Below are 1,153,433 nucleotides of genomic sequence, written 5' to 3' on the forward strand. Positions count from 1 at the left end.
TGTTTGTTTTGTTATATAAAATAAAACGCTTACTTAAAGTGGTATGAAACTCAGAATGTATTCTTTGCTAGCCTACTACCAAAAAAAAAAATCTTCAGTGGGAAGCTTCAGCTGAACACACAAGCAGAAAGTGAAACAGGAGTCAAATTCTCAATGGATACATTTTAATATATAATTACAGCTGCTATGCAATAAATTGCAATGGTAGCTTTCAGAGCAGATAAACTGTACTTTGGGAACTTGTAATTTTTAACCACTTGCCGACCGCCCACTGCCGATGGGCGATGGCAAAGTGGACGCCGAAAGGACCGCAATACGCCCAAGGGCGTTGCGTCCTTTCGGCATGCCAGGGGAGCGATCGCGTCACTGATGACGCGCGCTTCCCCCGGCAACTGGCTCTGCCCACCCGCAACGACAACCCGCCGGCCTTTCGGAAGCGCCGGCGGTTTGTTAACCCTACGATTGCCGCTACAAAGTGTATAATACACGTTATAATGTATATAAAGTGTATTATACAGGCTGCCTCCTGCCCTGGTGGTCCCAGTGTCCGAGGGACCACCAGGGCAGGCTGCAGCCACACTAGTCTGCACCCAAGCACACTGATCTCCCCCCTGCCCCCTGATTGCCCACAGCACCCCTCAGACCCCCCCTGCCCACCTCTCAGACCACTGTTTACACCCAATCACTCCCCTAATCACCCATCAATCACTCCCTGTCACTATCTGTTAACGCTATTTTTTTTATTAGGTCCCTAACTGCACCCTGGGGACTCCTGATCACCCCCCCTCACCACTCAGATTCTCCCCAGACCCCCCCCCATACCCCCCCTGTGTACTGTATGCATCTATCCCCCCTGATCACCTGTCAGTCACCTGTCAATCACCCATCAATCACCCCCTGTCACTGCCACCCATCAATCAGCCCCTAACCTGCCCCTTGCGGGCAATCTGATCACCCACCCACACCAATAGATCGCCTGCAGATCCGACGTCAGATCACCTCCCAAGTGCATTGTTTACATCTGTTCTCTACCCTAAACACCCACTAATTACCCATCAATCACTACCTATCACAACCTGTCACTGTTACCCATCAGATTAGACCCTAATCTGCCCCTTGCGGGCACCCAATCACCCGCCCACACGCTCAGATTGCCCTCAGACCGCCCCCCCTTATCAATTCGCCAGTGCATTATTTACATCTGTTCTTCCCTGTAATAACCCACTGATCACCTGTCAATCACCTGTCAATCACCTATCAATCACCCATCAATCACCCCCTGTCACTGCCACCCATCAATCACCCCCTGTCACTGCCACCCATCAATCAGCCCCTAACCTGCCCCTTGCGGGCAATCTGATCACCCACCCACACCATCAGATCGCCTGCAGACCCGCCGTCAGATCACCTCCCAAGTGTATTGTTTACATCTGTTCTCTCCTCTAAACACCCACTAATTACCCATCAATCACCCCCTGTCACCACCTGTCACTGCTACCTATCAGATTAGACCCTTATCTGCCCCTAGGGCACCCAATCACCCGCCCACACCCTCAGAACGCCCTCAGACCCCAGCCCTGATCACCTTGCCAGTGCATTGCTTGCATCTATTCCCCCCACTAATCACACCTTGAGACACCCATCAATCACCTCCTGTCACCACCTGTCACCCCCTAGCACACCTACCCATGAGATCAGGCCCTAATTTGCCCCGTGTGGGCTCCTGATCACTCGCCCAAACCCTCAGATCCCCCTCAGACCCCCTTCCGATCACCTCCCCAGTGCATTGATTGCATCTATTTTCCCCTATAACCACCCCCTGAGACACCCATCAATCACCTCCTGTCACCCCCCTAGCACTCCTATCCATCAGATCAGGCCCAATACAACCTGTCATCTAAGAGGCCACCCTGCTTATGACCGGTTCCACAATATTCGCCTCCTCATAGACCACCTGTCATTAAAATTTGCAGATGCTTATACCTCTGAACAGTCATTTTGAGAAATTTGGTTTCCAGACTACTCACGGTTTTGGGCCCGTAAAATGCCAGGGCAGTATAGGAACCCCACAAGTGACCCCTTTTTAGAAAAAATACACCCCAAGGTATTCTGTTAGGTGTATGATGAGTTCATAGAAGATTTTATTTTTTGTCAAAAGTTTGCAGAAATTGAGTTTTATTGTTTTTTCACAAAGTGTCATTTTTCACTAACTTGTGACAAAAAATAAAATCTTCTATGAACTCACCATACACCTAACGGAATACCTTGGGGTGTCTTCTTTCTAAAATGGGGACACTTGTGGGGTTCCTATACTGCCCTGGCATTTTAGGGGCCCTAAACCGTGAGGAGTAGTCTAGAAAACAAATGCCTCAAAATGATCTTTGAATAGGACGTTGGGCCCCTTAGCGCACCTAGGGTGCAAAAAAGTGTCACACATGTGGTATCGCCGTACTCAGGAGAAGTAGTATGATGTGTTTTGGGGTGTATTTTTACACATATCCATGCTGGGTGGGAGAAATCTCTCTGTAAATGGACAATTGTGTGTAAATAAAAATCAAAAAATTGTCATTTACAGAGATATTTCTCCCACCTAGCATGGGTATATGTAAAAATACACCACAAAACACATTATACTACTTCTTCTAAGCACGGCAGTACCACATGTGTGGCACTTTTTTGCACCCTAACTGCGCTAAGGGGCCCAAAGTCCAATGAGTATCTTTAGGATTTCACAGGTAATTTTGCGACATTTGGTTTCAAGACTACTCCTCACGGTTTAGGGCCCCTAAAATGCCAGGGCAGTATAGGAACCCCACAAATGACCCCATTTTAGAAAGAAGACACCCCAAGGTATTCCGTTAGGAGTATGGTGAGTTCATAGAAGATTTATTTTTTTGTCACAAGTTAGCGGAAAATGACACTTTGTGAAAAAAAAACAAATAAAATCAATGTCCGCTTACTTGTGGCAAAAATTAAAATCTTCTATGAACTCACCATACTCCTAACGGAATACCTTAGGGTGTCTTCTTTCTAAAATGGGGTCATTTGTGGGGTTCCTATACTGCCCTGAAATTTTAGGGGCCCTAAACCGTGAGGAGTAGTCTTGAAACCAAATGTTGCAAAATGACCTCTGAAATCCTAAAGGTACTCATTGGACTTCAGGCCCCTTAGCGCAGTTAGGGTGCAAAAAAGTGCCACACATGTGGTATCGCCGTACTCAGGAGAAGTATTATAATGTGTTTTGGGGTGTATTTTTACACATACCCATGCTGAGTGGCAGAAATATCTCTGTAAATGGACAATAGTGTGTAAAAAATCTAAAAATTGTCATTTACAGAGATATTTCTCCCACCCAGCATGGGTATGTGTAAAAATACACCCCAAAACACATTATACTACTTCTCCTGAGTAGGGCAATACCACATGCGTGGCACTTTTTTGCAGCCTAACTGCGCTAAGGGGCCCAAAGTCCAATGAGCACCTTTAGGCTTTACAGGGGTGCTTACAATTTAGCACCCCCCAAAATGCCAGGACAGTAAACACACCCCACAAATGACCCCATTTTGGAAAGTAGACACTTCAAGATATTCAGAGAGGAGCATAGTGAGTCCGTGGCAGATTTCATTTTTTTTGTCGCAAATTAGAAGAAATGGAAACTTTTTTTTTTTGGTTACAAAGTGTCATTTTCCGCTAACTTGTGACAAAAAATAAAATCTTCTATGAACTCACCATGCCTCTTAGTGAATACTTTGGGATGTCTTCTTTCCAAAATGGGGTCATTTGGGGGGTATTTATACTATCCTGGAATTTTAGCACCTCATGAAACATGACAGGTGGTCAGAAAAGTCAGAGATGCTTCAAAATGGGAACATTTACTTTTGGCACCATAGGTTGTAAACGCTATAACTTTTACCCAAACCAATAAATATACACTGAAGGGATTTTTTTTTATCAAAGACATGTAGCAGAATAACTTTCGCGCTCAAATGTATAGGAAATTTTATTTTATTTGAAAAATGTCAGCACAGAAAGTTAAAAAAGTCATTTTTTTGACAAAATGCATGTCTTTTTTGATGAATATAACAAAAACTAAAATTCTCAGCAGCAATCAAATAGCACCAAAAGAAAGCTGTATTAGTGACAAGAAAAGGAGGTAAAATTCATTTAGGTGGTAGGTTGTATGACCGAGCAATAAACCGTGAAAGCTGCAGTGGTCTGAATGGAGAAAAAGGCTCTGGTCCTTAACCACTTTACCCCCACGCGTACGAATTTCTCCATCCCTTTTTCCATCCTTTCACCCCCAGGAACGGAGAAATACGTACTTTCCGCGCTCCTGCCGCTGCCCGCGCTCCCGCTCGCTCTAGCGCGCACTCCCGCTCGTAAACACGCCGCCGGCCGGTCGCCCAGAGATCAATGAACGGGAAAATCCATTCCTGTTTGTTGATCTAAGCCCCGCAATGATCCGCTGCTTCTCCGCTAAGCAGTGCGATCATTCTGAAAATAAAAAACTTTCTCAGCCACCTAGTACTTCCTGCAAGCATCCGGAAGGACGCTTGCAGGTTGCATTAAACAAAAAGTTACTGTTACCATCTTGTGGCCAAATAGTAAAACTACACCCTAAAGCATTTTTTACATACAAATAAATTAGTTTTACACTAAAAATTAACTCCTTACCTCCCACACTCCCCAATTTTTTTTTTTTTTTTTGTAATTAAAAAAAAAAATTACAATTAAAAAAAATACATAAATAGTTACCTTAGGGACTGAACTTTTTAAATATTTATGTCAAGAGTGTATAACACTGTTACTTTATAAACTATGGGCTTGTAATTAGGGATGGACGCAAAACTGAAAAAATGCACCTTTATTTCCAATTAAAATATTGGTACCAAACATTGTAATAGGGACATAATTTAAACGGTTTTATAACCGGGACTAATAGGCAAATACATTTCATGGGTTTTAATTACAGTAGCATGCATTATTTGAAAACTATAAAGGCCGAAAACTGAAAAATAATACATTTTTTCGTACATTTTTTCCTATTTTCCCATTAAAACACATTTAGAATAAAATAATTCTTGGCATAATGTCCCACCTAAAGAAAGCCTAATTGGTGGCGAAAAAAACAAGATATAGTTCATTTCATTGTGATAAGTAATGATAAAGTTATAGACAAATGAATGGAAGGAGCGCTGAAAGGTGAAAATTGCTCTGGTGGTCAAGGGGTAAAACCCCTCAGTTGGGAAGTGTTTGAGGGGTAGAAAGACTGTGGTCCTCAAATGGTTAAATTGACAATAATACAAAAGCAAATATGATAATTGTATGGGTAATAAAAAAGTAAAAAAAAAAACACATTTTTATTGAATGTTATGTCAGAGTTAAATCCCCTTTAATGGATTTGTTTTTTCTTTTTGCATTGTTTAAATTAATGAAGGCTGTGGAGGCAAAGAACAATCACCCATCAAGCAACCTAGTCTAGTACCCTGGGCTTGAGGGGATCCAGGGACTTGGCTACCTCCCCCTTTTAGCTTCTTCCCTACCTCATCTGAGCAACAAGGCCAGGGCAACAGCCAAATCTGCTACCTTGCCTAGTGCCCTATTTTGTCTTAATCCATCTCTGCATGGTAGTTCCCCATTGGATCTACCAGTGGTAATAACACCGCCTCACACCAGCTATCTCAGTTTTAGGAACTTGTAACAGATTAGGACCCAAAAAGTTCTTCAAGTCCTGTTCCACTCTAATTACAAGTGTTACAAATTCTGCAACCCTTTACTTCACCTGCTGGTGGTAATCTTAAATACATTAGCTTTTGTGGGTGTTGTGGTCTCCAGTTTCTATATAACACTCTACTAAAATTAGAGTTTGCTTTTGGTCCAGAGTTCTGACCAGAGATGCAAATAGTTCTGGCTTGCATGAAAAATTCATACAAATTGTATGCAGCTTAAAACTTGGCCAATCAAAATGAAAGTGAGGTAAATTTGATTGGTCCAGTTTCAAGCTGAGTACAATTAGCATGACATTTACATACATGTCAGATTTATTTGCTTCTCAATGACCATCACTGATTCTTATACCATTATATGATATGGCATTTTGCATGTGGCACCTCTGTTGTGGAAATTTGTTCTCAACAATTACCTGGCTGACTAGACAGTATTATATTCTAGCTTGCTAGCAACAGAAATACTTAAGCTAACATGTATGCTATTTAATACCCTTAGGTAGGGCCATACACCAGTGTTTCAGGCATTCAATAAGATTTCTGCAACCATAAACATGATTTCTTGTGTCCTTGCTTATTCCCAGCTGCTGTTTGGGTGTTGTTGTGGCCCAGGGAACTGGGTATAGCCCACAACCTTGCTAGACTCTGGCACGAAAATCACTTTTATTTAGTTTGCAATCATTTTGGAAGTTAAGTAATAACTCACACGTCAATTATAACTGCTTCCAGACCAGGCTGTTTAAAATCTACACCCTGCCGTCACTATGACAGCATTCACATTGGCTCACAGTGATCACATAGTCAGGAGCTGATTTCAGCTCACAGAGCTCTGCTGTGAATGTCATAGTGATGGCAGAGCGAGTTGCCTTCCATAACAGGAGAGTGGCGTGAATGGCGAGAGCAATGGGTCCTGGTGGCGTGACATCGGTTTGCCCCATTTTTTTTTGTACCAGCAGTCTCTTGTACTCAAGGGAACCTGTGGGGACCCTTAAGTGGTTAAATAAGCACTAATTGAAGCAAAATTTAAACCATCAAGTTTTTATACTGTCAGTATTATTGTTTAGCAAGTTTCTCATCACTAGGTCATGCAAAAATGGATGTGTACAGCAGCACCATCTTCAGCTGATTGGGATGAAAGCACTTTTACTTCCTGACTGCTGTAATTGTTGTTTTTTTTGCCATTGACACTAGTTATAGTTGTAATTTGCATTAGGCCAAGAATCTAAACACTATTCAGAAGTTTGCTAATGAAAACATTTGAACTATATAAAAAAACACTTGTTTTGATGACAATGGCCTCAATTCACTAAGCTTAACTCCTGTCTTTAATAACTCTTCTGAGCAGTTTTACAGCTATCACCATGGTGATATCATTGTGATAACTGTAAAACAGCTCTGAAGAGTTATTAAAGACAGGAGTTAAGCTTAGTGAATTGAGGCCAATGACCGTTACAAGCCTTTGTCACCTAATGGAAGACATTTTTCATTTATTTACTTATTTTTATACCCCATTAAGTTTGCTAGATCACTTATGTTCTCCAATTTCCCCCAACATGATTAAATCAGAATTTCAGCTTATTTTTGGAGCAAAGTGTACAATCCCAAATTCCAAAACATAACTGCAAGGCCACTTAGCTATGATAATCATTATTTTCAGCAATATGCATTTTGGGTGAAACTGGATAGAAAGTGTAAGGGCTTTTTTCACACTTGGGGTGATTCTACAGCATTTGCACTGTGATATCCAATCACCGGCGATTGGCAAATCGCTAGTGCAGAAAACAATCATACAATCGCACTTGCGATCCCCCAGTATTTGCAATACTATTTGCAGTATTTCTGTGATTTTCAGTGTGCAATCACTTGCGATCCCCCAGTAATTGCAATACTAATTGCAGTATTTCTGTGATTTTCAGTGTGCAATCACTCGCGATCCCCCAGTAATTGCAATACTAATTGCAGTATTTCTGTGATTTTCAGTGTGCAATCACTTTAAGATGTTGAAACAAATGGGTGTCAGGTAAACAACCACACGTAAATAAGTGTGTAGATAGCAATTATTTTTTCTGAAGTCCATTCTATGAACTGGTTATACATAGCATGGTATTTGTTATCAGCAAACAGAGTATATACTTTGACAAATGTATCATCTATATTTCTTAAAACAATGAAGCCAAATCATTGATTGTAATTTTTTTTTAAACTTATTTATTAATCAGATAATCACGATGACACTATAAGCCATTCATTCTTCATTAGACATGTAGACTTTCTAACTATTGCAATGGAAGCGAAGTTTGAGCCAAGAATAAATTAACTTTCAGTCCCGGGCAGTGAAAATGCTATCTGAGGCCACAATCAGAAACAGCAATTACTTTTCCAAAGATGGGAAATGCAAGGCTATACATAGGAAAAGGAAATCCTAAAATCAATTTCAATTTATAGTGTACAAATTGCGAGATATTGCATGTTTCCATCAAGGCCATCTGTTCTGCAGGGATACTTTTTAAGTGATGTTAGATGCATCTGCTTATTGCTATTTAAAGACATTTACAAACAGGTTTTCCACTGATATCCTTTAGAATTAGAAAGGGTGACATCATTAAATATATTTGTATGAAGCTGTGTACTCAGTGAGGAGCATCAACACTCTTATTTTCCAGCTGCACATCACTTGGATCACTTGGAGATATTGTCTGAGGCTGATCTTTAATTAGAATTTTTATTTTACAGCTTACGTGTTTTCAGTACATTTGATGTCATAAAATACTTTATGGCATACTGTTTTTAGATAATCAGTGTTATCAAATTTTATATGAAAATATGAGTCAGTTTATACAATGTTAGTGTTAGGTTAGATATTTGACTTGCTGTGCATTGACAGTTTGCAGTTGACTGTTGATAAAGATGTTTACTATTGTTGTTGCCAATTGCAAGTATATGACAGGTACCCTTTACACTATAAAATATGTTTTAATAGATGAGACATTTGATGAAGTCCTCAAATCTAATTAAGAGCTATAAAAATACAGACCTTCTTGATGGCTGTTTGATTGTTTTATCAATCAAAATTAATTGGGAAATGTCATTCCTTGCTCAGATTGAATAAGCAGTAACTCAGGGAGCTGTGGGTAGGAGCGGATTGGCGGCTTTATATCTTTGTCCTACATAAGCAGCACAAAGCTAGTGGCAGTGTAATCAATATCAGATCTCGAATGTGATCTAATACTGAGTGGTACAAGGTGTTAAGTAGATAAACAATTGATATCAGGGAGTTATGAATGCTTGATATACAACGTTTTTGTCTTGCACACACTAAAGGATTCCACTATGGTTCATACAAGGAGTGCTGAAGCTGAAAAAAGGGGATTATGCCCCTTGTTGAACATGTGCATATGAAGAAGCAAGCACATCCAAGAATTATCTTTATTGTTATCGTGCAAATAAGTTAATGTTTCAGAGCCACGCAGGGCCCCTTTATCAAAGCACATGTTGCTCAAGGCAACAATCTGTCTACCACTTCAGGGTAAACCTAAAAGGTTAAGAGGGGAGTCTCTGCTCCTCTTTGCACTCAGACGTGATGTATATCCAGCAAGCGGCTACAATGGATGCACATGGCATCTGTGAATGTGAAGAGGAGGAGAGACTCCACACTTTTAGAGAGAGGCGGTTGCCCTTTGGGTGATGGTGGGCGTGTGGGAGGGAAGAAGGATCAATGTCCCCAGCCACAAGCACTCTGCGGTGAGGAGGAGAGCACTGGCTGCACTTTGGGGGGTTAATGGCCACAATACTTTACGCAGTGCTGCCATTAACCCCCCCCCCCCCCCCCCCGGTCTCTAAGTGCAGTCATTGACTTTGAGCCCCTAAAAAATTCCAGTTTAAGAGGCTCAAATAATGTGGTCGACTTATACATGAGGTTGACTTGTATCCGAGTATACACGGAATGTTATACAAGACAGTTTTAAATAAATACAGCACATGTTTGTGGCTGCACAGAGTAGAATGGAGTTAGCAATAGCATTGACAGATGCATGTTATATCTGGGAGGCAGCACCCTACATCTTATTGACATGCCTAATCCTCCATGCTAGTGCACGTTTTTAGTATATTTTTATCCATAGCAAAGAAGGTTTTACACAATTAGATTTTTCTACGATCTGAAGTTAGCTTTGGAATATTATATGGGGATTAATTTGGCACTAGCAGATTAAAAGCTGGAGGCTGAGGCCGTATACCCCAGAGACGTACCTCTGTAATCCTGTAGGTTGTTATCCTGCACAGCAGTAATTCACTAAAAATGTAATGTTTAAACATAATGACTATTTATTACACTGTGCAACATAAAGAGCACTACCGGTGGAAGAGTTTTCATTAACCTCCTTGCCGGTTATCCCGAGCTCAGCTCGGGGGAACCTGCGCAGGAGGATATCTCAGGCCCCGCTGGGCCGATTTGCATAATTTTTTTTTTGTTACAAGCAGCTAGCACTTTGCTAGATGCTTGTAACTTTCGATCGCCGCCGCTCACCGCCGATCCGCCGCAATCCGCCGCGCCGAGTCGCTCCCCCCCGCCCCAGAGCCCTGCGCTGCCTGGCCAATCAGTGCCAGGCAGCGTTGAGGGGCGGATCGGGATTCCCTATGATGTCCCGACGTCCATGACGTCGGTGACGTCATCCCGCCCCGTCGCCATGGCGACCGGGGAAGCCCTGCAGGAAATCCCGTTCTCAACGGGATTCCCTGCATACTCTGATCGCCGAAGGCGATCGGAGTGGGTGGGGGGATGCCGCCGCTTAGCGGCTATCATGTAGCGAGCCCTTGGCTCGCTACATGATTTAAAAAAAAAAAAAATTAAAAAAATGTGCGGCGCTGCCTCCTTGCCGGATTTTTTAGACCGGCAAGGAGGTTAACAGACTACTAGTGGAGGACGTCTTATTAATACATGCAAGAGGATTGATTAATGTTGAACTGTTTATTCATGTAGTGGGACTTTATCTTTGTTAATTGTTTAATGTTGCTAATTGTTTATATTGATTAATGCATGTGCTATCGCTGGATTTAATTTAATCACAGGTTTCTTCGTATGCTGAATGCAGTTCCTAGCACTGGGGAAGTGCAGTTGTTTTTTGTTCTTCAGAGAGAGCCTTAAGAGGAACTGATGCACAGAAAAAGAATTTAAACTTCTTCACAACTGCTGCATCGTGTACCTTCAGCCCTCTGGACTTCAATTTACTGCCAGGGGCATTGCTTACAATCAAAATGCCTTTTTCATTAAGATCAAAAGAGTAGGGCTGCAATGGTAGTTATAAGGGAGGTAGAAGAAAAACTAAGGGCTGCCCCAAACGAAATTAGTGACGTAATTCCATTCTCTGCATTTCATAGATGAAACCTCCACAGTGCTTATTGTTAGAGTTAGTCTGATCAGAATACTGTAAGTTAAATGAAGAAGTGACACACACTGTGACGTTGGGTAACCAGTGCTGGGCCGAAATTACGCATGCGCGTAATTACGCACCGTAATTTACCGTTATTTTACGCGTAAGTGCTACGCGTAATTTACGGCTTACGCGTAAGTATGTACGCGTAAGCCGTAAAGCGGGATTGTAATTACGCCGCCTACCGTAATAGCGTAGGGATGCGTAATTTTACGGTGAATTACGCGTAATTTTACGCGTAATTTCGTAGGCACAACTCCCCTTCTCCAAGAGTAGCCAATCAGTTATCAAGTTTGTTTGGGAGCTACATCCTAAGCAACCAATAGTATCTTCTCCCGCCCTTTAGTATATAAGCTGTCAGCCATGATCTGTGTTCTTTGTGGGTTGCTTTCACTTTCTGAGGAGAAGGAGTGAGACAGAGAGTGATACAGTTTTACACATCCATATTAAGTGCAATTCTATTGTATTTTCTTAGATCTTTGATCTGTGTGATTGTAAGCCTGTGTTAGGAAGTTGATTATTGTAGTTAGGGCTTTGTTTAGGCTTAGAATTCTGTTGTTTAGTGTTAGAGGCAGGGAAAACTGATTATAGGGCTTGTGATTTTACAGTGAAAGCGTAGATTGTAGAGACAAGAAAGGGCCTGTGATATGTAATAGAGTGAAATCAGTTAGATTCAGGGATCGTGTGCTGAGAGTGAATTGTTTTTTTTTTTTTTATCATTTTGATTATTTGATTTGATTGAATTTTATTTTCATTTTTTTTGTGGGGGGATTTATTTCAAGTGCGTTGTCCAAAAGCAATTGATATATAATTTGGACTAGCTCTCCAGTCCTCTCCTCCCTCATTACATTGAAATTTTAATTTGATTTATTTTTATTTTATTTTATACGTTTATCATTTGTCACTTTCCCCTACATTTCAATAAAACAATAACGTTTGGCACTTGCTGAACATATTCCCTACAATGTCTGGCAGAGGTGGAGCAGGCCGTGCCCGTGGCCGAGGAATTGAACCCACTGCAAAAAGATGTTTGTTTGACACCTTGACAGGCAGTGATCAAGAACCAGCAGCCCAAAAAGTACATCCCTATTTCACAGCAGGAAGGGGACGCTCTGCACCAAGCAGGGGATGCACTGTACCCGGCAGGGGTCAGTCCAAAACTGGCAGGGGACAGTCAGTTGGTAGTGGACAATCAGTGCGAGGTAGTGGCCAATCCTCAACAGGCACAGTGAGGAGTGAAGATGTAACTCCAAAAAAAGTCTACAACCTTATTCGCGATTCAAGGATGATGAAGGGCCCACGACGCCCCATTATGGAGAGCCAGGCTGCTGATATTGTGGAGTTTGTGACGAGAGATAGCGGTTCTCAGTCCCCCAATCTTCAGGCCCTGGAGAGTAGCAGCAGTACCAGCAGCACACCCATGCCTGCTCAAAAATCTGCCACCAACATCCAAAATGAGCCTTCACTTCCATATACTGCACATATTGCAGACCTTGTGGACAAAGCTCTTTCGCAGTCCGACCTAAACCTAGAGTCTGATGCCCAGAATTTTTTTAATGAACCTCAGAATGTTATCGATGAGGGATTGGCGGGTGATGATCATGATGACAACTTGTACCATGCCCGCGATCAGTCTCAGTCCTCAATGGGAGAACATAACATCCAGGATGAGTGCTCTCCCAACCTTCTTTCTCCCAATTATCCTGATGATGATGAGCTGGGTTCTTATAAGGGATGTAGTGACGATGATCTGGATAGGGACTATGACCCGCCTGAACATCATGATGATGCCAGCTCAGATGATTCAGAGCCGCAGAGGCTGCATCAGCATACCGTGAGACCTAGTGGAAGCAGTGGCTCCTCTGGTAGGCTTTTTCAAACGAGGCAGCAGCCACAGCCTGAGCCTGCATCTGAAAGCACGCTCTACCAAATTGTTGTGCCTGAGACTGAAAAAACAGTTAAAAAATCATCTAAGAAAGCCCCAGTTTGGAAGTACTTTACCGTTGATGAATCTGATCCCCACATTGTCATATGCAACATTTGTGGTCATAAAGTGCGTTTAGGGAAGGACTTGTCAAGAGCGGGCACAGGTGGACCACTCTCCCACATAAAAAAGCATAAGAGAGAAAATCAGCTTGTTCAGGAAGCAATGGGTAAAATACCCCGCACAGTGCCCCATCCTTCTTCCCATTCAGGTTCTGACATCGGCACCCCTTCCCCCTGCCTTCACTCCGCAACACAGTCTGGCAGTAGAGGCCACATGTCAGCTACCTCAATTGCACGTTTCTCGTCAGTGGCTCACAGCACCCAGCCCTTAATTACTGAGTCGATAAGGTCGACAAAGCCACTGCCTTCCCATCACAGCAGGATCCGGAGGCTGAATGGGCTGCTGTCACAGGCTATGGTCCAGCAGTTATTGCCCTACAGTCTTGTAGAGGAGGGTACAGCCATTCGCAAGCTGCTGAGGTTTGGCATACCAGAATGGCGGATCCCCAGCCGCCATTTTTTTGCTAGGACAGCAATACCTGACCTGTATCGCCACACTGTGGATAATGTGACCCTGTCCCTTGACTATTCTGTAGGCAACAGGGTACATCTCACGACGGATTGCTGGACCAGCAGTCATGGCCAGGGACGTTATATGTCCTTTACGGCACATTGGGTCACCCTCCAATGTCAACAGGAGGGTTCCAGTCCTGGGGCGGCCAATGAGCTGGTTGCGCCGCCCCGTGGTGTCAAGGGGAACAGTTCCACACTTGCCTCTAGTCATGTCGCAACCGCTACAGCTGAGGCCCCCAGTAAGCGTGCCCGTGGGACTGGCCACAGCAGAGTGGTACATCGACGCTGTCAGGCGGTTCTGGGCTTAGTCAGCGTTGAGCAGCAGAGACTTACTGCACCAAATGTCCTGGCCATTATCAACGGACAGGTGCAGAAGTGGCTGACCCCAAGAAGACTCCAGGCTGGTCATGTTGTATGTGACAACGCAGCAAATCTGATTGCCGCCCTGAATCAGGGCAACATCCCCCATGTGCCATGTTTTGCCCACATACTCAACCTGGTGGTGCAGCGCTTTATACGCACCTACCCAGGTTTGAGTGATGTGGTGCAGCATGCAAGAAGAGTTGTATCGAAGTTACGTTATTCTTCAAATGCCAAAGATTCGCTGTCTAAATTGCAGGAGAAACATGGCCTGCCCCCCCATAGGCTCATTGCAGACAGTGCAACACGTTGGAACTCCACACTTCGCATGCTGAATAGGTTGTGCGAGCAGAAAAAGGCGGTTGCAGAGTACCTCCGAGGAGGACATGGCACCCAGGGCGCACCTGCCCGATTCAACCAGGAAGAGTGGCGGCTGATGTATCAAGTCTGCCGTGTCTTGTCCCCATTCGATCAGGCTACAACATTCGTAAGTGGGGCACAAGTCTGTATCAGCGAAGTGATCCCTCTCGTGTACATGCTGGACGAGAGTCTGAGTAGCCTGATGGCAGCTGGGGAGGATGCGCTTGATGAGCTTGAACAACAAAGCTTGCTCCAAGCCACCCAAACTCAGGCACATGAGGAGGAGGAGCTTACTTTCACACGGGACTTACTTGAGGTGCCTGACCATTGTGAGGAGGGAGAGCAGGCCAGTGCGGCATCTGTGGTTCATGGGTGGGTAGACATTGGAAGGCAGGACGAGCAGCAGCAGCAGTCAGAGGATTTTGATGTGTTGAGCAGACCGGATGATTTGGAGGCGCAGGCTCATCTCTTCCCCATGGCTGTTCATATGTTGAAATGCTTACGCAGAGATCCCCGGATCCAAAACATTAAGGAGAGGGATGACTACTGGTTGGCCGCCCTTTTAGACCCTCGATGCAAGGGGAAACTGGGTCAGTTCATTCCAGCAAGCCGGCAGGAGGAGAGGATGAGGGAGCTGCAGCAGGCCCTAATACGTCATGTGCAGGAGGCCTTTCCACAGTCTGAGATCACAGCTATCCCCACTCATCGCACCCAGCAAGTAGCTGAGCCTAGCAGACCCATTCTTCCTGGAGACCTTTTTGGAGCAATGAGAAACTTTTACTTCTCTGAGCGTCCAACAATAACAACAAGAACAGTAGAAGGAAGTTTTCACCAGCGGGTGAGCCGCATGGTCAGTGATTACATGGGGTCACTTGGTGCATCTGACAGTATGCGCACAGAGGACCCTATGGAATTTTGGTCCGCCAGACTGGAAACCTGTCCCGAGATGGCGCAGTATGCGCTTCAACTTCTGTCATGCCCGGCTTCCAGCGTCATTTCTGAGCGTGCATTCAGTGCGGCAGGTGGGGTGGTTACTGAAAAGCGATCCTGTTTGTCTACAGATTCAGTGAACAGACTGACCTTCTTAAAAATGAATCAGTCCTGGATTGATGGTGAATACTCAGCCCCTGCCCTCAGAGACAGAAACTGAATGAGATCGCTTTCAACTCCCTCTGATATACCTATGTGTCTATAAGATAACATTAAATATTTAATGTTCAGTTGTGTTCCCAACATTATTGTGCACTGCACAATTTGATTCAAAGGTACAGCAGTCTTCCCACTTTTATGGAGCTCTATGGTTACATCCCCCCCTCCCCCCCCAAAAAAAACCTTTTATTGATATCGTTGCTCACACCGTTACAGTGCACTGCACAATTTCATTTTTTTCTGCTCCTGCTGCAAAAGTATTTCAGTGTTCCTACCCTCATGGAGCACTGCTATGTCCTGCTATGTTTACTGTTGTCCCTGATGTTGCTGCTGTTTTGTTTATTGGTCTTCCACCTTTCCGGTGACTTTGCCTACTACCTGCCACCAAAATGGCTTTGGCTTACTGAGGGTGATGGTCAACTTACTATATGACTGAGCCGCTGCTCCTCTCAGGGCCACAAGCTAGGACTTTGCCTACTACCTGCCACCAAAATGGCTTTGGCTTACTGAGGGTGATGGTCAACTTACTATATGACTGAGCCGCTGCTCCTCTCAGGGCCACAAGCTAGGACTTTGCCTACTACCTGCCACCAAAATGGCTTTGGCTTACTGAGGGTGATGGTCAACTTACTCTATATGACTGAGCCGCTGCTCCTCTCAGGGCCACAAGCTAGGACTTTGCCTACTACCTGCCACCAAAATGGCTTTGGCTTACTGAGGGTGATGGTCAACTTACTCTATATGACTGAGCCGCTGCTCCTCTCAGGGCCACAAGCTAGGACTTTGCCTACTACCTGCCACCAAAATGGCTTTGGCTTACTGAGGGTGATGGTCAACTTACTCTATATGACTGAGCCGCTGCTCCTCTCAGGGCCACAAGCTAGGACTTTGCCTACTACCTGCCACCAAAATGGCTTTGGCTTACTGAGGGTGATGGTCAACTTACTATATGACTGAGCCGCTGCTCCTCTCAGGGCCACAAGCTAGGACTTTGCCTACTACCTGCCACCAAAATGGCTTTGGCTTACTGAGGGTGATGGTCAACTTACTATATGACTGAGCCGCTGCTCCTCTCAGGGCCACAAGCTAGGACTTTGCCTACTACCTGCCACCAAAATGGCTTGGGCTTACTGAGGGTGATGGTCAACTTACTATATGACTGAGCCGCTGCTCCTCTCAGGGCCACAAGCTAGGACTTTGCCTACTACCTGCCACCAAAATGGCTTCTGCTGACTTAAAAAAAAAAACTCACCTTTTTCTTGTTCAGTTTCTTGGTGTCCCCACCGTTAGGGTGCACCGCACTTTTTTAAATAATTTACCACCTTCTCTTGATTATAGATAGCTGTGTTCCCACTGTCAGGGAGCACTCCACAAAAAAAAAAAAAAAAAAAAAACACTCACCTGTTCCTGTTCAATTTCTTGTGTGTCCCCACCGTTAGGGTACTCCACACTTTTTATTATAATGCACCACCTTCTTTTGATTATAGATAGCTGTGTTCCCACTGTCAGGGAGCACTCCACAAAAAAAAAAAAAAAAAAATCACCTGTTCCTGTTCAATTTCTTGGGTGTCCCCACCGTTAGGGTACTCCACACTTTTTATTATAATGTACCACCTTCTTTTGATTATAGATAGCAGTGTTCCCACTGTCAGGGAGCACTCCACAAAAAAAAAAAAAAATCACCTGTTCCTGTTCCATTTCTTGGGTGTCCCCACCGTTAGGGTACTCCACACTTTTTATTATAATGTACCACCTTCTTTTGATTATAGATAGCTGTGTTCCCACTGTCAGGGAGCACTCCACAAAAAAAAAAAAATCACCTGTTCCTGTTCAATTTCTTGGGTGTCCCCACCGTTAGGGTACTCCACACTTTTTATTATAATGTACCACATTCTTTTGATTATAGATAGCAGTGTTCCCACTGTCAGGGAGCACTCCACAAAAAAAAAAAAAAATCACCTGTTCCTGTTCAATCTCTTGGGTGTCCCCACCGTTAGGGTACTCCACACTTTTTATTATAATGCACCACCTTCTTTTGATTATAGATAGCTGTGTTCCCACTGTCAGGGAGCACTCCACAAAAAAAAAAAAAAAAAAATCACCTGTTCCTGTTCAATTTCTTGGGTGTCCCCACCGTTAGGGTACTCCACACTTTTTATTATAATGTACCACCTTCTTTTGATTATAGATAGCTGTGTTCCCACTGTCAGGGAGCACTCCACAAAAAAAAAAAAAATCACCTGTTCCTGTTCAATTTCTTGGGTGTCCCCACCGTTAGGGTACTCCACACTTTTTATTATAATGTACCACATTCTTTTGATTATAGATAGCAGTGTTCCCACTGTCAGGGAGCACTCCACAAAAAAAAAAAAAAATCACCTGTTCCTGTTCAATCTCTTGGGTGTCCCCACCGTTAGGGTACTCCACACTTTTTATTATAATGTACCACCTTCTTTTGATTATAGATAGCAGTGTTCCCACTGTCAGGGAGCACTCCACACAAAAAAAAATAAAAAAAAAAATAAAACTCACCTGTTCCTGTTCAATTTCTTGGGTGTCCCACCCGTTAGGGTACTCCACACTTTTTATTATAATGTACCACCTTCTTTTGATTATAGATAGCTGTGTTCCCACTGTCAGGGAGCACTCCACACAAAAAAAAAAAAATCACCTGTTCCTGTTCAATTTCTTGGGTGTCCCCACCGTTAGGGTACTCCACACTTTTTATTATAATGTACCACCTTCTTTTGATTATAGATAGCTGTGTTCCCACTGTCAGGGAGCACTCCACAAAAAAAAAAAAAATCACCTGTTCCTGTTCAATTTCTTGGGTGTCCCCACCGTTAGGGTACTCCACACTTTTTATTATAATGTACCACCTTCTTTTGATTATAGATAGCAGTGTTCCCACTGTCAGGGAGCACTCCACAAAAAAAAAAAAAATCACCTGTTCCTGTTCAATTTCTTGGGTGTCCCCACCGTTAGGGTACTCCACACTTTTTATTATAATGTACCACATTCTTTTGATTATAGATAGCAGTGTTCCCACTGTCAGGGAGCACTCCACAAAAAAAAAAAAAAATCACCTGTTCCTGTTCAATCTCTTGGGTGTCCCCACCGTTAGGGTACTCCACACTTTTTATTATAATGTACCACCTTCTTTTGATTATAGATAGCAGTGTTCCCACTGTCAGGGAGCACTCCACACAAAAAAAAATAAAAAAAAAAATAAAACTCACCTGTTCCTGTTCAATTTCTTGGGTGTCCCACCCGTTAGGGTACTCCACACTTTTTATTATAATGTACCACCTTCTTTTGATTATAGATAGCTGTGTTCCCACTGTCAGGGAGCACTCCACACAAAAAAAAAAAAATCACCTGTTCCTGTTCAATTTCTTGGGTGTCCCCACCGTTAGGGTACTCCACACTTTTTATTATAATGTACCACCTTCTTTTGATTATAGATAGCTGTGTTCCCACTGTCAGGGAGCACTCCACAAAAAAAAAAAAATCACCTGTTCCTGTTCAATTTCTTGGGTGTCCCCACCGTTAGGGTACTCCACACTTTTTATTATAATGTACCACCTTCTTTTGATTATAGATAGTAGTGTTCCCACTGTCATGGAGCACTCCCAAAAAAAATAAAATATACTGAAACTGAATTTCTGGGGGGAGGGTGGAAGGGGTTCAGGTCTGGTTACCTATGAATTTCTGGGGGTTCAGGTCTGGTTACCTATGGATTACTGGGGGGAAGGGGAGAGGTCTGGCTACCTATGAACTACTGGGGGGAGCGTGGAAGGGGTTCAGGTCTGGTTACCTATGATTTACTGGGGGGAGGGTGGAAGGGGTTCAGGTCTGGTTACCTATGAATTTCTGGGGGGAGGGTGGAAGGGGTTCAGGTCTGGTTACCTATGAATTTCTGGGGGGAGGGTGGAAGGGGTTCAGGTCTGGTTACCTATGGATTACTGGGGGGAAGGGGAGAGGTCTGGCTACCTATGAACTACTGGGGGGAGCGTGGAAGGGGTTCAGGTCTGGTTACCTATGAATTTCTGGGGGGAGGGTGGAAGGGGTTCAGGTCTGGTTACCTATGATTTACTGGGGGGAGGGTGGAAGGGGTTCAGGTCTGGTTACCTATGAATTTCTGGGGGGAGGGTGGAAGGGGTTCAGGTCTGGTTACCTATGAATTTCTGGGGGGAGGGTGGAAGGGGTTCAGGTCTGGTTACCTATGGATTACTGGGGGGAAGGGGAGAGGTCTGGCTACCTATGAACTACTGGGGGGAGCGTGGAAGGGGTTCAGGTCTGGTTACCTATGATTTACTGGGGGGAGGGTGGAAGGGGTTCAGGTCTGGTTACCTATGAATTTCTGGGGGGAGGGTGGAAGGGGTTCAGGTCTGGTTACCTATGAATTTCTGGGGGGAGGGTGGAAGGGGTTCAGGTCTGGTTACCTATGAATTTCTGGGGGGAGGGTGGAAGGGGTTCAGGTCTGGTTACCTATGGATTACTGAGGGGAAGGGGAGAGGTCTGGCTACCTATGAACTACTGGGGGGAGCGTGGAAGGGGTTCAGGTCTGGTTACCTATGATTTACTGGGGGGAGGGTGGAAGGGGTTCAGGTCTGGTTACCTATGAATTTCTGGGGGGAGGGTGGAAGGGGTTCAGGTCTGGTTACCTATGAATATCTGGGGGGAGGGTGGAAGGGGTTCAGGTCTGGTTACCTATGATTTACTGGGGGGAGGGTGGAAGGGGTTTAGGTCTGGTTACCTATGGATTACTGGGGGGAAGGGGAGAGGTCTGGCTACCTATGAATTACTGGGGGGAAAGGGGAGAGGTCTGGCTACCTATGAACTACTGGGGGGAGAGGGGAGAGGTCTGGGTACCTATGAATTACTGGGGGGGGGGGGGAGAGGGGAGAGGTCTGGCTACCTATGAATTACTGGGGGGAAAGGGGAGAGGTCTGGCTACCTATGAATTAGTGGGGGGAAAGGGGAGAGGTCTGGCTACCTATGAATTACTGGGGGGAAAGGGGAGAGGTCTGGCTACGTATGAATTGCTGGGGGAGAGGTCTGGGTACCTATGAATTACTGGGGGGAGAGGGTAGAGGTCTGGCTACCTATGAATCACTGGGGGGGGGGGGAGAGGGGAGAGGTCTGGCTACCTATGAATTACTGGGGGGAAAGGGGAGAGGTCTGGCTACCTATGAATTACTGGGGGGAGATGGGAGAGGTCTGGGTACCTATGAATTACTTGGGAGGGTGGGGGATTAGGTCTGGCTACCTATATTTAACTGGATGGAGAGGTCTGGCTACCTCTATTTATATGTGTATCAGATATACATGCATGGAGATTTATTATCAGATGCATATATATATATATCTATATCTATATATATATATATATATATATTTTATTTATACATATACTGTATATACATATGTCCCCAATATCCACCAGCTGAGATCACTTGAAGCCGTATTCATGTGCTTGTCGGTTGCTTACTTGAACCACCAGCAGAAAAAAACGCAAACCTGCTCCAAAATATTCACTGAAACCTCCAGCAACATCTTTCAGCCCTCCTGAAACTCCTAGCGGCTTTCTGCCATCCTCCTTGCATGGAAGCCGGTGTGTTACCTGACCTGCCTAGAGTCGAGTGATACGCCTGCTGCCGTGAACAGAGTACGTCGGAAAGCCAATAGGAGCATGCTAGGAGCTTCAGGAAGGCTACAAAACGCCGCTGGAGGCTCGGTAAGTATTTTGTAATGCCTGCAAACCAGGCCCAAATTCTTCTCCCCCACCCTAAAGAAAGAACCCCTGAAAGGGACACTGAGCAGGGGCACAGGGTATGTTTTTAAAGGGACTCCAAGATCAAATTAAACGCAAAATGTGAACTTACCCGGGCTTTGCTGTAGCCCAGTGTTGGTCTGTAGTTGGCCGGCGGATCCTGGCGACACTCGTGCCGAGTGTCGGGCTCCTTCTTCCGCATACATCACGCGTAACGTCATTACGCCGGCCGCCTCGCGTCATCACGGTGGCCGGCGTGACAGTACGGCGCATGCGCGATTAAACCACGCATGCGCCGTACTGTGACGCCGGACGCCGTAATGACGTTACGCGTGATGTATGCGGAAGAAGGAGCCCGACAATCGGCCCGAGTGTCGCCAGGATCCGCCGGCCAACCATTTCTGAAGAGGCATTGGGAGAAGACCCGGAGGTACGTCGTGGGAACTACAGACCAGCACTGGGCTACAGCAAAGCCCGGGTAAGTTCACATTTTGCGTTTAATTTGATCTTGGACTCCCTTTAAGTATACCCAAGTGTAGATGAAGTGTATACACTTCCTCTCTTAATCCCTCTCCATCCCGGTATGCCCACTCTCAATGCTATTGAAAACATGGCTCCTACAGAAAGTAGAGCTGAAACATGAAAAATGATGTCTGTGGGTCCTTACAGCGCATGCGCAGTCTCTGTCTCCTCGAATTATTTTCCGACTCTCTGCATCGCATCATAGTTCCGTGCACTATGACGCGTGCCACAGAGAGGAGGGGAGGAAGAAAGTAGAGTAGCCTGAACCTGCATGCGCTGTAAAAGAGAACTAAAAAGCAATGAATAATTGCTACATATACTCTTTACACTTTAAATGTCTATTTTGCACACTGGTGCTTTGTGTTGGACACAGAAGAAGATCTACAAAATTAAGGGATTGCATCACACAAGCAATGTGACACATACAACTAAGTATTCTGCATAAATATATGTTTTTGAAATGCATTGTATTAACAATGTCATTGCATTTCTTTTGCGATTATTTAGTCCAACACAATGTGTCAGTGTCAGAGATCGTACAACAAAAGAGAAGAAACTTATCCTTTTTTAAGAAAAAAATTTATTTTTTTGTGAAAAGTTTTTCTTTTCTTTTTTTTTTTTTTTTAAAGGGGAACTTCAGCCTAAACAAATATACTGTCATTAAGTTACATTAGTTATGTTAATTAGAATAAATAGGTAATATAATCTCTTACCCACCCTGTTTTAAAAGAACAGTCAAATGTTTGTGATTCATGGGGACAGCCATCTTTGTCATGGGGGCAGCCATCTTTTTGGTTGAAAGGAGGTGACAGGGAGCAGGAGACACAGTTTCAACTGTCCTGTGTCCTGATCACCCCTCCCAGCTGCACACCCTAGGCTTCAAATGTCAAATTCAAAATGTTAAAAAAAAAAAAAAAATTGCACCAAAACAGCAGAACGAGAACAACAACATCAGAAATCCCATCATGCTTTGCCCGGATTCAGGGGCAAAATGCCCGGGCAGTTTTCTTCTGTACAGCTAAAAATGAGGCTTGTATAAGAGAAACAAAGTTCTGATGCTGTGAAACACCAGGCCTGTGAACCTTGCTGCATTGTGGAAAATAGCTGTTTACAGCTGTTTCCAACTGCCAAAAAACCATGCAGCAGCTACATCACCTGCCAGCAGTAAAAATCTTCAACCAAAAAAAACAAAAAAAACAACAACAAAAAAACCCCTCAGTCCACCCTACCCCCTGTCCCCTTCAATTGGCGGACCTCCTCCTCCACATTCGCCATATGCTGGCGCATCTCCAGCATCTGCTGCTTTAGTATGCGGATTTCCCGCTCATGCCTCCTCTTCGTCTTCGTCAGCCTCCTCACCTGGCCCCTCAGCCTCGTATATGTTGATAGAGGAACTGTAGAAAAAAATGTGCAAAATAGGTAAACCCAGCAATCCATCAACTTGTACATATTTCAATCTCATTGATCATCCCTAAAATTAAGAACCTGTAATGTAATACACATAACATAGCATTTACTTGCTTTTCCATAGTATGCAATGTTAATCATACAGTAAGAGAATTTTACCATAAAGCGGTGTACTGGCTCGACTAACATAAGCCCTCTGGCTATGATGGCTGGGGCCAGGTGAGGAGGCCCTTGACGAAGAAGGAGGCCTGGGTGCAGAGGATCTCCGGGGCCGGGCAGTGCGGGCAACACTTGCAGCTGTAGTAAGGAGTAATGAATAATACAATTTAATCAAAATATATGATAAAATGGATACAAAGTAATAACTTTATTGTTTGAACTACAATTACTTTTATTTCTATTTTCAAGTGAACTTTGATAAGGACCTTACTCTAAACACAGAACAAAAAATCATATTCTTATTCCTTTAATGTATTTATTATACATGAAAGAATATGACTCTTCAATACAGTAAAATAAAACTAGGATAGGCTTTAAAGTGATCCTTTGCGGCTATTGCGGCCTCCGGGACGTAATAGTAGCATAGGGGGCGATATTTTTGCTGGGAACACGAAGAATCACTCGCGTTCCCAATGCCTGTCGGTTCCTGACAGCGAAACCGGAAGTGGTCGCCGTGGGGTCCAGGAGGATCTGAGCGAGGCGGCGAGGGCACCGATCGACTGCAGGGGGCTCAGGGAAGCCACAGTTGAGTCAAAATCTTTTTCTTTTTTTTTTACAGGCTTAAGGATCACTTTAAAGAGAGCACTTGGAACGCAGACTGGGGCAATGGTTCATCTTGTAGTAGGAATACGACCCTGGGCACACAGTCAAGATATCAATGGTGTGGCTCCGAGACAACTCTGTGTATGTCCTTGAGTGGCCCAGCAAGAGCTTAGGCTTCAATACGATTGAATAGCTCTGGAGAGATCTTTAAAAAAAATTGCTGTGCAACAAAGCCGGAACATCCACAAGGCAAACCTAGCCACTTGCCTAGGGCCTGGAGAGGATATAGAGTCCAGATGGACGACAGCACCTATCAAATTTTTCTAAAAAAAAAAAAAAGTTAATTGATCATCAGTGGTTATCAAAAACCAATGTTAAGCCTAGGGGCCCATTTTTTTTAATAACTTTATTTGCATGAATGCAGTATAATCAGTACATATTGCACAAATATCATCACTATGCCCACACAGGAGCACAAAATAATATGTTTTAACCCATTTTGGAATAAGCCCCTAACAAAACAAAATGTGGGAAAAGTGCTGCACTGTGAATACCTTACGGATATATACTTTAACTGTACATACTGCACAACTCTATAGTATTCAGCCCATGGAATTATTTTTTAGGATAAATACATACAGCATATAAAACCCAAAATAGACATACATAAACTAATAGTTTGCTGACTTACATCCAATTTGAGCAACCACCCGCCTGAGCAGGTCCTGGTCCCTCCTCTTTAGGTCGCTCCAGAGCATTTGGACCTGCTTGGTGGTGAGGTCCCGCCGGTACTCGGCCCTCAGGATCCCCTGCACCCTTCTCACCACGTCCCTTTTCTCCCTCGGGGTGGTGAGGTCATACCGGCCTCTTGTAAATTCCTGGAAAAGAAATATTACAGTATTAATGACCACTGTATTATACCTTCATTAATTAAGAATCTTCTTACTTACAGCATAATGTAAAAGATTATAATATTATTCATAATGACAGTTTTCAAAAATTGTGGGAAGCAACCAACTATGACTTCGGGCAGATACTAGGGATCAACGATGACTAGTGCCACCTATAACTGCTGACATTGCTAGCCATAATAACTACATCATTTCATTTCATGTGTGATTGGACTGACAGAGAAGATCCTGTGACAGCAAGCATCAAATATATAATTGAATGGATTCCATGAACTGGCCGCGGCGTCTATAGACTTTGTGCCGGTTCATAGCCATGGGCGTCCGCACAAAATTTTCCAGGGGGGGGGGGTGCAAAAAGGCAGGGAAGAAGTGGTGCGCCGCAAATTTTAGAGAAGATGTGTGCGCCGAAAAACCTGAGGGTTATGTTGTGCGGCGCACGTACGCGCCGCCCCCAAAAATGGGTGCGGCCATGGACCAGAATGTGGGTGTGGCCATGGGTGGCGACAAATTTTCGTTTACTTAGCAATGTGGGACATTAGATTAGGACAGTGGTGGCGAAACTTTTGGAGGCCGAGTGCCCAAACTGCAACCAAAAAGTCAACTTATCTATCGCAAAGTGGCAACAGCAATTTAAAACTTCATACAAACGTTTTAACTCATACATGAACATTATTGAAAATCCAAGTTGAAAATAAACTGTGAAGATAAACAATTTCTTTCATCCTACTCCTGAAAAATGTATTCGTTTTTTAGAACCTCACAGTTTTATTTTCCGTTTTAAAAAGCAAAAATGTAGGTTTAATGCTATTGTCTCATAGGATAATGATTCAGCTTTTCCCAGAGGCCCCCAACAAGACAAATTTAGCAATCATCATGAGGCCCCCAAGAAATCAACAGGCTCCCAACAAGACACATTCAGCAATCTTGAGGCCCCCAACAAGACAAATTCAGCAATCATGATGCCCCCAACAAGACAAATTCAGCAATCATGAGGCCCCCAACAAATCATGAGGCCCCCAACAAGACATTCAGCAATCTTGAGGCCCCCAAAAAAATCATGAGGCCTTCAACAAGACGAATTCAGCAATCATGAGGCCCCCAACAAGACAAATTCAGCAGTCATGAGGCACATAAATAGACAGGATTTCACATAAATAGGCAGAATGCCCCCTTAATATGGTAGACACCTCTCACCTGGATTCTCAATTCTCCTCTACTGGCTGTTGTGCCTGGCAATACTGTTTTTGCTTGGATTGGGGATGACGTGCGGGCTGAAAGGCCTTGCGTGATGCTGTGGCCAGGCTGGCTGGCGGTGATGCTGTGACCTGGCTGGCGGTGATGCTGGGCTGTGCTTGGCTGGTTGAAGTAAATGCTGTCCCCTAGTTTAGGTAGCGCCAGGAACCCCCAGGTTAGGAAGTGACAAGGACCCCCCCAGTAAAGTAGTGACAGGGACCCCCAGTAAGGTAGTGACAGGAGACCACCAGGTTATGAAGTGACAGGAGACCCCCAGGTTAGGAAGTGACAGGGGACCCCCAGGTTAGGCAGTGAGTGACAGGGACCCCTTTAGGCAGTGAGTGACAGGGAGCCCCTTTAGGCAGTGAGCGACAGGTGCCCCCTCCCTCTCTCTAGCCGCCGCTCTTCCCCCCTCACCTTGCAGCAACTTCAGACCTCGATCAGCGGCGACCCGACCAGTAAGTGCGGGCGCCGGACGCACCCGCTCTATATGCGGAAGTGATGTCACTTCCGCATATCAGTGCGGTGTGCTAGGTCCTAGCGCCCGCACGGCTGGTCGCCGCCTGATCGAAGGTCTGACGCGGCGGCCAGGAGGGGGTGAGCGGCGGCTACAGGGGGGTGAGCGGCCCAAATTGCGTTTACTTTCTGCTGAAATGTGGCCCAAATTGCGTTCATTTTCTGAAGAAATGTGGGCCAAATAGCGTTTATTTTCGACTGAAATGTGGCCCAAATTGCGTTTATTTTCTGCTGAAATGCAGCACAAAGTGCCTTCATTTTCTGCTGAAATGTGGCCCAAAGTGCGTTTGTTTTCTGCTAAAATGTGGCCTAAATTGCGTTTGTTTTCTGCTAAAATTTGGCCTAAATTGCGTTTGTTTTCTGCTAAAATGTCTATATTTGCTGCTTTGGGGTTACGGTTACGCTCCGCCCATACAATGTCATGACCACGCCCATTTTTTGGCGGGGCGCACTATGCGCGCCGCACACGCCCCCCCCAGGCCCGTTTTCCGGCGCGCTGCGACCCCCTCCCCAGCCGTCCACAGCCCACCCCCCACCTTCACTTGTCCCAGGTTGGACCCAGAAAAAACGGGTCACTGTAGTGAATATGTCTCACTCTACTATTAACAACAGTACTGCTACAAAATGCAAAGTTACAGAGATAAACTAAAAACAATTCTCTACTACAACACCTATGATATCCTTTTACATGGGACATATAAAGATTAGAGAAATGCAGTCAGAAACAGTAGCCAAAAACTATACATTCTGTTAATAGATTGCTTACCTCAATTAGCATAACTTTCATCCTGAGGGGAATCTTAGGAGGCATGTTGATGGCAGACAGTGCTGTGTGCGATGGCAGTGCTGATGCGTGTGATGCGTCCTCTCCACGCGTTTGCCGGTGCCTGCTCTGGCCAACTTCCTGTCTCTACGCATCAGCCAATCAAAACTTCCGCTTGTGACGTACGCGTGTACGTACGCGTACGGAGGCAAAGTACGCATGCGCGTGCGCAGTGCTTACAGAGGGGAATACGGAAGGCTGTACGCTTGCCGACTACACCATACGCATCGTTGGCAATCTAGTTCGCACATGCGCGGTACAATCACGGGTAACGCGTAAAGAAAATCCGCATGCGAGCATAATGTTACGCATACGGCTACGATAGCTACGCGGAGATGCGAAGTTAGATGGGACACTTACGGTATCCTTACGCGTAACTTCGTAAGTTTACGCGTAATTACAGTGATGTACCGTAAAAAATTTCCTACGTCGTAACCGTAATTGCGTAATGCGTAATAGCGTAAAATTACGCGGAATGATCCGTAAGCGTAGATTTTTCCATTACGACCAGCACTGTGGGTAACCAAATAATGGCATCAGGCATGAACCATGGAGGACAATGTGCCCCAAAATAACAGATCTCCTGCCATTTAGGTAGTCTTTAAAATATATTTCATGGTAATGCGTAATAGCTGTTTGCAGCACTTGAAATCAGACATGCACATTGACAACCTGAGCAAAACTTCATGACTAAACATTACACCGCAAAACAGAGTACCCATTTAGCTCAGGTGAGCTGTCTCACTCTGTTCCATAGCTACATTTACCTCATTTACCTCTCTGCCTGTACACAAATAGCCTCTATTCAAGGATATACAGTAGCCTCTTCCTCCTCCTTCCAACCCATCACCCTCCCATCCTAAAAATTGTAAGAGTTAAACTTAAAAGTTAATGTTTTACTTTTTTTAGGTTGACTTGCAACTACGGACTTCTGCCTCTGATTTGAGACCTAGCTAATTTTTTTTATAGGAAGAATTCTCTAAGGGCATTTTTACAGTGTATTACAGAACAACTTTTTTTGTCCACTGCCAATGTTAAAACTATGAGTTTTAGGGTAGAAGATTGAGACATGGCTGTTATTGTTTGCAAAACTGACACCAGTTGCTTTGTCTGCACAGAGCTGTCATCTGACCATGTCCACCTCCAACCTCTGTTTTCTTCTGTGGGGAGGGTCAGCTCTGTGCTCAGAGTAAAAGACTTGTTGGTTCCACTCCCTAGCTCCTCCCTGTCCTACCTCATGTTGAGTGATGATGGGATTAGGAGTGGATATGAAATAGAACCTTATAGACTGTTATTCAGTCTAACTTAGCTGTGTCTGCAAACCCAAACTAACAGAAAATAATACAAAATAATAATAATGCAAATATGGCTTAAATGCAATGCACACATTGTGCATTGCAAATTATAATATAGGTCAAGCAATATGCATAAAAATATAACCCTAAACTAGAGCTTGTAAAAAATGTTGTGGAAGCTACTAATGTGTAAAAACAAAGATATTTTAACATGAACCTGAAGTAAAAAAAACATTTATGAGATAGTTAAATCTATGTGTTCAAGCGGCAAATGAAACATAAGTAACATAGAAATGAGTTTCATTTTCTTTTCTTTTTTTCAGTTTAATGGCTTTATTTCAAAAGATTGCGTCAGACTGTCATCGTTGCTGTTTGGAATCACCCTCTGCCATATTAGGCTGAAAGAGAAAGACCTAATAACCCTTTGACTTTCCAGCACTGAAACTTTTTCAGAAGCCTTATCTCACTGTTACTCAGCTGCTTTAGCTATTAGCTTCCCAGTGCCTCCTGGGAAGTACAGTCCAGCAGATACAAAAGGACTGGCACCACTGAATGGATTATAGCTCTTTATTTCATAGAAGTGGCAGCAGTGACAGACCACTGTTTCGGGTAAAAACCCTTTCTCAAGCTGCTCAAAGCCAGCTTTGGACTGCAACTGCTAATCAGTCCTTTTGCCCTCTACTGCTTGCCTGACCGTCCAGTCCACAACCTTTCCCTGTCCCACCATTCAGTCCATCCTGTTACCCTGTTCTTTTTTTTTTCTTTTTTTTTTTTTAGTACAATCAGCAAGCTCATATAGTACAAAGCCCAGCACGCTCTTGTGCCTGGGTCTAGTTTTTGCATCATAGTCTTCATTTATTTATTCAATCTTATACATAATTTGCTAAGCAGTGCATCAAAGACTGCCTGACTGCCAGTCCAATCTGCAACAAGTTCCTGTTCTTGCTTTCTGACCGGACCTCCAGCCTTGCTCCAGTGCCTCAGCCTATTAGTTCTTTTTACCCTGTCTGGGTTGTTAATTTTGTCCACACCTGTTATCCTCAGTGGTGCTCATCTGAGCTAGGATATCCGAGATACTCGGATATCCTAGCTCTTTTTTCACTATTCGAGCTCGAATACCAAGCTCAAATAGTATTAGCTATCCGGGCTGTGCTATCCGAGCGCACTCGGATAGCAAGCAGCTATCCGGAGATATCCTAGCTATCCAAGCTCAGATAGCGTCACCAACTCGGATAGCGTCATGTCTGAGGTCACCTCGAGTCCTCACAAGCGAATCAGAGGGCTCCCAGCCCTCTGACTGCAGCCAATCACAGAGGGAGAGCCTGGCCAAGCCCCCCTCTATAAATAGCGGACGCCATCTTGCCTCACTCGTCCTGCTTGCGACTTACTGACTAACTGTACTGAGAGATTGCTCCAGTGCTTTTTGTCTGTGTGCAAGTGCATTTATATTGTTCTAAACCAAGCGTTTTTACACTCCAACACTTGATATTCAACTGTATTGCTTTGTATTGTAGATAAATTGTATTTTAGGCAGTTTAGTTTGTGTGATTAGGGACTAGGGAGGGAGACTGTCACTGCTGCAGCTGCCTGCTGCAGCTGCAGCCAGCAGCTAGGCCCTGTGCCTTCCCTGCTCTGTGCTCTAGTCTCTAGTTACCTGTGCTCTCACCTGTCCTACTCTACTGTACTACTACTTCTGTGTTAGATAGATTTGTACTATTTTGTAGTTAGCAAGGCCCAGCTTTACTGCTATACCTGTCCTGTATCTGCTCTCTGTAATCTAGTCACACCTGTTCTATTATTTAGCTAGACTCTTCTATTGTTTAGTTAGTAGTACTGTAGTGTACTCTAGTCTGTGTATAGGGACCGTCCGTCACTGCGTTACCTAGGGTCTTTGTGTGCGCAGTGCACGTCTGCGCTGTCCGCACCCTCTCGTTAGTGCTACACCCGTCCTATTGTTTATATTACTTCTATTGTGTATTCGCTGACTATACTGTACTGTAGTCTGTGTATAGGGACAGCGTCAGTCAGCGTCTTTGTGTGCGCAGTGCACGTCTGCGCTGTCAGCACCCTCTCATTAGTGCTACACCCGTCCTATTGTTTATATTACTTGTATTGTGTATTCGCTGAATTGTACTGTAGTCTGTGTATAGGGACACCGCCAGTCAGCGTCAGCTAGGGTCTTTGTGTGCGCAGTGCACGTCTGCGCTGTCCGCACCCTCTCGTTAGTGCTACACCTGTCCTATTTTTTTCTATTACTTCTATTGTGTATTTGCTGACTTGTAGTCTGTGTATAGGGACACCGCCAGTCAGCGTCAGCTAGGGTCTTTGTGTGCGCAGTGCACGTCTGCGCTGTCCGCACCCTCTCGTTAGTGCTACACCAGTCGTATTGTTTATATTACTTGTAATGTGTATTTGCTGAATTGTACTGTAGTCTGTGTATAGGGACACCATCAGTCAGCGTCAGCTAGGGTCTTTGTGTGCGCATTGCACACTCTCTCATTAGCGCTACACCGATCTCTGCTGTAGAGTACACCTGTCCGTCACCTCACACACCCACCACCACCAGTCCCACCCCATTAAAGTATCCCACTTGTCCCACCCGCCTTTACATACATAAGTTTTTTTTTTTTTTTCATTTGTATAATATTGAAAATATACGATGTCTGGCACTGGCAGCCGTGGTTTGGGCAGGGGCAGCAAGGGCAGCAAGGGCATCGCCAAGAGAGGAGGTCGTGGGCGTGGCAGCCGCTCCACCACCACCATGCACAGTTCTGCGTCTGCACCAGTGGCTATTCCGCCATTAGTCACTGGCCGTGGATGCCTTGGCCGCCCAACAGCTGGGAGTCACGCTGCAGAGACACAGCAGCAGCAGCGTGTGGCGCAGATGTTCCTCCCACCGCCAGGTCGTAGCCGTCCTATTGAGGAGAAGGACGCAGAATCTGTGGTGGAACTGATGGTGGATGAGCAGGCCACCATTAGCTCTGGAACCGAGTCCTCCACCCCCGCCACCACTCCTGTTCATAAGAGCAGCAGCAGCCGACTAGCACTGCCTGGGGAGGAGGAGGAGGAGTGCAGTTCTCCAGCCCCAGTGGGCGACACCAACACCCTGTCACTCAGCACCTTCTTATCCCCAAGCACAGCGGGGTTATGGAGTGCTGTTGTGGCAGAATTGGAGAAGTAAGGAATGTTCATGGGCACTTTGGGGGATGATGCTTTGGACAGTCAGACAGTGGTGACTGTCCATCTGCCCATGCATGTAGAAGGGGAGTTTGTGGGATCCCAGCAGGACATGTTTGCGGAGGGGGAGGATGATGATGACAGGGTGAAGGACAGAGACTGGGTGCCAGGTCCTGGGAGTGGGGATGTTATCAGCTCTGAGGAGGAGGAGGATGCGTCTGTGGGCCTCGCAGGCATGGGCAGGATCACAAGTGGGCGTGGTATGCAGGCCACACAGCGTGCTGATCCGGAGACGAGTTCTGCCAATGCCACCACCGGCCGCACCAAGAACCCCCCCCCCCCCCAACCACCACAGGGAGACCAGCGGCAGCAGCACCTTCCAGCCGAAGGGGCAACTTCACCTCCCCAATTTGGAATTTTTTCACCCTGCCATATGTGGACAGGGAAACACTTTCATGAGCATGAGGAGTTCATGAAGTTGAAGGAAGCTGGCAGTGGCAGTGGCAGACCCGCCACCACTGCGAAGCTGTCGGCAGCAGCCACCCGCCCTCCTCCACCTCCTTCAGCAGCACCAGCAGGAGTGCGCCAGAAACGGACTGCTCCTCCTCCCTCTGCAACTCCTGCCGCCGACACTGAGGCCTGTTCTGGCAGTCAGTCCTCAGTGGCCTCCTCTGCTCCCTCCACTGATTCCCGTGCCAGCAAAAGGCGTCGCCAGACCCTGCTCAGCGACACCTTCCAGGGGGTGGTCAGGGTTCTGCCTCCCAGCAGCCGTCGCGTGCGTCAGCTGAACGAATTGCTGGCACGGGCCATGTGCTCCCAACTCCTGCCTTATTCCCTTGTGCAGGAGGGGAGAGACATGCGTGCGCTCCTGGCTCCTGATGTGTGCAGCCCTCGATTGGCCAATCCCCAGCCGACATTATTTTGCACGCACGGCCATCCCTGCACTTCACCGCTCTGTGATGGCCAATGTCAGGAGAGGGCTGGAGCATGCGGTGGGTCAACGGGTCCACGTCACCATGGACTTGTGGAGCAGCCGGTTTGGGACAGGCCGCTATCTGTCCTTCACCGCGCATTGGGTCAGCTTGGTGGAAGGGGGTGAGGAGGGGGGAGCAGCATCGGGCACTGTCAGAGCAGCAGCAGCACCAACAATGCAGTGGGTGGTGCCACCATGCAGGGTCAGTGGAATTGCAGCAGGTTCCTCTGATCCGTTTCCATCCTCCGGCACACCAGCCCAAACCCCCCGCCTCAGCAGCAGCATGAAGCCCCGCCTCTGCCAAGTGCTGCTGGAATTGGTCAGCCTGGGGAAGACTAAACTGACGGTGAACCATGTCCTGGCCAAACTCCGAGAGCAGGAGAGGAATTGGCTGACCCCCAGAGGCCTCAGAGTCGGACAGGTGGTGTCCGACAATGGGGCAAACCTGGTTGCTGCAATCAGCAGGGGAGACCTGACCCACATCGCCTGCCTGGCGCACGTCCTGAACCTGGTAGTCCAAAAGTTTCTGCGGACCTACCAGGGGATGGACCGACTCCTTGAGGCGGCAAGGAAGGTTGTGCGTCATTTCCGGCATGTGCCTGCAGCCGTAGCGAGCCTGGAAGAGGTGCAGAAGGAGCTGCACCTGCCACAGCACCGGCTCATGATCGATGTTCCAACTCGCTGGAACTCCACCCTGGCGATGTTGGAGTGTCTGGTTGAACAGAGGCAGGCTGTCAGCCAGTACCTTGCACGAGCAACAGTTGCCTCCATCACTGCAACTGGGCATGCCGCCACCAACCTCCCATCCATCATCTCCACGGAGGACTGGGGGCACATGCAGCAGGTGTGCTCAGTCCTGGCACCCTTCCTGCAGGCCACCAACATGGTAAGCAGGGACCATGCAATGGTGTGCGAGTGGGTCCCCTTGGTGTGTGTGCTGGACAGGGCCCTGTATGCACTGCTGGAAGAGGGAGCGGCAGTCTTGGACCGGCAAGGGGTGCAGGCAGCTTCACAGGCCACCTCTGAGGAGGAGGGCTTGGAGTTGGTGGAGGTCCCTGACCTTGCTGCTGATGAGGGGGAGCAGCAGAGCGCAGCTGGACTGGTGCGGGTGTGGAGAGAGGATGAGGTGAAGGAGGCAGAGGAAGAGGAGGACTGCACTGTCAGCTCTGGGGCTGCCGATGATGTGCCAACAGACGTGGCCAGACTCTTCCCAATGGCAGCGCACATGCTGAGGTGCCTGCGCAAGGACCCAAGGGTGATCCAGATGAAGCAGAGGGAGGACATCTGGATCTGCATGATGCTGGATCCACGTCTGAAGGGGAAGCTCAGCCAGTTCCTGCCTGCAGGAGGAGACCGTGCGCAACAAATGAGGGATTTGCAGCTGTCCCTTGTTGAACGCTTGGAGGAAGCCTTCCCTCAGCCATCCAGCCAGCACAGAGGCAGCAGCAGGTGCCTGCATCCACCAGCAGCAAGCGCACACGCACCACAGACCTGCTGTCTCTGACCCAAGAGCTCTACATGAGTGTAGAGCTGCCAAGGACTAGAGAGGAGGTGCCTGCAGCAGCATCCCCTCCAGTCACAGGCAGCGCTTGACCCGCGTGGTGGCTGTCTACATGGGGTCCTTCAGCGGGCTTGACAGCGTGGCCCCTGTTGATCCCATGGAGTATTGGGTCAAGCACCTGCCGATCTGGAGCGAGCTTGCGTAGTGCGTCCTGGAAGTGCTCTCCTGCCCCCCTTCCAGCGTACTGTCAGAGCGTTGCTTCAGTGCAGCCGGTGGAGTCGTCACTGAGAAGCGGTCTCGTCTGTCTCACAAGTCTGTGGACAGACTAACGTTTCTCAAAATGAACCAGGCTTGGGTGGAAGGCGAATTCCTTTCCCCTGTTGTCGGCGAGAGGGGGACATGAAGTGGCGCACACACATTACACCTGCTGCTGCTGTATTTCTTCCTGCTGTCTGTGTCTCCACTGCCAGGAAACACATTACAAGGTGCTGCTGCCCATGCGACACCAGCTTTTACGCTCAAAAATAGCTGCCTGCCCTGCATTATTTATTTTGGAAAAAAAAATTTAAATTATTTTAGAGGTGTCCGGGTTGAAAACTGTGCTGTCCCAATTGTGTATTGGACACAATGTGGGCTTCACGACCGCTGTCTGGAACCTCATGCTGTTTATTTACAGCCCTGGTACCACCGCTAGGACCCAGGGCCTATTATGTCAGTCACATCACACTGCCTGACACACACTACTCCTCCTTCTGTAGCTGCATTGAGCTTCTGCTGTCTGTGTGCTGCTACCACTGCCAGGAAGAACAGAAGAAGAACTATTTTTTCTGCTGCCACCCACTCTCCTACCAGCTATTAAATTTACCACACTACAACTTGCAACTACTTCCTCCTCCTGCTGATGTCTGTGTTTTACCACCGCCAGGGTACACAGAAAAAGGCACTGTGGCTTGCAATGTGCCACTACCTATTATGCCATCAACCCAAAATACCTGTGGTGTTGTTATTAAAATAAAATATTTCCACAAATGAAGTAAAAAAAATATTACAAAAGAAAGGAAAACCAAGACACATAATATAATGATAGAGAAGAAGAAGACGAGGAAGAGGAAGAAGAGGAAGAGGAAGAAGAAGATTTCCAACAACCATTTTGGACACACCTACTCATGCAAACACTTTTCATGAAGTTAATTTACTATTTTTGATACCTTTTTTTTATAACTACTACATCACCACATAATCACTTGATGTTTTTCTTCATAAAAAAGGTGGTTTCATGCATCATTGACCTCCAATACAAGTTTTACAAGCTATTTAAGGCCAGCTCGAATATTTTACTCGAATATAGACTCGGATAGTGAAGTCGGATATCCGAGGTTGAATCGGATATTCGATTAACTCGAATATTGAACTTCGAGTGAATTCGGATAGTTTACTATCCGAATTCGACCAAACTCGAATAGGATAATGAGGTATCCGAGCAACACTGGTTATCCTTGTTCCTCCTGTTTTTATTATCATTGGTGGGGCTAAGCTTATATCACTGCCATTGGTAAATTAACTAATAAATATGTCAAATCAGTGTAGCAGTAAAGACATTTGACGTGTGTCATTGACATGCATAAAAGCTGTGGTAATGATTTATTGTAATCATTCAAAGAATACAAAAATACAATAACTATATATCAGCAGATAAATAATGGTTTTAAACACAATGTAAATAATGGGAATTTGCTTAGAGAGGCAGTTCAAAGCTTGGCCTTTTTAAGCAAAAAAATAAATATGCACAGTCTGTGAGTGCTTATTCACACCTGTGTACTTGATGTGCAATTTTAATCTGCGAAAATGGCAAGCATATTAAATATAGGGATTGTTGAAATGTAATAGCACAATTCATTAAGCACTTCAAATAGTACCATGAATTTGCATTAACCTTTCTATGTTTTAACCAGCTGAGCGGTCTGGACGAGCTCAGCTCGTCCAACACCGCCAGCGGCTGCCGCTCAGGCCCTGCTGGGCCGATTTGAATGAAATAAAAAGCAGCACACGCAGCCGGCACTTTGCCAGCCGCGTGTGCTGCCTGATCGCCGCCGCTCTGCGGCGATCCGCCGCGAGCAGCGGCGAAAGAGGGTCCCCCCAGCCGCCTGAGCCCAGCGTAGCCGGAACAAAAAGTTCCGGCCAGCGCTAAGGGCTGGATCGGAGGCGGCTGACGTCAGGACGTCGGCTGACGTCGATGACGTCACTCCGCTCGTCGCTATGGCGACGATATAAGCAAAACAAGGAAGGCCGCTCATTGCGGCCTTCCTTGTTTATTCTGGGCGCCGGAGGCGATCGGAAGATCGCCTCCGGAGCGCCCTCTAGTGGGCTTTCATGCAGCCAACTTTCAGTTGGCTGCATGAAATAGTTTTTTTTTTATTTAAAAAAAACCCTCCCGCAGCCACCCTGGCGATTTAATCAGAACGCCAGGGTGGTTAACTACTTCTGTCCCAAGCTCTTAGAACAGTACTTCTTTCAAACATAGATATCATCTATAATTTGAAATCTGTATTCTTACTTTCAAAATAACTTTAGAAATTTGTTTGCATTGTTGATGTTGGCTACATGTTAAAATACATCCATATTATCCCCAGTATATACAATAAATTCTGCTAGTAGTAGTACGTCTGTAGTCCTTATCATCCTAGCATAGATGATTTTTAGTAATTTAGCACACACACAGAGGGCAGGATAGACCAAACCAAAATGTGTTTTTTTATAAATATTAAGGACTCGGAGCAGAATTTTTTAAGAACTGTAAAAAAAATGTTTAAAATAGCAAAATAAAGATTACAAATAAAGAGGTCATATCTAAAAAAAAATTTCACAAATATAACTGTGTCACAGTATTTCAATAAACAGGTTGGTATGAATCTTGCTTCTAATTTTACAATTTTAGTATGTAAACCATTTAGAATGTGTGGAACACTGTAGGTAGTCAGCATTATCTGATAATCAGGTATATAGTATAGCGGCCAGACTTAGGTTTATTCACTTTTGTGAGATACTTTTTAATAATTTCTCACTAGCTTGATCAAGGATATCATAACGCAAAAATATCTATTTGCAACTCGTGTCACATCGTATTCAAGCTCTTTGCAACATTGTTGAAATTTTTCAAGTAGTTCTGATTACAAACATAATTGTTAGCTTTAGTCTTGCCTAGAGATGTCGCGAACATAGAACGGCAAACGCGAACGTCCGCAAAATGTTCACAAACCGGCAAATCTGGCAAATCTCAATAGACTTCAATGGGCAGGTGAATTTTAAAACCTACAAAGACTGGCCACAAAAGTGATGAAAACGTTGTTTCAAGGGGTCTAACACCTGGATGTGGCATGCCAGAGGGGGATCCATGCCAAAAGTCTCACCAAAAATTACAGAGTTGACGCAAAGTTGTTTTTTAAACCCTAATGAGCAGATATCACATTATACACAGCTCTGGGTGTCAGTGGGCTGTGGAGTGTCTCACAAAGAGACATACACTAGTACTATCAGAATAATGAGGCAACAGCAGTAGTGTGCACACAGCTCTGGGTGTCAGTGGGCTGTGGAGTGTCACACAAAAACAAAAAAACACAGGAGACCAATGTGCTAGCCCTCGAAAGGGCTGTTTGGGGAGCTTTCACAGCAAGTAAGGAACAAGAACACAGGCCTAGCTAATACTTTCCCTACCTATTTGCAGCAAGTCTGACCTTGCTCTAACTAACAGTCAGCAGCCAGCAGAGAATTGATCCAATATGGCCACTGCAACTGCTTTTTGATAGGAGGGTGGGGGGGGGGGGTACAGGTAGGGGTTCTGGCTAATTGGCTGCCATGAGTCTGCTGACTGTGAGTTAAGGGGTCAAAGTTTAGCTAAATGATGATGTATAGGGGGCAAATCAAACCCGCCAAATGTTCGTCACAAATGCGAACAACTGATGTTCGCAGAATACTGCTCGCTGGCGAACTGTTCAGGCCATCTCTAGTCTTGCCCCTTGTTCTGGCTACTGCATTTCAGAGTTGGGAAATAGGCTGGGACTATTGTACACAGTGGGCCCAATCCAATTCACCTTTTCTCCTAAGTTTTCTCCAAGGTGATATTTTAACATCTTATGAACAAAATGCCTTTTACGCCAACAGCAAGCAAGAAAATACTCTGAATAATTTTTACAGTACTTTTTCACCTACTTAGTGGAACTATTTCAATTGCATACAGATGAAAAGTTATCTCCTAGGAGAAAACTTAGGATAAAAAGTGAATTGGATTGGGCCCATAGTGTCTTTATTGCATATTTGAAATGTCTTTTGTTGTGAACCAACAGTGTTACTTCCAGTTCAGGAGTTTGTTGTTGACTTTTTGACATAAAAAATGCAGAGGATTTTTGCCTTTTCTGCAAAATCAAAGGCAATGGTTACACGTGGCCATGTCTGTTCTTGCCTTAGTGTTCTCAGAATGTTATTTGCAAACATTTCTTCATTATATTATAGAAATGGAAATTCCACAAATTGCAAATTGTCAATTCTTCCAGTCCTCAGTTTGGTCTGAGAAAATGATATATTTTTATTTTTTTAAAGCACAGGTAACCATCCTCCAGTGTGCTTCCCATTCCAGTTTTCCAGTCCTTCTGCCCTGTTCTTTAATGTTACCCTTTGCTTAGAATCAGAATCAGAATCAGAAATCTTTTAATCGCCACGCACAACTGGGTCGTGCACGGAATTGGGTTTGGCACATACAATTGCTCAGAGAGAGATTGAGAGTAGTATCAACATAAGAAATTTGCATAGTATCAACACAAGAAAAAAGCGTAGTCATACAATCATACAGTGTAAGGGCATAGTCATACAAAAACACACAGTATACTCAGTACTATGTAGCAGTACATATTAATAGTTAGATGTGCAGCGGTATAGCGGTAGTCTGCAGGGTGCAGTTTAAACAGTTTTAAACTAGACAGTCCTTCAGTCGGCAACTGTAGCATTTGGGGGGGGGGGGGGTGGCGTTAGAGATGAAGGGAGTTCAGAAGGTTGATGGCAGAGGGGAAAAAGGAGTCTCTATGCCTCGAAGTTCTGGTGTAAATGGCTCGAAACCTGCGGCCTGAATGGAGCCGGCTGAAAAAGTGGTGTCCCGGGTGTGAGGGATCGCTGGCAATTCTCAGTGCTCTAGATCGTAATCTGGAGTTGTGGAGGAGGTCGAGCGAGGGGAGAGGTCTACCGATGATTCTCTCCGCCGATCTAATGACCCTCTGCAGCTTGTATCTGTCGCTGTTGGAGGAGCCAGCGTACCAGACTAGGATGGATGAGCAGAGGACGGACTCAATGGTAGCTGTGTAGAAGTTCATCAGCAGCTCCTGGGCCATGCCAAACTTCTTCAGTTGGCGGAGGAAAAACAGCCTCTGTTGTGCTTTCCTCTGGGTCAAGGTGGTGTTTGCCTTCCAGCTCAGGTCCTTAGAGATGGTAGTGCCCAGAAGGCGGACGCTAGCCACTCTTTCGACCTCTGTGCCATCAATGTAGATTGGTGGTGGAGTGGGCGCCTTCCTTCTGAAGTCCACTATCAGCTCCACGGTCTTGGCTGTGTTGAGGACCAGCCTGTTCTCCTTACACCACTGACAAATTCTGTCGACCTCACGACGATAGTCCTGCTCGTCATTGTTTGTTATAAGGCCAACAATGGTGGTATAATCAGCGAATTTGATTACTTTTACCGAGTCCACAGTGGATCTGCAATTGTTCGTATAGAGGGAGAACAGGATCGGTGACAGGACACAGCCTTGTGGGGCCCCTGTGTTTGTTGTCCTGGGATGAGACGAGATATCCCCCAGTTTGACAGCTTGGGACCTGTTGGTCAGGAAGTGTGTAATCCATAAGTGAAGGGTGGGGTGGACATTCAGTGCCATGAGATTGTTTTGGAGTATGCGGGGGCAGATGGTGTTAAAAGCTGAGCTGAAGTCCAGCAGGAGGATTCTGACATATGAGTTCGGTTTATCCAGGTGGATGTTTGTAAGCTCCAGGCAGATGTTGATGGCATCATCAGTGGATCTGTTCGCTCTGTACGCAAACTGTAGCAGGTCTAGTAGCGCCGAGGTAGAAATCTTAAGGTGGGACAGGACCACCCTCTCAAATGTTTTCATGATGACCGATGTTAGTGCCACGGGCCTGTAGTTGTTCAGGTCGGGGATTCCCTGCTTCTTGGGGACAGGGATGATGGTGGACTTTTTGAAGCACACATGGACTCTGCTTTCCTGGAGGGACCTGGTGTAGATGGAGGAGAGAATGGGAGCGAGCTGCCGTGAACAGGTTTTTAGGCAGGCTGGTGACACGCCATCCGGGCCGGAGGCTTTCCTGGCGTTCAGAGTTGTTAGGTGACGTAAGACAACTTCCTCGCTCACAGCTGGGGGTGGTATGCACAGCCCTCGGTCATTATCATCCGCAGATGAGGACTGAGCGTCTGAAGGTGTTGCTAGCCCCCCCAGTACCTCCTGGTTCTCGAACCTGCAATAGAAATTGCTGAGGTTCTCGGCTAGCTCAGTGCTAGGCGTCACATGTTGTGGGGGAGGTTTGTAGTTTGTGGCAGCTTTTAGACCCTTCCAGACAGTGCGTAGGTCGTTTGAGCGAAGGTTGTGTCGCATCTTCTCCGCATACTCCCTCTTGGCGGCTCTCAGCTCACGCTTCAGGTTGTTTCTTGCCATCTTGAAGTCCTCCTGGTTGCCGGATTTGTGTGCGGCTTCCTTGCTTCTCCTCAGTTGCCGTAGTTTGTTGGAGAACCAGGGTTTGTTATTTGGAAAGACCTTGAAGGACTTGGATGGAATGCAGGAGTCTTCACAGAATCTGATGTATGAGGAGACATTGTCCGCCCACTCATCCAGGTCCGGTGCATCCAGGGCTTTCCAGTCTGTACAGTCAAAGCAGGCTTGGAGTTGGAGTTTGGCCTCCCCCGACCACACTTTGGTAGTCTTTAGCACTGGTTTTGCTGACTCCAGGCGCCTCCTGTAGGTGGGGATCAGGTGAATGAGGGAGTGGTCGGAGGAGCCAACAGCTGCTCGAGGGACCGCTTTATAAGCGTCTTTCAGCACAGTGTAGCAATGGTCAAGAGTGTTCAGGTTCCTCGTAGGGCAGGTAACATGCTGGTGAAACCGTGGCAGCTCCTGGTGAAGGTTGGCTCTATTGAAGTCTCCCATTACAATGAACAGCGAGTCAGGAAGGGATGACTCCCACTGTGTGATGGTGTCACTCAGGTCACGCAGGGCATGTTTGGCTACAGCATCAGGTGGAATGTATACTCCCACGAGGACGTAGGAAGAGAATTCCCTTGGAGAGTATATCGGCCTGCAGTTGACGATTAGGAGTTCGAGCTCAGGGGAGCACTTCCTGGCTAGTACAGATGTGTTTGGGCACCACGAGTGGCTGATGTAAAGGCAGATGCCCCCACCCTTCTTTTTGCCCGAGAGGGTGGTGTCCCGGTCTGCTCGAATGAGGCTGAATCCAGGAAGGTGAAGGGCATTGTCCGGAATGTCCTCATGCAGCCACGTCTCTGTGAAGCAGAGGATTGGGGTATTGCTGCAGAGCTCCCTTTTGTTGCTGAGGAGACAAAGTTCGTCTAGCTTGTTTGGGAGGGAGCGGACATTTGCCAGGAGAACTGAAGGGACAGCCGACCTCAGTCCTTTCCTCCTGAGTCTCACTTGAGCCCCAGCCCGACTGCCTCTCTTACGCCGTCCTGCGAGGGGTTCGTGAGCGGTGCCGGAGATTTGCTGGGCATAGTTCCAGACGGTGTTGAACAGCAGCGTGCCCTCAGGGTGGGTGGCATAAGTCTCCCATTGCAGAAGCTGTGACCTGGTGTAGGTGGTGCGCTGGATGTGGGGAGGCATAGGGGAGGCAGCTGCGCTATGTGCAGCACAAAGGTTCCGCATGGTACAAAGGGTACACGCAGTGTGGCAGCAAGCCCAGGAAGCCGGCAGGGAGATCAGTTAGCAGTAAGCATTTCGGGGAGGTCGTCAATACAGCAGGGAGTGCCGAGAGCGCTCCAAGAAAGCCAGCAAGTAAACATTCCAGGGAGAGCAGCAGCGCAGCAGAGAGTGCAGAAAGAGTTCCAAGCAAGCTGACAGTGTGCAGGTTAGAGGGAGTTTTTGCAGTGTGCAGGACAGACAGGATGGGAAGAGCAGAGCACGTGTGGCCAGTGGTTCTTACCAGCTGATCTGTTGCTCCAGGCAGCGGTGTGTCCTTGGTGCAGGCAGGCTGACTCCTGCAGTCTGGAGAGGATGCTTGTCAGCAGTGTGCGTCTAGGTGAGCAGGCCCGCACTTCCTGGGGCCGGTGTTGTACGGGTGGTGTGGTGGAGGCGCCTTTAATCTGGCTTCCTAGGCTCGGCGTTGTGCAGGAGCACGTGGGAAGCGGCCATCAATGGCTCGATTTGTCGTGCGGAGGGCCTAGTAGATGCATGGGCGCAGCCAAGGGGGCAGGCAAGCCGCAGGGAGGGTACAGCAGTGTTCCTCCGAGCGGCGGTGGCAGCAGTGGCACCCGGATGGAGGATCTCTTGTTGGAGCGCGTGGGCCCGCGGCTGTCCGTGGTCAGACCGAAGGGCAGATGGGGGTCCCGTGCCGCCGCCAGCAGAGTGGAACTTAGGTCGGACGGTGCTGCAGTGGACTTCCGAGCGGCGGTGGCAGCAGAAGAGGATCCTCTCTTGATGTGGCACGTGGGCCCGCGGCTTCCGTGGTCAGACCGGAGGGCAGATGGGGGATCCGTGCCGCTGCTAGCGGGGTGGTGTAGCTTGGGTCGGGAGCCCTTGGAGAGGCGGAGGACGCTGGTTCCGAGGCTCATCCGCAGGACCAGTGATGGAGATGGTGCCGTAGGCCGGGAAGCGGTGCAGGTAATTGGGTGGTTAGGCCTGCGTGTTCACCTCGGGTCCTCCACGTGTGTGGTCGGCTCTGTAGTCTGTGTATCCTCTGCTTGGCTTTCTGCAGGACCGGAGGGTGGGATGCCGGAGTTGACTAAGATCCAGGCCCCTAACAGCTAACAACTAAAAACTACAACTACAACTAAAAAAAAAAAAACACTACAAAAACACTACAAAAGCAAAAACTAATCTATATAAAAGGAAAAAGTAGCAGGAGCTCTGTGCCGGGGCAGCCGGTGGGCGCCATCTTTAGCGTCATTTCTATGTCATTCCAGCTGTTGCATCTAAAATGGGATTAACCAGTTGAGGCTGTAATTTGCTCAAAAAGGTCTCGTCTCCACTACGAGCACTTTTCTAAGTGCTTATGATTTGAAAAGCTTTTGCTAATGTAATGATTTGAGTGTGAATCCACTTAAAGAGACACTGAAGCGAAAAAAAAAATATGATATTATGATTTGTATGTGTAGTACAACTAAGAAATAAAACATTACGATCAGATACATCAGTCTAATTGTTTCCAGTACAGGAAGAGTTAAGAAACTCCAGTTGTTATCTCTAAAAAGCCATTAACCGGTTCAGCGCCGTAGTGCCGAAAATCTCATGCATCCGAGCAACGTTCACCTCCCATTCATTCGCCTATAACTTTATTGCTACTTATCACAATGAATTGATCTATAGCTTGTTTTTTCCGCCACCAATTAGGATTTCTGTGGGTGATACATTTTGCTAAGAGCCACTTTACTGTAAATGCATTTTAACAGGAAGAATAAGAAAAAAAACGGAAAAAATTCATTATTTCTCAGTTTTTGGCCATTATAGTTTGAAATTAATATACGCTACCGTAATTAAAACACATGTATTTTATTTGCCCATCTGTCCCGGTTATTACACCATTTAAACGATGTCCCTATCACAATTTATGGTGCCGATATTTCATTTAGAAATAAAGGTGCATTTTTTCAATTTGCGTCCATCACTATTTATAAGCTTATAATTTTAAATAATATAATAACATATTCTCTTGACATGCATATTTAAAAAGTTCAGACCCTTGGGTAACTATTTATGTTGTTTTTGTTTTTTTTTTTCATTGTTTTTTTTTTTTTTTTTTTTTAAATAAAAAAAGTGTATGTGGGTAATTTTTGGTGTGGGAGGGAAACTGCTAATTTTAAATGTAAAATAATGTTTTTTTTTTAATCAAAAATGTATGTGGGTGCAGTTTACTATTTGGCCACAAGATGGCCACAGTGAAAAAAGTCCTAGATGCGAACCAGCTTGCATCTAGGAACTAAAATGCTGAGGAGTTGTTTCCTGGGGGCAGAAATACAGCGCTCTCTGGAGAGAAAGCGTCGGTATTTCTGCGGGGAAGTTAGATCGGTGAATGGGAATTATATTCCCATTCACTGATCGGGGGGCTAGCGGCGGGCAGCGGGAGCGCGCGCGGCGGCGCGCCCGATCGCGCGCACGAGCCGGCGGCAGCACCAGTGCCTATCTGGACGAGGAAGCTCGTCCAGATAGGCCGAACTGGTTAAGCTCTACGACTTTCAAAAGTCGTGGAGAGGGCTGTCTTCGGACTTTTATTATCTCAACTGTTTTCTTTTTCTCTGCCAGAGGAGAGGTCATTAGTTCACAGATTGCTCTGAAAGAATAATTTTGAATGCTGAGTGTTGTGTAATCTGCACATATTAGAGAATGATGCAATGTTAGAAAAAACACTATATACCTGAAAATAAAAATATGAGAATATTTTTTTTGCTGCTAATCTTCTAGTAATTATTCATAGTACACAACCGATTTATTATATTTATCTTATTTTTTTTTTCGCTTCAGTGTCTCTTTAAGCAATGCTTGCGGTTATTGAAACCTTGTAACACAGATTCTCTCTCCAGCTCTTAAAGTGCCAAAAGTTATTTTTCTTTAGGCACCATCTTTGCTTACTGCTGTGTCCTTTCCTTGCTATGCGACTCCTTGTGTTTTTCCAGGAGAAAAACACTCTAACAAAAGAAAACTAATCTGTAGCAAAGTTTATCCTGCTCAGAGAAAGATTATTTAAATAATCCCACTCCAACCATTAAAATTGAGCTTCAAAGCATATCTAATGAATGCCAAAGAGTTTATAAGGAACTGTGTAAAAATAAAATAAAATATTCTTTGACAAGCTATCTAGACATGATCTTGGAAAAAAAATCACTGTGCTCTCCAGGCATACCTCTACTAATTTCTCTCAAACTACAGTGTCACTAAAATTCAAATTGGAAAATATACACTCCTGAGGAACTAAACCATGCCTTCTATAACTTTTCTCAAAATCTATATTTTTCATGGTCTCGAAGCACTTTCATGGATAATGAGATATATCTGAAATACATTTTCCCAGACTGACAGCAACATCTTAAAATGGAGGCACCTATAGCTCAAAAACTACTAGAGATATGTAACTATTCATTTTACTAAAATTCAAATTCAAAGAATTGTGGAGAATTTTAATCCTGAAAACTGGCAAACATAAATGTCAATGTGATGCATAGCACCCAGTCTCCTTAATTAACCATGATACTAAAATAATAACTAAACCCATAGCAAATAGAACAAAATAAAACCAAAACTAGTACATCCAGACTAAATGGGATTTAACCCTACTAGTAAATATAAGTCAAGTATATGAGAACCTGGATTGTCTACACAGAAGTGAAGTAGAATTAAATTAAGCCTAGAGTCAGCAAAAGTATTTAATTCTGTTGAATCAACCTACAGTATATTCTTGCATATAAGCCATATTTTTCAGTGCACAAAATGTGCTGAAAAGTTCACCCCCTCGGCTTATACATGGGTGCAAAGTTATGTCACTCCCCTACTCAGAGTGCTTCCGGTCGCCATATGCTAATGTAGCCATGCTACTGGGATCACTATAACCATGATATGGTATCGGGAGATTACCTGCTGCTGTCCTGCATCTAAAGTGTGTCCATGCCATCGTGTCTGCTAGCATATCCATGTGGCCAAGCCCTCGCCAGCATGTCTGCAAGCATGTCCTTGCCCTACAGTAGCAGTAAAGGCCGGGCAGAGCTTCACCAAGGATGAAATCCAGCATCTGGAGATGTCTATGCTTTCCAGACTTCAAGCTGTAATTGACTCCAAAGGATTTGCAACCAAGTATTACAAAGTGGAAGTTTGATTTATGATTATTATTCTGTCCCATTACTTTTGGTCCCTTAACAAGTGGGAGGCACATATGCAAACTGTTGTAATTCCCACACCGTTCCCGTGATTTGGATGTAAATACCCTCAAATTAAAGCTGACAGTCTGTTTTTAGAGCACACCGTGTTTGTTTCATTTCAAATCCATTGTAGTTGTGTATAGAGCCAAAAATGTTAGAATTGTGTCGATGTCCCAATATTTATGGACCTGACTGAGTATATATATAGTCCCTGCCCACTTACCACTATTTCTACCACTCCACACACAGCTTCCCTTTACCTACTGTCCTATACCTTAAATGTTTAGACTGTAAGGCCTTTTAGCCAGGGCTCTCTTCCCCTTTTGTCTCACAATGCTGTGTAATAAGTGTACATACCCCCCCCCCCTTTTTGTAAAAACATGTAGTTAATTTTGTCCATATGGCTAGTGCTAAGCTGGGTAACATTACCACATGGTTCTGATGATCACCTACAATGGCACATGCCTGAAGAAGAAGAATAGAATTAGGACACCCCTACTTTTTGTTTCTGGTGTCTTTTCCAGTTGTTCTAACTGGCATACGGTATCACAGCATACACACGCATCCTAACATGCATTCTGTTGCTTATTGTTCATAAAATTCTGATACTGGATACAAAAAAGCATGAACAACTAAAACAATTGCAACCTTATCCCTTTTAACCTGTTCATGATGCATTCACAACTTTCACTAAGGCATAAAATTATATAAAAAATGTATTGTGATTTGTGAATCTCTATTTAGAATTATAGTTTAAATTCTTTATGTAGATATTTTATTTACCGGACCATTAAGCAGGTGTGAAGTGTTTGGTCTGTGTGATGGAAAGGCTAACACATTATACATTCTCAATATGTTGCGGTTGGAAATCTAGATGTATGGAGCTAGCAGGAGAGCAGTGAATGCATTTATTTTAGAAATGGACTGTCTTTCGGACACATATTACCATCAGGCAGAGATAAGTTGGTCCATCTACTGCAGCCTATTTTACTTTCTAATAGAATAGACTCCGAATGGCTTGGTGTTTATCCAAATGCATTTATTGCTCTTTTTTTCTCTGCAAAATATAATGCACATACAAAACATACTAAAGAAAGCCTGAAATATACGGAATTAAATCTGTGAAATTTTGCATTCACACAATTGGAACTTGTTATGTTATTTAACCTGTTAAACAAGAATTGTCATACATTATACATTGCAACAAATACTCCATAAAGCAGGAGGGGAACTGTGAAGTACCAGACACTGAAACCATTATAGGTTGCATGTTGTTTTAGTTTCAAATGAATTTTAAATATTATGGTAGTTCACTACACTTGAGGATATAAAGCTGTTTTAAAGAGACACTGAAGCGAAAAAAAAATATGATATAATGAATTGGTTGTGTACGATGAATAATTACTAGAAGATTAGCAGGAAAGAAAATATTCTCATTCTTTTATTTTCAGGTATATAGTGTTTTTTCTAACATTGCATCATTCTATAATATGTGCAGATTACACAACACTCAGCATTCAAAATGAGTCTTTCAGAGCAGTCTGTGAAGTAATGAACTCTTCTCTGGCAGAGGAAAAGTAAACAGTTCAATTACAGTTGAGATAATAAAAGTCAGATAACAGCCCTCTCCCCGACTAACTAAGGGCTGGTTCAGACGGACGTTTGGAGGCGTCGCGTTCGTTGGCGGCGCGGCGGCAATGCGTTCGGGCTTTCAGCAGCGTACGCGTTGCGTTCGGATGCGGTCGCATTTTTTCTTCCCCTAGGGGGACATTACCCGTCACGGTTAATTGCCCCTGGAAGCTACATGTAGCTTCCAGGGGCTCCTTGAATGCCAGGGAAAATCGGGACCCGAACGCAGCGTTCGTGCAAACGCGCGTGAAAGCTTGGTACAAACGCTCCCATTCACTTGAATGGGAGCGTTTAACGCCAAGCCCCGAACGCTGGCTGTAAATGTTTTGCAAGCGTCCGTCTGAACCAGCCCTTAGTCGGAGAGCTTAATAGCTTTTTTGCATAGAGATAACAACTGGAGTTTCTCAACTCTTCCTGTACTGGAAACAATTAGACTGATGTATCTGATCTTAATGTTTTATTTCTTAGCTGTACTACACATACAAATCATAATATAATTTTTTTTTCGCTTCAGTGTCTCTTTAAGCTTGAAATATAGAATAGTCAATATACTTTGATTTGACTAAGTGAACTAGTGGCTGGATAGAGTAATGGTTAAGGGCCTGCCTCTGATACAGTAGAACAGAGTTCGATTCACCTATAGAGATGGCCCGAACGGTTCACGGCGAACTTCCATGGTTCGCAATCTCGGAGAACCACAAACTTTTCCGGAAGTTCGGTTCGCCCCCATAGTGCATCATGAGGGTCAACTTTGACCCTCTACATCACAGTCAGCAGGCCCATTGGGCTTGATTCACAAAAGAAGTGCTAACTGTTAGCACGGCCGTTTTCGCGCGAATTTTTGCATTGAGCGCGATCGCAATTTTTCATGCAAAACGATATTGTTTTCGTGTGCAAACACGAATTTTCCTGTGAAATCGATATCGTTTTTGCGTGAAAATTCACGTTTGCATGCGAAAACGTTTTTGTTTCGCGTGAAAATTCGCGAACGCGCGCAATGCAAAAATTCGCGTGAAAACGGCCGTGCTAACAGTTAGCACTCTTTTGTGAATCAAGCCCATTGTAGCCAATTAGGCTACACTCCCTCCTGGAGCCCCACCCCCCTTATAAAAGGCAGGCAACGTCAGGCTTTTCACTCACTCGTGTGCCTGCAGTAATTAGTGAAGGGATAGCTGCTGCAGACTCTCAGTCTCTCATAGGGAAAGCTTAGTTAGGCTCTTGTATGCTTGTTAGCTTGCTCCTTGCTGATTCTTATTGCTAAAATAGCACCCCACAACAGCTCTTTTGAGAGCTAATCTTGTTCTTGTGATCCCTTTTTTTTTGTGTGTCCCACTGATGCTTGTGTTGCATAGACAGCCTTGCTAATTCCTACTGTGTGTGCCACTGTCAGGCCCAGCACATTCAGTGACTTCTACCTGTGTGTGTGACAGGTGCACATTGTGATACCCACTGCATATACCTACCTGTTGTTCACTGTGCACCCACCCACCTACGTAAGTGCACGCAGTGTCACTGTGCCTGTCCGGTACCTGTCTGTGTGTGACAGGTGCACATTGTAATACCCATCACTACATATACTTACCTGACAGTCAGTGTTGTTCTATCATTGAGCTACCACAGCCCGGCGACCATATGGGCTTGAAAACCGCCATGGCCTGCACTCTGGCCATGGTGCGCACCAGTACAGCATGGCCGTCACAACACAAACAGCTGTTTGTGGACGGTGCGTTACACAATGTGTTTGGTGTGTCAGTGTGAAGCAGTACTCTAATTACACTCCCTGATTGATGTATATGTTATGGCAAAAACCAGAAATCGGCCAATTATTTCTAGAACTGTCCGATTTGATGTCGGCCAAAGTCCAAAATGCTGGGAATTTCTTACATTGGCCGGCCAGTTCTAGAAACGGCCAAAGTCAGTCAGCCAAAGTCCAAAACGCACAAATCCCAGAACATCCTGGGTCCTGTCTGGCAGCATGAATGGCATTCAGAACTTCCTCCCTGCTCTGAAATATACTCAAAAGCATAATAACCTTTACAGAAAAATCTCTCTTTGTTACAGCTGATACAAATCTGACAATCTGCAGTCTGTCTACTTCCTGCTTTCATGGAAGTAGACCTATTGTTAACAATCCCGTGTTTACCAATTTACTGATCTGCTGTCATGCCTGAGAGATCAAATTACAACTTGTGCTTAGTCACAGATTAGGGTGAATTAGACAGGATAAACTCTCTAAATACATACAGGGTGCATTTCAGGGTGACATGCACCTGGATTTAGAGGCACAGCCACATGGATCGGATTATATAATGATTGAGGAATAATTACAGCCATTGCTACCTGTTATAGATCCCCCTCACACACACATTGGAGGAATCGCAATCTGCCTTTCACAGTCAGCAGCTCCACCAGGCAATGATGTGCGGGCATCACGTGTGGCATCCGTGAAAGTTTTGGAGGAAATTGTGCTGTCGGTGCGCAGAAACAGAGACATCAGGGAGGATACAGACTAAAGAGGTGCGCGATAATTCAAGGCACCGGGTGGCGGCAGGAGGGGCGCTGCCGCTGCCAGGCGGCTAGTGATACGAATTATTGGCACTGCAGCTCCAGCCGCCGATAGCTTTGCACGGTCTCTGTGAGAATGAGCCAATGGGGAGCGGTGAAGTGCTGAAGACGGAATGCAGATGAGACGGAAGAAGAAGGTGGCAGAGATGCAGCCGAGAGCATTAAGGGCAGCCCTGGGTCCTATGACGAAGACGGTGCTTTGGGATGGGAATATCTGGGCGGTGGTGGCAGCTGTTTGCTCACTTTCGGCATGTAACAGAAGCTGCGAGCGGGGACTTCGGGACTTGGCCGGCCACATCTAGTCATAATGCGTTCTGGCCGGCCAAAGTCCGATGTGAACCCTCATTTTGCACACTGGCCGGATCAGCCGGCCACTTCTAGTTTTGACCGAACAGAACCCGAAGTGGCCAGACTTCGGGTTCTGGCCGTAACATATACACATGCAAGATGTTTTAAAGCACTGGGCTTGAAAACCGCCACGGCCGCCACTCTCGCCATGGTGCGCACCAGTCCAGCACGGCCGTCACAACACAAACAGCTGTTTGCGGTGCGTTACACAGTGAGTTTGGTGTGTCAGTGTGAAGCAGTACTCTAATTACACTCCCTGATTGATGTATACACATCCAAGATGTTTTAAAGCACTTTAGGCTTGAAAACCGCCACGGCCGGCACTCTCGCCATGGTGCACACCAGTCCAGCACGGCCGTCACAACACAAACAACTGTTTGCGGTGCGTTACACAGTGAGTTTGGTGTGTCAGTGTGAAGCAGTACTCTAATTACACTCCCTGATTGATGTATACACATGCAAGATGTTTTAAAGCACTGGGCTTGAAAACCGCCACGGCCGGCACTCTGGCCATGGCGCGCACCAGTCCAGCACGGCCGTCACAACACAAACAGCTGTTTGCGGTGCGTTACACAGTGAGTTTGGTGTGTCAGTGTGAAGCAGTACTCTAATTACATCCCTGATTGAGATATACACATGCAAGATGTTTTAAAGCACTTTAGGCGTGCAATTTAGCATGCAATGTGATTTCTGCCCTTAAAACGCTGCTTTGCATCAAATCCAGATTTTTCCCCGGGACTTTTGGTGTCTATCCTACTCCGCCATGCCCCCCTCCAGGTGTTAGACCCCTTGAAACATCTTTTCCATCACTTTTGTGGCCAGCATAAGTGTTTCTATTTTACAGAGTTCGCCTCCCCATTGAAGTCTATTGCAGTTTGTGGATGTTCGCGCAAACTGAACTTTTGCGGAAGTTCGCGAACCTGGTTCGCGAACCGAAAATCGGAGGTTCGGCCATCTCTATTCTCCTATTCAGTGAGAAGATCTTGAGCAAGACTCCCTAATACTTCTACTGCCTATAGAGCGTGGCCTGTGGGCTGCAGCTCTGGCGCTTTGAGTTTGCCGGGAGAAAAGCTATAAATGTTCTGTCTTGTCTAACTAAATTGTTGAAAAACATTCTGTTTGTGTAACTGTTTAGGAGCCTTTTTGTAAAGATTACCAGAAAAGTTAAGTTATTTTTGAAGGGATAATGGTACATTTCAGACCTCCTTATTTAAAAGTGGTGATCAGATTATTGATAACTAATATTTAACAGTATTAGTACTATTCTAGGATCTGCAGATTATCATTAATTTCACAGTGGTTTAGTTATCATACTTATTATGTGTTAGTCAGTCTGAATATAGGTGGTCTAACATGCTTAGATTGCCACCCAATGTGGCAAACAGATCAATCCCTCTATGATCTGCACAGTTGGCAATCAAGTACTCCATTCAAGTGGATCAAACTATGGATCTCCATTTTAGGAATTAGGGTACTTCTGATCAAGCACTAATCTCCAGTGACTGATATATGATTGCCTTTATATAAGTATGGATTAAGAAAAGTGATATTATTTTTAAAATTGGACCACATATGTGTAGTGGCGTACCGTCAATTCGGCACAATTGTGCAATAATGGTAGAAGCTGCTAATGCATAAGCTAGATTCTATGAATTTGTTCTGTGAATTTAAACAGGAGGCCCCTGTAGACAGCGAGAATGCTCAAACTCTATGCAGAAAGTGTCCTGTAGAGATGGTCAATGATATGCTTATGTTTTGTCTTGTATGCGTTTTAAAAGCTGACCTGACATCAGAACTTCCTCTCTGCTTAAAAGATACACAACTGCATAATAACCTTTAAAGAAAACATTTCTTTGTTATAGCTGATACAAATCCTGCAATATATATATATATATATATATATACATGGAAGAAGACATATTGTTAGCATCCTGTGCTTTCAAATTAGCCACTCTGCCATGGCACTAGCACTAACCCCCATTACCTACTCCTAACACTAACCTACCAACTAAATTCTCCTAACACTTACCACCATGTCCAATGTACTACTTACCCCTGCTGCTATTTCTTTCTCTGCACTATCTGCACCATTTCTTGCCACTATTTAGAGACTTCTGGGGTTCGGCTACATGCTGTGCCTCTGGCAGCCAAATTTTGCTTTAGCTGTCACCATAGCCACAACTTTAATAGGCTACTGATACTGAGGGCAACTATACTAAGCTACCGATACTGCAACCAACTATACTAGGCTACCTATACTGCAGGAATCTATACTAGACTACCTATGTTGTGGGCACCAATACTTGGCTAACCTATACTAGGGACAACTATTTCAGGCTACCTATACCTGGCATTACCCGCCATGGCACGATTAGCATGCCGCACTCGCTCCTTTCCTTTTTTTTCTGGGGGCGGAGAGGGGAGTGTCATTTAATACTTAGCACCGGGTATCAAATGCCCTAGGTACACCACTGAGTGATCTGAATTCCTCGTATATAGTTCTCATAAAGTTTAGGTGTTTGCTTCCCTTTTAATATGTGTCTCTCTTTGAATTTTGTGGGTGGTGGATCGCTCAACTTGTCTCTCTCTCATCTTTTTTTGTGTCTTGAAATTTGCTCTACATCCCACTGAATTACTATGTATCCCATGTTTTATTCTGTACAGTGTCATGTAATATGTTAGATCTATCACCTCTCTTTATAATATTGCAGAGCAGTGTACTCTTGAGGTAAATGTATATAAAAAGAGGCTGATGTCTTGGAGGTGGCACAGGTAGCAAAGTCAGTAGCTAGCCAGAAGGTAGGACAGGTGGCATTCGCACAAGGTTCAATGAGGTCAGATACAAGCTGGGCCAAAGCCAAGAGATCAATGGTTGTAGAAATTGGCAAGTAAAAGTCACACTCAAAGCTGCAGAGGATACAGTGGTATCCTGCTGTCAGAAGTGAGACTATTATTATTATTATTATTATTATTATTTAGTATTTATATAGCGCTGACATATTACACAGCACTGTACAGTGTATATATATATATCTTGTCACTAACTGTCCCTCAAAGGAGCTCACAATCTAATCCCTACCATTGCCATATGTCTATATTATGTAGTGTAAGTACTGTAGTCTAGGGCCAATTTTAGGGGGAGCCAATTAACTTATCCGTATGTTTTTGGAATGTGGGAGGAAACTGGAGTGCCCGGAGGAAACCCACGCAGACACGGAGAGAACATACAAACTCTTTGCAGATAGTGCCCTGGCTGGGATTCGAACCAGGGACCCAGCGCTGCAAGGCGAGAGAGCTAACCACTACGCCACCGTGCTGCCCATAAGCTGAAGAGACTACACAAGCTCATAGCTAAGATGTGTGTGCACCATTCACCCACTAGCAAGCAAGGCTTGTCCAACCCTCCAGCCCCAGTAGTGAGTGTTTCCAGGGCAGTATCTCTCTCATACGACCACAGCAAACATGAACAGTAAACCCCCACCTCCTATAACAAAGGGATTCTGGTATAACAATCATTCCTCCCTCTTGTACCAATTGAGTCCCCCCCCCCCCCCCCCCGCACCCTCTGTACAAACAGAGTAGTGCAGCAGAGCACACATGCCTGCTCCAGTTCCAGGTACTCCCATTTTCTCCCTTTTAGTGCAGCCATAACACTCCTAATGGATGTTGTGTGACATGCATCAGGAACTTTACTGAGAAGGCAGCTGTATACAAGAAGAGATTAGATGAGTCTACAGCAATGGAGCAGGTTTGTGTACTCCACTGTGCTACTCTGCACGTTCAGATAGCAGAAGAGATGTGGATCCCCATTAGCCACAAAACACAAGGGCTGTTGCCTCTGTGTGTGGGCAATGTGTGTATATGTATATGCATGGAGTGGGCTTGCAATGTGTGTGCCTGTATGGAGTTTGTGTGTGTAAATGCATGCAGTGTGAGTGTCTGTGCATGCAATGTGTTTATGTGCGGGTATATGTAGAAAGTATGTGTGTTTGATGTGTGGATTATTTTTGTGCGTGGATGTTTTGTAACTCTCCTCCCTTATTTGTATACAATTCAATGCATGCATTTTCAGCTGTAATACAGCACAATACCATGAGAGGCACGTGCATCATACTACTGCAAATTCCCTACCAGAAACAAGAAAAAAAAAACCTTAACTGCCACTCCATCCCCCCAAAATATTTACTTCCCAAAGACCCACACTGTAGCTTAGAGGAGTGCCATGCTAAGGTGATGAAAATTAACAATACACAGCTAAGTGTGTAATTTCAATGTAAACTGGTAATCTCAGCACTTCTTTCTCTTCAGTGTGGTGGCCAGAAGTCCATTCATTTGACTGGAGTTGTCTCTGGGCGGAGGTTCTGGGATGATTGTAATGGTGCCTTATTATGTTCATAGGGGAAAAGAGGAGTGACACCATAAGTTACTCCATTGAGTGACACCAACCATATTATAATTGATTTATATAGTGCCAGTATCTTCTGTGGTGCTGTACAACAGAATATAAGGTTATAACAATGTAAAATAATACAATAATTCACACTACCAGACAATGTTGGATTACAGCTGATGCAATGATGAACCATGAACTACAGCTTTTTAGATAGGGGGTGGAAAATATGTTCACATAGTACACTACTTTGAGAGACAGGCGGTAAAAAGAGCCCTGGCCAATCTATCTTACAGTCTAAAGAGTTAAGAGGTAGGTTAAGGGAAGCTGTGTATGAAATGGTAAAAATGGGTGTCAGTGGTCAAAGTGTCCTAGGTATGAGGGTATGCTTGCCTAGAGGGTAAATGTGGGTGAGTGGCATATGTATTGCAAGATGGGCTTCCAAAGGAGGGGAGAGGATCGAGAGCAGTCTTGTCAGTGGGAGTGAGAAGAGGTGACCAGAGTGGAAGACAAGAGAATATACCGTAGTTAGGAGAACGCTAGTGATACATCTGTTAGTAGGAAAGCCTTAGACTGACTGAACAGTAAAAAACACTTTAGTTACAATCTTGGTCCAAAGAGTTCAAAGCTTATGTCAGTTGCATTCAGCATTGCATTTAGCATACAAACAATGTGAATAAAATGTGTTCATAATAAGTTTATATTAGCGGTACGCTGCAAATTATGAGCAGAAATAATCAGGAAAAATAGAGAGAGAAAGAGAGATGGAGAGGGGGAAAGCGAAAGCAAGAGTCAAATAGGCAGAAAACTGAAAATACACATGACATTGGCTTAACAGTGTAAACATGCCACAGTAATTCTATTCTTTAACGATGCTGGTAGGGTTACCTCTAATAAAACTTGAAAACTAGGAATTTGTTGTTTCATTAATCTGAGCTAATTTTCCAGTGTGTGGAGAAGTTATGGAATGATTTCCATAAAAAGACAAACATAAATAAAAAATGCAATAATTCAAGCTATTTGCTAGCTGAGATTGATCCAAATGCATTCGCAGAATAGCATTGGGAAAAAAATAGAAATGTGTTCCCTCAGCATGGTTAATTTTTATGCTCAGTAACAATAATGTTTTTCAGACAGCGCTGTGCTTTAGAGTATATTATTTTGCTGGGCCTTTTGACACAACTGAGCTCTCAGACAGCAAGTGACCTAATTGCATTCTGCCATAAACAAGCTGATAAAACATGGCATTGTTTTTCTCTATATAACCGTATAAAAAGTTCAAAATAAAAGAGATGACTTTAGATGTAATCTCTCTTAGCTGAGTGTTACCTACTCCTTCTAGTTTTCTATCAAACACTCATTGTTTACAGAACAAAAGGTTACATTTTTCATAACTTTGTAGGTTGTTTCTGTTAATAAAATGCTGTAGTGTTGCAATTTTGAGGAATTTTGTTGCAATTTTACTAGAAAACCAATTCAGCTGACACGCTATTGTTTATGCTAGTTTTAATGACAAAAGCCAGTAGTATGCTTTTAAATGATATGGACAGCTGCAAAAAACTATAGCAATACAATGAACTATAGCAATGCAAAACAAAATGTACAATATATAATTTTTGTGTGATCCTTGGTCTCTAGTCTGCTCTGCTCCCACAGGCCATGCAAAGGCATTAGAATTTTAGGGTCATATTCACTAATAGTGTTGCTGCATTTGGCACAGTCAAATTTGGGACATTGGGCTTGATCCATTACTCAGAACAGCATGAGCTCAGGGCACGCTATGCTGCGGTAGTGCAGCGTAGCGTGTGCTGGTAACTTACACACTCTCCTTGTAACTAACGGCTGCTCCACTCATCCCACCCTGAGCCCCGTCGGGTCCAGTGGCTTTCTAGGACGTGATTCTGGTTCTTTGATTGGACCAATAGGCTGCCTGTCACTTGACAGGCAGCCAAATGGGCCAAACAACATGTGGGGATCGCATCCTAGAAAGCCATTGGATCCAAAAGGGTTCAGGGTGGAATGAGTGGATTGGCTATTAGTTACAAAAAGCGGGCATAAGTTACCAGTGCATGCTATGCTGCACTACCTCGGCATAGCGTGCCCTGAGCTTGTGATACTCTCATTAATTTGTGCTGCTTTAGCAGCGCAGCCTGTTGAATCAAGCCCAAGGTTTCAAAATCTGCTGATCTAAATCTGAATCCTCATGCATGCACATGCGCACTGCGGCATGGGGTGTTAACTCCTTGTTGCTGCCTCTGTGTGCTTCCCTCCACATCCTATGCCAGCTCTCATATGCTTTCTCGTGAAGTATGTGAGGGCTGGAACCTGATGTGCAGAGAAACACAGTGGCAGTGACAATGATGAGCTAACACTACCGGCCATGGTGCTCATGCACAAAGATTCAGAAATACATAGTTACATAGTTATTTGGGTTGAAAAAAGACATACGTTAATCGAGTTCAACCAGAGAACAAAGTACAACACCAGCCTGCTACCTCACATATCCCTGTTGATCCAGAGGAAGGCAAAAAACCCTTACAAGGCATGGTCCATTTAGCCCCAAAAGGGAAAAACATTACTTCCCGACTCCAGATGGCAATAAAATCCCTGGATCAACATCATTAGGCATTACCTAGTAATTGTAGCCATGGATGTCTTTCAACGCAAGGAAAGCATCTAAGCCCCCTTTAAATGCAGGTATAGAGTTTGCCATAACTACTTCCTGTGGCAATGCATTCCACATCTTAATCACTCTTACTGTAAAGAACCCTTTCCTAAATAACTTAATTCACATGAAGGTTGTAGAATTTGTGACAAGGTTCTTAATTAGATGTGCCGGGTGCACCAACACTATTCACTTACCGTCAGTAAAATTGTATGCAAGGAGTGCAAGGCAATTTTTCCCTTACTTACACTGAGTTTGTAGCAGGGGCAGACTTACCATTAGGGCTCTTGGGCATGAACTTAGGGCCGTGGTCAGTAGGGGGCCCACCCTGGCCCTGGTGCGACTGAGAGGCAGGGAGGGGGGAGCACAGTGATGGGGGGAGCGGGCATAGTAGTTACAACTCACCTTCCACCGACGATCCCCTGCAACCTCTATCTCCTTCTCCTTCCTCTTTCCCCGGTGTCCATTGCCACATGTCATCACAGGGAGCGCTGTTACCAATGCAACAGATACTGGGAGAGGAAGGAGATGGAGGCTGGGGGGATTGGCAGCAGAAGGGGAGTTGTAACTACTATGCCCGCTCCCCCCGCCGCTGCAGGGCACCTATCTATCTAACCTATACTGGAGGCACCTACCTATCTAACCTATACTGGGGGAGCCTACTTATCTAACTTATAGTGCAGGCATTAACCTATCTAACATACAGTATTCTGGAGGCACCTACCTATCTAACCTATACCGGGGAAACCTACCTATCTAATCTATACTGCGGGCACCTACCTATCTAGCATATATGGGGCACCTACCTATCTAACCTATATTCGGGGCACCTACCTATATAACCTATACTCAGGGCACCTACCTATCTAACCTATACTGCTGGCACCTACCTATCTAACCTATACTGGGGGAAACTGTACTGGCTACCTGTATGTGAGACACCTACGCCTCCGCTGCGCAAGCAGGTGTGGCATGCGGGTATACAGGACCCCATAATCTCCTATTGCCCAAGGACCCCATGCGTTTTCAGTCCGCTCCTGGTTTGCAGTGTGTATTGTACAATTACTGCAACCAGCTATATATAGGTAGCACAAGTGTCACTAGCGTAATGTGCATTTCAGTACTTGCATAGCACGTTACCCTAGTAATGCTTATTTTACCTACCTAATACAGATTGCGCTAATTGCACAATGTGCTCTATGTACTTAGCCTAAGTAATGGAAAAAGTGACAAGTTCTCTTTGCACAGGGCAGCTTTACCAACAGTTAGGGCTTGTTGAATTTTTGGATTTTGTTAAGCGCCTGCGATTTTTCAAAATCGTTCCTGAAAGCGCTTACACCATGCTATCCTATGCACTAGTTCAGATTAGGACAATCCATCTGCTTTCCACTCAGAGAAGCGCTGCATGGACCATTTTCGGGGTGATTTTTCTACAATGGAAGGTATAGGAAAAACGCAAAATGCTCACAAAATCGATTTGTGCAGCGATTGCGTTCACATTTTTAAGAATAAATGCATTGTATTTATTATTTTCTGGATCAGAGAGTTCACTTCCTGACATCAGGAATCGCTCTGCTAAAACGCCTACAAAAATGCTTACCATAAACGTCCAACGAACAGAAATCGATGGGAAGGGAAAAAAATTGCTTCAAAAAGGTCCAATGTGAATGCGATCGAAATGCAGTGTGAACGAGGCCTAAGTGAATTTGGTCCTTAGTGACTCTGTTTTAGAGCTTATGTATTCTCTTGTGCGCTATAAGAACTGGAATATAGAAATTACATTTAAGAGATCTGGTAGTTTATATGTATCTCTCTACAACAACAACATCAATAATAATAATAATAATAATAATAATAATACTTTATCCACATAACACAGTTACACAATCCACAATAGTATCAAAAAAGTACAAAAGTATCAATAGTATCAAAAGTACAAAAATATAGGGAGAAACCTATGTGCACCCTATATTTTTGTACGGGATACAAAAATGTAATGTCAATAGTTTTTTATTTCAACAAGTAATATAACAAGAATGATCAACAGAATAAGAGTCAGTGGAATACAATGTCTTGCAGAGAGATCAAGTACAATTGCAAACATTGCAATTTGCAAATTGCAAACAAATATTAGAGGACAAACAGGGTCAAAAGTTGAGAGATCAGGATACGAAGTGCAGAGCCAAGAACACAGAAACACACCTGAGCAGCAAGGCCAAGCTAAACTGAGGTTTTGGCAGGGTTCTAAGTTTGATGGGTTGTGTAATCCTGCTTACCGATCACTGGGCGTTTCTTGCCAAACACCAGTGCCACTTACACTGCCCTGCATGCAGAACACTCAAATATGCCAGCCCCACTTACTGATGACTAAGATTAAATTTCCCAACCAGCCACATCGCTTAGCAAATGTCGCAACAAAATCAAACAGACCAGCACCCCATAGCTGCAAATTTCTATTGGACAGCCAAAACTCAATGGTAGCAGGGATCAAAATGAACTGCTTTGTGCCCCACCTGCATAGAAAACCTCACCACATGACTGCATTGGAGCAGAAATGGGCTTATAGTCATGTAGATAAAAAGGGGGCATGGCAATAATCTGCAAAGTCCCCCCCCCCCCACACACACACACACATCCTGCAACTATTCACCTAACTCTATGAGGCTAGTTGATTCATGCAGTAAGATGAAGATACTTCACAAAGAGAATACAGACACCAGGCTTCTTGCAATTTCAACTTCAGTCATTTTTTTAGATTTGTAATTTTCTGCATTGCAAATTGACATGGCAATAAACATTTTAAATACATTAAAGAGAAATCCTAACCAAGAATTGAACTTCATCCCAATCAGTAGCTGATACCCCCTTTCCCATGAGAAATCTTTTCCTTTTCCCAAATGGAACATCAGGGGGCTCTGTATGGCTGACATTGTAGTGAAACACCTCCCACAGTGTGATGTCAGGACCATGGTTCTGACATCACACTGTGGGAGCCTTGTTGCATTGTAGGAAATAACAGCTGTTTCCAACTGCCAAAAAAGCAAGCAGCATCTCCTTCCACTGACATCACCTTCCAGCAGTAAAAATGTCACCATGTGATAAATGTCAGAATGTAAATTAGTGAGAGGAAATATTTTACAATGGGCAAACACTGACTAAATAATTTGTACATAATTATTGTAAAAATGAAGCACTTTTTAATTACATTTTGTTCACTGGAGTTCCTCTTTAAACTAATACAGTCTCATGAAGCTGCACCCCTCTTCAAATATAGCTATTTGGATCTGATTTTCTCATATTAATTAGCTGACTCTATAGGTCTTTGTGCCCAACTGCCAAAGAGTGTTGGTTTAATTCCTCCTGATACCATTTTGATAAAGCAATTTTCTGCACATATTCGTTTCACAGTGAAAAAAATGAAGGTTGTCTAACGTAATCTCCTGAATTCTTGGGTTCTGAATAGCATAGCGGCCATTGCTTCCATATAACTGAATCCTATGTCAACTCCTGTGCTATCTGTTTCTTTTGATTAGAGAAAATTGCTCTCACTAATGTGAAGGAATTTCTACAAACCCTGTAAATCTTGATGCTTCTCAGAATCAGAAAAATAAACACTAATTACACATGGGCCTCAGTTACTAAAGCATCTCTAGAGATTTCAAGGCATCTCCTGATGAGAGATCGTAAATTCAGCAAAAATGGACAAATCAAAAAGAGTCTGTTAAGTAGTTAGCATTTTTCACTTTTGTCTTGGTCATCAGATGATCGTTCTCATTGTTCTCATGCAGGCACCTAAGACTGTACAGGAGTATGTAATCACACAACTTCTGATGTACTATCCTTTCAGCATCACTTACCATGTGCCAGTATAACACAGATGATGGCTGTATTATTTATCACATAATTACAGACGATTTGATAAAGATCCAGCCCAGAGTGTAACTTAGGATATCCACTCTGGAGAGCTTCCAGGATACCTTAGTAAATTTAGGCCCAGAGCTTCACTGGATAAATGCTGACAGTCGTTGCTGTTTCCTGCATGTCAAGTTCACACACCAAAACCAGACGCACTTAGCAGCTTCATCTGTCCCGTGGGTACACGCCTTGTATCCAAAAGATATTGGGTTTCTTAAAGTTATATAGAGTAACCAAGCAGCTCTGGGTGACCCAAACAACTAGGAATGTATAGGGGATAAATGAGACTAAAAAGCCCTCCTACTAATAAGCAATGTTTATTGAAATGTGCCCTCTTAAAACAGAAGGAAATTGCAATAATTAAAGTAATATGAAACTCAAATTTCCTCTTTGGTCTAAAACATTAGGCACAGCATAAAATTAATTAAAAAAGAATGGTTTCCAAGTTAATGGAATAGGTAAAAACTGAAACTTCTGCTTCACTAAGGAGCTAACTTTCTCTACTTTATTTGTTTAATTACAAGACTATGTGATAATTTCTCTAGAAAAAATAGCAATGTTTTCAAGTAGCTTTAGTGAAACAAAACCTTTCCATGACTTTTTTGTTGTTGTTAAGTTTTTGCTGTGCTTATTGTTTTAAAGTATAGATGCAATTTTAAGTTTTAGTTCACTTATAAAGATAAAGAAAAATGCTATGACTGTACATTGCCTTTCGAATTGGTGTTTGTTTTTTTTTACAATTCACAGCATTCACAATATATTTGGTCTACTGTTAAAGATACTAATTAGGGAGAAGATATGGACTGCAGGAGGAGGCTGATCACATACATTAACAGGAGGGATGGTCTAGCGCAGGGATGTCAAACCAGTCCTACGAGGACCGAGGTCCTCACACATTTTTGACACAACACAAATTAATTGATGGGTCTGAATCAGGAAAGGTGTGGTCCACCAGGTAGAACACATTCCTCTCGTTCTCAGTCCAATCTAAACACTGGCATGGATCTGGCCCTCCAGGCCTGGAGTTCGACACTTGTGGTCTAGCGAGAGAGATAGATTACAAATCTGGATGATGGTGTTTGTTTAAATGTTTATACGTAGGACAAGAATGCTGGAAGGGCTGAAATGTGTAATGCTTTTCATCATGGTACCATTACATTTGTCATCAATAACATTATGTTGTATTCAGACATGTACAAACTGTACATCTTCTATATTGGTGATGGTGATTTTTGTGACTAAACCTATAATACACTAAACAGCATTCTAGGAATACAGAAATATTGAGAGAAAATGCCCCCCAAGGCAAAGTAGTAGCTTTGGCTCTCCATTGTAGTCTTTCTGGTAATTTGGGGTGGGGTGAGGGTCAAGAAAGGTGGCAGCTGGGCCCCATGACACCTACTAGGCCCACAGGCACCTGCATAGTGGATGGAATCCCACGTGGGGAGAAACATGTCTCACTCTCACATGGTGGTTCATGGACCCCAGCAATCATTTCCGTGGTGGTGGTGGTTTTCTATGAGGATATGATATATGGCCAAGCCCAGGCAGCCATAGTCAGATAAAACATATCACTGAGCAGGGCTTAATAATTCTATATAGACCATACTGAAACAGTCAAAGAGAAACTGCTGCAGAATAATAATTTTTTTAACATCTACTGTCAGTTTCACATTACCATTTGAGGTTTTTTCAACTGCTCATAGTTTCAGGTACAGGCAGGCTCACGCATATTGGGACAGCAATCAGGCCTTTATTAAAGGGATACTTAAGTCTGGCAAAAAAAATTAGTTTAACTCACCTGGGGCTTCCCTCAGCCCCCTGCAGCTGATCGGTGCCCTCGCAGCTCCGCTCCGATGCTCCTGGACCCGCCGGCGATGACTTCCGGTTTTGCCGTCACCAGCCAACAGGCATGGGAACGCGAGTGATTGTTCACTTTCACAGCCACAATAGCACCCCCTAGGCTACTATTGCGGCAAGAAGGCCGCAATAGTAGTATAGGGGGTGCTATTGTGGCTGGGAACGCGAAAAATCACTTGCGTTCCCATGCCTGTCGGCCAGTGACGTCGAAACCGGAAATCGTTGCCGGCGGGTCCAGGAGCATCGGAGCGGAGCTGCGAGGGCACCGATCAGCTGCAGGGGGCTGAGGGAAGCCCCAGGTGAGTTAAACTCATTTTTTTGGCCAGACTTAAGTATCCCTTTAAGGGCTGTGAATAATGGCTGATTGCTGGCACAATATGTCTGAGCCTGTTTTTTCCCTCTGATGTTATATTGCATCAGGCAGGGATAGGCCATGACTGCTGCAGAGCTTTAGAACAGTTTCAGCATCCACTGTCACTCTTTCACATCTGTGTGGGCTTTTTCAACTGCATTTAGTGCAAAGTGTATAACCAGCAGAAAAGAGCTGCTGCAGATTTTTATAGATTTTATAGATTCAACTCAAAATAGGTGACATCATTCAGGAGATAATTTTAGTGAATCAACACTGACTATACAGCAGATCGGAGTGCTGAAATTTCTTACTTTAAACCATCTCAGATTTGGCACTGCTGCCAGTTTTAACACATTTTAGACCACTGTGTCATATCACTGTAGAAAACATGGATATATTCTTATCAGCTTCCCAGTTGTTTAATCACATTGAGTTTGATTTACAAAACTTATCTCATGAATATCTCATTATCTCCAGTATTTCTCACCTTATCTATGAAAAACATTTTAGGCACTTTCCAAGAATAAAAATAACTGAGCATATGTTGATCCTAAAAGATGTAACTCTAATATTATTTTTCTTGTCTGATTTTAAGTATGTATTACAGTAATTTCAAATATACTTAAATTTAAATAGACTGGTATACAATTCATGCCACATGTATTATGAATTAACCCTGTTTTCTCCTGGCTATAAGAGTGGAGAGCACATACTGTCACATGTAGATGAAAATGGCCTTTTCATCCTACGAGTACAGATTCTCATCTAATTTCATTAGCTGATGTCTTGTTAGAGTGCATGAAGATAGAAATCAGATTAAGAGAGCTTAAAAAATGTTGGAGATTGGGAGTAATGCAATATGGCATAGGAGCAAGGGGAGGAAGGTAGCACGGCAGTGGAGCTACTACTACTTCCTGTCACTATGGCCCTTGAAGAGCCCTAGTCTACTTCAGTGAGATTTATCAACCATCTCAATCTCAGGCAGTGGAGCAGAAATGGAGGTTGCATGGGTAATGAGAAGACCTCTGGAACAATTATGCCACCTGTACTGTATTATCTTTTAAAGATTGGTTCAACAGAGAGAGCTGTGATCAAGATGTGCAAAGAGTTCCAGTAATTAATTAAAGGACACCTGAAGTGACAGGGATATGGAGGCTAACATAATTTTTTTCCTTTTAAACAATGCAAATTGTCTGGATTTTCTGCTGATCCTATACCTGTAATACTTTTAGCCATAGACCCTTAGCAAGCATGCAGATCGGATGTTTGAATGATGTCTGACTTATTTAGGTTTGTGATTCAGACAATAGTGCAGCCAAAGAGATTATCAGGACTGCCAGGCATCTGGTATTGTTTAAAAGGAAAAAAATATGGCAGCCTCTAAACACCTCTCACTTTAAGTGTTTGTTATTAGTGGAATATTCTATGCATTTTTTTCCATTTTATTGAAAAGAAATATTTGTATTCTTGCATCATGTATTATCATGCTGCTTTCTTTAATTGTTTAGTGAGATTATCTCGTTTTGTAGTACGCATACCGTTTCCACGCGAGCATGGTTCAATGATCTCTAATAGTGATCGCTGCTCTGCTCTATGGTCTACAAATGGTGCAAGGTGGTACAGAGAATATGAAAAATCAACTCTACAGCAAAGGTGATTGTCAATGCAGTGCATGTGCTTACCAGTTCTAGTAAAAAATGTTGTTGGTATTTACAACTGGTTTTAGGCAGTAAACTTAGTGGTGTGTTGGGAGGAAAGAGCAGTGATAAAACTGTAGTTGATGGAGCTTATTGAAAAGTGGTAGAAAATCAAAGCAAAACCGTTTTTATCCTCCTGATGTAGCAGCTGCAGCATAGAGAGCCATTATCATATTTTTACTGTTTTCAGTTTTCAATTCTGATTATGTTAGTAGTGGTGTTTTTGTGCTCAGTAGTAGACTTATTTTAGTACACTTTTAATCATTTACAATACATGAAGCATTAGATGGCATTGGTGCTTTTGCTCAAGAATGTGCAATTACAATAATGCAAATGCATTATTTTCTGTAAAATGTATATTAGGATATATCTTTTGACTTGTGAACAATATATACTAGTAAATAATAGATATATTTTTTTAAAACTTAGCATAGTCATAGTTTGTAAGCATATACTATAACATGGATGGATCAGGGGAAAAAATATATTTTAGACAAAATCAATGCCTTCCAGCTAATGTTCTGATCAATATTAAAAAGACACTGTAACAAAAATGTAACCCTTTTTTCTACTATCCTACAAGTTCCTAAACCTATTCTAATGTGCTCTGGCTTACTGCAGCACTTTCTACTATCACCGTCTTCGTAATAAATAAATTTCTTTCCCCTGTCGGATTTGTCTTCCTGTGTCTGGAAGGCTGCCAACTCTTCAGTGTTATTGATCTGTTATGCACGCCCCCCTCCATGCCCCCTCTATGCACACTTCCGTGTGTGTTATTTACATTAGGCAGCCTCTCTGCTCTTTTGTCAGTGAGAGAAGAGAGCTGCCTTTTGCAAGCTGGATAAATCGTCCTCTGTTAGGCTGTGAAAGGAGCTGGGCTGTCACATACTGAGGAATTACAGACACTTGCAGAGCTGTCTGCAGACACTGCAGGAAGAAACAATCAGCCTGTCACTCTTGAGTGGATGAGAACTGCAGGGGAAAAAAGGTAAACACACAAATGATCTCTTGAGATTCAAAAGGAAAGCTGTATACAGCCTGCTTGTGTATGGATATATTTTCTATGTGTGGATATACTGTGCATCAACCTACTTCCGGTTCTGGTGGCCATTTTGTTTGTTTATAAAAAAAACTTTTAAAAACTGTTTTAGACTACTTTTCATGTGGAGGGAGCAGCAAAATTGTGAGAGAGGGGAATGGGAGATGTCCCCTAATGCACTGGTATGTTTACTTTTGTCCGATTTTAAAAATACAGATTCTCTTTAACATCAAAAAGAACAAATCTAAGCATTGGTATATTGTTAGCTCAAGTAATATATATGATCCTACTCTACACTGACAACTTTGTAAAACATAACCATGTTGTAATGATACCTTCAATGCTTTTCAAAGGAAAGATGTGAAAATCAACAGAATTAAACAAATATGTGAAGTATAATATCTTTTTTGACATTTTGTTTATTGTATCTTCATTTTGAAATATTTCATCTTTGGTATGTAGTCAGAGCTGATTGCTTCTCACATACTGATTGTTATGCTTACCTATCCATATACTTTTCACACAGAGGAGCAGTTTCAAGCTGATTTTATTAAATAACTGCTATATTGTTCACGGTTGGTGCTATCCTGGGGGATATATTTATATCTAGTTAAATCACACACCTGAACCAACTTGGCTGTAGAGAAAATTACAACTAATCTCATTCATAGTGGGTCAGTTTATAAAGGTGATCGCACAATGGAATTTTCTGCCAGTGGAGGGTGATATGGTCAACATTAGATAAGAATTACAATGTTGATTTTTTTTTTCTAAATTACCACTATAACTGGGGGAAGGGGAAAGTAAAAATGTGAGTGACATTTGTGCTAAGGTATTTTGGGAGACCTAAAATGCCGTTAAAGGCTGATGCAATGAGGGCAGTATGAAATGATTTCAATTCTCAAAAGGTAGCGCTCACAGTTTGCATATACAGTACTATCCACTTAAATCCAGTCCATAAAACAACATCTAGTATATTATATCCTAAAAAATGCCAAATTGCACTCTCCATGTGACTCATCAGGAGCCTCCTGATGAGTCACATGGTGACGAAACCGATAGGGCAGAGCTTGATGTGGAAGCGAGTTTAGAGTGTCAGCGGACGGGACCCTGGCTGCTGCGACAACACTACACGGGAGCACATGCAACAACCGAGCGCGCACGGAGGTGACATGATTGAGCCTGGATACGGAAACCTGCCAGCCGGCCAACATACGGGGAGAACCCATTCTGTAAAACTCTACGCCTTATATATACGATTTGGGACATGTGAGTGCAAAACGATTTTATTGTAATAAAACTTTTTAGCAGTATCATGCTATGGGCTTGATTCACTAAACCGTGATAACTCATATCACGGCCGTTTTTGTGCGCACTTTCGCGTTTGTACACGATCTTTAATTTGCGTGTTCACGTAAAAAAAACGATAACTTTTTTGCACAAAAATTTGCGTTTTTATGCGAAAACTCTCGATTGCGCACGCAAACGCAAAGATGCACGAAAAAACAGCTGTGATATGAGTTATCATGGTTTAGTGAATCAAGCACCATGTGCGCTATTTTTATTCAGGTTGATCATCATAAGTAGACCAGTGACAAGTATTAGAATTAGAAGAGGTACCTAAAGACTGCCTGAGTAGTGAGGGACGGCCCGGGAATAGTCCCAAGGCGCTTCAGACCCCTAGATTGGGTCAGAAATTGCGGTGAGTAAACCACAAAAGGGTGTGGTGGTGGCCTGTGCATATAGGAGGAACGTGACCATTAAACTACCTAAGTAAAGGAAGGATTGATGTTTGTTGAAATAGTGGTGCAAGTGGAACTGAGAGGACTGGTTCACACTGGCTGTTGCTAAACTGTCTATGCGGAGAGTGCAATTTGGCATTTTTTAGGATATAATATAATAGATGTTGTTTTATGGACTGGATTTAAGCGGATAGTATATGCAAATTGTGAGCGCTACCTCTTGAGAATTGAATTTAATTGTATGTAAGAGGAGGCAAACTGGTCTATGCTGATATTATTACAGCTGTGAGCGCATTCCTCTTTTATAAAATTACAGTATGAAATGATGGTGGCCCTTGTTCAATTTACTTTTTCTCATAGGTTATCATTTTTCATCTTCTGTTTAGAATATCTTTTCAGCATCTTTTCAGCAAATACTCTACATAATTTTGACATTCCTTTTTACCTACTTTTTGATACTTTTTCAATTGCAAAGTGCTGAAAAATTATTTTAAATTCAAGATAAAATTATCTCCTAGGAGAAAACTCAGGAGAAAAAGTGAATTGCATATGGACCGATGTGTCTTTAGATGAGAAAACAAAAAAAAACAAAACAACGCACACCTTAGTGTGTGGATCAGCTGGTGCAGGATTCCAAGGCAGTGAAAATCCAGTATCAGAAAGGAGGAGGAATCCGCACAACAGTCTTCAGGAACAAAGCGGCAAGTTTATTGTCCCAAAAAACTTGCTGCTTTGTTCCTGAAAACTGTTGTGCGGATTCCTCCTTTCTGATACCAGTGTCTTTAGATAAAATAACATCTCATGTAGTGCAGAGGGCTTCCCATACCTGTAAACACCACTGCCATAAAGGGGTAGGCATAGACAGATATGCAGTTAAGGATTGAAGCATGGCAAAAAAGGGTTGGCAGTGGCACCATTCTGATGCGACTTTACTGTAATTGTCAGCGCTTGGGGCACAGGTGCTGGAGAGGTGGCCATTGTATTGAGTCACATCTGAAAATGTCCACCTTTGTACTCACATGCAACATGTCAGAAGTGCCCCCCCTAAACGCAGTATAGGTAGCCAGAGGTGCCTCTAGTATTAGGTACGTCTCCCCTTCCCACAGCATAGGTAGCCAGATGTGCTCACAGTATTAGGCAACACCCTCCCTCCCCAGTATAGATAGTTGGATATGCCTCCAGTAATATGCAGCCCTATTCCCCAGCATAGGTAGCCACTGCCAGATATGCCCTTCAGTATAAAGCAGGCCCCTTCCATAGTTCAGATAACCATATGGCCCCTCAGTACTACCAGGCTAGCAGCACCCATTGTGCTATCCTGTTTTGCATGGTAAGTATTTAGTTTAGTTTTGCATATGTTTTGCATCTGTCTGATTGCTGAGTGTGTATTTGAGCTATTTAAGCGGTGCATATGAGGTGATGAGTCATTCAGTTGCAGCCCATATTGGTGAGCGCTTGCTTTGTTTTCTGCTGTCTGTATTGAATGTATGTTACACATTTTAGCATAGCTGCTGCCAGAGTAAAGACATTTGCTTTTAACTTAGGTCAGTTTAGTGTTAGGACATCTGCTCTGGAGATTTACCTCAACGTTGGTGCAGATGTCCAGTATATTATATATTTGCATGCAAAACTATGATGGAAGCTAAAATTTCTCCATAAACCAGTATTGCATTGTTTGGATGCGGGCGTACATTTTAGTCCAGGGGGGGCGGTGTGCGCCACAGCGATTAACCATTCAATTGTACAGTATTGGGTCAGGGATGCGCAGCCTTCTACCTATATTTTGTTTCCACAGTTCTGTAACTACCAGGCTAGCAGCACCCATTGTGCTATCCTGTTTTGCATGGTAAGTATTTAGTTTAGTTTTGCATATGTTTTGCATCTGTCTGATTGCTGAGTGTGTATTTGAGCTATTTAAGCGGTGCATATGAGGTGATGAGTCATTCAGTTGCAGCCCATATTGGTGAGCGCTTGCTTTGTTTTCTGCTGTCTGTATTGAATGTAAGTTACACATTTTAGCATAGCTGCTGCCAGAGTAAAGACATTTGCTTTTAACTTAGGTCAGTTTAGTGTTAGGACATCTGCTCTGGAGATTTACCTCAACGTTGGTGCAGATGTCCAGTATATTATATATTTGCATGCAAAACTATGATGGAAGCTAAAATTTCTCCATAAACCAGTATTGCATTGTTTGGATGCGGGCGTACATTTTAGTCCAGGGGGGGCGGTGTGCGCCACAGCGATTAACCATTCAATTGTACAGTATTGGGTCAGGGATGCGCAGCCTTATACCTATATTTTGTTTCCACAGTTCTGTAACTACCAGGCTAGCAGCACCCATTGTGCTATCCTGTTTTGCATGGTAAGTATTTAGTTTAGTTTTGCATATGTTTTGCATCTGTCTGATTGCTGAGTGTGTATTTGAGCTATTTAAGCGGTGCATATGAGGTGATGAGTCATTCAGTTGCAGCCCATATTGGTGAGCGCTTGCTTTGTTTTCTGCTGTCTGTATTGAATGTAAGTTACACATTTTAGCATAGCTGCTGCCAGAGTAAAGACATTTGCTTTTAACTTAGGTCAGTTTAGTGTTAGGACATCTGCTCTGGAGATTTACCTCAACGTTGGTGCAGATGTCCAGTATATTATATATTTGCATGCAAAACTATGATGGAAGCTAAAATTTCTCCATAAACCAGTATTGCATTGTTTGGATGCGGGCGTACATTTTAGTCCAGGGGGGGCGGTGTGCGCCACAGCGATTAACCATTCAATTGTACAGTATTGGGTCAGGGATGCGCAGCCTTCTACCTATATTTTGTTTCCACAGTTCTGTAACTACCAGGCTAGCAGCATCCATTGTGCTATCCTGTTTTGCATGGTAAGTATTTAGTTTAGTTTTGCATATGTTTTGCATCTGTCTGATTGCTGAGTGTGTATTTGAGCTATTTAAGCGGTGCATATGAGGTGATGAGTCATTCAGTTGCAGCCCATATTGGTGAGCGCTTGCTTTGTTTTCTGCTGTCTGTATTGAATGTAAGTTACACATTTTAGCATAGCTGCTGCCAGAGTAAAGACATTTGCTTTTAACTTAGGTCAGTTTAGTGTTAGGACATCTGCTCTGGAGATTTACCTCAACGTTGGTGCAGATGTCCAGTATATTATATATTTGCATGCAAAACTATGATGGAAGCTAAAATTTCTCCATAAACCAGTATTGCATTGTTTGGATGCGGGCGTACATTTTAGTCCAGGGGGGGCGGTGTGCGCCACAGCGATTAACCATTCAATTGTACAGTATTGGGTCAGGGATGCGCAGCCTTATACCTATATTTTGTTCCCTCAGTATTAGGCAGCCCTCCTCCCTATTATAGATAGCTACATATATTTTCTGCAGAGCTGTACAGATTATATTGTTTTGTCACTTAACTGTCCTCAGAAGGGCCCACAATCTAGTCCCTACCATAGTCATATGTCTATGTATGTATCGTGTAGTGTATATATCGTAGTCTAGGACCAATTTTAGGGGGAAGCAATTAACTTAACTTATCTGCATGTTTTTGGGATGTGGGAAGACACTGGAGTGCCCAGAGGAAACCCACTCAGACATGGGGAAAACATACAAACTTTGTGCAGATTGTGCACTGGCTGGGATTTGAACCAGGGAACCAGTGCTGCAAGGTGGGAGTGCTAACCACTACACAACCATGCTGAACCTTCTCTCTGAACCTAGTGCAAACTTATCCATACACCTTGTGCTGGGTGAGGGTCCTGCACCACTTTGAAGCCCTTTAAGAAGCCTGTTTAAAGTGGCTGCCATGTGTACTTTTATGTGTGTACAATTACCACGTTATATTTAAAAAACATTCTATTAATTTGGGATCCAAATTAATGTCCAAAACTCCAAAAAGATGTTGTCAAATTTAACTTAAAGAAAGCAATCAGAAAGCAATCACTGAACTCTCCTTCACCCTGCACATTGCACCATTTATTAAAAGGTCTATTGCTGGCTATTAAACTGACAGCTTGCCTGCGAATAAACTTTCATTAGGCTTTGAGGGCAAGGTCAGGGAACAAGATGTACAAGCTGCCTGCACCCTTTATCTGAGGGTCATAGAAACTGCAAACACTTAACAGCTGTCACTATGCTATCATCATCCATTTTGCTCAATTATTATTTGGCAGGGCGTATATGTTAATACTCTTTGCAATAGAGAGATATTTTAAATGACCATCATCTGACTAGAAGTTTACACGCTTCACCTCACACAGTTTACGGGTTGGCACCATTTGCCTGTCACCATTTCCATTTTGCTGTACTTGAACTGAACTATAGACAACTACTGATTGGAATAGGCACCAATATTGAACAATGCTATGGTTATGTACTGATGTGTTAAAAAATAAAATAAGAGTTAGGTTGTCTAACAGTTGTAGGTTTTTTTAAACACTGTTCAAAAAAGAAAGTCCATATTAGCACTAGGTAGGTAGGTAGGTAGGTAGGTAGCGCAAGCACAAGCACAGGACCCATTCCCTCATTCTTTGGCCTCTGCATCATTTCAGACATTAAAGCATGGTCCATGGGACACCAATTGGGCATAAAAGGCCCTAACAGACTGTGCTTTTCTAAAATGTTTATTTAAGATGCTGGAACTTACTGGTGACTCTTTGGTACAACCTAAACAGCAAGCTAAGTGGGACTGTGTTGTATGGAGATTTCTGGAGGTTCTTTCAAGCTAGAAGAGGATTGGAAGGGAATCAGTTAAAAGGAAATAAAAGCAAACCTGAACTAAAAAATAAAAGTCAAAATAAACATGAACACATCATACTTACCTCCAACGTAGTCTTAGGGTTAGGCACCACCAGGGAGGGTTTAGGCACCACCAAGGGGGGGTTAGGGTAGGGCACCACCTGGGGAGATCTTAGGGTTATGCACTACCAGGGGAGTCTTGGGGTTAGACACCACCTGGGGGTCTTAAGGTTAGGCACCACCTGGGGGGTCTTAGGGTTAGGCACCACCAAGTGAGTCTTAGGGTTAGGAACCACCTGGGAGGTCTTAGTGTTAGGCACCACCTGGTGGGTTAGGGTTAGGGAAAGGCTCTGTAGAGAGTAGGGACAAGTTAGGTCATAGTAATCACTTTTCTCAGCTATATCTAGAGTCCTTTTATAGCCCAAAAAAATTTGCCTGTAACAGCATCCTTTTTATAAAATAAAACTAGCTTTTTCAGCTACACCAGGCGCCCTCTGTACCCGAATTTGGCATATATGGGCTACACCAGGCGCCCTTTGTAGCCAAATTTGGCATATATGGGCTACACCAGGAACCCTTTGTAGCCGAATTTGGCATATATGGGCTACACCGGGCACCATTTGTAGCAAAATTTGGCATATGGACTACACCAGGCGCCCTTTTTGTAGCCAAATTTGGCATATATGGGCTACACTAGGTGCCCTTTTCAAATGGACACAAAGAAAGCAGATACTTAACTAGATAGAGTATAGTCCAGAGGCTTCCCGGGTCTGCTTTGCCTCATGTTGCCACGCCCAGACCCTCTGAACATATCCAACAAGAGCTTGTCGAATTTTTCCCCGTAGTTGTGCTACCTGACATGTACAAGTGCAGCTGTACTATGTATGCATGAGTATGGCCATGCCAGCCCAGTCAGTCAAAACCACTCATCCACGAGCAGGTCCATGCTACTGTGCAGGCACGGTCAAACTGGCACAAGATCCAGAGGCTTCTCTCTTTATAGATAAGTATCTGATTATCTTGTTTTTTTGGGTTGCTTTAGAGTACCTGAAGTCACATGTAACATGATGAAATAAACATGTATGTACAGCCCTAATTCTACTTAGGACTAGACTGTGTTCCTTAAAGAGGAAAATCTTAAAAATTTAAAACGCATACAAATAAGAAGTACATTTCGCCCAGAATGAAATGAGCTAAAAATTACTTCTCTCCTATGTTGCTGTCACTCACAGTAGGTAGTAGAAATATGACATTACCGACAGGTTTTGGACTAGTCCATCTCTCTAAGTGCTTTTAAAAATAAAGAGAACCCCCCTATGAGAAGATGGACTAGTCAGTAATGACAGATTTCTACTTCCTATTGTGACAGGAACATAGGAGAAGAGTAATTTATGGCTCATTTTACTCTGGGAGAATTGCACTTCTTATTTGTATGTGTTTTAAATTTTAAGATTTTCGTGACAATTCCTCTTTAAGAACCCAAAACTATAAATCCAAGTTTCTCTGCAGCTGTCTTTAACTCTTGCTGAAAGCTTATTACATGTGCGGAAGAGGAAAAAAAACAAAACATCTGAGTGCTGGAAACAGAGTTCAAGAATTGCTTGTAGGCTTGCTGAATGAATTATAAAAATACCACCTCGTACCTGAGACGAGTAAGTTTTTTTTTTTTACTTTAAAAACAAAATATGACATTCAAGAAAAGTCACTCTGGTAGTACCCAGTTTACAAACATTCAGGATATGAGTGACCCACCATAATGGATGCAAGGACCTGTCTCAAAGACATCACTTTCTTGACATAGACGCCAGGACTGAATCTGTAGAGAACCTTCTGGAGCAGCATGGGACATAGTTGGAGGTGACTGAGAACAGGGCACAGGGGATGGAAAAAGAAACAGAGGGGGACAGGAGACACAAAAGAGTACAGAATGAGGTATAGATGATGGAACGAGGCACAGTGGGAGATAAACGAGGTATATAGGATGGAAGGGGTGACAGAAAGAGGCACAGAGCAGCACAGGGGGGTGGAAGGAGGCACAGAGGGAGCACAGGGGTCAAAAGGAGGAAGAAGGAGATGAAAGGAGGCATAGAGGTTGCATAGAAGGATTGGAAAGGGAATGGGGGACAGTAGGTGACACTGGAGTCCCAGAGGAGACAGAAAGAAGAGGTGGCACAGAGAAGATACAGGAGGCAGTGGTGGCACATGTGAGGAATCTGGAGGCATAGAGGAGTCCTGAAGGCACAGAGGAGGCACAGAGGGACAAAGGTGGCACAGAGGAGTCACAGGGGGCCGAGGTGGCTTAGAGAGGTACACTGGAGGCACAGGGGCTGCAAAGAATACACAGGAGACAGAGGTGCACAATGTTTACACTAACATACACAAGCCTACAGTCCCAATCTTATTTTTTAACCAGTGACTACCTGTATTCTGATGAGAATCATATATACAACATACCTCCCAACTTTTTGAGATCAGAAAGAGGGACACTTAAGCCCCTCCCCTGCCACACCCCTGATCTTGCCCCCATCACACCCCTAGCCACGCATACCATAAAGATTTCATAAGAAAAATGTGTTGTTTTATAATTCAAACCACACTGGTCCTTTCTATCCTGGTTCATTTTCCTTCACGGTAACATTTTAAAATTAGTAATATATCAATTTAAAGGATGGGAATAACGTTTAGAGTCAATCAAACACATTTTTAGTAGAGAAATACATATATTTACATAGAAAGAGGGACAAAGTCCTAAAAGAGGGACAAATGAGGAGGAAAGAGGACAGAAGGACAGGGCTCCCAAAGAGGGACTGTCCCTCCAAAAGAGGGACAGTTGGAAGCTATGTATTCAATGGTTTATCACATAAGTTAATTGTCAGATTTGCTGAAATATTTGATAATTAAACAAGGGCACAGGTCTATTCTACTTAGATCCAAGTGAAAAATGATAAAGCCTGAGACCATGACTTCCAATGTATGTCAAGGGTGTTCAATAGTATAATGTAATAATGATGCTGTAAAGGTTACTTTTAGCATCATATAAATCACAGCAGCAGGTACATTCATACGAATAGGTGACTGTGAAAATGACTAGGCTCTTTCTAAATGAAAGATGTGCCTGCACTTTGGCTGGTATTACTGTTATTGTCTATGAAGGATTAATATTACTACCATTGTCACCTAAAATCCACATCTGAAGGTTTTAATAAAGATAGCTGGAGAACTTTAACCAGTATTACATTTAAACAATGAAGTTATATAGAGCATCCTAGGACCTCCTCTCCTGGCATATTGACAACCACCCAATCTAAAACTGTTGATTTAACACCCCGTTAGTGCCACAGCATCATCATTACGCCGAAACGCGTAATGATGCGGCTGGCACACTGATTTCTGGGTCCTGCCCACCCCCATCGCTGTACTCTGATCCCCTCATACGGATGTCCACATTGCTGGCCACAGTGAGGAAGGAGGGAGCCTTTGGTGTGTCCATCTGAGGGGAATATCGTTCTGCATAATTTCTGCTATATGCTTTTATCCACTACAATCTTGAAAGTGTAATTGCAGATTTTAATAAATGTTTAATGCATCACAGAGCACTCCATATTTGTACTTTGTTTGAGATTCCACTTTTCTCATATGTTTTTGGAGCTGCACTTTGAGTAGTTAAAGCGGAATATAACCCTGCATTTCAACTTTGCTCTAAAACATTATTTACAGCATATTATATGCAAAAAGCATTTTTTTTACTAGACCAGCATTGGAAGGGTTAAACACAGAGGTTTAAAGTTCCATGGAGAGATATGCAGAAGTTCAGATTGTTACGTTCTGTTTAGTTATATGTATCTATTGAGAAATGTTACACACTCTTTGGCTGTCCTCCTACTCCTTCTCAGTCAGAGAGATGAGTCACATTCAACACTTAGATACATTTATGTAAACAAACTGTATCTTTGTCAGCTTCGGATGCGTCTGCAGAAATCTCCAGGAACTTTAAAGCACTGTGTAACCCTTCCAATGCTGGTCTAGTAAAAAAAAAAAATGCTGGTTGCATATAATATACTGTAAATAATGTTTAGAGCAAAGTTGAAATGCAGGGTTATATTCCGCTTTAAGGACACAAGTCTCTGGAGTAAACTCCCCTGGTTTGAGCACAGTTGACTACATTGACTACATTGGATTTTTATAATATTTTTCCTTATCTGTGTGGACCCTGAATTTACAATTTGTTCATGCAAGAAGAGACCTTTTCATGGTATGTAGGAATTCCATCAGGCTGTCATAAATGACTTAAAGGGATACTGTAGGGGGTCGGGGGAAAATGAGCTGAACTTACCCGGGGCTTCTAATGGTCCCCCGCAGACATCCTGTGCCCGCGCAGCCGCTCATTGATGCTCCGGCCCGCCTCTTCTGGAATTTCTGAATTTAAAGTCAGAAAACCACTGCGCCTGCGTTGCCGTGTCCTCGAACCTGCTGATGTCATCAAGAGCGCACAGCGCAGGCCCAGTATGGTCTGTGTCTGCGCAGTACACTCCTGGTGACATCAGCGGGAGCGAGGACACGGCAACGCAGGCGCAGTGGTTTTCTGACTTTAAAGTCAGAAATTCCAGAAGTGAACCGGAGGCGGGGCCGGAGCATTGGGGAGTGGCTGCGCCAACACAGGATGTCTGCGGGGGACCATTAGAAGCCCCGGGTAAGTTCAACTCATTTTCCCCCGACCCCCCTACAGTATCCCTTTAATCTTAATGACATTGATACATTGATTCGCAAATTATTCTTTGTGCTTTTTATGGTTTTAAGATTACATTTAGTACATGAGTGGGGATCTGAATCACAATTACAATTATACATTAATATTGGTGTGCAAAGTTGATACATTTTAAACCCACCACCATAGGCATTGGTATAGCACTCACCTTTTCTAGCTGCATTATCGGCATTTACCATTTTGTGATTTGGCTTGCAATTCTGACGGGAAATTATAATGACAGAATAGGCAGCATTTCCCTGCGTGAAACGCATGCGGGGAGATGCTGCAGATTCCACAGTAGTGGAACTGGGCCCTTACACTGTTATTTTTGTATATGACAGTATTTGCTTCCATTTGTATAAAACGTTTTAATCAGGATGATACCATTTATTTGGCTAACTTAGAGGTAAATAAAAAGTAAGCTTTCGGCTAATAAGCCTTCTTCAGACTTAGTTCCTGAATATTAACAAGATGTTAAAACACACAGCTTATATACACTGGACCTTCGGAGAAAAAACATTCTTTTGCAAACATAAACATAAGAGCATCATTGAGGGCAGAACCCCTTTGGGTTCAACTGAAGTCATTTCATAGCACACACATTTGTTTTCTTTTATTTTCTATACATTGAATGTTTGGATGAAATATTATGCAGTTGTAGTGTGTAGTAGCATATTATGCATATTATATAACAAAGATATATGTATGCAGTTTGTTGAACATATACATATTTATGTGTTAAATTGTGTTTTTAATATACATTTTGTACACCAAAGATGATTCATGATATGCGTTCGTATCCTTTGTTTCTTTTAACCTATATTAGTAAATGATCCAGGTAAGTGAATGTAACATCTGGAAGTTATTAATGCAGAACTAAGCTAATTGCTCTTCAACCATCATCAGACACCATTAATTTGGGTCATTATCAGTCCTAAATGTGAAGGGAGACTTTAATCATAGCAATCTTAATTCCACATTAAGATACAATTATTTTTGAGATAAAAGTGTTTTCCATTTTAAGAAGCATAAAATGGCATATCTATAAAAATAAATGCAGTAAAATATCAAATCTATTAAAATCTTGCCGAGAATGTTTGCTTTTTTAATTCTTTTTCCTCCAAATTAGAAAGTTTTAATTTACATGTTAATGAGAATATGCTAAATTAAGTACTGTATCTGCTACTTTTACCAGAACACCAAATATATGTGGTATAATTGGTGTTGCTGCGCTGAATAACAATTAATTTACAAGGAAACAAACTGTTTAGGGGGTTCTTTATTGTGAAAATGTTAACTGTAGATTTACTTAAAGTGAACCTCCGGACTAAAAATCGACTCAGCAGCACTGAAAAGGCTTTGTGTTTCTTTAACAGTTTCACAGCATCAGAACTTTGTTTCTCTTATACAAGCCTCATTTTTAGCTGCACAGAAGAAAACTGCCTGGGCAGTTTTCCCCTTATGCTGTGCGAAGCATGATGGGATTTCTGATGTTGTTGTTCTCGTTCTGCTGTTTTGGTGCAATTTTTTTTTTTACATTTTGAATTTGACATTTGAAGCCTAGCGTGTGCAGCTGAGAGGGGTAATCAGGACACAGGACAGTTGGAACTGTGTCTCCTGCTCCTTGTCACCTCCTTTCAACCAAAAAGATGGCTGCCCCATGACAAAGATGGCAGCCCCCATGAATCACAAACATTTGACTGTTCTTTTAAAACAGGGTGGGTAAAAGATTATATTACCTATCTATTCTAATTAACATAACTAATGTAACTTAATAACAGAATGTTTGTTTAGGCTGAAGTTCCCCTTCAAAGTGGAATTACAGACAGGAATAACATAAAATCAGGGATGAGCAGAAACTACGCCAGTGCGAATTTACGCATCGTAGTTCGCATTTACGCATCGTAGTTCATAGGCGAAGTTTCAAAACTACGCTTACGAATTTACGCGTAGCGAAGTACCGCTATGCGTAGCTTACGCCCACTATGCGTAGTTAACATGTGTATTGCGTGGTGAACTACGAATGCGTTAGTCGCGTCTAATTTTCCGCATGCGATTGTATGCATACAAATTTACGCATTGTAAAGGGGAATGTACGCATAGAAGGGTTCCCAGTACATGCATTTATAAAGAAATTAATGCGTACAATTTTTTGCATACGGGCATAAGTATCCTCATACACTACGCTTCTCACTACGCGTAATTGCGTATTTTAACGCGTATTCTACAAAATGCATACGAAGCGAATATTTGTCTTCGAAGCCGTAGTTTGCCAAAGCGTAATTGCGTAAAACTATGCGTATTTCCAGCGTAGCGAAGTTGGCTGACTACGACCATCCCTGCATAAAATAAGGAAAAAAAACTCCTTGTGTTTTTTGCCCATATATTTATCCTATCTGTGTTTACTTCCTATCAGATCACAGTGCAGCATTGCTGGGAGCTATCAATGCATGGGTTGTGTTTTATCCACGTCATTCAAAAAACAATTCATTGTGAAAAAAATGAACTCTTTACTGTTGACAAGCAATAAAGCTTACATAGAGAAGATGTCTGTTGTGTTTACTTTAGTCTTGTCTCCTGCAGTTAGTGTTGAAAGTGCAATCTGGGAGCTCACCGCTGCTTGAATAAATGAACTGATAAAGTTGCCCATACATAAGATGGTGTATGGGCAGATTGATCAAGAGACATATCTCTCTGACTGAATCTGATCGAAGAGAGATCTTTTGCCTGCCCATGTACCGCAGGCCAATTCCCAATTGATTTCAGCATGAAATCTCTCTTGCCGGCACCGGAGCTGTCTCCCCTAATGTAAAATGTGCTCCCATTGCCCCGTGCACTATACTTTACCTGTTGGTATCCACAGCTGTCCTCTGTGCACATATACGCATATACGCATATACGCGCCCTATGTGGTTGCTGTCGTAACATGGGCGTATGTATGACGTCACACACATGACCACATATATGTAGGCAACCACATAGGACGTGTGTATGTGAATGGAGGATGAAGAGCAGAGCCAGCAGAGGAAACCGACAGGTAAAGTATACTGAATGGGCCACCGGGGGACACATTTTACACTAGGGGACAGCGCTGGGTGTTCCGTCACCTTTATTGCTCGTCCCGATATCGCATTCCATTACCGCTGTGTGCCTGATCGAGCATGTCGGGACTCAATCTTGCAGCATTTCCGATTGATGCATGCAAGCAATTTCTTGGTGGCACCAATTTTCATACAATTATAATTGAATTGGATTGTCGATCGGCCGCCAAGTTGCCTGATGTATTAGCTACCTTTACTTTTCAGAGTGAAATAAGGGCACGTCAATGAATCCTCTTAGGAACTTTTATTTAAACAGAAGTTTGTTCCTAGACGTTCTTATGGTGGGGCTAATCTGCTGCTGGAGCAGAGGAGGAATTTTGATTATACTTCAACTCTAAAGCTGCAGTTCACAAAGAGCAAGTATGGCATAAATGAAATGTCTTACATGCCAAACTTCTGTCTAGCTAGTGGCTACTTGTGTGACTTGGATAGCTCTGACATGCAAAACAACCATCATAAACATCCCTGTTCCCCTCATTGTTATTTAGTATTTATATAGCACTGACATTTTCTGCAGCACATAGGAAAAACAAGTGACAAGATTATATACTCTATCACAGCTAAGCAATACTCATCTTTCTTCTATCACAGCTTAGCAATCAAAAAGGGCACTTTTGGGCTGATAGGAAGTAAATGGCAGCACCGGTGAACATGCACTACTGGCGTGCTCACAAGTAGCAGTAACGATGTGGCTGTTTGCATCCGCCCTATACTTTGCCAAAGTGCCACATTTACACCGTTCTCCCTGAAGTCTGGTGGGACAGGATGGCCATCCATACTGTAAGATCTCAGTAAAACTGAATAGTTTTATCCTGGTGTAAGTACTAGTGTTGGGCGAACAGTGTTCGCCACTGTTCGGGTTCTGCAGAACATCACCCTGTTCGGGTGATGTTCGAGTTCGGCCGAACACCTGACGGTGCTCGGCCAAACCGTTCGGCCATATGGCCGAACTAAGAGCGCATGGCCGAACGTTCCCCGAACGTTCGGCTAGCGCTGTGATTGGCCGAACGGGTCACGTGGTTCGGACCCGAACGCGCTCTGATTGGCCGAACTGTCACGTGGTTCGGGTAAATAAATACCCGAACCACGTCATATCTCCGCCATTTGTCTGTGGGTTTAGCTTTGGGTAGGCAGGCAGGGTAGTTCGCGCTCCAGCCACGCTAGCCAGGGTCCCCCCCAGTCATTGTGTGTCGCTGCTGGGAATAGTAGTACACCGCTCGCTCAGCATTCTGTTTACTGCCACTCTGTGTACCTCGCTCAGCCACACTATATAGCATTCTGTTTACTGCCACTCTGTGTCTGCTGGGAATAGTAGTACACCGCTTGCACAGCCACACTATATAGCATTCTGTTTACTGCCACTCTGTGTACCTCGCTCAGCCACACTATATAGCATTCTGTTTACTGCCACTCTGTGTCTGCTGGGAATAGTGGTACACCGCTCGCTCAGCCACACTATATAGCATTCTGTTCACTGTTCTGTGTCTGCTTGGAATAGTGGTACACCGCTCGTTCAGCCACACTATATAGCATTCTGTGTACTGTTCTGTGTCTGCTGGGAACAGTAGTACACCGCTCGTTCAGCCACACTATATAGCATTCTGTGTACTGTTCTGTGTCTGCTGGGAACAGTAGTACACCGCTCGCTCAGCCACACTATATAGCATTCTGTTCACTGTTCTGTGTCTGCTGGGAATAGTGGTACACCGCTCGCTCAGCCACACTATATAGCATTCTGTTCACTGTTCTGTGTCTGCTGGGAATAGTGGTACACCGCTCGCTCAGCCACACTATATAGCATTCTGTTTACTGTTCTGTGTCTGCTGGGAATAGTGGTACACCGCTCGCTCATCCACACTATATAGCATTCTGTTCACTGTTCTGTGTCTGCTGGGAATAGTGGTACACCGCTCGCTCAGCCACACTATATAGCATTCTGTTCACTGTTCTGTGTCTGCTGGGAATAGTGGTACACCGCTCGCTCAGCCACACTATATAGCATTCTGTTCACTGTTCTGTGTCTGCTGGGAATAGTGGTACACCGCTCGCTCAGCCACACTATATAGCATTCTGTTCACTGTTCTGTGTCTGCTGGGAATAGTGGTACACCGCTCGCTCAGCCACACTATATAGCATTCTGTTCACTGTTCTGTGTCTGCTGGGAATAGTGGTACACCGCTCGCTCAGCCACACTATATAGCATTCTGTTTACTGTTCTGTGTCTGCTGGGAATAGTGGTACACCGCTCGCTCATCCACACTATATAGCATTCTGTTCACTGTTCTGTGTCTGCTGGGAATAGTGGTACACCGCTCGCTCAGCCACACTATATAGCATTCTGTTCACTGTTCTGTGTCTGCTGGGAATAGTGGTACACCGCTCGCTCAGCCACACTATATAGCATTCTGTTCACTGTTCTGTGTCTGCTGGGAACAGTAGTACACCGCTCGTTCAGCCACACTATATAGCATTCTGTGTACTGTTCTGTGTCTGCTGGGAACAGTAGTACACCGCTCGTTCAGCCACACTATATAGCATTCTGTGTACTGTTCTGTGTCTGCTGGGAACAGTAGTACACCGCTCGTTCAGCCACACTATATAGCATTCTGTTCACTGTTCTGTGTCTGCTGGGAATAGTGGTACACCGCTCGCTCAGCCACACTATATAGCATTCTGTTCACTGTTCTGTGTCTGCTGGGAACAGTAGTACACCGCTCGTTCAGCCACACTATATAGCATTCTGTGTACTGTTCTGTGTCTGCTGGGAACAGTAGTACACCGCTCGTTCAGCCACACTATATAGCATTCTGTTCACTGTTCTGTGTCTGCTGGGAATAGTGGTACACCGCTCGCTCAGCCACACTATATAGCATTCTGTGTACTGTTCTGTGTCTGCTGGGAACAGTAGTACACCGCTCGTTCAGCCACACTATATAGCATTCTGTTCACTGTTCTGTGTCTGCTGGGAATAGTGGTACACCGCTCGCTCAGCCACACTATATAGCATTCTGTTCACTGTTCTGTGTCTGCTGGGAATAGTGGTACACCGCTCACCCGTCACTGTATAGCATTGTGCTCTGTGTCGCTGCTGGGAATAGTGGTACTGTATAGCATTTCTGTACTGCCACTGTACTGCTGCCAGTCAGCGTGTACTGTAAGGATAAGTGAAATGAGGAAGAAATCCGGTGAAAGAGGGAGGGGCAAGGGAAGAGGTGTTTCCCCTGACGGTTCACGTACAGGCCACAGGGGAGCACCCAAGAAAACCCACTCAATACCACCCATGTTGTCCAGGACAACAACCCTCACAAATCCAAAAGAACAGGACCAGATAATTACTTGGATGACCTCTCAAGCGTCCAGCAGTGGGTTAAGCAGCACCAGCACATCACGCACGAGGTCCGAGTCCTCAGCCAGTTACAAGGAGCCAGTGGGCACAAAGCTGACACAACCGGCAGCGACACCACGCACACAACTGCCAGATAACCAGTCCGATGAATTACCTCAGGACACAATGGGGTATTCGCAGGAGCTATTCCCAGCCCAACAAACTTCCACCTTTCAAAGGTCAATGGAGGAACAGCCAGAAATGTTGTGCCTGGATTCACAACCGTTAACTGTGGGAAATGTACCGCGCACTGAAATACGAGGCGAGTCCGAAGAGGACTCGGAAACCCAAATCCCAGAGCAATTTGGGCAGGAGGGGTTGCAATTGCAGGAGGTCGGCCGACAAGATCTGGAAGACGACGTTGGAGTGTGCTGCGCAGAGGTTGTTGTGGGGAGCTCTACTCCACGGCGGTGGCCCACAATGACATATGACGAGTTTGAGGAGATGGAAGAGGAGGGTATGGACAATGTGGACAGAGACCCAGATTTTGTTTGTGAACGAGAACATCGCCGTCGTAGCAGCAGCACAGATGAGTCTGTTGAAGAACACACTGCTGCACGAGTTCGCCTTGTGCCACAAGGTAGGCGGCGCGCAATTTCAGGCACCACAAGCGTGGAAGTTCAAGTGAGAGGCAAAAGAGGAGCAAACAGAAATCGCCAGCAAGGAGGCAGGTGCTCCAAAGTCTGGGCTTTCTTTGAAGACTGCACTGAGGATGTTACCATGGCGATTTGCAAGGTGTGCAAGACCCGCCTGAGCAGGGGGAAAAATATTAACAACCTCTCCACCACCAGCATGAGCCGTCACATGCTATCCAAACATCCCACTCTTTGGGCAAACGCGTCAGGACAGGGTACCAGAAACAACACTGCCTCCCTTGGGTTCACCAGACCCGCCTCAGCAGCAGCAGTAGCCCAGCCATTGCGTGGTTCACAACATTCACAAACATCAGACGACGCTGACACTGTCACTTTCCGGAGTAGTGCTCTTGAGGTCTCCCAGTGTTCATCAAACACAACAACCAACAGCCCTTCCGTGTGCAGCGCTACGGTTCAGTTGTCTGTGTCGGAGATGTTTGAGCGCAAGAGGAAATTGCCAGCAAATGACCCCCGGGCCGTGGCAGTAACAGCCAGCATAGCCAAGCTTCTGGCCTGCGAAATGCTGCCATATCGATTGGTGGAGACAAACAGCTTCAAGGGCATGATGTCAGTGGCCATCCCACGTTACGTGGTTCCCAGCCGCTACCACTTTGCACGCTCTGCAGTGCCTGAGTTGCATGAGCACGTGGTCAGCAAAATAACCCGAAGCTTGAAGAATGCCGTTGCCTGCAAGGTTCACCTCACCACTGACACCTGGACGAGTGCGTTCGGCCAGGGTCGATACATCTCCCTTACCGCGCACTGGGTGAACCTTGTGGAGCCTGGCAGCGATTCCTCACCTGCTACGGCACGGGTGTTGCCCACGCCACAAACAGCTGCACCGCCGTCCCTCCCACTGGATAACAGCAGCACCTACCTCTCTGACTCCTTCTCCTCCAACGCATCTCAAAGCTGTACCTCATCCGGAAACGCTAACCCAGCAGCAGTAGGATCGTGGAAGCAGTGCAGCACAGCTGTTGGCATGCGTCAGCAAGCGTTGCTGAAGCTAATCTGCCTTGGGGATAAGCAGCACACAGGGGAGGAAATTTGGAGGGGAATAAAGGAACAGACGGATTTGTGGCTGGCACCGCTGGACCTGAAACCGGGCATGGTTGTGTGTGATAATGGGAGTAATCTCATTCGCGCTTTAAGGTTGGCTAAGCTGACACACATCCCTTGCCTGGCGCACGTGATGAACCTAGTAGTTCAGCGGTTCCTGAGGACATACCCAGGCGTGCCCGATCTGCTGTTGAAGGTGCGTCGAGTGTCCAAACATTGTAGAAATTCCAGTACTGCTTCGGGGGCACTCGCCAAGATGCAGGAGCGCTTCAATCTCCCCCACCATCGCTTGCTGTGTGATGTCCCTACGCGCTGGAATTCTACGCTGCACATGCTAGCCCGCTTTTGCGAGCAGAAGAGTGCAGTGGTCCAGTACATGACGGCGCAGTACCGAGGCGCATCCGGCCAGCTGCCAAGCTTCTGTGGATCCGATTGGGCCAACATGTTGGACCTCTGCCAAGTCCTCCAAAATTTTGAGCAATCCACGTTGCTTGTGAGCAGTGACAACTCTTCAGTCAGCATTACCATACCACTGCTGTGTTTACTGAAGAGGTCGATGTTAAAAATCAAGGAAACAGCTGTCATGATGCAACTGGGGGAATCTGAAGGAGAAAACGATCAGCGTGATGGTACCAACATCAGGCCATCCGCCTCAGGGAACGCTGGCCCCAGCAGCTATGACGAAGAAGAGGAGGAGGAACAGCTGGAGTTGGAGCAGGAATTTCATGCCACCACTGACGAGGGCCAGAGCGGTGCACGTTGGACTTCCACAATTCAACGCGAATGGTCAGCAGAAGCAGACCAGGAGGAAGGTGACGACTATGATGCATCACAACAACTATCACAACGCTCACAAGAGGATGATGAGGATTCTGGTAGGACTCTGGCACACATGGCTCAATTCATGCTAGACTGCATTGAACGTGACCCACGCATTGTGCGCATTCTGGACAACACCAATTACTGGGTTTATACCCTTCTGGATCCACGGTACAAACACAATGTTCCAAAACTGCTTGAAGAAAGAGTCAGACAGGTCAAAATGGAAGAATACCAGCAGGCCCTTGTGGAGACTTTAGAGAGGAGATTGACATCCTCCCCCTCCTCTAGCCAGTTGTACGCAGACAGACTGACTTCCGCAAACCCAGGACGACCAGGAGGGCAGCAAACAACGCAAGCCGCAGCTAGTACCCAAAAGGGAATGGTATCGGCAGTGTCCTTGGAGTGGGAAAATTTTCTGACACCCATGCAGCCGCAGCCCACTGAACAGCAAGCGTGCAGATCCACCTCCAACACCGATCGCCTGGAGAAGATGGTCAAGGACTACATGTCAGATGGCGTAGCTGTGTCGAACCATCCATCTGCACCCTTCAACTATTGGGTATCGAAGCTAGACACCTGGCACGAACTGGCAATGTACGCAATAGAGGTGCTGGCTTGCCCGGCAGCCAGCGTTATGTCGGAACGCTGTTTCAGTGCTGCCGGAGGCATCGTCACAGATCGGCGTATCCGCCTCTCTACAGACAATGCAGACCGTCTGACTCAAATTAAAATGAATCAATCCTGGATTGGAAATGACTACGCAACACTCCAGGACCCCAACCAAGTAACATGACCAATGAACATCTGGGATGGTGTTGCGTTTCCGGGCCCTGTTTATTGAACCTCTCATCTGTATTACATTTATGACTGCATGGCGGCAAAAAGCATTGCTGCTATATCCGCACGCTTTTTGTCCACATGCAAGGCCTGGGTTGTTGTGTCTCACAAAGCGTGGCCTTCTCCTCCTGCGCCTGCTCCTGTTCCATCACGTCTGCTGCTGCTGGGTTAGCGTTGCCGCGTGGTCCCTGTTTATTGAACCACTTATCTTTATTACATTTATGACTGCATGGCGGTACAAAGCATGCTATCCGCACGCTTCTTGCCCTCATGCAAGGCCTGGGTTGTTGTGTCTCACAAAGCGTGGCCTTCTCCTCCTGCGCCTCCTCCTGTTCCATCACGTCTGCTGCTGCTGGGTTAGCGTTGCCGCGTGGTCCCTGTTTATTGAACCACTTATCTTTATTACATTTATGACTGCATGGCCGTACAAAGCCTGCTATCCGCACGCTTCTTGCCCTCATGCAAGGCCTGGGTTGTTGTGTCTCACAAAGCGTGGCCTTCTCCTCCTGCGCCTGCTCCTGTTCCATCACGTCTGCTGCTGCTGGGTTAGCGTTGCCGCGTGGTCCCTGTTTATTGAACCACTTATCTTTATTACATTTATGACTGCATGGCGGTACAAAGCCTGCTATCCGCACGCTTCTTGCCCTCATGCAAGGCCGGGGTTGTTGTGTCTCACAAAGCGTGGCCTTCTTCTCCTCCTGCGCCACCCTCCTCCTGTTCCATCACGTGTGCTGCTGCTGGGTTAGCGTTACCGGTCCCTTTTCCTGGAACCTCTTATATGTATTACATTTATGACTGCATGCCGACAAAAAACATGTTACCTGTGCAAAGAAAACAGACATTTCCCGCATTTAAAAGACAGTTTTCCCTTTGAAACTTTAAAATCGATTTTCTCAAAAACTATAAGCTCTTTTTGCTAATTTTTTTTTCCTCTTGTACCCACTCCCAAGGTGCACATACCCTGCAAATTTGGGGTATGTAGCATGTAAGGAGGCTTTACAAACCACAAAAGTTCGGGTCCCCATTGACTTCCATTATGTTCGGAGTTCGGGTCGAACACCCGAACATCGCGGCCATGTTCGGCCTGTTCGGCCCGAACCCGAACATCTAGATGTTCGCCCAACACTAGTAAGTACCACAGTTATGTAAACTGTAAATGCCTATTGGCATAGGCATTCCTCTTGGTATAGTAGATAAAGAGAGAAGGCGGGCACCGATGCTCATGTAACCATTAAAATGTTTATTGGCAGCAGATGGAAAAAGCCAGAGGAGGCCCCCGATGGAGAGCGCTCCCCCCTACCTGACAGCTGTTTCACAACATCAGTTGTTTCATCAGAGGTGTTGCGGGGATGCAGGGAATAAACATAAACATTTTAATGGTTACACAAGCATTGGTGCCCGCCTTCTCTCTTTATCTACTGTTATGGAAGTTGTGCTTTGGCGGAGGCACGTTATATGTGATACCATGAGAAGATAATCATTTGCCTGGGTCAATCTGGTAATGCTGAAGTGCTGGTCATTTCTTTCTATGTGGAATTCCTCTTGGTATTTGCACTGAAGAAGAAAGGAAGCGCATGTTAAGAAAATAATAACGGAAGACCAGCAGAAAATACATTTTTAAAGGACACCTAAGTGAGAGCGCTATAGATGATGCCATATTTATTTTGTTTTAAACAATACCATTTGCCTGGCAACCCTGCCCATCTTTCTGACATCAGTAGTGTCTGAACTACCTACCTTGAACAAGTATGTAGCTAATATAGTCAGACCTCAGCCTACTAAAGTAGATTAGAAGTCTAGTAGACTTCAGTCTATTAAAAATAATTCATAGTATCTGAGGAATTAAGAGGAAACATCCCATTTAAAGTGAAATTCCATTAATAAATATATTATGCAATTTTGTATTTTAACCACATTTCTGCCACAAGGGTACAAGTGACCAATGGAACATCCTTGGGCCTCACCTTCTGCAGGGGCCTCAGGCTTGGCTGCCCTGTGTTCCACGTCATCATCAGAGGTGCTAGCTGGAAGTAACCATGGTGACCAGATGCTAAGTGGCAGGAAAGCAGTGAGATTTGCTGCTGAATCAGGGACATGTAATGTACTACTCACAACTCAGGGGGCCATTGAGATCAGCACAGGGCACAGTGGCACAAGAGGTGAGTGACAGGGGGGGGGGGGGGGTCAAAAGAATCACAGAGGGACAAGAGTGGACACAGGGGGAATAGAGGTGACACAGAAGGGGACAAAAGAGGTACAGTAGTACAAGTGGTGGCACAGAGGGGGGGAGAGGGGGCAAAAAGGAACAGTGGGACAAGAGGTGGCATTGAGGGGGACAAAAGAGGCACAGGGGGGCATGAGGTGACACGGAGAAACAAATAAGGCACAAAGGGACATGAGGTGACACAGAGAGGGACAAACAAGACACAGGGGAAACACATGTAACACAGGGGACACAATTATGAGCAGCTTGAAGCCACAAAAACCTTAGCAGCACCCCTGTACCTGCATGTACAAGCAGACTATATTGCAACTCTGGAAGAGCATCGCCTGGACTAATCAGAAAACCGATATTCCTGATACTCACTTTGCTTGAGGAAAGGCTGAGCTGTGCATGTGGCTTTCTCTGCAGATACCGCAAAGATACCAAATATGAAATAATGTATAAAAATAATATTGTGAAGATCAGGCACTGCTAATAGAACAGTGCAGAATAATTATACTTCTGGCAGTTATACACATTTAGGAAGTGCATTATAGCTAGAATAAGCTTCAATGAATGGCTCTAAATGACTAATAGTACTACTGTACATCATAACTCGTCCTTGACTTTCAATGTATGAAATCTGAGTTCAATTAGTTTAGACATTAAGAGAGTATGTAACCAAAGAAACTTTAACTTTTTTGAGTCATTTGCACAAAAAATTGCACATTGTTCTTTTGTAGTTCAACATTAAAAGACAAGAATGGAAATTGGTCTTTTTATCTTAAGAGAAAGAAGCTGAATGATACACCTAATGAGTACAGGTAATTCAGTGGAGCCCTGATTAGTTCTTGTGAAAATGCTGTTCTGGGCAAGAATATTGTTTGAAATATTTGAAATAATTGGCTAGAATACATTACATTTTCCTATGTGATGGGCTTAACAAAGAGGCCAGTTACGTACATCAATCACACTGATTTTTCATGAATACATTTAATCACTCTGATTCAATAATGCAGTACAAACAGCAAAAATGGTGTTCGGCATACAGCAAAGCATTGTAACCTATATAGTATAAATTTAATCAGTCAGAGCAAAAAAGGATTTTTTTCTGACTGGTCGATGTAGGTTGCTGCTGTTTAGTTTTCTATGTAAGCCAGGTGATATAATGTAACGTTTTCCTATTCTATGCCAATTATTTTTAGATAATGTTAAAGGGAACTAAGTACCCTTTCTTTCCCTTGTAATAGCTATAGGAGCTGCCATGTTCCCCCCTCCCCTTCTCACCTCCTTATTTAAAGAAGTCCCAGGTGCTATCTTCACGCATTCCCTCTGGATAAGCTCTTTGAAAAGTTGTCCTAATTGCCCACCCTCCTCTGTTGATGAAAAGGTATTGTTTACTTCTTGGTAATGTGTGCAATAAAACAATGAATTAAGTCCTTAGCTGCCTGAAAACCTCTGTGGTTGGCTGTCCGGCTAAAGTAAGCTAATAAAACCTGTGCTAAACTTTAACTGTAAAATTAAAAGGTAAAATAGAATTTTTTTAAATGAGACGCATTGTTGGCATGCATTTTTGATGTGCTATGGAGATGCCCTGGCTGCTAAAAATGGTGCTCGTTCACTTTAATATAGACCGTTAATGATGCTAAACCGATAAACATAGCTTGATAATGCCTTTGTAAAAAAACAAACAGTATTTTTTGCTTTGCAACACACATTCTATATGTGCTTAGATCCATAGGCAGTACAATGTTTATTTACACAACAAAATGTGAAGGTGACAAATGAAAAAGATATGTAGTAGGTAAAGGCCGGCAGAAATTGGATTGATGATACCTCCAGTATAGATACAGAAGAAGAAGGAGATGCCATGGTAAATTGATAGCTGCAGGGAAAGATCAGTAGCAGTGATATGGATGACATTATTGAAAAGGTGAAACCTGCAAGCAAACCTGCTTTCTCTGCTAGAAAGCATCTAATGAACCTCTGCAAGGAAAATACATAAATTAATGTTCTATATATCTTTAAAATGTAGATCAAAACTACTCAGCTTAGGGCAGGATTTTGCAGTAGATCATCAGGCTATATACTTTTTTTGCATAGTGGTAACATGAAACTAGATGGTAAGAGGGTTTGCACTGAGCTACATCTTCTTTTCTCCATCATACATATTCAGAGAAGTTCCAAGAATGACGTCCAGATGACTGAATGTTGAAGGGGCACTATGGCGAAAAATTGTAAAACTTAAAATATGTGCAAATATAGACAAATAAGAAGTACGTTTGTTCCAGAGTAAAATGAGCCATAAATTACTTTTCTCCTATGTTGCTGTCACTTACAGTAGGTAGTAGAAATCTGACAGAAATGACAGGTTTTAGACTAGTCCATCTCTTCATAGGGGATTCTCAGCAAGGCTTTTGTTCTTTATAAAGATATTCCCTAAAATGGATTTACACAATGATGCTGGCCAGCTTCCCTGCTCCCTACACAGTTTTTCGGCAGTTGGACAGAGCTACTGCCATTCACTAAGTGCTTTTGAAAATAAATAAATCCCTGAGAATCCCCCAATGAAGAGATGGACTAGTCCAAAACCTGTCGCTTCTGTCAGATTTCTACTACCTACTGTAGGTGACAGCAACATAGGAGAAAAGTAATTTATGGCTCATTTTACTCTGGAAAAAACATACTTCTTATTTGTTTATGTTTGCACATATTTAACATTTTACAATTTTTCGCCATAGTGCCCCTTTAAATGTCCTCCAGTATTTCTAATTATTGGAGGTTTGTTTCTACAACAGAGTAATATAGAATATATGAAAAAGTTATGTAAAGATGAGTTTAAAAAAATATTATTAACTTATTAATTATTTAACCACTTACGTACAAGCAGTCTCTGCCCACTTAAGGACCAGAGACTGCTGGTACCAGAAACTGTGTAACACCGACAAATACCGATGAATCGCCGCACATACTCGCCGCAACCACCACCCACTCTGCCGTCTCTATGATGGCAGAGTTCCTGTGAGCCAGTCAGGAGGCGTGTCTATCAGTGTAAGCCAATGGGAGTTGCTTACATTGATAGACAGGGTCAGGAGCCAATGAAATCGGCTCCTGATCTGCTAACAGGGCTCTGCTGTTATAAAGACAGCAGAGCAAGTGAACTGTGGTGAGGAGACAGTGGTGAGATCGTCGGGAGCACCGAAAGAGGCAAGAACATGTGGCGTCTGTGAATTGAAATCTACGCCCTGGCAGCCAGAACAGCATCAAAACAAGGTGTATATTTCAATTGATGTCATCCTTAAATGGTTAAATATCAGTTATAATGTTTTTTTTAAAAATGGGTAGAGAGACACAACAACAACCATACAGCCCCCCCCCCCCCCCATCAAAATGATCAGGGGGCTTCCTGCGCTCTCCCCTCCACATGTGGAGGCCAATCATTTAGATCCCTTGCATGTTGTAAACAGTTATTCCATTCCCCTTGCATAGTAGCTCAGGGATTACTGTCACCTCTTTCACACTGCATGGGGTCTTCTCTTAATCCCAAAGCAGTAGGATCAGCCATACTATTCCAGGGAAAAAAAACCACATATATAAGTAGATAAATACTTGATCTACTTACATAACACATGTATTGTACTGTCCACGTTTTGATTTCAGTGAATGTTATATAGTAAATGACGAGAATTCTGTTCCTGGTGGGGGCCATGTCTTTTGCCCACAGTAAAGGCTAACTCATGATGTCATTTCTGCCCTTTACTTTTTTTCTTGTCTCCTCCAATCGCTGAGTCACCTCAGCCTTGATTGTAAACACAAGTGAGTAGGGGATCAGTTTTCAGATAAGCAGCAGGCAGGGAAATAAAGGGAAGAGGAGGAATATATTATAGATAAAAAGAACCCCCAGCATGCAATTCTTTGGCACACTGACTACTAAAGAGCCAGTGCTCCTAAGGTATATGATAACTTCAAATCATAACAGCAGAAAACGTTTTGAAAGTTTTGAATGCAGGATTAGCATCTTTATCACTTTCTACACTCAGACCAGTTGCTGTTGAAATTTGATTTTTATGGTGACAATACCGCTTTAATCCCAGCAACCACACACTTCATACTGCCATCCTCCAGCTCCCAAGGCATGCCATGGGATTGGCAGCTGGTGGATGGCAGCGTAGAGCGTGTGGCTGCTGGGATAAAGAGGAGACCTGACACAGCGTGGAACAGGTAAATATTACACAACTCCCTGTGCTTCACTGCAAGGTGCTGTTTCTGACTTACATAGAGTTGCTGTCTTTTAAAATGAATATGGTATAGTAGAGGGAATCCCCACATACAGAGCTTGATAACCTGATTTATCTAGTAACTGACTTGGAAGAACAATTGTAATTGCAACAGAATCCCATCACAAGTAACACAATGCCACATTTTCTGGACTTGAATACAGCAAACTATTTGAAAAACATGCAATTTATATAAAATCTGCATTTGACTAAGAACTGATTATGGTAAAATTATTATTGCCAGATATGATCAATGACTGTCGGCAGCATAACAGTTAAATGTCTGCATGTGTCCTGAATCTCTACCTGAACTCTCATCCCCAATGATACTTGAAAGGAAAGGCAAAGGAGGGGGGGGGGGGCAATGTTGATGTTTCACAACTAATATGCATTGCATGCAGACACACTTGGTGGGCTCCCACTCATCTTGTTTGTCAACAAGACAGTTGAATGGGGATTTGTGCTGTGTGTAGCCACTTTTAACTTTACAAGAACACAGTCTTTGAGGGATTTAAAAGTGAAACTCCAGAAAAATGGGAATATATATTGCAATTTATCTTTGAATATTGCTCTGCAACAAACTTATCTGGTGCGGTCTCTGGAGGCTGTTCTAATAGTGTGGAGCAGCTGGAGGAAGCTTCCTCTTCCTCTTTGGTCAATGGCATCCCCGGCTCCCCTGTGGACGGGAATCAGAATGTTCACATCCCTGGCTCCCCTGTAGATGTGGGTCGGCGTGTTGTTTCTGGCAGGACACGCGCAGCTCAGAGCTGCCTTTATAGGCTGAGGAGGCGTGTCTGATGGGGTGTCAGCTGTGATGTCATCAGCTGACACCTTATTGCAGGAGGTGCTGTCAATTCTGGGGGCTGGGCTTTTGCTCTGCCTCTTGGGTATTTAACCACTTGAGGGCCACAGTCTTTTCGCCCCTTAAGGACCAGAGCCTTTTTCTCCATTCAGACCACTGCAGCTTTCACGGTTTATTGCTAGCTCATACAACCTACCACCTAAATGAATTTTACCTCCTTTTCTTGTCACTAATACAGCTTTCTTTCGGTGCTATTTGATTGCCGCTGCGAGTTTTACTTTTTATTATATTCATCAAAAAAGACATGAATTTTGTCAAAAAAATGACTTTTTTAACTTTCTGTGCTGACATTTTTCAAATAAAGTAAAATTTTCTATACATTTGAGCACGAAAGTTATTCTGCTACATGTCTTTGATAAAAAAAAACATTCAGTGTATATTTATTGGTTTGGGTAAAAGTTATAGCGTTTACAAACTATGGTGCCAAAAGTGAATTTTCCCATTTTCAAGCATCTCTGACTTTTCTGCGCACCTGTCAGGTTTCATGAGGGGCTAAAATTCCAGGATAGTACAAATACCCCCCAAATGACCCCATTTTGGAAAGAAGACATCCCAAAGTATTCAGTGAGAGGCATGGTGAGTTCATAGAAGATTTTATTTTTTGTCACAAGTTAGCGGAAAATGACACTTTGTGACAAAAAAAAAAAAAAAGTTTCCATTTCTTCTAACTTGCGACAAAAAAAAAATGAAATCTGCCACGAACTCACTATGCTCCTCTTTGAATACCTTGAAGTGTCTACTTTCCAAAATGGGGTAATTTGTGGGGTGTGTTCACTGTCCTGGCATTTTGGGGGGTGCCTAATTGTAAGCACCCCTGTAAAGCCTAAAGATGCTCATTGGACTTTGGGCTCCTTAGCGCAGTTAGGCTGCAAAAAAGTGCCACACATGTGGTATTGCCGTACTAGTATAATGTGTTTTGGGGTGTATTTTTACACATACCCATGCTGGGTGGGAGAAATATCTCCGTAAATGACAATTTTTTAATTTTTTTTACACACAATTGTCTATTTATAGAGATATTTCTCCCTCTCAGCATGGGTATGTGGAAAAATACACCCCAAAACACATTATACTACTTCTCCTGAGTACGGCGATACCACATGTGTGGCACTTTTTTGCACCCTAACTGCGCTAAGGGGCCCAAAGTCCAATGAGTACCTTTAGGATTTCACAGGTCATTTTGAGAAATTTGGTTTCAAGACTACTCCTCACGGTTTAGGGCCCCTAAAATGCCAGGACAGTATAGGAACCCCACAAATTACCCCATTTTAGAAATAAGACACCCCAAGGTATTCCGTTAGGAGTATGGTGAGTTCATAGAAGATTTTTTTTTTTGTCACTAGTTAGCGGAAATTGATTTTAATTGTTTTTTTTCACAAAGTGTCATTTTCCGCTAACAGAATACCTTGGGGTGTCTTCTTTCTAAAATGGGGTCACTTGTGGGGTTCCTATACTGCCCTGGCATTTTAGGGGCCCTAAACCGTGAGGAGTAGTCTTGAACCCAAATGTCTCAAAATGACCTGTGAAATCCTAAAGGTACTCATTGGACTTTGGGCCCCTTAGCACAGTTAGGCTGCAAAAAAGTGTCACACATGTGGTATCACCGTACTCAGAAGAAGTAGTATAATGTGTTTTGTGGTGTATTTTTACATATAACCATGCTGGGTGGGAGAAATATCTCTGTAAATGACACATTTTTGATTTTTTTTTAAACACAATTGTCCATTTACAGAGAGATTTCTCCCACCCAGCATGGGTATGTGTAAAAATACACCACAAAACACATTATACTACTTCTCCTGAGTACGGCAATACCACATGTGTGACACTTTTTTGCAGTCTAGGTGCGCTAAGGGGCCCAATGTCCTATTCACAGGTCATTTTGAGGCATTTGTTTTCTAGACTACTCCTCACGGTTTAGGGCCCCTAAAATGCCAGGGCAGTATAGGAACCCCACAAGTGACCCCATTTTAGTAAAAAGACACCCCAAGGTATTCCGTTAGGGGTATGGTGAGTTCATAGAAGATTTTATTTTTTGTCACAAGTTAGTGAAAAATGACACTTTGTGAAAAAAACAATAAAAATCCAATTTCCGCTAACTTTTGACAAAAAATAAAATCTTCTATGAACTCATCATACACCTAACAGAATACTTTGGGGTGTCTTCTTTCTAAAATGGGGTCACTTGTGGGGTTCCTATACTGCCCTGGCATTTTACGGGCCCAAAACTGTGAGTAGTCTGGAAACCAAATTTCTCAAAATGATTGTTCAGGGGTATAAGCATCTGCAAATTTTGATGACAGGTGGTCTATGAGGGGGCAAATTTTGTGGAACCGGTCATAAGCAGGGTGGCCTCTTAGATGACAGGATGTATTGGGCCTGATCTGATGGATAGGAGTGCTAGGGGGGGTGACAGGAGGTGATTGATGGGTGTCTCAGGGGGCTGTTAAAGGGGAAAATAGATGCAATCAATGCACTGGGGAGGTGATCGGAAGGGGGTCTGAGGGGGATCTGAGGGTTTGGCCGAGTGATCAGGAGCCCACACGTGGCAAATTAGGGCCTGATCTGATGGGTAGGTGTACTAGGGGGTGACAGGAGGTGATTTATGGGTGTCTCAAGGTGTGATTAGAGGGGGGAAATAGATGCAAGCAATGCACTGGCGAGGTGATCAGGGCTGGGCTCTGAGGGCGTTCTGAGGTGTGGGCGGGTGATTGGGTGCCCTAGGGGCAGATTAGGGTCTAATCTGATGGGTAACAGTGACAGGTGGTGATAGGGGGTGATTGATGGGTAATCAGTAGGTGTTTAGAGGAGAGAAGAGATGTAAACACTGCACTTGGGAGGTGATCTGATGTCGGACCTGCGGACGATCTATTGGTGTGGGTGGGTGATCAGATTGCCCGCAAGGGGCAGGTTAGGGGCTGATTGATGGGTGGCAGTGACAGGGGGTGATTGATGGGTGGCAGTGACAGGGGGTGATTGATGGGTGATTGACAGGTGATCAGTGGGTTATTACAGGGAATAACAGATCTAAATATTGCACTGGCGAATTGATAAGGGGGGGGTCTGAGGGCAATCTGAGCGTGTGGGCGGGTGATTGGGTGCCCGCAAGGGGCAGATTAGGGTCTAATCTGATGGGTAACAGTGACAGGTGGTGATAGGGGGTGATTGATGGGTGATTGATGGGTAATTAGTGTGTGTTTAGAGGAGAGAAGAGATGTAAACACTGCACTTGGGAGGTGATCTGATGTCGGACCTGCGGGCGATCTATTGGTGTGGGTGGGTGATCAGATTGCCCGCATGGGGCAGGTTAGGGGCTGATTGATGGGTGGCAGTGACAGGGGGTGATTGACGGGTGATTGACAGGTGATTGACAGGTGATTGACAGGTGATCAGGGGGGATAGATGCATACAGTACACGGGGGGGGGGGTTCTGGGGGGGTCTGGGGAGAATCTGAGGGGTGGGGTGATCAGGAGGGGGCAGTGGGCAGGGGGGGGGGGATAAAAAAAATAGCGTTGACAGATAGTGACAGGGAGTAATTGATGGGTGATTAGGGGGGTGACTGGGTGCAAACAGTGGTCTGGGGGGTGGGCAGGGGGGGTCTGAGGGGTGCTGTGGGTGATCAGGGGGCAGGGGGGGGGGGAAATCAGTGTGCTTGGGTGCAGACTAGGGTGGCTGCAGCCTGCCCTGGTGGTCCCTCGGACACTGGGACCACCAGGGCAGGAGGCAGCCAGAATAATAGGCTTTGTATACATTACAAAGCCTATTATACAATGTTTCAGCGGCGATCCGGGTGCTAGTAACCCGCCGGCGCTTCCGAACGGCCGGTGGGTTACAGCGAACGGTGGGCGGAGCCAGTCCCCGGCGGCGATCGCGTCACGAATGGCGCGATAGCCACTGTCTCAGCCACCCCCTGCCGATGGGCGTATCGCGGTCGTTTGGGCCCGGACTTTGCCGCCGCCCATCGGCTGGGGGCGGTCGGGAAGTGGTTAAGGCCAAAGTATTCACTTGCTCGTTGGCCTTGATACTAATCAGTACGCTAGTTCTTGGTCTTTATCCTAGTGAGATAGTTGTTTGAGAGCTACATTTCATATATTGCGTATCAGCCCGATATATATGTACTCCAGTCAGTTTAGAACTGTGTAATATATTTATATTGTAATTATAGTATTTATTGTATTTCTGTGTATGATCTGCCAAGTCCACCACTCTGATTAAAGTCTCATCCCTTTGTACCTCAGTCATCTGATACCCGTTATAGACGTCGGCTAGCTTAACGACTTTGTCTCTGTCTCATCCTTGTCTGTGCCTTGTATATCTGATCCAATGTGTATGACGTCTGCTTGAATATTGACCTAGCACCTCTCTATCCCTTGTACTGTAGTCATCTGATTACCTGTGTAACGATCTTAACCCGTTTTTGACCTAGCTCTACATTAGTCCTTCTGTACCGCGCATTTCTGACTTTTTGTGTATGGCCCGAGCTTCGACCTGACCTTGATTTATTGTATTTTCTGTGTGTACATTAGACCCAGCATTACATGCTCTTTATTACGTATAATATGGTTTGAACAATTGCTGAAAAAACATATTTTTCATATTAAAAACACTGGTAACCTTGGGGTGAGATACATGGACTTTTGTTGTAAGCTCCTCACAGAACTTTTCATCACTGTTGGCATGAGGTCTCCCCTGCACCCCTTGGCTTAGGTGTTATCATTGCCCTTGCACAATTGCATGTGTGCTTGTGCTCCAATGGCCCAATGTGTTCCCTAAGCCAATCTTTTCCTGGGTTTTTGTGAATGATCACTGTTACATCCAGTAACAGTAATCATTCTTGAAGAAACCTGAGAACCTTATGGACACAATATATATAAATGAACCCCCCCAGGGTTCATTTTATATATTTTACCCCTAATGTGCTTAGTTGCCTTAAAAGCAAACCAATGTTGGAAGAAAAAGAAGAAAGTTAGCTACTTACCTAAGTAGAGGAAAGCCTCTTGATGACCCTCCTTTATCCCACACATGCTGCTATCCTCTTCTTCACGGCTGCACTCCCATCCATGTACGAGCTTGGTCACACTGCACAGATGCAGGTGTGGCTTTAAAGCAACTTCACCAAGAACATGGCACTCTCCACTTGTTTTATTTAATAGTTAAAACTCTTTGGACCTGATCCAAGTAGTTTTTTCTTTTAAGCAAGAAAACAATCCGAATAATATTAATAGTATATTTTCTCCTGTTTTTCTGTAGTTTTCGATTTGCAGAGAACTTAAAACTTAAAATATTACACAGAAGATAAAAAATTACATCCTAGGAAAAAAATTGAATTGGATAGGGCATATTGTCTCTTTCCAGGGGGGAATCAACCTACTAAATGATGCATGAAACTGAAAGTGAACTTGTTAACTCAGATTATGAATAATATATATATATATATAGATATATATATAATGTATGCATTGCTTAGATTGTTCAGAGTCAGGGCCGGATTTACCATAAGGCACTGTAGGTACACGCTATGCGCCGCTAGCTTGTATGCGGCTGTTACCCGGCGAGATGGATGGACACCATGTGGAAGCTGCTACAGGACAGGTAATGTATAAATGCACACACTACATACATTTTTACATTTTGGGAGCAGCAGCGGGGCAGACGCGGCGGGCTCAGCCAATTCCCTGATGATTTCAAGCTTAAATCAGACTGGAATCGGCCTGTAGTGTATGGGCAGATTCGACCAAGAGACACATTTATCTCTAATCAGATTCAATTAGAGATACATTTCTCTTGATGAAATCTGCCCATAATCTTCTAATGTATGGCCACTTTTATATTTACATTTTTTTTACTGTCACCTATAAATTCCATTGCTGCTTTTATATTGTTTCTGTATTAATCAGTATGGGAGTTGTGGAATAGAATTAGTATTAGTGCTAAAGTAGGAAGTTTTGAATCAGGATGATAGCTTGTATTATCTAATTTAAAAGAAAAAGTGTAAGATTTCGGCCAATAAGCATTCTTCATACATTTAACCACTTGAAGACCGCAGTGTTAAACTCTGCTCCACCCCTCAAGCAGGAGATGCACGCGCGATCTCCTGCAGTAGCCAGCCCAGGACTTGACGCCAATTGGCGTTGGGCAGTCCTGGGGCTGCCGCCACGGTCACGCCCATTGGCGTGACGCAGTCGTTAGGTAGTTAAACATCATAAGGAGGTCGATTTTTTTTTATTGGAATTATAAATACATGTTATGAGAAGGTATTGACTACAGCAGGACAACAAAATGGTTCTTGCACATCTACGCAACACATCTACAACAAATGCTTTACAAGTGGCATAACCTGGACATGTGTATAAATACATGCAGCTGCTAGGATTGTGTCATTTCTGTGTCCTCTAGATTGTAAGCTTGCAAGGGCAGGGCTCTTTTGTGTCTTGAAATTTGTGATAATTTTTTTTCATCATGTTACTTTAGTCCAGGATCGCTCCCAAACTTCTGCAAGCAGTGTTTTACAAACACAGATATTTGGACCACCCGCATAGGGATTGTGAATTTAATTACAATTTCATTTATTTTTACTTCATTGGTATGAATGGAAAAATCATAATATCCAAAATTGGCATATTGTGCAACGCAGCGTGACCAAGCGTCCGTGTTGACGCGAAATGGCCGTCGCTAGGCCCACCGTCATCCCCACTCCCACCTCCAGCACCAGCAACCGGCACTACAGCACTTGAGGTACCCCTCTCTATGTGATGATGCAATGTAACCTCTATTTATTTCTAATGCTGCACAACTTGGAACAATAAATGTACCTAAGTTACTGACGGAAGGTGCCCGCTCCTTGTCTCTTTGCACCAATACAGATATTTGGACCACCCACATAGGGATTGTGAACTTAATTACAATTTCATTTATTTTTACTTCATTGGTATGAATGGAAAAATCATAATATCCAAAATTGGCATAACAATGTGAACAAAAAAAATATTTGGATGCAAAAAATTGCAAAACACAGAACAAAAAATATGGAAAAAAAAACATGGAAAAGTGTCCGAAAATTGTGGGGATAAGTGTTAAAGCACCTTAATGGACCTAAGACCGAAAGTGCTAATGGGTAAAATGGGTTGGTTGATTTAACAGTAAGAGGGTTGTTCTATTGTAGATTATTTTTCTACTTTTTCTACACATAACAGAACTTATGTGCATTTTCTGTTTTTACGAATTTACATTCAATGCACATCTAATGCTGGTCAATGTCATTGCATTCAACTGGTGTTGTGTGAATTTTCGCATCCAACTTTTCTGCAGATGAAAAACTGGCCTGTTCCACTAATTACATACAATTTCATGTAAACTTTATTGGTATGCAAGAAAAAGTTGAAGTGCGAGAAGTTTATTAACCACAAAGGAAAGATTTGGGTGCGAAGAAATGCAAATTTGGGGGAAATCAAGAAATCAAGAAGAGTGAAGGCAGCCAATAATAATAAAAAGATTTCCTGAATACTGGAAAATTTAGTTGCCGGTGAGACGCCTGATTTGCGATAGACCGACTCGCTGGAATTCGACCCTCCTTATGTTCTCCCGCCTGCTAAAACAGGAGAAAGCCGTCACCCAGTACCTCTACAACTCCAGTAGATGGACACAGTCTGTTGAGATGGGGATGTTCTGGCCCAACAACTGGACACTCATGCGAAATGCATGCAGGCTCATGCGGCCGTTGGAGGAGGTGACCAACCTGGTGAGTCGCAGTGAAGACACCATCAGTGACTTAATCCTGTACGCTTACTTCCTGGAACGTTCCGGGCGTAGAGTGATGGATCAAGCTGTGGAGGAGCGTGAACAGGAACAGTTATGGGAGGAAGCGTTGTGGGATCAATTCTCATCAGAACCAGATCTTTCCTCAACACCTGCGGCAGCACAGAGGGGGAGGAGGAGGAGGAGGAAGAGATCTCATGGTGATGTAGGACATGCGGACATTCTTTAGTCAAACGCCTCGCCTTAACCCTTCCGGATCCATCCTCTACCAACTCCTGGACCAGCAGGTAGCCGACTACCTGGCCTTAAGTGTGGAAGTAGACACTGTGAGCAGCGATAAACCCTTGGACTACTGGGTGCGCAGGCTTGATCTGTGGCCAGAGCTGTCCCAAATTGCCATCCAACTTCTGTCTTACCCTGCCTCAAGCGTCCTGACAGAAAGGACCTTCAGCGCAGCTGGAGGCATTGTCACTGAGAAGAGAAGTCGCCTAAGTCACAAAAGTGTTCAGTACCTCACCTTTATCAAAATGAATGAGGCATGGATCCTGGAGGGCTACTGCCCGCCCCAAGACTAGGTCAGTCCCACACACAGCATCTTTGCCTGCACGCCGTGTGACTGCCTGCCCCAAGACCAAGTCGCTCCCCACAGAGCACCTCTGCCCGCAGGCCGCTTGACTGCCTTCTCCGCCACCACCAACAGGGTCCAGGACTCCAGGTGCATTCCTGAATTTTTAAGGCCGCTGCTAGCAGCGGCCACTATACTAATTTTTCTGGTGCATGTACATGCCTGCCTAATTTTTCTGGCTGCACTGCAGCTGCAACAACAAAACAAAAGGCATGTGTGCCAATTCCCCTTTGTGACCATTACCTTGCCGCAGTGAAGGGGCTTGCGTATCACAATGAAGCAATGACCAACGGCTATATGAGTGTCTCGGGGGTGGCACACCCAAGATAATAAGGTCATTGCTTCATTGTGGACAGACAAAATTTGATCAGCTGGACAGTCACTGTTGTTCTATCATTGAGCTACCACAGCCCGGCGACCATATGGGCTTGAAAACCGCCACTGCCTGCACTCTTGCTATGGTGCGCACCAGTCCAGCACAGCCGTCACTACACAAACAGCTGTTTTCGGTGCGTTACACAGTGAGTTTGGTGTGTCAGTGTGAAGCAGTACTCTAATTACACTCACTGATTCATGTATACACATGCAAGATGTTTTAAAGCACTTTAGGCCTGCAATTTAGCATTCAATGTGATTTCTGCCCTTAAAACGCTGCTTTGCATCAAATCCAGATTTTTCCCGGGACTTTTGGCATGTATCCCACTCCGCCATGCACCCCTCCAGGTGTTAGACCCCTTGAAACATCTTTTCCATCATTTTGTGGCCAGCATAAGTGTTTCTAGTTTTCAAAGTTTGCCTCCCCATTGAAGTCTATTGCGGTTTTCGATAGTTCGCACGAAACAATCTTTTGCGGAAGTTCGCGAGCCCGGTTCGCGAACCGAAAATCGGAGGTTCGGGCCATCTCTAATGTTTAGTAAAAATGCAGTGCACTGGGGTAATTGTTGCATGGGGTACTATAGTCCTCTCAGGGCCATAGTTTGCAGTAGTGTTTGATTAATCACCTATTGCTATAGCAGAGTGCAAAGTGAATACTGTTTGGAATCCTGCATTAAATTAGTCATGTGTCCACTTAGCTTACTGTACCTTTGTTTAAGTGTTCCTACACTACTGAGCTGCAGAGAATAAGAGAAATGAAATGTCAGGACGTATTCAGTAAATCTGGAAACCATGCTTTCAATATCTTCATTTTACAGGTAATACTCAAAATAATTTAACTTTAGTACATGGCACACTGCTTTCCTTGATTTTCAGTCTGCTTTAAAGGACACCCAATGCGAAAATAAACAATGAAATAAACAATTGTATCTATTTTTCTTCTCCTAAAAATAACTTTTTAAGATATTCCAGTTTTATTTTATGTTTAAATCTACTTTTTACGTTTTAACTGTTTTATTTTTTATTGTTTTTGCTCAATGACACGTTAATTGAAGTATGCCAAAACTAAAATCTATGAACTACTGAACCTTTTTATCTCTTTCCTGCTCTCAGAAGCCATTTTCTGCTAGGAAAGTGTTTTATAGTTGGAATTTCGTATCAGTTAGGGTCACACTGTAGTCACTTCCTGTCTGAGTCAGGCCTGAGTCAGCCACTTACATACTTGATATTTAACTCTTTCAGGCAAAGAAAGAAAAAAGGAACACAGCATAGTTATTTGTGTGCTAAGCACTGTGCATACCCATGTCAACATGTCACCATCTCATCATGTCACATGTCACCTCAGGTATCCTTTAAAGGATACCAGAGCTGAATAAACCTGCGCAGGCGCTGGCCGGGCTACACGCGTCCTACAGCACCCGCCAATTGCCGGGAGTGCTCTGCACACGTGTATGACGTTACAACCTCATGTGTATGATGTCATACACATGCGCAGTGCACTCCTGGAAACAGATGCGCCATAGGACGCGCGCAGCCCGGCCAGTGCCTGTGCAGTAAAGCCCAACTCTGGTGACCCAGAAGCTGATCCCAGGGGGCTTTTAGGTAAGATACGAGATATATAAAGGAGAAAGGGGGGAGCGGTAGGCATCAGGACAGGTGACACTATATGCCTGCTTCCCCCGTTTCTCCAGGTTTATTCGGCTCTGGTATCCTTTAAATCAGAGTTCCCCAAGGTCCACCAACAGTACTTGTTTTCCAGGAAACCACAAACATGCACAGGTGAGGTAATTAGTGTCTCAGCAGAACTGATTACCTACCTCTGTGGATTTCCTCAAAACATGCACTGTTGGTGGGCCTTGAGGACAGGGTTGGGGAACACTGCTTTAACCCCTTTCTGTGTGTGAAGGTGCACACACACACACATAGGTACAAAGACACAAATACATTAACTCACATACAAACATGCATAAACACACACACGCGCACGCACGCACGCACGCACGCACGCACGCACGCACACACACACTTCTCCTGTTTATATAGTTTAGTTATAAAAGAGAAACTGCATATCTAAGCAAGTATAAAAAGATTGCCTATTATTAATGGTACTTTCATGTTCTTTCATGTAGATTTATCAACATATTTTAAATGCCAGTCAGAATAGAGAATAACTAGCAGAAATAAAAGACAGAAAGAACGGATGAAACGCTCTATTCATGGGAATTGATGTTTACTAGGATGATATGCAAAATTCCTTTTTTGACAATGGCAACTAAATTTAAGCAGCAAACAGATATGTAAATGTAATCATTCATGTAGCAAATGTTTCCCTCAGGTCCAGTTCTTTTTCTCATAATATTATAACCCAGTGGAAACCTTTCCTTTTGTTTATAGGAAAAACTCTCACAGGGGCACTGTCCTCTTCCAAGCCAGCATTACTCAACAATAAACTCCTGCCATATTTCATGCTTGTTCAGAAATGCTCTAGCTTGGTTTCTAGCAAGCAAATTCTCTTGAGAAATATATAGCTATAAAGCAAAATTTATCAAGTCTGAAGGCAAAAATATTATTATTATTATAACTGTAATAAACAACTTCATCACTATTATCATAATCTTGAATCTTATCATTAGTATTAATAGTTTTTATATAAATGAAGATTGGCACTTTTTTTTAGATATCATTTTTAAGGAACAAGTGTGGGCAAAAAGCTTATTGCCCACAACTCGCACCCATTCCATGCTACTTTAATATAATTTAAAACCTGTAATGTAAGTTCCACCTTAACTTCTATTTTTGCTGCCCTAAGTTAATAACCAGACACACAAGATACACACTGTGGGCTCCCTCTCTGTATGCATGGTAGCTCATATGCACTCTGGTACTTCAGCAGGGTGGATTAGAAAATGTAGCACTGATTTCAAAGCCTAAGTGGCTGATACTTTAGGGCACTGGCATCTTCTGTTGGTGAGAGTTTAGATAATGCAATGAGGTTTATACATAGGATGCTTTTAGATATATAAACCCCTCCTACCCCAGGTAAAAATGCAGGCTCCTCCCATCCACCACTGACCATTTTATTGAAAAAAAAAAGAAATGTAATTATGTCTTTACTTTGTCAACAAGAAATAAAAGAAGTAAAAAAACAAAAAACTTCAAGATAAGCATTGACTAAACATAGTGGTTCAGCAATGGTCTTGGTGATAATCTGCAAATTAAACAGACTGTGGATGTTTTCAAGTGATATTGAACCAATGGGCTGCTTATAACACTTTGACGCACCAACTTTACAGCTTAAATTATGACAAATGTTCTGCTATTTGATCAATTAGAGCTATTAAAACATGCCCACCAATAAATATCATTCTCAGCTACTAGACTTGGCATTTTCCTGAATTATAAAAAAATATGATAATGCAAAGTCCATATACCAGTTAAAACAACCATAGATTTTAGTTATGACAGTCCAGTGGTTTGGCTTGAACTGTGTACTGGCAAAGAGAGAAGATGAATTTTGAGCTTTGACAATTTGGGCACTGATACTTCCCTACCCTGGTTGTTTTCACAGTTCAGCTCAGCTCTCATTACTTTGGCAATAACTATAGTAATTATCAGAACTAAATGATCTATATATTGTTTGTTTGTTTTTCAGGAAAATTTAGGCTTTTTGTGGCTGATATTTGTTTTTAGTGATTACCTTATTTTCTATGCATTTTGAAAGGGAAATAAGTGAAAAAATACATAATTTATCCACTTTCACACATTATAGCTTTAATTTAAAAAGAATTGTACTTTAAACCCACACATGTTATTTGTATATCTCTCCTGTTTATTTAAACAGTCATGTTTTACTAATGCTAGATACACATGATGCAATTTTCTGAGATTTATTGCCAGATCAATTATTCCCAACAGGTCTGATCTGATTTCCGTTCGATTTTTCATAGAAGTGAATGGGAAATTGCTGTTAACCTCTATGGAAAATTGATTGGAAAATTGTTTGGAAATCAGATAGGACCTGTTTGGAAATAATCAATCAGACAATAAAGCTGTCAGAAAATTGTATCGTGTGTACCTAGCATAGCACATTGTATACCCTACTCAATTGCAATGCCTGGTACACATGATGAGATTTTCTGGCAGACTTACTGCCAGATCGATTATTTCCAACATGATTTTCTGATTGATTTTCAGTTTATTTCTCGAATTATTGATTGAATTTGGCCTGTCCACAATGAAGCAACAACCTTATTATCTTTGGTGTGCCACCCCCCGAGACACTCATATAGCCGGCGGTCATTGGTTCATTGTGATATGCAAGCCCCTACACCGCGGCAAGGTAATGATCATGAAGGGGAATTGGCACATGTACATACCTTTTGTTTTGTTGTTGCAGCTGCAGTGCAGCCAGAAAAATTAGGCAGGCATGTACACGCACCAAAAAAATATTATAGTGGCCGCTGCTAGCAGTGGCCTTAAAAATTCAAGAATCCACCTGGAGTCCTGGTGGACCCTGTTGGTGGTGGCGGAGAAGGCAGTCAAGCGGTCTGCAGGCAGAGATGCTTTGTGGGGCCGACTTAGTCTTGGGGCAGGCAGTCACACGGCATGCAGGCAGAGATGCTGTGTGTGGGGACTGACTTAGTCTTCGGGCAGGCCTGAGCGTGCTTGACAGACCAGGCATCCGTGGTCAGATGGACCCTTGACCCAACGCTGTGTGCCAGAGATGTCACCACTTGTCTTTCAACATCACGGTACAGTTTAGGTATCGCCTTTTTTGAGAAAAAATTGAGGCCTAGTATCTTCAACTGCGGTGTGTGGCTTTGCTTTTGTGTGCTGCTGTTCCTCAGGTGGTCATCCCATTGCAGTTTGTGCTTTGTAATCATGTGCCTTCGTAAGGAAGTTGTCCCTACGCGGGTCTTGGTCTTTCCACGGCTCAATTTTTGGTGGCAGAGAGTACAGATGGCATTGCTCTCATCTGAGGCAGACACACAAAACAATTTCCACACTGCTGAGCGCTGGGGTAATGGCACTTTGGTGGCGGCGGCTGACTGAGTGTTAAGTGGGGTGCGGGTGCCAGAATCAGAGCAGGAGGATGAAGATATGTCACGCTTCTGTGCGGAAGCTGAGAAAGATGAGGTGTTCTGTGTTAAATAGTCAACTACGTTCTGATAATATTTGGAGTTGATAGCACGTGCCTTCTTCTGAACACTGTACTTTGGTCGAGGGCCACACAAAATCATGACAGCGCGACCTCGAACAGACCTGCCAGGTGGCCTGCCTCTGGCTCTGCCTTTTGTTTTGTCCATATTGGGGGGATGAAGTGAAAGGTATGCACTGACTTGACTAATACAATGTACGGTTACACAGGTGCAGTGAACAGGTATGCAGTGACTGCTGGTACAACAATGTGCGGTTACACAGGTGCAGTAAACAGGTTGCAGTGACTGGTATTACAAATGTGCCTCTGCCTGTCACACACACACACAGGTACCCTGAACAGGTGCAATGACTGGTGGTATTAACAACGCATGCGCTCATGTAGGTATAGGTAGGTAGGTGCACAGAACAGTGAACAGGTGCAGTGATTGGGATTACAAATATGCAGCTGCCTGTCACACACACAGGTACTCTGAACAGGTACAATGACTGGTGGTATTAACAATGCGTGCGCTCACGTAGGTATAGGTAGGTAGGTGCACTGAACAGTGAACAGGTGCAGTGATTGGAATTACAAATATGCAGCTGCCTGTCACACACACATGGACTGCAATGACAGATACGATGACTGGTGGTATAAACAGTGCGTTCATTCATGTAGGTATAGGTAGGTAGGTGCACTGAACAGTGAACAGATGCAGTGATTATTACAAATGCGAAGCTGCCTGTCACACACACACACAGACTGCAATAACAGGTGCAATGACTGGTGGTGGTAACAATGCGTGTGCTCACGTAGGTATAGGTAGGAAGGTGCACTGAACAGTGAACAGGTGCACTGATTGGGATTACAAATGTGCAGCTGCCTGTCACACACACAGGTAGTCACTGAATGTGCTGGGCCTGGCAGTGGCAAAGTAGGAATTAAGGTGCCAAAGGCCAGCTGTGACTGACGGACAGGGCTGTATATAATGCAAGTGGGCCACACAAAAAAAAAAATAGATCACAAGAACAACATTAGCTCTCAAAAGAGCTGTTGAGGGGTGCTTTTTTAGCAATAAGAATCAGCAACGAGCAAGCTAACAAGCCTACAAGAGCCTAACTAAGCTTCCCCTATGTGAGTCTGCAGCAGCTCTCCCTTCTCTAATTACTGCAGGCACACGAGTGAGTGAAATGCCTGATGCTGCCTGCCTTTTATAAGGGGGGGGGGGGGTTAGGCTCCAGGAGGGAGTGTAGCCTGATTGGCTACAATTTGCCTGCTGACTGTGATGTAGAGGGTCAAAGTTGACCCTAATGATGCACTATGGGGGCGAACCGTACTTCCGCAAAAATTTGCGGCTCTCTGCGATCGCGAACCATGGAAGTTTGTCGGGAACCGTTTGCCGGTGAACAGTTCAGGACATCTCTACTCCTGCAATGCATTGCAGGACTTTTAGTTCCTTAACAGCTGGAGAGCCACGTTTGCATATCATTGGGCTAGATAAATGTTTTGAACAGTGCAAAAAAAAAAAATGTTCCCACAGACAAGGTCCCTGAAAAACAAATAAACCTAATTTCGTAAGGTTTTATAGAGTTCAAGAACAATGGAGAACTTAAGGGATCTGACAAACCTGACATAGTTTTATTAATTTGGTTTTAAAAGTTTATAACCCTAATCTGGGTGTTCATATACCATGTCAAGTATTGCTAACAGATTAGGCAAATAATGGTTGTACAAATACAAAGACATGTTTGTAATAAATCAAGGTGGCTGCCGGCACAGTTTGTTATTCGAAATATCCAGTTTGGAGAATATTTTAATATTCAGGCTCAGTGGGTTGGGTAAAGGAGTCTAAAGACACTTACAAGTTTACTATATTGTCTCTGTGAATCGCCCCTAAATATAGGCCCTCCCACTACTAACTAATCCCTAGTCATCTGCATTCATAAATGCCTTTTATAATTACATGCTGGGGAATTTGTCATACGGTCATTACTTACAGAGAGTCATGCTGTAACTATGACATGAAAGGAAGTTGTTAGAATATGAAAATAAAACCTGAATTCTCTAAGCTGATAGATAGCATTTAACCATCACTTGCCTTATTGCTGCCATGGTTATTGGAGCACTAGACAAGCGACAATGTACAATTAGAAGTGCAAGCTATCACACTTATAGAACCTTGACCAGCTGCTGCAGCTACAGAAGACTCCTTTGAGATGAATAGGGAATAGTGAATGCATGTGCACAATTCCCTATACACTTACTTCATGTCACTTTGGGCATCATTGTTGTTATAACTTTGTTCATGGAAGCTCTGATGTTGTACATTTGGCCAAATGATAATTGCAGCAGAATGTATTTGAATGTAGTATAATTATATTGCCTATTATTTGACAAATCCATTTTCAAGCACAATACACTGAAGTGATGATAGGGGGATAGTATATAAAAAGTTTTGGGGGGAAATATTGAGGTAAAACTCACTTTACTTTTTGCCCTTTTAACCACTTGCCGACCGCACGCTTATACCGTGCGTCGGCAAAGTGGCAGCTGCAGGACCAGCGACGCAGTACTGCGTCGCCAGCTGCAGGCTGATTAATCAGGAAGCAGCCGCTCGTGCGAGCGGCTGCTTCCTGTCAAATCACTGTAGAAGAATGTGTCAGCACACCGCTTTTCTTATTAAATCAAGCTCTTTTTTAATGAGCCATGCATAATATAAAGTGCAAAACCGACAATTGTTTCGGGGGCCTCGCAGGGTCCCCCTTCTTCAAGTAACTACGCCTTGAAGAAGGGGGACCCTGCGAGGCCCCCGAAACAATTGTCGGTTTTGCACTTTATATTATGCATGGCTCATTAAAAAAGAGCTTGATTTAATAAGAAAAGCGGTGTGCTGACACATTCTTCTACAGTTCTACTTGTGACATTTGCCTATGTCTTTGTGTCAAGCACCCGACTACAACAGTGATGGTGTGCCCTTCGGAACCCCCCTTTTTTCTCCTGTCAAATCACGGCGGGGGGCTCCGTGAATAGCCTGCGGGCCGCCGATGGCGGCTCGCAAGCTAAATGTAAACACAAGCGGAAATAATCCGCTTTGTTTACATTTGTACGGCGCTGCTGCGCAGCAGCGCCGTAAAGCAGATCGGCGATCCCCGGCCAATCAGCGGCCGGGGATCGCCGCCATGTGACAGAAGACAGCCTGTCACTGGCTGCACAGGACGGATAGCGTCCTGTGCAGCCCAGATCTCCCGGGGGAGCAGGTAGGAGAGGGAGGGGGGAGAATGTCGCCGCGGGGGGGGGGCTTTGAGGTGCCCCCCCCGCAAAATGCCTGCAAGTAGGAGCGATCAGACCCCCCCTGCACATCATCCCCATAGGGGGGAAAAAAGGGGGGCGATCTGATCGCTCTGTGTGGCCACGGATCTGTGCTGGGGGCTGCAGAGCCCACCCAGCACAGATCCAAACAAACAGCGCTGGTCCTTAAGGGGGGGTAAAGGGTGGGTCCTCAAGTGGTTAATATCCTCACCAGATCCCCTTTACCCAACACAGACCTTAATCCCTTTTTCAGCATTACAACTCCACCGTAACCACCATTCCACAGTAGCACTTAATATAACTATGATCCCCATGTGCTGAGAATGGGTTAACGGTTTTTATACATTCTACATGAATTTATTAGGAACTTAAAGGTGGCCATACACTCGATGTTCTCATTTGATTCCCTGCAGGTTCGATTCATCTGATGGAAATCGGTTACCTAAAATGTCAGATCGATTATTTTTGTTCTATTATGTCTAAAAATTGATCACAAGTATCGATCAGACAGATTAGAGAATTTTAAACAATCGGGAGCGGGGCAAGAGAATTGGCAGATCGACGGCCTGTAGCATTGCACTGCATCAAAGTTGCAGTGCAACTCTACAGTTCGATCGATTTTTAATTTCAATTCTCTGCTGGCATCTATTGGAAATTGATGTGCAATGTAAGGTAGGACTCTGAGTCAATTCTTTTCAGAAAGGAATCAATCATTTTGAAACATTGGATGGAAATCTATGCGTATATGGACAGACAAAGAGTCATTTGGAGCATCTTATAAATCCTGTAAACGTTACTGGCAAAAGCAGACAAACAGTACAGTTTAATGAGTACACAACTATATTTTCAATGGTTTAAAAATAAAGACATTGCAAAATAATGAAAATAACAGATGAGTTTAGCTTTTCTGAATCTTTCTCAATAAACAAAGCTATATTTGGCGTGACATTGTGTTTGATCTACCACTGTTCATTATCTTCTTCAAAAAGAAAATAACAGATGGCAGTGACATGCTGGCAATGTATAAATATATTTATTACATTTAAATATATTTATAGAATTGCAAAATCTTTCCAATGCTTATTCTCTGAATAGAGTCCTTTAAAAAAATGTAAATGTACATTATGCTGTTTAATTGTTTCTGTTATCCAGTTGAACTGATTAATTAGGGTCAGGTGGTATTACACAGTAAAACTGTGTCTTAACTTGTTGATACCGTTGATGTACGAAACATATTAAATAGGTTCATAAATACAGCTGCTTATTAAGCAGGGTTATAAGGTTTTCATTTGTGTATTTAAAACCACATCTGAACATTGTAGTCATATTTACTAGGGAGCTATGTAGTGGAGATCTTTTTTTGTTGTTTTTCATAAAGCAGAACATATAAATTGTTATATTATAAATGTATAAGCTTAAATCTGGTATAAAAAAAATGAAAATGTATTAGGATGTCATGTAAAATAATGCAAGAACAACACTGTGATCTGAAATAAAATAAATAAATATTTTGGATTATTATTGAATGCCACCCCGAGGAGTGGCTTTCCCTCCAACAGCATCTGCACCATGACTGGAAGAACAAATCATGTGTCAGGGCGAGGCTGCAGTATGGGGATACTGATTGTTTCTGCACCAACACACTCAGGAATATGTGCAGGAGGAATGCCATTTACCACCTTTTCTCATCATTGTTTAATGAGAAAGTGGTAGTTTCTCAGTCATCTCTGAATGATTGATGGAGGAATTTGCTCCCAATTGTCAGAAAATCATATTGTTGTCATTTTATTATTCACTGAACAGGAATGGAATTTGGATAGTGTTTAAGCTTTACAGTGAACCTGAACCAGGTAAAAAACACATACTACCTGATCTAGGGGGCTGGCCAGATCAGGTAGTGTCCATTACCACTGCTCCTCGCCGCTTCTATCTCCAGTTTTCATTCAGTCTCATTTTGAAAAACAAATGGCCATGACCCCGGAGTCACAACACTGTAGCTCTTTGCTTCTCATCACAGAGCAGAGAGGCAGGTGAGAAGTGCAGAGAGGTGAGAAAAGGGCGGGATAAAGGTGGGGAGAGGTGCATAGAGATGACCGAGAGGCAAGGAAGGAGTGTTTTGCAGCAGTGCCTCTCCTGTAAGGGACAAGATGTTGTTGGCAATTTCTGAGAGGGGTGGAAGTGAAGGAATGGGGGGGGGGGGGGAGTGTGACACCAGAAGCATGTCATTAAGAAAAGAACATGCCTCTGTTACCAACCCTATGAAAAACTTTGTAGTGCAAAACCAGAAAAACAAAAATTGGAAGGTTTTCAGGCCAGTGAGAGTATTTCAAGTATAAATAAACCTTAACATTTAATACAAATATCAGAAAAGTCAGGTATACAAGCATCAATAAAACATCAATCCCATGACCAAACAGATTTTATGCTCGTTTTGTAGGAAAACAGCTACTTCTTTAGAGGCATAGAATTGCAAGTGTATGTTCATGACGATGGGCAGGGCTGCCTTTAGGGCATCACAGGGGGACTGCTGTATGGGACCCGAGTGAATCTGGGGCCTGGCGAACAGTGCCACAAATGGGCCCCAGTTGCAGTCTGTGTCTGTCCCTGTCTGTCCTTCTAGCGGCAAATTAATTTGATAAGAGGTGATGGGAGACTCATCCAGGACTTACCTTAGTAAGTTAGTGATTAAAGTAAACCTGAGACAAATAGGAAAAAGGGTTTTTACTTACCTGGGGCTCCTTCCAGCTCCCTGTAGTGCATCAGCTGCCTCGATATCCTTCCGGTCCTAACAATGACTGACGTTCATTATGCACCTCTTTCCAAGATGTCTAGGCAATTTAAACTTCACTGGTTAGAGTACGAACTATAAATCCTTAGCTTTATGATTTATTTATATATCTTCTTATGAGCCATTGTTTCAGTGTGAAGGTGGAATTCTAGTGCTTAAAAATCATTAGGGTGAGCATGACCTATGGTAATTAAATTAAAAATTCTGTCTTTACATTAAGTTAGTCACTAAACTGATCCCTTTTATATATCCAGTAACTATTTTTGGACAATTTCCTATGGCATCTTCAGAGATCTCTAAATATCTTAAGTGGGAATATTATAATAGTTATCACACAGAAACTGAATATGCATCTGTATATTGCAATCTATACACATGAATTGCCTTATGTAGGTATACTGCATTGATGACAATATTATATTTCCTTTGTACTATAGTTCTGATCAGTGGTGCTCAGCAGAGCTCGAATATTCGAGTAGCTCGAATATTCGAGCTCTTTTTCAGCTATTCGAGCTCGGTATTCGAGCTCCGAATAGCTGCAGGTATTCGAATGGGCTATTCGAGTAAACTCGAATAGCTTATTCACTATTCGCGCTATTCGAGCAAACAGCGCTATTCGAGCTAGAATACCGAGCTCGAATAGCGTCATAGCCCAGATTGATGCCCTTAGAGCCAATCAGAGGGCTCCCAGGCCCTCTGACGGCAGCCAATCACTGAGGGGGACCCTGGCCAGCCCCTACCCTATAAATAGCGGCCGCCATGTTCGGTTTTTCCGTCCTTGCCTGACTTTGTACAGAGAGAGATCTGCTCCTTTGTGCTTTGGCTTAGCAAGAGCTTTATTGTGGTCAATCACCTAGCGTTTTTGCTCACATACACCTCCTATATACACCTATATTGTTGTTAGTTAGATAGACATTGTATTTTAGTTAGTAGCTTTTGTGTTACATAGAGAGAGACAGCTGCTGCAGGCTTACAGCTTTAGGCCTCAGGGCCTGCCTGTGTGGGCAGCTGTTCTCTCCTGTCCTCTGTTTATTTCTCATCTATACCAGTATTTCTGCTGTCCTTTACTACTGATTGATTGTATTTTGTATTGTAGTTATATACTGTAACTGTACTAGGACACTCACTGTCACTGTTCATAGGCTAGCTCCTGCGTGTGCATGCACTCACTGTCTGTGTACACACACTCTATTTCCTTCTGATTACTACTTATTATTGTAACTGCTAGTTGTACTTCCTGACTGTTACTACTTACTTACTGTACTAGGGACACTCACTCAGTCACTGTTCATAGGCTAGCTCCTGCGCGTGTTTGCGCGTGCGTGCACTCACTGTCTGTAGTGTACACACACTCTATTTCCTTGTGATTACTACTGATTATTGTAACTGCTAGTTGTACTTCCTGACTGTTACTACTTACTTACTGTACTAGGGACACTCACTCAGTCACTGTTCATAGGCTAACTCCTGCGCGTGTTTGCGCGTGCGTGCACTCACTGTCTGTAGTGTACACACACTCTATTTCCTTGTGATTACTACTTATTATTGTAACTTCTAGTTGTACTTCCTGTTACTACTTACTTACTGTACTAGGGACACTCACTCAGTCTCTGTTCATAGGCTAGCTCCTGCGCGTGTTTGCGCGTGCGTGCACTCACTGTCTGTAGTGTACACACACTCTATTTCCTTGTGATTACTACTGATTATTGTAACTTCTAGTTGTACTTCCTGACTGTTACTACTTACTTACTGTACTAGGGACACTCACTCAGTCACTGTTCATAGGCTAGCTCCTGCGCGTGTTTGCGCGTGCGTGCACTCACTGTCTGTAGTGTACACACACTCTATTTCCTTGTGATTACTACTGATTATTGTAACTGCTAGTTGTACTTCCTGACTGTTACTACTTACTTACTGTACTAGACACTCACTCAGTCACCTCGCCCACCAACCCACTCCATTAAAGTACCCCACTTTTCACCCGCCCTTTTAAAAAACTTTTGTGTTTACGCCCAAAACATCGAAGATGTCTGGAAGTGGCAGCCAGCACGGTTTGGGCAAGGGGAAGGGCAGCAAGGGAATCAGGAGGAGAGGGAGCAGCATAGTGGCAAGCCGCGGGCGCGGCCGCGCCACCATGCACAGTTCCGCAGCGTCAGTGGCTAACATTCCTCCTATAGCCACTGGCCGTGGACGCATTGGGCGCCGCCCAGCAGGAGCATCTGCAACTCACGCTGCAGAGACACAGCAGCAGCAGCGTGTAGCACCTGCTCCGATTTTCCTCCAGCTGGGTCGGAAACGTCCCATTGAGGAAAAGGATGCAGACACTGTGGTGCAACTGATGACGGAGGATGAGCAGCCCGCCATCAGCTCTGCATCCGAGGCCTCCACCCTCACCACCACCACCCCTGTTCGCAGCAGCCGCCCAGCAGGGCCTGGGGAGGAGGCCAGTTCACCGTCAGTCGCCGACCTGTCACTCAGCAGTCTTTTTACCCCAGGCACCATCAGGGTATTGTCTGCTGTTGTTGGCGATTTTGAGGAGGAGATGCTGATGGGCACTTTGGGGGAGGAGGGATTGGACAGCAAGACTGTGGCGACAGTCAAGCAGCCCATCCATGCATCAGGAGAGGAGTTTGGGGGGTCATCATCCCAGCAGGACATGTTTCAGGAGGGGGAGGATGATAATGACACGGTGACAGACAGAGACTGGGTGCCACCAGCTCCAGGGGATGTCGTCATCAGCAGCTCTGAGGAGGAGGAGGAGGATGCCCTTGTGGGCCTTGCAAGGAGGTGCATCATTGCAAGCATTGGCAGCAGTAGGCAGGTCCCACAGCCTGCTGGTGTCTCAGGCTCAGCAGCAGCAGCAGCAGCAGCATCTGCCAGTACCACCACCAGCCGCACCCAAGCCCCCCCCCCCAACCACTACAGGGAGACAGGCAGCAGCGGTTCCATGCCGTAGGGGGTTGTTTTTGTCACCAATCTGGCGATTTTTCACCATGCCCACAGTGTACAGCAAGTACGCCACTTGCAACCACTGTCAGCGGAAGTTGAGCAGAGGTGCAGACCCCTTAAAGTTCAGCACCAGCTCGCTCATCAACCACCTTGCTGCGAAACATTTCCACCAGCATGAGGAGTTCCAGAGGCTGAAGGCATCTGGTGCTGGCAGTGGCACCACACCCATCACTGCACAGCCTTCAGCAGCAGCAGCAGCAGCAACAGCAGCCACCCGCCCTCCTGCTCCTCCAGCAGCACCAGCAGGAGTGCGGAAACGCACTGCTCCTCCCCCCTCTGCAACTCCTGCCGCCGACACTGAGGCCTGTTCTGGCAGCCAGTCCTCAGTGGCCTCCTCTGCTGTGTCCGCTGATTCCCGTGCCAGCAAAAGGCCACGCCAGAGCCTTTTGAGCGAGTCCTTCCAGGGGGTGGTTAGGGCTCTGCCTCCCAGCAGCCGTCGCGTGCGGCAGCTGAACGGCTTGCTGGCACGGGCCATGTGCTCCCAACTCCTGCCGTACACGCTCGTGCAGGAGGGGAGCGACATGCGTGCGCTGCTTGCTTGTGCAGCCCCAGACTGGCAGCTCCCCAGCAGACACTTCTTCGCCCGCAAGGCCATTCCTGCACTGCACCGCTTTGTGATGGCCAATGTGGAGCGAGGGCTGGAGCACGCGGTTGGTGAAAGGGTCCACGTCACCATGGACTCCTGGAGCAGCCGCTTCGGGACAGGCCGCTACCTGTCCTTCACTGTCCACTGGGTCAGCTTGGTGGAAGGGGGTCAGGATGGGAGAGCAGCAGCGGGCACAGCAGCAGCAGCAACACAGTGGGTGGTGCCACCCCGCAGGGTCAGGGGAACTGCAGCAGGTTCCTCCGATCCTCTGCCATCCTCCGGCACACCTGGCCAAACTCCCCGCCTCAGCAGCAGCGTGAAGGCCCGCCACTGCCAAGCGCTGCTGCACTTGGTCAGCCTTGGGAAGACCAAGCTGAAGGCAACCCATGTGTTGGCCAAACTCCAGGAGCAGGAGAGGATTTGGCTGACCCCCAGAGGCCTCAGAGTCGGAGAGGTGGTGGCCGACAATGGGGCCAATCTGGTTGCCGCAATAGACAGGGGAAACCTGACCCACATCCCCTGTCTTGCCCACGTGCTGAACCTGGTGGTGCAGAAGTTCTTGCGCACCTACCAGGGGATGGGCGAACTGCTGGAAACGGAGCTGGAGCTGCCACACCATCGGCTGATCCTTGACGTTCCGACTCGCTGGAACTCCACCCTGGCGATGTTGGAGCGTCTGGTTTAACAGAAGCACGCTGTCAACCAGTACCTTGCCCTGGCCACTGTTTCCGCCGCTCAGAGAAGGGACAAGACCAGCAACATCCCGTCTATCGTCCCCGATGATGACTGGAGGCACATGCAGCAGGTGTGCTTAGTGCTGGCTCCCTTTCTGCAGGCCACTAACATGGTGATCAGGGACCATGCTATGGTCTGCGAGTGGGTGCCCCTGGTTTGTCTGCTGAACAGGGCCCTCGATGCTTTGCTGGAACAGGGAGTGGCAGCCTTGGACCAGCAGGAGTGGCAAGCAGCTGCACAGTCCACCTCTGAGGGGGAGGAGGAGGAGGACTTGGTGGAGGTCCCTGACCTTGCTGCTGATGAGGGGGATCAGCACAGCGCAGCTGAGTTGGTGCGGGGGTGGAGAGAGGATGAGGCGGCAGAGGAGGAGGATGAGGACAGCAGCACTGCCATCGATGTGCCAGCACACGTGGCCCGCCTCTTCCCAATGGCAGTGCACATGCTGGCATGCCTGCGCAGGGACCCCAGAGTGATACAGATGAAGCAGAGGGAGGAGATCTGGATCAGCATGATGTTGGACCCACGCCTCAAGGGGAAGTTGAGCCAGTTCCTGCCACCTACAGGAGGAGACCCAGCGCAACAAATAAGGAGCTTGCAGCAGGCCCTTGTTGAGCGCTTGGAGGAAGCCTTCCCCCAGCCTTCCACCCCCACTGTCCAGCCAGCACAGAGGCAGCAGCAGGTGCCTGCATCCAGCAGCAAGCGCCCCACAGACCTGCTGTCTCTCAGCAACGAGCTCTACAGGACTGTAGAGGTTCCGGCAGCAGTGACTAGAGAGGAGGTGCATGCAGCAGCATCCTCCTCCGATCACAGCCAGCGCCTGACCCGAATGGTGGCTGACTACATGGGGTCCTACAGCGGGCTTGACAGCGATGCCCCTGTTGATCCCATGGAGTATTGGGTCAAGCGCCTGGAGATCTGGAGCGAGCTGGCGCAGTACGCCCTGGAAGTGCTGTCCTGTCCCCCTTCCAGCGTGCTGTCCGAGCGCTGCTTCAGTGCAGCTGGTGGCGTGGTCACCGAGAAACGCTCACGTCTGTCTCACAAGTCTGTGAACAGACTGACGTTTCTCAAGATGAACCAGGCGTGGGTGGAAGGCGAGTTCCTGGCCCCTGTTGTCGGCGAGAGGGGGACATGAACTGATGAACCATCGTTAATGTGCCTTACCACCCTTTACCACCTCCTGGCTCCTGCTCACTAAGCCAGCCTGGTTCACTTTGACTATTACGTCGCCTGCAGCCACACATTTTACACCTACAGTGGGCTGCTGTGTACTGCCCTTCTGCTGTCTGTCTGTGTTTCCCACTGTCAGGGTACACAGATTTACCTTCTGCTGCCACTCTGCCACCAGCTATTACGTCAAACAATAGCTATATATCTGTGTAATTTGTTTTACAAACAAAACCAAAAAACCATAAAAAAAAAAGGTTTAATTTTTCTGAGGTGCCCGGGTTGAAAACTGTGTTGTCCCAGTTGTGTATTGGACACAATGTGGGCTGCACGACCGCTGTCTGGGACCTCCTGTTGTGTTTATTTACGCCCTGGTATCACCGCTAGGTACCAGGGCTATTATGTCACGCTGCCTGCCTGCTGCCACACTCACAATACTCCTCCATTCCTCCTGCTGCTGCTGCTGTCTGTCTGTGTTTCCCACTGCCAGGGTACACAGAATTACCTTCTGCTGCCACTCTGCCACCAGCTATTACGTCAAACAATAGCTGCTCACATAATTACTCCTCCATTCCTCCTCCTGCTGCTGCTGTCTGTCTGTGTTTCCCAACGCCAGGGTACACAGATTTACCTTCTGCTGCCACTATGCCACCAGCTATTACGTCAAACAATAGCTATATATCTGTGTAATTTGTTTTACAAACAAAACCAAAAAAACATAAAAAAAAGGTTTAATTTTTCTGAGGTGCCAGGGCTATTATGTCACGCTGCCTGCCTCATTGACTGCCTGCTGCCACACACTCATCCTCCTCCTCCTGCTGCTGAATTTACCTACTGCTGTCTGTGTGTTTCCACTGCCAGGGAGCACATACAATGGCGCTTCCAACATGCGTGCGCCACCAGCTATTTGTTACTCTCAAAAATAGCTGCATTTCTTTAAAAAAACAAAAAAATTATATATACTTTTTATTAATACTGTGTGATATTATTTTTAGAGGTGTCCGGGTTGAAAACTGTGTTGTCCCAGTTGTGTATTGGACATGATGTGGGCTTCACGACCGCTGTCTGGAACCTCATGCTGTGTATTTACGGCCTGGTACCACCGCTAGGTACCACACAGCCTATTATGTCTCGCTGCCTGCCTCATTGACTGCCTGCTGCCACACAATCCTCCTGCTGCTGCTGCTGCTGAATTTACCTCCTGCTGTCTGTGTGTTTCCACTGCCAGGTAGCACATACAATGGCGCTTCCAACATGCGTGCGCCACCAGCTATTTATTACGCTCAAAAATAGCTGCATTTCTTTAAAAAAAAAAATATAAAAGAGAAATAAGTGAAGAAGAAGAAGACGATAAAGAAAAGAAAGGAGAAGAAGTAGAAGAAGAAGAAGAAGAAGAAGAAGAAGAAGAAGAAGAAGGAGAAGAAGATGAAGAAGAAGAAGATGAAGAAGATGAAGAAGAAGAAGATGAAGAAGATGAAGAAGATGAAGAAGAAGAAGAAGATGAAGAAGATGAAGAAGAAGATGAAGAAGAAAAAGAAGATGAAGATGATGAAGAAGAAGAAGATGAAGAAGATGAAGAAGATGAAGAAGAAGATGAAGAAGAAGATGAAGAAGAAGATGATGATGAAGAAGATGAAGAAGATGAAGAAGAAGAAGAAGAAGAAGACAATATAGAAGAAGAAGAAGAAGAAGATATAGAAGAAGATATAGAAGAAGAAGATATAGAAGATGAAGATATAGAAGAAGAAGAAGAAGATATAAAAGATAAAAAAGAAGAAGAAGAAGAAGTATATACAGTACTGAACAAAATTCTGGACACAACTTCTCTTTCTGCATTTTTTTTTTTTAAAGGAACATCCCCACATAATCACTTGCTGTTGTTACTTGGAAAAAAAGATGTTTCTTGCATCATTCACCCTCAAAACTGTTATAAACTGTTCTAATCACCTTGCTTCGACACCATCGTCTCACAGACTGTGAGATCACTTGACTCTCCACACCGCGAACAGGATATAGACTTTCTCAGGCTTCTTCAATGTTTACGTTATTTATTCAGGAAACAGGAATACAGATAGATACATTCATCTCCTGGCAAAGCAGACTTCCATGTTGCGTTACAGCTGCTTGAGTATCTTCCTACTGAAGATACCCAGGTCTTCTTGTATCTACTCTATGTTACATCTAGACTACCTATGTACAGCATACATTATATCAGATTACAGAAAGGAATAACATGCTTAGAAGTCGTCCCAGTCAGTATTGCGAGCTAGTGCGGAAGGAAGAAGCAGAAGTGAGTTCTCCATCGCTCGCTCCAGATTTAATACCGGCTAGGAAAGAGTTAAATATGACATCATCTTCGCCACCCCCTATATCAGTCTATTGGTGGACCCACTCGTGGTGTCATCATACCCGCCTACTCGATTAATAATCAATGAGACATTTGACATACATGCAGGAACGTGGATATTTACAAAACATGGCTCATGTTTATTGTTCCATGTCCAGGTCAGGGAGACCTGCGGCCTTGTTCAGAACAGCTTCTTGGTATGTTCTAGTTCTGCTGACAGAACTGCAGATTTTCTCTCTTCAGAGAAAATCCCCTTAAAGGACAGGTCTGCTCATCAAGCCTTTTGGACTAACTCAGTCCAAATAACTGAGGCCTACTTAAATTATAACAATCCCCCCTAAAAAGGCTTGATCCGCAGATCCCCACTTCTGAACCTAACCCGTACCTGGTTTCTTTTCTTTAGATTTCACTTTTCGATGTTCGTGCTCACACAACTTCTCTGCTCTAGGCTGTTACCCCTGGAAGAGAGAGAGAGCAAGACCTCTTGGAGTCTTGGTCTTCCTGTAACCAGGCTCTCTGGGGAGGCCCTACTTCTAAGTCCCTCAATACCACATGCTCAGCATTTGCGTCACTTGCGTATCACTCACAAACTTGCATGACCACAGAAAAGTGAAACTCGTTTGTTTGTTACTCGATGGAGCAGTGCCAGGTGCCTTCTAAAAGAGCGCCTTTATACAATCAGCTTCATCACAGGTACTACTAAACCTATACCCGTAACCCTGTAGATCCCTTAATTTAAACTATTGGTTCAGTAGATTGTTTATGAGGCACCAATCTCTGGACCAGGTTAATTTATTTTACGTAATTTTAACCCGCAACCTCACCTGGACCATGATGCCTAAAGTTGTCATCCCCATCCAGATGACCAGTGGGTGTAGAAAGAACTTTGGAACTGCAGATGCCCCGTCCGAGTGTCCCTGGAACATCACCGGAACCTTTGTCCACCAGAGCAGACTGGAACTCACCTGCTCATTTTTGTGTTCTACCTCGTGAAGATCACCTGTATCATGGTGAAATCTTACCTCTAACTTAGTGTACTGTTTGTTTAACCTTTGTAACAAAATGTGGTCGTCTTGGATCAACATCTGTTCCCCTTTGTCCCATGTCATGTTCTCTTTCAGGACGGGAACTACCCGTGAAACTTTGCACTTTAGAGTTCTCTTAACAATTTGAGAACCAACGTCATCCAACCTGGATGACTGGATCCATATGGGATCTCCGCTCCCACAATATGTTCCCCTTGGAAACTCCCCCTTATCAGAACAATTATGAGAATATACCTTGAATGTATCATTAGAACTTATGTTAAAAAACCAAACCTTTCCTTCAGCCACCGGAACTATCGGTTGGGCTTCAGGGTGGATCTTTTGAATGGTAGCCTCGCATTCTGCGTTATTGAGCCTGCAGGCTTCTTCACTAAATTTGACTTGCCCCGGCCAACGCAGGTACTTCTGCAAGAATTGCCCGCATGAGGACAACTCTACTTGCTTCACCTCCCCGTCTAGCACCAAAAAAGGTTGACCTCTCAGGTCCTGGTGTAAGACCCGGGTTGAGGTGGGAACTAAGGAAGTGGCGGTGCCTAAAGGAATGTTGCACCGTTTCCATTTGTTCACCCAAACATCTCGAAGCTGCCATGCAAAAGATCCTTCTCCAGAAAAATTAATATACCTCCCCTTGTCCAATCTCTCGCTGACAAAATATGTCCCCAGCTGTCCTGATTGGACCTCTTCCCCCCTTATCTCCTGAGGCACACTATGTACCTGAGGTCAGGAAGATTGTACTCTCTGCAATCGTTCGATTAAGAGTACCTCTTCACTTACCCAACTATCATGAGGATAAGCTGTTGCATATGGACTGTGTAATATCGTCCCCTGTTGTGACCCGTGTGGTGTGAATGGGGTTCCCTGTGTGGGCTTTCCCTCCCCCGGGACCGCTCTCCCCACCCTCTTTGTCACCTGGAAATGTGGCTTGATCTCGATTTTTACTTCTTGTTTCGAGAACCACCCACCCTTGGCTTTCCAGCCTTTACGTGTGTATAGTTGTTTCAGAGGCACTCTCTGTTGGTAGCTCCAGAGTGTGATGTTGTCCCCTGCGTCTCTCTGGTAAGAGAATTGACGCCTCCTGCTCGTTCCTCTCCAATCTGGAACCATCTCACTCTGCATAACCAAGACAAGGTACCCCCGAATCACACACTCCACCTTTTGCATGTACCCATTGTACTGCAATGTACCTTTTAACAAACCTTTGGATCGGTGCATTGATTCTGGGAGTGTGGCATTCAATAGCAGATTTACACTGCCATTAAATTCCCACTGCCCGCACACTTGACCCTTCAGACCTTTCACCCACCTTGTGCCATGAAATTTGCTTTCTCCTGGCACAAGTGCTCTTTTCCTCCGTCCCTGCATGGTCCATCTGTGCCAAGCGGAGGGAGGTGTGAAAGGATTAGTACCTTTGTCACCAAACATTAACATGCTTGGGCCTTGCATTCTCATTAACCCCTTATTATACATGAGAATGTCCTCTCTTCGTTCTCCTAGGACGGAATGGCAACCTAGGATCACCATCAGCATGGTACTCTTCCTTCTAAAAGCACCACCTTGGGAAAGAAAAACCTTAGCACTTTGCATTGTGCTTTGCTCAGACAGTTTTGTTAGTCTCTTTCCGATCTCCGAAATCTCGTGTTTTAGTCTCTTTCCAATTTCAGGAATCTCGTGTTTTAGTCTCTTTCCGATTTCAGGAATCTCGTGTTCCTCCAAGCTTAGATTGGCATCTGGAACCTTTCGCTTATCCGACTGATATCTCCATCCTTGCTGCCAGCACTGCAGCTGTCTCCATTCCATATTGCCAAACACCTGAAATCGAAATACAAACAAATCAATTCTTATTACTGATTTGGGATTCGCCCTGCGGCTTGTACTCTTTACCCTTTAAAATGATCAATATATACCGTAATTGATCTCGTTGTTTTATGGTTCTCATGAACTCTGTTTACTCTTTTTGGTAGATTGGAGTTAAACTTCACCCCCCTACCTCAGTACTATCCTCAGTACTTACCCGTTTAAAATATGCTCCCGCGGACTTCACCTTTGGAAGCTCGCTTCACCTTTGGAAGCTCTCACCCCATTGCAGCTCACTCCACATCCCCCCTCATCTGTCCATGCGCGGCCGTCGCATGCACAGATTACGGATGCCACACCTGATGCTGCTTTGCAGGTGAGCCTGCAATGCTCTTACTCATTATCGCATTTACTTATCTAGAACTGCATCGCGATACCTGCTCTGCTAGAAGTTCTGTGTGTTGTACCCTCTGACCAATGTTCGCCGTGCCACTACCCCCAGACTTCACAAAAAAACGGCTGCCTCCCTGTAGGAAGGAGCACTTTGCACTTAAACTACACAGGGTGCAGGGCTAAGCATACCAGCGTTGCATGCCTGTATGCAGATCCCTGAATACCCACATGGTAGGTAGTCACATGGCAAACAGCATACTGATACACTGTCACTCTGTACATGGCAATTCTATCATCTGTAGAATTGCCCCAAGAACTGCGGTCAGTTTTTGTTCTTTGTGTTACAATTGATAGGAGCTGGAAAAAACATATTTGACCAATCAGTGGACGAAAAAAACGCACAAAAAAACAGCCCCAGCCCAGCATAGACCACTCAGTCAAGCTCTGGCCCTGTCCACGACAAAAACCGGAAAAAAACGTTACCGCTCTGCAGAAGCGGCGACGGAAACCCGAATTGGTCAACTCCCTTTTTTCCAACTCCGGCACCCCCCTGATGCACTGTCCCCCCCTATACTCTATTGGGAACTCATGCTGCACCACCCATTAAGGTGCCCCACTTACAGGAATAATCCCATAAGCAACTCAGTACAGACCCTTTCCTGATCTGCACTGCTACGTGTGTCCCTGCACCTAGCTGGGAAACACTTCCTATTCTGGCATTCCTGTCCATGGACCCAGGGAAAAGCTCTAGGGAAATACTTTGAGAACCGAGACACACAGGAGAATGTCTCTGTATTTCTACCCCCCTTCCTTTCAGCTGCTCTGCCCGGAGCCGCGAGCACAGCCTGACGTGACGTGGATCCCCCAGCCCCTCCTCCCCCCCTGCCATGACGTGTGGGGGCCATGACTCTCGGGGGCGGGCTCTCTCCACTGCCGCCATTTTGAGTCCTGGACTGCCAGCTAAGATGGCTGCTCCCATAGCAGCCTCTCGTTTCCTATATCTTAGGAGAGAAAACAAAATGCACACAGAACAAACATTTTTATGCATAGTTACACAGCATCTATCCATTTTACCCAAAGATCAGCCTCAGCATTCCTTCACGTCTCAGCTGTAATTCGAACTGCAATCAGACATACGGATCCCCAGAGACGTAGGAATCTTTCTCACTCTATCACAGACATAACTAAGAACCGCCCGAGCGAGCTATACGACTCCAAACCACTTTAACTGCTTCAACTGTTAACATCCCAGCTAGAACTTCTTTTGAGACCGTTATCAGCCGGAGCTCGTCACACACCCAACAACACAATACATTTTATGCAGAATGACCCAGTGCAGAGAGAAAAAAAATAACAGCATCGATACCTTTTACCGAGAGTCAGCCTTCCGCTACCTATCCTCTCTGGGATGCTTGCCAAACTTGAGACCAACCGCGTCACAGCTGCAATGCTAAATATTTTACATCCTAGCATCACCCAGGAACGTGGAACCCTCTCTCTCCTCACAAAACATCTGCAGTTTATCTCTGCCATAACTCAAACTTACTCAAGTTTAACTCTAAACCATATTAACAGCTAATACTGCTGAAACGCACAACAGACAAACTGGCTAAACAACATAACAGATACAGATATTTACAAGCATGCTAGCAGCTCTGACTGGAAATACGAGAAACTTGCAGAACATCTCACAAACAGAAAGACATTCGATTTCCTCTTCTATCCCCTCTCCCTCCCATCCAGTACTAACAGAAGCACCGCTGGCTTATCTCCTGCTGCGGGGGACCCCCCCCCCCTGCTCTATCTGGACATTCTTCCCAGCCTCTGTAGAGACGGGGAGAGAAGAGAAGAGAAAAAAAAAACCCAATCGACTTCTTTCCAGCAAAAACATGCCTGAAACAAATGCAGAAAAAATAACCCCCACGTAAATATGCAACACAGGAAACTTGAATCCGAAGAAACCAAACAAAACACATAAACTCTGAAAACACATTCTGTATTTACATCGGAGCTGCACCTCTCCTCACCCCTCCCTTCACGCACAGGAGAGATGAGAAGCCCGCAGCCTCCACACTGCAATTAACACAGAATATACACATTAACACATTATCCTCTCCTTGTTATAACACCAATAACGCCATATAACAACGTCAAACAAACTTGCCTGAGCAGCAGATTCTTGGCAATAAACCAGCATTCCCACAACTTCACCTGCGAAACTTCCATGGACTCCGGAACGTTCTGAGCGTTTAATCACTGTCCTCTCCGTCCCCACACTGGACTGGCTCAGTGGATCGACATCTCCCAGAGCGAGTTGCGAGCTGGCCCCGGAGTGTCCCGTTCGACCCATATTTCGGCTGGTGACTACAGTGCACAGTGTAGTCACAGTGTAACGTCCAAGAGTTTCGCCGCTGATTTCTCGAATCGCTGCCGTGTGCTTGGCTCCCACACACTCACACCAGCTTATCAGTATCAGCTTGATAAGCTTTACAGTCTATTCCGCTTGTTTTGCTGTGGAATATCTTGAAACCAATTTCTTCGGCCCCGGCCCCGTCTGCCTGTATTGCTAGGCAGGGAAGGATTTCAGGCACCACTGTACAAGTGTTGGAAGCTATTTAAGGCCAATTCGAATAGTCAGCTCGAATAATGAGCTTGAATACCGACTCGAATAGTGAGCTCGAAGTCCGAGGTCGAATCGAATAGTAAAAAATATTCGGCTCGAATATTCGACTGAATTCGAATAATTTACTATTCGAATTCGACCAAACTCGAATAATAAAAAGGGGTATCCGAGCATCACTAGTTCTGATGCATTTGCAGTTTTCCAAACACTGCAGAATAGAACACAGAAATCCACAATGCATTGCAGTTCTACTGCAGCTCAAGCAGTAGCAAGCCTAGACTGATTTAAAGGACTATTTTCCTGAAATAAAAAAAGTAAAGTACACATGTACCACATTTCTTTCAGAGTAAAATCCTTCCAATATAAATTAGTTTTTTTCTTATGTACCTTTCACTTACAGAAGAGAAAAAAAACCTGATAAATCTAACAGGTTTTTGGACAAGTCTATCTTCTCATAAGGGAATCACAATATTTATTTATTTAAAAAAGACCCACTAAACTACAGAAGCTCAACTGCCAAAATAGTGTAGAAATGATTAGGGAAGCTGATTGACAACTTTGTATGGATCCTGTCCAGGGAGTATGATTGTAAAGAATAAAGGTAATAATGAGACTCTCCGATGAGAATATGGGCTAGACCAACATCTGTCAGCTTTTTACACCCTACTGTAAGTGACAGCAACATAGAAATGTAATGTGTGTGTGTGTGTGTGTGTGTGTGTGTGTGTGTGTGTGTGTGTGTGTGTGTGTGCGCGTGCGCGCATGCGTATTCTAAATTTAAGGGACAACCAAGGTCACATGTGACATAATGAGATAGACGTGTGTATGTACAGTGCATAGCACACAAATAACTATGCTGTGTTCGTTATTTTTTTCTCTGCCTGAAAGAGTAGTTGCACATCAGGTATGCAGTTTCTGTCTGGGTCAGGACTGGATCGGACTGGGTCAGGCAATACAAAACCCTCACTGATAAGTAATTACAGCCATAAACCACTTTCCTGCCATTAAATGCTTTCTGAGAGCAGAAAATAGACAAAACAGGGTCAATAATTCATAGATTTGAGCTCTGGCATACTACAAGAAAGGTGTCACTGAGCAGAGACAATGAAACAGTAAAAACTTAAAAACTAGATTTAAATATAAAATAAAACTGTGAGATATCTAGAAAAGTCGTTTTTAGGAGAAAGGGGATAGATACAATTGTTTTTCTCCTCAGTTTATTTTCCCCTCGGATGTCCTTTTACAATTTTCCCATTGATTTAAAACTGTCTATTTTTAGGTGGTTAGGAGTATTTGCCATACTTTCCTGGGTTAAATCAGATCAAAAAAAGGGCTGCTTACAGGTATGTGAATTAGTGGTTGTGTGATTGTAGTTGCATGCATCATCGTCATCCTTAGTTTTCTTTTAAATAAATAACTAGCCCAGAACTAGTTGAGTTTAGTAGGACTGTTCAGCCACCTCCACTATGTTCCAGCGTGACCCTGGTGAACACTGTGATTTCTAAAGTCATTTTAGTCAAGGCTTGCTTGATCAATGTTGTTGATATCCCCATGTGAGATGCTTGAAGACACTTTAGTAGGTCAGGTACAGTGTAATGCAATTCCTAGCGGTGTACATGTTGAGAAAATAAGCTATATATTTTTTACAGGTGCATAAAAATGTTTCAATTTAAAGGGACCCTGAGAAGCATTACAAAAATCAAATCTGGACTTACCTGGGGTTTCTTCTAACGCCCCCATAGCTCATGTGGTTCCTCGGTGTCCTCTGAGTCCCTCCCGTAGTCCCCCTAGCAGCTCCGTTAACCTAGCGACTTCAGCCAAAGTAACGCATGCGCAGCCTGTCCGCACACCTTGCATAAACACCTGCCCGTCGCTGTAAGCATCCTGCGCATGCATGGTTCAGTCTTCTGAGAACTGCGAATGCGCAGGATGCTTATGTTGACCGGTGCAATGATGCGCCAGGTGTGAGGATGGGCTGCGCATGCACAACTTTGTCCGAAGTAGCCGAACGGAGCAGCCAGCGGGAACAAGAAGGGGACCCAGAGGATGCCGAGGGACCTTGCTAGCTACAGGGGCCTGGAGGAAGCCCCAGGTAAGTGCAGATTTGAAATTTTTTGTGCTGCTCAGGATCCCTTTAAAAGATTTGGGGTCAATATGTGATTTGTGACAGCAGTCTTTTGAATGTTTACAAATGAATACCACTCTGGTCAATGGTCAGTTCTTTCACATTCTTGTATTTACAGAATATATTAAGATCGATGTATTAATATATTTGGAACCCATTGCTGCTGAGTTTATATTACAACTTTTGCAGGGAATAGGGATGAGGGGCTTAGAGCAAATACATAAACCTCATGCAAGGATCATTATAATATAACAAAAACTATTTATTTCTCAATGATGGGATTTTAAGCTGAAAAATGCTAAATAACATCAGCGCCCCTAGACAGCAATTCCCATTTTATTGCTTGAAGTAATTCATTTGCTCGAAACTCCAAAATGCATCTTTGTGTTTAATAGGCTGTCTGATTGTTGTTGTGCTATTACTCTAATACAAAGCAATCCATTGTCTACAAACGAGCATGTAATCCAATTACTATGACAAACATGATGTACAGAAAAAGTATGTGGAAACATTAGAAATAATCTTAACAAGAGAATGCTGACAAATTGTATGTCTAAATGTAAAATTGCATCACTTGCTTCTAATCCATCTATTTTCCAAAGATGATCAGACATTAATTTGGGCTCACTGTTTATAGATTTTATCTGTGTATCCAATCCTTACTGAGCGGCATCAGTTCTTTAGTGCAGTAAATTAAGATTTCTCTCTCTTTGTCATGTCAGCAATCAAAAGCTGTTTTTTATTCAAGCAAGAAATCTGATTGGATTTATCTTTTTTTTAGATATAAGTCGACTGGGAGTGGTGGAATTTTCTGATCGAATTTTATGAAAATTGAATGGTGTAGGGTAGATTGTCAGTTTACTCATGCATCGACTCGAGCAATTTTTTTCAGAGTTTTCAATCTTTTTTTTTATAATTGGGGAAAAATTTAACATACGTGTGTGGTATATTGGTCAGAATTTTTAAATATTACAATCAATCAGAAAAACGGATTGTAATCCTTGAAGTAAAAATACATTTTAAAAATAGTATAGTATGTGGTCATCTTTAGAACCAGGAAACTGTAGATCTGAAAGCTTAACATCAAGTAAGCGTAAACAGTTTCAAAATACCCTAATGGTGGCCATACATGGTACAATTTTTTCATCCAATCTCACCATTTCTATGTAATATAAGGGAACTGCCTAAATTATCAGTTCAATATATTCACTTAATTTACCTTTATACTACATAGAAATGGTTAGATTGGATGAAAAAATGGTACCATGTATGGCCACCATAATGAACATTGCACATCATTGTGTGGCATAAAATATTCTAATTTAAGATTATAAGCATTATTTCCCTAGAGGTAGATCTTGGGTGACAGAATTGGTCAGTTGAAGACAGCTAAGTAATGAAAATGAACAATATGTGTAAATATTGGGACTGTGTGTTTTGACCTGTTCTCCAAAACTGCAGGAAAATATGAGCTCATAGATACAAATTTGGCTAAAGGATGGATGGCATAAGGTAGTAGTAAATAGTTTATACTAAAGGGAACCCATTCAACTGAATTTTTTCTTTCATTCAGGTGATATTTACACACCTTATCAATAAAATGCCCTTTTTAAAGTGGACCTTAACTCTTGCACATGGCAGAAGGAAAACATAGAGAAATGCACCCTGTATGTCTTTCAAGAGTTTAGCCTTTCTAATTCCCCCCATCTGTGACTAATTAGTAGAGATGGCCCGAACCTCCGATTTTCGGTTCGCGAACGCGAACTTCCGCAAAAGTTCGGTTCGCGCGAACTTCCGTGAACCACAATAGACTTCAATGGGGAGGCGAACTTTGAAAACTAGAAACATTTATGCTGGCCACAAAAGTGATGGAAAAGATTTTTCAAGGGTTCTAACATCTGAGTTTTTGCATGGATGAGTGGGATAGATGACAAAAGTCCCGGGAAAAATTCTCGATTTGACGCAAAGCATCGTTTTCACATTGAATGCTAAATTGGAGGCCTAAAGTGCTCTAAAACATATTGCATGTGTATACATCAATCAGGGAGTGTAATTAGAGTACTGTGTCACACTGACACACCAAACTCCCTGTGTAATGCATCGCAAACAGCTGTTTGTGTAGTGACGGCCGTGCTGGACTGGTGCGCACCATGACAAGAGTGCAGGCCGTGGCGGTTTCTCAAGCCCATATGGTCGCCGGGCTGTGGTAGCTCAATGATAGAACAACAGTGACAGTCTAGCTGATCAAATTTGGTCTGTCCACAATGAAGCAACAACCTTATTATCTTGGATGTGCCTCCCCCCCACCCCCCGAGACATTCATATAGCCGTTGGTCATTGCTTCAATGTGATACGCAAGCCCCTTCACCGCGGCAAGGTAATGATCACAAAGGGGAATTGGCACATGTACATGCCTTTTGTTTTGTTGTTGCAGCTGCAGTGCAGCCAGAAAAATTAGGCAAGCATGTACACGCACCAGAAAAATCAGTATAGCGGCCGCTGCTAGCAGCGGCCTTAAAAATTCAGGAATGCACCTGGAGTCCTGGACTCTGTTGGTGGTGGTGGAGAAGGCAGTCAAGCGGCCTGTGGGCAGAGATGCTGTGTGGGGAGCGACTTAGTCTTGGGGCAGGCAGTCACACAGGTGCAGTTAACAGGTATGCACGGAGTGGTATATCACACTGCGTGCACTCACGTAGGTAGGTGGGTGCACTGTGAACAACAGGTAGGTATATGCAGTGATGGGTATTACAATGTGCACCTATCACACACAGACAGGTAACGGACAGGCACAGTGACACTGCGTGCGCTCACGTAGGTAGGTGGGTGCACTGTGAACAACAGGTAGGTATATGCAGTGATGGGTATTACAATGTGCACCTGTCACACACACAAGTAGTCACTGAATGTGCTGGGCCTGGCAGTGGCACACACAGTAGGAATTACCAAGGCTGTGGGATACACACACACACACAAAGAAAAAATAGATCACAAGAACAACATTAGCTCTCAAAAGAGCTGTTGAGGGGTGCTTTTTTGCAATAAGAATCAGCAATGAGCAAGCTAACAAGCCAACAAGAGCCTAACTAAGCTTTCCCTATGAGAGTCTGCAGCAGCTCTCCCTTCTCTAATTACTGCAGGCACACGAGTGAGTCCAATGCCTGACGCTGCCTGCCTTTTATAAGGGGGGAGTGGCTCCAGGAGGGAGTGTAGCCTGATTGGCTACAATGTGCCTGCTGACTGTGATGTAGAGGGTCAAAGTTGACCCTAATGATGCACTATGCGAGCGAATCGAACTTCCGCAAAAGTTCCCGGTTCTCCGGGAACAAGTTGTAACTTGATCTTTTCCCAGTGTCACCTGACTGCCATGGCAGAGATAGCAGATAAGCTCATTTAAAAGCACAGTTTGTTAACAATATGTTTGCTTCCATGAATCAGGAAGTACAAACAATGCAGATTTATTTTAGTATTCGCAACATCTTTAGCAAATAAATATTTTTTAAAGGTTATTATGCTGTTGCTTATCTTTTAGAGCCGAGAGGATGTTCTGAGTTCAGGCCTGCTTTAAGCCACCAGCAAGCAAGATCGTATTCACCTACTTTATGGTACTTTGTCCATTGCATAGTGTTGAAAAGTTCTTTTAAAAAGAAGCTAAAAAAAGTATCATCTAGAAGAAAACGTAAAAGAAATATTAATTGAATAAGTGCCAAAATGGGATAATATTAGCAGTGCTGTCATTCTATTATGTACCGTTCAATTGAATGTATCTATTAATAGCTTAAAGGATACCACAACTGACATGTGACATGTTGAGATAGACGTGTGTATGTACAGTGCCTAGCACACAAATACCTATGCCGTGTTCCCTTTTTTCTTTCTGTGCCTGAAAGAGTTAAATATCAGGTATGTAAGTGGCTGACTCAGTCCTGACTCAGACAGGAAGTGACTACAGTGTGACGCTCCCTGATAAGAAATTCCACCTATAAAATACTTTCCTAGCAGAAAATGGCTTCTGAGAGCAAGAACGAGATAAAAAGAGGAATTTCTTATCAGTGAGGGTCACACTGTAGTCACTTCCTGTCTGAGTCAGGACTGAGTCAGCCACTTACATACCTGATATTTAACTCTTTCAGAGAGAGAAAGAAAAAAAAGGAACACAGCATAGTTATTTGTGTGCTAGGCACTGTACATACACATGTCTATCTCATTATGTCACATTTCAGTTGTGGTATCCTTTAACAAGGTTAAATACAAAATAATATTGCCATGTGTGCAAATTATACAAATAATTTAGAATGATCAACACACAGCAAGACAGTCACATACTAGTGAAGGATCTTGACAAAAGGACTATTTGAGCAGGAAAATAGAAAATTACATTAGATATTTATAAATGTAAATTCAAACACCTTGGCTGTGGTATAAATATGGCACCATGTAAACTAAATGGAATAAAAAATACAACACATGAGCCACCTAAATAACATTTGCCTGGGATGCATATAGACCTAATACATCAACAAAGAAAAGCCATCCGTATGGCAAAAAGAGTAAATAAATCCAAAACTCAAAATAAATGTAAATGCTTTTAATAATGAAGAACAACCATAAAAACAATTAAAAACCAAAGTACAGCGCATAAAGACGTTGTGAATGAACTATAAAGGTTAGCAGCAATCTTACAGTAACCAATAACAATGATAGTAGTGTACCTGGGGTCAGTTGGTAAGACAGATATAACTATAATCATCTGTGCCACAAAAAGACCAAGTCTCACACAAAACAAATGTCCGTAAGGACCAGCTGAAATGTTGTCAAAAATTATGTTTGTAATAATGGAATCAGCAACATGTGAGAAAAAGGGATGGACACGGAGACCTCTATAAAAATAATGAAGTATAAACAAATGTCTTGCCAAGAGATGCCCAGATGCCAACCGTCAACTGCGCTGTCCCTCACATGTATCGCAGCCGAACTGCTGCTTCTTCAGAGGATACCGGGGTACTGACATATTCCCCATTAAATACAAGCACTATCGCCGAAAACGCCCTGGCTTGTTTGCGTGACGTGGCCACGTCATGCTGACGCGTAGGCACAGCGCGTCATCACGTGACCCGCTGAGCCAATCGCGTCCTATCTAATTCGCGTCATGTCGTACGAATGGACGCGTGACGCGTCCATAACGTACGTTGGAGAGCATAACATGGCGCATGAAACGCATGAAAGCGTGACATGCGGATATCCGGGATACCTATGGGCGTTGGGCAAAAATTGGGTATTAACAATAACAAAAATACAGAATACATGAATTACTAGAGACTTGACAAATATAACTGTAAGTCATTTCTCGAATATAAATACAATTTAACAAGAACTAAAGTATTTCGGAAAAGAAAGACCGATATATTCCATGACAATATCACCACCTAGAGGATACAATATATATTACAAAACACAGTAAAAATAGTAAACATAGTAAAAATGGGACCAGAAATATGACACTATAAGAAAATGCATGGTGCAAAATACTAATGTAAAAGTGCATGGTGCAAAGACAAATGCCATGCGACGGGCCCAATTTACACCCAGAACCTCTTTACTAAGGAATAACAAAAAAAGAGAAGGGCAGCCGAAAGTCAGACTAACAACTACTTATAATACAAGTTGGCAAGAGGTTCAACAAATTTTAAACCGACATTGGTCCATATTACACAATGACCAGTCTCTGAGTACCCATATCACTCCGAGACCCAGTCTGACAGCCAAAAGGGCCCCTACGTTACGTACATTACTCTGTCATAGCCATTTTCAAAGGGAAACCAGCTACAAAAAACCTTTGATAGGAAGCTATGCTTGCGGCAATTGTTCGGTGTGTCATAATATGCACCCAACCAAATCAATAATCAGTCATTCCAATGGGAAAAGATTTCTCATCCGAGATTACATTAACTGTAAAAGTATAGGAACAATTTATATGCTGCAATGCCCTTGTGGCAAACAATACGTAGGACAGACAAAGAATGCTCTGAAAATTAGACTTCAGAAACATATTTCAGTAGTTAAGCTGGCAGCCCGCGATTTGGAGAATGGCAAACAGATTAATCTGATTGCCAAACATGCGTTGGAGATGCATAATGGCTCACTTAAAGATTGGGCCTTTTGTGGCTTAGAGCAAATTAAATTAAACATACGAGGGGGTGATATTATCACCAGGCTGCTTCGAGCTGAAATGAAGTGGATACACAATTTACAAACAAGGGACCCCTTGGGCTTTAATGAAGAATACAGCTTTGGCTGTTTTTTGCCACAGTAGTTCTGACTATTTTTCCGGTTTCATGCTCGCTCTCTCTTTTTCGTCCTCCTTATTGGTTATGGCTTGGCTCTTTATCCACTGACTCTCACGTTTCTTGGATCTATCTGTTTCTATGTTTATTTGCGTGGTAATCATGCACCTAAAATGTATATCATGGTTTGTTATTTATAATTTTGATATGTAATTCTTTTTGTCATCTAGTATAGGACTTCCTAGCTCTTGGGGATACGGATCTCGTGTATTCTTTTTTTTATATATTTTTTCTGCACACAGTACAGATGTAAGTATGAGGAGGGATCTGACATACATATTTTTCATATGGCTACTATTATTCACTTTAGTCCTTGATTGGGAGTACTCGGTGTTTTGTTGCACACAGAGGTGGGCATAAGATTATCTTTTCCTTATGTTGTATCGTTGCTGCCAGAGTGAGTAATGGCATCAATGATTTTTTCACATTTCATTTTTTCAGCACTCACGGTTTGTTTTATTGGTCACAGCACTCCATCATGGTTTCACGTTTCTTTTGGTGTGTGCATGTTCTAACAGCATGCACACTTGCTGGTCTAGTCAGTCACTTATGCGGTTTGTCAGCAGTAAGTACTGACAATAGCCGCTCTTTAATTGCATGTTTTGCACAGCACCTTGGCACTTTTTCACAATTTTATGCACAAGTTTATTGCAATACTATATAATGTGTACATTCTTATATATTTTTCATAGGTTCTGTAGGATGCACCTTATCTTATTCTTCTATACAAGATGCACAAGATGCACCAATCAAGATTCACTATTTGAGCTTTATTCGTTGTTTATTGAATGTGGTTCAAGTGTTTGAAATCATATTTGTCTTTGCACCATGCACTTTTACATTAGTATTTTGCACCATGCATTTTCTTATAGTGTCATATTTCTGGTCCCATTTTTACTATGTTTACTATTTTTACTGTGTTTTGTAATATATATTGTATCCTCTAGGTGGTGATATTGTCATGGAATATATCGGTCTTTCTTTTCCGAAATACTTTAGTTCTTGTTAAATTGTATTTATATTCGAGAAATGACTTACAGTTATATTTGTCAAGTCTCTAGTAATTCATGTATTCTGTATTTTTGTTATTGTTAATACCCAATTTTTGCCCAACGCCCATAGGTATCCCGGATATCCGCATGTCACGCTTTCATGCGTTTCATGCGCCATGTTATGCTCTCCAACGTACGTTATGGACGCGTCACGCGTCCATTCGTACGACATGACGCGAATTAGATAGGACGCGATTGGCTCAGCGGGTCACGTAATGACGCGCTGTGCCTACGCGTCAGCATGACGTGGCCACGTCACGCAAACAAGCCAGGGCGTTTTCAGCGATAGTGCTTGTATTTAATGGGGAATATGTCAGTACCCCGGTATCCTCTGAAGAAGCAGCAGTTCGGCTGCGATACATGTGAGGGACAGCGCAGTTGACGGTTGGCATCTGGGCATCTCTTGGCAAGACATTTGTTTATACTTCATTATTTTTATAGAGGTCTCCGTGTCCATCCCTTTTTCTCACATGTTGCTGATTCCATTATTACAAACATAATTTTTGACAACATTTCAGCTGGTCCTTACGGACATTTGTTTTGTGTGAGACTTGGTCTTTTTGTGGCACAGATGATTATAGTTATATCTGTCTTACCAACTGACCCCAGGTACACTACTATCATTGTTATTGGTTACTGTAAGATTGCTGCTAACCTTTATAGTTCATTCACAACGTCTTTATGCGCTGTACTTTGGTTTTTAATTGTTTTTATGGTTGTTCTTCATTATTAAAAGCATTTACATTTATTTTGAGTTTTGGATTTATTTACTCTTTTTGCCATACGGATGGCTTTTCTTTGTTAACTAAATGGAATAAATCTGGGGACAACAAGGGACAACAGGCTTGAAGACAGACTTAAGAATATTGGTTGACAACAACTTAAAGGAAACCTGAGGCCGCTATAAAAGGTAGACTTTTACATACCTGGGGCTTCTTCTAGCCACCTGTAGTCTTTGAAGTCCCTTGGAGTGCTCCAGGTCCCTTTTGTAGTTCTGCTTTCAACCCAACTTAGGTTTTTGCCTCAGCACTGTGATATATGTGCTGCCCCAGCTTTGTTCTGCACATGCGTAGTTCATAAAGATTTGTAACTGTACATGCGCAGAACACTCCCAGTCACTGGAGTGTAACCAAGGAGGCGAACAGCTGGGGCAGTGCATGTACTGCAGTGACCCAGAACATACAATGGGCATACATGAACTTGGAGAAAACAATGAAAATATAGAAATGTTTTCAAACTTTCATACCAGGCACCATTTGATAACCGTAATTAATATTCCCATCAAAATATTGTCATAAAATCTTATGGTTATCCTCAGACCATATAACTGAGAATCATAATAATGTTGCCTTCGAAAATATAGAAGATATGTTGTGAGAAATAGTCATGGACGATAAGTAGGTTGGGATGCACATTTAAAGTTAGCTGAATTTCATTTGAAAATTGTGGTAACTAACACAAATATTTAATACAGGAACCAGGTATGACATTGGTAAGTAAGAAAAAAAAAATTGGTCCAAACTTGAAGCTGAATTTACAGCGTTTTTACCAGACAAGCACAGAACCAAGTATTAAATCAAAATCCACTTTTCTGCAGGCAAGTGAACAATGCTTAGGTAGTTATCAAACTCCCCTTCAAAAATAATTGTTGTTTGAACAAACATGGAAGCTGACAAACATCAGAAAGCCTGATAAGGTAAAGAAGAACAGTTGTAAAGTAAAACAACAAACGTTCAAAAAAGAATTTTCAAAGGTTGATCATGATGTCAAAGGGAATGCAAGAGACTGAAGGATATAGGTGAAAGCAATAACAGTTAACCAGTCTGATTCTGATAAAGATAAACCATGCTTATGTGCTGAAAGAGACACTGAAGCGAAAAAAAATATATGATATAATGAATTGGTTGTGTACTATGAATAATTACTAGAAGATTAGCAGCAAAGAAAATATTCTCATATTTTTATTTTCAGGTATATAGTGTTTTTTCTAACATTTCATCATTCTCCAATATGTGCAGATTACACAACAGTCAGCATTCAAAATGATTCTTTCAGAGCAGTCTGTGAACTAATGACCTCTCCTCTGGCAGAGGAAAAGTAAAAAATTAACTAACAGTTGAGATAATAAAAGTCAGAAAACAGCCCTCTCCACGACTTTGAAAGTCTAGAGATCTTAATGGCTTTTTTGTATAGAGATAACAACTGGAGTTTCTTAAATCTTCCTGTACTGGAAACAATTAGACTGATGTATCTGATCTTAATGTTTTATTTCTTAGCTGTACTACACATACAAATCATAATATCATCATTTTTTTTTCACTTCATTGTTTCTTAAAGGTGGACTGTGGACTGCATGAGCTCCGCAAACATTTTAAAACTAGGCTTTCAAAGGATTCTAAATGAAGAGAAACTGCCTACAGGAGAAAGGGGTGATTCATAAAATAATTAAAAAGGGAGGCATGTTGGATTGTGATAACTGGATAGTCTTTCTAAATCACAATAAGGGCTTTTTTCAAAAGAAAATTCAGAATGAAGCAAGATTTTGACAGCATCACAAATGTAGCCTGGATAATACTAGGACAAAGCAGTAAAATGATGGAATGCATTATAATTTTCCTCTATATAGAAAAACAGTTGCTTCTGTGAATAAAAGGGGTGTTTGATCATTATCGAAGTGTTACAGATTGCCCAGCAAGCTCATGGTGAACCAGAACTGCTAGGAGTGTGTGAGGGGCTAAAAAGGACAAAAAAGCCATCTTAATAAAATGCTATGCATAATAGAAGATTGCCTTCTTAAACAGGAGGTATTTGTGAATATTCAGGTTGGAGTGAGTATATGCGGTGTCCCACAATTCATCACTGCTGAATATGCAAGTCATCAACCTGAATAATCACAAATACCTTTTGCTTTAAGAAGGCAATTTTTGTTTTTCAATATCTAAGTGGTGTCCCAATAAAAATCATAAACATAAATCAAGAAAAGAACCAAGTTCTGAAATGACTCAGTAATCCATTTACTGTAAACTCAGACATTTAACAGGTATGCTATGTCTCATCAACATTATTTCTTCTGGTGTTAGATCATATTATTGAAAGAGTGTCAGTGAGACAAAACGAAAATAAGATTGCAATCGGAATTGGACTTTCCAGGTGATGTTCCTTTGCTTCAGGACATTCAAAATACATTTTTTAATTAAAATTATTAAATTAAAAGAATGAATTAAAGACAAATTAAATGAGAATAAACAGAAATATAGATACTTGCTCAAAGTGAAAAGTAAGCTGAAGGTAGACTTCTTCACCTACTTAGGTAGAGGAGAAGAAGAAGAATATAGTGCATTTTTCAGCTCTATCCACTATAGAAAAATTAAAATTTCCACAAAAACCCCAGAATTAAACTCTATAACTCAAACAGGAAATCTGTCCTACGTAGAAAAAGCAAAATGCAAGGTACACTTTGGCATGCATGGTGGCATTGCTTCAAAGCCTTGTCATACTGGATCTCTATCTGGCATGAATTAAGAAACATTTTAAATATTTCCATATTTGACACATGACCCTTATAATCTTTTTTTTTGGGGGGGGGGGGGGGAATAAGCTTCAAGGTAGTAAGCTTCTGACTCACAGACTCATACAGCATGCAGCTTATTTGGCTAAAAACCATCTGCCATTTGTCCACCTCTCTTCTCAATCCAGATGCAATTTTGAAGGCTTGCTGATATTATGCTGTATGAGAATATTCTGGCGAAAGCATCAGATAACATTATGGACTTCCACAAAACATGGAATTCCTCCACAAAAAACTTAAATGTAGTGATGAGCATGAATATTACATGGTTGTAATTTTGCATAGTATTTTGAAATTACAATGCAAAATTGTAATACGAAATTGAAAAACAAATAGTAATTAATTTATTCCTAACTATAACCAGGTTCCGTCATTTTGCAATTATGCATAAATGTATTAGTTAATGCCTAAGTGAAATCGCCGCATCCCTGCGGCAGATGACAGAATTATTGCTGAGCATTAGTCCTGCAAAGCTCCCGGGCTCTCAGGGCTTTACTTCCTCAATGAGGCAGAGCTTTAGGCTGTAGCTCTGCTTCCTCCGCAGTCAATCTCTGTAGATTGCCGCCTCTCCCTGCCCCTCTCAGTCTTCTTTCATTGAGAGGAGGTGGAGACCCACTGAGATTGATTGCGGAGAGGCAGAGCTACAGCTGAAAGCTCTGCCTCTCCAGGGCAGCATGATCTGCGACCTGCAAAGTTGTGGAACTTTGCAGGTCACTTTCTCTATATTAAATCACTTATCTGCCATGGGGATGTGGCGATTTCACTTAGGCATGAACTCTTAACAGGATGATATGAGCAAAACAGGGAAAAAAAGAGACTTCAGAGTCTCTTTAATGGGTAATAACATAAGTCCCCATACATACTTTCATTACCTTGGGTGAGGGGTAGTATCAAAATCCACAATTTTATTGCACACGTACAAGGATGATGCCTTTTGTGTGTCTTACTGCTTTTTCAGGTCAAGGTCACAGTGTCTTTGCCTAGAACACCAGACCAATCCATTATGTCACCAGCTGTCTCTCAGAGGAAGTAATGATCTAATGCCTTTCAAAATCAATATTTAGGGCTCCTGCCATAGTCCAAGTCCAGAATTCAAGAAAATTCAATACAATAAAAATGTTTGTTTTTTAAATTCTATACAGATATGTAATAGGAAAATTATATTAAAAAATGTTTCATGTGGAATCTAAAGCGAATTGATAATTACATTTACACATAGCAATAATTTTGTTTTTAAATTCATTTTTTACCTTATTTACTTATCTGCTGCTTTTTTCAAATCAGTTGCATAAAAGTTCCCTTTATAAAATAGTCATGTGTGGCCAGTATAAGAAATAGATTTATATCCAGCTTACCATACCTATTTGAACTAATGATAAATAAATGTGTCACTTTCTTGGCAACTGAATAGATAGCATTTTTTTCTGATATTATTATACTCATTTTAAAACCAGGTTATGAATGTGAAAAATAAAGCACAGCTCTGATTTAGCATAAGACTTTCATTGCTGTCAACTCCCATGAATTTAATCATCATTGAAAGCTAACATTGTGCCTTGCATTCTCATTTTCCATAAAGTTCTAATTTCACAGTAACAGTCAGAACTTTTCTGATTGATTGGATCATCACTATTCATAATTAGGGTCTGTCTAATCAGTTTTTTTGGCAAGAGCATGGCTTTGAAAAATAAGACCTATATATTTCTAATTCAGGGAAAAAAATACTAAATAACTCTCCTGGTGTGATGTCTTTATAATGCTAATGTTTTTCATCTGTGATTTTAATGACAGGGAGCTCAAAAGTACATTTTTGAATGTGTTCAGAAAGTAAAAGATTTTTAAAACTGGCACATTTTCCACAAATAGAAACATGCTGTACACATCATCAGTGCTATTGAAATTCCTTTGCTTTCTTTTGCGTAAAATTCGGCTTATCTACCTTAAACAGAATAAAACTAAAATAAGCTGGGCAGAAAGCTACAACCAGTGATTGATTTCTGGTGTACAGCATAGGGACCACGAGAGAAGCATGCTGGCCTATGGGGAGTGACACATGGAAATCTTTTAGTGGCCTGAAATAAACTTGGCGATGTAAACAGAACATATCATAATAAACAACATTATCAGAGGTTAACTACAGTGATAACTACATGTGCATTTTTTTGTTTCATCAATTCTACTTTCTGTAGCAGATGTAAATGAGACATAAGGTCACCATAAATTACCAAATGGGCTTTAGATAATGTAAATAATTGATATATGACTTCATCAGACATCAACTACACTACATCAGACATCAACATACTTTGAGGGCTTATTCACAGTGGGATGTTGCATTATAATGCGACGTTGAAGTCGCAATGCACCATTACAATGCAGCGCAAAAAAAAGGTGGTAATGCACATTAAAGTGGTATAAAACCCTGACATAATATTCAATAAAAACATGTTTTCCTACTTTTTATATGCCATACCATTATCATATTTGCTTTTGTGCATAAGTATTATTATTCATTTAGAAATTATACGTTCCCAAAGTACACTTTTTTCCTCTGAGAGCTGACTTTGCATTTTATTTATAACTTGTCAGAATCTGCTCTGCTGGCCTTGATTCTCTGGACAGTTTGTTGGTTTCCTATGCAAGTTGCATAGTTCAGTCCAGGGAAAAGAGGCCTTTTTGTCAGCTTGCAAGATTCGGGAGGCTTGCTGCTGTGGTGACTGATTTGCATTCACTTATCTTGCAATTTGTATTTCTGCTTCCCTTGAAGGTTTTTAGTATAAATGTCACTTCCTCCCAGAATTCCTTGCTCGTCATAGGTTCTGTTTTGTGAGTCTGACCTTAGAACCTCAGCCTCTTTGTATCTTGTTGCTAAAATATCCTAGTGTAGTTAATTCTTGGGGAGTGCATTTTGCACTCCTACTAGTGCAGTCTGGTTTGGTCTGGAACTAATGCTTGCTGTTGTCTGGTGTTAGGCAACCGATTAGCAAGTGTTCCAGTTATCTGTTTGTCTTTGTTTTCTGTGTTCATTTGTTAGTCAGAGTTGGTACATTTGTCACTGTTGCACATAACGTGCGGTGACCGCGTTTAGTTGGTTCATTTGTTATTTCCCTTGGCGTTCGGATTGTAGTTATTTGCTGTGTCTTCCTTTTCTCAATTCATGTTCTGTCTTTGCTCAGTCTTGTGTTTCTGATAGCAATCGCCTCTCTTGCAATTGGCTTTCTCACTCTAGTCTGTTTGGTTGTGATATGTCTACCATTGCCGGGTGAAGACTAGATTGGTAGACATTCATATAGCCTGTCTCTGTTCTTCTTCTCTTTTGTGTTGCTGCCTTGTTTATATTGCCCAGTGCTGCTTCACGTCGTGCAATTTCAATCTGGCATCTGTGTTTGTACAGAGGACTTGTTCCTCTGTACTCCACAGCTCCACCTGCTGGTTGGAATTTCCCTCTACAAATGTATTTACATATACTGGGTACACTGCTTCTGTGATTGTGGGGATTCCCATCTGCTTCAGCGCACTTGGAGTGCACTGACTGTGGAAATCGACCCCAGATCATTACACAACTGCTTTATTCATGTTCTAACATAAGCAGAAATGCTTTCTGATTGTCTGACTTTGTTCAGCAGAGCCTGCAGTGTCAGAAAAGTGTTTATTTACACTCCTCACTTGATACAATTAAATACAAGATAACATTATCTGCACTTCGGATGTGTCCAGCTTTGCTGGCAGGGAACTTCTAAATCCTGTGTGTAACCCTTTGAATGCTGTTCTAGTAAAAAAAAATGCTGGTTGTATATAATATGCTGTAAATAATCTATTAGAGCAAAGAACAAATGCTGGGTTTCATTACGCTTTAATGCTGGGTTATTTGTTGCATACAGTAGGTATAGTAAAGCATACAGGCAATGAAAAGTATGCTTTCCTGTACCTGGTAAAATGTGCGTTTAGAGGTAACGCGCTGCAATAGTGCATTACCATAACGCTACACGTTACAATATGACGCTAACGTTGCACTGTGAACATCCCATAGGCTTATTATTGCAGTGTGGTAAGCTGCGTTATAAGACTTTATAACACAGCTCTGCAATGTCCCTCTGTGATTGTAGCCTGAATTAAATTTCAATGTGACGGCAGCCTCTACTAGCCTTGTTGTAACGATTATGGAATTCTCTCCGTGATCAGCGCACAAGACGTGTGCGCTGACACTGCAGAAATCCTCCACAAACGTATAATTTGTGGAAACCCAGCAGAAGGTGCAATGCACCTGCAGAGGGAAATTCCTGTCGGCAGGTGGAGCTGTGGAGTGCAGAGGAACAGCCCCTCTGCCCTACCACACACGCCAGACAGGAATTTTACGAAGGGAAGAAACTCAATCGCAACAGAAGCGATTGAGAGTGAGCACAGAGACAGATTGTGTGTGTGTGCACCAAACCAGTCGCCAACCCGCGACGGTGCACACACCACAGCAGATATGAAGTAGGAACACGATCGCGAGAGGTGCGATCGCCAGACGTGACACAAAGTTACAGCCAGGCAGAGCACGAGAGTAGCAAAGGAACAGCAAATCATACAATGAGGAGATAAGGAAAATAACAAACGCTAACTGAACGTGAACACCGCACTCATTCGCAACAGTGCACGCGTTCATGCGCGGTCTCCACGTGATAAGCACAATAGAGACAAGCACGCCTAACTAACCACCGACAGACAAACATGAAACAGAGGACGCGAGCGCTTGCTTAACGGTTACCTCACCAAGCCTCCAGCAAGCGTTCGTAGCGGACAAGACAGACACACGAAAACTGGAGCAAGCGAGAGATAGGTTCCACAGCACTAGTGAAAGAGGCTAGTGCGATCCAGGGAGACAGAACAGAAGGATCCACAGCACTAGCGCGAAGCGAGTGCAATCCAGGCAGACAGAACAGAAGGATCCACAGCACTTGCGCAAAGCGAGTGCGATCCAGGAAGACAGAACAGAGTAGCAGACCAGAAGGATCCACAGCACTAGCGCAAGGCGAGTGCGATCCAGGAAGGCAGAACAGAAGGATCCACAGAACTAGTGAAAGGCGAGTGCGATCCAGGCAAGACAGATAGGGGAGATGGCTGGTAGCAACCGCTGCTCCAGCTATACTCCAAGAACAAAGATCAGAACGACCTCCTGTCGACCACCGCAGGGACAGGACAATCGCAACAGACAAACAAAACAGATAAGCAATCCTAACTGCACTAAGGAAACCTGCCTAAGTGCAGTCCCAGGAATTACTTTTAAACTAATCTTTCAAACAATGAGCAAGGCTGACACTCTCCAGAGTGTTTCACAGGAAGACTCCTTATGACCAGAAACTTACTGTGGGAAAAATAGCTCTTTATAAAGCAAGCCCACAGGGGATGTAGCTAATCAATCTGCATGACAAACATATGCAAATTCCTCAGCAACAGCAAGCTGAAAAACTGACAAAAGGTCTCTCTTCCAGAGACCTGCAGAATGCAGACCTGAACAATGGTCAAAAAGCTGCCTGCCTGCACAGGCAGCTGAGCAGATCATTACACTTGCATTGCTCAATGATAATGACATCTGGCACTCCCCCAACCCCGGTAGCCCTTTAGCGCCAAGAAACGAAAAAATCCAGAGAGGACTGGAAACTTTCTGGACACAAGTAGGAACTGTGGCAAATGAGGATCCTAATTTCAGAGTGTGACAAAGTCTAATTCATTAGTTTATTTGGTATAATTTTATACTGATCTAGTCATTACAACTTGGATACTCTTGTTTAAAACAACCCAAACAAATCCTTTCAACCAGAGCATCCTTTCTTATCCTCTTTACTCCTGTATCTTTTGGACATTATTGAGAGTTGTTTGTATATGAACATTTTGTTAAAGTGAAGGAAGCCAGAGGGTCACATGCTTTGTTAGTCTAGTGGTTGTATATCCTTGTACATCAGCTTTTGTGATGACTATTGTATATCAACAAAAACCTTCAAACTGTACCCAAATGAAAAAGTGTTGTTCTCCAATAAACTACAGCAACTGAGGAGGAACAAGGAAGCGGCATAAAAGTCCAGGAAACAGGAGAACTACAGATGAGAATAAAGCATCTTAAACAAGGAACTGAGAGCTGCCAAAAAGAGATATGTGGAAAAACTGGAATGGGATCTCTCCTCAAATGACTCTACAGCTGTTTGGAAGGGGCTTAAGAGTGCCACTAACTACAAGCCCCTACTTCAGCATGCAACTCCCAGCATTGAGCTCGCTGAGAGCCTCTGTGACTTTTACTGCAAATTTGAGAATCAGGGGGCACCTGCAGGTCCTCCAGTGCCACCTGCTCCCTTTCCTGCCTGGTGTGTCCCTCAACCATGCCTTTCCCCTCTGGCTATGAAAAGGGTGATGTTCTGTGCGGCACCTGTCAAGGAAAAATGCTAGGAATACCTCAGGCCCAGACCCTCAGGCCCAGAATACTTCAGGCCCAGACAGAGTGCCAACAGCCTGCCTGAAAACTTGTGCTCAGCAGCTCATTCCCATTCTCTCCTCCATCTTCACCAAAAGCAGGCAAAGTTCCAGGTAGGCAAAGTTCCTGCACCATCATCCTTGTCCTCAAAAAACAGGGTGTCTCTGGCCTCAACAACTTCAGGCTGGTGGCTTTCACTTCTGTCACCATTAAAACATTTAAAAGCACGGTTGTGCCTCTCCTAAAACTCTCCACCAGGTCCTGCTGGACCCATTCTAGTTTGCATACAGAGCAAACAGGTCTTGTTAATGACCATCTGGATAGACCGGACTCATACGCCAGGATCAGTGTTTAACACCATCAGCTCACAAATACTTCAGGAGAACCTGCCACACTTGAAGTCTACGCTACCCTACGCCTGGGGATCATGGACTTCCTTAGTAACAGATCCCAGGCCATCAAGCTAGGCCCTATCCTCTCACAACCAAGGACCACCAATACAGGGGCCCCTCAAGGATGTGTAATGTCACTATTACTATTCTCCCTATATACGAACAACTGTAGATCCACAACAAATTCTGTCAAAGTAATCAAGATTGCTGATGATACCACCATAGTTGGACTCATCACCAAAAATTATGAGCAGGAGTACCGCCACCAGCTTGATAGAATTTGCAACTGGTGTAGGAAGAATGGCCTGGTCCTCAACACCACAAAAACCGTTGAGTTGGTTGCTAACTTTACGAAGCATGCTTCCACCCCACCTACAATCTGCACCAATGGCATGGCACTTGAAAAAGTTCTCTGTGCATGACTCCTGGGCACTACCATATCCAGTGACCTGACTTGGAAAACCAACACCACCTCCACCCAGAGAAAATCCCAACAGAGGCTATTCTTTCTCTGCCAACTGAAGAAGTTTCTACTCTGCCACAATCAAATATATCCTCTGCTTCTCCATCCTGGTCTGGTTCGCTGGCTCCTCTGCCAGCGACAGACACAAACTACAGAGGGTTATCAGATTAGTGGAGAGGACCATCGAGAAACCACTCCGCCCTCTAGACCTCATCTACAATTCAAGACTGTGCTCCAGAGCTTTGAGGATCGCCATTAGTCCCTCAAATCCAGGCTTCCACTTCTTCAGCTGGCTCCCTTCAGGTTTCAGCCCATCACCACCAGAACCTCAAGGCACAGGAACAGCTTCTTCCCCTCAGCTGTGAACTCTCTGAATTCTCTTCACACCTTCCCCGCATTGATCATTCTTCCTATACAAGCTGAATTTGATAGAACTTCATTGCACTGATTTTTGCACCTAGTACAAGTTAGGCAACCTTGTGTTAATCTGTTTAACTGTCTACGTTGAAACTGCTGTATTTAGCCCCGTGCATGACAAGCCCAATTCAAGGCACAACCTGGCCGTGTTCGGCGAAATAAAACACTGTGATTTCGAATCTTATATTAAATATTGCTGAAAATTGATCTTTAAAGTAACATTTCCAACACTGATTACCAAAGGCCTTTTATTGCTGATTACTATGTACAAGAAAAAGAAAGACTAAAATCACCCCATAGAATGGAATTGTAACAATATGTCCTTTATTTAGCAGAAGGGGGACACTTTAAGAACAATTAAAACATGAGGGGAAAGGATGGAGAGGAAATCTGCACAGAAGATTAAGGATCGCCAGACAACTAATTAAGTGAACAATATTATAGTAAGGGCATCTCATCACAATTGAAAATCACAGTACATAAAACACATCAATTAAATGTATGTATCATGAATAATAATCATATATGTGAGAGGAACAGTAAGAATATTTTGTAGTGGATAGTGTAGATTGCTGCACAATCCAAATGCAGCATGCATACAGCATAAAAGAAAAGTGCAATATGCTTTTGTGCAAATGAATCAGAAACAAAGTGCCATGTGCTCTGTGCATGCCCTGTTAAGGTGCAAGTGGAAAAAAGGTGCAATGTGCAATGAGTCGTCACCAGCAGAATGTAGGAGCCTGTCTGCAAACCAAATGTAAAGAGAGAGATGCAGAGATAAGGAAGAGAATATACCTGATAAATATGGTGATGGCAACCACAGCGCACACCTCCCACCCCACCGCTAGACGTTGATGTGTGTCATGGGGCCACGCCCACTTCTTTTACGGCCACGTGTTTTGGTAGAAGGAAGTGCGCAACTAATATCTCATTTATATCATAATACACTGATGACTGCTGAATGGATAATGACTCAATGATTTTGTAATTCCTGTGCTAAACTCACACAACTGACAAGGGTTTTTGAAAATAAAGCTCTGGATGAATTGAGTTGTATGCTATTGTCTTCTAAAAATAGACAAGTATTAATAAATTAGGCCAGGCAAGAATTTGAAGTTCCCATAGTTCTACTATCACAAAAAATAAACTATAACAGATCTTTATGTACTGGTGGTATTCATACTAATTCTGAAATTCGTTATCTTTGATAAGTGTATACAACATTGTGTTAAATAAACTGTGAAAGGCAAGTAGTATTTAGCAATACTGCTTTATGAGTTTTGAAAACCTTCATTTAGAGGTATAATATATTCTCCACTCAGTTTTCACTGTGCAGTTCTCAAATAAAAAAATGAAAAAAAGCCAATTGCATTTTGGACAAGTGATGGATAGTGAGGGTAATGTGTTTCAGCTAATGTAGGTGCTTCAATATTATCAACAGACACATAAGTTCAAATTTTAAGGCCCCATTATTTTAAGCTGCAAAAAAATCTGTGAATGTGTCATTATTATTAAAATAGTATAGTCGTGCAGTTCGGAAGTAATTGGAAGAAGACCCTAAGGGCCACAAATCATGCAAAGAAGAAAATGGATGTGGCAATCAGGAGACGAATGAAAGGCACAGCCAAATAACATTCAGTTAAAGAATTCATGGTTTTATTTTATTTTTTTGCATTGAACATGCAACATCAATCCCCTGAAAGCAAATATTTACACCATCATAAGGAGAAGCTATAAAAAACATATTTAAATGTTCTCGGAGCAATTCGTAATGTTGGGAAATATAATAAACATTAAAAAAAGCATTTAATAAGTAGCATTCATCTTGTAAAAAACACAATTTTATAATGTGTAATTATAAATTATCTCAAGTTAAAAGAAGGCTAGTGAATTTTTTGCCACTATACATAACATTTAAAAATAATGTTGTCAAGAGCTTATTAAGTACGTTTCCATGGTATACAATATAGTATACAGTAAAGTGTTTTGTGGTCTACATGGACAACTTCATTCGGAGTTGCTAGATTTGGCCCTCAGTGTACATTAGGTTTGGTCAATGACATGCCCATTTCTAGGGGCCGTGCAGCCGTGCGGGCACCCTGAGTGCTAATGGGAGGGGGCGATGTAATGGAGGGGGGAGCTGCAGCCGCGGGGAGGGCAGCCCGACCTCTCCCTGCCTTCCTCTCCTGGGCCACCCTCCATGCTTCCCCTCGGAGTGCAGAGTAATGCGCAGGGAAGCGCTGTACACAACTACTCACCTCCCTGGTTTCAATCGTCGCTCACTTGCCGCTGATCGTCCCCTCTCTGCATAGATGCTGATACACACGCTGCTTCCTACTAAACAGGAAGCAGCGTGTGTATCAGCATCTATGCAGAGCAGGAGGAGACCGGCGGCGAGTGAGCGCCGATTGGAACCTGGGAGGTGAGTAGCTATTTACAGCGCTTCCCTGCGCGCTCACTCTGCACTCCGAGGGGGGAGCATGGAGGGCGGACCAGGGAGAGGGAGGGAGGGAGGGGGCACCTACCTAACCTATACTGGGGCAGCTACCTGACCTATACTGGGGGGCAGCTACCTAATCTAACCTATACTGGGGGGCAGCTACCTAACCTATACTGGGAGCAGCTACCTAACCTATACTGGGAGGCACCTACCTAATCTAACCTATACTGGGGGGCAGCTGCCTAACCTATACTGGGGGACAGCTACCTAATCTAACATATACTGGAGGGCACCTACCTATCTAACCTATACTGGGGGCAGCTACCTATCTAACCTATACTGGGGCACTTACTTATCTAACCTGTATTGGGGGCACCTACCTACCTAGCTAGCCTATACAGGTGGCAACTATACTGGCTACCTATATTGGAGGCACCTACCTAACTAACCTATACTGGGGGCACCTACCTATCCAACCTATGCTGGGGCAACTATTCTGGCTACCTATATTAGAGGCACCCACCTAGCTAACCTGTACTGGGGTACCTACCTATCTAACTTATACTGGGGGCACCTGCCTATCTAACCTATAATGGTGGCAACTACACTGGCTACCTATACTGGGGTACCTATTCATCTTGGCTACCTATACTGGGGGGACCTATACTGAGTGCAACTAGACCTGGCTAACCTATACTGCGGGCACCCATGCCTTGCTCTGGGGGGGGGGCGCAATTTTTACACCCTCGCCCTTGGTGCATTTTAGCCTAGAAACTGCACTGGTCAATGAGGTGCACATAATTTAGGGTTGATGCAGAATTATGCAAATGTTCTATGCAAAAAGATTCTATTATTCTACAGTGGTCAAGAGGGCACTTCTTTAACATCATCATTATAAATGGACATGCACCAACTTACAAAAACAGATGCTACAGAAAAATATTAATTTTTGACAACAGCTGGAAAAAGTCTCTAATAAAAAATTTGAACATAATGAGAAAATTGTCCAAATTAACACAAATGCCTAAGTTGGAAGGGAGTTCGTGATCGTGGAGAACCACAAACTTTTCCGAAACTTCGGTTCGCCCCCATACTGCACCATTAGGGTCAACTTTGACCCTCTACATCACAGTCAGCAGGCACATTGTAGCCAATCAGGCTACACTCCCTCCTGGAGCCACTACCCCCTTATAAAAGGCAGGCATTGCGGGCCATTTTACTCACTCATGTGCCTGCAGACAGTAAATAGAGAAGGGACAGCTGCTGCTGCTGCTGCAGACTCTCATAGGGAAAGATTAGTAAGGCTCTTGTAGGCTTCTTAGCTTGCTCCTGGCTGATTCTTATTGCTAAAATAGCACCCCACAACAGCTCTTTTGAGAGCTAATCTTGTTCTTGTGATCTATTTGTTTTCTGTGTGTCCTCTGTAAAAAAAAAAATAATCCGGGCCCCCCCTAGGGCCCGCCCAGGGACATTTGGGGGGCAGGAGTGGTCGCAGCATAAGATGAGAGTGTGGCAGATCGGTGGGGAGGGGGGAAATTCCCCCCCCTCCCTCACCTCGGGCTCTCCTCTCAGCGCTTCCCCTCCTGCATTCATTGGTGGCAGCGGGCAGCAGCAGCGGTGGCGGCAGGATGACTCATTACCTCCTTCTCGCTGGAGGTCTTCCATTCTCTAAGTGCTTCATGCAACTTCCTGTGTAAACAGGAAGTTGCACTTAGAGAACGGAAGACCTCCAGCGAGAAGGAGGTAATGAGTCATCCTGCCGCCACCGCTGCTGCTGCCCGCTGCCACCAATGAATGCAGGAGGGGGAGCACTGAGAGGAGAGCCCGAGGTGAGGGAGGGATTGGGGATGTCCCCCCTCCCCACCTATCTGCCGCACTCTCCTCTTATGCTGCGACCCCTCCTGCCCCCCAAAAGTCCCTAAGCGGGCCCTAGGGGGGCCCCGGGCCCCCCCGCGACGGCAGGGGTAGATCCCCTATTGTTACGCCAGTGGTGTGTCCCACTGACACTTGTGTTGCATAGACAGCCTTGATAATTCATACTGTGTGTGTGCCACTGCCAGGCCCAGCACATTCAGTGACCACCTGTGTGTGTGACAGGTGCACATTGTAATATCCAGTACTGCATATACCTACCTACCTGTTGTTCACAGTGCACCTATTATTATTATTATTATTATTATTTATTGTATTTATAAAGCGCCAACATATTACGCAGCGCTGAGTTGAGTGCACGCAGTGTCACTGTGCCTGTCCGCTACCTGTCTGTGTGTGACAGGTGCACAGTGTAATACCCATCACTGCATATACCTACCTACCTGTTGTTCACAGTGCACCCACCTACCTACGTGAGCACACACAGTGTCACTGTGCCTGTCCGCTACCTGTCTGTGTGTGACAGGTGCACATTGTAATACCCATTACTGCATATACCTACCTACCTGTTGTTCACAGTGCACCCACCTACCTACGTGAGCGCACATGGCATCCTGGACGTGAGTTTCACGTCCAGGAATGCCAAATAGTTAAAGTGCTCTAAAACATATGTGTGAACACTTTGCATGTCATAACAAACCTATGTTCAATGCTAGTGGAAATCTAGTGCTCTCTACAGAGATCCCAACACATCTGAAATCTACTGCACAGGTATCAAAGATTTATAATTATCTCCACAGAAAAAAATTATTACTGTAGTACAAAAAACTGGTCGGCTAATTCAGACTATGGGCTTGATTCACAAAGCGGTGCAAAGTGTTTGCACGCCAGTGAAAAGCCCCTTATCACGCCTAAACTCACTTTAGGCGTGATAAGAAGAAACTCGCGCGAAGTTACCGCGCGTACGCGCGTAAGTGCGCGCGCAGCACCCGACGCTTCGCGCGAAGCTCCCATTAAACCCTATTGGACTTTGCGCGCGCTCTCACGCGCGTATGCGCGTACGCGCGGTACCTTCGCGCGAAGAGCAGGAAAAAGCGGTGATAACTCAGTGGTGAAAAGGTCATCACGCCTAAAGTCTTTTAGGCGTGATAACTGGGTTATCACCGCTTTGTGAATCAGGCCCTATGTGTTTGTTAACTCAAAAAGGAACTTTGGAATGAAATACAAGGGAGTAAAATGCCACTACTTGTACCAAGTCTATTTTTATATTTATTTATAGCTTGTATATCTGATGTATAAGGTATGTTTATGCCACATTGGACCTGGTGTAGGAAAGGCCGGTAAATCTGGCATGTGCAGGTAGCACACATCAATTTTACCAGTACCAACACCAGGGGTGTACTGACTGTTACACCATTAGCGCCACATGCCTTATCCCAGTAAAGCCAGTGATGCTAACAGTGTAATGAGTAATGGGCAGCACTTCCCTGGCGTTAGTACCAGAAAAGTTGCTTTACGCTATCTGCGCACAACACAGTGCACCCACCTACCTACGTGAGCGCACGCAGTGTCACTGTGCCTGTCCGCTACCTGTCTGTGTGTGACAGGTGCACATTGTAATACCCATCACTGCAAATACCTACCTGTTGTTCACAGTGCACCCACCTACCTACGTACACTGATCGCACGCAGTGTCACTGTGTCTGTCCGGTACCTGTCTGTGTGTGATAGGTGCACATTGTAATACCCATCACTGCATATACCTACCTATTGTGTTCAGTGCACCCACCTACCTACACGAGTGCACGCAGTGTGATATACCACTCCGTGCATAACTGTTAACTGCACCTGAGTGACTGCACATTGTATTAGTCAAGTCATATTTATTATTTATTTATTTATTTATTGTATTTATAAAGCGCCAACATATTATGCAGCGCTGAACATTAATTTAGGTTACAGACAATATTTAGAGGTGACATACAGCAATATGACAATACAGGAATACAAGAAAACCAGATCACACAGCACAGTATGAGTACCAGGTAATGCTTAGTCAGTCACTGGATAGAGCATGGAGATTAGGCAAGTTAGGTTCACTCAGATGCATAGCATGGGTTCACAGTAATGGAGGTGCATGATCAGGTAGGACACAAAAGGAGGAGGACCCTGCCCAAAGGCTTACAATCTAGAGGGAGAGGTAAGGACACAAACGGTAGGGGACCAGAGTTCAGCTGCGGGTTTAGAGCACTTGTGAGGTTTTCTGTGTTAAATAGTCAACCACGTCCTGACAATCTTGGGAGTTGATGGTACGTGCCTCCTTCTAAGCACTGTACTTTGGGCCAGGGCTGCACGAAATCGATATGGACACAACCAACAAAACAGGTAGAGGCAGAGGTAGAGGCAGACCCAGAGGAAGGCCACCCGGTAGGTCTGTGCGAGGTCATGTTGATGTGATTTTGTGTAGCCCTGGCCCAAAGTACAGTGCTCAGAAGGAGGCATGTACCATCAACTCCCAAGATTGTCAGGACGTGGTTGACTATTTAACACAGAAAACCTCATCTTCCGCAGCCACCAGCGCTACGACAAGCACCACATCTGCTGCATTTGACACTTCACAGGAGTTAATTGGTGGGGAATTAACTGATTCACAGCCATTATTGTTACAACCAGATGAAGGCGCTAAGCAAGTTACACCACCTCATATGTCTGAGTTAGGCGGCGACCAGTGCTGCTCGGATACCCCTTTTCAAAATCCGAATCCGATTCGGATCCGGATACCCTGCTATCCGATCCGGGTCGGATATCCGAATTCAAAATTTTCCTATCCGAATCCGATTCGGATATCCGACCCCAGTATCCGACCGGATTCGGATATCCGGATTGATAACCGGAAGTGGCCTTTAAATTGCTTTAAAAAGGTTTGTAAGGGTCAATTAGGCATGTAGCATCATTCTTTTTCAAAGGGAAACACTAATTGATGATGTGGGGACTTAAAATCCCCCCCCCCACAAAAAAAGGCTGTCAAAGGGCCAAGTGCAAAGTGCCAAATGCAAAGGGCCAAGTTCAAAGGGCCAAGTGTCAAGTGCAAAGGGCCAAGTGCAAAGGGCCAAGTGTCAAGTGCAAAGGGCCAAGTTCAAAGGGCCAAGTGTCAAGTGCAAAGGGCCAAGTGCAAAGGGCCAAGTGTCAAGTGCAAAGGGCCAAGTGCAAAGTGCCAAATGCAAAGGGCCAAGTTCAAAGGGCCAAGTGTCAAGTGCAAAGGGCCAAGTGCAAAGGGCCAAGTGTCAAGTGCAAAGGGCCAAGTGCAAAGTGCCAAATGCAAAGGGCCAAGTTCAAAGGGCCAAGTGTCAAGTGCAAAGGGCCAAGTGCCTAATGCAAAGTGCCAAGTTTAAAGGGCCAAGTGTCAAGTGCAAAGGGCCAAGTGCCTAATGCAAAGTGCCAAGTTTAAAGGGCCAAGTGTCAAGTGCAAAGGGCCAAGTGCCTAATGCAAAGGGCCAAGTTCAAAGGGCCAAGTGTCAAGTGCAAAGGGCCAAGTGCCAAATGCAAAGTGCCAAGGGCAAAGTGCCATGTGCCATGTGCAAAGTGCCAAGTGCCAACATGTGCAAACACGTGCAAAAATGTGCAAAGTGCAAACACGTGCAAACACATGCAAAATTGTGCAAACACGCGCAAACACATGCAAAAATGTGCAAACACGTGCAAAAATGTGCAAAGTGCAAACACGTGCAAACACATGCAAAAATGTGCAAACACGTGCAAAAATGTGCAAAGTGCAAACACGTGCAAACACATGCAAAAATGTGCAAACACGTGCAAAAATGTGCAAACACGTGCAAAAATGTGCAAAGTGCAAACACGTGCAAACACATGCAAAATTGTGCAAACACGCGCAAACACATGCAAAAATGTGCAAACACGTTCAAAAATGTGCAAAGTGCAAACACGTGCAAACACATGCAAAAATGTGCAAACACGCGCAAACACATGCAAAAATGTGCAAACACATGCAAAAATGTGCAAACACATGCAAAAATGTGCAAAGTGCAAACACGTGCAAACACATGCAAAAATGTGCAAACACGCGCAAACACATGCAAAAATGTGCAAACACATGCAAAAATGTGCAAACACGCGCAAACATGCAAAAATGTGCAAAGTGCAAACACGCGCAAACACATGCAAAAATGTGCAAACACATGCAAAAATGTGCAAACACGCGCAAACATGCAAAAATGTGCAAACACATGCAAAAATGTGCAAAGTGCAAACACGTGCAAACACATGCAAAAATATGCAAACACGCGCAAACACATGCAAAAATGTGCAAACACATGCAAAAATGTGCAAACACGCGCAAACATGCAAAAATGTGCAAACACATGCAAAAATGTGCAAAGTGCAAACACGTGCAAACACATGCAAAAATGTGTGTGCAAACACATGCAAAAATGTGCAAACACATGCAAAAATGTGCAAACACGCGCAAACATGCAAAAATGTGCAAACACATGCAAAAATGTGCAAAGTGCAAACACGTGCAAACACATGCAAAAATGTGCAAACACGCGCAAACACATGCAAAAATGTGCAAACACATGCAAAAATGTGCAAACACGCGCAAACATGCAAAAATGTGCAAACACATGCAAAAATGTGCAAACCCGTGCAAACACATGCAAAAATGTGCAAACCCGTGCAAACACGTGCAAAGTGCAAAAATGTGGAAAGTGCAAACACGTGCAAACACGTTCAAAGTGCCATGTGCAAAGTGGCACTTTGCACGTGTTTGCACGTGTTTGCACATTTTTGCACGTGTTTTCACGTGTTTGCACATTTTTGCAGTTTGCACGTGTTTGCACTTTGCACGTGTTTGCACTGTGCATGTGTTTGCACGTGGCACTTTGCACGTGTTTGCTCGTGGCAGGCAGGCAGCACCTGGCCTGGTGTGTGTACAACACACACACAATCACATAGCAGGCAGCTGCAGCAGCACTGCAGCACACACTCTTAATGTCACATTTATGACATCAATCAAGCAAATGAATGATTTAACTATACTGTAGTGATAGTGAAGGGGTTAATCACTGAACAGCTTAGGTTTATAACTATGTACAGCCCTTTGTAGGGCACCAGCAATGGAGCAGGAGCATGTCTCTCAGGAAGCATTCAGCAAGCCAGGACGATCTGTCTCATCATGGCAGCCCTCCTTATTATACCAGGGGGGCTGGCCAGTGTTCCTTTCTGTGATTGGGAGCCAGGGTTTAGGCTGGGAGGCCTCTGATTGGCTTAATGAGGTCAGGTGGGGCTGGCCAGGGTTCCCCTCTGTGATTGGTTTCTGGTGCTTCTGCTGGGAGCCCTCTGATTGGCTCCCATGACATCTGGACCTCATGCAGTGTTTCACTGGTCCAGATATCCGCGGATATCCGTACTATCCGCGGATATCCGTATAGCCCAGCCAACTATCCGCAGATAGCTATCCGGATACTGGACCAGCTATCCGGAATCCGGATCCGATCGGATAGGCCTAAAAAAGTCGGATATCCGAGTCTATTCGGATATCCGGTATCCTGTTGAGCAGCTGGCGGCGACACTATGGACGTAACGTGTGAGGAGGAGGATGATGAAGTACCTGCTGTTGGTGCATTTTTGGAGGTGTCTGAGGCAAGCGAAGCTGGGCAGGATGATTATGATGATGACAATGATACGGATCCCACATATGTTCCCAATAGAGGAGATGAACAGGGGGACAGTTCAGAGGGGAAGTCAGAGAGGAGTAGGAGGAGACGAGTTCCTGAAAGAAACAGGGGCCAGGGGGAGCTCGTCATCAGAAACAGCTGGTGGCAGTGTCCGGCGCCATGTATCGCCACCTATGGACAGCCAGCCAACATACCCTTCAACATCAGCTGCTGATGCCACCACAGTGCCATCTCCCCATGGGGGCTCAGCGGTTTTGTACATTTTTTAATGTGTCTGTCTTAGATCAGTGCAATTCTATCTGTTCACTCTGCCTCAAAAAATTGAGCTGTGGAAAGGCCAACACTCACGTAGGGACAAGTGCCTTACAAAGGCACATGGAGAAAAGGCACAAACTGCAATGGGGAGAGCACCTGAGCAAAAGCAGCACACAAAAGAAAAGCCACCTTCTTTCTCCTCTTCCTCCTTCAGGTGCAGCATCTTCAGCCGCTTTCTCCCTTGCACCTTCACAGCCACCCTCCTCCACTCTGCCTCTGCCCTTGAGCAGTTCCTGCTCCTCTGCCCACAGCAGCCAGGTGTCTGTGAAGGAAATCTTTGAGCGGAAGAAGCCAATTTCTGCCAGGCAGTCACCCCCTTGCCCGGGGTCTGGCAGCGGGCATGGCAGAACTGTTAGCTCGCCAGCTGTTACCATACAGCTGGTGGACTCTGAGGCCTTCCGTAAATTTGTGGCCATTGGGACACCGCAGTGGAAGATGCCAGGCCACAATTAATTCTCTAAAAAGGTGATACCCAAACTCTACCATAAAGTTGAGAGGCAAGTGGTGTCATCTCTGGCACACCGCGTTAGGTCAAGGGTCCACCTGACAACGGATGCCTGGTCTGCCAAGCACTGTCAGGGCAGGTACATTAATTACACAGCCCATTGGGTCAACCTGGTGACCAATGGCAAGCAGGGAGTATGTGGCTGTGCAGCGGACCAACTTGTGACACCTCCACGGCTTGCAGGCAGGCCTCCTGCCACCTCCTCTTCTCCTGCTACATCCTCTTTGTTGTCGTCATCCTCCTCCTCGTTGGCTGAGTGGCAGTTCAACCCTACTGGTGCTGCAATCTCCTCTCCAGCTACACAGCCCCAGCTCCCCAGGGCCTATGCTGCATTCCAGGTACGACGGTGTCACACCAACTTAGACATGTCTTGCCTCAAAGTGGAGAGTCACACTGGACCAGCTCTCCTGCAGTGTTGCCAACCTGACAAACCATAAAAAATTTACTGACAGAACACTATTTTTACTGACATCTAATATTACTGAAATTAAATGAAAGATATCACACATGCGCCCCACGTGCAATACACCGGCAACCACGTGGGCTGCAAATGAGGAAGAAAAGTGCAGTGGCGGACACAGGACAGATAAAGTATTAATGCACTGAATCTAAGGAGCGGGGTGGGGGCGGGGTACATTTACATTTGGGGTATGCGACCGGGGGTGTCCATCATGTTTGTTCTCCATTATCGCAGCCCTTGCCGCTGCATGCACCCGATCGAGCATGCTAACCTGAGATTTTCCAGCATGTCCAATTGATACATGTGATCAATACATGCAACCAATTTTGGGCCAAAATTGTTTTGATTGTATAGGCATGCTCTTGGTGGCACCAATTATTATAATATCAATAATAATTGTCTTATCTGACAGTCCATTGGCCACCAAATCTACAGCTGTATGGCCACCTTTAGCTAGAGCAGTGTATATTCCAGAGTGATACGTGAACTGATAGGCAGTAAGTGCTGTGATCTTTTGTGAGAGAGAGGTTTTTTTTACTGACACCACAAAGTTTTTCATGGACTTTACTGACATCCTAGATTTGTTGACTTTTTTACTGTCTGTCAGTAAATTTACTGATGGTTGGCAACACTGCTTTCCTGGCTGCTCTTAACAAACAGGTGGATCAGTGGCTGACCCCGCACCAGGTGGAGATCGGCAACGTGGTGTGTGACAACGGCAGCAATCTCCTTTCCGCTTTTAATTTGGAAAAGCTGACACATGTACCCTGCATGGCACATGTGCAGAATCTAGTCATTCAAAGATTTGTGTCAAAGTACCCAGGCTTAGAGGACGTCCTGAAGCAGGACAGGAATTTATGTGGGCATTTCAGGCGGTCTTACACGGCCATGGCACGCTTTGCGGACATTCAGCAGAGAAACAACTTGCCAGTGAGACGATTGATATGTGATATGCGACTCGCTGGAATTCGACCCTGGTCATGTTCTCTCGCCTGCCAGAACAGGAGAAAGCCATCACCCAGTACCTCTACAATTACAGTAAAAGGACACCATCTGGGGAGATGGAGATGTTCTGGCCCTCGAACTGGACACTGATGCGAAATGCATGCAGGCTCATGTGGCCGTTTGAGGAGGTGACCAACCTGGTGAGTTGCAGTGAAGGCACCATCAGCGACTTGATCCTGTACGCTTACTTCCTGGAGCGTGCCGTGCGTAGAGTGGTGGATCAAGCTGTGGAGGAGCGTGAACAGGAACAGTTACGGCAGGAACAGTTGTGGGAGCAATTTTCAGCAGAATCAGATGTTTCCTCAACACCTGCAGCAGCACAGAGGGGGGAGGAGGAGGAAGAGTCTTGTGGGGAAGAGGAGTTAGACTCGGATGATGAGGAAGGTGTTTCTTTGGAGGAGGAGATGGCGGCAGAAGAACAACCACAGCAGGTGACGCAGGGGGCTTGTGCTGCTCAATGTTCCCGTGGTATTGTTCGTGGCTGGGGGGAGGAGGAGGACTTACCTGACATCACTGAGGAAGAGCAAGAGGAGATAGATCGTATGTCTGCATATGCAGATGGCGTCTTTAATGCTGTCCAGCATGTTGAGGGACCCCTGTATAAAAAAACTCAAGGGGAATGTGCTGTACTGGGTGGCCACGCTACTAGACCATTGGTATAGGCGCAAAGTGGCGGACATGTTACCAACTCACCAGAAGGCAGAAAGGATGCAGCACATGCAGAACAAGCTGGCAACTATGCTGTACAATGCGTTTAAGGGTGATGTCACAGCACAACGCAATAAAGGTACCACTGCCAGTAATCCTTCTTGCATGTCCACGCAGGCAAGGACAGGACGCTCCAGCAATCTCATGGTGATGTCGGACATGTGGGCATTCTTTAGTCAAATGCCTCACCTTAGCCTTTCCGGATCCACACTCCACCAACGCCTGGACCAGCAGGTAGCCGACTACTTGGCCTTAAGTGTGGATGTAGACACTGTGAGCAGCATTGTACCCTTGGACTACTGGGTGCACAGGCTTGACCTGTGGCCAGAGCTGTCCCTATTTTCCATCCAACTTCTGTCTTGCCCACCCTCAAGCGTCCTGTCAGAAAGGACCTTCAGCGCAGCTGGAGGTATTGTCAATGAGAAAGAGAAGTCGCCTAAGTCACAAAATTGTTCAGTACCTCACCTTTATCAAAATGAATGAGGCATGGATCCCGGAGGGCTACTGCCTGCCCAAAGACTAAGTCAGTCCCCACACACAGCATCTCTGGCTGCAGGCCATGTGACTGTCTACCTGCCCCAAGGCTAAGTCGCTCCCCACACAGCACCTCTGCCCACAGGAAGTGGTGCTCAGCAGAGCTCGAATATTCGAGTAGCTCGAATATTCGAGCTCTTTTTTCAGCTATTCGAGCTCGAATACCGAGCTCGAATAGCTGAGTGAACTCGAATAGCCCATTCACTATTCGAGCTATTCGATCAAACTCGAATACCGAGCTCGAATAGCGTCATAGCCCAGATTGATGTCCTTAGAGCCAATCAGAGGGCTCCCAGGCCCTCTGACGGCAGCCAATCACAGAGGGGGACCCTGGTCAGCCCCTACCCTATAAATAGCGGCCGCCATGTTCCGTTTTTCCGTCCTTGCCTGACTTTGTACAGAGAGAGATCTGCTCCTTTGTGCTTTGGCTTAGCAAGAGCTTTATTGTGGTCAACTACCTAGCGTTTTTGCTCACATACACCTCCTATACACACCTATATTGTTGTTAGTTAGATAGACATTGTATTTTAGTTAGTAGCTTGTGTGTTACATAGAGACAGACACAGCAGCTGCAGGCTGTCCTACCTTTACTACTGAGTGATTGTATTTTGTAGTAACTGTACTAGGACACTCACTGTCACTGTTTGTTCATAGCTCCTGCGTGTGTGCGTGCACAGTACACACACTCTATTTCCTTCTGATTACTATTAATTATTGTAATTTCTAGTTGTACTTACTAACTACTTACTACTAGGGACACTCAGTCACTGTTCATAGGCTAGCTCCTACGCTGCGTGTGTGTGTGCGTGCACTGTCAGTACACACACTCTATTTCCTTCTGATTACTACTGATTATTGTAATTTCTAGTTGTACACTTACTTACTACTTACTACTAGGGACACTCAGTCACTGTTCATAGGCTAGCTCCTGCGCTGCGTGTGTGTGTGCGTGCACTGACAGTACACACACTCTATTTCCTTCTGATTACTACTGATTATTGTAATTTCTAGTTGTACACTTACTTACTACTTACTACTAGGGACACTCAGTCACTGTTCATAGGCTAGCTCCTGCGTGTGCGTGCACTCAGTACACACACACACACACACTCTATTTCCTTCTACTTAATCTGATTACTACTGATTATTGTATTTTCTAGTTAGTGTACTAGGGGACACACTCACTGTTCACTGTTCACACTTATACTGATTACTGAATTATTGTATTTTGTATTAGTACTGTACTAGTAATCACTTAGCGATCTAATCACTTAGTGATTAGTGTCACCTCACCTACCAACCCACTCCATTAAAGTACCCCACTTTTTCACCCGCCCTTTTAAAAAACTTTTTTGTTTACGCCCAAAATATCAAAGATGTCTGGAAGTGGCAGCCAGCGCGGTTTGGGCAAGGGGAAGGGCAGCAAGGGAATCAAGAGGAGAGGGCGCAGCATTGTGGCAAGCTGCGGCCGCGCCACCATGCACAGTTCCGCAGCAGCTGCGTCAGTGGCTAACATTCCTCCTATAGCCACTGGCCGTGGACGCCTTTGGCGCCGCCCAGCAGGAGCAACTCACGCTGCAGAGACACAGCAGCAGCAGCAGCAGCGTGTAGTACCTGCTCCTATTTTCCTCCAGCCGGGTCGGAAACATCCCATTGAGGAAACGGATGCAGACACTGTGGTGCAACTGATGACGGAGGATGAGCGGCCCGCCATCAGCTCTGCATCCGAGGCCTCCACCCTCACCACCACCTCCACCACCCTTGTTCGCAGCAGCCACCCAGCAGGGCCTGGGGAGGAGGCCAGTTCACCGTCAGTCGCCGACCTGTCATTCAGCAGTCTTTTGACCCCAGGCATCATGAGTAAATTGTCTGCTGTTGTTGGCGATCTTGAGGAGGAGATGCTGATGGGCACTTTGGGGGAGGAGGGATTGGACAGCAAGACTGTGGCGACAGTCAAGCAGCCCATCCATGCATCAGGAGAGGAGTTTGGGGGGTCATCATCCCAGCAGGACATGTTTCAGGAGGGGGATGATGATGATGACACGGTGACAGACAAAGACTGGGTGCCACCAGCTCCAGGGGATGTCGTCATCAGCAGCTCTGAGGAGGAGGAGGAGGATGCGTTTGTGGGCCTTGCAAGGAGGCGCATCATTGCAATCATTGGCAGCAGTAGGCAGGTCCCACAGCCTGCTGGTGTCTCAGGCTCAGCAGCAGCAGCAGCAGCATCTGCCAGTACCACCACCAGCCGCACCCAAGCCCCCGCCCCAACCACCACAGGGAGACAGGCAGCAGCGGCTCCAGGCCGTAGGGGGTTGTTTTTGTCACCAATCTGGCGATTTTTCACCATGCCCACAGTGTACAGCAAGTACGCCACTTGCAACCACTGTCAGCAGAAGTTGAGCAGAGGTGCAGACCCCTTAAAGTTCAGCACCAGCTCGCTCATCAACCACCTTGCTGTGAAACATTTCCACCAGCATGAGGAGTTCCAGAGGCTGAAGGCATCTGGTGCTGGCAGTGGCACCACACCCATCACTGCACAGCCTTCAGCAGCAGCAGCAGCAACAGCAGCCACCCGCCCTCCTGCTCCTCCAGCAGCACCAGCAGGAGTGCGGAAACGCACTGCTCCTCCCCCCTCTGCAACTCCTGCCGCTGACACTGAGGCCTGTTCTGGCAGCCAGTCCTCAGTGGCCTCCTCTGCTGTGTCCGCTGATTCCCGTGCCAGCAAAAGGCCACGCCAGAGCCTTTTGAGCGAGTCCTTCCAGGGGGTGGTTAGGGCTCTGCCTCCCAGCAGCCATCCCGTGCGTCAGCTGAACGGCTTTCTGGCACGGGCCATGTGCTCCCAACTCCTGCCGTACACGCTCGTGCAGCATGGGAGCGACATGCGTGCGCTGCTTGCTTGTGCAGCCCCAGACTGGCAGCTCCCTAGCAGACACTTTTTTGCCCGCAAGGCCATTCCTGCACTGCACCACTTTGTGATGGCCAATGTGGAGCGAGGGCTGGAGCACGCGGTTGGTGAAAGGGTCCACGTCACCATGGACTCCTGGAGCAGCCGCTTCGGGACAGGCCACTACCTGTCCTTCACTGTCCACTGGGTCAGCTTGGTGGAAGGGGGTGAGGATGGGAGAGCAGCAGCGGGCACAGCAGCAGCAGCAACACAGTGGGTGGTGCCACCCCGCAGGGTCAGGGGAACTGCAGCAGGTTCCTCCGATCCTCTGCCATCCTCCGGCACACCTGGCCAAACCCCCCGCCTCAGCAGCAGCGTGAAGGCCCGCCACTGCCAAGCGCTGCTGCAGTTGGTCAGCCTTGGGAAGACCAAACTGACGGCAACCCATGTGTTGGCCAAACTCCAGGAGCAGGAGAGGATTTGGCTGACCCCAGAGGCCTCAGAGTCGGAGAGGTGGTGGCCGACAATGGGGCCAATCTGGTTGCCGCAATTGACAGGGGAAACCTGACCCACATCCCCTGTCTTGCCCACGTGCTGAACCTGGTGGTGCAGAAGTTCTTGCGCACCTACCACGGGATGGGCGAACTGCTGGAAACGGCAAGGAACGTTGTGTGTCACTTCCGGCGCTCGGCTGCAGCCTGTGCAAGCCTGGAAGACGTGCAAAAGGAGCTGGAGCTGCCACGCCATCGGCTGATCCTTGACGTTCCAACTCACTGGAACTCCACCCTGGCGATGTTGGAGCATCTGGTTGAACAGAAGCACGCTGTCAACCAGTACCTTGCCCAGGCCACTGTTTCCGCCGCTCAGAGAAGGGACAAGACCAGCAACATCCCGTCCATCGTCCCCGATGATGACTGGAGGCACATGCAGCAGGTGTGCTTAGTGCTGGCTCCCTTTCTGCAGGCCACTAACATGGTGAGCAGGGACCATGCTATGGTCTGCGAGTGGGTGCCCCTGGTTTGTCTGCTGAACAGGGCCCTCGATGCTTTGCTGGAACAGGGAGCGGCAGCCTTGGACCAGCAGGAGCGGCAAGCAGCTGCACAGTCCACCTCTGAGGGGGAGGAGGAGGAGGACTTGGTGGAGGTCCCTGACCTTGCTGCTGATGAGGGGGATCAGCACAGCGCAGCTGAGTTGGTGCGGGGGTGGAGAGAGGATGAGGCGGCAGAGGAGGAGGATGAGGACAGCACTGCCGTCGATGTGCCAGCACACGTGGCCCGCCTCTTCCCAATGGCAGCGCACATGCTGACGTGCCTGCGCAAGGACCCCAGGGTGATCCAGATGAAGCAGAGCCAGGACATCTGGATCAGCATGATGTTGGACCCACGCCTCAAGGGGAAGTTGAGCCAGTTCCTGCCACCTGCAGGAGGAGACCCAGCGCAACAAATAAGGAGCTTGCAGCAGGCCCTTGTTGAGCGCTTGGAGGAAGCCTTCCCCCAGCCTTCCACCCCCACTGTCCAGCCAGCACAGAGGCAGCAGCAGGTGCCTGCATCCAGCAGCAAGCGCCCCACAGACCTGCTGTCTCTCAGCAACGAGCTCTACAGGACTGTAGAGGCTCCGGCAGCAGTGACTAGAGAGGAGGTGCATGCAGCAGCATCCTCCTCCGGTCACAGCCAGCGCCTGACCCGAATGGTGGCTGACTACATGGGGTCCTACAGCGGGCTTGACAGCGATGCCCCTGTTGATCCCATGGAGTATTGGGTCAAGCGCCTGGAGATCTGGAGCGAGCTGGCGCAGTACGCCCTGGAAGTGCTGTCCTGCCCCCCTTCCAGCGTGCTGTCCGAGCGCTGCTTCAGTGCAGCTGGTGGCGTGGTCACCGAGAAACGCTCACGTCTGTCTCACAAGTCTGTGGACAGACTGACGTTTCTCAAGATGAACCAGGCGTGGGTGGAAGGCGAGTTCCTGGCCCCTGTTGTCGGCGAGAGGGGGACATGAACTGGCTGCCGGAAGAACCATCGTTAATGTGCCTTACCACCCTTTACCACCTCCTGGCTCCTGCTCACTAAGCCAGCCTGGTTCACTTTGACTATTACGTCGCCTGCAGCCACACATTTTACATCTACAGTGGGCTGCTGTGTACTGCCCTTCTGCTGTCTGTCTGTCTGTGTTTCCCACTGCCAGGGTACACAGATTTACCTTCTGCTGCCGCTCTGCCACCAGCTATTACGTCAAACAATAGCTGCCCCTGCTGCCTGTATTTACCTTTAAAAAAAAAAAAAAAAAAAAGGTTAAATTTTTCTGAGGTGCCCGGGTTGAAAACTGTGTTGTCCCAGTTGTGTATTGGACACGATGTGGGCTGCACGACCGCTGTCTGGGACCTCCTGTTGTGTTTATTTACAGCCCTGGTATCAATGCTATGTACCAGGGCTATTATGTCACGCTGCCTACCTACCTGCTGCCACACTCACACTACTCTCTTCCATTCCTCCTGCTGCTGCTGCTGCCTGTCTGTGTTTCCCACTGCCAAGGGTACACAGATTTTACCTTCTGCTGCCACTCTGCCACCAGCTATTACGTCAAACAATAGCTATATCTGTGTAATTTGCTGTAAAAAAAAAAAAAGTAAACCATTAAAAAAAAAAAAAGGTTTAATTTTTCTGAGGTGCCCGGGTTGAAAACTGTGTTGTCCCAGTTGTGTATTGGACACAATGTGGGCTGCACGACCGCTGTCTGGGACCTCCTGTTGTGTTTATTTACAGCCCTGGTATCAACGCTAGGTACCAGGGCTATTATGTCACGCTGCCTACCTACCTGCTGCCACACTCGCACTACTCCTCCATTCCTCCTGCTGCTGCTGCTGCCTGTCTGTGTTTCCCACTGCCAAGGGTACACAGATTTTACCTTCTGCTGCCACTCTGCCACCAGCTATTACGTCAAACAATAGCTATATCTGTGTAATTTGCTGTAAAAAAAAAAGTAAACCATTAAAAAAAAAAAAAAAAGGTTTAATTTTTCTGAGGTGCCCGGGTTGAAAACTGTGTTGTCCCAGTTGTGTATTGGACACGATGTGGGCTGCACGACCGCTGTCTGGGACCTCCTGTTGTGTTTATTTACAGCCCTGGTATCAACGCTAGGTACCAGGGCTATTATGTCACGCTGCCTACCTACCTGACTGCCTGCTGCCACACACTCATCCTCCTCCTCCTGCTGCTGAATTTACCTCCTGCTGTCTGTGTGTTTCCACTGCCAGGGAGCACATACAATGGCACTTCCATCATGCGTGCGCCACCAGCTATTTATTACGCTCAAAAATAGCTGCATTTCTTTAAAAAAACAAAAAAAAAATATATTCTTTTTATTAATACTTTGTGATATTATTTTTAGAGGTGTCCGGGTTGAAAACTGTGTTGTCCCAGTTGTGTATTGGACATGATGTGGGCTTCACGACCGCTGTCTGGAACCTCATGCTGTGTATTTACGGCCTGGTACCACCGCTAGGTACCACACAGCCTATTATGTCTCGCTGCCTGCCTCATTGACTGCCTGCTGCCACACAATCATCCTCCTCCTCCTGCTGCTGCTGCTGAATTTACCTCATGCTGTCTGTGTGTTTCCACTGCCAGGGAGCACTTACAATGGCGCTTCCAACATGCGTGCGCCACCAGCTATTTATTACGCTCAAAAATAGCTGCATTTCTTTAAAAAAATATATATAAAAGAGAAATAAGTGAAGAAGAAGAAGACGATATAGAAGAAGAAAAAGATATAGAAAAAGAAGAAGACGAAATAGAAAAATAATAATAAGAAGAGGATATAGAAAAAGAAGATATAGAAAAAGAAGATATAGAAGAAGAAGATGAAGAAGATGAAGAAGATGAAGAAGATGAAGAAGATGAAGAAGAAGATGAAGAAGATGAAGATGAAGAAGATGAAGAAGATGAAGAAGAAGAAGAAGACGATGAAGAAGATGAAGATGAAGAAGATGAAGAAGAAGTAGAAGAAGAAGAAGAAGAAGAAGAAGAAGAAGAAGAAGAAGAAGAAGAAGAAGAAGAAGAAGAAGAAGAAGAAGATGAAGAAGAAGAAGATGAAGAAGAAGAAGAAGAAGAAGAAGAAGAAGAAGAAGAAGAAGAAGAAGAAGAAGAAGAAGAAGAAGAAGAAGAAGAAGAAGAAGAAGAAGAAGAAGAAGAAGAAGAAGATGAAGAAGAAGAAGAAGAAGAAGAAGAAGAAGAAGAAGAAGAAGAAGAAGAAGAAGAAGAAGATATAGAAGAGGAAGAAGATATAGAAGAAGAAGATATAGAAGAAGAAGAAGAAAATGAAGAAGAAGAAGATATAGAAGATAAAGAAGAAGAAGAAGAAGTATATACACTACTGAACAGAATTTTGGACACAACTTCTCTTCTCTTTCCACCTTTTTTTTTAAAGGAACATCCCCACATAATCACTTGCTGTTGTTACTTGGAAAAAAAGATGTTTCTTGCATCATTCACCCTCAAAACAAGTGTTGGAAGCTATTTAAGGCCAATTCGAATAGTCAGCTCGAATAATGAGCTAGAATACCGACTCGAATAGTGAGCTCGAAGTCCGAGGTCGAATCGAATAGTAAAAAATATTCGACTCGAATATTCGACCGAATTCGAATAATTTACTATTCGAATTCGACCAAACTCGAATAATAAAAAGGAGTATCTGAGCATCACTGCCCACAAGCCACTTGACTGCCTTCTCCGCCACACCCCAATTTTTAAAGCCGCTGTTAGCAGCGGCCGCAATAATCATTTTTCTGGTGCGTGTACATGCCTGCCTAATTTTTCTGGCTGCAGCTGCATCGACAAAAAAAAAGGCATGTACGTGATCCCACTCCCCTTCGTGATCATTACCTTGCCACGGTAAAGGGGCTTGCGTATCACAATGAAGCAATAACCAGTGGCTATATGAGTGTCTCGGGGGGGGGGGGGGGCACACCCAAGATAATAAGGTAATAAGGTCATTGCTTCATTGTGGATAGACCAAATTTGATCAGCTGGACAGTCACTGTTGTTCTATCATTGAGCTACCACAGCCTGGCGACCATATGGGCTTGAAAACTTCCACAGCCTGCACTCTCTCCATGGCACGCACCAGTCCAGCATGGCCGCCACTACACAAACAGCTGTTTGCGGTACGTTACATATTAAGTGTGGTGTGTCAGTGTGAAGCAGTACTCTAATTACACTCCCTGATTAATGTATACACATGCAAAATGTTTTAAAGCACTTTAGACCTGCAATTTAGCATTCAATGTGATTTCTGCCCTTAAAACGCTGCTTTGCGTCCAATCCAGATTTTCCCCCGGGACTTTTGACATGTATCCCCATGTATCCGCCATGTCCCCCTCCAGGTGTTAGACCCCTTGAAACATCTTTTCCATCACTTTTGTGGCCAGCATAAGTATTTCTAGTTTTCAAAGTTCGCCTCCCCATTGAAGTCTATTGCAGTTCGTGAAAGTTTGCGCGAACTGAACTTTCGCGGAAGTTCGCGAACCGAAAATCGGAGGTTCGAGCCATCTCTAGTCAACTACTGGTGGGGGAAGCCTTCATGTAAAATGCAAGGAAAATGGTATGCATTTGGCAGACTGAAGCCTCATATACACGCTAGATATAACTCAGGCTGGGCACCCGATAATGATGCCCTCTGCTAAGAATCTAGCAGGTGCACAGTGTCCCCCAATTCCATAGGTAGCTATTAGCTTGGCAGATTCACTCGGCTAACTGATGACTGGTCTCGATCCCTGCCAGGTGACTTAAAGTTTAAACAGGGACTTTTTGACTGTATGAGTTAATTTAATAGATACTTTTTGTCCCCCTTACATTTTGTTGAATCTGTTCTGTTTAAAAAAGAAAAGTATCTGAGTGAATCCTGGATTTACAGTCCTTTCATGGCAGGTTAGAATTTCCACATTGTGTGAGAATTTCTCTAGAGACTTTATCTAGTTGTCATAAATAACTTTACAACATCCTAATGGCATCGATCTGCATTAATGAAACAATCTCTATGCTCCCTTCTGATGTTCAGTTTTACAAAAGCTGTGCTTTCAGGGTCAGACAGTAAACAGGATGTGACTCTGAAGAAGATCTTAAATCAAAGCTTACTCTTTGGCTCTTTTAAGTTAGCCAGTTAATAATATCCTGATTCAAAACATTTTACCTTTGCAAGTAGATGTAATTGTTCCATTGGAAGTTCACTCTGGCTCATGACCATCATGCTTTCAAAGGATTTCTGGACAGAAATACTAGTGGAAAACACATAAGCAATAATCAGAATCTCTTTATTTATCTGACTCCATATAAAAATGTTGTTTTTTTATTTTTTTTATGTACACTCTTATAGGTTAGGTTATACCTGTCACCTTATGTGAACATTCTTTTATTAAGCAAAGAATCTTACCTTCACAGTAAAATAGCAAGTGGCTCATGTAGAGCCTTAGGACCAGGTATTAGAAAAGTGCTGTAGTAAACAAATGCTAATTAAGGAGTCGTGAAAAACAAACCTTGCTACTAAGTGCCTGTAGGGGACAATGAAACCCTCTGGCCCCGCTCACCGCAAACCGCTAGCGGTTTTTAAAACCGCTTAGCAGTTGTTATCCTATGGCATTGTTCTCACTGCCGTCGTTTTGCAATTAGCAATAATCGCAAACGTGTTACATGCAGCGTTTTGGCAGCGATTATGGAGTGATCGCGATTACCATGTATAGAACCACTAAACACAATTGCTTGCAAAATGCTACTTTGTCCAGTGATTTTTCCGTGTTAATCGCTAGCATTTTGCGATTTTAGATATGAATGGGGCCTTCTAGTTAGGATTTAAATGCTACATTAGTAGCACACCTCAATTAGTACAAAAATGTTCCATATTGGGGACATTAATGACTTGTGGCCCTGGCTGCTACGGCAAGCAGAGGGTGCAGCGGCTCTCTCTGTGGTTGGGGTTTGCGTGGTGATGGTGGTAGTAGTGGTGCTACTGCTGGTGCCAGCTGAAGCAGCTGCCTTTCTTCTTCCATGCCCACTGCTGGACCTGCCCCTGCCTGACATATGGCGATGTCCTTGTCTAGGTGACTCATCATCCTGCTCCGAGCTTTCTTCCGCAGACACAGGCTGCACATACGGAAAGTCCACAACATCATCAGCATGATCTTCCTTAGGATAAAGCTCTTCTTTTGATTCCCCCACCTCCTCTTCCGCCCCTACATCCCCATACACAGACCCCTCTCTCATCAAAAAAGACTTCTGATCCTGGCCTGAGCACAATCTCCTCCGCATCAGTCCCCACTATGTCCGGAGCTTCAAACATTAACACGTTCCCAGATGCCGGACTGAGGGACAGAACGCTCTCGTCCGGGGAGGGCTGCTGACCCCTGGCTGCTGGGGTGGATGTCACAGCAAGCATGGGGCATTGGCTGCTGCTGCTGCTGGGAATGCTGCTCACAGCGGAGGTCTGGGATAAAGTCATGATGTCCATCAACACCTCAAGTTCAAGCTGCTCAACCACCACACGGGGACCCAAAGGTTTGAAAAATTGTGATACTGGCGTCGGCTGACTCGGCCCAGGCTCTGATGCACCCTCTCTCACAGCTGAGAGCCCTCTCTCTGGCCGTGGAGCAGTCCCAGAAGTGGCGGTGGCAATGGCACTCCCTCTCCTGCCACCCCCACGACCCCTGCCAGACATGTTGGATGACAAATATTTCAAGGTGGAGAAAATGTGCTGATTTTTACAGTCAATACGTGTGTGGGCCTGGGGACAGATGGAATATAACAGGGGGCTTTTATTGATTTTTCAGTAAAGGAAAAACAAAACAAAAAAAATGAATACAGTAATAGAACACGAAAAACAGTGGACAGCGCTGCGGTCTGCCTGCACTATGCTCAAAGCAAACGGTTGCATGCTAGGAGCACAGTACAATGTCACTGACTTAACTTAGTGACTGACCAGTGACAGTAACTGCAAATAACTGAAGTTGGTCACTGGCTGGCTGGCTGGCTGCCTCAGCTAGCTAACAAGTATACAGTACAGCAGTATAAGCAGTCTAAACCTGCCTACCTGCACTAAGTACAGTAATCACTAGTACACTCTCTCACTATGACTACACTCACTGACTACAGCTAAATGCAGTAATAAATCACTAACAGGCTAGCTACCTAAATACAACTGTCAAAAACACTACTAGAGCAATGTTAGGAGTAAAAATGCTATGTTTTTCCCACTATAACGCTCTTGCTGAAGCAACAATGGCCTGGAGATGATCCTCTCAGTGCCACAGTCTAGCAAGGATGGAGCTGGCTTCAGTGGCCACTGCTTTATATACAGGAGGGGAGGGCATAGCCTCCCCTCCTATGATTGGTTGCTAGGGCATGGCTGGGGCTTCTGATTAGCCCAGGGAAGTCATTTCCACCCATTTCCACTAATCACGACCTAACCACAGCTTTCCCACCGCATTCACGATCGTGAATGGATCCGGATATACAAAATCACCTGCTGTCGTGGCTGTGTTCCGTGGTTCCATTTCAATCCATGGGTCCTGATTTCAAAGCCAAATAGTCAAAGAAATGCTCATGATTCATGGCTAATCCATGATCACGAGTTTGTGGTGAGCACCACTACTAACTATAAGAGCTCAATTTTGCTTGGTAAGCTCAGTGACCCCTGACCTACATACACAGGCTAATTTTCAAAGTTTATTTGACAGAATCTTACTGGTGTTTGCAGAACAAATATAAAATAAGCCTTTGGAAAACATCCATAAACAGATAGCCCAGTATTCTTTGAAAATTAAATGTTATGGTTGCACCCTACATTAAGTGATTATTTCTACAATACAATTGTAATAAAAAAAAATACATAAAATGTCAGTAGACTAACAAACATTAAATAAATAAATACTGCCCACAAGTAGAGACGGCCTGAAACTCCGATTTTTGGTTCGCGAACTTCCACGAAAGTTCGGTTTGCGCGAACTTTCGCAAACCACCATAGATTTCAATGGGGAGGCGAACTTTGAAAACTAGAAACACTTATGCTGGCCACAAAAGTGATGGAAAAGATGTTTCAAGGGGTCTAACACCTGGAGGGGGGCATGGCAGAGTGAAATAAATGCCAAAAGTCCCAGGGAAAAATCTGGATTTGATGCAAAGTAGCGTTTTAAGGGCAGAAATCACATTGAATGCTAATTTGCAGGCCTAAAGTGCTTTAAAACATCTTGCATGCGTATACATAAATCAGGGAGTGTAATTTGAGTACTGCTTCAAACTGACACACCAAACTCACTGTGTAACGAACCGCAAACAGCTGTTTGTGTAGTATCGGCCGTGCTGAACTAGAGCGTACCATCGCAAAATTGCTCTTCCTCAGTGATGTCAGGTAATGTCTGACTGCCTGATCAACTTTCGATGGTTCTTTCTCTACCATTGTTAAAGTTTACATCTATTTTTTTTTATTACATTTTCTGCTGGCTGTTCAGTACCTGCAACGAGAATCTGTTATGGAGGGCAAGTCTGCCATTTTGAGTGACCACGGGTAATGGCTGGGGAATCAGGGTTCGATTCCGGTCCGGAGTGGGAGCCTGAAAACTGGCTACCACCATCACACATCCAAGTAAGGACCCATTTGCTGTATAAGTAATGTACCTGCCCTGACTGTGCTTTGCAGACCAGGCATCTATGGTCAGATGGACCCTTGACCCAGCGCTGTGTGCCAGGGATGACACCACTTGCCTTTAACGAGAATCTGTTATGGAGGGCAAGTCAGCCATTCATTCAACTGTGTGAAACTTTTGATGGTACTTTCTCAGTAGCATGGTAACCACGGGTAATGGCCGGGGAATCCTGGTTCGATTCCGGTCCGGAGTGGGAGCCTAAGAAACGGCTACCACCACCACACATCCAAGGAAGGCAGCAGGCACGCTGTGGGTGAAGGAGCAGGAACGGCTACCACACATCCAAGGAAGGCAGCAGGCATGGCATGCACGTCCCGAGGTAGTGACCAAAAATAACAATACAGGAGGACTTTCGAGGCCCTGCTGTATATGAGATGAATCAACTCTAAATCATGTAATGAGATTCTGTTATGGAGGGCAAGTCTGCCATCCATTCAAGTGAAAGGTATGCACTGACTGCCAGGTATAATACAATGTGCAGTCAAAGATGCAGTGAAAGGTATGCAGTGACTGCAAACAGATGTTTGTGTAGTGACGGCCATGCTGGACTGGTGCGCACCATGACGAGAGTGGAGGTGATGGCGGCTTTCCAGCCCATATGGTCGCCGTGCTGAGGTAGCTGAATGACAGAACAGTGACTGTACAGCTGATCAAATTTGGTCTGTCCACAATGAAGCAGCAACCTTATTATCTTGCATGTGCCCTCCTCCCCCGAGACACTCATATAGCCAGCGGTCATTGCTTCATTGTGATACGCAAGCCCCTTCACCGTGCAAAGGTAATGATCACGAAGGGGAATGGGCACATGTACATGCCTTTTGTTTTGTTGTTGCAGCTGCAGTGCAGCCAGAAAAATAAGGCAGGCATGTACACGCACCAGAAAAATTATTATAGCTTAAAAATTCAAGAATCCACCTGGAGTCCTGGACTCTGTTGGTGGTGGCGGAGAAGGCAGTCAAGTGGACTGCGGGCAGAGATGCTGTGTGGGGAGCGACTTAGTCTTGGGGCAGGCAGTCACACGGCGTGCAGGCAGAGATGCTGTGTGTGGGGTCTGACTGTGTGGGGCCTGAGCGTGCTTTGCAGACCAGGCATCCGTGGTCAGATAGACCCTTGACCCAACGCTGTGTGCCAGAGATGTCACCACTTGCCTTTCAACATCACGGTACAGTTTAGGTATAGCATTTTTTGAGAAAAAATTGCAGCCTGGTATCTTCCACTGCGGTATGTGGCTTTGCTTTTGTGTGCTGCTTTTCCTCAGGTGGTCATCCCATTGCAGTTTGTGCTTTGTAATCATGTGCCTTCGTAAGGTAGTTGTCCCTACGCAGGTCTTGGACTTTCCACGGCTCAATTTTCGGTGGCAGAGAGTACAGATGGCATTGCTCTCATCTGAGGCAGACGCACAAAAAAAATTCCCACCTCGCTGAGCCCTTGGGTGATGACACTTTGGTGGTGGTGGCCTTCCATGCGGAAGCTGAGAGAGATGAGGTGCTCTGTGTTAAGTAGTCAACAACGTCCTGACAATATTGGGGGTTGATGGCACGTGCCTTATTCTGAATACTGTACTTTGGTCGAGGGCCGCACGAATTACGACAGCGGGACCTCAAACAGACCTGCCAGGTGGCCTGCCTTTTGTTTTGTTCATATTGGGGGCGATGAAGTGAAAGGTATACACTGACTTGACTAATACAATGTGCAGTCACACAGGTGCAGTTAACAGGTATGAACGGAGTGGCATATCACACTGCGTGCACTCATGTGGGTAGGTGGGTGCACTGAACACAACAGGTAGGTATGTGCAGTGATGGGTATTACAATGTGCACCTGTCACACACAGACAGGTACCGGACAGGCACAGTGACACTGCGTGCGCTCATGTAGGTAGGTGGGTGCACTGGCTGAAGTGAACAACAGATAGGTATATGCAGTGATGGGTATTACAATGTGCACCTGTCACACACAGACAGGTACCGGACAGGCACAGTGACACTGCGTATGCTCACGTAGGTAGGTGGGTGCACTGAAGTGAACAACAGGTAGTAGGTATATGCAGTAATGGGTATTACAATGTGCACCTGTCACACACAGACAGGTACCGGACAGGCACAGTGACACTGTGTGTGCTCACGTAGGTAGGTGGGTGCACTGAAGTGAACAACAGGTAGTAGGTATATGCAGTAATGGGTATTACAATGTGCACCTGTCACACACACACAGGTACCGGACAGGCACAGTGACACTGCGTGCACTCACGTAGCTGGGTAGGTGCACAGTGAACAACAGGTAGGTATATGCAGTGATGGGTATTACAATGTGCACCTGTCACACAAACAGGTAGTCACTGAATGTGCTGGGCCTGGCAGTGGCACACGCAGTAGGAATTACCAAGACTGTCTATGCAACACAAGTGTCAGTGGGACACACACAAAAAAAAATAGATCACAAGAACCAGATTAGGTCTCAAAAGAGCTGTTGTGGGGTGCTTTTTTAGCAATAAGAATCAGCAAGGAGCAAGCTAAGAAGCCTACAAGAGCCTAACTAAGCTTTCCCTATTGGTCTCTGCACAGCAGCTCTCCCTTCTCTAATTACTGCAGGCACATGAGTGAGTGAAAAGCCTGACGCTGCCTGGCATTTATAAGGGGGGGGGGGCTTCAGGAGGGAGTGTACCCTGATTGGCTACAATGTGCCTGCTGACTGTGATGTAGAGGGTCAAAATTGACCCTCATGATGCACTATGGGGGTGAATCGAACTTCCGGAAAAGTTTCGGTTCTCCGTGAATGCGAACCACGGAAGTTCGCCGGGAATCGTTCGCCAGCTAACCGTTCAGGCCATCTCTAGTGCTCAATATGCTGTGCAACTGTAACAAATTTTCCAGTATTCAGGAAATCTTTTTATTATTATTGGCTGCCTTCACTCTTCTTGATTTCTTTTCCCCAAATTTGCGTTTCTGCATTTTGCGATTTTTCGCACCCAAATCTTTCCTTTATTGTTGTTCTTGTTTTTAATAAAATTCTCTTCCGGAAAAGTTTGCGTTTCTGCGCAATTGCGAACCCTGGAAGTTCGCCGGGAACCGTTCGCCGCATCTCTACCCACAAGTCAGTCATACTTTCTCTATGAAGAATTAACTGGCACGTTTATCTACAGTATTTTAAGATGGTCAAGAGCTGTCAGATAATATGAGGTAAGAATTACAAAACATTTATTACAGCCTGAGATTTCATTCACATGCATCACATCAAAATTAATTTTGCTCTTGCTAGTTACATTCTGACACTAATTATCGCTATACAAGCTTGGAAGTATAAGACATAATTTAAAGTTAATGAATTTGGGGAAAGATCTCAAAATTAAACAGATTTGTAAAAGAACTAATTTAGATTGCAGTTGCGTTCCCTCCAGTAAGAAATGAAATGGTCTGGAAGCCTTTAGGATTGCCAATTTATATTATTCTCCCCTAACATGTCATCTTTGAGCTAGGATCTCACGCATGTTACTGTTTTCATAAATTTGTATGCTATTACTCTCATCTATTGATTAACAAATTAGCATCAGTTAAGCTAATGAGAATACAATATGTACTAGTATCTCTCAAACAGAATATTAATTCTCTCTCATACAGTGTGATTACAGTTTGTACTTATTGTATTCATTTTTATTATCATGCATATTTTTATAGAAGCTCAGATGCTGTCAATAAGTTAATATTTTAACTGAATAAAAAGTGGTACATTGTAACCATTATACATTCAAATTGTAATTGCAATAATGGTTATTCTTTAAGAAAGAATAATGAATAATAATGAAGCTCTGATTAGTTAGGCACTATAACTGTTCTATGTTACTGGGGAGTCTTTTCTGTGCTGCAATGATACTGAAGGAAGAAAGGAAGTGATAGGAGAGGTGCTCCTACCCTAAATCATCACTATGTAAGTGAAGTAATTCTGGACAATTTGCTAGTAGAGCTGGGAATTACATCTATGGAGGGAAGTGCAGGAAACCCATAGTATGGGGGTAAACATTCTTGAGATGAACAGTTAGACTTTCCTACGTATATTGGCTGCCATTATGCTAGCAGCTACAAAAGGGGCAATTCAACAATATTGCATTTTTTAGCAAGGCTTCCATTTTCCTTAAAGTATAGTTGTAATTGCAGTTACAGTTATTGACATGGCTACAAGAGCACTTACCATTATTAGCAAAAAGAATATTGCAACATGTAACTACAAACCATTTCACATTGGTTAATCCTGTGTTACACTGGCTGTAAAATATATGTCAAATAACTTTAATGTAAGACTAAGGAAGCAGGAGGAAATAAATTATATATAAAAGTACAAATTTTATTAATGACCAAAATACAAACACATATATATGTAAATCTATTTAAAATTGACCAGAACACACAGGTGGGCCACCATGTCTAGGCCAGATGGAAAAATGTAGGGGATCCCCTAAAAAAATATTGATAGTGCGCAATCCATCAAATATCTTAATGCAAAAAAGGGGGAAGCGACTCCTAGCAAGTAACATTGAAACAAAAGACCTTGAAGAGAAATATATCATTGGTTTTAAAGGCCAAGTGTCCAGGACCTAAATGGAAAAAGACATCCTAGTAGAAAAGCACAGGTGTATCGGATACTGGCTGTGTTGCTGCAATGTTTCATTGGTTTTAAGGGCCAAGTGTCCAGGACCTAAATGGAAAAAGACATCCTGGTAGAAAAGCACAGGTGTATCAGATAATGGCTGTGTTGCTGCGATGTTTCATTGGTTTTAAGGGCCAAGTGTCCAGGACCTAAATGGAAAAAGACATCCTAGTAGAAAAAGCACAGATGTATCAGATTCCGGCTGTGTTGCTATAATATTTCCAGTGATTTGCAGGATCAAAAGGCTGAATAACGGCTGATAGAGAGATTCAATCCATCACAATAGGTGGTCTTACTGCATATGTTATCACAAAATAATTGATGTGCAGGTCCACAGGTCAGGCAAGCTGTCTCATTTATGAGCTATAACAATGGCCAAGTGCACAGAGGTAAATTGATAGGCACACACTGTATGTGGCAAGCACTTCGGGCTAATAAACAAAAAAAAACAAAAAAAAAAATTATATTCACAGCAAGCCTGACACATCCGCAAGCCCCAGGAGCAACAGGCAATTCACCAGAGTTAGTGCCCCAATCAGAAGCACATTCTGAGACAGATTCACAGGCAAGTGTTTAAACCACAGACATATGCAGGTACGGATGGTGTGATATTAAAGTTGATATAGTTCATTCATGGAACAGTCCGCCAGGGTCATCTCTTCAGCAGCATCAACTTGATATAGACAAACTCAAAGTTCCAGCAAACAACAGCATATAGCAGCATATAGGTGCATCCTAGGAAGCTGTTTCAATGATCATATGGTAAACAGTGGTTACTCCATAGGAGGCTGTTTTCAAGTCACCAGTAGAAATGCATATCATTGAGGTATACTCATCTGAGTAGCTGGTCACTGCAAAGTCCATCCACAGGAGCCCATGTGCTGCCACCACAAGTGTGTCTGGTCAAAAAGAGAGCCTTAGAGGCCAACCGGTTTCACTGGTGAGATTACCAGCATCATCAGGGCAGGCTCAGAAGTTTTGCTGCCTGTGGGAGAGAGGAGCCGGCCTAAAATGGCACTGGGCGGCCAGAGGATGCTACCACGCCCCCCCATGACCACTCCCACCCCACCACCACAGAATGCAGGTGGTGAGTAAGAGGTGGAGGCAGAGGCGTGATGCATCCAATTCTCCGCATGTACGCACGGCGTTCCCCCCGCGTGCGCATGCGGTGATGCGGATCAAAGGAGGGAACGCATATATGCGTACAAGTGCACGCACAGCGTTTCCTTCGCGTCCGCAACCGCCAAGCGGATCAGGTAGGAGGGAACGCGTATATGCGTATGACTGTACGCGACCCACAGAGACCCCCAACAGGGCCGCTATGGAAATGCGGCCGACGCAAAAGGGCTCCGGGATCGCTGAGGGGCACGGACTATCAAGACCCCACCCCCTGATCGATGGTAAGGAGAAAGGGTGGCCCGGCTGTCCCGCAGGCGGGGCCCCGGGTCCCCTGGGCCGCCCAGTCACCATCACCACCGGAGCGCCACCATAGCCGCGGCCAAGTGTGCCCAAGGGCAACAGGAAACGGGGCAGGGGGGGGGAGGGGAGGGCCACGGGGGAGGAGGACGGGGAAGGCCCACAGCCACGCACGCCCTACTTCAGAAACATTGGCATGTGCTCACGGGCGACCAGCGTGGTGCCCCCTTTGTTCCGAGGGAGCCCTCTGTTACCTACAGGCGGGCCACCACCATAGGTGATACCTTGACACGTAGCCACTACTCAGGTAGAGGCAAAACCAAATTATGTAATTGCACAGTTCTGGGTACTTACCCATGTCATTCCTGTAACCAATGCAGGTACATCTATGTCGGTAAACAGTGCCCCCTTGTGATGAGAGACGTTGTATTAACTACCAGACATTATGTTAACTGTGAGACGGAGGGGATAATTTATCTCCTCCTCTGCCCCTGTGGGCAAGACTGGCAGATCCCTTAACAGACGTATTTATGAACACACTTATGGTATCCAGGAGGGACACCAGACACCTGTAGCCCGACACTTCGCAATTTGCCAGGGGGGTAACCCCAGGAAAATTCGATTCTTTGGCTTGGATAGGGTACACCGGGACCCACGGGGAGGGGACTGGGATGGGAGACTACTCCAATGTGAGGCCTTCTGGATTTACAAACTTAAGGCCTTTCGGACACCGGGCCTTAATGAAGGTATTGATTTCGCCCCATTTCTGTGACAGCAGTGCTCTGGCTCATGGCCATATGTTCTCTATTTTTCATTATTTTTGTTCAATTTCTAAGGATGAATCTTCATATTTTCCTTTTGCTGTGCTTAAGCTGGCGGCCTTTTTGCGCCCGAACCGGGTCTTTTCCCGACCCTTATATATTCCTTTGATTTAAAACCTTTTATGCCATCTAATTTAGATATGATCTTTGACACTTCCTTGATGGTGGTTGGTGGGTTGGCGTGGCCCCCCCTTGCTCCATTTTGTCCTTGGTCTCCTCTCGTTTGGTCCCCTATCGGCAGGACAACAGTTTACTTATTATTATTTCATTTTACTTTCGTATTCTATTTTTTTGCTTATGATTACTTAATTATATATAGCTATTAGGGATTTATTATTAATGGAAATATTTTTGCATTATTATATTATGTTTTTTTCAATATGTAACTTTTTTCGATGTAGTTGCTGATCCTGTGGGAGGTGGTGGCTATGGCCCCCCCGGCGCGCCGCACTTGCTGGTGGTCCTGGATGTGGGGTGGGGTTGGTGGGGGATCGATGTGCCCTGGGGGGGTGCTCGGGGTCGGCCCAGTCTTTGGCTTGACATGGACCATATATTGGGCTAATGCCTGCTGGCCCGTGGCCTGCCTGTGGGCCTTCCCCGTCCTCCTCCCCCCGTGGCCCTCCCCTCCCCCCCTGCCCCGTTTCCTGTTGCCCTTGGGCACACTTGGCCGTGGCTATGGTGGCGCTCCGGTGGTGATGGTGACTGGGCGGCCCAGGGGACCCGGGGCCCCGCCTGCGGGACAGCCGGGCCACCCTTTCTCCTTACCATCGATCAGGGGGTGGGGTCTTGATAGTCCGTGCCCCTCAGCGATCCCGGAGCCCTTTTGCGTCGGCCGCATTTCCATAGCGGCCCTGTTGGGGGTCTCTGTGGGTCGTGTACAGTCGTACGCATATACGCGTTCCCTCCTACCTGATCCGCTTGGCGGTTGCGGACGCGAAGGAAACGCTGTGCGTGCATTTGTACGCATATATGCGTTCCCTCCTTTGATCCGCATCACCGCATGCGCACGCGGGGGGAACGCCGTGCGTACATGCGGAGAATTGGATGCATCACGCCTCTGCCTCCACCTTAACTCACCACCTGCATTCTGTGGTGGTGGGGTGGGAGTGGTCATGGGGGGCGTGGTAGCATCCTCTGGCCGCCCAGTGCCATTTTAGGCCAGCTCCTCTCTCCCACAGGCAGCAAAACTTCTGAGCCTGCCCTGATGATGCTGGTAATCTCACCAGTGAAACCGGTTGGCCTCTAAGGCTCTCTTTGTGACCAGACACACTTGTGGTGGCAGCACATGGGCTCCTGTGGATGGACTTTGCAGTGACCAGCTACTCAGATGAGTATACCTCAATGATATGCATTTCTACTGGTGACTTGAAAACAGCCTCCTATGGAGTAACCACTGTTTACCATATGATCATTGAAACAGCTTCCTAGGATGCACCTATATGCTGCTATATGCTGTTGTTTGCTGGAACTTTGAGTTTGTCTATATCAAGTTGATGCTGCTGAAGGGATGACCCTGGCGGACTGTTCCATGAATGAACTATATCAACTTTAATATCACACCATCCGTACCTGCATATGTCTGTGGTTTAAACACTTGCCTGTGAATCTGTCTCAGAATGTGCTTCTGATTGGGGCACTAACTCTGGTGAATTGCCTGTTGCTCCTGGGGCTTGCGGATGTGTCAGGCTTGCTGTGAATATAATTTTTTTTTTTTGTTTATTAGCCCGAAGTGCTTGCCACATACAGTGTGTGCCTATCAATTTACCTCTGTGCACTTGGCCATTGTTATAGCTCATAAATGAGACAGCTTGCCTGACCTGTGGACCTGCACATCAATTATTTTGTGATAACATATGCAGTAAGACCACCTATTGTGATGGATTGAATCTCTCTATCAGCCGTTATTCAGCCTTTTGATCCTGCAAATCACTGGAAATATTATAGCAACACAGCCGGAATCTGATACATCTGTGCTTTTTCTACTAGGATGTCTTTTTCCATTTAGGTCCTGGACACTTGGCCCTTAAAACCAATGAAACATCGCAGCAACACAGCCATTATCTGATACACCTGTGCTTTTCTACCAGGATGTCTTTTTCCATTTAGGTCCTGGACACTTGGCCCTTAAAACCAATGAAACATTGCAGCAACACAGCCAGTATCCGATACACCTGTGCTTTTCTACTAGGATGTCTTTTTCCATTTAGGTCCTGGACACTTGGCCTTTAAAACCAATGATATATTTCTCTCCAAGGTCTTTTGTTTCAATGTTACTTGCTAGGAGTCGCTTCCCCCTTTTTTGCATTAAGATATTTGATGGATTGCGCACTATCAATATTTTTTTAGGGGATCCCCTACATTTTTCCATCTGGCCTAGACATGGTGGCCCACCTGTGTGTTCTGGTCAATTTTAAATAGATTTACATATATATGTGTTTGTATTTTGGTCATTAATAAAATTTGTACTTTTATATATAATTTATTTCCTCCTGCTTCCTTAGTCTTACATTGATCATATTGAGAAGTCTCAGACTTGTGGAGGATTATCTGTGATAGGAATTTTTAGGACCCATTTGTCTAAATAACTTTAATGTGCCTATTTATTTTATGCATTTTATGCATTCAACAATAAAACATTTGTAAAGTGCTTTCCTACCATTGTGGAGGGCAGTCTCAGTGAAGTGGGCAGGCCAAAATCCTGATTGTAGGGGGATGAACAGGGAGCTGGAGCCAATTTAATAAGTCAAGCATTGGTGTAGATGCTCCAGGAGTTTAGAAGGAAAGGAAGGTGATAGGACAGCAGCTAGATGGGAGTGAGGGGTTGAGTGAGGGTTGAGTGTGGGAAAGTATGAAGGCCTGTTTGAAGTCAGAGGGGAAGGTGTCAATAGATAGGGAGAGGTTAAACAGAAAGGTGAGGACTGAGGCCAGGACAGGGAAGTGTGGGCACAGGAAGTTAGATGGTATGAGGTCCAGGGGGCTGGAGGTGGCAGGGGAAGTCTCTAGGAGCCGGTTGACTTCATCCTCTGTGACAGGAGTGAAGGCAGTGAGTGGTGGGTGGTGTGGAGGAGCATTATGCAGAGGGGAGGAGGTAGTGGCAGAGTGGAGACAAGAGATTTCAAGTTGGATTGTGGCTATTTTGTTGATAAAGTGAGTAGACCGATCAGTGACTGAGAGGGTGAAGGTGGGGTGAGTGGTGGGGTTAAAGGGGTAGTTGAATGTGGCAAAGAGCTGTGGGTTTGGAGGCTTGAGATCCAATCAGGGCAGCAAAGTATTTTTGTTTGACAGCAGATAATGCAGATTAAAATAGCTCCAGGTTGGCCTTGTACTCCAAGAAGTTGGAGTTGAGGTGGGATTTCCCCAATTTGTGTTTGGAGGCATGTGTTTGTTGTTTCAGGTTGTGAGTGTGGGTGTTGTGCTAGGGTTGAGGGTTGTTGGGGGGAGGGGGGGGAGCAATCTCTATGGCTGTAGAAAGATCCTCTTTGTATTGGGTGACAGCATGGTTTGGGTAGGTTAGGTTGGGGAAGCTGGATGCAAGGGAGTGAAGGGGGTTGGCTAGTGCACTTAGGTCAAGGTTATGCAGCTCTCTCTGCCATCAGCCAAAGGGGGGGGGGGGGGTAGCAGGATTAGAAGATAGTGAAAATGAAGAGGTTTTTGTTCAGAGGGGGGAGGGTGTGATGTCCAGGTTGAGGAGGGTGGCAGATTTTGAGAGAATGAGATCAAGACTGTAGAGTGAGTAGAGTGACTGTAGAATGAGATCAAGACCACAACAGTGGATGGGGGAGTTGGTTCTGCAAAGGTAATGCCATGTTCTGCATATCCCAGTCAAACAGTTTAACTAATTCACATATGTCTTCTTGTTAGACAGAGCTAAAGAATATGGTATCCCAAACTTTGAAAATGACATTACTTTGACACTCTTTTCCAGTAAACAGATGTTTAACATCCACCCACAAGTTTTCAACTATGTCCCTTAAGCCCCACTGCACCTAACTAAACCCCCCGATCACCGCCAGCAATATTTACCCTTCCGGGATCCTGCGAGAGCCGCAGCTTCACCATTCAGCTTCACTCGTCGCTATGGCGACGATCGGACATGACATCTGACATCATCGACGTCATGACATCATGCGCAGTCCCGAGGGTTAAGAATCCTACATTAGAAAGTGCCACCAAGGTTAAGGAATGTGTCTGAAGTGTCTACAAGCTTAGCTTTCCAACAGTTTAAACAGTCATTGTTTTCTCAAAACAGCTTGAGATGAGTAAATAAAAGGTATGTATGGAATTGTCTGTGTATGGGGGAGGCATCCATAGCTTTTGTTTGTAAATGTGTTTCTGAGTTTATGCACAAAGAAAACAAGGAACACCAAGAGCCCCTAATGATGTAGTATGTTATAGTAAGGAAATTCAGAGTATAGTGTTAATCGAGAAAGTATACTCACAAGCAAGGGCTACCAATGAGGCAACCACTGGTAAGGCAGGTGGGAAAATTACACCTAATTACACCTGACCCTTCACAGGTCCCTCTCTGAGGACAAGAAAAAGGGAGAACACCCCTTCACCAAGGGTGGACAATAGTAACATTAAAAGTTTAAAAAGATGCACCAAAAAGGATAACATTTTGCTAACATAAGTATAAAATGAGAGTTAGTAGTGGACTTTCCTTCCCAAGAGAAAACACAATTTTGTCAGTTTTAGTTTAACAATTAGCTTTTTTTTTTTACTACGCCCAATGCAACACATTTTGCAGGTGCAATCCTGCTTCATCAGGTAAATAATTGTACCCACTGTACCCACTTGCTGTATATCCAATCATTTTTTAAAGCAAACTATTCAGACCATAAATGGCAGACATTATGACTAGATCCTGGTTTCAGTAATTTGTACTGCATTGCCTGTTTAGAGTGTCAGCAACTGAGCTGCTAATGGTGGACTGTAAACTAGTTTTTATAGTTACTACTGCTATAGTAGGTAAGTGTAAAGTGGTTGCTGTATTAAAAAATGAGTAAACAAGTTCTTATTTATTTTGTTCGTATCTATTTTTTTAGGGTCGGTGCCCCTGGCTTATTTTTGTTTTGTAGATATTCGCAGAGAAAAAACTATATTTTAAAACGAAAGCAAAATCTCAACTCAAGTTGGTTGCATTATTGATCATAACACTATTTAATTTATTTTTAGTAAAGAAAAGTATAAGTACACTAACTCATTCAAAATACTCATGGACAGTTGCTTAGTTTTTTAGATGGTGCTAGCAGGATGATTAACTCTTATGTTATTGTATATTCTGTTGAAATGTGTATATAAAACTACCGTTACTATTACTTTTTTGCATACTTTTCTTGGTATATCTGTAGATTCTGCTGAGAAAAGTCCTCAAATTTCTTACAATTATAAAATCTGGGACAGCTCGCGTAACTTAAGGAGCAAGTTATCCAAATGACTGATGTGAAGCTAATGCACTCATTTGGATGTAAGCCAGGATCCATAGAGTAATATTAGATTCATTACTTTCCTGAAAGAAGCTCATTTATATAACATGCACAATAACTAGTATCTGACATGCAATTTAAAGGGCAGTTAGGATAGTCATAAAGATATTAACTGTATCGGCGCAATGATGTGGTTCTTATGTTGCTTATTTTTATATCTCTTTTTGATCACATTTTAAATAGCTTTAGATAGCGTAAAGCTCATACAGCTATTTCCATTTTGTAAAATGGTAAGCAGAGCAAATATGCGTATTCATAATGCATTATTTTTCACATCAGCTATGTCTGGCAAGCGTTATTAGGAAATTTGCATCTGCCGACTTTTTCTCATATTCATATGCTCATAGCTTGTTTTAATAGTTTTCGGTAGGTTAACCATATGTTACATTTTAAAAATAATAATTAATTTTAAAATATACATGAATCCAAAATGCATTTTACATTTAATTTCATAATATGGATAATTTATACCACGCTTTTATCATCTTAAAAATGATCATGATAGTTGCTTATAAAAATAATGTGCCTAAAAGCGAAATTGTAGTATTACATGAATTATATGCAGAAAATGAAACACAGGGTTACTTCAGCGATGAATATTGTGCGCACAAATGCACACACACACATTTTCACTGTGCAAGATTAAATAATTGAAGTTAGTAGGCACAGTCAGAAGAGGAAGGTCAGGGCCTGAAGAAATACAGACTTAATTTCATAAAAAGTCAACCACTAATTGAGTAGAAATTCCCAAAGAATGCTAGCCTTGGCAGAGACTGTGTATGCAGAGTCTTGAACATAACTTCAGCGTTTCAAACAGCAATTGAGTTGAAATATTGCTGATGAGGGAGACATTAACTGGTTGTGTTTAGGCTAACTAGTGGGCCTATCAGCCAAAGCAAGTAAAAGAAACGTCGGAGATTTCAGCACAGCTGACACCGCCATAGGATATAATAAGAATTATGGCTAAAGTGCTCTCAGACAGTAATTTGGGTGCCATCAAAACTACTATAAATACAACGTAATGCAGCTGCCAGCAATAGCTGGAAACTGAATTATGTCTTTCCCCTAAGTCTGTGGCAGCCTGGAGGGGGAATTGTACTTAATGCTGCTGGGACGCTTGCAGGAGCAGGGTGAGCCGTTTATCCACTTTACCATGTGCCCAAATTTTCTAGTGGGTTACAGTGATGGTCGGATACCCCATTATCACGAATTCGAGTAAATCCGGCCACGGCAGAATTGAAATCCGGATATGCCGTGTTCGTGATCCGGATTTTATTGGGAGCTCAGAATTCGACTCAGATTTTAACTGTGATTACATGCAGAATCCGTGATTATGTTAATGATTGTTAATGCTACAATCACCATAATTGCATGGATTATAAAAGTAATTAGTGGCTACAACGTAAACATTTTTTTTCAAAAAGACCTTATAGTTTTTGAGAAAATCGATTTTAAATTTTCAAATGAAAAATTATTCGTCATTAAAACCTGCCAAAAAGAAAACCTGCCAACTTTAGAGGTTAATAGAAAAGCCCCCTTACATGATATAAGCACCAAATTTGCCAGATATGTTAAGTAGAAAAGTGGGAATAAGGGGGAATTTTTTTCTAAAAGATCTTATAGTTTTTGAGAAAATCGATTTTAAAATTACAAAGGAAGTTTCAAAGGAAAAAATTATACATGTAAATGCGGTACATACATTAAAGGGGCACTACAGCGAAAAACTGTAAAATTTAAAATATGTGCAAACATATACAAATAAGAAGTACATTTTAAAATGAGCCATAAATTACTTTTCTTCCCATTGTTTATAAGGAACAGAGGCGCAAAAAGTATAAAATTAGATTAAATGAGCTGAAAAACCAACTTAATTGGCAAAAATGAAGGAGGAAGTGGTGGTCTTACCTCCCTCAAGCAGACACAACAACGACTGCGATTCAGACAGTCAAACACATTTATTAGAAACTCCCAAAAAAATGCAACGGCGCTTAACTTGAATCCTTGTGCAGATCGCTTGATACTCCTCTCTGTATTGCCTGATGAAGCGGGATTGAGCCTGTGAAACGCGTTGCAATTTTTTGGGAACTTCTAATAAATGTGTTTGACTGTCTGAATCGCAGTCGTTGTCATGTCTGCTTGAGGGAGGTAAGACCACCACTTCCTCCTTAATTTTTTGCCAATTAAGTTGGTTTTTAAGCTCATTTAATCTAATTTTATACTTTTGGCGCCTCTGTTCCTTATATACAATTTTGAGTCCACCCTTGGTGGAGGGTTGCTGCCATATTTTCCTGTCTACAGAGAGCGACTTCTTAATCCTGAGTGGGGTCAGGACAATCTCCCCACTTGCCTTTACAGTGGTTGCCTGCTGGTGACCCGGACTTGTAAGTATCTAGCAATACGAATTTATTACCACCTTATCCAGTACGTATTACACTATTGGGGCTCTTGATGTTCCCTGTTTTTATCTCTTTACTTTTCTCCTATGTTGCTGTCACTTACAGTAGGTAGTAGAAATCTGACAAAAGCTACAGGTTTTGGACTAGTCCATCTCTTCATGGGGGATTCTCAGGGATATATTCATTTTCAAAAGCACTTGGTGAATGGCAGTTGCTCTGTCCAACTGCCAAAAAACTGTGTAACGAGCAGGAAAGCTGGCCAGCATCATTCTTTAAATCCTTTTTTGGGAATATCTTTATAAAGAATAAAAGCCTTGCTGAGAATCCCCTATGAAGAGATGGACTAGTCCAAAACCTGTCACTTCTATCAGATTTCTACTGCCTACTATAAGTGACAGCAACATAGGAGAAAAGTAATTTATGGCTCATTTTACTCTGAAAAAAAATGTACTTCTTATTTGTATATGTTTGCACATATTTTGAATGTTACAGTTTTTCGCTGTAGTGCCCCTTTAACTGTCATTTGCCGCATTTAAATGCATACTATTTTCCTTTAAAACTTTAAAATCAATTTTCTCAAAAACTATAAGGTCTTTTTCCCCCTCGTTTCTACTGTTCTACTTAACATATCCTGCAAATTTGGTGTTTATATTATGTAAGGGGCCGTTGCTATTAACCTTTAAAGTCAGCGGGTTTTCAGGTTATAAATCACGGCTGTGATCACGGCTAAATCCGTTAAAGTCAGCCGGTTTTCAGGTTATTAATCACGGCTGTGATCACGGCTAAATCCGTGATCACAAACCAGATTTGGACCACGGCCACGAGCGCATTCGGAACTGAATTTGTGATCGAGAGGTGATCACAAATTCAAAATCCGACCTCATGATCAGGAAAAACAGCTCATGATCACGGGTTACCTGTGATCACAAGGCTGTGGAGAGCAGGATTAATTATAGGTATGCTTTTCAGCCAACTTTTATAAAACATGTTATTAAAATATCCTTACAATGAATCCCTTTTCAGAGTTTGTGCATGCAGAGTAGTTGGCACAGATTATACATTTTGAAAACATGTTGTTGAAAATGAAGGCGTCCAATGAAATTGTTGAAAACGTAGGAAGCATCTTGGCAGTTAAAAAATAAATACATTAAGAAATAAGGCCTTGGCAATGTAGTTGAAAACATGTTGCATAAAGCAGGATTTTGCTAATATAATGTGTTACCAATTAGCATGCATAACATCAACCCTTAATGCTAGGTACACCCCATACAATTTTGTCTTAGATAGATGGTTCTATAGATAATTTCCAATATGTCCGATCTTATTTTCAATCGTTTTTCTGATCGATTTCTCATAGTAATGAATGGAAATATATAAGAAAAGATAACAGAATTGAATTAGAAATTGATTGGAAAATCGAAACGGAAATTGATCAGACAGATAATCGACCGAAAAAAACGCATCTTGTGTACTCAGCATAAGACATTGATTTTACTAAGAAATAATGTTGAAATAGAATGGAACATTTCCCTGCCAACAGAGAAGGTATGGGACTCGCACACATCTATTTCACCAACAGGATGTCCATACTGGGAGTACAAAATATGAGGTGCCTTTCCTGCGAAGCTATCACTGTGATATACTGTATTTTTTCGGACTATAAGACGTACCTGACCATAAGACGCACCTAGTTTTAGAGGACAAAAACCAGGGGGAAAAAGTTGCATCCTTGGTGCAGGGGTGTTTTGTGTAGAGCCCATTTTAAATAATTCCATGATGAACAAAATTGAAGTCAACAATAAAGATATTTAAAAAAACAATAAAAACCACCCACATAACCAGAAAAGGTAGTTAATAAATCGAGGCAAGCAGCAGAGCACATTACCGGCCAACACATGACAACTTCACTCTCTACACACATACATCCTGCATCCAACCTAATACAAGATCCCCATAGGTCCTTCAATAGGATAAAGATTAATTGCACTCTGCAGTCAGAAATAGATTTTGTTATAATGGCAATAAGTGAAGCGATAGTCCAGTCAGCAAGCAATTAAGTTATGGTAGATAAAGCTCAGTCCAATTCCAACAAATTTCATTGAAACAAAGCCAAGGTATCTCCCTATAATAGCCTCATAGCAAATACATGCAACAGGTAAATTGGAGGTTGTGATGAATAAACTGCAGCAGCTTGAACACTATATTAACAACACCAGGTTGCAACTTCATACACCATCTCACTCACCACCTCCTGTGGTCTGAAAATCATGGTACCTAATCATGTGTACAAAATGCCCAGCAGGACTTAATGCAAGACAACAGTGATGACTGAAAATGCTGATATTCTTTTTGCATTCATTGTAATGAAAATAATGTAAAATTTGATTTTCGAGCAAAAATGCCATTGAAAATCATTTTGTAAAAAGTTTGTGATTTTTCAAGAATGTTTGTGTTAAAAAATAAATGATTTTTACTCTTTTTGCAAATGTTTGTGGTAAAAATAACGATTTTCTTTTGTTGCCGTTATCAGGAATTTTCGCATTGGAAAGAAAAAATTGTTTTCTATGACCACATTGCAAAAATACCATGTATTTTAATGAATATTTTCTCAAAGTAGAAAATAGTTTTTCGATGTGAAAATGGTGAAAATGTGTAAGCAACACTGCAGGAGAAACAGGGAAAACACTGACTCACTGGATGAACATGCACAGATTCTCTATTAACAACAATCAAACTGATCTTTTTGTATAGTACCTGCACATTTTTCTTTTACAAGACAAAGCTTTAGTGGCTTTCAGATTATTCTACTTATGGGTAACTACAGATTCCTGAGGGAGTGATGTGCAAATCTACATTATTATAGCTGTTCAAAACTATGGGTCCAGGATTGAATAATGGATAGCAATTTTTTTATGCTTGTGTGATTTTGAATAAGTTTAACCCTTTCCCTGCCAAGAACATACTAGGTATGTTAATTAGCAATTTGGCCCTCGGAAAGCAGCGGGGAGTGGGGCTGAAATCATTCCTCCCTCCATATGGGCCCCCCTCCTCTGGCTCCCTGTAGCCCTAGAGCAGTGGTCAGAGTGTAATTACTCACTCGATCACTGGCTCCATGCCTATGTCCCATGCCGGCACCTCTGCTCTCTCTCTCTCCTTTCTACTTCCTGTATGACACGTGATAACATAGGCATCATCATAAAGGATCGGGAGAGGAGAGAGGAGCCTACTGCTGGAGAGAACACCGCTTGGAGGCAGGGATTGGGTGAGTTAATTACACACCAACTGCTGCACTCCAGCTCTGCAGGGGACCACAGGAGGGGGGCCCTTGTGGAGAGAGGGAGGATGATGTTAACTCCCCTTCCTGCAGTGGCCCCCATACCTGCTACCTATACTGGGGGCTCCTATACCTACTACTTTTGCTGTGGAAACTATACCTGCTACCTATACTGGGGGTCACCTATACCTACTACCTATATTGGGACACCTATACCTGGTACCTATACTGGGGCACCTATTCCTGGCTACCTATACTGGCTGCACCTATATCTGGCTACCAGTACCGGGCTGGCGGCACCTATACCTGGCTACCTATACTGGCTTCACCTATACCTGGGTATCTGTACTGGAGGCATCTATTCCTGGATACCTATACTTAGTACCTATATCTGGCTACCTGCACTGGCGCACCTACTCCAGAACAGGAAAAGTGGGATACCAGTACATATCTAGTATTGTTGGAGTGAGCATAATCAGGGGTTTTACAAACATTAACATTTTGTGTGGTTTTTTTTTTTAAAGAAAAATATTTTATTTTTTATTTCACTTTTTTTTTTTTTACATATTTCACTCAAAAATGTTGTTATATCTCCAGAAAAAGTAAAACATTAAAACTTCTCTAACCAATTTATCTCTTACAGTCTATCAGTATTTCTTATATTCTTAAATGTGGAAAATCTATGTTAATTTTTCTCCTTTCAGAACATAAAAGTTTTGAGGAGAACATTTTCTTGAACTTCAGTGATGACCGATATTAGTTTTATTAAAGTGCTTTACTTCAACTTTACAATAATAAGACTAAGTCAGGACACAGATGAAGAATATAGGATACATAATTTGATTAATACTTTTGAACTTACTTCTGTGACTTGACATAAACTTGGAATTTTAAAAGAAATAGAATAATAAAATGTTCCAGTAGGATGCAATTCTTATTGTTTTTATACAAAACTAATAGTGTGGTTTTTCATGATAAATTTATAAATACGATCATCTCTGTTGCTGAAGTCTATAAAGTGTTCCATTTGCAAAGTCACCCCACCAATAAGTAATGAGTGATTCACATACTGTGTAGCATCTATTTTAAAACTAATGCATAAAATTGATGCATTCTAAATGTAATGTAATCTTTTCAAGGTTGCATGTAATTGTTTTATGCTTATGGGATTTGGGCTGGCAGTAAAACTGTATAAATGTTTCACAAAAAAGATAGCTGGTGCTTTATTATAAATCACTTTTCATATCATAAATACATTAGTAAAACAGATGCAACTTATCTTTAAGAAGATATATTACCAATCAGAATATATTTCCTCTGGTTAAAAGTGAGCCATGCTAGAAGCTTTGTGAGGTTTTATTTTTAAGTCATAAGCACAATACATTTTTATTGAAGTGAACTAAAAGTATAATTGTCCAATTCTGGATGCCTTCTCTTCGAAGATTTATCTGTACTCTCCTATTGCTGGAGACACAACACAAAGGCCCATATGCAATTCACGTTTTCACCTGAGTGTTCTGCTTGGTAATATTTTCACACCTTGTCATAAAATTATTTTTAAACCACTACCAAGCAAGGAAATGCTCAAAATAATTTTGATAATACTTTTTACCAACTTTTGGGTCCTTTTTTTAATCGTAAAATGCAAAAAAAAGTTAATTTAAAGAGAAGATGAAAATAGTGGATCGTGTAATGGTTAAGGGCTCTGCCCCTGACACTGGAGACCTGGGTTCAAATCTCGGCTCTGCCTGTTCAGTAAGCCAACACCTATTTAGTAAGGAGTTTCTTGGGCAAGTCTCCTTAACACTGCTACTGCCTACTGAGTGCGCTCTAGTGGCTGCCTCGCAAGCGCTTTGAGTCCGACAGGAGAAAGGCGCTATACAAATACTGCAATTATTAATTATTATCTCCTAGGAGATAACTCAGGTGAAAAAGTTAATTGCATATGGGCCAAAGTGAGAAGATGTCTTTCTGAAAGTGACATAAGCAACAACCTGAAAGAATGTCCAACCTCTCTCAACTTTGTTCAGAACTAAAAAGTACTGGCTGGAATTCCAATTACGGAGATCAAGAAAACAAGTTCAATCCAAGCCCGAAATTTTATGTTGTGAAATATAGCTGCACACTCAGATTATATGAATATGTACAGTATTTCACAAAATTGTGTCCACCTCTCACGTTTTTGTAAATATTTTATTATATCTTTTCATGGGACAACACTGAAAATATGACGTCTTGATACAATGTAAAGTAGTCAGTGTACACGTTGAATAACATTTTTTGTGTACATTTACAGTCCTATTACAATTAGTTTTACACAGCAATTTATGTCTAAAAATGTGAGGTGTAGATGTTGGGCCTTATTCAAATCCTATTCCTAGGGAGAAAATGTTTAATCTTATGTTTAAAATAACATCTATGCATTCTGCAATTGAAAAAATACCAAAAAGTAGGAGAAAAAGTACCGTCACAATTATTCTGAGTATTTTCTTGTTTGCTGGTGGCTTAAAAATAATTTTATTGATAAGGTGTAAACATATTACCTAGGAGTAAAACTTAGGAGAAAAAGTGAATTGAAAAAAGCCTATTGTATGATATACAGTATAGACAGGGCAGCTGCTATTATAGAAAAGCTCAGATTCCATCAAAGCTAATTTTCACATCAAAATTTGCATTTCCGCTTGATTCAAAATTTTCGCAAAAATGTTGTAAAATTTTTCACCAGATACACGTATTCACCAAATTTTAAGAAGTTTTTTTTTTTTTTATGTGTTCTCCTATGCCCACTGAATTCATGCATTTAGAAAAAAATGGGTTTTTACATGCCTGCACATACATTTTTGTGCATATATCCATTTCACAAGATGGCACCAGACGGGTAGCCATGGCCATACAGGGCTCTGGCCTTTCCTTTTAAATTTCTTTAAATTCTTACCTCTACCTGGGCAGGGGAATATTGATGTGCTCTCCCTGGTCCGGGGCCACTCTGCCGATCGCCCAGCAACCTCCTTCTGCAGCACATTGGCTGCACGTGGGCCATTCCTCTGCCTGCCACGATCCAGGAGCCACTGGCCCGATTAGACCCCAAAGCCAACACGTGCTGCACATGAGCCACTTCACCGCTGCGACCCAGCCAGGACTTGCAGGGACGCAGCTGGCCTGACCTAACAGGCACTCTGCTGGATCCCCCAGCATGTGAACCATGATGCTACCGCCGCTAACAGGGAAACCAGATGCAAATAGGAGAAGGCACATGAGCTGCTCCTCAGCCGCGGCCAGGGGAAGTCGGACTGACACTGCTCAAGTGCTGCCCACGGACCATGGATGGCCTGCTCTCCCGCGCTTTCACTGATCCCACCTGCAGTTCAGCCACACAACAGGCCACAACAGGCCCCCCAGTTCATGAATCAGGGCTGCTGAAGAGGTTCCATCGCAGCATCTCCCAGGGGGCCCTTTCTGGGCCAGAAAGATCACAGTGCCGAGGGCAGAAAAACAAAGCCAGGAGACTGCAGTGTCGCCCCCGCCCTCTGACCCACCTCGCCGGACTAGGCCGCAAGCCTAGGGCTGGATTTCCGTACGCAGCCACAGAGTTCCCCCCATCGATGCCAGCAGGTCACTGCTGCAGCATCAGGACTAACTTTCTCTCTCTGCGCTATTTCTTCCTGGGGCGTAATTCGGGCATCTGAAATGCTGCAGAGCAGAGAGTGCCCCAAGTAAATGTGGCAGCTCCACTCACATAGCACTCGGATGACCACGCTAGCCCTTCTCTACTATGCTCCATGTCTGCTCTGTGCAAGTTAAGTGTATGTTTTTATTACTCTATGCTGCATATTACTATGTGAACCACTCTTTGTATATTACTAAGTGTCCACTGTACTGTACCTCCACTGACCCTGTATGTGCCAAATATAATTCCGAATACAACCCCCGTTGTACTTGGTGAAATAAATATTCTGATTCTTTGCAAAATGTGTTTTCTCATGCTCATAGACTTCAGTGCATTTGGTGAAAATGTGTTTTTGCATGTCTGCCGATAAATTTTTACACATATACTCATCTGCCCCTAGACTTATTATCTTAACAAGAAATGGAGTAAGCAAAATACTTCATGTCCACTGGAGGGAGGGGCTTACTTCTTAGCTCCTTCTTTCAGATTAAGAGCCACGTTTGGGGAGTACATGAAAATGTGACACATGCTCATTTGGGCACCTGGTATTGCCGATAGTTTGAATATCGGTAGTGTACTGATATTCTACTATCTGATTCCATCATATGTAACATTAATTCCCCATATTTATACTTCACACACCCCTCCAATGCCTAACAATACACCTTCTTACGCGTAACATGAATCCCCAAATATGCATTAGCAACATTAGCCTCTCCCTACCTACGCCTAACATTAATGACTAACATTACCCCCAATGTTGCCAATATCCTCAGCTTGGATAATAATAGCCAAACTCTGGAGCTAATACCCACATGCTGTAGCCAACTAAATCTCAGTGTAGACCATAGCCGCAAACTTACATTGTGATCTATGGTGGCACCTGCTGTAGCCAACAGGCTGGGAGACCTGATCTGTCTTCTAGTGCTCCCCAACTAGCCACCATCTAAGTCCCCAATGCAAAGTAGTGCAATGGAGCTATTATCTCTACCAGCAACAAGTCTGCTCTTCTCCAGTGAAGTTTGCAGGTTCTCACTTATTTCTCTCAGTCATATGAGGCTTCCCCTGTGTCACAAGAAGCCTCAAGAGGTAAGTCAGAGCAGGCAGCTGCTGTGGGCAAGAGCATAGCAGGAACATTTATTTTTTCCACTGTAACACTCTGCATGGGGGAGGATCATCATAGCAGAGTTTGTATTTTTTCAGTTTTGCTGTAGGGACTTATAATTTGTAGTGGGAATCTGTGGATGTAATGTAGTAATTACCCTAATTTATCATAAATAATTGATACATACATACAAATACATCAAATACATGATCTGTAATCTTTTATCTTTGTGTATATGATAACTCATCTCAGCAGTGCTGGTTTCACTTTCAACATGTTCTAGGCCTCGTAATGATAATTTCTTGTGCCAACCTCTCTCCCCTCTTCGCAACTGCTGAAGTTGGCACCCAGTAAACTGGATAATAGTTCATTTAGGTGCTTGATGATGGTTATTTCAGCAATATTGCTAATGATATGAAAACATTGAGGATTTCACTGAATGGGAGGGTTGTGCTACCTACCACATACTAGATGTATTTTTGTGCATACTACATGCATGTACATACTTGATGGATGTTTGTCTGTGGTGCTTACTCTGTCCACGGAAGTACTGCATGAGCCAGTGGAGCACTTTCCCACAGTAAAAGCACAAAAAGTGGCAGGCAACATACTTATCCTCTCCCACAGTACAGACTTACAGTGTCCCTTCCCACAGAATTATTGAGGAAACAGATGGCACCCATTCATTTATACAAATACTGATAGCTTTCACAAAACAATAATGACAGAGTAAGCAAATAATTGCCCCCATGACAGATACTGACAGAGCCAGGTGGAAGATTTTCCTCCACCCCTTCAAGAATTCCTGCAAGAAATGCTTAGAGCCATGCTAATCTTGCTTCCTCAGCAACAGAACAAGGTGCTTTAGGATCCTAGGGACAGATGGCATATTATCCCCAATATACACACATAAATACACATGGAGCTGCTCAGTTTCAAACACCACTATTTCCTGATACATTTCTTGCCTGCATTCTGTGATTTTCCACATGCTACAGGAAATTAAGTGACACGGCCATGCTTAGAGAATGTAAGAAGAGTAATGCAATGAGACAGCTGACACATTAAAGATTTAAGGATGGTTAAGTGTAATAGACAAAAACACAGTCACCACAAATGTTACAGGCAGACACATTGGGGTAGATTCATGAGTCTTATGCTTATGCTTGATGAGTAGAGTGTAATGCATTGCATGTAATGTATTGCATTGTGTTCTATTTATAGTGTGGTAAGACTTTATGGACGTTATTGTGCTTACTGCAGTTTAGTTAATACACCCCATTGACTGGGGATGTTACAGGAAAACACAGATCCAAATGACATATTGTAGACAAATTCAGTTACTGAAAAAATGTAAAAAGACAAACTCAGTCACTGTTGCAATATTAGAGGCACATGCAGTGACTGTTGCAATATTAGAGGGAAGCACAGTGTCTGGTGAAGTCTTAGAGGCCGATACAGTGACTGGTGTAATGTGAGAGAATGACAATATGCCTAGTGATGCATTAGAGGCAGACACAGTACCTGGCAACATGCTAAAGAAAGACACAGTTATGGGTGACGTATTAGAGGCAGATGCAGTGACTACAAAGTAAACTGAAAGTAAAGGTGATGCAGTTGCCCAGCCCAGCCAACTAGGTGTCAACTGCCAAAATAAAGATTGTGACTGGTTATGACTGTGTGCAACTGCTACACATCGGCTTCATTTTTATGTAGAAATTTGTCTTGATGCATGCCGTAGGAGCATTGAGCACTGTAACACAGCTATAGTACAGTTAGGGGCATTCAATTACATATATTGATACTCACTCAAAACGAGGACAGATTATTGGATATTTCCATAATTTGTATATATTTAAAATATGTATGATGTACTAGCATTCTATATAAAAAAAAATGCACTTCGCATATATAGAATATCATAAAACTTGTCACATTTCTTATATTATAATCTTATTAAACGTAAATGGGTGCCTTAACTTTCCACCAAGATTTAGTACAATGGATCTGGTAATGATCAGTGTCATGTTTAAGAGGCATAAGATTATTTTTGGATAATTACAGTGTGGGCTAATACATGCTATTAATACAAGAATAAACTTCACAAGTACAGTATCCCAGAGCTTGCAGAACAGCAGTGTCAGTGTAGGCTCACATGATAAACAGATGTAACACAGCTTCTCTTTAATTAGTATATTTTCTCCCCTGGAAATTACTGGTAATTAAATTGACTGCAATTATTGTACTGATAACCACAGCTACATACAGTCTCCAAGACAGAAAATTGGCCATCAGATCAGTGATCACGCTTCAGTGGTAGCATAGTAGACATTATACTTTTATGTCTATACATTACCCTTGTATTTCATCTGTGTCCAGGCTTACATGGAGAATATAAGCAGGTAATCTCTGCAGAAACGTAAACATTTCTTCCTGTCACCCGGAAGGACGAAACCATGGGCAAAGTTCATATAGCAAAGTTCATATACAAATTTACCATGTTCCTCAAAGAAGAGTTGCATCCACTGCCAGGCAGAGTAAACAATTTTATAATAGCCAATTTTATAATGGTAACATACAATAATTTTTTAGGGAGATTATTGCATTTGTAAGTACTAGATAGAAGGCCTGCCCATTTAAAAATGGGCGCTAGGTCTCAGCTGCGACCCCCGCGAGTGCGCGTTTGCTTTCACAACTCACATGCCACTGCACACACATGAATGTGTATACACACGCCCGCCCATCACCCTGTGCCCATCCTCCTCTGGTCTCTGAAGTCTGTCTATGTGACGTGATGATCCAGACTCTTCCCTATACTTTTCTGCTGGATGGTTCCAGCACTGTCCCCTGTGCAAAACTGCTTCTTGACCCTTGTGTATGGTTTACACATGTGCAGTAACACGGAACCACTCAAGCTTCAACAGAAAGCCTGTTTGGCTCCATCCTGCAGTGCATGTGCGAGCCACCTATTCAATAGGATGGACCTGGATGGGCTCAGGTTTTTTGCCAAAGCCTGAGCAGGCCCTACTGCACAAGCACAGTGTGGCCGCACTTTGGATGCCCCTTATTTCTGAACAGCTTGGTGGAGGAAGATGCGGAAAGCCTTTGAAGAATCCAGACCCTGGGCCACTTTTGCCTATGCTGAATTTCTAATGTACTGTAAGTGTTCATTTTCCAATAAAATGTTCATATGCAGTGCCAGCTTCTGATTGCCTCTTCTAACTCCTACACATTCTGTTTCCTACATAGCAGGACTTCCCTGACCATGAGTTAGATGTACAATTTTAGCCTCAAAATATCCACAGTGCAGCACGGTGTTGTAGTGTTTAGAGCTCTCGGCTCGCACGCTGGGTCCCCGGTAAGAATCCCATTCAGGTCAACATCTGCAAGGAGTGTGTATGTTCTGCACGTGTCTGCATGGGTTTGTCTGCATGGGTTTCCTCCGGGCACTCCAGTTTCCTCCCATATCCCAAAAACATACAGGTAAGTTAATTGGCCTTCCCCTAAATTGGCCCTAGGCCACCATACATACACTACATGATACATACATAGACATAAGACTATGGTAGGGATTAGATTGAGAGCCCCTCTTAGGGACAGTTGAGTGACAAGACAATATATATACTGTACAGCACTGTGGAAGATGTCGGCGCTGTATAAATAATAATAATCCACCCCTTGGACTGTGAAGATAGTGCCAGTTCACATGTCCTACATTCTTGCAATTAAATTATTTTGGCTAATCAGATTCTTCGGCTACCTTTTCAGTGGGCTTAAATTATTGATAACTAATCTATCAAGCTGTTAGGGATGAGGTGGGAGGCAAGAAGCTGCACTTATTCTGAGTCCTTTGGCTTCTTCTCCTATCACTGCAGGGTCTCATATGGGTCTTTAGTGGTGCATATTTAATTCCAAACTTTTTGAAAAATGGCGCCAATTTCTGGTTAAAAGCCACTGGGGAGTGGGGAATGGAGAGTGGAGGGTGGGGAATGGGCAGCATTCCTAAAAAAAAACAGAAGGGATCATATAGATCTCCTTGAAATGTACATTTTATTTTCTCTATTGATATTGATGGATTTTTCTTTCAGAAGAAGGAACAAGGATGGATTGTCCCAAAATAAACACATTTTTGTGAAAGAAATGGCAAAGCACAATCTGTACTTATTATTATCATATATTATTTTTTTAGCAATTCAAAAGTAAAAGTACAGTAAGAGTGTATACAAGTCAAAATAAACTACAGAGCTATTCCTAAAATGTTCTCCGATTCTAGGAAAATGTGTTTTTCTGTTCTATCATTTTCAAACAATATTACATTTGATTGTCAGAGTCAGGCTTATTTTTTTTTTTTTAAGTTTCATAGTGTTTCTCTTCTGTTATTCGCTTTTATTTCTGCAATCAAATATAATACTATATTGTGTATACTCCGTCTCCAATATATTTTGTTTTAATTTTTGGAATAACCAGATGTGATCTATCAAATGTGACAAGGGCAGAGGAAATGGCATGTCCAAGTATTGTTACAGCAATTTTGTCTAAAATTATGTAAAGGGTCATCATACCCTGTACTTGTGCCATATTTTTGTGTATCAGGATTGAACTGCTTGTTTTGATATTTTGTCACTTGGCTGATGCTTTTCTGACACTGTGTGATCTTTAAGCTACCTGAGCAACTCTTAAAAAAAATGAAACAAAGCAGCCGGGAGATGTAATTACATTACAATATACATCTCCCAGCATGCACTAGTGGCCAGGAATGCTCACCTCTTGGCATGCATCAGCAGGCAGGAACGCCACATCTCTAAGCGTACACTAGTGGCCAGGGACGTGCTGAACTCACTTTGTGACATTGACAACTGCAAGATGGTTGCTTTTGAGGAGACAGGGGGCTATGGAGCAACCCCAATATGTGTTAATGTTATATCGCCTCTCCCCCCCCAAAGCAAACATAATTTACAAACCTCCCTTAGGGTAAGGTTGATTTTAAATAAAGAGGTACTTAGGTCGCTTTAAAATATGAATGTTTCAATAAATATACACAGTGGACATTACTAGGATCTAAGTCAATCCAGAATCCTCCCCCCCCCCCTTTAATTAGGCAGCCAGCCCACACTTCATAATACAAACAGACCCCAGTATTGGTGATGTCTCAAACCACACATGCACTATGTATGTATTTTTATTTGTAATGCTCAATGTCCTGATTGAACAGAGTTTTGGGCTTTACATGTATCTATGCTCCCCCCTATTTGTTTTGTATGGTGTACAGTGCTACAGAAGATGTTGACACTATATAAATAAAAAAATAATAATAGTAATACTAATAATGCCTATTCCCAAAATAGGAGAGATTAAAACCAAAGTTGGACTCCAGTAAGGAAACAGAAAATGTGTGTGCCCACTAATGAAGGAAGTTTGGGAGCCGCCATAGGCACCCATTGATATATCGATAATGAGGGAAATTTAGGCGCCCAATAAATATCAGCCATCTGCAATGTGACTACAAATAGCATGCACTTGTTCCCCTCAGGATAAATATTTTAATGGATGTCTGTTTATGTTTTTGCAGGATTTTTTGTGTATATGCAATGGCAATTAAGGTTAGCCGTGGAGGGGGTGATTAAGGTTACCCATGGAGTGGTTGGTTAATTTTAGCTATGGGGGAGGTGGGTAAGGTTGGCCATTTTGGGAGGGTGGGGGGTAGCCGTGGGGGTTAGTGGTTAAGGTTAGGCTTTGGTAGTGGAGAGTTCAGTGTGAGAATAGGGTTTTTTGGCGGTAATAAAGTATTGTGCTGTTGTTTTTTTCCACTTAAGCAGTAAAATATCATTAAATTTACTGATATTCTACTATCAGTTTTTCTGGGCTCCCAAATTTCAGGGTGCCCTTTTTCATGTACGCCTCCCATAAAACTCAAGGATTTCTCTTTAAGATCTATGTTCATGAATGTTTGCACAGGTTCACTCACCACTATTTTTCATACCACAGGGCAATGTTCCACTTTGACTCACCCATTTAAATAAGTATGTGCACGTAAAGGCAGCAGTGTTTCTGGATCAGGGCAATAGGTGGTTTATTCGCATCCATCCAGCGATAATACAGAATCATGTTTTAAATGCAGTGCCACCTGAGGGTTTGAAGATCATTGCCATCAAATATTGGACTTCAGTCTTGTGCCTCAGTTACAAAATATTTCTCCAGATCCTCTGAATCTTTCAATAAATGATGTACAGTAGATGAAGTTCCCAAGTTTGTTGTAATTTCATGTGGAGGAAAATAATTGTTTGGTTTTGAGAAGGTCCATCAAGTGTTCTTTTCACCATTGCAGAACATTTGTATTTTCTATTGTATCCTTTCACTCCTCCCAGCTTCCTTGAAATGTGTTGTTGGCATAGAGTTCAGAATCAGCAGCATGGTGGTGTAGGGATTAACACGCCCGTCTTGCTTGGGTCCCTGGTTTGTATCCCAGCCAAGGCACTACCTGCACAGAGATTGTATGCTCTTGCCGTCTCCAGGTACTCTGGTTTCCTCCCATATCCTAAAAACATATAGGTAAGGTACAAAATAATAATAATACAAAATAATAAATGAACATGTACTTTCCTTTAAACAATAAAAACATTTCTCAAGTTCAAGATTCAATATGTTTTCTATTTACATTAAACTAAGGGCTTATATGAGTTGCAAATCATCACATTCTGTTTTCTGAAAATGGTATCTTTATTAAATAATAAGGAACTCAATATTCTTTCTGCTTAGTGAAGGGCAGCATCTAATAACAGCTAATATTAGATTATGTAACTAAATGAGATTAAAAGTAATTCACTTTAGGCTTCATTAGACTGTTACACTATGCAGCCAATGTTTTACAGAAGAGCAGTCAAAGGTAAATGAAAATATTAAAATACATATTTGCACAACACAGGGCTAGGAGAAACAAGTAGTGGGCAAATGTTTAAATACAGGAATCAATGGGTGTATTGATAACTTTTCAGGCTACCACCTTAAAACCTATCCAACGCCAGGCAAAAATGTTTTACTTGTCCCGTGTAGACAATCCATGGCAAAACATGTATACCTGTGAATAATGTTCTTGATTAGCTGCTGTCAAATCAGTTTTAACTATTTAAGCCTGCAGGTATTTTTCACCTTATACACGAGAGGAATTTTCACCTGTCAGCGCTCCTCCTATTCATTCCCCAATAACTTTATTACTAGAACAGGAAAGGACCCACTGCAACCACACACTGACAAACCAAAGGGAGCCAGGAATCCACAGAGCTCAAACGAACAGCAAGAAGAAAAAAGTTCCGCTACACCAATGGCTGGGTGAAAAAAGTCTCCATTTATTGTAACATCAGTGAGTACACAAAGTTAAAAAAGCTCACGCGTATCGGAGCTCATGGCTCCTTAATCATAGCTATCACTATTTATCACAACAAAATGATCTATACCTTGTTTTTTCCACCACCAATTAGGCTTTCTTTGGGTGGTACATTATGCTAAGAATTATTTTATTCTAAATGCATTATGATGGTGGTAATAATAAGTAAAACATTGAAAAGATTCCATATTTTTAAGTTTTCAGCCATTATAGTTTTAAAATAATTCATGTTACCATAATTAAAATCCACACATTTTATTTGGCCATTTGTCCCGATTATTGCAACATTAAAATGTTATCCCTAGTACAATGTATGGTAAAATATTTTATTTGGAAATAAAGATGCATTTTTTCAGTTTTACAGCCATCACTAATTTTTAGACCAATATTTAATAATTATATGCCCTCTTGTCATAGATGTTATTATTTTTTTTCCCCTAAAGTCAGTAGGTGTATTTTACTATTTGGCCACAAGGTGTCCCCCTGAACAAAAATCCTATTAGCGTACTTTGTACGCTAATAGGATACAATGTACTGTATCATTACATTGTAACTAGCCTCCGATCACAGTGGTGGCGGGAAGATTATGAATGGAAATATTGTTTCCATTCATAAATTTAATGATCGGTGGTGGAAACTGACAGAAATCAGCGCGGCGGCTGTATGTAAAGAATAAACACTGTTTTTGAACAAAACCAGTGTTTATTCTCAGTGGACATGCTCGGATTGGCACAGGGGACTTTTGTCCCCTGCAGCCAATCCCCTCCTGCTAGCAACGGCAGCACGATCATGGGCATCTGCCCGCACGATCGCCTGCAGACCACCCAAACTGCAGGGACGTGACTAGCATGTCCCTGTGACTCTAGCTGCTGCCGCTGCGAACATGAAGCTCACATCCACGCAGCTGAAATGGTTAAAGTCCATTTCCAGGAGCCTATTATCCAGCCATTTTGTTTAGCACTGACTTCCCCCTCTGGGGGCTTCCTCTCTTCTCAATCTCGAAACATCTGAACTGTGCTGAAACCTGTAGCTTTTTACTTACCTAGGGCTTCTTCCATCCCTCCATAGTCCATGAGGTCTTTCAGCATTCTCTGCGTCCCCTCTGTTCTCTTGCTGACAGCTCTGTGAGACCCAAATGTGAGTTGCACTGACTATGCCCATCTGTGCACCCATTTAGTTTGTGCTTCCATCACAGGAACCGTTCTTTTCATGTGAGGTTCATTCTTTCAAGAACTGTACATGTTCAGAATGCTCCTGGTGCAGAAGTGTGATTGAGAAGGATGGGGTTGGATGGGGCCATGCATGAGAAGTCAACTTTTCCAGCCATTTTGTTTAGCATTGACTTCCCCCTCCGGGGGCTTCCTCTGCATACATATGCCTTCATAATAAATACAACTGGTATTTTAGCCTGTTCTTGTCCTCATGTGCTTCTTGATATTCAGTTGATGTTCTAATGTTGATAGTTTGCACAGCTATATCATATACCTGGCAGCAAAAACCGACACAGTTTGCAAGCGTTTTTGTGAACTGGTAATTTCTGCTCTGTTGAAGATTGACTTCCTTTTTTGCAGACTGTAAACTACTTGAAGACGTCAGTCTGTTTTCTGTCTCTTCTCAATCTGGAAACATCTGAACTGTGCTGAAACCTGTAGCTTTTTACTTACCAAGGGCTTCTTCCATCCCTCCATGGTCCATGAGGTCTTTCAGCATTCCCTGGGCCCCCTCTGTTCTCTTGCTGACAGCTCTGTGAGACCCGAATGTGAGTTGCACTGACTATGCCCATCTGTGCACCCATTTAGTTTGTGCTTCCATCACAGGAACCATTCTTTTTATGTCTGGTTCATTCTTTCAAGAACTGTATATGTTCAGAATGCTCCTGGTGTGATTGAGAAGGATGGGGTAGGATGGGGCCATGCATGAGCAGTCAACTCGACTCGCTTTTGGTTCACACATCAGAACTGCTAGCGAAAGAACAGAGGGGGCCCAGAAGATTATGTGGAATCTCCAAAATTACGGGGGCTGGAAGAAGCCAGGTAAGTAAAAGTCTACAGGTCTCAGCACAGTTCAGATATGCTTTACTGATGATGTAGAACAAATTGTATAATTTAAATATTCCCAGTAACCACTTCAGCTCGGCTGCTTCAGGTTATGTCAAAAAATGTGGTACTTGGCTGCAGAAGAATCATCTGACTAAAATGATAAAATTAACACAGACTGTGAAGTGAGTTATCAGATGGCAGATTTAGATCTGTGCCAAGATATGGGCTTCATTACCCCACTTCAGTCCACGTGACACATGGTTGATCACCTTCCAGGCATACCAGAATTGTTCCATAACCTAGAAAGGGAGCTATTTAGATTTGTGTTTTCCTGTCACTGGAGCATTTCTTGCCTTTGGCATTTAAACTACTAATAGAAGTTAGTGAAAAGTCTGTTAATCTACTTTTCCACATTGCTCTACTTCACCTATTCACAAGATCTGGGTCTACCAGGTGGGTTATTACATAACGACTGAGACATATTTCATCAGCATTTACTGACATTCCCCCACATTGCTGGACTTCTCATGAATTTAATATTCAGCAAAAGCTTTTTGTGTTTACTGTGATGTAATTAATGTGGAGGTGTGCTGTCATTCAGGAGCATTTTAAAAGCTCCAGAGGCAGTGCTTGACTCACATTTCATTAACAAAAAGCAGTCAGACTGAAAGGATGTGCTTCCTGGGAGAGCTGTGTTCTGTGGTGGCTGTGTGCCCAGCGCACTTGGGATGTCACAAAGGAACACAAGAGAGGCATGTGCTAAAATATATTTTCAGCATGCACACTAGCTTAAATTATATTTGCATTTTTATTTGTTTAATCTACAGCCATCAAAGCCTCAACTGAAGCCCCAAAGCAGTGTGTGTGTGCGTGTGTAGGTTTATGTTTGTGTGTCTATATGTGTGTGTGTGTGTGTATGTTTATGTATATGTATGTGTGCGTGTGTGTGCGTGTGTGTGCGTGTGTGTATGTTTATGTGTGTGTGTGTGTGTATGTGTGTGTGTGTGTGTGTGTGTGTGTGTGTGTGTGTGTGTGTGTGTGTGTGTGTGTGTGTGTGTGTGTACATATGTGTGTATACATGTGTGTATGTAAGTGTGTCTCTGTGTGTGTGTGTTTATGTAGGTAAAAGAGCAAGACGGTTCAGATGTTTCCAGATTGAGAAGAGACAGAAAACAGACTGACGTCTTCAAGTAGTTTACAGTCTGCAAAAAAGGAAGTCAATCTTCAACAGAGCAGAAATTACCAGTACACAAAAACGCTTGCAAACTGTGTCGGTTTTTGCTGCTAGGTATATGATATAGCTGTGCAAACTATCAACATTAGAACATCAACTGAATATCAAGAAGCACATGAGGGCAAGAACAGGCTAAAATACCAGTTGTAATCTAATGTCAGTACAAATACAGCTGCTCTGTGAGGGCCTCAGAGGTTGTCTAAGAGAATATTGGGAGCAACAACACCGTGAAGTCCAAAGAACACACAAGACAGGTCAGGGATCAAGTTATTGAGAAATTTAAAGCAAGCTTAAGCCACAAAAAGATTTCCAAAGCCTTGAGCATCCCACGGAGCACTGTTCAAGCGATCATTCAGAAATGGAAGGAGTATGGCACAACTGTTAACCTACCAAGACAAGGCCATCCACCTAAACTCACAGGCCGAACAAGGAGAGCGCTGATCAGAAATGCAGTCAAGAGGCTCATGGTGACTCTGGACGAGCTGCAGAGATCTACAGCTCAGGTGGGAGACTCTGTCCATAGGACAACTATTAGTCATGCACTGTACAAAGTTGGCCTTTATGGAAGAGTGGCAAGAAGAAAGGCATTGTTAACAGAAAGCATAAGAAGTCCCGTTTGCAGTTTGCCACAAGCCATGTGGGGGACACAGCAACCATGTGGAAGAATGTGCTCTGGTCAGATAAGACCAAAATGGAACTTTTTGGCCAAAATGCAAAACGCTATGTGTGGCGGAAAACTAACACTGCACATCACTCTGAACACACCACCCCCACTGTCAAATATGGTGGCGGCAGTATCATGCTCTGGGGGTGCTTCTCTTCAGCAGGGACAGGGAAGCTGGTCAGAGTTGATGGGAAGATGGATGGAGCCAAATACAGGGCAAACTTGGAAGAAAACCTCTTGGAGACTGCAAAAGACTTGAGACTGGGGCAGAGGTTCACCTTCCAGCAGGACAATTACCCTAAACATAAAGCCAGGGCAACAATGGAATGGTTTCAAACAAAACATATCTATGTGTTAGAATGGCCCAGTCAAAGTCCAGATCTAAATCCAATCGAGAATCTGTGGCAGGATCTGAAAACTGCTGTTCACAAACGCTGTCCATCTAATCTGATTGAGCTGGAGTTGTTTTGCAAAGAAGAATGGGCAAGGATTTCAGTCTCTAGATGTGCAAAGCTGGTAGAGACATACCCTAAAAGACTGGCAGCTGTAATTGCAGCAAAAGATAGTTCTACAAAGTATTGACTCAGGGGGCTGAATAATTACGCACACCCCACTTTGCAGTTATTTATTTGTAAAAAATGTTTGGAGTGATGTATGATTTTCGATCCACTTCTCACATGTACACCACTCTGTATTGGTCTTTCACGTGGAATTCCAATAAAATTAATGCATGTTTGTGGCAGTAATGTGACAAAATGTGAAAACTTCAAAGGGGCCGAATACTTTAGCAACCCACTGTACTAACCTCACCGTCAGTTCCTCTCAGAATCTCACCATTTTCTTCTTACAGTGATCCCTCAACCAATTAAAGCGGAATATAACCCTGCATTTCAACTTTGCTCTAAAACATTATTTACAGCATATTATATGTAAAAAGCATTTTTTTTTACTAGACCAGCATTGGAAGGGTTAAACACAGAGGTTTAAAGTTCCGTGGAGAGTTATGCAGAAGTTCAGATTGTTACATTCTATTTAGTTATATGTATCTATTGAGAAATGTTACACACTCTTTGGCTGTCCTCCAACTCCTTCTCAGTCAGAGAGATGAGTCACATTCAACACTTAGATACATTTATGTAAACAAAATGTATCTATGTCAGCTTCGGATGCGTCTGCAGAAATCTCCAGGAACTTTAAAGCACTGTGTAACCCTTCCAATGCTGGTCTACTAAAAAAAAAATGCTGGTTGCATATAATATACTGTAAATAATGTTTTAGAGCAAAGTTGAAATGCAGGGTTATATTCCGCTTTAAGCTCTCAGTCGTTTTCACTTTATACAGCCGAGCAATGTTCACCTCATATTCATTAGCCTATAACTTTATCACTAGTTATCACAATGAACTGATCTATCCCTTGTTTTTTCCGCCACCAATTAGGCTTTCTTTGGGGGGCATTTTGCTAAGAGCTACCTTACTGTACATGCATTTTAACAGTAAGAATAAGAAAAAAACTGAAAAAATTCATTATTTCTCAGTTTTCGGCCATTATAGTTTTAAAATAATACATGCCTCCATAATTAAAGCCCACGTATTGTATTTGCCCATTTGTCACGGTTATTTCACCATTTAAATTATGTCCCTATCACAAAGTATCGCGACAATATTTTATTTGGAAATAAAAGAGCATTTTTTCCGTTTTGCAGCCATCACTATTTACAAGCATATATAAAAAAAAAAAATAGAAATATTTCATCTTTACCCTATTGGGGACCGCCGCAGGTTGAATCAACGTCCGGCAGGTGGTGGTACCCTTCTGACCGGACGTTCATTCAACGTCCGCGCTAAACCACCGCTCTAAACCACCACTCCCGACGTGATCGTACGCACCCGGGGGGGGGGGGGGGGAGATTAAGCTGTCATATGACAGCTGGCATCTCCCCCTAGTGATCAGCAGCCATCGCGTATGGCTGCTGATCACATGATCACTACGATCGCCGTCGGATCGTAGTGATCACTCTGACAGCGGCGGCCGCGGCAGGGGGAAAAGAAGAGGATCCACTCACCTCCCTGCCGTTCCAGCGACGATCGGCGCCCCCCTCTGCTCTGGCCGGCATCTCTGCTCCGTCTGACGTCAGCAAGCCGTGACCCGACCTGAGCGTCATTTGGAGCGGAGATGCCGGCCGGAGAAGAGGTGGCTACTGCGGCTCATCACTGGAGCCTGGAAGGTAAGTGATGGCTGCCAGCTACAGGGGGGACACTTGCCACCATGGAGGGGGACACTGCCCAGCCAGCCCCAGAGGGGATCCGACTGCCCGACCCCCCCAAATGCGCGCACCCCCCTCCACTGCAAAATGCCCTGGTCCTTAAGGGGGGGGGGGGGGTTAGGCGGCCGGTCCTGAAGTGGTTACATAGACCCTTAGGTAAATATTTATGTGTTGTTGTTTTTTTCTAATTGTAATGTTTTTTTGTTTTTTTTTATTGAACATTTTATGTGGGCATTTTTGGGAGGGTGGGATGTAAATAGTGTTTTATTTGGGGAAATATTTGTGTATTGTAATTTTTTTTTACTTTTAGATGTAGTTTTACTTTTTGGCCACAAGATGGCAACTTTGAGTTTGTTTACATGACGTCACTCTAAGCGTACAATGTACGCTTAGAGGGACATAGAGTCAGAAAAAGCAAAGCTTCCGAGAGAAGCTGTCCCTTTTTCTGCGGGGGTGAGGAATCAGTGATCGGGCACCATAGCCCGATTCATTGATTTCTGGGCTACCGAATCCGCAACCAGCACGCGGGAGCACGAATGTCCTCCTTGACGTTTTTATACGTCAAGGAGGACAAAGTGGTTAAGTTCTGACAATATTTTGTGAGAACTGAAATATACCAGTTGCTGTCAGTTATATATCAGCAGCTGTCAGTTACAACTGAATGTGCAAGGTAATGTCCATGTTTCCCTATGGCTCAAGTGGGTGATATTACAGTTTAACATTGTGCTGACCAGGAAGCTGTTATGGGGTAATAGCCATTTTTAAAATGGAGGACGAAGAATTCCATTGATCACAGTGGACAAATGGGACACAAGAGAGGAGAAAGAGATTGAGTAGTAGACTACACAGGAGGTAAGTATGACCTGTGTTTGTTTATCTTACATTTTTATTTTCAGTTCAGGTTCTCTTTAAAGGTTATTATGTTGTCGTGTATCTTTTAGAGCAGAGAGGAGGTCTGAGTTCAGGTCCACTTTAAGCTATTGTCTGAGTAGGTTCCGACTAGCAAGAAACTGTCAATTGCATAATTAAATGTTAAAGAGCTGATTTCCTCTTAGAGCTGCAGCCATTTCCAATTTGGTGGCGGCTCCCGTTCTGCTACATTGCCACAGCCCGTGCCTAGTATGGCTGTAGGGATTCGGCTGCGTGCTGCATAAATCTGCAGCATGCTGTCCAGAATTGCTTTGCAGTGTAATTATGGATGGCAAGCCGCTAGATAGGCAGTGCTTCCCTGCCCCACGCTTATGTGGGAAATGCTGCAGATTCAGCCCAGATTCGGACATAAAGGAAATAGGATCTCAATCAAAAAAGGAAAACAACCTAGTTATTTGTATACTTGGCACTGCACATAAACATGTTTATCTCATCATGTTCCATGTCAGCTCAGGTGCAATTTAAAATGGTATGACATTTAAATTTCATCTTTGGTCAAAAACATTAAACACAGCACAAAACTAATAGAAAGAATAGATAAAAATGCTTTTCATGCTACTGCAACTTCAAGCTTGTTCTTCACTCACTGTCGCATTCTAAAATAATCAGATTATGCTCATTTGTGCAGGCTTAATAAATATGAAATGCTTCCACTGTATCCAGGGTGAAGTAGAAAGCTTTTTCTTTTTCTTTTGCAGAGCAATCTGATCAAGTGTCCAACCAGGGGCGTAACTAGGAATCGCTAATGGCTGCCACCTGTATAACCCTAGTTATGAAAAGAGAACGGTGAAAAGCATGCACTGAAATGCTCATAGGCTTGAAGGAGTGGTTATTTGTCTTTGTAAGTGTCAGAGTGGTGCAACTAAATATTTTGAATTAAAAAAATTGTTTGGTTTGGGTCCGCTTTAATAATTTTTTATTATTATTATTTTTAAATTGTCTTTTTAATTTTTGTATAAGTGTTTTATTTGGGTAACTATAGGGTAGGAATGTAATGAGTTAAAATGTAAAAAAGTGTATGTATAGCTACATATAAAATGTATTTGGGTGTATATGTGTCTATGTTTGAGTGCATTTTACTTTTTGGCCACGAGATGGCACTGCACTTAACTTCAGAGTATGGTAAACAGAGTCAGAAGTAGTTAGTGTATCTGCTTACTGAATGAAATGCTAGCGTCAGCGTGATGCCGGCTTTTCATTCATCGCGGGGACAGCGATCATGATGGGAACAAGCTGTTCCCAGTCCCTGATCAACTTATCGGCGGAACTGCGGTGGAAATGAGCGGCGGCAGTGCAGCGGGTACGTGTATTTACGCCCCTGGTTGTGAAGCAGTGTGCGGGGTAAATACACGATGCGGCGGTGGTGTAGGAGTTAAACTTAGCACATTTGCAGGAAGTTTGATTTAATTATGTTTAAAGTTTAATTTTAATATTTAAATATTTCTCAAGTTCCCATCTACTTTTGCACACCGATGCAAACAATAAAAAGATAAAAAATAGCATTTCCATGTGGCATTGTTCTTATAAAAAGACACAAAACACAAAAGAATAAGAAGTTACACAGTTCATATTTTTTTTTTTTATCAGTGGGATTCCAGCAAGCATATTTTGTATTGGAATGATGAGAAAGAACAAAAAGTGTAGGTAGGAACATTTCAAGCTGTTTATCTTAGTGCTCTGCTTTTAACACAAACAAGAAAATAGTCTTTACCCACTGCATTAATGGAATGGAAAAAAATCTGCACTACTGTGATAATACCTTTGCAACACAGCTACATTAGCAATAATAATCAAAATTTTCCATTTGTAATCTGCTAGCTAGCACATTACAACTATGCCATTTTTATTTTTACAGACAATGATGTAGAATTATTGCATTTTTTTTCTTTTTCCTTTTTCAGTTATGTAGCAGTACAAAAATAAAAGTGTTCTTTATTGTGACCATATTTGTTTAAAGTGGGATTAGACGCCCAAAACTTAAATTTCAGAAACTACTCGTAGTAGTTTCCGGCAGAGAGCAATGATTACATTTGCCGATAAACCGGAGGCAAGCAAGCTTCTACTTCTCTTTGCAGTGAACAAAAAAGGTTTTTAGACTCAGGAAAGGCTTGGGATTCCTTTCAAATGTCCTTTTATGTAACTAAGAGTAGTCTCTGAAGTTTTGGGAGTATAATCCCACTGTAAAGTGTACCTGAGACAAAAAAATAAAATCATGTATATTTATTTAGGGGTTTCTTCAGTCCCTTTTAGGCCATGGGCTCCCTCGCCATCCTCCCAGGATGCTCTGACCCTTCGCTGGCTGGCTCAGTCTCCTTCCCCAGTCAGTCCAGTTGGTGCGTTCTGTGCCTGCGCAGTAGTATGGGACTATCGGTGACTGGAGCAAAAGACCGGGCTGGCTAGCGGAGGATAGGGGCATCCCGGGAGGACAGCAAGTGAGCCCACAGCCTGAAGGGGTCTGGAGGAAGCCCGAGGTAAGTATAAATGCATTTATTTATTTTTTTTGTCTCAGGCTTCCTTGACCTTTATATTGTATTGATAAGTTACTTTTCTAGTCAGGCTAAAAACATATGAGCAGTAATTTCAAACTCCTGCATATTTTTGTTAATGCAAAGAACAAGACGTATCTACTTCATTTATGCGAAGTACTGTAGATACGTCTTGCTCAAGCCAGTGCCCAATTCTCCTGTTCCATCACTAACCTCCCTGACTTACCTGTTTCTCACAAATATTCCTTTATTTAGGCACTTTCTTGAGCTGAACAGCTGTTCTTCTTTTTCCCCATGTGTTAGAGATGTTTGGTGGTACCTCAGTTATTGTATGCTGCTAGGATCACGTCTAGAGATGGCCGAACAGTTTGCCGGTGAACGGTTCCCGGCGAACTTCTGGGGTTCGCGATCGCAGAGAACCGCAAACTTTTCCGGAAGTTCGGTTCGCCTCCATAGTGCACCATTAGGGTCAACTTTGACCCTCTACATCACAGTCAGCAGGCACATTGTAGCCAATATGGACACAATGGACAAAACAGGCAGAGGTAGAGGCAGACCCAGAGTAAGGCCACCTGGCAGGTCTGTACAAGGTCATGTTAATGTGATTTCATGCAGCCCTGGCCCAAAGTACAGTGCTCAGAAGAAGGCACGTCCCATCAACTCCCAAGATTGTCAGGACGTGGTTGACTATTTAACACAGAACACTTCATCTTCTGCAGCCACCATCGCTACTACAAGCACCACATCCGTTGCATTTGACACTTTGCAGGAGTTAATTGGTGGGGAATTAACTGATTCACAGCCATTATTGTTACAACCAGATGAAGGTGCTAAGCAAGTTACACCACCTCATATGTCTGAGTTAGGTGGTGACACTCTGGCCGTAACGTGTGAAGACGATGAAGTTCCTGCTGTTGGTGCAGTTTATGTGTCTGAGGCAAGCAAAGCGGGGCAGGATGATTATGATGATGACGATGATACAGATCCAACATATGTTCCCGAATAGAGGAGATGAACAAGGGGACAGTTCAGAGGGGGAGTCAGAGAGGAGTAGGAGGAGACGAGTTCCTGAAAGAAGCAGGGGGAGCTCATCATCAGAAACAGCTGGTGGCAGTGTCCGGCGCCATGTATCACCACCTATGGACAGCCAGCTAACATGCCCTTCAACATCAGCTGCTGATGCCACCATAATGCCATCACCCCAGGGGGGCTCAGCGGTTTGGACATTTTTTAATGTGTCTGTCTCAGATTGGAGCAATGCCATCTGTTCTCTCTGCCTCCAAAAATTGAGCCGTGGAAAGGCCAACACTCACGGAGGGACAAGTGCCTTACGAAGGCACATGGAGAAAAGGCACAAACTGCAATGGGAAGAGCACCTGAGCAAAAGCAGCACACAAAAGAAAAGCCACCCTCCTTCTCCTCTTCCTCCTTCAGGTGCAGCATCTTCAGACGCTTTCTCCCTTGCACCTTCACAGCCAACCTCCTCCACTCCGCCTCTGCCCTTGAGCGGTTCCTGCTCCTCTGCCCACAGCAGCCAGGTGTCCGTGAAGGAAATCTTTGAGCGGAAGAAGCCAATTTCTGCCAGTCACCCCCTTGCCCGGCATCTAACAGCTAGCGTGGCGGAACTGTTAGCTTGCCAGCTGTTACCATACCAGCTGGTGGACTCTGAGGCCTTCCGTAAATGTGTGGCCATTGGGACACCGCAGTGGAAGATACCAGGCTGCAATTATTTCTTTAAAAAGGCAATACCCAAGTTGTACCGTGAAGTTGAGAGGCAAGTGGTGTCATCTCTGGCACACAGCAGTAGGTCAAGGGTCCACCTGACCCCAGATGACTGGTCTGCCAAGCACGATCAGGGCAGGTACATTACTTACACAGCCCATTGGGTCAACCTGGTGACCAATGGCATACAGGAAGTACGTGGCTGTGCAGCGGACCAACTTGTGACACCTCAACAGCTTGCAGGCAGGCCTCCTGCCACCTCCTCTTCTCCTGCTACATCCTCTTCGCTGTCATCCTCCTCCTCCTTGGCTGAGTGGCAGTTCAACTCTACTGGCAGGGGCATAGCAATAGGGGTTGCAAAGGTAGCAACCGCATCGGGGCCCTTGGGCCAGAGGGGCCCCGAAGGGCCCTCCCTCAACTACAGTATTAGCTCTCTATTGGTCCTGTGCTCATAATAATCACTTCTATAGATACTTTGAATAGTGGTAATCATTAACAAACTGTTCCCCATCCCCTTTTTGCACTTCTGACACTGTAGTTGCCATTGGCAGGTTTTGGTGCTCCGTATCAATTGTTATGTATAGAGTGCTTGGGGGGCCCCAATGTAAAACTTGCATCGGGGCCCACAACTCCTTTGCTACGCCACTGTCTACTGGTGCTGTGATCTCCTCTCTAGCTACACAGCCCCATCTCCCCAGGGCCCATGCTACATGCCAGGTACAACGGTGTCACACCATCTTAGACATGTCTTGCCTCAAAGTGGAGAGTCACACTGGAGCAGCTCTCCTGTCTGCTCTTAACAAACAAGTGGATCAGTGGCTCACCCCGCACCAGCTGGAGATCGGCAATGTGGTGTGTGACAATGGCAGCAATCTCCTTTCCGCTTTAAATTTGGGAAAGCTGACACATGTACCCTGCATGGCACATGTGCAGAATCTACTCATTCAAAGATTTGTGTCAAAGTACACAGGCTTAGTGGACATCCTGAAGCAGGCCAGTAAGTTGTGTGGGCATTTCAGGTGGTCTTACATGGCCATTGCACGCTTTGCGGACATTCAGCGGAGAAACAACTTGCCGGTGAGACGCTTTATATGTGATAGCCCGACTTGCTGGAATTCGACCCTGGTCATGTCCTCTCGCCTGCTAGAACAGGAGAAAGCCGCCACCCAGTACCTGTACAATTACAGTAAAAGGACACAATCTGGGGAGATGGGGATGTTGTGGCCCAACAACTGGACACTGATGCGAAATGCATGCAGGCTTATGCGGCCGTTTGAGGAGGTGACCAACCTGGCAAGTTGCAGTGAAGGCACCATCAGTGACTTGATCCCGTACGCTTACTTCCTGGAGCGTGTCGTGCGTAGAGTAGTGGATCAAGCTGTGGAGGAGTGTGAAGAGGAACAGTTATGGCAGGAACAGTTGTGGGAGCAATTTTCATCAGAATCAGATGTTTCCTCAACACCTGCGGCAGCACAGAGGGGGGAGGAGGAGGAAGAGTCGTGTGGGGAAGAAGAGTCAGACTCAGATGATAAGGAAGGTGTTTCTTTGGAGGAAGAGGAGGCGGCGGCAGAAGAACAACTGCAGCAGGCATTGCAGGGGGCTTGTGCTGCTCGACGTTCCCGTGGTATTGTTCGTGGCTGGGGGGAGGAGGAGGACTTACCTGACGTCACTGAGGAAGAGCAAGAGGAGATGGATAGTACGTCTGCATCCAACTTTGTGCAGATGGCGTCTTTCATGCTGTCCAGCCTGTTGAGGGACTCAAGGGGAATGAGCTGTACTGGGTGGCCACGCTACTAGACCATCGGTATAGGCACAAAGTGTCGGACATGTTACCAACTCACCAGAAGGCAGAAAGGATGCAGCACATGCAGAACAAGCTGGCAACTATGCTTTACAATGCGTTTAAGGGTGATGTCGCAGCACAACACAATAAAGGTACCACTGCCAGTAATTCTTCTCCCATGTCCACGCAGGCAAGGACAGGACGCTCCAGCGATTTCATGGTGATGTCAGACATGCAGACATTCTTTAGTCAAATGCTTCGCCTTAGCCCTTCCGGATCCACCCTCCATTACGCCTGGACTGGCAGGTAGCCGACTACCTGGTCTTAAGTGTGGATGTAGACATTGTGAGCAGCGATGAACCCTTGGACAACTGGGTGCGCAGGCTTGACCTGTGGCCAGAGCTGTCCCAATTTGCCATTCAACTTCTGTCTTGCCCTGCCTGAAGCGTCCATTCAGAAAGGACCTTCAGCGCAGCTGGAGGCATTGTCACGGAGAAGAGAAGTCGCCTAAGTCACAAAAGTGTTCAGTATCTCACCTTTATCAAAATGAATGATGCATGGATCCAGGAGGGCTACTGCCCGCCCGAAGACTAAGTCAGTCCCCACACACAGCATCTCTGCCTGCATGCCGTGTGAATGCCTGACTGCCTTCCCCAAGACTAAGTTGCTCCCCACACAGCACCTCTGGCCGCTTGACTGCCTTCTCCGCCACCACCAACAGGGTCGAGGCCTCCAGGCGGATTCCTGAATTTTTTAAGCCGCTGCTAGCAGCGGCCACTATAATAATTTTTCTGGTGCGTGTACATGCCTGCCTAATTTTTCTGGCTGCACTGCGGCTGCAACAACAAAACAAAAGGCATGTACATTTGCCCAGTCCCCTTCGTGATCATTACCTTGCCGGGGTGAAGGGGCTTGCGTATCACAATGAAGCAATGATCACCGGCTATATGAGTGCTGGGGGTGGCGCACCAAAGATAATAAGGTCGTTGCTTCATTGTGGACAGACCAAATTTGATCAGCTGGACAGTCACTGTTCTGTCATTCAGCTACCTCAGCCCGGCGACCATATGTACTGGAAAGCCGCCATCACCTGCACTCTCGTCATGGTGGGCACCAGTCCAGCACGGCCTTCACTACACAAACAGCTGTTTGCAGTCACTGCATACCTTTCACTGCATCTTTGACTGCACATTGTATTATACCTGGCAGTCAGTGCATACCTTTCACTTGAATGGATGGCAGACTTGCCCTCCATAACAGATTCTCATTAAAGGATTTAAAGTTGATTAATCTCACATAAACAGCAGGGCCTCGAAAGTCCTCCTGTATTGTTATTTTTGGTCACTACCTCGGGACGTGAATGCCATGCCTGCTGCCTTCCTTGGATGCGTGTGGTAGCCGTTCCTGCTCCTTTGCCCACAGCGTGCCTGCTGCCTTCCTTGAATGTGTGGTGGTGGTAGCCATTTCTTAGGCTCCCATTCTGGACTGCAATTGAACCAGGATTCCCCGGCCATTACACGTGGTTACTCGCAATGGCAGACTTGCCCTCAATAACAGATTCTCATTAAAGGTAGTACAGTCTATCAGTGTCATATACAGCAGGGCCTTGAAAGTCCTCCTGTATTGTTATTTTTGGTCACTACCTTGGAACGTGCATGCCATGCCTGCTGCCTTCCTTGGATGTGTGGTAGCCGTTGCTGCTCCTTTGCCCACAGTGTGCCTGCTGGCTTCCTTGGATGTGTGGTGGTTTTAGCCATTTCTTAGGCTCCCACTCCAGATCAGAATCGAACCAGAATTCTCCAGCCATTACCTGTGATAACTCGCAATGGCAGACTTGTCCTCCATAACAGATTCTCGTTGCAGGTACTGAACAGCAAGCAGAACAAGTATTTAAAAAAATAGATGTAAGCTTTAACAATGGTAGAGAAAGAACCATCGAAAGTTGATAAGGCAGTCAGACATTACCTGACATCACTGAGTAGAGTTGGGCCGATCGGTTCGCCGGCGAACGTGGTTCGCGCGAACTTAGGTGGTTCGCGTGCGGGTACCGCACGCGAACGTTTTGCGGAAGAAGTTCGGTTCGCCCCATAATGCACCTGAGGGTCAACTTTGACCCTCTACATCACAGTCAGCAGGCCCAGTGTAGCCAATTAGGCTACACTAGCCCCTGGAGCCCCACCCCCCTTATATAAGGCAGGCAGCGGCGGCCATTACGGCCACTCGTGTGCCTGCATTAGTGAGAGTAGGGCGAGCTGCTGCAGTCTCTCATATAGGGAAAGATTAGTTAGGCTTAACTTCTTCCTGGCTGCATACCTGTTCTGTTCAGTGAGCCCTCAGCCCACTGCATACCTGTACTGTGATCCTGCCACTGCATACCTGTTCAGTGATCCTGCCACTGCATACCTGTTCTGTGAACCCACCACTGCATACCTGTTCTGTGAACCCACCCACCACTGCATACCTGTTCAGTGATCCTGCCACTGCATACTTGTTCTGTGAACCCACCCACCACCACTGCATACCTGTTCAGTGATCCTGCCACTGCATACCTGTTCTGTGAACCCACCACTGCATACCTGTTCTGTGAACCCACCCACCACTGCATACCTGTTCAGTGATCCTGCTGCCACTGCATACCTGTTCTGTTCAGTGGACCCGCCACTGTATACCTGTTTAGTGAACCCGCCACTGCATACCTGTTCTGTTCAGTGGAGTTTGGTGTGTCAGTGTGAAGCAGTACCTTAATTACACTACCTGATTGATGTATACACATGCAAGATGTTTTAAAGCACTTTAGGCCTGTCATTTAGCATTCAATGTGATTTCTGCCCTTAAAACGCTGCTTTTCGTCAAATCCAGATTTTTCCCGGGGACTTTTGGCATGTATCCCACTCCGCCATGCCCCCCTCCAGGTGTTAGACCCCTTGAAACATCTTTTCCATCACTTTTGTGGCCAGCATAATTATTTTTTTTTTCAAAGTTCGCATCCCCATTGAAGTCTATTGCGGTTCGCGAACTTTAACGCGAACCGAACCTTCCGTGGAAGTTCGCGAACCCGGTTCACGAACCTAAAATCGGAGGTTCGGCCCAACTCTATCACTGAGTGAGGAAGCGCAATCTTGCCATGGTGCGCACCAGTCCAGCACGGCCGTCACAATGCAAACAGCTGTTTGTGGTGTGTTACACAGTGAGTTTGGTGTGTCAGTGTGAAGCAGTACTCTAATTACACTCCCTGATTGATGTATACACATGCAAGATGTTTTAAAGCACTTTAGGCCTGCAATTTAGCATTCAATGTGATTTCTGCACTTAAAACGCTGCTTTGCGTCCAATCCAGATTTTCCCCCGAGACTTTTAGCATCTATCCCACTCCGCCATACCCCCCTCCAGGTGTTAGACCCCTTGAGGTTCGCGAACCAGGTTTGCGAACCTAATATCAGAGGTTTGGGCCATCTCTAATCATGTCTTAGGGATTTCCTGTCTTAACTTTCGCGCTGCACATCTATAACATTCCCTACCTCACATGCACCATATTTAATCTATTTTTATGCAAAACTCAACTGCTCTTCCCCTGCTTTCTATCTTGCCCATCATATTTTTATATATACTAGCAGCTCTGAGCATTTAGTGAAGGGTCACACTTGATGCCACGGAAAAACGGCAGCAAGTCCCAGTGTACTGCAGTTTTGCATTGTAAAGATGTATGTGCACTTTTGCATGAATTTTCCACAACTTGTTTATAGCAAGTGTGACCCCATCTTCAGTCAGGAAATCCAATATATCAGAAATTCATTTTTTTTAATTTTAATTTTGGAAAAAGTTTCTGCAATCAATTATAACACTTTAGCTTTAGTTTAAATTGAAGCTGAGCTCTAAAAGTCTATTCTAAAGTTAATGGACTTGCACACAGTTTAGCGGTGATAATTGTGCTGCATAAGTGTATATTTGCATAATGTACACAGACGACTTTAAAATAATGACATTATGAGACTTTGCGAACAGTTTACTGCAATATTTCAGCACAACAGAAGCCTTGATATGTTTGCTGGAGCACGAATTGTTGAAGGAAAAGCCTATTATTATATTTTTCTAAATAAGTGATGTATAACAGTACTTGCCAAAACACAATGCACGGAAAATAGGAAATGTTGCTGTTAATCAATTCTCACATTTTTCATTTATGGGCAAGCAGTTTATAGTATATGCTTTATATTTTCTGATCTTCTTCTGCTTGGTAAATCGTAGAATTATGTTGCTTTTTCCATTACTTTTCTTACTTTTGTGATCATTTTAAAGACTTAAAAGGCATCGTGTTTGTTTACTAACATAAAATTTACATTATATTATATCGTGAATGCAGTTTAGGTGGACACATTAGTGATAGTAACTGTAAACCACTTTTTTTCATTCTCTTTTTTGAAAAACTCAATAAAAGGTAATTTATATACTTTGTGAGAGAATGGAAGTGTTGGTACAATATGGCCACATTAGTAGACAAGACAAATAACATTTATATCACGCTTTTCTCCTGGTGGACTCAAAGCGCAAGAGCAGCAGCCACTAGGACGTGCTCTATAGGCAGTAGCAGTGTTAGGGAGACTTGCCAAAGGTCTCCTACTGAATAGGTGCTGGCTTACTGAACAGGCAGAGCTGAGATTTGAACCCTGGTCACCTGTGTCAGAGGCAGTGCCCTTAACCATTACACAATCCAGCCACCTAGGTTCTACTTACTGGTTGAAAGGGAAACTGATCATTATCAGCACAATGTTCTGGGTCTTAAACCAACAAAACGTCTACCTCTTTCCTTAAAGGGAATCTAAACTGAGAAGGATATGGATGTTTACTTTTAAGTAATACCCGTTGCTTGTCAGTCCTGCTGATCTCTTTGGATGCAGTAGTGGCTGAATTACACACCTTAAACAAGCAAGCAGCTAATCCAGTCTGATCTGCATGCTTGTTGAGGGGCTCTTGCTAAATGTATTAGAGACACAGGTTCAGCAGGAGAGTCAGGCAACTGGTATTATTTTAAAAGGAAAAATCAATATCCTTCTCAGTTAAAGGAATTCTATTAAAGATTACATTTTTGAGAAAACATCTTTAATCAATGTAAAATAAATGTAAATAAAGAAGTCAGCATATATTTTTGTGTGCTGTATTTTTTTTCAACGTGTGTGTAAGACAGTGTGCCCTGAGGACACACTGACGGCGACGGGGCACTGGAATAGTCCATGTTGATAGGGGTTGCTAATTGTAAAACAGAGCATTGCAGGCCGTTTTCCTAGCTCCCCCACCAGTGGCCGCCGGAGTAACCAGCCATCTGTTCTGCTCAGTTTATCCCCGGACAATAGTATATGAGGGCGCACTTGATCAGTGTCCCGGCGAGTCAGTGGATGTTTGCTATTGAGGCAAAGGAGGGTGGAAGTGTTCCGTTCTGACAGAGTGCTGTAATACAAATATATTATGTATTACAGCGCTCTGTCAGGTTGGGGATCGGGGCTGCCATACACACACCTGATTATTGATGGAGGAAGTCATTATTGGCTACCTCAGCTGACTTAAGTCAGGTGTATGTACTGGCCTTAAGGGGTCTACCTTGCATTTCATTATGTCCTGTAGTGGATCTACAGCTTTGTAGTGCCCTCTTTGTAGGACCTCTGTAGGGGCTCAACATATTGTGTTTTCCCCATTAGTGACCATAATCCATATTATGACTGCATTGTAATCACCCCTGTCCACCCCTTTGCCTGATATTACAATAAATGTTAACAACACGTCTATAACATCAGTTCCCAAAGCACGGTGCTTGGGGGTAATATTTGATTCTTCTCTCTCATTTACTCCTCACATTAACTCCCTAACCAGCTCCTGCCATTTCCAACTGAAAAACATAGCACGTATCCGACCTTTTCTCTCCCATGACACAACCAAAATGTTAGTACATGCTCTTATTATATCTCAATTGGACTATTGCAATATATTGCTTGGTGGACTTCCAACTAACCGACTAACACCGCTCAATTCTGTACTGAACTCTGCTGCTCGACTCATTCATCTCTCCTCTCGCTCTTCCTCTGCTGACCCTCTCTGTCAAACTCTTCACTGGCTACCAATTAATGAGAGGATTCAGTTCAAACTCTTAACCCTAACCTACAAAGCTCTCCACAATCTCTCTCCCCTGTACATCTCCTCACTAGTCTCCAGATACCAACCCAACCGCAATCTCAGATCTGCACACGAGCTTCTTCTATCCTCTTCTACAATTACCTCCTCACAGTCACGTGTACAAGACTTCTCACGTGCCTCACCCCTCCTCTGGAATGACCTTCCCGAACACATCCGCCACTCTTCCACCTTTGAAATCTTTAAACGCTCCCTCAAAACCCACCTTTTCCGACAAGCATATTCTCTAGCTTAGGCCATGCACCCACTAAATAACCTAATTGCGCACTGCCTGTTCATATACTGTATACATCCCTACCTCTTGTTTCCACCCCATTCCTTTAGTTTGTAAACTCGCAAGGGCAGGGCTCTCATCCTTTTGTGTCATGGACTGTTATTTATTTAATTGCTTGCACACTGTTAGACATTTTAGTCATCATGTTAAATCAAATTGTAATCAGCAGTGCTGTATCTTGTATCAGTGTTCATATTTGATGTATATCATTGTCTGTATCATTATGTATCCCTTGTTTGTTTTCTTACATTGTACAACGCCACGGAATATGTTGGCACTTTATAAATAAATAATAATAATAATAATAATCACTAACAGAGACTCCAACAACATATTTAACATTGAATCATCTTCATAACAATCATCCAAGAGATGCACTCTAACTGCACCATGGACACTGACATGACTTAGATCACAGTGTTACTGATTTGATCACGTACAGACCTGAAATTGCACTGTAGCCTCACTTTGGCTATGGACAGGAGTGTGACCGTACTGTGAGTGATTGCACTGTGACCAATGGCTAGACAAGGACCTCACTATAATCAATGACTAGATCAATGACAAGAAAACACTATAACCACTGACTGTGGCTGACTGCACCATAATCACTTACTGGGATTTTGCTTGATGGACTTATTGGCTGTTGGCAGATTGTCTTCTGCTTCCTGCACATTTCCAGCTCTGTGTGACTGCTTGCCACCTCCACCAAGCCAACATTCAGTTACTAAAAATATAATAGAGATTCATATTAGCATGGAAGGAAAGGGGTGAAAATGAATAACAGTGGTGATTTACTAGAATAAAGATGAGTGATGGTTCCCAGAATGACAGTGTGTGGGACAGAGCTTTTGGGAGGAGTTTGAAGTTAGTGATGGGAGTGTGCTGAAACTACATGACCTACAAAGTCTCTAATATTGGTAAAAAAAAACTACTTCCTCTGTTGTCCTAAGTTCCTTGCTGCCTCTGATTTACCAAGGGAAAGTAAAATTCATTTGCAACCTTTTTTTAGTCTGCCGAATTTACTTTTTCTGTGATGGGACTTGACTTAAGGTGCCCATACATCAGGCAACGTTGGTGACTCTCGATTATTATTATCAAATTGGTTGAAAATCGGTGCTGCCAAGTGCAGGCCCAATCAATGATGCGACCAATTTCAGGCCAAAATTGGTCACGTTAGTTGATCGTGCCTGGTGCAAGATGTCCGGTCAAAGTTGGTTGATCGGGTGTGAGGCGGTACAATGGTCGATTTCGGCAGGGCTGTGGAGTCGGAGTCGTGGAGTCGGGGCAATTTTGGGTGCCTGGAGTCGGAGTCGGGAAAAAATGCACCGACTCCGACTCCGACTCCTAATGAATTTAAACTGTAATTAATATAGAAAATATGATAAAATGTTCTATTTCTCAGATAATAGTCATTATAAATAATTTATACATACAGTAATAGCTGTGTGTAACGATCCGCTCAGCTGCCTGCGCAGGCAGGCAGCCTTTTGATCATTATTCAGGTCTGCATGCTGCAGGACTCTGGAAAGAAGTCCTTCTGTCAGTTTTGCAGCTTGTGCTTGCTGAGGAATTTGCATACGTTGTCATGCAAATTGCCTGGCCACATTCATTGGAGGCGTGTACTATAAGTACTATGTGTGTCCCACAATGCTTCGCTGCTCATAGAGGTTTGTTCCTGCTGGACTCACCTGGAGTGTCAGCCACTGCTATCTTAGTATAGTTAATTCCTGGGGGTTGCTTTAGGCTCCCCTTCTAGCTCAGTCAGGTTGTATTATCTGTACTGCCTGTTCTGTCTTGTCTTGCTTGTTTGCCATTGTCCTGTCCCTATGGTGGTGGACAGGAAATGGTTCTGATCTCCGTTCTTGGAGTATAGCTGGTGCAGCGGTTGCTATCAGCTATCTCTTCTGTTCTGTCTCCTGGGATCGCGCTAGCTACTTTTTGCTAGTGCCGGGGATCCTTCTGTTCTGTCTCCTGGGATCGCGCTAGCTACTTTTTGCTAGCGCCGGGGATCCTTCTGTTCTGTCTTGTCTGTCGCGATTGCGCTGTCACCAGCGGCGGTTGATAGCGAATCGTTCTGTCTTGTTTGGATCGCACTGGCCTCTAGCGGTAGCGGCTGTGGATCCTTCTGATCTGTGTTCCTGCTCGGATCACACTTGCTCTGGCGGAAGAGCGGTGGATCCTCTCTGCCTAGTTTCTGTTTTCGTGTGTCTGTCTTGTCTGTTGCGACCGCTTGCTGAAGGCTCGGTGAGGTAACCGTTAAGCAAGCGTCGCGTCTTCTGTTTCATGTTTGTCTGTCTATGGTTAGTTAGGCGTGCTTGTCTCTGTTGTGCTTATCACGTGGAGACCGCGCATAAACCGCGTGCACTGTTGCGAATGAGTGCGGTGTTCGCGGTTAGCTAGCGTTTATTATTTTCCGTATCTCCTCATTGTATTATTTGCTGTGCCTTTGCTAACCTCGTATTCTGTTCTGTTCTGCCTTGTGTCTCGTCTGGCGATCGCACCTCTCGCGATCGCGTTCCTATTTCGTATCTGCTGTTGTGTGTGCGCGGTCGCAGGGTGGCGACTAGATTGGCGCACACACATACAACCTATCCCTTTGCTCAATCTCATTCGCAATCGCCTCTCTTGCGATTGCGTTCTGCGCTTCGTACAAATTCCTGTCTGGCGTTTGTGGAGGTACAGAGGATTGGTTCCTCTGCACTCCCCAGCGCCATCTGCCGACAGGAATTTTCCCTCTACTGGTGCTTGCACCAAAAGCTGGGTTCTAGTATCTTGACACGCTTGTGGAGGACCTCCGCAGTGTCAGCGCACATCTTTGTGCGCTGAACACGGAGATATCCCACAATCGTTACATTATGAGCAGCCCAACCCAAAACCCCAGTGTAGAGGGAATTTCTGATTTGTACGATTTTGCTGAGTATGGTTCCTGTGTCTTTAAGAGTTTCAAAATATTAAATTCAGAGACGAAAGAGGATTTTCTCTCTGAATGCGTAAAATTTTGTCTGAATCCTACTTTTCAAATTACTGATCCGTCCACGTCTGCTCTCCAATTAGCTTATGTGCTTTTGAAAGATGATCTGTTTGTATGGGCTCATGAAATCTTGCAAGACAATTCTTGGAATGATAATCTATATCAGTTTCTTACATTTACATTTTCCTACTGGTTTGAGTTGCCTTGCTTGCCACCTGCCCTGTATGAGTGTGTAGTTGCTAATGAGTCAGCTGCTCTACCTACTTCATGCAAAACCATTCAGTTTGAAAATGAATGCAGTAACTATTCCCCTGTGTCTAAACAGCAGCCACCTAAAGCAGCAAGGACTAAAAGCAGGAAAAAAAGGAAGACTTCTCAGCTGAAAAAACCGTTGGCCATAGCAATTACAAATAAAAAAATTGTTTCTGTAAAGTCTGAAATTTCTCAGTCTCAGGTTTCATTACCCCAAGAAAGGGCATTTGTGGATCCTTTGATAGGCAGAATTATTTTCTATATTAAAGGAGTGAGAAAGTCTTTGCATGTTCCTGACCCCAACCCTTATGAGGGTTTCTTGGAAACCGAGTTGTTTGAACCCCCATTTGCTCCATGGGATATTGGAGCATTAATTGAGGAGTTCGAGATTGATTGGAAGGCGTTTTGCGATTTTTACATCGCAAAAAGCGCAGAGATTCTTTATGCTTGTCTTGATTCGGTGTACGCTTTGATTGACTCTGATGAGTGTGACGAATGTTTTGTGAATCCGGTGACTTATGTGTGGCAGACGATTTTGGATGAATTGCACACACACCAATCAATTGACTTCAATAAAGAGACATCGTTATCGGATGATTGTTCCTGCCTTTCTGGGGTAAAGCATGTGAGTCTAGATATTGTGCGACCTGACATGAATGGGTGCACTACTGTGGTTGATTCTTGTGCGAATCTTGAAAGATTCTCTCCTGATTGCGTGAAGTTTGAATCTATGCGATGTAATGCCTGTTTCTCAGATGTTCCTGCAGATTGTGATCAACATGAATGTGCCAGTTTTCTCAAAGATATGTGGGATCCCTTGTCATCTAAGAACAGATCTTTAAGATCTTCCATCTATGATCCTGCTATGGGAAAAATTCCTAAACTATGCAGCATCAAAAGTGAAATTAATATGCCTAATAAAGTTTATTCTGTTGATGTCGCTATTTCTTCTGCAGATGAGTCTCTGTCTCACCCTGTTCACACCTGTAAGGGCCCGTTGCCTGGGGACAATTGCTCCAGTGTTTCGACCCTAGATGCCTTGCAGTCTGCTCCGCAGATCGCGGAGATTTGCGCTATGGAAGCGTCAGTTTCACAACCTAAAGCGATCTTGGATTCGCAGGTTTTGCGTTCTGGCTCCTCGGATTTGACATTGTTAGCCGAATCTAAGAGTGAGACAGCGCTTCGGTTTTGCGAATCTGACTCTGAAACATCTTTGCTGGGTCCAGAGAAAGTTTCTCTGAGCCTGCCCTGTACCATGAATAACAATATGATGTCCAATCACACTGACATTTGTGAGTCCCTTTCTTGTTCTGAGGAAAGTGCTGATTCTGCACCCTGTACTCTGGATGAGTTAAGATGGCCTTGTTTAGAGTCTCCTGCAGTGTCCCTAGAGGCTCGTCTAGGTATTGCCACTATACTCACCTGTTTTTCTGCAGTTTTGGAGTTACAAGCTAGTTTGACTGCCACACAGAATTCTGGGTACAGTGAGAATGAAGTTAGGGAGTCAGTGTGTGTTCCAGTAAATATACTTGTACATTCCCCTCATGATGATGAGATCCAGTCTCAGGTTATGGTGGAACCATTCCTGGGACATCTGCCCTGTCCACAAAATAAACTTCCAGTTTTGCCCTGTAACATGGATAGTTCAGAATCCTTCCGAGAAAACTTGAAAAATGATGTTCCTGAGGTCTTGTTTGATGTTCTGGAGGTCTCAGAGTTCCTCCCAAAGGGTGCAGAACTTGTAGGAGATGTCTCCTGCCCCCCAAGTCCTTCTGAGGTGTTACCCTCTTCCGTAGGCATTGCTGCCTTGCTGGCTACCTTTTCAGCTCTGATGGAGCTTCACTCATATGTAGTCAATGATGATATTATTGTCACAGAAATTTCTGAATTTGTATCCGAGTCTTCTTGTGAAAGTACAGTGCCTGTGACCTCCACTCATGATGATTCGCTGTCCGGTACTGGTTTTGGTCTTGTCGTGCCGGACTCTGAGGTTGGCAGTTCCCCGACATGTACTGAGGTTTCTCCTGTGCTGGTGTACCCCAGTGTGCTCTGTGACCCAGAAAGCCCAAGTGTGCCTCGGTTACCAGCGTACTCAGATGCTTCCTCGGTGGAGACATGCTCTGATTTAGCCTGCCTGCTTGCATGCCCAGAAGTGGTCCCTGAAAGTCTTGATCTTGATGGGTGTCCTCGTAATTCTGAATCCGGAATTGTCATTGGTTCCATGGGGGTTCTTGGTAATTCTCCATGTGAGCCTGGTGATTGTTCTGCCCTCTTGGGATCTCTGTGGAGCTTCAAAAGGTTCTGGGAGATTCCGGGAGAGATTTTGCTTGGTCCCCTGGATAAGATCAACGGTGGCTTTTGTGTTGTAAGGGACACTTCGAACAGGTATTGTGGCAGGTTTGGTATTTTCGGACGCTCGTTGGAAGGTGGTGGGTATTGTCTGGAGGGTGTCGATGGCTTTTTCTCTGGTATTCACAGTCCTGATGGGTGTTACGCTAAGACTGGTAGTACTGATGGGCATGTTTCGGTGGCTTCTGTTTCCGATGAGGTCGGTTTCGGGTGGACTGACTCTGGAATTGGACCTTGTCGGGCTGCCCCGACCTTCATGAGTCTTCAGTTAGAGTTTTTTGGTAACGCCAGTTTTGAAAGACGTCTGGAATTCGTCCCTAGAGGGGGGGGTACTGTAACGATCCGCTCAGCTGCCTGCGCAGGCAGGCAGCCTTTTGATCATTATTCAGGTCTGCATGCTGCAGGACTCTGGAAAGAAGTCCTTCTGTCAGTTTTGCAGCTTGTGCTTGCTGAGGAATTTGCATACGTTGTCATGCAAATTGCCTGGCCACATTCATTGGAGGCGTGTACTATAAGTACTATGTGTGTCCCACAATGCTTCGCTGCTCATAGAGGTTTGTTCCTGCTGGACTCACCTGGAGTGTCAGCCACTGCTATCTTAGTATAGTTAATTCCTGGGGGTTGCTTTAGGCTCCCCTTCTAGCTCAGTCAGGTTGTATTATCTGTACTGCCTGTTCTGTCTTGTCTTGCTTGTTTGCCATTGTCCTGTCCCTATGGTGGTGGACAGGAAATGGTTCTGATCTCCGTTCTTGGAGTATAGCTGGTGCAGCGGTTGCTATCAGCTATCTCTTCTGTTCTGTCTCCTGGGATCGCGCTAGCTACTTTTTGCTAGTGCCGGGGATCCTTCTGTTCTGTCTCCTGGGATCGCGCTAGCTACTTTTTGCTAGCGCCGGGGATCCTTCTGTTCTGTCTTGTCTGTCGCGATTGCGCTGTCACCAGCGGCGGTTGATAGCGAATCGTTCTGTCTTGTTTGGATCGCACTGGCCTCTAGCGGTAGCGGCTGTGGATCCTTCTGATCTGTGTTCCTGCTCGGATCACACTTGCTCTGGCGGAAGAGCGGTGGATCCTCTCTGCCTAGTTTCTGTTTTCGTGTGTCTGTCTTGTCTGTTGCGACCGCTTGCTGAAGGCTCGGTGAGGTAACCGTTAAGCAAGCGTCGCGTCTTCTGTTTCATGTTTGTCTGTCTATGGTTAGTTAGGCGTGCTTGTCTCTGTTGTGCTTATCACGTGGAGACCGCGCATAAACCGCGTGCACTGTTGCGAATGAGTGCGGTGTTCGCGGTTAGCTAGCGTTTATTATTTTCCGTATCTCCTCATTGTATTATTTGCTGTGCCTTTGCTAACCTCGTATTCTGTTCTGTTCTGCCTTGTGTCTCGTCTGGCGATCGCACCTCTCGCGATCGCGTTCCTATTTCGTATCTGCTGTTGTGTGTGCGCGGTCGCAGGGTGGCGACTAGATTGGCGCACACACATACAACCTATCCCTTTGCTCAATCTCATTCGCAATCGCCTCTCTTGCGATTGCGTTCTGCGCTTCGTACAAATTCCTGTCTGGCGTTTGTGGAGGTACAGAGGATTGGTTCCTCTGCACTCCCCAGCGCCATCTGCCGACAGGAATTTTCCCTCTACTGGTGCTTGCACCAAAAGCTGGGTTCTAGTATCTTGACACGCTTGTGGAGGACCTCCGCAGTGTCAGCGCACATCTTTGTGCGCTGAACACGGAGATATCCCACAATCGTTACACTGTGCTTAGTCCACAAAAATGAAATAAACCAATCAAAATTAGTTACTTGTGCTGCTTCAATAAAGCAGTCCCCGTATTTTTAAAGTCAGATATACACATCTGATTGTGACTGTATACATGATGTGTACACAGGAATCTCTTATATATACTAAATAACATCTATGCTGTAAGTATAAAGTCTGATGTGTAGCTGTGTCACTAATAGAGATGGTCAATGAGATGGAAATAATTCTGCGTTGATTCTGATTTATGCAAATGTACATAAATCAACTGCAGCAGTACAGTTGATTTAATTGCTCATGAAATAAAATAATTTTGGTTTGGTGACTACGAATTAAATGGTACCTGAGAAGGATGAAAAGAAAAGTGTTATATATACCTGGGGCTTCTTCCAGCCCCCTTCAGGCTAATCAGTCCTTCGCTGTCCACCTCCCCCACCTGGATCTTCTGCTATGAGTCCCGGTAATTCAGCCAGTCAGCGCAGTCCGGCCGCATGCCGCTTCCACAGCCAGGAGCGTTCTGCACCTGCGCAATAGTGCTGCGCAGGTGTAGTAGGCTCCCGGCGGCGGAGTGTGTGCATGCGCACTACGCCAGAATGGCTCAAGTACCTGGACTCATAGCAGAAAATCCAGGTGGTGGAGGAGGACAGCATGGGACTGATTAGCCTGAAGGGGGCTGGAGGAAGTTCCAGGTATGTATAAAACTTTAATTTCATCTGTCTCAGGTTTACTTTGTTCCACAGTAGTACTATACTCTACATATGCACTCCCCACAGAGCTTGTTGTGCACATTGAACACAGAGGTGTTGTCTATCACCCACCATAAACCTGGTTCAGATTGTGCATGAAGAATGTGTAATAGAGGAAGAATCTCCTTATTCCCCTGCAGAGTACCTGCACATCACTCTTACATGTACACACAGTTACATTGCCTAGGCAGAGGCGTAGCTAGGGTTTTCAGCACCCGGGGACAAAGACCATTTTTGCGCCCCCCTGGGGATGCCTGGGCAATGCAATGTAGGTATTTTGGACAATATAGGTTTAGATTTAGAATAAGGATTAGGATAATGGCTATAGGGATACAATTAAGGGAAAACATTACGTCTGGAACACATGATGCTACTTCCCGTCAGATCGACAGGTCAAATCAATAATTTCTGGTATGTCCGACTTGTTCCCGATCAAGAACAGGATCTTATGAAGTAGTGATCCTAAAATCGATCCTGTTCTTGATCAGGTGTAGATTGGAAAATGTAGAAATTATTGTTCTGAGCTGTTGATCTGACAGGAAATAGCGTTCTGTGTACCAGCCTTTAGCTTAGTTAAGGTAGCCATACACCAAGGGATGATGGGCAGATTCAACCAAGAGATAAATCTCTCTCTATTCTAATCTGATAAGAGAGAGATCTGTTGGCTGCCCATACACCGCAGGCCAATTCACTATCAATTTCATGCTGAAGTGTGCCACATCTGCCATAGTGTATAAATGTACATGTCCATGTGTGCATTTATACATTACCTGTCCTGTGTTGCGGTGCCCATTAGTCTTCCAAATCCGCCACTCTTTCATTAGCACTATACACGCCACTGGTGTGGAGTGAGTGTGACTTCACACACGTGTCGCATGCTATGTGCCGTAGCATTTATGGGGCTAATAGAAGAGTGGTGCATTCGGAAGACGGGTGGGCACCGCGACACAGGACAGGTAATTTATAAATGCACACCTGTACATGCACATTTATACACTTGGGGAACAGCACCGGGGGTTATCAGAAGTAGGAGAGGGGGATGTTAGAGATACTAATAGATCAGGATATTGGGTATTGACAAGACCTTTTGGCCATTTAGGGTAAGGCTAGGAATTAGACAATAAGATTATGGGAAAAATATACAGTAAAGTATCAGTTTAGGGTTAATGATCACACGATTAGGGTGATTAAATTGACTATGAAAGGTCAGTGACATGACTATGGACTCTGTAAAGTGCTGCAGAAGAGGTCGGTGCTATATAAATACATAATGATAATATGGTAGGACATTAGACTATGACTATGGTAAGAATAGAGTGTGAGCTCCTCTGAGGATAGTCAGTGACATGACTATGTACTCTGTAATGTGCTGCAGAAGATGTCAGTGCTATATAAATACATAATAATAATAATATGGTAGAGCATTAGACTATGACTATGGTAGGATTAGATTGTGAGCTCATCTGAGGACAGTCAGTGACATGACTATGTACTCTGTAATGTGCTGCAGATGTCAGTGCTATTTAAATACATAATAATAATATGGTAGGACATTACACTATGACTATGGTAGGATTAGAGTGGGAGTTCCTCTGGGGACAGTCAGTGACATGACTATGTACTCTGTAATGTGCTGCAGGAAATGTCAATGCTATATAAATACATAATAATAATATGGTAGGACATTACACTATGAATATGGTAGGATTAGGTTGTGAGCTCCTCTGAGGACAGTCAGTGACATGACTATGTACTCTGTAACATGCTATGGAGGACATCAGCATAGTATAAATACTTTATAATAATTAGGGTGACACATTAATGGGCTGCTGCAGGAAGAGAAAAAGTGCTGGTGCTCCAAGATAGAAACATTATCCTGTAAACAGCTGGGTGAACCACTGTGCTCAGAAGACCAACCAACCGTCCTCCTCTGATCCGCCGTTCCCCGCCGGCGGCACCGGGCAATAAGACACCGGGCAGCTTACTGCGCAGGCACGGTACAAAGTTTTCTTGTACTGCGCCTGCGCAGTAAGCTTCCGATGACGCGTGTGGGAGCAAGCACGCGCACAGCCGCAGTGTGATGAGATGCCACGTTAGACTGGAACTGGCGGCGGGGAACGGCGGATCGTAGGAGGATGGCGTGGGACATTATAGCTACAGGGGGGCCGGTAGAAGCCCCAGGTAAGTGTCTGTTTTTATTTTCAACACCCCCCACCCCCCAGAGTATCCCTTTAAGGTGTCCATACATCAGAAGATGTATGGGCAGATCGACCAAGCGACAGATCTCTCTCTGATCGAATCTGCTGCCTGCCCATACACCACAGGCAAATTCCTGATAGATCTCAGCATAAATCTCTCGGGACTCAGCCTTGTTGTGACACCGCAGCCACCATCTCACTGCCTCCATGCTGTCCCCCTAATGTAAATTGCCCTCCCAGTGCCCGGTGCAGTATATTTTACTTGTCTGTCACTGGCTTTGGCTACATACATGCGCACCATGTGATTGCTGACGTATACTTGGGCACGTGTGTGGCATCGCCCACGTAATGCCTGGCAACAACCAGGTGGGGCGCATGTATGTAGACAGAGCCCAAAGCCAGTGACAGACAAGTAAAGTATACTGGACCAAGGGGAACATTTTACATTACAGAGGACAACGCGTTCCGTCGCGTTCGTCCCGATATTGTACGCCGTTACCGCCATGTACCCGATCAAGCAAGTTTACATGTAACCAATTTCCTGAAACCCGAAATAGGTTGCATCGTCAATCAAGCATGCTCTTGGCAGCACCAATTTTCATCAGATGAGATTATAATGATCTAATTGGATGGTCGATTTGCCACAAAGTCGCCTGATGTATGGTCACCTTTACATGAACCCACGTTAATAGTTTTTAGAGTCTGTGTGGGAATGAAAAGGGAGATGACTGGGGGAGGAGAAGAGCTGCCTGATAAGAGAGACAGGGCTGCATGAATGTAGGGGAACTGATAGAAGCCAGCCAGCTGCAGTGTAAACCTATATACAATTGTATGGGCAGCAAGTCATCTGCAGCACTGCATATAATATAACACAGGGATATAGCAGACCTTTGCACAATATTAAGTACAAGTAAGAAAGCATACTCCATTATCATTGAAAACATACACATTGCTCTGCAATCATTCAACAATGAGTGCCTCCCCGCTGGTCACTCGCTCTCCACAGTAGCTCAGGACCAGGCAGCTAAAGTAAACAAAATGCCTTTTCACACACTAGTTCTCTACCTCCTGGATTCTGACAGCAGCATCTCCTCCACGCTCATTAGCTAGATGCCAGCCATCTCCTCTCTTCTCGGCTTGAATTACCCGGTCTGTTTGGCTCAGCCCCGCCCCTCGCTCAGTGTCACAGTGGAGAGAAGAGGAGGGGCGCTCTTCTCTGTATACACACAGGCAGGAGAGACTGGAGAACAGCGCAGCAGCAAGCCGAATACTGAGAAACAGCTGGTCTGCTGCCCGTGTGTGCTCTCCTGCCGCTCACCAGTCACTCTACACTGCCAAAGCGCCCCCCAGATGCTGTGGGGGGGCAGATGTACCCCCCTGACCCCCCCTCCCTACGCCCCTGTGCCTAGGGCCTGATAGATGTTCTTTGTTCCGGTCTGTACCTTTTACAAGTACTCTTACCAAGGACTAGTTTTAGTCTATGACTAAAGGGAATAAATATGGCAGTCTCCACATCCTTCTGACTTCAGTTGTCTTTTAAAATTCCTAAGCGTTGGCAGTTAAGAGACAAATTTCATGTTACATACTTTCAATCAACAAGATTGTAATATGCAAATTAGAGGAGTCGGAGAGTTGGAGTCGGTGCAATCCTAAACTGAGGAGTCGGATTCGGTAGATTTTTGTACCTACTCCACAGCCCTGGATTTCGGAATGAGTGACAAATCAATGAAACCCACACCCCTGCCACAGTAATGTATAAATGTTCCCCCTGTGTGTGCATTGATATATTACCTGTCCAGTATCAGCCACCCCACAGTGTCCGTAATCTCCGGGCGGCCTCCGTACACGTCACTGTTGCATAGCATCTAACGTCGGCGCATAGCGTCTGACGTCAGTCGCTATGTGCCAATGACGTGTATGGAGAGCCGCCCGGAGGTTACAAACAACATGTGCAGGCTGACACAGGACAGGTAATGTATAAATGCACACACTGAGGGGCACATATATACATTAGGGGGGCAGCGGCGGGGCGGACACGGCTGGCTCAGCCAATTCCCTGAAGATTTCATGCTGAAATCGGACCTGGAATCTGCGTGCAATGCATGGGCAGCTCAGATTCGATTAGAGATAAATTTGTCTCTTTGTCAAATCTGCCCATAATCTTCTGATGTGTGGGCACCTGAACAGTGTGTGCAGAAATCTTACAGATAAGAAACCGTATGTGGGAAAGCTTCTGTGATTTTTTTTTTCCTAGTGAATTTGCAGCATTGTTATTATTAAGCATCACAGGTTGGCAAAATTATTTTCAATTGAAACAATACACCTGCAAAAAATGATCTAGAAGCTAGACTTTCAACATTTGGTAAGTTGCCCCAAATATATATGTCACTAAAGATAATATTAGCCACAATAGGAGATCCTCTCCTTCCATCATCTATCATGAAGGTTTGCATTCTATAATTTTAAAAAAAAAAAATGTTTCTAGAGTTTATTTTGTGTGCGTGTTGTAATAAAGGTTGTGCCCCTTGTCATCTGGCCATAAAAAGAAACTTAACCTCTACAAAAAAAAAGTTGGTCATCTTTTGTCATTTACCTATATAAGACCATGCATGTAAACACATGTGACAGTTGTTCTATAGGCTACAAGTGACTGACAATGACAATGAAAAAGCCATTATCATTGCATTCTGATTTAGCCTGTGTGGATTCTAAAATATCTGTAATTTGTGAGTCAAAGCTCTGTACCTTGGCGCAGACAATGGGCTTGATTCACAAAAGAGTGCTAACTGTTAGCACAGGCATTTTTGCGCAAATTTTTGCATTGCGCGCGATCGCGATTTTTTGCGTGAAACGTTAACAATTTTGCGCGCAAACGCAAATTTTCACTCAAACGATAGCGATTTCATGGGAAAATTCATGCTTGCGCGCAAAACCGTTAACGTTTCACGCGAAAATTCGCAATCGCGTGCAATGCGAAAATTTGCGCGAAAACGCCTGTGCTAACAGTTAGCACTCTTTTGTGAATCAAGCCCATTATATGCTCTTTAAGGCCTTGTTCACATCATAAATTGCAATCGCTGACGCCAGCATTTTGCAATTTTGTGGGTGATTTTTTTTTAGCGCCTCCCGGCGCTTACCTGCACGGTAGCTTTGTTTTTTTTACAGCGCTTTTCTAAGCACGTCTGCAGAGTGATTTGCTCAAAAGAACGCTCCCTCTACCATTGGCTAACCCTAAGACCACCCTAGTGGTGCATAACCTTAACCCGTTGGGGGTGCCTAACCTTAACCCTCTTGGTGCTGCCTAACCTTAAAGAGGCACTTAAGTGAGGAAAAAAAATTGAGTTTTACTCACCTGGGGCTTACCTCAGCCCCCTGCAGCTGTCCGATGCCCACGACGAGTCGCTCTGATGCTCCGGGTCCCGCTGGCGGCCACTTCCGGTTTCGCCGTCAGGACCCGTCAGGCTGGGGCACGCGGCTGATTCTACGTGTTCCCAGCCTAAATAGCACCCCTATGCGGCCATATGTCCGCATAGGGGTGCCTATGCGGACATATGGCCGCATAGGGGTGCTATTTAGGCTGGGAACACGTAGAATCAGCCGCGTGCCCCAGCCTGACGGGTCCTGACGGCGAAACCGGAAGTGGCCGCCAGCGGGACCCGGAGCATCAGAGCGACTCGTCGTGGGCATCGGACAGCTGCAGGGGGCTGAGGTAAGCCCCAGGTGAGTAAAACTCAATTTTTTTTTCTCACTTAAGGTTCACTTTAACTCCCCTGGTTGTGCCTTACCTTAACATCCCCCAGTGGTGCTTAACCTTAACCCCCTCATCCCAGTGGTGGCTAACCCTATCTGCCGACACCGGGGTACTGTTGATAAGGGTGCCCATTAAATAGCTCGCCACTAGTGATGAGTGAACATCACAATTTTGTGTTTGTGAAAGCATTTGCAAATTCTACCATGAAAGTTTTAGCAATTTACGAAACTATAATTTGCAACATGCTCCATTGACTTTAATGGCAGGCAAACTTCTAACACCTGCAGGTCATCTCTTCAGCCACAATTTCTTTAAGTAAGATGTACAAAGTGTCCCAAAACCGGAACAGTGGCATGGTGGGGGGGGGGGGGGATATCAATGGCAAAATAGTCACCAAAACTACATACTTTACGTAAATCCTTTTTAAAGGACAACTGAAATGGGAAGAATATGGAGGCTGCGGTATTTATTTCCTTTTAACCAATACCAGTTTCCTGGCAGCCCTTTAGTGCCCTCTGTTGGTCTTTTAACTAACCAATAAGGATTCCCATTGGTGTGTTCAACACCAATGGGGGAGGGGGCACTGGAGAGGATTTCAAAGGTGCTCTGGGTCTTGCTATACTTAATATAGCAACTCCCGCCACAGCAGCAGCTGTGTGCCTCTCTCCCTGCACTCTCCCCTAGGTTCTGTGGGTGCCCTGCCCTCTGTGACACACAGATACAGCAGGGGAGGGTCACAGAGAGAACAGCAGGGGCTTGTACTACTGCTAAGTATAGCAAGTCCCAAGGATCTTTGAAATCCCCCCTGTGTCCCCGATTGGTCTTTTAACAGTCCAAAAGGAATTCTCATTGTTTCAATAAAAGACCAATAGAGGGCACTGGAGGGGATTTTTTTTAGCTGCTCTTGCGTTTGCTTTACTTAGTATAGCAAGTTTAAGGATGAGGACGCTGGTCGACTGTCGTCGGGGCAAGGATCAACACATGCAGAGTTCTCCATGGTTCGTCAGGTATCAAGAGAATATGGTGTTGGATTGTTATGTTGTGCTTGAACTATGCTTGTATTCCCAAAGTTGGCTCCTTTCATTTTTTAAGAGAGCTGTCTCATCACTGTATTAATTCTGCAACTACACACTGAGGTGGTTCACTGTTTATTTGTAAGTATTTAAGGATTTTTAAATAGCATGAGGGCCTTAACACCCATTTACAGTATATGACCTTCACTTTTGGTAGGATTTTTTGCATCCCATGTACAGAAAAAATCAGTTACCCATTCCCAATAGCTTGCACTAGATTGCACCCTCTAAGCAGCTAGTTAACGATATAGTTCTCTTCATGAATTATAGACCAGTGTGATGTCCAAAAGTGCAAGTGCTGTAACCATACAATAAATGTTGTATGGGAAGCTGTGCATTGTATACTTTATTTTTATGAACAAGTAGCTTGCTGTTCCACCTCCACTTATTTTGTATTGACCTTCACATCATTATTGATTTACTCTGTTCACCTTGAGAGATGTCAACAAACAGGTAAAAACCATTGAAGTGAAGGTAGATGTCTATTCTATTGACTGATAGCTGCCTTTGTATTTATATATATTTATCCACATAATTTTAGACAACTGATGTATCAGAGGCAGACCTTTTCTAAAGTGGTTCAGAAAGTCCCTGAAGCATTAGTGATTACTTTGTATTGATGCTGTCTTCGTAGTAATGGCTTTAATGCTGCTTAAAATGTTGTTAATTCTGAATGCTTTATGGTGCTTCTGGCTGTCACTCACCTTAATCTGGACAAGGTTCTTCAGAGATTTATGTCATCATGAATAGAATAGAAAATACTTGCAAGCTCTGTTAGATTTATTTTTTTCTGTGAAAAGTTCTAGAATTGACATTTTTTTCTCACCTCGTGTCGCAGCTAGAGAGTCACCAAAAAACAGAAAGTAAAGTGACATATCTCCCTCTGCTGTCAGCTGTCTGTGGTCACATAAAACAGGATTTTCAAAAACAGGAAATGAGGAGTGATCTACCCTATGGGACCATGGGCCAAAGTAAAACATGGCAGAGATTCTAATTCTTCTTTGGTGTGTCAGAAACTAACATTAAATGAAATATTTTAGCTGGACGGTATGCATTCAAACTACAAACTCAGTTTAAAGGTACATAAAATCATTATCTTTTGGTTCAAAAGGTTTATTCCTAAATAAATAAATGTGTGTTTCATTTATTAACAATGTCAGGTTTGAAACAAATAAAAATGTATCGCTAACTATGGTATGTATTCATTTTGCTTATTCCATATTTAGTTTCATATTTCTTTGTTTTAATTGTTAGCAGGTTAAATCCTGAAGTTCTAGAAGTGAGTCTCTTGTCTTAGGGCTAGTTTCCATATGTGTGCAGGGACATCAGACAGTGCACAGCCCTTAGGTATGCTTGCGTCATTGCTCCTAATTGCATCAAAGAGAACTTCATTACTGTCTACAGAGCTGTAAAACTGTAAAATTGTGTAAAACAGGTGTACATATCAGGTATTGCATCCAGAATTTTTTTTTCTGGTTGTTTGAGAATTCTGGTTAACTGAGTGCTGAATAACTAGGGTTTCACTGTAATTAGATTAGTACGATGCCAAATGCAATTCAAAATAAGTCCTGTCAGACATTCATATGCTGCCCGTTTTTATCACACAGATACTGACCTTGCCAATGTTTAAGCATAGGACCTAGTGCAGGAAAGAAAGAGTGCTAGACATGATGCCACTCTACATTTATATAGTACTCATGTAACTGTAGAACTTTCTGCAGTGCTTTTACTGAGTACATTACATTCATGTCATTAACTCTCCCTCAGCGGGCTTCAATCTAATGTTCCAGCCATAGTCATGAGGCCTTACTCAATTACAATGATGAATAGTGTTTAAGTGTACGTATAGGGAAACAGATGCCCCAAATGAGCACATACCTCAGTAGAGGGAATCCTCTGTAGAATCCAGAGGCTTAACCCATCCCCTTTGCCTCAACTGATCCAGCACTAGAAACCCCACAAACCTCTTGGACACGGGCTTGTCAAAGAGTGCTTACAGCCATGCTCCTGCCCGTGAACAAGTGCAGCCACACCGCACAAGATGTTTTATGCCATAGAAATAGCATGGACCCATCAGCCTTATGTTTTTCTGCTAAACCCAGGTGGACTCCTTGCTACTGTGCAGGTGCGAGGCAAGCATGACTGCAAACTTCCACAAACAGAGGGTGGACACAGGGTGGATGGTGTGGACATAGCCTACCTTAATACAACCACTATGTGCAAACTTCCACAAACACGGGTGGAAACATGGTGGAGGTTGTGGACATGACCTACCTTAATAAAACCTCAAACCAATTGCAGATTTCCACAAATACGCAACCTTGTTAATCATCATGATTTTCCTGTATAAATCATTGGTTGTTACAATAAAAAATGTCAGTTAAATATATCATATAGGAAACACACAGTGATATCTGAGAAGTGAAATAAAGTTTATTGGATTTACAGAAGTGTGCAATATTACATACATTTGGGCACCACAAAAAATAAATGAAATCAATATTAAGTAGATCCTCCGTTTGCAGAAATTACAGCCTCTAAACGCTTCCTGTAGGTTCCAATGAGAGTCTGTATTCTGGTTGAAGGTATTTTGGACCATTCCTCTTTACAAAACATCTTTAGTTTATTCAGGGTTGATGGCTTCCAAGCATGGACAGCTCTCTTTAACTCACACCACAGATTTTCAATTATATTTAGGTCTGGGGACTGAGATGGCCATTCCAGAATGTTGTACTTGTTCCTCTGCATAAATGCCTTAGTGAATTTTGAGCACTGTTTAGGGTTGTTGACTTGTTGAAAGATCCAGCCCCGGCGCCGCTTCAGCTTTGTCACTGATTCCTGGACATTGGTCTCCAGAATCTGCTGATACTGAGTGGAATTCATGTGTCCCTCAACTTTGACAAGATTCCCAGTCCCTGCACTGGCCACACAGCCCACAGTATAATGGAACCACCATCATATTTTACTGTAGGTAGCAGGTGTTTTTCTTGGAATGCAGCGTTCTTTTTCCTCCATGCACAAGGCCCCTTTTTATGCCCAAATAACTCAATTTTCATTTCAGCAGTCCACAGCACCTTATTCCAAAATTAAGCTGGCTTGTCCAAATGTGAAATTATAATAAAAAGGAGCGCAGGTGATAAATAGTAGGATATTATAATTTTATTTTATTTTGTTCAAAAAGGAGATCATTCTCACACTTCCCCCCACACTTTTAACACACTTCACATGCACACATGAGAGTTGCGCGGTGTCCTAAAAAATGCTAATAGTAATGAGGGTTACAAAAAAGATGCAAGCTGGTAGCTCTATTATTTATAGTCACTGCAATAAAACAGCTCCACCTCTAACCTCCTCATAAAAACATAATATCAGAGGCATAAATATAAGGAGTCACACCGCTTGTAATAATGTTCCAGCAAGTAATGAAGTAAATATCACCTGTACCGTCGAAACTTCAATTCCTCCGGTATCACTTGGATATGTGGCTAAGCAGCCCAGGGTGAATCAGTGGTTTCCTCTAAGGGACCGGGGCGTATTCCAAAACAAACTCCGCTGTTCCTACGTGTTAAACCAAGGCAGCGTCTATATACCATAGCCGTCAGGAAAGCTCACGAGAGGACGGTCTGGTGCTATGATTAACCACGGTAGGCTCCAAGGGATTCCTGCCATGATGTCACCCCTAAGAGTTGCCGGGTGATTCTCGCGATGACTGTCTTACTGTGCGGTTCAACTCAAAGCAGGAATCCGGATTTCCTGGGTTCCACAGCGGCCCACAGCTCTTCCTGGTTTCCCAAGAGCTGTATAAGATAATTAGAGCAATAAAAACGTCCTTTAATGATATATATATATATATTTTAGTACAAAAAGCAGGACACCACCACTCCCTAAGTACACCGCAAGGACTCCCCATACATGCCATACATCAGTAGAGATTAATGCTCAACATTCTCATAAAAACCCGAAGACCTCCATTTCCTCATTAAGTCCTTTCGGGGCCAGAGTCGAAAATCCATCTACTTTCCTACCTCGAGATCTTGGCCACATAATTCCCCCCCCCCCCCCTCGGGTCCCATTCAATCATCTCTATTCCAAAAAAATATGGTATTATATACACTGCGTGCATGATATCTTTTGTAGTGTTTGGATAGGGGGTGTTCCTCCCAACCCTTCCGTATATTATTAAAATGTTCTCTAATTCTTCTATGGAGCTCCCTTTTGGTACGTCCAATGTATTTTTTCCCACATGGACAAATTAGACAATATATGACACCCTTGCTGTCACAAGTCATCAGCTGACCAATCTCATATTCCCCTTGTGGTCCTTCCACTGTTTTTATTTTTCTGTAACCCCTAGTACTACGGCAATTTTTGCACCTGCTGCACCTCACAAAACCCCCACTAGACAACACTTTGTCTTTTCTGTTCTGACTCACTGCTGCCATTGCCACTCTTAGGCCCACATTCCCAGGTTTCCTATAAATGAACTCTGGGTGCTCAGGCAGTAACTCATTAAATATCCTATATTCTCTCAGTATATGCCAATGCCTGGCGATCAGTTTTTTAACCAAATGGCTTTGTGCACAGTACTTAAGATTAATTTTCAATGTATGGTCATTGGTCACGTGTTGTATATTTATATCTTTTAATTAAAAGGTCTTCACGCTCCAACTGATCTACAGCATATTTCGCATCCTCAATTGTACTGTCCCCATAACCCTTTTCTTTAAATCTCTTACTAAGTTAGTCTCTCTCTATCTTATACTTTCTTTCATCAGTACAATTATGTTTAAGCCTGATAAACTGTCCCTTAGGGACGTTGTTAAGCCAGGCAGGCAGATGGCAGCTTGTGGCAAGAATGTAACTGTTTACATCCGTGGGTTTTCTATACGTGCATGTTTTCACTTGGGTTGTCCAAATGTGCTTTGGCATACCTCAAGTGGCTCTGTTTGTGCTGTAGGCGGAGAAAAGGTTTCCTCTGCATCACTCTTGCATACAGCATCTCCTTGTGTAAAGTGCGCCAAATGGTTGAACGAGGCACAATGACTCCATCTGCAGCAAGATGATGTTGTAGGTCTTTGGTGCTCGTCTGTGGGTTGACTCTGACTATTCTCACCATTCATTGCTTCTGTTTATCCGAGATTTCTCTTGGTCTGCCACTTCGAGCCTTAACTTGAACTGAGCCTGTGGTTTTTCATTTCCTCAATATGTACCTAACTGTGGAAAAAGACAACTGAAATCTCTGAGACAGCTTTCTGTATCCTTCCCCTAAACCATGATGGTGAACAATCTTTGTCTTCAGGTCATTTGAGAGTTATTTTGAGACCCCATTTTGCTACTCTTCAGAGAAAATTAGGAGGAGATGAACTTAAAATTGACCCCCTTAAATACTCTTTATCATAATTGGATTCACCTGTGTATGTAGGTCAGGGGTCACTGAGCTTACTAAGCCAATTTGAGTTCCAATAATTAGTTCTAAAGGTTTAGGAATCAATAAAATGACAACAGTGCCCAAATTTATGCACCTGCCTAATTTTATTTAAACAATTATTGTGCACGTTCTGTAAATCCAATAAACGTCAGTTCACTTCTAAGATATCACTGTGTGTGTCTCCTATATGATATATTTAACTGATATTTTTTATCATAACAACCAATGATTTACACAGGAAAATGATGACGATTAACAAGGTTGCCCAAACTTTCGCATCCCACTGTATTGTATTATAATCTCATCATGCCGTAAGACATTGCGCACAGTACGCTGCTTAATACAGATCAGTGACTCTACCCCATGTAACAATAACTGTGCCATGGCATGAAAAGCATTTCGATTTTTATTTTATTATATATATATATATATATATATATATATATATATATATATATATATATATATACATATATATATATATATATAGACTTTTTTTATATATCAACTGCATGTTTGTCGGTACTCTGGCCTCATTTCTACGTTTTTCTAAATGTATTTATTTTGAATTAATTTTTAATGCAGGATTTGATCCAAAATCAAAAGTAAAACTTAACAGTTGGTTGCTGGAATGCGCAGGTGTGTAAATGTTGTTAAATGTTACTAGGTAAACATTTTTTTATGTGCTAGAGAGCGGGGAAAAAAATGTATTGATGCATTTTAAGCAATGTTGAAACCAACATTTATGAAGCAGCTAATTAACACAGCATTTGTAGTGCATTTATTATAATTGCATCCTATATAATTGAACACAGTCAGAAGTGTTTTGGGGGACTTTGATGAACAACATTATAAAAAATCTGTGAAGTGTATAAGTAGCATAGTGTGATTGAAGAAGAAAATAAAACAAATATAATCAAGATTCCTAGCATAATGATCATTACTTGCAGTTATCAATATGCAGGTTCCCTATTGTTTTTATTTGCATCTTAACAGCGAAGAGGCAATTAATTTTTGCAGTCTGTTTTATTTAGGTTCACAGTATAAAATAAAAACACATTGCATATAGCCTCCACGGGGTGGTGGCGGGGAAGTTAATTAATCGTTTTTTATACAACATCTGAAGCGCTCCTGTCTGGGAAGGAAAGACAATCAACCAGGACTGGCATAAACATAATAACAATGAACCATGGCTATCATTGATCAATTAAAAAAACTATACCACAATGGGAACCATGGGAATAGATACAATTTCAAAAGACTAATGCAACCTCAGATCTGTAACATCACACGTTGTAAAGCAGAGGATTTGTTTTCCAAATGCATTACAAATCTTGCAGGATCCAATTAATCTAGCTTAAAGCGGACCTTTCACTAAAAATGCCACTTCCCATGAATCAACATAAAACATGTTAGAGTTGAAAAGAAATAATCACAGGATTCTTTTTTTTTTTTCTTTTCGCATAAAAGTACCACATTCTTGCTATGAAGAAAAATACTTGTTCAGACTTTTAAGCCGGAGATCAAGATAAAGTGACGTGATGAATCTAGGGAATTGCAGTGTACATACATAGTTTATGATGACATGCCCGCATGAGAGATAACAAAGGCAATAAATGAGACAAGAGGCACGGTTACAAGGCAAATTTCCTTTTGGACATTCTTGCATAATCTAATGCCTAGTACACACATGATGCAATTGATATTTCCGACTGATCCGTTCGTTTTTCTGATCAATTTTGTATAGACATCATCAGAAAATTGATCAGAAAAATAATCAGAAATCAAATTGGACATGTGAGAAATAATCGATTCCACTGTCAATCTGACAGAAAATTGCATTGTGTGTACCAGGCATAAGGCTCTGTGCACACTTGCAACTCAGGTCGTCAAGTGATCGCATAGCTCGTATTGCACTCTTTCTCTTTTTTGTACACATTTACACTGCAGCAGTCAACTCACTCCTATGTGTCCAGTTATCTCTCCTCTCCATAGTGCAGGACACACTGCTCAGCCAAGAGCCAAACTGCTTGTCTGTACAGTGATTGCTCTAAAACCACTACCCAAAATGATCTGTAAAGTTTGTTTTGGGTGCCAAAAGTTTAAAATATGTACAAGACTAGCTTCAGTTCAAACCCCCCCCCCCCCCCCCCCCATTTACACATAACTAAACTGCTACTCTACTCAAGTCAACTAGGTTAGCAGTGACCTCATGTCCTTCTCATCCCATCCAGAGCCCCTGAAAAGTCCATTGAGAAGAAACTGGTCAGATACACATGGCATTTATGAGCCAAAGGGAGTGGAGAGAGTGGTGAGGCACTAATAGATGGTTTGTTTGGAGCAGTAATCTATGTGGCAACTTTCCTTGCTACCGTAATCCAATTATATTATTTTAGTATGCTTGTAGTAGACATATATGGAAATTGTGAGAGTTGTTTACTGATCTTTTATTGAAAGATAAACCTTTTAAGAAAACGTATCACACTATTGGGAGCCTTTTTCAATTTACAAACACACCGGAAGGAGGTCTATTCATCAGCAATGCTTCCAAACCTGCCCATTCAAACCTGAAGGGCATAGGCTTTAACATAAGGTCACATGACCAGTTGGTATGGTATGCTAAGTAAAAAAAAAAGTTCATAAATTACAGTTAAACAGTTAGTTTAAATCTGCAGCACTGATACATGATAGCAAGTAGTGAGAGTGAAATTCCAATTTTAAGAGAAACTCCAACCAAGAATTGAACTTTATCCCAATCAGTAGCTGATACCCCCTTTTACATGAGAAATAGAATGATTTTCACAAACAGACCATCAGGGGGCGCTGTGTGACTGATTTTGTGCTGAAACCACTCCCACTAGAGGCTCTGAATACCGCGGTACTCCTGGCAAACTGCCACAATGTAACAATGTTCACAGACAGGAAATGGCTGTTTAGAGCTGTCTAACAGCCAGAACAGCTAGAAACAGCTACATAACATGCCCACAGTAACAATGTCACCATGTAATACATGTCAGAATGTGAATCTGGGAGAGGAAAGATTTTACAATGAGCAAACACTGACTAAATCATTTATACATAATTATGGTAAAAATGAAGCACTTTTTTTATTACATTATTTTCAGTGGAGTTCCTCTTTAAGTGGTCAAAACTTTTATGATTGATTGCCACTTTTCAGGAATCGCTATTCGCTACTACTGCCATTATGTATTGGTATTTTAGTGAGAATTGCCATGTCATATTTTATAAAGCAGCGATTAGGCTGATCATGACTTTACAGTTTGACGAATAGTATTCATCATTTTAAAGGTAGAGAATGCCATAACATCTAATGCAAACAGTGATGTTTGTTTCAAACACCCTGTTATACAGTTCCTAGCAGGTTGCCACTTAAAAATAATGTCACTGGCCTATGCACTACTTCTTTTAAGTAGAAAGTATTGGCCACAGTGGCCTTCTCCATCAAAATATATAAAGCTTTGATTTACAAGGTTCATAAATATGTTATGGCCGTCAAAGCTCTGATTACAAACATGCAAAATGTGACCACACCTTTTTTCCAAAGCAAAGAACAAAGAAGTGTTGTGAGAGCAACACTTCTTTATAAATAGACCATGGTGAGATAGCAGAAATTATTGTTGGATTTTTTTCGCCAATTTTGAACTAATGTCATGTAGAGGTGAAAACGCTGTGTAGTCCTGTATAGTTTATCAATCTGCATACTGTTGTCAGATCTAACCTTACAGAAGATTAATAAAATAATAATGTCCAAGCACTCCACTAGTATTGCAAGGAGAACGCCAGCGCATACCACTGGTATGCGCTGGCGTTCTCCTCGCTGTTCTACCAAATTTAAGTTACACATTTTTTTTGCATAGCTGCTCCCGAGGTTTTAAATTTAGGTTAGGTCACTTGCCCGGAGGTCTGCCTCACCGTGGCACAAGTGTCTAGTATAATATACTTTGCATGCAAACCACATTGGAAGCTAAAGTACCTCCTAGTTTAATAAATGTTAGCACTTGTCTTGGATGCAGGGCATGCATTTTTCAGTCTGGCAGAGGCGGTGTATGCCTGTGCGATTAACCATTCAATTGCAGCATGTGTTTAGGGATGCACAGCCTTTTCCCCCCACCTTTCCTTAACTACTCCACTAGTATTGCACATACATACCGTTAAGTCAATGCGTCACACTGCTCAAATTGTTTTGTGTATTATACCAGCTTTTAGTCTTCTATCCTCCAAGCTAAATCTGCTGTCTCTGTACAACTCTTTTTTATAGGCATTTAAGTCACCAGGAAATGTAACATAAAAGCGAAAATTACAAAAAGATCATCAAATGCTGTAATTGGAGTGTATGCAACTGTCAAAGAATAGCGAGCTTCAAAAGCAATAAATTGGCAATTCAAAAGATTCAGACCTATGAATTAATAGAGCGAGGATAGGCAAACAAAAGCTTGATGTAAATGTTAATTTTGTCATAAGGGAGTAAAACCTTTAAACTTAAAAGAAAATCTTATTTTGGCTTATGCACGTCATTGGAGTAAGGCTGATAGCATTTACTGACTAATTCAAAAGATTGATGGTAACTAATAAATGTTATCTTCTTTACTCCAACGTTTTTGCTTTGACTGAATGCCAATTATTGGTAATTATTTTTATTCCCAATTTTTTGCTTTAACTGATGGCTAACAAAGTACACCACTACACATGTCACTGTGCTGATTAAAGTGAAGGTCTTGACAAGTATCTAACATGAATAAAGTACTTGGCAAAAGTTTTAGACATTTGTGAAGAAAATGCTATAAAATGGAAATGTTTAAAAAAAACTATGCAATCAGTAGCTTTTATTATTCTGAAAACGTTATAGTGCAGTAAACAGAAAAAAAGTATATCCAGTAGCTCCAAGCAGCTGGTATTTGCATTGAAGTTCCACTGCAGGCTGTAGGTGTCTTGCTTTTGTCTCAGCAAATATCTCCCAACTTGTTTTTTTTTTAATGTGGAGATCAGGGGTCTGCAGGGGTCATGCCAATTTTTGCATTATATCTTGCTCTTCGTTCCACTGGAGATAGTTCATTATGGTCTTGGGATCTTTGCTATGTTAAAAATGGGCAGCTGACTTGTTTGAATTCCAGTAACAATGTATTTACCAAATGGAAGTGACTCATCAGGGTCTTAGGAGCATGAAAGGTCAGTATGGCACTAGACTTAACAGAAGTCACTGACGTTCTGCCTCTCTGTTCAAAACAAGGCTTCCTGTTCCATTGCTTATCTTAATGGCTCTCCAAAATTGCTTGCAGTGACAGAATAAATGCCTTACAGAAAGAGGATCACTCGGAATAGTGTGAAACCACAAGAGACCATTTAACAAAGGCTAAACAAGGGCTAAAACAATAAAAACATATCATATAAAGTAACGTCATCAGAAAATCTCAGTTGTCTTTAAATATACTGTTTAACCATAAACTAAACGTTCTCAGTTATTACAGCAAGGCTAATGATGACAGAATATGTACACATACAAATATATAACGTACCTATCATTCATAAATAGATTTTAAAGTTGACCTGAACTCTTGCACATGACAGAAGGGAAACATAGAGAAATGCACCCTGTGTGTATTTTGAGAGCTTAGCTTGTCTAATTCTCCCTCTTTTGTGACTAAGTACAATTTGTAATTTAATCCCTTAGCTGTAAACTGACTGCCACGGCAGAGACCTAACAGGTAAACACAGGATGTTAACAATATGTATGCTTCCGTGAAAGCAGGAAGTAGACAAACTGCAGATTTATTGCCGGATTTCTGTCAGCTGTAACAAAGAAATGTTTATCTTTAAAGGTTATTCAGCTGTTGCATATCTTAGTTCTGAGTTCAGGTCTGCTTTAAGCCTTTTGTGAAAATCTCCAGGCGTTCCTATGCAGTACTATTAAAAGTGATTATACTTTACCTTGCCTGCCACCAGCAAATGACAAATGCTTCACAATATAAAACAATGCAATGACATAGATCAACAGTCCAGCAGCTCAGATAAAACAATTTTCAAATACTCTACAGCACAAACAATAGTAATCTAGCACTAGTGCTGCACTGAACAAATATAATTTTAACCAGCTCACCTGGGACCCATATTATAAGGTCTGAAAATCATATTAATCAGCATTTCTAATCTAATCTTTACTGTGCAGGGAGGGCATGACAACTTTTTAAGTATGTCAACAAGGTATCATACATTATGCAGTTAGCTTGACCCACATTACCTAGGCAACATAAGTGTTGTTAGAGCAACATATGCTACACAAATAGTGTAGCACACCTTACCGTAGCAATACTTGTGTTATCTAAGTAATGTGAGTTGTGCTACATGCACAACACAAACTATACTTTCAGCATAATTCATGGTAAATTGCCATTGTGAATATGTCCCTTTTATCAGATGTCATAGTTAAATGCATAGTCGACACAGTGTTACCTAGAGTACAGTGTTTACATTTTCAGTTGCTAGTGTTAATCCAGCTTTACACATTCTATTACAAGGCCTGTGTTTGAATTCACTTTGTAATACTAGTAGTAGTTAAAAAGATTGGCAGACCCATGACTTCTCTTTAATAGCTCTGGTTATTAAGCACTCATTCATTGATATAATATGCACACCTGCTATTCACATATACAAAGAAAAATCACATACTACTTTTCAGATTTTTTTCTTAATGCAGGAGAAGACCAATCCATGACAGAAAATAAGTTATTCTGAGCATTAGAAGTGACATAAAGAGAAAAAGATACTAGGGGAGATAGACACATCTGACCATCTACTAGCAAAGTTAAGTACTAGCAGTAAAGTATTGTACAGTGTTAGCCATGAGAAAGAGCAAGAAGTTCTGAATCAGAATAATACAATTTATTGGTTACATTGAACATATTGTCAGCATACAGGAACTGAGTCGGAAGAAGGCTTATCATCTGAAACACTTTCTTACACTTTTTCTTCCCTGTTACCCAATAATTGATATAATCCGGATTCCAAGCTTCTTGCTAGAAGTGATAGTACTTCAATTGTGAACAGAATAATAAATGGAATGACAAACTGTATTGAGCATACAGTTTGGTCACTGAGGAGGGCCTTCAGTAAAAGCAATGTGAGTGGGCCCTATGATCATGCCAAACAAGGTCGCTGGATGGCTAAATATTATTTAGGTGCCGGGCAGTTTGGCGCAGGCCGAGCCAAATGACGGTTCTCCCAGCTGCAGCAAATGTCCCCAGAGGTGTTAAATACTATTCCCACTCCCAGTTGTAGCAACTCGGAAGGAGATGTAATTCGGGGTCTGGTGATCGCTGCATCCCCATATTATCCTTACGCGGGGCACCCAGCAGAGAATTGCTGCTATGATGGTGCCCAGCTTCGGCATTCGGTGCTGAAATAAACTGCTTCGCATTGGATGGCATGTGCTCCTACTTCAACATCCTATGCTTTTTGTGACTGCCATTACGGCATTTGTCTTTTGCAAAAATTTGATTTTGCAACCACTTTGAGCAAATAGAAATATGTGTTAAGAGGGAGACCGATAGTTGCCTTTCTCTGATGAATATTGCAAGCGTCATTTGTTTACGCATTTTGTGCCCCTGGCACGTTAACATATCAATTTCTAACTTTAAACTACCCATTGTGAAAAAACGCGGAAAAGCTGCAGCACGTTTTGACAGCAAGGCGGCTGATTCCGCGTCCAATGCGGCGGTTTGCACGCGGAGGCGTGCGTCTGGTAACATGGCAGAACGCGGAAAAGCCGCCGCATGTACTGACAGCGAGGCGGCTGGTTCCGCGTCCAGTGCGGCGGTTTGCACGCAGCAGCATGCGTCTGGTGTGGCTGAGTCTGTTAGTTCACACAGGTTTAGGAATATGCGCACGCGCGCTGAGAGGCAGAACTTTTATGACGGCCAAGAGGGGACCAGGCTGACCAGGCTGGTCAGCTGACGCCAGAGCAAGTTTCTATTGGTCCATCACTTAGAGATGGCGCCAGAGAGCGATACACTATATATAGTTGCTGCTGGCCAGTCACAAGTTGTCTGCCGTTGCGAACACTGCGTGGAAGCACTCAGACCTTAGTCAGATCCTGCAGTGTGTTTGAACCAGGTGGACCTGGGAATTCACACTGAGCCAGATTACTTGTATTGTATTCTGTTTATGCTTAGACCAGTTCCAGGGTGTAGAGACCACGGACCTCACACCCAGACTAGGGAACCTGTGTTATCAATCTGTTTATGGTTAGACCAGTTCCAGGGTGTAGAGACTAGTGTTGGGCGAACAGTGTTCGCCACTGTTCGGGTTCTGCAGAACATCACCCTGTTCGGGTGATGTTCGAGTTCGACCGAACACCTGATGGTGTTCGGCCAAACCGTTCGGCCACATGGCCGAACTAAGAGCGCATGGCCGAACGTTCCCCGAACGTTTGGCTAGCGCTGTGATTGGCCGAACGGGTCACGTGGTTCGGACCCGAACGCACTCTGATTGGCCGAACTGTCACGTGGTTCGGGTAAATAAATACCCGAACCACGTCATATCTCCGCCATTTGTCTGTGGGTTTAGCTTTGGGTAGGCAGGCAGGGTAGTTCGCGCTCCAGCCACGCTAGCCAGGGTCCCCCCAGTCATTGTGTGTCGCTGCTGGGAACAGTAGTACACCGCTCGCTCAGCCACACTATATAGCATTGTGTTTACTGCCACTCTGTGTACCTCGCTCAGCCACACTATATAGCATTGTGTTTACTGCCACTCTGTGTCTGCTGGGAACAGTAGTACACTGCTCGCTCAGCCACACTATATAGCATTGTGTTTACTGCCACTCTGTGTACCTCGCTCAGCCACACTATATAACATTGTGTTTACTGCCACTCTGTGTCTGCTGGGAACAGTAGTACACCGCTCGCTCAGCCACACTATATAGCATTGTGTTTACTGCCACTCTGTGTACCTCGCTCAGCCACACTATATAGCATTGTGTTTACTGCCACTCTGTGTCTGCTGGGAACAGTAGTACACTGCTCGCTCAGCCACACTATATAGCATTGTGTTTACTGCCACTCTGTGTATCTCATTCTGGACAACACCAATTACTGGGTTTATACTCTTCTGGATCCACGGTACAAACACAATGTTCCAAAACTGCTTGAAGAAAGAGTCAGACAGGTCAAAATGGAAGAATACCAGCAGGCCCTTGTGGAGACTTTAGAGAGGAGATTGACATCCTCCCCCTCCTCTAGCCAGTTGTATGCCGACAGACTGACTTCCGCAAACCCAGGACGACCAGGAGGGCAGCAAACAACGCAAGCCGCAGCTAGTGCCCAAAAGGGAATGGTATCGGCAGTGTCCTTGGAGTGGGAAAATTTTCTGACACCCATGCAGCAGCAGCCCACAGAACAGCAAGCGTGCAGATCCACCTCCAACACCGATCGCCTGCAGAAGATGGTCAAGGACTACATGTCAGATGGCGTAGCTGTGTTGAACAATCCATCTGCACCCTTCAACTATTGGGTATCGAAGCTAGACACCTGGCACGAACTGGCAATGTACGCAATAGAGGTGCTGGCTTGCCCGGCAGCCAGCGTTATGTCGGAACGCTGTTTCAGTGCTGCCGGAGGCATCGTCACAGATCGGCGTATCCGCCTCTCCACAGAAAATGCAGACCGTCTGACTCAAATTAAAATGAATCAATCCTGGATTGGAAACGACTATGCAACACTCCTGGACCCCAACCAAGTAACATGAACAATGACCATCTGTGATGGGTTAGCGTTGCCGGTCCCTGTTTATTGAACCTCTCATCTTTATTACATTTATGACTGCATGGCGGCAAAAAGCATTGCTATATCCGCACGCTATTTGTCCTCATGCAAGGCCTGGGATGTTGTGTCTCAAAAAGCGTGGCCTTCTCCTCCTGCGCCTCCTCCTGTTCCATCACGTGTGCTGCTGCTGCTGCTGGCCTGGGTTAGCGTTTCCGGTCCCTGTTTATTGAACCTCTCATCTTTATTACATTTATGACTGCATGGCGGCAAAAAGCATTGCTATATCCGCACGCTATTTGTCCTCATGCAAGGCCTGGGATGTTGTGTCTCAAAAAGCGTGGCCTTCTCCTCCTGCGCCTCCTCCTGTTCCATCACGTGTGCTGCTGCTTGTGCTGGGTTAGCGTTACCGGTCCCTTTTCCTGGAACCTCTTCTCTGTATTGCATTTATGACTGCATGGCGACAAAAAGCATGTTACCTGTGCAAAGAAACATGACATTTTCCACATTTAAAAGACAGTTTTTCCTTTGAAACTTTACAATCAATTTTCTCAAAAACTATAAGCTCTTTTTCAAATATTTTTTTTCCTCTTGTACCCACTCCCAAGGTGCACATACCATGCAAATTTGGGGTATGTAGCATGTAAGGAAGCTTTACAAAGCACGAAAGTTCGGGTCCCCATTGACTTCCATTATGTTCGGAGTTCGGCGTGAACACCCGAACATCGCGGCGATGTTCGGCGAACGTTCGCGAACCCGAACATCTAGGTGTTCGCCCAACACTAGTAGAGACCTCGGACCTCACACCCAGACTAGGGAACTTGTGTTATCAATCTGTTATACATCAAACTAGTTCCAGGGTGTAGAGACCACGGACCTCACACCCAGACTAGGGAACTTGTGTTACCATTCTATTATACATCAGACTAGTTCCAGGGTGTAGAGACCACGGACCTCACACCCAGACTATGGAACTTGTGTTACCATTCTGTTATACATCAGACTAGTTCCAGGGTGTAGAGACCAAGGACCTCACACCCAGACTAGGCATTGTTTGATATCTGTTATGACTTATTGCTTTCCTGACTACTCCTCTGATCTCTAATTCGGTACCTCGCACATCTGATACTCTGTTGCCAAACCTTGCTTGCCTTGGATACCGAATCAGCCTTCTGTCTATGTACCTTATCTGACCATGTGTTGCCGACCTTGCTTGCCCGACCTCGAGAGCTATCTCTACTATTAAGAGATAGTCTCCAGATCACTCGGTGACCTTTATCTTGATTGTCACTCACTCTCTGGACCTTCCTTCTTCCAGCCTGACTCCGCCCCTTGGGGAGTCTCAGGCTACTGGAAGGTTTCCTTATCTCTAGAGCAGTATTGCCCATACTGTCTCTAGTTTCCTGTGCTATACTCAAAGTACTACCGTTACACCAAAACACTCACATTATCCAGGTGTCCAGAGGTTAGCAATATATCTGTATTATCGGTGATTCTCCAGATCATCAATAATCAGGTATATATCTGTATTCTTGGTGATACTGCAGATCACCAATAATCAGATTCTCTCTGCGTGCTGACACCGATCGTTACACACATTCCCCCTGTACTTATTTCACCTGTACCTCCATCTCTGTTGTCCACCCACATACTCTTTATCGTAACTAGAGATGTCGCAAACCTCCGATTTTCGGTTCGCGAACCCAGTTCGCGAACCTCCGCAAAAGGTTCGGTTCGCGAAAAAGTTCGCGAACCGCAATAGACTTCAATGGGGAGGCGAACTTTGAAAATTTTAAAAAATTCTACTGGCTAGAAAAATGATAGAAAACATGTTTTAAGACCTCTAATACCTGGAGGCACACCTGATTGAGTGAAATACACATCACTGCTGGAGGACCCACCCTCCCTCCCTCCCTCCTTCCTCCAAGCAAGGTCCTTTATACCATTTGACTCAGTTGTCTGCCTACACTAATTAGTTATGGGACAGCTGCTACACACTCTGCTAGGGAGATTTTAATTAGCCTCTTGTGGGTCCCTCCCACCTCCCTTCTAGCTAATCCCTCCTCCCTCAGGGAGGAGGGTCTCTTCTGCCAGGGAATTATACTATTTTAAAAACCAGTATACATCATACCATGGCTGGGAATCGAACCCAGGTCTCACTGTGTGGTGGCCAAGCCACCCTAACCACTGTACCACTACAGTAGTAAATGAAGCTGGCCTAAAAATTTATGATTTATGCTCAATGCAATAGAAACATGTTGCTTACAGGGAACCTTAACTGATGGTGATATGGATGTTTCCTGTAAACAATACCAGTTGCCTGGCAGTCCAGCTGATCTTTGTGACTGCAATAGTGGCTGAATCACACCCTGAAACAAGCATGCAGCTAATCCAGTCTGACTTCAGTCAGAGCCCCTGATCTGCATGCTTGTTCAGGGGCTGTGGCTAAAAGTATTAGAGACACAGGATCAGCAGGCGATTCCGGCAACTGGTATTATTTTAAAAGGAAAAATCCATATCCTTCTCCGTTTAGGTTCCCTTTAAGGATTTGTAGCATAAAAGCCAACTCACATTGGCTGGGATTTGAACCTGGGTCTCACTGTGTGGTGGGCATGCACCCTAACCACTGTACCAACTGAAGCTGGCCTAAAAATTACCATTTATGCTCAATAAAAGAGAAAAAGTAGACAAGACAAATAACATTTATATCACACTTTTCTCCTGGCGGACTCAAAGCACCAGAGCTGCAGCCACTAGGGCATCCTCTATAGGCAGTAGCAGTGTTAGGAAGAGAGAGAGAGATATGAATCTACCTGGCTATCTGGGGTTCTCTTTGGACAACTGTTGAACACAAAAGAGAAGGCCATGTCTGGCTACATATCTGTAAGCAGTGGCTGCATGGTGTAATGGTTAAGGGCTCTGCCTCTGACACAGGAGACCAGAGTTCAAATCTCAGCTCTGTCTGTTCAGTAAGCCAGCACCTATTCAGTAGGAGACCTTAGGCAAGTCTTCCTAACACTGCTACTGCCTATAGAGCATGCCCTAGTGGCTGCAGCTCTGGTGCTTTGAGTCTGCCAGGAGAAAAGTGTGATATAAATGTTATTTGTCTTGTCTACTTTTTCTCTTGCATTGAGCATAAATGGTAATTTTTAGGCCAGCTTCAGTCGGTACAGTGGTTAGGGTGCATGTCCACCACACAGTGAGACCCAGGTTCAAATCCCAGCCAATGTGAGTTGGCTTTTATGCTACAAATCCTTAAAGGGAACCTAAACGGAGAAGGATATGGATTTTTCCTTTTAAAATAATACCAGTTGCCTGAATCGCCTGCTGATCCTGTGTCTCTAATACTTTTAGCCACAGCCCCTGAACAAGCATGCAGATCAGGTGCTCTGACTGAAGTCAGACTGGATTAGCTGCATGCTTGTTTCAGGGTGTGATTCAGCCACTATTGCAGTCACAAAGATCAGCTGGACTGCCAGGCAACTGGTATTGTTTACAGGAAACATCCATATCACTCTCAGTTAAGGTTCCCTGTAAGCAACCTGTTTCTATTGCATTGAGCATAAATGGTATTTTTTAGGCCAGCTTCAGTTGGTACAGTGGTTAGGGTGCATGCCCACCACACAGTGAGACCCAGGTTCAAATCCCAGCCAATGTGATTTGGCTTTTATGCTACAAATCCTTAAAGGGAACCTAAACGGAGAAGGATATGGATTTTTCCTTTTAAAATAATACCAGTTGCCTGAATCGCCTGCTGATCCTGTGTCTCTAATACTTTTAGCCTCAGCCCCTGAACAAGCATGCAGATCAGGTGCTCTGACTGAAGTCAGACTGGATTAGCTGCATGCTTGTTTCAGGGTGTGATTCAGCCACTATTGCAGTCACAAAGATCAGCTGGACTGCCAGGCAACTGGTATTGTTTACAGGAAACATCCATATCACTCTCAGTTAAGGTTCCCTGTAAGCAACATGTTTCTATTGCATTGAGCATAAATGGTAATTTTTAGGCCAGCTTCACTTACTACTGTAGTGGTACAGTGGTTAGGGTGGCTTGGCCACCACACAGTGAGAGCTGGGTTCGATTCCCAGCAAAGGTATGATGTATACTGGTTTTTAAAATAGTATAATTCCCTGGCAGAAGAGACCCTCCTCCCTCCGGTAGGAGGGAGGAGGGAATATGTAGAAGGGTGGAAGGAGGGAGGAGACCCACAAGAGGCTAATTAAAATCTCCCTAGCAGAGTGTGTAGCGGCTGTCCCATAACTAATTAGTGTAGGCAGACAACTGAGTCAAATGGTATAAAGGACCTTGCTTGGAGGAGGAGGAGGAGGAGGAGGAGGGAGGGAGGGTGGACGGGCCTCCAGCAGTGAGAGAAGTGTGTTTTACAATAACATGTCTGCTGACAGTGATATGGAGGGTCAAAGTTTTGCTCAATCGAGCATTATGGGGCGAATCGAACTTCCGCAAAAGTTCGCCTGATGCAGGCGAACGCGAACCCCCAAAGTTCGCCTGGAACTGTTCGCAGGCGAACCGTTCGCGACATCTCTAATTGTAACCACTGTGTTTAACATCTTTTCTCAGCCCTCATCATTCTCCAACCTCTGCTCCACTTCTTACCAGCTTACACCATCACCTTCCCTGGGCCCCACATCCCTGAATCCCCCTTATCCTTTTTTTCCATCTTTCCTAATCCTCCATGTGCCCCATAAGTCTCATCATTCCCCCATGTTTGCTGACACCATGTGCATCTTGTTTCTGCTAATCTTCCCTTATGAGCCCAGAATCAATCTTTTTCCACCACTCACATTTTCCACCAGAGGTAGTTCCCCTCTGCCCCTCAAAGTCAAAGGGTGTTATCCATGGCTTGCTTACCTCATTGCTGTGCAGTGTACATATTATTATCCATGCCACAGTATTTCTAATAAATGCCATTACATGTTTCCCTTCTGACATGTGGCTGCACACTCTGATCCCACTTGGACATGCATATCAACATAGCTGCATAGCTGCACTTAAAAGCCAAGTAACACAGGTTGCAAATTGTAGCTATGTTCGTATGTAGTTATGTTAGTATGTAGTTATAAGGCAGAATGGTATGTGATTATATATCACCACATGAGTGTCTATGAATTGTCAGTGGCTTCTGATATTAGTCTGTAGTTGAGATGGTTACTGATGCTTTGAATGTTGAAATAAGTTTCTCCAATTATATAGAGATCAGCACTTTTGCCAATGACAATGCTATTGCTTCTGGCATGCAATCTGCTGCTGTAGGCTGGTGCACTGGTGATGCTGCATGAGTTTTCTTTAACCACTTTACCCCCAGCGGTACGAATTTCTCCGCCCCTTTTTTCCCTCCTAAAAAACCAGGGACGGAGAAATCCGTACCTTTCGCGCTACCGCCGCTGTCCGCGCTCCCGCTGCTCGTGCGCGCGCACCCGCCGCTCGTGCACGCCGTTGCCCGCTCGCCCGGAGATCAATGAATGGGAAAATCCATTCCCGTTCGTTGATCTAGCCCCCGCAATGATCTGCTGCTTCTTTCAGAAACAGCGAGATCATTGTGCGTCTCCCAGCCTCCTACTGCTTCCTGTAAGCGTCCTTCCGGACGCTTACAGGTCGCATGTAAACAAACACTCTGTGGCCATCTTGTGGGCAAATAGTAAACTACACCCTAAAAGCATTTTACATATACAAACATTACATTTACACAATAAATTAACTCATTACCTCCCACACTCCCCAATTTTTATTTTTTTTTTGTAATTAAAAAAAAAAAAAAAACAATAAAAAAAAAACATAAATAGTTACCTTAGGGACTGAACTTTTTAAATATTTATGTCAAGAGGGTATAACACTGTTACTTTATAAACTGCGGGCTTGTAATTAGGGATGGATGCAAAACTGAAAAAAATGCACCTTTATTTCCAAATAAAATATTGCCGCCAAACATTGTGATAGGGACATAATTTAAATGGTTTTATAACCGGGACAAATGGGTTAATACATGTCATGGGTTTTAATTACAGTAGCATGCTTTATTTAAAAACTATAATGGCCGAAAACTGAAAAATAATAATTTTTTCCCACATGTTTTCCTATTTCCCCATTAAAACACATTTAGAATAAAATAATTCTTGGCATAATGTCCCACCTAAAGAAAGCCTAATTGGTGGCAAAAAAAACAAGATATAGTTCATTTCATTGGGATAAGTAATAATAAAGTTATAGACGAATGAATGGAAGGAGCGCTGAAAGGTGAAAATTGCTCTGGTGGTCAGGGGGTAAAACCCCTCAGTGGTGAAGTGGTTAATATGTTTGTGTACATAACAAGACAAAAACAGAAAAGCTCTGAGTAATTAGCATTGACTCAAACAAAACATCATCTATGTTCATAGATAATAGATAAGTGATAAGGTAAATGAATGACAGAAATGGCAATACTGTACACATATATTGTAGTATTGTTTTGTGGAAAAAAAAGACCCAAATCAAGCTTCAATTTAAAGAGGACCTGTCACAAAAAACTTAAAATTTAAAACACATACAAATATGAAGTACATTTCTCCCAGACTAAAATGAGCAATAAATTACTTTTCTCCTATGTTCATCAGAATCATCTTTATTCTTTCATCAAGCACGACTGGGTCGTGCCCAGAATTGGTCTTGGCACAAAAAACAGGGCTTAAGTACAGGGAAGGACACACAATAGAGATGAAAGAATTTTTTTTCTTGTTTCACAAAATAGAGATGACAGAGATAACAGGGTAGCATACATCAAGCAAAAGCAATAATAGTTACATAGACGAAAAACATCTCCACAAAAATCTGAGGTTCAGCAGTGTAGACATGCTGAACAAGTTGTCACTTACAGTAGGTATTAGAAATCTGACATTACCGACAGATTTTGGACTAGCCCATCTCCTCATGGGGGGGGGGGTTCTGGGTTCTCTTTATTTTTAAAAGCACTTACCGTATTTTTCGGACTATAAGACGCACTTTTCCTCCCCCAAAAGTGGGGAAAAAAAGTTGCTGCGTCTTATAGTCCGAATGTAACATGTTATAGTCCTACCTCCCCTGGTGCTGGTTTCCGTCAGTTCTACATGGAGTAGCAGGCGGCAGCAGCGCGATCCAGAGTGTTAAGTGGCTTAGCAGCAGCCACTGTAATTATGCAAATTGCTGGTCCTTTGATCTAAATCTTCTTAGCGGGCCCCGCAGCAGCGCGATCCATAATGTTTCTATGCGGCATAGAAGCCGCTGATATCCCCAATGCTGGTCCTTTAATCTTACATTCTTTATATGTCCCGCAGCAGCGCGATCCGTAATGTTTCTATGCGGCATAGGAGAAGCTGCCGATATCCCCAATGCCAGTCTGTCCCGCAGCAGCGCGATCTGTAATGGTTGTATGCGGCCGTTCGTCCCAATGCTGGTGCTTTGATCTCGCCCAGCATCAGTGCAATCCCGGTGTATTCAGCCGCTATAGCGCAGGGTCCTCAGAGGCTTCCGTACTGCCCTGTCTACTTGCGCCCTCTCATGACCTGAGGCGCACGTGCGCCGGGTCATGGGGTGACGCACATAAACAATGTAGTACGGAAGCCTCTGAGGACCCTGCGCTATAGCGGCTGAATACACCGGGATTGCACTGATGCTGGGCGAGATCAAAGCACCAGCATTGGGACGAACGGCCGCATACAACCATTACAGATCGCGCTGCTGTGGGACAGACTGGCATTGGGGATATCGGCGGCTTCTCCTATGCCGCATAGAAACATTACGGATCGCGCTGCTGCAGGACATATAAAGAATGTAAGATTAAAGGACCAGCATTGGGGATATCAGCGGCTTCAACTATGCCACATTGTGGAACATGCTCCTGCGGGGCAAGAAGGGGAGATTAAGATCAAAGGACCAGTAATCTGCATATTTACAGCGGCTGCTGCTAAGCCACTTTGAAACATTGTGGATCACATGGTGCTGCTGCTGCCACCCCACTGTGCATCTCATTAAGATCAATTGCACAGCATGGACACCCAGGCTGGTGAGATATCATTTAATGTAATGTTATTGGTTAGTTAGTGTAGCTGAGGAAAAGGGGGAGGAGGTTGTGTAGTGTAGTGTAGTGTAGTGCAGTGTAGCTGGGAGGGGAAGGAGGAGGGAGCAGGGGTTTGTGTAGAGCAGTGTAGCTGGGGTGGGGGGCAGCAGGGGCACTGAAGTGTAGTTTAGTTTGTGGGGGCAGCACTGGTTAATGTAGCTAGGCAGTATAACAGACAGAAACATCTAGGGGGGGGGGGGGGGGAAGGAAAGGTCCATAAGACACTCCTGGACCATGGATGCACCCAGGTTTAGTATGTATTTTTTTCCCCTGGTTTTTGTCCTCTAAACCTAGGTGCGTCTTATGGTCCGGAGCGTCTTATAGTCCGAAAAATACGGTAGTATGAATGGCAGTTGCTCCGTCTAACTGCTAAAATAGTGTACCGTGAGCAGGGAGGCTGGCCAGGATCTTCGTATTAATCAATTTCAGGGAATGTCTTTATAAAGAATAAAGGCCATGCATGCTGAGAATCCCCCATGAAGAGATGGACTAGACCAACTTGTCGGTTCTGTCAGATTTCTACTACCTACTGTAAGTGACAGCAACATAGGAGAAAAGTATTGTATGTATGGATCATTTTACTCTGGGAGAAATATACTTCTTCTTTGTATGTGTTTTAAATGTTAAGATTGTCATGACAGTTCCTCTGTAAGCATGAAAAGACTTAACTCGTCTGTGAATTGCTTGTTAACCACTTGAGGACCCACCCTTTACCCCCCCTTAAGGACCAGCGCTGTTTTAGCTGATCTGTGCTGGGTGGGCTGTACAGCCCCCAGCACAGATCAGGGTGCAGGCAGAGCGACCAGATCGCCCCCCTTTTTTCCCCACTAGGGGGATGATGTGCTGGGGGGGTCTGATCGCTCCTGCCTGCCTGTGTGTTGCGGGGGGGGGGCACCTCAAAGCCCCCCTCCGCAGCGAAATTCCACCCCTCCCTCTCCTCCCTCCCTTCCCCGGAGATCCGAGGCTGCACAGGAACGGATCTGTCCTGTGCAGCCTCTAACAGGCTCCTGCCTGTCATGTGACAGCGGTCTCCTGCCACTGATTGGCCGGGGATTGCTGATCTGGTACAACGCTGCTACTGTTAGCAGCGTTGTACGAATGTAAACAAAGCGGATTATTTCCGCTTGTGTTTACATTTAGCCTGCGAGCCGCGATCGGCGGCCCGCAGGCTATTCACGGAGCCCTCCGCCGTGAATTGACAGGAAGCAGCCGCTCGCGCGAGCGGCTGCTTCCTGATTAATTAGGCTGCAGCCGGCGACGCAGAACTGCGTCGCTGGTCCTGCAGCTGCCACTTTGCCGACGCGCGGTATGAGTGCGCGGTCGGCAAGTGGTTAACAAGACTATTTCTTGTCTCTCCCTCTTTGTAGACAGCAGAATAGCTTTCATTTCCTCCTGTCTCTGGCTGTGTAAAAAACACAAGTGCTGTTGTCCAGTCTTCCTGCGCCTTTTATGGAGGGAAGGATGGCTAATTTATGATTGGCTGATAAGGCTGTCTATATATTATTATTATTATTATTTATATAGCGCCAACATATTACGCAGCGCTGTACAGTATATATATATATATATATATATCTTGTCACTAACTGTCCCTCAAAGGAGCTCACAATCTAATCCCTACCATTGCCATATGTCTATATTATGTAAGTACTGTAGTCTAGGGCCAATTTTTAGGGGGAGCCAATTAACTTATCTGTAAGTTTTTGGAATGTGGGAGGAAACCAGAGTGCCCGGAGGAAACCCACACAGACACGGAGAGAACATACAAACTCTTTGCAGATAGTGCCCTGGCTGGGAATCGAACCAGGGACCCAGTGCTGCAAGGCGAGAGAGCTAACCACTACGCCACCGGGCTGCCCATATATATATGAACTTGAGCACCACAAGTAATACCTAACAACATTCAATTGGCTGTTCTAACTTACAGAACCTAAAACGACAGAACCACTCCATGCAAGACCACATAGAATGTAATGTTATCATCATTATTATTTATAAAGCACCAACATATTCTGTGGTGCTGTACAGAGTAAGAGATTGAATTGAACATATATTCCATTGAATTCCCACCATGGTGGAAACACAGATTCAGTTGCAGAACTCATTTTCTTGGAAATGTCGCCACTAGTGATGAGAAGGCAGCTATAATGTGGTGATCTATTGCCATTTTATAAATAGGCCTTTCAGTATTGCCATGCTTTTACACAGTCTTGAACATTAGCATGATATCATACCATGAGCTTTATGCACAAAAGTGTGGTAATGTTGCAGTGCACAGTCAGGGCATAGCAATATTGCATGACCCATGGTACACGAGTAGCGAGAGCGTTGCTACAGTAATAAGTAGAGTTGGGCCGAACGGTTCGCCCCATAATGCACCTGAGGGTCAACTTTGACCCTCTACATCACAGTCAGCAGGCCCAGTGTAGCCAATTAGGCTACACTAGCCCCTGGAGCCCCACCCCCCCTTATATAAGGCAGGCAGCGGCGGCCATTACGGCCACTCGTGTGCCTGCATTAGAGAGAGTAGGGCGAGCTGCTGTCTGTCTCTAGGGAAAGATTAGTTAGGCTTAGCTTTTCCTGGCTGCATACCTGTTCTGTTCAGTGAGCCCTCAGCCCACTGCATACTGTACTGTGATCCTGCCACTGCATACCTGTTCAGTGATCCTGCCACTGCATACCTGTTCAGTGATCCTGCCAGTGCATACCTGTTCAGTGATCCTGCCACTGCATACCTGTTCAGTGATCCTGCCAGTGCATACCTGTTCAGTGATCCTGCCACTGCATACCTGTTCAGTGATCCTGCCAGTGCATACCTGTTCAGTGATCCTGCCACTGTATACCTGTTCTGTGAACCCGCCACTGTATACCTGTTCTGTTCAGTGGACCCACCACTGTATACCTGTTTAGTGAACACGCCACTGCATACCTGTTGTGTTCAGTGAACCTGCCACTGCATACCTGTTCTGTGAACCCGCCACTGTATACCTGTTCTGTTCAGTGGACCCGCCACTGTATACCTGTTCTGTGAACCCGCCACTGTATACCTGTTCTGTTCAGTGGACCCGCCACTGTATACCTGTTTAGTGAACACGCCACTGCATACCTGTTGTGTTCAGTGAACCTGCCACTGCATACCTGTTGTGTTCAGTGAACCTGCCACTGCATACCTGTTCTGTGAACCCGCCACTGTATACCTGTTCTGTTCAGTGGACCCGCCACTGTATACCTGTTCAGTGAACCCGCCACTGTATACCTGTTCTGCTCAGTGGACCCGCCACTGTATACCTGTTTAGTGAACACGCCACTGCATACCTGTTGTGTTCAGTGAACCTGCCACTGCATACCTGTTGTGTTCAGTGAACCTGCCACTGCATACCTGTTCTGTGAACCCACCACTGTATACCTGTTCTGTTCAGTGGACCCGCCACTGTATACCTGTTTAGTGAACACGCCACTGCATACCTGTTGTGTTCAGTGAACCTGCCACTGCATACCTGTTCTGTGAACCCGCCACTGTATACCTGTTCTGTTCAGTGAACCCGCCACTTTATACCTGTTCTGTTCAGTGAACAGTTTGGTGTGTCAGTGTGAAGCAGTACCTTAATTACACTACCTGATTGATGTATACACATGCAAGATGTTTTAAAGCACTTTAGGCCTGTCATTTATTCAATGTGATTTCTGCCCTTAAAACGCTGCTTTGCGTCAAATCCAGATTTTTCCCGGGGACTTTTGGCATCTATCCCACTCCGCCATGCCCCCCTCCAGGTGTTAGACTCCTTGAAACATCTTTTCCATCACTTTTGTGGCCAGCATAATTTTTTTTTTTCAAAGTTCGCATCCCCATTGAAGTCTATTGCGGTTCGCGAACTTTAACGCGAACCGAACGTTCCGCGAAAGTTCGCGAACCTAAAATCGGAGGTTCGGCCCAACTCTAGTAATAAGCATTACTAACATTACCATTGAGCTACTTGAGTACCATGGGTCTTGCTAATAGTGTAACTTGCGGTACACGCTGCTGGTAGTAAAGGTCATATTGCTGTGTGCTGTCTGTGCAGGGCAATATTACCGCTCTTTTGTGTATCAAGCCCCATTTGAGCCATAGATTGCAGGAAAGAGTTCAGTTATAGGTAATGTCTTTTTTGCCAAGAATTGTATCTATTTATCTTAAACATTAAACAAAATGAAAAGTCCCATTGATTAAAAAAACAACAAAAATATTACATAGTTGACTTTTTGTACTTTTCCTAACAAAGATGGCTGTTTTTACCATTGTGTTAGGTCAGCGATCTGCAAACTTGGATCGTCAGCTGTTAAGGAACTACAAGTCCCACGATGCATTGTGGGAGTCTGACAGTCACAATCATGATTCATAAAAGGCAAATGCATTGTGGGACTTGTAGTTCCTTAACAGCTGGAGAGCCAAGTTTGCAGATCACTGTGCTAGGGGAATAAATTACCATAACATGAAATTATGTTGGAGCCTAATATCTTGGTTTGAGGTGCCACATTCCAAAGTGTATGCACATTTTTAAACAGTGGCAGGGATGGTGGCGTGAACATTTTCCTCATAGTCCCTTTTATTAGCATACACATCTGCCTATCCTTTATAATCTTGACACAGGCATCTGTGTGGTAGGAATCACTGTGGCATCCAAGTCTACTGGGTAGAAATAGTTTATATAAATGTGTCTAACCAGCAAAATTATGAGACAATACACAATGCAATGACTTGCAAATCATCCTTTCAGGCATCACACTGACATGTCCATATGCCTGAGAGGAACTAAAGTGACACACATATCTTCCTTACAAGCAGAGCTTCAAAACACACATATGTTTGACAGGCACCAGAATACCATCCTCATCTTCTTGGCAGTATCAAAACATCACCCATCTGCTCAATAAGTATCAGGTGGCTGAGGCATGCAAACACCACTATCTGCTTTCTGTATTTAACTTTGTTCCATCCCGTAGCAAAAAGACTACTACTTACAGCCCCATACACGTATGTCACCCAGGAGGATCTGGATCCGATCCCTTGGGCGACATTGCAGGACCAAAACTATACAGACATGTTGCTAGCATGCAGGCTATTGTGCTCCGCTACTACGCCGTGGGAAGGGGAAGGGAGTGGTGTTAGTGTGATATCACGTGGGAGCTGGGTAAATGGGGGGATATTGCAATGCTCTCAGCCATCGCTCAGCCAAAGCAATCAGCCAGGCATCTTTCTGGCCAAGTGGCTTAAGATGGTCAAGGGCTGCTCTACACACACATGGATTCTCAGCAGAGACAGTCATTACTGAATGCCTTTGCCCAGTTTCATTTTGCGTGTGCTTTAGTTTCAACATTTCTGTTCTTTAGTTTATGTTAGATATTTTAGATGCCAGTTGAAAGTTTATAGTGGGTGAAATCAAATCAAGGTTGAAGTGGGATAGCCCACCATTGTAGTGTTTTGTGGTCATGCTGTGTGGGACAGAACCATAGCATATAAGATGAAATGATCAGACAAGGAGACAACAGGCCTAGTTCATGAAGCCAGTGGATTCAAATTATAGTGTCTACTACTTGGGTATAGTGCTTTGACAGATGGCTTGCACTAATTTTATTAATTTGCAGTGTGTAAAAAGTGTGTAAAAAAGCCTCTCCCCCAATAGTAAGGCATTGACTATTTGGCCATGCAGGTAGGGTGGGTGACAAGAAGGGAAATGCCAGTGAACATGTGGCCCTGCTGAGAGCAATAGTGCCAGGTGTTCGGCAACATTGTAGGCCTTTTGTTTATAGCCCTGGCTTGACTGTTTAATTACTGGGTTTAGTGTTACGAGTAGGAAAGTGGAGGTTAGTGTCAGGAGAAGTTAGGGAGAGGTTAGTGATAGGCAGAGAGACATTGAATGGTTGGTGTGAGAATTAGGATACAGAGGGTAATTGTAAAATAGCAGCATAGTACAGATATTCTACTTCAGGAATAGTAGAATATTGGTAAAATGATATTCTACTATGATTATTATCTCATGTCCATTTTTCTTGCTCCCCTGTTCCATGTATGCTTTGGTAATGCCACTGGGCTGTTCTGATTTGGTCATCAGGGCTACTTTTGTATAGAGAAAAGATCAATTAGAGGCTAACAAAGCCTCTGACTTGTCAGTAGTTACCCTCAAAACCAATGGTTAATTGTAATTGTGCTTAATAAAACACATATTTTATGGTATTGTTGTATTTATCAGTAACAATAAAAAAATGAAAATGTAAAATGTGCTTACTTTTACAACAAAAACAGTTAAGACGGGGGATACAATAAAAACAGGTTACAGTGTAAAGTAAAGTTAGTGTTGATTACATCATGCGTTGTCTTTTGAGGGCCTGTTCAAAGACTAACTACAGAGTAGTTTTATCATTTTTAAGATATATTTAGGTCAAAGAAAAAATAAAATGTCACCTCAAGATTGTCTCAAATCAGCTTAAGACCAAACTATGATTAAGGAGAAACTTCAGATCTGTGAAAATCATATTCATAAAAACAAGGATAAAAGAGAATTATTAGATCAAAGAAAACAAGCGAATGATTTAGAGAATGATTGATTGAGCTTAGAATATCTAGTTTGTCTGTAACGATGGTAGACCTGCAAGATAGAACACTTAACAGCACGGCATGTACAATGGTATCATTTTTCAACCAATGGAAATGTAATTAAATCATCTTTTTTCTTGAATATGCTCATAAATATGGAGGGATAGTTAAAAGTCTTTGGTACAGTGAAAAGTATGAATTTTAAACTTTCAGCAGGTAATTTTTCCACTTAATTCAATTTCTTTTCTTAGTATGTGGAGAGAGCTCACAGTAGACAAATCTTAATTTTTTTAACCACTTCTTAACCACAGGTTTTTCCCCTTAAAAACCAGAGCAATTTGCACATCACACTTTTCTCATTCATTCACCAGTAGCTTTATCATTACTTACTGTATTACTTTAAAATGATCTATATCTTGTTTTATTTTCTACGAATTAGGCTCTAGTCTGGTGGTACTTTTTGCTAAGAATTATTTTTTTTATCTAAACATGTTAAAAGGAATAACAGAAAAAAATGGGAAAAAAATCATTATTTCTCAGTTTTCAGCTATTATAGTTTTAAAATAAAATGTGCCTCAATATATAAAACCCACACATTGTATTTGCCCATTTGTTTATTACAACATTTACATTTTGTCCCTAGTACAATGTGGTGATAATATTTTATCTGGAAATTAAGGTGTATTTTTTGCGTTTTATGATTTTTTTTAATTTTGCAAGCTTTTATTTGCAAAATTAACAGTAATATACCCTCATGGAATACATATTAAAAAGTCCACAGGGTAACTATTTTTTTTTTTTTTTTTTACAAGTGTTTTATTTTGGTAACTATAGGGTAGGGGTGTAAGGGGTTAACATTTTATAAAAATGGAATTTGGTGAATGAACAGCTGTGTCTTAAAGACGCGGCTTTTCATTCGCTACAAGCACTGTGATTGTGTCTGAGAACAAGTATTCTCATTTCCCGATCACCGGGCAGTGAGATGGGGGCAGATCGGTGGCTCTGTGATGCATGGATGGGAAATGGCAAGGTAAACAAATTTGTTATGTTTATATATGCCGCCGGTCATGAAGCATTGGTCAGGAGGCAGATAAATTGCCCTCATTTTATTTTTCTATGGTGCCAGAGAAATAGTATCAAGCTGTTTAATCTGCATTAAAAATTCGAAAACACTGCTACTGCATAAAAGAACGGTGACCAAACACTTATAATGATCTACTATGTAAACTATGATTTCAACATTAGCAAAATCTTCTTAAAGTGGTGATTTGTAGTGATGAGCATACATTTAGGATAGTTGTAATGTCACATCAAAATTCTCAATTATGCAAAATCATAATGAAAAAATTTGGAAAAAAATTAATTCAGTCTGTAAATGTAATAATAATATTTTTCAAAAAGACCTTGTAGTTTTTGAGAAAATTGATAATCATGAATAGGGACGTTTTTCTCTAATTAAATGGTTACTCCATCTTTTGTGACATAGCAGTTTTTGGCAACATCCTGGGTCTTCAGCCTTTTTCCTTCCTGCAGCTGGTAGTATGTAGTGCTTTGGCTTCTGTAATGTGACACCTGCTGATGTTGGTAACATAGCATTCATTTTTGGATTTCTGGATTTTTTACATGCCTATCATTTTGACTTTTTATACATTTTCTTTTCAAGTTTATGGTATGTAGTTTGTAAGTAATGTTACTAATATTTCCCTGCACATTTTGTATGGTGATTTTTTAGTTAGGCTATTAGTTACTGCATGTGATTACCAAGAAATATAATGAACAATTCCAATTACTACTTTACATGCACAGATTGCTAGCAAGCTGTTAACAATTATTAGCAGAAATGTGCAGTGTACATGATGGAAGTATTTAAAGCTGAACTTCAGGTTCACCAACCAACTTAAAAAACAAAACAAAAATAAAGTATGATGCAATGTGTCTCTGACTCTATCGTTAAGCAAGTTAGGCAATTACTACATTAAACAGATTGTTTTATCTTCTAAATACAAGTAAACCATTGTTTTTTTTCTAATAGTTTCTTGAACGCTATTTAGCTGTAATAAAATGATGGTTGGGTGCATTTCTATGCAAAGAAGCACTTAAAGTGGAATATAACCCTGCATTTCAACTTTGCTCTCAAACATTATATACAGCATATTATATGCAACCAGCATTTGTTTTTTACTAGACAAGCATTCGAAGGGTTACACACAGAGCATGAAAGTTCCATGCAGAGAGAGGCTGCCGCAGCTGAACTTTCAGATAATGATGCATTTAAGTTCAAAACACATTTGGTGTTTCAATGCAAGTCAATAAGAACTCAAAGATTTGCATGCAGTTCTGAAGTTAATTTGATGTACTTTCCTGTAAAGTTGTATAATATTCACGGGAAAAAATTGCAAAGAGAATTTTCACATACAAATGCATATAAACATTGCAAAAAGTGCACACAAATGTTTGTTTGAAAACACATACAAAAATTGCAACTGCAGAATCATGCATGCAGAAAATCACATGCTTTGCCCACAAGGACTAGTGTGAATGGCTCTCAAACTAGATTATATAGACTTCAGACCCAAATAAAGGCAGAATGTGATTCCACCACAACCTGATTTTAGCAGAATGAACCTTATTGTTACAGGGGTTTCTTGTATCTTTATATGTCTGGGAAGAACCTCAGCAGAAATGCTAATATTCAAATTTTAATAAATGTTAAATTTGTCAAAATATTGTATGCTTGTTTCAAAGCATGCATTGCTGTGAAAAAACCCGAGCGGTTCTTGCCTTTTTCATGAATGCTAACTCAGTAAAGGACCAGCCCTTAAAGCATTGCTATCATATAAATCCGGCATAGTGGGGTCTGAACCCTCTATAACAGTAATTATAGATTGACGGTATACCTTGAAATGAACCAGAGCACTCAGTATATGATTTTATATAAAAAATTGTATTTGCTTATCATACAGCATATATACAAAATATGAGAAATTCCAAGTAGTGTTTCCTTCTAACAGTATTCCATCTCTTCAAGGCATTATAGCCAAGCGATCATCAATCTTCTAAGCACATTCAAAAAAGAATATAACAGTTGTGTTATGTAGAATAAGATCAAAAGTAGTCTCATCTGTATCAATAGCTGTGTATCTAGTAGCTGTGTAAAACTTGTAGTAATCTTCTTAAAAAAATAGCATACAAAATAACTTCTAAAAAAACTTCTTGCTAACATCTTATCAGAACTTAATGCTGAAAAATGAATAAAGTAAATCACCAGAATATTAAGCATATTACCACTTCTCTGTCATCTCTTCAGCATCTAGAACCACGTGTGGGAAGGTAGCTTCTGCCTCGTGTGTCTTCTCAGGAGATTGTTGGGCTTCTACAAACTATGAGCTTTCAGCTCCTACTTTTATAGTGATTGGATGCAATATTGCTGCCTAATCTGGAAGTTCCCTGAATCCCAGGTTCTGATTGGCTAAAGCTTCCATGCGTCAATGCTTTATCGTGTTTTGAATACCTAAATCATAATATTATTGTTTATAAATTCTGATTAGGTCATTTCTGACGCAGTTGATTAAAAATGGACGTCACCAGCCATATTGGCTGCTGGTTGACTTTTTTGCCCCAGACATTAAGACTAAACAATGTCATTCATGATGCATTTCTGATAATGTATCCTTCTGCTAATTAGTTTGGAATGTGTCTGTTCTTTCCCAGACATAAGATTGGTCAGGTTGACACTGTAAGAGTCTTAAGCAATTTTAAGGCTTATTGAAACATACAGGGCTTCTAATATACTTATTTAAATATAAAGCTTATTATTCAATTAATTAATCATATAAGATATAACTGCACATTAAAATGTAATAATATAAAATCATGTTCTGTATATTTTCCTTTCTTAAGAAGATATAAATATAATATTTTCAACTGGCAGCTGTCAGTATTTCATTATGTAAATAAGCAGTATTAATAATATTAATTATAAGATTATGGAACCGCCAGGTGGCATAATTGTCCTAAATATGGGACAATAGAAAAAACCTATTGACATTCCAGAATTTTTGATAAGACCTCCTAACCCAAACAGTCATGTGGAATGCTTCTAATGTGTTTTGAAACTTTCACTGCAGAATCCACCATTTAACTGTATTTCAAAGTAATAAATTCTATTATTTGTAATTATAGGTTTAACAATAATTATCTCTTTCTTTGGAAGGACTGTATTGATTATTAATATTTAGATTAATAATTTTTATGTGTAATAACTGAGCAAATGTACATATATGATTGCTGCAGTAATGTGAATTTTAAACTTCTTCTTTTCAGTCCTCACACAGTACACAGTATCTATAACCTTGACATTTGAAACACTTGAAACAAAAAGAAAAACCGAGAGCCCTATATAGTGCAGTAAGTCTAACAATTGTTGGCGAAATAATTAACAGATGTGGATATACTCACAAACACGGGTTACCACATAGGCAACCACTTGAACTGCAGGTGGGGAGTATTAGAACCTGACCCCACTCAGGTTTAAGAAGTCGCTCTCTGTAGATAGAAAGAAGGGGACAGTCCCCTCCACCCAAGGTGGACTATATACTGTGCAAATTTGTACAGAGGCGCCAGGCAGGTTAAAATGATCTAAAAACAACTAAAAAGGAGGAGTACAGGTGGACTTACCTCCTGAAATGATGGACAATCGAGATTGTTCAAATCGCAAATAACAATTTATTTTGGCACTCCGCAACGCGTTTCGCAGGTATAACCCGCTTCATCAGGCAAGGAGTGCAAGCTCAAAAAGGTCCAATAGTGGCAATGCGCCTCTGTCAGAGGCAGAGGCGCATTGCCACTATTGGACCTTTTTGAGTTTGCACTCCTTGCCTGATGAAGCGGGTTATACCTGCGAAACGCGTTGCGGAGTGCCAAAATAAATTGTTATTTGCGATTTGAACAATCTCGATTGTCCATCATTTCAGGAGGTAAGTCCACCTGTACTCCTCCTTTTTAGTTGTTTTTAGATCATTTTAACCTGCCTGGCGCCTCTGTACAAATTTGACATTTGAAAGATGCTTGTAGCATAGCAAAGAATGTTTTGGCTTCTGTAACCAAAATAATATAATAATTATAAGTTTCACTGTCTGGAATATGCTGAGATGTCACAGAGCAATATTTTAAAAAAGTCCTCTAACTTTACAGTTTACAATGACATTTTGCATAGAACATTAAAACTTAAAACATACACATATGACAGCTTTTCCTGCATAAATAAAACCGCTAGAATTCTGACATTACTGTTGCATCAGTTAAGCTTGATGAATCTAGTGTCAACATCTACCTGCACATGCTAACTTTGTATGTTGTCTTAAAGGACATCCAAGCTAATAGAGAAAAGTCACTCTTTTACTTACCCTAGAACAGGGCTTTTCAACCCTGTCCTCAAGTACCACCAACAGTGCATGTTTTGTAGAAATCCACAGAGGTAGTTAATCACCTGTGCATGTTTGTGGTTTTCTGCAAAACATGGACTGTTGGTGGTACTTGAGGACAGGGTTGAAAAGCCCTGCCCTAGAAGACTATCTGGTTCATCTCTGCAGCTCCACTGCCCTCCAGTATGCTGCTAGCTTCTCTGAAAGATCCCTGATCACAGCTTCTCGGCATGTGTGGGCACAACTACACCCCTCTCTTTATTGCCCTTCCATAGTCGGCAGTGTTCTGCACTTGCACAATTCACAAAAGAGGAAACTGCACAAGAGCAGAATGCTCCTGGCCATGGAAGCGTGATCAAGAGAGGCCCGCTGTAGAAGCCCACAACCAGAGATGGAATAAATTGAAAGGAGAACCTAAACAAGGTAGCATATTTGGCTCCCTGTCTGAAACCTGGCGATTTTACTAAAGGGAGGAGGACAGAGCGAGAAGAGTTATCAGTAAGGTTCCTGGACAGCCAACAACCCTTGCGGGTGATCTGGCTCAGGAGACACATAGAAACGTGTCCTGTTCAACCCACATAACTACATCTTCAATTTTGGGGAATGACTTACTATAATTACTCTTACAATCCTCAGCCTTACTTTTTGAAGTTCATTTGATAAAAACCTTGCACCACATTTTTACATCAAAATGAACTTTTTATAGTAAAAAAATAGTTACAAGATTACAACCCAGATTAATATAAAGATTGCAGATAAGTTTTAAGCAAGCCCCATTAGATAGCATTTTATAAAGATCACAGAAAAATCATTGCAGCCCGCAGCCTGTGTCTGATGACTCTACAAGCAAGGGGAGGGGAAAGAGGCAGGAGGGAGATAAACACCAACTGTGTAATTCCTTATCTTACTAACTAGGCATTGCTGCTGACTAGAGCTTGTATTTTACAGACAGGAAGCTTTTAATTAGGATAATACCATTTATTGGATCGTTTAAAAGAATAAACAGTAAGCTTTAAGCTAGTAAACCTTCTTAATGCTGGGCATACACGGCTCGATTTTGCTGCTCGATTCTTCTGCTCGATCGATTCCCCGCTCGATTCCGCAGGCGATTCTCTTATCTTCCACTCGTTTTTCTTATCTTTTTCCATTGTGTTCAATGCAGAATCGAGCGTGGAAACGATCAGGCGGGAGATCGAACATGTTGGAAATTATCTATCGAGCCATCTAAATGGCTCAGAATCGAGCCATGTATTCCCAGCATTAGACTCTATTCCTGTTGACTGACAATGTTAGAACATACCATCAGAAGGCAGTAGAGACATTTTTTGTAAATTTAAGAATTTAAGTGACATCCAGATACATTAATTACAAGGGATCTTGCAAGGATTGTGAGGTATTTATAGCAAATAGATAAGACCCCTGGTCTAATTAATGCCTATATAGACTCAGGCTGGAATGTATAGGTATTTTACAGACCCTATCCTGTTTAGTGTACACTCCTGGAACCTGGGGACTGTGAACTGTATGTTACTATGCAGAAAGGGGCACTCAGAGGGGCACAGTAATTCCCAGGAGAAGGGAGGGCAGTGCCCCAGTGTGCCCTAGTGTAGCCGCGGCACTGAGTGCAAGTGATATTCCCCATAGAGATCAGTTCTGGTGTTGAGTTGACCTAGGTGGCAAGGAGATAATTGATCAGCATCTAGTAGACATAGATAATTTACAACCTTAAAATACTGTATGGCTAGCTTAAATCTGATTTAGGGTTAGCAGATAGAAACTATTGTGTTCCTCTTCCAGACCTCTTAATTATTAGTTAGAGCTTTATAAAATTGATACCTCAAACAGTTAAAGAGGAACTGCAGTGGAAATAATATAATGAAAAAAAGTGCTTAATTTTTACAGTAACTATTCATAAATGATTTAGTCAGTGTTTGCTCATTGTAAAATCTTTCCTCTCCCTGATTTAAATTCTGAAATGAATCACATGGCAACATCTTTACTGCTGGCAGATGATGTCTGTGGAAGGAGATGCTTCTTTTTTGGGCAGTTGAAAACAGCTGTTATTTCCTACAGTGCAACACGTTTTCCATAGTGTGATGCCAGTACCTAGGTGGTGACATCACACTGTGGGAGGGATTTCACCACAATATCAGCCATACAGGGCCCCCTGATGATCCGTTTGAGAAAAGGTAAAGATTTCTCTTGGGAAAAACAATATTGTATACTGATTGGGATGAAGTTCAATCCTTGGTTACAGTACCTCTTTAACCACTTCCCCTCCCCTGGGACAAGTAACTACATCCCAGCAAAATACCATAACTGTTTGCAGGGGTGTAGCTACTACGTCCCTCCCAGTGAGTTTTGTTTTCTTATTTTTCCTGTTAAAACAGTTTTAGAATAAAATAATTCTTAGCAAAAAGTACCCCCCAAAAGAAAGCCTAATTGATGACAAAAAAAAACTAGATATAGATTGTTTTGTTCTGATAAGTAGTAATAAAGCTATAGGTGAATGAATGGAAAGAGTGCTGACAGGTGACTATTACTCTCTATTGCTTTTTTTTTTAAGGGGAAAAACCCAAGGAGGTGAAGTGGTTATACTATATAATAATATTAATAATAACAACAATAATAATACTTCTACTAATTCAGTAAAGAAAAATGACTTGAGAAGTGGAACGAAAATCATACATGATTCCAAGCATTTTTTACAAATCAATAACTGCAAAGTGGAGTGTGCGTAATTATTCGGCCCCCTTTGGTCTGAGTGCAGTCAGTTGCCCATAGACATTGCCTGATGAGTGCTAATGACTAAATAGAGTGCGCCTGTGTGTAATCTAATGTCAGTGCAAATACAGCTGCTCTGTGACAGCCTCAGAGGTTGTCTAAGAGAATCTTGGGAGCAACAACAACATGAAGTCCAAAGAACATACCAGACAGGTCAGGGATACATTTATTGAGAAATGTAAAGCAGGCTTAGGCTACAAAAAGATTTCCAAAGCCTTGAACATCCCACGCAGTGCTGCTCGGATACCCCTTTTCAAAATCCGGATCCGATTCGGATCCGGATACCCCGCTATCCGATCCGGGTCGGATATCCGAATTCAAAATTTTCCGATCCGAATCCGATTCGGATATCCGACCCTAGTATCCGATCGGATTCGGATATCCGTGTTTAATCCCGGAAGTGGCCTTTAAATTGCTTTAAAAAGGTTTTTTAGGGTATATGAGGCATGTAGCATCATAATTTTGAAAATGGAAACACTGATGATGTGGGGAGTGGACGTAAAATCCCCCCCCCAAAAAAATGGCTGTCAATCAACATCAGAGTGGTATCAGGAAGCAGTCGTACTGACGCAGTTGGGGCCTCCCCACAACTCGGACAGCAGACACCTCCAAAAAAAATTACACAGCTATTGTGTTTAGATAGTTGACCATGGCACTGTTGTAGGTACCACGGCACAGTAAAAAATTAGGAGAGGTTCCAGGAAGCGGTCGGTCGTATTGCCACAGTTGGGGCCCCACAACTCGCACAGCACAGACACCTCCAAAAAAATGACACAGCTATTGTGTTTACATAGTTGACCATGGCACTGTTGTAGGTACCACGGCACAGTAAAAAATTAGGAGAGGTTCCAGGAAGCGGTCGGTCATACTGCCACAGTTGGGGCCCCACAACTCGGACAGCACAGACACCTCCAAAAATATGACACAGCTATTGTGTTTACATATTTGACCATGGCACTGTTGTAGGTACCACGGCACAGTAAAAAATTAGGAGAGGTTCCAGGAAGCGGTCGTACTGACGCAGTTGGGGCCTCCCCACAACTCGGACAGCACAGACACCTCCAAAAAAATGACACAGCTATTGTGTTTACATATTTGACCATGGCACTGTTGTAGGTACCACGGCACAGTAAAAAATTAGGAGAGGTTCCAGGAAGCGGTCGTACTGACACAGTTGGGGCCTCCCCACAACTCGTACAGCACAGACACCTCCAAAAAAATTACACAGCTATTGTGTTTACATAGTTGACCATGGCAGGTACCACGGCACAGTTCAAAAAATAAGAACCTGGCTTCATGAAGATGGAGTCAGGAGGTTGTGGTGGTAAAGGGTGGTTAAGCAGGCATAGTGATAACCACTCAGCCACTTCATTTCCCCCTCTTGCCAACAACAGGGGCCAGGAACTCACCAATTGCCCAAGCCTCGTTCATCTTTAAAAAAGTCAGTCTGTCCACAGACTGGCCTGACAGACAAGAGCGCTTCTCAGTGACCACGCCACCGGCCGCACTGAAGCACCTTTCCGACATAACGCTGGAAGGCGGGCAGGACAGCACTTCCAGGGCGTATTGCGCCAGCTCGCCCCAGATATCCAGGTGCTTCACCCAGTACTCCAAGGGGTCCACAGGGGTGTCGGTGTCAAGCCCGCTATAGGACCCCATATAGTCGGCCACCATCCGGGTCAGGTGCTGGTTCTGGCTTTGAGAGCCGGATGCTGCTGCAGGCACCTCCTCTGTAGGCAGCGGTACTGGTGTGGCATAGAGCGCCTTTGTCAGAGACAGCAGGTTTGTTGGGCGCCTGCTGATGCTGGATGCAGGCACCTGCTGCTGTGCTGGCTGGACTGAGACAGCAGGGGGGGTGGGAGTCCGGGGGAAGGCTTCCTCCAAGCGCAGAACCAGAATCCGCTGCAAGTCCCTGATTCGGTGCACAGGGTCTCCTCCTACAGGCAGGAACTGAGCCAGCTTCCCCTTCAGCCGTGGGTCCAGCATCAGGGTGATCCAGATGTCCTCCCGAGCACTCATCTCCTTCACCCTTGGGTCTTTGCGCAGGCACTGCAGCATGTGCACTGCCATGGGGAAGAGGGCTGCCATCTCTGCTGACCTATCATCTTCTGCACCGCTGACACTGCTGTCGTCCTCCTCTGATTCCGGAGCCTCATCTTGCTCTCTCCACCCCCGCACTACTGCAGCTGCACTCCGCTGTGCCCCCTCCTCTTCAAGGTCAGGGACCTCCAACTCCTCCAAGTCCTCCTCCAACTCCTCCGAATCCTCCTCCTGCTGCACAGAGGTGGACTGTGAAGTGTGCTGCTGCTGCTCCTGCTGCTGAATCAAGGCTTCCTCTCCCACTTCCAGCAGAGCATCGAGGGCCTTGTCCAGCATGCACACAATGGTCAACCACTCACACAGCGATGCATGGTCCCGGCTGACCATGTTGGTGGCCTCCAGGAAGGGTGCCAGCACAAAGCACACCAGCTGCATTTTTCCCCACTCAGCAGGGCGGATGATGTCTGGGAGGTGGGTGGTGCCGGTCCCCAACAAGTTGGCATCCATGGTGGCTCTGGCCAGGTACAGGTTGACAGCCCGCCTCTGTTCAACCAGACGTTCCAACATCGCCAGGGTGGAATTCCAGCGTGTTGGAACGTCTATAATGAGGCGGTGCTGTGGGAGGTTCAGCTCCATCTGCACGGCTGTAAGGGTCGCTGTGGCACCACCCGAGCGGCGAAAATGACCCACCGTTTTCCTTGCCGCTCCCAAAAGAGTGTCCATCCCCTGGTAGGTGTGCAGGAATTTCTGCACCACTAGGTTCAGGACGTGGGCCAGACAGGGGATGTGGGTGAGGTTTCTCCGCTGGATGGTGGCAACCAAGTTTGCCCCATTGTCGGCCACCACCTCTCCGACTCTGAGGCCTCTGGGGGTCAGCCAACTCCTCTCTTGCTCTCGGAGCTTGGCCAAGATGTGGTCTGCCGTCAGCTTGTTCTTGCCCACCGTGACCATCTGCAGCAGCGCTTGGCAGTGGTGGGCCTTCACGCTGCTGCTGAGGCGGGGTTGTTTGGCGGCGGATGGAACCGGATCAGAGCTGGAAGCTGCTGCACTTCCCCTGACCCTGCTGCGGGGTGGCACCACCCACCGGGGTGATGATGCTGCTGTCTCCTCTTCACCCCCTTCCACCAAACTGACCCAGTGCGCGGTGAAGGACAAATAGCGGCCTGTCCCGAACCGGCTGCTCCATGAGTCCATTGTCACATGGACGCGCGCACCAAGCGCATGATCCAGCCCACGCTCCACGTTGGCCTTTACAAAGCGGTGCAGTGCTGGGATGGCCTTGTGTGCGAAGTAGTGCCGGCTGGGGATTGGCCAATCCGGCGCTGCGCACTGCAGGAGCGCACGCATCCGGCTCCCCTCCTGCACAAACGAGTACGGGAGGAGCTGGGAGGACATGGCCCATGTAAGCAAGCCGTTCAGCTGGCGTATGCGACGGCTGCCGGGAGGCTGAGCCCTGACCACAAAAGAGTCACTCAGCAGGGTCTGGTGGTGGGGGCGTTTTAGGCTTGCACGGGAAGCTGAGGAGGGAACAGAGGAGACCACTGAGGAGGACTGGCTGCCTGAACAGGCCTCAGTGTCAGCAGGAGTGGCAAAGCTGGTTATAGTGCTCTGACCTCTGCAAGGGCCAGCGCCAGCTTCCTTCAGCATCTTGAATTCCTGATGCTCAGGTTTGTGCTTATTGCCCAGATGGTTGATGAAGCTGGAGGTGCCATAACTGGAGGGGTGAGACCCTCTGCTCAGCTTCACATGGCATAATTTGCACGTTACAAATTTGCTATCCAGTGAGGGCAGATGGAAAAACTGCCATATTGGGGATTGGAGTTTTCCCTTACGTGGCTCAGAACGGGATGCTGCTGTGGATTTTCTCCCGGTGGTGGTTGGGGCCTGGGGTTGAGTGGTGCGGCTGGTGGTAGTCGTGCCACTGACAGATGGAGCAGCAGCCTGCGGGTCACGTATTCCATGCCCACTGCTGCTCCTGCCAATCCCTGCAATGCTCAACCTGCGTGCCATACACACTGACTCCTCCTCCTCAGAGTCAGAGCTGACATGCCCCTCCGGTCGCTGGTAGTCCGGGTCCTTCACCTCATCATCAAACTCCCCTTCGTAAAACTGCTGGGATGATGAGCCCGCCTCAAACTCCTCTTCTGCTGACACATCATGGACGGGCTCCCCCCCAACAATTACTGTCAGCATCTCAGACTCTTCTGTAAAGCCAATTTTGCTGAGAATATTTTCTCTTGGGCTAGGGCTGGTGGTGGTGGCCTCACTGTCACTGGCTTGCTCCTCGTCATGCGCCATCTGCTGCATCACAGACACGGCGTCCTTCTCCTCCAATCTGCGCCGCTGACCCTGCTTGAAAATTGACGCAACACGCTGCTGCGTCTCTGCAGCGTGACTGCCAGTGGGTAGCGGCGGAATGACTGATGCGGCAGAACTGCTGCCGGAGGCCGCAATGTTGCTCACTCTCCTTCTGGCCTTGCCCCTCCCCCGTCTCACACTGCCAGTGCCAGACATAGTACAATACTCACTGTCACTGATGAGTCGACGTCACAGATGATGTGTGTGGGGTACTTGGTGCACTTTTATTATTGGCGGCGGGCTTGGAAATGATCAGCAGATTGACAGACAGGAGTACAACAACTAAACACACTGACACTGCTCACTCAGCAGCAGCACAGCAGCAATAATCTGTAGTACTAGCACTGTCTGCAACTACACAATATAAAACCACAGTAGCAGTAGTAATAGCAGCCCAGTCAGCAGCAAGGAGCCTGGAGTGTGTGCACACAGACACAGCACACACAAAGACACAGGACCTAGGCTAGTAGCAGGCACAGGCAGCTGCTGCAGCTGAAAGACTGACTGACAAGACTGACTGACACTAACAATTTACACAGACTAGCTAAGCTAACTACAACACAGTAAAACAGAAGGTGTTTTAGTGTTAAAACGCTGGGTGTTATCACTGGGATAATGTACTTGCTTCAGCCAAACACACTGGACAAACTATCTCAGTGGCAGTCACAAAGCAAGGACGAGATTCTTAACATGCCCCCCTCCTTATATACAGGAGGGACTGGCCAAGGTTCCCCTCTGTGATTGGGTGCTTGGGCTTAGGCTGGGAGCGCTCTGATTGGCTGAATGACGTCATGGACATCATGTCCATGGTTACAGTACCCGGATTCGGATATCCGACCGGTATCCGCGGATATCCGGGTTATGCGACCAACTATCCGCATAGAGCTATCCGGATTTCCGTCGGGCTATCCGGAATCCGGATCCGATCGGATAGGCCTAAAAAGTTCGGATATCCGAGTCTATTCGGATATCCGGTATCCTGATGAGCAGCACTGATCCCACGGAGCACTGTTCAAGCGATCATTCAGAAATGGAAGGAGTATGGCACAACTGTAAACCTACCAAGACAAGGCCGTCCACCTAAACTCACAGGCCGAACAACGAGAGCGCTAATCAGAAATGCATTCAAGAGGCCCATGGTGACTCTGGATGAGCTGCAGAGATCTACAGCTCAGGTGGGGAATCTGCCCATAGGACAACTATTAGTCGTTCACTGCACAAAGTTGGCTCTTATGAAAGAGTGACAAGAAGAAAGCCATTGTTAACAGAGAAGCATAAGAAATCCCATTTGCAGTTTGCCACAAGCCATGTGGGGGACACAGCAAACATGTGGAAGAAGGTGCTCTGGTCAGATGAGACCAAAATGGAACTTTTTGGCCAAAATGCAAAACGCTATGTGTGGCGGAAAACTAACACTGCACATTACTCTGAACACACCATCCCTACTGTCAAATATGGTGGTGGCAGCATCATGCTTTGGGGTTGCTTCTCTTCAGCAGGGACAGGAAAGCTGGTCAAAGTTGATAGGAAGATGGATGGAGCCAAATACAGGGCAATCTTGGAAGAAAACCTCTTGGAGTCTGCAAAAGACTTGAGACTGGGGCGGAGGTTAACCTTCCAGCAGGACAACAACCCTAAACATAAAGCCAGGGCAACAATGGAATGGTTTAAAACTAAAACGTATCCATGTGTTAGAATGGCCCAGTCAAAGTCCAGATCTAAATCCAATCGAGAATCTGTGGCAAGATCTGAAAACTGCTGTTCACAAACGCTGTCCATCTAATCTGACTGAGCTGGAGCTGTTTTGCAAAGAAGAATGGGCAAGGATTTCAGTCTCTAGATGTGCAAAGCTGGTAGAGACATACCCTAAAAGACTGGCAGCTGTAATTGCAGCAAAAGGTGGTTCTACAAAGTATTGACTCAGGGGGCTGAATAATTACGCACACCCCACTTTGCAGTTCTTGATTTGTAAAACATGTTTGCAATAATGTATGATTTTCGTTCCACTTCTCACGTGTACACCACTTTGTATTGGTCTTTCATGTGGAATTCTAATAAAATTGATTCATGTTTGTTGCAGTAATGTGACAAAATGTGGAAAACTTCAAGGGGGCCGAATACTTTTGCAAGCCACTGTATTGCTATGTGTAGTTTTCAGGGTCCCTCCTGTAGAGTGTTCTGTCCATTGCAGTGGAGCTGCAAATGGACAGTTCTAGCTTATCTGTTTGCATTCGGTTGTGCAATCGCAATAAGTCTCATTGTTATTTGCAATCGCTCTGCAGTTCTGGACAGCTCAGGATGCTGCTATCATTCCACCAATTGCTTGCTGCAGCTGAGCTGCGGCCAGATAGCCCTGGATTTCCTGCATGCATGTTGTTACATAATACTGCATGCATTTCTTATGGGAGTCCTTTGCATTCACAGCCAGCTAGCAAATGGTAATCAAGCCAGCTCAGGATTGAATGATTACCATTCAGCTGTGTGGAAATTTGCATGCTTGCTTCCACTGGTTGATGCCGGCATAAAAGTCTGCCTCCCATTTTAGACTTTGCCCGACCTAGCGGTCAGTATGCTGGTCTGCTGGGCACTTTGTTACTCTGTAAAAGATCTGTTATTGTAGTTCAATGCAACCTTATTACTTGTGCTTTAGCTAGTTTCTTGATAAATATATATGCAGACTTGCTAATATATATTTATCCGTTAGTTGAGCCATTTCCATGCCTGATGGACGTTAGTTGCATCCACGGTGGGTCAGTGAAGTCCATTATCCTGATAGATTGGCTTCTGCCATCACCACATTGGTGATTGGTAGTATTCCTGCTACTCTAGTTTCTAGGAATGTAACTAAAGGCTGCAGTTGCTATTAGTTACGTTCTTTCCTGTAGTCTTGCCTGTGTGGATGCCTGCTGGTGACTGTTGTTAGCCTGCTTGCTCTGCTTCTGTGGACGTGAGTGTGAGCTGCCATTGCTACTAGTTACCCTCCAATCTATAGTCCTGTCTTGTACCTGTCTCAATGCTTGCTATCGCTAAGGCAGCGCAAAATCGCACTGCGCTGTCATTGTGTCTTATTTGTAGCGATATCAAAAGCCCAGAGCTGCAGTTGTTCTGGGCAACCTGTGTAGCCTCTTCCATTATTAAGCTATCAGCCTTGTTTCTCTGGGTGGTCAAAGTATAACCCCCAGGCATTACAGTAGTGTTGCTTTACCCACGTCCTAAACTTGACAGCTTGTTTGCTGTCTTTAACTGTTGTAGATTGAATATGGCACACCAAGAAACAAGCTGATCAGCTTCTTAAATAAAAATACATTTAAAAAGGAATAATTCTGATTTCTCTGATGAAAAATAGTAGAATACACACATGCATTTATACAGAGAAAGGTGGTGGGTAGGCTGATAGCAAGAGTCACAAGAAAATATGCTTCTTTTAACAAATTGTGATTATTGTAGCATAAAGAAATCTAACAGACGGTAAAGCCAAATCATCAAAATAACAGATGGCAAATTATTCCCAAATGGATAATTGTCAAATCATTATGGGAAAAACGTAATGGGTAACATAAACAATATGCATAGGTAATAGCTGCTGGAGGTGGCATATCAAAAAATAAATTATACTGTACTTCATATTTGCAATTTTACCCATTCCGTTGCTTTGCATCTATAACTTTGGTGTAGTTTTTTTGGCATCAGATCAATTTGCCGTAGGATATCAGATTATTGCAATGATCTCTGATATAGATGATCAATCTATTTTATCTGAATTCTCCAATAAAATGAATAGAAAAGTAAGTGATTGATTGACTTGATCTGCAAGTTTCTGAAAGGCTGATCAAAATTGCATGACCATGTTTCACGTCTGCTCACTTCTGCCAGTCATCCAGAGACGTATAAGTCACCTTACTAAACTGATTACATGCAACTATTTAAAGTTTCAAGGAGAATTTATATTGAACAGATATATAATTTTTTAATATAATTTTTACTTCTCAAAAATGTAACATTTTACAAAAAGGTTCAATAAAATGCATCTATACAATCATGATCTGCTATCAAGGCAGGGCAGGGTCATCCTCCTAATGTTTACTGTTTTTGTAACAATATTTGTGCTGCTTGGAACTCTGCTGTATATTTGTTAGTTGTATCTATGTTCCTAATGTCGTCTTATTGTGCTTTGTAAAGCGCTGCGGAATATGTTGGCGCTATATAAATAAAAAATAATAATAATAATAATAATAATAATATCAACTAATAAAAGCCTCTCTAGGGAAAGGCATTCATCTTATTTTCTTTTTTAAGAGAATATTTGCTTGCTCATTATCACTTCAATAACCACCTAAAGTAAATTAACAAAAAGTAATTTAATCAGACTCTTATCACCTATACTTCCCTATATCTAATGTTACCAATCCCCGATAAATTCGACCCCCCCTCCTCTCTTGGGCAGACATCCATTGTTCTCCCGCCACCTCCAGAACACATAGCCACCTCCCCCTATCCCCCTTGTGAATTGGATATGACCCCCCCAAAACACTTGCTGCAATCCCATACAAGCTGGGTCCCCCCATTTATCCCTCACCCACCCTCACACCTCTCTTCCTGCCTTATTACAATCTCAGTCCCACACCCATGTAGAGTACAAACCCTTTCGCTCCCCCATCCCTCTCCCCCTCCAATTTCCCACATGAACATCACATTAAACTCCATTCTCATATTGTACAAAAGTTGGATACAAATACAGTGTCAACCTACTACTATACACATAGCATTGTAAGAAATATTCCCAATTAAATATTAAAAATACACAACATTCTACCCACATGCAATCTTAATAGTGTTTATCTACAATATACAGTATATAATATCACTTATTGACGTGCATTTTCTTGCATATACAATTCTGGTTCCTTACATCCCCTTTTTACATTAAAGTAAACATCCCTTATGTGAGCCTCTAACCGGCTCCCCCCCAACCTCTCCACTCTCCATATTCCTCCACCCTTGCCCTACCATATCCCTCTCTAGGGGCAGGATGAAAATGAAGGAGGAAGAAGAAGAAAAAATACAGGATAGGAGAAGGGGAGGAAAAAAAAAAGGTAAAGAGGAAACACAAAAAACACACAATTCTTATGATTCTATTTCATTCAAATCCCCTTTATATCAAGGGGGCAACCACCCCTTTACTACTTAGTTGTATATTTAAGCCCCTGGGGGGCTTTGCACACCTTTGTTGGTTTAATTTCATTTGCAGCCTGTTTAGGAACGCTGCCAATATTTTGCTGTACTTAGTTAGTTCCATTGGGTGTCTTTTGATCTGTGGGGCACACTCAGATAGATACTGTCTGGGTTCCAATTTGGGGCATCTACTGGTTTCAGACCCAGTCGGTGACAGAACTCATGTTTCAGGTGGCTTACATTCACAAATCCTTGCCCCTGTCTCACTACCAGCTGTAACGGGAGGTCCCATTTATACACAAACCATTTTCCCCCTAGGGCTACCATCAGCCCTAGGGGAAAAATCCCGGGTCAACCAAGTAGAGTTGAGCTGAAATTTTCGAAATTTCGCATTACTATAATTACGCATGCGAAATTCGCGATTACGATGCGAAATTGCGGTAGCGTAATTGCCATTAAAATCGTAATTGAAAATACCGTAAGCGTAATTTTCAATGCGAAATTTCGCGTTTCGTTCATGCCGTAATTTCGCATTAAACGCTACCGTAATTTCGCGTTAAACCGTAACGCTCCGTATAATATAAAAAAGCCGCCGACTTTAAGGGTTAATAGCAAAGCCCCCTTAAGTGCTAAGAGCCTCAAATTTGGAGAATATATTAAGGAGATCAGGAGGAATAAGAGGAAAAAAATTTTTTTCAAAAAGACCTTATAGTTTTTGAGAAAATCGATGTTAAAGTTTCAAAGGAAAAATTTAAACATTTAAAAACCCGCCGACTTTAACGGTTAATAGCAAAGCCTGTTTAAAGTTTAGGAACACCAAATTCCCAGGGTATATTAGGGGGATCAGTGGGAATAAGAGGAAAAATTTTTTTTTTTAAAAAGACCTTATAGTTTTTGAGAAAATCGATTTTTAAGTTTCAAGGGCGAAAATGTCTTTTAAATTCGGAAAATGTCAGTTTTTTTTGCACAGGTAACAATAGTGTATTATTTTCATAGATTCCCCCAAGTGGGAAGAGTTTTACTTACTTCGTTCTGAGTGTGGGAAATATAAAAAAAAAACGACGTGGGGTCCCCCCTCCCAGACCTCTTTAACCCCTTGTCCCCCATGCAGGCTGGGATAGCCAGAATGCGGAGCACCGGCCGCGTGGGGCTCCGCACCCTGACTATACCAGCCCGCATGGTCCATGGATTGGGGGGTCTCGGAAGGGGAGGGGCAGCCAAGCTTTCCCCTCCCCCTCCGAGCCCTTGTCCAATCCAAGGACAAGGGGCTCTTCTCCACCTCCGATGGGCGGTGGAGGTGGAGGCCGCGATTTCCTGGGGGTGGGTTCATGGTGGAATCTGGGAGTCCCCTTTAAAAAGGGGTCCCCCAGATGCCCACCCCCCCTCCCAGGAGAAATGAGTATAGAGGTACTTGTACCCCTTACCCATTTCCTTTAAGAGTTAAAAGTAAATAAACACACAGACACTTAGAAAAAGTATTTTAATTGAACAAAAAACATAACCACGAAAAAAGTCCTTTAATATTCTTAATTAACCATTAATACTTACCTGTCCCTTTAAAAGCCAGTTCCCACGCAATATCCTCGGAAATATACTAATCAGTTACAATATAACAAAGTTATTGCAATGTAACAACTTTGTTACATTGTAACTACGCCGCACCCGACGCCACTCGCCGCTCAGCCGCCGCACCCGCACGCACCCGACAGAGCTCTGAGCTATATAGCTCAGAGCTCCGTAAGCATCTTTGTATTTGGGCTCCAAGGAGCCCCATTGGTCCTTAGCAGACCAATGGGGTTCCTTTAAATCAGAAGGAACCCCATTGGTCTGCTAAGGACCAATGGGGCTCCTTGGAGCCCAAATACAAAGATGCTTACAGAGCTCTGAGCTATATAGCTCAGAGCTCTGTCGGGTGCGTGCGGGACGCTAAGTCCCCGCCGCCTCCCGCTGTCCACCCCGCCTCTCCCACATGTCACCCACATGTCACCCACATGTGGGTGACATGTGGGTGACAGATGTGGGCGGGGTGGACAGCGGGAGCCGGCGGGGACTTAGCGTCCCGCACGCACCCGACAGAGCTCTGAGCTATATAGCTCAGAGCTCTGTAAGCATCTTTGTATTTGGGCTCCAAGGAGCCCCATTGGTCCTTAGCAGACCAATGGGGTTCCTTCTGATTTAAAGGAACCCCATTGGTCTGCTAAGGACCAATGGGGCTCCTTGGAGCCCAAATACAAAGATGCTTACGGAGCTCTGAGCTATATAGCTCAGAGCTCTGTCGGGTGCGTGCGGGTGCGGCGGCTGAGCCGCGAGTGGCGTCGGGTGCGGCGTAGTTACAATGTAACAAAGTTGTTACATTGTAATAACTTTGTTATATTGTAACTGATTAGTATATTTCCGAGGATATTGCGTGGGAACTGGCTTTTAAAGGGACAGGTAAGTATTAATGGTTAATTAAGAATATTAAAGGGACTCCGAGCAGTGCAGAAACTATGGAACGATGCACATCATTTTAAAGCTCTCTTTCTCCTCTTTCCAATGATATATAAACCGCCACCCTACGCCTTTTAGTTTTCGCTATTTTCGCGATTGAAATTGCCGCGGCCGCGATTTCGATCGCGAAAATAGAGAAAACTAAAAGGCGTAGGGCAACGATTTAGGTGTCGTCAGAAAGAGGAGAAAGAGAGCTTTAAAATGATATCCATCTTTCCATAGTTATATTGTATTACACAGGGCGACTTTTTGTCAAAGTCAGCAGCTGCATTCAGCAGAATGGAGCTGCTGACACTGGGGAAAGTGTCGTCCTGTGTAATACAATATAACTATGGCTTGATGGATATCATTTTAAAGCTCTCTTTCTCCTCTTTCTGACGACACCTAAATCGTTGCCCTACGCCTTTTAGTTTTCTCTATTTTCGCGATCGAAATCGCGGCCGCGGCAATTTCAATCGCGAAAATAGCGAAAACTAAAAGGCGTAGGGTGGCGGTTTATATATCATTGGAAAGAGGAGAAAGAGAGCTTTAAAATGATGTGCATCGTTCCATAGTTTCTGCACTGCTCGGAGTCCCTTTAAAGGACTTTTTTCGTGGTTATGTTTTTTGTTCAATTAAAATACTTTTTCTAAGTGTCTGTGTGTTTATTTACTTTTAACTCTTAAAGGAAATGGGTAAGGGGTACAAGTACCTCTATACTCATTTCTCCTGGGAGGGGGGGTGGGCATCTGGGGGACCCCTTTTTAAAGGGGACTCCCAGATTCCACCATGAACCCCCCCCCCCCCAGGAAATCGCGGCCTCCACCTCCACTGCCCATCGGAGGTGGAGAAGAGCCCCTTGTCCTTGGATTGGACAAGGGCTCGGAGGGGGAGGGGAAAGCTTGGCTGCCCCTCCCCTTCCGAGACCCCCCAATCCATGGACCATGCGGGCTGGTATAGTCAGGGTGCGGAGCCCCACGCGGCCGGTGCTCCGCATTCTGGCTATCCCAGCCTGCATGGGGGACAAGGGGTTAAAGAGGTCTGGGAGGGGGGACCCCACGTCGTTTTTTTTTTTATATTTCCCACACTCAGAACGAAGTAAGTAAAACTCTTCCCACTTGGGGGAATCTATGAAAATAATACACTATTGTTACCCGTGCAAAAAAAACTGACATTTTCCGAATTTAAAAGACATTTTCGCCCTTGAAACTTAAAAATCGATTTTCTCAAAAACTATAAGGTCTTTTTGAAAAAAAAATTTTTCCTCTTATTCCCACTGATCCCCCTAATATACCCTGGGAATTTGGTGTTCCTAAACTTTAAGCAGGCTTTGCTATTAACCGTTAAAGTCGGCGGGTTTTTAAATGTTTACATTTTTCCTTTGAAACTTTAACATCGATTTTCTCAAAAACTATAAGGTCTTTTTGAAAAAAAAATTTTTCCTCTTATTCCTCCTGATCTCCTTAATATATTCTCCAAATTTGAGGCTCTTAGCACTTAAGGGGGCTTTGCTATTAACCCTTAAAGTCGGCGGCTTTTTTATATTATACGGAGCGTTACGGTTTAACGCGAAATTACGGTAGCGTTTAATGCGAAATTACGGCATGAACCCACTGCAATGCGAAAATTTCGCGAAAATTACGCTTACGCGAAATTTCGCGAAATCCTTTTTCATTACGATTATGTACTTACGGCCATGATCGTAATTACACTAATTACGCGAAATTTCGCGAAATCGTAATTAGGTCATTACGCTCATCTCTACAACCAAGGTCCTTTATGGTCCCCCCACCTGGTCAATGCATGTCTGTAGGCCCTCCTTATTCAAGAAGTGACAAAAATAGCTTTCAGGTTAGGAACTAACTCCTCTTCTTCGCATCCACACCCCTCACAACCTGTGCACCCACACATTATTTCATCATTTATGGTTTTGCAAGTCCTCAACCTGAGTCCTAACCAACCTGAGACAGCATTTAACCATGTCTGTCACTTAACAAAAGTCTTGAGCTCAACCAACTTCTTAGAGCTGCAATCTCCCCCTCAACATCCATCACCTTCTGAAACAAATTCACATTTCCCCTCTTACCACCTTGATCACAGCCTTGGTGGAGTCCAATATTGTATAGGTCTTTGTATCCAGTCTGCTCTTGTTGGCAGCTCCTGCAGATAGCTACAGATCTCATCCAGCTTTTCATGCCTGTATTTGTGCTTAGGTATCCTCAGGCTTCTGCACCCCATGGGTGACCAGATACCACCACGTGGCCCGGCAGGAAGCAGGTTCTTGATCTGCAAATTCCATGGTGGGGGAAGTGCCAACCCATTGCAGACAAATCAGTGACCTCCACTACAAGGGTAGCCCAGTGCTTTGCATTGATTCACCTGCTGGTGGCACTGTGTGCTAAGACTGTAGTAGCAATCAAGATTTTATTAGAAAGAAAAAAAAAGAAAGAAAAGAAGAACAGGAGACAAAAAAATAAATAAAATAAAATGAAAAGAAGTTTAAAAGTAGAGAAAAAGTTTACAGATGAAAATGTAACAAGAAGATTATGTCAAGATACACATATAAAGACACAGATATTGGGAACTTTATAACTTAAATGGAATATTGGTAAATGGATCACAGGAATCTGCCAAAATGAGATAATGATTTTGTAATGCTGTACAAAAGTCAGTACCAGAAAACATGTTCCCATAGGCTTTGCCAAGGGCTTTCTAACATCAAAAGCTATATTAAGTAAAGTCTTTCACTAAATCTATCTAAAATATCAAAAGGAAAGATTCATTAAATGTGCTCTTATTGAACTAGGGTAAAGTGCTCCATTTTATTTTTAATTTTATGATTACAAAACAGAAATTATAAGTCAATGTTCATAACATTTGTAGCTCTTTGATTTTTGATTAAATTGAGTCATGGCATCTCTCGTGCCTAAAAGGAAGACCTTTGTATTTTTATGTATTTGGTTTGGGTTTGTATTAAGTAGTGTGGTATTTATTTTCTTCTCATTTAAAAAAAATATACGTGAAATAGTCAGACTGATTGGACCTCCACCTGCTGGAATTGACGACCATCTAACGCCTAAAGAGAAGGGCAGTGATTAATCATTATACTGTCGTACTATTTTTTCCTATTTATTTATTGCAATATTTTGCACAGTAGTGTTTTGCTATACAGAGAGGCGGGGGGAGCCTTTCATGGAGGCGACAATGGGGAGGAGGCTAATTGACATGCCTCAAGTGTGCATATATATGTTATGTTTTTTCATACATAGAATGTATATATTTGTAGTCTCATTATCAAAATCATTATCAAATGAGTTGAATCTTATGGGGCAGCGTTTCCCAACTCTGTCCTCAAGTCCTCAAGTCCTACCAACAGTGCATGTTTTGTGGAAATGCGAAGAGGTATTTAAGGAGGTATTTATAGTAGATACATACTTGCTCTACTTACATAACATACAGTATGTATTGCACTGTCTACATTTTGATTTTAGTGATTTTTCTAAAGTAAAAAAAGAGAAAATCCTTCTTAAGATTTTTCATTTAGTCTGTGCCTATCTTGAAGCCAATCCTGGCATAATTTCCTCCCTTACTCTGTCTATCATTGTGTGGCAGATGTACCAAATAAGAGCCAGGGAAACTGTCAAATAATGTTTTATGGAGAAGAAAAGTAAGAGTGATATTTAATTTTTGGATTGCCTGGTTAGCATCCTTATTACTTGTGTACCAGATAAAAATAAAGAATTGATTTTTTATTTTATGCCTGACAGTTACTCTTTAATGCAAAAATTCAGATTGTTTGGGTTCTATTATAGTTAATATTACTTTGGTAAGTCTGTTGGCAATCAGCATATGCTATTGGCAACAATTTGCTCTAGCCATGCTTAATGCTGACTATGATTTGTTGAAGGTCTTCTCACTTTGGTTTACCTAAGAGTTCTCTGGGTTTTTAAAGGTCCTGGCCTCATCCTTGTCAATGAGAAACTATGAAACTCAGGGAATAGACAAGATCACCAAGTAAAGGGTGATTTGGTAGTCCTCATGCGTGGCTTTCACATTTCTGTAAGGAACACGCTAGGCCTTGCAATTTTGTGGTGGGTGTTTGCTAAATTTTGTGGTGCTCTATGAATATTTTTTTAATCGTGTTTTCTGCATGGTATCTTTTGTGTACATTTGCAGTTTTTCAGTTTTCAGAGAAATGCAATGTAATTGTAAATGTTTGTGATGTGCAAAGTAAAGCAGAAGGTTGTATGGTTTTTAAATGTGATAACAAATGTGCAAACAGAATGCAGGTGAACCCACACACACAAAAAAATAGATTCCTGGGCATTCAATTGACTTCAAATAGGGCCCTTTTCCACGAGCAATTGATAGGCAGTGAAAAACCTCTCAAACTCTCACAACTGCTTGCTACTGCCGGGAAACTGCTCACTGCTGCCTAGTAACTGCTCACAGCTGCCTGGCAACTGCTTGCTGACCACACAGTTCAACTGCCCATGGAAATGGGCCCTTATGAGAGCAGCAGTGCTTGTTTTGTCACATGCGGCAAAACACGCACGAATGTAACAAGTGTCTTTCCTGCATAAGGTTTCATGAAAAGGGATTTGATCCACACATTTTTACTTCCCGCGATTATATGTGCATATGGCCTTGGCGTTGCCACCAATTCAGGGACTGCCTTATATCGGTAAATAGAATAAATCCATAAGCATGTAATCAGATGCATTTGAATATTATGAATATTTTCATAGAAATTATTTATGGATGCATTTTCTCACCTCTAGAAATAATCAATGATCACCATGAGTATTTAAAATGTAAAAGAAAAAGGGGATTTGTGAACCAGCATAGATTTCATTGTAATTTAATTGCATGCAATGAAATGTAAAGTCGATTAAACTGAGCTTCGAAAGAGTCAAATGACGGTATAATTTTACTTACATAGAAGGAATTGAAACAGAATGCTAAACTTAGCAGACAAAATTGTTTATGGCTGCAACACGTGTGTATGTTTTTAATTTCAAGGATCATTACATTAGAAAAGAGCACACAGGCTTTGCAGATTCTTTCAGCTTTAGGCTAAATAGGCATTTAAATATGTAATAAATCTCAAGATTACAAAGAATGTACATAAAAGATTTCAAAGGCAGCATTTGAAAGGTCATTGCATCTAAAATAATATGTGCAATTTCTGTTATCAAACACAACTAATAATTAGGACTCAAACATAATATGCAAAGTAAAACATTGGCGTCTTCACATTAAGGTATTTGCGGGTCATCGTGTCTGGTGCATATCCAAAGAACAAGGGAATTATTCCTCATTTAAAGACAGTGAACAGAACCATTCAAATAATAAATCATTCTTTTGCATCCCTGTGGCCAACTGTGAATCCAGAACCACTGGTGTATAAAACATATGGCCTTAAGCATCCAGAGTCATGCATTATAACTTGCTTACAGTTGGCTGATTCATGTATTTACAAGTCATTACTTTCACCATATATAAAATGATTTGCATGGCGTAATCCACTCTCTTTTGAAGATTAATAATTCCCCTGATGCCACTTTTTTTTACTGTGCTGCAAGGGATGACCTAACCTAGAGCACGTTCTGTTTTAAGAACACATTGCTTTACTTCTCCACGGAGAGCTTTTTGGTTATTTCTCCCTATTGTAAAACGAGGCAGGGTATTCGGTTTCACTTATCTCACACAGCAAAATTACTGATGTAACATACAATACAAAACTGCCTACCACCTCTTCATTGCACATATTGTTGACCTCCCAGCATTATGTCAAAATAATGTACTCCTGTGTACAATCAACCCCCCCCCCCCCCAAATCCTAGTGTGGAAAGTGTAAAGGTGGCCACTAACAATCAAATTTCCACCAAACAATCGTTTGAGTGATTAGATAATTCTGATCAAAAGTGAAATGTTGTAATACATCTTTCATTACACCATCACCGAACCAATCTTTGCTTCCTATATCACAACTGATAAGAAAATCCAAATTTTAGTTCAACGAAAATCCAATTGGAGAACTGTTATTATAGTCGTTCGTAATGGATTGTGCCCATCAACAGAGATTCTTTACAACCAATCCGATCACATCCGATCAGAATTATCTGATTGCTCAAACAATTTCTCATTAGAAATTGGATCATTAGTCGCCACCTTTAGGAGCATCCTTTGTATATTAGAAATTCTGTTCATCTTTAAAGTGAAAAAAGCCGATATCTAACCAAACAGCTCAAAAATTAGGGTTTACATTACGTATAGTTTTATTATAATTATTTATTTTATTTATAATGCACCAACATAATACGCAACGCTGCACAAGACATAACTGGGTAACATACAAGGTAGGGCATACAAGAAACTCACAACAAAACAAGATCATGCAAATGTCTGATAACTGTAGTTCAGTGTCTTTGTGTTAAATAGAGTCTGTTCTAGACCACAAGAAGGGTTTAATACAGCAACATTGCATAATCAAGCTGTTATCACTAGGTGGAAGGGGCCTGCCTGATTCTTACAATCTAAAGGGTGTGTTTTAAATAATAAAAATGCCACAAACCACACTCTTTATTTCTGGACAGCATGTCCAGAGTGATCCTTGGATGATTGATGTATTATCTTCAACCTGTGGTGTGACATTTGGGAATATACTTCACATGGAATCGTGCTTGTGAAACGATTTAAATGTGGTGGATGTTTGTATGGTCCTTCTTGTAAAGGGATTGATGCATGTTCCTAAATACTCATAGAGATATTGATTTGTAACTTCTGCCTCTGAAGAAGTGACCTTTCAGGGTTGCAAAACGAGTGTCAAGCTGCACTTAATAAGACTGCCATAATGCATTGTGCATTTTTTACTCACCATTTCATATAGATTTTATATTTAGTGCATTAAAGGTTATGTTTCATTATTCAAAACTATATGCATTGTAAACACTCATTTTTGGGCTGTTTGGCGAGATATTGTTTTTTATAGGGGCGTGATACTACTTCAGTTTATTGTTCTGTGATGCATAAAGTAAAAAAAGGTGCCTAGTATAAGGGTAGCTGTCATATGTAGAGATGGCTCAAACCTCCGATTTTAGGTCCACGAACCTCGAAAGCGAACTTCGGGAACCGCAGTAAACTTCAATGGGGAGGCGAACTTTGAAAATTACAAACATTTATGCTGGCCACAAAAGTGATGGAAAAGATATTTCAAGGGGTCTAACACCTGGAGGGGGGCATGGCGGAGTGAGATACACACCAAAAGTCCCAGGAAAAAATCAGGATTTGATGCACAGCAGCATTTTAAGGGCAGAAATCACATTGAATGCTAAATTGGAGGCCTAAAGTGCTTTAAAACATCTTGCATGTGTACACATCAATCAGGTAATGTAATTAGTGTACTGCTTCACACTGACTGATTAAACTCACTGTGTAACGCTCCGAAAACAGCACAATAAGGGTCCCTTTCTTTTACCAAGGAGAGCGACCGCATCCAGGTCCCTAGGGAACACCCCGAGTGGAGTCAGGTTTGTTGTCTCCACCTGCTTCCTGTGGTCGGTTGCCCCTCTGCAACCCACCTTTGTGAGTAGTGTCTTACATTTATTACGTTCCATTGTTTTTGACATACTACACCATTGGGCTCCCACTTTTGTCTCCTGTATCTTTTCACTAGTGGATGTTTTTGACACCCACATCCCACTACGTCTGCAAACAGCAGTTTGTGTAGTAACGGCCGTGCTGGACTGGTGCGCACCATGGCGAGAGTGCAGGCGATAGTGGTTTTTAAGCCCATATGGTCGCCTGGCTGAGATAGCTCAACGATAGAACAACAGTGACTGTCAAGCTGATCGAATTTGGTCTGTCCACAATGAAAAAACGACCTTATTATCTTGGGTGTGCCCCCCTCCGACACACTCATATACCCGGCGGTCATTGCTTCATTGGGATACGCAAGCCCCTTCACCGCAGCAAGATAACAATCACGAAGGGGAATTGACACATGTACATGCCTTTTGTTTTGTTGTTGCAGCTGCGGTGCAGCCAGAAAAATTAGGCACTAAGCAGGCATGTACACACACCAGAAAAAATTGATATTGGTTTTGTTAGCGGTTGCTGCTAGCAGCGGCCTTAAAAATTCAGGAATCCACCTGGAGTCCTGGACCCTGCTGGTGATGGCAGGGAAGGCAGTCAAGCGGCCTGAGGGCAGAGGTGCCGTGTGGGGAGCGACTTAGTCTTGGGGCAGGCAGCCAGTCACACGGCGTGCAGGCAGAAATGCTGTGTGTGGGGACTGACTTAGTCTTAGGGCGGGCAGTAACCCTCCGGGATCCATGCCTCATTCATTTTAATAAAGGTAAGGTACTGAACACTTTTTTTGACCTAGGCGACTTCTCTTCTCCCTGACATTGCCTCCACTACACTGAAGGTCCTTTCTAGAACACTTGAGGTAGGGCAAGACAGAAGTTGGATGGCAAATAGTGACAGCTCTGGCCACAGGTCAAGCCTGTGCAACCAGTAGTCCAGAGGTTCATCGCTGCTCAGACTGTCGAAGGTTCTTTCTCTACCATTGTTAAAGAAAGGGTAAAGCCGGGGAATCAGGGTTCCATTCCGGTCCGGAGTGGGAGCCTGAGAAATGGCTACCACCACACATCCAAAAAAGGCAGCAAGCAGGCACGGCACGCAAGTCTCGACTCGGGGAGGTAGTGACGAAGAATAACAATACAGGACTCTTTCGAGGCCCTGTATAATGATGAGTACATTTGAAATCCTTTAACGGGAATCTGTTATGGAGGGCAAGTCTGCCATTCATTCAACTGTGTGGTCAACTCTTTTTGGTACTTTCTTCACCATAATGGCCGGGGAATCAGGGTTCGATTCCAGTCTACCACCACACATCCAAGGAAGGACCCAATGTGCTGTATAAGTAATGTACCTGCCCTGACCGTGCTTTGCAGACCAGGCATCTGTGGTCAGATTGACCCTTGACCCAACGCTGTGTTCCAGAGATGACACCACTTGCCTTTAATGTGAATCTGTTATGGAGGGCAAGTCTGCCACCCATTCAAGTGAAAGGTATGCACTGACTCCCAGGTATAATACAATGTGCAGTCACAGATGCAGTGAAAGGTATGCAGTGACTGGTATCAATACAATGTGCAGCTGTCACACACACAGGCACCGTGAACAGGTATGCAGTGACTGGTATATAATATAACACTGCGTGCTGTCACGCAGGTGCTCTGAACAGTTATGCAGTGACTAGTATCAATACAATGTGCAGCTGTCACACACACAGGTACCGTGAACTGGTATGCAGTGACTGGTATTACAAATGTGCAGCTGTCACACACATGCAGTGAAACGGTAGGCACTGAATGTGCTGGGCCTTGCAGTGGCACAGTAGGAATTAGCAAGGGCTAGCTGAGACTGACAGGACTGTATATGCAAGTGTCAGTGGGCCACACACACAAAAAAAAAACAGAGCACAAGAACAACATTAGCTCTCAAAAGAGCTGCTGTAGGGTGCTTTTTAGCAATAAGTATCAGCAAGGAGCAAGCTAACAAGCCTAACAAGAGCCTAACTAAGCTTTCCCTAATCTGTTCCGCAACCTATCTCCCTTCTCTCACTATCCACACAGCACACAGAGTGAGGAAATGGCCAATGCTGCTGCTTTTATACAGGGGGAGGGGGGCTCCAGGAGGGAGTGCAGCCTGATTGGCTACCATGTTCCTGCTGACTATGATGTAGAGGGTCAAAGTTTAGTTGAATGATGTAGTATAGGGGGCGGGTCGAACTCGCATATAGTTTACGTTTCACCGCGAACCACCGATGTTTGCGTGAATCGGTTCGCCGTCGAACCGTTCAGGTCATCTCTAGTCATATGATTCATCTAAATAAGATCCCTGCATTGTTTGCTTTTTAAACAGTCCTATCTGCTGCTGTCTGTTGATCAAAGGATTTTTTTGGCCACATTTTCATGTGTGAAAATATTTCAATTTGTACAGACTTGGTACTCTAGAAATTATGATATACAGTATATTGTCAATATGGATTTGTAGGATTTAGGCATGTATGGAACTTTTGGCACCCATTGCCAACTGTAAAATTTCATGAACAACGGTCACTCATACAAATAACTTCATTTTGCTGCTGTGTTCTATTTTCATCAGTTTGCCTCACAGGTATTTTGTCCTATATGCTTCGTTATTTTATTGTTAGAGCTTGAGTGCTGTTCTAGTAAGTTATCTCATATTCTATGTTGCACTGTTTATTGTTTTCCTCATCAGTCACAGATCATTTTTTTTTTACATTTTGGCACATAAGGGTATATTCACAAAAAATGGTGGTAAAATGTGCACAAACAGTGCATAGCAATTTTACCGGTACTGATGTTACTGACGTAGCACATGTTGCACAATTAGCATGACCTGCTTTTACAGGGTAATATGTGTACTGTTTTTCATTTGCAGACTGCAGGTCTCTGGCCCCTCAAGGACCAGAGACTTTTTTTCTAAAGAAAGAGCTGTGATCACTGTGATTGGCTCACAGTTATCACGGGGTCAGGAGCAAATGGAATTTTTTTTCTTATCAAGATACAGAGTTCTGCCATCAGCGTGACAGCAGAACGAGCAAGCTGCAACAGCAAAAGAGCGGCAAGAATGACAGGTCCATGTGGCAAGAGTGTTTGAAATCTACGCCCTGGCAGGAATAACAGAACATAAACAGAATGTAGATTTTAATCACTGCCCTCCGGAAGCAGTTAAACCCATGGGCTTGATTCACTAACTGGCGCTAAGTGGTAGCGCCGGAGTGAAAAGCCACTTAGTGCCTGAAAAGTAGCTTTGCGGCCGCGCAAAGCTACATCGCGCACAGCCCAGCATAAGTCCGCGTGCAGCTGTTAATAGTGAGCGCTGCGACAATAACGTTGCACCCGCTGCCCTGCAAATGCTGCACCCAGTGTGACTAAAACAGCACATCAGGCATTGCGCCGCTTCGGGAGCACCCGGTGCGCCGTTTTCGTCACAGCGGGTACGATGTTTACAGGGCAGCAAGCGTGACGTTATCGTTGCACCGTGCACTATTATCAGCTGTGTGTGCACTACCCTGGGCTATGCGCGATGTATGGGTGCAAACCACCTAACTCCGTGGTTTGCACCCACTAGGTATTAGGGCACACTAACCAGCTTAGCACTGGTTAGTGAATCAGGGCCCATATATCTTACAAAACATTGCAATAAATTTTAAAAAATGAGTGATTTTTATGGTCTTGCAAATGTTTTAATATGTGGTGGCCACACACCATACAATTTTTTAAATATCTGTTCAATTTAAGAATTGCAATCAATTTTTCTGACTGATTGTAACATTTCAAAAAATATGACCAATGTACCACACACCTATGTTACATTTTTCCCCAATTATGATAAAAATGATTGGAAACTCTGAGAAAATTGCTTGGGTGTGTATATTAATAAATTGACAACCTAACACACACCATATAATCTTTAGAGAAATTGAAGAAAAATATGTGGCATTCCGGATAGATAAAAACAGAAAGAAATGGGAAATCCGATCTGATTTTTCAGTCAAATGAAAAAAAAGCTTTCGATTTTTTCGAGAGGTCAGATCGTTTTTATCGAATTGCCATAAAATTGGATCATTTTATTGTATCGTGTGTGGCCACCTTAACTAATACAACTTTTTGCATTATTTTATTTTGTTTATTTTTATTTTATTTTTTTGGCATATGTATCCCTGTTAGGGTTATTTTCCTTAACTTCATATTCCAGCCTGGGCTGTCATAGAGAGCATGAAAGGACATTTTTAGAAGGGCATTGCGAGGTATATAAACTGCTTTTTTTTTTCCTTCAGTAGGATAAGCTTTGATCATCGCTGTCACCAAGAAAAGAAAGAAAGTGCAAGCCACTGCTACAGATCACATCCAATTGCAATAAAGATAAACTAAACAAAAGTAATTTTGGTTTGAGTTCTACTCGACAAAAAAAAAAAACATAATGATTCTTGTTAGAGAAGGTTATTAGAACAATTTAACTTTTTGTAAAAACTTCTATCCATTTAGTTTTTGTTGAATTTGTAACTGCTTTGAAGACTTTCCTATATGACCATATGTTTCTGCAAATGCTTAGTGCTGGAAAAGCTTTTTTTTTTACTCTTTCTTTAAGGGCCCTTTTCCACCAGCGCTGGATTCTGGCTGAATCGCAAAAACGCAAACCGCTAGCGATTTTACAATCGCTACGGTTTGCTTTTTAACATAGGAATCGTGGTAGGTCATTTCCACTACCGCAATTCGCTTTTTACGGGAACGCGAACGCGCGGCGGAGCGATATTTGCCGCGATTTTGCTATGCAGTGCATAGCATAGCAAAATCGCGGCCGTGAACGTCGGGGAATCGCCGGTAATTGCGATTCAGCAATCGCTAGCGTTCAGTGTGAACGCTAGCAACTGCAAGTGGAAAAGGGCCCTAAGATCCACATTTGATTTAGGGGCCAGGGCTGAAAATATGAAGGAATCTGAATCAATTTACTGCTAGATTGTGGAGACCACATACTGCAAAAAAGCAATCCATGGTTAATTTAACATTTGATCTCAACATAATTATTCTTATTCCTTATAATGAATTAATACTTACTTATAATTATAATAATTACATAATTATTCTTATTACTAAAATACTATATTTGTACAAATCATTTTATGATTATTGTATGATGCCCTGAAATAATATATTTTTATTTTTCCATTTTAAGGTGTGCTTACTGAATTGCCATTTATATGAACACCTTGAGGGAAGGAACACACTAGGCAGAAACACATAATGTAAGTCAATGGGCCCCATGAAAAAACGCATTTCTTTGTGTTCTGCAATGTGCCTTTTTGAAACCCAAAACTTGCTGCATATTTTTCCAGAAAGCATCTAAAACGTACATAATGTACCGTATATACACGCATATAAGCCGACCCACATATAAGCCGACCCCCCAACTTTCCCCTCAGAAATCAGAAAAAAATGAATGACTCTTATATTAGCCGAGGGTAGGAAATGGAGCAGCTCCTGGGTTTCAATAATTAGAATAAATGGACATTGTGTCCAGAAAATAGGACACTGGCTTGCCTCTCCCTAGAAGGAAGGTTCCAGGATCGTAGGCAGAAGCTATAAGACTTTATTCTGTTACAGTATTGTTGCAGCAGAGAAGGGTGAAAGCATCTCTAAAGCAAACCTGTACATATTGCAAAGTAGTAAATGCTGATCTGTGCTTGGCTTAACTTTTATTAATTGCATGGTTTAATTATGCAAATAGGTGCTCAGACACAGCTTTTCATTTACTGTATTTGAGGAACTCTGCCCCATGGAGAGTTTTCTAAGCCTTTCTGTGCAGCAAGGAAACCAGTGTCTGTACTGACAGTGAGCAGGCTTGCTGGTAGGGACCCTGTGTGCAGCTATGATGCCGGCGCTTAAGGTAAACTGAATTGAGCGGGCTTGCGGGGACAGGATCGGAGCAGATGCCAGCGTGACTTGCCTGCAGCCTTTTACCGTGGATCGGATGGCCGGAGTGGAGCGGCATGCCTGGAGAAGCACTGAGAATTTTATGGCCGCAGGGGAACACGGAGCGGATCGGATGGAGCAGATCGAGTAGCGGTGACATCAGCACCCTCTTCAGCCAGTGTGTCACTCTGGCTATGTCTCAGGACGCAGCTAGAGAGCATCATAGAAATGAGACAAAGCCAGAGCGACACACTGCCTGAAGAGGGTGCTGACATCACTGCTACTCGATCTTCATCATCCGAGCCGCTCTGTGTTCCTCTGCGGCCATTAAATCATATGTGCTTCTCCAAGCATGCCGCTCCACTCCGGCCATCCGATTGCACAGATTCCACGGTACAAGGCTGCAGGCAAGTCATCTGCTCCAGTCCTGTCCCCGCAAGCCCACTCATTACGGCATCATTACTGCACACAGGGTCCCCACCAGCCTGCTCACTGTCAGTACAGACACTGCTGCACTCGCTGTTGATCTGCTCTGTGATGCTGTACACTGCTCTCCACATGGCAAGTTGACATATAGGCCGAGGGGGTAACTTTTCAGCACATTTTTTGTGCTGAAAAATTTGGCTTATATGCGAGTATATATGGTTAATGGTGATGCAGAGGTATAGCAAAAAGTCATTTTTTAATGCCTTTTTGATGCTGTATTTCTGCTTCATGTTGACTTCCTAGTGATGAGCCAGAGAGGACATCCAAAATGTGTGCTGATCATTTAATGGAAGCTTCTACTTTTACAGTAAAGAGTTAGATTTTTGAACTGCAGTCAAAGCATCTCAAACACATGTGTAAACTCCAACAACCCCAATTTCTAAGCTCTCTTACGCAACCCATTAGAGAAATGATGCAAGCACTTGCTTTTGTACTGGCCAAATTCCCCCAAAAATTGCATAAAATGCGTATCAGTTATGCATACAAAACGCACAAAAACACGCTTGCAATTCATATGTGTGAAACACAAATGCAGTCAAACGCATGCAAAATGCATGTTAGAAACACAAACACACTTTAAACGAACTTCATTATGAAAAAAATGCACAAAAGCATATGCAGGAAAATGCAATCTTTCACACACCACCTAGTGTCTTCCCAGCCTCAAACCCCATGCATCCTTTTATTTCTAGCTACATTTTCACCCTAGTGTTAGGGTTAGGGGTCCCAAATGGTGGCAGGAAACCTAGTAACTGGTAGTTATTGGTTTTAATCAATCTTATTTGGTGTCATTATTTAGCAAATATGGTATTGTGATTGGAGATCTTGAGAGCAACAAATGAATTATGGTATGGAAATGTATAAAAGGCTTATAAAGAAAATTGATATCTTATCTTATTCGCATCAAAGTCATTGTGGAAATCCTGAAGTCTTTTGATATTAGGCAGGGCTAATAGTTGTTAAAAATCATATGCAACCTGTAATTTTTCAAACACGAAATCACTAAACATGTCATATGTTTCAATGGCATTACATTATTTTTTCATATTCGTATACAGCTTTGCATTCACATTTTTTCTACATTTTAAATTCAGAAAGCAGGTCTGTTTTTGTGTGTGATTCATGTTCAATGCAAGTCAGTAAAAAAGTTAAAATTTTGCATAAAAATGTGCATTTTGCAGGAAAAATGAATGGAATTTTAAAGTTAATTAGTTGGATCTTCATGTAAAATAACTTTATTGGTGTTAACAAAAAAATCATAATGCAAAGATTTGCATACCAAAAATGCATTTAAATCACAAAAAATAAATGAATAAAATAAATAAATAAATAAACATGAAGATTATACACAATAGAATACTCAGATGTTTATTTCCTTCAAACAAAAACAAAACAATAACTGATTTATTTACCTTACAATATGCAATATATACAGTGGCGTAGCAATAGGGGGTGCAGAGGGCGCGACCGCATCTGGGCCCTTGGGCCAGAGGGGCCCCGAGGGGCCCTCCCTAAACCACAATATTATCTCTCTATTGCGCCTGTGCTAGTAATAATCCCTTCTATAGATTCTTTAAATAGTAGTAATCATTAACACACTGTTCTTCATCCCCTTCTTGCACCTCTCATACTGTGGTTTTCCTTGGCAGGTTTTGGCGTGCCATATCAATTGTTATGTTTAGAGTGCTTAGGGGGGCCCAATGTAAAACTTGCACCGGGCCCATAGCTCCTTAGCTACGCCACTGAATAGATAAATTACTATATTGAGTCAGGGATTTTCTCTGATTGTCATTTGTAGTCAGAAAGGATTTTTTTACTTTTTGCCTTTCTCTTAGCTAATGAAAGTTGCTCCTGACCGGCTCACTTGACTCTGCCATCATAGAGACGGCAGAGTGGATGTCAGGAGGATGCGTGGTGATTTGTTGGGATTCCGTCGGTATTGTATCAGTGGTCTTTGGTCCTTAAAGGGGGCAAAGACCACTGGTACTTAAGTGGTTAACTAGTGCTTTTGAGGTGCTGGTAACTAGAGTTCCAGGCTTCTGTAATGTAAGCAACACTAAATATGCTAGTTATGGCAACTCATGTGCATTTAGTTCAAGGAGTGACAGTGAGCATTTAAATAAATACGTGAGCATGTCTGCCCATAATAAATACCTCTGAAAATATTTCTGTTACATCCTTTAATGGGTTTACTTAATGACCAATAGCCTTACTGATGGTGACAGATGCAGTCGTATCTAATTGATGTGGTCCTTTTTAATCTATGCTTACTAAACATAGCATTCTGTGGATTTTTATTCCTAGATAGTAGCTGTAAACTTTCTAGAAATAAATCCATAAAATCAGAAAGCTACCTCTTTAGTACTGTGATGAAAGGCACTGCTATAAGTGAACTGACAGGAAGTAAGACAGTCTACATACAATACTTGACACTGATGCAGTATTCAGTATAATGGTTTGCAGCAAACAACTCTGATGACCTTGAGCAAATCTCCTCTTAGATTTCCACATATGCAGTTTTTACTCAATGTATAAAGGCTTCTTGATACTACTTGGCATTGCTTATATATCAATTTTGAAGCTTTTTATGCATTCCTTCAAGGGATGTATTAGGCAAGTCAGCATATTAGACTCTAGCCAGACAAGTAATAAAGAGGAGTGAAAGTAATTGCAATTTCAATGAAATATCATGCATTTTCAACTCATTTTACTTTATATACTAATAAATCAGAAAAAGATTTTGTGTCTCTTCATTTTTTTGCCATGTTATGTCAACAATTATTGATGTGTTCATTTTCTTCATTTGTATTTGAAGACCATTTATAGCATTTTGCTAAGATATGTTCAATGGATCAAAGGGGGAAAGGTGTGGGAGCAGTTTGCATTTAGTTGGAATAATAAACAGATGTGCATTCAACACAAAAAGATAAATTAGCATATAAACTAAAAGAAAATGAAGAAAAATAAACATTGTAAAGCCCCTTTTTCTTACTCCATTTACATATACGGTACATACAGTATATCCCTTACATACTTCTCTTAGAGGACAAATCATATTAGTTTAAACAGGAAGCTGAAGTAACATAGGATCAGAATCAGGTTTATTCGCCAAGTACAAGAAAAAATATGCAGTACAAGTATATAGTGGCAGGAGAAGGTGTAGCGCAGACAGATGCAGGTGGGCACACTAGTTCAAGGTTGGGGGTGGGGGGCTAGGTTCAGGAGCTAGATGGCTTGGGGGAAGACGGAGTTCCTGGGCCTGTGTTGGTCCTGGACCAATAGTGAAGGTCCAGTGGTAGAAGGTTGAAATGTCTATTGCCAAGGTGAGAGGGGTCCATCACTATCTTGATGGCCCTGGACCCTAGTCTGCAGGAGTGGAGTAGGTCAGGGGAGGGGGAGGACCTCCCACAAGACTGTACAAAGCCAACCACGTGCTTACAAATGTGGATGTGAAAAGAATGCATTTTCCATTTTAGTTACATTTTTTAGTCTCTGATTTGCTTTTCAATAATCAAGGATTCATGTGTTCTGCTTTCTTTTTTACCTTGAAGGATTTTCCTTATAGGGAAATTGATAATCTCTCAAAGAAACTATGTAGAGAGAGAAAGTAAGAAAGAGAGACAGAGGTCCGTGTGCAATTATTTTTTTCACCTGAGTTATTTCCTAGGAGTTAATTTTCATCTTCTCTGTAAAATAAATTTGAAGCATTTTACAATTGAAGAAGTATTCAAAAGTTGGTGAAAAGGTACTATCAAATTTATTTTGACTATTTTCCTGCTTGCTGGTGACTTAAAAGGCATTTTAAGACAAGTTGTAAAAATATCAGCTAGAAGAAAACTTAGGAGAAAAAGTGAATTGCATATGGGCTATGGGCCTCTCTCTCTCTCTCTCTCTCTCTCTCTCTCTCACTCACTCACTGTTAATTAGCTAGATGTAATTTTTCCTTCTTAAAACAGAAGTTATTTATGATAATTCCGCTTTAAGTGAGCAATTTTGGTTTCCCATAAAGCATCTTCTCTTTCTGCCTCTGAAAGCACAGCGGCACAACCAGAACTGCTGGTGTATAGTGGACCTGTAGCTAATAAATTTTACAGAGCCACATCAATCCAACATTCGTACAGACTGTTTTGAACTTGTTGGTCCTCAACTGTGCATGGCATGGATTGATATGGCTCTATAGGAAAGTGCTTGGACCAGTTCTAAGGAACACCCAGACAACTCATGGTGACCCAGAACAACAGGAATGTATAAATATACATTCCTGGTGATTCTGGTCCACTGTGACCTGCCTGGGTATTCTTTAATTAGGTAGACAGTTGTGAGAAATGAGTGGATTATTTATAGTTAGGAATCTTCTTCACTTATTGGTACAAAAGCTGTTAAGCCTTCTATGCATACTAAACCGAAGTCATTTGGTTTTGTTATGTTGAACGACAATAGTGTGCAAAAATATAGTGAAATGACAAGTGATTGACATCAGGCATTTTGTCCAGTCCATCTGGCAGATCAACTGAGACAACTATTGGGCAGATATCGTACAGTTGGCCAATGGCCATGTGTGTACAATGTCATTTGAATGACATTGTTCTACTGAATGCAGACAGGTGGTTTACAATGTTGTTTCCACTTGTGAGTGCAGTAGTTAAATGAGTTGGTAATCTGCAACATCGGTGTATGGAAATGACAAGTCTTTTCAAAGACGTTGCCAGTAAAGTCCTTTTTGTATCATTGGTCATCTGTTTTCTGCAACTGTTTCTTTTTCTTTGAATATACCTTGATCTGCATAAATAAGGACCTTCACATGAATCCTGCCAGCTTAAAGGCCCAAACTAGTGATGATTGTAATGTACGAATTATGATTTTGCTAAATTAAATGTGATTTGCGTACTTATGATTGTCATTGAAGAATCACAATTGTGAACAATTATGTGAAATTGTGTGTAATTACAACTAAATAAGAAAAATATTTTTGTGATGATTTCGTGTTACTACTAACATCGTAATTGTGCGTAATTTTTCATGTAACACATGAAATTATGAGTTTGCAAAGCTTTTTACTAAATAATGATTTAAACACGAAATGATGATTTAATGTGAAAGTACAACAAAAAATTACAACAAAATTAATAACACATTTTCCAAAAATTATTCATTTTGATTTTCTGTGTTAATTGCAAATTACAACATGAAATTATGCAAACGTTACATTTCGGCTCATCACTAGCCCAAACACACGCTAGATAAAACTCAGACGAGGCGGATAATAACCACTGCCAAGAATCCAGCCAATGCATGAAGTGGGTATTGCAACTTTTCTGACCTTTTTAGACTTTTCCTATTGTATCAATAACAAAGTCTGAAACTCTTTAATAACATTGGGAATCCTGTAGCATTCATATTAGTTTGTGAACTTATACATAATATAGCCGATAATATTTCTAACCATCTCTTACACTAGTGACGTATTAAGCTTTTTGGGCTCCCATTGTCTCCGTTTTTTTTTCTTAAGGTGTCAAGTCACCTTATGCTGGTCTAATTTAAAAACACTATCTACTTGTCTGTGTGTGCTTGTTCCTTCAAAATAGATGTTATGAATAAAGGCAGTGTTATGATAAGTCTTCATAAGTGGCAGAAACTCTGATTTAAATGTGTTTTCAAGCTTCCCAAGCTATTGGTGTTTAGGGATGAGCAAAAACAAATTTCAAGTTCAGTCTCCAGGACACCTGAACTAAGAGAAATATGGACAAAAAGTAGGGATAATAAAAATTGCACCCTGCAGGAAGAAAACACAGAGACAACAGGAGCCCAAATGGTGCAGTATGTCACAGTACCAGAAGCATGTAAAATATGCAAATGTATTATACTCACAAAGGTGGGTTGCAGAAGGGCAAGAGAAATATGGAGGCTGCCATATTTATTTCCTTTTAAACAATACCAGTTGCCTGGCTGTCCTACTGATCTACTGCTTCTAATACTTTTAGCCATAGATCCTGAAAAATAATGCAAATCAGATGTTCCTGGATGAAATCCAACTTAATCTAATCGGACTTCCCTTGCAAGCTGCATGCTTGTTTCAGATGCGTTATCCAGATATTACTGCAGCCAAAGAGTTCAGCAGAATAGCTGGGCAACTGGTATATTTATAAAGGAATTAAATATGGCGGCCTCCATGTCCTTCTCAGTTCAGGTGTCCTTTAAGAATCCTTTACCTTCCATGTGTCCTGTTATAGGTCCCATCATGAACCAGGGCAGATGGATCTTGCTGGGCAACTCCCACTGATCTCTGTATTCAAACTCCTACATGTCAAATTGGTATCTGACCGACAATGAACCATGTGATTTTTGATGATCTTGCAGCAAATTGTTCACATTTTCTGATACTAGAGTTCCCTATAACAACAACTTTCCTAGACTTTGCACTGACCTCTCCACAACTGTTAGGGAACATTCTATTTGACTATCTAAACAAGTTTTAACTATCTAAACACATTAAATACAAACACATAAAGGCAAGGGTCACTTACCAAGCAGCGCCTAACTATTCAAATGGTCTGCAGGATATTGCCAATCAGCAAATGTAAAGGCACAGTGAATGTGCCTAGACCTGCAGTACCACATGTTTATATTTAATGTGGGTAGTAGTGGTGAGTGGTTTCCCTGGTGGTGAGGGAAATGTGGAGGGCTGCCCACTTTGCCCTCTGTGGTGTAGCATGTGGGAGGTGGTTTCAGGCGGTGGCAGTGCTTAGGACCCCACCCGTGTTGCTCACCCAGTTCGTAGCTTTTAGCATCTCACATGTAAAGTAACTTCCAGGTCACATATTAGTGGTAGGTAAGAGCATTAGGAGAATGGCTGAATGTGCTGCTCAGCTGCCACATTACTATGTGAAACTCAGTGTCTCCTTACAGGATACAGTGTAATCATTTTAGCCCCTGATAGATCTGGTACTGTAGGCCCATGTGCATACACTGAGCCTTTAAATATGCTGCAGATTGGCTTTACCCTGCAGATCATTTAAATAGCTAGTTGCTGCTTGGGGAGTGAGCATTTGCCTTTCTTTGGGTTTGTATTTAATTTGTGATAGTAATAGTCGTGAGTTGTTTCCTTGATGGTAAACGCACTTTATGGTGTAGGATATGGGTAGTGGTCCTGGGCAGTGGCAGAGCTTGAGACCCTGCCTGTATTTTCACCTTTGTTTGTAGCTTTAAGAGTGTAACCACCCAGGTAGAGAATTCTGTCCAACCAAATGGGGTCGGTTTGACCTCTACACATGCACAATTGGTGGTTGCTGGTCTAGCAACCTGTGTTTGTGAGTATATACTGTATTTCCATTACCATTCTACTCCAATTTCCTCAAAGTTACTACACCATGTTGGGCTCCCAGTGTCTCTGGGTTTTTTTCCACGAAAGGTACCTGTTACCTCATCCCCCCAACATGTTATGCATATGGCACTTATGCTATTTGTGTAACGGATGCTATGCAATTTCTGTACTGCCATGATAACTTACATATGCTGTCAGAACACATGAATCTTGTGCCTCGGGCTTAAGTTATCCTCATGGCTGCTAATTTGAGCAGTATAATATGATGGTATTGTCCACACCGTTAAATGACCAATTATGTAGCCATGGCTACAACACAAACACATTTTATTTATCCACATCACACTCTGTCTGGCTTCACAATTAGAGCATTATCTCCTTACCTACTGTGCCTGAATAACAAAGTGTGCCCTGAATATCTTTTGAAGCAATTTTAAAAATATTGTTGCTTTTCCACTTTGTAGCACTGCTTATTGAACCATGTTTCAACAGGAATCTGGTTGAATGTCAGTCAGGATGTTGGCACAGCTAGCATTGCTAAATTAGTATAAAAATGCATTTGTAGGTCACATGCCCATTTCACTTCTGACTTTGTGATCGTGAGTTTACTTACAAATGCACACATGAAATGAATGTGTATTTCATATGGATATTTTACCTTTCATCACTATATATACAATCAGACTTCAGCAGAAGTCTGACTAAATATTGTTCTTAATGCATTGACCACGAAGCTTGCACTACTTGATGCAGAACTAACCTATTCTGCAATACGTATAGCTTACTGACCCCTCCTACACCCCCTCCTCACATGGACCACCTGCTCCCACTCAAAATACCACACACATAATAATGGTCTCAAGGCATAAATGCTCAATCAATTCTTTAAAAAAGAGGACAATGATTTTAATGCTGTTGTGTTACTGTTAATCTTGTTTATTCAATCTAACTTCAAATTCACTTCTTCTCCTAAGTCTTCTCCTAGGAGATTATCTTCATCTTTTGTTTAAAATAAATTTCAGCACAGCAATTGAAAAAGTACCAAAAAGTACATGAAAAAGTACTGTCAAAATTATTAGTATTTTCTTGCTTGCTTGTAGCCTAAAGGTATTTTATTAATAAGATGTGAAAACTCTGAGGAAAAGTGAATTTGATCATCCCCAGAGTTTATGGCTGGTTTTATCCACCCATATTGTATTGCCTACTAGTCCTAACTTTTACTACACTCCATGCATCCCCTTTCCAAATATAGCAAACTTCTTTGTCCAGGTATCATCCGGTCTCCACTGTCTGGCTCTTCCATTCTCATTTACACTCTCCAACCTGCCTGTTCCAAATGCGCAGGAATTCACTATTCCCTATTTAAAATAAGAATCAGGATGATACCATTTATTGGCTAACCCAAAAGAATAAGAGTAAGCTTTTGGCTACTCAGCCTTCTTCAGACTCGAATCATGTATTCTGACAAGTTTTTAGAGCAGACAACTATATACATGCAACATCAAAAGGAGATACATAGAGCTTTTTGCAGACATAAAAACATTTTAGTAAGATGTCTTAATTGAAATAGAACTTCCAAATAAGGTCTTAAGAGGATGTTAGCTAATTTATGACAAGTAGATAAGACTCGTTTACTCAATCCTCACATAAGCAGAGTGCTTCTGCTTGAAGTTAACTTTTGAATACAGAATTTACAGTGCTCAGTCTCAGTTATGTGATGGTTGAGTAGCCAAAAGATTACTCATATTCTTTTAAGTTAGCCTGATGAATGATATCATCATGATTCAAAACGTCATGCTTTTACTGATGGCTAACATGGTACAATACTCTACAGCTACTACTATTTGAAATAAGCATTGAAATTCATTTTTTCTTTTAAAAAGAATATATACTGTGAGTATCATGACTGCTCATAGAACCACTTTCTGTGCTTTTGACTTTCCTATTCATGCTGTTACTGTAGTGTTTGAAGCAGACACTCCTCTCCTACAAGGTCTAAAGGCAAGAATGGATGTTACTATACTTTCACGACTTACAATGCCTTTTCATTGTGGATATAGTGTGTAATAATCAAGCAGCAAATACATTTTTTCTGGAGTCTTGCTTTAAATTTCAATGTATTGTACTAGTACACCAGCATGGACTGTGTTGCACTTAACATTGCTGTGCAAATAATGGCAATTATAGTACTGTTTGCTTTTAGAAGCAATAACACATTCATGAAAATGGAACCAACATTGCATGTAAATGTATATACAAAGCGAATGGCCTAAGGCTTCTAGAGCAAACCTTTTATTACAATTGTACTGTTATGTTTTTAAACTAATAACATAAAATATGACTTCATTGGATTTAAACTTAGAAATTACATTAGAATCGTTCTATGCCTCCTGGAGTAATAAATATATAAGGGATGCTAATAAGGCCATTCCACCCACTCTGGCACTTGAGCTTGTCTGGAATTATTCATGAAATGCTTACATAATCAGATGATGATTGCAGTTTCAGTCCTAATCCAACCAAAAATATATATACAGTATATATGTATATATCTATCTATCTATATATATATATATATATATATATATATATATATATATATATATATATATATATATATATATATATATATATATATATATATATTTATATATATATATGTATGTGTATGTATATATATATATATATATATGTATATATATATATATGTATATATGTATATATATATATGTATATGTGTATATATGTATATATATATATATATATATATATATATATATATATATATATATATATATATATATACTGTATATTTGCTTTTTTACATATTACCATCATACTATCAAATACTTTACAGAGTCTATAGATTTCCCTTTCTCTTTCCTGCCTAAGAGAACGATTACATACTAATGTCCTTTTCACAGTCTTACAAACATATGCACACAAACACCCAGCTTGTTTGGAATAAACCAATACATCTGCTGTAAATTCTTGAAGTGTGGTTAAAAATGGCAGCACAATGGATAACGCTCTCGGTTGCCAGAGCCAGGGTCCCCAGTTGAAGTATGGGCCAAGATACTAATGTATTGTATTTTCTGTTTTCTCCTTGTGTTTCAATGATTTCCGCTCCAAAAAATATACTGAGCTGATTGATGATCTGGTCAAATTGTTCAGTTTGAAATTCTTTTTTTTTTAAATGCCTTCTATAAAAACAGTTTGTATTTTACACAATGGGATATTAATTGTCTAACGTCTGATAACACTATTTGGATATTCATTGTTAATGCCCTATTGGCTAAATTCCAACCTTTATCCTGTCTCTCTACATACCATTACTGTGTAGTTATTACATATACAGTTGATACGCAAATCCTTTCTATTTATTTGTGGTTATGCATTATGAATATTAACTTGCATTCCTGTACACAAATCAGTTAATATGGGCGCATAGCCCGTTTGTGGAATTAGATGCTGCCACAGACTGCAATGTAAAGTTGCGGCCATGGTGGTGCATACTGAGTAAATTGGGTACTGGAGTGTGGCCATTACATAGCTGAACTCCAGCTACTAGTGCAGCAACATGTGGGGGTGAGTAATCAGTGCCAGGGCTTTCTATTGTATACATAGTGGCATAGTTAGTTTTGTTGAAAAGTCCAACCAGAACAAAATAAAAATAAATAAGTAAACATAAGTAAGCTAAATAAACCCAGTTTGTCCAACCTTTCTGGGTAAATGAGATCTTCCATCCCTCTGATTAATTTAGTTGCCTGTCTTTGTACCTGCTCTAGTATGTTAATATACTCCAGATATGGCCTTACAAGTGATTTATACAAAGGGAATAGTATACTAGTATCTTGTGATTTTATTTCCCGTTTTATGTATCCCAGAATTTGATTGCTTGAGCTTCTACTTGGCATTAAATATGGGTGTTAAACTTGTTATCAACCAGTATTCCCAAGTCCTTCTGCATGTCTGTATTCCCAACTGTAAGTCAGTTATCTTATATGTTGCTCTACCATTGTTACGTCCAAGGTGCATGACCTTATATTTATCTACATTAAATTTCCTCAACAATCTGTCACAGTATAAACTCCAAACTTCAGCTATTGGCACCAGGGTTCCAGTATTAAATAGCTGAAGTCCATACATTATTAATCAATGCTGAACTTCAGCTATTATACAGCCAAACTCTAAATTGATGTATTCATGTTAGACATAGACATGTGGGGGCTCATGTTTGGAATACATAAGGGGGGGGTTCATGTTATGCATAGGTAAGGTTGGTTGATGTTTGGCATACTTACGGGGAATTAGTCTAAGGCCTAAGTAAAGGGAGTTAGTGTAAGGCCTCATTCATACTTTGTGCACTTCTGTCCACTTTTTTTTCAGCACATCAATGTTACAAATTGATACATGTTGCTTAAAAATGTACAGAAGCACACTCATGTAAATGAGGCCTTAGGCATAGGCTGGGGCTCGTGTGAGGTATAGGTTGCAGAAGCTAATAGTAGAATATCAGTAATATTACATTACCAATATTCAAACTATTGGCAACATCAGGTACCTAAATTAATAGATGCTATTATTATAGGTACAGTCTTGTACATACTGGTGTCTTAGTTTTGGAATTGTAAAATAACACAATCCTCAATATTGTAATCACTTTTACACACCACTTTGCTATATTGTAAATTTCTTTACAAATAGCGGAACTGACATGATATGGAGTCATATTCACTAATTGTTGGTTACGTATGTTTTAGGGGAAATTATTATTTACATTTTTTAATCAGCTTAAGTGCAATGAGCAAGCTGGGGTTCCTTTTTTTCCACTGCGTGGTTATTCAGAATTCTGTATGTCTCACTGAACATAACAGGAATGTTTTTACTCTAGTGAACCAGAATACCATCACTGTTTCTATAGAATGTACCTTGTTGTAGCTGGGTGTTCCAGGAGGTGCACAAAGTTTCTGGATGTTTTTCACAATAGAATAAAATCCTTGAATAATAGTTCTACTAGACAGATGTGTTTCACTTACGTATTTTTAGAGTAGAAATAATGTCATGAATGATCAGCCCATAGGTTCTAATGATTTGAAGATGCATAAAGGTAGCAGTCAACCAATGTAAAAAACAGTGTTGTTCAGATCCTAACTGCCTTAAATACATGTGAATTTTGTAATCATCACTACTAAGAATTACCAAATCATGGGCTCAGATTTTAATTTAAGCCCCAGGTAAGTTAAACTCTTTTTTAAGCCTTAGTTTAGGTTCACTTTAATAGCAAAACTCCCATACAATTTTTCAAAAAGACTTTGCCGTTTTTTAGAAAATCGATTTTTACAATGCAAAGGAAAAATGTTTTTTTTTTTTTAAACTGTCATCTAAGTTTAAAAACCATTTTCTTTGCATTTTTTAAATTGATTTTCTCAAAAAACTTCCACTGTACTTCTTAACAACTCTTCAATCACCTCATGCCGATCGGCGGCCACTGAGTGGCTCTCCCAGTCCCGCCTAATGCCGATGTGTGCACAATTCCGCTGAGTTACAGAGCTCTGCTCTGTAAACAGCCTGCCAGCCGCGACTGGAGCTAGCAGGATTTAAAAAAAACCTGCCAAAATAACTTGTACGGCGCTGAGATCTAGTGCAGCGCTGTATGAGAGACAGCGCTGTCACTGTTAGAGGAGAGGTTCACAAAGCGATCCCTCTCATAGGCTGTTGCCTATGAGAGACGATCACAGAAATTGGTTCTCTGGAAGCGGGATAAATAATAAAGAAAATAAAGAATTTTATTTAAAAATAAAATACAACAAAATTAATTAAAAAAAAACAGATCACAGCAGCAATCAGATTATTTAAAAATAAAATACAACAAAATTAATTTAAAAAAACAGATCACAGCAGCAATCAGATGCCACCAACAGAAAGCTCTGATGGTGGCAAGAAAAGTAGGGCAGAATTATTTGTGTGCTGAGTTGTATGGCCTTGCAGCACACTGTTAAAGCTGTAGTGTGCTGAATTGTAAAAAGTGGCCTGGTCATTAGGTGGGTGTAAGCCTGTGGTCCTCAAGAAGTTAAAGGGACACTATGGCGAAAAATTTTAAAATTTTAATTATGTGTAAACATATACAAATAAGAAGTACATTTTTCCAGAGTGAAATGAGCCATAAATTACTTTTCTTCTATGTTGCTGTCACTTACAGTAGGAAGTAGAAATGACAGGTTTTGGACTAGTTCATCTCTTCATAGAGGATTTTCAGGGATTTATTTATTTTCAAAAGCACTTAGTGAAAGGCAGTTGCTCTGTCCAACTACCAAAAAAACTGTGTAGCAAGCAAGGAAGCGGGCCAGCATCATTGTTTAAATCCTTTTTAGGGAATATCTTTATAAAGAATAAAATCCTTGCTGAAAATTACCTATGTAGAGATGGACTAGTCCAAAACCTGTCCCTTCTGTCAGATTTCTACTACCTACTGTAAGTGACAGCAACATAGGAGAAAAGTAATGTATGGCTCATTTTATATATGTACTTCTTATTTGTTTATGTTTGCATATATTTTAAATGTTACAATTGTTCTCCATAGTGCCCCTTTAACATATGTACCAATTTTAGTAACAATAGACTGTATGGGGGATTTGCTATTCACAGCTAAAGTTGGCACAAAATTCTGCAAAAATTGCGCACAATTATGAATGATTATATTAAATCAATTGAATTTACAAATTATAATTATGTATAGGCATAATTGCCAAAATGTGAATATAAACCTTACCTGTAGTGATGGACTTGGTAAAAGATAACCTTATGTAGCAAATATATAAGCATAGAATGTTCATACTTTCTAGCATTTTTCAAGTCATTTTTGGCTTTTTTCCAATCCTATAGACAGTGTGCTCATTAGCTAAAGAAGTGTATGTATTGGGTTAAGCATCTACAGGATCTTCTCAAAACATTAGCATATTGTGATAAAGTTCATTATTTTCTGTAATGTACTGATAAACATTAGACTTTCATATATTTTAGATTCAAATACACACAACTGAAGTAGTTCAAGCCTTTTATTGTTTTAATATTGATGATTTTGGCATACAGCTCATGAAAACTCAAATTTCCTATCTCAAAAAATTAGCATATTTCATCCGACCAATAAAAGAAAAGTGTTTTTAAAACAAAAAAAGTCAATCTTCAAATAATTATGTTCAGTTATGCACTCAATACTTGGTCGGGAATCCTTTTGCAGAAACGATTGCTTCAATGCGGCGTGGCATGGAGGCAATCAGCCTGTGGCACTGCTCAGGTGTTATGGAGGCCCAGGATGCTTCGATAGTGGCCTTAAGCTCATCCAGAGTGTTGGGTCTTGTGTCTATCAACTTTCTCTTCACAATATCCCACAGATTCTCTATGGGGTTCCGGTCAGGAGAGTTGGCAGGCCAATTGAGCACACTAATACCATGGTCAGTAAACCATTTACCAGTGGTTTTGGCACTGTGAGCAGGTGCCAGGTCATGCTGAAAAATAAAATCTTCATCTCCATAAAGCTTTTCAGCAGATGGAAGCATGAACCCACTTTTGAACCAGAAATAGCGGCAGAAGCGCCTGACCTGGGCTACAGAGAAGCAGCACTGGACTGTTGCTCAGTGGTCCAAAGTACTTTTTTTGGATGAAAGCAACTTTTACATGTCATTCGGAAATCAAGGTGCCAGAGTCTGGAGGAAGACTGGGGAGAGGGAAATGCCAACATGCCTGAAGTCCAGTGTCAAGTACCCAAAGTCAGCGATGGTCTGATGTGCCATGTCAGGTGCTGGTGTTGGTCTACTGTGTTTTATCAAGGGCAGGGTCAATGCAGCTAGCTATCAGGAGATTTTGGAGCACTTCATGCTTCCATCTGCTGAAAAGCTTTATGGAGATGAAGATTTCATTTTTCAGCACGAACTGGCACCTGCTCACAGTGCCAAAACCACTGGTAAATGGTTTACTGACCATGGTATTACTGTGCTCAATTGGTCTGCCAACTCTCCTGACCTGAACCCCATAGAGAATCTGTGGGATATTGTGAAGAGAAAGTTGAGAGACGCCAGACCTAACACTCTGGATGAGCTTAAGGCTGCTATCGAAGCATCCTGGGCCTCCATAACACCTGAGCAGTGCCACAGGCTGATTGCCTCCATGCCACGCCGCATTGAAGCAGTCATTTCTGCAAAAGGATTCCCGACCAAGTATTGGCATAACTGAACATAATTATTTGAAGGTTGACTTTTTTTGTTTTAAAAACACTTTTCTTTTATTGGTCGGACTAAATATGCTAATTTTTTGAGATAGGAAATGTGGGTTTTCATGAGCTGTATGCCAAAATCACCAATATTAAAACAATAAAAGGCTTGAACTACTTCAGTTGTGTGTATTTGAATCTAAAATATATGAAAGTCTAATGTTTATCAGTACATTACAGAAAATAATTAACTTTATCACAATATGCTAATTTTTGAGAAGATCCTGTAGATTTCTAATACACACTAATTAATTAATCTCACTCACCAGATCAAGGGTTATGTGTTATAATCTATAGTGTATTAAATTAATATATTAACCACACATAAAACATAAAACACAATCTATTAACACTCCGGTGTAACTGCAAAATTAGGGAGGTTTGTTTTACATTACATTTTTAGTCACATTTGTAAATAATTTTGCTTTTTTATCTTCTGCAGCAATGGAATGTTTTCAGACTGAAAAAAGAGGTGTATTTATTTAAATGGTATATTGCCAGCACGCCATTTTTCTTGATCCTTAGTCTCAAGTTCTACTAGACAGGCATTGATAGAAGTTGATGGCTCCTGTATACCTGGATTCAAGGACATATGCTGTTGTCTATTATCTGCATAGCAATTTTAACCTTTACAGTGCCTCTTATTAGAAAAGGAGTGCTGATCAAGTATTGCCTTTTGTGGATAACATAATTTCAAGTGTTCCTTGATACACATATATCTGTTCAGAGTATTTCATATTTGTGTAGAATGCTTTTAAAGAATTATGCATGATATAGTTCAAGTAACCTGTGAGGCCAACATAACTATCCCCTGGGCTAATAACCAGTGTGTTGAGGACCTGGTATTTAGACCATGGTTTTGAATTATATTTCCCGCTGATAACATGTAGAAGATGTGACAACACTAAAGAATGTGAAACTCTAAAAGGAAGAAAGGCTGGGGTGGAACATTGATAACCTAGATATATTGGCTAAAATATACCAGACAGAAATGTTTAGAACCATCTGACAGCTGTGAAAAACTGGTGGTGAAGTTGATCAGAGCAAAATCCTTAATCTGGGTATTTGTTCCACTTATTTCTTCAATTTTTCTTATACTAGTCTTGATAAATCTGCTTAAAGAGAACCAGAGACGAAGCACCCTCATGTATTTTACTACATTTATCAATGTGAACATGACAGTAACCACCTACCCTGCTTTTAGTTTCATTCTTCTCTGCTCAATCTGCCTGTTATCAGCTCTGATAAAAATCCCCAACTGAGCATTCAGTCTAGGTTTGACCTGGAAACATTGTAGCTGAGTCAGTCTTCTGTGGAGACTTTCAAGCCTGCCCCCTCCTGGCTCAGCTTCCCTGCTTTGAATACTCAGAGCTCTGATGACATGGGAGGGGCTTCTCTGCTGAGAAAGAAGCTCTGAAACAACAAACAAGTGTGGCTGTGTGATCTGTGTGTACTGCAGTCATCATTATTATCTGTGCAGTTTCATTTCTATGAGAGACACTTCCTACAGGCAGCCACACAGCATACCAGAATAATAAAGTTGAAAGGCTGCAGCAGCAGCCCTGCTTGTCCATAGTTTCATAGAGCCTAGACAGCACATCCAGAACAACTCATAACCCGGAAGCAGAAGGGGTATGAGCCGGCGGCCATATTGGATTTTTCCTGGAGCAATAATGGATAAAAAAGACTCAAAAGGGCACACCAGTGCGGCGAAATTATCAGGTAGAGCATTTATTCTTTACAAGCTATCGACTGATATGTTTATTTTGTATTAAACATTCATCTCTGGTTCCCTTGAAATACCTATATGACCACAGTAATTCTGTTACTGTTGAGGTATTCCATGATCAGTATCAAAACATCCACAGTATCAAAAGCTGCAATAGGAAAACTACTGTGTGTGCATGCCAGTGATGTGAGACAGAACTCCAGCAACTAAAATGAAAAATGTCTTTGGGCTTGATTTACTAAGACAAATAGCATGCCGTATCAGTTAGCACACCTTATCAAAGTTAACACGCCTTATCAGAGTAGTATAACGAACTTATGCCTGCTAATCGGCAATGACAAGAGCTCCACTCATCCTGTCCTGAGCCCCTGCGGGTCCGTAGCGCTCGCTGTGCTACTCTGATAAGGTGTGTTAACTTTGATAAGGCGTGCTAACTTTGATAAGGCATGCTATTTGTCTTAGTGAATCAAGCCCTTTGTGTTAAATAATTGCATAATAGCAACAATATGATTAGGAGTTGGACTTGTCATACTAAAATTCATTTACTCAACAGTGGACTTTACATGCAGTTACTTATACTATCAATGTTAAATAAAATGAAAGAACAAAAGATTTAAAGAGGAACTCCAGTGAAAATAATGTAGTAAAAAAAGTGCTTCATTTTTTACCATAATTATGTATAAATGATTTAGTCAGTGTTTGCTCATTGTAAAATCTTTCCTCTCCCAGATTCACATTCTGACATTTATTACATGGTGACATTGTTACTGTGGGCAGGTTATTTAGCTGTTTCTAGCTGCTCTGTCTGTTAGAGACAGCTAATAACAGCTATTTCCTGTCTCTGAACATTGTTACATTGTGGCAGTTTGCCAGCAGTACCGCGGTATTCAGAGCCTTTTGTGGGAGGGGTTTCAGCACAAAATCAGTCACACAGCGCCCCCTGATGGTCTGTTTGTGAAAATCATTGTCTTTCTCATGTAAAATGGGGTATCAGCTACTGATTGGGAAAAAGTTCAATTCTTGGTTGGAGTTTCTCTTTAAGTGATCACAGTACAGGAGATGTCAAAATATAATAAAGCATTATTTTTGGACTACAGTGGGGTGTCTGGTCTTACACAAAAGTGATCTAATACATGTGAAATCCAGTATGTTGTATTGTGTGGAAATATCAGTATTGTTTAACTCGCTAAGTGGACTATGCATGTGTCAGACTGTAAGTGGAATCAATAAGTCGCGGGTTTGAACTCATAACATAAGAATATGCAAATGAGTTGTTAGCACTATGGTTTTAACAGAAGAGTAGTTAATAAATGTACTTCAATGGGTACTACTAATTATATAAATCCGATATAATGAAGTTGCACAACAATGATTTACAAAAATGATCTAATAGATGCTGCGTTGATTTTTAGGTGGTAAGGCTAAAGTAAAATAGTCTATTATTACAGTCAATTGTTTTCTTTATATTCTGAAATTATGAAGCACAAATTGATGAATAGCAGCCCTCACCCGTCCTCCCTGACACTGATTCTTGCTTCCATGGCCTCCTTTTAGCACATGTCACAGGAATACACCTCTAGATTAACCTCTGAGTGTTATCACTCATCTAAACAATTAATAACAATTACTAAAGAGAAACAGAGGAAGGGTAAAAATAGAAATTGTGTTTATGATTGAAAAATAGAAAACGAAAAAAAAAAGAGTCATGTTATTGGATTTTTAATCATTTTAAGGATTTTTATTAAAAACAAAACACAAATTCCCATAAAAGACAGTTTTTGTTGTTTCTGAGTTGTTTTTACATTAAAATAATAATGACTTTTTTTGTGTTTGCTTAATTACATTTCAAATAACAATGATTTTAGCAGATACTGAGCAAAAACAGGGATGAATTATTTAGGAAAAATCCATGAACAACTGTAGCAAGTCAATATATATTGGTAAACAATATATGGCTTTCACTACTTCCTATGTCATATTAATAATTGTGGGTTAGTATTCCTTAGACATTTCCTATGAACACAAATGTATTTCTTTTCTCAGGTATAGAACAGTCCTATACATATGTGATAACTGAAATTTGGAATTGTGTTAATCTGTTACAATTGAGGACACTTTAAAGTTCACTTATCTAATCACTTTAAAACCTTATTCAGTGTATGGGATTTATTATATGTAGTTTGGTTGAATTACTGTAGATGTTAAACAATGAAAGGCTTTGAAGTATTTAATATTCAAATTTTCTACAGCCAATTGTGCCTGACTGCCGGTGGGAGAAGGAACTTGTTGTCTGCACAGATTGATGCTATGAAGCAAACCTGAAGCAAAAGCAATCTGCTGAAACAGATAGTATGATTTAAAAATTACATAATTAAAAGTTACCTACAGTAAAAACTACATGTTTACATTTTCTGCAGTCTCAGATAATGGAGCAAGTATAATAAGGCAATGTGGAAATGAGTTGGCCTCATCAGGTTCCCTCTTTTTCAGAGAAGCTGTCCATCATATTAGAGGACCAATAAAAAAGTTAGATGGGTTAGGACTTCCTCCTGACATTGCAGAACGTCTTCTTTCTCCCTCTTGACATTTTTGGCAATTGTAGTAATTTGCATATTAATTATCTTGGTATAGTTCTGGAAAAATTGGTTTGTCATGCAGTTTTCACTAATCTCTGATTATGTACTTTATCTTAATAGGCTAAATTTTTTATTTCTCAAACTTACTCTAGAGTCCCTTAAAAGTAATAATAGCTTATTTTAGCTGTCCTCCACATTACTTTATTTATTAATTTGTGAAGTGACAAACATAACTAACATTTGGCTATACAGGGGCCCAATGTATCAATCCGTTATAAAATATATTTTCTTTTGTTATGTACCTCTAAAAAAAATCCTGCTGAACACCATCTTACTCCTTACAGATTCTGCATATTAAAAGAGTCAAATATTCATCTATATTTTTCTAGAGATTTTGAACTCAATATTTGGGAACAACAATAACTTCTTTTTGCACGTCTAATCCATCTTTGATATTTGCAAGCAGCATTCTTCTAGTTATATGGGAGATCGGCACCCAATTATTAAATTCTCAGGGTGACTGATGTTTAAGGAGCCATTCAGCCCATGGTAGTCCATCTGATGTTGCTAATTAGTGCTTCCTGAACTGTTAGCGATAGCACAAACAGGCAGCCAAACTTTTAAGTAATGAATCATTTTGATTGATTTCCTCAAACATGATAAGACAGTCTGCCACATCCACTTAGATACATGCAAAATGTCTCTTCTATCCAAACCTTTATTTGGGCAAATCTTTGGGGTTTCTCCTACTGATTGTGTACACATGCAGCAGTACAACATGTGCACAGTCTATATTGACAGTCACATATAACTGTGCAACATTGCCAATCAGTATGCAGAAGAATTTATTTTCTTGGACAACCTTCCTGCCGCTTGGATGTGCTTTTTTGTTTAAATTATAAAAAAAAGTCTTGACCAACCTTGGGGTGTGGCCTTCAGCTAAAAATTGCAAGCCGAGAAAAACTCTGTGAGTGTGAGAATTCACCCAACTCTTATTCTTGCTGTAGGCTTCAGCAGTGGGTAGTGGCTCTTTGTAAGGAGAGACAACATGGCCTCCCTCTCCTTGTAACTCACCCCACTCACTTCTGGTGGTCTGGTGGATACAGAAGTTCTTTACATACTTTCCTTGTGGGGTGCTCAGTAATTTTGTAGCAAGAGTCTATGTATTCTCCATGTTGCATGCATTGCAATCTGGCTGTCTTGCTTAAAAAGTCTATGGTGCAATTTTTCCTTCTTTGAGGTCTTCTGCTCAACTAACATTCTGCAGCCATAGGGATTGATGCAAGAATGCATACACATCACATGGCACAGATCACTATTGGCACTGTGTACCATGAGTTATGCTGGGAATACACAATACGTTTTCCGCGTTTGATTCTCAGCGCGATCTATTAGCCATGCGATTCCCCGCTCTATTCTCTTATCTTCCGCTCATTTTCCTTATCTTTTTTCCATTCACTTCTATGGGAAATCGAGCGGAACAAAATCGAATGGAGAATCGGACATGTTGGAATTTATAGAACGTGCAGAGAATCAAACGCGGAAAACGTATTGTGTATTCCCAGCATTATGCTATTAGCTTGATCTGCAGTACTCCACTTGCATGACCATTGCTAAGAACATTTTCACTACTAATAGCAATACACATTAGTAATGCGTGTTACCAAAGCGACGGTCATGCTAGTTGAGTACCTCGGGTTGTGCTAATAGCATAAATTGCAGTACACAGTGCAGGTGGTAAGGGTAATATTGCTGTGCAAAGTCTGTGCATGGCTACATTACTACAAGTTTGTGCATTAACCCTCCTGGCGGTATGAAAAAATCCGCCAGGAGGGAGCACAGCAGTTTCTTTTTGTTTTTTTTTATTATATCATGTAGCGAGCCCAGGGCTCGCTACATGATAGCCGCTGCTCAGCGGCATCCCCCCCCCCCCCCCCCGCCCGCTTCGATCGCCTTCGGCGATCTCCGATCAGGAAATCCCTTTCAAAGAACGGGATTTCCTGGAGGGCTTCATTGGAAGTCCCTGGAGGGCTACATTGGGAGTCCCAGGCCAACCCTCGGCGCTGCCTGGCACTGATTGGCCAGGCAGCGCACAGGGTCTGGGGGAGGGGCCGCACGGCACGACGGATAGCGGGGATGGAGCGCGGGGCGGTGGTGATCGGTGTGCTGACGCAGCTAGCAAAGTGCTAGCTGTGTTCAGCAAAAAAAAAATTAGACAAATCGGCCCAGCAGGGCCGGAGAAAACCTCCTGCGCGGCTTACCCCACCAAGGAGGTTAAGCCTGTAGTTTCCAGCAAAGTCTATAGACAAAGTGGTATCTGAGGCAGTGAGGTACTTGAGTAGAAGACATTGAAGAGGAAAGTCCTCTTCCAGCAACTTTTCAAGCAAGCTGTCAAGACTACAATACAAACAGACAGAAGTCTACAATTAAGACATAGATAAGGCTGCAGTCAACAAAACAACAATGAGATTGCAATCAACATTCTTGATTAAAGCGGATCCGAGATGAAAAACTAACTCTAGCAAGTAACTTGTCTACAGTATATATGCTATCTAAAGTTTAGATGGTTTACACAGCAAATCTATCTGCAAACAGCTTCAACGGTATATGATTATTTCTTCCTGTGATACAATGAGAGCGACCATTATCTCTTTGCCACATTACACACAAGCAAAGCTGCTTTGCATCTCCAGCCCTCAGCATGTCCCATTTCCTCCTCCCTCCTCCCCTCTCCGCCCTCTTGCCTCAGAAATCTCGTGCATGCTCAGTGTGTGCTGCGGATGTCATTTGAGTAAAGTAGCTAAATCTACTGGAACATGGCCTGTGGAAGGAGGAGCATAACTACAGATACAACAGTTTCTGGAGTATAACAGCTATATTCAAGGATAATGTAAAACTCTTGTATTCAAACCTAATTTCATTTATAAAACTGTATTTTTTTATTCTAATAAGATAGTAATAGTAAGTATTACTCTGCAGTGACATGATTTATTGCTTATTTGTAATTTTTCTAATTTTTGTATTTTGTAATTTTTGTTATGATGGCAGCAGGTTTTTTCTGAACCAGTCCATCTCAGGGACTCTGACAGTCTCTGTGTCAGGAGGGCTTTTATGCTTCTGCCTAGTGGCTGCTCTCAATGCCCTGCATTAGCACTGCACTGAAGTAAATCAAAGACTCCCCTCTCACAGTAGTAGGCAAAGGAATCTCATGCTTCCAGGAGCTGTCAACAGGAGGGACCACGTGGTCAGGGTTCCTGCACTGCGATTGGAGTGCAGCAGCAGACTGCAGTGCACACAGACGTGGTACACTATGGGCTGAGAGCAGAGCCAGAGCATGTGTGACACCTTGCCACAGTGCGGGAGACAGGTACCGCACAGCCCCTGCGTTGCACTGCCACCTGATTTCTGCAAGACGGGTGGCTCATGTGCTCCTGCTTTTCTCCTGCCCGGCCTCCACTGTTTCCCCGCTGCCTGTCACGGACACTGATGATGCCAAGTGATTAGTGCTGAACTCACACAAGCATTGCGCGAGTTCAGCTGCTCCTGGTTGGGAACGCCTCCTCCTGTATGTGCGGCATGGGACTCAATAATGCCAAGGCGTTGGAGGAGAGTGGGCATGGCTTATTATTATATAATAATTTATTTTAAGGAAATAAAGTAGAAAAACTTAAAAAAAAAACTTGGGGGGGGGGGGGGGGATATTGCCCTAATAGATATATCAAAAGGTCACATTTTTCAAAGACCTCGGATCCACTTTAAGAAAGTATCCTGACAATCTCTAGCAAGATATTGGAATGAACCCTGTTTTCATTGTCTCAGGAGGCCCCATACACATTAAGCTGAGAAATGGTGCTTATTTGATCATACAATAAGCAAACAAGCAAATGAAGTCATAATGCACCACCTTGCACATGAGGTAAATCTCACTAACACTTACTAAATTAGGCATGTAGTATGCCACTGGTAATGTATGTGCCTGATACTGCAGGTCATCACAATGTTATTGTATGAAAGACCTCTGCTTGTTTTCCTTAAATCAACTCTTTATCATTGCAGGTTCTCTCACATGCTGGCTTAATTTTATCCAGCACTTGTATAAACACTAATTTGCCAAAGTGCCCCTTTAAGCATTAAACGTATAGGCAGCATACAAAGCAGATTTATTTTACTAGTGAAGCAGGTCATAAAAAAGTGTAAGGAACTTGTGCATGGGTATTTGCCCAGGGTTTTAGCATGTTTACGAAATTTTAGCAGAAAAAAGAAAAGTATAACAAAGTGTTTGAGTAAGTGTGGGAAAACTTCAACCAATGGAAAAGAGGCCTGGAGAGACATCTTCTCATTGTAAATGAAACAGCTACCCTAAGATGGATTAATAAGTGAAGATAGTTTTCCTTGCCCAGGACTCAGTTGAAAAGCCTGTTGCATAGAGATTTTTTTAACATGCTTAAAAAATTCTGAATGCAGTGTCAAGCATCTGCTATGTCCATTGTTTGCAAATGTTCACAATCACATTGCTGTGAGCTTTTACATTGCCTAGTTATAGCAATCATCTCGATCGATCCTGTTGCAGTTCTTGCTCTTGTATTATTATGTATATTACTAATTATTAAGTCTAGCTGGTTGGGAGGATTCTGGCTGATATTGGAATGGAGAAACACACGAAATTAAAGTTAAATATAGAAGTTCATTTGTAAAAACAGTTTTTTTGTTTTTGTGAAATAAAATAATAATCTGCAAATACAATATATACAGTTTCATATACAATGATACGTTTAATGCTACTGAAAAAAATAAATAAATAATAAGTAATGCAATTGCTGCAAACAGCACAGTTCATAGAAATAACATTTTTCACTTTGCCTTCAATTAAGGTTCATGAAAACAAAATCTTGAAGTCAACTGAATATTTGGATTGGATACAGGTAAAGTGAAATTTCTCACCTTATTGAATTGGGCTCTTCAAAACATTTTATATTTTTATTTAAGTAGCTCAGGTGAGTATCATTGGTGTAAAGAAAATGGGATTCTCCTTAAATCACTTTAAATAACCTCTTTTTCTACCAGAAACATCAAAATCTGCTCATTAGTCCCTTTTCCCTATACCTACAAATGCTCCACTACTCTAAACAGGAAGTCCATGATCTCTGAGAGCACAGATTCACACTTCAAGATAACGTAAGATCTATTTTTTGGGGATTCTTAGAATAAAATGATAAGGATATTCCAATTTAGTCACTACTGTCTGCATCTAGTGATGTAAAATGACCCTGGAATTCTGTTTAATCTTGCATCCTAGATAGATCTTATAAAATACAGGAATTTGAGAGTTACTTTTACATCACATCATTTCTTCATCATCAAAGCATCAGGGGGGAGTATTCAATAGCTTTTGGCAAAGTTGCCTTAAGCAGTGAGCACACATCAATTTTTTTTGCTAATTACATTGAGTAGATAGCAAGCATTACTAGAGTAATGTGTGTTATGCAAGTATCATATGGAGTAGTATACTAGTGATGTTTACCTTACTTAGGTGACATTAAATGCACAATGCGCACTACATACTCAGTGTGAATAACAGTAAAATTGCTGTGTACCGAAAGTTAGTGAATACACCTCATTGTGTCAGTGACAGCAAGGTGGTAATCCATTACTGTCATCATTAAAGGGCTGGCGGTAAAGGAACGCTACTGGCTAGTCTAATCTTAGCTTCTGGAAAGCAAAGCCTCTGCTGATATGGTTGGAAGACTGGTAAAGATTATTTTCAACCCTTTACCAATTCATAAGTAAGTATAATTTTACAAGAGGTTAACATAGTATTATTTTACAAGAAAAAGAAAATGTGCTTCTTCATTGGTTTTATACCTAATTGGGCAAATTACAAGATATACTTGTGTGCCCACCAGGGCATACAGTTGGAGGGAAAGTCAAACTGCTCACTGAATACTAAGTGCTACAGTGTTTCTGAAACCGCTATGTTTTTTATTTTTATACAAAAGTACTATTTGTTCTGAATTAAAGGGAACATGGGATACGCCATACAGAGGCATTTCTGGTACTGAATCAAGAGGCTACCATACAGAAATAGAACATAGCCTCCCACCTTTCAAGCAAGATATTACAGTTCAGATTGTATTGTCCACAAAACGATTCAATTACACAGACATTTTTAAGAGCCTGAACTTCAGATATCTTGAATTCGTGATGAACATCTGCAAAGTTTAAAAGTCACATCAGAACAACCTGAAACTAGCAACAACTAAAGAGTGCACAAGACAGTGATTGCCATCACTGAGAAGTTTTTAATTCCCACCCAAAGCTAAATTATTTTAGTGGTCTCTTTTGGCATCACTGCTACTGATCATATACAGCTCAATACAGATCCAGTCCATCGTTTGCTTGCAGTACATGATTAGGTTGTAATTGGGTTGTTGATCTAGCTCCCCTTGCTCAGCAAGAAAGTCTGCCTGTTCCGTTGTATGGCTGCACAATGTGAGCACATTAGAAAAAATATTCTTTTTGACTTTCATTGATTGAATTTTGCATACTGATCTCAGCTTTCAGTGCTGCTGCTGCCTCTGCATTGTTCTCATTTTCTGATTCTTTGGGTTCACTCTTTTTGTACATATTCTTCTGGAGATATATTCTTACAGCTATGACAGTGATGCATAGCAGGATTAATACCACAACAGATATGATACCTGTTGAAATAGAAAAATATAAATGGGCTTTTTAATACAATCCACAGTATATAAATGGCACTTTAGAGATCACATAAAAAGGATAGAGGAACTGTAATAACGCATAGCAGAACATAATACATTATTCATGATACCCATATTTACCTTCATTATTCTAGTTTCAGCATCAAAAATTCTTCTTATATTATTATATTGCTCTATATTGGTATTTAACCCCATCCTACCAGTGATGGTTAGCGTAGGCTATAATGTCATGCAGCATGCTCCCTGAGAGATCATGGGATTTGCTTACTTCACAGAGAGAAACAAAAATATTCCACAGCGATTCACCTTGCCGCCAGCAGTAAAAAAGCTTACATCTCACATACATGTAAAAATGTAAATCAGTTTGGTGGATGTCACCTATTTGCCCCATGCTAGACAACTGGAAAGCCAAGGTAAAAAGTTCTCTCCTTTATAAAAAAAAATAGTATGCTAACATAGAGGCTTCCTTTCCAAATTCTCCTAAACCTGGAACCGCTAGTTAGCTAACCCCAATGTATGCTCACTTCTGCATCTAGACCCATTGAGTTATGCTCCTGTTTGCCTGATGAAGCAGGACCACACCTGCAAAACACGTTGCACTAAGTGGAGTTACATAAAAAAAATTTTGTATTATATTGTGACTCAATTGAGTTCTATATTTTCGAGGTAAATAAGGCCACCTGAACATCCCCCTCTTTTAGACGGCTTTTAAACATTTTTATTCTACTCTGGCGCCTCTGTACACCAAGCCTTGCTGAAACCCAATGTATAACACTTAACTTTTATGTCCACTCTGGTCATCTTCGTTAACTTACTCATGCACTTTTTGCAGATTATCACCTCTCAACCCTGAACAGGGATGAGAGTGTAACATCGTTGTATATGCAATGTTTTTGTTAAGTACTTTTACATCTTATTCTGGCTCTTTGGTTAATGAAAAAAAAAACAATGTAAATCAAGGTGAGGTAAAATTTTGCAGTGGGCATACACTGACTAAATGATTTACTGCATACATAAATATGGCAATATAAGTAATTGTATTCATTAAGTTATATGCAGTAAAGTATAAATATAAAGTATATATTTAATCTTCACAGATAAAGTTAGTTATACCCTCCTTTCACTGTTCATCCTTAACTCCTGAGCATTTTGCAAGACAAGCAAACATGTTTTTGAAATTTTTACTTGATATACAGGCAAGACCTTGCAACACAAGCAAAAAAAGTATACATGTGTCACGTCATAAGTCGATGGTTCTTCTCTCTTTGACGCTGCAGTATTTACTTAATTGTACTTAATCTGAGTGTAGGCAATGTCACATTTCCATGGGATCCTCAAAATTAGACAAGGCAAATAACATTTATAGTGCTCTTTTCTCCAGACAGAGTCAAAGTGCCAGAGCTGCAGCCACCATGGCACGCACTATTGGTGGTAGCAGTGTTAGGGAGTCTAACCCAAGTTCTCCTTATTGAATAGGTGCTGGCTTACTGAACAGGAAGGGTTGAGATTCAAACCCAGGTCTGTATCAGAGGCAGAGCCCTTAACCATTACACTATCCAGTGACTGCACAAAACCAGGCAAAAGCAACAGTTGCTGGATAAGTTCCTTGTTAAAGCCACACACAAAGAAAAAAAATATGTTGGTGTGAGCCATCAGATAGCAATGATTCTGATATTTATAGAGAAAGTATTTTTTACTTTATACAGTAGTCTTTGTATTTTTCTATAACTGTTTTTGGATTGTGTAACCAATCATCTGAGTTTCCATGAATCCTTATGAGGAAATTTGCTTTGATATAAGATTGCTTTGGATTACAAGCATGCTTCCAGAATATAGATAGATAGACAGACGTATAGATAGATAGATAGATAGATAGATAGATAGATAGATAGACAGACATATAGAAAGATAAATATAGACATACCTCCAATAAGAGCAAAACCACTATTCAACACATTAGCCAGTGGTTCTCCATTATCCATCGGTCTTGAATGATCTGCAATAGAAAGTAGGAAAACACAATAGTTAATCAGGGCGGGGGGGACATAATGCACTTAAACATAATACACATTGCAAATAAACACAACATGTTTTTTGAAGACGGACAAGCTAATCTTAAAATGTTTGCTATGGACTAATGAACATTCTTTGCTCTAGTGAAAAGCTCATGCGTATTTAAAATACTTGCAGAAATGTAGCTTTTTAACAGGAATCTGAATAATAATATTTATGGTGCTTTGCAAGTAATACAAAACTTGCGCCACTAATTGCTTCTCTGAACAGTGGGAACAGCAAGCTAGTAATCAGGATATAGACTCTCTGTTGAAAGTAATGATGGGCTTGAATTTCGCTTTAATGTAATTTTACTTTATTAATTAATTATGATGCAAAATTGTAATGTTACATTTCAGGCAAATTTGTAAGTAATTTTGCTTATAAACATAATAATGGTCCATAATTTTACAATTGCTGGTGATTGCAGGAAATATGAAATTTACATTGAAGTTTACTGCTGCCTTTAGTGGTTAATAGCAAATGCATGCCATTGTCAACAAGTTTGCTAAATATGTTAGGAGGAATAGTGGGAACAAGTAAAAAAAATGACCAGGAGCAGGTGGGGGCCCTGGTGGGATTCATGGTGGAATGGGTATAGTGGTACTAATGTACTTTTTACTAATTTACACAAAGGCTTGATTCAAGCTTGATTCAAAAAGCCGTGAGAACTCATATCATGGTAATGATTTTCGTGTGCAATCACGAATTTCAGCACGAAAATGTGCATTTGCACGCAAAAAATTGGTGTTTAAGAGTGAAAATTCACAATTGCATGCGAAAACTGTTATGCGCGTTATATCGCACGCAAAACTCTAGCGCGACCGTGATATGAGTTATCATGGCTTTGGGAATCAAGCCCCAAGAGTGAAAAATGAAATAAAAACATAAAGAAAAGTGTTTTATTCTTCTAAATTAGTCATAAATACTTAACTTTAATGAATGAATGATCCCATGCCAATTTCTACAGAAATGATCCCCTGCCATTATCTTCTCAGGTGATCCCCTGCCAATATCTTCGAAGGTCCTGACTGAAGATCCCCAATGAACAACAACATACATGTTTCTCCGTACTGCTGGCAGTTTAGTGATCTCCAGCAAATCATCTTTAAATATTCCACCGGGGCTCCCCATTGGTCCTTTAACATACCAATGGGAATCCTCCTCGAGCATACCAATACCAATCCCTGCAAGACTGCTGCCAGCCTCTTTCCCACCACCGGAACCCAGAGCTCTCCCTGCCACTATCCACGGTGCCTCTGACACTCTCAATTGCCCCTACACCACAACACTGCTAACCCCCACATCTCACTGTCACTGTGCAAATAAAAAAAACCGCAAAAGTACACTTGAATTTGTTGCTATGGTTTCCCATTGATTTTTATTTTGACCAATGGGGTCTATTAAAATGGAGGCATCCAATTGGTCAATCTAAAAACCAATAGGAAACCCTGGTGGCAAATTCATAGATGTTTTCTCAGGGTTTCCTTTGTGCAGCAGCAGCAGTGGTGAGTGCGAGGGGTTAGCAGTGAAGCTATATAGGCACAGCATGGTGCTTTGGGTGGCATTGAGGGGGCTCTGGGTACCAGCAGAGGAGTGCTCTTGGTGTTTGCAGGAGGTGGTGGGTGTGGGCAGCTGTCATGCAGGGTCAGGACTTGCTATACCACAGTATAGCACACCTTGGCAAAGCCTCTGCAAATGTTTAGTTGGGAGCTCCCTATTGGTCCCTTTATTTCACTTTTAACTCTTTTCACAAATGGCTAAGGGGAACATTATAATAATCCCAATGTTTGTATAGCACTTTTCTCCTGTTGGACTAAAAGCCCTTGATAGGCAACCACTAGAGCACACTCGGCAGGCAGTAGCAGTGTTAGAGAGTCTTGGCCAAGAACTCCTACTAAATAGATGCTGGCTTACTGAATAGGAAGAACCAAAATCTGAACCCAGGTTTCCTATTCCCATAACCATTTCACTAGCCAGCCACAGTAGCTCTATACTCATTTCACTTGTGGGGTGGGCATGTATTGGTCCCTTTGTTAAAGGTGATCCCTAGATTCCACCATGTACATCCCCCCAGTTATCCCATTTCCAATAGGGAACTGGAAGTGGGAAGAGCCCCCTTTTCATGGTATGCACAAGGGGTCTAGGGGGAGGCTTTGCTGCCTCCCATATGCCCCCCATATCATGGACCATGTATGCTGGTATAGTTCAGGGTGTGGAGCCCCACACAGCCTGAACTCCAATTTCTGGCTACACCAGACTGTATGGGTGACAAAGGGTTTAAAAGGCTTGGAAGGGAGATCTCATGCCATCCGTGTTCTTAAAATGTGTATGCAGAACTTGGAAATTGGTGTATATTAAAGCAAAAAGTAATTTTAATAAGTTTAAAACCATTTCTTCTTTGAATGTTTTTTAAAATACATTTTCTCAATAACTACAAGACCTTTTTGAAAAAGTTTTTTTTTAACTTGTTTCCACCATTTCCTCTATGATACCTAGCAGGTTTGGTGGTGATAATATGTACAAGGGTTTTGCTATTAAATACTTAAGTCAGCCGTATTACCTTCAATGCAAATTGTATGTATAAGTTTACGGTTGCCATTTATGCGAAACATTTTTACCTATTTTTTCAGTTTAAAATGGTGGTGGGAGGGAAAAGCTTGGTTTACCTTTGAATCAATTTGAATTTCAGAATATGTTGTAGATCACAAATATGACAATACATTTGGGAAAATGTTCAATCATCATACCTGCAAAAGAGTGTGTCGTTTCTCCTGAATTTGCATCCTCACCATTTAAGGCACCACAACTGGATTCAGAAACATGACCCTTTATGGTGATTGGAAGTGGCTTATTACTTTGAAATGCATCTTTTAGTGGAAAAATATTATTAAACTGCACAGCAGACAGACATCCAATGAATCCAACCGAATGGGCCTTCAAAGTTTCTAGATCAATATCAATGTCTTCATCTGTAAATAAATAAATACATATTTTAATACTACACTTCTAGTAATGCTGTTTATTATCGTAGCAAATATCCATCAGGGCATGGATTTATGAGTTCACATTGACAAACCTCAGCATAATCTATTGTGGGAAATGAAGTCCCGTGTACTGATGAGCACAAATTTTGCATAGACGTAAATTTGCATCGAAATTTGCAAATATGCTGCAAAATCATAATGTGAAATTTTGGAGAATATTGTAATTCATTTTGTCTGTAATTGTCATCATTCATAATTTTGCATACATTTTGTGTAATTTTTGCCGCAATACAGCCTGTTGCCACCAAAATTGCTGCATATATTAAGGAGAATAGTGGGTACTAGTCAAAAAAAGAATTTTTTTTAAAAAAAACCTTATAGTTATAGTTTTTAAGAAAATTGATTTGAAAATGCAAAGGAAAAATGTTTTTTAAAATGTCATTTTTTCTGAGTTTAAAACCCATTTTTCTTTGTATATTTAAAATCGATTTTCTCAAAAACTATAACGTCTTTTGAAAAAAAAAATTTTCACTTGTACCCACTATTCTCGACAACGTATGTAGCAATTTGGGTGACAGTAGCATGTATGGGGCTTTGCCCTTCGCCGCTATAGTAAACACAACATTACGCAAAAATTATGCAGAAATTTACCGAAAATTTCAGCACTGTCACTTGCTGCCATGGAAGGCTTCAGAACCACTCATGTCCCTGAGTGACCTGATGATGGATGGCTCCATTCTGCGCAGGCGCGGGATCAGAGCCAGGACAAGGTCCTCCAGCACCCAAGGCTGAGACACCAAAGTGCGCCCCTCCATCCCTCCCACCCCAGCTGTCACACACTGATTGCTATTAGACTAAGAGGCCCCCCCGGGCTCCCAACCCCTACCAACACTTTAATCTCTAGTTATCTGGCTTGCAGTCACTGCCATGTATCCCCTTTACTTATTTCTCTCTGCTTCACACACAAAAGGGGAATGATAGCTGAATGAATTGTGCGCCCCCTCCTACACTGCGCCCTGAGGCTGGAGCCTCTCTCGCCTCTGCCTCGGACCGGCCCTACGCGCGATAGTATGTTCATCCATGCACAGTATGGAGCCTTTCCTCTACAAGGGTAAGTATCTGATTTTTTTTTTTTAAATCATTACAGTTTTATTTTAACTGCAGTGTTAAAAAAATGTGTTGTCTCTTTTTAATTGATTATGCTGTTCATAGATATAATTAATACACAGCTGCAATTCTGTACATGACCACTAGTGAACACGTAACCTTCACATCAGCTCCTTCTTGGAAGTTTTGAATTGGGACGATTATTATTATTTAGTATATTATTGACTTATCTGTATGTTTTTAAGATGTGTGAAGAAACCCAAGCAGACACGGGGAGAACATACAAACGCGGTGCAGATAGTGCCCTAGGATGGGATTTGAACCAGGGACACAGTGCTGCAAGTTGAGAGTGCTATCCACCACTATGTCATAGAGCTGTTGGCTAACTTTAAAATATATTAAGAGGAAGCATTCATCCCAATTGGCAGGTGTTTTTCAAACTCTATTCCTAATATGCAATATGGAATAATGTACTATTAAATGTTACTATGACTATTAAAAAGGCTACCTGTACTCATTTTAAAGCGGACCTGAACTCAGAATGTCCTCTCTGCTCTAAAAGATACTCAACAGCATAATAATTTTTAAACAAAAAACATTTCTTTGTTAGAGCTTATACAAATCCTGCAATAAATCTGCACAGTTTCTACTTCCTGATTCATGGAAGCAGACATATTGTTTAATGCCTGTGCTTTCAAATGGGCTTATCTGCTTATCTGTCATAGGCAGTAATGTGACATAGGGGAAGGATCAAATTACAACTAGTGATTAGACACAAATAAGAGGGGATTAGACAGGCTAAACTCTCTAAATACAAGCAGGGTGCATTTCTCTATGTTTTCCTTCTGTCCTGTGCAAGAGTTCAGGTCCAACTTCACAAAGCATTGTAAGACATTGAGGCCTTTCACAGTGGGACGGTGCATTTGATGCGACGTTAAGGTTGCATAACGTGCCCCTAATGCAACACATTGAAAGACTATAACTTGGACGTTATAGTACATTCTTTAGCCCTGCGTTTTGGTACGCCGCACAGTGATGGAACGAAATGCATTACATTAAAAAAAACAAAAACAAAACATTACTGAGCATGTGCAACACACACAACGCAGCAGATTTATTGCTAAACACACAGCATGCAGCACTTTATAAATATTGCTACACCTTACACACAACACTGTGTGCACTGTGAATGTTGCATAGACTTACTATTGATGTGCGTTAGTCCACGTTAAAACATTTTCTAACGTGCGACTTTAACCACTTCCCGACCGCCGTATTGACAATTGGCGGCCGGGAAGTGCACCCCGCAAGGACCGCCGTATTGACAATTGGCGGCGGTCCTTGTAGGGGCATGGGCGGAGCGATCGCGTCATCAGTGACGCGATCCTCCGCCTCCGCCTGGCGCCGCTCACCCGCCGCAACATCCCGCCGGCTATACGGAAGCGCCGGCGGGATGTTAACCCCGCGATCGCCGCATACAAAGTGTATAATACACTTTGTAATGTTTACAAAGTGTATTATACAGGCTGCCTCCTGCCCTGGTGGTCCCAGTGTCCGAGGGACCACCAGGGCAGGCTGCAGCCACCCTAGTCTGCACCAAGCACACTGATTTCCCCCCCCCCCTGCCCCAGATCGCCCACAGCACCCATCAGACCCCCCCCCCTGCCCACCCCCCAGACCCCTGTTTGCACCCAATCACCCCCCTAATCACCCATCAATCACTCCCTGTCACTATCTGTCAACGCTATTTTTTTTTTATCCCCCACCCTGCTCCCTGCCCCCTCCTGATCACCCCCCACCCCTCAGATTCTCCCCAGACCCCCCCCCAGACCACCCCCCCTGTTTACTGTATGCATCTATCCCCCTGATCACCTGTCAATCACCTGTCAATCACCTGTCAATCACCTGTCAATCACCCATCAATCACCCGTCAATCACCCCCTGTCACTGCCACCCATCAGCCAGCCCCTAACCTGCCCCTTGCGGGCAATCTGATCACCCCCCCACACCAATAGATCGCCCGCAGATCCGACATCAGATCACCTCCCAAATCCATTGCTTACATCTATTCTCTCCTCTAAACACCCACTAATTACCCATCAATCACCCATCAATCACCCCCTATCACCACCTGTCACTTTTACCTATCAGATCAGACCCTAGTCTGCCCCTTGCGGGCACCCAATCACCCGCCCACACGCTCAGATTGCCCTCTGACCCCCCCTTATCAATTCACCAGTGCATTAATTACATCTGTTCTTTCCTGTAATAACCCACTGATCACCTGTCAATCACCTGCCAATCACCTATCACCCATCAATCACCCCCTGTCACCCCCTGTCACTGCCACCCATCAATCAGCCCCTAACCTGCCCCTTGCGGGCAATCTGATCACCCACCCACACCATTAGATCGCCCGCAAACCCGCCGTCAGATTACCTCCCAAATGTATTGTTTACATCTGTTATCTTCTCTAAACACCCACTAATTACCCATCAATCACCCATCAATCACCCCCTATCACCACCTGTCACTGTTACCTATCAGATCAGACCCTAATCTGCCCCTTGCGGGCACCCAATCACCCGCCCACACGCTCAGATTGCCCTCAGACCCCCCCCCCCCTTATCAATTCGCCAGTGCATTAATTACATCTGTCCTTCCCTGTAATAACCCACTGATCACCTGTCAATCACCTGCCAATCACCTATCACCCATCAATCACCCCCTGTCACTGCCACCCAACAATCAGCCCCTAACCTGCCCCTTGCGGGCAATCTGATCACCCACCCACACCAATAGATCGCCCGCAGATCCGACATCAGATCACCTCCCAAATCCATTGTTTACATCTATTCTCTCCTCTAAACACCCACTAATTACCCATCAATCACCCCCTATCACCACCTATCACCACCTGTCACTGTTACCCATCAGATCAGACCCTAATCTGCCCCTTGCGGGCACCCAATCGCCCGCCTGCACGCTCAGATTGCCCTCAGACCCCCCCCTTATCAATTCGCCAGTGCAATATTTACATCTGTTCTCCCCTGTAATAACCCACTGATTACCTGTCAATCACCTATCAATCACCCCCTGTCACTGCCACCCATCAATCACCCCCTGTCACTGCCACCCATCAATCACCCGCTGTCACTGCCACCCATCAATCAGCCCCTAACCTGCCCCTTGCGGGCAAACTGATCACCCACCCACACCAATAGATCGCCCGCAGATCCGACATCAGATCACCACCCAAGCGCAGTGTTTCCATCTATTCTCTACCCTAAACACCCACTAATTACCCATCAATCACCCCCTGTCACTGCTACCTATCAGATTAGACCCCTATCTGCCCCTAGGGCACTCAATCACCCGCCCACACCCTCAGAATGCCCTCAGACCCCAGCCCTGATCACCTCGCCAGTGCATTGCTTGCATCTATTCCCCCCTCTAATCACACCTTGAGACACCCATCAATCACCTCCTGTCACCCCCTAGCACACCTACCCATCAGATCAGGCCCCAATTTGCCCCGTGTGGGCTCCTGATCACTCGGCCAATCCCTCAGATCCCCCTCAGACCCCCTTCCGATCACCTCCCCAGTGCATTGATTGCATCTATTTTCCCCTCTAACCACCCCCTGAGACACCCATCAATCACCTCCTGTCACCCCCCTAGCACTCCTATCCATCAGATCAGGCCCAATACAACCTGTCATCTAAAAGGCCACCCTGCTTATGACCGGTTCCACAAAATTCGCCCCCTCATAGACCACCTGTCATCAAAATTTGCAGATGCTTATACCCCTGAACAGTCATTTTGAGACATTTGGTTTCCAGACTACTCACGGTTTTGGGCCTGTAAAATGCCAGGGCGGTATAGGAACCCCACAAGTGACCCCATTTTAGAAAAAAAGACACCCCAAGGTATTCTGTTAGGTGTATGACGAGTTCATAGAAGATTTTATTTTTTGTCAAAAGTTAGCGGAAATTAATTTTTATTGGTTTTTTTTCACAAAGTGTCATTTTTCACTAACTTGTGACAAAAAATAAAAACTTCTATGAACTCGCCATACACCTAACGGAATACCTTGGGGTGTCTTCTTTCTAAAATGGGGTCACTTGTGGGGTTCCTATACTGCCCTGGCATTTTAGGGGCCCTAAACCGCGAGGAGTAGTCTAGAAAACAAATGCTTCAAAATGACCTGTGAATAGGACGTTGGGCCCCTTAGCGCACCTAGGCTGCAAAAAAGTGTCACACATGTGGTACCGCCGTACTCAGGAGAAGTAGTATAATGTGTTTTGGGGTGTATTTTTACACATACCCATGCTGGGTGGGAGAAATTTCTATGTAAATGGACAATTGTGTGTAAAAAAATCAAACAATTGTCATTTACAGAGATATTTCTCCCACTTAGCATGGGTATGTGTAAAAATACACCCCAAAACGCATTATACTACTTTTCCTGAGTACGGCGGTACCACATGTGTGGCACTTTTTTACACCCTAAGTACGCTAAGGGGCCCAAAGTCCAATGAGTACCTTTAGGATTTCACAGGTCATTTTGCGACATTTGGTTTCAAGACTACTCCTCACGGTTTAGGGCCCCTAAAATGCCAGGGCAGTATAGGAACCCCACAAATGACCCCATTCTAGAAAGAAGACACCCAAAGGTATTCCGTACGGAGTATAGTGAGTTCATAGAAGATTTTATTTTTTGTCACAAGTTAGCGGAAAATGACACTTTGTGAAAAAAACTATTAAAATCAATTTCCGCTAACTTGTGACAAAAAAATAAAAACTTCTATGAACTCACCATACTCCTGACGGAATACCTTGGGGTGTCTTCTTTCTAAAATGGGGTCATTTGTGGGGTTCCTATACTGCCCTGGCATTTTAGGGGCCCTAAACCGTGAGGAGTAGTCTTGAAACAAAAATGACCTGTGAAATCCTAAAGGTACTCATTGGACTTTGGGCCCCTTAGTGCAGTTAGGGTGCAAAAAAGTGCCACACACGTGGTATCGCCGTACTCGGGAGAAGTAGTATAATGTGTTTTGGGGTGTATTTTTACACATACCCATGCTGGGTGGGAGAAATACCTCTGTAAATGACAATCTTTTGATTTTTTTACACACAATTGTCCATTTACAGAGGTATTTCTCCCACCCAGCATGGGTATGTGTAAAAATACACCCCAAAACACATTGTACTACTTCTCCCGAGTATGGCGATACCACATGTGTGGCACTTTTTTGCACCCTAACTGCGCTAAAGGGCCCAAAGTCCAATGAGTACCTTTAGAATTTCACAGGTCATTTTGAGAAATTTCGTTTCAAGACTACTCCTCACGGTTTAGGGCCCCTAAAATGCCAGGGCAATATAGGAACCCCACAAATGACCCCATTTTAGAAAGAAGACACCCCAAGGTATTCCGTTAGGAGTATGGTGAGTTCATAGAAGATTTTATTTTTTTGTCAAAAGTTAGCGGAAATTGATTTTAATTGTGTTTTTTCACAAAGTGTCATTTTCCGCTAACTTTTGACAAAAAATAAAATCTTCTATGAACTCACCATACTCCTAACGGAATACCTTGGGGTGTCTTCTTTCTAAAATGGGGTCATTTGTGGGGTTCTTATACTGCCCTGGCATTTTAGGGGCCCTAAACCGTGAGGAGTAGTCTTGAAACGAAATTTCTCAAAATGACCTGTGAAATTCTAAAGGTACTCATTGGACTTTGGGCCCTTTAGCGCAGTTAGGGTGCAAAAAAGTGCCACACATGTGGTATCGCCGTACTCAGGAGAAGTAGTATAATGTGTTTTGTGGTGTATTTTTACACATACCTATGCTGAGTGGGAGAAAGATCTCTGTAAATGGACAATTGTGTGTAAAAAAAATTAACAAATTGTCATTTACAGAGATATTTCTCCCACCCAGCATGGGTATGTGTAAAAATACACCCCAAAACACATTATACTACTTCTCCTGAGTACGGCAATACCACATGTGTGGCACTTTTTTGCAGCCTAACTGCACTAAGGGGTCCAAAGTCCAATGAGCACCTTTAGGCTTTACAGGGGTGCTTACAATTTAGCACCCCCCAAAATGTCAGGACAGTAAACACACCCCACAAATGACCCCATTTTGGAAAGTAGACACTTCAAGGTATTCAGAGAGGGGCATGGTGAGTCCGTGGCAGATTTCATTTTTTTTTGTCGCAAGTTAGAAGAAATGGAAACTTTTTTTTTTTTTTTTTTTTTTCACAAAGTGTCATTTTCCGCTTACTTGTGACAAAAAATAATATCTTCTATGAACTCACTATGCCTCTCAGTGAATACTTTGGGATGTCTTCTTTCCAAAATGGGGTCATTTGGGGGGTATTTATACTATCCTGGAATTCTAGCCCCTCATGAAACATGACAGGTGGTCAGAAAAGTCAGAGATGCTTGAAAATGGGAAAATTCACTTTTTGCACCATAGTTTGTAAACGCTATAACTTTTACCCAAACCAATAAATATACACTGAATGGGTTTTTTTTAATCAAAAACATGTTTGTCCACATTTTTCGCGCTGCATGTATACAGAAATTTTACTTTATTTGAAAACTGTCAGCACAGAAAGTTAAAAAAATCATTTTTTTGCCAAAATTCATGTCTTTTTTGCTGAATATAATAAAAAGTAAAAATCGCAGGAGCAATCAAATAGCACTAAAAGAAAGCTTTATTAGTGACAAGAAAAGGAGCCAAAATTCATTTAGGTGGTAGGTTGTATGAGCGAGCAATAAACCGTGAAAGCTGCAGTGGTCTGAATGGAAAAAAAGTGGCCGGTCCTTAAGGGGTAGAAAGCCCTAGGTCCTCAAGTGGTTAACGTTGCACTGTGAAAGAGGCCTAATCAACGGTATGCTTAATAGTATGCATTTGGTAAACAAAAAGGATAATTAAAATAGCCAAGCTCCTAAATTAGAAGTAGAGTTGGGCCGAACCTCCGATTTTAGGTTCGCGAACCGGGTTCGCGAACTTCCGCGGAAGGTTCGGTTCGCGTTAAAGTTCGCGAACCGCAATAGACTTCAATGGGGATGCGAACTTTGAAAAAAAAAAATTATGCTGGCCACAAAAGTGATGGAAAAGATGTTTCAAGGGGTCTAACACCTGGAGGGATGGCGGAGTGGGATACACGCCAAAAGTCCCCGGGAAAAATCTGGATTTGACGCAAAGCAGCGTTTTAAGGGCAGAAATCACATTGAATGCTAAATGACAGGCCTAAAGTGCTTTAAAACATCTTGCATGTGTATACATCAATCAGGTAGTGTAATTAAGGTTAATTTAAATTATACAGTGGCGGGTTCACAGAACAGGTATGCAGTGGCAGGTTCACTGAACAGAACAGGTATGCAGTGGCGGGTTCACTGAACACAACAGGTATGCAGTGGCGGGTTCACTGAACAGTACAGGTATGCAGTGGATGGTTCACTGAACAGTACAGGTATACAGTGGCAGGTTCACTGAACACAACAGGTATGCAGTGGCGGGTTCACTGAACAGTACAGGTATACAGTGGCGGGTTCACAGAACAGGTATGCAGTGGCAGGTTCACTGAACAGAACAGGTATGCAGTGGCGGGTTCACTGAACAGTACAGGTATACAGTGGCGGGTTCACAGAACAGGTATGCAGTGGCAGGTTCACTGAACAGAACAGGTATGCAGTGGCGGGTTCACTGAACAGTACAGGTATACAGTGGCGGGTTCACAGAACAGGTATGCAGTGGCAGGTTCACTGAACAGAACAGTTATGCAGTGGCAGGTTCACTGAACACAACAGGTATGCAGTGGTGGGTTCACAGAACAGGTATGCAGTGGTGGGTTCACTGAACAGGTATGCAGTGGTGGGTTCACAGTACAGGTATGCAGTGGTGGGTTCACAGTACAGGTATGCAGTGGTGGGTTCACAGAACAGGTATGCAGCCAGGAACAAGCTAAGCCTAACTAATCTTCCCCTATGAGAGACAGCCTGCAGCAGCTCGCCCTACTCTCACTAATGCAGGCACACGAGTGACCGTAATGGCCGCCGCTGCCTGCCTTATATAAGGGGGGGTGGGGCTCCAGGGGCTAGTGTCACCTAATTGGCTACACTGGGCCTGCTGACTGTGATGTAGAGGGTCAAAGTTGACCCTCCATGTGCATTATGGGGCGAACCGAACTTCCGCAAAGGTTCGTCTGCGGGACGCGAACGCGAACCACGGAAGTTCGCATGGAACCGTTCGCAGGCGAACCGCTCGGCCTAACTCTAATTAGAAGGTGTGTCCACATTATTGTAACTATGTAGGGTAACTGGAGTAGCCGTCAGCCAGCTGCTTGACCCTGTTAAATAAATGTTAAAAAAATACTTACTTATAACACTATCATTTTTTATTTATTCAGGAACAGTTCATGAATCAATTTTTCAATTACATGCTCTACCAGGCAATAGACACTCAAAGCTTTTTTTTTATTTTTTTTTTTTTATTTTTTCAACAAGAAACATCCAGACTTAAAAGTTTAGTGAGAAGAAAATAAGGAAGTTTTATTTGGAACGATTTGCAAATGTGCCAAAATGGGGTGTATTATAGAAAGTAAATTTGAAAAAAGGTGAACATTGCATATTTATCTTGATTTAATAAAATACATTATTTTTTTCTATTATTTGAAAATGTACATACCATTATTTATTTGTGTTTTTTTTTAGTAAAATGCAATGACAATTATTTTTTTTTTATTATTTACTATCTGAAACATATTATACTATTTATATTTCATCTAATTTTCTAAATAGCAGCAATTGCTACATTTTACATTAGCTATACTCAGTAACATTAGCTTTATTTGACTTTGAAATCACATTTTTCATTTTTCCCCCCGATCAGAGCAGTATCACGTAGTGCACTTATAAATCAGCCCTCTTTACAGAAAAATATCATGTTCCAGGATGTCTGATTGTAAAATAGAGAGATAAGTGTGAAATTAGTTTTAAGAGAGGCCACTTGCTCATCTGGAGGAAGTACTTATTTGAAATGATGCTTTGCCTTGACAAAAGTGCATTCCTCTCTTGATTGTCAGTTTTTAATTAAATTCCCAGACCAGACATACATTTCTATCACTGAGATAAACTATGCCACATTCACGATCCTTACAAAAAAATGATTACCTGATATTTTTCCAAGCCCAAGAGAATGGATTGCACTGACATCTGTAGCAGAAGGCAGAATAAATTTCTCACTGTATTGGTTAACCTAAAAGAGAAAGTATGATGAAATTAAGTTATAAAAGGAAATGCAAGCTTGATGAATCACAGTGACATAACAGCATAATTATAAATGCTTGTTATGAAACAGGAGAGTTTTAAGGTATATCATTTTATTTATTTTTTTGTAATTTTTACTTTTGACTCATAAAAAGTTATGATGTTCCAGCATGGAACAACTGAAAAGGCATGCATTCTGGTGAAAAGTGTGCTTTATAAAATAGCGGGCACCAGGGCTGCCCGCTATTTTATTGGGTGCTCTTTTTACCAGGATGCCTGGAGTTAGGGATAGGCATTAGCGGAAGGGGGAGGTTTTAGTGTTAGGCATTGGTGGGTGTCTTTAGTGTTAGGAGTGGGGGTGTCCTTAGTGCTAAGCACTGGGGTTGGGGAGTGAAGGTTAGACACCACTGGGGAGTCGTAGGGTTAGGCACCCACCAGGGGTTTTTGGATTAGGTACCACCATGGAGGTCTTAAGGTAACCACTAACAAACCAATCTTTTTCATCCAATGTTACCAAATGTATGTAGTAGAAGAGTAAACTGAGTGAATCTATTGAATGATACTATAGGCAGCCCCTTTTATTACATAGAAATGGTGAGATTGGATGAAAAAGATTGTACTGTTAGTGGCCACTTTTAGGGTTAGGCACCACCAGGGGTTTTTTTTTAGGTTTATGCAATATTTTACTAAATGAGTTAAGTAATAGAATATTGATATTCCTCTATCAGCTACTTCCTGACTACTTCATTAAATGTACACATTAAGCAGGGCCTTACCCAAAAAGGGTACTGCCCCAAATCTCCTTGCCAAATGCCAGCGCTACCTGCATAATTACTTTGTAGCACTTAGGTGTAGCAAAAGGGGATGCAGAGGTTATGAGCACTGGGGCCCTGGACCAGAGGGGGCCACTAGGGGCCCTCTTACATCCATTTTATTAGCTTTTTAAAGGTGCTAGGCTGATAATGAACTCCTCTATATGTGCATTGAGTAGTGGTAACCCTTAAATAACTGTTTCCTTACTTTGATTACACTTCTCTGGAACTGAAACTGTCCTTGGTAGGTTTTGTGGCCTCATACCAATAGAGTGCCTAGGGTCTCATGGAAAACTGGCACTGGGGCCCCAACTCCTCAGCTACACTACTGTTCACACAGACTACCAAGGTTCCAAAATACAGCTTCCCTCTATGTGGGACAGGATGCAAGCAATTAGGCAATGTCTGACACATACACTTGCCCCACTATACTGCCGCTGTGGGCAGTAATGTAGTGTACTGATTGGAATACTGGGAAGTGTACGGGTTAAGGGCTCTGCCTCTGACATAGGGGACCTGGGTTCAAACTTTGTTCAGTAAACCAGCACCTAGTCAGTAAGGAGTCCTTGGGCTGGACTCCCTAACACTGCTACTGCCCACTGAGCGCCTTAGTAGCTACAGCTCAAGCACTCTGAGTCCGCCAGGAGAAAAGCACAATATAAATGTTATTTGTCTTGTCTTGTCATAGCTTTAAGCCAAATCAATACCTTCAAAAATGTTTACTGTAGGCAAGCTAAAATTATATATAATTAACTTGTGCTCTGCGGACCCAAATGCTGCATTTACCCCACCTCCAAGAATCCCAGCTGAAAAGCTGCCAACCATTGGGTTAATGTCACAGAAGCTGGATGCATGATTTTACTAAGTTAAAGTAGGCAAATTTCACTAAGTTGTAAGTAGGCAATTACCATCTTGACTGGGGCGCTGATGGGAAAACACAGCCATTTGCAGGGCACAGAGTCTCGGTGACTAAGGGGTCGTAACTTGTGCACTCCCACATGGGATGTTGGTGGCAACCACCACTATAGGGCGGGATACTTTTTGCTGCCTAGTAGCCACCAATGCTTGAACTTCAGGATCACCTTGCTAGTGATGAAGAGAATATGGTGTTGTGATGAGATGCAATGGTGATAGTAAGCTGTTGTCTTGGAAGTGAAGCAAGAGCACACTAGCATCAGTGACTAGCCAAAGGTCAGGAAGAGTGGAATTAGAGCAAGGTCAGGACAAGCCAGAAATGAGGGTAGATGTAGTTTAAAGGGAACCTGTACTGAGTAAAATTATTTAAAATAAACACATGAGGTAACTTCAAATGAACATTACATAGTTACCTTGCCATCAGTTCCTCTCAGAAGCTCACCATTTTCTTCTGACAATGATCCCTTCCAGTTCTGACATTTTGTCAGAACTGAAATATATCAGTTGCTGTCAGTTACAGCTGAATGGAGAACTGATGTGTCCATGTTTCCCTATGGCTCAAGTGGGCGATGTTACAGTTTAACTGTGTGCTGACCAGAAAGCTGTTATGGTGTAATGGCCATTTTCAAAATGGAGGACGGAGAATTCCATTGATCACAGTGGACAAACAGGACGCAGTAGAGGAAAAAGAGATTGAGATGTAGACTACACAGGAGGTAAGTATGACTTGTGTATGTTTATTTTGACTTTTAATTTTCAGTCAGGTTTTCTTTAACCACTTGCCGACCGCCCACAGCCCATGGGCGGCGGCAAAGTGGATGCCTTAAGGACCGCAATACGCCTTAGGGCGTTGCGTCCTTTTCCTATGCCGGGGGAGCGATCGCGTCATTGATGACGCGCGCTTCCCCCGGCAACTGGCTTCGCCCACCCGCCGTAACATCCCGCCGGCCATACGGAAGCGCCGGCGGGATGTTAACCCCGCGATCGCCGCTACAAAGTGTATAATACACTTTGTAATGTATACAAAGTGTATTATACAGGCTGCCTCCTGCCCTGGTGGTCCCAGTGTCCGAGGGACCACCAGGGCAGGCTGCAGCCACCCTAGTCTGCACCCAAACACACTGATCTGCCCCCCCCCCGCCCACTGATCGCCCACAGCACCCCTCAGACCCCCCCCTGCCCACCCCCCAGACCCCTGTTTGCACCCAATCACCCCCCTAATAACCCATCAATCACTCCCTGTCACTATCTGTCAACGCTATTTTTTTTTATCCCCCCCCTGCCCCCTGCCCCCTCCTTTTCACCCCCCCCACCCCTCAGATTCTCCCCAGGACCCCCCCAGACCCCCCCCTGTGTACTGTATGCATCCATACCCCCTGATAACCTGTCAATCACCTGTCAATCACCCATCAATCTCCCATCAATCACCCCCTGTCACTGCCACCCAACAATCGGCCCCTAACCTGCCCCTTGCGGGCAATCTGATCACCCACCCACACCAATAGATCGCCCGCAGATCCGATATCAGATCACCTCCCAAATCCATTGTTTACATCTATTCTCTCCTCTAAACACCCACTAATTACCCATCAATCACCCATCAATCACCCCCTATCACCACCTGTCACTTTTACCTATCAGATCAGACCCTAATCTGCCCCTTGCGGGCACCCAATCACCCGCCAACACGCTCAGATTGCCCTCTGACCCCCCCTTATCAATTCGCCAGTGCATTAATTACATCTGTTCTTCCCTGTAATAACCCACTGATCACCTGTCAATCACCTATCACCCATCAATCACCCCCTGTCACTGCCACCCATCAATCAGCCCCTAACCTGCCCCTTGCGGGCAATCTGATCACTCACCCACACCAATAGATCGCCCGCAGATCCGACATCAGATCACCTCCCAAATCCATTGTTTACATCTATTCTCTCCTCTAAACACCCACTTATTACCCATCAATCACCCCCTATCACCACCTGTCACTTTTACCTATCAGATCAGACCCTAATCTGCCCCTTGCGGGCACCCAATCACCCGCCAACACGCTCAGATTGCCCTCTGACCCCCCCTTATCAATTCACCAGTGCATTAATTACATCTGTTCTCCCCTGTAATAACCCACTGATCACCTGTCAATCACCTGCCAATCACCTATCACCCATCAATCACCCCCTGTCACTGCCACCCATCAATCAGCCCCTGTCATTGCCACCCATCAATCACCCCCTGTCACTGCCACCCATCAATCAGTCCCTAACCTGCCCCTTGCGGGCAATCTGATCACCCACACACACCATCCGATCGCCTGCAGACCCGCAGTCAGATCACCTCCCTAATGCATTGCATCTGTTCTCTCCTCTAAACACCCACTAATTACCCATCAATCACCCCCTGTCACTGCTACCCATCAGATTAGACCCCCATCTGCCCCTAGGGCACCCAATCACCCGCCCACACCCTCAGACCCCAGCCCTGATCACCTCGCCATTGCATTACTTGCATCTATTCCCCCCACTAATCACACCTTGAGACACCCATCAATCACCTCCTGTCACTACCTGTCACCCCCTAGCACACCTACCCATCAGATCAGGCCCTAATTTGCCCCGTGTGGGCTCCTGATCACTCGGCCAAACCCTCAGATCCCCCTCAGACCCCCTTCCGATCACCTCCCCAGTGCATTGAGTGCATCTATTTTCCCCTCTAATCACCCCCTGAGACACCCATCATTCACCTCCTGTCACCCCCCTAGCACTCCTATCCATCAGATCAGGCCCAATACAACCTGTCATCTAAAAGGCCCCCCTGCTTATGACCGGTTCCACAAAATTCGCCCCCTCATAGACCACCTGTCATCAAAATTTGCAGATGCTTATACCCCTGAACAGTCATTTTGAGACATTTGGTTTCCAGACTACTCACGGTTTTGGGCCTGTAAAATGCCAGGGCGGTATAGGAACCCCACAAGTGACCCCATTTTAGAAAAAAGACACCCCAAGGTATTCTGTTAGGTGTATGACGAGTTCATAGAATATTTTATTTTTTGTCAAAAGTTAGCGGAAATTGATTTTTATTGTTTTTTTTTTCACAAAGTGTCATTTTTCACTAACTTGTGACTAAAAGTAAAATTTTCTATGACCTCGCCATACACCTAATGGAATACCTTGGGGTGTCTTCTTTCTAAAATGGGGTCAGTTGTGGGGTTCCTATACTGCCCTGGCATTTTAGGGGCCCTAAACCGTGAGGAGTAGTCTAGAAAACAAATGCCTCAAAATGACCTGTGAATAGGACGTTGGGCCCCTTAGCGCACCTAGGCTGCAAAAAAAGTGTCACACGTGGTATCGCCGTACTCAGGAGAAGTAGTATAATGTGTTTTGGGGTGTATTTTTACACATACCCATGCTGGGTGGGAGAAAGCTCTCTGTAAATGGACAATTGTGTGTAAAAAAAATCAAACAATTGTCATGTACAGAGATATTTCTACCACCCAGCATGGGTATGTGTAAAAATACACCCCAAAACACATTATACTACTTCTCCTGAGTACGGCGGTACCACATGTGTGGCACTTTTTTACACCCTAAGTGCGCTAAGGGGCCCAAAGTCCAATGAGTACCTTTAGGATTTCACAGGTCATTTTGCGACATTTGGTTTCAAGACTACTCCTCACGGTTCAGGGCCCCTAAAATGCCAGGGCAGTATAGGAACCCCACAAATGACCCCATTCTGGAAAGGAGACAACAAAAGGTATTCCATTAGGTGTATGGCGAGGTCATAGAAGATTTTATTTTTTGTCACAAGTTAGCGGAATATGACACTTTGTGAAGAAAAACAATTCAAATCAATTTCCGCTAACTTGTGGCAAAAAATAAAATCTTCTATGAACTCACCATACTCCTAACGGAATACCTTTGGGTGTCTTCTTTGTAAAATGGGGTCATTAGTGGGGTTCCTATACTGCCCTGGCATTTTAGGGGCCCTAAACCGTGAGGAGTAGTCTTGAAACAAAAATGACCTGTGAAATCCTAAAGGTACTCATTGGACTTTGGACCCTTTAGCGCAGTTAGGGTGCAAAAAAGTGCCACACATGTGGTATTGCCGTACTCGGGAGAAGTAGTATAATGTGTTTTGGGGTGTATTTTTACACATACCCATGCTGGGTGGGAGAAATACTTCTGTAAATGACAATCTTTTGATTTTTTTACACACAATTGTCCATTTACAGAGTTATTTCTCCCACCCAGCATGGGTATGTGTAAAAATACACCCCAAAACACATTGTACTACTTCTCCAGAGTACGGCGATACCACATGTGTGGCACTTTTTTGCACCCTAACTGCGCTAAAGGGCCCAAAGTCCAATGAGTACCTTTAGGATTTCACAGGTCATTTTGCGGAATTTGATTTCCAGACTACTCCTCATGGTTTAGGGCCCCTAAAATGCCAGGGCAGTATAGGAACCCCACAAATGACCCCATTTTAGAAAGAAGACACCCAAAGGTATTCCGTTAGGAGTATGGTGAGTTCATAGAAGTTTTTATTTTTTTGTCACAAGTTAGCGGAAATTGATTTTAATTGTTTTTTTCACAAAGTGTCATGTTCCGCTAACTTGTGACAAAAAATAAAATCTTCTATGAACTCACCATACTCCTAACGGAATACCTTGGGGTGTCTTCTTTCTAAAATGGGGTCATTTGTGGGGTTCCTATACTGCCCTGGCATTTTAGGGGCCCTAAACCATGAGGAGTAGTCTTGAAACCAAATGTCGCAAAATGACCTGTGAAATCCTAAAGGTACTCATTGGACTTTGGGCCCTTTAGCGCAGTTAGGGTGCAAAAAAGTGCCACACATGTGGTATCGCCGTACTCAGGAGAAGTAGTATAATGTGTTTTGTGGTGTATTTTTACACATACCCATGCTGGGTGGGAGAAATAACTCTGTAAATGGACAATTGTGTGTAAAAAAAATGAAAACATTGTCATTCACAGAGATATTTCTCCCACCCAGCATGGGTATGTGTAAAAATACACCCCAAAACACATTATAGTACTTCTACTGAGTATGGCAATACCACATGTGTGGCACTTTTTTGCAGCCTAACTGCGCTAAGGGGTCCAAAGTCCAATGAGCACCTTTAGGCTTTACAGGGGTGCTTACAATTTAGCACCCCCCAAAATGCCAGGACAGTGAACACACCCCACAAATGACCCCATTTTGGAAAGTAGACACTTCAAGGTATTCAGAGAGGGGCATGGTGAGTCCGTGGCAGATTTCATTTTTTTTTTTGTCGCAAGTTAGCAGAAATGGAAACCTTTTTTTTTTTTTTTTTGTCACAAAGTGTCATTTTCCGCTTACTTGTGACAAAAAATAATATCTTCTATGAACTCACTATGCCTCTCAGTGAATACTTTGAGATGTCTTCTTTCCAAAATGGGGTCATTTGGGGGGTATTTATACTATCCTGGAATTCTAGCCCCTCATGAAACATGACAGGGGGTCAGAAAAGTCTTAGATGCTTGAAAATGGGAAAATTCACTTTTTGCACCATAGTTTGTAAACGCTATAACTTTTACCCAAACCAATAAATATACACTGAATGGGTTTTTTTTTAATCAAAAACATGTTTGTCCACATTTTTCGAGCTGCATGTATACAGAAATTTTACTTTATTTGAAAAATGTCAGCACAGAAAGTTAAAAAAATCATTTTTTTGCCAAAATTCATGTCTTTTTTGCTGAATATAATAAAAAGTAAAAATCGCAGGAGCAATCAAATAGCACCAAAAGAAAGCTTTATTAGTGACAAGAAAAGGAGCCAAAATTCATTTAGGTGGTAGGTTGTATGAGCGAGCAATAAACCGTGAAAGCTGCAGTGGTCTGAATGGAAAAAAAGTGCCTGGTCCTTAAGGGGTAGAAAGACTGTGGTCCTCAAGTGGTTAAGCAAGTTTGATATCAAGGCAAGGATTAAGATGGGTGGAGTTCAAGCACAGTAGTAACAGATTGTCTGAGCCAAACCAATAATTGACAGTTATATAGCACTGCCATTGCTAGAAGCAGCCTCACCAGCTGCAGAGGATATAGCAGTATCTTGCAGTTTGGAGTTAACCTATGTGGGTCCTGGATAAAATTAGGGATCAGTCTCATTAATCCTATGTGCACATGTGCACCCATGGTGAGACATTTTGACTGTGCATATGATGCATCCATGGCTAAGCACATGAACAAAAAAAGAATGTCTATGACCCCATGCACATCTGATTTGCATGCTTGGCATGCTGCTGGACACATACAAATTGGCACAGTTCAAATAAGCCGTTATTCTTTCATTCTTAGAAAAGTCCCTGCATCTACATGCTCAACAAATGCAGTTTCCCTTACCACCACTACAAAGTTCCTTTAGTAAAACTCTCAATAAGCCAAAATTTAGAGGTTAAAAAATACCTTAAAATGCTGCTTTACATCAGGTCAGGGGGTGCAAAACTATACATACTCTATATACTTAAACAAATTCCTCCAAATTTCTTCTGTCAACTTTGGGTTTTTGCACAAGCTGGTTATTAAGGTGCTGGCAATTGTGCATTCGATTGTGCATTAGAGTCTCTAGTGCCCCCAGTGTCATATGACATTGGAAATCACATGATAATGGAAGGCATAGAGATGCTATTGCTAACATGACGAAAGAGGAGATCAGAGGACACAGTGCCCAGCAGTGGAACAGGTAGTATTACATCTGCTGAGATTAGCTCTGCAATTGTTATTACAGAAAGGGGGGATTGAAAGACAGCCGGGTGCCCTAGAGGGGGAGTGGATCAGAAGGGGGCAAGTATTTACAGGAGGGGGGTGGGGACTGAATACAGTATGCTCCTGCAGCACTTCTTCAAAGGAGAGAGAGCATCATACTAATTGTTACTGATGACCAGGAGGGGTAAATGTCTGCATGTGGGGACCAGGAGGTGTTAGTCCCTGCAATACTTTATGTAGTGCAGTCACTAACCCCTCCTGGTCCCTAAGTGTAGCCACGATCCCCTCCCAGTCCTCAATTACAGCAAATAACACTCCTGGTCCCAATATAGCCATGGACCAACTTGTATTGTGTGGTTGTCTTATCTCTTATTGACACTTTTTTTTTTTGCTGCATGTTTATGCACATTTCTATGAAATTCAGTACAGTATATTAATTCAAAAGGGTGAAAAAAAAAGAAATGTATACCTCTACAAACAGAATCCCTTGCTTGTTCAAAATCTTTACTTTCTGGAGATGGCCATCGGCTAAATTTTTAAAGTTGATGCTGAAAACATCAGGATCTTGGTAATAGTCCAATCTGTATCTAATCTGTAAACTTCCTAAAGAAATAGAACACATTTTCATTTTTAGCAATTACTGTATTTCGGAGTTTTTAGCATAATGATTTTCAACTGTATCCATCTACTATTTTAACACCCATTGGAAGCTGCCATTTGCCTCCTCTGTGAAATAGAAATTTTAAGAGGATAAAGCCCAACCTGAAATTTACATTGCATATACATGATATCATCCAATTATACAGAAGTAGTCTTCTCCGATTCTGCATGGAAGCCTAGGCAGGAACACATAATCACTATCCAAACATGTTTCATTTTACTTGTACAATTTCAGTAGTTAATTGAAGCTGTATGTTATCGAATAGCTCTTGTACCAGAATATATTAAAGTGAATCTGTGACATGTAAAGCAGGACCACGGATTACCTTTTAAATTTGTCTAGCTTATGCTTAGAGATTTGTGAATTCGGTGACCATTAAGCTTATTTAAAGCATAACTGTACTTCCAACTGATAGACCGCATGCAGGCTGCAGATCAATAATGCAAATATACGGTGTTATGGATTACAGACCTGTGAAAAGATAACACAAAGCAGCAGAAGCGCGCTGTTTACTTGGATATGTACCTGCCAGGCTCCATGCCCCTGCTGTCTTGTATCATGTCCTCTGTCTATCAAAAACAATAAATTGCCCTCTCTATTTCCTGCTTATATGGCAGCCATGCTGGCAAAGATAGTTTATGTAATTTACTTATTTAGGAACTACATTAATGCATGTCTCAAAATATGTCCTGTGGAAAAACTCTTTGTTGTTTTACTATTGATACATAGACACCAGAGTGCATAAAGCAGGGATACTTTTTTATTTTCACTTCATAAGATGTGTCTGACCACAAGACTCGCCTAGGTTTAGAGGAGGATACCCATAAAAAATACTTAATACCACCATACTATAAAAACAAAAAGTATTCAATACCAATAATAATAAATAAAATAAGTGCATCTTCCAGGTGCAGGAATGTCTTCTGGAGCGTCACCACAAGGGCTTGCACCAGGTCACATCAGACACACCATACATGTTCCCACGTCATACATACATACTACATAACCACAAGACATGCAAATATTCCATGCATATACAAACATCACACACAAATACCGTATACACATGCACAACAGGGTTGAACTCTCGGATTGGAACAGTTCCGAGTTCAAAAGATTCGCATCACACTTTGGCCGTTTCATGTAAAGTCACAAAATTCAGAAATTACACTGTTTAGAGTGCAGCATTCCATGGGAAAATGAAAACAATGGCCTGGGATAAAAAGTGGAAGTTAAGCTGGTACATGAAAATTGGATTTAAAAACAAGAATTTTCAGCCCAAAGTGATGACATAAAAATCCCTGGTCCCCAGAAGCCACACTAGAGTGGCAGGACAAAGATTTTTTTTGTCACGAATGGTGGATGCAGGGCATCAGGGCATTCCATCCCCTGGTCCCCTAGACCCCCCATTCCATATGTGAAAAATCCCTTCTTCTGTAATTCTAGCCTGGCCTTCGGGGACTAGGCATACCCTGCAGTCATTTTGTTTACCTCGCTGTATGCTGAAAGTTCTCGTTTCGATAGCCAATTTTTGCATTTCCAGCTAATGTAATGGTGGCCATACATGGTACATTTTTTTCATCCAATTTTACCAATTCTATGTAGTATAAGGTAACTGCCTACATTATCCTTTCAGTATATACACTTAATTCACCCTTATACTTATACATAGAAATGGTAAGATTGTATGAAAAAATTGTACCATGTATGGCCACCAAAATACAGATTACAGAGGCTTTCTAAGGCCATTCAGTGCCAGGAGTTCATCGGGATCAAATGGTGCATGGGACCTCCTTAGAGGATACCAGAGTGGGATCACTTCTGACAATATTGGCGTAGTCAAATGTAAATATTTCTGTATACTTTAGGACAATAAAGGCCTTTTTGTCATTGATGCGTTGGTTGCCCCTCTCCTCCTGAGCCCCCATACCATGGCTCATGCGTATTGGTATAGCTAAGGGTGCAGACCCCTACAGGGCTGGGGCTCCACATTCTAGCTATCCCAGCCTGCATGTGTGACAAGGGGTTAAAGAAGCTCGGGAAGGAGGACCCCATGTTGTCCATTCTCATGAAATGTATACAATGCGTACACAGAACTAAGAACTCAGAATGCAGTATTGTGTGCCTCAGCAAAATATCATTTTATAATTTAATAAACAATTTTTCCTATGAAACTTTAAAATTGATTTTCTCAAAAATGACATAGTCTTTTCATAATTTTGTTTCCCCATGTTCTGAACATGAATGTGAAAATAAACTCTCTTTTACCAAATGCATTGACGTCAATGGACATGAGAAAAAACATTTTCACATAGATTAATCATTAGCAAAATCACAAGTTAAAGAAGTACCGTAAGGGGGTCAGGGGAAAATAAGTTGAACTTACCCGGAGCTTTTAATGGTCCCTCGCAGACATCCTGTGCCCACGTAGCCACTCACCGATGCTCCGGCCCCGCCTCCAGTTCACTACTGGAATTTCAGACTTTAAAGTCTGAAAACCACTGCGTCTGCGTTGCCATGTCCTCGATCCCGCTGGTGTCACCAGGAGCGTACTGCGCAGGCCCAGTATGGTCTGTGTCCGCGCAGTAGGCTCCTGTGAAGTTATGCATTTTTATTACAATTATGTGAAAAAATAATGTGGGGTTTATTATTGGCATCTTTAAAATATATCTTTCAGTCAAATATCACTTTTTTGCCATTTCCTAGATATGTACTGTATATAAAAAGTTTCTCTTCATATTAACTGGAATGCAATTTAGAATTTCCGATTTGCTGAACTGCCACACCCCCATTAGGCATGTCCTAAGGTGACCTTAAAGGGAACCTAAACTGAGAGGGATATGGATGTTTCCTTTTAAAGAATACCAGTTGCTTGTCAGTCCTGCTAATCTCTTTGATTGCAGTAGTGGCTGAATCACAGACCTGAAACAAGCATGCAGCTAATCCAGTCTGACTTCAGTCAGAGCACCTGATCTGCATGCTTGTTGAGGGCTGTGGCTAAGAGTATTAGAGACACAGGATCAGCAGTCAGGCAACTGGTATTATTTTAAAAGGCAAAATCCATATCCTTCTTAGCTTAGGTTCCCTTTAAAGCAGTAGCTATAGATAAGCAAATCACAGCATCCCAAACACCATTAAAAGTAAACATATGCATTTTTTTACACAGCCTTGTCATTGACTCCAACTAGTAGCATGAAAAATACATTCTGGTTCCTGCTCTTTTCATTATTTAAAATGACCCTGTGGTAAAGAGGATGCCATAGGTATTTCCTTTTAACTAATGCAATTGCCAAGCTGTCTTGCTAATCCCATTCCTCTCATACTTTCCGCCACTGCACACAATATGCAGTTCTGTTTCAAGAAAAGGGTCTGCAGGGCAGTCAGAACACTCTTATCAGTTAAAAGGAAGTAAATATAGCAGTCTACATATTCATCTCAGCAAAATTCTGTTGCAGATGAGAAAACCACAAACTGTTCAGTTCAGCACACAGTGCAGAATAGTGGAATAACAACATTACTACTTGTTTATATTGCTTTTATATGCATATAATAAAGGGAATTTTCCTTTACTTGCTTTTACAGAAACTTGTTTCCACATTTGCTGCTATTTTAACAAGGAACACCTGTTGTTATGCACATACAGCAAGATCCCCAGTATCCAGGCAGAGGCAGGGATAGCCTGATGCCAGATAAATGTGCTTTATGGTGGCTTGAACATGCATTAAAAGAAATCCCCCACCCCAAGGTGCAGCAGGAAATACTCACCGATTGTCCAGGCACCATCTTCTATGCTGCAGTTCCCAGCGGCATTCTGCTGTCCTCAGTGTGTGGCTCCCAAAGTGTCGCCTGATCTGCATTGGGTCACATGACACAAGGGGAGCAGTACATGGATGCTGGAAAGCCATTGGGAGCTGCAAGATGGATTGAAGACGATGTTCAGATGCGTTGAAGCCGATACTTGGTGAGTAGTTCCTGCTCTGAAAAACCTCCCCAAAAGCTCAGCTCTGTTATCCCTTAAAGGGGTTCTTTCACGAATGAGGAAAAAAATAAAAAGTGGTTTATGCATAAACTATTAAACATCCTTGCAAAATAGTGTAAAAAGTTTTTTTAAAAAATGAATAGTTTCATCAATATAACATGTATTGTAAATAGTGACAGATGACGGCTGGGAGGCTAATCCATTTGTTAGGCGTGGTTTTTGTTTTCTTTTCTTTTCACAACCATAACTGCTGCCTACATAGTTTTCAGTGGTATAACCCACTTCTAGCAGGAATCGCCGTTACAGCCCTAACAGCTGAGCTCCGCTGAGCTGCTGAATATGTGTTTACATTGTTGCCAGGCAACCAGACCCCTGGTGCAGAGACTCGTTTGTGAAGAGTCATAAGCTGCAGGAAGAATCAGTCCCATCTACACCATATGATTCTTTGTCAGATTCGATTCAATTTAATTAGATTCATTGATATGATTTGATTCAATCTGACAGGTCCGATTCATGATTCGATTCAATTTGATTCAAATTGAATCGAATCTTGAATCGGATATGTCAAATTGAATAAAATCAATTCAATGAATCTAATCAAATTGAATCGAATCTGACAAAGAATCATATGGTGTAGATGGGACTTATTCTCCCTGCAGTTTATGACTCTATTCACAAAACGAGTCTCTGCACAGGGTCTGGTTGCCTAGCAACAATGTAAACACATATTCAGCAGCTCAGCAGAGCTCAGCAGTTAGATTTATAACAGCGATTCCTGCTAGAAGTGGGTTATACCACTGAAAACTATGTAGGCAGCAGTTATGGTTGTAAAAGAAAGTAAAAAAAACACCCCTAACAAATGGATTAGCCTCCCAGTCCTTCATAAGTCACTATTTACAATACATGTTAAATTGATGAAACCATTCATTTAAAAAAAAAAAACTTTTTACACTCTTTTAGAAGGATATTTAATAGTTTATGCATAAACCACTTTTTATTTTCTTCCTCATTCGCGGAAGAACCCCTTTAAAGCATGCCGGTTAGGTAAGACTTCTGGTTTCCTGAGTTCTGGATAATGGGGACTTTGTTGTAATTATTTTCTCTGCTTAGCTATTCATTCGTACAATTAGGTCACCTAGAGAGAGTGCTTAAAACCTGTACAGCTGATACATTTTGAAGGACAAAAGAAAAATGAAAAAGTATAATTCATATATATTATTACTAGTTAAATAGATATTAGATTGATATTATATTTAAATACACTTTTAAGTGGCATCTTACAACATTACATACCATTTCTTGAAATGATAACTGAAATATACTCCTTTCTAATAGTGCTCACAAATAATAGTAAGCTTGGTGCTTGTGTTGTTCTAAAATGAAATGAAATACTCTGTTTAGCGGATGCGTCTGTGTTAGGAGCAAATAAATGTAGACTTGAATTTTTTGCTGCAGTATGATTTTCTTGGAAATTAAGCGTGATGGATGACTCTGCTTGGAAATAAGCAGAAATTTCTGCAAAACACAAAGAAAAAACATCATTATATATTGTTTTTCATGAAAAATACACTGACAGTTTAATATTGACACACATTTTTGTATATAGTTCTGTGTATGTATAGACATGAAAAATAACATTTATTTATCATTCTCCTGGCAGACTCAAAGTACTGCAGCTGTAGCCAGTAGGGTAGCAGTTTTAGGGAGTCTAGCCCAAGAACTCCTTACTGAATAGGTGCTAACTGAACAAGAAGAGCTGACATTCAAACTCAGCTCTCCTGTGTCACTATCCTGACTATGATAACCTTGTGCCTTTTATCCATCACCACACTTTCTTACAATAGCTTAAAAACATTAAAGTGAGTTTGATCACTTCATTTTCCAATCTTAATTTTCCAAGCCATGGAAGGACAATGCCAATGTTGCACTCCACTGTCCATCATTCTGGGCTTGCTGAGCTGGAGAACTTTACAGCAGAATAAGCAAGTTGTGTGTGCCTGACTCACAGTCTTATGACAATGCTAATGCTCCAGTGGGCTACTCTTTCAGTAGTGCTGAACCTTCGCCTTTAGGTGTAACCATGATATATTGTATTAGCATGCTAATGAGTGGAAATAATGTATTTGTTTGTCATATATGTTTTCCTGATATGTTTTGCAGATTAGTAAGAATTTTCATAAATCAGAGTGACCTGTACAATTACTCAGACATGGTGTTGCTCAATACTTAAAGCTTTAAACTTGATGGTTCCAAGCAGAGCCGGGACAAGGTCCTCCATCACCCAAGGCTGAGACACCAAAGTGCTCCCCTCCATCCCTCCCACCCCAGGCATCACACACTGATCGCTATTAGACTAGGAGGTGCCCCAGGGCCCCCAACACCTTGATCTCTAGTTATCTGGCTTGCAATCACTGTCATTAATCCCCTTGTTGTTATTTCTCTCTGCTTTGAACACAATAGGGGAATGATAGCTAAGTGAGTTGTGTGCCCCCTCCTACACTGCGCCCTGAGGCTGGAGCCTCTCTCGCCTCTGCCTCGGCCCGGCCCTGATTCCAAGTGGTGTATAATACATACCAGGGGCTCTCAATTTACTCTAAAGTTGAGTTCCAAAAGTAACTTAAAGTGACTGTGTAACAAAAATTACAACGTTTTTTCTACCATCCTACAAGTTACTAAACCTATGCTAATGTGTTCTGGCTCACTGCAGCACTTTGTACTATCACGGTCTCTGTAATAAATCAATGTATCTTTCCCCTGTCAGACTTGTCGGCCTGTGTCTGGAAGGCTGCCAACTCTTCCGTGCTGGTCTGTTCCTCTATGCACACTCCAGTGTGTGTTTTATTTACATAAGCCAGCAGTTTTTCTGCTATCTTATCAGTGATAGAAGAGAGCTGGATAAAAATCCTCCTCTGTTAGGCTGTGAAAGTAGCTGGCTGACACATACTGAGGAATTACAAACACAGGCACAGGCAGAGCTGTCTGCAGGAAGCCTGTAATGTTCAGTGCATGAGAGAAGAAGGGGACAAAAGGTAAACACACACATGATCTTTTGAGATTCAAAAGGAAGGCTGTATACAGCCTGATTGTGTATGGATGTATTTTCTATGTGTGGACATATTGTACATCAATCTACTTCCTGTTTTGGTGGCCATTTTGTTTGTTTATAAACAAACTTTTTAAAACTGTTTTTGACTACTTTTAATGCGGCGGGGAGTGGCGAAATTGTGACAGAGGGTAATAGGAGATGTCCCCTAACACACTGGTATGTTTACTTTTGTGCGATTTTAACAATACAGATTCTCTTTAAGTAAATCGATGTCAATATTTTACTCCCTCAGTATCCTATAGTAATGAATTGAAGAGGGGCAGTTATCAGTACATGAAGCTCTCTATGTAGGCCAAAGTCATGTTCTAGAAACATATACTGGAAATCTATAGTTGCATAACTTGTTTTATAAACTTCTATAACTATGTTCAACAGGCTAGTGAATGACTTTGTGTCAGTGATGTACCTATTTGGCTGGGTGGTGGGGTGCTATATGTGACTAAATAGCACAATTAAACATTTTAAAAAACGTATTTTTTTATAAGCCTCACTCTTAAACACTGTTTATTCACTGGACATTGCATTGCAGCACTGAATATATATGCGCTGCCCAGTAATGTATAGCATTCACTTTTCCCCTATTTATTTTGATGAAGCTGATCACTACTACTGATGTGCAAGGGGCTTTGGGAAACCATGGTTTTCTGCACTTCCTGGCTAACTCACAGCCTCAGCAGGATATGATCACTGCAGCCTCAGTGGTGGTTTAACCTCAAGGATCACACATTGCAGTTCCTCTAATCAGACCATCCATGTCATTTTGGAATATATTAGATAACACCCACCTTTTTTACAAAATGCTCCAGTATATGCAGACAAGCTACAACTACAAGCAAATCCAGTTTGCTTTTCAACACACTGTCCTCCATTGTGGCACAAGCTTTCATAGCTGCTGCAATGCCCAGGGCAGCCTGGTTTAATTCCCGGAGTCACTTTAGCTCTTTCTTCCAAATCAACTGCAATGCCATTTAATTTTAAAGAGCGGATACATCCTACAAATCCTTTCTGCCTTGAAGGAGTTCCCCCTGTAATAGAAAAAAGAGGATATGCTGTCACAGTCAAACTATTTTCAACAGTTTTGTTTTCTGATAAAGAAAGAGAATGAGCTTTAATTTCAAAGTGTGTTGTCTAAATTATAGCAGTGAACTGCTGGGACTTTAAAGAGGAACTGTAGTCAAAATAACATCACACATCAAATTACTTATCTTTTTTACAATATTTATTTATAAATTACTTAGTCAGCATCTGCCCATTGTAAAATCATTTCACTGAGTGATTTACTCTGAAATGTTTAACAGGTGGCAGTATCTTTATTACTGGCAGTTGATGTCTGCAGAATGTTCATATACTGAGAGTTCTAAAGCTAGTAGAAAAGCTCTTTGGTCTCTCAGAATGCCCGGGGGGGGGGGGGAATTACACATTATAAACAGCCTAGGCTGTGTATAATGTGTAATACTAGGGCTACATACCAATATACAGAGGTATATAGCTATAGGAAGTGTTCCTGATGCTGAAACCAGGATGTTTAATGTAAAAGTGGGTATCCTGCATAATTTACTGCATTCCACTATATGCTATTAACATTTTCCTTTAAATGTTTTTCTGATATCAGTTATATATTTGCTAGGTGCTTAGAGATGTCTGTTAAGCACTATGAGTATGCATAGCAGCACCTTCCCCAAAAAATGTCATTACAGGCATAAACATATGGTAGTAGATGTTCTCAATAGATCAGATTTTAGATTCAACAAATTCGACAAAAACATCAAATAAAATATATATATATAAAAAAACTAGGGCATCCGTGATTGATTTGTGATCGAAGAGAGGGGGAAGAAGTATGAAGGGACGTTGGGGAGGCAAGTGGGTGATCATTGACTGCACAGATTTATATTGCACCTACTGTACATCGCTAAAGGCATACTGAGGGGTGCAAGATGTTATAATGATTGACATTCAATCACCAATGAGTTTTGGAACAAGGAAATAATCATTTTCCATTCATGCATCTAGTATAATTTTTGTTGTTGTTGTAATCCACTACAAACAATGGCCTCAATTCACTAAGCATTTTAGACTGGTCTACTGATGGTTTTTAGTCTACTGATGGTTTGGTGTAAATCAGTTGCATCAAAAGGGAATTTATTAATAACTACCGAATGTTTTCGACCTGAGTTTAGACCTGGTCTAAAACATTCAGTAATTAGGTCGGTAAAGCAGGGGAAATGATCAAAAAATGCAATTCACACAACAACACATGCAAAACGAGTAGCTATGACTGACATCATTCTCCTCCGATGAGCTCTCCTCTGGATACTATTAAACTCCTGCATAATTCATTCTCAAGGTTCCATTCTCACATCTAAAATACCTCAAAGAATTACTTTACCGACATAAATCAGCTGTCAGAAAATTGGGCGTTGTTACTACTTGTTTGCCTTTTGGGAATTGCATCTTTTGATAATTTCCGCTGTTTTACCGACCTAATTACCAAACGTTTTAGACTAGGTCTAAAAACAGGTCTAAAACATTACACCAAACTACCAGTAGACTAAAAACCATCAGTACACGAGTCTAAACTGCTTAGTGAATTGAGACCAATGTAGTCCTTTAATTACTAGTAGACAATATGTAACATTCAGCATACTGTCTCTAAGATAAATGGAATATCATTACAAATAATTTATTCTTCTGATTCTACTTCTAAGTAAATTCATTGATAGAAGCATGGGGTTTTTGCTTACACAGAGTTAAGCAGCTTTTCTTTAAATAAATACTAATAAGTTAGGTATTTGGGAAAATAGGCTAAACATAACAGTCAATCTATTTCTCTTTACTAAAGAACAGCATGGCTAGCTGGATGGGTTAAGCACTGTCCAGCCCCACTGCAAGATGCTTAGGAGTCATGTGAATCAGGGATCAAGGCAACCTGCCAAGTATGTTATAATTTGTGCCTTAAGTGTCCCATGGCATAGCTATATCTGAACAAACAGCGGTGCTTACAGAAATGACTGCAATTTAAAGGTGTTTAAGAAAAATACAGAAGGCCAAGGGGCCATTTTAACATACAGTAAAAGCAATTTTCACACTACTTTTTGCTCACTTCAAATGCCCAATTAAGTTCTGGGGAAGCTAAACAAAAAATAGGCATTTTCCATGAAATAAAAAGCGGCTATTTGCAATGAAAACAGCTTTTGATGAAAATGATTCTTTTAGTAAATAATACCCTAAAATTGTAATGTTATCATTATCTTGCAAAATGTGTGACATATTTTCATCTTCAAAGCCACTCAGTAAACAATTGCTTTCGTTACTTAATATTTATTAAAGCAGAACTGTATGTGATTATTGAAAACAGCGTTCAAATTCTGCTGCGTTCTTTTTCATTCAGTTAATTAAATGTCACAGATTTGGCACTCCTAAAGCACAATTTATTTGATTTTCTTTCTGAAGGATTTCCAGTTTGAAACTAGCACTCAGCTCCTAACAAACTGAATTAATTTGAAGAATGTCAATTAATTCTATATTCCAAGACTTAACTGCATGGTAACAGCTGTTGCATATGAAATAAGGGCATATTCAGCAGTATTCTGACCATGGCATTGTATTACATGGATGACAAATTAATGCTATACATGAGTGAATAAAACCATCACGTTTAAGATTCAGCTCTGATCATCTGGCCAATTTGCTTGAAGTGGAGATGCATTTTTGTTTTATAATATAAAGCGTTTTCTCTTATGTAAAAATGAAAAATGATGTCCGTCAAATGTTTGATGTCAAACTCCTCAAAACGTTAAATGAGATTTCAAGTTAGAATGAAACTGAATTTTATGAAAGACCTATTTTGGGGAAAGCCAGTTAATCTTCAGTATGTTTTTGGGATGTGGGAGGAAGCTGGAGTGTCCAGAGCAAACCCACAAAAACACAGGGAGAACAAACAAACTCGATACACATTGGGACAAAAAACACTAAATATCAATAAGATTTCTGTGCACAGCAAAAGCAATTTAACCAGTACCTAGGTCCACTACATAGCATAGCATTAAACACAACCTGCGTTACCTGGGTGTACTCAGGGTAATATGCATTGCGCTACTTGCAAAATGCACTGTACTATAACAACTCAAGCATTGCCCAGGTAACATGGGTGGCACCATTTTTGTATCATGTTTGTAGTTAGCGTAAGGCCTAAAGTATCTTGGTTGAAAGTTGAAGCTTGGATACTAACACAGCAAGGCCAAAGTGCTAACCGATTAACCACTTTGCACCAGTTGCACTACTCTTATCCTGCAGATCCCACCTCCTCTATAAACTGCTTATATCTCTTTTCTTCTATCTTGGGATAAAGGTTTCCCATATTACTTTCATCAACTCTAAAGCTGCCTTTTTCTGCAAATTAATCGAACTAAATTGATTTCTTTCAAATCTTCAACATTTCCTATTTGATTTTTACAGTAGAGACATCAACACTTTATCATAGTCAAGATATAGCCATGGAAGTAGTTTATATTTTGGCAATAATAAACTTCTACCCTGTTTAAAATTCCCTCTCTATACACCATATGTTAGGGTTATGCAGCTATTAATTGGTTGTGAGATTATAGTTAGTTAATATTCCTAAGTTCTTCACATCCATGTTGCACATTTGTGTTATATTTAACTGATCTGTTATGCCCAACAATAGTGTGTTTATCAGGTAGGACAATACTAACATTATGAATTAGAAACATTACCTTCAATTATCAATGTTATGTTCAATCTATCATGTAACTATTAACTCCATTATAATATAAAAGGCTGATATAGAATATATCAGTCCTGCACAAAACATTTAACATTTTGTTGCTACGAAATATGACCTTTTAATTTCAGTATGCAGTTTTCCAACATTGCTAAAATGTTTTTAGCCTAGTACTTGTAGTACTGGGCCTACCTAAGCAGCCCAAAATCGCATGATCATGTATCTTGTACCCTGTTTACCTTGTACAGCTTTGTCCTATGTTGTATAGCCTTTTGTATCATTGTATATATTTTTTGTCCAGTGCTGCGTAATATGTTGGCACTTTATAAATACAATAAATAAAATCGTGCCCCGTATGAGAGCTTTTGTCTCCAAATGTAAAATTAGCAGTAGTACCTTAGTACTTTTATACACTGTTGTGTATACGTTGTTTTCAGGGTTTCCCTATTATAATTTATTTGTGGTTTGTAAGTTTCTAAAGTTACTTATCAGGCTTAAATACCCCTGGACCAATCTGAAGCATCTCCATGTACCACATGATGAGCACCTAGAATGTCGAAGACCTTTCCTAACACATCCAAGTGACAACTCTTGTGTTCAAAAGAGTAAATTGTCTTTGGTATTTATGCCTAAATCAAGAACCGCATTATTCTATGACACACATAGCATAGTACCTGGACAGGCGCACCCTTTGTCAGCTATTTTCTGTGGCAAAGACATTTAGAGCTGCAGACTGCACATTTTCTCAGAGAACTTTGTAACTGTGTGCTGCCTTATTGCCCCCCTGATCAGCAACACGATGCTGTGCAAAGCAACAGCAGCAGTCATGCCCACAGAGACTTTGTGAATGGCTTCACACAGGGCTGTCTCAAAAACAGTATATAATTGTGTTGTGTAAAATACATATTTTAGATATAAAATACACACTCAGGTTTGATTTTTGTAGACTTTCTGTGCAAGCTTTCCTTATTCTTATGTGAAGAATGTATACATGAGATTTACTACATAAAGTTCACTACATAAAGTCGTTTCAGTAATATTCTAAGAGGTCTTATTCCATTAACTGAGGTTTTTTTTTTGCAAGTCTGCTCTTAGTTGACCAGCAGTAATTGTGCTCGGTCCTGATCAGTAATTGGAGGGCTAAATATATCAGCATGTGAAGGTTTAATTAACCAAATCTAGAATCCTTTAATCACTAAGTCCCCTGAGTGAAATGTGAAATAATGTTTTCTCATGCACTATAGAAAACAGGAGCGTATACTCATAAATACAAATGTATTGATATTTGTGTTTATTCATTTACTTTAACACTTAGCTCTTTTAATTTGTACTATGGTAATGAATAGGTTAAAGTGACAACAACATTTTTTTTTCCATATTGGTTAGACTTGGCATAGAAGTCTATATTTTACCAGTAGTTTTGGTGCTCGAATTCGGGATCCTGCATTTGGAAACCCAATATAGTGGACAAGGTTATGGGGAGGTCACTCACACTGTGCTTCACATGACTCTAATACTTCCTCCTTCCAGTTTGTAAAGAGGCAGCATCGGAGTCATGTGGACTACAACCCCATAATTGGTACACTAGCTTGGGTGCTGAAGTGCAGTGTTCATAATATTTCAGGTTTCCAAAAGCAGGATCCGCAATTCAAACCCCAATGCCATTTACCAGAGATGACTGCACCCTTTTAGAAATGTATGCTTACTTTTCAGATATATCATGCTATCAGATAGTTCTAAGTTAAAGCTTGTGTTTATAGATACGTCACCATACCATAGATATGTCAACTGGTTATATCTGGTACACATATTCCAATTGTACAGTCCTCAGCAGCTCTTTCGGGTTACACTGACATTAAGTTATATGCATTTTTATACAAGTTTTTTTTTTATTAATTCCATGCAAGTCTCATCATAAAGTCAGTAGAATTGCTTTGTTAACATATCTAAACCAAGGATGGACTTTCTTTATAAAGGTGCCAATTAATGGTGTAATATTTAGCGAATGAAAATATTTGTGATATGATCCTTAAAACTGAAAAATATCATATTTCATCAATCCACACCCCTAAAGAACTTGTGATCATATTTCCACCAGTTATGTCCATATCTTTGGAGAAATCTGCATAGCAAAACGATCATTTCTTTAAAAAAAACTATTGATAATGTGATTATTCATGGTTGATTGGGCCCAACAGCTTCTTAGGTTGCATACAATACGATCTGAATAACGACATCCTTGCAATATAATCTGAATATACTGTATATATATATATATATATATATATATATATATATATATATATATATATACAGCATATTGTTTCCACCCCATTCCTTTAGATTATAAGCTTGCAAGGGCAGGGCTCTCACCCTTTTGTGTCATGCAATGTTATTAATTTCATTGCTTGCACTCTGTTAGACATTTATACATTTTAGTTATCATGTTAAATTTGCAATTGTAACCAGCAGTTCTGTATTTTGTATCAGTGTTCATATTTTATGTATATCATTGACTGTATCATTATGTATCCTTTGTTTGTTTTCTTACTTTCTTACTTTGTACAGTGCCACGGAATATGTTGGCGCTTTAAAAATAAATTTATATATGCATATATATATATATATATATATAGATAGATAGATAGATAGATAGATAGATAGATAGAATCAGTGGATCAGACAGAGCATCCACAAAGGTCTGCAACACTCTTTATTGCTGCATTGTATGTTGGTGTTTTATAAATACAGTAAATGAATAATAAATAAATTGGAGCCAAACAATTAATGGTATAAGCAACAGTTTCAGACATTCCCACCATTCACTGTTTGGCTTTAAAAAAAAAAAGCATTCATGTGCTGCAAACCTTTGTGGATATATATATATATATATATATATATATATATATATATATATATAATTTATATAGTGCTGATATCTTCCATAGTGCCATAGTGCTTTACAGAGTACAAAGTCATGTCAATAACTCCCCTCAGATGAGCTCACAATCTAATCCCTATCAGTCATACCAGAGTGCCGGAGGAACCCCACACAGACACTAGGACAACATACAAACTCCTTGCAGATAGTGCCCTGGCTGGGGTTTGAAGTGGTGACCCAGCACTGCAAGTTAAGGGTAATAATGCATGTTGGCTGGATAGTGTAATGGGTAAGGGCTCTGCCTCTGACATAGGAAACCTGGGTTCGAATCTCGGCTCTGCCTGTTTAGTAAGCTGGCACCTATTTCAGTAGGTGAGCTTAGGCAAGTCTCCCTAACACTGCTACTACCTATAGAGCGTGCCCTAGTGGCTGCAGCTCTGGCGCTTTGAGTCTGCCAGGAGAAAAGTGAAATATAAATGTTCTGTGTTTGTTAACCACTTGATGACCCAGCCTTTACCCCCCCTTAAGGACCAGCACTGTTTTAGCTGATCTGTGCTGGGTGGGCTGTGCAGCCCCCAGCACAGATCAAACATTAGGCAGAGCGACCAGATCGCCCCCCTTTTTTTGCCCACTAGGGGGATGATGTGCTGGGGGGGTCTGATCGCTCCTGCCTGCCTGGATGTTGCGGGGGGGCACCTCAAAGCCCCCCTCCGTGGCGAAATTCCCCCCCTCCCTCTCCTCCCTCCCTTCCCCGGAGATCCGAGGCTGCACAGGAACAGATCTGTCCTGTGCAGCCTCTAACAGGCTCCTGCCTGTCATGTGACAGCGATCCCCGGCCGCTGATTGGCCGCGGATCGCTGATCTGGTACAATGCTGCTACTGTTAGCAGCGTTGTACAAATGTAAACAAAGCGGATTATTTCCGCTTGTGTTTACACTTAGCCTGCGAGCCGCGATTGGCGGCCCGCAGGCTATTCACAGAGCCCCCCGCCGTAAATTGACAGGAAGCAGCCGCTCGTGCGAGCGGCTGCTTCCTGATTAATTAGCCTGCAGCCGGCGTCGCAGAACTGCGTCGCTGGTCCTGCAGCTGCCACTTTGCCGACGCACGTTATGAGTGCGCGGTCGGCAAGTGGTTAATGACTATGCCAATGTGCTTTCCAATATTTTATTATTATTATTTAGTATTTATATAGCGCCAACATATTATGCAGCGCTGTACAGTATATACATGTCTTGTCACTAACTGTCCCTCAAAGGAGCTCACAATCTAATCCCTACCATTGCCATATGTCTATATTATGTAGTGTAAGTACTGTAGTCTAGGGCCAATTTTTAGAGGGAGCCAATTAACTTATCTGTATGTTTTTGGAATGTGGGAGGAAACCGGAGTGCCCGGATGAAACCCACGCAGACACGGAGAGAACATACAAACTCTTTGCAGATAGTGCCCTGGCTGGGATTCGAACCAGGGACCCAGCGCTGCAAGGCGAGAGAGCTAACCACTACGCCACCGTGCTGCCCAATATGATTATTTACTAAAAATGAAGCCATTAATGGTTACCTTAGGACAGTCTTTTTGATTAAAAAAATGCACATCTATAGTATAATAGAAGTAGGTTGTTTGTAGAACAAACCTTTATTTTGTTAAAGGAAGTATAAGTCCTTAAAGTCCCATTATAATTTTGTTTTCCCAAGTTAATTTGCATTGCCCAAAGGAACTAATGAGGTGAACAAGAACTGTGATGTTCTTGAAAGAATATGATGCAGTCCACTCTAAATTTAGCATAGCTTTATAAGGCACATTGAGTCATTGGCCACAGTACAATTTTCCATTTGCAGAAATAAGTTCCTGGAATTCATTCAAATTATATTCATTGACTACCGGTTGCTAATGCTTTTGGAAATAAAATTGTGTCAAGACATTTAGGTATAAAGCACTGCAAAAGCCAGTATCTTGTATAATTACAACTGAAGCAAACAGGCACATAAACAAGACTAGAATGAAGGTGTTCATTAGACCAGTCATAATATTGTTTTAAGTGTCACCTTTTAACTTGGTAAAATTTTAAGAATATGATGAATATTTATTTCCCTCATTATCCTGTAGCACAGAAGGGGCAAGTTACTACTAAGCTAATATATGTAATAAATGATTGACCATAACAGCCCTGAACCCAGAGGTCATCCTGCATCGGACTTTTACTGAAAATGGCAAATTTTTGTTAAGATCAATGTGGTCGCTACCATGTCAATTTAATAAAAGGCAAGACTTTTAGCACTGCTAAAGCTCTAAATTTGATCTGTTATGTAATATTAGCTTAGAGAATAATGAAGGTCGCTCTTTTTACAAGTTTGATACATTAATTTTCGCACATTGCACAAAGATTTTTAATATGGGAGTTATCTCATTGATAACAATTACAACACTTAACCTTGAAAAGTAACTTTTTATTATGATGATGATGATGATTACTATTATCTGTCTCTTTCTCCAGTATGTATTATAATGTTAATGTGCACATATTTACCATCTGGTCTGTATATGAAAATAGACCAAACATCATTGCTCAGTGGTCTTGTCTGAACTATTTACATTTTGTCAGCACCCTTCAAAACCATTTTCCTCTAGATTGCTCCCGAGCAAAGATTGTTGTCAATAATACTAGTTCAGTAGCCTTTTTATGTCAGGTCCTATAATGATGAATAAGCCAACTATTCCCGGCTGTTTACATCATAGTGTAATTTAATTCTTCTGAATTCCAGACATGTGGAGAAGTCTGAGTCTCCTCAACTTATTTCATGTATTTGAATTAGCTCTGACAACTTATCCTAAAACTGGATGACAGATGGAGACAGTGAACATCTTGTGATATTATCCGCAAGCAAAAAGCAATAGGAAAAAAATGAATATTTTATCAAACTTAGTATTTCCATTATGTTTGGCTATTGTAGTGCTATCACTTAGAATTTTTTAATAGCTCACAGTCTGTAGTGCAGCATTTTAAAGTTAGTTTATTTCCCTAAAAAATAAAGATAAAAATGAAATAGTGAATGAACTCTTTCCAGTGTGTCTTTACTGAACTTGCATAGGCTGTAAGAAATGTTCCCATATCATTTTCAAGAGCGGTGGTATAATTTACTCAATTGCTGTTTTTATAGCTTTTAACATAGTATTTTAAAGCCATTATCTTTTGGCTGCTGCAACGTCTCCTACCTTTTATTTTCTAAAATAAATGGCACTTAAATGCTGGCAGCAAAAGATTACAATGAGCATGTTTTAGTTCTAAAGCCCATGGTACCGAAGAAAAAAAAAGAAAAACAAACTATGCCTGATTTTATAAGAAAGTCTTTCCGAGGGCTTAAATCGTGGAACATCACACCTTTCCCTCTTCTATCAATATGTTCTTTAATCCTGTTGGCTCATTGTGATTGTTCTTCTGCAGTCATGTTAGAGTTTATAGCTTTCACTAAATACTGTGGCTGAACCAAAAGCCGAACTAAGTGCCAGAAGAATGTATTCCTCTCACAGTGTGGTAATGACAGCCTATTAAACTTAATACCTTGTGAATTGCTTATCCATTTGCTAGCACCCTCAGGAAGACAGGGCTAAACAAGGTAATTCTACCTGACAACCTTTTTGGAGAGTTAATCTCAATCAAAATAAATTACATATGTGGATTTCTCTTTTGTAATAATTGCAGGAGACAGTATAATCTGTTTTATTTTAAATAAGCAGTTGCGTGGAGAAATATTTATCAATGTGCAAAGCTTTGAGGTTCATATTCATTATAATGACTTGCATATACTTCATATGTGTGTATTATTATTATTATTATTATTGTAGTTTTACTTGTTTGTGATCTTTAAGCTGGAATAAATAACTATGCTTATCCATGCTACTGGAACCAAATAGTTATCCACTGTCTACTATGACGCTTTAAGGCAATTACTTTTCTTCTACCCAGCTGGTTATTGTAACCACAATTATTAAGGGGGCATAGGATGATATAAGAATTTGGCAACTGGACTAAAACACATATGCCATCCTTGTATTTAGGTTGAGTCAAGGTAAATGTTGTCCCTAATTTTTGTTAGAACTGTCTTTCACTGATAATTGCATCTTCATGGCAATCTAAGTTCTAAGCTGTGAAACAAAGTGATAGCTGCTTTTTGCAAAGGGTACTGCATCTACTAAATGGAATAGCCAGACCAGGAATGCTTCGAATACTTAACCACTTGAGGACCGCAGTGTTAAACCCCCTAAAGACCAGGCACTTTTTCATTAAACTGGCCACTGCAGCTTTAAGGCCAAGCTGCAGGGCCACACCACACAGCACACAAGTGATTCCCCCCCTTTCTCCCCACCAACAGAGCTGTCTTTTGGTGGGGTCTCATCGCCCCCAACCCCAACCCCCACCCCCCGTGTTTATTTTTTTAAATCAATATTTATGTTAACTTTTTTTTTTTTTTTATAAAAATTACTTTTTTTTTTTGCAGCTCTGCTCCCTCCCTCCCCCCGCCACAGCCGATCACTCCCAAGCCTCAGGAGGGGACAGCCGTGTCACATGGCTGTCCCCAGTACAGCGCTGCTGCTGATCGCAGCACTGTACCAGTAATTAGACGGTGTTTACGCTGTCTAACAGTCTCCCGAGCGGCAATAGTGTAACAGCCAGCTGTACATTTGTAATCCCTATCACTGCACCTGTTCACTGTTCAGTGCACCTACCTACCTATACCTACGTGAGCGCACACATTGGTAATACCACCAGTCATTGCACCTGTTCAGGGCACCTGCCTGTGTGTGTGTGTGACAGGCAGCTGCACATTTGTAATCCCAATCACTGCACCTGTTCACTGTTCAGTGCACCCACCTACCTACCTACGTGAGCACAAGCAGTGTGATATACCTCCAGTCATTGCAACTGTTCACGGTACCTGTGTGTGACAGGTGCACATTTGTAATTCCAATCACTGCACCTGTTCACTGTTCAGTGCACCTACCTACCTACCTATGTGAGCACAAGCAGTGTAATATACCTCCAGTCATTGAACCTGTTCACGGTACCTGTGTGTGACAGCTGCACATTTGTAATTCCAATCCCTGTATACCTGTTCACTGCACCTGTGTGACCACATGCTGTTTAGTATACCAGTCTTTGCATACCTGTTAACTGCACCTGTGTGATAGCTGCACATTGTATTGTAGTACTAGTCACTGCTACCAGTTCACTGCACCTGTGTGACTGCACGCTGTTTAGTATACAAGTCCGTGTATACGTGTTAACTGCACCTGTGTGACAGGTGCACATTGTATTGTAATACCAGTCCCTGCAAACCTGTTCACTGCACCTGTGTGACAGCTGCACATTGTATTGTAATACCAGTTACTGCTACCTGTTCACTGCACCTGTGTGACTGCACGCTGTTTAGTATACCAGTCCGTGCATACCTGTTAACTGCACCTGTGTGACAGCTGCACATTGTATTGTAATACCAGTCACTGCTACCTGTTCACTGCACCTGTGTGACCGCATGATGTTTAGTATACCAATCCGTGCATAACTTTCACTTCATCCCCCATTGATATGGACAAAACAGGTAGAGGCAGAGGCAGGGGCAGATCCAGAGGCATGCCACCCAGCAGGTCTGTTTGATTTTGTGCATCCCTGGTTCAAAGTACAGTGCTCCGAAGAAAGTCCCATCAACTCCCAAGATTGTCAGGACGTGGTTGACTATTTAACACAGAACACCTCATCTTCCGCATCCACCAGCGCTACTCCAAGTACCACATCCGCTACATTTGACACTTCGTAGGAGTTATTTAGTGGGGAAATCACTGATTCACAGCCATTATTGTTACAACAAGATGAAGGCGCTAGGCAAGTTACACCACCTCATATGTCTGAGTTAGGCGACACTATGGACATAAGGTGTGAGGAGGAGGATGATGAAGTACCTGCTGTTGGTGCCGTTTTGGTGGTGTCTGATACAAGCAAAGCTTTGGAGGATGATTATGATGATGATACTGCCATGGATGCCATGTAGGATCCTAGGAGACACGATGACCAAGGGGACAGTTCAGAGGAGGAGTCAGAGAGGAGTAGGAGGAGACGAGTTGCTGAAAGAAGAAGGGGAGCTCGTCCTCAGAAACAGCTGGTGGCAGTGTCTGGCAACATGTATCGCCACCTATGGACAGCCAGCCAACATGCCCTTCAACGTCAGCTGCTGACGCCACCATAGTGCCCACACCCCAGGGTGGCTCAGTGGTGTGGACATTTTTTAGTGTGTATGCCAAAGATCAGAGCAATGCCATCTGTACTCTCTGCCACCAAAAATTGAGCCATGGAAAGGCCAACACCCACGTAGGAACAACTGCCTTATGAAGGCACATGCAAAAAAGGCACAAACTGCAATGGGAAGACCACCTGAGGAAAAGCAGCACACAAAAGAAAAGCCACCCTCCTTCTCCTCTTCCTCCTTCAGGTGCATCATCTTCAGACGCTTTCTCCCTTGCACCTTCACAATCACAGCCTCCCTCCTCCACTCCGCCTCTCATCTTGAGCGGTTCCTGCTCCTCTGCCCACAGCAGCAGCCAGGTATCCGTGAGGGCAATCTTTGAGCAGAAGAAGCCAATGCCTGCCAGTCACCCCCTGCCCGGCATCTCTCAGCTGGCTTGGCGAAACTGTTATCCCGCTAGCTGTTACCATACCAGCTGGTGGACTCTGAGGCCTTCCGAAAATTTGTGGCCATTGGGACACCGCAGTGGAAGATACCAGGCTGCAATTATTTCTCCAAAAAGGCAATACCCAAACTGTACCATGAAGTTGAGAGGCAAGTGGTGTCATCTCTGGCACACAGTGTTGGGTCAAGGGTCCATCTGACCACGGATGCCTGGTATGCCAAGCACGGAAAGGGGAAACCCTGAAACATGTTGTGTTAAGCTACTGAATTTATTAAACACAAGTTTAAACTTACCAGTGGAGTGCCTCCTTCAAATCTCTATTCTGGATTCCAGTTTGTGGAAGTGGTGACCCACAGAGGGATTGTGCACCGGTGGACCAGGCTGTCTTGTCCTGGGAGAGGGGTTGCCTGGGGATCTTTTGCTGTTGCACGGTCAGGGCAGGTACATTACTTACACAGCTCATTGGGCCGACCTGGTGACCGCTTGCAAGCAGGGAGTACGTGGCTGTGCAGTGGACCTAGTGACACCTCCACGGCTTGCAGGCAGGCCTGCTGCCACCTCCTCTCCTCCTGCTACATTCTCTTCGCTGTTGTCATCCTCCTCCTCCTTGGCTGAGTGGCATCAACTCTACTGGTGCTGCGATCTCCTCTCCAGCTACACAGCACCTGCTCCCCAGGGCCTATGCTGCATGACAGGTATGACGGTGTCATGCCATCTTGGACATGTCTTGCCTCAAAGCAGAGAGTCACACTGGAGCAGCTCTCCTGCCTACTCTGAACAAACAGGTGGATCAGTGGCTGACCCCGCACCAACTGGAGATCGGCAACGTGGTGTGTGACAACGGCAGAAATCTCATTTTGGCTTTGAATTTAGGAAAGTGGACACATGTACCCTGCATGGCACATGTGCTCAATCTCGTAATTCAGAGATTTGTGTCTAAATACCCAGGCTTACAGGACGTCCTAAAGCAGTCCAGGAAGGTGTGTGGGCATTTCAGGCAGTCTTACACGGTCATGGCACGCTTTGCCGATATTCGGCGGAGAAAAAACTTGCCGGTGAGGTGCTTGATTTGTGATAGCCTGACTCGCTGGAATTCGACCCTCCTGATGTTCGACCACCTGCTACAACAGGAGAAAGCCGTCAAACAGTATCTCGACAACTACAGTCAAAGGACACAGTCTGGGGAGATGGGAATGTTCTGGCCGAAGTACTGGACACTGATGCAAAATGCCTGCAGGCACATGCAGCCGTTTGAATAAAATGCAGGTATTGAGTATTAAACAAACCTGGGGAATATGATATTTCATTATTTGAAGGATCATTAAGTAGAACAATAAGATCAAAAATATAAGGCTCAAGATTCAAAAAAATAGCACAGCAAGCTTCACAAAAGAACTATCTTTACATGTATCTGGCACCACCGTCTTGAATTTATAGGCCTTTAAATGTAATATATGAACTCTGTGTATAACGTTTGGGACATGCAGGACTGGCAGTATGTGTACACTGCTATTAAAGCGCAAAAAGAGGGAAAAAAAGATATTAGCATGTTAACCCTTTCTGAACTAATAAGTTCTGGCCTCAAGGACCAGAGCTTTTATTTTTTATTTTTTAATGTGATTGGCTCAAAGAGATCTCATGATGAAATTGGCTCCTGGCTGCTGTATGAAGCTCAGCTGTAATTAGGCAGCAGCAATGTGGTGTGAGCGTACAGCAATAGGAGACTGAAATCTACACCCTGCAAGGGATAAGATGCTGTAAACTGCACAAATTTCAATAAGCAGCATCTGGAACGGATTAAGAAATTATAAAAATAATATTATTTTTGATAAAGTTTACAAATTTTAAGATTATCAAAATAAAATCATGTCTTTTCTAACTATTACAATTTTGCTGTCTTTCTGCGCTGTGGTGAATCTTTCCCTAGATTACACAAGCTCCTGGCTTATTTTTATACTAACTCTAAAATGAATCACGTCCTCATTACTTCTTAGTACAGATTTAAAAAGGAAGAAATTCTGTTACATTCACTCTTACTGCTTAGGCAAAGATATGAGTAAAATGATGAAGGATAGAATCATAATGGGATACTATTACTCATCATCTCAAAAAATGCAGTCATCAAAAAACGTTATATGCAGTAAATTAATAAATGATAAAATGTTATACTTATATATATAAGCAGAGAGCTAATAATATAAATCCATAATGATGCATCCATCTAGGCATTAGTATACTATTTTAACTTTAGAAGTGAGTCAGTCTTATGAAACCCTAGTAATTATTTTTAATGAAAAATTGATTTTTCAAAAAGGTGGAATCTTGAAAGATGAAATCAGATGAGAGATGCCAAAGAGGTATTTTAGCAGTGCAAAAATACCCCATTATACTGTCAATTTCTACCAGTTGCTCTGGGTATTCCAATTATATTCACTGCTTATTCATATATGGAACTATTTCATAAGAGATATAAAGCTATCTCATTGGTCAGAGCTAGTACTGGCCAGCATCTTTGGCTAATCTAAAGCTATCTCAGATTCAAGGCTTCTACCATCAACTGGTCAGTAATACAATAACTTCAGAACTGGAAATTGGCTAGAAGTGCTAGTTTCCTGATCATCTTGATTAAAAACACCGCTAATCCATTTAAAAAAAGAGTACTCAGCCAAACATGATTGTGATGCTTCCTATGAAATGCCGTGCAATAATTTAGGTTTATAGATTGTTTTCTCAAGGTAAACCAGATCAGACCCGCTGATAACAATAAAATTTCAAGGTGGTTTATCCTGTAATGGATTTCATTGCACTACCTGCTGATTCTGCTGATGTTTGATACACAGAAATGCAATAGGAAGAAAATGGAACAACCAATTTATATTATGACTTTGAGATGTTCTTTACAAATATTAAGTTGTATACTCAAAAATATGCTACAGTTTATGCTTCACCTGTATTGAAATTAAATATCTTTTTAAGAAATAGCATAGCTTCCTGCAATGCTCATGATTCTAAAGACTTGATCACATGTTCAGACACCATCAACAATGACCTTACGTTCTATAAATGATAACGTATAAAATGTTATAATAAGATTGCCAAATTCACTAAATATTAATAAGATTGCCCTGCACAGCAATTTTACTGTTACTTACCTCAACCACATAGCATGCATTGCTCAATATATGCAACTTGTAATATAATTAGCATAACCTGCATTACCTAAGTAATACTCATGTTTGCTAGTGTAACATGCTACACTACCTGCATAGCATGAGCTACCCTAGAAACATAAATTATTACCCAGATAATGCAGGTTATGCTCATTGCGCAATGCCCACTGTGAAGTCAGTGTAAATTGCAGTGAAATTGTTGTGCATATGTTAAATTTATTTATGAGGGGAAATCGTAAAGTTTTAATTATTACACGGAAGTTATCATGTCGTCATTGGGTTCTAAGTACAAAATGTTAAGAAAATCTGCTCATTGCATCATTTCTTTCTTTTACACATTGTGCCAGAAGTGACTAAGGTGTGAGATAGCAAAGATGGAGGCTTGCAGCATGATAGCATGAGGTTTCTGCATCTGAAAGGTAATAGTGTCTGGCAAATTCCTGATGAGATGATGGTAGACTGTTTATGAAAATTATTGTCTCTCTTATGACACTATTGTGAGGTGGAATAGAAATTTCCAAAGTGGTCATATGTCCAACTCCCTCACAGACGAGCCAAGGCCTGGAAGACGACCATTGATGGACGCATCGGCCATAGTGAAGAAAGTGACATGTTTAATCCTGGAAGACAGGTGAACAACTGTCCAAATGATCATGAATGTTACTGGCCTCAAGCCCTCAGCTATGGTAGAGTGAGGAAAATTATTAATGACAAACTGCACATGTCTAAGGTGTCTGCAGGCTGGATTCCATGTTTGCTAATCTCATTCCAAAAAAAACCACAGTGTAACTTTTCAAGACAGATGTTAACGCTGTTGGAACAAGATGAAGGGGATTTTTTTGGTCGTCTGTTAACCATGACAACACAGATGATACTATTCTTGAAATGGAAGAGTGGCTTAACCTGCAAACCTCTACAATAATAGTATTTGGAGTATCAAGTAAGGCTGGTAAAAATCTGTAAATCTGGATGGTAACTATGTATAGAAGAGTTAACGATTACAAATCAAAACACATTTGTTTCAAGTTTTTTTTAAGGTGATAATTTAAACTTTGCGATGCCCACTCTTAGCATACATATATGTACACCGCCGGTGAGCTGGGTGTAGGGTGAGCTGAATGATGGCAACTCAGAAAGAGGTGTAATTCAGGGTCCAGCAATCACTGGGCCCCTGAATTACCCTTACGCGCCCTGCGCAGTATAACATTACTGCTATGGGGCACCTAGTTTTGGCCCTCTGCGCTGAGCGCTGTGCGCCAAAACCACCTCCTTCACCCTCTTATGCTTTCCCTCCATGGCCCATCAGGTAAAGGTAATATATAGAGCTACAATTTAACATGCCAAGGGCAGGTTATATCAATTACCTGAAAAGAGGTCCCAGAGATCTTCTTATTGTTTTGTTAAAGGAATTAAGTCATTGGGCAATTACTTTCTGTATATACATGCATTCCACTCTGAACTTAAAACTAGGAAAACTGATTATTTGTATTCTATTTAGGGTTAGGATTTTAAGGCTAAATGTTCTTATGGGTTGCACAATTCCTTATGCTTTCTAGTCTCCTACTGCCTAAGAATGTAAATCTGATATAGATTTAGTTTAAAAAGATCTGAACTGCATTAGTAGGAATTATATATTGCAAAGATGTGCCTGGATTATCAGGGGATATAAAAGATCTCAATGCATGCATTATTATGAACATTTTCATAATAGTTTTAATCTTGTAGCAAAGAACTGTATGGTGGAACTTGAAGTTATTTGCTTTCCAGGTAATAGATTACCTTACAGAATGTAGAAGCACTTCTCTTAATGTAGCACAATTATTACTAAGGTAATTTATGTAAATGGGTGTCTTTTAATGATTATTTCAGTGAAACAATTACTTTTTTTTGATAAATGGAGGCAGACAAAATTCAAAAAAGAAGGCTTTCAAGGTCAGTTAAACGCACATGATAAATTGCTTCTGTTATGTCTAAGCTAGTAAGGACTTCAAATTCTAAGCTATTTCCTAAATAGGTGTTGCATTGTACAGGATTAATGTTTACAGGGTATTGTTCAGATATTTTATGTTGTCAATTAATTATTTTTAATCTAAAAAAAAAAAATATCTTAACCACTTGCCGACCGCACGCTTATACCGTGCGTCGGCAAAGTGACAGCTGCAGGACCAGCGACGCAGTACTGCGTCACCAGCTGCAGGCTGATTAATCAGGAAGCAGCAGCTCGCGCGAGCGGCTGCTTCCTGTCAAATCACGGCGGGGGGCTCCGTGAATAGCCTGCGGGCCGCCGATGGCGGCTCGCAGGCTAAATGTAAACACAAGCGGAAATAATCCGCTTTGTTTACATTTGTACGGCGCTGCTGCGCAGCAGCGCCGTAAGGCAGATCGGCGATCCCCGGCCAATCAGCGGCCGGGGATCGCCGCCATGTGACAGGGGACGTCCTGTCACTGGCTGCACAGGACGGATAGCGTCCTGTGCAGCCCCGATCTCCGGGGGGGAGCAGGTAGGAGAGGGAGGGGGGAATTTCGCCGCGGAGGGGGGCTTTGAGGTGCCCCCCCCCCCCGCCAGCCACACGCAGGCAGAAGAGATCAGACCCCCCCTGCACATCATCCCCATAGGGGGCAAAAAAGGGGGGCAATCTGATCTCTCTGCCTGCACCCTGATCTGTGCTGGGGGCTGTAGAGCCCACCCAGCACAGATCACTAAAAACAGCACTGGTCCTTAAGGGGGGGTAAAGGGTGGGTCATCAAGTGGTTAAATACTGCAACAACTCAGTTTATTTACTCAGTTTGCTTTATATTTTCCATTAGCTTGCCACTGCACTTATTACATAGGATCACCACGAAACATAATGCTTCCTGTATAAATGTAGTGTGTGTGTGTGCGTGTGTGTGCGCGTGTGTGTGTGTGTGTGTGTGTGTGTGTGTATGTGTGTAATAGTGATTAGTGAATAGTAATTTTGCATAATTGTCACATAGAGATGGCTCAACCTCCAATTTTAACCTCCGATTTAGGGTTCGCGAACCTCGAACGCAAACTTCCACAAAAGTTCGTGTTCGCACGAACTTTGCGAAATGCAATAGACTTCAATGGGGAGGTGAACTTCCAAAACTACAAACACTGTTTCTAGCCACAAAAGTGAAAAGATGTTTCAAGGGGTCTAACATCTGGAGGGGGTCAGTGACTACAAGAGAATGTTTTTTTTTCAAAAAGACCTTATACTTTTTGAGAAAATCAATTTTAAAGATCTCGTGTGGGAAATGTTCCAACTGCTGCCGACTTTAATGGTTAATAGCAAAGCCCCCTTAACCTTCCTGGCGGTAAGCCCGAGCTGAGCTCGGGCTATGCCGCCGGAAGGCACCGCTCAGGCCCCGCTGGGCCGATTTGCATAATTTTTTTTTGCTGCATGCAGCTAGCACTTTGCTAGCTGCGTGCCGTGCCCGATCGCCGCCGCTACCCGCCGATCCGCCGCTATCCGTCGCGCCGCAGCCGCCCACCCCCCCAGACCCCGTGCGCTGCCTGGCCAATCAGTGCCAGGCAGCTCTATGGGGTGGATCGAAATCCCCTTTGACGTCATGACATTGATCACGACATTAATGACGGGGGAAGCCCTCCAGGAGATCCCGTTCTTTGAACGGGATCTCCTGATCGACGATCGCCGGAGGCGATCGGAGGGGCTGGGTGGATGCCGCTGAGCAGCGGCTATCATGTAGCGAGACTTTGTCTCGCTACATGAAAAAACAAAAAAAAAATAAAAAAAAAAAGATTTGCTGCCCTCTGGCGGATTTTTAGCAAACCGCCAGGAGGGTTAAATGCCAGAAACACCAAATTTGCATGGGAAAGTTAAGAATAACAGTGGGAACAAAAGGAAAAAAAATAGTTTTCAAAAAGACCTTATACTTTTTGAGAAAATTGCTTTTAAAAGTTCAAAGAAAAAAATGTATACATTTAAATGCCGGTCAATGACAGATCGTGGGAAACAATTATCGCCGACTTTAGCAGGTAATAGCAAAGACCCCTTACATCCTAGAAACATCAAATTTGCAAGATATGTTAAAAAGATAGTGGGAAACAATAAATAATTAAAAAAATGCAAACATTTTATTTATTTTTTGTTTGTTTGTTATTTCTGAGTGTGGGAAATTTCCGCTAAAAATGATGTGGGGTCCCCCCTACCGAGCTCTCTGTGACCCCTTGTCCCCCATGCAGGTTGGGATAGCCAGAATGTGGAGCCCCGGCCACGTGGGGCTTTGCACCCTGAGCTATACCAGCCCGCATGGTCAATGGTACCTTTAAGAAGGGGACCCCAGATGCCCACCCCCTCCCAGGAGATATGAGTACCCCTTACCCATTTCCACAAAGGGATAAATGAAATAAAAACACGACAAAAAAAGTCCTTTAATGCTCTTAATTAACCAGAAATACTTACCTGTACCTTTAAAAAAAAGTTCCCACTCCAATATCCTCGGAAATGTCCCACGCCATTATCCTCTCATCTTGCGATCTTCTTCAATTAAGTTGATTGAAGATCTCCGCCGCCCCCCACATAGCAGAGAATGCGTCCACGGACACATAGCTGCCGGCTCCAGCTGTCCTCCCCGCCTCCTCACCTGTCACGCTCACCTAGCTTTGCACCTGGTGCACCCATGGGTGCACCAGGTGCCAGGCTAGGTGAGGGTGACACAGGTGAAGGTAGGTGGGGAGAGACAGCTGAGTCGGCAGCTATGCGTCCAGACAGCATTCTAAGCTATACTAACCGGTTCATGAATGATCCGGTTCTTTTTAATGAATTGAATCGAATAAATTGGCTCTGAATAGGTGGGAAGGACAGCAGTAGCCGGCAGCTATGCGTTCGCAGACACATTCTCTGCTATGTGGGGGGCGGCAGAGATTCAATCAACTTAATTGAAGAAGATCGCAATGAGATGAGAGGATAATAGCGTGGGACATTTCCGAGCATATTGGCGTGGGAACTTTTTTTAAAGGTACAGGTAAGCACCTTGTCCATGGATACACACATATAGTTTTCCCACTATTTATCTTAACATAGATAGCAATTTTGGTTACGACAGCATGTATGAGGGCTACGCTATAACGCTATAATGCTAAAGTCGGCGCAAAATTATGTGACATTACGAATGGATTACACAAATTCAATTGCATTTCCAACAATTACATATAGCAAAAATGTATGCAAAATGTCACGTAATCATAATTAGCAGATTGTGATCATCACTAGTAGTTGAATCTGTTGATTACAAATATAATTGCTAGTTATATTGAATAGTCCTTAAAGAAGATGTGTCGAACAACAGTTTCCCCTCTAATTATATATCAGTTAAGACCATAATTCTTTGCTTAATGCTTTTTACCTTACTTATATAACATGCTCAAAATTACTGCTAAAAGCCATATTTCTCCTATTGAAAACACTGTGTACTATGGAGAGGGTTTAAGCCTTCCCAATCTTTTCCCTAATTACCAATGCTCCACCCCCCACCCCCCCAACATTTAAGATTTTTTTCTGGTGTGCTGGGGGGATGTGGAAGAGTGGGTTGTGCATGTGCAATGGCAGCACGGACATGGAGGGTCTGTACCTCCTCGCACTAGAGTAAGGAGGTGACCCAGCAGTGGGGAGGGGGCAGCACCAGCTTGCGTGCTGTAGCTCCACCCCCTTGCACGTGCACCAGCATAATTTTGTTAATGCACTGAGTGGTGCTGGAGAGGATCTTTGTCCGGCACTCCCACAAAGGGTGACATTGTGCCAGGATAGATCCAGTAGCAATGCCCCTAGAGATCAGCCCATAAAATATTTATATGACATGGTGCAGCGGTGGGAGATGGGGCTGGCAGCGTTCAAAGTTTTGGACTTAGTCCAGAATGTGCAAGATTTTATCTGTCAAAAGCACCATCTAGTGACAACCTGCTTTCTTGTGTCAGACTATATTCAATACTGAGATAGTTTGACATGGGATTGGAAAGGGTTAAATTGACTCATACCTCCTGCTGTTGAGTTAACAATGGCAAACAGCTTTCTATTATAGAAATATATTCTTGTGTTTAAAGAAAGCACTGATGCATTTAAAACTGTAATACAATGATCTGCTTCACTGGTTATCTCCAGACTCATCTCCATATCAGTAAATTAGCCAGGTGGCTAGAGAGAGTGTTAAAAGATTACACATTCAAAAATGATATTCTTATTTAGGGCCTGAGCCCACTGACGCAGTTGTGTCCGCTTTTCAGCTACACATCAATTTTACAGATGCTGAAAGGCAGACAGAAGTGGATACAACTGCGTTAGTGAGATCAGGCCCTTGGTGATCAATCCATTGACACTTCATGTATTTCTCCTTTAGCAGTAAGATCAAAGGAGTCTAACAGGCTTAGTCTAATAGTAAGTTCATAAACATTTCTCATGCATGCACCCCTTTTTTCATTTCATTAGAATGTTATCTATTAGCATATTCCTTGGCACTTTACAATTTCAGCGGCACAGAAAAAACATACAGATAGATACAGGTAATAGATAATGCACAGTCGTACATCAGAGGTACATCTCAGAAAAGGCAAGGCAAAATACAGTAAAATTATGACATATCCTGATAGTGTAATGGTGTGAAACACTAGGTAAAATAAGTAAGCTGCTTGTTGTGCCCTGACCTAATAGTAGAGAAAGGAATTAAGTTAGATGCATAATTATTTAATGGAGTACCTAAGCAGCTCGGGGTGAACCAAAGCCACAAAGAGTGTACGGGGGACTAAAAGAGACTGAAAAGCCATCCTACTAAAAAGCAATGCTTAGTGTGACTTGCCTTCTTAAAACAGAAATAATTTGCGATAATTCAGCTTTAACTGCCAGCGGTTCTGGATGTTAGGGGCATAAAGAGATAATTTCCATATTCAGCAGCGGTGCATTGAGGGTAACCACAGTTACACACCTAAAGCTGAATTATTGCAAATACCTTTTGTTTTAAGAAGACAAACCACACTAAAAGTGGCCACTAACAATTCGATTTCAAATGAAAAGTCATTTGGGTGATCAGATAATTCTGATCAGAAGTGAAATCGTTCACTACACCATCAATGAACCAATCTTTGGCTTTGCTTCCTATATATCACAACCAATAAGAAAATCTGAATTTTGGTTTGATGAAAATCGGATGACTGTTTTTATAATCGTTCGTAATCGATTGTGCCCGTCAAAGGAGATTATTTATAACCAATCCAATCAGAATTTCTGATCGCTCTTAAGGTGGCCACTAATGATTCAGTCTTTTTCACCCAAACTTACCAAATCTCTGTAGTGAAAGACTAAACTGAGTGAATATATTGAATAGATACTATACGCAAGTCCCTTATATTACATAGAAATGATACGATTAGATGAAAAAGTTGGGATCATTAGTGGCCACCTTGATCCCAACTTTTTCATCTAATCGTATCATTTCTATGTAATATAAGGGACTTGCGCATTATAAAGAGCTTTATAGGCTAGTGTTAGAAGTGTGAACTGGATTCTTTGTGCTATAAGCGGCAGTGGAAAAAAGGACATAGGGGTAGAATTTTAGTTCAGGATGTAAAATAATATTTTCCATTATTAAAAATGGAAGTGAAGTTTGGAACATACTGGGCTTTTTCAGTTTCTCCTCTTACTTCCTATTGTTTGTGTAATGCTTACTATAGCTTAATTGCCTCGCCTAATTATACATCAACAGCTGCTGACGGATTTTTCAGACTTGAGGGATGGCAAAGATTTTGTTAAATTTGAGACAACACATAGAAATGATTCTAGATGTTTTTTCTTGTGGCTCAGTCCAAAAAGAGGTTCAGACAGACAGAAAGGGGGAAGAAAGGACACACCCACAACTTAGCTTGTGCATCAAACATCTTGAAATACCATGAGTACAATTTCTAATGATAACATCCTATTTCTGAGACTGAACATTCATTTTAAATGCATTTAGAATAATTTCAGTTTATCTTATAATGCACTAACATTAAACATCCATGAGAAAAGCTTTGCTTTAATCATACACCTAAATAAATGCACGTTTATATAGTACCACATCAATTATTTCATCCAGTTGTACTGAATGTTTCATGACAGATTTTTAGCTGTCCTGCGTGGCTCACTTATGGACTATCTTAATAAAATGTAATCAAGCATGCATTTTGCTTTAATTATATAAAATAAACATTTGTTGAGCCTCGAATTTGCAATTGTACCTGGGTACCATTATTTGGCCTTCTCAGTTATGCTGCCATGAGCCATTCACATCTGTCAGGTTGTCTTGGGAGCTTAGACAGGATAAAATGGGTTGTTTTGATTCCATACACATCCTGAATATGACCTGGATGGACATGAGTTGCCAAGTCAATAATGGCCACACCAATGTATGAGCCTATCATCCATGTCCATGGTGATGACTCATACAAGATCGACCATCAGCACAATCATTTGTGACATGATGCTCTTTGCCATTCCCCATTTTACACATGCAAGGGCTGCGGCACTCCGACACAGCACAAGTCTGCCAGTAAACAGCATAGGTTCCAAATGCATAGGATCATTTGGTTGTTTTAGGCATGGAATGGGATCAGGATGCCATGACAACCTCTCATAACATTGAGGTGGTACCAGTGGCGTCAGCACTGTGTAACAATCGGCCTGTCCCTTAGAGAAGATCGACACACTCTGTGAGAAAGTCTGTGACTCTCATTGGCCAGAACGAGACAGCTGAATGATGATAGGCAAAAAAAAAACCTGTTGCCTTGATGATGCATGTTTTCAAATGCGGAAGTGAATACACACATGCTAGAAATCCATTTGGCCAGCCAATGAACACAGCGTACCATTGCTGCCAAAGACTAGTGCAGTTTTCAATGGGTTTGTAATCAAACTCTGTGACATGGTCACATGGAGACACTTGTCAGATATCCTTATGTTAACAAACATAATGATGTGCTAAACAACCTTTGGACTTTATGGTTTGTGATTGGTGGTGTGGCTTGCAGCTTAGTTATGCACCCAGGTGTGCCACTGTAACCTACCTGTTTTTTTTTTCTTTTTAGTGTAGTAAGTATTACAAGTGACAACTAAAGCTGTACTTCAAATGTATATTTTGATAACTAATTTATTTCTGCATTTTTATAAAGCTATCTACATGATTTTGAGATTTTTGAACCATTCTCATGAATACACAATAAGTTTGCAGAGTCATAAACTAACTCTGAAGGCTTTAAGCTGCTTTACGCTGGGGTTTTTTAAGTTCTACTCACTGGCTGCATGTAATCTGTGCACTATATTTTTTTTATAACAATCATGAAAATGGTTCCCCAGGTAAAATAATATGATAAATCTTTGTATTGTATATAACAGATACATACACATAGAACCACTTTTCCTGTTAATGATAAAAAATGAAAATCTGCACCTTAATCTATAACTTCATTTCTGTATGCTTGGTTAATAAATTGTAACACTTACCTATAAATAGCTGGCTGTACAGCTGCAGTCGTATATGTCCATCAGAAGATGTAGCATATGATTTTTGTGGCATATTGTCCACTTGAAGAGAGGCTTCTAGAATATTTCTTTCTGCCTTTACAAAATGCCACTGGCTGTCATTTAAAGGGTTTGGAGAATGCACTCTAACCTCTATAGGACCATTACCAACATCAAAGGAAAAGACCACATCTCTTGCAGCTGGGAGTAAAAGAAAAAATCCAATGGTATTATATCTAGATTTTTATCAAGCAACATCAAATTGTTAAATAAGGATAAATGCCTACATTATTATGTTAACATGCTTACCACCAGGAGAGTCTGAGTTGATCTAAAATAATACAGGAGTCGGACCAATTGTATATTCATATCTAAACTCTGTTTTTAGCTTTTCAACGTTTTTATATTAAATGTCACATGCAAACAGCTTCTGATCTTTGCTGTTTGCATCAGACGAGTTCATGGTGATCAGAGGTAAGATAGAGGAATTTGGGGTGTGGGGAAGGGGGGCAGAATAACTTGCCTGGAAAGTAGGTCCCTTCTGACAGTGAGGACAGCCTACATTATGTCTCCTTTTGACTTAACAGGAAGTGTCTGCTCTGTGTGCAGTTGAATAGTGAGTCTTATGAACCCTATACTTACATACTTCATGAACTCTAATTATAAGAACTGGGATCCAATTGAGCCACAACATGGACTTTTGTGGGCAGCCATTTTACCTCTGAGCACATGGTGTACACGGTGTAGCTGATGCACACCCATAGATCACTTCTGAATGAGACAATATTGTTACAGAAATGAAACTCACTGCTGTTTGGGCACTGCTTTTTCCACCGGTTATCTGAGATTTTCAGGTGTTTCTATAAGGAACTGCTCTATTACATATAATGGTGAGAAAATGGGATGCTGCATGCTGTGTTTCAGGACAATGGGTAGAAATGATTCTGGGCTAATAGAATTATTTCTGAGCAAGCAGACACTGCCCTCCCTACCACATACTACCTTTACTACACACTCATTCTTGTAAAAGTCTGCCTAATTTACAGCAGCATACAAAGTGATACAAGAGTTTTATAACACCACTATTACATTGCAAAAATATCTTATTTTACAAAAACAGTTTGAGTTTTTTCACTGAGTATCTTCTAGTTTCTAGGACTAGTTTTAAGGAAAACGTAACTTTTGACTTATAGTAGAACTTTAGCTAAAAGCTAGATTTTTTCTAGAGTAGAGAAGGCTTAGGGAATGTTTTTATTGCTATCCGTGTTCTCACGGTGGAGATTTTCCTCATTTCTTGATCCTGATAACAATACTCACAGGGACCTGAAGTAAGAGAGTCTACCAAATGGAGATCCAGACATGATTAAAAACCAGCAGAATTGTAATTGTTTTCTCACTGAACTTTCATTTTATTATTTATAGAATGATATATTGTATATATATAAATATATATATATATATATATATATATATATATATATATATATATATATATATATATATATATATATATATATAGTGTGTGTGCGTGCATGCGTGCATCTGTGTGTGTGTGTGTGTGTGTGTGTGTGTTTATCTCCAGTAGAGGAATGTCCCTGACTTTCTGTGGCAAGCATCCATAAGATAGAAAATGATAGAAAATAATCTCACAAAAAAAACAGACACACATAGAAACCTGACAGTGGCCTGTCTGCCCTATGTTGAAATTTGCAAAAATGATTCCATAGTAATTACCTCCAATGTGACCTGCCAACAGAAAGACTGACAGGGGTCCACTCGTTACTCAGTTTTAATGCTTGAGCCATTTTTGTCTCTCACAATGCGTGCCTATGAATTGGCCACCGGAAAATTTGGGCACAGGATAATGAAGGTAATTGGCTTACCCTGCTCCTGCACAAGTCCCGGCAGCTTTAACCACTCATAACGCGCGTCGGCAAAGTGGCAGCTGCAGGACCAACAACGCAGATCTGCGTCGCCGGCTGCAGGCTAATTAATCAGGAAACAGCCGTTTCCTGTCAATTCACGGCGGGGGGCTCCGTGAATAGCCTGCGGGCCGCCAATCATGGCTCGCAGGCTAAATGTAAACACAAGCGGAAGTCATCCGCTTTGTTTACATTTGTACAACGCTGCTAACAGTAGCAGCGTTGTACTAGATCAGCGATCCCCGGCAAATCAGCGGCCGGGGATCGCTGTCACATGACAGGCAGGAGCCTGTTAGAGGCTGCACAGGACAGATCCGTTCCTGTGCAGCCTCCGGGCTCCAGGGAAGGGAGGGAGGAGAGGGAGAGGGGGAATCCTGCGGTGGAGGGGGCTTTGAGGTGCCCCGCCAGCCACACGCAGGGAGGAGCGATCAGACACCCCCCAGCACATCATCCCCCTAGTGGGGAAAAAAGGGGGGCGATCTGGTCGCTCTGCCTGGTGTTTGATCTGTGCTGGGGGCTGTAGAGTCCTTAAGGGGGGGTAAAGGCTGGGTCATCAAGTGGTTAATTACTGTTTACTCTCCAGGCCGCCATGGATAGTGGGAGCAAAATGTAATTCGGTTTCCAGCTATTGCTGGCAGCAGAATTACACTGTTTTTGTAGTAATTTGTGCTCTGCCTTCTTTTGACAGCGCCCAAATCACTCATTGAGTGCTGCTATAGCCGTAATTCCTGTTATGGCCTATGGTGGCGCCGGCTGCGCCCAAATCTCATGCACTGTTTTCACAGCGTTCGGTCACAATTACATACACCGCCTCACTGTCAATCCCTCCACTTGCTGCCATTAACCCAGCAAATTCCTTGCCCTTACATGTAACCTGTCCTCTTCATAGATGTCCTCATTAGTTCCATCCTCTATACTACACTGCACATGATATTCTCCTAACTTTTATTTTGGTCACTTCTTCACATTCTCACACCCAGTGCTGCCATGAGAAATTGTGGGGCCCCTCACACATCATCAGGACTGGGCCCTCCGGGCCCACCCACTGGCTACTGTGCCTGCCCCCCACCCCGTGCCCGCCAGTAACTGCTTTCATAGGCTAGTATTAGGATATTTTAGTGGAAAACAATGTGAAAAAACGGGGGGAGCAGGCATGTGTAGTGGGTTCTCCTTATGGCAACCGCTTCCCTCTTTCTCCTCCGTCCCCCTCCGTTAGTCAGTGGCGACCCCCAGGACTTCTGGGTCGGGTGGTGGCGGCTTACTGTGCAGGTGATGCCCAGTGAAGCATATCCTTGTACGCATTTACGTGGACAGGAGCACTCTGCGCATGCGCACTACGTAACTGTGACATTACAACTACATAGTGCACTTGCACAGAGTACTTCCACCTGGCCGCGTGAGCGCATACAAGGATACGCTTTGCCGGGCAGTGCCTGTGCAGTAAACCATCACTACCTAGACCCGGAAGTAATTTCGGGGTGTCCCTACTGACTAGCGGAGGGGGACGTAGGAGAACGGGGGGATCGGTGGCCATGTGGAGAGCCCACTACACATGCCTGCTCCCCCTGTTTTTTCATATTCTTTTTCACTAAGGTATTCTTTTTAATGCCAGCACATTGGCAGGGCCAGATGTGTACTTTTTACCGCCCAAAGCCAATTTTCAAGTTAAGGTTACTGATCACAAGATTAGGGTGATTAAATTGACTGAGAACAGTCAGTGACATGGCTATGTACTCTTTAAAGTGCTACAGAAGATGTCAGTGCTATATAAATACATAATAATAATATGGTAGGACATTATACTATGACTATGGTAGGATTAGATTGAGAGCTCCTCTGAGGACAGTCAGTGACATGACCATGTACTCTGTAAATTGCTGCAGAAGATGTCAGTGCTATATAAATACATAATAATACTATGGTAGGACATTAGACTAGGACTATGGTAGGATTAGATTGTGAGCCTCTCTAAGGACAGTCAGTGACATGACTATGTACTCTGTATAGTGCTGCAAAACATAATAATATGGTAGGACATTACTATGACTATGGCAGGAATAACAAAAGGAACACCCCATGTGTGAATAACAGAGTAAAGGTGACCATACATCAGGCGATTTGGTGGCTGATCGACCATCCGATTATTATAATTGAATTAGACAAAAATCTATGCTGCCAAGTGCATGTCCGACCAACAATGCGATCAATTTCAGGATGAAAATTGGTTGCATTCTTGATTGTGCTTGCTGCAAGATGTTATGCGACTTGCTTGATTGAGTGTGCAGCGGGAATGGCATGCAACTTCCTGACAATGGACGAACGCGTTGAAACCCCCGGTGCTGTCCCCCCTAATGAAGAATGTCTCCCCGGTGCCCTGTGTAAAGTATACATTACCTGTCCGTGGCTTGCGCTTGTCCCTCCGCTGCTCTGAGCACATTCTCCTCTCCCTACACACATGCCCCATGTGGTTTCCTAGTAGGGATGCGCGTGTGGCATCACACACGCCTTTACTAGTGAACCACGTGGGACGCGCATGTTTGCAGCGCAGATATCCCAGGGGCAATGGGGGACAAGCGCAGGCCACGGACAGGTAATGTATACTCTCCACAGGGCACCGGGGGGGGCATTCACATTGGTAGGAAGGCGTCAGGGCAGCGAGGCGGCGCACAGGGCTGATTCCATATCGATTTCAGCATGAAATTGATGAGGAATCGGCCTGGGGTGTATGGGCAGCTGACAGATCTCTCTCTTGTCAGATTAGATTAGAGAGAGATTTGTCTCTTGGTGGAATCTGTCCATACATTGCTAGATGTATGGCTACCTTTAGGGAATGAAGGGAAATGACTGTGTGGGGTGGGGGGAGGAGAAGGGGAACACTTGATGTGTCAGAGAGGGCAGAACTGACACAAGACAAGTGATAGGAGCCAGGCAGCTGACAGGTCAGGAGGGGAAAGCCAGACAGCCCTGTTTCAGCAGCTTTAGATGTCACGACTGCTCAGGCTGGGGGAGAGAAATAAGGGGGAGACAGCTGGTCACTGAATCTGCAGCACATCAGCTGAGGACCAGGCAGCGTGCTGCAAGTGTGTGCAAAATACCTGCTGCTCTGCACACAATGCACTCTCTCCTAGTCTCCTTGATCCTCAGTGTCCTAGTCTCCTATCCTCAGGATTCCTCACAGTGCTGCCCGTCTTCAAACTTCTTCCTCCTCCTACCTCCTGGGCTCAAATCAGAGAGGAGAGGAGGGACACAGGTCATACTTACCTCCCATGTAGTCTGATCATCAATCTCTTTCTCCTCTCCTGCGTCCTGTTTGTCCACTGTGATCAATGGAATTATCTGTCCTCTATTTTAAAAATGGCCAATATACCCCATAACGGCTTCCTGGTCAGCACACTGTTAAACTGTAATATCACCCACTTGAACCATATGGAAACACGGACATTACCTTGCACACAGTTGTAACTGACAGTTGCTGATATATAACTGACAGTAACTGGTATATTTCAGTTCTGACAAAATATTCTCAGAACTGGAAAGGATCACTGTAAAAAGAAAATGGTGAGCTTCTGAGAGGAAGTGATAGTAAGGCAAGTATGTAATATTCATTTGCAGCTACATCATGTGTTTATTTTAAATAATTTTACTCGCTTCAGGTTCCCTTTAAAGAAAAACTGAAGTGAGAAAGTTAATACGCTTCAAGGAAAGGGACTTGCGCTGTTGGCAGCTTTTGGTACTGGCAGTAGCTGTGGCTATGTAGTGGTAGCATGCTGTTTTCAACCTTTTTTTTTTGCATTTGACAAGACCTTTTTACAAGACCTTTGAAGTGAAACTATTTTAACTAGTTATTGCTCTGGGGGCAGTATATCTATCCTTGGCAGACTTTATCTGAACTTCATCTTGGCTGACTTCATCGTCTTTTGAGGATAATGAGCAGTACACGCACATGCATGCACCCGCGTGCATGTGCGTGCACTCACCCCTGCAACAGCAGTTAGAGGACAGATTGGTGAATGGGAACCTATGTTCTCAAATCCAATCTAAGCACCTTGCTAACAAATAATCCCTGATGTAATGAACAGCCTAGATTATTAATTGAAAGTGCTATCAAAGCAAATAACTTGTAAAAAAATAAATGAAAGCATTTCAAAAAGAATATATAAATTGTTACAGAAGGGACTTGGATTTGTATGTATGTATGCCATAAGAGTATATTATTGTTATTTTGCAAATTAGGTATTGTAATTAATAATAAAGTACAATGAGAAAACCAAAAACACAAAATAAAAAAATACATATAAATATTGCCAAATAATATATTTTCACCATACATTGTACTAGGAACAAATTTTCAATGTTATAATAACTGGGACAAATGGGCAAATAAAATAGGTGGGTTTTATCCACAGTAACATTGTTTAAAAAAATATAGGGATTGAAATTTGAGATATAGTGTATTTTTTCAATTGTTGCTTTTTTTTCCCTGTACATAAAGTAAGTCTTAGCAAAAATTACAACCCAAAGAAAGCCTAATTGGAGTCCCCAAAAAACAATGTATAGATAATTTCAGTGTGATAAGTATTGATTAAGTTATTGGCAAATATATGGGAGGAGCACTGAAATGTGAAAATTGCTCTGGTCCTTAGGAGTAAAAACCTCTTTATGGTGAAGTAGTTAAAGTGTACAAAATCACATACTTACCTAAGAAGATGGAAGTGTTTGGATCCTATAAAGGCTTCCAATGGCTTCTTCCAGTCCCCTGTTGCTGAGCGAGGCCCCTCTGAAGATTACCGATAAGGGCTTGACAGTAATCTTATTGGGGCAGCATTCTTCAAGCAAAGCATGGCAGTACTGCACCTGTGTGAGTACAGCCAAGCCTGAAGAGTAATCCGGAGCCACTTGAGCATGAGCAGCTCCTTGCTACTTCACAGGTGTGGCTGTGCTCATGTACTCATACGCTGCATCAAGCATGCCAGAAAAAGGAGCCCAGCCCTGATCAGCAGGAGGGTTCTGGGCAATGGTGAAGGAACAGAGGTCAGTGTAGGAAGCCTCTGGAGGATCCTCTTGTCTCCTTAGGTAAGTATGTGTTTCTGTGTTCAAAATAGCTAAGAATTACAATTAGCAAGGCTGGGTAGTCCAGAGCAACCAACCTTGCTTCATTTAGCCATTAAATTGGTTATTTCCATTTTCCCCTATTTTTCTTGGCACCAGTCTTATTGATTAAGTCCTAAATGAGCTATGATAACACTTAATTCTATAAGAAGAGTTACAAACTTGTACTTACATTCCAGCTCTATTCGAATAAAATCTTTGATTCCAAGGTTTTCCAAAAACAATCCAGATGGTGATGCTGTCTTGAAGAAAAAGGATACATCTGCACTAAGTTCTCCATCAAAGGTAGGGAAATGTAGGTAGGATAAGACAGTATTAAAAGAAGCTGCATTCCAAAAACTTCCTAGGCAAAATAAAGAAAACATAGTTGACTGAATTTTTGTGGAATTGCAATTTGCATTTTCAATTTAAATTAGATTTAAATGTATGACAATTTAAGCTTTATTAAAATAAAATGTTTAATAGGCAACTTTTGCATATACAAGATGGTCACAAATTGATGGTTTCATAATTAGAATCAAACACCTAACCCTTTCTCTCTTGAGTTGGAATGTTTTTGTCATTGTAATGCCACTTGCTTGCTTCTGGAAGATGGCATTACCAGGCTATTAGCATATCTTTTATCATAGACTGTGAAATTAGGGTCTGGCAATCACCTGGAGGTGTAGAAGACAGCTTGGTAGTCTGTTCTGGAGAGAAATATGATGTAAGTCATGTGACTGTACAGCTGAACAAGAAAATTCCAGTATTTATAAACCTTATCTATCATATTAAAACACTGCTCTTTATGCATTGTATGAGCATATGGTGTAATTTATGGAGGTGTCATGGAGAAAACCATGATCAGTTAATGGGAAAGGACATATTGGCGCCTGCACATGTAAGTAGGGAGTGATGTTCAAGAAGGGGGACAAGGGACTGCCATAAGTGAAAGAAGAACTTGCTGCACATTAGTGTTGGGTATAAAAGGTAGGGCTGTGCATACAATTTTTGGAGGCCAAGTGTGTTTGTTGGAGGGGGTGGACAAAATGTTGTCTTCAGATGGCATACGTAATAAATGCAGCCTTGTTGCACATAATGTAATGGGAGCAGGCAGCTCTTCAGAACATTTTTTGTAACTGGTCTTTGAATGTTACTTCTCACCTTTTTGTCAGCAATCATTTTCTAGGCATGCCAAAAATATTTAAGTAATCAGAAGATAAGTACAAGCCATGGGGCCTCCCTGCAAAAAAATATGAGGCCCCCACCTACGCTCTGCAGCTAGGAGCGCCTGTGTAAAAGAGCTACAGAGTCTGTTTTTGAAGACACTGGTCAATGATTACTTGACCTGAAAAAGCAGGCAGAGATCCACAAAACATGTTGTTTTTTTAAAGTGTCCAAAAAAATTACTTATTTGTACTTTTAAATCTATTTGGTTTTTGTATGAGCGACCCCTCTTACTCTTAAATACTTTCTCAAGTAAACACCATTGGTGCACGGTGAAACCAAAATTTGGTTTTGTGCAAATGTGGTAAATATTAGAAATCTGTAGATCTAATAAATACTGCTGTTAAATACCAGGTGCCATAATTACACAGCTGGTTCCGGTAATTATGTTATAACCATTATTGTCTATGGGGCACCAAAATTACCAGGCATGAGTAGGTGCCCTAATTACCTATTTTTGCCTCTGGGCACCTGCACCTAACAACAGGTTTTCAAGTTTATATTACAAATTTTATAAAGTCATTAACTTTTCACTTTTTGCTAATTTAAGATGCATTATGTGGTTTATGTGTCAGATTTTGCACTTCACTATCTGCATTGTTACTTGTTTATGTTCCCATGATTTAATTAGTGTGCTTAATTAAGTATGGTTTTTAGTGAGTCTTTTGGTATTGACTTTGTGTGTGCATGTTTACATTTGTGACTTGATTTTAAGAGCTCAAGACCTCATCAGAACCTGCATTTGCACTTGTGCTGTGCTACATTTCTTACCTTCTGCCCTCTAAAATCACAGTGCCTCTAAATTCAGATTTTTCAGTTCTCAGGTATAAAAGATCATCTTCAAAATTATAAAGGCCCGCACACATGCTAGATGCACTTTGAGAGCCGAGGCTGACGGACACATCACTAGTCTGATTGGTTCCTACGCGGAGGGTGGGGGTGAGCGGGGTGGGAGTTATGCCACGCAGCAACAACGCTAGTAGGGAAAGAAATGCCCCTGACCATTGCTTGTCTGAAGTGATCCAAGAGGCTGGATCACTGTCTGACTGGTCAAAAGGGGTCTAAGGCTGCTTTACACACACTGGATTATCAACAGAGGTGGCCGTTATCTGCAGCTGGGGAACTTTGGGCACTGCCATAGGTGCCAATTTTTAATTGAGCAATTACAATCCAAAGCCAGTCATTTGTGCACCAAACTTGCCAGGAAAAAGTAACAGCTACTTTATAGTGGTACTCTGCATCGACGACTGCAGGCATGTGTTTTGAGCAGTATGAAGCCGCTTGCTGGGAGCAGTAGGGCACTGGAGTTTGGTTACACTGTAGCCAAACTCTGGGCTTTTTGATGATTTGGCTGGCTGCATGGGGGTTAATTACCACATTTCGTGGGAGAGTTGGTGGGGGAGGTTAGTGTAAGCAGTAGATAGTGGGAGGGTAGTTTAGGAGTAGATAAAGTGAGGTTAGTGGTAGGAGTAGGTGCAGGGAGGTTAATGCTAGGCAATAATATAGGAGGGTTAGTGTGAGAATTAGGGTGCAGAGGGTGATAGTAGAATATTGGTATGATTGCTGATATTTTACTGTGCAGGATAGTAAAACATCAGTATAAATAATGATACTCTACCATCAAGGAGAATAGAGTATCTATAAGATTACAGATATTCTATCAGCTGTAGTAACCTGCTCCTATTTTTTCTCACACCTCTATTGCATGTATGCTTCTCAAGATTACCCTAAAAGAAACAACTGAAAAATAAACAGCTGCATTGATGGCTGAAATGCATGTATAAATATCAATAAAACCACTGATTCAGGATCAGATAAGCAGGTATGTGACACTAAAAGCTATATGACTGAGGTAGGAGCCAATGTACCATTTAACTGACTATACTGTGTAGCATAAAGAACCTGAATAATTTCCCATGTAAGTATTTCAATATCGTATCAAAATAGATAATCGGACAAGTAATCCAAATGCGGAAAATTAATCCTTTCAGCGTAGAATTCTTCCATTGAACTGATGAAGTATACTGTCAGCTAACAAGAGCTCATAGCACTGGAGAGGAATAAAATCGGAAAGCTCACACAAAGCTGGAGTATGCCTGCTACAGTGTAAATCAAAGAATTTATTTGTATCAGCTGTCTGCGCCTGTTGAAAGGTGTTGATCGGGATAAGTTGCTTCTAAAGGGAAAAAGTCTGTGAATAAAAAATGCTGAATACACTTTACTTTACCGAGATAAGCAAATCAGTCATTTTCAAATGTTTTACTTGAGTTTTCTGTGATTGTTGCAAACAGCTGATATAGAATTCTTTTAGATTTATTTATGCTTATTGCTGCTTTCTTTGCTTTCAATAGAAATGCTTACTGCAGTTTTAGTTACTGATCTGAAGAATAAAAGCTACATTCTTCATGCAGATAGCCTGTGCTGATTGATGGACCTTTCTCCCATTTGCAGGAGGAAATCACCCTGTATGGTTTGACTGGTTGATCTTGCTAATAACCACCTTCTGCTACTATAATGATACCAAAACAGAATGATCAAAATAAACAAATAAATGAGATAAACCAATACACGCCTGTCTTTGCAAACATTTCCACTGACCTTGCAATCAGAGGGGAGTGGCCCCTGCGATGGCAGGGGGCCCAGAGCTGTTTTGGGGGCCCAACTATAAACCTTCCCTTCCTCCGATATAGAAGACTATACTTCATAGCAGGTGTTTTAGCGGGTACACTTGTTATGGGTGTAAAGATCATGATAGCCACACTTGTTTTATGACCCTTGTGAGATGGGCCCCAAGGCCGAAAAGGGCACCAAAGGAAGGCAAGGGAAGGGGTGTAAAAATTGCGGGGGGGGGGGGGGAATCACATTTTTTCTGGTGGGGGCATGAATTGTAGCTGTGCCACTGCTTACAATCACATAATGATGTCACACTTTTTGTACATCCATGGCATGGCTATAGAGATTCAGCTGCAGCTTCGCGACAGCATGGGTGCTGTGTCTGATTTGGAAACGGACAAGGTGCCCAGTGGAATAAGCCTTTAAAGAGAAACTCAGACCAAGAATTGAACTTTATCCCAATCAGTAGCTGATACCCACTTTTACATGAGAAAAATAATGATTTTCACAAACAGACCATCAGGGGGCGCTGTATGACTGATTTTGTGCTGAAACCCCTCCCACAAGAGGCTCTGGTACCGTACGGTACTCCTGGCAAACTGCCACAATGTAACAATGTTCAGACAGGAAATAGCTGCTTACAGCTGTCTGTTAAAGCCAGACCAGCTAGCAACAGCTCCTTAATCTGCCCACAGTAACAATGTCACCATGTAATACATGTCAGAATGTGAATCTGGGAGAGGAAAGATTTTACAATGAGCAAACACTGACTAAATCATGTATACATAATTATTGTAAAAATGAAGCACTTTTTTTTATTACATTATTTTCACTGGAGTTCCTCTTTAATCAATGAAATGACTAGCATCTTACTGATCATCCTTTCTCCTCAGTCTAGGAAACTGGAGATTGTTGGCATCTGTGACATTCTAATTGACAATTGACAATACTAAACACCTTTTTGTACTGGAATTCACGATTGGCATTTGTTTTCATTACTGGTAGGATATTTATGCTGCTGGTTGATGTTGCAACCAATTATGTTACATCTTCAGTAATTTGTGGTTGGATTATTGCAGTCTATGTATCTTTCACTTTTGACTCCCCAGAAAATGATGTACTGCTGGTTATTATGGGAAGAAATGTTTATGTTAGATAAATACCTGATATGTCCTTATTTTTACTGACAACTCAATAAATATTATAAGCCTAGCGTTGTAACACTTCTTTTATGTTTTGAAACTAATGTTTGTATAATTGATATTATGTGAATGTATTTGTAATTGTTGATGAACCCAGGCCAGATTTCATGAAACACTTACAAACTATATTAAGGATTCAGGGTGATCACTGGAGATACTTAAGTTAATTTGGCCTATAATGTCCTGTTAGCAAAAATGGTCAGTCCATAATTCATATAATGTAAGTAGTATAAAGTATAAAATATAATGGGCCTGATTCACAAAGCGGTGCAAACTTTTTCGCTGACTTTTGCGCGCGCAATTTTCCGCGATTTGCGCGATCGCGGACTTTTGCGCGCACAATTTGCCGCGATTCACGACAAATTGCGCGCGCAAAAGTCCGCGTTTGCGAAAATCGCTGCAAATTGCGCGCGCAAAAGTCCGCGGAAAAGTTTGCACCGCTTTGTGAATCAGGCCCTATGAGTGGAAATGTGGCCTTATTGTTAGGGATTGGCCACACTCTTTTACAAGAAGGCTCTTTCCATCAGTGTGCCTCTGTATATGTGTTTGTGTCTGTGTATATTACTAAATGGTCTTTTTTTATTTATATAAATGTTTTTGCAGCTGTGATTTTCATTCAAAGAAAAGCAGAAATAAAAGGAACACGGAGGGATTAATTGCAAAGTCCTGAAATGCTGCTTGCTTGGCTATTGTAAAGACTATTTGCCAGCTTGCTACCACCTCCTGGTGGGACCTGGGTAACTTCAAGTAAGGGATTTTTTGTTGGGATGAAGTAAGATGGTAAATTTGTGCTAGCTAGCTACCACTGCTAAGGCTAAGGTAACCCAACAGAAAATCAGTGTGCCTGGTAACTTTAGGTGGCTATAACACCACCAGGATTAGGTGCTGAATCCTAGTAAACTACACACTTTAAAGTGAAACTAACATGTTTTAAAAAAGAGTTTCACTTACCTGGGGCTTCTGCCAGCCCCCTGCAGCCTCCCTGTGCCCGTGAAGTCTCTGAACAATCCTCAGGTCCCCCGCCGCGGGCCACGGCTCACTTTCAGTTTCACTGACTTTCAAGTCCACAGCCCTGGCCGCAAGTTTCCTCACTCACACTCCCGTTGCCGAGAGCATCCTGCACAGGCGCAGTACAAGAAAAAACTGTTACTTTGCATTTGCAGGACACTCCCAGTGAGGGGAATGCAAATGAGGATGCGCATGGCCATGGCCACACAAGTGCAGGGACCATCGACTTGTGATACCGAAAGTGAGCCACAATGGGGGACCGGAGGATCATTCAGAGATGCCTCGGGCACAGGGAGTCTGCAGAGGGCTGGCAGAAGCCTCAGGTAAGTGAACCCCTTTTTTTTTTAACATATATCAGTTCCGCTTTAAATCAGATACTTACTAAAACTGCAAAAGTAATTTGCCATCAGTGTAATGGAATCTCTGATCCAGAATATGTATATAGAATAAATGTGCTTACTGCATTAGCTGCATGCTAGTTTCAGGTCTGTAACTAAAGTATTCTAGGCAAAAGGTCAGCATGACAGCCACACAACTGCTATTTTTTTTATGAAATAAACTTGGTAGCCTATATATTCCTATCAGTTCATGTTTCATTTGAAGTTATCTGAACCCTGAAATCATGATAAAAGATGTTAATTCCAGCCAATGATAATTGGAGATCATTCAGGGAGATTCAAAGACCCTTTTGAGTGCAATTGCAATACTCCTAAAAATGACTTTTTAAAGTATCCCATGGTTTTCTTTTATATGTAAACATTTACAAAGTAGGTGAATGTTTTACTGTTTTTAATCAGAGGCAGCCTATTAAAGGGAACCTTAACTCTAAAAAAAAATGAGTTTTGCTTACCTGGGGCATCTACCAGCCCCCTGCAGCCATCCTGTGCCCTCGCAGTCACTCATGGCTCCTCTGGTCCCCCGCTGCCAGCTAGTTTTTATTTTTTACGTTTACAACCGTAACGCGTAAAAATGTACTTTTTGATGTCTTCAATAGCTTCCTGCACCAGCGGTAATGCGTAAAAACTTACGCATGGCGGCTGGCCGACTCCCAGTCAGCAAAAAATGAAACTAGCTGACAGCGAGGGAGCAGAGGAGCCATGGGTGACTGCAAGGGCACAGGATGGCTACAGGGGGCTGGTAGATGCCCCAGGTAAGTAAAACTCATTTTTTTTTTAGAGTTAAGGTTCCCTTTAAGTGTCCCAGAGTTAGAGAACGGTCAGTAGTTCATGCATTTTATCTCCCCCTGTCCTAAGAAGTTGTATTCTGACAGTAAACCTTTATGGCTGTAATTTGCTTATCAGTGATGTTTACTATATTCTGGACAAGGTACCAACAAGACAGAAGCTGTCACTTCCATGCCTAGAAATTAACATTTTCAGGCAGCAAAATAAAACAAGTAAAACAGTCTGGTTATTAATATGTTTGGCACTCATGTTTATCTCATCATGTCACATATCGCCTTGTGTACACTTTAAGGGCAGTTAGTGCTTTAGATTAGTGTTAGGGCCAAATAGGGGCTCGGTTATAGATATATATTGCTTAGGGTTTGAAGTATTTGGTGAAAGAAGCTGGTTAGATTAAGGCTAATGCTGATTTAGAAGATACACCATTCTTAAGAATAATTTAAATAAATATCGTAAATGTAGCTTTAGGTGAAATGTTAGCTTAGTTGTAATGGATAGCGGAGATACCGCCGCAACAGCAAGCGGCATGGCGGCTATCTCCGCGTCGCAGCTGGCGGTTTCCTCCGCATGGTTACATGCTGGTGCTTTGCCTGGTCCTTCTATCGCTCATAGACTAAGGGCCACACGCGCGCGCGCCAAGCGAAAGGACCTTTATGCATCTAGAAGGGGAGTCAGCTGATCACTCGGTCAGATGACTCCAGCTATGCTCTGGATTGGCTGAGTGACTGGGGCGGTGCTATAGAGCGCATTTAGTATATATAGGACCTGACTGTCAGTTTTCCGCGTCTGCTGTTGCATATGCTACGTGTTAGCACTCAGACATAGTCAGATCCCAAAGTGTGCTAGAACCAGCTGGAGCTGGGGATCCACACTTAGCCAGATTCTGCTGATAGCTTAAAGTACTAATTGAATTGTATTATTTTTTTATGACCTTCTGCTAGTTTGACTATTCTTCTGCTCTCTGATTTGGTACCTTTGCCTGTCTGATATAAGTTGCCGACTCTGCCTGAACTACTACTCTGATTGAGCTTCCTGTCTCTGTACTGTATCTGTCCGTGTGTTGCCGAACCTGCTTGTCTGACTCTTCTGCCCTCACCGGGGAGCTTAGTCCTGGTGAGCGACTCTCAGTTTAGGAATCACCTGCTCCTCAGGTAGATAGCTGCAGTATAGTCTGAATCACCTGCTCCTCAGGTAGATAGCTGCAGTATAGTCTGAATCACCTGCTCCTCAGGTTGATAGCTGCAGTACAGTCTTAATCACCTGCTCCTCAGGTTGATAGCTGCTGTACAGTCTTAATCACCTGCTCCTCAGGTTGATTGCTGCAGTACAGTCTTAATCACCTGCTTCTCAGGTGACTAGCTAATACAGTACTGTCGGGATCTCCTGCCCCTCAGGGAACCGCCTGCTGCAGTACAGTCTGAATCACTCGCTCCTCGAGTGATCACTCTACATTGTCTCACTGTGTATCACCCGCTCCTCGGGTGAAACTATCACTATTGCTCTGTGTCTCCAGCTTGCTGGGGTACTGATTACTGTGTTCCTTAGAGATACCCCCTTCTACCAGCCCCTCTGGGATAGTGGGTATCTCCATCAATATTTACTGTTGCACCAAAACACTAACTTACACCTGTGTGTCCTGTGTCTTGCTATACTTGTATTATTGGTGATTCTGCAGATCACCACATAATCAGGTATAACATCTGTATTATTGGTGATACTGCAGATCACCAATAATCAGAAAATATGTTCTTGCTGACACCAATCGTTACATTAGTGTTTTAGAAGACCAAAGGTTAAGGTAAGGGCTGTTGAGGGAATAGAATAAAGGGTTTACAGTTAGTGTTTGGTACTCAAGGAGAGTATATGATTTGAGGTTATGTTATGGCTAGGCTAGGTAAACAAAGAAGGTTAACAGAGTTAAGACTTGGGTATCAGAAATCAGATGAAGCGTGTAAAACATGCATCAGAGGCAATTTGCATAATGGGTGGCCATGGAAACGCTATTTTATTAGGTTCCTCAGGGCTGCCAAATTATCATTTATATATAATATCCGGGGTTAGAGTTAGTGTTAGAAGTGGGGGTTAGGTTTAGGCATGGGGGGTGGAGTTAAGGTTAGGCACCATGGGGAGTTACGATTTTAAGGTTAGGCACCACCTGGGTGGTTAAAAATAGATACTTACGTAAGGCACTATGGGGGAAAGGTTGGGGGGTGTTCCGGTTAGGCACCACCAGGGGAGTCTTAGGAATAGGCATCGATAGAGTGAGGATTCTGTGTGAAAGTAGGGCTAGGTTAGGTCATAGTAAAATAGTGGTAGAATATTTTACTATTGGAATTAAGTAGTAGAACATCTTCAATTTTAATTTTATTCTACTATTGGCAATCTCCATCACCCCTTTTATTGATCATCTTTTGTAGATGCATGCAAAATCAGGGTTACCTACTGCAATTAAAATTCTGTACCCAGTAATACAGTCTTCCAGGTTACCTAGCACTAAAAACACACAGGAATTTGTGGATTTTCTGGAGCCATACTGGAGGCTTTTAGTGTTTTCTGTCCTGTCCATAAAATGAAAAATTACATGGAACATCCATTCTTAAGTTGTTGTAAAACATCTCATTACACCTCTACTAGAGGAGTGACACTTCCTACAGACATTCTTTGATTGCCACCCATTCCAACTGACAAGCTTGCGGTCAGATTGGACAACAACTAGATGCTTGTAGATTTGTAAGGTCTTGGGCGGATCTCCCATTCTATAACCTGCTGCAGAAAAAAAGCAATGGATGTGTTGACTTATACAAATCAAATACAAATTACTATAATGTTGTCCAGAGAAAAGGCACTGTATATATAGGCTGATGTTTTGTGAAAGAAGTTTTAGTAACTGAATTATGAGGTGCACATCCGACTATCATTGTCCTTATGTAGCTTTAGTGAGAAGGATTTACTGCATATCAGACACATTTATTAAATGAAACCCTATATTTCATGTACACTTCATTGTAACATCTGATGGCTTATGCTTTGAAACAGACATTAAAAGACTTCCAGAATCCATTCATATCTCTGTGTTAAAACCTTTAACACGGAAAGTCCAGGTGAGAAAACAATGTAAGTGGCTCTGTACGTTGGCTGAAGCAACAATTATGATTCTGTTCTTTCAGCAACAGATGTGACACTTTAGGAGTCACTTGTCTTGAGTACTTTCAAACCTGTTCACCTACTTCAAACACATACCAGATGCATACAAATAGGAGTCACGTAGCTGTAAAAGCTCTTACAGACACCAATGAAACCACAGTCCTTGATCTATTCAAGTTGTTCAACAGGATATGAACTGATGGTGAAAAGCTTCACAAATATTTGTTGGCATACATACACCTTTGGCATTAAAGCGGATCCGAGATGAAAAACTAACTATAACAAGTAACATGTCTATATATCTTATCTAAAGTTTAGATAGTTTACACAGCAAATCTAGCTGCAAACAGCTTTAATAGAATATGTGGGACGTCAGAAAGGTACCAGGAGACCACGTTCAGAATTATTGAAAACCAGAGTTTGGAATGAGGCCGAGGAGGATCAGGTATCTTTTGTTACCGGATACAGCCTGGAGTTTAATAGAATTACTGACATTGTCAAAAAGTACATTCCAGTGCTGCACCCGGACACAAAACTCAAAACAATTTTGGACAGAGGCTGTCGTTTCTCTGCAAAAAGGGCCTGAACTTTAGGGTCCATTCTCTCACCCAGTCTTTTTCAGTCTCCTTCCATCTCTCGTACTCCTACGTGGCTGGCCACAGTGGGTTCTTACCCCTGTGGTTTTTCCACATGTAAATATTGTCAGTGTCACAGAAGGGGTAACTCAACATTCTCTTTTGTACACAACAAGAGTTTTCCCATCAAACAATATGTAAACTGCAATACTAAATGTACAATGTATGTCTTGTCTAACATGTCGTATCCATGTTCAGTAAGCCAGCACCTATTCAGTAGGAGACCTTAGGCAAGTCTCCCTAACACTGCTACTGCCTATAGAGTGCGTCCTAGTCGCTGCAGCTCTGGCGCTTTGAGTCCGTCAGGAGTAAAGCGCGATATAAATGTTCTGTGTTTGTTTGTTTGTTTGTATCCAATATGTAGGGTGCACCACTCGCCACTTTTCGTAAGTCCGCTGTTTCAAAACATTTTGAAACTGAGCATAGGGGTGATTGTCCTCTTTTAGTTTTCAGGGGGTGGAGCGGGTGGTTTGTCCAATCAGAGGGTGTGATATTTAAAGATTGTTGCTGAAACGTGAAGCTTTCTGGATTCACAGAATGGGCACTTGCACACCACAGGGTCTAAATAAAAAGTGGGATTTAAGCTTGGTTTACAGATCGTTCATTTTTTCAAATGCAATTAGTGTCATGCTCTTTAATTGTATTGTATTGTTTGTTATTGGTGTTCTTCTCTTTCCTGCTCACATATAATGTAAAATTCAGTGGTAACATTTTTACATCTTTTAATATGCCATTTTCAATGTTATTATGGTATTCCTGTATTGGATTTACTGAGGATATGTATCCCTTTAAGGAGTGGTTTGCATGTTTCCGGGGGTGGAGTTTTCTCCTCCCTGGCTCCATATAAATTCCTCCTTAAACAGGTTCATTTTTAACTACGATTAAGGGCAGATGGTAGGCCCGATACGCGTGAGTTGATCCTGTGATTTTATTGCACTGTCTGTGGATTTTTTGAATAAATATTAGCCTTTTTACTTCAACCTGCTCTGGTCTGCGGATCCCTTTTTTTGTTCATCTTTAATAGAATATGATTATTTAACCCTTTCTGGACCAGCACCCTCTGCCCCCTTAAGGACCAGAGGGTGCTGGTCCCGTAAATCGCCGCTTCCCGACGAATCGCCGCAATGATCTGCCGCTCCCGACGAACACGCCGCTCTGTCCCCGCTGCAGGCTGCTCTCTCTGCCGTCGCTATGACGCAGAGCGCTGTGCGCCGGTCAGGAGCCGCTTTCATTGGCTCCTGACCCTGTCACTCCATGTAAGCCAATGAGAGCGGCTTACAATAATGACAGGGCCAGGAGCCAATGAAAACGGCTCCTGCCCGGCTCACAGTGCTCTGCCGTCATAGAGGCGGCAGGGCAGCAACGAGTGGCGGGGGCAGAGCGGATCGAGCGGCGGAGACGGGCAGGGGCGCGCAGTCAATGGGACGTAGAGTTTACGTCCTGTCAGGACCGCAGCGCCCCCTGCCCGACGTAGATTCGCACTCGCTCGGTCCGAAAGTAGTTAATCCTGTGATACAATGACAGCAGCCATGTTGTTTGTAAACATTACACAGAAGCAGGCTTATCTGCATCTTGAGCAAAAAAACCTAATCCCCCCTCCTCCTCCCTGCCTCTGAAATCTCTGGCTAGTAATACCTCTCCCTCCTCCTGCCCAGACTGAGCTCCCATGAGCCCTTGCTACTGTCTGAAAGTGCCTTGGTTCTCTGAAAACCTGTGGGCGTGGCTTGTTTAGTTTATGGGGTATTAGAGTATTAAAACAAAAACAAAAAAGTATTTGGCTTGAGGAATGCCCTATAAATAATAGGAAAAGAACACAATTATGCAATGTGTAAAAGTTCATCTCGGATCCACTTTAACACATCAATGACTGTGTAATGTATATTTATTTATTAAATATTTCAGGCTTGCAGATATTATCCTCTTTGCATAATAACATGTGTCATTTAGATTTTATTATATTATTATAGGGAGAAAATGTTTAACTATAAGGTGTCATCAAGGACCTTGACTTTTATTGCCATGCTAGTAGTCGATTTATTGCTGTCTGGCAATTAAATGGTACAAATTATTATACTGTTTTTTATATATATTCACCTAACATCAAGTATTCTGTAGATTTTCATAAAATACACTTATTAACCAACATTCCATAATAAAACACAGCAGGCCTTATTTTGTGATCAGTTAAAGTAGTCCCGAGGAAAGACTACCTAAGAAAAGCTCAGAGATATGTTCTTGATGGATCCACATACCTTTATGCACTGTCTGTTCCCACTGACCCCCGTAATCACTCCTTTAAAAAACTGACTTTGACAAAGAGTGATTACAGTGAACTAGGAGGAACATGGTGATTGAAGAAGGGACAATGCACAGAGGTATGTGGACCCAATATGAACATAACATAAATGTCTGTGCTTTCCTTACCAAGCTTTGCTTCAGGTCAGGTACACTTTAAAGTTGGCCAACTCTTATATCACCAGCGTTTCATTTCTTTTATAAGAGTTTTAGGCTTAAGAAAACACAATGCTATTTGTTATCATGTACATGTTAAAAGGGCTCCCTGTAAAGACGGCACGGATATAGTACAATATCAGTAAAATTACTGATATACTACTGCTACTACTACTTAATTCCTATAGTAATTTTGGTAATCTTTACTAATATTTTACCTAGCCTAACCTTATCCTAATAATGTACACAGAGAAAAGTACCCATTAAATCAGCACCAAACCATTCATAACTATAAATTGGTAAAACACTTCATTGGGAACAAACTTCATAATAAAACCAATTAAAATCACCAATGATGAAAAAGGTGGGGTACAATGGTCATAATAATAACATATATAGTATATAAAATTCACCACCTCAAACAGTTAATCAGTACATAGATAAATCTATTATTGGAATTATTAATATCACAAGAAAAGATTATATATACACGTAAAATAGTAAAAAATTGCCTGTGAATCAAGGCTCAAAAACAGGTGAGCAAAGCTGGGACAAAAGTCCCAGATAACCAATAAGGGAGAGACACAAGGTGAAAGTGCTACCGTGCAAGAAGTAAGGACAAGGAATGACACCTACATGGAGGAGGAGAAGGTGAAAATGAAGACCACCACCTGCTGCCTTAATGCATCTCGCGGGTTCTACCCGCTTCTGAAAGAGGCCTCTTTTGAGAGACTTTTGTCCCAGCTTTGCTCACCTGTCTTTGAGCCTTGATTCACAGACAATTTTTACCATTTTACGTGTATATATAATCTTTTCTTGTGATATTTATAATTCCAATAATGGATATATCTATGTACTGATTAACTGTTTGAGGTGGTAAATGTTATATACTATATACATTATTATTATGACCATTGTACCCCGCCTTTTTCACCATTGGTGATTTTAATTGGTTTTATTATGAAGTTTGTTCCCAATAAAGTTTTGTACCAATTTATAATTATGATTGGTTTGATGCTGCTGATTTAATGGGTACTTTTATCTGTGTACATTGCTATGTTCCAATTTTTGCCCATTAGCACATTCCGCCGAATTGGTTCTCACCCAATTGTGTGTGGGGAACCTTATTATTTGCGTATTCCATTGTGATTTATGGTGCTTGTCCAATTGTTTACGTATAGTTTAACCTTATCCTAACACTAGCCTTCCCTTGATCCGTAACACTAACTGTTCTTCCTTGGAGTTTCCTAATTCTAAAACCCCTCTGGTGTGGCTTAACACTAAGGGCCCCCAGGCATTGCCTAACTTAATGTACCACACTGGTGCTGCCTAATCTTACCCCCGCTCCTAACATTTAGGCTCCCACAGCCTAGCCGAAAGCGCTGATATTTTTGCCCACTATTTGCACCGCAGTTTGAGGTAGGGTGGCCTTTCTAACCCCAAATCACTGCTAATAACAGCTAATCAAGGCTATTAACATTCCTGCCTATGGGATCGTCATTTTTACCAGGGAGCATCTGTCACCATTTTTAGCTGTTTCATTTGTTACCTTTATAAAATATATAAAAGATTTGATTTCTTTTGTTAAAATATCTGTTCTGATGCACTGCAGTTTTGTGCAAGCAGTGGGCAGATATTAAACAGCAGAAAATCTGCATAAATCCAAACATAGACAAGGAGACCGTACATCTATTATTCCTATTCTGATAAATTATACTAAAATTTATGTTAATTTAAATATTACAGTTCTAGCCCACAGAAGACAGAATGATTGTGCACTAAAAGAAAAATTTATAAGGCCTAGAGATTCAAAAGCAAATGTAATCAGATCCCCGAGTCATATTTATGTAGCTATGTGCATTTGATTGAGGAGGTGTTTAATATGACAGCATATTGGAATTTCTTAGATGTTTTCATAAAAGTTTGATCAAACCAAACTCACACTAGCCAATTTCTAAAGCAATTCACTCCTGAGTAAAAAATATTGTAGGTGATTTACTGAAAGAGTGCATTGAAGAGTGGTGATGTGAAGCTGTGCTCACTTCAGACATCTATCATGTACAGAGAAGTTGCCGTTTATACTCCCCTGCACATGACTGAATGTTTCAAGCGTTACTTAACTGTTCTTCATTGCCTATCACCCGTGGCAAGTCCCCCCCGCTGGTTCCTGAGTTATTACATATGCTTTTTAAATTAAACAAAAACCCCACTGGAGAAGAATCATTTTTTTTTAGTAATTTTCATTATTTCTGAATGGGCGGTTTTATTCACCTACTTTGTAAATGTAATCAGATTGTAGGTGTTATGTGACTGTATGGGCAGATATGTTTTAAGACTTTCTACCACCACTTTGGAATACCTTTTGGATGTTTATGTAAAAAGAAACAACACTGATATATACTTGTTTTCAAAAGTTAAATAGCCACCCCCGCTGGTGTAGGAACACTCACCTGAGCCCAGCTATAATGAAAATACCTCTTGGTGCTGCTCCTTTCAGAATTGCATCAGACACATCTCTCTTTCTATGGGTCTCAGGCTGATGCGCTGCCTGTGCACTGTGCTGAGTTAATTTGCATCAATTTGCACCCACTTCTGACTGGTTGAGTCTTTTCGTCTCAGCTAATTTGCTAATTTTTGTTATCATAATTGTGTTCATGTATCAGTTTGGTGCTGTGTTTGGGATATTCCTTTTCTTATTCTTATTCTTATTCTTTTTTTTTTTTTTGTACAAATAAGCAATTCTTCCCACAACAAATACGGTAAGCAATTTTAGTACTCAAGCTGCACAGGTAAATTATATCTGTTGGCAGAGTGACTGAGTAAAGGGCATCTTTGCAAGTTCCTTCATGGTTTCATCAAAGCAGACTAATAAACACTAGAGGCTTACATAATTGGTTTGTGCATACAACTGCAATATCACAAACACTTGCTAAGCTTTCTCACTATGGATCCAATGTGTGCCAGATATAGACTGCAAATATACAGTACTAGTGACCTTAGCTTTAAAAACGGGCTAGGTCTGTCACCACATCGCTGCACGCCACGCGTGTGTACACACGCCCCGCACGTGCATGCCACACACGTGCCCCGCTCGTGCCCGCTCCTGCCACACACACCTGCCCCTTCCGGCCCCGTCCTCCCTCAGTTCTTCACAGTGTCTCTGTCCATCCCTGCACATTCAGTAGCACAAAACACGGGACACACACACACACACACACACACAGGAAGTGCAGGGATGCAGAGACACTTGATTATTATTATATAGGATGTGCCAGAATCCAAGAAAGCATACCATCCAAATTGTATTTTGATTTCCAGTGTTTTTCATTACTGGAAGCTGCCCTTACTTGCTCCAATCAGAGGCTAAGACACTCCTGATGACAGTAGCAGTTTGACGATCATATCGTTGAATATAGCAGAGAACATTGATTAAAATTCTACAACACAGGGACCTTACTTGGAAACCATCAATTTACGTGACAATAGCAAAAAAAAGGGGTTAACATTTCTGCCACAAAGTAATGCTGCTTTGTTTAATGTGTTGTGATTCTATGTGGGTCCAAAGGAGAGTTCTTACATAAACCATAACACAATATTTTTATGTTTTTTCCATTACTACTGTTTCATAATTTTTTTAAACTATTCACATCTGAATGTACTTACTATCACCCCAACAAAGCAAAGGGCCCAATTTATAAGCAGCTTCTGAATGAGGTCTGTCCGTATCTGTTATTACAATCTGTGTCACTGGTAGGTGATCTTTATTGGAAAGAGATCCTGTGTCATTAGACCTGAAAAATTAAAAATATTTGCAAAAAACTTGGTTAAACAATAAATAAGTTACCCATAGCAACACAATGTCACAATGTCTTAAAATCAGTTCATTGGGGATGCTCATTCAGATTCCATGCAGATGAAATTTCTGTATTTCTGATCGAAATTGGAAATAGGAAAATACATTTCTGCGGAAATACCATTTTACCGCAATTTAGTAATTTTACCCTAATCACAGAACTTGGAAGCATTGGACCAATCAGAGAATGCAAAGTCAACTCAGAAGTATTTGGCCAATTAGAGAATACAAAAAAAGACCACGGAAATCGGAAAATGGAAATCGGATTTCTGCAGAAATACTGCTTTACCACAACTTAGTAATTTTACCCAGTCACAGAACTCGGAAGCATTGGACCGATCAGAGAACGCAGAGTCACCCTAGAAGTATTTGGCCAGCCAATAAGAGAATGCAAAAAAAAAATGACCAAAAAAGACTCCTCAGAAATAAGAAATTGGAAATCAGATTTCTGCAGAAATACTACATTACTACAACTCAGAAGCAATGGACCAATCAAAGAATGCAGAGTCAACTCGTAAGTACTTTGCCAATCAGAGAATGCAAAAAAATTACCAAAAAAGACTCCTGGGAAATTGGTAATTGGAAATACACGAAATTGGTAATCAGCATTGACAGAAATCGGAATTTCCTCTGAATCAGAAATCAGCAGTTCTGACCATCCCTACAGTTCGTACTAGTTCTTTTACATATTTCATTTTGATCTTGTGTGAAGCGAAAGTGCACTACATACACACTTTGAATGTGTTTATAGTTGTATAAAAAGTTTATCTAGTCAATCATAAGCAACATTTCTTAGCCTTCTAAAAGGGGCGGAGAGGTTACATATAGCATTATTTTGTAATCAAACTTTAAATGTTAAGATATCCATCATTAAAACAGACTCCTTGGTTAAAACTACATCAATATATGACTCCATAAAAGATTTTCTAATTCCCTTTCATTTAGTTTTCTGTGGTGTATTTTCACTGATGGTGGAACACATTATAATAATAATAATAATAATAATAATAATAATAATAATAACAATAATAATAATGCACCAAAAATTGATTTTTCCTTTTTTAATGGCATCTGAAAAGGGTTTTAATCCTTAGCTGGCTTATATAAATTGTTTGCAAACCAGCTAGATATCTCTTTCTCTCTTTAGGACATTTGTAGCAGATGGTATGATTCTTTTGGAGAATGCACTTTAAGTACCTCATTGGAATCCCAGCCAGGGAAATAGTATCCTACTAATGCCTGTAGGTTCTACACCAGCTATAAACCAATCAAAGGTGTGTTTATCCAGCAGTGAATGCAGTTTCTCTATTCAAGGGGCATTGCCATAACAAGATAACCACTAACAAGGAAAATATTCAATAAAAATATTGAAACAGAAAAATATAAACCACTAGCCAATGAATGCTTGGTTGAAACAATGCATTCTGAAATAGTGAAGTTTTTGTCTGGGAAATATATTTTATTCTGATAGCAGAACATTTTCCTGAAGGAGATATCATCTAATATTAGTAATTCCAATTGTCCAACATTTTATGTCCACTGGCTGCCTTAAAGCCTGCACAGGAATGTATAAAATGCTATATAATAAAGTAAAAGCAAAAAAAATAAAAAAATCCTGTAAATATATAATTGAAGTGGATCCGAGATGAACTTTTACACATTGCATAATTGTGTTCCTTTCCTATTGTTTATAGGGCATTCCTCAAGCCAAATACTTTTTTGTTTTTGTTTTAATACTCTAATTCCCTATAAACTAAAAAAAGCCATGCCTACAGGTTTTCAGAGAGCCTTGGCAGTAGCAAGGGCTCATGGAAGCTCAGTCTGGGAAGGAGGAGGGGGAGGGGTTACTAGCCATTGATTTCAGAGGCAGAGGGGAGGAGGGAGGAGGAGAAGGGATTAGGCTGATGGCTCAAGATACAGATAAGCCTGCCTCTGTGTAATGTTTACAAACAACATGGCTGCTGTCATTGTATCACAGGAATAAATAATCATATTCTATTAAAACTGTTTGCAGCTAGATTTGCTGTGTAAACCATCTAAACTTTAGATAAGATATATAGACAAGTTACTTGTTATAGTTAGTTTCTCATCTCGGATCCGCTATAAGCTCTAATCCTCATTGTTGTCTTACCATTCATCCTGGTCAGCATCACAGTTGCAATAATGCTGAGAGTCAATACAATTTCCTTGAAGTCCACAGGCACATTTTTTTGCTTCTGGTGATGAACCACTCCAATAGCTATATGTGTGATTAGTCCGACCAACCCACCAACTGAATGTAATATTGCCTGCAAAAGGTAAAAAGAAAACCAGGTAAAAATTGTATCATGCCACTGGTCCTTGGCATGTTAATTGATATAGTCTTACCAAACAGTATATTACTAAGGAAGTTCAATAAATAATTAGCAAAATCAGAACTTCCAACTGTCTTCCAACTTTTGAAGCATGTGTTACCTTTAAGATTGTTAATAATGAACTTTCTCTTTCTTGTTGAGACATCGACTTTAAGACTTAGTCCATGTATGCTGGATCACGAGCAGTGATCACTAGATGATCACTCTGCAGTTACGCTGAACCCTGAATATTTTGTATATTGTTCAAGTAGAGTGAATCAAACTATGCTACCAGTAAAACACTAGGTGTCAAACAGTCTAAATGAGCCCGCACTTGGAAGCAGCATTAGGTAACATTACATTGTTGCTGAAATCTGAATTATGATGACCAGGCTGGACTTAGAACTATGCACACTAGTAATGGGCCTAGAGGCACCAGTGTGCTGACAGGATTACATACCTATGTTCACCAGCATGGAGCTACACTGATGTCACTGCCTCAGAAGTATGGAGAACTGGATGAGTGGTCTGTATGGGACTGCATATCAAGCTCACCCATCCAACTCTCTATAATCCCTTGTTGAACTGGTTACCAGCCTGCTCATCAAGCTCTCTATGCTATATGCATGCAGCCAGGCTGGCCATTGCCAAGAGTTGGATGGGTAGTCTCAATGAGTTTGCCAATCCAGCTCTCTATTATTTGGGAGTTGTGATGTCAGCAAGGTTCCAGGATGGTGAGCATAAGCACCCAGGGTAAGGGAGAGAATGGGGCAGCCAGCACAGTTGTGGTGCACTTTGGTAGTTGAACCCAGATTTGTTTGTTGGTGCAGTTTAGGGCACAATCAATCAAAAAACACAGTGCTAGATGAGTTTCAAGGGAAAATCACCCTGTGTAACAGTATATTCTGTTTGCTATCTGTTGTGCTGTTACGTTTTCCAGAGAAGAGTTAATAAACTCTCTGTGTTTTCTCGGCTTTGCATTACAGTACACTACAGATACAGATCTGTAAATTATTTAGTATGCATTGTTTACCCACATTTCAAATGTAAGCAGTATTACATACATTGCGTACCCTATGATATGCAGTTAGATTTACAGCCGTTCCAGATGCTTTTCAGCTTTAAGTTGAGATGGTCTGCAAATAACCTTATTTTTCATTATTGTCAAATATTTTACTTTTATTAGTGGGAAAGAGCACCAGGAGCCTGCATACTCACTGAGGCATGATATTAGAATCATTTATCTTGAAGAGCTCATGTCTACATTTTAAAATTAAAGGTGAGGGGGGAAAAATAGTATGCTAGATGTAAGCATCCATTTTCAATAGTATAAGTACACCTGAGCATTAAAATTGGCTATGTAAAACCCTAATATAGTTTTAATGCAAATGAAATTTATAGTTTTCGATCAAAATTGAAGAAAGACAGTGTGGTGTAATTTTCCTTTTGTATTACTTTTAAAACATCTGCTCGGTATAAAAATACTTAAGATGCAATCATTCACGCAGAGCAGATCAAGCTGACTTTCCAAAGATATGTTTTTACACTGCAAAGCAGATGCACGCATCATTATATGGCAGTCAAGGATTGCAATTTACCTCTGTGCCACTGAGCTTTGCCTTGATAAAATTGCACTTAGTAAATTGAAGGAGCTCAGTTTGTGCTTTCGCTTGTGCCTTTATCTCTGTTAAGTTCTCTTCTTTGCTTTCTAAACATGCTGAAGATAATATAGCGCTATTCTCTGACATGTACAGAGGCTTCGGGGAAAGCCGAGGCAACAGCTGGCACTTTAATTAAATAAGTGAGTACACTTTAATTAACAAAGTGAGTACAAATTGTGTGTGATTTCATATGAGAATGATTTCTTTCCGGCAACTGTAATACAATTCCTATGGTAAAAGTGATCTATGAAGAAAAAAAACAGATTGTGAATAAATTTCAAGGCCTGTAACCACAATGGTATTTTTCAGACAATTCTTCCAATGACCAGGATTTTTTTTTAGAGTGATGAGTGATCATTTCTGCGATCTTGCAACCTGGGTATAGGCCCGTGATAATGCGAATGACACTTACTGACAACGCGGATTGGTTAATTCAAATCCCCGACAACTCCCACGCAAAGTACCTTGATCGCATGCACTCTCTTTTGTGCCCATTGTGTGCCATCGCATGACGTCATGTATACCCACCTCCAAGAAGACTGATCTGGGAGGGTTCATTGTTGTGGGATGTCACTGGGATTCATCTTCCTGGGCCGTGAGGTGATAATAAAGCTTCAGCCTCCTTTTTGCAGGAGGCTGAAGGTGATTAATTCAACGTCAGATGCTTCCGTGCACTGGTCAGGAACTTGCTAGCACTCAGCAAGGGCATTGAAATGGCAGCTCCCCCATGGAGTTACATCTGATCATTGCCACAGCCATGCTCAGAAGTGACAAGTCTCAATTTTTTCAACTGCCTATCACTTCTGTGTTTAACATGTGGTGTTACCATGTGGTGCTGCAGGAAACTGCAGCAGAAAGGTGCAAGTTGTCAGCAGCCGGGAGGCCAAACTGCTAGACAAGCTTGCAGTTCAGCCTTGCATGGATAGTGTGCAGGAGAACAGAGGCGCCAAAAGGATAAAAGGAAGCTAAATGAGCTTAAAAACCAAATTCTTGGTAAATAGAGGAGGTAGTGGTGGACTTACCTCCTCCAAGTAGACACACAACGACTGTAGTAAACACAGTCAATATATTTGATTTATGAACTCCAAATATGCAACGCGTTTCACAGGTTTGATCCCGCTTCATCAGGCAATAACAAAGGAGCAATAGCATATGTGGTCAGTAGAAGAGCCAGGCACCCACAGAGTCGTAAAAAAACTGTTCCACACTTTGAATGGACTCAACTGATGCTGAAAATCATCTTTTACCCATCAATGTCAGAACCTCAAAACTAGCACAGAGGGAGATCACTCCTCTGGAATATTTCTCAGTTTAACCCTCCTGGTGGTTTGATAAAAAATTGCCAGGGGGCAGCAAATCTTTTTTTTTTAATTTTTTTTTTGTTTTTTCATGTAGCGAGATCGGCGATCAGGAGATCCCGTTCAAAGAACGGGATCTCCTGGAGGGCTTCCCCTGTCACCATGGCGACGGGGCGGGATGACATCACCGACGTCATCGACGTCGTGACGTCAAAGGGGATTCCGATCCACCCCATAGAGCTGCCTGGCACTGATTGGCCAGGCAGCGCACGGGGTCTGGGGGGGGGGGCGGCTGCGGCGCGACGGATAGCGGCGGATCGGCGGGTAGTGGCGGTGATCGGGCACTGCACACAGCTAGCAAAGTGCTAGCTGCGTGCAGCAAAAAAAATTATGCAAATCGGCCCAGCGGGGCCTGAGCGGTGCCTTCCGGCGGCATAGCCCGAGCTCGGCTCGGGCTTACCGCCAGGAAGGTTAAATGTATGTAATTGAAGAAGGAAATCCCATCAATTATCTCTTCTTACCTATTTCTCACCTAGCCTACATATTAACATTTTAGCACTTTTTAAGTAAAAAAAAAATATCCAGAAATATAAGTTGCTCCTAATTAATTTAATTGCAGTCAGTATTTTCTCACCTTATTTTTAGTACTTCTTTTTGCTTGTTGGGTGCATTAAATGTTTTATATAGATAAAGTGAGAAACAAATAAGGTAAAGCCAGTCTAGTTTTGTGAATCAATTTATTAATTGCTAAAATGAAGCCAGGTCCCACTCTATCAGTTTATGATATGCCTTGTGTAAAGATTTACTCTTCCTAGAGGCAAAGAAGATAATGAAGGCTGCAAACGCTTGTACTATGATTTACTCAGATTTTGCTTAAGAGTAGAGATGGCCCGAACGGTTTGCCCGGCAGGAAGTTCATGCAGATTTCAGCTGTCCGCGTCCGCGGCAGGTAGCGAACACATAGCATGTTTGACCCGCCCCCTATACCTCTTCATTGTGTGTCACACTTGTAGCTGGCCCTTGCTGTACTTTGCCAGGCCCAGCACACTGTATTATACAAGTGCATATCTTTTCACTGTATTTGTGTGATTTAACTTACTATACCATAGCTCTCTTTCTGGGTGACACTGCATAGATACAGCCCACAGTCTCAGCTGGCCCTTGCGGTACTGTGCCAGGCCCAGCACACTGTATTATACCGGTGCATATCTTCCCACTGTATTTGTGTGATTTAACTTACTATACTATAGCTATTTTTGTGGGTGACACTGCATAGATACGCCCACAGTCTCACTGGCCCTTGCTGTACTGTGCCAGGCCCAGCACACTGTGTTATACCAGTGCTTAGCTTCCCACTGCCCCGCATCAAGCGTCCTGTCAGAAAGGACCTTCAGTGCAGCAGGAGGCATTGTCACTGAGAAGAGAAGTCCCCTAGTCAAAATAATGTTCAGTACCTCACCTTTATTAGAATGAATGAGACATGGATCTCGGAGGGCTACTGCCTGCCCAAAGACTAAGTCAGTCCCAACACAGCATCTCTGCCTGTGGGCTGCTTGACTGCCTTCTCCACCACCACCAACAGGGTCCAGGACTCCAGGTGGATTCCTGAATTTTTAAAGCCGATGCTAGCAGTGGTGGCTACCAAAAATAATAATATTTTTTTCTGGTGTGTGTACATGCCTAATTTTTCTGGCTGCATTGTGACTGCAACAACAACAATGCAAAAGGCATGTACATGTGTCAATTACCCTTCGTGATGGTTACCTTGCCGCGGTGAAGGGGCTTGCGTATCACAGTGAAGCAATGACCTATATGAGTGTGTTGAGGGGCACACCCAAGATAATAAGGTCGTTGCTTCATTGTGGACAGGCCAAATTCGATCAGCTGGTGGTTCGTGAGCGAACTCAGACTTTTGTGGAAGTTCACGTCCGCGGTCCGCTAACCCAAAATCTGAGGTTCTAGCCATCTCCACTTAAGAGATACAGTAGCAAATATTTGGAGAAAACTGTAAGTAAAATAGTGGGGTATGCTTCTTTCTGATGCAATGGAGAAATCCACGCATCCCTTGGAAATCTCAAACTTACCTCAAGCCTGGCAGTGTGTATCTTGAAGAGGTCCTTCATGCACAGGCTCACAATCCAGTCGATATATGTCCTGTCTGTTATTCCTTTCTGGATCTTTAGAAGACCGACTCCTGTCCCCCAATAGAGACCTATTGTGCAGTCCAGAAGTTCCCCTCCTGACTTTTCTTTTTCTCACTATTAGCCTCTTCGGCCATAGATACATATGTTTAAAGAGACACTGAAGCGGAAAAAAAATTATGATACAATAAATTGGTTGTGTAGTACGGATAATTACTAGTAGATAATTACATTAGTAGCAAAGAAAATATTCTCATATTTTTATTTTCAGTTATATAGTTTTTTTTATAATGTTGCATCATTCTGCAATATTTGCAGTTTATGCACTACTCAGCATTCTAAATGATTTTACAGAGCAGGCTAGTGAACTTTTAAACTGTTCTCTGTAGAATAAAAATCAATACAGTGACTGACACTTAAGATAACAAGCTTCAGAAGACTGAGCTATCTGCGGCTTTGAAAGTTGTGGAGCTCAATGGCTCTTTTGCGTAGATAACAACTGGAGTTTCTTAACTCTTCCTGTTCTGGAAACAATATTAGACTTATGTCTCTGCTCCTAATGTTTTATTTCTTAAATGTACTACACATACAAATCATGATATCATAATTTTTTTTTCGCTTCAGTGTCTATTTAAATCAGTGCAGAATATGTAATTTCGGTAATATTAGATGTCAGTAAAACAAATGTTCTGTCAGTAAATGTTTAGCTTTGTCAGAAAAGTTTTTCAAGGTTGGCAACACTGGTCAGTATAAATCTGCTGTCATTTGTTTTACATACCTGTTTACTGGGCTTGCTGAACAATGCCAGAATATTTCTTGAATTATGTTGGCTATGAAATAGCCAATATATAGTTATTCGAGTTCAGCTCGTTCTTCTTATTATTATTATTGGCGCCCCCCCACTTTCTAAACGCTACTCCTCCCACAGTTTCACGGGTACAAGCCCCAAACTTTCCACACTTAATCGTCTTATAGCGAAGTACGTTGCTTGTGCTTTATTAGGGCAATCCCACCCTCGGGGCCCCTGCAGCGGGCCCCGGAAGACCCCTTTTTTCGTATTGACTTTGACAGGGAAAAATTTCAAATCGCTGCCACTCATGCAATTTTGAAGCTACATTCCCCATACTCGGACCACATATTGTTGGTGTCACCCCAAATAAAAATACGTATTTTGAGGGGTCACCCCAAAGTGGGAGGAGCTACCAGCGGCCAATGAAAATTTAGCAAATTTCTATACGCTACTCCTCCTAGAGTTTAAGGAGTAGAATTCTGAAACTTTGCACACTTGTTCGGCTCATACCCGAATAGGTTGCTTGTGCTTTTTTAAGCAATCCCACCCTCCGGGCCCCTGTGGCGGACCCCCAAAGACCCCATTTTTCCCATAGGCTTTCATTGGAAAATTTGAAAGTTTTGCCACTCGCACAGCTTTGAAGTTACACTCACCAAACTTGGGTCACTTGGTCATGGGGTGAAGCTGAAGCATTCTGTCACATTTTGGGGACCCCAAAAAGTGGGTGGGGCCAAAAACAGCCAATCAGATTTTCCAGCTGTAACTCTCACTGTATTAAAGCCAGGGTTCCCAGACTTGGCACACTGGGTCACTGGGTGACTGTGGTGAAAATTTATAAAAAGTGGGCGGAGTCTACCACAGCCAATCAAATTTCAGCCATTAGTTTAAATGGGAAACATTTAAATTGCTGCTGCTCTTAGATGGTTAAAGGCAGGGTCCTGACACTTGGCACAGTTGGTCACTGGGGGACTGGGATTAAAATTAATAAAAGTGGGCGGAGCCAAAACCGACCAATCAGATTTCTTTGATTGATGTAAATGGGAAAAATTAAAAAGGCTGCCATTCTCACAATATTGATGTCAGGGACTTCGAATATCGCAAATGTGATCAATGGGGATTTACACTTCAAATTTTGAAAAAGTGAAATGCCATTCATTGATTTTCAATAGAAAACAATGAAACTGCTGCCATTTTTATACATTTAATGCCAGCATTCCCAAACTTTGGAGTGTTAGTAACTGGGTGACTGTGGTTCACCATTAATAAAAAAGGGGGCGGGGCAACAACAACCAATCAGATTTCAGCCATTGACCTTAATGAAAAATGATAAACTGCTGCTATTATCACAGTTTAAATGCCAGGTGTCCCAAACTTGGCTCAGTTACTCACTGGGTGATTGCGGTCAAAAAATAAGAAAAGTGGGTGGAGCCACTTACATCCAATCAAATTTCACCAATGCACTTCAATGTAAAACTTTCAAATACTGCCACTCTCACACTTTTAAAGCCAGAGGTCCAAAACTTGGCACAGACCATGACATGGTGGATAATGTTAAAATTTAGAAAAATGGGCGGAGCTTAAAACAGCCAATCAAATGTTACCTATTGCTAATCAATGTCAATATATAAGTTGCTGCCATTCTTTCACTGTTAATGGCAGGGACTTCAAACTTGGCACACTCAGTCACAGGGGGACTGGGATTGAAATGTTAAAAGTGGGCGGGGCCAAAACCAGCCAATCAGATTTTGCCTATTGACTTCAATGGCAAAATGTCAACAGCTGTAGTTCTCACTGTATTAAAGCCAGAGTCCCCAGACTTGGCACACTGGGTCACTGGGTGACTGGGGTAAAAATTTGGCAAGGTGGGAGGAGCCACATGCAGCCAATCAGACACATAGCCAACATCCTGTGGTTTCTTCAGAAACGACACACTCTAGTTTGTATTGCTACTGTATATAAGACCTAAATTGAGTATGTGCTTCAGGATATGAAATAACACTAGATGGTTCGCGTACTAAAGTAGTGTGATACAATCCAATATAAATTAGAGTTATATATGCGCTCTCTGTCTCAAAAACACAGGAGTATACAGTCTCACACCAAGTTTCCAATAAAGTCCTCAGACTGGTTCCTCAGGGTCCACCGTATTCCAGAAAACTGGCTCCTTAGTCCAGGACAATCATCCCAGCATATAAATAGAATAGAATAGAATAGAATCCCCGGGTGACCACTCTGCGGATGCCGCATCAGATTCCCCTCTGCCCGATCAAAGCTGCACTTCCAGCGTCTCCAGCTCGGCTTCCGGTCTCGTGTACTACTGCTCCGCCCTATGCATTTCGTCACAAGTGACTCATCAGGGGCTCGCAGTACAGCGCAGACCAGCATTTAAAATAGTAAACAGCACGCCCTCCTACCCTCTTCCCATTGGTCAGATCCATAACCTTTATTAAAATTTCATACGGAATCCTCCGCACACCTCCGTAGAGCGGCACCCTTACATCAATCTCCTCTCCTATACAAATGCACTCCTATCCACTAATACCACCCCAATCCTCCCACCCGTATACACCTGCAATATCGTAAACATTTCTTCATAAAATTGCAGCACAATAAAACCAAGTAAACAGATTAGATCTAGACTATAAAATGTTGTAAAGTCCAAGTCCAAGGAAAAGGGGAGCAGAAGGGGTTGCAGAGGTGGGAGGTGGGAACAAAAAAAGAAAGCAGTGGTAGGTGAGGGTATTTTTAATTTGTGTGGAGTAGAATTGAATAGGAATGAGTTAAAAATGTTAGATCACAGATTGAAATTTGCTCCTAAACAAAATTTGAATAAATTCAATGCTTTTATAGATGTACATAAATATTTAAGGAAACTCAATATTAAAAAATATTTTTTGCAAAAGGAAGGTCCAAATAATAGGGCCAATGATGTGGGACCTTTAACCAAGTTTAGGAATGCCTCAACGTTTAACCCGCAAGATACATCGAATCGAAACACTGTGGAAATATTTAAGGATCGTGTATTGGCTGATCTGAAGAAGATCAGACCACAGAAACTTCATAATTATAAGGAATCTATCACTAATTTGCTTGATGAAAAGAATTTGGTTGTGAGGTCTGCGGACAAGGGGGGAGGTACGGTGGTACTCACCAAGGACCAATATTTTAAGGAGCTAGATCGGTTGGTATATGATGCAAACACATATGAAAAACTTCCCTGTAACCCCACAGTACAATATAAAAGAGAACTGTCTTTGTTGCTGGATGAGGGTATGGTAGCTGGCTTCCTGGGGAAACGGGAGTGCGACTTTTTGGTGCCCTCGGCCCCCAGGGTGCCGGTTATCTATCAGTTACCCAAGATACATAAGTCCCTCGAGGAACCTCCGGGTCGTCCCATTCTGAGTGGAGTTGGTTCAATTATCCATAGATTGGGGCAATATGTGGATCACTATCTTCAACCGTTGGTTTCAAAGCTCCCACGAGTTCTTAAGGATACCAAACATGTCTTGAAAATCCTGGATTCTCTGAAAGTGGGGGGTAATGTGCTTTTGGCTACTGCAGATGTTAGCTCACTCTATACCAACATTCCCCATGAGGGGGGGTTGAAGCGGCGAGATTTTATCTTTCCACAGACACACAACTTCCGACAGCACAGATTAACTTCATAATGGAGCTTTTAGAATTTGCCCTGAAGAAAAATTATTTTTGGCATAAAGGAGATTTTTTTTAGACAGATCTTTGGTTGTGCCATGGGGGCGGGGTTCGCCCCGTCTCTGGCAAATCTCTATATGGCACAGTGGGAAGAGGAGGCTATTGAAATGGGAGGTGAGAGGATTATATTATGGAGGAGATTTATAGACGATCTCCTCATCCTCTGAAAAGGGGATGAAGAGGATTTTAATCTCTTCCTTGGGGAGATTAATGGATTGAGATCAAATATTAAACTGACCGCAGAATCGAGTAAGGTAAGTATCCATTTTTTGGATTTGGAGATTATAAGGGAGGGTGATGGATTTACCACTAGGTGGTTTTTTAAACCTACGGATAGGAATGGCTACATTGAGACTTCTAGTTGCCACCATCCGAACTGGCTTAAGGGGGTACCAAAAGGGCAATTTATGCGTGTGAGGCGGAATTGTTCCAATATGGAGGATTATAGGATACAATTAGAGATTCTCAAAAGTAGATTTATCGAGAAGGGATACAATAGGGAATGGTTGGGTTATGTCCAGGATGAGGTGGGGAATATGGTGAGAGATTCTCTGGTGAACTCAACGAGGGATAAAAAAGAAGAGGTGAGTCCTTTTACCTTCTGTACTGATTTCTCCACACAATATAAGCAAATTGAACGAATATTTACTAAGCATTGGGATATCTTACAAGGGGATCATGTACTGGGGAGAGTATTACCCCCTAGACCACCTTTTGTATATAGAAAAACCTCAAATTTGAAGGATAAATTAGCCCCCAGTTGTGTGGCCCCCCCTAAACAACAAAAACTACAGGGTTGGCAATCAGATGGCTTCTTTCCCTGCAGAGGATGCAAATGCTGTAGAGAGGCCAAGGGTGTGAAAACAAGGGAAGTTGTCTATGCAGTAAACGGGAAAACGTTTAAGATACGTAATTTTATTAATTGTGCAAGTACAGGATCCTCTCAAAAAATGTGCATATTTTGATAAAGTTCATTATTTTCTGTAATGTACTGATAAACTTTAGACTTTGATATATTTTAGATTCATTACACACAACTGAAGTAGTTCAAAGCCTTTTATTGTTTTAATATTGATGATTTTGGCATACAGCTCATGAAAACCCAAAATTCCTATCTCAAAAAATTAGCATATCACGAAAAGGTTCTCTAAACAAGCTATTAACCTAATCATCTGAATCAACTAATTAACTCTTAACACCTGCAAAAGATTCCTGAGGCTTTTAAATCTCCCAGCCTGGTTCATTACTCAAAACCGCAATCATGGGTAAGACTGCCGACCTGACTGCTGTCCAGAAGGCCATCATTGACACCCTCAAGCAAGAGGGTAAGACACAGAAAGAAATTTCTGAATGAATAGGCTGTTCCCAGAGTGCTGTATCAAGGCACCTCAGTGAGAAGTCTGTGGGAAGGAAAAAATGTGGCAGAAAACGCTGCACAACAAAAAGAGGTGACCGGACTCTGAGGAAGATTGCAGAGATGGACCGATTCCAGACCTTGGGGGACCTGTGGAAGCAGTGGACTGAGTCTGGAGTAGAAACATCCCGAGCCACCGTGTACAGGCATGTACAGGAAATGGGTTACAGGTGCCGCATTCCCCAGATAAAGCCACTTTTGAACGAGAAACTGCGGCAGAAGTGCCTGACCTGTACTTGACACTGGACTTCAGACATTTTGGAATTTCCCTCTCCACAGTCTTCCTCCAGACTCTGGCACCTTGATTTCCGAATGACGTGCAAATGTTTGGACCACTGAGCAACAGTCCAGTGCTGCTTCTCTGTAGCCCAGGTCAGGCACTTCTGCCACTTGTCTGGTTCAAAAGTGGCTTGACCTGGGGAATGCGGCACCTGTAGCCCATTTCCTGCACACACCTGTACACGGTGGCTCAGGATTTTTCTGCTCCAGACTCAGTCCACTGCTTCCGCAGGTCCCCCAAGGTCTGGAATCGTTCCTTCTCCACAATCTTCCTCAGGGTCCGATCACCTCTTCTCGTTGTGCAGCGTTTTCTGCCACACTTTTTCCTTCCCACAGACTTCCCACTGAGGTGCCTTGATACAGCACTCTGGGAACAGCCTATTCGTTCAGAAATTTCTTTCTGTGTCTTACCCTCTTGCTTGAGGGTGTCAATGATGGCCTTCTGGACAGCAGTCAGGTCGGCAGTATTACCCATGATTGCGGTTTTGAGTAATGAACCAGGCTGGGAGTTTTAAAAGCCTCAGAAATCTTTTGCAGGTGTTTAGAGTTAATTAGTTGATTCAGATGATTAGGTTAATAGCTTGTTTAGAGAACCTTTTCGTGATATGTTAATTTTTTGAGATAGGAATTTGGGGTTTTCATGAGCTGTATGCCAAAATCATCAATATTAAAACAATAAAAGGCTTTGAACTACTTCAGTTGTGTGTAATGAATCTAAAATATATCAAAGTCTAAAGTTTATCAGTACATTACAGAAAATAATGAACTTTATCACAATATGCTAATTTTTTGAGAAGATCCTGTACATATGTTGTCTATGTTGTATGGTGTGAATGCGGCCTACAATATGTGGGCCGCACCACCAGAATGTTGAAAGAACGGATAGGTGAACATATTAACAACATTAGGAAAGGATTTGAGCTGCACAGTTTATCTCTGCATTTTAAAAATGAGCATAATTCAGACCCCAGGAATATGTACTTTTGTGGCGTTGAAAAATTGAGACCATCATGGAGAGGGTGTAACAAGTTGAGGGAAGTATCAAAAAAAGAAACTGAGTGGATTTTTAATTTGGAGTCAGCTGCTCCTAATGGCATGAATATAGATCTGGATATTAATGCTTTTATTTGTAACAAGTAAATTTTACAACATTTTATAGTCTAGATTTAATCTGTTTACTTGGTTTTATTGTGCTGCAATTTTATGAAGAAATGTTTACGATATTGCAGGTGTATATGGGTGGGAGGATTGGGGTGGTATTAGTGGATAGGAGTGTATTTGTATAGGAGAGGAGATTGATGTAAGGGTGCCGCTCTACGGAGGTGTGCGGAGGATTCCGTATAAAATTTTAATAAAGGTTATGGATCTGACCAATGGGAAGAGGGTAGGAGGGCGTGCTGTTTACTATTTCAAATGCCGGTCTGCGCTGTACTGCGAGCCCCTGATGAGTCACTTGTGACGAAATGCATAGGGCGGAGCAGTAGTACACGAGACCGGAAGCCGAGCTGGAGACGTTGGAAGTGCAGCTTTGATTGGGCAGAGGGGAATCTGATGCGGCATCCGCAGAGTGGTCACCCGGGGACCAGCGCTGTCAGCATTACATGCTTTGATTTACCTTACGCTTGTGAGTGCACTACCTTTTAACCTTTTTAATAAATTTACAGTATTACACTATGTTAGTGTTCTTTAAGTTGCAGTAAAATTGGAAGCCTTGCCAGTGTTTGAAACAGATTGTTCCCTGGTGTACACCCCCATATATGATCAATCTTGCCTCCGGAGATTTTGGAGGATATCTAGGGTGAGTGCGGGCACATTGGGGGGCTGTGTCCCGGCACAGGTGATTGGAAGGTGATCCTTAAAGGCACATGGTGTAAAGTTCTTCTGGTGAAGGAGTTATTGGAGGAAAGCAGTATTATGCTATGTTTTTGATTTCTTTCTATTTATATGCTGGGATGATTGTCCTGGACTAAGGAGGCAGTTTTCTGGAATACGGTGGACCCTGAGGAACCAGTCTGAGGACTTTATTGGAAACTTGGTGTGAGACTGTATACTCCTGTGTTTTTGAGACAGAGAGCGCATATATAACTCTAATTTCTACTGTATATAAGCAAAGGATTCTAAAACAGTCTCCTGAATACTTGTTTTTGGGAAATTACTGATGACTGCAACTCTAAACTTACATAGAAATCCTCTTTTTTCATAAATACCCACAGAAGCTTCACTAATTATTGCCGTTATGGTATGATTCCTGCTCATCAAATGCACCATTAAGAGGACTATGATGATCTGTTAAAGCCAATCTTCCTGGGAAAAATAGTTGAACATACATGCAGTAAAATGATTGTACATCTATATGTACTGTCATGCCTCTGTAAAGATTTACATTTTTTCCCAGCCAGTACTGTGATTCAGATGACTCCGGACAGCTCAATCACACAGCACTGCTGGCTCCCTGACCTCATTTGCCTCCACTGCACAGCAAATAAAAACAAACATGTCAGGACATTATAACTGGACACTGAAGAGCAAAAGAATTGTGATGAATCATTGCTTGATCTTTCTACCTGTAAGTACTGTAAGTTAATAGTGTGTAGAACTTTGCTGCCCTAAAGATTCAGGTGGTTTGAAGATTCAGGTGTTTAAAGATTGTCCTGCCTTACAAATACAGGTGTTTTCAATACTCAGGTGTTTTAAAATTGTAAATAAAATATGTTTAATGCTTCTTTCTGAATAAGTTATTACACTAAACATACTAAACATAGATTTTATTTTGTCTCGATTGCAGCTGCAGGATTTCAGTTATCTCTGCCTCCAGTATCTTTGGCTGGGGTAAAAGATTCATTATCTGCTTAACATTAAATAGCTCCGATTCAGCTTGACATTGCAGTATGTGCCACTATTGTCTTGTGTGATCGTTCTCTTGAAATTTAGAAGACCCTGGTAATTTATGCAGTCAGTTTTCACTCTCAATGACACAACTTGGTTGGCTGACTTACTAATGCCTGAAAAATCCATTAAAAAGAAGCATCTTTATTAGTAAAACTAGAAACTAGATGGGTAAAGGAAATGGGTAAATGGAATTTAACAACTATGCCCCTAGTTAGTGACTGTAAATAATGTCAGAATGGTTGGAGAGTGCCCAAAAACTGCCAATACAATAAAGGAATGATAGTGTCACTGCAGGTATCAGTTGAAAAGTGCACCTGTGTATTTATATGCATTGTGTATTTATATGTATTTAGTGAGCCACCTCAGGCATGTGGGGGCAGCTGTATCATTGCGTACTGAGACTTATCTCTACTAGAATAAATGTGTACAGGCGCTCAACAATGTTCAAAATTCAAACATTATTTGTCAACTAGTAGACCTAAGCCCGTTTAAAAACGGGCTCTAGTCCACTCTCACAATCCCCCTCCACTTCCGCAACTGCCACTGACGGCCACATGTCAGCGCACACACGTCTGCCCGTGCACATGCTCGCCCAGACCAATGGCTCAATCCTCCTCCTGTCCCAACGGCTGTCCGTGCTGCGCATGCGCAGTAGCAAAAAAGTACAGACATAGGGACAAAGGAGGAAGCAGGGACACAGGGATTATTATTATTATTATATTATTTGAAAAGAGATTTGTGCGGTGATGATGCTGATGTTGTGTGGAGATCAGGCATTGAGATGAAAATAAGGTAAAATAGTCCAGAGATATGTATTTGTATTTCAACTCTGTTTATGTGAATGGTTGGATTTCAGCTTTAAATATGTGCCTTCATAATTAATTAAAAGTTTATTATACATGTAATGGATGCAAAGAACACTATCCTCTGAGAAGTGTAAAAAAAACTGATTTGTACTGTAGGGTCTCACCTACACTTTGTAATTCATCACTCCGCCTCCAGAAAGTCTTATTTTTAGCCTAATGTTGTCTTACAGTTGGATCTGTTAAGAGATATTTTCTTGTTAACTTGTGCAATGAAGCTTTCAGACATAAAACCAATAATTACCAGAAATTATCCTCAGACATGTGTTAAGAATAAGGACAGTGGCGTAACTACGATTCATGCCCCCAGTGTTCACACACTACAAGGGTCATAAAACAAACCATCATGTGACCATCATGATCTTCTCAGCCCTAACAAATTTTGCCACAAAAACACCTGATCTGGAGGATGGTCCTGTCCTGGAAGAAGGGAGGTTTAGTAGATGGGGCCCCAGGCCCTCACAGCAGTCACAAAGGCAGCTGCCGTATAGTTATGCCCCTGAATAGTTAATAACATTTGATATTAATCACTGGTATAATTGGAAGAATATGTAACCACTGTGGTACTGTTCCAATCCAAAAGACAACCTGCTGTAAGAGAAAGTGATATCTGGCTAGACAGATCAAATTTGATCTGTCCACAATGAAGCAACTACCTTTTTATCTTTGGTGTGCCACCCCCCGAGACACTCATATAGCCGTCGGTCATTGCTTCATTGTGATACGCAAGCCCCTTCACCGTGGCAATGTAATGATCACGAAGGGGAATTGACACATGTACATGCCTTTTGTTTTGTTGTTGCAGCCGCAGTGCAGCCGCAGTGCAGCCAAAAACATTAGGCAGGCATGTACACGCACCAGAAAAATTATTATAGCGGCCACTGCTAGCAGCGGCCTTAAAAATTCAGGAATCCACCTGGAGTCCTGGACCCTGTTGGTGGTGACGGAAAAGGCAGTCAAGCAGCCTGCAGGCAGAGATGCTGTGTGGGGAGCGACTTAGTCACGGGGCAGGCAGTCACACGGCGTGCAGGCAGAGATGCTGTGTGCGGGGACTGACTTAGTCTTCGGGTGGGCAGTAGCCCTACGGGATCCATCCCTCATTCATTTTGATAAAGGTGAGGTACTGAACACTTTTTTGACTCAGGCGACTTCTCTTCTCAGTGACAATGCCTCCAGCTGTGCTGAAGGTCCTTTCTGACAGGACGCTTGAGGCAGGGCAAGACAGAAGTTGGATGGCAAATTGGGACAGCTCTGGCCACAGGTCAAGCCTGTGCACCCAGTAGTCCAAGGGTTCATCACTGCTCACAGTGTCTACATCCACACTTAAGGCCATGTAGTCGGCTACCTGCCAGTTGAGGCGTTGGTGGAGGGTAGATCTGGAAGCGCTAAGGCAAGGCGTTGGACTAAAGAATGTCCGCATGTCCGACATCAGCATGAGATCGCTGGAGCGTCCTGTCCTTGCCTGCGTGGACATGGGAGGAGGAGGATTACTGGCAGTGGCACCTTTATTGCGTTGTGCTGTGATATCACCCTTAAATGCATTGTAAAGCATAGTTGCCAGTTGTTCTGCATGTGCTGCATCCTTTCTGCCTTCTGTGGTTTGCAAACCTCTCGGCCCCTTTGTGCCTATACCGAGGGTCTAGTAGTGTGGCCACCCAGTACAGCTCACTCCCCTTGAGTTTTTTATACGGGGGTCCCTCAACAGGCTGGACAGCATGAAAGACGCCATCTGCACAAAGTTGGATGCAGACGTACTATCCATCTCCTCTTGCTCTTCCTCAGTGATGTCAGCTAAGTTCTCCTCCTCCCCCCAGCCCCGAACAATACCACGGGAAAGTTGAGCAGCAGAAGCCCCCTGCGACACCTGCTGCGGTGGTTCTTCCACCTCATCCTCCTCCTCCAAAACAACACCTTCCTCATCATCTGACTCATCTTCCCCAAACAGCTCTTCCTCCTCCTCCTCCCCCCTCTGTGCTGCCGCAGGTGTTGAGGAATCATCTGCTTCTGCTGAGAATTGATCCCACAACTCTTCCTCCAGTTCCTGTTCCTGTTCATGCTCCTCCACAGCTTGATCCATCACTCTATGCACGGCATGCTCCAGGAAGAAGGCATATGGGATCAAGTCGCTGATGGTGCCTTCACTGCGACTCACAAAGTTTGTCACCTCCTCAAACGGCCGCATGAGCTTGCAGGCATTTCGCTGTGGAGGTGTCACTAGGTCCACTGCACAGCCACGTACTCCCTACTTGCCAGCGGTCACCAGGTTGACTCAATGGGCTGTGTAAGTAATGTACCTGCCCTGACCGTGCTTGGCAGACCAGGCATCCGTGGTCAAATAGACCCTTGACCCAACGCTGTGTGCCAGAGATGACACCACTTGCCTCTCAACTTCACGGTACAGTTTAGGTATCGCCTTTTTTGGAGAAATAATTGTGGCCTGGTATCTTCCACTGCGGTGTCCCAATGGCCACAAATGTTTGGAAGGCCTCAGAGTCCACTAGCTGGTATGGTAACAACTGGCGGGATAACAGTTCTGCCAAGCCAGCTGTCAGACACCAGGCAAGGTGGTGACTGGCAGACATTGGCTTCTTCCACTCAAAGATTGCCCTCACGGACACCTGGCTGCTGCTGTGGGCAGAGGAGCAGGAACTGCTCAAGGTGAGAGGCGGAGTAGAGGAGGTTGGCTGTGATTGTGAAGGTGCAAGGGAGAAAGTGGCTGAAGAAGATGATGCACCTGAAGGAGGAAGAGGAGAAGGAGGGTGGCTTTGTTTTTGTGTGCTGCTTTTGCTCAAGTTTTCTTCCCATTGCTGTTTGTGCCTTTTCAGCATGTGCCTTTGTAAGGCAGTTGTCCCTACGTGGGTGTTGGCCTTTCCACAGCTCAATTTTTGGTGGCATTGCTCTGATCTTTGGCATACACACTACAAAATGTCCACACCGCTGAGCCTCCCTGGGGTGTGGGAAATATGGTGGCGTCAGCAGCTTATGTTGAAGGGCATGTTGACTGGCTGTCCATAGGTGGCAATACATGGTGCCAGACACTGCCACCAGCTGTTTCTGAGGACGAGCTCCCCTTGCTTCTTTCAGCAACTCGTCTCCTCCTACTCCTCTCTGACTCCCCCTCTGAACTGTCCCCTTGGTCATCGTGTCTCTTAGGATCTCATGTGGCATCCATGGCAGTATCATCATCATAATCATCCTCCAAAGCTTTACTTGTATTAGACACCTCCAAAACTGCATCAACAGCAGGTACTTTATCATCCTCCTCCTCACACCTTACGTCCATGTCACCTTCATCTTGTTGTAACAATAATGATTGTGAATCAGTGATTTCCCCACCAAATAACTCCTGCGAAGTGTCAAATGTAGCGGATGTGGTACTTGGAGTAGCTCTGGTGGCTGCAGAAGATGAGGTGTTCTGTGTTAAATAGTCAACCACGTCCTGACAATCTTGGGAATTGATGGGACGTGCCTTCTTCTGAGCACTGTACTTTGGGCCAGGGCCACACAAAATAACGTCAGCACTACCTCAAACACACCTGCCGGGTGGCCTGCCTCTGGCTCTGAACAGGTGCAATGACTGGTGATATTAACAATGCGTGCGCTCACGTAGGTAGGTAGGTAGGTGCACTGAACAGTGAACAGGTGCAGTGATTGGGATTACAAATGTGCAGCTGCCTGTCGCACACACAGAGGCAGGTACCCTGAACAGGTGCAATGACTGGTGGTATTAACAATGCGTGCGCTCATGTAGGTATAGGTAGGGGGTGCACTGAACAGTGAACAGGTGCAGTGATTGGGATTATAAATGTGCAGCTGCCTTTCACACACACACAGGCAGGTACCCTGAACAGGTGCAATGACTGGTGATATTAACAATGTGTGCGCTCACACAGGTATAGGTAGGTAGATGCACTGAACAGTGAACAGGTGCAGTGATTGGGATTAAAAATTTGCAGCTGAATGTCACAAACACAGGTAGTCACTGAATGTGCTGGGTCTGACAGTGGCACCATAGGAATTACCAAGGCTGTCTATGCACCACAAGTATCTGTTGGACACACACAAAAAAATAGATCACAAGAACATGATTAGCTCTCAAAAGAGCTGTTAAGGGGTGCTTTTTTAGCAATAAGAATCAGCAAGGAGAAAGCTAACAAGCCTACAAGAGTCTAACTAAACTTTCCCTATAGCTCTCTCTGCAGCAGCTCTCCTTTCTATAATTACTGCAGGCACACAAGTGAGTCCAATGCCTGACTCATTTAGATCGCTACTCTGCTGTATGCATGTGCTGGATGGACTGCTCACTATGGGCTCGATTCACAAAGCGGTGCTAACCCAGTTAGAGACTTTGGGCCTGATTCACAAAGCGGTGCAAAGTGTTTGCACGCCAGTGAAAAGCCCTTTATCACGCCTAAACTCAGTTTAGGCATGATAAGAAGAAACTCGCGTGAATTTTCCGCACGCAATCGCACTTCGCACGCAGTGCCCATTAAGGCCTATGGGACTTTGCACGCACGCAAAACTTTGCGCGCGGGACTTTGCGCGCAATAATCAGAACAAAGCGGTGCTAACTCAGCGGTGCAAAGGTTATCATGCCTAAAGTCTTTTAGGCGTGAGAACTGAGTTATCACCACTTTGTGAATCAGGCTGATAGGCATGATAACCATTGCACCATGCTGGTGAAAAGCCAGTTTAGGCGTGATAAGTTTAGGTGTGATAAGTTTAGGAGTGATACGTTTAGATAAGTGTAGATAGCGCGCAAAGTCCCGCACGCAAAGCAGCGCCATTAAACTCTATGCAAAGTGCACCAGACTTTGCAAGCGTAAAACTTTTGATCAGCTGTGCACTGCGGTGCTAGTGCAGTTGGGGCCTGATTCACAAAGTGGTGCTAACAGTTAGCACCCTGGTGAAAAGCCCTTTATCATGCCTAAACTCAGTTTAGGCATGATAAGTTTAGGCATGATAAGTTTAGGTGTGATAAGTTTAGGCATGATAAGTTTAAGCACCAACTGCGTTACCACCGCAGTGCACAGCTGATCAAAAGTTTTGCGCTAGCAAAGTCTAGTGCACTTCGCATAGAGTTTAATGGCGCTGCTTTGCGTGCGGGACTTTGTGCGCTATCTACACTTATCTAAACTTATCACGCCTAAACTTATCATTATTTCTCAGTTTTCGGCCATTATAGCTTTAAAATAATTCACGCTACCATAATTAAAACCTATGTATTTTATTTGCTTATATGTCTCGGTTATTATACCATTTAAATTTTGTCGCTATCACAATGTATGGCACCAATATTTTATTTGGAAATAAAGGTGCAATGTTCCTTGTTGTGTCTATTACTATTTACAAGCTTATAATTTAAAAAATGTTTGTAGTATACCCCCTTTAAAAAGTTCAGATCCTTAAGTAACTATTTATGTTTTGTTTTTTGTTTTTTTTTAATTGTATTTTTTTTTCATAAAAAATTTTATTTGGGTAATATTTTGGTGTGGTACATAAACAGGTCATTTTTAATATTGCTGAATGTGTAAATTGTAATGTAAAAAGTGTGTAGATGTAGTTTTACTATTTGGCCACAAGATGGCCACCGTTGTACGGGCAGAAGAACTGAAGCCTCATGTGTGAGCGCTTCGGTTTTTCTACGGGGAATAGGGATCGGTGATCGGGAACCATGTTCCCATTCACTGATCCCAGGGCTAGCGGCGGACACCACAGGGACATGGGGGCGCGCCCCCGAGTTCGCACGCGGGAGCGCGCCGAAGCATGGGAGCGCAACACAGCAGCCAATCGGACGGGAGCTTCACGCCTGAGCGGCTGAAATGGTTAATGTGAACAATCTACGTCTTTTCTAATCAAAATTACATCAATAACATTTTCATTAGAACTTATGACACAAGTGGTGACCCAAGTGGTGTTCTATGACATCTTTCTGAATCTGATGGACAACAAATATATAAGTATGTTCTCATACTGTGTGTCTCATACAGAGCAGAGTGCAGGGAGGCAGGGGAGCGGCGGGGGGAGTGGCCGTGGGAAGGCAGAGCTGCCCAATGGCAGCTGGGGAAGGGCTACAGGAATGCCCCCAGTGGGCGTTTAGCAGGGAATACCTATCCTCCCTTACCCTTGAGATTGTTGACATGCTGCATGTCAGCAATTCTGAGGCAGGGAGGGGGGAGATAGCACAGTGCTGTAGAGCAGAGAGTGGTGCGGGAGGACACCTAGGCATGTCATGTAGCAGGGAACATGCCACTGTGTCCTATCTGCCCCTCCTGTGCCACCTCGGGTACACTTTAAAGGCATAATAGGAACTGGTGGCTGGCTTCGTTCATCCGTGTCCCTATGAACAGGAAGGGCTGGCAGCTGATTGAATAGTTAGGGGTGGCAGAGTTGGGGCTAGAATCAGACAAATGAGAAATAAGAGTTCAGACAAAAGGTTGAAGAAGGTTATGAACAAGGGCAGTAATGAGTATTGATAAGATACAATGAAATATTGGAAGAAAAAAAATGTACAATATTAGTTTATTAGTACTCGATATTGCCTTAAAAAATTAAAAACCCATGCTTTACTTTTAACATAGTAGAGGCAATCATTTCATTAAACAAGACTAAGCATTATTTGTGGTTTTAGGAACATAAAATGTGCAATGTGTAATAGAATTAAGAGTTGGTGCACATGGGATTTGACATCAGTTTCTAAGATGATGTCCCAGCCATATTATTGCATGTTAAGTGCATTACAAACTGTGGTCAGGTTGAAGTCATGCTGATGAAACTGGTATTAAACCTATGGTGTTGATATCAAATGCCCATATGCATTAATAATTAAGTTTAACTTCATGTAGGGATCTGAACTCATGCACACACATGTTGGCGGATATGCCAGTACTCTCGCCTTGTTGCTCTGGAGTTCTGGGTATCATTTGTGCAAAGGATATGGTCAGCATGGAGCTTGTAGGTACACTGTGTTTGCCTTTATATCCTCCAATAGGTTGCCAGTGGGTTTGTGTTACTCTACTCTTGCTTGTCTGATTCTTCAGCTAACATAAACTATATAATAGGCAGGTAAGATTAGCTGAACAAACTCCTTGTAGCTGACTTAGGCCTCTTTCACACTGGAAGGAAGCTGATCTGTGCGTTTTGACGGATTGCTCCTTGGCTGCACTTAGAAAGGTAATTTGAAAGTCTATTCGACTTTCATGTTCACTTTCACATTAGACAAAGCATTCCAGAGTGTTACGTTGTAACGTATCTGGGAGCTTCGTAACATCGAGTTGCGGCGTTTTCCCGTCGGGTGAATTAGAACTACACCCGCTAATCAGCATTGCACCACAACTTCCCGATGTCACAACGCAGGTCATTAACGCGTGCATGAAATTGGTTTATGCACGCGTTTGCTAATGTAAAAGAACCCTTAGAAAAACAGGTGCAAATAATACTGTAGCAAATGTAGAACAGTTGTCTTGAAGAACCAAGAATCCTTATTTAATTTCACGCTTGTGTGGTAATGGTCATGGCCAAATCACCATCTATAAAACAGGCTTATATTTTGACAAAACACTGTTGGTGAGACCCGGTGTATATAAAACTTTCAAAAATAGTTTAAATGGAGAGATAGTGTTGGTCTTACTTCCCCTGAAGAATAGGCCAGTATTACTGAAAAAAATATTATTTTTATTCAAGTCCTATAGGACAACATTTCATGGGATTTTGTGCTTCCTTAGGTCAATCAAATTACAGTGCCTTAACGGTCTGGATTTCTGGTATTGAGCACCTCTAGGGTAATAAATAAGCAATCAAAAAGTGAGGATAGTTGTTAACATCAATTATGTATAGTCAGAAGTTGATATGCAAAAAATAAATGTTTTTACCTACCTTTTGAAATTAACATATAATCAAAAGTTGAAACATATAATCAAGTTGGTCCTCGGGGTCCAACTTTAAACTAGAATGCAATTGGCAAGGTTGCTGTGAGTCAGCTAACCTTGAACATTTTAAGTGGCCTGAGTATGCTTTAATTTTTAGTTTGTAGGCCGGTTAGAATGTCTTGATGTTAATTTTCATTTTTCAGAGACTACTAATTTAGGTACATGTGGTAGAGCAGTATCCAGTATATTATAAAGAAGTATGGCCTGTTCATTTCCTCTTAATAATTACTTCAGCCACTATCAAAACTACTTCCACTAGTAAATTGATTGTGGGTTTGGTATATTACATTAAATGTCTCAAGAGAAAGTTCATTAAAATTAATGTGTCTATAATTGCATTAATTTATAGACCATTGCTACTATAATAAATTATTTACTATCTGAAATGCCCATTATTGAATTATACACACTGCTCATATCATGCACTAAAAATGCTAAATTCATTTTAAAATTAAATGTCCATAGATATATATCTCTTTTTTTCTCTTTAGTGGTAGTTGGAGGAGAGAGGGGCAATCATGAGTATAATAAATATCACCTGTCATAAACTAATTGGGTTGATATTTTTAACCTATGTTTTAAAGCACATTCCTTTACTTGATATGAATTAAACATTTTATCATTTACTTAGTGGAGGCTCCAGCTTCAAATGTTTGGTTAGGCAAAAAGGGGGCACAATGGCTGGCTGAGCTCATTTGGGTGATAAAAATCGGTTTGTATGGCGAGCTTTACATATTTTTTTCCCTAACTCAGTTGATAAAATTAAGGCTAACTTAGAGCCTTTTGAGCAGAGCAGATTGTCCAAATGATGGTGCTATTATGGAAAAGGTTACCTTCATCTGGCTAGTTGTTTTGCATGCTTTAAAGGACAACTGTAATGAGAGGGATATGGGGGCTGCCATATTTATTTCCTTTTAAACAATACCAGTTGCCTGCCAGCCCTTATACTCTATTTGGCCGCAGTAGTGGCAGAATAACATCAGAAACAAGCATGCAGCTAACCTTGTCAGATCTGACAATAATGTCAGAAACACCTGATCCACTGCATGCTTGTTGAGGGTCTATGGCTAAAGGTATTAGAGGCAGAAGATCAGCAGGGCTGTTAGGCATTGTTTAAAAGGAAATACATATGGTAGCCTCACTATCCTTCTCACTTCAGTTGTCCTGTAATCCTTACTTGATAGCAAGCTGCTCCTGTGTGGACAGATCACAGAAAAATCATTCCAGCCTCCCAGCCAGTGTCTGCCATCTCTACAAGATAGAGGAGGGTAAAGAGGCAGGAGGGAGATAAACACTGTGTATTTCTTATCTTAGTAGCTAAGCTTTGCTGCAGTGTATTTTACAAACAGGAAGTTTTGAAGCAGCATATTACCATGTACGTATTGGCTAATTTAAATGAAAAACAGGACGTTTTCAACTTAATGCCTACATAGACTCAGGCTGACATGGAGCGTTTTTACAGACCCTATACTGTTCAGTATATGCTGCTGGTGCCTTGAAACAGTTATATTACTGAGCAGGGGGCACTCGGGGTGCACAGTGATTCCTAGGGGGACTAGTGCCCCAGTGTGCCCCTGTGTAGCACCACCACTGTTTATGAAATGATAGGGAATAGTAAATGCTCATTTTAAACAGTACACAGACAATATCCAAAATTATTGACATCTCCTCCCCCCTTCTCCCCTACAACATGCATAGTGCATTATTAGTAATAATAATCCTAATAATGAATGACATGGTAGTATAGTGGATAGCATGCTTATATCTTTACAGTCACCATATCAACTCTTGCCCTGGACACCAGCTGCATGGAGTTTGTACATTCTCCCTGTGTTTACAGTTCTCTCCCACATGCTAAAAACCTACAGATAAGATCATTTGGAGGAATTCTCCCTGATTAGTCTTTGTCTAATATAAGGATGTAGAACTATGACTGTGGTAGGGATTCAATTATGAGTTACTGACATTGGCTTTAATTCACAAAGACCTGTTCGGTAAAAATATCATGTTTGGTCATTTGCCTCATGCAGTAATTTATTTTTTAATCATTAACTAAGATTTTCACACATGCGGTAACATATCAGTAATTAACCAAAAAAACTGTATGACAATTCACACAGGTTTCTACCTCATGCAATATTTAATTTAGTATTTTAAGAAATCATGTGGTGCGTTATTCTGTATTAGTTGGATTATTGCAGTGTGTGGAAAAGGGAAGCCAGGTTTTTTATTTTGCTGACAAGTTCAAGCTGAATTAAATTAACATAAAATTTGTATTCGCTCAAAACCATTAGCATCTTATTAACTATTTTTAATTACTGTTATATACAATTACATTGTGATTTTGTGTTATACAATGCATGTAAAAGAAGGAAAATATGTTTTCATGAGTTTTCCTGAATAGTTTAATTAGTTTTCACCTTTTCTCTTTTCTGTTTCCTCCCTTCTATAACCTCACAAATTGGCTTGTTGTTAGTTACTGACAGCTGCAGGCTAGAGGTAAAATACAGAACATCTTGCTTGTTTTACTACATGCTCTATTATTTGTGATTTAAGCTTTTCAAGGTATTTACCTCACAAGTCAGTAATTTACATCACAAGTCGGTAATTTTAGTTCCCCATGTGGTAATAGCCAATGTGAATTGACATTTAACAAAATGTTTTATAAAATCAGTTGTTTTTAGCTTTACCACATGCAGTGATGCTTTGTGAATTGAGGCCAGGAGTGTAACTAGATGAGAGCAGCCCTTGCAATCACAGGGGGCCCAGAGCGGCGGGGGTTTCCATCTACTAACCTTCCCTTCCTCTGAAAATGTAAAGCTATAGGCTTGCTACACACCAGCGGTTCTGGATGTAAGCCTGGTTTCAGGGGCATAAAGAGATAATTTGCATATTTAGCAGCGGTGCATTGTGGGTAACCATAGATTTTTAGTTAAAGCTGCATTATCACAAATTCAGTCTGTTTCAAGAAGGCAAACCACACTAAGCATTGCTTTTTTAGTAAAAGGGTTTTTCGGTCTCTTTTAGTCCCTTCCCCTATAGCTTCCATGTGGTATTGAGTCACCCTAAACCCTTTGGTTACTGTCTTGTACTGGTCCAAGCCCTATCCCAGCTCCTGGGGCTGTTACAACTTGGAGAGACTGTTCATTTGTTCATTTTGTCTCCCTTTACTACACACAAAAACATACATAACACATCCCCATTTTCTTGTTTGGTACTGATTACTTTTTATCACAAGAGAGGAGGTGCATTATATTTTCAGAGGCCTTACCTAGCCCTCTCATACAATATTAAGACCACTGAATACCTAAATGCACCAAATATCATCCTAATCCTACCTTCCCCATTTTTTTAAACAAATTCTTGGGAACAAAGCAATTTATTTCATTGAAACCTAATTATAGCACTGCTTTTTCTCTTGTCTACTTTGCACACGAATGGCAATTTTGTGAAATCAAATGCCATTGTGTGCTTACATAGGTCTTCTTTCAAAAAGTGAATGCTTTCACAGCATTCTAAAAAAAATGCAATATACAACAGGACAGGGGTCATGATTCCAGCAATCTAGTTCAAGATTTTGGTACTGATTGTTTACAGTTTTGGAGTCCATAGTAATTGATTGCGAAGTAACAAAAGGAGATTTAGTGCAGTTTTTGTAAACATAAAATGTGTTCTTTTGCTAAAACTATTTGTAATCCACAGGAGCAAGGGCACTAAAGCAGCAGGCTAAACTGGTGCAAGCTTGCAAATGCTGCAATGCAGGGAGATCAGTACTCTGCTTCCAGCAGCCTGTGCAGCGGCCACCTTGCTCTTTGTGCACATTTTGTGGCCAGCGGCTATGGACTTGGGCGGTATTGGAGGCAGAAAGGAAGAGGAAGCTTCTGCACTGGAGACGAGCGGAGAAATGAGTGACACTGATGGCTGCTGCGTTGTGAAGGCAAGCTGGCTACCTATACTGAAGGGGGGTGGTAAAAGGAGGGATTAAGGGGTCATATGACTACCTATACTGAAGGGGGGCAGCTGGTGACAGCGTCCTTGTGCGGTAAAGATTACAAATCCGGCCCTGATTTGGATCAATACAATTCTAGTTCTTTACCACACCATTGAGTTGTTGTTTTTTTTACCTCAAGCAGAGGTAGGTTTATCTTTACTGCCTCTATTTTTAAACTTTTTTCAAATAATTGTATTTCACTTCAGCACCTCTGGACCACATACACTTTTAGGTATTAATATCAGTTTTTTTTATACCATTAATTCCATATTACTGATTCTACAGGTTGCATGCTTCCACCACATCATTCTTTGTGAATAACAGTAGAAGTAAAAGCCACAGTAGCAAAAACCAATTTTAGTTGCCCCCAAGGAAAATATTCAAAATTCAAGGCCAGATAAAAGACACAATTCATTAAGGCTTTAAGCAACATCACATCTGTCCCAATCACACCAGCCTGTATAGCCTGTGGTACAAATGTAGTTTTCCTTTAACATTGTTTATGAAAATAATACTAATACATGTAATATTTTTCTTTATTAGGTTTGGTACTTACAAACATAATAATGATCCATCAACAAGTTTGCATGCCCGTATGTGTTTTGAACCATTCATTTCTGCTGACATGCATACATTGTGGTGTACTCAATGTACACCAGTAAACTTTACATGTACAGCCATTGCATATCAAGTTTATTGGGTTTTATGTAAATTATGTAGACCCTTACATAATAGCACAAAAAAAGCAACTTACGTAACTTATAATAAACTGAACAAGTTATTACATTCTGCTAAATGTCATTGCAGTTCTTCCTTATGCTGAATTTGTAGATTTGTGACTGAGATAGGCTTCTGTTATGGAACCCATGATCACTTCTGAATGCCAATAGCAAAATAAAAAATACAGCATGGATGACATGAACAGGTCTGAAACCAGATTTACTAAGTCACTAATTACTTACTTTGCTTGTGTTGAATGCGGGATTTTTTACAGAGGTAAGCAATTTCCTGTACGCAGTGTTCAGAATTGTTAATTGTAGCCTGGAGCTGCTCCATGTCAGCAGAGTATCTGAAATTCATTGTATGGGGGTTCTCTCGGTTAGAACTCTTTACCTTGTTCAAGTCTGCATTGCTGTGATGTAAAACACTTATAGCTGTATCTGTTAAAAAAGAAGTAAGTAGTTAGATACAGCCCCGTAATGAGGACAAAAGTAGAACAAAGTTTAGCATGAAAAAAGTTGAGTCTTTCATTTAAATTAGCTTGTTAACAGTCTTCAGCAAGTATAGGCTCCTAGTGTCATCAAAAGAACTAAGCCAAGCCATTGTCTTCTGTTCTTATGTTCAAAGAAGTACGATAGTTTCATTTCTCTAATAAACCACATAATTAAACATTTGCTATGGTGTGTGTGTCTGTGTTTCTGTGCTGATTTCTTAATATGATAAGAAGTATATTTTTAGGTTGTGGAGTTTTAGTAATGACAGATGCTTTTCTTGCAGCACGGGGGATGTTATTGGAGTAATTGGAGGAGCAGATCTAGTCCTTTTGGCAGTACATTGAAAAAAAAACCCTTTTTTTTGAAAAAAATAAAGCTCTTTCACAGATAAACACAGAAATTAATATTAAAACACAATGGAATAATGTAAAGTCCAACTATCTACAGACATGTCAAGGAGTGCTTCATTAACAGAAGCCAGTTGCGTGTGGTCCAGTATTAGTCATGGAGAAAATCCAAATACATAACAACAAAAGTTATTTAGGTGTACACAATTTCGGTGCAGCTTTTGAAACTTTAAGTTTCTTCTTTAGACATGTTTCAGAACTGGAGAAGAACCCAGTTCAAAAAAACATGCTTGAAGAAGAAACGTAACGTTTCAAAAGCTTGCAAAGAAATCTTGTACAGATAGTCACTACCTAAACAACTTCTGTTGTTTTGTCATTGGATTCTTTAACAGAGTCAATGTAAAAAATAATATATTTTTGAACAAACATGGGAGCTGGTACATTTAACAAAGTCCATTAATGACAAGACTAGACCCTTTTAAAAATATTCATGGTCCAAAAGGAATATGCAAACGTTTATCATTGGGTCAAAGAAATTGCAAGAAGAGTTCATAGGGTGTGGGTGGATGAAAAAAGCTCACCAGGGCAATTCTAAAGGACTTTATTGAATTACCAAAAAATGTATCTGATACATTTTCTAGAAGAATCTATCCTGTGAAAAGTAAACTTGGGGAATGTCTTACATAAATAAGAGGTCATGCGATGTACCAAATATTTTAGCAAAATTAATGATAGAGCTCAAGAACATATAGAAAAATGCAATCATCCCAAGTAATGAAGGCCCTGATAGCTCACAGTCCAAGCACTGAGGAGATCAAAGAAGACAGAAAAATTAAAAAGCCCCCCCCCCCACCCCCCCCGAATACATTTCGGTATAACCTCTGATGTGCTAATGGTGTACCACAATAACTTAATTTGAATCTTAAAGTGAACCTAAAGCCGGGGAAAAAAATGAGATTAACTCACCTGGGGCTTCCCTCAGGCCCCTGCAGCCGATCGGTGCCCTCGCAGCCCCGCTCTGATGCTCCAGGACCCGCCGGCGAGCACTTCCGGTTTGGCCATCACCGGCCGACAGGCATGGGAACGCGAGTGATTGTTCACGTTCCCAGCCTGTATATCGCCCCCTATGCTGCTATTGCGGCCTCCTGGCGGCAGTAAAAAAGCAGAGTCCCTAATGTAACTATTTATGTATTTGTTTCCAATGTTGTCACTTTTTTTTTACAAGTGTTTTCATTTGGTAACTATGGGGGGCAGGGGAGGGAGCAAGGAGGAATTAATTTTAATTTTATTTAATGTATAAAGTTTAAAATGTAGTGTGAAATGTGTATTTTTATGTTTTTTTTTACCACTAGATGTCCCCACACACACTATTCTGTGAGCTTTGAACAGAGTTCAAAACACACAGGACAGTGTTGTTACAGGAAAGATCATTGACCTCTCACTGAAGCCATGCTCTTTCCTTACAGGCACTTTGATTGGTTCAGGGAACACTGGTTCCCTTTCACCAATCGTAGATCTCCAAGTACCGACGGGTGCGCGTGTGCAAAGCAATGTCCGCAGTGATTGACATTTTAAACCATTCATTGGTCCATTAAGAGGGACAAATTGGATGTTTTAAAACCACTAGCGGTCAGCTACTGGTTAAAAAACAATTAATTTTGTTATTGTATTCCATGTTTAAAAAACTGAAATTAAACCTACATGATCATGCAAGAAAATAATCTAATGTATTGTAAAGACATTCATAGCAAACATACAATAATTTTTGCAAACTATACCTAGTCTGCAGTTATGGATGTATGTTATTATTATTACTAACACCTGCAAGCATACTAATCTTAAATTAAGTTAAATTGAAAACACATCAATCAAATATTCCTCAGGGAAATACTATGGTCTTACAGATAATACTATAGTCTTACAGATATATATATATCAGATATAAGGTTAACTAAAAAGGGAAGTTTCCAACCAGCTGAGTGACCTCTAATAATGAACTTAGTAATGCAATGCAACCACATGCTAATTAAATGATAGACATGTCAGATTAAAAGCCTCAGCCATTATTGGGAATAACGGAGATGTAGGCAGTAAAGATTTTTTCATTGTGTGTTTTTTTTTTATAAACAAACATATGTTCCACTTTGTCAGGTTAAATATTCAGTAGGAAGATTAGCTACATTTGTGAACATTGAGGTATGGTTGAAAATAACAGCATATGCTCATGAATTCTCAGGGGTGAAGTAGAAACTACCTTGTGCTTTACAAGCTTGAAAGGTGCATTAAATGCCTGGTGAAATATTGCTCCTGCAAAATTATGCACAGCCAATTCTCAAGTGAACTATTTAAAACCATTAATAAACATTTTCTCTGCCACTCTGTGCTAAAATAAAAATGTTAGGAGATTCTACATGGTGGGAAATTTAAGAAATTAGTATAAATGTTATTGTTTATAACATCTGCACAATAGAATGAATGATCCTGAGTCAGCACTCATTTAAAAGTCAAGTTAGCTCAGAAAGCAAGACAACAGAAATGGAAGGCAGACTATAAGAAGACTATAAGTTTGTTGTTAAGCTAGATATCTATTGTTTTACCTTAACCACTTCGGGACCAGCACCCTCTGCCCCCTTAAGGAACAGAGGGTGCTGGTCCAGTAAACTGCCGCTTCCCGACAAATCACCGCTAAAATCTGCCACTCCCGATGGTCACGCCACTCTGTCCCTGCAGCAGGCTGCGCTCTCTGCCGTCGGTATGACGTCAGAGCGCTGTGCGCCGGTCAGGAGCCGCTTTCATTGGCTCCTGACCCTGTCACTCCATGTAAGCCAATGGGAACGGCTTACATGAATGACAGGGCCAGGAGCCAATGAAAACGGCTCCTGCCCGGCTCACAGTGCTCTGCTGTCATAGAGGCGGCAGGGCAGCATATTGTGGCGGAGATCAAGCGGCGACAGCGGTGGGCACGGGTGTGGGGTGCGCGGTCAATGGGACGTACAGTTTACGTCCGGTCAGAACTGCAGCGCCCCCTGCCCGCCGTAGATTTATACTGCGGCGGTCCACAGGTAGTTAAGGTGGCCACAGATCAGATGAATGGAATCGGATGAAAATCTGTGCCGCCAAGTGCATGCCCAACCGACAAAGTGACCAATTTCAGGTTGAGTGCGCAGGGGTAACGGCAAATGATATAGGGATGAGCGAAAAACACAATTAAACCCCCTAATCTGTAATGTGCCCCCCCCCCATGCCCAGTACACTATACATTATCTGTCTGTGTCCGCCACTAGCTCCAGGTGCAGTCCTTGGTCCATACATGTGCCCCACTTGGTTGCTGGAGTAAGGTGGGCACACATGCGTCCATGTGTACACCGGCAATGATTTGGGGTGCGTGTATGGACCAAAGACTGCACCCGGAGCCATCGGTGGAAAAGCGGTGACCATGGACAGTTACTGTATAGTGCACTGGACACCTGGGGGGCACATTGCACATTAGGAAGACAGCGTCGGACCAGCAAGGTGCCGGATGTGGCGTCACAACGCCAATTCTGGATCGATTTCAGCATTAACCTGATTGGGAATTGGACTGCAATATGTGGGCAGCTAACAGATCTCTCTCTAATCAGATTTGATTAGAGAGAGATTTGTCTCTTAGTGGAATCTGGTCATCATCGCTAGATGTATGGCTACCTTTAGTTTGACCATTGGAATGATCTAGTAGCAATGTTCAAGAAATCTATTTTGAAATAAAATTAGCATTTAAAATGATAAACACAGTTGTAGTCCTCCACTCTTATTCAATATACAATTCCTGTGCTCCAAACATATAAAATAAATGCGTTAATAACTCAAATTACTTCATAAGAAACTTGATAAAACACTCAGGGCATGAATAAGAGAGCACCACAAACACAGCTGATCAACACCACAGAGTGCAAAATCTCACCAGATCATCCTCTCCACACATATCCCAATTTATGTGGTTAGAAAAAGCTGCAATGCCTCTAATTCCCCAAAGTTTCTTCTGTGCACATAAAAACAAGCTTACAAAATGAGGATCCTTTTACAGGCTCTCTTTAAAAAGTCAATTAATTCATTGATTCTGTGAAAAGCTTGCAACATGCTACGAAGAGCGATGTCTACACACCACTGAGCACCCTTGAACCTAAGTTCATTGTCCACACTCAGTCAGGTAAAAAGTTCTCAGTTTACCTAGGTTATAGGAACAGTGGAAGCAGATAAATCTTGTTCCCTGGAATTCACTTTTACTGACTTGCGGAAGTGGCTAATGTTTCACGCAGTCAGGAGCAGCTCATACAATACAAAGTTCTGTGCTGGCTTCAGGACCTACAAGTCCAAACAGTGATGTCATCTGTGGTTTAGATTGTGTGAATTGCCCCTGATTGTGAGAAACACCTCTATTATCTTCCAAAAATCAGCAATGTTCAGCATTCTTCATTGCCCAGGGTGAACATAAGAAACATTTGGATGCCAAATCTACTTCTGATATGTTGTATAGTCCTGTTCTGCTTTGTGACTTTTCTTCTTGCAGGAAACCAGTCTGTGGTCCATTTGTTTTGCCTCTTTTTGAATATGGCTTCACTGTTCTCCAACTATGTTATCTGACCTGCTTCAGTTTTCAATGCAGTTGTAATCTCACATTTTGCCTCAGTACTCCAAATACTTCTTTGAGCTGGAAGTCACTTTGGAAATGGAGAAATACTGTTGATGTGTAATCTGGATTTGGTCCTAGGACTATGCGTGTGTATGGTATTAGATATCTGATAACAGCCAGAAACATGGACTGTGTATTCTTGTGTAGCTTGCACTATTGTCTATGAAGTTACTAATGTTTTCATGAGCTCATTATCTTTGGGCTTTACCAGCCTTGACTGCCCAAGCCTAATACAGTGGCTGTGACTGTTGGTTTCAAAATATTTTCTACAAGACCAGATATTTTGAAAGCATTCAGAGCTGTACTGATGAGCCTACCTGGATTTCCTGACTTTTGTATCTTTAGAAGTATACAAATATACCAATTTCTGGATTATTTGATACAACAATTGTCAATTTAGGTGGTCTGAAAGGCTTTAGCTAAGACCTTCTGTATCTGGGCTGCATGAAAAGTAATTAAACTGTCCCTGTTTCTCTTCATTGAAGTAGACATAGGGATGTTGTGCTGGTCTCTTTGAAGGGTATAGATCAACCTGTCTAAATCTACTTTTAAGTTTTAACCCTTATATTCATCATCATTCTATCATGTGAGTGGATGCACTTCATCTGTGCAGGGGCCAGGCGGACGGGCTGTGCCCCCTCTCACTTGGGGCTGAGCGCTCCTCCTCTGCCAGCCGCCTCACTGTCCAGACCCCCGGGACGTCCCCCACGTCCTCCCGAGAGAGATTCACTGGGGCTGGGGCTGCCTGCACCCTCCACATGCCCAGCGCGAGGGACGCGGAGCGGACCACGTGGTAGGCCGAACGCAAACCTCCACCGCCGGCCCCTACCACCGCACGGAGTCACACAGCTCCCGGCACCACACCACGCAGCTGGAAACCCTCAGCCTGCAGAGGCAGCACGCAGGACACCGCCGGCAACTACCGCCGCCCAGAGGATTGCGGGCATTCAAAAACTTGCACCGCTGCCCAGAGGATTTCGGGCAGCCTATCCCCGCTCCTCCGCTTGGGGACGCACAGGTCCTGGCACCACACTGGAAGAAGCCCACAGCCTGCAGAGGCCCCCCGTGCTGCACACAACACACAACACACAATCCCAGCACTGCACCGTACGGGAAGAGGCCCCCAGCCCGCAGAGCCCCCCCCCCCCGGGCTGCACACAGTCCCAGCACTGCACAGCAGAAAGCCCTCTGCCCGCAGAGGCCCCCTCGGGCAGCATACAGGCCTGGTCGACTCAACCCCACGTGACCAACCGGCACCACAAGACACCCGCATCGGAACCCCGGCTGCTCCTGCCTCACGAAACCGGCTCCAGATACACTGCAGCCCACAGAGGCAAGGGACCACTGCTGAGGACCCAGCTGTGGGAGCTCCCATCGCAACACACATTGCTGGATTATCCTTGCTGATGTCCCCAGCCCAGCCCAATGGTCCACACAGCTGGCTTCCACTCTGGACCTGGTAAGAGTGCACACCTTGCTAAACTGCTTTTGCCACTGCCACAGACTGCTTAACATTGCCCATTACACACAGCTTTGCACTGCCCCACAGTCACAGCTGCTGACACTGTTACTGGAATCAACTGTTCTGCTCCGTACATGCGGTATGCACTGACCTTGGACTGCTCTGCAATGCTGCTGCCGGTATGTACAGATTTATGGTCTGTAATGATTAACTGTAGGCCCTTTTACTCTCCCCTAGAGCTTTCATCCTATGTCCTTGTCGGTGTGTACATCCCACCCGATGCCGATGCCAAAACCGCCCTGCGCAAACTCAGTGACACGGTCACGCATTGGGAGTCAACCCTGCCTGACTCATTGTTCATCATCCTAGGGGATTTTAACAGGGCCAACCTCCGCCAAGAGCTTCCATGCTTCTACCAACACATCACATGCCCCACTAGGAACGTGAATACCCTTGACCACTGCTACACGGTCTTGAAGGACGCATACAAAGCTACCTCATGGGCAGCACTGGGCGCATCCGACCACTGCCTCATCCACCTGATTCCCACCTACAGGAGGCGCCTTGAAACTGCAAAACCAATCCTTAGATCAACCAAAGTGTGGTCAAGCAAGGCCAAGCTCCAACTTCAGGCCTGCTTTAACTGCACAGACTGGAAGGCCCTGGAATCACCAAACCTGGATGAGTGGGCAGACAACGTGAGCTCGTACATCAGGTTCTGCGAGGACTCCTTTATACCAACGAAAACTCACAAAGTCTACCCAAACGATAAGCCATGGTTCTCCAAGAAACTTCGTCAACTGCGCAGAAGCAAGGAAGCCTCACACAAGTCCGGGAACCAGGAGGAATACAGGAGGGCAAGAAACTTGCTTGACAGGGAACTGAGAAGTGCTAAAAAAGGATACGCAGACAAGCTGAAAGAGGACCTCTCCTCAAATGACTCACAAGCTGTTTGGCGAGGGCTTAAAGCTGCCACTGGTTACAAGCCCCCCCCCCCCCCAAAGCGCACCTCCCAGCACTGAGCTGGCGGAAGACATCAGTGACTTCTACTGCAGGTTCGAGGAGAACGACCCTCCTGCGGAGCTTCCGATGCCACAGGCTCCCTTCACTTCACCCCATACCACAGTACCACCAGGCCAAAACTTGCCTAGCCCGGCCGTAAATAAGTCGGATGTGGTGTGTCACCTGTCCAGGCTAAAGGCCAGGAAAGCCCCAGGCCCTGACGGAGTGTCGCCAGCCTGCCTGAAAACATGCGCTTAGCACCTCGCTCCTATCCTTTCCTACGTATTCAACAAGTCCCTACAGTGTGGCAAAGTACCGGCATGCTTCAAGAGGTCCACCATCATCCCTGTACCCAAAAAGCAGGGCACGTCTGATCTCAATTTCAGGCCTGTCGCCCTCACATCGGTCATAATGAAAACTTTCGAAAAGGCGGTCCTGCCTCTCCTTAAACACAAAACAGAAACCCTGCTAGACCCGTATCAATTTGCATACAGGGCAAATAGGTCGACCGACGACGCCATTAACATCTGTCTGGAGCTTGTCAACAACCACCTTGACAAACCAAATTCATACGCCAGGGTCCTCCTCCTCGACTTCAGCTCGGCTTTTAACACCATTAGCCCCCATATACTACAGGAGAATCTGGCTGAGCTCGGGGTCCACCCCACACTCCAACTGTGGATCAATGACTTCCTTACAAACAGATCCCAGGTGGTAAAGCTGTGCTCCACCTCCTCGCAACCAAAGACCACCAACACGGGGGCCACACAAGGCTGCGTCTTGTCCCCATTCCTGTTCTCCCTGTACATGAACAATTGCAGATCCTCGGCAAGCTCTGTCAAGGTAATCAAATTTGCAGACAACACCACCATAGTCGGCCTGATCTCCAATAACGACGAGCAGGCATACCACCAGCAAGTGGACAGAATTTGCCACTGGTGCAAGGAGAGCAAGCTGGTCGTCAACAATGCAAAAACCATGGAGATTATTATTGACTTTAGGAAACATGCCTCCTCCCCACCCCCACTGCACATTGGAGGAATGGCGGTGGAGAAAGTGCCCTGTGTCCGACTCCTGGGCACCACCATCTCCAACACACTGAAATGGAAGGCAAACACTGTCTCCACCCAGAGGAAAGCCCAGCAGAGGCTTTACTTCCTCCGCCAACTGAAGAAGTTCGGCATGTCACAAAAACTCCTGACGAACTTCTATACCGCAACCATCGAATCCGTCCTCTGCTCTTCCATCCTTGTCTGGTATGCTGGATCCACCGAAGGCGACAGACAAACTACAAAGGGTCATCAGATCAGCGAAAAGGAACACACTCCCTGCCCTAGACTTCCTCTACAATACCAGACTATGCTCCAGAGCACTGAAGATTGCCAAGGATCCCTTCCACCCTGGCCACCAGTTTTTCAATCCGCTCCCCTTGGGGCGGAGATATCTGAGGTACCGGTCCATCTCAACAAAGACCACGAGACACAAAAACAACCTCTTTCCCTCGGCTGTAATTTCACTGAACTCCATAAACTCTGCCCATGCTCTTCCCCCGTAGACTGCCCCCCCCCCCCTTGACTTTCTGCATGTAAACCACTTGACAGATGTGTTTGGAAAATGTGTTTGGAAAAGTAAAAGTATTATGTTTATGTTTGGATCAAGTTGTGTTTAGAAACTTTTAAGTATATGTTTTGTTAGATGAAGTGATGCCACTAGGCTCTATGCTATGCTGTTTCTTATGTTTCTATGTACATGCCCTGTACTCATGTGCCAAGCCCAATTCCGGGCATGACCCAGTCGTGCTTGGCGAAATAAATGCGATTCTGATTCTGTGTTATCATGAAAGAGGATGATGTTCATGTAAGAGTACAGTAGAGGAGTGTAATTACATTTTGCATTTAGATTCCAAAGAGTCTTAACATTTTCAAATTCTTATGGAAAGTATATGGAATAAATGCTTTTAAAGGCAATACTCTAACATTCAAATATTGTTCTTGCATCTGCCATAATTAAACATGCAAGGTGCTTCCACTCAAACTGACAGAGCAATGTGAGTGAATATTGTTATTTTGATGGAACAAAACAATTTTGTTTCAAAATAGTAACCCTCTTTTAATAGTAAATGTGTATTACATTTTTCTCAGCTTCTCACTGGTACATCTACAAGTCCTTTTGCATAAAATTAGTTATACAGTTTTACAGGATTTTTTTATACAAAGTCCATATACCAGTGGTATAATTTTTTTGTGTCTTCTTAAACTGTATATTATTCTTTTTTTTATTAAAGCTATCAAATAAATGTTATATGATCTCGTTTTTTAGAGTAACTTCTTTCATCTGATTTGAAAATCCACATTTGATTGCTTGTACACATAATCATTTCTCTATAAATAGGCAGGTTAATTAATGTGATACTGTACCAAAAGCAGAAACAGGCATAATGAGAGTTCGGAGACATAACTCATGTAAAGAACAGAGGAGATTGTTACAAAGGGAAAATAGGCATAAAGAGGACTGGTACATTTTTTATAGAAAACTCAGCATTGGGTTGAATAGAGTTAATAGTGCAAATGTTTTCCTTCCTGTTTTCCTTTTCAAAATCATAACAGTCATGATTGTATCAAATCATTTGATTAGGAAAAATATTGTCCAACAGGCAAATATTCATCCTTTTCTGTGTGCCTTTTTATTGTATGACTGTGTAGATCAACTAAAGAATGTGATTTCCAGAAGCTAATCCCAACAGGATTTCAGTAGATACAAACAAAAAGTATCACATACAGTAGTTATTTATTCATTTGCCCAGTTTAATCTCACAGTACTTATTTGATGCTACAAATGCACTTATATATCTACAATTATTTTACTTATAGGAGACCCAAACTCTTGCATGTCACACAAGCAAAAGTCTGTATTCCTTTATATTCCCATATATAGTTGCTGAAGAAATGTATTTTCTGTATTCTGTGTTCTGTGGTTGTCTAGGCAGATCAACAGATTTAACTCTAATTAGTTCTTATCACCAACTGTGAATAGATTACAATAGCTCTGCGGAGGCAGTTCTCCATAAAGTGACCACTGAGTCTTAACCCTATCAGTGTCTTCTGCATAAGTGAACTAAAGCTTCAGGGTTTTGGGTTTTTTTTTTTTAAAGATTTTTTAGGATTTCCATAAATTGCATTAAAGATTTTTTTCCATAAAGGTTATCATGCTTTAACTAATATTTTAGAGAAGAGCTTTGAGTTTGGTTCCACTTTTAAAAGAAGCTCACCTTGCAGCGCTGGATTCCCGGTTTGAATCCCAGCCAGGTCAACATCTGCAAGGAGTTTGTATCCTTGTGTCTGTGTGGGTTTCCTCCAGGCACTCTGGTTTCCTCCCACATCCCAAAAACATACAGATAAGTTAATTGGCCTCCACCTAAAAATTGTCCCTCAACTACTATACATACACTACACTACACTACACATAAAAATTATCCAAAGACTATGATATAGACATATGACTACATGTAGGGATTTGATTGTGAGCCCCTCTGAGGGACAGTTAAGTGATAATAATAATAATAATAGTAATAGTAATAATAATAATAATAATATTTTTAGGGGCTGGAAAGACCACTTCCAGATGCATTATCATGCTGCATAATGGTGCAATGAGTGATTGGAAGTATTGTGCTGAAATATTTTTTTTAATTTGCAGCTTATTCCCAATTAAAGTACAGAAACCTCACCGAGACACTATTGTCTTCTAGTCTCTGCAAGGAGGCCAGACATTCTGTGAATCTCTACAGAAATCTAAACCAACATTTTCAAACTTGCACTGGAAACAGACACTCCTGAGCTTAGCATGGAAATGTTTGCAAAACATTTTTAACAGTGAGGCCTGCTGGATCCACTGTCTTATTTCAGTTCCTATGCCCCAATCTTCTCCACAGTCTTCACCTTGTGTGGCATGTCTCCGGTCAGCCGAGGAATGGGAAGTGTGTTGTCCCAACACCCAGTTACACCCAGGCCTTGACATGCATAAGATATAAGAACTGAAGCAAGCAAGACAGGGATACCAAAAGAACCACACTAGACAGGTACAAGCGGGAAAATCAGACAGTCCACATTAGCAAAAGGCGATCAGCGAGAATAGTACAGTACAGAATCAAACCAATCCAATAACAATCCAGGGGTTATACACAGTAGAGCAAAATATAACAGCACCAAAGGATAAGGCAATTTTAGGTCAAGAACAGATCCAAAACTCAGTCCAGGCAGCAATCCAATAACTGTGCCAAAAGGCAAAGCAAGGCCATTGACAGAAATCCAAAATATTAATCACACCTAGCTGAGTAGCACAAGGCAGCTTTTGCCAACACGGGCAAGCATACAAGGGTGCAATGATTAAGTAGGAGGGGAGCATGATGGAACCTAAATCCAGACATCCCATTGGCTATTCCTATGATACTGCAGCTAAGCCTGCAGTACCCACTTTCCACCACTATGGCCGCAATATGACAGAATAAGACAAGGTGCGAGCCGCGCAACTCTTGTTTATAGGAAGTCCTAGCTGTCCACATTGGCACAAGTGCACTGCTCCTGCAGATGCCGTGCTGACTCACAACGGAAGTTGGTCAACCAAATTGGCACTCAGAGGGACCGGACCCACTGTGGGAGCATATGGAAGGTGAGTTCCGTACAGCCACAATCGCAGTAGTGCATTGCGGCATAACAGATGCTTTGTAATGCGTTGTGGAATAACAGAGTGCGGAATGATAATATTCTGCATGCAGTGTGTTACCTCAAAATATGCAAGTTACAGTGAGGGATACTTTTCATTGACTGTATGCTTCTCTGTATATGACAAAACATGCCGATAATGTGTGGTGCTGTTTACCAATCCTTAGTGTTCCTGCTGTTACAGGGAATGCAACATGAGCTGTGACCATAGCCTTAAACTTTTATCAGTGTAACATAAGTGGTGTAAAATATGCTTATTGCCCATGGGAAGCGTTTAAGAGAATCTCATGGAAGATCTGACTGAGATCTATGTTTTCTGTTTGGAAAACATAGAAAGCATGGGAGCTGAAGCAATGACCTCTAACTCAAGCCAACATTTGTACACTGCTAGTAAAGGTCTGTACCCATTGTCTTGAATGAGAATGATCAAACACAGCAATGCTTGTTAATTGGTTATAGGTAAATGGAGGATATAGTTATGGTAAAAAAAAGTATATCGGCTGTAACTTGATTTATAATTTTACTCCAGTTGGAAAAAACACTCATCTGAAGATTCAATATCTTGTAATAACTTGCAATTGCAACACAAAAATATTAATTTCACAAAAAAGGAAGTTTTTTGTTTATTTTTTTGCATTTTTCTGTCAATAAAACGGAATCCAAATATCATCTATGGTTTTATTCATTGTATGTATTTTCAATGTGCGTAGCAATGCATTGCATGCAAAATACAGTAAATATATTGCTATGTGCTCTGTAGTGCCTATCAAGCAAGTCAAGTACATTTCAAGCCAGAGAAGAAAAGAGGCATTGGAGTGGTCACATAGATTACCTGTCATATTGCAGTAGACCATGAATGGTTCCACAGGGCCACTTCCATCAGAATCAACATAAAAAAATCCAGAGGCATTTCCTTTGTGCTTATATGCTTCACAGGACTGTTCATAAATAGCTGAAAAATACATTTTGTATTAATTTATTTGTACTAAAGTTTTGCAAAAAAAAAAAAAAAGTCTTGTATACTTATTATCAGCAAAGAAAAATGTAAAATTCTAATGAATCCCATCTCTGAACTAAACAGCAGTACAGTCTTGTGTAAAAGTATCAGCAATGACTTAAACTGTTAATAAGTAGCTATTCATCACTTCTATTCATTCATATCTATACACACTCAAACGCTCTATCCTTGTCATTTAATGGCTTCTATTCACAGTGGGGGATCATCCTTACAATGGCTGATGATATAAAGTTTACCCACATAAGTGTAAAGATGATGAAGCATATATGCACATGTGCTTACTCATAGTTGTGAGCTGCGCCAACCCCGTCATAGTACATGAGACCCCATGAACATGCAATCATGATCACAATTGATTGCTGAATCAGCAACAATAAAAATAATTTGTGAAAATTTACTCCCATACCTTATTACAATTTGTAAATTCACTTGATTTGGTGTAGTCATTTGTAATTTCATGTTTGCGTAATTTTCTAATTAGCGGTAAATAACAAAGTCCGCATCAAATACTATTGTCACCAAAATTGCTACATATGTTAAGGAGAAAGTGGTACAAGTCAAAAAGACTGTGTAGTTTTTGAGGAAATCGATTTTAAAAATGCGAAAGTAAAATGGTTTTTAAACTCAGAAAAATTAGAGTTTAAAAACCATTTTTCATCTATATTTAAAATTAGATTTTTCTCAAAAACTACACTGTCTTTATTTAATGTATACCCACTATCCTCCTTAAAATACCTAGCAATTTTGGTGACAAGAGGCTGTATGGGGACTTTGCTATTAACTGCTAAAGTCTGCACAAAATTACATAAAAATGAAGCTAAATTATGAATGATTACAGTTACAGACACAATTAATTATGCTTTTTTCTGAAATTTCGCATTACGATTTTGCATCGTAATTGCAATTTTGATGCAAAATTATGGGAATGCAAAATTTGTGCTAATCACTAAAAATGATATCATCATCTCATGCTCTTTATATCCAGACACCAGATTCACATTGAACATGTAGCACATTTCACTTGTTTCTGCCATATTGTCGGTGCAGAGATGCCACTGCTCCTTACTCAAGCATTTATTTTGACATTCTCTGTAAGCTCAAATTTCTCCCTACAGTACAAAGCACAACAGAACAGATTCTGAAGTGATGGAAGAAGGAAGGTTAAGGAGGCTGAGTACCTGACAAAGTACCTGACAAAGAGAATTGAACTAAAGAGAGGTCATATTAACCCTAATAAGAAATTATCTGAGGTAAAAGGGGCATGGAGCTCCATACAAGAAGAGGAGGTCCGTCATGGTCAGTGTGCAGAATAATACAGAGATAAGCTGTTTTCAATGTGCTATGGAAATCTCCATGTGTGCATGTTGCCAGGCATTAATCTTAAAAAGTTTACATTTTAAAAACGGTTCCAGATGTGAAGCTCCGCATTACACTGTGCTTTATGCTGTCTGTGCCTACTGAGTGGTCTTATCATATCTCGTAACAGTCATTAGCTTGCAGCAGCTAGTTATACTTTCATGCATGCTTCATATAATTACTGCAACAGTAGATGTGTATAATTAATGAGTATCGTATATATTTTTCACGACTTCAGGAGATACCCACAATATTTAGGTATACTCAGGTTGGCTGTAAATTGAGTTCTGTTGCCCCCCCCCCCCCCACACCTCATTAATATTTGTTGGCTGTGAGTTCCGTTGCCCCACCTCATTCATATTAATTATCACTTTCAGTGTGCTGGAATGGTTAAATATAACTAGCAGCATGAAATACTGGAATCCTAATGGCAGCTTACCAGGACTTCTTCTCAAATGGATCTAAAAAAAAAAAAGTGAGGTCTGCTCTGCATAATAGGAAGTCAAGGAGTAGTTGCAATTTTAAAGTATATATTGAAGCATAACTAACCAAAAGGCTAAAAAGTGCATACAAAGCACCATAAATGAAAACAATTCTTCCATGGATTTTCCATTTTCTACTTTAGATGAGTTTAAAAGTTGACTTCTGGACAAACCAATATTGATCAAAGCTCTTATACCACCTTTCTCAGCATCTGCTTAATCCTATGGCTATACAGTAATAGCATCCAGCCAGTCAGAAAAATAATGCTCAGTTAATAATATACAGTATAGTTGTCCCCGAGAGAAATGGGTTGTGAATGTGTATTGATATTCATAGACCTTAGGATTATCCATTATGGATGAAATGTCACATATATGATGTGATTATTTGATTCCTCTACAGGGATTCCAAACATGCAGCCAGAGCTCTGCCCTTTATTATTTCTTGTAACAGCTTTATGCTTTGCTGGACAACTGTCTCTATTAGTTATGGTGACAACTTTGTTATCTATTACCTATGTACTATGCACTCATTTTTTTTATCTTACTTTTGTAGGGCTATGGAAGATGATAGTATAAAACCCCATTATGATGATAGTCTTGAAATAGTTGTCATAACAGCTCTTTTGTACATAAGATCCTTAAAAAAATTAACAATGGTTTAATTTTTTGACTTCTCATTAACTTAGGCTAAGCTCACAAGGGAGCGGTATGGCACAACGGCTACTTTGTGAAGTGGCTTGCCACACTGCATTGCAACAACTACGCATTGGTCACAGTGCGGCACGTACATTGCGGTATAACAACGTACGGGATCATAAATCACTGCATGAAGTGCGTTAATGAAAAATGCTAACGGTAACAGTAAGCATACATTTCATTAAATGCATTCTTAACTGTATCCAATGTAATGCACAGATAACAGGCAATGTCACTTACCCATTGAGTTGTATTCTTGCTGTTAGCGAATGCAATGCCCACTGTGAACATAACCTCAGAGATAGGCATATATCATTGCCTATCTATTTCTGTAGTAACCAGTACACCACTACTAAGTTGAGCAAACCATTACAGCATCAGTCTGTTTTACACTGAACCTCTGTTTTTCCGCAATCAGCAGTAGGAGGTAACAATGATATGGTGAATGCAAGTTTCCATAGTGCAAGAAAACTATACATATAAGGATGTCTTTAAATTACCACTTGAAATATATGCATATACTGCACTCTACAGTCTAATACATCTTTCTGTGTTATTGAATACTTTATTATGTATTGTACTGCAAATCCTTTCCTAAAACAGATGTTTACCAGCACATCTCCTAGGAAACGTGGGTTATTGTGAGCATTGTTAGAGTAAAGCATGCTACGCAAGTAGCATAACACACGTTACCCTAGTAATTCCTGTGGATAAAGAGGAGTATGGCCACACACTACAATACTCATGCTGAGATCTCCAAATCACCACACCACACCCGGGGTGTAATCCAAATAAACAAAGGAGGCTGCTACAGAGGTCTTTTGTAATTTATAACTCAAATGTTTTATTTAAAACATGGGAAAAAATAGCAATGAGTCATGTCCAACGCGCCTCTTTCTCAATCCATAAAGGACTGCATAAATGCACTCACTGTAGGTGTTGCAAATGGCTGCAATCACACAAGCACTAATTTACTAGTCTATCTGTAGCCATTGTACTTTAATTACTAAGATGGGTCGCACATTGTGATCCTCTGCCATGGTACATCACAGCAAAAGCATCATAATTTTGCATAATTTTTGCGTAATTTAATTCCGACTTTAGGGGTCAATAGCAAAGTCCCCATGCAGGCTATTGTCGCGAAAATTGCAATGTATGTTAAGGGTAAGGCCTCGTTTCCATATATGCGCTTCTGTCCGCTTTTCAGCAACATGTATCAATCTGTAACATTGATGTGCTGATAAAAAGCGGACAGAAGCGGATAGAAGCGCACTAAGTGGAAACAAGGCCTAATAGTAGGAATAAGGACATTTTTTTAAAGACCTTATAGATTTTGAGAGCATCGTTTTGAGCCTCAAACTTAAATAGTTTTTAAACTCATAAAAATGACAGTTTAAAAACAATTAAAAAACAATTTTTCCTTTGCATTTTTAAAATTGATTATCTCAAAAACTATAAGGTATTTAAAAAAAACATAGCAATAGCATGTATGGGGGCTTTGCTTTTAACACAGCACAATATTACACTAAAATTACGTTGTGAAATGACAGTTCTTGATTATGTTTACATACAAAATTAATTATGATTTTTCCTGAATATTATGTTTTTGAATTGTATTTTTATTATTATTATTATTTATTTAGAAAGCGCCAACATATTCTTTGGCACTGTACAAAGTAGCTAGATGCTAGCTGACCGTACACCACTGAACCTGAAGAGAGGTTATTCTGACAAGAGTGCAGCCAGGAGATGACGTTCTGGTGTATATATAACCCTGTTAACATCTTATTGGCTACTCAGGGTGTGTCAGCAGTTGCTGGGTAGAATCTATCTATGCCCTGATTGGCTAAGCTGCCAGCTGAAAAAACATTTTAAGAGGAACTGTCCACCCATCCCTCTACGTTTGAGAAAGCCTGGAGGAGGGCCGGGCGAAACTAGTCATGTGACACAGCCTGCAGGTCAGTGGGTCACTGAAGTTCACACACTGGTTTGCTGCCACGCTGTATAAGGAGCTGATTTGTTACAGCGTGTCTCCTGCAGGGAGAAACTTCATGTATCCTGCCCAGCTTGCTGAATCTTTGAGGCTCACTGGAGACTATCTACACTGATGGTGGAGGACATCCAAGCAGTCAGCTGAACCCAGCGGTGGTGAGAGCCCGTCTGGGCAAGTGCAATCATTGTTAGCCATGTATGGCTGAGGGGTGCATAATCTGCTATTGGAACCGTGCCTACACCTTGAACTGTGTATTACTAAGACTGCCCTATCTGAAAAGCATTAGTTTGCAATTGAACTGAGGGGGATGCCTGGTGAGCAGTGTAATCGCACCTTATTTTTATCATAGACTATAAACAGTCTTCAAGCGGACAGTGTCAGTATACCGAGTCAGCCTTACAGTGTGGCAGATTAAGAATCACAGAGGATGTATATTGCAGCATCTGGGCTGTGGATTTGAAGCATTCACTTACTCAAGTCAGAATTGTATTGTGGAGTACCCACTAAGTCTGTCAAGATAGTTTGAGTATGATTGCTTTGCTGCTATGTGTGGTTCAGTGTGTATGGTCAGCTGACATCTAGCTATACACGGACGTGTATTTTAGGGGGGGATAAGGGAGTTTTATGTGACTGCATTTTTGATTCAATAAACTTTTGTGATATTTGCTAGTAGACGCTTTCCATAGTCTTTTCTATCTTTATGTCTTTTCATATGGAAAGTGGCTCCCCTGATAAGGGTATCAGATACCTCTATATCTTCTTGCGCTCCTCAATTAATGTTTAACTTTGCACTGTACAAAGTAGGACAACAAACAAGGGATGCATAATGATATACATCAAATATGGACACTGGTACAGAATACAAAACTGGTGATTACAATAGCAGATGTAACATTATGAATAAAATGTATAACATCGCAATTCGTAATTGTGATGCAAAATTATGTTTTTGTGAAATTTGTGCTCATCACTTACCACTGTAGTCATTGTCTAGAGCAGCCTTTCTCAACCTTTTTACCCTGGCCTGGAGGAACCCCTGTAAATAAGTTTTGGATCTCAAGGAACCCCTGCAAATATTTTTTGGATCTCAAGGAACCCCTGTATTTATTTTGCAGGAGGCATGGTCTTCAAAAGTAGGTGTAGCTGTTTATTTCACTACCCCTTAGTACAGTGTCTCCTTATTTTAATGCCTTTGACAGTATTACTGTGCTCATCAATATTCTAACCCCCAATTTAGTGCTTTTTTTACAGCACCCCCCGTTATAATGTCCTCTATTATACTTCCCCCACCACCACGATGGGGTAAATGCCAAGGATTCCCCACAGTGTACTCAAAGAACCCTGGGGTTAAAGGGAACCCTGGTTGAGAAAGCCTGATCTAAAGCATAAAACTCCAAAGCAATGATCAGGAATAATAGACACACAGAGCATAGGAACACACTAGGCAGAATAGCATATGCATTTTCCACTATGTGCTATGGAGAAAACTCATGCGGTATTAACTTTATTTTTCCATTATATTATGACGTCCTAATCGAATTATGCAAACTACTGCCGCCTAATAGCAAACAACTGAAAACAAATGATATTAATAGCCTGCCTAATGAAACACGCCTCATTACATTAGCATGACACTGTAAGAAGTGGTAAAATAGTCATGACACTAAGTGAAAAAGTAGGTTACTATGGCATATGATATTTTTTTTTTTTGCATACTAATATTCTTCATAGCAACACAACAATAATCCTACTTCTGTAAAATATTTTTTTTTATAAAGAAAAGTTCACAATTCATCATCCTACACATTTTAATTTCTGTTTGCTTTCTTTCTGTTTCCAGCTTTATGGTGTTTATTATGGGTTATAACAGAGTGATATTTATGAATAATGGCATATTCATTTGCTGCAACAAGATGGAGAGATTGTTTCATATAAGTGATGTATCACTTTTTTTCTCTCCTCTGCTCAAGCCTCTGTACTCCCTTGATCACTGACTATCCACATTCGCATTCAATAGCTGGTTACTTCTACCCACTTGAGATGTCATCAGTACAATAAAAATATGTTGACAATGCAATGTTGTATATCAGCAGAGACAAAGGCAATTCAGTTAGAGAAAACAGCACATAAATGACAACTGAAAGAAACAGAAAATGACAGAAGCAATGAATGAAAAAAAGAAAGGCTTGATGCTTAGGAAAAAAACAGCAGTAATTTGCAGGGGAGAAGATCTAAAGAGATACATTTATGTAACTTTACTTTCACCTTTCTTCTCCATCTACCCATAAACATCTTCCTCGAACCAGACAATGTGCTCTAATTACTGTATAAGGACAACAACACACAATGTTCTAACCTCCCTGGCGGTAAGCCCGAGCTGAGCTTGGGCTATGCCGCGCAGGGGGAGATCTCAGCCCCTGGTGGGGCGATTTGTGTGCTGTAAATTGCTGTGCGTGCAGCCAGCACTTTGCTAGCCGCGCGCACAGCTTGATCGCCGCCGCTCTGCGGCGATCGGCCGCACGCAGCGGCTGAAGAGGGCCCCCGCCAGAGCCCTGCGCTGCCCGGGTCAATGAGTTCCGGGCAGCGCTATGGGCTGGATCGGGTGTGCCTGACGTCAGGACGTCGGCTGACGTCCATGACGTCATCCCGATCGTCGCCATGGCGACAGGAGAAGCCAAACAGGGGAACGCGTTATATACGCGTTTCCCTGTTTGCTATAGATGCCGGCGACGATCGGACTAGAGGGCCACATGCGCCCTCTAGTGGTGTTTCATGTAGCTACCACTCTGGTAGCTTTACATGAAACAAAAAAAATTTTTTTTTAAAAAAGGATTTTTTCAATTAGGAAAAAAAAAATTAACCGCCAGGGAGGTTAATTATATAAACATTGAGCACCCACACATAATGCTAAAATTACTAAAAATTAGTATTGTGACATGTTAATGCTGTGAATCACTCTATAGCGTTACAGATTTTTAAAGGACACCTGAAGTGTGAGGCTGACATATTTATTACCTTTTAAACAAAACCAGCTCCTGGCATCCTGATATCTTTCATGCATCAGTAGTGTCTTAAAGAGACTCCGTAACAAAAATTGCATCCTGTTTTTTATCATCCTACAAGTTCCAAAAGCTATTCTAATGTGTTCTGGCTTACTGCAGAACTTTGTACTATCACAGTCTCTGTAATAAATCAATGTATCTTTCCCTTGTCAGACTTGTCAGCCTGTGTCTGGAAGGCTGCCAAGTTCTACAGTGTTGTGGTTCTGCTTTGCACTCCCCCCTCAGGGGGGAAAGAAACACACAAATGATCTCTTGATATTCAAAAGGAATGCTGTATACAGCCTGCTTGTGTATGGATGTATTTTCTATGTGTGGACATACTGTACATCAACCTACTTCCTGTTTTGGTGGCCATTTTGTTTGTTTATAAACAAACTTTTTAAAACTGTTTTTAACCACTTTTAATGCGGCGGGGAGCGGCGAAATTGTGACAGAGGGGAATAGGAGATGTCCCCTAACGCACTGGTATATTTACTTTTGTGCGATTTTAACAATACAGATTCTCTTTAACCAAAGATCTGAAACAAGCATGTGGCTAATCCAGTCAGAATTGAGTGGGAAACATCTGATCTGCCTGCTTGTTTAGGGTCTATGACTTAACATATTAGAGGCAGAGGATCAGTGGGATAGCCAGTGAATTTGCAATGTTTAAATGAACTAAATATGGCAGCCTCCATATCTCAAATCTAGTGCTTAAAGTGTAACTGAGATGAATCCAAAGTAAAAATTCATACATACCTCAAGCCCCCTTTAGCCTGATTGCTCCCTCGCCATTCTCCTCCACTTCATGGATCCTCCGCAATTCTCATAGTAACTTCTGCCAGTTGGGGCCAGTTGGTGGGTGTGTTCCCCACTCATGCTCCTGCGTGCCTATACAGTAGTACTGCGCTGGTGCAGAACGCTTCTGTGGATGGGAGCAGGATGGGGCATGGGCGCATGGCCGGGTCGTGCATGTGCGGTAAGCCCAAACTCCCGAAGTTACTGGGAGGCATAGCAGAGGATCCAGGAGGATCTGGCCAAAGGGGGCTGGAGTAAGCCCCAGGTATGTATGAATGTTTACTTTGGATTCATCTCAGATTTCTTTTAACTGAAAACTAAACAAACTGTGTGTATGTAGGAGGGGCGGGGGGTGTTGCAGTCCTAATTACATTTTAGTCCCTTTTGGAGATGCTGTATTAAATTGGAGTTTGGTATGTTTTATGTGTTTCAGGTATACATACACGTATTTAGTTGTTCAAGGTATGTAATATTCTAGCTCTAAACAATTGTTCCTTGGAACAAAATCCACAGGGAAACTTTACCATTTCTTTCTCACATTGGATATTTAGTTTTTTTTAGCTAAGATTCTGTCCTTGAGGTTGATGATCAAATATATTCCTGTGATCTGATGAAGGCAGTTTGTTCCATGGCAATTTTATAACATTTTACTATTATTTTGCAAAAAAAAACAGTATCACATACAGCACTCAGCATTTTCTGATGCTATGATTGCAGTTGCATGGCTACAACCATGTATCATAGATTGTCTTTATATACAGAAATCTAATGGCAACAGATGTTCCTCTAAGGACCAGAGGCCTAGCCAAGTACAGTTTAGCAGTTTAGCAGCTAGTATTTATTCTGTTTATAAGTGCTCGCGCTCCATCCTCTGGTTAGAGCAGGGGTCTGCAAACTTATTCAGTAAAAGAACCAAATATCAGCTTTACAACAATTAAAATTTATTTTGAGAGCCAAATTTTCTTCAAAGCCCGATGTTTAGAGGAGTCGGGTTAAACTAGCTACTAACATTTAAAAAAAAAACCTCTATCCCCTTTCCAACCCCTCCTCCCCTCCAACAACGTGACATGTGGCGTTGATCCCCCCTTTCCCGACAATGTCATATGTGGCCTCTACCCCCTTAACCCCCCCCCCCACAACGTGACATGTGGCCTCGATCTCCCTCCCCCCCCAACAATGTGACATGTGGCCTTGATTCCCCCCTCCTCCCCCGACAATGTGACATGTGGTCTCAATCCCTCCCCCCCCCCTGCACACACACACACACACACTCAACAAGCTATTTGACATATGGCCTCGATTCTCCTGCCCACCAGCTTCCCCAAAACTTATCACCTCTGGGCAACTCACTCAGGCATCTGTCATCGGCTGCAAGATCAAAATGGAGTTGCAGGCTCAGCCACGCCTGTCTCCCAACTCCCACGCACGCTCACTCCTCCTTCTCCTACTGGCATGCACTGTGCCCCATCAGGCAGATGCGTCTTCGCTGGTATGTGACATCAGTTGCCATGGAGACACGGCATAGCGTTCCCAGAAAATCTGATACTCTGTCACTGCAGATAGAGCACACAGCGCATGGGGGCAAGTCGCCACAGATGGGAAAAGATTGGGGTGAGCAAGCCACAGACTGAGACATTAAAAGAGCTGCACTCAAGTGGCTAAAGAGCTTTCGAATACTGGGTTAGAGCATTTTTTGTGTGTCCCCTCCATTAAAATAACTGATAGTCCATTTACAAAGGGGCTTGCAGTTTTGGTGAAAATACAAACAGGTTTACTTTTGGGGGAGTGTACTATGAATACAATTATAGTTTAAGGCTAACTTTTTTTTGTGTTTCTAAATCGCAGATCAATGTAATGAATACAATCAGTTATTATTTTTAAATACTTATTTATACATTATTTATTCAGTGTTAGCCCACTGCAAAATCTTTTACTCTCCCTGATTTACATTTTCTGACATTTATCACAGATGATCTTTAGTCCTGAGAGATCTCTGCAGAATGTTTGTTTATTGGGAATTATAAAGCCAGTATAAAATATACCTGGTCTCCCAGAATGCTTGGGGGGTGGGTGTCTGCAGATCTGATCCAAGCAGTTATATATACGCTCACCAGAAATATCAGCTGTCCCTCTCAGGATCAGCCCACAACACTTTTGGCCCAGCCAGCAACTCCTCGATATTCAGGATCTCTTTTACCTAGTTGCTCCAATCATAAGAAGAGAGAAACTCCAATAGTGTGATACTGTATAGTAAGGGTATATCACTCCACCAGTGCGCCCTATTCACACAGCGGCACCCAGTGCTCCTCCACCAGAATTCAATAAAGCCTCTCACCGTAATGCCTGGCTGACCCAGCACAGACCAGCAGTCAACACTTTGTTGATGACATCAAACTTTCTCCATGCAGTAATGTTGCCCTAGGACTCAAAGAGGGCCAGACATAGTGTAAAACCTTCTTTATTAAAAAAGTTTAAAAGTAGTGCACTTACAAAAAGGTAGATTCAAATGCGCATATCAGAAAATATCCATCGAGCTCGTGTTAGCGTTCCTCGCTCCTTAGGCCACGCCCAACTAGTTTCGTCCTATGACTCATCAGGGGCTTGGGCCAATAGGAGCGAGGGAACGCTTTATTCTCCCTCCCCTGCATCACATGACCCGTTACGTACGGGGATATTGCAAAGTTCATTCGCCGCCTACCCAAATCAGTTGTATTGGCTGACGGTCACCCTGTCATAGCCGATTATGGCCAATAGGACGGCTCCTCTATCTCCCCATAGCGTCACAACGCCGTTAGCCCTACATTGATGGACCCTCCCCGAACTACAATACCCATAATTCCTTTATGGCTGGCAACAGATCATAATGATGGGGAAGAAAATGATGAAAATGATAGGGAGTTAGGGGAATTTTTGAATAATTGTGGCATCAACCTGTTAAAACTATTAGCAAAAAGAAAACAAAATAGGCTTGATAGGTTGGGTAAAGAGATTGATAACATTAAAAGTAGGTTGGAACCCTTCAAAGAAGAGGAGGAGTTTAATACCAGTGCAAATAATTTAAGTAAAATAATACAAAAGTGTGAGAAAGAAGTATGTGAAATCAGGATTAATAGGTTTCAAAATGACTGGCAGGATTATAAGAAAAAGGTGGCCTATAAATGGCAAGTGGAACATAGTAAAAGGAAAAAGAAAGAGGAGGAATCAACTAAAACCGACATAAAAAATCAAGATATCACTGATGAAATGGAGGCCAGTGGGGGAGGTATGCCCAATTGTGATCAGGGAAGATTACAGGATTATGGGGTCAGCCATTGGAACAGGGGGGGCCCGGTTGTGAGAATGGGGAGAGGAGCTTATGGTTCACCTATTAGAAGGATCCCTAGGGTGGAGAGGGAAGAACAGTGGGAGGCTCCCAGGTACAATAGAGGGAGGGGTCAGAGAGGTGTTAGGGGGCCCTATGGGGGGAACCCTCGGAACCAGCCCATAATGCCAATGTACAGTCCATATAGGAAGAACCCGGCCAAAGGCAGTTGGGAAGAGAGAGAAAGAAGAATCGGGATACCTCCAACATATAATAGATATGAACCACTTGAGCGTGAAACAGATGAAACAGTTCACCACCATTTTTTAGGGGACAGGAGAGGGGAGTTGGATCAGTGGCAACAATTAGAATACCAGATAAGGAGTACAAGAAAAAGAGAAATAGAAGAGGACACAGAGGGGGCGGATCTGAAAAGAAGGAAGTAAAGAATACAGGCATTTTTAATATCAGTGGGGTCGAGGTGACCCCAGCTGAGTTAAAGATTCTAGACAAAGGTTTGAAATATGCCCCAAAACAAGGGGTAAACAAGTTCAATGTCTACATTGACACTCATAAGTTTATCAGGAAAATGAATATAAAAAAATATTTTCTGTCAAAAGAGGGCCCTTCAAATAGAGCCAATATAGGGGGAGCAGTACAGCAATATGTCCACACTAACTTAAGGAACCGTTCCACGTTCAATCCACCGGACCCAATGAAAGATAGCACCATTAAAAGCTTTAAAAATATGGTATTGAAGGACCTAGAAGCAGTAAGAACCAATACTAATAGAACTGAGATTAAGCAAATTAATGAACTGAGTAGGAGGAAGGAAATTCTCATAAGACCAGCAGATAAAGGTGGGGGGGTGGTTATTATGCACCAATTACAGTATAAGCAAGAGGTATATAATATTCTTGGGGACACTGTTACTTATAAGCAGTTGAGAAGTGACCCAACAGGTGAGTATAAAGAGAAAATGAGGAAAATTTTAAGGGGAGGGCTTGAAAAAGGTATATTGAATGATGCTGAGTTCAAATATCTAATGATTGATGCACCACGGATACCGGTGATGTATATCAATCCAAAAATCCATAAAAGTCAGACACACCCCCCTGGCAGGCCCATTATAAGTGGGATAGGAGGATTGAATCAAAGATTAGGGGAATATGTGGATCAGTTTCTACAACCGGTTGTGGGGGCTCTTCCACATTTGCTTAAAGATACGAAACATTTTCTGCAGACCATCAATGGTATTCAGGTTGATGAGAGAAGCATATTAGTCACAGCGGATGTAACGGCCCTTTATACTATAATACCGCATGAAAAGGCATTGGAGGCTGTCGAGAGAGCACTGGGGGAACAAAAATTATTGGATAAGGAGCAGATCAAGTTTATTTTGGAGTTATTACAATTTTCGTTATCACACAATTACTTTTGGTTTGATGGGAAATATTATTTACAGGTGGTTGGTTGTGCAATGGGGGCAAAATATGCCCCCAGCGTTGCCAATATCTTCATGGATCAGTGGGAAAGAGAAGTTTTGGGTATGGTACAGAGTGGAAAGGTTAGGAATTGGCAACGTTTCATAGATGATTTATTTTGGATATGGGAGGGGGATGAACAACAGTTGAACCAATATGTACAGTGGCTCAATGATAATCCACTGGGGATTAACCTCACCATGAAATGTAGTAATGAGGAGATTGAGTTTCTTGATATTGTGGTTTTGAAGAGGGAAGGTACCCTGGGGAGCAAAACCTTTTTTAAAAAAACTGATAGGAATTCTTACATCCCTACGCGGAGTTGTCATCATCCCAATTGGATGTCTAACATTCCTAAAGGGCAACTGAGTAGGATTAGGAGGAATTGCTCGAATATAAGTGACTATATCATACAAGCAGAAATGCTAATAGAAAGGTTTGTTGAAAAAGGATACAGTAGACAGTATTTAGAAGCGGTATCAGAAGAAGTGATACAGGGGGGAAGGGATAAACTCTTACAGGTTTTTAGGGGTACTAGCACAAAGAATCAGGGCAGGGCCAATCCCTTTGAACATGCGGTATTATTACAATTCAATTCACAGTATAGGGAGGTGGAAAAGATATATAAAAAGCATTGGGGGCTGTTAAGAAATGATCCCATTTTGGGGAAAGTGCTCCCACAGCAACCTAAGTTCATTTATAGACGAGCGCAGAATTTGCAACAAAAATTAGTAAAAACATATGTGGATGGGCCCCGGGTCAATAACAAAACGGATGCATGGGGAAATGTGGGATTCTATCCCTGTCAGCAGTGCACTACATGTGAGCTGGCATTGGGAGTAAGACGTAAAGAAGTAGTCTCCAATCAGACAGGAAGGAACTTTAAAATTAATGAGTTCATTCACTGTTGCAGCACACATGTGGTGTACCTCTTATGGTGCCCGTGTGGGCTGCAGTACGTGGGCCGAACTAAGAGAACCCTAAAAAAACGTGTGGGTGAACACATTGCCAACATTAGCAGAGGGTTCAAGGGACATAGTGTCTCGAAGCATTTTTTGCGCGAAATCGATATCGTTTTCGCGCGAAAATTCGCGTTTGCACGCGAAAACATTATCGTTTCGCGCGAAAATTCGCGATCGCGCGCAATGCGAAAATTCACGCGAAAACGGCCGTGCTAACAGTTAGCACTCTTTTGTGAATCAAGCCCCATGTCTGCAGTGAGCATGCTCAGGATTTGCTTGGCCTGCATTCATTTAAGGGGAGGGCAAAAAGGGATCAAGATGGTGGCACAGATAATGATTTCTTCATCTTTTTTGACGCATTAGGTAACTAAGACAAATTTTATTTATTGTATAGGCAATTAGGTGTACACAGGAGATGGGCTGTATAAAAAAAACGTTTTGCAAGAAAAATGATTTGGCCAAAGGTATGCTTTACTGTAGAAATATTGTAGTCCATTACCTCTCATGGTTTTAAATGGAAGTAAGAAATACACCTTACTAGTTAAGCAGACAGAAAAATTGACAATTTATCATGTAAGATAAGCCTACAGAAAAATGGACAATTTATCATGCATATTTAAAGTATCTGAACTTAAAACCAAATGTTCAGCATTTGTAGTGATACATACATTAGCAAGTAGTTATGAAATCCTGAACATATTAATGAATGCTTAAAAATGGTAAGGGCGCCCCATTTAGATCAATGCGAATATTTTCTCAATTGGTGCCAGGTGTTTAAAAATGGGCACCGTGTTAATATAAAACAACTATATTGTTTGTAAAAGGGCTTCTCGTAAATATAAAACAACTATAATGCTTGGTATCGTTAACTTTCATTTCCATAGCAAATTTATTGTTTACATAAACCCATTACTGTATTTGACAAATAATAATTTCTAAAATCTTATAATAGTTTCTAAGACTTCCTCCGAAAAAAATCATTTACATGTTAAACACAACTAAGGAAAGGAGCCCAATCAAAAAAGGCCATCAATAGTCAATAAATGCTGAAAATCGTCTCAATATATCAAAATGTCGTTTATTGAAGACTGAATAACACATCACAATAGATAAAAACAAATGATTAAAGCCCCTGTCTGAATCCGAAGGTAATCGGAAATCCTAGCAGCAGCAACCAGTAAAAAGTGCCTAGTGCTGAATTGAATATAATGCGGACCTGTTCCAGTGCAATCATGGAATAAAGTGCTGAGTGCTGAAAGTGCAAAAAATACAAAAATACAAAAATAGCAAAAAAGATCCACAATAGTGAAGTAAAACACTGGACCACGTGTAAATAAGTGGTATGTATAAACAGTGAATGTAACCAGTGCACAAACATGAACAAAATGATACCATTAATACAATTGGGGTCCTACACGCTGAGTGCCCAGATGTAATCAAGTGCGGCTGCTTCCATAGAAGCAGCCGCTCGCTGCGAACGCGCAAGGCGACATCCCCCAGTCTCCTCGGATGCAGCATAGCTCTTGGTAAGCACTTTACACTTGATTACATCTGGGCACTCAGCGTGTAGGACCCCAATTGTATTTATGGTATCATCTTTTTTGCTATTTTTGTATTTTTTGCACTTTCAGCACTCAGCACTTTATTCCATGATTGCACTGGAACAGGTCCGCATAATATTCAATTCAGCACTAGGCACTTTTTACTGGTTGCTGCTACTAGGATTTCCGATTACCTTCGGATTCAGACAGGGGTTTTAATAATTTGTTTTTATCTATTGTGATGTGTTATTCAGTCTTCAATAAACGACATTTTGATATATTGAGACGATTTTCAGCATTTATTGACTATTGATGGCCTTTTTTGATTGGGCTCCTTTCCTTAGTTGTGTTTAACATGTTGTTTAGCTCAATTGAATCTAATATTGATTTGTAGCTCTACTTTTTGTTGTGTCACAAAAATCATTTACATTTCAACTTTTTGCACCACAACAACGAGCAGCTTCTGCAATTTCCACCTATGTTACGAATTATCATCCTTCAACAAACTTACTGAAACATATATATATATATATATATATATATATATATATATATATATATATATACACGGTATGTATATATATATATATATATATATATATATATATATATATATATATATATATAGTTTATTTTTACGTTTTTACTCCTCAATTATCATTTTTTTCTATTTTAAGTAAAGCCATAAACTATCATGTACTAATTTATATTACTCAAACAAAATGGGGGATAAAGGTTAGGCACCCTCAGGTGTGTGTGTCTTAAGGGCCCGTTCACACTGCACGCGTTTCCAGCCGCGTTTTGGAAACGCGTGCAGGTGGCCGATACGCACGACATCAGACATTGCATAGAGTGCAATGTCTGATGTTCACACTGCATGCGTTCCGGACCTGTGCGGTCCGGGAACGCATGCTGCACGCAAATTTTGCTAAAACGCGTGGCTGTCCCATTCACTTTTCAGTGATGGGATCAGCCACGCAACGCACACAAACGCGGATGGCCATGCGTTCGTACACGATGCGGTCCGCACGCATTCCGCACGCATTCCGCACGCATGGCCATCCGCATTTGTGATCTGAACGGGCCCTAAGGTTAGGCACAACCATGGGTGTTAAGGTTAGGCACCACCAGGGGGGTTAAGGTTAGGCACCACAGGGGGGTTTTAGGGCTAGGCACCACCAGGGGGGGTCTTAGGGTTAGACACCCCCAGGGAAGTCTTAGGGTTATGCACCACCAGGGGGTTAAGGTTAGGCACCAGCAGGTGAGGGTTCTGTGTGAAAGTAGGGAGAGGTTATGTTATAGTAAAAATATTGGTAATTATTAAAAAAAAAAATTATTACATGAATAAAGCAGTACAATATCGCTAAATAAAACAATATTTTATCACTTTTACTGGTGGTCATTTCAATAAATGTAAAAATAGCAGTTACAGTGGGGAATAGTAGAATATCAGTATTATAAACAATATTTCATAGCATATCCTGGCATTAATAATACAAAACGATAACTTCAATGTCGTTTAGACCTGGCACTATTTTTAACCAGAGACTTTCTAATCTGCACACCTTAAAACACCAAAACTCTTGTTTTTAAAAAATAAGAAAGCAGAAGCCACAACAAAGTAGGTTCGTTCCTCAGTAGCATGCAAACGACTGGTAAACTAAGGGCATGGGAGAGACTGGACCCACCCATGTGGACACAAGGCCTGACTTCTATTTTCTTTTGCTGAAAAATCCCCACAAATGTTTGCTTTTTTCCCCAATGATTTCCAGCTACTGTCTTGATGGAGCACATGATGTTCTAGCACTGGCATAAACCACTGCAGCCATGACATGCAGAGGAGAGGCAGTGGGCACATTTGTGTTACTATTGCAATTATTAAAACTCAGCTGTTTTAACATACAGAAAATCTGGTTTTTTTTCTGAAATTGTGTTATGTTATTAGTCAGATCATGCAATAAGTGTTAGGTAGAGTTCCTCTTTAAAGGCTAGACACAGCCCATGAGAACTAGAAAACATGCAAACTGAACACACGATTAATGCAAGATGACAGATTTATTTGTGTATCTGACATTCCAGCAATTAAAGTGGATCTGCCTACTAAGTCATAATGTAGATTTTTTCAGGCAATGTTTCTCCTGCCAGCAGGAAAATCACTGAAATATTGAAGAGCTTTTTCCCAGGCTGTGCTCCTGCTGAGCTGACTAGCAGCCATGCATGGAGAGCTGAGCACTGGTAAACACTCCAGGCTTCCTGCAGAGCTAAGGGAGTAGGTGCACACATCCCTGTCTTGCCTGCCTCTACTGCATTACATATATCTGTATGTTATGGTGTACAGAGTACAGTACTGCAAATGATCAATGTGCCACAGGAACTGTATGTATTTTGCAAATATCACACAGCACACATATGTGTGACTTTTCCTGTTGTTCAGATTCCAGATCAAGAAAATTCAAAGAATGATAACACATCATAGGTTTTACATGTCCACTCAACTTGTGAGCAACAGGTAAAATCTTAAAGCCAACTAAACTTTTCTACACTTAGTTAAAGCTTGATCAAGTTCCATACATCTAAGTGGCGGGATACTGGAAAGTGTACTGGTTAAGGGCACCACCTCTGACATAGGCAAACAGAGTTTGAATCTTGTCTCTTTGTCTCTTCCTATTTAGTAAGGAGTAATTAGGCAAGACTTCTTAACACTGCTTCTGCCTACTGAATGTGCCCTTAGTGGCTGCAGCTCCCAAGCACTTTGAGTCCATCAATAAACAATTGTTTAAATTATTTTTAAATGTTAATTCGTACTGCCATTAAACTGTTCTGACGAGAGTTGAAGAATGAATTACGGTATCTCTTTTTCACAGGGCTCCCATCTTGTTTTATACAAAATCTGAAAATTAAATTTCCTGTGTCTGACATGGTCTTTCTGACTCTAAACAGCAAATCGCTGACTGCTAGCAAATCTGAGCTAAAACACATGAGAATATTTGCAAAAAAATATGGGAATGCGAAAACAGGTTATTACACAGGTTGGAATACAGTAACTGCAAAAAGATGTGGGCATGCCGTAACACATTTGTTGCTAAGTGTACTGAAGTCAATGGGCATGAGAAAGGTTTTTTTCTCATATGGGAATATTTGTGAAAAAAAATATGGACATACAAAAACATATTTTTACCACAGGTATTGGTGTTAATTGGCATGAAAAAATACATGAAAAACATTGTCATTTTGTAAAAATGTGTATCTTGCAAAAATCCATGATTTTTTTTTTAATTTACAGAAAGATGGAAATGAACATTTTTATGCAAAAATAGCTTCAGAGACAGTTAAGACTGCCATAGTGGAGCTGCTAGTGGAGCACATAGCAGACATACAGATCTGCTGCAAGTACTTTGTCATCTCACTGTCATATGTGAAGCACATAGCCAGGCTTAAGGGGAGGCAAGAAAGGTGCCCACTTTAGATGCAGTTGCAGGAAAGAGATACAGATGTGACTCATTTCTCCTACATAACACAACTGCATAACGTCACTCTGCTGAGTTGCTATTATACTGCTCTGTGAGCTGAGCAACAGCATTAATTCCCAGTCCCTTCTTCTCTTCCTCCTACAATACTTAGAGCCCATGCCAGGTCCTCTACTCAGACTGGCACTACAGTAAAGGCAAAGGGGGCAATTAACCAAGAGTTCCAAGGTCTGTAGCGCCCCCCCAGTTGTCCCCCATTGCCCCTTTCAAAATTAAATTAGGCCTTCCTCCCTTTCACCCCGATCATACCTCCAGATAAGCGCAGCGACAGACAGACCCTGGAGATAAGTTTGGGACCCAAGGGCAAAGCGATGCACAGCACCGCAGACTTCATATATGAAAGTGACTTCACTCATCAGTTTCTGCATTGGAAGTGATTTGGGTGGTATGGCATGGATGCTCTGCTCTTGAACTCCACGGTGATCTGCAGGTCTATCTGCCATCATGCTGATCTGGAGGTCTGAGACAGCGTGAGCGGTATGTGGGGCGGGGGAGAGGAAATTTGGCTACCTGTCTCCTTACTATCTATACTGGGGACACCTTACTAGCTATATTGGGGACAACAGACTACCTATACTGGAGACACCTTACTATCTGTACTGGGGACACCATATTACGTATGCCGGGGACACCATACTACCTATACTGGTGGAAACCTTCCTACCTATACTGCGGGCAACTTTCTACCTACACTGGGGTGTGTAGATTGTTTATATGTGTATGTGGGGCATGTTCACTAATAAACTGTTGTGTGCAGACAGCACATAGCAATTATATTGGTACCTACACCAGTAATGTAGCCCGTGTTTGTGAGTGTGTGTGCATGCATGAGTATTGTGCATAGGTGTATATTGTGAGGCTGAAAAGAAAGAAACACCAGCACTTACTAGTAAGGCTGACTATAGGGAACACAGCTCCAGTTCAGTAAACAGCTCTTTACAAATGTACAAAGAAAGAATATGCAGTCCCAGGCACCCTAAGCACACAGTCCAAACAGCACAAGTAAAAGTAGTGATCAGTGTAATAGGAGAAAAAATGTCTCATATTGTTGTGCAAAAACGAGTAAGTGATACCAAAAAAAACTTTTGGCAGTGAATCCTTTTAATACCATTAAAAAAACACTAGGTAGCATGTAATCTAAATGTAAAAAGCTCAGTCTTACTACCAGAGAAAATGTCTTGTAAAGCTTCTAATGATCACTCAACAAAATTTATAATGGTAAAAAGGACAGTGTTATTGCTGGTAGTGGTGATGAAACAAATTAGGATGCCATGCTTCTACAAATAAATAAGATGACTGAGATATTGCAGATATTATAATTGTGGTCTTAGACGTAGAAGTTACAATGCTGTTATGATCATTTGAGCTATGTTTCTGGCACAATAGTGCCATTTGGTATTGCTAGTGCTTTTATTTTTGGAGACGTTTCCTATTTATGTATCTTTCTATAGTTTGATTGACAGGTTGAAGTCTGAACCCAATAAATTAAAGCATATACAGTATGTTCTACACAGACAAAGCTGGAGTTATACATGGATGGTACTGGAGGTATTTTTAGCTATACAAATGTCTGTAGGCTGCTGGGAGAGGAACTGTGTATATCAGATTGTTTTTTGACTTTTCATAGAATGAGTACTCCTCCATATTCCCTATGACCTTGTATGTGAGAGTAGAAGCACATGTTGCCCAGTAACTACCAATTCATATCTTACCTGCTCTAGTAAAATGACAGCTACTATCAGATGAATGGGTGCTATGGGCAATACAGCAGAGTTGTGCTTAAGGCATGATGTCTGTGTAGGTTGAATGTTCTCATAATTAATGTCACAATCTAACATTTTACTATTCCCAAGTAAAATTTGGCAGCAACAATTTGTCATTCCTGTTTTGCAGTTAAAAACTACTCCTGAATTCCCTGTATAGCAATATTTTATTCCTTAAACAGACTGTTCTTCTAATATCAAAGGCATGGTTAATGGAGGTTTTATGTTATGGCTTTTATCAAAGGAAAATACATACTACATTAAAATGACACATATTCCACTAATGGCTTGTGTTCTAGTTAGTAAGATACATATTTATTTATTTCTAGAATAGACTGATTTGACCTTTAGTACTTCAGTAAGAATGTATCTGTTAAAGGAAAGCAACCTGAACATTACACTGTATTTATCTTCCTTGATAGTACAGAATTATATATGATGATCTAGCACTGCCTAATCATTTTCAGTGCATTCTCTCTGTTGGACCCTTAGGATATTTTATATATTAGATTTAACATGTAAGCCTGAATTGACAAGGCAGGGAAGTCCTTGATCTCAGTTTAACATGCAGATTTTAAAGAGCTATAGACCAGCATGGGTCAAATTAGCTGAACTTCATATCTCAGCTTGCATACCAATCGCAGCTTGTATGAATAGAGTATTCGTGGTTTGATTAATGCCCCTTAAATTAAATAATCTGTAAACAATATTGCTAAAACTAAAAAACCCATTCTTTTGCGAGAGGCATAAGATGCTGAATGCATACCAGATTTCAGCCCACATTAGATAAAGCTTTTACTGTTTGGAGAGGTGGATTACAAAGCTCAAAGGAAATGTTTCTTAGCAATGTTTATAAAACCATGACCGAAGACTTATTGGAAATCCTAAATTGAATATTTGAATTTACTTTGTCTACAGTCTAAGTACTGTATGTACTGAGTGAACACAGGGAGAAATAGTTAAATCAATTGTAATCCAAGGTGAATTGTATTGCTCCACTGACACTCCTGTTGCCTGCTGATGCCCCTTCAATCCTGCCACCACTCTTGACCCCAAGCCAGTTCTGTCAACAGTGTGATTCCCCATGTCACCCCCAACCCTGCAGTCACTGTCATCCCCTCTCTCTGTAATATGTTAGGTAATGATGAGTGAATATGGCTGTTTTTTTGTTTCTCAGATTTTTTTTTTTTTTTTGCACTGGTGAGAATAAGTGTGAAAATATATGAGTATGTCAAACCACATTCCTGCCACCTTAATTGAAGTCAGTAAGCATTAAACAAAATACCTTTTGAAGAAATGGTCTAATTTAATGAAAAGGTGTATCTTTTGTATCTTCTAGGGAAAAAAATCAAGCTCATTAGGTTTAAAGTGCACAACAGACCTCCTGCACACTGCCTGTTCTCTGTCTGTTTTGATTCAATGCAGCAACACCTCATTTCTGTATTCAAAGTAGAAACAAGCTCTTGCACAGCACACAATGAAAAGTATTTGCTCCGCATATAGTTGCTGAAATAAAAAATCCACTGCTCTGCGTTCTGTGGTCATTTAGCCAGATCAAAGTGTCTAAGTAGTGCTTATCAGCAGCTGTGAATAAACTGCAGTAGCTCTGTCAAAGCATTTTCCCCATACAAGATCAACCTTTTCAGTGCCCCCTGCAAAGTGAAACCAAATTCAAACTTCAGTTTTTGTAGGATAACATTTTTTGGGGTGTCATAAAGGTTAGCATACTGTGGCTAACCTTTCAAAGAGAACCCAAGGTGGGATTTAATTATGTTAGTGGGGCACAGAGGCTGGTTGTGCACACTAACACCAGCCTCTGTTGCCCCATGGTGTGCCTCCAGGACCCCCCTGCACGCTGCTATACCCTCCGCAGAGCTAGCAACACACAGCGTGTCGCCAGCACAATGTTTACCTATGCCATGTCAGTCAGCGCCGCTCCCCCGCCTCCTCTGTATCGGCGCTACCCGCCCGCGTCCCTTCCCTCCAATCAGCGGGAGGGAAGGGACGCGGGCGGGTAGCGCCGATACAGAGGAGGCGGGGGATCGGCGCTAACAGACACGGCATAGGTAAACATTGTGCTGGCGACATGCTGTTTGTCGCTAGCACTGCGGAAGGTATAGCAGTGCACAGGGGGGTCCTGGAGGCACACCATGGGGCAACAGAGGCTGGTGTTGGTGTGCACAACCAGCCTCTGTGCCCCACTAACATAATTCAATCCCACCTTGGGTTCTCTTTAAAGTAGATAGGACATTTTAAGTTTAGCTCCATTTTAAGTCACAGGAAAGCACTGTGGCAGGTCTGGAAGGCCTCCAACTGTGGCTGGCACTAAATAACTCTTCTCTTTCTCTATTACAGGCTGGCTCAGTGACACAGACACAGCACAGTACCTCCGAAGCTACACCTAATGGGCTACTTTAAGAGACACTTCCTCCCCACAAGTGACACAGGGCCCAATCCCAATTCACTCTTTCTCCTAGCTTTTCTCCTAGGTGCTATTTTTACATCTATGAATAAAATGTCTTAATCCACTAGCAAGCATGAAAATTGCAGAATGCTGAAAAGTTATTTTAAACAGAAGATGAAAATTATCTACTAGGAGAAAACTTAGGAGAGAAAGTTAATTGAATATGGGCCACAGGTCTACATGCAATTTACTTTTTCTCCTGAATCTTTTCCTAAGTGATAATTTTAAACTTGTCAATAAAATCCCCTTTAAATCACCAACAAGCAAGAAAACACTTAAAATGATTTTGTTAGTACTTTCCCACCTACTTTTTGGTACTTTTTCAATTGCTAAGCACTGAAAAGTTAGTCTAAATAGAAGAAAAATAATCTCCTAGTAGAAAACTCAGGAGAAAAAGTTAATTGCATATGGGCAACAGTCTCTTAGCAGTCTTTCCAAAGATAGAAAACTAACCAAGAATACCTTGGCCCATATGTGATTAACTGTTTCTCCTGATTTATCTCCTAGGTGATAATTTTCATCTTCTCTTTAAAATAGTTTTTAAGCATTTTACAATTAAAAAAAGTACCCAAAAGTTTTCAAAATAGTACCATCCAAATAATTGTGAGTATTTTCTTGCCTTCTGGTAGTTTAAAAGGCATTTTATGACAAGATGCGTAGATATCACCTAAGATAAAACTCAGGAGAAAAAGTGAATTGCATATGAGCCCTGGATTCCATGCTACTCTACTGTATTATAGCTTCTGCTAACAATATTTTATTTTCGTTAAGAAACAGTACATAATTTCAGACTATACTGTTTAAAAACTTCATTGGATTCTTTGGAAGAGAAAATAAATAAAAAAAAATTGTTCTTCACAATCCAGATGGTTTTATTATATTATTGCATTTCCGCATGCAAAGGCATCATACAAGTCTTAAGAAAACATGCCACACCCTGAGTGAAATATATGTGAAGAGTTCTGCTTACGGTAATGGCACGTTGCTCCCCTGTATCCGGTGTCTGAGCAGTTACAGTAAAAATCATTCCAGGTTTGTGAGCATTTCCCTCCATGTTCACAGTAGTTTGGAAAGCATCTGAAAATAGAAAAAGTTTTCTTCTTCAGAACTTGGTAAAAATAATAATGTGATAAATTTCAGTGCTGAGGTCAGCTACACTAGAAAAATCCCCCATGTTATTAGCATAATTTAGAGTAATATTAAAATGTAACATATAATAAGTACTGGCTGTAGCTCATTAAAAAGAACAAAAGTGATAGCATACTTCAAAATTGCAGCTGTAAATGTCATTCTTGGCAATTTTATGGCTCGTAATTTAATATCCAATATAACACATAATAATGATCCGTGTAGAACAAATTTGTCCACATTTTAGAAATGATTAACACCAGATCAATCACCGACGTTAATTGCCAGCGTAAAATTGACTATTAAAAATTATTAAAACATATAGATTTCCAAATTCCCTTTTGCTTGCCTCATTGCAGCTTGTATTAGCCTTATTAAAAGTTCCTTTCTTCCCTAAGTAAGGGGAATATTCTAATAGGCATTTCTTTTCAATTTCTGTCAAATAACGTGACCTCAAATGGTCACGTTTATTCCAGCTGAAGTACTGAACTCTTGAAATATAATGATGCGATACAAGTTAGACTAGCCTGAATTAGCTATAATTAGGTAGATACAAACACATCATTTGATTTGTTTTAATTGCTTGGCCAGACAATAGAGACATTGTATTGCCACAATACACGGCTATTTCAAGGCCATATAAGAAGGATAAATCTACAGCAACACATGTTAAAGCATTGATGATGCACTCGTAGGAAGATAGTCTGCTTACAGTAAAGTAAAATGCACTGATGTGATCTAGCATTCACTTTAAAGCCTGTTCCCAGGCACAGTTCTAGATACAGTGCGCCATTTGATAGCTTAAGTAGCCCTGTGACTTGGCTAAGATAATTCATCTAGCAAATGGGTTAAATAAATGATTATTATTATTATTATTATTATTATATATTATATATAGAGCACTGTCATCTTCCACAACACTGTATAGAGTATATTGTCTTTTCAATTAACTGTCCCTCAGAGGGGCTAGCAATCTAATCCCTACCATAGACATATGTCTATATTGTGTAGTATATGTATCATTGTCTAGGGCCAATTCAGGGGAAGACAATTAACTTATCTGTATGTTTTTGGAATGTCGGAAGAAACCGAAGTACCAAAAGGAAACCCATGCAGACAACATACAAACTCCTTTCAGATGTTGACCTGGCTGGGATTTGAACCAGGGACTCAGCAGAGCAAGGCAAGAGCGCTAACCCACTAAGCCACCGTGCTAGGACTGATCCACTCTGACAACAAGCCATGCCTGTAATAAGAAGATCGACTGCTCTTCAGGTCTGTGCTTTTTCTGACTCAGTGTATATTCAGTGGAGCATGTTGGCTGAGAGATACAGACATAAACAGCTGTGTTGTTCATTATTGCAGGTTTGGATTGTTGTGAGAGTAAATTGTTTCCCAAAATGATGTCTTACTTTTTCATCTGTTTACTAGGTTGAGTAATTTAAAGCTAAAAAATTGGAGAAAAATTGGTAACACAGTGTAGGTAATTTAACTTATTGTATAAATGAATCAAATTATGTAATTTAAGTTTTTCACTCTCTGCTGCCATTCACTGGCTCCTGATCACATGAACTATGTTATGAGTCACATGGTCGAGAGCCTGCGAATGACTGCAGAGAATATGTGGCTGTGATATATGGAGAAGACTCACAGTGCTGGAAGCAGGTAAATATTACTGCACTCCCTGCACTACTCTGCAATGGTGTCAGGTTAAAGTGGGTGAGTGGGGGAATTGTTGCTTTACATAATTTAAAGTCCAACCAGTGACATTGATAATGCTAAGCATTAAATACCCATGCCCCAAATGTTTAGCAGCAGTGCTTTGCCTCATTCTGTGGGGTGGTTCAGGATCTCATATTTAGTGCCAAAGGCATAGAGCAGCAATGGCTGAAAAGAAGTGTCAGACACCACTCTGATGGCTTAACCATATATGCCATTGCACCAGTGGCGGACATACGGCCGTGCAGGCCGTGCCGCCGCACGAGGGCCCCTGAAGTTCTGCTGCTTCAGGGGCCCATTAAGTATTGCAGGTTTTTTTTTTTTTTTTTTTTTTTATTTTTAATTTTTTTTTTTTAACCTGGGGGGCCCAACTCCTGTCCTCCCCCCTCACCTCGCCCCCCCCCCCTCATGCGGCGGGAGAGCGGAAAATACAAGAAGTCTCCGGCCGGGGCGGCAGCTGCCGCTTGGTCTCCAACTTTGGAGACATATCGGAAACTAAGCAGCAGCTGCCTCTAGCGTCTGCTGCAGCCCCGGCCGGAGACTTCCTGTATTTTCTGCTCTCCCGCCGGCTGCAGCGCATACCGGGAGGGGGGCCCCGAGGTGAGTGAGGGAGGATAGGAGTCGGGCCCCCCACCCGGATAGCTACCCACCCGGCTACCTTACCCACCCACCCGGCTACCTACCCCGCTACCTAACCATCCACCCGGCTACCTACCCGGCTACCTACCCACCCACCCGGCTACCTAGCTACCCACCCGGCTACCTAACCACCCTGCCGGCTATCTACCTGGCTACCTACCCACCCGGCTACCTAACCACCCTGCCGGCTATCTACCTGGCTACCTACCCACCCGGCTACCTACCCACCCGGCTACCTAGCTACCCACCCGGCTACCTAACCACCCTGCCGGCTACCTACCTGGCTACCTACCCACCCGGCTACCTAGCTACCCACCCGGCTACCTGACCACCCTGCCGGCTATCTACCTGGCTACCTACCCACCCGGCTACCTAGCTACCCACCCGGCTACCTAACCACCCTGCCGGCTATCTACCTGGCTACCTACCCACCCGGCTACCTACCCACCCGGCTACCTAGCTACCCACCCGGCTACCTAACCACCCTGCCGGCTACCTACCCACCCGGCTACCTAGCTACCCACCCGGCTACCTAACCACCCTGCCGGCTATCTACCTGGCTACCTACCCACCCGGCTACCTAGCTACCCACCCGGCTGCCTAACCACCCTGCCGGCTATCTACCTGGCTACCTACCCACCCGGCTACCTACCCACCCTGCTGGCTACCTACCCACCCGGCTACCTACCCACCCACCCGGCTACCTACCCACCCACCCGGCTACCTACCCACCCGGATACCTACCTACCCACCCGGCTACCTACCCACCCACCCGGCTACCTACCCACCCGGCTACCTAACCACCCTGCCGGCTATCTACCTGGCTACCTACCCACCCGGCTACCTACCCACCCGGCTACCTAACCACCCTGCCGGCTATCTACCTGGCTACCTACCCACCCGGCTACCTAACCACCCTGCCGGCTATCTACCTGGCTACCTACCCACCCGGCTACCTACCCACCCACCCGGCTACCTACCCACCCGGATACCTACCTACCCACCCGGCTACCTACCCACCCACCCGGCTACCTACCCACCCGGCTACCTAACCACCCACCCGGCTACCTACACACCCACCCGGCTACCTACCTACCCACCAGGCTACCTACCTACCTACCCACCCGGCTACCTACCAACCCACCAGGCTACCTACCCACCCACCCAGCTACCTAACCACCCACCTACCCACCCACCAGGCTACCTACCCACCCGCCTACCCAGCCACCCACCAGGCTACCCACCCGGCTACCCAGCCACCCACCAGGCTACTTACCCACCCGGCTAAGGGCTACCTACCTACCCACCCGGCTGCCTACCTACCCACCAGGCTACCTATCCACCCAACCACCCATGGGAGCTGCGCGCCGGATGGAGGCTGGGACAGGAGGTCTGCTGCTGCAGGTGAGTAAATGTTTTTTTTTTATTATTTATTTTAGCAGGTGTATGTTCTGGGCAGGTCTGCCACATGATTGCGTGTATGTTCTGGGCAGGTCTGCCACATGATTGCGTGTATGTTCTGGGCAGGTCTGCCACATGATTGCATGTATGTTCTGGGCAAATTTGCTACATGATTGCATGTGTTTTCTGGGCAAATCTGCCGACATGATTGCACGTATTTTCTGGGCATATCTGCCGACATGATTGCAGGTATTTTCTGGGCATATCTGCCGACATGATTGCAGGTATTTTCTGGGCATATCTGCCGACATGATTGCAGGTATTTTCTGGGCATATCTGCCGACATGATTGCACGTATTTTCTGGGCATATCTGCCGACATGATTGCACGTATTTTCTGGGCATATCTGCCGACATGATTGCACGTATTTTCTGGGCATATCTGCCGACATGATTGCACGTATTTTCTGGGCATATCTGCCGACATGATTGCACGTATTTTCTGGGCATATCTGCCGACATGATTGCACGTATTTTCTGGGCATATCTGCCGACATGATTGCACGTATTTTCTGGGCATATCTGCCGACATGATTGCACGTATTTTCTGGGCATATCTGCCGACATCATTGCACGTATTTTCTGGGCATATCTGCCGACATCATTGCACGTATTTTCTGGGCATATCTGCCGACATCATTGCACGTATTTTCTGGGCAAATCTGCCGACATGATTGAATGTATTTTCTGGGCAAATCTGCTCACATTATGTGTATTTTCTTGAGAAAACCTGCACAATTATGTGAATTTTCTGGGGAAAGGGTCACCAAAACTTGGGCCCACTGTCTTTGCGTTGCACTTTTCAAGGGAACCTGAGGTGAGAATAATATTGAGGCTGCCATATTTCTCTCCTTTTAAGCAATACCAGTTGCCTGGTTGCCGTTCTGGTCCTCTGCCTCTTATTCTTTCAACCATAGACCCTGAACAAGCATGCAGCAGGTCAGGGGTTTCTGACAATATTGTCAGAACTGAGAAGATTAAGCTGCATGCTTGTTGCTGGTGTAATTCAGTTTATTACTGCAGCCAAATAGATCAGCAGGGCCGCCAGGCAACTAGTATTGTTTAAAAGGAAATAAATATGGCAGCCTCCATATCACTCTCACCCCGGGATCACTTTAAATTACAGTTAGCTCCGCCCTTATCCGGTCATTGCCACGCCCATTCTATCCGCGCCCATTTTTTGCCGCGGCGCGCTTCGCACGCCGCAGGTTATAGCTGCACCCATCTTTGGGCGCGGCGCGCTTTGCGCGCCGCAGGTCAGGGGGGCCCACAATTGATATTTTGCACAGGGGCCCACTGCTGCCTGTGTCCGCCACTGCATTGCACTATATATTGTATCCCTCTCCTAGGTGTCCACTGCAGAAAGTGTGGTGGTGTTCTGTTTAACCTATACTTGTAGCCTACAGTAAATATTTCAAAGCTCCCATTTGGGATTCATTACAATATACAGTATATTCATTTTTTGGATGATTATCATACTTCTATAGCAAATATTAAACAATAAATAATCTGCCTTTTGTAAAATCTCCAACCTAGAATATTCATTTTTCACAAAACATGGAAACTGCTGAACATGGTGAAACTTGTTATATCATGTAGAAACAGGGAGCCATAAATTATATTTTTCAGTTAAATGGATAAATCTATTTTATTGGGCTTTTGCAGTACAATTAAGAAGAGATTTCAAGGACAAACTCCTTTTCCTGAGGGCTGAACTGAGTTAAAACAGATTTCTCCAACTTGAAAAGTTGTTTTAGGGATCTAATAAAAGTCAAGGGAGATTTAGTGTAAACATAGGATGAAGAGAAAAAGCAATTTTCAACTCACTTTAAGGTCATCAGGATATTATTGATGTGTTAAGCTAGAAAAACTGTACGAAGAAGTAAAAAGAAAGCTACACTTGCAGCAAAACAGGAACTAAGGCTCACTTTTGCAGCTTAAAGAAGAAAGTAAGTCTTAAAGAGCAACTGCAAGCAACAGGTCAATCAATAAGAGAATTACTAATACCAGCCTAGAAACATTGCAGCTTTGAAGTCAGAAAACACGTTCAATCTATGTAAACCTGAATTTTGTGCAAGCCAAAGCAGCTATATTCTGAAAGGTTCTGGTAGGTCTACTTTCTCACAAGGTGCAACATTCTGTGTATATTTCTCTCTCTCTGTGAATGATTCTAGTTTTCGCAACGCTTGTTAACACTTCATTATTGATAAGAAATATATTTTGGTCTGTGGTGCTGTCCAGTGCTGAACTTTCATTGGCCTTCATTATTTTTACCCTCTAACTGCTCTCCAAAGCGTATATGTAAATAGAGCCCCTTGTAAAAAGGGTGCTGGGGATAGCCGCTAGTGTAATATCAGTTAAATTACCAAAAGCCTACTAGTTAATTCCGATAGTAAAGTATTGGTAATCTATACCGGTATTTTACTATAGCCAAGCCTTATCCTTATACTAGCCCTCCCTCTTGATGCCTGACACTAACCATTCTCTCCTGGTGGTGCCTAACCCTAAAACTTAGTTTCCTGGTGGTGCCTACCCTTAACCTCCATGCCTAACACTAAGAACCCTCCTGTAGGCATCTAACCCTAAAGCCCCCCCCCCCCCTTTACCATTTCCATCAATTTTTCCTGTGCCACCATAGGCCTATTTATTGAGTGCATCCAGCACCCAAATTATGGCTAGTAGCTGCTAATCATGGCAATTAGCTTTGCCACCTATGGTGGCAACATTTTTACCAGGGCACCTCCAACACCCTTTTTAACTGCTTCAATATTAACTTCTTTTTAGGTGTCACTGATGTATTCACTTGGGCTTGCACCCTGTTTCCTGTTCTCGTGTGATCCAATTTTCATTCTCTTCCTTTGATGGTTCCCTTTCTTTAATGAAGTACTTAGCAACCATTAAGGGATTACAAGACAAGGACTGATGGCAATCAAGTCATTGCTCAAGATGCAGAAACCTTGCACTAGAGATTTAGTTGCAAGGATGCAACATGCACAGAATGACCTAGGTAAGAGAGTCACGGAGAGCCTAAGTAATAAAGCAAACCTGGACTGGATTTATTAGAGACAGTATGCTATTAGATGGCAAAATTGTGCACCCCTCAAAGAACTCACATCATACCATGGTAGGGTTGCTGGATTAGTCAGGGAACACAATTGCTTGAATCTTTTGGGTTTTGCTGAACACTACAAAATAGGCACTGCATGTCCATTAACCTCTTGAGGACTGCAGTGTTAAACCCCCCTAGTGACCAGGACATTTTTAGATAAATTGACCACTGCAGCTTTAAGGCCAAGCTGCAGGGCCACACGTCATAGCACACTAGTGATCCCCCCCCCTTTTCTCCCCACCAACAGAGCTCTCTGTTAGTGGGGTCTGATCGCCCCCAGATGTTTGTTTATTTATTTATTTTTGTTTATATGTTTGTTTTTAATTTAAAAAAGTGTTTTTTTTATATTTCTCATACTCCCCCCTCCCTCCCCCCGCCAGCCAATCCACATGATCAGCTGTCATAGGCTTCAGCCTATGACAGCCGATCACCCCTGTGCCTAAGGAGGGGACAGCCGAGTCACACGGCTGTCCCCAGTACAGCGCTGCTGCAGATCACAGCGCTGTACAGGTACTTAGACAGCGGTATCGCCGTCTAACAGTCTCCCGAGCGGCAAGCTCCGCTCCGCCCACTAAGCAGGAGATGCGCGTGCAGCCTGCGAGCGATCTCCTGCAAACCAGAGCCCCAGGACTTTACGCCAATAGGCGTTAGGTGGTCCTGGGGCTGCCACCGTGGCCGCGCTCATCGACGTGACGCGGTCGTCTACTGGTTAAAGAGAAACTCTGACCAAGAATTGAACTTTATCCCAATCAGTAGCTGATACCCCCTTTTACATGAGAAATCTATTCCTTTTCACAAACAGACCATCAGGGAGCACTGTATGACTGATATGGTGGTGAAACCCCTCCCACAATAAAACTCTGAGGACCATGGTACTCCTGGCAGTTTCCTGTCTGTGAACCTTGTTGCATTGTGGGAAATAGCTGTTTGCAGCTGTTTCCAACTGCCAAAAAAGCATGCAGCAGCTACATCACCTGCCAACAGTAAAAATGTCACCATGTGATAAATGTCAGAATGTAAATCAGGGAGAGGAAATATTTTTCAATGGGCAAACAGTGACTAAATCATTTATACATAATTATTGTAAAAATGAAGCACTTTTTTTATTTACACAATTATTTTCACTGGAGTTCCTCTTTAAAGTCAACAGTACGCTTGGGAGTTGCAAATCATTCATATTGTGTTTTACCCTATGATTTTGAATCAGACAGCTTTTTTTCCATATGAAGAGCACATAAGCAATTGCAATGTGTTCTGTTGCATCCGAAACATCATGGAACCAACATCGAAAATCCAATGTGGGAAAAAGCAATAACAAACATAAAATGTCCTAAAGCCCATGTTGATTGCATTCTTCATTATATAGAATGCCAAGACACTGCTTCCAGTATCTTTTCTCTTTCATATCCTGAGCTTAACTGAAATAATCACACCAACTTTCCCTCTATTTATAAACTCAAAAATTATGTGATAGGATATGCAGTTGGGTTTTGTTATGGCAGCAAAAATGTAAATAGCCCCCTTGCTATAACTATATTCCAGCTGCATGACCATGCATAAATATCCTTCTAAGGCCCCTTCCACACATGCAGTGGTTTAACAGTACAACGTGCATATTTACCACTTACGAGAGGCCTACTTTCAAGGTGGTAACATGCTGCAGACTTTGCATCAGATTGGAAGCTTCCAGAACATTGCACCACACCGCATTAGCTGTGCAAGGCTCCATTGATTTAATTGCACTTGCAGCACCTTATGGTAAGAATGGTCATGTAACTTAGGTTTTAAATGCTAATTTGAAAGGGGCCTCATTGTACTCTATGCCTCACTGTATGGCCTCACTGCACCATTAATGTGTGGTGCGACCTTTTGGGACCGTTGCGATGCAATTGCAAAAGAATTGCGCTGAAATTGATTGTTTGACGTGTGGAAGGGTCCTAAGTACTAAGTTTCAAAATTTGTGGAATTGGCTCTCATATAATGTAACTCTCACATTATTTTAATAAATCATGTGTATATGAAGGCTTCAGTAAGTTTAAATAACCAGTGTCAGTTTATGCTTATGCACTGTTTATTGCAACCCTTCCAAAATGCAGTCCCTTGCTTTCATGCAGAAAAAAACTCTTGAAGAATACCTGTTGGGTCTAAAGCATGAATTCATTTTCCAGCTGTCAGTTTTTATTGCACATTTGAAAATAAAAGGGACTATTTGCAGTAGGCAACACAAATACTTTCATTCAATTTTATATGACATCTGTGGAGATGAATGCAGCTGAGAACAAATGCAAACTATTGATCACTGTTTGGAAAGAAAGTGAACTTTGTTTAAAATGTTGACAACTGAAATACAGTATCTATATAATTAGACCTCTGGTCATTTTATTTCTTATAGCTCAGCAGCGTGTGATTGTGTTTCCCCTCATCAGAGCTGTTGCCTATTGTTGAAAATCCATGCTATGTTGCTCGTAAACCTAGCTGAATTTTCCCTGGTGCTAGAAACTATTAATTCCCTAAAGACTACCATGACCCCTCCCTTGATGTAAAGTAAAAGCGCCCTTTCCAAATTTTACCACATCTCCACTCCTCCATATGCTAAGTTATATTATCCTTGCAAACTATGATCATTAATAAAAGCGGGATAATTCATGAAAAGTTAGAAACTTGTGTGTGTGTGTGTGTGTGTATATATTTACTGTATATATACGGTATATTCTGGCGTATAAGACTTCTATTTAACCCTTGAAAATCATCTGAAAAGTCAGGGATCGTCTTATACGCCGGGTGATACACCCTATCCTGTTACTGCCTCTCAGATCTCTCTGCTGAGGACTGTAGTGAAGCGGTGCAGGCGCACATGTGTGAGATCTGAGAGGCAGAGAAGGAGGTAAATAGGATACAAGGGTGGGCAAGAGGGGTGAAAGAGGCGTATTTTATGGGCCCAGCGCAATCTATTCTTCCATATCGCTCTGATAAACAGGAAGACAGGAAGAGCTGACCAATCCACTTAGGGAAAGGGTGAGTTGACCAATCCAACCAGTCAATCGCCTATATACTGTTGTATACTGGGTACCACATACAGTACAGCGCCAGTATCTGTTCATACATAGCACCAGTATATGATTTTTTTTAATTTTTATTTGGTGTGCGTTGGAAGAGGGGTAGTCTTATACGGCAAGTATATCCCAAACTCTATATTTTAACTGGAAAACTTGGGGGGTCGTCTTATACGTCCAGTCGTCTTATACGCCAGAATATACGGTGTATAGGTATATATATATATATATATATATATATATATATATATATATATATACTTGAGTATAAGTCTACAAATGTAGGTCTGATTCACTTCATAAAAGCATAGGGGTCAACTTACACATAAGTCACAGGCAACACTGAGCACACTAAGTAATGTGTGTACTACTAATAGTGACATTCCCATTTGCAGCAGTTTACCCAGTGGTAAGTGATACTTTGAGGAACAAGAAAACGCAGGTCTGAAAGTCCTGGCCACAACAATTACCAAGGAAAGAAGGAGGGGGGAAATACTGAGCTGCATAAAAGGGAGTCAATAATTGCAGCACTTAGGGACCTGGATTAGGTATTGGCAGCACTTAAGGGACAGGTGGGGTTAATGGCTGCAATACTGTATGCAGTGTAGTCATTAACCCCTCCTGAGCCCCAAGAGCAGCCATTAACTTTTCTGGATAGACTTATACTTGAGTCAAAAACTAATTCTAGCTTAAAGGACAACTGAAATGAGAGGCTTATGGAGACTGGCATTTTTATTTCCTTTTTAGCAATACCGGTTGCCTGGCTTTTCTGCTGATCCTCTGCCTCTAATACTTTTAGCCATAGTAGCATGCAGCACCCTGAAGAAGCATGCAGCAATTCCGGTGTTTCTGGTGTAATTCAGACACTACTGCATCCAAATAGATCAGCAGGACAGACAGGCAACTGGTATTGTTTAAAAGGAAATAAATATGGCAGCCTTCATATTCGTCTCACTTCAGTTGTCCTTTAAGAAGGTTGAATATTCGAGTCAACTCATACACGAGGTCGACTTGTATTCGAGAATATACAGTATATATATATACATATATGTATATATATATATATATATATATATATATATATATATATGTATATATATACATACATATATATATATATATATATATATATATATATATATATATATATATATATATATATATGTATACATATATATATATATATACATATATACACACAGTGCTGCTCATAATTATTCATTCCTCTGGAACATTTTGACTTAAAGTTACTTTTATTCAACCAGCAAGTAATTTTTTGATGGGAAATGGCATGGGTGTCTCTCAAAAGATAATAAGACGATGTACAAGAGGCACTATTATGGGAAAAAATGTTTCAGCTTTACATTTGAGCAAAAAGTGTCCAGTCCAAAATTATTCATACCCTTCACAAACTGTCACAGTCTGTGGGAAAATCCAAAGTTCTATACCATTTCAAATAGTTGGGAACAGCTGGTTTAATTATGGATAGTCATGGCTAAGACAAAGGAGCTCAGTGAGGACCTGTGGCTGCGCAATGTGGCTGCTCACAAGTCAGTAAAGGACTAAAAGACCATTTCTAAATGTTTTCAAGTTCCAGTGGCTACAGTGCAAAGTAGTATTAAAAAAGACAAGATGTTCCACACTGTGGAAAATCTCAGAGGACGAGGTCGGAAGCCAAAAGTAATACCTGTGCTGGCCAGGAGGATAGTGATAGAGGTGAAAAAGAATCCAAGAATCACCACCAAGGACACCCTGGTGAATCTGGGCTCTGCTGGTGGCAATGTCTCAAGGTAGGCAATCCAACGGACACTGCACACTGCTGGGTTCCATGGATGCAGACCAAAGAGAAAGCCACTTCTCCAGATAAGGCACACAAAAGCTTCTCCAGATAAGGTACACAAAAGCTTCTGGTCTCCCATGTTATGGTCAGATGAAACAAAAATTGGATTGTTTGGCCACCATGATGTTTCCTTCATTTGGTGTAAAAAAGGAGAAACCTTTAACCCAAAGAACACCATCCATACTGTCAAACATGGTGGTGGGAACCTAATGCTTCGGGAGTGTTTTTCAGCCAATGGACCAGGGAACCTAATCACAGCAAACAGCACCATGAAAAAAGAGCAATACATGGGGATTCTCAACCACATCATCAGGCAGTCTGCAGAGAAACTTGGCCTTGGGCACCAGTGGACATTTCAGCATGGGAATGACCCAAAACACACAGAAAAAGTGGTGAAGAAATGGTTAGCAGACAACAACATTAACGGTTTGGAGTGGCCCAGCCAGAGTCCTGATTTGAATTCAATTGAGAGTCTGTGGAGGTAGCTAAAGATCAGGGTGATGGCAAGAAAACTCTCCAGCCTAAAAGATTTGGAGCTTATTACTAAAGGCTAATGGGCAAAAATACCTGAAGAGACATGCAAAAAGCTGGTCTGCAATTTTAGGAAGTGTTTGATTGCTGTAATAGCCAATTTCTGTTGATTACTCAGAAGGGTAGGAATGATTTGCACTGGACACTTTTTGCAGAAATGTAAACAAAAGCTAAGAAATGATTTTTTACACAATCATGCCTCTTGTACATGATATTATTATCTTTTGGGAAACACCTATGCCATTTCCCATCAAAAAATTACTTGCTGGTTGAATAAAAGTAACTTTAAGTCAAAATGTGCCAGGGGTATGAATAATGGGCAGCACTGTATATATAATTAATATTAGTATTGATTTAAAAAGCACCAGCATATTCTGTGGGGCTGTGCGAAGTAGGAAAACAAACAAGGCACACATAATGATACAGACAATGATATACATTAAATATTGACACTGGTACAAAATACTGAACTGGTGGTTACAATGAAAGATGTAACATGATAATTAAAATGTATAACAGAGTGTGAACTATGAAATGAACAACAAAATCCAAGACACATAAAGATGAGAGAGCCCTGCCCTTGCGAGCGCTGCGGACAGGTGAGCGCACGGCGGACAGGTGCGCTCGCATGCGCACTAACTAGCAGTGGTGGCAGCGTTAGGAGACCTAGAGCCTGTTTTTTATATCCCTTGGTGTTAGTTTTCTAGCTTTATTAAAAATACTCGTTGGGAAGAGTTGAAGGGAGGACTGCCAACTGGTGTTGTTTAAAAGGAAATAAATATGGCTGCCTCTCGCTTCAGGTTCCCCTTTAAGGAGTACCAATGTATCTGTATACTCATTTCATCCTTTATTTGTAACTTTAGAAGAGGACTATATAAACTGATGCAATCTCAGAGAGGCAAAAAAGCTCTGAAAAAATATTTATTGACACATATAGAAAAAACATCAAAAACACATGATTCTTCAATATCACAGTGATAGGTCTTGGAAGTACATAAGATTGATTTGAATCAACAAGCGGTTGTAGCTTTACGGGTATTTAATTTCAAGGCAACGACACATGTTCGTTTCGGGCTTTTATTTAAAATTGTATGTGCCCTTCATCAGGCCGTGATACCCAATTCTAAAAATAGAGACAATACATGACAACACGTTAAAATCAGAAAGTACAATCCATCAAGTGCAACAAAAGAACTGTCGCACAAAGTAGAAACTACCACCGAATAAGGTACATAGCATGTACACCAGGTTCAATCCAAGAACCTACATGCCAAAATAACCTAGATCAGACCAGAAATTGTGAAGAAATTATATATATATAATTATATATAATTTCTTCACAATTTCTGGTCTGATCTAGGTTATTTTGGCATGTAGGTTCTTGGATTGAACCTGGTGTACATGCTATGTACCTTATTCGGTGGTAGTTTATTGTTTGTGCGACAGTTCTTTTGTTGCACTTGATGAATTGTACTTTCTGATTTTAACGTGTTGTCATGTATTGTCTCTATTTTTAGAATTGGGTATCACGGCCTGATAAAGGGCACATGCAATTTTAAATAAAAGCCCGAAACGAACATGTGTCGTTGCCTTGAAATTAAATACCCGTAAAGCTACAACCGCTTGTTGATTCAAATCAATCTTATGTACTTCCAAGACCTATCACTGTGATATTGAAGAATCATGTGTTTTTGATGTTTTCTATATGTGTCAATAAATATTTTTTCAGAGCTTTTTTGCCTCTCTGAGATTGCATCAGTTTATATAGTCCTCTTCTAAAGTTACAAATAAGTGTTGGTGGGTAAGGTGGATTACCCCGAAAAAAAGGACTGTGTTTTGAGCCTTCACAACATTAAGGATTGTACCTCAAGATATTTTTGATAAATACTCATTTCATCCAGCAGGGGGTCGAAAGCATCCAGATTTATTGTGCAGTGTCTGGATAGTGTACTGGTTAAGGGCTCTGCCTCTAACACAAGAGACCAGGGTTTAAATCTTGGCTCTTCCTGTTCAGTAAGCTAGCACCTATTCAGTGAGGAGACCTTGGGCAAGGCCCCTTAACACTGCTAGTGGCTGGTGCTTTGAGTCTGCCTGACAGGACTAATGATGTCACCATGTGAGATAAATTTGTCAATATAAATCATGTTGAAGAAAGATATTACTATGAGCAAACACTGACTGAACAATTTATAAATGAATAGTTAAAAAAATCATATTAATTGTAATATTTGTATTAATAATTTCAATAATTGTATTCATTATATTATTTTCACTAGTTCCCCCTTAAGGACTGCTTGTAGAGACTTTTATTCTACTGACAAGTTTTTGAATAGTTAAAGGAAAGATGCAAGAAGAGTAAAAAAAAAAAAAAAGAAAAGATCTACTTACCCTGGGCTTCTTCCAGCCCCTGGCAGCCGATGTGTCCCTCGCCGCAGATCCACTTCCAGCAGGTGGACTGGGGTCCCCTCCATTGCAGATGCCAACTGGCATCTACTGCACATGCGCAAGCATGCAGCCGCACCTCTCGCGGTCACATTCACATAGTCTGGAGTGTTCTGTGCAGACGCATAACTACAGCGCTTGTGCAGAACACTCCAGACCATGTGAGTGCGCTCACACACCCGCAGAAGATGCCGACCTGGCAACACCTGCAATGGAGGGTACCCCGTGCCACTGGCTGGAAGCGGAGCTGTGGCAAGGAACATATTGGCTGTCAGGGGCTGGAGGAAGCCTGGGATGAGTAGATTTTATTTTTATTTTAGCTGACCTTCCCTTTAAGCCGGAATACACCTCCCTCTGTTGTGTTCTGCTTGAAGGGCCAATAGCATACATCTGTGTCTACCTGGTTTTATGCCGTAGCATATTGTCTTAGCCAGAAGTCACATTAAATCTGCATGATCCTCTCTCTTTCCTAGATTAATACAATTCACAGTTCATGTGCTTTTTTTCAATATTTATTTAAACATCTGCTCATCTCAAAAAACGCTGAATGACCATATGTTGTTATTTGGTCTAGAACATAAATCACCAAGTTGACAAAAGTACAAATGTTGCAAAGAACGGAGTGTTCTCACAGTTGGAGCTCAGCTTGTTTTGTTTTCATTTGCTTTTCTTCAATGTGTCTTGATTTTGTCTCACATGAACACGTGGAGTAAACTGTGTTTGTGTTTCCAATCTGCTATTCTTTTTCAAGATACATTTTTTGATGTTAACCCTTTCTGTACTAGCAGTCTGTGGCCCCCTAAGAACCAGAGACTGCTGGTACCAAACAACTAGGCTTTACAATGAATCACCGCACGGACCCGCCATTCTCGCAAGTCACGCCGCTCACCCACTCTGTGAGCCGGTCAGGAGACACTTTAATTGGCTCCTGATCCTGTCATCAATGTAAGGCAATGTGATTGGCTCACAGTGATCACAAAGCTCTGCCGTAATAGCGACGGCAGAGCAAAGGGCCTGCGGTGAGAGAGAGATCGGGGAAGTGGCGAGAGCAGCAGTGTTAATTACACAGTTAATTGATTGTCTTTTAATATAAAGTTTTAATGATCTGCCAGGTCTTTTTTCTCTGTGAACCCTGTGTCCGCTAACTTCTGGGGCATATGTGCAGAATGGGCCTTGAAATAGAGACAAGAAATCTGAATGGAGAGTCTTTATTGATGCCCTATGCTCTGTTGGGAACTAAAGGAACAAATGAATGGTGCTGACAAATAAGGGCATGTTGCACAATAAGCATGTCCTGAGTGATATTAGAGTAATGTACAATACCTAAGCAGAACGACATGTGCTACTCTAGCATTACCTAGGTAGTGCAGGCCAAGCTGATTGCGCAAAGTGTAGTAGTACTTATGAATGTAAGTAATGGGAAACATTTTACTGAACTTTTGAGAATATGAAAAGTCTTAAATGACAGCTCTTGCTTCTAAAAATGCAAGAAAACTCTCACACTAACAACTTATCTTTAAACATTTCAAGATGGCCTGGAATTATTTATAAAAAGAGTCCTTGGCTACATTCACAACTTGCTGCACTGCAACGCACCACCTATAGCAAAGCTCACAGTGCAGTGGGTGCAGTGTGGTATAACAGAGTGTGGCTGGTCAACGTACTGCAGTTCAGTGAACCATACGTTTACGTTTGCAGTAAACAAATTGTTTCATTGAATGTATGCTTCACTGTATGCAACGCAATAAGCAGAAAATGTGCAGCGCCGCTTTTCCGATTCACCGCCGTTGGAGGTAAGGAAATGCAATGGTCCCTGTAAACATAGCCTTACTGTGGGTATGTGCATGTGACTACAAAAGGACAAACTTTTTTTTGCTAACTTTTCAGCAGTATTCACTATATACAACACTATGGCAGATGATAATGATAATACGTATGTGGTTCAGTTGAAGGCCACAACCTTCTGCCACTTAAAACCCAACCCCAAATTTAGGCTCAGGTTTTATAAGAACTTATTAGAATATCATTTTATTCTATGCTTAAAAGGGTTTTCATCTTCGCAAGATACAAAAGCAAGATACTTGTAGTTCAACTCATTTTCTTACAGCAACCTCCAGCAGCTGCCTACTTACTCCCTCACTGCCCTAACCAGTCAGTATGCAATCATAGGCTGGTTGTCAATAGAGAGGCGTGGCTCCAGCTGACAGAGCAATCACTCTCACCCCTTCATGTTCATTTGACTTAAAGTAACCCTGAAGGAAAAGGTGCAACCAAAGGGTACTCACCTTGAGAGAGGGAAGCCTTTGGGTCCTTCAGAGGCTCTCCCCATCCTCCTCCACTGGGCCGTTCCAGCACTGTCCCCTTGACAAAACTGTTGACAAGGGTTTGTTGATGGCTCATGCATGCGCAGTAGCACAGACATGCTCAGGCTCAGCTTTTCCCACCAAAGCCAGTGCAGGTCAATGCTACTGTGCTGGCACAGTGCAGCCACGCCCACAATCTTTATTGGTATCAACACTGGAATGGCCTGGAGGAGGATGGGGAAGCCTTTGAAGGATCCAGAGGCTTTTGCCTCCCAAGGTAATTATCTCAGCTTAGGGATTGCAAAACCTCACAGGGTCTGCTTTAGGGCCTGTTTCCATTACATGGGTGTTGTGTAACTAATGCACGGCAATGGCACAGTTTCCATTGGGTGCATTGCGTGTGGAGTGATCTGAGAATCTTCAGCATGCTGAAGATTCTCGCATGGCTACATCTGCACGCAGCTGCCTGCCATCCCCTCCATACACTTCCTCCTCTGGAGATGCGGAAGGGACGCGGACGCCAGTGGAAGTGATGCCATGCCGCTAGGTAGCCGCATGCGCATCACTTTATAGTGGAAAATAATGAGGGACTCTGCCTGACTCTATAAAAACAAGCAGCTGCTAATTGTTGAAAATGTATGATGTTGTAGAGCAGGTAGTTTTCACTTTGCAAAATCTACATTTTCTACAAAGTTATTATTTTTGTATACTTAAAGGGAACCTTAACTGAGAGGGATATAGATGTTTCCTTTTAAACAATACCAGTTACATGTCAGTCCTGCTGATCTCTTTGGCAGCAGTAGTGGCTGAATCACACACCTGACTTTTGTCAGACTGAGCACATGATCTAAAAAAACACCACACACTACCAGTATATGCTGTTCAACCACCAATATGATTTATTATCAAAAACTCAAGATAATGAGCCCAGCTAACCCGCCAATTGTTTGTGCTACATGGCGGGAGTTCCCTGCTGCTTAGCAGGGACTCAGTGCCAGCCTTTATTCAGCCTTCATTGCGGTTTTCTGCTTGGTGATTGGTCCACGCCGTTCCACGTGGACACCAGGGGAGGACTGGCCAGGGGGGACGGGGGGAGATTTCCCCCCAGGCTGCCTCTCATTTAGTGATTTAGGGCTGGCACTGTGCCTGGTGAATTCAGGTTTTTGTATAAGGCAATGTGAAACACAAGGCTGAATGAGGGAAATAAATGCCCAATTACAGAGCAATTGCAGGACGGACAAGCTAGTAAGTATACACAGCATGATACAGAGCAGAGACTTGCCTGCAGGGTCCGTGGGAAAAAAAATCTGTCTGGTCTCTCACCATTGTTAACTGCATGTGCACAGCTACATAAGATATTGTCTAGGTTGAAAAGTTTTCGACAGACTCCAGAAGGGCTGCTTACAGACAGTCCCTAGACTCCATAAGGGCTGCTTGCAGGACTTGTGTAAGTGATAGAAACCCTAACCGTTGTAACTCAAAATGTATTATGTGCCCCCCGGAGCCAGTGCATTCATACTTTACCTGTCACGCTGTCCCTCGAGTGTCCTTGCTGTATTTCCCACGTGACTACCGACATATAGCACGTGGGGCACTTGTGTGATGTCATTTGGGCTGGGGCTGCCGTGAAAACGGGCCTCTAGTTTGTGTTTTCCCCCCAGGCCAAAAGGTCCCAGTCCTCCCCTGGTGGACACGGTTGCTGCGATAAGGCGGAAGGGCAGAGGAGGTTGTTTGAGGCATTTTTAGGCAGATTGGCCTTTATGGGACTAAATAGTTACTTCAGTAAACATATATTCTTACTGTATGTAACAATTTTTTGCTGAAAAAGAGTTATTTGTATACAACCTCATTATCTTGAATTTTTGATAATAAATCATATTGGTGGTTGAACAGCATATACTGGTAGTGTGTGGTGTTTTTTTGGTATAGCTTTTGACCAGTGCTAGTTCTCATCTAGGTTGCATACAATTATATGATTTATGGCTTAATGGTTTAGTTAGCACATGATCTGCATGCTTGTTCAGGGGATGTGGATAAAAGTATTAGAGAAACAAGATCAACAGTAGAGTCAGGCAAATGGAATTATTTTAAAGGGAAAAATCCATATCCAAAAAATGGTGCCTCAGCTATACCTAAATAAATAAAAATTCAGTGCAGCTCAGAAAATCCTTAGTAAATCTGACCTTATATATAGTCAGGCACAGCATGCAAATAATGCATTACCACAGATGTATGACCAAAGGGAGAGAGTACAGCTTAAAGTACAAAAATATACATAGAAACCTAAAAAATAACACTGATATTCTAATATTAATTTAAAAACAGAATTAGTTGTGCATGTGATAAAAATGTACAAATAAATATATTTCTGTACCTGCTACAATTTATAAAGCACACTAAGTTTTGAGGCTTTGTTTCCAGTAGGATTATGTATTAGTGATACGCAGTGATGCTCATCCGAGCTAGGATATCCGAGATAGTCGGATATCCTAGCTCTTTTTTTACTATTCGAGCTCGAATACCGAGCTCGAATAGTAATAGCTATCCGGGCTGTGCTATCCGAGCGCATTCGGATAGCAATCAGCTATCTGGAGATATCCGAGCTATCCGAGCTCGAATACGGAGCTCGGATAGCGTCATCAGCGGGTGACGTCACCTTGAGTCCTCACAAGCGAATCAGAGGGCTCCCAGCCCTCTGACTGCAGCCAATCACAGAGGGGGAGCCTGGCCAAGCCCCCCCTCTATAAATAGGGGGCGCCATGTTGCCTCACTCGTCCTTCTTGTGACTTACTGACTGACTTTACTGAGAGACTGCTCCAGTGCTTTTTGTTTGTGCAAGTAGTGCATTTATTGTTCAATACACCAAGCGTTTTTACACTCCAACACTTGATATTCACCTGTATTGCTTTGTATTGTAGATAGATTGTATTTTAGGCAGTTTAGTTTGTGTGATTAGGGACTAGGGAGGGAGACTGTCACTGGTGCTGCTGCAGCTGCAGCAGCTAGGCCCTGTGCCTAGGCAAGGCAGCCTGCCCTGCTCTATGCTCTAGTCTCTAGTTACCTGTGCTCTCACCTGTCCTACTCTACTGTACTACTTCTGTGTTAGATAGATTATTGTACTATTTTGTAGTTAGCAAGGCCCAGCTTTACTGCTATACCTGTCCTGTATCTGCTCTCTGTAATCTAGTCACACCTGTTTTATTGTTTAGCTAGATTCTTCTATTGTTTAGTTAGTACTGTAGTGTACTCTAGTCTGTGTATAGGGACCATCCGTCACCGCGTTACCTAGGGTCTTTGTGTGCGCAGTGCACGTCTGCGCTGTCTGCACCCTCTCGCTAGTGCTACACTGAATTGTACTGTACTGTAGTCTGTGTATAGGGACACCGTCAGTCAGCGTCAGCTAGGGTCTTTGTGTGCGCACTGCGCACTCTTTCGTTAGCGCTACACCGATCTCTGCTGTAGAGTACACCTGTCCGTTACCTCACACACCCACCACCACCAGTCCCACCCCATTAAAGGACCCCACTTGTCCCACCTGCCTTTACATACATAACTTTTTTTTTCATTTGTATAATATTAAAAACATACAATGTCTGGCACTGGCAGCCGCGGTTTGGGCAGGGGCAGTAAGGGCAGCAAGGGCATCGGCAAGAGAGGAGGTTGTGGCAGCCGCGCCACCACCATGCGCAGTTCTGCGTCTGCACCAGTGGCTATTCCGCCATTAGCCACTGGCCGTGAACGCCTTGGCCGCCCAACAGCTGGGAGTCACGCTGCAGAGACACAGCAGCAGCGTGTGGCGCAGATGTTCCTCCCACCACCAGGTCGTAGCCGTCCTATTGAGGAGAAGGACGCAGACTCTGTGGTGGAACTGATGATGGATGAGCAGGCCACCATTAGCTCTGGAACCAAGTCCTCCACCCCCGCCACCACTCCTGTTTGCAAGAGCAGCAGCAGCCGCCCAGCACTGCCTGGGGAGGAGGTGGAGGAGTGCAGTTCTCCAGCCCCAGCGGGCAACACCAGCACCCTGCCACTCAGCACCTTCTTATCCCCAAGCACAGCGAGGGTATGGAGTGCTGTTGCGGCAGAATTGGAGGAGGAAGAAATGCTGATGGGCACTTTGAGGGATGATGCTTTGGACAGTCAGACAGTGGGGAGTGTCCATCAGCCCATGCATGCAGAAGGGAAGTTTGTGGGGTCATCCCAGCAGGACATGTTTGCGGAGGGGGAGGATGATGATGACAGGGTGAAGGACAGAGATTGGATGGCAGATCCTGGGGATGTCGTCAGCTCTGAGGAGGAGGAGGAGGATGTGTCTGCGGGCCTTGCTAGAAGGATCAGCATCGCAGACATAGGCAGGATCAGAAGTGGGCGTGGTATGCAGGCCACACAGCATGCTGATCTGGAGAGTTCTGCCAGTGCCACCAGCCGCACCAAGAACCCCCCCCCCCCCCAACCACCACAGGGAGACCAGCGGCAGCAGCACCTTTGAGCCAAAGGGGAAACTTCACCTCCCCAATTTGGAATTTTTTCAGCCTGCCATATGTGGATTGCAAGTATGCCACCTGCAACCAGTGCCGCCAGCAGCTCAGCAGAGGGAATGACCCCTCTGCGTACGGCACCACCTCTCTGGTGACCCATCTGGCAGGGAAACACTTTCATGAGCATGAGGAGTTCATGAAGTTGAAGGAAGCTGGCAGTGGCAGACCCGCCACCACTGCGAAGCCGTCGGCAGCAGCCACCCGCCCTCCTCCACCTCCTGCAGCAGCACCAGCAGGAGTGCCTCAGAAATGCACTGCTCCTCCTCCCTCTGCAACTCCTGCCGCCGACATTAAGGCCTGTTCTGGCAGCTAGTCCTCAGTGGCCTCCTCTGCTCCCTCCAGTGATTCCCGTGCCAGCAAAAGGCATCGCCAGAGCGACACCTTCCAGGGGGTGGTCAGGGTTCTGCCTCCCAGCAGCTGTCGCGTGCGTCAGCTGAACGGCTTGCTGGCACGGGCCATGTGCTCCCAACTCCTGCCTTATTCCCTTGTGCAGGAGGGGAGCGACACGCGTGCGCTCCTGATGTGTGCAGCCCCCGATTGGCCAATCCCCAGCCGACATTTTTTTGCATGCACAGCCATGCCTGCACTTCACCGCTCTGTGATGGCCAATGTCGGGAGAGGGCTGGATCACATGGTGGGTCAACGGGTCCATGTCACCATGGACTCGTGGAGCAGCTGGTTTGGGACAGGCCGCTATCTGTCCTTCACCGCGCATTGGGTCAGCTTGGTGGAAGGGGGTGAGGAGGGGGGAGCAGCATCGGGCACTGTCAGAGCAGCAGCAGCAGCAACAATGCAGTGGGTGGTGCCACCATGCAGGGTCAGCGGAATTGAAGCAGGTTCCTCTGATCCGCTTCCATCCTCCGGCACACCAGCCCAAACCCCCCGCCTCAGCAGCAGCGTGAAGCCCCGCCACTGCCAAGCGCTGCTGGAATTGGTCAGTCTGGGGAAGACCAAACTGACGGCGAACCATGTCCTGGCCAAACTCCGAGAGCAGGAGAGGAATTGGCTGACCACCAGAGTCGGAGAGGTGGTGTCCGACAATGGGGCAAACCTGGTTGCTGCAATCAGCAGGGGAGACCTGACCCACATCCCCTGCCTGGCGCACGTCCTGAACCTGGTAGTCCAAAAGTTCCTGCGGACCTACCAGGGGATGGACCGACTCCTTGAGGCAGCAAGGAAGGTTGTGCGTCATTTCCGGCACTCAGCTGCAGCCGTAGTGAGCCTGGAAGAGATGCAGAAGGAGCTGCACCTGCCACAGCGCCGGCTCATGATCGATGTTCCAACTCGCTGAAACTCCACCCTGGCGATGTTGGAGCGTCTGGTTGAACAGAGGCAGGCTGTCAGCCAGTACGTTGCACGAGCAACAGTTGCCGCCATCACTGCAACTGGGCGTGCCGCCACCAACCTCCTGTCCATCATCTCCATGGAGGACTGGGGGCACATGCAGCAGGTGTGCTCAGTGCTGGCACCCTTCCTGCAGGCCACAACATGGTAAGCAGGGACCATGCAATGGTGTGCGAGTGGGTCCCCATGGTGTGTGTGCTGGACAGGGCCCTGTATGCACTGCTGGAAGAGGGAGCGGCAGCCTTGGACCAGCAGGAGCTGCAGGCAGCTTCACAGGCCACCTCTGAGGAGGAGGGCTTAGAGTTGTTGGAGGTCCCTGACCTTGCTGCTGATGAGGGGGAGCAGCAGAGCGCAGCTGGACTGGTGCGGGGGTGGAGAAAGGATGAGGTGGAGGAGGCAGAGGATGAGGAGGACAGCACTGTCGGCTCTGGGGCTGCCGATGATGTGCCAGAAGACGTGGCCAGACTCTTCCCAATGGCAGCGCACATGCTGAGGTGCCTGCGCAAGGACCCAAGGGTCATCCAGATGAAGCAGAGGGAGGACATCTGGATCTGCATGATGCTTTACCCACGTCTGAAGGGGAAGCTCAGCCAGTTCCTGCCTGCAGGAGGAGACTGTGCGCAACAAATGAGGGATTTGCAGCTGTCCCTTGTTGAGCGCTTGGAGGAAGCCTTCCCTCAGCTATTCACCCCCACTGTTCAGCCAGCAAAGAGGCAGCAGCAGGTGCCTGCATCCACCAGCAGCAAGCACACGCGCACCACAGACCTGCTGTCTCTGACCAACGAGCTCTGCATGAGTGTAGAGCTGCCAGGGACTAGAGAGGAGGTGCCTGCAGCAGCATCCTTCTCCAGTCACAGACAGCACTTGACCCGCATGGTGGCTGACTACATGGGGTCCTTCAGCGGGCTTGACAGCGTTGCCCCTGTTGATCCCATGGAGTATTGGGTCAAGCACCTGCCGATCTGGAGCGAGCTTGCGCAGTACGCCCTGGAAGTGCTCTCCTGCCCCCCTTCAAGCGTACTGTCACAGCGTTGCTTCAGTGCAGCTGGTGGAGTCGTCACTAAGAAGCGATCTCGTCTGTCTCACAAGTCTGTGGACAGACTGACGTTTCTCAAAATGAACCAGGCTTGGGTGGAAGGCGAATTCCTGGCCCCTGTTGTCGGCGAGAGGGGGACATGAAGTGGCACACACACATTACACCTGCTGCTGCTGCTGTATTTCCTCCTGCTGTCTGTGTCTCCACTGCCAAGGAACACATTAAAAGATGCTGCTGCCCATGCGCCACCAGCTATTTACGCTCAAAAATAGCTGCATTATTTTGAAAAAAAAAAATTGAATTATTTTAGAGGTGTCCGGGTTGAAAACTGTGCTGTCCCAATTGTGTATTGGACACAATGTGGGCTTCACGACCGCTACCTGGAACCTCATGGTGTTCATTTACGGCCCTGGTACCACCGCTAGGAACCAGGGCCTATTATGTCTCACTGCCTGCCCTCCTGCCTGCTGCCTGCTGCCAGTCTGCCACACACTCAACCTCCTCACGCTGCCTGCTGCTGTATTTCCTCCTGCTGTCTGTATGTTTCCACTGCCAGGGAACACTTTACAAGGTGCTGCTGCCCATGCGCCACCAGCTATTTACGCTCACAAATAGCTGCATTATTTTGAAAAAAAAAAACAATAATTAAATTATTTTAGAGGTGTCCTGGTTGAAAACTGTGCTGTCCCAATTGTGTATTGGACACAATGTGGGCTTCACGGCTGCTTTCTGGAACCACATGGTGTTCATTTACGGCCCTGGTACCACCGCTAGGAACCAGGGCCTATTATGTCTCGCTGCCTGCCCTCCTGCCTGCTGCCTGCTGCCAGTCTGCTACACACTTAACCTCCTCACGCTGCCTGCTGCTGTATTTCCTCCTGCTGTCTGTATGTTTCCACTGCCAGGGAACACATTACAAGGTACTGCTGCCCATGCGCCACCAGCTATTTACGCTCACAAATAGCTGCATTATTTTGAAAAAAAAAACAATAATTAAATTATTTTAGAGGTGTCCGGGTTGAAAACGGTGCTGTCCCAATTGTGTATTGAACACAATGTGGGCTTCACGACCACTGTCTGGAACCTCATGGTGTTCATTTACGGCCCTGAAACCACCGCTAGGACCCAGGGCCTATTATGTCCCGCTGCCTGCCCTCCTGCTGCTGCTGCTTCCAGTCTGCCACACACTTAACCTCCTCACGCTGCCTGCTGCTGTATTTCCTCCTGCTGTCTGTATGTTTCCCTTGCCAGGGAACACATTACAAGGTGCTGCTGCCCATGCGCCACCAGCTATTTACGCTCACAAATAGCTGCATTATTTTGAAAAAAAAATTAAATTATTTTAGAGGTGTCCGGGTTGAAAACTGTGCTGTCCCAATTGTGTATTGGACACAGGGTGGGCTTCACGACCGCTGTCTGGAACCTCATGATGTTCTTTTTTATGGACCTGGTACCACCGCTAGGAACCAGGGCCTAATATGTCAGTCACATCACACTGCCTGACACACACTACTCCTCCTCCTGTAGCTGCATTGAGCTTCTGCTGTCTGTGTGCTGCTACCACTGCCAGGGAGAACAGAAGAAGAACTATTTTCTGCTGCCACCCACTCTCCTACCAGCTATTACGAAACTACAGTAGCTGCAACTACTTCCTCCTCCTGCTGATGTCTGTGTTTTACCACCACCAGGGTACACAGAAAAAGGCGCTGTGGCTTGCAATGAGCCACTAGTACCTATTATGCCATCAACACAAATATAACTATGGTGTTATTAAAATAAAATAGAAGAAGAAAAAGAAGAAGAAGAAGAAAAAGAAAAAGAAAAAGAAGAAGAAGATATAGAAGAAGAAGAAGAATACAAAGAAGAAGAAGATATAGAAAAAGAAGAAGAAGATATAGAAGAAGAAGAAGATACAGAAGAAGAAGAAGATACAGAAGAAGAAGAAGAAGATATAGAAGAAGAAGAAGAAATATAGAAGAAAAAGAAGATATAGAAGAAGAAAAAGGTAATTGAAGAAGATACAAGAAGTAGAAGATGAAGAAGATTCGAGTAGAAGAAGATATAGAAGAAGAAAGAGAAGATATAGAAGAAGAAGATGAAGATGACGTAAATGAAGACTTCCAACTTACAACCATTTTGGACACACCTTCTTATGCAAACACTTTTCATGAAGTTAATTTACTATTTTTTTGATACCTTTTTTATAACTACTACATCATCACATAATCACTTGATATTTTTCTTCATAAAAAAGGTGGTTTCATGCATCATTGACCTCCAATACAAGTTTTAAAAGCTATTTAAGGCCAGCTCGAATGTTTTACTCGAATACAGACTCGGATAGTGACGTCGGATATCCGAGTTCGAATCGGATATTCGGTTAACTCGAATATCAAACTTCGAGTGAATTCGGATAGTTTACTATCCGAATTCGACCAAACTCGAATAGGATAATGAGGTATCCGATCAACACTGGTGATACGTACTAGCTTAAATTGAGACCACACAATGTGGTGTGTACACTAAACTGGGGTAAGCAGAATTATGTGCGTAAAGTCTTACTGCACTGCACAATGAGTAGAGCAGAATGCAATACATCACATAGAAAAATAATAATTATAAAAATAATAATGAAAAAAATGATTCAAAAGCCTCTTTGTATTTTAGTTTTGGATAGTGCAGAAAGGGGATTAAAATATGTGTTGCTGTCAAGCTAGGTTCACAGTTGGTTGGTGTTACATTCCCTGTAAAAGCAAAAAGATATAGAGAAGCACTCCTCTTGCTTGCTGTCCGATGTGTCTGGTCTGCCTGTCAGCACTACAGGCTATCTTCTGCAACAAAGCATTCCCTGTAAAAGCAGAAATACAATGCAACAAAATGGAAAAATCACAGTGTGCATTATCTACGCGTTGAGTTGAGGCTCCATTTTTTTAACATGAATTTAAGTGATTATTGTAAAGCATACATTCAATGCTAGTATGCTGTAACTGTTAATGCATGTTTTGCAGGAATGCGCTGCATGCGTGCATAACAGCGCAAGTTAGCTGCTGTTATGCATGCTAGTGAATCAGAGGGCCTTAATTTATTGTCCCTGCATGCTATGCGCACTATTGACAGCGTAGCATGCGTAATCAGAAAGCTGTCGAGTGACAGACCACCTATTGGGCCAATTAGAGTGCAGGGATCAGGTCCTTTAATGTGGCTGGACCTCCTGTATTTCAGGGCGGCAGGGAGTGGAGCCGACTTTAATTACTAGCGTTCACTATGTTGCAATTCAGCAGCACAGCATGTGCAGAGTGCCTGCTCCCAGATTATGCATGCTACGCTGCCAATAGCGCGCGTACCGTGCAAGGATACTAAAGTTAAGGCCCTTTGATTCACTAGTGTGCATGACAGCAGCTAACTGGTGTTGTTACACAGCACTAAGCTTAGTGAATCAAGCCTCTAGTGCAGGGGTCCTCAAACTTTTTCGGTCAAGAGCCGGGTCAATATTCTTCAGCCTGCTGGGGGGCCGGAACATACATAAAATGATGCAAAAAAACAATACAATCTTTACAACATTACATTCAATCTAGGTATTGATTCCCCCCAATCATGCTTGGAGGAGACCTCCCAGCAGCAGCCATTCAGTCATGCGGCACCTGAAGAACGTCTTTGTGCACCTGACGGTGAAGCATACCCCGGTGACAGCCTGCAGTCCAGTTGGACAGCAGTGTCACCTGATGCTGAGTTGGAAGCCAGTTACTGCTCACTGGTTTTTACAGTATGTGGATGGGTGGTGCCAGCACTGCTATTTTATATGAGGGCTGTTAATATTTAAAGGTGCAGTGGGCCACATCTATAAGTTATACATTTTGTGTGTGGGGGCCAGCGCATTCAGCCCGCGGGCCTTAGTTTAAGGACCACTGCTCTAGTGTTTCCTCCCCCTCCCATTAGATTGTAAACCTTTGAAAGGCCCCTCCCTTCCCCCAGTATATCCTTCTTGGTCATGTACAAACTGGATGAAAAGGATAATAAAATGAATTAAAATTTATAAAATAAGGTTTGAGGTGGTTTACCCCAAATGAATAATCTTTATTAGCACTGACAACGAGTTTTGTGGGTCTCTGCCCACTTCCTAAGGAAAAATAAAGTGCCACACTATGCTTAGAGCAGGGAATGGAGCGCCTTCTTGATCATGCGCACTTATTAATGACACCATTCCCATAGACTGACTGACTCAGACTTGAATTGCCGGGTTTCTGTAACAAGCTCCCAAAACGTATGATCATGCATCTTGTATCTTGTTTGACTTGTATAACCTTGTGCTATATTGTATAATCTTGTGCTACATTCTGTCTGACACCCCTTGTTAGCATCGTATGCATCCCTATTTACTGTTCAGCTCTGCGTAATATGTTGGCGCTTTATAAATACAATAATAATCACATAATACACCTCTTTTCATTGTCTAACCTTTCCTGGCTTGTTGAATCTGATAAATAACACTTTTTCTAAACTATCCAAACACAAAACAAAATATCTGATGGAAGCTAAACTTCGCTGCCGCACTTAATTATTGAGCAAAAAAGTATAAACACAAGTATTTATAATTCCTGGATTGTGGACAGGTTTGTGCACTTTGTATCTGAAACAAACACATGCCACATCACAGATTTATAGTGTGCATCTGTGCTTTAAACAAAGTCCAACTACAGTATCCACAAACTGCATTATGGGACAGTACTAATGCTATTTCTCAATGTGTCATATCTGATTTATGTGAGAGGGGTCTACATTCTAAGTTAACATTTGGTGGTGCCATTAGCAGGATGTGTAGACATGGATATAAAAACAAGAGCTATTCATCAAGCTGATCAGACCTCTCCTAAGGGTGACACCACAAACCCTTTCAAAGTAATGAGCTTCCTACTTTGCACAAGCATCTGAGCTAATGGTATTTCTTTGAAGTATTTCATTGTCCCGTGCACACTTGGTCAAGTATGACTACATGTGAGAATGAAGATGCGACATTCTTCCCAAAGCAGCAATGTAAGTGTCAAACTTTTAAGTAACGTTTTATTATTATTTATTACTTATATATCGCCAACATCTTATGCAGCACTGTACAGAGTATATATTGTCTTGTCACTTAACTGTCCCTCAGAGGGGCTCAAAATTATATCCCTACCATAGTCGTATGTACTACTGTACTGTATGTATTGTGTAGTGTATGTATCACAGTCTAGGGCAAATTTAGGGGGGAACCACCTTATCTATATGGGTTTTGGGGGGAGGAGGGAGAAAACCCACACAGACACGAGGAGAACATACAAACTCCTTGCAGATGTTGCCCTGGCTGGGATTTGCCTTGCCCTCGCTGCAAGGCGAGAGCACTAACCACTACGGCACCGTGCTGACCACAACTCCAACTTCCCACAACTCCAACTTCCCACAACTCCAACTTTCCACAACTACAACATTCCTCAACTCCAAATACAGCTACCATACTAATATCCATGTAATGGTGTGTATGTGATACACATTTTTTATGCTTTTAACACCTGTTTTATTCAATTGTCTTAGGATATAACTGCCTAATTATGTGTTTGAATTAAAGCATAAGCAAAAGCTCCACATAAGATATTTTAAATGGTATTGTTGAATAACTTATGACAGCTTTTCAGCTGACTCACATACTTGGCTTAACCTCCCTGACGGTATGATAAATGCGGCTGCGCGGCCGCAGGAATGTTTTTTCACTTTTTTTTTTTAGCATGTAGCTAGCCTAGCGCTAGCTACATGCTTCCCCCCTCCCTGCGGCATCCACCAGTACGCGCCGATTGCCGCCGGCGCGTATGCCCATCCAGGAAATCCAGTTCTGAAGGGATTTCCATGAGGGCTTCGCCGTTGTCATGGCGACGCGCGCGATGACGTCACCGACGCTATCGACGTCGGGACGTCAGAGGGAGTCCCTAACCACCCCTCAGTGCTGCCTGGCACTGATTGGCCAGGCAGCGCACGGGTCTCGGGGGGGGCACCCTCTGATGCGGCGGGTAGCGGCGAATCGGCGTGGGGCGGCGGCGATCATAAGTAACACGCAGCTAGCAAAGTGCTAGCTGCGTATATTAAAAAAAATTATGCAGATCGGCCCAGCGGGGCCTGAGAAAACTTCCTGAGCGGCTTACCCCAGGTCCAGCACGGGGTTACCGCTAAGGAGGTTAAGGGCCAACATAACACCTGCACACAGCAGGCATTTCCTCATAGTACTCAACAGAGCACCTTTGTGCAGCTCAGATCTGTTTGTTTATTTTGTTTACTGATATCAAACGACACAACTACGCCCACTGGACTGCTTCTATTATTATTTTAAATTTGCAGGCAATGAGATATCACTATAGACATGTCTCTCTTATTACCAGGCATCCCATTTGGTCACATGCTGTCTGAACAACTTCCATGCCCACCAGCAGTAGACAAAGGGCATAGTCAGAAGGAGAGGCTATGTTGCATATATTTCCAAGAGCTAGACATATGGTAAAGGGGAACACCTGCACTTGCATGGCTCCCTCTGCTTATCACAAGTGCCTATAATGGAGGTGGGGTGCCTTTTGTTGTTACAGGAGTCAGTAAAGCTCACTTTCCACATAACATCTTTCATAGGTGAGATGGATGTGGCTGAAACATTATGTGGCACATGACCATCAGCAAGATGTTAGGAATGGAGCACATCTGCTGAGCAGGTAATATACTTACCCCCAGCATGCCTATGTTGATCTAAAAGGGTTAAGGGTACTTAATTGAAGTGTTACAATGGTGTCATTTTAAAGGGAGGATTTTAATGGGGGGGATTATGATATGAGTACTATAAAATAGGCATTACAGTATACTGGGAGTATTTTAACAGGGGTATTATGGTGAAAGAACTATGAAATTACAAGGGAGCATTATAAAAATAATACCATATAGTACTATATTTCAGACAACACTCCGATAACCTACCCACTACTTCAATCTTTCATTTTCTCAGTTACAATAGTCTACTTTAAGTCTGGAAGAATATGAGCCCTAACCCTCACTTCTTTGTATTAGCGATACCATACCAAATGACTGGAAGTGCAGTAATCACACACAAGTTGTAACACTATTATTATTTGTACAATACCATGATTGCATATGTGTTACTTGTAGAACATGTGTTGGTTTGAACTATTAAGTGATGAAGTGTATAGACTGGGAATAAACTTAATCTATTTTATTACAGCAATATATTTATAATGTCTCTTCAGTGTCCAGAATTTCATTACAAGTTAACTAAAAGCTCCACGATAAGGGCTTACACTTAACATTGATGTGAATTTAACAAGGGCATGTTGAAATTTTAGGAACATTGAAGCCTTTATGAAGACAACAGCACCATCATCTCCTCGGGATATAACAAATTTACTGGGAATGGGCAATTACTGTTCCATCTCCATGCCTAATTTTGCTTCATTCACTGAACCACTAAAACAACTGTCAAAGAACGATACCATCTGGACCTGGGAATATAAACAGATATCCTTTCAAAACCTGAAAAGATTCTGCAGAATACCAATAAAAATATGTTGATTTTAGCGTAAATTATGCACAAAACTTTCAGATTCTTAGGGATATAAACCCTTCCAGATTGACATTTTATTTTATTTAAGGGTGATCTAATATCCTGAGATAAATACAATTTGGGCTAACAGACATCTATGGATTTTAGAAGATTTTCATATTTTCTTTTTACACATAATGGCCCATATGCAATTCACTTTTTCTCCTGAGTTTTCGCCACATTGATCTTTCAAACCTTGTCAAAAAATGCCTTTTAAACCCCCAACAAGCAAGAAAATATACAAAATAGTTTTTTTTTGAGTACTTCTGGTACTTTTTCAATTGCAAAAATGCTGAAATGTTATTTAAAAGAGAAGACGAAAAATGATCTCCTAGGAAAAAGCTTTGGCGGACAAGTGAATTGCATACAGGTCAATGGCCCTTATTCAATTCATCTTTTCTCCTAAGTTTTCTCCTAGGTGATAATTTCACGTCATTAGTAACATGCTTTTTAAGCAACAAACAGGAAAATACTCTGAATAATGTTTACAGTACTTTTTTAAATACTTTTTTTCAATTGTAGAGTTTTGAAAAGTAAACAGAAGATGAAACATTATCTCCTAGAGGAAAACTCTGAAGTTGAAAAGTGAATTGAATAAGGGCTTATAAATCCAAAATAGGTATGCTATAGTATTTATTAACCCTTGTGCTAGGAAAGGTTAATTGTGGCAAGTCTAACTGTTCCCTTTAACATTTATTTTGATTTGATCTCAGCAGTGCCTAATGTAAAAAGGCATTATCAAACTTGTCAGCTGGGCAGTAAGCGGTGTGTGTCACCATAAATACCACTAGGCACGTGTGCCACCAAAAGTGGCAGATGACCAGGTTGGTGGTACTAGCATGGGATTAGGAAAGCAACGTTTTGGAAAACAGGTGGATGGGGATCAGGCCAAGTTGCAGACAATATTATAGATGTCAGGGTAATCATACTGAACATACATTTTGCAGGGCATTATGGCTGGAAAGTGTACTGGGCTCTGCCTCTGACACAGGAGACCAGGGTTCAAATATTGTCTCTTCCTGTTCAGTAAGCAGCACCTATTCAGTAAGGAGCTCTTTGGGCAAGACTCCCTAACACTGCTAAAGCCATCTGAGCGCGCTCTTGTGGCTGCCTCTCAAGCGCTTTGAGTCTGACAGTAGAAAAGCAGTACACAAAAACAGGAATTATTATTATTACATTATGCATAGTTTGCTTAACTTGCGTTACTCACACAACATATACATGGTTTGTGTAACATATGTTATGCTGTCTGTAAAGTGTTCCAGTATTTTGTAAATATGCCTCAATGTGTCTCTTGTATTTTATATACAGGACAGGGAAGTGGTTGTATTAGCAGTGATGTCATTTGGGGAATGAGAAACACTTTGCATTTTTGGAGTGTTTACTGTCTATTTACCTGCATACCATTGACTGTTAGTACTATTATGACTATTCTTCTGTGAACAATATTTTGGAACCTTGATCAAATAAATTCTACGCTGGCTTCAATCCTCATACTGTACCATTGTTAATATAGAATAATTTTGTTTTTTATTGCATGCACTGAACTCCCTTAAATAGTCTGGAGAGGATTTGCAGATGGAAGTAAGTTCTATGGATGCAATTCTAATACTAATCAGCAGGTGCTGTACTAGGGCAAATATTTTATCAATGTTTAATTAAGGGTATGCAGACATGTCACAACCTATCTAACATAGCACTGTGTTTAAAAAACCATTTTTCCAAACAAATTGCTGCAAACGTAGCAAATTTGATGAAGACAGCATGTATGGGGCCCTCGCAATTAACAAGAAAATTTGGTGCTGTAGACTGATGCAGAAGGTGAATTTTGGCGACAGATTGACAAACTGGCTAAATTAGCCACAAAATTGTGTTTGCAGATTTGCCTGTCTATCCCTTATACGATTCTATTTGATTGTACAGTGATATGTTCATTCATAAAGGCATGTTCATTTTCCGCTCTTATTCCATTTCAATATGGTATGTTCTGTCCTTATTTTCAATAATCTGATGTTAATTCATAGCTGGCAGTCCCTGTCTTTTCTTTCCTTTTTTTGCTTCATATATAGATAGCTTTTTATCAGTATAAGCACGGACTTACAGCGTCTACAGTAGAAACTGTGACTGACAAGCCACTATCATAAAATGTGGTAAAAAAAAATCGATAATACTGGTGTATTTCCCCACTATTTAGTAGCACATTTTAAGACTTTAAAAAAATGCAAATGTACATTTGTCCAAAACCAATGAATACAGCTGGTTGTTACTATGTACAGAAGCACAATGGGGAATGTATGCTTCACTGTTTTACTGAAAGTGTGCATTGTGGTTCATTGTAGTAGGAAAACAATTTTCCCCCAAAAAATTTTTTGTCAAATAAGACAACAAATTCAGTATTTGAAATATTTCTGTTTGATGAACAATGGGAAATCCTTTTTGATTTTGTTTTTTGTTTCCTTTATCATGTCTGCGACCGGCCGTTGACTTTGCTTGTTCAATGCCTGAAGCTTCGTACTGCATAAAAATTAATGAGCTTGCATATTTTAGTAAGTTTTAGAATGTCAGACTTAATTTCCCTGTATCCATCTGAGCTGTGAAGATGATGAAGTACTTAGTTTAATTTGCGGATTTATTTCTTTTCTAAGATCAGTAAAATTAGAAGTGGCTGAAAGTTTTCTTTGCCTGAGATCTAGTGACTGCTTTTTCTGTTACCTGGCAGTGTGTTATTTCATATTTCCCATTTATCATGCTGCGGAAAAGAGATGCTGTATTGATACTCTAGAGTCTGCGAAGCCAGTTGATATTGTTGTACTGATGGGGACTATCTTAGCACTTCACTGCATTCTAAAGAAGCTGCAAACCAATTGTGAATTATATTTTCTAAGTTCAAAATATACGGCATGATTTACTGAGGTGTCTCTAGGCTGAAGATGATAAGTGATTTTTAAAAATATTCAGGATTTATTTGTAAGTCATTTATGATCAGGGGGCAACATTTTTCAGCCCTTCTATAGAGAAAAGTTAGTGAAATAACAAGTTGAGTGCACATATACTGTACATTGATTTTCATTCTCATAAATGTAAGCTGGTCCCAATTAATTTTAAAATGTATCACTCTGGGTGAGTGGGCACAAATGAGATATCACAAATGCTTGTTCAATAACCTTCCAACAGCCCTTGCTTTCAGATGATATGGTGTTGGTGAAGGTTCCATACTACTGCCACTTAAAGGACATGCAAGGTGAAAATAAACTGATGAGGAAAACAATTATATCTATCCTCCTTATCCTAAAAATAACTTTTTTTTTTAGAAATCCCACAGTTTTATTTTATATTTAAATCTAGTTTTGAAACTCTTACTGTTTGATTGTCTCTGCTCAATGACACCTTCATTGAAGTATGTCAGAGCTCAACTCTATGAATTATTGACCCTTTTTATCTATTTCCTGCTCTCAGAAGCCACTTACTGACAGGAAAGTGTTTTCTGGCTATAACTGCTTATCAGTGATGGTTATGCTATAGTCTGAATCAGTCCAACCCGGACAGAAACTGTCACTTGCATACCTGATGTTTAAGTCTTTCAGGCAGAGAAAGAAAAAAAAGGAACACAGCATAGTTACAGGCTTTGGACAAAATAATGGAAACACCTAACATTTTGGCATCATAATCTTTGAACATGTTTTAGGCAATCAAAACTTGACATATGTTAAAACAATTGTTTATTATTTTTGTTATTAGATATGTTTAATCAAAATAATAGTTTTTTACAGATATTTAAACCAAAGTTAGTTATAATTTATAAAAATGGCAGATCTCTCAGACTTTCAAAGAGGTCAAATTGTTGGTGCTCGTATGGCAGGCGCTACTGTAACAGAAACGGCCCAAATGCTTGGCATTTCAAGAGGTACTGTCTCAAAAGTAATGACTGCCTTAGAAAGAGAAGGAAAAACGTCCTCAGCAAAGCACAGTTGTGGCCAAAAGTCGAGGTTGTCAGATAGAGATCGTCGGACTCTAAATCGAATTGTTAGAAACGCTCGCAAGACCACGGCTCCTAATATCACTGCAGAGCTGAATGAACATCTACAGAACCCAGTTTCCACAAAAACTGTTCGATGGAAGCTGCACAAATCTGGATTCCATGAAGAACTGCAATTAGAAAACCTCTGCTCTCAAAGACAAATATTTCAAAGTGTTTAGAGTGGTGTAGAAACCACCAGAATTGGTCCCTCGAGCAATGAAAAATGTGATTTTCTCTGACGAATCATTGTTTACCTTATTTCTGACCTCCGTCCGAGTGTACGATTGGAGACAGACGAAAGAAGCATTTCATCCAGACTGCCTTCTCCCAACCGTAAAATATGGCGGGGGTTCTGTGATGATCTGGGGGGCTATTTCTTGGAAATCCGTTGGGCCAATGATTTCCCTTCATGGAAGAATTAAAACAGCCGAGACTATTTAGGAATTTTGGGCTACCAAGTTCATCCTATGGTTCAAGAACTGTTTCCGGAGGGGAATGCCATCTTTCAAGATGATAATGCCCCAATCCATACAGCTAGAATTGTTAAAGAATGGAACGAGGAACATTTTAAAGAAGTTGAGCATGTCATCTGGCCACCACAATCCCCAGACCTCAACATTATTGAGCATTTATGGTGGTTATCAGAGATTCAATTAAGGAGTCGATTTCCGCTGCCATCGTCTCTAAAAGAACTGGAGGGTGTTTTAACTGAAAAATGGGCTAAAATTCCTTTGGAAACAATTCACAATTTGTATGAATCAATACCTTGGAGAATTGAGGCTGTAATTGCCGCAAAAGGTGCTTGGAACTGTGCATACACATGTCTGTCTCATCATGCCACATGTCACCTTGGTTGTCCTTTTAAGGGGGTTGAATACTTACGTATTATACCATCTGAAGAGTTTGGCAGTTCCTTGTTTAAGTTTTGTTTTCTCCACTACCAAGAATTAACCCCTTTTGAAAAGCTGAAAGTCCTGGCTTTCCATTACACCAGGTCCCATGTCAGTGTAATGTTCCGTTGCCAAGTTAAAGGGTTTTGAAGGAGGTGTTTCCCCTGCATCTTGGCTGCACAAAGCATGATTGCAGAAGTACTGGACAAACCCAACACTGATGATCAGCAGCACTCCCGGGAGGTTGTCTTCTGTCGCGGGGTCTTATTACAGAAGACAAAGGAACAGACAAGCTATACACCCTCCTGACCTCTCTCTGTGTGTTACTGGCTGGGGCTGGAGACTCTATTAAGATGAAGGAGCAGCCCAGCTATACACCCTCTTCACCTCTTAAGATGCAGGGGACACCCCTCCTTCAAAACCCTTTAACTTAGCAATGGAGCATAACACTGACAAGGGACCTAGTGTAATAGAAAGCCAGGACTTTCAGCTTTTCAAAAAGATTTAAAGCTTGGTAGTGGAGCAAACAGAACTTAAACAAGGATCTGCCAAACTCTTCAGATGGTATAATACATAAGTACCGGTGTTGGAAATTGTATTTATTTATTTTTGTATTTATACAGTATAACACCAACATATTACGGAGTGCTGTACAGAGTATATTGTCCTGTCACTTAACTGTCCCTCAGAATGGCTCACAATCGTATCCCTGCCATAGTAATATGTCTATGTATGTATCGTGTAGAGTATGTATCGTAGTCTAGGGTCAATTTAGGGGGAAGCAATTACCTAATCTGTATGTTTTTTTTGGGATGTGGGAGGAAACTGGAGTGCCCAGAGGAAACACACACAGACATGGGGCAACATAAAAACTCCTTGCAGATGAAACCTGACTAGGATTCGAACTGGGGACCCAGCATTGCAAGGCAAGAGTGCTAACCACGACACCACCATGCTGCCTGTCCGCCCTACATCTTGCAGCATGTCCAGTTGATATAGGCAGCCAATTTCGGCCAGATCGGTCAAAAATAGTTAGTTTTTTGTGGTACTTTTGGCACTGAAAAGTTATTTTAAAGAAGAGCTGAAAAATGATCTCCTGTCTCCTGGGAGAAAAGTTAGATTGCATATGGGTCACGATGAGCTATTCAACAAACCTCAACTGCATTAAAAAAAAAAATCAGATCGAAGTCATTGTAACCCTTAACTGCCATAATTACACACACTGTAGTGAAAATTTTTGGGGAAAATCCTAATTAATTTTATACCTAACCATAATTGGGAACCGTAATTTTGCAATTATGTGTAAGTTTGCAAAATGTTTGCATAATTTCGTGCTGACTTTAGAGGTAATAGCAAAGCCCCCATACATGCGATCACCACCAAATCGCTAGGTATATTTAGGGAAATAGTGGTAACAAGTCAAAAAATAATTTTTCAAAAAAACCTTGTCGTTTTCTGAGGAAAATCAATTTTAAAAAAATGCAAAGAAACACTGTTTTTTAACCTGCCTGGCGTTCTATTAAGATCGCCAGGAAGGCTGCGGGAGGGGTTTTTTTTAATAAAAAAAAAACTATTTCATGCAGCCAACTGAAAGTTGGCTGCATGAAAGCCCACTAGAGGGCGCTCCGGAGGCGTTCTTCCGATCGCCTCCGGCGGCCAGAAGTAACACGGAAGGCCGCAATGAGCGGCCTTCCGTGTTTCACTTACCTCGTCGCCGTGGCGACGAGCGGAGTGACGTCATGGACGTCAGCCGACGTCCTGACGTCAGCCGCCTCCGATCCAGCCCTTAGCGCTGGCCGGAACTTTTTGTTCCGGCTACGCTGGGCTCAGGCGGCTGGGGGGACCCTCTTTCGCCGCTGCATGCGGCGGATCGCCGCACTGCAGCGGCGATCAGGCAGCACACGCGGCTGGCAAAGTGCCGGCTGCGTGTGCTGCTTTTTATTTGAGCCAAATCGGCCCAGCAGGGCCTGAGCGGCAGGCTCCGGCGCTCAGCAGGTTAAATTCTGTAAAATGACATTTTCTAGCCTTTAAAAAATATTTTTCCCTGGGGCTTTGCTATTAAATGCTAAAGTCGGCACGAAATTACACATTTTTATTTACTTTGTATAATATGAAGAAGGAACTATAGAATGCATACTTGATAAGTACACTTGGTTCATAGCACTCATGGGTTAGGCGGCTTGGCTTTAATATTTGTTATAGAACATAATGGACATGATGTGTTATAAGTAGAAATTACTTTATTTCTGTAATAGATCAGAAAACAGGTTACAAACCTTTTCCACTGAGGATTGAGGAAGAGAATTGCACAGTTTGGGACTGATTTTTTGAAGACAGCCGAAACCCAAATTTTCCCAAACACCACACTTCAACACCTGAGCTAGTAGATATGGTCAGTGGGAGCTCACATACTTGGGCTGCATGACATGCTTCCTGTGACTATGATGGTTCCCCTTCCGTGATGGAAGGAGAAAGCATTGTAGTCGCAAGAAGCACGCTATGCAGAAAAAAATAGGTAAACTCCCCATGACCCTGCCCACTTCCTCAGGTGTTGAAGTGTGGTGTTTGGATTTCGGATAACTCGGATTTCTGAATTTCATATTCCGAATCCAAACACCAATACTAGTGAGGATTACTCTTTCTTTCAGGTCATGTCATGGATTGCTGATAGGATTGTGATTCAGTGGTTATGCAATTGCAGAGTTTCCTCTTCAATAAATACAGGACAATTAAGATTTATTAAAAAAAAGTTTTCATTATATGATCCTGCATGCGACTGCAACTGCACACTAAAATCCTATTCTTTTCTCAGCTTCTACTAGGCTTCCCACAAGAGGGAACTACTTTTTACCACCTAATAATTTTTCAAATGCTATCCAGGATTTCAGGATCGCTTATGATATCCCATTGGAGATCTCTGGAGATGGCTTCATAAATTAGACTATTTGCTCAGCGTAAGATGTGACTGAAATAGCAAAAAGAGGTAATTCTGTTTTCTCTCTCTGTCTCTTCCTCTCACACACACACAGAGAATGAAACACCAATAAAAAACAAAACACTAACAACGAGGCTGCTTAAAACTTAGTTTCTTGTATGAAATATACTATAATACTAATAAAGTAAAGTAACTGTCTTTAAAAAAATTACATTAATAGAGAATAATAAAAGTTATATTAATGCTGCATATAAAACATACTAAATGCACATTTTCTTACCTGTCAGTAATTCCACACAAATCGATCTGCAGGTCACTGAAATTACCAGTTAAACCTTGCTGTACTGATATAAGGTCAACCAGTCCGTAACCAATGGAAATGGATTTCATGCACCCGAAAAAGCTTCCACCAGACTTTGTACAGTCATAAACAGTATTGTTACTGGGACAACCTGAAAACAAAATATGTATATCTGTTTTGTAATAATATATATGGTTTCTAAATGTTTTACTCAATAATTCAGACCTGATAAGTATTCAAAGGGTGTATTCATGTAATGTACTTACTGTGCACTGCAAATTTACAAACATTATACGACTACACCCCATATGGCTTATTTCACTAACACCATTTATATGTTAAATGTAAATATTTAATGAGCATAAAACATTTCAATTTTGTTTAAACAGCTGTTTTCACACTGCCAGTGCAAAGGATCTTAGCAACATTATACAAAGACGTATAGAAGAAGCCAATAAATGAATGGACTTAGAGCAGGAAAGTTGGGCTTCCAGATTCGAATGACGGCTTTCCCCACTGCCGCTAAACTCCGAGGCGGCGTTAAATACTACTCCCCCTCCGCGTTGTCGCAACTCGGAGGGAGATGTATTTCGGGGTCTGGCAGCCGCCAGAGCCCCGAATTACCGATACGCGGGGCGTGCATCATAGCATTGCTGCTATGACGGCGTCCAGTTTTGGCGCTCGGCTCTCAGACCCGCTCGCCAAAATGAAGACAATGATAAAGACAATGATATTCATATACTTCAGTTCCCAGCTTTTTTACTTGTTTTGGTTGAATCTGTTTTAAGCATTGACATGATTTTTTTTGCTTCAACCTACATCCTACTATGAATTATTTATTTGTGTTTAATGACTTGCATTCATTTGGGTTAGTGGAGGTCTCATTAGTCAAGCTGAGTACGTAGCACATGCTGTGATAACTGTTTCACATTGGTCACTTTCCACCCATACATGCTTCACTCTCCACTGCAAATGTGCAGTCCTGGCCATGCGAACTTCCAGATCACACTCTTGCGGCAGAGATCCTCACAGCAGTGCAACTGCAGATGGACTACATGGGGATGGAGGAAGCCTTAGATAAGTATAAAACCTGATGTGTTCTTCATCTTAGGTTTCCTGTAAATAAGCAGCAGTTTAAAGGGACCCGGAACAGGTTAAAAAAAAACACGTTGGGTATAATTCTGTTTTATCATATTCCAGCATTCCCGAAAGAACTTCTGCTTTAAAGGGAACCTGAGCAGGTAAAAACAAACAAACAGAATTTACACTTGCCTGGGGCTTCCTCCAGCCCACCATAGGCCACGAGGTCCCCTGGCGTCCTCCTGGTCCCTTCCCTGGTCCCGGTCCCAGTTCCGGTTACACGATGACTTTGGCCTGAAGTTGTCAGATCTGCTTCCCACTGCGGACAATTGTAGCATTACACTGGCCGGCTACTCGTCATCACGCTGGCCGGCGTGAGAGTCCTGCTCATTCAATCTTAGACAACCGCGCATGCGCAGGACTTTCACGCTGGCTGGCGTGATGACAGGTAGCCAGCCGGCATGGTAATATGATTGTCTGCAGCGGGAAGCAGACCTGACGACTTCAGACCGAAGTCGTCGTGTAACCGGAGTCGGGACCGGGAAGGAGTCAGGAGGACGCTGGGGTACCTCCCGGTCTATGGTGGGCTGGAGGAAGCCCCAGGTAAGTGTAAATTCTGTTTTTATAATCTGCTCAGGGTCCCTTTAAAGCAGAAGTTCTTTTGGGAATAGCTAGAATATAAACAACAGAATTATACCCAAGGTGATTCCCTAGTGCACCTAAAGTAAGGTTTTCACTGAGATTTGGTTATCTACACACATTTACAAAGCTTGGCATTCTGCAGGAAAGGGATGAGGAGCTGCTACTTTAAATATATTATATTGTAAGTAGGTAGGTATCCTTATTTTTGTCAGTTTAAGATTACTGATAAAGTGTTTTTCCCAGATTCATTTAGCTGTGGTACTCTTCAGAGACTCACTGAGATTTGCTAAAGTAAAAGTAAAGGTCTGACCTACAAATTAGAGCTAGAGGGCTTTTCGAGACGCTATGATTAGCTAATTGATCTTTGCTGGCAGACACAGTTAAATTAGGGTAAGCAAGACCCATCATGCACTTCTAGAGTATGGAAGGAAGGTCAAAATCAAACATCACACCCATATCCGATTCCACTGTATTGAATGAGGATTTAATATGTAATTATAATGTGCAAATTATACAAAATATGATTTATACTGCCTTCTCTCATAACGCAAAACCTTGGTTTAGTATAGAACTCACTGTTCTGTATTGAAGCTAATCAGATTTAGAGATGGCCCGAATGGTTCGCTGGTTAACAGTTCCCAGCGAACTTCCGTGGTTTGTGTTCGCGGAGAACCACAAACTTTTCCGGAAGTTCGATTCGCCACCATAGTGCATCATTAGGGTCAACTTTGACCCTCTACATCACAGTCAGCAGGCACATTGTAGCAAATCAGGCTACACTCCGTCCTGGAGCCCCACCCCCTTATAAAAGGCAGGCAGTGTCAGGCATTGGACTCACTCGTGTGCCTGCAGTAATTAGAGAAGGGATAGCTGCTGTGCAGAGGCCTATTTTTTCTGGCTGCACTGCAGCTGCAACAACAAAACAAAAGGCATGTACATGTGCCAATTTCCCTTCATGATCATTACCTTGCCACGGTGAAGGGGCTTGCGTATCACAATGAAACAATGACCGATGGCTATATGAGTGTGTCGGGGGGGGGGGGGGGGGGGCACACCCACGATAATAAGGTCGTTGCTTCATTGTGGACAGACCAAATTTGATCAGCTGGACAGTCACTATTCTGTCATTCAGCTACCTCAGCCCGACGACCATATGGGCTGGAAAGCCGCGATCACCTGCACTCTCATCATGGTGCGCACCAGTCCAGCATGGCCGTCACTACACAAACAGCTGTTTGCAGTCACTGCACACCTTTCACTGCATCTTTGACTGCACATTGTATTATACCTGGCAGTCAGTGCATACCTTCCACTTGAATGGATGCAGACTTGCCCTCCATAACAGATTCTCGTTAAAGGAATTAAAGTTGATTCATCTCATATACAGCATGTCCTCGAAAGTCCTTCTGTATTGTTATTTTTGGTCACTACCTCGGGACGTGCATGTCATGCCTACTGCCTTCCTTGGATGTGCGGTAGCCGTCCCTGCTCCTTTGCCCACAGCATGCCTGCTGCCTTCCTTGGGTGTGTGGTGGTAGCCGTTCCTGCTCCTTTGCCCACAGCGTGCCTGCTGCCTTCCTTGGATGTGTGGTGGTGGTAGCCATTTCTTAGGCTCCCACTTCGGACTAGAATCGAACCAGGATTCCCTGGCCATTATTCATGGTCACCATGCTACTGAGAAAGAATGAGAAAGTACCATCGAAAGTTTCACACAGTTGGATGAATGGCAGACTTGCCCTCCATAGCACATTCTTGGCAAATGCTTTCGATTTGGTTCGTCTTGCGCTGGGTCAAGGGTCCATCTGACCACAGATGCCTGGTCTGCAAAGCACGGTCAGGGCAGGTACATTACATATACAGCAAATTGGTCCTTAATTGGATGTGTGGTGGTAGCCAGTTCTCAGGCTCCCACTCCGGACCAGAATCGAACCCCGATTCCCCGGCCATTACCCATGGTCACTCACAATGGCAGACTTGCCCTCCATAACAGATTCTTGTTACAGGTACTGAAAAACCAGCAGAAAATGTAATAAAAAAAAATAGATGTAAGCTTTAACAATGGTAGAGAAAGAACCATCGAAAGTTGATAAGGCAGTCAGACATTACCTGATATCACTGAGGAAGAGCAATCTCGCCATGGTGCGCACCAGTCCAGTGCGGCCGTCACAACACAAACAGCTGTTTGCGGTGCATTACACAGTGAGGTTGGTGTGTAAGTGTGAAGCAGTACTCTAATTACACTCCCTGATTGATGTATATGTTACGGCCAGAACCCGAAGTGTGGCCACTTCTAGTTCTGGCCGGCCACTTCGGGTTCTGGCCGGCCAATATGCGAAGTGGCCGCAGCGCAGCGGCCAATGTGAGAAATGGAATGTTTACGGCCGTCTCGCCGCGGCCAAATTGATGACAAACTTGCTTAATTTTAATTAAATGTAGCCGGCGGCAATGTCATAGAATAGATGAAGCCGCCGGCTTTCGCGCACTGCCTCTCCCCGATCCCCCCTCCCTCCTCTCCCCGCCTCCCATACAATACGTAGCAGCCGGCGGGGACATGCAGCCGGAGAGTCGTTCGTCGCGGCAGGGGAATCCTGCCGTTCCTGCAGAGCGGGGTGCTGGCAGAAGCGATGTCTGCAGCCTCCCCCGCTCTGTTGCCCCTGCTGCGACGAACGACTCTCCGGCTGCATGTCCCCGCCGGCTGCTACGTATTGTATGGGAGGCGGGGAGAGGAGGGAGGGGGGATCGGGGAGAGGCAGTGCGCGAAAGCCGGCGGCTTCATCTATTCTATGACATTGCCGCCGGCTACATTTAATTAAAATTAAGCAAGTTTGTCATCAATTTGGCCGCGGCGAGACGGCCGTAAACATTCCATTTCTCACATTGGCCGCTGCGCTGCGGCCACTTCGCATATTGGCCGGCCAGAACCCGAAGTGGCCGGCCAGAACTAGAAGTGGCCACACTTCGGGTTCTGGCCGTAACATATACACATACAACATGTTTTAAAGCACTTTAGGCCTGCAATTTAGCATTGTATGTGATTTCTGCCCTTAAAACGCTGCTTTGCGTCAAATTCAGATTTTTCCTCGGTACTTTTGGCGTCTATCTCACTCATCCATGCAAATACTCAGATGTTAGACCCCTTGAAACATCTTTTCCATCACTTTTCTGGCCAGCATAAGTGTTTCTAGTTTTCAAAGTTCACCTCCCCATTGAAGTCTATTGCGGTTCGCGAAAGTTCGCGCGAACCAAACTTTTGCGGAAGTTCGCGAACCCGGTTCACGAACCTAAAATCGGAGGTTCAGGCCATCTCTAATCAGATTCCTGATTTCACAGGGATACAAATTGGGAATGCACACCCCACTAAGACAAGGCTTTAAATAAGTAGGTCTTCTTCTTTATTAACCATATGATACTTTATTAAAAAATAATACATACTGTGATGATTGGTGTACTATAAATTCAAACCAAAATGCACATTAGACCTTCTGCTAAAGCGAACCCAAGCAGACGCTCGGGTTCAAAATCTGCTATTGAGAGCTACTGAGGGAAGACTCAGGATCCTAATGAGGCTTCCCTCATTTGAAACAAGACCCTCATTGCTGTGCGTGCCCCTCCCCCATTGCTGAGCAGCTCCTCTATCTGGTTTAAGTGTGTGCAATGACCGCGCGAGGCTGCTCGCACATGCGCTGTAGCATGGAGCCCATGGGTCCATGCTACTGTGCATGCACAGGCGGGCTCAGTCAACAATTGCTTACACTTGAACCAGGAAGAGGAGCTGCACAGCCCCGATGAGCTGGGGGGCCACGCTTAGCAACGAAGGCCAAGGAATAGCAAGAGAAGCTTCAATAGGATCCTGATGTTCCCTCTCTTAAAGTAAACCTTAAGTCAGAAAAAAAAATGAGTTTTACTCACCTGGGGCTTCTACCAGCCCCCTTCCGCAGTCCTGTGCCCTTGCAGCCACTCACTAATCCTCTGGTCCCCCGCTGCCAGCTAGTTTCGTTTTTGCCGACAGGCCCGTCAGGACTGGCCATGCATAGCTTTTTTCCGCATTCCCAACTGTAATTAGCGCTATTGTGGGCCGCAACGCGTACAAAAATACGCGTTGCCGCATATCTATGCGTTCGTAATGCGGCAACGCGTATATTTGTAAGCGTTGCGGCCTGCTATAGCGTTAATTACAGTCGGGAATGTGGAAAAAGCTACGCATGGCCAGTCCTGACGGGCCTGTTGGCAAAAATGAAACTGGCTGGCAGCGGGGGACCAGAGGATTAGTGAGTGGCTGCGAGGGCACAGGACTGCTGCAGGGGGCTGGTAGAAGCCCCAGGTGAGTAAAACTCATTTTATTTTCTGGCTTAAGTGTCTCTTTAAATGGTACACTTAAGTGATTGCATTATCTTGGTGGTCTAATTTGTAGTGTTGGCCAGAGCATTTTGTTTGCCTAGAATAGAACTGAACCCAACTGCCCAACACTGTTGTAAAAGACTAACTTATCTGTAGCAATATGGGGGACAGCAAAATAATTTTGAATCTTAATGCAGCTAATAGCATGGAACGTAAAGAAGGCATTGAGCTTTATATTAATATGCCAAATACTGACACTTTGCAAACAATATACCAAAGTTAGCAAAATTGTGTGACAGTTATGCTAACAACATTGCTAACTGTAGCTTAAGGTACCCCCGAACTGGGTTGTAAATTCAATGCTTTTTATATGGTTTAATTTCTGGTGCTACGACATATGTCACAGCACTATCCTCTCCCGCCAGCGCCCCGTGTCCCCCGTTCTGCTCAACCAAAATATTCAACTTGAGCAGTACGTCAATGATAGGCATGAAGGAAGTGTCAATACTTCCTCCTCTCTGCCCATCCTTAGCTCCACCCCTTTGCTCACTGCTTATAGTATATACTATCATTCTGACCTCAATTATCAGAAGCCCGCACACAGCGCAGCTCCCCTGCATGCTGTGTGTAGTCTCAGATCAGAAACTATAAGCAGAAAGTAAAGGGGCGGAGCTAAGGACAGGCAGAGAGGAGAAAGAACTGACACTTCCTACTTGCCTATAATCAAAAGTTTAGTAGAGAGGAGGATACAGGGGGATCTGGAGGGGGAGGAGGATGGTGATATGTGTCACAGCACCAGAAATCAAACGTTGTAAAAAGTATATTGTTTAAAACCTCATTCAGGGGTGCTTTAAAAGCAATTCCGAAGTCATAATATTGAAAAAAAAGACAGATACTTACTTAGTTATTTGGAAGCTTCTTCAAACACCTAGGGCTTGATTCACAAAAGAGTGGTAACTGTTAGCACGGCCGTTTTCGCGCGAATTTTGGCATTGCGCGCGATCACGAATTTTCACGCTAAACGATAACGTTTTCGCGCGCAAACGCGAATTTTTGTGTGAAAACGATATCGATTTTGCGGTAAAATTCGCGTTTGGGCGCGAAGACGCAATGCGAAAATTCGCGCGAAAATGCCCCTGCTAACAGTTAGCACTCTTTTGTGAATCAAGCCCTATATCATTTAATGCTGGGTGTCTTCAGAGTGAGAACATAGCCATGAATGAGCAAGGCCATGAATTAGCACGGCGTGCATGAGTATAGCCGTGCAGGCTTAGTAGAATGGATGTGCTCATGCAACGAGAATAAAACCTATACACAAATGCCTTTATTCTACTTTGCCCACGTAAACTGTACTTGCATATGTGCAGTACAAACATGCTCATTCACAGCTGTGCTCACATTTGGTACAAACATACTGAACAGGCTGGGTAGAATATGTTTAGAGGGACCTGGCATGGGAACTTTTTATTTTCTAACATCAGGATTACTTTAAAGAGGTCTGAAACTCAGCATTACTTCTTTGTGCTAAAAGATTGTTTACAGCTTTAAAGCTACTATCACAAAAAAATGCAGAAAAGCATTCAAACAGTTGAACACAGCACTTTGTTCTGCCATGGAAAGCTCATTCGGCTTAGGATCTGATCCAAAGTGGAGATAACAATATATTTTGTTTACATTCCTCAGTTGTTACATTGTGTGTAACAAGTGAAAACAAGCTCTGTGTGAAGCTATCTCTGCTTCAAGCATGCACAGTTCAGAACAGCTCACTAGAAGATTTTAATATATAATAAAAAGCAGCTTGAATAAAAATGCAATGGCAGCTTTGAAAGCAGATAAAGTGTACTTTTGGGAACTTGTAATTTGTAAACAGACAATATTATTTTTACACAAAAGCAAATATAGTAGCTGTATGAGTAATAAAAAGTAGGAAAACACCTTTTTATTGAATGTTATGTTACATTTTAGTTTTAGACTACTTTAAGCTTACTATCTTTTTTTCACAAATACCTTATTTTGGAGCTTTTATCTGAATAAAGAATTTTAGTAATGTAGAATAAAATTAATTAAATAATAGGCTACAACACATTTTAGTGGGTCAACACTGGTCTCCAACATTAAAGTGGCACAAACACACTATATTTTACGGACGGTCCATTAAATGTCATTTTATATTACTCTTCCTCTACAGAAATCTACTTTAGTATGCTGTAAGTATGTCTTTATGGATTGTCTGTGGGTTACAGAAACCAACTCTTGCTGTGTTAAGTGCTAGTATCTCTGGACTTCATCTGTCAGAGAGGGTATGTGTTTCTTAGAAAATATATGTTAGAAAAATGAGAAACTTGTCCTTTATTCTTCTGTCTCCTTTACTGATCTCTCAGGTGTGTGTGTACAGAAATTTAATTTCCTCTTGAGGCACAATAGATTACTTCTGTCCTCTGTCTTTCCACACACAAACAAGCTATTGCTGTACATGATAGCTTCTGATTGTGGGTTGGTTAATAAGTTAACCTTTTACGAAATGCATCCAAGGAAAAAAAGTTATTTCAACTGGATGCCTTTCCTGTGCTAGAAGTTGTGTTGATGCCACTAAAAAAATGACTGCTACAGTTGAAATGAGGTGAAGGAAATACTTAGACACTTTACGCACAGATAATCCATGTATCCCAATGCCACGGAATCTAGAAAATTGGCATATATTATTTGTTCAAAAAAACATTCTAATTGTGTGCTCTTGCACACTCCAATCCTAACAAGTATAACAAGTGCTATGAATTGTATTGCAAATATATGCCTTTTAGTGCTATATATATTAGTTCATGAATAAACACATGCTTTCCTCATAAATTGGAACCCAAGGTGCTACTCCTTTATACATTAATTGTTCAAGTTGAGGAAATATATTTTTCCCCAAAAAATGTCCGTTTGAAATTTTTAGAGCACTAGCCTCCTTTAGTTAGCATTCACACAGCACATACACTACTGTTATTATTAGACACTGAGGTGATGGTGGGGATGGATACTGGTAACATATCACCCGTGTATTGTCAACATTTATATTTTCTTCATTAGTACTTGTCTTCCCAAAAACAGCATGCATTACCTCCGAAATAGTAGTTTTCTGTAGAAGACACTTGAAAGGGTAAAGCCATGTTTAAGCTTGCAGATGCATCATTGTCCACTTTTAAATTTACACGATTCCTTTTTGCCCACAGGGAAATAAAATGCCATTGTCCATTGTTTAATTCAGTACCTGTAATCATATACATAAAAATAAGTTAGAGTACTTTACCTATATATACATGAAGACATTTACATTGGACCAGATTTTCTGATTGCTAATTGCTTGCTAAAGCTAAAGCGCTGGGTCCCCTGTTTGAATCCTAGCCAGGTCAACATCTGCAAGGGGTTTGTATGTTCTCCCCGTGTCTGTGTGGGTTTCCTCTGGGCACTCCGGTTTCCTCCCACACACCCCAAAACATACAGATAGGTTAATTGGCCCTTGACTACGCTACATACACTACACTAGACATATGACTATGGTAGGGATTAGATTGTGAGCTCCTCTGAGGGACAGTTAGTGACAAGACCATATACTCTGTACAGTATTCAAGTATACCAGCACTCCGAATATTTTTCAAAAAGTTACGCTCTCTTTATTTAGCTGACATATCCACAAAAATGACCGAAAGAGAGCGTAACTTTTTGAAAACAATTCGGAGTGCTGGTATACTTGAATACTGGACTTATGCTTTGATGGTTTGCCTATACCACAATACCAAGCACCCAACCTCAGATGGTGTGCCCAGTCACAACTTTCCATTTTTTTTTTCATATACTCTGTACAGCGCTGCAGAAGATGTCGGCGCTACATAAATACTAAATAATAATAAAATAAAGATTTATGTTGGCTATTTGCAAGTGGCAGCTTTTCTTTATAAATCCATAAAAATTATATATTTTGTATGTAGTTTATATATTTATTCGCCCAAAAAAATTAAAACTGAAGTATTTGATTCTGAGTTGACTCATAAAGCTTAATACGGTTAAAGTAACACACATTAGGGATGACATTAATATATGTTTTATATGCTTGTACATGTGTATCATCACACTTTAGTTTGACTTTCACCCATACATGTTCTGAAAGAAAGCCTTCTAGCAAAGACAGGCCATTTCATTTTGGAAATTGCATGAAAACAGATCTGTCAGTGTATTGTAGTGAGATTCTGAAACTGATCTAACATTGATTTCTCACCTGCCTCATTCATCTCTTTACTGTTTTATTTAAATGCATTTTGCTTTCATCTTTTTCCTGACTATAAAGTCCTCAGCTGTTTACTGCACAATGCTATTCCTCCCTGCTGATATCTGCTGCTAAAAGTACCGTATATACTCGGATACAAGTCGACCTCATGTATAAGTCGACCCCAATATTTGACCCTCTTAATCAGGAATTTATTAATTACTTAAATATAAGTCTGTACAGCAAAGTTAAGGGCTGTGTGGCCCTTCTAGCAGTGTGGCCCCTTTGTCCCCCTGGCTGTGTGGCCCCTCTAGTAGTGTGGCCTCTGTGTCCCACTGGCTGTGTGGCTTCTGTGTCCCCCTGGCTGTGTGGCTTCTGCTGTGCGGCCTCTGTTTCCCCTGGCTGTGTGGTCTCTGTGTCCCCCTGGCTATGTGGCTCATGCTGTGTGACCCCTGTGACCCCCTGGCTATGTGGCTCATGCTGTGTGGCCCCTGTGTCCTCCTGGCTGTGTGGCTCCTGCTGTGTGACCCATGTGGCCCCTGGCTATGTGGCTCATGCTGTGTGGCCCCTGTGTCCTCCTCGCTGTGTGGCTCCTGCTGTGAGGCCCTTGTGCCCCCTGCCTGTGCAGTCACTTGTGGGCAATAGCTATCCCCTGTCTCCCCTTCCTTCCCAGCAGTGTAAAGCAGACAGCTTGCTGAATAGCCCCCCTCCCTCCCACCACCATGCAAAGAGGCCTCTTCTCTCTATCCCCCCCCCCCCCCCTCTGTGTAATCTCTGAAGCAGAAGCCATCACTCACTGAGCTATCCCGGCCACTGTGCGGCCACATTTCCTATTGAATGATGCTGCTGGTGGTAAAATACTAAATATCTCCACTTCCACACATCATACACTCCTCAAATTTTCAGGGTAGAGAGGGGACCCCCAGAACAACCTCTATGCCAAATTGTAGCCCCCGAGACCCGCTGGTTCCCGAGATAGGTTTCTGTAATCTATCTCCTGAACCAGGGGGGCTCGGGGGCGGCAATTTAGCATAGAGGTCGTTCTGGGGGTCCCCTCCCTACCCTGAAAATTTGGGGAGTGTATGATGTGAGAGAGCGGCGATATTTAGCATTTTACCTCCAGCAGCATCATTAACTTCACACTGAGCATGCGTGCTACTCAGTGTGGAAGGGAGCTTCCGGGCAGCGCAATCAGACATTACACCGGGCTGTATGCAATAGCTACAGCTCCCGATGTCATGTGATACATGAAGTCACATGATATCGGGAGCCGTAGCTGTGAGCTCATGCACACACAGCCCAGCGTGAATACAGGGAGAAGAGAGTAAGCTGCGCTCGGATGGATTAGTCAGTTAAAGCTTCCACTTTAGCGATTACACGGGGGGGGGGGGGGGGGGGGGGAGACAAGAGGCTCCTTTGCTTGGTGATGGGAGGGAGGGGGATTTTCAGTAAGCTGTCTGCTTTGCATTTCAGGAAAGGGAAGAGAAAGAGGCACCTCCCCCAGTCCTGGCTATAAGTGGGGAAATTTTGGACTATCTCGAGTATAAGGCGACCCCCCAACTTTTATACTTTGAGTATCTTGAATTATAGCCGAGTATATACGCTAAGCCTGTAGAAAACTGGGCTGAGTACATTAAATGCAAGTACAGCTTAATATACTGGTGTGATATATGTTTGCAGTCTACATGTTTTTGTTCTTTATTCTGTCTGCCCTTTACTTTTGATCAGAAGTGATTTTCTATAGTTCTGCATTTAGGCGCATCAGTGTATACAGAATGTGAATCTGTGTCTGACTGTTTAAGCTCTTCTGGATGCAGCCTATTGAAATCTGTGCCCTGTTTGTGTCCTCCAATGCTGCCAGGACATAGATTCATCCACCCCTTGCAACCATGATCATGCAAACCCAACACTGGAGTTTCATCATGTCATTTGACAGCTAATATCTCTTGATACCGATCAGGACTCAGGAGCCATGCCAACTATTTCCTGATCACTTGTTTATTACGATCACCGGTGATTGTAGTGATCACTGAAGGCAGTTAAGTCACTCACCTCTCCCACTCACAGCTCTCTTCAGCAGCCAGCCTTGTACTCCCACAATTACCAGGTTACAGCTTGATGAAGTAATCAAGGTTAAACCCCAGGAACTTGCAGCAGTACCAGAGTAGCTGCTGTGATACACAGATGCGAGCTGCAATCATTGCTGGAATGGAAGATGTGGGTTAATACATACCATCACCCACCATGATTCCTGCAGATGATCTCTGCATATGGGAAACCACCAAGGAAACTATGGGGGACCACTAGACCACAAGGAAAACTGCAGGGGACCACTAGGCCTTCAGGGAAACAAAAGGGGACAACTAGAATACCAGGAAAATGTATGGGGAACACTAGACTACCAGAGATGGGGGTCCTAAGGTCAACTCAGGAAATGTAATGGAGAAACCATAATAATGGGGATACTGTGAAAACTATCACAGTGAAATATACATCTTAAGTATGCACACTTTTAATACCACACTTTATACAAAACAGTTATACAAATAAAATGTATTATTCTTGGTAGAAAATACTTCCCCAAAAAGAAAAAAAATACTATCATCAGCCCCCCCCTCCCCTACACACACACACACACACACACACACACGCACACGCACACGCACACGCACACACACACACACACACACTATATACAGTATATATCACTTAGGATTTATAAGTAGTGATAAAGTGATTTCTGGTTAAACAGGGACATACTGCACAAGCGCGGGCAATACTTGTGCCTGCGTCCTTCTGGTCCATAATTGTGTCAAAAAGTATTTTATTCACCAACCACGACTGGGTCATGACCGGAATTGTTTTTGGCACATACAGCTTTGGTACAACATATCAGTTTAACAGTAATAGCAGCTGTGGTAGAACATAGTAGTAAAACAGGTTAACAATGGAAGCTGCAGCAATGGCTGCAGCGCAAAGTAGGAAGAGGACCAAAACAGATTTACAATAAAAGCAATGAAGCAATAAAAACAGGTTAACACTAACGGCCTCCTAGTAGCAACAGCCTAAAGAGGAGGAAAGGGTTGAGTGGCTGCTGAAGGTGTGGGGAAGTTTTATAGATTGACAGCAGCAGTGAAAATGTGTTCATATGACTAGCTGTATTAGTTGAGATGGCCTGCAGTCTCCGTCCTGATGGGAGCCGCCTGAGGTAATGGAGACATGGACGGGAGGGGTCCTTGGCAATTCTCCTCACTCTGGAGAAAGCTACATGGGAAGTAAAATAAAATGTATATTTCATTATACATTTGTTTAGAAAAATGTATTGTCTTTCTTGGATCATGTTGTATACCATGTACCTTGCAACTTTCATGTCTATTAATGCTTTATGGCAATGCAAAAAGTGCACTTGTATAGTAAGTTGTCTCAATTTTCAGTTTTTTTATATAGTACTGCTTTATTCATAAACAGAAAAATATATTTGTTTGTAACCACTTGCCGACAGCCCACTACCAATTGGCGGCGGCAAAGTGGCACCCCCAGGGCCGCAGAACGCAGATCAGCGGCGGCACCTGGGGGACTAATTAGCCGGGGATCGCGCGCATAGATTAGCAGCACTGGCGGGTTGTTAACCCCCTGATCTGCCGCATACAAAGTGTATAATACACTTTGTAATGTATACAAAGTGTATTATACAGGCTGCCTCCTCCCCTGGTGGTCCCAGTGATCGAGGGACCACCAGGGAGGAGGCAGCTGTGCATGTAAAAACACACACACGCTGATCCTGTCCCCCTGCCCCCCTGATCGCCCACAGCACCCCTCAGACCCCCCCCCCCCCCGATCACCCCCTCAGACCACTGTTTGCACCCAATCACCCCCCTAATCACCCATCAATCACCCCCTGTCACTATCTGTCAATGCTATATTTTAGATTAGGTCCTAAACTGCCCCCTGGGGGCTCCTGATCACCACCCCATACCCTCAGATCTTCCCCAGACCCCCCCCCCCCCCCTGTGTACTGTATACATCTATTCTCCCCTGTAATCACCCATTGATCACCTGTCAATCACCTGTCAATCACCCCCTGTCACCACCTGTTACTGCCACCCATCAGATCAGACCCTAACCTGCACCTTGCAGGCACCTGATCACCCGCCCACACCCTCAGATAGCCCGCAGACCCGCCCTCAGATAACCTCCCAAGTACATTGTTTACATCTGTTCTCCCCTCTAATCACCCACCGATCACCCATCAATCACCCATCAATCACCCCCTGTCACCACCTGTCACTGCTACCCATCAGATCCTAATCGGCACCCAATTACCCTCCCACACCCTCAGATCGCCCTCAGACCCCCCCCCCCCCCTGATCACCTCCCCAGTGCATTATTTACATCTGTTCTCCCCTCTAATCAACCACTGATCACCCATCAATCACCCACTGTCACCACCTGTCACTGCTACCCATCATACCCATCAGATCAGACCCTCATCTACCCCCTGCGGGCACCCAATCACCCGCCCACACCCTCAGATCGCCCTCAGACCCCCCCCCCCCTGATCACCTCGCCAGTGCATTGCTTGCATCGATTTTCCCTCTAATCACACCCTGATCACCTATCAATCACCCCATCACCCCTGTCACCACCTGTCACTGCTAACCATTAGATCAGGCCCTTGGGGGCACCCAAACACCGCCCACACCCTCAGATCACCCTCAGACCCCCCCCCCCCCATCACCTCCTCAGTGCATTATTTGCATCTGTTCTCCCCTCTAATCACCTACTGGTCACCCATCAATCACCCCCTGTCACCACCTGTCACTGCTACCCATAATACCCATCAGATCAGACCCTCATCTGGCCCTTGCGGGCACCCAATCACCCGCCCACACCCTCAGATCACCCTCAGGCCCCCCAATCACCTCCCCAGTGCATTGATTGCATCTATTACCTCCTGTAATCACACCCTGAGACACCCATCAATAACCTCCTGTCACCACCTGTCACCCCCTAGCATACCTACCCATCAGATTAGGCCCTAATTTGCCCCGTGTGGGCTCCTGATCACTCGGCCAAACCTTCAGATCCCCCTCAGACCCCCTTCCGATCACCTCCCCAGTGCATTGATTGCATCTATTCTCCCCTCTAATCACCCCCTGAGACACCCATCAATCACCTCCTGTCACCACCTGTCACCCCTTAGCATTCCAACCCATCAGATCAAGCCCTAATCTGGCCCCTGTGGGCTTCTGATCACCCGGCCAAACCCTCACCTGTCCCACCGCAGTGACAGAATTTTTTTTTTGATCACTGCAAAAAACACTGTACAATAACTGTGGCGCTGTAGAGATCAGTTTTGATTTTTTTTTTATCAAAACTCAGTGACCACAGCTTTCTACTTCACAAGTACTCCCTTTTGCTAGGTAGGTGCTCTTTTTCCTGGGTAGTCTCAGAGGAATACCCCCTAAATTTAGCAGTCCACCATGGCAAAATAGGGGTATTGCGCTGAAGAGGCCGCCGAGATTCTGGCCCAGTGGGGTGAGTGCGATTGGGAAGCCTCATCCGATGAATCATCCGGGTCAGAATACAAACCGGTGAACAGCAGTGGCTCTCTGACCGATAGCAATGATGAGGTTGAGGTCCTGGCTAGAGCCAGGTGTATCACACCCCATGTCACTGGACCGCAGAATCCGACTCAAGGGCAGCAGAGAGGTGCTAGCACTAATCCGAGTTTTCTTGGTAAGGCATGCACCAGCAGCGTAGCATCTCCTTGACCTAGCACCAGTACTACCGTTGACCCTGGTGAAGTGGCGAGCACCAGCATGGTAGTAGAAACTGGTTCGGTGGCACGTGCATTAAGACCCGAGTCGCAGCCAACAGCAAAACGGGGGTGTACTACCCATAGTCTCCCAGAGGTGCTGGCAAATCCCAATTTACAATCCCCTGGTTCCGCCGCACCCATACTGCCCCCTTTCACCGCCCAGTCTGGAGTCCAGGTGGAGACAGATAATCTAGGATTGGCCCTAGACTTTTTTCATCTGTTCTGCACCATGGATCTCTACGACTTAATTGTGGCTGAGACCAACCATTATGCCACACAATACGCAACCACCAATCTGAGAAGCTACCATGCCCAGCCTTTTCAGTGGAAACCATTCCAAGTTTCCAAACTTAACATTTTTTTGGACCTTCTCCTTAACATGGGTCTAGTCAAAAAGAATATATTGCGGTCTTATTGGTCTATGCACCCAATACATCACAAGCCCGTGTTCTCTGCTGCCATGTCCAGGTCACGATTTGAGAACATCCTGAGCTTCTTGCACTTCAGTGCCAATACAACATCTAAGAGGCCACCCTGCTTATGACCGGGTCCACAAAATTCGGCCCCTCATAGACCACCTGTCATGAAAATTTGCAGATGCTTATACCCCTGAACATTTTGAGGCATTTGGTTTCCAGACTACTCCTCACGGTTTTGGGCCCCTAAAATGCCAGGGCAGTATAGGAATAGAGTTGGGCCGAACCTCCGATTTTAGGTTCGCGAACCGGGTTCGCGAACTTCCGCGGAAGGTTCGGTTCGCGTTAAAGTTTGCGAACCGCAATAGACTTCAATAGGGATGCGAACTTTGAAAAAAAAAATTATGCTGGCCACAAAAGTGATGGAAAAGATGTTTCAAGGGGTCTAACACCTGAAGGGGGGCATGGCGGGGTGGGATACACGCCGAAAGTCCCCGGGAAAAATCTGGATTTGACGCAAAGCAGCGTTTTAAGGGCAGAAATCACATTGAATGCTAAATGACAGGCCTAAAGTGCTTTAAAACATCTTGCATGTGTATACATCAATCAGGTAGTGTAATTAAGGTACTGCTTCACACTGACACACCAAACTCACCGTGTAACGCACCGCAAACAGCTGTTTGTGTAGTGACGGCCGTGCTGGACTGGTGCGCACCATGGCGAGAGTGCAGGTTTTGGTGGCTTTACAGCCCATATGGTCGCCTGGCTGATGTAGCTGAATGACAGAACAGTGACTGTCCAGCTGATCAAATTTGGTCTGACCACAATGAAGCAACGACCTTATTATCTTTTGTGTGCCCCACGAGACACTCATCTAGGCGCCGGTCATTGCTTCATTGTGATACGCAAGCCCCTTCATCACGACAAGGTAATGATCACGAAGGGGAATGGGCGCATGTACATGCCTTTTCCTTTGTTGTTGCAGCTGCCCGCAGTGCAGCCAGAAAAATTAGGCAGTCATGTACACGCACCAGAAAAATCATTACAGCGGCCGCTGCTAGCAGCGGCCTAAAAAATTCAGCAATCCGCCTGGAGTCCCGGACCCTGTTGGTGGTGGCGGAGAAGGTAGTCAAGCGGCCTGCAGGCAGACATGCTGTGTGGAGGGACTGGGAGCGACTTAGTCTTCTTGGGGCAGGCCAGGCAGCCAGTCACACGGCGTGCAGGCAGAGATGCTGTGTGTGCGGGGACTGACTTAGTCTTGGGGCGAGCAGCAGCCCTCCGGGATCCATGCCTCATTCATTTTGATAAAGGTGAGGTACTTAACACTTTTGTGACTTAGGCGACTTCTCTTCTCAGTGACAATGCCTCCAGCTGCGCTGAAGGTCCTTTCTGACAGGACGCTTGTGGCAGGGCAGGAGAGAAGTTGGATGGCAAATTGGGACAGCTCTGGCCACAGGTCAAGCCTGCGCACCCAGTAGTTCAAGGGTTCCTCATCGCTGTTCACAGCAGTGTCTACATCCACACTTAAGGCCAGGTAGTCGGCTACCTGCCGTTCCAGGCGTTGGTGGAGGGTGGATCCGGAAGGGCTATGGCGAGGCGTTGGACTAAAGAACGTCCGCATGTCCGACATCACCATGAGATCGCTGGAGCGTCCTGTCTTTGACTGCGTGGACACGGGAGGAGGATTAGTGGCAGTGGTACCTTGCTGGCGTTGTGCTGTCACATCACCCTTAAAGGCATTGTAAAGCATAGTTGACAGCTGGTTCTGCATGTGCTGCATCCTTTCCACCTTCAGGTGAGTTGGTAACAGGTCCGCCACTTTGTGCCTGTACCGAGGGTCTAGTAGTGTGGCCACCCAGTACAGCTCATTCCCCTTAAGGTTTTTTATACGGGGGTCCTTCAACAGGCAGGACAGCATAAAAGACGACATCTGCACAAAGTCGGATCCAGTACCCTCCATCTCCTCTTGCTCTTCCTCAGTGACGTCACGTAAGTCAACCTCCTCCCCCCAGCCGCGAACAATACCACGGGAAGGTTGAGCAGCACAAGCCCCCGGCGACGCCTGCTGCGGGTGTTCTCCTGCCGCCGTCCCCTCCTCCTCCCCCAAAGAAACACCTTGCTCATCATCCTCTGAGTCTGACTCATCTTCTGCACACGACTTCTCTTCTTCCTCCTCCTCCCCCCTCTGTGCTGCCGCAGGTGTTGAGGAAACAGCTGGGTCTGATAAAAATTGGTCCCATGCCTGTTCCTGCCGTAACGGTTCCTGGTCACACTCATTCGCAGCTTCATCCGCCACTCTATGCACAGCACGCTCCAAGAAGTAAGCGTAGGGAATTAAGTCGCTGATGGTGCTCTCACTGCGGCTCACCAGGTTGGTCACCTCCTCAAACGGCCGCATGAGCCTGCATGCATTTTTCATCAGTGTCCAGTTGTCGGGCCAGAACATCCCCATCTTCCCAGACTGTTTCATTCTACTGTAATTGTAGAGGTAGTGGGTGACGGCTTTCTTCTGTTCTAGCAGGCGGGAGAACATGAGCAGGGTCGAATTCCAGCAAGTCGGGCTATCGCAAATGAGGCGTCTCACCGGCATGTTGTTTTTCCGCTGAATTTCCGCAAAGCGTGCCATGGCTGTGTAAGACTGCCTCAAATGCCCACAGACCTTCCTGGCCTGCTTCAGGACATCCGCTAAGCCAGGGTACTTTGCCACAAATCTTTGAACAACTACATTCATGACATGTGCCATGCAGGGTATGTGTGTCAGCTCAGTGGCGTAGCTACAGACCTCAGGGCCCCAATGCAAAATTTTGATTTGGGCCCCGGGGATGGGGGTACACATACACAATCGGGGTTGGGGGATGGCAGCCAGGTGGCGGTGGCGCTTAGATGATTTCATATCGCTGTACAGTGTGTGGGCAGTTAATAGATCCCTCTGATCAGATTCGATCAAATAGGGATCTATCTGATAACTAATCTAGTGACATCAAGAAAATTATGGGTACTTTAAGCGCATATACTATGAAGTGACACATTTTCCCGACATGCACAGCACACATAGTAGACAGTGAGTGATGCCTCTTGTTGTTAGCAGTCTGCTCTATCTGACATTATTGTTTGCTTGTGGCAGACACTTGACACCTCCAGAGATCAGGAATTCCTGGTATGTGGGTGTCTCTTTAGGTCCTGTGAACAACTTCTTTTCTTGCAATCAGCTTACTACACAGCTCAGGGATTATGACACACAACAATACAGCAGCAGCAGCTCGCTCCACTCAGGATCAGCGGGCAGCGGGAATAGCAAGAGGAGAGTGGAAGCACAGCACATGGAGGTCTGAAGGACAGAGACTGACACTCTGCCAGCATGCACACACAGCCCTGGAAGTGCTATGCTGCGGGACCATCACACGCAGCTAACAAGAGAAGAAGGGAGAGACTGAGAGCCGAGAACAGGAGGAAGCTCCGGCAGAGGGGAGGTGCCACAAGAAACCCAGCATTTTAATAGGCTGCCTGGTGATCTCAGCAAGAGGAAAGGAGGCGGAATTATATCTGCTCTGCACGCTCAGCTGTAACGTGAGTTCTAATTTGCTGCGCTCCCAGCGTGATGCGGTGCAAGCGTCCGGACCACACACACATTGCTCACTGTATTGAGACACGCACGGGCCCCTGGGGGCCACGGGCCTGGTCGCGCATGCGACCGCCGCGACCACGGGCCCTACGCCACTGTGTCAGCTTCCCCATATGCAAAGCAGCAAGCAGATTGCTGCCGTTGTCGCACACCACGTTGCCTATCTCCAGGTGGTGCGGGGTCAGCCACTCATCCACCTGTTTCTTAAGAGCAGCCAGGAGAGCTGCTCCAGTGTGACTCTCCGCTTTGAGACAAGACATGTCTAAGATGGCGTGACACCGTCGTACCTGGCATGCAGCATAGGCCCTGCGGAGCTGGGGCTGTGTAGCTGGAGAGGAGAACTGCCACTCAGCCAAGGAGGAGGAGGACAGCGAAGAGCATGTAGCAGAAGGAGAGGAGGTGGCAGGAGGCCTGCCTGCAAGCCGTGGAGGTGTCACAATTTGGTCCGCTGCGCCCTGCTTGCCATCGTTCACCACCAGGTTGACCCAATGGGCTGTGTACGTAATGTAGCGGCCTTGCCCGTGCTTGGCAGACCAGGCATCCGTGGTCAGGTGTACCCTTGACCCAACGCTCTTCGCAAGAGATGACACCACTTGCCTCTCAACTTCACGGTGCAGTTGGGGTATGGCCTTTCTTGAAAAATAAGTGCGGCCTGGCATCTTCCACTGCGGTGTTCCGATGGCCACAAATTTACGGAAGGCCTCAGAGTCCACCAGCCGGTATGGTAACAGCTGGCGAGCTAACAGTTCCGCCACGCCAGCTGTCAGACGCCGGGCAAGGGGGTGACTGGCCGAAATTGGCTTCTTCCGCTCAAACATTTCCTTCACGGACACCTGACTGCTGCTGTGGGCAGAGGAGCAGGAACCGCTCAAGGGCAAAGGCGGAGTGGAGGAGGGTGCCTGTGAAGGTGGAAGGGAGAAAGCGGCAGAAGCAGATGATGCACCTGAAGGAGGAAGAGGAGAAGAAGGGTGACTTTTCTTTTGTGTGCTGCTGCTGCTTTTGCTCAGGTGGCCATCCCATTGCTGTTTGTGCCTTTTCTCCAGGTGCCTTTGTAAGGCACTTGTCCCTACGTGAGTGTTGGCCTTTCCACGGCTCAATTTTTATTGGCAGAGCGAACAGATGGCTTTGCTCCGATCTGAGGCACACACATTAAAAAATTTCCACACCGCTGAGCCACCCTGGGATGTGGGCACTATGGGGACCTCAGCAGCTGATGCTGAAGGGCAAGTTGGCTGGCTGTACATAGGTGGCGATACATGGTGCCGGACACTGCCACCAGCTGTTTCTGACGAAGAGCTGCCCCAGCTTCTTTCAGCAACTTCTCTCCTCCTACTACTCTCTGACTCCCCCTCTGAACTGTCCCCCTCTTCATCTCCTCTATTGGGAACATACAGAGGATCCATATCATCGTCATCATCGTAATCATCCTGCCCAGCTTCGCTTGCCTCAGACAAATCCAAACATGCACCATCAGTAGGTCCTTCATCCTCCTTACACGTTACATCCATAGTGTTGCCGCGTAACTCAGACATATGAGCTGGTGAAAATTCATCTGGCTGTAACAACAATGGCTGTGCATCAGTGATTTCAACACTAAATAATTCTTGCGAAGTGTCAAATGCAGCGGAAGTGGTGCTAGTAGTAGCGCTGGTGGCTGAGCAAGATGAGGTGTTCTGTGTCGCTAAATACTCAACCACTTCCTGACAATCTTGGGAGGTGATGGGACGTGCCTTCTTCCGAGCACTGTACTGTGGGCCAGGTCCACACGAAATTACATTTACACGACCTCGCGCAGACCTGCCGGGTGGCCTTCCTCTGGCTCTGGCACTTCCTCTTCCTCTACCTGTTTTGTCCATATTGGGTATGCACGGAGTGGTATATCACACTGCGTGCACTCACGTAGGTAGGTGGGTTCACTTAACTGCACAGGTATGCGCACTGATGCGGTGGGTTCACTGAACAGAACAGGTATACAGTGGCGGGTTCACAGAACAGGTATGCAGTGGCAGGTTCACTGAACAGAACAGGTATGCAGTGGCGGGTTCACTGAACAGAACAGGTATGCAGTGGTGGGTTCACAGAACAGGTATGCAGTGGCAGGTTCACTGAACAGAACAGGTATGCAGTGGCGGGTTCACTGAACAGGTATACAGTGGCGGGTTCACAGAACAGAACAGGTATACAGTGGCAGGTTCACTGAACACAACAGGTATGCAGTGGCGGGTTCACTGAACAGTACAGGTATACAGTGGCGGGTTCACAGAACAGGTATGCAGTGGCAGGTTCACTGAACAGAACAGGTATGCAGTGGCGGGTTCACTGAACAGTACAGGTATACAGTGGCGGGTTCACAGAACAGGTATGCAGTGGCAGGTTCACTGAACAGAACAGGTATGCAGTGGCGGGTTCACTGAACACAACAGGTATGCAGTGGCGGGTTCACTGAACAGTACAGGTATGCAGTGGCGGGTTCACTGAACAGTACAGGTATACAGTGGCAGGTTCACTGAACACAACAGGTATGCAGTGGCGGGTTCACTGAACAGTACAGGTATACAGTGGCGGGTTCACAGAACAGGTATGCAGTGGCGGGTTCACTGAACAGTACAGGTATGCAGTGGTGGGTTCACTGAACAGTACAGGTATAAAGTGGCAGGTTCACTGAACACAACAGGTATGCAGTGGCGGGTTCACTGAACAGTACAGGTATACAGTGGCGGGTTCACAGAACAGGTATGCAGTGGCAGGTTCACTGAACAGAACAGTTATGCAGTGGCGGGTTCACTGAACAGTACAGGTATACAGTGGCGGGTTCACTGAACAGGTATGCAGTGGCAGGTTCACTGAACAGAACAGGTATGCAGTGGCGGGTTCACTGAACAGAACAGGTATGCAGTGGCGGGTTCACTGAACAGAACAGGTATACAGTGGCCGGTTCACAGAACAGGTATGCAGTGGCAGGTTCACTGAACAGAGAAGGTATACAGTGGCGGGTTCACTGAACAGAACAGGTATACAGTGGCAGGTTCACTGAACACAACAGGTATGCAGTGGCAGGTTCACTGAACAGTACAGGTATACAGTGGCGGGTTCACAGAACAGGTATGCAGTGGCAGGTTCACTGAACAGAACAGGTATGCAGTGGCGGGTTCACTGAACACAACAGGTATGCAGTGGCGGGTTCACTGAACAGTACACGTATGCAGTGGTGGGTTCACTGAACAGTACAGGTATAAAGTGGCAGGTTCACTGAACACAACAGGTATGCAGTGGCGGGTTCACTGAACAGTACAGGTATACAGTGGCGGGTTCACAGAACAGGTATGCAGTGGCAGGTTCACTGAACAGAACAGTTATGCAGTGGCGGGTTCACTGAACAGTACAGGTATACAGTGGCGGGTTCACTGAACAGGTATGCAGTGGCAGGTTCACTGAACAGAACAGGTATGCAGTGGCGGGTTCACTGAACAGAACAGGTATGCAGTGGCGGGTTCACTGAACAGAACAGGTATACAGTGGCCGGTTCACAGAACAGGTATGCAGTGGCAGGTTCACTGAACAGAGAAGGTATACAGTGGCGGGTTCACTGAACAGAACAGGTATACAGTGGCAGGTTCACTGAACACAACAGGTATGCAGTGGCAGGTTCACTGAACAGTACAGGTATACAGTGGCGGGTTCACAGAACAGGTATGCAGTGGCAGGTTCACTGAACAGAACAGGTATGCAGTGGCGGGTTCACTGAACACAACAGGTATGCAGTGGCGGGTTCACTGAACAGTACACGTATGCAGTGGTGGGTTCACTGAACAGTACAGGTATAAAGTGGCAGGTTCACTGAACACAACAGGTATGCAGTGGCGGGTTCACTGAACAGTACAGGTATACAGTGGCGGGTTCACTGAACAGGTATGCAGTGGCAGGTTCACTGAACAGAACAGGTATGCAGTGGTGGGTTCACTGAACAGAACAGGTATGCAGTGGCGGGTTCACTGAACAGAACAGGTATACAGTGGCAGGTTCACTGAACACAACAGGTATGCAGTGGCGGGTTCACTGAACAGTACAGGTATACAGTGGCGGGTTCACAGAACAGGTATGCAGTGGCAGGTTCACTGAACAGAACAGGTATGCAGTGGCGGGTTCACTGAACAGTACAGGTATACAGTGGCGGATTCACAGAACAGGTATGCAGTGGCAGGTTCACTGAACAGAACAGGTATGCAGTGGCGGGTTCACTGAACACAACAGGTATGCAGTGGCGGGTTCACTGAACAGAACCGGTATACAGTAGCGGCTCCACTGAACAGAACAGGTATGCAGTGGCAGGTTCACTGAACAGTACAGGTATACAGTGGCGGGTTCACTGAACAGAACAGGTATACAGTAGCGGGTCCACTGAACAGAACAGGTATGCAGTGGTGGGTTCACTGAACAGTACAGGTATACAGTGGCAGGTTCACAGAACAGGTATGCAGTGGCAGGTTCACTGAACAGAACAGGTATGCAGTGGCGGGTTCACTGAACAGGTATACAGTGGCGTGTTCACTGAACAGAACAGGTATACAGTGGCGGGTCCACTGAACAGAACAGGTATGCAGTGGCGGGTTCACAGAACAGGTATGCAGTGGCAGGTTCACTGAACACAACAGGTATGCAGTGGCGGGTTCACTGAACAGGTATACAGTGGCGGGTCCACTGAACAGAACAGGTATGCAGTGGCAGGTTCACTGAACACAACAGGTATGCAGTGGTGGGTTTACAGAACAGGTATGCAGTGGTGGGTTCACAGAACAGGTATGCAGTGGTGGGTTCACAGAACAGGTATGCAGTGGCAGGTTCACTGAACAGGTATGCAGTGGTGGGTTCACTGAACAGGTATGCAGTGGTGGGTTCACTGAACAGGTATGCAGTGGTGGGTTCACAGTACAGGTATGCAGTGGTGGGTTCACAGAACAGGTATGCAGCCAGGAACAAGCTAAGCCTAACTAATCTTTCCCTATGAGAGACAGTCTGCAGCAGCTCGCCCTACTCTCACTAATGCAGGCACACGAGTGACCGTAATGGCCGCCGCTGCCTGCCTTATATAAGGGGGGTGGGGCTCCAGGGGCTAGTGTAGCCTAATTGGCTACACTGGGCCTGCTGACTGTGATGTAGAGGGTCAAAGTTGACCCTCCATGTGCATTATGGGGCGAACCGAACTTCCGCAAAGGTTCGCCTGCGGGACGTGAACGCGAACCACGGAAGTTCGCATGGAACCGTTCGCAGGCGAACCGTTCGGCCCAACTCTATATAGGAACCCCAAAAGTGACACCATTTTAGAAAGAAGACACCCCAAGGTATTCCGTTAGGTGTAAGATGAGTTCATAGATGTTTTTATTTTTTGTCACAAGTTAGTGGAAATTGACACTTTGTGAAAAAACAAAACAATAAAAATCAATTTCCGCTAACTTGTGACAAAAAGTAAAATCTTCTATGAACTCACCATACTCCTAACGGAATACCTTGGGGTGTTGTCTTTCTAAAATGGGGTCACTTGTGGTATCGCCATACTCAGGAGAAGTAGTATAATGTGTTTTGGGGTGTATTTTTACACATACCCATGCTGGGTGGGAGAAATATGTCTGTAAATGGACAATTGTGTGTAAAAAAAAAATCAAAAAATTTTCATTTACAGAGATATTTCTCCCACTCAGCATGGGTATGTGTAAAAATACACCCCAAAACACATTATGCTACTTGTTCACAGAGGTGCTCACACGCTTTATGGACCTGAACCAGTTTTATATGCTCCTCTACTGCCTGATGAAGCAGGACTGTTGACCGCGAAACGCGTTGCGATTTTATGGAGCTGTGAATAAATTGTTTATTTTTTACTCTGCATTTGAGTATATGTCCACAACCAGAGGGAGGTAAGTCCACTCCCCATGCTAACTATTCCCATTCCACCGCTACACATTTATTAATTTTCTTATATACTAAAGCAAATCACAATTGAATATCAATAACAAAGTGATGAATATACATTTACCTGTGCTTATTGTATTTGATTACAATAGCACAGCAAAAAGTGGCTTTTTTATTTGCAAAATTGTTATGATTGTAATATAAACAATTAAAATTACATACTCAATGGCCTTTTACTTGTACATGTGAATTAATTTGGATGTTGAAATTGGTGCTCTGGGTGTCCTAATCACTGTTTAATAAAAAGAATCAAAGTAAATGATACCTTTGGCCAGAGCTACTGGCTAATTATATTATATTAATTATATTAGCAGTTGGTAAACATAAAATTCCATGACATAGGGTTGCAACAGAGGTAAACAATGGCCCCTTAGCAGAAGTATTTGCTTTTAAGAGAAAGCAATTACTGAAAGTAATGCAGCTATGGAATTTTACTCATCTCTTACATGCTCTTCTTATCATCACTAAACATCATACTAGGCTACAGATACTGCAAAAACATCCACAGAGACACTGGAAGAAAAATATTGACTTATTATATTATTGCTTTGTAAGTAGTGCACTGCTGTAATAAAACACATTTATGAGAAGCAAACTTGTTGAATCACAGGTTAGTTGTGGTTGTAATCATATGATGCTTACCAGTACTTGTGTTTGAATACAATTTTTCATTTTTAAAAAGGCTCATTTTGAGTTTTCCTTCACTTAGATCCATCGCAAATGTAAATGGAGCCGAGCTGAGCTTGGTGGAAAATAGGGTGCCTTCTTTGTTCCATGTCCGGAAATTAAAAGAGACTGTGACCTCTTCTTGCCTTAGTAATCCAGGCAACAGCAAATAGCTATTTGTATTTAGAAATGTAACTGGGACAACAGGCATCTCTTGACATGAAAATGAAACATTTCCCTAGTAAATATGAAAAAAAAAAGATATAAAAAAATATATATAAAAGAAAAGAAAAAAAATATAGCATCAAACAATAACACTAGAAAGTATGGAAGACGCTTACAAAATAGGTCAATGCTTTCTGAGCTTTTTCAGGGAATCACTAACGAAGCAGGAGTTCCAGATTTATAGATATATCTATATAGTACAGTATCAGAGCTAATTTAAGCAGGCCATTACTGTATATAAATTAATGAATACAATTGCTTAAGTTTACAGAATTGATTTATAAATTATTTAGTCAGTGTTTTCACAATGGAAAACTTTACTTCGCCCTTGATTGACATTCTAAAAGTTTATCACAGATGCTGACATGCTTACGGCTGGCAAGGTGAATTGCCATGGAATGTTTGTTTTGTCATTTGGGAAGGACTTTTTTGATCAAGATCAGTCCTCAAAAGGACTACTGGGGGGTCCCTAGGTGGTGAACTGAAAGTAGCAGAGCACCTAGGAAGCAGCTACACAGCACAATATCAAACAAACAGCCTATCTCTCACTGTCCTTCTATCTGCAGCAGCAGTACCTCTCTCTACACTGACTAATGCAAAATGAAGATGGCTGCTGGGATCATGCATTTTTAAAGGTGGGGGAGTAGCCCAGGTGGTGATCAGGGAAAGTATAGGGACAGCACAAACACAGAAGTAGTGCATGTTCACTGGGAACCATTCGCAAATGCATTCTGCCATCTCTAATGCTGTGTATCACCCAGGGATGTGTGAGTGTACTCTGCAATCATAATTGCTCCTAAATAAACAAAGGCACTCTACGACTATAAAAATTGCTGCGTTCAATACTGGTATTTACATACATGAGGGGGTGAGTAAATCCTTACTTTTACTGGCTAGATCCACAACCAAATCCAGGGCAGCCGAGATTCATTAAATTGAAGTGCTTACTGTGTCACAGTGGCATAGTGGATAGCACTAAAATCAATGGTTTGAATCTCGATCAGGATGCTATCGGCATGACGTTGATAAGTGCTTTCCATGTTTGACTAATTTACCTCTAGGCACTCAAACTATGACTTTTATTCAATTAACTTTTTCTCCTAAGTTTTCTCCTAGGTGATAATTTATCATCTTTTGTTTAAAATAACTTTTTCCATACTCTGAAATGGTAAAAGTACCAAAAATAGGTAAAAAATACTGTCAAAATATTCTGAGTATTTTCTTGTTTGTTGGTAGCTTAAAAGCCATGTTATTGATAAGGTGTAAAATATCACCTATGCGAAAACGTAGGAGAAAAAAGTGAATTGAATAAGAGCCTTGGGGCCATATGCAATTCACTTTTTCACCTGAGTTTTCTCCAAGGTCATATTTTCACAACTTGGAAATAAAACGCCTGTTAAACCCCTAGCAAGCAAACAAATGCTCAAAATAATTTTGACAATACCTTTCCACCTACTTTTTGGTACTTTTTCCATTGCAAAGTCCTAAAAAGTGTTTTTAAATTGAAGATGAAAATTTATCTTCTAGGTGAATTGCATATTACCCTTTGACTCTAGTAGGGACTGCATTTTGAGAATTCTTCTGACAGAAAGGTAATGTAATTTATTATTTAAAAGCACTGCAGAAAATGTCAGCACATACATGCAAAATAATAATGCATTGAGTGTGTGAAAATGACATAAAATGGCTAAAAATAACGTTTCGTTTTACAAAGGTTTTTGATGATGGGTCTAGCATGACAAAGTGCCTGAAATGCACAATTTTGGATATTGCCGCACCAGACCCTGAAACAAAGTGAATAATACCTTTACAACCTCTCACCAAAAGGTCTGTATACTAGCAAAGTCTCCTGAATTGTGGCAGTCAGTCCACATTTAGGGCACTGGGAGATGATGTGCCTGATAGCAATTTTTAATAAATCGAGGCAAGTCTTGTTGATCTATAATGATCTCTGGCCCAGCAGTGCCTTACTAACTAAATACAGTGTATTGTAAAATATTGATGTAATCAGCCTTAATTACCAAAGTATTTGCACTTCTAGTAATTACTATTGGGACTCATGTATCCCCACTACACTAAATATCCAGGTTATATCAGTGTGACACTGATGCAACAGAATCAAATACGTGACACTGGAAGCTACAAAGGAAGTAGTTATGTCACCTCACTAGCCATGTAGGAAATTACACATAAACATAAATGAATGGCTGTACTAACCTTTTAATAAAACCATTTCTTTTTGGAAATAAATGTATTTATACTTCCTTATGCAAGACAAATTATACTTTAATTTTTTCTTACTAAGAGGTTTTGAAAAAAGTTGACTATGTGAAAATCATAATGATTCTAATCCCAATAATAACTTAACCTTACCTCAATGTAAATCTGAACTTTATGTCTCTTTGCCAAGTCGATAATGTTCAAGCCATTGTAATAAAGGTTCTCAAAACAGCCATGAAAATTCTTCTGCTGGGAAGATGCTGATTTTCCTTGTGACGCGATACCTCCAAAGCTAAGCTTAGAAAGAAAAGAAAAATCAATATAGCCATTAAGTCAGTTTCTATGGAGTGTTACAGGATGTTGCAGTTGCATCCTTAATTGAGCATTTAATTGCACAAATCCATTTCAGGTTATCCTTCTATTTAACACACATTTGCCATTTCCAAAATTATTTTTCTATTTTGTTTTTTGATTATAACTACTTCAACCACACGATCAACATTTCGAAATTAGGCATTTTCTTCTGTTACATTTTGGCATAATTCTACCATCTGCTGCTACAGAACTTATTCTATCCGGTTTCATAAACAGTACAATGTAACCTATATGACAAAAGATCAAATGAGGTTTTACTATTTGAAAGGTTAAGTTGGATTTGTATCATAATTAACAAAGTGCAAAAAGAAAGTGGCATTATTAATTATTACATTACTTTCCATAAACAAACTTATTTGTCAACAGCGACATCATTTTCACCGGAACACATGCATAGTACTAGTTACCGAAAAATGATTCAATATCTCCTCTTTTGCAAAGTACCTTTGTACCAATGTTGACTGCACATCTTCATCACATCCAACTGGACTATCATAACACCCAACGTTGTTGTCTACTAAAAAACTATTTGGCAACATTACTTGCAAGGCCAAACTATGCTATTCAACTCATTTACTTCTTATTCCTCTAATACTGTACTGTACAGACCATTTACTGGAAGACATGAAAGCACAGAACCCACAGAACAGATATTCCCTTATGCCTTAATAAGCCAGATTTATACCAGAACTGCTTATTTATAGTGCACCTTTAGGTATTGTCTCTTGCTTATGCAGAAGTAACATTTGCAGAGACCATCAGTTTTATTTTATTTTTTTGTAGTTCTTTTTCAATAGAGGACCTTTGGGTTCCTTTACGCTCACCTTGGAACTATGTACAGTGAATTAATTTAAGGATTTACTGTATTTTAACATATACAAAATGTATACCAGCATAATTAACATAAAAATGTGTATCCTGAATTATGTATTACATTCTACGATATGTCATTATGATTGATCTGTAAGGTAGGCTTAAATTCCTACTTGGAGGGCTGCTACATATATAGTATATTATTACATATTTTCACTTTGCAGCAATAAAAAAATAAGTGATGGTATTATTTTATTTGAGCACTTAAAAAATGTTCAAGTATGCATGTTTCTACCTATCACCTCAGTTGGAAATGAATGTTCTTTATATGGACACTTTGGGTTTCCTAGTGATTATGCATTATTATTTGGTTTTATAACCCCTGAACATTGCTGAACATGCCTTAATGAATACAATTGCATGTTAAGAATATATTTATATAATAAAAAAGTTGTGTTCCTATTTAATAAGTTAATAACAATGATCAAGGTTAAGCTGTAACATCAATTATAAGGTTTCTTGGCTAGTTCGTTTTGCCTGTAAAAATCCATAGTTAGAAAATTATACTTAAAGCGGAATATAACCCTGCATTTCAACTTTGCTCTAAAACATTATTTACAGCATATTATATGCAACCAGCATTTTTTTTTTACTAGACCAGCATTGGAAGGGTTACACACAGAGTTTAAAGTTCTGTGGAGAGTGCTGCTCCCGGCAGCCAAAGTTTAGATAGATACATTTCAGTAAACAAAATGTAGCAAGTGGTGAATGTTACACACTCTTTGGCTGTCCTCCAACTCCTGCACAGCCAGAGAGAGTGAGTCATTCCACAGTTGTTACATTTTGTTTTGCTGAAATGTATCTATGTAAGACTCGGATGTGGCAGCAGTTCTCTCCAGGAACTTTAAAGCTGTGTGTTTAACCCTTCCAATGCTGGTCTAGTTAAAAAAAATGCTGGTTGCATATAATATGCTGTAAATAATGTTTTAGAGCAAAGTTGAAATGCAGGGTTATATTCCGCTTTAAGGGCCTGTTTCCACAGGGATAGTGATGCAAATGCGGCTATTTAACCACATCACATCACTTTCACTGGCGCCTGTGTCACTTCTGCATCTCCCAATGCGGAAGTCAATTGAGGAGATGGGACGTGGATGCGGTCGTGCGAGAATCTGCAGCATCCTGCAGATTCTCGAATCGCTCTGCACCACTCCACACAACATGCACGTAGTGAAAACTATTCCATTGCCATGCATGTGTTTCAGCACACCCACGTTGCGATGCGGCTATGTAGCCGCATCACACCGCTTCTAGTGGAAACGGGCCCTAAGAGTGTATGTTCTCACATATCACAGTATTTGTTTTTTGTTAGAGTTAAGTTCAAAATAATTGTTTATGTGTCTTGAATTATTAATTAGTACATAAAAAATACACACCTCATAATCAATGTCCAAATAGGAGATGTCCCCTTTCATGAAGAAATGATGCACATGTCTGTCAACAGTGAAATTGACTTGTCTTCCAAAACGCTCTATGACAGCTGAATGCCATTGCTGATCATCTAGCAGACTTCCCAAGGAGACGTTAACATGTGGATTAGCAGTATGAAACTGTACATTTCCTTAAGGAACAAAAGAGGAATAATTTAACCAAGAGTATATTAAGAACCATACATTAACATACAGTATTTATTAGAGCTCATATATTATGGTAGAAAAATAAATATTTAGGCCAAGAAATAGAAATATTACAATAATGTCCTGAATTTTATACTCATCTTAAAAAAAAGCTCAAGTCAGATCTCTGCAGCCATCAGTAACTCAGGTGGAAATTTCTATTCTATACATTGAAACCTGTAAGATTCCAGGTGCAGCTTTTCCTGTACAAGTCTACAAATTAATCTGCAATAGGTGAACCGGAAAAAAATGACCACTAAAGGGACGGCACGGCCATGGGCTACACTATAGACGTCTGTGGTAAGCCTTTTGCATTTTCTACCTTTCAGGGATCCTCTTGCTACACTGAGTGTGTCTGAGTGGGCTTGCGCTCTATCTATATCTATCTCATTATCTGTATACTATTGGTAATACATCTTTATCCTTGTGTGGCAAGTGTTTTGGACATTATTGTTGAGTACTCTGCTACCCGATGTACTTATAGTGTATACTATGTGTGATTCATACTTATATAATTTGATGATTTGAGCCACTGTGCCCTGCCAGCAGCTGTTTTTTTAATAGTTTTTATGGCATACGTCCCAGTTTAATAAAGATTTTCATAATTGTATTCATGAGCATGTACTTGTGATACCTTATTTGAAGTCATCATATGTGTAGCTTTCTCTTGGTGTGTGTACATTGTGTGTAAGAAGTAATAAACACTTTCTGAGAAGCTGTCTCTTCTTCAGGTACACACACAATTCAGAACAACATATTAGAAGATTGTAATATATAATAAAAAGCAGTTGGAATAAAATGCAATGGCAGCTTTCAGGGTAAGAAAAACTACACTTTGGAACTTGTAATTTCTATACAGACAATATTACTTGTGTACAAAAGCAAATATGATATCTGTATGAATAATAAAAAGTAGAAAAACACATTTTATTGAATGTTATGCCAGGGTTTCAGACCACTTTAAAGTGAAAAATAACATCCACGAAAGAGAATTCACTAAACATTGCACTGTGCAGGCAACCCCCAGCAATTTTATTGTTGTTAACAATAAGCACAAGCTACATTACCTGGGTAGTGCTTCTTGTGTTATTAGGGAAGTACACAACATAGTTCTTGCCTTGTGCACATTACTTTAGCAACGCAAGCATTGCCTAGGCAATGCATGTTGCACTGTCTGTGCAACATGCCCTATGTAGGCAACATAATTAATTGGTAATATTGCCGTGCGATGCCTGCAAATGGCAATTTTACAGATGGTTATTGAATTTTGCCTAATTCTTCTCTTTCATGTCTCGTACTTTTTACTTTAATGTCTGTAACAAATCACTCGGTTACATGGTGTTTCTTCCTTGAACCACAATTAATGTCTGTCAACATGTACATTTTACAAGACATTTACATGGCATTAGAAAACTTTACCTAGATTGATAATTAAGCAAAGCCGTCCTTTTATGAGTTCCAGAGCAATACGATCTCCATTTTGTCCTTCCCCATGGATCAAGACGCCATCACTTTGCATCGACTTGAATTTCAATGAAATTATATCTTTTGTAGTACTCACTGACTTTTGATGGAAGCGGTACAATATGGAGCTTTTCCCATTAAGATAAACAATGTCTGAACCTAAAGAGTGAGAGAGACAAAGAGAGAATGTATCTAGTGATGACTCCTGTAAATACTTAAAATAAAGATGCTGATTATTCAGCATTGAGTATTCAGGCTTGAGCTTACCTACGTTGACTTTAATTTAGCTCAACTAAATCCAAAATTGAACAGGGCGAATTCTATTAGCAGTTAGGATAATAAGTCAATATAAAGAAGTACCAAAGTGCTGGCAAGAATACTTTTTTCTTCAATTAGCTTAATGTAATTGGAACAAATGAAAATAGTATTTTCTCTCTCTTCTGGATACAGTTGTTGGGTGGGTCAGCCAGGTATGGCCATGTCACAAACATAGTATGAAGCATTATGCTTGACTTACTTTTCCCCAATCCATGCATTATTGTAACAACAGTGATTTTATGAGAGGATGTGGGACTTTGTAATTCACAGGAAGGAGTGAGCAATTTAATGACACTCTGAATAAGACCTTTCAGACAGGAAAGGTCTTCAGCCTGCATGACTAGGTGTATAGTAAACACATAACTTCGGTAAAGGAAAGCCAAAGTCAAAATGAGGCATGACAGCTCTACCTCACCGTACATTGAAGGGCTTTGTGTAGCAATCGAGGGTGCTGGAACATGGATAGCCAGTCCAAAGCAATGACCAATAAACACAAAACTTCCTAAAATAGGTGTATAGCTGCAGCAAAGAGAAATATTGCGTAGTGCACATTACTATAACACTGCTTATGCTACATTGGTAATGCAGGTGGTGCAAATTGGGCAATGTGCTCTACTTTGTCACTGTAAGAAAAATGCAGTGTGCTCCCTCTGCACAACAATTTTAACATACTTTTTTGTATATGCCTCTTTTTCTCTTTGCTGCTCATCATTTTTATAAGCTTATGAATGTGTTTCCACAAGAAATACGTTTAGCCATAATGCCCTGCCTGACATTTCAACAATGGGAGCAGGTCTAGAATGCCTTACAGTGGTTGCCTTCCTGCCCCTTGCTATAAAAGGCTGAACCCCAACAGAGATGGGAGTGCAGGCTGCACTGGTTAAAATCACATACCTTAAAGTGAACCTTTGGACTAAAAATCTACTCAGCAGAACTGAAAAGGCTTGGTGTTTCTTTAACAGTTTCACAGCACCAGAACTTTGTTTTTCTTACCAAAGCATCATTTTTAGCTGCATTTTTAGCTAAGCTCCACCCATCAAAGAAAAAAAGCCCAGGTTTTTTTCCCTGATGCTGTGCAGAGCATGATGGGATTTCCTATGTTGTTATTCACGTTGCCTAGCAACTGGGAGGGGTGATCAGTACACAGGACAGTTGGAACTGTGTCTCATGCTCCCTGTCACATCCTTTCAACCAAAAAGATGGCTGCCATCGTGAAATCAAACATTTGCCTGTTCTTTTAAAACAGGGTGGGTAAGAGATTATACTGCCTATCTATTTTAATAAACATAACTGATGTAACTTAATGACAGTATGTTTGTTTAGGCTGGAGTTCCTCTTTAAATAACTATAAAATAAACAAACAGACATCGGAATGACATTAAAACTGGCTGCAGCTATTTTATTGATTAACTTAATTTTGACTTGAACATCAAACTTAAGAAAATCATCAAAGATCACTCGTAACTGAACTTAAAATGTATTATTAATAATGAACACTTGCGCTGCTTGGCCTCAGCCCTGGCAGTATAACTCTCAACTAGCTCAGCATGTGGGCTAAATCCTATAATTAAAGGGGGATCTTGAAGTCCAGATGCAAAGCCCTGGCCGCTTTTAACAGGTGCACAGCCAATCCCCACACTTCTTCCACACCTGGCTAAATTAGCCAGGTGCACGGGCTGCAAACTTTCCAGAGACACCTTGATTAGGCACCTGCTTTCCCTGTACAAGAAGCGGGAAAGAGAGGTGGGCAGCCACCATCCCATGCTGTGGGTGCCTTACTTTTCACTCTTAAATTCTGTCAGTGTGTTTTTTACGTTGCACTGGGATCCCTAATTTTACTTTACTTCCCACTGCTGACTCTTAGGGCCGGTTCACATTAGCGTTCGCTATCCGGATTTTCCGGATCTGATCCGGACCGCATACTATACAAACGGAACGTACGTTCCGCATAGCAATGTAAAGTCTATGCTGACTTTCACACGTGTCCGTTCCGTACAGTACGGAGCCGGACTGGATCCAGACTCCGGACTCTTTTCCAACATGCGCTATTTTTTGGGTCCGGATCTCCGGCCCACGCACCCGGACCCAGGGGCGAGCCTGGGGTGCCTGGCACCTGAGTGCAAGATTTTCTCTGGCGCCTATGGGAGTGGTTAAATTTACCGCGCCCAACCACATAACCACACCAGTGTCCTGCCTAATCACACCCACACCTTCCACCTCTTTCCGCATGCATGTGATACCCCATTCCTACCCCTCTTCCATGGGCTTGCTCCTGGCTGGCTTTGGCTTCCTGCGAGTCTGCTAGTCTCTGGACTGACTCAGGCTGAGAGGCTCTGCGAGTGCGACGCAGTCACACACTGCGTATTTATGGCTGCCTGCGGCCACCCTACTCTCGCTGTCGTAGGCTCCTCCCCCCGCCAAGCCCAAGCGTGAGGTGGGCTGCCTGTATCTTTCCCGTTGCGCCGCGCAGCCTGCCAGTGTTGCCAACCTTTCACGTTATTTTTTTACTGACAAATACCTAAAAATTTACTGACAAAAGATTATTTTTACTGACAAAATTTCCCCACTAAATGCACATAAGAGACAGCTTTTCCCCATGTAAATGCACATAACAAGAGACGGCTTTTCACCAGCAAATGCACATAACAAGAGACCGCTTTTCACCAGCAAATGCACATAACAAGAGACCGCTTTTCACCAGCAAATGCACATACCAAGAGACCGCTTTTCACCAGCAAATGCACATAACAAGAGACAGATTTTCACCAGCAAATGCACATAACAAGAGACCGCTTTTCACCAGCAAATGCACATAAGAAGACAGCTTTTCACCAGCAAATGCACATAAGAAGACAGCTTTTCACCAGCAAATGCACATAAGAAGACAGCTTTTCACCAGCAAATGCACATAAGAAGACAGCTTTTCACCAGCAAATGTACATAAGAGAGATTTTCACCAGTAAATGCACATAATAACAAACAGACAGTGTCCCCAGAATATATAGCCAGGGATATATGTCCCCAGGATAGGTAGCCAGGGGGTATATGCGCCCAGGATAGGTAGCCAGGGGGTATATGCGCCCAGGATAGGTAGCCAGGGGGTATATGCGCCCAGGATAGGTAGCCAGGGGGTATATGCGCCCAGGATAGGTAGCCAGGGGGTATATGCATCCAGGATAGGTAGCCAGGGGGTATATGCGCCCAGGATAGGTAGCCAGGGGGTATATGCGCCCAGGATAGGTAGCCAGGGGGTATATGCGCCCAGGATAGGTAGCCAGGGGGTATATGCGCCCAGGATAGGTAGCCAGGGGGTATATGCACCCAGGATAGGTAGCCAGGGGGTATATGCGCCCAGGATAGGTAGCCAGGGGGTACATGCGCCAAGGATAGGTAGCCAGGGGGTATATGCGCCAAGGATAGGTAGCCAGGGGGTATCTGTGCCCAGGATAGGTAGCCAGGGGGTATCTGTGCCCAGGATAGGTAGCCAGGGGGTATCTGTGCCCAGGATAGGTAGCCAGGGGGTATCTGTGCCCAGGATAGGTAGCCAGGGGGTATCTGTGCCAAAGATAGGTAGCCAGGGGGTATCTGTGCCAAGGATAGGTAGCCAGGGGGTATCTGTGCCCAGGATAGGTAGCCAGGGGGTATGTGCGCCCAGGATAGGTAGCCAGGGGGTATGTGCGCCCAGGATAGGTAGCCAGGGGGTATGTGCGCCCAGGATAGGTAGCCAGGGGGTATGTGCGCCCAGGATAGGTAGCCAGGGGGTATGTGCGCCCAGGATAGGTAGCCAGGGGGTATGTGCGCCCAGGATAGGTAGCCAGGAGGTATGTGCGCCCAGGATAGGTAGCCAGGGGGTATGTGCGCCCAGGATAGGTAGCCAGGGGGTATGTGCGCCCAGGATAGGTAGCCAGGGGGTATGTGCGCCCAGGATAGGTAGCCAGGGGGTATGTGCGCCCAGGATAGGTAGCCAGGGGGTATGTGCACCCAGGATAGGTAGCCAGGGGTATGTGCGCCCAGGATAGGTAGCTAGGGGGTATGTGCGCCCAGGATAGGTAGCCAGGGGGTATGTGCGCCCAGGATAGGTAGCCAGGGGGTATGTGCGCCCAGGATAGGTAGCCAGGGGGTATGTGCGCCCAGGATAGGTAGCCAGGGGGTATGTGCGCCCAGGATAGGTAGCCAGGTGGTATCTGTGCCCAGGATAGGTAGCCAGGGGGTATGTGCGCCCAGGATAGGTAGTCAGGGGGTATGTGCGCCCAGGATAGGTAGCCAGGGGGTATGTGCGCCCAGGATAGGTAGCCAGGTGGTATCTGTGCCCAGGATAGGTAGCCAGGGGGTATGTGCACCCAGGATAGGTAGCCAGGGGGTATGTGCGCCCAGGATAGGTAGCCAGGGGGTATGTGCGCCCAGGATAGGTAGCCAGGTGGTATCTGTGCCCAGGATAGCTAGTGAGTGACAGGAGCGCGCCCCGCCGCCGCCGCTCCCTCCTCCGCTCCCCCCTCACCTTTCAGCAGCTTCAGTCAGACCTCAATCAGCGGGCGACCCGACCAGGAAAAGGGCGCCGGACGCACCCGCTCTATATGCGGAAGTGATGTCACTTCCGCATATCAGTGCGGCGTGCTAGGTCCTAGCGCCCACCCGCCTGATCGAGGTCTGACACGGCGGCTAGAGGGAGGGAGCTTGAAGCGGCGGCGGCGGCGGCCACAGGGGGAGAGCGGGGCCGGGCGAGCGCCTTGCACCCGCAGCACCCGCCCAGGCTCGGCCCTGCCCGGACCGGAGCCGGACCTGAGCCTGACAGCACCATCCGGAACACAGAAACCAATGGGGAATGGAAGGCACAGAACACACTGCCTACAAAAACCTGACGTTCTACCCCACTTCCTAGGCGTATCCAAGCGGCCATTTCAGATGGGGACACATGGGCCAAGCATGTCTGGAGTGGAGCAGCAGTGACAGACGTGCTGGAGCTGTTTGGCACAATGTCGGAGGTGGAGGTGAGGCCTGCAGCGGAGGAACCTGATTCTACAGGTGCACCTTCTGCTGACCCCAACATTTTTTTATTTAAATTTAACTATTTTTTGCCCACGGATCCGGATGGCAGCCTGATGCATGCCTGATACAAACGGACCGGATCCGGATCGGAACTGTACGGTTCTGATCAGGATCAGGTCCTGATCCGATCAGGATCCGATCAGGATCCGGTCCGTTTACTTGCCAAAACGCAAGTGTGAACAGGGCCTTATACATCCAATTTTTTGTGTAACAAATTGGTTTTACAATTGCAGTTATTTGCTTTTCGTCACCCACTATATACTGTACACTTGCAGTGAACCATTGTGCAGCTCTTATGTCCAGGGAAAAGGAGCTACACCAGACCAGAGTTCCTGCTAACTCTACAAACACAGGCTGAAAGATTACTTATCTTATGACATCTAACAACAGGCAATACTGTATTTAATCATGGCGATAAAGTCTTCTGTGCCTGGGCAAAATCGTACATATGCTTTCCCTTGTACATGTGCTGAACCTGGTCATGCAGCATTTTATAAACAAGTTTCCTGGATGTGCTGAGGCAGGCCAGAAAAATGTTTGGATATTTTAAAAAGTGTACCTGAGATTCTACTGCCGGCCTTCTTAACAGGCATCTTTATCAAATGTACACCATAAAAAAGACTATAATAAAGCTAGTTCATGTATTGTGGGAGTTCAGTATGCACCACCAGACCTAGTCATATTTATACATTAACAAACTGGCTGAGCTTTAATTTATTCCTGATCATTATACTGTATGTCTTTTTAACATAATTTAACATTATTAATGTTAAGGACATTTGGACTGAATGTTCTGGGTTGGGTACGATTACACTTGTCTGCATTAGTTGCAGCTTATTATTTTACAATCAGAGATGATTTGTTTGATTTGTATGACAGTTTGAAAATTCAAATGGACATGAAAAATATATAGTAAAACCATTCTGACTCTTTTAGCAGGAAATCCATTTCTGCATTTTAAAGATGTTTACTGAAACATTCTCTTTTACAGTAACATACTTTTACTGTAAGAGACAAAATCAGAAGCTGACTGATCAATTACGTGAATACTTGGTGACTGGTATGACTCATCATGTAAAGTTGACATGAGTTTATTGATTATAGCTACAAGGATACAATTAGAACTTACAAGAAGATATCTTTTTCCAGTAATTGGAACAATTCTAAAGTATAGAAATGCTGTTAGCCGGCTATTTGAGATTGAGAACTGTATAGTATTGGTTTGTTTATTTATTTAACCAGCTGAGCGGTCTGGACGAGCTCAGCTCGTCCAACACCGCCAGAGGCTGCCGCTCAGGCCCTGCTGGGCCGCTTTTAATGAAATAAAAAGCAGCACACGCAGCCGGCACTTTGCCAGCCGCGTGTGCTGCCTGATCGCCGCTGCAGCGCGGCGATCCGCCGCGTGCAGCGGCGAAAGAGGGTCCCCCCAGCCGCCCGAGCCCAGCGTAGCCGGAACAAACAGTTCCGGCCAGCGCTAAGGGCTGGATCGGAGGCGGCTGACGTCAGGACGTCGGCTGACGTCCATGACGTCACTCCGCTCGTCGCCATGGCGACGAGGTAAGCGAAACACGGAAGGCCGCTTATTGCGGCCTTCCGTGTTACTTCTGTCCACCGGAGGCGATCGGAAGAACGCCTCCGGAGCGCCCTCTAGTGGGCTTTCATGCAGCCAACTTTCAGTTGGCTGCATGAAATAGTTTTTTTTTTATTTAAAAAAAACCCTCCCGCAGCCACCCTGGCGATTTAATCAGAACGCCAGGGTGGTTAAATCTCATTTATATGCACAATCAAATGTCACTGATCTGTCCAATGTACATAGACTATTCACAATAATATCTTCCCATTTATTTGTGCTCCCAAAGGAACTTTGAGCCATACTCCTGGCACCAATTAGAAAAGCCTTATCTGGGACTAGAAAGGGAGAGAGGCCTTTTACCAATGTGAACACATTTATTGGTATCTTCAGGCCCTGTTCCCACTAGAGCAGAGAACGGACATTTTTTGTCTATTCTCTTCTCAACGAGCGAACAGCTCCTATTTTATAAATTGGAGCCATTCACACTTGTCACGCTGCAATGGATCCGCAGGATCCATGGCATTTAGCTGACCGCACTTCTGTGCAGTCCGCAATAATCCCAGGCATCTGGGATCTAACACATCCAACGCATCTGCCCCAGGCTGCAGCCAGACCATCAGAGCGTGCATTACACTTTCCACTCCCACTGGTCTGACACAGGTGGAAACTGAACCTCAAAGCTCATAGAAAAGAGCTTTTTGCCTCCTCTTAAAGAGAATCTGTATTGTTAAAATCGCACAAAAGTAAACATACCAGTGTGTTAGGGGACATCTCCTATTCCCCTCTGTCACAATTTCGCCACTCCCCGCCGCATTAAAAGTAGTCAAAAACAGTTTTAAAAAGTTTGTTTATAAACAAACAAAATGGCCACCAAAACAGGAAGTAGGTTGATGTACAGTATGTCCACACATAGAAAATACATCCATACAAAAGCAGGCTGTATACAGCCTTCCTTTTGAATCTCAAGAGATCATTTGTGTGTTTACCTTCTGTGCCCTGCAGCTCTCATGCACTGAATACTAGTGACAGGCTGTGAGGCTGATCGTTTCTTCCTGTCTGTAATTCCTCAGTATGTGTCAGCCCAGCTCCTTTCACAGCCTAACAGAGGAGGATTTTTATCCAGCTCTCTTCTATCACTGATACGATAGCAGAGATGCTGCTGGCTTATGTAAATAACACACACGCTGGAGTGTGCATAGAGGGACCTGGAAAGGGGTGTGCATAAACAGACCAGCACGGAAGAGTTGGCAGCCTTTCAGACACAGGGCGACAAGTCCGACAGGGGAAAGATACATTGATTTATTACAATGACAGTGATAGTAGAAAGTGCTGCAGTAAGCCAGAGCACATTAGAACAGGTTTAGGAACTTGTAGGATGGTAGAAAAAATGTTGTAATTTTGGTTACAGAGTCTCTTTAAGTGATAACATGATAAGCATGCCATTAATTAAAAACAAACACAAGTGTGAAAAAAAATAAAGCACAACCGTGACTGCAAAAATATTCTAAAATGGCTTTAATGCATTTGCTGGTTCTCCTAGAAAGAAACATAAATACATTTTTCTTAAATTATTATCATACATGATTCCAACTATGCAATTAGTTACTCTGTCTATTTAAATAGAGAAAAGTTGTCACTGTTGTTCATCAGTTCTTTCCTGAATGTGTGAATTGTTGAGGAGATCATAGCAAAGGCTATGAGACCATCTTTTTCCTGTGACAACAACTGCAAATATAATTGAGGCAATTAAGGCCCATGGCATTCACACCAATCTTTCTAGATGTGGCCACAAGAGGAAAATAAATAGCAGGGTAGTGAGAATGGTAGGCAGAAATGTGACCACATCATCCATTTGCTAAAATACATACTGCAGAGCCACAATGGTTCTAGAAGAATATATTTTGTACAGATAAGACAAAGCTGGAGCTTTTTGACAAGTCATACCAGATCGATGCCCAAAAACAAAAAAAACAAATCTTTCAGAGATAAGAACTCCACAGTTTTTTATGAAACATGGAGAAGGCTTTATTATGCTTTGGGACTACTTTGCTATATTTGGCATGTGATACCTACATTCTGTGCAGGGAAAAATGGAATCTCAAGTTCTTCCTCATCTCAGGCCATAGTTCCTCCAAAATGGTAAAAGTATTTAAGAGTGGCTAAGAGCAAAACACTAAGCAATACTGAAGTGCATATGTGTAAAAAGTATACCATGAAACTAGATTAACATTTTTGGACATGCACCACCCATTCTTGAAGAAAAATCAGATGAACTCAAGTAAGTCAGTGATGCAATGTGCTTGGAGAATGGCTAGAGGTACTACAGAAACGAGCACAGAAACCCCCCAGAAAGAGCGCCAAAGCAGCGCAATGATATTAAATGATCAATAGGGCACCTGCATGAGCAAAAACTATCCTCACAGAGGCTCTTTTGCTGGCTGAGATTTGCTGAGCGTTACGCCTATTGATTGCCTGATGAAGCAGGTTAATGTCCGTGAAACTCGTTGCATTTTTGAAGTGTTTAATTAAAAAAATTTAAACTTGTGGTTATTGACTGTTCAAGCCTATTTGGGGAGATAAGACAACCACTACCTCCAATTTTAAACAGTTTTTAACGTGTTTTACTCTACACTGGCACCTCTGTCCGATAGTGTAACGATCGGTGTCTGCACACAGAGAGGATCTGATTATTGGTGATCTGCAGTATCACCAAGAATACAGATCTATACCTGATTATGGATGATCTGCAGAATCACCAATAATACAGATATAGTGCTACCTCTGGACACCTCTAATAACGTATATAGTGAGTGTTTGGTGTAACAGTATGACTTTGAGCAACCCACCTGATGAACAGGTGACCCTAAGCAGTACAGAAGGTACTGCTATGGAGAGTACAGAAACCTTCCAGCAGCCTGAGACTCTCCAAGGGGTGGAGTCAGGCTGAAGGTAGGAAGGACCAGAGAGTGAGTGACACCTGAAGGTGGATGTCACTGACTGATCTTGGAGACTATCTCTTAAGTGGAGAGAGATAGCTCTCGAGGTCAGGCAAGCCAGGTTGGCAACACACAGACAGATAAAGTACAAAGACAGAAGGCTGATTCGGTATCCAAGTCAGGCAGAGTTTGGTAACGTGATATCAGATATGCGTGGTACCGAATCAGAAAGCAGAGGGATAGTCAGGAAAGCAACAGGTCATAACAAATATCAAACAATGCCTAGTCTTGGGTGTGAGGTCTGTGGTCTCTACACCCTGGAACTAGTCTGATGTATAACAGAATAATGACACAAGTTCCCTAGTCTTGGGTGTGAGGTCCGTGGTCTCTACACCCTGGAACTAGTCTGAGATATAACAGAAAGATAATACAAGTTCCCTAGTCTTGGGTGTGAGGTCCGTGGTCTCTACACCCTGGAACTAGTCTGAAGTATAACAGAATGATAATACAAGTTCCCTAGTCTTGGGTGTGAGGTCCGTGGTCTCTACACCCTGGAACTAGTCTGAAGTATAACAGAATAATAACACAAGTAATCTGTCTCAGTGTGAATTCCCAGGTCCACCTGGTTCAAACACACTGTTGGATCTGACTAAGGTCTGAGTGCTTCCACGTAGTGATCGTAACGGCAGACAATTTGAAAGTGGCCAGCAGTAACCATATATAGAGCAGTGCTCTCTGACGCCGCCCTAAAGTGATCAACCAATGGTTACCAGCTCTTAGGTCAGCTGACCAGCCTGGTCAACTGATCCTCCCTTGGCCATCATAAAAGCTCTGCCTTTCAGCGCGTGCGCGTGTATTCCTAAACCTATGTGAACTAACAGGCTCAGCCACCCCAGCTGCACGCTGGACGCGGAACCAGCCGCCTCGCCATCAATACATGCGGCGGTTTTTCCGCATTCTGCCATGTCACTAGATGCACGCTTCCGCGTGCAGACCGCCGCGTTGGACGCGGAATCAGCCGCTTTGCTGCTATTACACGCGGCGGTTTTTCCGCGTTTTCTCACAGATAGCTAATCAAACTGTGTGAATGGAAGCTGGGTACCATGATTTCTTTCTATCAAGGCTATGGCATGTGATTTTTATTTTTTTGTTTAAAAAAGGTACATTCCCTCAGCAGTTTACAATGAAACAGTAAATATATTGTACCTGAAAACTTACACAGCTCTATTGGACTCAATTCATGATCTAATTATTTAGTAAATGAAATTCTGCTTAAAAGCTTCCAAGTGTGGCTTACTGCTGCATATGATGTTTTTGTGAAGGAAGTCATAGATGCTACACAATAATTGCAAAAGTTAATCATAAATTCAATAGGCTAGAGAAATCAGGTGGAAGGTTATTTGGGCATAATGTCCCTGTCTTCCAAGAAGTCTCTACAACTAACCATTAAAGTGGATTAAATGTTTTCATTGCCAGCTACTACTAAATGACCTAGGCGAGGATTCAAACATTCTATCAAGTCTCTTGGTGTCCTCTGGATCCCTTCCATTGTGCCACAGCCCCCTCCAAAAGATCTGCAACTGGAACTCCAGTTGTAGCTACTGGGCATGTATGGTGCCACCTGCACACCTCTTCTATTACATGCCCATCGCCAGGAGCCACCGGGAGCATTTTGTGCAGAATTTTCCTGGTGATGAGATTACCATCAAGGAGGTGTGTAGACACACATGCCCAGTGTCCTCAGAGGACTAAGGGCTCTTTCACATCTAGAAAGCGTGTAGGAGCGTAATATGCCCTGTGGCGTCTCATCGGGAAGTAGCAGTGCGATGCAATCAGCGGCAGTAGTAATGAATTCAACTGACTGGAAAACGACGGCTCCTGACGATTAAAAGCTCCCGGGTGCGTTGAACCGCAACGCAGCGTCGGATATGAAAGGTAAAATGAAAGTCTATGGACTGTATTAAACCGCAGAAAACGGGCTCTGGTGTGAAAGAGACCTCATAGGACACCAAGGGACCTGAAAGACTACAAGCGGCTGTGTTCAAGTTCAAGTATGTTTTAAGAGCTGATGATATTTAACAAAGCCTGGTTTTCAGCATAAGTTATGTTCACCATTGACCTGCAGAACAAAACAATCTTTTTAAATCAGTCCCATCGACTTAATCATGTAAACAGTTTGATTCAAGTACCACATTTGCCAAATTATTTTAATTTTAAAGGAATCATTTTTAAGATTCAAAATCAATACATTTTATGTGAATCTTATTTCAATATATTTACCTTAAAAATGTAAATTGCATTGCTATGAGCAATTAAATTACACTGCAATCAGATATAGTTAGAGCTGGAACAAAAGTGTTCACTGCTAAAAACTCCTTAAATTATTATGAAACCACATTTTGAGACTTTGGTTATTTGGGGTTTTTTTATGTATAGAGCTCATGTCAAGATAAGAAAAGTTATTGACTGATCACTTGGAAAACATTAAAGGTGAGAGGTTTTGTTGTAATTCTAAAGGGACCAGAGTCTTATTTCATCATGAAGCTGTATTTTTTAGATAAAGGAATTACAACAAAACCAGTCTTGTTCCCCTTATCTAAATTGATCTTTCTATCTTTCTATTTTTGCTGTAGAATTTCCTGTTACATATTCTTTGTAGAACTAGTATGTGTTAAAGAAAAATGTATATCTGACCTAACATTCTAGGTAAAAAAAAAAACCTCTAATTTCTAGTGTTGGGAATTTTTGGTCTTGCTGTGTTGAAAAATGCATAAATGTATAAAGCTAGAATGTTTCTCCTGCCAATAGCAGACCCGTCTATATTTTAAACTTTTAACTGCCACTTTTGTTTGTGTGTGTGTTGTGGCCCCACATATTCCCTTTCCTCCCCCAGCTTCCCTAAGCCTAATGCAGAGCGATGCAGAGAGCGTTTGATATTTACCTTATCTGGGTGCAGGATTGGCTCTCCTCTTCCACCACTGGACGGCACTGTACTGCTGGCATCCTCCTCCAGGTCCCAATTACATGATCAGGAGACCACATGTCATATAATGTGATTGGGACCTGAAGGAGGATGTCAGTGTTACAGCGCCACATGGTGGTGGAAAAGCAAAGCCGATCCTGTAAAGCTAAATTCCTTCTTTGAGTTCTAAACACATGTTGTACTCGTATCATGGATGGATATTGAGGTGAAAGAGGAGAGCCAATCAAGTGCTCCCTGCATGGCTTAGCATTAGGCTAAGGAATGCAGCTTGAGAAAAGTCAGCTGTAACAGCCCTGTCCCATGTTATATAGAATGAGATAACTCAGGCAGGGCAGTTAAAAGTTCAACATATGAGATAAATATTTAGCAGTGCTGCCTTGAACTGCCAGAGTCCTAGAATTCTGCATGGAGTTTATATATTCTTAATCATTTTATGTAGGATTTCCTTTGGGCTCTCCACACGCATCAGGATCGCTCTCCTGTGTTCGGGAGCAAAAAAAAAATTTGAAATTATGGATCCTGATTACGGCTATGAATTAAATGATTTACAATTTTTTTCTGAGATTTTGTATTACTATTTTGCATGGTATTTGCAAATTACAATGCGAAATTACGACTATGCGAAATTCCTGCTCATAATTATAGGGCATTAAGACAAGTATATTTTATTACGACTATGAGAAATTCCTGCTCATAATTATAGGGCATTAAGAAAAGTATATTTTATTGAGCAGATTGGCGTGCAAAGTAGAGGCTCAAATGGTCAAGTGTGAACCATGTCAGATACGAATATTACTATTGCTATTATTATTATTATAACTATTGTTACTGTTAATCTTGTCATCTTCATTACAAATCTGACTATTCAGAAAAATTTCACTTATAAAATGTATGTCTTCTGTTTAACAGTCAGAAATTATATATACATATACAGTATATATATATATATATATATATATATATATATATATATATATATATATATATATATAGTCTCCCCATGTCTGTGTGTGTTTCCTCTGGGCAACCCGGTTTCCACCCATATTCCAAAAATATGCAGATAAGTTAATTGGCTTCCCCCTAAATTGGACCTGAACTACGATACATACATAGACATGACTATAGTTGGGATTAGATTGTGGGCCCCTCTGAGGGACAGTTAATGACAAGACAATATACTCTGTACAGCGTCGCGTAATATGTCGTCGCTATAGAAATACTTTAAATAAATACATTTATACACATATACAATCAGCTATAGATGCTATAAATGTTTACATGAGATTAAAAGAGGATGCCTTTAAATACTACGCTATGATGATCTCACAGAAAAAGTTAGAGTTACTATAAAGACAAAACATTGAAATGAATATATATTTTTTTTAATTCTCAATAAAACTTACTTTAATTATGTGTGAGCCAAAAGATTATTCTAAAATTAATAAGCAAAAGTTGTGTATCTTATACTGCAAATGAAAGTGTAAATACTGTCTGTAAAAGCGAAAGACCGGGTTAATCTTTGAAAAGTAATGTGGACTCCACAAAAGATTTTTAATAAATTCTTCGCATTATAAAAACTGCGAAGTAATGTGTTTTCTATAAAGAAAAAAGTCAGAAATGAGTTTGTGTGGATAGAAATGTTCATCATGTCTATTACAACACAATGTTTATTGCATTAGCACTGACCTCTCTACGCTCTTATCTTGAGTCCCTGACTGTCTAGCTGCTGTCCTTACAGTCATGTCATTTCATTTCCTTAAAGTAAACCTGAACAGAGATTGTGATATTTCCACCTTCTCTTTCTGCTCCCCTACCCATACTGACCATCAAAGTAGAAAATACTCCAATAACTGCAACGCCTAAAGCTTGCTGACTGGGATTTACTCTGGAATCTGCACTCTTATTTAGACCACATATATATTAACACATTAACTACCTCCTGCTACTTCCATCACAAAAACATTTACAGTATCTATCCCCTTCCTTTCACAGGAGTATCCTCTCCTCCCACTCCTCTGATGCAGCCCCGCTCTGCCAATCTCTCCAATGGCTACCTATTACCCAAAGGATCCAATTTAAACTCCTCATTCTATCATACAAAGTTGTCATAAGATGTCACTTACATTACCATACGTCACCATACATTTCCTCATTGATCTCCAGATACCATCCCACCGGGAAATGTTGCAGCTCCCAGGAGACCCTCCATATGTTTACCAAAGTCTTTATTAAAGAGAATCTGTACTCTGAAATTCTTACAATAAAAAGCATACCATTCTATTCATTATGTGCTCCTGGTCCCCTCTGTGCTGTTTCTGCCATTCTCTGCTGCAAACCTGGCTTGTAATTGCCAGTTTTAGGCAGTGTTTACAAACAAACTAACCAGCTTCTAATAGGCTCAGCTAAGCAGAGTGTGTTAGTCACACAGAGCCTGCAGGGGGTGTGTACAGCTTCTAGCTAATCACAAGCAGCCCTGCACATTCCAGTCTGACTGCCTCAGCCTGACTGTGCCGACTATAGAGAGAAGATTAGATCATATAACAGAGATAACACAGCTACTGTGCAATTAGGAAAAGCTGCAGTAAGCCAGACCACATTAGAAAAGGCATAGGAACTTATAGCATAGAAGAAATAAAGATAAACAATTTGTTACAGAGTCTCTTTAAGAATACAAAGAGTGGTGATCTGGGAGAAGAACTCTAAATTTTCCACTCCCTTTTTGCATCTAGATTGTCACCTTCATAGCACTTTATTGAAAGAAGGAGAACCATTGACGTTTTCCATCTGCAGACCACTTCATCTTTACATGTATCATTACTTGCAATTTGTCAATAACAGCAAATCTTATTGGGTTTGCCACTATTGCAGTGTCTATCTCCATGGGCCTTTACAAAGCAGTGATAAGGTCTGCCAATATATACAGTGGGATGCGAAAGTTTGGGCAATCTTGTTAATCATCATGATTTTCGTGGATAAATCGTTGGCTGTTACAATAAAAAATGTCAGTTAAATATATCATATAGGAGACGCACACAGTGATATTTAAGTGAAATTAAGTTTGTTGGATTTACAGAAAGTGTACAATAATTGTTTAAATAAAATTAGGCAGGTGCATACATTTTATTGATTCCGAAACCTTTATAACTAATTACTGGAACTCAAATTGGCTTGGTAAGCTCAGTGACCCCCTGACCTACATGCACAGGTGAATCCAATTATGAGAAAGAGTATTTAAGGGGGTCAATTGTAAGTTTCCCTCCTCTTTTAATTTTCTCTGAAGAGTAGCAACATGGGGATCTCAAACCAACTCTCAAATGACCTGAAGACAAAGATTGTTCACCAACATGGTTTAAGGAAATGATACATAAAGCTGTGTCAGAGATTTTATCTGTCTGTTTCCACAGTTAGGAACATATTGAGGAAATGGAAGACCACAGGCTCAGTTCAAGTTAAGGCTCAAAGTGGCAGACCAAGAACGATCTCGGATAAACAGAAGCGACGAAGGGTGAGAACAGTCAGAGTCAACCCACAGACCAGTACCAAAGACCTGCAACATCATCTTGCTGCAGATGGAGTCACTGTGCATCATTCAACCATTCGGCACACTTTATACAAGGAGATGCTGTATGTGAGAGTGATGCAGAGGAAGCCTTTTCTCTACCCACAGCACAAACAGAGCTGCTTGAGGTATGCTAAAGCACATTTAGACAAGCCAGCTTCATTTTGGAATAAGGTGCTGTGGACTGATCTAACTAAAATTGAGTTATTTGGGCATAACAAGGGGCGTTATGCATGGAGGAAAAAGAACACAGCATTCCAAGTAAAACACCTGCTACCTCCAGTAAAATATGGTGGTTGTTCCATCCTGCTGTGGGGCTATGTGGCCAGTGCAGGGACTGGGAATCTTGTCAAAGTTGAGGGACGCAGCAGATTCTGGAGACCAAAGTCCAGGAATCAGTGACAAAGCTGAAGCTGCGTCGGGGATGGATATTTAAACAAGACAACGACCCTAAACACTGCCCAAAATCCACTAAGGCATTCAGAGGAACAAGTACAATGTTCTTGAATGGCCATCTCAGTCCTCAGACCAGAATATAATTGAAAATCTGTGGTGTGAGTTAAAGAGAGCTGTCCATGCTCGAAAGCCATCAAACCTGAATGAACTAGAGATGTTTTGTAAAGAGGAATGGTCCAAAATACTATCAACCAAAATCCAGACTCTCATTGGAACCTACAGGAAGCATTTAGAGGCTGTAATTTCTGCAAAAGGAGGATCTACTAAATATTGATTTCATTTCTTTTTTGTGGTGCCCAAATTTATGAACCTGCCTAATTTTGTTGAAACAATTATTGCACACTTTCTGTAAATCCAACAAACTTCATTTCATTTCTCAAATATCACTGTACGTGTCTCCTATATGATATATTTCACTGACATTTTTTATCGTAACAACCAACGATTTATACAGAAAAATCATGACAATTAACAAGGTTGCCCAAACTTTCACACCCCACTGTAAATGTGGTCATCATTCACACTAAAGTGCCAATAAATAAAAGTTAATAATGCTAATTTTAGAAGTGGCAATAACAATGTAAAGATGCGGTTTCATAAAAGTAACAATCTGAAAAGGGATGCTGTTTTTTTTTCTGGCAAATATGTCCTGTATGTCCTACCTAGTATGTTAACCCATTTATCTATTGTGCAGCACTGCATAATATGTTGGCGCTTTATAAATACAATAAATAATAAATAGATTGTTCACTCTTTTATAACTAGACTCAAAGAGGGTGTTTCTGAAACCATTCTGATTAAATGGGTAATTAGGTGAGTTCTTATCTGCCTTCCATTTTCTGGTGCTAGCGGACAGAGGAAGTACAGGAAGTAAGTGCTTGTAATTAACTCTTAAATGTTAAAAGATGAGGTAAAATGAAAGTTAAATAATGGGCCACATTTTTAGAATGCATTTTTAATTTGCTATTGAGCTGCCCTGGGAGTTTAAAATGATGCACTGTTATAGTAATTTAATGGAGTCCTAGGAAGGTCCTTGTGCTGTGAGATCAAATAAAATAATTTATTGATAAATACATGTGGGTGTTCTGCATTGTAAATGAAGAAAATGTAGGTGCAAGTATGGTGAGCTTTATGGACATTTAAATGCATTAATCTATAAAAATAGATATGTGCATGCTTATTTAGGGACAATATTTGTAATTTCTAATTTTGTCAATTTTTTATGGTAATAATAAGCATAGATAGAAATGCAAATTTTTGAAACGTGCAAAAACAGAAGAGATATACAGTACATGCCCTTACAAAAACATGTAAAGTTTCTGCTAATAAGCAAAGCAATTATAGATATTAAGTTGAGTGTGAACACTGCAAAATTAAAGTTTTTTCACCAATGTATAAAACACTACACAGCTATAAATAGGCTCAGTTCAAAAGGACACTTTTAACTACTTGAAGACAGCCCCACGCCAATGTCAGAAGCCTATGACAGCCGATCGCCTGATTGGCCGGCTGGGGGGAGGGAGGTTTTTTTAAAAATAATAAAATAAATAGTAAAAAAGACATAAAAAAGTACATAAATATTTATTTAAAAAAATAAACACTGGGGGGGGGGGGGGGGGGGGCTGGAGGGCGATCAGACCCCACCAACAGAGATCTCTGTTGGTGTGGGGAAAAGGGGGGGGGGTAATCACTCATGTGCTGTGTTGCACGGCCCTGCAGATTGGCCTTAAAGCTGCAGTGGCCAATTACTCAAAAGACAGCCTGGTCTTTAGGGGGGTTTAGCACTGTGGTCCTCAAGTAGTTAAATGATTGATAATCCTAACTGCTTTACAAACACCTTACAAATGGTTGTTTTGGAATTTTATCTCCATCCACTGATCTTATCTTAACACCATTAAGACACAAATAGGTTCAAAACGTTTAAAGGCATTTCCAAACTGCAAACTGCTATAATTGCAGCTTTCCAACTCAAAAAACCTTTAAGAACCTCACAGGAAATAATTTTTTGTGAGTCTGCCATTTTGCATATGTGAGTTGGAATGCAAAAAGAAATTCAAATACATTTTGCAAAATTGTGCATAAAATTCAACAATATCACTTATTACTATTGAAAGAACAAAATCAGTTTGAGGTGGACAGTCCGTGAAACAACATCATACATTGAAAATGCTTACCATACGAACATCCATACACCTCCACTCTCATTCCTATCCTGCCATTTGGGTTCCAGCTCAAGGGAGTAAAACGCAGGTATCTTGCTCTGACATGGTTCTGAAGCTTATATTGCACTACGCTGTCAGCATTTGTATTTCCTGAAAATTCCTAAAAAAAATAAATAATAACATAACGAACATAAATAATACATCTTGTGTTTGTTTTTACCCATACAATACACATTTTGACTTAATCTATGAGTTAGGAATCAGGTCAATATCATAACTTATGTGAAAAGGAAGTGAAAATGCGTTTTTAGGTAAAGACCAAGTTTGTAATTTTAATAAGCTTTAATGTCAAGCTCTGTGTTAGAGCTGCAAGGTATCAGTGGCAATAACTCACCAAATCCTTTGAGGTCTGATACTCCACCCCCTTCATTGACAAAACTGCCATGGCGCTTTTTTTCTACAGTGTTTCTAACTTTGCGGTGTCCCCTACTAGCATCACCTTGGCCCTTCCCCAGCTTGGTATCTAAGGCCTAATAGGTGGATGCTGAGCTGGGTACAGGCTGAGGCAATGCAGATGGGGGTGGCCACAGAGCTTCAGAACACGTTAGATAAAATGGCTGCAGAAGTCTTGATGATGGGGGGGGGACAAAGTTTCAGACCTCTAATCGTGTAAAAGCAAGTGGGTGAGTTACTGCCGCTGACACCCGCCAATCTTCGCAGTTCTAACAAAAAGCTTTACACTAAGGGCCCTTTCACCCTTATAATTATACTAGCTTCACCCTCTTTAACAAATACTATGTGAATATGACTCTTTACAGTATTGAACATTTTAGTTAGCATTAGTCTCTGATCTCTGTAGTGATACAAACAACATACAGATGAGCATTTTCTTGATGAACTGTTTAACTCACAATCATCACTCTCCCATTTTTTATTTTTTTATTTATTTATGGTAACTATTATTGTATAAAATAACTGGGAGTTACAACTATATTCCCTTTTTTGAAGAACATGTAGAATCCATGAGTAACAAACATAATTAGAGATGTAAAAAATAGTCAGCATCAGCAAAAAAACAAACAAACAAAAAAACAGTTTTACTAATTCTGCCTTTATAATACCAATAAAAATTAACAATACAATTATTTAGAAACTGGGCATGATCTAGAGTGGCATGCACGTTTTTTATTGACCGAATTGTAAAAGAAATAAAGAATGAAACTACAAGATTTTGCTTTACCACCCTTTCCTAAAAAGGTATAGTTTTTTTCCTAAAAATACAATTTGTCTTCTGAAATGCTTTGACATTTTTCCAGGAAATCTCCCTGCAAAATGGTACTGAATGGCTTTACCCTAAATGCTGTCTGTTACCTGAGACCTAGAAACCGCCATGATAATTGCTGGGTCTTGGTCAATTATAATGCAGCTGCAACAAGAGTTGTGGGAAGAAACAAGGATTCGGCTTTTGAAATGCAACATGAACACAGCCCCACACACTCTATAGTAATATGTAATGTGATCTTTTTGTAGAACAGGTGTGTGACTAAAAATAATGGGGCTGCCCAACAGTTGTGCTGGTACCGCACTCTCTATGTAGCCCCCCACTGGGACTTTTAGCAACATCTGAAATGAGGAGGCCCAGCCATATAGGAAAATAAAACAAATGCAACAACCCTGCTACCCCACACCTAGCACAGCCACCATGACCACCACATAACACTGCACTCACTAAGTACCCCTTCACAAAACAGTGCACTCTTAACATTTCTTCTCACATAACATATGCATCCATTATTTCCCCTAGATCATGTGCAGCCACCACCCTCCCCAATAATATGTGAAGCTAAAGATTCTCTAAAAGGTTCTAGCAGCACCTCTCCTGCTTCTTTCCTTCATGCATGGTAGTGCAATGTGGTACCAGTAAGAATTTTACCTGATTCACTGCCAGATTCCAACTTCTTCTTTGATGCAGCCTCCATCTTTCACCCAGCTCCATTCTGCTATGGGGTTTTCCTATGTGTCACATGATGTCATGTGAAATAGAAGTAGACTAGAATGGAGGTGAGTGACAGCATGTAGGTAAAGCAAATAGAAGGGTGGATTGGACAAATTGCTGGAAGTGGTAAGATACTGGCTCCATACTGCACTATGTAGAAATGGCACCTACTGAGGCAGTACAGAAGAAGGTTGATTCTCCCAATAGTTACTCCCCTGACAGCTGTACTTAAAGCAAGTGTATAAAGCCCTGCCCTTCATTGCTGCACTCCAGTCATCACTGGCAGGCTAATCAAGTAGGCAGCAATGTGGGGGTGACTGTTAAATCTATTCAACAGTGACCACCACTATACACTACTCCAGACTACTCCAGACCAAGGTCCACACCAGTCAAAGAAGAAAAGAAAATTTCTTAAAGAGGAACTAGCTGCAGAAGCACTGGCAGTGAAATTTCCTGTTGTGGACCTTTGTGTGCTGTGTAAAGTAAATACAAAACAGTTTGTAATAAGGAGGGACACACAAGTCACACATAACAGAAATAGACACACAAGATGTGATACTAGTTATCTGGCTCATATGTGCCACCTTGCTTGAGAAGAGTCAGTACTGTGAAGGCTGTATGCCAGGACAAATAAAATAAACTTGTCTACGATAGATTTCACATTAAAATGGATCTGACAACTGCATACATTAATCCAAGCCAGAAATCCCCCAGGCATTAAGACACTATGCTTCTACCTTGACAAAAAAAATGTCTTTGCAGCATCTAATTTTATTCCTCAGCTCTGAATCTTCAACTCCAAACCAAAAGTTGTGATATCACCAGTTTCACACCCTGAATGTGTCTTGTCTAATAAGCTACCTCAGCAGTATCACACAGACATCCTACGACACAAGAGAGAGTCTGAGGTGGGACTTACATTAAAGGACTATTGAGCTTACAACTTTTATAATATTTAAATGAACTCCAGACTACAGTTTTTTTTAATAGCAGGCAGAAAGATGGTGTCGGACTTTTTAAGGAGAGCAAAACCAGTGATAGATTATAACTGTTATATTAACCAATTTGGGATTGATATAGTATATTTGGGTCACAAGTGCACCTCTCTTTCATGTTTTAGGTTGAATTTGCAGTACAGAAAGAGAGACAGAAGGAACATTAGAGGCATCATGCAGCTTTAAACATGATTGCAAAGGTGCAAAAAGCATATGCAGGCTTTTTATGTTGCCTATATCTCTGAGACAAATTTAGTTTAATTTAATCTAGGCAAGTGATGAATTCCCTTTAAGCATACAAGGGGTATATACTGTATGACTAGTAAAGTGGCACGAAAGACCACCTAATTCTTTCCACAATTAATATTTAAGCTGTCCAGGCCCATGTCTTGTAGATCAGGGTAGTTCAGTTCCACTGATTTGGATATTTGTACTCACATATAACATAACTGATGATGTTTTTTAAATAATGTATTGGTTAAAAAGAACCTTAACCACTTGAGGACTGCAGTGCTAAACCCCCCTAAAGACCAGGCCATTTTTTACAATTCAGACCACTGCAGCTATAACGGTTTATTGCTCAGTCATACAACTTAACACCCAAACCAATTTTACCTCCTTTTCTTCTCACTAACACAGCTTTCTTTTGATGCTATTTGATTGCTGCTGCAATTTTTAGTTTTTATTATATTCATCAAAAAAGACAGGAATTTCGTCAAAACAAATGATATTTTGAACTTTGTGTGGTAACATTTTTCAAATAAAGTAAAATTTGTATACAAGTTTTTGTCCAAATTTATTGTGCTACATGTCCTTGATAAAAAAAATTCCAATAAGTGTATATTTATTGGTTTGGGTAAAAGTTATAGCGTTTACAAACTATGGTACAAAAAAGTGAATTTACGCAGTTTTAAGCAGCACTGACTTTTCTGATCACCTTTCATGTTTCTTGAGGTGCTAGAATGCCAGGATAGTATAAATAGCCCCCAAATTACCCCATTTTGGAAAGAAGACACCCCAAGGTATTTGCTAAGGGGCATAGTGAGTTCATAACAGATTGTATTTTTTGTCACAAGTTAGCAGAAAAAGACACTTTGTGACAATTTTTTTTGTTTCCATTTCTGCTAACTTGTGACAAAAAATAAAATAAAATCTGCCACGGACTCACCATGCCCCTCAGTGAATACCTTGGGGTGTCTACTTTCCAAAATTGGGTCACTTGGGGGTACTTGTACTGTTCTGGCATTTGTGGGGGGGTGTAAATTGTGAGCACCCCTTTAAAGCCTAAAAGTACTCATTGGACTTTGGGCCCCTTTGCGCCACTAAGCAGCAAAAAAAGTGTCACACATGTGGTATCACCGTACTCAGAAGAAGCATGGGTATGTGTGAAAAGACACCGCAAAACACATTATACTACTTCTCCTGACTATGGCGATACCACAGGTGTGACACTTTTTTGCAGCCTAGCTGTGCAAAGGGGCCCACAGTCTAATAAGTACCTTTAGGATTTCACAGGTCAATTTTACTCATTTGTTCTCTAGACTACTCCTCATGGTTTAGGGCCCCTAAAATGCCAGGGCAGTATAGGAACCCTACAAGTGACAACATTTTGGAAAGAAGACACCCCAAGGTATTCTGTGAGGGGTATGGTGAGTTCATAGGTTTTAATTTTTGTAAATCAATCAGATGTCAAAAACAGTGCACAGGCAATAGATGTCACTCACATGTCACTCAGATCTCACTCAGACCTCGATCAGAGCTGTGACAGGCGACCAGATGTCACTCAGACCTCAGCCAGACGCCTGTCAAGGCAGTGAGGGGGGCAGTGGGGGGTGATCAGCGGTGGTTGGGTGGGGGATCAAGCAGGATCAGTGTGTCAATGTCACAAGCAGGGCTGCCGTCCTCTCTGGTGGTCGTCCGGGAACGCTGTGACCACCAGAGGAGGAGGCAGGCAGCCAGTTTAATACACAATGTTTACATTACAACGTGTATTATACACTTTCCATTGGCCTGTTTGAATGATCGCAGCCCGCTGGCGCTGCTAATTAGTCGGCGGGCTGATGACGGAGGGGGGCCGCAAAGCATGCCGGGCGATGTGCGTGCATGCGCGCATATGATCGCCGGCAAAACAGCACTCCAGGACCTGACACCATTTGGCGTTAGGCAGTCCTGGGGCTGCCGCCACGACCATGCCCATTGGCATGGGGCGGTCTTTAAGTAGTTAAAGGTGGCCATACACTCGTTAGATTAGCAGCAGATAGATCATCAGATAGATTTCTGATCTATCTGAGGTGTTTAGGAACGTTTTTTACTAGGAATAGATTTCCAATAGATTTCAGCATGAAATCTGTTGAAAATCGATCTGATGGCATTTTTTTGCCATCAGATTTTCATTAGGTCCAATGTAGGTAAAGCCGCATCGGCCGCAAATCGATCGATTGGTCAATCAATTTGCGATCAATCAATTTCGATCGATTGATCACCCGCTAATCAGCTCAGTGTATGGGACCCTTAACTGAGAGGGATTTGGATGTTTCCTTTTAAACAATACCAGTTGCTTGGCAGTCCTGCTGATCTCTTTGGCTGCAGTAGTGGCTGAATCACACACCTAAAACAAGCATGCACCTAATCCAGTTTGACTTTAGTCAGAGGACCTGATCTGCATGCTTGTTCAGGGGCTGTGGCTAAAAGTCTTAGAGACACAGGATCATCAGGAGAGTCAGAGAACTGGTATTATTTTAAAATGAAAAATCAATATTCTTCTCAGTTTAGGTTCCCTTTAAAAGGGGTTTTGTAGTTGCAAAGGCCTAATTTAGGTGCTGGCTTTTAGCTATTAGATAACTGAAGTGAGGATTGTCCAGTAGTCCTTGGCTTTAGTTTTGGGGAGTAGATAATGAAAGGTGAGTGTTGGTTAGAATTGTTGGTTATGAATGGAGATTGTGTCTAAAAATTAGTGTTAGAAATGGATAGAAGGCAGTTCATTTTATAAGCTGAGGTTAGGAAGTTGGAACTAGGTAATAGGAAGTGGGATTATAACAGGAAAGGTGAATATCAAAAAGAGGAGAGTATGGTTAGGTGTCAGGAATAGGTTAATACTAAGAGGAACGTTTAGAGTTACACTTTATAAAGTTATGGTATTAGTAATGAGGTAACAAAGGGGGAAACTAGGTTTAAAAATGAAAAAAAAAAAGTTTAGTTATTAGGTGGAGGATATTGCTCATGAGATTGGTTGTAAACAACCGAATGACGACATTGTAGCCAAAGTGTCACTCAAGTGCCAAAATCAACTACACTGAAACCAACCAAGCCCATGTATTAGTATTTAGACCAGAGGTGCCCACACTTTTTTGGCTTGTGAGCTACTTTGAAAAATTAGCAAGTCAAAATTATCTACCGATGTACAATTTTAGAAGCACGCTTGTATATACAGAATAGAAAATGTAGTGTGTCGGGATCTACCAAGAAGTCCTTTGCGATCTTCTGGTAGATCGCAATCTACCTAATGGGCACCCCTCATTTAGACTATCAGTTGCATAGCCACTAGCAATTGTTTGCTGAACTGCCTGCAACTTATATTTATGTATGTGTCAGTAATAAACGCTGACAGCCGATAAAAATAATCGCCTGTGATTAGGTGCAAAAATTCATTTTGGAATGATATTATGGTCATATAAAGTTATATAAGTTTTAGCAAAAGTATCAGCACTGTAGCTAGCTGCAGATAGCTAATAAGAGAACCTTGTAGCCATTAGAAATCTCTACTATATGTTGCTAGATCTATATGGTTCTTCCTGTTTTCTGTCTGCTAGCAGCATGTTGCAAAGCTAATCATCTTGCATCTCCAGATTCCCTTTGCAGTATTGATTCCTGTAGATGCACTTAGCTCTGCCAGGCTGCTGCACCTGTTAATCAGAAGCCAAAGCGTATACCAGAAAATATAACTGTTTTAACTGATATTTAAAAAGAAAACACCACTAGACTTCTGAAATCTTTTGTCTAAGAACATATTTACAATATTAAAAGAGACTATATAAAGCATATATATGCAGGTTGCTGCAGTATACACAACAAAGAACGTAATATTTTATTATTTTGTTGAATTGAAAGGATTCTGAGCCACTGGAGGGAGAGTAACAAAGAGTGATGGGCTTCCCAACGTGAAGTCAAGCAGACTGTGAACTGAAATTTCCTTTACATTTGTGTCCCAATATTGGATTCATTATCAAGACATTTCTCTCTCCCTGTTCCCTTATTCTGAGTTTGTTTTATACTTTTGTTGTTCTGAAATTCATCCCAAGGTATTTTGTCAATAAAATCAATAAGCCTGTTTTGTTCTTAGTACTTATTATTTATGGCTATATTTGTATAGAGGAATGCTTTGTTATTAACGAGGAACTTATAAATTATTAAATAAAATTGCTTACTTTTTACAGTATTACTTTATGATTTCATTAGTCAATTTGAAACCATTGTAAAATCGTTCTTCCCCTTGATTTACATTCTTACATTTCTCACAGATGTTGACACCTTTACTGCCAGCAAGGTGCATCACTGTTTCCCAGAGTCCTCTGGGGTACAATGTTGCAACATCATAGCCTGGATTAAGCATCACTGGGAGGGCAGGGTTACAGTGTACATGGAAATAATGGTTGAGGAAAAATGAATGCCGGCAATGCCAATAGTAGAATATTGGTAATTTTACTGTTAGGCCAAAGGGGTAGTATGCAGTCTCAAGGGTTCATGTTGTGCTGACAAATATGTGTTAATAAAGCTTGTGAAATGCCACTTATTCCTATCAAGTCCAAGGCATGCATATCTTGTTAACCATTTAAGCCTTCTGGACGTAGAAGCTACGTCCAGAAGGCTATGTGCGTTCCAGCGCGCACCCGCGGCCGATTGCGCGCATGCACGCGCGCTCCCAGGCGTGAATCGTTAGCCCAGGAATCAATGAATCGGGACATGGTGCCCGATGATTGATTCCTCTCCCCGGCAGAAAAAGTGACTGCTTCTTTCAGAAGCCTCGCTTTTTCTGACACTTACGTCCTCTACGTCCCTCTAAGCGTACATGTTACGCTTAGAGTGATGTCATGTAAACAAATTCAAGGTTGCCATCTTGTGGCCAAAAAGTAAAACTACATCTACATGTAAAAAAAATATAAAATAATCACATATTTACATAAAAAAAAATACTATTTACACCCCACCCTCCCAAAAATACCCTAGAAAAATGTTTAATAAAAATAAAAATTACAATAAAAAAAAACACGTAAATATTTACCTAAGGGTCTAAACTTTTTAAATATCCATGTAAAGATGAAATATTTCTATTTTTTTTTTAATTATAAGCTTGTAAATAGTGATGGATGCAAAACAGAAAAAAATGCACTTTTATTTCCAAATAAAATATTGTCACCATACATTGTGATAGGGACATAATTTAAATGGTGTAATACCCAGGACTATTAGGCAAATACAATACGTTTTGGATTTTAATTATGGAGCAGGGGCGTAACTAGGCCCCACCGGTCCCCCCTGCGGAATTTCAGAGCGCCCCTCCCTGGGGCCCACTTGTGGCCATTTTGTGGGGGCTGGAGGGGTGGCAGCATGAGGGGAAAGCCTTGGCCACAGTCGGTGGGGAGAGGGGAAGTTCCCCCCCCTCCCTCACCTCGGGGCTCTCCCCTCTGCGCTCCCCTCCAGCTAGTTACAGTGTGGGCAGCGGCCAGCGGTGTGCAGATACATACCTTCTTCTGTGCGTTCCACCGCATAACCCTCGCTCTAGCGGCTGACGTCACTTCCGGAAGTGACGTCACTTCCGGAAGTGACGTCAGCCGCTAGAGCAAGGAGTATGCGGTGGAACACACGGAAGGTATGTATCTGCCCACTGCCCACTGCCCACACTGTAACTAGCTGGAGGGGAGTGCAGAGGGTAAAGCCCCAAGGTGAGGGAGAGGGGGGGAACTTCCCCTCTCCCCGCTGACTGTGGCCAAGGTTTTCCCCTCATGCTGCCACCCCTCCAGCCCCCACAAAATGGCCCCGAGCGGGCCCCAGGGTGGGGCCCGGGCCCCCATGCGGGAGCAGGGCTGCAGGGCCTATTGTTACGCCAGTGTTATGGAGGCAAGAATTATTTTAAAAACTATAATGGCCGAAAACTAAGAAATAATGAATTTTTTCTGTTTTTTTCTTATTCTTCCTGTTAAAATGCATTTACAGTAAAGTGGCTCTTAGCAAAATGTACCACCCAAAGAAAGCCTAATTGGTGGCGGAAAAAACAAGATATAGATCAGTTCATTGTGATAAGTAGTGATAAAGTTAAAGGCTAATGAATAGGAGGTGATAATTGCTCGGATGCATAAAGTGAAAACAACTGAAGGCTGAAGTGGGCAAAGGTATTCCAACTCAAGTCATGCAACATCAGAAACGTTTTTCGCTATAGTGCCCCTTTAAGCTGCACTGCTAAAGGAGCACACCTTAATGTGAAGGAGCAGCAACTATGCATGCCTTACATAACAGTGCTCGCTGCTATGTAAGGAGCGTGCCTTCCTTAGATAGGAGCATGCCTTCCTATACATAATAACTATAGTTAATATGTATAGGAAGGCCCGCTCCTATCTAAGGAAGGCACGCTCCTTACAGAGAATTGAGCACTGCTATGTAAGGCATGCATAGTGGACACTTCTTCACATTAAGGTGCGCTGCTTTAGCAGTGCAGCTACATGAATCAAGCCCAACGAACTAAGATAAAAGTAAGGACTAGAGATTTGGTCATGGCAACATAGAATGTCAGAACAATGATGAAAGCAGGGAAAATGCAAGAAATTTCCCTGGAAATAGTGAAACTTTGATTTATGCTTAGTTTACTGCAAGAAATAAAATGCGGGGAAAAGGAAGAATAGACCAACTAGAGTTTACTTTGTTTACCTCGGAGGTCAGGGCCACATTGCATACATTTTTACGCATTCCAGCTAGTGCAGGAACAAAAATTTACACGTTGCACCACTAACGCGTAAAAATGTATGTGTTAATGTTCCTGCACTAGCGGGAATGTGTACAAATGTACGCAATTCGGCCATGACCTCTGAGGTCAGAAAGCTGCCAGCGGGGGCCTGGAGCAGCAGTGAGTGACTACGAGGGCACAGGATGGCTGCATGGGGCTGGTAGAAGCCCCAGGAAAGTGAAACTCATTTTTTTTTTTGCTTGGACCTTCCCTTTAAGGAAAAGTGTGATGGATTTTAAGCCATCAACAAAAGATTATGCAGAATACGCTTGACAGGGAAAAGTGTGATGGATTTTAATCCATCAACAAAAGATTATGCAGAATACGCTTGAGAGGGAGATTTCAAAACCTGTCTGTATTATCTGCACATGGTACAAATGAAGATAAAGAAAAAACTGAGAAAGATGTGTTTTATGAAGTACTGGAACAAGCTATCCATAAAATACCAAAATATGATTTACATATCATAATGGGTGACTTAAATTACAGATGATTATCTACATGAAATAACTACTGGTAGATAATCAATACATGAGGAAACCAGTGAGAATGGTGAATAATTGAGCCAGTTTGCCAGTAGGAATAACATCTCAGATTCTGGAAAATGCCAGGAACTGGCATTTTAAACCAGATAGATAATGTACTGGTGAATGCCCAGAACCCATCATCTATTGTAGATATTAGGAGCTGGAGAGTACTCATGTGACTCCCTTTATGGAGGTTGGGGGGGGGGGGGGGGGCTGCCAACAGATCTTTATGGGAGGGGCAGGCCCAATGTAGTTACACCCCTGTTAATAAAATGTTGGTAATTTAAATTACAGATATTTTACTGTGCTGTACCCTTCACACATTCTCACTTGATCCCTCCATTGTAGATGCCTACACCCAACCACCCAACTAATGCCTCACCCTAACTCCTCCCTATAGGTGCATTACCTAGGTATAGAGTTGGGCCGAACCTCCGATTTTAGGTTCGCGAACCGGGTTCGCGAACTTTCGCGGAACGTTCGGTTCGCGTTAAAGTTCGCGAACCACAATAGACTTCAATGGGGATGCGAACTTTGAAAAAAAAAAATAATTATGCTGGCCACAAAAGTGATGGAAAAGATGTTTCAAGGGGTCTAACACCTGGAGGGGGGCATGGCGGAGTGGGATACACGCCAAAAGTCCCCGGGAAAAATCTGGATTTGACGCAAAGCAGCGTTTTAAGGGCAGAAATCACATTGAATGCTAAATGACAGGCCTAAAGTGCTTTAAAACATCTTGCATGTGTATACATCAATCAGGTAGTGTAATTAAGGTACTGCTTCACACTGACACACCAAACTCACTGTGTAACGCACCGCAAACAGCTGTTTGTACTAGTGACGGCCGTGCTGGACTGGTGCGCACCATGGCGAGAGTGCAGGTTTTGGTGGCTTTACAGCCCATATGGTCGGCCTGGCTGATGTAGCTGAATGACAGAACAGTGACTGTCCAGCTGATCAAATTTGGTCTGACCACAATGAAGCAACGACCTTATTATCTTTTGTGTGCCCCCCGAGACACTCATCTAGGCGCCGGTCATTGCTTCATTGTGATACGCAAGCCCCTTCACCACGGCAAGGTAATGATCACGAAGGGGAATGGGCGCATGTACATGCCTTTTCTTTTGTTGTTGCAGCTGCCCTCAGTGCAGCCAGAAAAATTAGGCAGTCATGTACACGCACCATAAAAATTATTACAGCGGCCGCTGTTAGCAGCGGCCTAAAAAATTCAGCAATCCGCCTGGAGTCCCGGACCCTGTTGGTGGTGGCGGAGAAGGTAGTGAAGCGGCCTGCAGGCAGACATGCTGTGTGGAGGGACTGGGAGCGACTTAGTCTTTTTGGGGCAGGCCAGGCAGCCAGTCACACGGCGTGCAGGCAGAGATGCTGTGTGTGCGGGGACTGACTTAGTCTTGGGGCGGGCAGCAGCCCTCCGGGATCCATGCCTCATTCATTTTGATAAAGGTGAGGTACTTAACACTTTTGTGACTTAGGCGACTTCTCTTCTCTGTGACAATGCCTCCAGCTGCGCTGAAGGTCCTTTCTGAGAGGACGCTTGCGGCAGGGCAGGAGAGAAGTTGGATGGCACATTGGGACAGCTCTGGCCACAGGTCAAGCCTGCGCACCCAGTAGTTCAAGGGTTCCTCATCGCTGTTCACAGCAGTGTCTACATCCACACTTAAGGCCAGGTAGTCGGCTACCTGCCGGTCGAGGCGTTGGTGGAGGGTGGATCCGGAAGGGCTACGGCGAGGCGTTGGACTAAAGAACGTCCGCATGTCCGACATCACCATGAGATCGCTGGAGCGTCCTGTCTTTGACTGCGTGGACACGGGAGGAGGATTAGTGGCAGTGGTACCTTGCTGGCGTTGTGCTGTCACATCACCCTTAAAGGCATTGTAAAGCATAGTTGACAGCTGGTTCTGCATGTGCTGCATCCTTTCCACCTTCCGGTGAGTTGGTAACAGGTCCGCCACTTTGTGCCTGTACCGAGGGTCTAGTAGTGTGGCCACCCAGTACAGCTCATTCCCCTTGAGGTTTTTTATACGGGGGTCCCTCAACAGGCAGGACAGCATAAAAGACGACATCTGCACAAAGTCGGATCCAGTACCCTCCATCTCCTCTTGCTCTTCCTCAGTGACGTCAGGTAAGTCAACCTCCTCCCCCCAGCCGCGAACAATACCACGGGAAGGTTGAGCAGCACAAGCCCCCTGCGACGCCTGCTGCGGTTGTTCTCCTGCCGCTGTCCCCTCCTCCTCCTCCTCCTCCTCCCCCAAAGAAACACCTTGCTCATCATCCTCTGAGTCTGACTCGTCTTCTGCACACGACCTCTCTTCTTCCTCCTCCTCCCCCCTCTGTGCTGCCGCAGGTGTTGAGGAAACAGCTGGGTCTGATGAAAATTGGTCCCATGCCTGTTCCTGCCGTAACGGTTCCTGGTCACGCTCATTCGCAGCTTCATCCGCCACTCTACGCACAGCACGCTCCAAGAAGTACGCGTAGGGAATTAAGTCGCTGATGGTGCCCTCACTGCGGCTCACCAGGTTGGTCACCTCCTCAAACGGCCGCATGAGCCTGCATGCATTTTTCATCAGTGTCCAGTTGTCGGGCCAGAACATCCCCATCTTCCCAGACTGTTTCGTTCTACTCCAGTTGTAGAGGTACTGGGTGACGGCTTTCTTCTGTTCTAGCAGGCGGGAGAACATGAGCAGGGTCGAGTTCCAGCGAGTGGGGCTATCGCAAATGAGGCGTCTCACCGGCATGTTGTTTTTACGCTGAATTTCTGCAAATCGTGCCATGGCTGTGTAAGAGCGCCTCAAATGCCCACAGAACTTCCTGGCCTGCTTCAGGACATCCGCTAAGCCAGGGTACTTTGCCACAAATCTTTGAACCACTAGATTCATGACATGTGCCATGCAGGGTATGTGTGTCAGCTTCCCCATATGCAAAGCGGCAAGCAGATTGCTGCCGTTGTCGCACACCACGTTGCCTATCTCCAGGTGGTGCGGGGTCAGCCACTCATCCACCTGTTTCTTAAGAGCAGCCAGGAGAGCTGCTCCAGTGTGACTCTCCGCTTTGAGACAAGCCATGTCTAAGATGGCGTGACACCGTCGTACCTGGCATGCAGCATAGGCCCTGCGGAGCTGGGGCTGTGTAGCTGGAGAGGAGAACTGCCACTCAGCCAAGGAGGAGGAGGAGGACGGCGAAGAGCATGTAGCAGGAGGAGAGGAGGTGGCAGGAGGCCTGCCTGCAAGCCGTGGAGGTGTCACAATTTGGTCCGCCGCTTTCTGCTTGCCATCGTTCACCACCAGGTTCACCCAATGGGCTGTGTAGGTAATGTAGCGGTCCTGCCCGTGCTTGGCAGACCAGCCATCCGTGGTCAGGTGTACCCTTGACCCAACGCTCTTCGCAAGAGATGACACCACTTGCCTCTCAACTTCACGGTGCAGTTGGGGTATGGCCTTTCTCGAAAAATAAGTGCGGCCTGGCATCTTCCACTGCGGTGTTCCGATGGCCACAAATTTACGGAAGGCCTCAGAGTCCACCAGCCGGTATGGTAACAGCTGGCGAGCTAACAGTTCCGCCACGCCAGCTGTCAGACGCCGGGCAAGGGGGTGACTGGCCAAAAGTGGCTTCTTCCGCTCAAACATTTCCTTCACGGACACCTGACTGCTGCTGTGGGCAGAGGAGCAGGAACCGCTCAAGGGCAGAGGCGGAGTGGAGGAGGGTGCCTGTGAAGGTGCAAGGGAGAAAGCGGCAGAAGCAGATGATGCACCTGAAGGAGGAAGAGGAGAAGGAGGGTGACTTTTCTTTTGTGTGCTGCTGCTGCTTTTGCTCAGGTGGCCATCCCATTGCTGTTTGTGCCTTTTCTCCAGGTGCCTTCGTAAGGCACTTGTCCCTACGTGAGTGTTGGCCTTTCCACGGCTCAATTTTTGTTGGCAGAGCGAACAGATGGCTTTGGTCCGATCTGAGGCACACACATTAAAAAATTTCCACACCGCTGAGCCACCCTGGGATGTGGGCACTATGGGGACCTCAGCAGCTGATGCTGAAGGGCAAGTTGGCTGGCTGTACATAGGTGGCGATACATGGTGCCGGACTCTGCCACCAGCTGTTTCTGACGAAGAGCTGCCCCAGCTTCTTTCAGCAACTTCTCTCCTCCTACTACTCTCTGACTCCCCCTCTGAACTGTCCCCCTCTTCATCTCCTCTATTGGGAACATACAGAGGATCCCTATTACCGTCATCATCGTAGTCATCCTGCCCAGCTTCGCTTGCCTCAGACAAATCCAAACTTGCACCATCAGTAGGTCCTTCATCCTCCTGACACGTTACATCCATAGTGTTGCCGCGTAACTCAGACATATTAGCTGGTGAAAATTCATCTGGCTGTAACAACAATGGCTGTGCATCAGTGATTTCAACACGAAATAATTCTTGCGAAGTGTCAAATGCAGCGGAAGTGGTGCTAGTAGTAGCGCTGGTGGCTGAGCAAGATGAGGTGTTCTGTGTCGCTAAATACTCAACCACGTCCTGACAATCTTGGGAGGTGATGGGACGTGCCTTCTTCCGAGCACTGTACTGTGGGCCAGGTCCACACGAAATTACATTTACACGACCTCGCGCAGACCTGCCGGGTGGCCTTCCTCTGCCTCTGCCACTACCTCTTCCTCTTCCTCTACCTGTTTTGTCCATATTGGGTATGCACGGAGTGGTATATCACACTGCGTGCACTCACGTAGGTAGGTGGGTTCACTTAACTGCACAGGTATGCGCACTGATGCGGTGGGTTCACTGAACAGTACAGGTATACAGTGGCAGGTTCACTGAACACAACAGGTATGCAGTGGCGGGTTCACAGAACAGGTATGCAGTGGCAGGATCACTGAACACAATAGGTATGCAGTGGCGTGTTCACTAAACAGGTATACAGTGGCGGGTCCACTGAACAGAACAGGTATACAGTGGCGGGTCCACTGAACAGGTATACAGTGGCGGGTCCACTGAACAGAACAGGTATACAGTGGCGGGTCCACTGAACAGAACAGGTATACAGTGGCGGGTTCACAGAACAGGTATGCAGTGGCAGGATCACTGAACACAATAGGTATGCAGTGGCGTGTTCACTAAACAGGTATACAGTGGCGGGTCCACTGAACAGAACAGGTATACAGTGGCGGGTTCACAGAACAGGTATACAGTGGCGGGTCCACTGAACAGAACAGGTATACAGTGGCGGGTCCACTGAACAGAACAGGTATACAGTGGCGGGTCCACTGAACAGAACAGGTATACAGTGGCGGGTCCACTGAACAGAACAGGTATACAGTGGCGGGTTCACAGAACAGGTATGCAGTGGCAGGATCACTGAACCCAATAGGTATGCAGTGGCGTGTTCACTAAACAGGTATACAGTGGCGGGTCCACTGAACAGAACAGGTATACAGTGGCGGGTTCACAGAACAGGTATACAGTGGCGGGTCCACTGAACAGAACAGGTATACAGTGGCGGGTCCACTGAACAGAACAGGTATACAGTGGCGGGTTCACAGAACAGGTATGCAGTGGCAGGATCACTGAACACAATAGGTATGCAGTGGCGTGTTCACTAAACAGGTATACAGTGGCGGATCCACTGAACAGAACAGGTATACAGTGGCGGGTCCACTGAACAGAACAGGTATACAGTGGCGGGTCCACTGAACAGAACAGGTATACAGTGGCGGGTTCACAGAACAGGTATACAGTGGCGGGTCCACTGAACAGAACAGGTATACAGTGGCGGGTTCACAGAACAGGTATGCAGTGGCAGGATCACTGAACACAATAGGTATGCAGTGGCGTGTTCACTAAACAGGTATACAGTGGCGGGTCCACTGAACAGAACAGGTATACAGTGGCGGGTTCACTGAACAGGTATACAGTGGCAGGTCCACTGAACAGAACAGGTATACAGTGGCGGGTTCACAGAACAGGTATGCAGTGGCAGGTTCACTGAACACAACAGGTATGCAGTGGCGGGTTCACTGAACAGGTATACAGTGGCGGGTCCACTGAACAGAACAGGTATACAGTGGCGGGTCCACTGAACAGAACAGGTATACAGTGGCGGGTCCACTGAACAGAACAGGTATACAGTGGCGGGTTCACAGAACAGGTATACAGTGGCGGGTCCACTGAACAGAACAGGTATACAGTGGCGGGTTCACAGAACAGGTATGCAGTGGCAGGATCACTGAACAGGTATGCAGTGGCAGGATCACTGAACAGGTATGGAGTGGCAGGATCACAGTACAGGTATGCAGTGGGCTGAGGGCTCACTGAACAGAACAGGTATGCAGTGGCAGGATCACTGAACAGGTATGGAGTGGCAGGATCACAGTACAGGTATGCAGTGGGCTGAGGGCTCACTGAACAGAACAGGTATGCAGTGGCAGGATCACTGAACAGGTATGCAGTGGCAGGATCACTGAACAGGTATGCAGTGGCAGGATCACAGTACAGGTATGCAGTGGGCTGAGGGCTCACTGAACAGAACAGGTATGCAGCCAGGAAGAAGTTAAGCCTAACTAATCTTTCCCTATATGAGAGACTGCAGCAGCTCGCCCTACTCTCACTAATGCAGGCACACGAGTGGCCGTAATGGCCGCCGCTGCCTGCCTTATATAAGGGGGGGTGGGGCTCCAGGGGCTAGTGTAGCCTAATTGGCTACACTGGGCCTGCTGACTGTGATGTAGAGGGTCAAAGTTGACCCTCAGTGCATTATGGGGCGAACCGAACTTCTTCCGCAAAAGGTTCGCGTGCGGTACCCGCACGCGAACCACCTACGTTCGCGCGAACCACGTTCGCCGGCGAACCGTTCGGCCCAACTCTACCTAGGTAACATGATTTGCACATTGTGTCCAATGTACCTGTAAGTATTGTTTAAGTTGCCATAACTTTACCAAACTTTAGTGAATCAACCCCAAGGAGAGAAGTGCTGGTACTCTGTCCCATTTTACCTGCTATCGTCTGATACTACACTTTCTAAATTCACTACTCTACCAGTAATCTTAGCCAAAAGTAACAATCAGTGTTATTTTTGAAATATAAGATCTTGACTCTGGATGGCTCTCTTCATAGACAAATCACTGATCAATATTTACTGAGTCAGCTTAGAATGTTGTAGCTGATTTAGTTCGACTGCAACAATTGATTTTACAACTTTAGTTCATCTTCAACATTTATATCCCCAACAACAACAATCATACATATATTTGTTATTTGATGAAAAAATACATTCTACCTCCCCTCCATGCACAACACTGTGTAATTGGGAGGAACTATAAGGGTGAGGGTAGAAAAACCCTCCATTCATCACAAAAACCATCAAACTATCCCTTTACTCTCTTTTCTCAAACTCCCAATCATCCCGTAATTTTCTGGATCTGTCCCTGTGATCAGGAATACACAGCATTCTTATGTGCATCACTCACTATCCAGAATAGATGCCCTCCTTATTGACAGAGGACTACACATATCTTACAACAGTGAACATCAAATTCATTGTTATCTCAGTTCACTGCATCATCACAGTACATTTCAGAATGGGCTAATCATCTCCTCCACCCCTCTAGCCAAAAACAAATATTTCTTTTTTTGTAGTGGGAATGTTCTAAAGCAAGCCTTTCATTGGGTCATGTTGTCCCGCTACAATACACACACACACACGCACACGCACACACACACGAACACACACACACCTTGACAATTCATGCAATAACTGGTAATTAGCAGTATTGCTTGCAAATTTTCGGGAACGTTATTTTTGCATCGCATATACTATTTTTGATTTTGTGAACATTTTGGCCAAAATAGCTTGTATTTTTTGAAAACACGAAAATCAATATTTTACTGCAATAATTTCCAGAAAGAGGAAAAATGCAAGAAAACAGAATTTTCACCATGAAAATTTTTACTACAAAAAATCTCTATTTTTACCGCAAAAATGCTTGAAAAGTGAAAATCACACATCGCACAAGTCATACAAGGTTTCCTCTAAAAGTCTCGATGAGTGGTAGTTTTGAATGAGAGTCCAAAACCATTTATGCTAATTTGTCTCTCTTTTCTTGCTCAATTTTACATTCAGTCACTGACGGCGAGTAAGTCTGGGGAATTATTACAAAGGTGAAGTGATTTAAATGTAAGAAAGCTCATAGTTTGAATGCTGGGTCAGGACACTTCAAAGCAGCTTATTAGAAACGAAGAGTCTCAGCTACCTTTATGTGCTTCTCCATGGACCTCTGTTCGCTATGATCACTGTTCTTGGACATTTCTGGTGCAAAAGATTGGCAGGCATAACCAATAAATGTGATAATATCTATTAGTATGATATAGGCTTAGGATGAAACTCTCTAAAATATAGAAAGAACATTTACAGTACATTGCACACAGGCAGTGTGGGATTTAAACTGGTGCTCTAGTGCTGTAGCTATCTGAGGTCTATTGATAATGGGATGTTCCAATGTTCTTCTGCTAGCTCCTCCCCTTTATCTTGGGATGGCAGAGCTTAGCAGTAGAAACATGAAAGTAAAAGTGTACATACAGGTGTTTCTGTGAAGAGAAGGAGGGAAACACCATAATAAATGACAAACCACTGTATGGGTATTTCTGCTTCACCAAACTTTATATGGAAATTTGCATGTTTTCTTAATAAAAGCAGTGCTGCAAATGTCTCAAGCTTGCCTCTGTGACTCAACACATAATGAAGATAATGCAAGGGTTTAAAGTAGGTAATAGAGCCTAATGATCAGCTTATTTAACTTATGACATGCCAAAGCCATTAGACACAATGTAATGCTATTCCACATTAAGTAATTCCCTGTTGGAAATGTATAAGTCCCCTAATCTGCAATGAGTGTATGTATACATTGGAACTTTACAATACAGCTACAGAAAAAGAAACGTGAATATTCCACAATGGCATGCAAATTTATAAGCAATCGTATTCTAACTGTAGTTTTCCTTTTACTCATTCTTGCATCTATCAATAACTAATACCATCTCCCTTTAGCTTTGAGAATCCTTTAAGAGCAACACAGAATCTGTAAAAAGGAACTATGCATTTATAAAACATGATTTGCATATAAATTAATTGAAATTTTGTCTAAAATATGGAAAAAGTGTCTGTCTGCAGTAAATGCATTCACTTGCTAGATAATTTAGCAATTCACAAATATTGTACATTAAGAATTTGACCTTAATAATATAATTTGACCTCGATTACAAATAAACATTCAAGTCACTCAATTCAATCCAAAGAATCTATTTAAAAATGTGGAGAAAAAAAAGGTTACCATTTTTAATGCCCTACAATGGTTTTATTCCCTGACAGTCAGAATTTCCAAAAGAGGGAACTGCCATATTATAACTGCCCGGAAGTGGTAATCAGAAGATCCTTTCACCTGACTGGTGTAATTGGCTGTCACCCATCACCCATGCACTTGGTGTGATGGTTATTTTGGGATTAAAAGACCACTATTATGAGTTTAACCACTTAATAATAATTATTAATAAAAAAAAATTATTAATTAAAGTGGATCCGAGATAAACGTTTACTCATTGCATAATTGTGTTCCATTCATATAGTTTATAGGGCATTCCTCAAGCCAAATATTTTTTGTTTGTTTTGTTTTAACACTCTAATTCCATATAAACTAAACAAGCCTCACCCACAGCTTTTCCGGAGAGCTTTGGCACTTTGAGACTTAGTAGCAAGGGCTTATGGGAGCTCAGTCTGGGCAGGAGGAGGAGGTAGTTGCTAGCCAGAGAATATAGAGGCAGAGGAGAGGACGTAGGAGTGAAGTTTTCACAGGCTGAGGGCTGGAGTTGGTATCAGCTTGCCTGTTTGTAATGAAGACAAGCAGAACATGGCTGCCCTCATTGTATCACAGGAAGAAATAATCATAAACTGTTGAAGCTGTTTGTACCTAGATTTGCTTTGTAAACTATCTAAACTTTAGATAAGATATATAGACAAGTTACTTGTTATACTTAGTTTTTCATCTCGGAGCTGCTTTAAGGTTAATTTTATAATGACAATATACGAAAGCAGCATCGGTACATTGGGTACATTGGATATAGGGCAGGCCATGTTTAGCATAGGTAAAAAAAAGACAGAGTAACAACTTTATGTACAGAACAGGAAATAAGCTGTTATGCTGTTTTTTTTATTAAGACACATATAGTGTAGACTGAGTTGACACTGGCTCTATTTCTTTTATCAGCTAACTGCAACAGATCTTAGTATAGATTACAACAGAGAAGGGTACAAAAAATGCAATGTTTGGCACTCCACTTTGACTACTGAGGATGGGATTCACTGCTCAGAGAGGTAATAAAATAGTAGAATATCTGTAAATTTAAATATTATTATTATTTAGTATTTATTTAGTGCCAACATCTTCTGCAGCACTGTACAGAGTATATAGTCTAGTCACTAACTGTCCCTCAGAGGAGCTCACAATCTAATCCCTACTATAGTCATATGTCTATGTATGTATCATGTAGTGTATGTATTGTAGTCTAGGGCCAACTTTAGAGGCAAGCCGATTAACTTATCTGTATGGGGGTTTTTTGGGATGTGGGAGGAAACATACAAACTCCTTGTAGGTGTTGACTTGGCTGGGACTCGAACCGGGGACCCAGAGCTGCAAGGCAAGAGCGCTAACCACTATGCCACCTTGCTGCCCAATATCTGTAAATATCTGTATATATCTGTAAATAGTAGCATATCTGTAAATTTCCCAATAGAAGAATATCAGTAATTATACCAATATTCTGCTATTCCTAACTGTAACAATTCTAACACTAACACTTCCCTATCTACCTACCTGCCTACCCTGTATGCTTACACGACAGCTATATACATGCAACATCAAAGGGGATACATGGATTTTTTAGGAAACATAAATACATGTCATTATGATGCCTTCATTGAAACAAAACACCCAAACAGGGTCAGAGGTTGTTAGGTGATATACTACAAAAAGATAAGACCATTTTTTTACTAAGTGCTCACACAACTGAGACTCTGTAAGTGTAATTTCCGAGGTCAAAAATTATCAGGAAGCAGAATGGATGCAGTTTGTCTGGTCCTTTAGGGGTAAATGTGGCCATACACTACGCAACATGGTGGCCTATCAACCATCCGATTCAATAATTATTATCAAATTGGATGAAAATCATTGCCGCCAAGAGCATGTCGGGTTGTCATGGTTGATTGGGTGGGCGGCAGTAATGAACAAAGAATGTGATGAAAAACCCTAGTGTACAAATGTGTCCTCTGTGTGAGCATTTATACATTACCTGTCCTACATAACCACCGCACGATGCCCATCCATCTTCCACTTCTTCTTTTTCCATTTGCGCTTCACACACTGATGGCGTATAGCACGTGGCGCATGTGTTACATCACACGTGGCGTGCAAGGTACAAATGGGGGAGCAGGATGCAGAACACGAATGGGCACCGCATGGTGGGCGACATAGGCCAATTGTCGAAAGATTTCATGCTGAAATCTATTGGGAATCGGTCTGCTGTGTATGGGCAATTGACAGATATCTCTCTAATCGATTAGATCTGATCAGAGAGAGATCTGTCTCTTGGTCGAATCTGCCCATCATTGCTAGATGTAAGTGTCCCATTGGCTTTCATATTGGCTACTTACCACTGCATTGTAAAGTAATGATTGTTGCAAAAGTGGCAATTGGAGTTTTCAAAAACACCACTGTTCTCCATTTTTCGCAACTGTGTTTGCCATTATCTGTATTTACTATGAAGTGTCCAGTCTCTCAATTTGATAAACATTTGACCATAGGAATCCCTCTACATGGGCAGAATTGCTTGGTAACTATTTCACTAGAAAAGACATTCCACCTTTTCTGATTGCAATTTGAACCCACTCTCTGGCCCATATGCAATTAACTTTTTCTCCTGAGTTTTCTCCTAGGAGATAATTTTTCAACTTTTTTTTTAGCACTTTGCAATGTGAAAAGTACTAAAACAATAGGTGAAGAAGTATCTTAAAATAGGTTTGAGTATTTTCTTGCTTGCTGATAGTTTAAAAGGAATTTTATTGACAAATATAAAAATATCACCTAGGAGAAAACTCAGGAGAAAAAGGTAATTGTGTATAGGCCTCTGAGTAAACTTCTCAGAAGTATAATAAGTTAGTTGCAGGAGCTTCACTTTTGCAACTACAAGTAATTACACACAAATTTGACATTCAAGATTTTCTTCTCGATATCCACCTATTTGGATGTCAAATCAGATTGGAGGATATCTGTGACTGCTAGTAAATATTAGGTATTTATTACACAATCGACCTGCTGCTCAAAGGTTGTAGCAAAACAGAAAAAAAGCTTTAAACACACGGGACAACCCCCCCCTCCCCCACAATAAAAGACAATCAGCATTAGGATGGAGTGCTCCCACTTAATGCACACATACTGTACATACAACTCTAATCTGCCAACCTTAATTGATCATTTGCACAATCTTTGCCGTGCATCATGTGCTGAAAGGCATGATAACTATTTCACCATGGGATCTGTTCAATTTATCTCAGGCTGCGTGCTCAAAAAACACTGCTTTATTCCTGTCGATCTTTGGTCATATGACCATCAACTTGACTTGAAATATAGCAATTGACATGTGTATCAGCATGCAACCACTGGCAATGCAGCTGCACTGAATCCAGAGTTCCTTCTTTGATCTCAGCAAGGCTGCACAGTATATCATAACAGGCTTAAAGAACATTAGAAAGTCTTAGTTATCACCACCGCTGCATCTGCAGCACTTACCACACTTATGCACTTAGACCAACCTCACAGCTCAAAATAGATTTTACTTGCAAGTTCTCCGTGGTGTCCCGTGGTTTAATTGGACCCAGACTTAAGTCTTCCATTAGTCCTGTCCTGGGTGGGAGTGTGGTGTATCTGATTACTGGCCAGTGCTTCCCAGATGGCTAAGATGTGCATACCATGGGGATTAACTTCCTCCTCGCTGACTTCAAGACCACGCCCACATATGTTAGGGACCACCTAGGAACGCAGGTATATATTGGGGTCCACCTATGACTGGTGGCATATATTGGGGGCCGCTTATTAAAGCGGAATATAACCCAGCATTTCATCTTTGCTCTAAAACATTATGTACAGCATATTAAATGCAACCAGCATTTTTTTTTTGTCAAAAGTTAGCGGAAATTGATTTTTATTGTTTTTTTTTTCACAAAGTGTCATTTTTCACTAACTTGTGACAAAAAATAAAATCTTCTATGAACTCGCCATACACCTAACGGAATACCTTGGGGTGTCTTCTTTCTAAAATGGGGTCATTAGGGGGGTTCCTATACTGCCCTGGCATTTTAGGGGCCCTAAACCGTGAGGAGTAGTCTTGAAACAAAAATGACCTGTGAAATCCTAAAGGTACTCATTGGACTTTGGGCCCCTTAGCGCAGTTAGGGTGCAAAAAAATGCCACACATGTGGTATCGCCGTACTCAGGAGAAGTAGTATAATGTGTTTTGGGGTGTATTTTTACACATACCCATGCTGAGTGGGAGAAATATCTCTGTAAATGGACAATTGTGTGTAAAAAACATCAAACAATTGTCATTTACAGAGATATTTCTCCCACCCAGCATGGGTATGTGTAAAAATACACCCCAAAACACATTATACTACTTCTCCTGAGTACGGCGGTACCACATGTGTGGCACTTTTTTACACCCTAAGTGCGCTAAGGGGCCCAAAGTCCAATGAGTACCTTTAGGATTTCACAGGTCATTTTGCGACATTTGGTTTCAAGACTACTCCTCACAGTTTAGGGCCCCTAAAATGCCAGGGCAATATAGGAACCCCACAAATGACCCCATTCTAGAAAGAAGACACCCAAAGGTATTCCGTTAGGAGTATGGTGAGTTCATAGAAGATTTTATTTTTTGTCACAAATTAGCGGAAAATGACACTTTGTGAAAAAAAACAACTAAAATCAATTTCCGCTAACTTGCGACAAAAAATAAAATCTTCTATGAACTCACCATACTCCTAACGGAATACCTTGGGGTGTCTTCTTTCTAAAATGGGGTCATTAGTAGGGTTCCTATACTGCCCTGGCATTTTAGGGGCCCTAAACCGTGAGGAGTAGTCTTGAAACAAAAATGACCTGTGAAATCCTAAAGGTACTCATTAGACTTTGGGCCCCTTAGCGCAGTTAGGCTGCAAAAAAGTGCCACACATGTGGTATTGCCGTACTCAGGAGAAGTAGTATAATGTGTTTCAGGGTGTATTTTTACACATACCCATGCTGAGTGGGAGAAATATCTCTGTAAATGGACAATTGTGTGTAAAAAAAAAAATCAAACAATTATCATTTACAGAGATATTTCTCCCCCCCAGCATGGGTATGTGTAAAAATACACCCCAAAACACATTATACTACTTCTCCTGAGTACGGCAATACCACATGTGTGGCACTTTATTGCAGCCTAACTGCGCTAAGGGGCCCAAAGTCTAATGAGCACCTTTAGGCATTACAGGGGTGCTTACAAATTAGCACCCCTCAAAATGCCAGGACAGTAAACACACCCCACAAATGGCCCCATTTTGGAAAGTAGACACTTCAAGGTATTCAGAGCGGGGCATGGTGAGTCCGTGGCAGATTTCATTTTTTTTTTGTCACAAGTTAGCAGAAATGGAAATTTTTTTTAATTTTTTTTCTTGTCACAAACTGTCATTTTCCGCTAACTTGTGGCAAAAAATAATATCTTCTATGAACTCACTATGCCTCTCAGTGAATACTTTGGGATGTCTTCTTTCCAAAATGGGGTCATTTGGGGGGTATTTATACTATCCTGGAATTCTAGTCCCTCATGAAACATGACAGGTGGTCAGAAAAGTCATAGATGCTACAAAATGGGAAAATTCACTTTTTGCACCATAGTTTGTAAACGCTATAATTTTTACCCAAACCAATAAATATAGGCTGAATAGGTTTTTTTTATCAAAAACATGTTTGTACACATTTTTCTTGCTGCATGTATACAGAAATTTTACTTTATTTGAAAAATTTTAGCACAAAAAGTAAAAAAAATCATTTTTTTGACAAAATTCATGTATTTTCTGATGAATATAATAAAAAGTAAAAATCGCAGCAGCAATCAAATAGCACCAAAAGAAAGCTTTATTAGTGACAAGAAAAGGAGCCATAATTCATTTAGCTGGTAGGTTGTATGAGCGAGCAATAAACCGTGAAAGCTGCAGTGGTCTGAATGGAAAAAAAGGCTCTGGTCCTTAAGGGGGGTAAAGCCCGCGGTCCTCAAGTGGTTAATGCTGTTGGATATTGAGGGACACCTTTGCTGGCAAATATTGGGGATCACTTATGACTACTAGCAGATATTGGTGGCTGGCTTTGTAATAGGGATGAGCAAGCAAAACCCTTGGGCAAGCTCAGTAGATGCTTCCATTTTCCTTTAGGGCATTTTTGCAATTAACTAAAAAAAATTAATTACAATTCCTGCTTTCGTAATTTTACATAACAAGCAAAATGTATGCATGGATTATGCAAAATCTGTTCAATTTCCACAGCCTATTCAAAATGAGCAATGTTAAATTAAGTTAAGCGTATCTTGACTGGCAGTTATATATACTGCCTTTTGCTTTTCTCTTAAAGCAGAGTTTTCCTTTAAGGACAGAATATTGTCACTGATTGATAGGAGCTAGTTGTTTTCCATGCAGCAATGAATAGTGAGCTCCAGAGAAGCATTAAGGAAAGGAACATAACAATGTGCATTTTTATGACCTTATCCTAGGCCTGTTATGTGCCAGTTGCAAGTGCAGTATAATGCCCATCTGTCCTTGTATAAAAATCTACAATTGCTGTCCTATTTTTTGCTCCATTCTTCAGTTATATACCTACTAATGAATAGAAAAAGTATGTGTGTGTGTGTGTGTGCTGGTGGGGGGGGGGGGATAAGAAAAGAGAACATTAACATTTCCGTGTGCTGAAGTAAAATCCATGTAAGTGCAATGATCATACTTAAATAGATAACATGTATGGCTCCCAGTAGAAAAATATTTTCCAAGGTTAGAGCCTAAAATAAACTGTTCTTTTATTCTTTTGATTCAGCTCAATGGATAAGTGGCTAGCACTTGTCTTTTCCAGTTTCTTTCCAAGCGGTTTTAATTTGTGTTGAATAAAAATATTTATATTTAACCTGCTATGTGACTAGAAGGAGAAGGAGAAGGCTCAATAGGTTTAAGGTGACAAATGCAGACTCACACACTCCTAAACCACAGGATATCAACTATGTGGCAAAGCATGGACAAAACCACAGAAAAATGTGCTGAAGAAGTCAATCTCACCATCCCCTGGTTTGAATCCCAGCCAGGACACTATCTGCACAGAGTTTAAATGTTCTCCCCGTATCTGTGTGGGTTTCCTCTGGGCACTCTGGTTTCCACCCACATCCACAAAATATACAGATATGTTTATTGTTCAATAGAATCCCTGACACCACAAACATGATGGTCAGAGTCCCTTTAAAAAGATATGCTTCTCCTCATCTGGGTTTTTATGACCCTGCTCAGTGCTAACTACTAATTGGCTGCTGTGGGAACCCAGAGCACTATGAGATTGTCTGCTGATTTTCCTGTGAATGTTGCAGTTCTACAGTCAAGTCTTTTTGGAATGGGGTCTGCAATGTTGAGAAAAAAAATGATCATTACCTGAACATAAACACTAGCATAGGACCAATAATATGAGAACACAAGATGCGGTAGGGTGTGGACAGAACAGAAGTGGAGCTATGGGACTGATGAGCGTGGCAGTAGTTTATGGATTTATATAAAATAAGAAGGTCATTTGGCAGGCCAAAGGCACTGCAGGCTGATGAAACAATAAAGTTAATGACCCACAGAGGTTGTTAAAAAAGTTGCTGTTTCTCATACTAAACTGAACCTATAAAGTACTGAAAATTTAAAATGGATTATGTGTTCTGAGATTTTTGTTTTGCATATAAAATGGCCTAAATCTTCAATTACTTAGTGAACCTACAAAGTTCATTAAACATCCTATGATTTGGGTGTAGCCACTCAGTCTCCCCTAAAATAGCTATGATCACTAAGCCTCATGTGACACAGCTGTGGTCAGTCACCTTCCTGTGACTTGGCAATTGTTTCTCTGCTTGCTGTAAAAATGCAGCCTTGACACAGCCTGCTTTAAAACATAAGGGTTAAAGAGCTACAGAGAGCTTGGGGTACCTTGCTCAATACACTATTTAAGTCAAATCTATACACTCTTCCTCGAAATGTTTATCCCTAAACTAATAACTTACACACTTTTGTACCATCATTAGCAAGTCAAGAGCAACTCTCTACATGATGCCCCATTTGCAAACATTGCCTGATTTGGCCTTGGATTGCTTCTGTATACTATGTTAATAGAATAGAATGAATTCAGTTTTTTTCTTTCCACTCCGCCATAAAAAAAGCTGTTTTGTACGTGAGGCCACAGGGATAATTCTTTACCACATTTTTCGTTACCCAAATATAATCTGGATGGCTAAATGGAGCTGGCAATGTAGCAGTTAGATGATGCCCCCTCTGGAAATTTGTTTTGATAAAAGTGTGATCTTCATTGACAGCTTCACAAGGATATAGCCATTTCCAATTACCATCAGATGCAGCTCATCACAGGGAGAAATTTGAGTGGGATAGGAGAGAAGAATAGTGTCTGTCATTGCTTATTAGAAGCAGCTTTTACAGTCTTTTAGAATAGTTCTCATCTAGCAGCCTGATACTGAGCTATTTTGTGTTAAAAGAACAAAATAACACTTCTGCATGGAAGAATCATTTTTTTGCGCATAAATAAAATGTGGAGGTTGGAGAGTATTTCTAAAGCCAAAGCTTCTGTTGACTCAATCTGGACTATTAATGTATTCATGCTGCAAATAATTTAGAAAAGACATTTGCTTGTCATTTCTCCTTTGATGGTATTCCATGATAATTTGCTAGTAAGTGCTATGTAGGCAGCATTGTTTATGCTTGTTTTGTAAGACTGCGTATGATAATTATGTTAATTTGAATGATCATCCAAACAGCGCATCTTACCAATTTGTTATTGATGTTTGGCTATTTTATCTAAGAAAATATATGAATACAGAACAAACTAATGCAAAAGGATATGAATGGGCGTTAGGCGCAGTGGTGTTCTATTGGTCTCCAATAGGTTGTCTGGCTTTGAAATGACAGGGAATCTGCATCAAGGGCATAGAGATGCTGTAATTTACTAATTAGTTTAAGTATTTTGACTCGGAAGGCTCGGCCTGTGCCATACTAATGGCAATATATAATGCAATGTAAGACAATTTTTGCTCAAACATTTTCATCTGGCCATCTTATTCATTTGTAGAAGCCATTCACTACATTTACAGAGCAGTTTCTTCAGTTCAAATAGGGTGGCAAATTTCCAAGGCAGCTAAAGGGATAGTGTAGTGCAGTGCAGTGCAGAGCAGTGTAGTGTTGTCTAGCTGGTGGGGCAGCAGGAGTTAGCATAGTGTGGTGTAGTGCAGTGTAACTTGTGTAGTGTGTGAAACTGGGCAGTGTAGACTACTGTCAGAAAGTCTGCAAATACCCTGCCCCAATCACCCCCCCCCCCCCCCCACAATTGTTATACACTTCTTTAAATCTCCCACTAGGGCTACCTATTATTTATTTATTGTCTCTATAAAGCACCAACATATTATGCAGCTCTGGACATTATTAGTGCATTGTTCTGGGCCAATGGGAAACCTTCTTACTTTTTTTTTATAGTTTTAACAATAATTTGTTAAAAAATGGTTTTTCAAAAACCTAAACTCAAAGTAGACTACCCTAAACCAATATGAGTTTCAGTTCATGTAGAATTATCAATTCAACAGTTAACATAAGCTAGAAAACCCCACCAGTAGCTTATAAATAGTAGCTAATAAATAAGATAAGTCATTTATGCTATAAAAGTCATTAAATGACACTCACAAACTCATAATTGAACAAAATGGTCTGGAAGATAGGCTTAATCAGCATAATCATTTTTGAGCCTTGGTTCTGAAAGTTCATTAAATGTTCTAATTAAATAAAGATGTACCATTGTCTGTGTCAGGAATAGCTACATGCATTTGATTGGTTTCCTATATTTTCAAGTAGGACTAAACAGACCACCAAGTACAGTTTTATTTTGTAACCAGGAACTTCAAGTGCATGCACTACTCTTCCTTAGCCTTGATAGCCTGTTGATCTGTAGTGAAATTCTAGTATTTGTCTGTGCTTTACAGGATTTTAACCAGCTGCCTTCGATCAGGTGCCATGCTGAGTTTTATATTGCCTAATAAGAAGCAATGCAGGCTTATACTTTATCAAATTTCTGAATCAGAACTCTTATAGTTTGACATTAAATATTTTGTAATTTGGTAACAACAGAATTATGATATTCATCAAGATCAATATTGTAGGAATAAACAAATGATCTAAAGTGAATTTCCCTTTGCTTCATCTGCAGTGACAAAATATTGATGTTTCTTATCCATGACCCATTATTAGACTATTACGTTGTTCATCTGATGCCGTGATGTTTTGTTATATAGATATCAAAGTGATATTTATGATAGGGACAATATGCTGGGGCTAGCTAATATGATTGATGCCCTTGGTTTACAAAGTTTCTTTCTTTTCCCATATATGTAGAATTAATCATTACCATTAGGATGATGTATTGTGTGTTAAGGTCACTGTTATATCAGGCCGATTTAAGCCGGTTGACTTTCATAAGAATTATTTTTCAAAACATTTTAATCTACATTTTTTAAAGGAGCGTTATTGTGAAAAAATTTAAAAAAATATATACATACATTAAAAAGTACATTTCTCCCAGTGTAAAATGCCGCATAAATTACTTTTTTTCCTATTTTACAGTCACACACAATAGGTACTAAAAGGCTGACAGATCTGACAGATTTTGGACTAGCACATCTCCTCACTGAGGATTCAAAGTATTTCCTTAGTTCTACACAAAAGCACTCCCTGGAAAGGATTTATACAATGATGTCAGACAGCTTTCTTACTAGTTTGCCAATTATGTCAGCAGTTGGACTAAGCAACTGCTGTTCAGTATGTGCTTATGTAAAAGAAAATATTTTACAAAAACTGGACAGAAAACCAGGGAATGATTACAGTTTACAGCAATACTGAGACCAATACATGAAATATTGAGCAATAGTGTCTATGGCAAGGCACTTTGTTTTGCGAAAACATGCATACCAGACTATCAGTTTCATGCAAATACAATGCAAACAACATGCACAATCACTCTCAATATATACATACACTATATATATGGAAACCACAATATAATGACAAAACAGTGTGCACACAGAAACCCCAGTGAACCTAACTATCTAGCTAATATATACACAGTGAATATATATAAGATATACACAGCATAAATACAACTAGCCAGTGGTACAGGATGGAGCAGGCAAGAGCAAAGTCCGGATGGAATGTAGAGTATGGTTAAAGGTTATCAGGTACAAGGGCAGATCAGAGATCAAGGTCAGGAAACAGCATTGTCCAGAGATTCAGAGCTGCCAGCCAACAAAGTTCTGGCAACTAGATGATCTTTTGTTACAACACGCCGCAACCTCAACCATCCCATGCAAGTTATGCTTAGCAACCTTTATGGCTTACTTTTGCAGATTGAAAGCCACACATGATACAACCAAATTGTTTATATTTTTGCTTTTATTTAATAAAATGATTACATAGAAAATTTTATTTTGGATCAATCAAATCTAAATCAGCTTAATTTAGGAAAAAAAAATCAATAACTGCTTGATTATGCTTGTTGGATAATTCTGTGCTATGGATTTGTAAAATCAATTGTTTTATTTTTATCAGGAAAATGTATCCTATTGTATAAGGTTTTTTTTATAATTTAATTACAAACCAATTATTTATGGTTAGGAAAATACCATTTAGAGTTGAATCATATTTAAGATTAAACAATAATAGGTTTTTCCTCCAAAATCTATTAGTAGAAGTAGCTTACTGGTTATTGATTGGCTGGGTTACATTGCTCACTGCTGTTTTCTCCCAAGACAACTAATGTAAAGGATGCAAAGATGTCTTCCTGCTCTCCTAATTTAAGCATACGCATGCCCACCCATCAGAGACAAACACTTATGTTCAAGGGCATTGTTGAAGACTAAAGGTGGCCACTAAAGGTCCAATTTCTAGCGAAAAATAGTTTGAGCGAACAGAAATTCTCATTGGATTGGTTAAAAATAATCTCAGCTGATGGGCACAATCGATTATGAACGATTATAAAAATAGTCGTCCAATTGAATTTTTTTTGTCAAACCAAAATTTGGATTTTCTTGATTGGTTGTGATAGATAGGAAGCAAAGATTGGTTCGTTGATGGTGTAGTGAACGATTTTTCTTTCAATCAGAATTTATGATCGCTCAAACGATTTTTCGCTAGAAATTGGACCATTACTGTCCATCTTCATGGTGGCCATACATGGTACAATTTAAAAAAAAATTTGATTAGATAATTTAGTTTGATTATTCTGTTAGATCGAATATAAAGATTTTTCCATCATGTCCGATCAGATTTTTTTTTGAAAAAAACAGGACAATCGTTCGATTTTCTTGATCGAAAAAAAAATATTTTCTACTTTTCATTCGATTCTATCATTTAGATCGAAAAAACAGGAAAATTTAACATTTTTATTGTATCATGTATGGGCACCATTAGAACGATTATTTTTATTTCAAGGGCTGGCCAGGAGTTTGCTGTAGGTGGTGTGAGACCATATAAAATAGTTTGTTTGCTGGTAACAGTTGACCACTAAAAGTTGACTGTCTGCTAACCCTCCCATTTAACTATGTGGGGGGTATGCAGATTGCTGCACACATTAATACATGTATAGAAAGCACAAATTTAGGTGTTAGTCTAGCTTAGGGGACCCACTGCAAATCCCCATAGACAAACGCCGCTCACTCCGTGCCGTAAAGTATTGCTGCCTGCCGGACACATTAACCGAATAAAAATTAAATAGATGTGTAAAACAGTAATCTCCTAACAAATGATGTTTAAAAAGTAAATTAAAATATGCTAGAAAGCAACCAATCACGGGGCAAGAACGGCTCAGAGTGATGAGGAAGATGGCCACTGGACAGGGAAGGGAACGCTTCAATTCCAGCAACTCATTCTCATTAAGTATTTTGTTTTCAACATTTGTAACATAAATTGTTAGGGAAATTTCTTTTCTTAAGGTGTGTTTAATTTTTTTTCAATGTAATGCATCCGTCAGGCAGCAAATTGTTGGAGTGAGCTGCACTTGTCTATGGAAATTTGCAGTGGGTCTCCTAAACTAGACTAGTGTCCATATTTGTGCTGTGGTTGACAACGGTAAACTGTACACAGTGTGTCCCTTCATTCCCCATCAAGATGATGGCCCCAATCAAGAAACTCTTATGACTGTCAACGGAAAACAAACTTATAAGGTGTTGAAAGTACTTTGGAGTCTAAACTTAGTTATAAGTAGCTTTAAAAGTCACAAAAGGAGCACATTAAGCTTTATTGTTTTCTTACTCTTATAATCCTTGAATGGAATATAATTGATACACCATCACAGACATTATTAGCCTTGACGCAAGAATAACATTTTCTAGCATGACTGTTTTACAATACTGAAGAAATACATGATAATCTTTAATAAAAAGAATACATAATGCATGAATAGCTGGAAAAAAAAATGAACCGTGGATGTTCTAAGCAATGTCAATGTGTGTGCTTGCTTGTACTATTTCAGTGGAAGGTAGCCAAAATGTAAATGGATCATCAGCTGTTCAGTGCACAATGCTTAATTTTAGCAGTAATCCATATGTCCTTGTGATTTGCTCTTTTTGTTTGAAATATCCCATTGTTTCTTATCCATTGTTCCTATTCATTTAACCAATTCTGAATAGAGAACTGTTATTTGAATACATAATGCAAGAAAAAAAATTATTACAAAAGGCACGACTGGCTTTGGTGTTAAACTCACCAAATACTTTTTGCATTTCAATAACAATAACATGGGAAGTAAGTCTGTTTATCACATAAAACTAGTCCATTTCAACAAAGACTTGGCACATTTTGACATGGCTCTGCCTTGTTTTTGCTTAATATAAACAGTAACTGCCTTTCTCACAACACATGAATAGGCTTCTGTCAATCTATCAGCTTTTTGCAATATTATAATAGAATGTGTTGATTTACCTTTTATAATTTCTCCGATTTTTTTTGTCTTAGGGATGCTTAGAAGTGACTGAAAGTGTCTGGCAATATTGTCCTTCCTGTTCTTTCATTTTCCTTTCCTATTCTTTGTTTCTTTGTCTTTGCTTAAAGCAAACTTTAAAGCGGTATTGTCACCATAAGAATCAAATTTCAACTGCAACTGGTCTGAGTGTATTAAGTGATAAAGACGCTAATCCTTCATTCAAAACTTGCAAAACTTTTTCTGCTGTTGTGGTGTGGAGTTATCACATACTTTAGGAGAAATTGCCCTTTAGTAGTCAGTGCCAAACAGTTGAATGCTGGGAGTTCTTTTTATCTAGAATATATTCCTCCTCTTCCATTTATTTCCATGCCTAGCTGCTTATCAGAAACACCCTCTGATCACTTGTGTTTACAAGCAAGGCTGAGGTGACTCAGCGATTGGAGGAGTAAATTTTAAAAAAAGTGCAGTTGCTAGTATACACCTCAGTGGGAGTGTCTGAAGACTCTGGGAGGAGGGCAGCTAATGAATACACAATGAGCAAGAGAAGGGAGGGGGGAAAACAAGAGTCAGGGAGGATATGACGTCAGCATTAGCTTGGCAAAATGGCCACTGCCTAGAATAGGATTTTCTGCTTTTCCTTTATAAAATGCACAGGAATCATTACGTGGATAGCACAATACATCTGTTATGTGAGTAGAAGAAGTATTTATCTACTTATATATGTGTTTTTTATTTCTAGGTTAGCATGGGTGTTGCTTGTTCTTTAAGCAAGCTTTCAAAAAAATGTTAGATACTCACCTATTTAGAGGGAAGGCTGAGGATCTCAGGGGGCTTTACCAGGCGTCTCTCCATCTCCTGGTTCTCCTAATGTCCCCTGTTTAAAACTGGCACCCTTGGGATTCCTCAGAAGGTCTTGAAGCGCTCACATCCCTAAGCGCTTCCGAATATGGGCACATCTGTACTGTACATGTACCAGCTTGGACTCGCACATATGCAGTATGGATCATCAGTCTTTGGAAATACTTGGGGACACAAGTATTTCTGAAGGCTGCAGAGGTGGCGCACTAACGGGTCGCTACGGCCACAGGGCTCCGGTCCTTTTCTCTTTTCTCCCTCTTAAATCCCTCACCTGCTCTTTCTCCCCTTCTGGGGAGGACACGTGAAGTAGCGGGGGTCACGGGCGTGCTGGATGTGGTCTCCCATTTAGCCGACGGGTCACGGAATGCCAGCTAATCGGCCACCTGCTCAGTCAGCTAGCTGCAAGTGCTTTGCTGTTCTCAGATAGCCATTCATAAGGCAGCACCATTACCCGGCACACAGCCGCAGGAACTCACTGGAGAGCAACCCGCAGGAACACGCGGGAAACACACAAGATTGCTTGGTGGGTGGCCAGCTGATCAGGCGCTCAGCCCATGTGCTCCGGCTGCGCGGAGTTCCGGATATCAGATGCCCCCTCAGCTGCCTGGTCTGCTCTCATTGCTGCAGGAGGAACCAGGGCATGCTGCATACGAGACCTGGGCACTCCACTGCCAACAAGAGGATCTGGATCTCTTACCACCCGAAGCCGCTCCATCACCTCCAGAGACATTCTTTCCACCCACATGGTCCCCCTGGCCTGTAGCCAGAGTAACATCATTTCTGCCTGGCACCGGCCCCACTAGTAGCTGCTCCAAGCCACCAGAGGTCTCCAGCCCACCTACATGGATCCTACATTGCTGCCTTTTCCTTGGCACCCTCATACTCCATCTCCAGCTGCCCTAGTTATTTATTCAAAGAGGCAGGCAGTTGAGCTCTGCTGCCGCCATGTCACCACTCTGGGCACTCCTTGTTCATGACTAGCAGAGAACCCATGGGGGCACCTGGACCCTGCTTTCTGTGCTTCATCCATCAGAGAGTTGGATCCTTTTCTGCTGCCAGGGGGGCAACAATGCAAAAACTGTCACCGCCTGTGAGGGGTGAGTCACGCTGATTTTCTGTAACGGCTGCCTGGCCTGCTGTCTTGCCCTCACAGCCTTTGTCACATCGACCTCAGCCGCTCCGCGCCAGATTCATCTTTGGAGGACATGGAGAGAGAACCGGGAAGGCTCTATGGGATCCAGAGCCTTCCTTCTAAGTAGATGTATATCTAACCTTTTTTTTAAACTTGCTTTAGAGTAACTTTAATCACAAGTGGTGTTAAGAAAATCTCAACCACAACTCAGGATCATTTATTCAACTTTTCAATGGATTCACTTCCATGTTAGATGCTTTTTAACAGAGACTTACCTACTGTGGCTTTGTCTAGATTATTAGCATTTATCCATGGGGCACAATCAGCTAATGCTCAGTTAGCTGGACATCTACCTTTCTATAGATTGTTTACCAAATGAATCCCTAGTATCCTGCTTCCTTCTCTATACCTTACTGTTCTCCAACTAAGCCTGTTGATTCAGGGCATGAAACTTGCGCTGCTTATGCTGGTCTCATGTGTGAGAGAGAGGAGAAGCATGAACCCACCCTTCCAAGCATAAGCACATTTCCTGACTGGTTAATAGTCCTATAAATAGGCAACAGGATTTAACATTTGTGGTTTGTGGCTGGTTTTTGACATTAAGTTTGTGAGTGGTTGTCCAGATGTCTGTTTTGTGGAAAGTTTCTGATCTGAATCAGCCCATCATGCATTGAGGCATGCTCTGATGAAGACTGGGTGCCACTTAGTCTCTGCACTTTGGGTGAGCCTATGCTGCTTGCAGATAGTCATTGGTAAAAGCAGCTTTTAGACATACATCAGCTAGTATTCAACACTTTTAGCGCTAAAAGTAATGTACTTTTACCATACTTTTGCATCACCCAATAACTTCTTGTAGTAGTCATTGCTTTTACTCTATCATTTAAGTATGGAGATAAGTACTTTCACCCATCGCTACCACTGGCTGATGGTTCTGGTCATCTGTAATGTTAATGCATGTGTCCATTGAACCAATCATAATCCAAATACTCTGGCTCTGCCTTTCACTTATCTGGATATCATTCTCCACTGTTTTCAGGAATCTTAAGTTCCTCAAGTAAAGGATAATATTACAGTTAAATCTAATTTTCAGTTACAAACGTAACTGAGCTTTAAATCAAATTACAGCAAATTACAGTGTGCCCCTTATGGTTGTATGTATTGTAACTCCGCCTGTGAGTTAGGAGCTGGGTGAGCCGAATGACAGCTTACCCTGCTGCTGCTGAATAGTCCATGTTATCATTTAAGTAGGCCTCAGTTACTTGAACTGAGTTAGTGAAAAACGCTTGGTGTGCAGAATTGCCCTTTAACCCATTCGCGTTCCGTCATTTTCACTTGAGAAATGTTCACCTCCCATTCATTAGCCTATAACTTTATCACTACTTATCACAATGAACTGATCTATATTTTGTTTTTTCCGCCACCAATTAGGCTTTCTTTGGGGGGTACATTTTGCTAAGTGCCACTTTACTGTAAATGCATTTTAACAGGAAGAATAAGAAAAAAAATGGAAAAAATTAATTATTTCTCAGTTTTCATTGTTGTAAATAATATCAAGCGCTCCACACCAAACGAACTCGCTGCCAGAGGTAAACTCCCATCCACAATGGAACCACAAGAAATGCAAATCTGTATTCCTCAGCGCTGAGACTTCAAACTCTTCTGTTGTTATAGCCTGTAGTCACCCAGTGCTTATAGTACACAGTGTCCACCACCAAGGGACAAATCACAAGCCAGGCTAAGTAGTTTTCAACAACAGGGAGTTACAATCTTTATTTGGCAATATTCATAAAAACATTACTTACATTGTGGGTCCATGCAAACTGGACCCGAACTGCATAAAAAAGCATATAAGGTATTTGCACTGACAAGTGTCAAAGTGCACCTTATCACACCATTCAATGGTCGTTTTCACAGATATATCCCCTGATGACGGCATAAGGCCGAAACCTGGTAGGGAAGGAGAGACGGGCTATCTCTGTGAAAACGACCATTGAATGGTGTGATAAGGTGCACTTTGACACTTGTCAGTGCAAATACCTTATATGCTTTTTTATGCAGTTCGGGTCCAGTTTGCATGGACCCACAATGTAAGTAATGTTTTTATGAATATTGCCAAATAAAGATTGTAACTCCCTGTTGTTGAAAACTACTTAGCCTGGCTTGTGATTTGTCCCTTGGTGGTGGACACTGTGTACTATAAGCACTGGGTGACTACAGGCTATAACAACAGAAGAGTTTGAAGTCTCAGCGCTGAGGAATACAGATTTGCATTTCTCAGTTTTCAGCCATTATAGTTTTAAAATAATACATGCCTCCATAATTAAAACTCACGTATTGTATTTGCCCATATGTCTCGGTTATTACACCATTAAAATTATGTCCCTATCACAATGTATGGCGACAATATTTTATTTGGAAATAAAGGTGCATTTTTTCCGTTTTGCATCTATCACTATTTACAAGTTTAAAATAAAAAAAATATAGAAATATTTAATCTTTAGATTGATATTTAAAAAGTTTAGACCCTTAGGCAAAGATTTACATGTTGTTTTTTTTATTGTAATGTTTTTTGTTTTTTTATATTAAACATTTTATTTGGGTAGTTTTGGGAGGGTGGGATATAAACAATAGATTTATAATGTAAATGTGTGTTTGAGTTTTATTTTTTTTACTTTTAGTTGTAGTTTTACTTTTTGACCACAAGATGGCGGCCATGAGTTTGTTTACATGCAGTCACTCTAAGCATAACATACGCTTAGAGAGACGCATGGGGGACGCTACAGCCAGAAAAAGCGCAGCTTCCGAGAGAAGTTGTCGCTTTTTCAGCGGGGGAGAGGAATCAGTGATCGGGCACCATAGCCCAATTCACTGATTTCCTGGCTAACGAGCCGCGGCTGGGAGCGTGCGTGAACGCGTGCGATCGGCCGCGGGAGCGTGCATGGTTCCTGGACGTAGTTTCTACGTCCAGGAACTAAAATAGGTTAAGGAGATTTTCTCTTAGAGAGAAAAGAGACAGTTCTGATTTTCAGCAGAACTGGTACTGAACATGTCCAAGGCTTTATTGGTGCTATCTAGGACCGAGGTCAGACTCGTGGGCGGTGAACAATATAAACATGAGCCACTGTTCTGTAAACATGCAGCCTAGTACAGGACGAAATGACAGTGGCATGGAATGTGGGATTTTCCATGCCATGCGCAGTAAAGTCCATGTTGTCACTACCCCACAAGGGGTCTTAGCCAATGACAGGCGACGAGGCATGGACCGTCCCTGGTCGGATGATGTCACATTTAACTCTGTAGTGATGAGTATTAAAAACAGGAGATAGGCTGCAGAGTTTCACTTACTTTCTGCCTCTTGCCTCAATCTTTACTTTACTTTATTTATGTTTTGACATTTTGTATGCTGTATATAGTAGATCGGCCTCCAGGCTATGTAGTTAGATGGAACGTAGGATAGACATAAGAGGACACCTGATTTCCATGCAAGGGAATCAAGAAGCTGCAACACAAAAGACTTACTGTATATACTTGAGTATAAGCCGACCCGAGTATAAGCCGACCCTCCCAACTTTTACCTTAAAAAAAAGGGGAAAGTTGTTGACTCAAGTATAAACTGAGGGTAGGAAATGGCGTGGTGCTGGTGGAATTTAAGTGATGGCTGTATGTGTTTCCTTAAAGTGGACCTGAACTCTTGCATGGGACAGAATGAAAACAGACACGCTGGGGTTGCTGGTATTGCAGTACTTTTGCTGATACAGAATAAGACAACCTGTCACTGAGATCAATATGCGGACTCTGTTTATACACTGGTTCCAAAGTTGAGCAATGTGCTGATTACATGTAGAAGAACAGTTCAGTTTGTGCCTGATTCACCTCCTGCTCCCTAACTGGCCATGTGCATGCATTTATACAATGGACTGACTAGCCCTGATTGTTTGCTTGTGATAGAAGGTAATTTGTGTGTGGGCTCTGACTGATGTGATTAAGCTCACCGATCTTTGCTGCCGGTAATCAACCTGAGGTCCGGGTCACTGTAGCAATGTGGTTGGGGGAGGGGGCCTTGGCAAATACACAGCGGTGAGTGTTTCTTCTTTGCCGTTGCTTTGGGACCTGTCTCTACTCCAGCCCAGTCTCATTGCAATGATGTCTGCAGTGGCACACATGATGACAGGCACCATTAGAGGGCGGCATTGCAATGAGACTGGGCTGAGTGGAGACGGGTCCCAAAGCAACAGCAAGAAAGAAACACTCACTGCTGTGTATTTGCCAAGGCCCACCCCCCGACCACGTTGCTACAGTGAGCCGGACCTTAGATGTCAGATGGATTCCCGGCAAAGCAAAAATCGGTGAGCTTAATCACGCACCGGGGAGGTGAAGATGTGCGGACATGCGGGCGGGTGGACACGTGTGGACATGCGAGCGGGCAAGTGGACATGTGCGGACATGCAGGCGGACGGACATGCGGGCAGGTGGGCATGTGCAGACATGCAGGCGGGTGGGGAGACACAGGCATCACCTCTGCTAAAGCTCCACAATGGCTGGCTGGTGAGCAGGCGGGCGGCGGGACCCACACAGCCCACATGATTCACACGGCGGGGTGACAAAACAGCAGTTACCGCACAGTGGGGATTACTTCAGTGTGAGACTCGAGTATAAACCGAGACCCCCACTTTTGGGCTGCATTTTTGGACCCAAAAACTCGGTTTATACTCGAGTATATACGGTACTACAGAATAATGTACTTGGCTAAAGATGTAATGAACTGTATCTGTATATCTTTTTACTGAATAAACACCTGAAACTTTGAAGACGCCTAAGAAGTTCTATCTCCTATACTGTTTGCTGCGATGATAGTCGTGTTTGCAGCTCTTACTAATGAGTTGCTGGTGCCGGAATAAAGGTGTGTTGTGTTGTTGCCAATAGCAACCAACGTATAGTTTCCTACATCCGGCAACATTAAATACTATTCCCCCTTCGAGTTCTAGAAACTTGAAGAGAGAAGTAATTTGGGATCCGAAACTCCAAATTACCTGTGCGTGGGCCATGGACTATAACATTGTAACTATAGCCGTGTACCAAACTATCAAGGCTCTAAGTGGCTGCCGAGAAGACCTGGTCCCCCTTATGGGGAAAAATATACAGACATGTAATTTTTAGAATCATTAGCAGCTTACTTTTCTGGAAAAGCATTTACTGGATTTGGTTTGCACTTAGAGTTGCATTTTATTCTACTGCTATAGTTACATAATCTACAGTTCAAGAGCATTTTGGTATGAACTACATTGTGCTGAATCTGAATAAATACAATATACTAAACAGCTGATGCTGAAGTATATTTAGCACAGACGTTTTAGCAAGGTTTTGCGGTGATGCGTAGTTAGTATCTCTATGCTCATATAACAGTTTTTTACACAGGGTTACAGCTGCACAGTGACATTATTCATGAATAGCAGTGTCAAATAAAGAAAGGGAATTTCATTCCTCTGAATCTCACTCTCTTACACTGTATCCACCTGGAATTGTTTTGACCAACAAAACAAAATTCCCCATTTAAACTGCCACTTCCACACAATAGGATGGTATAATGGGTAGCTAAGTGGATCTATTAACATCCCCCTTTAGCGATTAACTGTACAGGATGCTTGATCCCCCATAAAATCTGTTCCTAAAGATAATTTTTAAACAAAGTTGTCCGTACTAAATAAACATATATATATATATATATACATATATATATATACACACAGAGAAAGAGAGAGAGAGAGAGAGAACCTGTCATTAGAGGCATATGGAGGCCGCCATATTTATTTCCTCGTAAACAATTCCAGTTGCCTGGCAGCCCTGTTGATCTTCTAGCATAAGTAGTGTCTGAGTCAAAACCCTGGAACAAGCGTATGGCTAATCCAGTAAAACCTCAACTGAGCCAGAGTACCTGATCTGCTGCATGCATGTTCAGGGTCTAGGGTTTAAAATATTAGACACACAGGATCAGGAGGGCTGCCAGGCAACTGGTATTGTTTAAAAGGAAATAAATATGGCAGTCTCCATATCGCTCTCACCTTGGGTTCCCTTTAAAGAGGAACTGTAACGGCAAAACGTACCCTGGGGGGTACTCACCTCGGGTGGGGGAGGCCTCAGGATCCTAATGAGGCTTCCCACGCCGTCCTCTGTCCCACGGGGGTCTCGCTGCAGCCCTCCGTACAGCCGTGACGTAATATTTACCTTCCTGGCTCCTGCGCAGGCGCTCTGACGGCTGTCGGCTCCGAAGTAGGCGGAAATACCCGATCGCCGTCGGGTCCGCTCTACTGCGCAGGCGCAAGTCTCCGGCGCCTACGCAATAGAGCGGACCCGACGGAGATCGGGTATTTCCGTCTATTTCCGAGCAGAAAGCAGCCACAGCGCCCCCGCTGGAGCCAGCAAAGGTAAATATTGAAATTACAGTCGGGCCTGTCGCCGGCTGTTCAGAGGGCTGCAGCGAGACCCCCGTGGGATGCAGGACAGCGTGGGAAGCCTCATTAGGTTCCGGAGGCTTCCCCCACCCGAGGTGAGTACCCCCCAGGGGATCTTTTCGAAGTTACAGAGTCTCTTTAAGGCAGGGGACACACTTGTTTTTCAGTTTTCCGCCTGCGTCTTTCTGCATACATTTTTTTGCACACAAACATTTTCTACAGAAAAATGAGCGTTTTTTTTTACAGCAGCTAATGTAATTGATAGAAGAAAACTGACAAAATGTGCAGAATTATCCTGCAGAATGTCCGTTTTTTTTCTGCGCGTGAAAAATGCATCAAGTGTGAACTAGCCCATTGATGAACATGAGTTGAACATGCAGAAAATGCACTTGAAAACCGTCAAGTATGTCCCCTGCCTAAGTGAACAACTGTGGTTTCCCATGATGCAACACTTTTCGCATATGAAAATCATCTCTTTATACCCCTGAAGCCATGAAATATGTTGGCGCTTTATAAATCAATAATGATAATATGTAGTTTTTATTTCTTGACCTCACATACTGCTTTACACTTGATAAGCTTGTGAGCCCCCTTTCCACATTATGCACAACCTTTCTGCACGGCTGCTAATGTTAGGGCAGAAGCACCAGAAAGCCTGGCATTTCAAAACCTTCCCCTGTACACCATGCTAGGTGGCTTTTTCCCCCTTATTCATTCATTTGACTTGTTATTTGGGTCCAACTCTTCGTGACCATATAAACTATTGCACACCATGGGCTTGATTCACTAAAGCTTGATAACTGCTTTGCGCGCGTAAAACATTACTCCGCATGATAAATGAAGGTTTGCGCGCAATCACACACTTGTTTCCTCATGTGTGATCACGCGCAAACCTCCATTTATCACGCGGAGTAATGTTTTACATGCGCAAAGCGCCACGCGCGGGCGATCGCGTGCTAACTGCTGTGATAGCAGTTATCACGCTTTAGTGAATCAAGCCCCATGTGTGTCTGTATATCTCTGCTTCTTTCATCTACTGCATAGGCATGTTCATAGCTTGACATATGCTGTCTATCCATCTAAACCCCTGCTGTACTCTTCTTTTTCCCAGGATTCCAGAGAATCTGATTTTCTCAATATGTGGCATTTTCTAACACTAGCTATAGGTAAATTTGTGCAAAACACCTTAAATTATGCTTTAGTATCTTTAAATTTAACATATAAAAGGAATTGTACCAGAACTAAGAACTCTAGTTACACATATATAACCCTCCTGCTGGGGAATTCTTTTATCACAGTGCACTTATGGTTCTTTATGAAAAGCAGATAATTAAATACTTTTTGTTAAACGCACTCTGGTAGCTTTATAACATGGCATTTTTACAAGGAGGTTGTGGTGGCTGGAATGTCTCAGTTTTCTTACTTCTTCTTTTCTAAGCAAATACAATATTTATGTTCAATCTAGAAATCAACTTCAGTCCATCTAATATGTGTATTTCAGCATACATTCTAAAATTGTCATAAAATACTCTAAAATGCATTTGTTTAAAGCCATGAAACACATTTACATAAATATAACATCCTTTTCCTAGCGCTGTATTTTTTATGATCTTTAGCTAAGTGAAGGAAACATTCCCTTTAACTTTCATTTTATTCCACTGTTCAAGAAAAGCACTTTAAAACATAAGTATGTATAATTTAACAGATATATCACTAGACGCGGTTAGAAGTGAAATATATTGGTTTACTCTGCTGTTTTTCAGAGCAGCATTAAACCACTAATTCAAAAAATTGTATTTGCAGTTTATAGTGCTATGAACTTTTGAAATATGAACGCAGTTATTGTCATTTATATTTTTTTATTGTTAAATAAACATACCGAAATTCCTTCCTCTTGATGGTACTGCTTCCAGTTTCTTCCTGTGTCACTGTACATTAATAAATAGCTCGTTACCCAGTCTGAACTCCCATATTTGCCTTGCGTGGCAATTGCAGTGATCTCTGTTCTTTCTCCCAGGTCAATCTGTAGCCACTGATATTTATTAGAAATTTGTGGGGACCATCCTCCGGCTCCTGCAGAAAAAAAGTAATGTAAAGCATTAAAGAGGAACTGTAGACAAAATAACATAATTAATAGCATTGCTTATTATTATTATTATTTTTACAATATTAACCTCTTCACCTCGAAGGGTTTTTCCTCTTAAAAAACAGAGCAATTTTCACCCGTCAGCGCTCCTTCCATTCATTCACCTATAACTTTATTGCTACTTATCACAACAAAACAATCTATATCTGTTTTTTTCATCACTGATTAGGCTTTCTTTGGGGGGTACTTTTTGCTAAGAAATATTTTATTCTAACTCAGTTTTAATGGGAATAATAAGAAAAACATTGAAAAAATTCATTATTTCTCCGTTTTCGGCCATTATAGTTTCAAAATAAAACGTGCTACTATAAATAAAACCCACACATTTTATTTGCCCATTTGTATCGGTTATTGCAACATTTAAAATTTTTCCCTAGTACAATGTATGGCGCCAATATTATATTTGGAAATAAAGGTGCATTTTTTAAACTTTGCGTCTATCCCTAATTACAAGCCCATAATTTATAAAGTAATTGTAGTATACAGTTTTTGTATACATATTAAATAAGTTCAGTCCCTAAGGTAACTATTTATGTATTTTTTTTATTTGTAATTTTTTTTAATTAAAAAAAAATAACAAATTAAAAAAATGGTAACTTTAGGGGAGTGTGGGAGGTCAGGGGTTAATTAAAGAAAAAAAAAAGGTAACTAGGGATGATAAACTGAAAAAAGAGGGGGGGTGTAATATTACAATTTGGCCACAAGATGTCCTCAGTGGTGACTTCAGCTCTGTACTATTAGTATAGAAACGGAAGCACTACGTGCACGGGATTTATGAATGGCAGAGCCATCTGAATAGACGGCTGCAGCCATTTACAGGGGAACTTAGATCAATGAATGGGATTTGTTTTCCCATTCATTGATCTAGCGCCGGGCGATCGGCGGTAATGAGTGGCGGTAATGAGCGGCGGTACCGAGCGTGGGGGGGCGAGCGGGGGGGACGTGGCGGGAGGGACGTAGTACCTACGCCCCTGCACAGAGTTGTGGCATTTTGCAGGGTAGCTACTTTTCCCGGGCAAGGGGAAATGGTTAATGTATAAATTATTTAGGCAGTGTTTGCCCATTGTAAAATCTTTCCTCACTTCAATTTACACTCTGAAATATATCACAGGCGACAACATCTTTAGTATTGGCAGAAAAGATCTATGTTCTCTCAGAACAGCACACAGCAATTTTACCCATAATAATGGCAGGGGGCAGTGCAACTTATGTTCCCGAGGTTATGTGTGCATTGCTATGGTAATACATAGTGTACTTAATGATACCATAGCAATGCGAGCATTACCTTGTTAACACATTTTGTGCTAATAGGGTAACGCGTGCTTCTCTCCTGCCTGTGCAGTGCAATTTTACCGCTGCTTCATGCATCAGGCCCATAGTTCCTATATAGCTTTAGTTAAGATCTGATGTCAGCGGAGGATCATGTGATTGAGAAAAATCACATGGTTGTATATGTGATAGATTACAAATATTCTGTATTATTTGCTTAGCTTATCCATATACATGCAGTTTTATCTTCGGGACTGTGGAGCTTAGGTTGAATGAGTTACTTTCAAACCACATTTTCACAGATTCTTTCTTGCTCTGACTAACCAAATACAATGCAGGGTGTCAGAACATTACATAGCAATTGGCAGTACATTGCAGTTTGCTTTAACTGCGAATGGTTATTAACTGCTCTTTCTTCCTGTGAACAGTGTTTCACAATCTGTATTACACAGCATGCCCTTCTACTTTTTTTTTTTCCTCAGCAATGCTTCATTTGTATTGAAACTGAACATTATGGGAAATAGCTTTTTAGCTATAATTGTTCTGCACTTCCAAGAATTGGTAAGTGCATTCATTTAACTGTGTAATACGACACATTATTAAACAGTACAAGCTAATGCAGCTCTTGATTTTTCCCCCCCAAACTTCCCTAATTATCTTAATGTAAAAAGCAGCTTCTGTTACAAGAGCATCTCAAGGAACATAGGATTTCAGTATTGGAGTTTTGAGTGTGGAATACTGTGAATTGCAGTATCTCAACAACACTCTAAAACTGAAGCAAAAAAATGGCAGTGCATTTATTACACAGTTTTTACAGAAATAAGGAATAAATCTGGAACTCGGGTAACACAGGACCTTAAAAAAGAAAAAGAAAAACACGTGTGTGGCACTGTCACTGCACTATGGTTCTGATTTGCTCAAGGTTTTCCAAGGATTGAGAACACTCATAAACCTAAATGACCCAGGAAACCTGACTTAAATATATTAAACCAAAACTGAAGTGAATACTAATTTACAATTTAGACAATAGTCGACTGTACCTGTAGGTGTACGTTTGAAAGTGGCACAGGGTGAAGCCGAAAGACAGCTCACTCTGCACCTGCTGTAAGTCTGGGGTAGTGTTAATGCTATTCCCTCTCTGAGTTGTAGCAACTTCTGTTGGGAGGGGGGGGGGGGATAATTTGTGCAAAGGCTTAATTACTTAATTTTTTTTTCTAATTTGAACTCTGGCAATTGCTGGCACCCAAATTAGTCACTAAGCGCCACTATAGCCGTAACTCATTTGTTCCAACAAGCATATGCGCTACCTTAGGCCTTAGGCATCCAAATTGCACTCCTACTAGGTATCCTAAAACACACTGCCTCTATAGATGTGTTGTATACTACCCCTCCTCTTGCCCCCCTCCCCCCCCAGTGGCATAGCTAAGGAGCTGTGGGCCCCGATGCAAGTTTTACTATGGGGCCCCAAGCACTCTATACATAACAATTGATATAGCTCACCAAAACCTGCCAATGGCAACTACAGTGTCAGAGGTGCAAGAAGGGGATGGGGAGCAGCTTGTTAATGATTACCACTGTTCAAAGTATCTATAGAAGTGATTATTATGAGCACAGGACCAATAGAGAGATAATACTGTAATTGAGAGAGGGCCCTACAGGGCCCCTCTGGCCCAAGGGCCCCGATGCGGTTGCTACCCCTGCACCCCCTATTGCTACGCCCCTGCCCCCCCCCCATTCCCTTTATATTGTAAGCCCACAAGGCTCTCTCCCCCTTTTGTGTCTTGAAAATAATTATACATTTTGTTTTTCATGTTACTTTTATCACTGTCATTACCAATTCTGTATTTTGTATAATTTTTGTATTTTGTCACTAAATATGTATCTTGTATATAGGTGTACACGATCGATTATTATGTACCCCATGTTCATTTCTTACTTTGTACATCGCCACAGAATATGCTGGCGCTTTATAAATCAATAATAATAATAATAACTCACATTACAGCCTAAGCCTATGGTGGGGCCCAAATCATCAGCACAGCTCTGCACCGAAATTAACCATCTCTATCTGTAGAACTGATCCTAAATAGAACTTTCATGGCGTTCCACGTTCTTATATTGTGTTTAACGGTTGAAGTTCTCAGTTTGAGTCTGTGTCATGTTTAAAATCACACTTATATTACATCTGTTCATTTAGCTTCAACGTTGAGAAATTATGACCTGCTATCATGAGTGTTTGCAGAGCCATAGAAAAGTTATGACTTTTAATTAGTTTTCAAAAGAGCCGTTGCTGAATTTGTGTCTAGCTTTTAGAGATATAAAGGGATGATTTTCATATTCATCCATGAGAAATGATGGTAGATCCTTCTTACTCACATTGAAGATGAATAATTGCAAAAACTGTTTAAAGGAGGCAAATTTATATTTAGCATCCTGAAGGTGTGACACGAAGACAAGTCAGTGAGAGGAAACATCACCTGACACTCTTCCTGCTGGTTATCGCTTAGTTATTACCACATTGTCACTAAGTTATTACTGACTTGTCACTGTTTCAATCCATTCTAATGCTTTTAAATGTGTTTGTCTTTCTCAGCTATATCATGGAACTTGTCTGCTAAATCTTTGTTTATAACGTTTTTTACCAATACCCTGATAAATAACCAAAGACAAATTAAGAAGCTGCAGAGAAATGTAAGGATATTTTTTAAGTTCCCCAGAAGTTATCATTCTGGACACAAATGAAATCAGGCTGAGATGTGATCCTACTTCAGCTCCAATCAGCATTTCCTTCCATCCAGGGGCACCTGGTCCATCAGGCCGACCAGTCGGTCACCTGGGACGCTGTGCGGAGGGGGGGTGCTTCCGCGGAGGACCACCATGCACACCCCTCCGCCAGATTGTGGGACCCCCCAGGTGGTGAACTGGCTTGCTTCCAGGTAATTAGATGTCCTGATTGGGTGTGGGAGGGAGTTCCAAAGAGTAGCATGATAGAAGTCACTGCCTCCAAAGGTTTTGAGGTGGACTTCGGGGGGTAACAAAGTTTTTAGATCCTTTTGATCTAAGATTGTGTGTGTTTGTGTGCATGTGTGTGTGGTTGAGGGAAGTGATGCAGTTGAAACAAGTCCTTCAGGTTTTGAATGTCAATAAACCAATCTTAAACAGATTTCTCCTTTTTATTGGTAGCCAGTGGTATCAGCGAAGGGTTGGTGTTATGTGGCAAGGGGGAGTGGCTTGTTAACAGGCTTGCAGCGGCATTCTGTACTAATTGTAGGTGGTGCAGGTCTTTGTATGGGAGGCCTATATAGAGAACACAGCAATAGTCCAGTTGTGATGTGATGAAGGCATGAACTAGGGTTGGAAGATCTGCTGGAAGTTTGCAATGTTCCTTAGGTAAAAAAAGCAATGTCTCACAACAGCTGAAATTTGATTCCTGAAGCTTAATCCTCATCAATCAGTATACCCAGGTTGCATACAGTCTGAGTTGTTCAGGTCTGAGCTCCCTATCCTTATTGGTGCTAGTTGAGACTGGAGCTGCTTTGCTGTCAAGTGATGGCCTCTGATAACCAGAACCTCAGTTTTGTCAGCTTTTAGTTTTAGCAAATTATCAGCAATGTATTTATCCACTCTTGAAGCTCAGCTAAGCACACATTTATTTGTGAGGTAGGGTCTGTGATGCCAGGTTATAATCTCTTTGTAATTGATTATATCTGCATGTAATTGATATGTGTTTTATTGTTAGTGATATCTGCATGTCATTGATGCCTGCTTATTTTGGCAAGATCTGTATGCAATCTGTATGCAATTGATATGTGCCTATCATTGATATTTGATATGATATATGTCTTTGATATTCTCTCTGAAACAGTGTTTGTCAAGTAACCCCCCATTGTGGGTAATGTCAAACTTTATGCCTTTCAGACAAATATCTTTGATAAGAATAGTCTGTAATGGTATATTCATGTTTTGCAAACATTCCCCTATACCAGCCTCCAGTGATGGTCCTGACACATTACGGTTTGGCGCCCGGAATCTCTGCACACCACAGTAAGGCACACTACTTGACCTGAGGAAGCGGTTTGAGCCGCGAAATGCGTTGTCTGAAGTGCTTGATCACAATAAAGTATTTATATAAACTTTTCACATATTTGGTAGTCTCCTTCAAATTAGGTAGGCAAACATCACTATTCTTATTGATTTATTTGAGAAGCATGGTATAATATAATACAAAAGGCACCTCCTACTGCTACTGTAACCCACATTACGAGGAAGTGGAGGAGAGAAACAATCACTGCAGGAATCGGGAAGGGGGGTAGATACTTATGCAGCCTTGCTTCCAGCTTGCTGCCCACCTCTTCCTGGGGGGAGGGTGGCAGACTTGGGTATTGGATGCCAGGGTATTACACCCTGGTTAGTCACCATGTGTTCCCCTGGTGATGAACATGGGTGCATGCCAACATGTGCACTGTGCTCATCAGATGCGGCAGACTAACATTCCCATCCTTCTGCTACAACTAATGGCAGAGATGGTGTGAATGTGCTGTAGTCAGAGGACAAGTGCTTAATCATTAAATAAACTTTCTATAATAAATTTATTAGTATGAATTAAAGTAATGCCTGGGCCTAATTAAGTACCCCTCTAGATACATTGAGAATCTAGTCAATAAAGAATACATTTAATATGCTGGTTAAAATACTGGTGAAGGCTGTTGCCTTTGATGTAGGATTTGAACCTTTGACCATGGTTCAACCCCTTGGATCAAGCAAGTACGTAAAACAGTAAGGAGCCTTTGGCCAAGCTTCCCTAATGATCCTGGTTGCCTGTGGAGCATGCCCGAAGTGCCTGAAGCCTTGAAGTTCTTTGAGTCCACCAGGAAAAAAGCCCAATATATATATTGCTCACTGTTTTAATAGCTATATTTTTAAGTGGAATGATGTAATTGTGCTACTTAACACTTGAAGGAATCCTTGAAAATACTTATATCTAATGCATGTAGAAAAATACTATTTCACTTTGATGGAAAACTCCTGAAAACGGGAGCTTTGGGACGATATTTGTAATTCCATGTTATACATCAAGAGTTGTGCCTTGAGACAGCTATTTAGAAATGGATAGTGAGCTCAGATAGGCAAACTAGGATGTAAGCAAAATCATTGATCACTAAGAACTACTGAAGGAAGAGAAAATCTTGTTGCAATACAAATTCACTGACCCCTTAACAGAGTTTCATTCACCGCACAGGAACCCCATTAGTGACATTTAAATATTGTTATTTTTTATTTTCCTTTTTCTAGCCTTATTTAATGGTAACATCCCAGACCCCATCTCCATTAAATCAAATGCACTAATTTCATTAACATACAAATTGACTACACAGCACAATATTTTTCAATCCAAATACCTGCAGTTAAGATGTACAAGTAAAATATTGAGCAAAATTTTATAAGACAAAATGTATTTAATTTCCTTAATTTGTATTAAAATACTAAAAGTTTGCATAATGATTCATTTCAAAGATTATGGAATGTCTCTCTTTTTCCAATTACAATTTCTTTTGTATTCATTCAATTTTTCATTAACCACTTGAGGACCTAGGGCTTTCTACCCCTTAAGGACCGGCCACTTTTTTTCCATTCAGACCACTGCAGCTTTCACGGTTTATTGCTCGCTCATACAACCTACCACCTAAATGAATTTTGGCTCCTTTTCTTGTCACTAATAAAGCTTTCTTTTGGTGCTATTTGATTGCTCCTGCGATTTTTACTTTTTATTATATTCATCAAAAAAGACATGAATTTTGGCAAAAAAATGATTTTTTTAACTTTCTGTGCTGACATTTTTCAAATAAAGTAAAATTTCTGTATACATGCAGCGCGAAAAATGTGGACAAACATGTTTTTGATAAAAAAAAACCCATTCAGTGTATATTTATTGGTTTGGGTAAAAGTTATAGCGTTTACAAACTATGGTGCAAAAAGTGAATTTTCCCATTTTCAAGCATCTCTGACTTTTCTGACCCCCTGTCATGTTTCATGAGGGGCTAGAATTCCAGGATAGTATAAATACCCCCCAAATGACCCCATTTTGGAAAGAAGACATCCCAAAGTATTCACTGAGAGGCATAGTGAGTTCATAGAAGATATTATTTTTTGTCACAAGTAAGCGGAAAATGACACTTTGTGAGAAAAAAAAAAAAAAAAAAACGTTTCCATTTTTTCTAACTTGCGACAAAAAAAAAAATGAAATCTGCCACGGACTCACCATGCCCCTCTCTGAATACCTTGAAGGGTCTACTTTCCAAAATGGGGTCATTTGTGGGGTGTGTTTACTGTCCTGACATTTTGGTGGGTGCTAAATTGTAAGCACCCCTGTAAAGCCTAAAGGTGCTCATTGGACTTTGGACCCCTTAGCGCAGTTAGGCTGCAAAAAAGTGCCACACATGTGGTATTGCCGTACTCAGGAGAAGTAGTATAATGTGTTTTGGGGTGTATTTTTACACATACCCATGCTGGGTGGGAGAAATATCTCTGTAAATGACAATTTGTTAATTTTTATAACACACAATTGTCCATTTACAGAGATCTTTCTCCCACTCAGCATGGGTATGTGTAAAAATACACCACAAAACACATTATACTACTTTCCCTGAGTACGGCGACACCACATGTGTGGCACTTTTTTGCACCCTAACTGCGCTAAAGGGCCCAAAGTCCAATGAGTACCTTTAGGATTTCACAGGTCATTTTGAGAAATTTCGTTTCAAGACTACTCCTCACGGTTTAGGGCCCCTAAAATGCCAGGGCAGTATAGGAACCCCACAAATGACCCCATTTTAGAAAGAAGACACCCCAAGGTATTCCGTTAGGAGTATGGTGAGTTCATAGAAGATTTTATTTTTTGTCAAAAGTTAGCGGAAAAAGACACTTTGTGAAAAAACACAATTAAAATCAATTTCCGCTAACTTGTGACAAAAAATAAAATCTTCTATGAACTCACCATACTCCTAACGGAATACCTTGGGGTGTCTTCTTTCTAAAATGGGGTCATTTGTGGGGTTCCTATACTGCCCTGGCATTTTAGGGGCCCTAAACCGTGAGGAGTAGTCTTGAAACGAAATTTCTCAAAATGACCTGTGAAATCCTAAAGGTACTCATTGGACTTTGGGCCCTTTAGCGCAGTTAGGGTGCAAAAAAGTGTCACACATGTGGTATCGCCATACTCGGGAGAAGTAGTACAATGTGTTTTGGGGTGTATTTTTACACATACCCATGCTGGGTGGGAGAAATACCTCTGTAAATGGACAATTGTGTGTAAAAAAATCAAAAGATTGTCATTTACAGAGGTATTTCTCCCACCCAGCATGGGTATGTGTAAAAATGCACCCCAAAACACATTATACTACTTCTCCTGAGTACGGCGATACCACATGTGTGGCACTTTTTTGCACCCTAACTGCACTAAGGGGCCCAAAGTCCAATGAGTAACTTTAGGATTTCACAGGTCATTTTTGTTTCAAGACTACTCCTCGCGGTTTAGGGCCCCTAAAATGCCAGGGCAGTATAGGAACCCCACTAATGACCCCATTTTAGAAAGAAGACACCCCAAGGTATTCCGTTAGGAGTATGGTGAGTTCATAGAAGTTTTTATTTTTTTGTCACAAGTTAGCGGACATTGATTTTAATAGTTTTTTTTCACAAAGTGTCATTTTCCGCTAACTTGTGACAAAAAATAAAATCTTCTATGAACTCACCATACTCCGTACGGAATACCTTTGGGTGTCTTCTTTCTAGAATGGGGTCATTTGTGGGGTTCCTATACTGCCCTGGCATTTTAGGGGCCCTAAACCGTGAGGAGTAGTCTTGAAACCAAATGTCGCAAAATGACCTGTGAAATCCTAAAGGTACTCATTGGACTTTGGGCCCCTTAGCGTACTTAGGGTGTAAAAAAGTGCCACACATGTGGTACCGCCGTACTCAGGAGAAGTAGTATAATGCGTTTTGGGGTGTATTTTTACACATACCCATGCTAAGTGGGAGAAATATCTCTGTAAATGACAATTGTTTGATTTTTTTACACACAATTGTCCATTTACATAGAAATTTCTCCCACCCAGCATGGGTATGTGTAAAAATACACCCCAAAACACATTATACTACTTTTCCTGAGTACGGCGGTACCACATGTGTGACACTTTTTTGCAGCCTAGGTGCGCTAAGGGGCCCAACGTCCTATTCACAGATCATTTTGAAGCATTTGTTTTCTAGACTACTCCTCGCGGTTTAGGGGCCCTAAAATGCCAGGGCAGTATAGGAACCCCACAAGTGACCCCATTTTAGAAAGAAGACACCCCAAGGTATTCTGTTAGGTGTATGGCGAGTTCATAGAAGATTTTATTTTTTGTCACAAGTTAGTGAAAAATGACACTTTGTGAAAAAAAACCAATAAAAATTAATTTCCGCTAACTTTTGACAAAAAATAAAATCTTCTATGAACTCGTCATACACCTAACAAAATACCTTGGGGTGTCTTTTTTTCTAAAATGGGGTCACTTGTGGGGTTCCTATACCGCCCTGGCATTTTACAGGCCCAAAACCGTGAGTAGTCTGGAAACCAAATGTCTCAAAATGACTGTTCAGGGGTATAAGCATCTGCAAATTTTGATGACAGGTGGTCTATGAGGGGGCGAATTTTGTGGAACCGGTCATAAGCAGGGTGGCCTTTTAGATGACAGGTTGTATTGGGCCTGATCTGATGGATAGGAGTGCTAGGGGGGTGACAGGAGGTGATTGATGGGTGTCTCAGGGGGTGGTTAGAGGGGAAAATAGATGCAATCAATGCACTGGGGAGGTGATCGGAAGGGGGTCTGAGGGGGATCTGAGGGTTTGGCCGAGTGATCAGGAGCCCACACGGGGCGAATTGGGGCCTGATCTGATGGGTAGGTGTGCTAGGGGGTGACAGGAGGTGATTGATGGGTGTCTCAAGGTGTGATTAGAGGGGGGAATAGATGCAAGCAATGCACTGGCGAGGTGATCAGGGCTGGGGTCTGAGGGCATTCTGAGGGTGTGGGCGGGTGATTGAGTGCCCTAGGGGCAGATAGGGGTCTAATCTGATAGGTAGCAGTGACAGGGGGTGATTGATGGGTAATTAGTGGGTGTTTAGGGTAGAGAATAGATGGAAACACTGCGCTTGGGTGGTGATCTGATGTCGGATCTGCGGGCGATCTATTGGTGTGGGTGGGTGATCAGTTTGCCCGCAAGGGGCAGGTTAGGGGCTGATTGATGGGTGGCAGTGACAGCGGGTGATTGATGGGTGGCAGTGACAGGGGGTGATTGATGGGTGGCAGTGACAGGGGGTGATTGATGGGTGATAGGTGATTGGCAGGTGATTGACAGATGATCAGTGGGTTATTACAGGGAAGGACAGATGTAAATATTGCACTGGCGAATTGATAAGGGGGGGTCTGAGGGCAATCTGAGCGTGTAGGCGGGTGATTGGGTGCCCGCAAGGGGCAGATTAGGGTCTGATCTGATGGGTAACAGTGACAGGTGGTGATAGATGGGTAATTAGTGGGTGTTTAGAGGAGAGAATAGATGTAAATGCTGCGCTTGGGTGGTGATCTGATGTCGGATCTGCGGGCGATCTATTTGTGTGGGTGGGTGATCAGATTGGCCGCAAGGGGCAGGTTAGGGGCTGATTGTTGGGTGGCAGTGACAGGGGGTGATTGATGGGTGATAGGTGATTGGCAGGTTATTGACAGGTGATCAGTGGGTTATTACAGGGAAGGACAGATGTAATTAATGCACTGGCGAATTGATAAGGGGGGGTCTGAGGGCAATCTGAGCGTGTGGGCGGGTGATTGGGTGCCCGCAAGGGGCAGATTAGGGTCTGATCTGATAGGTAACAGTGACAGGTGGTGATAGGGGGTGATTGATGGGTGATTGATGGGTAATTAGTGGGTGTTTAGAGAAGATAACAGATGTAAACGATACATTTGGGAGGTAATCTGACGGCGGGTTTGCGGGCGATCTAATGGTGTGGGTGGGTGATCAGATTGCCCGCAAGGGGCAGGTTAGGGGCTGATTGATGGGTGGCAGTGACAGGGGGTGACAGGGGGTGATTGATGGGTGATAGGTGATTGGCAGGTGATTGACAGGTGATCAGTGGGTTATTACAGGGAAGAACAGATGTAATTAATGCACTGGTGAATTGATAAGGGGGGGTCAGAGGGCAATCTGAGCGTGTGGGCGGGTGATTGGGTGCCCGCAAGGGGCAGATTAGGGTCTAATCTGATAGGTAAAAGTGACAGGTGGTGATAGGGGGTGATTGATGGGTGATTGATGGGTAATTAGTGGGTGTTTAGAGGAGAGAATAGATGTAAACAATGGATTTGGGAGGTGATCTGATGTCGGATCTGCGGGCGATCTATTGGTGTGGGGGGGTGATCAGATTGCCCGCAAGGGGCAGGTTAGGGGCTGATTGATGGGTGGCAGTGACAGGGGGTGATTGATGGGTGATTGACAGGTGATTGACAGGTGATTGACAGGTGATCAGGGGGATAGATGCATACAGTAAACAGGGGGTGGTGGTCTGGGGGGGGGGGTCTGGGGAGAATCTGAGGGGTGGGGGGTGATCAGGAGGGGGCAGGGAGCAGGGGGGGGATAAAAAAAAAATAGCGTTGACAGATAGTGACAGGGAGTGATTGATGGGTGATTAGGGGGGTGATTGGGTGCAAACAGGGGTCTGGGGGGTGGGCAGGGGGGGGGGGGGTCTGATGGGTGCTGTGGGCGATCTGGGGCAGGGGGGGTAAAAAATCAGTGTGCTTGGTGCAGACTAGGGTGGCTGCAGCCTGCCCTGGTGGTCCTTCGGACACTGGGACCACCAGGGCAGGAGGCAGCCTGTATAATACACTTTGTAAACATTACAAAGTGTATTATACACTTTGTATGCGGCGATCGTCGGGTTAACATCCCGCCGGCGCTTCCGTATGACCGGCGGGATGTTGCGGCGGGTGAGCGGCGCCAGGCGGAGGCGGAGGATCGCGTCACGGATGACGCGATCGCTCCACCCATGCCCCTACAAGGACCGCCGCCATTTGTCAATACGGCGGTCCTTGCACCCCGCACTTCCCGGCCGCCAATTGTACATACGGCGGTCGGGAAGTGGTTAATAATACAATTTCTATGTCACAGTATATGGCATAATAGGATTAAATATATGCTAAAAATCTATATCTAATCTCTACAAGAAGAAGAGTTTAGCTTATGCAGCTGGTGACTTACTGTAATGTTTTATATGGAAATAATAAGTAAGGGGAAGAGTGAAATTTAGCCTACAGCGAGCCAGGCTTACGTCAATTCCATCAACTCTTAAACTGAAACTGGGCACTGAGCCAGTACTGTAGAAAAATGAGAAGTTTATATTTGGCCAGAATCGTTTTAAGACAGCCGTGTAGAAGCCATGAGGATATTGCCAGGAGACAGTTTGAGTTTAAGGTATTATTAGCTTTAGTAGGCAATATACGGAGCCAGGCAATGGATTGCTGTTTTATTGTTTAGCATTAAGATCTATGTGTTGTAAATGCAGCAGTGCAGCAGTTAGGCAAAACTCTGCCAAAGCGGTCATGTTATTCCATTTTACAACCTTGGCTGCTGAAATCAGCTTTTTATTGTACTTTAGGATAAATATGTGCTGGTACGTGTTTCTGCGCACAGATTCAAATACAGCATTTTATTGTGGTGGTATTATGCAGCATTATTACAAATGTTGGTCTCCATGAACTTTTTTGCATACAAATAACTTTTTATTAACATATGATCATAAATATTTGATCACGTTTGGCATTCAAAAATGTATATGATTAATATTGAATTCATTGAGACGTTGCTTAGATTACATATAATGAAACAATAATGCTCAGACGTGTTTTCTGGCTCCTAGTGATGCCGCAGGGCATCAGTTCTATAGGCTGTCCTCTGGGTTGCATATATACAGTTATTCCTTAATTCCCTCTCTTCTGTCTGCGGTTTTCTCATCACTCAGTCACAAGACTGATGTTCTCAGCTCACTGCCTGGAAAAAGACACAATCATGGCCATCCTAAAGGGATAATGCATAAAACATTAATGCCATCTTCTACTGCATCGTTCCTGCAATGACTTTGTGTATATGCTGCAAGTACTACAATACTACAAAACACTCACCACTGCATCTCAAACTATACCATAATAATAAGTTTGTACCATGAATTAAGTTTGTATTTAATCATGTACCAGCAAGATAAAAAAAGGTTTAAAAAAAGGATAATGATAGTGCCATTTATTTTAGCATTTCATAAGCTATGCATTTCCTCCAAGACGTTAAAGGACACCCGAGGTGACATGTGACATGAGATGAGATAGACATGGGTATGTACAGTGCCAAGCACACAAATAACTATACTGTGTTCCTTTTTTTCTTTCTCTGCCTGAAAGAGTTAAATATCAGGTAGTAATGGGATGATTAGTTCTATGTTTTACAAAAGGTAAATTAAACATAGACCTAAGTTTCATATGTTTATGTTCAGTTTAACAGATACCTGAAGTGAGAGGGATATGGAGGCTGTCATATTTTTTTTTCCTTTTAAACAATACTAGTAGCCTGGTATCCTGCTGATCTCTCAGGCATCAGTAGTGTTTGAATCACCCACCTGAAAAAAGCATGTGGCAAATCCAGTCAAACTTTAGTCAAACATCTAACCTGCATGCTTGTTCAGGGTCGACTACTGTGTGGCTAAAAGTATTGAAGTCAAACGATCAGCAGGACAGTTAAGCAATTTGCATTGTTTAAATGGAAATAAATATGGCAGCCTTAGTTCAGGTGTCCTTTAAGCAATTATTTTAAGACTTTATTCTGAACAGACGCCCTGACAAATCATACTTGCTGAACTAAAAAACCAACAGAAGTTACAACTCTTTGAACTTTCCAGCACCATATCAGAAGCCTTTTCTTTTTTTCTTACTCTTTTTCAGCTGTTTTAACTTTTGTTTATTGTTTTAGGAAATTAAATGAATTTGACAAGCTAAATTGACAACGTCAACAGGCTCATTTATATAGATAGCTACTGATTTTTTTTAAAACTCCTTCTTTACCTAAAAACAGAAAAGAACCTCAGTCAATTTCATAGTAAAGCTGATCCTGAGTAATCCTGAGTCAGGCTCTGGATGGAAATCCGCATCTCGGAGCGGTAAGCCCGAGTTGGATCCATGGGAGGTGAGTAATGTGCAGGGCTGCCATAGATCTATCTAACAGTATGATTTTGAGCTTGTGAAACAATTGCACCACTTTCAAAACCTAAAATCTGTAAATATTCATAACGCCAGGGAGGTTAAAGCTCATCATGGAATACAATGCACTTGCATACCACGAAGAAGGGCGACCCTTAGTGGCCCCAAAACAATGGGCAGAATTTTCAGGTGATCAAATAAAAAAGTGCATTTAATTAATACATTCAACTTTGCTTCTTAAAGCCCTCATGTGGAGTTTGTGTCTCTTGGCCAGGTTATTATTATTTATTTATTTAGATAGTTGTAACGATTGTGGAACTTTCTCCGTGATCAGCGCACAACGCGTGCGCTGACACGGCGGAAATCCTGCACAAGCGTATATTTGCAGGCACCCAGCAAAAGGTGCTACGCACCTGTAGAGGGAAATTCCTGTCGGCAGATGGCGCTGGGGAGTGCAGAGGAACTAATCCTCTGTACCTCCACAAGTGCCAGACAGGAATTGTACGAAGCGCAGAACGCAATCGCAAGAGAGGCGATTGCGAATGAGAGCGAGCAAAGGGACAGGTTGTATGTGTGTGCGCCAATCCAGTCGCCACCCCGCGACCGCGCACACACAACAGCAGATATGAAATAGGAACGCGATCGCGAGAGGTGCGATCGCCAGACGTGACACAAGGCAGATCAGAATAGAATACGAGGGTAGCAAAGGCACAGCAAATAATACAATGAGAAGATGCGGAAAATAACAACGCTAGCTAACCGCGAACACCGCACTCATTCGCAACAGTGCACGCGGTTATGCGCGGTCTCCACGTGATAAGCACAATAGAGACAAGCACGCCTACCTAACCATTAACAGACAGACATGAAACAGAGGACGCGAGCGCTTGCTTAACGGTTACCACACCGAGCCTCCAGCAAGCGGTCGTAGCAGATAATACAGACACACGAAAACAGGGACAAGCGAGAGATAGGATCCACAGCACTAGCGAAAAGTGGCTAGCGCGATCCAGGTACAGAGTAGCAGAACAGAAGGATCCCCAGCGCTAGCGAAAAGTAGCTAGCGCGATCCCAGGAGACAGAACAGAAGGATCCCCAGCGCTAGCAAAAAGTAGCTAGCGCGATCCCAGGAGACAGAACAGAAGGATCCCCAGCGCTAGCAAAAAGTAGCTAGTGCGATCCCAGGAGACAGAACAGAAGAGATAGCTGGTAGCAACCGCTGCACCAGCTATACTCCAAGAACAGAGATCAGAACCATTTCCTGTCAACCAACATAGGGACAGGACAATGGCAACAGGCAAGACAAGACAGAACAGGCAATACAGATAATACAATCCTAACTGCACTAGGGAAATCTGCCTAGCACAGATTCAGGAATTACTCTAAGCTGATGTTCAAACAGAGAGCAAGGCTGACACCCCACCAGGAGTGTTACATAGAACGAAATCCTTATGAACAGCGAAGCATTGTGGGAAAGACATAGTACTTATAGTACACGCCTCCAATGAATGTGGCCAGGCAATTTGCATGACAACGTATGCAAAGTCCTCTGCAAGCACAAGCTGCAAAACTGACAGAAGCTCTTCTTTCCAGAGTCCTGCAGCATGCAAACTTACACAATGGTCAAAAGGCTGGCTGCCTGCACAGGCAGCTGAGCAAATCATCACAGTCCCCCCCCCCTCTCCAGGGTCGAATTCCAGACGACCCTCAAAACTGCTATTAGCAACAGACTCAAACTGAAGACTCATGGAGGTCGGGGCAGCCCGACAAGGTCCAATTCCAGAGTCAGTCCACCCGAAACCGACCTCATCGGAAACAGAAGCCACCGAAACATGCCCATCAGTACTACCAGTCTCAGTATAACACCCATCAGGACTGTGACCGCCAGAGAAGAAGCCATCGACACCCTCCAGACAATTCCCACCACCTTCCAAGGAGCGTCCGAAAATACCAAACCTGCCACAATACCTGTTTGAAGTGTCCCTTACAACACAAAAGCCACCGTTGATCTTATCCAGGGGACCAAGCAAAATTTCTCCCGGAATCTCCCAGAACCTTTAGAAGCTCCACAGAGATCCCAAGAGGGCAGAACAATCACCAGGCTCACATGGAGAATTACCAAGAACCCCCATGGAACCAATGACAATTTTGGATTCAGAATTACGAGGACACCCATCAAGATCAAGACTTTCAGGGATCACTTCTGGGCATGCAAGCAGGCAGGCTAAATCAGAACATGTCTCCACCGAGGAAGCATCTGAGTATGCTGGTAACCGAGGCACACTTGGGCTTTCTGGGTCACAGAGCACATTGGGGTACAGTGGTACACCAGCACAGGAGAAACCTCAGGACATGTTGGGGAACTGCCAACCTCAGAGTCCAACACGAGGAAACCAAAACCAGGACCGGGCAGAGAATCATCACGAGCAATGGTCTCAAGCACTGGACTTTCAAAAGAAGACTCGGATTCAAATTCAGAAATTTCTGTGACTGCAATATCATCATTGACTACACATGACTGAAGCTCCACCAGAACTGAAAAGGTAGCCAGCAAGGCAGCAATGCCTACGGAAGGGGGCAACACCTCAGAAGGACTTGGGGGGCAGGAGACATCTCCTACAAGTTCTGCACCCTTTGGGAGGAACTCGGAGACCTCGAGAACATCGTTTTTCAAGTTTTCTAAGAAGGATTCTGAACTATCCATGTTACAGGGCAAAACTGGAACTTTATTTTGTGGACAGGGCAGATGTCCCAGGAATGGTTCCACCATAACCTGAGACTGGATCTCATCATCATGAGGGGAATGTACAGGTATATTTACTGGAACACACACTGACTTCCTAACTTCATTCTCACTGTACCCAGAATTCTGTGTGGCAGTCAAACTAGCTTGTAACTCCAAAACTGCAGAAAAACAGGTAAAAATAGCAGCAATACCTAGACGAGCCTCTAGGGGCAGGGCAGGAGATATTGTATAAGGCAATATTGACTCATCCAGAGTACAGGGTGGAGAGTCAGAACCTCCCTCAGAGCAAGAAAGGGGCTCACAAACGTCAGTGTGAAAGGAAAACATGTTTTTATTCATGGTACAGGGCAGGTTCAGAGAAAGCGTCTCTGAATAAGGCAAAGAGGGTTCAGCATCAGATTCGCAAAACTGAAGCGCTGTCTCACTCTTAGATTCGGCTAACAATGTCGAATCCGAGGAATCAGAACGCAAAACCTGCGAATCAAAATTCACTTTAGGTTGTGAACCTGACGCTTCTATAGCGCAAACCTCCGCGATTTGCGGAGCAGACTGCAAGGCATCTAGGACCGAAACGCTGGAGCAACTGTCCCCAGGCAACGGGCCCTCACAGGTGAGAACAGGGTGAGACAGAGACTCATTTGCAGAAGAAATAGCGACATCAACAGGATAAACTTTATTTGGCATAATAGTTTTACTTTTGACGCTGCATAGTCGAGAAATTTTCCCCATAGCAGGGTCACAGACGGAAGATCTCAAATATCTGTTTCTAAATGACAACGGATCCCACACATCCTTGAGGAAACCCGGCAGACTCATGCCGATCACAATCTGCAGGAACATCCGAGAAACAGGCATCAGATCGCACAGATTTAAACTGCACACTGTCAGGAGCGAATCCTTCAGGATTCGCACAGGAATCAACCACAGCGGCACACTCATTCATTTCAGATTGCACAAAGTCAAGACTCACATGCTTTACCCCAGAAAGGCAGGAACAATCATCTGACAACGATGTCTCTTTATTGGAATCAATTGGTTGGTGTGTGTGCAACTCATCCAAAATCGTTTGCCATACATAGATCACCAGATCCACATCATCCTTGTCACATTCATCGGAATCAATCAGAAGGTACATAGAGTCAAGACAAGCATTCAAGACATCTTCACTTTTTGCGATGTAAAAATCGCAAAAGGCTTTCCAATCAAAATCGAATTCCTCCAGCAAGGCCCCAACATCCCAGGAAGCAAATGGGGGTTCAAACCGGCCAGTATCCAGATAATCTCCATAGGGTTGGAGTTCAGGAACAAGAACAGATTTTTTAACTGCTTTAATGTAGTGTGCGATCCTACCTATAGCAGGATCCACATAAGCTTTGGATTGGGGCAAAAAAGCCGGAGACAGAACAACATCATTACAAACATCAATAGGGAGTGTTTTATTCCGATGCTTGCGTTTTTTAGTTTTTCTCTTTTTCGCCACTTTGCATGTCTGCTGTTTAAAACCTGAAGTGGCAACAGACACATTGAACTGATTGTCATGCTGAAAAGTTTTGCATGGAAGGGAAAGATCAGCTGACTTATCAGCAGCTACACACTCAATCAGAGCAGGTGGTAAGCCAGGCAGTTTAAACCAGTGAGAGAATATCACTGCAAGCAACTGATACAGATTACCATTCCAAGAATTGATTTTTAACAGATTATATGCCCAGGTGAACAAATCGTCTTTTAAGAGAACATAGGCAAAAAGAAGAGCCGACGTGGACGGATCAGAAATCTAAAAGGTGGGATTCAGGCAAAACCTCACACATTCAGAAAGAAATTCCGCCTTGGTCTCTGAATTTAGCCTTTTAAAGCTCTTAAAGACACAGGACCCAAACTCGACAAAATCGTACAAATCAGAAATTCCGTCTACACTGGGGTTTTGGGTTGGGCTGGTCATTCTGTAATGATTGTGGAACTTTCCCCGTGATCAGCGCACAACGCGTGCGCTGACACGGCGGAAATCCTCCACAAGCGTATAATTTGCAGGAACCCAGCAAAAGGTGCTACGCACCCGTAGAGGGAAAATTCCTGTCGGCAGATGGCGCTGGGGAGTGCAGAGGAACCAATCCTCTGTACCTCCACAAATGCCAGACAGGAATTGTACGAAGCGCAGAACGCAATCGCAAGAGAGGCGATTGCGAATGAGAGCGAGCAAAGGGACAGGTTGTATGTGTCTGCGCCAATCCAGTCGCCACCCCGCGACCGCGCACACACAACAGCAGATATGAGATAGGAACGCGATTGCGAGAGGTGCGATCGCCAGACGTGACACAAGGCAGATCGGAATAGAATACGAGGGTAGCAAAGGCACAGCAAATAATACAATGAGAAGATGCGGAAAATAACAACGCTAGCTAACCGCGAACACCGCACTCATTCGCAACAGTGCACGCGGTTATGCGCAGTCTCCACGTGATAAGCACAATAGAGACAAGCACGCCTACCTAACCATTAACAGACAAACATGAAACAGAGGACGCGAGCGCTTGCTTAACGGTTACCACACCGAGCCCCCAGCAAGCGGTCGTAGCAGATAAGACAGACACGCGAAAACAGGGACAAGCGAGAGATAAGATCCACAGCACTAGCGAAAAGTGGCTAGCGCGATCCAGGTACAGAGTAGCAGAACAGAAGGATCCCCAGCGCTAGCGAAAAGTAGCTAGCGCGATCCCAGGAGACAGAACAGAAGGATCCCCAGCGCTAGCGAAAAGTAGCTAGCGCGATCCCAGGAGACAGAACAGAAGGATCCCCAGCGCTAGCAAAAAGTAGCTAGTGCGATCCCAGGAGACAGAACAGAAGAGATAGCTGGTAGCAACCGCTGCACCAGCTATACTCCAAGAACAGAGATCAGAACCATTTCCTGTCAACCAACATAGGGACAGTACAATGGCAACAGGCAAGACAAGACAGAACAGGCAATACAGATAATACAATCCTAACTGCACTAGGGAAATCTGCCTAGCACAGATTCAGGAATTACTCTAAGCTGATGTTCAAACAGAGAGCAAGGCTGACACCGCACCAGGAGTGTTACATAGGACGAAATCCTTATGAACAGCGAAGCATTGTGGGAAAGACATAGTACTTATAGTACACGCCTCCAATGAATGTGGCCAGGCAATTTGCATGACAACGTATGAAAATTCCTCTGCAAGCACAAGCTGCAAAACTGACAGAAGCTCTTCTTTCCAGAGTCCTGCAGCATGCAAACTTACACAATGGTCAAAAGGCTGGCTGCCTGCACAGGCAGCTGAGCAAATCATCACAATAGTGCCAACATCTACCGTAGTACTGTACATACTGGTAGCACGAAACAAATAATGGGTAGCATAGAGACATAAGAAATTTAATAACTCTCTACAACAAGGACATCCTGCATTACACGTAGAAATACATACATACAACATGAATAGTGGGGAGCATAGATAGTGTAAAACGCTGTACAATCAGGACATCCAGCTATAATACACACAAATGAATATATAGTTGACGTGTGGTTTGAGACATCACCGACACTGTTACATGTTCATATGATAATGCAAAGTAGAGGAAAAGGTTAGCACACCGGAGTCTCAATGCAGTTGCTGGTTTATTGCATAAGTCAGCACAGACTTGACAATTGTTTCGGGGCCCCAAGGGGTCCCCATCTTCAGAAAAGTGCAGACAAACAAACACCTCATGTGAACAATCATAAATATATACCATCCACCCCAGACAGCACGCACGCACCAGGACGACGTCACAATCTTGCAGAGGTGCAAGTGTGCTGTCTGGGGTGGACGTCTGGTTACCATGAGGATGATGCGCAGCAGCGCAAGCATGGCAGGGGGCAGGTCGGAAATGACATAGCAGGAATCCTCCCACTGTCAGCAAGCTTGGCAGAGTGCAGTTAACAGCCAGGATTGTCCTAGCTCGAATAGCCGGTCCTATCATCCTGAAGCATGAACGCGGCCCTGCCCATTCCACCACTGATTGATGGTGTGACCAGCGGAGACATGAGGGGGTGAGTGGCAATAAACAGCTTTTTGGGGGGTGCAGTGGGCATACATATATGCACATAATAGTCAGACGTGTTAGGGGAGTGTTTCAATATATGTATTTGACATATGGATGTTTTGTAACAATATTGTTTTTCTTTATTGACATTCCCTGTTGTTTTGAGGATGCAGAGGTGGGAGGAGGAGCGATCCCTCCCTGTTTGTCATGGGTGGGTCTCCCTTCGTCTCCCTCCCTTTTTGTCCCACCCCAGACAGCACACTTGCACCTCTGTGAGATCGTGACGTCGTCCTGGTGAGTGGTAGTAACATCACAATCTTATGGAGGTGCGTGCGTGCGTGCTGTCTTGGATGGATGGTGTATATTTATGATTGTTCCCATGGGGTGTTTGTTTGTCTGCACTTTTCTGAAGAAGGTGATCCCTTAAGGCCCCCAAAACAATTGTCAAGTCTGTGCTGACCTATGCAATAAACCAGCGACTGCATTGAGACTCCGGTGTGCTAATGTTTTCCTCTACTTTGCATTGACTTTAAAGGGTGTCCTGACTTAGCACCCAAGGTTAAGCACCCAAAACCAAATGGGTAAGGTAAGGTGTGCCACTCCAGAAACACTATTGTGCATGTTCATATGATAAAGTACATCACAAACAAGAAACACTAGGGAGAGGTCCATGCCTGCTGGAGGAAGACAAATACAGGGAACAGACTTCCTGTGCTTATGCATGTTCACATTAACATTTGCTAAGTCAACTGATAAGGGTCACATAAAAACAATTGCTCAGAACATATTATCCCAGTTTGACGCTAATCTCATTTTGGTTGGTTCATTTACTACCAATGATTGTTTGATGTGTACACACTCGTAACAATTATAATAATGGAATGCAAAATATAATTACAAATAATAATGACAATCCATAAACAGTTAATGTTGACGCACTTCTGTACCTATGTGTGAATAAGCAGCATTGCTAAATGCTAATTATTTTCACAAATCTAAGGACACTCTGGCTAAAAATAGTTAACGAAGCCTTAGCAACTTATTACGTTGTAGCACTGGCTGCAGACACTGTCTCTCGGCTGCTGGGGATCTGCAAGTTCTCACATGACCTGATAATGGAATTCACAACCAGACAAGCCATGTCTGAACATCCTGCTCACTTAAAGAGAATCTGTATTGTTAAAATCGCACAAAAGTAAACATACCAGTGTGTTAGGGGACATCTCCTATTACCCTCTGTCACAATTTTGCCACTCCCCGCCGCATTAAAAGTAGTCAAAAACAGTTTTAAAAAGTTTGTTTATAAACAAACAAAATGGCCACCAAAACAGGAAGTAGATTGATGTACAATATGTCCACACATAGAAAATACATCCATACACAGCAGGCTGTATACAGCTTTCCTTTTGAATCTCAAGAGATCATTTATGTGTTTACCTTCTGTCCCCTGCTTCTCTCATGCACTGAACATTACAGGCTTCCTGCAGACAGCTCTGCCTGTGCCTGTGTTTGTAATTCCTCAGTATGTGTCAGCCAGCTACTTTCACAGCCTAACAGAGGAGGATTTTTATCCAGCTCTCTTCTATCACTGATAAGATAGCAGAGAAGCTGCTGGCTTATGTAAATAAAACACACACTGGAGTGTGCATAGAGGAACAGACCAGCAGGAAGAGTTGGCAGCCTTCCAGACACAGGCCGACAAGTCTGACAGGGGAAAGATACATTGATTTATTACAGACACCGTGATAGTACAAAGTGCTGCAGTGAGCCAGAACAGATTAGAATAGGTTTAGGAACTTGTAGAACGGTAGAAAAAACGTTGTAATTTTTGTTACAGAGTCACTTTAATAGCTGGAAAGACAGAGACGAGTCCCCTGATTTAGTGAATATAAAATTCATTATCAACCAAAGAGGACCTGTCCCACAAAAAACATTACTTTTTTTCTTATGTTTGCAGCTCCCTAATTGTTATCTGTTCTAAAGAACTCTTTCACCACCTTACATGAAATAAAATATGCCCAGATCTGTGAAATTCAAGATTTTGTTTTGTTTTAAGTTAGTCATACTTGTGTTGATAGTAAGAGTTATTGAGAAATAGTAATGCACCACATTGCCCAATTTGATCTCACTCTGATTTGAACAGGGAGCTCATCAAACATAAATTGAACCGGTGTCTTACTAGTCTGGTGCTGCTCCGTACAAAGCAATCTGTATGTCAATGTTCTATTGTGGTAGCCCATGCCTGCAAATGAAATGTTACCAGTACATCAAATCGCCTTGTGAATTGATTAACTGTCCAAAGTGTATCGATAATGTATTGATCAGATCATCTATGCAGGAATCAACATTTCACGGGCAGATTCAATTGACATAAGTGATGCTGAACAACCCCCCAACCCTCCTCCCCCCAAAAAAATGTGATCTCATATATTTTCATCTTTAGCGTGGCTGTACAGGCCATCTAAAATATTGAGTGTGTGCATAGAAGGAGGGACAAGAAGATAAGAAGGGGCAGGAGAGGAAGAAAAATGCACAACAATTTCCAAAGTGAGTAAAGCATAACATGAACATACTGTAGTTATACAGAAGTTTATCGTCACATACCCTTCCTTATTAGCGAGATTCTCTGTTTAGGCAACCGCTGAATCTTTTACCATGGGTACTGCAGCCAAACCAAAACAAGTTTGTGATAGGGGAACTTCAAGAATATGAAACTGAAGTTCCAGTTACATATTGCTCATTAAAGCTCCAATGTAAAGTGACTAGTTGTAAAAAGAACAAATAAATAATAATTTATACCAAACATCTCAAGCTTTTATGTAACCTTCTCGGGACCGGCTGCCTAACCCCACTTAAAGACAAGGGCATTTTACCTGTGCGGGGGGGGGTTCGTTTGGGGGGTCAGGCAGTATAGCTAGGTGTCCCCCGTATTGTTAGCATCCTTTGCTCACCTTCTTGGGTCCTGAGATGACCCACACTAGCCCCCTCCGCTCTGGCTAGCATCCTCGTTAGCACTGGCTCTAAGTTCCGGTTTGCGGCTTGATGACATCATCAAGCTGGGACCCGACACTTAACTTAAGTCAGAGCGAGCAGAGATGCTGGCCAGAGTGGTGGGGAGCGACGATTGCTGGGGATCCTGATCACTGTAGGGAGATGTCAGCTGTCATATGACAACTTAATCTTGCCGCTCGGGGGCACATGATCGCGTCGGGAGAGGAAGCAGCAGGTGGTGTAAATCCTACGCCACATCAGAGTTAGGCAGCCATGAGTGTGGCATAGGATTTACTACCACCGGTCTCCAGAAGGTTAAAATTTCTAATCCCTTATCTCTCCACTCCCACATGGGTCATATTGGGGCATGTCCAACCCAAAAAATTTACATCATTAGAACTCACAAGCTATATTTTGTAACCAGACACAGCCAGAGTATTATATAACCTAAAAGTAGGCTTTATAAATCAGGATTATTAAGAGTCCTTTCCAATACCATACATGTTTTGAGAAAATTGGACAAAATTTACAAGTTTTGTAAAGTTGTCATGCACAGAGCTTATGTTGACATGGTAGTGTGTGTGTATTTCACAATTAACCTGACCTGTGTTACCTGGGTTGCACAAATTGTGGAAAGTGTTCTACCCTGTCAGTTTAAGCAGTAGTAATATTGCCATGCTCTTTCTGTGCATCGCAACTTTATCAAATGTTTGTGACGAAGTGGATAGCACTCTTGCCTTGCAGCACTGGTTGCCCAGTTCGCATTCCAGCCAGGGCACTATCTGCACAGAGTTTGTATGTTCTCCCTGTGTCTGCGTGGGTTTACTCCGAGCACTCCAGTTTCCTCCCATATTCCAAAAAACATACAGATAAGTTAATTAGCTTTCCCCTAAATTAGTCCTCCTATACTACAATACATACACTACATGCTACATACAGTACATAGACATATGACTAGGTAGGGATTAGATTGTGAGCCCCACTGAGGGACAGTTAGGTGAGAAGACAATATACTCTGTACAGTGCTGTGGAAGATGTTGGTGCTATATAAATACTAAATAATAATAATATTCTTCCTCTGGAAGAAATATAAACACAATATATCCATACAGAGTACTTTGTAAAAGCTGAAGTGAGCTCAAAGTCCCTGGTTGGTGATTGCATATTATGTTTAAAGGGGCCATGTCTGGGCTTTAGCACTTATCCCACACACACATAATTAAAAGACCAGCTGTATAAAGTGTAAATCACACACCCCACTAAAGAAGACCCCTAGCAGAAGCACCGACCAACATATAATGGTGAGACACAAGCTCTTTAGGTGTAAGTCATTAAAAAAAGACATTAATGAAAATAAGACACAACAATCAAATGAACACAAACTGAAACAGATATGCACTCACAGACTCATGAGAAATGGAAATTATTTTTAAAACACAAAATTAAAAAACAGAGCACAGTTAGTAACATAGTTTATCACAGTTTACAGACTTTTCACACAGCAAATGAAAACTAATAACAGAGCACAGTTACTAGCATTATATACACCTAAAACATTTTCCACATGGTAGGGGGAGGCATCCCTCCACATGTTTTCTGGCATTCTTTCCTCCACTGTAGATGTCACAGAAAGGGAGCATGTGTTCTCACACTCAGCTCCACTCCTCTGCATTGACTATTGTGTGGCACATGCTTCTTTGTTTGTGTTCATCATTATTCTTCTCTGTTTATTGGCATCATGTCATATAACGATATCTCATTCACTATCATTGCTCTGTCTTAATTCTAACATTGAAAAAATGACCTCTCCCTTGCTTTCTAGCAGTTGCTCGACTGCCTGTGCCCCAACTACTGCTCTACTCTTGCACCTCAAAACCCTGCTATACACCTTGTTGTCATTTCTCTTCATCTCCATCATGCTAACACCCTAAAGGGGGCCACTAAGGGTCCAATTTCTAGCAAAAAATAATTCAAGTGATCAGATCATGCTAATCAGATGTGATCGGATTGGTTGTAAATAATCTCCGCTGATGAGAACAATCAGTTACGAACAATTAAAAAACAGTCATCCAATTGGATTTTTGACAAACCAAAATTTGGATTTTCTTGTCTGTTGTGATAAATAGGAAGCAAAGATTGGTTTGTTGATGGTGTAGTGAACGATGTATTATGATATTTTACTTCCAATCAGAATTATCTGAACAATCAAATGATTTTTCGCTAGAAATTGGATCGCTAGTGGCCACCTTTCGTGTTTAAAGAGGAACTCCAGTGAAAATAATGTAATAAAAAGTGCTACATTTTTACAATAATTATGTAGTCAGTGTTTGCTCATCGTAAAATTTTTCCTCTCCCAGATTTACATTCTGACATTTATCATATGGTGACATTTTTACTACTGGCAGGTAATGCCACTGGAAGGAGATGCTGCTTTCTTTTTTGGCAGTTGTAAACAGCTGTTATTTTCCACAATGCAAAAAAGGCTCCCACAGTGTGATGTCAGTACCTCAGTGCTGTGCGGTGCTGACATCATTTGTGGGAGGGGTTTCACCACAAAATCAGCCATACAGAGCCCCCTGATGATCCGTTTGAGAAAAGGAATAAGTTTCTCATAGGAAAGGGGGTATCAGCTACTGATTGGGATAAAGTTCAATTCTTGGTTAGGGTTTCTCTTTAAACCTATCACATTAGGCAAATGAATTAGCACACTAACATCTGACCACCACCAGCAAGAAGCACGTCCTGCCATATTCCCCTCTGAATCAAATTGCTTTTGTGAAAATATGTTCCATATAAGCCAGTTTGTTCTAAATAAGCTAATCACATGAACTGTCTGCTATTTTTTCATGTCCATCAATTAAATTACCTTTTTACTGCATGTGGCAGCTAATCCACATTGCTCATGTGCATCCTCACATTGAGATGTGCCTCCATAGGACATAGGACAATATACAGCATGAGAACTTGAAGTCCTCCTCTTGACTCCATTTAGTATTCTTGGCTAAAAGAGATTGCCATCATCATATTGTTACTCAGTGCTGGTGCCTATGTGTTCCACTACCAAGGACTGAACATTTACTACCCATCTCTATTCAAATTGTATTTCAGATACCAAAAGTAGGGGAAAAACTCAGTGCGTCTTATGGTCCGAATAGTGCGTTTTGGCTAGTACCTGGCGTCTTGGCCCCCCTCCACATTTTCGCGGTGTTCCCGTTAAGTCTTCTGCAGCCCCGGCAGTGTGATCTGTGTAAAAAAGGTGGAGGCAGAGCGATCCCGAACTGCAGGGTGGGTGGGGTGGCCTCCCATACTTTAATCTACCTACACTTGTCCCGCTCTCCCGCTAAGCCTCCATGACCCCGACAGCTAAGTGGCTCCCCCGCTATGTTTTATGTGACCTGTCACATAAACGGGTCCCCGCCAAGTCTCCCGGCACTTGCAACACCTGAGCCCCCCAAGTTTACCGTCACCCCCGGCAGATCTCAGAGGAAACTTATCTGATCCAGCTGTTCCTTGGTCTTCAGTCTGCTCCTGCTTGCATCCTCTCTGGTGCTGGCAATCCCAGCTGCTCGCATCCCTGCTGACGTCCTCTCTCTGCGTGACCTATCATGTGACCCATCATGTGACCTATCATGTGGTCACACTGAGAGAGGACGCCACCTGGGATGAAAGCAGCCAGGATTGCAAGGGCAGATGCAAGCAGGAGCGGATGAACACCGAGTAACAGATCAGATGAGAGATTCGTCTGAGAGCTGTCAGAGGTGACGGTAAACTTAGCAGAGGGCCGGGAGGCTCAGGTGTTGGGGGTGTTGGGAGAGTTAACGGGGAGCAGCTTAGGTGTCGGGGTCACATAAAACTTAGTGGGGAGCCACTTAGGTGCCGGAGGTCATGCGAGGCTTAGTGTAGTGAGGGAGCCACTTAGTTGCCAGGGTCATGGAGGCTTAGCGGGATAGCAGGACAAGTGTCAGAGGTAGATCAAAGCATGGGAGGCCACCCCACCCTGCAGTTCGTAATCTCTCTGCCACCACCAAGCGCCCCCTTTTTTAACATAGATCACATTGTCGGTGCCCCAACGAATGCACTGGGGCTACAGGAGGCTTAGTGGGGCTGGGGGAAGTGGGGGCTACTTAAGCTGGGCAGTGTAGCTTGGAGACAGCATGGGGTGAGGGGGCTCCACAAGATACCCCTGCAACATGAACGCACCAGGTTTAGTATGTACTTTTTCCCTGTTTTTTGTCTCCCAAACCTAGGTGCGTCTTATGGTGAGGAGCGTCTTATGGTGTGAAAAGTACTTTAGTTAATTTGTAATGTATTTTTCACATTATTAGTGATTTTAGCATTAAGTCACAAACTCATTAGTTATTTTGGACTGAGTGTAGACTCATTAAAAAAATTCTCACCATTATATTAACACATGCTATCAATACATAACTATTATAAAAGAACAAATACATCCACGTACACACAATAAATCAGTTGTAAGCTATATATGCAAACATTAATATGTATGCATTGCATTATATAGTATAATAGTTGTTTACCCCTCTGTCTTTGCAATGTTTCATTTATTGTTTTTTTCTTTTTCTGCTGTATTGCAAAGGTGAACACGCTACACACAGGAAAATATTCACATTCAAATTTATATAAATTGTACAAATGCATTCAGAGCCAGCTACATGCATAATTGCTACAAATCACTTTGTGATATATACTTTCCATGGTAAACTGTATTTCTTTGTCATAACTAACAACGTTGTTTGTAACAATGCTCACAAGAATATATACCCTTTTTGTACATATAAAGCCTTTATTCTTTCGTTTTTCCAAAGCATCTATACCGTTATGGATGGAGTGCATTATTTATACCTTTCACACAAACCTAACATCCGCACTATTCACACAATCCTATCTCAGATAGACATTTTTAATGACAATCTGTCACAGATGAACACATAAATGTGTTGCTAAATAACTAGACTTACATATAATAAACTATTACTTTCGACCAGAAAAGAATTAAGATGAAATGGCGCCCTAGGCAAGATAGCAGTTTTTGTCCACTGCTGATGATCATCTGGCTTTTTTGGCAAGATTTGGTGGGGGCTAGCATCCACCAGGCCCCTAGACTATCTCCAGGTCCTAGGCAACTGCTTATGTTCGCCTTGTGGATGATCCGACTATGCTTTAAACCGCTCTTCGCCATATCTATTCAGCAAAGTTTTGTTGCCTATTATTTCAATTCATCTGTTAAGGCGTTGCTAAACACCCTTACACTTGCACACGTAGTGCACATTGAGCTTGATTCATCAATCAGCACTGCTAAAGTAGCGTGGCTTAATGATACGTAGTGCGCCCTATGCACACCTTACATAGCAGTGCGCGCTGCCATGTAAGGAGTGTGCCTTTCTTAGTTACACGCATTGCAATGTGCATAACATTAATTGCGGGTGGTCCTGCTTTTGTGAAGTATCGCTACCGCGATACTTCACTCGCTGCTGCTACTATATTTATTTACATAGCAATGTAAATTCATACAGTAGCGTCCGCAAGTGACGTATCACAGTAGCGATACTTCACAAAAGCAGGACCACCCGCAGTTAATTGTATATGTCAGTGGTCCTCAAACTAAGGCCCGCGGGCCGAATGTGGCCCCCTAAGGCTTTCTTACCGGCCCCCCACACAGAAAATGTATTGCTTATAAATGCAGTCAGCTACATCTTTAAATATTGGTGGTCCACATATGGAATAGCAGTGCAGCACTCCCCATCCACATGGAAGCCAGAAAGCAGAAATTTTGCTGGTTTCCAATCAAATTCCACATCAGGTGACACTGCTGTCCAATTGGCTTGCAGATTGTCACCTGGGTATGCTTCACTGTCTGGTCCGCAAAGACTTCTACATCATTTTATGTTTACTCCGGCCCACCAGCGGTCTGAAGTATGTTGACCCGGCCCTCAACCCAAAACGTTTGGGGACCCCTGGTATATGTGTACAGTCTGCGCTATGGAAAAAACATATAAAGCAACGTGGTGCGCAATCAGAGGTATTACTGCCCATATACAAATCAATCAATAAAGAAAGACTGCGCTCATAAACTAGAATCACCGTAAAGTTCAGTTCAACTGTCACCAATTTGCTTGACTCCAGTAAGAAACTGTATCTGTTAAAGTTCAGTTCCAGGACACCAGATAACTCCACGGAATTCAGTTAACACGTCATGTAAGAGAGAAGGAAAAACACATGGCGTAATCCAATTGCTATTCAGTGCCCGTCACCTCTCCAGTGCGACTCATACAACACAGTTCCAACACCTCGTGCTGTGACACACTCCCCCCTAGTGCGTCCGCACTCACCTAAAAAAGCCTCCCTTCAATCCGGAGGTAAAGATATATCGCATCAGGGGTAGGGACATAAACTGGTCGCTGGGTCATCTCATAGAATTCTAGGCTCAAAAAACTCCATATAGTGTAAAAACGTTTAATACATAAAAGAAGTATCAAAGGTTGCACTCACAATGGTAGGAGATCAAACAGCGTGTAATACAATTTTTGCGGTCCCGGACAGCCGCCAACACACATGCCGCCTCACTTCCTGGTGCTTCCTACAATAGCCGGTCACGTGATGCGTAGCTCCGCCACCCGCAGTTAATGTTACACACATTGCAATGCACGTAACTAAGAAAGGCACACACCTTACATGGCAGCGCGCACTGCTATGTAAGGTGTGCATAGGGCGCACTACGGGTCATTAAGCCGCGCTGCTTTAGCAGCGCTGCTAAGCCCAATGTATGGTCCTCAAGATGAGAATAGCCTTGAAATTGGCTCTGGGGCTTGAACTCATACAGTATCTCTGGTTATATATAACTAACAATCTTTCCTGTTCACACTATAGGGTGTAGTCACTAAATGTTGAAAAATTGCTACTCACAAGGAGCGCATGGCAATTTTACCAGTATTGTACCAGGACTTTGACATTTAGGTAGCACACATTGCGCTATAAGCACAACCCATGCATGCACACTACTTGTTGGGGGTACCCTGCCAAAGCTCCCTTTGCATGGCAATTTTATAGTAAATATACCCCAACATCATATTATAACTACACACTACATCTTCACTAATTTTACACCATTATAACTATTGTTCTCCATGCTAACACACTCCACTCCAAACCAAACCTGCAGGAGAAAGCATTTTTTTATGTTGGAAGTCCAAAAGATGGCAATAGGATGGTGCCTAGCCACACATCCATTTCTCTAAGACCTTCTCACACAAGATCAAGGTCTGTAAAAAAAATTATTAGAAAAAAAATGTATAGACAGTAATAAGGGTGTATTTGAAACATTTGAATTTCACAACTTCATGATTGTCCCCAGTCACTCTGATCATTCCCCATTCCCACAGACAAGAAGAAATATAACCTAAGTTGCAGCAAAGATTTTGGATCACATAAGCATATCCTGCAGAGTCCAGTTCATTCATATAGATAACTTAAAAGTTTCATAAAATATTGGCATAGGATCATACACAACAGCCAGTAAGTTAGAGTAAGATGTAAGTGGCTGTCTAGCTGTTTTAAGGCTTCTCCCCTGACAGTAGCACAAATTTTTCCAGGATTCTAATATCAGCTGAGCTCTTACGATTTTCTGGTCATCATCTTAGCCATCGATCATATTAAATAAATAATAGGAAAAGCTCAAAGGGGATTGGGGGACTTCCTACTGCCATTCTTATAGAGGTCTAGCTATGAATCAACAAATAATGGGTCATAGGACCCCATAGCAAAACTACATGCATCTGTAGCCATTTAACCCTTATTCTAAAATAGCCATAGTTTACCATAACCCAGCTGGTACACTAAACCACTATATAGAATAACCCTGATGCTAACATTAACCCTTTCAGTAAAACAACCCTGATCCTCTGACTCAATCTAGATGCCATTTACAACATACATCCCCCTACTCATCCCTGACCCTCAATTCACACTACATATTCCCTATTTGCTCCCAACAATTCTTTCACATTATACATCCTTCAGCTCACTACAGAATCCACAATAACATTAAGCATTCCCTTTTAACTTGACTCAGGACCCATTTGTTTTTATTCTTCTTAGTGTTATCCCAGGACCCATTCACCAGCCCCGTGCAACCCGGGAGCAGTGAGGGAGGGGGCACTCTAAAGGAGGAGGGAGCAGTGGCACAATGAGAGTCAGCCGCGGTAAGAGGGACCTGACTCCTCTCTCCCTGTCCTCAGGTCCCCCTCCATGCTCAAACCTCCATTGAAGAGATGTCCGGCAGCGGTGTCGAGGTTTTAGCAATAGCTCACCTTCCGGGCTCCAGGCAATGTTCATGTGCCACTGGGCTGCTCTTTACAGTTCACAAAAAGTACTGTAACTACTACTTCCTACTTCCTGTGAGTGGCGATGTACATGGTGGCACGTGAATATCGCCTGGAGCCCAGAAGGTGAGTTATTGCTAACACCCGTCACTGCTGCCGGACATCTCTTCAATGGAGGAGTAGCACGGAGGTGGACCCAAGGAGAAGGAGGGAGGAGTCAGGCCCTCTCTCTGTGGCTGAGTCCCATGTGCTGCCACTGCTTCCCCCTCCTTCTCTGTATTCCAAAAGCCTCCGGGGGGTGCACCTATGGCTGGCTAACCTATACTGGGGGCACCTATGGCTGGCTAACCTATGCGGTGGGCACTTATGGTTGGCTTCCCTATACCGGGGGCACATATGGCTGGCTAGCCTATACAGAGGGCACCTATGGCTGGATAACCTATACCGGGGCACCTATGACTAACCTATACTGGGGCACCTATAGATGGCTACCCATACTGGGGGCAAAATAGCGCATTGTAAATAACATTTCTGAGTCCAGGGGGGGGGGGCAATTTTAACACCCTCACCCAGGGAGCAATTTAGCCTAGAAACTGCCATGCCCTTTACTGTAAACCACATTGTACAGTGCTGATTGAGGATCACACTATGTAAAAGCCCCCGAGGCTCTGCTTTACCTGCCACACACTTCATGATTTTGGCTGGATGGGTGAGCTAGCCTATCACCATGAGGGAATACTATTGGTGTACAAGAGGAGCAAATCCCACACAGGGAGAGGGTGAGATACGGCAGCTCAACACCCAGTAGAAATAACCTTGGGTAGACACTCCCTCCATCTTAGCTACAAAAAAAAAATAACGACAATAAGGTGTTCAACAATCTCTTGAAGTTTATAAGATTATGGCACATGCAGGGCCGGCCCGCTCATGAGGCGGGGTGAAACTTTTGCCTCAGGCGGCAAATTTCTAGGGGCAGCATCCGCCCATCGGTGGGTGCGGGGAGACGGCCACCCAGCTGGAGGGGTAGCGGGCAGGACGGGGGTATTGGGCCTAGCGGCAGGGAGGGGGGGTCGGACCCCCCCCTCCCTCGCCTGGGTCCCCTGTCCTCCGCTCCCCTCCAGCCTTAAATAGATAAGAAGCGCAACTCGTAAGAGGCAGTGGGCGGGGAGGACTCACCTCTTCCTCGCTCGATCCAGCGTGCGCTGCACTGACGTCACTTCCTGCAACGCCGCCCACTGTATTGTAAGTGGACGGCGCTGCAGGAAGGGACGTCAGTGGAGCGCACGCTGGATCGAGCGAGGAAGAGGTGAGTCCTCCCCACCCACTGTCTCTTACGAGTTGCGCTTCTTATCTATTTAAGGCTGGAGGGGAGCGGAGGACGGGGGACCCAGGCGAGGGAGGGGGGAGTCCGACCCCCCTCCCCGCCGCTAGGCCCAATACCCCCGCCCTGCCCGCTACCCCTCCAGCTCGGCGGCGGTGGTCCCCCCCACGGGGGGCGGCGGCAGCAATCATTTTTTCCTCAGGCGGCAAAAAGTCTAGGGCCGGCCCTGGGCACATGCCTTCTAAGTTAGAAATCTTTGCCTCCATTCCTGTTACTGGCAGATGAGGTCCTCTGCTCAGTTTACCAATGGCAGGAAAGAGCAGGGTAGAATAAAAGTTGTAGAGCTGCCAGCTACAAAAAATTAATTCATAGTGTTTTTCCAACCATGGTAGAGACTTCTTAGAAGAAGAATTGGGGCTTATCTGACATCCTCCCCCTTTCCCTTTACACTTATAGGCTGCCATTAGGGAAATTCCACCACTGAAAATATGAGCTTTGCAATTAAATGTCACAAAAGCGAACCTTGCATTGGTCTAATCTTTTCTTCCATTTAGAGCCTTCATTCCGTAGCTGCATCTTTTATACATCATACTTATTGAGTTGTAAGGAAGACACTTATTTATCCATCATAAGATGAATAAGAATAATTAATGAATGCACTCCTTGCAGTTAACATGTATTTTTATAGTCAATTCCGTGGTAGCACAGAAAAGATCTTTTGATCTGTCTAAAGTAGGACTCCGCAATAAATTAAAGCCACTGCATAATGATATGTTACCTTGCTTAACCTTGAATCTTTTCATAAGAAATTCAGTCAAATGGTCTAATTTATGTGAAATGTGCAAATAGGTTTTTGAGTGCCCAGTCAATTCATAGTGTATATTGGACATCTAATATGAGTCATTGGCTGTATAAATGGTTTCATTTCGATGCACTAAAGCATAACATAAGGCAAAAATTACAAGATTGATTTTAATCTCTATGAGGTTTCTAGACTTTCATGAAAATTAAAGACGAGCAGCTATTTCTTGCAAGATCAGTCTCACAGCAAACAGTGCCATTTGCTTTTTTCACCAAATCAAATGTTTTGCTAACATATAACATTAAGATGAATGTATATAGAGACTGAGGTAAAAGATCTGTTGAATAAATATGGAGCTGCCTCTACCCTCAGAAGGAATGCAGTATTCCCTCCCTCATTGATTTACCATTACCTCATGTCATGGGCCTACCCTGGCCAATCAGCACCTTTGTTTACAACAGTTGTATCCAAACAGGGAGTTGTTTACCTCAGTTTAGCTACTACTGAGTTTTTAAAGGGGCTGATTAGTGCATGTTTACGTGGGCCTGAACTCTTGCGCAGGACAGAAGGCAAACATAAAGAAATGCACTTTGTATCTATTTAGAGGGTTTAGCCTGTCTAATTCCCCCTTATCTGTGACTAAGCACAAATTGTAACTTTATCCCTCAGCTGTGTCAGCTGACTGTCATGACAGATATCTCATTTGTAAACACAGGATGTTAACAATATGTCTGCTTTCATGAAGGCAGGAAGTAGACAAACTACAGATGTATTGAAGGATTTGTATCAGCTGTAACAATGAAATGTTTTTCTTTAAAGGTTATTATGCTGTTACTTATCTTATAGGGCAGAGAAGAAGTTCTGAGTTCAGGTCCACTTTAAATGAGAGGAAGCTGTGCTCAAACAACCCCTGGTGTTGGGTGTTAGTATGTATAACAATGTGATCACATAGAGGTTACATATAGGATACATATAAAATCGGACTTTGTGTAAAGTTACTGAAGGGTGCTGATTTTTGTGATCATAGGCATAGGAGGCAAAGGGGTAATAAAGTAAATGCGTGTGCTATCCATAAAACTAAAAGTAATAGTAAGTTTGCTTTGCTGGTATTTATAAGATGAGTAGTATTACTAAGGACACTGGAAGCACTAATCAGGGGTGTTGAAGATAGAGCTTCACCTCATTTTACAGTGGAAGTTTATCTTCCTACAAAAAACAATAAGCATCTCTTAACTAACTTGAGATGCCACGATCAAAGCTCAATCGTTAGGGCGACATTTTGGGGCATGAGCACTGAACATACATGCTGCATGCCTATAGCCAAGCCTCATGTACTGCTCAATTGAGAAGTGAGGAGGGCAACAGGAAATGCATGACGAAGTGGTCGCTTTCTGAGATACATATACCTTACGCTTCCTTCCTTAATGTTTGCAGCCAGTGTTCATGTGACTAAGCTCAAAGTTCCAACAGTTGCACTAATCATTGGCAACATATGGCAGTAAGCCTGTCTTTCCTACAGCAGAACTTGCTATCGAGTCTGCTGTAACAAGCTCGCTTGACGTTCTTTCACACTTAACTGAAAGGGTTAATATATTTATTTTTATAGATGTAAGATGATCCAATAATAACTGGACTTGGGGAATTTTGCTTTAATCCATGTAAATCACTGAGACGCTACACGTAATCCACTTTTATCATTTCATGAAAAAATGAGCTTATTGGTGTGTTTATAATGAAATAACCCTATCCAGTGACCCACATTAATTCTACCATGCTGTATCTGTGATTACCATTCTAGATTTTAGATTAGCTATTTACTCTGCCAGTAACTCATATGCCCAAGCCCCAAGCCTTCTTGACAGTTCAGGCCCCAGAGGACACTTTTCCTCAACCATAATCATTATTTCAATACATTACAGCATTAGGTTTCATTATATGTGATGAACCTAGATCACAAAGAGCCAAAGAGCTGGCAAAAACTGAACAGTTTTCACACCTAATTTCCAGCTCAAGAAGATGTTGTTCATGAAAGTAAAATTGCTTCTAAAGCAGAATTACTTTGGCATATGCAATGGTTATCTCGGCTAGAATTACATTTTTTTGCCATTTCACAATATGTACTGCAGTATAAGCCTCCAAAAACAGGAATAGTTTTCAAATGCATCCTGTTTAAAGTGTATATTGGTTTTAAATGTGATAAAAGGTTGTTTTTACTTAATGTGTTTTTGTTATCTGTTCTTGATTGAGCCAAGGTTGTATTCTCGTTTTGTAAGGAATATTGTAATATTTAATATAAAGAACTCAGTATTATGTAAAAGAAAAAAAATTTAAGACAACATTTAAAAAAATATTTAGACTTTAATAATACTTGTTAGCAAACTACAAAGGTTAAAAGCCAAAGGACCCAAGCCCGGGACCTGCAAATGTAGGTTGCCACTATACAGGCTCCTCAATTAACCACTTTCTCCTTTGATACAGTATATCTACGTCAGCTGTGGCTCTCTCCAAGCCACAGCGACGTAGATATACTGACCTGCTTGCAGCCCTGTTGTGCAGGAACAGGTGCGCTTCAGAGCGCACCTCCTGGCACTAACAGCTGCAATACTAATTGGTGAAAGGGAAAATGTTCCCTTGTAGCCAATTAGTGACCCCCCCCGTGGATGAACGATCCCCGCTGTAGCAAACAGCGGTGATCCTTCATCTCTCCCCTCGGTGGCCAGATCTGTAAAAAAAAAAAGGATTAGAAAGCAGCCTGACTCACCTTTTCCTGTTCCAGTGATCAGCCTGCAGCCCGAGCCTCCGATCGCCGCTCTGCATGCAGCCCTGTGATGCTGAATAGCCGAGTCCCGGCTTGATGACGTCATCAAGCCGGGACCCGGTAACCGGCATCACAGGGCTGCGTGCAGAGCGGCGATTGGAGGCTTGGACTGCAGGCTGATCGCTGGAACGAGATAAGGTGAGTCAGGCTGCTTTCTAATCCTTTTTTTTAACAGATCTGGCCACCAAGGGGGCTGCCTGGGTGGGGGGTGGGGCATTTGGCTGGCTGCTATGGGGGTGCGTGGACCCCTGATGGGGGGTGGAGGGTAAAATGTGCAGCTGGGGGGGGGGACAATAAAGTAAGAGGGGGTACAATTTTATTTTATGTATATAATTTTATACTGGGGGCAGATCTGGCTATAATGGTGGGGGGGCCCTAATCCAGGGTGCACCCGCTAATCCTGAGGGCGCATCTGGCTATAATGGGGGACCACTATTCCTGGGGACACATATTGACACATGAGGGGCAGAAATCCTGGGGATACATCTATCTATCTATGCTGGGAGGTGCCAAACACAGAGGACACATCGGGCTATACTGGGGGTGACCGATATTGGGGACACATCTGGCTATAAGGGGGGGGTCTGATACTTGGGACACATTTTGCTATCTATACTGGGGGACATAATACTGGTGACATGTTTTTATCTCCTGTGGTACTTTTTATTTTTAAACTGGAATTGATAAAAACTGAGAAAAAATGCATTTTTTTCATTTTCCCCCTCTTTTTCCCATTAAAATGCATAGAAAACTTTTTTGGTCTAGAAATAAAATACCCGCCAATGAAAGTCTAGTTTGTCCTGAAAAAAACGATACCTAGATCATTTAGGTGTCATGAGTAAGGATAAAGTTATGGCTGATTAAAAAGGGACACCGCTAAAGTGTCAAAACTGCTCTGGTCAATAAGGGGAAAACAAGGTCTGGATGCGAAGTGGTTAAGGTATGGTTGTACCACAAGTGCTTCTGAAAGCTGTAAGCAGATTGCACACTTTTATATTGACATCCAGTCAAATAATTATTTTTTACTGATACCTGTTTTAGTTTCAAAAGTTTTTATTCAAATAGCTTAAAATTAATAGACACCAACAGCAAAAAAAAAAAAGCATAAGTTGCTTATAAAGTTTACAGCCAATGACAAAGTAAAGTAATGAGTCTTAGCATGGACACAATTGCCTAACATTACAATATAAAGAGGAAGAACTTTAACTACTTAAAGAACGGCCAAATCCAATGAGCGTGGTGGCGGCGACAGCCCCAGGACTGCCTAACACCAATTGCGTCAAGTCCTGGGGGCTGCATTTCGCAGGAGATCGCACGCAGGCTGCGCGTGCATCTCCTGCTTGGGGGCAAAGCTCCACCCTCTCTTCAGTCTCTGAATGGCAATCGCCGCTCGGGAGACTGTTAGATGGCGTGATCGCCATCTATTTACATGTAAAGTGCTGCGATCGGTAGCGCTGTACTGGGAACAGCCGTGTGACACGGCTGTCCCCTCCTGAGACTGGGGAGTGATCGGCTGTCGGCGCTACACCTGCTAATGCCGAAATTCTGTTTTGTCCCCACGTTTATTGCCTGATGAAGCGGGCTGGGCCTGCGAAACGTGTTGCACTTTTTTGGGGTACTATTTAATAAATGTGATTGCTACTATTCAGACAGTCTTTCGTGTCTGCTTTATGGAGGTAAGTCCACCACTTCCTCCCAGCAAATTTTAAAGTTTTTATCCGCTTTTATCCTGCTGGCGCCTCTGTTCTCCTACTGCTATACCGTGTCCACCCCTGGTGGAGGGGTGATCTACCCCCTTTCGCATCTACAGAGAGCGACTTCTTATCCCTGAGTGAGGACAGGTCTAATCTCCTCACCTGCCTATACAGTGGTTGCCTTTGTGGTAACCCATGTTTGTGAGTATAATTTTCTCACGATAACCTTTATTTCATTTATGCTTAACATACTACACTATATTGGGCTCTCGGTTTCTCTACACTTTAAACACTGACTAAATCATTTATACATAATTATGGTAAAAAATGAAGCACTTTTTTTACTACATTATTTTCACTGGAGTTCCTCTTTAAAATGAGAGAAGGCTAGTCTGACGAAATTTCTTTTCAAGGTTATCTTTTAGGAGCTTGTCCTAAATGACAAGCTTTTGACAATAAAATGCAAAATAATGTATAATTTATATAGATCCAATCTCTGATTTAATATATGCAGATTGCAGGCTTTTATTGCTTGGGATTCAACATGTATTTAATGGTGATAAAGAATTCTATTAATAACTGCAAGAATAACACCAAAACTGTAATTAGGCAGCCATACAGATATCTAGATTGGGTACATATTTTACTCTGATTAGTAATCAAAGAGTTTATCTAACTCAAATTCAGGCACCATAAACTAAAAATTATATGTCTTTAGATGTGCTTCAGTGAAACAGCAGTATAATTTATTCCACGCCGAAGTGTGCGCTCAAGAATTAAAATAACCATAAATGTTTATAAATAATAAGAAAAACCTTCCTCCATTATTTACCATCTTATTATAATCCATATATTTTCACAAAGTACATCATTTTTGTATCCGTGGATCAACTACATTTTTATTTTATTGCCAACAATTTAAATTAACCCAACATCTCATCTACCAGATGATATTTCACATCTTATTAATAAAATGCTTTTTAAGCCACCAGCAAGCAAGAAAATATTCAGAATAATTTTGGTACTGCCTTTTTAACTACTTTTTGGCACTTTTTCAACTGCAGAATACTGAAAAGTTATTTTAAACAGAAGATGAGAATTATATCCTAGGAGAAAACTTAGGCAAAAAAGTGAATTGGATCAGGCCACAGGGTGAAGCCAGGGTGGAGGTTGAAGGCTTGGGATATAGCCCTGTCAGAGCAGTGCAATATAAAGCAGTATGTCAATGTTAAACACAGGTTTCTGTGCATCGATGCTTTTCTGGCAAGGTGTTAAAAACTACTACGAGCATGCATATGATATAGTTCCTGATACTAGTATAAAACTTTCTAGAGACCCCTTATGGCAAAAAAACTAAAAAACAAAAGCACAACCCAAATCCCAACATGTTTCAACCCTAGAGGGGCTTCACCTTAGGAAAAACAATCATATTTGAAATACAATGGTGCATGCAGCATAAATATCTCAAGTCAGAGCTAATTAGCTACCTCTCTTCACTGAGTTTTTATTCCTTCTAAAGCTTTGGAGCCTCTCCCTTCGCCCATTCCCACTGCCCCTTCACTTCTGTCTTGTCCATACTTGTATGGAAATTAGCAGAACACAGGTATCTGGCAGGAAGGACACAGTGACCACGCTGGAATGCAGCATGACCGGATTTGTACTTTCCAGCGCCCTAGGCCGGCTGTCACCAACCTCTTATCTCTCCAAGTCCTGCGCCCTGCTGATTTTTATCGCCCTAGGCTATGGCCTCTGTGACCTTACCAGAAATCCGGCCCAGATGACCATGCCCCTACAACACACCCACTGTGCTCTTAAAAATAATTTGTGATTTATATTTACTATCTCAGTTAATAACAGTCTCAGTTAATGTTGCTAAAAAGTTACTGAGGTTGTGGTTGTGCAATTGCAGTAGGATACATAATCATGCAGTGGAAACAAAATATAGGACAGTCCACATTTACTAAAAAAAAAAAGTCAGTGTAGCAGGTTAGCGCATATGATGGTAGCCATGCAGTTTGTTATTCACCAACCTTACATACTAATTGCCATAGGAAGTGATAGAGCTTAGAAAAAGGTAACAAACATTTGTAACAACAGTTGAAAGTGTTAAAAAAAAATCAGACAAGATTTTCAGGAACACTTATATTTTTCAATTATTCCCAAAGACCTCTGGCATTGAGATACCTTAGTAGATCAGGCTCTATAAGACCTGTGGATTTCATTACAGCAATACTTTTGATTTTATAAACGTAGTCTTTATATCAAATCTGAGCCAGATCTTTCATAGATTTAATCATAAATTTATCTTTCAAAACATAAAACACCCAGTTGTTCCCTCACAGCTTGGGGAAATATATATATCTATATAGATACAGTATATATGAAACCGTAAAATAAATGAACAACAGATATTGTATGCAGTGATAACATTTTTAGCTACAACAAAGATATGTTGGCAGATGATACTGGAAAGGTAGCTAACAGCTGCAGTGCCTTTTCAATATTAAATTACATCAACAAAATTGAGTTATGGCCGTTTACATGTTTATTATTGTAACATTTAATGTTCTTTTGGGAAATGCCATTGTGAGAGAGTCTGGAATACATACAGTACAAAAAAGTGAGTTGAGAATACAAGGACCATTTTTCTTTATGTAAAAAGCAGATTGCTTTATAGAGTGATGGTTTCCCTGATTGTGCTATACAATGGATTACCTAAACTTAAGTTCTAAACATAGTTAAAATCACCTTAAAGGGGCACTATGACGAAAAACTGTAACATTTAAAATATGTGCAAACATAGACAAATAAGAAGCATGTTTTTTTCCAGAGTAAAATGAGGCATCATTTACTTTTCTCCTATGTTGCTGTCACTTACTGTAGGTAGTAGACATCTGACAAAAGTGACAGGTTTTGGACTAGTCCATCTCTTCATATGGGTATTCTCAGCAAGACTTTTATTCTTTATAAAGATATTCCCTTAAAGGCATTTAAACAATGATGCTGGCCAGCTTCCCTGCACGCTACACAGGTTTTTGGCAGTTGGACAGAGCAACTGCCATTCACTAAGTGCTTTTGAAAATAAATACATCCCTAAGAATCCCCCATGAAGAGAATACATCCCTGAGAATCCCCCCATGAAGAGATGGACTAGTCCAAAACCTGTCACTTCTGTCAGATTTCTACTACCTACTGTAAGTGACAGCAACATAGGAGAAAAGTAATTTATGGCTCATTTTACTCTGAAAAAAAAAAACATACTTCTTTGTCTATGTCTGCACATATTTTAAATTTTACAATTTTTCGCCATAGTGCCCCTTTAAGTACTAAGGATGTAGATGTTTCATTAGGTATATGAAACCAAGTAACTGCCAATCAGTTAGCCTGCATTATGTTTTGATTAATCATCACATAGTTACTGTAATTAATGGGTAGCTATTGATATGTGATTTATTTTATTTTCTAGATAACACACAAAAGTGATACAGGATCACAGGATTATGAACAGTCATAAAAAAATCAGTTGTTTGTTTATCCATAATGTATGCTATAGGAACATTTATATAGAGCATGTTTATCATCCCTATCTCCTGCTTATTCTTCTCTGGCTACCACAATTTCAGATTTAAGGTGGCCATACACTGGTCGATTTGCCATCAGATTCGACCAACAGATAGATCCCTCTCTGATCAAATCTGATCAGAGAGGGATCGTATGGCCACCTTTACTGCAAACAGATTGTGAATCGATTTCCGCCTGAAACCGCTCACAATCTGTGGAGCTGCCGCTGCTGCGGCCCCCCCCCCCCCCCGCATACATTACCTGTTCAGGCCGACGCGAGTCCCCTGGTCCCCACTGTATTCTTTTCCGCTCCGGGCTCCAGACTGTTCCTGCAGCTACTGAACTTCCTGTCCAGGGGAAGTTTAAACAGTAGAGGGCGTTTAAACTTCCTGCCGGGACAGGAAGTTCTGTCTAGCTGCAGCCGGTCTGGAACCCAGCGCGGAAAGAAGACAGCAGGGACCAGGGGACTCGCGCCGGCCGGAACAGGTAATGTATATCCGCTGTATTGCGTCGGTCATCAGGCATTAGACCACCGCTATGGATGCACTCCCGACCCGCCGGCGATCGAGAAAAATCTTCCGCACTGACGGATCGACGGGAATCGACGGGAACAATCGATTTCGGACGGAAATCGATCGTTCTGTCAGCGGTGTGCGCGGCGATTTCTCAGCCGATTCGATCACTGTGATCGAATCGGCCGTATATCGGCGGGAAAATCGTTAGGTGTATGGGCCCCTTTATAAAGAAGTAGACTTGTTTTTCCTGATAGGACTGTATACTGTGGGGAAGGCCCATATCCAGGGCTGGATTTGAACATTTTACCACTCAAGGCCTACTGTCAGAACCCCGCCTCCCAACCACCCCTTCCTGTGAACCACGTATCCTGTTTGCTCCCACTGTCCAGCTTTTTACCTGGTCCTGTGCTCTCATCTAGTGATCCACCCATCCTGTGTACTTCCCTGGTCCTGTGCTCTCCCCATGCTGTACTGTGCTTGGGGGGAGCACAGCACAGAGGAAGCACAGGACACCACTGCTCACCCCTGTGAAAACAGGGCAGCTGCAGACTGGGCTTTAGACTGCTGTATTTTACATGTTAGGCAGTTTAACTGCCTTAGTGTCCCATCCCGCCCCTTACTTCTTGGTGCCCTAGGCCATGACCTTTGTGGCCTTGCCTCAAATCTGGCCCTGCCCAAATCCCACTGGACACCTATAAACAGGTACATAAAGTCAACCTATTGCAAAAACGATAACCTTTTAATTAAACATTTTACATGCATTAGAGATAAATAACTATTTAAAAGGGTGGCTGGAAAGTGTACTGGTTAAGGGCTCTGCCTCTGACACAGGCGACCTGGGTTCAAATCTCAGCTCTGCCTGTTCAGTAAGCCAGCACCTATTCAGCAGGAAACCTTAGGCAAGTCTCCCTAACACTGCTACTGCCTATAGAGTGCGTCCTAGTGGCTGCAGCTCTGGTGCTTTGAGTCCGCCAGGAGAAAAGCGCAATATAAATGTTCTGTGTTTCTTTGTTTTGTTTAAAACACATCCATGAAAAGAGTATGTGAGTTGGAGCTTTACATTTCTAAATAATGTGAAAGTCAAATGACCTGACAGAAAGACAATTTTAAATGGAGAAATAGTGTTTGATAACACGTTGTCACTTCTACCACTGTCTTGATAAGGGGTCCCAGTGGCTCTAAAATGTTAACTTCTTATAGTGCTAAGGATTAAACTACATCACCATCTGCATTTAAAGCACTGGCTTTGTGTGCTTTTAATTCAAACTAGACCTCTTCCCATTAATGCTATACATTTTACACTCCCTTGTTCACATACCCACAGTGGCCAATGTATTTTGCTGCCCAATAATTGGCCTTCTGATACTGAATTACCCAAGGTTTCCATCACACTTGATAAGAATTGATTATTTGAGGGAAGTCAGGAAAGGCTAGTGTACATTCTACAGGGAACATGTGTGTGTTATGTATGAACATCATTTTGCACTGCTGCATATGTATTTGGGTATAACACAGAGATTAAAAAGAGGTTCACAATAACATTTCTCAGTTCATTTGGCAGCTTCCACTTGTAAAAAAAAGGATAAAAAGAGCAGTAAAGGGTCGATATTTACATTATATTGAAAGGGTAATATTTTAGACACATTGGAAGGGGTATTAACCACTTAAGTCCTCAGTTGTTTTCACTTTATGCATCCGAGCAATGTTCACCTCCCATTTATTAGCCTATAACTTTATCACTGCTTATCACAATGAACTGATCTATATCTTGTTTTTTCCGCCACCAATTAGGCTTTCTTTGGGGGGTACATTTTGCTAAGAGCTACCTTACTGTAAATGCATTTTAACAGTAATAATAAGAAAAAAACTGAAAAAAATCATTATTTCTCAGTTTTCGGCCATTATAGTTTTAAAATAATACATGCCTCCATAATTAAAACCCACGTATTGTATTTGCCCATTTGCCACGGTTATTTCACCATTTAAATTATGTCCCTATCACAATGTATGGCGACAATATTTTATTTGGAAATAAAAGAGCATTTTTTTTCGTTTTGCATCCATCACTATTTACAAGCTTATAAAAAAAAAATAGAAATATTTCATCTTTACATAGATATTTAAAAAGTTTAGACCCTTAGGTAAATATTTATGTGTTTTTTTATAGTAATTTTTTTTTTTTATTAAACATTTTATGTGGGTATTTTTGGGAGGGTGGGATATAAATAGTCAGGTACACAGCAGGATTTGATACCACTCGGCACTCAGCAGAACCTTTCTGGAGGGGGAAGGGGGGAGTCAAACTGCACTTGCATTAATTGTATTACACACATCCCGGTGTTGCACCTGTATGGAGGCTTATTCAAACAAGCTTGGTGGCGTGCAGACCGGCAGACTGAAAGCAGAAGCAGGTTATACGAAGTTTTAGTACATTTGAGGCAGGCCGGGCACTGTCACTTTAAATGCTTTTATTTGTATCTTGCAGCCATATATACATTCATTGTTGATGAACATCACATCATTTTCGTCTAACAACGTAACTGTTACAGACCTTGAGTGGTGGTGGTGCTGGGGTGTTGGGGACGTGGGTGACCAGGGAAGAACGGACGGCACAACAGCCGTTTCACGCCTGAAGTCGGCGCTTGCTCACGTGCGTGTCCTGTGAAAATGACGGCGCCGCGCGGCTTCCTGAAATCAGGAAGATAGCCGCGCCCTCTGCGCACGTCATTGGTTGTTGGAAATGGTGTCAGTGAGTTCAGGGGTGAAGGGGCGGAGATAGCCCGCGTGGTGATGTAAATATGTAAGACTGTTGGCTGCCTCCATACCCATACATATGATAGGAGGGGAAGGCATCCACCGCACGCTATGTGCTATTGGGTGCCAATCCCCATTTGTGACACAAAATAAAGTGCAAATTGAACAAATAAAAACGTTGCTTATGTGTTTCTCTCATTCCTTCATTAAAACCATTATAAACTTGGGTGTGTTATTTACCAACATGTTTTAAAGTGCAATTCAGTGCATGCTCATATGTTTTGTGCATAAAAGTAGAAGTTAGAGATAAGTCAGTGACAACATTTTTGGTCTTAGATAACGTTCATCAGGTTCTAATTGTTTTCAAGAGCTTATCACCTCCGCTGCGAGGATATAATCAATTTCAAACCTTTCAAATTTCACTGCCTTATCTCTAACCTCTACTTTTATGCACAAAACATATGAGCATGCACTGAATTGCACTTTAAAACATGTTGGTAAATAACACACCCAAGTTTATAATGGTTTTAATGAAGGAATGAGAGAAACACATAAGCAACGTTTTTATTTGTTCAATTTGCACTTTATTTTGTGTCACAAATGGGGATTGGCACCCAATAGCACATAGCGTGCGGTGGATGCCTTCCCCTCCTATCATATGTATGGGTATGGAGGCAGCCAACAGTCTTACATATTTACATCACCACGCGGGCTATCTCCGCCCCTTCACCCCTGAACTCACTGACACCATTTCCAACAACCAATGACGTGCGCAGAGGGCACGGCTATCTTCCTGATTTCAGGAAGCCGCGCGGCGCCGTCATTTTCACAGGACACGCACGTGAGCAAGCGCCGACTTCAGGCGTGAAACGGCTGTTGTGCCGTCCGTTCTTCCCTGGTCACCCACGTCCCCAACACCCCAGCACCGCCACCACTCAAGGTCTGTAACAGTTACGTTGTTAGACGAAAATGATGTGATGTTCATCAACAATGAATGTATATATGGCTGCAAGATACAAATAAAAGCATTTAAAGTGACAGTGCCCGGCCTGCCTCAAATGTACTAAAACGGGATATAAATAGTATTTTATTTGGGGAAATATTTGTGTATTGTAATGTTTTTTTACTTTTAGATGTAGTTTTACTTTTTGGCCACAAGATGAGTTTGTTTACATGACGTCACTCTAAGCGTACAATGTACGCTTAGAGGGACATAGAGTCAGCAAAAGCGTAGCTTTCGAGAGAAGCTGTCGCTTTTTCTGTGGGGGAGAGGAATCAGTGATCGGGCACCATAGCCCGCTACATTGATTCCTGGGCTAACGAATCCGCGGCCGGTAGTGCGCGTGCATGCACGCAATCAGCCGCAGGGGCGCGCGGGAGCGTGCATGTCCTCCATGACATTTTTATACGTCAAGGAGGACAAAGTGGTTAATACTATTAAGTTGTCTTCAATTTTAATTTAGGTTTAAGACTATGGTGTGGGTACTGGCTATTAATGGGTTGTGAGTAATGTTAGGCACAGGAAAGTGAGGAAGTTGGTGTCTGGTATAGGGCGGAGGGCCATGTTAGGGTACGTAAAAGGTTGAAGGTAGCTTAAAGCTTAGAATAGTACAATAGCAATATATAAATTATTATTATTGAATAATAATAATATTAATATTAATAATAATAGTTGTTGTTGTTGGTATTATTATTATTATTATTATTATTATTATTATTATTATTATTATTAAAATAATAATAATTTGACGTACTTTTCCCTTTCATTTTCCCAAAAATATGGTGCCAAATATCAGAAATAGAATTCAAATGTATACTGCACAAAAATCATGGCTCACATAGCTGACAGCCGTTTTACATAAACAATAGACTATCATGATTTATTAGCATACATCATGTGTTTGTTTTCCCTTATCCTGCCATTTATTTACCAACTTGAGCACAATTCATGACAATCACTATTAACTCCAGGGTCATTTTAAAAAGAAAAAAACTGCCATCTGCTCCCCCGAGAGAAACTTATTACCGTTACTGATGAAGATGAACCATAACTAATATTCTAAAAGAACTAACATTCTAGGGAAATCCATTTACGTCTTGTGTTACAAAGTATTGATTGTAACATCGGTCTAGAAAGACAGCAAATTGGATATAGCTGGTAATATTGCAGCTTATAATAACCAACATAAATGTACTTTATATATATAGTACAAACTATTGAACTTGTTTGCAAAACAGAGAGCAATTTTAGCAATGTACCATACAATTATTTATTGCACTCCAGCCCTGAAGGTTTTGCCATAAAGCTGAAAGGCTTAAACAAATTTCTGTGCTGTACTATCTCACAATAAATGTGTCCAAGAGTTTGTGACAAAATGTGTTTAAGAAGAAAGGAGAGGAAAACTGGTAATCTGCCTGAAGTAGATAACGTTTACTCTGAAATCAAATATATAGCTAGCAATCCCTTTAATTGAGAAAAATCAATGATAGACTGGCACTTATTGTGTTGGTTACACAACAGAAACTGTACTGAAGTAGGCTCTTCATCATATATGTTAGGTTTGAAAAGGTATAATTCCGTCCAAAGGATATTCAAAGGAAAATCCTCATTTTTTTGCATTAAAGGATAAATTAACTTTTGATCCTTTGGCATAGCTAATCAATGCCTAGAGCATCCCAGACCCCAACCAATATTGCTGCAGAGTTAACATACAACTAAATCCCTCTAAATTCCATAATCTGGCAGAAGCTGTGATGTCAATTGCTGGCCACACTAATGTAGCTTTCAACAGTTGTTATCTATTTCAGCTACTCAACCTAGCCCAGAAAGCACCTTAATCATGGCAATCATTTTTTCTCCAATGGGAGTAAAGAAAAAAAAAAGGAGTGCTGTGTCCAGTGGTCATAAAAACTGTTCCTAGCTGGTTTAGAATAATTTTCTTTGACATTTCTCACAGCTGATTCGTACTGTAGATGTAAAGGTAATTAGTGCTATGAGTTGTGTGTTTTCATAGCTGCTATCTTCCTAGCGCAGAAAATGGCCAGCATAGTGCAATTGGCCTAGTATCATACATAAATAGATCTCCGAAAGCAAGATCTTTGTAGATATCAAATGGAGAAGAATTGCTATGAATATTTGCAATTATGAGAAAATTGGGCAATAGGATATGTACAAGTAAATCACTCCACTTACATTTTAAGCATGAAGCTATTTCACTTGAGTGGAGTGAAAATAAACTAATTATAAAGGATACCTAAACAGAGATGCTATCCATTAATGTAGTCCAGGGCTGTCCAGTCCTCAAGGCCCAAGGTCCACCCACATTTTTTGCACAGATATAATTAATTTATGGGACTGAATCAAGAAAGGGATGGTTCATCAAGCAGAACACATTTCTCCATTTCTCTTTCCATCCTAAACACTGGCATGGATAGGGCTCTTGAAGACTATAGCTGGACAGCACGTTTGTAGTCATTAGGTTGAGATACAAGGAGAAGCATAGAAGCAAAACATATACAAAGCAATAATTGCCAACTAAAACAATCTTTCACATTGCTTCAGGTGACAGCTTACATACTGATATGTGTTTAGATGAACTATTTTGCCAACCTGTTCTGTTCTGTGGAAAGGGTAGAAGTGAAAACAAAGAGGAAGTGACTCCTTGCAGCTTGCAGAAGTTATTTCAATAGCAGTCAGCCAAGTATGATCTAAATCTGTGGAATGCTCAAAAAGTGGCCATTTATGTTTGGGGCACCTGTAATCACGCTATATTTTCTCCAAAACATTCAGAAACAATCATTTTGTGACAAAATCTAGTGTGTGTGTGTGTGTGCGTGTGTGTGTGTGTGTGTGCGTGTGTGTGCGTGCGTGTGTGTGCGTAACTGCGTGTGTGTGCGTAACTGCGTGTGTGTGCGTGACTGTGTGTGTGTGTGTGCGCGTGCGTGTGTGTGCGTGTGTGTGTGTGTGCGTGACTGCGTGTGTGTGTGTGTGTGTGTGCGCGTGTGTGCGTGTGTGCGTGACTGCGTGTGTGTGCGTGACTGCATGTGTGTGTGTGCACGCATGCGTGCATCTGTATGTGTGTGTCTAAGTAAAAGCCAAGGTATTCAAAGCAAATGACAGGAAGCAGTTAATCACTGGTCAGGATCAATGTGGTGGATTATAAAAAAAAAACTCATTTCAAGAGATTTAGCATGACAAGCTCACAATAACAAAAGACCAACGTAACTTTGCCCCATGGTAATGACAGAGAGTACAGAGTTAGAGAGTACATTAGAAAATGAAAAAAATAATAAGAAACAATTGCTTATGCTATTGAAAATTAAAAAAAAATGATCATGTTTGCAATCCTCCCAAAATATTATGTACACATGCAGCCAGACAGCATATATGAGCATCTAGAAATTGCTGATAATATAGGAAAATATTGTGCTTCCTCCTCACTCTCTCTCGCAAAACCCCTGTGCTACATCCTAAAATCCCCATGAGTCACACATCACTATGCTGCTCTCTGGTGTGTTACTTGCCTAAGCTGAACCTTCCCACTGGTTTATTTACTGAAGGAGAGGGAGGTTGATGGCTGTAACAGCAATCCCTTCCCCCTCCCAAATTGACAGACTTATCTACAGAAGGCTATTCTATGGCAATTACATGGTGGCCATCCTCCAGAAAATGAGGGTAACCAAACTGGAAGCCCCAGTATAACAATATTATTGAAATGATGGGGGCCTAGTTAGTATAACAGACATTACGATTATTATTGGTTTATATAGTACCAACATATTATGTGGTGCTGTACAGAGTAAGAAAAAAACATGGGGTACATATTAATCAAGCCAATGATATACACAAAATGTAGACATTGGTACATCATTCAGACTTGGTGGACATAGTAATTACTGTAAAAAATTTAACATGATGAACAAAATGTATAGCAAATTCCAAGACAATTCCAAATTTCAAGACACAAAGGATGAGAGAGCACTGCCCTTGTTAGCTTATAACCTGAAGGATTTGGAAGAAACAAGAGGTGGGGCAATATATAATATGCATACTTAGAGGCAGTGTGTTATTAACCCATTCAGGTTCCGTCGTTTTCACGTGAGAAATGTTCACCTCCCATTCATTAGCCTATAACTTTATCACTACTTATCACAATGCACTGATCTATATCTTGTTTTTTTCCGCCACCAGATAGGCTTTCTTTGGGGGGGGTACATTTTGCTAAGAGCACTTTACTGTAAATGCATTTTAACAGGAAGATTAAGAAAAAAATGGAAAAATTCATTATTTCTCAGTTTTCAGCCATTATAGTTTTAAAATAATGCATGCCTCCATAATTAAAACTCACGTATTGTATTTGTCCATATGCCCCGGGTATTTCACCGTTAAAATTATGTCCCTATCACAATGTATGGCGACAATATTTTATTTGGAAATAAAGGTGCATTTTTTCCATTTTGCATCTATCACTATTTACAAGTTTAAAATAAAAAAAATATAGAAATATTTCATCTTTACATTGATATTTAAAAAGTTTAGACCCTTAGGTAAATATTTACATGTTTTTTTTTTTATTGTAATGTTTTGTTTTTTTTATACTAAACATTTTATTTGGGTACTTTTGGGAGGGTGGGAGATAAACAATAGATTTATAATGTAAATGTGTGTTAATTCTTTTTTTTTTTTTCAGGTGTAGTATTACATTTTGGCCACAAGATGGCGGCCATGAGTTTGTTTACATGACGTCACTCTAAGCGTAGCACGCGCTTAGAGTGACGCATCGGGAAGGAGACGGCCAGAAAAAGCTCAGCTTCCGAGAGAAGCTGTCGCTTTTTCAGCGGGGGAGAGGAATCAATGATCGGGCGCCATTCCTTGGCTACCGAATCCGTGGCCGGGAGTGCGCGTGCACGCGCACGATCGGCCGCGGGGGTGCGCGGTAGCGCGCATGGTTCCTGGACGTAGAAACTACGTCCAGGAACCATAATAGGTTAAGTTATATTTAGTAAGGAGGACAACTTGGCCAGAGGTTGAAGGGGAATTAGCTAAGTTAGAGCATATGTGTGACAATCTGTCAGCTAGAGCACTGGGATCTGATTACGTGATTATCTGCAGTACAAACACTAATGCAGATGTAAGAACTAGGTAATCAGTATCTTCCTGATGGTAAATCAGCGGAAGGCTCACTACTGATGTTAGCACCTGAAACGATCAGACGAGATAAGTGTCACACCCAGCGCCTTGATTATTGGGGATCCGCAAAATCACCAATAATACAAGGACAGACCCGATTATATAGCAATCTGCGGAATTGCTTATAATGCGGGCTGCTCAGAACAGGGTAATCGACACACGAATAAATGTGGTAACAATCAATGCAGTATCAATTCACAACTTAGTGGAAATATTCACCACCCGGCGATTCCTCAGAGGTGTGGTTACCTCTGAATGGGAACCCCGAGTGTGAGATCCCCCAAAAGGGCAGAGGGAGAATCTCGGCCTCTAGCAGTAACGGTCTGCTAGGGCAAGCGTCTCAGAGAGGCAAGCCTCAGATAGAACCCTACAATGGGAGACGTTCCACTGAAGGGAGAAAGGTCAGACAGGCAGAGGTTCGGCAACAGTACAGGCAGCAACGGTACAGAGACGTGAGACAAGAGGATAGTCAGAAACCAAGCCAATAGTCGGTAATGGTGCGGGCTGGCAAGGTACAGAAACAGAAGGCTGATTCAGAGTCGGTAAACAGGCAGGGTCGGCAACTTGAATCAGATAGGCGGAAGTACTATAACAATTAGAGATAAGGATAGTCAGGGATAGCCAGAGTCATACACAGGTAAACAATCTTATACAATCCTAATCTGAGGTGTGAAGTCCTTCGTTTCGACACCTGGGATCTAGTCTAAGGTCTGAGCGCTAACACAGAAGTATTCACGGCAGCAGACAACTTGCTACTGACAAGCAAGTCCTATATGTAGCCAGAGAGCTGCCCAGTGCTGCCCCAGAGCCCCAGCCAATCCAAGGACCTGCTGGAGTCAGCTGACCGGCCTGGTCAGCTGACTCCCCTTCTGGATGCATAAAGTTCCTGTCTCCTCGCACGTGCGCGCGTAATGCAGGGACACTGAGCCGGCGACGGAGCGGATGACACCCCAGGCAGCAACCGTGCGGCGGAGTCCGCCGAGCTCACGGACTCCGCCGCCTGCCCTACTCTGCCCGCCGGCCGGGATGCAGAGGCTCCCACTTGTGATGTGGAACCCGCCGCCACGTGCGTTCTGGCGGCGGTTCCGCTAGTTATTACAATATGCTTGACAAAAACTGAGTTTTAAGGGAGAGCTTAAATATTTCAATGGTTAAAGAGTAGTGATGAGCATGAATTTTTTATAATCATAATTTTGCATTGTAATTCACAATTACAATGCAAAATCATAATGCAAAATTTTAGGGAAAATCATAATTCATTTCATTTGTAACAGTAATTAATAATCATAATTTTATCACGATCCCCTGATGACGCTAGTTTGCAAAACCGGTCTGGAAGGAGACAGGCGGCACCTTTATACTGTCCTTTACGGCTGACCCATACACGCGGGCAACTTTCTCGGGGTTCCTATTGCATCGGCCCCGTATGTAAGTTTTGTTTTTATGCTATTTTTTATGCTGTTTTTACTATGAAAACTCTATATTAAACGGTTTACACTTAGAGTTGCCGTTTGTTTGTTTTTTATGATGTTTACTACTGATATCCATTCGTGAGATGAATCATCGCTGAATTGGTGGATCCTGGACAGACTGAAGCTTCCTGATGTCCTACCAAATCATTGATACAACCTTATAATGTGGTATGGCATGAAGAGAAAATTGGAGGCACTGAGCTTGCAAAAGATATACCTTTAATCCACGGTGGAAGGACACATCAGGGTGTACAGTGGGGGTGAGGGAGGCCTGACAGCTGTTTCGCTTTAGAACAAAGCTTCCTCAGAGGCCAAGAAAGGAACAACTTAACCCAAGTGCAGTCAGCAATAAATGGTCTCACTTACCGCTCAGAAGACGGTGTACAACGCCCACCCGCGGCGGATGCGGTGGTCGGCAAATTGGCTCCGCCTACCGGAAGTGACCTGCACGCTGCTCAAACCAATCGGTGAGCTGCGAGTCTCCCCGCTACCCACGCGTCAGTACTTCCGCAATCCGCGTCATCGCCTGCCTCTCCGCTCGCTACTATTGGTGGACGCGTTGCCATGGAGTTCATCAACCATGCTGCTAAACACAAGGGGACAATTCCGTCTAAATTCAATAGACATGTATTAGGTCAGAATAACTTTTTGCACATAAGAAAACAGAAAATAAACAATAAGCAACCATATACCCAGGCAAGTGCCATCAAATATATTTGCTGACTGCACTTGGGTTAAGTTGTTCCTTTCTTGGCCTCTGAGGAAGCTTTGTTCTAAAGCGAAACAGCTGTCAGGCCTCCCTCACCCCCACTGTACACCCTGATGTGTCCTTCCACCGTGGATTAAAGGTATATCTTTTGCAAGCTCAGTGCCTCAAATTTTCTCTTCATGCCATATCACAGTGCTTTGTTCTGAGGTGCACGTGCATGTTATGAATACAAAATCCGGTGAAGCGGACCTGTGCCTTGCTGTTGATGTCTAGTGCCAGTCTTTTCCTCTCATTGTTGTGGAACCTTATAATGTGGGTTGTCACCAGCTGGTAAGTCTCCTTCCTTTTTCTGGGTATCGATGAATGCAAAGCTGTGCCATGACCCCAATATTTATTGTGGTGGAGATTTGCCTGCTTTTATTCTTTGTTGAAGACTCGTCTTCTGTTTTTGGACTCTGCACTGTTCATTTATAATTTACCTGTTTGTGAACTCTGGACATTGTCCTTCTCTCAGCAGCAGCTGCTTTGTTTCCTTGGTGCTGATACACATATGCAAAATAAAGAATTGTTAAAAAAGAGCTTGTGATTAATTTTTGCTGAAAGCCAGCATTTCTACTTTGCTCTAAAAGATTCCTCACAGCTTGAAAGCTACTATCCCAGAAAAAATTCTAGCAGAACATCACTGAACTGGATAAACAAAGCACTTTCTCCTGCTATTCAGCTTCAAATCCGCATCCAAAATGAAGATAACAGTATCTTTTTGCTTGTTAAACACAAATGTATCAACACTGGAATGTAAACAAACACTCTCTGAGAAACTGTCTCTGCTTCAGGCACACACAGTGTTCAAAATAGCTCATTCAAAGATTTTAACCATTTCAGCCCGCGTTATTTTTCACTTTATGGACGAGAGGAATTTTCACCTATCAGAGCTCCTCCCATTCATTCCCCAATAACTTTATCACTACTTATCACAACCAAATGATCTACACTTTCTTTTTTCTGCCACCAATTAGGCTTTTTTTGGGTGGTACATTTATGCTAAGAATTATTTTATTCTACATGCAATTTTATAGGAATAATAAGAAAAAAATTTCATTTTTCAGACGTTATAGTTTTAAAATAATTCATGCTACCATAATTAAAATCTACACATTTCATTTGGCCACTTGTCTCAGTTATTGCAACGTTACAATTATTTCCCTAGTACAATGTATGGTAACAATATTTTATTTAGAAATAAAGGTCCACTTTTTCAGTGTTACATCCATCACTCATTTTAAGCCCATTATTTAATAATTATATGCCCTCTTGACATAGATATTATTTTTTTTCTCTTAAAGTCAGTAGGTGTGTTTTACTATTTGGCCACAAGATGTCCCTGCTGAGCAAAAACCTATTAGCGTACTTTGTACGCTAATAAGATACAATGTATCACTGCATTGTAACTAGGGGAAGTGACGTAGAAGTGACTTAGGCTTCCATCGGAAGCCTCCGATCACAGTGGCGGCGGGGAGATTATAAATGGAAACATTGTTTCCATCCATTAATTTAATTATCGGGCGACGGAAACTGGCGTAAATCAGCGGCGGGAGATAGCGCGACGGCTGTAAGTAAGAATAAACACTGTTTTTTTTACCAAAAACAGTGTTTATTCTTGGCGGACATGCTCGGATTGGCACAGAGGACTTTTGTCCCCTGCAGCCAATCCGTCCTGCTAGCAGCAGCAGCCCAATCGCGGGAATTGGCCTGCACGATCGCCTGCAGACACCCCAAACTGCAGTACCGTGACTAGTGAGCCTCTGCGGCTCTAGCTGCTGCCACTGCAGACGTGAAGCTCATGTCCGCGCTGCTGAAATGGTTAATATATAATAAAAAGTAGTTATAATAGAAAAATAATACAATGCAATGCCAGCTTTCAGGGCAAGATAAACTACACTTTGGAAACATGTAATTTGTAAACAGACAATATTACTTATGCACAAAAGGAAATATGATAACTGTATGAGTAATAAAAAGTAGGAAAACACATTTTTTTTTAAATGTTCTGTCAGAGTTTCAGACCTCTTTAAAGGGACACTTAAGCCAAATAAAAAAAAATAGTTTTACTCACCTGGGGCTTCTACCAGCCCCCTGAAGCTGTCCGGTGCCCACGTAGACTCGCTCCAATGCTCCTGCTTCGGCAACAGGAGCCAACAGGCCAGGAACGCAAGTGATTCTTCACGTTCCTGGCCGTAATAGCGCCCTCTATGCTGTTATAGCATATATCATATAACAGCATAGAGGGCGCTATTACGGCCAGGAACGCGAAGAATCACTCGCGTTCCCGGCCTTTTGGCTCCTGTCGCTGAAACTGGAAGTGGCTGCCGGCGGGGGCAGTAGCATCGGAGCGAGTCTACATGGGCACCAGACTGCTTCAGGGGGCTGGTAGAAGCCCCAGTTGAGTAAAACTATTTTTTTTTTAATTTGGCTTAAGTGTCCCTTTAAAAATGCAAAGGAAAAATATTTTTTAAACTCAGATACTAACTGCTAAATTAAGCACAACATTATGCAAAATTACAAATGGATTACACAAAATCAATTGAATTTCCAAATTGTAATTACTGTACATATTGCAGTAATTGTGAAAAACTACACACAATTTTTGCATTATCATAATAGCAGATTGCGATCATCACTATTAAGGAGTGATGGATGTTTTTTGGAAGGAGAATCAGAGGAGGGGAGAGGCTTTTGAGAAATCTTGTATATGCAAATGTGACCATGTGCAGAGCAGAGATTGAGTTTTGGTTGGTATATGGAAACTAATGAGGCATGTGCAGGATAGAGATTGTGGAGAGATTTGTAGGTTAGAATTAAGAGTTTAAGAGTTTAATCCTCCGGTTAATTGGCAGCCAATGAAGAGCTTGACAGAGAGGAAGAGGAATAAGAAAGATTGGAGGGCTGCCATTCTGATAGTTGGTAGTCCACAAAGTAGTATGTTACAATAGTCCAGACAAGACATTATAAGCGCATATACTAACATTTTAGTTGTGTTCTGAGTGAGAAAAGGTTGGATGCGAGCTAAGACATCAAGCTGGAGATGACAGGAACAGGTTAGAGCTAGAGATGGCCCGAACCTCCGATTTTCTGAGTTTTCGTATGGATGAGTGGGATACACACCAAAAGTCCCGGGGAAAAATCTGGATTTGACGCAAAGCAACGTTTTAAGGGCAGAAATCCCATTGCATGCTAAATTGGAGGCCTAAAGTGCTTTAAAACAACTTGCATGTGTATACATCAATCAGGTAGTGTAATTAGTGTACTGCTTCACACTGACAGACCAAACTCACTGTGTAACGCACCGCAAACAGCTGTTTGTGTAGTGATGGCCGTGCTGGACTGGTGCGCACCATGGCCAGAGTGCAGGCCATGGTGGTTTTCAAGCCTATATGGTTGCCAGGCTGAGGCAGCTCAATGACAGAACAGTGACTGTCCAGCTGATCGAATTTGGTCTGTCCACAATGAAGCAACGACCTTATTATCTTGGGTGTGCCCCCCCCCCCAGACACTCATACAGCCGGCGGTCATTGCTTCATTGTGATACGCAAGCCCCTTCACTGCGGCAAAGTAACAATCATGAAGGGGAATTGACACATGTACATGGCTTTTATTTTGCAGTTGCAGCTGCAGTGCAGCCAGAAAAATTAGGCAGGCATGTACACAAACCAGAAAAATTATTATAGCGGCCGATGCTAAAAATTCGGGAATCCGCCTGGAGTCCTGGTGGACCCTGTTGATGGTGGCAGTCAAGCAGCCTGCAAGCAGAGATGCTGTGTGGGAACCGACTTAGTCTTGGGGCAGCCAGTCACACGGCGTGCAGGCAGAGATGCTGTGTGTGGGGACTGACTTAGTATTCAGGCAGGCCTGGCCATGCTTTGCAGACCAGGCATCCGTGGTCAGATGGACCCTTGACCCAACGCTGTGTGCCAGAGATGTCACCACTTGCCTTTCAACATCACAGTACAGTTTAGGTATCACATTTTTTGAGAAATAATTGCGGCCTGGTATCTTCCAGTGCAGTGTGTGGCTTTGCTTTTGTGTGCTGCTTTTCCTCAGGTGGTCATCCCATTGCAGTTTGTGCTTTGTAATCATGTGCCTTCGTAAGGTAGTTGTCCCTACGTGGGTCTTGGTCTTTCCATGATTCAATTTTCGGTGGCAGAGAGTACAGATGGCATTGCTCTCATCTGAGGCACACAAAAAAATTTCCACACCGCTGAGCCCTTAGGGTGATGGCACTTTGGTGGTGGCGGCCGACTGAGTGTTAAGTGGGGTGCCAGAATCAGAGCAGGAGGAGGAAGATATCCTTAAGCTAGAGATAAACGCAATAACCAGAGTACTGGACAATAGGCAAATCTATACAGTTGGTGCAGCTCCTTCTATATGTATTTAGCTATCTCTCACAGAAGGTAGCGCTAACACAACCTATTACAATACATTCAGTGCTCTAATAAGTCCCAAGCCAGACAATATATCCTGCGGTGAGTGCACATAAATCCACTGTGCTATGTTGCGTCTTCACAGTTAATTCCACCACCACACCATGTGGAAACAGACTCACCAAATGGAATGACCTCAATCAGGTCTAGTTGCACCTTGGGACACTTAGGGCCATCCCCCACCTCCTCTGGTGACGTCTGTTTGTCCTAGATTGGTCTTCTATATATGCACCTCCTTATGTATAGTATTTCCCTCAAATGGATAAAAAACTCCACATAGTGTAAAACTGTAAAAATGTATTTAACTATAAAAAGCAATTGCACTTACAATATGCTGACTTGTGTGCTAGTAGGGCACAGAGTTTTGTCACGGGCTCTCCCCCGTTTAAGCTGGGCTCCGGCTACCGAGTTTTTCCCCTCTGTGGCTGTCCCCAGTGTCCGTGCGCGCTGCAGTCACCTCTACCACCTCGGGTTACGGCTCGGTTTCCCACGCTAGATTGTATCATAGCCTCTTACTTCCGGACCTAAGCCCCGGAAGCCTAACTAAGCTTTCCCTATAGCTCTCTCTGCAGCAGCCCTCCCTTCTCTAATTACTGCAGGCACATGAGTGAGTCCAATGCCTGACGCTGCCTACCTTTTATAAGGGGAGGGGGGGCTACAGGAGGGAGTGTAGCCTGATTGGCTACATTGTGCCTGCTGACTGTGATGTAGAAGGTCAAATTTGACCCTAATGATGCACTATGGGGGCGAATCGAACTTTCGGAAAAGTTTGTGGTTCTCCGCGATCGCGAACCCCGGAAGTTCGGCGGTTCCCATTCGCCAGCGAACAGTTCAGGCCATCTCTAGTTAGAGCAAAAATGTGAGGAACAAATAAGAGAGAGAAATCAAATAATACCACTACTAACAACTTGCTTTGGCAACTGAGGTTATATAGGTGCTATTAACATTAGGCAGAGAAGTAGACTGAGACTGTGAAAAAATGATTTGTTTTGTTTTACTCATATTCCTAAGTTTTAGGAAGTTAGAGGCTATGAAAGAGGATAAAGCAGCAATAAAATCTGTTGGGGTCTTTCCTTAATGTTATTGAGTGAAGAGAGGGGAAGGAAGATTAACAATCTTATACAGTTACAGTAGGTTTAAAACTTGAACAGAACACCTCTATACAGAGCTGTATGTGTGGATTTTCTCAGAACACTCCTATTTCCTGTCACATCTCCAAAATATACTTTTAAGATAATATGCTTTCCCTAAATTTGGCCATGAAATTGAGAACATACATTAGACTATGACTATGACTGGGACATTACATTGTGAGCCACTCTAAGGCACAGTTAATGACATAAATTGAGCAATGTACCCTAGAAAGTGCTGCAAAAAATAACACTATACTAAAGTATTCTGTAGTATCAAACACATCAATGATGCAAACTAGAAGCAACATCATGTACAGCTGAATATAGCAATTCTACAACCAATGGGATCAACATAAACAATGTAATATATTTTAATTTATTTTGGGCCCATTTTTCTTCACAAAATCAGTAACAATCAGTAAAGCCTCATTGTTTCTACCTATGACATATAATGTATTGTATTGCTAATATTGATACAATATGCTTTATCAACACAAGTGATGAAGCTGGAAGAATGAAAAGGAACATGACACTATGTAATTTTTCATGATACATAATGTGTTGGTGGTCTTGCAAGCATACAAATATTATGTGTCACATTATGGCTACATAATTTATGGTGTATTAACAAGAAAAAAATCAAGTTGCTGTATATCCATGCCAACACATAGCTCTGACCATGAGTAATGATACTGAGATTTCAAAGATCTGTGTAATAATAGCTTATTGAAATAAATGTCTGTGGCAGAGTTGTTAATTTCATTTGTCCTTCACTGTGAAATTACATGGAGAAAAACCTACAAGTTACTGTACATGTATATATATATATATATATATGTGTGAAATTCAATAGATATTAATAATTTTGAGTTAATTTTAGCTTCATTTATTTAAAGTGAACCTCCGGACTAAAAATCTACTCAGCAGCACTGAAAAGGCTTAGTGTTTCATTAACAGTTTCACAGCATCAGAACTTTGTTTTTCTTACCAAAGCATCATTTTTAGCTGCATTTTTAACTACGCTCCACCCATCAAAGAAAAAAAGCCCGGCTTTTTTTTACCTGATGCTGTGCAGAGCATGATGGGATTTCCTATGTTGTTATTCATGTTGCCTAGCAACTGGGAGAGGTGCTCAGCACACAGGACAGTTGGAGCGGTGTCTCATGCTCCCTGTCACCTCCTTTCAACCAAAAAGATGGTTGCCATCATGAAATCAAACATTTGCCTGTTCTTTTAAAACAGTGTGGGTAAGAGATGATATTATCTATCTATTTTAATTAACATAACTAATGTAACTTAATGACAGTATGTTTGTTTAGGCTGGAGTTCCTCTTTAATGTTATTTGTGCAGCTTGGAATTGGACCAAACAAATGCCACATTTGATTATTTTGATTGGTTTGATTCCAAGCTGCGTACATTTTCAAAAATTTTGCATCAATTTAAAACTATTAACATCTCACTGGCCATCTCTAGCAGGCAAAATAAAAAAAAAGTCACCACGAAGCACAAACTCTGGACAATGTGGGCGCTGGAGGAAGCAGATATATACACATTGCTGGAGCTAGGGAAATTGCATTGGGGATAGTGGCTGGCAGGGTAAGTTACCATGTGTATGCATATGCGTGGTGTAGATTAGTGTTAGGAGTAGAGAGGAATAGGTTAGTGTTAGTCTTAGATAGTGGTAAGGGTTATGAGTAGGTAAGGGGGAATCAGTGTTAGGCTTAGACCATAGGCACCCATACTAATTGGGGCCACAAGAGAAAATTTTGGTGTCAAAGGTGCCCGATAAAATAGCAGGCATCAGGGACACCTGCTATGCCGTGGCCCATTGTGGTGCCCAGATTGGCCCTGGATCCTTATAATTTTTTTGCCGTGAAGGTGGTGTGTGTATCAGTGGGTTTGCAGCCGGGGCATCATAGATGGGGGGTTAGTTAGGGTTAGGCGTTGCTGGTGGGGTCAGTTTGGGTTAGGGAGGGCTCATGCAACAATAGGATTAGGTTGAGCAAGAGTAAAATAAAAGATACCAATATTTTGCTACCAGAATTAGCACCGCCCAATAATAGAATATCAATCATTTTCTCTTGTGCCCAAATTTCCCTAGCACCCATTTTGCATTCTGTTGTAAATCCTAAGAGTAGCAAGAGGAAGCAATATGGCCCATAGAATAGCGCCACACATATATGTAGAAAAGTATAAACAATTTATTAATCCATCATAACACTATGTAAAGAAATAAAACCATTTTAAAAAGCGATGTCACACACCTCGTGCAATGTATACACCTATGCATAGAATAATATTGCATCCTGGAACCACCCATGAGAACATCAATAAACTAGACTATCACTTGAGGTGTTCACAATAGAGCTTCCCCAGTGACTGAACCCGGGTGCAGATGCTGCTTATATAAAGTGCAATGTCTGTGCATAGAAATTCAGGCATCCATAGTTATCAGCAAAAAAACATAAAGATGAACAAAAATGAATCATAAACCTGTGAAAATATAGACCAGATTTGGATCACATCTGGATAAACATACAATAGCAGGGGGATGCAGAGTTTTTGAAAAACAGTGAGTATGATGCTGAGGGCAATGGTGCAGAGAGCAATAAACAGTATACTTCACTGAGAAAGTATGGCAGCCACAAGGTGTGCGACAGGGGGAGGGAGCCCCCAGCAGACCACTCCACCGGTATCGCAGCAGTCACACCACTTTATCAAGAGAGGGGGTGCTCCAGGCCTTAGTGTTAAATCATAAGAGTAGCTAGCAAGATTACCTAAGTCGGTGTTTTATATTACTTTCCTGTAACTTCTCACACACCTTGCATTGGGTAAAATGGAGAGCCATGCCTGATCACTGTTGCTATATAAAATCACAAGCAACGGCAATTCACTCCTGCTAGTCTTCCTCTAACCTCTACACAGAACCAAACAGCTCATTGGGAAAAGCTATTTAACTACCTGCGGACCGAACGAGTATGAATCTATGGCGGGCAGGGGGCGCTGCAGTTCTGATCGGACGTAAACTTTACGTCCCATTGACCGCATGCCCCCGCCCATCCCCGCCGCTCTGTCTGCTCTGCCCCCGCCGCAATGTGATGCCCTGCTGCCTCTATAACGGCAGAGCACTGTGAGCCAGGCAGGAGCCGTTTTCATTGGCTCCTGGCCCTGTCATTCATTTAAGCCGTTCCCATTGGCTTACATGGAGTGACAGGGTCAGGAGCTAATGAAAGCGGTTCCTGACCGGCGCACAGCGCTCTGCCTTCATAGCGATATCAGAGAGAGCAGCCTGCGGCAGGGACAGAGCGGCGTGTCCGGAGGGAGCGACGAATGATTCGTCGGGAAGCGGCGGTTTGCTGGACCAGCACCCTCTGGTCCTTAAGGGGGCAGAGGGTGCTGGTCCCGAAGGGGTTAATCAAGGATTATTTTGGTAGGCATACTAACAACATGCCGAAAGAAGGTGAAAGAAAAGTGAGTAGAGGTATAATAACCAGTTCGGCCTATCTGGACGAACTTCCTCGTCCAGATAGGCACTGCTGCTCCCACCGCATGGTGCACGCAATCGGGCGTGCTCCCGCGCGCACACCCACCACCCGCCGCTAGCCCCCCGATCAGTGAATGGAATATAATTCCCATTCATCAATCTAATTTCCCAGCAGAAATACCGACGCTTTCTATCCATTTCTGCCCCCAGGAAACTTCTCCTCTGAATTTTAGTTCCTGGATGCGAGATCGTTCGCATCCAGGACTTTTTTCACTGTGGCCATCTTGTGGCCAAATAGTAAACTGCACCCACATACATTTTTAATTAAACAATTTTATGATTTTACATTTAAAATAAGCAGTTTCCCTCCCACACCAAAAATTGCCCACATACATTTGGTATTAAAAAAAAAATTAAAAAAAATTACACTAAAAACAAAACAAAAACAACATAAATAGTTACCCAAGGGTCTAAACTTTTTAAATATGCATGTCAAGAGAGTATGTTATTATATTATTTAAATTTATAAGCTTATAAATAGTGATGGACGCAAATTGAAAAAATGCACCTTTATTTCTAAATGAAATATCGGCACCATAAATTGTGATATGGACATCGTTGAAATGGTGTAATAACCGGGACAGATGGGCAAATAAAATACATGGGTTTTAATTACGGTATTAATTTCAAACTATAATGGCCAAAAACTGAGAAATAATGATTTTTTTCATTTCTTTCTTAATCTTTCTGTTAGAATGGATTTAGAAAACAATAATTCTTAGCAAAATGTACTACCCAAATAAAGCCTAATTAGTGGCGGAAAAAACAAGATATAGATCAATTCATTGTGATTAGTAGCAATAAAGTTATAGGCGAATGAATGGGAGGTGTATGTTGCTCGGATGCATGAGATTTTCGGCACTGCGGTGCTGAACCGGATATTATCATTGCTATTAAACTCATTCTTTGTTTACTCAATGAATTGCAGTTCTGATTTTTACTTCTTTAACATACTGGCCTATCAACCTTAGTTCTAATAGTACTATAATGCTATATAATGCCTATAAATTATTTCAACAAACAAAGTATAGGAGGAGCACCACAAATGGTGATAGTCTTCGAGTGTGCCCTGGTCAGGGCCTCAGTGCCCTAAGAGGCCTGCAGCAATCCACAAGACAAGTAGGACCGGCACCACTCTTGCAAAAAGTATCAATGCTCTTTTATTGTCAACAAGGCATAGCAATGACAGACGCTGTTTCGGGACTCAGCCCTTTCTGAGTCCCGAAACAGCGTCTGTCATTGCTATGCCTTGTTGACAATAAAAGAGCATTGCATTGATACTATTTGCAAGAGTGGTGCCGGTCCTACTTGTCTTATAAATTATTTCAAGGAAGTCATATTTTTAAAAAGGAATCAGCAAAGTAATCTTCCATATGTCTTACCAACTTTTTTCAAGTTTGAAATATGGCCAGATCTAAGAATTGAAAAAAGTGGAAAGAAAAACCTTATAGTTCAAAATTGCAAGCATTAAAGTAAATGTGTGAAGTAAAAATACATTTATGAAATAGTTAATTGTATGTGACATACAAATGGTAAATAGAACACCAGTACCACTGGAACAAGACTGTTATTAAATGAGGTTGAAAAGAAAAAGGAGGATGGCGTGTGGCACTTCCCACCTCAATCGTGAGTGAATAAGCTCCACAGCGCAAAATATGTATATATATCGCTGGCCTGCTAAGGTCTGGCTGTTAACCTCTGGCTAAGTCACAATAACGCGTGACCAAGCGTCGATCAGAAACGGCCGTCGCCCCACCATCTAGTGCCCGCACCTACCTCCAGTATTGCTGAGCCTGCCTCCATGGACACGTAAGAGGTGTATACACCACGGTTTTGCACATTGGACTGTACCATGTATTGAAGTGTCAAAATTGGCTGTTTCCTTGATGCACTGGCTGTCACTTTTGAGGACAATAAATCCATATGACAGAAGGTGCACGCTTCAGCTTTTTTTCTGATTTATCACTATGTTATTAAATGAGTCAGTAGGATATTTTTGCCACACTGAGGATTATGTGGCCACTTTGCTGATAACATCTACCAAAGAAAGAAAGAAATCATGAAAGATGGTGAAATGAATCACTTACCATCCCTCCTGTTAAGCCTTGCAAATCCTGCGCTGTGTGTTGTGGAGAGTTCTGATGAGCTGCTGAAGGATGACTGAGGCAAGGAGGACACAAGCTGACCATCACAGTCATCTAAGTAAAAAATAAGAAGTGCATTAGCAACCCACAGTCATACATTTTCCATATTCCTATATTCTCACAAGTAAATACTGAGTGATACTGAGACCAGTCACACTTTTTGCATCTTGTTGTGTGCTTTTTTAGCATTTTTCTCCACAATAAACTACATGAAAAGCACATAAAGGGCTCAGGACTACTTTTATTGAAAATGTATCAACAAAAGAAAAACAAAAACATGGTTCAATTGCATGTAAAATATATTTTACTTTCATAACAAAATAAATACAATGTCAAAATTTCCACACTCATTGATAATTGCAGGTAAAATCCATTTTAATGTTATAAAAAGAAATGTCCTTTTTATCTGCACCCATTTTAGCACATACGGAAATTACTTTTCTTTACAGCATAGCAAAAGTACTAAGGCCACATTCACATCATGAAACGCGGATGGCCATGCATTCGGAATGCAACGCGTAGAAACGTAGGTGTTTGTATGCGTTGCGTGGCTGATCCCATTCACTTAAAGTGAATGGGTCAGTCGCGCGTTTTGTTAAAAAATGCGTGCAGCATGCGATCCCAGACTGCACTGGTCCGGAACACATGCGGTCCAGAACACATGCAATCTTTTTGATGCCGGGCGTGTCGGCCTCCTGCATGCGTTGCCGAAATCTGGACGGTCGGCAACGCGTGCAGTGTGAACCCATAATGTACCTTAATGTGCCCTGTGGAGAGTACTGTTACTATGAACCTGTGCAGAAATTACCACCCTGCTGCACTGAGCAAGAGGCGTAGGGCCATATTCACTAAATATTGGTTAAGTTGCAATGTGAAGAGAGGGCATGGAAATTTTACTTACACCAACTATGTAGTGCATATTGCGCAATTAGCATAACCAGTGTTACCTAGCTAATGCCCATATTACTAAGGTAATGTGTGCTATGCAGGTCAGAAGCACTGTGAAATGTGGTACGTTCTATATCAACATGAAAACAAAATAATCAAACTGAAAAATGTTTGCTGTTCATTCTTGCAGTACAGTATTTTGAGCCATACTGAAAGTCTCCATTCCTTAATCTCTTGCGGACCACATAGCTCTGGCCACTCAAAAACTAGAGCTGTCCATGCTCTTTGATGTGATTACTGTGGTTGGCTCACAGCAATCATGGGGTCAGGAGCCAATGCAGTTGGCTCCTGCCTAATATACAAAAGCTCTGCTGTCAGCTTGACAGCAAAACGAGCAGATGCAGTGACACGCATAGTGGCAAGAATGGCGAGACTAAGCAGACCGCGCGGCAGTGATGATTGAAATCTATGCCCTGGCAGGAATAATAGCTCCAAAACCGGGTGAAGATTTTAATCAGCAAGATCTGGAATTTCAAGCTCATAAAAACATTCTTAACAGGCATGTAGTAAATAAGCCATAAGTAAAGGCCATGGCTTTGAATGGTATATTGACTTGTCAAAAATGGCAGTAGCAGAAAAAGAAGTGATGTTTCATATTGTTTCAAAGTTTCAGTAGTGGGTTAAGAAACATATGTTGACATAAATTTGACAAAAAACATGGTAAAAAGGCCAGTTAAAGTCTTTGAAAATTATACCCTTAGCGCCATTCTTTCAGCTTAAATGCCAGGCTAGGTAGAGTGACCAAATGCCTGTTGAGACCTTTACATATAGTTACATAGTTACATAGTTATTTTGGTTGAAAAAAGACATACGTTCATCGAGTTCAACCAGTACAAAGTACAACACCAGCCTGCTCCCTCACATATCCCTGTTGATCCAGAGGAAGGCGAAAAAAAAACCTTACAAGGCATGGTCCAATTAGCCCCAAAAGGGAAAAATTCCTTTCCGACTCCAGATGGCAATCAGATAAAATCCCTGGATCAACATCATTAGGCATTACCTACTAATTGTAGCCATGGATGTCTTTCAACGCAAGGAAAGCATCTAAGCCCCCTGGTATAGAGTTTGCCATAACGACTTCCTGTGGCAATGCATTCCACATCTTAATCACTCTTACTGTAAATAATTATTTCCTAAATAAATGGCTAAAACGTTTTTCCTCCATGCGCAGATCATGTCCTCTAGTCCTTTGAGAAGGCCTAGGGACAAAAAGCTCATCCGCCAAGCTATTATATTGTCCTCTGATGTATTTATACATGTTAATTAGATCTCCTCTAAGGCGTCTTTTCTCTAGACTAAATAAATCCAGTTTATCTAACCTTTCTTGATAAGCGAGACCTTCCATCCCACGTATCAATTTTGTTGCTCGTCTCTGCACCTGCTCTAAAACTGCAATATCTTTTTTGTAATGTGGTGCCCAGAACTGAATTCCATATTCCAGATGTGGCCTTACTGGAGAGTTAAACAGGGGCAATATTATGCTAGCATCCCGAGTTTTTATTTCCCTTTGAATGCATGCCAAAATTTTGTTAGCTTTAGCTGCAGCGGCTTGGCATTGAGTACGATTATTTAACTTGTTGTCGATGAGTACTTCTAAGTCCTTCTCCAAGTTTGATGTCCCCAACTGTATCCCATTTATTTTGTATGGTACTAGACCATTGGTACGACCAAAATGCATGACTTTACATTTAGTGCTTTAAAAAGTCCAGTTTAAAAAAATATCATGAGTACTGATGCAGTAGAGCTGAATGAATAAAAATTGACCCTTTTTTGCTGGTTGTCTGGCAAAATCCTAATATTCAAGGCGCAGAATGATGGGGCACATACAGAATACTCTGAAAAGATAGCAGCCCATTCATATGAAAAGTTATAACACTGTTTCTCAACATTACTTCAGCATGTATCCCCTTTTTAATGATGGGGCCAAGTTCTTCCTCTTGTAACTTGCATCATCTCAAGTATCCCTTGGCACCTATACATTAGTTTTGAGTACTCCATAATTGTGTTTGGCTTTCCAAATATTTACTTATGCTCCTAATGAACAAAAACATACTTATGTGGGCTTGCATCTATTTGAGATTTATCAGTGTTCTAGATTTCTAAGCTTAGTATAAAGAACTGACTGGACCAAATTCAAATACCCCTGAGCCCAACAAACTACCATACACCACATAATGAGTACCTATTGTACATTATAAAAGTTAAAGTGAATCCTAACCAGGCATCTTAAAAGTGTTGTATTAAACTTCAGCTAAACAAAAAGCGTATATACAGCTATAAAACAAGCTTTTCTAATTATTGTCTACATTGTACTAGAAAACATTTGTAGAGAATTCAATGACTTAGTCTGGGCTCGGAAAGCATGCATTGCTTTTTTGACTTTAATATTAAAAGTGCATATTACTTATATTTATAACAAAGTGTATTCTTTACCAATGCCAATCAAAATTAATTTAATAACAGTCTGCAGAATATATGCCTGAGCATGGCGCAGCTTTGGAGCACCAAAATCACTGTTGACTGATATAAGCTAAACAGAGGCCCCAGAAAGAATAAAATACATTAAAAACAGTTTACAACTGGGAGGCAGTGGAAGACTTACCTCCCAACAGAGGACACAATGGGTCTATTTCAGTATAGGACACAATTTTATTTGAATTTTACGCCACTTTGTTGCAACACGTCAAGCCCACTTCTTTAGGAAATAGGGGAGTAACTGAGAAGTCTCTCAGCTCATGGGCACCTCTATCTCCTGCAACTCCTCCTCAAAATGTTGTCTCCTGAAACAACCCTTTACATACTACCCTATAGTGGGCTCTCGGTTGTCTCCATCCCCTTCTCACCTTTTTGTATTCAAGGAAAATCACTGATGAGTTCTTATGTGTATGCAAGTCATAACCCCATAATATAATGATTAAAAGAATAAAGATTTAATTCCTTACACAAAGCAGACCAAAAATAAACAAAAGGGACATTTACAACTCCAGCTTGCCAATAGAAAAAAATAAAGCAGGGACTTTTGAAAAAAAAAATGTTTCCTGTAATTTTTCCTAAATTTACTGTAAATATAAAAATATGTTTGCCAAAGGAATGTTGCCTGGGGTGCATTTTCAAACTACATAAGGATGAACGAAACCAGTAATGGCAAGAGACAGTTGATAACAGAGAATAATGTCTGAAACAGCACACTGATAACAGCAAGCATGAAACTTCAAGTACAAAAAAAAAATAGGCACAGCTTTGTGAAATAGTTTTAGCAGCAAAACCCATGTTTTCACCATAAATGAATTTTTAACGAACTCTGAATATTACATAAATAGGAATTTTGCGAAAATCAGGAATTTTTGCTAAATTAAAAATAAATAAAACATGTAGCCCTATTTACTTACCATTAACGTAATCTGACAGTATCAAACACATTAAGTGTTGTTTTATGCCCAAGATTCAAGTGCTGGTCAGTGTCCAACTGCCTACTATAATCTAAAAGTCACTATCAATGAATAATTAGCAGTCTGATTCTGTTACCAATCAATATCCGACCCACTAATAGATCTAGATCTTCTGTATACATGATCACTGAACACGGATTGAACGTTGCTGTTTTTTATGTGTGTGTGTGTGTGTGTGTGTGTGTGTGTGTGTGTGTGTGTGTGTGTGTGTGTGTGTGTGTGTAAGGCAGTAAATAACAGGCAGGTATTTATTAGTCTGGGCTTTATATCTTTCTGTAGTTAGCATATAGGAGAACTGCAGCTGTAAAGGTATATATCTCACTTACTCTCACCAAAGCCATCTCAGGAACCATTGCTGCAGGTACCTACCCTGTGCATTAGTTGACTAACAGTCTAAAGCAGAGTGAAATGGTCACCTACCCGCTCCCCAGTCTGGCCTACATCTGAATTTTGCCAATTGTGTAGGCTGAAGACATGGCCTGCATAGATGGACAGGCTGTTCCAGAATTGGCTTCTAGCAAATAACACTGTGGAGACACCTGATGCATACACCATTACACTTACCTGCCACTGGCCTTTTGCAAGGGGTCTGGTTGGGATTTTCATTTAAGCCTGGGCTTAGTTTGCTCCAAATTTGATGCTACCTCACTTGATAACAGAGGTAAGGAGAGCATTATGTAATTATTTGGTACGTGTCTAAGAAACTATTTTACAGTTCACTAAGCATAATGCCTATACCTGGAGCCTGGAGTTGAACTTTTTAGATTTGATGCAAAGCCAACTATGTACAAACATACAACACTCAATATTATAAGTCAAGTAGCTGTAAGTAAAACATTCTGTATAGAGTCTTATATGTAGATGTCGAGGGCTGAATGAAATGGTATATTAACCACTTCACCCCAAAGGGGTTTTTACCCAAATGGACAAGAGCAATTTTCACCTGTCAGTGCTCCTCCCTAACACAACAAAATGATGTACACCTTGTTTTTTTCACCACCAATTAGGCTTTCTGTGGATAGTACATTTTGCTACGAATTTTTTTTATGCTAAATGCATTTTAACAGGAAAAATAAGAAAAAAAATTAAAAAAATCATTTCTCAGGTTTCGGCCATTATCGTTTTAAAATAAAATGTTCTCCTGTGGATAAAACCCACACATTATATTTGCCCAGCTGTCCCGATTATTAAACTGTTTAAATTATGTCCCTATCACAATGTTTGGCGACAATCTATTATTTGGAAATATAGGTGTTATTTTTCGGGGGGGGGGGGGGGGGGTTCTGTCTGGTCCATAATTACAAGCCCCTAGGTAGTAAGGTAATAGTAATATTCCCTCATAAAATATAGATAAAAAAGCTGAGTCCCTAAGGCAACTATTTATGCAATTTTTTTAACTGATTTTTTATTTATTTTATTTTTTGGGCAAGACTTTGGAAGTGTAAGTTATTTTTTTTATTAAAATGTATTATGTGTATGTAAATGTATGTGCCTGTATGTGTAATTCTACTTTTTGGCCACTGGATGGCGACATTGAACACTCTCCTGTTTTATAGGAAGTGTTCACTTTTTTTTTTTTACATTCTACTTAACTATGACTGTTTCCTGTTTTTGAGAATGGATGTGGCTGCTCCATTCATTCCAGGCATTGCGATTGGGTAGAGGAGCACTCGGTCCTTTTTCCTAATCACAGATCGTGGTGTCCCAATGGTTAACGGCAGCGGGGGGCGCACACACGTGCAAAGCGGCGGGAGCGAGCAACTTATTAAAACGTCCTGGAGCCGTTAACAGGCTCAAACAGGATGTTTTAATAAGTCAGCGTGTCTTAAAGTGGTTAAAAACAATAATTTACAAACCTTTAAAATGTTATTGCTTATGCAAGAGGTGCAAGTAAATATTACCTAATCACCAGCACTATTTCTTCTTGAGTGAATGTACACTGACTTCTTATTCCCATTTTACTTGTTCTGGTCATTTTTTACAGTCTACCTGATTTGGTCTTTCCTTAGAGACATCGTTTGATGAACAATTTACAGACTACAAGATTTTTATGTCTTTAAATGTATGTAATGACACCTGTCATTTCTGATAGAAGGCTCTTGTAAGATACAAAAATCAAGCTGACCAGATGTCGACCAGCTCTCTGGGTGTTGTAAGCCAACTGGGTTACACTTCTTCAAGAACTAATAAAAAATATCTGTTTTCAACATAAAAGACACAGCTAATGATTCTCATTCATAACATGTAACAGGTGGCTCAACAAGATTAATTTGAAAAAGTAACATAATGATAGACATAACTGGTTTTTACAAAAAAAAAAAGATAAGTAAGGTTGCAATATCTAACTGATGCTGTTGTTAAGTTTTATTTTTATGTGTAGACTATAAGATTTTTTAGAATACATTTTCAGGGTTGTTTTTTTTAAATATATTTTAGTGACATAGTAACACGGGTTATTTAAAGGTGAGTCAAGGGACTCCCATAAGCCCAGAACTGTATCCGTACCACTGGCTTTAGATGAAGGGTATTGGTTGGTATTTTAAATAATTTATCATCTCTTTCCATGTGTAGTAATGACCTGAGCTATTCGCGTACATTGTGTGGATTGAATTTGTCATATTGGAAATGAATTGAGGAAAACTCAGATCAATAATTTCATCAACTCTGTATGCATAGCTAGGAATGTAATACAGCTAACTATAATCAAAAGGTCGGGATTTAAATGACTCATGGAAGATTACTTTGCTTTCAACTTTTAGCAATAATAATAATTAGTGTCTTTTTACGTGAAATTTTTCCTCCATAAAATTGTTATAAATATATATATCAGAGCTGCACAAATCTGTTTGTAATGTAATGTTATTAAAATGTATCTTTCCAATTCATCTTTTAGCCAGCTATGAATTTTCCAAAAATGAGGATAATCTCAAACTGCAGTGTATTGCAAGCTTGGAATCTGTATTGTCTTTGTGTAGTATGTACAGTCTATAAACGTCCATCTTCCTGCATGATCGGTTAGCTGCGCAGGTCAGTAGCCTTTAATATTATGGATGAGCCTGAACAATTCCATAGGTTCGGGGGGGGGGGGGGGGTCCCAGCGCTGGATTGGTGGAGGCAAGCGGGATAAGGGAGCCCTCTCGATTATTCAGAGGCTTCCATCTACTGAGGTAAGTACCCATTTAGGGCATTTGTTCCCTTCAGGTTTCTTAAAGGTCCATAACCACACTAGATAAAAGTCATGGGGGGGTACTGTGAGAGAACGCGGGAAAAGCCACCGCGGAAAAGCGTGTGCTGCTGAGGAGGCGGCTGATTCCGCGTCCAGTGTGGCGGTTTGCACGCGGAAACGTGCGTCTGGTAACAGAGCAGAACGCGGAAAACCCGCCGCATGTAATAACAGTAAGGCGGCTGGTTCCGCGTCCAGCGCGGCGGTTTGCACGCGGCAGTGTGTGTCTGGTGTGGCTGAGTCTGTTAGTGCACACAGGCTTAGGAATAAACGCGCGCGCGCTGAGAGGCAGAACTCTTATACTGGGCATGGAGAGATCAGCTGATCACACCGATCAGCTGACTCCAGAGCAGGATACTATTGGTTGATCAATTAGGGGTGGTGATGGAGAGCACTACTCCATATATAGTTGCTGCTGGCCAGTTGCAAGTTGTCTGCCGTTGCGAACACTACGTGAAAGCACTCAGACCCTAGTCAGATCTAACAGTGTGTTTGAACCAGGTGGACCTGGGAATTCACACTGAGCCAGATTACTTGTACTGTTATTCTGTTTATACTCCAGACTAGTTCCAGGGTGCTGAGACCACGGACCCGCACCCAAGACTAGGGAACTGTATTTGTGTTATACTCCAGACTAGTTCCAGGGTGTAGAGACCACAGACCTCGCACCTGAGACTAGGGAACTTGTACGATCATTCTGTTATATCTCAGACTAGTTCCAGTGTGTAGAGACCACGGACCTCACACCCAGACTAGGCATTGTTTGATATCTGTTATGACTTATTGCTTTCCTGACTACTCCTCTGTAGGTAGGGGTAGGGGCTGTGCTGTCTCAGCGTTCTGGGTTGCAGGGAAGATTACACCCCTGTGCCTATTTTTCATGTAGGTTTTCACCCGCAGAGAAAAACTACGATATAGGCAATAGGGAACTTCTAGTCATCAAATTGGCCTTTGAGGAATGGCGACATTGGCTAGAGGGTGCAGAACATACCATTACTGTCTATACTGACCACAAGAATTTGGAGTACATTGAGGGCGCTAAGAGACTTAGCCCCCGACAGGCCCGGTGGTCATTATTTTTCTCGAGATTTGTAATCACGTATACCCCTGGTAGTAAGAACATCAAAGCTGATGCCTTGTCCAGATGCTTTGAGCCCGAAACAGCACAGCCCTCAAACCCAGAAACCATTCTGCCTCAGAAAGTGGTTCTGGCCGCCACTGAGACCTGGAGGGACTGGACAGAAACGTTGGGTCTGTTCCAACAGGATGTACCAGAGGGGAAGCCTGAGGGGGTCATGTTTGTACCATTGCCTTTTCGTCTACAAATACTGCAGTTGTTCCATTCCCACAAGAATGCTGGACATCCCGGGGCCACCAGAACTCAGGACCTCATTGCGAGATGTGCCTGGTGGCCGTCATTGGCAACTGACTGCAAAGAGTATGTAAGAGAATGTGCAGTGTGTGCTAGGAGCAAACCCTCCCGTCAGGCACCTGTTGGGACATTGCAACCATTGCCAGTCCTGAGTGAGCCATGGACCCATCTGTCCATGGATTTTGTGGGCGAACTCCCCAGGTCTGAGGGCATGATGGTCATTTGGGTGGTAGTCGATCGATTCAGCAAGATGGCCCATTTTGTCCCCCTGAAAGGACTCCCCTCAGCCCAGGAGTTGGCCGATCTCTTCATCCAACATATTTTCCGGTTGCATGGTATTCTGGAAAATATAGTATCAGATCGGGGAGTCCAATTTGTTTCTAAGTTTTGGAGGGCATTCTGCCAGCAGTTAGACATGGAGCTATCTTTTTCATCAGGCTACCACCCACAGACCAATGGCCAGACCGAGAGAACCAATCAGTCTCTGGAACAGTTTCTGAGGTGTTATGTGGCAGATGTACAAACCAACTGGGTCAAATTCCTGCCATTTGCAGAATTTGCACACAACAATTTGAAAAGCTCCTCCTCGGGGTTTTCCCCATTCCAGGTGGTGACAGGAAGGTCACCTAAATTCACCCCATTACCAGTGGCTGCCACTCCGTTTCCAGCCCTGGAGGATTGGCAGAAGTCCTTAAAGCAGACTTGGGGAATGGTAGAAAGAAATTTGAGGAGGGCTTTTCATAGTCAGGAAAAACAGGCTGATAAGAGACGTTCCATAGAGTGGGAATTCCTTCCAGGAGACTTGGTCTGGGTGTCCACATGACATTCGGCTCTGAAGCAACTGTCTCCCAAGTTAGGTCCCAGATTTGTGGGTCCATTTCCTGTGATCAGGAAAATCAATGATGTCACTTATGCCATTGATCTCCCTACCAGCATGCGAGGTGTGAGATCGTTCCATGTGTCCTTGCTCAAACCGGCAGTGCATGTAGATTCCGCTCCCCCCCCCCCTCCCGTGTTGATTGATGACCAACCTGAGTATGAAATTGAGAAGATTCTAGACTCTCGGCTTGTGCAGAACTCCGTGCAGTATTCGGTGCACTGGAAGGGGTATGGCATTGAGGAGAGAACTTGGGTGGCAGAATGTCGCATGCACGCAGAGGAGTTAAAAAGGGAGTTCCATAAGTTGCATCATGAAAAGCCGGGCAGGAGATGTCCGGAGTACACTCCTCGGGTGGGGGGGGGGGGTACTGTGAGAGAACGCGGAAAAGCCACCGCAGAAAAGCGTGTGCTGCTGAGGAGGCGGCTGATTCCGCGTCCAGTGCGGTGGTTTGCACGCGGAAACGTGCATCTGGTAACAGAGCAGAACGCGGAAAAGCCGCCGCATGTAATAACAGTAAGGCGGCTGGTTCCGCGTCCAGCGCGGCGGTTTGCACGCGGCAGCGTGTGTCTGGTGTGGCTGAGTCTGTTAGTGCACACAAGCTTAGAAATACACGTGCGCGCGCTGAGAGGCAGAACTTTTATACTGGGCATGGAGAGATCAGCTGATCACGCCGATCAACTGACTCCAGAGCAGGATACTATTGGTTGATCAATTAGGGGTGGTGCTGGAGAGCACTACTCCATATATAGTTGCTGTTGGCCAGTTGCAAGTTTTCTGCCGTTGCGAACACTACGTGAAAGCACTCAGACCCTAGTCAGATCCAACAGTGTTTTTGAACCAGGTGGACCTGGGAATTTTCACACTGAGCCAGATTACTTGTACTGTTATTCTGTTTATACTCCAGACTAGTTCCAGGGTGCTGAGACCACGGACCTCGCACCTGAGACAAGGGAACTTGTACGATCATTCTGTTATACCTCAGACTAGTTCCAGGGTGTAGAGACCACAGACCTCGCACCTGAGACTAGGGAACTTGTACGATCATTCTGTTATATCTCAGACTAGTTCCAGTGTGTAGAGACCACGGACCTCACACCCAGACTAGGCATTGTTTGATATCTGTTATGACTTATTGCTTTCCTGACTACTCCTCTGTAGGTAGGGGTAGGGGCTGTGCTGTCTCAGCGTTCTGGGTTGCAGGGAAGATTACACCCCTGTGCCTATTTTTCATGTAGGTTTTCACCCGCAGAGAAAAACTACGATATAGGCAATAGGGAACTTCTAGTCATCAAATTGGCCTTTGAGGAATGGCGACATTGGCTAGAGGGTGCAGAACATACCATTACTGTCTATACTGACCACAAGAATTTGGACCTCACACCCAGACTAGGCATTGTTTGATATCTGTTATGACTTATTGCTTTCCTGACTACTCCTCTGTCCTCTGATTCGGTACCTCGCATATCTGATACTCCGTTGACAAACCCTGCTTGTCCTGGATACCGAATCAGTCTTCTGTCTTTGTACTTTATCTGTCCGTGTGTTACCGACCAGGCGTGCCCGACCTCGAGAGCTATCTCTCCTCTTAAGAGATAGTCTCCAGATCAGATAGTGACATCCACCTTCAGGTGTCACTCACTTTCTGGTCCTTCCTATTTCCAGCCTGACTCCACCCCTTGGAGAGTCTCAGGCTGCTGGAAGGTTCCTGTGTCCTCAAGAGCAGTATTCCTTTACAGCCGATTATCGCCTGCTCGGCAGGTGCATTACTCAAAGTACTACTGTTACACCAAACACTCACATACCTACAGGTGTCCAGAGGTTAGCAATATATCTGTATTATCGGTGATTCTGCAGATCATCAATAATCAGGTATATATCTGCATTCTTGGTGATACTGCAGATCACCAATAATCAGATTCTCTCTACGTGCTGACACCAATCGTTACAATTACCTGGCTAAAAGAAACATCAAGTAGTTTAAAAGCCGTTATTCACACCCAATGTTCAAAACTATTTTGTCGTTCAAAGACTGGGTGTGCAAGCAGAAGTGATATTTCACCTGACATGTGCTAATACTCTGGAACAATGTAGTGTAGATGACTTGTACACACTAGTTGACTGCACAATATCTGCCCAATAGTCTGAATTGAATCCGCCAGTAGGAGCGGGCAGAATACCCAATATCAGTTGCTTGTTGTTGTCATTTAGCTACATTTTTACTGCAACTGTCATCCAAAATGGAAATGATAATAAAATCTGTTGTTCGTTAGATGTTTCAAATGACTTTTATCTAACGTGTTCAATGCTTTAGATTTCAGTTTCATCCTAAAACCCATAGAGATTGATTGATCTTATAACGGCTCGGACTGTAGTGGGCAGCAACTTCTCATACAAATAAAGTTCTCATACAAATAAAGCAGAGACCTATACATGTGAAAGAGTGAAATGCATATGCAGTGCAAGGCAGTGACCACAGAGGATAGAAGCAAGGCAGTCAACCAATCAGTGACAAAATAGACTTCAAAATTAAGTGGTTACAGCAAGTACAAGTCATTGTGTTGACAGAGGAGAGATAACTCACTAAATGCTTCTCATTTTTCGTCGTGTATTCATTTATTCATATTTTCTTAGTTCTGGAGATATGGTGGTCAAAGGAAGCGGCCCCACCTCCAAGTATAGAAAACTGCTCCCGCCCAATTTTTGTTGATTCAATTTCAAATGTTCGGCAACCACTCAAATGTTTGGTAACCACTATAGAAACACTGTGAGTGTTAGAGAACCTGCTTTATTAAAAGAACAGAAATCTAAGTGCCAAGTATCCAAATTAATTTTCACAACAAAAATTTGTGGAAATTTGACATGCATTTTCATGAAAACACAGTTTTTCATATCGCAATGACTTCAATACCTTTTGCAAACTTGGCGATTTATTTTTTGTAAATAATGACTAATGTGCATTTATGTAGCCCTGACATCTGCAGCACTTTACAGTCTGTTGATATGTCACTAATCATCACAGATTTTTGGGGGATGTGGAAGGAAACCAGAGTGCCTAAAGGAAATGCATGCAAATATGGAGAGAGAGCATACAAACTCCTTGCAGATAGTGTCTTGGCCTAGATTTAAACTTGAAACCTTAGTGCTGCAAGGTCAGATTTTTTTCATTTCACTTTTAATGTTTGTATGTCTTTGTATATGTTCTTAAATGAAATATAATTTAATTATTCATTCAGTATAAGGTATAGCCTGAATTCAGTTACCTAGTGAAGAGGAATCATCCATATTTACTCATCTCTATTTCTAAGGACTTCTGAGAAACAGTAATTGATAGCCACCAGGCACCAGGCTTGAAAAGTTAACAAAACTTTGTAAAGCACTGGAACACCATTAGCCCTCTGTCAGGCGCATCGTGTCAAACAAAGGCAAGTGAAGTCAGTGGAGTCATAAGTCATTCAAAAAAGTATTAAGTGCACAAAATCAGCACACCAACACAGAAGATAGCATTTTTTGAAGATGCATTCACAATAGCACCTCTACAGTGAGGTTTAGCACACATGGAGCAATAGCACCTCTACCATAAGTGCCAGTATACACAGAGTTTTGCATTCAGGTTGCTTTGTTAAGCCAGCCCAAACTTGAACTACAGAGAAAGATCGGTGTAAAAGCTGAGCAACTGACTCCAAACTGAAGGTGACCTCTAGTTCACGTAAATAAGACCTATAATAAAGCTAATATTAAAATGACAGAGCTAAAGTTTCATGTACACTACCATTTATAATAAGTGTTCCACTAAATATGCTAGGTTACGAGACAAAACAAGATTTTAGTTTTGTAAACGAATCCTACCACATACAAGTGCAACATTTTATCCATTCAATCTTTTAACCACTTGAAGACCACAGTGGAAAACCCCCATAAAGACTAGGCTAATTTTTGTGACAATGGCCACTGCAGCTTTAAGGCCAAGCTGCAGGGCCGCACAACACAGCACACAGGTGATTCCCCCCTCCTTTTCTCCCCACCAACAGGGCTCTCTGTTGGTGGGGTCAGATTAACCCTGGATGTTTATTTGTTTATTTATGTTTTACTTAATGTTTGTTTTTTTATACATTTTGCTATTTTTTATATTTGTTTGTGTTCCCCCCGCTGGCCAATCCATGTGATCAGCTGTCATAGGCTTCAGCCTATGACAGCCGAAAACCGCCGACAGTCAGGAGGGGACAGCCGTGTCACACGGCTGCCCCAGTACAGCGCTGCTGCTGATCACAGCGCTGTACAATGTGTATAGACGGCGGTTGCGTGATCTCCTGCAAACTGCAGCCCCAGGACTTGACGCCAATCGGCGTTAGGCGGTCCCAAGGAGGTTAAGCAGTGTTTATAAGTACAGACCAAGTGACATGCTTATGTTCTGCACAAAGGGGACTTTTATTTTTAAACACCAAAGAATCGAAAAATAATAATTTTCATCTAGTTGGCAAGAGCTGAATTACAGCGAAGTAGCAGAACAAACTTGCGACAGTGAACCTTAGCATTATGTGACAACAACAAAAGGGGAACTCATTGCTGCCAAAAATCATCAGCATTAATTAAATGTCAGGCAGTTTAAGCTTCACGTTTTCTTTGTGTTGTTGTACATTAGGGCAGCTATTTGGCACGGCATTCTGATAACTAATGATCCTGCGTATCTAATCCATCTCATTTGCTGAAACGTACAATATAATTATGCTGAAAAAGCTCAAAGGGGCATTGGATGTCTTCTAACTTTAAAATATGATTTCTTCTGGTGGTTGCTTTAGCCAAGGAACATGTATGGTATAGAATGACATCAACTTGCAAATACAAAAGGAAGCAAGCGGGGCATGTCAAAGTCAATCTAAAAACCATTGATAAAGTGGAATATTTCTCTGTCCTATGATTACTGTGGCAGCAATGAAATTCATATAATCCTCCTTCTCCTAGAGAGATGAATTTAGCAATCATTATGTTCCCGGCGTAAAGTTCGTAATGTATGGTCTTGGAGCAAGAGGTAAGGTAAGGTAGTGCTGTGTGATCATTCATTATGGCTTTAATGCAGTAATTTTCTGCCTTGGTATCCTTGGCTTTTTGCTTCAAGGAAAGGCTGAACTGTCCAATTCTAGTTCAATGGAATTATGTGCGCAAAGCATGCAATCTACTGCAGCAGTGCACAACTCATGAACTAACTAACTAACGAACTAACAAACTAACTAACTAACTAACTAACTAATGGTAACTAATATTGCTTCCCTATGAGAAAACCAAATGTGTATCTATATTTTCATGCAAAAGCTGGACTTTCTGACTGTGGGAAGATTGGTACCCACCATATACCTATAAAGGCATAATCAGTGCCTGAGAAACCTACTGACAAGGCTGTCATTGCCATGGCAAGCAGAAGGTATGCCACATGTCACATGATGCCAATATGTATGTTGCACTGCAGTGAAACAAAAGGGTGTTCCATAGATTGCCCAGTCCATTTCTATTTTAGAGGTGCCATAGGCTAGCACAGGTTACTAAATGGCCAGAGATCACTACACATTGCTCAAGTATGTGTGTGTAATTTTGAATAAAGCTTTGTTGCTGTATGTGCAGCCCCTTTACCATGAGAAAACTTTTCTTGAATAGATCATCAGAGACATCTGTATGGCTGATATTGTGGTAAAACCCCTCTAACAGTGTGATTTAAGGGTCATGGCCCTGACAGTTTGCTGTCTGTGAACCTTGTTGCATTGTGGGAAATATTGGCTGTTTCCAATTGCCAAAGAAGCAGTATCTTCGTCTCAGTAAACAATCAGTAAGCAGTGATGCCCAGGTAGAACTAAAAATGTTGCTACCTGTGATAAATTTTAGAATGTAAATCAGGGAGAGGAAATATTTTGCAAGGGGGCAAACACTGACTACATTTATAAAAATAAAAAGCAATTTTCTTAATTACATTATTTTCAGTACAGTTCCTTATAAACAGAGATCAGTGGGTGATTTATGGAGTTCCCTTTTATTGAAATACATATTTACAATATTTATGTATAATTTTAAAACAAATGTAAATGCTGATTTTTTTAGTGGACTGCAAATTTCCAGTGAGTTGGATAAGCATATCAAATTATACTGCTGTATTTATTCTATACTTGCAGTATGAATTGTTTGTATACTAAAACTAGTCAAGAATTGTCATGATGACACAGATGTACGCATTCAAGTTTAAATTTCTCTCCAATTAACTTTTTAGTGTTTATACATTACAGCATAAAGTTAACATGGATCTTCCAGGCTGAGGCATTACTTATTCATGTATAGCTTCAGCATCATATTTATATTTCAGTGATTCTATCCGTGTGGGATTCCCAATTGGTCTGCAGACTGCAGCTACTAGCACATCGGGACTGAGTAACCATTGTACAATGCTATTGGAAAGGCTTTTAACTGTTTATGTTATTACAATTTTAGAGAGACAGAAAGGAATGCTTGTCTTAATTTAACATTTACAGGCTATCTTTATTGCTGGTAAAAAATAAAGTTATAACAATGGGAAGGAAGGGGGTAATTTGAAGACAGCAAGGGTGTGGCCTGCTATCTTTTTGTGCTAGCCATTATAACAGCTCACAAATCAATAGACAACTATGAGACTATTCAAAGTCACAGCAGTTCTTCTTGCTTCTGTTCTGAGTCATTTCAGCACAAAGCTATGTGGTACTGCTTAATAAGTAATAGTGCACCAGTGGAACTGAGTCAAAGTCCAACAGCATTAAGCTAAACAGCATTAAAATGATGGTACATGTTGGAAGGTCTGCACACTCATGAATCTTAGTAAAAGCTTTAGCAATTCATATACAGGGTAACTAATTTGAATGTAATATTTTGGAGCCACATTGGGTCCAAGTTCTCTAGATAGCAAGCACCACAGTATACATAATAATACATAATTTAGATAGTATATACGCAAAAGAAAAGGTTTAAGTTTAGCCTCCTGAGCATTAAGCCGCTCAGGAGGTTTTGCCAGTGGTGCTCAGCAGAGCTCGAATATTCGAGTAGCTCGAATATTCGAGCTCTTTTTCAGCTATCCGAGCTCGGTATTCGAGCTCCGAATAGCTGTAGCTATTCGAATGGGCTATCCGAGTACACTCGAATAGCCCATTCACTATTCGAGCTATTCGAGCAAACGGCGCTATTCGAGCTCGGTACCGAGCTCGAATAGCGTCATAGCCCAGATTGATGTCCTTAGAGCCAATCAGAGGTTTCCAGGCCCTCTGACGGCAGCCAATCACAGAGGGGGACCCTGGCCAGCCCCTACCCTATAAATAGCGGCCGCCATGTTCCGTTTCTCCATGCTTGCCTGAGACTTGTACAGAGAGAGAGTTGCTCCTTTGTGCTTTGGCTTAGCAAGTGCTCTATTGTGATCATTTACCTAGCGTTTTTGCTCACCTACACCTGCCATATACACCTATATTGTTGTTAGTTAGATAGACATTGTATTTTAGTTAGTAGCTTGTGTGTTACATTAGAGACAGGCAGCTGCTGCAAGCTTACAGGTTTAGGCCTCAGGGGGGCCTTGCCTCTGTGGGCAGCTGTCCTCTGTTTATTTCTCTCATCTATACCAGTATTTCTGCTGTCCTTTACTAATAGTATTGTAGTTATACTGTACTAGGAGTAGGACACTCACTGACTGTCACTGTTTATAGGCTACTAGCTAGCTCCTGCGTGTGTGCACTCACTCACTGTCTGTGTGTACACACACTCTATTTCCTTCTGATTACTGATAGATTATTGTTAGTTAGTTGTACTTGCTTACTCTTACTGTACCCGTAGGGACACTCACTGTCACTGTTCATATAGGCTACTAGCTCCTGCGTGTGCGCACTGCACTCACTGTCTGAGTGTACACACACAACACACACTCTATTTCCTTCTGATCGCTGATTGATTATCGTAATTAGTTAGTTCTACTTACTGTTACTACTTACTCTTACTGTACTAGGAGTCTAGGACACTCAGTCAGACAGTCACTGTGTTCATAGGCTACTAGCTCCTGCGTGCGTGCACTCACTGTCTGAGTGTACACACACCCACACTCCATTTCCTTCTGATCGCTGATTGATTATTGTAATTAGTTAGTTCTACTTACTGTTACTACTTACTCTTACTGTACTAGGAGTCTAGGACACTCAGTCACTGTGTTCATAGGCTACTAGCTCCTGCGTGCGGGCACTCACTGTCTGAGTGTACACACCACCCACACTCCATTTCCTTCTGATCGCTGATTGATTATTGTAATTAGTTAGTTCTACTTACTGTTACTACTTACTCTTACTGTACTAGGAGTCTAGGACACTCAGTCACTGTGTTCATAGGCTACTAGCTCCTGCGTGCGGTCACTCACTGTCTGAGTGTACACACAACACCCACACTTCATTTCCTTCTGATCGCTGATTGATTATTGTAATTAGTTAGTTCTACTTACTGTTACTACTTACTCTTACTGTACTAGGAGTCTAGGACACTCAGTCACTGTGTTCATAGGCTACTAGCTCCTGCGTGCGGTCACTCACTGTCTGAGTGTACACACACCACCCACACTCCATTTCCTTCTGATCGCTGATTGATTATTAGTTAGTTCTACTTACTGTTACTACTTACTCTTACTGTACTAGGAGTCTAGGACACTCAGTCACTGTGTTCATAGGCTACTAGCTCCTGCGTGCGGTCACTCACTGTCTGAGTGTACACACACCACCCACACTCCATTTCCTTCTGATCGCTGATTGATTATTGTAATTAGTTAGTTCTACTTACTGTTACTACTTACTCTTACTGTACTAGGAGTCTAGGACACTCAGTCACTGTGTTCATAGGCTACTAGCTCCTGCGTGCGGTCACTCACTGTCTGAGTGTACACACACCACCCACACTCCATTTCCTTCTGATCGCTGATTGATTATTGTAATTAGTTAGTTCTACTTACTGTTACTACTTACTCTTACTGTACTAGGAGTCTAGGACACTCAGTCACTGTGTTCATAGGCTTCTAGCTCCTGCGTGCGGTCACTCACTGTCTGAGTGTACACACACCACCCACACTCCATTTCCTTCTGATCGCTGATTGATTATTGTAATTAGTTAGTTCTACTTACTGTTACTACTTACTCTTACTGTACTAGGAGTCTAGGACACTCAGTCACTGTGTTCATAGGCTACTAGCTCCTGCGTGCGGTCACTCACTGTCTGAGTGTACACACACCACCCACACTCCATTTCCTTCTGATCGCTGATTGATTATTAGTTAGTTCTACTTACTGTTACTACTTACTCTTACTGTACTAGGAGTCTAGGACACTCAGTCACTGTGTTCATAGGCTACTAGCTCCTGCGTGCGGTCACTCACTGTCTGAGTGTACACACACCACCCACACTCCATTTCCTTCTGATCGCTGATTGATTATTAGTTAGTTCTACTTACTGTTACTACTTACTCTTACTGTACTAGGAGTCTAGGACACTCAGTCACTGTGTTCATAGGCTACTAGCTCCTGCGTGCGGTCACTCACTGTCTGAGTGTACACACACCACCCACACTCCATTTCCTTCTGATCGCTGATTGATTATTGTAATTAGTTAGTTCTACTTACTGTTACTACTTACTCTTACTGTACTAGGAGTCTAGGACACTCAGTCACTGTGTTCATAGGCTTCTAGCTCCTGCGTGCGGTCACTCACTGTCTGAGTGTACACACACCACCCACACTCCATTTCCTTCTGATCGCTGATTGATTATTGTAATTATTTAGTTCTACTTACTGTTACTACTTACTCTTACTGTACTAGGAGTCTAGGACACTCAGTCACTGTGTTCATAGGCTACTAGCTCCTGCGTGCGGTCACTCACTGTCTGAGTGTACACACACCACCCACACTCCATTTCCTTCTGATCGCTGATTGATTATTAGTTAGTTCTACTTACTGTTACTACTTACTCTTACTGTACTAGGAGTCTAGGACACTCAGTCACTGTGTTCATAGGCTACTAGCTCCTGCGTGCGGTCACTCACTGTCTGAGTGTACACACACTAAATTTACTTGTGATTACTACTGATTATTGTAACTGCTAGTTGTACTTCCTGACTGTTACTACTTACTTACTGTACTAGGGGACACTCACTCAGTCACCTCACCAACCAACCCACTCCATTAAAGTACCCCACTTTTCACCCGCCCTTTTAAAAAACTTTTGTCTATACGCCCAAAACATTGAAGATGTCTGGAAGTGGCAGCCAGCGCGGTTTGGGCAAGGGGAAGGGCAGCAAGGGAATCAGGAGGAGAGGGAGCAGCATTGTGGCAAGCCGCGGCCGCGGGCGCGCCACCATGCACAGTTCCGCAGCAGCAGCAGCGTCAGTGGCTAACATTCCTCCCATAGCCACTGGCCGTGGACGCCTTGGGCGCCGCCCAGCAGGAGCATCTGCAACTCACGCTGCAGAGACACAGCAGCAGCAGCGTGTAGCACCTGCTCCCATTTTCCTCCAGCCGGGTCGGAAACGTCCCATTGAGGAAAAGGATGCAGACACTGTGGTGCAACTCATGACGGAGGATGAGCAGCCCGCCATCAGCTCTGCATCCGAGGCCTCCACCCTCACCACCACCACCACCCCTGTTCGCAGCAGCCGCCCAGCAGGGTCTGGGGAGGAGGCCAGTTCACCGTCACTCGCCGACCTGTCATTCAGCAGTCTTTTGACCCCAGGCATCATGAGTAAATTGTCTGCTGTTGTTGGCGATCTTGAGGAGGAGATGCTGATGGGCACTTTGGGGGATGAGGGATTGGACAGCAAGACTGTGGCGACAGTCAAGCAGCCCATCCATGCATCAGGAGAGGAGTTTGGGGGGTCCTCATCCCAGCAGGACATGTTTCAGGAGGGGGAGGATGATGATGACCCGGTGACAGACAGAGACTGGGTGCCACCACCTCCAGGGGATGTCGTCCTCAGCAGCTCTGAGGAGGAGGAGGAGGATGCGCTTGTGGGCCTTGCAAGGAGGCGCATCATTGCAAGCATTGGCAGCGTCCCACACCCTGCTGGTGTCTCAGGCTCAGCAGCAGCAGCAGCAGCATCAGCCAGTACCACCACCAGCCGCACCCAAGCCCCCCCCCCAACCACCACAGGGAGACAGGCAGCAGCGCTTCCATGCCGTAGGGGGATGTTTCTGTCACCAATCTGGCGCTTTTTCACCATGCCCACTGTGTACAGCAAGTACGCCACTTGCAACCACTGTCAGCGGAAGTTGAGCAGAGGTGCAGACCCCTTAAAGTTCAGCACCAGCTCGCTCATCAACCACCTTGCGGCTAAACATTTCCACCAGCATGAGGAGTTCCAGAGGCTGAAGGCATCTGGTGCTGGCAGTGGCACCACACCCATCACTGCACAGCCTTCAGCAGCAGCAGCAGCAACAGCAGCCACCCGCCCTCCTGCTCCTCCAGCAGCACCAGCAGGAGTGCGGAAACGCACTGCTCCTCCCCCCTCTGCAACTCCTGCCGCCGAAACTGAGGCCTGTTCTGGCAGCCAGTCCTCAGTGGCCTCCTCTGCTGTGTCTGCTGATTCCCGTGTCAGCAAAAGGCCACGCCAGAGCCTTTTGAGCGAGTCCTTCCAGGGGGTGGTTAGGGCTCTGCCTCCCAGCAGCCGTCGCGTGCGGCAGCTGAACGGCTTGCTGGCACGGGCCATGTGCTCCCAACTCCTGCCGTACACGCTCGTGCAGGAGGGGAGCGACATTCGTGCGCTGCTTGCTTGCGCAGCCCCAGACTGGCAGCTCCCCAGCAGACACTTTTTCTCCCGCAAGGCCATTCCTGCACTGCACCGCTTTGTGATGGCCAATGTGGAGCGAGGGCTGGAGCACGCGGTTGGTGAAAGGGTCCACGTCACCATGGACTCCTGGAGCAGCCGCTTCGGGACAGGCCGCTACCTGTCCTTCACTGTCCACTGGGTCAGCTTGGTGGAAGGGGGTGAGGATGGGAGAGCAGCAGCGGGCACAGCAGCAGCAGCAACACAGTGGGTGGTGCCACCCCGCAGGGTCAGGGGAACTGCAGCAGGTTCCTCCGATCCTCTGCCATCCTCCGGCACACCTGGCCAAACCCCCCGCCTCAGCAGCAGCGTGAAGGCCCGCCACTGCCAAGCGCTGCTGCACTTGGTCAGCCTTGGGAAGACCAAGCTGACGGCAACCCATGTGTTGGCCAAACTCCAGGAGCAGGAGAGGATTTGGCTGACCCCCAGAGGCCTCAGAGTCGGAGAGGTGGTGGCCGACAATGGGGCCAATCTGGTTGCCGCAATACACAGGGGAAACCTGACCCACATCCCCTGTCTTGCCCACGTGCTGAACCTGGTGGTGCAGAAGTTCCTGCGCACCTACCAGGGGATGGGCGAACTGCTGGAAACGGCAAGGAATGTTGTGCGTCACTTCCGGCGCTCGGCTGCAGCCTGTGCGAGCCTGGAAGACGTGCAAAAGGAGCTGGATCTGCCACGCCATCGGCTGATCCTTGACGTTCCGACTCGCTGGAACTCCACCCTGGCGATGTTGGAGCGTCTGGTTGAACAGAGGCGCGCTGTCAACCAGTACCTTGCCCTGGCCAATGTTTCCGCAGCTCAGAGAAGGGACAAGACCAGCAACATCCCGTCCATCGTCCCCGATGATGACTGGAGGCACATGCAGCAGGTGTGCTTAGTGCTGGCTCCCTTCCTGCAGGCCACAAACATGGTGAGCAGGGACCATGCTATGGTCTGCGAGTGGGTGCCCCTGGTTTCTCTGCTGAACAGGGCCCTCGATGCTTTGCTGGAACAGGGAGCGGCAGCCTTGGACCAGCAGGAGCGGCAACCAGCTGCGCAGTCCACCTCTGAGGGGGAGGAGGAGGAGGACTTGGTGGAGGTCCCTGACCTGGCAGCTGATGAGGGGGATCAGCACAGCGCAGCTGAGTTGGTGCGGGGGTGGAGAGAGGATGAGGCGGCAGAGGAGGAGGATGAGGACAGCACTGACGTCGATGTGCCAGCAGACGTGGCCCGCCTCTTCCCAATGGCAGCGCACATGCTGACGTGCCTGCGCAGGGACCCCAGGGTGATCCAGATGAAGCAGAGGGAGGACATCTGGATCAGCATGATGTTGGACCCACGCCTCAAGGGGAAGTTGAGCCAGTTCCTGCCGCCTGCAGGAGGAGACCCAGCGCAACAAATAAGGAGCTTGCAGCAGGCCCTTGTTGAGCGCTTGGAGGAAGCCTTCCCCCAGCCTTCCACCCCCACTGTCCAGCAGCCAGCACAGAGGCAGCAGCAGGTGCCTGCATCCAGCAGCAGCAAGCGCCCCACAGACCTGCTGTCTCTCAGCCACGAGCTCTACAGGACTGTAGAGGCTCCGGCAGCAGTGACTAGAGAGGAGATGCATGCAGCAGCATCCTCCTCCGGTCACAGCCAGCGCCTGACCCGCATGGTGGCTGACTACATGGGGTCGTACAGCGGGCTTGACAGCGATGCCCCTGTTGATCCCATGGAGTATTGGGTCAAGCGCATGGAGATCTGGAGCGAGCTGGCGCAGTACGCCCTGGAAGTGCTGTCCTGCCCCCCTTCCAGCGTGCTGTCCGAGCGCTGCTTCAGTGCAGCTGGTGGCGTGGTCACCGAGAAACGCTCACGTCTGTCTCACAAGTCTGTGGACAGACTGACGTTTCTCAAGATGAACCAGGCGTGGGTGGAAGGCGAGTTCCTGGCCCCTGTTGTCGGCGAGAGGGGGACATGAACTGGCTGCCGGAACCATCGTTAATGTGCCTTACCACCCTTTACCACCTCCTGGCTCCTGCTCACTAAGCCAGCCTGGTTCACTTTGACTATTACGTCACCTGCAGCCACACATTTTACACCTACAGTGGGCTGCTGTGTACTGCCCTTCTGCTGTCTGTCTGTGTTTCCCACTGCCAGGGTACACAGATGATTAACCTTCTGCTGCCACTCTGCCACCAGCTATTACGTCAAACAATAGCTATATTGGTTGCAAAACCAAAACCAAACAAACCATTAAAAAAAAAAAAAAGTTTAATTTTTCTGAGGTGCCCGGGTTGAAAACTGTGTTGTCCCAGTTGTGTATTGGACACAATGTGGGCTGCACGACCGCTGTCTGGGACCTCCTGTTGTGTTTATTTACAGCCCTGGTATCACCGCTAGGTACCAGGGCTATTATGTCACGCTGCCTACCTGCTGCCACACTCACACTGCTCCTCCATACCTCCTCCTGCTGCTGCTGCTGCTGTCTGTCTGTGTTTCCCACTGCCAGGGTACACAGATGATTTACCTTCTGCTGCCACTCTGCCACCAGCTATTACGTCAAACAATAGCTATATTGGTTGCAAAACCAAAACCAAACAAACCATTAAAAAAAAAAAAAAAGGTTTAATTTTTCTGAGGTGCCCGGGTTGAAAACTGTGTTGTCCCAGTTGTGTATTGGACACAATGTGGGCTGCACGACCGCTGTCTGGGACCTCCTGTTGTGTTTATTTACAGCCCTGGTATCACCGCTAGGTACCAGGGCTATTATGTCACGCTGCCTACCTGCTGCCACACTCACACTGCTCCTCCATACCTCCTCCTGCTGCTGCTGCTGTCTGTCTGTGTTTCCCACTGCCAGGGTACACAGATGATTTACCTTCTGCTGCCACTCTGCCACCAGCTATTACGTCAAACAATAGCTATATTGGTTGCAAAACCAAAACCAAACAAACCATTAAAAAAAAAAAAGGTTTAATTTTTCTGAGGTGCCCGGGTTGAAAACTGTGTTGTCCCAGTTGTGTATTGGACACAATGTGGGCTGCACGACCGCTGTCTGGGACCTCCTGTTGTGTTTATTTACAGCCCTGGTATCACCGCTAGGTACCAGGGCTATTATGTCACGCTGCCTACCTGCTGCCACACTCACACTGCTCCTCCATACCTCCTCCTGCTGCTGCTGCTGCTGTCTGTCTGTGTTTCCCACTGCCAGGGTACACAGATGATTTACCTTCTGCTGCCACTCTGCCACCAGCTATTACGTCAAACAATAGCTGCTCGCCTACTCCTCCATTCCTCCTCCTGCTGCTGCTGTCTGTCTGTGTTTCCCACTGCCAGGGTACACAGATGATTTACCTTCTGCTGCCACTCTGCCACCAGCTATTACGTCAAACAATAGCTATATTGGTTGCAAAACCAAAACCAAACAAACCATTAAAAAAAAAAAAAGGTTTAATTTTTCTGAGGTGCCCGGGTTGAAAACTGTGTTGTCCCAGTTGTGTATTGGACACAATGTGGGCTGCACGACCGCTGTCTGGGACCTCCTGTTGTGTTTATTTACAGCCCTGGTATCACCGCTAGGTACCAGGGCTATTATGTCACGGCGAGCTGCCTGCCTCATTGACTGCCTGCTGCCACACACTCATCCTCCTCCTCCTGCTGATGAATTTACCTCCTGCTGTCTTTGTGTTTCCACTGCCAGGGAGCACATACAATGGCGCTTCCAACATGCGTGCGCCCACCAGCTATTTGTTACGCTCAAAAATAGCTGCATTTCTTTAAAAAAAAATTGAAAAGAGAAATACGTGAAGAAGAAGAAGACGATATTGAAAAGGAAGGAGAAGAAGAAGAAGAAGAAGAAGAAGAAGAAGAAGAAGAAGAAGAAGAAGAAGAAGAAGAAGAAGAAGAAGAAGAAGAAGAAGAAGAAGAAGAAGAAGAAGAAGAAGAAGAAGAAGAAGAAGAAGAAGTATATACAGTAACACTACTGAACAAAATTAAGGACACAACTTCTCTTTCCACATTTTTTTTTAAAGGAACATCCCCACATAATCACTTGCTGTTGTTACTTGGAAAAAAAGAGGTTTCTTGCATCATTCACCCTCAAAACAAGTGTTGGAAGCTATTTAAGGCCAATTCGAATAGTCAGCTCGAATAGTTAGCTCGAATACCGACTCGAATAGTGAGCTCGAAGTCCGAGGTCGAATCGAATAGTAAAAATTATTCGACTCGAATATTCGAATGACCTCGAATAATTTACTATTCGAATTTGACCAAACTCGAATTTTAAAAAGGGGTATTTGAGCACCACTGGGTTTTGCCACTTTTTGCCCGCCAGTACACCCCCCCGAGATCCCGCGGCTGAAAACCCTCTACCTAGCACTAGGCTAACTAGTACAAATGCCCGGCACCCCCCGCTCCCCCATGTATACATTACCCAGCCTGGATCCAGCGATCGGCGCAGCCTCCCTGGACAGCTCCGGTCTTCACTTTGGGGAGGATCGCACATTACGTCATGATATCATGCACAAACCCGATCCTCCCCATAGAGAGACCGGAAGTGTGCAGGGAGGCTGCACGATCGCTGGATCCAGGGGGGGTAATGTATAAACCGGGTGATTGGGGGGGATCGCAGGGGAGCTGTGGGTGCCCGACACTAGTACTAGCTAGCCTAGTGCTAGCTAGAGGGTTTACACTCATTTGGGATAAAAAAATATTATGGGGGACTCCTGGGGCCACAGAGTAGTATGCCTGACACAGTGTTGGGCATACCGCTAAGGAGGTTAAAAAAGTTTGTAAAGAGGCACCATTAATGACATATAGTGGAATGTATTACATTATTCAGGATACCCAATATTACCTCAGTTATCCTGGTTTTAGAATCAGAAATACTTATACAGATAATATATTTATATACTGCTGTTTATTGGTATAAACCTCCACCCTTCCAGTGATGTTTAGGCTAGGCTATGAGGTCACACAGCCTTTTCCTCCCAGTGCACTCTGGGAGACCAGGTGTTGTTACTGTTCATATCAGAACCCTCAGCAAACAAACACTCCGCAGTGATGCTCCTTTCCAGCAGTAAAGATGTTGCCACCTGTGACAACTTTGAGTATGTAAATCAGGGTATGGAAAGATTTTACAATAGGCTAACACTGACTAAATGATTCATAAACTAATGTTGTAAAATGTAAGCAATTTTAAACTTAAAGTTACATTCAGTAAGCTTCCCCTTTAAACATTATTGATTTGTATAACAAGAGCATATTTGTAGCGCTTAAAGGGAACTTAAACTGAATAAAATTATTTTAAATAAAGACATGAGGTAGCTGCAAATGAATATTACATACTTACCTCACCATCAGTCCCTCTCAGAACTCACCATTTTCTTCTTACAGTGATCCCTTCCAGTTCTGACAAGATTTTGTCAGAACTGAAATATACCAGTTGCTGTCAGTTATTTATCAGCTGTTGAAAGTTACAACTGAATGTGCAAGGTAATGTCTATGCTTCTGTATGGCTCAAGTGGGCGATATAACAGTGTGCTGACCAGGAAGCTGTTATGGAATAATGGCCATTTTCAAAATGGAGGACAGAGAATTTTATCGATCACAGTGGACAAACAGGACACAGGAGAGGAGAAAGAGATTGATGAGCAGACTACATGGGAGCTAAGTATGACCTGTGTATGTTTCAGGGGTGGACTGACCATTTGGGCACTTAGGCACGGACCGAGGGCCCGTGGTTGGGGGGGGGCTGCCAGAGCACCCTGAGCAGGAGGAGAGGCAGCCAGCAAAAGGGAGCGATGGGCACAGTGGCGGAGAAGGGGGGGGGGGGCGTTCCCCCCTTCCCTCACCTTGGGGCCCCCCTTCCTGGCTCTCCCCTGCGGATTAATGTTTAAGTCTCAGCGCAGCGGCTGACAGCGGGCAGGGATTTACCGCTGTTCTTCCAGCCGGCAGAATAGAGCAGACTAGCGGCACACAGATCACAGCTGCCTCTAGCGTCTGTGTAACAGCGGTAAGTCCCTGCCCACTGTCAGCCACTACGCCGAGACTTAAACATTAATCCTGAGGGGAGAGCCAGGAAGGGGGGCACCAATGTGAGGGAAGGGAATGTTTTTATAGAGCAGGCCAGTGAACTATTGACCAGTCCTGTCTGGAGAGAAAAAGAAAATACAGTGACTGCCTCCCTTCCTGGGGACACCTATAGACCTAGCTATATATACTGTGGACACCTATAGACCTTGCTACCTATTCTGGAGACACCTGTAGACCTGGCTATCTATTCTGGGGACACCCATAGACCTGGCTACCTATTCTGGGGACACCTATATATTTTGTCACGTATATTTTGCCCCATCCATGACCACGCCCATATTCTGTTGCATGACCACACCCATTTTTCGGTGCAGTGTAAAATATCTTTTGTCAGTAAATTATTGTATCTTAGTCTGTAAAACCTAACGTGGAATGTGGGCCAACACTGATACAGGGCCCCATAATCTTCTATTGCCCGGGGGGCCCATGACTTGTCAGTCCACCCCTGGTATGTTTATTTTGACTTTTATTATTATTTATTTATTATTTATTATAATATTTTGACTTAATGGGGCATATGCAGTTCACTTTTTCACCTGAGCTTTCTCCTAGGTGAAATTTTTAAACGTGTCAATAAAATACCTTTTAAGCCTTTAAATCGAAGATGATAACTTATCTCCTAGGAGAAAACTCAGGTGAAAAAGTGAATTGCATATGGCCCATTATCTTTAACAACTTCAGAGTTAAAAATCTTCAGTTATTTATGCAAAAAAGCTTCTCTGGCTTATATGACCCACTGGGTCAAATACAGCATACAGCCTTGTTTTCTGAAGCACTTATATATCAAAGAAACAGCAAGAGAAAACTTCAGATAAAGTTTTACTGCAGTAAAATTCAAAGGTTCAATATTTCTGCTTTGTTTTATAGTTTCCTTGTTCACATTGCAAATCAATGCACTTTGAGCTTAGAAAAGCACTTTTCTAAGCGCTTTTCTAGGCACTTTTGTGGAGAGATGATTTTTTACACTTCCTGACTTCAGTCAGGAAGTGAACTCTTTGACCCAGAAATGAATAAATACAATGTATTTATTCTTAAAATCACTTGGGAAATCACTTTTCAAAGTGTTTTTTCAAACGCTTTGCGATTTCCCTATACTTTACTGAACCGCAAACGCTCAGAAAATGGTGCAGGAGCCACGTTTGCGATTCAATAGAAAAAGTATCGCTCGTGTGAGAACACTCACATTGAGTCTCATTGCACTAGTGCTTTTAAGGCAATTTTTAAAATCACCAGTGCTTAAAAAAGAGCAAAATCACTCTTAGTGTGAACAAGCCCTAAAGAGTGTGCTTTTAAAATTTGTAACTGTGACAGAATAATGCAATTATTTAGAAAAAAGCTATGTAACTGAAAATAAAAATATGAGACTCTTTTCTTAGTTACTGATGTCCTATTTCCTTATCTGTACTGCACATTCAATTCATAATATCATACTTTATTTTGCTTTAAGTGTGTTTTAGATGTGCTTTAAATGCCACCTGTGCAAGCTAAATGACAAAGTTATTCAAAGACCTGTTCACACGTTTCAACCTGCAAAATCATAAAAGTTGGGCAGGTTGATCCACCAGTTGCATCTGGCAAACAACCTGTTATCAGTTGGACATCTGGTTGTTTGCCAGCCGTACACATGGCTAACTATCTTCCAACAGACCAAGTTTAGAAGATAGTTGGGCAGATTGTTGGGACGTGTATGAGCTGGCTCTTTGTTTTATGTAGACATTGGTAAAGATAAACTGGCATTTACAAAAAATCAACTTCACTAATATACGTACATGCCGATCAGAGCTTTATTCTAAGTTATTCAACACACAATTATAAGTATGAGTACACTAGCATTCTAAATGCTGAATATTACTTTACTGCTCTTCCATATACCTGGTTTTTCCAATTTTAACCACTTGACAGCAACCCCCCCCCCCCCCCCCAGGGAACTAGAGAGTAGACATTTAAAATAACTATTGCAGTAGAAGCCCGAGGCAACAATGAGCAAAGTATAGAGTCTGTGTCTGATATATGATGAACACAAATACATTGTTTTAATAAACAGTGGATATAGAAAAATGAAATGGGTGGGTTTGTTTTACAATAGAACTGTTTAAATTAAAGCTATACTGGATGAAAATGGATAAATAGTGTATTTTTTTACCTCATTTTCCCTTTAAAATGCATAGAAATAAGGAAATTACTAAAACAAAATGCCATCCACAAAAAGCCTAATTTGTCCTGAAAAAAAAAACCCCAAACAATATATAGATAATTTAGGTATGATAGTGATAAAGTTATTGCCAAAGAAATCAGAGCTACGCTGAACTGTGAAAAAAAAACTAAGTAGCAAAGTGGTTAAGAAAAATTACTCCCATAAAAATAATTTCTTAATAATCATAAAAATATCCTTTGGCAGCCTGTATGGTTATATTTATCTATGCAAATTTTTTTTTAGTTTCCAAAAATAAATATGAACATTTTTACCTCTAGATAAATGTATACTGTTAAATAATCTAATTTTAGAGCCAATAATTAACGGTCATTAAAGAGACACTGAAGCGAAAAAAATATATGATATAATGAATTGGTTGTGTACTATGAATAATTACTAGAAGATTAGCAGCAAAGAAAATATTCTCATATTTTTATTTTCAGGTATATAGTGTTTTTTCTAACATTGCATCATTCACTAATATGTGCAGATTACACAACACTCAGCATTCAAAATGATTCTTTCAGAGCAGTCTGTGAACTAATGAACTCTCCTCTGCCAGAGAAAAAGTAAATAGTTAAGGAACAGTTGAGATAATATAAGTCAGATAACAGCCCTCTCCACGACTTTGACAGTCGTAGAGATTAATGGCTTTTTTTGTATAGAGATAACAACTGGAGTTTCTTAACTTTTCCTGTACTGGAAACAATTAGACTGATGTATCTGATCTTAATGTTTTATTTCTTAGTTGTACTACACATACAAATCATAATATCATAATTTTTTTTCCGCTTCAGTGTCTCTTTAAGCATAATCAATCAATTATCTTTGGATTTGCACCTGCTGAGTTCACATGGTGCATATACAATATCTATTTTCCTCTACTTATTTCAAATAAAGTATGTATTCCTTTTGGAGTAAAATTAGATTTAGACCATAAAGCCACACTCTTAAATAGAGATGGGCCGAACGGTTCGCCGGCGAACGGTTCCACGCGAACTTCGGTGGTTCGCGTTCGCGTCCCGCTGGCGAACCTTTGCGGAAGTTCGGTTCGCCCCATAATGCACCTTGAGGGTCAACTTTGACCCTCTACATCACAGTCAGCAGGCCCAGTGTAGCCAATTAGGCTACACTAGCCCCTGGAGCCCCACCCCCCCTTATATAAGGCAGGCAGCGGCGGCAATTACGGTCACTCGTGTGCTGCCTGAGTTAGTGAGAGTAGGGCGAGCTGCTGCAGACTGTCTCTCAGGGAAAGATTAGTTAGGCTTAACTTGTTCCTGTCTGGCTGCATACCTGTTCTGTGAACCCACCACTGCATACCTGTGCTGTGAACCCACCACTGCATACCTGTTCTGTGAACCCATCACTGCATACCTGTTCAGTGAACCCACCACTGCATACCTGTTCAGTGAACCCACCACTGCATACCTGTGCTGTGAACCCACCACTGCATACCTGTGCTGTGAACCCACCACTGCATACCTGTTCAGTGAACCCACCACTGCATACCTGTGCTGTGAACCCACCACTGCATACCTGTTCTGTGAACCCACCACTGCATACCTGTGCTGTGAACCCACCACTGCATACCTGTTCTGTGAACCCACCACTGCATACCTGTTCTGTGAACCCACCACTGCATACCTGTTCTGTGAACCCACCACTGCATACCTGTTCTGTGAACCCGCCACTGTATACCTGTTCTGTTCAGTGTTCACTGTTCGCCATGGTGCGCACCAGTCCAGCACGGCCGTCACTACACAAACAGCTGTTTGCGGTGCGTTACAATGTGAGTTTGTTGTGTCAGTGTGAAGCAGTACCTTAATTACACTACCTGATTGATGTATATGTTATGGCCAAAACCAGAAATCGGCCAATTCTAGAATTGGCCGGCCGTTTCTAGAACTGGCCGATTTGACGTCGGCCAAAGTCCAAAATGCTGGGAATTTCTGACATTGGCCGGCCAGTTCTAGAAACGGCCAAAGTCAGTCGGCCAAAGTCCAAAACGCACAAATCCCAGAACATCCTGGGTCCTGTCCAGCACCTTGAATGGCACTCGGAACTTCCTCTCTGCTCTGAAAGATGCAGCATAATAATCTTTTTAAAGAAAAGCATTTCTTAGTTACAGCTGATACAAATCCTGCAATAAATCGGCAGTGTGTCTACATCCTGCTTTCTTGGGAGCAGACATATTGATAACATCCTGTGCTTTTAAATTAGCTGCTCTGCTGTGGCAGTCAGGTGACACAGGGGAGAGATCAAATTACAGTGGTGATTAGTCATAGATGAAGGGGGCTTTTCTGGGTGCTTTGCTGGGCACTTTGCATGGCTGTGGGTGCTTTGCTGGGGGGCTGTGCATGGCTGGGGGTGCTTTGCTCGGGGGCTGTGCATGGCTGGGGGTGCTTTGCTGGGGGGCTGTGCATGGCTTCGGGGAGGTGTCTTTGCTGGGTGCTTTGCATAAATGCAGGTGCTTTTCTGGGGGGCTGTGCGTGGCTGTGGGTGCTTTGCTGGGGGGCTATGCATGGCTGGGGGTGCTTTGCTGGGGGGCTGTGCATGGCTTCGGGGAGGTGTCTTTGCTGGGGGGCTATGCATAAATGCAGGTGCTTTTCTGGGGGGCTGTGGGTGGCTGTGGGTGCTTTTCTGGGGGGCTGTGCGTGGCTGTGGGTGCTTTTCTGGGGGGCTGTGCATGGCTGTGGGTGCTTTTCTGGGGGGCTGTGCGTGGCTAGGGGTGCTTTGCTGGGGGGCTGTGCATGGCTGTGGGTGCTTTGCTGGGGGGCTATGCATGGCTGTGGGTGCTTTGCTGGGGGGCTATGCATGGCTGTGGGTGCTTTGCTGGGGGGCTATGCATGGCTGGGGGGTATTTGATGGCTGGAAATGCATGGTCGGGGGGGGGGGGGGGGCTATGGGCTTTGCTGGGTGCCTTGCATAGCTGGGGGTGATTTGCTGGGCTGGGGGAGCTTTGCTGCAGACCTCCAATCAGGGCGACCAGAGAGGTGGAGAAAGGCAGAGCAGCGCAGCGCACTCGCTACCCGCCCGGACCCATACACTTCATATGCGGAAGTGTTCAATGACACTTCTGCATTGAAGTGTTCGGGTCCTGCGGGTCTCGCGTGAGCTGGCAGCTGCTCTGCCTCTCTCTGCCTCGCTGGTGCGGTCGCCCTGATCGGAGGTCTGAGTAGCGGGGGAGGAGAGGGGAGCTGAGATTTCTGGCGGTGGGGAGAGGAGAGCAGCTGGCCGGCAGTAAGGGGGACTTCGGGACTTGGCCGGCCGGGTGAAATCACAACGCGTTCTGGCCGGCCAAAGTCCGATAATCACACACATTTCTTACTTTGGCCGCATGAGCCGGCCACTTCGCATTCTGACCGGCCAGAACCCGAAGTGGCCAGACTTCGGGTTCTGGCCGTAACATATACACATGCAAGATGTTTTAAAGCACTTTAGGCCTGTCATTTAGCATTCAATGTGATTTCTGCCCTTAAAACGCTGCTTTGCGTCAAATCCAGATTTTTCCTGGGGACTTTTGGCGTGTATCCCACTCCGCCATGCCCCCCTCCAGGTGTTAGACCCCTTGAAACATCTTTTCCATCACTTTTGTGGCCAGCATAATTATTTTTTTTTTCAAAGTTCGCATTCCCATTGAAGTCTATTGCGGTTCGCGAACTTTAACGCGAACCGAACCTTCCGCGGAAGTTCGCGAACCCGGTTCGCGAACCTAAAATCGGAGGTTCGGCCCAACTCTACTCTTAAAATGAGTTGGGTATTCAGTTCTAGGAAGTGACTTAATTTTGTTTGGAAGGAACCACACACCCTGTGAAAATTTTCCAAATGTCCAACCTTCATTACATTTTTGTTTCAGCCTTATAAGACTGCAATAAGGTAGTGTTTTTGCATTATGCTACTACCATGTTGCTCACTATGGATGAAAGTTGGAACTTGAAATCTGGGATGAAGTAAATTGAAATTAATGGGGTAAGTGGAATTTGCATGATATTATTTCTTACATTTTGCTTTCTTGTGTTTTAGATCTTCACTGTTGATTGCCTTGATAAAAAGATATGTCACTGTCTCAAAATGTTGACTTGGTTTCTATGCTCTAAAATAAAAGTTTAATTGGGGAAGTGCCAGCTCTTTTGACTTTGGTTAATCAAGGGTGGTATAATCCACCTAGATCAAACTTTGATTACTCTATACACTTTGCCCAACCACTGTGATTGCCAGGCATTACTTTTTGTTGCACTATACTCTAAATTCCACCTTCCTCGTGGCCTGCAACAATCTTGCTTTGTATTTCAAATTCCCTATTACATAGTTTTTTTAAGGAGAAATCATTACATGACAGAGAAATCACCCCTATCAGGGGGAAGACAATAACAGAATGCTAAAGTGCAAAGATCATATAGGGAATCGCCATTGATTTCCGGTTCATGAGGAAAAATAAAAAAAAACTGAACAGAACATAAAAAGGTATTAAGCCATTAAATTTGCTTAAACTTCAAAAACAAACAACAAAGAAGCAGCTGGATCACATAGGGAGAGATGAGTTAATTGGAACAGGCATGACACAAACATAAAAGTACTGCATGAGTACAGGTCCAGTGAATCAAGAGAAGTAGACCAAGTAACTCAGGCCCTGAGCATTAGCATAGTTCAGCCAGGGTTCCCAGATCTTCTCAAAATGATCCATATGGTCATAGGTAATAATAGCTAACATTCTCTCATAAATTATGAGTCTATGGTCTCTGGCAATAACAGGGTCCAAAACCAGTCTGGATTGTTTCCACTGGGAGGCCAGATACGATTTCTCTGCCATAGCTATAAATTGTATCAGGCGCCGATGTGCGGTGTTCTAAACATTGGTTTCTATAACCTAAAAGGAGGGTAGCCAGATGTTTAGAAAAACGGTAACCTAGGATAGATGAAATTAAATTACACGCTTTATGCCAAAATGTGGAAGCATGGAGGCAGTCCCACCAAATGTGATAAAGAGTGTCCTTGTGTGGACAACCCCTAAAGCCCTCTTTATTGTGGGCTGAGGAAATCCTATGTAATCTGGAGGGAATCACTGTAAGAAGGGTGAAACAACTTAATTCATCTCTATGGTCGAATAATAAAGGCTACCATGAAACAAAGTATCATAGCATGATGTCCAGGAGAAGGGGAATATAAGTTGTTGTCAAATCTTCCTCCCAAGCCGAGAGGACTCCAGCTATTAGATCACCAGCCATGGTAGATAGATCCACATATAAAAATGAAATGATGCTCCCCTCTAATGATCTATTCTTAAATCAGTCTTCTAAGTAAGTAACTCGTAAGTCCAAGCGACCTTGAGGAAGCAAGAACTTAAAGTATTGATAAACCTGAGAGAGCTGGAAAACTTTGTGAAAAGGGAGATTGCGATGCGGAAATATAGATTGCAGGCTTAAAAGCTTATTGCCCGGTACAAAATGCTTAAGGCAGACATGCTCAGAGTCAAACAGCCATTTCAAAGCTGAGTCAAGACCAGGCACAAAATCAGGTGAGCCCCTTTAATCTGTAAAGAGTAATGGTTGGGCTTGGAGTGAAAGCTTAGACCGAAAGGTATTCCACAAGGAAAGGGTGAGCTGCGAGCAGGGAGAGGTCTGGAATAGAACCTTAAAATCTGAGAGGGTAGACCAAACAACCAAAGTAAGATTGTATGGAGATTATAGAGTTTTTCTTGATGCTATTTTAAAGGATACCAGAGCCAAAAGACTCTGGCAAACAGTGAAGGTACAGTGAGTAGGGGAGGCATAAACAAATACTTACCACGCCTCCCATTCCCTTCCATCACTCGCCATTCTCCTTTACTCAGTTCCATTATCCTCTGTGACTCCGGCAACTCCAAACCCAGACATACTGTTCCACGCATGTGCAGTATGTCTAGTCTGTTCCCCTGTGGCTGCACAGTGATGTCACAGGACAGGAGCCCGCTTGCTCCCCCTGCTCCTGCACCCCGGGCCGGCATGTGTGCTCCGCTGCAGTGAGCATCACATGATTGCAGAGGACCGGGGGAGCAAGTCCTGTGACATCACTCTGCATGGCCACAGGGGAGCAGAACGGACATACTGCGCATGCACGGCACAGTATGTCAGGGTTTGGAGTTACCCGAGTCGCCAAGGATAATGGGACTAAGTGTGGGAGAATGGCAAGTGATGGAAGGGAATGGAAGGCACAGTATTTACTTATACCCTCCTACCCACTGCACATTAACTTTTTACCAAAGACTTTTGGCTCTCGTATCCTTTAAATTGGATCACTGCAAGATAAAGAGTGATCCTGCATGTATGTAGACAGTGAATTCACCAAAAAAGAGACCTGGATACTTATTCATGGTTAGTGTTCATACTGATTCAAGGATCAGTATGAAAGCAAAGAAACTACCAAATTGTAGAAGTAAGTTTGTGATTGTTACCTGCATCGTCCTATAAATTAAAGTGTACCCAAGGGGTTTCAGAGGGGGCATATGGGACACAGAAGCATGTTACCTACTGCAGGACATGACTCTGCCCACCCCTGCAGCTCTCTGACCCCCCCCCCCCCACTGCTGTGCTATCAACCCCCAAAATTGGCAACAAGCGATTGTCGCTAATCTCGAAGGTAAGGGAGGAGAGGTATTCCCTGCTCAAACACCCACTGGGGACGTTCTTGCAGGCCTTGCCCAGCTGCCATTGGGCAGCTCTGTTTCTCCCTGGCCACTCCCCTGTTCCCTGCATGCTGTTCTTTGAAGACACACAGAGCAGCTCTACTTCCAGCATTGTGACCCCAGGGGTCATGAAACCGAAACCAAGTCCTTGCAGGCTACAGGAGCGGCAGAGATCAGCGGGGATCACGGCTACCTGATCCGCCCAGCCCCCCGGATCAGGTAGCAATGTTTATTTTAATGTAGATTCTAACCTCAGGTTCCCTTTAAGGTTTCAGCTAATCCAGTATAGACCAAAGATCAGACTGAAAAATGTCTTGTTCCTTCGTACTGAGATCAATTTTGACATATGTACTTCTCAAAAGCTACCAGGCAATAAAAAGCAAAGAACAGGAATATAAACCTTGTAGGATTAGTTAGTATTGAATTGCTGTACTTAAAGATGGATAAAACTGATTTAACAACTTTTAATAAGTATCATGATGTGCCACTGCTGCACCACTTTGTGAACAGGGTAGACAATAGACATTGTTTCATTTATGTTCCAAATACGCGCTACAAGAAGAATGCTTGTTTATTTTGTGATGATTTAGAAACCCTAATTTTGTTGAGTTGAAAAAGACAAGTTCCTGAAGAATAACATTTGAGGTTAAAGAGTTTCAAGACTGTCTTACACTAGCAATTAAAACAAGCTCCTTGACAAGCATTTTGCAAGATAATAGCCAGTATTCAGTGCAATTTGTGAGAATGGGATGTGCTTGGGGTGAATAACAATCTGTTCTTAAGAATAAAAGAAGAACTTAAAGCTTCTCTGTGTTGTTGCATTAATTAATTGTTTAATTCAACTATAACAAAGAAAAATATGCTTATTGCCTTCTTCATAGTGTGTGTGTGCGCGTGTGTGTGTGTGTGTGTGTGTGTGTGTGTGTGTGTGTGTGTGTGTGTGTGTGTGTGTGTGTGCCTATAACTTTTGAGTACTTTGAGTGCAAACTTTTCAGCATTGTGAAACCAAGCGCTTTCTCATCTTATTTTTAGTACATTTTGGCTTGCTGGGTTGTTGCTGCCTGATTTATGAGAATGATAGTTTACCAGGAGGAATTAACAGTGGGAACTTAATCTTAGTATGTTGTCAATGGTGCTGTATGCTGGGAAAGTTATTGTTATTGAGCACATGCCCTCACATTCCAAATGAACTTCAACTTTTGGACAACTCAGATATCTTATGGTATGACTGAACCCAAGGAAGCTGCAGTCACAGAATGACTGTGGGAATTCAGTGAAAGTATTGAAAAATTGCTACAAGTAATCTAATCCACCCAGTACCACAACCTCAGAGCAGTTCTGTAATGATGGCTACTTAATTGAAAGCTTGGGTGTCTGTATTATTATGCCATATCTGCTAAGGTGCACCTTTTGGCCTAAATGTCCAGCAGTTTATAGTGAGTGTTGGTGGTCAGTAGAAACATACTGTATTACATGTACAAAACTTCCAAACCTTTAATCCAATCTGCATAAAAGCAAAAACAGCATAGGATAAAACTGTACACTTCTCAGTACTTGCAGTATAGGAGGGGGAAACCAATGAACTACTTGACATATCATTGATCATGCCTAACAGTCACATAATCAGATGGTATTCAATAGACGGATGATATGAAGATGTTATGATGATATTAAGAGTCAACTAACATTAACCAACAACACTAGTGTTAACAGCTTGTTTATTTTTCAAACATGAATCAGCTCACATTGGGGCTAGTCAACATAAGTACAAAGGACAAACACACTGAAACATACTGGTGTTGGCATACCTATCTCTTCAAAAGGGAGAAAACACATAATGCAACTATATGCAGAGTAAGATTGAAGCTAGATAGCACAGGTTTATGCTGCTTTGCACCTGGTCTTTTTTGGAAATGTAATTGGAATATGGACTCAGAGGACATTGCAGCCAAGGCCCTCAACATCAGGCTGCTGCCTAGGGCTTGCTTTATTGACCAGTGCTACTTTAAATACCAGTAAGTTTTATATACATACCTAGTAGATCAGTACATCTGGCTTGACAGAATTACAAAACTTTGGGCAGACAGAGAGGACTTGCTGTAGCAAATGTGTAGCTCCATTTAATGCATGTCTGTGGTTGTTAGGGTGCCACAGATTTTAGCAACTGAATTACATAACATTAAAAGACCTGCGGCTGGAGTTTTCTTTTGTAACTAGTTTGTTCTACTTGTCCATCTTGTGTTCTAGTAGTCATAAAACATGTTATGTATACTGTACTTAATCTGTATATATAACTGTCTGCTTGTAGTACAACTTTAACATATCTTCTTGCAGTCAGATTCTATTTAACGTTTTTCAACCTGTGCACAGTGCAAAATCCTTTAGGCTACATTCACAGTGGGACGTTACATTGTAATGCGACGTTACAGTCACAACGCAGCATTACAACGCAACACACAAAAAAGGTGGTAACGCACATTAACGCTGAGTTACCATCGCATGCAGTAGCTACAGGAAAGAATGCAGGCAATGAAAAGTATGCTTTCCTGAACGTGTGCATTTAGAGGTAACACACTGCAAGCTGTGTATTACCATAAGGGTACACATTACAATGGGACGCTAACGTTGCACTGCGAACGTCCCATAGAATTAGCATTGCAGTGTGGTAAGCTGCGTTATAAGGCTTTATAATGCAGCTCCTCAATGTCTTACTGTGAATGAGGCCTGAATGTGAACCTGAACTGAGTAAAATTATTTAAAATAAACAAATGCTGTACCTGCAAATGAATATTACATACTTGCCTCACTGTCATTTCCTCTCAGAAGCTCACCATTTTCTTCTAACAACAATTCCTCAAATTTATAACAACATTTTGTCAGAAATTAAATATATCAGTTATTGTCAGTTAAATATCAGTTGCTGTCAGTTATAACTGAAAGGACAACTGATGGCCAAGGTAATGTCAAGGTTTCCCTATGGCTAAAGTGGGTGATATTACAGTTTAACAGTGTGCTGACCAGGAAGCTCTTATGGGGTAATGACCATTTTCAAACTGAGAGTGGAGAATTCCATTGATCACAGTGGACAAACAGGAAGCAGGAGAGGAGAAAGAGATTGAGGAGTAGACTACACAGGAGGTAAGTATGACGTGTGTATGTTTATTCTGACTTTTCATTTTCAGTTCAGGTCAGGTATGTTTTAAAATGAATATACATGTATATATTATTTACGCTCAAACCATTATTCTGTTCACACTGTATAGGCTGCTCTGTCTGAATCATAAATCTGATTTATTTATTAAACTTTCTTATGAATAAACAGAAGTAAGTATTGTCTCATGTCTAAGTAAAATGTATTAACGTTTCCATAGAACCAGCCCTAATTGTATATAAAGAATAAGCAATTAATTTTCTTTGCTAAGATTAAATTTCTGTATATTCTACTGTGTATCCCAATTAACAGACTTTCCAAAATTACAATCTGTTATCTTTAAATGCACAGCTTTGGTGAACTTTATTGAAACTAAACAATTCCCAATATACTATCTCTCTCTGCTTAATTACCACAGTTTAAACTGAAGACCATTTAAAAAGACAAAACATGGCTCATAATACATTTCAATAACCACCAGACAAATTGCAATTGCTGCTTCTTTATGTATGATACAATTTTCACTGGCAAATTACACTGTAAACCTAAGCAGTAATTGGATCCAAAATATGCATTGTGATGGGAAAATGGATTTCGGAGGTGATATGACAATATTTAATCTAATTACTCACATCTGCCATCTCTAAAGAATACACATTAAATAATCAGTGATATAAAATATTAATTTCAAAAGTTATTTTAGAGAACACAGTGATTTCCTTGTTCAGAATTTGGGAAGCTATTAAGGATAAGGAGATTATATATACAGTACAGACCAAAAGTTTGGGCACACCTTCTCATTCAGAGTTTTCTTTATTTTCATGATTATGAACATTGTAGATTCACACTGAAGGCATCCAAACTATGAATTAACACATGTGGAAGTATAGTACATAAGCAAAAAGTGTGAAACAACTGAAAATATTTCATATTCTAGGTTCTTTAAACCTTTTGCTTTGATTACTGCTTTGCACACTCTTCACAGGCAATCTCTTGATGAGCTTCAAGAGGTAGTCACCTGAAATGGTTTTCACTTCACAGGTGTGCCCTGTCAGGTTTAATAAAGTGGATTTCTTGCCTTATAAATGGGGTTGGGACCAAAAATCTCAAATTTGGACTCATCAGACCTAAGCACAGATTTCCACTGGTCTAATGGACTGGTCTAATGGACATTCCTTGTGTTCTTTAGCCCAAACAAGTCTCTTCTGCTTGTTGCCAGAAGACTAGCAACAAGCAGAAGAGACTTGTTTGGGCTAAAGAACACAAGGAATGTCCATTAGACCAGTCCATTAGACCAGTGGAAATCTGTGCTTAGGTCTGATGAGTCCAAAATTTAGATTTGTGGTCCCAACCCCATTTATAAGGCAAGAAATCCCCTTTATTAAACCTGACAGGGCACACCTGTGAAGTGAAAACCATTTCAGGTGACTACCTCTTGGAGCTCATCAAGAGATTGCCTGTCAAGAGTGTGCAAAGCAGTAATCAAAGCAAAAGGTGGCTACTTTGAAGAACCTAGAACATGACATATTTTCAGTTGATTCACACTTTTTGCTTATGTACTATACTTCCACATGTGTTAATTCATAGTTTGGATGCCTTCAGTGTGAATCTACAATGTTCATAATCATGAAAATAAAGAAAACTATGAATGAGAAGGTGTGTCCAAACTTCTGGTCTGTACTGTATATATATATATATATATATCCTTGATTCATTTAAAGTGGACCTGAACTCTTGCACAGGACAGAAGGAAAACATAAGCAAATGCACCAAGTATATATTGAGAGAGTTTAGCATGTCTAATTCTTCCTTATTTGTTCCTAAGTACAGGTTGTAATTTGATCTCTCCCCTGTGTCAGCTGCCTGACACGGTAGATAAGCTTAAGCACAGGATGTTAACAATATGTCTGCTTCCATGAAAGCAGGATGTAGAAACAGTGCAGATGTATTGCATGATTTGTATCAGCTGTGACAAAGAAATGTTTTTCTTTAAATGTTATTATGCTGTTACATATCTTTTAGAGCAGAGAGGATGTTCTGAGTTTAGGTCTACTTCAGTTAAGGACATATTTTAGAGCATACAGCTGATTAGAATGTTTTGACACAACTCACACTATTTACATATGTAAATGTAATGCAGATTTTCCAGAGTCTGTGGAAAACTCAGGCATGTGACCCAGCAACAAAACTATCTGTGTAACAATTGATCATGTGACCCAGCAATTCTGCTATAATGCATGGAGCTGACAGCAGAGTGGGTGTTTTCCAGCTACTGAACAGTCTTCACTTCCAGTTCCTTCTTGTACCTCTTTTGTAGCAAGCATTGCAGCTCAACAAATTATTTAAAGAGAATCTGTTCTGTCCGATCTGTACAATAAAAAAACATACCGATCGAGTCACTGTGATCTCCTGGATCCCTCTTTGCCGTTTTCGCCACTCCCTGTCGCGATCCTGTTTTTTTATCGCCAGTTTTAGGCAGCATTTACAAACAAAAAACATGGCCGCTAACCAGGAAGTGATGTTTGTTTGTATATATACAGTCTGGGATTCTCACAGTTCTTCAACATGTGACCGGCAGCTCCCTCCCCCCATAGCCTAACAAACTGCATCAGAGCAGAGAGTGAAGAGTAAACAAAGCACACAGAGCCTGCAGGGGGCGTGCATAACTTGTATTATTACAACAGAGCCAGCCCATTCCTCCCTGGATCGACAAAGCTTGACGAACAAAAGAAGATTAGATATACTCAACCACTACACTATCCAGCCACCACTGGCTGGACTATTCCGGGATGTATAGTTATTATGCACACAATCCAATATATATATATATGAAAGGATAACGTCAGTATTTCTAGGTATATAAATTTGTTTATTAAAAGTACAATTTAACATAAATATTAAGGTCTGATAAAAATGCCAGGCTTGCTCACAATTAAAACAATGGTCATCTGAATATTTCAAACCAACAACATTCACTCACATATTTCATACTATTATGCTTGAGAAGGCCATGAGGGAGGTTGAAGGAATGAAAAGAAAGGACCTACTGGAGAAGAAACAGAGAAAGATAGAGGATAATTTCTCAATAAGGTTAAGTTTGAGATATAAACCCCAGGTGGGGCTAATAAAGAAAATTATTAAAAAACACTGGGAGGTATTGAGGGGGACAAAGTGCTTAAAGAGATACTCCCAGAGCACCCCTCCTTTATTCACAGAAAAGTGGGGAATATTGGTTTAAAAATTGCAACAGCTAGGGATGAGGAATATAGACTGGAGAGGAGGTTGGGGGAGGGTTTTATCAGATGTGGGAGGTGCCATAACTGTCAGAGAACTAGGGAATATAGTAAAATCACACAGGTGACTGAAGGGAGAGAAGTATATAAAATCAGAGAATTGATAACGTGTGACACTAAGGGTGTCATTTATTGCATTATATGCCCGTGCGGCAGGAGGTATGTAGGCCGCACCAAGAGGGAACTCCATAGGCGAATAGGTGAGCATTTAAACAACATCCTAAAGGGGTGGGAGGAACACCCCCTCTCAAAACATTTTTAAACAGAAGCATGGAAGTAAAATAAATGATGATGTATACTTTGGCTTGGAGATTGTTGGGAGGGACCTGAGAGGTGGCAACTACATAGCGAAAATGTCTAGGAAGGAAAGTCAGTGGATTTTTAATTTAAATACTATGACACCAAGGGGTTTAAATGAGGAATGGGAAATGTTTGGCTTTTTAACATAGTATGAATGGGAACCACCTGATCAATGGAGCACCTGTATCCCTAAGCAGTGTAACTCTGCAGAAATGTGGAGGAGGTTAATTATTATTGACAACTGATTCAACAAGATACAGAATTGCTGTGGAACATAAAGATAATATCAACTATAACAAAAAGGACAGTTCCCCTTTAAGAGGAGACAGCAGGCTAAGGGCTGGACTTGTGTATAAAACAGGAAGTGGGAAATGGCTGGTGACCCTGATCCTGAAGAAGATGGCCGTCAGCCATTGAAACATGTCGATCTAAAAGGAGTTTTGAGCAAGCTGATAGAGAAGCTACCAGTGTGGACACTCTTGCATTATCCACGGGCTGCTAAAACGAGCCTGGAGACTGACAGCCGCGTTGGAAAGCAAGGTGGAATGCAATAAACTCCAGGGGGAAGTGACGTCACTCCCATTCAACCACTTGCCCGGAAGCTGTAGGCAGAGCTGATTTCACCGCTACTGTACTGCTGGAACTACGCGGATACAGTTACGCATAGGAAGCGGACGTACTGCACTCTGAGTGGGGGACTTAGTGCGAGGCTACCGGTCGGAGCTCGCATGGAGAGAATCAATAACTGTTAGAAGACGCGTGAGTAACCTTATGAGAAACGCGATTAAGCACTACTATTGCAAGCACTCTTAACAAAAGCTATTTGGCAGCTCTATTAGAGTGGCAGACTATAGTGTTACAGCAGACTATAGTGCTACACAGAACTTGTGAGGGCAATTTTTGAACAGAAGAGATCTATATTTGTATACATTTTTTCTTATTTAGGTTATTTTTTTTTATTTTTTTGTCTCTTTTGGATCAGGTGGCTCCATTGTGTGCAAGCTGTGAGTGATTTATGCATGTGAGAACACGGCATAGGAGAGTGCATACCTAATAATAGTATGAAATATGTGAGTGAATGTTGTTGGTTTGAAATATTTGTGTATTGTAATGTTTTTTTACTTTTACTTGTAGTTTTACTTTTTGGCCACAAGATGGCAATCTTGAGTTTGTTTACATGACGTCACTCTAAGCGTACAATGTATGCTTAGAGGGACATAGCTTCAGAAAAAGCGAAGCTTCTGAGAGAAGCTGTCACTTTTTCAGCGGGGGAGAGGAATCAGTGATCGGGCTCCATAGCCTGATACATTGATTCCGTGGCTACTGAATCCGCGGCCGGGAGTGCGCGTGCACGCGCGCGATCGGCCGCGGGAGCGCGCCTGTCCTCCTTGACATTTTTATACGTCAAGGAGGACAAAGTGGTTAAGGATACATTTATCAACTACAGTTGACTCCCCCTCCCTTTACAAATATTTATTTATGGCTGCCTTTAGTAAATTAACAGTTGTATCCCTTGCTCCTTTCTCTGTTCCCTTTTCATCTTTTTTTGTGTTCCAGCACATGCTTATATAGTATGTCCCCATCTAAGGAAAGGCTTGGGTATGTTTTCTCCTGTTTTTTTGAAACCGGCTTGTATGTTTATTTTAATATTCTGAATTTTTGTTTTAATTTGGAAGGAATAATTTCTTTTTTGCGATTCTGTTTGAAAATATATAATTTTACTTTCTTATCTTTTTATTTATCTTACACTTATCATGCTAAATTTCTGTTGCTTTGATGTAATATATTTTTTCCCTGCCCATGCAGTATGTTTGCACAGCTTATAAATAAACTACCTATTTAGCTCCCAGCTCCGAAAAAAAAGTACTCAAAATAAGCTGTCTCAAGTTAACTGAAGTTTGATTTTACATCATTTAATCTATTTTTTATAATGTTTTTACCTGCTGGATGCTGAAAGGATTTTGTATAGAAAAAAATGAGAAAAGTTCTTAATATAATTCCCCAGAAAAGTTCAAAAATTCATTCAGGGCCAATATATATATAAAAAAATAAAATGGCAGATCAGTACATTTTCTCTATGATGGAGCAGGGAATGAGTATTCAAAATAACTGCTTACCTCAAAGTTCAAACATGGGAGAAAGAGGTTATGATGAGCAAAAGGAGTGCAGCTAAAGAAGGTTTTAGAGCTCTTAATTGTGAACAGGACAGGAGGAGAGCAGTATGATGCCAGTCCTCCTGCCAATTGGGAACCACAGCATAGACTGCAACAAAGCAATGACAGGTGGATGAGACTCTCCACAGGGCTTCGAATCCCCACCAGGCACTCCATCTATGTGCAGCCTCACAAAGACAAAGCTGAAGATATCAGAGCAAACTGATCAGAATCCTGATGCACGGGAAAACTGAGGTAGACATTCATGATGATAAAATATGGCCATTTTCATTTCGCCATAAGTTTGGGCATGACAAAACACATTTTTGCAGACAAAATTTCTTGTGTGAAAATATGAGGGCAAGAGAAAACACGCTGTTACAAAATGCATTGTACAGAATGAGAAACTGGAGAAAAATACATGGACATGCATGAAAAAACAGAGGGGCCCAACTGCTTATCGGAGCAGTGTGGAATGACGGTGAGGGGACCAGAAGGACTGCAGAGGACTGGAAGAAGCCCAAGGTAAGTTAATTTAGGTAGGTAAATTTAATTTTAGGTCTACTTAACATAGCAAACACCTTTTTATAAAGTCTAAAGATTGCTTTACAACCTTAAGGATGACTACTACACACAAAAGGCAACACTACTACAAAAAAAAAAAACTTTTCTAAATCAACGGAAAACTCTTAAAGTGTACCAGAGATCTTCTAACCTAAGGTTTGATACTTACCCGGGGTTTCCTCCCGCCCCAGAAACATGTCTAAATCCTACGTCATCCTCTTGCGGTCTGCTTTTCAGTCGCAATCAGCCCCGGTAATAGGCTCAGTTGTGTCCAGTCTTGGTCTTCTGGGCATGCGCAGACCTCCCGCGCATGCGCAGTAGACCCAGGCTGACGAGACTGAGCCTATTGCCGCAGCTGATCACGGCTGAACGGCAGACCGTGGGAGGACGGTGTGGAACTTAGATGTGTTTATGGGATGGGATTGGGAGGAAGCCCCGGGTAAGTATCACATGCCCCATCTGAGAAGAAATATTTTAAGCAATTAACTCACTTAAAATAGGGTGGTTCCTGATGGGTCTGCTAATGGATACTACAATATTTTCAGTAAGGATCTTATTTCACAACTAAGATCCTCCCATGATTTGGCAACTGAAAAAGGACCCTTTTCCAAATATTTTTTACAGGCAACTACAATCACACACTCCAAAGCAGCGAATGAAATAGAAAACCACTCCAGGTTCTGACCAATATCAATATTTAATGAAAAAAAAAGTTTTACATTAGCATAATAGTTTTGAGATTGTTGCAAATTCTTCCATCCAAAAATAAACCAGCTTAGATGTGGGTTTTCTAAAGGCAGAACACATACAGACGTAGCTAGAGCATGCAATTAAATGTGTAGGTGTCAGTTGAAAATCTTCTTTGCTTCCAACTCACAGGTGCAAGTCATTACAGTAATAATGGACATTATACTAGCTATACAGACCTACAGAGCTCTAAGTCTGAGTTAAGAAGTAAACCTAAATGGAGAAGGATATGAATTTTTCCTTTTTAAATAATACCAGTTGCCTGACTCTCCTGCTGATCGTGTGTTTCTAATACTTTCAGCCACCACCCCTCAACAAGCATGCAGATCGGGTGCTCTGACTGAAGTCAGGCTGGAATAGCTGCATGCTTGTTTCAGGTGTGTGAATCAGCCACTACTGCAGCCAAAGAGATCAGCAGAACTGCCAGGCAACAAGTATTGTTTAACAGTAAACATCCATATCCCTTTCAGTGTATGTGCACTTTAAAGACAAATATACAGGATTGCCATTTAGCCAATATAGAGAACAGCTGTATGCTAACTCAGTAGTATGGGCAGCATTAAATAATAATGCAAATGGTGGTGGTGTTGAAGAAAAACAATAAAAAAAATAGAAAAAAATAAATACATTTACACCATGGACCAATATCTCAACATACAATTAGCTTATTTGAAGTTACAAGCCTATCTCGACCACTGCCCTATACTTGCTTTGTACTAGTGACCTACTTTGGCACATAAATAGGTCCAGTATATTGCAAGGAGCTTTCCTAAGGCCTAATTTTCACAGAATTGTTCAAGCATTAATTCATTCCATTTAGATGTCCCTTTTTACCTGTTGCACCTTTATTCATGCAAGTTTGCCAAGAGATAAAGAAAGCACAACATGCAACATCCATGGTATGGTAAACAATGAAAAACATGTCAATGCAGCTATCCTCCTGCACTGGAAATAGTGGTGTCACTTCTGATCAGTTAGACATTTTTCTAGTGTGTTTTACTGCAGTGTGCATAGAAGGAGTAAGGCATTACCTATATCTAAGCTTGAACTGAAAACCACACTAACAAAGGAAAATTACTGTAAACTACATATTGCATTACCAACATTCAGAGCACTTTTTTGTTTTGTTTTATATATGCAGTATATAGTATATGTATATAGTATTTTTTTTCAGGTGCCTAAATGCCTATCAAGCGCACAATAAAGACCTCAGAAATGAACAATCAATGTGAATATGAGCTGGTGCACACCAGAGCGGTTCTGAAGCGTTTTTTAAAACGCTTGCAGGGGGAAAACCGCTTGGCTAATGAAAGTGAATGGGATGGTGCACACCAGAGTGGGTCGTTTCTGAGGCGTTTCTGCCTCAATGTTAAAGTATAGGAAAGTGGAAAACCGGCCTGAAAAACGCTAGATCAGAGCGGTTTTCCAGGCGTTTTTGTTGCAGTAGCTGTTCAGTAACAGCTTTTACTGTAACAATATTTGTAATCTGCTACACAAAAACGCTCCAAAAAACGCTAGGCATGTTTAGAAAACCTCTCTATACATGCCTAGAATCGCTCTGAAATCTGCTTCAAAAACCTCTAGTGTTTTGCAGATCTGCTTGAGGTTTTTGGTGTGCACTGGGCCTAAAACATACCTTTTCTTAATGGCTACCAATGTATTCTGCTTTATTTTTGTATTTGTATTATTGTACTTAAAGGACAACTAACCTGAGAGGGATATGGCTGCCATTTGTATTTCATTGTAAACATTGCACATTGCCTGGCTGTCCTGCTTATCCTCTGCATCTAATATTTTAAGTCATATACACTGAACAAGCACGCAGATCATATGTTTTGACTAAAGGCAGACTGGATTAGCCACATGCTTGTTTCAAGTGTGTGATTTAGGCGCTACTGTAGTGAAAGAGATCCGCAGAACTGCCAGGTAACTGGTATTGTTTAAAAGAAAATCAATATGGCATCCTCCATAACCCTTTCAGGTCTGTTGTCCTTTAATTTGCATTGCTTATATAAATAATGAATTGAAACAATACTGGTTAGCATTGTAAATTACCATTCGACTAATACTGCAATTGGCTAACTCATCTGTGGCCAGTATTTGTATTTTCAAAACCATGTCATTTTAAACAAGGTTGTCACTAGAAATCACTGCCCCCCCCCCCCACCCCGCCTGCGAAACTTTGCAGGTCCCCTCGCTTTCTGCGCAGGTAAACTGAAAACCGATGTTATTCAATTGGCTAGTGCACACTTCAATGTGCTTTCGTTATGCAGATAAAAACAGACAGCAAAGTAAATTACCATTCGACTAATACTGCAATTGGCTAACTCATCTGTGGCCAGTATTTGTATTTTCAAAACCATGTCATTTTAAACAAGGTTGTCACTAGAAATCACTGCCCCCCCCCCCCCCCACGAAACTTTGCAGGCCCCCTCGCTTTCTGCGCAGGTAAACTGAAAACCGATGTTATTCAATTGGCTAGTGCACACTTCAATGTGCTTTGCCCATGCAGATAAAAACAGACAGCAGTGAAGCACTGCATGCATTTTCTCTATCAGTTACATTTGCTTCTGTGATAAAACGTGCATGTTTTTACACATGCGGACACACATGGTGTGCAGAAAACGAATACAGAAAACCGACAGGCGAGTGTACTCCCAACCTCAGCTTATTACACTCACTCTGCCCATCTCTGGTGGAGCAGAACTTGCTTTGCAGCCTTTTCCAGCGTCACTACAGAAGAGAGCACTTGGGGAGGGGTAGAGCGGTTGGGGGCTGTGCAGAAGAGCCTACTGCACACTGAATAGGAACTGTCTACAAATCTTTTTCTGCTAAAGTTTGTGTAATTCCTTATCAGTGGCTGAGCAAATGCAGTCATTATAATTATTGTGCAGAAAGTGTTTTCTCTGTGCCCTTAGTTGTTTTCCTTTCAGGAGGGGCCCCCCTGTGCTTTCTGCGCCCCCCTGTTGCTGCATCCCGTGCAGGGTCAATTGTTACGCCTCTGATTTTACATAACGTCTGAATTGACAGGGATCACGAAAGTACCATTGTTGACCTTCCTTACTGTTGTGCTGATTGTTTGTGTTCCATCAGTCATGCATCCAGAAAGAATATGCAGACCAGGTGTTCTAAATCCACTGACTGCATATTCATTTTATGGTATGACCCCATTAGTATTTATAAAGCTTAATATAAGGGCAGTACATGAGAAATATATCTGATGATAGTCAGATGTACCGCCTGTCAGTAAACAGCCAGATATTACATCACGCAAATCAATTACAAAAATGCAGGTCTGTTGGCAGCAGAATACATGTGTAATGTACAATAAAGGCTTTTAGGAAAAGCCATGCTATTAGCTGTATTTACACTTTAAACAATTAAATGCAATTAAAATGATCATTCAAAGCCATTAGCCACAGATGCACAAATGTTTAATGACCGAATAGTCAATCCATTTTGATTTGTCTATGAAAAACATCCTACTTATGGATCTATTCTGCATATTTATTTCCCCTTAAATGGGCTGTGAAGTGTATGCCTATTGCCTAATTTGTCTGAAATGTCCATAAATGTACTGCAACTGTCATTTTGGTTAGATTGTTTTTCTATATTTGGACATTTCTTCCATATTTCTACATAAGGTATTTATAACAACATGATTTGGAGTTTGTGCTATACTTTTAAAAATAGTATCAGCATGATATGCAAAACAATGCCTTTCTCACTATATAATCACACACACTCACTATGGCTGCTATGGTGATCCCTATTTCACTTGTTACCCAGAAGGATTGTGTGTAGTACATGTGGATTCGGTTAGGCCCCGTTCACATCTAAAATCGCAAAACGATAGCGAATACCGCTAGCATTTTGCAGGAGTGATTTTTCCACGAGTAACACGGAAAAATCACCAGACACTGTAGCGTTTCTGGAGTGATCGCAAATAGCGGTTCTATACATGCTAATCACGATTGCTCAGGAATCACCGGCAAAAGGCTGCATGTAACGTGTTTGTGGTTAACGCTAAGCGCAAAATGCTGCGAGAACACTGCCATAGGATTAAATGGCTGGCAGTTTAAAAAAAAACGCTAACGGTTTGCGGTGAGCGGGAATCGTGTGATTCCTGCTCAAATGTGAAAGGATCCTAAGGGCCCATTCACATTAGAGCATTTTACTGCGATTTTGGCAAAACGCTCAAACGCTAGCGCTTGCTAGTGTAATAAACCCTATGGGCTCGTTCTTACTTGGTTGATTTGCGCTAATCGCCACAAATCGCCCAAAAGCGCGAAATGCTAACTCGATGCCTGCACCATTTTTAGGCGATCTCTTACCGATCATTTTTCAGTGCTATAGAAGTGCTAAATGCGATCACGGAAAAATCGTCGCAGTGTTCAGTGATTTTTCCACGTGAAATCGCGGAAAAATCACTCCTGCAAAATGCTAGCATTTTGCAAACGCAAGTGTGAATGGGCCCAAAACCTTGTTTGCGTCCCAAAATCACATCCCAGTTATGAAATTTCCTTTATTTACTATTATGAACATCAATGCTTTTGCCATTATTTTAAAATGTATCTACCTATTGTTAGCCTAAACTTAACCATTCCCCTTAGCAAAATCTGCCTTCCTGGCACCTAACTAAAACATCCTTGTTATCAAAATTACCATTTCTTGGCACCTAACCTCAACTCCATTAACATTGTTTTTATGAGCAGATCTAAAGTATAAATTCCCAATTACAATAGAGCCAAAATGACTTTCCCTAGGGCTACAAAGGCCACCCACTGTGGTTACCCAACAACTTACAGTACAATTGCAGTACAATCACTCTTTAAAGGCTCACACTTTTGTGCTATACACTTCCCTGGAGTGGAAAATTTTGACTCCTGCTGGAACTGATTCCCTTATGATTCCCTTATGATCACCTTTGCACCAGTCTTCTCAGAACATCATCTGATTTGCCAGTGCTATGATAAAATCTTCTGTCATCTCCCATCCCGTTTGCTGTTTGTCTGAGAAAGAAAGGTATTCCTTCCAAAATGTGTCAACATTGGTCATTGGAAGTGACATTCCAAGCAACAGCACACGAGGGGCAGGGCTTCCAGTCCTGAGATGCACCTCTTTGTCTTATACACATTGACAGGAAATGGGTCAGCTGACCCAGTGTGATACTGACTACAAGTGTACAGGATCTCTACACCCAATACCCAACAGAAGATGGATCAGTGTACCTACAGCGACATGACTGCTCAGGAGTCGTCGGGGATCTTATCTTATCTGATCCGCCATAATGGTCATTATTGCCATGCGTCACAAGAGGATCGTGCAAATGGCCTCATGGCACAAAATCAAGGAACCCAATGATGGCAGATCATGGGAAAAAAATCTGAAAACATGACATCATGGGTATGGGCCTTTAGTCTCTCCCAACTCTGCTGCCAGCCAGAGCAGATGGATTTGAGTAATTTCTCCAGGAATCTGCCCATTTATCTATTGAGGCAATTTTTTCTGTTTTTTTTCCTCCCACTGTAGTGAATGTGCATGTGAGCGTAAATGTTTTTTTTTTTTTTTTTTTTTTTTGTGTGGTGTGTCATATATTCAGGATCCTGGCAATTTAATTGGCCAACATTTTATCATATTATCATTTTCATTATTACTGTCCACTGTTCTATCATTATACTAACAAATAAAATACCTTTTAGAGCAGTCCGGACAGTCCTTACACATGCAGTGTGGGGTCTAACTGCTTCCAGATTTGCTGCTGATGTTTCTAGTTGTCTGTGGTGCAAAACTGTCTTTCTATATTATATAAAAACATTCTGGTGACATCACTTGAGTGTGATAATGTACAAATAATGGCTAAATGGTTAACACTTGTTGTCTTTGCAAATCTAGATATGTGGGTTCAATTTTCACCAAACGCAATATCTGTGAGTTCAGTATATTCTCCCTATGCTATATCTCATCCACAGTAGTATCCTGATAGCATATTGATATTTCAATTTGTGACTCATAAATCATCCCAATGAGACAGGCTGCAAAAAAGAAAATAGTGAAATATTCTTAATGGAACTGTAGAAAATGAACATGACTGCACTAATTAGCGCTCATCGTACCTGTAAATGAAAGTTCTAGGGAAAAAATGAATCCACAATCAGTACACCTTTACTAGTTCTGTAAATGTATATGAGTTTGGCATAATTACAGCTGCCTTAATCAAGCATTCTATAAACTGGAATAATGAAGGGAATAGTAGGATATGATTTTCCAGAGGGCACTTTCAAAGTGTGGATCTGACACTATCCAGATAGATACCAAGAGTGTCTATTAATTGATGGATTCTACACTTGCTATGGTAAATATATAATTAGATAAAGTGATATTTTCAGTAATTATCTAAATTCTATGCTTATTTACTCAGTTTTTCCTCCCAATTTATGGTCATTTCCTTTTTTGACAAAAGACAGGAAGACAGGTATCAATGTTGTGGGTGCATGTTTCTTTAAAGAGCACCTGTAATGAAATTGTAGCAGAGCATAAAATATTATTCATGATGTTTTGCCTAGGCAATTATGTCACACAGCCTCAGAGCACTCTGGTAGATCAACTAACATTTCTGCTCACTACACAGTGGAAAGTAAAAGAAAACATCCCACAAAAATCCCCCTTACCAGCATTGAAAAAGTTCCCATCTCTGATAAATGTAATACTTTATATCTGAGTGAGGTAAGATTTTGCAATGGGATACCATTGACTAATTGATTTATATATTGATACTGTAAAAAAAGCAATTTTATTAATAAAGCTATTTTCAGCAAAGGTCCTCTTTAAGGCTACCTTCACATTATTTGAGGAATTTGTGTAGACATTCTCATGCATTCATCTTCTGATGCTGAAAGGGCAACGGAAGTGAGAAGACTATGGAGGCTGCCATGTTTATTTCATTTTAAACAATACCAGTTGCCTGGCAGCCCTGCTGGTCTGTTTGGATGCAGAAGTGTCTGAATAACACCAGAAACAAGCATGCAGCTAATCTGTCAGATCTGACAATAATGTCAGAAACACCTGATCTGCTGCATGCTTTTTCAGGGTCTATGGCTGAAAGTATTAGAGGCAGAGAGTCAGCAGGGCTGCCAGGCAACTGGTATTGCTTAAAAGGAAATGAAAATGTCAGCCTCTATATATCTCTCTTTTCACTTGTCCTAACCACTTAACGACCACGGTCAGCCGATCGGCGGACCTAGGTGTTAAGTGGTTTTACATGGAAACGGCCGCTCGTTCAAGCGGCCTTTCCATGTCAGTTCATGGAGGGTGTCTCTGTGAACTGCCTGCGAGCCTCCGATCGCAGCTCGCAGGCGAAATGTAAACACGCGGGGAAGAAATCCTCGCTGTTTACATCATATGGCACTGCTGCACAGCAGCGCCATAAAGGAGATCGGCGATCTACGACCTCTGATTGGCCGGGGATTGCCGCAGTCTGATAGGCTGGAGCCTATTAGAGGCGGTGCAGGACGGATCTATGTCCTGCACCGCCCAGGGGAAAGAGGGGAGGGAGGGAAGGACAGGGAGGCCGAAAATCGCTGCGGAGGTGTGGCTTTGAGGAGCCCCCCCGCAAGGCGAAAATAGCCGTCGGCGATCAGACCCCCCAGCAGGACCTCCCCCTAGTGGGGAAAAAAGAGGGAAATCTGGTCGCCCTGGATCTATCCTGATGTGTGCTGTGGGCGGGAGAGCCCACGCAGCACAGATCAGGTAAAAATGGCCTGGTCCTTAAGTGGTTAATTAGTGTTGGGCGAACAGTGTTCGCCACTGTTCGGGTTCTGCAGAACATCACCCTGTTCGGGTGATGTTCGAGTTCGGCCGAACACCTGACGGTGCTCGGCCAAACCGTTCGGCCACATGGCCGAACTAAGAGCGCATGGCCGAACGTTCCCCGAACGTTCGGCTAGCGCTGTGATTGGCCGAACGGGTCACGTGGTTCGGGCCCGAACGCGCTCTGATTGGCCGAACGGTCACGTGGTTCGGGTAAATAAATACCCGAACCACGTCATATCTCCGCCATTTTTCTGTGGGTTTAGCTTTGGGTAGGCAGGCAGGGTAGTTGGCTCTCCAGCCACGCTAGCCAGGGTCCCCCCCAGTCATTGTGTGTCGCTGCTGGGAACAGTAGTACACCGCTCGCTCAGCCACACTATATATAGCATTGTTTACTGCCACTGTGTACCTCGCTCAGCCACGCTATATATATAGCATTGTGTTTTCTGACACTCTGTGTACACGGCTTAGCCTGACTAATATAGCATTGTGTGTACTGCCACTGTGCACCTCGCTCAGCCACGCTATATATAGCATTGTGTGTACTGCCACTGTGCACCTCGCTCAGCCACGCTATATATAGCATTGTGTGTACTGCCACTGTGCACCTCGCTCAGCCACGCTATATATATAGCATTGTGTTTTCTGACACTCTGTGTACACGGCTTAGCCTGACTAATATAGCATTGTGTGTACTGCCACTGTGCACCTCGCTCAGCCACGCTATATATAGCATTGTGTGTACTGCCACTGTGCACCTCGCTCAGCCACGCTATATATAGCATTGTGTGTACTGCCACTGTGCACCTCGCTCAGCCACGCTATATATAGCATTGTGTTTTCTGACACTCTGTGTACACGGCTTAGCCTGACTAATATAGCATTGTGTGTACTGCCACTGTGCACCTCGCTCAGCCACGCTATATATAGCATTGTGTGTACTGCCACTGTGCACCTCGCTCAGCCACGCTATATATAGCATTGTGTGTACTGCCACTGTGCACCTCGCTCAGCCACGCTATATATAGCATTGTGTGTACTGCCACTGTGCACCTCGCTCAGCCACGCTATATATAGCATTGTGTTTTCTGACACTCTGTGTACACGGCTTAGCCTGACTAATATAGCATTGTGTGTACTGCCACTGTGCACCTCGCTCAGCCACGCTATATATAGCATTGTGTGTACTGCCACTGTGCACCTCGCTCAGCCACGCTATATATAGCATTGTGTGTACTGCCACTGTGCACCTCGCTCAGCCACGCTATATATAGCATTGTGTGTACTGCCACTGTGCACCTCGCTCAGCCACGCTATATATATAGCATTGTGTTTTCTGACACTCTGTGTACACGGCTTAGCCTGACTAATATAGCATTGTGTGTACTGCCACTGTGCACCTCGCTCAGCCACGCTATATATAGCATTGTGTGCACTGCCACTGTGCACCTCGCTCAGCCATGCTATATATAGCATTGTGTGTACTGCCACTGTGCACCTCGCTCAGCCACGCTATATATAGCATTGTGTTTTCTGACACTCTGTGTACACGGCTTAGCCTGACTAATATAGCATTGTGTGTACTGCCACTGTGCACCTCGCTCAGCCACGCTATATATAGCATTGTGTGTACTGCCACTGTGCACCTCGCTCAGCCACGCTATATATAGCATTGTGTTTTCTGACACTCTGTGTACACGGCTTAGCCTGACTAATATAGCATTGTGTGTACTGCCACTGTGCACCTCGCTCAGCCACGCTATATATAGCATTGTGTGTACTGCCACTGTGCACCTCGCTCAGCCACGCTATATATAGCATTGTGTGTACTGCCACTGTGCACCTCGCTCAGCCACGCTATATATAGCATTGTGTGTACTGCCACTGTGCACCTCGCTCAGCCACGCTATATATATAGCATTGTGTTTTCTGACACTCTGTGTACACGGCTTAGCCTGACTAATATAGCATTGTGTGTACTGCCACTGTGCACCTCGCTCAGCCACGCTATATATAGCATTGTGTGTACTGCCACTGTGCACCTCGCTCAGCCACGCTATATATAGCATTGTGTGTACTGCCACTGTGCACCTCGCTCAGCCACACTATATATAGCATTGTGTTTTCTGACACTCTGTGTACACGGCTTAGCCTGACTAATATAGCATTGTGTGTACTGCCACTGTGCACCTCGCTCAGCCACGCTATATATAGCATTGTGTGTACTGCCACTGTGCACCTCGCTCAGCCACGCTATATATAGCATTGTGTGTACTGCCACTGTGCACCTCGCTCAGCCACGCTATATATAGCATTGTGTTTTCTGACACTCTGTGTACACGGCTTAGCCTGACTAATATAGCATTGTGTGTACTGCCACTGTGCACCTCGCTCAGCCACGCTATATATAGCATTGTGTGTACTGCCACTGTGCACCTCGCTCAGCCACGCTATATATAGCATTGTGTGTACTGCCACTGTGCACCTCGCTCAGCCACGCTATATATAGCATTGTGTGTACTGCCACTGTGCACCTCGCTCAGCCACGCTATATATATAGCATTGTGTTTTCTGACACTCTGTGTACACGGCTTAGCCTGACTAATATAGCATTGTGTGTACTGCCACTGTGCACCTCGCTCAGCCACGCTATATATAGCATTGTGTGTACTGCCACTGTGCACCTCGCTCAGCCACGCTATATATAGCATTGTGTGTACTGCCACTGTGCACCTCGCTCAGCCACGCTATATATAGCATTGTGTTTTCTGACACTCTGTGTACACGGCTTAGCCTGACTAATATAGCATTGTGTGTACTGCCACTGTGCACCTCGCTCAGCCACGCTATATATAGCATTGTGTTTTCTGACACTCTGTGTACACGGCTTAGCCTGGCTCTATAGCATTGTGTGTACTGCCACTGTGCACCTCGCTCAGCCACGCTATATATAGCATTGTGTTTACTGCCACTCTGTGTACACCGCTCAGCCAGACTATATACCGTTGTTTACTGACACTCTGTGTACACCGCTCAGCCAGACTATATACCATTGTTTACTGACACTCTGTGTACACGGCTCAGCCTGACTATAAAGCATTGTGTGTACTGCCACTGTGCACCTTGCTCAGCCACGCTATATATAGCATTGTGTTTTCTGACACTCTGTGTACACGGCTTAGCCTGACTATATAGCATTGTGTGTACTGCCACTGTGCACCTCGCTCAGCCACGCTATATATAGCATTGTGTTTACTGCCACTCTGTGTACACCGCTCAGCCAGACTATATACCGTTGTTTACTGACACTCTGTGTACACCGCTCAGCCAGACTATATACCATTGTTTACTGACACTCTGTGTACACGGCTTAGCCTGACTAATATAGCATTGTGTGTACTGCCACTGTGCACCTCGCTCAGCCACGCTATATATAGCATTGTGTTTTCTGACACTCTGTGTACACGGCTTAGCCAGACTATATAGCATTGTGTGTACTGCCACTCTGTGTACACCGCTCAGCCAGACTATATAGCATTGTGTTTACTTCCACTCTGTGTCTGCTGGGCCTGGGAACAGTAGTACACCGCTCACCCGCCACTGTATAGCATTGTGCTCTGTGTCGCTGCTGGGAATAGTGGTACTGTATAGCATTTCTGTACTGCCACTGTACTGCTGCCAGTCAGCGTGTACTGTAAGGATAAGTGAAATGAGGAAGAAATCCGGTGAAAGAGGAAGGGGCAAGGGAAGAGGTGTTTCCCCTGACGGTTCACGTACAGGCCACAGGGGAGCACCCAAGAAAACCCACTCAATACCGCCCATGTTGTCCAGGACAACAACCCTCACAAATCCAAAAGAACAGGACCAGATAGTTACTTGGATGACCTCTCAAGTGTCCAGCAGTGGGTTAAGCAGCACCAGCACATCACGCACGAGGTCCGAGTCCTCAGCCAGTTACAAGGAGCCAGTGGGCACAAAGCTGACACAACCGGCAGCGACACCATGCACACAACTGCCAGATAACCAGTCCTATGAATTACCTCAGGACACAATGGGGTATTCGCAGGAGCTATTCCCAGCCCAACAAACTTCCACCTATGAAAGGTCAATGGAGGAACAGCCAGAAATGTTGTGCCCGGATTCACAACCATTAACTGTGGGAAATGCACCGCGCACTGAAATACAAGGCGAGTCCGAGGAGGACTCGGAAACCCAAATCCCAGAGCAAGTTGGGCAGGAGGGGTTGCAATTGCAGGAGGTCGGCCGACAAGATCTGGAAGACGACGTTGGAGTGAGCTGCGCAGAGGTTGTTCTGGGGAGCTCTACTCCACGGCGGCGGCCCCCCACAATGACATATGACGAGTTTGAGGAGATGGAAGAGGAGGGTATGGACAATGTGGACAGAGACCCAGATTTTATTTGTGAACGAGAACATCGCCGTCGTAGCAGCAGCACAGATGAGTCTGTTGAAGAACCCACTGCTGCACGAGTTCGCCTTGTGCCACAAGGTAGGCGGCGCGCAATTTCAGGCACCACAAGCGTGGAAGTTAGAGTGAGAGGCAAAAGAGGAGGAAACAGAAATCGCCAGCAAGGAGGCAGGTGCTCCAAAGTCTGGGCTTTCTTTGAAGACTGCACTGAGGATGTTACCATGGCGATTTGCAAGGTGTGCAAGACTCGCCTGAGCAGGGGGAAAAGTATTAACAACCTCTCCACCACCAGCATGAGCCGCCACATGCTATCCAAACATCCCACTCTGTGGGCAAACGCGGCAGGACAGGGTACCAGCAACACTGCCTCCCTTGGGTTCACCAGACTCACCACCAGACCCGCCTCAGCAGCAGCAGTAGCCCAGCCATTGCGTGGTTCACAACATTCACAAACATCAGACGACGCTGACACTGTCACTTTCCGGAGTAGTGCTCTTGAGGTCTCCCAGTGTTCATCAAACACAACAACCAACAGCCCTTCCGTGTGCAGCGCTACGGTTCAGTTGTCTGTGTCGGAGATGTTTGAGCGCAAGAGGAAATTGCCAGCAAATGACCCCCGGGCCGTGGCAGTAACAGCCAGCATAGCCAAGCTTCTGGCCTGCGAAATGCTGCCATATCGAGTGGTGGAGACAAACAGCTTCAAGGGCATGATGTCAGTGGCTATCCCACGTTACGTGGTTCCCAGCCGCTACCACTTTGCGCGCTCTGCAGTGCCTGAGTTGCATGAGCACGTGGTCAGCAAAATAACCCGAAGCTTGAAGAATGCCGTTGCCTGCAAGGTTCACCTCACCACTGACACTTGGACGAGTGCGTTCGGCCAGGGTCGATACATCTCCCTTACCGCGCACTGGGTGAACCTTGTGGAGCCTGGCAGCGATTCCTCACCTGCTACGGCGCGGGTGTTGCCCACGCCGCAAACAGCTGCACCGCCGTCCCTCCCACTGGATAACAACAGCAGCACCTACCTCTCTGACTCCTTCTCCTCCAACGCATCTCAAAGCTGTACCTCATCCGGAAACGCTAACCCAGCAGCAGTAGGATCGTGGAAGCAGTGCAGCACAGCTGTTGGCATGCGTCAGCAAGCGTTGCTGAAGCTGATCTGCCTTGGGGATAAGCAGCACACAGGGGAGGAAATTTGGAAGGGAATAAAGGAACAGACGGATTTGTGGCTGGCACCGCTGGACTTGAAACCGGGCATGGTTGTGTGTGATAATGGGAGTAATCTCATTCGCGCTTTAAGGTTGGCTAAGCTGACACACATCCCTTGCCTGGCGCACGTGATGAACCTAGTAGTTCAGCGGTTCCTGAGGACATACCCAGGCGTGGCCGATCTTCTGTTGAAGGTGCGTCGAGTGGCCAAACATTGTAGAAATTCCAGTACTGCTTCGGGGGCACTCGCCAAGATGCAGGAGCGCTTCAATCTCCCCCACCATCGCTTGCTGTGTGATGTCCCTACGCGCTGGAATTCTACGCTGCACATGCTAGCCCGCTTTTGCAAGCAGAAGAGTGCAGTGGTCCAGTACATGATGGCGCAGTACCGAGGCGCATCCGGCCAGCTGCCAAGCTTCTGTGGATCCGATTGGGCCAACATGTTGGACCTCTGCCAAGTCCTCCAAAATTTTGAGCAATCCACGTTGCTTGTGAGCAGTGACAACTCTTCAGTCAGCATTACCATACCACTGCTGTGTTTACTGAAGAGGTCGATGTTGAAAATCAAGGAAACAGCTGTCATGATGCAACTGGGGGAATCTGAAGGAGAAAACGATCAGCGTGATGGTACCAACATCAGGCCATCCGCCTCAGGGAATGCTGGCCCCAGCAGCTATGACGAAGAAGAGGAGGAGGAACAGCTGGAGTTGGAGCAGGAATTTCATGCCACCACTGACGAGGGCCAGAGCGGTGCACGTTGGACTTCCACAATTCAACGCGAATGGTCAGCAGAAGCAGACCAGGAGGAAGGTGACGACTATGATGCATCACAACAACTATCACAACGCTCACAAGAGGATGATGAGGATTCTGGTAGGACTCTGGCACACATGGCTCAATTCATGCTAGACTGCATTGAACGTGACCCACGCATTGTGCGCATTCTGGACAACACCAATTACTGGGTTTATACCCTTCTGGATCCACGGTACAAACACAATGTTCCAAAACTGCTTGAAGAAAGAGTCAGACAGGTCAAAATGGAAGAATACCAGCAGGCCCTTGTGGAGACTTTAGAGAGGAGATTGACATCCTCCCCCTCCTCTAGCCAGTTGTACACAGACAGACTGACTCCCGCAAACCCAGGACGACCAGAAGGGCAGCAAACAACCCAAGCCGCAGCTAGTGCCCAAAAGGGAATGGTATCGGCAGTGTCCTTGGAGTGGGAAAATTTTCTGACACCCATGCAGCAGCAGCCCACTGAACAGCAAGCGTGCAGATCCACCTCCAACACCGATCGCCTGGAGAAGATGGTCAAGGACTACATGTCAGATGACGTAGCTGTGTCGAACAATCCATCTGCACCCTTCAACTATTGGGTATCGAAGCTAGACACCTGGCACGAACTGGCAATGTACGCAATAGAGGTGCTGGCTTGCCCGGCAGCCAGCGTTATGTCGGAACGCTGTTTCAGTGCTGCCGGAGGCATCGTCACAGATCGGCGTATCCGCCTCTCCACAGAAAATGCAGACCGTCTGACTCAAATTAAAATGAATCAATCCTGGATTGGAAATGACTACGCAACACTCCAGGACCCCAACCAAGTAACATGACCAATGAACATCTGGGATGGTGTAGCGTTTCCGGTCCCTGTTTATTGAACCTCTCATCTGTATTACATTTATGACTGCATGGCGGCAAAAAGCATTGCTGCTATATCCGCACGCTTCTTGCCCTCATGCAAGGCCTGGGTTGTTGTGTCTTACAAAGCGTGGCCTTCTCCTCCTGCGCCTCCTCCTGTTCCATCACATCTGCTGCTGCTGGGTTAGCGTTGCCGCGTGGTCCCTGTTTATTGAACCACTTATCTTTATTACATTTATGACTGCATGGCGGTACAAAGCATGCTATCCGCACGCTTCTTGCCCTCATGCAAGGCCTGGGTTGCTGTGTCTCACAAAGCGTGGCCTTCTCCTCCTGCGCCTGCTCCTGTTCCATCACGTCTGCTGCTGCTGGGTTAGCATTGCCGCGTGATCCCTGTTTATTGAACCACTTATCTTTATTACATTTATGACTGCATGGCGGTACAAAGCATGCTATCCGCATGCTTCTTGCCCTCATGCAAGGCCTGGGTTGTTGTGTCTTACAAAGCGTGGCCTTCTCCTCCTGCGCCTGCTCCTGTTCCATCACGTCTGCTGCTGCTGGGTTAGCGTTGCCGCGTGGTCCCTGTTTATTGAACCACTTATCTTTATTACATTTATGACTGCATGGCGGTACAAAGCATGCTATCCGCACGCTTCTTGCCCTCATGCAAGGCCTGGGTTGTTGTGTCTCACAAAGAGTGGCCTTCTCCTCCTGCGCCTCCGTCTGTTCCATCACGTCTGCTGCTGCTGGGTTAGCGTTGCCGCGTGGTCCCTGTTTATTGAACCACTTATCTTTATTACATTTATGACTGCATGGCGGTACAAAGCATGCTATCCGCACGCTTCTTGCCCTCATGCAAGGCCTGGGTTGTTGTGTCTCACAAAGCGTGGCCTTCTCCTCCTGCGCCTCCTCCTGTTCCATCACGTCTGCTGCTGCTGGGTTAGCGTTGCCGCGTGGTCCCTGTTTATTGAACCACTTATCTTTATTACATTTATGACTGCATGGCGGTACAAAGCATGCTATCCGCACGCTTCTTGCCCTCATGCAAGGCCTGGGTTGTTGTGTCTCACAAAGCGTGGCCTTCTCCTCCTGCGCCTCCTCCTGTTCCATCACGTCTGCTGCTGCTGGGTTAGCGTTGCCGCGTGGTCCCTGTTTATTGAACCACTTATCTTTATTACATTTATGACTGCATGGCGGTACAAAGCATGCTATCCGCACGCTTCTTGCCCTCATGCAAGGCCTGGGTTGTTGTGTCTCACAAAGCGTGGCCTTCTCCTCCTGCGCCTCCTCCTGTTCCATCACGTCTGCTGCTGCTGGGTTAGCGTTGCCGCGTGGTCCCTGTTTATTGAACCACTTATCTTTATTACATTTATGACTGCATGGCGGTACAAAGCATGCTATCCGCACGCTTCTTGCCCTCATGCAAGGCCTGGGTTGTTGTGTCTCACAAAGCGTGGCCTTCTCCTCCTGCGCCTCCTCCTGTTCCATCACGTCTGCTGCTGCTGGGTTAGCGTTGCCGCGTGGTCCCTGTTTATTGAACCACTTATCTTTATTACATTTATGACTGCATGGCGGTACAAAGCATGCTATCCGCACGCTTCTTGTCCTCATGCAAGGCCTGGGTTGTTGTGTCTCACAAAGCGTGGCCTTCTCCTCCTGCGCCTCCTCCTGTTCCATCACGTGTGCTGCTGCTGGGTTAGCGTTACCGGTCCCTTTTCCTGGAACCTCTTATATGTATTACATTTATGACTGCATGGCGACAAAAAACATGTTACCTGTGCAAAGAAAACAGACATTTCCCGCATTTAAAAGACAGTTTTCCCTTTGAAACTTTAAAATCGATTTTCTCAAAAACTATAAGCTCTTTTTGCTAAAAATTTTTTTCCTCTTGTACCCACTCCCAAGGTGCACATACCCTGTAAATTTGGGGTATGTAGCATGTAAGGAGGCTTTACAAACCACAAAAGTTCGGGTCCCCATTGACTTCCATTATGTTCGGAGTTCGGGTCGAACACCCGAACATCGCGGCCATGTTCGGCCTGTTCGGCCCGAACCCGAACATCTAGATGTTCGCCCAACACTAGTTAACATGCATGTACATTTGTCTTAAACAGTGTATGCAAGCATAAAACTCACTAGGGTAAAAAATGCATGTGATGTCCAGAAAAACATCATGAACATGAACATGGAAACAAATTAGACATTTGCAAGCCTATTGATAGCATAAACTGTCAATGACAATGGGACTTATCCAATTCACTTTTTCTTCTAAATTTTCTCGTAGGTGATATGTTCACATTTTATCGAAAATGCCTTTGAAGCCACCAGCAAGCAAGAAAATATTCAGAATTACGTTAACAGCACTTTTTGCGCCTGTTTTTTTGGTACTATTTCAGTTGCAGAGTGCTGAAAAGTTATTTTAAAGAGTAAATGTTAGGCATAAAATACAAATTCAATTCCCTATTGCAGGCTTCTACATTGGAAAAAAGGATGCTAATGCTAACTAGGCAATTCAAATGTTGAAAATCAATCTTACTTTTTTTCAAATAGGTTTCCTCTCCCCATGCCCCCAGACTCTACCTGCGTACACAGACGCAAAAGAGAAGTGACATGGGCATGCTGAATCAGCCTGATTGGCTGAAGCCTCTTTCACTCACCTCCCTCATCTCTCATTGGCCGCTTGGTCTCCCCTTCATTGCGGTGGTTGTAGCCGCTCTTATCGCACAGGGAGGTGGGCCAGAGGCTATCTCCTGTCACTATCCTCTGCCCCCCTCCTCCAGTGGCATGTCCGCCCCCTGTCCGTCCGCCTGCCGCATCTCCTGCCCCCGCATTCCCCCTCTTCCCCACGCTAAACAATGGGGAAGGATAAAGGCTGAGCACACAGACTAACCTAATAATGGTTCCAGGCACTGCAGTTCCCTTCTATACTCTCTGCACTAGTGCAGAGAACAGATGGGAACAGCAGTGCTTGGATCCATTATTAGGTGAGTCTGTTCCTGCTGCATTTATCCTCCCCGCTGTGCACAGAATTAGTGCGAGGAGGAGGGGGATGCGAGGGGGGGGATTCTTTAACCTTGTAGGACACAATAGCCTCAATTCACTAAGCTTTATCAAAAACACTTTATCAAATGTTTGATAATTTACCTCATGGGTAAAATCTATTTTTGAATTCACTAAGGTGTTATAGATTTATTGAACATTTATTGATAAAACATTTGATAAATATATACACCTTAGTGAATTCAAAATTAGATTTTACCTATGAGGTAAATTCTCAAACATTTGATAAAGTGTTTGATAAAGCTTAGTGAATTGAGGCCAATATGGCCCCTGCCAGGAACAGAATTCTCAGCATTTACTATATGCAATTCTGTGAAATCAAAACATGGACACAGCAATACATATGTTTTGTAAGTAGTTCAAGTATTTATCTACTTACATATGTGTTTTTCAGGGGGGGGGGGGGGCACATTGTGGCTAATAGTTTCTCTTCAAACAGACCATAAAAAATGATTTCCAAGGAGAAAAAAGGTGAATTGAATAAAGGGCAATGGGCTTGATCCAATTAACTTTCCCCCTAAAGTTTTCTCCTAGGAGATAATTTTTTTATATCTTCAGTTTAAGATAACTTTTGTATTCTGCAATTAAAAAAGTACCTAAAAGTAGGTGAAAAGTACTGTCAAAATTATTCTGAACATTTTTGTTGCTTAATTGGCATTTTATTTATAATGTGAAAATATCACCTAAGAGAAAAAGTGAATAGGATCAGGCCCAATCAAAAGTTTCTAATCTATGGAAAAATAAGAAAAAAAAACACAAACATGGGCACTTTGCAAATGAAAAAAATAAACAAAAAAAACCTACCTGAAAAAAGTTCTAATAAAGACCTGAACCCTAGACAATTCTAATTGCATAGTCGATGGTAGACTATGGTAGAAGAGAGAGAGAAAGAGAGAGAGAGAGAGAGAGAGAGAGAGAGACCTAGAGAGAGAGATGAATAAAATTGGTAATTTTGTTTGTTGTCATGAATATGGTGATATAAAAGTTAAAAACAGAAAGAGAATGGTGAAACATAAAAAAATGCATAACAAATAATTATGCAATTGTTATAGACATGGTAGGAAAAAGAATATTGTATGTGTGTATATATATATATATATATACTGTATATAGTAGTTAAAATACTTGTCTTCGTATTATAAATAGCCTATTTTTCTACAGATATTTCCCTTTACATTGCTCTGCCTGTTCCCCTTAATAGAAAGATAGCTCTGCTTATACTAGTTTCCTAGGACGGTAATTGCCCTGCACTAATTTTATTAAAATGGATTCCACATTAGAAAATTGTCCTGGACATGATTATTAATGAGAAATGGTTGCATCATAGTAGTACAGGCTCTCAAACATGCCTCATTGTACATTGTTCTGATTAAAATCACTCTGCAGTAGTTAAATTGCTTTGTATGTTTTGCTTAGACTGGTTGATCTCAATCAGAAATCTAATCGTGAGTTCTGGAGCAGAGTAATTTGTGTATTATGAACTAGGACGTTACAAAGAGCCTATTAAGGCTGCTACACATTAGGTGACTATTACCAGACATTGTTGCATACTGAAAGTGCAAAACATTAGTCGATTTACGTCATTGATATCCTATAATAGTATCTCATAATCATCGAATCTGGCACAGATCGATGCCGTAACATGATGATTGGTCCAGCATGCTGTGAAGATCTCGCTTGAAAACAGTTAGTTGGGTGTGTAGCAGTATCGTATCAATGTTCAATTTCCTGATGATCAACAGACCCTGCAATTAGTGCCACTAGAGTGTATCATAACTCAGAAGTTATGTAGAAGCAAGGCGAACAGCAGATTTGTAAGGTTCTTCATTTTCTGTGATTACATTGTGCTTTAATCCGTTAAAACCAAAAACTCTTAAAATGCTGATGCCAAAAACATGTTTATTATTACAGCTGTCACAATTATCCATGGAGAGAAAATATTCCATATGACCAATTTGGCAGCATTCACAGGAAAATACACAAAAAGGAAGAGTATCCGCACTCCTATGTATAAATGCTGGATGTGCTAGGGTCAATGTATATATTGATTTAAATAAGAGAAAAGGGGCCCATTAAATAAGCACCAACAAGCTAGTGGTAAATATAAAGTCACAAAAAATCTTTATTTATACACACATAATGAAGTCACAACATATAGTCCATATGAAGTATATAAAACATTTTATCATAATATAATATACCCAGATGTTTATACCAATGCAAAGATATTTTCTATTATTATTTTTTCTATTATTCACTCTGCACACTTTATCTATGGGCTGCTCTCATTAGTATTAGGAAGGCAAATCTGATGGCAGACTGAACCATGAGAGGAGGGGGAATTCCCTCACACTTCATCTGTTAACCCTGTGTGTGTGAGAGAAAGCTCTGCCTGTCTCCAACTGAGCTATCTGCAGAAAGGAGAGGAAATGTATCTTATGTGCAACATAAGCTTTTTTTCATATAACTCTGCTTCAATATTACACTGTTCTTATGTTCTTAGCATGTCAGACTGCAGAGATTCATACCTTTGCAAATGAGACATTCCAAACGTAGCTATAATCTACACACAATGTATTAAAACTGATGCCTCTGATATTTAATATGAAAAGTAGGAAAATGTTTACACAGTTACTTAGACATTATGAGCCATATGCAATTCACTTTTTCATCTGAGTTTTCTCCTAGGAGATAATTTTTCATTTTCAATTTAAAATAACTTTCCAGCACTTTTCAACTAAAAAAGTACCCAAAATAAGTTGAAAAACTACTATCAAAATTATGTTGAGCATTTTCTTGCTTTCTGGTGGCTTAAAATGTATTTTATTGACAATTTTAAAAATGTCAACTTGGAGAAAACTAAGGAGGAAAAGTGAATTGCATATGGGCCCATCTGTGCATTGTCATTTTAGAACTCTTGATTTGATAATGTTCCTTTAAGCAGAATAACATGGCTGAAGTTTTGCACAATGAGTAGAGCAGAATGCCATACATTACATGCAATTGATTACGCAAGACTTTATGCATGTTATTCTGCTTAACGCAGCTCAGTGAATGCACGTTCCTGAATGCATGTTTACCTGTGCAAATCCTTTTCACATAAACATTTGGTGAGAAGGTTAGTGCTCATGTGTCCCCACAAATGCACTAAAAGCTCACTCCTGATTGGCCATCTCAACCCAGTTGACCTTAGTTTAAAGGTCATGCTGGGCAGTGGTGAATGTGACCAAAAGTTTGCCAGTAGACACAAGCGCAAAAGTTCCTAATGCAAAAGTATTCATGCGAAAAAAAAAACACCAAAACTAATAGAGAGACCACCTGGATTTGACTATAAAAACTTTATTCCCTGAGAGTTTGAGTGGAATCCCTGAAAATATATTGTGATGCATCTGTACTAATTTGTCCAAGTTTAGCACTTATTTGGGTTTTTTAGATGTTATGGCTATGTCCTTATTATACCTCTTACTCACAAATGCAAACTTCTGATTTTATTCCCATATAATACCTTTATTTTATTTTTCTTTGCAAACAGCTTAATTGTGGATCACTCATCCATGTTTTACCATGCTTAACCCACTAGATGGCACTGTGTCCACTTATTCTAATATCTTCTGTGTTCTCTATGCATATAAGTTGTTGTATATGTTTTGTAAACATTTTGTATGTTGTTCTTTTTGTAAACTGTATGCATACGAACCCAAGTAAGATGAATTAAGAGCTGCATTTCACATATTTGCATGTTTTTAATCAAACCACTTAACGACCAGCTAACGCCGATAGGCGGCGGCTGGTCGTTTGTGGTTTTGCATGGAAACGGCCGCTCCCCATGCCACTTCACGGAGGGTGTCTCCGTGAACAGTTTGCGAGCCGCCGATCGTGGCTCGCACGCGTAATGTAAACACGCGGGGAAGAAATCAATACGGCGCTGCTGCGTGACGGAGATCGCCGTCATTTGATAGGCTGAAGCCTATCCGGCGCAGGATGGATATCCGTCCTGCGCAGCCCATAGGGGAAGAGAGAGGGAGGGAAGGGCAGAGAGGGCGGAAATCGCTGCAGAGGGGGGTTTTGAGGAGCCCCCCCCCCACTCGGCCACACGGAGCGGCGGCTATCAGACCCCCCCAGCAGGTCATCCCCCTAGTGGGGAAAAAAGGGGGGAAGTCTGATCGCCCTGCTGTAATCACGATCTGTGCTGCGGGCTGGAGAGCCCACGCAGCACAGATACTGCAGAGTGAGCCCGGTCCTTGAATCACACCCCAGCAACAAAAGCGTTAGTTTCTAGGGCTGAGGGGAAATTTTAAATGTTTAAAAGGAGTTCAGTGTCTGGCAAGCCTCTAATGAGTGGCTGGTAGAATATAGTTTTAGTGAGTACTTGCCAATTTTGCATAAGTTATGAGACTCTTCTCTTGGCTACTAATGTTCTATTCCTTATCCACACTGCACGTACAATGAATTTTATCATAAGGTTTTTTTGGATCAAGTTTGCTTTAAGGTTGGTTAGGCCATTACTGATTTAAGCAACACACACTTAATATTTTAAGTCTGAAAACTAATAGAAAAATGGGCTTAGCCCAAGCAGAACATACTGTATATATATATATATATATATATATATATATATATATATATATATATATATATATATATATATATATATATATATATATATATATATATATATAAATTGTAATGATCTGCTCAGCTGTCTGCATGGGCAGACAGCTGTTTGTCCATTCCTTAGCTCTGAATGCTGCAGGTCTCTGGAAAAGAGACCTGTCTTCGCTTTGCGGGTTTCAGAGTTGTTCTGCTGAGGAATTTGCATACACTTGTCATGCAAATTGCCTAGCTGCCTCCTTTGAAGGCCTGCAGTATAAAAGCCATGTTCTCCCAGAATCCTTGGCTGGTCATAATGGTTTGTTACTGCTAAACACTCCTAGAGTGTCAGCCTTGCCTGTTTGTTAAAGATTATCTTAGAGTATTATTGGGACTGCACTAGGCAGCTCTTCTAGTGCAGTCAGGTTGCTTTATCTGTTTTGTCTGTGTTGTCTCTCTGCTGCGATTGTCCTGTCGCCAGTGGCGGTCGACAGGAAATTGTTCTGTCTGTCTGGGGGTGCTAACCAGAGCAGCGGTTGCTACTGGTAGCCCCTTCTGTTCATCTGTCTGGATCTCACTCGCCCTAGTGGTAGTGGCAGTGCCTCCTTCTGTATTCTGCCTCAGGGGTGCTAACCAGAGCAGCGGTTGCTACTGGTAGCCCCTTCTGTTCATCTGTCTGGATCTCAGTCGCCCTAGTGGTAGTGGCAGTGCCTCCTTCTGTATTCTGCCTCAGGGGTGCTAACCAGAGCAGCGGTTGCTACTGGTAGCCCCATCTGTTTGTCTGTCTGGATCGCACTCGCTCTAGCGGTAGCAGCGGTGGTTCCTTCTGAACTCTGTCTGGGAGTGTAGGCCAGAGCTGCGGTTGCTGTTGGCTGCTCCTTCTCTCTGTCTTGTCTGATACGAACGCTTGCTGTAGGCTCGGTGAAGTAACCGTTTAGCAAGCGTTCGCGTTCTCTATTTCGTGTTGTGTGTCTTTGGTTAGTTAGGGTGGCATGCTTATCACTGGGCGCCTATCGCGCGGTGATCGTGCTTAACACGCGTTCGCTCTTGCGAATGAGTGTGGTGTACGCGTTTAGCTAGCGTTTGTTATTTTCTTTACCTTCTGATAGTTGTTTGCTGTTCCTTTGCTACTCTCGTGCTCTGTCCTGCTCAGTCTTGTGTCTGTTGACAATCGCCAGTCTTTGCGATTGCGTTCTTACTTTGTTTCTGTTGATGTGTGTTCACCGTCGCTGGGTTGCGACTAGATTGGTGAACACACATTCATCCTGTCTCTGTGCTCTCTCTCTTTGAGGGCTATTCTGCCCTGCTTGCTCCTGCTCATACAATTCCCATCTGGCATCTGTGGCTGTGCAGAGGCAGTGCTCGTCTGCACTCTACAGCTCCATCTGCCGGTGGGAATTGCCCTCTACCGGTGCAGTGCACCTAACCTGGGTTCTCCAAATTACATGTTTGTGGAGGATTTCCACAGGGTCAGCGCGCATCTGGTGCGCTGACCACGGAAACTATTCCGCAATCGTTTTATATATATATATACAGTGGAGGAAATAATTATTTGACCCCTCACTGATTTTGTAAGTTTGTCCAGTGACAAAGAAATGAAAAGTCTCAGAACAGTATCATTTCAATGGTAGGTTTATTTTAACAGTGGCAGATAGCACATCAAAAGGAAAATCGAAAAAATAACCTTAAATAAAAGATAGCAACTGATTTGCATTTCATTGAGTGAAATAAGTTTTTGAACCCCTACCAACCATTAAGAGTTCTGGCTCCCACAGAGTGGTTAGACACTTCTACTCAATTAGTCACCCTCATTAAGGACACCTGTCTTAACTAGTCACCTGTATAAAAGACACCTGTCCACAGAATCAATCAATCAAGCAGACTCCAAACTCTCCAACATGGGAAAGACCAAAGAGCTGTCCAAGGATGTCAGAGACAAAATTGTAGACCTGCACAAGGCTGGAATGGGCTACAAAACCATTAGCAAGAAGCTGGGAGAGAAGGTGACAACTGTTAGTGCGATTGTTCGAAAATGGAAGGAGCACAAAATTACCATCAATCGACCTCGCTCTGGGGCTCCACGCAAGATCTCACCTCGTGGGGTGTCAATGGTTCTGAGAAAGGTGAAAAAGCATCCTAGAACTACATGGGAGGAGTTAGTAAATGACCTCAAATTAGCAGGGACCACAGTCACCAAGAAAACCATTGGAAACACATTACACCGCAATGGATTAAAATCCTGCAGGGCTCGCAAGGTCCCCCTGCTCAAGAAGGCACATGTGCAGGTCCGTCTGAAGTTTGCCAATGAACACCTGAATGATTCTGTGAGTGACTGGGAGAAGGTGCTGTGGTCTGATGAGACCAAAATAGAGCTCTTTGGCATTAACTCAACTCGCTGTGTTTGGAGGAAGAAAAATGCTGCCTATGACCCCCAAAACACCGTCCCCACCGTCAAGCATGGGGGTGGAAACATTTTGCTTTGGGGGTGTTTTTCTGCTAAGGGCACAGGACAACTTAATCGCATTAACGGGAAAATGGACGGAGCCATGTATCGTGAAATCCTGAATGACAACCTCCTTCCCTCAGCCAGGAAACTGAATATGGGTCGTGGATGGGTGTTCCAGCACGACAATGACCCAAAACATACAGCAAAGGCAACAAAGGAGTGGCTCAAGAAGAAGCACATTAAGGTCATGGAGTGGCCTAGTCAGTCTCCGGACCTTAATCCAATAGAAAACCTATGGAGGGAGCTCAAGCTCAGAGTTGCACAGAGACAGCCTCGAAACCTTAGGGATTTAGAGATGATCTGCAAAGAGGAGTGGACCAACATTCCTCCTAAAATGTGTGGAAACTTGGTCATCAATTACAAGAAACGTTTGACCTCTGTGCTTGCAAACAAGGGTTTTTCCACTAAGTATTAAGTCTTTTATTGTTAGAGGGTTCAAAAACTTATTTCACTCAATGAAATCAGTTGCTATCTTTTATTTAAGGTTATTTTTTCGATTTTCCTTTTGATGTGCTATCTGCCACTGTTAAAATAAACCTACCATTGAAATGATACTGTTCTGAGACTTTTCATTTCTTTGTCATTGGACAAACTTACAAAATCAGTGAGGGGTCAAGTAATTATTTCCTCCACTGTATGTATGTATATATATATATATATATATATATATATATATATATATATATATATATATATATATATATATATATATATATATATACACAAGTATATATATATATACACACAAGTATAGTACAAGAATTTTCTAACACAACTTCATTAATGTTTATGTTTTTTCTGAGTTTTGGTAGTGAAAGCTTAGCTTAGTTTTCAATATTTTTTTCTGAGGTCTGATGGCGAAAACTTTTTCCCACCGCAACTCAGAAAAACATAAACATTTCTACAGTTGTAGAGGAAAATTCTTGTGCTAATTCAATCTCCTTTTTTCTTCTGTGCACACTAATAGCCAGTAACAACTTATTAAATTACCAGCAAACACAATTATGACTTGAGGAACAAACACAGTAATGTAAAAGACGCAGTAAAACAGATGTATTCAATTGCAGCTATTGCAGGCTAACCACATGCTTTTATGGAAAATCCTGGTAAGCAAGCATTACATTAAATACTGTACCATCTTCAATTTTTTTGATGCTACATGTACATTTTCTGAATGTTTACAGCAGGGAGATGACAATCAGGGATGACAATATTTGCATTTGAGTAAAAAGAGGAAGAACAACACACATACACATCCAATCATAAATCTTAAGTTTCAAAGTTCTAATGTACAGCTTACGACAATAACTAACTATTATTGTATTACAGAAATTCCTATTTTTTACAATTAAACTTGATTTTTTTTGTGTGTCTTAGTTTATTTTCAAATTCACAGTGTGACCATTAGTGCAAATATAAGAAAAAAATACTGATTTTGCTCCTGTCGGTAGTTAAAAGGCAGTGCAGAACCTTTCTTATGTAGACCTATATTGCAATCTTTTCCTATGTAGCAGCGCTGTGATCTACCGCAGGACTGTACTGGAGACAGCCCTGTTACTTGGCTGTCCCCTGGAGTGCTTCAGAAAGTGATTGCTCGCATAGGCTGATGCCTATTAGAGGCGATCGCTGTGATTGGCTGCCGGGGGGGGGGGGAGGAATTAATAATAAAGAAAATAGAAAATTATAAAAAAAAAAGATAAATAACATTAATTTAAAAAAATAAACACTGCAACAGCAATCAGATCCCACCAACAGAAAGTTCTGTTGATGGGAAGAAAAGGAGGGAAGATTCATTTGTGTTAAATCGCTGTGATCGCTATTGAAGAGACACTGAAGCAAAAAAAATGATGATATCATGATTTGTATGTGTAGTACAGCTAAGAAATAAAACATTAAGATCAGATACATCAGTCTAATTGTTTCCAGTACAGGAAGAGTTAAGAAACTCTAGTTGTTATCTCTATGCAAAAAAGCCATTAATCTCTACGACTTTCAAAGTCGTGGAGAGGGCTGTTATCTGACTTTTATTATCTCAACTGTAAGTGAACTAATTACTTTTTCTCTGCCAGAGGAGAGGTCATTAGTTCACAGACTGCTCTGAAAGAATCATTTTGAATGCTGAGTGTTGTGTATTCTGCACATATTAGAAAATGATGCAATGTTAGAAAAAACACTGTATACCTGAAAATAAAAATATGAGGATATTTTCTTTGCTGCTAATCTTCTAGTAATTATTCATAGTACACAACCAATTCACTATATCATATACTTTTTGTCGCTTCAGTGTCTCTTTAAGGCTGCAGAGCACTGAATTGTAAAAAAAATAGCCTGGTCACTAGGGGGTGTAAGCCCTTGGTCCTTAACCATTTAAGCCACCCGGACGTGATCAAGTGTCAAGTCCAGGCGGCTGCAGCTGTGCTTCAGCGATCGTGTGCGTGCTCGCACAACCCCGTGCCCCCCCCCCCAGTAACCTGGAGATCAATGAATGGAAACATAGTTTCCTTTCATTCATCTAAGTACCAGGCAGAAAAACCAATGGCTTCTTATCAGACACTGGCACATTTCTAACCTGTTGTAAGCCTGTCAGCGTGCTTCAATAAAGTATCTCTGCATTTGGAATTCCGGAATCCAACTTCTTCTTTCCACGGCTTCTTATCAGAGGCCGCGGTCTTTCTAACAAATAAAAAGTCTCCCAGCCTCCTTATGCTTCTTGGAAGCGAGCACTTTGCTTCCAGGGCTAAAAAAAATCTCACTCTTGTGGCCAAATGGTAAAACTACATCTACATACATTTTTTTGTAAAATAAACACACATTATTACATTTAAAATTAACTGTTTACCTCCCACACCAAAAATTACCAAAATAAAAAATTTTATGGAAAAAATTACAATTAATTTTTTTTAATTACAATTAAAAAATAAATAAATAGTTACCTAAGGGTCTGAACTTTTTTAATATGCATGTGAAGAGGGTATATTGCAAACATTGTTTAAATTATAAGCTTGTAAATAGTGATGGACGCAAAACTGAAAAAATGCACCTTTATTTCCAAATAAAATATTGGCGCCATACATTGTGATAGGGACATAATTTAAATGGTGTAATAACCGGGACAAATTGGCAAATAAAATACATAGGTTTTAATTATGGTAGCATGTATTATTTTATACTGAATAATGAATTTTTTCAATTTTTAATATTCCTGTTAAAATGCATTTACAAAAAAAGAATTCTTAGCAAAATGTACCACCCAAAGAAGGCCTAATTGGTGGCGTAAAAAAACAAGATATAGATCAATTCATTTTGATAATTAGTGATAAAGTTATTGGTGAATGAATGAGAGGTGAAAATTGCTCGGAGACATAAGGTGAAAAATACCAGGGGCTGAAATGGTTAAAGACGAACTGTCACGAAAATCTTAAAATGTTAAACACATACAAATAAGAAGTATGTTTCTTCCTGAGTAAAATGATCCATAAATTACTTCTCTCTTATGTTGCTGTCACTTTACAGTAGGTAGTAGAAATCTGACATTGCCGACAGTTTTTGGGCTAGTCCATCGCTCCATAGGGGATTCTCAGCATGGCCTTTATTCTTTATAAAGACACTCCCTGAAAGAGATTTATACAAAGATGCTGCTCACCGTATACTTGTTTGGCAGTTGGATGGAGCAACTGCCATTCACTTAAAGCATTTTAAAAATAAAGAAATCCCTGTGAACCCCCATGAGGAGATGGGCTAGTCCAAAATCTGTCAGTCCTGTCAGATTTATACTACCTACTGTAAGTGACAGCAACATAGGAGAAAAGTAATTTATGGCTCATTTTACTCTGAACGTACTTCTGAATTGTATATGTTTACATATATTTTAAATTTTAAGATTTTCGTGACAGAGGTCCTTTAAGTGGTTAAAAGGCACTGACATCGAAACATGTAACTTCAATATTTACTGTGTCAAGATACTACATTTTTTAACACATGTCTCTTAATAGGCATTATTTATAGGTTTGAAGGTGCAATTATGGTTTGAGAAAAAATCATTTTGATATAAAAGTTTAACTAGCAATATTACAGGTTAACTAATTGCCTTCACGAGAAATCTGTATTCCATTGAAAGTGAGCTGTGACGATATAAATATGCAAGTTGCTATACCTGAATTCACAACTTTGCAGCTTGTGTCTCAGTTCTGACTTCACTGATTACAGCTTTTGACTTGACACGAGTTTACATTTACAGACTTCCTGCGCTCATTCCAGGAGGGGAGCTATAAAAAGTCAAAGCTGTAAAACACAGACTCTGAAGATGCTCATATGCAGTAATGTACTGGCAGGAAGTGTTGAATGGTAATTATTAGTGTGAACAAAAAAAACAGGGTACCTCAGCATTCCTGCAAGCTTGTCCCCAGCATCCTTTAGAAATATGCACTTGCCTTTCCTGAGTAAAGAATGGGTCATTGCTAGTGATGAACAGAAATAACACCTATGCGTAATTATGCATCTTAATCGTAATCCGATATTTCAGGGAAAATTGTAATTTGTATGTAATTGTAATATTTAATAACTTCGCATATCTCTTTGCATAATGTTTGGGTAATTTTGCACCGACTTTAGCGGTAAATAGTAAAGCCCTCATACATGCTTTTGCTACCAAAACATACATATGTTAAAGCGGAATATAACCCTGCATTTCAACTTTGCTCTAAAACATTATTTACAGTATATTATATGCAACCAGCATTTTTTTTTTACTAGACCATCATTGGAAGGGTTACACAGTGTTTTAAAGTTCCTGAAGATTTCTGCAGATGCATCCGAACTTGAGAGAGATACATTTTGTTTACATAAATGTATCTAAGTGTTGAATGTGACTCATCTCTCTCACTGAGAAGGAGTTGGAGGACAGCCAAAGAGTGTGTAACATTTCTAAATATATACATATAACTAAATAGAATGTAACTATCTGAACGTCTGCATATCTCTCCACGGAACTTAAAACCTCTGTGTTTAACCCTTCCAATGCTGGTCTAGTAAAAAAAAAATGCTTTTTGCATATAATATGCTGTAAATAATGTTTTAGAGCAAAGTTGAAATGCAGGGTTATATTCCGCTTTAAGGAAAATAGTAGGTACAATTAGGGGATGCTGGGAAAAAAAGAAAGAAAGGTCATAGCGGCAATCCGATGCCACCAACAGAAAGCTCTGTTGGTGGCAACCAAAGGGGGGCAGCTTCATTTGTGTGCTAAATTATATGGCTCTGCAGCGAACTATTAAAGCTGCAGAGCACTGAATTGTAAAAAATAGCCTGGTCACTAGGGGGTGTAAGCCTATGGTCCTTAAGTGGTTAAGCACAAGATAATTAACCCATTTTTGCAAAAACAACGAACATATGAAAAGTTGCACACCATGCAGAATTACAAGGTGCTAGACCAGTGCAAAATTCAATCATATAATACAAGAGGTCCACACACTCGGTAGTAGAAAGTTGTGTTTTATGCACATATTGTGCCAAATGTACATTCAGGTAACAACGATCGTTTCAAGGCCACAGCAGGTCCCCTTTGTCAAGGTATTAAACAGAATGGCAACACAGAATCCATGTGCACAATCGTCAATAGGCTTATAACCAGTGTAATCCATATTAACAGACCCTCTGAACATTCAAAATTGCTGCCATCAACATCTGCTAATTAGTATATATAAACATTTGGTGTACACTATGATACACAGTATAATGGATGAACGCAATTCATTGTACATGAGGTCACCACTTGTGCCACTGTAGCAAGCACATTCCAAGCTAAGTAATAGGTCCGAAAGCAGGCCTAAAGTTGCCAGCTAACGTACCAGCCTATGTGCCTGCATAATTATTGGTCAGAAGTCCCACCTCCACATACGCCCAGTGCTGTACAGTGCTGTAGTTTTCTGTGAGCAAATTGGTCACTGGCTACAGTGGCCATCACTCGCCTTGGTAGGGTGACCTCCACAAAGTCTAGTTTTTCCCCAAAAAAGATGCATATATTACTAAGGTGTCATAAGTAGTGAAAAAGGTTATTGCTGATTAAATAGGAGCATAGCTAAAATGTCAAAACTGCTCTAGTAGGTAAAAGGAAAACAGGCCAAGTTGTAAAGTAGTTTAACAGGTTAGGAGTAATTTCTGACTAAAAGTCTGCAGGTTTCACATTCATGAAAGATGTAATTTGTTGAATTGTTTAAAGGCATTTAAAACGGAATGTATTTTACATATGTTCCATCCTTAGCTTCTGGAAACTAGACATTTGGACATCACCTAATATGTGAATTGTAATCATGTACACACATTTTGCAAAATGACTTTATCTTGACACATAATCAATAAAAAGACAGCAAAGAGATCTCAGAAGATACTTCCCTAAATTTTCTCCCTCAGGAAATCAAAACAGTGTTATCACAGCTTGATTAATCACATTATCACATCCCGGCCATTAATCATGTATGTTTTGCATTCCAAAACAGATCAATATGAGCAAATTAATTCATACACCACTGCTGCAAATCAATCAGTTTTGTTATGAATAGCAAGTAGCTGGACAATTAGTTATGGATTTAGATATGGTATACAGAAAATAACTGTAAATGTAATTTTTTTTTCTATTTAGATAATTTGTTATATAGTTAATAAGTTTATGTTCCATTACAGTTACTAATTATTTGGCAATATCACCAATTAGCAAACAAGTGCAGTGGTCCATTTTCCCATTTGTGGGCACCTAATGAGTCTTCTGCTACATGTAATTGTATTTATTATCTTAGATTAATTATATAGCAAAGCTATGGTTGAGAGTGCATGCATCATACTGCAGAAAATATAATAGACCTTTGCATGTTAATGCTTGAAAATACTGCAATAAAGAAGTACATAGTCCCCTCACTGTCATTCCTGGTGAAGGATCTTGGTGGCATTCATTTCAGCATTGTTTTGCAACATAATAGTGTGAAAGAAAAACACACTGATATCGATGACTTAAAGCAGACCTGAACTCTTGCACAGCATGCAATGAAAAGTCTTTATTCCACATATAGTTGCTGAAGAAATCCACTTCTCTGTGTTCCGTGTTAATGCAAATCAACTTGTCTACTTAGTTTTTATCAGAAACTGTGAATAGACTGCAGGTGAGATCTGCCTAGGCAGCTCATCCTATAGTAAACACTGAGGTGTAATCCTTTCAGTGCCTCCTACAAGATTGAAACCAAGTAAAGGGGGGGACAGTAAAGATGACAGAACAGATACTAAATTGAGGAATGTAATGCAGAAGTGAGGTAGAATTTTGCAAAGGGCAAATACTGATTAAACACTTCCTTACCACAGGTTATTTCCCCATTAAAACCACAGCAGTTTTCACATTTCACTATTCCCATTAATTCGCCAATAACTTCAGTGCTACTTATCACACTTTTGCCAAAAATTTGGCTTTCTTTAGTTTGCATGTAAGGAGATTTTTTTTTTCCTACCACTAGTGACAATTTCATATTTTGGACTCCTTTATTGTAACTAATCTGGATGAGGGTGACTTGTCATCTATAAATTCTTAAATATACTATGAAATTCTGCTGAAAAATTACAGGGTATTTATTTATCTCAGACTTAACCCTATCTCTAGGAAAACTGACTCATGTAGCAAGATAATTACCAAAACCAAAAAACTAGTCAGATCTAGCAAAGAATGGTTAAACCACAAGGAAGGTATTAGTACGGCTGAATCAAGCACTTGAACCTATAAGAATGTTGTGAAAACAAGTCGTCAATTCATGTGAGGCAGCCCCAAAACACCCTGAGTTGAAGGCATTCAGCATGGTGACATTGGCAAAATTGTTCTTAATCCATTGTGTAGAACTATTGAAAAGTTAGATTTTATCTTATTTAATCTGTGTAGTGTAATTATTTATATTTTAGCAAAAGTGTAAAAGTTGGAAAAAAATATACCCATATATAAATTCTCTAGAGTTGCGGTGGACAACTTATCTTATTCTATCCCCAGGAATTCTAAGTTTTCTCTTCGGACATCGGTTGAGAAACTTTCATATGTTCCTGGTTTCTAAATTGCTATCTGTTTTGGTCCATTTTTCTTTAAACACCATCCCAATGCTGATAAGCACAGACTTGCATAACTATAGCAGAATACTTATATGGTCAAGGCCCCGGTGTTGGGTTACTAGACTGTGTGGCTAGTGTGCCAAACAGACACATTTCATTTTTAACATGTGTAAACAGCTCTTGTATTGCTAATTGTTTAAAGCACAGCACTTTTCTTGCATATAATAAATGGTAAACTTGTGTATGGTTAATATTCTTCAGCACTGTATTTTTTACTTTGCCTTAATTAATTTTACAATGTTAAGAAGTGAACACAAAGGTACTACCACTCAGTTTATTGATCTCTATGACTCAAGGCCATTTTATGTAAGTTATAATCTGCTCTCTGAAGTCTAATCAATTACTTTTGAGTGTCTGCCCCTCCCACTTCTTTTTTTAATGTCATCTTGATGCTTTTTAATAACATTTTATAGATACCACCTATCTTTTTTGTCTATTTTTTTCACCTTGCCACTTGAACCTTTTTGCGTACCTTTTATTTTCTTTTAGTAGCTAGGAGCCACATTAAAAGACACAGGCATTTTTCTTAAGATAAATTCAGTGCAATCAGCTGTTATTGATTTTACTACCGGTTGCAGCCAGGAAACATTTTTAGAACTCATTTTTTATTCTAATTCCCTGTTTCCCCTGTCTTTGCTAACTTTTCTTGAAAGCAATTCCCAATTCGCTTACACAAGTGGGAAAATTGCTAGCATATTTACGATAATGATTTGAATCTTAATTTTACGTCTTCGTTCTACCTGCTGGCAAATTATAATAATGTGTGTTTGACATGCTTTTCACTGTTATGATTTGAAAAAAATGACATTATTTCATGTTGCTGTAACCTCTGCATAAGATAAGAAATCTCTAGTGAAATGTAAGAAAACATTTGCTTTTTCAGGGCCCTGATTTCTAATTATGTTCAGATTTTATTAGGAAACCTAAAGCAAAAAGAGCAGGAAAGTTATCATATTTATTCATTTTTAAAGCAAACCTTTACTAAAAGCATACCGTGAATAAATGCAACAACTGCAGCAGCTCAAAGTAACAAAAGCTGCTTACCACAGTATGCTAGTAAGTTTTCACTGTTACTTTTTTCTGTAGCTGATTTCTACTCTCTGTCCACCATCTTACTGGTGATATCAACACTACTCACAAAATAGGTAATGCATGACAATTCTAGCTTACTAAATGCACAACTACTGTCACCCTAAGGCATCAAGTTTTAACTCCTGGGGTGACAGTTTGGTGCTGAATGCTATGCAGAAGCACTGCTAGTCATAGGCTAGCAATGTGTTCTGTCGCTTTTTGGGGGGAGAGGGGGTGTACAACAAAGCTTCTAGCTGGAAGGGTAAGGAGGGGAAAGATATGCTTCGCCTAGGTAATCTAGTCTGGAGCTCTTAACAATGCATAAGGGCTATGGTACAAACTTTAGATGCTAAGCAGAGATGGCCCCAACCTGCCACCTGGGCTATGTATCATCAAGCATGTGTATAAGGCTTAAAGAGACTCTGTAACCAAATTTTCAGCCTTATTTCTTCTATCCTATAAGATCCTATACCTGTTCTAATGTGGTCTGTCTTACTGCAGCCTTTCCTAGTTGTACAGTGGCTGTATTATCTCTGTTATATAATCTAATCTTCTTTCCTTTGTCAGCTTTGTTGGCTCAGGCAGGAATGTGCTGCTCTGCTGTGATAAATAGAAGCTATGCACCCCCCCTCCATGCCCCCTGCAGGCTCTGTATGAGTCACAGACTGAGCTTCTCTCAGCCTATCACATGCTGGTTAGCAGCCATGTTTTTTGTTTGTAAACACTGCCTAAAACTGGCAATTACAAGTCAGGATTGCAGCAGGGAGTGGCATAAACAGCAAAGAGGGGCCCAGGAGAATATAATGAATCGAATGGTATGCTTTTTATTGTAAGAATTTTAGAGTACAGATTCTCTGGCAATACACTATAAAATTTTGCCAGTTAGACATTTGATTAGACAAAAACATATAATTGGGCAAAAACTGTGTTTGTCTCTGCCACCTCAATTGACCTGTGATTGATCTGTGAATGACATTGTTTAGTGTGGTGGTTCTTGGTGATGTCAATCGTGCTATCGATCAGATGATGATTCTATAGTGTATGGCCAACTTCAGACCTGTAAGCAGAAAGAGAAAGGTTCCTTTTACACTTAATCAGTTGCTCTCAGTAATAACTGAAAGGATAGCTGATTTTCAAAGTAATGTCCATGTTTTCCTATACAGTAGATCAGTTTCCACTATACGCGTTTTAACTGAAAGCTTTTTTACAATGCACTGCTATGGAAAGTTAAACGCATGAGTTTTTCAGTGCATTGTGTAAGAGGCCTTAGGGTGCCCAAACATTGCGTGATTTTGCAGGACCATCGACCTTCCAATCTAATACTTTTATCAACATGGCCACACAATCGATCTTCTGATTGATTTTCAGCCAAAATTATTCAAAAGGATAAATTAAGAATGCTGAAATCTCAATTGCAAGGGCTCGACTGGGTGCATGGTGGTAACAGTGTTCGATTTCCCAACACCAAGGGACCTGATGGATGGCTGGTGTCCCCGAAAATCTATATGCATACCCCTCCTTGCTTGTGTGCAATGTTGAAAGCTCACCTGTCACTCTGCGGTGAATCCTGGCCTCCTCTGGTGTCCAGTGTATCAGCATGTGACACCGTTGCACAAAGTGATGTCACAACATGCATCATTGTCACATGTTACAGGTGCCCGGGGTGATGCCAGGCAGGCCAGGATTGGTGAACAAGTGAGCCTTCAACACTGCACATAGGCACAGGGGGCACATATACACTTGTTGAGGAGTGTCAGCAGCGGTATTTAGGATATTTTCTAATAGATGTCATGCTGAAATGTATTGGAAATCGGTGTGTAGCGTATGGGCAGGTGACTAGATCCCTCTCTGATCAGATTCAATGATTATTATATAAAGTTCAGTGAAATCATGCCCAATGTAATGTACACAGGACATTGCTGCAAAATCTGATAAGCTCCAGTTTCGTAGAACAGGAACAGCACTGATGAAATAGTGGGCTCATTTTTATTTTGTTTTCTTGTGACGGTTTATGTCATGTAAATCCTTTAGCTTCAGACTTAGACACTTGTCTGACAAACTGGTTCAGGGTCAGAATTACAGACAGAACATCTCCACAATAACAAAGCATTTTATTTTTAAGAAAATCAGCAAAGAAGCCTAATATATTCCTAGGGTCCTTTAACAGTTTTCATGAAACAACTATAAACTAGTAAATATAAACAATTAATTTGCAGCTGAAGATAGATGGACATGCTGTTCATCCTGTTTATCTGTAGATGGCAAACGTAATGTTTTAACATTCTGAGATGTAAAAAATAAATTATAATGTGAGAGCTGAATGTATAAACAATAGCTCCACAGCACCATCTACCTAGTGATTGCTGTTATGAAGCACTGCAGATGAGTGAATATGCTTTCATATGGTTCAAGGGCAGTTTGACTGAACAGGTCAAAGTGTTTATGATTTGGGAGGCATCAAATTCAAATGCTACTACAGCCGAATCCAACAAATTGGCATTGGCAGTTTTAAAAAATGAGTGCTAGGAAAATCTGTACGGCAATGAGGAGCAGCCATTTTTTATAGTTTCAAGGATAGCGTGAACAGGATGCAAAAACCCTTAATGCCGCTGGCATTGTTATGAACTCAGATTCAGGACTCAGAACTCCTAGTGACATACTACCAAGCTTAAAAACTAAATACTTTAACAACTTTGTACACATCAGCAGTCCCCCAAAAGACATTTTCAAATCAATGTCAGTCAAATGAAAAAGGCTTTTCCGTTTAAATCATAACCATGAAAACAAAGCACATGTATTATGTGTAATATGTGTGCTAGGATAATGAGGCAGTAATACAAGTTTGCAGTTTAAGTTGGTTTACACATGAATTTCAGTCTTGGACATATTGGTTCTATTCTATTATATACATAAAATATAATGAGGAAAGGTTCTGTGGAATCTACAGATGAAACTGTTCAGGTCATGTCATTTCTATAATAATGGAGAGCTCAATCTAATTTTATTTATTTGCAGATGGACATTTAAATAAACTGTGCTTTTGTTAAGAAATATCTGAAAGTTTACATTTATAATATTTTTAGTTTTTTAGCTTTTTTTTTTCTTTTACTTTTATATTTGTTACTTTTTCAGAATCAGATTTAACTTTATTCGCCAAGTACAACAGTTATTGCACCTAGAATTGTTTGTAGTACTCACGGCATTGGTTATAGTGCAAATAACAGACAGTGAATAACAGACATTGAAGACACACATAAAGATATTGAGGCACAGGTATCAGTCATGCAGGGTTTCCACAGAGGCTGGTGAGGGTGGCTGGGAGGTTTTTGCTGGGGAGGGGGCTCTTAGTGAACATCTCAAAGTTCAATATTCAAATAATGGGGATTTTTTTGAACCAGAATTCTCTTGTTAATTCTTCATACGTTATTTCTTCAAATTGTGGACAATACATGTAGATACAAAACATCAGACTTTCACTTCACATCAAATAATGCCTGACACGTGTTTCACGGCCAAAAGCCGCTTCCTCAGAGACACACCGTATACAAAGCATCCGTGGGCCTACGACCAAGTCAAAACCGCAATCTGAAGTTCAAAGTAGCCCTGCACTCAGCGATGATCCCATAGTCGTATGGGCTGAGGAAGCGGCTTTTGGCCGTGAAACACGTGTCAGGCATTCTTTGATGTGAAGTGAAAGTCTGATGTTTTGTATCTACATGTATTGTCCGCAATTTGAAGAAATAACGTATGAAGAATAAATACGGTAAGAGAATTCTGGTTAAAAAAAACCCGTTTTTTGAATATTGAACTTTGGCATATTGCATATTTAGGGGTGGAACTGCACTACTTTTTATCCTGTTAGTGTTTCTTAGTGAACATGGCATAGGAAATGTAGCCATGCAGGACTTACAAAATACACATGAGCCCTGATGCATGAAACTGTGGTAAAGTTGCCATGCACAGGAAGAGCACAGCAATTTTACTGGTGCTAATGCCAGGGGAGCACTGCCTGTTAAGTTTTTTGCACCATGTATCACGTGTATGGTAATCCGTGTTATGCTGTGTGTTACCATAGCAACACACACATTTAAGTGGACTTGAGCTCTTGAAGTGGACCCAAGGAAAGCATAAATACATGCACCCTGTATGAATTTAGAGAGTTTAACCTCTTTAATTCCCCTCATCTGTGACTAATCAAAAGTTGTAATTTGATCTCTCAGATGTGTCAGCTGGCTGCCATGGCAGAGCAGCTAATTGGTAAACACAGGATGTTAGCAATATGTCTGCTTCCATGAAAGCAGGAAGTGTACACACTGGATATTTATTGTAGGTTTTGTATCAGCTGTAACAAAGAAATGTTTTTCTTTAAAGGTTAGTATGTTGTTGCATATCTTTTAGAGCAGATAGAAAGTTCTGAGTTCAGGTCCGCTTTAACCTGGTAACACTATATTGTTAAGGGCAGTGCTCCCTTTGCATTAGTACCAGTAAAATTGCCTTGCATAGGCACTTAATGGACATTTAGTGCATCAGGTTCATTAAGTGCAATTAACCACTTCAGGACCACAGGCTTACACCCCCTAGTGACCAGGCCATTTTTCACAATACAGGGCTGTGCAGCTTTGTCAGGTTGCTGCACAGCCCTACAACCAAGCACACAAATCTTACCTCCTTTTTTGTCCTTAACAGGACATTCTTCTGGAGGTGTCTGATCGCTCCTGCGAACCTGTTTTTTGTTTTTTTTCTCGGGGCCTGATTTTCCCTCCCTCCCCCCTCCCTCTCCTTTCCACCCCCTGTCCTGTCCTGATTGGCTTAGGATGGCGATCCATCCTCTTCTCCATCTCTCATAGGCATCAGCCTATGACTATGAGAGGGCTTTGTTCCCCTGCCACTCTCAGGGACAGCTGAGTGCACTAGATAGCAGCGCTGTACCAATGTAAATAAAGGGGATTTCTTTCCCCTTTCGTTTACTAATGGCCTGCTAGGAGCGATTGCAGCTAGCAGGCTGATAGCGGAGCTCCATGAACTTGGTTGGAATGATCGCACATGCGCGCATGTTCTCTGCTAAACTGTAGCTCCAGGACTTGACGCAAATCGGCGCTAGGCAGTCCTGGGGCTGCTGCCGCCGTCACGCCCATCGGCGTGACGCAGTCGTTAGGTAGTTAAAGTGAACCTCCGGACTAAAAATCGACTCAGCAGCACTGAAAAGGCATGGTGTTTCTTTAACAGTTTCACAGCATCAGAACTTTGTTTCTCTTATACAAGCTATAGCTACACAAAAGAAAACTGCCCGGGCTTTTTTCCCCTGATGCTGTGCAAAGCATGATGGGATTTCTGATGTTATTGTTCTCATTCTGCTGTTTTGGTGCAATTTTTTTTTTTTTTTACATTTTGAATTTGACGTTTGAAGCCTAGCATGTGCAGCTGGGAGGGGTAATCAGGACACAGGACAGTTGGAACTGTGTCTCCTGCTCCTTGTCACCTCCTTTCAACCAAAAAGATGGCTGCCCCCATGACAAAGATGGCAGCCCCCATGAATCACAAACATTTGCCTGTTCTTTTAAAACAGGGTGGATAAGAGATTATATTACCTATCTATTCTAATTAACATAACTAATGTAACTTGATGACAGTATGTTTGTTTAGGCTGAAGTTCTCCTTTAATAACAGCAAAGAAATGACTGTTTTTTTTACCACATTGTTTTTTATGTGGTAAAAAAAAAACATGTTCTCTGCTAAACTGTAGCTCCAGGACTTGACGCAAATCGGCGTTAGGCAGTCCTGGGGCTGCTGCCGCGGACACGCCCATCGGCGTGACGCAGTTGTTAGGTAGTTAATAACAGCAAAGAAATGACTGGGTTTTTTTACCACATTTTTTTTTATTTTATGCTCAGTGCAGGTTACATCCCTATTGTGCAATCTACCCTTTAGAATGTAAGCTTGCAAGGGCAGGGCTCTACCCCCCTATTGTGTCTTGAAAATCATTATACATTTTATTCATCATGTTACTTTTATCACTGTCATTACCAATTCTGTATCTTATATTCTGTTTTGTTCTTGTATTTTGCCTATAATTATGTATTTTGTATATTGGTGTATACCATTGTCTTTATTATTATGTACCCTGTGTTCGTTTCTTACTTTGCACAGCGCCACGGAATATGTTGGCGCTTTATAAATCAATAATAATAATAATCAAGGATGTATCACTACTTACATGTCACTAATGACCAGCTGCAAAAGAGCTCCTGATGAAAGATGTGTGTTGGGGAGGAGGTAAGAGAGCACTAGATTAAATATGTCGGGGGGCGGGGTGGGGGTAATGAAATCAGAGGGGAGTAAGGGGGGCCCATTAAGTTTGCCCGGTATGGGCCACAGAAATTTGTAATTGCAGCCCTGCCTGCTGCTCACAATAACAGCAAGCATTCTAAATGTTAAAATAATTGCATAGAAAACCTTGATTTCCATTGACTTGCTTATTGCTATTTCAAACAAAATAAAATAGCAGAAGATAGAAGAATAGATACCGAATGCGCTTTCAATTTCATCTCTCTCTCTCCCTCAGACTTTTTTTTTTCCTTTCTTTGTTTACACTTTAATGTTCTCTTACTTTCTGTTCAGGTGTAGAGATGGCCCGAACAGTTCGCCGACGAGCAGTATTCTGCGAACATCCACTGTTCACATTTGCGGTGAACAGTGAACATTTGGCGTGTTCGATACATTATCATTGAGCTAAACTTTTACCCCTTACTTCACACTCAGCAGACACATGGCAGCCAATCAGCTAGCAACCCTTCCTGGACCCCCCACCCCCTATCAAAAAGCAGTTGCAGTGGCCATATTGGATGAATTCTCTGTTGGCTACTGGCTGTTGGTGAGAGCAGGCAGGGCTGGCGCTACCATAGAGGCAAAGGGGACATTTGCCCTGGGACCTCGGCCTCTGCTGAGGCCCCCGGAGCGCCAACCCTGCTGCATTTTGCGTACTCCCTCTGCTCGCACTGCTCCCCGGGGCCCTGAAAGTATAACAGCAGCCATAATTACCTATTAGTCCCAGCAGGTGAGCGGACAGGAAGCGGCAGCACTCGGAGACACGCTGTCTCCGTCCCACTCTATGACCCAGAGCATCATGTGTAAACACACGCCGGGTCATAGAGTGGGAGGGAGACAGCATGTCTCAGAGTGCAGCCGCTGCATGTCCGCTCACCCGCCTGGACTAATAGGTGATTATTGCTATTATTATACTTGCAGGGCCCCGGGGAGCAGAGGAGCAATGGCGGGGGGGGGGGGGCAATGCTACGCAGTGCCCCAGGGCCACAGGGCCCTTTAAACCATCCCTGAGAGCAACAACAAATAACATTTGTAAAGCACTTTTCTCCCATAGGACTCAAAGCGCATAAGCATGGCTCAGACCATCGTGGTACAGAGGAAGAATTTTATAAGTCCGAAAATGCCAGGCTAAACAGGTGGCTTTTCAGTCTGGATTTGAATAGCTCCAGGGATGGCGCTGTCTTTACTGGGTGTGGAAGGGAGTTCCAAAAAGTAGGGGCAGCATGATAGAAGGCTCTGTCTCCAGATTTTTTGAGGTGCACTCTGGGAGTGACCAAGTTTATAGAACTTGCTGATCTGAGGTTGTGAGAGGTGTGGTGTGGTGTAGCTTCAGCAAGTCCTTCATGTATCCAGGGCCCAGATTGTGCAGGGATTTGAATGTCAGAAGTCCAATCTTGAAGAGTATTCTCCATTCTATTGGTAGCCAGTGCAGTGAGCGAAGGATCGGTGTAATGTGACAGTGGCGAGGCTGGTTTGTTAGCAATCTGGCAGCAGCATTCTGCACTAATTGCAGGCGACGCAGGTCAGAGTTGCTGCAGATAGGTAGGAAAAGCATTAGCTAGGCCTGTGTACTTGCTGTGAAAGCACCCCAAACAGCCCTTTTGAGGGCTAACACATTGGTCTCCTGTGTTTTTGTGTGTGTGACACTCCACAGCCCACTGACACCCAGTGCTCTGTGCACACTACTGCTGTTGCCTCATTAAATTGCAGGCACAGAACCACTCCAGTGCATTATTATTTCACTGTATTCTGATAGTACTATTGTACCTCTCTGTGTGAGACACTCCACAGCCCAGAGCTGTGCATAATGTGCTTTTTGCCCATTAGGGTTTAAAACCAGATTTTGCATCAACTCCATAATTTTTTGGTGAGACTTTTTGCATGGATCCCCCTCTGGCATCCCCCTATTGAGGTGTTAGACTCCTTGAAACAACTTTTCGATCACTTTTGGTGTCCAGAAACAGTCTTTGTAGGTTTTAAAATTCACCTGCCCATTGAAGTCTATGGCAGTTTGCCAGATTCGCCTGTTTGCAAACATTTGGCTTAGTCCACGTTCAACTTTGCGAATGGAAAATTCTATGTTTGCGACATCTCTATTTGGGTGGTTTAGGTTATCTTCACAGAAAGCAAAAGGTAAACCTTCTAACTCAGAGTTGGGACAAAGTCCTCCAGCACCTAAGGCTGAGTCATCAAGTACGCCCCTCCATCCCTCCCAACCCAGCCGTCACACACTGATTGCTATTAGACTAAGAGGCGCCCCAGGGCCCCATCCCCCCTCAACACTTTAATCTCTAGTTATCTAGCTAGCAGCCCCTGCCATGTATCCCGTTTTCTTATTTCTCTCTGCTTGAAAATAAATAGGGGAATGGTAGCTGAGTGAGTAGTACACCCCCTCCTACACTGAGCCCTGAGGCTGGAGCTTCTCTTACCTCTGTCTCGGCCCAGTCCTGTTTTAACTGGAACACAGAAAATTAAAAAAATATTCTATTAGGGTGAACAAGATATAGACGTTCACAAATGTACGTTATGTCTCTTAGATTTCCTGTTTAAATGTTTGGGAGCAATGGCATAGCAATAAGGGGTGCAGAGGTAGCGACCAACGTGGCCCTTGGGCTAGAGGGGCCCACAGGGCCCACCCCTCAAACACAGTATCAGCTCTTTATTGATCATGTGCTGATAATATTCACTTCTCTAGTTGATTTGAATAGTAGTGATCATTAACACACAGTTTCCCATCCCCTTCTTGCACCTTGATTGGTTTTGGTGTGTGGTATCAATTGTTATCTAGCTATAAATCATTAGCAAGTTTAGAAAACTATTATTAACAATATGGAACTTAGTATCTCTTTCCTCAAGGGACACCTGAAGCAAGAGGTATATGGAGGCTGACATATTTATTTCCTTTTAAACAATACCCGTTGCCTTGCAGTACTACTGATCTACTTGGCTGCAGTGATGTCTGAATCACACACCTGAAACAACCATGCAGATAATTCAACCAGACTTCAATCTGCATTCTTGCCCAGGGGCTATGGCTAAAAGTATTAGAGGCAGATCATCAGCAGGACAGAAAGTAAATTTGTATACCGTATATACTCGCATATAAGCCGGCCCGCATATAGACTGACCCCCCAACTTTTACCTAAAAAGCCAGGGAAAAATGATTGACCCCCATATAAGCCTGGGGTAGGAAATGCTGGATTGGTGCAGGCCGCGTGATCCCCCCAGTGTGTCCCAGTATAGCTAGTATAGTGCCCAGTATAGGTAGGTAGTGCCTCAGTATAGCTAGTAAAGTGCCCAGTGTAGCTAGTATAGTGCCCAGTATGGGTAGGTAGTGCCCCAGTATAGCTAGTAAAGTGCTCAGTATAGCTAGTATAGTGCCCAGTATAGCTAGTATAGTGCCCAGTCTGGGGCCCCAGTATAGCTAGTATAGTGCCCAGTATAGCTAGTATAGTTCCCCAGTATTGGTAGGTAGTGCCCCAGTAGAGCTAGTAAAGTGCACAGTATAGCTAGTATAGTGCCCAGTATAGCTAGTAAAGTGCCCAGTATAGCCAGTAAAGTGCCCAGTATAGCTAGTATAGTGCCCCAGTATTAGTAGGTAGTGCCCCAGTAGAGCTAGTAAAGTGCCCAGTATAGCTAGTATAGTGCCCAGTATAGCTAGTAAAGTGCCCAGTATAGCCAGTAAAGAGCCCAGTATAGCCAGTATAGTGCCCAGTATAGTGTCCAGTATAGCCAGTATAGTGCCCAGTATAGCTAGTATAGTGCCCAGTATAGCAAGTATAGTGCCCAGTATAGCTAGTAAAGTGCCTAGTATAGCTAGTAAAGTGCCTAGTTTAGCTAGTAAAGTTCCCAGTATAGCCAGTATAGTGCACAGTATAGAGCCCAGTATAGCCACAGTAAAGTGCCCAGTATAGCCAGTATAGTGCCCAGTATAGTGCCCAGTATAGCCAGTATAGTGCCCAGTATAGCCAGTATAGTGATCCGCGGCCGCCGCTGCTATTACCTGTTCAGCCGGCGGCCGCTTCCACTAATCTGGGTGCCCCTCTCGCTCTGCTCTCCATCATGCGTATAAGTGTATCACAGCAGCGCGCCCGGCGCTGCTGCTGTGACGAGGCAGGAGAGAGCGGTTCCCCTGGTAACGGCGATACACATATCCATATCCCTTACACTTCGAGAGTCCTTTAAAGAGACTCTGAAGCGAGTCTAAATCCACTTTTTAACTTCTATTTATGTTAAGCACTATATCTAGTGCTAAAACACTGCATTCCGCGGCAAGAGAAGGGGTTTATACCCCCCAAATCCCCTGTGCTAAGTGCGGGGAGTGCTTCCTGCTTGAGGCAGAGCTTAGGGCTCTAGCTCCGTCTCTTTGTGCGTCAATCCCTGCTGATCGCCGCCTCTCCCCGCCCCTCTCAATCTTCCTTCATTGAGAGGTGCAGGGAGAGGCGGAGATCTGTGGGCAGAGCTATATATATATATATATATATATATATATATATATATATATATATATATATATATATATATGGGGATTTTTTTCTAAGATAGTATGGCTGACAACTCCTCTTTAAAGAGGAGCTGTTAGGTATAAGGTCTCAGAGAAAATAAACACATATATCAGTAGCTAGAGATTGGCCGTACTTACATAACATATGCATTTCACTGTCCACGTTTGGATTTCACAGAATTTGTATATAGTATATGCAGAGATAGATGCTCCTGACAGCTCATGGCAGGCTCCATGTTTTTCTGTCAAATGTGTCGTCATGTCCTGCCTGCTTCCTGATCACAGAAAAGCTCGTACTGAATAACACAGTGTGCAGTGAATATTAATAAGCCATGTGGCTAGGAACAATAGCTGACTCCTGCAGTGTACTCTGCCCGGAGATTTATCAGTGCTACGCGCTGGACTGATTACAAGCTGCTGTCATTAGCAGCCGAGTATAGTATGCGGCTTGCGTCCTCTTGGGTCTATAACAGCTTTGCTGATAAGCACACATCAAAGGTAACTGAGATTTTTATCTTCACTAATGGCTTTTGGGCTTCCTTCTAAACTGTTTAACACAGGAGAATAGAGGTTTAAATTAGCTGCTGCAGCCTGACAGTTACTCTTTAAAGTGAAACTCCAAACACAGGGATTGCACTATACAGTACTTTCAATGTGGGTGGGTTGAAACCCAATCACTTAGTATTATAATACATTTCATTAATTAGATCTTGCAGTTCCTGTCCATAAAACAATGTATGGCTTGTCCTATACTTCTAAACCTGCTTCCTGTTTGCTCACCTAACAACACACAACACAAATGCTTGCATGTGATAATACATACATTTTTTCTGACACCATTTTTTCAGTGGTTTGGAACACATCATATGGAGTGCTTTTTAAATGTAATGTGGGACTGGTGTTAACACGTACTTAAAAAAGCACCATCCGTTAATTGTAATGAATGCACTGTGCAGAAAACCAGATATGATTCTGCACAAAATCAAGTATGTATTTTCAGTGCAGAATGCATTTTACTTATCTTTCTGAGTTTCATTTTACTGACTATTTCCTCTTAGTTTTAGGATCCAAAAAACAACTATTTGTGCTTATTTTTCTTCCCCAAATATTCTCACTACCTTTGTGAGTGCATGTGTGTTTGTGTGTGTGATTAACTATAGCGTCATGTAAATGATTTGTATACATGAGCAATCAATTTGTTTGGGGTCATTTAATTATTTATTTTCTTTCAATGCCTGTGCAGATGTTCATGGTTTATCTGTGTTGACTTCACTGAATCAGATCTATAAACAAGGACATCCATTGTATTGCATTTTAGTGTATGCAGCCAGTTAAGATAAAACATTGGCAGATGCTTTGATTTTTATTTCCTTTCACGGTTATGCGTTTGAACATCTCTGAGCATCCTCAGACTGGCTATGATGAACTGGACATCTCCTTCTTTGCAGATTTGGTACTTTTCAGCTTTTAGCTAAACACTTCAGAGGAATATGTAGGCAATGCCCTTAGGATATATTAGGATATATTACATGACATTTTTTTAAGCTCCTCTTAGTACTGCAAGCAGATTCTAATGTTAAAAATATGATCTGCCTCAACATGTTAAAAGAAAACAAATCTCCTTGCCATGTTGTGGTAAGTGGAATGCAGAGTCCGAGCTTTGCACCTTTTCCTGGACCAGCATGGAAAATGTATGCAATGAAAGCCTATAAGAATGGACAATGTCCGTTCTGACTAGGCTAATTGCCACGTCCACTTTGCTCAAATCGATTGCCGCCATGATGTAACTACTCATGTGTCTCCATGCTGCCTACTGCTCCGCTTGGTCCAGGGACACAGATCAGGCCTGGCTTTGGGATCCTTACAGGGCTTCAAAAGACCAATGGGAATACTCAGCAACAAGGAGGATTCTCATTAGTTCATGGTGGGTCAATGAAAATTTTCCCTGTTGCTAGGGAGAGTTGGTCTATTGCCTCCTATGGGGAATTTTATGTTCCTACCGGCCTCCAGGCTGTGTACCGAGGGAGTTGAGGGACCAAGCGGCAGCGGGGCTCGTGAGTGGCGGTGCATATGTGTGGACGTGATCGATGCAGTATGCGTGATTGAGCAGACAGGTGAATGTGGACAGTTTGTGAAGATTGTTGCAAGTGGCTGCAAAAGGGATGGAATGCCTCCACCTTGTATGAAACAGCCCTAACAGTACAAAGAGGTGGAACACTTGTATTTACCAAGCATTAAATCTTAAAATAAGATGCTTATTTTGATGGTGTGCAAGGATTGGTGTGTGTGTGTGTGTGTGGGGGGAGGGTAGCTTGAATTGTCACATTTTTTGCAAGGAGAATGGTGTCACTGTTGAGCTTATGCTCTACAAAACGAAAGGTACATTTGCATTAACCATACATGTAAAACAATCCAGTTACCAGATTGCCTAGTAAAGGAAAATAGGAAATTAAAGAAAAGGTGTCCCATACTTAAATTAAGCTTTTTTTGAGAGAGAGCTCAGTTTATTATGCACCTAAAATATGGAAGGAATAAGTATCGATGCTGACAGTCTTTTAAAATTCACTATTAGTTTTTCTCAAATAAGCTTCTGTTTAGTTCAAAGGTGGTTCAGCTTCATGTGTACCGAAAGCAAACTTCGGGCATAAAACAATATACTAACCTAAGAAGAGGGCAGCCTTTGGATAGTGATGGCAAAAACTGTTTGTTGGCGAACAGTGTCTGTGTAGTGACCTCAGAGCTACTTCCAGGTCGGGCAGGTCTGTCAGTAGTGCACAGGCGCTGGTCTGGCGGCATATGTCCTTGATCATACACCCATGTCCGGAAGCGCTCTGTGTGACATTTTGCGCATGCACAGAGCACTCCAGCCACGCGCTACTGGGCCTGCGGAATACTGACGGACCTTCCCAGCACAGAAGCAAGCCCAAGGTCACTATCTTGTCATCACTGTCTCTGGAGGCAGCAAAGCAACCCCAAATTATGAGATTTCCACAATGCTTTAAAGCTGGCATCTGCCACAAATCTTCTAGTACTATAGCAAAAACAAACAGTTTTTACCTAGTCCTAGGCTAACCTATGTATTTATGAGCAAACTTTAGAGTTACTGTGAAGCTGCTTATAGACATCAAAGATTTTGTCCTGGTGCATTTCCCATGAAAAATGAATTTGTATAGATTCTTCCTAATGTGCCTATGCTCTCTGGCATAATTAGTGCTATAAATCTATCTGTAAGTTCCATGATTTAATTATGGGGATTTTATAGACTCAGGTTAGAATTTTGGTTTATGCTCTCGGACCAAACTTGCTAGGTTCCCCTTACCTAGGCAAGATGATAATTTTCTGAAACTTTTAATATTTGTAGATAATCTTTGAGACAGTATTATAATTAATACCCAATTGTTTGACAATATTTCACAATTCTTTTCTAAGCTCACAGGCATTTATAACCTCTTTTTTCTGAAGGCTTTGGGGAACTCTTTTGATATAGGCAGTGTGATTCCACAATGGGGAGAAAACCAAACTGAATCCCTGAGATATAAAACAGATTACTCCAAGATCCACTCTAAGGATGTCCTCATTTTAGGGATTTGAGGTGATGATACGTGTATAGGAGCACTTCCCTTCTCTGTATGCAAAACTGACATTTGTTTACATTATCTGATAGATTACAAAATCTTAATTGTACATTATATTTGTTTCATCACCTTTTCTAGAAATATTGTTGAAATGAAACAAATCATCTGAATGTTGAAATATACTGAAATAAAAAAAAATGAATTATTTACTTTTTCTATGAGTGTAAATAATAGTTTGGCAAATACACTATTGGGCATATATTCTATTGTGGAAGTAAGGGTGAAACAAGGATCTACAGTATATAGCTGAGGGTGATGCTAAATATGGAATGTGTATATTGTGACTGGGTAAAAAACTGACTTCTGATTTCTGCCTTTAGAGTGAACATTATGGCAGTCAATATTTCTTAAGGTTAGAACAGATGGCCTGTCAAAACGTCAGTTTATATTTTTCTTGCAGGAGATCTCTCAATGGGGTTTCTGTGCCTTCTATAAAGACATTTTCACATTACTTGTTATGCTGCCTCTTTTCTAATCTCATCACTGGAAAGTTATATCTGCCTTCTATTTGCTTTATCTCCATACACATATGCTGCATCCTTTCTGGTTGCAAAGTGCCCTTTCCTGCTTTGAATAACTGCCTGCACAGCACAGGTCATCATTCAAGTCCTGCACTGCAGATTTGAATCTAGTATGTAATATCTGCATATGGCAGCTGACCTAGAGCTTGGGAAAAATCTTCTTCAGTAACTGATATATGTATTACTTATTGCCCATTTTAGTGGAATGCATAGGAAATGAAGTCTGTGGCTTGGCGTCAGGGCTGTGCTGATAAAAACAAAATGAGGTCTGCTTCAAAAAGTGTTTAAATGACTTGACAGGATAGTTATGTATTGTTGGCATAACTGTTTAGGCATGCATTTATCAGCTTAAATATATTTAAAATTAATTAAAAATAATGATAAGGGGTGGGGCAAGAAGGCTTACTTTGGTTTTAACGGCACCTTGGTATTTTTTGACAACATCATATATTAACCATTTCAGTTGTGCTCTTATTGATTAAGCAAAAAACATTTTAACTATTGATGATGACAGATGACACACACACACACACACACACACACACAAACACACACACCACACACACACACGCACAGTCACAGTCACGCACGCACGCATGCACGCACACACACACACCACACACACACACACACACACACACACACCACACACACACACACACACACACACAGGATATACATATATATTCAAGAAGTGTTTACTGTATATGCATTTTAAAGGTTAAAGAAGAAAAGAAATGTGAAAAATATACATGTTTAGCTTTCTCGCATTATAGTTTTAAAATAAACTGTGGTTCTGCAGTTACAACACAAGTTGTATTTAGCTTTTGATTCCATCTATCACGCCACTTAAATTAATTTGCTGGCATGGTGTATGTTGACAATAAGTGATGTTGAATCTCGATACATTTTTCTTCTTTGTGTACAAGAAATATTGATATTAAAAATGGAAGTAAGAAGTGGTTAAAAATTATAGGTACATGATGGCTCATCTTTAAATGGGCATGGTGTTCAAAGGAGGTGTGGTTGTTAAGGGCAGCTAAACAGTTTGTTTTTTTCATTGCAATAGCACCTATGTTTAGCTCCCTTTCCATCAGCTCTATTATGGTACCTTTTTAAATGACCCATGCTCTATTTCTCCCTTTTAGCACTCCAATTATATTTTGCCCCATTATAATGTCTCCCATGATAGTGCCTCCATATTTAGTGCTAATACCTATTTATAATGCTCTCTCTATAGTGTCCTCTTTTTAGAGCTTCCATGTATAGTCCAATTATATACAGCTGCACCCTTAAAATAATCTCTTACAGAGGGGTCACAACATCTGGTGTCCACTGTATAATGATTCAAAATCTAACTGTGTGTACATATCTTAACCATTCTATTGCCCCCATAGGCTCTTTGAAAACCAATGATTTGTAAGGTAGATGAAATACAGCTGAGCAGCGTACGTAGGATTCTTTCTGCAGCGGGTGAGCTGGCCGCAGGGTGAGCCGAATGACAATGCCACTCAAATCCCCATGGCATTAAATACTATTCCCATTCCAAGTTGTAGAAACTTGAAGGGAGATGTAATTCGGGGTGATCGCCCAATCCTAGAATTACAATTGTGCAGGGTGCGTAGTGTAGCACTTGGCATTGAGCTCTGGGCGGCCCAAATGACCTGCTTCGGCTGAGCACCCTCTTCACAAAAAGAAGCCAAACTCCTGCTGTTGTAAAAACAACAATAAAGAAGACATGCAGTAAAAGGAGTATTGAGACTTCTATTGTCCTCCCATTGTCAAAAATCACGGTTGCATGGCTGCAAGTTTCACATATGTAGCCAGTGGATTCTAAATTAAGTTAGAACACTTGACCTAGCAAAGAAATGAACAGCGCTACTTAAAAACAGATGAATGCTTACCTGCAAAAAAGTGCAGACCCCACTCATGGGATACAAATACACAATGAGCACACATACAACCTGTCTACCACTTGGAGGATGTTAGTTTCCACTAACAGCTTGCAATGCAATTTGTTAGGTACTCGTCCCTCCCACTGTCGAAGAAGTCTTTCCTCCATGGGAGGGGACCTAACACTAACTAGAACCTACCTATGCATATGCATAGCCTGGGCGCGCTACCAGTAAAATTAAGAATTGCGCAGAAAAAGTGGGATCAGCGCATCACCAGGCCGCCTCTGAATGGCCTCAGCTCAGAGATGCGCTGAGCCCCCCCAGGAACTGACAACGCACCTTGAACCCAAACAGAGGCTCTGCATATACACCAAAGAAAAACTAACAAGTGGGAGCAGCTGACCAGAATTAAATCAAACATAGCAAAGAAATGAACAGTGCTACTTAAAAACAGATGAATGCTTACCTGCAAAAAAGTGCAGACCCCACTCATGGGATACAAATACACAATGAGCACACATACAACCTGTCTACCACTTGGAGGATGTTAGTTTCCACTAACAGCTTGCAATGCAATTTGTTAGGTACTCGTCCCTCCCACTGTCGAAGAAGTCTTTCCTCCATGGGAGGGGACCTAACACTAACTAGAACCTACCTATGCATATGCATAGCCTGGGCGCGCTACCAGTAAAATTAAGAATTGCGCAGAAAAAGTGGGATCAGCGCATCACCAGGCTGCCTCTGAATGACCTCAGCTCAGAGATGCGCTGAGCCCCCCCAGGAACTGACAACGCACCTTGAACCCAAACAGAGGCTCTGCATATACACCAAAGAAAAACTAACAAGTGGGAGCAGCTGACCAGAATTAAATCAAACATAGCAAAGAAATGAACAGCGCTACTTAAAAACAGATGAATGCTTACCTGCAAAAAAGTGCAGACCCCACTCATGGGATACAAATACACAATGAGCACACATACAACCTGTCTACCACTTGGAGGATGTTAGTTTCCACTAACAGCTTGCAATGCAATTTGTTAGGTACTCGTCCCTCCCACTGTCGAAGAAGTCTTTCCTCCATGGGAGGGGACCTAACACTAACTAGAACCTACCTATGCATATGCATAGCCTGGGCGCGCTACCAGTAAAATTAAGAATTGCGCAGAAAAAGTGGGATCAGCGCATCACCAGGCCGCCTCTGAATGGCCTCAGCTCAGAGATGCGCTGAGCCCCCCCAGGAACTGCAAACGCACCTTGAACCCAAACAGAGGCTCTGCATATACACCAAAGAAAAACTAACAAGTGGGAGCAGCTGACCAGAATTAAATCAAACATAGCAAAGAAATGAACAGCGCTACTTAAAAACAGATGAATGCTTACCTGCAAAAAATTGCAGACCCCACTCATGGGATACAAATACACAATGAGCACACATACAACCTGTCTACCACTTGGAGGATGTTAGTTTCCACTAACAGCTTGCAATGCAATTGACCTATTTATATGCCCTAGGTCAAAGCAAAGTACTAAGATGTTGGAGAACATTTCTATTTTCTGTTAAATGAAATTAATTTTCTACAGGCAAAATCCTGTATATTCAAATAGGAAAAATACACATTTTCTGCATCCTGTTTTATCTAGTCTTAAGTTGTGCAAAGTAGATATGTTAAAAGTGTCACTGTCAGGAAAAAAAATCAAAAATAAATTCTTTATTTGTATCTGGTAAACAAGTCACAAGGGTGCTAACCAAAAATTAAAAATCACTCTTACTTTTCTTCTCCATAAAAGATCATTCCCCAGTTTCCCTGGCTTTTATTTGGTACATCTGCCACACACAGAAAGTTGCAGGATATGCTGGGTTTTCTTTTTTTCTTCTTTACTTTTCCCTGAGACATAACTAATGCAGCCTGATTGGATGAAACCTCTTTCCCTCCTGTTTCCCCCTCCCACACCTCTGTTCCTCTCTGATTGTGCAATATTTATCATGCTGAGACAATGCACTTTCTACTGCAAAGCTGGGTGGCAATGTCTGAAGACTGGGAGGAGGGCAGGCAATGATACACAGACAGAGTAAGGGAGGAAATTATGTCAAGATTGGCTTCACGATAGGCAGAGTCAAAATGGAAAACCCTAAGAAGGATTTACTCTTTTCTTACTATAGAAAAATCACTAAAATAAAAATGTGTACAGTGCAATACATACTGTATGTTATGTAAGTAGAGCAAGTATTTATCTACTTATATATGTGTTTTTCTCTAAGATAGTATGGCTGACAGCTCCTCTTTAATATAATTGTAATCATTGCTCCAAGTATACAGGTTGTGCATGCCTTTATGTGCTAATCACAGGGCTCAGCACTTTGTCCCCTCTGTTGCTCATCGGTAATGGTGGCTTTAAATGAACGTACCTTTCCATTTATAGCCTTAATAGATTGTCTCTAACTGGATACTGGTAGACATGTGATCATAATTAGGAACTTCCTCTTCAGGAAAGATTAAATCAGTGCAAAACTATCACTAATTTAAAAAAGACAGCATTTCTACTGGACAGCAACCAAACAAGTAGTTAGGGATGGCAGCATGCCTATTTCTTTTACTTCAGGTTTCCTTTAAAAGCTGAGCATGCAGTGATAATTTTTGTGCTAGCAGCAGCAGCACACAGCTCATCTCTGTGCAGCTCAGCTCGACTAGCAATTTAACTGCAGGCTTGTATCTCTCTCTAAGGTACATTGGAAGCCTGATTTAAAAAGCCAAACGATGGCAAGTTGCAATGTAGCCAATACTATATATGCAGAGAATGGCGGACTCCCATGACCCTCTGTGCATAATGAAATGCAATCAGTTCAATTTAAATGAATGAGGAATGAGAAATATGGCACGCCAGTTTAAAAAGTCAGACTTAAAAATAAAGCGAAAAAAGTGTAGCACACTCCTCCAATTCTCTTTCCCCACTTAATCAACTGTAATTGATTCACAGCTTTGTGGGAAATACCTTGTGAGGGAGGGTGGCACAATGTTCCCCTTCCCTGCATAACCAGTGGTGTAGCTAAGGAGCTGTGGGCCCCAATGCAAGTTTTACAATGGGCCCCCTTCAAGCACTCTATACATAACAATTGATATGGTGCACCAAAACCTGCCAATGGCAACTACAGTGTCAGAGGTGCAATAAGGGGATGGGGAACAGTTTGTTAATGGTTATCACTATTCAAAGTATCTATAGAAGTGGTTATTATGAGCACAGGACCAATAAAGAGCTAATAAGGTAGTTGAGGGAGAGCCCTTCAGGGCCCTTCTGGCCCAAGGGCCCCGATGCGGTCGCAACCTCTGCAACCCCTACTGCTACGCCCCTGCGCATAACCCTTGTCTCCATATCTGGTTCACCAAAATGGGAAGCTTATAATGCTACCTGATCATAGCCTGCTTAAAAATAAGAAGAGAATCAAGAGCCCAATATGGTGCAGTATTGTCAGGTAAAATGAAGAGTTCAATACAATTTTATGTATATATACTCACAAACACGGGTTACCCATAGGCAACCACTTTAAATGCAGGTGGGGAGCATTAGGACCTGACCCCACTCAGGTTAAGAAGTCGCTCTCTGTAGATAGTAGATGGGGATGCACCCCTCCACCCAGGGTGGACTAGAAGATCAGCAAAAACTCGGTATACAGAGGCGTCAGAGTAGAGTAAAATGTTTTAAAAAATGCTTAAAAGCAGAGGGGGGTGTTAAGGTGGACTCACCTCCTTCTTACAAAAAAAGAAAACTCACTTGAGTCTCGATAAAACAGAATTGACAAATAATTTATTCAACTCCACAAATGCAACGCGTTTTGCGGGCGTGACCCCGCTTCCTCAGGCAAAAATGGGAGCACAACTCAGTGGGTCAAGCAATAGGTTTGAGCGCCTCTGTTTTATCGAGACTCAAGTGAGTTTTCTTTTTTTGTAAGAGGGAGGTGAGTCCACCTTAACATCCCCCTCTGCTTTTAAGCTGTTTTTAAAACGTTTTACTCTACTCTGGCGCCTCTGTATACCGAGTTTTTGCTGATCCAGATAGCCACCCATTGTGAATGTGTCATTTCATGAACCTTTGTCTATTTACTACAAAGGGTAGAAAAAAAAATGAACATAAAAAAAAAAAGAAAACAACAGCTTTGTGAAAAATATTTGTTTTAAGTATTTTAGTAAAATCCAGCATTGTAAATCCAGCATCTATTTATCTAAATATTTGTTTTCTTAAATACTTTAGGACCGCGGTGATTGAAATCTACGCCCTGTTTTGGTGAGCTCCTGACTGGCAGGGCGTAGATTTCAATCACCATCCGCAGCACACATTCGCCGTTTCAGTCGCTCCCCGCCAATCTTGCCACTCAAACCCGGCGTTTCTCGACGCAGCTCACAGGCGTGTCATGAGAGCTGGTCAAGAGCCGATTTCATTGGCTCCTGACCATGCCTATCAATGTAAGCCGCTCCCATTGGCTTACATTGATAGACACGGTCAGGAGCCAATGAAAGCGGCTCCTGACTGGCTCACATGACTCTGCCGTCATACAAACAGTGGGTGTCAGGATCATCCCGGCGAGCGGCGATGGCAGAGATTCGTCAGGATTCCGTTATTCTTGTACCAGTGGTCTCTGGTCCTTAAGGGAGCAGAGACCGCTGATACTTAAGTGGTTAATTTCTTCAGCTGTGTTGTTCTTACTTGCACTTCTTCTTAGCTGATAGTAGAATAATGTTCTAATTGTCCTCCCTTACCAATTAAATGGCATAAATAGACTATACAGACTAGACAATAACCTTGATATTTGGATTTACATTTGGATATGTAAATTTCCCTATATATATATATATATATATATATATATATATATATATATATATATATATATATATATTTATTTATTTATTTTTTTTATTTTTTTTTTTTTAGTTCATAAATAGACCACTGAAAATACTCACTGGAAAAATCTAATATAGTTTTCTTCCATGGCATATTTGAATTAGCCACTGGAGCACTCATTCAGTTTTCACCATGAAAATGGGGAGAGCTGTGATGTTGTGGTGGTAGTCTGCTATGAAGCAAAGTAGACATGCAAAACCTAAAGGATAACTGAAGCAAGAGTAATATGGAGACTGCTATATGTATTTCCTTTTAAGCAATACCAGTTGTCTGCTGATCCTTTGCCTCTAATTCTTTTAGCCATAGACCCTGAACAAGCATGCAGCAGATCAGGTGTTTCTGACATTATTGTCAGATCTCACATGCTTCTTTCTGGTGCAAAAACTGCATGCTTCTTTCTGGTATCACGTGTTGGCCTTGGGCCCCCGGCCGGTGAGAGAGGTCCGGGGCCCCTGGCCATCGTGTGAACCAATCGTGTGTTTTTAAACATTTTCTTTCAGCTCTAGGACATGGCGGACAGGTGAGCGGTTAGGGAGGGACCCCTGTGGGAGGGATGCCTGCACGGGGCGGTCCTGCTAGCGACGCAATCTTGTGATGGCGTCCAACTGAAGCCTCCCACCTGAATGCTAATGGCTGCTAGATGTGGTATGGCAGGTAAAGGGTGTATGACAGTGCATCCTGATTGGCTGACGAGCACCTGCTGACCAATTTCAAATGTAGCTGGATGCATGTACTGCTGTGTTCTATTGCTTGTGTGTGTTGAATTTAGCATTCAGTATGGAGGCAGTGTTGGTGGGTTTTCTGGATGTGAGAGGTCCAGAGCCTGGGTGTGAGAGGTCCAGGCCCACCTGCACTCCCCTCCAGGTATCACGTGTTGGCCTTGGGGCCCCGGCCAGTGAGAGAGGTCCGGGGCCCCTGGCCATCGTGTGAACCAATCGTGTGTTTTTAAACGAATTATTTCTGCTATTATACAGATGTTACTGTAGTCAAATAGATCAGCAGGGCTGCAAGACAACTGGTATTGTGAAAAATGAAATAAATATGGCAGCCTCCATATACCTCTCACTACAGTTCTCCTTTAAGTGTGCAAACAAAGGAAAGCAAATACAATTTGGAGAACAGACACTGGGTTTGCAATACTGGATTTTAATAATAATACATTCATAAAAAAATAATGTTTTCTTTCATGAAAATAAAGTGTTATGGTGTGTGTACCTTAAAGGGAAGGTTCAAGCAAAATAAAAAAATGAGTTTCACTTACCTGGGGCTTCTACCAGCCCCATGCAGCCATCCTGTGCCCTCGTAGTCACTCACTGCTGCTCCAGTCCCCTGCTGGCAGCTTGCCGACCTCGGAGGTCGGGGGCCGCATTGCGTACATTTTTACGCATTCCCGCTAGTGCAGGAACATTAATGCATACATTTTTACGCGTTACTGGTTCAATGCGTAAATTTTTACGCATTGAACAAGTAATGCTTAAAAATGTATGTGTTAATGTTCCTACACTAGCGGGAATGCGTAAAAATGTACGCAATGCGGCCCCCGACCTCCGAGGTCGGCAAGCTGCCAGCAGGGGACTGGAGCAGCAGTGAGTGACTACGAGGGCACAGGATGGCTGCATGGGGCTGGTAGAAGCCCCAGGTAAGTGAAACTCATTTTTTTATTTTGCTTGGACATTCCCTTTAACCATTTGGGCTACATAGATAAGGGGTCATGAAATGACCCCTTTTACCTATTCCCCTGTATGGTAGGTCCCCGGTTCAAATCCCAGCAGGTCAACATCTGCAAGGAGTTTGTATGTTATCCCTGTGTCTGCGTGGGTTTCCTCTGGGCACTCTGGCTTCCTCACACATCCCAAAAACATACAGATAAGTTAATTGGCTTTCCCACAAAAATTGGCCCTAGACTACATACTACACAATGTAGACATACAACTATGGTAGGGTTAGATTGTGAGCTCCTCTAAGGCACAGACAGTTAGTGACAATATACTCTGTACAATGCTGTGTAAGATATCAGCGCTATATAAATACTAAAATAAAAAATAAATATGGGGGACTACTTGATCATCATCCCTTTATTTAGAGGATGACCAGACAGCACCAAAAGCCCCCACATTCAATTGCCTAGCCTCCTTTTTGGATAACACGGAGGCTGAAAAAAGACCCTAAACATTGGGACAAGGTCCCTTTTAAGGTGCAGCCAAATGTTAAAAGCCTTCCTGTCATGATCGCTGCTGCAGCAGGTGCTGTTGGCAGTAGTAGTGCTGCAGCTCAGGCAGTTCTGATCTCTTTCCATGCAAGCTGCATAGCTTTGTCTGCCTTTCCCTGCTGTCAGCTTGTGACTGATTATCATTCACCTGTGTGGGAATCTGCATGTCTGCTCCCATTGGATGACCTCAGTATAAAGATCTGCTTCCTGCAGGACTCATCGGGTTATCATAGCTTCAGTTTAAGCCTGTCTTGCTGTTGCTTCAGCCCCCGATCGTGTTTCTTGTTCTAAAGATACTTTGCTGGTCTTTGCATCATATATTGGTTCATTGCCAATATATATGCATACCAGCACGTTTATTATTTTCCTTGTATTCGTGTTACATTGATACATCAGTGTCGCTGATGTATACGTACACGAACTGTTAATATCCTGTGTGCAGTTAGTCAGCTTTCCAGCACGTTTTGGTAGGTTGCGCGTATCATGATCACCCGTGCTGAGTTAGTTACCCTGCTCCTGGTTCTGTTTGTGGATTGCGTTCATCTCTGCGAAGAGATAACGAATCCTTCTGAATCCTGTTCTGTTACCGTTTGTGGATTGCGTTCATCTCTGCAAAGAGATAACAAATCCTTCTGAATCCTGTTCTGTTACTGGTTGTGGATTGCGTTCATCTCTGCAAAGAGATAACGAATCCTTCTGAATCCTGTTCTGTTACCGTTTGTGGATTGCGTTCATCTCTGCGAAGAGATAGCGAATCCTTCTGAGTCCTGTTCCCTGTATTACTCTAGTCCTAGTCAGTGTTCCTGCTTATGTCATATATCGGTTCATTGCCGATATATACATATGTTAGTCAGACTTTACAAATAGTTTCATTGATAGCTGTAATTGTAATACGCTAGGAAAACATACTTATTGTATATTTGTCTGTGTTACGTTCATCTATCTTGATCCTGCTATTTCCTGACTATCCTGTCCTGTCTTTGTGAGGCACGCCATCGCTGCAACGCATTGGCTGCCTCATTCCAGTCTGTCTTGTTGTGGACGCTTGCTGGCACTAAGTAGCGGCTAGCTAGCAAGCGTTCATTCTACCTGTCCTGATCTCCTCAGTTCTGGTTTATGCGCTCAGCGCTACTTTGCGCTGAGACGTTATAGCGAAAGTATTGTTTGTGGCTGTCGGATCTGCACCGGCTCTGTGCGCCACAATCTCCTATTGGAGTCAGTCCTCCCCTCCACTATACTAGGGATAGCCTGTTTCCTTGTGCTAGTGTGTGTACCTCCTCCACGTCAGCTCATGCGTTGCATGCTGACTGTGGAGAATACACCACCAAGCCTTACATTATGATAACCCCATTACCAATCCCCATTGTGGGGGGGATTCCCAGAAAGTATGACACTGTTAATTATGGTTCCTGTTCCTTTAAGAAATTTGAAGAACTTAACTCTGAAACAGAAAATGAGTTTTTCTCTGAATGTGCCAGGTTCCTGGCCAATCCCGATCTCCAAGCGACTCCTGTTTCAACCTGGGCACTCCAGCTAAGTTATATTTTGTTTAAAGGGGAATTGTTTCAGTGGGCATTTGATGTTCTCAATCATTCCGATTTGAAAGAGAGACCGCTGGAATTTCTAGCATTTGTGATCCATAAAGGGTCCGCACAGTGCTCCTAAGATCCTTTAATCTTTATTGTGAACGTATCCAAATATGGTTGAATTGGAGGGAACCCGAAGCCCTGGTCGCTCCAATCTTTCGCATCGCGAGTGGCAGGCCCTACAGAGCCTTAAGAGCAATTCTAGTATTGTTATTCGAAATGCTGACAAAGGAGGGGCCGTTGTCATTCTCGATAGCGACAGTTACAAAATGGAGGCTCTAAGACAATTGGGAGACCCCACAGTTTATCTAAAACTTAAGGGAGACCCCATGAGAGGTTTCCAAACAGAGCTCTTTCAGCTCTTGTCTTTTGGGCGGGACTTGGGTGTCCTGGACCAGAAACTTTTCGACTACTTGGCTGTGACCCATCCGGTCACCCCGATCTTTCATCACCTCCCCAAAATCCACAAGCCGGGCGCTCCCCCGGAGGGCAGGCCCATTGTGGCCGGTATTGGCTCTCTGGGGGAGCGCCTGAGTGAGTGGATTGATTCTCTGTTACAGCCACTTGTGATCAGGCTCCCGGGTTACATCAGAGACACGAAGCATCTGCTTGCAAGTCTGGAGGGATTTCCTTGGAACGATCATTTTGTGTGGGTGACGATTGATGTTAAGGCTTTGTACTCGTGTATCCCCCACGATCTGGCTATCCGGGCTATAGAGCACCATTTGGAGAAATATTCTGCATACTCTGAGGACCTGAGAGCTTTCATATGTTTGGCCGTTAGGTACCTCCTGTCCCGCAACTATTTCTCGTTTGATGGCGGTTTCTACCTCCAGAGGTGTGGCGCCTCCATGGGGGCGAAGTTTTCTCCGTCCCTAGCCAACCTTTATATGGGTTGGTGGGAGGAATGCCACATCTTTGGGGGTGGGAGCCGCCGCCTGGGGGATGTTGCGTGGTACGGGAGGTACATCGACGACCTCTTGTTGGTGTGGAGAGGTAGCCCTGAGGACATCCCCTCTTTCGTGGGAGAGTTGAACGCCAATGCATTGAATTTACAGTTCACCTTCAATTGGGGGGTTAGTTCCATTGACTATTTGGACGTCACTCTGGTGGGGGATTCCCATGAGGGTATGGTACATTCCAGGACCTATAGAAAACCTTGTAGTGGGAATACAACCCTCCGGGCCACCAGTTGTCATCCCAGACACACCATACGGGGGGTTCCTGTTGGAGAATTCATAAGGGCCCGCCGTAATTGTTCCAGGGGGGCCTGGCTTGAGGAGGAGTTTACAGCAGTGGGGACTAGATTGAAGGAGAGGGGGTATCCTACCTGGATGATCAACAGGGCGCGGGCCAAGGCATCTTCCAAAAGCAGGGATCTCTTGCTGAGAGCTATGGACTACCCGGAGGAGCACTCTGGGGTTTCTAAACCTACTTTTGTTACCACATATAGCAAGGAATACGATAAAATTGTGTCTATTCTTAAAAAATATCTTCCCGTTTTGGAGGGTGATGAAGATCTACGCTGTATCCTGCAACAGGGGGTACGCTTTGCAAGCAGGCGTGCTCCAACTCTGGCCCAATCATTGTCCCCTAGCCTATATGAGTCCCGTACCAGGTCCTCCACTTGGTTGAATCTGTTGGGATCGTATAGGTGTGGGGTGAGGACATGTCACTATTGCAGGGTTCATACCCGCACTCGTGTTGCCACTTCGACATCGAATGGACGCAGTTTCCCCATTAGACAATTTATTAACTGCGGGACGTCGAATGTGGTGTATCTCGTCACCTGTGGGGCCTGTGCCCTGCAGTATGTGGGATGCACCACAAGACCTTTACGCGCTAGAATAGGGGAACATTACTGCGGCCCTGCCTGGCTTAGTGCCAACGTTTTCAATGTGGCGAAACATTTTCGCCAGGTTCACCAAGGTGACATGTCCTCTTTCTCTTTTCATGCTCTAGAGAGGGTTCTCCCTGCACAGAGAGGAGGGGACACAACCAAGCGGCTGAAGAGCCGAGAAGCTTTATGGATCTTCAGATTGGGTTCACGGCTCCCTAATGGCCTAAACTCCCGTTGGGATTTGGCCCTTTTGACTTAGTCTGCACTTTCTCTGTATACGCTGCTCCTTGGCGTTTTTAATTGTACAATTTACAATCTTTACATATTTTTATGATTTTTATTATATCTTGGTGTTGGATTTGATTGGTACTTTTGAATTTTATGCCTGTTTGCCTCCTGCTTTAATCCAATTTCTAGCCATGGATTAAGTAGTAATGCTATGCTATGTTTACCTTGTACTTATGTTGTACATGTTCCTTCCTGTTTTTGGGTTGGGGGCGGTTTCCTGGGCGTTTCCCGGGATCCACCCACCCCATCGGAGGAGGGTACATAGGAGGCTTTGCACCATTTGCACTCTGGCTATGATTAAGGACCAGAAGGTCCGAAACATGTCAGCTAGATTTGTGTGTTGACCTATTTGGATACGTCCACAATAAAGATTAAAGGATCTTAGGAGCACTGTGCGGACCCTTCGTTTTTTCAAGATTGTATGGGACTGGCTATCCTGGTCTGGCACTGCTCTATCTGGGGTGAGCGGTTTCCACCTTTTCTCCATTTGTGATCCATAACTGGTTGCGCATAGATCCATTGCCTTTTCCTCTAAATGAACTCCTGGCAGCAGGCCAATCAGCTGCTCCTTCAATTGTTTGCAAAAATGATCAGCAAGCAGAGAGTGTTCCTGATAATTTTCCTGCAGCTTTGAATAAATCACCAAAGGCAGCAGGGTTTAAGGCAAAACGCAAACGTTCTAAGAAACGTGTCCGATCTGCAGAGTCGTTATCCTTAGCGACTGAGACCTATAATGAGATTCTGCCATTAACAGATAATGAAATGCAATTGTTTTTCAGGGGAGTTAAATGGACTTATGAAACTACTAATGAACTTTCATCACTGGCTAGGGAAAATAAAGATTTTTGTTTAAAAGAATTATCTGAGTATGATTATGAGGAGATATTACAGAGTATTGAACAAATCAACTTATTTGTGAAGCAAGGGAAGTTTGCATACACTACAGTTCAACACTTGCTACAGGTATTGGAGATTCTTAAGAATAAGGAATCTGCCAATCACCTGCTAATTAACCCAATACATGTCCCTGCCACAATCATATCTGCAAACTGTGATCAGCCTGAATGTTCAGCTAAGTATGCATGGGATCCCCCATTCGAGAAGGGAGAGATGGAAGCCCTGGTCTGTGAATGGAAGAATGATTCAAGTTCATTTTGTCAATTTTACAGTGCAAAAAGTGAATTCGTATTGAATGCATGCATTAAGTCGGCCTATAACCTAATAGAGATTGGTGTGTGTAGGTATGACTTTGTGGCTCCATTGATTGATGTGTGGGAACTGATTTCGGATGATTTTTATGTGACTCCGAATTCGCAAATTTGGCGTTCTGACCCACCTGCTTCAGCACCTTTGGCTGATTCAGCAGGTGATTCGGAGCTCTTTTTGTGTGAAATTGAAGTTCCTGCAATTCCACCCTGTACCATGGATAACTCAGTGTTACTTCTCAGTAAAACAGAAGCCACTGATACTTTCTTAACCTTTCCCTGCACAAATTTCTCAGCAGAGAATCCAGAGGTCCTGCTGACTTCTGAGTCCAGCCTAGCCAGTACTCATGACTCTTTGTTCAGTGAAACAGACATTAGAAAAATCTTGCCTGCCTCTGCAAACACTTCTGCAGAAATTACCTGTGTTAATAAAGTTCAACTCCTGTCTGATCCAGCAGATGCCAATAGATGCATTACATTATCTTCTGAATCCCAGCAATCCTGCCTAGAAACCTCAGAACCCCAGCATCCGAATTTCCCAATTTTACAAATGAATGGTGATTCAGATGCGCAAACATTGTGTCTTGATCTTCCTGTTTCTACACCTCGCTCTAGTTTCGTGAATAGCTCAGAGCATCTGCTATGTGAACCTGAAATCGCAGAATTATTACCTTATTCAGAAAATGTTCCAGTAAATTTGCCCTGTATCATGAATAGCTCAGAGCATCTGCTATGTGAACCTAAAATCGCAGAATTATTACCTTGTTCAGAAAATGTTCCAGTAAATTTGCCCTGTATCGTGAATTGTGCAGTAGATCTCTCCTATGAAGCTCAGGTCACAGAATCCTTATGCTGTCCAGCAGGTGCTTCCATGGTTTTGCCCTGCAATATGGACTGTTCAGTGATCCTGTCCAGTGAAGCTGGGGTCGCAGAGTCCTATGCTTCACCCAGTACTTTGGATACTTCAAACCCTCTAGCAGAAGACTCTGAGGCACTGCTTATCTCAGTGGGTGTTGCAGCAATATTCACTTGTTTAGCAGCTGTCTTAGAATTAAAGTCCACTCTAAATAAACTTGATGAATCTTTGTCTAAGGAAGCAGAAGTCATTGAAATATTGTCCTTGTCAGCAAGTGTCTTAGATACCTTGCCCTGTACACAGTCTGATTTAACCAATATTGTGGAGTCCCTCTCCAGTGTTATAACAGCCGAGGAACTCCAGCCCTGTCCTCTGAATGTTTCAGAAGTCTTGCCCTGTAACATGAATAATTCTGATTCTCTGGTCAAAATAACAGAAGTGTCAGAATTTCAGTCTGATTTAGTAAGCGTTCCTGAAACCCTGCCTTGTATTTTGGAAAATTCTGATTCTCTGGCCGGTGTGGCAGAGATTCCGGAGTTCCCTTCCTGTCCAGGGAATTCCTCAGATTTGCCCAGTTCAGTGGGGGATGCTGTAATATTGACTTGTTTTGCAGCTACTTTGGAGCCCCAATCCCAGGTACTAGATGAGTCTCTGTCCAGTCCAGAGGAAGTTGTGGAATCCCTATCTAGATCAGTTCATATATCAGAAGACTTGTCCTGTCTTGTTTATGCCCCTGAACCTGATTTGTTAATAACCTTGCTAGAATCAGTGACATCCAAGTCTGTTCCTGCATTCTTTAGTGAGAGTCCAGTGCTTGTGAAGTCTAGTCATGATGAATTTTTGTCCAGTCCTGGTTTCGGTCCTATCTTGGCTGACCCTGAGGTTCACAGTTCCTTGACATGCCCGGAGGTTTCTCTTGTGCCAGTGTGCCCAGATGTGCTTTGTGTGCCAGAATGCCCAAGTGTGTCTAAGGTGTTAGCGAACTCAGATGCTTCCTTAGGGGAGACATGTTCTGATGTTGCTAGTCTGCCTGCATGCCCAGAGATGGTTCTGGTCCCTGAAAGCCCTGATCTTGATGTTTGTCCTTGTAACCCTGACTCGGGAATTGCCATAGGTTCCATGGGGATTCTTGATAGTTCTCCATGTGAGCCTAAAGGGCGTTCTGACCTTTTGGGATCTCTTTGGAGCTTTAAAGTGTTCTGGGAGATCTCTGAGGAAGCTTGTCCTGGTACCTTGGACTGGTTCAACAGTGGGTTTTGTGTTGGTAAAGACAGTTCCGGTGGGCATTGCAAAGGCTTTGGCATTTTTGGACGGTCCCTGGAAGGCAGTGGGTATCGCTCAGAGAGCTTCGGGGGGCTTTCTTCTGGAAATAATGGTTCTGATGGGTGTCACACTGGGACTGGTAGTACTGATGGGCATGGTTCTGTAGGTTCTGGTTCTGATGGGTCCAGTCTTGTGATGACTGATTCTGGAATTTGGTCTTGCCGGGCTGTCCCGGTCATCATGAATTATCAGTTAGGTTGTCTCCTTGGGAATGTCAGTTTTGAGAGGCGTCTGGTATCCTTTAAAGGGGGAGGTACTGTCATGATCGCTGCTGCAGCAGGTGCTGTTGGCAGTAGTAGTGCTGCAGCTCAGGCAGTTCTGATCTCTTTCCATGCAAGCTGCATAGCTTTGTCTGCCTTTCCCTGCTGTCAGCTTGTGACTGATTATCATTCACCTGTGTGGGAATCTGCATGTCTGCTCCCATTGGATGACCTCAGTATAAAGATCTGCTTCCTGCAGGACTCATCGGGTTATCATAGCTTCAGTTTAAGCCTGTCTTGCTGTTGCTTCAGCCCCCGATCGTGTTTCTTGTTCTAAAGATACTTTGCTGGTCTTTGCATCATATATTGGTTCATTGCCAATATATATGCATACCAGCACGTTTATTATTTTCCTTGTGTTCGTGTTACGTTGATACATCAGTGTCGCTGATGTATACGTACACGAACTGTTTATATCCTGTGTGCAGTTAGTCAGCATTCCAGCACGTTTTGGTAGGTTGCGCGTATCGTGATCACCCGTGCTGAGTTAGTTACCCTGCTCCTGGTTCTGTTTGTGGATTGCGTTCATCTCTGCGAAGAGATAATGAATCCTTCTGAATCCTGTTCTGTTACCGTTTGTGGATTGCGTTCATCTCTGCAAAGAGATAACGAATCCTTCTGAATCCTGTTCTGTTACTGGTTGTGGATTGCGTTCATCTCTGCGAAGAGATAACGAATCCTTCTGAATCCTGTTCTGTTACCGTTTGTGGATTGCGTTCATCTTTGCGAAGAGATAGCGAATCCTTCTGAGTCCTGTTCCCTGTATTACTCTAGTCCTAGTCAGTGTTCCTGCTTATGTCATATATCGGTTCATTGCCGATATATACATATGTTAGTCAGACTTTACAAATAGTTTCATTGATAGCTGTAATTGTAATACGCTAGGAAAACATACTTATTGTATATTTGTCTGTGTTACGTTCATCTATCTTGATCCTGCTATTTCCTGACTATCCTGTCCTGTCTTTGTGAGGCACGCCATCGCTGCAACGCATTGGCTGCCTCATTCCAGTCTGTCTTGTTGTGGACGCTTGCTGTCGCTAAGTAGCCGCTAGCTAGCAAGCGTTCATTCTACCTGTCCTGATCTCCTCAGTTCTGGTTTATGCGCTCAGCGCTACTTTGCGCTGAGACGTTATAGCGAAAGTATTGTTTGTGGCTGTCGGATCTGCACCGGCTCTGTGCGCCACAATCTCCTATTGGAGTCAGTCCTCCCCTCCACTATACTAGGGATAGCCTGTTTCCTTGTGCTAGTGTGTGTACCTCCTCCACGTCAGCTCATGCGTTGCATGCTGACTGTGGAGAATACACCACCAAGCCTTACACTTCCAGGGTGCAATTGATCAGATGCAGAATTTACTTACTACTCTCACCCTGCAACTAAACCTCCATGGTTGATTAAGAAAGAAAAAAAAAGTAAATAATACTTACATACTTATTATACTGGTATTTATTTGAGGTAGCATGTAAGTATGAGATAAGGATACTTTCCTGATGTCATGCCACTTAATGTTGTTATAGCAAATCAGACCCAGAGAATGCTGTCCAATTATATATACAGTACGCCTACGCACCTCAACCCTCTTGATTGATTTGTGTGAAGAGTTCCAGCAAGAGACTTAGCCTTAACAAGCTAACATTAACAAAATACACTATGAAAATGGAATAAATGCTTAAAAGTCTCTGTCATTTCAGTGCCTGGCACTTGTGTTGTGTTGATTTGGATGCCAAGCACTGGGATCAGGCAGTTACACTTAATTTAGTTTTTTTGAACCCATGACTTACCTGACCTGAACTTAAGTCTCCCTGTCTGGCTCTGTTTCTCAGGAGCCCTTAACCGGGGGTAAAGAAAAAAGTTTCACATACCTGGGGCTTCCACGTCTGCAGGGGGGCGGTGGAAGCCCCTGGTAAGTGAAACTTTTTTTTCACCCTTAGTTAAGGTTCACTTTCAGAGACCCAAACTTTAACCATATCCCGGCCAGGTACTAAGCATAACTCTAATTTTAATCCTTCAAATTATACCTAATAGTAACTAATTTCCTGATCTCTCATTAACCATATACTAAACAGAATTTTTGACTAACCATAACCTGACCCTAACATTCCCCATTGATTCTGTCACTAAGCTCCATAAATCCTAACCTGCCCTGACCTAGCTGAATTTGAAAATGATCAGTACTTAGCAGGGGCATTGCTAGCCCCAAAGATCAGTGGCACGTGCCCCAGATCTATTCTGGGGTGCCCTGGATGTCCCTCAGGTCAAATCAGGCAGCAGTACTTACCTCTAACCGCCCTCCGGCCTCATCCAACATTTTGCTGGGCAGGCCTACTTAGACTGCTGTTAAATTCATGTCAATTTGGCTCCACCCATGACCACACCCACATTCTGGTGCATGGCCACACCCATTTTACAGCTGGAGTGCCCAAAAGTGCCCCAGATCTCTTAGGCTCCTAGCAACTCCCCTGGTACTTATAAGTCAGTAGTAGGACTTCAGACAATCCACATATTTGGGTTTTCATAGGAACCCTGGCCCATATACAGTAGGTTGAAGCAGCCTGATGTGATGTAAATTTATTTTCAAGCATTCTAATGTACAACGTACAATTGACAATTCCATTTACTGGGCTTTTTTCAAAGCTGAACTGCAAGTAGTAATCAGTTTCAGTAATGTTTCATTTAACAATTGTAGTCCTGACCAATTATGAATAACATAATGGGGTTGCGATAAACACACACCCACACTATAGGCTCTGATACACATTATAAAAATGTCATAACTATTCAACTATAAATATGCTTTGTATATTATTGTTTTATCTATGGATACTGCAACATAAAGTGAAGTTTTCACATGGTTAAAACCAATTAGGCTTAATTTTGAGTGAATAAATCTCAATGTTCCAGCAGGTAAGACTTTTGAAAATATTTTCACAGCAAGTGTTCCTTTTATACTAGTTCCATTTATCTCAATCATTTATACTAATTGGTGAATGTAAAGTATGAATTTTTTTTTTTTTTTTACATCTCGCCGGAACAAATCTATTCTTCTTTGTTGTATGGATATTATTTTATAAGTTCTAATCTTCTTGCATGTCTTTCTTGGTACACATTTTTGACACCATGTTTTCGCTGCGCTGCTTCTGGATGCCACAAATTTCTGCCAGTTATGCTGTAAGGTTGTTGTTAAAGGAAACCTAAAGCAAGAGGTATATGGAGGCTGTCATATGTATTTCCTTTTAAACAATGCATGATAATCTCTTAAGCTGCAGTTGTGTCTGGATAAATAATTAATTAATAGTACATGTTTTCTTTCAGATTCAATCTTTTGATGCAATTTGAACAATTGAAACTAATTGGAAGGCAATTATCGATTGTTTCCAGTAAAGGAACGATTTAAGAAGGTTTTACATTCTGATTTGATCATAAAATCCAACATTCAGATCAATATTATTTTTTTTTCCAATCAACCAAAGAATTGTTTCACATTGATTTGCACCACAAAGCACAGTTTGCTATATAATTTGATCATAAAAAGATCAAATCTGAAGGAAAAATAGTACCATTAATGAGGACCTTAAAATGCCTGAAACAAGCATGCAGCTAATCTAGTCAGATTTTTGTCAGAAACCACTGACCTGTATACTTGTTCTGGGTCTATGGCTAAAAATATTAGATACAGAGGATCAGTAGGACTGCCAGGAAACTGATTTAATATTTAATTAACATGCCAGCCTCACTTCAGGCTCCCTTTACACCAACCTTAACTTTCTATACCCCTGTGTTGCACATTAACAACTTTAAAACCAGTAAATCTTAGGGCATCAGGATCACTTCCATAGACTTGTTTTATAGGAGTTATCTATTATTGTTGCCTTTTTACCATTTGGGCAGATCTGTAATGTCCATGAAACTTGAGTATTGATATCCAGCCATCTTTCTAATATAATATCCCCCTCACAGGCAGATGACAACAAATCCTGACCTCAAGTTCAGAACCATTCAGGAGTCCAATTGGCTACAAGTATCTCAGATGAGAGGAAATGTCAGACTGTACATTACTGTAATCACTGCTCCCAGTTCATGCCCAGTAAAAACATCCATTTGGGGGATTATGGTTTCTGAAATTAAATATTGCTTTTACAGTACCGGTAGGTTCTCATGCCAACCGAGCCATGCCTAAAGCTCCGCCCAATGCGTTTCCTACATCCGTACTCATCAGGGGCTGTACCTGATGAGTACAGATGTACGAAATGCGTTGGGCGGAGCTTTAGACATGGCTTGGTCGGCATGAGAAAGTCTACATTGTGATACACTTGTTTTTATCTTGGAACATGTGAGTGCACTACCTTTTAAATTTTTTAATAAATGATGCAGTTTTACACTATGGAAAGCCTTTTTAGTCACTAGGAATACAGCGTAAAATGCGGCATTAAGAACATTGCTGCTGAAATTGGTTGATCCGTGCTGCTAGCATTGAACAGCCAGATTTATCTGGATAAACCATAAGCGCTGTTGCTGTCTTATAATTTGGACGGCAGAGGACCAGGTGAGAGGCCACATGTGTTGGGGAATTGCTTTGTGCACAAGGATAGATGCGTTTTTGCTGTCTGTGGTGTGGCAGCTATAACACATGGTGAGGACTAGTGTTGGGCGAACAGTGTTCGCCACTGTTCGGGTTCTGCAGAACATCACTCTGTTCGGGCCAAACCATTCGGCCATATGGCCGAACTAAGAGCGCATGGCCAAACGTTCGGCTAGGGCTGTGATTGGCCGAATGGGTCACGTGGTTCGGACCCGAACGCGCTCTGATTGGCCGAATGGGTCACGTGGTTCGGGTAAATAAATACCCGATCCACGTCATTTCTCCGCCATTTGTCTGTGGGTTTAGCTTTGGGTAGGCAGGCAGGGTAGTTCTCTCTCCAGCCAGGCTAGCCAGGGTCCCCCCAGTCATTGTGTCGCTGCTGGGAACAGTAGTACACCGCTCACCCACACTATATAGCATTGTGTTTACTGCCACCCTGTGTACACCGCTCACCCACCACTGTATAGCATTGTGTTTACTGCCACTCTGTGTCTCTGCTGGGAACAGTAGTACACCGCTCACCCGCCACTGTATAGCATTGTGCTCTGTGTCGCTGCTGGGAATAGTAGTACACCGCTCACCCACCACTGTATAGCATTGTGCTCTGTGTCGCTGCTGGGAATAGTAGTACACCGCTCACCCACCACTGTATAGCATTGTGCTCTGTGTCGCTGCTGGGAACAGTAGTACAGCGCTCACCCACCACTGTATAGCATTGTGCTCTGTGTCGCTGCTGGGAACAGTAGTACACCGCTCACCCACCACTGTATAGCATTGTGCTCTGTGTCGCTGCTGGGAATAGTAGTACACCGCTCACCCACCACTGTATAGCATTGTGCTCTGTGTCGCTGCTGGGAATAGTAGTACACCGCTCACCCACCACTATATAGCATTTCTGTACTGCCACTGTACTGCTGCCAGTCAGCGTGTACTTTAAGGATAAGTGAAATGAAGAAGAAATCCTGTGAAAGAGGGAGGGTCAAGGGAAGAGGTGTTCCCCCTAACGGTTCACGTACAGGCCACAGTGGAGCACCGAAGAAACCCACTCAATACCGCCCATGTTGTCCAGGAAATCAACCCTCACAAATCCAAAAGAACAGGACCAGATAATTAATTGGATGACCTCTCAAGCGTCCAGCAGTGGGTTAAGCAGCACCAGCACATCACGCACGAGGTCCGAGTCCTCAGCCAGTTACAAGGAGCCAGTGGGCACAAAGCTGACACAACCGGCAGCGACACCACGCACACAACTGCCAAATAACCAGTCCAAAGAATTTCCTCAGGACACAATGGGGTATTCGCAGGAACTATTCCCAGCCCAACAAACTTCCACCTTTCAAAGGTCAATGGAACAGCCAGAAATGTTGTGCCCGGATTCACAACCATTTACTGTGGGAAATGCACCGCGCACTGAAATGCAAGGCGAGTCCGAGGACTTTGAAACCCAAATCCCAGAGCAAGTTGGGCAGGAGGGGTTTCAATTGCAGGAGGTCGGCCGAGAAGATCTGGAAGACGACGTTGGAGTGAGCTGCGCAGAGGTTGTTCTGGGGAGCTCTACTCCACGGCGGCGGCCCACAATCACATATGACGAGTTTGAGGAGATGGAAGAGGAGGGTTTGGACAATGTGGACACAGACCCAGATTTTGTATGTGAAGGAGAACATCGCCGTCGTAGCAGCACAGATGAGTCTGTTGAAGAACCTACTGCTGCACGAGTTCGCCTTGTGCCACAAGGTAGGCGGCGCGAAATTTCAGGCACCACAAGCGTGGAAGTTCAAGTGAGACGCAAAAGAGGCGCAAACAGAAATCGCTAGCAAGGCAGGTGCTCCAAAGTCTGGCCTTTCTTTGAAGACTGCAGTGAGGATGGTACCATGGTGATCTGCAAGGTGTGCAAGACCCACCTGAGCAGGGGGAAAAATATTAACAACCTCTCCACCACCAGCATGACCCGCCACATGGTATCCAAACATCCCACTCTGTGAGCAAACGCGGCAGGACAGGGTACCAGCAACACTGCCTCCCTTGGGGTCACCAGACTCACCACCAGACCCTCCTCAGCAGCAGCAGTAGCCCAGCCATTGCGTGGTTCACAACAACATTCACAAACATCAGACGACGCTGACACTGTCACTTTCCGGAATAGTGCTCTTGAGGTCTCCCAGTCTTCATCAAACACAACAACCAACAGCCCTTCAGTATGCAGCCCTACGGTTCAGTTGTCTGTCTCGGAGATGCTTGAGCGCAAGAGGAAATTGCCAGCAAATGACCCCCGGGCCATGGCACTAACAGCCAGCATAGCCAAGCTTCTGGCCTGCGAAATGCTGCCATATCGAGTGGTGGAGACAAACAGCTTCAAGGGCATGATGTCAGTGGCCATCCCACGTTACGTGGTTCCCAGCCGCTACCACTTTGCGCGCTCTGCAGTGCCTGAGTTGCATGAGCACGTGGTCAGCAAAATAACCCGAAGCTTGAAGAATGCCGTTGCCTGCAAGGTTCACCTCACCACTGACACCTGGACGAGTGCGTTCGGCCAGGGTCGATACATCTCCCTTACCGCGCACTGGGTGAACCTTGTGGAGCCTGGCAGCGATTCCCTGCGCCGCCCTCCTCCTGTTCCATCACGTGTGCTGCTGCTGGGTTAGCGTTACCGGTCCTTTTTCCTGGAACCTCTTATCTGTATTACATTTATGACTGCATGGCGACAAAAAGCATGTTACCTGTGCAAAGAAAATTGACATTTTCCGCATTTAAAAGACATTTTTTCCTTTGAAACTTTACAATCAATTTTCTCAAAAACTATAAGCTCTTTTTAAAATATTTTTTTCCTCTTCTACCCACTCCCAAGGTGCACATACCCTGCAAATTTGGGGTATGTAGCATGTAAGGAAGCTTTACAAAGCACGAAAGTTCGGGTTCCCATTGACTTCCATTATGTTCGGAGTTCGGCGCGAACACCTGAACATCGCGGCCATGTTCGGCGAACGTTCGCGAACCCGAACATCCAGGTGTTCGCCCAACTGTGGTGAGGACCAGTATGACCTGGTGGTTGGTGCATGTGTAAATACACAGATGTTTTAAGAGGACATCAGGGCCCATATGTAATTCACTTTTTCTCCTGAGATTTCTCCTAGGAAATAATTTTTCATCTTCGATTTAGAATACAATAATACAATTTCAGCACTTGGAAATGAAAAATGTAGCAAAAAGTAGTTGAAAAAGTATAGTCAAAAGAATTTTGAGTATTTTTTTGCTTGCTGGTGGTTTAAAAGGCATTTTATTAACAAATTTGAAAATACCACCTAGGAGAAAACTCAAGAGAAAAGGTTAATTGCATATGGGCCAGGGTGTTTGGAAATAATGATACAAGTGTGTTGATACAGTATCACGCTATGATTTTTCTTTTTTCTTGTTTTGAGTGATAACACTACAAGAGGAAGCATTTTGGCACATGAGAGCGCAATATTATTGGAGAAATTTAGATTTATCACTGATGCCAGCATTTTTACTGCTGGCCAGGAAAATCACTGTGGATTTTTTTCCCCCTCTATGAAGTTAGCAACTGATCTCCCAGACTGATCTATGGTAGAAGGCTTTGTGACATTATAGCCTAGGCTAAACATCACTGAAAACTAAATTAACTTGGAACAAAATGCTGAAAAAAATTGTAAACCCCATGTACACAGTTATTCTAAGCATAATTTTTATCTTGAACCGTGGCAACAGCTCTACAACTTAAGGTAGCCATACACAGAGTTTGCACTTCCATATAGGCAAAAGGGGCAATTGCTCCAGAGCCCCCACATCCATACGGGCCCCCAAGTGCCCCCTTCACCTCAATAAATCATATGGCTGCAGACCAGATGCCCCCCACGCCACCTCCAAGTTCCAGGCAATTCAGTTCCCATCTGTCTCCCTTGTAGTGACTCTGTCCTGCACTTTCTGCTTCGAACAGAGAAGGCGGAAGTGCAGGACAGAGTCACTACAGAGGAGACAGATGGGAGCTGCATTGCCTGGAATTTGGAGGAGGTGAGTGTGTGTCTCTCCCACTACCTTCATTACACTGTGGTAGGAGCGGGGGGGGGGGGGGGGGGGCTTGCTAGCATTCACAGGGGGGGAGGCAGGGGGCCTCTGGCTGGCAGCTGATTAAGTGAGATGGGGATACATCAGGCTACTATACTGGGGGTGGAGGGGAGGACATCTTGCTAGTTTCTGGGGATAATTAGGACAGAGCACATCCAGCTATCATCAGCAGGGATGTGGGGAGGGGGGTCAGGGGGGCCCTGGGTTGCTTTTGCCCCAGGTTCCCATTGTAGCTAGAACTGGCCCTGGCCATACATCTAGTGATGATGGACAGATTCAACCAAGGGACAAATCGCTCTCTGATAAAATCTAATTGGAGAGACATCTGTTGACTGCCTATACACAACAGGCCAATTCCCAATTGATTTCAGCACAAAATCGCTTGGCAATCATCTGACACCGCCGCATCCGCTGCCTCCTTAATGTATAAATGTACCCACCGTGTGTAAATTTATGCATTAATTGTCCTGTGCAGCCCACCGAGCTGTGCCTATCCATCTCCAGAACCCCCCCACTCTTCCATTAGTGGTATATACGTGGCCGGTGTATAGCATGTGGCACGTGTGTGATGTCCCACGGTGTGTGAATGCACTCACGGGGGGGTACATTTATACACTGGGGAACCGAGCCCCGGGTTTAATTGTGTTCATTGCTCATCCTGATAATGCTCGCAATTACTGTCACACACTCGATCAACCACGGCAGCCCGATATCTTGCAGCATTTCCAATTGATACATGCGACCAATCTTGGCCCAACATTGGTCGCATCATTGGGCATGCACTTGGCAGCACTGATTTTCATCAATAATAATTATCGAATCGGATAGTCGTCAACCGCCAAGTGGAGAGATGTACAGCCACCTTTAATTCATCTTTTTCATGTCTATTTATGAAAATCTCTTAGATAAAAAAAAACAATACAGAACTAAAAAAAAGTTCATACACATTTCATGCACATTTACTTTGTTGGCATACATTTACTTATATTAACCTAGAATTTAAATGATTTGAATTGTTTCAGACTGAGAGGCACAAATGTCTCTGATAAGGATATAAAGTAAAAGTAGCTTGTTAAGGAGACATTATAGTGTCTGATTACTGATGCAGGCTAAGTGGCCTAAACTGTCTTCTTTATATCCTGTTGATGAGCTCATTATTATTCAGCTTCTAAGACTCTTGATCGACGAAAATGGGGAATTGTCTGTATGTGATGTGTATTGCTCTTGACTTTTTTGCGACTTGAGAAAAGCCAGAAATGGCCGAAACAGCGGGCTGTCGTTGCCTGTCTTTTTATGATACAATAAAGTTTTAGAGCTTATAAATACTCCAGTGTGGTGCCGATCCTTTGCTGAAATACAGGAGCATGATCAAGGACATGAGCAGCCAGTGCCACGCAGGTGCAGTGGCCACCGACTGGACAATCGCCAGAAACGAAACTGGCTCACTGTGGGGGACCGTAGGATCAGTTTGTCCCAGACCGGCCACAGGATGTCTGCAGGGGCCAGTACAAGGCCCAGGTAAGTTAAACTCTGTTTTTTTTCATCAGTTAAGGTTCTCTTTAAAGCAATCTCTTCTGCTCTTTACTGGATACAAAGGCGTAACTGTTGTAGTTAACATCCTGCAGGAATCTTCTAAGGTTTCTAAGTAGGTATTTAAAACTGTTCTTGATTTATCTCTAGGTTTTTAGCTTAAAGGCAAATAATAATGTTTATGTAAAGATAAGAAACTCCATCTAAGTGCCCATTTCTTGAGAACGAAGGATTTGCTTAAAAAAAGTATAAAATATTACAGAATTTAAAAAAGAATTACAGAAACTAACACAGAGATAGAAAATCAGTTGGTAAAAATTATGCATGGTTCTGAAAAAAAGTTTAGCAAAAGAAAGTGTCAATCAAAACAGCATTAATGTTCAAGCCAAATAGTTTAATGCAAAGACAATGTAATATTTGCACAAGTATTGCACTAGCATGGGAAGCATTGCTATTAATTGTGTGCAACCTGTAGAGATGAATGTATGCAACAGGCAAATTATTTTTCTCATGTAACTGCATCTGGCCATGTGAGGTCAGTCTATGCTAGACATGGAGATCAGCCATATTTACAATACCTAGTTGTCCCTTTAATATATATATTGATGGTTTGGGGTGAATTAGGCCCCATGACCTACACCTCACGTGACTGCAGTGCTCTTTTTTTGGTGCAAAGTCCGGAATGGATAATGTCATCAAATGACATCATGAGGACATGCTTGCATTTCCACTGAGAGGAAATGCAGTGGAAATGTAGGATGACACTGGGTCACAGCAGGGCTCAAAAATACTTCACTTAAAAAAAGAAGAGAAAGAGACTGAACCAAATGGTGGGGAACCTTCTAAAAAGGCAACTTCATATTTTCTTTGTAATCAACACTATGAGATTAGACCACTTTAAAGATGGATCAAACTTGACTTTAGGCTTTCTTTAATGAGCTGAGAGTGGAAACTACTTCCCAAATGTGATTGAGGAACAACTTTAATGCAGGGAAAAAAATAAAAACTGGTTTATACTCTTCCCATAAAACTAAAAGAAATTAAACACTGTTAAACGTTATAAAGGTAAAGAGAGACCACTGGTGGGAGCAATAATGTTGTTGGTCAAGGAATGGGAGTGTTTAAATACCTACTGATCTACAAAAAACAGAGTAGTAAATGATGCAACCTGGAGCAATATCTTTAAAAGCTTTTACAGACTGAGAACTATCAAACTGAAACAACCTTTTCCAAGTTGTCAAAATGAACTTCACAGCTACATCAGAGAGTCTTTATGTTTTGGAAGTGTGGTGTAAAGGGATTTCTTAGTTTTAGCAGTTTTCATGAACATTTTTGTCGTTTTCTGAGCTCAATACATCTGTTAATAATACTTTTTAAAAGCATATATTACACATATTTGTCTAAACATTAAAACAATGGAATAGACACGCTCTGCAGAAGCACACACACACACACACACACACAACACACGCATACATATTTATGCTTTTTCATAGTCTTAAGGTAACTACATCCTGTGAGTCTGTTCTTTTGTAACAAGACATTTTCTGGAGTCCTGAAATGTTGAGAACAGCTGCAGAGTTGCACCAGCAAAAATTACTGGCAAAGGAGAGCTCTAAAGAGTAAAGAATTTCTTTAAGGTATTGACATTATGATAGGCATAAAGTCAATGTCAGATAGAGACTCATCTCAGTGAAATGGGTTTAATTTACAAAAGTTCATCGTCAGCAGCAGTGTTGTGATGTCTGTGTTTAGCGAAGGGATTTGCATTGACATCTGCATTTCGAAGAAACGTGTAAATGATTCACAGTTTTGTTTTTTTTTCCCTTTCCAACAACATGTCAAAAGTTTAAGTTTGAATAGTTAACCACTTTTTTGAAAATAGTTGCTGGATAGAAGTGTATGCAATAACTTGAAAACACAACCTAGTATGTATTATTTTGGAACTAATTAATTGGAGAATGCATAAATAGCATATTAAATGAAAAGACAGAGGGCAGCTAACACTTAATTATTTATAGTATTCAGTATCTATTGTGATTGTGTGCTCTACAGCTGAAGACACGTTATTGTTTTAGACAATTTGTAGCTGGTTTAAATATGCTCACATTTTGCTACACAATCAGGTTGATTTACTTTAGAGCCTTGTCCTTAATCACCCCATGTAGGTCATAAAAAGGTCTTTAGCCTCTCCCTGACCCCTACCTGGTCATACTTTTAAAGTGTGAGGTCACCTAGAGTGTACAACTTTATTTTGATGACTAACTTTATCCGTTAACTGACTTTTTTGTAACTTTATGAGATATCCACACTACAGAAACACACACATGGTCCCTTTGTGCAGACTTTCTAGACAATATGGTCATGCACACTTTGCAGGAGAGGCCTCAGGGTATAATTGAATGCAGTTAAACTGCAGGACCACCTTAAAAGAGGATATTCCTGATGCATACTTTTATGGGATGTAACCTTAGCAATTCTGGGTCAAAGAATATGACATGATATTTCTAGGATGAGCTGAAATAGTAAAAAACATTAAAGCTTATCTTAAGGTATATGTTAAGGCTTGGAACCAGGAAGCTTGAAGTTTACGATATGGCTATACTTAAATAACATGTCTGTGACTGCTTCAGTAGACACTATAAATTAATATTCTCTTATTTATAGGTTTGTCGTAGACATCTGGTAATCTCACTGAGTATGCAGGTGGTGAGACAGCTACCTATCATTATCATGGCTTCTTGGAATAGGTAAGTATGTGCCACAGGTGTAATCTAAACACTAATTACCTTTTATCCATAGCAGTAAAATTCCTTATATTTGCTTATATGATCATGTGCAATAACAACAGCATAAATCACCTGTCATCAACCCACAAGGAAGTAACACACTACCAAATCTACTGCCATTTTTTCAAAAAATTCTCAAACTCGGTGCAACGTATACCAAGTACATAACATGTATGACCTTTCATAGTTATGAATAGCACAATATAAAAAGAGATCCAATTAACTACTATATGGTGAAATGGTCAAGCTAGAATTACATTTTGGCAAATTTGTTTTTCTTAAAATTTGATGTAAAACCATGTGAACAGATTGCCATGTTCTGAGTGATATCTGCAATTAGAGCTAGTTTTTTTGTTTGTTTTTTTGGGGGGCGTAATAACAAGAAAATCAACTTATGAATACTGAACACCTCTATAAAAATAAAAGCCTGAAACACATGAACATGTCGAAGATACCCAACAGTTACATTGATTAAATGCCTTGCTGTTTGCAATTCTCATCTCCTTCTAGCGTGTAAGCAGGAAACTTCTAAAAAGTTTTCAAGAGCAAATCATTCTGAAAACAAATATTCGGTTTGATGTTTCTGTCAATTCTATCCATTGGCTGGTCCAATGTGCTTTCAGCTGAACAAACATTGTTCGTTTTGTCTATTAGTGCTTCATGACCCAGTTTCCAGCAACCAGACTCAAGCTGATTTACTGACTGGTTAATTTATTGCAGAACTCAACATGGATAGAACAAGTGCACCGACCAGGTAGTTGCTTCATCAAAAAACTTTAGTGAACTTGAATTCTCCATGCTTTATGTTGGCTTGTCTATCTTTGATTGGTCTACAACATTGTTTGTGACCACACTGAAAACTCTTGAACCATACTGGGGAACTTTTTGCGTGATTCTTTTTTTTCTTTTTTTTGGGGGGAAGGGGGGGGTGCACTATCAATTATTTGTCTTTAGCCATCTTACACATGAAATAGAACAGTCTTAAATGTCCAGTTACATTTCATGTCTCTAACATTTAATTTTAAAGCCTCAAAATCAAAATTTCAAGTGCATAATTAACCAAGCCATCAATGCATGGTATTTAAACAAAATATATGTAAAAATACACTTTGTTCCTTAACTTCACCAATGAACTACAATACAACAGTCTCACTAATTATAACAAAACAGATTCAGCCACTGGTATTGGTACACTGAAGGTGACATAAATGTCTGGGCTCATTTAGGAAAGTGTCGGTTTTTACTCTGGTGCCATGACCCCTCTTAAAGTGCAAGCCATTTCAGCAAATATGTGAAAAAAAGACATAACCTGAACTCTTGTTTGAAGTAAGCACATTTATTTGTGTAAACCCCGTCCATATTATTATGAACCCTGTGTTTGTTTCTTACTCTGTACAGTGCCACCGAATATGTTGGTGCATTATAAACCAATATTAATGATAATAATCTAGTCATTGGAAAACTTACCCACACAGTAAATCAAATTAACTTCATCAACAAAGATTACAGAACACAAACCTCTAATATTCCTTTAAGAAACAACATTATCTCTCTAGGTGTATAAACTACCAAACAGCTGTCTACCAAAATAAAATCTTTTTTTTTTTAAGTTTAAGAATGAACCAATTCTAATATTAAGGACATTTTTTTTCCAGTTTTCATGATTGACAACCACAGAAAATGAGAATGTATTTATATTTTATGACAAGTATACACTGGCATACTTTGAACAGCATTTTGCTTTGAATGTGTGATGTGTTTCAGTTCTAGACACTTTGTTACCTTTTAATATTTCATTCCCCACATTGCTGCAATGCTTCTGCTTCTTAAATTGTTAGAGTGACCTCTAGTGCTATCCAAATTTCCTGATGTACCAGGCTAAATTTCCCTGACAGGCTACTGCTCTCAATCTACGCACCACAATCCCATGCCATGCTTTATCCAGTACCATGCTGAATCTAAAATACTGCCTACAAAATGTAACCTAAATACACATTGGCACTAAAAGCTACAATGAAATCTCATTGCAAAATGCATTAAAGTAGATGAGCAGCAGATCAATTTCACTTTGCCATACACCCATGGGTATGAGTGGGCAAAATGCCACAGCAGTGGAACAGAGCTAATCTCTTCTTGTGTCCTGTGTTGATGTATGTTGGGTGAAGGTAAATGTAAAAGAGGACTCAGCTCAGCAACAGATGGGATTTTCACAGCTTCATTTTAAAGCTAGGAAAAAGGCAGCTGAGATTCACAAAAAGCCTAAAGTCTACAGTGATGGCATATTGCATCCTATTTAGACCATTTATCACCCTCCTGGCTTTTGCCATAAAGTAGCAGCTGCCAGATATGATTGGTACAGACCAAGGACAAAACATTCTATCCAATACAAGGCCATAGTGAACACAGACTAAGCTATCAGACATAAAATCATAAAAAAGATATGGACAGGCTACAGACATAAAGAGTTCAGCTCACTGAATTAATATTTTCTTCTACTGTGGCAGAAGAGTTCTAGTTTGCAGTTTTTGTGCCAGTTTATGACCCCCCCCCCCCCTTGCTGCTGCCATTAATCCTCCCATTTGGAAGGAATTAATAATGTAATATGCACCAGTGATATCTTGGGACAAGATTCATTTTCATGCTATCCTTAGATACTAGACTGCAAATTAAGAAATCCTAAAGGCAAGTGCTTCTGGGATAAAGAAGAAATCCTTGCAGTTTTGCCTGTTCACAAAAAAAGATCTATAATTAGAGAGACACTGAAAATCATGGAGCTTGATCCTCAACTATTCACAGAACGTGACACAAATGCATGCACTACTGTAACTTTTATATACTGTACAACAGAGCCCAGGAGCACGATGTGCTAAGTTAGCCTGACACCCTATGCAGCAAAGCAGTCACTACAGCCTATCTGAAAGCTTTCAGCACTTGGACAGCGATTGTAATCACACAGCATGACACATCCAATTAAATCCAATCAGATTTGAGAGTTTAAAACATTTGCTCTACTTACATTTATTCCCTGTCACTGTGCTCGGCTGGTTAAAAAGCATGTAGAGCATCAGCAGCCCGAGAATGACTGAGGTCGGGACAAACTCCATCCTTACAATCCACAAAAGCGCAGAAAACTATGCGAGTCTTCCCAGCACTTCAGCTTTCAGCCTTTCAGTACTTGCCCTTTAGCCTCACTCTTCTGTCTAGCAGTGATTTCCAGCAGGCAGACAACTCAGAGAAACAAGGCAGCTTGTGTCTTCTCACCCCTCAGGAGGAGCTGCTGGGCTGATGCTGGTCCTTCTTATTGCAGCAGTAGCACCAGTACTAGCAGTGGCAGCAGCTTCTCGTGGTAGCAAGCATCTCTCCAATTTCACACAATCACTCAGGGCTAAACTGTCAAGCTGCTTCCCCCTGATCAGCTTGGCTACTGAAGCTCCACGTTCACAATGTGTCCTGCATACCCCTTGTGGTGACAGGTGGGAAATGTGACTCTGCGATGAAATGCAGACAATAAAAATGAAGCAGCTTTGCACATGTGCCTTCTGCAGATGTCTCTCCAGCTCTGACACCGTCCTGATCACTGAATGGCTTGGCACACTTCACAGCCATGTATGAAAGAGAAGTGAAAACTGAGAGGGAGGAGAGGGCTTACCAAACGTAAAGAGCAAGCAGATCATTTTATCCCAGCATATGCTTTGCACTACTACTGAGCTTAGCAAAGTCTTTATCTACTTCTAAATATCACGCATGACTTAATGACATACTTCATGCGTGTTTTTCCTCATTTAGCATGATTTCAAGGTAAAAGAATAGCTTTTAACCTTACAATGCCTGTATAATGATTATGAAGCTAGATTTGCAGTACATAGCTATAAAATACACTCCTGCTATAATATTTGTTTATGTATAAAGTGATTCTACATACTGTATTTTTTTTCTGTATCCTGCCCATCTGCTTATAATAATGGTATGTCATAATAATGCTACTAATTATATCATTCAGGCATCGTGGCTGCAATAAATTAAATATAACGATACAGAAGCTCAGACACATGCCAGTTCAAATCAGTATTTCATTTATAGATAAAAAAACAAATGTATAGCTGTGGAGTATCTAATTATACATTAAATAAAACTAGTTTAATTAAAACTCTTATTGTGTTAAAAATGCATGACTAGTAAATTCATAATCTACCAATGTAATTACAGTTGCTGCTTTTTTATATGCTTATATAGTAGTCCCTGTGAAATCATTTAAAATAAGGAATGATAGCCTGTGGGGTTTCACTATAGATCCCTTGAATAATGATTATTGTTACTATATGCAAATGCAGTACATTCAAGACAATGTTATCTTTCCTGTACATACTGGACTCCTATTTACAGTAACTAGGTGGGAACATCCTAATTGATTCTCCTAACAGCAAAGTTCAGGTTGCAGCTTGAAATATATTTGCACTTTCAGATTGCCATCTTGTGGTGTAAAAGCATAACACCAGCAGAATTTCTTACAGATGACAACGGATGCTCGATGTAGCTGCTTAGTGCACTTAAACTATCATGCTTGCCTGTGAATAAACCTAGGTACACATCTATTGCAATGTACAATAATGAATAGATAGAAACAGAAGAATGAATGAGTAAAGGAGCTTGCACAGTTGCATTTATTAAGTGATCTATGGTACATTCTTCTGACTGTGTTTGCTCAGAACTCAGATGAGCAGAGATTTCATTTGAATACGTTAAATATGGTCTACTAATTTCAGAATGAGAGCAGTGGCCCCTTACTCATATCCATCACCTGAGTGGCGCTTATTCATTAATTAAATAATTTTTATTTCTGCATCATGAAGTGATCTGGGCTTGTGTTTATTGATCTACAGGTCTAATCATACACCACTGCGCCACAGGTCATACAATGGTTACCACTTTAAATAAACAGTCAATGTGATCGCTGCAGAAAGTCCAGTTACTGGGTAATAAATTCAATTGTGCTGCTGTGCTCTCCAGTCCTGTAATAAAAAACAGACTCCACATAGGGCAATATTGTTCAGTCTTTATATTAGGCTATTCCAGCTCCCAAAAAAGCCACCAGTGTCTTGTGCTCCTCAGGTGATTACTCAAATCTGTCTCCCTCACCCCTCTCACTAAATGCTCACCAAATTATGACCACCTCAATTCTCAGGTGGGTCTTAGGCACAGCGTTATAGCCAGCTCCACTTGTTTCTGAAGAAAAAAAGAGGGACTCCACATAGGGTAATACAGTTCAAATAAGAGAACAATTCAAGTATTGCAGACACCGTGCCTCCGTGTTAACACCCATCAAACGTGCCACTCCAGCGTATTACATGCCACACTGCTCACCAGATGTAGCCCACCTCTCGTATCACAGGTGGAAACTGCGCTCTATGTTATAGCCAATCAAATGCACGATCCTCAGTAGCTTACAGAAGGCCTCTCACAAGGTCTGTCCTTTATTCTCACTGTTAAAATTTGCTCAATAAAAACATAAAAAAGAGAAACCGCATATAGCGTATTACTGTTGATGATGCCTCTGTGCGCAATAAACAATCTCACTTACGCCTCCAGAGGGGATCTGCACATATCTTATACACGTGGATGCCCAATGCCCATCCGTCCAGCTGCCGGGTGCATCTAGGCAAATCCGCGCTCCCCCGTTCTGCCTCCTCACTCAGTCGCAGGGTTCAGTCTCGTGCGCTCCTGGATTGACCGGCCGGTCCATGCGCTTCCTAGTTCCGTACGACGTCAGATGTATAGCTCCGTCCCACACGCGTTTCGTCCTCACACCAGACTCAGGAGGCAGAGGAGCCCCTGGTGAGTCTGGCGTGATGATGAAACGCGCGTAGGGCGGAGCTATACGTCTGACGTCGTACGGAACTAGGAAGCGCACGGATCGGCCGGTCAATCCAGGAGCGCACGAGACTGAACCCTGCGACTGAGTGAGGAGGCAGAACGGGGGAGCGCGGATTTGCCTAGACGCACCCGGCAGCTGGACGGATGGGCATTGGGCATCCACGTGTATAAGATATGTGCAGATCCCCTCTGGAGGCGTAAGTGAGATTGTTTATTGCGCACAGAGGCATTATCAACAGTAATACGCTATATGCGTTTTTTCTTTTTTATGTTTTTATTGAGCAAATTTTAACAGTGAGAGTAAAGGACAGACCTTGTGAGAGGCCTTCTGTAAGCTACTGAGGATCGTGCATTTGATTGGCTATAACATAGAGCGCAGTTTCCACCTGTGGTAAGAGAGGTGGGCTACATCTGGTGAGCGGTGTGGCATGTAATACGCTGGAGTGGCACGTTTGATGGGTGTTAACACGGAGGCACGGTGTCTGCAATACTTGAATTGTTCTGTTATTTGAACTGTATTACCCTATGTGGAGTCCCTCTTTTTTTCTTCAGAAAAAAGTGGAGTTGGCTATAACGCTGTGTCTAAGACCCACCTGAGAATTGAGGTGGTCATAATTTGGTGAGCATTTAGTGAGAGGGGCGAGGGAGACAGATTTGAGTAATCACCTGAGGAGCACAAGACACTGGTGGCTTTTTGGGAGCTGGAATAGCCTAATATAAAGACTGAACAATATTGCCCTATGTGGAGTCTGTTTTTTATTACAGGACTGGAGAGCGCAGCAGCAGCACAATTGATTTGATCAACAGGTCTAGCAAATCAGTAGCCATGGTGATATATGCTTTCCTCAGTCACCTTATTTACACATGGCTGGCCTTACACAATCAGCATGATTTATTTGAACAACCAAGAGTGTCATTTTCAAACTAGTTAAGAAGGATAACCTACGTAAAGTCTTACCACACAATGAGTAGAGCAGAAGCTAATACATTCTGCTTAACACAATTTAGTATATACACCCCCAATATATCCATTGTCATAGAATGACACTCTTCCTCTCCCAAATGCAGCAGTTGCAGTGAACCACTGACTTGCACAACATTTCCATGCTTTACAGATTTGTTGCAACTCTGGCCTCTGGGATAGAGTTAACCAAGTCAAAGGCACTGCTCTAATGAAAGGTAAAAGGAAGGGATAATGGTCCTTATTCTACAGCAACACAGCTGCAGATAGCTTGATGGACCCCTATTAATGATACATGCTAAGCTTACATTTTGCATTTGTTTTAATACTTCTTTTGGTGTATAGCAAATAAGCAATAAGCAATAAGAAGGGCAAAACTGATGGAGTAATAAAAAGAATCTTGGTGATGATGAAATGTGTCTTTCAAAAGTTCATTTTCTCAGAGAGAATTAAAGCAAACTTGTGAGGTTTGCTATGGCCAATTTGGAATACTTATCAGGGGGAGGGGGATACCTCTGGATCCTGGAGAGGCTTCCCTCATCCTCCTCCACCAGGCCAATCCAATAATTATGAGACCCCTGGAGCATGGCTGCACTGCGCCTGTGTAGTAGCATAGATCCTCTTGGGCTCCAGAGAATCTGAGCCTTATCGGGTCCATACTACTGCACAGGCACAGATGCTTCCTGCATGTACGGACTTGAATGGGCTCAGCTTTTTCCACCAGAACCTAAGCTGGCCAATGCTACTGCGCATGCGCAACTGTCAGCAAGTAATTTTTAAGGGGTCTGTTGAGCGGTCCAGTGGAGGAGGACGGGAGAGGCTTCCGCCTCCCAACTTCTCAAGGTGAATCCCCCATGAGGACACTTTTTCCCCAAAAGCTACACTTAAAGCATGTATTCAGAATTGAAAAAGTACACTTGTCAGCATGACTTCAGTAAGATAAAGTAAGGTTAACAACAAACAAATGGATGACCTTTCTCAAGTGCCTGACTAAATAATAATAAATATATATATAAGAGGACAATCAATTCAACCATGATATCCACTTAAAGCCAGCCAGGTTGGGTATAACATTACTCAGTGAAACTAACTTGTCCTAAAGGAGGCAACATCAGAATTAAGTAATCTCTCAAAGCCAAGTGGCCTAAATGAGGAATGCAGTTTGAAGTGCTTCCCTTAAATGCCCTATGTTAATTACTTGTCCACCTGTTGTGATGCAATGAAATAAGTGTCTACCCCTTCTTGTACATGTTCTATATTGCAGGGAAAGAGGAGGCTGTATGCCTTCATACTATATTCATTTGAGTGAAGTGCTAAGGGAATCATTTCCTTTTCCTCATGGAAGAACATAAAAAGTCCTGCCCTCAGTACATGCCTCCTGTTGTAATCCTCTATAATAATAGGCAACTGTCCCTGGGCGGGTGCGCGCGGGGGGCGGCAGAGACAGACCTAGCCCGTTTTTAAATGGGCTAAGGTCACTAGTACAGTATAATGGCATACAGCTTCTGTCTGTGGCAATGAAGCACAGTGTCCCTAGTGGGAAAGCAGTAGGCGGTTGCCTTAAAGAGGAACTCCAGCCTAAACAAACATACTGTCATTCAGTTACATTAGTTATGTTAAATAAAATAGATAAGTAATATAATCTCTTACCCACACTGTTTTAAAAGAACAGGCAAATGTTTAATTTCATGATGGCAGCCATCTTTTTGGTTGAAAGGAGGTGACAGGGAGCATGAGGCACAGTTCCAACTGTCCTGTGTCTGGAGCACCTCTCCCAGTTGCTAGGCAATGTTAATAACAACATAGGAAATCCCATCATGCTCTGCACAGCATCAGGGAAAAAAAGCCCAGGCTTTTTTCTTTGATGGGTGAAGCTTAGCTAAAAATGCAGCTAAAAATGATGCTTTGGTAAGAAAAACAACGTTCTGATGCTGTGAAACTATTAAAGAAACACCAAGCCTTTTCAGTTCTGCTGAGTAGATTTTTAGTCCGGAGGTTCACTTTAAAGTACCCCTAAAGTGTGGTAAAGTTAAAACTTTAGATACTTTCATCAGTTGTGTAAGGCCTGACAGATCTTCTGCCTTCTTTTTTAGTCTCTTTACCTTATGTGGTGCATCCCTGCTCAGCTACCGGAGACTTTATGAATCTTTCCAGCACTCAGTTACATCCAGCACTAAGTGTGCAAGGTAAAGGAACTGAAGCCATTAGCCATGATGGCAGAAGTACCATTAGAACCTCACTAGGCAGGAAGTGTAATCATCAGGACATGAGCAGGAAGGTTAGTCAACAAGTCTGATTCTGCTACAGGAACTTAGACAATACAATAATATTTTCAAATTGCTTTTCTCCCATAGGGCGCAAGTACAGTACAGTCCATAGAGCAGGAGAGTAGTTCAACAGGCTCAGTCATAAAGAGGAGGTCAGAGATCCAAGGTGCTAGACAAGAGCAGGTCAGAGTACACTGTTTGGTCCAGGTGGCAATCATATATGAGGTCAAAGGTTTGGTAAGGCTGCTACATAAAAGCAGTCTGATAATCTAACACAGTAGAATAGCACAGAAAATTAAACAGTATCATGGGCAAGAGAACATAGGGCAAGGGCAGAACTTTACTTGGGCAGGGACCACTGAGTGAAATAAGACAGGCATGCGGCTGCATGTGGCAATCTTTATAAATGTCAGCTTTTGCACATCTTCATGTGTGCATGGCCACTGAGAATACCACGCTGGCCCAAGGAGTCAATGACTGTTACTAGCTCCCGGAAGAGCCCAACTTGCCACACAAACACAAGCAATGGGAAGCCTCGAGACAGACTAACAAGTTAAGTATCTAAATTTTATATTCACAAGTGCTGAATTGCTGCAGGGGTACTCTATTCTTTTAATAATAAATGCAGAAGAATGAGGTGCGGAGGGAGAAGGTGTTGGTTGGGGGAGTTGGATAGGTAAACTTATATTTGTATTACGTTTTAGAGGACAGTAGTGAAAATGTACATTTCCAATGTGCATATAGACAGTTTTAGACTGGTTGATCCTCATCAGTGCATGGCATGGATTAATGTGACTCTATGAGGTAGGACAATGCTTCACTGCTGAATATGCAAATTGTCCCTTTGTTGTCCAAAACATGTAGGATTGGTGTGGCTCTGTAGTATTAACAAGCTGACACATCATTGCATTCCGGCAGTACTGACGGTGTGTTTTGGCTTTCAGGGATAGCAAAGGGACTATTTGCATATTTGGCTGTGATGCATTGTGGGACACCTCATATGCCCACTCCAACCTGAATAATCACAAACACCTTCAGTCTTAAGAAGGAAAATTTTTGTTTTGCATAACATTTTTTCTAGGGGGCTTTTGGTCCTTTTTTAGCCCCTTACACACTCTTAGGAGTTCTGGTTCACCATGAGATTGTAGGATAATCTGTAGCTCTGGGGGCCATATGCAATTCACTTTTTCTCCTGAGTATTCTCCTGGGAGATAATTTTTCTACCTCTTTTTATACTAACTTTTCTGCATTTTATAATTAAAAAAGTAGCAAAAAGTTGTTGAAAAAGTACTATCAAATGTATTTTAAGTATTTTCTTGCTTGCTGGTGGCTTAAAATGCATTTTATGACAAGTTGCAAACATTTCTCCTAGGAGAAAACTCAGGTGAAAAAGTGAATTGCATATGGGCCTGGGTGTTTTAAGTCCTACCCCATAGAGCTACATTAATCCCCTCCCGTCCGCCTAATGCTAATCGGTGGTGGAAGGGTAGCAGCCCTGGACCGCCTAACGCCGATTGGCATCAAGTCCTGGAGGCATAGTTTAGCAGGGAACAATCACGTGCATGCGCAGTCATTCCCTGCAGAGACGCGGAGCTCTGTGATTAGCCTGCCAGCCATGGTCGCGGCTGACAGGCTGTTAGAAGAAAAAAAACGTTTATTCACCTTTGTACAGCACTGCGATCTACCGCAGCGATGTACGGAGACAGTTCTGACATGGAACTGTCCCTCTGATTGGTTGGCAATCCGAGCCCTCTCATAGGTTGATGCGTATTAGAGGAGAGGAAGGGGACGGATGGCCGTCCATGGACAATTTAAGAGGGAAGGGGGAGGGAGTCAGACAAGGAAGATTTATAAAAAAAGGCTTTATTTCAAGAAGTGATCAGAAACCACCAAAATAAAGCCCTGTTAGGGATAAGAAAAGTCGGGCAAATTCATTTTGCTGCTAAGTTGTATGGGACTGCAGCAAGTTGTTACTGCAGAGTGCTAAATTGTGAAAAATCGCCTGGTCACTAAGGAGATGTAAGCCTGTGGTCCTCAAGTGGTTAATCCATGCCATGCACTGATGAGGATCAAGCAGTCCAACACAGGCTGTATGCATATTGGATTATTGTGGCTCTGTACAATAAACCAGCTGGCACATCATTGCTTTCCTGTAGTTCTGGAGGTGTGTTTTGCCATTCTGGGACATTCTATTTTGCATAAAAGCAATTATTTTATTGAATCAATCACAACTGAAATATGTGTGGCCAGTATATATCACCACATACATTATATCCACTAAATTATGAAAGGAAATTGTGCATTTTCCTCCGGGATTCATAGATTCACCATATCCCATTGAAAGTCAGCTGTACAGTAGTATGGACAGAGCTACCACCACACTGCACGTGCAGTGAAAGTGTTGTATGATAGAATATGTGTTTTTTTCTTTACATGTGTGTTGGCAGAAAACTTAGGATTGCGAGCAGCCCACTCTAGTGAAACTGCCCTCACCAAGGCTGTCAATAACCTAATGCTCGCCAAGGCCAAAGGAAAATACTCCATCCTCCTTGACCTCTTATCAGCATTTGACACAGTCGATTATATCCTGCTCCTCCAATCCCCGCAATCACTCTAGCCTGGCTCTCCTCCTACCTCTCAAGTCATTCCTTTACGATCTTCAATAGTTCCTCCTCTACCTTCAATCCCCTCACTGGCTCCCAGTCTGCTTCAGAATCAGCTTCAAGATCCTACGCCTGGCCTAAAAATCTGTACACAAGTCCTGCCCAACCTCTCTGTCTTGGTCAGCAGATACATACCTGACCGCCGACTTTGCTCCTCCAATGAAACCACCCCACGCGTCTCGCACTCCCATGTATGACTACAGAACTTCACTAGAGCTGTCCATATCCTGTGGAAGCCCTCAAAACTCACCTCTTCAAGAATGCCTTCCCCATCCTGCTGATGCCCTAACTCTCTCTGCTGAGAACCTCTCCATACAGTCCCCCTCTGATTGTGTCGCCACCCCCTCCCTTTAGATTGTAAGCCTTTGGCAGGTCCCTCCTTTCTTGTGTATCATACTTGATTGTGCAGCCTACCCACAGAATAACTTGAACTTGTGTTAGGACTACTACTCCAGTGTATGATCTGACATTGTATATCTTATTGCTCATTACCTGTATTGTGTTGGCTGTCACTCCCCATTCTGTAAGCTTATTTATTTTACAGCGCTGCATAATATGTTTGCGCAATATAAATGCAAAAAATAATAATAATCCATCGGAAAACTGCGTACAGATGTGGGGAAGCAATAGATCCCTCTCTGATCAGATTCGATCAGAAATGGATCTATCTCATAATCAAATCTGCTGCCCCATCTGTCAATGTATGAGCACCTTTAGTGCTACTACAGAATGTCGTTCCATGTTATGTTTTATTGGTATACAATTTTTTCACAGCGATTTACAGAAAGCATTGAACCAGTTACATTACTCATTATATCTCACAATTTACTCTGCTCTGACATTGAAAACAAGAAGCTGAAATTGTACATACTCTTTTCCTATTTATTGCTTGCATTTATGGTTACATAATGATATGGTGATACTGTATAATATTATATTGACTTAACAAAATGTTTAAAGTCTATATAGTATAGTTACCGGAAAGAAAATTTGAAGTCTATATAGTATCGCCGCTATAGATTATATTTTATTGGTGACTCTGAAAGAAAGTTGCGATGTGACCCAGTACAGGAAGATTGTGAGTCCTCTCCGCGCATGCGCAGGCTTACCGGCTTTCCCTCCTCCCTCTGCCGTGTGTCATATCGCCGTGCATGTGTGAAGGTGAAGAAGAAGCATGAAAGCCTGCGCATGCGCAGAGAGGACCCGCAGTCTTCCTGTTCCGGGTCACAGCGCAACTTTCTTTCAGAGTCATTGATCTAATGTAATTTATAGCAACTAGACCGGGAGGAGAGCTTAACAAAAGGGACGTGAGTGTATCCTCATTACCAAATAGACGTGGGTGTGCTTAAATGCATACCCGCAGCCTCTGCTCAGGGTCCCTTTAATACTTATTTGATGCAAACACAGGTTCATTTCAGGTCTATTTTTATTTCAGGTGTAAAGCTTACCATTGGAGTAAATCATCCCATTGGCATAATGACAACATTTTTTTTATATATAGACAATCTGATATTTTTACTTTAAAAAAAAGAGATCTTTTTAAGCTTTGGATGTATGATTTTATTTCTTACACAGCTCAACATAATGTAGAACCACAGAGATGTCTTTCAGCTGGCCACAAGTATGACATTTACAATACTCGGTACAAACGTATGATGTTATATTGAGCTGTCACTAGTTACTCTAGAAAGAAAAGGGCACTTACTATTAGCAAGCAGGCATGCAAATCCCAGTCCAGATTTTTCATCAGAGTAATGAACAGCATTAGTAGCACTGCTATATTTTAAACTTTGTACAATCTGTATCTAATTTGGAATGAAACCACAATTATATGTTATATTTTTTTATTTGTACTGATAGTCTAAAATGGGACAGAATTAGTCTACCGTATAGCTGCAGTCTAATCCTAGCAACAGGTGAGAGTACTATGATGTAGCCTTTTCTCTCTCTCTCTCTCTCTCTCTCTCTCTCTCTCTCTCTCTCTCTCTCTCTTTCTTTCTCTTTCTTTCTTAGCAGCAGTTTGCATATTATAAAAATTTGAATTAGACCTAATGACAAGGTGCTGCTCCCCAGTTCAACATTGTGTTCATGACTCATAAGATGATGTTGAAGATTTAATACAGACAGTAAAGGACAACTGAAATGATAAGACTATGGAGGCTGCCATGTTTATTTCATTTTGAACAATACCAGTTGCTTGGCAGCTCTGCTGGTTTGTTTGGCTGCAGAAGTATCAGCCTCCATAAACCTCTCTCTTCAGTTGTCCTTTAATTCATCCCAATATAAGAGAATTCCCATAGTCTCTCCTAACTGGCATTAATAGACTTGAGACTACTCGAGCCAAAGCTCGGGTGCAAAATTAGATACTTACCTAAAGAGAGGGAAGTCTCATGATCCAAGTGAGGCTTCCCTACCTGCTCTGATGTCCCTCATCTCTGATGTTGGCCCCTAGAAGGCCCAATGTGGAAGGGGTCATGCTCAGCAATGGGGGGCTTCTGATCAGTGAGGGAAGTCTCAATAAGATCCTGAGGCTTTCCTCTCTTACGGTGAGTATTTGATTTTGATTGTGAGCTTCGGCCTAGGATCACTTTAACTGGATAACAATTAGCATTTTCTACGGAATATGTTGGTGCCTTATTAATCAGTAGCAATAATACAACTAATAATATGCTTTCTATAATATTAGTGTGACACATTTTTATAAGCAATATAAAAACTTAGGCAAGCATAAGACTTGGCAAAAGCTTCAGGAGCAACTTAAGAGTATTATAAGATTAAAAAATAAATAATTAAAAAAACAAAACAAACAGAATATCAGGACTTAAGGGGCCATATGCAATTCAAGTTGTCTCCTAAGTTTTCTCCTAGGTGATAATTTTTCATTTTTTCTGTAAAATAACTTTAGCATTTCACAATTAATAAAGTACAAAAATAGTAAAAAAAATGTACTATCAAAAAGATTTTGTGTGAAAATAACAACTTGGAGAAAACTAAGGAGAAAAAGTGACTTGCTTATGGGCCAAGGTATCAGTAGGGTTGATTCTCTAAAAGTCAGTAAAATCACAGAGAGCAGATATCAAGCACACAACAATTTTACCAGTACTCACACCAACAGAGTAGGACATGTTGCGCAGTTAGCAGAACCAATGGTACCTAGGAAGTGTAAGCATTGTTATGGTAACATGTGTTGCACAACTCACATAATGGGCAGTACTGTAGCATTTCGGTAAAAGTGGGAAGAATCCTGAATCACTACAGTGCCTCTTTAAATTTGATTAAAAAAAACACTGAATCTGATATTTATTATATTTGACTTAAACATTGATTAGAAATTCCCATGTGTTACCAAATTGAGAGGTCAGAGGAACAAGAGGGGTGGGGTGTAATGGTATTGGAACAGGAAACAATTGGCAGTGTAATGGCATTGGCACATAGTTTTATACTGAATAGAACAAGTCAAAGTTAACAGTGGATGACAGTCAGATAGTGGATCAGATGGAATCTCATTCATAGCGAGTAATGCAAGATATTAACAAGATCAATATTCCTTATTATATTTTCAAAAACAGAAATATTAATATATTTAATGACAGGCATACATCTCAAACTGTATACATACCATTATTTCAAATCATTCTGTTCTTACACTCCATTCATGAAGTATGCTACATTTTCTGCAATACCCCACTGTTTCTCCTTCCTCAAAAAGCTAAACTTGCTTGCCATATCTTCGCTACCATAATTCGCTGAAACAGGCCACTAGTAAATCCCCAGGCATAGATTCTGTTTCTACTGTCTTTTTGAGGCCTCTTGCACACTGCAAGTGATTCCGATTCAGATTCCGCTTTTTAATCAGTTTTTACATCCGATTCAGATTCTGATTAGCAGTTTGCTCCCTGCACACTGCAAATCTGAATCTGAATCTGATGTAAAAACAGATTAAAAAGCGGAATCTGAATCGGAATCGCGTGCAGTGTGCAAGAGGCCTAAAATAGTGTTTTGGCCAGTTGGCACCTGTGTTTTTAAAATTCTATACTGCTCTCAGTTTCTCCTGTTTTTGAAATGCCACACTTTTGCTTTTTCCTAGAATGCCTGTAGACTACTAGTGATGAGGAGAATATTCTTCTAACATATATATGTTTCAGCTGACCTGAGACACTAAAGAAATGGAACCAATTAAAGCTAGCAACTGCAAATCATAGCTTAGTAACTGGCTAATTGACTAGCAGCTGGAGTCTTTGCTGAGCCCCAGAAAATTTTCCTGTTAGGAAAATTTCTTTCCTCATGACTGTAGACAGTTGCCCTAACATGAGAGGTTATGGTGGAGACTTCCAAAGGACTCATACTTTGCCTATTTCATATCAATCACAGACCCTCTGCAGTTCTCCTTCAGGTATAATAGATGTGAAGATGATGTTGTCAATATGGGACTTCACTACATTCTGCAGCATATTGAGTCCCAATGGACTTCTGCTAGCATTCTGTTCACTGATGTCAAGTCTGACTTTTACACTATAACCCCATTACCGTTACACAGCAAACCGGCTGTACCTCACACAATCTGTATGTGGAAACTGATTGCCTGACTGATAGGAGACAACAGGTTAGGCTAAGAAAGCATATATCTGATTCTCTGACGCATTCTACTCTTCTCATTATATCTCCATAGACCCATGTGTAAAGATTCTTATGCTCACAGGCAACAATACAATAATTGGACTCATACACAACAAGGCTGAATCATTTAAAAGTGAGTAGTAAACCAGCTCTCTTTCTTATGTAGCTGCAGCTATTTGAAGCTAAATGTTCTCAAAACTGAGGAGAGTGAGGGTGGGTATTAGAAGAATACCTTCTCTGAGCCTGTTCCTCCATTTCACTACCTCAGGTCCATAATCTCGCAGGATCTAAACGGTAAGAAACATTAGGACCTATTTACTAGGGATGGTCGAAAATGTCTATTTCCAATTCTGTGGAATTTCTGATTTCCCCCAATGCCAATTTCAGATCTCTGTTTTTCCAATTTCCGTTTTTCCGATTTCCAATTTCCGAGGAGTATTTTGTCCTTTTTTTTTTTTTTTTTTTGCATCGAAGACTGCAAAAAATGAGTAGAAATAAAAATTGAAAATTGGAAAATCTGAAATCGTAAAATACAGAATCTTGTGATTGGTCTAAAATTACCGTGGTAATCTGATTTTTGCAGAAAAATTCTGTGTTTTCTGATTGGTGCAATGCTTCTGAGTCCTGTGACTGGGATAAAATTTCTGAGTTGTGGTAAATCAGATTTCTACTAAATTCCAATTTCCTATTTCTATTTTCAGATTGCCTGCATTACCTCACTTTGGTATACTGACGCTGCTAGTATAACAATTGTTACACTACTTGAGTTGTGTGCGTTACTGCTCATGTTACCTAGGTAATGCAAGTTTCTGTAATTGCACAATGCTGCAATGTAGTCATAGTATATAAATGGTAAAATTGCTGTTCATTCCTAAGTCCCTACACACGGCAACTTTAGTGCCCTATGCAATTACCAAACTTGCTAACTGCTCACAGGAAATTATTTATTCACTGCCATGCAAATATTAGCTAAATGCCTATCAAATCTAGTAGCTTTTGATCAATCAATCAGGAGCTGGCTAATTATCTGACAGCTAGAGACCTTGATTGACTAAACATTTACATGTCATGCTTAAAGATTTTTTTCTTCTGCACATCACTACTTAAACAGGAGTATTTTTAGTAAAAGAATATTGTCGCTGAAGTAAAATAGACATTATTAATGTTTACTTTCTGTTTTTAATTTTTCAGTGGGAAATGCTATGCACTAATGGCAATTTAAGAAAAACACGGAGCTAAGTGAAGCCAAATATCCAATAATGTGCAAAAGAATCAGTTGGCCTAGTGAATGAAGCACCAGTGCAGCTGGGACCCTATGCTGGAAAGGGTAAGCCCATGTACTATCACTGCCCTGATCTGTGGGTCTGTTAAATGGAGGGTGAGCTGGGGAGAAGGGGGGAGAGGGGGAAGATTGGTGGACAGGATAAGGGAGAAGTCTGGGCCCATTTCCCAGTTGGGTATCAGATGGATCAACCATTTCTAGGTGGAGAACGTAACACTGGAATGGAGGCCCCCATGAAAGCTTTGCTGAGGGGGGGGGGGGGCTGATCTGTAATTAAGTTTCTGGTTCACACATGTACATTGCATGTCTAATAGAACACATTAGTATAATGTTAGTATTGACTTCCCCTCACAAAAGATGTGCATTTCTATATAAGGAGCTATACATAAATTAGAGTTTGTTTCAGTTGCGTACGTTTGCATAATATAAAAAGATAACTTTTAAGTCACGTAAAAAGACCCATACAGAAGGGCAGGAACATAAGAAAGCAAGTTGCCAATATGTCATGGTATAGTTATATTCAGAAGCTGCCTGGTGTGCATTTCGTGACCACAGATGGTCATTTCTTCAGAAGCATATAGTATACATACATACATGTTTCCACGACCATATAGTACATGTATGTCAAATCCCTATGGCGGACTAAATGTCAACAATATTCAATCACATTGTACTGTCTCCAAAAACCATATTAAAAGGGGAGCACCTTAACAAATAGGGAAAGCCATGTGGGATGATAACAAAACCAGGGGCACAGGTCTGGCATCAATCCAGCTGGTCAGGGACCTGAGTAGACACTGATGAGAGATGAAGGGTTGTATCATGAGGTCGCATACCGGTGAACGTCACAGCTGGTTCAATGAAAATTGCTGACATCTAGCCCATCATAGGGATTTGGCACTCCTTTACTATATGGCCATGGAAAGATGTATGTGTACTGTATGCCTTTGAAGAAGTGACTATCTTTGGTCATGAAATGCACATCAGGCAATGCCCGAATATTAATACCATGACACATTGGCTTCTGCTGCAAAAAAATTATTTGGGGACATTGGACTGTGCTGTCATTCATCAATTGAGTGGCACATATTTTGTCCAAAGTGTCAGATGACCCTTCAGTGGACCTGTAGCTGTACAGCACATCCATGCAATACAGTTGTGGTACTACTCTGGCTAGGTCCAGTATAGTGTGTACTGAGTGTTAATGCATCTGAATACTTTGCTTCTGAAAATCTACAGCCAGTCTAGCATGTGATGTGATACACGCTCGCCTTGATACCAGCTGTAGGATATTAAAAGCATCTTTAGAACAGAATTGTTTACTTTATCTTAAACTACCATTTCTGTACCACGCAGTTAAAATAGTGTATTCATATAACACGTGTTAGTATTATGATGCATGCAAATTAAGCTTTATTTGCTTCCAGAGTACCGTATGCTTAAATAATCTTTTCATTCTGCAGTGCAATTTTAGGATTGATTTCTTCGAGCTATTGTTTATGACTGGTATGTCTGAAGCACTTGACAATATCCAAAGGATGTTGTTCTAGCTTTTCTAAACACCTCTGAAAGTCTTTCAGATCTGTGTCTCACAGTTCAGCAGCCACACAGCTGGATTACAGTAATTGCTCAATAAGAGAACATCTCACGAGGAAGACAAGGTAAACCATAATGCTTAAAAAGATTGAGTTGCTCAATTCATAAGGGCTGCTGGCAGCCATTTTTACCAGCACAAATTGCGACTTACCTGACATTTATAGGGTTTATGCAGATCTTCACCAGAGCGGTTCTATTTTTTCTAACATACAAAAAGCTATACTCCTTGTCAGAGAATACAGGAGAGTGATAAGTGCAGCCTTTAAATATGCTTTGTTACACACGCAGAGTAAGTCTAGCCATGATATTCCTGAAATGTGCAGTAGTATAGAACGAATCCAGCTATTTGCATGGAAGGAAAGAACATTGTGGTGATATAGATAGATAGATAGATAGATAGATAGATAGATAGATAGATAGATAGATAGATAGATAGTGGCTGTATAGTGTACTGGTTAACATGGACCTGAGCTCTTGCACAGGACAGAAGGAAACATATAGAAATGTACCCTGTATGTATTTAGAGAGTTTATCCTATCTAATTGCCCCTCATCTGTAACTAGGCACAAGTTTTAATTTTATACCTCCACTGTGTCAGCTGCCTGCCACAGCAGTGAGTTTATTGCTTAACACAGGCTGTTAACAGTATGTCTCCTTACATGAAAGCAGGAAGTAGACAGTCTTCAGATTTATTGCAGGATTTGTATCACCTGTAACAAAGAAATGTTTTCCTTAAGGGTTATTGTGCTGTTGCGCATCTTTTAGAGCAGAGAAAATACTTAAATAATTTTGACAGTACTTTCTCATCTGCTTTTTGTTACTTTTTCATTTTCAGAGTGCTGAAAAGTTGTTCGTTAAAAAGGATCTCTGATTAAAAATGATCTCCAAGTAGAAAACCTGGGAGAAAAAGTGAATTGAATAAGAGCCTGGATGTATGCAACAAGCCTCCCACAGTGTGATGTTAGTACCTCAGAGCTGTGAGGAGCTGACATCACACTGTGGGAGGGGTTTCATCACAATATCAGCCATACAGAGCTTCCTGATGATCAGTTTGTGAAAAGGAATAGATTTCTCATGGGAAAGGGGGAATCAGCTACTGATTGGGGTGAAGTTCAATTCTTGGTCACGGTTTCTCTTTAAAGAGAACCTGAGGTGGGATTTAATTATGTTACTGGGGCACAGAGGCTGGTTGTGCACACTAAGACCAGCCTCTGTTGCCCCATGGTGTGCCTCCATGTCCCCCCTGCGCGCCGCTATAACCCCCCGCAGTGCTGGCGACACGCAGCGCGTCGCCATAAAAATGTTTACCTATGCGCTGTCAGTCAGCGCCGCTTCGGCGCTACCCACCCGCGTCACTTCCCTCCTATCAGCGGGAGGGAAGGGACACGGGCGGGTAGCGCCGATGTGGAGGAGGCGGGGGAGCGGCGCTGATAGACACTGCGGGGGTATAGCGGCGTGCAGGGGGGACATGGAGGCACACCATGGGGCAACGGAGGCTGGTCTTAGTGTGCACAACCAGCCTCTGTGCCCCAGTAACATAATTAAATCCCACCTTGGGTTCTCTTTAAGGCACACTATTGTGAAAATCATAAAAAATAAATTTTTTAAATATAAACACACAGTAAGTAAATACATATATGAAAATCATGATCATGCATAAAGGTGAATAACAAAAAATATTGAATAAATAATTAAAAGGGATTTGTTTTTTTCCTATTCACATTTATATATGCTCATAATTTTAGTTTAATTATTTACTGTGTGATTGTTTGTTTTTTTCCTTTTATGATTTTAGCAATAGTGCCCTTTTAAATATATTTTTTAAGCTGCTCCTTTTAAAAGAGAACAGAGCTTACCATGTTCCTACAGTGGTTAATCTTGGTGATTCTAAAGATAATATTCTTTACAAACATTGCAAACCTTGCAACCCTGCTGTGACAGCTGTGTCTGGTGATAGCCAAGTTCTGTGTCTGTATGATCTGACAGCATAAAAACGTATGGGGAAAGCTGGCATCATATGCCTGGAATTACTCAACTGTTTCTCCCCGAGTATAAATCCAGTAGTTACACAGCTTTGATGTCTGACAAGAGCCAACATCAGCCAAATTTTCCTGTTCACACTCACTTACACAAATTTGGCAAAGATATTCTAGAGCTTATCTCTTGATTATAAAGCTTAATGAGTATTTGTAATGCTTTTAGCTCTAGTTTTTCTTGACACACTTGAGCTAATGAAAGGTCATGTACAGCAGTATCGTCCTGCCATATTGTACATTTAGCAGACTAGTTTAATTATGTGATTGTATCTTGAACCCCTTTTCATTTTACTATATTTCTGTGGTATATTAAATTTACCATAATAAAACATATTGCTTGCAATTCATGTGATCGTTAAGCACAACTTTGAAATTAATGTTTTCTGCATACTTCACTTTATAAGGTAATACTTTAACAGGGGCTCCCACTAGATTATAGGTTTAGCCATTAAGTAGGTTTCTACAGCAGCATACAGAAAGGAAACATAATATGAATTGCTGCTTTGCAAATGCTTGACTCTCAGAAGACTACAGGGCCAATGTTTTAGAGGTTATTAGAAAAAAAGGTATGCTGGTCCTATATGCATAGCAGAGTTGTTCAATGACTTTCAGGAAAGCAGTGTAAAATGAGTGAAATAAAAATCAAGAGTTACAAAACCTTAGAAAACATCTTATTTTAAGCAAATGAATTGACAGCCCACCAAAGGCTGCCTGGCAATCTGCTGTATTGGAGTTAGGAGTCATCCAACATGTTGCAGGTGGAGCTCTTCGTCAGGTGTACTGTACACCCACCCACCCCGCAGTGCAATATATAGTATATTCACATTATGACATCATCCATAAGAGAAACGTTAACCCTTTTGGGTACAGAAGGTCAAGATTACATCTACCTACCTAACACCTATCCCGGTTGAACAACACTTAAAGTGGCTAAGAAACTTGTTATCTGTGAGTACAGAGGACGTTGAGCACATTCTAGCAAATATATCTTGGTGTAGTGAGACTATTTTATTGCACCTTGGACTCAGGAGTTTTGCTGATTTTTTTGCCCTTAAAGCAGAATGAAACCCAGCATTTCTACTTTGCTCTAATAGATTATTTACAGCATATTATATACAACCAGCATTTTTTTTTTTACTAGAACTGCATTCAAAGGGTTAACACAGGCTTTAGAAGCTTACCTGCCAGCAGAGCTGGCTGCTTCTGAACTTTACATAATGTTATCTTGTGTTTAACTGTATCAAGTGAGAAATGTAAACAAAGTCTTCTCTCACACTGCTGGGTCCCCTGAACAATGTCAGACAAGAATAAATGCTTTCTGATGCTTTCTTATTAAGTTAGAGGATGAATAAAGCAGTTATAAATAAAATGCAAAGTCAGCTCTCAGAGTAAAATAAGTGTACTTTAGAAACGCATAATTTCTAAATGAATAATAATATCTATGTACAAAAGCAAATATTCTAACCGTATGGCATATAAAAAGTAGGAGAACACGTTTTTATTGAGTATTATGTCAGGGTTTTATACCGTTTAAAGGAAACCAGAGACAAACAATAGTGAAAGTTTTATATATCCCTGGGACTTCCTCTAGCCCCATCCGCACGGATCGCTCCCACGCTGCCGTCCTCAGCCTTCTCCAGCTCTGGTACTGGGTCCCATAACTTTGGCCAGTCACGGGCAGTCTGAGCATACACAGTGCTATTCTTCACCGGGGAAAGGCAGAGAGAGCACACTGCACATGCTCAAGTTACGGGACCCAGTACCAGAGCTGGAGAAGGCTGAGAATGGTGGCATGGGAGCGATCAGATGGGGCTAGAGGAAGCCCCAGGTTTGTATAAAACTTTCACTATTGTTTGTTCCTGGCTTCCTTTAAGTGCAAGGATGTTTGCCTTGATTGCCTGTAAAACGACTGTGATCATGGATTAGACTTTAACGTTATTAGCAAAGCCCCCATACATGCTACAATCCCCAAAATTGCATGGATTGTAAGCAATCACAGAGTCCCTAGCAAATTACAACCATGCAGGCAGGTGATGATGAGTCCCAAGGCACCTGGTGGTAGTGGTGGTGGTAGCACTGGAGGAGGATAAGTGGACGACACCACAAAAACACCCAGAGAGGTTTTTGTACATTTTTTTTTTCTTGCAGCGATAGCAATGACATGGCAGCAGAGTGCTCCATGGACCCTGGTGGTGGGAACACAGACTTAAGTAGTGAAACTCAGCAGAAGCAGGAGGAGGACTAAGCAGTCAGTGCAGCAGCACAGAACGACCATGGCACCTCACTGGTGGTACCACAGCATAATAATGCTGCCCAAAAATTATATGCATCCATGGACCCTGGCAGTGGGGATACAGACTGCAGTAGGGAAATGCTGCAGCAGGAGGAGCAGCGTGTGTCAGCAGCAGCATATGAGGCCATGGGACCTTGACGGGTGGCACCACAGAGAAAAATGAAATGATATGGAAGGTAGGAGTACAAATCCTGGCGTTGGCACTGCAGCATACAGTGGGAAGCTGCAAATATGTCACCCTGGTCCATATAGTATCCAATCACCATGCTATGCATGCTCTGACTGAAGATACAGTAGCATACATTGAATAAGAAATACATTTGTCTGCACTGCAAGCATGAATGGTTTATTTAATTGTAAAGTGCAATCAGCAACATTCCAGATACTAACACGTGCAGCAAAGCAGTAGACTGGTGCACATACTGGTCCTGGTGCGCAGCATAGTGGATGGTGCATGCAGGGTACAGCTGCCTGACGGCCGTTTCATGCTAATATGCGCTTCCACGGAGGCAACTCCGTGGAAGTGCATTCTAAAGTGAAACGCCCGTCAGGTAGCTGTACCCAGCACCTACCACTCACCATCCACTGTACTGCACACAAGGACCGATATGTGCACCAGTCTACTCCTTTGTTGCTGATTGCACTTTAGAATAAATAAACTGTTCATGCTTGCAGTGTCGACAAATGTCTTTCTTCTTAAAAAAAATGAAATGAACCAGGCCGATTAGGAGTAGGTTATAACTTGCATTGGAAAGGCAGGCATAATTAAAATTCCCAGGCAGCCACTTCAGGTCCCCCTGTCACCAACACCAGGGGTCAGGAACTCACCTTCCATCCAAGCCTGGTTAATTTTCAGGAAGGTGAGTTTGTCCACAGAGTTGGTTGGACAGGCGAGAGCGCTTCTCGGTGACCACACCACCAGCCGCACTGAAGCATCTGTTGGAGAGGACACTGGAAGGGGGGCAGTACAGGACTTTCAGAGCATACTGGGCAAGCTCCCTCCAGATCTGCAGTCTCATGACCCAGTACTCCATGTGGTCCATGGGGCTGTCGGTGTCAAGCCTGCTGAATGACCCCATGTAGTCAGACACCATGCTGGTCAGTTACTGGTGCTGTTTGGAGGAGGATGCTGTGGCTGGCACCTCTGCTCTGGGCAGCTCCACTGCATACAGGCTCTTTGTCGCTTATGCCGTGATCACAAGCTCGTGGCGAGCACCACTAGTGGTAGGTACACCACTGTGTTAGGGTTAATAGTGGGTACATGAAAAAAAATGTAAGCGAGAAAAATTGCTTTTTAAACCAAGTGCAATGTAGGATTGCTTTTAAAATTAGACGTGGAAGTATACATTTTATTTAAAAATTTCTTCGAAAGGAGGACCCATGTTGTCCGTTTTTGTTAGGTTGAATGCACACTTGAGTGTGGAGGAGGGCCCCATGCTATCCATTTTTCTTTTTTTATGTCTCACTATGATAGCATTTTTGTATGTTTTCTGTGATCACTTTTTACTTTTGAAAATGGGTCTTCAGAATAATAGCAGTGATTTTGTGACCCATAGAAATACATTACAGGTAAGGCAGTGTGTCTAGCATTTAAGAAAATGAGTTGTGGGACTTGATTAAAATTTTCATCAACTGACTTGAAAAAAATCTTTTAGGTCCCTTTTACACTTATCAGATTTTGTGCGCGTTGTACATTTTTGCGATTTTACATTTCGTTGCACGCCTAATATATTTTAATAGCATCACATTTGTCCTGTGTTTTTCTAATGCACTTTGCTTTCGTCCTGGATTTTAAAATCAATCTCTTTTTGTATGTGATGTGTGATTCAAGTTTAATTCTAGTCAGTCAGTGAGAACGCAGAAAAAATGCATTTTTTTTGTGGACGTTCAAATGGAATTTTGAAAAAATGCTGTCTGAAAATTTGCATACAGACATAAAAATTGCAAAACAGCAGAGGAAAATAACCCAAAAGTCGCAAATCGCAGATTTGTGCATGTGAAAAAAATGTGAAAATTTGCATGGGTAAGTGTGAAAGCTGCCTTAGGGCCTGAACATGCTAGTGTGCTTCTGTGTGCTGAAAAAAGCAGACAGAGGCACGGTAGTGTGTTCAGGCCCCTACATAATAAAGCATAGCAAAACTACTTAAACTCAAGCTGCTGCAATCCAACAGTACACTGTTTTTTAAAAATTTAATTTTCCCCTTTAAATAAAAAAAAAGAATCTAAAACTGTAAGGTCATTTTGAAAAATTACTTTCTTGACATGTTCCCTGGGTTAGCCAATAAAGGGAACTCGAAGTGATAGGGATAAATGGGCTGTCATATTAGTTTCTTTGTAAACAAAGCCAGGTGCCTGGCAGTCCTGTGATATTCTGGCACAAGTAGTGTGTGAGTTAAACCCTGGAACAGGCATATGGCTAATCCAGTAAAACCTGAGTCAGCTGAGTCAGAGCACCTGATCTGCTGCATGCTTGTGCAGGGTCTATGGCTAAAAGTATTAGACGCTCAGGATCAGGAGGACTGCCAGGCAACTGGAAATAAATATGGACGCCTCCATATCCCTCTCACCTCAGGTTCCCTTTAACCAACACTTGAAGGAGAATTGCAGCACATTCGTCACAAATGATTTTGCCGTTTGTGCGATTTTGCTGCGATTCTCATTCAAGTGAATGAGAGAGTGTTTTAAATGTTGGCAAAAAAAGTGATAAAAACACTGCAAGTGGGTTCCAGGGCTTACACATCCAGAACTGAGAAACCTTTAGTAAATGCACCATTTGCATTGAGATTTTACATCTTTCCATTGCAAAATCTCCAGTGGCCAGGAAAGCAAAGGATAACATAGTGCCATAGACTTCTGAATGTTTTACGAGTTGGGATAATCCTTTACAGCCAGTAATCTTCTGTGTCTTGGATGATTTATGTATAGGGCTTTTCGTGTGTGGCTCAATAAGTGATTTTATCCACAGAGTAAAAGACAAGATGTACCTTGTATATTAATGCTGTTCCAAAACCAGTTGGACATTTATTCCTGCCTTGCTGAGATACGTTTATTTCCTTGAAAGTGAATGGCAGCAGCTCACCATGAATTCATTTGCACAAAATACTTGGAATGCAAGCTCTGTTAGACGCGCAAACATATTCTATCTCCTATAAACAAAAGCATAGTAATATCCTGTAATAGAAAAGAGAACAATTAGTTTACATGCATTATCTATAATCATTAACTCTGTTTAATTTGAAATAAAGCTAAACCATAGCATATGAATATTGTCAGTTTAAAAGGACTCAAAAATTACCTTTTGGCAGACAAGATTTGGCTTAACTGCGTTTCCGCACAGGGCCTCAGCTTCAAGTAAAAATGCTTAAAGAAAACCTCCCCTGGGGGTACTCACCTTGGGTGAGGGATGCCTCCAGATCCTATTGAGTCTTCCTCCGTCCTCCTCGGTCCCACGGCGGGGGCGAAAATCCTCCCGGAATGGCGGCGATGTAAATATTTACCTCTCCAGCACAGGTGCAGTATCAGCTCTCCACCTTGGAGATAGGCAGAAATAGCCGATACCAGTTGGGCCGCTCTACTTCATAGGAGCAAGTCTCTTTCGCCTGCGCAGTAGAGCGGACCTGATGGAGATAGGCTATTTTCGCCTATCTCCGTGCGGAGAGCCGCAACAGCACCCCCGCTGGAGCCAGAAGAGGTAAATAAATCAGCGATTATCAGCCTTGTCAGGCTTGTCGAGGGAGGATTCCGGGACACTTCGGGGGAGCCAGCGCTGGACTGCCTGCAGCTACAGTGGAGGGGGAAGCCTCATTGGGACCCTGAGGCTTCCTCCTCCCGAGGTGATTACCCCCCAGGTGACCTTTTTTTTATACAGAGTCTCTTTAAATAGAGTCTGAAGCAAGTAAAAAAAGAAAAAAAAACAGATACTCACCTAAAGAAAAGGGATGGCTCTGGGTCCTATAAAGCCTTCCCGTTCCTTCTACGGTCCCCACATTCCAGCGATGTAAACCCGTTAGCAGTCTCCGACTGATGGGTTAGAAACTGCACTCTGCTGCTGTGGGAGGATTTGGCAGTCTTCAGGAGCCCGGATGCTCCTGAATATGGGCTGCTTGGTACTGCGCATGCGTGAGCATGTTGACTTGTGCACTTGCGCAGTATGGATCCGCCATCTTCAGGAGCACTCAAAGCCTCCCACAATTGGAGATTTGAACAGGGAATCCAGCGCCGGAATGCAGGGACCGTGAGAGGAATGGGAAGGCTCATTAGGACCCAGAGCCTTCCCTCTCCTTAGGTAAGTATCTGTTTTTCTTTTTAAAAATCACTTCAGATTCACTTTAAATGGCCCCTGAATTGACATGTAACATGGGGGTACCGATACTTTTGAAATCTGCAAAGCCCAAAGCTTATCTGAAAACTACGGCCCTAACCAGACACTATCAGTACTCAATAAAAACAAGAACCACCAAGAGCCCCAATAGTGTAATATGTACTGGGAAATGGTTACTGGATAGAGTAAATATTAATACTCACAAACCAGGGTTACCATTAGGCAACCACTGTAAAGGCAGGTGGGGAGATTTTCCTGACCCCACTCAGGAATAAGAAGTCGCTCTCTGTAGATGAGAAAAAAGGGGGTTCAACCCTCCACCCAGGGTGGACTCAATATTATGCAGGAGAACAGAGGTGCCAAAAGAATAAAAGAAAGCTAAATGAGCTTAAAAGCCAAATTCTTGGTAAATAGAGGAGGTAGTGGTGGACTTACCTCCTCCAAGTAGACACACAACGACTGTAGTAAAGACAGTCAATATATTTATTTATGAACTCCAACTTTGGAGTTCATAAATAAAATATATTGACTGTCTTTACTACAGTCGTTGTGTGTCTACTTGGAGGAGGTAAGTCCACCACTACCTCCTCTATTTACCAAGAATTTGGCTTTTAAGCTCATTTAGCTTTCTTTTGGTGCCTCTGTTCTCCTGCATACTATCAGTACTCAAAACATATGACATTTATGGCATTATTACCAACTTACACATCACCCTATTTTTTTTTCTCAGCTGTGCTAATGCCTTGCTTTCAGCAGTCACCCACAGACTGGCAGCCCATTGTGCCGAACTCTAAATCTGCATACTTGTCTGTGTTGCAGTGATTAGTAAATTCAAAGGATCCATAACAAAAGCTATGCAAGTAACAATTTTAAAATGGGACTCATGGACAGCACTCCAATAAGTTCTGGGTCACCATGAGCTTGCTGGTTAGTCTGTACCTCTCGGTGTTACAAGCCCTACTGCATAGAGCCAAATTAATCCATGCCATGCACTGATGAGGATCAAACAATCCGAAACAGTCTGTATGCATGTTGGATTATTATGGCTCTGTACAAATTAACAAGCTGACACAACATTGCATTCCAGCGGTTCTGGAGGTGTGTTTAGCTTCTAAGGGTACAATGATTAATTTGCATATATTCAGCAGTGATGCACTGGGAGACATCTCAAGCTCACTCCAACCTGAATTGTCAGAAATTCTTTCTGTTTTAAGAAAACAAACTTTTTTTTTTATGGACAGCACTGACATGACAGAATATCCCATAAATCTCTCAGTTCAGCTTTTTGTTAAGGCTGTCTTTCAGCTTGCCATAACCATAACCTGAACCTTCCACTGTGTGTAGCAGCACCAGCATCCTTGTACTGAAATACAACTGAAAATGAACAGATCCAGTACTGAAAGTAGCAGTGTCCGGTAAAAAAAGGCTGCAATTACAATTACATATCTGTCTTTCAACAATTACCGTACTTGATGCAGTATAAGGAAGTGTTTCTCAAAGATAACCAACATCTATCATTTAGGACTGTTTTACTAAAGCTGCAATGTGCATGCAATTATTATTATTATTATTTATTGTATTTATTATAAAGTGCCAACATATTACGCAGCGGAATCATACAATACTGCTATTAAACAATGTATCCAGGACTGAAAGACTTTCTTTTAGGGCCGGATGTGTACTCTTTGCTTCCCAAGGCCACTGTCACCAGCCGCCCCCCTTTGGTATAGGTAGCGAGATGACCCTTCCCTCTAGTATAGGTAGACTGATGATCCCCCAGTATAGGTAACCAGATGACTGCTCCCCCCTCTCCCTCCAGTATAGGTAGCCAGATGACTCTCTTAATTCCTCCTTTTCCCACCCCTTCAGTATAGGTAGCCAGCTCATCTTCACATCACAGCAGCCATCAGTGTCACTCATTTCTCCGCTTATCTCCAGTGCAGAAGCTTCCTCTTCCTCTCTGTCTCCAATGCTGCCCAAGCCATAGCCGCCAGCCACAATGCAAACATGCACAGAGCAAGATGGCTGCTGCACAGGCGGCTAGCAGCAGAATACCGTGGTCAGGCGCTCGCCTGATCTCCCTGCATTGTAGCATTTGTAAGCTTACAAATACTGCACCAGTTTAGCCTGCTGCTTTGGTGCCCTTGCTCCTGCGGTGCCCTAGGCCATGGCCTAGGTTCAGGGGCGCCTTAACCTACTGACCACCCAGGCAGCGGCTTGGAGCGGGCTTTGATGGGGAAGGCGCAATAAATTACTGTCAGTCCAAGGGGAAATAAAAATTCCTGTCCTGAAAGACCGTTGTAAGGGACTGGAGAGAAATAGATTTCCTTCTGTTTTAAGAAGGCAAATTACACCAAGCTTTGCTTTTTTAGTAAGAGGGCATTTTGGTAACTTTTATCTCCCTATACATTCCTAGTAGCTTGGGTCACCCTGCGCTGCTTGGATACTCTGCTCTTTTCACAAATAGCATTCTGCTAAGTCAGGGATAAAGAATCATTCAGAGTTCATATTTATAGATACTCCCTAAGAAGAAGGTGTCTGGTTTATAACTGTTCTCTGCCCCCACCTTTCTGAGCCTGAGTGACTGACTGCCGTTTAAGGGTATGTAGAGAAAGTTTTCTACTCTCTGTTTTAAGAAGGCAATTACACCTAGCTTTGCTTTTTTAGTAGGAGGGCTTTTTGGTTCCTTTTATCCCCCTATACATTCCTAGTAGTTTGGGTCACCCTGAGCTGCCTGGTTACTCTGTTCTACTCTCACAAGTGTTTTTAGGAATGCATCTAATAAGGATTCATAGAAATATTGGAGACAGTCCCTCACTATTCAGTGTACAGAGGTGACAGCGCCCTACCCCCAAATGTTACTGAGTCTGCAGAGCGAGCAAGACAAACAAACAAACAGTAAACTCTGCAGACAGCCTGTGTGCTCTGCTAGAATGTCCTGCATGTCTAGATGTCAGGACGCTCTCCAGCCATGACTAGCTATGAAGCGGTAGGATCATCTGATGCTCTCTCCCTCTGACTGGGACACACAGCCTGCACTTCTCCCTGAGTTCCCAAGGACAGTGTTTGAAGTGTGTAATGGACACAGTGGAGGTTGCAGGTTTTGTCTTTCATTGTGTGAGAGTGAATAGGAGGGCAGCATCTAAAGCTCAAACAATGATAATGGACATGTAAGCAATGTGTGTAATTACATCCATCACTACTTATAATTGAAGATGGCATAATAATGTATTTCCATTAATGCTGTCTGTTTGCCCTCTCTCTAATGCTATGTACCCACCTCACGATTTTTCCAACGATTTTCCCGATGTCCATTCATTTTGTTTTTTTGAGCGACAAGTAGTCATTTACACGATGTCGTGACATCCCTTAGCGTTGTGTGGTGAAAAGTGACCGTCACTGAGGACCGGATCTTTAAGATCCTTGACGACACCCCGTAAAGTACTGCGGTCGCTTGACTTCTCGTTCGCGCCCGTCCTGTGATGTCACGTGACATCTCGCATACCCGCTGGCAGGAAGATGAATCACTGGACGCTTGTCATGAGGGGACACCTCGCTGGATCCATCTTCCTGTGTTGTTGCAGTCACTGTGGTGAGTGTGGAGCTTAACCTTGCTGGCCCTCACCCTCTGCTCATGCTCCCTCTCCCACTGTCTCTCTGACCAAACAACTGCTACTTGGGGAACAATGTGCACAACTATGTACACTAGTCTGAGCACTCTTCAGAGGAGCCAGTAGCATTTGGAACTATTATTGTGTATTTATGTAGCACTGACATCTTCAGCACTTTACAGAGTACATAGTCATGTCACTGACTGCTCACTGGAGCTTACAATTTAATCCCTACTATAGTCAAACTGTAATGTCCTACCATATTATTATTATGTATTCATATAGCACTGACATTCTGCAGCACTTTACAGAGTACATAGTCATGTCACTGACTGTCCTCAGAGTAGCTCACAATCTAATCCAACCATAGTCATAGTCTAATGTCCTACCATATTATTATTATGTATTTATATAGCATTGACATCTTCTGCAGCACAAATTACAGAGTACATAGTCATGTCACTGACTGTCCTCAGAGTAGCTCACAATCTAACCCTACCGTAGTTATAGAATAATGTCCTACCATATTATTATTATGTATTTATATAGCACTGACATCTCCTGCAGCACTTTACAGAGTCATGTCACTGACTGTCCTCAGAGGAGCTCACAATCTAATCCCTACCATAGTTATAGTCTAATATTTTCAATATAGGATTGTTTTGGGGTAAACCAGTTGACTTATTAGTACGTTTTTTAGGATGCAGGAAATGTCTGAAGTGTCTGAAGACAGAAACTCCATGCAGATTTTGCCCTGGCCAATATTCAAGCCTAGGACTCAGCACTAAAATTCAGTAGTGCTACCCACTGAGCCTCTATTCTACTCATAGATATCTGCACATCCATGTCATCAATTCTGACCCTCTACTACCCTTCCTCCCTCCATTCTACTTCTCTTCTCTTGTATCACTTACACTACAAACACACTGTGCTTATCTCCAGAATGGATTATGAATCAAACCATTAGGCCCAGTGCACACCAAAACCGCTAGCAGATCCTCAAAACGCTAGCGGTTTTTGGAGCAGATTTCAGAGCGATTCTAGGCATGTTTAGAGACATTTTCTAAACATGCTGAGCATTTATGTGAAGCAGATTACAAATCTTGTTACAGTAAAAGCTGTTACTGAACAGCTTCTGTAGCAAAAACGCCTGGAAAACTGCTCTGATCTAGCGTTTTTTCAGAGCGGTTAGCATTTTTCCTATACTTTACATTGAGGCAGAATCGCTTCTGCAAACAGCAAATGTGCAGCAGGAGGCACGTTTGCGGTTTGCTAAAAACCTCAAACCGCTGGTGTGCATCATCCCATTGAAATACATTAGCCAAGCATTTTCACAGACAGATGTGGTTGGCGGATCGCTGCTAAAACCGCTCGGTGTACACTGTGCCTTAAACCACCTTACCATATCAGCCCTTTAATGTCATGATATACCCACTCCAGTCCTACCCCAACAGGTGGTAACATATCTGCATATCTCATGATGTTTGTGAAAAATTATTCTGAAATGAAGAATGTCTTGCTTGATAATCCAATCTTGTAATGTGACTGACATTGGAACTTGTAGTGTGGGTGTTGTATTTATTTGAGGTGCATACTGGCAGCATGTGCTGTATGGCATACAATGCTGATCATCCACAAGGTAAACTTAGGCAGCTGCCTAGGGTCTAGAGAGAGTTTAGGGGCCTGGTGGTTGCTAGCCCCCACCAAATCTAACTAAATGAGCCAGGTGACCATCAGTGGAGGGCAAAGTGTTATCTTGCCCAGGGCCCCGTTTCATAGTTATCCTTCTCTGATGGCTTATATCATGTGTGAAGTGTTCTATAATGTATATGATTTTTGTTTTATTTTTATGGGGGGGGGGGGGCGTGCCACAGGATTTCTTGCCTGGAGTGACAAGAAGGCTAGAGGCGCCCCTGCCTAGGTTGGCCTTGGCCTAAATCTGGCCCTGCTTTCTTTAAATATCTCTACAGCTTTTAAAGATTTTCATAATTGTATCCAAAGAGACAGATATTACATTTAGCAGCAGTTCATTTTAATAAGGTTTATGTTACAGAAAAATGTTTCAATGGGTAGACTGGATAGTGTTAACATAAATTCACCCAAAAGTTTGAGTATGTTTTATTGCCATACCATATTACCATCGTTAGGGCATACACATCCAAATGAAGGTGAAATTGATATTTAGATAACTGCTAGAAGCCAAGGACGCCTGCAGATTGCTGTAGTTCACGTCTTACGATTGCGAACATGATCACCTGGTGAGGCAAAGTGAAGGATTACATGAGAGATTGCTGGGTAATAAATCAGGCTCTTTGTGTTCCCTGAGCTGTTGTAAAAATCATAAAACCCTTGCAAATACTTGTTAATTCAAGATATGCTTGCATGAAAGCTCTGTAACTGTACAAATCTGTATACCCTTGCAACTTAGGTCACCCAAAACAACCACTTGAAATAGTTTGAAGCACATTTTTAAGTGTGTACAGGTGTTCAGACATCTTTCAACTGCTCTTTAGTGACTGTGAATGCTGGAAAACTGTGGCTGCTAAAAACCATCAGCTCACTCTGGCTCACCCTCCCTCCTCCCCTCTTTATAGAGCTGAATATGCCTCCTTTTCATAGCCTGCTATTTGTAGCTGCAGTTAATCAATGTCTCTGGTACCCAAATTTCCCCTTATAGCAGCAATTAGTATGGGCACCTATGATGGCTCACACAATTCCCCAACATCCAATATTTATTGTCTTTTGGGGCAAAGGAGGCACATATAACGGCGGGTTTTGCAGCGAGGGAGGGTGTTTAAGGATAGGCATAGGTGGGGGTCGGTTAGTGAAAAGCATCAATGGAGGGGGGGGGGGGTCAGTTAGCGTTAGGCATCATAGGGGGGGTCAGATAGGGTTAGTCATCAGGGAGGGGTGGTCAGTTATGGCTAGGCATCATTTAGGGTTTGGTTAGAGTTCGGTATCGGCAGGGGGATTGGTTAGGGTTAAGTATCTGCAAGAGGTTGGTTAGAGTTAGGCATTTGCAAAGAGGGGGGTGTGTTAGGGTTAGGCATTGGTAGAGGAAGAGCTCATGTAAGAACAGGGTTCGGATTAGCAATAGCAAAATATCGGTAAAATTTGCCAATATTTTGCTATCAGAATTAGCACTGCTCAATAGTAGAATATTAGTAATTTTACAGATAGTCTACTAGCGATTATATCTGGCACTGAAATTTTACCGCGGTGCAGCCACTGCTGTCTATTGTCATACTGGACGCTGATCCTCATAGCGGTTTTTAGCTTTGTTTTTAAACATTTTTTTATTATAATAGATAATTTTTTCACTGGACTGCTGAGACCAGGTGGTGGCAAAAGGAGTGCCTTGAGTTCTGATAAGCAGAGATACAAGTGGCATGATGGTGAGTGCATACCCAGAGGGGGGTGTACAATTGATTTCCTTCTAAAGGGCACATCCCGGTGGAGTGCATAGAAGTGGTGAAGGGGTCCCATTACTTAAGCATTACTGAGCACTATGTGCGGTTTTTAATTCTTTCCAGGGTTGATCAGTGTAACCTCTGTAGTGGGGGCCACTTGATTGAGGAGCGCAGTGATTTTGGCTGATATTGATAGTGAAAACATAAATATCCATGTTACACCTTATGGAAGCTTGTTTTTATTCTCTCTCACTCTCTTGCACTTAATTATGTTATACTGAACACATGTTAATAAACAGTGAAATAATCTGCCGTTTTTTGTTTCCATATTTGTAGGTCTTTTAAAAGGTTACGCACATGTTTGGTTCGCTTTATTTACAGTGAAGACCCACACTAATATGAAATACTGATAATGTGGATTTTGGCATGGAATGTATATTTATTTCACCATTTGCCTCTCCTTATGCAGATATGTGTAACCTGCTGAGAGAAAGGCACTTAAAATTCAGCATAATGATGTCTGAAAATATTCTTTGCCCTACAACTTATTTGTAAATATAATGCATTCTGTGATCTCCCCTGGCTGCCCTTGCACTGTATTTGAATTGGTAACAGAATCTTGCGTATTTGCACATCTGGCCAGAGATTATGTATGAAGCCTGCATGTTTGAATATCAGAACACTGTTTTGATGTTGAGTGCCATCTTTCATAAATAAGATTTTATAAGTCTATAAACAATATTGTGGTACACAATATAAAAAATCCATGCAAATAACTATGTTGGTATACAGTTTTTAATTACACAGTAAACTATACATTTAAGAAAAAATGACAATGCAAGTTGAATATTCATGTATTGGTGAGTGCAAGAAAAGAACTACAACTAGGGTTAGCGCTACCAGTCAAGCAAGGAGGGCAATTACCCCAGGTCCCCCAATTGCTGCAGAACCCCCCCCATGTTGCCAGACCCTCCATCGGGTCTCACCCCCTGCGGCACCTGCATAATTTGTGTAAGAATTGCAACTCACCTGGCCCAGTGCACTGCTCTATTCATGCTTCCCGTCTTCATCTCCCTGCCTGCATCTTCTTCAGACCCGTCACATGTTATTCTGTAATAACACAATGTGATTGTGTAATAACATGATGTGTCAGGTCACTGCGATTAGGCAGGCAGCGAAATTAAGACAGAGAGATAGAGTGGAGCAGTGCGCCGGGACAGGTGAGTTGAAATCCTAAAGCTGGCCACTAACGGTTAGAGTTGGGCCGAACCTCCGATTTTCGGTTCGCGAACCGGGTTCGCGAACTTTCGCGAAAGGTTCGGTTCGCGTTAAAGTTCGCGAACCGCAATAGACTTCAATGGGGATGCGAACTTTGAAAAAAAAAAATAATTATGCTGGCCACAAAAGTGATGGAAAAGATGTTTCAAGGGGTCTAACACCTGGAGGGGGGGATGGCGGAGTGGGATACATGCCAAAAGTCCCCGGGAAAAATCTGGATTTGACGCAAAGCAGCGTTTTAAGGGCAGAAATCACATTGAATGCTAAATGACAGGCCTAAAGTGCTTTCAAACATCTTGCATGTGTATACATCAATCAGGTAGTGTAATTAAGGTACTGCTTCACACTGACACACCAAACTCATCGTGTAACGCACCGCAAACAGCTGTTTGTGTAGTGACGGCCGTGCTTTACTGGTGCGCACCATGGCGAGAGTGCAGGGAATGCAGTGGCGGGTTCACTAAACAGAACAGGTATGCAGTGGCGGGTCCACTGAACAGAACAGGTATGCAGTGGCGGGTTCACTTAACTGCACAGGTATGCGCACTGATGCGGTGGGTTCACTGAACAGAACAGGTATACAGTGGCGGGTTCACAGCACAGGTATGCAGTGGCGGGTCCACTGAACAGAACAGGTATGCAGTGGCGGGTTCACTAAACAGAACAGGTATACAGTGGCGGTTCACTAAACAGAACAGGTATGCAGTGGCGGGTCCACTGAACAGAACAGGTATGCAGTGGCGGGTTCACTAAACAGAACAGGTATGCAGTGGCGGGTCCACTGAACAGAACAGGTATGCAGTGGCGGGTTCACTAAACAGAACAGGTATACAGTGGCGGTTCACTAAACAGAACAGGTATGCAGTGGCGGGTCCACTGAACAGAACAGGTATGCAGTGGCGGGTTCACTAAACAGAACAGGTATGCAGTGGCGGGTCCACTTAACAGAACAGGTATGCAGTGGCGGGTTCACTAAACAGAACAGGTATACAGTGGCGGTTCACTAAACAGAACAGGTATGCAGTGGCGGGTCCACTGAACAGAACAGGTATGCAGTGGCGGGTTCACTTAACTGCACAGGTATGCGCACTGATGCGGTGGGTTCACTGAACAGAACAGGTATGCAGTGGCGGGTTCACTAAACAGAACAGGTATACAGTGGCAGTTCACTAAACAGAACAGGTATGCAGTGGCGGGTCCACTGAACAGAACAGGTATGCAGTGGCGGGTTCACTTAACTGCACAGGTATGCGCACTGATGCGGTGGGTTCACTGAACAGAACAGGTATACAGTGGCGGGTTCACAGAACAGGTATGCAGTGGCGGGTCCACTGAACAGAACAGGTATGCAGTGGCGGGTTCACTAAACAGAACAGGTATACAGTGGCGGTTCACTAAACAGAACAGGTATGCAGTGGCGGGTCCACTGAACAGAACAGGTATGCAGTGGCGGGTTCACTAAACAGAACAGGTATGCAGTGGCGGGTCCACTGAACAGAACAGGTATGCAGTGGCGGGTTCACTAAACAGAACAGGTATACAGTGGCGGTTCACTAAACAGAACAAGTATGCAGTGGCGGGTCCACTGAACAGAACAGGTATGCAGTGGTGGGTTCACAGCACAGGTATGCAGTGGTGGGTTCACAGCACAGGTATGCAGTGGTGGGTTCACAGAACAGGTATGCAGCCAGACAGGAACAAGCTAAGCCTAACTAATCTTTCCCTGAGAGACAGTCTGCAGCAGCTCGCCCTACTCTGACTAATGCAGGCACACGAGTGGCCGTAATGGCCGCCGCTGCCTGCCTTATATAAGGGGGGGTGGGGCTCCAGGGGCTAGTGTAGCCTAATTGGCTACACTGGGCCTGCTGACTGTGATGTAGAGGGTCAAAGTTGACCCTCCATGTGCATTATGGGGCGAACCGAACTTCCGCAAAGGTTCGCCTGCGGGACGCGAACGCGAACCACTGAAGTTCGCATGGAACCGTTCGCAGGCGAACCGTTCGGCCCAACTCTACTAACGGTCCAATTTCTAGCAAAAAATCGTTCGAGCAATCAGAAATTCTGATCGGATTGGTTGTAAATAATCTCCGTTGGTGCGCACAATCGATAATGAACGATTATAAAAACAATCGTCCGATTGAATTTTGTTTGAACCAAATTTGGATTTTCTTGTTGGTCGTGATGGATAGGAAGCATGGATTGGTTAGTTGATGGTGTAGTGAACGATTTTTCGTCCGATCAGAATTTCTGATTGCTCGAACAATTTTTCGCTAGAAATTGGACTGTTAGTGGTCACCTTTACACAAATCATGCAGGGGCCCTAGGGAACAGTCCTCACTACTGAAGTAAGTATCTAACAATGTTTTTCCTCCCTTCAGATATTCTTCAAGAGAGCTCCTCCAACATAATGGATGCACTATTTACTGTACACCGAAAATGATGTAACTGTAAATCAATGTTGTTGTCAAACAGACAATTGCGTATTGTTATCTTATTTAAGAAACACTTCAATAATATTTATAAAGGAAATTAGAGATCCTCAGTAGCCTGACATGTTCCTAATTAACTTGGACAAGATACAAATAAACAATGATGCACAATTATTACATTTGGAAACCACATGCATCCACCATTTGAAGGCTATTGCCCACTCAAGGGTGAAGAAAAAAATATATATATATAATATTTTGTAACACTTTACAAAGTACATAATCATGTCATATTACTAACATATTACTAACCTAAGACTTACTAACTTGGTGAACTCAATGCACTTCAGGGCTGCAGCCACTTAGGGTCTGTCCCATGGGCAACCAGGATCATTAGGGAGCCTTTGCCCAAAGGCTCCTTACTGTTTTATGAACTGGCTTGAGCTGGGAATCGAACCCTGGTCAAATTTCTAATACTATATCAAAGGCAAGAGCATTACCAGTATGTATTCAGCTGACTCTCCCTGATCCCTGCCATACTCACAAGCTCATACCTTACCTTATTAATATGTATTTACATAGTGCTGACATTTTCTCTACCAATTCATAATTTACATAGTGATGCCGCTAACTGTACCTGAGTAATGCTTACAATTTATTCCATACTTTAGTCTTAGTCTTCTTTGCTTATTTATTTTACAAATCTTAAAAAGTTGTGATTCAAGCCTTTACGTCTAACATGCTTAAAGAGACTCTGAAGTCTCAAAAAAAAGTTTTATTTCACAAATATGTTTGATACATTAGCCCTAACTAAACCACCACATTCCCGCCGCTGTAAACTATCTAAATCCACCCTAACTCACCCTCCCACTCTCCTGAAAATTCCACGACTTTCTTGGTCGTGAATTTTTCTGCCCTAAGCGCTTCCATGTGAGGCAGAGCTATGAGCTGCAGCCCTGCCTCACATGCGTCTGTCAGCGGTGGATCTCCGCCTCTCCCCCGCCCCTCTCAGTGAATGAAGACTGAAAGGGGCAGGGGAGAGGCGGCGATCCAGGCTGACAGACGCGCTGAGAGGCAGAGCTGCGACTCATAGCTCTGCCTCTCACAGAAGCGCTGCCCGGATTGCCCCCGGGGAGTTTGGGGGGATTTAGATAGTTTACAGTGGTGGGAATGTGGCGGTTTAGTTAGGGCTAACATATTAAACATATTTTTGAAATAAAAATACTTTTTTTTACAGACTTCAGAGTCTCTTTAAAGAAACGCTATTGATTAACATGTTTTTTTTCAATTGGCATAGGAATTTTGGGAAGTGCTGTTAAGGATGGGTGTATACATTTTAATGCTTATCTCTTTGTTTACTGTTATAAAATTCCTTTCACACTCAGTATCACCAAATCTGAAGGCTAAGTGAACCATGAGAGGATGGGGAATTCCCTCACACTATATCTGTTAACCCGGTATGTGAGAGAAAGCTCTTACTGCAGCTGCCTGTCTCTGAGAGCTGGAAATGTATCATATGTGCAACATAAACATTTGTAATAGTATGTGAAACCTGACACCAGAGGCATTTTATATAACTCTACTTCAATATTACTCTGTTCTTAGCATGTCAGACTACAGAGATTTACCTATGCAAATGAGACATTCCAAACGTGGCTAAAATCTACACACAGTGAATTATAGCTTTTGCGTCAGATATTAAACATGAAAAGTAAAAAAATGTTTACACAGCATTGTCATTTTAAAACACATGGTTTGATTGTGTTCCTTTAATTATAACTATCTACCATTCTTCCACAGACACTTCACTGCTTTCCTTTCTCTGGTCCATGTTTAAGTGTTTCACACCTAGGCAATGAATTAATTGCTAGTGTAATACATGCTATGCAAATAGGGTTGTCACATTAGCAATACGCCCATTATCTAGTTAATGCAGATTGTGCTAATTGCGCAACACACACTTGAGCATAAGCACCAGTAAAATTACTGCGTGCTGCTTTTGTCTGGTAATTTTACTGCTAGCTAATGATTTTTTTGATTTGTTTTGTTTTTACAATAATGGTTTTTATTTGTATTTTAACAATAAAAGTAACGTAAGAAGTAGATAGAAGTCACTAGGAACACATGATTGACAGAAAGCTTGCAATGACCTTGTAGACGAGTGAAGAAAACAACACTGGTCTTTGCACATGGTGCAGAACTCTTAATACAAACATACAGTATATTAATATATCATCTCAATAATAGAGCATTGCTTCTGTGATCGAGCAAAGCTAGGTTACACCGGAGTAGACTTTATAGAATAGTGTATGAATCAGCATGATCTACACAAGTCAACACTGAGGAAAAGGAAGGGACATAGGGGAAATGAGTAGATGGGAGGGGGGGAGAGGATATAATGCAAAAAATGACGAAATAAGAGGAAATAGAAAAGCAAGGAAAATAACCCTGGACTGACAAGCTGGTGGTCCCTCAGGTCAGGAGTCAAAGTGCTATAGAAGGGTGATTTTGTTATCTGAAAGCCCTTTGAATCTTTGAAATATAATCAGCATGCCTAGGTTATTACAAAAGCCCCTGTTTTTTCTTAGCTGGCTAACATACTATCTTTTATTGTTTCTATTACTATAGATCTAATTCTTGAAACCAGTCAGTGACTGAAGGAGTCTGGGACAGAGATTTGTGAATCTTAGAAATGGTGGTGGACATGTAGCTTAGCAAAATGCATTCTGGTGTGTTATCAATACGGTATGTTGTTTCTTGTTTCACTGAGGAGCAGACCTAAGACCAGAATCTTGTAACTGAACTGCATATCCACCATAAAGAGTAGAGAAACCGAGAGCCCAATATAGTGTAGTATGTTAAGCATAAATGAAGTAAAGGTTATCGTGAGAAAATTATACTCACAAACATGGGTTACCACACAGGCAACCACTGTATAGGCAGGTGAGGAGATTAGACCTGTCCTCACTCAGGGATAAGAAGTTGCTCTCTGTAGATGCGAAAGGGGGTAGATCACCCCTCCACCAGGGGTGGACACGGTATAGCAGTAGGAGAACAGAGGCGCCAGCAGGATAAAAGTGGATAAAAACTTTAAAATTTGCTGGGAGGAAGTGGTGGACTTACCTCCATAAAGCAGACACGAAAGACTGTCTGAATAGTAGTCACATTTATTAATTAGTACCCCAAAACAGTGCAACGCGTTTCGCAGGCCCAGCCCGCTTCATCAGGCAATAAAAATGGGGACAAGACTGTAGACAAGAGACAGTACATTATGCTATAGTAAATTCTGCAACTTTGCATATTAATATATTGCATATCATAAAGCATACCATATGAAATAAATAGCTTCATGGAGATGGCATAAAAGAGTTGGGTGTGCAAGTAGACAATAGGGGGTAGAGGCTATGGTGCTCGTGATAGTAATGGGCTATGGGGTGTTATTTTACACAGATTTGCAATGAGTGGTATTGGTAATGGAAAAGGGTATATGTCAGCAAGAGTAATGGGTAATAGAGCATTGAGAAGAGAACAGGGGGCCAGAAATACAGGGTAAAGTGTGCAAATAAAATAACATAAAGAACTCACCAGAATTTCAGCAATAGCAGGTGTAGCGCCTCAGTGAAGTGGTGAGGACGCTCAGCTCCTTATATATACAGGTTCTTGCTAAAAGGGCCAATTAGATGTATGGGAGGTATTTGGTGGGCGGGGTTAGGGTGAGTGTGCGAGCAGCCAATGGGCTCTCGCCACCTGTGTTCAGTGAATTGGGTTTTTGGAAAGGGTGGGTGGGGTTAGGGCGGGCTTGTGAGTAGCCAATGGGCTCTCGCCACCTGTGTTCGGTGTATTGGGTAGTTGGGGGGCGGATACAGGTATCATGGTTACCAAATGTGCAGCTGAATAGTGTACTAGCTGAATAGAGTACTGGTTAAGGGCACTGCCTTTGACATGGGAGACCAGGGTTCAAATCCCGGCCGGGGCATTATCTACTCATTGGTGTTTGGATGCTGTAAATGGGCAAAAGAATAAATTAAGTAAAAAAGAATATGCAAAGGTCTTTTTCAAGATTTAAATAAATATAATGATTCGATCCAGTGGGAATAAAATTAGTATATTTGACAGAGGGATTGATGTGTAAAAGTATTTAGCTGCCATCTAGTGGACCAAAAAGTTATGACCCGGTCCTAAGACACAAGCATCAATAGACATGTAAGAGCAACATAAAAATTAATAGAATAAATAGACATGTAAAAGCACCATAAAAATTAATAGAAACATAAATATAATATAAAAAATAACCAAATATGGATCAACTTAGTAGTCCTGGACAATTGTAGCAACTGGTAAAAAAGCACATAACAATCAAACCAAATTACACTTTTTGACATAAAAATATGTAGAATAATAATCAAGCCAGAGGTGTAGTTGTAAAAATGGACGGTTACACTAAAACTTATTGGGACAAATAAAATAAAATACAATAAATAAAAAGTCATGAAACAAGACAAAAAAAGGGTAAAAGAGAGCGGCCAAGATAAAAGAAAAACGGTACAGGAGGTATTTTAGTAAATTTTTTCCAGAACTTCATTTAGACCCTCAGGGCTGAGGGTTCTTATAGTTTGTATCCAGAACATTTCAATTTTTTTTAGTTTTTCGAATGCGTTTGACGAACTTGCATCAATTGAGTCAATTAGTGTAATGTTGAAGAATTGTGGGTTATTGGCGTGGTGAGTGCAGAAGTGCCGTGATACGCTGTGAAGGGGGAATTTTTTAGTGATGTTTCTTTTGTGTTGTCCGATTCTGCTGCGGGCCAACTGTGTAGTCCTCCCCACGTACTGGAGTCGACAGGGACATGAAATGAGGTAGATGACAAATTTAGATTCGCAGGTGAGGTGTTTTTTTATGGGATATTGAATACCGGTACTGGAGGACACAAAAACCGTTGCACAGCCTGTCAATTCATCAACACCTGCACATTCTTTGTGTCCTCCAGTACCGGTATTCAATATCCCATAAAAAAACACCTCACCTGCGAATCTAAATTTGTCATCTACCTCATTTCATGTCCCTGTCGACTCCAGTACGTGGGGAGGACTACACAGTTGGCCCGCAGCAGAATCGGACAACACAAAAGAAACATCACTAAAAAATTCCCCCTTCACAGCGTATCACGGCACTTCTGCACTCACCACGCCAATAACCCACAATTCTTCAACATTACACTAATTGACTCAATTGATGCAAGTTCGTCAAACGCATTCGAAAAACTAAAAAAATTTGAAATGTTCTGGATACAAACTATAAGAACCCTCAGCCCTGAGGGTCTAAATGAAGTTCTGGAAAAAATTTACTAAAATACCTCCTGTACCGTTTTTCTTTTATCTTGGCCGCTCTCTTTTACCCTTTTTTTGTCTTGTTTCATGACTTTTTATTTATTGTATTTTATTTTATTTGTCCCAATAAGTTTTAGTGTAACCGTCCATTTTTACAACTACACCTCTGGCTTGATTATTATTCTACATATTTTTATGTCAAAAAGTGTAATTTGGTTTGATTGTTATGTGCTTTTTTACCAGTTGCTACAATTGTCCAGGACTACTAAGTTGATCCATATTTGGTTATTTTTTATATTATATTTATGTTTCTATTAATTTTTATGGTGCTTTTACATGTCTATTTATTCTATTAATTTTTATGTTGCTCTTACATGTCTATTGATGCTTGTGTCTTAGGACCGGGTCATAACTTTTTGGTCCACTAGATGGCAGCTAAATACTTTTACACATCAATCCCTCTGTCAAATATACTAATTTTATTCCCACTGGATCGAATCATTATATTTATTTAAATCTTGAAAAAGACCTTTGCATATTCTTTTTTACTTAATTTATTCTTTTGCCCATTTACAGCATCCAAACACCAATGAGTAGATAATGCCCCGGCCGGGATTTGAACACTGGTCTCCCATGTCAAAGGCAGTGCCCTTAACCAGTACTCTATTCAGCTAGTACACTATTCAGCTGCACATTTGGTAACCATGATACCTGTATCCGCCCCCCAACTACCCAATACACCGAACACAGGTGGCGAGAGCCCATTGGCTACTCACAAGCCCGCCCTAACCCCACCCACCCTTTCCAAAAACCCAATTCACTGAACACAGGTGGCGAGAGCCCATTGGCTGCTCGCACACTCACCCTAACCCCGCCCACCAAATACCTCCCATACATCTAATTGGCCCTTTTAGCAAGAACCTGTATATATAAGGAGCTGAGCGTCCTCACCACTTCACTGAGGCGCTACACCTGCTATTGCTGAAATTCTGGTGAGTTCTTTATGTTATTTTATTTGCACACTTTACCCTGTATTTCTGGCCCCCTGTTCTCTTCTCAATGCTCTATTACCCATTACTCTTGCTGACATATACCCTTTTCCATTACCAATACCACTCATTGCAAATCTGTGTAAAATAACACCCCATAGCCCATTACTATCACGAGCACCATAGCCTCTACCCCCTATTGTCTACTTGCACACCCAACTCTTTTATGCCATCTCCACGAAGCTATTTATTTCATATGGTATGCTTTATGATATGCAATATATTAATATGCAAAGTTGCAGAATTTACTATAGCATAATGTACTGTCTCTTGTCTACAGTCTTGTCCCCATTTTTATTGCCTGATGAAGCGGGCTGGGCCTGCGAAACGCGTTGCACTGTTTTGGGGTACTAATTAATAAATGTGACTACTATTCAGACAGTCTTTCGTGTCTGCTTTATGGAGGTAAGTCCACCACTTCCTCCCAGCAAATTTTAAAGTTTTTATCCACTTTTATCCTGCTGGCGCCTCTGTTCTCCTACTGCATATCCACCATGTGATGCAAGCTTTGTTGCAATGCAAACATATGTCTGATACTGTTCGATTTATTTAATGGAGAGAGGCTGAAGTTATTGCATGTAAAATAGGTTTTCTTCAGTGGAACATTTGTGTTGGGGTGCCCAGCAGTGGTGCGATTTTTAGTAACAATCGTATTTTTGATAGGATCAATCAGATAAAAAAAGATAATATTTACCGTAATATGATATATTTAATATATCTATCACATTAAAAATGTCAAACTATTTCCATATCAAAACGAGTTGTGATTGTATCTATGAAAAAACACAATTGACCAGTTCTTTAAGAAAATTATACATAATGTGATCATTCAGGATGAACTGGGTGCATCAGCATCTCTGTTCATACAATATCGATCAATAACGGTTATAGGCACCTTAAGTTCTAGGCTTTTTTTGCCAATCACCATTGCTGTGCGATGTATTGCTTGCCCAGCACCCTTGAACTGGCCTCTTTAAAAGAACTAGTGGGTTTCATCTAGTATAATAGCATTTAGGCTGGGAACACACTAGGCAGAAATGCTAGCATTGCAGAAAACTCTAGCGTTTTTCCACTAATGAAAGTCTATGGGCTGCATACAGGGATGGTCGTAGTCAGCCAACTTCGCTACGCTGGAAATACGCGTAGTTTTACGCAATTACGCTTCACCAAACTACGGCTTACGCGTAGTGCGAAGCGTAGTGTATGCGGATACTTATGCCCGTATGCAGAAAATTGTATGCATTCATTTCTTTAGAAATGCATATACTGGGAACCCTTCTATGCGTACATTCCCCTTTCCAATGCGTAAATTTGTATGCATACAATTGCATGCGGAAAATTGAGACGCGAGTAACGCATTTGTAGTTCACTACGCAATACACATGTTAACTTATAACATAGTGGACGTAAGCTACGTGTAGCGGTACTTCGCTACGCGTAAATTCGTAAGCGTAGGTTTGAAACTTCGCCTATGAACTACGATGCGTAGATGCGAACTACGATGCATAAATTCGCACTGGTGTAGTTTCTGCTCATCCCTGGCTGCATACAAAAACGCATATATGTGCATTTTACATAGTAGGTTTTTGAAAATGCAGAACTTGCTGCATAATTTTCCAAAACGCATGTAAAACATGACATAATGTAACTCAATGGAGAAGCGGAGAAATGTGTTTGAGATGCTTTTTTTTTAATATGTTACTGTGTTTAATTCCATTGATTAGGGAAATAAATCAAAATGTAAATGCAAAACAGTGAACACACAACAAACACAATAAAACCCGCAAATGCGAAACACCAATGCAAACACATACAAAAGCGCAGCAAAAAAAAGAAAAAACAGTTTTCTGCACTGCCTAGTGTGCTTCTAGCCTGAGAATATAATATAATTCTGAGGTTTTATAAGTGTAGTTTTTCAGTAAAAAGTATCTGTTCCAACTGAGATGTGTATGTCTTTGAACATTGTTGAATACTTCAACATACTTTGGGCAGAGCTGTTTCAAAATATTTTAATGAAATGTTCAAGCTTACAAAACACCCTAATATTCATTCATTCATTCCATATCACAGAGATGGGGCACATGTTCTTATAAAAACATATAACATAGTAAAGAACAGGACCCCAGTATTCTTGCCAAAGGTGTCACACAAAAATTAACAAGTAAAATCACTTGGGGTCCAACATCCAGCATTGGGTCTCAACTGGAGACATCTTTGGGCAGAGCTGGATCATCCACAAAGCAATTATCGGCAGTTGCCTAGGGCCTGGAGAGAGTCCAGGGGCCTGATGGATGCTACCCCCACCAAATCGAACTAAAAAAAGCCAGGTGACTATCACTGCTGCGCAAAAAATTGTTATCTTGTCTAGGGCCCCATTTCAACTTAATTATTTTCTGACGTTGGGTGTTTTTAACTAAGGCTAAGATATACAGCTTCATTAACCTTCCCAGGGATGAGCAGAATTGCAAAATTCCCAAATTGTTGAAATTCTGAGTTTTTGCAGAGAATTCCAAGTTAATTTTGAGCTTTGCCAAATTTTGCATTTAGGTATATGGCACCAACTTTCTGCGTTAATTGCAAAGTCCCCATACACACTAGCTATAAGGAATAAGTTATTTTAAAATTTTTGAAGTGCTGGCTTTTGTTGGATCTGTCATTTTGGAATTACTCCAAAAAGGGATAGCGTGGGGTCTCCGCTCCAAGGCACAGATAATCCCTTGTCACTGCTGTGGGCTGGTATTTGCCAGGGAATTCAGAGCTCACTGGTGTGGAGCTCCTCAATCTGTGCTATACCATCCCACAAGGGAGGGAAAAAAAAAAAAAAAAAAAAAAAAAAAAAAATATATATATATATATATATATATATATATATATATATATATATATATATATATATATATATATATATATATATATATATATATATATATATATATATATATATATATATATATATATATAATAAAATACAGAATGCGGTATTTTCCCACACAGATTTTTTTTACCGAACACACTTTTATGAATAATAGCCAATGAGGTGTAAAAGCGCAAACGTAAACATGAGATATGTACCGAATGCTCAATATTACAAAGCTTGCATTCATTAAAAATGCACAATGTATCTCTTTTATCTAGATTTAAAATAAAAAAGGAATAGTAATTTACAATCCAAGCATGGCATTAGTTTCAAGGCCAGAAGTTTTTATGCAGACGGTGATATGCATTATGCAATTGCATATTAATTTCAAGATTATTGTGGTATTTGGTTGATTGATTTTAGTGCTTTCAGCCAGGACCACCATCAGAAATTTTGAGGCCCCTCACACAACATCAAGTCTGGGTCCCCCTACAGACTGCTGTGCACGCCCTCTAGCCACCCCAGTATAGCCAGTATAGTGCCCCAGTATAGCCAGTATAGTGCCCCAGTATAGCCAGTATAGTGCCCCAGTATAGCCAGTATAGTGCCCCAGTATAGCCAGTATAGTGCCCCAGTATAGCTAGTATAGTGCCCCAGTATAGCTAGTATAGTGCCCCAGTATAGCTAGTATAGTGCCCCAGTATAGCCAGTATAGTGCCCCAGTATAGCCAGTATAGTGCCCCAGTATAGTGCCCCAGTATAGCCAGTATAGTGCCCCAGTATAGCCAGTACAGTGCCCCAGTATAGCCAGTACAGTGCCCCAGTATAGCCAGTACAGCGCCCCAGTATAGTGCCCCAGTATAGCTAGTATAGTTCCCCAGTATAGCCAGTATAGTGCCCCAGTATAGCCAGTATAGTGCCCCAGTACAGTGCCCCAGTATAGCCAGTACAGTGCCCCAGTATAGCCAGTATAGCGCGCCAGTATAGTGCCCCAGTATAGCTAGTATAGTGCCCCAGTATAGCTAGTATAGTGCCCCAGTATAGCTAGTATAGTGCCCAGTATAGCTAGTATAGTGCCCAGTATAGCTAGTATAGTGCCCAGTATAGCTAGTATAGTGCCCCAGTATAGCCAGTATAGTGCCCCAGTATAGCCAGTATAGTGCCCCAGTATAGCCAGTATAGTGCCCCAGTATAGCCAGTATAGTGCCCCAGTATAGCCAGTATAGTGCCCCAGTATAGCCAGTACAGTGCCCCAGTATAGCCAGTACAGTGCCCCAGTATAGCGCGCCAGTATAGTGCCCCAGTATAGCTAGTATAGTGCCCCAGTATGGGTAGGTTGTGCCCCCTGCTCGTCCCCGCCACTGTTGTTACCTTAACAGCGGCTGCTCTCCCCTCTCCGGCGCGTGTACTTATTCCAGCAGCATCTCCCGGCTGCTGTGTGTGATGCGGCAGGAAGCAGGGCAGCGGCTTCCTGTAGTGTATCACCGTTACTATGGGAACCGAGCCCTGCTTCCTGACGCATCACACACAGCAGCCGGGAGATGCTGCTGGAATAAGTATACACGCCGGAGAGGGGAGAGCGGCCGCTGCTAAGGTATTAACAGCGGCGGCCGCTGGGGGAGGGGGGGCGGGAAGAGGACAGTCAGGAGGTTAATGCCTGGGGGGGGCCGAGGCTGCGGGCCCTGGGCCCGCCCCGGGCCCGTGACGGAAGTCACAGTTGTATCCCCCTGATGGTGGGCCTGCTTTCAGCATCAAAGCTGAAGAATAAACTCAAAATATCATTATCCCTAACAAAAAACAAACAAAAAAACAGTTACCGGTAATACAAAATGCTAAACCTATTTAACAATTAATAAATGCATTTTATACATTTCAGTCTTCTTTTCCCTTTTAAATTTGCATAATTGGTTGTAAGGAAATACTGTACATAGTTAGGTACATGCATATCAGGAAAGATGTATTAACACTACAGCTGGATTTCAACATGTGAGCTATATCTACAATGGCTATCATTCATAAAGCATTCCCACATGCAGTTATGCTGAAAACAGCTTACTTTACCGAGCACTTAGCAAAATGTCCATTCATAAAAGCTGTTACCGCATGAAAAGCTGACATTCCCGAGCAGAACGATAAATTACCGCCTTGTGCGCTGATTATTTCAACACGTCACTAAATGTCAATTCATAAAGATTAGAGCAGGCGGTATAAGGACGGAGAATACCGCTCCCTTGGAAGAGGTGATAAGCATGCGGATAACAGCTAAGTTAATGGAGACAGACCTCCCAGGCAGCAGCAGTGAGAGCAGAACAAAAAAGGCTTTCCAGAATACTTAGGCTGTGTTTTTTAACCTCTTGGGTATGTTTTCAGATATATTTCCCATCAGGAAGCCTGTATGTGTAACATTTCTTGAAGTTCTTCTAAGCTGTGGCAATTACATAGATTGTTTAGAAAGACTAACAGACAGATTCAGGGCAAACAGAGGCAATTTAAAAAAATGCACATCTAAAGGGAAGCTGGGGCTGCCTCTTTTATTGTAAGGCTGTCTCTGCACGGAGAAAGGCAGCTTCTCATGTTACGCACACCTACTGCCAGCTTATCGCCAGCCTAGTTCGGGAGATCACCGCACTGCTATCGCAACTGTAAACATTTTTATGAATGAGCACACAGAAGTCTAAAATACAGAATGCGGTATTTTCCCACACAGATTTTTTTTTTACCGAACACACTTTTATAAATGATAGCCAATGAGGTGTAAAAGCGCAAACGTAAACATGAGATATGTACCGAATGCTCAATATTACAAAGCTTGCATTCATTAAAAATGCACACTGTATCTCTTTTATCTAGATTTAAAATAAAAAAGGAATAGTAATTTACAATCCAAGCATGGCATTAGTTTCAAGGCCAGAAGTTTTTATGCAGACGGTGATATGCAATTGAATATTAATTTCAAGATTATTGTGGTATTTGGTTGATTGATTTTAGTGCTTTCAGCATCAAAGCTGAAGATTATAAACTCAAAATATCATTATCCTTAACAAAAAAAAGCAAAAAAACAGTTAATACAAAATGCTAAACTTATTTAACATACTGTAAGCTGTCAGTGGGAGTGTTCCAAGAGGGATAATCTAAATGCAATAGGTTTGCCTGAAATTGTGCGTAAAAGACTGATTGCTGGGGAGTAGGTAGGTAATCATCTGTGATTTGAAGTATTTGCAAAGCCATTTGAAGAGAAATTTTGCTTTCAATATAAAAGCACCATTAGGTTTCTAAAATTTAGCTCTCCCTGTCGGGAATGGAGCTACACACAGTAATTGCTTGGGTGACTGTATCTAGTGGAATCTACAGAATTTAGATGCAGTGTATAATGTTATCTGTTTCTGCCATTCATGTTTCATCAGAAAACAACTGCACTATCTACGGGAATTCTTAAGAATACTTTGAAAAGGTTATTTAGGCAAGCTGTCAAATTACATGGAAGTGGTTATCAGTGTCATAGCTAACGAACTATGGGGCACAGTGTGAGTTTAAGGCCCCCCTAAAGCACTTTATTATACATGAAAATGTATTTAAGTTCCCCAATATTAGTGTTGTACCATGTGCAGCGCTATGGAAGATGTTGGTGCTATATAAATTAATAACAATGATATGGAGCACAAAAGCCTGATAAGGACAGCCATATAGTCAAAACGGTTTAAGCAGGGAATGGAAACGGTTTTTAATTGATTACTTCTATTCAAAGCACATATAGAGATGATCATAACCAGCATAGCACCAGCGAAGAGCTAATACAAGAATTTAAGGAGAGTCCCCGGTACCCCCCACCCCCATCTGGTCCAGGGGCTCCAGTGCAGGGGTAACCTCTGTTTCTCACTTTTGTTAGGCCGCTGGTGGGGGTGAGATCATTAACAATATCAAGATTGTACAGTTAGTGGTCAGCTCTACAAAAGCCAAGTAGATGGATGGAATGTTCTGAGCAGATGCCTTACGAATCATTTTGACAGATTTGATTGCAAAGAGTTATATTAGGAAATATATTAATATGATTATTATTGAATTACTGACCTGAGGCGGATTCCCATTGGTCTGATAAGGGACCAATGGGGAGCTACAGAAGTACTTTCAAAGAGCCCTGTGCCTGCCACAGCACCCATGCCCCCCCCCCCTAAACACATAGCACCAACCCCCAGTTTCACCTAGTGTACCCACAGCACCCTGTCCTGACACTTCTTGCGACCCATGCACTGCTTTATACTAACCCCCCGCTCATTCATTTCCCAGCAGTGTGGCGGTGCAGAGGTCTACAGGGGTGTTAAGGCAGGGTGCTGAGGGAGCCCTGGGTGTCAGTGGGAGTGAGTGCTATGTGTTTCAGTGGGGGCTGGGTAGGTCAAGTGTGCTGGCGGCAGCCACATGGTTGGGGCTTGCTATACTAAAGAATAGCAAGCCCTGGCAGAGCATCTTTGTAAGTACCACTGAGGCTCCCCATTGGTCCCTTAACAGAACAATCGAAATCCTCCTCAGGGTAAAGCAAGTGCCAGTGGCAACGTGTGCCGCTGCTGTTCGTTGCTCATGGATGATCTTCAATCAACATGATTAAAGTATATTGGTCAAGGACATTTCTGAGGATATTGACTTGATATTAACCACAGGTAAGTATTTATGGTTGATTAAGAATGTTAAAGGACTTTTTTCTTTGTTATGTTTTTATTTATCTTTTATCTCTTTTGGAAATGGGTAAGGGGCACTTCAGTGGTATGGACAAGGCTTTGCCCCCCACCCTTGTACATATGATGGCCCATGCAGAGCTGCACGTGGTTTGGGCTTCATATTCTGGCCAAACCAGCCTATGTGGGTGACAAGGGGATACAGAGGCCTCAGAGGGGGGACCCAACATTATTTTTTTTAAATGTTTTACTTTTATCACTGCAAACAATAGGCATATTTGCCAGAGAACCTTATACAACAGTGTTGCAGCTGTACAGTGATTCCTGATCAAAGCGTTGCCACTTCAACAAGATTTCCAGTATGCCCTGCGCATTGACCACATGGAAACCCATCAGGGCATTCACTGCTCCTCCTCTTGATATATGTAAATTTTCACTACCAATAGGTTGATACATTATCTGTCATTTAACTGCATTTAAAAACTATTTTTCCTATCGTAACCAGAAATGGACCGAACGGTTTGCCGGCGATCGGTTCCAGGCAAACTTCGGTGGTTCGCATTCGCGGAGAACCGCAAACTTTTCTGGAAGTTTGGTTCGCCCCCATAGTGCATCATGAGGGTCAACTTTGACCCTCTACATCACAGTCAGCAGTCACATTGTAGCCAATCAGGCTACACTTCCTCCAGAAGCCCCACCCCTCCTCCCTTATAAAAGGCAGGCAGCGTCAGGCTTTTCACTCACTGGTGTGCCTGCAGTAATTAGAGAAGGGAAAGCTGCTGTGCAGAGAGAGTTATAGGGAAAGCTTAGTTAGGCTCTTGTAGGCTTCTTAGCTTGCTCCTTGCTGATTCTTATTGCTAACAAAAACACCCCTCAACAGCTCTTTTGAGAGCTAATCTTGTTCTTGTGATCTATTATTTTTTTTTGTGTGTGTGGCCCACTTGCATTATATTGAGCCCTGTCAGTCAGTCGCAGCTGGCCTTTGGCCCCTTGGTGGTATAATTACTACTGTGCCAGGTGCACGTTGTAATACCCATCACTGCATATACCTACCTGTTGTTCACTTAAGTGCACCCACCTACCTACTTGAGCACACACAATGTCACTGCGCCTGTCCGGTACCTGTCTGTGTGTGACAGGTGCACATTATAATACCCATCACTGCATATACCTACCTGTTGTTCACTTCAGTGCACCCACCTACCCATGTGGGCACACGCAGTGTCATTGTGCCTGTCCAGTACCTGTCTGTGTGTGACAGGTGCACATTGTAATACCCATCACTGCATATACCTACCTGTTGTGTTCAGTGCACCCACCTACCTACGTGAGTGCACGCAGTGTGATATACCACTCCTTACATACCTGTTAACTGCACCTGTGTGACTGCACATTGTATTAGTCAAATCATTGCATACCTTTCACTTCATCCCCCCCCCCCCCCCCGATATGGACAAAACAGGTAGAGGCAGACCCAGAGAAAGGCCACCCGGCAGGTCTTTGTGAGGTCGTGCTAATGTGATTTCGTGCGGCCCTGGACCAAAGTACAGTGCTCAGAAGAAGGCACGTCCCATCAACTCCCAAGATTGTCAGGACGTGGTTGACTGTTTAACACAGAACACCTCATCTTCCGCAGCCACCAGCACTACTACAAATACCACATCCGCTGCATTTTTACAGTTTGCAGGAGTTATTTGGTGGGTTACACCACCACCTCATGTGTCTGAGTTAGGTGACAATATTACTACATCCGGTGGGCGCCCGAGAGGGCTGCCTCGGCACAGAGCTCCAGTCCGTTTGTCTTTTCTTTCTTCTTTTTTTTATTGTTTTTTAGCTAGTTGTAGTGCACTTTAGTTAGTATTTAGCGTAATTATTAGTATCAGCTTACCCCCGACTCCCCTCGGCTGCTGCTGTACTGCTTCCCTCACCACCACGGAGGGAGACCTGACTGCGACCCATGTGGAGGACTGAATCGCAGCACACGGGACCCGCTCCCACCCCCAGCGCACACCGGACCCGCTTCCACGCTCCGGCACGCGGACCGATCACACCTTCCGCCTCTGCACGGAAGACTCTTCGGCGCACTACCCTACCACCTTCACTGCTACCTCGGCTGCCCATCCGGCCCACAGCACAGCCCAGGCACAGACACGTGGCACGCCTCCACCCATCGCTCCAGCCACGGCCTCTACAGCGTGCTCCCAGGCAGGAACGTGTAGTTGCTCACCGACACGGAGAGGTCCTCCCTCATCCAGCTGTGGCACCTTCAGTGCGCTCCGTAGGGCTGCCTACACCGAGCTGCGGCCGCCTCCATCCAGCTGCGGCCCTCACAAAGTGCTCCTGCACCAACACCGAGGTGAGCCCAAAGGGAGTAGCGCACACTGCGAAGAAACAGCTGATCCGCGCTGCTGCATCAGCCAATCCACCGCTCAGTGCACCGTCTGCCTCCCACTCCCATCCTGACCCGAAGGCATACTTGCAGGACAGCTGATCTCCGGGTCCGTGTCCCCAGGCACCAGGAGCCTCCGCCACACCAGCCCATATGCGAGGTAAGCCCGCAAAAAGATAACCTCTGTCCCTTCAGTCCCTCTGCCACTTTGCACCCTCCTGGCTGCTCCAGTCTGGCTGTGCTGCTGATACAACTGTATACCACCACCGATCTGCACTGCCTGCACCACAGCCCTGAGACGTACGATCAGTACTGCCTGCCTATTAAGTTGATCTTCGTACCCAGGCACTGTACATACATCACATTATATATTAACTCTCCAACTACCACTGCACCCTGGTGCTGCACTGAACAGTATACAGCTGCTGTGTTCTGTCTGCTCCCACTACTACTACCACTGCCCTTCAGCTTGCCCACTACTAAGCCCATATCCTGCGTGTCCGCCACACTACAACTGGCAAAGTCACTCAGGCCTGGTGCACTGCTTTTTGATCAGCCTGAGCCACACTCACTGGATGGAGTGTCTGCTGCGCCTGCTCACCTATCACCCTACCTGCTGCTATGCTAGTGCCACGGTAGGGTCTATCTGTTATCACAACATGCTGGCTTGGTCCTGGTCAATAAGCACCACTGCCCTACTCCCCCCCACACATAGCTGCTCCCCCTATGCCAACCCAGCGCAACATCTACTCCAGGGTGCAGCTCCTCCAGTGGGAAACATGCGGCACCCACCCGGGGGTGAGGCTGCTATACAACAAGATATGGAACCATGCCCAACAAATCGCAGGCTTAGTCCATGCATCCCCTGCACGTCGACGGAAGATAGGCTGCCGGGCAGGCGCTCAGGTGAGACTCAAGAGAAAAGGGCTGAGGTCGGCGATCCCCCTCAATCCTCCTGGCAAACGTCCGCTCCCTCCCAAACAAGCTAGATGAACTCCGTCTTCTCAGCGACAAGAGGGAGCTCAGCAGCAACACCCCAATCCTCTGCTTCACAGAGACGTGGCTACAGGATGACATCCCAGACAATGCCCTTCAGCTCCCAAACTTCAGCTTAATACGAGAAGACCGCAGCACTGTCCTCTCTGGTAAAAAGAAGGGCGGCGGTATCTGTTTTTACATCTGCCAATCATGGTGCCTAAACACTTCGATACTAGCCAAGAGCTGCTCCCCCGAGCTAGAACTTCTGATAGTCAACTGCAGGCCGATATACTCGCCCAGGGAGTTCTCCTCCTTTGTCCTCTCAGGAGTGTACATCCCTCCAGATGCCGATGCCAGACACGCCCTGCGAGACTTGAGCGACACCATCACACAGTGGGAGTCATCCCTTCCGGACTCGCTGTTCATCGTAATGGGGGACTTCAACAGAGCCAATCTCCGCCATGATCTGCCACGTTTTTACCAGCACGTGGCCTGCCCCATCAGGGGCCGGAACACCCTCGACCATTGTTATACAGTGCTGAAAGATGCCTACAAAGCCATACCACGGGCAGCACTGGGCTTCTCCGACCACTCTCTCGTCCACCTGATCCCCACCTACAGGAGGCGCCTGGAGTCAATGAAACCCATTCTCAAGTCTACCAAAGTGTGGTTGAGTGAAGCCAAACTCCAACTCCAGGCATGCTTCGACTGCACTGACTGGAAGGCCTTGGAAGCTCCAAACCTGGACGAGTGGGCAGACAACATCTCCTCATATATCAGCTTTTGCGAGGACGCCTGAATACCTACCAAGTCCTTCAAAGTCTACCCTAACAATAAACCGTGGTTCTCCAACAAACTACGGCCACTGAGGAGAAGCAAGGAAGAAGCGCACAAGGCCGGAAATCAGGAGGACTATAGGACAGCAAGGAACAACCTGAAGCGAGAACTAAGAGCCACCAAAAAGGAGTACACGGAAAGGTTGAGAAGCAACCTCCTTTCAAATGACCCAGGAGCTGTCTGGAAAGGGCTCAAAGTTGTCACAAACTACAAGCCCTCCCCCCAGCAGGCAACGCCAAGTGCTTAAAGCTAGCAGAAGACCTAAGCAGATTCTACAGCAGGTTTGAAAACCGGGAGGCAGCAGCGGAGACTGAGATGGCTACTGCCCACTCCACAGCCAAAAGACGATGTCCCAGACCCGAACCCACCACCACCAGCTGTATGTAAATGTGAAGCTGACGTCCTCTTCCACCTGTCAAAACTGAATGCAAGGAAAGCCTCTGGGCCTGATGTGGTGTCACCAGCCTGCCTGAAAACATGCGCACAGCAGCTAGCTCCCATCCTGACCCCCATCTTCAACAAATCCCTTCAGGAAGGCAAGGTCCCCGCGTGCTTCAAACAGTCCACTATCATTCCGGTCCCCAAAAAGCAGGGAAACTCCGAACTCAACAATTTTAGGTCGGTGGCCCTCACTTTCAGGAGGCATGCTCCCGCCCCCCCACCAATCTGCATTGATGGCTTTGAAGCTGAGCGAGTGGCCAGCGTTCCTGGGCACCACCATCTCAAATCACCTGACCTGGAAGGAAAACACCACCTTAACTCAGAGGAAAGCCCAGCAGAGGCTGTTCTTCCTCCGACAACTGAAGAAGTTCGGCATGGCCCAGGAATTGCTGATGAACTTCTACACTGCCGCCATAGAGTCCGTCCTCTGCTCTTTGATCCTTGTATGGTATGCTGGATCGTCCAACAGGGATAGATACAAACTTCAGAGGATCATTAGATCGGCGGAAAGGATCATTGGGAGACCACTCCCCTCACTCGACTGCCTACATCTCTCCAGGCTACGCTCCAGAGTACTGAAGATTGCCGGTGACCCCTCACACCCTGGTCACCGCTTTTTCATCCATCTACCGTCAGGCCGCAGGTTCCGAGCCATCTACGCATAAACTTCGAGGCACAGTAACTCCTTTTTCCCCTCTGCTGTCAACCTCCTGAACTCACTTGACTGAACTAGCGAACATAACTCTATGCTGAATCTGGACACTGTCACTGATCACTTTACTGTATTCTATTGCCTATTTTGCACCCCTGTTTTTGTATATAGTATGGACTGTTCTGCACTTTTTGTCTCTGCATGTTTGTCATTTTGTACTTTCTGTGTTTACTATGAGCAAGTAAGTGTAGGGTGCCAAACCCAATTCCGGGCATGACCCAGTCGTGCTTGGCGAATAAATTCATTCTGATTCTGAATATGGACGTAACATAGGAGGAGGATGATGAAGTACCTGCTGTTGGTGCAGATTTGTAGGTGTGCGAAGCTGGGCAGGATGAGTGTGATGATAATGATGATACGGATGCCACGTTTGTTCCCAATAGAGGAGATGAACAGGGGGACAGTTCAGAGGGGGAGTCAGAGAGGAGTAGGAGGAGACAAGTTCCTGAAAGAAGCAGGGGGAGCTCGTCATCAGAAACAGCTGGTGGCAGTGTCCGGCGCCATGTATCGCCACCTATGGACAGCCAGCCAACATGCTCTTCAACGTCAGCTGCTGGTGCCACCATAGTGCTATCACCCCAGGGGGGCTCAGCGGTTTGGAATTTTTTTTATGTGTCTGCCTCAGAACAGAGCAATGCCATCTGTTCTCTCTTCCTCCAAACATTGAGCAGTGGAAAGGCCAACACCCATGTAGGGACAACTGAATATGAAGGCATATGGAGAAAAGGCACAAACTGCAATGGGAAGAGCACCAGAGGAAAAGCAGCACACAAAAGAAAATCCACCCTGCTTCTCCTCTTCCTCCTTCAGGTGCAGTATCTTCAGCCGCTTTCTCCTGTGCACCATTATAGCCACCCTCCTCCACTCTGCCTCTGACCTTGAGCGGTGCCTACTCCTCTGCCCACAGCAGCCAGGTGTCTGTGAAGGAAATCTTTGAGCGGAAGAAGTCAATTTCTGCCAGGCACCCGCTTGCCCAGTGTCTGACAGCTGGCTTGGCGGAACTGTTAGGTCGACAGCAGTTACCATACCAGCTGGTGGGCACTGAGGCTTTCCATAAATTTGTGGCCATTGGGACACTGCAGTAGAAGATATCAGGCCACAATTATTTCTCTATAAAGGCAATACCCAAACTGTACCATGAAGTTGAGAGGCAAGTGGTGTCATCTCTGGCACACAGCGTTGGGTCAAGGGTCCACCTGACCACGGATGCCTGGTCTGCCAAGCACGGTCAGGGCAGGTACATTACTTACATAGCCCATTGGGTCATCCTGGAGACCGATGGCAAGCAGGGAGTACGTGGCTGTGCAGAGGACCAACTTGTGACACCTCCACGGCTTGCAGGCAGACCTTCTGCCACCTCCTCTCCTCCTGCTACATCCTCTTCGCTGTCGTCATCCTCCTCCACCTTGGCGGAGTGGCAGTTCAACTCTACTGGTGCTGCGATTTCCTCTCCAGCTACACAGCCCCAGCTCCCCAGGGCCTATGCTGCATGCCAGGTACAACGGTGTCATGCCATCTTAGACATGTCTTGCCTCAAAGCGGAGAGTCACACTGGAGCAGCTCTCCTGGCTGCTCTTAACAATCAGGTGGATCAGTGGCTGACCCCACACCAGCTTGAGATCGGAAACATGGTGTGTGACAGCGGCAGCAATCTCATTTCTGCTTTGAATTTGGGAACGCTGACACATGTACCCTGCATGGCACATGTGCTGAATCTAGTCATTCAAAGATTTATGTTAAAGTACCCAGGCGTAGAGGACTTCCTGAAGCAGGCCAGGAAGTTGTGTGGGCATTTCAAGCGGTCTTACACGGCCATGGCACACTTTGCCGATATTCAGCGGAGAAACAAGTTGCTGGTGAGAGGCCTGCTTTGCGATAGCCCGACTTGCTGGAATTCGACCCTCCTTATGTTCTCTGTTAGAACAGGAGAAAGCCGTCACCCATTACCTCTACAACTACAATAGAAGGACACAGTCTGGGGAGATGAGGATGTTCTGGCCCAACAACTAGACACTCATGCGAAATGCATGCAGGCTCATGTGGCCATTTGAGGAGGTGACCAACCTGGTGAGTCGCAGTGAAGGCACCATCACCGACTTGATCCCGTATGCTTACTTCCTGGAGCATGCCGTGCATAGAGTGGTGGATCAAGCAGTGGAGGAGAGTGAACAGGAAAAGTTACGGGAGGAAGCGTTGTGGGATAAATTCTAATCAGAACTAGATGTTTCCTCAACACCTGCGGCAGTACAGAGGGGGGAGGAGGAGGAAGAGTTGTGTGGGGAAGAGGAGTCAGACTCGGATGATGAGGAAGGTGTTTCTTTGGAGGAGTAGGAGGTGGCAGCAGAAGAACAAACGCAGCAGGTGTCGCAGGGGGCTTGTGCTGCTCAACGTTCCCGTGGTATTGTTCTTGGCTGGGGGAGGAGAAGGACTTACCTGACATCACTGAGGAAGAGCAAGAGGAGATGGATAGTACGCCTGCATTCAACTTTGTGCAGATGGCATCTATCATGCTGTCCAGCCTGTTGAGGGTCCCCCATATAAAAAACTCAAGGGGAATGAGCTGTACTGGGTGGCCATGCTACTAGACCCTCGGTATAGGCACAAAGTGGCGGAGATGTTTCCAAATCACCAGAAGGCAGAAAGGATGCAGCACTTGCAGAACAAGATTACAACCATGCTTTACAATGTGTTTACGGGTGATGTCACAGCACAACGCAATAAAGGTACCACTGCCAGTAATCCTTCTCCCATGCCCATGCAGGCAAGGACAGGACGCTCCAGCGATCTCATGGTGATGTCGGACATGTGGACATTCTTTAGTCCAACGCGTCGCCTTAGCCCTTCTGGATCCAAACTCCACCAATGCCTGGACCGGCAGGTAACCGACTACCTGGCCTTAAGTGTGGATCTACATCCACACTTAAGGCCAGGTAGTCGGCTACACTGTGAGCAGCAATTAACCTTTGGACTACTGGGTGTGCAGGCTTGACCTGTGGCCAGAGCTGTCCCAATTTACCATCCAACTTCTGTCTTGCCCTGCCTCAAGCGTCCTTTCAGAAAGGACTTCCAGTGCAGCTGGAGGCATTGTCATTGAGAAGAGAAGTCGCCCCTAAGTCACAAAAGTGTTCAGTACTTCACCTTTATCAAAATGAATGAGGCATGGATCCCGGACGGCTACTGCCCGCCCGAAGACTAAGTCAGTCCCCACACACAGCATCTCTGCCTGCACGCCGTGTGACTGCCTGCCCCAAGACTAAATCGCTCCCCACACAGCACCTCTGCCCGCTGGCCGCTTGACTGCCTTCTCCGCCACCACCAACAGGGTCCAGGACTCCAGGTGGATTCCTGAATTTTTAAGGCAGCTATACTACTTTTTCTGGTGCGTGTACATGCCTGCCTAATTTTTCTGGCTGCACTGCAGCTGCAACAACAAAACAAAAGGCATGTACATGTGCCAATTCCCCTTCGTGATCATTACCTTGCCGTGGTGAAGAGGCTTGCACATCACAATGAAGCAATGACCGAAGACTATATGAGTGTCTCGGGGAGAGGGGGGGGGGGGGATGGCACACCAAAGAGAATAAGGTTGTTGCTTCATTGTGGATAGACCAAATTCGATCAGCTGGACAATCACTGTTGTGCTGTCATTGAGCTACCTCAGCCTGGCGACCATATGGGCTTGAAATCCGCTATCGCCTGCACTCTCGCCATGGTGCTCACCAGTCCAGCATGGCCATCACAACACAAACAGCTGTTTGCGGTGCGTTACACAGTGAGTTTGGTGTGTCAGTGTGAAGTAGTACTCTAATTACTCTCCCTGATTGATGTATGCACATGCAAGATGTATTAAAGCACTTTAGGCCTGCAATTTACCATGCAATGTGATTTCTGCCCTTAAAACGCTGCTTTGCGTCAAATCCAGATTTTTCCCTGGGACTTTTGGCGTCTATCCCACTCATCCATGCAAAAACTCAGATGTTACACCCCTTGAAACATCTTTTCCATCACTTTTGTGGCCAGCATAAATGTTTCTAGTTCTCAAAGTTCGCCTCCCCATTGAAGTCTATTGCGGTTCGCGGAAGTTCGTGCGAACCGAACTTTTGCAGAAGTTCGCAAACCCGGTTCGCGAACCGAAAATCGTAGGTTCGGGTCATCTCTAATCGTAACTTTAAAATAGATTTTTTTCAAAGACTGCGCAGTCTTTTTAAAATATTTATCCCCTTGTTCCCATTGTTCTCCTTAACCCACCTAGCAAATTTGGTGATTCTAGCATGTATAGGGGCTTTGCTATTAACCTGTAAAGTCGGCTTCAATGTAATTCTCTAATGTTTTTGTGAAAATACGTGAAAGGACCATATACTGTATTAGATGAATTGAGCCTCCACTTGTGGGATTTTGGTTGTGCGGACTAATTTTTTGTAGCATTCTTTTTAGGTACTAAATACCGTATTTTTCGGACTATAAGACGCTCCAGACTATAAGACGCACCAAGGTTTAGAGGTCAAAAACCAGGAAAAATAAAAATATGCTAAACCTGGTGCATCTATAGTACAGGGGCGTTTTGTAGACATTTTTTCCCCAAGCTCCCTCTGTCCAAGGTACAATAACCCCTGCTGTCCCCACTAGCTAGACTAAATACCCTACACTAACCCCTGATGCCCCCACCAGTTACTAAACTACACTATGCCAGTATCACTACACTACTTTAAACTAACCCCTGCTCCCCTCCCCCAGTAACACAACACTTGACTAACTCCTGCTTCCCCCACAAGTAACACTACAATACATTAAACTAACTCTTGCTTCTCCCACCAGTAAAAACGAACTAAACATTGTCATTAAATCGTAAGGGTGGATGATCTCACCTATTCAGATGTCCATGTGGGAATCGGTGCTGTCTGTGTCCTCCTCCAGCTGCTGAGGCGATCCTGATGGGTTGTGCATCTGGGTGCAGGCCACTCCACAGCAAGGCAGAAGTGTGATCATGGGCCTGGCATCCTCTACTTTAATTCCCAGTACTTGCTGCAGGGGAAGCCTCAGTGCGATCCTGGCATCTTCTTCATTAACCCCCGGTACAGTACTTGCGGCGGTGGGGGCAGCCTCAGCCTGATCTCTGCATCTTTTCCCCTAACCCCCAGCACTTGTATCAAACAGCTCAAGTGCGATCTCGACACGTGGCCCCTTAACCGCCGTTACTTGCGGCGGTGGGGGCATCCTCAGCGCAATGTAGCAACTTGCCTCTTAACCCCCGGCACTTGCAGCACTTGTATCACGCAGGCTGCTCCAGAGCGATCTCCACACGTGGCCCCTTAACCGCCGTTACTTGCGGTGGTGGGGGCATCCTCAGCGCGATGTAGCAACTTGCTTTCTTAACCCCCGGCACTTGCAGCAGGCATCCTCAGCTTGATCGGGCATCTCCCCTTCTTAATGGTAGTGCGGTGGGCATAAGAGCGGCAATCCCAGTGCTAGCCGCAGCCACTTTCAGTCCCGATGCCGGTGTACTTCCTTTGTTTACCGGCGCCCCCCTTATGACGTAAGACGCTAGTACCGGAAGTACACCGGCATCGGGACTGAAAGTGGCTGCGGCTAGCGCTGGGATTGCCGCTCTTATGCCCACCGCACTACCAATAAGAGGGGAGATGCCCGATCAAGCTGAGGATGCCTGCTGCAAGTGCCGGGGGTTAAGAAAGCAAGTTGCTACATCGCGCGGAGGATGCCCCCACCACCGCAAGTAACGGCGGTTAAGGGGCCACGTGTGGAGATCGCTCTGGAGCAGCCTGCGTGATACAAGTGCTGCAAGTGCCAGGGGTTAAGAAAGCAAGTTGCTACATTGCGCTGAGGATGCCCCCACCGCCGCAAGTAACGGCGGTTAAGAGGCCACGTGTCGAGATCGCGCTTGAGCTGTCTGATACAAGTGCCGGGGGTTAGGGGAAAAGATGCAGAGATCAGGCTGAGGCTGCCCCCACCGCCGCAAGTACTGTACCGGGGGTTAATGAAGAAGATGCCAGGATCGCACTGAGGCTGTCTTCCCCTTCGCAGGTAGCAGGGATTAAGAGGGGAGATGCCGGGAGGATCAACTGGAGGAGGAGGAAACAGCGCACAGAATGGTAAGACCTTCCGCTGCGCTATGTCTATCAGCTTCAAAGGGGCACATTCGGACTATAAGACGCAGTGACTTTCCCCCCCCTCTTTTGGGGGAGAAAAAGTGCGTCTTATAGTCCGAAAAATACGGTAGCTAAAACACAATCTGACTATCTGTAATGATTGTGACTGCTTGGTGATTTGATTTGGTGCTAGGGATGAAGATGATGGAAGTTGAGCTTTCATTAAGGTTATTAGTTATGGCTAGAGATCATGTGGGAGGTTTAGTGTTTGGGTAGATTATTATTATTATTATTATTATTATTATTATTATTTAGTATTTATATAGCGCCGACATCTTCCGCAGCGCTGTACAGAGTATTTTTATATATAGTCTTGTCACTAACTGTCCCTCAAAGGAGCTCACAATCTAGTCCCAACCATAGTCATATGTCTATGTATGTATTGTGTAGTGCATGTATATTTTAGTCTAGGGCCAATTTTAGGGGAAGCCAGTTAACTTGTCTGTATGTTTTTTGGATATGGGAGGAAACCCTCAAAGACACGGGGGAACATACAAAAACTCACTGCAGATGTTGACCTGGCTTAGATTCAAACCGGGGACCCAGCTATGCAAGGCGAGAGCGAGCGCTAACCACTATGCCACCGTCCTGCCCAGAATAGACAACTGGCAGGAGTAAACAATTGTGGTGAGGTTACAGTTAAACATCAGGAAGGAGATTAGAGTTAGACATCAGAAAAGGGTTAACCATAGGGGAGAGTTACAGCTAAATTACAGTAATTACAGTAAGTGGTTAACATTTGGGAGGAGTTTAAACAGGAGGAGGTTAGGAAGCAGCGTTCTGATAATTGTTTTGTACATGCTTGTCAGGAGCTGGTACCCAAATTCACTACATCAAATTCAAGCAGACTTACAGCACTGTGCTTTATAATGATAGAAACTATGACCACATATCTTTTTTTCTTTCTATAATAAGTTAATCGCTTAGATAGTTGAACTCCTGTTCTTTTTTTTTGGTTTGTTTTTTGGTTTGTTTTTTATTACTTATTTTGCCCAAACAAATGCAGCATAACTACTGCCATGAATAATAATCAGTGTTCTGGCAATAAAGAAGAGTCTTGGGTAGTTTTAAGAGCTAAGACGTTCTTGCAGACAAAAAGCAAAACATTGAAATTTATTCTAATCACCAGTACAAATGAATAATAAATACATACATGAATGCAGAAATAAGTAATCAGAGCAATGTATTTTGTACCAGTGCCAGTTTGTTTTACAAAAAAAATTGAGTGTTTTTATATAGTATTATCATCACATGCGAACAATATGATAAACAAATAGTCATTACTGTTTTCACATGTTTGTTTGTTTTATTTTTTGGTTTTTAATTAAATACTAACTATTATCATGTTTTGTATCATTTCTTCTTTTTTCATCTTTTGGTACTAAAAGATCATTAATGTGAATACACTAATTGCAATAAAAAATATACAACTTTTTAATGGCTAGAATAACTTAGCAGATAAAATTGCTAAATTGTTTTTACCCATAGTGTTTTGAGTATTCAAGAAATGTTTTTAATGCTTCTATTATCTAATACCTTTCAATGTACTTATATCACCATTATATCAGGTTGTGTAATTTTATTCAGCTATTTGATCTAGTAACTCTGCTTTCATAGCTGTTTCCTTTCACATCACAAAATGGCTGGTCTTACAGACTTGACAGTTTTAAGACTCTTTAAACAGATGTTGCTATATCCCTTGTGAACATTTTACTGTTTGTGGCACAAATTAGAATAATACATTCTGTAATTTTCCTAGAGCATTATTCAGAAAACATGTTTATTTCCGTCTCCCATAATGTATAATGGTGTTGATAAACTTGCTACTTGATGCTAGTAAAGATCCAGTTTGGGGATTTCAATAACCAGAACTGGGAATAATATATAGAAATGGCCCGAACAGTTCACCAGCGAACGTGGTTTGTGTTTGCGGCGAACCACAAACTTTATGCAAGTTCAACCCACCCCCTATACTACATCACTGCTGGGCTAAACTTTGACCCTCTACATCATAATCAGGCTGCACTCCCTCCTGCACCTCATAAAAGGCAGCAGCATCTGCCATTTTCTCACTCTGTCTGCTCCTGTAATTAGTGAGAGAAGGGAGAGACATTGGAGAGCTAGGGGAAGTGATAGTTAGGAGGTCTGTTAGTTTACTCCTTGCTGATATTTATTGCTGAAAAGCACCCCAAAACAGCTCTTTTGTAATGTGTTTTTTTGTGTGGCCCACTGACACTTGCATATACAGCCCTGTCTGTCGCCGCTGGCCCTAGCTAATTGCTATACTGTGCACGGCCCATCACATTCAGTGTATACCTTTACACTGCACCTGTGTGTGTGACAGCTGCACATTGTATTGTAATACCAGTCACTGTATACCTTTCACTGTACCTGTGTGACAGCATGCAGTTTTATATACCAGTCACTGCATACCTGGTCACTGCACCTGTGTGACCGCACGCTGTTTTATATACCAGTCACTGCATAACTTTTCACTGCACCTGTGTGTGTGACAGCTGCACATTGTATTGTAATACCAGTCACTGTATATCTTTCACTGCACCTGTGTGACATCATGCTGTTTTATATACCAGTTTGTGCATAACTGTTAACTGCACCTGTGTGACAGCTGCACATTGTGTACAGTCACTGTATACCTTTCACTGCACCTGTGTGACAGCACGCTGCTTTATATACCAGTCTGTGCATAACTGTTAACTGCACCTGTGTGACAGCTGCACATTGTATTGTAATACCAGTCACTGCATACCTTTCACTGCATCTGTGACTACACATTGTATTATACCAGCAGTCACTGCATACCTTTCACTGTACCTGTGTGACTGCACATTGTTCTTCCAGCAGTCACTGCATACCTTTCACTGCATCTGTGTGACCGCACATTGTATTATATACCAGCAGTCAGTGCATCCATTTTCACTACACCTGTGTGACTGCACATTGTTATACCAGCAGTCACTGTATACCTGTTAACTGCACCTGTGTGATTTCACATTTTATTAGTCAAGTCAGTGCATACCTGTCACTTCATCCCCCTCCCAATATGGACAAAACAACAGGCAGAGGCAGAGCCAGAGGCAGGCCACCCGGCAGGTCTGTTCGAGGTCATGCTGTCGTGATTTTGTGCGGCCCTCGACCAAAGTACAGTGTTCAGAAGAAGGCACGTGCCATCAACCCCCAATATTGTCAGGACGTAGATGACTATTTAACACAGAACACCTAATCTTCCTCAGCTTCCGCACGGAAGCGTGACATATCTTCCTCCTCCTGCTCTGATTCTGGCACCCCACTTAACACTCCGTCGGCAGCCATCACCAAAGTGCCATCATCCCAGGGCTCAGCGGTGTGTACATTTTTTTGTGTGTCTGCCTCAGATTAGAGCAATGCCATCTGTACTCTCTGCCACCGAAAATTGTGCCGTGGAAAGACCAAAACCCGCGTAGGGACAACTACCTTACAAAGGCACATGATGAAAAAGCACAAACTGCAATGGGATGACCACCTGAGGAAAAGCAGCACACAAAAGCAAACCGACACACTGCAGTGGAAGATACCAGGCCGCAATTATTTCTCAAAGAAGGCAATACCCAAACTGTACCGTGATGTTGAAAGGCAAGTGGTGTCATCTCTGGCACACAGCGTTGGGTCAAGTGTCCGGCATGACAAATTCAGCAATCGTGAGGCCCCCGACATGACAAATTCAGCAATCGTGAGGCCCCCAACATGACTAATTCAGCAATTGTGAGGTCCCCAATAAGACAAATTCAGCAATCATGAGGCCCCCAACAAGACACATTCAGCAATCGTGAGGCCCCCAACAAGACAAATTCAGCAGTCATGAGGCACATAAATAGACAGCATTTCACATAAATAGGCAGAATGCCCCCTTAATATGGTAGACACCTCTCACCTGGCTTCTGAATTCTCCTCTACTGGCTGCTGTGCCTGGCAATACTGTTTTTGGCTGGATTAGGGATGATGTGAGGGCTGAAAGGCCTGGCAGTGATATGTGGCCAATGCTGTGGCTGGGTTGGCTGGCGGTGATGCTGTGACCTGGCTGGCGGTAATGCTGGGCTGTTGAAGTAAATGCTGGCCTGACTGGTGATGATGCTGTGGCCTTTTTGACAGTGATTCTGGGCTGGTTGGCTGGTGGTGATACTGGGCTGGCTGGCCTGGATAGTTTAGGTAGTGACAGGTGCCCCCTAGTTAAGGTAGCACCAGGAGTCCCCCAGTTTAGGTAGCGACAGAAGCCCCCCAGTTTAGGTAGTGACAGGCGCCCCCCAGGTTAGGTAGTGAGTGACAGGGACCCCCAGGTTAGCTAGTGAGTGACAGGCGCCCCCCAGGTTAGGAAGTGAGTGACAGGGACCCCCAGGTTAGATAGTGAGTGACAGGGACCCCCAGGTTAGATAGTGAGTGACAGGGACCTCCAGGTTAGATAGTGAGTGACAGGGACCACCAGGTTAGATAGTGAGTGACAGGGACCACCAGGTTAGTGAGTGACAGGGACCCCGCGTTAGGTAGTGAGTGACAGGGACACCAGGTTAGGTAGTGAGTGACAGGTACCCCCAGTTAGGTAGTGAGTGACAGGCGCCCCAAGGTTAGATAGTGAGTGACAGGGACCCCCAGTTAGGTAGTGAGTGACAGGGACCACCAGGTCAGGTAGTGAGTGACAGGGACCCCCAGTTATGTAGTGAGTGACAGGGACCACCAGTTAGGTAGTGAGTGATAGGCACCCCCCAGGTTAGGTAGTGAGTGACAGGGACCACAAGGTTAGGTAGTGAGTGACAGGGACCACCAGCTCAGGTAGTGAGTGACAGGGACCCCCAGTTAGGTAGTGAGTGACAGGGACCACCAGGTTATATAGTGAGTGACAGGGACCCCCAGTTAGGTAGTGAGTGACAGGGACCACCAGGTTAGATAGTGAGTGACAGGGAAGCCCAGGTTAGGTAGTGAGTGACAGAGACCACCAGGTTATATAGTGAGTGACAGGGACCCCCAGTTAGGTAATGAGTGACGGGGACCACCAGGTTAGGTAGTGAGTGACAGGGACCCCCAGTTAGGTAGTGAGTGACAGGCGCCCCAAGGTTAGATAGTGAGTGACAGGGACCCCCAGTTAGGTAGTGAGTGACAGGGACCACCAGGTCAGGTAGTGAGTGACAGGGACCCCCAGTTATGTAGTGAGTGACAGGGACCACCAGTTAGGTAGTGAGTGATAGGCACCCCCCAGGTTAGGTAGTGAGTGACAGGGACCACAAGGTTAGGTAGTGAGTGACAGGGACCACCAGCTCAGGTAGTGAGTGACAGGGACCACCAGGTTATATAGTGAGTGACAGGGACCCCCAGTTAGGTAGTGAGTGACAGGGACCACCAGGTTAGATAGTGAGTGACAGGGAAGCCCAGGTTAGGTAGTGAGTGACAGAGACCACCAGGTTATATAGTGAGTGACAGGGACCCCTAGTTAGGTAATGAGTGACGGGGACCACCAGGTTAGGTAGTGAGTGACAGGGACCCCCAGGTTAGGTAGTGAGTGACAGGGACCCCCAGGTTAGGTAGTGAGTGACAGGGACCACTAGCTTAGGTAGTGATTGACAGGGACCCCCAGTTAGGTAGTGAGTGACAGGGACGCCCAGGTTAGGTAGTGAGTGACAGGGACCACCAGGTTAGGTAGTGAGTGACAGGGACCACCAGGTTAGGTAGTGAGTGACAGGGACCACCAGGTTAGATAGTGAGTGACAGGGACCACCAGGTTAGGTAGTGAGTGACAGGGACCCCCAGTTAGGTAGTGAGTGACCAGGACCACCAGATTAGATAGTGAGTGACAGGGACCACCAAGTTAGGTAATGAGTGACAGGGACCCCTGTTAGGTAGCGAGTGACAGGGACCCCCGTTAGGTAGTGAGTGACAGGCGCCTCCAGTTAGGTAGTGAATGACAGGGACCCCCATTAGATAGTGAGTGACAGGGACCCCAGTTAGATAGTGAGTGACAGGCACCCTCAGCAGGGATGGATCTAGGGGGGGCAAGCAGGTCTCTTGCCCCAGGCGCAGTTTGTTGAATTCTTAAAAAGGCGCCAAAACTGAATAGGGAAAGGCAGTTTAGGCACCAAAACCTGACCTTTAGGCACAAAAACTGGATGAGGAATGGCAGTTTAGGTGCTAAACCCTGACCTTTAGGCACCAAAACTGGATGAGGAATGGCAGTTTAGGCGCCAAAACCTGACCTTGCCCCAGGCGCAATTTGTTCTAGATCCGTCCCTGACCCTCAGTTTGGTAGTGAGTGACAGGGACCCCCATTAGGTTGTAAGTGACAAGCGCTTTCAGTTAGGTAGTAAGTGACAGGGACCCCTGTTAGATAGTGAGTGACAGGGACCCCAGTTAGGAAGTGAGTGACAGGGACCCCCGTTAGATAGTGAGTGACAGGCGCCCCCACATTAGGTAGTGAGTGACAATTCAGACCTCGATCAGCGGGCGACCCGACCAGATAGAGCGGGCGCCGGGCGCACACGCTGTATATGCGGAAGTGATGTCACTTCCGCATATCAGCGGTGTCCACTAGGTCTTAGCGCCCGCTCTATCTGGTCGCCCGCTGAGCGAGGTCTGACGCTCTGGCCGCGAGGACAGCCGGGGGGGGGGGCTGCAGCGGCCAGGAGGGGACAGAGGGCACCCCTGGGAAAGAGATACGTGGCACCCCAGGACAGATTGGGGGCACGGCCCCCCCCAAAAAAAAAATAGGGCTAGTGACACCCCTGGTTACTGCATGCTGCATTTTTTTAACTCCGTTTTTCTGTTGATTGCATTCGGAATTGCAAATTGGAATCGGAAACTGAATCGGAATCGCAAAATGGATTTGCAGTGTGCAGGGAGCCATAGATGGTACTCTGGACAAATTAGCTGGGGTGAGAACCAAGGTTAAACACACAAATGTTGGAGGAGTTTTCAAGAGATTTACACCCTGGTTCATATTTGGTGAAATGCACATATTTATTCAAGCTTTAAAAATGAGTTCTCCGAGTAACAGTGAAAAATATAAAGATTAACATCTTAAAGGGCAACTGAAGTGAGATAGATATGGAGGCAGCCATATTTATTTCCTTTTAAGCAATACCAGTTGCCTGGCTATCATGCTAATCCTTTGCCTCTAACACTTTTAGCCACAGCCCCTGAACTAGCATGTAGCAGATCAGATGTTTCTGACATTATTGTCAGATCTGAAAGATTAGCTTCATGCTTGTTTCTGGCATTATTCAGACACTACTGCACCCTAATAGACCAGCAGGACTGCCAGGCAACTGGTATTGTATAAAAGGAAATACATATGGTAGCCTTCTTATATTTCTCACTTCAGTTGTCCTTTAACCTGCCTGGCGTTCTATTAAGATCGCCAGGCAGGCTGCGGGAGGGTTTTTTTTTAATAAAAAAAAAACTATTTCATGCAGCCAACTGAAAGTTGGCTGCATGAAAGCCCACTAGAGGGCGCTCCGGAGGCGATCTTCCGATCGCCTCCGGCGCCCAGAATAAACAAGGAAGGCCGCAATGAGCGGCCTTCCTTGTTTTGCTTACATCGTCGCCATAGCGACGAGCGGAGTGACGTCATCGACGTCAGCCGACGTCCTGACGTCAGCCGCCTCCGATCCAGCCCTTAGCGCTGGCCGGAACTTTTTGTTCCGGCTACGCTGGGCTCAGGCGGCTAGGGGGGCCCTCTTTCGCCGCTGCTCGCGGCGGATCGCCGCAGAGCGGCGGCGATCAGGCAGCACACGCGGCTGGCAAAGTGCCGGCTGCGTGTGCTGCTTTTTATTTGAGCCAAATCGGCCCAGCAGGGCCTGAGCGGCAGGCTCCGGCGGTACTGGACGAGCTGAGCTCGTCCAGACCGCCCAGCAGGTTAATGGGGGTAGCATTTTTTTCCTGGAGACCTCAGAGTTTGAACCTCATTTGACTCCCATGGTCACCACAAACATTATTATATCTGGAATATATTTATGTATACTTTGCAATGCAAAACATAAATACAATTCTTACAAACTGCTCAGCTTCCAAATGCTGTTGTCAAAGTGCTCTGTAACATCCTTTGGAAGCCCTCAATACCAAAGAATGATGGGGGGAAAAAGGTAACAGTTGCGATAAGGAAGTAACAATGTTTTAATCCATAGTGTACCTTTTCTTCATCAGATTAGGTGATGAATTGCATAACTATAAGTGAAGTATCACAATGTAGTGATAATGCCATTGTGCTGCACCAGCAGTGCGGTTTTCTATGTAATGGTGCTGTAAATTAATTGCATCTTAATGTCCAATCCATTGGTAGAGATTTGATTATACCTGGCTACAAAAGGAGTAACTACATAGCTTGAGAAAATAAATAATATTTTATAGATGTCCCTGATGTCCATTTATAATATCTCGTACACAGTATCAGTTACATGCACTGTGTCTACAGTAGTTCATATATTGCATGTACCTTTGCTGAATATTTATTTCACTTATGGTCAATGACAAATGGGCTCCTATCAGCATTAACTTCAGCACCATCACTTTAATTTAATTTAATAGAAACTTAAGAAGGTTAAGCTACTCAATTCAATTCAAGCCTAAGAGACAAGTGGCACATCCTGATCAATATATACTGTATGTTACAGGCAAAGTATGAAATCAATGATCTCTAAAAATCAAATACTATAAAAGTTTTTTTTTTCTTTTTTTGTTTTTTTTTTGATTCTCAGCTCTTTGATGCTGAAAATGTAACCAGTGACTAAGGCCTCAATTCACTAAGATTTATCAAACACTTTATCAAACTTTTGATAATTTACCTCATGCGTAAAATCTAATTTTGAATTCACTAAAGTGTTAAATATTTATTAAATATTTTATTGATAAAATGTTCAATAAATATGTAACCTAATATAACACCTTAGTGAATTCAAAATTAGTTTTTACCCATGAGGTAAATTATCAAACGTTTGATAAAGTGTTTGATAAAACTTAGTGAATTGAGGCCATAGTATCCAGAGAATGTAGGCAGCAGTCATTTGTTAGGAAAATAACTGTAAGGGCTCTGCCTCTGACATAGGAGACCTGACTTCAAATCTGGGTTCTTCCTATTCAGTAAGTCAGTACTTATTCAGTAAGGCGCTCTTAGGCAAGACTCCCTAACATGACACTGGAGGAAATACACTGGCTATAAACTAAATGTGTTTATGCTAGCTGATAGACTTTACTAAGAAGTTCTTTCAAAACTACAGTGGACATCAAATAACCATGGGCACCTTCAAGGTTGTAACCTTGCATACTAGTCCTGAATGAAGTTAACCGATCATCAGTAGCGTGGCAGCCCCAGGACCACTCCACATCAATTGGCATGAATGGCTAGGGGCAGAGATTGCAGGGGAATGCGCGCGCTGATTCGCGTGCATTCCCACTTGAATGATGGAGCTCCACTTCATCATCAGCCTCCCAGCGATGATCATCGCTAGGAGACTGTTAAATGGTGAAACCGCCGTCTATTTACTTGGTATAGCGCTGCGATCTAAGCCATGTGACATGGCTGTTTTCCTGGGAGACATAGGAGTGATCGGCTGTCATAGGCTGATGCTTATGACAGCTGATCACGGTGATTGGCTGGTGGGCTTCATATAAAATAAAGGTCATATTTATTTAAAAAAAATAAAGAAATAAATATTTATAAAAAATAAAATAAACATTGGGGGAGCAATCACAGCCCACCAACAGAAAACTCTGTTGGTGGGCAGAAAAGGGGGGGGGGGAATCACTTGAGTGCTGAGTTTTGCGGTGCTGCAGTGAGGCCTTAAAGCTGAAGTGTCCTATTTAGTAAAAAAAATGGCCTGGTCACCAGGGAGGTTTAAGACCATGGTCTTCAAGAGGTTAAATAAAATCACACAAATTGGTGCAATGAAGGTGGCCTTTCTACTAGTGTAGTAGTCTACTAGTACTAACCAGTGTTTCTCAACATTTTATTGGTATGTACCCCTTTTAAAACCCTGTACCCACCAAGTGCCCCCTAGCATAGTAAACAATATCACAAGTACCCCTTGACAAATATATATTTAATCGTAGTACATGATGATTGATTCTAAACAATTTCCAATCATTTACTATTGCTTTTAATTAGCTAAAACACTAATTTAGTGTTGCTTAAATAAGATTTATCGTTTTTAAAACTCTAAATGTGGTATCCTTCATTAAGTATATCTCAACATTAAGAACCTAGGCACTAGACTAGCTGGAAGTCAAGCATGCCATCAAAAAAAGGAAATCTGTAATTCTCTCATGACTATTCTTACACTGACAGATACTATGTCTTGTGTATCTGTGTGCTCTGTAACCTGAACTTGATTTACTGAGATAAAATAGATGTTCAAAACAGAGGAGCCAGATAAGGATAAAATTAAAATAGTTAAAAAAACTTTTAAATAGGGAGGTAATGAAGTATACACACAATCAGTTATTCATTCACTGAAGTAATAGCAATAGTGAATAACTGATTGTGGGCCATATCCTATTGCTGAACTTGCCAGCACTAAGCACAATTTAGGCGGTGGGGGCATCCCCTAATCCTATCCTACCCAATTGTGCGATATAATTTACCCGCTATCCTATTGTCCTATTCATGTATCCAGGAAAAGATGCTTCCTGGGAAACATGAGCATTAGCTTAGATCTGCAAAGAGCAGATCTAAATATGCTAGTGCAAATGTTGCGCCGCTGCATCTGGGGGTCTCCATTAATTGGGTCGCCACACATCTCTAAAGCCCCCCACGTAGCTGCGCTGCCACCCGTTATTATACATACCGCCGCTAATCACCCACCGCCTCTCGCCGCAAGTTCTGTCACGTAATTACAGTGTATCTGTCACTGTAAGTACTGTGTGCCTCTTAGCCCGGGCAAAGCATCATTGAATTTGCAGTGGTCCATTGTCTGAGTCCCGGCTGCAAATTTAAGCGAGCCTGCCCAGAAAGCTCTCTGCTGAGTCTGCTGAGTGCTAGCATGCCAGGCAAGAGAAGCGAGAGAGGGGTGACAGCCAAAGAATAGAGACAGCCAGCATGCTTGGGTTGTGGCCGTCAAACCAATAAAACTTTATTCGCATTTGGATTTGTGAGTTTGAAGCTTTGGCAGAGGGTGGAGTCTGGGGCACTGGAACATTGTGCTCCTGAGATGTAAATCCTTTATGTATAAGGGCATAACTACAAAACATGGGGGCCCCAGCAAAACTTTGATGGGGCCCCCCAATATTCACACCCGGTCTCTTGCCTACCCCTGGTGACCCTCACAACCTGGGGGCCTGCCTTTCAAGGGTCATAAAACAAGTGCGCCCATCAAACTATTCACACCCATAACAAGTGTTGCCACAAAAACACCTGATCTGAGGTATGAAACCCTTTATCGAAGGGAGTGAACTAATAGTTGGGGCCCCCTTACAGCTCTGGACCCATCTGCAGTTGCAGTGGCTGCTACCCTGTAGTTACACCCCTGCTTGTGTACTTGGAGTACATGGGCCTGCTGTAGATGGAGGAAGAGAGTGTTAGGAACTTACCTGGGTTGTCCCGTGATGCAGCTGTCCCTCTCTCGCTGGTCAGCCCGAGCCGTGCGCATTCAGATCATTGCGTGCGCATGGCAACCCCAGAGTTCTTCCTGACAGGGTTGCGCGCACATTGCAGTGATGATGGGGAGTGGGCGTACAGCCATAGGCGCCCGCCCTACGAGCTGAGTCGCAGGAAAACTTAGTGTCAACTGACATCCCTAGTCAGCTGACACTTAGGCAGGCTTAAATAAGTTAGTGTCAGCTGATCCATTAGTCAGCTGACACTGAGGCAGGTGTTTTGCTGCTGTCTGATTGGTTGATTGAAAATGTGGTCAGCCACTGGTTGGGTGTTTGTTGTGTAAAAGTCTGCCTTTTACATCCAATTATTGCCTGTAATAGCGTTAGCTTGCTAGCTGCCGGGTGCTTTCTGCTTGTGAATATTATTGATTAACTTGATTTTGACCCTTGCTTGTTTCTGACCATCCTAGTCTGCTGCCTGAGTTGACCTCTGCTTGTCCCTGGATTCTGCTTGATCGCTGCCTGGATTGACCCTTTGGATTGCCTTTTGACCTGGATTGCCTAGCCCTTGTGTACCTCCATATATCTTGATATCTCGTGTATGACCTTGGACTGTTTGTGGACTTGCTTTTGTGTATCAGTGTCTGGTGGTCTATTTGTCTGCTCTACATTCAGCTCCAATACCTTTCTGGTCTATTTGTCTGCTCTACGTTCAGCTCCAATACCTTGCGCCTCAAGAACTGGGTGTAACCGTAGTCAGGCAGGTGTTGTTTTCTCACCTCCCATTCAAGCGGGAACGAGCTACATAGGGTGAAGACGGTGGTGTTGGATTGGGACATTGGAGCTGATCTGTGGGCGAATAGTCTGCCAAGCCTTACAGAGAGCTGTTGCATATTGAACAGATGAGGAACACATGAAAGGGGAACACTGTATAAAACTGACAGCCTGGAGCAAAGCATATAACTCTGATTTTTTTATGTGGTATCAATCCAATCATGTCTGAATAGCGATGAAACCAAACAATGTATTTTATTTCTCCACTTAGATTTAGCCACTGATAATTCAGACAACAATAACTTCAGCTATCAGGAAACTGTAAAAGCATTATGTGAAGTGTCTGTTTAAGTGCTCGATTTGCCTACGGATTCTTATTTGCATTTTTTAATGGAAAAGTTCAGCTCAGTATTTACATCTCATTAAGCTATCTTGTCCAGTCAAGAGGTTTTCAGGCACTCACTGCATGTGGGCTTAGAATGCTCACTGAAATTTAGCTGAAGTCTAGAGCCTTTGGCATAACAGACATAGAGCCTTAGTCTCTTTACTTTTAAGATTAAAACAATCTATAAAACACAGAAATGCTGCACACCATCAAAGATTAATCAGGAAAAAAAAGCCAGAAGATCTGGAAACCCAACTGAACTTGAGAAACAAAAAAAACTCCAACTATATTTTTTATTATACATCCAAAATGTGTTAAATTACAGCTTAAAGCAATACTAAAGGCAAATATGAATACATCACCATTTGATCTAGCAAAATGCTCAGTACAGAACGATGAAATGCATTTTTATTTACAGCCAGTAAAAGTATCTACATTTGTCTTGACATCAGCTTATGAAGTAAATACACTGTTTGCTTTTAGAAACTTAAATGTTAAGAATAGAATACTCTTCTAGTGTATTCTCTCCAGGGGTCAGACAGGATGATTTCCGTGGGTGGGTAAATAGCACTTTAACAAACGCATGCAGCTTCTTCAAATCAGGGAAATTGTATAAACCAGGCATTATTTACGGAATGCACTAGAAGCAGAACTTTTATGTGTGTCTCATAGCCTTCAATCTATCAGATTATCAATAAAGTATGGACTGCATGATTGAGCTTAGAGATCATTTCAGTTATACATAACTTTAGGGCCTGTTTCCACTACACTCTGGATGCAGAAAAACTGACTCCAATGAAAGCCTATGGGCCTGTTTCCACTAAACGCGATTTTTCTGATGCAGATTTCCCATTGGCATTCATTGGAGTCAGTTTTCTGCATCCAGAATCCGCATGATGGCATCATTACTACACCACTATAAGCAAAGAGAGCAGACAAGTAACATTATTGGAGCCAGCAAGCCATATAAATCTTACATATAGCCCAGTTTGTGCCCATAAAATTTGATGATTCTGCCAACCCGTGTTTTAAACAATACAACGGACAAGGGTCTGCACTTTCTACACATCAGCAATGACCACAGCTCTAATATCTGAGGTCCAAATCCAAATTTGGACCTCAAATGTCAAATCGGTTCTCTTATTAGGAAATAAATGTAGCGATGACCGTAATCTGCTAATTATGATTATGCATATGCATTTGCAAATGTTACCTAATTTTTGGCAGTTATGGTCATATGTAATTACGATTTGGACATTGAATTGATTTCACGTAACCCATTCATAATTTCACATAATTTAACACATAATTTTGTTAATATCCTGTGTTTACAAATTAGCTGCTCTGCCAAGGCAGCCAGCTGACACAGCTGAGAGATCAAATTACTATTCTGATAGTCACAGTTCTGATTAGACAGGCTAAACTCTCCAAATACATACAGGTTACATTTGTCTATGTTTTCCTCCTGTCCTGTGCAAGAGTTCCAGTCTAGTTTAAGCTTAAATTATACCTGGCAAAGCTACCTAAGGCCAGCACAGAGTTATGTTTATGTTGGATCCACATACCCCTGTGTATTGTCCATGGCCCTCCTTGTGCCCCTTGGTCTCCACAATTACTCCTTGCTAAATTATATTTTCAGCTTAACCACTTTAGGACCACAGTGCTAAATCCGCCTAAAAACCAGGCTATTGTTTGTTTAGTTGGCCACTGCAACTTTAAGGCCAAGCTGCAAGGCCGCACAACAAAGCACACTAGTGATTCCCCCCCCCCCTTTCCCCCCTAGCAACAGAGCTCTCTGTTGGTGGGGTCTGATCGCAACCCATACCCCACCCCCCTACCCCCCGTTGTTGTTGTTTTTTTATAAATATTTATGTTTTTTTAATATTTTTTTTACTATTTTTGTTATTATTTATTTTTCTAAACCCCTCCCTCCCCCCCAGCCAACCAATCATGGCGATCAGCTCTCATAGGCTTCACCATATGAGAGCCGATCGCTCTCTTGTGCCTCAGGGGGACAGTTGTGTCACACGGCTGTCCCCAGTACAGCGCTGCTGCTGATCGCAGTGCTGTACTAACTGAAAAGATGGCAGTTTCGCCACCTAACAGTCTCCCAAGCAGCGATCACCGCTCGGAGACTAAAGGCAGGGTGGAGCTCCGCCCCTCAAGCAGGAGATGCGTGCGCAGCCTGCGTGCGATCTCCTGCAGTAGCCGGCCCCAGGACCTGGTGCCAATTGGCACTAGGCGGTCCTGGGGCTGCCGCCGCGGCCACTCCCCTTGGCGTGGAGCGGTCGTAAGGTAGTTAAAGTAGACTTGAGATAACCTAAAAGCAAGAATCCATACATACCTGGGGCTTCCTCCAGCTCCCTTTATCCTGATCCATCCGTTGCCGCCATCTACCGCCTTCTAGATCATCCACTATGGCTCCAGGGAACTTTGCAAGTCGTAGGTAACTGTGCATGCACGCCCTGGCTGCACGTGCCCCCATTGGAAGTGTTCTTCACCAATCCAGTACTACTATAGCAGGAGCACACTGGGGAGCACGCACAGCCGCACTGAGCATGCACCGACTGGGCCCGACTGGCCAAAGTTACCAGGACAGTAGCGGAGGATCCAGAAGGTGGAGGATAGTGGCAAGCGAGTGATCAGGCCAAAGGGGACTGGAGGAAGTCCCAGGTATGTATGAATTTTGTCTTTCATGTACACTTGTAAGTAAGTCAAATTTTCAGACAGGAAGAGGCAGGCTTTCTGCAATGTTCCCTCCTATCACCTTTTCATTTCCTCCTTTTAAGGGGAAAGATTGGGGTGGCAAGAGGAGGAAATAGAAGGGGGGTAAGAATCAACATTGCTTCAAGCCTGCCTCTTTCTGCCAGAAGATTTGACTTTAACCAAAAGCCAAATTTTTCAACTCTGTGCTCAGTCACCATAAGTAGCTTTACCTTGGGTTTGATGTGTTTTAAAGGGGAACTTCAGCTTAAACAAACATATTGTCATTAAGTTTCATTAGTTATGTTAATTAATATAGATAGGTAATATAATCTCTTACCCACCATGTTTTAAAAGAACAGACAAATGTTTGTGATTTCATGGCAGCCAATTTTTTGGTGGAAAGGAGGTGACAGGGAGCATAAGACACCGTTCCAAATGTCCTGTGTGCTGATCACCCCTCCCAGCTGCGTGCGCTAGGCTTCAAATCTCAAATTCAAAATAAAAAAAACAAATTTCCGCCAAAACAGCAGAAGGAGAACAGCAACATCAGAAATCCCATCATGCTTTGCACAGCATCAGGGGAAAAATGCCTGGGCAGCTGAAAATGAGGCTTGGGTAAGAAAAACAAAGTTCTGATGCTGTGAAATTGTTAAAGAAACACCAAGCCTTTCCAGTGCTGCTGAGTAGATTTTTAGTCTGGAGGTTCACTTTAAGGTCTTTAATGATTTAGACCCTTTGGCCAAAAAACAAAACAAACACAACATGAACATTGCTGATGTTCAACTGTGTGTGTTTGGTGGGAAGGGCTCACTTTCCCACAATGCCGTGGCTGCCCAATTCTGCCATGGTCCACTAATCAGGACCAAAAAAGGGCAGGGATGTCTCTTACCTATCTTGGTGGGGGCAGGCATCTGAGTAAATGCCTGTTGAATTGATTAACTGGTTTGTACCCAGCTGTGTAAATATAAGCAGTGGGTAGGGTTAACATCCATTTTAGAGTCTGATATTAGCGCAGTTAGATGTAGTGCTGCTAAAAGCTGCTGTGCATTAGTGACTACATTCCAATAGTATTGGAGAAAAAGTAGTATAGCATTATGACACACAAACAGGGCCGGGCCGAGGCATAGGCTGGAGAGGCTCCAGCCTCAGGGCGCAGTGTAGGAGGGAGCGCACAATTCATTCAGCTGTCATTCCTAATTGTGTTTGAAGCAGAAAGAAATAAGAAAAGGGGATACATGGCAGTGACTGCAAGCCAGATAACTAGATATTAAGGTGTTGGGGAGGTTGTAGGCCCTGAGGCCCTCTTAGTCTAAAAGCAATCAGTGTGTGACGGCTGGGGTGGGAGGGATGGAGGGGCGCACTTTGGTGTCTCAGCCTTGGGTGCTGGAGGACCTTGTCCCAGCTCTGCACACAAATACATTTTTACCTTTTTTTCCTGCTGTGAATTATGCAGCTATGGGAACGCTTTGGTGTGAAATATCTTTGAAAATATTTAAAAGTGGGAGTGGTAATAATAAGGCAGGATTTCACAGGGTGTGACAGATTCATATAGTAAGACTGAGTAAGACTGTTTAAAGCATTTCGGCTCTATTATGCAGGTTACAGAAGCTGTGACAACAATGTCAGAACTGGAGCTATACTTGGATCTCGTCTCCCAGCCATGCCGCTCTGTCTACCTCTTCGCTAAAGCCAACAACATCCCATTTCAGCACCATGAGATAAAACTCTTTAAAGGTCAGCAAAGGTCCAATACGGATCGTGATGTGATAATATAAAATGCTTCTGTATTTATCATCACACCACACTTTAGAAGTAGCTCTTATTATCGCACATCAATCACACAAATCTTATTGTAAAATACATTTTAAATGGAATCTTAAACTATTTCTCCTAAGCTGCAAAAAGTATTCCAGAGCAAGTTTGTCAGTTAATGCTATAGAAAGTGAAGGAGTCGTGTCTGTTAAATGTGATTTGTTGCTACATGTTGCACTTCTGCTAAGACAGCTTTTCTGCTGTTGGAGCATAACAGTAAACTTAATGACACAGCTACACTGCTAGGTACATGCAAGATTCTATACACATTTGTCAGGTTAATGATAAACCGCACTCAATTAGGAGACGTGTCAGCTTCTGTGCTTACATGATGATTTTGAACATGACACCAGGGATATGGCAATCACTAGAAGCATATTACACAATTTAGCGACTGTATAGTATTTGCATGCTTGATCTACTTTCCTTGCATCAATAAACCTGAACTTTAAATCAAAGTATTCTGTGAGCTACACTTTGGTATGTGCATTAGAATAGGTTAATTGCTAACCTCAGGGGCTGCATGCAATAAACTGCTGTGTAAGCAGCCACAAAACCTTTCCCATGCTTGCAGGGCAATGGATAGCAGTCCTGTGTGTGTGTGTGTTTTTTTTTTTTTAAGTAACACCTTTATTGGTTCTCTAAACTGCATTCACTTAAAGTATATCTAAAGTATGGGTATCTGATCCAAAATCAATGGTGCTAACACTATTTGTGTGTAGTTGTGTGTGTGATAAAATATATATATATATATATATATATATATATATATATATATATATATATATATATATATATATATATATATATATATATATATATATATATATATATATACAGGTCCTTCTCAAAAAATTAGCATATTGTGATAAAGTTCATTATTTTCTGTAATGTACTGATAAACATTAGACTTTCATATATTTTAGATTCATCACACACAACTGAAGTAGTTCAAGCCTTTTATTGTTTTAATATTGATGATTTTGGCATACAGCTCGTGAAAACCCAAAATTCCTATCTCAAAAAATTAGCATATCTTGAAAAGGTTCTCTAAACGAGCTATTAGCCTAATCATCTGAATCAACGAATTAACTCTAAACACCTGCAAAAGATTCCTGAGGCATTTGAAAACTCCCAGCCTGGCTCATTACTCAAAACCGCAATCATGGGTAAGACTGCCGACCTGACTGCTGTCCAGAAGGCCATCATTGACACCCGCAAGCAAGAGGGTAAGACACAGAGACATTTCTGAACGAATAGGCTGTTCCCAGAGTGCTGTATCAAGGCACCTCAGTGGGAAGTCTGTGGGAAGGAAAAAGTGTGGCAGAAAACGCTGCACAATGAGAAGAGGTGACCGGACCCTGAGGAAGATTGTGGAGAAGGACCGATTCCAGACCTTGGGGGACCTGCAGAAGCAGTGGACTGAGTCTGGAGTAGAAACATCCAGAGCCACCGTGTACAGGCGTGTGCAGGAAATGGGCTACAGGTGCCGCATTCCTCAGGTCAAGCCACTTTTGAACCAGGAACAGCTGCAGAAGCGCCTGACCTGGGCTACAGAGAAGCAGCACTGGACTGTTGCTCAGTGGTCCAAAGTACTTTTTTCGGATGAAAGCAACTTTTGCATGTCATTCGGAAATCAAGGTGCCAGAGTCTGGAGGAAGACTGGGGAGAGGGAAATGCCAAAATGCCTGAAGTCTAGTGTCAAGTACCCACAGTCAGTGATGGTCTGGGGTGCCATGTCAGCTGCTGATGTTGGTCCACTGTGTTTTATCAAGGGCAGGGTCAATGCAGCTACCTATCAGGAGATTTTGGAGCACTTCCATCTGCTTAAAAAGCTTTATGGAGATGAAGATTTCATTTTCAGCACGACCTGGCACCTGCGCACAGTGCCAAAATCACTAGTAAATGGTTTACTGACCATGGTATTACTGTGCTCAATTGGCCTGCCAACTCTCCTGACCTGAACCCTATAGAGAATCGGTTAGATATTGTGAAGAGGAAGTTGAGAGATGCAAGACCCAACACTCTGGATGAGTTTAAGGCTGCTATCGAAGCATCCTGGGCCTTCATAACACCTAAGCAGTGCCACAGGCTGATTGTCTCCATGCCACGCCGCATTGAAGCAGTCATTTCTGCAAAAGGATTCCCGACCAAGTATTGAGTGCATAACTGAACATAATTATTTGAAGGTTGACTTTTTTTGTTTCAAAACACTTTTGGTCGGATGAAATATGCTAATTTCTTGAGATAGGAATTTGGGGTTTTCATGAGCTGTATGCCAAAATCGTCAATATTAAAACAATAAAAGGCTTGAACTACTTCAGCTGTGTGTAATGAATCTAAAATATATGAAAGTCTAATGTTTATCAGTACATTACAAAAAATAATGAACTTTATCACAATATGCTAATTTTTTGAGAAGGACCTGTGTATGTGTATATGTATATATGTATATATATATATATATATATATATATATATATATATATATATATATATATATATATATATATATATATATATATATATATATATATATATATATATATATATATATATATATATATATATATATATATATATATATATATAATTTTGTGTGTATATGTATATATGTATATATATATATATATATATATATATATATATATATATATATATATATATATATATTGTATATATACACATGCATACAGTACATACACATATACAGTATACATATGTGTATATATATATATATATGTGTGTACTAGTGACCATAGCCCATTTAAAAACGGGATCTGGGTCTGTCAATCTTCGCCACATGCATGCGTGTGCACCGCCCGCACACGCACATCCACCCACCCGGCCGGCCCCCTGGCTTGTCCTGTTCCTGTCCCTTAGGCTGTCCGTGCGGGACATGTACAGTGCACGGAAACACACACACAGGGACAGGACGCAGAAACACTTAGGGATTATTGTATAGGATATATATATATTTAGGCACAAGCCTACACACACACTGATCAGCCAAAAGGTTAAGATTACCTAGTGTGTAGGTCCCTCTGACCTGCTGAATCATGCTCCACTTAATGTGTACATACTGTGGTATCATTAGCAGCAGAATTCCTGTCATTTGTGATGAGGATCCTTTATAGAACAGATTTGTTTTTACAGCGCTTTCAATGAATAAATTAGGCACAAACTCCACATGGTCTAAAAGAAAATGTGATGTATCAACCCATGCTCTTTATTTCATTGTTTCACGGTCCAGTTCTGAAGTTCACATGCCCATTGTAGGCTCTTTTATGGGTATCCTCACTGGTCTGCCACTGCATTGCTAAAAACATTAAACTGTGCCTGAGACGGGTAACAAATTCTATTTTATTTACTATTTTATTTACTCGGGCTTCCTCCAGTGCCCATAGCCCTCAGTTTCCTCCCAGTGCCCTCCTTTGTGCCGCTGTGCCCCTCCAAAGCCTGGTTACTGTAACGGTCACGGTTTACTGTGCATGTGCAGCACCAGCCATGCACCTCCTCTATCCTTCTCCCATGGTTGAAAGCGTTCTGCGCATGTGCACATCTTATAGAATGTAACTGCACATGCACAGCACCCTCCCAGCAATGAGAGCACAACTGAGGAGGTCGAAGGCGGGGCTATGCATTCACAGTCAGTCAGCAATTTTCTAAAGGGGCATACCAGCACAATGAAGCGCATTGGAAGAAAAGTGAGGGATCTGCAAGGCTATGAGGGCCTGGAAGAAGCACCAGGTAAGTGAAATAGAACTTGTCATCTCCCACCCACCAAGTTGTCGAGATGCAGCCAAAGGCCATGTCAAACGGCCCTAGGAGGATTCTTAACACTGAGATGCTGCTGCCATTGATATATACAGATGAGCAAAACATATAGCAAATACAATATATGTATTGCACAAGCAACATGAGTATTTTATCACGAAGCATAGAGTCCCTCGACCAACATATTAAGCCTTAAAGGGGAACTGAAGAGAGAGGTATATGGAGGCTGTCATGTTTATTTCCTTTTAGACAATACCAGTTGCCTGGCAGCCCTGCTGATCCTCTGCCTCTAATACTATTAGCCATAGCCCCTGAACAAGCATGCAGCAGATCAGGTGTTTCAGTGGTTCAGACTTATAAGTCTTATCTGACAAGACTAGCTGCATGCTTGTTTCTGGTTTTAATCAGATACTACTGCAGATAAATAGACCAGCAGGGCTGCCAGGCAACTGGTATTGATTAAAAGGAAATAAACATGACAGCCTCCATATACCTCTCTCTTCAGTTCCCCTTTAAGTCTGTATAGCTGCTCTTCCTGAGCACAGTGCATATATATAAGTTTGTCCCAAACAGCGTAAAGAGAATTACGATAAAGCCACAGTTACCCTTACAACATTGTTTCTTGGTGTAAGCAAACCCCTTGATCACAGGGCAGTCCAAAAAGATATGTCTATAGCAGAGGTAGGGCTGCTGCATTCCTTTATTTTCCAACCAAATGATGGCTGCTGTATATGCACTAAGGGATGGACAGACCAGAGTTTTGCAAAAAAAAAGATCAGATAATTATGGTGATGCTTATAGTCAATGATGCCATTGATGTATAGTGACAGAGTAGGGCAGAAACTATCAAGACTGTAAACAAAATAAACCAGTGAGTGCCAAGTAATACATTTATACATTGAGCCCAAACAGGCTGTTTATTCCAAACTGGATAAAACTTAACAAAATAAGTGTAAATAAAAAGATACATCAAATATAGTATAACTAGTAGACCCAAGCCCATTTAAAAACGGGCTTTAGGTCTGTCTTTTAAACTGTGCATGCAAGCGCACCCGCCACTCGCACGCACCCCTCTGCCCATGCACAGGCCGGCACGGCTCACTGGCACCGTCCTCCTGTCTCAATGGCTATCCGGGTCCGTGCTGCGCACATGCACAGTAGCAAAAAGCATGGCCCGAAGGACACAGAGACAGGAACACGCAGGAACACAGGTTTTTTTTTAATAGAAGATAAAAGCCCGTCCTGGAAACTGCACCTATGGGCTGCGTCTGTGTCTGTGTCAGGGTCGGGTGCGCAGACGCGGAGCTGCGGGCATTGCCACAAAGCTTATACTCCTTAAAGGACAAAATCAGACATCGTAATTAAGTAACAGCAAATAATTCAATGTCCTCATTTAAACTTTGAGGCTATTTGGAGTTTAACCACTTTACTACTGAGGGGTTTTTCCCCTTCTGTACCAAAGCAATTTTAACCTTTCAGGGCTCCTTCCATTCATTCGCCTATAACTTTATTACTGCTTATCACAATGAAACGATCTATAACTTGTTTTATTCGCCACCAGTTAGGCTCTCTTTGGGTGGTATATTTTGCTAAGAATTATTTTATTCTAAAAGCATTTTAACAGGAAAAATAAGAAAAAATGGAAAACATTAATTATTTCTCAGTTTTCGGCCATTACAGTTTTAAAATAATACACACTATCATAATTAAAACCCACAAATTGTATTTGCCAATTTGTCCCAGTCAATGCAACATTTAAAATATTTCCCTAGTACAATATACAGTGCCAATATTTTATTTGGAAATAAAGGTGCATTTTTTCAGTTTTGCATCCATCACTATTTACAAGCCCATATTTTCAAAATTAACAGTAATATACCCTCTTGACATACATATTAAAAAGTTTAGTCCCTAAGGTAACTATTTATGCATTTTTTTTAAATTGTCTGTTTTTTTTCAATGCAACATTTTTATTTGGGTAACTATGGGATAGTGTGGAAGGTAAATTGTTAAATTTAAATGTATGTGTGGGTCTTTATATTAAAATAAATGTATGTAGGTGTCATTTTACTATTTGGCCACAAGATGTCCTTGTGCATTATTTCCTGTTAACATACTATAAGTAAGTACGCAAACAGGAAGTAATGCACGAACGTGTTACTTCAGTAATTACAATGACCGCAAGCATCTCATTGATGCCGGTGATAATTGACACAGGGACTGAGTTCCCATTCATTTAACTCACCTCTAATGGGCGGCAGTATAAACGCGGCGAGAACATGCACAGGAATGAGTGGCGGCCGTGGTTAATTTGTATTGTGACCAACTGTCAAAAAATGTTGTACAGTTACTTGCTTAGCCTATTCTGTTTAGATATGCAGAATTCTCCTCCCAGAGCAGGGCCGTTTTTAGGCATAGGCAAACCAGGCAGTTGCTTGGAGTGACAGCTGTAAAAGGGGGAACCACAGAGCTAGTCTTAGCACATTGTACTTTATGGAACTTTTATAGCCAACTGCTAGTTTCAAACGGGCACAACTGTGTCGATTGTTGCATCTCTGATTGGATTTCTAGAACAATAATCTAAATTTAAAGAACCAGGCTATACATAAAACGTATAATGTTTATAAAGTGGATATATACCCCTCGAAACCATTACTAGAAGGGTTTTGTATATGGGTTCAGGGAGTTTGGGCCAGTGAGATGTATATGGCCTGCTAATGATTTGTGTACTCTTTACAAACATATTTTGAGAAACAACATTATTTCTATGTGAAGTATCAATTTTTCATTGGTGCCCACAAAACTAATTGATCTTCCTGTTCATTGGATTTGGGAAGGGAGACAAAAGGTGCCTTACCTGGGGTACCAAAATGGTCAGAAACAGCCCTGGCCTAAAGCATTCTGGAGGACGGGCATTAATCTCACTAGCTTCAGGATTCTCAGAGATACAAATTGCCCAGCAAGCTCATGGAGGACCAGAAGTCCTGGGCAAATATATACCTTCTGTTTTATGAAGGCAAACTTCTGTTTTTCAGGATTCTCGTAATCAAACATGCGGCAGAGGAGCACCTGACAAGACTAAAGATTTTGCCACCTGTGATAAATTTTAGAATGTAAATCAGGGTGAGGAAAGATTTTACAATGAGCAAACACTTTACAAATAATTTAGAAACGAATATTGAAAAACAAAGATAAGCAATTTAATTTTATTGTACTGACAGTTCCTCTTTAGAATCAAACATAACATCTCCAAAAACATCCATTACCAGAGTTTGGAGATTAAATAATAGACATTTGTGAATTTCCTGTGTAACAGAGTGCGGTGGTGGCATTTGGTTTTACTGAATTTAACCTGGATATATGGATTCCTTTTTTATTCATCCCTAAACTATTGAATGTCTGTTCAGCAAATAAGGATGCTACTTTAAGCTCCCCCTTCCAGCTTGACTGGGAAGCTTTGTAAGTACAAGGAAGGCATTGCAGAGCAATAGATATAAGACGGGTCCTTTCACAATAACAGGGCCCACTTATCAGTCACAAAGTCTTGAGGCTTTGCTCATGTATTGGCTTGTTTGATGTATCTGGTAATGAAATGTTTTGATAATGTCATGCAGATTTATGTAAAGTATGCCCTAGTTGCAATGAGTGTATTCTATGCCAGGTAACTGTGTGTCTCTTTAGGCGAACAGTTCACTGAAGAGTTTAAATCTGTGAATCCACAGCACAAAGTGCCGGTTCTTGTAGATGGCGAATTCACACTTGTTGAGAGGTAAAATTATGGCATTCTTTGGATGGAGAACTTTAAGAAGTCGATATAATATTAAACATTACTAAGGAGCAGCAAAGGAAAGTAACATATTTTGTTTTACCTTTAGTACTGCGATGTTGCTCTACCTAGTACAAAAATATAACACCCCTGATCACTGGTACCCATCTGATCTAGAGAAGCGCTCTTGTGTGGATGAATACCTAGCTTGGCAACATTCCAATACACGTCCTCATGGCTGCAGAGTCTTCTGGCTCAAGGTAACCACAGGATTGCTGTACACAAACATTGACTTGGTGGGGGGAAATATCTTTTGGTAATACCAATAACCATTTTTTGTATTATGAATTGTTCGGGGCATATGCATGTTGCACATGATGAATTAGGTGTGGCAAGGATTTCCAAAGTGTAGAGGATTCTGGTTCTGGAGGATGTAAGGTGGACTCTGGGGGTAACTAAGCTATTCGATCCCTCTGATCTAAGATTGTGGGTGATGTGGTGGTTTTGAAACAACAAATAAATTGTCGGTAAGTCAGATAGTAAGATGGTATGTGTGGATAGGGTTTCAAGTAATGCAATTGCGAGGTGCTGAAAGATTATTTTGTAGATCAGATAAAAAATAATCTCCTGTGAAAAAAAACTCAGCTAAAGAGTGAAAAATCAGATTACACAGAATGAGAGAGAGCAGAGTGAAAAAAATAAAGAGAGCATTATGTGTACACAGAGAATAAGGAGCTGATAGAGTGAAATCATTTAATTTATTACATATATGTATTAACTTATTTTTAACATTTAAAAATGTAAGAACATGGGAAAGCAAAGTAGGGGAGACAGAGCTGAGCAGCAGAGAGAAAAAAAAGATGATGAGTGGGACCAACCTTAAGCTTAGGAATATCCCATTTAGCATTTTGTTTTGAGCTTGTTTTCCTATCAGAAGTGCCCATCCTCACAGATATAGTTAGTAACACACAATCAGCCATGCAGACTGAAGGCAGAAGATAAAGTCCAGTAAATACGTACATCATTTTCTATCCCCCCCTTTCTTCCTACATTCATAAGGCCATATCTCTTGTCCATCCTCTCTGGAATTTTCCTTTCCCTATACCATCCTTCCCTTGTCCCATTCAATTATCCTCAAAATGATTAAATGGCCCCATACTGTTAAAGTCATGGCAGCTTACTAGACATCCTTTTTTTTTTTTTCCCCCCCAAATTTCTACAGTGAAAGCCGCCTAAGTACATAATAATCGTTTTGCAAACTGATTAGTACTAAGGAATACCCAGACAAATGCTAAATGTAATTTTGCCTTCTTAAATTCAGCTGTAAGTGAGCAACTCTAGTTTCCAATGATGCAACAACACTCCCAAATATGCAAATAGTCTCACTATGCCCTTGAGAACAAGGCTGCACATTCAGAACTGCTGGTGTAAAGTGAGCCTGTAGCTAATAAATTATACGGAGCCACAGCAAGGTAAATTACATTTTAGCATTCCTTTTTAATAGAGGGCTTTTTGTTCTCTTTAAGCCCTTTATACCTTTCGGGTGGTTCTGGCTCACCATGAGCTGTCTGGGTATTCCTTAGTACTTGTCCAAGCCATATCCATAGCGCCACATCAGTCCATACCATGCACTGATGAAGACCAATAATTCCAAAACAGGCTGTATGCATGTTGGATTGTTGTGCGAACTTTCGGTGTTCGCGATCGCAGAGAACCGCGAACTTTACCGGAAGTTTGATTCGCCCCCATAGTGCATCATGATGGTCAACTTTGACCCTCTACATCACAGTCAGCTGGCACATTGTTTCCAATCAGGTTACTCTCCCTCCTGGAGCCACTCCCCCCCCCCTTTTAAAAGGCAGGCAGCCTCAGCCATTTTTCTCACTCGTGTGCCTGCAGTAATTAGAGAAGGGAAAGCTGCTGCAGACTCTCATAGGGAAATATTAGTTAGGCTCTTGTAGGCTTGTTAGCTTGCTCCTTGCTGATTCTTATTGCTAAAAAAGCACCCCTCAACAGCTATTTTGAGAGCTAATCTTGTTCTTGTGATCTATTTTGTGTGTGTGTGTGTGTGTGTGTGTCCCACTGACACTTGTGCTGCATAGACAGCCTTAGTAATTGCTACTGTGTGTGCCACTGCCAGGTCCAGCACATTCAGTGACTACTACATGTGTGTATGACAGGTGCACATTGTAATACCCATCACTGCATATACCTACTTGCTGTTCACAGTGCACCCACCTACTTATGTGAGCTGAGCACACGCAGTGTCACTGTGCCTGTCCGGTACCTGTCTGTGTGTGACAGGTGCACATTGTAATACCCATCACTGCATATACCTACCTACCTGTTGTTCACTGTGCACCCACCCACCTACGTGAGCGCACGCAGTGTCACTGTGCCTGTCCGGTACCTGTCTGTGTGGGACAGGTGCACATTGTAATTCCCACTGCATATACCTACCTGTTGTTCACTGTGCACCCACCCACCTACGTGAGCGCGTGCAGTGTCACTGTGCCTGACCGTTACCTGTCTGTGTGTGACAGGTGCACATTGTAATATCCACTGCATATACCTACCTGTTGTTCACTGCGCAGCCACCCACCTACATGAACGCACACAGTGTCACTGAGCCTGTCCGGTACCTGTCTGTGTGGGACAGGTGCACATTGTAATACCCACTGCATGTACCTACCTGTTGTTCACTGTGCACCCACCCACTTACGTGAGCACACGCAGTGTCACTGTGCCTGTCCAGTACCTGTCTGTGTGTAACACACACATTTGCTCACTACCAGTTCAAGCAATTTCCTACCTCTATCTGGTCAGCAGGCGCCAATCATTTAAAATCACAAACACTGGTTCACACGACAGCCGGGGGCCCTAGGTTTCTCTCACTAGCTGGGGCCCCCAAAACACCATGCAATACCTAGAGGCAAATGCGGGTGAGCCCTGGAAAATAACTCACACCCTGATGCAATTTTCATCATTGCTGGAGATTTTAACCAAGCAAATCTTAAGAAGGTATTTCCCAGATTTTATTAGCACATGGACTGTAAAAACAGAGGAGAAAACACCTTGGACCATGTCTATACAAACATAAAAGGTGCCTATAAGATCACCCCACGCCCCCCACTGGGACAGTCTGACCATCTATCTTTGTTTCTTATTCCCACATACAAAGCCATTATCAACACTGCAAAACCAATTAGCAAGTCTGTTAAAGTCTGGCCTGAGACTGCTGTCTCTCAGCTCCAAGATTGCTTTGAAAATACAGAATGGAATATTTTCTTTCATGAAACAGACCTGGAGATGTGTACTTCCTCTGTATTGTCATATGTTAATTTCTGTGTGGACACCATCACTGTCAACAAAAGAATTACGGTTTACCCAAATCATAAACCATGGATAACAAAAGAACTCAAGGAACACCTAAGGAATAGGAACAAAGCTTTTAAAATACAGGACAAAGAAGCATATTCTTCAGCCAGAGCAATTCTAAAAAAAGGCATACGAAATGCAAAACTTAAATACAAACAAAGAATTGAGGAAAACTTTGAAAATGACTCAAACCCAAAGAGGATGTGGCAAAGCATTCAACTATTCACAAATAACAAGAAGAAGAATAGTACTCAATATACACTGGACAATAACAACCCCAGCCTAGCAGAGGAACTTAACAACTTCTTTGCTAGATTTGAAAAAGACAACAATCGGCCTCCAGTCAACTTTGGGCCCACTACAGACTCAGAACCTTTAATCCTTCACATACATGAAGTGCAGCAAGCACTCACAAATATCAACACCAGAAAATCTGCAGGTCCTGATGGTGTGCAAGGACGTGTGCTCCAGGCCTGTGCTGGTCAACTAGTGAAAGTTTTTACACAAATATTCAACCTCTCTCTGTTCTTGGGTCGGGGTGTAGTCCCCTCATGCATTAAATCCACAACCATTGTGCCAGCTCCAAAAAATCCTAGGATAACCTGTCTTAATGATTACCGACCAGTTACTCTAACCCCTGTCATCGCCAAGTGCTTTGAACAACTGGTAGCCACACACATCAAGGCCTCCATCCCAGCAAATTTAGATCAACACCAGTTTGCTTACCGAACAAATAGATCGACTGAGGACGCCATCTGTGTAGCTCTCCATGCTGCCCTCTCACACCTAGAAAAACCCAACTCCTATGTTAGGATGCTTTTTGTTGACTACAGCTCAGCATTTCACACCATTGTACCTAGCCAGCTGCCCAACAAACTCCATGCACTAGGTCTTCCTAGACTTCCTTACTAATCACCCTCAAACTGTCAGACTAGGAAAACAGACATCCTCCACCCTTACCCTGAGCACTGGCGTGCTACAGGGCTGTGTATTAAGCCCTCTCCTCTATGCACTTTTCACCCATGACTGCCAGCCTATCCATACCTCAAACATAATTGTTACGTTTGCAGATGATACGACTGTCATTGGGCTTATATCAGACAATGAGGAAGCTGCATACAGAGAAGAAGTTAGGAACCTGACTGCATGGTGCGACATTAACAACCTGTTATTAAATACAAAGAAGCCCAAATAAATTATTCTGGACTTTAGGACCACCAAAAAAGACAACTCACTACCGCTATTGATCAATGCAGAGGCTGTGGAGAGAGTTCCCAGCTTCAAATTTTTGGGAGTCACCATCGCAGAGAACCTGTCCTGGGCTGACAGTGCTTTAGCTCTAACTGGCAAAGCACAACAACACCTTGACTTTCTGAGAAAACTAAGGCTCGCTAACCTCCCACAGAAGCTGCTGGTTAATTTCTACAGATGCACTATAGAAAGCTTTCTGACCAACTGCATGACGGCCTGGTACAACAGCTGCACGAAGGCTACTAGAGAAGCCCTGCAGCGAGTTGTTAAAACAGCAGAAGCCATTATCGGCACTGAACTACCATCACTGGAACTTTTGTAAAATACTCGCAGGGTGAGAAGGGCCAAAAACATTATCAAGGACAACACTCCTTGTTTGAGCTCCTTCCATCAGGTAAATGTTTCAGATCAATCCGCACACACACAAACAGACTGAAAGACAGCTTTTTCCCATCCGCCATAAACTTGATGAACTCTGAATCCTCTCTGAAATAATTAACACTGTGCACAAATTGTTTAAACATCTGTAATACCTGGCATACTTGTATAATTTCTTCTCTTCCTTGTTACTATCACTATGTTCCCTATATGTACGGTCATACACCCTTTGCCTGCCATACCAAATCTAGCAGGAATTGCATAAATTAGCATTCAGGTGGGAGGCTCGGTTGGACATAATCGTTATTACATCTTTTACAGGGACCGCCGCGCGTAGGCATCTCCCACACAGTCCCCTCCCTAATCACTCACCTGTCAACCACATCCTGGAAGCTGCAAAAAATAAATTTAAAATCACAAACACTGGTTTGCACGACAGCCCAGGCCCCAGGTCTCTTTCACTAGCTGGGGACCCCAAACAACCATGCGTTACCTAGAGGCACTACCAGTTCAAGCAATTTCCTACCTCTATCTGGCCAGCAGGCGGCAATCAGCTAATCAGGTGTACGGTCATACACCCTTTGCCTGCCATACCAAGTGCACATTGTAATATCCACTGCATATACCTACCTGTTGTTCACTGTGCACCCACCCACCTACGTGAGCGCACGCAGTGTCACTGTGCCTGTCCGGTACCTGTCTGTGTGTGACAGGTGCACATTGTAATACCCACTGCAAATACCTACCTGTTGTTCACTGTGCACCCACCCACCTATGTGAGTGCACGCAGTGTCACTGTGCCTGTCCAGTACCTGTCTGTGTGTGACAGGTGCACATTGTAATACCCACTGCATATACCTACCTGCTGTTGTTCACTTCACTGCACCCGCCTACCTATGTGAGCACACGCAGTGTCACTGTTCTTGTCCGGTACCTGTCTGTGTGTGACTGACAGGTGCACATTGTAATACCCATCACTGCATATACCTACTTGTTGTTCACAGTGAACCCACCTACCTACGTGAGTGCACGCAGTGTGATATACCACTCCATGCATACCTGTTCACTGCACCTGTGTGACTGCACATTGTATTAATCAAGTCAGTGCATACATTTCACTTCAACCCCCCTGATATGGACAAAACGGACAAAACAGGCAGAGGTAGAGGTAGACCCAGAGGAAGGCCACCCGGCAGGTCTGTGCGAGGTCGTGTTGATGTGATTTCGTGCGGCCCTGGCCCAAACAACAGTGCTCAGAAGAAGGCACGTCCCATCAACTCCCAAGATTGTCAGGAAGTGGTTGACTATTTAACACAGAACACCTCATCTTCCGCAGCCACCAGCGCTACTACAAGCACCACATCCACTGCATTTGACACTTCGCAGGAGTTAATTGGTGGGGAATTAACTGATTCACAGCCATTATTGTTAGAACCAGATGAAGGCGCTAAGCAAGTTACTCCACCTCATATGTCTGAGTTAAGCAGCAACACTATGGCCGTAACGTGCGAGGAGGAGGATGATGAAGTACCTGCTGTTGGTGCAGTTTTGGAGGTGTCTGAGGCAAGTGAAGCTGGGCAGGATGTTTATGATGATGACGATGATACGGATACCACGTGGGATCCTAAGAGACAAGATGACCAAGGGGACAGTTCAGAGAGGGGAGCCAGAGAGGAGTAGGAGGAGACGAGTTGCTGAAAGAAGCAGGGAGAGCTCGTCGTCAGAAACAGCTTGTGGCAGTGTCCGGTGCCAGCCAACATGCCCTTCAACGTCCACTGCACCATAGTGTATTCACCCCAGGGAGCTCAGCGGTTTTGAAATTTTGTAGTGTGTGGTCCGTAGATCAGAGCAATGCCATCTGTTATCTCTGCCTCCAAAAATTGAGCCGTGGAAAGGCCAACACCCAACTGCCTTATGAAGGCACCTGCAGAAAAGGCACAAACTGCAATGGGAAGAGCACCTGAGCAAAAGCAGCACACAAAAGCAAAGCCACCCTCCTTCTCCTCTTCCTCCTTCAGGTGCAGCATCTTCAGCCACTTTGTCCCTTGCACCTTCACAGCCACCCTCCTCCACTCCGCCTCCTACCTTGAGCGGTTCCTGCTCCTCTGCCCACAGCAGCCAGGTGTCTGTGAATTAAATTAAGCCAATTTCTGCCAGTCATCCCCATTGCCCGGCATCTGACAGCTGGCTTGGCGGAACTGTTAGCTCGCCAGCTGGTACCATACCAGCTGGTGGACTCTGAGGCCTTCTGTAAATTTGTGGCCATTGGGACACTGCAGTGGAAAATACCAGGCCGCAATTATTTCTCTAAAAAAAGGCGATACCCAAACTGTACCATGAAGTTGAGAGGCAAGTGGTGTCATCACTGGCACACAGCGTTGGGTCAAGGGTCCACCTGACCACGGATGCCTGGTCTGCCAAGCACGGCCAGGGCAGGTACATTACTTACACAGCCCATTGGGTCAACCTGGTGACCGCTGACAAGCAGGGAGTATGTGGCAGTGCAGCGGACCAACTTGTGACACCTCCACGGCTTGCAAGCAGGCCTCCTGCCACCTCCTCTCCTCCTACTCCTCCTGCTACATCCTCTTCACTATCGTCGTCCTCCTCCTCCTTGACTGAGTGGCAGTTCAACTCTACTGGTGCTGCGATCTCCTCTCCAGCTACACAGCCCCAACTCTCCAGGGCCTATGCTGCATGCCAGGTACGAAGGTATCACACCATCTTAGACATGTCTTGCCTCAAAGCAGAGAGTCACACTGGAGCAGCTCTTCTGACTGCTCTTAACAAACAGGTGGATCAGTGGCTGACCCCACACCAGCTGGAGATCGGCAACGCGGTGTGTGACAACGGCAGCAATCTCAATTCTGCTTTGAATTTGGGAATGCTGACACATGTACCCTGCATGGCACATGTGCTGAATCTATTCATTCAAAGATTTGTGTCAAAGTACCCAGGCTTAGAGGACATCCTGAAGCAGGCCAGGAAGTTGAGTGGGCATTTCAGGTGGTCTTACACGGCCATGGCACGCTTTGCAGATATTCGGCAGAGAAACAAGTTGCCGGTGAGATGCCTGATTTGCGATAGCCCGACTCGCTGGAATTCGACCCTCCTTATGTTCTCTGCTAGAACAGGAGAAAGCCGTCACCCAGTACCTCAACAACTACAGTAGAAGGACACCGTCTGGGGAGATGAGGATGTTCTGGCCCAACAACTAGACACTCATGCGAAATGCATGCAGGCTCATGTGGCCATTTGAGGAGGTGACCAACCTGGTGAGTCGCAGTGAAGGCACCATAAGCGACTTGATCCCGTACGCTTACTTCTTGAAGTGTGCCATGCGTAGAGTGGTGGATCAAGCTGTGGAGGAGTGTGAACAGGAACAGTTATGGGAAGAACTGTGGGAGCAATTTTCATCAGAACCAGATGTTTCCTCAACACCTGCGGCAGCACAGAGGGAGGGAGGAGGAGGAAGAGTTGTGTGGGGAAGAGGAGTCAGACTCAGATGATGAAGAAGGTATTTCTTTGGAGGAGCAGGCGGCAGCAGAAGAATAACCGCAGTGGGTGTCACAGGGGGCTTGTGCTGCTCGATGTTCCCATATGATTGTTCGGGGCTGGGGGGAGGAGGAGGACTTACCTGACATCACTGAGGAAGAGCAAGAGGAGATGGATAGTACGTCTTGATCCAACTTTGTGCAGATGGCATCTTTCATGTTGTCCAGCCTGTTGAGGGACCCCCGTATAAAAAAACTCAAGGGGTATGAGCTGTACTCGGTGGCCACGCTACTACACCCTCGGTATAGGCACAAAGTGGCGGAGATGTTTCCAAATCACCAGAAGGCAGAAAGAATGCAGCACTTGCAGAACAAGCTGGCAACTATGCTTTACAATGCGTATAAGGGTGATGTCACAGCACAACGCAATAAAGATACCACTGCCAGTAATCCTTCTCCCATGTCCACGCAGGAAAGGACAGGACGCTCCAGTGATCTCATGGTGATGTCGGACATGCGGACATTCTTTAGTCCAACACCTCGCCTTAGCCCTTCCGGATCCACCCTCCACCAACGCCTGGACCGGCAGGTAGCCGACTACCTGGTCTTAAATGTGTATGTAGACACTGTGAGCAGCGATGAACCCTTGGACTACTGGGTGCGCAGGCTTGACATGTGGCCAGAGCTGTCCCAATTTGCCAACCAACTTCTGTCTTGCCCTGGCTCAAGTGTCCTTTCAGAAAGGACCTTCAGCGCAGCTGGAGGCATTTTCACTGAGAAAAGAAGTCGCCTAAGTCACAAAAGTGTTCAGTACCTCACCTTTATCAAAATGAATGAGGCATGGATCCCGGAGGGCTACTGCCCCGCCCGAAGACTAAGTCAGTCCTCACACAGAGCATCTATGCCTGCACGCCATGTGACTGGCTGCCTGCCCCAAGACTAAGTCGCTCCCCACACAGCACCTCTGCCCGCAGGCCACTTGACATCTATCTCCACCGCCACCCAACAGGGTCCAGGACTCCAGGTGGATTCATGAATTATTAAGGCCACTGCTAGCAGTGGCCGCTATACTACTTTTCTGGTGCGTGTACATGCCTGCCTAATTTTTCTGACTGCACTGCAGCTGCAACAACAAAACAAAAGGCATGTACGTGTGCCAATTCCCCTTCGTGATCATTACCTTGCCCCAGTGAAAGGGCTTGCGTATCACAATGAAGCAATGACCGCCAGCTATATGAGTGTCTTGGGGGGTGACACACCAAAGATAATAAGGCCGTTGCTTCATTGTGGACAGATCAAATTTGATCAGCTGGACAGTCACTGTTCGGTCATTCAGCTACCTCAGCCCGACTATATGGGCTGGAAAGCCGCCATCACCTGCACTCTCATCATGGTGCGCACCAGTCCAGCATGGCCGTCACTACACAAACAGCTGTTTGCAGACACTGCATACCTTTCACTGCACATTGTATTATACCAGGCAGTCAGTGCATACCTTTTACTTGAATGGATGGCAGATTTGCCCTCCATAACAGATTCTCGTTAAAGGATTTAAAGTTGATTCATCTCACATATACAGCAGAGCCTCGAAAGTCCTCCTGTATTGTTATTTTTGGTCACTACCTCGGGACGTGCATGCCATGCCTGCGGCCTTCCTTGGATGTGTGGTAGCCATTCCTGCTCCTTTGCCCACAGCGTGACTGCTGCCTTCCTTTGAAGTGCGGTGGTGGTAGCTGTTTCTTAGGCTCCCACACCGGACCGGAATCGAACCAGGATTCCCCGGCCATTACCCATGGTCACCCTGCTACTGAGAAAGTACCATCTAAAGTTTCATATAGTTGAATGAATGGCAGACTTGCCCTCCATAACACATTCTCGTTAAAGGCAAGTGGTGTCATCTCTGGCACACAGCGCTGGGTCAAGGGTCCATCTGACCACAGATGCCTGGTCTGCAAAGCACAGTCAGGGCAGGTACATTACTTATACAGCAAATGGATCCTTACTTGGATGTGCAGTGGTGGTAGCCACTTCTCAGGCTCCCACTCCGGACCGGAATCGAACCCTGATTCCCCGGCAATTACCAGTGGTCACTCACAATGGCAGACTTGCCCACCATAACAGATTCTCGTTGCAGGTACTGAACAGCAAGCAGAACAAGTATTTAAAAAAATAGATGTAAGCTTTAACAATAGTAGAGAAAGAACCATCGAAAGTTGATAAGGCAGTCGGACATTACCTGATATCACTGAGGAAGAGCAATCTCACCATGGTGCGCACCAGCCCAGCACGGCCGTCACAACACAAACAGCTGTTTGCAGTGCGTTACACAGTGAGTTTGGTGTGTCAGTGTGAAGCAGTACTCTAATTACACTCCCTGATTGATGTATACACATGCAAGATGTTTTAAAGCACTTTAGGCCTGCAATTTAGCATTCAATGTGATTTCTGCCCTTAAAACGCTGCTTTGCGTCAAATCCAGATTTTTCCCCGGGACTTTTGGCGTCTATCCCACTCATCCATGCAAAAACTCAGATGTTAGACCCCTTAAAACATCTTTTCCATCACTTTTGTGGCCAGCATAAGTGTTTCTAGTTTTCAAAGTTCGCCTCCCTATTGAAGTCTATTGCAGTTCGCTGAAGTTTGCGCGAATCAAACTTTTGGCGAAGGTTCGCGTACCTGGTTAGCAAACCGAAAATCGGAGGTTCGGGCCATTACTATTTACATCTTTCAGAGTGATGCATCATGGGAAACCACAGTTGCTCACTTACAGATGACTCATCACAAATACCTTCTGTTGTAAAAAGGCAAAATTACAGAGTGCTCAGTGTGATCAGAGAATTTCACAATCAAATCGTGTTTGCTATGCTTATCACAATTTTCAGTGTAAAACATCCCTAAAATTAATTTTCACACATACAGTAGTACACAAAGGTATGTGAATTACAGTAGGTGATTTTTAGCATTTGAATAGCCAGACTAATGTTAAGGTGCGACATATTCTTCATACATTGCTATGAGAGATTTCACACTGGCATTCAGAAGAAGTATTTACCTGTCCATGTGTTGACAAAATGATGCCTGAACCTGAGTTTTTGCAGCATTTGTACCAAGCCTCAGTAGTAATGTCTGCTACATTTTTTAACAATTTGGATGGCATTTACAGTGAAAAACGCAATGCATGCCCAAGGCTTTTGAATGTTTACCAAGCTGAAGCAGATGCTAGAAAAAAAACATATAAAATGTGATAAAACACTCCTTCAAATGCCAAGAAAATGTCAGTGGTGTTTTCTTGATATTTGGCATTAATGTTAGTTTGGACTTAGTCTCCCAATATCTAAAGTTATGAAGACTTGATGGCTTAGAGCCTTAGACACTTGAGTATGGACTGAGAGAGATAGACATAGTAATTGGCACCATGATGAGGGGTTTCTGAGCCTACAGCTGCATGAATGGACAATCTTCACTGCTTTTCAAATCTAGTTTTTACTACTTGTATAGCGAAAGTAATGTTCACACAAAAAAGTATTGTGTAATAGAGAAAATGTTGAAATTAGCCATTTCTATGCAAAATTACAGTTACATAGTTTGGTTGATAAAAAGACATCAATTCATCAGATTAAACCAGGAAAATACAAATTAGGTACATTTTTGTCCTGCACCCTCACATATCCCAGTTGGTCCAGGGGAAGGCAAAAAAAACCCTTACAGGGCTTTGCCAATTCACCTTTAAATGGAGAAAGAAAATCCTTCCAGATAGCAGTCAGATAAAATCCCTGGATTAACTCTGCTGGTAATTAACAAGTAATTATAGCAGTGGATGTCCTTCGATGCAAAGAAAACATTCAAGACTCCTTTATGCTGGGCATACACGAGTCAATCCAGCGGCTCGATAAGTCGTCAGATCGACTCCCGCCGCGTCCCCGCTCGTCCGCGCGTGCGCCCGGATCGATTCCCACTTGTCCCCTCCAGCGCTTCTTATCTTCCACTCGATTCGCCGCTATTGTCCACCCGCGGGTATCGAGCGCGGAATCGATCCCCGCGGTGATCGGACACGGCGAATATTATCAATTGAGCCATCAGGCTCCATTGATAAGCCTCCCTCGACGCCGTGTATGCCCAGCATTAAAGGCAGATATGGAATTTGCCATAACTACTTCCTGTGGTAAAATACTCCAAATTTTAACCAGTTTTACTATAAAGAACCCATTTTTAAATAGATGCCAAAACATTGTTTCCTCCAAGCTTTATTAATATTATTATTATTTATTGGATGTATATAGCACCAACATATTATGCAGTGCTGTACAATAAATAGGATTACAGACAATGATAACAGGGGTGAAAGCAAACTACAGGTAATAGACAATAGATACAACAATACAGGTAATAAGCAATAAGATACACAACACAATGCAGATAGTAATACAATGCCAAATCATACACTGGAGTGGTAGTGGTAAAATACAAGTTTCCATAATTCTGGGTAAAGTGCACAGAGTCATGTATAGAGATGGCCCGAACCTCCGATTTTCGATTCGTCAACCGAACTTCCGCAAAAGTTCGGTTCGTGCGAACTTTTGGAAACCGCAATAGACTTCAATGGGGAGGCGAACTTTGAAAACTAGAAACACTTATGCTGGCCACAAAAGTGATGGGAAAGATGTTTCAAGGGGTCTAACATCTAAGTTTTTGCATGGATGAGTGGGATAGATGCCAAAAGTCCCGGGGAAAAATCTGAATTTGATGCAAAGCAGCATTGTAAGGGCAGAAATTGCTAAATTGCAGGTCTAAAGTGCTTTAAAACATCTTGCATGTGTATAAATCAATCAGGGAGTGTAATTAGAGTACTACACACTGTCACACAAAACTCACTGTGTAACGCACCGCAAACAGCTGTTTGTGTAGTGGCGGCTGTGCTGGACTGGTGCACACCATGGCGAGAGTGCAGAGGGCTCCTGAGGAAGTGGTCTTTTTGAACCACGCCACGCGTGGAGCGTCTTGTGTGCCTCCCTCCACCCTCACTCCATGGCTGCCTCCTTCTACCATCCTGGGCTATGTATGTATACCCCCTAACCAACAGGTATCCATGATCCCTATATGCACTGTCCATATATGTTTATATTCACCATTTCTCATGATTCATGAGCATATTGCTATATCTCAGCACTCTTTCTGATGCTTTTCTCACGGTTGTTCATAGGAGAACTATTACTGGTGTTTTTTTTATTTTTAACCCTCCCCATTTGATAGTAACTAGCCCAGACCCGGGTCTCATGTAGCCAATGGTGGGTTCAATTCCATGAACCCACGTTGAGTACCACCTTTGGTAGCCATTAGGGTTTATTTGTTACAGAGGTGAGGCATTTGTGATATTATTCCCACATAACACTGTATTGTGGTGATTTGTTGTTTATAGCAACGGTTTTAAATGTTTTTTTGATGTTTATACAGAATGTTCAATAAAGCTTTGTTATATTCATAATTGGTGGTGCAGCAGTTTGTGCAGGATTGCTTTCGCTTCTTTTTACATGAAACATGGCGAGAGTGCAGGCCGTGGTGGTTTTCAAGCCCACAGGGTCACCGGGCTGTGGTAGCTCATTGATAGAACAACAGTGACTGTCCAGCTGATCAAATTTGGTCTGTCCACAATGAAGCAACAACCTTATTATCTCACTCATATAGCCGTCGGTCATTGCTTCATTGTGATTGCAAGCCCCTTCACCGCGGCAAGGTAATGATCATGAAGGGGATTTGGCACATGTACATGCCTTTTGTTTTGTTGTTGCAGCTGCAGTGCAGCCAGAAAAATTAGGCAGGCATGTACACGCACCAGAAAAAGTAGTATAGCAGCCACTGCTAGCAGCAGCCTTAAAAATTCAGGAATCCACCTGTAATCCTGGACCCTGTTGGTGGTGGCGGAGAAGGCAGTCAAGCAGCCTGTGGGCAGAGGTGCTGTGTGGGGAGCGACTTAGTCTTGGGGCAGGCAGTCACATGGCGTGCAGGCAGAGATGCTGTGTGTGGGGACTGACTTAGTCTTCGGGCGGGCAGTAGCCCTCTGGGATCCATGCCTCATTCATTTTGATAAAGGTGAGGTCCTGAACACTTTTGTGACTTAGGCGACTTCTCTTCTCAGTGAAAATGCCTCCAGCTGCGCTGAAGGTCCTTTCTGAAAGGACGCTTGAGCCAGGGCAAGACAGAAGTTGGTTGGCAAATTGGGACAGCTCTGGCCACATGTCAAGCCTGCGCACCCAGTAGTCCAAGGGTTCATCGCTGCTCACTGTGTCTACATCCACACTTAAGGCCAGGTAGTCGGCTACCTGCCAGTCCAGGCGTTGGTGGAGGGTGGATCCGGAAGGGCTAAGGCGAGGCGTTGGACTAAAGAATGTCCGCATGTTCGACATCACCATGAGATTGCTGGAGCATCCTGTCCTTGCCTGCATGGACATGGGAGAAGGATTCCTGGTAGTGGTACCTTTATTGCGTTGTGCTGTGACATCACCCTTAAATGCATGGTAAAGCATAGTTGCCAGCTTGTTCTGCAAGTGCTGCATCCTTTCTGCCTTCTGGTGATTTGGAAACATCTCCGCCACTTTGTGCCTATACCGAGGGTCTAGTAGCGTGGCTACCCAGTACAGCTCATTCCCCTTGAGTTTTTGTATACGGGGGTCCCTCAAAAGGCTGAACAGCATGAAAGATGCCATCTGCACAAAGTTGGATCCAGACGTACTATCCATCTCCTCTTGCTCTTCCTCAGTGATGTCAGGTAAGTCCTCCTCCCTCCCCCCAGCCACGAACAATACCACGGGAACGTTGAGCAGCACAAGCCCCCTGCGACGCATGCTGCTCCTCCTCCAAAGAAATACCTTCCTCATCATCCGAGTCTAACTCCTCTTCCCCACACAACTCTTCCTCCTCCTCCCCCCTCTGTGCTGGCGCAGGTGTTAAGGAAACATCTGGTTCTGATGAGAATTGATCGCACAACGCTTCCTCCTGTAACTGTTCCTGTTCACGCTCCTCCACAGCTTGATCCACCACTCTACGCACGGCACGCTCAAGGAAGTAAGGGAACGGGATCAAGTCGCTGATGGTGCCTTCACTGCAACTCACCAGGTTGGTCACCTCCTCAAACGGCCGCATGAGCCTGCATGCATTTCGCATGAGTGTCTAGTTGTTGTGCCAGAAAATCCTCATCCCCCCAGAGTGTGTCCTTCTACTGTAGTTGTAGAGGTACTGGGTGATGGCTTTCTCTTGTTCTAGCAGGCGAGAGAACATAAGGAGGGTCGAATTCTAGTGAGTCGGGCTATCGCAAATCAGGGGTCTCACCGGTAACTTGTTTCTCCACCGAATATCGGCAAAGTGTGCCATGGCCGTGTAAGACCACCTGAAATGCCCACACACCTTCCTGGCCTGCTTCAGGACGTCCTCAAGGTCAGAGGCGGAGTGGAGGAGGGTGGCTGTGAAGGTGCAAGGGAGAAAGCGTCTGAAGATGCTGCACCTGAAGGAGGAAGAGGAGAAGGAGGGTGGCTTTATTTGTGTGCTGCTTTTGCTCAGGTGCTCTTCCCATTGCAGTTTGTGCCTTTTCTGCATGTGCCTTCGTAAGGCAGTTGTCCCTACATGGGTGTTGGCCTTTCCACAGCTCAATTTTTGGAGGCAAAGAGAACAGATGGCATTGCTCTGATCTGAGGCAGACACATACATTTTTTCCAAACCCCTGAGCCCCCCTGGGGTGATGGCACTCTGGTGGCATCAGCAACTGACGTTGAAGGGCATGTTGGCTGGCTGTCCATAGGTGGCGATACATGGCAGCAGACACTGCCACACCTGTTTCTGATGACGAGCTCCCCCTGCTTCTTTCAGGAACTTGTCTCCTCCTACTCCTCTCTGACTACACCTCTGAACTGTCCCCCTGTTCATCTCCGCTATTGGGAACCCACGTGGCATCTGTATCATCATAATAATTCTGCCCAGCTTCGCTTGCCTCAGACACCTCCAAAACTGCACCAACAGCAGGTACTTCATCATCCTCCTCCCCACACATTATGTCCATAGTGTCGCCTAACTCAGACATATGAGGTGGTGTAACTTGCTTAGCGCCTTCATCTTGTTGTAACAATAATGGCTGTGCATCAGTGATTTCCCCACCAAATAACTCCTGCGAAGTGTCAAATGTAGCGGATGTGGTGCTTGTAGTAGTGCTGGTGGCTGCAGAAGATGAGGTGTTCTGTGTTAAATAGTCAACCACGTCCTGACAATCTTGGGAGTTGATGGGATGTGCCTTCTTCTGAGAACTGTACTTTGGTCCAGGGCCACACGAAATCACATCAGCACGACCTCGCACACACCTGCCGGGTAGCCTTCCTCTGGGCCTGCCTCTACCTCTGCCTCTGCCTGTTTTGTCCGTTTTGTTTATATCGGGAGGGATGAAGTGAAAGGTATGCACTGACTTGACTAATACAATGTGCATTCACACAGGTGCAGTTAACAGGTATGCACGGAGTGGTATATCACACTGCGTGCACTCACGTAAGTAGGTGGGTGCACTGAACACAACAGGTAGGTATATGCAGTGATGGGTATTACAAATGTGCACCTGTCACACACACATACCGTGAACAGGTACAGTGACTGGTGGTATTAAATATCACACTGCATGCGCTCACGTAGGTAGGTGGGTGCACTGAACACAGCAGGTAGGTATATGCAGTGATGGGTATTACAAATGTGCACCTGTCACACACACACACACACACACACACACACACACACACACACACACACACACACACACACACACACACACACACACACACACACACACACACACACACACACACAGGTACCGCCGTGAACAGGTGCAATGACTGGTGGCATTAACAATGTGTGAGCTCACGTAGGTAGGTAGGTGCACTGAACAGTTAACAGGTGCAGTGATTGGAATGGGATTACAAATCTGCAGCTGTCTTTCACACACACAGGTAGTCACTAAATGTGCTGAGCTTGGCAGTGGCACAGTAGGAATTAAGGTGCCAAAGGCCAGCTGTAACTGACTGACAGGGCTGTATACAATGCAAGTGGGCTACAAAAAAAAATAGATCACAAGAACAAGATTAGCTCTCAAAAGAGCTGTTGAGGGGTGCTTTTTTAGCAATAAGAATTAGCAAGGAGCAAGCTAAAAAGCCTACAAGAGCCTAACTAAGCTTTCCCTATGAGAGTCTGCAGCAGCTCTCCCTTCTCTAATTACTGCAGGCACACGAGTGAGTCCAATGCCTGACACTACCTGCCTTTTATAAGGTGGGGAGTGGCTTCAGGAGGGAGTGTAGCCTGATTGGCTACAATGTGCCAGCTGACTGTGATGTAGAGGGTCAAAATTGACACTAATGATGCACTATGGGGGCAAATCAAACTTCCGGAAAAGTTTGCGAACGCGAACCACGGAAGTTTGCCGGGAACCATTCGGCGGCGAACCGTTCAGGCCATCTTTAGTCATGTATGCTACACAAGGGGAGAGGGCGCTGCCAAAGGCTTACAATCTAAAGGTTTATCTCCCCTTGTCCTTTGTACAGGCCTAGGGACAAAAAGCTCAGCTGCCAAACTTATGTATGGCCCTCTGATGTATTCATACATGTATCTATTTATATGCCAACTTTCTCCTGTTCATTTGCTGTGCTGTTAAGGGTACCATAAGAATCCAGAAATAAAACTAATAAACAGTTTGCCTTTTCCCTTTGCATACTTTGCCAAAGTTTGCCTTTAGGTCTTCTATAAAAGGTCTACGTAAAGTTTGAAAAGCATTCTGTACTGTGCTTGAAATTAGTTGAGCTTTGCCTGTAATACATACAGTATTAACAGTATATTTATATATTTTTTGTTTTGATTGTTTTCCACAGGTCAAAAAGTGGACTCAGGTTAGCATCTGGATCCTGTAGCTTGGATCAAAGATAAATCAACACACAGGGACAGACACACAGACAAATACACATTTATGAAATCATTACTGTAATAAATCGATGAACAAACCAATCCTTTTAGTACTTAAAAGTTGCAATCTAGCTGCTGAGATAAACAATAACATTTTGTTGATTAATGTATTTTATTAATTCGAATGTCTCGAGGAAGAACAAAATGTAAGTTATGTATTCCAGTGTGACCTAGAAATACATATGATATTTGTGATTCAGCACATTCCATGCAAAGCTTCGCTGCTCCCTAGTGAGAATGCTGATATAGATCTCTTATATTCCTAGAGGGTAAAGCTTTCAGTTTGTATCTCCTTCACAAGATCACATAAAGGCTTTTTGTCCATTTTTATCTTGGAAGAAACATTTTAGCAGTGTACCTGGCTTGCTTAACAAAATCTCCAATTACAAAACATACTTATACCCTATAACTACTACTGGGAAGTGTCATCATTTTCATTATTTTTTTCATTATCATTTTTTAGAAGTTTTTTTTTTTATTTCATCTATTATGGCACATATTAAAATAAGCAAGCTATTTTGTATACCAAAATAAAGAAATCAATACAATCTATAGAATATGCTTACCATATTCTGTGATGTCTTATAATTTGCTAAATATAATATATTTATGAGGTAAAAAGAGTTTTTAAATTGTGCTAATCCTTATGGTCAACCTTTGCATTGTTTATTTTAAAACATAAGGAGAAAGTGATGATCTGAATAGTAAAATTTACTCTTTTTCTCATCCTTTCATGTCCAGAACTGAACATTTCATGTTCAGAACTGAAAATGTGGTCTTTTACCCAAATATTTTGACACTGCAGGGCATCCCTCTTTTTTACATATGACAATTTTGTGGCCATTGCCATACATACTGTAAGTGACACTTAGCTGATGCTAAAGGTTAAAATGATACATTAGAAATTGCTTTTCAAACCAACCTGACTGTTGGGTGTCGGTTATATGCTTAAATGTGTTTTTGGCGTGAATAGAATTATTTCTTGATGCTGTGTTTAGTTTTTGAAGGTCAACTTTAAGAAAAGCATATGTTAAGAAAAGCATATGTTATTAACGGATAATTACAGAATGGGTCAAAACCTCCTTTATGTTCTGATGCTTTGTGTATAAGTTTGTGAAAATTTGCATCCAGACAGGAAGTGGAAATATCTCTCAGAGTTACAGTGACTGCAAAAAATAATACATTATTGTAAGAGTGAGGAAGATATCGTTATCGTTATCTTTACTCCTAAATTTTCTCCTAGGAGATATGTTTTCACTTTCTATTTAAAGAAAATCTGTATTGTTAAAATCGCACAAAAGTAAACACACCAGTGCATTAGGGGACATCTCCTATTACCCTCTGTCACAATTTCGCCGCTCCTCGCCGCATTAAAAGTGGTTAAAAACAGTTTTAAAAAGTTTGTTTATAAACAAACAAAATGGCCACCAAAACAGGAAGTAGGTTGATGTACTGTATGTCCACACATAGAAAATACAACCATACACAAGCAGGCTGTATACAGCCTTCCTTTTGAATCTCAAGAGAACATTTGTGTGTTTCTTTCTCCCTGCAGTTCTCATGCACTGAAGTTTCAGGCTGCTCTTTTTTCTCCTGCAAACAGCTTTGCCCTTGTCTGTAATTCTTCAGTATGTGAAAGCCCAGCCAGCTCAGAGGACGATTTATCCAGCTTGTAAAAGATAAGAGAGAAGAGAGAAGCAGCTCTAATCTAAATAATACACAGGCAGTGTGCATAGAGGGGCCTGGAAGGGGGAATTCATAGCAGAACCACAACACTGAAGAACTTGGCAGCCTTCCAGACACAGGCTGACAAGTCTGACAAGGGAAAGATACATAGCAGAAAGTGCTGCAGTAAGCCAGAACACATTAGAATAGCTTTTGGAACTTGTAGGATGATAAAAAACAGGATGCAATTTTTGTTACGGAGTCTCTTTAAAATAGCTTTTCAGCACTTTGCAATTGAAAAAGTACCAAAACGTAGGTGAAAATGTACAAGTAAAATTATTGCATTGGTTACTTAAAGGGCACTTTGAAAATATGACATAGGAAAATACGTGAATTAAATAGGTGCCATAGAATTTCCACAATGTTGTAATTTTAAAAAAAATCCTGCCCCAAGGACAGCCAGTTTTTAAACTAAAACCATGGCGGTCCCAGGGACAGGAATGTTTTTGTTGACAAAGATGAGATTTCACTTTTGTATGCTACCAGAAGATATTTACAGCATGATCTAACACATGTTTTTATTGAGATCTGGCATGTTGATAAATGTGGATTATAACTCTACCTATACAAGAATGATTGTTAGTTCCTAATGCATTGTTGGAGCACTGGGTACATGTTAAAGGGAACCTAAACTCAAAAAACCCCCACGTGTAAAAATGTACTTGTTAATGTCCGCAATAGCTTTCTGTACCAGTGGGAATGCGTAACAAGATACGCATGGTGGCCAGCCGACTCCCAGTTGGCAAAAACGAAACTAGCTGGCAGCGGGGGACCGGAGGAGCCATGAGTGACTGCGAGGGCACAGGATGGCTGCAGGGGGCTAGTAGATGCCCCAGGTAAGTGAAACTCATGTTTAGTTTTTTTTTTGAGTTAAGGTTCCCTTTAAGATATGTGACCTGGGAGAGAACTACAGGGTGTCTTGTGCCTCAATGTGCACCACTTCTTTACTAGACATGAGGCAGATATAATTATTAGAAAAATATAAAGCTCTGCATATTTTTCTTTTGACAGTGTATGACACCAGCAATCCTGGGCATGGAGGCCATACCACAAAAGCTGGACTATGTTCTTGCTGAATTCAGTGCTGTCATGAAACAGCTAGAGGAGAAATTTCTGCAGGACAAGCCTTTTCTAACTGGTGAGGAAATCTCACTTGCAGATATTGTGGCTATTGCAGAGATTATGCAGGTAAGATAACGCCAGTAAAATAACGACGGTATCCATCGTTTCACAAAATGTCTGCTTTATGAAAATGTTTACCATGTAAAAAGCATAAAGAGACATTGAAGCGAAAAAAATTATAATATATAATGAATTGGTTGGGTAGTAAAGATAATTACTAGAACATTAGTAGCAAAGAAAATATTCTCATATTTTTATTTTCAGTTATATAGTTGTTGTTTTTTATAACATTGCATCATTCTCTAATAGTTGTAGTTTACACACTACTCAGCATTCTAAATGATTTTACAGAGCAGGCTATTAGTGAACTTTTGAACTGTCCTCTGCAGAGAAAAAGAAATTACAATGACTGAGAGTTGAGATAAAAAGCTTCAGAAGACAGAGCTCTGTGTGACTTTGAAAGTCGTGGAGCTCAATGACTCTTTTGCATAGATAACAACTGGAGTTTCTTAAGTCTTCCTGTACTGGAAACAATATTAGACTTTGCTCCTAATGTTTTATTTCTTAGCCGTACAACCAGTTCATTAGATCATTTTTTTTTTTTGCTTCAGTGTCTCTTTGAAGTGTACCAGAGATGAAAAGAAAAAAGTTTTATACATACCTGCTGCTTCTCCCAGCCCCATGCGCACAGATCGCTCCCACACCGCCGTCTTCCACTGCCTGCAGCTCCGGTACCAGAACCCGTAACTTCTTCCAGTTGTGGCCAGTCAGCACAAGAAAAGTGTGCTCTCTCTGTATCTCTCCGTATCTTACATCTCTGGTTTCCTTTAACCACTTTCAAGCCATTATTGTATATTCTTTTTCTGAATTGATGAACTGCATACTATAATGGGCTTTAAAGTTACAAGTAATAAAGTCAAGAACTCTTTTTTTTGTGAGGATTTATTGTATAAAATTATACCACTAGCTTGTAGTCTAGATAGAAGCATGTATCCTACTGACTGCCCAAGCCTTAGGTGACAAACAATATTCCTATTTCAGTTTTAATTTCCAGAATTAAGAAAATACAAAAGCCTCAAAAAGTGTGGTAGACAATACTTAGTGGTAGTGGATAGTGGTAGTAGCAAATGACAAAATCTATTCAAGAAATTCATTTTCACATTATCTATTGGTTCATAGTTTGTGAACTAACTTCTACTAAAATCAGTCTGCAGCAAAAAAGAAAAGCCCTTTGAAGCTATAATGATGTGGACTACAAAGAAATACTGAATACTTCTATCTTGATACCTCAAAAGACATTTTGTAGTTGAGCATTCAAAGAACACATATTGCAAAGTCTGCAATGTAAACAGTCTAACCATTTTTCCACTTGGAAGGCCTTAGTGAAGTTGATTTTAAAAGTTGCTGTTACCATATATCATTAAATATAAGCAGGGCTGTTGAGTCAGTACAAATATCATCCGACTCTGACTCCTCGTTTTATGAAACCACCGACTCCGACTCCAGATACCCAAAATTGCTCCGACTCCAACTCTTCAACTCCGACTCCTTAGTCAAATTTTTACAAAGGCTATGGATTTGGTTCAAAAATCATCCAACTCCGACTCCTCAGTTTACTGAAACCTCCGATTCCAGGTACCCAAAATTGTTCCGACTCCTCGACTCCGACTCCACAGCCTTGAATATAAGTCAACCTCATGTATAAGTTGACTCCAAGATTTGTTGCTCTTAAGTTGGAATTTATTAATGACTAATGTATAAGTCTATCCAGAAAAGTTATGTTTAGTAAGCTGAACTTGGGGAACAGAGGCATTAATGGCTGCATAAACCACCATTTGGGCCTAAAATGCAGCCAATAACTCCTCCAAGCACCCAAATGCAGCCATTAGTTTGGTGTTTAATCTTAAGAGACAGGGGTGAATGAGTGTATGTTAGCATTGGAGGGGATTGCATCCTCCTCCTGTACAGGCTGCAGGAGGGGGCAAGCACAGACTGAATCCCTCTGAAACAATTGCAAGCTATAGCATTAGCAGGCTGTGAGGCTACTGACTAAGTTTGACTAGCTTGTGCACCATCTGCCGACCTAAGGAGACTCTTATGTTAGGGCAAAGGCAATCAGGGTATGCGGAATTCATTCAGGGTATGGAGTGAAGGGAGCATAAGGGACTGTCATAGCCTGAGATGCAAGACAAGTAGTAAGTGTCTGCTTGGGAATTTTTTCTACATGTTGAATGGAAACTTTTGAACTTAACAGTACACTTATGGTATTACACTTTCAGAAGAGTTGGAAAGAAAGACTCTTGCTCATCAAGCAGCACGCCCCACTTTGTAGTTCTTTAATAGACTAGATGTAAAGGTGAAGTGATTGAATAGCTCTGTGTTTTTCAGGTAATAGCAAGTGGAGTGCCTGTTTTTGAACAGAGGCCAAAGCTGGGAGCTTGGAAAGAAAGAGTTGAAGAAGCATTAGGTTCAGTACTCTTCAATGAGGCACACGAGGACATTCTAAATGTCAAAAAGCAACAACTAAATACATTATCCTCTGAGGTTATAGAGCGACTTAAAGGAAGAATACTTCTATTTACAAATTGTGGAATGTGGCTCTGCTAAGTATGGTTTACATAGCTGAAGGCTGAGTTGATTATTTTAAAGATCTTTTTGACATCTGATTTTAACATAACTTCAAGCTACTGATTGGAAAAACACATGAAGGTTTTAAAAGGTTTCTTGGAGATTAATTTAATTAGCAAAAAAGGAAATCAAAAATATGAACATGTACAAACCATATATCATTTTCTTTTAGCTGAAATTAAATTAAAATATAGCTTTTACAAGAATTTGAGCATTCTTACTTATTAACTCTTCTGGCACCGCATCCCTCCTTGGTTTTGACCTCAAGGATGTCCAACTCCAGTCCTCAAGGTCTGAGAGCATATTTTTGGCACTGCTCAAATTTATTCATGGCTCTGTATCATGTAAGGTGTAATTCATCAAGTAGAACACATTTTTCCATGTCTCTGCCCATCCTAAACACTGCCATGGAATGGATAAGGCCTTTGAGGACTGGAGCTGGACATCCCTGTCTTAAATGTGTCTATTATCCTTTCTGGAGACATGTTCAATGCATCCTTTTCTCTGGCCTGTTAAGTTCTGTATTTTCATCCTTTAAGCTTATCATTCGCATTCAGCTCTTTAATATCTCTTCGTCACCAAACTTCATTTCCCAGCATCAGCGCAATAGCGCATGAGTTTATTTCAAAACATTTCTTTCAAAGAGTGGTAATCCATCTGTATGTGCCTAAGTTAATGTCCTTTTTTCCCACAATAAATCACAGCAGGCCTGAGAAAGAAAGGACTTAGACAAGGGGAGAAATAGTTTGCATTGCTCTTAATTTTGGTTCTAGAAGCTGCACTTAGAAAAGATTATAAAAATGTCAATATAACATTCCAAAAGGAGGTGAAGATAAATATGTGGCAGCATATACTGATGATTTTGTTATTACAGTTCAATGCGAAGTGCCTATGAGAGAAAGCAGTTTAGAGATTAAGGAAAGGTGGGGGGGAAAGGCTGCGCATCCCTAAACTTTGTAACTATGTAACTGTCAGGTTAGCTGCTCCCAGCCCCTCCTCCTGAGTTTCCTGTTTGCATGATAAGTAGTAGCAGATTTGCATATGATTTGCATCTGAATTGAATGCGAAGTGTGTAGAAAGTCTATATAGGTGCTACACACTGAGCTGGTGGTCATTTCAGATGCAGCCTTAGTGGTATGCGCTGGCGTTCCCCTCGCAGTTTAGAGGTTAAGGCTGAGACAAATCAAATATATTTTTTGTGACTCATGCGAAAAGTATTTAAGAGTGGTTAAAGGCCTTCAGAAAATAAAGTTGTACAAATCAATAATTATCTATACAGTGGAACCTTGGTTTGCAAGCACAATTCGTCGTTTCGGAAACATACTTGTAATCCAAAGTACGCATATCAAAACGAATTTCCCCATAAGAATCAATGGAAACCCACGTGATTTGTTTCACAATCCAAAAACAGTTATAGTAAAATAGTATAAAATAAAAATGTCACTATAACTAACAGCATCATTACCATCTGTTGGCTCACCCCAACCTTTCTTTGTGTGTGATTTTAACAAGGAACTTATCCAATGACACTTGCTTTTGAGGATATCATGGAAATGTGACATTGTACAGTCGCTACACTCAGATTAAGCACAATTAAGTAAAGTCCTGCAGCGCCAAAGGGAGAAGAACTATCGGCCCAACTGTGATGATCTTGTATAGCAAGATGCTGCTGGTATATCAAGTCAAAATTTCACAATAATTTTTGCTTGTATAGCAAAGCGCTTTTAAACCAAGTTACTCCCAATCCAAGGTTTTACTGTATGCCAATGTTAACACATTCAAGTACTTGGAATCAACATTCAGCAGAAAAACAATGATACAGATTAAATTAAAACTAGCATTACAGACGTAGAAAGGTGCTGATTCACTTTCAAACACCCACAGCTAAAAAAAAAAAAATTCTTCCCACAGCTAAAAAAAACCATACAGATAGGCTAATTGGTCTCTCCAACAGAATAAAATGTCCTGAGACTACAATAGGAACAGAAGACAGTATGATTAACTATGGTAGAGATTAGATCATGAGCTCCTCAGAGGGACAGTTAAGGTGCCCATAGACCTAAAGATTATGGGCAGATTTGACAAATGTATCTCGAATCTGATTAAAGATACATTTGTCTCTTGTTAATTCTGGCCATATACTACAGGACAATTCCCATTAGATTTCAGAATGAAATCCTCAGGGAATTGCCTCAGCCCGCTGCTCCCGCACTGCTGCTGCCCCTCCAATGTATAAATGTGCCCCTTGTGTGCATTTATACGTTACCTGTCCTGTTGCAGCTCCGTGGGTGTCACGTAACCTCCGGGCAGTATTCCATATGCGCTACTGGCGCGTAGCATGTGATGTCGGCACATAACGTCTGACGCTAGGCGTCAGTAGCGTGTATGGATAGCCGCCCAGAGGTTACGGGACACCGTGTGGAGGCTGCAACAGGACAGGTGACATATAAATGCACACGGGGGTCACATTTATACATTGCGGTGGGGGTTTCGTCATCTCGTTACTCAATCGAAAATCGCCATCATACCGCCGCACATCCAGCATGCGTGATAGACAAAGCGACGGATTTTTGTCCCGAAATTGGTCACTTTGTCGGTCAGGCATGCACTTGGCAGCAACGATTTTCATCCAATTCAATTATAATAATTGGATGGTGGATCAGTCCCCAAGTCGCCTGATGTATAGGCACCTTCAGTCACATGACTTAATATGCTATGCAAAAGTGCTGTGGAAGATGTCAACACAAATAACAATAATAATAATATATTAGATCTGGAGCTGATTATTTTCACATACATGGGAAAAATCAACATTTTCATCTGAAACAGTCAACTTTGAATTTAGAAATATATTCTTTGGTAAGTGTCTAGTCTTACACAATACGCATCACACAGCTCAAATGGAATTTAAATAAAAATATGCCTTATGAGTGGCTGCTTTGAGCCCAATATTGCAAATTTCTTAGTATAAAAGTGGCTCTAGAGTCACAACTTAATCTTCTCATGCTCAACTAAACTTTACCATACACAGGTCAATATTTTCATCAGATTTGATCTCTTTCATTAAAGGTGGCAGTAATCTACTGACCCCAACATATCCAATCAATAAATATTTAAATAATTTTGGTCATTTTATCGATTTTATTATTTTTTGGTCATTTTATTGATGGAAAGACTCACAGAGAATATGAGGTGAGGTAGGGTAAGGAATCGTAGCAGCATACCAATGTATGGTATGGAACAATAAAACTCCTGAAGAAGTTTAAGAACAACTAATACTTGATCAGATTTGTGCCACAGCCTGGCTGAGATTGACTGTGGTAAGATGGTACATTGATCATTACTACTGAACTGATTTCCAGCTGGGGATTGGCTAGCTACGTGGCACTGTGGCAAAATTAAAAAGCACACTGACTTTAAAAAATGGCTCTTATTTCACTTGGAAACTGCTGAATAGGCTGTACCTGTTGTGCAACCTAGCCTAAAATGACGCAAGAAGGTGGGCTTCACAGCAGCACTCCAGGTAGGCAACACTGAATGTAAATGAGATGGTTGGACAGCACAGTGGGGGGCCTTGCACAGCTGCATGACGTGTGTATGTTCTCCCTGTGTCTGTGTGGGTTTCCTCTGGTACTCTGTTTTCCTCCACATCCCAAAAACATACAGATAAGGTAATTGACTTCCCCCTAAATTGGCCCTAATCTGTGATACATACACTACATGATAAATACATATATACAGTGTATGACAGGTAGGTCACTCTGATGTACAGTTAAGTGACAAGACAATATACTCTGTACAGTGCTGCAGAAGATGTCAGCGCTATGTAAATAATAGTATAGAAATAATGGTTCTGACCGAAGACTGTAATGCCACAGAATATAACTTTGAAATAAAGTTAGAACAACATGTCCATTCCCTTTAAAGAGGGGACTGCAGCCTTTAGAAGAAGTTTCCAAGTCACACACCCGAGACAAACATGCCACCAGTAGAGTCATCTGAAGCATGAACATTCTGGTCCAGTAAGTTAAAGGTTTGCAGATGAATGCACGACATCCAGGCATGCAGCATTTTTTTTATTTTATTATAGCAAGTAAGATAAACATATATCACGAATATGTTGTGGCGTGACATATCTCAACATAAAAACGGTTAGCTTTGCTTTGGTACAAGAATTTGTCATTTCTAACTATTTTTATGGATCTTTTATTTATTCACATTTGTAAATGTGAAGTATTTCAATTTTAAAAAATAAGGATCTTTGTTTTAGTACATTGCATACATAAAAATCATCATACTTTGCTTTTCTTGAAAACAAATCTGCATAACTTCAATTCTTAATGCAAAATCAAACCATGGGGTATAAAAAAAAAATCTAAAAAAGGTGCCAAGTGGTAATGTGAACTATTTAGCCATGATATTTTCTTCAATGCTTTAAAGAATACATAGTAATGTCACTCACTGTCCCTCATAGGAGCACACAGTCTACTTCTTACCACAGCTTTGGTCACTATCATAGTTTAAAGCCAGTTTGGGCTTGGGGACAGATAACTTCTAAGTATTTGGGGGAGATTTGGGAGGGAAAGCCACAAAGCCTCAACAAGGATATATCTTTAGCTGTGCTTCTATCTTGTAGTAAAAGAAAAATACATTCAAACCTGGACATGTCGTGTCACAGCAGATAAACAGTGGGATCAAACAGCCTGGAGACTACCCTTTCACTATCTCTGGCTGTATCTGTTGTCAGGAATGACCAGGGGCGTTGCTAGCCCCAAAGATCAGTGGCACGTGCCCCTGATCGATTCTATGGTGCCCCGAATGTCCCCAGGCTGTCAGCTGTGGTGCTTCAATGGCAAGCATGCTGGGAGCTGTGGTGCATGAATCGGGGGTATGCTGGGCGCTGTGGTGCCTCTATGTAGGCATGCTGGGTGCTGTGGTGCCATGCTGGTCAATGTGATGCCTTTATGGGGCATGCAGGGATCTGTGGTTTTTCTATGGGGGCATGCTGAGAGTTGTGGTGTCTCAATAGGATGCCTGTGAGAGCATGCGAGGGGGTCCACTAGAAGGTCAGGTACTGCTATGGGGGAACCGCCAGATAACCTGGTGACAGGCCAGCCCACCCAGCAGAAAGCCAGACCAGCCAGCAGAGAAGCCAGATAACTCTGTCTACTTATGTTTAAATGACACTGCCAATTTATGTTATATGCTGCATTATTTTATTTTTTTTTGCATTAATGGAGAGGGGACTTCATCCAACATTGTGCTGAGCAGGACTACTTAGACCGCTTTTAAATTCATATAAATTTGGCTCCGCCCATGACCACAACCACTTTGTGGTGCGTGGCCGCAGCCATTTTCCGTCTGGAGTGCCCAAAAGTGCCCCAGATCTCCTAGGATCCTAGCAACGCCCCTGGGAATGACATATATATATATATGGCTGGGTGCTGCAAAACCTTACTAAACACATTTTGTGAAGCAGGATCTGTGCAAAGTAATAGTGTGTAGAGGCAGACTTTCACCAGAAAATTCTACTGCAGTGCAGACACAATTAACCACTTAATCCTATCTGGATGGATACATCCATCCAGACAGGCTACACTGCTGCCTGGGGCGTGCAGTCGCGCGAGGAGCGTGCGCTGCCTTCCGTTAGCTCGGATATCAATGAATGGGAACAAAGTTCCCATTCATTGATCTAAGTCCCCGTATGAAAAGCCGACACAATCAAAGAGACGGCTCTGTCTTTCACAAAGCCCCTACTGTCTCATCCTCGCATCACTTCCATATTGCATAGTAATACTATGCATTTAGACGTGAGCTGCAAGGACATCTTGTGGCCAAATAGTAAAATTACATCTGGAGATAGAAATTTCCAGAAAATTACTTTTTTTAACTTTTAAAATTAGCCCCTTACCTCCCACATGGGCATGTAATTAGTGATGGATGCAAAACTGAAAAAATGCACCTTTATTTCCAAATAAAATATTGGAGCCATACATTGTGATAGGGACATAAATTAAATGGTGTAATAACCGGGACAAATGGGAGAATAAAATACATGGATTTTAATTATGGTGACATGTATTATTTTAAAACTATAATGGCTGCAAACTGAGAAATTATGAATGTTTTCCATGTTTTTCTTACTTTTCTGTTAAAATGGATTTATAGTAAAATAATTCTTAGCAAAATGTACCACTTAAAGAAAGCCTAAATGGTGGCGGAAAAAACAAGATATAGATCATTTCATTGTAATAAGTAGTGATAAAGCTATTGGCGAATGAATGGGAGGAGAAAGTTACTCGGATGCATAAGGTGAAACGGCACTGAAGGCTGAAGTTGTTAAAGTGTCTTAGCAGTCAAGCACTTCATGTGTGTCACCAGCACCTTACAACTTAATTATTGCAGTCCTTCTTAGCTGAATAAAAAGCAAAACAGGACAGTTCATAAATGTCACCTCATGCTTGTTAAGTTCCACTATGTTCTTCTAATGATATTGGAGTTGCTGCTGCTGATTGCTGAAATTACCTGTCTCCTCATACATCTGTAAACAGCATCTGAACTATTAATTGTAGCTACAGTTCACACGTCTTCTTGTATATGAGAAGCTACAAAGCATTAAAGTGGATCTCCAGAATTTTTTTTAAGTCTCCCACTAGATGAATGTCAGTGTCCTCCTTCTAACGCTTGAATAAAATATTGCAAAATACCTTTTAGTGATGCTGAAGAGTGATCAGAAATGGCTCTTCTCTTTCTCTCTCTTTCTCTTTAACTGGATTATACTAAAAGAACACTTGTCCATACACACATTTAGCTTTCAGTGCATTACTACAGAAATAAAGTAGTACACATGTTAAGGTTGACACTAATGGCCCAAATTCTAAACATAAAAATAATTTAAGCGATCAGATAATTCTGATCAGATTGGTTCTAAGTAATCTCCGTTGATGGGCACAATTGATTACGAATGATTATTAAAACAGTCACCTGATTGGATTTTTGTCTAACCAAAATTTGTATTTTCTTGTCGGTTGTGATAGATAGGAAGCAAATATTGGTTTGTTGATGGTGTAGTGAATGATGTATTGTGATATTTCACTTCCGATCAGAATTATCTGATTACTCAAATGATTTTTTGCTAGAAACTGGATCTTTAGTGGCCACCGTTATACAGCACATACTGTATGTGCAGTGGGTATAGAACAGAATCACTTTCTTGAAACATTCAAAATAGTTACATTTTGAAGTTTTGCAGCCTGACTGAAGATACAAAAAAATGTTAGCGGCTGTATTTATTTAATGTAAATTTAGCATCAAGCAGTGAGGAAATTTCACACGTGGATTTATCACACAGTGGGCATCCCTTCACAGTACCAGGCTGGAATTCTCTGAGCTCCTGAGAAGAAAAGGTAGGTTGTCTTAATATTTTTAGCACTGTTTGACTTTAAAGATAAACCGTGACCAAGAATTGAATGTCATCCTAATCAGTAGCTGATACCCTCTTTTACATGCGAAATCTATTCCTTTGCACAAACGGATCATCAGGGGGGCTCTGTATGGCTGATATTGTGGTGAATATCCCCTCCCACAGGAAACTGTGAGGACCATGGTCCTGGCAGTTTCCTGTCTGTGAACCTTGTTGCATTGTGGGAAATGGATGTTTACAGCTGTTTCCAACTGCCAAAAAAGTAAACAGCAGCTACTTCCAGTGACATCACCTGCCAGCAGTAAAAATGTCACCATGTGATACATGTCAGAATGTAAATCAGGAAGAGGAAAGCTTTTACAATGGGCAAACACTGAGTAAATCATTTATACATAATTATTGTAAAAAATGAAGCACTTTTCTTTATTACATTATTTCCACTGGAGTTCCTCTATAAAGGACACCTAAATTGAGAGGACTATGCAGGCTGCTATATCTATTTCCTTGTAAACAATACCAGTTGGCTGGTGTCCTGCTGATCTTTCATGTATCAGTAGAGTCTGAATCACCTACCTGAAGCAAGCATGCAGAAAATCCAGTCAAACGCAAGTCAAACATCTGATCTGTTTGCTTGTTCAGGGTCTACGGCTAAACGTAGTGAAGGCAGAGGATGAGCAGGACAGCCGGGAAATGTGCAATGTTTAAAATAAAATATATATGTCAGCCTCAATTTTCATGTCACTCCAGGTGTCCTTTGTTTCGGGCTTGGGGAGTTTTATTGATTTCACCCTTTACATATTTTACCCATAGTACAGCAAGCACTTTTACATCTCTGACACCATGGTGACAATGTGGCATGACCTTCAGTTAATATATATATGGTTCCATACTATTTAATGCACTTTTGAAAGTTTCATATTTTTCCAGTCCTTCATGTAATCTGACAAAGTGTTGCAAAGCTTTAAAGCCTTTATTTTAAACCCTTTTGAAGGCTTCTGTGTAGATTTATTGTAAAAATAAATAAATAAATAAACTCAACATTTAAGATGCTTTACCTTTAAGGTTTTATTGAGTAGTTGTTGTCATTTTGTACTTTAGCTATTGCTTTTGGCAACACATAATGGTAGTTGTTGGATAATAATATCCTTGTTGAATCCACTTATTGATTTTCAATCTTGGCTATTGTAGCTAAAGAAAACAAAGTTTTTATTTGTTATTTGTAATACTTTTAACTTTGTAGAAACTGATGATAGAGTAAGTTTCACCTAGAACTTGAAAAAGAACATAGAAATCAAGAAAACAAAACAAAAGAAGTAAATTCTCCTGCCTTTTTCTTTTTTTACAATATCTGTTCTTATGAAGATGAAGTCATACTCAGAATACTCCTGCTGTGAACAAAAGAAAGGAGCAAAAGCAAAAACAAAATGTTCTAATCTTTTTACAAAAATTGGCAACGTGTCCAAAAAAGCTATTAAAAGTGGAGGAAATTGCTGTAAACAGGTAAAATTCAACTAGAGTCTCCATGACAGCCCACAATTAGCCCCTTAGGACTCTTTGACCCAACTCAGAAGATCTCCTAAATTTTTCTGCTGCTTTAAAGGGACTCCGAGCACCTCTCATGCCTTTAAGCCAGACGACTTCTAACAAAGTCGTGCTATGACCCCTCTGGAGGAGCCTCTTGCAATGGCCATGCGTGTCACTTCCTCTTCCTGCTCATTCAGTGATGATCTTCTCTAACAGAGAAGACAGTGGTGACCCAGAAGTTATAACATAGCCAAGATGGCAGCCTCGATTTTTAAATTGAAATCGAACGAAAACTATTTGGTGTAGAACGGCAATTCAGGCAACAAATAAAATAGGAGAGCACAAGCTACAGGTATGCATCTTTAAGTACTTTGCAGTACTGGTCGGAGTCTTAAATGCATGCCCATGAGAGGTGCTCGGAGTCCCTTTAAGCTAAACTGAGAAAACATGGAAGGTGTCATAGCCTGACTTTTACCACATGCAATGTTACATATGTATTATACCCTTGTCTTAAAATAAAACTAATTGAATTATATAGTATTTCTACAGTAAACAGGTTGAACAATCATAAATGCCCTACTTAATACTTGACTGTTCTGTATGTCTTTGAATGGCTAGTCATGATCTTGTGACCAAGTCTCATTTGCTTTCTGTTTTAACCTACACAAGAAGAAGAAGAAGACATGATCACATGATTATGACCAACCATTCAGAGACATAGGGCCTGATGCAATTCACTTTTTCTCCTAAGTTTTCTCCTAGATGAATTTTTACATCTTATCAATAAAATGCCTTTTAAGCCACCAGCAAGCAAGAAAATACTCCGAATAATTTTGTCAGTATTTCTTACCTACTTTTTGTCATTTTTTTAAATGCAAAGTGCTGACAAGTTATTTAAATTGAAGATGAAAAATTATCTCCTAGGAGAAATCTTAGGAGATAAAGGCCCATATGCAATTCATGTTTTTCTCATGAGTTTTCTCCTAGGTGATATTTTTACAACTTGTCTTAAAATGCCTTTTAAGTCTCCAGCAAGCAAGAAAATGCTCAAAATAAATTTGATAGTACTTTTTCACCAACTTTGGGGTACTTTTTCAATTGCAAAATGCTGAAAATTTAGTTTACAAAGAAGATTAAAATTATCTCCTAAGAGATAACTCAAGTGAAAAAATGAATTGCATATGGGCCAAAGTGAATTGCATCAGGCCCATAGAGTACCACATGATCACATGTCTCTTTTGGAGGAGATCCTACAAGTATGCAGAGCAGAAGGAATTCTATTTGTGATAAATTGTAACTGCATTTTTTTCCAGCTAGTGTTACTCTTTAATACTAAAAGAGGTTAATTTTTAAGCAACTCATTAAAAAATTAACATTTAGTTGGAAAGTACACTGCATAATTTTTTCCATGCTTAAACTAAGTTTAATTTGATGTAGAGAAATTCATGTTTGTACAGTCTGGAATGGTTCCATTTTGCATATCATTTATTAAGACCCTTCAGCTTCATTAAGAGTCATGGCTAGTGTGAACGGTTAATACTCTGGAGCTCCAAACCCTCTCTACCATATGTCACACCTATTGCCTTTCTAGCCAGGAATCAGCTACAGTCATTTGTATCCTGTAGCTTAACAGTTTTGACCTCTTTTACCAACTGGCCTCCAAGATTCATTATTATTTATTTTTGCCATTGCCTTTCAGTGGCTGATTGTTTTGCTTGTTAGCACGACCAGATGGTGCACCATCTTGAAGAATCCACCCAGATTGCTAATTAGACAGACTTCAGTGCTGAGGCAACAGATTGTAAAGTCTCAGAGATCTTCCATCCACAGGAAAGGCATAAATCATCATCCAGAATGCTGCTAACAAATCGTCCGATGCCCAGAACTGACTCATATATTTGGCCCTCTACCTATTCTTGTTATTTTGCCAGTGGTCTTTTCTGGGCCAAGCTATTTTTTTCCCAGGATGTTTATAATTCTTATGACTACTTCTGTCACCAATGTTACACAACTAGCATTTAGTGTTTGGAAACATAGCAAAGTAAACTAGCATTAGAAATTGTAATGCTTCTGTCCGCTTATTGCTATTTGCCGCTTATTGCTATTTTGCATTTGATCTGTTCCTAAATGTTTCTTGGGAAATTGTCAATCTAAGCTTTTAAATCTAACCAGAGATTTATTTCATGAATACCTAACATGGCCCTTGGTTTAAAAAAACAAAAACAAACCAATGCTAATAAATAAAAGGAAAATCTGACTGATTAATATGACTTCATTTAAGGCACCGTGTACAACAGAGTGAGTGTGTTTTTTTATTTTTGCAGATTCATGTTTATTGCATATCTTATGCAAGTCAGAAGCATCACATTTGATTTGCATTGTTGTACACATTTTCGCATCAAACGTTTCTGCAGAAAAATCTTCTACATGTATGCTTTTTTGCAGTTGTGAATCACAAACAATGCAAACCAAATGAAATGCACATTTTCACATTCCAAATGCAAAAATTCACATGCAAATGTGAAGTTAATTACATGCAATTAAGGTTGGTGTGCATGGAAAATCAAAATGAGAAAAAAATCACATAAAAACATAGGCAAAAAAGAAAAATCGGATGTGAAAAATCGCAAAAAGCAGAAAGATGTGACCGTAAATTAAAGGAATAGGCAGCCTAAAGGAAAAATGATGTTAGAGAAATATGGAGCCTGTCATTGTTATTGTGAATTTTTAATAGCACTAACAATTTCCACCTTGCTTTACAGAGAAAACAAATTAATTAATGTCACTACCACGAACCATCCCTCAAAGAAACTCTCAATTTAACACTTCTACCTATCTTCTTCTCTAGTCTAAACCAAATGCAGGAGAAACCCAGCTAACCCACCAATATGCTTTTTAGAATAGGGAAGGAAATCAGGATGCCAATGCAAGCTCCATGTAGATAGTATCCTCGGCACACATTACTCATGACTGGGATTCTGGTGCAAAAGCATTAGCTGCCTAGCCACCATGTTGTCCTTCTTTATCCCCCTTTATGAAACACCAGTTGCCTGCCGGTCTTGGACATCTTTTGGCATGATTATTTATTGATGTGCATAGATAAAAGCACTAGTGTTTTTAACCTTTGCAATGCAAATAGGGCAGTATAGTTGCATAGTGATTAGCGCTCTTGTCTTAAAGTGCTGAGTCCCCGGTTTGAATCCCAGCCAAAGACAACATCTGCAAGGAGTTTGTATGTTCTCCCTGTCTGTGTGGGGTTCCTCCGGGCACTCCGGTTTCCTCCCACACCCCAAAAACATACAGATAAATTAATTGGCGTCCCCCTAAAAAATTGGCCGTAGACTACGATACATACACTACACAATACATACATTGACATATGACTATGGTAGGGACTAGACTGTGATCCCCTCTGAGGGACAGTTAGTGATAAGACAATATATACTCTGAACAGCGCTGTGGAAGATATTGGCGCTACATTCATAATAATAATAATAATAATAATAATAATTAAAAGGGAGACATCAGACAAGACTTTTGTATGACTAGTAGACTATCTACATAGCTTTTTTTATGGGCAGCATGGTGGCGTAGTGGTTAGCGCTCTTGCCTTGCAGCGCTAGGTCCCCAGTTTGAATCCCAGCTAGGTCAACATCTGCAAGGAGTTTGTATGTTCTCCCCGTGTCTGCGTGGGTTTCCTCCGGGCACCCCAGTTTTCTCTCACATCCCAAAAACATACAGATAAGTTAATTGGCTTCCCCCCTAAAATTGGCCTTAGACTATGATACATACACTACACGATACATACATAGAGATATGACTATGGTAGGGACTAGATTGTGAGCTCCTCTGAGGGACAGTTAGTGAAACGACAATATACTCTGTACAGCACTGCGTAATATGTCGGCGCTATATAAATATTAAATAATAATAATTTTATTATTTCACATGTCAGTTAAGGTACACTTTAAACACCTATGATCAGCATACTTGTTCTGAGTTAATGAAAGGGACATCTGACGTATCTGGCAGAAGCTTTCTTTAGGTGTGTGAGTCAGAATGTACTGAAGCCAAATACTAAAATGATAGTTACACAACTTGTATGTTTTAAAAATGTACCAAAAATGGCAACCTTTGATTTGATTGTAAACACCACACCTAAAAAATCACTTTACATTCAGCAAATATTTTATCATTTAACCCCCCTGGTGGTATGAAAAATTCAGACAGGGGGAAGCGTAGCAGCTTTTTTTTTTTTTTTTTTTTTAAATCAAGTAGCGAGCCCAGGGCATGATAGCCGCTGCTCAGCGGCATCCCCCCGCCCGCTTCGATCGCCTTCGGCGATCTCCGATCAGGAAATCCCGTTCAAAGAACGGGATTTCCTGGAGGGCTTCCCCCGTCGCAATGGCGACGGGGCGGGATGACGTTACCGACGTCAGCGACGTCGGGACGTCATTGGGAGTCCCGATCCACCCCTCAGCGCTGCCTGGCACTGATTGGCCAGGCAGCGCACGGGGTCTGAGGGGGGGGCGCACGCCGCAACGGATAGTGGCGATCGGGCGCGGGGCGGCGGCGATCGGGGTGCTGGCGCAGCTAGCAAAGTGCTAGCTGCGTCCAGCAAAAAAAAAAAATCATGTAAATCGGCCCAGCAGGGCCCTCCGGCGGCTTACCCCGTGTCTAGCACGGGGTTACCGCTAAGGAGGTTAAGCTGATCATGTCACTTTCTCATATAAACTAAACTAAACACTTTTGTGATTCACGTTGTTCTACTTTAGCATGGCTGCAAATTATTCCTCCATAGTCTAGATATGGTATGGGGTGAATAGGGAGGGGGTTGCTGTTTATATTGTTATCACCATAGCAGCCTATATGATTATGTGTGGATGCAGTTCATAGACTATTCTTGGGAATATTATAAAAGGCACCAGAAAGGACAATAATGATGTATAAAGTGCAAAAGTCTGTATCAGCCAATCAGAATAGTGGAGAAATGCATTCTCTGGCTACTGAACTTTTGACAATGCTTTATTAAATGACCTGCTTTAATAATAGTAGATGCTGTCACAGGAATCACAGATTGTAAGCATTGTTCACAAAATGCTATAAATACAACTTTATGCATTTTATGCAGTTATATCTAGATGATTAAAACTGATCTTTTTTTCTTTGGCAGTACAAAATAAAAATCTAACAATAAAAATGTTCAATTTTTTATTATTTTTGAAAATATAAGAATGCATAATACATGAAATGGATTTGGAGCATGTGACCTTTTAAAGCCAATATATTTATGATTGGTTGTTCGCTGAACTCCTGACATTTACGGCAAACATTTGCAAACTTTGCCTGGAACACAGGTGGCAATGAGCAATGTAAAGCTAGCCGGCCTTTTCTCTCTTTCTATCAATATCTACTTTAAACACAATCAGAAGAAATGTAATTATTATTGATTAAGTAGGATAGTCGATTTAAAATACACAAAACATTAAGCAATAGTTTCAGTTCAGCAATTTGATTACAGGGTCACATTGATTGAAACACTTATTGTTAATCAGACATTGGTAGAAGCGAGGCCTCTGGAAAAGGGCCTGTCATTGGATTCAGAATATAGATGTAGGTTTGTATTTACCGTACGAAAAATGAAAGTCATCTGTGCTCATCCCTGTAGCCAGTGCATTCTAATGTCAGATACAATTACATTCAATGGCATGCCTACTTTTTCATATTTACTTTGAGTCTCGGCCTATAGTCAGCATCAATAGAGTGATGATTCTATTTCTAGATCCCTAGAACAGCAAAGTTATCTTGGGAGAAGAAGACAGATATTTGTAACATCCACAGGCAACTGTACCTTTGTGTATATAAAGAAGTACAACAACAAGCCTCATTGATATACAGATCTTTTGACCAGTGGCGTCCCTACCATGGGGCGGCCAGGAGCGCTCCGCTCCGGGTGTCAGCTCCAGGGGGGGTGTCATCAAGGCCTCCCCAGAAGCCTTGATGACACAGGAGGGGAAGCAGCGCTGAAGGAGGGGTGGCAGCGTCGGCGGGGAGGGGGGAAATACCCCCCCCCCACATCTCCCTCACCTGGGTCCCCTCCTTCGGCGCTTCCCCTCCACGATTGCCGGCAACGGACACTGACAGGGCGGCTGATAGCCGCCCTCAGTTTGCCCGAGCAGGGCTACGGGAAGATGGCCGCCGACGCCCGCACTGGAGACAAAAATAGACGGCAAGATGGCCGCCGACGCCATCTTGCCGTCTATTTTTGTCTCCAGTGTGGGCTTCGGCGGCCATCTTCCCGTAGCCCTGCACTGATGACGCAGCAGGAAACGGCGCGGGACATTCAAGAGGAGCTGCGGAGAGAGAGGCTGCCTGGGATTCGGAAGAGAGGTTTCATCTGCAGGTAAGTGAATGTTTTTTTTTTCTTTTACAGGTGCACCGGCCACCCACCGCTGCTGCCCACCTACCCACCACTGCTGCCCACCTACCCAGCAGGCTACCCACCACTGCTGCCCACCTACCCACCACTGCTGCCCACCTACCTACCAGGCTACCCAGCAGGCTACCCACCGCTGCTGCCCACCTACCCACCGCTGCTGCCCACCTACCCACCACTGCTGCCCACCTACCCACCACTGCTGCCCACCTACCCACCAGGCTACCCAGCAGGCTACCCACCACTGCTGCCCACCTACCCACCGCTGCTGCCCACCTACCCACCACTGCTGCCCACCTACCCACCAGGCTACCCAGCAGGCTACCCACCACTGCTGCCCACCTACCCACCGCTGCTGCCCACCTTCCCACCGCTGCTGCCCACCTACCCACCACTGCTGCCCACCTACCCACCAGGCTACCCAGCAGGCTACCCACCGCTGCTGCCCACCTACCCACCGCTGCTGCCCACCTACCCACCGCTGCTGCCCACCTACCCACCACTGCTGCCCACCTACCCACTGCTGCTGCCCACCTACCCACCACTGCTGCCCACCTACCCAGCAGGCTACCCAGCAGGCTACCCACCACTGCTGCCCACCTACCCACCACTGCTGCCCACCTACCCACCGCTGCTGCCCACCTACCCACCACTGCTGCCCACCTACCCAGCAGGCTACCCAGCAGGCTACCCACCACTGCTGCCCACCTACCCATTACTGCTGCCCACCTACCCACCAGGCTACCCAGCAGGCTACCCACCACTGCTGCCCACCTACCCACCGCTGCTGCCCACCTACCCACCGCTGCTGCCCACCTACCCAACACTGCTGTCCACCTACCCAGCAGGCTACCCAGCAGGCTACCCACCACTGCTGCCCACTTACCCACCACTGCTGCCCACCTACCCACCACTGCTACCCAGCAGGCTGCCCACCTACCCACCAGGCTACCCACCACTGCTGCCCACCTACCCACCACTGCTGCCCACCTATGCACCACTGCTGCCCACCTACCCACCAGGCTACCCAGCAGGCTGCCCACCTACCCACCAGGCTACCCAGCAGGCTGCCCACCTACCCACCACTGCTGCCCACCTACCCACCACTGCTACCCAGCAGGCTGCCCACCTACCCACCAGGCTACCCAGCAGGCTGGCCACCTACCCACCACTGCTGCCCCCCTACCCACCAGGCTACCCACCTACCCACCATGCTACCCACCTACCCACCACTGCTGCCCACCTACCCACCAGGCTGCCCACCTACCCACCAGGCTACCCAGCAGGCTGCCCACCTATCCACCACTGCTGCCCCCCTACCCACCACTGCTACCCAGCAGGCTGCCCACCTACCCACTAGGCAATCAGGCTGCTCACCCTTCACCACCTATCCACCAGGCTATCAGCTTGCCAACACTCAAATCTGCTACCGATATTGTGTATTTTGTGGTCAGATCTGCTACCGACATTGTGCATTTTGTGGTCAGATTAACTGCTGACATTGTGTATTTTGTGGTCAGTTTAACTACCGTCATTGTGTATTTTGTGGTCAGTTTAACTACCGTCATTGTGTATTTTGTGGTCAGTTTAACTACTGATATTGTGTATTTTGTGGTCAGTTTAACTACCGATATTGTGTATTTTGTGGTCAGTTTAACTACCGTCATTGTGTATTTTGTGGTCAGTTTAACTACCGATATTGTGTATTTTGTGGTGAAATCTGGTGCTGACATTATGTATGTTCTGGTCAAATGTGCCGCAAGATTGAATGATTTTTTTCTGGTCAAATCTGCCGACATGATTGAATGTATTTTCTTGTGAAATCTGCTCACATAACGTGTAATGTCTGGTGAAATGTTCTCGCATTACGTGTATTTTATGTTGAAAGCTTCTGACATTTTGTGTATTTTCTGGAGAAAAGCTGCACAATGATGTGAATTTTCTGGAGAAAGGTTGACTAAAACTTGGGTGCACTTTTAAATTAGCTCCGCCCCATCCGGTCATAGCCACGCCCATTTTTCGCCACGGCGCGCGAAGCGCCGCAGGTGGTATACCGTGGGGGTGTCTTTCAATACCTAGCACCGGGTGTCAAATGCCCTAGGTACGCCACTGCTTTTGACTTTAAAGGGAACCTGAAGTGAGAAGTATATGGAGGCTGCAATATTTATTTCCTTTTAAAGAATACCAGTTGTCTGGCAGCTGATCTATTTGGCCGCAGCAGTGTCTTAGTAACACTAGCAAGTAGCAACAAACATGCAGCTAATCTTGTCAGATCTGACAATGCTGTCAGACACACCTGATCTGCTGCATGCTTGTTCAGAGTCTATGGACAAAAGTATAAGAGGCAGAGAATCGGCGGGGTAGCCAGACAACTGATATTGCTTAAAAGGAAAGTAATATGGCCACCTCCATATCCCTTTCACTTCAGGTATCCTTAAAAGCACATTTAGGCCAAAAAGAAATACCTGTGTGGTGAAAAGGAGATACTTGCCTCCCTAGGAAGCTCCTCTCTGGTTCTCTGGCCCCATTTCCACTATCATAAAAAACTTCATGTAAAAGGAGTTTTGTGTATTCTCTGTCCAGATTTAACCAGAGGGACTTAATTACTATCAAGTTTTAGATAAAATGTTGCCTGTGAATTAGAGTGGCAATGCACTGAATCTATATGTAGTTCGGCTTTTTAAGTTACAGAACGTTGTAGAGAATTCAGTGTATATTGTATGATGAAGAAATAACCTAAGAAACTTAGTTAACTTTATATCAGGTCGTACTTTAGTAGTATCAAATATTTAAAGACATGCTCTTGCTAGATAAGGAACATGATGAGGCTAAATAACAAATGTTGTATTAGAAGTATTATTTATTGTAAGATGCCTACCCACCTTAGTCTCCACAATGCAGGATGCAATAGTGCAGATGCAAAGGATAAGCATGACAGCAGATATGACCAGAAATCATCTATATTATTCTCACACTGCAGCGCAGTGTCTGGCTGGACAAGAGCCCTGCTATAAGCAGGGGCGTAGCAATAGGGGTTGCAGAGGTAGCGACCGCATCGGGGCCCTTGGGCCAGAGGGGCCCCGAAGGGCCCTGCCTCAATTACAGTATTAGCTCTCTATTGGTCCTGTGCTCATAATAATCACTTCTATAGATACTTTGAATAGTGGTAATTATTAACAAGCTGTTCCCCATCCCCTTCTTGCACCTCTGACACTGTGGTTGCCATTGGCAGGTTTTGGTGCGCCGCATCAATTGTTATGTATAGAGTGCTTGGGGGGGCCCCATTGTAAAACTTGCATCGGGGCCCATAGCTCCTTAGCTACGCCACTGGCTATAAGCCAATAGAGAAATTGGCTACCTGCTATAAAGTATGCGCAAATGGAAAAAAGTTGTCTGAACATTTGGGCACCGGATAATGCTATTGTATTGTATCATCTTCCCTAACTTATCTCTCACACTAACCCTTAGCTACCGATGTCTAACACTATGCCTAACACTAACCTACACCTAACACTAATTATGCCTAACACTAACCTACACCTAACGCTAACTAAAAAGCCCCCACCATGCTCTGACGAGGTGCCCACTGTAGTCAAATCCCAAATTAACCCCCAGTGCTCAGTTCAAATATAGCCTAGTGCCCATTCCTGATCGCCGAACCACCACAGCCAAACAGTGCTGCGCTATACTATAGCCAAATGCCCATTCCCGATCAGGGGCACACAGTAGCCAAATTCTGGTGCCCATACTAACCCCCTGCACTTGACTTTAAAGTTGAGCGCACATTACCGACCGCTGAACTGCTGCAGTTGAACAGCTTTCGGTCATACATTAGGGGTTATGGTCATAAAGGATCAGAGCCTCACTCCTGACTCATGCTTTTGTAGTTGGAGTTCAGCTATACTATATTGCAATTACAACCTAAAGCAGCACCCAAAATTACCAGATGCATCTTGCACCCATTCTACCTGTTCTAATAAAATAGAATTCAATATGAAATTGTAGTCCACTCAACATGTTTTATTACCTGGTATTGGGAATGGTACACAAATATAGCAAATCACAAAAGGCAGACATTTCTGCTTGGACTGCCAGTTGTGAGTGTGCTGCTGTTCATAACTTGACTCATTTGTGAATTTTTTTTTTTTTTTAATCATGATGGTCAAGCATATTTTTTTATGCAATCCACAACCAGTTTTCAAAAGGAACTCCTCTAACTTTACCAAAGGAATATAACTAATGCAATAATTTTCTGCTGGAACTAGTAAAAAGGCCTGCCCGTTAAAAACGGGCGCTAGATCACAGCCGCTACCCCCCGCAATGCGCGCAGATACGCGTCCTGCTTGCTCGTTCCCCACCACTGTCTGAATTATATGCACACAGGGAGCTGCTTTCTTGGCAGTTGGAAAAGACATTATTTCCCACAATGCAATGAGAACCTCTGTGAACCACTCACAGCAAACTGTCAGATCCGGCCCTGTGTCCTAACTGCCCTGGCTGCGCACAAGCTCAGTACAAAAAAGCCAGGGACACACAGCCATTCAGTTGATGACACAGGGACACTTGCATTGTATTGTATAGGATAAATGATAATCTATACAATCTGAAAACTCCCTGAACACATTGACAAGACAAAGAACATTTATATTGCACTTTTCTCCTGGCAGACTCAAAGCGTCAGAGCTGCAGCCAGTAGGGCTCGCTCTATAAGCAGTGTTAAAGGACAACTATCGCGAAATTTATTTTAAAAAAAAAATCTAAAAAAGATTTATACTGAAGAGAGTGCTAGTAGAAGGAATAGTAAAGAGTTAAGAATTAGTTAAAAAATAAATCACACTGCTGTTTACACATTCATGACAGCGTGAATGTGAGGGGAGCTTGCTGATGGGTTATGGGAGACTGTTCTGTGGGCTGCTAGCTGTCCAACGGCATTTCAGCTAGTAGTAAAACTGTCTCCTGATCTTAGCCAGGCAGACACATGCAGCCCACAGTACAGCCTCCAGCGCCAAGCTCCCCTCACATTCACAATGTCATGAATTTGTAAGAAGCAGTGTGATTTATTTTTTAACTAATTCTTAACCCTTCACTATCCCTTTTACTAGCATTCTCTTCAGTATAAATCTTTTTTAGTTTTATGTGTTAGAAATTTCCTATAAGGAGTCTTGCCCAAGGTCTCCTCACTGAATAGGTGCTGGCTTACCGAACAGGAAGAGCTGAGCTTTGAATCCTGGTCTCCTGTGTCAGAGGCAGAGCGCTTAACTATCCAGCCACTACATAGCTTCTATCAGGGAGTACTAGTACTAGTACTCACATACAGTGTAATAAAATATTTGTCTGATCATTCATTTCACCCTCCCCTCATCAGATGGTGGGGTTTTTGCTAATGCTGAGCTCCTCCCTCTAAACTCAACAACACAAACAGGAACTATTAGCTGAAATGTGCCCAATGTCCTCAACACTTGATGCAACTAATAATATTCATTATAATTGCTAACCTAATTTTATTGTTATTTCTGTAATTTATGTTTTCCTTTTTGGCAACCCAAAAGAGGGGGAAAAAACTATTTTTGTTAGAAACAAATACTAACAATGAAACTGTACTCTAATGTACTGTTCCAAGCACAGCTCGGTTAAGTAATTAAAATGAATTAGAGTGCTAAATGTTCTAGTCACATATAATAAAGTAACTTACATTCTGTGCTAATTGGTAATTTCCATTTCAGAATGATTACTAATGAGAGTGTAACTATATTGTAAAGAGCTTGCATCTAAATTCCTTGGGGAATGCTTATTTATTCACTGTAAACCTATAATGACACTCCTTGGTAGAACATTACTAATAAAACCTAACAGAACTGAAGATCTTCATTAACTATCTCCGCTATATACGAAAGGTGGAAATATTCTTTGGTGTATTGCAACTTCTCTCTTCCTAGCACTCTGAACTGAAAACATTTAAAGTTTAATGAAAAACAAATGTGACAATGGATACAATTTTTTTAGCCAGAATTACATGACATCTCGGCATAATTTCATAATCAATTCCCTTCTGTTTCCTTACTGCTCGGTATTTCATAAATGTTTTCTTATAGGAGATATTTTTTCATCTTCTGCTATTGAAAAATACCGAAAAGTAAGTAAAAAAGTACTGTTAAAATTACCCGTATTTTATGCTACTATTTTCTAGCTTGCTAGTGGCTTAAATGTCATTTTATTGATCAGATATGAATCACCTGGGAGAAAACGTAGGAGAAGCAATAAATTAAAAGGGGAACTGAAGTAAGAGGTATACAGAGGCTGCCATATTGATTTCCTTTTAATCAATACCAGTTGCCTGGCAGCCCTGCTGGTCTATTTCTCTGCAGTAGTATTTGAATAAAACCAGAAACAAGCATGCAGCTAGTCTTGTCAGATCTGACTTTAAAGTCTGAACCACTGAAACACCTGATCTGCTGCATGCTTGTTCAGGGGCTATGGCTAATAGTATTAGAGGCAGAGGATCAGCAGGGCTGCCAGGCAACTGGTATTGCTTAAAAGGAAATAAACATGACAGCCTCCATATACCTCTCTCTTCAGTTCCCCTTTAATGAGGCCTTACTATTACCATATTATGATGTCAATTCCCAGAGCTTCCTTTTGTCTTTATTAAGGAATCTGAGTCATTTTCCTTGATATTGTCTTGGTAATAAATTATTCAGTATTCACTAATTGACTTACCTTATGCAATCCCTAACTTTAGGACTGAATCCTAAACTTTAGGATGGAATTCTCAACATAAGATATAATGATGTGAAAAGTTAATTGACAAAGAGTAAAGCAGCCCATACACTCAGCCGATTTTCTGGCCGACCGATCGATCCCGATCGATCGATCGATTGCAAATCGGTTGGCCAATCGACCGATCGACGGCCGATTTCGATCGATTTCGATGGATTTCCATCGAACTTGCAGGGTGGAAAATTTAGGTCGATCTGATGAGATTGCTTATCAGTTTGCATTGGCCTTAATGGAAATCTGATGGCAAAAAAATGCCATCAGATCGAATTTCAATAGATTTCAAACTGAAATCTATTGGAATTCTATCCTGGTAAAAAATGTTCTAAAAACGCATCAGATAGATCATCAGATGCATTTCTTATCTATCTGCTGCCAATCTGACGAGTGTATGGGCACCTTAAGTAATCCTTAAGTGTTCGAGGATTTTTCACCTGGCTTCAAGATAATGTTCACTCCTCCAAGCACCACTTAAAGCCTCCTACACATAACAGAGGGAACTCGACCAAAATGGCTGTTGGGGGCTACCTCGGCTTAGAATTTGTCATGTGTAGATTTTAGTGATTTTTCTTTAGTAAAAGGATTTTCTTATGATTTTCCATTATGTCTGTGTCTATCTTGAAGTGACATTATGATACTGACATAATTTTCTCCCTTACTCTGTATGTCTATCACTGCCTGCTCCCAGTCTTCAGACATTCCCATCCAGCTCTGCAGTAGAAAGTGCATTGAGAAACATTGATAAATATTGGAACAGATAGGAACAGAAGTGGGGGAGCGGAAAACAGGAATCAGGCTGCATTAGTTAAGTCTGAGGGGAAAGTAAAGAAGAAAAAAAGAAAGCCCAGCATGCCCTGCAACTTCCTTTGTGTGGCAGATGTAACAAATAAGAGCAAGGGAAACTGGGGAATGATGTTTTATGGAGAAGGAAAATGAGAAAAATAATAAGGAATACCTGGTTAGCATTCCTATTACTTGTTTACCAGATAAAAATAAATAAGTATTTTTTTTATTTTATGCCCGACAGTTACTCTTTAAAGGAAATTTTAAGTGAAATTTAAAGTGATCCATTACTCTACTGACCTGCTCTGAATGCTGCATACGTGGCCCCATACTGGTCGCCTCCTCCATCACACTTCCATGGCCTAGAGAGCTCTGAACTTGCAAGAGTATATAAAACAGTATATTGCTACTGTGCATGTGCAGCAGAACACTCCCTGCCAGGAGAGGGCAATTGAGGATGCACATGACTGTGGTCACACATGCACAAACATGCACAGTAGCTGGCCAAGTCATTCAGCTTTTGGAGGGGAACAGTGGAGGAACGGTTCAGCCTAGAATGACCAAAAGGAATTCAGGAGACTGGAAGAAGCCCCAGGTAAGTAACTGGCCATTTTAAATTCTCTTTAATGACATATCTGTAAAACTCTAATTCATCATAGTGAGACCCTATCAAGAACAATTGTTAATAATGAAACTGATTGATTTACCCAAAGAGGAACTGTTGCAAAAATCTTAAAATGTAAAACACATACAAATAAGAAGTATGTTTCTTCTTAAGTAAAATGAGCCATAAATTATGCCTCTCCTATGTCCCGGGCATTTACAGTAAGTAGTAGAAATCTGACATTACAGACAGGTTTTAAGCTAGCCTATCTCTCCATAGTGGATTCTCAGCATGGCCTTTATTCTTTATAAAGACACTCCCTGAAAAAGATTTATACAAAGATGCTGGCCAGCCTCCCTGCTCACCGTACACTTTTTTGTCAGTTGGATGGAGCAACTGCCATTCACTAAGTGCATTTTGAAAATAAAGAAATCCCTGTGAACCCCCCATGAGGAGATGGGCTAGTCCAAAACCTGTAAGTTCTGTCAGATTTCTACTACCTACTGTAAGTGACAGCAACCTTGAAGAAAAGTAATTTATGGCTCATTTTACTCTGGAAGAAACATACACAGAAGTCCTTTAACAAACACCAGCCTAATGCTGGGAGTTTTTTCAGCATATTTTCTGTCCAATTTTCCGATTGACTTTCCAATCGATTTCCATAGAGTATTCCCAGCATAACATGAAGCATCAATATGCTTAACTGCACTATCACAAACTCTTAAACAGACACTACCACTGCCTGAACACCAAGCCTAATAATGAACCACAAAAATTCTACTGCTGTACACTACAGAGCACAATGTCTTTATTTTGCACATAAATATGCAGATCACCTTCCCATTCTAATCTAGTTTACAGGCTTTGTCATTTTATTGATCCCATTTACTGACTCTCCTGTTCTGGAAGAACTTGAGGCTTCTAGTCTGCTTCACTTTATCCTCAAGTTTTATATCAACTTATTTTATCCGTGTTTAGAATTGCTTCTTTGTCTGGCTTAGAATATCATCTCCGTCTGGTAACTATGTCTTTAGCCTTGACAACATGAAGCACAACAATAATAGGCTGCAATAATTGGCATCAAGACATTTTTATAAAGTGTTAGCAACTCGCTTTGCTTGCTTCTCAAGGATTTTCAAACTTTAGCTTGATGTCTTTTAAGTGTATCCACATTTAATTGTGTGTTGACCTTGCAAAAGATTTGCAGGTTTTAGAAGACCAAATAAGCTACTTTGCATGTAAATTAAACATCATGATTGATATACAATGCAGCGATGGCAACTAAGATATATCTCTAGAAACTTAAACACATCTTTCACCTGAGAAAGCCTTCTAGTGATTCCTCAACTATATGCTTGTTGTTTAACCAATTATCATAAGAATCTAGTATTCCTTTCAAGTTAATCTGCCATATGTAAGGCAAGATAGCAGTACTGCACGCACAGACCCAGACACAAATCACTTGAAGTTTTTCAGTGCATGCTGTCATTGCCAAAGAAAGTACTACCAAATAATTTACATGGATGTGCTGTTTTATTGAAGAAAAACTGTAACGGCTACAAACATGCCAATGTCATATGTAGGCCTGGATTTACATCAGAGCAGAGGCACCTATAGGCGCTGATATTCTGGCACACTACTCTTCGTCCTCCACGAACCTACAAAAACACCTGCATAACTGCACCACAAATATGCTGGCTGGCCGCGCTGTCACTCCTCCCTTACTTCCCCTGCCCAGTGTAGGTAGCTACAGGTATCCCTTAATACTGAATGTACCTCTGGCTACCTCATACTAAGTAGCTAGATGTGCCCAGGGGTATTAAGTAGCCAAAGGTGCCCCCGACTGAAGTGAGATCTTGTCAGTGGAATGCCAAGAGCTGGGTGAGTAACCTCTCATTTATGTTCCACTTGGGACTCTTCATAGGGAAGGAAGGGGGCACTCAAGGTGGGGACTGCCCCTCCTTTCCATCATCAGGTGCCTGTAGGTATGAGCCTACAGTTCCTTATGGTAAATCCGGCCCTGATCATCTGCCAATAAACTTAAAATATATACATAAGTGCCTATAGATTTCCATGAATGTCTCTGGAAATGCAAAACCTGCTGTATTTTATAACTGCCTATTGAAATAACTTGTATACTTATATTGTCACAAACCATACTAAGTATTAGTGACATAATAATACATGGGAATGTAGCTTCATCATTTATTTGGAAGATTGCTTTTGTATATCTTGTAGTACAAAGCCTCTGTTTACTGCCCTTCCCTTTCACTATATAGGACAGCACATGTCGCTCGGCAGAGAGCTGAGCAAGCATATCTGTTCATGCATCGCTGGTAAACTGTCACTCAAAGTGATCATGGAAGATTAATCCCAGGATAGAATAAAAGGACTGTGTAGAAGTACTTTTGCTATACTAGCGATGTTTAATGATACAGTCGCATTATTCTTATTGTTGTTGATCTTCTTCTTATCGTTTATTTAAATAAAAGGACTGTGTAGAAGTACTTTTGCTATACTAGCGATGTTTAATGATACAGTCGCATTATTCTTATTGTTGTTGATCTTCTTCTTATCGTTTATTTATAAAGTGCAAGCATTTTATGCAGCACTATATAATAAAATAATGAGAGGAGTAGTTTGCAAACGAAGATTAAAAGATGTGGGCTCACCGGGGATACAATAATTAATAAACAAACGTGCGCCTAACAACCTATTCTGGGATGGTGCCAAAAGCAAGGAGTAAACCGTTACATGTACACAAGGGAAGCTGTGCTCACTCAGGCATGCCAGTAGGTTTGTTGTTTGCATATAAAGAATTATTTTTTTAACTGTACGATAATTAGACAGCTGACAATCCCCAATACCTCGTATACATTAAAAACATTAAAAATTAAGTGACTGTTTTACATATCGCATGGAAACTCTCATAAGAAACAATGGATTAATGTGTAATTAGCTCCTAACATAACCATCAAACAATAAAGACCAAAAGTTCTAACACCTAGAACAAACCTCTGGCAAAAGTTATTGCACCATTAGAGTAGCCTATTAGAGCCTGTCCAGAAGAAGCAAGCAAACATGTGCCTGAATTGCTGGCAAATTATCACTCAACATGATCATGAAATATTTTTTTTCTGATAACAGATACTGATAGGATAGAATAAAAAAATGCTTATAAGTACCTTTGCTCCAGTAAGGATTATTAATCTTTATTATTATTATTATTATTATTATTACTGTTATTTCTATTACTATTTAATTTATAAAGTAAAAACATGTTATCCAGCACTGTATAAAAAAAAAACAGCAAGGGCTGCATAGATTACAAACATGATATAAATGATCACTACAGTATTACACAAAAGTTGAAGAGGAAGTTGCCCATCAGGCTACATACTACTGTAAATCTCACAGGGAGTGGAGCTGGTGACCACTTTTGGAATATATACTACATGATGACATGCCAGAATGGAAAAATTGCACTATTTATAACAAGAATAAAGTGGAAAAAAACAATAAGTCATCCCAAACACTGCAAACAAACCAAATACCAAATGATCAAATAATAAATAAATATACAAAATATACAAAACCATAGTATTTAGCATCAGAAATAAGCCAGGTTAAATGATCAAGGCCAAAACCAGGAGTCAGAATGTAAGGACCAGAGCTTTAATAGATGTTTGGAGGTGCCCATGGGCATTTAAAAAGTTACAAAGGATAAAAAGGAGTGCATATAGCTTGTTTCCATCAGTACAACTACTGAGCACTGATACTTAAAGAAATTGATCCATGAAGCATGTTGTTTCTGTGCCAATAAATATCTCTTACAATTACTGGCTGTCCTCCTGTCTCTTGTCTTCCTGGAAGTAAGTGCTCCTATTTATGCTCCTTTTTAGGGATTACTTCTTTTATCCAATGGGCACATCCAAAAACCTTGTTACAAAATTTAGCTTGATAGTCATTGTTTAGTATTCTCACTGCAGTCCAGAGAGTGACCACCTCTGATCAAGGACAACAACCCAAGCATGAGATAGGTAATTCTCCACTTGTGTTGATCGTGGTTGCTATTACTAGGTTCCCCTTGTGAACATAACATCAACACATTTCACCTAACCACTTTCTGCAATATTACTTTTCCTTCTATTTTTTCCTTAGAGGTACTACTCCACTACTGCAGGACCAGGACTTTCCATAAAATCAAAGCCGGGATTCAAAATATTTGAAACAAGAATTTAGAAATCACAGCAGGAAGCAGAGACTAATACAAACTACAACTATGGCAAGGTGTAGGTTGTGTGGAGTCCTTAAATGGTGAGTTTACAGGTATTTTCAGTGCTGAGAGTCCAAATACTGGAAGATTGGTATAGTTTGCACAGAGTGCTGCCAGGAGGTAAAATGAGTTATAGGATTACCAAAAAGTGCAAGGCCACCTATGGGTAGTCCAATATAATTCAGCCTCCAGCAGGTGACACAAGGCATCTTCCTAACACATTATAAGAGGTACATTTAATTACTATTATTAATATTAGTTCATACAGCACCATTACCTTTTGTGATGCTGGTTAACTCATTTTTTAACAATACAAAGCAATGAACCTGATGAAAATTAAGTTAATGGCAGCATGAGATAAAGTTCACTAATATAAATCTGCCATGAAGCTAAACCATCTGGATGAAGTTTATATTAGATCAAATAATGAATACTCTCTCTCTGAGTGCTTAACTCATAGGGAACACAGCAATTAGTTTCCAAATTAAAATGTAATAAGGATTGCTCCACATTTAGAAGAGGTGTCATGTCCTTCTAACGCAGATTCTCTCATGCAGTGACCTGTGTACCCCCATGGGTACTTCTAAGTTAAATAGGGGGTATTAGCAAGTTCATTTTATTAAAAGGATTTTTTTGTACTTTGCACATTGTAATATGGAAAATGGAAATAATTACAGATTAAACCCTTTTTTTCTGTTAGAAAAATATGAACATTTTAAAGAGTGTTTATTCTTCAAAAAATACATAATAAAGCTTCATTACATCTGTTTACTTTCTTTTAGTTGACCCAAACTTGACTTTATTTCTCTTTGAGTTCAAGGTCGAAATTATTCTGTGGTGAGCACAATTTTTTCCCAGCATGCAATAACCACATTTACATATGAATGAATGAGCCCATTGATTAACATGGACTGTCATATGTGGAGTGATTCTGGGTATGGGGGAACCGCATAAGATACGCTTAGGAGAACTCATGCAGAGTCATGTGATCAGGGAACCCAAGGTGAGAGGGATATGGAGGCTGCCATATTTACCTATATACTTGAGTATAAGCGGAGATTTTGAGACCTAAAAAGTGGTCCAAAAGTGATGGTCTTGGCTTATACTCGAGTCTTGACCCCCCGAGCGCACCCTCCACCGTGACATAAAAATAGAAGCTGCATTTATATAGCGATCTTGCATTTTTAAATGAACAATCAGTGTCTGTGCTGTGTCCCCCTCCCCTCCATGTGCAGAGTGCGGCTGTGTAAGTCTCTTTGCATTGCCATTGATTGGCTGGTAAAATCTAGCCTGTGCTTCTGGTATTATTAGGCTTTTCAATCAGAGTTTATTACTTCTTAACCTTTTGGGGACCGATGTAGTTTGAATCTACATCCAGTAGGTGGTGCTGCCGCCCTGACTGGACGTTATTATTATTATTATTATTTAGTATTTATATAGCGCCGACATATTACGCAGCGCTGTACAGTGTATATATATATTGTCACTAACTGTCCCTCAAAGGAGCTCACAATCTAATCCCTACAATTGCCATATGTCTATATTATGTAGTGTAAGTACTGTAGTCTAGGGCCAATTTTTCGGGGGAGCCAATTAACTTATCCGTATGTTTTTTTTTGGAATGTGGGAGGAAACCGGAGTGCCCGGAGGAAACCCACGCAGACACGGAGAGAACATACAAACTCTTTGCAGATAGTGCCCTGGCTGGGATTCGAACCAGGGATCCAGCGCTGCAAGGCGAGAGAGCTAACCACTACGCTACCGTCCGTGCTAACGAACCATCCTGACGCGATCGTGCGCACCGGGGAGAGGGGAGATTAAACTGTCATATGACAGCTGACATCTCCCCTCAGTGATCAGCAGCCATTGCGTATGGCTGCTGATCACGTGATCCCTATAATCACCGGCAGAACATAGTGATCACTTACAGAGCTGCGGCGGTGGGGGGAAAGAAGAGGATCTACTACACTTCTTGCTGTTCCTGCCAAAGATTGGCGCTCCCCTCCACTCTGGCCGGCATCCCTGCTGTATTGACGCTAAGTGCCGGGTCCCGGCTTGATGATGTCATCAAGCCGCAACCCGGAACTTAGCATCAGTACAAGCCTGGAAGCCAGCGAGAGCAGAGGTGTCTACAGCTGCTCATCGCTGGAGCCTGGGAGATGAGTAAATGCTGCCAGCAATACGGGGGACACTTGACCACCCAGGGGGGACTATACCTAAGTGCCCACAGTAGGTATCTGACTGCCTGACCCCCCAAACGCCCCCCCCCCCCCGCATTTAAAATGCCTGGTCCTTAAGGGGGGTAGGCAGCCAGAATCCCGAAGGGGTTGATGTGGACCTACATTTAAAAATGTAATAGCAATTACATCAAATTTGTGAATAATATTAGTACTCTAATGAAAATAAAGAATAAAAGTAATATTTTACTTTTCAGATGTCTTCATTTTTATATCTGCTGTCTGCTGGTGGAGTATACCTCCATATGCTGGTTTGCATGTGTCAATTTCCAGCCAGCTACTTCCCCCACCCTCTCCCTCCTAAATATTTCAAATGCAGTTCTTGCATGCTGAGATTGTACAACTACACAATTGTTTGTCTCTCTGTGACATTGGGTAACCCTAAGCATTCTTATCTTTTATAAGAAAAATGATCTAGGAACGTATGTACTGTAAATACCATTGGAAGCTGTCTGGGGCACTGCTGCATGAGTCATTTGTGTCCCTCGTTGGAACCCACCTCCTTCCTTTCCTATCAGGGAGCTCCTGCAGAAAGGGAGAGAGAGGATTATTAGCTCCCTGCATGACTAACACTGCACCTGGTACCTTTGCTTGGCAGCATGTCACGAGGGAAAGTGGCATAGCTAAATAAATAAAAAAAAGGAAAAGAGGCCTTATTTTTATTTATTTATTTTTAAAAGGAATTTAAATACACCTATAATTATAAATACAAATGGTAAGCAATGGGCGTAAACATTAAAAGTATTAGTAAACATTAAAAGTATTTCCAATTTAAGACCTACTCTAAAAAAATGTACCAACTGGAGTGGAGAGCAGCATTAGGGTGGGACGGTCATTCTATAGGTAGCATCAGGCTGCTGTAATGAAATTTACTCTAAAGATTCTGGAAGAGTGGGGCAAAAAGAATATACAGGTACCACCAAACTGCACTATGCCCAGCCCTCCCCAACCCCAACAGTGCTGCTGCCACTCTATCAGTAGCAGTCCTACTACTATGCAAAACAGTAGAGGCTTGAGGGATTTTAGGGTAACTGTAATTAGGTATTAAAATGGAAAATATCTTTATCAATTTAAATTGTAGCTGTCAGCTGTAGTGAATCGATCAGGACCCAGTAATGCATATGCAGGGCTGGTTCTAGACTTTTTACCACCTGAGGCAACCTTGTGAGGCTGCCGCCGCCCCCCCAGGTGGTAACATTTCCCCCAGTGTAGCTAGCCTGGAGGGGGTAGCAGCCAGGAAGGGGGATCAGCGGGCACAGCAGTGGGGGGAGTTAGGTGGGATGGGCAGCAATGACCTTCCTTCTTCCATTCCAGTGTTGTGTTCCACTGCTCGCGTCACTGCAATACCACCCGGCCCGCTCGCTGCAGACATTTAATGCTGGTAAAATAGCTGAAGGGGGAGCGTGGTGGGGGGAGTCCCAGGTGAGGGAGGGGGGGTCTGACACCCCCTGCCCACCACTGTGGCCACTGCTCCCCCTTCCTGGCTGCTACCCCCTCCAGCTTGGTGGCCTCCTCCCACCCACGGCCAGACAGGCATACATGGATTATCTCCAACCGGTCACTTTGGTGCAGGGGGAGCCGAATGACGTCTCACCCTGCTGCCACTCAAATTTCGGGCGGCATAAATTACTATCCCCCTTCTGGAGTTGTAGCAACTCATAGGGAGAAGTAATTTGGGGTCCCGAATTACACTAGACATAATGATATTGTGTCTATGGTGGCACCCAGGACAGGCCCAGCGTGGGGAATAGTGCGTGCCAAAATGACCTGCTTTGTATATGGAGACTGCTGCTTTAGGTTTACAATTGCTGGGTGAACTTCAGACTATTTTAAAAAAGTTTAAAGGCTCCATTAAGCATTCATTTTCAATCCATTCAATTCTAGGCTATTATATCCTTATTTTGGATTATCAGTGATTAACCATTTTTATCCATCACTAGTGATAGCTAAGTAAGACATGTTGACAGGGACGTTGCTAGGATCCTAAGAGATAAGCGGGACTTTTGGGCAATCCAGCCAGAAAATGGCTGTGGCCATGGCCGGATTTTCAACCAGGCACTGCAAGCATTTGCTTGGGGCCCAAGTCAGTCTAAAGGGCCCCGGGCTCCTCACTCTCCACACTGCTATTCGGGTCCAGACTGTTCATAATTTCAGTCTGCCAGGAGCCTGTCACTAGCAACTTAGTGATCGGCACTAGAGTTCCCACCCCCTCTCTGCCTCCGGTACCAGGAAGTACAACACACTGAACATAGACAGTAGAGTCAGCCTACTTGTCTTTCTCCTGCAGCAGCCTCGCCCAGAATCCTCCTTCTCTTCACTAGTGAGCTGTGAGAAGCCTGTGCCTCCGTCTCTGCCCCCAGCTGCAGCCACCTCCTTGAGCCCGCCCACTGCACAGCACACGAGGACAGGACAGGACACAGATCCTGGGCTAGGTGAGATTGCAAGCTTGTGGATGTGCATGCTAATGGAGCAGAGTGTGTGTGTAGGCAGAGAGATTGCAGGCACACAGCATTACTATTCACAGACTCCTCCACACAAGCTTAGGTTTACATAGCTTGCGTTGGGGACTGTGTGACTTCTAGTGGTGTCTGTGTGTCTCACTAAGTGGTGTGTGTGTGTGTCACTTTCAGTGCTGTGTGTCTGTGACTTGCAGTGCTGTTTGTGGTGTGTGTCTGTCACTTTCAGTGCTGTGTGTGTCTGACTTGTAGTGCTGTCTGGTGTGTGCCTGTGACTTGCAGTGGTGTGTGTGTCACTTGCAGTGCTGTGTGTGGTGTCTGTCTGTGACTTGCAGTGCTGTTTGTTGTGTGTGTCTGTGACTTGTAGTGCTGTGTCTGGTGTGTGCCTGTGACTTGCAGTGGTGTGTGTGTCACTTGCAGTGCTGTGTGTGGTGTCTGTCTGTGACTTGTAGTGCTGTCTGGTGTGTGCCTGTGACTTGCAGTGCTGTGTGTGGTGTGTGTGTCACTTGCAGTGGTGTGTGTGTCACTTGCAGTGGTGTGTGTGTCACTTGCAGTGGTGTGTGTCACTTGCAGTGGTGTGTGTGTCACTTGCAGTGGTGTGTGTGTCACTTGCAGTGGTGTGTGTGTCACTTGCAGTGGTGTGTGTGTCTGTGACTTGCAGTGCTGTTTGTTGTGTGTGTCTGTGACTTGCAGTGTTGTGTGTGGTGTGTGTCTGTCTCTTGTAGTGCTGTGGTGTGTGTGTTTGTCACTTGTAGCACTGTGAGGGTGTGTGTGTGTGTGTGTTGTGCCTGTCACTTGTAGTGCTGTGGTGTGTGGGGAGTCTAGGACTTGTAGTGCTGTGTGTGTGTGTGTGTGTGTGTGTGTGTGTGTGTGTGTGTGTGTGTGTGTGTGTGTGTGTGTGTGTGTGTGTGTGTGCGCGTGTGTGTTTGTGTGTGTGTGTTTCACTTGTAGTGCTGTGAGGGTGAGTCTGTAGTAGTGCTGTGTTTGGTGTGTGCTATGTGTCTGTCACCTGTAGTGCTGTGTGTGTGGTGTGTCAGTCACTCGTAGAGTAGTGTGTGTGTGTGTGTGTGTGTGTGTGTTTTTTTTTTTCACTTGTAGTGCTGTGATGGTGAGTCTGTCACTTGTAGTGCTGTGTGTGTGGTGTGCCTGTCTCTTGTAGTGCTGTGGTGTGCGTGTGTGTCAGTGTCAGTCACTTGTAGTGCTGTAATGGTGAGTCTGTCACTTGTAGTGCTGTGTGCGTGTGGTGCGTCTGTCTATGAAAAAAACTGGGTGTCCATTTTTTTTCTTTAGCAAAAATGTGAAATTAGATAGGCGGTGTGTGTGTGTCACTTTCAGTGTGGTGTGTCTGTGACTTGCAGTGCCGTTTGTGGTGTGTGTGTGTGTCTGTCACTTTCTGTGTGTGTGTGTGTGTGTGTGTGTGTGTGTGTGTCTTGTAGTGCTGTAATGGTGAGTCTGTCACTTGTAGTGCTGTGTGGTGTGTCTGTCTATAAAAAGATTGGGTGTCCATTTTTTTTCTTTAGCAAAAATGTGAAATTAGGTGGTGTGTGTGTCACTTTCAGTGGGGTGTCTGTGTGTGCCCAAAAGGGGCACAACTTTAGTGATTCCCATAGGTGCCCTTTTCCCGAGATACACCACTGCCCTATCTGCATGGTAATCCAGCCCCGGCTTCCCCTTGGACGCCTGTGTATTGGGAGTCTTACCACACCTCCCGTGCCCCAGCTTCACCCTCCGTTCTTCTCCAATTCACCTCGCTCCTTTTTAAATAAAACACATTTTTAGTAAAAATTTTAGGTAGTGGAGGGAGGGGGCCCAAATGGGCTACTTTGCTTAGGGCCCCATTTGGCCTTAATCTGGCCACGCACCAGAAAGTGGTTTTGGACATGGGTGGAGCCATATTTACATGAACTTAACAGCGGTCTAAGTAGGCCTGCCCAGCAAAATGTTGGATGAAATCCCCTCTCCATTAATACAAAAAAAAAAACATAATGCAGCATATAACATAAATAGGCAGTGTCATTTAAACATAAGTAGACAGAGTTATCTGGCTTCTCTGCTGGCTGTTCTGGCTTTCTGCTGGGTGGGCTGGCCAGTCACCAGGTTATCTGGCGGTTCCCCCATAGCAGTACCTGACCATTTAGTGGACTCCCTCGCATGCTCCCACTGGCATCCTATTGAGACACCACAACTCCCAGCATGCCCCCATAGAAGAACCACAGATCCCTGCATGCCCCGATAAAGGCATCACAGTGCCTAAAATGGCACCACAGCACCCAGCATGCCAACAAAGAGGCACCACAGTGCCCAGCATACCCCTGATTCATGCACCACAGCTCCCAGCATGCTTGTCATTGAAGCACCACAGCTGACAGCCTGGGGACATTCGGGGCACCCCAGAATAGATCAAGGGCACGTGCCACTGATCTTTGGGGCTAGCAATGCCCCTGCATGTTGAGAAGAAATAAAGAGGCATACAGATACATTATCTTTTTCAGAGCCTCTCTGTAAACAGGTAGCCTAAAGTTCATGTTGTGCCTGTGAGCATCTTTAACAGGTTATTACAAATAAACCACTGAAACTAAAGAACAAGGAAAACAAAAGATATTCAAGGTTATCTAAGAAAAATAAAGGATGCTTCTTATTAAGTGTTGTTTTCTAGACCTTATTCTCTGAAAAGAAACACCCTTTGGTTGAGTGATTGAAGAAAAGTCTCTTTTATAGGCATTAAAAAATGAAAAAGACAAACAGGCCAGGCATTTTAGGACCTTGCATTGAAAATCCAGTTATAACCAATGTATGAATAATAACTGTCAAATTGACATTCTTGTGATTGCTGATCCCAGGGAGGATTCAGATCTAGCCCTTTATCTTTTGAAATGCCAGGACTTTTATCTCAGTGGTCTCTGTCTGAAGACAGGGTTACTGATATGTTATGCACTGCACCTAGCTGAACTATGCCAGTTAATACTGTGCTGCCATGTCTGCATATGGGCAAGAATTGTACTTCTGAAATGAATGACATTTTCTTTGTGTGATAGAAAATCTTTTCTGATAAAAACTTCAAAACAACGATTTTTTTTTACCTGAGCCTTTCTATTTATTTTTTATTTTATTTTAGTGACACTGTTGTGTACTTTGTATAGTTTTACAAAGTAACATACTTAGCTTGCTGAAGAAAGCACAAAAAAATGTGGTTTTTTTTTATTGTTTGTTTTTTAATACAATAAGCGAGACTTGAAGATAAAGTATGCATCAAACATGTTATTAAAGTGCTCTTACCAACAGAATTTCTGTACACATGTCTGCAAGGAAAGTTATCTCTCTGCCTTCCATCCAAAGTGCATCCAAAAAAGGTACACTAGACCTACTACTTTCCTTACATTGAAGGGCATTTTATGGCATTGAAGGGCATCCATAGCTATAATTATTAGGTTGTTCCAGCGATTAGTAATTATTGAGTTGACCCAGAGATTTACAGTATCTGACTGCCATCTGGAGTTTTGAAGGCATTTTTCCATTTTAAGGCTAATTGGCCCAGGCCTTATAAGGTTTTTGCTTTCTCCTGTATCAATTGGGATATGTGCAGGTTCAGGATGGTGCTTTTCTTTTACTTATTTAGTTATTTCTGGTTGGACTTGATGGATGGATGTCTTTTTTTTCAACCAAACTAACTATGTTATTATGTTACTATGCATTACTTCCTGATACAGAGCCCATGTCATCAAAGTACTTCAGCTTGCAGGAATCACCTCCCTGTGTTTTTTTAATATACCACATAAAGAAAAACACAACTGTTGAACTTCAGCAATAACCTTACGTAAAATGTTCAGCAAAAGCAATCATTTGGACTAATACGTGAAACATAAAAATAATAACAAATGATAACATAGCAGAGCTTTTCTGATTTTTATATTCTTAATGTATTAGTGGATTTTAATATCCACGTTAAATGTTTGATACTGATTGATCAAAATTACAAGAGGCACACAGTTTTCATATATTCAAAGTTTCCCCCATAGCACATAGTAGAAAACGCAAATGTAATTCTGCCTAGTGTGTTCCTTCCCTAACAGCCCCATTTTGAACAAGCAGCCTTTGTCAGACGGTAGTGTGCGGGTGGCTGCCCCTGAAAGTGGACCTGAACTCTTGCACAGGACTGAAGAAATACATAGAGAAATGCACCCTGTATGTATTTAGAGAGTTTAGTCTGTTTAATTCCCCCTCATTTGTGTCTAATCACAAGTTATAATCTGATCCCCCCCCCCCCCACACACACACACACATCACATGACTGCCATGGCAGATAAGATTATTTGAAAGCACAGGAGGTTAACAATATGTCTGCTTCCAAGAGTCAGGAAGTAGAAACAGTGCAGATTTATTTTAGGATTTATATTAGGTGTAACAAAGAAATGTTTTTTTGTTTAAAGGTTTTTATGCTGTTGCTGTTGTGTTGTGTTCAGAGCAGAGATGATTTCTGAGTTCAGGTCTGCTTGAAAGGCCCAAAGAACTTCCCACAAACAGGCCTGTTATTTGGTTCTGAGATTTCCCAAACTGAATAACTGATATTTGCTATGAATTTGATTATAACCTTTAATCCAAACAGCAACACTATGGTAGATTACAGGCCACAGTGATTACACTAAGTTAGACTAATATGACTGTTTTATCCAAGATCTCTTGTATTTGCTTGCCTACGAATAGGTTTCAGCTGGCATGGGTAGGCTTGCTGCATAAGCTTGATTTATTACACATTTTCCTGAAATGGTCTGAAAAGTGGACCTTGGTTCATTTGATGTTTTCTATATTCATTGTGATTTAAAGTACCTATTTATTTCAGTTATATTAACTTCAGAATCTTTCATTTTTTATATATTATTTTCTACAATGGTTATGACCCAGTAATATTTTTATGGTTAGTTTTACAATCTGTTACAGTAAAATGAAGAATACTTGACAACTATTTACATCTCACTTTTTCAATAATTCAATATAATTCAGAGTCAGGAATTGTGATGTAAAATAACAACAGAAATGCTTCAGCTCATTTGTACAGCAGTTTAAAGTATATGACCAGCAGTGGAGAGACAATCCAGCTATTGACTATAAAATGTTTAGAAAATCCATGGCCATCTTCACATCATTCTTCATTTTTATTTAGTAACTTAAGCAATAACTATAAATTCTGAGAGTCAATCAATGGCCTAATCAAGTTTAAACGATTGTAAAAAAAAAAAAAAAAGACAATAAATGCTTGTTTAAGGTCTCAGTTTATACTCCGTTATAGTCATTAAGGTACAGTATAAGGCTCTTAGGCTGGTTTCACAGTGGGACGTTAAAGTCCCCCGTTACAGCAGCCAGTAACGCAGCCTAACTCACAGCACTGTAAAATAAATGTGCTGTTCACAGTGCACACGTTGCGTTACATAGTAACGCAGCACGTTTAAACAAAGTGCTGCATGCTGTACGTTATACTGGGCTAAGCCACGTTAGACTGTTTGAACATGCTCAGTAATGTTGGAGGAGGTCTCCCCTCCTCCTCCTCCGCAGCCAGCCACATGGCTAATTAATATTCACTGCACTCTGGTGACTTCTGGTGGGACGAATCGTTAATTTGATCCGGATCTTTTTTGTGAGTCGAATCATCCGGATCATCACAATGAAAAATTCGGTTCACAGTGGATGTCTGTCTGGAAGAAATAGGAACATACAGAATGTACAGTGCAGGGAAAGTCCTGTCCTGCTAGTCATTTCACCCAGTCTGCTTCCCTAGTTAAATGATTCAAATGATTCAGTTCAAAGATCCGAATCTTTTCAATGATCCGATTGAAATGATCCGAATCCTTAAACAGATCCAGACTTCCTATCACTAACCTGGAGCGGCTGCTCTGAGAGCTGCATAACGCAGCTCAATCTGACGTCCATCTTTAACACCACCATGCGTTGCGTTGGGGGCACGTTATGCGACCATAACGTCCCCTAAAATGCAACGTCTTGGTGGGAAAGTAGCCTTATACAAATATACCTATTTTCCAAGCCTGGATTTCATATTTTTTATTCCCACACTCCCATCTCTTAACAAATCTCTACTAGTAGTACTAATACATAAACATATGAACATATACTGATACCTTAATGACTGTAATTGATGACACTGTAACCTTCACCTTTTGGGACCTTGGGCATCTAGCTCATGTACTCTATCTCCATAGAGCTGTGCAGCAAAATTAGGTAAGAAGTAGCTTAAGGTTTACCATCCATCTCTCATAAGGCTCTGAAGGGCACTGCATCATCAGCTAAAGATGTGCTCATCCACTTCCAGAGTAGGAAGTGGAAAAAGACGATGTCATGTCATTGTGGGGTAGGAATTGAAATGTAGTCCTTATGTGGAATTAAAATGTGGTACATTTTGATATAGTATTACTATTATTGCTGACGCAGTTGTGGGGGGGGGGGGGCAAAAAGGTAAAAGCCAAAATCTTTCCAGTAGAAATTTTAAGACTTGCAGTAGCACAAAAAATAGGTTTAGTGTGCCTGTTATCACATGCTAGCTCAAAAGCTGCTTAATCTACTCAGCCAGCATACCCTACGGATCACCAACTGTGTTTCCAACTCATCCCTTTCAAGGAACTAGTAAGTAGGCGGGGGAGGGGGTTGAGCTTTACCTACCTGAGGCTTCTTCTGGCTGAACACATCACCCATAGTATCTGAGGACCCTCTGTGTGCTTCTGATGCACTCTTTTGAGCTGTATAGGCAATATAGTCTCTTACACACTTTGTTTTAAAAGAACAGGCAAATGTTTGATTTCATGAGGGCAGCCATCTTTTTGGTTGAAAGGAGGTGACAGGGAGCATGAGACACAGTTCCAACTGCCCTGTGTGCTGATCACCCCTCCCAGTTGCTAGGCAACGTGAATAACAGCATAGGAAATCTCATCATGCTTTGCACAGCATCAGAGAAAAAAAGCCTGGGCAGTCTTCTTTGATGGGGGGAGCTTAAGCTTTTGTGCAGCTAAAAATAAGGCTTATGTAAGAAGAAAAAAGTTCTGATGCTGTGAAACTGTTAAAGAAACACCAAGCCTCTTCCGTGCTGCTGAGTAGATTTTTAGTCTGGAGGTTCACTTTAAGGTAAGGTTACTTTAAATATGGACACATGCACATTTTGCGGGCCCTTTGCCTAGCTAGATGCAGTTTTGACACTGTGTAATTAGAACCTGCATAACTTAGATGTGTCAGTATTTAAAGGAAGGGTTTGGAAACCCTGATAACCAAGTGCCACACTACAGTGTGAAAGCAGCGTGCAAACAGTGAGTTGACAAAAAAAAAGTCAACCATTAGCAAGCAATCTGCCTTCTGAAAACACAGTGATTTTTCCTGGACAAGGTAACTCAGATTTTATCACATCACAGTACCTGTCCCCTAATGCTATTACATGCATAGACAATGGAATACATACACAACACAGAAAACACACAGTACCTCAGAAAGAGTTACACTTTTTTTAGCAAGTGCCAAGACAAACACAGGCAATCATTTGCCTGGTAGTTAATTAGTTTTTTTGTAGATTTATTTTAAGTTACAAGGGTGCAACTACAAGGGAGCCACCCCTGCAGCTGGGGGCAGGGGGGGGCAGAGCTGTAAGGGGGCCCCAACTACTGCTTCACTCTGATAAAGGGCTCCATCCTTCAGACCAGGTATTTTTGTGGCTACACTTGATATGGGTGAAGATTAGGATGTCCACACCTGTTTTATGATGCTTCAAGAGTGGTCCCCAGGCAGTGAGGGTTACATGAGATAGGCAATGGAAAGGGTTTGAACTTTGGGGAGCAGCATCAAAGTTTTGCTGAGGGACCCACAATTTATAGTGATGTCCCTGCTAACATAACTCGTCCAATAAAATAGCAATAACATTTCAACTGTCATATTTGAAATATCCCATGTTCAATGCCTGTTCAATGCCTCCATACAAAAACGGTGACCTCACAACTAACTTCACAAGGATCAGTGATAACAAATATAAATGCCATAGATATTCAGTTACCAATGCATCCCCCAAAGTTCAATGACAGTATGTACATCTCTCTGTGCTCACAGACTCACCCTCCTTAGTTCCACCTATGGCAACTGTGCAGACTTATTATGCCTCAAATAATGCTTTCACCAGGATATGTGAAAAGGGGGCATATTCACTAACTAGCAGTAAAACTGACATGTACTGACATGAATGACTATTTTACCTATACTTATGCCTCTGATCAGGGCAGACCTACCATGAAGCCACCTGAATCACGTGATTTAGACGGCAAAATCTGCGGGTTGGTGTTTAGACAAACAGTTTGAGCCACCTGCTGCCTGCCTCCTCTCTGCTCTCCCGCCCACCTTCCTGGCACAGACACTAACCTCTTCATTCACGCATCCCCAAATCTCTTTCCTCATTTAACCGCTGGAACCTGCCGACCCTCCCAATGACATCATAGGGCATGCTATGCGAAAACCCCATCACACTCACACACACACTCAGCAGCTGCACAGCAGCCAATCAGGAGAGGCACATGTTGTATAGCGAGTACATACAATCAGAGCTTCGGCACACCAGCTTTCCCATGTCATTATAGATTAATGCTTTTGAGCCCTTTCCCCTCATAAAAGAGACCCTGTGTGGTCTTGAAACATTGGTTTATGAGTGATCTAAATTGCATAATAGACTTATTTGTTGAAAGTGCAGGATTAATGGATAATTTGGGTGATTGTTTAATGCTGGGAATACACGGTTCATTTCTGCCGTGCGTTTCTGCTCTCCATCGTTTTTGCCGTTCGATTCTGCAGTAGATACTCTTATCGTCCGCTTGTTTTTCTTATCTTTTTCCATTCACTTCCATCAGAAATAGAGCGGCAAAAGAATTGAAAGGGAAATCAGACATGTCGGAAATTATCTATCGAACTATCTAATCACCTGAAAAAACTAACCGTGTATTCCCAGCATAACTCCTCGTAAGCCCACAGATGATCTTGTTTAGCTAATGTAATGGAAAATGGCCACTGCAACAAGTCAGATGTATTGTTCTGGTGACTATTTGTTTCCCCTTGATAAGTTCTGTCAATACATGGCAACGCTTCTACATGTATCAGCCTAATGACATAAATATGTAAGCTCAGGTGGAATGATAGGGTGTAATGCTCAGAAGATCTATAAACACTGATTATCCTAAAGAGGGTCACACTATGTCTGCTGCACTTTCAACCATCATCTCACAAAAGTTATCAATTAACCATTCAGATCTGCTTACTCTAAAACTAAAAGTCAATACACACAAATAATTATACATGAACTACCTGTATAATTATTCTGAAATGTCCTCAGAAGAAAATTAATTAGTCAATTGAAATAATTACTGGAAGGTGGAGACCTTTTATCCACACTATTAATAATAACAGATTAGTAAGACAAATGTGTTTTCCTTTCTGCAGTTTGATGATCACTTATCTCAATTACACAAACTTTTTGCTAGAATATAGTACATAGTAGTTTATTCATTATTTGAACTTATTTCTGCACGACCTTGGGCTGCTTCAGAATAAGATTCTTTGCATAAAACGCTAGCTAACTCCTTTTGAGATTGAATAGAGATTCACTGTCTTTACATTATTCAGAAAGTGAATAAATGATGTAAGATTTACATTCATTTTAATCTGACTTTTCAGTTACTCGGTTAAACTTGCTGCACCTGGTTTGCTAAAAGTATGGATGATCCAAAGTCCTCTTGATGTTGCTGTAGCTGTTGTGGAGGTGAGTGGGTGTGAGGGCACCATTCAGGGATTTTGGAAGGAGAGCAGTGTCTGCCAAGGATACTGGAGCATAATAGTCCATGTCAGGTACAGCAAGTGACAGCAAGTGATAATGAGTAAACCCAGTCAAATACTGTGGGAGCATAAAGGTGCGTACACACACACTACAAAAGGAAATGACGGGTCCACCGGACCCTCCCGATGGCGGACTTTAGCCGACAGTATGTATGCGCGTGTGTACTTGCTGTCGGCGGACTGATAATTCTGTTTCTGAGCGATCCACTCAGCGGATCGCTCAGAAACAGCCTTATAAGTCCGCCGACAGCGCATACACCCGCGCATACTGTCGGCTAAAGACCACCCAGCAGGAGGGCCCGGTGGACCCGTCGTTTCCTTTTGTAGTGCGTGTGTACGCACCTTAAGGGTGCATGTTAGGACTCATTCACACTATGGTCTTGATTCACTAAGACAAATAGCATGCCTTATCAAAGTTAGCACGCCTTCTCAACGTTAACATACCTTATCAGAGTAGCATAGCAAACTTATGCCTGCTAATTGGCAATTACGAGAGCTCCACTCTGGCTATGCTACTCTGATAAGGTCGTGTCAACTTTGATAAGGCGTGCTAACTTTGATAAGGCATGCTATTCGTCAGTGAATCAAGCCCTATGTGTGTTACAGTCAATGTTGACGCACTGCACATAGTATGCAATAATCATGGTAACATGAAAGTCCATAGACTTTAATTTCAACATTCACAGTACAGCAGTGCATTGCTGAGAAATGCATTCAATGTGAGGGGAGTGATTAAATCGTACTATACATGCGCAGTGCCCACTAATAATAGCCTATGGGCAGCGCATAGTAATGCATGCTACCTGTGTTTCAGCGCATGGATCATGCAGATAAGCCCAGCTGAATCAGCTAGTTTCCTTTCTCTCTATGTCACTTCCCCTGGAACAACAAGAAACCAAAGTGGCTTTACAATGCAGTAAAGTGCATAGAAATGCATGGAAACACGCAATGAAATGTGCAAAAACACACTGACAAATGCATGCGCTTTTACATGCATTTTAATACATTTCAAACGCATTTACTAGTGTGAATGGGCCCTTAAGGATACTAGTAATGATGAGCCAAAATTTTGTATTCGCGTAATTTTGCATCATAATTTGCAATTACAATGCAAATCGTAATTTGTAATTTTGGGAAAATTAGTACTTGATATTGTTATAATTTGGAATTTTCAGAAATTCGTTATACCGCATTGTAATGTTGTGTTAAATCATCATTTTGTATAGTGAATATTAACATTATGCAAATTGTTGCATTATTTTCTGTAATTATGCAAAATTATACAAAATTATGACTAACACAATATTAAACATGAAATCGCATTTGTAGCTATGCAAAATTTTTTACTGTTTTTCCCAATCATGATTTTTTAATACGATCATAATTGTAATTACGAAACTTATGCAAAATTTCATGAAATCTTAATAAGCACATTATGATCATCACAAGATACTAAAGGATAAATGGTGCCATCCGGGAATAGGATTGTGGATGATAGCAGTTCCTGACAAGAATGCTGGGGAAGGAATAATTCCAGCCACACACAGTGGAGGATTATAGTGTCAGACAGATAAACTAAAGGGATAGTAGTGCAAAGCAGGAATAGTAGCGGTCCGGATTGATAGTACCTGCCAGGCATTGTAGAAGGATGATAACAGTTCCTGCCCATTCCTACAACTATACACATATGTAATTTTACCGTTGAGATGATCATCGACTTCAGGAACCATGTTAACAACCTACCTCCGGGGTACATTGACGGAACTGAATTTAAAAGAGTATCCACCTCCTGGATACACCATCTCCGATGACCTGGGCTGGAAGGCCAATGCTGCCTTTAGCCGGAAGAAAGTACAGCAGACACTTTTCTCTGCCAACTGAAGAAGTTTAGTATGGCTCAGGAACTTTTAAGGCCCTTTTACTCTGCCACTATTGAATCTGTCCTCTGTTCATCCATCCTGGTCTGATACACTGGCTTCCCTGATAGCGACTAGTGATGGATCAAACTGTTCGCCAGCGGACAGTTCCCGGCGATCACCGGTCATTCACCTGCCGGTGAACAGATGCTGCAGTTCGATCCGCCCCCATAGATTTGTATACAGCCAAAACTGTACCCTCACCCCAGAGTCAGCAGACACATGTCAGCCAATGCGGTATCCCTTCCTCCTAAACCACATCGCCCTATAAAAACGTGAGCACAGCAGCCATTTTACATTCTGCATGTGGCTGCTGTGAGAGGCATAGAAGGGAGAGCTGTGTTGCTGAGTGAGGGATAACGTAGTTATCTGCCTTTCTGTTTCCCCAGTGCACACTTACCGTAAGCTGTTGGAGAAGTGCTGCTCCTAGTAGTTCATTAAGTACATAACCCAAAGTCCTTGTAAGGGCTTTTTTTTCTTGCTATTAGATTCTCTGTGTCCCCAGTGCACACTTATCTGTTGGAGAAGTGCTGCTCCTAGTAGTCACGGAAAGGCCAACACCACACTGGGTACAACTGCTTTGCAAGGGCACATGACATCCCATCACAAAGCACTATGAGAGCAACACCAGAGAAAAAGCAGCACACAAAGTGAAAGCCACCCTCTTCCTGGTCCAACTTCTTCATTGTCTGCTGCTGCTCTCCTTGTCCCTTTTCATGCACCCTCCACTTCTCCTTCCACCTTGACCAAACAATTTTTTTGAAAAGTACATGCCCAGTTTTCAAAGCCTCTGCTACAATGCTGCACCAAAAAATAATTTTTCAAAGTTACTGTTATCAATCCTATACTGTCCTGTATAAGGCCTTACTGGCAGGTCCTTTATTTTGTGGTGATTGTTGTACATAGCATAAACCTAACTGTCACCTGATTTAAAGAGAACCAGAGATGAAGCACCCTCTTGTATTTTACCTTATAAATCAGTGGGAACATGACAGTAAACACCTAATCTGCCCTTTGTTTCATTGTTCTCTGTGTAATCTGACTGTTATTACCTCTGATAAGAATCCCCGACTGAACAGTCAGGCTGCTCCGTCTAGCTTTGCTACAGAAAGATTATAGCTAAATCTGTCTTCTGTGGTGTTATTTCAAGCCCAAGCCTGCCCCCTTGTGGCTTTGCTATAATGACTCAGCAATAATCATTCCCAGCAAAGCCAGATTTAATTGCTCAGTCTGGGATTCTTGTGACTGCTGCTAACAGACACTTTTAGCAGTGAGGATGAAACAGACAGCATGGTAAGTGTTTTCTCTAATGTTCTTACTGATATACATGGTAAAATACACAAGGGGGCTTCGTCTCTGGTTCCCTTTAAAGGACCACCATCGCAAAAAAAAGTAGTCAGTTAAAATCTGTCAGAGGCTGAGCCAACAGATTTTGGGCCAGTACATCTCTTCATGGGGGATTCTCATGTTTGTATTTGTTTTCAACAGCATTTCCTCAACAGCAGTTGCAAAGTCTTACTGACAAAATACTGTGCAAGTGAGTAGGGAGGCTGGCTGGTATCTTACTACTTTGGAAGTTAAACTGCTGTTCAGGAAATGCTGTTGAAAACAAAGAAAATCCTGAGAATCCCCTATCAGGAGATGGACTGGCCCAAAACTTGTCGGCTCTGTCAGATTTTAACTACCTACTTTTTTCACGATAGTGGTCCTTTAAGTGTCATTCAGTTCCCTAAACATTTTTTTTTTCAAAAATATATATGCCAATCTGCCAAAGTCTTCTGGCCTCTGCTACAGTTGATACAACAAAAATAATTTTTAAAAAATGAATGTTATCTATCCAATTGTCCTGTAAAGACATCACCCTTAAAAATGTCTCACCCTACTCCTGCAAAAGTGCCGGCGGTTTTAATTACTACTCCCCCTCCAGGCCGCTATTGACTCGGGGTTAGGACACAATTTGGCTTCCAACTATTGCTGGCGGGGATTTACCCTGTTTTTATTGTAAATTGGGCTGTGTCTTTTGATGGCACCCAAATTACTGACCGAGCGATGCCATAGCCATAATGCACCCACATTTTCAGTTCTGTCTTGGCCTGGCAGTCTATGTCCTCCATTATTTATCCCCCTCCCCCCCCCCCCCCAAGCCATCTCCTTTCAGTCACTATTTGCCCCATTAGTAGGCACCAATTTTGAACAGGACTTAGTGTCCCTCACACATGCGCAGTATCCTCCTGGTGTGCAGGAGTAGGAGAGCTGCTGGGAGTGCGATCAGCTCTGACAGCACAACCACAAGGAAGCTACTGTGCATGCATGAGGGACATTACTTCAGGTTCAAAGGTCATGACTAGTACTAGTCAGAACCTACTATTGGGGCAAATAACAGACTAAAGGAGGCGGCAAAAAAAGTATTTCTGTTTTTGCCATGTGATCGTAACCAGATCTCCCATGTGGCTTACTGAGACTTTGATCTACAATTTATAAAATTCTTAAAAATGAATGTAAACAGTATTTTCTATTAATATTTCAGGCATGCAACTTTCTATTATGCTTAGAATGTAATGCTTGCCGCTACATAATACACTTTAGAACAGAGTGTGCATTCTGGATTCTAGTAAAAATCAGATTCCTTATTTATAACTGAACATTACCCAATGTTTGCTATGATACCAAACTGTAGGCAGTTTATAGGCTGCATATTGTCTAATTAAAGTGGTCTTTTTACAGAACACAAAAATGCAGGGTTGTTACACCATATTAAATGTTTTATAATTTTACCACTAAGTTGATGGCATAATGAGAACTGTGCCAGCCACTTGCTTTAATACTGCCAAAAACTAGCAATCTTCAAGGAGGCCTACATCAACTCAACACTGCCCTAATCCTTTCTGCCAATAACTTCTTGCTGCACCCCCTCCTTTTGTGTCACCAACCCCTCCCTCTAGATTGTAAGCCTTTGGCAGGGCCCTCTCCCCTTGTGTATCATACTTGACTGTGTGCACTTTACCCAGAATTTGGAACTTGTTACCACTACCACCAGAGCCGGGACAAGGTCCTCCAGCACCCAAGGCTGAGACACCAAAGTGCGCCCCTCCATCCCTGCCACCCCAGCCGTCACACACTGATTGCTATTAGACTAAGAGGCCCCCATGGGCCCACAACCTCCCCAACACCTTAATATCTAGTTATCTGTGTTTCAGTCACTGCCATGTATCCCCTTTTCTTATTTTTTTCTGCTTCAAACACAATTAGGAATGACAGCTGAATGAATTCTGCGCCCCCTCCTACACTGCGCCCTGAGGCTGGAACCTCTCCAGCCTATGCCTCGGCCCGGCCCTGACTACCACTCCAGTTTATGATCTGGCATTGTACTACTGTCTGCATTGTGTTGTATATCTTTTTGCTATTACCTGTATTGTTGTATCTATTGTCTATTACCTGTATTGTTCTGTCACCCCTGTTATCATAGTCTGTAACCTTATTTATTGTACAGCGCTGCGTAATATGTTGGCACTATATAAATCTAATAAATAATAATAATAATAATTTAGACATTCTGAATGCAGTCTTGACGTGCTATGGATTTCAACTCAAGACATTCTGCTTCAGAGACTGATACTTTATGTGTTGATCTAATTTGAAGACTACATGCCATAGGCACAAAAATCCCTCTGAAGTAGATGAAGTTTGATAACATGATCAAAACTATTTGTCTAAAACAGGGTTTGAACCTCTGATCCTGGGGACAATGTTCTGATCAGGTAAAACAATGCACCACAGCCCTTACACAATTTGTGGCCGAAGTAGTGGTAGGTAGCACATGTATCAAGTCCTGAGCAAGTGCATAGATGGATGCGGCTTTTGAGATATCTTTATTTTTTCAAGCTGTGGTCTGCATAGATGTTTTTGGCTCAAAGATAAAAGAAGCAGATCTTTGTTATCACAAAGATGTAGGTTCAAATCTTATTGAATCATAGTGTAGTGAAATGCGGGAAAATATAATGTAGTGAATAACAATAGCATTTCTATAGTGCTTTTCTCCCATAGGACTCAAAGCACTTAGGCTCTCTCAGATTCAGTAATTGGTAGTAGCACGAAGTGTTAACACAACAAAATTATATTTCTGCAAATGCCAGACTGAATTGGTGGGCTTTCAGTCTGGATTTAAACACATCCAGAGGTGGAGCTGTCCTGATCTGCTGAGGTAAGGAGTTCCATAAAGTAGGAGCGACATGGCAGAAGGCTCTGGGACCAAAAGTTTTCAGGTGGACTATGGGTATGAAAAGATTATTGGAGCCTGTGGATCTGAGATGGCAGGGAGTTCTACGCAGCTGAAGCATTTCTTTCAAGTATCTAGAGCCCAGATTATGAAGTGACTTAAAGCGGACCCAAACCAAACATTGTTTCTAATTCAAAATATTTAGTTGCACCACTCTGACACATACAAAGATAAAAAATCACTCCTTCAAGCCTATGAGCAGTTCAGTGCATGCTTTTCACGTGCCTCTTTTTATAACTAGGGTTCTACTGGTGGAAGCCATTACTTCTGAGCTTAGTAGGAGGTTTTAGAACATGGGTGTGTTTGTCATCAGCTACCCTCCCTCCCAGGGGGTCGTCTATGTGAAATCTCACACAAGCTGAGATCTCCTCCCCTGTGACATCATCAGTAGCAGCCTGTGTTTTGTTTTTTATCTCCTTCACCAGTCTGCCGGATTCTGTCCCGGCAGTATGTAAAAATGTAAAATATTTTATATTTTTCATCGTGCAACTGAAAAAGGCTGTTATTTATTATTGTAATTTAGAAAATAAATTTTATTTCTGAAATCTTTTATTTTTAATTTGAGTCCACTTTAATGCACTTTAAATGTCAGTAGGCCGATTTTAAATAGGATCCTCCATTCTATAGGTAGTCAGTGAAGGGAGTGCAGGACTGGTGTTATGTGGCAGTGACGGGGTTGGTTGGCTAACAGTCTGGCAGCAGTATTCTGTATCAGCTGTAGGCAGTACAAGTCCTTTTTTGAAGGCCGATTTAGAGAGCATTGCAATAGTCCAGTCGAGATGTAATGAAGGCATGAACTAAGGTTGGGAGTTCTTCTGGGGGCAGGGGGGTGAGATGCTTGATTTTGTGATGTTCCTCAGGTGAAAATAGGATGATTTCACCACAGCACAGATTTGAGTTCTGAAGTTTAGATCCCCATCAATTAGAATTCCCAGGCTACGCACATGTTCTGCACAGAGCTGTGTAGATCTGTGCCTCCTATTCTCAGTGGTGAAGTCTGCAAGTTAAGTTGTTTTGTTGTAATGCGCTGCCCTCCAATCATAAGGACTTCAGTTTTATCTTGAATTAATTCAGTTGAATTATAGTACAGTAAAGTGTAGTGAAGTGTAGAGAAGTGTAGAGCATTGAAGTGTAGTGTACAAAAGTGTAGAGTAGTGTAGAGAAGTCTAGTGTAGTATACAGAAGTGAAATGTAGTGAAATAAAATGTGGTGAAGTGTAGTGTAGAGAAATGTAGTATAGAAAAATGAAATGTAGTATAGTGTAGAGAAGTATAGAGCAGTGAAATGAAGAGCATTGTAATGCAATGAGGTTCAGGGAAGAGAAGAGAAATGTAAAGAGGTGAAGTGTAGTGTAGAGAAGTATAGTGTAGAGAAGTGAAGTGTAGTGTAGTGAACATTAGAGTAGTGCAGAAAACAGTGGTGTAGAGAAGTGTACTGTAAAGAACTATCTATGCCTAACCAAACCCAAACTGCAGCTATAAATAACGGGGTGCCATGTTAACTAGATTAGTGGGCAGTGGAGGCATCCAATAAAATAGTGGGGTAGCTACTAACATGGGTGCCTATGGAAGCACAAAAACTTCTCTGGTGCCCAAATTACAGTATTTGCCTTGAGCCAGTGGCCATTCTGTACAATAGGCGTGTGTCATACAAGTCAAGGTTATCTGAAGGCACAGTGAATGGTAGAACTATTTTAACATAAGAGAAAGTAATCAAACGTGTGATTTGTGTTCACCTTGACAAAAGGGGTCTGTGTGACCCTGAAAATCACTGTTTGCCTTATGTAAGCTGCATTGAAATGTAATTTTCTACACATGAACCTCAGCGGTAGAATTTAGTTTGTAGTGTCATATATTCAACACTAACAATTTGAAAATCTTTTTATAGCTTGTAGGAGCATTTCAGCTCAATTCTGAACTCTTACATTACCCAGCCATCATCAGCAATGCTGTGATCACTTATTATAACAAAAATCAGGTAATGTATGGCCTAAAATACTGCTGTTGTAGTGCGGGGTGTTATCCATTATTTTCTCTAAACAAATATTAATTTATTTAATTAGGCTGGAGGCAAAAAAATACTTTAACATTAAATGATTTGGCAGATAGGACAAGGTCAAAAGACAAGAGAATAGAATCTAGGCTAGAGATCACAACAGGGACATCAACAAAGCATAGTCATCAGATGTACCACAGCAGTGCCAACATCAAGCTCTCATTTGCTTAATATCATGTTGTTAAAATGTGCTGACATCAAGGCACTAATGTATCAAAGAATCACATTTACATCTCATTAGCTCTACCTTCTAAAGTGCCATTGTAATGTTTTGCAACCAAAACCTTATTACACTAAAAAGCTGCAATGAAAAAAAATCATCTGATGCTCATGTGCAACATCTGTTAAGTGCTAAAGAGGTCCCATGCCAATGTGAATCAGTCAAGAATGTGGATTAATATGTGTGTATTATTATATGTAACGTACAATACCATATTAGTGAGTCATTTTAGGCTAATATCTTAATGTGTTCTAGTGAGGTGTGGTAACAACTTGCAATGTGCAAATTATCTGTCCTGTCACAAGCTGTGTTTATTTGTGACTGCTCTAAGGTGAGGTGATTTAAGGTGAACAGGGGCAACACAAAGACTCATTAGTTATAACTGTGTCCTTGCCTTGCTGATGTCACTGTCTGAGATGTCTCTGAGAACATTGCCTGTGAACTCTGTATAGTCTCTTCATGCATTGGTTTCAGTGTTCTGCTTTCTCCCACAGTCCAATTAAGCTTATGTTTACCTAAATGTTTTTGTTGGGACTTTTTGTTGGAACTGTAGACTATTTTTTCAGTAACAAGAACTGATGTGAATGATATAATGGGCCACATTCACTAAATATCGGTCAAGGGAGCAAAGAGTACATGGCAATTTAACTGTTACGCTGACTATATAGCTCCCATTGCTCCACTTGCAATACCTAGAATGCGAGCATAGCCAGGATAACACCTGTTATGCTACTTGGTAACCCAAGTTGCATTAATTAGGCAATGCGCACTATGTTCACTATGTAACTGTTGTAACAGTAAAATTGCTGTGCACTACCGCTATTTATTGAATAAAAATCCACTGTGCCATCAAGTGGCATAGCTGAAAAATAGTATAGTAAGTGGGATTGCAGAGCTAATAATATACTCATACTCATACTAAGTCATATACTTAGTACAAAGTTGTCCAACTCCAGTCCTCAAGGGCAGGAAGTTAAACAAATGCATCAGAGGCTTCCCCAATTCTCCTCGAACCCTCGTCTGCTTGTTGGAACGCTGTTCTTCTTTGTGGCTACAGAATGTAGGCACCAGTAGGGTTTGCACCTAATCAGTAGCATTGAGCTGCTTGTGCATGGAGGGTAAAGCCATGCATGAGTGAGTCTATGCAACTGTGTAGGCACAGGCCATGTTTTACACTTACGGCTGGCTGCACTCATACACAGAAGGGGAGATTGGCCACAAGCAACATTAATCATTAATGTTGAATATTTTCAGAGGGTTCATACATAGTTTAAGAGGAGCATTAAAAGATTGGGGAAGCCTCTGGAATATATAGATTATATACCCCTGAAGTGAAGTAAATATCTAACTTGTTTTTAAAGTCACTTCAGGCATGCTTTAAAGGGGCATTATGGCTAATATTGCTGATTTTAGTTATTAAAATACATAATGTGCACAAAAGGTCCAAGTTATAAAAAAAAGTAAATGTCTAGTGAAAAGTGGTGTGTGACAGGACACATTGCTGCAGCTGGGGCGGGGGGGGGGGGGGGATGGAAATACACAATTAAGCGACGGAGTTCAGAAGAGCTCATTAACCATGTGGGGAGAGAGCAACTGCCATTCTGGCTAGAAGGATCCTTTTCCTGTTATAAGAAGTTACCTGCTGCTTGCGATGTTGTTTAATCTCTGCAGCATCTCTGACTGAGTCTGCCCCTCCTTTCTCTCACACAGACTGTGCATGTGTCCTCGGCAAAGCCAGAGATTTAGCCAGACACTGCAGAGATTAAACAACACATCTGAAGCTGCTTTCTAGCCAGAACGGCAGTTGCTCTCCCCCTACATAGTTAATGAGCTCTTCTAAACTCTATCGCTTAACTGTGTATTTCATCCCCCCAGCTGCAGCAATGTTCCCTGTCACACACCAATTTACTTTTCACCAGACATTTACTTTTTTTTTATAACTTGGACCTCTTGTGCACATTATTTATTTTATTAACTAAAATCAGCAATATTCGCCATAATGCCCCTTTAACCACTTCCCAACTGAGGGGTTTTACCCCTTGACCACCAGAGCAATTTGCACCTTTCAGCGCTCCTTCCATTCATTTGTCTATAACTTTATCATTACTTATCACAATGAAATGAACTATATCTTGTTTTTTTTCGCCACCAATCAGGCTTTCTTAAGGTGGGACATTATGCCAAGAATTATTTTATTCTAAATGTGTTTTAATGGGAAAATAGGAAAAAATGTGGGAAAGAATTTATTATTTTTCAGTTTTCGGCCTTTATAGTTTTTAAATAATGCATGCTACTGTAATTAAAACCCATGAAATGTATTTGCCCATTTGTCCCGGTTATAAGACCGTTTAAATTATGTCCCTATCACAATGTTTGGCGCCAATATTTTAATTGGAAATAAAGGTGCATTTTTTTTCAGTTTTGCGTCCATCCCTAATTACAAGCCCATAGTTTATAAAGTAACAGTGTTATACCCTCTTGACATAAATATTTAAAAAGTTCAGTCCCTAAGGTAACTATTTATGTATTTTTTGAATTGTAATTTTTTTTTAATTACAAAAAAAAATTGGGGAGTGTGGGAGGTAAGGAGTTAATTTTTTGTGTAAAACTAATTTATTTGTATGTAAAAAATGCTTTAGGGTGTAGTTTTACTATTTGGCCACAAGATGGCAACAGTAACTTTTTGTTTAATGCGACCTGCAAGCGTCCTTCCGGACGCTTGCAGGAAGTACTAGAAAGCTGAGAACGTTTTTTTTTTTCTCACAATGATTGCGCTGCTTATCGGAGAAGCAGCGGATCATTGCGGTGCTTAGATCAATGAACGGGAATGGATTTTCCCGTTCATTGATCTCCGGGCGAGCGGCCAGCAGCGTGTTTATCAGCGGGAGTGCGCGCTAGAGAGAGCGGGAGCGCGGGCAACGGCGGGAGCGCGGAAAGTACAGATTTCTCCATCCCTGGGGGTGAAAGGATGGAAAAAGGGACGGAGAAATTCGTACGCGTGGGGGTAAAGTGGTTAAAGACTGATTTCATTTTCACTAAAAAGTAACATCCTTACTGCACTCACTAATGTTCTGGTGCTCTGTTAGCTGCAGTAAGAAATCTATTCCATATCAATACTACTGCTGGACCAAAGCAGGAAAAATGGGCACAGGAGCCCTTTCGGAAAAAAACGGCACCGCCATAGGTGCCTATTATAAAAGCCTCTGGTGGATGGAATTCACCAATTTTGTTCCACATATCAGGTTATGGGGGGAGTAAATGTTTGGGGGGGTTTAGGGTTGAGCGCCACCAGGGGGGGTTAGGGTAAGGCACCATCAGGGATTTTCTTAGAGTTAGGCACCACCAGAGGGATCTTAGGGTTAGGCATCACCAGGAGGCGTCTTAGGGTTAGGCATCGGTAGAGGGAGGGGTCTGTGTAAGCATAGGGTTAGGTTTAGCCATAGTAAAATGTTGGTAAATATTTCCAACATTTGACTATTTTACTATCAAGAATTCAGTTATAGAATATAGCAAATTTTAACAAAGTTCTTATTCGTCTGTCATTGCTTCTTATTATTGGTTCTCATACTGCCTTATTAAATATGCCTACATTTTTCAGAAAATGCAAGAAACATTTTGCCAACTCAGATATGAAACCTTGGAGCTAATTATATGAACCTAATGCAGGTCATGGCGGCAGGCAGGAAATGTATTCTAAAATAAGCGCCTGAGTTCATTTTCCCGTAAATAATTATTTAGGCCTAGCCTTATAATGAGAATAGATGTTGTTGTAACCAGCAAGATCAGTTTGATATAGTTATTCCTAATCATCATTCTGCCAGATACAGTGATTTGTGATATCATAAACTGAGCACAGATTGCAGAAAATAATGCTATAGCAGCAGCCTTCCTAATATAGCTGATTGTTCCAGCAAAGTTACAACTCTTTTCTTAGTTTATTCATTTAAACAATGTTGGGGATATCTGTCAGTGCTGGTGGGAGCAGATGTAAATGCATTATGAAATGTGGACACCGTGACATCTTTAAAATTATTCATATAAACTGTGTGATGCTTTTCATCTTATTAAAGTTGTGTAATAATATAACATCAAGTATGAAAACTCATAGCTTTAAGCAACAATAATGAAATAATACTACACTCATATTGCATTGAGGCATTCTGATTGTAATCAGCATTAGGGTAGCTAGATAAATAGCGTTGTTGGCTCCAAGTAAACATAAGGGACTTTGCTTTATACTGCACATTATAGTCTGTAAAATGGCAAGCTAACATCAACTGCTCACCAAATCTTCCAGCGGAATAAATCAGAATAAGTAGTTTTCACAATTAGAAGAAAGTTCCTGCTCCTGGATTAGATTAATAAATAAAATATGAAGGAAATCAAACAGAGGAGAAAGTGTATTATCATTTTGGAAGCAAGAAAGAATTATTTTTCTGACCTATTTCTTAGAACGCTGTATCCCTGCAGTGTCGGCCTGGAGGTTTGAGGGCCACTACAAAATCAATTTACAGGGGCATGGCTTGCTCATGGCGCGTGGCGGACGTCTCTGGTGAGAGCTCCCGCTGGCCGACCTCCCTGTAGCCTCAATAAGCTTACAATAGCATTGGATTTTGGACTCTATGGGTGGCAGAAAGAAGAGGGAGAAATCAGGAGCTGCAACCCCCGCAAAAAATGGCAATATTCAGCAGTTTCTCCGCCCGCTTACCAGATCAGCAAGCATGGACGTGATATCCAAGATGGCGCCGGAGCCTCCTCTGAACGACAGGGCCGCAATATCCCCGGGCAGCGTTTCGCTGCCAGAAAACACTCCCAGGCCCCCACCATCCCCTACCAGGTCAGAGGGTGCTGACTCCTATCTGGAAGTGGACCTCCACGAGTATATCAGGTCCTTACCCACTAAAGATGATCTGGAAAGATATGTCAGCCGCATAGAAGCGGAGGGAGCTGGAGGAGGTGAAATCCGAAAACAGGCACGTAGGCCACAGAGTAGAGGAGATGGAGAAGGGTCTGGAAGCACTGGCACAAACACAGAAGTCCCAGTAAGCAATGATTGATAGACACACCTCGCAGCTGAGGGATATATACCTAAAAATAGATGACCAAGAAAACCGCCAGAGGAGAAACAATCTAAGGGTAAGGGGTATCCCTGAAGCTACCAAACCCCAGACCTGGTCCATACTCTCATAGGCATATTTAATATGTTCCTGGGCAACCCAAACGATATTCCAATCGAAACTGACCGGGCGCACCACACCCTGGGTCCAGTAAGCACTGACCCGGAAAGACCGCGGGACGTGGTGTGTAGAATCCAATATTATAATGTGAAAGACGCCATTATGCTGGCGGCCCAGGACAAAGGCCATGTGGAACTGGACAGCGCGAAAATCACCATCCTCTCTGATCTATCTCGCCTTACCTTAAAAATGCGAAGGGCGGTCCGGCCCGTCTTGGAGGCACTAAGAGAGCGACATATCCTATACAGATGGAGCTACCCTTTCCAACTGCAAGTAAAGCACGATGGCAAGTCTGCATCCCTGTCTTCCCCGGAGGACTTACATTCGTTCTGCGACACGATGGGCCTCCCTAAACTCCATATTAAAGACTGGCCGCTGGACGCCCCAGACAACAAGAACCCTCTTCCACAAAGACCCCGCTGGCAGACCACGGGCAGAAATAACAGACGACGAGCATATCCTGACCAGAACCAGGACAACCACACTGGGTGAGATAAATCCTTTATTCTTCATATTCACATTTTACGTTGCCCCCCAGCTATGGATGTGTCTGTCTTCTCATTAAGCCCCCAAGCAAGACTGAACTGGCCATACACGGCTGCCCCCGTGCACTTTTCACAAGCTTTCTTAGGCCCGGGGCAAGGCCTTAAACTCGGTGACAGACTCACCCGATACAGCCTATGCTACGCACTGGGATCCATGCGGGGATACTTTCTCTGATCCAGACAACATAACGTTCTCAGTGGAGGACTTACTCAACCTATCTAAGACATATATGCTTTTACAGCTTCCTCAGCCGGATCCCCAGCTGGCTGGCCGGGTTTAAGCTTTCAGTTAGGCCCTAACGTTGCTTGACTTATTATAGTTTGCTTTTACCAATCCAACCTGAAAGAGACTCGGGGAGCAAGGCTACGGCCTGCCGCGTTCTGTTATGGGCCTCCTCGCTCCGCTGCACTTAAGCCCTTACACTCTTGGGCTTCTCAGTTTTTCAAATGTGCATTACTTTTGCTCTGCATTTATTACAGTCAATGTTATTAGTTACATGTTCACCCTTACTGTTTTCAAGTGCTTCGTGAAAGTTTTGTTTCTACCAACGATGTTCTTACATATGTTAACGCTTCTGATGCTTGTACTCATCTACTACACACACACTGCTGTATTCCTACCGGCCACGCGTAGCCTGATAACCTATCAGGCCTACATCCCCCTGATTGATGCAGCCCTCGGTTGTGCCTCGGAGAGAGAGAGAGGATTGTAAATGTGCCTCTTTCAACGTTAAGGGATTCAACAATCCAAATAAAAGATCCCAAATTCTACATAGCATGCATAAAGCTAGAGTCAAAATCTTGATGTTGTAGGAGATGCACTTTCAGACTGATACTCACCCAATGATTAAAGACAGGTTCTACACTACCTGGTTCCACAGCACGTTTCCCGATTCCAAATCTAAAGGCGTTTCAATCGCCCTACACAAGTCTCTCCCTTTCTCCGAGGTTGAAACGATGTCTGACCCACTTGGGAGATTCCTGTTTGTGAGGTTAAAAATCCTAACTAAATGTTATACTCTTGCCTCCTTTTACCTCCCAAACAGCAATCAAGGGAAATACTTCTTGCCCTACCTATCCAAACTCCAGTCTTTTGCAAAGGGCCAGATTATCTTGGGTGCAGACTTAAATTTCTGCCTATCTCCAGATTTAGATTCCTCCTCAGGTCGATCCGGTATCCCCATGGGTGTTAGAGCCAAGATCAAATAGAAGCTAAATGACGTCAGGCTTGTAGACGCCTGGAGGGTGTTCCATCCCAAAGACAAGGACTTTTCCTTTTTTTCTGCCCCACATAATACTTCTGGCAGAATAGACGTTATTCTCACGTCCCATAGCCTGCTAGAATCTGTCACCTCCACAAGCATTGGCATCAAAATTTGGTCTGATCATGCCCCTGTATACTGCTCATTGGGGGTACTGGATGAGACCAAGAGCGCATTCCATTGGAAGCTAAATAATAACCTCCTTAAAGACTCTACGTGCTTTCAGGACATTAAAAAGGTAATTGCAGACTTCATAGCCAATCATGCCTCAGATGAAACCTCCCCTGCACTTAAATGGGAAGCCCTGAAGTGCACCATCAGGGGCCATCTGATTTCACACGGCTTCCGCCTAAAAAAAGAGAAAGGATATAAAATAGCTCTCTTAGTTAATGAAATAACCTCCCTTGAAGATAAACTTAAAGGGGCAGGTCAAAACATAAAGCTTATAAACACGCAACTATCAACCTCCAGGCAGAAACTAGACGAGAAATCCCTAGCCCAAAAAGAAAGGTTTCAAGGGGTCCTATAAGAAAAATCCAACAAATGTGGTACCCTCCTAGCCAAATATTTACACCCACGTCCCATGTCCTCATTCATTTCTTCAATATCCACATCCAAAAGCAGACTAGCCCATATATCCTCTGATATAGCAAGCGAATTTCGCTCATTTTACAAAGACCTTTACAATCTCCCGGGTAAGTTCAGGGATCTTGACCATGAGTGCCTCACTACTAAAATACGCTCCTATATAGATAAAACGGGTCTCCCCGTTCTGGACCCGGATGTGATCAAAGAATTGGAGAAGGAAATCTTTGAATCGGAGGTTCTCTCTGGCATTGCCACTCTTAAACCTGGCAAGAGCCCGGGCCCAGACGGATACTCAGGTGCTTTTTATAAGATGTTTGCCAACGACATAGCTCCCATGATGACATCTGCCTTCAACACCATATCACCCTCCCAACCCTTCCCTAGACAGGCCTTACAAGCTCACATAGTCGTCATACCCAAGAGCGGAAAGGACCCCAATGCATGCAGTAGCTACCGCCCCATATCTTTAATTAATATAGATATTAAGATATTCTCCAAAATAATTGCTGAAAGACTTAAAGAGCACCTCACTACACTTATTCATCCCGATCAGGCAGGATTCACCCCCAAGCGGGAGGCAAGAGATAACATTCTCAAGACTATCTCCCTCATACATAAAGCTCAGGATGCCCAGGTGCCAATGTGTGTCCTGGCGGTTGATGCTGAGAAGGCGTTTGACAGGATCCATTGGTGCTTCCTCAGGGAGACCCTGGCTCAGATTGGGTTGGGCCCTAACCTCCTTAACAAAATTATGAGTTTATACCATAATCCCTCTGCTCGGGTACCGGTCAATGGGATCCTGTCAGACGCCTTCGACATCAATAACGGTACTAGGCAGGGCTGCCCACTGTCCCCGCTCCTCTACATCCTCTGTATGGAGCATTTTGCCAGGGCCCTCAGGGACAACCCAGATATCAGAGGTATGGACTACAAGGATTCATCTGCTAAAATTTAACTTTTTGCTGATGACCTCTTACTATACATCACGAATCCCTTGATTTCCCTGCCCAATTTTCTCAGGGAGGCCAGAGAATTTGGGGATCTTAGTAACTTCAAAATTAACTTATCAAAAACAGAGATCCTCAACATCTCCCTACCCTAGTCTCTTATGCAAAATCTATAGTCCTCCTTTCCTTTTAGGTGGGTCAAAGACTCCATAAAATATTTGGGGATTATCATTCCACGCCAATTAGCAAACCTATTTAGCCTGAACCTCCCCCACTTATTGATAAAATTTATAAGGACCTCCAATCGTGGAGGAACCTGCACATCCCCTGGCTAGGTCGGGTTAATGTCATCAAAATGGATATTCTGCCCCGGATCCTGTATGTTTTGCAAGCCATTCCCATTAGCATCCCTAAGGCATTCCTGTCCCAACTAAGGTCCAAACTTAGCTTCTTCTTATGGCAAGGAAAGAAGCCTCGAACCAATATTAATTTACTATCCAGACCCAAAGAGGACGGTGGGCTGGGTCTCCCCAACTTCCAGAAATATTATGATGCCTCCCTTCTCTCGCTGATAATAGATTGCTTCCATGGTAGGCTACAAAAACAGTGGGTCTCCATTGAAGCAGCTTCGGATCCATCTGATATCAGGGCTCTACTTTGGACCCACAAACCCAAAAGAACCCACCATTCCCTCCTCCAATTCTGGTCCAGAACAATACTAGAGCGATGGGATAGTATCAGGAAGAATTATAATATCTCCACGATCCCTAGCCCGCTAACATCTATTTTAGACCATGCTGACTTTGGTCCTGGGGTGGGCAGGGGTTCCTTCCTGGGCAGACATAGGCAACAATGGCCCCAGATTACGCACTACATCACATCCGACAGCCTCCAATCCCCCTCTAATTGGAATATCACTGATCATAGTCCCCCCCCTGGCTGGTTCCTGCGCCATCAATTTTATATATTTTACAGCTCCCTTAAACCTAAAAGCTACATACATAGGCCCCTCACAGCCTTTGAGAATCTATGCGCTCTAACTTCCCGTCCCGAACATCAGCTCTCACGACTCTATAGCATCCTGAATGCAGAGTCTGGAGAAAAATGCCTCCAAAAGCTGATAGAGACTTGGCATAGGGACCTTGGTAGGGAGATCGACACAGAGGAGTGGGACAAAGCCTTCACCTTAGCCCATAAGACCTCCCCCTCAGTCCTCCTTCAAGAAAGGAATTATAAACTCCTCACTAGGTGGTACAGAGACCCACTTAGACTATCCAAATTTCAACCCAATGCCTCCGGGAGATGCTGGAGATGTGACTCTGAAAGAGGAGACTCCTTTCATATCTGGTGGGCGTGCGAAAAACTAAGGGGATTCTGGGACAAGGTCTTTGATCTCCACAATATTTTATACCTGAGCCCACTGTCCTCCTCTCCTGAGGTCGCTCTCCTATCCATTCTACCGGGTTCCATATCCAGAGCTAAGAAATCGATGTTCAGATTTATCTTGATAGCAGCCAGAGGGTTAATTGCTAGGAAATGGCTCCAAGGTGCCATAAGTTCTAAGTTCTGAGGTGCCAGAACTTATCTCCTATGTCAACCATATCATGAGACTGGACGAACTCACTCAGACAGCCCAGTCCAACTCTCACAATTTCACCTCCAGATGGGCGGTATGGACGGAGTTCAGGGACTCCGCTGCTTTCAACAGGTTCCTTAAAAACTAGACCCTCCCCCATAGTAGTTATCAGAGCCTATGGTTGGGTTCATCTCCGTATTCAAACACATGACCTTTAGCCACCCCTTAACTATGGTTCTCTTCCTCTCTCTCCCAACACCTTTCCCAACAACTCCTTTTTGGTAATAATGGGTATAAAAAATTTCAAGACACTACATGTGGCCGGTGTGAGTTTTCTATTAATCTTCGATATCATCAGTATGCAATGTTTATAGTTACTTATTCCCCATATAGTTAGGAGACTAGAAGTGCTTACTTTTGAGTAGTAGCCGTCCTCCCATATCTACACTACGTCAATATGGGATAGGTAACTGGTTAATACACTAACATCATCTCTGTTATAATGTGGAAATTAATTCTACTTTGTAATCGATACCGTTGGATTTCCCCCCCTCTTCCCCCCCTCCCTTTCCCACCCTTTTACCCCCCCCTTTTTCCCACTCCCCTTTACCCCCCCCCCTTCTTTCCTACTCCTTCCTCCCCCCTCCCTCCCTAATGAAAAATGAGGATATGCTTGCTCTCTCAGGCTGTCTATGTATAAGACTACCACAATGTATGTATTTCTTTATGTATATTGCTGCAACTTGATGGACTGTTTGTTTTTTCAACCACCTCAATAAAATTTGATTGTTTAAAAAAAAACTCAATTTACAAAGTTCAAAAACAATGTGCTGTATTTTATCACATATTTTCTACTTTGCCTGTCAAGTCATGTGCTTCAGGACTGTCTTAGGCAGGGGTCACACTTGCAAAATTCGGGCGCGTTTTCCCGTAATGCAAAAATGCACAATAATGTCTCCTGTGGAGATTTGCTGTGAAAAAATGGTAATATGCATTTTTGTGCTGTAGAAGAAAAGTTACGTCCTTTTTGCTTTTGCTGAGTATAATTTGCCTTATTAAAACATAGCAGGGAGTAAACAAGGATCCTGATCTTAGCTTACAACCTCTAACCCCAGGTCGATGGTCTGTGTGAATTAAGGCATCTTAATGACATGTATTTATGCTTGGAAAAATATCTGTTTTCCCTTTTGATGTTGCATGTATATAAGCTGTCTGTACCACCAGTTTGCAAACTAACAGGATATAAGCCAGACGAAGGCTGCAAGGCCGAAAGCTTGCTTATTTTATTCATTTTTAGTTAGCCAATAAATGGTATCATCCTGATTTAAAACTTCTTATTAAAACATAAGTTATTTGCAACATTTCAGTTTTAAGCAAGAGTAAGGGCTTTTCGGTCTCTTTTACCCTTTCCATACTTTCCTAGTGATTCTGGGTCACCAACCATGAGCTATCTGGGTAGTCTGATTAAATTTTATGTACGTGAAGCTCACATTGGAATTTTCACATAACGAATGTGATTTTTGTACATTTTTGTTGACTTTCATTACATGTGATTAGCATATCGTGCAGAAAAAAAATGCATCACTGCAGACTGTTGCAAAACTTGGAAAAAATGGAAATTTGCCCAAAAATGCCATTTCAATGCGATGCCATTGAAACACATTACACAAACATGTAATTGCTATCCCACACAATGCAAACAAAATTTTGTTAAGTGTGAAATCTTCTGGGCAACCTTTTGGAATAAATGGAATACATATTACATTGAATTTGGAATGCTGCTGACATTCACAACTTCATGTCTCAAAAAAAGGAATCTACACAGTTTTCAGTTTTAGTTTGATATATTCCTTTGCAAACAGGGGTCGAGTCCTGCGTGAATGCGGGTGGACGACATCCACCTACTTTTTTCAGAGGATGGACGTCGTCCACCCTAGCATGAGGAGGGGAGGCAGCACAGTGAAGGGGGAGTGGAGGGCACAGTGGTGTGAAAGGGGGGCTGACTCTCACCTTGGGTCTAGAGAGATGGCCCGAACGGTTCGCCGGAGAACTTGTTCAGGCGAACTTAGCTGGTTCGAGTTCGCGGTGAGCCGCGAACACTTAGCGAGTTCGACCCGCCCCCTATACTACATCATTGGGCTAAACTTTGACCCTCTACATCACAGTCAGCAGACACATGGCAGCCAATCAGGCTGCACTCCCTCCTGGAGCCCTTCCCCCCCCCCCCCCTTATAAAAGGCAGCAGCGTTGGCAATGTTCTCACTCAGTGTGCTGCTGTATTAGTGAGAGAAGGGAGAGACATTGAAGAGATAGGGAAAGCGATAGTTAGGAGGTCTGTTAGCTTGCTCCTTGCTGATATTTGTTGATGAAAAGCACCCCAAAACTGCTCTTTTGAGAGCTAATGTTCTTCTGGTGTGTTTTGAGTGTGTGTGTGTGTGTGTGTGTGCCACTGACATTTCATATACAGCCCTGTCTGTCACAGCTGGCCCATGCTAATTGCTGTACTGTGCCAGGCCCAGCACATTCAGTGCATATCTTTCACTGCCTCTGTGTGACTGCACTTTGTATTATACCACCAGCAGTCAGGTCAAAAAAGTGTTCAGTACCTCACCTTTATCAAAATGAATGAGGTATGGATTCCGGAGGGCCACTGCCTGCCTGAAGACTATGTCAGTCCCCACACACAGCATCTCTGCCTGCAGGCCACTTGACTGCCTTCTCTGCCACCACCAACAGGGTCCAGGACTCCAGGTGGATTCCTGAATTTTTATGGCCGCTTCTGCTAGCAGCGGCTGCTACCAAACATAATAATAATTTTTCTGGTGCATGTACATGCCCAATTTTTCTGGCTGAACTGCAGCTGCAACAACAAAACACAGGCATGTACATGTGTCAATTCCCCTTCGTGATCTTTACCTTGCCGCGGTGAAGGGGCTTGTGTATCACAATGAAGCAATGACCGGCTATATGAGTGTGTTGGGGGCATACCTGACCCAAGGCCAAGATAATAAGGTTGTTGCTTGGGCCCCAGCCCCTTCCCCTCTACTCCCTCTAGAGGGATTCCCCCATTTCCCACCAGATTTAGAAAGGGGGTTCTTTGGGGACTGGAGGGGGACAAGAACTATGATGTTAGGACATTTCCTAGATGGCAATCTTCAATTGCTCAAGAGCCTTTCTACTTTGAGACAGGAATTTGAGACATTCCCTCTGGATAGTTGGAGATACAATCAAATAAAACATTGGGCATCATCACTGGGCACTTTAAGACAAATAACAGATATGACTAGTTGGGATAGGCTCTTCACCCAGGAGAATAAGCCTCCTCATCTGATTTCACTTGCCTACAAGCTTATCATGGGAGAAATGTGTAATGGTAAACCTGTATGTTTGAGAGAATGGGAAAGGGACACGGGCCGTGTACTTACTGACACAGAGACACAAAGAGGTCTTACCTTAGCACACACAACCTCCATTAGCTCACATATTCAAGAAGGATCATATAAACTATTAGTGAGATGGTATAGAGTCCTAAAGTTTCTAGCCCAGATATATGACTCTCAAGACCCCCTTTGCTGGAGAGGCTGTGGAGGAGAGGGCTTTCTGCTGCATATATTCTGGGAATGCCCAAAAATTCAACCCTTTTGGTTAAAAGTAATCTCTATAGTGAAGGAAGTGACGGGAGTGGATTTAGAACCAACTCCTTGGCAAGTTTTCTTTCATCTAGGCTCGCTAACCATTAAACAATACAAAAATACGGTAATTCCTTTTCTTTTAGATGCAGCGAAGGGCCTGATCCCTTCTCTATGGAAGACATCTTCCTTGCCAACGATTGGGAATTGGTTTACAAGGGTAAACAGATTACAGGAGGCAGAAGAAACCATTATGATGGGAAGAGACAAATGTAATAAATATAAGGTGATCTGGTTGCCTTGGATACTATATCAGGACTCTGAACAATATAAAGAGGCTGTGAAAGATGATGAATAATGCAGCTACAGGGCTCTTATCAAGGAGATACATGCATATAATACAGGGTATGCTTCTCTTTAGTAAACATTTGAGGAAAATGCGACTCATAAAAGGAACAATGTCGATTTCACTGTTTTTGTTTTTATTATTTCTTTATTAATGTGATAGTTTCAAAACACAGTTTAATTAAAATTAAGTGACATTTAGCAATTGGACAAATTTGTAAGAAAGAGATGTAATCTGCTACTAACAAATGTTTATCATCTCACATCTTGTATGTCTTGCTACTTAATATTCTGCTGTTTAAATGTTACATTTAAAAATTTGTTTGAAAAATAAAACTAAAAATTACATTAAAAAAATAAGGTTGTTGCTTCATTGGGGACAGTTGTCCTGTCATTAAGCTACCTTAGCCCGACCATATGGGCTTGAAAACCGCCATTGCCTGCACTCTCGCCATGGTGCGCACCAGTCCAGCACGGCCATCACTACACAAACAGCTGTTTGCGGTGTGTTACACAGTGAGTTTGGTCTGTCAGTGTGAAGCAGTACACTACTTACACTAACTGCTGATCCATGTATACACACGCAAGATGTTTTCAAGCACTTTAGACCTCCAATTTAGCAATGCAATGTGATTTCTGCCTTTTAGGGATTATAACCCTGCTGTGCGTCAAATCCATAATTTTCCCCGGGACTTTTGGCATGTATTCCACTCCGCCATGCCCCCCTCCAGGTGTTAGACCCCTTGAAACATCTTTTCCATCCCTTTTGTGACCGGAAACAGTGTTTGTAGTTTTTCAAGTTTGCCTGCCCATTGAAGTCTATTGCGATTCTAAAAGTTTGCAGGTTCGCTAACTTTTTCGGAAGTTCGAGTTCTAAGTTCGCGAACCGAAAATCGGAGATTCAAGCCATCTCTACTTGGGGCTCCCCCTTGCTCGCTCCTTCCTCCAGAATTAAACTTTGTGCGCGGCTAGCAGCAGGCATCAGTGGGCGGGGACTTACCTCGTCCTCATTCCAAGTGCCGGAGGAAATTCTGCGTGCCGCTGCTCTGGTCTAGACCAGACCAGACTAGCGGCAATGCAGAGCTCCATCTCGCGCCGGAACAAGAAAGAGCTAAGTCCCTGCCCGCTGATGCCCGCTGCCAACCGTGCACAAAGTTTAATTCTGGAGGAGGGAGCGAGCAAGGGGGAGCCCCAAGGTGAGGGAAGGGGGGGGGAGATGTCCTGGCAACCTATTCTGGGGAGATCTATACACCTGAACACCTATTCTGGGGACATCGATACACCTTTCCTCAAGGAAAATCGTAATTAACTTTGTATGTAATGATTCGTAATTTTGCATCATGTTTTGCGTAATTTTGTTCTGAGTTTAGCAGTTAATAACAAAGCCCCCATACATGTTATTACCACCAAAATTGCTACTTATATTAAGGAGAATAGTTGGTACAAGTTAAAAACATTTTTCAAAAAAACCTGGTAGTTTTTGGAAAAATAATTTTAAAATGCAAAAAAAAATGTTTTTTAAACTCTAATTTTTCTGAGTTTAAAAACCATTTTAATTTTTTTTTTTACCATCGATTTTCTCAAAAATGACAAGGTCTTTTTGAAACATTTTTGACTTTGCAACCACTGTTCTTCTTAACATGTGTAGCCAGGGTCGGACTGGGACACTAAGGGCCCACCAAGGAAGTTTCAGCCTGGGCCCCGCCCCCCCCCCCCCCGATCCCCTCCTCCTCGCCACCCCCCCCCCCCATTTTGGGCTCACATACACATGTACTCTAGAAATTTTGCATGAGTTTATGGTAGGGAAAACATTGTGAGCACTTCTGAGGACAGTCTCCAATAGGGATATGTCCACATGCGGCGCGCGCAGCGCGCCGCAGCGAAAGTAAATGGGTGTCACCACGCACTGGAACATCGGCGTGGTCACGATGAGTCATGGGCAGACTTAAAAAAAAAAAAAAAACACAACATAAGTAGCGGTGTTATTCACAGAGATTAGGTCCGACCAGATACATTTTAGATAAAATATTCAAGTAGTTACATGCCTCATGATAATTCATCAAGTAGTCAAATCGCAGCAGATTTTCCGACAAAATGCAATCAGGTTGGCGGCTGATACCCCCACAAAATGCAATCAGATTGGCGGCAGATACCCCCCAAAATGCAATCAGGTTGGTACCAGATACCCCCCCCAAAAGTGGGCAGCAGTGACCAGAAAATCGTAATGTGGGCAGCAGACACCTGAAAATCGCATTGTGGGCAGCAGGCACCTGAAAATCGCAATGTGGGCAGCAGACACCTGAAAATCGCAATGTGGGCAGCAGTGACCAGAAAATCGTACTGTGGGCAGCAGACACCAGAAAATCGTAATGTGGGCAGCAGACACCTGAAAATCGCAATGTGGGCAGCAGTCACCAGAAAAGCGTAATGTGGGCAGCAGACACCTGAAAATCGTAATGTGGGCAGCAGTCACCAGAAAATCGTAATGTGGGCAGCAGACACCAGAAAATCGTAATGTGGGCAGCAGGCACCTGAAAATCGCAATGTGGGCAGCAGACACCTGAAAATCGCAATGTGGGCAGCAGACACCAGAAAATCGTAATGTGGGCAGCAGGCACCTGAAAATCGCAATGTGGGCAGCAGACACCTGAAAATCGCAATGTGGGCAGCAGACACCAGAAAATCACAATGTGGGCAGCAGTCACCAGAAAATCGTAATGTGGGCAGCAGACACCAGAAAATCGTAATGTGGGCAGCAGTCACCAGAAAATCGTAATGTGGGGAGCAGACACCTGAAAATCGTAATGTGGGCAGCAGTGACCAGAAAATCGTAATGTGGGCAGCAGTGACCAGAAACCCCCCTCCCTCACCTAGGGGCCCCCCCCTCCAGAATTGCAGCCAGCGGCAAATAATCACTTACCAGCATGACGGAGATGAGATCCGTAGCTCTGCGTGCCGCTGGCTGGTCTGCTCTCTGCTTCCTGAACTGACTGTCCAATCACGCTCTCGCAGTACTTCCTGCGAGAGCGTGATTGGACAGTCAGTTCAGGAACCAGAGCAGACCAGCCAGCGGCACGCAGAGCTACGGATCTCATCTCCGTAACTCATGCCGTTAAGTGATTCTTCCCCGCTGGCTGCAATTCTGGAGAGGGGGGGGGAGCGCGGAAGGGGGGCCCCTAGGTGAGGGAGGGGGGGGGAGGCTTCCGCCCCTCCCCGCTGATCTGTGCACAATGTCCCCCCTTCCTGCGCTTAGCCCCCCTCCTTTTTAGCACTGGGGCCCCCAGGAGGCGGGACGGCCGGGGCCCACCGATGGGACCATCGGTGGTTCGGTGGGCCTGTCCGAGGCTGTGTGTAGCAGTTTTAGTGACAATAGCACGTATGGGGGCTTTGCTATCCACCGCCAAAGTCAGCATGAAATTACGCAAAAATTCATGCAAAGTTAAGAATGATTATACAAAATCAGTTGAATTAACAATTTGTAATTATGTAAAGGTGTATTTGTGAAAATTACGTGAAAGTTCGCATACATGTAATTTGCTGCTTATGATCATCACTACTTTGCTATTAACCTGTAAAGTCAGTCCATTGACTTTTATGGAATTTGCAAATTAGCTTCTATGAATATTCACAGAACCACCTGAAGTTCAAGGAAATGTTTGTGACACTGCCAGAAGTGTTCTCACTCATCCCTAGTAACTATGTGTACCATCACATGTAGGTCTTCTCTACCCCACTCATCAATTTGTCTATACGATCTGCTACATGCTGAACTCAAGCACCCAGGAGACAACACTATGGGGTGCACAACCAATGCAACAGCTTGCCCTGTCTGCCCAACTGATAATAAAGTCCCCTGCCACCACCACCTGTTTGGATTAAGCCTAGTCTTATTCTCATTTCAGCAATTAGTGCCCTGGTTGCTAGAGTTCATATCCTGCTGCAACCTCCCTAACCCAAAATCAGCATCCCTAACATCATGCAAGCATGCATATTTATTAGGGAGTGCTATCATAGAACTGTCCTTCCTTACACTTTTTTTCCTATCACTTTCTAACTGTGGCCCAGACCCCAACCTCTCTATTTTGCCCTGGCTGCACTCCTCTTCACTGATCCCTACTAGTACCTGTTTTACAAGCACCGGGATCTTCTCCATATCAATGAATCTCAGTGTTGTGAGCTGTTCATTTAGCTCTATGGTCAGGGTTTGGTATTAAACAGCACGTACATTGAACACAATAGCACACAACTTTGAATGTCTTCGCTAAATATGTGATTACAAGTACTCTTAATATTATGGACAAAAAAAAAATATTTCCCGCCTTTAGTGGCACAAGAAGGAGATAGAACTGATAGATTGGAGGGTGTAGGATAGGGTGGAATATTTAAGACCACCCCGAAAATGAGTACAGACATGCAGTAGTTTTCCTTTACTAATTCACACGAAAAAAAACTCAAACACCAAACAAAAAATAATTTAATGAAAGTGGAAGACAAATCAGCAATATAAGATGTCGCCCTATGCCATCCAATCTAATGAGTGTTTACAATGTAATCCACATTGTGGTCAAATCACTACATTTTTCATGTAAAGTTGTTGTGTGCAGGCAATGCATGACAATTTTACTGATTATTTATGCATGTGTTGCACAAATAGTGCATTACCTACATTATGCATGTGTTGCTAAAAACATGCATGTTACAATGGCAATATGAAACTAGTATAACACACTAGCGGTGCAGAGGCTAGGTAATGCGAGTTGAGCGATTTGCCCAATGTGCACTATTTAGCATGCAAGAGTATTGGTGTGAGGTTCGGTGGACTCTCAACCTTACAATCAGCCACTATGCCGCAATCTACCTCCACAGTCTTTGCCTTGTGTGGCGCACCTCCGCTTGAACAGGAGACTAGATATGTCTACCTGACTTCTGTTGCACACAGGTCTTATTGCGCAAGGTATAGCAGCTGTTAAAGAGAAGGCCAAAGGACCACCAGAACCACATGACAGAAAACATGGAGCAATGATACAACTGGGTAGTGAGCAGGCAACTGTCAAACTGAAGGAGCTATGATGATACCACAAGGCAGTAAGGAGGCAGCTGTCAAATTAAAGGAGCTATGAGCAGATACAATAGGGTCAGACAGATTGGAGTCGGTTTACAGATATCAGCTATTTCACAGTATAGGTAGAGTTGGGCCGAACGGTTCGCCTGCGAACGGTTCCATGCGAACTTCAGTGGTTCGCGTTCACGTCCCGCAGGCGAACCTTTGCGGAAGTTCGGTTCGCCCCATAATGCACATGGAGGGTCAACTTTGACCCTCTACATCACAGTCAGCAGGCCCAGTGTAGCCAATTAGGCTACACTAGCCCCTGGAGCCCCACCCCCCCCTTATATAAGGCAGGCAGCGGCGGCCATTAGGTCACTCGTGTGCTGCCTGCGTTAGTGAGAGTAGGGCGAGCTGCTGCAGACTGTCTCTCAGGGAAAGATTAGTTAGGCTTAACTTGTTCCTGTCTGGCTGCATACCTGTTCTGTGAACCCACCACTGCATACCTGTGCTGTGAACCCACCACTGCATACCTGTGCTGTGAACCCACCACTGCATACCTGTGCTGTGAACCCACCACTGCATACCTGTTCAGTGAACCCACCACTGCATACCTGTGCTGTGAACCCACCACTGCATACCTGTTCAGTGAACCTGCCACTGCATACCTGTTCTGTTCAGTGGACCCGCCACTGTATACCTGTTCATTGAACCCACCACTGCATACCTGTGCTGTGAACCCACCACTGCATACCTGTTCTGTGAACCCACCACTGCATACCTGTGCTGTGAACCCACCACTGCATACCTGTTCAGTGAACCTGCCACTGCATACCTGTTCTGTTCAGTGGACCCGCCACTGTATACCTGTTCATTGAACCCACCACTGCATACCTGTGCTGTGAACCCACCACTGCATACCTGTTCTGTGAACCCACCACTGCATACCTGTGCTGTGAACCCACCACTGCATACCTGTTCAGTGAACCTGCCACTGCATACCTGTTCTGTTCAGTGGACCCGCCACTGTATACCTGTTCATTGAACCCACCACTGCATACCTGTGCTGTGAACCCACCACTGCATACCTGTTCTGTGAACCCACCACTGCATACCTGTTCAGTGAACCCGCCACTGCATACCTGTTCTGTTCAGTGGACCCGCCACTGTATACCTGTTCAGTGAACCTGCCACTGCATACCTGTTCTGTTCAGTGGACCCGCCACTGTATACCTGTTCATTGAACCCACCACTGCATACCTGTGCTGTGAACCCACCACTGCATACCTGTTCTGTGAACCCGCCACTGTATACCTGTTCTGTTTAGTGAACTCGCCACTGTATACCTGTTCTGTTTAGTGAACCCGCCACTGTATACCTGTTCTGTTTCGTAAACCCGCCACTGCATACCTGTTCTGTCCAGTGGACCCGCCACTGTATACCTGTTCAGTGAACCCGCCACTGCATACCTGTTCTGTTCAGTGGACCCGCCACTGTATACCTGTTCAGTGAACCCGCCACTGCATACCTGTTGTGTTCAGTGAACCTGCCACTGCATACCTGTTCTGTGAACCCGCCACTGTATACCTGTTCTGTTCAGTGGACCCGCCACTGTATACCTGTTCTGTTTAGTGAACCCGCCACTGCATACCTGTTCTGTTCAGTGGACCCGCCACTGTATACCTGTTCATTGAACCCGCCACTGCATACCTGTTCTGTTCAGTGGACCCGCCACTGCATACCTGTTCTGTTCAGTGGACCCGCCACTATATACCTGTTCAGTGAACCCGCCACTGCATACCTGTTCTGTTCAGTGGACCCGCCACTGCATACCTGTTCTGTTCAGTGGACCCGCCACTATATACCTGTTCAGTGAACCCGCCACTGCATACCTGTTCTGTTCAGTGGACCCGCCACTGTATACCTGTTCATTGAACCCACCACTGCATACCTGTGCTGTGAACCTACCACTGCATACCTGTTCTGCATACCTGTTCATGACTGCCTAATTTTTCTGGCTGCACTGCGGGCAGCTGCAACAACAAAAGAAAAGGCATGTACATGCGCCCATTCCCCTTCGTGATCATTACCTTGCCGTGGTGAAGGGGCTTGCGTATCACAATGAAGCAATGACCGGCGCCTAGATGAGTGTCTCAGGGGGCACACCCACGATAATAAGGTCGTTTCCTCATTGTGGTCAGACCAAATTTGATCAGCTGGACAGTCACTGTTCTGTCATTCAGCTACATCAGCCAGGCGACCATATGGGCTGTAAAGCCACCAAAACCTGCACTCTCGCCATGGTGCGCACCAGTCCAGCACGGCCGTCACTACACAAACAGCTGTTTGCGGTGCGTTACACGGTGAGTTTGGTGTGTCAGTGTGAAGCAGTACCTTAATTACACTACCTGATTGATGTATACACATGCAAGATGTTTTAAAGCACTTTAGGCCTGTCATTTAGCATTCAATGTGATTTCTGCCCTTAAAACGCTGCTTTGCGTCAAATCCAGATTTTTCCCCGGGACTTTTGGCATGTATCCCACTCCGCCATGCCCCCCTCCAGGTGTTAGACCCCTTGAAACATCTTTTCCATCACTTTTGTGGCCAGCATAATTTATTTTTTTTTCAAAATTCGCATCCCCATTGAAGTCTATTGCAGTTCGCGAACTTTAACGCGAACCGAACCTTCCGCGGAAGTTCGCGAACCAGGTTCGCGAACCTAAAATCGGAGGTTCGGCCCAACTCTAAGTATAGGAAGGTGAAGCCAAAGTGTAGTCAGGACAGATCAAGGTCGGTATACAGGTGTCAGAAATTTCACAGTACAGGAGGATGAGGCAAAGCGTGGTCAGGACAGATTAAGGTCAGTACAGGCAGCAAACAAGGATAATCCAAGAACAGGCAGGAATTCAGAACACAGGAAGGCAAAATAAAACAGTGATTCCAGCAGAAACACAAAGCAATAACCAGCAGGCTAACACTATCACGGGCAATGAAACAGAGCACAATCAGGTGCCTCCACCAATCAGTGACCAGCCACACACACCACAGTCAATCAGGAGTCTCCTGCTAAATTGTCAGCTGACAGGGATCAGCTGATGCTACGTCTTTTGCTGCCTAAGAGTGTACGGCGGTCGCCTGCAACAGCGGCCGCTCAGACGCTCTAGCTCTGACTACGTGAGCGCTGCCAGGAGTGACATCAGCGCTAGATGCATCCATAGACCTGGAAGGACTAGCCGCCGAGCGTCTCACCGCAGAATGAGTTGCAGCGCAGGATCCAGCAGGTGAGTTACTGACAATTGGTAACTGTCATGCACTGCCTGTGCATAGCAATGGAAATTACCGAAATGTAGTGAATGGACTCCTTGGTCTATTGATTAGAAAGCCACCTACCAACACTCCCACAGTATCACTTGCCACTGAACTAACAGTGCACCCCACCTACAGAATCGCCAGCTCTATACTTGGGTAATGATGTTAGCTGCAACTGCCATCTTGGGTTTTGGCAGCTAATCCTCAGGGGGAGCTAAACGGTGGTGAAGTTATGTGAATAGAAACCCCCAGTTCAAGTCATCCAAATAAAAAATGGTTGCAGGCATATAACCCTCACTCAATTGGTGGGCTTTCAGAGATAAGGAAAGTCTATACAGCTGACAATGAGATGGCAAGCATAGTCTTTGTTTACCTTGGAAGACTCATAGAGAGTAAATGAGTGCAGAAGTGGCTTAGTGCCAATGACGTGCCAGACAGGGAACCCAAATTTGATTGTTTAGAGTGTGGCAGACCATCAACAAATGCTTAAAGTAAGTGTACTAAACAAGGGTGCTATTTGGTTCCGTTTGGCATGAACCAAACAGCTGCTATCTTTGTCAAATGTAACTTTGATTAGAATGACTGGCCTTGATGAAAACTGTATTTTAGTTATTCTGCTATTACAAGAAAATAAAAAATGTTTTGCTATAGAAATCTGAGTTAATGTGTCTGGTTCCTGGTTTCACCCTGGGTATACTCAATCTGCACATCTCAAGTTACAAAAATGTAATTAAACTTGAAAGCAATTGTAACAGTATCAATTAGATTAAACATCTCTTACTCAGGATGGGCTTTTTTTCTGAAATCCACTAAACGTTATACACAGCATTCTGTACATGAAACCAAATTAGTCAGGGAAGTAATTTTCAGTATCATTTAAAAGAGACAATCATGAAACTCGGAGAAAGAGACAATTATCCTGGAATTGCAGCTTAATTTTTGTCTGTTGCCCTTTTGAAAGCATAATGAAATTTCATTTTTTCATTTTTTTTCTTCCTGTGCTTCAATAGATAGCCAACATTTAGAAGGAGAGATAGTGGAATGAATTGTCCACCTGGTGAGCTCCTGACAGCAGAGAAAGAAATGAGAAAAATCTATTAAAAATGAGAGCGATCCAAGCATCAGAACTGAAGTTATACTCCAATGAACCAAGACCTCCCAAAAGTCACCGGAATGTCTAAAATACCAAGAACATGAAAAGGCCACTGGTTCGATCATTCTTTTTCACTGAACTGTCCATTTTGGTTCATTTGCTTTCCCCTGCAAAATACATTATTGTAAATTTATGATTAAAATATACATTCATATTTCATCTTCATCATACAGGAAAATAACAGTACACTAATTTATAGCCACACAAAATAATTTTGTGGCAGTACTAAATATAAATTTTGTGAATGCACTTTACTGTTGGTATAGTAATAATACATCAGACTGAATTTAAAGTATAAATATAAGCACAAAAACAATTTTTTATTGTAAGCTGGTCTACGTACATACATATGTGTGGATGTGTGTGCATGTGTATGCGTGCACAGGTGTGTATCTCTTTTTCCACTGCCACCCATCGCACTGCTCAGTATACAGTCTGCCACATTATTTGTCAAATACATTTGAGTACATTTTCTATTAGGGATGAATGAGAACATCTCTGACAATCTCACAAAAATTTCCTCAGACATCAGGTGATAACTTGAATTTTCAGTAAATCAATTTCACATTAAAGTCAACGGGCTGACTTTAAACCTTAATATGAAAGGCCCTATACTTGTTAGAAACTTGCTAGATATGTGTAGGAGAATGGTAACAACAAGGGGGGGGGAGGGGGAGTTCCAAAAGATTTTGTGGTTTTCCAGAAAATCACAGTTAAAATGAAATAAGGCAAATAGGAATTTTGCATGATGGATAGCTTACAGAAAGCAGCAGAAACATGGAGAAGGCACTAGGCCCTGAGACAGAGTTTGGACTGCACTGGTAGGTGCCAGTATAAGCTGGCTAGACTGCATTTGCAAGGTCACTCAGAAGACTACATACAAATATCAAAAATATTAAGAGTAAAATTAGGATGACCAGACCAAGATGGTGTGTGGGCCAGCATTGCTGCTGTAGACTGTGCACTAGGGACCTCCAGGCCGCAATAGCAGCATAGGAGGCGATATACAGGCTGGGAACGCGAACAATCACCATGCCTGTCGGCCGGTGACGGCGAAACCGGAAGTCGTCGCCGGCGGGTCCAGAAGCATCGGACCGGAGCTGCGAGGGCACCGATCGGCTGCAGGGGCTGAGGGAAGCCCCAGGTGAGTAAATCTCGTTTTTTTTAACCGGCTTTAGGTTCACTTTAAAGGATTTAAAGTTGATTCATTTCACATATACAGCAGGGGCCTCGAAAGTCCTCCTGTATTGTTATTATTAGTCACTACCTCGGGACATGCATGCCATGCCTGCTGCCTTCCTGGGATGTGCGGGGGTGGTAGCCGTTTCTTAGGCTCCCACTCCGGACCGGAATCGAATCAGGATTCCCCGGCCATTAGCCATGGTCACTCGCAATGGCAGACTTGCCCTCCATAAGATTCTTGTTGCAGGTACTGAACAGCAAGCAGAACAAGTATTTAAAAAAATAGATGTAAGCTTTAACAATGGTAGAGAAAGAACCATTGAAAGTTGATAAGGCAGTCAGACATTACCTGACATCACTGAGTGAGGAAGAGCAATCTCGCTATGGTGCGCACCAGTCCAGCACGGCCGTCACTACACAAACAGCTGTTTGCGGTGCGTTACACAGTGAGTTTGGTGTGTCAGTGTGAAGCAGTACTCTAATTACACTCCCTGATTTATGTATACACATCCAAGATGTTTTAAAGCACTTTAGGCCTCCAATTTAGCATTCAATGTGATTTCTGCCCTTAAAATGCTGCTTTGCGTCAAATCCTGGGTAGTGGGTAGATATTACTAACTTTCTTCCTCTCTCCAGTGCTGAACAGCTGTGAGCAGCGTCAAAGCAGCTAGTCCCCTACTAACAAAAGTATGGGGTCCTGGCTTGATGACATCATCAACCTGTGACCTGTACTTCACTTAGTACCGGGATGGATGCCTAAGGGAACGGTCAGGAGCTGAAATCATTGGTGGAACACGGAAGGTGAGTGAAGTGTATGTACATTGTGATCACTACGATCACCGACGATTGTAGTGATTACGTGACCAAGAGCCAATCGTTGTGGCTTCTGATTAATGGCAGGAGATTAAGTTGTCAATTGACAATGTAATCTCCGGTCTCTTATGTGCATGTGATCCAGCGGGATAGGGTCAGCATATTTGCATGACCTTTTCATTTTCAAAGAATGGTCTGAATCGTATCTACTTTTTGGTTGGACATCTGTGCAGATGACGTGCTAATGCAAACGTAAAATATTAAATTCCGTACACTAATAATGAATTTTTATGTAAATGCCTACATGACCTTAGAAATTCACAAAATGAAGTGAATTGCTTGTTTTATTATTTCTCTTTCTTTGGTTCATTCATTTCCATATAGGCTTGTCTGTAAATGGGTTAAATTGAAAATGAAATGCAGCTTGCACTGTTTGTACCTAGAATGGTTACAGAGATAAACTTTACAAATTCATCTACTTTTTTTCACATGGATGTTAACTGCCAAAGCAATCCATTGGGTTTGTATGGGGCTCATTATAATGCAGTACACCAAAGAAAGCTATTCTGGATTTTATAGAAAAACTCCTTCAAAGCTCAAGCTTGACTGACTTTGGATAAGAATTTCAAATTCCAATTTGACATGTTCAAACCAAGTGAGGTTTGACTATTAGGAAAGATGCTTGCAAACTTCCCAGCCTTAAAATGTGAACTTATAAGCTGGGAGTACTACTGAAGGGTGAAACAAACATTTTCCAACTTAATGAAGGGTAAACAAGTTCTGCTATCCACACATGTAAACTTTTACTGTAAAATACACAGATCTTTTGGTATCGGCTAAATTTACCTTAACAAATTAAAATTTTAATACAGTTATTTCTGTGTACCAAGAAAGTAAATCTCACACACACAGACATGTTAAAAGATCAGTCATATCTCCATGGTGTGCAAGTTAGCCGTGTACCGTGCAGTTATTGCTTCTGTTGTAACAACCCAAGCACCTTCCTGAGGTAATGAAGCAATATTGAACCAAGATAAACAAGACCTCAGAGAAGCATTAATTGAAAATATTACCCTAGTCGCAGCAGTTGTTGCAGTTGATTTTTAACACCTGTTTTCCTTACTTATAATTTTCTGTGAAAAAAATATTTAGCGCCTATAAAGACTATCTATGTAATGGCATGATATGAAAAGACCTTTCAAAAATAGTTGCTACACTTATGATTACGATTACTGCTATTGGCCTGTATTCACTAATCTAAAGTTGGCATGCGTTCAGAGCATGTGACAATTTTACCCATAATCCCATGAGTAAGGTAGCACACTTTCTACAATTAGTGCTAGGTAACGTGTTCGTTACTAGGGTACCGGGTGGTATGGAAGTAGTGTAGTGTTTGGTACCTTGGTAATGTATGTGTTGCCTAGGTAATGTGGGTCATGCTAACTGCACAAAGAACACTACCTTACTCAGGGATTACTGATAAAGTTGCCATGCACTCTCTGCACATGCAAGTTTAGGGCAATGTTTTTTTTTACATTAAAGTTTTTTATTGATTTTTTTTTTTCCGAAAATGTAACAAGGCATTTGTGTAGTCAGCAGGCTTGATATAAAGTAACAGTGACAGTAACAGTATTCATAAGATACAAATCTGAATGAGAGCATTACATAAAAACAAAGAACGAGCAGTTATGCTATCAGAATAAGCCATTTCAGAAATTGAAAATTAGCCAAAAAAAAAAAAAAACACTCTGATGAATGCATTTTGAGATAGAACAATTCTGCATAACAAGTGTTATCAAAAAGAGGCATAACCATATACATATACATCAGTCAGAGAGAGGAAAGAGGGAATAAGAATAGGGAAAAGAAAAGAATAAGAAGAGTCCAGAAAAGATTAAAAGGGATAGTGGTAGTAGGATTAGAGGTAAGAGTGGGTATAGATAGACATCTGTCCTAGGTTCCAACCACCTGCCTGTATTCCTCTGAGTCTTTAAATAGAAACCAACAAGCCCAAGTATGTACATATTGGTCAGCTTTGTCCTGAGAGGACAGGATGATGTCTTCCATTTGGGCAATGCTGTCTACTCTCGCCCACCATTGTACTACTGAGGGGGCTTCGGGTTTTTTCCAAAGTAGCGGGATTAATGCTCTTGCTGCATTATGTAAGTGGACTAAGACATTTTTCTTATAAGACTTTTGTGAGATTGGGCTACAGTGAAGTAGCATGGCCTCAGGGGAGAAGGGGACCTCAACTGAGGAGATCGCCACCGTCCACTTGTGGACCTCATTCCAATAGGAAGTCAAATGGGGGCAGGCCCAAAAAATATGAAGTAGGTTTGCTTTGGGTGCGGCACATCTCCAGCAGGAGTCTGATATCTCCGGAGAGAATTTGCTAAGGAGGGCTGGGGTTCTGTACCAAAAGGTAAGAATTTTGAAACCTTGTTCTTGGGTTGAAACATTCAAAGTGGATTTGTGGGTCAATAAAATGATGGATTGCCATTGTTCATCCGACAGAGTTTTCCCCAAAGCCTGTACCCATTTTGCTTGGTAGGGTAGAGTATGTGGCATACCCATTGTGGTTAAAAGGTCGTAGAGTAGGGAAATGGTGTGTCTATGAGGGCCAGATTGTACCAGAGATTGCTCAAGGGGGGTCAGCTGTCTGTTAGCCCCAGTTGAATGATTTGGGTCTTTGAGGAAGCTACGAAGTTGAAAGTATGCCCAGAGGGGAAACCTACCCGAGGCCATTACTTGATGGAGGGAGATGATGTCTTTAATCTCATTGTTTTGGACAAAGTCTCTCAGTCTTGGAATTGTAAGTGGTGTCCAGCCATGAGCAAAGGAAGAAAATTGCCCTGGCGGGAAAGCTGGGTTGTCTCTAACTGGAGTTAAAGGACCTATAAGTGATGAGCCTTCTTCTTTAGAGAACAAGTTTCTAAAGGCCCTCATGGAGGACAAAATAAGGGGGGTTTAGGGCAATGTTCACTTACCATGGATTAGTAAATACATGCCATGCAGCATACATTGAACAATTTACACTATTAAGTGATCCTCAGCAGGGCTCAATCCCTAACAATAATAAGCACTTCTTCCACGTTCCAGGGTGGTTTCCAGAGTGGAACGCACATTGGAATGTCGAAGAGGTGAGTCATCCCCGCCTGCTGACCGATTATACTACACTGCTATGCTTAATAGCTGGATGGGAGCCATGGTGCCCAATACCCCCTTCCTGCCTGCTACCCCCTCCAGCTCAGCGCCCACCCACGACTAGGCAGGTGCCGCGCCCCCCCATATTTTGCCACCTGAGGAACCCGCCTTACCCTGCATTATGGATGGCCCAGCCCTGACTGCCGACTGTTCAGCTGCTTCCACTCTCATCCACAGCTTCCCCATGAGCATTGCCGTCACATGCAGCCACCGCATGTATGCTGTGTATAGCACATGACATCACACACATACACCTGGCAGTGAGGAAGCAGCATGTCATGGCAGCTGGAGCAGGTGAGATTGGAATGCATGGGCAATGACTATAACCCACCCCTCCGCCTACATCACACTTCTATATGGTCTTTAGTAAGAGGATAGTAGATCACTCTTGGATGTTTTTTCCTCTCCTCTTTTTACTTTCAGCCACACTGAGGATCCAAGGGAGGATGGGGGAAAATTCATTTTATTTATTGCTCAGGTGTTTCACTTAAGATGGGTGTAGCCATAGTTCCATTGTCCGGTATGCCTTTTAGAAATAATTTTACTGGTAGGTCTAACTGGAGTTTTTTCCTGTCTCTCCCATGCAATTGGACTTTTTTCTCTGCACCTTTTCATCTGTCCCCTACCTAGTGTCCCGACCCCCTCCCTCTAGATTTTAAGTCTATGGCTGGGTCCTCCACCCTAGCGTATCCAACTTGTACTAACAATACAGCTCAAAACATTGCACTAACTTATATGCCTTTCTCTAGGCAGAAGCTCTGTCCTTCATAATAATGTCCTAAATATGAATAAATCTTTAAATCATAAAATCAATTATATATTTATTTTAGACATAGCTGCAATTACCCATACAGAACACAGCAAAACAAATATTATCAACAAATCATTTTAGGAGTGTCTTTAAAAAAACCATTTGCATTTACTAATATGGTTTGCGTTTCTAAAGTCAGTGGATTTTAAACAGCCAGTTTTAAATGTGCAAAACTTGCAGTTTTGTCATTGTAAATAGCTGAAGGATGCCAAATCGAACAAAAGGACAAAGTATAGTTAGAGAGGAAATCAATAACACACTTTTTAAGTGTTATGGTGTTGCTACTAAAATGTCATACATACAGCTCCGAGAATGTACTGCTAGTGGATATCAGCTGGTCACCAATTAAAATCAGCAGATGAAAAATGACCCTAGCATAGCAGTCTTCATAAACTTAAGGATTTGAATGAAAGCAGATGCTGTTGGGTCACATTCTGGGGCAAGCGGGATGTTGGAACTGCAAGTGATCAAAACACATTTTTTTCTAAGCTAATGTATATCCAACAGATGCTGGCCCAATATCCTACGGCATTGTGGCATATCCCACAAAAGTGTAAATAACAAAAAATGTAAAAGGAAATTGTAAAACACTGTGGAAATATTCACTGCAAAGTAAAGTGGAATTTAAAATACTTAGTAAAGGACACATGAACTCATAAAAACTACTTACAAACAGTAACAGATCACAAAAATGCATTGTTAGTGATCAGGATATCGAATGCTGTATATTGCTATGTACTACACATACAGGGCCAGTTTTAGCTAAAATGTGGCCCCAGGGCAAAAGTAATCTGGGGCCCCCGACACCAATACCTACCACTGCAACCCCCCAGCGGCTGCCACTGGCAAGACTGCCCCCTTGCTAGCTGCCCACCCGCAGTGTAACAAAGGCAGTGAGAGACAGACACACTCACCTCTCGAATGATGCAGGCAGTGCAGCTCCTCTCTGTCTCCCCTGCAGTGTTTGTCCTTCACTTCCTGCTTCTCCGTTTAGGCACTAGAGCCTAAACGAATTAGCAGGAAGTGCAAGACAATCACTACAGGGGAGACAGACGGGAGCTGCACCACCTGGATTGTTTGGGAGGTGAGTGTGTCTGTCCCCCACTGCCTTTATTACACTGCGGGGGGAGAGCATGCGGGGGGAAGGGGGTGAAGAAGCGAGCTTGGGGGGATCTCTCTGGCGGCAGCTGCAGGGGAGCGCGCAGGGATATCTGGCAGCCCAGCAGCCAAATGATTTGAGGCAAAGGGGGACACTTGGGGCCCCTATGGATGCGGGTTCTGTACACATAGCATGATAAACCTGAATACCCCAAATAACATAGTGTCACAGTGGGCAGCACTCTTGCCTTGCAGAGCTAGGGTCCCAGGCTTGGATCTAGGCATGGACACTATCTGCATGGTTTTTGTGTGCTCTTCCTGTGTTTGCATGGCCTTCCATTGGGCACTCCAATTTCCTTTCACATCTCAAATATATTGTAGTAAATTAATTGGTTCTCCATTTTTCCATAATAAATGGCATCCTTTATAAGTAAAACACATCTGTGGAGTTTCTACAAGAGGACACATGGTCTGTTGAAAGCACCACTATGCTTTCATCTTTGTCCACCTTTTCAGCTGTTGAATCCAGACACGATTTTAATCATTTTCATAATTTCATTCTTTTCTATTCTGCATCTGAAAGAATCCTGTTAGGCTGAGTTCACTCTATGGGCTTGATTCACTAAGAGAAATAGCATGCCTTATCCGAGTTAACATGCCTTATCAGAGATAACATGCCGTATCAAAGTTAACACGCCTTATCAAAGTTTACACGCCTTGTCAGAGTAGCATAGCGAGCCCTTAGAACACGCAGGGGCTCAGGGCAGGATGAGAGGAGTGCCAATTAGCAGGCATATGTTTGTAGTGCTTGCTATGCTACTCTGATAAGGCGTATTAACTTTGATAAGGCGTGTTAACTTTGATACGGCATGTTATCTCTGATAAGGCATGTTAACTCGGATAAGGCATTAACTTTGATAAAGCGTGTTATCTCTGATAAGGCATGTTAACTCGGATAAGGCATGCTACTTGTCTTAGTGAATCAAGCCCTATGTGTGTTGTGTTGTGTTGTGCTGTGTTCACATCCCTGAATTGTAACAGACCTTGATATCCTAACGTACTTTCTGTAATATGTTTCTGAATAACGTGAGGGCAGTGGCGTAACTAAGGAGCTTGGGGCCCTGGGGCGAGTTATACATGGGGCCCCTAGAACTCTATTGATATGGAGACCCAAAGCCTACCAAGGACAGCTGCAGTATTAGAGAGGTGTAACAAGAGTAAAGGGTCCCATACACTGGGCCGATTAGCGGCCGATCAATCGATCGACATCAATCAATCACACATCAATTGACCAATCGATTGATTTGCGGCCGATTTTGATCGATTTCAATCGATTTCAATCGATCTGACATGCTGGAAAATCTAGGTCGATCTGTTGAGAATGCTTATCATTTTGCATTGGTCCAAATGGAAATCTGATGGCAAATAAATGCCATCAGATCGATTTTCAATAGATTTCATACTGAAATCTTTTGGAAATCTGTTCCTAGTAAAAAATGTTCCTAAACGCATCACATAGATCAGAAATCTATCTGAGGATCTATCTGCTGCAAATCTAACGAGTGTATGGACACTTTTAGACAACAGCTTGTTAACCCATTCGCATTCCGTCGTTTTCACTTGAGCAATGTTCACCTCCCATTAATTAGCCTATAACTTTATAACTACTTATCACAATGAACTGATCTATATCTTGTTTTTTCCGCCACCAATTAGGCTTTCTTTGGGGGGTACATCTTGCTAAGAGCCACTTTACTGTAAATGCATTTTAACAGGAAGAATAGGAAAAAAACAGAAAAAATTCATTATTTCTCAGTTTTCAGCCATTATAGTTTTAAAATAATACATGCCTCCATAATTAAAACTCACGTATTGTATTTGCCCATATGTCCCGGTTATTGCACTGTTAAAATTATGCCCCTATTACAATGTATGGCGACAATATTTTATTTGGAAATAAAGGTGCATTTTTTCCATTTTGCATCTATCACTATTTACAAGTTTAAAATAAAAAAAATATAGAAATATTTCATCTTTACATTGATATTTAAAAAGTTTAGACCCTTAGGTAAATATTTACATGTTTTTTTTTATTGTAATGTTTTTTGTTTTTTTTTATATTAAACATTTTATTTGGGTATTTTTGGGAGGGTGGGATGTAAACAATAGTTTTACAATGTAAATGTGTCTTGAGTTTTATTTTTTTTACTTTTAGTTGTAGTTTTACTTTTTGGCCACAAGATGGCGGCCATGAGTTTGTTTACATGATGTCACTCTAAGCGTAACATACGCTTAGAGAGACGCATGGGGGAGGCAACAGCCAGAAAAAGCGAAGCTTCCGAGAGAAGCTGTCACTTTTTCAGCGGGGGAGAGGAATCAGTGATCGGGCACCATAGCCCAATTCACTGATTGCCTGGCTAACGAACGGCGGGACGGGAGCACGCGCGCACGTGGTGCGGTACCGTGCATGGTTCCTGGATGTAGTTTCTACGTCCAGGAACTAAAATTCAATGCACTTATTGAGATGTTCATTATCAGCATAGCACCAACAAAAAGCTAGTCAGATGGATAAATGAGACCCCCTCTGCCCCAAGGGCCCCGATGCGTCACAACTATTTGTATGCACTGCATTTATTGCTACGCCACTGCGCATGTGTGAAAATGTACATGCTACATAGCAATTGATCATGCTAGGAAAATAATGTGTACATTTTAATGGACAGATAGTGTGCTGTGTTATGCACACTTTATAACATATGCATAATGCAATGCACATAGAGATTGTCACTTATAGGATAACTGAAAGCGAGAGGGATATGGAGGCAGCCTTGTTTTATTTCCTTTTAAACAATACCAGTTACCTGGCTATCCTGCTGATCCTCTGCCTCTTTTAGTCATAGACCCTAAACAAGCAAGCAGCAGATCACGTGTATCTGATATTATTGTCAGATCTGACAAGGTTAGCAGCATGTTTGTTTCTGATGTTATTAAAACACTACTGCAGCCAAATAGATCAACAGGGCTGGCAGGCAACTGGTATTGTTTAATAGGAAATAAATATGGCAGCCTCCATGTTCTTCTCACTTCAGTTGTCCTTTAACCCCCTCTGGCGGTATGATTATTTCCGGATTTTAGGGTCTTTTTAAAACATTTCAGACCCTAAAATCTGGGGAAAAAATCATGTTGCCAGAATGCCTGCAGCAGCCCCTGCTCTCACTCACCTCCCTGGGCTCCAGTGCTGCAATTTTCCCTCCATCCTCCGGGTGGCGCTGTAACTCTCTGGTGAGATCGATGATCAGATTGTGATTCAGAGCCTCGGAGTGATTCAGAGCCTCGGAGGACAGGAAGGAGAATGGCTACCAACGTCTGAATCTCAAGGAGGTGAGTAAAGATGCCCCCTGCGTGCTATACTCTGCATAGAGCTCCCGGTGGCTAGCCCGAGCAAAGCTTGGGATTACCACCAGGGAGGTTAAGGCAAACGCCAGGAAGGTTAAAGGAGTTATCAGGGTAAATGACGAGAATAGGTGCTACTTACCAGGGGCTTCCTCCAGCCCCAAGCTCCCAGCATGTCCCTCGCCAAAACTCTCCCCGCAGCCGTTAGCCGCAGCTCGCTCCCGGTCCCCGGCGATGACGTCAGGCCGACCTCCATGTACTGCGCCTGTCAATCACTGCCACGTGGACCAGAGCAGACTGCGCAGCAAAAATAAACTTATGAGATAATGTGCCTGATCCAATTCACGTTTTCTCCAAAGTTTTCTCTTAGTTGACATTTTCCCATCTTATCAATAAAATCCATTTGACGCCATCAGCAAGCAAGAAAATACTCAGAATACTTTTGACAGTACCACCTACTTTTTTGGTGTTTTTCCAATTGCAGAGCGCTAATAGTTATTTTAAACAGAAGATGAAAAAATATCTCTTACGAGAAAACTTTGGAGAAGAGTGAATTGGATCTGGCACAATGAATTATATGTGTAGTACAGATAACAAACAGAACATTAGTAGCAAAGAAAAAAGTCTCATGTTGTTTTCCAGTAAAGGAAGAGTTAAAACACTTGAGTTGTTTTTTATGCAAAAGAGCTTCTCTGAGCTATTCTACCAACTTAGTGGAACTCAATCCTGTTTTTAAATGGCTCAAACAGCCAAGATACAGGGGCCCCTGTGCAATTCACTTTTTCTCCTAGGTAATGTTTACACATCTTATCAATAAGACACCTTTTAACCTCCCTGGCATTCTATTAAGATCGCCAGGGCGGCTGCGGGAGGGTTTTTTTTAAATTAAAAAAAAAACTGTTTCATGCAGCCAACTGAAAGTTGGCTGCATGAAAGCCCACTAGAGGGCGCTCCGGAAGCGTCATTCTGATCTCCTCCGGCGACCAGAATAAACAAGTAAGGCCGCAATGAACAGCCTTCCTTGTTTTGCTTACATCGTCGCCATAGCGACGAGCGGAGTGACGTCATGGACGTCAGCCGACGTCCTGACGTCAGCCGCCTCTGATCCAGCCCTTAGCGCTGGCCGGAACTTTTGTTCCGGCTGCGCAGGGCTCGAGCGGCTGGGGGGGACCCTCTTTCGCCGCTGCTCGCGGCGGATTGCCGCAGAGCGGCGGCGATCAGGCAGCACACGCGGCTGGCAAAGTGCCGGCTGCGTGTGCTGCTTTTTATTTCGCAAAAATCGGCCCAGCAGGGCCTGAGCGGCGACCTCCGGCGGTGATGGACGTATATATTCGTCCATACCGCTGAGGAGGTTAAGCCACCAGCAAGCAAGAAAATAATCAAAATAATTTTGATAGATGTTTTTTCACCTACTTACTGGTACTTTTTCAATTAAAAAATGCTGAAAAGATATTTTAGAGAGAAGATGAAAAATTCTCCTAGGAGAAAACTGAGGAGAAAAGGTTAATTGCATATGGGCCAAGGAGAGAAAGCTTGAGATAAGGTTTTACTGCAGGTAAGTTCACCTTAACTCCTAAGAACCACACACACACACACCACCAACGCTAAAGACCGCACTTCCTAATGCTGACCCCAATATATTGCATCCATGTTAAAATGTTAAAACACACAATTAGTGGCTATAAATGGAAAATAGCATATCTAAATGGTAACAAGCAGCTATACAGGGCTATAAACGGTAAATACCACAATTTGCATAGTGGCTGGACCCGGCTACCCCCATTTTAGGCTCCCAAATTACTGTTTATAGCCACTAATTCCATATTTAAACATTGACGCCTATGGCAGTGAAAATATCGGGGGTTAGGAGGTGTGTTAGGATTGTGTTTGGGGGAGGGGGACTTAAAAGTTAAGGTTAAGTTGTGTGCATCCGCCACAGATAAACTTGAGCTTGTGATCACTGTGAGCCAATCACAGTGATCACAGAGGTAAGAATAACAGAAAGGTTTACTTTAGGGCCAAACAGTTCCCAAAGTTAAGTATACATTGGGCCTAATGCTATTCAAGGTAATAAGTAGCTTGCAGATGCCAGCTACTCATCACCTTGCCAACGCACAAGAATTACCAGCAAATCCTATTGCCAGTTTCACTCGTGCGATGGCTGATCGTTAGGGAGCATTAAGAAAGCCTGAGCGATGCTCCCATGCTATGGGCGATGGGGAGAGAGGTTTTACCCTGTGGTGCTGTCCTTCAGCACCACGGCCTCGCTCCCCACACTTGCGCACACCCGCCGAACATCCATCGCTGCCTCAGAGCTCCCCGCAGGGCCACTACTCATCTCTGAAGCCCCCCCCCCCCCACACACACACGTAGCTGCGCAGATACACTGAAGCAAACTCAATTGTTGAACTTGTGATCATTGTGGGCCAATCACAGTGATCACAGAGGTAAAATAGCAGGAAGGTTTCCCCTTGCTTTAGGGCCAAACAGTTCCCAAAGTTAAAGAGAAACTGTGACCAAGAATTGAACTTCATCCCAATCAGTAGCTGATACCCCCTTTCCCATGATAAATAGTTTTCTTTTCACAATCGGATCATAAGGGGGCCCACAGGAAACTGTGAGGACCATGGTCCTGGCATTTTCCTGTCTGTGAACCTCATTGCATTGTAGGAAATAGCTGTTTACAGCTGTTTCCAACTGTCAAAAAAGCAAGCAAGGTTATAAGTAGCTTGCAGATCACACTTATCATCTTGCCATCGCACGAGGATTACCGGCAAATCCTATTGCCAGTTTCACTCATGCGATGGCTGATTGTTAGGGAGCATTACTCAGGAGAAAGCCTGAGCGATGCTCCCATGATACGGGCGATGGGGAGTGAGGTTTTACCCTGTAGTGCTGTCCTTCAGCACCACGGCCTACATAATTACAGTGTAAGAGTCACTGTAATTATTCTTTCTACAGCTGAGTCCCAGCAAAACATCTTTGATTCTGCCGCCGGGGCTCCCCTTTGGTTCACTGTCAGAGCCATTTTCATTGGTCCAAACTGCGAACCAATTGGGAGCCCCGGCGGCAGATTCAAAGATGCTTTTCCGGGACTCTGCTATAGAAAGAGTAATTACAGTGACTCATACACTGTAATTACACAACGGGATTTGCGGCGAGAGGCGGCGGGTGTTCAGCTGTGAGAGGGAAATTGCTTCAGTGTTTCTTTGCAGCTATGTGGGAGGATTCAGAGATGAGCGACGGCCCAGCAGCGTTTCCTTATTAAAGGAGACCCCCAGATGCAGCGGCAACGACATGCGTTAGCATGTTTAGACCTGTTTTTTAACAGCTAACGTCTGCTGGGAAGCATCACTTCCCGGAGGCATGCAAAGTGTAATAGGATAGGGTGTAAGGAACTTGCTGGGCGATAATATCAACCAAGCAAGTTTTTTTAACACCTTGCCTAGGGCTAAATGCAATTGGATCAGGTGACTTTGACTCACCAACGTTTAACGCTGGCGAGTCTGACAATTGCATCAGGTCCATTGTCTGAGAAAATTGAAGCGGGGATCACCAAATACCGTATATACTCGCAAGCAAGCCGACCCGCATATAAGCCGATCCCCCAACTTTTTCCTGAAAAACCAGGAAAAAAAAAAATGATTGACCCTCATATAAGCCGGGGGTAGGAAATGCTGGCCGTGTGATCCCCCCCAGTGTGTCCCAGTATAGTTAGTATAGTGTCCAGTATGGGTAGGTAGTGCCCAGTATAGCTAATATAGTGCCCAGTATAGCTAGTATAGTGCCCCAGTATAGCTAGTATATTGCCCAGTATAGCTAGTATAGTGCTCAGTATAGCCAGTATAGTGCTCAGTATAGCCAGTATAGTGCCCAGTATAGCCAGTATAGTGCCCAGTATAGCTAGTATAGTGCTCAGTATAGCCAGTATAGTGCCCCAGTATAGCTAGTATAGTGCCCCAGTATAGCTAGTATAGTGCCCCAGTATAGCTAGTATAGTGCCCCAGTATAGCTAGTATAGTGCCCCAGTATAGCTAGTATAGTGCCCCAGTATAGCTAGTATAGTGCCCAGTATAGCTAGTATAGTGCCCCAGTATAGCTAGTATAGTGCCCCCCATAGCTAGTATAGTGCCCCCCATAGCTAGTATAGTGCCCCATTATAGATAGTTTTGTGCCCCCCATAGCTAGTATAGTGCCCAGTATAGCTAGTATAGTGCCCCCCATAGCTAGTATAGTGCCCCCCGCCTCAAGCAACCCCCGTCCTCCAGCGGCCGCCGCTGCTATTAGCTTACCCTGTGGCTGCCGGCTTCCAATAGTCCCATCTCCCTCTCCCGGGCATGTAAATAGATCACAGAAGCTCGCTCCACGGCGGCTGCTGTGTGATGACAGGAAGCTGTAGGGAGAGCGGCTTCCTGTAACGGCGATGTGTATCGCCGTTACTATGGAAACCGCTCTACCTACAGATTCCAATCCTGCCATCACACAGCAGCCGCCGTGGAGCGAGCTGCTGTGATCTATTTACATGCCCGGGAGACGGAGAGGGGACTATTTGAAGCCGGCAGCCGCAGGGTAAGCTAAATTAGCAGCGGCGGCCGGGGGGCGGGGGGGTGTAGGGGGGCGGCCTACGACCAACGTGACTCGCAAGCAAGCTAACCCCCCAACTTTTGGCCCACTTTTGGGGGGTCACAAATTCGGCTTGCTTGCGAGTATATACGGTAATAATAATGGCAGTATTTGTATAGCGCCTTTCTCCTGTCGGACTCAAAGCACTTGCGAGGCAGCCACAAGAGCGCACTCAGTAGGCAGTAGCAGTGTTAAGGAGACTTGCCCAAGAAACTCCTTACTGAAATAGGTGCTGGCTTACTGAAGAGGCAGAGCCGAGATTTGAACCCAGGTCTCGTGTGTCAGAGGCAGAGCCCTTAACCATTACACTATCCAGCCACTGCTAATAGCCAGTAAAAGCAAAATTGAAGAGAAGTTTGTCACCTAATCTTATGTGCAGAGTGTGCATATCATCCTTACCCAACATGACTGGTTAATAAGAGACTTTAGGAATCATTGTACAGTCATTTTATTTATCACATGTTTTTTCACAGTTTTTTTGTTTTGTTGTGTGTTTTTTGTTTTACATTTAAATATTTCAATACAAATTACATCGCCTTCTGGTTACATGGTTTGAGAGTCTGAAATCAATTTCCTGAATGTCAAAATAATACTACTAATACCATAAATTAAATCTTGCTTACATGAGCTTTTTTCCTTTCCTTGGAAACTTTTTTTTTTACCTCTTGCAGCAACTGAGTTACTATTTTAAAGCTGTGCATATTATATCCCATTTATAAATAGGATGTTCCCTCTCATAAGCTTAACAAAGTCTCTTTTACAGTAAGCATTCTGTGTCCCAAATCTCTGCATGAGCTGCTGAGCTACTTTTCCATATTCATCATGTCTTCACTCAAAAATGTCTCTTCCTATGAGAATACGAAATGAAAGTAGCACAGCCTATTTTCTTTTGACTTGTTAATCTATTTATCCCCCTCCATAGCTAGCTCAAAACAAGTATGTTTTATGCAATTTTGCTGTTATTTTAAGTCAAAAATATGTTTTAGAATCACCACACTGCATTTTATTGAGTACATCTAAAGGCATATCACAGTTTTGCTGTTGTTCCAATTTACTCTCAGATTCACACATGGTTCAAAAATTGTACCATTTTCTAGACTGTACAGACTGTACAGAGGATGATAAACAAAGAAAAATGTATAATGTTTAGAAATGGAACTGTTCACACATTTCAGTTCCATTTAATCTGTTCCATCTTGAGCAGAAGCTGAAAATGCCATGAACTTACCTGGGGCTTCCTCTAGCCCGCCGTAGTCTGTGAGGTGCCTTAGCATCCTCTCTGCTCCCTCCGTACTTACACCAGGTGGCTCCGTTAGCCATGTGACTTAGCCAGAAGTCGTGTGCAACTGCACATTTGTGGCCTCTCTGTGCGCCTGTCTCGCTTACGCGGTTTCGTTGCCGTGAATGTTCTGCACACGTGGCTCTCGAGAGAATAAAGCGCACGGCTAACGGGGTCACCGGTGAAGGGCGCCCAGAGGATGCCAAAGGACCTCATGGACTACAGGGGGCTGGAGGAAGCCCCAGATAAATTCATTATGGCATTTTTGGCTTCTGCTCAGGGTCCCTTTAATGAAAGGAAAAGTCCCAACCTACAGCATTTTTCCAGACCTGAAGCTAAACACACTGAATGCCATATGCTAACGGATACAGTGGCAGTCAATAGGAATGGACACACCATACATTTTATCTATTTAATTACCATGAAGTTCTTTGCAGCACACAGCATTGCAAGAGGAGAATCAGCTGTTTTCTGTACTGCTCTGTCAGTTCCGTTCCTGTTAAAATTGATGGAAAACCGATGCAAAAACAGTTGAAATGTACTGGATAAGACAGGACAGGACTGGAACATAGCTGTATATATTTCCATCTAGTGTATGTGTGAAGCCAGCCTTAGTGTCTAATCAAGTCACAAAAAATTAGCAAAAAACAAGGGGCATATTTATTAAATATTGGTAAAGGTGGTGTGTGGAAGAAGCGCGCAGTAATTTTACCTTTATTGGTGCTGACTATGTAGCGCACATTGTGCAGTTAGTGCAAACTGTATTATCTAGGTAACTCAAGCATTGCTAGAGTAATGTGCAGTATGCTTTTCTCATGTTACTCTGGAAATACCCACCTAAGTAAAGTGGGTTACACTAATTGCGCAACATGTACTACATAGTCAGCATAAGTAATGGTAACATTTCTATCTGCTCCTTGTACATGGCAACTTTACTGATCTTTGGTGAATATGGCCTAGTATGTTTGATAAAGGCAGTGGCATAACCAAGAAGCTTAGATCCCTGGTGTAAGTTTTACATGGGGCCTCAAGCACTCTATTGATATGGAGCCCCAAGACCCACCAAGGACAGCTGCAGCATTAGACAGATGTAATCAGCGTAAGGAAACAGTTTGTTCAGGATCACCACTATGCAATGCACGTATAGAGGTGTTTATTGCCAGAAATCGGAACCTCTGCATCCCCTATTGCTACGCCACTGGATAAAGGTTAACAAATTTCACCTTACAGTGTGGCTGCAATTTGAAGGTCATTGAGGCTCCAATCTTAACTACTATTGCTTTCAATGTCAACCATCTTCCTAGAATATTTTCTTCACTAGACCTAAGGCCCATTAAAGTAATGGGCGCTAGGCCTCTGCCCCCCCCCCACTTGTCCCTGTCGCCCACCTCTGTCGCTGGTCAGCGCACATGCATGCACAGGCCGTGACACATACCGGCGCGCACACACGCCCACCCCCCTGGTCCTGTCCTCCTCCTGTCCCAATAGCCGCCCACATGCCGCGCATGCGCGGTAGGTCAAAAGCAAAGACACAGGGACACAGGAGGAGGACGCAGGGACACAGGGGTTTTATTAGGTAGGATAACTGCCATAGAACTATGCCTATAAGGAATGTCACAACTAGGTCTGCTCGGATACCCCTAATCACGGATTATAGTGAATCCGACCATGGCGCCGCCCAATTCCAGATTGGCCGTGATTGTGATATCGAGTAGAATCTAAATTCCGAATTCAAATTTGGTTTTATGTCGGAATTTTGCATTACACCCATAATCACGAGTCCGAATCCATGATTACCAGTGATTACTTTAACAGTCAATAGCAAAGCTAGAAACACCAAAGCATGCTAGAAACACCAAATTTGCAGAGTATGATAATTACAACAGTGGGAACATAAGGGATTTTTTTTTTTTTTTAGGAAAAAGGTATACATTTAAATGAGGTAAATGACAGCTAATGTAGCAAACCTTACAGCAGTGTAAATTTACTTATATCAAAATAAAGCAATGAATTTCATGACAGGGTTTCCAGGGGGTCCATACGCAGTGCGTGGAAACCTCTTCGGAGTCGCAATGCTTTGGCCAGGGATGGCTATATAGCCACAATATGGCTGTATAAAAAACCCTGGCAACATAACCTATTATTGAATATTTTTTTACATGTGGTAAATAAAAAAAAATGACGTGGGTTCCCCCCTCCCGAGGCTCTTTACCCCCTTGTCCCAGGAGATGGGGTGACAACTCCTGGGGGGGGGGGGGGGGGGGGTTATGGTTGCATCTGAGAGTCCCCTTTAAGAAGGTTGCCCCCAAATGCCCCCCAACCCCTTACAGGAGAAATGAGTATAGGGTTACATAGTACACCTTACCCATTTCCACAAAGTGTTAAATCAAGTAAAAACACAACCACGAATAAAGTCCTATATTAATCTTCATTCATCGGAAATACTTACTTGTACCTTTAAAAAAAAGTCCCCACGCCAATATCCTCTATCTTGCGACCTTCTTCTTGATGCATTGATTGAAGATCTCCACACACCTGACGCCACACACCGCCGCTCACAGCGCACAGCTCTGCTATACTAAGGATTTATGCTCTCCTCTCCGCACACTGCACCTATTGCCCCCACCTACACTGGCAACCTGGAGCACTAATAGCACCTATCAGGGTGCTCCAGGGTGCCAGTGTAGTTGGGGTGATAGGTGCAGTGTGCAGGGAGGAAAACGCAAAGCCGTGGAGGGAGACGCAGCTCTGCTATACTTAGTATAGCAGAGCTCAGAGCATCTTTAAATTTGGCTTTAAAGGCTCTCCATTGTTCTGTTAACCTGGCGGTAAACCCGAGCTGAGCTCGGGCTATGCCGCCGGAAGGCACCGCTTAGGCCCCGCTGGGCTGATTTGCATAATTTTTTTTTTGCTACACACAGCTAGCACTTTGCTAGCTGCGTGTGCAATCCGATCGCCGACGCTATCCGTCGCGCCGCAGCCGCCTCCCCCCCCAGACCCCGTGCGCTGCCTGGCCAATCAGTGTCAGGCAGCACTGAGGGGTGGATTGGAGTCCCCTTTGACGTCAAGACGTCGAGGACATCGGTGACGTCATCCCGCCCGTCGCCATGGCGACGGGGGAAGCCCTCCAGGAGATCCCGTTCTTTGAGCAGGATCTCCTGATCTCCAATCGCCTCCGTCTCGCTACATGGAAAAAAAATTAAAAAATTAAAAAAAAAACGTCTGTGCCCTGGCGGATTTTAATAAACCGCCAGGAGGGTTAAAAGACCAATGGGGAGCCTTGGGGCCAAATTCAAAGATGCTTTGAGCTCTGCTATACTTAGTATAGCAGAGCTGTGCATGGTGAGTGGCAATGTGTGGCACCGGGTGCGCGGAGATCTTGTGACTTGTGATTACGGCTGTAAGCTGTGATTACAGGTCGAATGCGGATGAAATTATGGATGGATTCAGAATCGGAATCCATGACCAGCCGTGATCACGGATTCCAGCCTGTGATCACTCAAATTGACTCGGAATCATAGGTTACCCATGATTCTGAGGTCGTGATGAGCATCACTGGTCACAACACCTGATCTGTAATCTTGTTACTAATGTCTAACTAAGGAACTGTTCTAACCATAGGATCAGCATCATACACAGGAAATATGTTGTTTTTTTTTTAAAGTACACCTTTCATTGGAACAAAACTTTTTCACTTATCCTAGCATTTTTATGTATTTGATTTTCCTCATGTACGATACAGTGTTTTGCTATTTTTGTGTTTATGTTTTAATGATATTTTTTTAACAAACTTTCATTCGCGATTTGCTATTTTTTAATATGTGTTTGTATTTGACATTTTGCATTGTGATTTTTCAGTGAATACCAATAAAGTTAAAGTGACACTGAAGCAGAAAAAAACTTATGATATAATGAATTGGTTGTGTCATATAGATAATTAATAGAACATTAGTAGCAAAGAAAAGGATCATTGTGTCATAGTGTCATCTTTTTAGTTTCAGGTATATAGCTTTTTTTTAAATAAAATTGCATCATTCTCTAATAATTGCAGTTTCCAAAATACACGCAGCATTTTAAATGATTTCACAGAGTAGGCTACTGACCCTTTGAACTTTTCTCTGCAGAAAAACCATAAACAAAGAAGAAACAATGAGAGACAGTTGAGATAAGTGCTTCAAAAGACAGTGCTGTCCACAGCATTATGAAGTTGCAGAGCTCACAGAAGCTCTTTTGCATAGATAAAAACTGAAGTTTCTTAACTCTTCCTGTACTTGAAACAATACGAGACTCACATATGTGCTAATAATGTTCTATTTCTTAGCTGTACTACACATACAAATCATTATATCATAAATTAATTTTCACTTCATAGAGAATGAACAGAGGCGCCAACAGGATCAAATATACTAAAATCTTTAAAATTGCTGTGGAGGCAGCAGTGGACTTACCTCCCCGAAGCAGACATGAAACTGTCAGTTTTCACAAACATAGATTTATTAACAAACTCCAAAAAACAGTGTTGCAATGCGTTTCACAGGTATATTCCTGCTTCATCAGGCAATAAACAACGGAGTATTTAACAGTCAGCTGTCATAATAACTCCAAGCGCCTCTGTCTTTTGAGAGATGGAGAGAGCAGTACCACACTGGACACAGTTGCTATTGGAAGTGAGAGGAGATGGATTATTACGCTGGCCACACTTTGCTATATGTAGTGTGTGTGTGTGTGTGGGGGAGGGGGGGGGGGATTATTTGCAACAAAAAGTAGTCTGTGGGCCTCAGGTGTGATGAATGTAGTGTGGGGAGTTCCAATGGTAAAGAGGGTCATAAAACCTCCAATGCAATTAAGTTCATACACATCCCATAAGGAACTCAACCCTCAACGGATACTTATCCAATGTTCCACTTTTATTTTATACTAGCTGGACACCCGGCGTTGCCCGGGTATGTATTTGGCTAGTGTTGGCTCTGCCCACTTTTCCTAACCCTAACACACAATTACTTAATGAGCAAGTATGTGAGCTTAGCGGTCTTTGGCATCAATAATTTGCAATGAAATAAAATTAATCTGATTGGATGTGGCTCCACCCCTTTTCTGAATTTGAACCCCAATCACCCAATGGCCAACTGTACCAAGTACAGGTGATTAACAGTGCAGCAATTAAATATTCCCCTTACAAATCAATAGGTGGATTTTGATTGGCTTTTATAGGCTCCACCCACTTTTCTGAATATTAATCCCAGTCACCCAGTGACCAACTGTGCAAAGTTTGAGAACCTTATTATTAACAGTGTAAGAATGGCTGCAGTTTACATTTGCGCAGTGAAATTTGTTTTTTTCTCCACCCACTTATTTCCTAACATTGTTCAGGTATGTATTTGGCTGGTGTTGGCTCCGCCTACTATTTCTCACCCTAACACACAATTACTCAATAACAAAGTTTGTGAGCTTTGCGGTCTTTGGCATCAATAATTTGCATTGAGATTAAACAAATCTTGGCTATTTGTGGCTCCACCCCTTTGTCTGAATTTGAACCCCAGTCACCCAATGACCAACTGTACCAGGTTTGAGGCTTGTGCCATTAACAGTGCAAGAATGGCAGCAATGAAATATTCCCCTGAAAATCAATAGGTAATTTTTTATTGCCTTTTGTAGGCTCCACCCACTTTTCTGAATATTAACCCCAGTGTGAGAAAACGTGGAAAAGCCGCCGCATGTGCTCAGAACAAGGCGGCTGATTCCCCGTCTAACGCGGCGGTTTGCACGCGTGGGCCTACATCTGCTAGTATGGCTGAATGCGGAGAAACCGCCGCATGCCCTGATAGCGGTGCAGCTGGTTCCACGTCCAGCGCGGCGGGTGGTACACAACACATGTCTGGTGTGGCTGGGACTGATAGTCCACACAGGTTCAGAAGGACGCGCGCGTGCAGAGAGGCAGAACTTTTATGACAGCCAGAAGGGAGTCAGCTGACCAAGCCGGTCAGCTGACGATTCTACCAGTTCCCATTGGTCCAGCACTTAGGGGAGACGCTGGAGAGCGCTGTGCTATATATACTGGGTGCTGGTCATTCACTGGTTGTCTGCCGTTGCGATCACTACGTGGAAGTACTCAGACCTTTTTGTCAGTATCTGTGTTACCATTCTGTTGTACTTCAGACTAGTTCCAGGGTGTTGATGATCACGGACCTCACACCCAAGATTAGGGACTTGTGTTACCATTCTGTTATACTTCAGACCTGTTCCAGGGTGTTGATGATCACGGACCTCACACCCAAGATTAGGGACTTGTGTTACCATTCTGTTATACTTCAGACTAGTTCCAGGGTGTTGATGATCACGGAGCTCACACCCAAGACTAGGCATTGTTATTATCTGTTATGACTTTCTGCTTTCCTGACCTCTCTTCTGATCACTGATTCTGGACTTCGCTATATCTGATACTCTGTTGCCAAACCCTGCGTGCCTTAGGATTACCGAATCAGTCTCCTGTCTTTGTACTTTATCTGTCCGTGTGTTGCCGACCTGGCTTGCCCGACCTCGAGAGCTATCTCCCCTGTTTAGAGATAGTTCACAGATCAGTCAGTGACATCCTCATATTGGTGTCACTCACGCTCTGGTCCTTCCTACTCCCAGCCTGACTCCTCCCTTCGGGAGATTCTCAGGCTACTGTTAGGTTCTTGTTCTCTAGTGCAGTATTCCTTACTGCCTTTGTACCTGTTCTCCAGGTATTGTCCTCAAAGTATTACTGTTGCACCAAACACTCATATCACTCAGGTGTCCAGAGGTTAGCAATATATCTGATTATCGGTGATTCTGCAGATCATCAATAATCAGGTGTATATCTGTATTTTTGGTGATACTGCAGATCACCAATAATCAGATCCTCTCTGTGTTACACCGATCGTTACACCCAGTCACCCAGTAACCAACTGTGCAAAGTTTGAGAACCCTACCATTAACAGTGTAAGAATGGCTGCTGTTTACATTTTCCCAGTAAAATTTGTATTTGTCTCCGCCCAATGATGACCCGGCATTGCCTGATTATGTATTTGGCTGGTGTTGGCTGTGCCCACTTTTCTAACCCTCACACACAATGAATCAATTACTCAATTACCAAGTTTGTGATCTTTGCGGTGTTTGGCATCAATAATTTGCATTGAAATGAAACAAATTTAATTGGCGGGGGGCAACTATACTAGCTATACATACTGGGGGCAACTATACTAGCTATACTGGCTGGGGGCAACTATACTAGCTATACTGGCTGGGGGAAACTATACTAGCTATACTGGGGGCAACTATACTAGCTATACTGGTGGCCACTATGCTAGCTATACTGGGGACCATTATACTACCTATACTGAGGCCCACTATACTAGCTATACTGGGGACCATTATACTACCTATACTGGGGGCCACTATACTGGGGGCCACTATACTAGCTGTACTGGGGACTACTATACTACCTACACGGGCTCCTGGTGCTACCTAAACTAGGGGGCACCTTTCACTACCTAAACTATCTAGGCCAGCCAGCCCAACATCACCACCAGCCAACCAGCCCAGAATCACTGGCAAAAAAGCCACAGCATCACCCCCAGTCAGGCCAGCATTTACTTCAACCAGCCAGGCACAGCCACAGCATCACCGCTAGCCAGCCCAGCCACAGCATCATCGCCAGCCAGCCCAGCCACAGCATCACCGCAAGTCAGGCCACAGCATCACCGCCAGTCAGGCCACAGCATCACCGCCAGTCAGGCCACAGCATCACCGCCAGTCAGGCCCCAGCATCACTGCCAGCCAGGCCACAGCATCACTGGCAGGCCTTTCAGTCCACACATCATCCCCAATCCAGCCAAAAACAGTATTGCCAGCAAGGCACAGCAGCCAGTAGAGGAGAATTCAGAAGCCAGGTGAGAGGTGTCTACCATATTAAGGGGGCATTCTGCCTATTTATGTGAAATGCTGTCTATTTATGTGCCTCATGACTGCTGAATTTGTCTTGTTGGTGGCTTCATGGTTGCTGAATTTTTCTTGTTGGTGGCCTCATGATTGCTGAATTTGTCTTGTTGGGGGCCTCATGATTGCTGAATTTGTCTTGTTGGGGGCCTCATGATTGCTGATTTTGTCTTGTTGGTGGCCTCATGATTTGTTGGGTGCCTCAAGATCTCTGAATTTGTCTTGTTGGGGGCCTCATGATTGCTGAATTTGACTTGTTGGGGCCTCATGATTGCTAACTGTGAGACTATGGGAAAAGCTGAATCATAATCATAATCATAAGACAATAGCCTTAAACCTACTTTTTTAGCTTTTTAAAACAGAAAATTAAAACTGGGGGAGGGGGTTTCTAAAACAATACATTTTTCAGGAGTATGATGGATGAGTTGTTTATCTTCACAGTTTATTTTCAACTTGGATTTTCCATAATGTTCACGTATGAGTTAAAATGTTTGTATTTAGTTTAAATTGCTGTTGGCGCTTTGCGATAGATAAGTGACTTTTGGGTTGCAGTTTGGGCACCCGGCCTCCAAAAGCTTCGCCACCACTGTCCTAATCTGATGTCCCACCATTGCTAAGTTCATGTAAATTTGTCTCCACCTGTGACCACACCCACATTTTGGTCCATGACCACACCCATTTTTCAGCGCAGCCGCACAATGTAGCCCCATTTTTCAGCTAAGCGCGTCGCACGTTGTCTTCCTGATGGGGTGGGGTGACTGTGGATAATCAGCACCGGGTGCCAAATACCCTAGGTACGCCACTGTGTCACTCCCTCTGCTGGTGACACCTGATGCGGCCTGCAAAGCAGTAATCACATCAAAAGAAACAAAGAAAATCACAGTTACCTCCAATGTCCACGTATTTAGGAGGTGCTGTACCAATAGCCATTAAATTGCCATACCCGGACAGCACATGGCAAGTCTACCAGTAATTAAACTATTTGCATAGAGGGAGTTGCGCAATTAGTGCAATCCTCGGTACTTGGGTAATGCATGCATTGCTTTGCTAATTCACTGCACTATTTACTCAAATGCTGTAAGTACCAGTAAGCTTTCCATGGGCTCTCTGCGCCTTGCACATTTACCAACTTTAAGTGTATCAACGACAATTATTTCTTTATTTTACTCATTCCTTATAAACAGCAAAACAAGATTATAGGTCACACAATCTTAATTTGATCAACAAGTGCAAAATGCAAGCAATTCATTGGGGCATTAAATGCTGTGTTTAGATCTGCCTCACATTGAGCTTAAAATAAAATTACTAATTAAACAATCTAATACTGATTGTGAAAGATGCTAAAAAGCAAGTAGCATGCACTTTGCCAAATTCTCTATGCTATAAACAAATAAAATCAGATTTACCATACTTGTAGATAATTACCTTTTTGCAGAAATTCATATCCAATATTTTTAATCCTGTTCTTCATTTCCTTTCCATATAGCATTCCATTTATTTGGCCCCAGTTCTCCTAAAAAACTCATTGCAATTGGCTGGCACAGTCCATGGAGCACAAGCTCAGAGCCGGTGTTCACTGTTTGCACCAGCTGTCATTGTGTTCAGCAGGGGCAGAGCAAATCTCATTTGCTTTAGGAGAAATAATGCAAAAAAAACAACAACAACAACAATATGGCAATGTACACAGAAAAAAAATGAAATATGTTCATGATGATGATGTGCATATATTATCATGTAATCTAAGCTGTTATGCACAAATAGAATGTCTGTCTGATTTAAGGAATGCTCACAATGCAATGTTAAAAAAAATGGTATAAATATCTGTGCTCGGTTTAGAAAGGATTACTGTAAATTGCAAATATATAATCCAAATGCCAAAGTCCAGGACTGAGAATTTAAAATTTGAATAATAAAAAAATAATAATAATGAATGAAAAAAGCATTTTGTTGATGCATTTAGGGATAAAAAAAAATGTGCAAGCACTTAAAGGGAACCTAAACTGAGAAGGGCATGTATTTTTCCTAACCACCCTGGCGTTCTATTGAGATCGCCAGGGCGGCTGCGGGAGGGTTTTTTTTTTTATAAAAAAAAAACTATTTCATGCAGCCAACTGAAAGTTGGCTGCATGAAAGCCCACTAGAGGGCGCTCCGGAGGCGTTCTTCCGATCGCCTCCGGCAAGCATAAGTAACAAGGAAGGCTGCAATGAGCAGCCTTCCTTGTTTGGCTTTCCTTGTCGCCATGGTGACGAGCGGAGTGACGTCATGGACGTCAGCCGACGTCCTGACGTCAGCCGCCTCCGATCCAGCCCTTAGCGCTGGCCGGAACTATTTGTTCCGGCTGCGCAGGGCTCGGGCGGCTGGGGGGACCCACTTTCGCCGCTGCTCGCGGTGGATCGCCGCAGAGCGGCGGCGATTAGGCAGCACACACGGCTGGCAAAGTGCCGGCTGTGTGTGCTGCTTTTTACTTGAACAAAATCGGCCCAGCAGGGCCTGAGCGGCACCCTCTGGCGGTAATGGACGAGCTGAGCTCGTCCATACCGCTAAGGTGGTTAATACCAGTTGCCTGACTCTCCTGCTGACCCTGTGTCTCTAATACTTTCACAGCCCCTGAATAAGCACCGGGTGCCAGCCTAGGTGAGGGTGACAGGTGAGGAGGCGGGGAGGACAGCGGGAGGCAGCGGCAGGAAGCATTCTAAGGTATAGTGTATAGGTAATTGCCGTGGGAGATCATCAATCAAGGTAATTGAAGATCGCAAGATTGGAGGATACTATATTAGTTGGATCATTACTAGAGATGTAGGGAACGGTTCGCCAGCGAACGGTTCCAGGCGAACTTTGGGGGTTCGCGTTCGCCTGCGCCTGGACCAAGCAAACTTTTGCGGAAGTTCGATTCGCCCCATAATGCACTATGAGGGTCAACTTTGACCCTCTGCATCACAGTCAGCAGGCACATTGTAGCCATTCAGGCTACACTAAGACCTGGAGCCCCAGCCCCCCTTATATTAGGCAGGTTTGCCGGCCATTACACTCACTTGTGTGCCTGCTAGAGATAGACTAGGGACAGCTGCTGCAGACTTGTTCTCGTAGGGAAAGATTAGTTAAGCTCTTGGTCTTGACTTGCTCCTGGCTGATTGTTATTGCTAAAATAGCACCCCTCAACAGCTCTTTTGAGAGACAATGTTTTCCAGATGTGTTTTTTTTTTCTTGTGTGTTGCTCACTGACATTATACAGCCCTATCTGTTGCAGCTGGACCTTGGTAATTGTTATTACTGTGCCAGCCAGGCCCTGCCTAACTATCTATACTGGGACACCTACCTATGCCTACCTAACTACGGGGCACCTACTTACCTATACGGGACACCTACCTATGCCTACCGAACTACGGGGCACCTACCTACCTATACTAGGGGACCTACCTATGCCTACCTACCTATACTGGGACTCCTACCTATGCCTACCTACCTATACTGGGACTCCTACTTATGCCTACCTACCTATACTGGGTCTCCTACCTATGCCTAGCAAACTACTGGGACACCTACCTATGCCTACCTACATACAAGAAGATAATAAGGTCGTTGCCTCATTGTGGACAGACCAAATTTGACATGCTGGACAGTCACTGTTGTTCTATCATTGAGCTACCACAGCCCGGCGACCATATGGGCTGGAAAACCGCCACGGCCTGCACTCTCTCCATGGTGCGCACCAGTCCAGCACGGCCGTCACTACGCAAATAGCTGTTTGTGGTGCGTTACACAGTGAGTTTGGTGCGTCAGTGTGAAGCAGAACTCTAATTACACTTCCTGATTGATGTATACACATGCAAGATGTTTGAAAGCGCTTTAGGCCTGCAATTTAGCATTCAATGTCATTTCTGCCCTTAAAAGGCTGCTTTGCGTCACATCCAGATTTTTCCCCAGGACTTTGGGCATGTATCCCACTCCGCCGTGCCCCCCTCCAGGTGTTAGACCCCTTGAAACATGTTTTCCATCACTTTTGTGGCCAGCATACATTTTTCTATTTTTCAAAGTTTGCATTCCCCCGAACCGAACCTTCCGCGAAGGTTCGCGAACGAAAATCGGAGGTCGCGACATCTCTAATCATTACCGAGGATACTGGCGTGGGAATTTTTTTTTAAAGGTACAGGTAAGTATTTCTGGTTAATTAAGATTATTAAAGGACTTTTTTCGTTGTTGTGTTTTTATATAATTTAACCCTCCGTGGAAATGGGTAAGGGGTGCTTTGTACCCCTATACTCATTTCTCCTGGGAGGGAGGTGGGCATCTGGTGTCCCCTTCTCCTTAAAGGGCACCATGAATTCGGGTACATTCGAGCATGACTAATCAGCAGGACTACCAGGCAACTGGTATTGTTTAATAGGAAACATCCATTTCCCTCTCAGTTTAGGTTCCCTTTAAATCAGTATCAGAAGAAGAAAGGTAACACTGCCTAGCGGAATAGTAGCTTTTCTATTAACAGGCCACCTTACAAAATGAGGAATTTAATCACTCAAAGTTTAAGTTGAAAACAGCAGTCACATGATCCATGTTTCCTTCCAGATGTAATGTTCTCCTAGACCAGGGGTGTCCAAGCATTTTAGACCAAGGACCCTATCCTTGTTCTAAAGATTGCTAGGGGCTGAACTAGTGAAATTAAACACAATGTTTTCTTATCACCCCCAGGTACACTAAGCCTATGCAGGTAGTCCTCGGTTAATGAACAAGATGGGTACTGTAGTTTCATTCTTAAGAATATGTTCTTTGCAAGTTAGAACATTGTACCCCCTTGTGCCACCAGTGCCCCTTCTGTGCCATCTCTGTCCTTCATATCTCCAGTGTCCCACTATGCCCCTCTCTGTGCCACTAGTGTCCCCCTTTGTGCTCCAACTGTCCCCTGCATGCATTCTCTCCTCCGACTGTCCCCTCTCTGTACGACCTCATGTCATTCTGTGCTCCCTCTGTGCCCTTTCATGTCTTTTTGTGTCACCTCTGTGCCACCTCCTCCTGTCCTTATATTGCTAGCCTGCAGACTAGCAGAAATATGTTACTAATGACTCCTTCCACTCTCTTCTCCAAACTGTAAAACTTCTTCTTTTCAGTAAACTGAGTTGTGGGCATTTCTCATACCAAACCTCACCCACATTAGGGAGGCAGAAAGGGACACTTTTCATACTACTCCTAGGCCAAGAACCCTCAGTACCTCCTTCCTGTATAAGGCTCTAGCAGCTTGAATTGTTCAAAGGGTACGGATCTTTTTGACTGACAAGCCTTTTAAAGGATACCCGAAGTGACATGTGATATGATGAGATAGATATGTTTATGTACAGTGCCTAGCACACAAATAGCTATGCTGTGTTCCTTTTTTTCTTTCTCTGCCTGAAAGAGTTAAATATCAGGTATGTAAGTGGCTGACTCAGTCCTGACTCAGACAGAAAGTGACTACAGTGTGACCCTCACTGATAAGAAATTTCCTTTTTTTATCTCTTTCTTGCTCTCAGAAGCCAATTCCTGCTAGGAAAGTGTTTTATAGTTGGAATTTCTTATCAGTGAGGGTTACTCCTTAGTCACTTCCTGTCTGAGTCAGGACTGAGTCAGCCACTTACATACCTGATATTTAACTCTTTCAGGCAGAGAAAGAAAAAAGGAACACAGCATAGGTATTTGTGTGATAGGCACTGTACATACACATGTCTATGTCATCATGTCACATGTCACTTCAGGTATCCTTTAAATGTTACTTGAAAATGCCATATGGAGGAATTAACCACTTGCCGACCGCACGCTTATACCGTGCGTCGGCAAAGTGGCAGCTGCAGGACCAGCGACGCAGTACTGCGTCGCCAGCTGCAGGCTGATTAATCAGGAAGCAGCCGCTCGCGCGAGCGGCTGCTTACTGTCAATTCACGGCGGGGGGCTCCGTGAATAGCCTGCGGGCCGCCGATGGCGGCTCGCAGGCTAAATGTAAACACAAGCGGAAATAATCCGCTTTGTTTACATTGTACGGCGCTGCTGCGCAGCAGCGCCGTAAGGCAGATCGGCGATCCCCGGCCAATCAGCGGCCGGGGATCGCCGCCATGTGACAGAGGACATCCTGTCACTGGCTGCACAGGACGGATAGCGTCCTGTGCAGCCCGGATCACTGGGGGGACAGGTAGGAGAGGGAGGGGAAGGGAATGTCGCCGCGGAGGGGGGCTTTGAGGTGCCCCCCCCCCCGCAACATGCCACTAGCAGGAGCGATCAGACCCCCCCTGCACATCATCCCCATAGGGGGGAAAAAAGGGGGGCGATTTGATCGCTCTGCGTGCACCCTGATCTGTGCTGGGGGCTGCAGAGCCCACCCAGCACAGATCACAACAAACAGCGCTGCTCCTTAAGGGGGGGTAAAGGGTGGGTCCTCAAGTGGTTAAACAACAGGGACAGCAATTACAAGGTTATTGCTATTCCAGCATGTTTAAATAGTAAGAAAAACATTGCACACTCTAATTCTGCATTGTGTAAAATTGATCTTACTCAAACAAAACTAAATAATTGCACATACTTTCTGTTTTAAGAAAGCAAATTTATGTTTTTGATAATTTTGATTTTGTGTTTGTGTTTTTTTTTTTTTTTTTTTTTTTTTTTTTTAGTTAGGAAGCTATTTGGTTCCTTTTAGTCCCTTACAAACTCCTGTTATTTCTGGTTCACCATAAGTTTAAGAGGTACTCTATACTGCAATATTATTTGTTAAATATAATGTATAAATGCGCCTTCTTAAAACTAAAGGCATTTGCATTCATTCAGCTTTAGGAGTACATGATGCATCACTGCCAAATATGTAGGTCATTTCTTCATGCCCCTAAAAGCCAGACACACATCAAAAAGCTCTGGTCTACAGTATATCTATAGCCTATACATTTTACAGAGCTATACTAATCCAACATACATACAGATGTTTCCTTTTTCTACTCTTCATCAGTGTATGGCGTTTATTAAACGCTTTTGAAAATAAAAAAAAACCCTATGAATCCACCATGAGGAGATGGGCTAGTTGAAAACCTGTTGGTAAAAGGTCAGAGCCATAAGATTAATAACACTTATATGTATGTTTGCATATGTATTTTCTGTTTTACAGTTTTTGTCATAGTGCCCATTATAGACAGACATTAGAACCTTATCCTGGATGACCGGTAATGTAGTTTATTGGAGCTCACTCACAGCTGGGGTAACTGGTATTAAAACTTTCTGTTCAGTTCTGTCCTGCATCATATATTCTAATAGGGTACATGTAAGTCCTAAAGGGTGAGAGGATGGTGATGTACATACTGAGTGGGCAACAATGCCTTCACACTACAAGGAACAATTCCATCAGAGGCAATAGGGCAACCAACAAGCAGAGGCACCCTGATTCATGGCAATGCGTATGGGAACACACATTATAAATGCGATGATCCATGGCACCTCCACGGCAGATTGTAATTTCATACATTGAGTACTACATCACCATCAGTCAGCTTTGGGGACTTCCTGAGGTGATTTGTAGATGAAACATGCACTATTCAGGTTCAGGGAATTCACTCTATTATTTCTATTGGCAATTAAGTTTCCTTTAGTGCCTCACCACCTTTATTATATTTTGTATTTCCATATAAGAAAAAATATCCTGAAGAAATTCTTTAGGAAAACAACCTGAGACATTTATATCTGTTATTTTACCCTCGGGCCTTGTTGTACTTCAGATTTTATGAATGCAACCATCATCTTGATGTATGCCTATAATTTAGGTTTAACATTGAAAATGTAGTCCTCTTAAACAGACCATAAAACAGAATTCCGTTTTCTACTAAATACAGTATGTGTACACACAAGCATGTTTTAGATAGCACAGTCGCTTTCATGATGAAATATAGAAAAACATGCTCATAGACCTTTTGCTTTGTTTTGCAGCGCTGCCAGATGCACAAATTGCTTGCATCAGATAGATGTTTCTGGGAGAAGGTATTGTTAAAATAAGACATTTCATTGCCAGGATACAAGCTTCCAAATACGCTGTCAGCATTACAACCGCTCAGAAAAACATACACCTGATGGCCTGAATTTTGAATCCATACAAAACACTAAAAAATGAATTCTCTAAAGAATGCTCAATTGTTAACAATAAAAATATAAACTTCCTTGAACACAGAGAATCTGAAGTGAATGGGTTATTTGTTAGTACTTGGCTAAAAAAAGCCATTTATACATCACAGATGACAGAAATGACTATACTGCTATTCTTTTTACCTGCTTCTCTGCAGTTTTTGGGCTATTAAATAGTTGCTTATATAGTTTGCGCTTTCTTTTTGTTTAAGGCTGGTTTCATCCTGCAAACTGTCGTTAGCAATGCGGTGCGTCGCACACGCCGCACCGCCAAAAACAGGCCTTCAGGGAATACCTGTTAGTACACAGTATCCCTGTCTGGCATTCGGCCAAGCAGGAAGTGACACACACTTGCAGTCACTTCCTGCATTGGGTATGCGGAAGGGCACGGAAGCGTATTGTGAAAATACGCTTCCGCGCATGCGTGCCATGATGTCGTTACGCCAACTTCTCTAAAGTCTGCTTTTCTATAGGCTAACATGATTTCCAGGCCAACGCAGATTGCTGCAGGTCACCGCAGGAGCCGCGCTGTAAAGTAGATATGTGCTAGCATTAAATCGGGCACTTCCGGTGCAGGGTACTGCACTGTGGGAAGTATGAACTTCACCATAGGCTTTCATCAGTAGCGTAGCTAAGGAGCTGTAGGCCCCGATGCAAGTCTTACATTGGGGTCCCCCAAGCACTCTATACATAACAACTGATACGGTGCACCAAAACCTGCCAATGGCTACTACAGTGAGGTGCAAGAAGGGAAAGGGGAACAGTTTGTTAATGATTACCACTATTCAAAGTATCTATAGAAGTGATTATTATGAGCTGTTTGCTGTTTTGCTGTTTGCTGTGATGAGTGTCAAGTTATCACACTTCCTGTGATATTGTGTCGAAGAAAAGTGTAGTGTTGTTGCCAATAGTAACCACAAATATTTATTACATAGTTACATAGTTATTTTGGTTGAAAAAAGACATACGTCCATCGAGTTCAACCAGTACAAAGTACAACTCCATTACATGAATAACAATAATATTAACTGGTAAAGAAGACAGGTAGAGGTTACAAAAACAAAGATGCCCAGAACTTGGGAGCACTCAGGACGTAGCAACTGAATATTCTAGCAATCTCTTCAGGAAAGGAGCAGCCTTTTAAAGCAAAGCCCGCAGGTGCCAGATAATTAATTCCCAGGCTAATGATGAACACCTGTGGGTGGAGAAATGCAAGTTAACGCTTATCTAGACTCTTAATACCACCCACAAGAAGTTATCCCAAATACAGCACAGGGCCATCATCTGGTGGACAGCTGCTCACAATGTTCCATTCTGAAATCAGCAGGCAAAACAGGGCACTGCACAAATCATAACAAAGACCATGTAAAAGGATAATGGCCCATACTCACGGGCGGCAAAAGTGGCCTGTCGCCAGCACACGTGAGCGTGTGGGCGACAGGCCGGCGACAGCTCCTTGCCAGGTCCCTCCGCGTACACATGCGGAAGAGAGACCAGCGGCACGACGGAAGCTGTCGCCGACGTTCCTCCTCCCCACGCCGGAAGCTATGCGTAGCTCAATGGAGGTTGCTGTCGCTAGTCCGCATACTCACGCGGACTAGCGACAGCTGCGGCGGAGTTGCGGCGGCGACTGTCGCCAGGCGATTGACAGTTCGGGGTGCGCGCCCGTTCCGGGCGACAGTTCGGTGTGCGCGCGGCCCATACTCACGGGCGACCTGTCGCCGCAACACGCGCGCCCCGCGTGTTGCGGCGACATTTGTCCCTCGTGAGTATGGGCTATAAAACACACTAATCTGGTTTGGTGCTGACTACCCTTTCACTGCTATATATCCATTATACTACTCAGCTGCTTGCTCTGGCTGCTGGAGACTGAATGGACAACCTCAGGGAGGTAGAGGCAGGATCTGTGTGATGCTGGCTCAGGCTTGGAGAGTGATGTGCTGAAAACCTTAAAATACTATTTGTAATCACCTAACAATATGAAGTCACTGAGGTAGAAAGAAACAGTAATAATATGCCCTCAAAAAAATCAACAGTATCTGATGAACGATGATAAATAACTTCTGAAGTAGGCCTACAGTACACCATGAAAATAGAATTATTTCATGTCATCAGAAACAGATTAATATTGCGGCATTAATGATATGATTGGTGAGATTAAAAATATTGTTCATTATATTCTTATGGATGGTACGGAGACCCCTGTACTGATAGCAAGTGACACTCAGTTCCTGCTCTATTTGCTGGCTTTTATGGGTATACTCCTTGCCCCCCTTTCCCCGCCTCAAAAAAGCAATAAAATAAGTTATCCTTCCAAATTAACCATAAATACTTAGCTTTAATCAATCTCGTGGCGGTATCATTGAGACCTTGATTGAAGAGCTCGCCCAGTGACCTGTCACACCCCTGTCGCCAACTGCTGCGCTGCAATCCTCCCTTTGCAGGGATGATGGCAGCAGTCTATGCCTATATATGGGCAGATATGTCACTAAGATAGCAACTGGTGATCCCCCAGGCGCTAACAGCAACACTAAGGATAGATTTTAACAAACTATCATGTTTTTTTGTGAAACAGGGTCCAGGGAACAAGGGCAGGGCATGACAATACATATTGGAATTTTGTTATTAACCACAGAAGTCACCGCCATTGACTTCAATGCAACTTCAAAAAATGGTTCTCTGAAAAATCAGTGAACCATCTGAAGTTTTAGGATATTTTTGCAAACATGTCAGCCACATTTTTACTCATCCCTAATTGCAACACTGCCATTTGTTTAGAATCACTTGATTGAATGCAAAGCTATGGGATATCAACAATGTACTACTGTTGCCCGTGGCCCCGGTCTTCCTCCTTGCTCCTGCCATGCTCATAATAAAAAATAGATAATATATCTAATCAATGTTAGATCTGTAATCTATTGAAAAAATGCATAGTGTAGGTATGCATAGTGAAGGTCTGCATTAGGAGATACTGTGGTTTTATATTCCAGACTAGAAACCAGCAAGTAGTAGGCAACATCTTTGCGAGTCTCCTGTCAGACAGAACTTGAGAGGATGAGGAATAAATGGCAGTGCAGTAAACTAAGAGGGGTTTTTTTTATTTTATTTTTTCGAGTGAAATATGATTACTTAGACTTAGAGCAACTGCTCAAAATGTGCTCAACATTTCTTTGCACTTGTTCTGATGAATCAGCCACACAGTCCTTGTAGTGGTAGACTAAGACACGTTTGGTAAAAAAAAAAAAAGGGTCAGCAAGATACTAAAACCTGTGTTTTAGACTTTTTTTGGTGAATGCACTAAGATTTTATATACATGTGGTAATAGTTTGTAAAATTAGGGAAATATGTTTTTATTATTAACTTTTTGTTATTTTCCCGAATAGTTTTATTAGTTTTCTACTTTTACTGTGCTCTGTTTCCTCCTTTTTTTATGGCTTTCTGAATGGCTGTTTTAGTTACCGACTGCTGTAGGCTGGAGGAAAGATACCGAACATCTAACTTATTTCACCACATGTAAAATTCTTTGTGAATTGGCATAATGAGGTATTTATGTCAAAAGTCATTAATTTACCTCACTAGTTGATAATTTACCATATTCTTTGGACCGTAAGACACTCCAGACCTTAAGACGCAGGGTTAAGGGCAAAGATCAGGAGAAAAAAAAAAGTAAACCTAGGTGCGTACATGGTGCAGGGGCATCTTGTGGACCCCCCCAAACTGTCTATCTAAGCTACATTGCCCAGCTATACTAACCACTGCTGCCCCCTCCAGCTACACTCCCAGCTTCAATCACAACACTCCCAGCTACACTAACTACAATCACAGCTACACTAACTACACTCAGTCACCACAACACTAACTATATTCACACATGACATGCGCTGTTAGAAGGTACCAGACTAGTGAACCCAGAAGGATGGAGGCCACAGAGGAAGAGTGTGCAGGGTAGCTGAATCCTGTATCCTGTATACATAGAAGAAAAGAGGACATGGACGGAGTTCTTGGAGCTTTCAGCTAGATAGATAAGAGCTTGTGACCATACATTTGCACTATAAGATGCACTGACTTTGTCCCCCACTTTGGGAGAGTAAAATGCATCTTATAGTCTGAAAATATGGTAAGTTTTCCATATAGTTGCCTCTTTGTAGTTTCTTTGTAGTTTCATTTTTCAATATTTTTCTACCTGTAGACATAGTGGCCTTAATTCACTAAGCTTATCTCCTGTGTTATCACCATGGTGATAAGGCATGTAGTATTCAGGAAACATTTTACCTCAGGCAAACCTAAAGTTAACTCTTCTGTCTATAAGTTAACTCTTCAATCCTTAAAATAACTCCAGAATTCTAACGTTAAAGACAGGCTGTAAATTAACTGCGTGTGAAAATAACTGCAGAGGAGGTAATTTAACTACAGAGGAGGTAACTTAAGGAATGAAGAGATAAGACAACTCTCTCACCGTGCAGTGGCAAGTTTACTCTCGCCTTATTATCTCCAGCATGATCTTAAGGTGTGTACACACGCACTACTAAAGAGAACAAAGGGTCCGTCAGACCCTCCCGCTGGGCGGTCGTTCTCCCGACAGTAGTGCCTGTGTACAGTCTGTCTGCAGACTGATAAGGCTGTTTCTGAACGATCCGTTGAGCGGATCGTTCAGAAACAGCCTTATCAGTCTGCAGATAGCCTGTACAAACGCACTACTGTCGGGAAAACGACCGCCCAGCGGGAGGGTCTGACGGACCCGTCGTTCTCTTTAGTAGTGCGTGTGTACGCACCTCTAGTGAATTGAGGCCAATGTCTGTGACTGTGTAATTTGGGACTGAAGTCAAGTCTTACGTCTCGTGTATGTTTGTTACTAGACTAGGACTGAGATAAAATAACCAGCTCAGAAAAATATTTAAAGAGGAAAACGTATGTGCTTTCAGAAAGTGCTGCACTGCAGTCTGCAATTACAACAGGAGTATAAGCAAAGGAACAAAATAATTCCTGTTCTATTTGCTTGGCATTTCACCAAAAGGATATAAGAATAATTTAAACAAATTGGTAAAATATTAGCCAATCCATTTTATTGTTGTACTACTTGTTTTTTAGGAGACTTCAAAGAGGTCTATTGTGATATAGACAGAGAATAGCATACACTAATACGTTTTTTACGGTTAGTCACTGTAGATGTCTAAATATGATGTGTTTTTGTCTACAGTAAATAAAATAAAAAATATATTAAGAGGTGGTCGAGGTTGGTGGAGTCAGGTTATATAGCCAGCCTGTTACATATCTCCCATGAACACATGTGAAGGTGTTTAATTTTAGAGGTTTGGGCCAGTTTGCTAGAGACTATTAAAACCTTTTGAGGCAGATTAAAAATCATCAGACATAATACACATAGGTTTATTTCAGTGATATTAGCTAAGCCCAGGGCCGGGCCGAGGCATAGGCTGGAGAGGCTCCAGCCTCAGGGCGCAGTGTAGGAGGGGGCGCACAATTCATTCAGCTGTCATTCCTAATTGTGTTTGAAGCAGAAAGAAATAAGAAAGGGGATACATGGCAGTGACTGCAAGCCAGATAACTAGATATTAAGGTGTTGGGGAGGTTGTGGGCCCTATGGCGCTTCTTAGTCTAATAGCAAACAGTGTGTGATGGCTGGGGTGGCAGGGATGGAGGGGCGCACTTTGGTGTCTCAGCCTTGGGTGCTGGAGGACCTTGTCCCAGCTCTGGCTAAGCCTACATACAGTCTGATACAAACATGATACAATTTGATTCTGCAGTCTATTTGTACAATTTACCAACAACATGCATTTAATATAAGAGCTAAATATTAGGCTGTAACTTGATTATATTGTTCAGGTAGACCCTTGGGTTGGGTATGTATCATGTGGGACAACTGCCACCATAGATCTGGTAGATTATCTGATAAAATTATCAAATTGGCTTGAAATTTGAAATAAATTAAACAGGAGTCTGAATGGGAATGACAGATTTTTGAGCATGTTCATGCCCATGAGTCATGACATGATAGTGCACACTTAGCAATCTAGAATGGTTGTTTCCTTGCTTAACAATGCTGGATAGGGATCGTCTGACTGCTTGCTGCTTTGCTTAGCTGTGTAGGGGGCTCTGTAGGTGGCGAGGGGGGGTATTAATTAATAAGAGTGGTGAGGAAAGGGTGGAGAAGACATACTGGCTGCCAAATTTCCTGAGGGGGGGGGGCTAACTGGGCACACTTTGCTGTGGGAGAGGAGGGGGGCTGGCTACCCACTGCTACACCTATTCTGTACATGAACTCTCAAACAAACAGCAAGTTCAGTTACCCAGTATCAGGCAATCCCCACCTATGCCACATAATGGAGAGTTTACTGTACACAGATTGCATAATCAGATTATATACTGTAGTTTGTGGTCAGAATAAAAGCCTTTGTCCATAGACTATGGGCAAGATATTCTCATGGACGTGAAGCATAAAAGGTGTTTACAGTGGCAGTAGGAAACATAGCACACTCATACAGAAATAGTTAATAATGAGGTACAAGTGGAGCACCTAGAACAAGATAAAATTAGATTAAAACTAATAAAATTGAACGGAAGAGGTGGCTTACCTCAAAAGATGACTCTATATCAAGTTAGGCTATGACTAAAGACTAGTGGTGGGCAAAAATTAAGCTTTTGCTTAATTACGCATCGTAAGTCGCAATTACGCATCATAACTGTAATGTGAAACTTGAGGATTATGCATAAAACTTATTGCATGGAAATGTTATTACTAACTGTAATTAGGCATGTTAGCATATTTTACAGATAGTTTCGTAACTACGCGTTACTCAACCATGTTTATGCATTCAAACGGATTTTTCGCATTGAATATTTAAATAATAGCCATGAATGTGCAGCACACTGGCGAATAGATGCGAATATTTGTACGCATTGTATGCAAATTCTATGTAATTGCTTAATTACATTGGACTGCATTGGAGGAGGAGGCACCTGGAGATGGCAGCCTCGGCAGCTTGCTCTGTCTTTTTATGTTTGTTTTATGTATTTTTATTTTTCAACATTGCCTTGTGCAACCCAACCTGGACAACCTTCACCAGTGAACAACTACTGAGCATTCGGAACTTGGCTAAATATAATCTACCCCTGAATATTTCATCTACTCTTGATCTTCTGGGGATTCTGACCAGTGGAGCTACTGTGCTGAACCAGGCAGTGAGGCTTAGAAGAAGAGGCAAGCGCTCCGGGACTCGCTTTCGGCGCAGAGGACTGCACTCTCCACTACCTGGAATCATACTCTCTAATGTCAGGTCCATATTTAACAAACCAAATGAGCTTCAACTACTGATCAGGACAAAGAAGGACTTTCATCTCTCTGCTGCTCTTTGCTTCACTGAAACTTGGCTATCTGAGCTTATTCCAGACAATGCTCTGCAGATTAATGGATTTACACTCTACAGATCTGACCGGGACCCACTTACTTCTGGCAAAACCAAAGGTAGAGGACTCTGGTTCTATATTAATGATAGGTGGATCACGGATGTTACAGTTATTAAGAGGACATGCTCGGCTGGGCTGGAAACACTCTACATAAACTGCAGACCCTACTATTCACCCCGTGAGTTTTCTTCATTTATTTTGGCTGCTGTGTACATCCCTCCACAAACATGTATGCAGCCTGCACTCCAAGATCTCGCAGATCAAATCACCGAGGTGGAAAGGGAGTACCCCGATTCTTTTTTTATCATACTAGGGGATTTCAACAGTGCTAATCTTTCCAAAGAACTCCTCAAATACAGGCAACACATCACAAGCGCAACTAGAGAAGGTAAGACACTTGATCACTGTTACACTACGACTAAGGACTCGTATCACTCTGTCAGCAGGGCAGCTTTGGGGAACTCTGATCATGCTGTTATACAGCTTATCCCAACATACATCCAAAGACTAAAAACTGCCAAACCTGTAGTGACCACAGTTAAGAAATGGACTAGTGAAGCTGTAGAAAAACTACAGAACTGCTTTAATTTAACTGACTGGAATATATTTAAAGAATCCACCAGTGACCTAAATGAATACACTGACGCTGTGACATCATATATTACCTTTTGTGAAGAGTCCTGCATCCCCACAAAAAAGTGCACCAGGTACAATAACGATAAACCCTGGTTTACATCACATCTTAGGAAGCTACACCTCAATAATTAAAGGGCATATCGTACAGGCGATAAAGTCCTCTACAAAGATGCGAAATACAAACTGCAGAGAGCCATTACTGACGCAAAAAAAGATTATTCTAAAAAACTTGAGGAAAAATGTTCTAACGCCGACTCCTCCATATGGAAATGGATATGGAAATCTCTACATGAAATTACAAGCTACAGAAAGAAATCTCCACTTTCACTACATAACCTGCAGCTTGCAAATGAACTGAATACTTTTTATTGCAGGTTTGACACTACCAACAAAAGCCAAACACACCAAGTCAATTTGCATAATTTGCATACCTGCGGCAGGCAAACTGAGCACTCCTCCAGCCAGCCAAGGTCTCCACCCTCTGCGGTGCCTCAGCATCTACACAACACAGGAAACCAGACACAATCTGCTAACCTGTCCCAAGATGTGCATGCTCTACCAATATGCCAATCAAATGTAAACAGACTGTTCAAAAGACAAAACACTAGGAAAGCAATGGGGCCAGACACTGTCTCTGCAAAATGTCTGAAACTCTGTTAAGGTTCTGAAGTTTGCAGATGACACAACAGTAGTTGGTCTCATACAAAACGGGGACGAGTCTGCATACAGGCATATGGTGGGACAACTTTCCTCCTGGTGCAGCAGCAACAACTTGGAACTAAATGCTCTCAAAACCATAGAGATGATAATAGACTTTAGGAGATCTCCCCCCAGCACCTACCCTTAACCATAAATGGATCCACAATAACCCAGGTAGAGTCATTCAAGTTTCTTGGGTCCACAATCTCACACAACCTAAAATGGGACAACAACACTGCCACTATTGTCAAGAAAGTGCAACAGAGGATGTACCATCTACGCCAGCTGAAAAAGTTTGGCCTACCTCAAAATGTAATGGTGCAGTTCTACACTGCAATCATTGAATCCACCATAACATCATCTATGACTGTATGGTTCGGCTCCTGCTCAATATTAGAAAAGGTGAGGCTGCAGCGCATCATCCGAACAGCAGAAAGGATAATTGGCTGTAGCTTACCTTTTCATGCAGGATCTTTATGCTAGCAGGTGTAGAAAGAGAGCAACCAAAATTGCCTCTGACCCCTCTCACCCAGCTCACTCCATCTTCCAGCTCTTGCCTTCAGGAGTAAGATTCCGGTCAATCGCTACCAAAACCTCCAGACACAGGAACAGCTTTTTTCCTCAAGCGGTAGCCATACTAAATGCAGAACAGCGCTAGAGCTGCTACGGTAGGACTTGAAAGTAATCAGCACAGAACTGTAAATGAACAATTCTCACATTGCTTACTGCCACTATACTTGCATAATGTCCTTGACTTGTAATATACACACTGTCTGTCCTTGTATTGTTTTTGTTTGTGTTTGTTAAGCAACTGCCAAGACAAATTGCTTGTAGGTGCAAACTTACTTGGCGAAATAAAATTGATTCTGATTCTGATAATTACGATTTACAAATACAGTATGCTGTATGAAACATAATCGTAATTATGCAATGCGTAATTGTGAAAATTGTGCGTAATTGTAATTACTTCCATTATGAGCACCACTACTTATGACACATCTTAATGTGTCAGCTATTTTGCCTATCCAGATTGCTGCAATTTAATTTAAGTGGAGGGTTTTTTTTAATTATTGGAGTTATTGAACAGTTGTGGATTGTTGGACTATTGACACTAACTATAACAAAAGCACAATTATTTAATAATAATTATTATTAAATAAATAATTGTGCTCTTCCCTGTACACCTTTTCCTTTCAATTTTATGGGTTTTAACCTAGTTTTATCTTGTTCTGGGTGTGACTTTCCCCCACTTGCTGTACTCCCACTAGGAGTTGTGGCCCCAAGTTTCGGCTTGAGTCCTTATTGTTTTTAAGAGAGTGACTGTCCTGAGAAGATCCAATGATCACCCGAGTGGGGATGGGTTTGTTATCTCTACCACTCAGTTGGTTGATTGCCCTCAGAGAAATCTGATTTTGTGAGTACTACATCTCCCTAATTTTTTCCTCTCTGACCCACCAGTACTGCGCCATTTGGGCTCCACTTGTCTCCATGTTTATGTTGAAGGTGCCAAGGGCTCGTTTCCATGCAGTACAGAGCCTCGTGGCTTCCAGTGGGGGGCGGGGCTTGCTATCTCATTCATTATAATGAATGGGATCAAGAGGCTGAAGTGCCCCAAAATGCAGCAAACCATGCACGGAAATTCAGCTGTGAATCGACGCACATGAATGGAAATGGCAGGCAGTGCAGTCTATGCACGGTCTGCTGCTCTGCGACCGTGTTTCCATAAGCGCGGCTGAAAGTGCGCTATATGGAAACGAGCCCTAAGTCTACTCATCCCCCTGTAGTTTTTCACTAGGGAGGTATGTATTTATTCAGGTCACTTCCAAAGTAATGACTGGCATAAGTGGCAAGTCACTACCCTAAACCCAATTAAAAATGTATTAACTTACTAATAGTCATTATTCTTGCAAATCTTTTAAACTGTAAAAAATAACACAAGGGTGGGAATTAGCATACAAGAGATATTAAAAAATACATCCTATCAAGAAAAATACGTAGAAAGACTAAATGAGGGACTTAAGTGAACCTCTCCTATAGCTACTCAGATTTGTCTTGAGGTTAAATTTCAATCCATTCTGACCTGGAGCATAATTATTTCTCTTGAGTGTACACTGTACAAAATAAACAGATTTTCTATGTCAGTGGGCATTCATTTTGGACTTGACAATGAGATGTAAATATAATACGCCCCCATATTAATGCAAAGAACATGCAATGTCAATTCTTTTCAAACGCTGCTGCCAAGTTGATAGGATCGGATAGTATTTATTTTACATGTCCTGCAGGTGATCATAAAATATGATTATATGTGACTCCACTGAAAGGGAGAACATGATAATAACAACATGTACGGCTCTGATGAAATTCATATGTCACACTACCTGCCTGGGCAAGATGCTTCATCTTCTACTTCTCACGCATTCAACTCTATCTTCTAATATGAAAACCTAATGAAATTGTCTTTCTATTCAGCTGTACAATGCCAGAGAAATGAATTGACTGCTAATGCACATCTCAAACCGGGAAGAGAGAGAGAATGAAAAGCGCAAGGGCATTTTCTAGGTCTAAACAGTTACTTGGATAAAGTAAGACAGCGCTGCATTAAATGACAGAGCACATCCCACGAGAGCTTGTTTTTGTAATAACCTCCCCACTTAATACTTAATTATGGTTTTGTATAAATGATCTGCAAAAATAAATTATGCATATTGCATATGTAATTTATAGTGTTTGCTGTTTTAGTCAAATTAGACTCCTACTACTTTTTAGGATGTATGTAATGTTTCAAGCAATGTGGAGTTGATCTCAATTTTAGTTTACAGGGAAAATTAAAATCAAAGTGTGTAGTAATTTTTTTTGACTCTTATACTGATCTTTTTCTTGTGTCTCCAGACTCTATGGGGTTCACAAAGCTTACTTATGTTTCACCTTAACCACTTAAGCCTATCTGGACGGATATATCCGTCCAGATAGGCTACACTGTTGCCGCTGCCTGGTGCGCACGTTCGTGTGCGCGCCCGTGCGCACTCCCGCCGCCTTTCTTTAGCCCGGAAATCAATGAATGGGAACAAAGTTCCCATTCATTGATCTAAGTCCCCATATGAAAGACCAACACCATCAATGAGACGGTTCCGTCTTTCACAAATCCCCTTCTGCTCCATCCACTCCTTAGTTTCGCTTTGCAGAGGAAGTTTCCGCATGCAGAAGTGAGCTGCAAAGGTATCTTGTGGCCAAATAGTAAAATTGCATCTGGAAATAAAAACTTCCAGATAATGACATTTTTTAACCTTTAAAATTAGCCCCTTACCACTCACACTCCCCAATAGGTAAACATATTTTTTTTGTAAAACAAAAATAAATAAATAAAACAATATACATAAAAAAATTACATAAATGGTTACCTAAGGGACTGAAGTTTTTTAATATGTATGTAGTAAAGTATATTACTGTTATTTTTTAAATTATGGGCTTGTAATAAGTTATTGACGCAAAACTGAAAAAATGCACCTTTATTACCAAATAAAATATCCACTCCATACATTGTGATAGGGACATAATTTAAACGGTGTAATAACCGGGACAAATGGGAAAATAAAATACATGGGTTTTAACAATTTCAGCCCGCTGGAATTTTTCACCTTATGCATCAGCGCTATTTTCACTTCCCATTCATTCGCTATTAACTTTATCACTGCTTATCACAATTTATTGATCTATATCTTGTTTTTTCCGCCACTAATTAGGATTTCTTTGGGTGGTTCATTTTGCTAAGAATTATTTTTTATAAATGCATTTTAACAGGATTAATAAGAAAAAAATTGAAAAAACTCATTATTTCTCAGTTTTTGGCCATTATAGCTTTAGAATAATCCATGCTACCATAATTAAAACCTATGTATTTTATTTGCCCATTTGTCTCAGTTATGACACCATTTAAATGTTGTCCCTATCACAATGTACGGCGCCAATATTTTATTTGGAAATAAAGGTGCATTTTTTCCATTTTTGTGTCCATCACTATTTACAAGCTTATCATTTAAAAATTGTTCATAGTATAACCCCTTCAAATGCATTATTAAAACGTTCAGACCCTTAGGTAACTATTTATGTCTTTTTTTTTTGTAATTTTTTTTTTCATTATACATTTTATTTAGGTAATATTTTGGTGTGGGAAATAAACAGTTAATTTTTAATGTTATTATATGTGTAAATTGTAATGTAAAAAAATATGTAGATGTAGTATTACTATTTGGCCACAAGATGGCCACCTTGATTTTTTTTCCCTCCTTGTGCTTCTCGCTGAGCGGAAGCACAAGGGGGATGCGGAATTTTTTTCCGTGCAGAAAGACTGAAGTCTCTTGTAAGAGCGCTCCGGTTTTTCTGCTGGGGACACGGATCGGTGATCGGGAACCATGCTCCCGTTCACTGATCCCAGGGCTACTGGGGGAAACCATGGGGGCACGGGGGCGCACCTGCGATCGCGCTCGGAAGCGCGCTGAAGCGCAGCACCGCAGCAGAGCAGCCGCCCGGACGTGAGCTTCAATAGTTAATTATGGTAGCATGTATTATTTTAAGACTATATTTTAAAACTATAATGGCCGAAAACTGAGAAATAATGAAAGACTTCAGTCAGAGCACTTGATCTGCATGCTTGTTCAGGGGCAGTGGCTAAAAGTATTAGAGACACAGGATCATCAGGAGAATCAGGCAACTGGTATTATTTTAAAAGGAAAAATCCATATCCTTCTCAGTTTAGGTTTCCTTTAACTGTAGGAAGACCTAATTATTACTATTATTGATTTATAAAGTGCCAACATATTGCATGGCACTGTACAAAAGTATAAAACAAACTTGGGGTACATAATGATACAGACAATGGTATACACCAAAGAAAGACACTGGTACAAAATACAGAATAGGTAGACATAGTAATTACAGTGGCAAATGTGACTTGATGAATTAAATGTATAACAAATTCCAATTAAAATTGGGCCTTCCTGTAGGGGTGCACGCAGCCATCATAGCACAGACATAGACATTTAAAGGGGCACTATGGCAAAAAATGGTAACAGACAAATATGAAGTATGATTTTTCCAGAGTAAAATGAGCCATAAATTACTTTTCTCCTATTTTGCTGTCACTTACAGTAGGTAGTAGAAATCTGACAGAAGTGACAGATTTTGGATTAGTCCATCTATTCATGGGGGATTCTCAGCAAGGCTTTTATTCTTTATAAAGATATTCCCTAAAAAGGATTTAACCAGTTCACCCCCAAGGGTTTTTATCCTAACGGACCAGAGCAATTTTCAGTTGTCAGCGCTCCTCCCTTTTATTCCCTAATAACTTTATTACTACTTATCACAAGAAAATGATCTATACCTCGTTTTTTTCGCCACCAATTAGGCTTTCTGTGGATAGTACATTTTGCTAAGAATTTTTTTATTCTAAATGCATTTTAATGAGAAAAACAGAAAAAAAAAGAAAAAAAATCATTATTTCTCAGTGTTCAGCCTTTATAGTTTTAAAATTAAACATTCTCCTGTGGATAAAACAAACACGTTTTATTTGCCCAGTGGTCCCGATAATTAAACCGTTTAGATTATGTCCCTACCACAATGTATGGCGACAGTATATTATTTTGAAATATAAGTGGTTATTTTTCTGTTTGTTCTGGCCATAATTACAAGCCCCTATGTAATAAATTAAAATTAATTTTCCCCCATAAAATATAGAATAAAAAAAGCTGAGTCCCTAAGGCAACTATTTATTTTATTTTTTTAAGCTGATTTTTTTTTTTTACAAGTGTTTTTTTGGGGGGGGAGGGTTGGAAGTGTAATTTTATTAATGATGTGTATATACTTAAAAATGTATGTATTTTGTAAGTGTAATATACTTTTTGGCCACAAGATGGCGCTGGTGAACACTCATAGGACGTGTTCACTTTTTTTTTTTTTTTTTACACACTTTATTAAACTGTTACATTTCCTGTTTATGTGAATGGACGTAGCCGCTGTTCGCGGTCACGTCCATTCACTCCAGGCACTGCGATTGGGTAGAGGACTGTTCAGTCCTCTTCCCCAATCGCCCAGCACGGGATCCCGACGGTAATGGCGGCGGTAGCGGCGGACACACGGCGGTAGCAGCGGCGGGAATGCGCGACGTATTAAAACGTCATGTTGCTGTTAATAGCGGTAAGCATGACGTTTTAATACGTTAGGATGTCGGTAAATGGTTAAACAATGATGCTGGCCAGCTTCCATGCTCGCTACACAGTTTTTTCGCAGTTGGACAGAGAAACTGCCATTCACTAAGGCCTTGTTTCCATCTATGCGCTTCTATCCGCTTCTGTCCGCTTTTCAGCAACATGTATCAATCTGTAACATTGATGTGCTGATAAAAAGCGGACAGAAGCGCACAGATGGAAACAAGGCCTAAGTGCTTTTGAAAATAAATAAATCCCTCCGAATCCTCTACGAATCCCCATGCTAAGTAGCATGCTAAGGAAGCTTAGCATGCAAAGTCACGCTTATCACGTGAACGGAGTGTAGCACCATACAGGCTCACCATGTAACGCCGTACGCGTGCTAAAATAGCACACGAACAGCAACAGCTTTGACCGTGCTAACTACTTAGCACCCTAGTTTGCACGTGCAAAGCCTTAACATGTACTAACTGAGTTAGCACTGGTTAGTGAATCAAGCACAATAAGTACGTTAATGTAACGGGCCCCACGTGTCCTGAAGAGGCGTGAAACTCACGTGAAACAGCTGTAGACAGAAGGGGCATCTGTTGTATTTGTTGCTGTGTGGCTTCAATAAACGGAAGTTTTCCTATAGAGTGCCGGAGTCTGTGAATTTCTTCCCTGACCAGTTAATGTAACAAATGGTGTCAGCTAGTGTTGGGCGAACAGTGTTCGCCACTGTTCGGGTTCTGCAGAACATCACCCTGTTCGGGTGATGTTCGAGTTCGGCCGAACACCTGATGGTGCTCGGCCAAACCGTTCGACCACATGGCCGAACTAAGAGCGCATGGCCGAACGTTCCCCGAACGTTCGGCTAGCGCTGTGATTGGCCGAACGGGTCACGTGGTTCGGCCCCCGAACGCGCTCTGATTGGCCAAACGGGTCACGTGGTTCGGCCCGAACGCGCTCTGATTGGCTGAACGGTCACGTGGTTCGGGTAAATAAATACCCGAACCACGTCATATCTCCGCCATTTGTCTGTGGGTTTAGCTTTGGGTAGGCAGGCAGGGTAGTTTGCGCTCCAGCCACGCTAGCCAGGGTCCCCCCAGTCATTGTGTGTCGCTGCTGGGAACAGTAGTACACCGCTCGCTCAGCCACACAATATAGCATTGTGTGTACTGCCACTGTGTACCTCGCTCAGCCACGCTATATATAGCATTGTTTACTGCCACTGTGTGTACACGGCTCAGCCAGACTATATAGCATTGTGTGTACTGCCACTCTGTGTACACCGCTCAGCCAGACTATATAGCATTGTTTACTGCCACTCTGTGTACACCGCTCAGCCAGACTATATAGCATTGTTTACTGCCACTCTGTGTACACCGCTCAGCCAGACTATATAGCATTGTGTGTACTGCCACTCTGTGTACACCGCTCAGCCAGACTATATAGCATTGTGTGTACTGCCACTGTGTGTACACCGCTCAGCCAGACTATATAGCATTGTGTGTACTGCCACTGTGTGTACACCGCTCAGCCAGACTATATAGCATTGTTTATTGCCACTGTGTGTACACGGCTCAGCCAGACTATATAGCATTGTGTGTACTGCCACTCTGTGTACACCGCTCAGTAAGGGCGTAGGGCCCGTGGTCGCAGCGGTCGCCTTGGCGACCGGGCCCGGCTCCTGAGGAGGCGGGGGAGGGGCCCGGGGGGCCCATCTCCGTTTGGAGGGCCATGTGGCCCGCGCGCGCTGGTAGGGGAGAGCCGCAGCCGCGGGGAGGGCAGCCCGACCTCTCCCTCCCTTCCTCTCCCCGGGGCCCCCCCCTCAGATGCAGAGTGAGCGGCTCACGGAAGCGCTGTAGGCAGAACTCACCTCCCTGCGTTCCACTCGCCGCTGATCTCCTCTCTGGCTGGCTCTGCATAGATGCTGTTACACACGCAGCTTCCGGCTAAACAGGAAGCTGCGTGCGTAAGCATCTATGCAGAGCCAGCCAGAGAGGAGATCAGCGGCGAGTGGAACCAGGGACGGAGGTGAGTTCTGCCTACTGAGCCGCTCACTCTGCATCTGAGGGGGGCCCCCGGGGAGAGGAAGGGAGGGAGAGGTCGGGCTGCCCTCCCCGCGGCTGCGGCCCCCCCCTCCATTATGGGGACGGGGCACCTACCTACCTGCCCTATCCTGGGGGGAAGCTACCTAATCTATCCTGGGGGGCACCTACCTAATCTAACCTATCCTGGGGGGCACCTACCTAATCTATCCTGGGGGGCAGCTACCTAATCTATCCTGGGGGGCAGCTACCTAATCTAACCTATACTGGGGGGCACCTACCTAATCTAACCTATACTGGGGGGCACCTACCTAATCTATCTTGGGGGGCAGCTACCTAATCTATCCTGGGGGGCAGCTACCTAATCTATCCTGGGGGGCAGCTACCTAATCTATCCTGGGGGAAGCTACCTAATCTATCCTGGGGGGCAGCTACCTAATCTAACCTATACTGGGGGGCAGCTACCTAATCTATCCAGGGGCAGCTACCTAATCTATCCTGGGGGGCAGCTACCTAATCTATCCTGGGGGGCAGCTACCTAATCTAACCTAATCCTGGGGGGCAGCTACCTAATCTATCCTGGGGGGAAGCTACCTAATCTATCCTGGGGGCAGCTACCTAATCTAACCTATACTGGGGGCACCTACCTAATCTATCCTGGGGGCAGCTACCTAATCTATCCTGGGGGGCAGCTACCTAATCTAACCTATACTGGGGGGCACCTACCTAATCTAACCTATACTGGGGGGCACCGACCTAATCTAATTTATACTGGGGGCACCTACCTATCTAACCTATACTGGGGGCACTTACTTATCTAACCTGTATTGGGGGCACCTAGCTAGCCTATACAGGTGGCAACTAAACTGGCTACCTATATTGGAGGCACCTACCTAACTAACCTATACTGGGGGCACCTACCTATCTAACCTACGCTGGGGGCAACTATTCTGGCTACCTATATTAGAGGCACCCACCTAGCTAACCTGTACTGGGGGCACCTATCTATCTAACTTATACCGGCGGCGCCTGCCTATCTCACCTATACCGGGGGCAACTATACTGGCTTACCTATGCCTGACTACCTATACTGGGGGTACCTATAGCTGGCTATAGGGATTTTGATATGTGTGTGCATCCGTCGGGTGTTGCCGGGGGAGGGGGGCTGTTGTTGCCGGGGGGGGGGCCACATCCAGATTCCGCATCGGGGCCCAGAGGTTTGTAGCTACGCCACTGCCGCTCAGCCAGACTACATAGCATTGTTTACTACCACTCTGTGTAAACCGCTCAGCCAGACTATATAGCATTGTGTGTACTGCCACTCTGTGTACACCGCTCAGCCAGACTATATAGCATTGTGTGTACTGCCACTGTGTGTACACCGCTCAGCCAGACTATATAGCATTGTGTGTACTGCCACTGTGTGTACACCGCTCAGCCAGACTATATAGCATTGTTTACTGCCACTGTGTGTACACGGCTCAGCCAGACTATATAGCATTGTGTGTACTGCCACTCTGTGTACACCGCTCAGCCAGACTATATAGCATTGTTTACTGCCACTCTGTGTACACCGCTCAGCCAGACTATATAGCATTGTGTGTACTGCCACTCTGTGTACACCGCTCAGCCAGACTATATAGCATTGTTTACTGCCACTCTGTGTACACCGCTCAGCCAGACTATATAGCATTGTTTACTGCCACTCTGTGTACACCGCTCAGCCAGACTATATAGTATTGTGTGTACTGCCACTCTGTGTACACCGCTCAGCCAGACTATATAGCATTGTTTACTGCCACTCTGTGTACACCGCTCAGCCAGACTATATAGCATTGTTTACTGCCACTCTGTGTACACCGCTCAGCCAGACTATATAGCATTGTGTGTACTGCCACTGTGTGTACACGGCTCAGCCAGACTATATAGCATTGTTTACTGCCACTGTGTGTACACGGCTCAGCCAGACTATATAGCATTGTGTGTACTGCCACTCTGTGTACACCGCTCAGCCAGACTATATAGCATTGTTTACTGCCACTCTGTGTACACGGCTCAGCCAGACTATATAGCATTGTGTGTACTGCCACTGTGTGTACACCGCTCAGCCAGACTATATAGCATTGTGTGTACTGCCACTGTGTGTACACCGCTCAGCCAGACTATATAGCATTGTTTACTGCCACTGTGTGTACACGGCTCAGCCAGACTATATAGCATTGTTTACTGCCACTCTGTGTACACCGCTCAGCCAGACTATATAGCATTATGTGTACTGCCACTCTGTGTACACGGCTCAGCCAGACTATATAGCATTGTTTACTGCCACTCTGTGTACACCGCTCAGCCAGACTATATAGCATTGTGTGTACTGCCACTCTGTGTACACCGCTCAGCCAGACTATATAGCATTGTGTGTACTGCCACTGTGTGTACACCGCTCAGCCAGACTATATAGCATTGTGTGTACTGCCACTGTGTGTACACCGCTCAGCCAGACTATATAGCATTGTTTACTGCCACTGCGTGTACACGGCTCAGCCAGACTATATAGCATTGTGTGTACTGCCACTCTTTGTACACCGCTCAGCCAGACTATATAGCATTGTGTGTACTGCCACTGTGTGTACACCGCTCAGCCAGACTGTATAGCATTGTTTACTGCCACTGTGTGTACACAGCTCAGCCAGACTATATAGCATTGTGTGTACTGCCACTCTGTGTACACCGCTCAGCCAGACTATATAGCATTGTTTACTGCCACCCTGTGTACACCGCTCAGCCAGACTATATAGCATTGTGTGTACTGCCACTCTGTGTACACCGCTCAGCCAGACTATATAGCATTGTTTACTGCCACTGTGTGTACACGGCTCAGCCAGACTATATAGCATTGTGTGTACTGCCACTCTGTGTACACCGCTCAGCCAGACTATATAGCATTGTTTACTGCCACTCTGTGTACACCGCTCAGCCAGACTATATAGCATTGTGTGTACTGCCACTGTGTGTACACCGCTCAGCCAGACTATATAGCATTGTGTGTACTGCCACTGTGTGTACACCGCTCAGCCAGACTATATAGCATTGTTTACTGCCACTGTGTGTACACGGCTCAGCCAGACTATATAGCATTGTTTACTGCCACTCTGTGTACACCGCTCAGCCAGACTATATAGCATTGTGTGTACTGCCACTCTGTGTACACCGCTCAGCCAGACTATATAGCATTGTGTACTGCCACTCTGTGTACACCGCTCAGCCAGACTATATAGCATTGTGTGTACTGCCACTCTGTGTACACCGCTCAGCCAGACTATATAGCATTGTGTGTACTGCCACTGTGTACACCGCTCAGCCAGACTATATAGCATTGTGTGTACTGCCACTGTGTGTACACCGCTCAGCCAGACTATATAGCATTGTTTACTGCCACTGCGTGTACACGGCTCAGCCAGACTATATAGCATTGTGTGTACTGCCACTCTGTGTACACCGCTCAGCCAGACTATATAGCATTGTGTGTACTGCCACTGTGTGTACACCGCTCAGCCAGACTGTATAGCATTGTTTACTGCCACTGTGTGTACACAGCTCAGCCAGACTATATAGCATTGTGTGTACTGCCACTCTGTGTACACCGCTCAGCCAGACTATATAGCATTGTTTACTGCCACTCTGTGTACACCGCTCAGCCAGACTCCTCCTGCGCCTCCTCCTGTTCCATCACGTGTGCTGCTGCTGCTGGGTTAGCGTTACCGGTCCCTGTTTATGGAACCTCTTCTCTTTATTTCATTTATGACTGCATGGCGGTAAAAAGCATGCTATCCGCACGCTTCTTGTCCTCATGCAAGGCCTGGGTTGTTGTGTCTCAAAGCGTGGCCTTCTCCTCCTGCGCCTCCTCCTGTTCCATCACGTGTGCTGCTGCTGCTGGGTTAGCGTTACCGGTCCCTGTTTATGGAACCTCTTCTCTTTATTTCATTTATGACTGCATGGCGGTAAAAAGCATGCTATCCGCACGCTTCTTGTCCTCATGCAAGGCCTGGGTTGTTGTGTCTCAAAGCGTGGCCTTCTCCTCCTGCGCCTCCTCCTGTTCCATCACGTGTGCTGCTGCTGCTGCTGGGTTAGCGTTACCGGTCCCTGTTTATGGAACCTCTTCTCTTTATTACATTTATGACTGCATGGCGGTAAAAAGCATGTTACCTGTGCAAAGAAACATGACATTTTCCGCATTTAAAAGACAGTTTTTCCTTTGAAACTTTACAATCAATTTTCTCAAAAACTATAATCTCTTTTTCAAATATTTTTTTCCTCTTGTACCCACTCCCAAGGTGCACATACCCTGCTAATTTGGGGTATGTAGCATGTAAGGAAGCTTTACAAAGCACGAAAGTTCGGGTCCCCATTGACTTCCATTATGTTCGGAGTTCGGCGCGAACACCCGAACATCGCGGCGATGTTCGGCGAACGTTCTCGAACCCGAACATCTAGGCGTTCGCCCAATACTAGTGTCAGCACACAGAGAGAATCTGATTATTGGTGATCTGCAGTATCGCCAACAATACAGATGTCACCCGATTATTGATGATCTGCAGAATCACCAACAATACAAGTGCGACTAACCACCGGACACCTAACACAGTGAATAACAATAACAACAGCAATGATTTCACAAGATCGTGGAAATATCCACCACACGGCGATTTCTCAGAGGTGTGGTTACCTCTGGATGGGAACCTCGTGTGTGAGATCCTCAGTCCAGGCAAAGAGAGGAATCTCGGCCTCTGGCAGTAATCGTCTGCTAGGGCAGGCGTCTCGGAGAGGCAAGCCTCAGAGATAACCCTGCAGTGGGAGACGTTCCACTGAAGGGAGAAAGGTCAGACGAGCAAAGATTAGGCAACAGAGAAGGCGGCAGCAGTACACAAACAGAAGGCTGATTCAGAGTAGTTTAAACAGGCAGGGTCGGCAACTTGAATCAGATAGGCAGAAGTACAAGAGCGATAAGAGTAAAGAGAAGTCAGGGAAAGCCAAGGTCAAAACACAGGTAAATATACAAATACAATCCTAATCTAAGGTGTGACATCCTTATTATCAACACCTGGGAAACTGGACTAAGGTCTGAGAGCTAACACAATGTGTATTCACGCCAACAGACAAGGAGCAACTGACATCCAGCTCCTTAAATGCTGAGAGTACTCAGCCAGCCCGCCCAGAAGCCCAGCCAATCCGGAGACCCCCTGAGGTCAGCTGACTGGAGAGTCAGCTGACTCTCCTACGTAGGAGGTAAAAGTCCTGCCGCCTCGCGCGCGCATGACCCTCTGCCTCTGACCATCAGAGAGGCCAGGCCCCAGGTCAGCGCACGAACGTGCACCGAAAACCGCCGGCTGAGTTGTGGGACCCGCCACCATGTCGCCAGCAGCGGCGGTGGCGTCCCCCCTGCTCTGTGCTGGCGGCTCCGCATGTGTGGCGGAAACCGCCGGCTGGGAAGCAGAGACCGCCGCCATGCTGCCCAGCGTGGCGGCGATATTTCCGCTAACCCTCACAGCTAAACAGGAAGGAATGCGTTCACGTGTTACTCCAGAAGATTCAATGATGCAGGCATCTCAATGATGCTGGGGATCATTGATACGGGGAAATAGATTAATGAATGGGAATCGTGTTCTAATGGGTGCGACAAGTACCCACATGGGTGCGAGCAGGGGCGCAAGCAGCAGCCACCGCCACAACAGAGAAATATCTACATCCCTGGGCAGGAACTGAAGTCCTGCGGGATATAGATATACCGTCTGTAACCACTTAAGAGGTTAAGGTACCAGCTAGCAAAAAAATAATTAGAATAATTCTGACAGTACATTTTCACCTACTTTTTGGTACTTTTTCAATTTTAGAGTGCTAAAAAGCTGTTTTAAGCAGTCAATGAAAAATGATCTCCGAGGAGAAAACTCAGGCGAAAAGCTGAATTGCATGTAGCCCAAGGAGAGAGAAATAATGAGTTAAGTCAAACGGAGAGAGGTAAAACATAATTTGATAAAGTTACAGATAGATAAACTATGAGTTGATTTAGATAGAAAGCGATAAATCGTGGTTTAAAGGGGCACTACAGCGAAAAATTGTAACATTTAAAATATGTGCAAACATATACAAATAAGAAGTACGTTTTGTCCAGAGTAAAATGAGCCAAACATTACTTTTCTCCTATATTGCTGTCAATTACAGTAGGTAGTAGAAATCTGACAGACGTGACAGGTTTTGGTCTAGTCCATCTCTTCATAGGGGATTCTCAGCAAGGCTTTTATTCTTGATAAAGCTATTCCCTAAAAAGGATTTAAACAATGATGCTGGCCAGCTTCCCTGCGCACTACACAGTTTTTTGGCAGTTGGGCAGAGCAACTGCCATTCACTAAGTGCTTTTGAAAAATAAATAAATCCCTGAGAATCCCCCATGAAGAGACGGACTGGTCCAAAACCTGTCACTTCTTTCAGATGTCTACTACCTACTGTAAGTGACAGCAACACAGGAGAAAGGTAATTTATGGCTCATTTTACTCTGGACAAAATGTACTTCATATTTGTATAGTTTGCACATATTTTAAATTTTACAATTGTTCGCTGTAGTGCCCCTTTAAGTCATTTATGAAGAGATACATTGTGAGTTAATATTAAGTAAGTTGAAATAATTAAACAGAAAAGCTTTGTGAATCAACCCTATTGTGCATTTAAATTGCCTACTGGGAAACCGTTGCTATCATAGATAAAACACATACTGGTAGTCCTAAGTAACATTACTTATCACAAAGTTCAAAGAATATTAATGGTCAGTAACATCACCAAATCACCAAATGTCTATGGCACAGAAGATGTCTGTGTTAGAAGCCAACTTACCGTACTACTCATCAAAAAGAATAATTCTTCAGGAAATATGGAATTCATTTATGCTTCAGGTACATAAGGACACATTAACTTCTCAATGGTAAAACTAATGTGTGCAGGCAATGCATGCAAATTTTACCAGGACATATATCACCGATGAAGTGCGCGTTGTGAAATTACTGGGAACTACATTACCTAAGGAATGGTCTTGTTGCTAGTTGCTACTTGCATAGTGCACATTACACTAGCAACGCTGGCGTCAATATACGTGAGGTAAATACAGCAATTTTACTGCTAGGTAGTGAATATATTCCGTACTATCTACAAAATGTTTTAATGTTTCCTTGGTTACAAAGAAGGGATATTTGAGCCTTAGTGCAATTTTCAAGAATTATAGCTGGTTGTCAACACTGAAAAGTGATTTCTTTTTTTTTCTTTCTTTCTTATTTTTTTTTTTTTTTACATTACTTTACAAAATGATTTCTGCAGCTCTGATGTATATTGTATCACATTTTTACCTAAGCTCTATGTTGCTTTTATTTTAAAATGCTTTTCTGAGCATTATAAAAAAAATTATACATTTAATATATTTCTCTTTGATTTTTTTTTTCTACTGATTACTGTCAAAAGTTGAATTATGGAATTGTAATCAACGGCCTATGCCAGTAGATGACAATATATAGCAGAATCACTGGTGTTTTTTTTCTCTTTTTTAAGAATGATTAGTAAGTGGCTAACGGTAGCACGATGAAAGACTAATCACAGTTTATAACTGGTTGCATATCATGGTAAAACTCCTAATCCTGAAGTGATTTCAGATTGTCTCCAAACAGCATGCATGACTTACTAGTGGAATGAATACACATACACCCCATTGTTTCTCTTTGCCATCTCTCTTCAAGAGAAGTGCATCTTTAATTATCTCATCAGTAGTTTGTAGTGGCTACATCTGAAAGATTCAGGCCATTAGCACTCATCTTAGAATTAATTTGCAACTAACTAAGCCAAGATTAAATTAAAATGTGAACTTTTAGGTCAAGCCAGGATTTTACATTGCAATCAGATATGTCTAAAAAATTGCACCCTGGGCAATGTGAAATGGGGGAAAAACTATTTCAAACAATTACGTGTCGTCCAAAGTAATTGGGTGCAAGTAAGGTGACATTACTTCCTCAACGGGCTTTGATTGAAGTATCAGGAAGGATAAGAGAGCAAATAGAGCAAAGTTGACATCCTAACTGCAGATCTCATTAAATAATTGTATTCATTATTTCTGTCTCTCAGTAACATACAAACACTTAGTTTTTCAAACAGAGTTGATTCAGAGTCAAAGATAGGAGAATAGATTTCCGTTACACACCGTTTCTTGGGATGATGACTAAAATATATCTCTTTTCTACTAAATGTGCTCCAAAAATGAATAAACTTGGTGTTTGTTGTTCTAAAATTACAAAAAATGGTGTTTAAAGGATGTGTTTATGTACATTCACATGTGCGTTATGGGCGAGCATCCGCGGTGTATTGCAGCAACCAGAGTCATGTAAGTCAATGGCGCCGCAGATATTTTAAACTGTTCGAGTTGCGGTGTGCATGCGTGGGAGTGTATTTCTTGAATATACTTCCGTGCGATTTTTATTTTCACTACAGGAAGTAGAGAGCCTCACTTCAGATTTGAATCGCTGCCAGGAATTAAATGAAGGCTCATTATGCTGGATACACACGTTGAGATTTCCCGTTCGATTCCCAGGATCAAACGGATCAAATCGATTATTTCCAACATGCTCGATTCGGATTTCGATCGTTTCTGCTGTCGATTTGGCATACGTCACATGCAAATCGACGGCAGAAACGATCGAAATCCGAATCGAGCATGTTGGAAATAATCAATTTGATCCGTTCGATCCCGGGAATCGAACGGAAAATCTCAACGTGTGTATCCAGCATTCCTGCGCATTGCCATAGGTAATTACAAAGCCTTTTTTGGCATTGTGGTACCAAAAATGATGGTTACTAGTGTGAAACCAGCCTAAGGGTCCCATTTCCATTGTCTCACATGTGGTTTGAGTACAGTTGAGGACAGGCGTTTTTAATGTGAATTCGTTGAAATGCATGCATTTTAATGTGTGTTTTGAATGCAAATTTTCTCATCTGATTTATAATCTCCACATCAACATACCATCGCTGTGACTACACAGGAAGAAGCATGTAAGATACATGGGAAAAAAACAAAAACAAACATTTGCATTCATATGTGGGATAATTAACTGTCATTACTTGCAAATTGCATATAGAACAATGTGTGGTGTGAAAAACTGTAGCAGACTGTCCATTTTCTTTTTTTTTTCATGAATGGCTCTGCATGAAGAAAAAGAGTGAATGGAAACTGTTAGATAGAATTACATTGCACACTTTTCTCATGCTGATCTCTGCAATATGAGTCTCTGCACATGCACGTGCAGTATGTCCGGGTCAGAGGGCACGCGCGCTGGCAACATCTTCCCCTGGGACTGTGTGCATACTCCCATGGACAAACCGCACCTGAGCCAAATGCGCCGACCACTTCTTTGGACCACGACCATTTTTTGGATGAACGGAGACAGACTTGGAGCTACGGGAGGTGCAGTAAGCTTAGGTGCACCTCCCCACACAGACACAGCGGGTCAATTATAGAATTATTTAAGGGCTAAGGTATCCCTTAAAGTACAACTGTAATGAGAGGGATATGGAGGCTGCCATATTTATTTCCATTTAAACAATAGCAGATGACTGGCTATCCTGTTGATCCTCTGCCTCTAATACTTCAGCCATAGACCCTGAACAAGCATGCTGCAGATCAGGTGTTTCTGACATTATTGTTATGTCTGACCAGATTAGCCATATGTTTGTTCCTGGTGTTATTCAAAAGCAGCCAAATAGATCAGAAGGGCTGCCAGGCAACTGGTATTGTTTAAAAGGAAATAAATATGGCAGTGTAACGTTTGCAGAGTTGTTTCCGTGGTCAGCGCACAGAGCGCGTGCTGACACTGCGGAAGAACTCCACGTACGTGTAATTGAGAGAACCCAGGTTAGGTGCGAAGCACCGGCAGAGGGAAATTCCCACCGGCAGATGGCGCTGTGGAGTGCAGACGAGCACAGCCTCTGCATGGCCACAGATGCCAGATGTGAATTGTACAGATTTACAGCAATGCAGGGCTAAAAAGAGCCCTAAAAGAGAAGGAGCACAGAGACAGGATGAATGTGTGTCCACCAATCTAGTCGCCACCCAGTGACTGTGAACACACATCAACAGAAACATAGCGAGAACGCAATCGCAAGAATGGCGATTGCCAAATAGTGACACAAGATCGAGCAGGACAGAACACGAGAGTAGCAAAGGCACAGCAAACAATAATAAGAAGATAAAGAAAATAACAAACGCTAGCTAAACGCGAACACCGCACTCATTCACAACAGCGAACGCATTTACGGCGCGGTCTCCACACGATAAGTACAACAGAGACAAGCACGCCACCCTAACTAACCACAAGTAATACAAATGAACACAAATAGACTGAGACAGACAGAATGAATGCTTGTGAAAGCAAGCGATCAACACAGACAAACAGGTTGCGCAGACGCTTGCTAATCGGTTGCCTCACACCAGGAAACAGCAGGCGTAAACACAGGACAAGACAGACAGACGAATGGAAAACAGGAAAAGGACAGATAAGATGCACTGCTCTTCCGCCAGAGCGAGTGCAATCCGGGTTCAGGGACAGGACAGGAAAGATCCACTGCTCTTTCTGCCAGAGCGAGTGTGAACCAAGTACAGAATAGGTTTAGCAGGATCCACTGCAAGACAGACAGGTGAGGTAGCCAGTAGCAACCGCTGCTCCAGCTTACACTCCAAGAATACAGATCAGAAGGATCCACAGCCGCTACTGCTAGAGGCTAGTTCGATCCAAACAAGACAGACAGATGAGGTAGCCAGGAGCAACCGCTGCTCCAGCTTACACTCCAAGAATACAAATCAGAAGGATTCACAGCCGCTACCGCTAGAGGCTAGTGTGATCCAACCAGATGAATAGAAGGGGCTACCAGTAGCAACCGCTGCTCTGGTTAGCACCCCCAGACAGACAGAACGATTTCCTGTCAACCACCGCTGGCGACAGGACAATCGCAGCAAAGAGGCAACACAGACAAAACAGATAAAGCAACCTGACTGCACTAGAGAAGCTGCCTAGTGCAGTCCCAAGATTTACTCTAAGATAACTTTAGCAAACAAACAGGGCTGATACTCTAGGAGAGTTTATCAGTAACAAACCATGAAGGGTGACCAGCAAAGGATTCTGGGAGAACATGGCTTTTATACTGCCAGCCTTCAAAGGAGGCAGCTAGGGGATTTGCATAACGAATGTATGCAAATTCCTCAGCAGCAGAACAGGTCTGAAACCTGCAAAGCAAAGACAGAGACCTGCAGCCTTCAGACTTAAGGAATGGTCAAACAGCTGTCTGCCCATGCAGCTAGCTGAGCGGATCATTGCAGGCAGCCTCCATATTCTTCTCACTTCAGTTGTCCTTTAACAAGTGAAGCCAAGCCTATAAATAATCATGATTTTAAAGACGCATTGTTGTATGGAAACATGGCATATTTTATCATTCCATTATATTCCTATAACTATCCAATAATAACTTCTCTCTAATCCCCTGTCTATTATCATATTAGCATGCTAATGAGGGACATGCACTTGGCATTCCACAAAATATCATGGTAGCCTCTCTGTTACAACCAAATAATAATCAGAATAATTCAATTGACAAAAAAGCTCTTTATATTATTATTCTTTAGTTCTCTGTCCTGAAAGAATATGATAGAGTTCTAGAAGGCGCTAAGACCCTCTGGAAGTCAGGTTACCAACTGAAACACCCTCTCAACCTCCCTCATGAATATCCTGGGCTAGAGGTCACCTCATACTTGGGGTGGAAACCTTTTCCATTTCTTAAAATGAAAAGCATCTCATATCTCCTTTATGCACATCAACAAAGTGATTGGTGACATTAGAAGTATTAGAGAACAGGCATTGCACTCCCCTGTAATGCTCTGCAATTCACACACTCTGCTGTACAGCCAACACATGTGAAGGTGATAAAAACTGCAATTTACCACACATAAAATGTTTTAGGTGCCACAGTTAATGAACTGTTAAATTGTAATGTTTTTACATTTGATAAGGAAGTCACAGTTTTTGGCCTGGTACACACCATGCAATTTTTAGTTCAGATTCTACTTTTAATGAAAAAAAAAGTGATCTGTATGAATGAAAATTATAGCCCTGGTACATAGCCTATCAACCACCACCGATCAATTAAACTGATCTGTCTTGTTCAGAAACAGATTAGACAGGCTATTAGCTATTAACCACTTAAGGACCACAGGCTTACACCCCCCTAGTGACCAGGCTATTTTTTTTACAATTCAGTGCTCTGTAGCTTTAACAGCTCACTGCAGAGCCATACAATTTAGCACACTAATGAATTGTTCCTCCTTTTGTTGACACCAACAGAGCTTTCTGTTGGTGGCATCCGATCGTTGCTGCAGGCTTTTTTTTTTTAATTAATTGATTTGTTCTTTTACTTTTTAATAAATTTGACATTTTTTCCCTTATCCCCTCCCTCTTTCCCACCGACGTCCAATGAGAGTGATCCTCTCTCATAGGCATCAGCTCCGCTCCGACACTCAAGCTGGAATGCGCGTGCATCTGCGCCCACAAGCGCCGCTAATCTCCTCCCCCAGGATTTGATGCCTTTTGGTTATAGATGGTCCTGGGGGAGCCACTCTGTGGCCACCGAATGGCGTAAGGTGGTCGCAGAGTGATTAGTTAAAAAATACCAACCATCATTCTGTAGGTATGTCTGATTGACATCCAATCAATTTTTCTCTCTCTGTTTTTCTCTCAATCCACTTCCAAACAATATCCAATCAGAAATTATGAAAAATGAGGAAATTTGAAAAAAGAGTTGCATACGTTTTTCTATATCCAATCGGTGCCAAAAGGTAAATCTACACGACATCTGCTCATGTCTATGTGCCCTAAGACATCAAATGCAGGTGACAATGTCTATGTATATATGCAGAATCATACAGGATACACAGAGGAGATAGAGTATCATTCCTATCAACTAACAATTTAAATTGCAACAGTATTACTGTAGTAAACATTTGTATTGTACTAAAATAGGAATACAGTACTTAGTTACATGTGTAGCATAATTTGCCAAGCTATGGAACTCCATCAAAAGCTCCCCTTGTATGGCCAATTAGGCAGTCCTAATACTTACAGTAAATTGTTGCTATTCAACAAAAAGCTTTGTACTCAGCTTAAAATAAAGAATTTGAATTTCGTCTGGCAAAAATCAGTGGAAACATGGGAAATATGATGTCTCTTCATGTCAGTGACCTGGGCACACAGCTAAAGAAAAAAATTACAAAAAAGTGAAAACTCTCCCCAAATTAATGAGGTTCAATTCAAGGCCTGGTAGCAACCACTTCAATTCAACTGATATCAATCACAGGCACTGTCTCAGCCAGCATTCCTACCTAAAGACTCTCAGAATTCAACATTTCAATACAAACACATTTACACTATTAGTACAAGGCAGGGCCAGCCCTTCCACGAAGCAGCCTAAATCACATGATTTAGGGTGTATGCTTATAGGGGGCGGTGTCAGCACCAGGGCAGAAAATGTCTTTCACCCAGGATGTCATGATCCAACAGAGAAGAAGACACCAAAGCCTGTCACACTTCAGCAGGCAGCAGAAGAAGTTCTGAGGAGGAGGAGTGGCCGCTGAAGGTGAGGTGCAGTGAGAGTAGACCGGCTGGGAGAGCAGCAGGCAGTGCATCAGCTGTACTATGGCAATGTGCCAGGCTGTGTTTGGGCTTCATTTTGACGGTTTTGCTGACTGCGGTTTTACTGTGGTGCTCATGAGGCTCATATAGTGTACAGTGGAAGGTACAGCCCCTTTGATTCCTAGCATGAAGCACCTTCTATATATGTGTGATAACTGGCTATTCATATGTGTGTGCCTTCTTTTATTTACAGTATACTCTGTGGTGACAGGGATTGGGTTTGCCTGCTCATGTATGGTAATTAAAGGGGAACTTCAGCCTAAACAAACATACTGTCATCAAGTTACATTAGTTATGTTAATTAGAATAGATAGGTAATATAAACGCTTACCCACCCTGTTTTAAAAGAACAGGCAAATGTTTGTGATTCATGGGGGCTGCCATCTTTGTCATGGGGCAGCCATCTTTTTGGTTGAAAGGAGGTGACAAGGAGCAGGAGACACAATTCCAACTGTCCTGTGTCCTGATTGGGGCAGGGGCTCCCAGCTGCACACGCACACACAGCTGCTTCAAATGTCAAATTCAAAATGTAAAAAAAATTTGCACCAAAACAGCAGAACGAGAACAACATCACCAGAAATCCCATCATGCTTTGCACAGCATCAGGGGGAAAAAGCCCGGGCAGTTTTCTCCTGTGCAGCTAAAAATGAGGCTTGTATAAGAGAAACAAAGTTCTGATGCTGTGAAACTGTTAAAGAAACACCAAGCCTTTTCAGTGCTGCTGAGTCGATTTTTAGTCCGGAGGTTTACTTTAACTTTACCCTGTTCCCCATCATATTCAATGGGGACAGGGCTTGCACAATGCATGTGTAAAGTGTGTGTATGTGTGTGTGTGTGTGTGTGTGTGTGTGTGTGTGTGTGTGTGTGTGTGTGTGTGTGTGTGTGTACAGTGTGTGTGTACAGTGTGTGTGTACAGTGTGTGTGTGTGTGTACAGTGTGTGTGTGTGTGTACAGTGTGTGTGTGTGTGTGTGTGTGTGTGTGTGTGTGTGTGTGTGTGTGTGTGTGTGTGTGTGTGTGTGTGTGTGTGTGTGTGTGTGTGTGTACAGTGTGTGTGTACAGTGTGTGTGTGTGTGTGTACAGTGTGTGTACAGTGTGTGTAAGTGTATGTAATAAACAAAGGAAGCATCCAGCAGAAGCTGAAGGCAATAAGACAAGCGTGAGAGAAATAATAAAAGAAAACAAAAAAGGCTTCAGGATTAAGGCCATGGGAGAGATTGTGCAAAGAATGTAAATAAATAGCTGTTGCATAAAACAGGCTTTTTCTGTGTTGACAAAAAAATAATGTTTTTTGAAAGTGGGAGCTTTGTCAGACCATGTTACATGATGCTCATGTTGTAGAAAACTCATTATTAATAAGATATTGAATTCAGATGAATTCCTTGAAAGTGGTATTGAAGGCTGAATAAGACATATTAAAACTCATCCTTTCAAATAAATGATTCCCAAAATTGGATTACGATAATGCATTGCCTAGAAAATATATAACCATATGAAGTGCTGAGAAAAAGTAATCGCATCTTTGAAGTACCGGTATTCTTGTTTTCTTGTCATAGACCATTATGTCCCAGTGTAATCATGACACTGATTAATAGAAATAGATTCTTTCATGTCTAAGTTAAAAAACATCTTAACATTTATTTAAATAAATTATAAAGAAATAAAAGAAAAAAGAAAAGAAAAAAAAACAGCTGACTAAAAGTATCCACACCCTTCATTAGATATGGCCCGAACCTCCGATTTTCGGTTCGCGAACTTCCGCAAAAGTTCGGTTTGCGCGAACTTTCGAGAACCGCAATAGACTTCAATGGAGAGGAAAACTTTGAAAAATAGAAACACTTACACTGGCCACAAAATTGATAGAAAAGATGTTTCAAGGGGTCTAACACCTGGAGGGGGGCATGACGGAGTGGGATAGACGCCAAAAGTCCCAGGGAAAAATCTGGATTTGACGCAAAGCAGAAATCACACTGAATGCTAAATTGCAGGCCTAACGTGCTATAAAACATTGTATGTGTATACACTGATCAGGGAGTGTAATTAGAGTACTGCTTCACACTGACACACCAAACTCACTGTGTAACACACCGCAAACAGCTGTTTGTGTAGTGACGGCCATGCTGGACTGGTGCGCACCATGGCGAGAGTGTAGGCCGTGAAATTCAGCAATCCACCCGGAGTCCTGGACCCTGTTGGTGGTGGCGGAGAAGGCAGTCAAGCGGCCTGCGGGCAGAGGTGCTGTGTGGGAAGCGACTTAGTCTTGGGGCAGGCAGTCACACAGCGTGCAGGCAGAGATGCTGTGTGTGGGGACTGACTTAGTCTTGGGGCGGGCTATAACCCTCCAGGATCCATGCCTCATTCATTTTGATAAAGGTGAGGTACTGAACACTTTTGTGACTTAGGCGACTTCTCTTCTCAGTGACAATGCCTCCAGCTGCACTGAAGGTCCTTTCTGACAGGACGCTTGAGGCAGGACAAGACAGAGGTTGGATGGCAAATTGGGACAGCTCTGGCCAAGGGTTCATCGATGGCAAATTGGGACAGCTCTGGCCAAGGGTTCATCGCTGCTCACAGTGTCTACATCCACACTTAAGGCCAGGTAGTCGGCTACCTGCCGGTCCAGGCATTGGTGGAGGGTGGATCCGGAAGGGCTAAGCCGAGGCGTTTGACTAAAGAATTTCCGCATGTCTGACATCACCATGAGATCGCTGGAGCATCCTGTCCTTCCCTGCGTGGACATGGGAGAAGGATTACTGGCCGTGGTGGTACCTTTATTGCGTTGTCACATCACCATTAAACATATTGTAAAGTATAGTTGCCAGCTTGTTCTGCAAGTGCTGCATCCTTTCTGCCTTCAGGTGAGTTGGTAACATCTCCGCCACTTTGTGCCTATACCGAGGGTCTAGTAGCGTGGCCACCCAGTAATTGTCATCCCCCTTAAGTTTTTTTATACAGGGGTCCCTCGACAGGCTGGACAGGAGGAAAGACGCCATCTGCACAAAGTTGGATCCAGACGTACTATCCATGTACTATCCATCTCCTCTTGCTCTTCCTCAGTGACGTCAGGTAGGTCCTCCTGCTCCCCCCAGTAGGCATGGTCGGAAAATTCCGCGGAATTATTAATTCCGTGATTCCGGTCGGAATTAATAATTACGATTTTGTTAGTCGGAACGGAATTTCTATATATCTCGAACGGAATTCCGCGGAGATTTTATAATTCCGACGGAATTTTGCACAATAACATCAAAATATTCTCTCTCTCTCTCTCTCTCTCTCTCTCTCTCTCTCTCTCTCTCTCCTCCTCCTCCTCCTCCTCCTCCTCCTCCTCCTCCTCCTCCTCCTCCTCTCTCATTGGTTCTCACGAACAGGCGCACGCAGCGTCCGGAAGAGGCAGGGTTTTCCGCCGCATATACCGGAAGTCTGCGCGCCGCCCTTTTCACTGGAGCACAGCGTGACCAAGCGTCTAGCAAGACGCGAAACGGCCGTCGCAAGCCCCATCTGATGCCCGACACCCTCACCTCCTACTCACCACCACCAAACTGACCACCAGTTGAACGCACCAGTGGTATGTTACCCGATTAGATGTGATCACTTGGCAATAAAATAGAAGACGGAAGGTGCCCGAATGTCCTTTCTTTTTTCTTCCTGTTTACAATTGAATTGCTACTCAGCCAAGGATGATGAGGATGACAACAGCGAAGAGGATGTAGCAGGAAGGAGAGAAGGTGGCAGGGGGCCTGCCTGCAAGCCGTGGAGGTGTCACAAGTTGGTCCGCTGCACAGCCACGTACTCCCTGCTTGCCATCAGTCACCAGGTTGACACAAAGGGCTGTGTAAGTAATGTACCTGCCCTGACCGTGCTTGGCAGACCAGGCATTCATGGTCAGGTGGACCCTTGACCCAACACTGTGTGCCAGAGATGACACCACTTGCCTCTCAACTTCATGGTACAGTTTGGGTATCGCCTTTTTAAAGAAATAATTGCGGCCTGGCATCTTCCACTGCGGTGTCCCAATGGCCACAAATTTACGGAAGGCCTCAGAGTCCACCAGCTGGTATGGTAACAGATGGCGAGCTAACAGTTCCGCCAAGCTAGCTGTCAGACGCCGGGCAAGGGGGTGACTGGCAGAAATTGGCTTCTTCCGCTCAAAAATTTCCTTCACAGACACCTGGCTGCTGTGGGCAGAGGAGCAGGAACCGCTCAAGGTCAGAGGCGGAGTGGAGGAGGGTGGCTGTGAAGGTGCAAGGGAGAAAGTGGCTGAAGGTGCTGCACCTGAAGGAGGAAGAGGAGAAGGAAGGTGGATTTTCTTTTGTGTGCTGCTTTTTCTCTGGTGTTCTTCCAATTGCAGTTTGTGCCTTTTCTCCATGTGCCTTCGTAAGGCAGTTGTCCCTACGTGGGTGTTGGCCTTTCCACGGCTTAATTTTTGGAGGCAGAGAGAACAGATGACATTGCTCTGATTTATGGCAGACACATTAAAAAATGTCCAAAACGCTGAGCCCCCTGGGGTGATGGCACTATGGTGACCTCAGCAGCTGACGTTGAAGGGCATGTTGGCTAGCTGTCCATAGTTGGCGATACATGGCACCGGACACTGCCACCAGCTGTTTCTGATGATGAGCTCCACCTGCTTCTTTTTGGAACTCATCTCCTCCTACTCCTCTCTGACTGTCCCCCTGTTCTTCTCCTCTATTGGGAACATACGTGGCATCCGTATCATCGTCATCATCATAATCATCTTGCCCAGCTTCACTTGCCTCAGACACCTCCAAAACTGCATCAACAGCAGGTACTTCATCCTCCTCCTCCTAACACGTTACGTCCATAGTGTCGCCTAACTCAGACATATGAGGTGGTGTAACTTGCTTAGCGCCTTCATCTGGTTGTAACAATAATGGCTGTGCATCAGTGATTTCCCCACCAAATAACTCCTGTGAACTGTCAAATGTAGTGGATGTAGTACTTGGAGTAGTGCTGGTGGCTGCGGAAGTTGAGGTGTTCTGTGTTAAATAGTCAAACACGTCCTGACAATCTTGGGAGTTGATGGGATTTACCTTCTTCTGAGCACTGTACTTTGGTCCAGGGCCGCACAAAATCACATCAGCATGAATTCGCACAGACCTGCTGGGTGGCTTTCCTCTGGGTCTGCCTCTACCTCCGCCTTTATCTGTTTTGTCCGTTTTGTCCATTTCGGGGGGATGAAGTGAAAGGTATGCACTGACTTGACTAATACAATGTGCAGTCACACAGGTGCAGTTAACAGGTATGCATGGAGTGGTATATCACACTGCGTGTACTCACGTAGGTGGTTGGGTGCACTGAACACAACAGGTAGGTATATGCAGTGATGGGTATTACAAATGTGCACCTATCACACACACACAGGTACTGAACAGGTACAGTGACACTGTGTGCGCTCATGTAGGTAGGTGGGTGCACTGAAGTGAACAACAGGTAGTAGGTATATACAGTGATGGGTATTACAATGTGCACCTGTTACACACACACAGGTACTGGACAGGCACAGTGACACTGCGTGCGCTCATGTAGATAGGTGGGTGCACTGTGAAAAACACGTAGGTATATGCAGTGATGGGTATTACAATGTGCACCTGTCACACACAGACAGGTACCGGACAGGCACAGTGACACTGCGTGCACTCACGTAGGTAGGTGGGTGCACTGTGAACAACAGGTAGGTATATGCAGTGATGGGTATTACAATGTGTACCTGTTACACACAGACAGGTACCGGACAGGCTCAGTTACGCTGCATGCGCTTACGTAGGAAGGTGGGTGCACTGTAGTGAACAACAGGTAGTAGGTATATGCAGTGATGGGTATTACAATGTGCACCTGTCGCACACAGACAGGTACCGGACAGGCACAGTGACACTGCGTGCGCTGACATAGGTAGGTGGGTAGGCCTGAACGATTTTAGGAAAAGATTGAATTGCAAGATTTCTGTCAGAAATTGCGATTTCAATTCGATACACGATTTTCTTCAAATCCAGTCCTCCTCCTGCTGTGCACTGTCCTGAACCCGGCTACAAGGAACAGTAGAGTCCTTCCTTAGTTCTGCACTCCACAGGGCAGGTTTTGGCCAGTTATCAAGCCTGGCAGGAGTGGAACCACAATTTGGCGTGTGTGTGTGTGTGTGTGTGTGTGTGTGTGTGTGTGTGTGTGTGTGTGTGTGTGTGTGTGTGTGTGTGTGTGTGTGTGTGTCTGTGTGTGTGTGTGATCACACAGTCCAGCTCACAGTCACCTCAGCTCAAATGCACAGTGCCCACTGCCCAGCACACATCATCCTGCACACATACAGAATGGATGAGGCACACACAGGGTGTCAGCGTGATGTGCAGAGTTGCACTGATGTAGAGTTGCAAAGGAGGTGGAGCGGTGATAAATCTTAGCCTGGTGGATGGCTGGTAGTATAATATATATATATATATATATATATATATATATATATATATATATATAGAGAGTCATGCACTGCCTGGCCAAACTCTTTAGTGACCGTCCTGTCGCCTGCCCAGCTGATGACGCGCTAGGTGGAGGGAAATAGAGCGAGCCTGTGGACGGAGTCTGCCGCCCGCCCAGCTGATGATGTACTAGGCTGGGCGGAGCGAGAGTGAGTGAGAGCCTGCTGCGGCCGCCCGCCCAGCCGATGACTCGCTAGGCAAGGCGGAGGTAAATAACGAGTACCTGTGGGCGGAGTCCACCGCTCGCCCAGCTGATGATGTGCTAGGCTGGGCGGAGCAAGAGTGAGTGAGTGCCTGCCGCAGCCGTCCGCCCACGGATGGCGTGCTATGCAAGGCGGAGGGAGAAATTAAGACACTGATGACGTAGGGAGTAGAGGCGGACACTAGGAAGGAGCTGGTGAGAGCTACTAAGCCACCGCTACAGAGCGGGAAGTGGAAGATGAACTGCCGGGCTGAACTAATACACTGTTGCCAAGGAAATCGTGAGAAATCGTCACCTTCACGATCACGGAATCGTCGTTTCTGTGATCGTGATTTCAATCAAAAAACGATAAATTGTTCAGGCCTATAGGTGGGTGCATTGAAGTGAACAACAGGTAGTAGGTATATGCAGTGATGGGTATTACAATGTGCACCTGTCACACACAGAAAGGTACCGGACAGGCACAGTGACACTGCGTGCACTCACATAGGTAGGTGGGTGCACTGAAGTGAACAGGTAGTAGGTATATGCAGTGATGGGTATTATAATGTGCACCTGGCACAGCAGTAATTATACTACCAAGGGGCCAAAGGCCAGCTGCGACTGACTGACAGGACTGTATATAATGCAAGTGGGCCACACAAAAAAAAAAATAGATCACAAGAACAAGATTAGCTCTCAAAAGATCTGTTAAAGGGTTCTTTTTTAGCAATAAGAATCAGCAAGGAGCAAGCTAACAAGCCTACAAGAGCCTAACTAAGCTTTCCCTATAGGTCTCTGCACAGCAGCTCTCCCTTCTCTAATTAATGCAGGCACACAAGTGAGTGAAAATCCTGATGCTGCCAGCCTTTTATAAGGGGAGAGTGGCTCCAGGAGGGAGTGTAGCCTGATTGGCTACAATGTGCCTGCTGACTGTGATATAGAGGGTCAAAGTTTACCCTCATGATGCACTATGGGGGCAAACCGAACTTCCAGAAAAGTTTGCGGTTCTCCGCGATCGTGAACCACGGAAGTTCGCCGGGAACTGTTCGCCGGCGAACCATTTGAGCCATCTTTACCCTTCATGTCATGTAGTCAGGGGCGTAGCAATAGGGGGTGCAGAGGAAGCGGTTGCATTGGGGCCTTTGGGCCAGAGGGGCCCCGAAGGGCCCTCCCTCAACTACAGACAGGCCCGGATTTCTACATTTTACCACCAAAGGCCCACTTTCACCAGCCGCCCCCTGACCAACAGCATCTCTACCAACCCCACCCCACAACTTACACACACTTTTCCCTCAAGGATATAGTCTTAAAGGACTTCCAAGGCCAAATCTACGAAAAAAAATTAAAAAAATTAAATACCTGCATCACTTTGGAAGACACGGAGGACGCCATCCGCGCTCTCCGTGCTGTTCCGCAGGGTCCCCGCCGCTCAATAGCCCCCCGAATGGCTCCTGATCGCACGGCCTGGGTCGGGCTCTCCTGCCTGCACAAAGATGGCCACCAGAGCTGGCCACAGCTGCCCAGCTCTAGGGCCAACCCCCCGATGCACGCTACAGGCTGTTTGCAGTAGTGTGGATCGGGGGAGTTGGCCCTAGAGCTGCGCAGCCGCACTCGTGGCTATGCAGACTGTGCAGCCGCGGCCAGCTCCGGCAGCCATCTTTGTGCAGGCAGGAGAGCCCGACCCGGGCTGTGCGGTCGGGAGCCGTTCGGGGGGCTATTGAGCGGTGTGTGCATTATGCTTCCAAGCTATGGTGCAGTATGCTTCCAAGCAGTGACGCGGCCGTGTCCCAGAGCAGTCTGCACATGCGTAGTTTGAAAATAATTCAGACTGCACATGCACAGATCCTTACTGGCCATTGCTGCTGGGCACAGCCACTGGGGAGCATAATCAAGGAGTTGCTGTGCACACAGGACTTTGCATGTGCCATAGCTGTAATCTGCGTCCAGTTGTAGCTTTTTAAGAGGGGTGACAGCTATATAACAAGAGGACTCCTAAGGAACTGAGGGGCAAGAACACTCTGGGGGGCTGGAAAAACCCCCAGAAATGTGTGACTCCAGTTTAAGCTGTTTTTTAGCTTTAGTTCTCAATCAGTACTTCTTAATCAACTTACAGTGTCCTGGGTCCCCTCCTCCACTCAATCACGATGTGCTCTCTCATTACCTCACAGGATGTCACACCAGGAGGATAAAGCAGCTGTACAATTCCTGCATACAGTAGTGCAGCCATGTGGAAAACAGGGGGAGGAGATGAGCCTCCTTTCACTTCACTCTGAACACAGAGCAGAACTCCTCTGGAGCGCTTCATATTGCCCGGGCACACTAGCAAGAGGGAGGAAACGGGGGCGGGGCAGCCTTACCACCTGACGTCTAGGAGAATGACAGCGAGCAGGGCTGCAGCGATACAGCCGCTGGTCCTGTCACGCTCAAGACAAGTTAGTAAAGCTGCCCGCTCTGTCCCTGTCAGTAGCCGCTGCTGCTTCACACAGAGACATCTGTGAGCAAAGCAGGGGGCGGCTGCTGACAAACATGGTACCGTACTGGCACTACATTTTTGTGGGGAATAGTGTTATCGGCTGTTAGGATTCTGGTTGGTAGGTTGACTGGTCGCTTGTTAACCCACCCCTTCCTTGGTTCCGCCCTAGGCACATGCCTATTTGGCCTGCCCACAAATCCAGCCCTGACTACAGTATTAGCTCTCTATTGGTCCTGTGCTCATAATTATCACTTCTATAGATACTTTGAATAGTGGTAATCATTACCAAACTGTCCCCCATCCCCTTCTTGCACCTCTGACACTGTATTTGCCATTGGCAGGTTTTGGTGCGCCGTAACATTTGTTATGTATAGAGTTATGTATAGAGTGCTAGGGGGGGCGCCATTGTAAAACTTGCATCGGGGCTCACAGTTCCTTAGCTATGCCACTGCATGTAGTTGCTGCTTATTTGGATTGAAATTCACCTCTCAAGTCAGTAGGTTTCAGTTTAGCACATGTGGACACTGCTATTTTCTCAACTCAGCTTAGAGAACTTGCCCAAGCTGGCAGGTTGTATGTGACTTATAAGAAAATATCCTTTTAAAATAGGGCTGTAGTGTGTTATTGTTGTTGCTTTTATCTAGTAGTATTAATGCTACATACCGTATTTCGCGCCGTATAAGACGCTCCGGAATATAAGACGCACCTAGGTTTAGAGGGCAAAAACCAGGGAAAAAAAATAATAATAAACCTGGTGCGTCCGTATTCCAGGAGCGTCTTGTACATAACCTTGTGTGTCCTCATGTGTCCTCCTGTGCCCCCCACATCCTCATGTGTCCTTCTGTGTGTCCTCCTGTGCCCCCCATGTGTCCTTCTGTACCTCCCATGTGTCCTCCTGTGTGTCCTAATGTGCCCCCATGTGTCCTTCTGTGCCCCCCATGTGTCCTGTGTCCTTATGTGTCCTCCCACGTGTCCTTCTGTGCCCCTCCTGTGTGTCCTCATGTGTGCTCCTGTGCCCCCATATGTCCTCCAGTGCCCCCCATATGTCCTCCAGTGCCCCCCCATATGTCCTCCAGTGCCCCCCATATGTCCTCCAGTGCCCCCCATATGTCCTCCAGTGCCCCCCATATGTCCTCCAGTGCCCCCCATATGTCCTCCAGTGCCCCCCCATATGTCCTCCAGTGCCCCCCATATGTCCTCCAGTGCCCCCCATATGTCCTCCAGTGCCCCCCCATATGTCCTCCAGTGCCCCCCTTATGTCCTCCAGTGCCCCCCCATATGTCATCCAGTGCCCCCCAGCCTTCCTCCCTCCCACCTGCGTCTCCTGGCCCCCCGGATGGAGTGTTACTAGCAGCGGCAACTTACCTTTGGCAGGCTCCCGCGCTGATCCTATAGCATCGCGCTGCCCCCCGCTAGCCTCCTCTGCCTCCCCCCTCTGTATCTGGCCCCCCCCGGGTGAAGGAATAAGTATCGGCAGCTTACCTCCGCAGGGCGCCCGCGATGACTGCAGACGTCCGTCTTCAGGGCACTTCTCGCTCTAGTGACCGGCTTGAACTGATGACGCGCAGTTCAAAGCCGGCCACTAGAGCGAGAAGTGCCCTGAAGACGGACGTCTGCAGTCATCGCGGGCGCCCTGCGGAGGTAAGCTGCCGATACTTATTCCTTCACCCGGGGGGGGCCAGATACAGAGGGGGGAGGCAGAGGAGGCTAGCGGGGGGCAGCGCGATGCTATAGGATCAGCGCGGGAGCCTGCCAAAGGTAAGTTGCCGCTGCTAGTAACACTCCATCCGGGGGGCCAGGAGACTCGGGCAGGCATGGGGAAAGCAGGCAGGGAATCCCCAACATGGCGGCGGGTCGGCGGTTCGGAACGGCGGGCGTTATTAAGTTGGGGATTCCCTGCCTTTGCCGTATAAGACGCAGGGACTTTTTCTCCCCATTTTTGGGGGAGAAAAAGTGCGTCTTATACGGCGAAAAATACGGTATATACATAGCACTGAAACAATGCAGCACTTTACAAAATAGACTAAAACAAGTCATATCACTATTGTCCCTTAGTTGGAGTAAATCCTCCCAAATCCTGTTGACTCTGTTAATAGTGGTAAGCTAGCTGGGATCCTTTAGGGAGTGGTCTTCACCAGAGCTCGCCACAAAGGTCACTGTGACACCGCCCCAGTAGGTGACAAACTACTTTGCTGGTTGTGGCCCCTAAGATTGCCCCACCAGTGACAGGAGAAAACAAGTGATGCTGCCCATGTAGAGAGGACAAGCAAGGTGAATGACATACCAAGATGAGGACTGGTGGCAGACAGGCATAGTTGAGGGACATACCAGGAATAGGGCAGGCAGCAGAAGGAATAAGTCAGAAACATAAGCCAAATTCAAGGCAAGCTACAGGCTGACAAGTGCAATAACAAGCCAAAGTAGCTCTACACAATCAAGACCCGAAAATCCCCTCATTGACTGTAATGGTGTTCAAATTTGTCATTTGACAGATCCAAAGAATTTGGGTGGTTTCGGTGAGATAGTCCGCAAACCAAACCGCTTGATGTCTCAGAAGTGGCAGCTGAATACCTTTGCCGCACTGTTGCTGAGTCAGATCCATCCCTTAAATAACTTGCCTGTGATATCTTCCAGGATGTAGAGCCCCAGATGCCAATATATGAGCATGTATGAGGGTAGGGGCATTGAAGCCAATATATGAGGTCTGTACTGGTAGGTGCAGTGCCACAGAGTTGCCAGGATAAGCAAATGTAAGGTTCTCAATGCAGTGCACTCTTCTCATTATCGCTTGAGCTCTCTCCCTCCTCCAACCTTTCACAGTGCTCTCTGCAGGCAGGTGCAGTGAACACCCCTCCTTAAACACCTACTAAGTCGGGAACCTCCCACTGATTCATGACATGATGCAAACAAAAGCCAATACCCTCACTTTTCCAACAATACTTTGATTCTACGGTGGTGGTGGTGGTGGGGGGGGGGGGTGGGGGGGTAAATAGAATTTTAACAGGAGGCTGCCAAACTCAGTTGACACACACTGTGTAAGTACAAAAATGCTAGTATACCCTTCCCCAAGCCTTTTTAACTACTTCCGGGATGATAGCTTTGCCAAAATTGCTAATGCCATCATTGTTGGAATCCACCGCCTGAACAGTACCAACACACGTGGTTCTTGTCATCAGAAAGGGGTAAATAATAAATCCCCTAACCTATCATGGAAAGTATTCTTAGGTGATTGCACTTTTCCACTTTGTTATAACTTGGTCACCTACATTCTAATTCTATTAGAGTGAATGCCACTTGTACAGATCTTCCTCTTCTGCCCAATTTTATAAACTGGTCTCTATGTATCTGAACTCTCCCAAAAGACTAAAATAGTTTGGCATCATGATGCATTATATACTTAATTCAATGTTTCATGTTGAGCAGTTGTGTATAGTTCTTAGCATGCTTTTATACATCAGGAACTTTCACATGATCAATACATATTGTAGACAGGGCCGGATTTATACTTTTTACCGCCCAAGGCCAACTATATCGTCTGTATGATTGTTAGCTCTGTGTGCCCCAGCGAGAATTCTCCTTACTTTCCATCATTGGTGTCACAGACAATAGCTATTTTAGTAATATGCGTATAGATTATATGTTATGTTTTGAACTTTTGTGGTATGCTTGCCATCTCGTTAATGATGGACCCAATGTGTCACCATGAGAGTTAGGCTGATGTGTACCTGCAAGATAGAGCTTACATACCTTGCAGGGACAGCACAAGTACAGGACAGAGAGTTCAAAGGTTAAAGCTGTCCTTGTAGATAGGGATGGCTGCATAGAACAGCTTTACTGCCACTCACTGAGCCGCCCCTAAACTTCTGGTGCCCTAGGCCATGGCCTATGTGGCCTTGCCAGAAATCCGGCCCTGATTGTAGATAATATTTACAGAAAAGTAATTTACTGAACTTAATGATGAAATTATTGTTCTGGCTTAGCAAATGTTTACAGGTATGTATGAAACGTAAACCCCAAATAACCTGTAGGTGAAATTCAAGATACAAATGAAGTAAAAAAGTAAGGTTTCTTCCTGTCACTTGATGTGGATCCTGCTACAGTATGGGACTAAATGTCAGTTTAATGCATCATTGCTTAAGCCGAGTTTTCTTCTTATCAAGCCTATACAGGGGTATAGGTATGATGAATAGCTTAGAAAAGCAAATTTCATGGTACTGACCACAGATTACATCAATAAAGCTTAAAATAAGTTAAATATTAAAATGCTATCTAAGATATTTTTGGCTTGTGTAATGTTCTCTGTTGCCAGAAAGTACAAAACAGCTAGCACGGTAGCACTATAAAAGTAATAAGAATATTTGGTAGAATATCTAACTTAATAGTACAGAATGGTGTGTCAAAATTTTTAATAAAATGAAATTATTACACTCACAGTCGTTCTTTCTCCTGAGCGACCGGAGCGGTAGCTCAGGGCGCCGGCTTCCAGGGGGGCACTCCTGCCGTTCTGGCCACATATCTACCTGAATGTGGCTGCGGGCTCCAGCCAGTTCGTCCATCTTCTGTGATAGCTCTGCCCTGGTGCCGGTGGGGGTGATGGGGGCGAAGACCAGGAAACTGCTGCTGTGGCGCTGCCTCTTGCGCAGTGTGAGAGCCAGTAACTCCATCAGGAATGTGATTGGCTCAGGCTGCCAAATGGATCATTGCTCAGTCAGCCCGCTTCAGTGACATGCTGCTCTGGAGAAGCATGCAGCATGTGCCGTGTGTGGACAGTGTGGAGAGCGAGAGAGTCCGAGTCCTGAGTCCTGGCTGGCCATCTTCTCCTCATCTCCTGTTCCCAGCGACACTGGCACTGTGTGACTGCAAGCCTGCACAGTCAGACAAGTGACAGTCAGAGAAGACCAGCAAAAAGTAGGTAACTACCTCCCTACGCTAAAGGGGGGATATGCCTACTTGCCTAGATACACTATGGGGGAGATATCCCAATATAAACTAAAAGGGGATCTATGCAAGACTAGAAATATATATACACTAAAGGGGGGATCTGGCTACATACACAAAAGTGTGTGTGTGTAGCAAACTTACCTGGTGTGGTCTCTGCAAGCTGCTCTGATAGTTTTGAGCAGCCGGACAAAGCTTCCTCCTCCTCTTTCATCAAAGGCATCCCCGGCTTCCCTGTAGACATGAATCAAAATTATGGCATCCCCGCCTCCCCTATAGATGTGGGTCGGTGTGTTGGTTCTGGCAGGACGCACGCAGCTCAGAGCTGTCTTTATAGACAGAGGAGGCATGTCTGATGGGGTGTCAGCGGTGATGTCATCAGCTGACACCTTTTTGCAGGAGTTGCTGTCATTTCTGGGGGCTGGGCTTTTGCTCTGCCTCCTGGGTATTTAAGGCCAGAGTATTCACTTGCTTGTTGACCTTGATACTAATCAGTACACTGGTTCTTGGCCTATCTAGCTAGTACTATTTGAGCTACATTTATTTATTGGGTAGACTCACTATATATGTACTCTAGTTAGTCAGTCTTGTATTTGAAGTTATATTATAGTTACATAGTTATTTTGGTTGAAAAAAGACATACGTCCATCGAGTTCAACCAGTAGAAAGTACAACTCCAGCCTGCTCCCTCACATATACCTGTTGATCCAGAGGAAGGCGAAAAAACCCTTACAAGGCATGGTCCAATTAGCCCCAAAAGGGAAAAATTCCATCCTGTCTCCAGATGGCAATCAGATAAAATCCCTGGATCAACATCATTAGGCATTACCTAGTAATTGTAGCCATGGATGTCTTTCAACGCAAGGAAAGCATCTAAGCCCCCTTTAAATGCAGGTATAGAGTTTGCCATAACGACTTCCTGTGGCAATGCATTCCACATCTTAATCACTCTTACTGTAAAGAACCCTTTCCTAAATAAATGGCTAAAACGTTTTTCCTCCATGCGCAGATTATGTCCTCTAGTCCTTTGAGAAGTCCTAGGGACAAAAAGCTCATCTGCCAAGCTATTATATTGCCCTCTGATGTATTTATTTATACATGTTAATTAGATCCCCTCTAAGGCGTCTTTTCTCTAGACTAAATAAACCCAGTTTATCTAGCCTTTCTTGGTAAGCGAGACCTTCCATCCCACGTATCAATTTTGTTGCTCGTCTCTGCACCTGCTCTAAAACTGCAATATTTTTTTTGTAATGTGGTGCCCAGAATTGAATTCCATATTCCAGATGTGGCCTTACTAGAGAGTTAAACAGGGGCAATATTATGCTAGCATCTCGAGTTTTTATTTCCCTTTTCATAATATATTGTAGTAACATCTGATTGTATATTTATCTGTGTACCAACTTTTTGCCTGCCTCTTGACCTCACTCTTATCTTGTCCTTCTGTACCACTGCCTTCTGATACACGTGTTCGACTCGGCCTGTCCCTGACTTTGTCATTGCCTGATCCTTACAATACAACTGACATCTGACTTATGTGTATAACCCTCCCTGTTTATTGACTACGATATTGCCTTGCTACTCTGTACCTTGATACCCCTGACTTTGTGTACGACTACGGCCTGATCCTGACTACGCTTTACGTACCACTATTTGTGTATACACATGTACGATAACTCAGAAGAAGAAGAAAAGGTGAATTGCATATGGCCGTGTGTGTGTGTGTGTGTGTGTGTGTGTGTGTGTGTGTGTGTGTGTGTGTGTGTGTGTGTGTGTGTGTGTGTGTGTGTGTGTGTGTGTGTGCACGCACACACACGAAGAGAATGAATAGGGGGGCACCGAAATCATGTTTCGCTCAGGGCGCTGTGAAACCTAAGACTGGCCCTGACTACACTATTACAGTATATTGTTCTTTGTTTTGAAGACATTTGATGTGGGAAGTAGATTTTTTAATTATGCTTCCTCTTCCTCCATCACTAGGTGGTGCTACATAAAAAATGAGTCCATTAACAATTCAATGTTAAGGCCATATATAGCCAATTGTTTTCTGGAAGTCAATGAATACAACACACTAATAGCATACTGTATGTCTGGTGTTTCAGGCAGCCCCAGGTTTAGCAGAGGCGGTAATTTGCTGGGATCACTGCACTCAGTAGCACAGCTGTTTCTTGAGCAGTGCAGGCAGGGCAACCACCCTGGGCACAAACAGGCAAGTAGAAGAAGGGGGGCGCAGGCAGAATGATTTAACCACTAGGGAGCTGGTGATGCGTGGTGCAGTCAAATGGAAGAATAAAGAAGATTACCAGCACGATCACCTTCCTTGACTCCTCCTGAGCGGCCTGCATCCGACGTCAAGTCATCATCACGTCACCACCGAGTGATGACATCTGATGTCCTGTAGCAGTACTGTAGGCTGTCAGTGCGTGGTGCCCATGGAGGAGTCGGCTTTACGAGCTCTCTTCACCCGTGTGTTCTCCTCCTGGTACCTGCTTCCCCCGGATGAGTGGCTGGTCACTAGTAAGTAGGCAGATCTACTTGTGACCTGTGACTGTGTGACTGTCCCTAAAAAGTAAGGGTTTGTGAGTCCGCGGGGTGGGGGGGAAGAGGGCGCAATTTTTACACCCTTGCACTGGGTGCAATTTAGCCTCGAAACTGCCCTGCTCAGTAGGCATTTCCATTGTGCACCTCATAACAAACACTGATTGTAATAGAACATTCTGCTGCCTTTATGATTCAGCATGTTTGCTTGGTTTGTGGTCAAGGACTTGTAATAACCTTTTAACCCAATGAGGAGAGAAAAACATTTTCGATCCAGGCTTCTTAACCTACAGGTGCATACACACACACAATTACTGTCATCTGCAGGGATCAGGTCTCTCATGTGACCGCTTGGGGCTAAGTTTTGTACAAATGTGTCACTAGCCTACAGGCTAGTAGTGGCACATTATGTTGCTATGAACGGTGGAGAAAGGGACAACATGTGGTGCACAGTGCAGTGGCACAGACTAGGCAGGGTGAGTAGGAGAACAGGAAGTCCGGCCTGTGGTCATCTGAAAAGATCCAACAGTCCAGATCCTTCTGCCAGGAACAGAGCCTGCCCTAGACATGTTAGATTCTCAGCAGAGGTGGTCCTGACTAGTTGCCTTGGCCAAGTTAGCTCTCAAATTAGCTCTTGGAAGTGTAGCCACCTACTCAGTTTTCAACAGCAATCCATATGCAGCTTTCTTACAGTTATTGCAGCAGGTAAGGCAACAGTTCCCTGTACCATATGTAGTATTTTATTAAAAAATGTGGTCATATAACCAAAAGCACCAGATCTCAAGCAATATACAACAGACTCTGCTTTGGGAATGCTGCTGCTTCTTGTGTCATCATCATTATGCTATTCAGACTGCAAGAGCTTCAAAGAGACTGAACTCTCAGCATGCAGTCTACAGTTACTACAGAGACTCCTGACAAGGGGGCATATTTACTAACCAGTGATAAAATTGCTGTGCACAAGTGTAACGATCGGTGTAACACAGAGAGGGTCTGATTACCGGTGATCTGCAGTATCACCGAGAATGCAGAATATACCCGATTATTGATGATCTGCAGTATCACCGATAATCAGATATATCTACTAACCTCTGGACACCTGAGAGAGAAGTGAGTGATTGGGTGTAACAGTAACACAGTAGACTGTACCTAAGGAGTAGGTACAGACGCAGTAAGGAATACTGCACAGAAGTATGCTCCTTCCATAAGCCTAGACTCTCCCGGGGGATCAGCTAAGCAGAATGTGGGAAGGACAGAGCGTGAGTGACACCAATGAGCGGGTGTCACTAACAGATCTGGGAACTACCTCTAACAGTAAGGCTAGTTCTCGAGGTCGGCCAAACCCAGGTCGTCAACACACAGACAGATAAAGTACAGAATCAGAAGGCAGATACGGAATCCAATAACAGGCAGGGTCAGGCACCAGAGAATCAGAATAACGAGGTACAGAATCAGGAGGCAGGATATCAGAAATAGCAAGGTACAGGATCAGAGTTCAGAGGAATAGTCAGGCAGGCAGAAGGTCATAACAAATAATACAATTCAATATTCCTAATGCTAAGGTGTGAACTAATTGATGTCAACACCTTTGGAAACTATGCTAGAACACAGAAACAGACAAGGCCTGAGTGCTACCACGTAGTGATCGCAACGACAGACAACCAGAGAATGACCAGCACCCAGTATATATACTATAGCGCTCTCCAGCGCCACCCTTAAGTGCTGGACCAATGAAAAGTGGTGGAGATGTCAGCTGACCAGCTTGGTCAGCTGACCTTCTTCTGGCTGTCATATAAACTCTGCCTCTCAGCGCGCGCGCGCGCGTCATTCTGAACCTGTGTGGACTATCAGTCCCAGCCACACCAGTCATCTTTTCCAATGTCTCTGCTGGCCTGCACGCGGGGTGAGACACACCGCTATCTGCACATGCGGTGGCCTCCCCGCCCCTGGTCAGACCGTCAGTAGCAGGCCTGTGCGCGCAAACCGCCATGTCAGACGCGGCGGTTTTTCCGCATTCCGCTATGCCAGCCGCGGAAACAGCCGTCTCATCCTGCGTCCATGCGGCGGCTTTTCCGCGTTTCTTCACAGTACGTGCCCCCCTGAGGAGTGGACTCCGGACAGCCACTTCCAGGCTTCTCAGGATGTAAAGCGTGGAATTCCCTTCTCAGTGTGTCAGCATGCATGCGACATTCAGGTACCCATGATCTCTCCTCAGTACCATACCCTTTCCAATGAACCATATATTGTACTGAGTTCTGAACTATGCGTGAGTCTAAAATCTTCTCTACCTCGTACTCAGGTTGGTCATCTATCATCACAGGAGGAGGAGGAGTGGGACCCACATGGACTGCTGGCTTAAGCAGAGACACATGAAAGGATCTTACGCCACGCATACTGGCAGGAAGATCAATGGCATAAGTAACATTGTTGATCTTTCTTGTTACTGGAAATGGACCCACAAACCTGGGCCCCAACTTGGCTGAAGGCTGTTTCAAGGTCAAGTGACGTGTGGACACCCAGACCAAGTCTCCGTCTGACACGGCGGTTTTTCCGCGTTCCACTATGCCAGCCGCGGAAACACCCGCCTCATCCTGCGTCCATGCGGCGGCTTTTCCGCATTTCTTCACAACAAGCAGCATACAGTAATTTTACTATTACTTGCACCATTGAAGTAGCATGCTTTGCGCAGTCAACGCAAGCTATGTTACCTAGGAAACAGCTGTGTTGCTATTTTAATGTGCATTACAGTGGCATAATCACCTCTAAAATTGGCGTGTGCTGCTTGTGCACTGCAATTTTACTGCTGGTTATAAATATACCCCAATGTACCCTAAAATTATTTATTTGACATCAGCAAATCAAGCACTTATACACAAATCAAAACAAACTCTGTCACTAAGGGCTTACAGAGGGCAAGAAAAGCATTTGTGTCTGGAGTTTGGCACTAAACCCACCTATCTGGTGCCAAAGGTTTGCAGTCTTAACCTAAAGCTGGCCATGCACTTATAGATTTCCACCCAATGTTCCAAAATGATCGATTCCTTTCTGAAAAGAATCGATTCAGAAGGAATCAATTCTTGCCATTCAATGCACATCAATTTCCAATAGATTCCAGCATGATATCTATCAAATCGATCGAACTGCAGAGTTGCACTTTTTCGATGCAATGCAAAGCAGTATGCCTTCCTTCTGCCAATGCTCTTGGCCTGCCCCCTAATTGTTTCAAATTTTCCCTCCTGTCCGATCGATACTTTTGATCGATTTTTAGTCAAAATCTATCAATCTAACATTTTGGGGAATCGATTCCCAGCAGATGAATCGCATTGGCAAGGAATTGAATGAGAAAATCGATGAGTGTATGGCCACCTTTAGTCACATTATTACAAAAAAATTTCAGTAAGTGCAAGACAACTTGAATTTACATGTCTGGATCTGTGGATGGAAGAAGGCTTTGTTCTCAAAAAAAAATAAAAAATATTAATAGCAAGTGCATTGCCTCCTCTTTATTTCTCTATTTGATCTCCATTTTTCATTTTTTTGGCATCTGCTCCTCCTCCATTCATTTTTTCATATATTGTCACATCTGCAGATACATTACATTTCCACCAAGCTTTAGAGCCACAGAGAAATTGCTTGACACTTTAAAATATACAGTATATGCATGTTGAGCTTAGAAGTAATTTACAGAGGGTCAAATCATTTGCATAGACTAATAACATTTAAAGTCTGAACATTTGAAATAGTAACCGAGTAATATTCTGAATTTTAAATGCAAATAATATTATAATACCCTTCTCTGGGCTATTGAATACATTGGGCTTGATTCACTAACTGGCGCTAATTGTTAGCGCTAGAGTGAAAAGCCACTTAGTGTGCCTTATTAGAGTTAAGGGGCCTTATCAGAGTTAGCGCCGGGCGGATCGCTGAAAACCAGTCTTATCACCCGAACGATAGTCTGTACACACGCCGGATTTGACGTGCGAACGACAGAACGACGGAACGGTCAAACGACAGGTCGTTCGCAAAAATCCGACGTGTGTATGGGCCTTTAGTGAATTTGTCTTAGTCAAGCCCCTAGCTTAGCGCCGGTTAGTGAGTCAAGCCCATTGTCTCCATTTACCCTTTTTTTTTTTTTTTTTTGCATAAATGAGTCCACTTTGAAAATCGGTACTGATAGGTTAGATGATCCATCATCATTTTTTTTTTTATTTATTCTTATCTGAAGCAAATGTCCTTTAACTTTAGATGAAGAGCCTTACTTGAGTATGCTGAAATGGATAGCAGAATCATAATGCACATCTCAATTACTTTCAGACATCTTTGTACTTTATGTTTGGTAAGGTCAAAGGAACCCTAAAGGTTGGTAGGAAAACAATCAATAAGGTCATGTGATTTTTGCTGGACCTCTGCCATGGGGAAGAAATACGGGCTGTTTTAGCACAGCCATAAAGCAAAAATGCTTAAACTTAAAATGTAAATATCAAACATTTAGATGCATAAGCAAATTGCTCTACAGAATCTTTTCAGCAAAATTGTATTTTTTAAAAAATAGACTGCAATTCAATCATCTTTTTAATATACGGATAATAACTCTAAAGTGAGAGACTATAAATACTGCATAGCTTCTAGAAATTCTATTAAGGCATCTTAAAGTAGACTCATCGATCAGTAGACTTCTATTTTTCAAAGCTGCTGAGATAAGTTGAGGAAGAAAGTATTTGCTCCAGTATACATATGTATTACTTCTTCCTATGCTCAAATGCAATACTAATAAATATTGATCATGATTTACTGCATCGCTTAAGAGTCAGTATATTCCAAATGAGTCATTGTATGTAGAATACCCATACATTTTACACTTAACTAATATAAAATCATGTCTACTATCTTTTTATACAGGCGTTTGTCCTCTGTGATCGGCCTTCTTAGGCTGAAGTACGATTGTAGTTTGAAACTGTCTACATCAATGGGATTGCTGGACAGAGAAACAGATTTGTACATGAATGTTACCCCTTCCCCAGCACACAAACAGATATACTGTATAGTGTATGATTTGTATAGGATATATATTGCCAGGGCCAGATTTACCATAAGGCACTGTGGGCACGTCCCTACTGGTGCCTGATGATGGAAGGGCGGCTCAGTCCCCTCCCCTAGCGCCTCCTTCCTTCCTTATGCTGAGTCGCCGAGCTGAGTGTAAATGAGAGTTTAATCACCTGGCTCTCGCCATTCCACTGACAAGATCTCCCTTTAGTCGGGCGCACTATTAGCTCCTTAATACTGAGGGTACCTGTGGCTACCTAATGCTAAGGGACACCTGTAGCTACCTATGATGGGTAAGGGAGAGGTGAAAGCTGGGACAACCAGCACACTTGTGGTGCGGTTCAGCTGGGGTTTGTGGGTTCCAGGAATGTGAAGCTTAGGGTGCCAGGACATCTGTGCCTATAGGCTCCTGTAATGTAAATCCAGGCCAGGCTATTGCAATAAGAGATGACTATATCTCAGGAAAGTAATGCTTGCATTGGCCAGCTGCTAGGTGTATGAGGAACTCTGACATGGTTTATAAAGGCGGGTCTACAGAAGCACTGAGATCTATGTTTCGTAAAATTAAAATTCTTCCCAAATATCGTTATTTAAAGGAATGTAACATATAGCATCTGCAGAATTCATGGTAAATTTGGTGAGATGTATTACAACATTCTCTTTCTCAATGTTATTGCTATATGTGACTTCTTCTACTCAATTTACTCTGTAGTGAAAGGGAGTGAGTGTTAATCTGTAGACAGTTTGTTTCAAAAGTCTGCTGTCACTGGTCATATATGTAAAACAAAACAAAAAAGCTGCTGTGCAATTTTTTTATATTTTCTCAAAAATATAATGCATTTTTGCAAGCTACACTTTTTTGTGAAAATTAGAATTTCTGTGAAAAAAAATCTCATGCCCATAGGCCTTAGTGTATTTGGGTGAATATGTATTTTGCCCATACACTATAAAGTCTCATCTGTGTGAAAATGCGTTTTGTTACACAAAATTCAATGCTTTTGGCAAAAGTGAGTTTTTTCATGTCCATACATTTTCACAAATATTCACATCTGTGCAAAATGTGATATTTTCATAACAATTACAGTATGTTGAAATGAAAATGGCCATATTTCATCTTCACTAGTTATAAAGCTTAATCTCACTCTCTCACAATCGCAGCTGTCCTCCACCTTCTGGATTTTCCATAAGGCTCCCATAAGTTTGGCCTGTCGGGGCTTACTACACATGCGCAGCCCGGGCATGTGCGCGCACCCATCGCGCTCCCGTGGTGGGGAGTGTTCTGCCCAGTGCAGTACTACAGAGCAGGTGCAGAATGCTCCCAGCCACAGAAGCGTGAGGGGGAGCACGGGAAGCCTCACTGTGCATGCGCTGACATTCCCCAACTGGTCAAACATTTATGAAAGCCCTTAGGATCCAGAAGATGGTGGATGGCGGCAGATGTATGAATTTTTTATTGCAGGTCATCTCAGGTACACTTTAATAATTTACACACTTTTCACTCTTGTCTCTGAGTAGTAGATTTCCATGTATGAATCACATCATGACCATGGACTTTTCCATGTGTTGGAGTGGATTTCCTCTAGGTGATCTATCTGTTTTTCACCCATATCCTAAAAACATTCTGGTAGATTAATTGACTTCTTAACCCAAACGGACTTTAAAAAATACAGAACAAGTTTTAAATTGTGAGCTCCCTTTGGGGGACAGTGAGCAGATCCAGATTTGCCTTTCAAGAGCTTATGTGTACAGAACACATGGTGCCTTAAAGGGAACCTGAGATGAGTGTTATGGCTGTATTTATACTTATCTGGGGCTTCCTCCAGCCCCATTAGGTGCGTGGTGTCCCTTGCCATTCTTTCCAGCTGCTCTGTTCTCTAGTAAATCCCCCCCGGTAATCAAGGTTTTTCTGCGCCTGCAGAGAAGTACTGTACAGGTGCAAAGCTCTCCTGGGCATGGGAGCGCAGCGGGAGTGCGTGCACCGCCAGGGCCAAACGTGTGCAGAAGTACTGGCAGCACGACTGGCTGTGACTGGCCAGATTTCCATGGGGGATTTACTAGAGAATGGAGTGGCCGGAGAGGACAGTGAGGGATCCCATATAGAAACCAGTCAAAGCAGATCGATATACAGCGCACATACCATCGATTAGATTAAGGATGCAACGCTCCAAATAGCAATCGTAGTGTCACACCTCAGCAAACTCTAGCACTTATGCGTGAGTGAGGGATCTAATAGGGAGACAAAAGAGTGCTGTATGGTGCATTACCTTGCTTCTAAAGGAAATAAAATCACACTTACAAGATGGTAGATAAAAATTAGCATATCACCCCAGCAGGTTTTGATCCGAGTCCCCTCTTTAGTGCCTCACAGCAAGTCACCACCATGGCCAGCGGCAGAGCGTCTCCATTGGCTGTCGGACTGCTTCTGGGGGCAAGGGTGGGTGGGTCCTCTCCTTACTGTGCCTGCTGCATTAACATTTAATCCAAGAGCTGATGCTCTTTCAGTAGGGAGAAATGGGCTATATTCCACCCAAGTTGATGCCGACTGATCAACAAATACCACAAATGTTTTGTTACAGTTATTGCTGCACAACGGGTCACGCTAAATACTGTAGAGAAAATTGTAAACCGTTCACACACTTCCATGCACCACTATAAGCCATACAATACCTACAGTGCTACCCATTAATATTCATACCCCTGGCAAATTTTGGCTTAAAGTTACTTTTATTCAAGTAATTTTTGGGCGGGAAATGACATACGTGTCTCCCAAAAGATAATAAGACGATGTACAAGAGGCATTATTGTGGGGGAAAAAACATTTCTCAGCTTTTAATTACATTTGAGCAAAAAGTATCCATTCTAAAATGATTTATACCCTTCACAAACTGTCACAGTCTGTTGGAAAATCCAAAGTTCTATACCATTTCAAGTAGTCCAAGTTGTTCTAAAGCATCCTAATTGCCCTGATTAATTGTGAACAGCTGCTCTAATCAACTCAACAGCTGCTGCAAATTTGCGGCTGCAAATTGTGGCTGCTTCTGAGCAGTCAGGAAAGAGCTACAAGGCCATTTCTAAATGTTTTCAAGTTTCAGTGGCTACAGTGCAATATATTATTAAAAATAAAAAATGTTCCACACTGTGAAAAATCTCACAGGACGTGGTCGCAAGCCAAAAGTGACACCTGTGCTGGCCAGGAGGATAGTGAGAGAGGTGAAAAAAAATCCAAGGATCACCACCAATGCCTTCCTGGTGAACCTGGGCTCTGCTGGTGGCAATGTCTCAAGGCAGACAATCCAACGGACACTGCACACTGCTGGGTTCCACGGATGCAGACAAGGAGGACACCACTTCTCCATATAAGGCACACAAAATGTCGCTTGATCTTTGCAAATGCTCATCTGGACAAAGAAGTAGACTTCTGGTCTTCTGTGTTATTGTCAGATAAAACAAAAATTGAATTGTTTGGTCACAATGATGTTTCCTTCATTTGGCATAAAAAAGGAGAAGTCTTCAACCCAAAGAACACTATCACCACTGTCAAACATGGTGGTGGGAACCTAATGCTTTGGGAGTGTTTTTCAGCCAATGGACCGGGGAACCTAATCACAGTAAACGGCACCATGAAAAAAGAGCATTACATGAGGATTCTCAATGACAACATCAGGCAGTCTACAGATAAACTTGGCCTTGAGCCCCAGTGGACATTTCAGCATGACAATGACCCAAAACACACAGCAAAAGTGGTGAAGAAATGGTTAGCAGACAACAGCATTAACATTTTGAAGTGGCCAAGCCAGAATCCTGACTTGAATCCAATTAAGAATCTGTGGAGGGAGCTAAAGATCAGGGTGATGGCAAGAAGACCCTCCAACCTGAAAAATTTGGAGCTCATTGCTAAAGATGAATTGGGAAAAATACCTGTGGAGACATGCAATTTTGCAAATTGATTGCTGTAATAGCCAATAAAGGCTTTTGTAAATAAATGTAAATAAAAGTTGAGAAATGTTTTTTTCCACCATAATGCCTCTTTTACATCGTCTTATTATCTTTTGGGAGACACCTATGTCATTTCCCATCAAAAAATGACTTAACAATAACAATAACAATAATATTTATATAGCGCTTTTCTCCCTGGGGACTCAAAGCGCTGTGACCCTGCATTATGCAGTCTCAAAGGCTAGGGAAAAGAGGTGAGTTTTTAGCCTTTTTTTAAAGCTGTCCAGAGAAGGAGCCTCTCGTACTGATTGTGGAAGTGAGTTCCATAGAGTAGGGGCTGCATAGGAAAAGGCCCGAGCACCAAATGTTAAGTGTATCCTGGGAATAACCAGCTTCATCTTGAGTGGAGGGTGCGTGGAGGGGCATAAAGTTCCAATAGATCCGCTATGTATTTGGGTCCCATGTGGTGTAGAGCCTTGAATGTCAGCAGGCAGATCTTAAAATTGATTCTCCATTTTACTGGCAACCAGTGAAGAGTTTGCAGTACTGGGGTGATGTGTGAGCTGCGGGGGGCATTGGCTAGGAGTCTGGCTGCAGCATTCTGTACTAGCTGTAAGGGGCGCAGAACCTTATCTGTAGATCCGATTAACAGGGCGTTGCATTAGTCTAGGCGGGAGGATACAAATGTGTGAACCAGGGCATGTAGGTCTTCAGCTGGGATAAGGTGTTTGATTTTCGCTATATTTCTTAGATGGAAGAAGGAAGACTTGACGACAGCTGATACCTGCTGTCTGAGTTTTAGATTTCCATCCAGGATCACCCCAAGGTTTCGCACAGAGTCTTTATACTGTACAGTATCTCCCCCAATTGCTAGTTTGAGGTGGTGAGCGTTTTGAACTTTATCCATCATGTGTGGACCACCTACCACCAACACCTCTGTTTTGTCAGAGTTCAGCCTCAGCCAGCTGGTGTTCATCCAATTTTGTAAATCCACTAGACACGCATTTATGGATGCTGATGGGTCTTGGGTTCCAGGCTTGAAGGACAGATACAGTTGTGTGTCATCTGCATAACAATGATATCCTAAACCATAGTTCTGGATTATTTTGCCCAGTGGGAGCATGTAGACTGCAAAGAGTAATGGTGATAGTACAGAACCCTGTGGAACTCCATAGGCAAGTGGCACTGGATTAGAGTAGTGTGTGCCCAGACATACTTGCTGTGTCCTGCCAGATAGGAAGGTCTGAAACCAGCTAAGAACAGTACCCCTTAGGCCACAGTAATTCTTCAGTCGCTAGATTAGTATTTCATGATCCACAGTATCAAATGCTGCTGACAAGTCAAGAAGAATCAGAATTGAGCAATCACCCTTGTCCCTTGCAGTAAGTAGATCATTCATTACTCGGACTAATGCTGTTTCAGTGCTGTGCCTTTTCCTGAATCCTGACTGAAAAGTATCAAAGATGTTGTTATCTGTAAGCCTGGCTTCTAGCTGGTTGGCGACTGCTTTCTCGATAACTTTTGATAGGAATGGTAAGTTCGCCACAGGTCTGTAGTTGGTTACAGAATCAGGATCTAGTGATGGTTTCTTCAGGAGGGGTTTTATGATTGCTTTCTTTAGTTCTTCTGGGAAAAGTCCACTTTGCAAGGAGCACTGAGTGATTTTGTGAAGTGCTGGCCTGAACAGCGCTGGGCACTGCATTAAGGATCCAGTTGGGCCAGGATCCAGGTCGCAGGTAGTGGGGCGGAGACTTTGAATGAGAATTCCAAAATCTTCTACACTCAGAGTGTCAAAGACTTGCCATGGTGGTACGGTAGTAGGCATATGCAACGTCCAGTGGTCAATTGATGTTGTTGGTGTAATGCTGGCACGGATGGTAGACACCTTGTTTGTGAAGAAGGCAGAGAATTCTTCACACCTTTCCCTGGAGTATGTGGTTGGGGCTTTTAGGCAGGAAGGATTGCAGAGTGATTCCACTGTGTGGAAGAGTTGAGCAGCTCTGTTGTTGGCTGTAGATATTTTGTGCGAGATAAAGTCTGATTTTTTCTTGGTTATTGCTTGTTGGTATTGTCTGAGGTGTTGAACTAGGCTAGATTTGTGCTCCCCAGTCCCTTACTTGCAGGTTGAATAAAAGTAACTTTAAGTCAAAATTTGCCAGGGATATGAATAATTATGGGCAGCACCGTATGCTTCCATTGTATGTAAACCACTACTGTAAATGCCATATAATACATATGCTACCAATGCATGTAATGTAAAACCAGTAGAAGTGTTCCCCCAATACACACGCACACACACCCACACACAATGCAGAGTCAACAAAACAAAGAATGTTGCATAGTTTAATATGTATGTAAGCAGTAAGTTCTTCACAGGCAACAAATCAGTACTTCCATGCCAACATCATGTTAAAGGACAACTGTAGTAAGAAGATTCGGATCAGTGAATAATGGCGCACAGCGCCTATGCATAAAAATGGCGCTGCATTAAAAAGATACGCTTATCGCTATTTATCTTTAGTACTGCATAACAATGGCGCACAGGGAAAAAAAAGAAAAATGGCACACACTAACGTTATTTATCAATAGTGGCACACACTAATGTTATTTATCAATAGTGCTGTTCATTTGCCAAACAGCAGAGGTTATTGCCCACAGTAACGTTATTTATCAATAGCGCCCTACATAAGCCAAACTGTAGACGTTATTTAACTGCAAAACGGTGAATGGATTTAATGTAACACTGTCAAGGTTAGGGTTAGGCACCACTGGGGGGGGTCTTAGGGTTAGGCACCATCAGGGGGGTCTTAGGGTTAGGCACCATCGGGGGGTCTTAGGGTTGTTAGGCACCACCAGGGGGGGTTTAGGGGTTAGGAATAGGTACAGAGAGGGTTCTGTGTGTTAACGCTAAATAACAATAAAGCTCAACACACACCATACAATCTTGGTTGTACAATCTTACCACTTTCATGTAGTATAAGAGTTTATCCAATCAATCATTCCAGGTATTTTCAATCTGTTGGCCCTTATACTACATAGATTTGGTAAATCTGTACAACCAAGATTGTATGGTGTGTGTTGAGCTTAAGTCTTTAATGTTAAATAACAATAAGGCTTTAACGTTAAATAGCGATAAGCGGCAAACGGATTAGCGGCAACACCGTGCGCCATTATTCACAGGCGCCATTTTCAGATGGATCCAGAAGATTATGGAGGCTGACATATTTTTTTCCTTTTAAACAATACCAGTTGCCTGGCAGCAATGCTGATCTATTTAGCTGCAGTAGTGTTTGAATGATACCAGAAACAAGCATGCAGCTGATCTTGTCAGATCTGACAATAATGTCAGAAACACCTAACCTGCTGCATGCTTGTTCAGGGCCTATGGCTAAAAGTATTAGAGGCAGAGGATCAGCAGGATAGCCCGGCACCTGATATTGTTTAAAAAAATAAATATATATGGCAGCCTCCATATCCCTCGCATTACGGCTGTCCCTTAATATGCCAGTTGTGCCTTGAGTCATGTGAGATCTGAATTATTATTATTATTATTGATTTATATAGCGCCAGCATCTTCCATGGCGCTGTACAAAAGCATACAGGGTATAACAATACAAGTATACAATACAACAGTTGATATAAGACCATAGGGTATAACAGCGAAAGCGGTGAACAAATTAATTACATATTTTACACAGGGGTGGGAGGTATGTACACCTATTACACAGCCTTGTGAGACAAAAGGGGAAGAGAGCCCTGGCCAAAAGGCCTTAAAGTCTAAACGTTTAAGGTATTGGACAGTAGGAAAAGGGAAGCTGTGTGTGGAGTGGTAGAAATGGCGGTTAGTGGGCAAGGTATTCTAGGTAGGAGAGTATGCTTACCTGAAGAGATTGCCCCTAAAAATAGTAAGTATGGATGAGTGTCGGATGTGTTGAGGGAGAGTGTTCCATAGGAGGGGAGAGGTTCGAGAGAAGTCTTGTAAGCGGGAGTGGGAAGACGTGATCAGGGAAGAAGGCAGAAGGATATCGTTAGCAGAGCGGAGATTGCGTGTAGGATGGTAATTATAAAGCATAGCAGCTATCTGTGCAAAGTCAGTGCATTTTCCTGCCAAGCTCTGCTTTTGTGTGTATGGAGGAAGGAGGCAGGGAAGTCAGCAATAGATAATAGTGGGGGAGAGGCAGATTCAGGCACTTCTGCCACACTGGTGCCTCTAGGCAAGTCTCTACTCTGCCTGATGTAAATCCATCTATTCATTCCATGTATCCTTTTGAGCACTGCATAATATATTGCAAAAGTATATCAATTCATTAATAAATGGTGTAATTTTCCATTTTGCGATTACCCTGCATAATGCTCATTGAAATGTCCCCTGTGTGCCCTGTCACTGCACCCTGACACCAAACGTAAAAAACATATGTAATAGTAGGAACAAAGACAAAAGCTTAGGATGTCATAATTTCTGGAAAGGAAGCAAACTAACTCTTTCAATCATATAGCATAAAACCCATGTGCCTCTGCATCCCTTCCTGTCCCTGTGTCCGTGCTTTTGCGCTAATGTGCATGTGTGGCACGCGGGTGGCTGTTGGGACAGGAGGAGGACGGGGCGGGTGTGTGCGAGCACGGTGCGCAGGCGTGTGTGCGTGCGGTGCGCAAGCAGGTGCTCGGGCATGCGTGGGGCCGTGCACGCACATGTGCTCTGACATGCGGTGGTCACAGGGATGGTGAGGAGGATTGTGAGGAAAGCCTAGAGCTCGTTATGTAAGAGGGCTTAGGTCTGCTAGTTGTATTATATTTATTTTATACTGTATATCTTTTCTAATGAAAAGTAACATGAATAAATGATCATTAACCAGGTGTACAATTATTACGTACCACTAACATAAAGTGGCCAAGCACAAAGAAAGATGGCACTATGTTTTTATTATCTAAAATATTGCAAACATATTTATAAAAGTTACTAAAACCTCTTAAGGTGGACCTAAACTCTTGCACAGGACAGAAGGAAAACATCTAGAAATGCACCCTGTATGTATTGAGAGTTTAGCCTTGCCCTCATCTGTGACTAAGCACAAGTTGTAATTTTATGCCTCAGCTGTGTGAGCTGACTGTCACTGCAGAGAGCTAATTGGCAAACACAGTATGTTAATAATATGTCTGTTTTCATGAAAGCAGGAAGTAGAAACACTGCATTTTTTAAAGGTTATTATGCTCTTGCTTATCTAATAGAGCAGAGAGGAAGTTCTGAGTTCAGGTCCGCTTTTAAATCCTAACCCCTGTTTTACAACCCTAAGCTCTATTGTATATATTAAACAGCTAAAAGTGGACTAAATTAAAAATACAAGATTTCAGAAATAAAATCTATTTTCTAAATTATAATGATAAATAGCAGCCTTTTTTCAGCTGCATGATGACAAATATAAAATATTTTACATTTATTGGAGGAACCCCTCCCTTCCTTTCATATTGTCAGAGTTTTTCCGGCAAACTGGTGGAGGAGATCAAAAACAAAAACAAAACACAGGCTGCTACTGATGATGTCACAGGGGAGGTGATCTCAGCTTGTGTGAGATTTCACATAGACGACGCCCCTGTGAGGGAGGGTAGCTGATGACAAACACACCGATGATCTAAAACCTCCTACTAAGCTCAGAAGTAATGGCTGCCACCTGTATAACCCCAGTTATGAAAAGAGAAGGGTGAAAAGCATGCACTGAAATGCTCATAGGCTTGAAGGAGTGTTTATTTCACTTTGTATGTGTCAGAGTGGTGCAACTAAATATTCTGAATTAAAAAAAATGTTTGCTTTGGGTCCGCTTTAACATGACCATGACAGGTGGTGGCAATACCTTTTGCAGAATTCGCTGTTTGATTTTACATATTGCCATCGCTAGTCACCTACACTTAAAGGGATACTGTAGGGGGGGTCGGGGGAAAATGAGCTGAACTTACCTGGGGCTTCTAATGGTCCCCCGCAGACATCCTGTGTTGGCGCAGCCACTCCCCAATGCTCCGGCCCCGCCTCCGGTTCACTTCTGGAATTTCTGACTTTAAAGTCAGAAAACCACTGCGCCTGCGTTGCCGTGTCCTCGCTCCCGCTGATGTCACCAGGAGTGTACTGCGCAGACACAAACCATACTGGGCCTGCGCTGTGCGCTCTTGATGACATCAGCGGGATCGAGGACACGGCAACGCAGGCGCAGTGGTTTTCTGACTTTAAAGTCAGAAATTCCAGAAGTGAACCGGAGGCGGGGCCAGAGCATCGGTGAGCGGCTGCGCGGGCACAGGATGTCTGCGGGGGACCATTAGAAGCCCCGGGTAAGTTCAGCTCATTTTCCCCCGACCCCCCTACAGTATCCCTTTAAGATATAATCAGGCTGGTTTAAATGGCTTTAAACCGCACTTGGCAGGTAGGAGGACTGATGATATCCTACAATTAATATCTATCACGTTGGAGTTTCCTTGAAATATTTTCTAGTTTTATGATATATTGTACATGCATTATGCATAGGGCAAAATGGATTGTAATAATCTACAGCAACATAATTAGTGAGAGATTGTTCTGTTCCCAGTAATTGTTTTTGATATTTCAGTATTCATGTTATGCATGGCAGCATAAATGAGATAATCCATAAATTTATTGTGAATACTTTTTTTCTGTAACCAGGATTTACCTGAAATAATGACTGTGCTGTCTCGTCATCAAGGACAAGTCTATCTGATTGATTATTGAGTCGATTCTTATTATGGCCACACAGTAAATTCCATTCGATTGCAGTACATCCAAATCAATACATTCTGTAGGTGGCTGCGCATACCAGGGAGTTGTGAAGCTGCTGCTTCCTTTGTATGGAAAGAATTCTTTTGGAAGGTCAACATCAAATGTGCATCAAGAGAAATAAAACCTCAGTACCGACTCTTTTTATTTTAAAAGCAATTTGTTGCGTTTGGATGGAATAATATACACATAAACATACAAAGACACACAACATTCTAGACAAAGTGTTATGATTGGGGAAGTCTTATGATTGGTGTATAGATGTTAACTAGCAATGATTCATGGAAAAAAAAGATACAGACTCTGTTTTAGCCACGGACGTAACAATAGGAGATGCAGCCCATACTCTCACGGGGGGTCCGCTCAGGGCAGTTTTGGGGGGCTGGAGGGGTCGCAGCATGAGGGGAGAGCTTGGTGGCACATTGGTGGGGAGGGGTGACATTCCCTCCCCCCCTCACCTCGGGCTCTCCCCTCTGCGCTCCCCTCCAGCATTGAATAAAGTGTATGCAGGCGGCGGGGCAGCGGCAGATACATAACTTCTGTGCGCTCCAGCACGGACGTTTCTCCCTCTAGTGTCTGACGTGACTTCCTGTTTATACAGAGAGAGAGGAACATCCGTGGAGCACACAGAAGGTATGTATCTGCCGCTGCCCCGCCGCCTGCATACACTTTATTCAATGCTGGAGGGGAGCGCAGAGGGGAGAGCCCAAGGTGAGGGGGGGGGGCATCCCCCCTCCCCACCGACATGCCACCAAGCTATCCCCTCATGCTGCGACCCCTCCAGCCCCACAAAAACGGTCCTGAGCGGGCCCTAGGGGGGAGGGAGAAGCCGGCGATTCCTAGTTACGCCCCTGGTTTTAGCCTTTCTATTCATTACGCAAAAATGAAATTCAAAGAGAAGTGAACCCGAGGTGGGTTCTAAGAATTCAATTAGCACACAGAGGCTGGGTCTGTTTCACCCCAGCTCCCCCCCCCCCCCTGCGCTCTGCTGTCTCCCATAAATCAAACGCTGTGCTAGCGACACGCAGCATATCACCAGCCGGCTGTTTACCTCTGAAGTGTCACTCTCTGATTGGAGGGAAGGGATGCAGGTGGGGAACGGTGCTATGGAGGAGGCAGGGGAGCAGCGAGCGTGACACTTCAGAGGTAAACAGCCGGCTGGTGAAACTTCAGAGGTAAACAGCCGGATGGGGGCACAGCAGAGCGCAGGGGGAGACACAGTATAGCAAAAGAGGCTGGGCATTATATGCAGACCCAGCCTCTGTGTGCAAATTGGATTCTTAGAACCCACCTCAGGTTCTCTTTAAAGTGATACTCGAGTGAATACAAAGGTGAAGAGATAAACAGTATCTACAAACAGTATCTGTCTCTGTTTCTCAGAGTGGTCAAATATATAAACTATTGACCTCATTTATCTATCTTCTCCTGCCAGAGAACTGGGCTTCCTAGAGCAAAGTATTCCTTATCAGTAGTCTGACTTATGGTGGGCATATACGTTTCATTTTTTTCCGTTCGATTCTCCGCTCGATCGATTCTATGCTCGATTCTCTTATCTTCTGCTCGTTTTTCTTACCTTTTTCCATTCACTTCTACCAGGAATCGAGCGACAAAAATATTGAACGGGAGATTGGACTTGTCAGAAATTATCTATCTAACCATCTAATCACCTCAAAAAGCAAACCATGCATTAGTCCCAACTGGAGAGTTGCATAGTAGAATATTAACTCTTTCAGGCAGAGAAAGAAGAAAGGCAACACAACATATTTATTTGTGTGCTATGCACTGTACATACAGTATAAGTCTGTCTCATCTTGTCGCATATCACTTAAGATTCCCTTTAATGCCTGAAACAAATGAGGCAAATTTCTCACTTTTTTAAGAACTGGAAAATATGTGAAGTGCATTTAGACCTACAAGAGGCTCTGCAATAGGGACAGCAGAGACAGCCTTCACCTAAATGGGAAGAGTGCAGTGGAAGCAGGAAATGTAGGCGCATGGGGCAAGTGGACAAAAAAGGGCGCCGCCATTGACTCTGATGTTAAATATTGTTTGATGGGCGCCCAACAGGGAAATTTGGGTGCCTGGTGAATAATAACATTTTCAATGGGCGCCCGGTGAATAATAACATTTACAAACATACTTACCATGTAATGTTTACAAACATACATACTATAGATATCATTTCTATCTATGTAAAGTTTCAGAACTAAAATGATATTTGGTGGAATAGTGGAAAATTCCTAAAATAACTAAATATATTGATTTAAAAAATAATTTGATAAACAATATGGGAGTTTTAGGATTAGGCATTACTAGGGGAGTTTATAGCTGAATATATTGATTTAAAAAATTATTTGATAAACGATATGGGAGTTTTAGGGTTAGGCACTACTGGGGGGTCTTAGTGTTAGGCATCACCAGGGGGGTCTTAGAGTTAGGCACCACCAGGTGGGTCATAGGGTTAGGCACCACCAGGGGGGTCTTAGTGTTAGGCACCACCAGGGAGGATTTAGGGTTAGGCACCACTAGGGGGATCTTATGGTTAGGTACCACCCGGGGGGGTCTTAGGGTTAGGCACCACTAGGGGGGTCTTAGAGTTAGGCACCACCAGGGAGGTCTTAGGGTTAGGCACCACCAGGGGGGTCTAAGGGTTAGGGATAGGTAGAGGGAGGGTTCTGTGTGAGAGTAGGGTTAGGTTTAGTTGTAGTAAAATGTTAGTAATATTTACTAATTTTTTACTACAGTTATTACGAATGTACTTATATTTTGTTTTCATTTTTACAAACTATATTTTCAGATTTTGTTACATAAAGAAATGATAAATGAAGGTTATTCATAATATTATAAAATTATAACTATTATACATTTATTATCTTTTTTAGTGTTATAAACAATATTTTCAGATGTTATTACATGAAGAAACGATAAAAGAAGGTTATACATAATATTATACAATTATTCATAGATTATCGGTTTCAGTGTTATAAAGGATATTTTCTGATTTTTATTACAACAAGAAATTATATAATATGGTTATTGACAAAACCATATGCACCCTTTTTTCCAGGTGCCCTTTTTTGATGTACGCTAGTGCAATAGCTGTAGCTGTAGGGGGATTATTGACAGAACTGTGTGGGTGGAAAGGAAAGTAGAAGATGCTTTGCAGTACTCTCTGTACTTTATATGAGGGACCTGTGGCAGAATCAAGCTGCCCACAAGACTTGTGCTAGGCCCAAAAAGTTTGCATTAATTCAATGATATATTGTATTTTTTTATATGTTCAACTGCATTAGCACAGCCTTGAATTTAATTAACTACACTACTGAGCAACCTTCCAGGATGATCCTCTGAGTGACCACAGAATCAGTTAGTCTTGGTCAGTGCTAAGTGTGACATTATTCGAGAACTTAGACTTTTATAGTGAAATAGTTCATAAATGCATGAAAGATAGGAACTTCATGCAGTAATATTTCCATCTGAGGCAAGGTAAATGGATCTGATATTGGGTTCATTCTGATTTCAGAATCAGAATCAGAATTGGTTTAGTTTGCCAAGCACAGCTGGGCCGTGCCTGGAATTGGATTTGGCACAGAGAATGTAATACAGCATTGGAAGTAAGATAACATAGATTAACAGAGACAACACACGTTACAACAGATAAAAACAGTAATAATAATAACACATTGCAACAGATAAAAACAGTAATAAAAATAATACTAATACAATCTCCAGTAATACAGTGAACATAGCAGCAACAGCCATGGTCAGATAGCAGACAGCTACAGGGAGGGGGAGTTCGAGGGAAAGGCAGAGTTCAAAAGTCTAACAGCCGTGGGGAATAAGTGTTCCTACGGCTTGTGGTCTTGCCTGGGATGGACCGGGGGAAAAAAGTTTTCCCAATTTCTCTCTATTTTGATACTACAGTAAAAATAATTTTCAAACTTTTGTTTTATTATGGTCCCTATTACTAACCCGATTATCTGTATGCAATACTTTTTGCTATTTAAACTTTGTAAAGGCAGAGGCAAGACTAAATGCAAGCATTTTAATACAATTTCAATGTTGTCTTGTAAAATAAAGTGCTTTAGTTTTAAATTTATTCAGCCACAGATCTTTTCAGCAAGCTTTGAAGATATTATAATTTTATTTCAAGTGCTGATACAGTAACGACTTTAGGGAATGATTTCAAATAAAAGTTTATACCCATGGGTCTGAATATTAGTCAAATGACATTTTTTTAAAATGATGATATTGAATTTCAACAGGACTAGGAAATCATTACTTATAGGGGAAAAAAAAAACTGACAAGAAAGCTGAGAAAGTCAAGTATTATATTTTTTCATTCCTATGAGAGAAGCATAATAATGATGAATGCTGAAGGATAATAATGTTACATTATAAGAAACAGATGTCATAATATTTAATATCTCATTAAGCTAATTACGAGATGGGTGATTTCAAAATTGGTGAGCAAGTGAGATGTCCACATTATTGCGTTTCCTGATCATTTTAATTGAATTTTGCAATTAGAATTATCCTGGGATATATTAATGTAAATGAGGCTGTTATGCTACATACAAATCTACAGAATTGATGCTGTTGAATAGTGCTGAGTGACTTAGCCCACTCTGATTGGTTTTAATAGTGGATGAAGTGACTTTGCAGGCAGCAATTGTTTGTGGATTTCTTGTGAGGTTGAAGAAAAACATTCTGCTGTATTTTGTGACCATGTTTGTTTCTTTTTACTGTTTAATGTACAGCAGGGCTCTCATATTCTTCTACTTAGCCAGCCTACAAGAGCGAGAATAGCTCTCCCCTTTATATCACAATGCAGACCATGCAGCAAAAAAGCATTGCTGGTATGCTGCATAGAAAAAGAAAGCTGACCGACTATTACAGAAGGGCAAGGGTAGGTTTAGTATAGTATAACCCTTTTTCAATTCACTTTTTTCCTAAGTTTTCTCCTAATTTTTCATCTTATGTTTAAATTAACTTTTCAGTACTCTGCAACTGGAAAAAAAAGAACAAAAAGTAGGTGGAAAAAATGCGATCGCCGTAAGCATTCTGCACACGAGCAGTTCTTGAAGGAATGAACCGTGCGTGCATCGAACACTTACGGTGATGGGCGCGTGAGCGAGGGGTCATGCATGCATAGTGGCCTATGACTTCGGCTGTTGCTGCTCTAAGGAAGCCGCTGGGGGCAGAACGAAGGGAGCCAGGAGGACGCTGCGGGAATTCACCTACTACGAGGGGCTGGGGGAAGCCCCAGGGAAGTTAATTTGTACGTTTTATAGTCCTGCTCAGGGTCCCTTTAAATAGGAGCTGTCAGCCATACTATCTCAGAAAAAGACAAATATATAAGAAGATAAATTATTATTTATTTATTTTAGTATTTATATAGCGCTGACATATTACACAGCACTGTGCATAGTATAGTGTCTTGTCACTAACTGTTCCTCAGAGGGGCTCACAATCTAGTCCCTAAATACTTGCTCTATTTACATAACATAAGTATTGCACTGTCCGCTTTTTTATTTTAGTGATTTTTCTATAGCAAAAAAAGAGAAAATCCTTCTCAGGATTTTCCATCTTGACTCTGTCTATCTTGAAGCCAATCCTGACATAATTTCTTCCCTTAGGCCTCGTTCAGACTATACACGCTGCCGTGCGCATTTTGGCAGCGCGTATAGTGTGCGACGCGCAAGAACGGTAGAAGGGCATAGACAGCCCTTCTACCGTTCCCATCATATGCGCTGCGTAGCAGCGCGATTGCGTGCTGCACGCATTTTGGTAATCGCAGCGCAGATCCCATTCATTGTAATGAATGGGATCTGCAGCGCAGCGCATAGTAGCGCAGATGGCGTGCGATCTGACGCGTTGCGTTCCGATCGCACATCCATCTGCGCTAAATGATGTGAACGAGGCCTTACTCTGTCTGTGTTTGCATTGGCCGCCCTCCTCCCAGTCTTCAGACTATCCCACCCAGCTCTACAATAGAAAGTGCATTGTCATTGTGTGACTCTGCAGCTTCTCAGCATGAGAAATATTGGCCAATCAGAGAGGAACAGAGGTGTGGGAGGGGGAAACAGGAGGGAAAGAGGCTTCAGCTAATCAGTCTGCATTAGTTAAGTCTGAGGGGAGGGGAGTAAAGAAGCAAAAAAACACAACCTAGCATGCCTTGCAACTTTCTTTGTGTAGCAGATGTACCAAATAAGAGCCAGGTAAACTGGGGAATGATCTTTTATCAACAACAAAAGAGTGATTTTTTACGTTTGGACTGCCTGGTTAGCATCCTCATTACTTGTTTACCAGATAAAAATAAATAATTGATTTTTTATTTTATGCCTGAAAGTTACGCTTTAAGCCACAGCAAACTAAAAGAAAATTGACAGTAAGTTTCCACCTACTTTTTGGTATTTGTAAAGTGTTGAAAAGATATTTTATTTATTTAATAAAACAAATACATTAAAATAACACTATACATTTTCTTCAACCTGCCAATAACATCTAAGAGATCTTAGATATGCATGTAAAATACTGTAATTCTCTATCGGAATTGTCATACATCACAAAACAGATGTCAGTCTGCCAAAGGATGTAAACAACATCCCCACTGTTATTTAGAAGAGAATAGTGGCAAGTGTGATACTGTACTCAGATAGGGGATTTTTATTCTTCTTGGATAATCCCTTTACCTACAGTATAAAATCTTCTCACCTAGCTACCCAATGCAAAACTGACATTTCATTCACACTTTAGATATTTATCTGAACTCCTAGTCTATCATGCTACTACACATTAGCATTTCATCTGCTTTTGTTCCTGCGGGGAACCTGGCTTTATAGAGTGTTTGTCGTGTTACAATGATGTCCTACTGGCAGTACCTACAGAGAATATTTTCCTCTGCCTCCAAGAGCCTGTAAAGTCTGCTAGATTAGGGACAGTGATGGATGAAGGTCTTTGAGAGACTTGACATTCAGCGTACAGGAGGTAGTAGTCACTGTTACAAGCAGATGGAACAAGCTGGACACGGCACGAATTAGCTGTTAGCTTCCATGATGAGAACAATTCACAGACACAAGTACATTCTCATCAGCGATGAGAATTGAAAGTCAAAGATCCATGCCTTTTTGAACTTATCTTGATGGTGACATTTTTACAAGAAGAGCCAATGTTGCTATTCTATGAAATTTAACTTTTAAAGGTCTGCTGCTCCCAGTTCTAAAATCAGCATTTTCTTTCTGTGCTGCTTCTCTACTTTTTTTTTTTATCTACAATGTGTAAGTTAAAGATAATCTGAAGTGAGAAGGATATGGAGGCTGACATATATTTAATTTAAAAAAATACAAATTGCCTGGCTGTCCTGCAGATCATCTGCTTCTAACTCTTTTTTTATGGTTACGGCAAGTACGGTAAGTGGCAAGGAGATTTAGGCGCCGGGTATGCTACTAATGTAATTTCTCTGCTATATGGAGAATCGTGGTGCATACTGTTAAACTTGAGCGCAGCGCACTGGTTATGGGCGCTGTAACCCAGAAATTTGAGTATAAACTTAAATGTTGGCTTAATGCATGTTATTTTGCACTATGTACAAACCCAAACAAGATTATAGATTTTCACTGTTCTTTTCCATGCAATGTATGCAGTATGTAGCTACAACTAACCATGCTCTGTAATTGCTAGAATTAAAATAAAGCTGAAATGTGAAAAAAAAAGTAAATGAACATGGCAGTATCCATATACCTCTTGCACAACAGGTTTACCAGTACTTACACCATTTGAGTGACGCACATTGCGCAATTAGCGCAGCCTGCAGTGCTTGAGTAAGGTGTGTGTTACCAAAGTAAAATACTGTGTGCTAGTGCTGTGCTAGTCTTGCAACTTAAGCTGCTAAATTAGCATAAGTACTAGTATACTTCCTGTGCTTTATCTGTGCATGGACAATTTATTTATTTAGTGAATAAACCCTAATTATACTATTCTATACATCTAGTAGTAAACATATGGTGTAAAGGTGAATTCTACGCAAACTACGTGCTGGACTATTTCAGTGAAGAAGCTTTACTGTTTTTTTTGCAAGTATCACTTTTTAGAGCCTAATTTAATCCATGTGCCCTGCTGCTATTTGACAGTTGCCATGGCAATGCAGCAAAAACATATTTTGGAACAATTGTCACTGTCTCAATAGCTGGTCAGTATATCTGAACAGAACTGTAAGAGGCACCTCATTTTTCTATGATTTATAATGCTTATAATGAGGAATGCAAAACAGACTATGCTTCAAAGCAAACCTGCCAATCACGGTGAAAAAGGAAAATTAGTAGTAGTACAAAGTGGCTAGTAACCTCTGCATATTACTATACATTTCAACTTCAAAACTCTGTACAGAAACTCCATTAGTGTTTCCTAAAAGGACAGTTAGTGTTTTTTTTTTTTACTATACATTTTTATTGAGAAGTTTTAAATTATTCATTACACAGTATACAGAGTATGCAACAGACAATCTAAGGGCCCGTTTCCACTATCGCGAATCCGCATGCGTTGCCCGCATGCAGATTCGCACAGCCAATACAAGTGGATGGGCCTGTTTCCACTTGTCAGTTTTCCTGTGCGTTTTTCTGTGCAGGATTTTTCTGCACTGCAGAGCCCTCAGAATTCGCTTGCGTGTGGAATGCAGTCGAATCGCACGCAATGTATTTAATAGGGAAATTGCATGCCTTTTCCCCATGCGTTTTTTGCCGCAAATTCGCATGCGATTTCGCATAGGTACCCATGTTAATTCACACAGGCAGTGACATGGTTAAAATCGCATTACCCTAACCTATGCGAATTCGCATGCGAAATCGCAGCAAAAAACGCATGCGGAATCGCACCCGCATGCGATTTCGCCTGCGGTGATTTGTCGGCGATTCTGCAACGCTATAGTGGAAACGGGCCCTAAAGCATTCAAGAGAACATCAGGTATCAGTAAAAGCACTCTCTGAACACTTTAACTGGCATTCAAGCATCTGCATCATGAAGCATGAACAACAGACACATCTGCAGAAAACAAGGAACAAGAAAATGACAGAAAGAGAACCAGAACATTTGTCTGAAACGAGTTATGTCAAGCTACGGTAGTATGGAGTTGCAGTGTCCACATTGGTAGTGCTAGAGGGTTGGTCCAGGGGAAATTGAACTATCCATGGGGCCCAAATTTGGTTAAAGATATGCAAGGTAGATGTTATGGTGTGGAAAATCTGCTTCATGTAATATATTAACCCCATCTTGTGAAGGAACCAGGAGGAGAGCAGTTAAGCACCTGTTGGCTGCACAGAATAAAACTACAAGTTAATTTCAGTATTTATTTAAGCCAGGAGAGTTTTTACAGAACAGGGCCAGAAACATATCCTTGGCAGTAAGAACTTCTAGCGTAAGTAAAATTTGTGTAAAACATTCGGCCCATGACTTCTGAATGGATGGGCAATGCCACCAACAATGGTGGTGCATATCAGCATTTGAAGAGGTGCAATAGAAGCAAGATGGAAAAGGAATAGCAGTTAGTAAATGTTTTAGTGAGAATTTAAGAATGATAGCTGTACAGATATGAAGCTCAGCAATCTACCAAGCAGCTTGTTCTGTTCAGATGGGCAAGAGTGATACAACACTGGGGACACTGACAATATTGTGTGATAATTATACGCACTCTAGATCTTCACCTAAGCTGATCTCAAATGTTTGCCTCTGGAAACAAAAATGTAGCCTGTATACATAACTTAAAGTAATGCCCCATTTTTACTACTGAAAAAAGAAAACAGCCCCCAATATAGATCTAAACATTGGATTTTAATTTTAAATAAGACCATAGTTAGATGGATGAAAGTTTGAGGCAGGACTTTTGCTGTCCCTAGGCCAACTTTCTTGTGGCAGCCCTTCCATGTGCAGTAGTGCTCCTCCTCTTCCATGTGTAACATCCATGTATTGCAACCCACTTTTTCATATACAGCTAATGTGGACAAAAGCTCCCTTCCTCCATGTGTTGCTCCCCTTTTGCAGCCTCCCTTTTCAATTTGCATCCTTCACTTTCATATGCAGCAACCCATCTTCAATGTCTTCCATATCCAGCCACCCCTTTGTGCGGCAGCCATTCAAGGTCTGGGCCTTTGTAGCTTTTCCAGAAAGTTAGCCCTGAAGCTTCTTGAAGTAGCAGACATCTGCATTCACTGAGAGTAAGAGAAACCTCATGCTACAAGGGTGTTCACATAACTACCATTTCACCAACTGTTCACTAGTCGAAACTGCAGTATGGCTCAAGTGAGATTGTATTTTTATTTATTTATTTTCTGCTACATAATGCAAGACACATTGTACTAAGCCTAACATTAAAATTGTACAGCAGGGCTACTGCTGACTAGTTCAGCACTGCCCTGCATTGATCACTGCTCCCTGTCACTATTATCCATAGATAAGGAAATATGTGACCTCATCCACCTCCCAGACACATGTCACTTTCTTCAAGCTCACTTCTGTTAGAGCACAGCTAGTCTTTGGGAATTAGCACCACCTGGTACCAGGCTAGGATTGCTAAATGATTTAACCGCTTCAGTACCAACATGCTAAACTCCCTTTGTTAGTAGACCAATTTTTACAGTTCTGAAATTTCTTTGAGTTTAACCTTTTGCCGACCGCTCCACGGCAATTGGCGTGAATGCGGCAGCAGCCCCAGGACCACTCCGTCCCGATTGGCATGAATGGCTGCGGATTGTGGCGTGAATGGCTGCGGATATTGCAGGAGATCGAGCACATCCCCACATGAATGACGGAGCTCCGCCATCAGTCTCCCAGCAGCGATCCCGCTAGGAGACTGTTAGCCTTTTATTTACTAGCTACAGTGCAGTGATGTATGGCAGCGCTGTACTGGTGGGGACAGCCGAGTGACATGGCTGTCCCCTCTAAACACAGGAGTGATCGGCTGTCATAGGCTGATGTCTATGACAGCAGATCAAGGGGATTGGCTGGCAGGGGGAAGGAGGGTGGGGTTGGAATAAAAATAAAAAAAAATACTGAAATTAATTCAAAAATAAAACATAAATAAATTAATTAATAAATAAACACTCTGGCTCAGATCAGACCCCACCAACAGAACGCTCTCTTTGTGGGGAGAAAGGGGGGGGTATCACTTGTGTGCTGTGTTGTACGGCCCTGCAGCAAGGTCTTAAAGCTGCAGTGGCCTAATTGGTAAAAAATGGCCTGGTCATTAGGGGGGGGGGGGGTTAACACGGCGGTCCTTACGTGGTTAAGTATCTCAGACAACTTTTAGCCTATCCAAATAAATGTATTATTATTTCTTCCAGAACATGTAGGACTTTCTTTTAGCATAACATACTTGAATTATACAGAATGTTATTGTTTTTTTAAAGAGAAAGTTAGCTAAAAAGTTTTTGAAATTTTTAGCAAAAAAATGTATACATATATTTACATATTTTTCTATAAATGTTTAAAACAATTTTAGCTCAAATTAAAAAAATGTACTCTTTTACGTGTTTTCTATCACGATATGTGTAATACGATTATTTATTTGTTAGGTATATCGCAGGGACCAGGATATACATCATTTGATCTGATTTGGCCTCTTAAAGAACACAAGGAACAGTGCTGCTGCTTTGTACTGTATAGTAATTTTGCTCAAACTCAGAAGTGCAACTGTTGAATTTCTCACCAGAGGACACCAGTCAGTAAGCAAGATATATTAAGGTATCCATTCATAGGTGCACTGGATATTTGAACTGCATAGATTGTTGTAGAATTGGATGAATTAATGACAAAAAATAAGGTGTGTGTGTGTGGAGGGGGGTTCTTTCAAGACATGAAACTGCAGTACCGTAATAATTTAATTTATTCCAAAAATTATTCAATTACTTCTTGTGGATAAACTTATACCCCAGGCATACAATACGTTTATTTTGTGGCTAACTGAGATTGAAAACATTTTCACAAACCACGTTGGCTTTCAAAAAAGACAAATGACAATGCTGTTTTTTTTGCGCTTGCAATGAGTTTTTCTTGCCATTAGGACCATTTCAAAAAATGTGAAATCTGCCATAGATATAAAACAAATGTGAACTGGGGAAGGTTTTATTTTAACTCCCTCACTCTGTTCTATACTTTTTGCTGTAGGTCTGTTAATTAATGCTCCCCTTCCCCTATATATTCCTTCTAGCTCCAGTGCTTCTCAATGTACAGTGTCATCCAATTCACTTCTTGCTTTATGTTGGATCATTACACCTTAAATCCTTGGAATCTTGATGTTTCAATGAATCAATTTCACATAAAAGCCCTTCAACAAACAGCATATAAAGCATAACAACTTATAGCTAAAAAGTTAAATGTGTGTGTGTGTATGCGTGTGCGTGTGCGTGTGTGTGTGTTATAAAAATAGAAAGAACTATTTGAATTCGAGCTTGAAACAGAAAAAAGTAACTCTGGCCAGCTAGTGTCAGCGATGCATAAATAGCTCTGTGCCTTCCAATCTTCTCTCTGCAGTTTACCATCAGACTGAACAAAGCCATCCTGCCTACTGAACACTGTAGGTGAGCTGCTAACTAATATGCTCATCACGCTCCACTGTAATCAAGGTCTCAGCATTAAGCCTCACACACAAATAAAAGATTGCCCTAAATAATCATCAGTGCTTCCCTTTGGTGACAGTCTAATATTTGTAGAGATATTTCCCATTCTATTTAGCTGTGTTATCAGCAGTCGTTCACACTGGATTTTTGGTTGACTTGTAATATATTCCCCATAGTGGAAGGCCTCTGCCCCCTGCAGTACTTCACATTGTGCACAGCAGAGCCAACTAAATGATCATTTTGGGCAGCAAATCTTAAGACCAAAAAAAAAAATTGCACACAATTTAACAGTGTGGAGAGTATTTGTGTAAACACTGTACAAATGTGCCTATGTCTCTGATTGGGTGGATTTTTATTCTTCCAGAACACAATTATTCTGTAGGTTCTCTATTAGTATTATTATTTTACATTGATATAGACCCATCCTCTTGTGTAGTACTATACAGAGTACCAGGGCCGCCTTCAGGGCATCACAGGGGAGACTGCTGTATGGGGCCCAAGTGAATCTGGGGCCCAGAGAACAGTGCTACACAGGGGCCCCAGCTGCACTCTGTGCCTTCCCATTAACCTCTTGCCAACCGCGTCACGCCGATGGGCGTGGCCGCAGCGGCAGCCCCAGGACCGCCTAACGCCGATTGGCGTAAAGTCCTGGGGCTCTGTTTTGCAGGAGATTCTCCTGTTTGGGGGGGTGGAGTTCCACCCCGCCTTCAGTCTCCGAGCGGCTATTGCATGGTGCAGCCCTGCGCTCAGCGGCACCGCTGCACTGGGGACAGCCATGTGACACGGCTGTCACCCCGGGGGACAAGAGTGCGATCGGGTCTCATAGGCAGAAGCCTATGACAGCTGATCGCCGTAATTGGCTGGCTGTGGGGAGGGAGGGAGGAAGGGAGGGATGGAGGGTATTTAAAGAAACAGGTTTAAAAAAAAAAAAAAAAAAAAGCAAACAATAATATAATATAATAAAACAATAATATAATAATACAATTATTAAAAAAAAATAAACATGGGGGGAGTGATCAGACCCCACCAACAGAGAGCTCTGTTGGTGGGGAGAAAAGGGGGGGGGGGGATCACTTGTGTGCTCTGTTGTGCGGCCCTGCAGCTTAGCCTTAAAGCTGCAGTGGCCTATTTTATTAAAAATGGCCTGGTCACTAGGGGGTTTAGCACTGCAGTCCTCAAGAGGTTAATGTGGTGAAAGGTGTCGGGAGGCTCATCTAGGTGTTACCTTAGTCAGTTAGTGAATAAAGTAAATCTGAGACAAATAGGAGAATCTGGGGCTCCTTCCAGCCTCCTGTAGTCAATCAGCTCCCTCGATACCCTTCCTGTCCCATTCCTGGTGCTCCTGTGAAGTCTGCACAATCCGTCTGGGTTGCGGGGCACTGCACATGCATTGTTCTGGGTTGTAGTAGCTAGGAGCGTTCTGTGCATGCACAGTTACAGTCTTAATGAACTAGGCATACACAGAATGCTCCCCCAGCCATGGGAATGTGGGAAAAGTGGACACACGGACGTTAGTGTTTTCAGGCCTTCAAAGATTGTGATTTGCTGCGTGGCAGAGGGGAGTAAGGCGGGGCCAGTATGTTTGCCCAGTATATGGTCCAAAATGGCGGTGATGGCGGCTCTGTAGAGTACAATATAGATATTAACAGTTCAGACACATGCAATGGGAAAAACTGCTAAGACAGGTAGATAAAGACATAAAGTGCCAACAGGTAGATAAACAGAGTGTTGAGGTGTTGTGTGTATAACACCAACATCTTCCATAGCGCTGTACTAGTACAAAAAATATTCATAATGAGGAGCATAGATACATGAGCAGTTAACCACTTAAGCCCATCTGGACGCACATTCTCCCGCATGCACTCCTGCCGCAGGCCGTTAGCCCAGTGATCAATGAAAGGGATTATAGATCCCTTTCATTGATCTAAGCCCCCCGCAGAAAAGCCGGCAGTGTCTCATCAACCGCTGCGGTTTTTCTGAGTTCAAAAAGTTCCCCGTCTTCATTCTTGTTCCTGGGAGCGAGATTGATCGCTCCCAGGACTTTGTGACTGTGGCCATCTTGTGGCCAAATAGTAAAACTACACCCACATCCACTTTTTGTTAAATACATTTTTTAACATTTAAAATTAGCTGTTTACCTCCCACATCAAAAAATACCCAAATAAAATTTGTTATTAAAAAAAAGTAAAAAATAACAATAATAAAAAAAAACATAAATAGTTACCTAAGGGACTGAACTTTTTAAATATGCATGTCAAAGGGGTATATTAACCCTTACGGGACCGGCCGCCTAACCCCCCTTCAGGACCAGGCATTTTTGCAGAAGGGGGGCGCGTTTGGGGGGTCAGGCAGCCGGATCCCTGCAGGGTCTGGCTGGGCTGTGTCCCCCATGTGTGGCCAGGTGTCCCCCCCTTGTCAGCAGCAATCACTCACCTTCCAGGCTCCAGCGACGAATCGCAGCGGATCCCTCCACTCCGGTCGGCATCTCAGCTCCTACTGTCGCTCAGTTCCGAGTAGCGTCTTGATGACGTCATTAAGCCGGGACCCGGTGCTGATGTCAGAAGGAGCAGAAATGCCGGCAAGAGTGGTGGGGGGCGCCGATCGTCACAGGAAAGGCAGGGAGGTGAGTGGATCCTCTTCTTTCCCCCCTGTCGCCACAGCTGACAAATTGATCACTACAATCCGATGGCGATCGTAGTGATCATGTGATCAGCAGCCATACGCGATGGCTACTGATCACTGAGGGGAGATGCCAGCTGTCATATGACAGCTTAATCTCCCCTCTCCGCACTCTCTGCGCACGTTCGCGTCGGGACGGTTCGTTAGCGCGGATGTTGAATTAACATCCAGTCAGAACGGTAGCACCACCTGCTGGATGTTGATTCAACGTACTTGGCCCCCAAAAGGTTAATATAATTTTTTTAAATTATGGGCTTGTAAATTGTGATGGACTCAAATTGAAAAAATGTACCTTTATTTCCAAATAAAATATCGGCGCCGTACGTTGTGATAGGGACATCATTTAAATGGTGTAATAAGCGGGACAAATAGGCAAATAAAATACATGGGTTTTAATTATGGTAGCATGTACTAATTTCAAACTATAATAGCCAAAAGCTGAGAAATAATGATTTTTTCCATTTCTTTCTTAATATTCCTGTTAAAATGGACTTAGAATAAATTAATTCTCAGCAAAATGTATCACCCAAAGAAAGCCTAATTGGTGGTGGAAAAAACAAGATATAGATCAATTCATTATGATGAGTAGTGATAAAGTTATTGGCAAATGAATGGAAGGTGAAAGTTGCTCAGATGCAAAAAATAAACAACCCTTTGGGCTTAAAGAGAACCAGAGATGAAGCACCCTCATGTATTTTATTACATTTAACAGTGGGAACATGACAGTAAACACTTACCCTGCTTTTAGTTTCATTCTTTTCTGCTAAATCTGCCAGTTATAAGCTGTGATAATAATCCCCGGCTGAGCATTCAGTCTAGGTTTGACCTGGGATGATTACAGCTGAGTCACTCTTCTGTGAAGTCTTTTCAAGCCCAAGCCTGCCCCCTCCTGGCTCAGCTTTCCTGCGTTGCATACTCAGAGCTATGATGACATGGGAGGGGCTGCTCTGCTGAGAAAGAAGCTCTGAAAATAGACAAGTGTGACCAAGTGTGACTGCTGTGTGATCAGTCATTATTATTAATATTATTATTATTATTATTATTATTATTATTATTATTATTATTATCATCTATGCAGTTTCATTTCTATTAGAGGCAGCTGCACAGCATACCAGTCAGAATAATGAAAGCACACAGATGAAAGGCTGCAGAAGCAGCCCTGCTTGTCTATAGTCTCATAGAGCCTAGACAGCACATCCAGAACAGCTCATAACCTGGAGGTATAGATGGCCTGAACCTCCGATTTTCAGTTCGCGAACTTCCCGCCAAAAGTTCCGTTCGTGCGAACTTCCGCGAACCGCAATAGACTTCAATGGGGAGGCGAACTTAGAAAAATAGAAACACTCATTCCAAAAGTCCCGGGGAAAAATCTGGATTTGACGCAAAGCAGCGTTTTAAGGGCAGAAATCACATTGAATGCTAAATTGCAGGCCTAAAGTGCTTTAAAACATCTTGCATGTGTATACATCAATCAGGGAGTGTAATTAGTGTACTGCTTCACAATGACACACAAAACTCACTGTGTAACACACCGCACACAGCTGTTTGTGTTGGGGCGGCCATGCTGGACTGGTGCGCACCATGGCGAAAGTGCAGGCGATAGCGGTTTTCAAGCCCATATGGTCGCCGGGCTGAGGTAGCTGAATGACAGAACTGTGACTGTCCAGCTGACCAAATTTGGTCTGTCCACAATGAAGCGACGACCCTATTATCATGGGTGTGCCTCACCCCACAAACTCATATAGCCATCGGTCATTGCTTCATTGTGATACGCAAACCTTTTCACCGCGGCAAGGTAATGATCACGAAGGGGAGTTGGCACATGTACATGCCTTTTGTTTTGTTGTTGCAGCTGCAGTGCAGCCAGAAAAATTAGGCAGGCATGTACACGCACCAGAAAAATTATTACAGCGGCCGCTGCTAGCAGCAGCCTTAGAAATTCAGGAATCCGTCTGGAGTCCTGGACCCTGTTGGTGGTGGCGGAGAAGGCAGTCAAGCGGCCTGCAGGCAGAGATGCTGTGTGGGGACTGACTTAGTCTTGGGGCAGTCACACGCCGTGCAGGCAGAGATGCTGTGTGTGGGGACTGACTTAGTCTTCAAGCAGACCTGAGCGTGCTTTGCAGACCACGTATCCGTGGTCAGATGGACCCTTGACACAACGCTGTGTGCCAGAGATGTCACCACTTGCCTTTCAACATTACGGTACAGCTTAGGTATCGCCTTTTTTGAGAAAAAATTGCGCCTATTATCTTCCACTGTGGTGTGTGGCTTTGATTTTGTGTGCTGCTTTTGCTCAGGTGGTCATCCCATTGCAGTTTGTGCTTTGTAATCATGTGCCTTTGTAAGGTAGTTGTCCCTACACGGGTCTTGGTCTTTCCACGGCTCAATTTTCGGTGGCAGAGAGTACAGATGGCATTGCTCTCATCTGAGGCAGACACACAAAAACATTTCCACAACACTGAGCCCTGGGCCGATGGCACTTTGGTGGTGGCGGCCGACTGAGTGTTAAGTGGGGTGCCAGAATCAGAGCAGGAGGAGAAAGATATGTCACGCTTCCGTGCGGAAGCTGAGAAAGATGAGGTGTTCTGTGTTAAATAGTCAACTACGTCCTGACAATATTGGGGGTTGATGGCACGTGCCTTCTTCTCAACACTGTACTTTGGTCGAGGGCCGCACAAAATCATGACAGCGCGACCTCGAACAGACCTGCCAGGTGGCCTTTCTCTGCCTTTTGTTTTGTCCATATTGGGGGGGATGAAGTGAAAGGTATGCACTGACTTGACTAATACAATGTGCAGTCAAACAGGTGCAGTTAACAGGTATGCAGGGAGTGGTATATCACACAACACAACAGGTAGGTATATGTAGCAATGGGTATTACAATGTGCACCTGCCACACACAGACAGATCGCGGACAGGCACAGTGACACTGCATGCACTCAACTCACGTAGGTAGGTTGGTGCACTGTGAACAACAGGTAGGTAGGTAGGTATATCCAGTAATGGGTATTACAATGTGCACCTGTCACACACAGACAGGTAGCAGGCAGGCACAGTGACACTGCGTGCGCTCAGCTCACGTTGGTACTAGGTAGGTGGGTGCACTGTGAACAACAGGTAGGTAGGTATATGCAGTAAGTAATGGGTATTACAATGTGCACCTGTCACACACAGACAGGTTGCAGACAGGCACAGTGACACTGCGTGCGCTCACGTAGGTGGGTGGGCGCACAGTGAACAATAGGTATGTATATGCAGTGATGGGTAATGTGCACCTGTCACACACACAGGTAGTCACTGAATGTGCTGGGCCTGGCAGTGGCACACACAGTATGAATTATCAAGGCTGTCTATGTAACACAAGTGACAGTGGGACACACAGAAAAAAAATAGATCACAAGAACAAGATGAGCTCTCAAAAGAGCTGTTGTGAGGTGCTATTTTAGCAATAAGAATCAGCAAGGAGCAAGCTAAGAAGCCTACAAGAGGCTAACTAATTTTTCCCTATGAGAGAGTCTGCAGCAGCTGTCCCTTCTCTATTTACTGCAGGCACATGAGTGAGTAAAATGGCCGGCGATGCCTGCCTTTTATAAGGAGGGAGTGGCCCCAGGAGGGAGTGTAGCCTGATTGGCTACAATGTGCCTGTTGACTGTGATGTAGAGGGTCAAAGTTGACCCTAATGGTGCACTATGGGGACGAACCAAACTTCTGGTAAAGTTTGCGGTTCTCCGCGATCGCGAACCCCCGGAAGTTCGCCGGTAACCGTTCGCCGGTGAACCGTTTGGGCCATCTCTACTTGGAAGCAGAAGGGATATGAGCTGGCGGCCATATTGGATTTTTCCTGGAGTAATAATGGATAAAAAACACTCAAAAGGCACACCAGAGCGCCAAAATTATCAGGTAGAGAATTTATTATTTACAAGCTATCGACTGATATGTTTATTTTGTGGGAAACGTTCATCTTTGGTTCCCTTTAAGTGGTTAATCCCACTGTATAATCAAGATCTCCAGAAATACCATTACAAATACATACAATTTACGCGTAGATTGGAAACACCACCAATACTAATACATATTCATTTGTTAAAGTGCAACAGAAACTGGAAGGTACCTGCGCTTTCAAGCTTACATTCTAGAGCACAGTGTTTTGAACTCCAGGCCTGGAGGGCCAGATCCAGGCCAGTGTTTAGGATGGACTGAGAAAGAGAAGAATTTATTCTTCCGTATGGACCACACCTTTTCACCTTTTCAATTAATTTGAGCTGTGTCAAAAATGTGTGAGGAGGACCTCGGCCCTCGAAGGACTGGTTTGACATCCCTGTTCTAGAGGAAAGTGGATACACTAGGAAAGTAAACAAAGTGGTAAGCGGATAAAGAAGTGAGCCTCAAATTCTAGCTATAACAAATGAAAAGCTTGTCTAAAGAGGTGCGTCTTGAGGGTGTTTTTGAAAATTTCCAAGCTTGGAACATGATAGACGGGCTGCGGGAGAGAGTTCCAAAGGAGAATTGACTCTCATGAGAAGTCCTGGATGTAAGAGTGAGAAGTGATCAAGCTGGATGACATGAGGGTATCATGGGAGGAGCAAAGGTTTTGGGAGGGATGGTACCTGTAGTGAGGGCCCACACTGTTCGCCCAACGAATAGTTCATGGCGAACAATGCATGTTTGCGTCTATTCGCGAACATATGGTGTGCTCAATTTGCCCCTTATACATTATAATGGAGCCAAAAATTGACCCCTCACCCCAGAATCAGCAGACACATGGCAGCCAATCAGCCTCCCACCTGGACTGCCCCCCCCCCCCACACACACACACACACACATATCAGAAAGCCAGCACCACAGCCATTGTACACACTTATGGAAAGCGTAGGTTAGGCCTGTGTTCTGTGTCCCCAGAGGAGTTTCTTGCTGCTACAGTACCAATTCACTATCTACATAACCCCAAGAGCCCTTCTAAAGGCTGTGTTTTGATCTTGTGATATTGCTGTTCAGTGTGTCCACACAGTGCACTTTAGGTGTTGCAGACAGGTGCAGTCAGTGCTTAGTGCTACAGTAGTTCACCCTTCTAAGGGCTGTTTTTTTTCCTTACTATTGTTATATTGCAGTTCTGTGTGTCCAGTGCACACAATAGCTGTTGGAGTCAGGTCTGCTGGTTCTAGTAGTGCACGACAAACAATTTCTAGTGACATATGTCACTGGGAAAAAGTTACTGGGAACAGGAAATGAAAAAAAAATATTTCCAGAGAGGACCCAGACAGTAAAAAAAAAAATGCTCTAACCATTTTTTCATTTCAGCTGGAATTTGAATTATTTTATCTTCTCTACATTAAAGAGAACCTATTTTTTTCAGCAATACCAGTTGCCTGGCTATCCTGCTGATATCTTTGGCTGCAGTAGTGTCTGGATAGTGTAAAGTGGCTGGATAGTGTACTGGTTAAGGGCTCTGCCTCTGACACAGGAGACCAGGGTTCGAATCTCAGCTCTGCCTGTTCAGTTAGCCAGCATCTATTCAGCAGGAGACCTTAGGCAAGTCTCCCTAACACTGCTACTGCCTATAGAGCGCGTCCTAGTGGCTGCAGCTCTGGCACTTTGAGTCCGCCAGGAGAAAAGCGCTATATAAGTGTTTGTCGTTGAATTGCACACCTAAAATAAGCATGCAGCTAATTCAGTCAGACTTCAGTCAGAGCATCTGCTCTGTGTGCTTGTTGAGAGTTTACGGCTAAAAGTATCAAAGGAAATGGGTCAGCAGGACAGCCAGGCAATGTGCATTGTTTAAAAGGAAATAAATATGGCAGCCTCCTGTGGCATAACTGCAACTCATGCCCCCCAAGCAAAACTTTGAAAGGGCCCCCCAAGCTTCACACCCCTTTCCTTGGTGACCTTCTGGGCTCGGGCCATACTACAGGGGTCATATAAGAAGTGAGGCCATCAATATATTTACACACATAACAAGTGTAGCCACAAAACACCTGATTGGGAGCATGGTCCCCTGTATTGGAGGAAGGTAAGGTTAGTAGTAGGAGGCCCCTAACAGCTCTGGGGCCCGCCACGGCTGCAGAGGCTGCCTGCACCCCTATAACTCTGGTAGCCTCCCTCACCTAACTAGTAGGGCATTTTTAGTAGTTCATTTGCTACAGCTAATCCTGAAGGAAAAGAAAAAGCAACACCAGCCTTGTTATGTAAAGTACATTTCCTGTGTATTTTTTCTTCAAAGCCCAATTCAAATGAAACTTTAGTGTAACTATACAATGGTAAAAACACTGTAAAGCAAAAACTGCTGCGCTCTCCAGACCTGCAATAAAATAAAAGCTCCACATAGGGTAATATTGTTCAATTTATGCAACTCCTCCACACCACCAGTGGCTTGTGCTTCCCAGGTGACAGTCTCTTCAATACACCCGCATCCCCTATCTCTAAATGCTCACCAGATATGAGCCACCCCATCTCTCAGGTGGACCTTAAACAGCAATTGAAAGGCAGCTCTCTTAGCTCTGTAGGGGGAAGAAAGGAACTCCACATAGGGTAATACAGTTTAGATATCAACACCGCTTGTGCATCACTCCCATCAAATTCCAAAGTGTCAACCAAGTGAATGTGTCACTCCACAACTGCAAGCCACACTTCTGACCAGATTCAGCCCACCTCTAGATTCAGGTGGAAATTGCGTTTGAATTAATTCCAATCAAGCCACGAACGATGACTCTTTAAAGATCTTTCTTTTTAATTCAGTAAAAAAATCTCAATAAAAAATAAAAAAACAATAGAAAGCCACATAGCGTAATATTGTCATAAAAGATTGCCTCTGTGCGCTCAATACATCTCACTTACGCGTCCAGAAGGTTTATCAGCGTGTCACAAAATATGCATGCCAATGCCCATCTGCTCGATCCGGAGCGCCTCTCGGCAATCCGCGCACTCGGCTATCCGCGTTGTCCCGCTCCGCTCCTCCCCTCAGAACACCGGGTAATCCGCCGTGCACCGCAGTGAAGACCGGCCGGTCCGCTTCCTAGTGTGCGATCGACGTCAGACATAGCTCCGCCCGCCGAAGCACAAGCCACTGGTGGTGTGGAGGAGTTGCATAAATTGAACAATATTACCCTATGTGGAGCTTTTATTTTATTGCAGGTCTGGAGAGCGCAGCAGTTTTTCTTTACAGTGTTTATTCCAAATTGGACTTCCTGCAGCGATCCCAGCATCTGATGGACAGTAGTTATATGTGTAATTTATAGATTGTGGCGCAGTGTTTATCATAATATACAATGGTAAAATACGCTCACCCCAAGTAAATGGCAGTGCAGAAACCTGGAACTGGATTCCATACAATACTCACGACAAACAGAGGAATTCCGCTCCATAGCTATGATTAAGGGCTGAGGCCCGAAAACATGTCAGCTTTTATTTGATGTTGGATACGTCCTGAATAAAGTAACTAGTTTGGAAAAGCGCAGAATTCCTCTGTTTGTCATCAGTAACTTTAGTGTACCTCTAAAGGTTGCCACTAACGATACAATTTTCTGAAATGGATCAATTTCATTAATCTGATCGGATTGGTTAGGAGTCTTTTGTCCATTAGTGGTCCCAAACGGTCATTTTCGATTGTTGGTATGAAGAATCGTTCGTAGACAATTGTTCAGAAAATTGTATCGTTAGTGGCCACCTTAAATGTTACCACTAATCACGTTCGACATACTTGGCATTCCTATCACCAATGTTATGTTTTTTATTATTATTATTATTTAATTTGTTTATTTTTATTTATTCTTTCTTCTTAGACAAAAGTAAAATAAAATGTGGCCCTTTGGAGGAGCTAAGGGTTTTACTTTTACGTGAAAGAAGATTTTAACAATGCATGATAATCAAATTAGCATTAAGTCGCTTCTTATTTTATGCAAAATCTGTTTTCATGAGAATTAGCATTTTAATATGAATAAAGGATTACCAGATATAAAAATCCCCAGCTAATAAATATGGACAGAAATGTAGACACCACATTAGACACCACTGAGTTTCTGATAAAATGTAAATATACACAAGACGTATATTGATTGCGAAATGATGTTGTTAAATACCTGAGCAGAATACTGACGGCTACAGCAGATTCTTCATAAAATGACAGGTGGATTATTTTCAGGAGTTTAGGTCACATTTCAATCCTCCCAAACCAATTATTCTCACATGACTAATTGATTGGCTGTGTGTTGACAAGTGCAGCCATTAGGGATACATTTCTGAAAAGAAGAATGTCAGTCAAACAGAGCAAGCAGGATATGCAAATATACTGATTAGAAATTGTATTTTTTGTAAAACCTTACCACAGCAGGCAGGGTGGATTAGGTTAATGTTTTACTCAACCTTAACTTTAATTGATGTGCTCCTGACAGCCAAAATTGACTTTCTGAAAAGGTCTTCTGCTCATTTTTTAGTATAAAAAATGTGCCGTTGCTACCAGTTCAAACATTCAATCATCCTCAGGTCTTCAATGCGGAAATAAAAATAATGTTCTCTTATCAGCCTACAGTAACTGTCAATAAAAGTTTTCCCCAAGGACACAAACGCTGCTAATGACTTATTGTCATTGTTGTAACTTTCAATTATTTTCTAAGGATACGGCCATGTTAGAGCCCTACACCACAAATGCCCTGTATTTATGGTTTTCTGCATCAAAGCTGTAAATATTTTTTGTAAAATAATTATCAAAGTGTTTTACAAACAAAGATCTGTTCTTCTAGAGATAAAAATAAGCAATGAAAATGAGAAACTTTACTATACCCAGCTTTAACTTGTTTTGGTAATGCTTTCCAATAGTCAGTTTTCATGAGCTTGGATTACTGTTAAAGAAGTATAAAACCCTGACATAATATTCAATAAAAACATGTTTTCCTACTTTTTATATGCCATACAGTTATCATATTTGCATTCGTGCATAAGTATTATTATTCATTTAGAAATTACAAGTACCCAAACGTACAGTTTTCTGCTTTCAGAACTGACTTTGCATTTTATTCGTAACTGGTTTTATTCATTATGTATTGAAGGCAGAAATGCTTTGAGTTTCTGTTTGTGTCCAGGAGCTTCTGTGCAGCCATAGAATGTGTCACATTCCTCACTTGATACAATTAAGTAAACACAAGATAACATTATCTCCACTTCGGATGCATCCAGATTTCTCTGCACTGAACCTTCAAGTCCTGTGTGTAACCCTTTGAATGCTGTTCTAGTAAAAAAAAAATGTTGGTTTTATATAATATGCTGTAAATATTTTTTTTAGAGCAAAGAAGAAATGCTGGGTTTCACTCCAGTATAATTAAAAAAAAAACAGAAAATAATTGAAGAGACCCTGTAAATGGGTCTTAATGGGGATTAAGCTTCATCAAGTTTGAGTATGTTTGATCCACCTAATAAGGATTAAGCATTGTTGAAACCCCAATATCAACACAATAGTTAATAATAAAATCATCCACATTGTACTTATATACTGTTTCTAAAATATATCCAAGATCATGGCTGCACAGCTAATGTACTACAAAGTACAATCGTGAGATTACACAACAGACACTTGCCAGATCAGCAGTCTTAAATTGCCTGTAGGTTTAAGGGTTCTTGAAGTTAATTTTTTTTTTAAATTAGATACTTAACTCAGTAACAGGAAAGCCTTTGGATAGTCCAGAGGTTTCCCAGATCCTCATGCAGCCCAGCACTGAATCCCTATAAATATATGTGACATGAGCTTGGGCATGCGCAAGTAAGTTCTATGCATGGCCAGAAGAATGAAATTTCCCATGCACACCTTTTTTCCTTCATTCACTTAGGGTACATTTCCACTACTGCGACGCGATTTCTGCGGGAAAATCACGGCAACTAATCCGCATGCAGTTTCGTTGCTGTTTTTATGCAGATTTTCACGCGGAATCTCTCGCGGTTTTCACAACGCGATTTTAACCATGCCAATGCCGGCAAGCATTGACATGGGTTTTTCAGCGGAAACGCACGTGGAAACGCTGGGAAAACCGCAAATGTATTAGTCTTGCGGTTTTGCGGAAACGCTGGGAAAATCGCAAGACTAATACGTTTGCGGTTTTCCTATTTAGTTACATTACCGACGATTCGAGTGCGGGTGTTCGGCGTGCGAATTCTGATGGTTCTGCCGTGCAGATTTTTCCTGCACGACAAACCGAACAGAATCCCACACAAGTGGAAACAGTCCAATTATTTTTAATGGGTTATGCGAATCTGCATGCAGAAAACGCATGCAGATTGGCTGTAGTGGAAACGGACCCTCAGTTTTGCTATCCATGGTCCTCACTTGTACATGCCCAGTTGGGATGTTTTTTGACATAGCTGCAAACGTGCCCAGAAGAAAAGTGTCCTGGGCAGTAACAGTGGACTTGAAGAGGATCTTGAAAGCCTGCGAACAATCCCTCTACTATGGTAAGTATCCAAATCCCCTCCCCTTTCTCATTACATGTTTGCTTTTAAGAGACATTCACATGGATATCAATATTGATACCAAACATAGTGCTGTAATGGGAGAAATTTGAACAAGGGGACTGACTCTAGATAGCTTTAATGAAAAAGAAGTGGCTGGAACAATCATATTTATTAGTGAATAAGTCCCTGAAATTAACAAAGGGTCAAGTAATGGATTTCTGGAGATCTGCCAACAGTAGGGATAAGCACTGCATGCAGTGTGTAAAAAGACATTGTCCTCTCCTGGCTACCATGAAACCCATCAGGGGCATCTTAGTCATGGGCCATCTGTGCACATGCGCAGGGCCACCATTCCCGGGGGCATGACTTGCGCTCACCAATAGACTACCTGGTCACTAAGGCTGCACATGTCCCTGTCAGTGCCAGTGCATCACATCACTGCAGCGCAACAGGTCACAGTGACACCTCATTTGTGTGCTGTTCCAGCACCTGCATGCATCATTAGTAAAGGCACTGCCTGCAGCCTATTTGCCACAAGGTTCTCCCTGTCAGCCCCGCAAAAAGCAGTGGCAAATTTCTGAAAAAGTTGAAAATTTGTGTCATAAGCACAAGGCGTCTATGCAGTGTGCACAATGGATGTGGCAATTTACTGTGCGTAAAGTAACGTATTGACATTGGATGGTGAAGGGGCCACCAATTCTTTCTCTGCCCAGGGCCACCATGAGCCTAGAGCTGTCCCTGAACCCGTGTTCCTTAACCTTCTGCCTTTGGTCCTGTCATAGCCGACACTGAAGAGTTTGAGTAACTTTTGGATTCTACATAGGGTCCTCCAGGGATCTAGTCCTGTTAAAAAAGGTGAGTGGACTCACCCAAAAAACCCCTGCGCCACACGTAGCGCGGTGCGCCAAAAATGGATGTGGTCAGGTCACGCATCAGAATGTGGGCGTGGTCATGGGTGGGGCCAAATATACATCACTTTAGCAGGTATTTGTAAGCCCCCTATCCTTTAATGAAATAGTTTACAGTAAAGGCATAGAGTAAAGATGCATACACACATTCAATTTTGACTGGTCAATCTCCAACCAATTTTACCACCCCCATGTAGTATTAGGGCCTCTCATGATACCTAGAAGTACTACAATTGGCTAATCAAAATTGTATGTGTGTACCAGGCTTTACAACTTATACTGGAGGTAGAAAGTATCAGCACACAATACAGCTGGTTTACATTCAGTACACAGTAACAGACACAGTAACAGCTCTTAATATACATACTGGGGGTAGAAATGAACAGCATACAGTACAGTGAGTATCAGTACAGTGTAACAGCTCATACTGTACATACAGGAGGTAGCAGAGATCAGCACACACTGCAGCTAGTTTACTATCAATACAGGCACAGGGTAACAGCTTATACTGTACATACTGGCTGTAGCTCTATCAGCACAGGCACAGAGTAACACCTTATACCGTACATAATGGTGGTATCAGAGATCAGCACACGCTGCAGCTAGTTTACTATCTGTACAGGCACGAAGTGCATGAAGGCAAGGCTGATCATTCGCCTGTGCAGTAAGGCTGAGATCATTCACAGACAAGGACCCTGGCTGTAGTGGTAGTCTGAAATAGGATGTGGGAAGCACAGTACCACAGTATTGAGGAAAAAACTGAGGCAGCTATATGGGAGGCAAAAAACATACCTTCACTTGCTGTTTACCAGCTAAAAGCAGCAGGGTTGGCAGGAAACTGCAGAGATGCAGGGCATGCTGGGGGGAGAGGGATACTGCAAGAAGGATTCTTCTTTCATCTTATCTGATGTCTGGGTTATCAGCAGCATGCCTTGCCTGTATGTAGTGTTTACACTGGTGTTGGATGTCATTGTTTTGCAAATGCTACTTGAGTCAACTTTGGCAGCTCACAGCCATCCTGGCACCCTGTGCTGGGGGCATTTACATGTGAATTCCAAAATGGACATTTGTTTCTAAACTCTCTCAAAAGTGTGAATCTTTTTCATTGCAGCAGCTTCTTACCCCTTTCCCCTCCAGTGTCACGCTTCAGTCTGAGCCTCTCTCTGCTCTAGCTGGACACAGCAGAGACATTTCTGAGCAGCCATGATGAAGTGTGCCAGCACGGTGGCGTAGTGGTTAGCTCTCTCGCCTTGCAGCGCTGGGTCCCTGGTTCGAATCCCAGCCAGGGCACTATCTGCAAAGAGTTTGTATGTTCTCTCCGTGTCTGCGTGGGTTTCCTCCGGGCACTCCGGTTTCCTCCCACATTCCAAAAACATACGGATAAGTTAATTGGCTCCCCCTAAAAAAATGGCCCTAGACTACAGTACTTACACTACATAATATAGACATATGGCAATGGTAGGGATTAGATTGTGAGCTCCTTTGAGGGACAGTTAGTGACAAGATATATATATATATACACTGTACAGCGCTGCGTAATATGTCGGCGCTATATAAATACTAAATAATAATAATAATAATAATAAAGTGAATGGAGGAAGGCACGGGTGAGGTAGGCGGGGCTACACACTGAAACAATGTACACAGCATTACTCGATAGCTCAGCTGTCCTACGTGCTGTGATGTGACTAACTACGGAAGCGCACTGTATGCCTGCACCCTTGTGGGCAGCACGGTGGCGTAGTGGTTAGCTCTCTCGCCTTGCAGCGCTGGGTCCCTGGTTCGAATCCCAGCCAGGGCACTATCTGCAAAGAGTTTGTATGTTCTCTCCGTGTCTGCGTGGGTTTCCTCCGGGCACTCCGGTTTCCTCCCACATTCCAAAAACATATGGATAAGTTAATTGGCTCCCCCTAAAAAAATTGGCCCTAGACTACAGTACTTACACTACATAATATAGACATATGGCAATGGTAGGGGTTAGATTGTGCGCTCCTTTGAGGGACAGTTAGTGACAAGATATATATATATATACACTGTACAGCGCTGCGTAATATGTCGGCGCTATATAAATACTAAATAATAATAATAATAATAATAAATGCCACTGAGGCTGACTGAGGACAGCAGCAGGCTGGGGACAGCAGAATGCCATGCGGTAGATGGGAAAATACGTCTCTGGTGTCCGCACGTGCAGGGGGCGGAGCTACGCAAGCTCTCTCCAGCCCCTTGCCTTTTAAATCTAACTACACACCCCCTGCCCGGTGCTTGTGATTGGGCAGGGGGCGGATGAATGGATGGCTGCACTCGGCGGCTGGAGCTGCCAGAGCTGGGACACGGACACTTTGACGCTAGCGATGCCTATGCTGCTAGGGTGGACGGCGTCCACGCCCAGGAAAAAGTAAATGGACGCCGTCCACCCGCGTTCACGCAGGACTCGACCCATGGGGTCCTCCAAGGCAAACTTCATTACATAATTCTGCAAAAGGGTTTTAATTCTGACAAAAGATCTTGTGTTCATGAGAAATGCTTGTATATAATATAACTGACAAAAAAAACATTTAAACAACATTTTACCCAAAAAACATAAGAATCAATTCCAATGAGGGCCATTAACCTTCCTGGCGGTAAGCCCGAGCTGAGCTTGGGCTATGCCGTGCAGGAAGATATCTCAGCCCCTGGTGGGGCGATTTGCACACTTTAAACTGCTGTACGCGCAGCTAGCACTTTGCTAGCCGCGCGTACAGCTCGATCGCCGCCGCTCTGCGGCGATCGCCCGCACGCAGCGGCACAAGAGGGCCCCCACCAGAGCCCTGCGCTGCCCGGACCAATGAGTTCCGGGCAGCGCTATGGGCTGGATCGGAGACGTCTGACGTCAGGACGTCGGCTGACGTCCATGACGTCATTCCGATCGTCGCCATGGCGACAGGAGAAGCCAAACAGGGGAGCGCGTTATATACGCGTTCCCCTGTTTGCTTTTGATGCCGGCGACGATCGCACTAGAGGGACACATGCGCCCTCTAGTGGTGTTTCATGTAGCTACCACTCTGGTAGCTTTACATGAAACAAAACAAAAAATTTAAAAAAAAAGGATTTTTGCCTAAGTGGCAAAAAAAATTAACCGCCAGGAGGGTTAAAGGGCTTGGTGTAACAAAGTTGTTTCTAATAGCTTTCACTGAAATTTAAGGTGGTTTACCGTACATGGCATTTCAGACTGACCATTGACTGGATCAGCTAATACTTGCTCATTTTTTAGCATAACCATGATCAATCATTACATTGCCTGGTATTTTCACTCTACAGGTCAATGAGTATGACATCTTGTGTTGTATGACGACAATACGTATACCACTGTACAGTATAGAAGGATTTTAATAAGTTTAGAGGTTTCAAGGTGCATAAAAAATAGATTGCTAAGCGAAATACCCGTGGTATGTTATAACCAAAAATAGTCACTGATGGCATCACATGGTTCAGGCATAGATAACTCAGATCCTCAACTGTCATCTTAGGAAAAAAGGGCTATTACTGCTTTATAATGGATGTAAAAAATATATGCAAAGTTGACAGTATTAAGATGTACACTCCACAATGTTGCTGCCAAGTGTTAATTGTTTAAAATGATTACTAATAGCTGAGTGTCGGATGATTAGTCTGTTCTAACATTATCATTTCAATATTCAGGGGTTGAAGAGTGGATAGAGTGACATGTGCAGTAATCTATCTCGCTATCTGTAACTTGTTTTCTAAATGTGAAAGGACACTATAATGAAAGTTCCTTTCACTCTAATGACCAACTGGGCTTGTTGTGCAGATGGTATTGATTTGGTTTTACTCATTACTGCTTCATGGCTCAAAAATAAACTAAGAAAAATTAAATTCCAAGCTATGACAAATAATTTTAATCCTTATATTTCAACTACAGTATTTTGTGTTTTTTCCACTGAAGTTTGATAAAGGTGCCTTTTGCAGGCAATGCACAGCAATTTTACCAATGCTTATGCCAGGCACGTAAAGAGCGTTGCACAAATGGTGCAACACATGTTATCTAGGTAAGGCACACGATGCTGGCATACTGTGTATCACTCTACTTGGATAACACACACTGCTAGTGTAACATGCTTTGAGCAAGTAGCAAAATGCTTTGTATGCTAGCAATGCGTGCATTACTTAGGGGACATGATTACTGCCTACACACAGCAACTTTACTGAACTATAGTGAATCAGCTCCTTTTGTCACTGATGTTGTTTAATTTAATATGTTGCATTATGTGTCCAATGACCTAAACCCAAATACAGATATGTGGGGTTTTTTTGGGCTGACAGTCTTCCTTAAAGCATACCAGAGCCCGAACACAGAAGAGAAACAGGGAGCATGCATGTATGGTGAGCTGTCCTGATTCTCACTGCTCCCCCCATTCTCCTTTCTGCTGCCTCCTGTAGCTGCAATTGCCCCGTGACCTCGTCTTCTGGACGGCTGGGTCGGGGGCATTGTGGCTTTTTGGCTGGGCTGCATGCCTGCTACAACACGCAACCTCTGTCAGCACGTGTACATCAGTACGGTACCCCCAGTCGGGAACACTCTGCACTTCCGTGTGACGTCACACTATGTTTGGGCTCTGGTATCCTTTAAGCACTGACACTTCATGCAGGCTGGGTTTTGTCAAGTTTTTGCTGTCCTAATTATTATCTTTTACTTATAAACCATTTATACAGTAGAGCAATCAGAAAACAAACTAGCAAAGGTAACAAGTACAAATTGTGGTACAGGTGATTGAGAGGGCTTTGCCTAATTAAGTTTACAATCTTGTCCTAAGAGACTATGGAGGAATTTCAAGAGAGTGGGAGTAACCCCAGAGAAATCTTACAGTTGTGTGTTCCTGAGTAAGGAACAAAAGAATAGGTCTTTGGAAGAGTAGAGAGGACAGTTAGTGTTTATTTATGCATAAGGCTAAAGATAGGGCAAAAACATTAGGTTTTACCCAACTATGGATAGACCTTGATTTACCATAAATGGAACAGCATGAAAATGTATCCTGGTCTTCCCTGAAAAGAAAAGTGGCCAGAGGCCTCATGGTAGTTTGACCATGATTGCCCAGGGTGTTACTGTTATCTATTTACCATCACTGAAACAAACCAGAGCATGTTTTACACACTTTTGGATAGTTAAAAACTAGAACATTAATACTGCATAACATATCATTTAGAATAAAAGTTGTTTAGCAGGTTGACCTTGTACTGGCTAACATCAGTAGTACTTGCTGTCCTTCTCCTATAACTCAGCGATATGCACTCTTTCTCAAAACCCATGCCAACAGCATTGCCTGAGGCAGTTCCTCTATCAAAAACATGATCTCATCATGAATTCATTTGTTTCTTCTCTTTTCTAGTTCTTCTATGTGTAAGTCATACAACAATTTTAAGCAGTTTTCCCAGAGCATCTTAAGTTATTATTCCTACAGGACATACTGGTACCTGTATTTAACCACTTGCCGACCGCACGCTTATACCGTGCGTCGGCAAAGTGGCAGCTGCAGGACCAGCAACGCAGTTCTGCGTCACCGGCTGCAGGCTAATTAATCAGGAAGCAGCCGCTCGCGCGAGCGGCTGCTTCCTGTCAATTCACGGCGGGGGGCTCCGTGAATAGCCTGCGGGCCGCCGATCGCGGCTCGCAGGCTAAATGTAAACACAAGCGGAAATAATCTGCTTTGTTTACATTGTACGGCGCTGCTGCGCAGCAGCGCCGTAAGGCAGATCGGCGATCCCCGGCCAATCAGCGGCCGGGGATCGCCGCCATGTGACAGGGCACAGCCTGTCACTGGCTGCACAGGACGGATAGCGTCCTGTGCAGCCCGGATCACCAGGGGGGCCAGGTAGGAGAGGGAGGGAGGATTTCGCCGCGGAGGGGGGCTTTGAGGTGCCCCCCCCCCGCAACACCCGGCAGGCAGGAGCGATCAGACCCCCCCAGCACATCATCCCCCTAGTGGGGAAAAAAGGGGAGCGATCTGGTCGCTCTGCCTGCACCCTTACCTGTGCTGGGGGCTGCAGAGCCCACCCAGCACAGATTAGCTAAACAGCGCTGGTCCTTAAGGGGGGGTAAAGGGTGGGTCCTCAAGTGGTTAAAGAGAAAGAAAAAAAATATTCAACCAGAACAGTATTCCTGTGTTTAAAAAAAAGTATATTTACATATAATTTCTATTGAAAAGCAAAAAATCTAGAGTTTATTATGAGAGGTGTGTAAACATCTAATTTATGGTGCTGAGCACCAAGGCCACTTGTATGTTTCCCAGATACAGTCTAAAATGCAGAGCCATTTACTGTATATACTTTCAGTTTAGCTGATTCAAACTTTGAAGCTCTTGTCAGTCAAAGCAGTTAATTTCAGTGGGATGATTACCGTCTCGGCAGTCCCATGGACCGCAATATAAATTTGTGGCTATGAGGCACTGGGGTGTTTAACTTTGGTTTTAGGATCAGAAAGTGGTGTGACTCGGTAGTAAGCAATTTGAGCACAGTAAATGGGAAATGGTGCAAGAGTTTGGCAAATGCCGCACAGTGATCGATAAGCTGGGCTGGATTGTTTGGGTCTACTGTGCAAATTGGTAAGTGTTTGACAATCGATTGGTAAGCTGTGGCACGGGTATCGGTAAGTTTCCACAAATGGCATGAGGGATTGGGAAGCGGAGGTAAGTGGGTGGAAGTGATCAGCAAGAACCATCTGATTGGTAAGTGGTGCAAAGGCATTTTACTTAGTGTCAGGTATATCGGTAGCAAGGTTAGTGTGAGAGAGTAGGTTGGGGCGGGGGGGGGGGGGAGTTGCAAGTTACAGTAAATTTGCCACCAGTTATGGATGCTAAACTAGTTAGTATAATATTGGTAATACAATATTACTAATATTTTTTTTTTAATTGGGATCAGCTTGCACCAAAATTTTAAGTTGCATATTTACTAAATGTACGTCTTGTCAGTGTAAGATGTAGACACACTGCCTTTGGGGGAGTAACAAAACGGTAATTAGTTATACTTTGGTGAATAGGGGAAAATGAATGAAAGGTGTGCCATAATTTACTGTTAAAGTGTACCTGAGATTATGCCAAAGAAAGATATTATACATACCTGCATGCTTGTTCAGGATCTAAAGCTAATTGTATTAGAAGTTTATTAAGTATTATTGTTTAAAAGAAAATAAATAAGGCAGCCTATGTATCCCTCATACTTCAAGTGAAATTTCACACTTGAAAAATAAAGGGATATGGAGGCTAACATTATTATTTTCTTCTAAACAATGCACATTGCCTGGCTGTCCTGCAGGCAATGCCTCTTATACTTTCAAGTATAGATCCTGAGCAAGCCTGCAACTCAGATATTTCTGACTGAAATCTAAATGGATTAGCCACACGCTTGTTTCAAATGTGTAATTGAGACACTACTGGAGTCAGGGAAATCAGCAGTGCTAGAATACTGGTATTGTTTAAAATGAATTAAATATGGCACCCTCCACATTTTAAAAAGGGTGCATGGCTACATAAAAAAACCTGTATTTTATGGCAAAAGTGGTGGAATTTTAGACATATTTTTGCCACTACTGTGTTATTACTTCTGCTGCCTGGGCTGATAGTGTGGGTTTTATTTTTACACCTAAGGTCCACTTTAAAGAGACACTATCAAACCAAGTATTCTAAAATGACAATGTACAAATAATGTTTAAGTAGCTGTGTAAACATTTTCCTCCTTTTCATGTTACATATCAGAGGCAAAAGCTTGAATTCATTGTGTGTAGGATTAAGCTCTATTGGGACAAATCAATTGCAAAAGGGGTGTCTGCTTCAATGCACAACCAGTGTTGGGGGGGTTTTTTTTGCATATAAGACTACAGAGAATTTTTCTCTGAAAGCAAAAAAAAAAAAAGGAAAGCTGTGGTGTTGCAGACAATTACAAATGTTTATAACAAATTACATTTCCTCTGCTCTCCCGTGGACAGCTCAGAAACACAGGCAGCTTCTGAGAGCTTTCTCTCACATGGGGTTAACAGATGCACTGTGAGGGAATTCCCCCTCCCCTCATGGCTCACTCTGCTGTCAGATTAGAGTAGACGCCGTCACTTCAGAGTGAAAGGAATTTGTTACAGCAAACAAAAGAGATAAGCAAATTAAATGTATCCAACATTATTTACCAGCGCTTCAGGAACTCTCTCAAACCCAGGTTAAAAAAAACATGTTAATCGATAGTGTTCCTTTTAGTCTCAGACCCCAGAGTGCATTGTTCCCCTCCTTATCCCGCCCATGGGAAGTTGCTTAGTGTTGCACTGTGTCAACATCCCTCTTTTCTCCCATAGCAAAATGATGTGTTGATTTGGTAAGCAGACTGTTTAAAATTCCCACAGCACAAAAATGTTGTGTCTTACATGCCAAAAAATCTGTACCAAAACTTAAAAATGGTAGGTATGTATTTTGTTTTCATTTTATACTCTAGATGCATTTAAAGGGCATGCTGGTTCTATTGAAAGCCCTCTGTCCTTAGCTGGGACCTGGAAACAGCACCTCTATCCCAATTTTATGGTCACATTTAGTACAGCTGACAGCTGCAAATAGATGGCAAGTTAAAAAAAAATCCACCTTTTAATAAGGGAAACTAGAAATCTCTTGCTGATGTATTTTGTGCCTCTTTAACAGGACTGCTGTGCTTATAAGGGTTGCAATAGTGTCATAGTGATGCAGTCCTCAGGTACCTCCATTTGTTCTAATCACAGCCTTTATAGTAACCCTAGGGTGGAATTTTTAGAGGCATAGAAAATCTAATGACAACAATGGAAATAAGCATCTTTGTTATCAGAATTTGTAAACCTTGAAAGCACACCCCCAAATAGTTATGGTTGCCCTTTGAGTAACAACAGGGCTAGACTGCAGCACACAATCTACTCACAGAAGTCCAATTAAACTGGCACAAATAAAATCCCCAGAGAGTTCTATTGACACTTTTGCTGATGTACAGTAATAGTGATTTAATATTTTAACAAATGAATAAAGACTTTAGGCAAGGGAGTGGAAACTCTTAGGGTATATTCACGGAGTGCACATCAATTTTTCCACTAATAATGCTGACAAGGTAGCACACTGTGCAATTAACGCTACCCAGGTTACCTAGGTAATGTGTGTTATGCTACTTGTGTAGTGCACGTTACTCTAACAACACTTGCATTCCCTAGGTAACACGGGTCACACTAATTGTGCAACACACATTTCCTAGTCAGCATGATTAACAGTAAAATCACTGTGTACTCCTTCCATATGGCAACTTTACCGGACTTTTGTGAATATGCCCCATTGTGAGGATCTGTGCATTCCTTAAAGGACACTTAAATCAGGAATAAAAAATCAGTTTTACTTGCCTGGGGCTTCTACCCGCCCCCTCCAGCCATCCCGTGCTCTCGCAGTCACTCACAGAGCATCCGGTCCCCCGTCGCCAGATAATTTTTTTCCGCTGACATGCCCTGATAGGGAGTTGGCAGGCTTTCTGCACCTGTGCAGGCCTGGCCACGCGTATCCTTCTTCATGTTCCTGTCCTCAATAGCGTCCTGCACAGGCGCAGGTCACTATTGCGGACATGAACGAAAAGAAAAATATGCGTGACCTGGCCTGTCTGGCCTGTCAGCGAAAATTAAACTAGCTGGCAGCGGCAGACCGGAGGCTCCATAAGTGACTGCGAGGTCACGGGATGGCTGGAGGGGGCTGGTAGAAGACCCAGGAAAGTAAAACTGATTTTTTATTCCTGGCTTAAGTGTCCCTTTAAGCTGAATACTCAACTGATGACCCAGGAACATGGATCCCAGTGATGCCTCCTGATGACACATGTTCCCCGATCCATCTTTGTGCGGGTGGGTACATGTGACACCAATGGGAAGTCAATCGATCATGGTACTTTGCATGGAGTCGTCGGGGATCTTAACGATTCTACTCACTGCAACAGTCGTTATCGTCACATCGCTAAAATTATGAAATGATTGCTTGTTGCTTGAGAAATTGGTGGTCGTCTGAAAAAGCAGTGGAAAAATTGCGTAGTGGGTAAGAGCCTTTACTGTGTGGAACGTGTGATCCTGCTCTTCAAACACTGAATTATACTAGCTATACCTTTTTTGTTTTTGCCGATATAACATATAATAGGAGAGGACCATGGGGAGTAATAATATTATTTGTTTCCTGGAAACTGATTTACATGTTCTTCTTGGCGTGATACATCTGGCACAAGTAAACATTTAGCAGTATATTCCCTTGAAAGTATTGTCAACGTTTGGAACACCCAGCGCAAATCTAGTACATCTTTTGTATGTGGGAATTCTTCATATTTTAAATATCCTGTAACTCAGTTGTGCTGACTTAATCTTTTAATAAGATTAACTTCTTACACCAGGAAGTGTATGCTAATACAGCACAGCGGACGCCAGTTAAATTGGCTTCTGCACATATGAAACTGAAGTAATCGCCCTAGCCTGGAAAAATGCCCCAGCTGTCTTTTCTAGTGTACGGCACTTAAGAAAGGTTTATGCAGAAATTCAAACTGCTTTTCAGCATCTTACCCACTGTCTCATAATATAAAAATGTAATATTCTGTGTGTGATTTGGGTACAACCACTCTAAAGTCAGATTTTGTTGTAATATATTAATATTTAGAGATAGCCCAAACGGTTCAACCACGAACCGATTTGCGTGAACTTCGGTGGGTCGTGTTCACAGTGAACCACGAACTATATGTGAGTTCGACCCGCCCCCTATACTACATCATTAGGCTCAACTTTGCCCCGCTACATTACAGTCAGCAGACACATGGTAGCCAATCAGGCTACACTCCCTTCTGGAGCCCCCCCCCCCCATAAAAGGCAGGCAGCGTTGGTCATTTCCCCCACTCGTGTGGCTGCAGTAATTAGAGAAGGGAGAGGAACCTGCTGTAGACATAGGGAAAGCTTAGTTAGTTAGGCTCTTGTTAGGCTTGTTAGCTTGCTCCTTGCTGATACTTTTTGCTAAAAAGCACCCCTCAACAGCTCTTTTGAGAGCTAATGTTGTTCTTGTGATCTATTTTTGTTTTGTTTTTTGTGTGTCCCACTGACACTTGTATATACAGCCCTGTCAGTCAGTCACAGCTGGCCCTTGGCCCCTTGCTAATTCCTACTGTGCCAATGCCAGGCCCAGCACATTCAGTGTGTACCTTTTCACTGCACGTGTGTGACAGGCAGCTGCACATTTGTAATACCAATCACTGCATACCACCTACGTGACAGAAGCACGCAGTGTTATATATCAGTTACTGCACCTGTTCACGGTACCTGTGTGTGTGACAGCTGCACATTGTATTGATACCAGTCACTGCATACCTGTGCAGTGCACCTACGCATGCAGTGTTATATTATATAGCAGTCACTGCACCTGTTTATGGTACCTGTGTGTGTGATAGCTGCATATTTGTAATACCAGTCACTGCATACCTGTTCACTGCACCTGTGTGACCGCACGCTGTTTTAAATACCAGTCCGTGGCCATGCATACCTTTTCACTGCACCTGTGTAACAGCTGCACATTGTATTGTAATATCAGTCACTACATACTGCATACCTTTCACTGCAGCTGTGTGACTGCACATTGTATTAGTCAAGTTAGTGCATACCTTTCACTTCATCACCCCCCGATAAGGACAAAACAGGTAGAGGCAGAGGCAGACCCAGAGGCAGGCCACCCAGCAGGTCTGTTCGAGGTCGTGCTGATGTGATTTTGTGCGGCTACGGACCAAAGTACAGTGCTCAGAAGAAGGCACGTGCCATCAACTCCCAAGATTGTCAAGATGTGGTTGACTATTTAACACAGAACACTTAATCTTCCGCAGCCACCAGCGCTACTCCAAGCACCACATCCGCTACATTTGACACTTGGCAGAACTTATTTGGTGGGGAATTCACTGCTTCACAGCCATTATTGTTACAACAAGATGAAGGCGCTAAGCAAGTTACACCACCTCATATGTCTGAGTTAGGCAACACTATGGACGTAAGGTGTGAGGAGGAGGATGATGAAGTACCTGCTGTTGGTGCAGTTTTGGAGGTGTCTGATACAAGCGAAGCTGGGGAAGATGATTATGATGATGATGATACTGCCATCGATGCTACGTGGGATCCTAATAGACAAGATGGCCAAGGGGACAGTTCAGAGGGGGAGTCAGAGAGGAGTAGGAGGAGACGAGCTGAAAGAAGCAGGGGGAGCTCATCATCAGAAACAGCTGGTGGCAGTGTCCGGCGCCATGTATCGCCACCTATGGACAGCCAGCCAACATGCCCTTCAACGTCAGCTGCTGACACCACCATAGTGTCATCACCCCAGGGCTCAGCGGTGTGGAAATTTTTTGATGTGTCTGCCTCAGATGAGCGCAATGCCATCTGTTCTCTCTGCCATCAAAAATTGAGCCGTGGAAAGGTCAACACCCGCGTGGGGACAACTGCCTTACGAAGACACACGGAGAAAAAGCACAAACTGCAATGGGAAGACCACCTGAGCAAAAGCAGCACACAAAAGAAAAGCCACCCTTCTTCTCCTCTTCCTCCTTCAGGTGCATCATCTTCAGCCGCTTTCTTCCTTGCACCTTCACAGCCACCCTCCTCCACTCCGCTTCTCACCTTGAGCGCAGGGTTGCCAACCTAATTTCTAGTTTTTGACGGACAAAAAGCCCAAAAAAGCAGGACACCCAAAATTTTGGATGGACAGGGGGTGGAGTTGGGGGCGGAGTCAAAAGCACACTTTTAAGTAGAGGTGGCAGCGGCGCTAAGCTCTGGGAATTATTATTTGAAGTATTGAGAAGGAGCTCATCCTACCATAGTCAGTCTAATGTCCTACCATATTATTATTATGTATTTATATAGCACTGACATATACTGCAGAACTTTACAGAGTACATAGTCATGTCACCAACTGTCCTCAGAGGAGCTAACAATATAATCCTACCATAGTCCTAGTCGAATGTCCTACCATCACCCATACATTTACCTTAGCAGTGGTGTAAAAGGTCTGCAGGGGAAGTTTGAGCTCTGCCATAGTGTTTCCCCACAAAATACATGTAATCTGACACCATTTCACCAAAAATACACGTAATTTGGCAGAGGTTCCTCCAAAATCAGAATCAGAATCAGAATCAGAATTTATTTCGCCAAGTACAACGGTGAATTGTACCCGGAATTGGTTTTGGCGCATACAGGGTCGTTGGTGAAAAACAGAAAATAGCATGGTACATACGTAGACGTGGGACAAGCATACATAGGGCAACATTACAGTTTGTGCGTACATTTAAGCAGAGCGTCGTATACAATTAAGCATAGGTACATACGTATAAACAAAAGCAAAATCAAAGCAAAAACAGAGCATTACAGCATACACGTACAGTAACATAATACAAACCAGAGCCGGGACAAGGTGCTCTAGCACCCAAGGCTGAGACACCAAAGTGCGCCCCTCCATCCCTCCCACCCCAGCTGTCACACACTGATTGCTATTAAACTAAGAGGCGCCACAGGGCCCACAACCTCCCCAACACCTTAATATCTAGTTATATGGCTTGCAGTCACTGCCATGTATCCCCTTTTCTTATTTCTTTCTGCTTCAAACACAATTAGGAATGACAGCTGAATGAATTCTGCGCCCCCTCCTACACTGCGCCCTGAGGCTGGAGCCTCTCCAGCCTATGCCTCGGCCCGGCCCTGATACAAACCAAGCGTTACAGCATACACGTACAATTTACATAATACACACATAGCATAGCAAGACATACACTGATAGCGGGAACAGAAAAAGAGTGGGACTGGAGGAGCAGCCTGAGAGCTGATATGAGCGCTGCCATTTTCGGCACTGGACGCTACACAGCAACGCGCTCCCAACTAGACAGGTGCTCCGATTGTCCGCGGAAAGTAGAGAGGATGCTGGGGGGGGGGATCGTGATGGAGGCGGCCAGCAGGAATCACTTGAGCCAGGTTGCTCGAGGAGAATCGCTCCTATTTCCAGGGTCCGCATGGCTGGTTGATGGGGGCACCTTTGCTGGGCAGCAGTGTTGGACAGCAGTGGTGGATGTGGGGCCTGGGGCCACCCAGGCTGGGCAGCAGTGGTGGACATGAGGCCGGGGGGCACCTCGGCTGGGCCCCATTGGTGGACTTTGGGCCGGGAAGGGGGCAGGCAGCAGAGGTGGACAGGCCAGGGGCAGCATACCTTCTCTGTGGCTGCGAGGAGCAGCCACAGGCCCTCCATCAGCACAGTGGCAGCCTGGTCGTGGTCGTATTCCTGGTGACTGGGGAGCCGCTGCAGACAGGCCTCCTCCGCACGTGGCGGGTGACCCATGTGTCCTTGCTGGTCCCTGGGCGACCCGTGGTGGAGGGGGACCGGCAACCCCAGCAGTCCTGTGATGGGGAGGTCTCTGGGGGAGGTCTCCGGCGGCGGCCCTGGTCGGCAAGTGGTGGCGGCGGGAGCACGTGTTGGCGGCGGGGGCATATTGCGGCTTCTTCCCAGGCGGCAGCCCCCGACAGTCATGAGAGCCGCCGCTGCCCCTCTCCGTGTGGTCCCCGGCAGGAGAGGCGGAAGCTATGCAGCGTGGAGGCGGCATGGTGCTGCGCAGCGCTGCGTGGTGCGTGCGGCGTCCCCTGGCTCCAGAGCGGCGTCCCGGCTCCCCTGGCAGCAGTGATGGATTCCCCGGGCAGCAGTCCTCACCCCGCAGCACGCTCCCTCCCGATCCTCCAGCAGCCTGCGAGGCACCATCGTGGCCCCTGCATCATCCTCAGGTGGGTGGAGGTGGTCGGGAGGTCGCCAGAGGGGATGTTAGGGGAAGGGGAGACAAAGAGACCGGAGCCCTGTGGCCGTGGCGTCCTCACCCGGCGCCATAATATAGCAGTGGTTCCCCCAAAATAGACATAATCAGGCAGCAGTGAGTCCCTCAAAATACACATAATCTGGTAGCAGTGGTTCCCCCAACATACACAATCTAGCAGTGGTTCCGAACTGCGGTTATCCAATATACACATAATCTGGCAGCTGTTCACCAAAATACACTAATCTGTCAGCAGCAGTTCCCTAAAAATTCAGTTAGTCTGGCAGCAGTTCTCACAAAATAGGTGCCACTTGTATAGGTTCATTCATCTTTTCAATGTATTTTTTTTAAATAAAATGTATACTGTTTTTTTTATAAACATTGTCTTGCTGAGGTTTGTATAGGTAACCAGTTCTATAGTTATTCCCAGTGAAAGTAACCAGGTCTATAAGTGCCCTCAGTATAGGTAGTCAGGACTATAGGTGTCTCCACAATAGATAACCAGGTCAGCAGGTTAATTCCTGGCATACTGTATATTACTGTACACACCACTGGTCAGAGCTGGAGATGCTGCAGAACCTCACACTAACTAGCAATAATCACCACAACTTAAAGAGAAACCGTAAGGGCCTGTTTCCACTGGATGCAGGAAAAACTGACTAGAATTAATGCCTATGGGCCTGTTTCCACTAAACGCAATTTTTCTGATAATTTTTCCGCAGGCATTCATTGGAGTCAGTTTTTCTGCATCCAATCTGCGTGTAGTGGAAACAGGCCCTAACCAAGAATTGACCTTAATATCATATCAGCTACTGATTGGAATGAAGTTCCTCTTTAAGTGTAAAGCTCAACACACACCATACAATCTTGGTTGTACAGATTTACCAAATCTATGTAGTATAAGGGCCAACAGATTGAAAATACCTTGAATGATTGATTGGATAAGCTCTTATACTACATGAAAGTGGTAAGATTGAACAACCAAGATTGTATGGTGTGTGTTGAGCCTAAACAATTGCTAAATAAATACTTTTCAATGTCCTCCAAGAGGTTCTGCAGCGGTTATATAAGTATGCATGCGCACATGTAAAAAGAAACCAGAGACAAGACATACTTACCTTTTATACATACCTGGGGATTGCTCCAACCCCATGGGCACAGATCGCTCACTCCCACCCCCAGTACTGGGTCCTGTAACTTCCTCCTGCACAGCCAGTCTGCACAAGAGAAGTGCACCCTCTACGTATCTCACCAGCGGGAGCTGGAGAAATACATAAATAGCCTCAGACTGGCTGCAACTGGAGGAAGTTATAGGACCCGGTACCAGAACTGCTGCGGGCAGTGGAGGACGGCGGCATGGGAGTGATCCATGCGCATGGTGCTGGAGCAAGCCCCAGGAGGTATGTATAAAAAGGTATGTATGTCTCATCTCTGGTACACTTTAAGTTTACCAAGCATGGTACCCCATTGGTAGCCTTTGAGACTCCTTGTGGCAGTGGGCCTGGCTGGCAGGCAGCGGCACTAGTAATACTTAGGGTAGGGAGGGGGGACCCAGCACCATCACCAGTGACGTGACCAAACTGATCGACTCTCAGACTCACCGACACCCACTCGCTTGGCCATAGAATGCTGCTGTGTGGCCTGTCTCTCTCTCTCTTTCTCTCTGGCTGGCAGCAGGTGAAAGCAGCATGCTCTTGCTCTCTCACTAGAAGATGATGTGAGGGTACAACAAGTTCCAGCATGCTTTGTCAGTAGCAGAGGACGGGGGGGGGGGCACCGCAGTGCTAGACAAGTCCAGTACCCCAAGTCCCAGCATGCTCTGTGACTGTCTGAGGAGCACTAAAAGTCCCAGCATGCATTGTCAGTAGAAGAAGAGTGGGCAGTGCACTACAAGTCCCAGCAGGCAGCATGCTATCAGATCATTACTACAGTGCAATTGGCATGCCATGAGCTCAAAGAACGACAAGTCCCCGACTCCCCCTCCCCCTCCAGTGACAGAACAGCTCCTCTCCTCCAAGTCTCCCCCACTCCTGTGTGTCCTGTCCCACTTCCAGGCCCAGCCCCCCCAGGGGTGCCTCACTCTGACAGACTCACAGTGCGTGTGCTGGGTCGGCTGCCTGTTTGTCTCCCTGGTCCCTCCTCCTAGCGGGCGGCGGCTGCTGGGCTCCAATCAGTCTGTGGACTCAGCCAGGGCTCAGGCTGCTGCTGCTGCTCCTGCTCCGGCTCGGCTGCTGCCTGCGCTGCGACCTCAGCTCCGACCGGCCGTGACACTCGCCTTCCTTCCTCCTCCTCATGACTCGCTGGGCTGGGCCGGCTGCCTGCATCTCTCTTATTGGGCAGCGAGTTGCGCCGGCGCTAAAAAGACATTTGCTGATTGGAAGGGACCCGGGGGAGGAGAAGGGAGACTGAGGGTGACTGTGGGAGACTGAGGGAGACTGAGGGAGGGGGAAAATAGAACGCGCATAGCGCATACGCAGAATAGATTTTCATAATTAATGCGTATTTGTACGGACGAGTACCCAGGAAGTACTGGCAGTACGGACAGCTGTATTTTAAGTGCTTTTATACGGACAATCCGTCTTTTGACGGACGCTTGGCAACCCTGCTTGAGCGGTTCCTGCTCCTCTGCCCACAGCAGCAGCAGCCAGGTGTCTGTGAGGGAAATCTTTGAGCGGAAGAAGCCAATGTCTGCCAGTCACCCCCTTGCCTGGCGTCTGACAGCTGGCTTGGCGGAACTGTTATCTCGCCAGCTGTTACCATACCAGCTGGTGGACTCTGAGGCCTTCTGAAAATTTGTGGCCATTGGGGACACTGCAGTGGAAGATACCAGGCCGCAATTATTTCTCAAAAAAGGCAATATCCAAACTGTACCATGAAGTTGAAAGGCAAGTGGTGTCATCTCTGGCACACAGCGTTGGGTCAAGGGTCTATCTGACCACAGATGCCTGGTCTGCCAAGCACGGTCAGGGCAGGTACATTACTTACACAGCCCATTGGGTCAACCTGGTGACCACTGGCAAGCAGGGAGTATGTGGCTGTGCAGCGGACCTAGTTGTGACACCTCCACGGCTTGCAGGCAGGCCTGCTGCCACCTCCTCTCCTTCTCCTCCTACTCCTCCTGCTACATCCTCTTTGCTGTCGTCCTCCTCCTCGGCTGAGTGGCATTGCTACTCTACTGGTGCTGCAATCTCCTCTCCAGCTACACAGCCCCAGCTCCCCAGGGCCTATGCTGCATGCCAGGTACGATGGTGTCACGCCATCTTAGACATGTCTTGCCTCAAAGTGGAGAGTCACACTGGAGCAGCTCTCCTGGCTGCTCTTAACAAACAGGTGGATCAATGGCTGACCCCGCACCAACTGGAGAACGGCAAGGTGGTGTGTGACAACGGCAGCAATCTCATTTCGGCTTTGAATTTGGGAAAGTTGACACATGTACCCTGCATGGCACATGTGCTGAATCTAATAATTCAGAGGTTTGTGTGTAAGAACCCAGACTTACAGGACATCCTGAAGCAGGCCAGGAAGGTGTGTGGGCATTTCAGGCAGTCTTACACGGCCATGGCATGCTTGGCCGATATTCAGCGGAGAAAGAACTTGCTGGTGAGGCGCTTGATTTGCGATAGCCCAACTCACTGGAATTCAATGCTCCTGATGTTTAACCGCCTGCTACAACAGGAGAAAGCCGTCAACCAGTATCTCTACAACTACAGTAAAAGGACATGCTCTGGGGAGATGGGGATGTTCTGGCCGAAGTACTGGACACTCATGCGAAATGCCTGCAGGCTCATGCGGCCATTTGAGGAGGTGGCAAACATGGTGAGCCACAGTGAAGGCACCATCAGCGACTTGATCCCATATGCTTTCTTCCTGGAGCATGCCGTGCGTAGAGTGGTGGATCAAGCTGTGGAGGAGCGTGAACAGGTACAGGAACAGGAGAAAGAGTTGTGGGATCAATTCTCAGCAGAACCAGATGTTTCCTCAACACCTGTGGCAGCACAGAGGAGGGGGGAGGAGGAGGAGGAGGAAGAGTCGTGTGGGGAAGAGGAGTCAGATGATGAGGAAGGTGGGTTTTTTTGAGGAGGAGGAGGCGGAAGAACAACTGTAGCAGGCATTGCAGGGGGCTTGTGCTGCTCAATTTTCCCATGGTATTCTTCGTGGCTGGGGGGAGGAGGAGAACTTACCTGACATCACTGAGGAAGAGCAAGAGGAGATGGATAGTACGTCTGCATCCAAATTTGTGCAGATTGCGACTTTCATGCTGTCTAGCCTGTTGAGGGACCCCCGTATAAAAAACTCAAGGAGAATGACCTGTACTGGGTGGCCACGCTACTAGATCCTCGGTATAAGCACAAAGCGGCGGAGATGTTACCAACTCACCTGAAGGCAGAAAGGATGCAGCACTTGCAGAACAAGCTGGCAACTATACTTTACAGTGCGTTTAAGGGTGATGTCACAACACAATGGGATAAAGGTACAACTGCCAGTAATCCTTCTACCATGTCCACACAGGCAAGGACAGGATGCTCCAGCGCTCTCATGGTGATGTAGGACATGCGGACATTCTTTAGTCCAACGCCTTGCCTTAGACCTTCTGGATCCACCCTCCATCAACGCCTTGACCGGCAGGTAGCTGACTACCTGGCCTTAAGTGTGGATGTAGACACTATGAGCAACGATGGACCCCTGGACTACTGGATATGCAGGCTTGACCTGTGGCCAGAGCTGTCACAATTTGCTATCCAACTTCTGGCTTGCCCTGCCTCAAGCGTCCTGCCTGCACTGCAGCTGCAACAACAAAACAAAAGGCATGTACATGTGTCAATTCCCCTTCGTGATCGTTACCTTGCCGCGGTAAAGGGGCTTGCGTATCACAATGAGGCAATGACCGCCAGCTATATGAGTGTGACGGGGGGGGGGGGGGGCACACCCAAGATAATAATGTCATTGCCTCATTGTGGACAGACCAAATTCGATCAGCGGGACAGTCACTGTTGTTCTGTCATTGAGCTACCTCAGCCCGGCGACCATATGGGCTTGAAAACCGCTTTCGCCTGCACTCTCGCCATGATGCGCACCAGTCCAGCACGGCTGTCACTACACAAACAGCTGTTTGCGGTGCGTTACACAGTGAGTTTAGTCTGTCAGTGTGAAGCAGTACACTAATTACACTACCTGATTGATGTACAGTGGCTTGCAAAAGTAGTCGGCCCCCTTGAAGTTTTCCACATTTTGTCACATTACTGCCACAAACATGCATCAATTTTATTGAAATTCCACATGAAAGACCAATACAAAGTGGTGTACACGTTAGAAGTGGAACGAAAATCATACACGATTCCAAACATTTTTTACAAATCAATAACTGCAAAGTGGAGTGTGCGTAATTATTCTGCCCCCTGAGTCAATACTTTGTAGAACCACCTTTTGCTGCAATTACAGCTGCCAGTATTTTAGGGTATATCTCTACCAGCTTTGCACATCTAGAGACTAAAATCCTTGCCCATTCTTCTTTGCAAAACAGCTCCAGCTCAGTCAGATTAGATGGACAGCGTTTGTGAACAGCAGTTTTCAGATCTTGCCACAGATTCTCGATTGGATTTAGATCTGGACTTTGACTGGGACATTCTAACACATAGATATGTTTTGTTTTAAACCATTCCATTGTTGCCCTGGCTTTATGTTTAGGGTCATTGTCCTGCTGGAAGGTGAACCTCCGCCTCAGTCTCAAGTCTTTTGCAGTCTCCAAGAGGTTTTCTTCCAAGTTTGCCCTGTATTTGGCTCCATCCATCTTCCTATCAACTCTGACCAGCTTCCCTGTCCCTGCTGAAGAGATGCACCCCCCGAGCACGATGCTGCCACCACCATATTTGACAGTGGGGATGGTGTGTTCAGAGTGATGTGCAGTGTTAGTTTTCCGCCACACATAGCGATTTGCATTTTGGCCCAAAAGTTCCATTTTGGGCTCATCTGACCAGAGCACCTTCTTCCACATGGTTGCTGTGTCCCCCACATGGCTTGTGGCAAACTGCAAACGGGACTTCTTATGCTTTCTGTTAACAGTGCCTTTCTTCTTGCCACTCTTCCATAAAGGCCAACTTTGTACAGTGCATGACTAATAGTTTTCCCATGGACAGAGTCTCCCATCTGAGCTGTAGATCTCTGCAGCTCGTCCAGAGTCACCATGGGCCTCTTGACTGCATTTCTGATCAGCGCTCTCCTTGTTCGGCCTGTGAGTTTAGGTGGATGGCCTTGTCTTGGTAGGTTTACAGTTGTGCCATACTCCTTCCATTTCTGAATGTTCGCTTGAACAGTGCTCCGTGGGATGTTCAAGGCTTTGGAAATCTTTTTGTAGCCTAAGCCTGCTTTAAATTTCTCAATAACTTTATCCCTGACCTGTCTGGTGTGTTCTTTGGACTTTACGGTGTTGTTGCTCCCAATATTCTCTTAGACAACCTTTGAGGCCCTCACAGAGCAGCTGTATTTGTACTGACATTAGATTACACACAGGTGTACTCTATTTAGTCATTAGCACTCATCAGGCAATGTCTATAGGCAACTGACTGCACTCAGATCAAAGGGGGCCGAATATTTATGCACACACCACTTTGCAGTTATTGATTTGTAAAAAATGTTTGGAATCATGTATGATTTTCGTTCCACTTCTCATGTGTACACCACTTTGTGTTGGTCTTTCATGTGGAATTCCAATAAAATTGATTCATGTTTGTGGCAGTAATATGACAAAATGTGGAAAACTTCAAGGGGGCCGAATACTTTTGCAACCCACTGTATACACATGCAAGATGTTTTAAAGCACTTTAGGCCTCCAATTTAGCATGCAATGTGATTTATGCCCTTAAAACGCTGCTGTGCATAAAATTTGGATTTTTCCCCTTTTGGCGTGTATCCCACTCCGCCATGCCCCCCTCCAGGTGTTAGACCCCTTGAAACATCTTTTCTTCACTTTTATAGCCAGCATAAATGTTTGTAATTTTCAAAGTTTGCCTCCCCATTGAAGTCTATTGCGGTTCGCGAAGTTCGCACAAACCCGAACTTTTGCAGAAGATTACGTTCGAGGTTCGTGACCCTAAAATCGGAGGTTCGAGCCATCTCTATTAAAACTTAATGAAGTATAAAATGAAACATTGTCAGGTGGTAACTGTTTAAAGTAAATTGGATTAAGAGTTATAATGGAAAATGCAGAGGCAATAATTAGCTAATTAGTGATATAGGGGAAGATTCATTAAACTTCGGTAAGATTGCTGTGCATCAATTTTACCTGTTTTGTGCTGAAAAGGTAGCGCAAATTGCACAATTAGGTCAATTGGTTCTATAGAAGAAGGAAAGCTTTTTGGCATTCCACAGTGTCCTATGCTGGAGACTGGACTACTTCAATGATCCCTTGGTCTAAATGCAGTGCAGAGTGATGAACGTTGGGGGCTTGCTCAAGCCCCAAAAAGACATGTTGTATAACTGTAAGGAGAGGAGGCTGGCACTGCCATTCATGCATTTATTAGAAGACGTTAAGAGTACTTTCAGTAGCTCGATCATACAGGGCTATATGCACATAGGTACAAGGATCCTCCGCAAATGTCCGTTTTTGAGCTACTGTAAGTGCACTTTATTTCTTCTAATAAATGCATGGACTGAAGTGGCAGCCGCCTCTCCTCTCCTTAAAGTTGCACAGTTAGGTCAACCCATGTCACCTACGTAGAGTGAGCATTGCTAGGGTAATGTGCATTACGCTACATGCTGAAGTTTAGTGAAACTGCCTCATCAATCAATCAATACTAGACTAGTGCCTTAAAATAATAATTTAATGAAATACCATATTAGCATTTGTGAACGTTTAACCTTCTGCCGCCCGCGTCACGCCAGTAGGCGCGGCCGCGGCGGCAGCCCCAGGACCGCCTAACGCCAATCGGCGTAAAGTCCTGGGGCTCTGTTTTGCATGAGATCGCGCGCCTGGTGCGCGCGCATCTCATGCTCGGAGGGCGGAGCTCTGCCCCGCCTTCAGTCTCCGAGCGGCTATTGCCGCTCGGGAGACTGTTAGACGGCGATCACGCCGTCTATTTACTAGGTGCAGCGCTGCGATGAGCAGCAGCGCTGCACTGGGGACAGCCGTGTGACACGGCTGTCCCCATGGGGGACAAGAGAGCGATCGGCTCTCATAGGCAGAAGCCTATGACAGCTGATCGCCGTAATTGGCCGGCTGTGGGGTGGGAGGGAGGGAGGGAGGGAAGGGGTTTAAAGCAACAGTTGTTTTTTTTTAAAAAAGCAGCAACACAAATATTGATTAAAAAAAAATAAACATGGGGGGAGCGATCAGACCCCACCAACAGAGAGCTCTGTTGGTGGGGAGAAAAGGGGGGGGGGGATCACTTGTGTGCTGAGTTGTGCGGCCCTGCAGCTTGGCCTTAAAGTTGCAGTGGCCAATTTAGCTAAAAATTGCCTGGTCACTAGGGGGGTTTAGCCCTGCAGTCCTCAAGTGGTTAAACCTGTATTGCTGTTTATGAATGCTCACCTCAATTAGACCTCTTTCACATGGGAAGCTGATCTACACATTTGTTGGGCAGTTCGGGCTCCTATGTGCCGGTCATCAATCAACTTTCGGCTGCAATTTAATGCATCTGAATTCTAGGGTTTGTAATCCCGCAACGTGTCATTGTTTGACATGCAGAGAAGTTACCCTGCTGCAAAGAAATGCATCTAGTTGTGTCTGAGCACAGTAGCCCTGTGAGTGGTCCACAGTGACTAGGGGGCCCCATCCCCCTCTCTGCTGAGTAACATACAATTAACAGTTTTCAGGCTCCAGAAGTGTGCACTGAACAGGAAAAGCAGCTATGGAGTTCAGGAATTCCACACCGAGGTACTCAAATGGTGTGGTTTTGTTTCAGTCACTGAGCTGAATTCATTCAGCTCATTAATTCACTTGCTATCCAGACCAGTTTATCTTAGGCAAACAAAAGGAAGGTTTTGGTGTAGCCTGTGTAGATCCTCAATAACAATACAGGGAGCTCAGAACCGAGGACCCAAACGTAGGTAGCTAGCCACACAAGAAGATTTTGAATGTAGCAATTGTTTATGCTCATCCGATACATGTGTTTTTCAATTGACTAACAGCAATTATTGACTGAATGGATCCATCAGAATGGATTTGACTACCTGGATGATAATCACTTTCTATTGGTGTCGTTTTGCATTGTTGTGCCTTTTTTCTTCTGATGATACTCGGGTGACAGAGAAGTCTTTTTTTTTTTTTTTTATGAAAAAATTATATTTCAGATTTATTATTTTTTCAATAACAAAAAGTAAGTAGTCAAGGTTCTTTCACAAAGAGCTTCTCGCAGGAAGCTCGGACAGATTATATAACTGGAATACCAACAAAAGAATCACATATAAGATTTGAAACATCATGAGAAACCCCCAATCCCTAACCCTCTCACCCCTCCCTTCTTCCCTCTCTTACTAGGTATATTAGGATAGTTATTCAAAAGAAAGAACAGAGCTACAAATAAGCAACAAGCCATCACAGTTTTAATAAACAAAGAACTCAGAATCAGAGACCCTAACCCTTTCAATTTTTCCCCATAAAAAAGAACCTTCCATTATTCTCTACTGAGCGGAGGGGGTCTCTTCCCCATGCCTATTCTTCATTTGTTTCAGATAGAAATGGTCTAGCTAGCATGGGCCATATGCAATTAACTTTTTCTCCTGAATTTTCTTCTAGGAGATAATTTTTCATCTTCTATTTAGAATAACTTTTTAGCACTTTGCAATTAAAAAAGTACCAAAAAGCAGGTGGAAAAGTACTATCAAAACTATTTTAAGTATTTTCTTACTTTCTGGTGATTTAAATCACATTTTATCGAGAAGTTTGAAAATACCACTTAGGAGAAAACTCAGGTGAAAAAATGAATTGCATATGGGCCCATGTGTACAGAGCACTTCAAACAAGTCCTCTCCAGTGGTTTGTTAAAGTATGAAGCTACCTTATTCAGCAGTTTACCATGGAGTAACTAATAGCATAATATTTTTCAACTCTGAAGTTACAGGACCACATTAAATATTGTGGAGAACAGTTATCCTACTACTTAGCCATTTATCAGCTTCTTAAATAATAGAGAGAAGACTCAGAACACAATGGGCCATATGCAATTCACTTTTTAACCTGCGTTTTCTCCTAGGTGATATATTCACACCTTGTCAATGAAATGCCTTTTAAACCACCAGCAAGAAAGAAAATACTCAAAATAATTTTGAAACTAATTGTTCACTTACTTTTGGTGCTTTTTCAATTGCAAACTGCTGAAAAGTTATTTTAAAGCAAAGATGAAAAAATGATCTCCTTGGAGAAAACTCAGGAGAAAAAGTGAATTGCATATGGTCCAAAGTGTATCTCCCGATTTCTGTGCCTATAGCACAACTTTTTAGGCTAGACTTACAGGCCCATATGCAATTAACTTTTTCTCCTGAGTTATCTCCTAGGAGTTAATTTTCATATTCTCTTTAAAATAATTTTTAAGCATATTACAATTGAAAAAGTACCTAAAAGTTGGTGAAAAAGTACTATCAAAAGTATTTTGATTATTTTATCTCCTTGCTTGCTGGGGATTTAAAAGGCATTTTATTGACAATGAGCGAAAATATTAATGTGGAGAAAACTCAGGAGAAAAAGCGAATTGCATATGGGCCCCAGTAGTTTATTTCACACATGTGTGTTCATACTATCGCAATTCCTATGTGACTGCCTTCACTGTGCACCTTATAGAGATGTGTTAACACATGCTTTATCTGCTAAGGGAAAATAGTAGATTTCAATAAAATGTTTCACCATTCATTCAAGTGGTGCTTTAATTCAAAAGACGAAGTCCAGTTTCACACGGTTTATGTTCTTTGCTCATTAAGTGGCTTGGATAAATGTAAAACTCAACAAATACATAACTTATCAAAGTGCATATGCGTATGTAGATAATTTTTATATAGAACAAGACATAACTCGTTACTCTTGGAACTGAAGGCACTGAATTAGTTTGGTACATTGAACAGTAGAATATTCAATTTGTATTTTATATCACAAAGACTATGTTATTTTGCTTCAGCTGACATTATAGCTATGATATCATAGACATGACTAATGATCATATTTTTAGAAATGAGTATATACTAATTTAAAACTGAATAGATCATGGGCACTTTTTACATGAAGTTATGGTTTAATTTCAAAATCATAAAGATCAATTTTCCAATTTACTTATGCGCTGCAATTAATTATTGTAATAACATTTTGAGACTCTGTCCATTCTTAAAATGCCATCATGGTTATTTTTGCACAGGGTGAAATTCATGAGATGAAATGTTTTTTCTTGTTTTATAATAGGAAAAAATGCACACATAATAGCAAATGCAAAATACTTAGACTCAGTTCTTACTACAGCAGAAAATTGTCAATTTTTTGTCCATTTAACTGCAACGAAAATGTGACAGTGAATGGATTCTATTTTGTAAATTGACACTTTTGAGTCTGCAATGGATCTGTTGTGTGCTCATGCGCTGTCTGTGATTTTTCCCAGAGCGAGGATATGTTTCCCATATAGTTTAAAAGCTTATGCCCCAGGCTCCAATAAGACCACAAATGGACAATCTTCCCGCTGGCCATTGGAGTCCAGCTCAAGTGGTACCCTAGCCTAACACAAAGAAAAAAAACAGTTTTATGTAGTTTAGAGCAGTAAGTTAAAAAAAGAGTGTTATTTCATTTCCCATTCATGTGCTGCTCATGACATACCAGTCCTGATTTAGTGAGGTTCTCACTGAAACAGTGGAGAATGTACCGTAAGTAATCCTGCAAACCTAAATTGGACATGTAAGAAACAGATGGCAAAAGCATGCAGTCTTTATAGATGGCAAAAGCATGCAGTCTTTATAGATGGCAAAAGCATGCAGTCTTTATAGATGGCAAAAGCATGCAGTCTTTATAGATGGCAAAAGCATGCAGTTTTATATATGTGTCATATAAAATTAAAATAGTGAGTGTTTTATACATGTGCCTCTAGGCCAAGTGTGTTGTGGCTTGCCTTCCATGTGCAGCAGTGCCCCTCCCACTCCATGTGCAGCTCCCTCTTTCCAAGTGTATCATCCATGTACCGTGCCCCTCTCTTTCATAAACAGCTCTCTTGGGCATTAGTTTCACTTCTTCACGTGTCACTCCCTATTTTCAGCCTCCTCTTTCATATGTAGAAACCCCTCTTTCATGTAAGGTGCCCTCTTGGGCTGCAGCTTCCCAGGGTCCAAGCCCATGTGGCCTTTCCAAAAATCCGGCCCTGAAGAAGAAGTAAAAACTGATGGTGGGCTGCGTGTTAAAAAGTAATTATCATGTTTTTACTGCTGGGTTTAAATAAAATAACTGATACGATTACAGCCTCAAAATCTTTTTTTGTACAAAATAAATGAAATAAACTCCTGGAAAGGTTCTCATTGTATGTGTAAGAACCAATTTCTATTGACAGGTGTTTGAAAAAGAGGAATAAGATGTTAAATCTGAAGCTCTAAGTGCAGGTAGAAGAAGCCAATCACTTCTACACAATCAAGAATAATCACATTGCTGAGTGCTGAACTAAGTACTTGAAATAATTTTGATAGACAAAGACCACAGAGAGCATATACCCTCATGCATTTAAATTACTAGATGAATATTTCAAAGAGACTTTATCAGTAAAGTACACCTGTCTTTCATTAATAATGGTGAATTGACAAGGATTATGATATGATTATGCACATTGAGTTTTTTTCCCAAACACATCAGGAGCGCTAAGTCTAAGCATTGCATTAGAAAAGCTGTGGTTGACCCCTCCGACCCTTCCCCCCCCACCTCGGAATGCAAACATACCGAACGGTGCGCATGGGTCAATAGAATTACAACAAGGACTAGGAGCCTAATGTACACTAGAGTGATAGGTATACATCACTAATAAATAATAGTCAATTATGTTTATTGACTTATTAAAAGTTAAAAATAATGCACTGGTGCGATCACCTTCATATGCTAATCATTGGCTCGTCATACAGTAACAATAGCAGTACTTTTTTAGGGGGAGCAGGGAGCTCTAAACAGAGGAGGTCTTTGCTGATTGCCCCCCCACACACTGTGAGACCTCGGTGGGGTGTAGCTACCCCACCTGGTAGGCTCTGTGAAATTATATAAATCCTCAAAATAGGGCAAATGGTGGCCATAGTGAAGAGGCTCGTATGTGCAGATTTCTATCAGACTGAACTAAATGTGTCCTACCCAGCTGCAAAATATTGCACCAAAAGTGATGCCCAAAAAAACATCAAGACACCTGCATACAGATGGTGGCACCAGATAGATATCATTATGCCGATGACCACTCTCAAAACCGTCCCTTTGCAGAAGGTATAAATATGTACAAATTGTGGGAATCAAAAAGGACAGGGTGCAAGGACATATGCAGTGCTAGTGTAGACTCTACATGTTTCACCCTTAACGGCTTCATCAGGAGTAACTTAAGCGTGCAGTGACAAAATAAACATAACATAATCCCCTCACCGCCACAATCAACAGATTCTTCCAGTAACAGCCTGTGAGCAGGTCTCCGTGCCCTTTAAATATGGTGTTCAGAAAGGAGTAGTAGTAACATATAATCGAACTAGTAAAATATTGACAATACCTTAATTATCCTAGTTTCAACATTAGAAATTCTTCTCATATCTATATAGTTATTTACATTGGTATGTAATCCTGGCCTCCCAGGACATCCTATCCAAAGCTATTATGTGACATAGCATTTTGCCTCAGAGCACTCGGGGAGATCATGTGGTATTCCTGCTAATTTTACAGGGGAAAAAAACATTCCACAGCGATTCACCTTGCCAGAGGTAAAAATGCCAGCACCTCTCATAAATCTAAAAATGTAAAACTGGGTGAGGTAGGCTTTTATAATGTGCAAACATTGAGTAAATGAAGTATAACTGAACATTGTAAAACAAAGCTATTTTATCCATTACTTTATATATATATATATATATATATATATATATATATATATATATATATATATATATATATATACATGGCAACAATAGTTGAAATACAAATGAGTAAGATACATAAAGCAAAACATGTAGCATGATCCTCTGAGACACAACTGTGCTGCTTCAATGCATTCACATTATCTAAGCAGCACAATTGTCCTTGGAAAAACTGTGTTGGCACCTTTGGCTTCTTAGCCCCGAGTCCTGGAGGCATGTGTAATTTTTGTTATCTTGGAACTCAGACTGTGCTCTGTTTCATTCTTTGCCCTTTAGGAGCATTTTGAAGGTTGTGCTGTTTGTAATGTAAATCTAAAACTGAACCATTGAATGCATTATCATAATCCTTTTCCCACAAATATTAGAAATAGTTTCATATAGAAAATGACTGTATTTACAGTAGATTTACCATACATGAGCTGGTAATTAACTGCATAACTGCCATATGGAGCTTTTTAGGATGCAGCACTTAGGGTTTATTTCCACTAGGGGGCAATTTTTACTCGGGCAGCGCGAATCGCTAAGCTGTGCCATGCATGGCTATAGGGATTCGGGTGCGTGCTTCAGAGATCTGCAGCATGCCATACAGATTCGCACTGCAGTGGGACCTGGATAGCAAGTCATTATGGTGATCACTAATGATCCAATCTAACCATTTCTATGTAATATTATGCTGGGCACACACTATACGTTTTTTCTTATCAAACGAGCCGCTGATGGCTCAAATGATAAGTTCCGACATGTCCGATTGCCCGCCGGATCGATTCCGCGTTCGATACCAGTGGGCAGGACAATGGAACTAAACGAGCGCAAGATAAGGAAGCGCCCACGGGGACAAGCGAGAATCGATCCAGGTGCGCGTGAGGACGAACGGGGATGCGCGGGGACCCGGCAGGAGTCAATCCGGTGGCTAATCCAGCCGCAGAAACGTATAGTGTATGCCCAGCATAAGGGACTGCCTAAATTATCCATTCAATATATTCACTAAATTTACCCTTATACTACATAGATTTGGTAAAATTGGATGAAAAAAATTGGATCATTAGTGGCCACCTTTAAAGAGATTGGCAGTGTTTTCAACCCCCACTTGCTTCCAGGGAAATGCTGCGGATCTGCACATAGTGGAACTGGGCCATTCACAAGCAATTTTACCATTACTTACACCGCCTATGTAGTACTAACTGCGCAGTTAGCGTTCTAATCTGGCTGTATTTATTAGGGACATACAACACTTCTGGATTTTGCTACCTCTATCTAGCACTACACTGAATGCATTGACATCTTGGAATACAGACATTTTTTTTTTTTTTTTATAGATTTTTTATTTTCAGAATTTTTAACAGTTTAACAGTACAGAAGAAATAAATCATCAAAGAGGTTACAGGACAGTCTTTATGTATGTTCAGACAATGAGTTATATATCAATAATAATTGAAACACTCGTGTATGGAGTATCAGGCAGGTTACACTCAACGAAGTTTAGTGGTGTTGCAATTGGGAGATACCGAGCCAGTGGTATCTACGCTGGGAGTGTATTCTGCATTTTTAAATGTGCGAAAGTGTGGACTGGTGAGAGACAGGGAGGAGAATCACTCAAGGAGTGAGAAATGTGGGGAGTGGAGAACCACTCAACCGATAGCTGCTGCTTGTTGAGAATGGGAGTGAGGAATCCCTGGGGCCCATAGGGATCAATCCACCAGGGACTCACCTTAAGAAGGTATAATGTTGGCCATGGAGTGTATTCTCCGTGTCTCTCACCATACGTGTGCAGTGAGTGTCCATACCTGGGGGAATCACGATCTTTCACTGGAGGGTCTATTCAGTGGTAACTATAGGCTATATGTTGTCCTGTTGTTAGACTGGATTAGCCGTCTGGAAAGGTAAAGTAGGTAGGAGGAAAAGATGAGATGAATAGGGTAGAGTGTAGTAGAGAGGAAAAGAAGAAAGAGAGAGGTAGAAGAAAGGAAGAAGAATCCCGTCGGCCAGGTGGCCCCCGCCACGCCTTAAAGGTCCGTCCCCTATACGAGTGATAAAGTATTTTAGGTGAGGATGGGTGGTTTGTGAACGCTAGGGGGTGTGGGCCGTGTCTATGGGGGCTGTGGGGTGGAGGTTATTGCTGCTTTGTATTCTGGTGATTCAGTATATATATGCCAATGGATCCATGTGCGATTATGTGATTCCTCTCTGCCGTGAATGGCATGTGTCATGGATTCCATTAGGTTAATCATTTGTATTTCCTTAAGCCATTCAGAGATTGTAGGAGGGCTAGTGGATTTCCAGTGGCGTGTTATGAGAATACGTGCTGCTTGTATTAGATGTTTAGCTAGGGACCTTTTAAAGCTTTTAATAGATTTAGTAGTGTGATGTAGCAAGTAGTAAGCTGGGTCAGGGTTGGGTTCACCGTCTGTAAGTGTTTTAATTATCTTCTGTACTTCTTGCCAAAAGGGGTTGATCACGGGGCAGCTCCAGAGAATGTGTAACAAGGTGCCCTGGTCAGAGTTGCATCTCCAACATGTAGGATCAACTGCCGGGTACATGCTGTGTAGTCTAACAGGGGTATAGTACCATCTGCTCAGTATTTTATAATTAGATTCTTGAATCTTTGCTGAGACAGAGGCTTTTTGATTAAGGAGGAGTATTTTTTCCCATTGTTTATCTGTGAATACATGTTCTAGTTCCTGTTCCCATTTAAGTTTGAGGTTTAAGGACCAGGAGTCATCATGTATAAGCAGTTGATAAATCTGTGAGAGAGACCTTTTAGTCTGACCAGAGCCCAAGCAGAGTGATTCAAAGGGAGTTAGGTCCCGGGATAATTGGTCCCTAGTGCCTAGAGAGCGCAGAAAGTGTTGAAATTGCATGAGGCTCCATGCATCTAGGTTTGGGTTTTCCCTAGATGATTGGATCTTGGATAAAGGTGTCCAGATATTATTGGAGATTAATTCCTTAGCCCTTAAGACCGGTTCCGATCTCCAGGCGGTGTATCCTCGGGGTTTATTTCCCGGTGGAAAGAGGGGATTGTTCAGTAATGGGAGCAGGGGGGTCGGCCAGGGTGAGATCAAATGTAGGCGGCGGTATTGGTAGAGAGAGGTGAGGGTGGAGGATGGCGAGGTGTAGTCGGTGGAGACCTTGGCAGACTGCCATGGGAAAGTGTTAAGGTCTTTTCCCAAAAGATCTTGTTCCAGCTGTACCCATCTTTTGTATGTAGTATGGCGGTGCCAGTCAATTAGTCGGCAAAGAGATGCGGCAGCATGATATTTCTTTAGGTCAGGGACTGCCAATCCTCCTTGGGGTTTCGTTAGTACCATGGCTGAATGCCGAATTCTAGGAGGTTTCCTTTTCCAGATGAACTGGGAAAAGCATTTTCTCAGATCCCGGAAATGTTCTGGAGGGGGCATAATGGGCAGCGCTTGGTATAGGTATAGCAGTCTGGGGAGCACATTCATCTTTAAGATGTTTATGCGGCCCAGCCATGAAAAATGGGGTTGGTCCCATTGCTGTAGATCCTGTTTAATTTTGGCTACTATAGGAGGAAAGTTATATTTATATATTAGGGAGCTTACAGGTGGAAGATGGATTCCCAGGTAGCTGATGGAATGGGGTACCCATTTGAAGGGGAAGTTATGCTGAATGTTAGCTTTCTGCTCTGGATTAAGTGAGATTCCCATTGCCTGACTTTTGTCTGAGTTAATTTTATAGTTGGCTAGATTCTGGTAGGTGTTTAATTCGCGCATTAGGTTAGGGAGAGATATGTGAGGTTCTGCAATGAAAAAGAGAAGGTCATCGGCGTAGGCCGCCACCTTGTGTTCAGAAGAAGGGAGTTGTAGACCCTTAACATCTTTGTTCGCCCGTATTGTGCGTAAGAGCGGTTCTAGAGTTAGGGCAAAAATGAGTGGGGATAACGGGCAGCCCTGCCTGGTGCCATTAGTGATTGGCAGTGAGTCTGACACAGTTCCGTTCACCCTGACACAAGCTGAGGGGCGAGAGTATAGAGACAGAATCCATCTCAGCATGTGAGAGCCGAGTCTTATATGTTTAAGGGT

General features: G+C 42.9%; 2 protein-coding genes and 1 long non-coding RNA gene across 6 annotated transcripts; 2 read left to right on the forward strand and 1 right to left on the reverse strand.

Annotated features, from left to right (window-relative positions):
* The first annotated feature begins 264,642 nt into the window (after positions 1-264,642).
* LOC137519074 (uncharacterized) lies at positions 264,643-329,837 on the forward strand. The gene is made up of 3 exons (XR_011020961.1): positions 264,643-264,739; positions 303,797-303,866; positions 329,786-329,837. It is a non-coding gene; the product is annotated as an uncharacterized lncRNA (long non-coding RNA).
* Positions 329,747-814,535, reverse strand: CNTNAP4 (contactin associated protein family member 4). 4 transcript variants are annotated; one of them, XM_068237691.1, is made up of 24 exons: positions 814,052-814,535; positions 685,392-685,502; positions 619,404-619,597; positions 575,254-575,401; positions 556,164-556,367; positions 554,505-554,689; positions 552,037-552,180; positions 549,415-549,676; positions 531,804-531,953; positions 522,620-522,791; positions 482,704-482,810; positions 458,137-458,256; positions 444,852-445,049; positions 416,723-416,879; positions 414,402-414,529; positions 397,468-397,638; positions 390,247-390,465; positions 364,068-364,307; positions 361,470-361,691; positions 356,006-356,139; positions 346,965-347,049; positions 336,439-336,660; positions 333,561-333,632; positions 329,747-331,612 (listed from the first exon to the last, which is right to left on the reverse strand). In XM_068237691.1, the coding sequence occupies exons 1-24, from the start codon at positions 814,137-814,139 to the stop codon at positions 331,413-331,415; spliced, it is 3,933 nt and encodes a 1,310-aa protein (XP_068093792.1). In that variant the 5' UTR covers positions 814,140-814,535; the 3' UTR covers positions 329,747-331,412. The 4 variants fall into 4 exon arrangements, with proteins under 4 accessions (XP_068093792.1, XP_068093802.1, XP_068093809.1 ...); XM_068237701.1 differs by lacking the exons at positions 685,392-685,502; positions 814,052-814,535 and adding an exon at positions 661,826-661,958; XM_068237708.1 differs by lacking the exons at positions 619,404-619,597; positions 685,392-685,502; positions 814,052-814,535 and adding an exon at positions 581,971-582,043.
* A 77,608-nt stretch (positions 814,536-892,143) lies between these two features.
* LOC137553293 (glutathione S-transferase theta-1-like) lies at positions 892,144-923,812 on the forward strand. Its single transcript, XM_068271442.1, has 5 exons — positions 892,144-892,258; positions 899,795-899,882; positions 899,989-900,139; positions 921,095-921,271; positions 923,594-923,812. The coding sequence occupies exons 1-5, from the start codon at positions 892,144-892,146 to the stop codon at positions 923,810-923,812; spliced, it is 750 nt and encodes a 249-aa protein (XP_068127543.1).
* The last annotated feature ends 229,621 nt before the right edge of the window (positions 923,813-1,153,433 follow it).

This window comes from Hyperolius riggenbachi, chromosome 1 (genome assembly GCF_040937935.1).
Source record: "Hyperolius riggenbachi isolate aHypRig1 chromosome 1, aHypRig1.pri, whole genome shotgun sequence".
In the NCBI taxonomy this organism is placed as follows: Eukaryota; Metazoa; Chordata; class Amphibia; order Anura; family Hyperoliidae; genus Hyperolius; species Hyperolius riggenbachi.

Bases quoted from the DNA above. Each gene is read 5' to 3' on its own strand.
- CNTNAP4 (XM_068237691.1), bottom strand. From the start codon at position 814,139: ATGGAGTTTGTCCCGACCTCAGTCATTCTCGGGCTGCTGATGCTCTAC. The intron at 390,466-397,467 runs GTAAGTACAAGT...TTTTACTCCCAG, and splicing joins TATTCGAATAGAGCTGGAAT to CTGCAAGAGATGTGGTCTTT. The intron at 356,140-361,469 runs GTATGTAATGTT...CTATTTCTTTAG, and splicing joins AGTTATCATTTCAAGAAATG to GAAGTTTACAGATTAGATAC.
- LOC137553293 (XM_068271442.1), top strand. From the start codon at position 892,144: ATGTCAGAACTGGAGCTATACTTGGATCTCGTCTCCCAGCCATGCCGC. The intron at 892,259-899,794 runs GTCAGCAAAGGT...GTGTCTCTTTAG, and splicing joins TGAGATAAAACTCTTTAAAG to GCGAACAGTTCACTGAAGAG. The intron at 900,140-921,094 runs GTAACCACAGGA...TTCTTTTGACAG, and splicing joins GCAGAGTCTTCTGGCTCAAG to TGTATGACACCAGCAATCCT.